Genomic DNA, 1,085,620 nt, shown 5'->3' with positions numbered 1-1,085,620 from the left:
ACCCTCAGAGATAACTTAACATATGCCCCAGGTCCACAGGGCGGATCTGGATTGCAGACTCTGTGATGTTCAAACATTCTCCTGTATTTGTGGGAGAGAAGTCTGACATTTCCCAAGGGATTAAGAGTTGCTGCTTCACAGAGAATAAAGTGTATACTGAGGTTCTCTAGGGGGATTGTTCGTTCTTGTCATCTTCGTGGATCCGTGGCAAAATAGATGCAAGGGAAAAGAGTCCCAGGGTTCCACTGGTCCCTGAGCAGAGGTGAATTTGTTGAAAACGGTGGCTCTTAAGCTCCAGGGTGCCTCCCTTACTTAGCCCTAAAAATGTGTTTACAAGGTTGTAAAATATGAAGAAATGAGACACTGTAACTACAATAAGGCCGGTGATTAAGATCATCATCTCAACTCCCCCTTCCCTTGATGTCAGGTACCCCGGGAGGGGCTATGGGCATGTCTGGATCCAGCAAAAGAGAAGTTGAGTTGGGGAAACATTGGATTAGAGGGACATGTTTCTGTTGTTCATAGTCACTTCTGTAGGGAGGTAAGTTGCGGCTGCTCTGAGGTAGCCATGGCTTTCAGGAATATTCCTATAGACTTGTGTGCCAATTCATCAGGATGGGACATTAATAGTAAATCAAGGGGCGCCTGGGTGGCTCAGTAGGTTAAGCCGCCGACTTCAACTCAGGTCATGATCTTGCAGTCTGTGAGTTCGAGCCCCGCGTCGGGCTCTGTGCTGGCAGCTCGGAGCCCAGAGCCTGTTTCGGATTCTGTGTCTCCCTCTCTCTGACCCTCCCCCGTTCATGCTCTGTCTCTCCCTGTCTCAAAAATAAATAAACATTAAAAAAAATTTTTAAAAAATAGTAAATCAAAACTGTATAGCTTTAAGCCCTACAAAACCTGGATCCACCTTCTCACTAGGCATAGCTCTCAGGTTATCTAGCATCTATGCACACCTGTGAACACCTCAGCTTGGGATTCCAAGCAAGAATACTACAGAAGACCCCTTGATTCCCCTCCTATCCTCTTGCATTGCATTCATTTCTACATGGTACTACCCTGTCGCCACCAGTGAGAGAGATCCATTCTGAAAACCCTTTGGCTTGATTATAGGATCGTTACAATAATAGTGTAGTTATGATTTCAACTTCAATTTAGAGCATTTTTGCTCACAAGGTAAAAAAAAACTAGCGTAAAAATGGGTATGAGTGAGATGACTTGGCTGTCTGGATTCCTAATTTAACCCTTCCTACAATCACTTATTTTGTTCACTACAAAGAATTACTCTTTCAATCTAGTAGTGTATTTGTTGTGGTGAATGTTTTTAAAATATATTTTTACTGGAAACATTAATGTAAAACATTAATAAATTCTGATGTAGAAAGCAAAGTTCTTCATAATCCATTCACAGCTAAGTTTGTTGTAAATTCCTACATTTTTGCATCATAGAGAGTATGCATATTCTGTTTAACATATTTAAAAACATATATATTTTTAAATGCTTATTTATTTTTGAGAGAGAGAGAGAGAGAGAGAGAGCGCCAAGCAGGGTAGGGGCAGAGAGAGAAGGGAACAGAGGATCCCAAGCAGGCTCTGTGCTGACAGCAGAGAGCCTGATGCAGGCCAAACCCAAAAACTGCAAGACCATGACCCGAACTGAAGTTGGACATCCAACCAACTGAGTGACCCAGGTGCCCCTAAAAATATTTTTTGACATAAGTGGGATCATACCCATATTGCTTTTCAAGTTACTTTTTTTTGCCTAACAGTGAATCTTGGATATCTTTTTGTGTTCTTTTTTTTTTTTTTAATGTTTATTTATCCTTAAGAGACAGAGACATAGAGACAGAACACAAGTAGGGGAGGGGCAGAGAGAGACACACACACAGAATCCAAAGCAGGTTCCAGGCTCTGAGCTGTCAGCACTGAGCCCCACGTGGGACTCAAACCATGAACTGCAAGATCACGACCCGATCCAAAGTCAGACAATTAACCAACTCAGCCATCCAGGCACCCCTCTTTTTGTGTTCTTTTTAAGGGTTGGATAGCATTTTTATCAGTGATATCATTAATTTAGTCAGGCAATTCCTAATATTTGTGTTGTTTTCACTTTGTTTTATTATAACAAATGGTGCTGTAATGAGCATCCTTCGTCATACATCTTTGCCTATTTTGGAAGGTTTTTTATTCCAAAATAAATTTCTAATACTAAAGTTTCAGGGTCAAAGGATAAATACATTTTAAAATGTTAATAGATGTTTCCAAATTGCCCTGTTAGTCACTCTACCAATTTATACACTAACCTATAATATAGGAGTGCACATTTCTCGATAGCCTTGCCAACCAATATTATCAATTGTTTTAATTTATGACAATATGAAAATGGTTCCTTTAACTTGTATTTAATAGGTTGAATGTCTTTTCATATCTTCATTTATTATTGTATTCTTCTGTGACTTGCCTGTTCAGTATTATTATTTTCTTATCAACTTATAAGAATTAATTAGTATTACTTGAGGTATTGACCCTATGTCTTAGCATGACACTTGTTTGCAAAGAATACTTGCTATTGCATTTTAAACTCTTAAATTCTGCTATGAAAATCCTGTGAAATATAGTCCATGATGCTTTGTGTAAATTAATAAAAATAAATGGAGATGTTTCATGTAATAGGTTGGCACTGGTCAAAATTTTATTTGGAAGGTAAGTTTGTACTTTCTTAGGGGAAAAGTTATCACTTCTCCCTAAACCAAGGCAGGAGACTAAGTCTGAAGCAAGGGTCCTCTTACCAGATTTACAGAAAGCTCTGTGATTAAGAATTAGTCTTTGGGGGTATCTGGGCACTCAGTCAGTTAAGCATCTGACTGGATTTCGGCTCAGCTCATGATTTTATGAGCTAGAGCCCCTCATTAGGCTCTGTGTTGACAGTGTGGAGTCTGCTTGGGGTTCTCTCTTTCCCTCTCTCTCTCTCTGCCACTCCCTGCTTGTACATGCACTCTTTCTCTAAAAATAAACTTAAAAAAAAAAGGAAATAGTCTTTGTTTCCAGCAGACAGTATAAGACATGCATAGCTTATTTTTACCTTTAATGATTTTATTGCCTAATACTAGACTCTACATTTAACATATATGTCTAGAAAAATTAGAAATATTTTAATTTTATAGGAAACTAATTTGTGTTTTTGAAGTACTCCCGAATTTAGCACCTAGATCAAATTATGTTGGATGATTTTTCATGGAAACTGGTGTATTTTCTTATTTTGCATAGTTAGCTCTTACTTGCTCATATTTCTGATATGAGTACAATGAATCAATCATTTAAATATGAATAAGTTAGACTTGCTATAAATATTGGGATTGTTAGAAGACAAGAATCTCTGGATTCGAAGTTGCAATTTGATAGCCTGCTAGTTGTATCTGTCCCGCAGATATTCCCTCCTAGTGTAAGAACTGTTCTGAACTAGTTGCTAATGCTTATAAATGGCTTCATCTAAAACCAGATTTCTAGGGGTGCCTGGGTGGCTCAGTTGGTTAAGCAGCCGACTTCAGCTCAGGTCATGATCTCGCAGTGGTCCGTGAGTTCGAGCCTCGCGTCGGGCTCTGTGCTGACAGCTCAGAGCCTGGAGCCTGTTTCGGATTCTGTGTCTCCCTCTCTCTGACCCTTCCCCGTTCATGCTCTGTCTCTCCCTGTCTCAAAAATAAATAAAACGTTAAAAAAATAAATAAATTAAACCAGATTTCTAGTTTCTCTTGAAAAATGAAATCTTGGCACCAATGGATTATATGCATATTAATGATGAACCAGGACTGCATGGTGGCTATTCCTTTGTAGACAGGGTAAGTGGTCCAATTTGCCACAGTTCCTGCCCTCGTTTTATGTTTACACCAGTCCCATTTCACTTGTATATGTACATTATTTGAATGCTCTTTTCTATAGGCAAATAAAAATATGAAAAGGCATGTATGTAAAAAATTCCTTAACTTTTTCATTAATAAATTAGTGAAGACATGATAAACTTCTCTGCTTTATTGGGTTTTCTGGCACATTCGTTTCCTGAAAAGGGTGGTAAGAAATACAGAGGTATAAGAAGCAGTCAACATCCCAGAGATATTAACTTCTTCCCAACTTTTGCCAGCAAACCACTATATTGGCTGGTGAAAAAGATGACAGAAAAGTTTTATACTTCCTGGAGTTCCACTATCTTACGCTGTAATTTCTTTAGGTCTTTCTGTACTTTATATTTCTCTAAATCCATCTTTGTTTTCTGTATTTGCTGGAGGGAGCTGAGAGAGTCATGAATTGATTTAAATCCTGGAAGAGGATATGAGAAAAGGTATACTGAAATTAAACAATGCATTGGAATTTTTTTTTTAAACAAAAGTTGCTAATCAGCGCTTCTGCCATAATTGATCATCATTTAAAGCATATTAAATTCCATTAAGACCAGTGTAAAAATGTACAATAACCCATTTCTTCTATATCATGAAGATATATTAGCGATAGTGTTTCCGCTTGTATCTGGCTTCATCGGGAAATTTTAATTCAATTCCTCTCCTTCTCCTTGCCCAAATATATTGCATAACTAAATAATTCTATATTTCAAGAGAGAAATTTAAAATATTTTCTTCTCTCTGTATGCTTTAATAAGAGATTTGGATGATCTCTTTTTTAATCCTTGTTTACCAAATTGAAGATAAAGAACACAGGTGAGATTTTAAAACTTCTCAGAAAATGACCTGTTGAGGGACCTAAGGAGTGGCCACCAGCTGTTCCCCCTGCACCCCCCTCCGCCAGCACCTTCTCTTTTATGCAGGTCTAGTCACTCATGACCACAGACCCACCAGACTGCAAGCTTCTTAGGGTACAGCCCATTTCTTACTCACTGGGCCTTTCAAATAGTCATTTCTCAACACATTTTTATTAAAGGCATAAAAGAGCACACCATTAATTTGAAATTCCCCTTTCCTAGAACTTCCAGTTAGTAAAATGCAGAAAAAAAGCAGAATGCAAATTCCTCTTTGGCTCATCCTGGGGTTATACTAATGGGATGAATATAATGAAACCTCTGGTATTTAAGTAGAAAGCAGGGACCTAAAACAAGGGCGAGTTAAGTTTGGAATGTGATTCCTGACCAGATAATTCATTATTTTGGTTTGACAATGGGAGATGGGGATAGGGGAAGTGTGGGTCAGATTTCCAGGCAGCAAATTTTACTTATATGCTACGAGCATCAAGCATCGGGGAGAATGAGACCATAATATCTTCCCAAGACACCTTCAAGGCATCTCTGTACAGGATCAACATTTGAGAGAATTTGCAGGCATTTTTCTGAGAACTAGAAGACGGAAAATGAATTGGGACTTTCTTTAATAAAGGAACCTCTGGTTCTGGTAATTTGCTCAGAATTGTGACTGGAGGCAGATGGCTGCTCCCCAGCTCCTATCCCATGTCCTTCCCTTTGACAAATTAGATGAGCCTTTCAAATTAATCCTCTTTGATGTTAGCTCAGCTTGACACTGCTGCCATTAGCCTCCTTAAGAAGAAAAGCAGTCATTATACCGGACTCTGTTAATTCATCTCTCTCTCACTTGTAAAGGTCAGGTCTCCAGTCTGACATCCGTCCAGGCTCATTACCTGCAGTTCAATGAGGGGCATTCGATTTCAAGTCCTGATTTCATGACATACCACAAGTCAGGTCTTGATCTCAAGGACGTTCCAAGTCTAACAATTCTATGATTCTATGATCTCCGTAAAAAAACAAAAAACAAAACAAACAAACAAAAACAACCTCACAGTGTTGGCAAGCTTGTGACACTGCCCAGTCTGAATGAAGAATGTGAACTTGTTTATCTACCTTCCAATGGCACGCTGACATTCTATGGGATAGTTAGAAAAGTGAGATTAAATACGGAAGGATATCAATAATGACAAGACTGATCCATGGCCATGAGCTCCAAGTAGACAACTCTGAGGAATTGGATAAGCAAGAACTAGTGTTCTTAATCAAAGGTGTCTGCTCACCTGATTGATATTCAGTCTGAATTTTCTCTAATTCACCCCAGATGTGCTTTTCCAGTTGGTTCATCTTTTTGGACAGTTTATTTTCTATATGCTTTACTGTACTTAGTTCTGCTTCCTGTTTCTCTGTGTTAATGAAATTCTCTAATTTGCTTGAAAGCTTCAGTAATTTCTCTTCCATTTTATTTTCAGACTTTTCCTATAAAAGATATCATGAGATAAAATTCTGCAGAAGAGAAAACTTAGATGGATATGTACTTCAGCTTAAGGAATGTTTTTAACAAGTTCACTTTTATTTATTTTATTTTTTTAAATATTTATTATTATTATTATTATTATTATTATTATTTTTTGAGAGTGAGAGAGAGAGCATAAGCAGTGAAGGGGCAGAGAGAAAAGGAGACACAGAATCTGAAACAGGCTCCAGGTTCTGAGCTGTCAGCACACAGCCTGACTCAGGGCTCGAACTCATCACCCGTGAGATCATGACCTGAGACAAAGTCAGCCACTTAACCAACTGAGCCACCCAGGCGCCCCAACAAGTTCACTTTTCCATATTAAACATGAAAATTCCAACCAGGTTCCTTTGTATCTAAAACTGTGTTCACACGTGTGAGAGTTCATCCCTTTGCTTGACCTTGTTTGCAGTTTCTAGAATTCTGCATGTGATAGGAAAAAGAAAAGAAAGGACTGTGGTTTTGCTGAAATGCCTTGAGGAGTTGGAATTACAGTCTAGTGTTTAAAGAATTGTGGTCAAGGAAGGCATTTTATTTATTTTTTTAATCTTTATTTTTGAGAGAGAGAGAGAGACAGAGTGGAAGCAGGGGAGGGGCAGAGAGAGAGGGAGACACAGAATCTGAAGCAGGCTCCAGGCCCTGAGCTGTCAGCACAGAGCCCTATACGGGGCTCGAACTCACAAACTGTGAGATCATGACGTGAGCCGAAGTCAGACGCTCAACTGACTGAGCCACCCAGGCGCCTGAAGGGAGGCATTTTAGACACTGCTTTAAGCTCCTGGGTCATGTTCCTGTTACACATTCCTATTCCCTCGAGCTTCATATCTCCACGTGGACAGAGTTCAGCTAGAATAGTGATTCTTGACCTCTGTTATCTATTGATATCACCTGGACCATCACACAACCACTACCACCACCCCACCCCTCACGAAACTGATTTAATTGGTCCACAGTGGAACTCAGGAATTTATCTAGTTGAAAAACTCTCCAGATGATTCTAATTGCAGTGAGGTGGGGACTTCATGGATGCCCCAGGCTCAGGAGCTTCTCTGATCCTTCTTACCCTTCTCACAGGGAACTTGCCAGCAGGAACTGGGTAACAGTGACTTGGCCCCATTGTTCCTCCTATTTTTTATTATTATTTTTTTAACATTTATTTATTTTTGAGAGACAGAGAGAGACAGAGCATGAGCAGGGGAGGGGCAGAGAGAGGAGGAGACACAGAATCTAGAAGCAGGCTCCTGGTTCTGAGCTGTCAGCGCCGAGCCCCACGCGGGGCTGGAACTCATGAATCACCAGACCATGATCTAGGCCAAAGTCGGAGGCCCAACCGACCGATCCACCCAGGCGCCCCCCTCCTATTTTTGGCCCTGCCTGCATCGGGAAAGTGGATTCCAGCCTCTTTCTTACTTGTGGTGGAAAGCTTCTGCCTGCAGGTGACCCTGTGGTCACCTAGTGCTGCCTATAACTGGTGGATGAGTCTGTCTAAATCCTAGAGAACTAGCAGGCCCTGTTGGCTGCATGTTGGACCACACAGACTTCAATAGCCTTATCAGTGATAAAGCTGGAATGGTTATCTACATCTCTTGGACTCCTGCCTCTGTCAGCTGTCTACAAACCTAGCTGCCCAAAGCCCCTCTACCGAAATTCCAGAAACATCTTATTTGAATCACCAGCAAGGCTGGCAGTCACTGATGACACGGATGGTCCACATTGGGGCCTCCCAATGTGTTGCTCTCCCATTGGGGCCAGCAGCTGGTTGGATGCACTGCTTGGAGTGAGGGGTACCTGCAATCAACAGATTTCCCCTCCATCCTGGTAGTCTTGCCCCAAAGCTGGGAGTTTCTCTATGAGGTTGCCTCTGGAAAAGAAGTTTTGAAAACCTTTGATTGACAGATGGATCTTCAGAGAGGTAAACTGGCTTGTCTATGGCAGAAGTTTTCAGGCTTTACTGTGTCTAAGTGTCCTCCAGGAGGCTTGCCTAGGCGCACAGATCTCCAGGAGAGGCCCCAGGGACCTCAGCTCTGGGTTGGAACCGAGAATATGTATTTAAAAAAAAAAAACAAAACACCTCTCTTTAGATTATTATGGGTAGAGCACACTCAGGAGTGTGGGTTCCCGGAGTTGGAGAGTAGCACACAGAACCAAAAGGCAGGCCTCTGGATTCCCATTCTGGTGCCAGAAAAGGTTAATTACTGACACAGTGAAGGTTACTGTGAATGTCCTAGTGAAACTTTCAACATCCAGACAATGACTATGGAGATGTTTACTTACCAGCTTCTCCTGTAGGAGCTTCAGACATTGATTTACATAGCCAAGGTGGTCTTTTTCATAGTTGAGGAACTGTTTCTCTGTCCATTTTTGATGGTTCTCAACTGCCTCATATAAGTTGTTTGAAACTGAATTAAATCTAAGGGGGAAAATAGTTATATTTTAATAAAGTAAATTTAAACATAAAACCAAAATTTAGTATTGACAAACTGCAGTTTTTCAGATGATGAGGTTCAAGATGTCTAACAAGTACTTATGGGTTGATGTGGGAGGTAGGGAGCAAGGGAGCACATTTTGGGTCCCTGCCCCAAGCTTGCATTCGACCCGGCTGCTGACAACACCCCTCTGCATACCTTAAAATACACATATACACAAAGACAGACACATGGACACACAGAAACACATGTATCATCCATCCATGCAGGTTTCCTCTTAGGGCCTGGGGTACATTGTATATGTGGAAGAAACACCTTGACAAGCCACTTGGATGGTGATATCACTCCGGGGTACGTAGGGGTCAGCAAACTTCTTCTATGAAATGTCGATAGTAAATATTTTAGGCTTTGTGCGCCATATGGTCTCCATTGCAACCAGTCAATTCTTTAACCACTCAGTGCTGCCATTGTAGTGGGAAAGCAGCCACATACAATACAAACAAATGAAAAAAGAACTTGGTTGTCTAATCTAACTTTACATACACTGAAATTTAAGCAACAGATAATCACATCATGAAATACATTTTCTAATGTAAAAAATTAGTAGAAAGTATGCAAATCATTCTTAGCAGTGGGCAGATTTGGCTAAGGGTGGAAGTTGGTGGAATCTCTGTCCTGCAAAGGTCACTACCCAGCTGGGGGAGGAGCTGGGCCAGAGAAAATCATAGGTAGGATGTAGGGAAGGGAGCAGGAAGAAAGACCCAGAAGGACTTTGGGAAAGCAGAGTGCCCATGGGAGACAGTCCTTGGTTGTCTTTTCTGTCTCAGGTGAGATCCTCAGTAAAGTCCCCTTTGCCTCCAGTGGGTCTCTGTGGATTCTTTAGGGAGTAGGGTTCAGGGAGGGCTTAAAGAGGTACTGAGTTACTCATGTGGGGCAAAAACAGATATATAATACACTAAGGTGCAGGAAACGACCGCTGGCATAAAAATGATGCACCATAGGAATATTGAATAACAGAGAATGAATGATTTTTTAAAATGGAAGTGGATGTTATTACAGAGATTGAAAAGATTGGAATCATATAGCTTCAATATGAAAAGTCACTCTAGAATGGCTGAGGTTTGAGTAAAAAAGGAGAATCCATAGCTGGAATGACTGAGAAATATGGTCTGAGAAGAGGAAGGATGAGGATGGGGACTGCCAAGCGGTCTCTGTATGTTTTCTGCGTGTGACTAGCTTGTAGTAAAATGTCAATTTCAAATTCCCTTCTAGAATAGGCACTATATTAGACAGGCAGGAGTACTGCATGTTGTTTATTATTGAAAATATTCAGACTAACTTACAACATGTGGATGGCTTGAAGTAATCATTGCTATAATGCTGTAATTTTTCAGGAAAAATTATATTTCGATAATTTTGCGGTATTTATCACTGGAAATTGCTTAAGACATGCTGGACATATACTGCATGTATGTGTCTCTAGCTTCCTTGAAAAAGTGTTTGGACTAGTATTTGGAAAAGACAAATTATATGAGACCATTTCCAGTTTTTATTTAGAGCAGTGGCCCTCTAACAACGTACGGAGACATTTTTGGTTGTCACAACTTGGAGGTGCTACTGACATGTGGAGTGTGTAGACGCCAGAAATACTGCTAAACATCCTACAATGCACAGAACAGCCTCACAGAAAAGAATTACCCATCCCAAACGCCAATAGTGCCCACGTTGAGAAACCAGAATTTAGATGATGAAATCAAGGAATGGGAAAAGTTAATTTTCCAGTAGCTGTATTAACTGTGGTATAATACCTGAATTCTAATCTTCATTGCTTTGAATTATCACATGTTTTGATACGGAGAGAGATACTTTTCACATAGAAAGCGTATCTTGATTCAGGTGAGTATTTCCACATTGAGAAGATACCATCGGCCACAGTTCCTGCTAATCTAATCATGATTTCCAAACACCTGTGCTACTGACTAACAGCTGATGGATCTCAAATAAGTTCCCAACTGACACATGGACAGCCTCATTTTAGCCAACTGTTTTCTATGTCTGGAACACTCTTCCTTAGAATACCCAGTGGCTCCTGCCCTCATTTCATTCAGATATCTTTTCAAGCACCATTTCCCTCCTTAACATAGGACTGACTTTGTTTGTTGGTTTATTTTTATTTTTATTTGAGAGAGAGCATGCAAGCACACAAGTGGGGGAGGGGCAAAGGGAGAATCTTAAGCAGGCTCCATACCCAGCAAGGAGCCCGACTCAGGGCTTGATCTCACGACTGTAAAATCGTGACCTGAGCAGAAATCAAGAGTCTGATGTTTAACTGACTGAGCCGCCCAGGCGCCCCAGGACTTTTTAAAACCACACTTTAAAAAAAAATTTCTTTTTCCCCATCTGACCCTCCCTTATTCCTTTACCCTACTTTATTTTTTCCAAAATGCTGATCACCATGTGATATATACAATTTGTGTGCTGTCTACTTCACTAGAATCTAAGCTCCATGAAAGCAAGGAATTTGCTTTGTTCATGGCTGTGAACAGTGGCTGGAATTTAGAAAGCGCTCGATGAATAGTTGTTGAATAAATGATTCATTGTTTCTCATTTAATACCCTTTACTAGAGCTGTTCACAAATAACAAATTGTACATTTGCTTATTTAGATATCTAATCTTCAATTTTCATCTTGTCTTTCCTATCTGTGGTGGAAATATTAATTAATAGTGATTGTTAAGAGGGACAGTAAATCCCCAGATAATCAAGAGGTAGCTTTGCAATTGGAAATCCAGCCTTCAGTGTGCACTTTTACTGTGTGTGTAAATAGGAACATTTACTACTGATGTGATATTAACATCCCTCTGAAAACCAGGGAACCATTAAATGTGACCAAGTAATATCTCCAGAAGTGCATATCAGTAATTAGAATTCTGAAATTAAAATAGTCATAAAGAATGAGTTATTACCTGTGATCATTTTATTATAAGGTTTTGCCTGCAATTAGAGACTGACTTTACTGGTTACCATGAAAAGTCAGAACTGGTAGTTTATGAAAATATGAAAGCATTTTTTAAAAAGCATTCTCCTTGAAAGATAAAAAAAGAGAAGCTAAAATAAAGGTTTATATACGTCTCCTTTACTTAGACTTTCTCCTAACATAATGGGCATGCTTTCCATGAGAGAATGACTTTTCTGTGAATTACAGTATTTATAATTAAAATTTCAACAGGGTGAAATATGACATTCACATTTTAGTTCCCAAATCCTCTATTCCAATAATTACGGTAGTATTTCTATCAGATGTAGATAGATATAGGGTGCCTGGGTGGCTCAGTCAGTTAAGCGTCCAACTTCGACTCAGCTCATGATCTCACAGTTCGTGGGTTCCAGCTCCACATTGGGCTCTGTGCTGACAGCTTGGAGCCTGCTTCAGATTCTGTCTCTGTCTCTCTCTGCCCACCACCCCCCCCCACTTGCACACTTTCTCTCTCTCTCTCAAAAATGAATATTTTTAAAAATATGTAGTTAGATATAGATAGGTAGGTAGATAGGTAAGTAAGTAGGTAGCATAGATAGCTGATTTTCTTTTTCAAAAAACACAAAAGTCAGACTTTTAAGTTATGGCCACAGATCTTACTAGAATAATGTGGGATACAGTTAAAAAATTTTTTTATATTGGTGGAATCAACTTAATATACACACCAAGGGCAATTATAAGGGAGAAAGTCACAAAAGCATAAAATAAAATTTAATGGGGAGTCATAGACACAGCAGATGGCTGTGATGAACATGAATGGTGAGGACAGAGTGTAGGGCTTGCAACAGTCATCCTAGTGACCGCTGTGGTTATGGTTGACATACGTAAATGAGGACATAGCTCCAATCTGGGGCTTTTTTTTTTTTTTTTTAACCAGTTCTCTTAAGTCTCAAACTCATTGTCTTGCATTTAATAATCAATTGAACTTTTCCAGAAGACATGAAAAGTTTGATTTCTTGAAAAATGTTACTCTTAATAGGCTCTCAAGAATTCAGATAGTGGCTTTAACCAAGTCAGTTTTGGAGACTGAACCTAAGATTTTAAATTTCATGTCAGAAGAAAGAAATTAATTCTAAGAAAATTATTTCTACTAAGTTTGTGCCTATCTACTTCAACTTCTTCTTTATGTCCTAATGACGCAAGTAAAGAACAACTCCAACTCCATTCTGATAGGAAGCTTTTTGCTTGTTGTTACATATTGTACTTGAGCTTAAATCCCAATACCTTCATAGCTTCTTACCTTCATAGTTTCAAGCAGATGTGATCTTCCCATTCCCTAAATTTCTGTAGTACAATTAGCTTACTAATGGCTGGAGTTGTGAGATGGAGGTGTCATAGATTGACAAAACAACCTGAGGTTTGGAGTCAGATATTTTCTAGTGATGTGACTTTGGGCAAAGTATTTAATTTCTATGATTGTGTTTCCTCATCATTAAAATGGGGAGAAGACTTACACTGCAGAGATGGACGCACCTGAATATCTTGGTCACTTAGGGATTGGTAGACATTCAGAAATAACAATTAGTACATTTCTTATTTCTGTCTACTGATCTATTTCCTCTAACACTGTCTTAACTTTTACTTCGTGTTTAGCTTTTCACTTATTTGTATATTTCCTCCCAACTGTATATGGCTATGATGTTGTCTTTGAGTATTCCAAAACACAACTTACACATTACTGATTTTCAAAATATTCATTGGCTATTTGCATCTGAATGTGCTGGGTGCTGAGAATACGAAGATGGATGAGACGTATCCTCGACTTGAATAGTTTGTAACATAATACTGTGTTAGCATTTTCAAAGCTGTATGGCAAGATTTGAGTCTATGCATTTACTTCATTGACCATATACTTTTTCTTTTCTAATAAATCACTATCAATTAAACATTGTCAGCAGCAAGAACTATCTAGGGAGTGACTAATAGGTACTTCCCCTGCTAAACCCTTCCTAAAAAAACAGCCATATTTTATGATGACTAAGACTCTTGCTCTATAAGCACTAAGTGGTTAGCTTAGGAAGTTATTTAGCTGAACATGTGACTAAGACCTTTCTGGAAAAAGGAGTCTCCATATTGGTGTTCAGATGAAGAGCCTGTGCATCTCCTTTGTTAGGTCTAGTGTTGAATGCCAAAGTCCTAGGAATTCACTAGAAAACCACAGACAGTATTGGGGCTTTTAAGTTGTATATAAGACATAAATTTAATTGGCCATTAAACTTGAAATTGTTAAAGTTTCTAAATGGTAACACTGTCCAATTAAACACATTTTTGAATGCTATTAAATTTTTTTTAAATCCCTTTTCTCAGAGACAGTAGTTTCTTAAAAAAGGAAAAGCAAATACTATACCCCATCTATTTTAATTGGAGAAATGCTCTGAATGGAAAAGAAAAAAAAGAGAGCCCTATTTGCCTTACTTTCTCTTTGAAGAAAATATATTTGTAATAAATATCTCAGTCAAAGTGTTAATATCTCTAATGTGAAGGAATCCTACAAATTGATAAGAATATGAGGAAAGTCATGATATAAACTTTGACAAATGATAAGAATGGGTAATTCACAGAAAAGGAAATTCAAATGGTGAAGGGAAAGCAAATAGAAACAAAACATTCAATCTTCATCCTTGAATTGGCACATATTAAAAAGAACATCCAGTGTTGATAAGAATGTAGAGAAAGGTCTTCTCATATATTGCTGGTGGAAGTGGGCGTTGCTACATTAAAAAAATAATAATAATAAATTTATAAAAATTAATAAATGAACTCTTTGACCTAGGAATCTTGCCGGTAGAAATAACATCTAAATTTAAGGATATTTAAAGATATATACACACAATAATTTTGGGGTTTGTTTGGGATAGCTGTAAACTGGAAAGAATCAATATAATAAGTGATTGAATTAGCTATAGCACATCTGTAAGTTAAAATATTACACAACTATTAAACTAATGTTAGAATAATACTCACTGATCTAGAGAGATGATTACAATGCACTATAAAAAAGCAAATTATTGAGTAATGTGTATAGGGTGTATTTTAAAAAGCCATGTTCTTTCTATACAAATAGTGTATGATACATAAAATATATATAAACATCCTTTTTCTGTTAGATATTTATATTAACAAGGAGGACAGTGTGGGAGGACATATCTCTGGTGTTAGCATTGGTTACTTTAAGGAAGCTGAGATGGAGAACTTTTTTTCATCTTTGTTTTATTTTGTTACTTTTTATTTCATTAAAAAAATTTTTTTTACGTTTATTTATTTTGAGCGAGAGAGAGCGTGAACAAGGGAGGGGCAGAGAGAGAGGGAGAGAGAGAGAGAGAGAGAATCCCAAGCAGGCTCTGAGCTGTAAGTGCAGAGCCTGATGCGGAGCTCAGACTCATGAACCACGAGATCATGACCTGAGCTGAAACCAAGAGTTGGACGCTTAACCAACTGAGCCACCCAGGCGCCCCTTTTTCTAAATTTATTTTTAATGTTTATTCTTGAGACAGAAAGAGAGAGAGAGAGGGTGCAAGTGGGGGAGGGCAGAAAGAGAGGGAGACACAGAATCTGAAGCAAGCTTCAGGCTCTGAGCTGTCAGCATAGAGCCCCATGCGGGGCTCGAACTCACAAATCCGTGAGATCATGACCTGAGCCAAAGTTGGATGCTTAACCAACTGAGCCACTTAGGTGCCCTGATTTTCTATTTGTTAACGTACTTCATCCATTTAAGCCAGTATTCCATTCCAGATTATAAGTCCCTTTTCTCCCCCAGGAAAATCATTTCTTAAAGTGTACCTCTAGAAACAGTTTACTCTTCTACTTGGAACACTTTATTTAATTCTAAGCTAATGGGATTAGACCAAGCACCACGCAGATATTTACTGGGCATCCTCATTGTACTGGAATTTAAGTACCTAGACACGCTTTTTTATTGTATGAAGTAAGTGGCTATATTCTCTTTACACAAGACATTTACTTCTTTGAATTTTAGAGATGAGTATAGTTTTTCATCAGTTTCTAGGACACACGTATTTCCCAATTTAACATCTCTGAAATCAGGAGGTATCTTAAAAATTAGATTTGATGAAATACTGTAAGGATGGGGGAAAATGGAGCAAGCAGAGTATATTCAGAACACTGGATTTGACCAAGTCATTAAACCCAAGTGGAAAATCCAAGGGGAAAAAGAACAAGGAGAGAAGAGGCAGTAAGGTAGTATCATCCAAGAGACTAGAATTTTCCTTTGCCTGTGCCAGGATTCCAGGAAATGGTGGTCTTTTATACAAGAAAGGAGGATTGGGGAATAAGGAGGCCAATAATTTGAATGTTTGTGGAGTCTTGTCTCTTTTACTGTGCGTAGGGGAGAACTGAGTGAAGATAGGACAGAGACCGGTCTTAAAAAAAGGATAATGTAAAGAAGGTAGAGAATCTTAGAAGAAATTTTAAAAAGAAAGCTTGTAAATCAAAGTTGTTTTAATAATTATTTGGTAGTCTTGGGGAATTGATGTATATTCAATGAAGTGTGTTACACTGAGACATATAGTTGATGATAAGTTCAAATTATCATCATCCTTTTTCTTTGGAAAAGGTCAGGATGTATATCAATTCAGTTGCAATACATAAACAAAGAGAATGACAATATCCATTCTTTAAAAAATTTTTATTTAAATTCCAATTAGCTAACGTACAGTGTAATTAGTTTCATGTGTACAAATTAATGATTCAATGCTTACATATAATGCCCAGTGCTCATTACAAGTGCCCTTCTTAATCCCCGTCACCTCTTTCACACATCCCCCCACCCACCTCCCCTCATATTTCCTTTATTATGAATATTGTATGAATTACTTTAGTGTAGAGTATTCTCTCTAACAGTTTGTTGCTTTATGTCTTGGCCAGTTTCAAATTCCTGGGATAGATTTTCATTTAAAGCCAATGCTTTCATTAGGCAAAACCTTTTGGAATGTACTTAACAGAATTAAAAATCTTCCATTCACTTACTTGAACTCCAAAAGGTTCATTTCATGGCGATAATCCCCCTGGACCATCTTTAAATTTGAGGTTTGCTCAGAACTGGAAGCCTCAATCTTTCCTAAGAGCTGCATTACCTAATGAAAGTACAAAAGGGAGCTTGTGTGTGTGTGAACAAAATCACTAGCACTTAAATTAATTATACTTTATTCCTAAAAGAGCCAAGAAACAGACTTGATCCTAAATTAAAGCATATTTGCATTTGAAAAGGATCTTTTCTAAAGGAATGATTCAATAGTTACAGAACTATCTTCAAGGAAAGATTTATAGGGAAGTGTTCCATTCTGCTGTCTATAATATTCATCTTGATAATAGGCTACCTAATGATATAACAAAAGGCTGCTATTGATATTGGTTTATCAATTGTTTAATTTTATTGCTTCTTTACTTTTCCCCCAATTACTGTGTAAGCCGGTATGTATCCTCGATCACCACTACAACCTTAGTGCACATCAGTTGACCAATGATAAATATCCACCAAATACTTATTGAATACATGTTTAAATGTACAATTAATTGGGCTCTGAGGAAAACACATGAGTGGCCTAAGATTAGGCCTTAGGAATTTCCTTAGGTGAAATGACTTTAGAGCATAGAAAGATAGGAAACAACAAGTTCCAGGTCTGGAAGTTAGGATAAGAGGGTCTTCTACACATCCAGAAACACTGAGGAAGTTCCTTTAGGTAAAAGGACTGGTTTGGAAAATAGACACAGAATTGTAGCACATAATCACACGTAAACTAATCACTGTCTAGGGGAATGAAACTACATGATGGGCTTTGGCCAAACAGAATTCAGCTCCTGAAACAGTCGCATGGAGGAAAATGGGCAGTTAACAAAATCTAAGTTTTGTTTTTTTGTTTTTGTTTTTTTAATTTAAATTCAAGTTACTTAACATACAGTGTAGTACTGGTTTCAGGAGTAGAATGTAGTGATTCATCAGTTAGATATAACACCCAATGCTCATCCCAACAAGTGCCCTCTTTAATGCCTATTACCCATTGAGTCAATCCCCCAACCCACCAAAATCTAAGTTCTCTTAGAAAAGAAAGAGATGGATAACAGAAGGGTTTGAATAGATAAATGTTGGGTGGGCAACCAATAGCACATGAATGGCTATTTATAGAAGATTCACTTAAAACAGGCTCCTTATAGGAGGTATACTTAAAGGCAGAATTCTTAACAATAAAATATCAGGCAAATATATCACTGGCAAAAGCAAAGGAAAAGATAGCCAGGGGCGTCTGGGTGGCTCAGTTGGTTAAGCATCTGTCTCTTGATTTTGGCTCAGGTCACGATCTCACATTTTGAGTTCAAGCCCCATGTCTGTGCTGTCAGCATGGAACCTGCTTGGGACTCTCTCTCTCTCTCTCTCTCTCTCTCTCCCTCCCTCCCTCCCTCCCTCTCTCTCTGCCCCTCCTTTGCTCTCTCTTTCACTCTCTCTCTTTCAAAATAAATGAATAAATAAATAAATGTAAAAGAGTCTTAAAAAGGAAAGTCAGCAGAACAATATTGTTAGATAAATGTTATTTGAGGCAAAATATGTTAAATGAGACAAAGGTGGTCATTTTTACAGATGAAGAGTAGACTGCACAGTGAAGAAGTTTGAACCTTTATTTACATTATATATTGACTAAAAAGTAACAGCTATAGAATTACAAGGATAAAGGGAGATGATATATTAATGATTTTAAATGATTTCTCTGTCACCAACAAAGGCCAAATAAGTAAAATATAAATAAAGATATAGGAAAATATGAAAAGTATAACTTATTTAGTCAATTTATATACCAAGCAATCCAACTTGCAAACAGCAAGAAACACTCATTCTTTCCCAGTGCCCAGTCAGCCTTTGCAACAACTAAGTAGATATGTGACTATAAAGAGCTCACATTATTCCACAAAGTGGGAAAAGTACAGATCATGACTCTATACTGCCCAGAAAGTAGAAATTAATAAGAAAAGTATAAAGAAACAAAAATCTGACAATTTGTATTAAAAAAAAAACAAACCTCTTTTAATTCTATTGTTTAATTCCAGTGTTTCACATGGAAATGTGCCTCTCAGATCCCCTACTAGGAGGAGCATAATTGGCCAAGGGCCCGACTGCTATGTTTCATACATATTACCATGTGTGGATATCATACTTCCCATTGGCTGCTTCCAGTGAGTGTCTGAATAGTATTCCTATGATGGGGGACTTTGGTTCAAAGAACTTAATGAAACTATTAGAATGGCTGTCTAAGACCTTCTCTCTTTTTCACTGGAGTCAGAACTATTTTGTAGTCTGATGGCTCTTTCCATCTCTTCCAGCTCTCTCCCCATTTTCCTTCACAGTTGTTTTTTTTTTCCTTAGTAAATCTCTTGCTCATGAGCTCTTTTATGGCATTTGCTTCTCACAGGACTAACACAAGTGTCAAAGAATAACTCAACTCTGCAATTACAATTTACTTAGGAAAGGATAATAAGACATTATATATCAACAGGACACGGCCACATCTATAATCAGTGGTAAATTTGTGGCATTAAATGTTTCCATAATTACATAAAAGGCAGAATAAAGCTATGTAAACCAACAACTAAAGAGAATAAAGCTATGTAAACCAACCATTAAAAAGAATAACAAACCTAACCAAGGGAAAGCAGAATGAAGAAACTGACAAATTGTGATAGGTGGACTGGCTCCTTTAAGATGTCCATTCTCTAATTCCTAGAACCTGTGTATATGATATGTTAGATGGCCAATGGCATTTGTAGCTGTAATTAAGGTTACAGACCTTGAAATAGAGAGATTATCCTGTCTTATCCAAGTGGGTCCAATTAAATCACATGAGCCTTTAAAAGCAGAGAACTTTCTCCAGCCAGAGTCAGAGAGATTTGAAGCATGACAATGACTTGGCCTGTTCCTGGAGAGAGGCCACATGGAAAACATGAGAAAGAAGGCTGGCATCTGGGGGAACATGTCTCCAACTCTAGCAAGAACCTCAGTCACACAACTTCAAGAAACTGAATTTGGCCAAAACTTGAATGAGTCTGGAAGAGAACTAATTCCCAGAGCTACCTCAAAGAAACATAGCCCTGCTGATATCTTGATTTCTGTCTTGTGAGACCCTAAGCAGGGGATTTACTCTAGCCCACCAGGCTTTTGACTTGCAGCAACTATGAGATAATATATTTATGTTGCTATAAACTACTGAGTGTGTGGTCATTTGTTATGGCAGCAATAGCAAACTAATATACAAACATTAAAAAAATTGGGAAGTAAAAAAATTATAGGATTGATAGGTAAATCCCAGGGTTGTTTCTTTGAAAAGGTAGTAGACAACATTTTTCTTGGTCTAAACGTAAAGAAAACAAATAAATACTAAAATTAAGAAAAAGGAAAAATAGAGTAGATATAAATATGATCCAAATAATGTAGTGAGAACATTCACAAAGCTGAAGTGATAGACGAAATGGAAGCCAAATAATTATAGATTTTAATTCACTTTTCTCAATCCAAGACAGAAGAAAAAATCAAAAAAATACATAAGGATACAATAGACCTAAACAATAAGCAATGTTTTACATAGCGACTGAACTTTGTGCCCTAAAAATACAGAATATATTCTTTTAGAACGTGTAGAAAATTTTTCTATCCAGATGCCAAAATAAATCCCTCAAAGTATTCCAAAAACTCAAATGGGTATATACATAAAAATTTCAATTACAGGGAGATAAAACTAAAAATGAATACTAGGATAACAAAAAAATCCTTAACTCAGGAAAAACAACAACCCCTCTTAATCTGTTCAATCAAAGGGAAAAATACAATATACAACTGCAGAATTTCTAGGAAACCATGAGAACACTATATCAACCCTAGGGGATACAGGGAAGTAAATAAATGCTCAGGGAAAATTCATAGTCAAAAATGATTCTGTCAGCAAAAGATTACAAATATTTTTGGTTCAAAAAGTTAGAAAATTAACAGCAAAACACATCACAGGAAAAGGGAAAAAAAGACAAAAACTTGAATTGCTGAGAACACATGGAGAACAAAATAGAAGAACTTAAAAATACATAAAAAGTGTGGCTCAATGGGGAGGATCAATATAATTATTAAAGCACAAACACCTAATTAATCAAAAGGTCAAAAAAGCACAAATAAAATGGTGAGGGGAAAAATATAAAAGCAGAAGGAATGAAAATAATCTTCATAGTATTTTGCACAATTTATGCAAATTAATTTCAAAATCTGGATGAAAAAGGTACTTTTTTCCAAGCAGAAGTAATTTACTAAAGCTGACCCTTGAAAAGATTTTCCATGGAAAAAACTGAGCAAAGATATCAAAGAACTCTTCTTTCCACTAAATCATTAGGCCTAAATGGCTTTGGAGGCAAACTACTGAATCTTTAAAGAATAGGTCATTGCAATGTTTTTAAAACTGTTTCAGAGCATAGAAAAAGAAGGGAAACTTCCAAATTATTTTCATGAAGTCAGCAAAACATCGATTCTAAAATCTGAAAAAGGTTGCACAAAAAGACTAATCTTGTTTATAAATATTGATGCAAACTTCTTAAATAAAATATCAGCAAACAGTATCAGCACAGTTTTAAAAACATCATAATCAAGCACAATTTAATTTTTAAAACAAGAATCGTTTAATAAGAAATATATTAATACAAATAATTATGCCAGCATAGTTGAGGAGAAAATTCACATGATTATCTCCACAAATAATGTTGAAAGGCATTTGACAAATTCGCAATCATTCTGGATTACAAACAAAAACTCAATATAATAGCAATAGTGCATCAAACATGTTCACTGAGGAAACTAACTTCCCTCACCATAAGGGAAACCCTGGGGGAATTTCCATTAACGTCAGGAACAAGAGCAGGATGACCACTATTCCCACACTATTTAATACCATACTGGAGTTATTAAGGCAATTATAGCAGGGAGAGAAATTGTGTGTATGAAAGTGAAAAAAAATGAGTAAAATTATTATTTAAAAATCATATGATTGTGTGCCTGGAAAAACAACAACAAACTGGAAAATTTCTATAATCAAGAGGAGAATTCACTAATAGAAGATGAAATTAATATAGCTTTCATTATATACAACTAACAACTCATCAAAAGATATAATGAGACCCCACTACAATAAACTAAAAAGAAAAAAGATAACAAAATCCCAAAATATATTGAAGATGATGTGAACATGAGGAAAATTTCAAACTATTCTTGAATGATAGAAAAGCAAACCTGACAAATAGGAAGCACACTATGTTCTTGGATAAAACACTCAGCATTATGATTCAGTAAATTCAAAAGTTAACTTATGATTTAATGTGATTTCAATAAAAATTAAAAATGAGTTATTATTTGCTGGGAATAGACAGACTGATTTTAAAATCATATGCAAAAACAAACAATTATCACCAGGGAAAGGGAGAAAAGAAAGCAATGAAAGGTACTTGCTGTACCAGATACTAAAAGTACTATAAGGTCTCAATGATTAAAATAATAATTAAGGCACATTCTATATTAGAAAAACTCCATATGGATCAAGAACTTAAATATAAACAGTAAAGCCATGAAAGTGCTAGAAGAAAATACGAGTAATTATTTTGAGAGGGGGAGACAGACAGTGCAAGTGGGAGAAAGGCAGAGAGAGAGGGAGAGAATCCCAAGCATCTCCATGCTGTTAGTATGCAGCCCAACATGGGGCTCAATCTCATGACTGAGATCATGACTTGAGCCAAAATCAACTTAGCCACCCAGCACCCCTAGGGAATTTCTTTTTAAGTGTGACTTAAAAGAAGCTACAAAAAAAAAAAGCTGATAAATTTAGCTATAAATATAGAACATAAGCATGACAAAAGTCAAAAGAACATATAAAGAGCTCCTAAAAATTGAGAAGAAAAAGAAAAACAGACCAATAAGGAAATGGATAAAAGAGATGAACAGATAACTCGCTGAAAAAGAAATGAAAATAGCTCTTGAAGATGTGAACCTCATTCACAATGAGAAAGGCTAAGTGAAGGGGTGCCTGTGTGGCTCAGTTGGTTAAGTATCCGATTCTTGATTTCAGCTAAGGTCATAATCTCATGGTTGTTTATCAGTTTGAGCCCCATGTTGACCTCTGCACTGACAGCTCGGATCCTACTGAGGATCTGCTCTCTCCCTCTTCTGCTGTGTACATGCTCTCTCTCAAAAATAAATAAATAAATAAATAAAATTAAAAAAACAGAAAGGAAAGGCTAAGTGAAACACAGAGATTTTAGCTTTCTTTTTCCTATAAGAGTGGCAAAATTCAAAAGTCAACACCATTGGTGAGGCAATATGTAAAATGTCCTCATTTTTACATTTTACATATCGCCGATGGCTATGTAATATGATCAAAACCCTACAGACAGCAAGATACCTGAAAATAACAAACATGTATTTTGACCCAGCAATCACACTTCTGGTAATTGATCCTACAAACATACCTATGGACATACACACAATGACATAGGTGCAAGTTACACCTTGCAGCATTGTTTGAAAGAGAAAAATACTAAAAAATGTCCAAATGTCCATCTGTGAGAGATTGGTTAAATGAGTGAGCTATTGAACACAGAGGAGAATATGCAGTTGTAAAAAAAGAATGAGGAAGCTTTCCATGTATTAGTATGACTGATCTCCAGGATGTATTTGTTTAGTTAAAAAAAAAATAGGTACATATTAGTGTGTGTGTGTGTGTGTGTGTGTGTGTGTGTGTAATATGCAACCTTATTTGTAAAAAGGAGAAAATAAGAATATATTTGCATTTGTTTGTATCTGCATAAAGGCATACTGAAGAATCCACAACAGAATAATAAAAATGGTTTTCAGTGAGGAAATGAAAGAATGTGATAATGGTGACAGAGGTGGGCACGAAAATTCTCAGTGTATATTTTCTTATGTAGTTTTGATTTGTGAACCATACATATCATCTGTATTACCTTAAAAAAAAAAATTAAGAATAAACTTCAGTCAGTGTCACTTTTTTGAAAAAGTTTTTAAGTTTATTTATTTAGAGAGAGAGAGAGCGGGGGAAGGGGAGGGAGACAGGGAGACAGAGAATCCCAAGCAGGCTCCCCACTCTCACACAAACCCCAATTCAGGACTCGAACTCATGACCCATGAGATATGACCTGAGCTGAAATCAAGAGTTGGAGGCTTAACTGACTGAGCCATCCAGGCACCCCAAATCAAATTTTGAACCTAGGTGCAAAGTCAAATGCTGAATGATTACACAATGACTGTATGGCAGAAATGCAGAAATGTTTCAGTATTGGGAAATGTATTGACATAGCACATTAGAAGTCCAAAGAAATAAACGAGTGAACAAATAAAAACCCAAATTAAAAAAAACCCTGATATGATGATGTAAGCATTTTTTGATGTCTACAAGGCATTTTTTAAGGTGAAATGTTCAGTCCTAATAAAAACTGAGCACTAATTAAAACTACTGGAAGTAAGTAGGAATTGAAGGTTACTTTAACATGGTTAAAAATATATCACACCAACATCCAAAAGAAAACAACAAAGACATCTCCAGTATAATAAGAAACTAGATAAATTGCCTTCTATGACCACTTTTATTTAACAATCATCTGGAAGATCTGGTCATGGCTTTAAAGTATTTAAAAAAAAAAAAGTACTGAGGTGTTACATCAGAAAACCAGAGGTAACATGGTTATGATTTATTTTTGATATGACTAGGTATTTTGGAAAACAAAGAGACTCAACCAAAAAACTATTAGGACTTAATTAGATGGGCGCATAGGTGTGGGCAAGGTGAGCCCAATGGGATTGGAGTAATCTATGTGCCCCTTTGAACCTTCTGCTCTTGATTATTTGGTCCTATGAACAAATAATCATACACCAAACTTACATGTCCCCCTATTCTCAAAGGATTTCCACTTTGTTCTGCCTAAATGACTTCAGAGAAGTGCTTATTGTCACATAAGGTATATGACAAAGTAAGGCACAGAATACTTTGCATTGGCTCTTTTAGTTAAGCCATTGGGAGGGTGAAAAAGGAAAGGCATTTCAGGCAGAAAAAAAGCACAAACAATATGGAGCCTGTGTAATGTCTTAGAATGAGTACAGACCTACCTCCAGATTGTTCAGTACCACTGGGTATGAGGGGTGAACCAGGAAAAATGGGGTGAGCTGAAAAGATAAGCAGGGGGCCAGTGTAGAGATGGCCTTTAAAACCAGGGCAATGGATTTGTACATTATTTTGTGAGAGATGTAACCTATTGTAGGGATATAACATAATCAACTCACATTTAGGTTGGCTATTTAATAATAATAGTCCATGAAAAAATGTTTTGCTTATAGTCTTTGGTTCTACAGTCTTTGAGGAAATCCCAGAGAGTAAAAGAATAGCAACAGTGGAATCAAGTAGCACAGGCTTATAATGGGTGGCTACATTGGAACATAGGAGGTACTCATTAAAGTTTTGAATTCAACTGACAGTGCTCATGGTATATATGCATGCCTGTCATATTTAAACACTTTGGAAGTAAAGAGTTCTTTTGAAAAATTTCCACCCGACTAGGCATTTTGATAAGCTATAATGATCTTCTGGCAATAACACATAATGTAAGAGTTCCAAATATTTTCGGTTACCTTCATATCCAAGTTCTTAGAAACAGTTTCTAGAGCAGACATGAAATTTTGAATTGTTTTCTCAATTTTCTGGTGCTCATGCCTGATGAACTGAATGTCTCCAGAAAGCTTCACAATGCTGGAGTCACATCTAGTGGCAAGATGAAAATTGGTTGTGAGATCAATAGGCTCAAACATTTTTAATAGTACAGTAGGATGTGTGCATTCATTCATGGCAAAAGCTCTAAAGTTCTTTGAATAAGGAGTTAGTAGACGTAGGAACATAAACAGAAATCTTCACTTTTCTCTCTTTTTTCTGATGAGAGAGAAACCAGGTTGGATAATGATACATCAGTCAAAATCACACAACTGGGTTGGGGTAGATGAAGACATTGGGAGAAAATGGGGGGAATTTTTGATTTTCAGTCTGATATATTAATACGGTCATAGGAGTTCCAACAGGTTTTGATATTGGGGGAGTACTCCCTACTGCCTGTGGTTAGGTAAAATTGAAACTTTATCCTGTTCTATATTGCATTCTGAATCCACTTTCCTCGTTGGATCCAAGATTGTCAATTCTCCTCTGGCTACAAAGAGTCTTAGCTCACCATCATCTTCCAACCCATCTTCAAAAACCAATTTCCCTCCTCTTAGCCCCAGTCACAACTCCTGCTCCTGGAGTGGGCTCAGTCAAGTGTTATATTAGGACAAAAACAATTCACAGTAACATGTGAATGAAGTTTTGGCTCATAAAGTTGCACATGGTATTTTAAGAAGTAATTCTAGTGAAACGGGGTTGGAGTTGAAGATTAACCATCTTTCCAGCATGTCAGGGAAGCCCACCCCATATCACTACTCAAGGCTTCTCTTGGGAGACGGCAGGTTACGTACTTTGTTATCAGTTTCAATACACTCATATATGCATGAAATATATGCACTCATAAATGCATGGAAGATATGGAGAATGCTGAAGGACTGTGTTTTTTGTGTAAAGTTATCAGAGATCACTGTTAAGTTTATAATTTTATAAAACAATTCTTTGTCCTCAAATAATATTTGTTAGGAACTACATTTTCATGCTATTATGCAAAGTGCTATAAATATAGTTTATTTTATGGCTGTCAATATTTTTTTAGGATCTAGAAATGAATTTTTTTTTCTTAAGATTTTTGGTACCAAAGTTGAGCCCAAAATGAGTATGGTGGTAATTTTACCTGAGAAATCCTTAGAAGAGAAACCAGGGGACTGTGGTAGGGGAGGGGAGACTGCTGGGAGGAAAAATTAGGAATTAATCTGATCAAAAATGGGAGCTGGCTTGTAATGCAGCAAAGTCACAGGCAAAAGCCATTTCACACATTTGTACATAAAACCTGTTGTCAAAACAAGCTCTGTTGTCAGTTAATTAGGCTACTATGTGAATCCACATCAAGATCCCCAAAGATTACATAGAAACAGTTGCTGCTATCACTGCTCCCAGCCACTTGTCACCCAACTCCCTCCTTGTTCGACCTTCAGAGACAGCTGGCCTGTACATTGTAGGCTAACGGTTAAGAATTTGTCTCTGATGTCACATTGACCAGGCTTTGAATCTGGCTTCTGCCGTTTCCTAGCTTTGTGATCTGGGAAAAATTTCTTAACGGTCTATGATCTTCAGTTCTCCTTAACTGAGAAAAGGGAGTAATGACCCCAAGGCCACTGAACATAGCTGCACGATTCGTCTACCACACAACACCAGACTTGCCAGCTACATGGGCAGCATGAACACAGGAGCCATAGATAGTATCTCCTGGAATGCTTTACGCTCAACCTTCAAAACCATAAGTGGCTATCCTGAAAAAAATGTCACTTGATACGGTTATTTTAAGATGAAAGGAGGTAATGAATCAAATGATTTAGCCAGCACCTAGCACTGAGGAAGCACCCCTACAAGATCAGTAGCTATTATTTATTAATTCCTATCTCCCCATGCAAAAACACAGACTGCCAGCCTAACACCACATGCTGATTTGTTTGGTCCACCTGGTTGTCTAAGGATTCTTTATTCCTGATGTTCAGTAACTTCAACCAGGATTTTTTGTTTGTTTGTTTTGAGAGAGAGAGAGAGAGAGAGAGAGCACACCCTTGAGCACGAGTGGAGGAAGGGCAGAGAGAGAGGGAGAGAGAATCCCAAGCAAGTTCCATGCTGACAGCACACCAGCTTGATCTCATGAACAGTGAGATCATTACCTGAGCCAAAATCAAGAGTTGGACAGGATGATTAGCCAACTGATCTGCCCAGGGGCCTCTCAACTGGTATATTTTGATTCAATTGTTCTTATAGCAATTTTTCTTAAATTCTAGTTTTGATTTATGGATTCAAATCTCCGTTTCAAGGAAGTTCTCTTTTCTTATACCCATTCTTTTTTCCTAAAGAATTTTTTCTCTTTCTTCTTCAGGCAGTCCTACAGAGTCTATGTTGAATGAGTTTTACTTGTCTGCTATACACATCATTTTTCTACAACAATTTTTATGTTAAAAAAACATTTTCTTTTCATTTTTTGTGGTTTTCTCATGTTAGCATTTAAAAAATAATTATTTTTAGTTGTATTTATTCCATGGGGCGGGGGCGCCTTCCAAAACAGATTTGATCTCTGTGATATTTTAATTTTTTTTCCCCACCTTATCCCTGAGCAATTCCAGTATATCCATCTCATTCTGTTAGGTGATGATCTCTGTTTTGGGGAAGGCCTTTTATTTCGTATTTATTCAAAATTTTTATTTTTTCAAAGTAAAACATGCCTATAGTTTAGAAGTCAATAAAAACTAAAAGGCTAATAATAAACTGCGGGAATTAAGCTTAAGAATTCCCTGAGCTTGCGCTGAAGGGTTAACAAGGCATGAAGAAATAGAAAGCCACAGGATGAAAGTATCCAAGAATGGGTAGAGATTAGGTATTCAGGGCAGCAGTGCCCCCCAATTTAGTACAATAGCAGAAAACTGCTTTCATGGGAAGGAAGGATCAAAATAGGTAAACAGGTAAAAGGGGCTAGAGACCACCCTGGGCAAAGTTGCCAGGAGTGGAGCTAATTAGCAAAAGAAAGGTGCCTTGTTGACCCTGAGGTAGCATGTTCTGTCCTTCTTGTCCCCCTAGGCAAGTTTAGGTAAACAGACAAGGCGCCTCATGTCTGCTGTAAACAACCATCTGCTCAGCACCTGGATTTTGTTTTGTATTGACCCAAACCCCTAACACCACATATCTTCAAAACCCCCTTTCCATCACGCCCGTGAATTAATGTTCACAATTTCATTGTCTCTTTGTGCATGTCCATCATGCTGATAAATCTTCTGATCCTAATAAAAACGGAGCAAGGACACTTACTGGGAGCTCTTGTCTCCTCTCGGACTTGGAATATTAATCCTGTGACTTGCATATTAATCCTGTGTCTGCTCTCTTGCTGGACAAGAGAACTCCAGACCCAGAGTCTACGACAACAAACTACAGTGGCTCTTTGCTCTCCCTCTTCCTGCTTTTCCCAGTTCTCCCTAGAGACAAGAGCCTGTCTTTACCTAGTTTCAGAGTTTCCTAGTGCTGCCAACACCTAAGCCTTTTGAGAATTGTGTGGTGTAAAACCAGATCATTCTCAGTTTATCCCACAGGTTTAAAACTGGTTTTATTACATCTGCTAAGTCAGTTTCCACATGTCTGTTTTCTTCGTCCCAACATTTCTATGCTGATATCCTCTGTTTTGGTGGGTCTGTTTTAAAGAGAAACTTTTTTTTTTTTTTTTTTTTGCAGTAGATTTAGTGGGACTTTGGGAAGGAGCAAAATTACTGCTGATTGCTGTTCAATCAGCAATCTGCTTTAATCTTTTTCCTTTGTTCTTAACTTCTTTGAAACCAAGAGAGCCTCTGATTTGAACCCCTCGTGTGTTTTTCTGGGTAATTCCTCTCATTGAGGCTTGCACATCAGCCTCATAGTTTTCTCTGTCTGACTATCGATATTGGTGGTGCCGATTTTTACGCACAGGCTAGATTCTACCTATCATGCTTACATCTTTGGCTGATTCTGACTACCTACAGAAGATCACCAAGTGTGTGTGGGGGGAGGAGTAGACCACATCCTCCACTCAGGCTTGCAGTATCAAATCTGTTCTTTTCTTAAGTCCTACAGGCTGTAGGAGGGCACATCCCCCCCTTTCCTCCTCAAAAACGGGATTGGTGTGTTTTACAGCCAATCACTGAATCCTAGATTTTCTGTAGTGACGCTATAGGCCCGCTCTACTTCCTCTGCCTGTAGCATGTCAGCATTTCTCTCGGGTATGAATTTGCAAGCACAGAGCTTCTAGATGATAAATAACACAAATGCATCCTCAGCTACACTCCTCAGCTGCTCTGTGTTACTGACCTGATTCCCTGAAGGGACATTTCCTGTGTGTCCTGTGACCCGCCTGAGCCCCGAGTAATGGAGTAATATTACTCCATTCAAATTATTTAGGATTACGACTCTTGTTTTGGCGCAAGTCATTATATCTAAGGTCCGAGGAAGACAGACATGACAGTATTTGTAAGTGTACTCTGTTTGTGCTTGTGGTTAGCAGTTGTGGCAACTTCCAAGTTCTATTAAAGATGGAATTTTTAGGGGCGCCTGGGTGGCTGAGTCAGTTGAGCATCCGACTTCCGCTCAGGTCATGATCTCGCAGTCTGAGTTCAGCCCCGCTTGGGACTCTGTGTTGACAGAGCCTGGAGCCTGCTTTGGATTCTGTGTCTCCCTCTCCCTTTGCCCCTCCCCCGCTCATGCTCTATCTCTCTTTGTCAAAAATAAATAAACATTTTTTAAAAAAAGATGGAATTTTTGCTTCCCTTCTATTTTTAACTGGCTTTAAGACGTCGCAAGTGAGAGGAGTGGCATAAATATATCTTTATTCAATTATCTTTAACCAGAAGTTTCTACTCTTAACTTTTCAAAAGTTGACAATATCCATGATATCATTCTTCCAAAGAATATGATTTTTGCTTTTAATTTCATATCAACACAATTTGTAATTTTTTTAATAAGAAAAATCTGCCTTTGGGTCCCAAATAGCCAAATGTAGCTGGAAGTCCTGCGTCCTCTGACTGCTGCTGCAGACTGTAAATCATGGCCATCTCTATGGATGTTCTTTACATACTTGCTTTTCCTCATTTGCACCTGAGATTATCATCTACTGAATAGAGGAGAGGGTATCAAAAGCAGACCAGACGCCTTTGAGAACCTCGTCTCATTGGAGTTACTTGCTTTTACACTGCCCCTGTTTTGGAGTAGGAAATACGGTGTAAAATTCAAAGCACGTTGCCATTATTAAATATTGAGTTTGATTTATGCAGCAGTAAAATGTTTCCTAGGAATTATGTTAAAATAATCAACTTAATCTCAGTTATGCCAAAATACTCATTGGAATTAAGGTCAATATATGTGGAAAGACAGTAATTAATCTGTCTCAGCTTGTCTATTAGTCCCTTGCCTGGCAAAAATACACAGAATGGGAGAGGAAGGGTGAATTTAAGTCTCATGGCTTTTAGCCAGATTCTGTCTCGGATTAGCAAATACAATAAAGAAATTTTCATAATAAGAAGATATTTCAAGGAAAAATAAGACCTCGTCCTAAAATCACTACCTAAGATTCAAGGGGAAGGTAAGCAATTGAAGAATAAAATGGAGGGATAGGAGGCTCTTGGTTTCCCCTTCTCTGGATGTACCAAATAAACAGCTACACACAGATCAGTTTCCTCTGAGAAAAACCCAGAAACTAATTTAAAGACTCTTGCTTATCAGGCATCTAAGAATATACCCACATTGAAATGGGCAGGAAAGCTGAGACACATTCATGCTGTAAACCCCATTCTTGGCACAGTGCCTTCCTTACAGTTGGGAGGGGACCCCCAAATCTTAGCTTCCTCCTGAGGAGTGAAAGGTTTGGACCATACATCGAGCACTTCAACTTTTACAGCTGCCACCTGAGAGACTGGCTTCCAAATCACCTAGCTCTGAGAGCTGATGGGACTCATTTGCAAGTCCCCTAGGACCACAGAAAAAAGAAGTAGCTGTAAATGACCACAGATTAAAAAATGGACAAATGTGGGGGTGCCTGGGTGGCTTAGTCGGTTAAGCAGCCCCTGACTTTGGCTCAGGTGATGATCTCACAGTTCGTGACTTGGAGCCCCACATCGGCTCTCTGCTGTTGGTGCAGAGCCTGCTTCGGATAATCTGTCCCCGTCTCTCTCTGCCCTTCTCCCATCTCAATCTCTCTCTCTTTCTCTTTCTCTCTCTCTCTCTCTTAAAAATAAATAAATATTTTTAAAAAACGGGCAAAGCATCTGAATAGATATTTATCCACAGATGACATACAAGTGACCAGCAAGTACATGAAGAGGTGCTCAGTGTCACCGATCATCAGGAAACTGCAAATCAAAAGCACAATGAGATATTACCCTTCACCTGTTAGAGTGGCTATTATCAAAATAATAAAAACATAACAAATGTCGACTAGTAGGTAGAGAAAAGAAAACCCTTGTATATTATTGGTAAGAATGTAAATTGGTGCAGCAATTATAGAAAACAGTATGAAGGTTCTTCAAAAAACTAAAAATAGAACTATTACATCATTCAGCAATCCCTGTTCTGGATGTATATCCAAAGGAAGTGAAATCAGTACTTGGAAGGAATATCTGCACTCCCACACTCCCATGTTCACTGTAGCAATATTCACAATAGCCAAGATATGGAAACAACCTAAGCGTCTGTTGACGAATGAAAAAATAAATTGTGACACACACACACACACACACACACACACACACACACATTCCGAGTATTATCCAGACTCAAAAAAAGAGATATTGCCATTTGTGAATACACAGATAAAATTGGAGGACATTATGCTAAGTTAATTAAGATAGACACAGAAAAAAAAAACCTGCATGATCTCATATGGTACCTGAAAAAGTCAAATACTCAGAAGCAGAGAGTAGAATGGTGGTTACCCAGGGTGCAGAGGTAGGGGAGATGGGGAAATGTTGGTCAAAGAGTACAAAGTCGCAGTTAAATAGGAAGAATATGCCTAGAGACCTAATATACAGTGTGATGACCATAGTTAATAATGTACTGAAGAATGGAAATATGCTAAGAAAGTAGATTTCAGTTGCTCTTATCACACACATAAAATGGTAACCATGTGAGAAGATATGTTAATTAGCTTGACTGTAGTAATCATTTTACTATGCTTGTATATATCAAATCATGTTGTAGACTTTAAACAGAAACACTTTTTTGTTTTTAAAAAAGGAAACAAAAAAGAAAAAAGAAATTGAAGCTGATCCATCTTGTTCTAGATATTATTCCATTCATATCTTGGTTTCATTGAAATCTGTTATTGTGTCTTACATGTAAGGCAGGATTTAGAAAAATTGAATACTGGGTTTGTAATGGTTTGCAGAAAAAATAAATAGTTCACGTGTCATCAGCACACCACCAAGTGGAACCAAATTCCAAGTTTTATTCAAGACAGATGTTTGGTATTTGTCTTTGAGAAATCATGGCACATCTAAATAGGATGGTGGGTCTGTTCGTGTTTGTTTTATTACCTTGCTTCAAACTTACCCAAATACTATAAACTTTCTTTTGTGTGTATCAGATATTATATAAGGAAATATATAATTTTGTATATTTTGGATGAATAAACATGTACTTATACATAGCATAGTTACATATCTATCTCTGTGTGTGTGTGTGTGTGTGTGTACACATAGGTACTATTCCTGAAGATTCTGTTTTCCTAATGTTTGCTACCTGGTCTGGACTTTCATGGCTAGTGTGTTAGTTTAGGCCCTTGACATTTCCCACCTTGACTGCTGCAGTAGGCTTCCTTTCATTTTCATTTTTCCTTTTTGTACCCCACCAACTTAGCTAATACTAGAATGTTCCTATATATGTCATCCCTCTTACTTATAATCAATCTTCCCATGCTTACTTATAACTTTCTATATAAAGTTCAAACTTCTTACCTTGACCCACAAGATCTCTCAGCATCCAATTTGGACCACTTGTAAGCTTCATCTCCCAATCTCCCATCTCTCCCTAAAAGCAAACCCCCAAATACCAAAACTAAAACACTCTTCTTACAGGTAGCTCTTTGAACATGTCTCAGTAATTCATCCCTCAGTTCGTTTGCACTTATTATCCCTCCTATGTAAAGTGCATTTCCTGTTGTCCTTCCTTGTCTAGATATCTGCTATGGATCCTTCAAAACTAATTTCAGTGTCACCTCCTCCAGGAAGACTTCCCTATGCCTCAGTCTGATTTGGATATTTCCATAGCACCTCAAACTTTCATTACATTGTTTATCTAATCACTTACATTTGGAGCTTGTTTTCCCAGGTAGACCACAAATCTGGGGTCATGAGGAATTGGAAATGGACCATGTTGCTGAATCCCCAAATCCCATACACTGCCTGGCATGTGCTTATATGGCATGAAGCTTAATACCTTTTTGTTGTTGTTGAATTGAATGGATAGATGCTCTAAAAGGAGTTCGTCTTAGGTGTTAATCACCTAATTGTTATTTTGTCATTAACACTACAGAGCAGATTAACAAGATGGAGATTGAGTATTCCAGGAGAGAGTAAAGATGTGCTGGCAGAAGATGCTGAGTTGCAAAGGTGACTACAGTCAGCCATTCACAGGTGATCTTTGATATTTCTACTAGAGTGGTCCTGCCATTGTCAATACCCACAGGTTTTTGTTAAACTGTATAGCATTAATTCTTTTGATTTAGAAATATCATATGAACCATATTTTTCAAAATTTTATCGATTTGGAAGTAAATTCCTTTTGTTAGACTTTTATATGTAATTCTTATACATTTTAAAAATTTTAATTAATTATTAAATTAAATTAAAGTATTTTAAATATTTGTAGGTGTTCTTGAGGGTGTGTCTTTGTATAGATATTGGCATTTAGACAGTTGAGGGCTGCAAATATAATATGATTCTCGTCACTAGCAGACAGAACCAAAACTGGACATTCTGTAAAAGGGGCCTTTTAGAGAACCCTTGATTCTCAAGGTAGCATGAAGCTTTCAAGGTGTATCATAGACTTTCTCAACCACCACCTCATCAGTTTAGCGTAAAGACAATATCTACTTTTTTACTATATGGAACTTAGTTGGGAATGAGAATTCAATGGGCAAGAACTGACTGCCATTCATTGATATGCTTCTTCTCACCTGGCTACTCTTCCTCGAAGATCTCCAACTCCTTGAAGGTGTCTGGTGTTTAGCTCCTGTACTGCAAAATTAGTTCCTGTGGCCGCCTGGTCTCGCGCTCTTATTTGGTGTTCTAAAATCTGTAATTTTAAGTGAAAATTCCCATTAATTTCCTACCCCACATGATAAGAAAGTATAATTTAAAGCAGAGGTTCAAAATCAAAAGACTTTCCTATTAAGGCTGACAGTATAAATGAGTGAGAGAGTCCTATGTCAGAGAGAGGCAGTCCCTACTTTATCTGAGGAAGGTAGTGATGGCCTGATTCCAGTTGATTATTGCCAGGTAGGAATGATGGCTCAACAGTGTTTCAACACAAGCCAGAAATCTAGATTTTATGTTAAATCTTTCAATTTTTAAATATTGACATCTTAGTCAAAATCTTACATAAACGCACTACGGGCCAAATAAAACATACTTATTGCGCTGTTATGGCCACGAGTTGCCATTTGGCCATCATTGATACAAAAGCTTTTCACGAAAACCTATCTCAGAATTGGTGGCAGAGTTTAGAAAAGGATCTTTACTACGGCATCAGGCAAGGCCCTTTGCAGATTGAATCAGAACCACAGTGAAGCTAATACAACTAACATGAGTAAATGTGAATCAAACTGTTCCACTCAAAAGGAGTGAAGAAGGTTTATTCTAGATTTTTAGAGAACATGAGAGATTTATGGCTTGAAGTATATTCAGATTTTGTCCTTGGGTATTCTTAGTCATGTCTTAGGTAGGTCTTGGTATTCTGAAATAGAGCTGACTATCTTATACTACCAGGTCGGTGGTCTCAAGAACAGCGGCTTAAAAATTTTTCACACTTAACATGTAAACATTAATTTAAAACTAAAAAAAAAAATTCTGCTTGTCCATAGCAAAAATTTCTATCTTAGTTGACACTCAAGAAAAATCCAAAGTAAAGTGAAGACATATATTTAAAAAAAAAAAAACATATTTATTTGTAAAATAAGTGAGAGTATACGACAAGTTCAGGATTTGGGGAAGCATTAAAGTTTAGTTACTATATTTGATCAAGGACTGAACTATGTCTAAATTTATGTTTATCAATTTTTTGAGGAAAGAAGGATTTTTGTAGCAAATGAATCATAGAAATTTTAAATACCATATACAGGATCTTTCTCATTTGTAAACTGGCAGATTGAAACAACCCAAGAGCAAAAACAAACAAAAAAAACCTTTAATTGAAAACTTAGAAGTGTCAAGAATGCTAGCTGGAGTTTTTTTGTTTTCATTTGTTTTTGCCTGACTCTAAGTGTCTCAGTCCATTCACGTTGCTCTAACAAAATACCACAGACTGGGTAGTTAATAAACAACAGACATATGTTTCTCACAGTTGTGGAGGCTGGAAGTCCAAGGTCAGGGTGCCTGCTTGGACCACTTCTGGTGAGAGCCCTCTGCTGGGCTGCAGACTGTCTACTTCCTACTGCATCCTCAGGTGGTGGTAGGAGTCAGGGGTATCTTGTGGGAGGGCACTGGTCCTAATCACGAGACCCCACCTCCTAACACCATCACATGGGACATTAGATTTCAACATACGAATTTTGGAGGAGCGGGGAGAGACCCAATATTCAGACCATAGCAAAAGATGTTACTTTTCTTTGTTTTGGTAAAGTATAGTGAAGAAAAGGAATTTGCCCTACTAAACACTAAAACATATGAGATGATAATAAATACATAAGTGTAGCAAAATAGATCTGCATATGTAAATAAATCAATGTAATGTAATGAAGACCTCGGTAAACATAAGAAAGAAATGTGCTGGGGCACCTGTGTGGCTCAGTTGGTTGAGTGTCCGACTTTGGCTCAGGTCATGATCTCGCTGTATATGAGTTTGAGCCCTGCATAGGTCTTTGCGCTGACAGCTCAGAGCCTGGAGCCTACTTCGGATTCTGTGTCTCCCTCTCTCTCTGCCCCTCCCTCACTCACACTCTGTCTCTCTCTTTCAAAAATAAATAAACATTAAAATATTTTTTAAAAAACGAATGTACTATACTTGAGGCTCACAAATTAGTGGGGGAGGAATTTCATGAATGGTGTTGGGACCTCTGGTTGTTTATTCAGAAAACAATCAGTTTAGATCCTTACCTCATGACACATTTTAGAAAAGTAGTTTAAAAATATAAATAGTTAAGCCATAAAAATAACAGATAATAAAGGTGATTATTTCAATTCTAAATGAAGAAATTTCTATTCTTAAAAATAATGAGAGGAATCACAGAGCAAAATATTGGAATGCTTAACGAGAGCAAAATAATGGAAAGTTTAACAACCTTATAAAAAACTTGACAGAAACATTGTAAATATAACTGAGATATAAACAATGAACTGAAAAAACATTTATAACAAATGCTACTGCCACAGATTTCAGTCTAGTGCTGCAATCAGCATGCATTTGTTGGCGAAAGCCAGTTGTGCGTATCTTTTCCCATCTTTGTGTTTGGTGTTTTGATGTTTGAAATCAATCACAGTGAGACTATTAACACCATGGAAATAGGCAAACACTCCAACCAAGTTTTTATTCTCCAGAAAATATTTGCTTGCTGGTTGCTAACCATTTGCCAAGCTACCAGCAGCTATTATCCTCAATTAATAAAAAAGCTCATCAAATCAATAAGAATTAAAAAGCACTAAAACTCCAAAAGATAAATTGGCAAACGACATTAATAGATGATGGACAGAGAAAATGAAAAGCGTTATAGTCACTTTTAAAAAGTGAACACGACGGGCGCCTGGGTGGCTCAGTCGGTTAAGTGGCCGACTTCGGCTCAGGTCATGATCTCACGGTCCGTGAGTTCGAACCCCGCGTCGGGCTCTGTGCTGACAGCTCAGAGCCTGGAGCTTGTTTCAGATTGTGTCTCCCTCTCTCTGACCCTCCCCCGTTCATGCTCTGTCTCTCTCTGTCTCAAAAATAAATAAACGTTAAAAAAAAAAAATTTAAAAAGTGAAAACGAGAGAAAGATCTCATCTCTATCCCATTAAATTAGTGAAGTTAAAACAATACATCTCAATGCTGGTGTAGGCCCATGAAAAAGCACTCTTGTGTAATGCTAATGGAAGTGTTCCGGAAACCAATTTGGCAACATGTATCAAGAGCCTTTACAGTGTCCACACCCTGGAGTTCTACTTCTAAGAATTTATACTATGGAAATAATCCAAATACAGACCTATACTTATGAGCAAGGGTATTTTAATATTAACAGAATGACTTAGCAAATCATGGTGTGTGCACTGTACAAAGAACCTTTAATCACGTGAGTGTATGATATAATTTTATATTAAAGATTATGCTTACAAATGTAGTCCCAGCCTCCTAATGGAATATGTGGAAGGACTTGAAGGTAATGAATCTGGGTGTTTGTAGAAATTGCCATTTGGTAGTGGAATTGAGAATTTTTTTCCCCAGGTTTAAACATTTTTTTCTTAAGCTTTCAAAATAATTACAATGAACAAGTATTGCTCTTACAAGTTGGTGGGAAAAAGAAACAAAATAAATAAACAAAATAAATGTGATACATAAAATTCTCTTTCCTTGAGTTTAAAATAAATTAATTTTAAAATTTGTAATTAGCTGCCAGCTTAAAAAACAAATAGTTTGAATATAAAAAGGAACAAGCAACTGCTGCAATTATGGTTGATTAAAAACATTTTTTTCTTAATTCCTTTCATAGGCCCAAGTCAAGCTTCAGCTCACACTTGAACCTGTCTTGCTGGTCAGTTTGCAATGGACTGAGCTCGTTAATGAGTTTAGGCTTTTAAAAAATACTTGAATAGCACCTATTTCACTATAAAGAGCAAGTTATAGTATTAGTTATTTACTAAAGGTAGCCTAATAGTTTCTTCTTTATGATGTTTAACTATGTTGTCTACAGACTTTAAAATATTTTCTAATTCATTTTCCTCATAGACCAGTCCTCCTCATCCCCTTAACAGGATGGCATATATTTTGAGATTTTATAGTTTTGGGAAAATATTTTGTCTTTTTTTCAGAGCTAATCTAAGACAACCAATTATTATAGGGAAAAAGCCCTTAACAAGATTTCTAATGGGGTGCCTGGGTGGCTCAGTCAAACATCCAACTTCAGCTCGGGTCATGATCTTGCCCTCAGTGAGTTTGAGCCCCACATCAGGCTTTGTGCTGGCAGCAATCTCTCTCTCTCTCTCTCTCAATCAAAAATGAATAAATGTTAAAAAAATTAAAAAAAAAAACAGATTTCTAGACTTCTGGAAATAGTTTCCTTCTTAAAATTAAGATTATTTTACTGAGGTATAATTAATAGGTATTAAAAGGTACCAATCAAAGTATATATCTGAATGGATTTTGACAAATATAATCAACATGTAACAACCATTTCTCATTTCTGAGAATGCTACTCTCTTTTCAATTACCAGCAAGTTTTGACTTTTAAATTGGTATCTTGTTTAGTGCGAGTGCTATACTTGGTTTGGTCATCATGTCAAAGGCGCTGAGCCGCTAACCTCATCATTTTCTTACCACTGTTATGCTGGAAACATCTTTGACCACTTTGAGAAGTGGTACTGACTTTTAGGCACTGGGGTCAATTCAGTATGTGCTAAATACCAATGAAGTACCTTTTAAAAGTTCACTAAGATTTTTTTTTTTTAACTTCCATACTCCCTCTAATGCATCCTGGGGTTTGCCAGACCCTACAGATGGAAAATAAATTAATAAATATCCTTAGCTTTATAAACAAAGTCCTAAGGAAGCCTTTGCTGATGTTAATTGCATGAGTTTTGTTTGTCTGTTTGTCAGATCCACTATATTATATTCCCTGACAGTAAAAGAGGACATTTGTTGTGGGAATTTTAATGATAATTCTGCAAATTTTTAGTCAGTTTCCCAAAGTATATTCTCTGGGACTCTTGCTTGAAAGTTTCTACCCCAGATTCATCATGCCTATTGGCACCTTAAAAATGCTGAAAGACTTGTAGTGAAAATCTGTTTATTTTGGTTTAACCAAGATAGATATTTTCTTTTGTGATCAGAAATTCTATTTTCCCTTTAACATCTTAAACATCATTCATTTGGGAAATATGTAGAGTGCTGACTACCTACCATGTGCTGTTGTCATCTGTTGTATTATTTAATAATGAAGAAAACAGAATCTTTACCATTATATATTAGAATATATATATATATATACACACACACACACACACACACACACATACATACATACATATATAGGTATATACACACACATGTGTATATATATTCATATATTAGAAGGGGAAAACAAGCAATTAACAAATATACACTATGAGTTTGCTTATCACATGGATACGTACTATGAATATCTATAATGTAAGATTTAACGAAGATTGTGACTGCTGGGTAGGGAAGGGTGCCTTTTTACAGAATGCTGAGGAAATCCTCTCTGATAGGGTGATAACTGAGCACAGACTTCAAGGCAATGGAGAACATTTCACAGGAATGTGTAGGGGAAGATGATTCAGCCAGAGTGAATATTAAGTGCCAAGGCCCTGAAACCAGAACATGTTTGGTGTGTTCTAGGAAGAGCTGGGAGCCAGTGTGGTCACAATGAAAGAAGTGAGGGGGTGGGAGATGGGGAGAGAGATGGCTTGGGTCAGACTGTGATGGGCCTGTGAGCCATCATTGCCAGTGCACCATGAAAAGCTCTATTTGAAACAATTACACAAAAAGAATCTCAGAAATTGAGATTAAAATAATCACCTTAGCACAATGTCTGACATACTGTTAAACAATTCTCTCTGCTGTCACAAAATAGATATTAAATGCTTTTTGAATAGAATTTCCTTCTACTTTTTAGCATACATGAGCAGTTGAAAAGTTGAACTGTTTTCCTCTGGGGCTACATGTTGTAGTCATTTAAACTTAAGCTCTAGTGAGTCATTTCTGTAGTTGAAAATGATATTGGTGGTTGATCATCGTTGTCAAACAATGATGCCAACGTATGGGAAATGAAGAATTACCTCAATATTTTGGCTCAGTTTTTTGACAATGCTCGTGATGGTCTGGATGTGGCTTTCCAGTAGCTTCCTGGCAAGCAGCTCCTCTTTTTGAAAGCCATGGGCCCCTTGAAGACAAGCAGAGATTTCCTCCTTGATGCGGAAGGCTTGTTCAAGGAGGAAAGCGATGGTACGCTCCTGGGTGTTCAATCTGTCTTCTAGCTGCCTTCTCTGGGTGTTTGGAATCACAGGAAGAAAAGAATGACCCCTAGTCAGGAACAGGAAACAACACCAGGGACGTTACAAGAATGAGTTGGAGGAGCCAGAACCAGAACTTGTCTCTTCACTTAACTTCTGTACCATCTCCCCTGTGAGAGGTTTGGGAGGACCTTATAGGAATCGGCCAGGTTGGATTCCTGGTTTGTCTCTCATCTCACAAGATCTGACTTCTGCCTTGGTCTTACATTATGCATTTTTCATGTTTCTAAGCAGGAATAATTTTATATTTTACCCACTATTCTAACAAGCCAACTTGGATCCACAAACATTTAATACTTGAGAATTCTACATTGAGGAGAGTGCTGCCTACTAACTTGGAAGAAATGATAGTTCAAAGGCAGAGATTCATGAAAGAGTCAGAAGTTCAGTGAAAAAGTAAACACAATAAATGAGAAAAAGAAATAGGCTAGAGCTGTTAAGAATTAGGGTAAAGTAGCATGTAAAATCCTGATAGCCCCTATTGGCATTAGTATATTACTCTTTCCCTTCACTGATAAGCCTCTCGAAGGACAAGCTACTTTGTTGTGTCTTTTTTCTTCATTGAATTCACTTTGCTTGGTTCTGTGACCCAGACTCTGAAGAAAGAAATGAGTTTACACAGTTCCTCAGGAGTAAAATTTCCTGGGTGTCCTATGGTCTTGACCAAAATGCTCAGCTAGCATGACTGCTGGTTTTCTATCCTCTCTCCCTCCTAAAACCTTGGAGTGACTGGAAAGAAAAATTAGAAAACTGCCCTCCTTGGGCAGCAGGGGCTATTTTAAACTGGTGAGGGTGTGGGGTGGTGCAGGGGGTGCCCTGATGTGCCCCCCAGCTCCCTTTTCAGGAAGGAGGGACTTATTTTCCTAAGTGTTGGGTGTGCTGCTGGCTGACAGCTCTCAGCTGATAGCTTCTCTGGGAACCACCTTGGTGAAGACAGTCACTTTGCTCAAGGCCATGCCCATTTCCTGGGGCAGCGTGAAATCAGTGATGGGTCAACGTATGGCTATAAAGGCCTGGCACACTTGCTCTATCTCAGAACAAGTTGGAAGGACCATCCCAGCTTCATGGCTCCCTGTGGAATTGTATCACAATACTTTTTTTCCTTCCTTTCCTGGCAGTGACCCCAGAGCACTCCTTAATGAGCCTTCTGTTCACCAATCTCTGTCTCAGAGCCTGTTTCCTGGGCAACCCAACCATAGTCAGGTGGCCGCTTTGGCCTGGGGCAAGAGAGAATTCAGCAAGGCTGTGGGAGGGTAAAATGGGGAAGAAGGACTGTTGTATTTCTACTCTTGCTTCTTCTAGATAGCCTTGGGATAAACTGCTCTAGTTGTGTGAAATTCAGATTCTTGTTTAAGTGTCCTCAAGAGTCAGATCAGGCAAGGCAGAAAACCTGTAAGAACCTCAAACAACAGTAACAAAAAGCTTGGGGTAAAAACAGACCTTCAGCATTTGCTTTTATACCTTCCTACCTCCACAGGCTCCAGGGGTGGGAAAGCCACTGGTCTCCTAATGCTACTTCTTTCTGAGGAACAAAGGTGAAAACCTGACAGGACAAGTTATTTCGTAGGATGGGGAGGTTTTACTGGGCCTGGGGCTTATCCGTGCCAGCCCCCTGAGTTTATTGGAGATGACAGGACTCCAGTGGAGACCTGGGTCTGGCCAAAACCCCCAGGGGAAAATTAATTCACAGGCCAAGATAGCAAGACATTTGAGGAGCACAGTCTCTTCCGAAACCAACTAGCCAACAAATAATCTACTGGATTATAGATTCCTACAGAAGATAAACACCAAGATATATGCAGTAAGACATTTTTTAAAAGGCTAATAAACATTAAAAGAAGGGAAGATGTTAGCAAAATGAAAACAAAAAACTAGAAAATGTTAAAAAAGTAAACAAGTGAAAATATAATGGTTGAAATAAAGAAAAAGATGGGACAATATGAAGGAGGAAATAGCTGAAGAATGAACTAGTGATTTAGACTACCAGAATGAAAAAAATTAATCAGACAGAAGGAAGGGTCACACAACTTAGTTATGTCAGGGTCAAACTTTGAAACTCATCTGTGTGACTCCAAAATCCAATGTTAAGCTTAACTCTCCTATATTCCTAGAATTCCAAGAGATAATAAGCAGGGGACTCACTTTGATGCTACTCATGTGACCTAATAGAGTGGCAGCAGTGAGGACACACAGAAGTGTCCCCAGGCTTCATATACACTCTTTCCTTAGTTGTCTCTTCCTTTCTTGGTCCTGACCGCCATTATCTCCTCTACTTCTGCATCTGAACAAAAAGTGCATCCTCCACATGGAAGCTAGAGTGGTCTTTCTCAAAGTCTGAGACCCTCCAATGGCTTATCCATTTTCTGAGAATAAAATCCTTGTTCCCCTTTCCAACCCCATCTCCTCCTGCTCTTCCATCTGCTTACTCTCATTCAACCACATGCATCTTCTTTCCATCCCTCACCCATGCAAAACTAGTGCATTGTTCAGAGCCTTGGCGCTTGCTGTTCTTTCTGCTTAGACTGCTCTTCCCTGAAGTCACTTCATGGCTGCCTCCTTCTCATTGATTTTGTCTCAAATCCAGTATCCCCTCCTCAGACAAGTCTTCCCCTAGGTCACTTTCTATCATAATACCCCATTTCTTCTTCTCCCCAGCATTTGTCATTATCTAAAATGATCTTAATTGTGTTTATTTTCTGCCCTCCATCACTAGAATGAAAGCTCCCCGTGGACAGGTGCTTTATCTAAGTTGTTCTTCACAATGCCTCCAACACTGAGAAGAGTGCCTGACACATAGTAGGTCATCAGTAAATGTTTATTGACTGATTTTTCTGGCTGTACTGTTTGTTCCCTTAAGGCTCTGTTGTTGGAAATTGGGGGTGGAGGAAGGTACAATGAAGACTACAGTTGTTAGAGCTTCAAGATTTACAGTGTCTTCTCTTGAGCAGTACAAAATAACCTCAGCCTGGGTGAAGTTCCCCTTTCCTGTCATCTGCACATTTTAAGAACAAAGAAGGCTTTGTTAAGGGTTTCATTAGATTCCCTCTACCACTCATTTGGCTTAAAAATGTTCTTCTGGAATATTACCAAATGGATATGGGGATATATATATATATATATATATATATATATTCCATTTCTCTAAAACCCCAGCATGCTGACAGTGCTCTGTCGATTAGATGTATGAGTCACAGGCAGAAGGGAAGAGGATGTCAGGCCCTGCTGATGGTGACACATAGCTTAGTGGCAGACGGCAGATTTACTTGTTACCTTCCTTGAGCTAGTGCTGCTTTCTGACCTCTCCACAGTCTGCAGCCTGGATGTGCCAGGGAAAGTGAAGTTGGTCCTTAGCCATCAATCCTATACAGATACTTATAAATTATGCTACATTCTTCTCAAAATTTAGTATTTGTGTTCTCTTAGATGTTCCCAGTGTGTCAGGCATTGTTGGTTAACTTCCTGATAGTTAACCCCCCAACCTGCACCACCACTGCCTGATTTGGTTCATCCTCCCACCACCCACGTCATTTGGGAGGGGGCAAATTAATCATGGTGGTCTTATTCTTCTGGGTTGAGATGAAGCTGGTTTAGGTAGGACTGACCTGGCCAGTCAGGTGAAAGGAAAAACCTATTGTGGGGTTTCTGGATGATGTTTCTTTGCTTTCAAGAAAAAACACATAAGAAGAAACTTCTCTCTTGTTTGCTGGATGTTGTCATGCCTGTGTGTGATGTCTGGAACTTCTGAAGCCATCTTGTGACCATGAGGGAAAAGAAGATAGCGGAAAAAAAGGATAGAAAACACTTGCTTGATGATGCTAAGCCTCTAACTAAACTCTAGATTTTTAGAAATGTGAATTAATCATTTTGGTTGTAGTTTTTGTTCTGTGTAGCTGAAAGCACTGTATCTATATCTAACAATCTACCGATAAAATTTCAGTTAAAATAAAACTCTATTAGTATTTACTAAATGTCTACTCTAGTCCATGCATAATAGATAATGGTCTGTCCCTCAAGGAACTTAGTTTAATTCAGGGTTTCTCATAAAGAAAATTGAATTAATATCATGGGGGCGGAGAAGGGAGGGAAGTTGTTACAATGCAGATTCCTTAGCTCTGTCATAGATTTTTTAGATCACAATCTTGGGTGTTGAGGGGGACAGAGCAAGAATAAACATTTAAAAAAAAATTTTTTTTAACGTTTATTTATTTTTGAGACAGAGAGAGACAAAGCATGAATGGGGGAGGGTCAGAGAGAGGGAGACACAGAATCTGAAACAGGCTCCAGGCTCTGAGCTGTCAGCACAGAGCCCGACGCGGGGCTCGAACTCACGGACCGCGAGATCATGACCTGAGCCGAAGTCGGCCGCTTAACCAACTGAGCCACCCAGGTGCCCCAAGAATAAACATTTTAAGTAAGCACTTAGATGATTCTATGTCTTCTAAATATTGAAACCCATTTATTTATTTAAAACTGGTCATGTGAATCAGTGAGTGATTCTCAGTTTGTGATCAGTGAGTGATAAGGCAGAATATATAAAGTGCTGAGGTATGAAATAGAGAATATGAGCTCTCAAGTTATATGGAGAGTCAGAAGCAATTTAGCAAGGTGATAGGCAAGACAGACTGATGGTAGAATACAGGTTCCACCACTGACCAACCAAGTGTTTCAGTTAATTCATCCTTGAATGGGGCTAACAGGCCTACTTCACTGTGTGGTTGTAAATACAGAGATAACATGTGAGAAGCATGTGGTAAGGGTGGCAAAACCAATGCAGCCCAGGGTTATGGGGAGCCCCCGTTCACTCACTCTTTGGGTGTGCTATTTATTGGCTGGTGTCAAGATTGTGTCCAGAAAGAACTTGAGGAATCAGACCTAAGGTGGCAGAGGGACCAGTGGAACAAGGCTGCCACCTCTGCTCAGATGCCAGTCTGTGGTCCCATTTGTCATGATTGGCCTCAATGATGTTGCTATTTGGCACATGGAAGGAACCCAGTAAGGAGGGCAGCACCTAGTGTTATGCAAATGTATTTTCCTGCAACAATAGGGACATTAAGTGACTTATGATATATATGATATATATCATATATATATATTGATTATATATTGATATATTGATATATATTGATATATATTGATATATATATCAATAGATATGTATATCGATTGATATATATATCAATATATATATTGATATATATTGATGATTATATATCATATATATATTGATATATAAACTATATATATGATATATAGTTTCCTTTAGTTTGTAAAATTTATTTTTAGAAGTTATTTTATATTTAAGTGGAAAGCATTCCTTTTTGTGCCTAAGGTTTACTATAAATTAGGAGTTTTATTATTTTTTGTTAATAAAAAATGCTTAATGGAGCATTAAAGATGAAGCTTAATGATGCTTAATGAAGCACAAAATAATGCTGTTTAGTTCTATTTACACAATTCCTGAAAGATAAACACAGAGCTTATATATTTTTCCATTTCCATTACTATAACTAAAGAGAATATCATGGGGGTGCCTGGGTGAATCAGTCGGTTAAGTGTCCAACTCTTGATTTTGGCTCAGGTCATGATCTCTCAGTTTGTGAGTTTGAGCCCTGCATTGGGTTCCACGGTGTGGAGCCTGCTTGGGATTCTCTCTTTGTCTCTCTTTCTCTCTCTCTCTCTGCCCCTCTCCCATGCGCATGTGTGTGTGTGTGTGTGTGTGTGTGCTCTCTCTCTCAAAAATAACTTAAAAAAAGAGAATGTTATTTTGCAATTGACCTTTGTAAATCAACAACTGGAAAGACACACGTATGAATAGTCTCAGTCTTCTAAGAGAGTTTCCTGATACCATTTTTCAAAGACCATCCAAATGGTTAAAAACTGAGTAACAAGATGTGGTCACTCTAATTTTCAGTAAATTAAAAAAAAAAAAGAAAGCACTGTTTTATTAGTGTATTGTATCAGTGGGACTTACATCTAAATTTAACTGTGAAAGGAAAGAAATGACTGAATATTCCAGACTAGTCCAGATGGAGTTACTAAGCACAGGAGAAAGAATTCCCAGGGGGCCTTTTCAGAGAGATATTTGGGCTTTACATAAATCATTGATTATGTAGCTGACAACTGAATCTGAACAGATTTTCCACAAACTCTGAGTTCTGTTTCTCTGTGATTCGGTGTGACTTGTACCAGCTGTGCTGTTGCTGGCAGAGGCATCCGTACCTAGAGCCTCTCACTTCTCTGCCTGTTCTGTTCTTGTGAATCGAGCACTAAATTTACTTAGGAGATTCTGATAACTATTTTGTCAGCCTGTGATACTCAAGATGCAGAAACTTGAAAATTTGAGTTCTTTTCTAGAACAATGAAGAGTATAACTGAAAAAAATTTTCATTTTTGGGAGATCTTCTATGCCTAGTTCCATTCTCAGTGCATACAGTCCTGCGACACACACAATACACACACACGTGAAGTGAAATTTTAGAGAACATTTTGATGCCTCACAAAAATAACCTGTAAGTTTATGGAACAATGAAATTGAAAAAAATATTTTCTGTAGTTTCTCTGTTGCTTATTTCTAACCACCCTGGCGAATGGATTTTGGCAGCTAGACAAGCCTCCATTTCTGGGTTTTACACAAGACTGAATGCTTTAGGATTGAGATGGAGGCAACTCCAGGTTCATGGGTACAAGTGGGGAAGAGGCAGACCAAAGCCAGTAGGGTTGTGCCAGCATGAGGTCTGCCTAAAGGAGCCTGGAGGAGAGGACTCTAAATAAGGACATGGCCAAGAGACACTGGAGAAGGAGACTGGTTGTAGATAATTTCTAGCAAAATAGTTATATGCTATATGAGGCAAACACTTTGTTAGTAAAATTTTCATTAAAATTACAGAATTAATGATGCACCTGTTGTGATTGGCTTCCTTGTGGGAGGCATTCAGTTGGCAAGTGTTCCAGAGTCTCTGTGTGAATGAGGGCATGATGAGTTATACTTATAGGCAAAGTGTATGTAAACTGCTCTAGCAAGTAGTTTTGATGATATTTGGAGTTCTTACAGCATTTTGTAGTTATTTTGTGACACTTTTCCATATTGCCTTGCTATTTTGGGGATGTACATGTTATTTATGTCAGTCTCCTGGGTGAAGAATACTGTATTTGGAGTCAGAAGACCAGGGTTCAAGGGCTGTCTCTGCCACTTATTATCTTTAACCTTTCTTAGGTTATCCAGAGGAGAGATCTTTGTGTCCTGTGGAGATCATGACTCCTGCCCTACCAATTGACTGAAGGACATCAATTTACTTAATGTACTTGAAGTGCTTTGCAACGTCTATAAGTGTCATATACAAATGTTCTTACCATAATTATTAGTAATTATTAGATGGAATTATGGGCTGAATTGTATCCCCACAAGGAGATATGTTGAAGACCTAATTCTTAGTACCTCAAAATGTGATCTTATTTGGAAGTAAGGTCATTGCAGATGTAATTAGTTAAGATGAGGTCATAGAGGGGAGGGTGGGGCATAATCCAATATGACTGATGCCCTTATAAGAAAATGGCTATGTAAAAATGGAGACATATGGAGAATACCATGTGAAATGGTGGTAGAAATTGAAGTGATGTATCTAGAAGTCAAGGAACACCAGCAATCACCAGCTGTCACCAGAAGCTAAGAGAGAGGAATGAAAAAGATTCTTCCTCAGAGTCCTCAGAAAAAAACCAACCCTGATGACACCTTGGTTTTAGACTTCTAACCTCTAGAAATGTGAGGCAATAAATATCTGTTGTTTTAACCTTCCCAGTTTATGATACTGTGTTATGGAAGCCCTAGGAAACTAATACAGATGGTAAGTTATTTAAGGGGAGTTCCTAGCCATGGAGAAATGTAAGGAATTTATTATTACACAGTCTTATTTTTATATAATGCTTATAGTGTACATGTCATTTAAACAATTTTTTTAAGTTTATTTATTTATTTTTGAGAGAGAGATAGGACAAGTTGGGGAGGGGCAGAGAGAAGGAGAGACACAATCCCAAGCAGTTTCCGCACCATCAGCACAGAGCCCGATGGGGGGCTTGCTCTCACGAACTGTGAGATCATGACCTGAGCTGAGATCAAGAGTTGGATGCTTAACAGACTGTGCCACTCAGGTGCCCCTGACGTGTCATTTTTATATACATCATTTCATTTCATCCCCACAACTACCCCCATGGCATAGGTAAAATTTTTCTCAATTCAGATGGAAACGGAGACTTGGAGATTGTCAGTCACTCAGCTGGGAAATATTTTAATTTGCTTCTTTGACTCTTTGCTACATCACAGCAGCTTTGCTTAGACTACTTAGTAGCTCTTCCTGTTATATTGTGTTACCTCAGAATACATTATGTAATTACCAGTTACCTTTCCTCTGCTTGGCTCACATCTCACTGTGGAATCCTAAGGATCCTCACTGAAGCCCAGAGGCTGGAGGGGCTCCCTCTCTGCTCTAGAGAACTGAGTCTGGCTCAACCTGACCTCATTGCATTTCTCAGACTTGAGCAGAAGCTCATAGGTGTGGCGGGAATCCAGGGGGCCTCCTGGGGTGGGAGGGACGGAACTTCATCTGGGCAGGCCCTGCCTTGAGCAATATGTGGGTGTTGTGGGTTGTGCCCAATTCCTGTAGCTGTGTCCACCCACAGCCAGAGTCTTGCCCATCACAGGTTGTGGGGCAGGCAGTGAGTAGATGCTAGAGAGGAATAAGAGACTGCACTGTGGCTGATGGCAGCACCTCCCAGGCACAGCTAGGATGCTGTGAGTCCAGGTTGGCCACTCCTCCCAGAGGGGCCCTAGTGGAGGAAGATCAGAAATCTATGGTTGAATCACGTCTTCTATGGTCCAGGGATGGGCTGGAGGTGAAACGTCTGTGTGTGTGTGTGTGTGTGTGTGTCTTGAGAGGATAGCTGGCAGGGAATGTGGATAGAGGGGTGGTTAAGAAAACAGGCTTTGGAATAACTTAGACATAGATTTCTGGATTAGAATCTTGGTTCTGTCATAGTATTATGTGCACTTGGACAAATATTTGACTCCTTTGAACCCCAGGGTCTTCATATTTAAAATAGTGACACTATGCCGCTGTTAGGGTTATTGAGAGGATTAAATGAGAAGATTAACATGGACTAAGAACTGGACTCTTTAACAACAAATATGGTCAGTGAGACCAGGGAGTTGTGCAGGGTGCAAGAGGGTTTGCCAGATCATAAAAAACCTTGCTAATGAACCCAGAGTGCCCCATGTATCCCTTCCTTCCCAAGCTGCCCAGACTGTTTTGAGCTTTCTCACCTGGGAGCTGGTTGCCCTCAATGATGGATATGATGTTGCAAAACAAAACCAGAAAGTCCTCAAACCTAACATGACCTATCCCATAGAAAGCTCAACCAACAGTGTTTTGTCTTCCTTTCTTTTGTACTGTAATGTGAAATATCTATCATCATCTTGTACCAAGAAAAGAAATGCATCACAATACAATAAAATGGTAGTAAGAGAAAACCTTGAAATAAATACTTGAATAAACCTTGAAAATAAATACTCCACAGGCCCTGAATGCCATATCCTACTCACAAGGAGAAATCATCAATCATGTATGCTTTTGCCTATTTCACTTAGAGTTTTATGTATCCCAATTTTAAATACCATTCTTTGGTTGTCAGCCAGACCCCTCATCTTCCCAAACTGTACTCCTGAGAGAATTTCTGAGATATGTACTGGACAACTCCTCCATAACAAACAACTTCATTTCCCTGGCCCAGGGGGCATGGTGGTTCAAGTTTATACTTCCCTCTTTTTTTTATTCCAGCCATCTTTGCCCCCTTGCCTTTTCAGCCACACCTCGGGAAGGTTCCTGCCTTGGAAACGTTACTCTTCCCACACATGTCCACATGGCCAACTCCCTCATCTCCTAGTTTTTGCTCACATCTGATGTCTCAGTGAGGCCTGCCCTGACAGGCTATCTAACAATGTGTGTCCCTTCCTCCTGCTAGAATGGAATCCCCGTGAGGGCAGGGATCTTTGTTTTGTTTGCTAATGACTATCTAAGTGCCTAACATAATGCCCAGCACATAATAAATGCTCAGTAAGTATTTGTTAAGTGAATAAAAGGAAATAACCAGTTTTAGAAGACCAAAGAATTTGAGGGATGGAAGAGACCTTAGAAATTATTGATTCAGTGTTAAGAATTTTTTTCCAGCAGTCAGTTGAAGAAAAATAAAAAGAGATTTATAGGCAGAATTTGTTTTTTATTCAAAATTAAATCCCAAGGGGTAATAATCCATGTTCTTAAATCTTAGCCATTTGCCTTATTACATAAAAGAATGCTTATGAGAAATTATGGCCAGAGTTGAGAAAGTAGCACATAGAGGCAGCTTTCTGAGCTGCATCCTGGAAGTGAAATCTGGATTTGATTTTGAACACAGACAGCCCTTGGGACTCAGGCTGCTCATCATCACTTAAAACTCCATCCCATTTTAGAGAAGAGGCAGAGATTGCCCACAAAGAAAAGGCATTTCCTTTTTCTCAAGGTCCCATAGCTAATTAATGAGAGGCAGATCCAAGAGCGGACCTGAGGCGCCTGGCCTCAATGCGGTGATCCTTCCACCAGCAGGGACAAAAAGAAGAAAAAGAAAAAAAAGGCTTTGGTGCTTTCCTGTTCAATGAAGCTTAAATGAGCATTGGCCACACTGCCACTGTGAATCCACGAACACATTGTGGAAATCAGAATTATTTACTGCCTTTAATATAATGTCACCGTACTTGTCCTATAAATGATTGCAAGCATTCCGCCTCCCCCTGTTCCATGGATTATTAATATGACCTAATATTTAACAAGTACTATAATGTGTGGGTGTTGTTCCAACTGCTTGAGGCTGGGAAGAGCCTTGTCAGAGTTTGGTCTGCCAGGTCTTTTAATGTGCATGTCTCTAGACAAACCTTTTTCTTAGGGTATGTATTACCCATTTTATTGCTCATTCTCACTTTTTTGGGGCTGTTATTATTGGTTTTGTTGTTTTTTTTTTTTTCAGTATTTCCTGTAAATATTCCCATATAGATTTGTAAGGCAGAACCTCTGAGAATATGTAATATAGATTCTGGTAGCTTAAGTTCATAATGACTTTTGCTTCTGTTATTACCCTCTCTGCATATCAATAAATCTGTTGTCACTCAATGAATACTATGACTTGAAGGATGAAGCTATTTTTTAAATTGTTTTTTATGTTTATGTTTTTGGAGTCAGCATGTCAGTTCGAAGTACCTTCACTGATTATTGACATGCCTGTGTGCCACCTTGCTTTTCCAGTTAATCAGCTACCCAGGAGTCTACTGCATGAAGCAGAGTCTTAAAGATTCAGCTGTTCCACTAGACTCTCCATTCAGTCCGTCCACTATGGTTCTGCAGGAATCAATATTCAATACTCCGTGATAGGCTACTACTGTAGGGGGGGAGATCAGAAAGCATAATATCCTTTAGTCCCTGCGTTTCGGGAGCTTGCAGCCTGCTCTGGGAGATTAGAAGGGAAAGATCAAAACAAAACAAAGCAAAACAAAAAAAACCCAACCATCTTAGGTGGTACCTAGGAGTTATAGATATATGGCTTAGACTGCAAGAGAGGGGTTTTGGAGGAGATCAAGGGAGAAATGAATGTTGGCACCAGATAATCTTCATTATACTTTTGCTTTGAATTACATAATATTTCTCCCCTTTTGTCTTAATTTTAGTTTCTCTGGAATCCAAGAAAGGGCAAAAATTTCCTTGAATTTCTTTGTAGGTTTGTCATTGTCTTCCAGGAATTTGTTCTGTCATCTCCTGGTATGTAGGTCACCAGCCTGGGCTAAAGAAATCCACGTGGGTTCATACTGGAATTTGACAGATCAGAAGAATGATTTCTATTTTCTATTTGTCATGTGTAGATTCAAGTAAGAATAAGTCTCCCATTCCTCCTTGGATGGCAAGTGTAGCTAATATGTCCCTGTAAAATAATTATTTTTATGCACACCACAATCATTGTCCTTAGCTCAGAAAAAATGTCACCTGTCCAAATACTGTATTTTTAAACATTAAAAAATCCTTTTCCCTTGTTTGGTTTCATTTTCCCTTGATTATGACCTTATTGTCACATAAACAAGTACAAGTTATGGGCAGCATGAAAAGAGGGGCTGAAATATTGTGGTTGAACTCTGTGTGGTGTGTTCATTCGATTGGCAAAGGATCAGGAAAATCCTTCATGTGAACAGACTGTGATAAAAAATCAGTGAATTTAAAATGTTTGTCATCTTCAAAAATTGTTTATCATCTTCATTGTTAAAGGTAATTTAAAAAAATGAAAATTCAGTATTTAGACTTTTCTCATGTTGTTTGATCATTTCTTTTGTTTGATAATTTTTCTTGTTTGTCATAATGTATATTTTATGACCAGAATTTTTTAAAAACTATAGTGGGTCCTAAGAGCTTCTAATCAAACCTCTTCATTTGGCAAATGAAAGAACTAAAGCCAAGACACATGATGGGCCTGATTGAGGTCATACAGACAATTAGTGCAAGTCCCGAGACTAAATCCCAAGTGTCCTAAAAGCATTAATTGTTGCATCAGACCAAATCTCCTGACATACAAAATAGAAAACAATTCAAACAAATATGCGTTGCCTCTGTGATCCCACCTTTACAAACTAGAGTTCTAGGATCTTTTGGACATTGCACTTTCATTAATAATATGTCCTATTTCCAAGTCCCCAGAGTAGACCCTCTTCTGCAGTCCTTCCCTGGATGAGCTCCAGGTGTGGCACTGGACAGCAGAAACAAAATTTTCTGATGATTAATTTAACATACTTACAAATTCTCTGAGTTTTAATCATGAAATTGTTAATAGATTTATTGATTTACTTTGAAAGTCATAGGTACCTATATCAATCTTTTCATGTCACTCGTGTGGCATTATTCATAATCTATAGGAACCTATGGAAGTTATTTAAAGAGGAGGCTTTAAATAAATTAATAAAATAAAACTGGCTTGTTTTCTGAATCAGAAAGGAATAGCATAGAGAGGTTCATCTTCTGACATGATTTAATGTGTCTCTTCTGAAAGCAGAGAACTAGTTTAGATGAACTCAAACATCTCATTCAGGCACTTGAATCTCTAGCTGAATCACTAAATATAGTAAGTAGTTAAAACACGTTGTAATTTACCAACTTACCTGTCAACATATTCAACTAGATCCGTAGAATTCTTAGCTGACATTGTGGCTGGAGATAATCTTACCTAAAATAAAGGTCACGGGTTTAAAATGTATCATCATCTACTTTATACGGAAGTCTTATCCATATTATTTTTATATAAATATTTTAGTTTTAAACAAAATATATACCATAGACTATCAGCCCAGTTAAACTTGCACATGTCCCATCTGTGTTTCTGGAGACTAAAACCAAAGTCAAGTTCTGGAAAGATACTAGAGAGCTGCATTTCATAGATTGGTATCACAGTCAGAAAAAAATTTTTAGACAAGTCAAACCATGGATTATTCTTAGAAAATTTTTAAAGTGAAATATCCAGTGATTATTGGCTGAGTTACTAAAGAAGTTCTCACAGAGTAAATTATTCCATCATACCAATTTCTGCGGGGAATCAGCTAATTTTCAAAAACAAACTCCAAAACTAGAAATCTGGTCTATCCAGATAACTTTGTTTTCTAGGAAACCTGGATGTCAGATTATTATAGTCAACGAGAAATAAAAGTAGAGCACAGTTATGTACATTACTTACTAGTATTAAATAGAGCTGACTGTATGAACACTTACCTAATTCAATAACATGGTGCTACTAGAAAGAAAGTTCCACTGCATCAAAGTTCATAATATTGCAGCATTTCTGGGAGGAGAGAGTTCACCAAATGCACTCATTGTTTGGCATATGCTAAAACTGTTTTAAACTCTAATGTTCTTTATTTTTAAGATTAAAAACAGGACACAGATTTATGTTCATTTTAATAGCCCGTCACTGAACTGGATTCAATAGGGAGAGTATGAGTAGTATTCCACCTCTGCTTAAAACTTAAACAAAATATTTTCCTGGGATATTTTGTCTTGGTTTATATTATTGTATACTGTAATGGTGAGCAGAGTAAAATTTAAGACCTACATACAGGAATCATTCGTTTTGCAAATGCCTAAGGAATTACCACGTCTTACTTCTTGATGTAGGGCCTAAGAGACTTAATTGGAAAGCTCTCCCCTCCAATAAAACTTAAAAAAAAAAAAAGAAAAAAGAAAAAAGAAAAAAGAAAAAGAAAGAAATGTATTATCAAGGAAGCTAATAAAGAATCCTGACGATAGGCTCCTCTGACCCTGCTGACTTGATATTGGTCAACCAGCACAGGCTCGAGGATGCTCAGAATGGAGCCAGTGATCGCCATGATAGTGCTGTAGGCCCTGCCTCCCCTTTGCTGAATGGAGTCTGCAATGGGTCTGATGGCCTGAAGCTGAGTCTTCCCCTAGAGGATGTATATACACTGATCCACAGGGCACTCAGGTATCCATGTTATGGAAACCATCCTAACTCCCTAGAGAACATGACTGGCCTTCTGCCCTGGTTTGTGTTTTGACTCCAGTTTTGAGCTGGAACAGCGCTGGGTCCTGGGCTCCCGACCTGTGCCAGCTCTTCCTTTCTCACCTTGCCATGGCTGTCCTGGCCTGTGTGAGGGAGTCTGTGGTATTTCCTCAGCAACTGGCTGGTCCTGGGCCTTACATGTTTGGCACCTGGTAGTTCTTTCATTCCCTTTTGTGGGATGAAAGAGTCTGTGACTATTGTGTCCAAGGACACTAAATTACTGGTCTATTGTTTCCTTCCCCCTTCTCAAGTGAAACAATTGGATATATATTTTTTACTTTTATATTATTAATTTTTAAGTCTTATTTTGAAAACTGTAAATAGCACCTCTTAAAAACACAACTCACATACTTTAATTTTTTTTTTAATTTTTTTTTTAACGTTTATTTATTTTTGAGACAGAGAGAGACAGAGCATGAACGGGGGAGGAGCAGAGAGAGAGGGAGACACAGAATCGGAAGCAGGCTTCAGGTTCTGGGCCATCAGCCCAGAGCCCGATGTGGGGCTCAAACTCACAGACTGTGAGATTGTGACCTGAGCCGAAGTCAGACGCTTAACCGACTGAGCCACTCAGGCGCCCCTCAACTCACATACTTTTAAAGTAATAAATATTAAACCTGATAATGGAGAAGAATTTGGGAAAATATAGAAAAGTAAAAGTTACAGAAAAAAGAAATCTTATTGTAATTGTACTACTTACATAGAGCACATTGTGACATATCTGTTTCCTCTTTCTTCTCTGCAATTTTTGATGTATCTAAGGTAATATGTAAATTTCTATATCTTTGGTAATTGAATATAAGAGTCAGCTCTGTTTCATCCCTATTTCTACAAGCAAGAATGTAATTATATTAACAATTCTCAGGAACAACATGGGATTTTTTATGTGTGTCAGTTTTCATCGGCTTTATAAGAATACCTTAAAATGCTATGATCCTTTATGGCTTAATGGCCTATAAAATACTTTCACATAGGGGTGCCTGGGTGGTTCAGTGGGTTGAGCATCCGACTTCGGCTCAGGTCATGATCTCACGGTTCATGGGTTCAGGCCCCACGTCAGGCTCTGTGCCGACAGCTCAGGGCCTGGAGCCTGCTTCGGATTCTGTGTCTCCCTCTCTCTCTGCTACTCCCCTGCTCACACTCTGTCTCTCTCTCAAAAATAAATAAAGATTAAAAAATTTAAAAAAAACCTTTCACATATATGATGTCCTATAAGGTGGGAATTGTAGTTACTGAGATCCTACTTCATCACAGAAAAATTTACAATGATTATTGTTTTTTTAAGTTTATTTATTTTGAGAGAGAGAGTGTGAGAGAGTGTGAGTGGGGGAGGGGCAGGGAGAGAAGGAAGGAGAGACTGATAATCTCAAGCAGGCTCCACAAGGAGCCCCACATAGGTCTCAAACTCACGAACCCATGAGATCATGACCTGAGCCCAAACCAAGAGTCGGACCCTTGAACAACTGAACTACCCAGGCACCCCTAAGATGATTATTTTTATAGGTGAGGAATCTGAGGATTAGAGAAGTAGTGGACTTGCTCAGGATCCTATAGATGATGATAATAATTATATATAGCTATTGATGGAGTCCCTTTTACTTGCTAAGCCCTTTTTCTTAGGGCTCATTCAAATCTCACATCTTTGTATGTTAGGCCTAATTAGCCCATTTTGTAGAAGAGGAAACAGAGAAGTTAAGTAACTGCTAAAAGTCACACAGCCTGGGTATGGTACAGCCATCAGATACCAAAGATCAATGTTTGATATTGATATTGTGCTAGCTTTCCAGTGCTCTTTCTATCACAAGAGGCTTCATCCACTGATGAGGGCTAAAACTACTGCTTCTTTGAATGTTCATTTTCATTAATGACAAGTACCAATAAAAGAAACCTATTTAGCTCTTCTCTTTTTCATGTTAGAGATAAAGTCTGTATCTCGAATTTATCATAGTTTCCTTTGAATCTTTATAAAAAATAATTGTCAAATTTTGTTAATACCTAGCCCTGCCTATTAAAAGTCAGTCCAATGAATGTATCCACAAATTGAGGCCCCTTTTCTTTTCAGCTTGTGCTGTCATCAGTCACTTTGTAAAAGCAGAACAAATAAGAAATGTAGGTAGAGTGAAAAGAAAAACAACACTTCTAGGACCCCTTAGAACTCTCTGAATAACGCTAAGCTTTAAAGAAGCTGAACAAAATATTCTATTTTTACTATGAATGTCTAAAAGTACTTGCTTTCTTTTCTTGGTCACTGACTGAGCCAGGAAGGTGGCCATCAGGTTCATTCCGCTGTTCCTCTGCAGTCGGAGAGGCATTTATGTTTACATCTGTATCTAGGCAACCAGAATGCTGCATTAGATCAGGAACGAAGGCAAGTGAATTTTTGCAGTGGTAGTTAATCTTCTCTTTAAAATTAAGGGCAGTTTCTGTACCTATGGCAAAAGTTCAGGGAGGCTTCTTTTTTTTTTTTTTAATGTTTATTTATTTTTGAGACACAAAGAGACAGAGCTCTAGCCAGGGAGGGGCAGAGAGAGAGGGGGAGACACAGAATTTGAAATAGGCTTAGGCTCTGAGCTGTCAGCACACAGCCTGACACAGGGCTCAAACCCACTAACGGTGAGATCATGACCTGAACTGAAGTCGGCAGCTTAACCAACTGAGCCACCCAGGTGCCCCAAGGGATGCTTCTAATTGGTTTTACACCCTCCTCTTCTGTCCTCCCCTACATCATTTCTTCACCAGGCCCCCATCACACCCATAGTCAGCTACAAAAATTTATCATCCCAGGTACTTCCATTAGACATTTAGGAAATTTTGTTGAGACACACTCATTTAGATCAAACTGTTATGAAATAATGGGAAAAGATTTCTCACACTATTGTGCCCAAGCCACCCAAGGATCTTCTTTGGGATTTATTACCTTGCTTATATGTAATAAGAAATATAAGTAAGGTAGTAAAGAATGAGAATTTAGAGACCTTGGGTAATCCGTGGGTTAAATACCTGCACTCATGATGCTTGATTTCCTGGCTTTATTTTTTGCTGATATGATTTTTTTTTTAAAGGGAGCAGAACTTTTTGTTTTGTCTTTCAGAAAGCCAGAGCACTAAAGAAACTGGATTACAATCTGACTAATGTCTTTATGTTTCCAGGGCATCTTCCCAGTGTGGCTCAGTAGCATTGTGACTGCAGGAAGGATCTGTGATGTCAATGGGGTTGACCCCACACTTTAAGTCAAGCCCCAGGGATTCAGAGCTTCAAGGGTTTTCATTGTCATAAAGTGCTCATTGTCATAAAATCACTAGGTCCTTCACCTCTTGGTCTCATTGGATGGAAAGTGGTTATTTTTAGGCTGACATTCACACCTTCCCCTGATTTCACCTACCCATTTGATGGAAGACTAGTTTCCATCAAATTAGATAGACAAAGAGAATGAACTGCTGCCATACTCCCCAGTCTTCCTCCAAGTGTGCTCATTCAGGAAGCTAACTCTTGTAGGCCACTAGGGGGAGTCTCACAAAAAAATGCAGCAATAATGACGGGAGTGGTAGGTCCTGGCTTTAAACAAATTAAAATCTTGAGTTTTTTTGTTTTTTGCTTTTTGTTTTTTTGTTTTTGTTTTTTTAATAAATAAAATCTTGAACTTTGGCTCTGTAGAGAAAGTCTTGCTTGGTTACTTGGTCAACAAGATGTTGATTGTTTCAGCTCTGAAATATTCTCCTGAGTTCTAAGATTGGAATTTGTACATTTTGGTAATACTACTTGGCCCTCATATACAGAAATTATATTATTGGTTGAGTTACTTTTCAAATTATGGTGCCAGATTTGCCTTGCTCTGAGGACACATAATGTTCAGGATGCCAAATGACAAACTTAGATCCCACAGATAAATACTGCCTATGATTTTTTGCTTCAGGGGTATGTCTTCTAGTGCTTAGCCCTCAACACTTAGAAATACAGTATTTCGTGGTTTGTAAGCTGTCCAAACAGCTCATTACACCATCCTAATCATCATTTTATCAAGCACCAAGGGAAATGGCACACCATGAGTGAGAGTCAATGGCTATGGATACCAAGAGAGTGGGTTAGAACCCTGACTCCTCAACCAACTGGCTACTTGGGCAAAATGACTTCACTTTTTCAAGACTCAGTTTTCTCATCTGTGAAGTGAGCTAATAATATTGATCTCATAAGGTGGTTGAGGATTAAACGCAATGATACACTTAAAGTACTCAGCTGAGTGCCAGACTGGGAATTCACTAAAAGGTAGCTATTATTAGTAATTATCTCTCAAGGTGGCAATTATCCAAGAAATAGATACAGGCTCTGTGTGAGAAAGGAAAACTGGATTTGACCTTGCTAAGAAACTTTTTGTGGTTCTCTCCCTCCTTAAATTCAGCTTTTAGTCGATAGCACTTGACTAGGAAAATGGACTCCAATGAAATAAGAATCTAATTTGTTTGTTCTCTAAATGGTTGCTTGGTTATTAACATAGCAGTGCAATAGGATATTTGTACCACTGGATTCCCACCTGACCAATGTGTATGCAAAATCCTTCCTAGAAGGCAGTAATCTTCTAAGATCTATTCTAATCCAGGCCTACTGAGAGTAGAGCCCAAAAGCACAAAAACCAATAACATTCAGTTTAGATCTTAAAACTTAAAAATGACATTATATTCTGATATAACTCTAAATATAGGCATAAAGAAATAATTGTGATGTGGTGGGCAGTTAAAGGGGTTGGTGAGTGTTGAGGGTCAGTGGAGACAACCACTGTGTGCTATGCACGACACAACCCTAGGGGCATCTTTCACGCGATAAAACTAGATTTCCTATTTTTTACAAGTTTTCACACATACGTAAAGAAAATGTCTTCTTCTCAGGGCACCTGGGTGGCTCAGTCAGTTAAGTGTCCGATTTTGGCTGAGGTCATGGTCTCGCGGTTTGTGAGTTCAAGGCCCACGTTCGGTTCTGTGCTGACAGCTCAGAGCCTGGAGCCTGCTTCAGAGTCTATGTCTCCCTCTCTCTCTGCCCCTCCCCCACTCACGCTTTGTCTCCTTCTCAAAAAATAAACATTAAAAAAATTTAAAGAAAATATCTTATTCTAACAAGCTCAGTATATCAGGACAATTTTCTAGTAATCTCTGTTGTGCTGAACATTTCACAGTTTAGAAGATGTTCCTCAGGTGCCATCTCTTGAATCCTCTGAGGAAGGCAGTGCAGACACGAATATCCCAGTTTTACAGATTAAAATGCAAGGAGGTTCAGAGAGATTGACTCACATACGCGGATGGTGAAACCCTGACTGACCAGACCCCAGGGCGGCTAACCCTTAGCCTTGTGTACAGCCCTCCTGCGATGATCATACTGGATTCTGCTAAGCTGTAAGTGTTGGACTTCCATTGTAAAGGATGCTCAATGCAAAGGGAGTCCTTAATGCTCCCTCACAATTATATTGGATTTCCTCTCCACAGGACTCTCCTCTTCTAGATGACTCTCTTACCTTCCCTCTGCACTCAAACTGCCATCGGCTGCTGCCATCCTCACTCTCAGCTCATGACCTTTCCTTTATATGTAATCAAGAAAACAGAAGTTATCGGAACAGAATTTTGATGAGCCCACATGCTACATCTACAGACCCACGTGCATCTCTGTCCAAAAATTTTGCCCTCACTCCTCTTCCAGGGAATGAGCCATCTGTGTTCCTTGTTCAGGCCTATCCCCCAGTTGTCCTTAGGTCCTACTCCCTCTCAACTATTCAAGGACCGGCTTCCCATTTTGCTAGATCATTTCCATCAGTATACAAACACATTTCCCCCCCCTTCTATCCACCTTAAAACAAACAAACAACCTTCTTTCAATCCTATATATCAACTACCACTCCCTCTACCTTTTGTGGACAGGAAAACTCCCTGAAAGTGTTTTTATTTTTCTCATTCTAATTTCTCTCTTTGATGTGGTCTAAACTGTGTCTCCCCTACTTCTTCCATCCCCTTCATATGTTGATGCCCTAACCTCAAATGTGACCCTATGTGGAGATAAGGACTTTAAGGTTAAATGAAGTCATAAGGGTGAGGTCCTAACCTGATAGGATTGATGGCCTTATAGGAATAGAAAGGAATCTCAACCTCTCTGTCTCTGTCTTTGCGGGCGTGCACACACACACACACACACACACAAACACACACACACACAGGAAGGTGAGAACCCAATGAGAAGGTAGCTGTCTGCAAGCTAGGTAGAGAGGGTCCTCACCAGGAACTGAATCTGTTAACACCTTGATCTCAGACTTCCCAGCTTCCAGAACTATGAGAAATTAATTTCTGTCATTTATGCCACAGAGATTATGATATTTTTCTATAGCAGCCTAAGCAGATTAAGACCCTCTCGTATCACCAGAATCAGACTTTCTGTCCCAGGTGACTTCCACTAAAACTGCCCTTGTCAGGGTCCCCTGTGACTTCTCTGTTGTCTGTCCAGTGGTCAGCTGTCAGTCTTCCTGTCATTTGCCCCATCAGCAGCATTTAACAGAGTTGAGGGCTGTGTGTTCCTTACTTGGCTCCCCGGGCAACGTGTCTCTCATCGCCCTGCTATTCCTTCCCATGGGTTTCTCATTCATCTCCCTGACCTCTGAACAGGTGATCAATGATTTCAGTTTTCTCAGAGGCTTCCTGAAGGTCCCATGTTCTGGGAATCCTCAGCCTTGGGAAAACCAGAATAGCTGGTCACCCTTCCAGTGAGTGTTGTGCCCCAGAGTTCAGTCCTTGCACTCCCACACTCACCACCTTAATGAGCTCAGCCAGTCTCATGGCTGTAAGCTGGTGATCCCTCAAATCTCTTCCCTCTCCCAAAGTTGCTCCCTGTACAGCCGTCCCTATTGCAGTAAAATGGCACCAGGCTTTTTCTAGTTGCTCAGGCCTCAAACCTTGGAATTCTCCTTTACTTCTCTTTTTCTTTCATCCCCTATGTTTGTTGCACCTTAAAAATATATGCCTCCTCTGCTGCCACACTGGTCCAAGTTATCATTGTTTCTCCTTTGGACTATGCCGATGGCTTTCTAAAACCAATCTCCCTTCTGTCAATCAAACTTGCCACCTGTTAATTATTCTCAACGAAGTAGCCAGTGATGTTTTCAAAGTTAAGACCAATCATGGAATTCATCTGCTCAGAGTCCTTCAATAGTTTTCCATCTCGTAACGGATGAAACCTGTGTTTAGATCTTGTGTCTACCTGAATTTTCCTGCACTGTAGCAGTGCTAGGGGAGCTTTCTCCTCTGGAGACAACTGCCTCAGCTCCTAATTACCATCGGCACCTCCCCCAAGGCCACACCACATCCTACTAGGAAGTCTCTCCTCAGGTGCCACCCATGAATTTGCTATCATTCCTACCTTGCTGTTTTTTTTTAAATTTTTTTTTTAATGTTTATTTATTTTTGAGACAGAGAGAGACAGAGCATGAACAGGGGAGGGTCAGAGAGAGAGGGAGACACAGAATCTGAAACAGGCTCCGGGCTCCGAGCTGTCAGCACAGAGCCCGACGCGGGGCTCGAACTCACGGAACGCGAGATCATGACCCGGGCTGAAGTCGGACGCTCAACCGACTGAGCCACCCAGGCGCCCCTCCTACCTTGCTGTTTTTATCCATCTGCTCCTCCTCCTTCCACTTGCCGGCAAGGCGCCATTCTTCCTTCTTCGGTTTCTCGTTGCCCCTTCTGTCTCCCCCACCTCTGAACAAACAGCTTCTCCCCAGACACCTAATTGTAGCCAAATTCTGTGGTGAATTCCCACCTTGCTTAACTATGTTTCCTGCCTACAATTCCCTCTGCCCTTTGTCTGACTTTGGCTGATATCAGCCAAATGAGTTGACTAGTCAAATTAAGAAGTGCTCGACATTCAAATGTAGGAAGTTTGAGGATTACAATGACATAAAATGGCAAGGGAAAATATATACTCAGGAGAAGGGGACTCATCTTTGTATCAGTCTAGCACACATATTCATACGTATAAATAGAGTTTCAAACTAACAAAGAAGCAAAACACAACACCTAAGAATACTGACAAAATCCCACATGGCTCATAATGCAGAACCAAGGTAGGTAAACTAATACTTCAAAGGCAATGACAAGTGAGGGCACCTGGGCGGCTCAGTTGGTTAAGATTCTGACTTTTGATTTCGGCTCACATCATGATCTCACAGTTTGTGGGATCAAGCCCTGTGCTGGGCTCTGTGCTGAGCATGGAGCCTGCTTAAGATTCTCTCTCTCTCCCTCTGCTCCACCCCTGTTCTCTCTCTTGCACTCTCTCCCTGTAAACTAAAACAATAAAATAAAAGCATGAAAAGTTCTAAATAAAAAAGGCTATGACAATGTGAGTGAAGATTTATCGTGTTGCTGCCAGATATGGGAGCCATAAATTTTGGTGGAAGCAATAAAGGCTTGTGCTCATTGTTAAATTAAAGAATCTTTATGATACTGGCAGCAGGAATGTTTATTCTTGCTGCTCTAATCCCATGGCTTATTTTCCCTTTTTTTTCTGCAAAAAACTCTTTTGCTGTGGCAAATTTTCTTGCTCTGCCAGGGAGGCCCCGAGTGAGGCTTGTGGATGCAGCATTCTGCTCTAGAAAACTCACCTTGACGTCCCTGATGGTGCCAGCTCACCAGGAACAGGCTGTGGTGGGCCGCCCTCCCATGTGTGGCTCTAATGATCTCAAAGAGCTGATTTTTGTTGTTTAGTAAGACCAGTGTTCCCAACCATCCAGCCTAACATGAGCACCAGTGCTTCAAGGTGAACAGAAATATCTGTTTGAAAAGCATATTAATAGAGTCTAATCCCAAAATCGATGAATGTATTTTTGGTTCTAGACATCCACACATTTAGCCAAATGGCTCTAGGACAGAATTTAATATTGCATGTGTTTGTCTCATCAACAGAAAGGGTAACGAAACCCATAAGAGAGTAGTTTTCCTGTGTTCTGGGAATACTTCTTTGCTCCGTCATTAAAGTATATAAGGTGAGTTCTGTACAAAACTCACCCCTGAGCGACCTCTGGGGCCCCTTCCTTCAGTATGGGTCACATTAAAAGCATCTCCTTGTGGTTGTGATGCCTAACCTTGTAAGAGTTTGGGCATCTTCCCTTTACTGTTAGAATGACTTATCTTGAAAAAATTATAGTAAACATAATTTTATCCAGTGCATTTTTTCTTATGAATTTGTGACCAGTTTTTCATAGGTATCTAAACAACTAGATCAAACTGGAAGGGGATAGGAAAAGGTCAAACATTCACTGAATGCTGGGGCATCTGGGTGGCTCAGTAGGTTAAGCTTCCAGTTTAGCTCAGGTCATGATCTCATGGTTCATGAGTTTGAGTGCTGCTGTGGGCTCTGTGCCGACACCCACAGCCTGGAACTTGCTTCATGGATTTGGTATCTCCCTTTCTCTCTGCCTCTCCCCTGCTCATACTTTTTCTCTCTCAAAAATATATGAAACATTAAGAAAATTTTTAAAAAATTCACTGAATGCTTACTACATGCAAGGCACTGTGTGTGCATTTATAAATATAGTTCAGTTAATTCTCAACCAAATGAGTATTATATCCCATTTTACAAGTGCAAATTGAGGAACTTTCTCAAAGTCATATAGCAGTTTCTGGTGAGAGTCTATGCTTTTTCCACATTGCCAATCTACTTATCTTTGAAGTCTCTCTATATCTGCTTCCTTTTCTGCCTCCTTTTTGGCATTACTTCTGCCCCTTGCTGGATACCTTGTATTTTAGACACTGAAGTTTTCTGCTGAATCCATTCAATCATTCATTGACTCGTTGATTCTGTAAGTCAGTCATAGAAACATTCAAACATTGATTGGGTACCTCTAAGTACTTTTCTGGACACTGGGCATGCAGCAGTGAGCAAAACAAGAAAAAAAATCTGCCCTTGCTGACTTTTTAAAAGGGAGGGTATAGTAAGTACACAAGCATTCAAGATGAAGTGTGATGAGTACAATTATCAAGAATTGCAAAAGTGAAGGCATGCTGACAGTTCAAAGGAAGGACATGCAGCAGCCTGCAGGGAAGGAGGGAACAGAAGACTTCTCAGAAGTGACATCTCAGGAGAGTCTTGTGGCCCTGTAGGAGTTGCCTCTATTGAATGGATGAAGTATGTTTCTGCTTGGCGAATGCCCATTCCCATGGCCAGGAGGGCAGAGTGTTGTGAACTGGGAGGGTTGGTAATCAGAGGGGAGGCTGTGTAGGTGAGTAGAAGCCAGATTCTGAGGGATCTTGGATCTGTGTGGGCATTTGAGGAGTTTGGAATGTACCCTGTAGACGGAGAGCTGAGTGGTCACATAGTATTTACTTGAGGACTTTGGATGTGTTTAAATATAAGAACTCAGCCTGAAAAATTAATCATTTTTTCTATTCAAACAAAATAGACCAAAAATAAACCTTAAAAATTTATTTTGTAAGAATTGGAGTGTCTCTCATTATTTTTTTGTTTTAAACAGTCTATTCAATCTATTCTTTAATATACACATATATACTTTTACATAAATGTGATAGAACATGGAAATGCAATAAAAGATTAATAGTCTGAATATGTAAAAATATACATTAAGGTATACAACAAGGAACACTTATAATCATCCCTTATGAAATAATCATTGAAAACAATCTTGTATACATTTTGATGTGTTTCTTTCTGGACATTTTTCTGTGAACACATACATATAATTATACGTGTATATGTACATAATTAGGTATATAATTGGCATATATGTATAATTTTATATTCTAGTTTTTTCATTGTCTTAATTATATGTATATTTTGACATGTTGTATGTTTTTACATTTTTTTTGAAAAAAGGATTTTAAGGATGTATAAGTATATTCTATGGCTACCATAATTTTCTTCTAACTGCTTTTTTAGTTTTGACATTTAGATTGTGGCCAACTTTTTTTAATGGAAGTAGTACTGCAATAATACTGTAAACAAAACCATTTTATGCATCTCTGATTGTTCCCTAGGAAAATAATGGAATATTTGTGAGGATCTTGATACACACTGCCAAATTGCCCTAAAAAGAGACTATTATGCTTTGTAAAGCAAACTGGAAATATGTCACAAGAGATGTAAAGTTTTTACACCCAAATGCAGAGACTGCCCATCTTAAAATATATTCTAGGGAAATATTCCAAAATACAGAAGAAGACTCACATATAAACACATTAGCCACAGTGATAGCAAAATATTGGAACCAGCTGAATTGTCCAGCTCTGGGGATGCAAGAGTATTACTTTTGTCGGATTTAATTATGACAACCATAAAGAAGTTTATTAACAATTATTTATGATTTGTAAAACATATACATTACAATAGTTAAGTGGAAAACTGAGATACAAAATGTTATATATGGTTTGATTTCCACGATGTTAAGAAATATTCGAGACTAAATTTTATCAAAGCTTTTTGGGAGGAAGAATTATGGATAATTTTTTTCTAGTTTACCATATTTTTATTTTGTTTTTAAATTTATTTATTTAAACTTTTTTTTTTGTTAGTTTATTTATTTATTTTGAGAGAGTGAGAATCCCAAGCAGGTTCTGCACTGTCAGCGTGGAGCCCAACGCGGGGCTTGAACTCACAGTGAGATTATGACCTGAGCTGAAATCAGGAGTCGGATGTTCAACTGACTGAGTCACCCAGGCATAGCTTTAAACTTATTTATTTAAATTCAAGTTACTTAACAGAGAGTGTATAGTATTGGTTTCAGGAGTAGAACTTAGTAATTCATCACTTGCATATAACACCCAGGGCTCATCCCAAGTGTCCTCCTTAATACCAATCACCCATTAGGCCATTCCCGCCCCCCACCAACCTCCCCTCCAGCAACCCTCAGCTTATTGTCTGTATTTAAGAGTCCCTTATGCATTGCCTCCCTCTCTGTTTTTATCTTATGTTTCCTTTCTTTTCCCCCAACATTCATCTGTTTTGTTTCCTTGCCATATTTTTATTAGTGAATTGTTTTTATATTTTAAAAAGTAAGGTAAATCTTTTGTTGTGCAATTGTGGGTTTTTTTCCTCCTAGATTTCCTTACCAGTGTCAGTTTTTGGATAAAATTTCAGCTATAATTTCATTTTCTAATGGCATGAACCAATCTTAAGGTTTGCTTAAGAAGTCACACTAGAAATCACTGGAGCTTCCTAGCTGCAGACTGCTTTGAAGAGAGCAGGCTGAAAGTGGCTCTCCTTCCGAAATGCTTCCACAGACTGCACTTGACAGAGATGGATATGGGGTTTACAGTCAAGAATTCTCGTTGGGTTCCCGACTTGCCCAGTTTTCTGCAACTCTTAGAAAGTAGCAACAACAAAAGTTCTTGTCTGATCTATTATTGATTTGTGGAGAAGCAGGCAGGGAAGCACTTTCGGAGCAGAATGTTCAGCTGCAGGCTGAGAAAGCACTTTTCACTCCAAATCTCAGACTCTATTTCCATCAGTCAATAATCTCTTCTAGATTGTAGTTTGTTTTTATTTTTTAAGATGGACGAGAAAGTTATTTGATGTGACATAAAACTGGACATGTTTTGAAGGGAGTTCACTAGGAGACTTTTAAAATTTTGCAAGAATTGAGGTCTCTGTAATTTTTTTTTTGTATTTTAAATTCAACTTCCACATATGTACATACATATGTATAATTTTACATAAGTACATGAATGATATGTATTTTACGTGGTCTTTTTTCTTTCCATTTTTGCTTCCTCCCTCTTCCAGTCTTCTCGCCAATGTGAGCTACCTACCACGTAGCCTTAGTACTACCTTTTTAACTTCAGGATATATCAAGTAAGCTAAAACATTCCTTTCCCACTCAGATTTTTGGGTGAATGTTACACTTCAAATGTTAGCCATGTTTGAAAGTACTATGGCAATGTCTTCTCATTAGTAGTTAGTTCATGCTAAAACTATGCTGAGGGAAGTGTTATCTGATTTTATGTTAAGGATTTAAGATCTAAATGTTTTTTTCTGGCAAGTGAACAGATTCTTCTTTATGTTACTCCAATTTTAAAAATGTTCAAATAAATGTTCTATGGCTTATAAAATAAAAAATATTTCCTGTGGCCATTTCTGGGGAAGGGCACAAGGGAAATTTCTGGAGTGATAGAAATGTTCTATAATCTTGACTGTGGTGGTGATTACAGAGGCGTGTAGCATTTGTCAAACTCTATTGAACTATATGTTTAAAATATGTCCGTTATGGGTAAACTCCACATAAATAAAGTTTATTAGACAAAAGCATTTCATTCACTGAAACTGTGGTTTTAGAACTTGCTTTGAAGACATTGTCACTTATCACTACAGGCCTCCTCCCTCCCCCATCTGTGCTGACATGTGGGTTTCAGATGATTAATTCTCTGTGACCATTTTAGGACTGGGGCGTGATCGAGAAGCAGAAGTGGCTTTTCAGGTGACAGGGCACCACTCAAGGAAATGTCATCAGAGCTGTTTGCATCACAACCTCAGTCTGCCACAGAAACTGCTCTGCTCTGTCTTCTGCCAACAGAGTCTCCCAGGTGGTGGCGAAAGACGGAGAAGGAGGCAGTTCTTGATTTGGTGTCATGGAGACAGAGTCCAACTCTCTGTGTCAGTACTTCTTTCTCTTTCATTACTGCATCAAACACAGTTCAGGAAGAGTAATGGGTACAAGTTAATAAGACAAACAGTATTATTTCTGAGCCAAGCATCTCTCCAACTGCTTGTTGGAATATCTCTTAAGGCAGTTTTGGGCTGAACTTAATTATGTTTTTTATCCTATTGTTTACTTTAATCATGGTGATGACTAAACTCGACTATAAGAAATGGCTAAAATACCCTTGGTTAGAAAGAGTAAAATTTAGATTATGAAATGGGCAAAGCAGATTATTTCCTTACCACCACCACCCCCCCAGCAACATTTGGCCTTATAATGGACACTGTTCTTGAAGTTGTCTGTTGTTGGGGAGACCCAGCCTTCCATCTGCATCTTGCTTCGTATTATATGCTACAGAGCTGGTGTTCATGTGCACTCTTCATTTGTATTACTAAATCCCACAGAGGGTCTATTCATTCCGGCTTCACCCACAGCTGAGGCAGGCGCAGAGTAGTGTTCACCGCGGAGATCATATGGGGCTGGAAAAGGCAGAAGGTAGTGGAAGTGTGGCAGTGAGAGGGTCTGATGGGGAGCCAGCTGGGTAAGTCAGTGGGACGGAAGTGTCTGGGTGAACCTGTGACCTGTAAGCGAAAGCACGCTATCTACCAAAATGTCTCCAGTCACCTCTGTCTCTACCTTTAAACCATGTTTCATACTTACTTTTTGTATTTGCAAATTCAGTTTAAAAATGCAACTTTTAAGAAAAAATGCAAATGTAATCTAATATTAGGTTTCTGACATTGAATAAGTGAACTTATGCAAATAACACTGAGTATAACTGGACTAATTCAAATTTATTGTATAGAATCTGGGATATCTTATGAGGGTTGAAGTTTTTGATAACTTTTTTTAGTAAACTCTTTTTAAAAAGCTCAAGAGTCTAAATGCTAATGGTATAAATAAAGTTGAAGAGGGAAATTGAAGATACTTATGAGGGAAAACCTCACTACTTTGAAGAAAGTCAGAAGAATGGATTTACGTAAGTATGTCTGGCATATATGTATGTATGTATGTACATGTATGTATTTGCTTATTTATTTTAAAATCTCTTCAAAAAGTCCTTGGGAATTCTACTGGATAATTCTTTGTTAGTCTAGTTTGTTTAAGTAATAAATAAATAATACATAAATACAAGTGTATTGAATTATGAATAAACCTACATATTCAATGAGGTAGTTTAAATGTATTCGAATTGAAAGAAGGAGAACAAAAGATGTTCACATTATAACATTAACACGTGTAATAATGGAGTGCCTGGGTGGCTTGGGTGGTTAAGCATCCAACTCTTGGTTTTGGCTCTGGTCAGGATCTCATGGTTGGTGAGTTAGAGCTCTGTGTCAGGCTCTGTGCTGACAGCATGAAGCCCCCTTGGGATTTAATCTCTCTCTTTCTCTCTCTCTGCCACTCCCCCACTTGTGTGCGCACGCGCGCTCTTTCAAAATAAAAGTAAATACATAAATAAATGTGTAATAATGGAACTGAATAAATGATGAAAACTGCAGAAAGTCATCCAAATACCCAATAGGAGTTTGTCCTTAACATCTCTCGAGGTGGCACAAGCAAGTGGAAGGACCTGGAGCCTGCTCCCACACGTGGTGGGAGGAATAGGGGACAATATGGCCCCAGACTATGTTTCAGTCCCTGCACGGGGGCCCTTCCCCTATTAGCTGAGTGTGGTGAGTATGCATCTAGGTGGAGCAAACCAGTTTTTAAAGGGAAATGCCTCCATCATCTCCTGGGGAGCATGCCTACCAGTGCCCTGGCTTTGGACAGGAGAGGAAAAGCCAGTGAGGGCTGGTTTGCTCCTGAAGGAGGAGAATCGCTGGGACGTGTGGAAGATTGAGAGAGTATCCAGGTGTGGACCATTTTGGGCTTGAGGTGACCTCTCCTTTGTCTGCAAATCTTCAGCCCTTTCTGATTCTTTAAATGCTGGGTGAGAATGGTGGTTTTGGTTGTTTGTTTTTGGAAACCAGTGATCAGTCAGGGATTTGTGACTGGTTTACACTAGTGTTACAGAAATCCAAGCACTAACACTGGAGCTGGAAGTGAGAAATAAGGCCTGCAGATTTCATTTGATCTAATTTGTGACAAAAAACAAACCTTTGTTGGGGGTAATGAATCCAGTCTTACGATGAAGCAAAACCATGAAAAGTAGGGCAGACAATGAAAACATTAGATTCTGGATGACTTCACAGAGTGCTGTCGAGCCTCTTTTGAAACTTCCCTATTTTAAACTTTCAAGTTTTTTGAAACAATACAATCCCTTTATTTTATAAATCAGCTGGAATAGGTTTTTCTGTTACTTAAAGTAGATACATCCTAACTAATATAAGTAATAAAAAGAGTATTACTACCTTATGGGTAGATCATACTCTTTAGGTCTTAGGTCAGGAAGCTGTGACTCAGCCAAATAGTTCTAGAAGGAACCCTATCAGACCAGAAGAGTTTATCAACCCCACTGGTCACAAATAACAACTAGGTAGAAAGAACATAAGTATTCCTTTAATGAACTTGCCATCCATCCCAGGGGCCATTTCATTGTGCTGACTTTATGCCCAGACTCAAGGGAGATAAAGTCTCCAGGTGATTCCCCTTATTAGAATGACTTACTAAAAGGCATATTATTAGTAAGGAAATAGTAAAGTAGGACATTCTGTGACCAAGATTTGAAGGACAAAAGGATAGAAAGAGGAGGCTCTGGGAACTGCTGGGAGGTGCTAAAAGGGAGGAGGGGGAGAGGAGAGGAGCCAGACTCCTCACTGGGTCTTATCCTGGCTTCAGCTGCTTACTAGCTTCCTAGAGACAAGAGTGGGAATCACTAGAGAGAAGGTTCTGCTACCCTGACTCTGTGCTCCTATCAGGAAGGACTGCTGTCAAAGGTGCTTTAAGAACAGAGTGACCAATCCCAATTTGTCCAGGACTTTCCCAGCTTTTATCCTGAAAGTCCCGAATTTTGGAAAACCCCTCAGTGGTTGGTCATCCTAGAATCCTGTGGAATTTGAGGTGGGGCTACAGGTTAGGGACCTTGCAGGAAGTCGTGCTCTCTTGGACTCAATATTAGTACCAGGGCAGGACAAAGTCAGAGCAGTGGAAGCCAGTTTGGAAAGCATGTTTCATATAAGAGATTTACTTTTTTCTCATTTCAATTTGGATTCCAGGATTCCTTGATCCAGAGAAAGGACAGAGCTGTTACTACTAAGGTTCCCAATCACACTTAGATATCAGGAGGCCAACAGACCTGAATTCTTGTTCAGGGGACAGGGATAAAGGGATTAGAAATATGAGGTGCAGGGGGTTGGCAATAGAGGCCTGGCTATGGAGTAGGTTTCTTCTACCCCCCACCTCTGCCACAGTAGGAAGCTGGCTGTTTACTTTCTTCTGACAGGAAGCAAAGCACATTCCTTATTTCCTGATGGAAGAAGGCATCACTTTTTGAAAACAAATATGGGAGAAGCAATTGAATTATGTTTTAAAAAATTCCACTGATTTCAATTCAAAATATGTGTACACGAGGGAAAGACACCAGGGGAAAAGTCTAAAGAGATAAAGTAGTGCCATGGCACACGTTAGGAACAGCTACCTGTCCCTTTGCAGGAATTAGAAAATAAGGCAATTACACGCTTTCATGACAGAAAAGCCTTTCCAACACATGGGGTAAATATAGGCTGATGTAAATTCATAAAGAACAGAGCTGAAAGGGTAGAAGTATCTACAGAATTGTCAGTAAAACTGTGGAGGTGATGTTAGGGCAGGACATAAAAGAAGAGACAATTGACCTTTGATGCTGCCTTGGTGGCTTCAAATTCTTCACTGGGACATTTAATAGTTTGGTTTTTTTTGTTTTCGTTTTTGTTTGTTTGTTTGTTTGTTTGTTTTAGGAAGAGTTCATGGTCAGATAAGCTTTGGGAAACACCCTTTGCCTCTCTACCCCTTCCCTTCTTCAGCAGGTACTTTAGCATGTTGAACAGCTCACCTTTGCTTAACCATTTCCAAAAGCTGTATAATTAGGTAATCTTGTTTTATTTTAAACTGAGAAACAGTTGTTATCATCCTAGGGTAATTGTGAACCACAGAACACACTTTCAGAAATACTGCCTCAGAAAGTTTGTTTTTTTTTTTTTTGTTTTTTTTTTTTTTTTTAATTTTTTTTTTTTTCAACATTTATTTATTTTTGGGACAGAGAGACAGAGCATGAACGGGGGAGGGGCAGAGAGAGAGGGAGACACAGAATCGGAAACAGGCTCCAGGCTCTGAGCCATCAGCCCAGAGCCTGACGCGGGGCTCGAACTCACAGAGTGCGAGATCGTGACCTGGCTGAAGTCGGACGCCCAACCGACTGCGCCACCCAGGCGCCCCAGAAAGTTTGTTTTTGAGAATAGTCCCCATAAAAAGCTCAGGAAGGAATTTCCTTGAAATTCTTTTAGAGGTGAATGGTATCTTCCTTGGTGGACTTCCATAGTGGAGTCCCCTCCCCCAACAATGGTACAGAGTCAGTGTCACTACCAACTGCTCAGGAGATGGGTTCTTCCACTAAAACTCAAGGTCAACATTGGAATACCTGGCCTTTCAGAAAAGAAGTTTTGTTTTATTTCATTTGGAGCTCTGCATGATTAAACCTCTGTGAATCTTCTCTTTGAACAGACATTTAAAATCCAAAAAAGACCAGCCCTTTAGAAATGCTGCCAAAGAGTTAAAAAGGAAAGTGTGAAAATGTAAGTGGTCATTTGAAGATCAGAATATTTCAATTAAAAAATTTATCACTCAACACAGGTGTTGAAATTCTTTCTAAAATTTAGATAGAAATAAAAATAAAGACTATGACTATGTTGAGTAAGGACCCAATTGGGAAAAGATTGTTATTTGTTTGGGAAAATTGTTGAAGTGGTAAGATATGAATGTAGTTCCTACCCAAACACTATGCTTATAATCTCAAACCTGTTGAAAGGGCAAAACATAGGAAAATTACTTTATAAATATTTTACAACTAGAGAACATTTTAGCTGAGCAACCTAAACATAGCCTTTTAGGTTAGAAGCAATATACTCTCACTTTCATATGATATAAATAGGTCATCCATCATTATTAGAGAACATTGTTTTTGCACTGAGTTTAAAAAAAAAGACGGAATTTTATTCTGATGGAAGGAAACAACAGGCATTGATTAAGAAAGAAAAAGGGTGTATTATATTAGCTTTCAAGAATTCTTCTGAAGATTTGTTTTGATGAATTGTCCTTTCTATGATAAATGAAACACTGAAGAGGTTTATTATCACTTGACTGAAGTCTTTCTAGAAAAGTAACTTCTAAGTGTTATGGGACACAGAGAGGCGAGTGGATGTGTTAGCCTTGGGTGAACCTTTGTGCGCTTTCTGGGGTTGCCACATCTGTACACGTACCATGTCTGGGAACATTGTGACTGGCCATTTTTACTTGGGGATTTCCACATTTCCTGAAATATTCCTCATCCCCATCTTAATATCTCCATAGGGGCCTGGTCTTTCAATTCTCCAGCTCGCAAGGGTCCCTTCTTTGGTACTGAATTGTGGCCTGCTTATGTAATGCACCTTTCCTGCATGTTACTGACATTTCATATCTTACTCTCTTTCCTATTCCTAGAGCAAAATGTTGGAAACAATGTAAATGCAAAAAATAAGAAAATGTAAAAAATAGATTCTAATGAAATACAAATAAATCATTAAAATGGTTTGTTTCCCTCTCTCTCTTTTTCACCCCCAATCCCTTATGTTCATCTGTTTTGTTTCTTAAATTCCATACATGGGTGACATCATACAATATTTGTCTTTCTCTGCCTGACCTACTTTGCTTAGCATAATACACTCTATCGCCATCCATGTCATTGCAAATGGCAAGATTTCATTCCTTTTGATGGCTGAGTAATATTACACACACACACACACACACACACACACACACACACCACATCACACACCACATCTTCTTCTTTATCCATTCATCAGTTAATGGACATTTGGGGTCTTTCCATAGGCTATTGTTGATAATACTGCTATAAACATCAGGTACATGTACCCCTTTGAATCTGTACTTTTGTATCCTTTGGGTAAATACCTATTAGTGTAATTGTGGGGTTGTAGGGTAGATCTATTTTCAACTTTTTGGGGAACCTCCATAGTGTTCTCCAGAGTGGCTGCACCAGTTTGCATTCCCACCAACAGTGCAAGAAGGTTTCCCTTTCTCCTCATTCTCACCAACATCTGTTGTTTCTTGTGTTAATTTTACCCATTCTGACAGGTGTGAGGTGGTATCTTATCATGGCTTTGGTTCGTATTTCCCTGCTGATGAGTGATGTTAAGCATCTTTTCATGTGTCTGTTACCCATTTGTATTGTATGTTTTCTTTGAAAAAAATGTCTATTCATGTCTTCTGCCCATTTCTTAACAGGATTATTTGTTTTTTGGGTGTTGAGTTTGATAAGTTCTTTATAGATTTTGGATACTAACCCTTTGTTGGATATGTCATTTGCAAATATCTTCTCCCATTCTGTAAGTTGCTTTTTAGTTCTGTTGATTGTTTCCTTTGTTGTGCAGAAGCTTTTTATCTTGATGAAGTTCCAATAGTTCATTTTTGCTTTTGTTTCCCTTGTCTCCCTTACCTTTTTTTTGTTTCCCTTCCCTTTCATTGAAAACAATGAAAACATTATTCTGCTATATATATATATATATACACACACACACACACACACACAATATATATAGTTGAGTATATGTATATGTACATATATATGTGTATATGAAAACATTATTCTGCTATATATACATATATATGTAGTGGAATATACGTATATGTATATGTACATATATATGTATAGGTATATACATGTAGTGGAATATATGTATACATTATTCTACAAAATACTTTTTGTGCACATATTTGCACATATATGTACACACACTAAAGCTTAAAAACACTTTTCTTGGTATTTTGTGTCTTTTTTAGGAGTTTTATTAATTCCAGTTTCCCTACATGAATGTGTATTAGTTTCCTAATACAAAAAAACCTGCTTAGAAACACAACTATTTTCACTATAGTCCATGTTTTTTAATCCCTGTTTTTCGCTAGAGGAACTGAATTTATTTGTGTAGTTGGTTAGTATTTGTTGCCCAGATCTTGAATTTGTGTTAAGAAGTCTAAAGACTAGATCTTGCCCTCCACTGATCAGCTCTGTGATCTTGGACAATTTCCTTGGCCTTTCTGAGCCTCAGTGTTTTCATCAACAAAAGAAGGGGTTTGGAGGAGAAAGATGCCTCAGGTACCTCTGGTGAGTCTGTGGCTGTGACTTCCCCAAGTAAGATATGATCACTTTAAGGGGTTTGTTCACTGATCGCAAGAAATACATTTTAATGATAAACACTTTTATAACATAACTGGCAGCCTTGTATAGGAATATTTGTGGGCTTTTCCAGGCCCTTACTTACTACTTTAGAACAACAGTTCTCAAACTTGAGCCTGCATCAGAATCACCTGGAGCCTTGTTAGAATATAGGCGGCTGGGCCCCAGTATGTTTCCGATTGGGTACGTCTGGGCTGGGGCTGGAGAAATTGCATTTCTAACAAGTGGCAGGTGCTGCTGGTCATCTGGAAGAAACCTACCTAAAGAAAATATCCCAGTTAGGAGAAGGCATTTCCAATACCTGTAAGTGTTTTGAATTACTTTTTTCCCCCCTTTCCAAAATTCTTAGAAAAGTGTCCTGAAGCTCACTGAAGGATACCTTCAAGTCACTTTTAATTTTAAAATACATTTATTTAAAAACTATGAAAACATTATTCCACAGATGCTCTGAGTAGGAACAAATGAGGAGATTAACGGGAGGCTTGGGTCTAAGGGTGGGACAGGGAAGAGAAAGTGTATTATTTCGGTTGACCAGAGTCTACTGCACGTAGCACACATGCATTTTCATTCATAAATTAGACAAGGTAGTGAGATGGCTTCTCTGTGGAGTACATTTAACTTAAATACCAAGGTGATCTCAGGATGTCTGTTACTGGCTTGGTACGTGGGTAAGCCCTCACAGACATTTTCTCTTTCTTGTCACTTAGCTTATCAAATCCATGGGAGCCAGTAGGTGTGTACATCAGACTGCAGCAAACCAGACAGAGGCGCTGACCGGGCAGGCTGCCCTGCCTGTGGAACTAGTCTGCATTCCAGAAATAAATCCTGTATTGTCACTTCTTGTATCTTTTGCACACACCACTCTCTATGCCTAGAGTGCTTTAGACTCAGCTACTTCTTAGGGGGGGGTTTGTTGTTCCAATAGCCCTCTGTAAGTGACTCCACACTCGGATTTACCACATCTTACTGTCATCGTGCATTAATGCTGCTTTCTCCATGGAACTGGAAATATCTTGGGTACACAGTTGGCCTTGGGTTCATCTCTGTATCTCCAGCCCCGATCAGATCATTTACCAAATGTTTTCTGTTGAAATAGATCCATGGATATTCCCAGATAAATTTTTATCTTTAATGTAAGTAAAAGGATCAATAAAATAAGACTGAACTCAAAAGAAAGCAAACAAAGTGTGAAAGATCAAATACCTTTGAATTTTCTTCAGGTTCAACATAACAAACCAGCACACTTCCTTTGCTCTCCATGCACTCTCAGCTCCCAGCCTGTCATAGCCTCTGTCTGCTCCAGGAATCCACCTTGGAATCCACATTTACCTCCTGCTTTCTCCCTGGCAATCTCTGAAGGGGGTTTCTGTTTTGGTTTGTTTTTTCTCCCTTCTTAGCGATAAAACAGAGCCCCAGTATTTTCACACACAAATAAAATGGAAGATAAAATACTCGGTGCTTTGAAAGAAATGTGGAGGCATTTGATGCTATGTTAGATTTTATGCTTCCTTTTAAAAGAAAAGGTCTTACTCTCCATTTACCTATCTAGCTATTTAAGCTAGCAAGCTATCCTTATATTTCTATATATGTATGGAAAACTATTTTAAAAAGTATTTACATGGTATTTACGTGTTGTTAATCACCGATAGTTTAGATAGAAGAATTCAAGTGACTTTTAAAACACTGTTCGTTATTCTGGTCATTACTAAATCTTTTTTTTTGGGGGGGAGGGGGTACATTATTTACTTAAATTCAGTTTAGTTACATACAGTGTAGTATTGGTTTCAATAGTAGAACCCAGTGATTCATCACTTACATATAACACCCAGTGCTCGTCCCAGTAAGTGCCCTCCCTAATGCCCATTACCCATTTAGCCCATCCCCCCACCCACCACCCCTCCAGCAATCCTCAGTTTGTTTTCTGTATTTAAGAGTCTCTCAGGGTTTACCTCCCTGTCTGCTTTTATCTTATTTTTCTTTCCCTTCCCCTATGTTCATGTGTTTTGTTTCTTAAATTCCACATGTGAATGAAATCACATGATATTTGTTTTTCTCTGATGGTCAGTACTGATTCTTAAAACTATGAGGATGTGTTGGGGCACCTGGGTGGCTCAGTTGGTTGGGTGACCGACTTTAGCTCAGGTCATGATGTCACAGTTCGTGAGTTCGAGCCCCATGTCAGGCTCTGTGCCAACAGCTAAGGGCTTGGAACCTGCTTCAGATTCTGTGTCTTCCTCTCTTTCTCTACCCCTTCCCTGCTCATGCGCTGTGTCTCTCTGTCTCTCAATAATAAATACACATTAAAAAAATAAAGAAAAAAACAAAAAACTATGAGGATGTATTATTTTTACAATTGCTATCCCAAGAAGTTCTGCCTCTCTAAGTATTGAGAAGATCCTATGCCTCTTCTAATGTCAACCATGGATTTATCTGTCTTGTTACTTAGAAGACACAATTGTAAAGGTTCGTTGACTCAAGTTATCACACCCCAGAGTAGATAGGTGATTTGTATTTATTTATAGCAGTTTTGACTCTTGAAATCTTGCTGAGCTGAATTGTGTGTCTTTTCAGTCTGCAGTACACCGAACACTCTTCAGGGAATGAATCGGACACTGTTACAGGTAGATCAAGGAGGGTGTTATTTCAGGCAGTCGAGGTGGTTCTGCCTTTGCTATAAGTTAAAGCAACACTGTTTGCCAAGTTTTCCTAAAAATGGCATGGAACCTCAGAGATGAGAAATAGAGCACAAGGTGGTCATCATCCAATTGTTCTCCACGTGAGACATGATGAAGGGTAGGTGTTCTAAATATTCTCGGCAAAGAATCTTTTCATTTTTTATCTGGATGATTTTACGAGGTTTTCTAAAGCTGCTGTGGGCCAGCTAGAGCAGTCCTTGCCAAAACAGGAGATTAAAAGGGAAGTTTTGGAGGAACCCTCAGGTGATAGATAACAATATGATCTGTGAGACAGATTTCCAAGTTAAGTGTCTGAAATGTAGTTACATATACATCAGTTATAGGATTCTATACCTCATCCACCTCTAGGATAAAAAAGTCAGGTTTTTGGGGATCAAGGAGAATGTGTGAGAATATCCTTAGAGACCTACCCCCCAAGGGGAGAAAAGTTATATGTGCTTAGGTTCAAGAGAAAGGGGCTTCGGGGCACCTGGGTGGCTCAGTCAGTTAAGCTTCTGCCTTCGGCTCAGGTCATGATCTCACCATTCGTGGGTTCGAGCCCTGCATCAGGCTCTCTGCTATCATTGCAGAGCCTGCTTTGGATCCTCTGTCCCCTTCTCTCTCTGCCCCTCCCCCTCTTGCACTCTCTGTCTCTCTGAAAAATAAACATGAAAAGAACTTAATAAACTAGACTGCTTCACTCTTAAAAAAAGAGGGAGAAAGGGGCTTCACTTGGAGAATTTGATATGTGTCCCCTTAAGTGAGAAGCACACAGTAGACAGGTGTGTGACTCCTACCTGGGAAATGTTCAGAGTGAGAGATGGGCTGACTATGTGCTGTGGTCCTACTGAGCCTATGGGATGGGATAAAAGGCACAGGCCAGGATGAGAGGCAGTGAAGATGACCTGGAGGTACAGCTTTGTGAGCTCCCTTTGGATTAGTGGCCGAATGCACATACCTCGGGAAGTGAAATGCCAGAGAAAACATTTCGAGGCTCAAGGACAACAGTTACCCCAGTATTAGGATTTAGTCTAAGCGGTGGCCTGCTCCAAACCGGGAATGATGGGCCAAAGGCAGGATCAGAGAGCAGGTTAGTCAGGTCACTAGTTTTTAAGGCATGTTAAGATACAGTTGGGATAAGTCAGAATTATGCCACCAGTCACTTCGGGTTTCCATATACAACGTCTTACCTACTGACAGACACATTAATTAGTCCCATTCCTGCTGCAGAAAGCAATGACCTCAAGTGGAAATTAAAACAGCAGCATTCACAATATGGAACCAAACAACAAATAAGCAAAAACTGCCTGCTGCCAGATCACACATCATTAATTGTTGAACAAATGTAAGGAGTGTCAATTAGGAGGGGCGCCAGATGATTTGTTTGGCCTGTCACACCCACATCTACCTATGGTGGCTTAGCCTTGTTCCTGAGACCTGTTGACTCACATGGTTTGTTCCTAAGTGTATTCCTTCACCCTTGTGGAGTCTTGTCCCTAAAACTTTATCAAAGTCTGCTAGCATCTACTTGCTTCACGGGGAAACACAAGATTGGGGCATTTCAAGTACAGACCTGTAAAATTAGATGGTTATAATTCCATACTTAAATCAGTTTTGGTTAAAAAGTATAACTGAATGTTATGGATTTCTAGTTCCAACTAGAAATTGTTTATAAAGAGCTGGGAAAGAAGGGAGTCTGTTGACCCATGAGATTTGAGATGACCAGACTTGAATCATCCATTCAGTACATGGTAAATGGATAAGGTGAAGGTGACAAATATTTTCAAAACAGTGACTGTAAAATGTAAGTTACATATAAATTTATTCCATACCTTACCATAAAATTGTATATTTGTCTCTGTTTGCTATGAAGGACATTCAGCTTTACTAAAATATTGTAATGCTGATTTGAGTAGTTCAAGGATTGTTAACTCGTAAATTCCAGACTAGACTACTAATGTACATAGAAACCCAATTTATTGTAATGTTTGTTGCAGAAAACTATGGGTTTTTTTCCCACTTAAAGTTGTAAACTAAGTTTTTATCAGAGATTGATTCACCATAGGAGGTTAAGTGTTGCTGAAAATTAACTGATGCTATAATTAATCTCGCTCAGTTTAACTCAATTAGCAAAAAAGATTAGATTTTCTTAAAATTAGGAACCTAGTTAAAGGCACCAATTCTTCTTTTTGATATTTGTTTGCAAATAAAAGGAAAAGTCTAACATAGTTACTCTGAAACACTGAAAATCTCAATTTCTTTTCTATAGCTTATGGTAACCTTTACCGCTTTTGACTCAACCAGGTCTCCCCCAAGAGTAGGGACAGTAACAGATCTGACAGTGCAACCTAGACAATTTCATTGACTCATTTGGGCTTTGCCACTTGTCTGTTATTCAGAATTCTTTTTGTTGTAATTTATGGATAATTCAACTCAAAATGACTCAGGCATTAAGAGTTCATTGGTTCCCACCACTGTGGTCTATGTAATATGTGAGGTAAGATCCAGTGTTCACAGAATGCCGTTAGGATTGGTTCTCTTCCTTCTGGAAAGCCTTCCACGTTGGCTTCCTTCTCAGGCAGCTTCTCCCCTCAGTATAGCAGCAAGCCTTAGCAGATCTAGACTCACATCTTGGCAGTTTAGCATTCTCACTGGAAAAAGAGCTTCTTTCCCAACAGTTCCAGTAAAAGTTCTGTATCTAAAGGATTTTGGGTTCAGATTGGTCCATTTTGGGTTCTTCAAAGCAATCACTTTTTCAGAGGGTTTCATGGCTACAGCTGGTAAGGCCTAAGTCCCATCTCCCTTCCCCACCAACAGATAGACCTAAAGTGCAAATGGGCAGATTTGGGGGTGGAGGGCATGTTTGGAGTACAGACAAGCCCTCCTTCACATGTGGACAGCCTTCTCAGGTCTTTCCCTCTTTTATTCCTTTCTTCCTGGGTGAGGTTTGTCAGTGTGCACACATTGTGCCTTCACACTGTATGCTTAGCCCCTATCTTCTCCATTCCTTTCTCATCAAAACCCTCTAGCTTCACAATCGTAGCCCCACATTGGAAGTTACATGGAGCACTTTAACTTTAAAAAGTACTGGTGCCCAAGCCCCACCACCAGAGATTTTGATCCACTTTGTCTAAAGTAGAACCCTTTCAATCATGTTTTGTAAAAGCTTCCTAGGTGATTTTAATGTGCAGGCAGGGTTGAAGGCTACTGCTCCAAACTAAACTTGATGCTGGGAAGAACCTGTCCATCCTCCACACAGAAGAAGAAGTTTGAATGCTAACCTGCCCCAAGGGTGTTGCACTTTAACCACATCCAGCTGTTATATTGAAAGAATGAAGCACTAATGGTGACATGTCAGTCATTTACCAGTACAAAGAAAGCATTTGGAGAAGCTTCAGCCCTTCTCATGACTCCTGATACAGTATTAGCTCTAGTTCCTCATTTTGCCCTGACAGATGGTTTCATGGTCATGGTCATGGTGCCATGACATACACCCAGTTTATAATTAACCTGGATGAGATGAGCTACCAAATAGATGTTGGTCACTGATTTTTAGAATGAGAGATGTTTTAAAGTGCTGGCTCGTGTGTGTGTGTTGTGCGTGTGTTTCCTTCACCAAAAAATGATTCACTTAAAGAGGAAGAAATTGCCTTTACCATTGGGTTTTTATACTGATTGCTTTTGCATTTTCTCTGCCATAGGATTGAATTGTCATTGCTTGGCTCTCAAGAACAAAGTTGTATATTTTCTGCTACATGATTCATTATAAACAACAGCTTTGGGAAGGCACTCGAGGGCCAGTAATTATACTGATGAAACAGAAAGACTGTATTCCAAGTGAGGTTAATTTTAGCAGAAGTCAGATAAAAATGTTGTCAACTAACAGCAAACATGCTGGCAATGGAGCCAGATTCATTGGTGGCAGTGACTGGTTGTCTGGTCTGAGTGGTTTCCAGGGTCACCATGGAAAGCAGACTAGACCTCTTGGCAGTCCCAGGCTGTTTAAATTTTGAAGTAGATATATGAAGCTGGTTATGTAATAAACCTTATAAATCACAAGTGGAAAGTAATCTTGACTTAGAAATGTTACTAAGAATATGGAATGCTGAAAATTTACAGTCGTGTGTGTGTGTGTGTGTGTGTGTGTGTGTGTGTGTTGGAGTGGGGAGAGGCGCATAGATCTGTGTAGCTGATAACTGATCCAAGCTTAATACATTTATTTCTCCATGGAGTAAGCTAGTCTATGAAGAAGATCCCTACATGGTGAAAAATAGTATTGCATCTTATGATGAAAGCAATTTTAATGTTTCTACAAAAAAAAAACCACCAAAAAACCATACTTAAATGTTGTTTAGAATTCTGTTTTCTACAAAGAATACATCTCTTTTAGGAAATGACTTAGGGCTCCTTATAGCCAGTATCTCCACTCATGCAGAAATGAGTGTTAGTGGATAATTAAACAAATGAGTCCTTCTGCAAAGAAAATTAAAGCTAAAAAAACAAAGGTAATTGGTAAAGAAGTCTGCTACTGAGGAGAACTTTAGCATAGGAGGAGAGTTGCTGTTATATTTCCATTGGAAAGATGCTGCATGTATCCTTTTCTCTTCCTTTCTTTCTCATGTGGAGAAAAGCAGCAGAAATTCTAACCACAAAAAGCTTGAGTACAAAATAAGGTCTTCCCCATGATTAGTTTGATCTTTTAAGCCAGAGTAACATACTGACCAGGGGTTTTTGACCTAGAATTTAGAGATCAGTTTATAGATAAGCAATTAAGTGAGTAAGGGAAAAAAAACCATTCAAACTTGCTTAACCAATAAGAGAATGAATTGAACCATGGTACTGAGATGTTTGTGGGTGGAGACACTATTTCAGAATCTACTTGGTAAGGGAAGTTTAAGGACATTTCTAGGGGTGTGGCCTTCCCCAATCTCTCCCCTGCACCTGTCCATTCCTTGCTTCTGATTGTTCCAGACTGACTGGAGTCTGCTTTAATCTCTTTCCGTGTGTCAGACAAGATGGACATTCACAGCAGTTTTGATAAACAACAGTGGTAGGAAGAGATGAATTTCTCAACATCCACATATCAACCTTTGAAAATTCTCTCATTGTCTCTGATTGGGCTGTGAGCTCATTCTTCAAAAATCTCTGTGGCCTGAGCTATTGGTATTCAAACTGACCCAAACTGACACAATGTGGCAGGCTGAATTCCTGGAATTTATGAATGTGTTACCATATTAAGCAAAAGGGACTTTGCAGATGTGATTAAGGATTTTGAGCTGGGGAAACTACCCTGTGTTATTTTGATAGGCTCAGTGTAGTCACAGGGTTCCTTATAAAGGGGAGGTAAGAGGGGCAGAATCATAGAGAAGGAAATGGCAGAGTGGAATCCAAGGTCAGAGAGAGCCTGATTGGAAGAGGCTATGCTTCTGGCTTTGAAGGTGGAGGATGTGGCCATGGGGCAACGAGTTCAGGCTGCCTCTAGAAGTTAGAAAAAGCAGGGAAATGGATTTTTCCCCCGAAGCCTCTGGAAGGAATGCAGCCTGGTGACACCTTGACTTTAGAACTTCTGCTCTCTAGAACTGTAAGAGAATAAATGTGTATTGTTTGAGCCAGTAAATTTGTAATCATTTGTTAGAGCAGCAATAGGAAACTAATATACCAAGTGTGTGCCCAACCCACTAGGGTTACAGGAACACGATGATTGATAGCCCAAATAGGAGCACATGAAGGGTGGGGGAGAGGTGACTTTTCCAGAGGGATACTGGAGGGCAAAAACAACATGTATATCACATTAATCAAGCGAAATTTGATGCTGAGCAATCTGGAAGTTGGAGAAAGAATTCCAGAAGTATAGTTGGTAGAAGAAAAAGGAACTGGGACCTTTTCAAATAAAATTAATAGAAAGCATTTCTAAAGCTCCTGCAGAGCTTGTTCTGTCTAGTCTTTGTCCATATTTTTCTCCTGTCTTCCTCTGGGAGGGAGGATCTTCTGGAATGGTTTGCATTATTTTAGTGGACTTCTTGGAGGAATCAGTAATACATACCCTTGCAAGAAAGTATCAGTTATACTATACTTCTAAGGCAAATCTCTATAAACTTATAGATTTAGCTATTCCTAAAGTATTCATTTCCTATGCAAAGTTTTTGCTGTCTGTATGTCTTGGAACATTTATTTAAGGTAGTTTGAAAATGTAGCTGGCTTGAAGCTAGGAACTAAAATGAATAATTAATTTATATTTTGAATAAAGCCAGGAAAGGAGTCTCTCTCCCATTTCTTTATTTACCAGTGATCAATTTTTAAAATTCAGGCTGTCAAACTGCAGTTATATGTGAAAGATGTCAATGATTTTTGCCACATTAAGGCACCGACTTCTCTCTCATTAATGTTTTTCTTCAAATCAACTCATTTTTTAACTTACCACAAAGAAATTTTTAGCACTTAATATATAACTGTGAAAATACAAAAGTCCATCATCTCAAATCATTTAATGTACCATCAGTTTTTCAGATTTAAGATTTTTGAGTACTCTTTTAGTTTACAGAACAGCTTTAATTATCTATTACCATAGCTGTACTAGCAATCTAAAAGCATAGACATCAGCCTTGGCTTCCAATAGAGACCGAAAGGATAATTTGGACTAATATTGCCATTAAGAACAACTAAAATGGGTGCAAAAATATGAAAATAACCTTTTTGAAAGTATCAGAGAACCACCAAGGCTGCAAAGAATTATGGGACTAAGATCCAGGATAGTAAATCCAGAGGGATGAGCTCAGAATTTTTGAGCTGTTTTTGCCACAGCTTTGCCTGCCATGTTCAGAAACATGGGTTGAGGACCTGAAAAGCTGAGCAATATTTTAACAAAATCATGTGACTGGGTGGCGGGGAGAATGAAAACAAGGTCCCTGACAAACTCCTAGGCACTGGGTTGGCACCCCGTAGATGCATCCATTACCCAAGTAAGAGTGTATAGAAGTTAGACCAATGTTCTCAGGTACTAAAGCCCAGGTGATTCAAATAATTTTAATCCCTTTGTGTGTTAAGCAAATCCAAAATTGCAGTTTTCATGGTCCCTACCAGAAGTAAAAGTGAATTCTCTTGGGGAAAAAGATTGTATTCTTATAGGGCTCAAGTTGCATCTATTATTTTTAATGTGCAATATCCGGCACTCAATAAAAAATAAAAGGTGTATCAGGAAACTAGACAGTATAATTAAAAACTACAAACAGAAACAGATTCACAGAGAATCTAGATAATAGAATTCAAAACTATGTGTATAATTTGATTAAAGAGATAAAAGACAAGATCAATAACTTTTGCAAAGAATGGAAAGTTCAATGAAAAGAAATGAGAAATATAGTATCTAAAATTAATGACACAAGGGTTTGACTTAGAAGATCATGTGCTACCCAGGAGAGAATTAATAAACAGAGCAGCAGGTAAGAGAAAACATCTAGAATGAAGGGACAAGAGGTTGGGAATTCTAAAACAAGAGAAAGATGTAAAAAAAGATATAGAAAAAAGTCACATATGTTTCATTGAAATCTCAGAAGAAGGAGAAAAATTGAAAGGGGCAGAAGAAATATTTGAAGAGATAATGGCTGAAAAAATTTCCCAAACTGATGAAAGACATCAAGCCATAGATTTGACAAGCAATACAAGCCTCAGGCAAGGTAAATTCAAAGAAAATCACAGCTAGACACATGATACTAAAACTGCTGAAAAGAAATGTCAAAGATAAAAATCTCTTACAAAGCAGAGTATTGCCTAATTTGTTGGTATATAATTTTTCATAATATTCTCTTATAATTTTTTGTATTCCTCATATGTTGGTTGTAATCTCTCTCATTCATGATTTTACTTATTTGGGTTCTCTCTCTCTCTCTCTCTCTCTTTTTGATAGGTCTGGCTCGGGGTTTATAAATTTTATTAAACCAGCTCCTGGTTTTATTGCTATGTTCTACTGTTTTTGTTTGTTTCTGTATCATTTATTTCTGCTCTAATCCTTTTTATTTCCCTTCTTCTGCCGCACATTTAGGTTTCATTTGTGGTTCCTTTTCTAGCTCCTTTCAGTGTAAGGTTAGGTTGTGTTTTTTAAATTTGTCTTTCTTCTTGAGGTAGACCTGTATTACTATATACTTCCCTCTTATGGTCACTTTTGCTGCATTCCAAAGGTTTTTGGACCATCATGTTTTCATTTTCATTTGTTTCTATGTATTTTTAAAATTTCTTCTTTAATTTCATGGTTAGTTGACCATTCATTCTTTAGTAGGATATTCTTTAACCTCCATGTATATGGAAAAAATTGATTGATTTCTAGAAGCATAAACTACCAAAATGGAAATCAGAAGAAATCAAAAATTTGAACAGACCCTTAACCAGCAAAGAAATTGAATCATTAATCAAAAATATTCCAACAAACAAAATTCCAGGAACAGATGGCTTCCCAAAGGAATTCTACCAGCCATTTAAAGAATTGATACCTATTCTCAAACTGTTCCAGAAAACAGAAATGAAAGGAAAACTTCCAAACTCATTCTACAAGACCAGCATTACCTTGATTCCAAAACCAGACAAAGACCTGACTAAAAAAGAGAATATATCCCAGGGACTAATATCCCTGATGAACATGGATGCAAAAATTCTCAACAAAATACTAGCCAATTGAATCCAACAGTCCATTAAAAGAGTCATTCGCCACCATTAAGTGGGATTTATTTTTGGGCTGCATGGGGGGTTAAATATTTACAAATCAACATGATACACCACATTAATAAAAAGAAAGGATTAGAACTGTATGATCCTTGCAATAGATGCACAAAAAGCATTTGACAAAGCACAGCACCTATTCTTGATAAAAACTCTCAACAAAGTAGGGATAGAAGGAACATACCTCAACTACATAAAGGCCATATATGAAAGACCCATAGCTAATATTCTTAATGGGGGAAAACTGAGAGATTTTCCTCTACAGTCAGGAACAAGAAAGGGGTGTCCAATTACACCATTGTTATTTAACATAGTACTGGAAGTCCTAGCCTCAGTAATTGGATAACAAAATGAAATAAAAGGCATCCAAATTGGCAAGAAAGAAGTCACTTTCACTATTCACAGAGGACATGACACTCTAGAGAATCAGAACGATTCCACAAAAAAATTGCTGGAACTGATACATGAATTCAGTAAAATCACAGGATAAATAATCAACATGCAGAAGTCTGTTGCATTTCTATACATTAATAATGAAGCAGTAGAAAGAGAAATCAGGGAATTGATCCCATTTACAATTGCATCAAAATCCATAACAAAGGTAGGAATAAACCTAACCAAAGAGGTAAAAATCTGTACTCTGAAAAACTATAGAACACTTATGGAAGAAATTGAAGATGATGCTAAGAAATGGAAAAATCTTCCATGCTCATGGATTGGAAGAACAAATATTGTTAAAATGTTTGTGCTACCCAAAGCAATCTGCAGATTTAATACAATCCCTATCAAAATACCATCAGCAGTTTTCACAGAACTAGAACAAAAAAATCCTAAAATTTCCATGGTTCCACAAAAGTCCCTGAATAGCCAAAGCAATCTTGCAAAAGAAAAGCAAGGCTGAAGGCATTACAATTCCAGACTTCAGACTTCAAGCTATGTTGCAAAGCTGTAGCCGTCAAGACAGTATGGTACTAGCACAAAAATAGACACATAGATCAATGTAACAGAATGCAAAACCCAGAAATGGACCCACAAGTATATGGCCAACTAATGTTTTACAAAGCAGTATAGAAAATCCAATTGAAAAAAAGATGGTCTTTTCAACAAATGGTATTGGGAAAACTGGATGGTGACATGCAGAAGAATGAAACTGGATCACTTTCCTACACCATACACAAAAATAAACTCAAAATGGATGAAAGACCTAACTGTGAGACAGGAAACCATCAAAATTCTGTAGGAGATCACAGGCAGCAACCTCTTTGACTTTGGCTGTAGCAACTTCTTACTAGACACCTCTCTAGAGGCAAGGGAAACAAAAGCAAAAATGAACTACTGTGACCTCATCAAGATAAAAACCTCCTGCACAGCAAAGGAAACAATCAGCAAAACTAAAAGGCAACTTATGGAATGGGAGAAGATACTTGCAAATGACATATCAGAGAAAGGGTTAGTATCCAAAATCTATAAAGATCTTGCCAAACTCAACACCCAAAAAACAAATAATCCAGTCAAGAAATGGCAGAAGACATGAATAGACATTTTTTCAAAGAAGACATACAGATGGCTAACAGGTACATGAGAATATGCTTAACATCACTCATCAGGAGGGAAATACAAATCAAAACTACAGTAAGATATCACCTCACATCTGTCAGAATAGTTAAAATTAACAATACAGGAAACAACAGATGATGGCATATTCATCCATATTTGGAATTTAAGAAACAAAACAGACGAACATGGGGGAAAAAAGAGGCAAACCATAAAACAGACCCTTAGCTGAGAAGAAACTGAGAGTTGCTAAGGGGGTGGTTGTTCTTGGGGCGATGGGTTAAATAGGTGACGGGGATTAAGGAGGGCACTTGTTGTGATGAGCACTGGGTGTTATATGTAAGTGATGAATCACTAAATTCTACTCCTGAAATTAATATTATACTATATATTAAGTAATTGGAATTTAAATAAAAACTTGAAACTGCAAACAAAACAAAATAAAGTAAGCAGAGTAAAAAGACAAAGTTTAGAAAAACAATTGACTCTAGAACACAGTTGGGCAGTATTTTCCAAATTACTGAAATAAAATAATTTCCAGCCTAAAGAAAATGAAGATAAAATAAATGCTTTTTCAGACAAATAAAAACTGGCAGAATTCATAACCAGAAGATCTGCACTAAAGGAAATACTAGGTTTTCAGGTAGAAAAACATCCCAGATGAAAGCTTAAAGATGCAGGCAGAAATGACAAGCACTGAAAAAGGTAAATCTAAATGAGTATTGATAGTATGAAACAATAATACTATATAAACATATAATCAAAATACATATACTTTAAAGTTATATAAGACAACAATAGTATATATTTTTACAGAAGAAGTGAATGGGATCAAAACCTTTCATTATCTGAAAGGAGATAAAATATTCTTTTATGTTAAACTTATGTAAGTTAAAGATGATTGTTGCAACCTCTGGTATAACCACTTTAAGAGCATTAAAATACTGTAAAACTACCAAATTAGTGAGTGGGAGCAGAATTTAAAAAATCAATCTGAAATAAGAATGGAAATACAAAAATAGAAACGTAAACAATTCTATAATATCAACCCAATAGCTACAAGTAATTTTAGCTTTCAGATACTGATCTCTAAGTACCATTTCCAACTAAAGGCACAAGAATGTCTTAGAGAAATGCCCAGTCCAAGGAAACACTGAAGATTTGCTTTGTCACAACAAATAAGAGAGTTATCAAAGACCACTGGGATCATGTCAAATGAGCTCAAAAACCAACTTGAACTGATTCTCACTAGTTTAAGGTTGTAAAATTTGATAATGGGAATAATAAAAGCAAACATATTTAAACCCATGTATTCAAAACCATTAATTAATAAATCTTCCAACAGACTCAGAGATTGCCTTTTGAGGACACAAGGTCACCAACTCATTATAAATAATGATAAATATAGGGAAAGACTCAAGAAGTTCTTCTAATTTTCCTATAGAACCATACCACAAGTAACCAAGTGGTTGGCAAAGAGAAGTTCCTTCTTACATAAGTATTTTAAGTAAGCAAAATAAATGATAGAGTTAAGAATTCATCATTTTACAGCCCTTAATGAATTAATGGATCTGTGAACCAACCATCAGTGGTTCTTAGCATCACTTAAAAAAGGCATTTGGATATCATGTACTTCCTTGTAGAAGTTTATAGCAACCTCAGAAAAGTGGCTTGCGAAAAAGGAAAAAAATTAAACTTGAATGTGATCAAGCTTCTAGAAATTACTATCAGTTTAAAAGAGACAGAAGACCATAAGACAACCTAGTTTCTTTAGCAACAAAATTGCAAGGAAAAAAATAATTAGATATAGTAGGAACCTAAATTAAAGACTTAAGAGTCATATTAACTAATGTAATTATGTTCTTTGGATTCAAATTCTGATAAAAGAAACTTAAAAAAAATATAGGCTAGTTGTAGAAATATGAACACAGAATGAATATTTGATAATGTTAAGGAATTATTGTCAATTTGTTTGGGTTTAATGATGGAATTCTAGGTATAATTTTAAAGGAAAGTCTGTATTTTTTATTTCATGGTGAAATATTTATAAATAAAATGGTCTGATGCTCAGGATTTACCTCAAAATAATCTGATGGGGGTGGGGAAGTGGGAAGAAGTTTAGAAGAAACAAAAAATTGCATGACAAATTTTGAAACTATGTGATGTGTCAATGGGGACGCAGAGAACATTCTGTCTACTTTAGTGTGTGTAATGACAAATCTGACTCCATATTTTGATGTTTGACTGCCAACCACTTTTAAGTGTCACCTTCCCCCTTCCCATTGTGCCCCACATCTGCACCAGTTGAGAAGAAAGTCCTGTGTTTCCTCCTTTGACACTTGCAGGAGATTCAATCCCCTAACTGCAATAAAAACCCATGCCAATTTTCTTTCTTTACTCTCTCAAGCCACTGCTTGAGAGGCCTGTCCTTCTCTCCCACAGAGAACTCACGACCATCTCACTTGGTCAAAAGTGTGGGTGGCCTGGGGACTCCACTTACAGCTGGTATTTGAAGTGTCTTTTTGGGTACTGGGCTCTTTAATCTGTGGGATCTGTGCTAATTCTGGGTGGTTAGTGTCAGAATTGTACCCCAGTCCACAGCACACCAGTTGGTGTCAGAATAATTCCTCATTCACTTCTTCCACAGAGACATCATAATATCCATCTCTTACTTTTCTAAATATACCTCATAGAATGGGATGTTTTCTTTATACAAGAAAAATATGGAAATTTGGGGAGATCAGAAATCATAAAAGCTATGACATCATTCTAGAAAGCAAGCTATCTCTGGGGAAATAAGAGACCATTTCTCAGATGAGAAGAGAACTCTATGACACTAACTCAACTCAGGCACGATTACTTTTACAGGTTTTTGCTTTCTCTCTGACAAGTCTAAAGCTATTTCATGCACTGAAGATTTCAATTATTAAAAGAATTTGAAGCTGAAAGCAAAACAACAACAACAAAAACCCAACAACGCATAAATTAATCCATCTATGCAGCATATATTCATTAAGTGTCTACTATACCAGACATATTCCAGGCACTGGAGATCCGTGTGACTAAGACTGAATAGCACCTCTGCCCTTATGCAGCTTACAGCCTCAAATGGGTTGGGTGGGCAGGAGCTAAACCCAAAAAAAGTAAGCTAATTATTTAACATCTAAAATTGTGATAAGTGCTCTAAAGAAAAAAAAAAAAACTGAGAAAGAATAACTAGAGATAATGACATCAGTGATGATGAGCCAACTATGTAAAGAGCAGAAGAAACACGGGACCAGTTTTTGTGAGCGTAAGTCCTATGCATTTGCTTAGGTCCCCATGCTTAGAAGGGTCCATACTTAATGTAAAGCTCTGCTGTCACCATCTTGAAATTCTTAATGAAATTTGAATAAGAATGCCTGTTTTTTTTAACTTAGCTGTGGGCCCTGCAAAGAGTGTAGCCGATCTGGGGAAAAGCATTCAAATTAGAAAAGACTGCATGTGCTAAGAATTAAGTCAGGGAAGAGCAAGTTGTATGAGAAGAACTGAAAGAAAGCCAAGAAGGAGTAAGGAGCTGAATGGCCAGAAGTGAGGTCAGGGAGAGGCAGAATCTCTGGCAGTGACTCCACCACCGCCATAAACTCAAGTGTTTCCACTGGCCCAGGGACCACTCTGTTGAGAAGTTATCCTGGAGGGTGACTTTCAAATAACCCATCACCAAACTGGGGCTAAAGCCTTGGGACAGAGGCCAACAAGGGGTTACAAGGTGTTGGAATACAGCCAACTATTCCAGGCTTCCCGTTGCTGTTCTCATGTCCAGGCCTAAGGCAGCTGGATCCAGAGGTAGAGCCCACTGTTGCCACTGCTGAGATCTAGCCTTCAGAAGCCTATCATCAAGGCTTCAAGAAGGTGTGTACATCGAGTAGAGGGATGTTCAAAATGCCTAGGGAATGTTTTTCTCTATGTTCTTGCTTTAAGGTAATATTTCAAGTCCTGTATTATTTTGTTGTAGAAAATCTGGCATTTTAACAGAATCTACTTTGATGGGAAGAGTAAGAGGCATTTATAAAATTGGCTGACTGTTAGTAAATTACAAACAGCAAATAACGCCATCAGGTGATGAGTACCTGAAATCATTTGTAAGTTTCAAGTGTTTGTAGTGTTTCTTGGCAGGACATTCTAGGCTTTTTTATTGTATTAGAAGCAGGTATTTTTTTTGTTTCTCTATAACTTTGAGGTCACCAAGTACCCAGGGGACAGAGGTTTAACAGAGCTGTCTTAAAACTGGTAGGGGAAGTGAAGTTGCTGCCAGTTACTCTTTTTCCCACATGGGAATCCAAAAAAGACCAAAATACCTTTGGAAAGAAAGCACAGGACAGTAGATAGATCATGTTGGAATCACCTCCCTTAAGAATGAGGGTTCCTAGGGGGCACCTGGGTGGCTCTGTCGGTTAAGCGGCCGACTTTGGCTCAGGTCATGATCTCGCAGTCCGTGAGTTCGAGCCCCGCGTCAGGCTCTGTGCTGACAGCTCAGAGCCTGGAGCCTGTTTCAGATTTTGTGTCTCCCTCTCTCTGACCCTCCCCCGTTCATGCTCTGTCTCTCTCTGTCTCAAAAATAAATACACGCTAAAAAAAAATTAAAAAAAAAAAGAATGAGGGTCCCTAAGTCAATGGTCTTCCTGAGGTCCCTACATAGATAAGGGGAATAAATTGGATCTTGTACCATCTTGATGGTACAAGATGGCCTTGGTAGGTTGCTTATCTTATATGCCTTCAGTACCTGCCGCATCTCTATGGATTGGGAATTGCTTAGGAGGTGTTTCTCTACTCACCCGAAGAATGGAATTTATTGTTAAGACTAATAAAGATGATATCTGCTACTGTTGAACACCTACTGTGTGCCACATAGTTTACTTACGCCACGTAAGTATTTGTGTGCTACATATACTTTATTATGCCACATAAGAATGTGTGGCACAGTCTCATACTTAATTCTCACAATGAATCAAGTGCATAGTTATCATACTTCTTTTACAGTTACTAAAAGTGAAGCTTGGAGAGGTCAGGTCAGTTACCTAGGAACTGAGGTCTTAATGCCAGTGAATGGTAGCCTAGAATTTGTACGTAAGTCTTCCAGGCATCAAAGTCCTTCCTCTCCATGATTACCCCATTCCTTGCCAAGGAAGCTCTTCTCCCACTTGCCAGAGAACTGGAGCAGGGCTGGGGAAGCAGTGAGCATTTTGTTATCTTCAGACTGACTGATTTCTGATTGGCCCAGTGCTTACAGGAAGCAGATGGAGCAGACACCAGGATCCTGCTGAGCTCAAAAGGGACAATCAAACCCTGCTCCTTCCATTTTTACATGACATTTTGTTAGTTTGAAATGTGATTAAAATCAGGGCACTCAAAGGCAAAGATTAGCATAGTCTAATTCAATGGGTGTATGCATTTAAAACCTAGATTAGTTGTATTATATTTAAAACATACTGGCCAGTTCTACACAATGGGTTTTAGTTTTCAATACCAGCTGGCTGCAAATACCCAGCCAGATTCTCTCAGGGTATACAGGATTTCTTGGCAGTGAACTGGACATTTTGGGAGGTCTATTAACTCTTCCTGACCACTGGAATGGTAGCTGATGCTTTTTAATATATTGGCTCTCAGAAGGCTTCTCTATTGTTAAAGACAGATTCATTCAGAGAATTCCAAAGACTCAAATGCATAAGAAAAACACAGTCATAATTACAGTGAAGAAGTCAGTTACTTAACATGAAACTAAAATGGTGCATTAAGTGAAAACAAGAAATAATGTCTCTGCACTGGGCTTATGTGTGATTATAGAGATGAGTGAAAATAGCAATCTAACCCCAGTGGCCTCCTTTCTAACTCCTGACTTTGAGGAACTTTTTCCAGCCTCCAGGCTTTTGCATTTGTGTTCCCTCTGCCTGGAAGTTTGTCCTGATCCAACCCCATAACATGAATGTCTTTTTCTCATCCCCCAGTCTCAGCTCAGATGCTATGTCCTGAGAGAGAACTTCCTTGTGTTCTCCTCAGGCACTCTCTACCTTTTGACTCAGTTTTTCTTACATTATGACATGTGTTGTTTGTATTTATTACCTGCTTCTTCTTTGGAATATAGTTTCCATGAGGACAGGTGCTAGTATTTGATTCAGTGCTGTGTCCTCAGCTCCTAGTCCATATTGACTGGCACATTCAAGGAATCAATAAATATTTGTTAAAAGAATAAACGACTGGATACACCTTGATGTTTGACAAAACTTTAAAAGTATTAAATATCTTTAAAAAAATCTCTAAAATTTAGCCATACATTTGATTTTCATCTTAATAATTGTGAATGTTTCCAAAATTTCCAGTATTTCAAAAACAGAAGTTGACCTCACATGTTATGATACCTTAGAAACAGCGAGTAACTATGTGGGGCTATAGATTTTTTTCCTCTTGTTGAGGGAAAAAAATGAAAGTACAGTGGTACATGGTGATTCAGGGCAGAACCACCCTTGAAGTAATAAAGGCAAAAGTTGGCCTTCACATTTGCCCCAGAGACATGAGTATGGATAGAAAGAACAGAAACAAATTTACTGCTATGTTGAGAATTCATACTGAAGGACTCTTGACTAAATTGATGATAACAGAGATGAAAAAAAAATCATGGAATGGAGAGTAATATTGTAGTTTTTATCTGCCCTAGGTTTGAAAATTCTTCATTGTCTAACTATTTCTGGAGCTATATGCTGGGCTACATTTTATAAGAATCTGCTAGATTGTTGAAAAATAGGAACATAAATCCAGCATTCGTGGATAATTAAAAGAAAAGAAACCAAAATGACAGCACAGGTCTTTCAAAGGATTTGGAGAGATATTAAATTAGAAAGGACTTGTACTGAAAGCCTGAAACTTTGTACTAATCTGGGTAAAGTAAACGCACATTTGATGATACTAAGAATCACCAACTTAAGGAGGGAGGGCACTAGATTGTGGAAGGAAAGAAATTATGTGGCCTTGATAATACTAATTGCTGGATGTCTTTATTTTTAGTCTTTTCTCACAGATGGAATGATACTAATAGCATATAAAAATATTATGATAGCTGGAAAAACCAAGTTTTTAATTATCCCAAATTTATCTTATTTGTTCTTATGCTCCAAATGAAAAACAAAACTCTCATTTTAAATTAATGAGCCTGCCTAAGTCTAAGAATTTGGCATCTACATCTATCTTCATATGGATAATAACCCATTTTTTTTGAAATCTGTGTCTCCTTGATTATTATTCATTTTCCCTTTGATCTTCAAAGTGCTTCTTTGTAAACACACTTTGGGAAATACCGCCCCAAACTGACAACTCCTGGCCTAATGTGGTTCAGGTTTTCCATTCTCCATACCTCCACTCACACTGTTTCTCCCACCTGGGATGTCCTCACCTCTTCATTCCATTATCCAAGTTCTCTGGTGCCCAATAGTATTTCTTCCTTCATAAAACCTTTCCAGTTCCCTATGACCACAGCAACTTCCTCCTTTAGGGGCCCATAGCATCTACTGTTCTCATGCATTTGACTTTTATGGCAGGCTGCACTGTTTTACTTTCAACGTTCTTGTCTGGGGTTATTATTTACCTTTTCATTGTCCTATATCATGTACAGTTCTATATCCTTAAGCATGTTTTCAAGATTAAACACATAATGAGCTGCAAAAGCATGATGGATATAGTAAATGAAGTCAAAAGAAAGGGAAGGACTCCTGAAGGTCATTCCGTATAAATATACAAAGGCAGGGAGTCTGAGAACTGAAATAGGAAATACCAACCGAACTCCAGCCTGTTTTAGTATCTTAGGACTCCAAAAGCATTCTAAAAATGGTCCTAGAAATAGAGAGCAGAAGGATAGTAGGTTGTAGGTAAAGGGAGATCACTTTAATCATAGAAGAATGGAAAAGTTAATAAAGTCAAATTACTTTGTCTGTCCTCCCAACTACTTGCGTTATTGAGTTTGTAGCTCTGTTGGCCTCTTCCCTTTCCTGGAACATTTCCTTCCTCATTGGCGCTTCAATCAGGAAATTTCATTTTGCTGCTGGAAAGTGGCTGTAAAGGTCAGGTGGGAAAGGAGGCTGAATTCACATGATGACTTGGCTCAGGCTCTGCAGGAAGAGAGTTCGCCTTGTTCCCTTTGGGGAGGGAGGTACAGAGATGTTTGAGCTTGTTCTCTCATTGCCAAAGTCCTTGAGTTTGCGTTGGGTTTGAAATGGGCTTTTGTTTTGCTTTTTTTCTTTTTGCCAAAGAGTCAGAATCTGCCGAAAGATACAGTGTTCTATTTCATTTTCTGCAACTGATGCCATAGGCAAATATGGATTTTTTTTAAACTGACAGATTTACTGTTTTATTTAAATAATTGAATATTTGTAAAATATTCAAAAATTAGTAAAGGGTTAAAATTTATACGTTTAGTTTTAAAATAATTTAGGTGGAGAGGAGTGGGGAGTGAAAGCTAAGAGTTTTTGAGCACTTACTTTATGCCAGATATTGTGATTCATCCATCCATCCATCCATCCATATATCCATTCAACTTTATCATATAGGTGGTAAACTTGGTTCCAAATTTGAAAGGTCAAGAAGGGTACACAGGGTGCCTCCAACCTCTCTCCTCCCTCCTCAAAGTGATACCATCCTTGTGTGTCCTCAGAGAAATATTTCATGCATACTAAGCTTATATTTTTTCTATTTTTTTAAAAAAAGCACAAATTGTGGTATATTACCTACTTTTCCCTTTGTGACTTGGTTTTCCCTGAACAAGTTCTCCTGAAGGTCATTCCGTATAAATATACAAAGAACTTCCTCAGGTTTTTTAATAGTTTTATAAGTTCCTATTGTATGGATGGGTTTTATTCTTGTGTATTTAGATGATTCCTAAACCTCTGTTATAATCCTATAATAAGCGCCCCTGCATGTATTGTCATTTCATAGTTGTGTGAGACTGTGCGATAGGCTTGATTAATTAGGAGTGCTTGTTCAAAGGCTATGTCAACTTGATGAGGTGGATGTTGCCATGTATCTCTCTTCAGATGCTGTACCAGTTTCCGTTTCCACTGGATGAGTAGTAGGATTTACTGTTATATTTTATTTTATTTTTAAATTTTTTTTTAACGTTTATTTATTTTTGAGACAGAGAGAGACAGAGCATAAACGGGGGAGGGTCAGAGAGAGGGAGACACAGAATCTGAAACAGGCTCCAGGCTCTGAGCTGTCAGCACAGAGCCCGACGCGGGGCTTGAACTCACGGACCTTGAGATCATGACCTGAGCCGAAGTTGGACGCTTAACCGACTGAGCCACCCAGGCGCCCCTTACTGTTATATTTTAGATAATCTTTTCAACAATCCCTTAAGGCTATTATCTTTTTTTTAAGTTTATGTATTTATTTTGAGAGAGAGGAGTGAGCACAAGAAGGGGAGGGGCAGAGAGAGAGGGAGACAGAGAATCCCAAGCAGGCTCGTGCTGTCCATGCAGAGCCGAACTTGGTGCTCGGTCTCAGGAACCATGAGATCATGACCTGAGCTGAATTCAAGAGTCAGATGCTTAATTGGCTGAGCCACCAAGGTGCCCCCCCCATAAGGCTAGTGTTATTATCCCACTTTACAGGTGGAGAAATAGAGGTTCAAAAGAATAAATGTACTTGATAAAGATGACACAGCTAATAATAAACACAGCCACGGTTTGAACCAAAGCTTCTCTGATTGTAAATCTACCTTCTTTTGGCCCCACTATGCTCTTTTTATCTTTTTATTTGTGTTGAATTACAGGCAACAAATTTCTTTATAAATGTTTATTAAGTTCATATATTTGTAATAAGAATACTTATAATAGTATTCAACTTCAATAAACCACTTAACTTTTCAAAATGCTTTCATATTTGTAATTATATTTGATAGACCCAGGGAGATAGGTTATATATGTGGGCATTTTGACAGGGATAAAGTTTTTTAAAAACCCACAGAATATTTAATTACTTACATAAGTTCACACCCTGAGCTAAGGGTAGAACTTGGTCTACAAACCTGTCTTTCGACTATTTAACACTATGTTAAACACAAGGTATGTCAGGGGCTGACCCTGCCTTGAGCTCCAGTAGCAGGAAACAGGTAAGAAACAAAAAAGTGCACCCATTGCTTTTCTTATTAGACAGTGATGATTTGGGGCCTTTGAACTCAGGATAGGGAAGCACATGTGAATTTATGATGCTTTTTAATTAAGGATTTTTTAAAATGTGGGTTCGTGTAGTTTTTTTTCCCCTAAAAAATGGTGACAGACTTTTAAATATGGGGTGGCGGGGTTGAGAGAGGCTATGGTTATGGTGTAAGATATGAGAAACAGTCAAGCTCTGGAGACTATACAAGACTATAAGCTCCTTAAAATAGGAATTGGTTGTTCTTTTTAATAATGAGTATTTGATGCAGCGAAAGAACATAAGTAAAGCATATATATATACATATATATATATATATATATCCCAAGTGTGTGTATATATATATATATATATCCCAAGTGTATATATATATATATATCCCAAGTGTATATATATATATATATATATATATATATATACATATATATGTATATATATATCCCAAGTACTTGGGATATATACATATATATATATGTATATATATATATATATATATATGCACACCTGAGGACCCACCACCTATTCCAGAACTCCAACACACCCATACCCTTGGGGACTACCTTTATATTCCTCACCCTTCTCATCTCTTTATCTCCCCTGGAGGCGGTACTATTCTGAATTTTGTGGGTTTTAAAATCCATTTAATCACATGTATATGTATATTCCTAAACAATACATGATTTAGCTTTTGAGAGAGTTTCAGAATTCCTGAGACATTGTATAAACATAATAAACACTTGTTGAAAGAATGAATTAATGGCAAACAAGGAAGCTCAATGCATTCTCTTTCACCAGCCATTGAAATTACCAAAGGTATGGTACATCACATCTTTGTCCGAACAATGTTATTTGATATTTTTTATGTATATTTTTGTCAATCGTAATAAAAGGGTCTCCTGTTGTTAACCATAAAGAGTAGGAGGGTGGGACTCTTCAGACCAATGCAAGACCAGATCTTTTTCATGATTTGTAGGCATGAAGAAGGATGTTGTTTAGGATTGTGACCTCTTAGTGGATCCCAGGACTTAGTAAAAATAAAAGGACTTTATGTTTTAGGTGTGTAACAAAACTTCTGTCTTGTGAAAATATAAATTATTTAAGTCACATATTGCAAACACTTATTACACTTTTCAAATAAAATGCCTAGATGTCCTGTAAACACAGTAAATATATCAAATGCAGTATACTTCAGAAAGAATTAAGAGTTCAGAAACTGCCAAAATCTGTAATGGGTATCAGGTCTTTGGCAAGTGTGGCTAATTTTATCCCACTGACATGGCGGAGTCCTAGGGCGACAGGCTAATCAGTGAATGCACTTTCACTGGGTTTTATCAAGAGCTGAAATGACTGTGTTTATTTCAAGGTCTTGGTTTAAAATGCAAACTCATCAACCAGCAGCTCTGTAATTAAGCCCTCAAGAAGTAGCAAAGTTCTTTTTAAGAAATGGTGTTCCCACGGCTTGTTCCAGCAAGTTAGGAACAAGCAAGATGAGTTACATGTTCAAAGCTAGAAACAAAACACTCTGAGAAGGTTTTCAGGCAATTCGTAACTTCGAGGGTATTAATCTTTTAGTAGGTATTTGTCTTGTGCTGTTTAAGTGGATATAGGATAAAGGTATTTGAAGTATGGTTCTTGGGTAAAATCTTGGGATAAAAATCAAAGAGAAGGGTAAATTCAAAACAACAATGAAATAACAATAGCCACATTTAACATTGAGCACTTACTGTGTGTCTGTCATTATTCAAAATAGTTTATATATTATCTCATCTCGTTTCATCCTCAAGCAGATAGTATTATTAGTCTTATTTACAGAGAAACAGGAATAGAAAAATTAAGTAATGTTCCCTAAGTCCACAGGCGGTAAATGACAGTCAGGATGTGAATCATGTAGTCACTATTAATTTTCTACTGCTGCCATTCACAAATTGTCACAAATTTAGCAGCTTAAACAGCACAAGTTTATTACCTTACATTTCTGTAGGTCGCGAGTCTGATGAAGGTCTCACTGGACTAAAATGAAGGTGTCAGTGGGGCTGAGCTCCTTTCTAGAGGATCTAGGGGAGAATGTTTCCTGTGCCTTCTCCAGCTTCTAGAGGCTTCCTGCCCTCCTTGGCTCCTGGCCACCTTTCTCCAACTTCAAAGCCAGTAAAGGTGTTGAGTCGTCACACTGCGTCACTCTCCCCTGCTCCTTTGCTTCTCTCAGATACTTTAAGGGCCTTTGATAACATTGCTTCCCTGCATAAACCAGGATATTCTCCCCATTTTAAGGCCATCCAATTAGCAATCTCAATTTTATCTGCAACTTTAATTTCCCCTTGCTACGTAAGATAAGATCGTCACAGTTTCCAGCATTAAGATGCAGACTTTTGTTTTGATGTATGTCTGTGGGTGTGCGTGTACTCTTCTGTATATCACAGTCTGATTCCCAAGAGCATGCTCTTAACAGTTTCACCCTCCTAGTAGAATGCGAAAGTGTTGGCATTTATTATTTTTGGAAAGTAGGTTTGCAGATTTTTAGTTATATATAGTCCAAAGGGAATATATCTTCAGGGAAAAAATAACTTGAAAGAATTAATTTGGTTATTTCACCCCAATGTTACTTTATTTAGAAATGTTGATTTGTTAAAAAAAAAGAAATGTTGATTTATTGTAGGCATCTAAGTGTTAACTGTTTTCTTTTTTAAAAAAAAATTTAATGTTTATTTATTTTGAAACAGAGAGAAAACAAGTGGCAGAGGGGCAGAGAGAGAGGGAGAGGGAGAGAAAACCCCAAGCAGGCTCTGTGCTGCCAGCATAGAGCCCAACATGGGGCTCGATCTCACAGACTGTGAGACCATGACCTGAACCAAAATCAAGAGTCAGATGCTTAACCTACTGAGCTACTGGGGCACCCCAATTATTTTCTGAGTATCGTCCATTAAGTATAGGGTTGGAGCCCTCACCACTGAATAGAAAAGTCTGGGCAGGCAAGTTCATCTGTAAGGGAGGGGCCTGGTTGTCCCCCCCAGCAAGAGCAACCATGCACAGCTGGGTAATAGAGGCTCCAACCCTGCGCCTTCTCCTGGTTTGGCTGGACAGAGTCCCCTCCCTACGTCTTCCCTGGGACTTGCACCCAGCCTGCACAGTGCATTTAACCCCACAGACTGGTCCTCTTCCTGACTCTGCCACTACTTGCCACCAACCCATCTACTCTTAGTGGTCTTGGCATCTAGATTCTGTTTAAATAATAGACCTCCTGCCCCACTCCCAGGTACATTTTGTTTTCCAATAAACCCTTTTAGGTCCTTCAACTGGTTTAGCTCACTACCTGGCTGAACATTGAACGTGGACATGACATGTGCAGACTCTTTTCAGAAAGATCAAACTGAAAAAGGAGATAGGGTAACCACTTGAAGCTATAATTAAAGGGATTGGGGTCAGCCTGGGTGTGTGTACCACCTGAAGAAAGGAGCCAGTGGAGAATGACAGTGACGGAGTATGCAGAAAGTTTGAAACTTAGAGATGCAGGAAGGGCTTAAAGCAGGAGGGTAATTCTAAGAAAGACCAGAAGATTGATATGGCTACAGATATGGTAGGGGAGATTAGGGTTGAAAATAGGGAAAATATGCTGTAGGGACCAGAATTTCTTTGAAATAAAGGGGAAGATCATCTGTAGAGAGAGATAGGTCAAGGAAAGGGGGAAGAAGTTGACTAATGGCAAGCGGAAATTATTTCTGTTTCAGTTAGTTATTGCTTGGTAACGAACCACCCAAAACTTCGTGGCTTACTAAACAGCCATTTATTATTTATGATTCTGAAATCTGGGCTAGGCATAGGTGGGCAGTTCTTCCCGTGGTGTCAGCTGCACTATCCAGGATGGTTTCTGCACTCACATGTCGTGTCTCAGCTGGGATGCTTGGAACAGCTTGGGCTTCCCCACTGCATAATGGTCTCAGGACGGTCAGACTTCCTCCATGGCGGCTGGTCACCCAGAGGGGGAAAGCAAGAAGCTGCTGAAAGCAGCTGGCACAGAGTCACTTCTATCTGGCTCTATTGGTCAAAGCGAGTGATGAAGCCAGCCCAGATTTAAGAGGAAGGCAAATAGGTGGCACCTGTTGAAGTAACCTGCAGCCTGCGCAGGCAGGGAAGGGAGGAACTGAAAACAGTCGTCTTTGAAGTCTCTCCACTAGAATTTCTGAGAGTTTGAAGACTCATCGGAGGTTGCAAACTGTAGCAGTTTTCTACTGCCACTGGGACTTATGAATACAAACTTAGGTGGCTTAACATAACACAATGTATATTTATTTTGAAATAATGTATTCATTTCTGATCACAAAATACAGAAAAGCGGCAGGGGCAATGCTTATAACGTGGGTTGCACATCTTCCAGGTCTGCAACTATGAATGCCTTTGTGCAAGCCCAGGCTCACACTGCCCCACTAGCACTCTGATGCTGATGGCTACAGGGTATAGTACGCAACACCCAGCAAATTTAAACAGATGCCTCATTCATGATGCCTTGTTCTGATTAGTTTTCCAGCTTACTTGTGCAAATATCGAAAGTAATATGAAACTGGTTGTCCCTACTGTCAATTTTCTAAAATTCTCTAGGAACTTGTAAATTATAGACAAATTTTGTTACGTAACTGTTAGAGCTGTTTAAAACATATTTTTAGAAGACATTGTTTTTACTTTTTTTTTTTTTTTTTAATTTATTTTTGGGACAGAGAGAGACAGAGCATGAACGGGGGAGGGGCAGAGAGAGAGGGAGACACAGAATCGGAAGCAGGCTCCAGGCTCTGAGCCATCAGCCCAGAGCCCGACGCGGGGCTCGAACTCACGGACCGCGAGATCGTGACCTGGCTGAAGTCGGACGCTTAACCGACTGCGCCACCCAGGCGCCCCTTTACTTTTTGTTTTTTGAGAGAGAGACAGAGTGCAAGCCGGGGAGGGGCAGGGAGAGAGAGGGAGACACAGAATTAGAAGCTGGCTCCAGACTCTGAGCTGTCAGCACAGATCCCGATGTAGGGCTCGAACGCATGAGCTGTGAGATCATGACCTGAGCCGAAGTCAGACACTTAACCAACTGAGCCACCCAGGTGCCCCAGAAAACAGTTCTTTTTAAAATAGGAGTGGTGACCAATGCCGCTTCTGTGTTTTAGCTTTCTAGGCCCCAAGCTGTCTTGCACCTGGATGGCTGCCCCTGGATCCACCCACATCCAGTGAAGTGATGGAGAAAGGGCAAGCCAGGCCAAGCATGGCGAATAAACAGTCTTTATTGTGCTCAGGCCAAGAGTCCATGAGTCTTGATAAATACCTCCATGTATTTATCAATTTTCTTCTTCATGTTTTTTTTTTTTAAAGTTTATTTGTTTATTTTGATAGAGTGTGTGAGGGCAGGGGAGGAGTAGAGAGAAAGAGAGAGAGAGAGAGAGTCCCAATCAGGCTCTGCACTGTCAGCACACAGCCTGACTTGGGACTAAAACTCATAAACTGTGAGATCACAGCCCAAGGCGAAATCGAGAGTTGGGTGCTTAACTGACTGAGCCACCCAGGTGCTCCCTGTGTGTGTGTGTGTTTTGTCCTTTTTCTCTAGGCTCATGAGCTGGGTTTTTTCCTCCCAGTAATGAATCTTGGCTTTCTCCTTCCTCTTCCAGTGTGACTATCACCACCTGATATGTCCAGCCAACTTTGTGGCCCCATATAGGTAGGCACACTTTCACATAGGCTTCAGGGACACAACCTCAAGAGCAGCAGAAGCTATTGTCCACTTTTACTTGTCATGAGGTGACAGGATCTCATCAAACTCCTAGAGGTGGTCCAGGGCAGCCTTGGCTTCCATTGGTCTTGTGGGACAGCACACCTCAAATGGTCTGCCCTTGTTTCTGTAGAAATTGCCAGAAATGTTGATGCCCTCTTAGTGCAGGAATACCACCTTCCAGCCCAACAGTGCCTCCTTGGTTATGATGTCTGCAGGTGGCTAGGAGACGTCATTGGCCACTGAGCACTAGGCCTTGCACCTCCCCACCCCACCCCACCCCGCCCCCACCAATCATTGTTGGCAGCTGCCTGGGAAAGCCACATATTTATTGTCTTACAGTTCTGGGGTCAGACATCCAAAATGAGTCTTGTGGGACTGGATTCAAGGTTTCTGCAGAGCTGTGCTTCTTCTGGAGGATCCAAGGGAGGATTTCCAGCTTTTAGAAGACACCTGTATTGTTTGACTTCATGCTCCTTCTTCCATCTTTAAAGCTCATCCATCGCTCCATCTCTCTACCTCTGTTGTTCGAATCTTTGCCTTTGATCCTGACCTTTGGGCTCACTTGGATAATCCAGGATAATCTCCCAGTATCAAGATCCTTACCTTAATCATATCTGCAAACTTCCTTTTTCCACCTAAGGTCACATATTCCCAGATCTGGGGGAAGGGACATGAGCATCTTTGCTGGAGGCCATTATTCTGTCTACAGAAACTTTATATACGTAATACTGCCAGTAGATAAATTTCAAGATTTCTCCAATAGTACTCGACTTCATAGCAGCAGTGGTAGAGAAAGTAAATTGTTGAATTGATACTTTGAGGGATTGGTAGACTAGGATTAACAAGGAGGTAAGTGAATGAAAGAAGCTGGTAGAGGTTATTGAGTTGATTGATCAAGGGGCCTGGTAGGGAGGGAAGGAAACCCGGAGGGGATTTGGTAGCTTGAGAGGAATGAGATTTTTCTTTAACTTAACTCTACTTCCTTTTTGATATGGCTTTTATGTTTCATTCGCTTCCCCTTTGAAGTTTCTAAAAGGCTGCAGTAAAGGGACTTTGACTTCCATTACTGACTCTTTGTCCCTTTGTTGATAACATCCCAAAATTGTATTCAGGTTATAGTGGCCAGCATGTGAACTGTTGGGTAATTTCTGTGGCAGATCATGTAGGATAAAACTTTGTGCTCTGCTAGTACTGACCGCACTGTGTCCTGAGAACACTAGGGGGCATCACACAGGGGAACCCAAGTTTTACTGCTGGACATTAATTCACAATCTTTTTCCTGAATGAATAAAATTGTGACCACTCTGATGAGGAAATCCAGTGAAACCAGAACACTTTGGCACATGTTTTCTGAATTGTAAAAAAAAAAAAATCAGTTTGCTGCCATTGTCTCACAGTTCTTGAACAAGATGGCTTTTTTTTTTTAAAGCTGACTTCTATTTTGTGATTATAGTCAGTTTTTTTTTTTTAATTTTTTTTCAACGTTTTTTATTTATTTTTGGGACAGAGAGAGACAGAGCATGAACGGGGGAGGGGCAGAGAGAGAGAGGGAGACACAGAATCGGAAACAGGCTCCAGACTCCGAGCCATCAGCACAGAGCCTGACGCGGGGCTCGAACTCACGGACCTCGAGATCGTGACCTGGCTGAAGTCGGACGCTTAACTGACTGCGCCACTCAGGCGCCCCCTTTTTTTTTTTTTTTGATGTGTATTATTTTTGAGAGAGAGACACACACACACAGAAAGAAAGAGAGAGAGGGAATGGGGAAGGGACAGAGACAGAGGGAGGCAGAGGATCTGAAACAGTACAAGCTCACAAGCCCTGAGATCATGACCTGAGCCACCCAGGCACCCCAACCAAAACGGCTTTAAAGTACCCTTTAGATTGACTAACTTTAGACAGGGTTCTCCTGACTCTAAGCCCCTGACCTCCCTTTTCCTAGAGCATTTTTTAGAAAATGTTAGAAAACATTTAGAAACTGTTAGGGGCACCTGGGTGGCTCAATCGGTTAAGCGTCCGACTTCGGCTCAGGTCATGATCTCACAGTCGGTGAGTTCAAGCCCTGCATCGGGCTCTGTGCTGACAGCTCAGAGCCTGGAGCCTGCTTCAGATTCTGTGTCTCCGTCTCTTTCTGCCCCTCCCTCACTTGTGCTCGGACTCTCTCTATCAAAAATAAATAAAATGTAAAAAAAAAAAAAAAAAATAGAAACTAAAACCTGTTATTGTATATCCTTTACTCTGCTCCTTTGAGATGTAAATATCTTTTAAAATGTTTATTTATTTTTGAGAAAGTGAAAGCGAGCAAGCGAGAGAATGAGAGGGAGACACAGAATCTGAAGCAGTCTCCAGGCTCTGACCTGTCAGCACAGAGCCCAACACAGGGCTCGAACTCAGGAGCCATGAGATCATGACCTGAGCCAAAGTCGGACACTTAACTGATTGAGTCACCCAGGCGTTCCGAGATGTAAATCTTTCAGTCAACCTCTGGACAGTTCTGCTACCTAGAAATGTCTTTCTCAAGGACCTGAAAGCCACCCTTGGAAATACAATTATTTAAGGAGATAGCACTCCTGTCTTCCAGTTCTTGGAAAGGGAGGAGCCTCACTTCCTCTGCCTCCTCGCTCCAAGTTGTAAAACTACTTTTGTCCCGAAGATATGAGAAAGTTTGCTTTTCCTATGGATGAGGCCAATTAGCAAACATATGTGGCCTATGATCTACCATGCTATCTCTTAAATAAGTCTCTCCAGCCCTTTTCTCTGTGGGGCTAGGTATCTCGACTTGGTCTGTGCTTTCTCCCCTATTGCTGGCAGTAGTATCAAAATAAAAACAAATCTGCTCGTCTTGTGCAGTTTTTCTTTCACAATCTCCAGGCAGGTCAGTTCAACAACTATAAGAGAAGAGAGTATGAAGAGTGCAGGCAGTTGATGAGTTGTAAGTAATGACCAGGTTATAAAGAGCTATGATTGCTAATCGCTGTTTTCAACATCGCCCCTTACAACTGACTTTCGCAATCACCAACCCATTGTAATCTTCAGAGCAACATGGTGAAGTAGGTAGGACAGATTATCATTCCCATTTTACAGACGGAGATCAAGAGAGACCAAGTTTAAGGGACTCCTTCAACTAGAAAGAAGCAGAGAAGAGGTTTCAATTTAAACCTTCAAGCTTCAAAAGTCATTGCTATCTCTCCCATGCAATATATGCTCTATCTTCACTAGCCCCAGGACGTCAGATAATAATATATGAATCAATAAATTTGAAAGGTCCTGGAGTCAGAACTGCTATTCAAAAGCAATAGCTGTAAGAAGAAAAGGTGGAAGAGTGCCAGATATTAAATTGTACAGTGTTTTTTCCTGGCAACTCTGTTCCAACTGATTGTATGACTCCAGGAATAATATCGTATTTCCTAATAAATGGCTAAAGTTGAAATTACTGCAAATTTTATGTAAAGCATTGCCCCAAATGGTAGGAGGAATGCACATTTTCTCCTTCAATGGTATTTGTCCATTTAAGTTGTCTGGAAGGAAGGTGCATTTTTATAGAAACTAACTGCTATATTAGGTTTGATACACTGAACAATTTTTCTAGTTGGTTACCAGTCCTGAAAGGTGAGGATTTACCAAGGCTGTCCTTCCCTTTGGGTTTGCATAGATTGCAAAGTGTTTTTCAGTCTTTACCGCTGATTAATAGATTAACAGATAATTGGTGCCAATGGATGAATGCCTGAAATGCAAGTTTTAGTGGTTAGATTGGGCTCCAGATTCTCTGTCAGGGAGCGTCTCAGGAATATAGATATAAAAATTTAAAAATCCTTTTTGCTATTTCTCAGGGATGATTATTTTCAGAATTGGCTTGAATCCAGTATGCCTTGACCAACTTGATAAACTTTTCAAAATATTAATACTATCCAGTTCATATCCACATATTGTGTCAGTCATCATGCCTAGAGCTTTAATAACAAAAAAGGGGGCCCAGTTCTTTCACTTTGACCTCTGATTTAAGGTACATTTTTGTTTTTAACAATTCCAAATAAACATTTATTGCATTAGAATTGGAATCTCACTTCTCCTTAAGGCAAGCATCCTTGGATATGAGTTATTGAATAAATATGATAGAACAGTTTTTATGCCAATTCTATAGACTTTGTACTTTTTATTTTGATAAAATGCACATAACAAAATTGATTATTTTAACTATTTTAAAGTTTAAAATTCAGTGGTATTTAGTACATTTACAGTATGCAACTATCAGCACTATCTAGTTCCAGAACATTATTGTCACCCGAAAAAGAAACTCCATCCCCATTAAGCAGTCACTCTCCATTTCCCCTCATCCCAGCCCTTGGCAACCTCTACTTCTCTATTGTCTCTATGGATTTACCTATTCTGGATATTTCATATAGATGAAATCATACAATATGTGGCCTTTATATCTGGCCACTTTGCTGAACATAATGATTTCGAAGTCCATCTATGATGTAACATATTTCAAATTTTAATTCCTTGTTAAAGCTGAGTAATATTCCATTGCATACACACACACACACACACACACACACACACACACCACATTTTGCTTATGCACACATCTATTGATGGACATTCAGATTGTTTCTACCTTTTGGCTATTGTGAATAATGCTGCCATGAACATTGGTGCACACGTACCTGTTCAAGTCCTTTCTTTCATTTTTTGGTATATATACTAGGCACGGAATTACTGGGTAATATGGCAGATCTATGTTTAACTGTTTCAGAAACCACCAAACTGTTTCCACAGTAGCTGTACCATTTTACATTCCCTAGCAATGCATGAGGGTTCCAATTTTTCCACATCATCATCAATACTTGCTATTTTCTACTTTTTTGATTATAGCTGTCCTACATAGCCAATCCCATAGTAAGTATGAAGTGGTATCTCTTTGTGGTAAGTTTCTGTTATTTCTTATTGCAGAGGAATTTACTCTCAACTTCTACCCTGAACTAGGGCATTTTGTACTGTAGAACAAAGGGTCAAGGCATATGAGTGGGACCTTGAGTGGTTTCACTTGACAGGAGGGACATCTAAATGTCAGGGCCAATGAAAGATGAAGCTGAAACATTACATTAGAGTCAGGAAGAACAGGGCCTTGAGCACTAAATAGAGGCACATCAGAAGGTGAAAGGTAGTTTTTAAGGAAAGAAATGCCTTAATGGGAGCTGGGAAACAGAACAATAGATTGTATCATGACATAGGCTTTACTGGGAAGAACAAAGGCTGGGAATGAGTACTCTATTGTCGAGGTGGTTCTAAGACTCTAACTATATTAATCACCCATGTATTATGAGACAGCACCTGGTACTTTATGAGATTAGCTAGAAATGGTGGACTATTCCTGAATCCCACAGGAATGTCTCACTGTCACCAGTTGGGTGGAGATAAACATATTTGGAAATATTTTAGGCTATGAGCCTAAATGTTCTTTTGAGCTAAGACTTCTAGAATTCTTTGAGTCTAAGTAGAAATCATCTGATGGAAGCCACATAGCAGAGGCCTGACACACAGCTGTTGTACAGGCCATGTACCACAAAAAGCCAAAGATACTCGGGCTGCACCTCCTTTTTAGATGAGTGCTTGAGTTACAGCTCTGGGAAAGATCTGTAGGAATAGGAAGCATCATCTTGGAAATGTAAAAAGGATAAGAGACAGGGGGTGAGGGTCTCTTTCCTCAGGGAAAGTCTTGGGTCATTTTGTTTTGAAGGAACCTGGGAACAAGATGCAGGCTGGTGGGACCTGATTCAAGTCTCCCCCCTGGTATTCACCTTAAACTTGGCTCCTTTTTCATTGACATTAACTCATTTCATTGACATTAACTCACATTAACTCATCTGTCAGTTTAAATGATGTGCAGATTATCTATAGACCAACTTTGATCTCATTGGGAAATTAAATCCCTGTAAAACTGTGAGTGCAGTTTATTCTCAGAGCAGATATATGATGGCAGGCAATGGATCACAGAAGCGTGTAGCACATAGCTGGGCCTCTGTCCAGCTCTGTTCTCCTCTCTGAGAGAAAGACGTAAACAACATAAGCAAGATAGAACACCATCCCTTGCTGTTGGGGGGTAGTGGTGATATATTTAGCACTTGGGTATGATGATTTGCCTAATATTTCTAACTATGTATTTGCCAAAAATGTAGGATGAAAGGCATCAGGAAATGTCGTCCCTGGTGCCAGAGGGTGACACCCTCAGCTTGAGCTTGAGCCTGGCACATGAGCTACTGGCTGTGGGTATTAGCTAATATTACCCAAGTGATGCCATTATTAATTATCCTTTCCAGTGGTAATTCCTCATGGTTATCAGTTACCTTTTGGAAAGTGTTATGCTAGGCTTTTACATTTAATCTTGGTAACAACCGTATGAAGTGGATGAGTAAACTGAGGCTTAGGTAAAGGACTAATTGGCTCACACACATTCATGCAGCCATGGTCATGGACAGGAAAAAATGCAATTCAAAAAGATGACTAGAGACACTGATTACCATTATAAGATAGCAATAAAGTTAGTTTCAGGGGAGAAGAGCTTGTTTGGGTTATGTGAAGGAACCAACAATCAGTCTAGAGTGGAGTTTGAGAAATGAAATGGCTCTGCATAGTAAAGTAACAGAAGTTTTTAGACTACACACTAGTGCTCTGAGAGGAGGGCAGGATTTCTGGAAGACAGAGGAGTGAACAGAATGGAGAGCACATGGAGACCTAGTATGGCCAGTCATCTAGTAAGTAGCAACCTATAACTGTGAAAGAAAAAGGCCATCTGACTGGAAATGGTGGATGTATTTTGGGGGATAGTGAGATCTGCATTGAATTCAAAGCTTCCCTCCCCCCCCCCCACCTCCACACTGTGTGCAATTACTCTAAGTTCTAGTCAAAGCTTAGTAAAACTTTGTTACACGTTGGAGTCTTGCTTTGATAGCATTTTGGTTGTGTGGCTCACATGTAGGGTGAAGTGAGGAGGAGAAAGGAAAGTAGTTTACAAGAGAGAAGATATGAGTGGGGGTGAGAGTCAAACTTGGAGCAAGAAGGAATGGAAACATGAAGGTCTCTCCTTCTAAAATCTTCAGAAATATTAGGGGGGGGGGGTGGCTGAACCTGTCTCAGAGTGTGAATCATTTTGTTTAGATAATAAAAAGAAGGAGAATCCCAGACAGTAGGAGTCTTGGGGCTCTTTGATCATATTAGTAGGTGACGGAGAAGAATTTTGAGGGTAAAGCCCAGTTCCTTCCTAGTTGATCACTGTCCTGCCCTGTGTGGACAGCATCAGCACAGGATGAAATGCAGGCGATTCAGTTGCACAGTGTCGTACGTTCTCCTGAAGTCCACGCTGGATTGGACCTACTACTGGAGCTTCTCTTTTTCCTCTCAGCTCATGAGAGTTCTTGTTTTTTCACCCACCACTCCAATGCCAATTTTAATTAGAACAACTTTCTGGTGTCAAGGAGTATCTATTAGATGGCAATGAAAAACAAAGAAATAGTCATAGCTTAACAAGCCACAAAGTTCTGAGGTTAGCTAAAGTAGATTTCTTGGCTAAATGAGGGTTTACTGTCTGTGAGAAACGCCTCCTTTATTTATTTACTTATTTATTTATAACATTTATTTATTAGAGACAGAGGGAGACAGAGCATGAGCATGGGAGGGGAAGAGAGAGGGAGACACAGAATCTGAAGCAGGCTGTAGGCTCTGAGCTGTCAGCACAGAGCCCAACACGGGACTTGAACTCACAAACCGTGAGATCATGACCTGAGCCGAAGTCGGATGCTTCACTGACTGAGCCACCCCGGTGCTCCAGAAAGGCCTCCTTCAAAGCTGAGTTTGTTCCATTATACTTCTAGCAGAATCTGTATATCTCAGTTAAATATGAAGTGACACTGGCAATATGCATGGATGGGCCAAGAGGATAAGGATAACCTGGTGATGGTATTGTAAGGAAACAAATAATTTTGCAAGAGCAGTGTTGACGACAAATATGGGATGGACATTATGAATTAATGGAATATTTTTATAAGATTTTACAAAAAAATCTTGGTAAAAATGTTAGTCATTCTCTCTATAAAGGAGTATTATATAGCAATGTCTCTATAGCAATGTCCTTTCAAAAATCGAATAAATTTTGGGGAACCTGGGTGGCTCAGTTGGTTAAGCAACCAACTCTTGTTTTAGCTCAGGTTGTGATCTCATCGTTCGCGAGATCGAGTCCTCCATCAGGCTCTGCACTGACAGTGAGGATCCTGCTTGGTATTCTCTCTCTCCCTCTCTCTTCCTCTCTGCTCACTCTCTCTCTCTCAAAACAAATCAAAATTAACAAAATTGAATAGATATCTTTTAAATTACATATTCTCCAAGTAGATCTTAGTGATGGTCCAAAGGAAAACACAAATACATGTTGGCTGAGTGAATAAATGCATGAATAAGGATATATGTGTACTTATTTTAAGGAGAGTTGTAATAAGCTTGCATATTGATTTTCCTAGTCAGAAGGAAATGAGAAGCACTTTGGAAGGAACTGAAAGAATTAGAAAACTAGGATTGTTTGGGACAGGTGTACGGAGATCTCAACAAAAAACGTGGGGGGAGGGATGACAGCTGAGTTCCCTGAATCCTGAAAGTGGTCCTTCTCTGTCACTGACAGTGGGTTTGATACAGCGATACTGAAGGACAACAAAATGAAGACACAAGAACAAAGAAAGGCACAGCTACGTGAGATCACCACTAAGTATACGATGCATGTTTCTCAAAGTGTGGTCTCTGGACCAGCATCAGGATCACTTAGAAGTTTAGAAAGCAAATACTCCAATCCCACCCCAGACCTACCCAGTCAGAAACTTTGAGAGTGGAGCTCAGCAATCTAACAGATCCTCCAGTAATTCTGGTGTCCAGTACGGTGTGAAGTCCACTGCACAGAGCTCTCTAAATCCAGAGGGCACCACTGCATGAACACTGCATGAGTGTTCATGACTTGGATCATAGTGGAAAAGTTTTTTTATATAGAATACCTCACCCAAGAAGATACGATAGTTACCAAGTGTGACCATACATCTGGTTTTCCTGGAACAGTCCTGGTATAAATATATCATTGAGTTAAAAATAGTATTTCCTTTATTCTTGAAAGTATCCCCATTTGGTTGATAAATTATATAGTACTCTATTAATAGCTTGGAAAGATTACAGCCAAAATTGTGAAAATCAAGAGGTTCCTGGGTGGCTCAGTGAGATAAGCGTCTGACTCTTGATTTCGGCTCAGGTCATGATCCCATGGTTCATGAGATGGAGTCCCTTATTGGGTTGTGTGCTGACAGTGCTGAGCCTGTTTGGGATTCTCTCCCTCTCTCTTTATCCTCCCCCTGCTTACATGCACAAGCGCTCTGTCTTGCTCTCTCCCTCCCAAAATAAATAATATAAACTTAAAAAAAATGTTAAAATCATGAGATGTATTGGAATTTAAATGAGAGTTGAGTTATTTGGTAAACTCCCACCCCTTATCCGTTGATAATGGCAGATAATAAGATTTTCGTTTGTCAATACTTTTCTTGCTCAGACTCATTACCAACTTTCTTTGCTTAAATGTAGATTCCCACCATTCTCCAATCTGGGTTTTAAGCTGTTCTTAGCCTTGCTAAACAGGACCTAGGGAGCACCATGGCACCCTTGCAGATTTGTTGTAAACTGAAAGTCTGGGTTCCCAGCCAGTTTGCCTTTGTATTCTACATTCTTGGTTACTCACTTTTTAACCCCTGATGGTGCAGTACTCTCTCCTTTTTTATCTTTTCTCATCAAAATCTTATCTGGGGAAAGAGTCTAAAAATTTATGTGCAGTGAAGAAAAAACTGAATATAGTCTCACATTGGGATGTTTACGTTTGGACAGGAAAGATTGTATTAAGTTATTGAAACAACCTGCAACCATTGTTCAGTGAATGTAACAGTGGCAAGACTCAGGAAATGATGCAGTGGCTGAGGGGACAAGACCGGGGCCTCCTAGACTGAAGCTTTATGCCTAACCTTCTAACCGAAAGCATCTAAAGCATCATGAGGCCAGTGATGGTATCTAAACTTGGTCAGTGTCCCAGCATTCAAACCCACTATCAGTGATAGAGAAGGACCACTAATCAGTGCATCTTGTCCATCTCGACCAGTTCTAGAGCCCAATATTAACATACTTGCTTGCAGGTCAACATATTCACTGAAATCATCTTCTCTCTTAGGTCTCCAGTCTCATACTGTCTCCCCCAACGCTGATCAGGTAAATTCTTCCTAACATCAAAACCAGAGAATGACTTGACTGAATCTGCAAATGGGGTTGTTTCACTGAACTGGCTCTCAAAAATTATTTTTGTTTCAGAGCTATGGATTTTTATAGCTACAGGGGAGGCGCTTAAAGATCAAGTCCAATGCTCTCATTTTGCAGAGGTGGAAACTGAGGCACAGAGAAGTCAAGCGACTTGCCCATAAACACACAGTTGGTTGTTTTGAGGATTAAAGTGAAGACCCAGGTTTTCTGATAGAATTTCCTCTCTTTTTGCTCTTACTTGAATCCTCAAAGAGGGGGTAGGGATCATTTCACAATTACTTCAATTTTGATTTAGACCTTAAAATAAGGAGTAAAATATTGAAAGCAAAAGCTGTGGGACTGCTTTTAAGAGTGAAAATTTGAGAATGTTTTTCTGAAGCCTCTTCTGGGGATGATAAAAGTAGAAACCATTGTATAGAATCTCATTAAAATAAAAAACAGCTGGACACACCCTGTAGTTCAGTAGACCTTCATGTTCAAGTGAAATAATAAAGTCAGTTTATTTATGCACATATTTCCATCTCCCTCTGTAATAACAGAGATTCTATTCTTGCTAATGCTTTTTTTCCCCCCAGATGAGTGACATCCTCCCACTCCAGGTGAAATGGGAGACTGCCCATTTCACAGTCATTGCTGTGAGCAGGATGATTTGGTCCTTGTGATAGTGATACCAAATGGCTCTATTCTTTAGTTCCTCCGCCTCCTCCCAGGGCTAGGGGGAAGGCCAACTCTTCCTGGAGACAGTAACCCCTTTGGGTGCTTGTCTTTCCAATAAGATGTACTGGACGAGGTATCATTCTGCACTAAAAGGGAAAAGAGAACCAGGAGCAAGGATGACGACAAACACATATCCAAGGTGCAGTTTTATATAGCAAAATTTTCTGAGTTGTTACAGATACAGTTGTTGAAGTTTAATGTTTTATAACATCTGAACCCTCATTAATGGCCAAGAAGTTTTAAAATGTCAAGTCTAAAAAAAGTTTACTTTTTCAAATGTTTATTTATTTATATTGAGAGAGATTTAGAGTGCGAGTGGGGTTGGGGCAGTGAGAGAGGGAGAGAGAGAATCCCAAGCAGACTTCGTGCTGTCCACACAGAGCCTAACATGGGGCTCAAGCTCACAAACCATGAGATCATGACCTGAGCTGAAATCAAGAGCCAGATGCTTAACCAACTGAGTCACCCAGGTGCCCCTTAAAAAAGTATATTTAAATACCATCTAATATTAAAGAGACAGGAATGTTTCTTTTAAGGAAGTCCATTTTACACTTGTTTTTTTTTTTTTTTCCAGAAAAAAGAATGATCACTTGCTAAAGTGTATTTTGTTGTATTACTCTGTGCTGCTTCTTCTAATTCCTTTTAAGAGCCACAGTAGTATCAATGGTTGTATTTTTTTTAGCATGTGTTCATCTGAGGACAAATTTTGTATCTGCAGGGAAACTTACAACTCATTTATTCAACCTCTTCTTACAGAAACAAAACAGAACACAGTAAAGAAAATCAAGGCCCAGGAAGGTTGAGATTTATGTGCTCAACCTTGGAGAGATCAAGACGGAATGGGGATCCATGCTAGGACTGTGACACCCAAGTAAGACATAAGACATACTTAGATTTTGGTGTAGGTGCAATTGCTAGAGTCCCTTTTATCCTATCATTATTTCCTCCAGAAAATTGAAAGTAAGAATTTATTGAAACTTAACGCACGTTCTCTAAATTCTGCATAAAATATGATATAGAGAAGAATATAAAAACAAGATTAACAACAACAGGAAAGATCATGAAAAGCCAGGAGAACCAAATGCCTTGTGATCTAGTGTGCTGGAAACAATATTAACAAATTTGTTCTTCCTATCATGAAAATACTTTAATTTTTCAAATGTAGAGGAGATAGTGACAACTATTCCTTATTACTACATATGTTGAAGTGACCCAGAAAACATTAGAAAAAAAATCAGAAAATAGCTAGAAAGAGGCCAGGACACTGTGAGCACAAGGACAAGGAAACCAGCCCTCCTGACCAAATCTAGTAAGGAAAAGGCCAAAGAATGAGGAATTTTCTCACCATCACCCATAAGATCATTTGTCATGGAAGTGAATTAAAAAAAAAAAAAAAAAAGGAAAAATAAAACCATAAGATGCAATATTTTAAGATGTAAAAATACTCTAAAATGTGAATTCAATTTTACTCAAGAGGAGAAACTCAACTTTAACAGAGGAAACACTTAAAATAGTCCCAAAGAAATAGAAAATTACTCAAAGTAAAAATAAGAACTCATGAATCAGTGTCTTGAGTATAAACTTTATCTTTCTGACACATCATGCATTATGCAACCATAGAAAATAGTGAAACAGTAACCAGGGAAGAATATCTCAGGTCAATGTTTTGTACTTCCTCAATTTAATAAAGATAAATGAAAAGAGAATTGAACTATATGTACCAAAACCCAATATGAAGCAGACTTGAAAATATTTGAGGTATGTCTGCAATATCAACCTAGTTTATTTGCAACAAAGGAGATCAAGTAGCTCTGTTCAAATCCTTTAAAATGCTTAGTTACTAGCCAATATGTCATGGTATTTATTACATTTATTAAACATTTTTTACATATTTGTCACAGGCATTGTGATAAATGTTTTGTATAGATTATTGCATTCAATATATTCAACCTATCTTTGAAATAGATATTATTATCATTATTATTCCAATTTATTGATGAGATAGCTAAGCCCAAGAGACCTGATCTAGCTTCTCCAAAGATTGCGTAGCTCATAAAGTTAGTATTTGAACCAGGTAGGCTTACTCAAGAATCTAAATGTGGAACCACTGTTCTATGACCATGCTGATGTCTATACCATGGTCCCTTCTCTCCCAGAGCTTGAAGTCTAACAGTTTTTTATGGTTTTTTTTTTGTTTGTTTTTTAAACGGTAAAAATCAGAGCAATAATATTGAATGTGACCTCCCCTTTAAGACAGACTAGAAATTAAACCACGAATTTCTTGCAAGCATTTTTCATATTAAGTATAGTGGAGCTGTATATTTTGTATTTCGAAGGATGTATGTTAACCCTGATGTCAAAGGACCAACAAAACCACTCAAAATTCAAGGAAAAATAAAAATAAAAAAGGAATATTCAGCAATTGAAAAAGGCCAGGGAATTCAAGCAGATATATCTAGAGAACATGTGTGTATTCAGGGAGCTACCTGGAGTTCCCCTGCAGTGCGTGCGTGATCGAGAAACGAATCACAAGGGATGCTGCCTGGGGATTGTGTCATCAGGCACATTGGACCACCTTAAGTGAGGCCACTTGACCTCTGGCTGAATGGGACCAAACCTATCCTGTCTCTCCTGCTGGAATCCTGTCTGAAGTCTTTGTTTTCATCCTCAGCCACTGCTTTCTCTCCTTTTCTGTTGCTTCCCTGCCGTCAGAATTCAGACAGAGGTATATGGGCAGATGCGGAACTTTCTCACAGGACTTTGTCCTCTCAGGTTTCCCACATGCCAAACTGGCTTCTTCAAAGGAAAATGATGCTAATTTATTAAAGGCAAGAAACACACCCAGGGACACTTAGTGATCTTGTACACAGTTAAATATATTAGAAGCTTTGAGTCATTTTCCTCTCATACTTAATTTGACGAAAATGTAATTAGTATAGAATAAATGCCAAGATTGTGGTGATGTGTTTTAGTCTTCCTTCTTTGGAACCCTTTCATTGTGTTAAAATACTTTTCTGAGGTATTGAGAATCCTAGTTCTTAAGAGCTAGAAACGTTTATTTCCCGTTAGTTTTAGATTATTCAGATAAATGTAGCACGCAATGAGATTTGCTCAGGCGATTGTAATTGACCTCTAAATGTGCTGTGCTTTGTTGGAATCAGGAAAAGCTTGTTTCAGCAAAGGGGGAATAATTACCCTCAAAGTGTGAAGCAGACATTAATCATTACTAACGACTTATTTTTACAGAGAAGGAGACTGAAACAGGGTCTTATATATAATGGGCTCTCATGTTTGTTGATTTAGATTAGTGGAATTTACATTCCAAAAGAAGGAACTAGAAGCCAAAGAATTAGACCAAGGTCCTTAATTTTCTAATGTTCAGATAATATACCCTAGGAACACTAGTCTTATACTCAGAACCTGTCTTCTGTCTCAGTGAGACAACTTCCTTCATGAAGCTGTTTTGGGCATTTTCCATGATCTGTGGCTGAAAAATATTTTATTATGCACTTGACTCTACAGAAAAAACAATTCATGGAACATAAAACTTTATATTTCACTAAATTATCTTCAGGACTTTATTCGTTTTGATATAAATGTTCACATAGTTGTACTTTATATCTTTTTACTTTTTTAAATTTTCTTCTAATTTTTATCATCTTGTTGTGTGCCATAAGCCTTCAAAGTGACCAAATATTTTTTGAATAAGGCAGTTTAAATAAATAAACTGTAATAATTTTAAGCAGGATGCACATTGTATTTTGTAGTTACTTTTAAAATGAACACCATTTTACATACATGTTTGTATTTATAATATTATAAATATTATAATACATTTAAATGAACACCATTTTACATACATGTTTATATTTGTAATATTAACATAGTTTACCTATTTGTAATTTTAATGAAAATACTATATTGTACTGGTAGATATATCATAATTTGTTTAAGCCATATTTCTTTATCTCCTTGTAAAGCATGGCTGTAGTACACACGTTTAATGAAGAGAATGGTCATCACCGTTAAACATTATCTGGCACATTTCATCTCGAATCATGTGCTAAAAGACTTTTTTCATGATGTCCTAGAAGCAAAGTCACCGTGTATAGATCTTCAGCAAGGGAAAATAAAATGCTTGTATGTGCTCCTTCAGGTAGGGTAGGTACTGTTTCAAATGATAAAACTTGGACATGAAGTGGCATAATAGTATTGCAGGGAAAAAAAGTGAAAGATAAAAGTAAAATAAGACTCTTGGGGCTGTTTCCCAAGGGGAACTACAGACACTTGTCAAATTGAACCAGAGAACCTGAACGTTTCTGAGTTAGTGTTTGTGGAACGTATACACCCTTCAGAGACAGACGTTTTTTGTTTTTAACTTCCCTGGAATTTATTTCAAATGTCTTGATGATCTATGGTAAATACACACAGGAAATGTTTTAAAGGAGATGAAAATTATTTGAAAAAAATTTTTAACTTTTTATTTAAATTCTAGTTAACACACAGTGCAATATTAGTTTCAAGTGTACAGCATAACAACTCAACACCTCCATACAACACCCAGTGCTCATCGCAACAATCCCCACCACTTATTTAACCCATCCCCACACCCATCCCCCTCAGGTAACCATGACTTTGTTCTGTGTAAGAGTCTGTGACTTGGTTTACCTCCTTTCTCTCTCTTTTCCCCCTCTTGCTCATTTGTTTTGTTTCTTAAATTCTACGAGTGAAATCATATGGTATTTGTCTTTCTCTAATTGGCTGATTTCGATTAGCATAATACTCTAGCTCCATCCACATTGTTGCAAATGGCAAGATTTCATTATCTTTTTTTTATGGCTAAGTAATATTACGTCGTGTATATGTGTGTATGTGTGTGTGTATACACATATAGACACACCAACTCTTCTTTATCTGTTTCTCTATTGATGGACACTTGCACTGCTTCCATAATTTGGCTATTATAATGTAGCTATAAACATTGAGGTGCATGTATCTCTTTGAATTAGTATTTTTGTACCCTTTGGGTAAATACCTAGCCGTGCAATTGCTGGATTGTAATATAGTTTTATTTTAAACTTTTTGAGGAACCTCTGTACTGTTTTCCAGAGTGGCCCCACCAGTTTGCATTTCCACCAACAGTGAGAAGGTTCCCCTTTCTTCTCATCCTTGCCAACACCTGTTGTTTTTTGTGTTAATTTTAGCCATTCTGACAGGTGTGAAATGATATCTCATCATGGTTTTGATTTGTATTTCTCTGATGATGAGTGATCCTGAGTATTTTATGTGTCTGTTGGCCATCTATATGTCTTTTTTGGAAAAATGTCTATTCATGTATTCTGCCAATTTTTAAATGGATTATTCATTTTTTAGGTGTTGAGTTTGACAAGTTCTTTATGGGTTTTAGATACTAACCCTTATTAGATATGTTATTTGCAAATATTTTCTCTCATTTCATAGGTTGCCTTTTAGTTTTATTGATTGTTTCCTTTGCTGTGCAGAAGCTTTTTATTTTTATCATTGAGAAATACTTCATTGCAAGGGAGTATGGATTTACTTTTTAAATTACACATGGATTTGTTTCATTAACTGTTTTTATTTTAGCAACCATCTATGGTATCTTTGTGTTGCTATGGAGAACTATAACATTATTCCAGGTTAATTGTGGGAAATGTACTATCCCACACTTAAACAAATGATAACCCTTAATGGTAGAAAGGGGATTTTTGTGGGAAAATAGCAATTATTTCCAGGGCAAGTCTCAGCTGTGTGAAATCAGTGAAGGACCAGGATGGCTAAGATCCTATTCAAGTAAGGTATTGGGCATCCTATGAATCAAAACACTGAGATGCAATCACAGGGTGACTTGGGAGGATTACCTTTGTGGCCAGTAGGAGAGAATTATGTGCTTGTTTCCATACTGATCATCAGTTTTCATGCCTAGTGGTTTTGGTATCAAGGATGACAAAGTCTAACATTTTGGTATAAAAATATTCCATATCCCATTATATTAATGTGTTCTCAATGTTCAAGCATCTATTCCAATTTCAAACTAATAAAATGATCAGTGGTGTTATTCACTTTCTGATCAAATTCTTTGCAGTTAGATAAAGAGCTTCTAGAACTTTCTTGACTGTTTGGAGGAAAGACCATCTCTCCTCAGTAGGCATCAAGAGTGAGACCCAGATGTCAGAATAAGCCCACCCCTTCCTATACCTCCAGGCCTCCGTCAGGAGGAATGAAGAAGGGGCCTCACCTTCTTTCTACCACCCTTTCTACCCTTCTTTTTCTTTTTCTTTTTTCTTAAATGTTTACTTTTTTTAGAGAGAGAGAGACAGAGAGAGAGCAGGGTAGGAGCAGAGAGAGAGACACACACAGACTCTGAAGCAGACTCCAGGCTCTAAGCTGTCAGTACAGAGCCCGATGTGGGGATGGAACTCAAGAGCCGTGAGATCATGACCTGAGTCTGACACTTAACTGACTGAGCCACCCAGGCGCCCCTCTACCCTTCTTTTCATATCTCCTCAGTACTCCCAATCTTGCCACTTTCTGCAGATAGACTGTACAACAGAATTACCTAGGGGGCTTATACCAAATATAGATCCCAGGTCCCAGTAAGAACACTGACTGGGAATTTCTGGGGTGGGGTCCCTGGATTCTACAATTTTACTAAGCTCCCCAAGTGATTCTATATACACTGAAATATGAGAACCACTGTTTCAAGAGTCTTAAACACAGAGAACCTGTAGATATTTTCTTCAAACATATGGTACATTCAAATTTGCAAAGCACTTTTATACAGTCACTCATTAGATCCCTAAAAGAATCAAATGAGATAAACAAGGCAGGTATTGATATTTTAATTTTACAAGTGGGGACAATGGATATTTGTCATGCCCAATGTCTTGGTCAAACCATAGCAGAGCTGAAAAACTCTTAACACAGCATGCTGCCTGTGAATAATATTGGCTTGGAATGGTGAGATTTATAGTTTACTCCTTCTCTTACATCATTTCATTTATTCTCCCCATCAACCTGTGAGGTAGATAAGGCAAATATTATTAAATCTATTTGGCAGAGGAGCAAGCTGAGACTCAGAGGGTTGAAGTAATTTGCCCAAAGTCATAAGCTAGAAAGTGGCAGAACCAGGACTCAAACTCTGGTTTTTCAAGTCCAAGTGCTGCCTGCTGTCTAAGTTTTACTACTACTCAAGTGACCAACAGATGGAGAAGTGCCAATGAAGTATGAATAATTTTTGGTTTTTGATTGCTTAACATTTAATAATTAATGCTTATATCATAAAATGTTTCTTATATATGTTTGGCTTTCTCACTAGTGTAACAAAATCTTTTCTTGATTCCACTGTCCTATTTTTGTAACTGAGCATCATAAAACTTCTTATGAAATAATTGTTTTAATAACTGTTGTTTTGAAGCTCATAGTAACTTTTAAAGTTTATTTATTTTTGACAGAGAGAGAGAGAGAGAGAGAGAGGGCATGAGTGGTGGAGGGGCAGAGAGAGGGAGACACAGAATCCAAAGCAGGCTCCAGGCTCTGAGCTGTCAGCACAGAGCCCGATGCAGGGCTCGAACTCACAGAATGCGAGATCACTACCTAAGCCAAAGTCGGTCACTCAACTGACTGAGCCACCCAGGCACCCCTGAAGCTCATAGTAACTTTTGAAATATAGTTACTAAATCCAGTTACCATTTCCCCATCCTTGTCCCCTTCTCCTCTTCACAACACTTCACACTGTTGAACATCCCCTTTCTTCTGGAAAATTTCTTTCTATGAAGTGGCATGTGCGTGATTCTGAGCTCTCCATCTATGCTTCACTGGCTCTTTATCCTTCTACACTCAAGATTTGTGTGTAATTGCCTTTCCTTTGGCTTCATGGATTTCTGGTTGGAAATATATACACTTCCACAATTTCAGTTATTAGAATTGTTCTGATGTCTCTCAAATGTATCTCTAACTTTTCCCCTGAGCTCCAGATCAGTTTCAGAATATTGAACACAGTAAAGACTCACTGACTAGTACTTGAATTAAATTTCCATTTGCTAACCATCTCATTTATTCAAGAACATTTACTGGTGCCTACTAGGTAGCAGGTAATATTCTAGATGCTTGGGACATATCAGTGAATAAAACAAAGTTACCCTCCCTCATGGTGCTTACTTTTTAGTGGCAGAAGACAGACAAGAAACCTTAAGCATAAAAAATATAAAAAGTAGATTGTATGTGAGAAGCATTATGAAAAAGAAGAGGAAAAAAAAAACAGGATAAAGAGAATCAGGAGTGTAGTTAGCAGGGGTGGTGATAGGAGTATTGGTTGTGCTCTTCTATAGGGTGGTCAGCACTGCCCTGGCTCAGATGAAAACATTTGTAAATGTCTCAAAGAAAGTGAGGGAGTTAAGTTTGAAAATATTCAGGGGTAATGCATTTTAGGCAAAGGAATAGCCATTGCAAAGCACAAATGTGTCTGGTATATTCAAAGAATAGTGGTGGGAGGAGGGAAGGTCAGAGAGAAAATGAGAAGGTTTAGGGTCTTGGCAGGCCTTGTAAGGAATTTGGCTTTTATCCTTTGTGAAATGAGAAACTATTGGAGAGTTTTGATCAGAGGAATGACATGAAGCATTTTACAGGTTTAATGGATTATTCTAGCTACTGTGCTTAGAACAAAGTGTAGGGTAGTAAGGGTAGCTCTGAGAGACCAATTATACCGCTATTTTCTAATCTGGGCACAGTGTTATAGTGTACCACATTGGAAGTAGAGTCGATGGGAGACGGAAAGCTTGTGGATATATTTTGAATTAAGAGCCATTAGAATTTCCTGATGTATTAGATTTGTTTAGCCTGAAAAACTAGAAGAATGGAGTTGCGATCAATTGAGATTGGAAAGTTGGCAGGTAAAACAGGTTTGATGGGGAGGATCAGGAGATCACATTTGGACATGATAAGTTTGAGGCATCCATTTGACGTTCACGTGGAGATGTTGGACAGGATGTTGGATTATAGGATTCTGGGATTCTGGAGTGACATTGGGCTGGAAATATGAATGTGACTGTTGGTGTCAGATAGATGGTATTTAAAGTCATGGCCGGATGAGACCACCACAAGGATGAGCATGGATGGGAAAGACAAAAGGACCAAGAACTGATCCCCAAGGCACTATGACATTATAAGTTTGAGAAGAGAAGAGCCAAAGAAAGGAGACTAATAGGTTTATCTGAGAGGTAGAAGGAAAAGCAAGAGAACACAAGGAGTTAGAGACAAAGTGAAAAAAAAGTTATCAGGGAGAAGAGAGCACAGTTGTATCAAATGCTGTTGTTAATTTATGAGGACAGTAGAGAATTGGCCATTGGATTTAACAATGAGGCAGTTGTTGGTGTGCCTCACATGAGCAGTTTTGGTGAAACGGTAGGGATGAAAGCCTGATCTGAGTGAGTGAACAAGAGAGAGGAGGGTGGCAGGAATTAGAAACAGTGCCTATTGATAGCACCTTTAAATTGATTCAAACTCAAAGTATCTAAAACTTGACTATTATCCTCTTCCTTCCTAATCTAATCTATTCGTTCTCTAGGATATTTTATTTTTATTGGTGGCAACTTCATACTCTTAGTCACTCATGGTCAAAGCCAAAGAGTCATCTTTTACTAATTTCTCTCTCTCACATTCCCACATTAATCAACTAGCAAGTACATTTTATAGAAAAATATACTAGAAAAACTCTGCCTTTTCAAATTGGGCACATCTAGTTAGCAAGTTATTTGATCTCTTAGCCTCAGTTAAGGAAGGAGGATAATATTACTTAACACTTAGGATTCTTGTGGTGATTACATACACACACACACAGTCATATATAAATATTTTATTTATTTATTTGAGGGAGAGAGAGAGCACATGAGCAGGACGGTGGCAGAGAGGGAGAGAGAGAATCCCAAGGAGCTCCCACGCTGTCAGCACAGAGCCCAATGTGGGGCTCCCTGTCACGAACCAAGAGATCAAGACCTGAGCTGAAATCGAAAGTCAGATGCTTAACTGACTGAGCCACCCAGCCACCCCTGCTCATATATAAAAAATATATATGCTCATATAGAAAGCATCTAGAATGTAATAAGAGCTCAATATGTGTTGTTTCCCTCCTATGTGTCACTCATTGGGTTTTAAGATTTCTTCCTTTTTGCCACAACCCTAGCCCCAAACTCCAAGGCCATTATTACTTACCCTTTTGTCAATGCAGTCTATAATGGTTCCTCCAGCTTCCTTTTGTGCCCTTGTCCAATACATTGTCAGTGTAATCCCTTCAAACCACAGCTTAAACCATGTCACTTTTATACCAAAAAAAAAAAAATTAGTGACTTTACTTAGAATAAAGTCCAACATACTATATAAATGATGGCAATATTTTGCTCCTGCATAATATGTAGAGATCCCACCCTAGAATTTGTCAGAGTGAACTGGGCAAACCAGAACATTTGCTCATTCTTGTGCATGATCTTACACTGTGCTTATGCTTATGCTCTTCCATTTGGCATTCCTGCTCCTCATCTCCACCTGTCAAATAAACCTTATCCATTTTTCAAGGCTTAGCTCAAATGCCATGTTGGCTCATGGAAACTTCCTGACCCTATCACCTACCCCATCTGCCATCCAAAAAATATCTCTCTCCTCTATCACTAAACCATCTTTTATTTCTCTTAAAGAACACAAATCATTCTTTACTGTCTAATAATCATTTATGAATGTGTCATAGCTCCCTTTCTAGAATATATGCTCTGCAAGGACAAAGATTGGGCATGCTTCATCTTTATGTTAAGTTAGCACCTAGGACAAACTCTGTATTTTGGAAGTGCTCATAATGTGTATGTTGAATTGAATTATTGGGTCCTTTTATTGCATTTTTGGCTTTAAAATTGAAGTTATTGTCTTAAAAGTTACTTACGTCACTCGATCTTCTTAGTTGTTTATTTTACTACCAGGGAGAATAAATCTCAAGAATAATCCCAAACTATAAAAAACAAAAATGCTTTTGCTGAAACTAATGCAATCTCCCTAATTGCCTACTATAGTAAAATAGCAGATTTTACTCTAATTCAAGTCAACCAAGTAACTTCAAAGTTGAAATGTCTTTTCAGTCATTATTTATAAAATTATAATATTGGTATGAAAGCAATTAATCTCTATTGTTCTCAGTGGGTTTAACATAAGTATTATCTATTCCTTTTTACCCTTTACCTCCTTATTATTGGTTTCATCCCTTTTCACTGCCAACTTAACTTAGTTGAGCAAACAAGCAAACAAAAAAGTTGCTCCAAAATGGTTTGCAACTGTATCATAAACAAAAATTGTTGAAAATACATTTAAAATAAATATTTCCAAAGTCAGATTAGTCAATAATTTGAAAAAAATTATGTAATACCAATCCTATCATCTTTCCTTTACAGATGTAAGCTGGGAATGTCAGCATGTGAGTTTGGCAATAACTAGCAAATCCAAACATATCCCAAGAACTTTTTCTGTGATGACATTAATTAGTCTGACATATCAAAACTATTCTTTGTTCATAAGATCACTGACAAATTTGCTCAAATTAAATATTTACCTATCTTGGCTTATTCTGAGGAGGGAGCAATAGCCTCTTATGCAATGAGTATATAAATATTGGTATCTGTATGGATTGGACGTTTGTGCCCTTCCCCACATTGATACCTTGAAACTGTAACATCTACTGCAATGGTACTTACTGGTGGGCCTTTGCCAGTGATTAAGTTTGGGTAAGTCTTCATTGTGAAGCCCTCATGATGGGATTAGTGTCCTTATAAGAAGAGGAAGCAAGACCAGAGCTCTTTCTCTACCATGAGGGGAACAGCAAAGAGGTGATCATCTGCAAATCAGGAAGAGAGCTCTTGTCAGAGACAGAATCTCCTGGGTGCCTGGGTGGCTCAGTCGGTTGAGCGTCCAACTCTTGATCTTGGCTCAGGTCTTGATCTCATGGTTTGTGAGTTCGGGCCCTCACGTCTGTCAGTGCAGAGCCAGCTTGGAATTTTCTCCCTCCCTCTCTCTCTCATGTTCTCTCTCTAAATAAATAAATAAACTGAAAGAAAGAAAGAAAGAAAGAAAGAAAGAAAGAAAGAAAGAAAGAAAAAGAAACAGAATCCCCAGGCACTTGGATCTCAGACTTCCTAACCTCCAGTACTATGAGAAATAAATGTCTGTTATTTAACCTACCCAGTTTATGATATTTTGTTAGAGCAGCCTGAAGATAGCATCTATCATTTGTCTTCTAAACAAAGTTACTTTTTTGTCTTTTTTATTTTCTCTGAAAACTCAGGCTAGTGAAGTCAACTGTGACTGCATAAACTTTACATTCAGCAAATATTTTCTGAGTGCTTATTATGTTCCAGGCACTAGCTAGACACTTTCAATGCATGAACTCATTTGATTGTCACAGTAACCTGGGAAGTGGGCATTGCTACTCCCATTTTACAGATGGGAAAACTGCATTCCAGATAAGTTAAATGATATAACTAGTAGTTGTGGGCTCCATAAAGGAAAGGTCTCTTCTGTTTTGCTAGTTGCTAGAATTCTAATAGCTAGCACACAGGCACTAGTATCTCAGTAAATATGGGTTTGATAAATTATTGATAGTAAGTAAGGGATAAAGCTGAATTCAAACACAGATTTTCTCATTCCAAGACATCTAATGCCCACTACATTATGTCCTATAATAATATAGTTGATATGAATTAATGTGATATTAATTAATGTTAATTTATTATATGTCCTATATTAAATTCATTCTTTATTTTAGAAATGTTAAGGCTTTCCTATGTCTTAAAAGTTTAACCAGTTATTAGAAAGTTTTTATTATAAAGTCAACATATGGTTATAAAGATCTGACAGTTCAAAATTGTGCAATGTGAGAAATGTGAGATGTATTCCCTTCCAGATGCCCTAAGTGCACACATGGGGTATATATTAACCTACCTCTACACTTTTAAAGGTTAAAAAAAAAAAAAAGCATTCTCACATTGTTCTGTGAGTTTCCTTTAAATTTAAATATGTATTATAGTTATTTTTCATATCTTACAGTTTACTTTAATGACTTTGTGGTATTCCCTTGTTTTTATGCATTGCTATTTAACCAGACCCCTACCGATGAATATTAAGATTGTTTTAAAATTTCACTGTTTAAACATGCTGTAATTATTACACATCTTTGAACATTTGTGACAGTGTATCTGTCAGGTAAATTATTAGAAAAACTTACTGTTGAAAAAGGCCATAGAGAGGATGTGACTGCTGGTTGACCAGAGATCTGGTCTGTCTTTAGAATGTATGTTTTGCCTACTATTGTATGACTGCTCCCTTGTCCCTAAAATGTATGTTCTGCCTACGATTCCCATACTAGCGGCCATTTCAAGGATGAAGACTTGAGAGAGCAAGGTGTTGTTGAGACCAAGTAGATTGAATATGGGTCTGAACCCAGTTAAGGCCGCTATATAAACTTTTAAGATTCTGGTGAGTGAGTGTGGAGATTGATTAGTCTCATGGCCATCTAAGACAAGTCTCATAAGTTCCTTTGCTTATTAAACCCTTGTAGGGGGACCAGATTTGATATTATCTATAAATAATAAAAAAATTGAATAATGAGTTTCACCTGGGGAACTCCCCAAAGTAGTTGACCAGCACTTACTAGGTCAAATGGTCAATATTTTAAGCATTTGGATATATATTGCTAAATATCCTTAACAAATGTGTTCCATTTTGTATTTCCACTAATAGTACATGAGAGTTCCTTTTTTTAAAAAAAGCAACACATGTGAATAATGGATATAATCCATTTAATTTATCTTTTCCAATATTACTGGTTAGAAAATGTGGCATTTAAAAAATTTACATTTATTTACATATTGATGAAGCTATTGATGACCACGTGTATTCCTTTCTCTGTGCATAGCTTATTTATCCACTAATTTCTGTTAAGTTTTGTATTGGGTTGTTGTTTTAATATTAATTAGTAAATTCTTTTTGAATGTTAAAAAGGTCTCTTTTGCCACTCATGTGTTTCTTATTTTTTTTTAATGTTAATTTATTTTTGAGAGAGACAGAGAGAGAGAAAGCTAGCAGGGGAGGGGCAGAGAGAGAGGGAGACACAGTATCTAAAGCAGGCTCCAGGCTCTGAGCTGTCAGCACAGAGCCCGTCGCAGGGCTCAAACCCATGAACCGTGAGATCATGACCTAAGCTGAAGTTGGACACTTAACCCACTGAGCCACTCAGGCACCCTGCCACTTATGTGTTTTTATATGTGGGAATTTGGTTGAGTGGACAAATTTAATTTTCATTTGACTGGGCTTATCAATCTTTTTTTCCCCCAGTGGTTTCTGGATTTCCTATTACAATGAGATTCAAAGATTTTTTAAAAATCATTTATATTTTCTTTGGTAGTTATTATCTTTATTAATTTTTTGGCCTGTAATTCATGCATTCATCAAACAAATATTTATTGTATGACAACTGTGTGTCAGGCATCTTCCATTAGTGAAGAAAACAGACAAAAATATCTGCATTCATGAATGATGTTCGATTCACTTAGATATTCTTTCAATATACTCAATTCAATCTGCTATGATATTATTAATTATCTTAGCATTGGATTAGTAGTTGAGCTATATGAAATTTACTTTGCTAAGAGGTATGAGGTAGGAATACATTTTGTTTTATTTTTCTTTATAAGATTAGCTATTTATCTCAACTAAACGTTTTATCTTTTACTATTGATTTTCAAACAGCACTCTTACGAAAAACTGAATACCTGTAGGTACTTAGGTTTATTTCTAAACTCCATTCTGAACATTAATCAGTTGTGTCTGTTTCTGAACCAGTATTATAATTTTAAAATTACTGTAGTTTATAATGAATTTTGATTTCTGAAGGGATTAATTTCTTCCTTGAAACTCTTCTTTTACAGATTTGTTTTTCTGACTCTTCATTACAAACATAGTTTCCAAATGAACTTTATTAACTATTTAGTCATGTTTTAAAAATTCTTAGTGTTTTGATTAAGATCACATTGACTTTATGGATTCATTTAAGTATAAATGATCACTATTCAGTAGTGAATCTCCTCACCTAGGTGTTTTTTAACTATTCAAGTCTTCTTTCATGTCCCACAATAACGTTTTAAAGCTTTCCTCATATAGCTCTTGTGTTTATATTGTTTTGTTCACTTGGTTTTTATATTTTGGTTACTATTTTAACAATATTATTTTTTCTGTTTTATTTTATAATCTCTGCAGAAAGGAAAACTATTGTTTTTTGAGATTAATTTTGTAACTTACTCCACTGTTTTTTCTTCGTTTTTTTTTCTTTAGTTTTTCAAGTACACAATGATTATCATCTCTAAATAATGAAAATATTGCCTCATTCTTCAAATATTTACACGTCTTATTTTATTTTCTTACTTAAATGCATTGGTTCACTGCTGCAGAACGCTTAGCAGTAGCTGGGCCATTATTTGGGACCCTTGCCTGGTTCTTATACAGGATTGCCTTTACTATTACTTTGCCATGAACATTATTGCTGGCTTTGGAATTTACACATATATTATAATATCATGTTAGGAAATTATCCATCTCTTTCTATTTTCCTAGGATTTTTAAATTAGTAAAGAATGTCAAATTTTGTTTTATGCTTTGTATTATTTGATCTCATTTGACCAATTAACAGGACGTGCTATTTTTGTAAATTCCCTAATATTACACTATTATTTCCCTGTGGAGATGAATCTAAATATGTTGTGGTGTATTCTTTTTTAATGTACCACTAATTTCTATTTATGAACTTATTTATTTACTTATAAATGCAAATATGCTATTATAACATAAATATTTATTTATAACTTGCTTTTTTTGACTCAGCAATGTTTTGGTAATCTTTCTTATGTAGACATATTGATCTTTCCCTTTCTCTTTGTCTGTTGCTTAAAATTTCATAGCACAAATAAATCATCACTGATATAATCATTCCTGTGTTGAAGGACATTCAAATTTTCTTTTTGGTTTTTTTATTTGGCTATTACTAACCATTATTGCTATTTCTAACAATGCTGCAATACAATCCTTACATGTATATTTTAATTTATGTGCAGAGTTTGGAGGTGTGGGTGAGGATGATGCCTAGGAGTAGAATTCCTGAGTCATGAATTATGTGCATTTAAATAGGTATTGCCAAATTGACTTCTTAAGTGGCTATAACAGTTCACACAGTCATTAGTAATAACTGTGATATCCATTCCCCACACCCATAACAAAGCTGATACCCTCAAGCAATTTTATATTTTATTAATCTCTGTAATAAAATTGTTTGGAAAATATCTTCATGAGGTTTATATCTGCATTTTTTTCTTTGTGCTATGTTGTGAATTTCCCATTCATGCTCTTTGGCCATTTTTGTATTAGGTTGTTTGTCTTTTTTGTATCAGTTTGAGGAGTTCCTTATAACTTCTGTATTTTTATCTCTTTCCTGTTACATATTTTGCAGTTCTTTCCCCTTCCCCATTTTGTATTTTATCTTTTATGTTGTTTATGATGTCCTTTCTTATAAATATTACATTCTGTGTAGTCTTTGGGAAACTGCTGTACACTTGTGGGAGACTGACTATGAGAAAGACACATGACATCTTGGAATTACTGGGAAAATAGCTTTGGCCTAAAAGGATCTCAGGTCTCCAAATCAAATTCTGAGAACCACTGCTCTAAACCTTGACACAGCTTCGAAAATAATTACATATATTAAGTCTATATAGAAATTTCCTTATTTTTAAAAATATTTATTTTTTTAAGATGGCAAGCAGGGGAGGGGCAGGGAGAGGGAGACAGAGGATCCAAAGCCAGCTCTGTGCTGACAGCAGACAGCCCAATGCAGGGCCCGAGCATACAAACTGTGAGATCATGACATGAGCCGAAGTCTGATGCTTAACTGACTGAACTACACAGGCACCACTCAAAATTTCCTTATTTGAATGTGCTATTTCCTGCAGTAACCCTGAACGATAAACCTATCCTGTCTGGATACCAAAGGATAGTCTGAGGGTATGGAGGGAAGGCAGGGGAGTTAGGGATAGGAATAGGGAAGGAAGGATGAGGATAGGGACAGGGATAGAGATAGGAGGTAGGAAGGAAGGGAGGAGAGAGAGAGAGAGAGAGAGAGAGAGAGAGAGAGAGAAGTTCTATTTACACCCAGAGGCCAGAGCTGTTGCAAACCAATTTAGGATGCAGCCACATTAACAAAGACTAGGTAACGCTCTATAGTAGGCCAGAGGTGGCCCTGACATTCAGCTCTGAGTCCGACTCATTTCCTGTGTTATGGAGTCAAATGCCAGTAGGCTGAGGTGGCCTCATAGTAGAAGCAAGTATGAATAATTGGGTCCAGGATGGGAAAGAGAAATGACAGATACATGTTAAGGACCCTAGCCAGGAGCCAAGGAGACATTGAGTCATCTAGGGGCTTCTTTGGGCTCTGATTAGGATATGAGTGCATACTTGCTCACAATCTCAGCAGGCAAAGCAGGTAGACAAAGGACATCTCTCCCAGAGCCGAAGAGGTAGATGACACTACCTTTGATGAATATGTAAAAGATGCATCCTTTCCCCAGTAACCCAGATACCTTCTTAGGAAGAGTAACAAGGGGAGAGAAACCTACCTAAGAGACAAACATTTTGCCCCAAGAAGACTGTAGGCATTTCCTAAAGAGACTGTCTAAATGATGGAATCTTAGTGATTGTTAAAATTGGGTTGGACATTTCATTATTTTTTTCACCATTTACTTTTGATTGGATAGCATTACTCTAGAAGAAAACCAGATTAGTTACAGGAAACCTAAAGGAGCTATATTTTTCTGCCCATCTGCACAGAAGTTAACAGGACTGATTTTTTATTCCAATACACTATTTGCAATGTCAAATTCTCCTTATAGTCCCTAGCCCTCTTGCCATATATCCAATCTCATTAGAGCACAGAAGTTGTATTTATAGATAGATGACAGCATCCATAAATGGTGAGTGCCATTTTGTTTATTTATGGCAGCAATTTCTCTGCCTCAAATTCATTTCTTAACCCAAGGCTGGGGGAAATGTGCAGAGTTCCCAGGTGTTGCCATCCAGCCTGAGCCAAGGCTTTGCAATGCCAGACTTGATGTCTTTGGAGTTGAGGCTATTGTGTGATGTATCCTGACAAAGACACATATTTCTTGATCTTGGAGTGGTTAAATTGTGCTTGGATCCAATCTGCTGAATCATATAATGGAATGAGAAATAGTTCCATGTACACTGGGAATGGTGGGGAGGAAGGGTGGTTCAAACCCTAAAAGATGTTGCCGTTTGTAATTATCTCACTGATCCCACCACTGATTTTATATGAGACCTGGGCCAAGTCCCCTCATACCTTAGTTTCTTAGGTGTTCTGTCAAAGGGGGAAAATAATACCTGTACTATCTGTGTAATTACATGGCCAGAATTTAGAGGTTTAACTGTGAATGGTAGCAGACATCAAGATTAAGAATAAACGAGGGCACCTGGGTGTCTCAGTTGGTTAAATGTCTGACTCTTGGTTTCAGCTCAGGTCATGATCTCACGGTTTGTGGGTTTGAGGCCTGCATTGGGCTCCGCACTGTCAATGCGGGATTCTCTCTCTCTCTCCCTCTTTCTCTCTGCCCCTCTCCTGCTCTTGCTCTCTCTCTCTCTCTCCCTCAAAATAAATAAATAAACCTAAAAAAAAAGATTACAAATAAGCCTGGGGGATGGACTTACCGGCTACAAATCAGGATCTGAGAAATCTATTTTAGCCAAGGTAGTTTCACTGAAAGATTTTCTTCGTAAAATACATTATACTTGATTTTATTATTCCAAGGACGATTATACACATGTAGCTACTCCATCTTTCCTTCCGTTTTCCTACCTCCCCATGGGATTCAGACAGAAGGTCACCTCAGAATAAAACTCTACAAAAGTTTTTTTCTAACTAGTTCTTTCTCTTGTATTCCCAATGCAGGCATTTTTAAAACAAAGCTTGCCAGAAAGGCTGCTGAAGTTTTAGGCACTGGTGTAAAATCAATAATGTGTATTTTTTAAATAACCACTTTATCTCAGAGAAAAATGTGTGAGTTAGGGGATTGGATTTGAAACAAACCAAAACTGATTGCAACCTGGGAAAGCATCATGTTAGGGGAAAATAGGGGAGCATTGTGATTGTAATTAGCAAAATGGCCAGATTTGAAATAACACAGCAAAGAGTAAAGATCTGCACTGTTTAGCATCCTCTCAGTGTTCTTATTTTTTAAAAAAATTTTTTACTGTTTATTTTTGAGAGAGAGAGAGAGAGAGAAAGAAAGAGAGCACGTGCACGAGTGGGGGAGGGGCAGAGAGTCTGGGGGACACAGAAATCTGAAGCAGGCTCCAGGCTCTGAGCTGTCAGCACAGAGCCCAAAACAGGGCTTGAACTCACAAACCAGATCATGGCCTGAGCTGAAGTTGAACGCTCAACTGAGGGAGCCACCTAGGCACCCCTCAGTGTTCTTATTATTAGTGAATATCAATGTGTCTTAATTCTGCTACTTCGTAACACTGAGCCAGTTCCTCTGGGTCTAATGTTCTACTGTTAATGAGGCATTCTGGGGAGATGTATTTGTTCTTCTGGTCTACAGTGAGGATGTGTCAATCAGGACGCACTGGGTTCTAGGAAACTTGTGGTAACTAGAATTCTAAAGATGTCTTCCCAGAGGTTCTTGTCCTTTTGTTATTCAATCAGATGCCAGTATTGGTATAAGTGTAAAGGGACTTTGTAGGTGTAATTAAGTTTTCCACTGTGATCACCTGAGCTCTTGATACAACAAACCAGCAGAAGAGTCAATAAGAGAGATTAGGCAGAAGTGGAGGTGGTTGAGATCTGAAATGTGAGAAGGACCTAGTCTGTCACTGTTGGCTTTGAAGATGAAGAAAAGGGCCATGAGCCAAGGAATGCAGATAGTCTCTAGAAGCTAAGTATGCCTCCTTGCCCCTGTTCCTGTGGACAGCCAGCAAGAAAACAGGGATCTCAGCCCTACAAGGGCATAGAACTTAATTCAGTCAACAATGTGAATGAGCTTAAAAGCAAATTCTTTACCAGGGCCTTCATAAAGGAGCGCTTTATGTATTTTGGTCAACACTTGGATTTCCGTCTTGTGAGACCTGAAGCAGAGGAACCGTGAAGCGATGCTTTGACCAGATATCCGAATGACAAACACTGTGAGACCATAAATGGATATTTGTCTTGTTTTAGTTTAGTTTTGTTTTTCTTTTCAAAATTTTATTTAAATTCTCGTTAGTTAATAGTGGTTTCAGGAGTAGAATTTCAAAATCCCTCACTCATGTATAATACCCAGCGCTCATCATAACAAGTACTCTCCTTAATACCCACCACCCATCCAACCCATCCTCCACCACCTCCCCCCATCACCCCTCAGTTTGTTATCTATCATTAAGAGTCTCTTATGGTTTGTTTTTCTCTCTCTTTCCCCCTCTCATATGTTCATCTGTTTTGTTTCTTAAACTCCACATATGAATTAAATCATATGGTATTTGTCTTTCTCTGACTTATTTCACTTAGCATACTACCCTCTAGCTCCATCCACATCATTGCAAATGGCAAGATTCCATTTTTTTTAATGGCTGAGTAATATTCCAATGTGTGGATACCATATCTTTTTTATCCAGTCATCAGTTGATGGACATTTAGGCTCTTTCCATAGCTTGGCTATTGTTGATAATGTTTCTATAAACATCAGGGTACGTGTACCCCTCCAAATCTGTATTTTGTATCTTTTGGATAAATATCTAGTAGTGTAATTGCTGGATCAGAGGACAGCTCTATTTTTAACTTTTTGAGGAATCTCCATACTGTTTTCCAGAGTGGCTGCAACAGTTTACATTTCCACCAGCAGTGCAAGAGGGCTCCCTTTCTCCGCGTCCTTGCCGACAACTGACAACTGTTGTTTTTTGTGTTGTTAATTTTAGCCATTCTGACAGGTGTGAGGTGGTTTCTCATCGTGGTTTTGATTAGTGTTTTCCTGATGATGAGTGATGTTGAGCATCTTTTCATGTGTCTGTTAGCCATCTGGATGTCTTCTTTGGAAAAGTGTCTACTCATGTCTTCTGCCCTTTTCTCAACTGGATTATTTGTTTTGGGATACTAACCCTTCATCAGATATGTCATTTGTAAATATCTTCTCCCTAAATGGGTATTTGTTTTAAGCAGTTAAATTTGTTATGACAGCAACAAAAAACCTAAAGCTCAGCTAAAACTGGCTAAAAATCTAGACAAATTAATTTACTACTTAATAATTATAGATGGATAACTACATAATAATAGGATCAGAATAAGGAAGGCCTCAAGGACTGACTGATTCTGTAGCACAATGACATCCAGAACTGAGGTCGGTTCTTCTCTGCCAACAATGGTGTTCCCTTCTTCCTCGGGTTCCTAGGGAGATGGGGCAGCACTTCCACACATCTCACCAAACACCAAAACATGTGGATAAAGAAAAGAGATCAGTTAGTTTGTGCCTCCTCTTTATGAGTGAAGAAGCCCCTCAAATGACCACTCCTCCATGTCATACTCTGCTTGTTGTCACCCCAATTTCCACCTTCCCCCTCTTCTTCAATAATGAAACCCCAGATTTCTCAGCTGGACACATGACTGCCTAGAATCAAGATTTTGTGGTGAAGCATGGCCACATACCTGAGTTCTAAGCCCTGGGATATAAGAAGAGTTGGTAAGGAACTTTAAAGGTGGGGGCATACTCTACCCTTTTCTCCTATTTACCTGCAGGTGAATGTAATGACTGGAGCCCCACTGCTTATGACGAAGTGTGAGTGACTTTGGGAATGTAGGCATATGTGGTGGAACAATGAGGTAGGAATGCCAAACTCAATCTGAGTGACGGCTTTCAGACTTTTTTCTTTTCCCAAATTTTTATTTAAAACCCAGTTAGTTAATATACAGTGTAATATTAGTTTCAGTTACAGAATTTAGTGATTAAACATTTATGTACAACACCAGGTGCTCATCACAAGTGCCCTCTTAATCCCCATCATCTATTTAATGCATCCCCCTGCCTACCTCCCCTTGGGTAAACATTAGTTGGTTCTCTATAGTTAAGACAGCCTTCTTGAACATGTTGAAGTTCTTTTGTGTGTGTGTTACTTGCAGTGGAATCCAGTCCCAGGTAATATACCCTTAGAGTTTCCAGGATTGGTTACAGATCTGACAAAAGGGATGAAATGACCATGACCAGCTGAGACTAATCTTCTAGAATGTAATGGATGCTGAGGAGCCCACCCTATTGAATACTCTAGAAGGTAAATCATAGGTGAAAACTCTGATTCTCAAGGGATCTCACTTTTAGAGGATTGATTGTAGGTTGGGGGATAAACTTTGTCTTTATAGCCCCCTATAAGAGAATTAATTGTATGGCCCAAAGGAATCTTGCTAGAGAACATTACTTTTATTCTCATTGAGTAGTCAAATTGGGAATTTCGTTAGTGGAAGACTGAAATGTGCACATAATGTGTTTTAGTTTGGGTTCCGCCAGAAGCCAACTTAGTGACAAGGATTCAAATACAAGCAGTTTATTTGCGTGGTGGAGGGAGCAGTGTTAGGAGAGGAGGCATGTGAGACAGGAAGGAAAGGCAGCTGAGAAAGGGTATGTTATCAACCCAAATGGCACCAAAGGCACCGAAACTGGGGAAAAGATAGAATCCCTGCCTCTGAGTTATCCTACCTGATAGGATAGGATAGGGAGCTCAAAATATCTATACATCATCTCCTTGAATTCATTGGTTAAGAGCTATTCCAGGCACCGGGGGACGGTGTGGCAGAGAGATCAGATGCCCACTCTGAAGTGCTGAGACCCGAGAGATAGGAGTAGGGCCCTAAAAGCTTCTGTGACATCCTTTATGTTCATAGGGGGGTATTTACATGCCTGTCCAGTAGTATCTGCCTTTGTGTATACCACTGAAAGTAGGACATCAGACCAGGAATGAGTAGATGGATTATATCCTACACTGGAGAATTGTTACAGAACCTTACATAATTCTTAAGCTGAAAGGGACCTTGAAGGGAAACAAATTCTATTTCTTCTTTTGCTAATGAAAACACTGAGGCTCTATGGGCTGCCTGTGGTTACAGAGCACTTAGGTGCAACACCAGGCAAATGCCCACGTCTTCTGACTTTGTGCCATATAGAACTGGCAATGGGAAGTGGGCAGGGAAGGCTTTTCTCTCTCCAAATCTCCAGTTAACCCCTTCTTCTCTTCTTTTATAAGGACAATTGATGTAAAAAAAAATTACATTAAAGGCAGCTTCAGTAACCCCCTCATCCATTCAAGCCACATGACACTCTTCCAACATAGAAATTCCAGAGCATCTCTTGGTCTAGGACCCTAGAATTTTTTACCACTCTGGTTAGGAAGAAAATAGGAAGCGACTTAGGTTAAACAAAGTTAACAGAAATAGCTTCTCTGAAGGTACTTCAACATTAAACTGCATTTGAGAACTGTCCAGAAAACTTTCAGGGAAGAAAAAGGCAAAAACTAGTTGACACCTGAACAGGGGTTTGGTCCATTGAGCTGACTGGATAGTCAGAAGGCATCTCAATAGATGGAACTGTGATGACTGGGTTCTTGGTTTTCAAAGGTTTAAAATGCTTCTCTCCACACCGGCAGGGTTTTTCCATGTAAGTTGGAACAAGTCAGTCTCATAGCTTTTCTTGTTTTTGATTACAAAGTGATGATAACGTCTCTCTCATAGACAGGCTTTACCCATCAAAAATGCTGCCTGCATTGGCTTTCAATTGGGTCCTTGTGTGGTGGGTCAGGCCAATAGATATTATTATCCCCATTTTAGAGACTGATAGAAGACATGAGGGCATGAAGGCATCTGGCCCAATGCTGGGAGCTGGGTCAGCAGCCAGGGCTCCACTGACAAAAGGACTACTTAAGTGCCATTTAGTTGGCCTTTAACTCAATTAATCCCCAAAATATTGTTTTTATGCTTGCATTTATGTCCTTGATCTCATCAAGTGGAAGTTGTGGTTCTGTCCAAGAGAGTCTTGTTGCTCACCCAAGGCAAGGACATGGATCAGTGCATCTTTTGAGGCCTTGTTCAATTATTTGATTCTCTTTATTTATGCGTACATTTTGAAATTAAAGAAGGGATGTGGCTTTGGAATCCCTAGACCTGGAATCTGCTAACTACTCAGTGACTGACCTTGCACAATCCTATCACATGCTTCAGACTTGGTTCCTTGGTCTACAAAATGGGGTTGCTGTGAGAATTACATATAGTAAATGATGAAAACTGTTAAGCATAATGCTGGGGTACTCCATGTCTAGACCATGGCTAGTCCTGTTGCTTCTGTCCTCCAAACTTCTTGTATCTAGAATTTAATTACTCTCATCACTTCTCAGGTAAAGCTCAAAGCCACCATTGTCCCTCCAGTACTATAGTGAGTGACAGCTCTGATCTAAACTCTGTTTCTACCCATTCCCTTCCTCTACTTTACTGTCCACAAAATGAAATGACCACAATGAATCTTTTAAAATGCAAACTGGACTATAAAGAAACTCTACTCAAAGACTCCTAGTGGCTTCCCACCCACCCAAATCCAAAGTCCTCACTGTTGCCCACAGAATCGTACACGATCTGGCCCTTAGCCGTCTCGGCAATTCTTCCCCTCTCATTAACCTCTTGCTTTCTCTGTTCTAGCTATTTTGTTTTCTTTGCCATATCTCAGGCTGAGCAAATTTCGTCCTCTGCCTCTTCATATTTAATGTTCCCTCTTCCTGGAAAAATTTTCCTTCAGATTCACTACTTGGTTCACTCCCTCCCCTCCTTTCGGTTTGTGGTGAAATATTACCTTATCCATCACCTTCCCAACCTCCTGTATATCAATGCGTGATGCATCTATTAATTTCATATTAATTCAAGCAACAGATGCTCTATCAATGTTTAAGATGGGTAGTAAACTATAATAAAAAGAACAGCTAACATTTATTGAACTTATGCTATGTGCGATGAATTTGGTTTTCCCTGGTGGGTGGCCATCTATCTTCCTGGTATACTCTGTCGCCTGCAATAGATCTTAGCTCAGATGGTGCCTCCAGCAAGAAATCTTCCTTGATCAGTCAGGCCAGAAGTGATTCTTCACTCCTCCGTATTCCCTCAGTGATCAATTTGTACCATTCGCTTTCCCCTTGTGTTGTAGTTTTTGTATCTTCTCTTAAATACAAAAACTCATTGGACATATCTAGTGCAACTTTATATAATGCAAAATTTGTAGACACAACCTCTCATTTTATAATCCACTCTAGATAATTAGGAAAAGTTACATATGTGAATTATATAGACATATTCAAGCTGTATAAATGAATCCACATTGACAGATAAGTGTTATGTGGGATGGATCATAGAGCCCAGAACCCAAAATCTGAGAGTTAGTATTTTCAGGGAAAATTAGATAGAGGAGAAAAATGAAAATATTAAACTATAAAAGTCAATTAGGTGCCTCATTAAAAGACTATGTAAGGTTGAATTGTGTGGAGTTATCTCCATAGGTCCACAACACCATGTCATCATATAAATATGACAAGTTGGCATATTTATAAAGAGTTTTGGTAAGAAGTGGTGGTCATTTCTTCTTAATTCTCTCCAATGATTTTGTACTTCTTACTTTCTGAATGCTTTTGTTCACCACGTCCTAGAAAAATTAGTAACAAAATAATGTCCCCGTGTTATAGAGAAGACTTCTATATACTGCAGTTCTTTTTGGACTATTATGGTAGCTCTATACTGAGGTAATATTTTGTGGTTGTGGCACTTTAAGCGTCACTATCATGTGTGGAAAAGCCTCAGGCACTGAGCTAAGTCCTTTTTCACTTAATTCCTAAAACTCCCTATGGGGCTCTTGTTTAAAAACTCTCTAATGGCTCCCCATTTCACTTACAGGAACCTCAGACTCTTCCTGTGGCTATGGGACCCACCCACCAGGATCCTGTCCATTTCTTCCACTCCATCTCTCACCAACTCTGCTCACCTTGCTCCTTTCTATATGCACTGGTCTCCACCTTCCTTGAACTTGCCTAGCCAAGCTGCTTCCTGCCTGGGGCCCTTGCAGCTGCTGTAGTCAGATCTTTCAGTGGCTATCTCTTTGTCCTCAGTAAGTCTCAATTCAAATTTTAGTTTCTCAATAGACTTTTAGTTTAAAAAAAAAAAACAAATAAGCCCCACAACCCTTTGTAGGGGGTAGTCAGCTTCAGGAATAAAAAATACAAAATACCCAGTTGAACCTGAATTTCAGATGAACAACTAAAGGTATTTTAGCAAGTCTTGTACAATATTTGGGACATATCTATACTCAAAAATTTTCTGCAATTTAACTTTAACTGGATGTCCTACAGTTTATTTGGTAACCCTTCCTCCATAGCCACCCTGTTATGGTAACCTGTTTTATTTTCTCCGTGGGACTTTTCACTATTAGAAATTCTGTTCACTGTTTGACTCTCCTACTGGAAGATGGGCTCCATGAGGTCGGGGCCTTGTCTGCCTTGTTCGTGGCTTCATCCCCAGAACCTACTGCATTGCTTGGAACAGAGTAGGTGCTTGGTAAATGTGTTAAGTACTTGTTATAAAGGGGAAAAAAATAAAGAAGAAGACTAAAAAGCTTAGAGGGGTTGGTAAGACCTTGAGGGCATATTGCTAGCTAGAGGAGACTGGAATCAGCACAGTGCCAAAGCTCAGAGAACTCTTCCATGTTTTCCACGTTTAGTGGTGCAAAGGACAATGCAGGAGGGAAGGGACAAGGTGTCACCTGCGTTTCAAGAGGCTCACTTAACAGAATCAGAAGACCCTTGGATCAGTAGATTCAGACTGACTCATTCAGACTGAATGAGCTAAACAAAACCTTTTCCATTTGCCTTGCAACGAAGCAAATGAAGTAAATGCACTTGAACGAAAGCAAGATATTCTGGGTTTGGAATAGTGTCAGAGGCAGTGGGCATCCTCTCATTTCGTCCACCAACAACTCCCTGCAACTTTAGGGCTGGCTAATTTATGGTCAGACTCCGGAAACCTCTAGATCCGAACCACAAAAGGAACTACCGGTGTACACGCAAATAGAGAGCAAGGGGGATGGAAGGGATGAAGTCAAGACAAGAAATCAAACTCTTGTTGGATGCAGGTCACAATACGGGGCGGAAGCAGCAGTCTTCAAGCCCAGAATTCGGTCAGGTTCACTCTCGATAAGGGCGTTCTGTGCCCCACACGACCCACCCAGGGCGCATAATCTTTTCTCCAGCTCACTTCATTGGACCCAGACACTAGTCGGCGGGCGCGTCCAGCCGCCGGCCCAAAGAGAGCTGCGCGGGGGAGCTGTGGCCAGATTCTGGGGAGCAACCTGGCGCCAGTCCCTACTCAGCTCCACCCGGCTCTCGCCTGCCCACCCTCCCACCCAGGAACTGGAGGATGGTCCGGGGTGCTCCTGTGCGGCTGCTGGTCGCAGTTGTCTTCAGCCCGATCCGCCCTGCTGTGCGAGTCGCGCGCGCGCCCAGTTGGGAAGCAGCCGCCCCCGCCGCTGACAGGTGCTGCCCTGAGGGCGCAGGGTGCGGTCCCTGGCGCAGCTGGACGCGCACGCTCGGGTGCGTGTAGCTTCCCCAGCCCAAAGCCGGCGAGGAGAGGAAGCCAGGGCGCGGCCTGGGGGAGTCCAGGGGACTGGAGCTGCGCAGCTCTGAGCCAGAAACTTTGCAGGCTCGGCGGCCGGGATTCGGTGACAGCGCCAGCCCACACCGGCAGGTGCGGGAGGAAGAGGCGGCGCCGGAGTCTGGCGGCCAAAGAACCTTGGCGGCGGCCGCGTCTTTTCCCCGAGCTGTCCTGAAGCCGCCGGGCACTCCCGGCTTCTGCTGCTGCGCCCGCCGCCGCCGCCGCCGCCACCGCGGGGCTCCGGGAGGAGGTGCAGCCGGAGAGGGCGGAGGAGAAGAAGGAGGAGGTGGAGGAGGAGGAGTGGAAAGGAGGAGCAGGGGGTGGAGGATGGAGCCCCGGGCAGCCGCGGCGGGCTCGCCCGAGCCTGCGGCGGCGTCCTCCTCCTTCCAGGCCCGGCTCTGGAAGAACCTGCAGCTGGGGGTGGGCAAGAGCAAGGGCGGCGGGGGCGGGCGCGCAGGGGTCCCAGAGCGCCGCACTGCGGACACCCCATCGCCCTCCCCGCCACCCCCGGGGGGCAGGCGGGACGCACTGGCCGGCGTGGGTGGCGCGGGCAGCAGGTGGAGCGGCTTCAAGAAACGGAAGCAAGTGCTGGACCGCGTCTTCTCCTCCTCCCAGCCCAACCTGTGCTGCTCCTCGCCGGAGCCTCTCGAGCCCGGCGGCGCCGGCAGAACCGAGCAGGGGTCCACCTTGCGCCGCCGGATCCGTGAGCATTTGCTCCCAGCGGGAAGGGGACCGGCGACAACCGCCGCGGGAGCAGCGGGAGTGACGCCTCCTGGCGGACGGTCCCCGGACTCAGCTCCCTCTTCATCCTCCGCTTCATCCTCCCTGTCCTCCTCGCCCCAGCCTCCCGCGAGGGGAGACCGCGCCCGAGATGAGGGGGCACGGCGTCGGGGCCCCGAGGCGCACTTGTGCCATCAGAAGAGTTCCTCCCTGCCCGGCACCGCCTGCCTGGAGCAGCTGCTGGAACCGCCGCCGCCTCCCGCAGAACCAGCTGAGAGCCCAGTGCAGCCACGGACCCCGGAGAAGGGCGAGGAGCTCGGCAGCAACCAGGTGAGTGAAGGTTGCGCGCCGCCCGAGACAGGTGCGCCTAGCCACGCCTCCGGCTTGGGGCAGTAGCTACCCCTGGTGTTGCAGCGGCGTGGCGGGGGGGTGCTACCAAGTAAATCCACAGGGAAAAGGAAACATTCCCGCTCCCGCTTTGTAAAGATACAGCTCTGACTTGCACCCTGACATTACTTTTGGAAGAAATAACACCCACTGCCAGAAGCCGGGTAGCTTTATGAATCGCTATGAAAGTGGAAGTATTAATAGCAGCCAAATAGGAGAGGAATAAAGTTAGACGTAAAGTGGGTACTTTTTGGAGGTCTAAGGGCTGTCTAGCGAAGCCTCACCTTCTCTAAAGAAAAACAAATCCAGCAATTAAAAAAAAATTACAACCCTGTATGACGGTAAGGAGGGGCCAGCACTTGAAACAATAAGGAATTGCAGGAAGGAATAGCAATAAGGAAAGGTGAATTATTGGCAAACGTGAGGTCCTTTATTGGGGAAACCCTTAAAGCAAGTTTGTGCATATTTTTGCACTCGCTTCTTAAAAGTACCCGCTGCCAAGAGATCGCTGCCCAACAAGTGGACAGAGTGAGCGCCTCATCCGAGTTACTCAAATAGATTCCTGTGGCCTTTTCTAACTTTCAATATTCGCCTGAAGCATTTGCGTTTTAAGTATGTTGCCTCTTTGGTTAGGCAAGAGTTAAGTGTGGTCCGACCAGAGTCAAGTAAAAATGAACGTAGGATCCATAAGGCATTTCCCCAGCAGCTGCTTTCATTGCCTTGGTTTTGTAGAGGAGATGCGCACCTTTGGTAAATACTTAGAAGTTGTGTTAATGTTAGCGAATATTTTGAAAGTTACAGTCCATCAGTGACGTAAAGGACTCTTTTCTTTCAATACATCATAGTTTATTTAATTCTCATTATTTCGAACCTGATTGTTAGGTTAGTTAATCTTTAAAGGTTAACCTTTAATTAGCTGCAAGTTTGAACTACAAAAAACCTAACGACATGTTTTGAACGGTAAGATGTGGGAATACATGGGATATCAGTTGAAAATTTTTATGGTTTATTAGCTAATTAGTGTAATTTCAGAAAACCAGAATATATAGGTGGGTAACCTGATGTTATTGATGTTGTAGAAAACATCTCGTGTTCTAGAAAAAGGTTGTAGTCATTCTCAGAAGGTAACATTGACAGTCTCACTAACTCTACTTTTCCTTTCATCTTGAAAGAGAATTGAATAGAACTCCTGGTTTTGGTTCCTAAAATAAAACAAAATGTGGTTTTAAAAGAATGTGTTAAATTCAGTGTAGATGAATAATATACATATTGAAAGAATTTACTTTTGAATGTGTACATATCCGAACATATAAGAATTTTAGAGTTGGGGTACTGTTTACATTTGTTTTTAATGACTTCTATGATCTAGAATAATCAAACAACAAACAATTGAGTTATTTTGAAGGTAGATATATTACTGCAAATGTTAACTTACTAAATTACTTTGCCGTTCACTGAACCAAGATTTTCAAAGCAAAAGCAGAGAATTCTGAATTAATCTTTGTTAGTTTTTACCAAAAAATTTTCTGAAGCTATCAATCTTTTAGAAAACTGCTATGGAAACATGAATTTTGTATACAAAAGTCCTAAGCCTATTTTGGAGAATGTACTAAACTAACATTATTGTACGTACCTTTACCATATGTATGTACCTTTACATACATATTGTATGTACAACATTATTGTAACTTTACCATATGCTGGGCACTTATAGCCTTCCATGATTTAATGCTCCCAGCAGTCCTGCATGACCGAAGTTCTTGTTGCCATTTTATGGAATAGGAAACCAGTGCTCAGATAAATTTAATAACCTTTCCAGAGTCACATGGTCAATAAATGACAGAGGTGTTGTACTGAAATTCTCCAGAATTTTTTACATTACTGCAGCTACCTTTGACAACTTTTAGAGCTTGTCGTGTTTCTGGGATGACTTCAGTCCTCAGATTAATGCTTGCAAGTTTACATACATTCTGGATTTTCTTTCCCCTCCCTAGAATCAGTTCTATGATGTATTCGCTATGTCAATTTTTTTCTGTGATACATTATTGTATAACTATTATATCACATTTACAAATGACATTATTAATCATACCATCTATGATTCTAAAGCTTTTTTGTTACAAGGAATCAGCATTTCAGTGAAGATGTAAAATGAATAACAAAGCTAAAATACCCTTCACAGAATGTGTGAAAGATGGGTTGTAGACAGAACAGTAGCCCCTAGGGTCCTGTTTGATGTCACACACAGTCCCAGGGAGAGGCACCATTGTTGGTTCCCTGCATGTGCTGCTCGTGGAGTCTGTTCCTTGAGAAGTGGACAGTTTTCCGCTCGGAGTCACAAATGTGGCTTTCAGCACTAGCTCACCAGTGCAGACGCAGGATCCCTCGGTCCTCTCATGGCCCCTCTGCCCAATAATTCCTCAAGCCTGGCTGGCTCACCCTGTGATGAGGAAGAGGAAGAAATCGAATTGGAAGCTGAAACTAGAAGAGGACTCTTGAAAGTGTCCAGGAGTAGGCTATGCTGTGCGGTGCCCTTCTGAGCTTCCTGCATCTCTCAGAGGGATTGCCTTGCCCCCCCATCCCCTGGCCTCAGAAGATACTTGGGTTGGGGGAGGGATATGTACCATATGCAGATTCCTGTTCTATTCACAGGCCCAGAGAGGCACACAGGAAGGAAAAGACAATAAAAGCATTACATACATCTTCAGATTGACTAAATAAAAAGAACTTTCTTTTAAAGAAGAAAGAAAATTCATTGCAAAAATCATGCAAGTATCTCGATTTTTCTCTTGTTCTCTGCTTGATCCTGGCCTCAGCCATGTTCCCCAACACACTTCCTACCTCTCTGCTTCTCCCTCCAGCTCAGCATGAGGCCACAGCAACATATGTGCATAAGCTCTGACTCTAGGGGGGATGTGAAAAAAAAAAAGCAAAAGCCGGGAGGGGAGGAGAAAGAAAGAAGGAAAGAAAAAAGAAAAAGAAAAAAATCAGTTTGGACTGCTGGGGAGAGAGGTTTGGAAGTCCCTGATGTACAATGTTTAAAACTGAGCATACTGTGCTACCCGCCCCAACCCCCCTCGCCATGGCCCAGCCTGACCTCTTTCTGCTGTGTGCTCTTTAGCGAAATATACCTTTGAAAAACACTTTAACAGGCTTAATAATGCCTTGTTGTTGGGGCATGGGCATTATTGAAAATGTTCTGCTCTGAGAAAAAGAAAAAAAAAACATTTCTTCCCACTGACTCTAGTTCACGTGCTGGGCCATATTGTCATACCAGATGCATTTCATTTTCTGCAACACAGTTGGGAAAGATGCTTTCTCAATTTGTGTGCATATCAAAAATATGCCAATTTTATGTATTCTGTCTTGATGAGTTACTAAAATTACATTTTGCTAGAATCAGGAAGCCAGTATTTTAAGATAAAGAGTGAAGAATGAGTATGTCACATTTTTTTAGTGCTTTAACAAAAGCATGAAGTTTATGAATGTTAAACTCTTATTGTTTTTCTTTTAAATTCATTTTGTTAAAATTGTTTTCACTGAAAGGAAAAAAAAATTTTTGTAAAAAAAGTGGCTAAAGTACTCAGGGTATGATAGGAATGTTTCAAAACATAGTAAAAGGAATATTCATTCATTGGGGTAAAATTCCTAAAATACATCTGTAAGCCCCAACAAAAAGTAGAAAAATATTTTCTAAGATGAGATCTGTACATGAAGTGCATCTTGCTTTGTTTATTATCCGACCTTTTAGAGAAAGCTTGTGTTTTCAAAAATGATGTAAAATGTGGTTTGGGTTAATTTTTATTATCTATTTTCCAAGTGTCTTTAATATTACTTCAAAGAACATAAGTTAATCTTGGGGAAGACACAAGTCTAAAAAAAAAAAAATGCGATTCCTAACGTAAATGACCTAAAATCACCAAAAAAAAACTAATATTCTCAAGAACAAGCCCCAAAAGTGATGTTAATGGCTTTTTCAAAATGAGAGAGGCAAGATGAGATCTTAGGACATTTTGGAGCAAGGCATGAAGTTTGATGTGTGATAGCATCCTGGAAATATGCTGTGATCATCACATTATTCCAGAGGAATGGAATGAACAGAGTGACAGGTTTACTCTGGAGTGGAATTATTTTCCCATGACCTTTACGTTCTATATTGTGTATCTGGAAAACTTGAGTACAGCTATGAATCTTGTACAAGTGGTAGTGTTATCAGGTAGATATTTTATGAACTCAGAAAACACTAGCAATGGCTGTGTAAGTTGTTATTATTGAGCAGATATTAAAGTCTTGCCACTGGCACCAATACAAATCAGTGGGTTGTTGAAGAAAAATTCACAGGGAACTTTGCTGGTCCTTCTCATTTAAGGTGTAAATTTATTTACTTGCACTGGTGGGGAACATAGCCTCAAATGAACCCAGGCAGTACTGGGGACCTCACAATTTCACAGAGTAATGAAAAAATCGTATTACTTTTGGCAAGTATGTGTGTGTTACCCTGGAAAAGCAAAGTAAATACTTAGAGGGATAAAATAGGATTAATAGATTCATAAAGGTAACAGGACAAGCACTCCTCCTTTTTTCTCTTGCCCTGACTTTGGAAATAAGGGATGATTTCACAAAATTAAAGATTAATAATATATCTTCTGTAACTCGAAGAAACATGTAGCATGGTTTCTTGGCTCAGGATGATTATCAAAACGTTTGTTAGCTCTAGATTGGTGAAGAGTAAATAGTTTGTCTAGATAACATTGCAAGCATTGACGAAATCTGCATATTCAGAAGTTAGGGTTATGGGTTTTTTTTTTGTTAATTCATAGCTATTTGCAGTGTCATAGACATGTTTTAGATAATCAGAAATTAATTTTTTGAAATGTGAAGCTCTTTTGTTTTGACTTTTTTTTTTTTTTTGCTGGAAATCTTAACTAAAAATTATATATTTCCGTGCCTGACTAAGCCAAGAGTCCTAAATAAAATCTCTTAGTAATTGAGGGCTATTGTTTCAATACTGGCTTTTTTGTTTGTTTAATGTGGATGAAGTAGTAAATACTGTTCTAGAGCTTGCTTTAGACACACTTGTTTGCTTCCATAAAATTACTATATAAAGCATATCTATTTAGGACAAGTTTATCTTTCTATAAAGTTAATTATTGACAGGTGTGAGGCACACTTCCTCATGTCATTTTTTCAGTTGCCAAATATTCGCTACTATTTTTATTTGTGAATTTTGATTTGTTGGAAGCATTGACAACATGCATTTTTTTCCCGTGTGATTAACTTTATGTGCCATTTTGCTTTCTTTGTCATCATCAAACTTTTCTTCTTACACTGCTTTTTATAAATGAGATGTGCAAAGTGATTCCTATCCCTCAATAATTGAAGATTTTATGCAAATAGTTTCCTCCTCCAATGTATACCAGTTTCTTATATTAAAATTTTATTTTTCGGCAGAATATCAGGCCATGATTTTCCTCATGTCTCCAAATACTTGTATTTAACATTAATCTGAATGCAAGTGATAAAAAAAACCTATATTTTCAATGTAATGAGGTTTGAAAGTCCTGCATACTTGCCTTTGAAAGTCTTGCCTTCTTGAGAGAACAATTTTCCTGTGAAGTCTCTTGAGATAGTTTATACCAGCCTTATTTCCCATCCTTTTGGGTCCTAGTGAATCTGGAAAAATTACAACACATGATAGACAAATGGATCTCTGGATGTGTTGGGGCCAATACATTCTCTTAATCTCACAGGTTTTATTCAGTGCAGCCCTGTCAGTATTAGCAACTGACCCTATTTTGCTTAAGCCTGAGCTGCGTTTACCAGCATGCTAGAGTAGAATTTGGCAAGCCTTGGTACAATTGACCTATCTAATCAGCATTGTAGAGGGAAGACTTCAAGTGCTTGCTGAGTGAATGAAGGGATGAATGGATGGCACAGAGCTATTCAGAAGAAATTCTCTGGAAAAGTTCCAAAATCACTTATAGTTATGTAATGATGTTCCTGCCTTCTTGTTTCCAAGTCCTTTTAAGCCTGACAGATGTATTTGACTTTCCCTCTTCCCCTGGCTTTTCTCAACCCCTACTTTAATAATTCTTATTCATGTCTGTGGGTGTGAAAGGAGGACACGATACCTACTAAATGGCTGCCATGTTGTATTTGCATGGAGGATGGAGGAGTGAGTCTTACTTCTGAGGTCTCTGGCTCAGGGATGCATTTCTTGGTGCTAGTCTCTGACTTGGGGTATCCCCTTTTGAATCCAGGTCTCCTTGTCTGGCCTCTCATGTTGCTTCCCCCGTCTGGATTTCCAATACCTGCTGACATAGTCTCACTCACTTATGATCTCTAAGTCTTGAACTTTGCTTGGATTTTAGCTCAAGATACTTTCCTGCCTGCTTCACTGCCACTTCTCTTCAAACTCATCCCCTTGAACTAGATTAAAATCCCAGTCTTGACCAAGAATCCTGTCCTTAGTGGCCTGGCCCATTCTGTTGGTTCTTGAATGCCAAGTGGGTAAACTCGGGTTCAGACATTTGGTCAGTTGCTTTTCATAGTGACCACACGTCTAATGCTGAACCTGTTAATAAAACACTAAAGCCTTCCTCCAGAAAATCTGCATTGCCAGTTAATTACATTTGACGATAAATGGCATCTCTTCCCTTGGAGCACTAGACTATAGCTGAACTTTTTGGGGAGCACTCTTCATTGTCTCTATGATCCTACTTCCTTCCCTCCTATGTTTGAAGTCCTCACAATGCTTACTCTCTAACATCATCACCCTTTTCCTCATTCCTGCCTGGTTTCTTTTTTTCCCTTAAAATTCTCTCCCCCTCTCTCTGCTTGCAAGGTGATTTTTTTTCTGATGGATTATTAAGCATCTGGAGCTGTGCTATCTCAGAAGCAGCCACTAGTCACATGTGGCTCTTGAATGCTAGAAATGTGGCTAGTTTGAACTGAGGTGCACTATAAGTGTAAGATGCACCCTGGATTGTGAAGCCTTAGCACAGAGAAAAGAGGTACAATATCTCATTACTCATTTTTTACGGTGCTGGTACACCAAAATAATATTTTGGATATGTTGAATTAAAATAGAATATATTATTAAAGTTAACTATACCACTTCCTTTCTATTTTTTAAAAGTATGACTATCAGAATATTTAAAATTATGTATGTTGCTCACATTTTCATTTCTGTTAGACAGCACTGATCTAGAGCAGGGATTCAAACTTCACTGCCTACAGGGGCCATCAGAGGAAAGAAAATGAGCATAGAGGGTTTGATGGGGTCCATGGTGAACCAGGGAGCCCTTTACCCCATTGAAGGGCAACTGCTTTTCAGTGTCAACTGATTATTATCATACAGTGATAGAAGCAGTGTCGCCACAGTTTCTGGATTTTTTTAAGTGTTTATTTTTGAGAGAGAGAGAGAGAGAAGAGAGAGAGAGAGAGCAGGGGAGGGGTGGAGAGACAGGGAGATAGAGAATCCCAAGCCGGCCCCAGATTGTCAGCACGGAGCCAGACTTGGGGCTTGATGCCACCAAGGGTAAGGTCATATCCTGAGTCGGATGCTTAACCAGCTGAGCCACCCAGGCACCCCTGGATTCTTTAATACAAGCCAAATGTCTGGGAGCACCTGGGTGGCTCGGTTGGCTAAGCGCCAGACTTCGGTTCAGGTCATGATTTCCCGGTTCCTGAGTTCCAGCCCCATGTCGGGCTCTGTGCTGACAGCTAAGAGCCTGGAGCCTGCTTCAGATTCTGTGTCTCCGCTCTTTCTGCCCCTCCCCAGCTTGTGCTCTGTCTCTCTCTCTCTCTCTCTAAGATAAACATAATTTTTTTTTAATCTGGATTTTCATGTGAAATCTCCAGATTCTTGAATTTTTGGAAAATTTTTTGAAAAAAAATTTTTTTAACTACAGGCCAAATAAAATATATTTCTGGGTTGAATTTAGCTATCAGTTTGAACTGCCGGCTCAGACAGCTCATGTCAGATTTCTCCTCTCTCCTCCCAGTGCCAGGCATAGGTTACCTGGGACATAGTATGAGTCAATACATTTTACAAAATAATGGAATCAGGCATGGTGGAATTGAAGCAGAACTCAGTCGGCTGAGGGGTGTGTGGAAAGGAGCTGGGGATGGGGCAAGAAGCCAAGCAGTTTGACTCCGTAGGGGATAAAAGCGGTAGCAGGAGAACAAGAACAGTGTTGGGATGGGGTCTCCTGAAGATTTTTGTTTTTTTAATCAGTATCACCTGAGCGGCTAATGAGTAGGAAGGAGCCTGCTGAGAGGGAGAGGCCGAAGATTAAGAACAGAGGGATAAATGAAGGAGTGAGGTGCCTCAGGGCACGGGTCAGCGTGGGCCCCAGAGCTGAGGGGAAGTGGTAGCCTCAGCCAGGAGAAGGGTTCTTCTTCCAGTGCAAACGGAAGGAGACACTGTGGGCATGGGTGCAGGTCAGCAGGAGGTTTGGTGTCCGCAGTTCAAGAGTGTTCCCCCCCTGACCTCTTCTGCCTTGTTTTGGAGTGTGGTTAGGATTTGGACACAAGGAGATAGGGGAAAGAATGCTGCCGCAGGCACAGAGGCGAGGGAGTGTGCTGTGTGTTCAAAACACAGAGTCAGTAGTGCGACCAAGGCCTAAGTTTCCACAAGGAGGGTGCTGGGAAGTAAAAGTGAAAAGGAAGGTGTGGCCAGACTGTTGGGACTGAGGAGTGCCTCTGGGAAGCAGCAGTCCTGGAGACCCTGGAGGTGTATGAGCAGGGGGTAGGGTCAAGTGAGAATCAGAAGTGAGTAGTTAGAGGCAGAGGCCACAACAGTCCCACTGGGAGCCTGAGGCTGGGCAGTGACCTGACCTTAGGGATGAAAAGACAGAAATACTTGAAACACCGGCTATTTGGCTGAAACTTCGAGGAAAGGGAGAGTGGAAGGGAATCAATCACAGGATGTTTTCCCCTTTACTTATGTCTTTGGTTTTTCCTGGTTCTGTTAAAAAATGCTTTTAATGGGGTGCCTGGGTGGCTCAGTTGGTTAAGTGTCCCACTTGAATTCAGCTCAGGCATGAACACATGGTTCCCTGGGACTGAGTCCTGCATTGGGCTCTGTGCTGAGACTGTGGAGCCTGCTTAGGATTCTCTCTCTCTGCTGCTGTTCCTCCCCACCCACCCACCCCCACCCCCCACCAACATAAATGAATAAACATTAAAAAAAAAGGTTTCTATTGAAAAGTCTCTTGGGAAGAGAGAAGGAGGTTTGAGTTTTGAATTTGCATTTATGCAGAATGGTTGAAGTTTCCAGGCTCCTGAGTGCCAGATTGTCACGTATTTACTGTAGTAGCTCATATTCTTTATAGTTATTTTGGATTCTTCCTAAATAAAATAGTTCTCCTTTTCTCTGCAGCATCAGACATTGAAAGTAGTGTTAATGGAGCAAAAGAAAGGTCAAAACGTGTTTGTTAAGCAAAATCAGGTAAAGAAAGAAAACCTTCCACATGACTGTGTCTCATAGATTCGTATGGTACTGATGTCAGAGTGGTTAAATACTTGGAGATATAGTTATAATGAAAAGTTTTAGAATCCGTGGGCTCGCTTGGAAATTTTCATTCTTGAGGCATTGTGCTTCAAACGTATTAAAATATGCTTTCTTTCTCAGATGAAAGATTGATCCGTGCATGGCAAATGATCAATTTCTGAAAATTGCAGATAGGTATTTTCTCAAAATAGAAACCATATTCTATTTAGACCCTTAAGCCATGTTTGACTCATGTTCTTTTATTGAAGTGTAAAATAGCTTTTGATAACAAAAAATTCAGTGTTTCTATAGTTGCTTTTGAATAGTATTTTCACCACACCAAATTAGAAGTCTGAGTGTTTTCCAAAATATCTTTTGAGATGGGAACAGATTTTGGAGAGAAGCTCACTGTCACTACAGAGCTGTTGCCAAGCCTCATGCTCCCTAGAAGTGGGAACATCCTGAATCAGCATGCACCCCTCTCCTGCCCCCCCACCCCCACCATGTCTCCTGGCTGAGAGCAGGCATGGGCCGCGCCTTCCCCTTCTCCTTTCTTTGCTTCCTTCCGCTTTTAAAAAGAACCTGCAGGTGAGGGACAGGGATGGGGTGCAGCTGAGGTTGTGACCTGGCCTTGCATACATGCTAATTTGACTCAGTAGTTTCAGGTAAAAAACCACTTACCCAACCATTTAGGTCATCACCCCTCAACCCCCTTCTGCTCCCTTTGGCCCCCTAGGCAGCACTGCTTTACTCTAGACTCAGGCTGGTACTTTTGTGACTCTCTGGCCTTCTCTGTGGGGATCAGCCCAGTGAGACAGGGAGCCAAGCAGAGATGGAGGGAAGCCTGCATTTTGCAGTTTCCCAGGCCCCAGGCCCTCAGCTTCTTTTCAAGGAAGATGGAGCTTTGTAACATGGTCTATCTATTCCTTTCTGCCTGACACTTTTACTTTCTCTGCCTTCACCGTTTTTTCTCCCTGGGTATCCAGAACAGGAGGAAGAACTATATGGAACTTACCAGGAGGAGATTTTTGTATCTTGGGTTACCAACCATGGGTAGTCTGTTTACCTCTCCCGGGACTTTCCAGGTGGTATATTATATGGGTCTTGGCTCTTCATTCTCTGCCCTGCTGCCACCTGCCTTTCAGCGATTTCAGTTCTCTCTTTCTGGGAACATGGGAAGGGAAAATTAAAAAAAAAAAGGAAACTCAGGCACTTTTTTTTTTTTAATTAGAAGCTTTTATAATTTTGTTCAGAGTGAGGTTCAATACTTAGCTCCTATTATGTTTCGACATTTTGTATTGCTTTGACGTAGGCTGTACACACATATACACACACACACACACACATGCACGCACAATTATGCCTTTACCAGGTATGTTTTATACAGACACCTATTCTTTCACACATGTGCTATTTTCCCCTGGAGTCAAAGGTGACCACAACTCCAATATTCTTCTACTTCTAAATTTAATGTGATAGTACTAAATTTCAATTTTCAATATCAATTTCAATGATAACTTTGTCTTTGCAACTGGTTTAAGTCTATGTAGGCGAAGTAGTTGTACAAGAACTTGCTCAGCCAAAGGAAGAGAAGAAAAACCAATCAGAAGACAGTTTTCGTGGTTTATTATGGGGTGTGTTCTACAAACAGAATGAGTAACCTATTTTTTTTAATTAAAAAAATTTTAACATACATTTATTTATTTATTTATTTATTTTCGAGAGACAGTGAGAGAGAGAGAGAGGGCACAAGTGGGAGATGGGCAGAGAGAGAAGGAGACACAGAATCCCAAGAAGGCTCCAGGCTCTGAGCTGTCAGCGCAGGGCTTGAACCCATGAACTGTGAGATCATGACCTGAGCTGAAGTCAGGCACTTAACTGACTGAGCCACCCAGGTACCCCAGTAATTTCATTTTGAATTTGAATGAATGTATAAGGAATGCCTTCAGCAGAACAATTATTCTTTCATAAGTAGCCATCTTATTTATGGCAACCGTAGAAAAGATATCATTGAATTATTCCCTTCATCCTTTGAAACCTAGAAGTCACAATGACCAATATCTAGCATTAGTATTTTCAAGCCTGACCTGGCTTAACCCTCACAAAAGGATCCTTACAGTTATAAATGGGGAGATGTTTTGGTGAGCTTCTTTATGATACAGTTCACATTTTAATTAGAGAAAAAGTGATACCTTTAGGATCATAAAGATGTATTCTCATCTGAGGATACTCCTGATACTCATGAGGAAACTCATTTTGTGAAATCAATTCAAAAGATGAATCTGAGGATAACTGAGGTAGGCACAAATGGATTTGGTATGGCAGAGTCTTTTTTGTTGTTGTTGGCTGCTTAAAGAATGTTCTGTTTTCTGTTAATTGTTGCTAATGAACCTCACTGGCTGTTTTTGAAAACATGTTCTTATACCATTTTATTACTTTATTCATCCTCTTAATTATATCTGGATTGCATCCTGAGTAGTGTCTTTATCTGTGCCCGTTTCATATTTCAAAATACTTTGTTCTTTCTAGGCTTATAAATCTAATATGAATTTTAGGCAGCTACACAAGTTTTCTTTGTATTTGGTGCTAGAAATTTGTTGTGCAAACAAATTTTGCTTAAGTGTCTTTGAACTTCTTTCCAGTGGTATCTACTGTGGTAGGGCTTGGCTTTACCACCCTGTGGTAGAATTAATTTATGGAAAATTGCAATACATTTTCCATCTTCTGAAGTTAGATTTTGTGAGGTAGGAAATGGTGATGGTGGTCCTCCCCAACCCACCTGGGCTGAGCTCTCTTTGTAATTGCATTGACTCACCTCTGACCTATGGCCAACCAGCATGGGGGCCTCTCACCCCGGTGCCATTTTAAAATGACACTTTATGCCTACTGATAATCACTAAACCTACAGAATACTTATTATGTATTGGCACTATTCTAGGTGCTTTATATGCATTAGCTCATTTATTTACTATAATACTTTCTGAAGTAGGTTTATTATCTTTTGCATTTTCCAGATGAGGAAACTGAGTTATAGGAAATTGAGGGACTGGTCCAAAGTCACACGTCAGTATAATTTGGATCCTACCCAGGAAGGCTGTCTGAAGTAGGTTGTGCCTGGGGAGCCCGGCCTAGGAAAATGGAACTCCGGTGGAAGTTTGGGATGAAGTTGTAATGGCTTGTCTTCTTTCCCATCTCAGTAGTAACGTTACAGTCCTTCTTTGCCTCTGCCATTTCTTTCCCATCTTTCTTATCTGAAGGTTATCATATCAAGCAAATTTAATAAAGACAGACTTAATGTAACAGAAGATTTTGGTGTCAGGCATAATCCTAGCTCTCCCACTTATTTCTTACTGCCAGTAAGCCCTTTAAGCTCTCTTTGACTGCTAGATAAAGATATTGCTAGCACCTTTGAAATGTCAGTCCTACTTTTAAAAAGATTCTTCCTCATCAGGTACCCCACCAGATCATCACCACTATTTCTGTTATTGTTATTGGGAACATTTTATAAGTTATAATACCCTCATAATTATGTATTTTCTATATTCTACAGCCTTGCCTGGCTTTCTTGTTCTGTGAAAAGCATGGTATTAGGGAAAGGATATGAAATGAAATAGATTTATTTGTTAGGCATTCTTTACACAGTACCTGAAATAATCATTATAGATTATGTGCATTATCTCACTTCAAACGTCACATCAGTTTTGACAGAGAGGTAGTGTTGGTGGCATTTTATGTCTAGTAAATTATTAAGCTAATAATGGACCTGGAGTCCAGGTTATGTCCATGGTTAGTAAGTGGCAGAGCTTGGGTAACAGACATCTGATTTGTGCCGGGACTATAGTTTCCAGAAACCCACTGCTCCACTGGTTAGCGAGGCCACATCAGTGCCAGGTACATGACTGGTGCCCAAACTACTGATTCATGGTTGATTCTGGCATTCCTTTAGCACCAGTCTTGCTAACGGATCTGAGTCTCAACTTTGTTTTGGACAGGCAACTGGAAGAATATGCCATTATTAGTTGAGGGAAAGTATCCAGAAAGATGTAGTGAGTGTGAATGGGTTAGTTTGTTTATTTTCACACTCGGTTCTGAGAGCTCATGAGTGAATATTTTTCAGATCATTCTTCTTGTGTGTTCTGTACATGTATCTGGACTTTCAATCATGTTGTTAAATGGCTGTGGGGCTCCTGGGTGGCTCAGTCAGTTGAGCACCCAACTTTCGGTTTGGTTCAGGTCATGATCTCACCGTTTGTAAGTTTGAGCCCTGTGTCAGGCTCTGCACTAACAGTGTGAAGGCTACTTGGGATTCTCTCTCAACTTCTCTCTCTGCCTCTCTTTCTCTCTCTCTGTCTCTCTCTCTCTCTCTCTCCAAAAATAAATAAATAAACTTTATATATATATGTATATATATATATATATATATAATAAACTTTATATATATAGATATATATGTTATATATAATAAATAAACTTTATATATATACATATATTATATATAATATATATTAAAATTATATATTAAAAATATATATAATTTCTGTGAAAAGAAAAGCTATACATTCTACAGTTAATCTAGGTGTTAGGGTGCCTGGACAGGAAAACAACTTGTTTTCTAAGCATCTAGTTGTCTGTGAATATGACTGTTTGGCATATATTCCTTTTACAAGGAAAAGACAAGATATAAGGTAATGTCTTCTGAATGTGTACAACTTCTAATGTTTCTTGGTGATAATAACAGAAGCACTAAAATCTTAGTCTTAAGTGCTGTGCAGGCATTTCTTCTTTTAACCTTTGCAACAACTCTGAAAGGGGCCAGAATTCTTGGCCTCATTTTATCGATGAATTGGTGGAGGCTCAGAAAGGGTGCTCAGAAAGGGATTTTTGCGTGCAAGTAAGTGGCTGGCTCCAACACTCATGAGTCTAACTGCCATGGTATGTGGCTCTCCTCCACACCGAAGAGCTGCTACACCTGCTCATGAGCACTATCTTTTCTAGATGTCTTGGAACAGTGGAAAGATTTGGCTAAATGTTCTGTACAATGAATTAGCCCCACATGAAGCTGGAAGATCTCCTTCTAGTACAGTGCCAACAATTTTGGTAATATACTGTCTTCCTTTCTCTCTCCCTTCTTCCCATATTTATTAAATATCTACCTTGACAAAGAAGATATATCAATTCCTGCTGTCATATGATCTAGTAGGAGAAACTTGCATTATACTTTTTAAAATACACAAATCATGATTAATTATGATTGTAATAACTGATTCAGAGGAGTACGGAGAACTAGAGGAAAGAATTGTAAGAGGTCCCAACCTAAACTTGCAGGAAGGGGAGGGACCAGGAAGGCTTTCCTGAAGAAGTGACATTTAGGATAAAATGCGAAGAATGAACAGGAGTTGGCCAGATTTGGCAGAGCAGAAGGGTGTAAAGGATGTGGCATATAGTTGTAGGCAGAGGATGCTACAGCAAAAGGCACTTAGAAAAAGTTTGCCTGGGGAACTGGAATTTGGTAAGAAGGAAAGGATGAGGGATCAGTCTGGAACAGTTGGCAGGGGCCAGGTTATGCAGGATCTTGTGGGCCGTGGAAAGTTTGTGGACTCGTAGCAAGTTCTGAAACAGTCTTAAGGGTTCAGATGCTCCTATATTAAGAGAAGAACCATGTTCAGGAAGTTCATGACTTTCATCTGGAAATAGCTGTTCTTTGCTGCTACATATGGAACTACATACATTGTGCTCATAGACTTGGTTTGTGACGAGGCAGGAATGTTGGTTGGAGCTACCTTACTCTCCTAAGATGCAATATTTTTTAAAGTTTATTTATTTATTTTGGGGGGTGGGAAGGGCAAATAGATAGGGAGAGAGAGAGAATCCCAAGCAGGCTCCTGACCAGCAGCACAGAGTCCTACGCAGTGTGATCTCAGGAATCCTGAGGTCATGACCTGAGCTGAAACCATGAGTTGAATGTTTAACTGACTGAGCCACCCATGCGCCCCTAGGATGCTATCTTTTAAAAAAATGTTTGTAAGAAATAGAAGTACCTAGTGGATGAAAATATCTTTCCCCCTGGAAAAACAAGCCATTTCATTTTTCCTATTGCTTTTTTATTGTGCACTATTGGAAGGTAAATGAAGGCAGGAAATGCAATCTAATCTCCCCTTGTTAGTACTCAGGGGAGAGATTCTCATAGGCAGCACATTTCCAAGCCTAAGTAGAGATGAAAATGAGATAAAGCCCAGCGATTTAGATGTTACAGCTATAAGTTATGGAAAACATATATTTTGTGAGCTTCCCGTTTCTTTCCTGAAGTCAGGATGGGGGGAAAAAATGAAGAACCTTGGGAAGGGATTCTGTGAGGAGGAGTACATTTAAACCTGTATTGTTTGTTAACATAATCATGGGTAATTAGGAAGACTGCTTGTTGTAGAGATTTAAAGCATAGTGAGGGAGATTTAAGTTTTATGGTTTCCTATATATTTTCTTAGGTATAAAATCTAAGTTTTAGATTTTCATGTGCAGCCAACATTCACATTTGTTCAACAGATTTGCAGGAGTGCCTAAGCAGGAAGGAAAGCTTAAAGGGTATAAAAGCTCACCATGATATTTGTTATACAGTGCTATAGTAGAAAAAAAAAGATGTAAAAACTCCTCATTGAGACTGCAGTCTGTCAATCAAACTTGAAGTGGTGGTATGAGCGGCGTATTTGCGACTTTATGAAAGCTCAGGATATGGATTTCAGCGTGTCCAGCAAGTGAGGGCTCAGAAATTATACCCAGCCCTGCCCAACTCAGGCCTGTGAATCAGGGTTTGATCTCCCCAGCCAACCACTGGGGAGACTGTGGGCTGCCTTAAACACCCAAGCATTACTGGAGTAGGAACTAGCATCTAGTAAAAACTCCCAGTGACATAAGCCATGCCCCAGTCCAAAGAGTATCAAGAACCTACACATGTTGTATCTGCTATAATGGAAAAAATGTAAAGATGTACTCATTTTTTGGTTCTTTATGTAGTAGGTTACAGGAGTCACAACCAAGTAAACACTATACTATTTAAATAGCAGAGAAATTTAACAGTAATTTTCATCCTGGGGGTAATAGACCCTTTTGAGAAACAGATGAAAGTTGTGGCATTCTCTTCATAAAGAAATACAAATGTACACAAATCCAATGTTGTTCATTCACCTTCAAGCAAGGAAGTCAATGACCTCCAGCTCATGGACTCCACAGCCCTCATTTAGTACCCTTGGGTTAAATGGAAGACACAGTGATAACTTTCATGAAATAAGGTGGCCCCATTAGCACTACAAAAAAATCAACCCCGAGTCTCTGAATTTTCAACCATGACCTTTTGTATTTATCTGGGCCTTGACAAATGGAATCACACTTAGCCCCCTTTAAAAGAAGCAAACCAGCCATAGGCCTCACCTGGAGCTCCTTGGCTGAAGCTTGACTCTCTCCTTGGGGCAGCAACCTAGGAGAAGGACGGTCGGTGGAGCTGGGGGTGGAACATGAGCACTTGCTGAACTGATGCCTGGTGTGCCAGGACACAGGAGTCCCACCTGCTGCTGAGGCTGGGCCCAGGTCCTGCCAGGTGGGCCAGAATCAGGACCACACAGTGGTTCCCATCATAGTAATGGGAACATTTGAAGAGAGGTGGATGGGAGTGCAGATGAGTAATGAGATAAATGGAGACCAGACACAGAGATGTCTTATACAGGACTCTTTCTTTGTAAGTGACAGGAGCTCACTTCTTCTTGCCTGTGACTTCAACAGAGAGTGTATTGGCTCATACCTGGAAAGACCCAGGGCAGGCTGGATCCAGAGCTTCAGATAGTGCCATCAGGTCCCTGTCTCTGCCCCTCCCCTCCTTCTTACCTTCTTCCCTTGGAATTGCTTGGTTCTGGGCATCTTCTGTCTTGGGTAGTTTCTTTCTACATGGTAGCCTCCACCAGCCCTTGGCACACACACTCCTTGTGGTTCTTGGGAGTGAGTCTCACTGGAATGATTGGGATCTTAGTCTATTCACTGTGGCCAGGGGATGAGGTGCTTTGTCAGGTCATGTGTGTACCTTAAAGCCCCGGAGTGAGGCGGATTCTTCCTAAACAGTTGGAACTGAGAGTGGAAGAGAGAGTGGAACAGGTCCTTAAAGGCAAATCAGATGGCTGTAAGCAGGCAAAAATTTCCCATGTGCCCTTGGGGCTCTGTCAGTAATCAGCAGTTGGGAAGATGATCAGGCAAGGAGAACATTGATCTGTTAGCTGCGGGTCTGGGGCACAGGACTCACTCCAGCCCTGCAGAGGGAGACTGTTCTTCCTGTTTTTAATGTAACATGAGCCTAGTGTACAGAATAAAAAAGTATGTCCATTAGATTCCTTCTTTATGCCTTTCTTCCTGAGTGGATTATACTATTTGTAAAGCCATAGTAATGAGATCACTAGTGTTGTTTTTTTTTTTTTTTTAAATGTTCATGTATTTATTTTAAGAGAGAGAGAGAGGGAGAGTATGCATGTGAGAATGGAGGAAGGGCAGAGAGAGAGGAGATTCCTAGCTCCATGCTGTCAGCATGGATCTCATGAAATGTGAGCCAAAATCAAGAGTCAGATGCTCAACCAACTGAGCCACCCAGGCACCTGAGAATGACTAATTTTAAAGTCAGCTTTGGCACAAAAGAGTTACCTTAAAGGCTTTCTCATTAATTGAGTCCTAGAACATTGCAAAAGAACCTATAAAACATGTTTTACACAGGTGCGTACTGATGCTTAAGGGATAAATACAGTAAAGAAGTTAAGATACCGTCTTCTCCCTTTTCAGAGCCTAGTATACGCTCAGTTCCTGATTCACGCCCCACTGGGGAGCAGTTTCATTTATACAACTATGCTTTGGTAGTATTCATCCATTGATGTCTCATTTTCTCTGCTGTCACTACTGTCACACTCTGGAAAAAAGTTTGCCTTTAGAGGATCTCTACAAAGGAACAGTATGAAGGAATTGAAGAAATAGCGCAAAGGAAAAATGGACTAGGTGAGCTGCCCACCCCAGGGTGAAGATCATACTGGTTGACTTTGCCATGGTGGAGAGAGGACTGGGCAGGGAGTCTTCCAGAACTCAGTAAGGTGCTTAGTCCCTCCAAACCCCCACACTTCTTTTCTGTAAAACTGGAGGAATGATACGTTTACCCAATCATATTCTTAAGAGAGTCTTGTGAAGCAGTGTGGGTTCCTGGCACATTGTAAGTGCTCAATACATAGTCATTATTCTGCTATGACCTCCCCCACCCCACCCCATCACTGCTAATGGGCTGCTATTCACATTCGGCTTAAGAAGTATTTTCTTCAAAAGTTACACCGTTGGGGTGCCAGCACGGCTCAGTTGGTTAAGCATCTGACTCTTGGTTTCGGCTTAGGTCATGGTCTCACAATTTGTGAGTTCGAGCCCCACACTGCACTCCATGCTGACCGTGTGGAGCGTGCTTGAGATTCTCTCTCTCCCTCTCTGTCTCTCTCTTTGTCTCTCTCTCTCAAAAATAAATAAATAAACTTAAAAAAAAAGTGACATGCTTTGTCTTTTTGTGCCTTCAGGAATGATCCTACTTTAGCCCGAATTAGTTCATTTAGATTTTTTTCCCTCCTAAACTCTGGGTAGAAAACTGTGAATTTTGATGGGGGTGGGTGGATTTGTTGGGATAGAAATGAATTCAAACTCAATATGTAGAATTTGTGGCAGTGACCTGGGTCTGAGTGGGTGCTGTGGGAGTTAGTAATTGGTGGGCTTGCTAAGAGGCTGGAAACTAGTAGAGCTTTGAGTGGAGGTGTGTGGGAAAGGAGAATGCTAGCTACCTGAAAACTTTCTTTGATCCAGAACTTTGCTACAGAATGACTCTGGATTTGCCAAATGAATGAGAAACTACCAGGTTCTCCTCTTGTTCTTCATAACTTCTTTTTTTTTTTTAAATGTTTATTTATTTTTGAGAGAGATGGAGACAGAGCACGAGTGGGAGAGGGACAGAGATATAGAGGGAGACACAGAATCTCAAACAGGCTGAGCCATCAGCACAGAGCCCGATGTGGGGCTCAAACTCAGGAAAGGTGAGATCATGACCTGAGCCAGATTCAGAAACTTAACCAACTTAGCCATCCAGGTGCTCTGTTTCGGTCATTTATTTATTTTTTTATTAAAAAAAAGATTTTTTAAATATTTATTTGTTTTTGAAAGAGAGAGATAGAGTGCAAATATGGGAGGAACAGAGAGAGAGGGAGACACAGAATCTGAAGCAGGCTTCAGGCTCCCAGCTGTTAGCACACAGCCAGACGTGGGTCTCGAACTCACAGACTATGAGATCATGACCTGAGCTGTAGTTGAATGCTTAACCGACTGAGCCAGTCAGGTGCCCTTGCTTTAGTCATTTATTAAAGGAATATCTCAAGAAGCCGTTTAACTGTAAGATTTTTTTTTTTAGCTTATTTATCTTGAGAGAGAGAAAGCACAAGTGGGGAAGGGACAGAGAGAGAGAGAGGGGGGAAGAGACAGAATCCCAAACAGGCTCCTCACTGTCAGCACAGAGCCTGATGTGAGGCTCGAACTCACAAGCTGTGAGATCATGACTTGAGCCGAAGTCGGATGCTTAACCGATGGAGCCACCCAGGCGCCCCATGTTCTTCATAACTCCTTGCCCCAGAACTTGGGCTGGAGCTGCTATTACCGTATTAGGAGGTCTCATCTGCAAAGCAGCCACATTTGTGATACTGCTTCCCTGGGCAAATGAAGTCAGTAAACAGCTTTCTGGAACCTCACCAGTTCAGGAAGCCAGGGGCTGCCTGCACTTTATAGATAATATTTTTGTAATGATTAGCCTTCCTACACTTGAGAGTTTTCCTTCACCACAGCCTAAGTGCAGTGTCTCCGAAGGGGTCACTTTAAATTACTTCCTTTGCTTAATGCATGCCTTGCACACAGTGGTTACCCCACAATTGTGAAGTAAAAGTGAATAATTAGTATATAATTTTTCTATTATTGGAGAAAAATTTAATTTTTAAAGTAATAGAATAATTAGGTTCATTTATGCCCTTTATCATTTAGTTTTCTGATATTTATTGAATAGCTTTTGGCCATTTATTAAAGGAATATCTCAAGGAGCCATTTAGCTGTAAGATTTTTTTTTTTTTTTGGTTTACTTATTTTGAGAGAGAAATCACGAGTGGGGAAGGGGAAGAGAGGGAGGGGGGCAGAGAGACCATATCCCAAACAAGCTCCACACTGTTAGCACAGAGCCAGATATGAGGCTCAAACTCACGAACCGTGAGATCATGACCTGAGCTGAAGTTCGAAACTTAACTGAGTCACCCAGGTGCCCTGCAGCTATAAGTTTTTAAAAAATATTCAACATATCTTTATCAATGTCTTAATATTTGTGCAGTAGTGAACTTTTTCAAATAAAACATTTCGTAAGTCCAAAATTCTGTTTTTAAAGAAAGGATTTAGTTAGCTGTTTTAAATTTTGAGAATCAGAATAATCATGTAAAGTCTGAAAAAAAAATGAGAGGAATCTAACATAAGAAAATTAAATGCAAACTTTTGCTCACAAAATCTTTTTGTTTTTAAATAGTGTTTATTTATTTTTGAGGGAGATAGAGAGAGACAGAGTGCTGGTGAAGGAGGGGCAGAGAGAGAGGGAGACAGAATCTGAAGCAGGCTCCAGGCTCTGAGCCATCAGCACAGAGCCTGACACAGGTTTTGAAGTCATGAACCATGAGATCATGACCTGAGCGGAAGTCAGATGCCTAACCGACTGAGCCACCCAGGCACCCCTGTTCACAAAATCTTAAGTTTTTGAGTTAGGCTTCCTCTTACTCTCCTGAGAATGTTTCACATTGCTACAACTACTACAGAGATTTTATTTTTCAAGGTTAAATAGAAATAATCAATTTCTGCAATTTAGATTTTAGAATGGGGTTCCTAATGTTTCTCAGCTCACAGCTATCCACATGGTCCTCCTCAAGTTTTTTGCTAAGAACTGATTTAGACATTTTCATCTCCCGGTTGGTCTTTTTATGTTTTTTGTATTTTTATATGGGGGTGTCATTTCCCTTCACTTCCTAAAAGTGAGTGTAATGCTTAAGGATAATGATGTTTTTGGTACCCCCTGAAGGTATTTACAGAGTGCCTACCCGGGCGCCTTGCTAGGTGTAGCAGATAGTTGTGCCCACTTTCCTTCACCATTTTACAACTGAACCACAAGCCCTCAGAAGTCTTCCTGATTAACAAAAGTGCCTGTGGACTGTAGACTTTATTTTCAAGAGCTTGATCTTCTTAATACCTAAGAGTAAATGAGCAGGCAAAGACCTAGTGAGAACAGAGCCAGAGCGGAAACTTTGGAGTTCCCATCAGATCCCCGGTGATGTGCATCTGGGGTTGTGGACTGTGATGGCTTCCCAGCTGTGTCCTTCTCTGGGCATTGCCCTCGGCCACAGGAAACTGCCTCCCCTAATGTTGGACCCCTCTAAGGGGCTGGCCAGAGTCAGTGACTAGTTGATGACAGGTTTATAGGTCCAGCCCTCTTGCCTCCATTTAGGGTACCTCTGTAGTCTAGGCTCCAGTGCTCCCTGTAGCATGTATTTTGACTCCTTTGAAACCACATTGTGGGTCATCTTCTCCCTCCCAAGCCTGCCCCCCTCACATCTTTACAGGTGCATCTGTGAGGCACCCTCCTTGCCCCCAAAAACCATCTGCACGCAGTTCTTCATCACAGAAAACATTTCCAAGAAACTCATTCTGACAGACACCATTGTTGAATTTCTTGAAGTGACCTCTAAGTTTTAGGAAGAAACAATTAGACGTCATGGAAACAATGGCAATGATTTTGAAGAGCGCGGCGAAACATGGACATTTTGAAGACAATCAAGGGAAGTTTTGCTGGTGTGGTTACACCCAGACTTAAAATAACATTTATGGGTGGACGAAGAAACACAGAAGTGCCAGAGAGATGGGCGTTAGGTGGCGCCAGAGGGCAGTGAAATTAAAAGGAGGTAGAAGAATACTACAAGAAATCATTTATTATAGAATAAAAATTTTAAATTTTCAAATGAGTAATTTTCAAAATATTACCAAATGCTAATGTTGGAGGAATCGTTTCTAGCTACAGAATCACATTGTGCCCTGAAGATTCAAATGTTGCAAAAAATTAGTGTAAAGTGCCTACACGTGTACCATCTCACTGCAAAGATCAGGAAATGATCTTAAACTGTCAGATTAAGAGCTCTGTCAATTAGGTGTTCTCTTATTATGTATTAGGGCATCAGGTCTCAGGGTGGTTAAATGTCTTTCCTAATAGTATATTTGCCCAGTACATAGCAGCTAATCAGGTGTTTATTGAATGAATGCAAGAACCAGTGGATAATGCTACAAGTTGAATGCAAATTCTGAATTTTTTTATGTTGAGAAAAATGGGACTTCAGAAAAGTTGCACAATCTAATGGGACTTCTAATATTTTTGGTCATTTTGACTTTTTAAAAACATAGAATGAACTCTTAGGAATCTACTGCTAGGATATAATCAAAGGTATGAACCAAATGTCTATTTAGTTATCTGTTCATCCCTCTGTTATGTTTAACAGGGAAAATTTAGAAATGGCTCAATTATTCAACAATAGGAAAAAGCTTAAATAATCAGTAAATAAACTCTCTAGGTTATTATGTAGTAACTTAAGTATTTTCAAAACATTTATTGGTATACATTTTAAATGAACTTTATTTTTAGAACAGTTTTATAATTACAGAAAAATTACACAGAGTACAGAAAATTACCGTGTATTCAGCACTCAGTTTCCCCTATTATTAACATTTAACATTATTGTGGTACATTTTTTGCGGTTAACAAACTGACATTACTATTAACTTAAAGTCCATACTTTATTCAGATCTCCCTAGATTTTACCTAAGGCCATTTGTTTGTTCTGGGATCCCATCCGGTATACCAATTTTTTTTTAAATGTTTATTTATTTTTGAGACAATGCGAGAGACAGAGTATAAGCAGTGGAGGGGCAAACAGAGGGAGACACAGAATCTGAAGCAGGCTCCATGCTCCGAGCTGTCAGCCCCGAGCCGGACACGGGGCTCGAACTCATGAACCACGAGATCATGACCTGAGCTGAAGTTGGCCGCTTAACCAAATGAGCCACTCAGGCACCCCGGTTGTATTTTGTCATGTTTCCTTCAGTCCCTAGTTTTTTAGACATTCCTTATTTTTGATGACCTTGATGGGTTTGAGGAGTATGGTCAGATATTTTGTAGAATATTTCTCCATTGGGATTTGTCTGATGTTTCTCTCATTATTAGACTGGGGTTATGGGTTTTGAGGAGAAACACTGCAGAGGTAGAATGCTATTTTCATCGATTCTTATCAACCTGATTTATTATGGTCAATGTGAACCTTGATCACTTGCCTGAAGTAGTGTTTGTCAGGCTTCTGTGAAGTTATTCCTTCCCACCCCTCTCCCATAGTGTACTCCTTGGAAGGAAGACACTGCACAGCTTATACGTAGGGACTGGGAAGTTATGTTCCACTTCTGTGAGGGTGGAGTATAGACATCAATTATTTGAAATTCAGCAGAGGAGATTTATCCAGTCTTCCCAGTATTTATTTATTCAGTCGTTGATTTATAGCAGTATGGACTCGTGGGTATTCATTTTGTACTGTGTGTGTGATAACCCAACACTAATTTATTTACTTTGCTGCTCAGATTGTTCCAGCTTTGGCAATTGAGAGCTCCTTCAATTTGCCCCTTTGTCCCTTTGGCATACTCCCATCATTGTATGTGTATTTATTTCCATAAGTACTTCCTTATTTTTTAAAAAAATTTAGTGTTTATTTTTTGAGAGAGAGACACACACACAGAGAGAGACAGACAGATTGTGAGTGGGGGAGGGGCAAGGAGAGAGGGAGACACTGAATCTGAGGCAGGCTCCAAGCTCTGAGCTGTCAGCACAGAGCCTGATGCGGATCTCAAACCCATGAACTCTGAGATCATGACCTGAGCTGAAGTCCAGCGTTTAACCAACTGAGCCATCTAGGGGCCCCTTACTTTCTTGCTATTAGATGCTCCAGGCTCATCTTTTATGTTTCCTGCCCTAGTCCTAGAAATAACCATTTCCCGAAGAATCCCTAGTTCTTTTTATTGGAGAATGGTATTAGAAACCAAGATCTGCATACGAGATGTGCTCATTGCTATTGGGAAGCATTTTTAATGGTATAGAACAATGTTTATTATAATCTGAAATTTTAAAAACACATAAAATTGGATAAGTAGTGATATCAATTGTGTATATGTATAAGCTATAAATATAAGTTCATAGAAAACTAAAGAAAAAATACCACTATAACAACAATTCATTTATCAAGGGATTGTAAGGAAGACTTTTATATATTTTTTTCTTCCCCTCTCCCCATCCCATTTCTGGATCATGAATCATACATCTTGCAATTACCAAAAAGAAACAGCAGGGGCACCTAGGTGGCTTAGTTGATTAAGTGTCTGACTCTTGATTTCAGCTCAGGTCAGGATCTCATGTTTAATGGGATTGAGCCCTGCAACAAGCTCTGGGCTGACAGCACAGAGCCTGCTTGGGATTCTCTCTCCCTCTCTCTGCTCCTTCCCCACTCACGCTCTCTGACTCAAAAATACATAAACAAACATTAAAAAGCAAAAGTGGAACAGCAGCTAGTAGGTTTTTTTTAACAGTTAAATTATCTTTATTTTTTTTAATTTTTTTAACGTTTATTTATTTTTGAGACAGAGAGAGACAGAGCATGAACAGGGGAGGAGCAGAGAGAGAGGGAGACACAGAATCTGAAACAGGCTCCAGGCTCTGAGCTGTCAGCACAGAGCCTGACGCGGGGCTCGAACTCACGGACCGTGAGATCATGACCTGAGCCGAAGTCGGACGCTTAACCGACCAAGCCACCCAGGCGCCCCTACAGTTAAATTATCTTTAAAAAGTAAAATGAGTCAGATCTTGTTAATGTTACCCATCTCCTCACACTGTATTTTACTAACCATTAAGCTTCCATCTCATACATTCTCAAGTTGTACACCGTGAATTGAACCAGAAGCTGTTATCGACAGCTGTGTTGCAGAGAATTTGAGGACAGGTAATGTAATGAGGGAAATTTCCCAGGAGCCTCAATATTGTGAAATGTCCTTACCAGTATTAAAATGATTCAAGAGCATTATTATTTCTTATGCTAGGGTTTCTTAAACATTAGTAATTCATACTTTCTGCCATATCAACCCACCGCTTGTACAATATATATTTAATGGTTTTCTCTAAATTGATTTTTTTAAAACTCTAGCTACATTTAAGAAACTTTTTTTCACTACCCTAAGTAAAAATACCCTGTCATGAATAGAATGTAGACAGAAAACTAAATACACTGGAACAGAATGTTATTGAAGTTAACAGATCAAGTGAAGGGTGTCCTGATGTAAGGTCAACTTGTAAAAATATGGCCTAAAATTTCCTCATGGTTTTGGACCCTATTTCACCACCCCATCTTGCTTTTTCTTTGAAGCTATACTCTTCTTACTTTAGAGCCTTTTATTGGTCACAACCTTCCTCATTATGCTGTTTCTTCTGCCGGGAACATTTAGGTAATGTCTACTAATTTGCCAGCTATTAACTCATCCTCAGGGAAGCTGTTCTCAGTCTTCCTGACTTGATCAAATCCCAAGTTATAGTTCTCTCCTTTACATACCCTGCTTTGTAGCACTGCTCCCAACTGGGATATTATAATAATGAGATTTTTTTTTTTTTTAATTTTCCTCCATGAGACTGTGGATCTAGACATGCTGTTGTATTCCCAGCATGTTGAATAGTGCCTGGCCTATAATAGGAACTCACTAAATACTGAAATGTATGAATAAATGACTATAACACTCCCTAAGCATTTGACATTGTGATTAATGAATTGCAAACATTCCTAGTGAGTTTAGGATGTTTTCTCTCTACTTAATGTGTCTTTTTTTTCTGCAGGTTATATTAAATCTGACTAATAAAGAGGGATAGGGAATAAACACCAACTAGATCTTTGTGACCCTGAAAAAGATTTTGAGTTTCAAGCTTTGTCCTCCTTACTCATCTCAGATTCCTGTTGACTGCTTGTCAGCTGGCATCCAGCTGGGTTTAGCCAATGGGAGGTGGGTTGGAAGGGAGAAGCCAAACTATTTCTCCTCCCACCTCCGTGCCTCTTGTGGAGGCTTTGGGCAGGGTATTGTGACTCCCATGCCTCCAGGGTCCACCCCCCATTTATTCCAATGTGATACCTGCTTCACTGGGTGACCTCCACCACTGGGCTCCAGTCACCTCCTCCCTTTGTCCATCCCTGCTGAGGGTGGCAGTAATATGCCTGCTTTTGCCAGACTCTGGGTTGCCTTATGGTTCCCGGTTTGGCTTCTCAGCTTTCCACCATCTGTGCAGCCAATTCCTCACATTACATCCCCTCTGCTTCAAATGCTCAGAGTGGTTTGTGCTTTCCTTACTGGACCCTGACTAACATAACTCTTCAGAAATAGGCCTAAAAAGAGAGGGAGGAAACCAACCAACCAACTAACCAACCAACCAACCTGTATACCACTAACTGTGATTGTAAAAAAGTGATTTTTTTTTTTTGGTAAAATAAATACATAAATAAACTCTTTTGATATGGTCTTTTTTCACCCTTCTTTTACTATCAATCACAGAAGTCAGTGTGGCCCCCAGCCCGATATGTAGAACAGTATGGATATGCTGAGAATGGGTCTGCTGGAACACAGGCGCTAGATGAGCCGAGATAGTGTGTCATTTCCTATTGCTAGAGAGTTTCCTACCACCTACTAGAAAAGAAACCCTCATTTATTTTCTTCCTTCCTTCCTTCCTTCCTTCCTTCCTTCCTTCCTTCCTTCCTTCTCTCCTTCCTTCCTCTCTTTCTTCTTTTTTGAAAAATATCAAAGAATAAATGAACAAAGCAAAAAGAAGAAAGGTGACTCAAACTAGGGTTCTGCCCATTTAGGTACCACATGGCAGAACTTGATGTGGACTTTTACTAAAAGAGTTCCATGATGTACAATATTTAGCCCTCTATTTAAGAGCATCTGATGTTTCTGATTAGCCATTGATGCCCTGAGCTACAGATGAACCACCACTTTCCCTTGTGCTGCATTGTGGCTAAACTTCTTCCTGATTCAGTGCTAGAATGCACACAGTGCTTAGGGAGGGCAATGACTCACTGATTTCAAGGGGGCAATCCTTGAGAAGTTCTGGAGCCCAATCCATAAAGGCAGTTTGCATTTGGATGCTAATGCCTGTTTTTAATTCCTGGTTCTCTGACTCTCTGCTTTATATGTGATATCTAACCTTTGTTCTCTGTGCTCCTGTTGAAAATAGGAAGCATGAATCACAACCCTCTAATTTTATCTTTTCTCAGTAAAGGGTTAACACTAGCTCTTCTTAGTGTCCTCAGTGCACTTTTCCAACCTCAGACTCCAGGACCTATAATTTTCCCATTATTCACAGGGCTAGGGGTGGGATCAGTGCACTGGAGGGGGCAGGAATCTGGCTGGGCAGTGTCATTCAGTTTATTATCTCTCTGCTCTGAGTAGAAAGCTTTCTGCTTTATTTCCTTCCCAGTCCTAGTATATGGTCAGCAAATAGTGAAGACTGACTCTTTGTCAGGCACTGTGCTAGTGCTGGGAGTACAAACATTATTTGTAAGACATGCTTGCCACTCTTGAGTTGACAGCATAGAAAGCTATATTTTTTTTCACCTTTGGAAAGATCTTTAAAGGACAAGAATGTTGAACTCATTCTCTCCTGAGTTTGGAATATAACTACGGCTTTCTAATTTTCATGATCATCCCCATGTTCAGCAATGCATTTTGTAGTAGACTTGTAAACACACTCATATACACATGTATACTTTAAAATTCGACAGGATAACCTCTGATATTTTCCATTCCAGTCCATTTTTTAATAGAGTTGCTGGTTTCGACCAGTTTTATTGATTTTATGACTCACTAATGGATTGCAACCCACGATTTGAAAAAAGCTGATATCGAATCGTTATACAAATTAGTATAATAGTGCACCCAGAAGCTGATTAATTGACCTGCCTAAATCAGAGCTGGTGAGTGAGAGCTGGAGCACACATCCTGGAGTTTTCTCTCTTGCTTATAAATTTCAGCAGCACCTATATAGATAATTAACTTGCCAAATAATATCTGCAGTGGGTTTTGAGACATATTTTTCTATTGTCTTAAACACCAATTGATTTTTTTGTTATTACTTTGTCTTTTCTTGTTATAAGTTAAGGATTTTGATAGAGTAGCCAGGTCTGTATTTCATTAGAGCCCCACATGACTCACCATAATAACTTATATAGAAGATTCAGTGTTAATTTTATTTGAGATTAGAGACTGAAAGGCATCATTTGTAGATTATCGGAAAGGACACCATGCTTTATTAACCGCTAAACTTGAGGTTAAGATATAACTCTAGAGCTAGTCTTCATGGATGGAATTCTGGCTTCACCATTTACTAACTGTGTGGTTATGAATGAAATGCTTCAGTAGTTTATAGTTTGGAAGACAAAGTTATTTACATTTTTATTGACTGAATTTTTAGCAGGTGTAGTAAACCTGTCTAGCAAGTTAAAAAATCTAGGAATTTATTGCTGATTCAATAAAAAGCTAATATAATAATAGGTATTTTATGGCCCAGACTACAAGTATATTTAGCAATAGTGAAAACTGCAAACAACAATAGACTGTCTGCTGTTAGGATATTGGATTAAGCTTTCAAATTAACAAATTTACAATTCCCTGTCCCCACCACAATGCTTCATAGGCAATGAAATGAAATGTCTTCTTTTCAGAACTTTTCATAGTCTTGTCTTTGTACATTAGTTTGGATTTACATATTTATTATTTTCTTCATACTTATACCTTATTTTATCCTAATGATGTGTGCCGTGGTTATAAAAGGATATATATCAATCTGGCCCTTTCTTTAGTAATTCGTTTCATGAATTTTCATTGGGAAAGAGCAAAGACAACAATTTCCTGCGGAAGGTTAATGTAAGGTGGGTACTTAGTACATCATCTGTGTGTGGAGTACGTTGTTGACTTGCACCTTGTTCATTTTCTATTAAATTTGAACTAGCGCAGGTCATATACTATCCCTTCTTCTTGTTTTGAATGGAGTTGTTAAAGTTATCGTGGTCAGAGGAAACTTCTCAAATCATACTAGAGATGTAGTTATCCCATCCCCTGGCAATGTTATTGTACTTGCACGTAAAAATTTTTGTAGAGTATATGGACAAAATATGTATAGTTTAGAAATAATCTCTATTTCTAAGAAAGGCAGTGATTTTTATACAAATGAAATTTTAAAAATCATCTCATGTGTTCTCACTCCCTTGTCTCTTATATATTCTGCTAGCTGCCTTATAATCTGCCATATTTATTGTGCTAGTTGCTGATTTTCATTTCCCAAACATACCAAGTATTCTTTCCTTGCATGATTTGTATGTTAGTATTGGTACATGATGAAAAAGACCTATTTTTTAAAACAATCTTCTGGAATGTACATGAAATGACATTATTTTTCTGTTCTGCCAGGGATGTGAATGCATTGTTAGATGGGCAGGTTGCCAAAGTATTGATAGAATTGAGCCGCATGTAATGCAGTGTTTAATCTTTGGGAATTAAATCAGTCCTATTGACAGTAGAGGTTCCAATATTTATGATTTTCATTGCTCCTCACATCTATTATATTATTTGTCTAACTAAAGGCAGCAAAAAGTGAGAATCAGGAATGTAATTATATACATGGGAAAAAATAGGAATTGAGTTCCTGAGAAAGAAAAATCTAGAAGCGCAGATCCTAGTCCCAGGCTGTGTAGATTCAGGTTCCAATTACAATACTTAGGAAAGGGCAAATGCAAATGAAAAGTTAGAGGCTGAATTCTCAAAAGGAAGAGATGAGACTTCTACCTCCTGCCTTTTCTTAGAGTGTATACTTTAGAAAACTTGTAGTTGCAAGTTCTCTGTCCCTTTGAAATGTGTGTAAATCTTTCAAAATGCTACATAAGGGGCGCCTGGGTGGCTCAGTTGGTTAAGCATCCGACTTCGGCTTAGGTCACAGAGCTTTCAATGGCTAAAAATATAACCATTGAACTATATACACCATAAGAAAAAGTTGGAAATGAAAATGTCATAAAAAAGGAAAGACCTGTTTGTTAAGCATTATGCTTGCACATAATTTCACATTTGTGTGTTGTTATACTCATTTTTATAGAAGAGGAAAAGATCCTCAGAAGTTATTAGGCAGCTTGTAAGTCGATGGGCAAAAATTCCAGACTAATATTGGTCTGACTCAAAATCTTGTTTTCTTTCCATTGCTCTAAAAATGAAAACCCTCTCCTCCATCAAAACCTGTGAAGAGTCTGAGATTTTACTGTTCTTGCAAGTTAACAAGTTAGTTGCCACAGTTTCATGATGCTGACAGTAGATACTAGAACCTTGAGTCAGAGACAAAGGATTTTATGACTTACGGCATAGCCGATGAGCTTTTTTTTTTTTTTAAACTTTATCTTTTTTCTTTTGCTTTTTAAAAGTGTCACCAATTCTTCATTGCTCACATAATGAAGTTCAAAGTCCTTAACATGAAATATTAGGCCCTTTGTGATGTGACCCCTGCATACCTCATGTCTCAGTACCTTCCTTAGTCAGACTAGGCTCCATTCATATCGTCGTTCTCCAGAATCCAAGCTTACCCATTTCAGATGCTTCAGGTCTTCTCCCTCTCCTTGAGATGCACATCTCTCTTCTTCCAGCTTAAGTCGCAGCTAAAATATCACCTGTTGTAACATAAGTAAACCTTAACTCCCTTCTGTATTTTCTGTACCTGTCCCTCTCTAAGTAGTTAGTGTAGTTATTCTAATTTCCTTTTCATTACTTGAGGACAGAGACTATCTTGTTTTTTAGATTTCTTCCCGAGCCCAGCACAGAACCTGGTTCTGAGTTGAACCTCATAAGCCATTTAGGGAAAGAGCAGATGGATAAGTAAATAATGAAGTAATTCAGGAATTAGTGACTGAGGAGCTCCAGCTGGGGGAGATCAAGGATGACTTAACTGTTAGAACATTTTATTTAAACTTGGACAACTATGTATATTCCGATGGAAGAAGTGTAGAAGTGTATTATAGTATTGCTTTTATTCCTAATTAGTTCTGTTTTAGAAAAAGAAGTGTTATCACAACTTTACCTTATCATATATTCTTAAGCTTAAAAGTATGAATCTGGAAGTTCAAGAGAGCTGACATCAAATACTTACTGTCTACCACGTATTGTGTTAGGTCTCCTCTATACTTTTATAATTCATTGAATGTTTATAAGAGTCCTAATGAGATAAATTTAATTTTCTCTTCTTCCTATTGAAGAAATTGAGGCTCAGATTTGAACATAAAATGCCCCAAGTTACATGTTCAGAGTAAACCTTACTAAGTGCTTATGATGAATCAGGCATTATTCTAAGCACTTACATATAATTACATACTCTGTGATATTATTTTTATCCCCATTTTTTAATTTTTTTTAACGTTTATTTATTTTTGAGACAGAGAGAGACAGAGCATGAACGGGGGAGGGGCAGAGAGAGAGGGAGACACAGAATCGGAAGCAGGCTCCAGGCTCTGAGCCATCAGCCCAGAGCCCGACGAGGGGCTCGAACTCACGGACTGTGAGATCGCGACCTGAGCTGAAGTCGGACGCCCAACCGACTGAGCCACCCAGGCGCCCCTATCCCCATTTTTTAGATGAGGGAACAGAAACACAGAGAAATGTAGTAACTTCCCCATCAGTGCACTCCTTATTACCATCTGTTCCTTTAAGTCCTTGGATGTGTTTATAATAGCTGCTTTACAATCCTTGTTTAGTAATTCTGACACCTGAATCATCATTTCATGGTTTCTCTTGACTGCTTTATTTCTTGACTGTGGGTTGTTTTGTGCTGTTTCTTCTTATGTCTAGTAATTTTCTTATTGTATGATGTACATTGTAGGTGATATATTGTACACAGTCTTTTCTATGCATACATATATGTATATATGTATGTATCATTTTCTACTCTAGCATGTGCTTTTTAGTCTGAAATGGGGTCTCAACTGAATGCCCAAGGTGTTCAGCAAGATAGCTACATTCTGGTTGCTCCGTCTTTCAGCCCTGTACAACCTTTGTTATCCCTGTTCAGCTCTCATGTCTGTATCAGGTAATGTCTGCTAGACCTTCGTATTTGCACCAAGGACTAATTATAAATCCCCATAATGACTTCCAGCCTTCTCTCTTCCCACCCCCTGAAACTTGGGATTCTATTCTCTCTGCATCATCGGCTTACTAAGTTCTCTGCTCTGCTGGGTTTCTGTTGTCCTGTGCTGTCCCAAGAAAGTCCAATCCTGGACTAACTTTATGTTTCTCTTCTTTCCAGGACCACAGTTGTATGCTACCTGTTTAAAAACAGTGCCCTCTTATATTTTCCCATTTTATAGTTGTCCCTTCCTTTTTGTGGTTTAAGCCACTTTCATCTTTTCTTATCATGCGAGGTTTTCTATGAGTTTATTTATCCATGGCTTTAGTAGTTCTTCATTACTACATCATCAAGTAAGATATCTATCTATATCTATATCTATATATCTATATATATAGATATATAAAATATATTTATATAATATAATATTATGTATATATATAATATTTATATCTATATCTATCTATTATCTATCTATATATCTATGTCTGAGAGCTGGGATTCATCTTGTTTATTGATTTACATATACCTAATAGCCATAGTTGTATTTATCTCCATTTCATGGAGGTTTTTTTTTTTTTTAATTGAGGTTTTATTTTGTCCTTTCATTTGGAACATCCTCCTCTGTTTCTTCATTTTGCTTGACACTCTTTATTAACTTCTATGCATTAAATGAACAGCTAATTCTCTCAGCCTTGAAGGAGTAGCCTCATGTAGGAGATGAAACTTATCATTCAACCTTGCCCTAGATCTTGGTTGTCTTTTAAGCCTTTGTGATTGTCCAGGCAGCTCATTTTATTTTTAATACTTCCCAGTAGTTGAGGGTGTCAACTGTCAGTGTCCCAAAGGGGAAAATTTCGGTCAGCACCTCGTTTCGGATTGATTGGAAGCCAGACTCTCAAACAGCAACTTTTCATGTATGCAAATATATACAATCCTATTAGATAAAAAGTGTAAGCCCCAATGGCCACCAGTGCCAGGCCATCTGGAGCTGTCCCCTGCATAGCATTCATCAAAATTGGGGCTCCAGATGAGTGTATAAGCCCCTTTCTGGGAGATACTGGAAAGCTGTAGTTAGGCAGGAGGAGAGTATAGGGATTGTGCCTGTCAGAAGAGAAAGAAAGAAAAGAGAAAAATAAGCCTAGAGATTGTGTGTGTGTGTGTGTGTGTGTGTGTGTGCGTGTGAAGCACGCGCACTTCAAGATGGTGTCTGCTGGCTGAAGTAAGGTATCAGGAGAGTGTAAAGCTGGCACCCACCAGTCTCCATCCCCAGAGACCACCCCAGCAGGCCCCAAAATGTGTGCATATCAGATGCTTGTCCCCTAGGCTGACGTCCCAAGACTAGCAGTTGAGCTGTTCCCACACAAAGTCCACACGCTCCTGATTGATTACCTATTATGTCCATTCTTTGTCTTGAGGCGGGTGAGTCTAAGTGTCCAAGCCCTGTAGGAGCCATTTCTTAGATTGTTATAGCCTTGTGGGCCTTGTGGATGTAAGCCCTGTTGGTTTTAAAGCTAGATGTTTTGGGGGCTCATTTCTCCGGAGCAGGTCTTAAAAATGGGTGTGCCCGATGTGAGGTTCAAACCCTTTGCTCCTTAGGGAGAAGCTTGGAGTTTTGAATTCCCTCTGGATTATGACTTGCTGCACCAGGACTCAGATTTATGGTGAGATTGTGTCCCAGCTTCTTCTACCACTGTGTTGTGTGCTTTCTCTGGCTCATCCAGTGCATAGGAGTTGTTCAGCCAGTTCTGGTTTTTTGTTTTTTGTTTTTTCAGAGGAAGTTGTTCCATATGTAGCCATAGATTCTGTGTATTTGTCAGAGTGGGATGGGATGGGTGGGAAGGGTTTCAGGATCCTCTTACATTGCCATCTTGAACTGGAACCACTGGAAGTTCTAATTTTGATGGGAACTTCAATGACTTCTTTGTGATAGTGGTGGGTTTTTTTTTTTAAATAGCTTTATTGCAGCATAATTGTCACACAATAAATTTCACATGTTAGAAGTGTACAATTTGATGAGTTTTGAAATTGTATACATGTGTAAAATCTTCATTATTATCAAGATAAAAAATATCTCCCTGGATCCAGAAAGTTTTCTTATACCACTTTTTAAAATTATTTTTTTTAATGTTTATTTATTTTGAGAGAGAGAGAGAGAGAGAGAGAGAGAGAGAGAGCACGCAAACAGGAGTAGGGAAGGTACAGAGAGTGGGAGAGAGAATCCCAAGCAGGCTTCATGATGCCTGCACGAAGCCGGACTGCAGCGCTTGATCTCATGAAATGTGAGATCATGACCTGACCTGAGCCAAAATCAGGAGTCAGTGCTTAACTGACTGAGCCACCCAGGTGCCCCTCCTTTATGCCACTTTTTAATCCCTCCCTTCCTTCATCCCCTTGCAACTTATTTAATCATAGATTTAGTTTGCATTTTCTAGAGTGTTATATCAGGAAGATCCTAATGTATTTTTGGGGGCCTGGATTTTTTTCACTCAGTATAATTTTGAGATCTATTAATGTTATTTTACATATTAATAGTTAATTCCTTCATAGTGCTGATTGTATGGATATACTTCAATTTTCTCATCATGTCCAATCTCTTAGTGAACTTTTGGGTTATTTCCACTTTTGTGCTATTACAAATAAGGCTGGAAATGTAAAATTTATTATTGATTCCAGTAGATTAGTCTGTTACTGCTTCTCACAACTAAGTAATTTAAGGATTCTTGCTTTAACAAAACAAACAAACTGGCTTTTAAAAGGTGCCAACCCAAGCTGACCACAGCCTTCAACTACTTCCCACAAGGCATGGACTACATGGCCTTATCCTACATGACTTGCCTGTCACGATCGCCAGACCTCCTTGACCAGTGTAGTATCCATGGATGGCAACTGATCAGGCTTTTGCACTCTGTCCCAGAGCAACAAGTCTGGGATCTCCCTTCAGGACCCCCAGGGCATACCAGGGAGGTCTCCTGTTGAATGACCCTTGTTGCCCTGGTGTAGGACCCGGCCCTCATCTCCTCATGTACTAACCTGGGAGGTACATAGGGTACTGGGGTAGAGTAAGGGAAGATGGGCCCATCATGTGGGGAGATGACTTTGATATTTGACTGCCACCCTAACCTTGACTTCTAACTTGTGATACCCCTCATCTCCTTGGAAAGATGTCCTAGTATCTCTTAAGGACCCACACCCATAAAGTATTCCTCTCCCTCATTACGGTGTTAAGGTGGAGAAAGCATGTATCACCTCTCCCTAATCTAGATGTTTGTATATAAGGGACAAGAGATTGTTGTAGTTGCCCATGGTGCCTCCAACAGACTGTCCCTACTTATCCTGTTGCAAGGGTGGGGGGCTTGGGACTGGGACTCCATTCACCACAGGTGATATGGCTTCTCAGTAACCCTTCAAAGACCTGAACAGTATGTGTCAGGGGAGGCTTGCTGGTGGGTTAGTGGTCCTTAGGATGTGATAGAAACATCCAGTGTGTGAAATAGAAGTTGGAATGGGATGTGGTGGGCAATAAACAAGTATGAGGGAAGGATTGGAGCTGGAGCAATAGGAAAGGGTCTGGGGCCATTGTCTGCACCAACTTTGGTAGCTGTCTAGACAGTGTGTGTTTAGAGTGGTAAGGGGAGGGAGCTAAGCTGAGGCAGGACTGATTGGATCTTGTCATATGGGTGTTAAGGGCTCTCTTGAGGCTCTTACCACACTGTATTATGTGTGGAGGGTACCCTCCTGTGTCCCACAACTACTGCTGTTAACAATAAACTGTAGAGGAACTGGAAAAAAAAAAGATGCCAACCATTACAAAAGTTTCAGAGTCCTAATTAAGTCTCCAAATGACTGAGTTTGAATAATACTTTTCCTTGTTCCTTTTCCTTTTTTTTTTTTCATTAATGCCTCACCAGAAGTAAGTGGGAATCAAAGGGAGAAAGAGAGGCAGAGAGAGAGAGAGAGAGAGAAAGTGAAGAGTGATATGACAATTTAGAAAAATCTAGTTTTGTTGGTTAGAGATAAACCTATTCAATTCTCAGTCAAAAATAGCCACAGAGTTGTGTTTTAAATGAATAAGGGTCACATCATTTGAATGAAATTATTTTAAGCATTTTTTTGAGGACTTCTTTTTCCCACTAAGCCTTTTACACAGGCATTTTGATTCATAAAGGTGTTGATGTTCATTAAACCTTATAGTTGATTTATATTTTTATTTTCTCTACCTATTTTCACTCAGTGAGAGACTATGGTACAGTGTTTCCTTTTTTGGAAACTTTTCCTTTTTCTAGCCCTTCAGTCTATTTTGCTTTTCATAGTTGTGCTTTAAATCTCCCCCAGAAGAGGAAATGACTCATTTCTATACAGTAGCATGTAGGTGTTTGATGAATGTTGCTGCCAGGTAGAAATAGACTCTAATGCCAGTGTAAATGGAGTTTTACAGCTAATGAATTCTGAAGGATTTAAATTTTCTTAGGACTTTAAATTGAGGGAAAATAACTTCAGAAGGTGGTAAGGGCTTTATGTTCTCTGGGCAAACTAAAAAGTGGTATGAATGTAAAGAAATAGCCAGCTGCCTAATGAAAGAATGGCATGTTCTTTGAGATGTTTTCCCCCCTAAAATATTGTTTTGGGACTGTGACGTTTGAGCAGGATGATACCCCAGGTGTATTACGGGCTTAATGTGTCACATCAAACCAGATCGATATTTAAGATTTTTGACTGCTGTGAATTCACAGAAATCTCCAAGTTTATGTGTTCTTCAGACTTCTGTGGTATAGGAAGTGAGGACGTGGGTTATACAGTATCTTCCCCTGCAGACTTCTTAATGTTCTAAGAATAATGGCATTGTCCTCATTTTGGAGACCATAAGAAGTTGAGTTGCAAATAACCACATTGTCTTACAAAATGGCTACCATACTGAGACATGAGAATGGTCTTTACCTGTGCAGAAAGGCTGATGTTAATGCTTTAGGCACAATTCCCACGTGGATAGGGTTTATTAAATATTAAGCACAATTATATGTAGTAGATATCTGGCTAATTACATTTTTTCCTTAATTTATGGCAGTGCCTAAAGCAGCATCTTACATATAATGTGTAGTTAATAAAGTTACATGAAAATGGATAAATTAAAGACTGAAAGATGTGTGCAGTAAGATTTTAAATTGTTTTGAGGTGGGATCATAAAACTATATTTTAGACTTCACAATTCATGGAAATAAATGTAAGCATTTTGATTTTTTAGCTTGTTATAGTTTTATCATTTTGATCATTTAAAAACTGCAATATTATAGAACCTTCGCAGATTTGTGAAACTTGATCAAGAATCTGTATTTAAGAACAGAATGCCAAAAAAAAAAAAAAAGGAAAAAAACGGCATATCTGATTGGTTTAGAATCGAATAAGATAAATAATATTTACAGCATAAAATGTCCTAGTAGGATGTTTTCTAATAACATGAAGGTAATAGTTAACATGAAGAAAGAAGACAGAGTGTGTGTTATTAGACAACAAAGAAGAAGATAGTAAGATTTAACTGATCAGAGTATAACCTGTAAGTATGAAAATGTAGGTAATAAAAACTGATGAGAGAATCTAAAGATAGAGAATTGTTTTGATTAAATGTAAAGTGGTATGTTGCCAAGACTTCATTGCACATGATGGACCAAGTTTGAATCTGCCTAACAGATTCAGCTATGCAGCTGAACAGATGCGCAGCTAACAACGATCTTAGAAAAATAAGCAAAGATCTTAGAAAAGATCTTTCTCACTGATTTAATAGGTCAGTTTGTTGAATATTCAAAAAAGTATTTTGAATATTCAGTATTTGCCAAACACTGTCATAGATGACTGATGTAGAGTGTCTGCCTCCAAAGGGTTCATGCTGTGCTGGGGGAGATAGAGAAACAGACCAAAAATTACAATCTAGAGCTTAGAGATATATCATTTTTCAGGCTTGGCCTCACTGTTCAGTCGGAACCTGCTATTAGGTCTGAGTCTTTGGACAGCTCAAGAGGAAATGCTCACCCTCATGTTGTTTCTGTCATCCCCGAACTTGTGTGTGAACACAAGGTTGGCATCATAGCTAATCTATACAACAATAACTCTTATGTATTCAAGGTATGACATCATACTTAACATTTAACTTTTAAACATATGTAAGTAACGTACATATAACTTAGAATGATCATATCCTTATGTGCTTTTTATATTGAATCATGAATTTCAAGTAATTAATAGAAAGAGAGATGAACAAATAGCACGAATACTAAGAGATACTGTGTTAGCTAGGTGACTTTATGAAGAATATTATATATTTTCAATAAATAGATGGTTATAAAATATGTAATTTATATATAAATACATATACATTATAGAAATTTAAATAGCAATCCATGAAAGAAGAATACAGATGAAATCACATTATATCACTAATCTCTATAGAATCCTAACATTTGTAGAAATCTTAGGACTCAAAATTCCATGAGGAGGAAAAATTACACAATCATGTGTGACAACATCCATGAGAAATCTTCTTTAATAAGAGATAATAAATAACGTACAAAGTGTGAAGAAAAAAGTGGTAGAAAAAATGATGTACCTCAAAATCTGAAAGTGAGCATCTGTTTGGGAAAGCACTTGTGTAGCATGGTAGCATGGTAACTGTAGGCACAATCTAATGACTGAAAGGGCTGAGAAAAAAAATGTAAAATGATTTCGATATAAAATTATAGTAACTGTAATACTAATAAACATATCTGATAAAGTTTCACGGGCATATTCTTAACAATGCAGAAACTTGCGTGTTATGGTGAAGTTGACTTCAGCCTCAGCTTTGGCTAAACGTGGATTCTAGGACTCGGTCTCCATTGGATAGAGGTACACACAGATATTAGCAGAACATAAAAGGAAGGTGTTTGACTTAGTTTGGGTCAGGGAAGTTTTCCTGAGTTGTCCTGAAAGACGAGTGGGAGTACCTGAGGTAAAGAAGGGGTGTGGTGAATACAAGGAAGGAGAGTGGATCCCTAGATGTTTAACATTATTGAGGTGGAGCCTGAGGCTGAGACTATGGTAGGGGAAACTGGGGAAGAACTAGGACATGCAGAATTTCTCTTCCATGCTTGATGGTTTAGGCTTTCTCTTCTGAAAAAGGAATGCCTTGCTCAAGCTTGTGTTATGCTTGGTGGTCTGAGTTGCAACGATGTGAGGCTGTATTTGACAATTTAGGAAGCTGCTGGGATAGTGAAGGGACAAGGTGAGGATAACCTGAATGAGGCATTGGCAGAGTTAAGATATTTTTCAGACGTAAAATCAATAAATGTGATGCTTATTGGATTTTGGGGAGCCAGAGGGATTGAGGATTCTAAGAAGCTCCCTCAGCTTTGTAGTGGAGTAGCCGACTGAACTGAACTGAATCACTTTATGTGATTGCATAAAGAGGTGAAGTCTGTGGTAAAGGAAGGTGTAATATTGAGCTTTGTGCTGATGAGATGTTGAGGTGGAGATCAGTGGAGATCTGGATGTATGCATCTAAAGCTCCCAAGAGTCAGGCATACCCTGAGGGAGTTGTAGGTTTGAGACCCATCCACAGGTGGATGGTGGATGGAAGAGGGTGGGAAAACATGAGGAGAGCAGCAGGGTGTTAGAAGGTGATAAGTATCAGAGTAAAAAGAAAACTGAACACAGGCAGGGGCATGAAGAGTGCTGGAGTTGAGGGAAAGGGTTTGATATTTAAATTGGGTAGACATGGTAGGCTTCAATGGGAAGGTGAGATTGGAGCACAGATTTGAAGGATGTGAGGGAGTCAGTCATGCTCTTGTCCAGGGGGAGAGTACTGCAGGCTGGAAGGGACATCCAGGGCAAAAGCCCTGACTTGGGAGCATGTCTGCAATGTGCTAGGAACATGGAGGAGGCCAGGGTGGCTGGGATGGGTGAGTGAAGTGTTGCAGGTTTTGAGAAAAGTAATGGTATGACTCGCCTTATATTTTAAAGGAATTTCTATGGCAGCTGGGCTGGGAATAGACTGGGGATAGAGACAATAGTGTAAGCAAAGACCGTAAGGAGGCTGGTGCAGCAACCTAGGGAGAGCATGAGACTTATCTCCTGCTGAACCCTGGGTTCATGGCATATGCGCCTCTCTCCTGCCGCAGGGCCTTTGTGCATACCTATCTTCTTAATGAAATATCCTTCTCCTTAATGCTCATCTTTGGCTAATTAACCCTGCCTACTCTTTCCAATCTCTTTAAAAATACCACTTTCTAAAAAAAGAGATCTTCTTTGACCATCGCTGACTGCATTACATTCCCATTATTATATATTCTCAATGCTTTTAGTGATTTTTTAAATTTTTTTATTTTTTTATTATATGAAATTTATTGTCAAATTAGTTTCCATACAACACCCAGTGCTCATCCCAAAAGATGCTCTCTTCAATGCCCATCACCCACGCTCCCCTCCCTCCCACCCCCCATCAGCCCTCAGTTTGTTCTCAGTTTTTAAGAGTCTCTTATGCTTTGGCTCTCTCTCCCACTCTAACCACTTTTTTTTTTCTTTTTTCCTTCCCCTCCTGCATGGGTTTCTGTTAAGTTTCTCAGGATCCACATAAGAGTGAAACCATATGGTATCTGTCTTTCTCTGTATGGCTTATTTCACTTAGCATAACACTCTCCAGTTCCATCCACGTTGCTACAAAGGGCCATATTTCATTCTTTCTCATTGCCACGTAGTACTCCATTGTGTATATAAACCATAATTTCTTTATCCATTCATCAGTTGATGGACATTTAGGCTCTTTCCACAATTTGGCTATTGTTGAGAGTGCTGCTATAAACATTGGGGTACAAGTGCCCCTATGCATCAGTACTCCTGTATCTCTTGGGTAAATTCCTAGCAGTGCTACAGCTGGGTTATAGGGTAGGTCTATTTTTAATTTTTTGAGGAACCTCCACACTGTTTTCCAGAGTGACTGCATCAGTTTGCATTCCCACCAACAGTGCAAGAGGGTTCCCGTTTCTCCACATCCTCTCCAGCATCTATAGTCTCCTGATTTGTTCATTTTGGCCACTCTGACTGGCGCGAGGTGATATGAGTGTGGTTTTGATTTGTATTTCCCTGATGTGGAGCGATGTGGAGCATCTTTTCATGTGCCTGTTGGCCATCTGGATGTCTTCTTTAGTGTCTATAGAAGTGTCTATTCATGTTTTCTGCCCATTTCTTCACTGGATTATTTGTTTTTTGGGTGTGGAGTTTGGTGAGCTCTTTATAGATTTTGGATACTAGCCCTTTGTCTGATATGTCATTTGCAAATATCTTTTCCCATTCCGTTGGTTGCCTTTTAGTTTTGTTGGTTGTTTCCTTTGCTGTGCAGAAGCTTTTTATCTTCATGAGGTCCCAGTAGTTCATTTTTGCTTTTAATTCCCTTGCCTTTGGGGATGTGTCAAGTAAGAAATTGCTGCGGCTGAGGTCAGAGAGGTCTTTTCCTGCTTTCTCCTCTAGGGTTTTGATGGTTTCCTGTATCACATTCAGGTCCTTTATCCATTTGAGTTTATTTTTGTGAATGGTGTAAGAAAGTGGTCTAGTTTCATTCTTCTGCATGTTGCTGTCCAGTTTTCCCAGCACCATTTGTTAAAGAGACTGTCTTTTTTCCATTGGATATTCTTTCCTGCTTTGTCAAAGATTAGTTGGCCATACGTTTGTGGGTCTAGTTCTGGGGTTTCTATTCTATTCCATTGGTCTATGTGTCTGTTTTTATGCCAATACCATGCTGTCTTGGTGATGACAGCTTTGTAGTAGAGGCTAAAGTCTGGGATTGTGATGCCTCCTGCTTTGGTCTTCTTCTTCAAAATTACTTTGGCTATTCAGGGCCTTTTGTGGTTCCATATGAATTTTAAGATTGCTTGTTGTAGCTTCGAGAAGAATGCTGGTGCAATTTTGATTGGGATTGCGTTGAATGTGTAGATAGCTTTGGGTAGTATTGACATTTTAACAGTATTTATTCTTCCAACCCATAAGCACGGAATGTTTTTCCATTTCTTTATATCTTCTTCAATTTCCTTCATGAGTTTTCTATAGTTTTCAGCATACAGATCTTGTACATCTTTGGTTAGATTTATTCCTAGGTATTTTATGCTTCTGGGTGCAATTGTGAATGGGATCAGTTTCTTTATTTGTCTTTCTGTTGCTTCATTATTAATGTATAAGAATGCAACTGATTTCTGTACATTGATTTTGTATCCTGCAACTTTGCTGAATTCATGTATCAGTTCTAGCAGACTTTTGGTGGAGTCTATCGGATTTTCCATGTATAATATGTCATCTGCAAAGAGTGAAAGCTTGACTTCATCCTTGCCAATTTTGATGCCTTTGATTTCCTTTTGTTGTCTGATTGCTGATGCTAGAACTTCCAACACTATGTTAAACAACAGCGGTGAGAGTGGACATCCCTGTCATGTTCCTGATCTCAGGGAAAAAGCTCTCAGTTTTTCCATTTTTCCAACATTGAGGATGATGTTAGCTGTGGGCTTTCATAAATGGCTTTTATGATGTTTAAGTATGTTCCTTCTACCCCGACTTTCTCAAGGGTTTTTATTAAGAAAGGTTGCTGAATTTTGTCAAAGGCCCTTTCTGCATCAATTGACAGGATCGTATGTTTCTTATCTTTTCTTTTATTAATTGATGTATCACGTTGATTGATTTGCGAATGTTGAACCAGCCCTGCATGCCAGGAATGAATCCCACTTGATCATGGTGAATAATTCTTTTTATATGCTGTTGAATTCGATTTGCTAGTATCTTATTGAGAATTTTTGCATCCATATTCATCAGGGATATTGGCCTGTAGTTCTCTTTTTTTACTGGGTCTCTGTCCGGTTTAGGAATCAAAGTAATACTGGCTTCATAGAATGAGTCTGGAAGTTTTCCTTCCCTTTCGATTTTTTGGAATAGCTTGAGAAGGATAGGTATTATCTCTGCTTTAAATGTCTGGTAGAATTCCCCAGGGAAGCCATCTGGTCCTGGACTCTTATTTGTTGGGAGGTTTTTGATAACCGATTCAATTTCTTCACTGCTTATGTGTCTGTTCAAGCTTTCTATTTCCTCCTGATTGAGTTTTGGAAGCTTGTGGGTGTTTAGGAATTTGTCCATTTCTTCCAGGTTGTCCAGTTTGTTGGCATATAATTTTTGAGAGTATTCCCTGATAATTGCTTGTATTTCTGAGGGATTGGTTGTAATAATTCCATTTTCATTCATGATTTTATCTATTTGGGTCATCTCCCTTTTCTTTTTGAGAAGCCTGGCTAGAGGTTTATCAATTTTGTTTATTTTTTCAAGAAACCAACTCTTGGTTTCGTTGATCTGCTCTACAGTTTTTTTGTTTTTTTGTTTTTTTTAATTTTTTTTTCAACGTTTTTTATTTATTTTTGGGACAGAGAGAGACAGAGCATGAACGGGGGAGGGGCAGAGAGAGAGGGAGACACAGAATCGGAAACAGGCTCCAGGCTCTGAGCCATCAGCCCAGAGCCTGACGTGGGGCTCGAACTCACGGACCGTGAGATCATGACCTGGCTGAAGTCGGCCGCTTAACCGACTGCGCCACCCAGGCGCCCCTCTACAGTTTTTTTAAATTCTATATTGTTTACTTCTGCTCTGATCTTTATTATTTCTCTTCTTCTGCTGGGTTTGGAGTGTCTTTGTTGCCCTGCTTCTATTTCCTTTAGATGTGCTGTTAGATTTTGTATTTGGGATTTTTCTTGTTTCTTGAGATAGGCCTGGATTGCAATATATTTTCCTCTCAGGACTGTCTTTGCTGCATCCCAAAGCGTTTGGATTGTTGTATTTTCATTTTCGTTTATTTCCATATATTTTTAAATTTCTTCTCTAATTGCCTGGTTGACCCATTCATTCTTTAGTAGGGTGTTCTTTAACTTCCATGCTTTTGGAGGTTTTCCAGACTTTTTCCTGTGGTTGATTTCAGGCTTCTTAGCAATGTGGTCTGAAAGTATGCATGGTATGATCTCAATTCTTGTATTCTTATGAAGGGCTGTTTTGTGACCCAGTATATGATCTATCTTGGAGAATGTTCCATGTGCACTTGAGAAGAAAGTATATTCTGTTGCTTTGGGATGCAGAGTTCTAAATATATCTGTCAAGTCCTTCTGATCCAATGTATCATTCAGGGCCCTTGTTTCTTTATTGACCATGTGTCTAGATGATCTATCCATTGCTGTGCATGGGGTGTTAAAGTTCCCTGCAATTACCACATTCTTATCAATAAGGTTGCTTATGTTTGTGAGTAATTGTTTTATATATTTGGGGGCTCCCATATTTGGTGCATAGACATTTATAATTGTTAGTTCTTCCTGATGGATAGACCCTGTAATTATTATATAATGCCCTTCTTCATCCCTTGTTACAGCCTTTAATTTGAAGTCTAGTTTGTCTGATATAAGTATGGCTACTCCAGCTTTCTTTTCACTTCCAGTAGCATGATAAATAGTTCTCCATCCCCTCACTCTCAATCTGAAGGTGTCTTCAGGTCTAAAATGAGTCTCTTGTAGACAGCAAATAGATGGGTCTTGTTTTTTTATCCATTCTGATACCCTATGTCTTTTGGTTGGTGCATTTAGTCCATTTACGTTCAGTGTATTATAGAAAGATATGGGTTCAGAGTCATTGTGATGTCTGTAGGTTTCATGCTTGTAGCGATGTCTCTGGTACTTTGTCTCGCAGGATCCCCCTTAGGATCTCTTGTAGGGCTGGTTTAGTGATGACGAATTCCTTCAGTTTTTGTTTGTTTGGGAAGACCTTTATCCCTCCTTCTATTCTAAATGACAGACTTGCTGGATAAAGGATTCTCGGCTGCATATTTTTTCTTTTCATCACATTGAAGATCTCCTGCCAGTCCTTCTGGCCTGCCACGTTTCAGTAGAGAGATTGGTCATGAGTCTTATTGGTCTCCCTTTATATGTTAGAGCACGTTTATCCCTAGCTGCTTTCAGAATTTTCTCTTCATCCTTGTATTTTCCCAGTTTCACTATGATATGTCGTGCAGAAGATCGATTCAAGTTACATCTGAAGGGAGTTCTCTGTGCCTCTTGGATTTCAATGCCTTTTTCCTTCCCCAGATCAGGGAAGTTCTCAGCTATTATTTCTTCAAGTACACCTTCAGCACCTTTCCGTCTCTCTTCCTCCTCTGGAATACCAATTATGCGTAGATTATTTCTCTTTAGTGCATCACTTAGTTCTCTAATTTTCCCCTCATACTCCTGGATTTTTTTATCTCTCTTTTTCTCAGCTTCCTCTTTTTCCATAACTTTATCTTTTAGTTCACCTATTCTCTCCTCTGCCTCTTCAATCCGAGCTGTGGTCGTCTCCATTTTATTTTGCAGCTCGTTAATAGCATTTTTTAGCTCCTCCTAGCTGTTCCTTAGTCCCTTGATCTCTGTGGCAATAGATTCTCTCCTGTCCTTTATAGTGTTTTCAAGCCCAGCGATTAATTTTATGACTAATATTCTAAATTCACTTTCTGTATTGTTTAAATCGTTTTTGATCAGTTCGTTAGCTGTCGTTATTTCCTGGACGTTTTTCTGAGGGGAATTCTTCCGTTTCGTCATTTTGGATAGTCCCTGGAGTGGTGTGGGACTGTGGGGCACTTCCCCTGTGCTGTCTTGAATAACTTGCATTGGTGGGCGGGCCGCAGTCAGACCTGATGTCTGCCCCCAGCCCACTGCTGGGGCCACAGTCAGACTGGTGTGTACTTTCTCTTCCCCTCTCCTAGGGGCGGGATTCACTGTGGGTTGGTGTAGCTCGTCTGGGCTACTTGCATATTGCCAGGCTTGTGGTGCTGGGGATCTGGCGTATTAGCTGGGGTGGATCGGCAAGGTGCACGGGGGCAGGAGGGGCAGGCTCAGCTTGCTTTTCCGCTTTTCCTTCGGTGATCCGCTTCGGGAAGGGCCCTGCAGCACCAGAAGGGAGTCAGACCCGCCAGAGGGATGGATCCGCAGAAGCATAGCGTTTGGTGTTTGCTGGGTGCAAGCCAGTTCCCTGGCAGGAACCAGTTCCCTTTGGGATTTTGGCTGGGAGATGGGCAAGGGAGATGGCGCTGGAGAGCGCCTTTGTTCCCCCCCAAGCTGTGCTCTGTCGTCCGGGGCTCAACAACTCTCCCTCCCATTGTCCTCCAGCCCTCCCACTCTCCAAGCAGAGCTGTTAACTTATGACCTTCCAGATGTTAAGTCCCGCTGGCTGTCTGAACACACTCCGTCCGGCCCTTCCGCTTTTGCAAGCCAGACGGGGGGCTCTGCTTTGCCTGCGGGCTGCCACTCCACCCCGGCTCCCTCCCGCCATTCCATGTAACGTGCACCGCCTCGACGCCCTTCCTATCTTCCGTGGACCTCTCGTCTATGCTTGGCTCCAGAGAATCCATTCTGCTAGTCTTCTCGCAATTTTCTGGGTTATTTAGGCAGGTGTGGGTGGAATCTAAGTGATCTGCAGGACGCGGTGAGCTCAGCGTCCTCCTACACCGCCATCTTCCCAGCTGCTTTTAGTGATTTTACTTCTTGTAGCCTGTTTGCAAATATATGATTAAATGAGTACACTTCTTAGAGTCTTCATTCCATGAAGAGTCTACACTTTATAAGCACAGAAATAAATGGCACTCAAATATTTGCTGGATAAGTTGTAAATGAATAAATGCATGATTGAATGGATAAAATACTGTGATGGAAAGAGGACTCTAAGCCTCTGACCAAAATATTCAATAAATTGGGCTCCTGCCTTGGTGACTGCAGTGAGGAGGGAGATAGGCTGGTATGATCAGATGTCAGAAGCCTCATAGGAGAAGAGGTCATCTGTTTTGACCAGCCATCAAAAATATATACCCTTTGCCTCTCTTTATCCCCTTAGTCCTTTAGAAACTAGGAAAGCAAAGAAGAGAGTTGTAAACATGTACTAAATAGTCTGTGTAACGCAGTGCAGGAAAATGCCTATGGCAAGAGAAAATAATTAACAAATTCACCAAACATCTTTAACTCAAGCCAGATGTTCTCTGAGTTGAAACAGTTGATTACAGACCTCTAGGAATGACTACTGTTTGCATTTTATGTTTGATTTTCAAAAGTGCTATAATTCAAACCTGGAACAAGATTCACCAGATATATCTTGTGACACACCTTTAATTAAACCTTTTATTAAAACATACAACTGTGAAAATAAACAAACCTCAAAGCACAGTAAATAAGTTTTAAAGGGCCTTCTGAAAACCCAAAACCCCTAAATTGACTTACTTGTGTCTACTCTGTTTCTGCCTATCTTTGTGAGAGTTCTTTAGGATGCTTGGATGTGCCTTGTATCATTTTCATAATTTCACCACTGGAGGGCTCAATGGCCTTTTTAATGTTGCTTTTAAGAGACCAAATTTTATGTTTGTACAACAGTAAGACTTGGAGACAAAAACAAACTTGCTCCCTTTTTTGAGAAAATCTGTTTTTTATGGGGAGGGAGTACATTTAGGTGCCTAAGTGTGTGTGTCATTTCAGTCAAAATGCTTTTGTAAAATGCCCTCAAAGATGGAAAGTCTCACCATTGCTGCATCTAAACTGAAATCATAGAGGCTGCAGTAGCTTCTCTCCAAAAGAATGCAAGGGAATCAGAACTATACCCAGTAAGACTTTCAGCATGTACATGTGCACCTGTGGAGTGCCTGTGTGTACGTGCTGGTGGCAGTGTGGCGGAGAGGTGGAGGAAGGGGGCTGAGTGCTTTGCACGTCCAAGAATTATATGATTAATGTAGTACGGGTGGGAGTGGGAATATTTGTACGGACTAATTGAAAGGCCATTGGACTGAGTGTCTGGGGAATAGCGGTCATGGATGGTTCCAGGACTCATTGTTGCTTGTTTTGTTGTAAAGATTATGATTGCAGTTATTTTCCTGCAAGTATTATGTGAATATGTGGTCCACCTTCCATGGAGGCTAATGCTGGAGTATGGATTGAGCAAATGAATTCTGACATGATTGCTACATCAGTTTGGGATGTGCTTTTTTTTTTTTTTTTTTGGTGGTATCTTGTAAGCATCCAGGGAGTAGCAATGAAGTGTTGTGCAAACAACCTAGAGACAGTGTTGGCCCCCAAGTGAAAGTATAAAATCAACAGAAAGCAGAAAGATGGAAATATCAGAATGGCTCTCCCAGGTTTGATAAGACTTAACTACAAATTAATTGAAAAATTAACATATTTAAAGATAAATAATATGCCAGTTGGAAGGGAGATGACTTTTCAGACTGACACCAACACAGGATTAGGGGAGTGTCTGAGAAAGAAACTTTGGAGGAGCCTGGCTAAGAACTGCTCAAGAAGGTTGGAATGACAACTTCAAACCTTTTGACTTCTCCACCATGGTGATGGATGCTTGTACCCCTGTGATTTTGAATCATCAGCGAATTCTTCTTGTTCTGATTTCATGCTTATTCAGTTACATTTTGTCTATGATTTGGCCTTTCATTGCTTTGCTTATTGTAGAGAATGTGCTGGTCATTTCATTCTGACTATTCAGGTCCATGTGTCAGGTATGCTTTTCACATCAGCTCAGCATCCACATGTGTGGATGAAAGAATCAGGTTCTGAGCCAGCAGAGTTGAGAACAACACTCTGGGCCATGGCAGGTTCACCAAGGTATATGCCACTTTCTTAGGCTGTTTGCAGCTTGTGCAGGGACTGTCGTGGTCATGCTTCCCAAGGTCGAATTTCCTTCCAGTCCCTACACTGCCACTAAATATTTCTTAGAGTAAATCAGAAAGAATGACTGACCCTTTCTTTAAAACTAATTTTAAAAAGGAAATACCTGGGGCACCTGGGTGGCTCAGTCGATTGAGTGCTGGACTCTTGATCTCGGCTCATGATGTCACTCTTTGTGAGATAGAGCCCCATGTAGGGCTCTGTGCCAACAGTGTGGAGCCTACTTGGGATTCTCTCTTTCCCTTTCTCTCTCTGCCCCTCCCCTGCTTATGCTCACTCGCTCTCTCTCTCTCTCTCTCTCTCAAAATAAATAAACTTAAAAAAATAAAAAGGAAATACCAAATGTTGTAATTATAAAATTTTTTCACAATATTTTATTCATGAATCAAAGAGGGAGCATTTACTATGTGCTTAACATTGTGTGTTTTTCACCCTTGTGTTCCATTGCAGTTTGCCAAGAACACAAAGTAGAATATTCTCTCTTCCTTGGAAGCCTGGCTTTTTTTTTTTTTTTCCTATGAAACAGCAGCCACAATTTCTAGTAGAGGATTCTTGTGTAGGCAGAGAACAGCCAACAGGGGGTTAGCTAGCTGCCAGGCTCTTGCTACCTTGGTCATGCCTAGAGGAACTGAAGCATTTACTTTACTCACAGATTTGAGGTCCATCCCAACAGAGTTATTCTCTTCTGGGTGGGTCCAGGCTTGCTCCAACTCACTGTGTCCCTAATGGTTTGTTATGAAGACTCCTTCAGAAAGTATTTCTGGGAAATTCAGTCTGGACTCAGCAGTGTTGCCTGCTGGTTCTAGGGATTGGTTAAGGGGCAAAGAGGTGGGTGGCAGCCATCATCTCCTCTAGACTGCCTGGCAGAGTGCCACCTTGCCAATCCTCAGAGGATCTTTGGGATTTCTGGTTCAAGGAACATGCCAAGAAGAGGGACTAGAGATAATTACTACACACTAAGCATTTCTAGGATCTTTCTGGGGATGTTACCTGATATGAAAGTGGTTTATATTATATGAGTTGCAAGGAAGCATCAGAACACCCAGCTAAAAATGGGTTGAATAAGAAGGCCATTTTAAATCTCAATGGGGGAATTTTGATGTTTCAGGATCAGTTTGGCAGCTTTACAGAGTCTTCAAGGATGAAGATGCTCTTCATATTTCCCTTCTGGACCAAGAGCATGTCACTGAAGTCTCCTCTCATGTCACAGGATGTTCCAATTATCTTGTGTTTCTAAATGTGTTATATGCAGATGTGGTCTAACCTCTTTGAGGGTGATGCAGGGCATGGATTGAGCAAAGGAATTCTGACATGAGTACAAAGTCACTTTGGCATCTTCATTCATGTGTGTGTGTGTGTGTGTGTGTGTGTGTGCGTGATTTTTGGGAGGGAAAAAGTGGTGTCTCTCTGGATCTTCCTTTTTACCAAGGAGGAAAATTTTTCCATTGATCATCCAGCAGCCTTCTTTTTAGGTCTTTTGGTCAGAAATGGATCGCATGCCAACCTTTATCCAGTTATCAGCCCAGACTATATATAGCTTCAATCTAGACCAATCACAATTGGCCTCCTAGGAATAGGCACATTGCTACTCAACAGTCTCATAGGAAATAAAGGACATAACATAAAAGGAAGATAGCCAGCTGTTAACTATTTTTTCCAAGATCTTAAAAGAGAAATTGACTTAAAGCACATGAAACAGAATTTAGAATGCCTCTAAAGGAAGAATGTGCAGACAAGAAAGTGGTACTGTGCACTGGATCATATAATTGACAGTGAGCATATTTACTCATTAAAGATTTTCTGAAAGTAGAATGAATGGATTTTGAGTAGAACATAATTCAGCCTTGCTTGGAGGCTGGAAGATGAATTAAATGACCTTAAGAGTTTTCTTCATCATGTGGATAAGGAGAAATGTCATTAACAAGGAGTTAAGTAAGAACTGTGTTCAAATTGTAAATTGATTTGGCCTCTCAAGCTTTGAAAAATAAGCTCAGAAGTGTAATTTGCTTCATTTCTGTGATCATATTCTTCTGGTTCAATTGGTCTTATACTTTACTGTGTATACAAATAAATTGGGAGCTTGTTAAGCACATAAATTATTGGGCACCACTTTCAGAGACATTGATTCAGAAAGTGTATTAATTTTCTTTTTTTAATGTTTATTTTTGAGCTGTAGGCATAGCTGGGGGAGGGGCAGAGAGAGGGAAACCCAATCGAAAGAAGGCTCCATGCTGTCAATGTGCAAAGACCATTGTGGGGCTCGAACTCAGGAACTGTGAGATCATGACCTGAGCCGAAGTTGGTCACTTAACCAACTGAGCCACCTAGGCACCACCAGGAAGTATATTTTCTGTTGATGCATAACCAATTATCAAACTCAGGTACATAAAATGGTACCTATTTACTATTTCACAGCTCTGTAGTCAGAAGTAGTTTTGGTGGGCTCAAGTGGATTTTCCACTTAGGGGCTTATAAGGTGTCAGCTGGGCTGAGCTTTTAGCTGAAGCCTCTGGGTAACCATCTGCTTTCAAGCTCCCTCCAATTGTTGGTAGAATTGACTTCTTGTGGTTGTAGGGCTGAGGCCCCTTTATCTTGCCAGCTGTTGACTGAGGGCCCCTCTCAGCCGCTAAAGGCTGCTCTCAATCCTTGCCACATGGCCCCCTTCATCTCAATGGCAGAGAAACTCTCTCATATTCTATCCCTCTCATGTTTCTTTTACTTTTTAAAAAAATTTTATTTAAGTAATCTCTACCCCCAACATGGGGCTTAAACTCACAACCACCAGATCAAGAGTTGCCTGCTCTTCTGATTGAGGCAGACAGGCGCCCCTCTCACATTTCAATCTTTGTGATTTGCCCATCAGCAACTAGCTAGGGAAACCATTTGCTTTTAAATTTTTTTTTTCAACGTTTTTTATTTATTTTTGGGACAGAGAGAAACAGAGCATGAATGGGGGAGGGGCAGAGAGAGAGGGAGACACAGAATCGGAAACAGGCTCCAGGCTCCGAGCCATCAGCCCAGAGCCTGACGCGGGGCTCGAACTCACGGACCGCGAGATCGTGACCTGGCTGAAGTCGGATGCTTAACCGACCGCGCCACCCAGGCTCCCCACCATTTGCTTTTAAAGGGCTTGAATGATTAGTTTAAGCCTACCTGGATAATTGCTCCAGTTTAACTGAATAGTAACTTTAATTACATGTGAAAAATCCCTTTTGCCGTGTAATATAATATTATTATGTGAGTAACACTAGGGACTGGATATCATGGGAGAGGGCATCTGAGGATTCTGTCTGCAACAGTATGTCTGGTATAGGACTCCTCTATCTGCATGTTTAGTAAGCTCCTTGTAAGATTGAGTGGCAGCTCACAGAGTGGGTAAAGTGCTCTTGCTGGAACATGGCCACAGCTATTCTTGTGGATTAAATCAGACCCTTTGAAATTAGAAGTCTTAGAAAGGAAGGCAAAAAATGCGTATAAATGAAAAGTTAATGTGTTGATCCAATTTTGAGTCAAATTGCTATTTTAATGTAAGTGACAAATAATTACATTTCAAGAGTCTGGAGAATGTTGTAGTGGGTCAATTAAGTAGTAAAAACTACCTATATTTTGAACTCTGGGTTAGACTCTGGACTGCTTTATAGCTATGAGGGAATCATGTTCTATTTTTATTAACCCCGCCCCGCCCCCCCCCCCCCCCCCCCCCCCCCGCCACATGCACACACACACACATAGGTCAGGAAGGTATTGTTAGAAAATTGACCGTCTTATTTGGCATGTTTATATAAAGTAAACCCAAGATATATGGTGGAAGTATTTGTAATTGTAGTAAATACTCTGGGACTTTACCTAATAACTGTTTTTCTTCCTTTTTGGCTGCAGAGAGGATACTTTTTCTTCTCTTTTTATCATTTTTTTTTTTTTTACTTTTGTTGTTCTGGCTTCTTTCACTCAGCATGATTGTTTGAAATTTGTTCATGTTGCATGTATCCACTGTTCATTTCTTTTTATTGCAAATAGTATTCTATTCTATGGATATACAACAACGTGTTTATTCATTCACTTGTTGATGGACACTTGGGTTGTGTCCACATTTTGGCTATCATAAATAAAGCTACTGTGAATATTGAGATACACATCTTTGTATGGACACAAGCTTTCACTTCTCTTGGCTAAATACTTACGAGTGGAATGGCTAGATCATATGGTAAGCATATGTTTAAAGTAACTATTTAACTGTTTTCCAAGGTGGTTTTAACATTTCACACTCCCAGCAGCAGGGGAGTGTGTGAGAGTTCCAGTTCCTCTATATCCTCATCACTAGTTGGTACAGTCAGTATTAAATTTGAGCTGCTCTACTACGGATGTAGTGGTATCTTGTGGTTTTAACTTGCATTTTTCTAAAGACTGATTATATTGAGCATCTTTACATATGTGCATGTGCCATCCATGTATCTTTTTTGCTGAAGTGTCTGTTCAGATCTTTTGCCCACTTTTTAAGTGTAAAATTTTAAAAATTATTATTGAGTTTTGAATGTTCTTTAGGTGTTCTGGATTCGAGTCCTTGATCACATACATGATTTGCAAATATTGCCCTTTAGGAGTAGTTTTCCTTTTCATTGTTTAAACACTGTCTTTCAAAGAAAGGAAGTTTTAATTTTTCTGCAGTTTAATTTAACAATTAAAAAAAACTTAATGTAGATTTCTTTATCGTTGCATCTAAGTATCACAAGTTCACGAAGATATCCTATGTTTTTCTCTGGAAGTTTTATAGTTTTAGAGTGTACATTTAGGCCTATGATCTATTTCCAGTTAATTTTTTTATGTCTTTCAAGGCATGGATTGAAGCTCACTGTTTTGCATATGGATGTCCAGTTGTTATAGCACTATTTATTAAAAGATTATGCTTTCTTCACAGAATGAAGTATCTTTCCACCTTGAATATTAGTCTTCCTTGTACGTGTGGGCTATTTCTGGACTTTCTATTTTAATCCATTGATCTTGCTCTCTGTTTTACATCAGTACTAAACTGTCTCGAGTACTATAGATCTGTGGAAATCTTGAAATCAGATAGTATTAGTCCTTTAATTTTTTCTTCTATTTCCAAGTTGTTTTGGCTATTCTAGGTCATTTGCATCTTGATATGAATTTTAGATTCAGTTTGTCAATTTCTATGAAAATTTTCCTGCTGGGATTTTGATTGGACTGTGTTGAATCTCTAGACCAACTGGAGAGAATTGGCTTGTTATCAAGACTAAGTTGCGTCACACATGAACACAATAATTTGCCTCTCTATTTATTCAGATTTTTAATTTCTCTCAGTGTTAAGGTCTTGCTCATCTTTTGTAAGATTTATATCTAAATATTTAATAATTTTGAGGCTGTTGTTTATAGTGGTTTTTTTTTAAATTTCTGTATTGTTTGTTGCTAGTATGCTAAGATCACAATAGATTTGTGTATATTGATGTTGTATCCTGAAACCTTGCTAAACTCTTATATTAGGCCTCGTAGCTTTTTTGTAGGTTCATTGGCTTTTTTACATAGATGATTATGTCATCTGTGAATAAGGACAATTTTACTTCTTCCTTTCTTTTCTAGATGTCTTTTCTTATTACACTAGCTTGAATGTCGAGCAAAATACTAACTAAAAGTGATGAGACTGACCATCATCCTTGTCTTATTTATAATCTTAGGAGGAAAGCATTTGGTATTTCATCATTATGATGTTAGCTGTAAGGATTTTTAGTTTAGTGTTTTGTTTTGGGAATGCCCTTTATTAAGTTGAGGGAATTTCTTTTTATTCTTAGTTTGGTAACAGTTTTTATCAGGAATAAATGTTGGATTTTTGCCAAATGGTGTCTTTATATCTGTTGCAGTTATCAAAAATAAAGGGGAGGGGTTCTTATTGAGTTTGTCACTATAGTGATTATATCGATTGCTTTTTAAAAATGTTAAATCAATTCTTGCATTCCTGAAGAAAACCCCACTTGATATATTGATTTCTACATATTGTTGGATTTGATATGCTAAAATTTCATTTTAAATTTTTGCATCTATGCTCATGACATTATAGTTTTATTTTTTTGTTATGTTATTGTCCGGTTTGATAGAGAAATGCTGGGCTCTGGAATAGGTTGGGAAGTATTTCCTCATCAATATTTTTAGGAAGAATTTGTGTAGAATTTATATTATTTCTTCTTTAATGTTTTCTATAATGCACCAGTGAAGCCATCTGAGCCTTGAGTTTTCTTTGTGTTTTTGTTTGTTTGTTTGATTGTTTTCCAAATTGAATTTATTTACTAGTTATAGGGCCAGAATATTCTGGTTATCTATTTCTTCTTGAGTTAGCTTTAGTAGTTTGTGTCTTTCAAGGAAATTCAAGAAGTTTGTCCATTCTAAGTAGGCAGTTTTATAATTAAAAAAATACTTTGTTTTAAGTAGGCTCCTATCCAGCTTGGAGCCCAATATGGGGTTTGAACTCATGACCCTGAGATCAAGACCTGAGCCAAGATCCAGAGTCAGATGCTTAAATGACTGAGCCACGCAGACACCTCCTAAGTTGTCAGTTTTGATTGGGATTGTCATTCACAATATTCATTCATTATCCTTTCAGTATATGTAGAATGTGTAATTATGTTACTGATGGGTTTTAAACATCTCTATTTACTCATATTACCCTGAAAGTAGATGTAAGCTCTCTGAGACAAGGACAGACTATTATTACTTACAGCAATAATTACATTGGCTCCATTATCCTTAGCATTTCTCCTTTCTTGGGAGATGTGAGTCAGAAGTCAGCCAATGTGTACTGGGGTTTGAACTGTAGGTAAGGAACTGCAAAAATTTGAATCTGAGAACTCATGTAAATGCTGAACTTTACCCTTCTGAAGGAGAGAGAGGAAGAAACTTAATTTTGTCCTTGTAAACAAATTCTCCTTGGAAAGAGGAAGGAAGGAAACATCTCAACGTTTATAGCTTTTTGTTTGAACTAGTATAGTAATTTCTTAGAATCTACTTGTTCTTACTGTTATCTGTGTATATGTCTTTTCTATCTCACTATATCAAAGAATTAAAAAAAATGCACAATTGAAAAATTGGTTGACATATACTGAGCTTTCTACCCAACTAGATCAAAAACTTCTTGAGGGTAGAGGCATGCTTTATACTTTTTGTCCTTTTTACAATTTTATAAACCCTTTGTATACTTATTCTTGAAACAAAGACTTCTTAATTGATAATGTCAATATAAGAGAATAATCTAGTGGTGAAAAATGGTACAATGTATATTATAAAATGTTAACCTTCCATTAAGCCCTCTGTCTTTGGAAAGGTAGATAGACATAGCCTCTATCACCAGAAAGGAAGTAATGTTACTCCTTAATATTTGCAAGATTTTAGAAGATGGTATAGATTATTCTTTATGCTTCTCTTCAAGTTGCCTTTTAGGTGGTACAAAGTCTGTCTCAGATGGGAGTCTGATCTCTCTTTGGGCTGTTCTCATTTTCTTCTTTTCTGAATCCTGGAGGCTGTTAAGGTTCTGTTTTTTCCTTGGTTTCATCTAAGAAGAAGTGATGAGTGGTTCTCTCAGCACTCATAGAAAAATGCTTTAGGCCTCCAGTGTATACCCTACTAGAATGTCTGTGCACATAACATGATTTTCCTTTACTAATATTAACAATCATTCAGAACATAACTTTAAGAGTTTCTTGCATTAAAAGAAAGCCACTATCTGCTTTACCTGTTAGAGTTGGGATGAGGAGGAACAAAGAGAGCTAAGGAGAAAAGAAAATGTGGTACCACAGTAAAATCATACTCTATTCACATGAAACATGGGCAGACGCAAACCTAAGCTTGAATTTACCAGCTTCACCAGGATTTGAACTGTCAGTTTCTTATTTTCTTTCTAAAACTAAAGAAATGCATCAAATTTGTCCCTTGCGGCCCATAAGGCTTAATGGGCTTGTCTGAGTCCATTTGTGCAGGAGGCAGGAAAAGACTGGAAGGGGATTTAGAGACTGTTAATTCAGAGTCTCTTTCTTTACGGTTATGTGATCTTTTTCAGATAGCCTAAAATTCTGTCATATTTTATAATCCAGTGTCTGTCTGGACTTGCATAGTCATTTTGTCAATTGCCTTAGAAAATGAAGTGTTCTTTCTTGATTATCTCATATAGAAAATGACCTCAAGTTAATTTATTCTTTTCTTCAAATTCATCTTGAAATTAGTACAGTTTAAAATGAGATTGCTTTTTAAAAGCAAGTTATTAGATTTTGGTGGATACTTGAAAAGTTTTTGAAAAGTTGCATTTTTTTCTTAATAAATATTTTCAAAATTCACAAGTGAAAAAAATTCCAAATTTATAAAACTTAACAGAATTATCTCTTAGAAAGTAGAGAAAGGAACCCTCAATAGGTGTTGAGTTTTTAAAAAGGAGTGTTTTTGAAAGTGTGGCAAATGGTGAGGGAGGGATTAGTTAACAGGGAGAATAACTATGGAAAGTATTTGCTCTGGACTCATAGGCCACTGACTGAAATCCACTCCAAACAAGAAGAGTCCTGCATATGTCACACAGAAATTCTCAAGCTTTTTGTGCTGATTTGATATTGTTTGGATTGATTTGGTCAGATTTGTTGGTGTTTCTTTGGCAGACTGGATTATTTGTTTAGGCAGGAGGTAGTAAACTCAAAAGAGGAGGAAAGGTTCTCTTTCAATTAAATAACTATAAAAAATGACATAGTTGTGATACTGTACTCGAAAATATACAACATACTTTCCTAAAGACAACAAGAGCCAATACATTGATAATAAATATGTCTCATGTCCAGGTGATGGTCTAGTAAAAGTGGTAGAGAGAAAAGGGAGGGTAAAAGGGGAGAGGGAGAGAAGAAAAAAATGGAATGAGAAAGACCCATAGACACAGAGAAAAACAAAACAAAATCCCAGGAACAGAGAAAGGCAGATTTAGGGGAGAGAGAGAGAACCCCGAGGAAAGACGTGAAGGCAGCAGCAAGCACTGTGGAGTCTCAGTGGAATCTGAAGTGGAAGTCAAAGTGTAAAGCCTTCTCACTTGAACTTGGAGTATTTACTACTCTTGGAAATGTTAAGAGCTGATTAATAGCATACCACTATATATATGTGTGTGTGTGTGTGTGTGTGTGTGTGTGTGTGTGTGTGTGTGTGTGTATATGTATATATATATATATATATATATATATATATATATATATATATATATATATTCATTTGCTTCCATTTTTACAAATTGGCCATTTGGAGTCTTTTCTGTATTTGTGATAATTATAAAGCAGTGGTTCTCAATTGTATCAGAAAATGCACTTTTTTTATAACAAGTAATTTGTAATGACTCATTTAATATGTTAAAATGTATAGTTTCAAAAGACTGATATGACCTATTAAAAAGGAGAAATAAGAGAAAAGCAATTTATAGTAAATATATGTATATTCATATCTAACTACTTCATCCCAACTGTCCTGTTACCTCCAACTGTACCCTAGGGGGCGATGCTACCTTCTTTAAATTTGGAACCATTGTAATAAAGTAATTTCTCATAATTATGCCTTCCTTGGTTTGTCTTTGGTATTTTTCTTACTTTTGTTGTCATTTTTTTCATTATGTTTACTTTGTAAGTGGTAGAAAATGAATATAGGAATAGGAACAATTGAGTTTATGCCATCTACTTCTTCAGAATTATTTCACCCATGGGATTCTGGACACAGATGACTTACCTGACATATGCACCCTTCATATGCTATTTAGACCAAAGTCATGCATTTCTGTATCATTAAATTGTCAGTTTCTTCTGAGGCGATGTGAAATTATATCAGCCCAAACATTTGTAATGATGACATAGGATATTTATGACGTATCTGGATTTATTACCTCATGGCATTTTATAACCAATACATTTTCAGAAAAAAAAATCTATTTTTTCTGCTAAGATGTCACTGAATAACAGAATACAAAACCTCCTCAAAGGTACCTTTGAGACAAGTCATATCATTATGATAGTTATTGAAATGAACTCTTCTAACCTAGAATATCAGAAGTCTTGCCCAGAGTATATATGAAGTTACAATATTTTATTGGGAAATTAAATTTGTATTAATGCTTTAAACAATAAATTAAAAAAATCAAGATTAGGTACCTTCAGTCCTTTAATCTAGTAGGAAATTAGGGAGAAGATATGTACTTGATAAACAAAAATAAAAAGTTGAAAGATTAGGGCCATGCAATTAAAGGAAAAGGAAATAATACCTGTGGCATGTAATTAATTTTATAATGTAAATATATAAAGCTTTTATTGTCATATTAAAATAAAATTGTAGTTTAAATATTCCTGTTAATGAGTTTTTTGCTTTTGAAATACTACAGATTCTGTGACAATCTATTAAACACTATTTTTCGGGGTGCCTGGGTGGCTCAGTCGGTTAAGCAGCCGACTTCGGCTCGGGTCATGACCTCGTGGTCTGTGAGTTCAAGCCCCACGTCGGGCTCTGTGCTGACAGCTCAGAGCCTGGAGCCTGTTTCAGATTCTGTGTCTCCCTCTCTCTCTCTGACCCTCCCCCGTTCATCCTTTGTCTCTCTCTGTCTCAAAAGTAAATAAACGTTAAAAAAATAAATAAATAAACACTATTTTTCATCCTGTGGTCAATTACAATTAGTGTGACTTATCTGTAGAGACTGTATGGCAGGGAGGTTAAAAGTGTGCCTCTGGAGATCTGAATCCTAGGTCTTATCACTTATTAGCAGTGTGAATTTAGGGAAGTCACTTAACTTCTTTGGCCAACAAAATAGGTATAATAACAAGATCTACCTCTCATGAAGTTGTTGTGGGGATCAAATGGGTTAATGTGGGTAAAGCACTAATAGCCATGCCTAGCATGGAGTAAAACCAGGTATGGGTCAGTTATAATTCTTATCACATGTTGAGTGAGGACCGTGACCTCTGTTATCTAGGTATGGAGTGTGCATATCTGTCTCTAGATAATTATCCCCACATCCTTGCGGGAATAGGCACAGACCCCTGTTTTGACCCAGATGTGTCCGAGAATGGATGCCTATCTTAGGCTGTGTTCCCTAGGAGCCGATCTTGACAGGATTTGTTCCTATGAACATTATTTACTAGTAAGTTTGCTCACAGAAGCTGGTAGGATGTTGGGAAGATAGGACCAGCAAGGAAGCAGGACCAGCAAGGCTGTGATATCAAGCAAAGTGTCAGAGGAGTAGCTGGTTCCGTCTTACAGAGGGCAGTATAGACAAAACAGACCACCCCCTGGAGGTCCAGATCAGAGCAGATCATAGTCCTACATCCTTTGGGCATTGGTTAAGTGCTGCTCCTGGGGAGATATCGGTTTCCTGGCACTTTTATCTCTGCTATGGGGCGTGCGCAGGAAGGAATTTTATTTGGATTGTTGACGGTACTAGATACTGTTGTTCGAGGCCATACAAAGTATTAGGTTTCTGTTATTCGTAATGAGTGAGTTGACAACTTTCATTTTGCTTCGTAAGTGCTGGTCACTTCTGAAATGCCTGTGTGGTTTGCTTTTCAGATGGATTCTAAAAAAAGAAAAGAGCAGATGATAGCATTTAGTAGTTTAACATAAATACTCTGTTTAATTGGACTACTTAGTTTCTCAGAACAAACACAGGACTGTTCACCCCAGAGTTTACAGTGGTGCCATGAATCTTGCTTCACAAGTGAAAAGTGGAAAGAAACTTATATAAACTAACGTACTAGATACTATGTGCTAAGCTCCTGAAAATGATATTTCACTTAGTCCTTATCACTTGCATGTGAGTTAGGTGTTATCCTAATTTTAAGGCAAAGAAAATGGAAGTTTAGAGAGGTTAACCCTTTATACCTGACCTTGCAGAGCTAACATTAAGTTTGAAGTCATAGTCTGCACTCTTTGCTAGTTCCTATACTATGGGTAGCAGGAGAAAGCTTTATATCCTGATTTAAGTTGGCATCTGGAGACACAGAATTTTCTGTCTTTGAACGATTATGGCTTTTTAGTGTTATTGAGCCATGAGGGAGCAGGGGGATGTGTGTGTCTGTGTGTGCACATGTGGCTGTGTATGTGTAAAAGAGAGAGACAGAAAGAGCTGAGAGACAAAGATACAGAGAGACAGACACACACACATAGAGAAAGAGAATTACTCTAATTGATAGTTGTTCATAAATTTTACTTTTCTGAGAAGTGAAAACCACAACAAGTTATAGAGCATTGTTTGGAAGTTGTCCATGTTTTTGTTAATTGGGGTATAAGCACACAGATACTGTTAAAGGAGACACACTCTTTAAACATGGAAACAGCAACTGGATAAAGAATTAAGAAAAAGAGCATTTATCCATTCCACTTTCTCAGAGGAAAGTTTGCGCCTTCCTTTAGACAATCTGTGTGCACCTGAAATTGTGCTGGTTTGGGGTCACTGACTCCCCTGGTTGTATAGACAATTGTTTAAATGCAGAAAAGTTGGACTGTGGACTGATTCTTTGGATGCTTGAGTGCTACATATTTTCTAGTAGCTGAATCTAAGTATCCCCATAGATGTTGATAAGGCAAGAGTGAATCTTGAAAGTTCTTTTGGTTTTATCAGAAAGATGTCTACAAGACTAATTCCCATCCCTGAGGGGCTTGAAGAGCTACCCTACACCATAGAAACCTTATTCCAGGGAGGAATATCTCACTTCTCTTCAGTCCTGCAGTTACTTGGTTATACTGGGGCCTACTGTGACTGGAGAATAAAATTTCAGAACATGCTCTTACGAGTAGCTGACACTTATTTCACCAGAACCATTGCATTTCTCATGTTGGTAAAAATCAGAATTTCCTTTATTTGTACTGTATTTCCCAAAGTTTACACATGGTTTCCTGCTATTTAGATGCATTTCTTAGAAATGTTTTCAAATAGCCTCATTGTTTATTTTAAAAAAGACGTGGAAAAACAGAAAAATGTCTCTTCTCAAACGGATCATATATGTTTGGTATGATCTTTAAAAGCAAGCAGATAAACAGTTTATAGAGAAAGTTTGGGGAATGCTTAGAGACTTTAGAAATGAATTTTAGACTTAGGTTCAAACTAACTTGAAAGAGGAAGTGTACTTATCTGCTGTTACATCTGAAGAAAACCCCTCCTGTTGTTGCAACATTTGATATTCCTTTCACGTAAGTCGCCAGTTATTTTTTTCTGAGAATTTCCATCAATGCAGTCACTTTTTTAGTTTCTAGAAATATGCAAAGGAGACTTGTGGAATCAATAACAAAGAATAAGTGATACAATTATTAATGTCCCTGATTAACAGTTATAACCAACAATGAGCCACTTGTTAAGCAAAAAATACCTGGTTCACTTCCCCTGAAAGAGGGCTTAAATGAATAGTTGTTCATATAATGTGATGTGCTCTATAAGAAACCACAATGAATGTATATTAATTATACACTTACAAAAGGTAAGAAAATATCCAAAAATCTGTTCAATGTGACTAAAACATTAAAAATGGTCCTAACTAAAGTGATTCTTTTAACTAGTCCTAAAATTCTACCTTAAAACCAAAGAAAAGGCCTTAGCAGAAAAAGAGAAAGCTTAAAGTTTACCTTTTATCATTTCATAAACACTGGCCATTTCCCCTTTCATTTTGTGGTGGTATAAATAAAGACATTGCTGTGGTACAGCAACTGTAAATCCATGCAGCAGAATTCTTTAAAAGTTGAGAACAAATAAGAAATTTCACTCAGTCACTAAGCTCAAAGAAACTGTTGAATAGAGTAAAGAATCAGTGCTTATTTTGTTAACCAAGGACTGATGTTAAATAAATCTTAACATTAGCAAGCTTTGAATATTAAAATATGATTGTTAATTAAAACTTGTTATTCTCCAGAATCTGTTCTCTCTTTCTTACTCAGTAATAGACATATAAGAACCCCTAATTTTTACCTAGTGCTTCGGTGCTTGGAATAAAGACCTTATTTTCCAGTCAGCTTGCAGCCAGCTGTGGTCATGTGACATCATCCCGTTAGAACACAAACAGCCATCTTGGACTGGGAGGTACTCCTACATGCTGAAGATGGCAAAGCAGCAAATAGGCGGAACCTGGGTGCCCAACATCGTGGAACGCCATACCAGACCTTGGTCGATGATGACTTCCAGTCTTTTTCTTTTTTCAATAGAAATAAGCTATTATGTTTAATCAGCTTGTTTTCGGTTACTGGATTGAGATCTCTTTTTGAGGTCTAAGCTTACTGAAGTTAACTCGGGCAGATACGTCAAATTATTTTTCTTTTTGATCACTTGTAAGATGACTTTCTGTGCAAATAAATTCCTCAGGATAGTAAAGTTCTATGGCACATTCTCAGATCAACTATGGCACTGAATGCCTGGTTTACAATTTTGCAGTAAGACTTCATGTGTCAGACCCCAATGGTCAGCAAACTCAGTTGGATAGAACAGGAGAATGGATCTGTCTCCTGAAAAAAGAACCTTCACTGAGTTCATCAAGACTTTATATTCAGCAACTATCGTCTGTCACCTGAACAAATGAAGTGACCAACAGGTGTATTGGGAGCCAAGACGGAATATATATGATATTAAAATGTTTCGATATTAAAATGGGTCTACATTTTCCAAAAGACACAGGTTAAAGCATAGATGTGTGAAAGTGGTCGTGGTGTCAACATCTTTGGTGTCTGTTTGAGACTGTCACCACTATTACAGATGGTATTTCTAACTGCATGTCTCAGATGTACACCATTAGTCACCATGGGAAGTAGAGGACAAACTCAAAGCCACCTGCAACCCTAAACACAGCTCTCAAGGAGCATTGTTTCTGTTTTGGTCCATATGCGAAATCTGCCCAGACAGATGGCTTTGCCTAAATGGAAGACAAATTTAGTCTTATAAAAATGCTTTGGATAAAGCAGATTTACTTGAATTAAGCTTCCTAAATGGAATTTTGTATTCTTTCAAAGTGATAAACATACAAAACAAACCCAAACTTCTCATTGACACTTTCTAATGAAATCATAGTCCCTCTCTCCCCTTTTTATTGTAAGTTTTATATTTATGTGACTGCCAGTCCCCCTTCAACGGATATTGCCGTGTTAGCTGATTTTGAAGAGCTGAAAATTATTCTGGCTGGTATGTTTTTATGTGGTGGTTGGAGCATCTATGCTGGACAGTACATTTTGAGCTCCCTTTAAAAAAATGTCACTTTCTTTCCCCCATAAAGTTAAAATGTTTTGCTTTTATTTAAGGCATGTTAGGTCTCTTTTGCATAATTTTCCCTGCCTTTACTGATGTTTGCAACACTTCTCAATTTAGTACCATCTGTGAATCCATCAGCTTGCTATTTACTGCCTCTTTTACATCATTAAGGGAGATGTTATGGCAATAATGCTTTATTTACATGTCACTTTTCCAGGAAACTCAAAGTATATTTATAAAGCTATTGTATTAAACAATGTCACCCATGTGAGGTAAAGAATTTTATAGTTAGCATTTCAACACTAGTATGACTTATTTCAGATAGAAGGAAATATTTCAGGCATTGTAGAGTTTGTCTGTTATTAGGTATTCTTGTTGCTTTGAGTCATTAATAAGTTGTTAGAGTGCTTCCGGTGGTAGTGTAATGACATGAGAGGTGGGAATGATTGTATTAGATTGATGAATGAGTTTTACTTTCTTCCCAGTTCCTGCTTGGTCCCCAAATCCAAGTCTTAATTATTATGAAATGGCAAGAAGCCAAGAAAGTTAGAGGAAAATGGAGAAACAAAAGAATTAGGTAAAATGAATTATTAAGGATAATATAAAATGTCACCATCTTGTCTCTCTCCCTTTTAAATTATGGCATTGTCACTGTTTAGGCATCCTTTCAGAGGCCTGCAGACCAAGGAATCCTTTGTGAAAAATGCATAAAATGAGAATCGAGTCCCATTACTGAATGTATATATTTTATTTTACTTTAAAGTTGTGTTGCACTGTAGCAATCCAGTTGTGCTTGGTTAACACAGGAAACATTCTCTTCTGTAGTTCAGCAGTGCTTTTACTGACTATCCAGTGGCCTAGGCCTTAGCAGGTACATAAAGAATTTCAGTTCTGGTTTAACCCTTTTTTATCCTTAGTTTTGAATGTCAGAAATGAAATGTCATCTGTTAACAACTCATACCACCTCTGCAAGTTAGTTCAGGCACTTTGGGCTCCCAATATAGATGATGCAGGCTGTTGCTGAATTGAGTTTGAGATCTATCAGGTACTTGTTATGGAATTAAAGTTAGGATCATCCAAAAGAGTTTATGGTGTTCAGCAGAATTCTAGCTGGTATTTGACTTCTAATTTTATATTTTCTCTTACATCTTAAGCTCATTAATTAATTCACTTAGGTTTTATTTATAAATGAGCTTAATGGTAGAGTATCAAATGAATAAAAATGAAGGGGAAACCATAGGCCTCTTTCTCAATAAGAATATAAAATTTATGGCAAATTTGAGAAAGTGGAGTTTCTGTATTTTGATTTAAGATGCTTACCAGGAGACCAAAGAATACATGTGGATTTGTTTGATGGACTTTTGTCTCAAGTTGCTGTGTGTGCTGAAGGAGGCATTGAATTCTGGGCCTATGGCTTGTTCATTGCACTGGGAGAGAGAGGGCTCTGTGAGGGCCATTCAAAGCTGACATTAAGTTTTTGTTATTACAACAGCAGTGAGACCTAAGGCCTGCATGAGGCCTAAGGCAATTAGAATAGAGACTCCTAAATATAATTCATTTGAGTATTATCTCATTTTTGCCATATACATATAACCTTTTGCCATATACATATACATATACGTATATAACCTTCATTATTACCTACTCATTTTACTTTAAGTCAACTTACTTTAGCGACTTAAATTATTTTAAAAGGTAATTTCATATTACTACCACAAATCAGAAAAATCCTCTTCAAAACTAGATGGTAACTGGGGTGCCTGTGTGACTCAGTGGTTGAGCATCCAACTTCAGCTCAGGTCATGATCTCCCATTGCATGAGTTCAAGTCCTGCACCGGGCTCTGTGCTGACAGCTCAGAGCCTGGAGCCTGCTTCAGATTCTGTGTCTCTGTCTCTCTCTGCCTCTCCCTTGCTTGTGCTCTCTCTCTCTCTCAAAAATAAATAAAAAACATTAAAATTAAAAAAAAAAGATGGTAACTATAAAAATAAGTAGGATGAAAACCAAAACAAGTATACAGTTCTAAGCAGGATGATGTTACATGAAGACTTAATGCCTACGAACATTTTTCTTCTGTTAAGACAAGAATGGAGAGATGTGAAAGACCTGCTAACACCAAACTGAGATTTTTCTCCTTGTTATTGGAAAATAGAAAGGTGAAAAGTTTGTCATTCTCTAAGTCAGAGTTTTTAATACGCTGTTACCTCCTAAAATGATATACCAGACCATGCTTTGGGAAATACAGGATTAAAAAGAACAAATAAAGAACATGGATCTAACAACTTAATCAACTCAACAATTCATTTATGCATTCACTTTATTATGTGCCCCCCAACTGGGTATGCAGTGTTGAACAAAGCACATAAATCCTTGCCCCCATGGGCTTACCATGGGGCACAGATCTTCCTTTCAACCTCTTATATCATGTGTACAGTCCTATCCCCTCTTTTTTTTTTCTGTCCTAGATCTTTCCACTTGTTATCCCAATCCAACCTAACTTACTGTGGTGACTAGCAATTCCTTATCTCTTCTGAGATCAATCTGCTCCCTTTGTCTAAGGTTCAGCCTTGGAATGCACCTTGATCTTGCCCACAGGCAGAACTTCTCCAACCTCTAGAAAATTTAAATTATATTTCAAGTTTCTTATGCCTTTCCTGCAAATCCTACAGGATCAGATGAGTGAGAAAGCCAAGAGGAACATTTAATATCAGGAGGTCCGGGGTCCTGGTTATTCTTTCCATTTGTGCTACTATTTGGTCATAAATTGGTTTTGATCCCAAAACGTGTTCTGGGGCCTAGACTAAGTAATCTGGCCACATCAAGTATCTAAATATTGCCTGGTGAAATCATCTCACTGCAGGTCGTTAATTCAAAAGATATTTATTTTATTAACATGATCTAGTATACTAGTAAGTGCTATTCTAGGTTCCCATATAAAATCTTGCCTTCGGTGTTATTACCAAGTCTGAGAACATCTTCAGAGTCAATGCCTATGAACTCTTCAGTTAACTCTCCATTATCCCCATAGCAATTAATTTCAGTGTAGATTATCCGATGTCACAAGAGTTTAATAACAAAGATTATGGCCTCATGTTCCGTTTGCCAGAGGAAAGCAGCTGTGGCCAAAACCAGCTGTGTTAATAGGCCCCTCTCATCTTTTCTGGAACAAATATAAAAAGTTGTCTGTAGTTAAAATGTGGAGCCTCCAAATTCATTTGTTGTTCTGGCTGAACGTCAGCATAATTATATAAACTGCTTTGAGAAGGGGGTATACCTATTCTGTTATCCTTGTAAATTTAGATATGACAAATTTTGACATCCTCCAAGGGAAGAAAAATCTTTAAATTCTGAGGAAAGTAAACTCATGAACAAATTTAAAAAGTAATGTCAGTGGTAAATTCCAGGAAAGAAGAGCTATTTACAGTATATGCAAGAATAATTGGAAACAATACTAGGAAATATGAATGTGCTAGAATGGATGAGTAATACATATTTTTTAAAGTTTACAGTGGCATCACTGAGCATAAATCTGTGAACTTATTGAAAGTGAATCTGTCTTGTTGCTTTTTGAAAACTTTACTATGCGTGCCTTCGATTGTGGATTCCATTAGGGCTGTGTATAACCATACACCTCTGCTAGAGTCATGTACTCCTTGGAGTAGTCAACAGAATGCTAACTGAAAAGAGTTGAATTGCTCTCTTTTTGTCTTTTCCTTCCAGAGATAGCTTCAGGAGAGATGATACTGGATGCCCTCTTGTACTTTATTAATGATAGTAATTTGGAGATGAAGTCTTTGAAAAGCTTGGCATGCAAGATGGCAGGGAACAGTTGTACAGTTTAGATTGGAAAGACAGTAAGTATGTGTTTGTTTGCCGCCAGGTTATCCATCAGCTTAATGCAACTCTGCAATTTCTCACTTTGCTATAACAGTGTGTTTATAACAAGAATTTATAATTCTGCCATCTCACTCCTCAGTGTGTGTGACCTATGTCTCTTATAAATGTCTGCTTCTGAGTGGTGTGATGATGGAGGAGCTTTGACATCTGGTGGAATTTCCTCTAAACACCTTAAGAGAAACTCATGTAGAAATTTCTGTTGGGGCATCCCAGCAGTTAGCTGTCAGGTTTGAGAGCTTCACGCTCTTTTGAGCTGGAAAAATGCCAGTAGAACACAGTGTCAGAGGATTAAAGCCAAGAAAATATTTTTGCTACGGGTAGCTATGGAAAAAGGACAATCTGCAAGATGAAGTAGTTTCTTAGTAATTCTCTGGAAAGGCAAGTGACTATTTTCCCAGCACTAGCTCTTTGGACCAAAGCCCAGGCTTCCTATGGACATAGCATAGCAAGAATTTCTGGCAACATAGTAGTGTCTCCAATTATGCCAGCAGACACAGAGACATCTATGAATAGGAAGGATATTGACACAAGGGCATTGACAAAGTTATGACTATTTTTAGATAACATTTAGTGTATATATATTCTCATTGGAAGAGGAATCTCTATTTACCATGGGCCTTCTTAGACTACTATGAAGAAAATATTTACAATAAATGCCAAAGATCAAAGAGTTAATTTATTGGTTATTTGTTGCCGTTTAAAACAAAGAAGGTTAATTCTTGGCTTATCAAATTGATAAATATGTTAATTAAATTAATATGTGAAATATATTAATCTGAAAATTATTTGAAATAATTTCAAAGACATCAAGAAAATATTGAATTGTTTCAAAAATGTTATCCCTTCAGGTTGTATAAAAGCTTTTGTTCGTGCTTTTTTGTTTTGCTTTTTAATTATTCAGGTATTAAAAATATGCACAGACTAATATTAGAAATTCTAATATTAGTATTAAGGAATTCTCAGTGTATATCCTCCTCTTTATTTAAAAATAAACGTCATGAGACTGTAAGACTTTAAATTTGGGGTGTTGCAGATGGTAGATGTTGACTGAATGCAGCTGGGGCTAATATGCCTTGAAAGTGAGGTTGCCTGGGTTCAGGAGAGATCTGGGCAGCAAATTAACAGAGGATTATCACTGTCATTTGCCTTAAGCATTTTTCAAAGAATCCTTCAATTGTCCTTGAAAAATCATCACCAGTGAGTGGAATGATTGAAGAATGAGAGAAATAAGTCTGGGGAAATTTTAATTCTTATTTCTCAAAGACTGTTTCATTGCAGTGAACTTGAAGCCTTGCTTTCCACTTTTCTTTATAATACCTGATATTCCTGGAAGAGTAAATAAGACAACTCCTGAGCTATGACTTTCAATTCCAGGGCAGAAATCCTACTAAAGAGCAAGTCTGAGGTTAATATTGTAGACAAGCTAATTAGCATCTGAGTTGCCCTTTCTCAATTCTCTTAATAGTAAATAACTCTGAAAATAAATAAATAGAAAGAATAGCTCCACTAAGTAAGGACATGATCCAAGTAGTTTGTGCTGACTTGCTTGAACCTGATCTGATCCAACAGTGATATATATACATGAGAGGAGCCACGAATCAGTGAGGAACTGTGTTCTCCACATAACAGACCCCTCCAACAAACCCCCTTCCCCAACCAAAGACCCACCTAGCAGCTTAAATATTTTATAAGTTTTATTTTGCTCACAAAACTAAAAGCTGGGAGGTAGGCAGTTGCTGGCTCAAAGATTCCAGGGTCTAGGTCCTACAAATCCCTCGCCCTTTTCTTTGTGGTATTATGGTCATAAGGCAGCTGTCCAATCTTCAACATCACATCCATATTCCAGGCAGAAAGAAAATAAGGGAAAAAGTAGAAGGTCTCATGCTAAGTTAGCATGAGTTTACTCCCTTTTTGAAAAACTGCTCAATCTATTTATATCTCATTGGCCAGAATTGTATTGCAGGACATCTTCTGCCTGCCAGAGAAGGTGGTTACTGTTTTAGAGATGAGAACATTACTATTCCTGATTCCCCAAATTGACATTCTCTTAGAAAGATGATGGAAATGATTGGAAATTAGTCTGTCCATCATTAATGTTACCTTAAATAATTCTCAAATCTATTCATATTTCTTTATTTCTCTGTCACCACATTTAACAAATTAGATATAAGAAGTTATCGGTTAATTGGATTGATCAAAGAGTGTATCATGAGGATGTGAGAATTGAAGATGAGTTTTGAAGTTTAGTTATAATTTGGAGGAAAAAAAAGGCATGGTAGGAATTCTAAGCAGAAGTGATAAAATCCCCAGACTGTAAGTGATCGTGGTGAATAAGAGTGTGATTATGGTTGTGGGCAAAGAGGCAATTAGGACACCAGACTTGCATGAGCTGAGATGTTTGGAAAATCTTCGAGGTGTTTCTTTAAAAAGTAAAATGGATGGAGAGAATTATGTCAGATACTCAGATCTGATTGTTATATAGCATTATGGAGAGCATAAAGCATTCTGAATTATAGTCCCAAGAGAATCTCTAATTCTTAAGGTCTATAAAAGAAGGAAACTCATCTCTAAATGTAGCCTCCATCAAGCTATTTAATATGCATTTTCCATTTCTATACTCATTATCTTTGAGGCTACCTTGAATTTTCTAAGTTTTTAGGGTAATTTGTATTTTATCACCTTCCTAAAACATAGAAAGTACTTGTATATTTACTTAATCAGATTAAATTGAATTGTCCCCTGCTCATCAACTCTCATGGAAATGGCCCAAAGCTCTTGCTCAAGGGTTAGGCCTAGGCTTCCATGTTGGTTCCTCCACACATGTCTCTTTATTCATAGGCCACCTGAGTCAGAGGAAGTTCATTCAGAACAGATTATCTGAACCAAATATATTTTCTCTTGAGAATTTAAGGGTTTCTGAGAGTCTTCATAGTTTAACTTCCAGTAACAAAACTACCAAGCTATCTGGAAATAAGGTCACTGACAAGCAGATAGGGGAGAGAAGAGGCCATAAACTGGGAAAAAGCAGAGGAAGCTGTTCTATATAGACAAAGAGTGCAAAAAGAAGCAAATGGGAAGGTATCATACCAAAGACATCAAAGTTTCCAGTTCTTAGAGGTTTGGCTCAACTTCCCTTTCCTTCAGTGAAAATTTAGTGTCCTTTCAGTAAATTTTCTTTTCTTAGACTGGTATGTATGGGTTTCTCTCTCTCTTGCTATCACTTATGCTTAACAAAGAAATATATTTGAAAAATATTCCTGTATGTTCCTGTTAGAGGGATGAGATTACATTAAAAAGAGGAGGCACTATTGATACATTATATCTTTTTAAATGACAATATAAAATTAGTGCAACCATTCATTCCAATTATCTTGTTCTTGCATAGTAAGCATTATTATTCCTGTTTGAAAATTGTAGGATTGATAGTGAAGTCTTTTTAAAAATGAAGGCCTGTGTCATCTCTGGAATTCATGCAGATTGTCCTAATGTACTATTATTTACATATTAGTACAAGTAATTATTACAATTCATCCAATCTTGGAAACTCTTAATAACATAGGATAGGAAGTATATAAGTGAATTTTCCACATTTTGGGGGTAAAGTTAGGTCTATAGGGACCAGTCAGAGGTATGTTTAGTAAAAAGACCATAAAACCATGCTCATGTACTACCTTCTCTATTGTTCTGAGACTTTGGTCTTACCACAGATATCACAATCACCTCCTTGGTCTGTCAGATCAGAATTGCCTAACCAGCCAAACTTGACCTTAAGTGGTTTATCAGAGTGAATCTAGAGATGCTGCAAAGTAAGCAGTAATTACAAGAGAAGGTATTGTCACACTGCTTGGTTTATAGTCCTCGAGTCTATAGTATTATAACTCTTTTATTTAGAGATAACTGCTATATTGAGTACCCACTTGTAGTATGGTGTGTTTGTAGAACTTTAAAGCACTTTGCTGGAGATTTTTAGTTTTTTTTTTAATTAAAATTAAAATTTATTGTCATTTACTAAACAGATTATTGTGTGATAATTATCTTCCCTAGAAGTAATATATGAAATAAAATATTATCAAAGTTAGCTCTTTTTTTCACATTTACTTTTGTGGTTTTTATTTTTGTTAGTTTCATTATGTCTTCTGAAATGATCCTTAAAAATTAATGTGCTTTTGTATAGAGAATTAATTAAGCATCAAAGAAAATCAATTTTTAGATTAGAGAACAGATAGTATAGTTATGTACTTTGCATTCAGAGAAATTTCTGAATGATATGGTTAGGCATGTTTAGATTTCTTTTTAATAGGAAAAAGAGATTGGTTTTCCATGTGAAGATTTAAAAATTCTTATACATAGAGAAAAATTTTTTGTAACCATGTGGTTTGTTATTTTAAAAATCATATGTTATTTGGAAAGTGGACAAATAGATGAATAATACATTATTTCTCTGAGAAAAACACTAAAAATAAAAGCAATCTCAAACCAGCAAACTCCTTGTAATTCAAAGAAAATCTACTGTGTAATTTACAATAGATAATTTAACATGAATTACTTTATTGGAGTATTAGTTTTTCTCTAGTGGTAAGTAATTAGTAGAGATGATCCAAATGGTGATTGACTAAAAGGAAATTTATGAAATTTATGCCAGTGTTATGTTAGAAATTCATAACTTTATATTTCTTGATGAGAAAATTAACAAATCAGAGAGAGTTTATTCACTTTTTTTGTGTAGCAATACCTTATAATATCATTTGATACAGCAGAGGGTTTTGATTCTCCAGATGGCCACAGTCTACTGGCAATTAGTGATTTCGATTAGTCTCCCCCTGCCCCCTTCAAACTGGTACTAACTAAATTTGTTTACATTTGAGATTCAGATATGTACAGGACAGGATGTTCCTCTTTGATGTTTTGTGCTTTCTCATTTTCATCCACTGCTAAGATATTTTCTTATGCTCTTTTGGCAAAGGGAGAAGTTAGCATAGCACAACTATTTTTTTTTCTGACCTCATTTTGTTTGTTTAAAAACTCAGTCCTATACAGCATCAAAGTGGCAAAAATAGAAGGATTTTAAATCACATTTATAGGATCTGTAGCAGGTCTAGAAAACATCTCTGAGCACACGAATCAGAAGTTGCAGGTCACTGAGGGAAATTGAGCATACGGAGTCAAGCTTCTAGAACATACTACTGGTTGTAGCTAAAAGTTACAACTAGAAATTTTGAATAGAAACAGCATCATAACCAGTATTCCTTTACCCCCTCAAGCTTGTGTACTCCTTACAGAGCTCATTCCAATTATACATGGATCTACAAATAGAACAAAGATGGCTACATTTTTTTTTGTACTATAATAAAAAAAAAGAAATGAAACAATTTTGTTTGCTTTATAACTATAATTTAACCTTAAATTAAGAATTTCTATTAAAATGTGTATTTCCTTATAACTTCTTTACAAGGCATTTTATCTAGCAATAACAGTAAAAAATATACTTTTTTTTTTTTGCCAGAAGTCAATTTAATGTTGTATATCACAAGCTACCTGTCGGCTAAATGCTTATTTTTTAATTTAAGTGATTTTTGCTTGGTGATTCTACAATTCAGTAAACATTTATGAAGCATTTATATGCTAAGAGCTATGTGCAATCAAAAAAATTGAGAGATTGTAATTTAATGAGGAAATACCTATATTTGGTGACTATGGTATGAATAAGTATGGGTAAAATGGTTAAGAGGGGTAAACAAAATAGACTATTAAAAAATACAGCATTAATTTTGACTGAGGCTTTAGAGTAGAGGTGATATTAAAGGAGCTTCCCAGAGGGAAGTTTAAACAGGATCTTGAAAGATAATTAGGACAGAGGTGGGGGCATTCTAATTGTGGATTGGTGGTGAAGTTGCCTAGCATGAATTAAGGTGTAGCCATTGGTGAGTCTCAGATATATTTGGAAGCATCACATGGTCCATGTTTTTGGTAAATTGAGGCCAGACCAAGAAAGGGCTTGAAGACTATGCTGAAGAATTTGGACTTCATTCTGTGAATAATGGGGATTCTCTGAAGGCTTTTGAGTAGATGAATAATCTTTAAGGACAGTAACTCTGATGTCAGTAGGAAAGATTTAGGTGAGAAAGAGAAAGAAGGAAGGGAGAGGGGGCCAGGGAGAGAGATTTCTTGGAAAGCTACAGATAGTTCGAAGAGAGACAGTGGATTGAAGTGAGAAGGTCCAGTGGTAATGAATTTTTGAGTAACATAGTGGGGATTCGATGCCTAATTGGCCATGAAGGTGAAGGGGAAAAGAGGGAAGTCAAAAATTTTTCTTTTCAGCATTTTGACTTAGTCACTGGGAGAATGGTGATGACCTTAGCTAAAGATGGGAATTTTGGAATTTTGGAAGACAGTGGATGAAGATAAAAAAATTCCATTTTGGTCATGGCAAAGAGGAGATGACACAGAACAGTGTCATGAAAAGAAAGAAGGAATGGCCCACAATGATGAATGCTATAGATTGGAAAAGCAGACTGGAACTTGAGAGTTCATTGACTTTTCTGATTCATATATCATTGGTGCCTTACAAGAAAGTAATTTTTAGGTAAGCAGGAACATTCCAGTTAAGGGCAATAAGTGCTTTTTAGATTTTTTTATTTTTTAGGAAAGAGTCAAGATGAACAGGTTTGGTACCTATTCTGTGTCTTAGTCTATGGTTCTTTGTTCTGACATCCATTATAGATGTATGCATTTAGGACTGGCTGAAGTTCCAGTTTCTCCACTTGTATGGTGCTACTCATGTTATTTAAATTCTCAAAGTCTAAGTTTCCTCATCTGCTAAATGAAGTAACCTCAGAGTTTTGGATGTGTTAGAAAGTGATTCCATGGCTTACTTTATGTAGCAAAATCTTGGGGTTGTGTTTCCTGTCTCTTCCATTTCCCCAGGTTTTCTGATCATGAGATTTTTTTCTTTCTCTTTGTTAACTTTCATTCTTCTTCTCTCACACCTTCTCTCTCCTTCTCAATCATATTTTTAGTAATGTATTCAGTACATATTTGTTGAGCATTTACTGTATGTTAATTCTTTTCAGGATCTGGGCATATACTAGTCTACAGTCTTTGTATTTATGTGTGTTTACCAGGCAGTTTTATGAGAATTTGCATTTACCCCTCCCAATCACTCTCTCTCACTCTGACAAAGCTCATTATTCATATTGTAGACCTCAGTGTACTTCAGTTTTACTACTCCTGACCTACTTCATTTTGTTTAAACTCTGATCAGGTTAATCAGAATTTGCAGAGATATTTAAATAGCCTTCTGAAGAATGTGCAGAGACTTTTAAATATCATCCCTACAGTGATTCTTATCAGATCAGAATGCACATAGTTCCCTACATGTGTTTTTCAGAATTTGAGGGGAGCAAACTTGCAAAATATATATTTCAGCCTGGAAGTTGTCAAAAATCTATCTTCCTCCCATATTCTAGAAGCATATTCTCTACTCCCTACTGCTGTTGCCCTGTATTGAGGAATGTTTCTGATGGTAATTGGCCAGATTTTTCAGTGTGTTAGAATTAGTGGAAAAGAAAAAAGCTGAGACTCATTGGTCTATTAGATAGAGATAATAGGATGTCTATATGTCAGTGGGTTTAAATATGTAATTTGATGTATATAGTGAAGAGATTCCTGAAATCAAAATATATCAACATTTAGTAAATTAAATAATTAAATTGCAAATGTAGATACTATTCAAATTCTATGACCTAATGTAAAACCCTCCAAGTGTCTTGTAATCTATACAATTAAGGATATGAATGTTCTTTTATTTCTATAATCCCATGATTCTGAGTAATTAGGGATTCTCCTAATGTTTTTTTCTTACAACAGCTTCATTGAGATATAATCCACATATCCATTTTAAGTGTATAATTCAGTGGTTTTAATAGACTCAGAGTTGTCCAACTATTTTAATTTGGGAACATTTTTATCACCTTCAAAAGAAATCCTGTACCAATTATCACTCATTCCCCATTTTATTCCAATCTTCTGAGCCCTAGGCAGCCACCAATCTACATTTTCTTAGTATAGATTTCCCTATTCTGAACTTTCATATAAATGGAATTATTTATTATTTATTCACTATTTCATATAAATGGAATATACAATATTCCATGTCTTTTGTGTCTGGCATCTTTCACTTAGCATAATGTTTTCAAGATTTCTCCATGTTGTAGCATGTATCAGTATTTAAATAATTTTTATTACCAAATAATATTCCATTGTATGGATATATCACATTTTACTTATCCATTCATTAAGTGATCAGCATTTGGGTTTTTTCTACTATTTGGATATTATGAATAATGTCACTCTGAACATTTGTGTTCATTTGTACATATGCTTTCATTTTTCTATGGTATACGACTAGAAGTAGAATTTCTGGGTCATATGGTATCTCTGTTTAAACTTTTGAGAAATTCCCAGTTTCCCAAAGTGATGCATCATTTTACATTCCCACCAGTAGCGTATGAGGATTCTACTTTCTCCACATTGTTGCTAAAATTTGTTATTATTTGTCTTCTTGATTATAGCCACCTTAGTGGGTGTGTAATGGCGTTTTGTATGGTTTTGATTTGCATTTCTGTCATGGATAATGATATTACACCTCTTTTCATGTGCTTATTGGCCATTTGTATATATTGTCTATAAAGGATTTGCAGATCCTTTGCCTATTTTTAATTGGCTCACTGTCTTTTTATTAGTTTTTATTATTGAGTGGTAAAGTTTTTTTTAATATATATTCTAGACACAGTTCCTTATAAAACATGACTTTTAGGGGCACCTAGGTGATTCAGTCGGTGAAGCTTCCAACTCTTGGTTTCAGTTCAGATCTCTAAAATCTCAATTCTATCCCATTTAACTGTATTTCTATTATAATAGTACTACACTATCTTGATTACTGCAACTTGGTAGCAAATTTTGATATTAGGAAGTGTGAGTACTTTGTGTTTCTTCTTTATCGAAATTGTGTGGTTATTTTAATTTATTTGAATTTTCATGTGAATTTTAGGATTAGCTTATCAAATGTTTGCAAAGAAGCTAACTGGGATTCTGATAGACATGGTACTGGATCTCTAGACCAATTTGAGATGTACTGCCATCTTCACAATACCAAGTCTTCAGATCCCTGAATATGAGATATCTTCTATTTATTTAGGTCTCCTTAATTTCTTTCAACAATGGTTTATAGTTTCCACAGTATATATTTTGCATTTATTTTGTGTTTATTCCTAAGTATTTTATTCTTTTTGATGTTATTATAAATGGTACTATTTTCTTAATTTAATTTGTCATTTACTCATTGCTACTGGAGAGAAATTCAATTGATTTTTAAATATTAATCTTGTATCCCAAAACCTTGCTGAACTTATTAGTTTTAATAGTTTTGCAGTGAGTTCCTTAGGACTTTCTATATTTAAATTCATGTCATCTACAAATTAAGATTGTTTCACTACTTCTTTTCTAACCTGGATGCTTTTTATTTTCTTTTCTTGTTAATTGTTCTGGCAAGAATCTCTAGTGCAATGCTGAATAGAAGTAAAGAAGAAAATATCCTTGCTTGTTCCTGATCTTAGGGAAAAAGTATTCAGTCTTTCACCTTAAGTGTGGTGCTAGCTATGGGTTTTTTATAAATGCCCTTTACTGTGGTAAGTTTGCTTCCTTTTAATACTGGCTTGTTGATTATTTTTATATTAAATATAATTGATTGTCAAATTGGTTTCCATACAACACCCAGTACTCATCCCAACAGGTGCCCTCCTCAGTGCCCATGACCCACTTTCCCCTCTCCCCCACCCACCATCCACCCTCAGTTTGTTCTCAGTATTTAAGAGTCTCTTAGGGTTTGCCTCCTTCCCTCTCTGTAACTTTTTTTTTTCCTCCTTCCCCTCCCCCATGGTCTTCTGTTAAGTTTCTCAGGACCTTACTCTGCCAGGAATGCCCTTTCTTTGGGCAGAATTTGAATTCTGTCAAATTATCTAAGACCAGCTTAAATGTCTCCATTCAAAAAAGCTAATCCTCTTCATTTTTTCCACTTTTGGCTTGTAGGGCTGTAAGTCCTAAAGGAATGGAAGAACTTGACTTTGAGTCACTATTTAAAAGACTTTTTTCAATTTGGAAAATGTCCAATTTTGAATTCAAGACACAAAGATCACAGAGCCCTCACAGATAATTCTGTTTAATCTGTCATGTGATTTTTAAATGCAAAACTCAGTAATTTGCATAAGCAGGAATGCATTTACAAAGTACAAACCAATGTATATCGGTTTGTATAATTAGTAATCAGTGCATTTGCAAAAATCTAATAAAAATGAGTCCTTAACATGAAAGATCTAAAATGATAAATATTAAATATCCTTCAGCAGAAAAGAGATTGTGAGCTGTCTGATCCAGTGAAATATATTTTTTAATAAGATGGCATATTAATTGAAAGCTGAAGATTAATGATTTTTCCTTGCCTGTATATTAAGTCACAATTCATTTCTGCCACTTTTGTTCTCAAATAGGGAAAATATTGAGTTTTTCCTTCACTTGGGTAGATTAGCTTTTAACATTGTTTTAATAGTTTTCTTTCAGTCACTCATTCACATACTCACCAATTCATTTATGCAATTAATCCTTTATTTTTTTAATTTTTTAAAATGTTTTATTTATTTTTGAGAGAGACAGAGACAATACGAGTGGGTTAGGGGCAGAGAGAGAGGGAGACACAGAATCTGAAGCAGGCTCCAGGCTCTGAACTGTCAGCACAGAGCCAGATGTGGGGCTCAAACTCACGAACCGCGAGATCATGACCCGAGCTGATATTGGACTTAACCGACTGAGCCACCCAGGTGCCCCAATGCAATTAATCTTTTAAAGTTTATTTATTTTGAGAGAGAAAGAGAGAGTGCAAGTGAGCAAGCAGGGGGGGAGGGCAGAGAGAGAGAGGGAGAGCTAGAATATCCGCTGTCAGAGCTGAGCCCCACTTGTGGCTCGATCTCAGGAAGGATGAGATCATGACCTGAGCCAAAATCAAGAGTCTGACGTTTAACTGACGGCGCCCACCCAGGCATCCCTTCAATTAATTTTTAAAATGTGCGCTTATACTAATTTCTACAGATGTAAGTAAAATCAGAAATCACTATTCTGCAGAGATTTATAATTTATTAGAGTAATTAAAATAAATAAGATAATGGGAAGTAGTTGATAGGGACTTCCAGTTCAAGATGGCAGCCTAAGTACATGTGTCAGCTTCCCTTTGCCCCAACATACACGCACATACATGGCATGTACACATGGGCACAAAGAGGAGGCAAGCTGGGAAAACATACCACATAGAAGAAATTTAAGCCTCTTATTTATGCTAACCAGTAGATTCTGTGCTTCATAAACATAAATGGAGACAGAACATTAGGATATACTTGAAAAACCAGCAAAATGAAAGATGAACCAGTAGAAACAGTTCCAGGACAAAAAAGATAACTTAGGGAACAATATAGAAATTAAGATTATTCAATTAATATCCTCTATGGGTTTTTTTGTTTGTTTGTTTCCACAAAGTAAGACAAACATGATACGCTAAAATTAAGAAAATAACCTGGAAATTTAAATATATGGACATAAATTACAATAAAATTTGAATTGAGTAAATCACAAGTTATTTATTGTTGAAATAAGGTAAGAATATGAAAGATAAAGCCAAGGAAACTATATTTGTCCTAAGAACAAATTATCACAAAGTCGATGCTAAAGCAACAGAATTTTATTCCCTCACAGTTCTAGAAGCCAGGAATTTGAAATCAAGGTGTCAGCAGGGTTGGTTCCTTCTGGAGGCTTCCACATGTCTCTTCTCCTAGCTTCTGGTGGCTGCTGGCAACTCCTGGTGTGCTATGACTTATAGATTCATCATTCCATCCTCTGCCTCTGTCATCACAAAACCTCCCCCCCCCCCCGTCCCCCGTGCCTGTGTACATGTTTCTCTTCTCTAAGGAATTGCCATTGAATTTGGGACCCACACTTATCCAGATTAGTCTCAACTTTACCTTAATTACATTTGCAAAGACCCCTTTTCAAAATAAGTTTGTATTCTGAGGTTCCAGGTGGACATTTCTTTTGGGACCTACAATTCTGTCCACTACAGAAACATATCCCAGAAATGGAAAATCTGAGAGAAAAGTCCTTAAGGAACTAAAGAATAAATCCAATTGAAGTTACCATTCAAAATATCTAACCACTAGTGTGGCATAGGCATAGATTGATCAAAATGGAAACTAGTCACAATTGATGCTAACTGAACATTAGCCTAGGATTCCAGAATGGAGAATAGGAGCAGTAGAACAGGGGAAGTAATCAAAGAATTAGTAGAAGAAAATTCATTCAGGCTTAAGAAAGATTAGTACTTAATTTTGAAGGAGTCCAGTAAGTACTTATCAAACAAGACAAGTGAAAAATAAAACACGAGGTATTAATTTGGATACTTCCTAGGAGAAATTCCATAACTCCGAGAATAAGAAAAAATCTGAAAATCTTCCATGTGAAAATAAATGGTTTACCTACCAAGGAATGCTAGAAATATGAATGAGACTTTTCATCCTAGTATCTGAGGATAGAACTCAAAATAGCAATATCTTCAATTAACTATCAGAAAAAATAGGGGGAAAAGCAATAACAATAACTATCCTATTCACATTTTCTGGAAAAGGAAACTGGAGTAGGTGGTGGATAGGAAAGCTTTTCATTTTATGCCCTTTGGGTTTTGTTGTTGTTGTAATTGTCATTAAAAACAGTTTTGGATTTACAGCAAAATTGAGAGAAGTAGAGAGATTTCCCCTATGCTCCCTACCTCACCTATACAGAGCCTCCTCCATTTGTCAAAGTCTAAAACTCTAAAAATTACAGACTAGTTAACCTGAATAAATTGGTTAAAATGAAATGCAGTAAATTAATTTATGATAAATTGAAAGTATACTTAATTTTTTGTATAAAAATTTTAAAAACATACTATTTTCTTTTTAATTATACAAGTAATGTAGAAATTCGTTATTTTTAGGGGCGCCTGGGTGGCTCGGTGGGTTGAGCGTCTGACTTCGGCTCAGGTCATGATCTCTTGGTCCATGGGTTTGAGCCCTGCATAGGGCTGTGTGCTGACAGCTTGGAGCCTGGAGCCTGCTTAGGATTCTGTGTCTTCCTCTCTTTCAGGCCCTCCCACACTCATGCTCCGTCTCTATTTCAAAACTAATAAACATTAAAAAAAAACATTAAAAAGAAGAAATTCATTACTTTTATAGAAATAAGTAAATGGGATGGGTAAAGGTTCCTTTGAATACTTCCCTAACCCTAATCTCTAGATGTTACATATCTATGTAAATACACTATGTATATGTAATATCTATGTAGATAGATAGAGCTCTACATAAATACTTATGTGACTGCATGTGAGTGTGTGATATTTCTACATAACTGGTGTCTTACTACACGTATTGCACAACTTGATTCTTTTCATCAGTGTGTCCTGGAGATCTTACTATGTTAGTCCATAAAGATTTACCTCATTGTTTTTAACTGCCACACAGGATCTCTATTTAAATATTGCCTGATGGATGATTATTTATTTTGCTTCCAGCTTTTGCTCTTAAACCTATACTGTGCATTGAACCTTTTGGGCATGCTTCATTTTGCAACTGAGCAATTTGCTCTATTATATAGGTTATACACCTTTTATGTTTTGTTAGATACTTTCAAATTGATGAATTGATTTGCTTGTGCAGATATAATCATTGATATTACAGAATATTAAATCTTAAAGTGGGCTTTGTGAAAAACAGCTTGTTCTTGTGCAGTTTAATTTCCTCAGTAACAAACTATAGCCCTGTAGATAAGGGGGAAGGAGGAAAAGCAATATATTTGAAATGAAGATTTCGATTGGAATTACATAATTTTCTTACTAGTGAATGTGGGAAAACTGCTTTGAAATATACAATGGTTAGGAACTCATTTAGCTGTCATGCCAAAATCAAAATCCAGTAATCAATAATTTAGCATCAATATGAAGGTCTTTTTTTAAGTTTCTCTGGTTTGATACTCTCAGTTTTTTTAAAAAGTGAGGGAATAAAAAGTAAATTTAATAAAACTGAGTATAGTTTAAGAATAATGGGGGCCTTAGGCTGGTTTAAAAAAATCACTGCTAGAGGTGCCTGTGTGGCTTAGTCCGTTGAGCATCCAACTCTGGATTTCCACTCAGGTCATGATCCCAGGGATGTGGGATTGAACCCTAACATCAGGCTCCATGCTAAGCATGGAGCCTGCTTAAGATTGTCTTTCTCTCTGCCCGTCTCCCTTGCTTGCGTACTCTCTCCCTACAAAAAAAAAAAAAAAAAAAAAGTCACTACTAAAACTAGGATCTTCCTCATTTGGTAATACCATCCAATAATGCATTCCAGGGATGTTTAGAATGAACTCAGTTAACTGGTAATTGGCACTCCTGGCTGGATACTTTCCACCCCTAGGTCTCCATAGTTCTTGTTCAAGACACCTATGCCTCAGTTTCCTTTTCTGTAAGTTGGCACTGTCTACCTTAAAGGTTGCTTGGGGGGATTAATTTTAACATTTTTATGCTTAGTACAGTATGAACAGTGAATTGATAGCTGCTATCATTATGATCATTGTTGTTGAATTATAGTTTAAGAAGAACTCTGTAAAAAAAACTCTCGATACTAAGAAGGATAAGCTATTATAAAAATGTAGCCTAAATTCCCCAGTCTCTTTTATTTTCCAAATAGGGAAGAGATGTGAGTTACTTCTGTTTTTGTCTACTATAAGCTGCATCTCTCTGCATTTATTCAGCACAGACTTAGCTCAGTGTAAAATATGGTCAGGTTCCCAAGATATTGGTTTAATCAGGCACTTAAAAATTGGACAGAGGACACAGCACTTACTGTTAATAGTTATGAAAATATCTAGGAGTGAGCCAGCACACTGAGCTCAGTGGTCTTTTAACTGGCCCACTGTAGAGATTTCAAAAAGGTGAGGGATCATGTATAAAGGAAACAACCAAACACTTGTAGAATGTGATCTCATGGCTAGAATTCTCATCTTCCCAGAGCTTTAATCTTCCTTTGGGAATTAACTCACATATCCCTCTAACTTCCATATGCATAAAATGTTTATTCTTCCCACCAGAAGCTTTATTGCTATCATTGAAATCTGGGTCTAGGAATTATTATTTACCTCTGAGCATGGTCATTTTTTGCCCACTCTTCTCCATGTCATTTATTTCAGAAAGTCCCAGTGCTTTATTGACTGGACATTTGGATCCAAACCTGTACCCTTTATAGTGTATGCCTGTCAAATTGGTACCTTATGTACTGTCTTCTCCTGAACCACTTCTGGTCCTCTTTTTCTTTTCTGATTTTATGTGCATCCTTTAATTCTCTCTTTCCTTCTAGAATAATACAGGTCACCAGTAGAGGCCCCGTCTGTGATCATGCTGACCCTGGGAGCTGCATATCCTATGCTCCCTACCATTGCTGAACATCTACTTTTTATTTGCCTTTGTCTTCTGTCACAACAGTTTCTCTTTCTTCTCTCTTTCTCTCTCTTCTCTTCTGTTAGGGATAGATAGGGAAAATTATCCCATTCTTTGTAAAGAGTGAGTTTTATTTCCACATCTCTTCTGAGCTTCTGTCAGTGGTGGTAAAAATGAAGCCAGATAGTGTGTATTGAAACTGTCTCCTCCAGTCAAGTTGCCTCTGGGGCAAAACTCAACATTCTGTGAGGCTGCTGTGTCCCAAATCTCCCCTGGAAACATCACAAGCAAGAATTTCTTCTCTGTCATCTGTCATTCTGAATCCCTGGAGTGTATTCTAGAATGTGCTGTGAATAAGAGTGCTTTTGGTACTATCTCCTGCACTTTGGTTGCCTGCCATCTTCTAGTCTCAAGATTCAAGGTCTTGGAGGCTTGGCTAGACTCCACTTTGTACTTCTGCTGGTGCTAAATTAACCAATCTGCCTTTCTATTTTGAACCTTCTCTGAAAACTTTCCAGCAGTTTCTTATTGCCAAGGTCTCTGCCCTCAATTTTGAAGCCTTAAGGCCCGCCTTTTCCCTTTCATCCCTCTGGCTACATTTGATCAATGACCACTCCTGTGGCTAGGACTTTGTTTCTGTGGGTGCTATTTTATGTGTTTGGAAGGTTCGTCTCTATGCCATCCACTTTCTGCCCTGGTCCCCAGCCTAAATGTAGAACAGGCTATTTTGGTTACTTTTTCCCCTTGAAGGGTTCAGGTCTAGGCACAACCCTAGACGTGGGCTTTTTTTTGTTGTTGTTCATGTGGGTGTCATAAGAGTCATTACTATCCCCATGATATTAGTGGAAACTAACATGTTGGATAGTAACTGCACATCCCTGAATACCCGCATCAAACAGAGGATTTTTGAAAGCAAGTCCTAAGAAGGAAACTTCTAATGGTAAAAAGTAAATGAGGTGAATATTTTAAAGAGGTGTCGTTCTTGTCTTTTGCTTGAATCACGCCTCTGGATACCATCTGATCATAAGATAAACGCTGCCCTCCCCTTTCTTTCACACAGTTTCAAGTTCTGGTTCACAGTAACAGACAACTCTCTTGGCAGAAGAGTGGGGTTAGGGCCAAACTGTAGGAAGTCAGACTACCTGGATTTGAATCTCACCCTGACCACTTTTCCACTTTTTAGGTGTGTGATCTCGAGTGATGTTACTTTTTTCTTTTTCTTTTTTTAAAATGTTTGTTTGTTTGTTTGAGAGAGAGAGAGAGAGGGAGAGAGCAAGCACGAGAGCACACAGGGGACTGGCCAAGAGAGATGGAGACAGAATCCCAAATAGGTTCTGCACTGTTAGCACAGAGGCCTACGCGGGGCTTGAATTCACAAACCGCAAGATCATGACCTGAGTTGAAATTAAGAGTTGGACTGAGCCATCCAGGTGGCCCTCGAGTGATGTTTCTTAATCTCAGTTCCATAGTTTTCCATGTATCAAATGAGCATGATAATAGTGCCTACATCCCAGGGTTCTTGTACAGATTACATAAGTTAAACCCTATCTTACTATTACCTTGAACTAAAAAAACCAAGTGATAAATTCTACCTACCATATTCATCTGAGATTTAACTGATGAAAGACTCAATTTTTTTCTCTGAAGTTATATACGTTTACCACATCTTTGTTCTCTATCTGTATGTTCCTAGTGTTTGTCCATGTTAATAGTTTATAGTTTATCTTAGAGCACTATGCTCCATACAAATATTAGTTAATAAAAGGTTTTCAGTGAATTTGATGATAAAATTTCTAATTTGATGATTAGGTTTCTAAAACTTTCAGAATATTTAAGTCCTAGAGTCATAATCAGCCTGATTTAACAGTTTGTACATATGGTCTATTTGTGAACTTCATCCTATGTTTTTTGAAGATGCAATCTGTTCTTCCAGAATAGTGAGGCTTGAGTGAGGTCATCTATGCATAAAAATTCTTTGGACTCAAAAAATAATGAATTGTTATCAGGTTAAAATAAGGCAGCTGTGGTTAGATTCACATAGCCAAAAAAGCTCTGAGGATTATAAAAAGTGCATGAGATGTTTTCCTCTAATTTGGTGATCAATGATTATGATTACTTATTTGCTTGTAAATGTCTTTAGCTATTTATTAAACCTTAATCATGCTTAACATGACCTCCTAGTATATTGAGTTTAGTAAAGTATATTTTTTTTCCCACTAATATTGATTAGGGTGCAACTTTGTACAGTTTTGAGGAAAAGCAATGACCCTACTACAAGGTAAATCCACTTACATAACAGGTGAAATGTTACATGCTTTACAGTTGACAATTCTTTATTTTCTAGTTTCTAGTTTCTTACCTAGCCTACCTTCACTGTCAGAAGATCTCACCAACATATAGCAATTTATTCCCTCAAGATGTTCCTGCTAATATGGACAAATACAGAGGAAATGTCGCTGGAACCATAATAGGCTTTTATAAATCTTGGTTTCAATAATGATACTCACAGCCTTTGTGCTCTTAAATCCTCTGATATTCTTTAATTAAAGGCCTCCCAGCCCTCCCAGGAGGCCTGAAAGTGGCAAATATGTAAGGTAAAATAAAATGTACTATTTTATGCAATTTGGTGTTAAATGCTTTTTCAAGACATATGAAAGTATTTGTCAAGTGCTGTTAGTTTTTGTTAAAATCAGAACCTACTCCTTTGATTTGAACATGTGTGTACATATATGTGTGCTTGTACTATATCCTACCAGTTCCCTAAAAGAGATTTGGAAAAGAATATGATGCATAACATAGGCACAGTAAAACTAATGAATTTTTACTAGACAATGCTCTAGAACTTGGGAAAGAAAAGGAAGCAAATTTGTTCAAGAGGCTAATATAGTTATATAATGAGTAGCTAATTTATTTGACTCTTAGCTTCCTGGAAGCCAGGGGGAAAAAATGGAAATAGGCTTAAATACATATTCTCAGTATCCTAAAGGGGAAAACATGTCAAATTCTTAGTGTACTTAATTATGAACGTGGTTATCATATATGATTCGTCACACATGGGAAAAGACTTGCCAACCCAAAACATATGTCTCTTCCACTATTTATATTTTTAATTACTTCACTTAGCTTGACATAAAAGCTTTTTTCATTCCCTGGGCATACTCTCTCTGTGCACACAGTTTTGGGTAGCAGCAGCGTATGGGTGAGGGAAAATTTTGCTGTGGAGAAAAAAGTGAAAATTTTGAGTGTGTCTAATTTTTAGAATATTGGCTATATAATTAGGATTCTGATTTGTTGCATAGTAACTAGCTATATCAATAGTTGGGTGGTAAGGTTGGATCAAAAGAAATTGATTTCAAAGTTTGGGAATTTGTCTAGAGAATCAAAACCTTTATTTTCACTATAACTACTTGGAGTTTGATTCCCAAAGCACAAATTGCTTTGAAATCATAGCCTCGGAAACATTTTTTTAAGCAATAGGAGGGGAAGACGATAGATTTGTCGGCTACAATAATGTAACTTACAACAGGGGTTGGAGTCACTTCAGGAAGAATATATTCTTCCTGGTTGTTAGAGACATACTATTTTTGACCATTTGAAAAAGAATAGTAGAAAAAAAATATTTTCAAGCAAACCAATCTACTTATTTTTACCTTTCTAAAAGTGTTTGAAAAAGTGAAGCAAAGGAAAGCAACTCATAGGAACTCAAAACTGAGAGCCATGAGATAGATAAGAAGGTGAAGGGGAAGAAAATAAAAACAAATTTCTCCTTTGGGTAAAATTATGAAGACTTGGGCAGATGGCTTCTTAGATTAATAGCCTCCTTTGCAGATTCATATGTGATAGAAAGTAATATATATTGGCATATACTGTTGTATTGTTAGCATTATTAAAACTTCTGTTTGAAACCTAGGGACATTTAGAAGTTTCCATGCTGCTCTATCATCTTCCCCCAAAACCTGGGACACTTAGAAGTTTTAAAAAAAGTTTCATTCTGCTTAAGTTTTAGTCTGAACACAGAGATTTTTAATATGAACCCTTTGTACTGATATGAAGATAGTGTTCCCTGGCATATTGTGATATAGCATGATGAGTAGATTTTATGTTTTCATTATGAAAAGTAAAATGGAAAGAATAGAGAATATTTACTATATATATATAAATATATATATATTTTCAATCTATTATGTACTTTGATCTTCAGAGTCAAATAACTTGTAACACAGTTGTGGAAACTCATGAGCTAGCTGTGACCTATTTAATTGTACATGACTTTTCTTTGTGTTTGTCCGATGCTGGTTTCACACCATTAATATAAGTTGATTTTCAACTCATGGAATTTTGAAGATTTCAGAATTTTAGTCCCTGGAGGAATTTTATTAATTTTTGGTTGCTCATGTTGTGAAAACAAAAGTTAATTCTCAAACTTCATCAAGTATCCATATGGTAAATCTATTGCTTCTGTCAAATTTCTCCCCAAATATGCATCAAATAGCACTTACACTTAATACATGAAACATGCTTTGTGTTTTAAGTGTGTTCATTCATTTACTCAATCCTCCAAACAGTCTTGTCAGAAAAATAGGGAACTAATTGTTTTTATCCCTGTTTTTCCAGTAAGGAAACTGGGAAGCAGACAGCTAATAAGTGTTACATGTTTCAGGTTTCAGTAGCTCAGCTCTTTCCTGGGTTCCATATTGGAATCCACTTAGTAGCTTTCTTCCCAGTTTTGAATGGGGGATTATAAGGTCAATATCTATAGAATATAAGTGTCTGAAAAGACGAAGTTTAGCAGAAAAAATATACAAAAACAGCATGGTGTGTTGCTTTTGATGGTGAAGAACTGATCCTCTAAATAACCAACTCCAGAATAACTGAGTACTACCTTTATATTCGACATCTCAGATATCTTTTCCCCATGTCTTAATTTATTTTTTTTAAAAAATTAAGATGATGATGTAATTTCCTCAAATTGACTTATCTACAGGCTAGTTGGAGACTCCAAATATCTGGGCATCAGAATTCACTGCCAGTTCCAGAAGACATAAATGGTAGAGAGATGTTTGCGTCCTTACCAGATTTCCCTTCCAGGCTGTAGACTGGAGTATGTGTGTTAGAAACATATTCTGTTACTTTAAAAACACAGCAAAATTGAGGCAGTTGAAGGCCATTAATAAAAGGCTGATAGTTTCATCTTCTAAGCTTACTTTTCTCTGGCATATACTTCAATCTCTTTGCATATATGTCACTTCTGCCAAGTATGGATATCAAAGCCACAGGCAATATTTTCCATGTCATTTAATCTCCCAGTGTGTTTATTGATTCTCTGAAAGTGCTTCGTAATCAAAAGTGCACAGTCAAGGGGGGAGCATGGTAAGTTAGATGTGTTCCTGAAATAACAAGTTTGTTTATTTAAACCTTAAACATAACACTAATTAAGCATATGTGGAAAATGCAAATTATAGCCTGTGCAAGTTATGTCATCATCTACATTATCGCACTGAAGTGTAAGCTTTAGGGTTTCCATTTCCCCACATGCCCTATGGTGTAGAAAGGTATTGTAACAGGAAAGAGGCTTTATTTCTCACTGATTTCTTTGCTTATTTTTTCCCCTCCAGCTTTATTGAGATATAACATTGTGTAAGTTTAAGGTGTACAATATGATGATTTGATACACATATCTATTGCAAAATGTTTGCCACAATAAGGTTAGTTAATACATCCTTTACCTCACATAGCTATCATTTTGTTGTGACGGTGAGAACATTAAAGCTCTACTCTCACAGCAACTTTCAAGTTTTGTTAACTATAGTCACCATGCAGTACATTAGATCCCCAGAACTTACTCATTTTGTAACTAAAAGTTTGTACCCTTTGACCAACATCTCTCCGTTTCCCCACCCCTCCACCCCTGGCAACCACCATTCTTCTCTCTGTTTCTATGAGTTTGATATTTTTAGAGCACACATGTAAGTGAGGTCATACAGTATGAGTCTTTCTTTGTCTCACATTTTTCACTTAGCATAGTGTCCTCAAGATCTATCCATGTTGTCATAAAAGGCAGGATTGCTTTCTTTTTAATGGCTGAATAATATATCAATTTGTGTGTGTGTTGAACACACATTCTTAATCCATTCATGCATTGATGGACACTTAGATTGTTTCCATGTCTTGGCTTTTATAAATAATGCATACTCTCTCTTTCCATGATGGATGTACCCTTAAGGCCATCTGACCAGCATAGAAGATTCCTGTACCAGGACCTCCCCAAACATTTCCTTGCCTTTATTCTCCATATCTTAGCCTCCTTTTCTGTCTGTTTTACAGCTGTGTAGACATTTATTTTTTTAAATAACTTATTGAGGTATCACTTACAATAAAAAGATCAGATCGTAAGAGTATACTTTTATGGTTTTGACAAATGTGTATACCATGTGACCAGCATGCTCATCAAGATACATAGTATTTCCCTCATCCCACAGCACTTCCTCATGTCCCTTTGAATCACTTTTCTTCCTCTCTTTCACCCAGGCGTACACTGATTTAATTTTGACCACCATAGAAGTCTAGAACTTTATATAAATGAAATATTGACTTCTTTAATTCAAAATAAGGTCTTGAGATTTTCTTTGGTGTTGCCAGTATACGTAATTTATTTCTATTTCTGAGTGAGATTCCATCATATCACTATAACATAAGTAGTTTCTCCATTTACTCATTGATGGATTACTTGGATTATTCCCAGTTTGGGACTCAAATAAACAACATATGAGATTGTGTATATAGTCTTTTTGCTTTAATAAAACTTTTTATTTTGAGATAATTATAGATTCACATACAATTTTAACAAGTCATAAGAAGAGATTCCATGTACCTTTTATTCAGTTTTCTCTAATGGTAATATCTTATGAAATTAAAGTATGTTATCACTACCAGGAAATTGGCATTGATATAATCCACTGGTCTCTATGAGATTTCCCAGTTTTAGTGCATGTATGTGTGCATTTACACACATTTTATCCCACATGTAGTTTTGTATATTCATCCCTGAAGTCAGATACAGAACAATTCTATTGCAGGGATCTCTCATGTTGCCTTTTTATAACCACAGGCATCTCCCCCATCCCTAACCCCCTAGAAAGCACAAATATACTCTCCATATTTATAATTTTGTCACTTTGAGAGTGTTATAAATATGGGATCACACAGTATGTAACTTTTGAGATTGGAATTTTTTACTCAACATAATTTTATTGAGATTAATCTAAGCTTCGCATCCACCAATGGTAGTTACTTCCTACTGAAGATTGTTTTCAGCTTTGTGCTATTATAAATAAAACTGTCACGAACATTAGTATACAGGGTTTTGTGTGAACATAAATTTTCACTTCTGTGGCATAACTGTTCAAGAGTGCAATTGCTGGGTCATATGGTAATAGTAAGTTCAGTTTAAAGAAACTGCTAAACTATTCTCTACAGTGACTGTACCATTTTACATATCCAGCAGCAGAGTATGTGTGATGTAACTTCTCTACGTCCTCACCAGCATTTGATGTTGTCACGCTTTTATTTTAGGCATTGTTGTTTTTTTTTTGTTTTTGTTTTGTTTTTGTTTTTTGAAAGAGAGAAAGCAGGGGAGGGGCAGAGAGAGAGATTGGGAGGGAGAGAATCTTAAGCAGGCTCCACACCCAGCACAGAGCCTGCCTGATACAGGGCTCAATCTCACAACCATGAGATCATGATCTGAGCCAAAACCAAGAGTTGGAGGTTTAATCGACTGAGCCACCCATGCACCCCTAGCCATACTTTATTCTGTAGTGATATCTCATTGTGGTTTTATTTGTTTCTGAATAGCTAATGATGCTGGACATATTTTCATATGCTTTTTTTTTTTGCCATCTGTATATCTGTTTTAGGAAAGGATCTCTTCATATCTTTGGTCTGTTTTCTGTTTGGAGTTTTTCTTTCCTGCTCTGTTTGGAGAATTCTTCACATATGTAGATACTACTTTCTTACTGGCTATGAGGTTTGCACATATTTCCTCCTACGTATAGTTTGTCTTCACATCCTCTTATAAGGGTTTTTCACAGAGCATGCATTTTTAATTTTAAACAAGTTTATTTTATCAATCTTTCCTTTGGTGGATCATGTGTTTGGGATCAAGTTTGAAAACCGTTTGCTTAGTTCTAGATCTCAAAGATTTTTTTCCAATGTTTGTTTCTAAAATGTGACTTTTTTTCTTAATAAAAATGTGACTTTGTTTCTTAATGTGACTTTTTTTCATTGTACATTTAGGTCTGTGATCCATTTTGAGTAAATTTTTGTATGAAAAAGTATCTGAGCCTTAGTCCAGGTTCATTTTCTTTTTGACTAAAGATGTCCAGTTGCTCCAGCATTTTGTTGCTGTTGTTGTTGAAATGGCTATCCTTCTTCCATTGAATTTCATTTGCCTCTTTGTCAAAAATCAGTTAGCATATTTTGTGTGTCTATTTTTGGGCTCCCTGTTCGCTGCTGCTGTTGATCTCTTGTCTATACCTCCACCTACCACACTGGCTTGATCATCAGGTAAGCCTTATTATCAGGTAGAGTGATTTTTCTCCTCACTTTATTCTTCTTTATCAACACTATTTTAGTTATCCTAGGAGCCATAATTTTCCGTATAAATTTTAGAGTACGACTGCCAGTGTCTACAAAGATGGAATTTTGATAGGAATTATATTAACCCTATACACATAATTATATATACATAATTTGGAGAGAATTAATACCTTTACTGTGTTGAGGTTTCCAACCCATGAGCAAAGTATGTCTATTTATTCATGTTGTTGTTTTATTTAATCAGCATTCTGCAATTTTTAGCATAAAGTCCCATACATGTTTGTTAATTTTATGCTTAAACGTTTGATTTTATTTAAAGTGATTCTAGATAGTGTTTTATTTTAATTTCAGTTTCTGAAGATTCATTTTTAGGAATTTGATAGATTTTCATGAGTGTATCTTGTATTTTGCAACCTTGCAAGCATTAGAAACATTCAAAATTACAGTGTTTTATTTTCTGAAAGAAAAATGTATTGAAAGTCTTTGCACAGTGCTTGCCTTCTTCTCATTGTATAACCTATGATACAGAGTGAGCATCTTCTTATACATTGGCAAATTGTCATACTCCTAAGTTTGGATCAACTTCTAATAGGTTATCCTTTGTGCCTATAATATCACAAAGTATCTCTGAGAGTGATTTTAGGAGAAAGTTTTTGGTGCAGATGACTTCTGGGATATCATCACCTTTTCCATCAGAACCACTTCTCTCATTTATGTCAAAAATGCCTCTAGCTGTTTATCTAGTTTCTTGAATGGTGGCAATGTGAACATTCCCACCAATGAATATTTCTTTTATAACCTCGTTTACATTTGATTCAAATTTCACTTTCAGTGTTGTCACTTTTTGATTTTTAATACATTTTCATCTTTGTTGGCCAATCCTCTCTTTCATTTATCCAATTTTGTAAAATATCCCATCAGTGTATCAAATGGGAGACAAGAAAACATCAAAAGTATATGCTTTGCCATTAAATAAAAAATTTATAAAAGGGACGCCTAGGTGGCTCAGTGGGTTGTGTCTGACTTCTGCTCAGGTCAGCTATCACAGTTCACGAGTTCAAGCCCCGCATCAGGCTCTGTGCTGACATCTCAAAGCCTGGAGCCTGCTTTGGCTTCTGTGTCTCCCTCTCTCTGCCCTCCCCCACTTGTGCTCTCTCTCTTTCTCAAAAATAAACATTAAAAAAAATTTTAAAGTATATGCTTTGTTTATGTGAATGAACAGAATAACAAATACATCATGACCAATCACTGATAGATTTAAAAAGAAGTGATGTGACAGTTACTGATTGTCATCCACATCTGTTTTTTATATAGTGATTTGTGGACTGAAGGACTGACAGCAAAGTTTGCACTTTACGCAATTACTTACAGTTAATCTATTATGGTAACTAAAATTTGAACTATGTTGTTGAGGGACTGGTGTTTGTAAGTGAAGCTCATGGTAACTGAAGCCCAGGCATGCTGGAAGTGTGCAAAGTGAGGACTGCTCTGTGTGTGTGTGTATGTGTGTGTGTGTATAATACAATCCCAGATGTGTGGTAATTGCTATGAAGTAAAATGAAGGGGGGATGGGGGTTTTGAGTGTGCATGGGAAGTGCTGTTTTATATAACTATGAAAGTCCTCTTGATGAGTTAATATTTGATCAAAGACATCCAAATGAAGTGAAGAAATAAAGGATTGCTAAGATCAGGGTGAAGAAAATAGTAGGTGGAAGGAATAGCAAAATCCGAACCCCAGAGGCAGGAATGAACTTGGAGTATTCAGAGAACAGAATGCGGGCCTGTGCAACTAGAGTGAGCAAGAGGGGAGTAATCAGAAAATGAGCTTGGAGAAGTATGCAGAGGATAGATCACGCGAGGCCTTACAGGCCATAATAAGATACTTTGTGTGGTGGGAGCCACCAGAGTGTCTTAAGCAGAGGAGTGATATAATTTCATGTGCATTCTTCAATCATTCTGACAGCTGAACTATCAAAATTGGTTATGGGGCAGCTATTGTGGAAGCAAGGAAACCAGCTGGGAGGCTTTTGGAACAGTTCAGGTGAGGGAAAATTATGGTTTGGATCAGAGTTTTAGTAAATGAGATGAGAGAAGAGGCCAGCTCCAGGATATGTACATCCTGAAGACAGAATTGAGCAGACTTGTTATTAGACTGGGTGTGGGCTATGAGGAAAAGATAGGGATTGATGATTATTCCTAAGGTTTTCGCTAGGGCAACTGAGGGTACCCTATACAAAGATGGGGGAGACAACATATGGGAATGGAGGGTATAAAGTCTCTTAGGAACACCTGAGTGGTTCAGTCGGTTATGCATCTGATGCTTGATCTCACCTTAGGTCATGATGTCATCAAGCCCCACGTCAGGCTCTGCACTGACAGCACAGAGCCTGTTTGGGATTCTCTCTCTCCCTCTTTCTCTGCCCCTCCCTCCCTCCCTCCCATTCTCTCTCTCTCTCTCTCTCTCTCTCTCTCTCTCTCTCAGAATAAATAAACTCTTTAAAAAAGTTCTCTTAGACATGATAAATTGAATTGTCTCTCTTCACCTATTTAGAGGTCAGGAAAGTGATATGAGCTAGAGATACATACAATTGTGGGACTCATCAATGTAGAGATGTTACTTAGAGCCCCAAACTGGATGAGGATAATACAGGGAGTGACTAGAGAACAAGAGATGGTTAGGGACTGTACCTTGTGGCAACCAGCTGCATAGGTGAAATAGAAAGAGAAAACCTAGCAAAAGAGATTACAAAGAACAACCAGTGAGGCCGTGGGAAAATGAAAAAGGCACAATGCTCAGAAACCAAATTTTGATAGTATTTCATGAAAGAGGAAGTTAATAGTTTTGTCAAAATGTTCCCAAAAGGCTAAGTAATGTGGGCTAACTCACCACTGAATTTGGTGTAGAGGCTCCTTCTAGGCAAACAGGATTGAGCAATAGAATTTAGAAAGGGGCCCACAGTGACCCACTGGCTGAATACAGACTGGACCATCAGGGGCCCACTTCAAAATATCCATGGGCCCTAACTGACCAATGGACGGCTTAAAACCAGGCACAGTTACCAAAAGGGGAAAATTCCATACGTCACTATACCTTCTCTTCACCTTTCCCCTTTAGAAACAGTCCCCACCCACTGCCTCCTCGCCTACAGCCCCTCCTCTGCTGTTCTGCCTGCTGCTCCCTTGTGGTGTATTCAGTAAACTTCTGTCGCCTTCGTTCTGCCTCAGGTGAATTCCTTTCTAAAATATTTATTTACTTATTTGTTGGTTTGTATTTTTTTTTCTTTTTCTTTTTTTTTTTTCAATATATGAAGTTTATTGTCAAATTGGTTTCCATACAACACCCAGTGCTCATCCCAAAAGGTGCCCTCCTCAATACCCATCACCCACCCTTCTCTCCCTCCCACTCCCCATCAACCCTCAGTTTGTTCTCAGTTTTTAACAGTCTCTTATGCTTTGGCTCTCTCCCACTCTAACGTCTTTTTTTTTTTTCTCCTTCCCCTCCCCCATGGGTTTCTGTTAAGTTTCTCAGGATCCACATAAGAGTGAACACATATGGTATCTGTCTTTCTCTGTATGGCTTATTTCACTTAGCATAACACTCTCCAGTTCCATCCACGTTGCTACAAAGGGCCATATTTCATTCTTTCTCATTGCCACGTAGTAGTCCATTGTGTATATAAACCACAATTTCTTTATCCATTCATCAGTTGATGGACATTTAGGCTCTTTCCATAATTTGGCTATTGTTGAGAGTGCTGCTATAAACATTGGGGTACAAGTGCCCCTATGCATCAGTACTCCTGTATCCCTTGGGTAAATTCCTAGCAGTGCTATTGCTGGGTCATAGGGTAGGTCTATTTTTAATTTTCTGAGGAACCTCCACACTGTTTTCCAGAGTGGCTACACTAATTTGCATTCCCACCAACACTGCAAGAGGGTTCCCGTTTCTCCACATCCTCTCCAGCATCTATAGTCTCCTGATTTGTTCATTTTGGCCACTCTGACTGGCGTGAGGTGATATCTGAGTGTGCTTTTGATTTGTATTTCCCCGATAAGGAGTGACGTTGAGCATCTTTTCATGTGCCTGTTGGCCATCTGGATGTCTTCTTTAGAGAAGTGTCTATTCATGTTTTCTGCCCATTTCTTCACTGGATTATTTGTTTTTTGGGTGTGGAGTTTGGTGAGCTCTTTATAGATTTTGGATATTAGCCCTTTGTCCAATATGTCATTTGCAAATATCTTTTCCCATTCCATTGGTTGCCTTTTAGTTTTGTTGGTTGTTTCCTTTGCTGTGCAGAAGCTTTTTATCTTCATAAGGTCCCAGTAATTCATTTTTGCTTTTAATTTCCTTGCCTTTGGGGATGTGTCAAGTAAGAAATTGCTGCGGCTGAGGTCAGAGAGGTCTTTTCCTGCTTTCTCCTCTAGGGTTTTGATGGTTTCCTGTCTCACATTCAGGTCCTTTATCAATTTGAGTTTATTTTTGTGAATGGTGTGAGAAAGTGGTCTAGTTTCATTCTTCTGCATGTTGCTGTCCAGTTCTCCCAGCACCATTTGTTAAAGAGACTATCTATTTTCCATTGGATATTCTTTCCTGCTTTGTCAAAGATGAGTTGGCCATACGTTTGTGGGTCTAGTTCTGGGGTTTCTATTCTATTCCATTGGTTTCTGTGTCTGTTTTTGTGCCAATACCATGCTGTCTTGATGATTACAGCTTTTTTTTTTTTAATTTTTTTTAATTTTTTTTTTTAGATTTATTTATTTTTTATAGAGACAGAGCACAAGTGGGGGAGGGGCAGAGAGAAAAGGAGACAGAATCCGAAGCAGGCTCCAGGCTCTGAGCTGTCAGCACAGAACCCAACGCGGGGCTCAAACTCAAACTGTGACATCATGACCTGAGCTGAAATCGGTCACTTAACTGACTGAGCCACTCAGGCGCCCCCATGATTATAGCTTTGTAGTAGAGGCTAAAGTCTGGGATTGTGATGCCTCCTGCTTTGGTCTTCTTCTTCAAAATTACTTTGGCTATTCGGGGCCTTTTGTGTTTCCATATGAATTTTAGGATTGCTTGTTCTAGTTTCGAGAAGAATGCTGGTGCTATTTTGATTGGGATTGCGTTGAATGTGTAGATAGCTTTGGGTAGTATTGACATTTTGGCAATATTTATTCTTCCAACCCATAAGCACGGAATGTTTTTCCATTTCTTTATATCTTCTTCAATTTCCTTCATGAGCTTTCTATAGTTTTCAGCATACAGATCTTATACATCTTTGGTTAGATTTATTCCTAGGTATTTTATGCTTCTTAGTGCAATTGTGAATGGGATCAGTTTCTTTATTTGTCTTTCTGTTGCTTCATTATTAGTGTATAAGAATGCAACTATTTTCTGTACATTGATTTTGTATCCTGCAACTTTGCTGAATTCATGTATCAGTTCTAGCAGACTTCTGGTGGAGTCTATCAGATTTTCCATATATAATATCATGTCATCTGCAAAAAGTGAAAGCTTGACTTCATCCTTGCCAATTTTGATGCCTTTGATTTCCTTTTGTTATCTGATTGCTGATGCTAGCACTTCCAGCACTATGTTAAACAACAGCGGTGAGAGTGGGCATCCCTGTCGTGTTCCTGATCTCAGGGGGAAAGCTCTCAGTTTTTCCCCCATTGAGGATGATATTAGTTTTTCATAAATGGCTTTTATAATCTTTAAGTATGTTCCTTCTACCCCGACTTTCTCAAGGGTTTTTATTAAGAAAGGTTGCTGAATTTTGTCAAAGGCCTTTTCTGCATCGATTGACAGGATCATATGTTTCTTATCTTTTCTTTTATTAATGTGATGTATCACGTTGATTGATTTGCGAATGTGGAATCAGCCCTGCATCCTAGGAATGAATCCCACTTGATCATGGTGAATAATTCTTTTTATATGCTGTTGAATTCGATTTGCTAGTATCTTATTGAGAATTTTTGCATCCATATTCATCAGGGATATTGGCCTGTAGTTCTCTTTTTTTACTGGGTCTCTGTCCGGTTTAGGAATCAAAGTAATACTGGCTTCATAGAATGAGTCTGGAAGTTTTCCTTCCCTTTCGATTTTTTGGAATAGCTTGAGAAGGATAGGTATTATCTCTGCTTTAAACGTCTGGTAGAACTCCCCTGGGAAGCCATCTGGTCCTGGACTCTTATTTGTTGGGAGATTTTTGATGACGGATTCAATTTCTTCGCTGGTTATGGGTCTGTTCAAGCTTTCTATTTCCTCCTGATTGAGTTTTGGAAGCTTGTGGGTGTTTACGAATTTGTCTATTTCTTCCAGGTTGTCCAGTTTGTTGGCATATAATTTTTCATAGTATTCCCTGATAATTGTTTGTATCTCTGAGAGATTGGTTGTAATGATTCCATTTTCATTCATGATTTTATCTATTTGGGTCATCTCCCTTTTCTTTTTGAGAAGCCTGGCTAGAGGTTTCTCAATTTTGTTTATTTTTTCAAAAAACCAACTCTTGGTTTCGTTGATCTGCTCTACAGTTTTTTTAGATTCTATATTGTTTATTTCTGCTCTGATCTTTATTATTTCTCTTCTTCTGCTGGATTTAGGCTGTCTTTGCTCTTCTGCTTCTATTTCCTTTAGGTGTGCTGTTAGATTTTGTTGTTTGTTTGTATTTTGTAGAGAGGGTGCAAGTGAACAAGGGGCAGAGAGAGAGAGGGAGAGAGAAAGGAAGAGAGAGAATCCACACAGGCTCTGCCCTGTCAGTGTGGAGCTATGGATGCACTGTGGGGCTTGACCTCACCGCCATTTGGGGCCTGAATTCAAGAACCATGAGATCATGACCTGAGCCAAAGTCAGATGCTTAACTGACTGAGCCACCCAGGCACCCCGGTCTCTGGGGAATTCTTTCACTGCATGTGCCACTGGTTTCCACACATTTGTCACCTCACATTTGGGGGACCCCACCCAATTGGAAGAGACACCACCTTTGGTAATATTAATAGGGGATGTTTTGGCAGAGTAAAATAAGGCCTAAAACCCAAATGGAATGTATGAGGGACAGGCCAGGTGGTGAGAAAAGGGAGAGAGCAAATGTTGACCACCCCTTTAATGAGATTTGTTATAAGGAGCAAGAAAAAAAATGGGATAGTCTTGCAGCAAGACTCCAGGTCTAAGGAGAGGTTATATGTGTATGCATTTTTTTTCCAGAATATTATATTTGTAAACATGAGTGCAGTTACTGCAGGTTAGTTAACACTGGACTCTCAAAAACACTGTTCAAATTTCAGTATATTAACTGATTAAAGTATGAACTTTGCTGCTACCTCTCCAGTACACAAATTGTGATGTAATTAACCTATGTGCATCTTGATCAGTGACCAGCCATATCACTTCTTTCAAAGTGTATTAGTGATTGGTTACTGTGCATCTGTTATTCAGCTCATACACAGACTGCAAAGCATAGAGTCGTCTTGCTTATCTCTCAGTGATATATGTAAATGATAGGTGAATTTTTAAAGCTATTCTGATGATTAATGCTTCAAATAACTCTGATGTACTTGAATAAAATGTGAAAATTTGCTTTTTACCTTCAAACACAACTTCATTAATTCAGCCAGTGGACATAGAATTATTTCAATATTTAAAACCTGTTACGTGGACTTTCAGACAGGGTATTGAATTAAAATAATGCATTTTTAACTGAGTTTTGAAAAAATAAGACATAATGCATGTAACTGAAAACATTCAAGCATCGTGAGAAGAAGTAACATGCATGCAGTATGGTAAAATCTTTTAACTCACTTTACATATAGCTTTGCAGTGTTTAAATCAAATGTAAATGGAGTTATAGAAGAAAGAATGAACTTTGAAATTTTAACACTGCCTATAAGTGTTAACACTATCTAGATTCAAGGAACTCTAGATACACAGCCATTTAGTGAATGAAAACTTATCAACATAAATGAGAAAAGTGGCTGTCATGTATGTGTTCCATAGAAAGTGATGCTGGCAAAAAAAAACTATATTAAAGCAACTCTGGGAGGCATTTCACGATTTTGAAAATACAATGAGTAAAAGGTTGGAGGCTAATTCAAACTTAGATTCACCAAGGCATAGAAAAGATGCCTGTTTTGTATTGTAAGTCATACAGTAGAAAGGTGAGTTTTGAAATGTTCAAATTACTCTTGCTAAATAAAGCACTCGAAATTCTCAGTGTTTCTAATGTTTTAATCTACAGTATATTAAAAAAAAATTCATTTCACTATTTTTTTTTCATTTCCCTGTACATTTATAATTGACAATAGAAGAGTTTTTAATGTTTTGATAGGAAAATTTTTAAGTCCTGGGCAACTGTAATTTTTTCCTATTGATTAGTAAGATAGTTTTGTATAGTTGTATTGCAGACTAGAAGTCTGGAGTTCTCTCTTCTCCAGCAAGAGAGTGGACACAGAATTGAATACAAGAGAAGCTCATGTCTGGGAGGAGACAAGAGCCCTGAGCAGGGGTTTTGTCTGCATATTTATTGAGCTCTCAAGATATTACACACGTGGTGAATGTGAGGAAAACAATGCTACATGCAAGGACTGTAATGACAAGTTCCTGATCCTTCTTTTGCTGTCAAATGGGTTGGAGGGTGATTCTGAAAAGGCATAAAAAGAGACCTAGTAAAAGCATTCCGTTTCCCAGAATTATCCAAAATTTGAGATGGGTACTGGCTATAAGTGAAAAAGGATTTAGGTTATGCCGTATTGCCCAGGAATCATCCCATTCATTTCTAAGTTGGTCTTCTGCATAGATATTAAGCTTGGCCTGCACAAAGGAAGGTAAGGAGAAAAATCAGGGTTATCTGCATGGAATTCCTGCCAGTGATGGAGATCATGGCCATCAGATGCAAATCAGGGGTGTATACAATACCATTGTGTTGTAAGAGGGTAATGGTCTGGTTAGACAGGTGTTTAAGGCTTCCCCATGTTATATCAGGGGCAAGGATTTGAGTTTGTGGAGTGGCTTCAGGATGAGGAGTCAATGAAGAGGCTTGTTCCATCTTGAAAGAAGGGGGCAGTGGTCACTCTTTCAGAGTCATTCTCTGGAAGTCCTGGTTGATTGGAAGATATTCTGGGGGTCTAAACTATGTCATGATACGGTTTCACCAACCAAAAGGGAATCTACAGAGGTCCGGAATCTGAAAGAGCACAAACATATACTTTACCCCAGGTGAGGAGTTTAGTGGGTCCAACCCAGGTAGGTCTCCCTTCAGGGGTTTTGTATAGCACCATGGGATGAGAGGATTTATCTAATTTTAAAGAATGCCACTCAGCTGCAGTTAGCCCTTGAGGGTCAAGATTTAAAAAGTTAAGAGTGATCACAGTGTGATTGAGGAGAACATGAGGTTATAATATAGGCAGCTAGAGGCAATTCCCCCTTTTTTGTTTTTTTAACATTTTTTTAAGTGTGTTATGTACTCATTCTACAATTGTTTGGCCTTATGGATTATAAGGAGGGGCAATTTCAACCAAGGTTTGAGTAGAACAACTGAAAAGGGCATGCTGTCCTGCTGTTCTTCCCTTTTGGTTAAAATAATATTTTTTTTTTTTCCATCTTTTGGGCAGACCAAAGAGAAAAAAAACCTTAACATTTTTTTTAACGTCTAATGCAATTTTTTTTTAATGCTAGATTTATCAATTAAGCACAAAGCAAGTTTTCCATGGTAAAATCTTAAAGCACAAAGCACATTTTTAAGACCCAAATAGTCCTTTTTGCAATAAGACAAAAGCAAAAACCTACATCTAGCAATTTTTGCAATAAGTCAAAAGCAGAAACCTACATCTAGCAATTAATGCTTTAGCCTCTATTTCATTAGATATCCAATGATTTGTCATTAGATATCCCCAATTTGTCATGCAAGCAAAACTTTAATGTTTTAGGTTACCAAAGCCTTTGAAAGCTATCTTAATAATTACCCGTGAAAACTATGAGACAAAGTTTACCATTAAAGTCATACTTTTGCTAACAAATTGGAACAGAAAGTATGAGCTTCTTTGACCTTGAGAAAACCTAGGTAGAATATATATATTTTTTAATTTAATGTTGATAAACAGGTCTATTTCAAACCAACAAACTTAAATTAGCTTAAACATTGAATACCTTTTACTTGGGTCTACCTAAGACAATTTGTTCTCCATATTTAATTTTTACCTGGAACATTTCTGGGGAAATCTGAAGTGAAGGGTCTTTGCTACTAGACATTTCCAATTGTGAGTCTCTCAAAAGTTCTGCAGCAGTGAATCCTCATATAGTTTTGCTTTTCTCTGACCTTGTCAGGGGAGATTAAAGTTCCGTACACTTTTTTTTTTAGAGCTCTAGTCTTCCCCGGCTTTCTACAGTCCTTGAGTACATGTCACCTTCTATCCACATCAGGGTCTCCAACTGTCACAGACTATAAGTCTGGAGTTCTTTCTTGTCCAGCAAGAGAGGGAATGCAGAATTGAATAAGAGAGAAGCTAATGTTTGGGAGGAAACAAGAACTCCAAACAGGGCTTTTGTCTCCATATTTATTGCGTTCTCAAGATCTTACACATGGCGAATGTGAAGAAAACAATCACATAGTAATCAGTAACATGTGTGTAAGAAGCAAAGGGTCTGGGGAACAAATGCAGTTTGAAGTTGTGATCAAAGTATATTGGAGCCAGATGGAAAGTAGTTTCCTGCAGGTGATATAACAAGTTACTCACAATCCCATTATGCTGTCTCGCTAACTAACCTTAGGTGCTTTTGCCCTGTGGTGGTGGCTTTCTGCCCTGAGCTTTTTTTTTTTTAATGTTTTTATTTATTTTTGAGAGAGAGAGAGAGACAGAGTGTGAGCAGGGGAGGGGCAGAGAGAGAGAGAGACACACAGAATCTGAAGCAGGCTTCAGGCTTTGAGCTATCAGCACAGAGCCCAATGCGGGGCTCGAACTAGTGAACTGCAAGATCATGACCTGAGCCGAAGTCAGATGCTCAATGGACTGAGCCACCCAGCCACCCCCTCTTTTTTTTTTCCTTCCCTAAGCTTTTTTAACCAATTTATGTAAGTATAAGGAATTCTTGAACCTATTTCCCCACATGGTTGCAACTTGCATAGACCTTTTCATGGTCCCACAGTACCATGCCAAGCAAGGGACTGCATGTATTTATATAATGTGATGGTTAATTTTATGTGTCAACATGGCTAGGCCATAGTGACTGGATATTTGGTGAAACAGTCTTCTGGATGGATGTTTCTATGAGGGTGTTTTTGGTATGAGACTGACATTTAACCAGTGAACTTTGAATAAAGCAGATTACCTTCCATTATGTGGTAGACCTCATCTAATTAGTCAAAAGCTGTAATAGGACAGACTGACCACCTCCCCCCAAGCCAGAAGGAATTCTGCCAACAGACTGCTTTTGCACTCTTTCTGTAACTCTTTCCCTGAGTCTTCAGCCTGCTAGCCTACTTCACCAGTTTTTGGACTTGCCAGCCCTCCACAATCACATGAGCTAATTCCTTAGAACAAATTTCTCTCTAGGGGCGCCTGTGTGGCTCAGTCAGTTAGGCCTCTGACTCTTGGTTTGGGCTCAGGTCATGATCTCCCAGTTTGTGAGATCAGGCCCACGTAGGGCTCTGTGCTGACAGTGGGGAGCCTGTTTGGATTCTCTCTTTCCCTTTCTGTCTACCCATCTCCTGCTCATGCTCGCTCTCTCTCGCTCTCTCAAAATAAATGGATTAACTTTAAAAAGATAAATTTAAAACAAAACAAAAAAAGAGCAAATTGTCTCTCTCATTCTCTCTCTTTCTCCCCACATATATGTATATACACATCTAAAAAAATACCTACACACGCACACACACACCCACACATCTAATTGGTTGTGTTTCTCTGGAGAATAGATAATATATATGTATTATATATAAGTATGTATAATGTATAGGTACATACTTGTGTGCCTATGTTTATAAATACATTGGGTGTGTGTGTGTGTGTATGTATTTTTTTTTTTTTGAATGAAAGTTCATTGGAGACAAAGACTTTCTATTGCTCATTGTTATGTGCTTCAGACCTAGAACAGAGGTGAGCATACTCAACAAACATTTCTTTAACAACATAAATTTTATCATTTGGAATAATAAAGACAGTTTTTGAGTCCCTTCCCATCAATTCACTCTTTTTTTTATTTATTTAAGGATGCAATAAGGTGTATAAATAGTAACTACCACTACTTCACAGAGAATGAATGTAAATCAGATTTTGGTGTGTGAAATAGACTTCTTGCCTCTTAATCTGTGTTTTGTCCATCGTGTCTTCATATCCTGGTAGCATTCTTGGAAGACAAAGGGCAATATAAGTGTCATTTTTCCTGTTTTTGTTTTATGTTTGAGAACTTTTTTAAATTTTTGTTTCTCTTAGGCTGAACTAAATTTGCCAGGGGTATTGTGCGGTGGATAGGATTGTTGCTGGTGGAGACCAAGGACACCCCATCAGGTAGGAGTGGGTGGGGCCTCTGAGGATTGCCCCAGTATACCTTGTTTATGTAGAGGAAATGTGACTGCGGAAAAGCATTTCCCCTTATACTTAAAATGCAATTGTACTGCAGATCTGGATTTACCTAGAAGTTATTTCAAGCAGTATTTACCAAAAGTCATAATCCTTTAGAATTTGATTTAAATGTGGGATTTTTCTATGATACAGAAATTGGGATTTTTTTGTTTGATTTTTTTTGTTGTTGTTTTTTTTTTTTTTTTCCATTAAGGTAGGAGGCTTTACTTTGGAAATTCTCCTAGTTTCTTCCATGTGCCTCCCCCCATCCAAAATAGTCTTCTGTTTTCTCCTCAACTGAAAATAGAGCTTTATGAAAAATAGAGCTGAGGATATCAATACTTGTAGAACAGGTACTGATCAGTCACTCCAAATGAAAAACAAACTGAGTCTAAGAACAGGAGATTGGTTTAAAGCCTAATGTGCCTTTTCCTGTGTGTTTGCTATGCTAAAGAGCAGCAAATGTTCAAAACTATTCCTCTTAGTTCAAAATTCGCCTGACAATAATGAAGCTTGTCAGTTCAGGATAGAATTAAGAGCTGGAAAGGTTTCAAGTGCTTGTATTCAACATTGATGAATGAATTACAGTCTCACAGGATGATTTTCACTTGTAATTTTTCACTCAAAAACTTGGTTTAAAGGCACAACATGAGTTTAATTCTGTTTTTCCCCCCATTGTACTTGAAAAATAAGTGTTGTCTTGTATTCTTTTCTTCAGTGGTTTTGAAGTTATTTATTTCGTACTTTTTAAAGTAATATTTGATGTGAAATGTAGGAGTCCAGGAGCAAACGGTCAAGAAATAATTCTTTTTTTTTTTAATGTTTTTATTTATTTTTGAGAGAGAGAGAGCAGGGGCAGGAGAGGGACAGAGAGAGAGGGATACACAGAATCAGAAGCAGGCTTCAGGCTCTGAGCTGTCAGTATAGAACCCACCTCGGGGCTTGAACGCATGAACTGCAAGTACATGACCTGCACCGTAGTCAGATGCTTAACCAACTGAGCCACCCAGGTGCCCCATCAAGACAGAATTCCTGAGATGTCTTCAGGACAAAAAAAGTGGTTTTATTAAAGCACGAGGACAGAAAGAGCTGCACTGGGGTTGTGAGGAGTGTTTGACTATATACTTTTTTTTAAGGTTTGTTTTTTTTTTTTTTTTTTTTTGAGAGCGTGCCTGTGCGTGAGCAGGGGAGGGGCTGAGAGAGAGAGAGGAGGACAAGAGGATCCAAAGCAGGCTCTGCACTGACAGCAGTGGGTCTTATGCGGGGCTTGAATTCATGAACCCAACCATGCGATCATGACCTGAGCCAAAGTCGGACACTGAACCACCCAGGTGCCCCCTGATTATATACTTTTAAGTTGAGAAGGGATTAGGTATAGTTTAAGTCTCTAAGTAATTTGGAAGCTAGGTTTTCAGGGCCTCGAGGGACTAGTTGCTATTTAAGATAAGGTCATTTACTACTGTCTACTAAAACATTAATCATACCCTTCAAATGTATATCAGGGGGCCATATGTTTGGAGGACGACTGGTAACATATATCTTAGGGTGGGGGAAGAGGTAAAGGATGTTTCCAAAAGGGTTTTCATATGTTAAGACTTACAGGATCCTGGAGGTTGGGCTGATGTCAAACTAAGGTTGCCTTTTGCCTCTAGCAGAATATTAATATCTAGGAGGTTGAGTTCCTGGAGGCAGGTCAGTCTGCCTATATCAAGTACTTGTCAATGGGCTGTAATTGTAAGGAAGTTTAATTTTTTTTGTCTTTTGTCTTTGTTCTCCACATGGATATTTATGCATTACTTACATTCTTAAGCATGGATCTTCACTTAAGCATAGCCATTTTCTTCTTGCTTACCAAAAACTTAACATTTGTCCCAATAATATAATAAATGTTGAAATAAAAAAGATAGGGGGACACAACGGGAAAAAATAAAGAATCCAATGGATGGCTAATACAATAAGGGTACAAATTACAAATGGCTTTCTAATAACCAAATAAAATTTGTACGTGAATTCAGTAAATATTCTGTTGGTTTGTAGACCTTTTTTCTTTTGTATTTTAGAATAATTAAAAATGGTAATTGGCAATTTCTTGAGTGCTGACATTTTGCCTGGCGTGGTTCTCCCTGCTCTCCACGAAATAGCTCTCTGAATCCACACAGCGACCTTAGGAAGTAACTAGCAGAACTGTCACATTTTACATATGAATTGAGTGAGACCCTATTGCTGGAGTCACTTGCCTGAGGCCATGCTGTTAGTAAGTGGAGGAAGGCTGCCTGGCCCCCAGATTGAACACCGTTAATGGCTGGACAAGGCCAAACAGACATGGCTTGTGTTGTTATTGCTTATCACATTGGTATTTTTTTCAGATGGCTACATGTGGAAACAGCTTTTTTAAAAGTGTTCAGCTAAACCATTTCTGATTAAATTCAATGAACTTCTAATTTTTAAGTCCCACATATGCCAAATTCAGTGATTAAATACGATTTTTCAAAATTAGTGTTGCCAGTCTGTTAATTACATTATATCACTTCTTAAAAAATGTATTTATGGGGCGCCTGGGTGGCTCAGTCGGTTGAGCGGCCAACTTCGGCTCAGGTCACGATCTCACAGTCCGTGAGTTTGAGCCCCGCGTCGGGCTCTGTGCTGACCGCTCAGAGCCTGGAGCCTGTTTCAGATTCTGTGTCTCCCTCTCTCTCTGACCCTCCCCTGTTCATGCTCTGTCTCTGTCTCAAAAATAAATAAACGTTAAAAAAAAATGTATTTATTTAGCTTGAAACATCATGATCCATAGGTCACATAATGATCCATGGCTTAGAATGAAAAGCTGCTGATGTTTCCCTAACTTTCTTGACACAGCCTGTAGCTTCCCCTCTTTCCTTTAGTCCTAAAATGAGGATTTTAGTTCTCTCATCCCCTCTACACGTTCTCCCAGTGAACTTTGGTTAAATTTTATATTAAATGCATTGTCAGTGATTTTAGTTTTGTGACTGTGTAAATGTATTTCCCAGTTTCATTTCCTTTCATGTGTAACTTATTTTCCTAATTTTTTTTGTTTAGTTTTCTTTGAATCTGTATTATGTTTTTACACACTTTCCAGTAAGTATAGTTTTTCATGTAGTCTAACTTGTCAAATCTACTGCTCCTTTTTTTTTTTTTTTTCTTTTCTTAGAGACATTCTTGCTGGAATATTCCATCCCTGGCTTCCATCTGAACCATTTGCTCTTTCAGCTCGCTGAACCTGTGTCATCCAAGCGGTTCCTTCTGCTAGCAGCTTGGAGTTACTGTTTCATCTCAGTTAGGCTGGATCCCACTTCAGTGTCTGTGTGAATCTTTTTCTTGGTTTAGTTCTTTGTTTTGGTAGGACATATCCTCCAGTAGTTTTTTGAGAAAAAAATATTTGCGACAGAAATTTTCTCTTACTTTTCACACACAAAAATGTCTGTCCTACCATCTGATGAATAGTACTCAGTGAAGAAATCATTTTCTCTTAACATTTGAAGATGGTATTCTTTTGACTTTGAGCTTCTAGTGTTTCTTTGAGAAGTTGAAGCCATTTTTGTTTCTCATTCTTTGTAATAGATCTGATTTTGCTCTTGGGTTTTTAGGATCTTTACTTTAGCCCTTATTCTGAAATTGCAAGATAATGAGCACAAATGTGAAGTTTTTAAAAATAGTTATTCCAGACATTTTGTGGGCCATTTCATATGATGGATGTTCATTTTTGGAAATGAAGTTTTTGCTCTTCTTCCACTTCCATTGCTAGCTCTCTGTTCTCTGTGGAACGGTCACTCATTTATTCAACAAATATAGTTATTAAGCACCTTCTCTCTGCCAGTGATTCTGGCTTGAAGTCACAGCAGTGAAAGCATGGCTGTCACTGAGCAAATTGGTCAGATATTGGGCCTTCTCAATTGAACCTTTAATTTTCTTTTTATTGGAATCCATCTGTTGATCTACTTTGTTCTACTTTCTGAAAGATGTCCATGGCTTTATCTTCCAGATCTTTTACTTACTGACTTATTTTTAATTTCCATTCTTTTATTTTTTTAAATTTCCAGTTGCTCCTTCTTATTCTCTGATTATGTCTTTTTTATAAAATCCTGTCTCTTTTTCTTTCTTTCTTCTCTGTCTCTGTGACAGTTAACTAAAACACATTTTTTAAAAGTATTCTTCTGTGCTCTGTGTGGTCTTTATTTATTCTAAATTGCTTTTGTAGTTTATTTGGTTGAGTCTCTTTCATGTCTGTGCCTTTCCCTAAATGTGTGATGGTCCTTCCCTATGTGTTAGTATTTAAGAGTTAAGCACTAAAATGCTAATTAGGCACTCTGCCTATATGTGTGAGTTTATAATCTGTTAAACAATCATGTGACCATGAGGCAAAAGAGAAGAGAAAGTGGAACTGAGACTGGACATGATTGCTGGGATGAGAGTATAGTATGCCCTGTGTACCTACATAAGCAGTTTAAGCTTTATTCCATAAACACTGAGAATTCACATGATGTTCATACTTGAGGTGAGTCATTTGCAGTTATTCCCTTTAGATGCAAATTTCCTGCCTTTGTTCCATTCTCTCATAAACAGTTCTCCCTGGCTCTGATAATATTTTAATATTAGTGACTAAATACTAAATCCACTGCTTTTAATTGCCATATCTATCGTAATGTAGTTAATTCTTTCATTTTGAATGCAAATATCAAGTAACAACTCTTGATATAACCCAGTTATACTATTGCTGGCTAGGGAAGTGCTGAGTTGTAATTGAAATCATTTACAGTCACATTGGCCCCAATGTTAGTCACTCAATAGTATGTATTTTCTAGGTACATGTTTTAGTAACTAGTTAAAAAAAAAAAAAAAGGTAACACTCTCAGTCTTTGTTCATGGTACATCATATCTTTTATTTGTTCTAAGTACAATTGACCCTAGTACAACATGGGGGTGAGTGGAACCAACCCCCTGCACAGTCAAAAATCCACATATTACTTCTGACTTCCCAAAAAGTTAACTGTTGGCTGAAAGGCTTACCAATGACAAAGAGTCAATTAACACATATTTTTTATGTTATATATTATATTCTGTATTCTTACAGTAAAGTAAGCTAGAGAATGTTATGAGGAAAGTCATCAGGAAGAGAAAATACATTTATAGTACTGTACATATATTTATTGGAAAAAATCCCCATGTAAGTGGACCCTGCAGTTTATTTTTTTTTAACATTTTTTTTTAATCTTATTTTTGAGAGAGAGAGACAGAGCGTGAGCAGGGGAGGAACAGAGTGAGCAGGAGAGGAACAGGGGAACAGAGAACTGCTCAGGAACAGTGAGCAGGGGAGGAACAGAATCCAAAGCAGGCTCCAGGCTCTGAGCTGTCAGCACAGAGCCCGACGTGGAGCTTGAACCCATGAGCTGCGAGATCATGACCTGAGCCGAGGTAGGACTCTTAACCGACTGAGCCACCCAGGGGCCCCGACCCTTCAGTTTAAACCTGTGTTGTTCAAGGGTCAATTATAATTGCAAGTAAAATAAGTGACAGTGTTTACTTCGACAATCGATATAAACAAAATACCTCAAAACACAATTTCTTTTCCTTAAGAAAAATGGCAGAAAACATTTTTTATTATATGGTATATAACTTGTGTAAATTACTTTCTGTGAACAGAGCCCTTTGCACTCATGAATTCTTGGAGATTTGCCCTTTAGTAACACTGCCCTGCCAACGGGGCAATAGGTAAGTAGTGAGGTCCTAAGTCTCAATGCAAGGAGATGGCACACAGCAGCACAGAAATTCCCAAACTAGTAGTCCTCATTCACTTCATTATTCATTCAGCACATATATATTTTGTGTAGATTATGGACCAGGCACCACAAACAAAGATCACATTTTACATCTTGGTAAATATCTGCAGTGCCTCCTGGTGCCAGACATCGTACAGGAACCAAATAAATGATGGAGGATGAAGAATGGTAATTCATCTGTGCCTGTGAAGGTCAGGGAGGGCTTTCTAGCACTCTGGTAGTTAAATAGAATAAAATCCTCAGTGAAGCTACCAACACAGGAAAGAGTATTAAAGGTAACAAGAATTATGAACTGCTTTTGACAAGAGAGGTTAAGAATTTAGCCAAAGGACACGAAATGTTGCAAGAATCTAGCTTTTAAGTGTTTCCATGAAAAACTTGCATGTGATTACATTACTATTGAGGAGGAGTGTTTTGATCTAAAGAGCTGAGTGCTTATAGAGCGGGCTCACCTCTTTGGAGCACTTAAAGCTCTTACGAAAGAAGAAAAATGAGAGAGGAATTCCTTTGAGTGACATAGAAAAAAGTTAACACTAATTCCACTTTCTCCTTGGGGGAAAAAGTGTAGAAAGCCAGATCTCGAGCAATCTGAGCAATTCTCACTTCCATATAAGACTGGAGCTCATTGTTACTGGTATGGAGAGCAAGAGGTGACCTTCTGTCATTTCAAATATGTTGGGAGAATGCTTTTATAAAGACTTAATTCAGGGAATGCAGTTTCTCAACAGTGGCTGGAGATTTAATATCAGTGCCCATGAGGACTGGAGCTGGCAAGAGAAATGTTAAGAGTGGGGGTATGGAAACTTTGACCAGGAACCCAGTTACAAAGAAAGGGGTGTTACCGTGGTCATTACAAGTGCTGAAAGTGAGGCAGGTTGAATGCAAAATTCTGGACCAAGTGGAGAGATCAGAAGCAGTGTGTAGAAATCCAACATGGGCAAAGACACAGAAAAGAGCCAGACAGAACCAGAAAGTACAAAACTATGTCTTCATTTCATTTCAGACCAGGCATGAGCAAGCAAGGAACTGAATCCCCTGAGGTGGAATCATGGAGACTCATAGGTTAGAACAAGCAGGCCATGGTTCATCCTTGTGGTTGAGTTTCCAACAGACTTCAAGGGTTAACAGCTGCATCACAAGCCAGAATAAGGGAGGATTTGGCTGCTGGTGGTCTTTGCAGCAAACAGCTAGATCCTCTGAGGAGTCAGCAGTTATGATGTATGTTTCGATTTTATGTGTGAATGGCATTTGAGTTCCTCAAAGCAATTCACACCTATTATCTTGTTGATTCTCATGATAGATCTTTGACATAGATTGGTATGTATACATAATCATTTTTTTTTATCAAGAAAGACAATTCTGCACAAAACCATCAATTTGGCCAGCTTCATTTCTACTATTTATTAAATACCACAGATTGCGTACCACTTATGCAAAGAGAGAAGGCTGTAAATATGTTCAGTGTTTTAATCTTTCCAAAATACAAAGTGGTATAGTCTAGGGTGATTATTGTGTTTGTTTCCTTTGGTTTCAAACTGAGGATACAAATGACTAACTATTTCATCAAAATGTCATCTCTATTTAATTATGTAGTGTTGTCTCTGGGAGGTCACTATCCAGCAAAATATTGTATTTTTCAGCCTTTGTTTAATCTAGGTGGAGCCAGATGACTGCTTCTCACTAATGACTTGTGATTAGAAAGGTGACTTCTGGGTCCAGGCAGTTAAGAAGTAGGTGTGCCTTATCCATCCTTCTCCCTCTTTCTGTCAGCTGGATGCAAAGGACTCCGTCTAAGTCCCTTGGGATGGCAGAGCCACCAAATGGGAGGAACTTGGGTCCTTGAATAACCATATAGAGAGAAACCACCTGCCAACTAGAAACATTCACATTAGAAACTGAGAAACAGATGTATGTTGAATTAGACCACTTGTTATGTTCAGCAGCTGTTATCACATTGACTACATAATTCCTTTTAAAAATAGGAATTAAGAAGAGTTGCCAGATTTAAGTAAATAAAAACATAGACCATTAAGTGACTAAAGACAGAGGTGCAACCAAGTGAAGACCATTAATATATATGTATTTTGAAACTATAAAAGGCGTTAAATCAAGCAGAATGCTGTATCATCAAATGGTGACATTCAATATGTAATATATCAAATTGATAATAGACTTGAGAATTTATATCGTTCAGAATACTTATTTCATTCTTTCTGAAAAACATTTTTAACGTTTATTTATTTTTGAGAGACAGAGGAAGAGAGAAGGAGTGGGGGAGGGGCAGAAAAAGAGGGGAACAGAGGATCTGAAGCAGGCTCTCTCCTTTTTTTTTTTTTTATTTTTATTTTTATTTTTATTTTTTTTTATTTTTTAATATATGAAATTTACTGTCAAATTGGTTTCCATACAACACCCAGTGCTCATCCCAAAAGGTGCTCTCCTCAATACCCATCACCCACCCTGCCCTCCCTCCCACCCTGCCCTCCCTCCCACCCCCCATCAACCCTCAGTTTGTTCTCAGTTTTTAACAGTCTCTAATGCTTTGGCTCTCTCCCACTCTAACCTCTTTTTTTTTTTTTTTTTCCTTCCCCTCCCCCATGGGTTTCTGTTATGTTTCTCAGGATCCACATAAGAGTGAAACCATATGGTATCTGTCTTTCTCTGTATGGCTTATTTCACTTAGCATCACACTCTCCAGTTCCATCCATGTTGCTACAAAAGGCCATATTTCATTTTTTCTCATTGGAAGCAGGCTCTCTCCTAATAGCAGAGAGCCTGATGCAAGGCTCAAAGGCAACCGTGAGATCATGACCTGAGCCAAAGTCCAACGTTGCATCAACTGAGCCACCAAAGCACCCCTGAAATATTTAACCATTATTATTTAGATAAAATATTTTCAGTCCTAAAACAACGTCTAGCTGTTATCAATGTAAATTTAAACTGAAGTATGCAATAACATATTTTTAAAAATGGAAATCTAAAATTATTAGATTATGTCAAAAAGTATTTATAATTGTGTTCCATTAAAAAAATAATTTGGGATGAGCACTGGGTGTTGTATGGAAACCAATTTGACAATAAACTTCATATATTGAAAAAAAAAGAAAAAAAAGAAAAGCATTTTTGCATGCATATACTGTAAATATATATTATAAGGCTTTGTCTCTAAATTTCTACGGTTAAAGGAATAAAAAAAAAATAATAAGTACCTGATTATTTTCAACAGGGCTTACTGACTGTGAATTCCTAATTCCTTAAAAGAATGGAAAAATGTTGCCATTATTTTTGCATTTTTCAAAAGAAACTTCCATAATATTGCTGAAAAACAAGAAAGGGTATCAAGAGTAGAAGAGAAATAATGATAAATTTGTAGAAGTTACTGAAGTAGATTGGGTTCACCTCTAATTCTGACTTTCAGGAAAAGATGAATCAGCATGAGCTACTTACTGGTTTCCTCTCCTGGAATTAAGTCTATAGAACTATAAAAGGAAAGGAGGAACCAGGGTAGGATAATATTTGTATTTCAGTGCATTTTTTTTCAATTCTAGAAGATATCTTTCAGGGTCATTTGATTCTGATTCTACAAAGTCTGGTTAGAACTCTTTAAATTACAGATGATCAAGAGCAATGCAAAATAACTTCTGTCTACTAACAGGCAAATTCTGTTTTATCCAATGGAAATTCAATTGGCTTTTCTTCTCCCCTGTGGAACAGTTTTTTTGCTCTATTTGCAGATTCATTTAAATAGTCCTGATCTTCAGGGGCCTCTGGGTGGCTCAGTCAGTTAAGCATTCAAGTCTTGATTTCAGGTCAGGTCATGATTTCACAGTTTGTGAGTCCAAGCCCCACATCAGGCTGTGTGCTGACAGTGTGGAGTCTGTTTGGGATTCTCTCTCTCCCTCTTTATCTGCCACTCCTCCATGCTCTCTCTCTCTCTCTCTCTCTCTCTCTCTCTCAAAAGAAATAAATCAAAAAATTTTTAAAAATCTAAATATTCCTGATCTTTAAATGTGTTTCTCAACAGATTCTTTGTTTTTAACTGAAAACTTTATTAGAGTGGTTTTAGGTTCAAAGCAAAATTGAGCTGAAAGTATAGAAGTCCATATATTCCCTCTCCTTCTTTCCCGGAAACCCTGCTATTGACATCCCTTACCACAGTGGCACATTTGTTAGAAATGATAAACCCATACTGACATACCACCCTCGGCATAGTTTCTATGGGGGTTTACTCTTGGTGTTGTACATTCTATGGGTTTTGACAATTGTATAGTGACATTTATCTACCACTATTATAGTATTATACATGCCTTAAAAAACCCCAAACAATATATATATGACACCTAGTTAAATATAGATTTTTGGATAAATAGTAATAATTTTTAATATAGTAATCATTTATAAGAATAAATTTTAGTATAAGTATGTTCTAAAAATTATGTGCATGTTATACAAAAGCTTTATTCACTGTTCATCTGTAATCCAAACTTAACTAGACATCCTGTATTTTATCTGATAACCCTAGAATTATGAGTAAGCAAATTAAAGAGTTGATGACATAATTGTGCTTGGATGTTTAATTATTAATTTGTTGTATGAAACATTTTATTTTGGAAGAGATTTGTTTACTAGCGAATGTTTTCTTTAATCCTACCCTCTCTAGTGAACTTCAGCATTTAAAACCCCAAGACACTTACTATTGCAGAAATGGAAAGTGAGAATTTGCTAAGGGTCTGTTTGTAAACCTCTCCTGAAAATAAAGAAGGAAAGTGGTAAAAAGATAAAATAGAAATTTAATGTGAGTTAAATGTTTTATACAAGTGGGTCTCTTTTTTCTTTTTCTTTTTTTTTTTTTTTTTTTGATGGAGACCAATAATTCTACCACTTTAATTTCATACTCTTGATGAAGATAAAGGAAAAAAGCTCAATGTGTTTTCAAGGAAAATTATGCAGAGCTCAGGAACACCATCACTGTATAACAGGGCTGGTTCCTTCCCTGACTTGCTATGAAGTCATGGAAAATTGAATATATGAACTCTCATTCAGAAGTAATAAATCATATATACAAAGAATTTCAAAGAGTTACCAATTAGAGAAAATAAAAATTGATTGCCATTACAGTACATTAATCAAAACTTCTTTAACTAGAAAAGCTATAAAAAAAAGTACCTTTTCAAAATAAAAGCAGGAGGAATTAATGTGACAGATTTAAATTAAGAGAAAATTAGTGATTCTCTACTATCATTTAATTAAATCCTCCTTTTTTACAGAGAGAGAAATGAGACCCAAAAAATTATGAATATGCCCCAAGACACGCAGCTAATCAGTGCTACAAAACCCAGTCATGTGCTTTTTCTTAGGTTCATCTCTTTTTCCTACAGAGAAGTTCCTGCAATGGAAGCAAACTGAGAAAAAAAGACCAAATTGTAGTGCATCAAAATTCTATTTTATCATTAAGAGGACAATACCTACATTTAATTGCCTTAAAACAAAAAGTACAATTTCTGTGATATGATACATCTCTTGAATCAGAGTAGCAAATCAGAAAAATTCTAGATATTTAAATGTCAAGACAAGGTTTGTACACTACTGAATATACAGTACTGCTCAACACCTGTTAAGGAGTACTAAGACTGGCGGCGCCTGAGTGGCTCAGTCGGTTAAGCGGCCGACTTTGGCTCAGATCATGATCTCGCGGTCTGTGAGTTCGAGCCCCGCGTCGGACTCTGTGCTGACAGCTTGGAGCCTGGAGCCTATTTCGGATTCTGTGTCTCCCTCTCTCTGACCCTCCCCCATTCATGCTCTGTCTCTCTCTGTCTCAAAAATAAATAGACATTAAAAAAAAAAAAGTACTACGACTGTATATAATGATATGTATTATTTTATATGTCGGTGTTTTATTTTTTTCCTTTCATTTGCAATAGTGAAGAGATTTTCTCTCCAAGAATGAACCAAAAGAACATTAGAATACTTCCATAATAAAGGATAGATTTTTACTGTTTAGTTAATGCTAAATGAGAAACATCAAATACATGGTGTCTGTATTGGGACTACAGCACATTTAACATATATTATCTGTCTAACCCCAAACGTCACGATGTATCTGTCATCTTGGCAACTGAGGCCACATTCATTTAATAGTTATTGATCATCGACTGGGTGGTGGGCACTATGGCAGTCCCTGGCACAAACTTGGACTTTCTGATTCTTTGCACTTCACTGTGCTAAATCTTTAACTCCTTAAAAATAAATAGTTAAGATATTGGGATAAAATAGCAATCAGAAAAGTGTGCTTTGGGTAGACTCATATACAGAGAAAGCAAATTTTGATGTATAAAATTTTAAAACTCTTAAGTATATTTTAATAGTCAATAAAATTAAAATCTTGAAGGTCTGGATCACATAGCCTTATTTGAAGAGAAAGAATGATATTTCTAATATGGCTTTCTAGGTTAGGCCATTTTTAAGATGCGACTTAATATTTAATCCTAGTTCCTGCTAATATTGTGCCTTTGCTGAGTAGAGCCAGAAAATGGTGCCAGATGATTCTGTCAGGCTTATATGTAAATCCGCAGGGAAAAATCATGAAGTTAAGTAATATTCATACTTGACAGATAAATGGTAATAGTGACAAGGAATCTCAGTGTTACAGAACGAAGTCAGCCATTATTGAAGTTGGGAGAAATGAAAGCAATCTAAAATTTTCCTTGCCACCAAAATGATGTACATGCAGCTTTCACACGTTCCCATTGGATCATGGCATCCTATTAAAATTTGGGCTGAAATGTCTCATAGCAATATAATGAGTCTTTTAAAAATAATCCTTTAAAAATAACTTGATAAAATCTTGCTGACATAAATGTCTGTAGAGTTAGCCACATGTATGGTAACCTGACTATTTCCTTCAAAGACCATAAATGATCTGAAAGAAGTCATATCACTTTAACAGTCTTTCTCTCCATAGCTTTCCTCTCCTATAATTTCAGGCCAACACTGAAGTGTTGAAAAACACTTTCAAGTAACTGTTTAATTTCTTTTTCAAAAATATACTAAGAGGCAGCTTTGTCAAAGAAATGAAATTCTCTTTGTGATGGAATGTATGAAGGGGCACCCAGGTGGCTTAGTCGGTTAAGCATCTGACTTCAGCTCAGGTACATGGATTCAAGTCCCACAATGGGTTTTGTGCTCAGAGCTCAGAGCCTGGAGCCTGCTTCAGATTCTCGGTGTCACTCTCTGCCACTCCCCGGCTTGTGCTCTCTCTCTTGTCTCTCAAAAATATATAAACATTAAAAAAAATGGACTATATAGATAAATAGATATAAATCTATATGTATCTAAATATAACATTACATTATCAACATTATGCGTTTGTCTTTCTTGAAAACATTATTGATGCTATTCTTAGGCTACTTCTCTTCTCACTTCACATGTTCTTGCTCTGCATCTCCTTTACACCAGCAGCGTCAAACTGCCTACATCCTAAATGCCTTCCAATTCTAAATGCCTGTCGACTGTTCTGCTCACCTCCAGATGCACGTTCTCAACTGCCTACGTGACATCTCAACATGTCTCCCAAATGGACCACAGTGCCTTTCCTGCAAAACTAACTCTAATTCCTAAAGTCCGCTCTGCTTCTCTAAATTATCTAATTATGGGAGTATAGCAGAGTAATTATTAGAATAGGCTATGCAATCAGACTGTCTGGCTTCAAATCTTGACTTTGTCACTTTCTAGTTGGTGACCTTGTGCAAATTACTCAATGTTTCTGTCCTCAGTTTCCTGATCTTTAATACAGGAGTAATACCTGTCTCCTGGTGTTGAATGAGAGTTGAATAAACAATCTCTCAGCAGTCTTAGAATATAGCTTATGTTCTATAAATGTTAGCTTTTATTCTTGTTTCTAAAACATTCATAGTCTAGTCAATTTCTCAAATTAGAAACTAGTAATTTTCCTCTTTCTCTCTTCACAATTTACTTTATCATCTGGATACATCACTGCTGCTTCCTAAAAATCTATTTTATCTGTCCTTTTTCCCCTGAACACTAGTTTTAGTTCAGGTACTCATCATTTCTCACCAGCATAACCTATGTCCTTGCTTCCATGGAATTCTCTTTTCCTGTTCTCAATTTGTCTAATAATGCCACTTCCTCCATGACAAAACTTCAGTAACTCCCTTATGGTCTACAGATCAAATAAAAATTGTTAGCAGTGCTTATAGGGTCCTTCATGGTCTGGCTTCTTCTGCTTACTTTTAAAATTTCTTGTCTTGGGCTTTCCCCACACATGCCCTCCATCCATACTTAGCTATTTGGAATTCTCCAAACATACCATGTTGTTTCATGTCTTCATTTATTTTCACATAGATTATGTGAAAATTTTGTACATGATCTACCTCTGCCTGCATATCTGCTTGGTACATTTTTCATGTATTAAGACTTAGCTTCAAGGCTATCTCTTCCAGGGAGAGCTCTCTGAACTTGCTGCTTTCCTTGTATTTGCATTTTATTCATAGTACTTTCCTTATCTCTTCACTACATGGTGCATCTTATAGACGAATGACTCTCAAATTTCAATGTGCCTGAAATGACAAGTAGAATTTGCAAAATGCAAAGTCCTGGTTCCTACCGTCAGAAATTCTGATCCAGTGGATCAGGTTGGAGCCAAGCTTCTGTATGTTTTATGAGATCCCCAGATTTCTGTGCACACGAATGTTTTAGACCATTCTTCTGTTTTACTCATTCCTTTATCCTTAGAATCTTGCATAATACATAAGAATTTATTACGGTACTTAAATTCTTTTTGGAAATAAAATATGGCCTTCTGTTTCTATTGAGCTCACATACATAGCAATAGAGCAGCTAACATACCTGGAACTTAATAGGTCATCTGAAAGTGTGCAATGTTGGACAATGAATGATTGAATTAATTAAGTAATTAATTCAAAGAGCTCAGAGAAGCTAGAGAAAATATTATCTGAGCCTATTGAATCTCTTAAATATTGCGAATGTCAGATATGTTTTCTGAACTTTTAAGTAGTTGAGATTTAAAGTATTGGTTGAACTCTCTGAAGGCATATTTGGAGGCATGGTATTGTGGTTTGGAATTTTTTATACTAGATGAACAGACAGATTCTTTTATAAAATTGACAACCTGTCATAAAAATAAGGCACTCTAACTTGAATTCTTCTCTGGACATGGTATCATTCTACTTTCACATGGTTGTAAACTGGGATGGTCGCTCACAGGTAGCATCAAATACTTTTTCAAAAAATAATCATGTCAAGGGTATGGTAAATACTCATGAGAAACCCAAAAATTCTTCACTATAAAAAGGATATATTTGAGCTTTAATAATTTGCTTTTGAGTTTAAACATTTATCTAAAATTATATGTACTGTTTAAACTATATGTCTTTTAGAAAATGCTGGGGATAGGTTTGCATAACCTTTTTTCCCCTAGATCCCTGATAAGCATATCCTTAGAATATACTAGTTTTAATACTTATTGCAAAAATATATCTTATAATTTCAAAAAGCTATCATGACTTTTTTAAATTTCCATTTTCACTCTTTGTTTTCCTCTTAGCCATGTTCTAGAAGTAATTTGTACACAGAAGGTTATAAAATTTTTATACAGAATTGTCTTACATAGAGGCCTGTGGAAAAATGAAATCCATCAAAAAATGTTTCAAGACTAAAATCTCAAGATAAGATTTGCAGTAAATGAATGATATGTAATTACCAAAAATAGCAATGAGACCTGTTTATCATTTTGGAAATGCTTACAAAAAAAAAAAAAAAAAGAGCGAGATGTCACAGTTCATATTGTTTGGGTCTTTGTGAAATCAACAGCTAGGCTCAATTTACAACATTTTAATTTTGCACACTTAATGTCAGTTCCATTTTTTAAAACTATTTATTTATTTTGAGAGAGAGCATTAGTGCACAAGGGTGGGACAGAGAAAGAGGGAGAGAGAGAATCCCAAGCAGGCTTTGCACTGTCAGCGCAGAGGTTGACACAGGGCTCTATCTCACGAACAGTGAGATCATGACCTGAGCCAAAATCAAGACTTGAATGCCTAACTGACTAAGCCACCCAGCACCCCAACGTCAGTTCTATTTATTTACTTAACCAAGGACTTTCTGTAAATAGGGTCATATATAATTTTTTCTAGGTATTATAGGGATAAAAGATATAGGCTTAGACTAAATACTAATTTTGATGAGCTAGAACAGGGGTTGGCATTTTCCATAAAGGGTCAGATAGTAAATATTTTAGGCTCTACAGGCCATGCAGTCTCTGTCATGACTGCTTAATTTTGTCATTGTTTCAGGAAAACAGCCACAAGCAATACATAAAGGAAAGGACATGGCCATGTTTCACTACATTGTTATTCACAAAAAAACACAGCTGGCTGAATTGGCCATGAGCCATAATTTGCCAGTCCCTGCCCTACATAATCATATTTTTTATTCCAAATAAGAGAAATCAGGATTGGCTGTGGTTGTGATGGTTTTGTTTGTGCATTGTCTACTTTATCATAACCAGAACTCGGACTTTTTTCTTAGTATTTTTAATGATATAATTAGTTCTTTCTTAATTTGAAAAAATAAATTAAATGCTTATCACTTGCCTCCTCTAGCCCTATCAGTATCACTGACCATGGCCAGGGTGCTAACATTTTCTCTTCTTGGGGTTTCTATATGGGCAGTTGAATTACTTTGATAGAATAACATAAACTAGAAAATTATTTTTCAATGTCATATTTATATCTAGAGGTAGAGCAAGTAAATCATGTAGTATTCAGTTTATCTGCAGAGCACCCTAGGACCCATTGCCTTTATCCTGTCTCTTAGTTCTCCAGGGCCTTTTATGGAAACACCTCTTCTAGAAAGACAGAAGCTAGTCAGTTGGCTAATATATTCTAATACCTATCACCTACTTTATAATGTATTTGGATTTCCATAGGTTTTCTTAAGATAATTTTAACTCCAACAAAGTATAACTCTCATTTATTTATATATGTATTTGTTCTTACTTATTTAGAATTTTCACATATGTGCTTCAAAAAAATATTGGGGGCCCTTAGTCTGCCTTAACGATTGCAACCCTGGGCATCTTACTGAGATGGTATGAGAGCTTTGTGGTTAAGTGTTTGGTCACATCTCAAATAAAACTTCCCGGTGAGGTTGGCTGCTCTGGGAAGCCAGAATGCATGAGAAAATATGAATTAATAAAGGACCAGCCATGAATACATGAGAATATATGAATTATTAGTTTTATCCGTATATCAGATATTGGGGACATTATATTTTATTGCCAAATCAGTATGCCAAAATATTTGGTTTTTGTGGTTTTTGCTGACCAGTGACATGGATATAAAAACCTTGATGTTTTTTGTACACGTAACAGTTAATTATAAGAGGAGGCAAAGGCATTTACAATAAATGTACAGATTGTGACAAAAGCCCAAGTTTCTCAAATTGGAATCTCATTAGGAATGTATTTGTTAGTGAGTCACTTAATCTACTTCTCTTTGTTTTTTATTCTCAGAACCAATATAAGCGTGGCTGTGAATAAAGCAGATGAGAGTTTTAAGGAAATACTGTAAAATATAAATGCCAGGAAAGTAATGTTTGTGACCAAGTCTGGTTTGAGTTGAGGTAGGTAGAGAAGAGCAATCATTGCTTAACCTGAGGCTCACTTATCCACACTGCTGTATAATGCATGTGCAGTATAATTAAAACCCACAAAAGAGGTTTCCAAAGTGGTTCAGGCATTTGATTCAGAATATCTCTAATTCACTTTGCAGTTCAAATCATGACTTGGAAGTTGTGTTTGTTGGCCCTGAAACGTATCATGGATAGCCAAGTATTGGTCATTAGTTTTCTTTTGCTATGTAATAAATTATCAACTTAAGTTAAACAATACAAATTTATTACCTCACATTTTCCATGGGTCTGGAGTCATATTAGCTCTTCTCAGGGCCTTTTGCTCAGAATCTCATTGGGCTATCTCAAGGAGGCAGCCACCCTGTGGTTCTCACCTGGAACTCAGGGTACTTTTCCAGGTCCAACGAAGTTATTGGCAAAATTCAGTTCCTTATAACTGCAGAATGAGGTCCCTGCTATCTTGATGGCTGTTGGCCAGGAGTTGTTCTCAGCACCTAGAAACCACTTGAGGGCCTAGCCGTGTGGCAGTCTCACAATAAGGCAGCTTATGTCTTCAAAGCCAGCCAGAGGAAACTCTCTCCAGTCTGTTACCACCAGCCTTGTATAGTATTATGTAAGCAAGGGAGTAGTATCTATCACCTTTGTCAGGTAGTGGAACCAAAGCAAGGGAAAGCTTATTCTATCATATTCACAATCTACCACATTCAAGGAAAAGGCATTATATGGGGCATGAGTACCAGGGGGCAAGAATTTGGGGGGCCATCTTATAATTCTGCCTGGTATGGTTAGCGTGCAATTTTGTTCTCCATCCATAGCTTTGGGGTCTGTGCAGTTTAGTGGGTTCTACTCATCTTGCATATAGGTTGCGATCTTGGAATATGATTAATACCCTAAACTTGATTGCCAGTATTTACTTTTTTGTCTTTGTTACAGGCTCCATTTGGGGGCTCAAAGTTGCATATTTTAAGGATTAAGGTATAAATAACTTATTTCCACCCTCACTTTCCCTCTCAGCCATTAAAAAGCAAAACAATCATAGACATACAGGTTTGTTTCACATGTTAAATATATACTTTAGCAAATTTTATATGCAAGGTGATTAGGTGAATAAGAGTTCAACAATCTTGGCAAAACTCTTCTTTAGAACATAGGAATGTGCTGTGCTGAGACTGATTTTCCATAAATTATATGTTATTTCCTGCCTTTTCCTCCTTATAACATTGACCTCTGCAAAATGCCTCTAATTGTAGTTCAACATCTCCTCACCTGTGTCTTTATGTTCTAATCATGCAATCCTTGCTTATTTTTCTAATTATTCTTCTATACACACTGCATATGAATAGAACTCTGAATAGCTAATATTTTTCTTTGAAGCAAAGTCTTAAAAGGAAAATTTGATTTCATTAATAATCAATGGTGCGTTTATATTCTTAATGCCATCTATTTTGTTTCTGTTCATATTCATTGAGTATATTAACTATAAAATTATACAGGCTTATGCTTTCTGTTTACCAAACATATTAGCCAACATAGTGCCTAAATTGTGATAACCTCTGTCTTCTCTACAAACTGTGTAGCTCATCATATTTGCAGTTTAACCAACTTTCCTTTACGTTTTTAAAAAAAAAAATTTTAATGTTTATTTTTGAGACAGAGAGAGACAGAGTATGAATGGGGGAGGGTCAGAGAGAGAGGGAGACACAGAATTTGAAGCAGGCTCCAGGCTCTGAGCTGTCAGCAAAGAGCCCAATGTGGGGCTCGAACTCACAGATCGTGAGATCATGACCTGAGCTAAAGTCAGAAGCTCAACCGACTGAGCCACCCAGGCACCCCTTTCCTTTATGTATTGAAAACGAAAACTTCTCTAAGTAGGATAACCTCATCAAGGATCCCCCCTAATAAATTATGGAAAAGACAAAATTTATCACCAAATTGATTCATCATGGTCACACTTTTCATTTTTTAAAAAACACTTCCAGTATCTAATATTATTATGAAAGGAACATCATGGTTAGGTTAATTTTTCCAATATTCTCAGTGCTCTAATTTTCATCATTCTTTGTTGTCTCATTTATTTTAAAAATTGCTCTCTGTAGGAATTTTGGGCAACATCCGCAGACTTTTAGTTGCATGATTGAATAAGATGTTTGCCATAATTACACAGAGTCTCAGTCCTTGAGTTTTTAGTAAGGATCCTGGATAATTTCATTTTGAGGAAGTTAATTTATGTAAGCCAAAAAATATTGAATTAGTATGTAAATGTGGTGGCAGCTGTCTTATTCTTTGTGTTGGACGGCAGGATGTTAGTGCTGAAATGAGACTTACAGTTCATCTAGTTCCATTCCTTTATTTCACAGATGAGAAAATGAACACCAAAGGAGTTAAAATCTAGTAGAAATGTGTTCAAAGGTTGGGAATGATTCTCTGGTTTCAGGTTTCTATTCTGAAAGATGCATCATGGCTAAAGAAAATTTTTTCAATATTCTAGGTGTTCTAATTTTCATTAGCTCTCACTTTTTTTGTTTAAGTTTATTTATTTGGAGAGAGAGAGTGCAAGAGGGGGAGGAGCAGAGAGAGAGGCAGAGAGAGAATCCCCACATGGCACAGAGCCACACATGGGGCTTGATCTCACAACCTGTGAGGTCATGACCTGAGCCAAAATCAAGAGTCAGACACTTAACTGACTAAGCCACCCAGGCACCCCAAGAAACCACTAAGCCCTGGGCATGTATCTTGCTCACCTTTGAAGGGTAACACAGTGTGTTAAATATCTGTTGGTGGCTGAGTGACACAGTGTGACAAGAAGTGCACAAATGCATCATCAGCACAGCAAAAACAATGGCACCACAACCACCAACAACTCCCAGGTTTCTGTTGACAGCATCATTGTTGTGATATCAATTCTAAGTGAATAAAATGTTAAATGTATTTTATCAAAAAGGAATATTTCTTTCATCATTAAAACAGTTATTTCAGGCCTAATTTTCAGAGATAAAAATACAGTCTCTTATTTTTTTTTAGAGATGCAATAAAAAGTATTTGATTTTAGAAAGACGAGCATGGATAATTCAAAAGCCTTTAATTACTCATTCTCTTTGGAGACAAAAAAAAATCCTTAAAAACAAAGACTGCTTCTAATGAGACTTCAGAATCCTGAAGACCATTCTGGCAACTGAAAGCTCCATTTCCTCTTTATGGGAAAGCATTTTGGCTCAGTAACTCTTGATCACTCCTCAGAGAGAGAACCACAGAGCAGATTTAGGGACACATTTTTCACTACTTCAAAACTTATGGGCTTTACAGTGAGCTTTTCAAACTTCTATGCAAACTTGGATGTTTGGGAGCATTTTCTCTTATTTTATTCTCTCCCTTTGTCCCCACACACAAATCTCTGAGGGTCAGATGGAGAACTGTCAGTATCACTGTGCCTGAACTTGCTGTCCTGGGCACAGTTGACTGTGTGTTTGGCTTGCTGAGCTGGTTAGTTGAACTGGCCAAGATTCAGTTTGGGTTCATTGATACTCTTGTATGTTTACAGTGATTACTATAATGGCATATTGCTATGTTAACGGCTGTGGCTATGTTTTCTCTTGTTTCCCCTAGATGGAAAGTTATCTTTCCCCTGCTACCCAGCCCTGAAGGAATATTTGCCAAAAGAACACAACAAAGGAATACATTTTAAAAAATTTTTTTAATGGTTATTTGTCTTGGAGAGTGAGAGAGACAGAGCGTGAGTGGAGGAGGGGCAGAGAGAGAGAGGGAGACAAAGAATCTGAAGCAGGCTCCAGGCTCCGAGCTGTCAGCACAGAGCCCGACTAGCGGGGCTAGAACTCACAAACCAGGAGATCATGACCTGAGCCGAAGTCGGACGCCCAACCGACTGAGCCACCCAGGCACCCCCAAAGGAATACATTTTAACTGCAATCTTTATTAATGAATCTAAAGAGGTCTAGATTCGCTTTCTGGGTTCAAAGTTATTTAGTTTCTAAAGTTTATATTTTCCCTCATATCTGGCAACATTCCCTAGATTCTAAATGGAAAATTATCCTAGATATTATCTATGTATCTTGTGATGAATGTCCAAAAAGAATAGTTGAGAGTTAAGGCCCAGGGTACACAAGAAATCTTATATCCTTCATACAGAATGCATTTCTCTGGCTTTTGGCTTTCAGTCTGATGTGCCTGAGGCTTGCTGCCCAAACTCATTTCCTTTGCATGCCTAATATGAAAACGCAAAAATAGTGGAATAGAATTTCGAATGATCCTGGAGTTTTGATCAGATTTAAATGAGGAATAAATCCAAATCATCTCTAAGTTTTGAATTTCCATTGAATCTTACTAGGCTGATGGAAAGCAAGTGACATTATTTTTAGGTTTTATTTCAGTTTTTCTTCAGTTACTGTTTTGACTGTATTAAATGATTTTAGATTTTAAAAACTGGTGTAAATTGCATTCATATTCCAAAGCTTTTTTTTCCTTAATACTGTTGAGCTTCAAGGAAAGATAAATGGCAAAGTGTTATCTTTAGTTATAACCTAGAATATTCATCAGTAAAGATCTAAAAATGTGCTGGTATTTGCAATTGCTGGTTGTCTAGGGAGGGAAACAGGAATGTTGCTAGTGTGTATATGTGTGTGCGTGTGTGTGCGCATGTGTGTGAAAGTGGAAAGTGGTCAGGGATGTTCTGTGAGTGCTGGCCTCTCTGGTGGGAGGCATTGAGCCAAAGGATAGTGCAGAGAGGAGAAAGCAGTTAAGAGACTACTGCTGGTGACTGGAAAGGATTCTGCCTGAACATTCAAACAAGTGGCAGATGGTAGGATCTCCTAATCCTAATAGCCAAGCCAGAGGTGAAGACAGGTAAGTGGGGAAATGGGTTGTCATCATTATGGAAATAGAGCATTAGAGAGAGTCCAAGGTGGTGTCAGTAATGGGCTATATTTAACTATTAGGTCCTTTTCCAGTGGAGCTAGAGAATAATGGTCCTTTCAGATGCTGTTACATGATAATAAGCATAATGCAATAATATTACATAAATTTTCTTCCTATGGCATCGTTTCTAGATCCTATAGGCTTTAGCCATATGAAACAGAAGTTCAGTGAACCTGAGTGTTCTTTTCACTTTCTTAGAAGAAATGCTAAATAATTCTAATATTTTTGTGGTAATTGAAAATGATGTGGTAATCGTATTTTCTAGTAGAATACTATTCAGTTTATTCATAAATTGGATTTTGTTGTTGTTTTTGTTAACTTGAATTCTGTGTTTTAATCCAAAAATAACTGGGTAAGATTGCTAATGAGAAAACTCTCAACTAAAAATCAAAGTTTCTATGCTTTGACCCTACATATAATTAATTAATTTTTACTTAGGGACCCAAAATATACAATATCATTATCTCCTTTTCTAAAGCTGATCAGAACCAGCAATGTATAAGGAGGCTGTCCTGCTAAAAGCTGGCTCTATGACAACAGTGTTCTAAATGATAGTAAGTCACAATAGCCATACTTTGGTGCAGGAAAACTTTATTAATTATAAGGGAAAGAGAATATACGAATTAAACAATTATAGTATACATAAAGAGATAGAGAAGTATAGAGAAGAACAAAGAAGGCTGAATACATCAAATCAGGTACTCACAACATCCATTCTTCTGGCTGGGGAAGCCCTGCGGTGAACAGCCAGGTTGGAATCCCTACTGAGGGTCCTAGCAGAGCGTCCTCCCCTCAAGTGAGACCTTTAACTAACTATTCCCTCAGGGCAATAAATATACTACCCGTGAGTGATTTATGGCTAATCATTAAGTTTGCTTAAGTGTAGTCCCAAGCAAGCTGTTTATTATTATTTTTTTCTCTGTTTCTCTTCTCTGTCTCTCTCACAATCTTAGGAGGCTTGGCCTCTGCATATTTCTCTTTTCTCCCTGATCCATTCCAGGGGGCCAGCCTGGCCTGGCTCAAGTAGGTGAGACCATTTAATCCCTCTTGGCATCAGGAACAGAAGAGCCAGTTCTGATCTCAAGGCCAGATATGGAGCACAAGCCAACTAAGCCCTCCATGATTGTGTATGTGTGGCTCTAGGCAGAAATGCATGACAAGTCACACAAACAACGTCTATACAGAACAAGCAGAAGGTGCAGTCTAATGTTGAGGGAGAAGGGAAAGCAAAAAGCAGAGACATAATTGTTGCATTAGTTATGAAAATGAAGAATGAAAATAGAACATTCCAGCTGTCAACAAAAGTTTGAATTTTCATCATTAGATTATACACTGAAACAAATATTGAGAAAGGATACTTCAATTTAGGAAGCTTTCATCAAAAATGGTGAAAATATAAAAATACTCCTTTTGTTACCTGAGGAGTTGAGGTCCTGTTTCCTAGAACTTGTACTTATGTAGAACAGTTCATTCTACAAATTTATAGTAAAATGTGTTGTTTGTAGAGAATTGGGCCAATTTAGGGCCTGTAAAATAGAAGGTTTTGTTAAAACCTCTGAGCCTGTTGGTAAGGGTGGAGACTGTCAGGTGTCCCGAGCTGCACATGGGGTCTCCGAGTCCTTCTGCCAAGGATGAGACAGAGTGTCGTGGTGGGCAGGCATCCCGAGCAAGAAGTGGACTGCCTGTAATACATGGTGGTCATGGTGGGCAGGGGAAAGAAGATTCTTAGTAACCCATGGTTGTGTTGCTTTTTGGCATTGGGCCTTGTCTTTCCTTTTAGAATTTTAGTTTTCTTGTCCTTGGGAAATACACTACCTTCTGTTTGCACAGTGACGCTTGTAGTTTATATTTCTCTCCCACATCTATCATTGCACTTAAAGCACTAGATTATTGTTCATGAACTTGACCTTGAGTCAGTCACTCCATGACTTTAAGCTGCACAGTTACTATCACTTACCTTGCCGCTGCACTTTTCACTTTTCAAAATGTTATTTCATGTTAGTGAATCATCAGGGTTTCATGCTATACACAGGGGGCCCAATGTCAACAGTCAGAGCAATCCTGGACCAGGACCCAGTGAGCTCTTTCCCTTCTCACTGGTTCCATGCAAATTGACTCCAAATTTTGACTGAAAACAGGCCTTTGTTAAGCTTTTTCATTAAATGGAAGTTAAATGTACAACTCTTAATGTTCTTGGTCCACAGTCCCTGCTCATACTCATTTTGTTTCTTTACCCATAGTGACTGTAATAATGGAAAAAAAAAACAATGATAATTTTCAATTTTCTGGGAACTGAAGACTTTGATCACACCGTAAGGAAACGTGACATAGGATCTAACCTAGGGTGAAATTTCCAAGCATGCTGAGGAGTTGTTCCTTGTGCAAAAATCTCATGTTTGATTCCTAATTATAAGCACAAGTTCTATTTTAAAAAGTTATTATTTTTCCTGTTAGCTTTATTTCTTGGCAGGGTGTTCAAATTAGTACTAACAATAGAGATTCATGATAAGCCATGATTCTTGTTAACTGGAGACTTGGCAATTAGGAGAATCACGTGGTGTCTTTCTGGAGACAGTGACTGAGCTGTGTTGTGAAAATCCTTAATAACTGAAGTTAACTCTGTGTACAGCCTTCATGAGACCTACATTAAAGCTTTTAGACAGTTATCGGATTTAAAAAATAAACAAAAAGATGAGGATAATTCTGAAGACAAACCAGTTTGAGTCGATGATGAAGAAAGAAATTTTGAAACTATGTAAAAGAAATGAAGTTTTAGTTCCTTTAGTTTATAGTAGGTAGCTCTTGTACAAAAAAATTTTTTTACTGTGCAGTAGGTAACTATTGTCATTAGTGTTGAAAATGGAGACCAGCGATACATAAAGTCTTATAGTATTTATTCAGATCATTTTTCTTTTTTCTTTTTTTTTTTTTAATGTTTATTTATTTTTGAGAGACAGAGCATGAGCGGGGAAGGGGCAGAGAGAGGGAGACAAAGAATCTCAAGCAGACTCCAGGCCCTGAGCTGTCAGCACAGAGCCCGATGTGGGGCTCGAACTCACGAACTGTGAGATCATGACCTGAGCCAAAGTCAGACTCCCAACTGGCTGAGCCACCCAGGCACCCCTCAGATCATTTTTCTTAAAGTATTCGCCAATAATTTTTCTAAAGAAAAATCTTTTAGCTGGCATCTTACTGCCTCCCATAAGTGTGTCTGATCTGTTCTAATCAAAATATTGATTTGAATGAAGGTAAAAGTTAAATTCTTATATGAAAACCAGCACTGGTACCTGTCTCCCCCCCCCCCCCAAAAAAAAGAATAAAAGAAAGAAAGGAAGGAAAGAAGGGAGGGGAAGGAAAATCAAGAAGATAATAACAATGAGCAGAAGCAATGATTACTAGATAATGGGAGGTAAAGAAACTCTTTTGACAATTTGGTATCGGATGGCAAAAAGGAGCAAAACACAAACCAGACATATGGACCTTTGCTTCAAAAAAAAAAAAAAAAGCCAACTCTCAGTCCTCTCACACACTAGCTGTGATCTATTTTGAGCTAGAATCCAAAAGTCCCCCAACCATGTGAATAAGTGTTAGCCTGTGGGGGTTGTTATCAAGTAAAAAGGTAGTCTTGATTGAATCCACAAAGTAACTATAGGTAATTGGGGGTGGGGGGTAGGGGAGACTTGTTTTCTTGAGTAACCAGCATGTTTCCATTGGAATCTCCTCACACTTTTTATTTGCTTGGTCATATCCTTTCAAATATCCATAATAAAAGCAAAGGTTAACTTTCCAATAATAAATTCCAAATGTATAGGAACCGAACTAATGAGATTTTATGAAAATGTCAAAATGCATGCATTGTAGTTAGCAGACCTGAGTAAGTTTCTGAAAAAAAAGTTTCAATTTGGTACAATCCCACCTTTAAGGTTTTTAGGAAAGGGAAATAGCTTTGGTAAACCACTCTGCCTCAGTGTGAACGGCAGTGAGTGATGTTCTTAATGAGGTTAGATAACCCAAGTCTCTCGGGTTTGTCTTGTGCTTCCTCTGATGGAAAACACCTCCATTCTGAAACTGCCAGTCATGGAAGGTATCCATAGTCTTTTCTAACACATTCTCATTAAATTGTTTTTAAAGCAAAATCGCGATCCAAAGGTTTATTGAGGCGATTGTTTTTCAGATTTCAAAAAAAAGATTTTACTTTTTGAATATTTCAAATGCTCAAACTACTAGTTTGTTTTAAACGTTTTTACATAGAATAATTTCCTGTTTGATGAAAGATTCCTTTTGTCGTCACAAGATTACTTTCAGAGTATAGAGAAATAATAAGTGAGCCAACTGTGTTCACTTATTTTTTCCATTACTAATTGGCTTAGAACACCTTCCATATCATGTGGCAAGATTCAGATTGCAGATGAAGACGTGAATGATAGCTAGTGCTTTGGAAAACAGGTCAATGGAACATGTTACCCAAGACCTAATTTTTGCAAATATCAATTTTTAAAAGGAATTTAAAGAAATGAGGCAGTTTTCTACCATTCTAAATTGTATTCACATCTGGGAGCAGTAGGATTGGAAGACAGCAGAAGGTCAGGCTGAAGTAAAAGGTGATTTAGCTTGTGACGAGGGGACTGTGTTGAAGAAGAGCCTGAACCAGATGACAGTAAAGTTCCCTTTAAACATGAATTTTTTTCATTTTAAAATACGTGCTCATTCTTGTCTGGATTATCTGTTTTTTTACACAAAGCTTATAGATGTGAAAGTTGATTCATATTCTCTTACGCATTTATTATTCAACGATTTTTTAATAATATATTACTTTCAGGTATATAACATAATGTTATTAATCCCTACTCTGTGTCAGGTTACATGCTAGATAATAATGCAGGAGTTAATGGCAATTTTACTTTTAAGGAGATCATAGTTTAGTGGGGAGTGGGGCTAATAGCCACTTAATTTGCCCATCGGGAGACAGTTTCTGTGGGTCTGTTGTTGTTTAGTTTTTGGTTTACTTTTTGGCCTGTGCTCCTCAATAAGTAGCTACAAATAGGAATGTTTTGTCTAAAAACTGATCTATGAGTAGCAAAAATTCCTCTTAGCTGGATTCAGGCTCAAAATATCTTTAACCTTTTGGTATTTTAACAAGGTTGATTTTGAGAATCCTTTTAAAATTCCTTTCACTTAAAATAGTTTGGGAAAAAAGAGAAAAAAAAATGTACAAAGAAGCCCTCTGGTCCCCAGAGTGAGAGACACAGGTACTACACCAGGCAAATACTGCTGTCACCTGCACTCATTTTCACTGGACCTGCTGCAATTTCTAGATCTTTTTATTTCCTTAAGAGATTTGCATCTGCCAGAGGGAACAACATGCAAATATCTGTAAATCTCTAACCCTGTTCTCCATGTTGAGTATATTCTCAAAAGGTTCCTAGGTTACAAAGACATTAAGAATAATGTAATTTCATCTGTTTTCCTTTGTTTTGAGCAGCATATGTTTCTGGCTATTAGCATGCACACATTAATTCTTCTATTCTTAGCATTTATATTTTGGTTTTGACATGAAGATCTAACTTTTTTGGTGAATGCATTCTATCATAGTTACACTTCTTAATTGATAGTAAAATAATATGAATATTGAAAGAAATAATTCTAAAGGTTTTCAACAAGTACTGAATTATTAAAACTATAATTTTCAGATCGCACTGTGTATTCACACACACACACACACACACACACAAGAGAGAGAAGATGTAAATGAAAACCCTGACAATTTCAACACTCTAGAAAAGGATCTAATTGAAAATAACTGACAGTAGGATTGTCCAGAAACATTATAAGGTAATAAATAAAATATACTCCATTATTTTGTGTATAAAATAGAATGTAATCTACATTGTCCAGACATGTTACAGATACTAATCAAAAATGATCATCCAGATAATAGGCAAGTTCTGAATTTCACTCTAGAGACAGTGCCAGTTACAAAAACCAAGTGAGAAATAGAGATGATTGTGCATTGTGATCAAGACTCTAGAGAGTGATTTGATAGGGAACAGGTGGTGGGATGAGGGCAGCATGGGGACAGCTGCTTCCGTGGATTGTTAGAGAAGGTCTCCAGGAAGGGGCAATAGTTATCTTGTGAGCTGAGAGGTGAGAAGGTTGACCTTTTTATTAGTACACCTTTCCCTAAACTTTTCAGAGGCCCTGCCAAACCACTATACCAGTTCCATGGAATTTCTATTTATTTATTTATGCACACATGCACAAATTGGGGAGGAAGAGAGAGAGAGAGAGTCCCAAGCTGGCTCATCAGCACAGAGCCCTATATGAGGCTCAAACTCACAAACCGTGAGATCATGACCTGAGCTGAAATTAAGAGTTGGAGGCTTAACAACTGAGCCATACAGGTGCCCCTGGAATTTCTATTTAAGTGGTTCGTTTGTTTGTATAATAAGGCACTTTAGAGGGGAAACTCTAACTGAAGAAAAAGATGACTCTTTGTATATGTAACTGATCTAGTGTTCTGTCATTATATTCTTGCTCTTCTAGAAAGTTGCAGGTGAGTATAATGAGAAGAGAGTGGATGGGGACTGAGGAACCCATGTTCTTGTTCAGCTCTGCTGCTGCTATCCTCATATCATAGAAACTCCCTGGACCTTGTTTTCTCATCTAAAAAGTAACACAGCTGGCTTCAGTACTCTCTACATTCCTATCCTGCCCCTAAAATATTGTCACCATGATGTGGGGTCTAATGGAAAAGTCTTTGCCCACATCATGATACTCAGTCATGGTAAGCTCACTAGCAGACACAGCACAGCTCTTCTGGGAGCATGAAGAAGGGATACTAATTGAAGTTGTTGTGAAAGATACCTAAAAAATGAGGAAAACACTTCTCTAAAAAATAAAGTAGAAGCAATTTGAAAACAGTTAAACTTGCAGGATTATTATCTAGAGCTGTGGTTTTAATGTTTTTGGTAGGACTTTCATTACCATATTCCCTATAATTCAATAGTCATGTATTGATTCCGTGAACATTTTCTAAGACAATGTTGCCTACAGATCAAGTCCAATTTTTTTGTGTGTGAGGGAACCAGCATGTTACCAACTCTAGGGAAACAGTCTTTCCTGGTGGTTGACCACACATGCAAACAAACAAAATTATTTATTTATTGTTTTTGTTTTATCACACAAACATTTGAAGCAGCTTACAAAATGTATATATCAATAGGAACAACAGTTGGGATGAAATAAAACGTAGATGGAATGGAAAGCAATGTCAGACGACAGATCAGCAAACATCAGAATTCCACAGAGCTGCTAAAGTTGCCGTGAAATTTTGGCTCTGGTCTTTGTAGTAACCAAAGCTAAAAAAGAATCTCCATGTCCATGAAAAGTTGTGCCTTGTGGCACCTGGGTGGCTCAGTCAGTTAAGCAGTTAAGCGTCCTACTCTTGGCTTCAGCTCAGGTCATGATCTCACAGTTCATGGGATTGAGCCCCATGTTGGACTCTGCACTTACAGCATGGACCCTGCTTGGGATTCTGTCTGTCTCTCCCTTTCTCTATCTCTCTCTGCTCCTCCCCTGCCTGTGCGCTCTCTCTCTCTCTCTCTTTCTCTCAAAAATATATAAAACATCTCAAGAAAAGAAAATGTGTTGACTCTTCAGGAGAGGCAAAACCTTGCCTAGAATACATATCTTAAAGAAATTGCATGCTACTTTGTATTGGGGGATACTGTTTGATGACATTTATTGAGCACTTTCTATGTACTAGGCATCCTAAGTGTTTTACAAGCATTTTCTCATGCAATCTTCACAACTCTATGAACCAAGGACTACTATGTTATTGATGACAGAACCAAGGCTTTGAGAATCCAATAAACTTTACAGTTCCTGACAGTTGAGGTGGGACCCAGACAACTGCAGAACATGTCCCCGTCATCACTAGGTTATTCCTCCCTTGTGAAGTGCTCCCTGCCTTCTCTAGCAGGGAGCAAGGTCATAACCAACAAGCCGGAGACAAACACAACATTAGAGTTCATAAATCTGTTGCTTACTTCGTCTCTGAAGGTAAGCTTGGGGGCATCATGCTGAAGGAATTCGGGGAAAATTTTCTGCTGCAAACTAAGTTAAGCACTTAGCTTAGTAATTGTTTTGTTAACTGAGGTTTAAAATCTAGACTATTTTGTTGAATAAATGGAATGTACTTTACAAATAATCTTTGTAAAATGTAATTTCTCTCCCTGTGGGCTTGATGAAATTGATCAGGAGATAGTTCCAGGAACAAGTCTGGAGTTACTCTTTGTTCATTCAAGGGCAGATTGACGTGAGGTGGGAAGACTTAGTGTGATTGCTTAGGCTTGAGGGTTCTAGACATTTTGTGAATTCTCTTACCCCTCCTCTCCCTAACTGTGAGATTCTGGTACTCAATATCTCCATGTCTCAGTTTCTTTATGCATAATATAGGGATCATAATAGTATTTACATTACAAAATATTTATAAACATTTTAAAAAGTAATGTATGTAAAAACCTCAAGCCGGGTACATTGTAAACTCTCTGTGAGCTAATGTTCCTTCTGTTCCTCACTTCTGCTTCTCTCTAACTTCCTTCTTCCTGGGCTTTCTTCCTTCCCCACTTCCCCCCTTCTTGATCTTCCTTCTCCCTAACTTCCTTTGTCCTCACCCTTTCCCTCTCATCAACTTCCCTTTTTCCATCTTCCCTCTCCTCTCCTCTCCTCCTTCATCCCAATTCATCTTCCCACCTTCAACTGAGCAAATAGTTTAAGCTGACACCTTGTCATGAACATGAGGTATCCAATCTGGGCTCTTCCTGAATGGACAGAGCTGTCCACCTGGGAAAGGAGTCCACCTGGGAAAGGAGCCCAGCTGGTAACCATCGGGGAAGACAAAGGACGTATAGCCTGTGGAGCCCACAGAAGTGAGTGAGCAGTTATCTCTGCTTGGGGGCATTCACACAGAAAGTGACATTTCTCTGGGTCTTCACCAAGAAAAACAATGGATGAGATTGACAAGCAAGGGGAGGAATGTCAAGGCATAGAAATCATGATTATAAATACTTATACATGGACAGATTCATGTTTTAGTGTACTTGAAGGGTAGATTTGTGCAATGCAGGAGATAAAGACAATAAAGTAGTTTAGGGACAGATTTTTGAAACCTACGCCAATCACCTGAAATCCACTCTAATTGCAAACTTCTGAGTGGGTGTTAAATCCTGAATCTTAATGTTTGTTATTTTCTGAAATAGAAAATATTTCATAAACTGGTTTGAAATAGTAAACCAAGCTATAATTTCTTCTCAATATATTGAACCAGAATACTATAATGTTTGCTGAACCCAATGATATTTCATTTGGCTTGGGTACTTGTTCATTTCACAGGACTTTTTAAACTCAAATTATAAACAGTAAGTCATAATTGTCATTAATATTCTCAGCTTACCAACTTAATGTATATATTTTTTTCTTGTGTTCTTTGTGATCTTTTGGTATTTATGGACCCTGAGTGAAAAATTGGGAATATGTATTATTATGGACTATATTTTTTCATAGTAATAGAAGCTATTCATATTTGTTCTGCAAACATAATTTTTTCTTTGGTTTTATTTCTCCACACTGGTATTGGAACTATGCTTGATCTAATGAAATATTGATTTTCACATCCCTCAGTGTCTGAGTCTAACCTTTTTTCTACTTGGGGGAAAAATGGTGTTTCTTTTGCCATGAGGCAAAAGTGAATTAAGATCCCAGAAAAACAATGTAACATAGAGGTTATAATAAATGACAATTGTTGTCTTGGAGATCGCTTGCTATTTATTCAAAGATAGTAGCTGCAACGGTATTTTGAAAACTGAGAAGCAAGATAACTTTAATTATATTCTGTAGTAAATTGTTACAGTGATAGCCTCCAATTAATCACAACTTCCTTTATCAATGCCCCACTCTGACTTTGAGCTTGACCATGTGATTTGCTTTGATGAATATGATACTAGCAAAGAGTTGCTAGCAGAGCCCTGACTGGAAAAGAACTTGAGGTTGTGTTTTTCTTGCTGCTTTTGGAATCCATCTGCTGTGTGAAGAAGCCCTGCTGGTCTGCTAGAGACCTGTGGCCCAGCTAACAGCACCACTGTATGTGAGTGAGACCTTCTTGGACTATCTGGGCCCCACTGAAATGTTGCCTAATTGCGGCTGCTTAAATGAGTCCAGCAAAAGAACTACCTACATGAACCCAGTCCAAGTTGCCAACTCACTGAGTTTTGAGCTAGTAAGGCAATTGTTGTTTTCAATTACAAAGTTGGAGAGGAGTGTTTCACAACAATATTTAAATACTGTATGCCACTCTTATATGTAATCTCACTTTTACCATGAGAATATAGGTACCAGAATTGAAACTAGATTAAGTCTTTAAATGTTTTCAGTGGAATAATATTTAATAAGTCAGTATATGAAAAGCATAGTTTTAAAAAGCATATACTAAAATAATTACAATACTTGGGAAAATTAATTATGTGAAAATATTTATTTTTTATTTATGAATATCACCTATTTACAGAACAGATTTGAAGCATTTTGTAGTATTAAAACATGCAGAAACCGGTAATTAAAAATAAGAGTAGAATGCAAATGAAAAATAAACAGTAAGAGTGTACTAATTATTATTATCAGGAGCTCAACTTCAGTCTGACCTCATGGGTAGCCAAGAAAATGCAAAACATTTTTAATGTATACAGTTACTCGAGTAGGAAGCACACAAATTCATTTCAAGAACAAACCTTTTTTTTTCCCCTATAGGAGAAATTTAGTACATGGACCTTAAATGAAGACAGTAGATTCTTGACTACTGTTTTGCAGAAGTTATAAAAATAGTAGTCTTATGGACATTTCTTATATTGTCTCTTGTAAAAAACTTAGTAGTTATGATCAAATTGTAAATCCACTCATGACTTCTTTAGAGAGACCTGATAATTAAGTGTGATGATTTTCATAGAAGTCAGTCCTTGGTCAGAATTCAGGAATATTTATGTCCACTTTCCCCAGCACCTTACCTGGTTCCTGGCAGGCATTCGTCGCTTAAGGAGTGTGTATAGAATGAATGAATGCATTTATGGAGCACCTGCTTGTGCTGGACTCAGCAGGGAGCACTAGAGGGACTATGGTGAGAGAAACAGCCTTGCCCCCCCTGCTCTCCTGTTACTTAGGTAACTGTGGAGACAGGTAGTAATCAAAGTTACCCAGTATATCACCACCCACCGTGATCAGTGCTTCAAAGCCAAAACACAAGGGACCTAACCTACCTGGAAGTGACAGAAGGTCCCTTGTGGAAATGATGTGAGAGCTGGGATCGGTTTGGTCAGGCGGTCCCACCAGATGAAGGAAGGGACAATGGGGGATAGAGAGCACAACTGGGGCAGAAGAAAGAGCCTTTTGCAAAGGTGCTGAGACAGCAGGAGCATGGAGGAATCACAAGGAAGGCAAGTGTGCCTGGTGAGCAAAGAGTGGGTTGCAGCCTGAGATGAGGCCTGAGTCTGTGGTTACCAGGCCTTCCTCACATTTATTTCCTAGACACAGAGAAATTCCATCAAAACACTTTTCTGGTTTTCTATGTGTCTTTTGAGTTTTCTCCATTGAGCACATAATACTTTTGTATTGGGGGGGGGACGGAATTTTACAAAAGGTAGCACTATGAAATATCTTGTCAAGAAGTGCCACTTCGCTAATTTTTCATGGCTTTGCTTCTTGTTGTGCTTAATATCCTACCCAGCTCAATGTATTTAATTTAAAATTTTAATTAAATCAGCAAGAGATGGCAAAACATATAGGTATAAAAGAACAAACATACTGCCAAATATGATTATCCAAATGCTTCTTAGGAACAAGAGTTATGTGTCCTGCCCAAGATATTATATGCAGTCTCTATTGACATTAATAGCATGATAGGATGTTCCCAGGGTTCTCTTTCTTCAATTCTGCTGACTGTGCTCTCAAACATTTTGTTGTTGTTGTTGTTAATTCTCTATGGATTTGTCACAAATCTTCACCCTTTCAGGTGGAATTTAACTTGGAAAAAAAAAAAACTAAAGGTCATTTAGAACAGGGTTTGATAAAGAAAATAGATGATTGCACTGAAAAAGTAGAACTATATGGAAAAATAAAATAGAACTTTAAGGTAACATGACTAATTTCTTGTGTGGCTCATGAACCATGGCTTAAGTAATTCTAAATGTTTTTGAGTAATGGTATAACTGGAATAAGGATAGAGCACCTCCGCCCCCGAGGGTAATTATTTCAAGAGACTACATGCTTATATAATTTTGAATTCATGTTTACAAAGTTAACTTACTTTTTATAATGAAGCTTCTATATATTCATTCATTCACTCACTCATTCAACCATTCTTTATTAAATATATACTATGAGACCAGCTTTATTTTGGATTCTTGGGATACATCAGTGAATAAAACAGGCAGAAGTCCTTGCCCTAGAGGAATTTACATTTTAGTCTAATGTAGATAATCAAAATTAAGAGAAATTAAATTGTATAGTATGTTGGAAGTGATAACTATTATGATAAGAAAAGAAAAAGTAGAGCAGAGTAAGGGGATTGGGAATGTACCCAGACCAATGCACCTTCCACTGTAAAACTGAAAATGAGACCTAAGTTGTAATGAATAATGAGACTACTTTTAAAATTTCTTTTTATCATTAAAAACCATGACCCTGCTTGAGGTCCTTGCCCTAAATTCCATTTCATGATCACAACCTTGGCCACTAATTAGTCAATTCTGGGGTTATTATGATCCAGTAAGTGTGGGAAAAGTCCTCAGCATCAACACCAAGCCACATGAACAGAACCAGATCTATTGAATTAAACCCATTCCCTGAATCATGTTTTCTGGAGCTCAGCCTGCTTTATTAATAACTGTACCTCTCCCCTGCTGGGCCTTGGCCTTTCTCTCTTCTTCTGTCTTAGATCTGAGAGTTATGCAGAAGTGGTATTAGAAGGGCAGGGTTTCCTTCCTTATTTTCAGAGGCAACTCCGACAACATCAAGATCTGGAAAAGCAACTCTATTTGTTCCTCTGTTACCCCCGGAGAACATGAGAGCATTTCAGTAGGGGAAAGGGAAATAATTGACATCAATTTTGATGACTGGTAGTTTACCAGAGTGAATTGAATATAGAGTGAACCCTCCAGTTTCTAAGCATTGGTATTAATTTTAGTTAAAACAAAACAACAACAAGAATAACAAACCTGAAATTTTCCTCAAACAAGTTTAAAGACAATATAATTTATGGAATGAATAATTTGTACCCTTAAATTCTGTTTTCTGATACCTAGGCAAAAAAGTCTCTTCCCAGTGGAAACCAAGCACCTGTGCTTTGCTTATGACCCATCCCACATCAGGTATCTCAAAGTTTCTGGGTTGCGGGGAACACACTTTTCTCCATAAAAAGATTGGAGATCCCCCCCCCCCATATGATTTAAGCCTTTTATTTTATAGATTTTTATTTTATAGATTAGGTAACTGTTCCTTATAGAAGTTAAGTGAAGACCAATTGTGATGAGCCATCTGGGACAACACACTTCAGTTAGTGAGTTTATTGAGTACACAGATCTGATGCACTTGATCAGAACTATGAAACTTGAAAGTTGTGAGCTGAAAAATACAAGGCCAATAACTGGTCCTTTCTGTCCAGTGGTATCCCTTTCTTCTAAGATGTTCCTAAACTAGTATTTATGTTAGTGTTGCATGGTATAGTAAAGAGGATTTCTGTGATCTTTGGAAGAAACTGGACATAAGTTTCATAGTGCTTCATAAGCATGGATACAAATTTGTAATCCCAATAGAGTAAACATGAGCCATCATTTTTTAAGACCCTTTTCACTTTTGACTTCTGATAGTTTTCCAGATGGCCACTGTAGGGCCACATAACAATGCTTTCATTGTTGTTCTTACTCTGTTTCTTTTTCAACAACTTTATTAAGATATAAATCATATACCATACAATTCATCTGTTTAAAGGATACAATTCAGTAGCTTTAAATGTAATCACAGAATTGTGTATCTATTATATGATCAATTTTAGAACATTTTAGTTAACCCCAAAAGAAATCCTGGGCCCCTTAGTCATCACCTCCAGTCTCTCCCTCCTTCCTCGTTCTCCTCTTTCCAGGCATCCCACACTGGCTTACGCAAGTGCCAACCCACTTTCTGCCTCTGCAGGTTTGTCTATTATGGATTTTTCTTATAACTGGAATTATGCAATAGGTATTTGTTTATGACTGGCTTCTTTCACTTAGCATAATGTTTTCAAGGGTCATCCACAGGGTAGCATGCATTAGTACTTCACTTCTTTTCTTTGCTAAATGATAGTCCATTGTATGGCTGTACTACATTTTATCCATTTATTAGTTGATGGACATTTGAGTTGTTTCCACTCTTTGGCTATTATGGATAATGCTGCTGTAAACATTCATATACCAGTGTTTTGTGTGGATATATGTTTTCCCTTCTTCTTGGGTGAAACTCCTAGGAGCAGAATTGCTGAGTCATACAGCAACTCTACATTTAGCCATTTGAGTAATGGTTTGAGGAACCACCAGAGTATTTTCCAAAGCTCTCATCCATTCTTGTGGTTTGAATCACCATAACTAGCTGTGGGTGATGGTCATGGAGCTTTAGATAAGTTCAGGGTACTCACTGCTAACCACACCTTTGCATACCTAGCCAACCTTTTCCTCAAACCAACCCCTGGATAGCCACCAGATTGAACTGTCTAAGCATATCTAATTGTGTCATTTCCCTGTGTAAGCCTTCCAATGCCTTCCCATCATCACCTGGATAAGTCTGAGCCCTTCCTAACAAGGTGTATAGGGTGCCCACCACCTACTGGTGACTCTGATTCCCCTCAAATTTCATACTTCAGTCTCTGGATTTAAATCATACACGTCTACTGCCTTTAGGCCCGGTCTGGGTTATTTATATCCTGGAGTTTGGGATGTTCAATTTGACTTTAAGGTAAAGATTTGAAAGATGCTTATAGTTTTGAAGTAATCTGGAGAGTAGTTGAAGAAAATCTGTTGGTATAGAAGATAAAGAAGATTGTTGGATAATTAGCCATTAGGTATTGATGATTAGATCAATGCAGGATAAGTGAATTGAATCAGATTTTCTAGACCGGATAAGTTATGAACACAAATTTCAAGGCAAGTTTAGTTAATACATATGGTTTTATTCATTCATTCATTCATTCATTCACTGAGCATTGATTGTGCACCTACTATGTGCCAAATGCTATTTCAAATCTAGGGATATACCAATTAGTAACAGAATATACCTGTCCTCATGGGTTTACTTTTTATTAAGAAAAACACAATAAACAAATAAATGAAAACATTCAGGTAGTAATGAGTGTGAGGAATAAAACAAGACAATATGATTTCATAGTGTCACTGCATGGTGGTGAGGAAAACTTCAGTGGACAGAGAAAGCCTTGTTGAACTGGCAAACTTTGAGTTAATATCTAAAAGATGAAGAGACAGACAGACAAAGGTCTAAAGCTATCAAATTCCAGATGGAGGAGTCATCAGGGCAAAGGCACTGAGATTCAGGTGGCAGCTGGGATTAATTAGCTAATAGCAGAGAGTTAGATTTTGATAACATTATTACTCTTTCTTTAATATAACAATTTATATGTTTAAAATTGTTTTATAATAACTCAAACCAGACCGTTTGATCTACCTGGAAGTTAATTTTATATATATATATATATATGTATGTATATATGTATATATATACACATATGCATACACACGCACACACACACATGCACACACACACTTGTCCTAGTCTGCTTGGACTGCAGTAACAAAATACCACAGGCTGGATGGCTTTAATGCAGAAATTTATTTCTCAATGTTCTACAGACCTGAAGTTCAAGATGAAGGTGCCAGCACATTTGGTTTCTGGTGAGAGTTGTCTTCCTGACTTGAAGGAGAGTCTCCTTGCTGTGTCCTCACATGGTCTTTCCTCTGTGAATGCACACAGAGAGAGAACTCTCTGGTGTCTCTTCCTCTTCTAATAAGGACACTAATTCCCTTGAACTGGGGTCCACCCTTATTACTTCATTTAATCATAATTACCTACCTAAAGGCCCCATTTCCAAATACCTCCACAATTAAGACTTAAACATAGGAATTTTGGGAGAACACAATTTAGCCCATAACAATACTTGAGTAATTTGAACACCCTCAGAAGGTAACTACCATCAACTAAGCAAGCAATTAGATTGGGAGGGACAAAATCAAGAGACACAATTTCTTAATAGTGAGATTGATTTCTTAATAGTTGATGGACGTTACTCCCCTCCCTTCCATACAGAACATATACATCCTAATGGTTAATGGGTGTGCAAGTCAGTGTTAAAAATTTCTTGACCTTTTAAAATGTTTTGCTTTTCAAGGGTAAAAGTCTAATGCATTAAGATTGTCAATTGCTGGGCACTACTGAAGGATATTCGAAGAAAGATGTTATGGGTTAACCATAACCTCTTCTAGGTGAAATGATATCTTTAATATACATATAAAAGCACTTTAAGTTCTAACAAAGCAAAATAAAAAGACATGCAAAAGATGAAAGAAGAGATGGAAAAAATGGGAGAAATATCTTTGAGGTCTTAACAATTCTTTAGATTGTATTAAATAATTTGACTAAGTGGTTTAGTCATCACAAAATCCAGGATAGCAGAATCATGTGTTTGTGGGAAATAATGCAGTGTGTAAGTTCTACAAATACAGAATTATGCTTTTCCTTTCCCATAAAAACTAGAAAAATACTTTCAGTGTATGCATTGTAAATGATACTGATGGAAGGAGCAAGAATTGAGTACTGTACGGTCATTTTAAAGACAAAACATATCAGAATACAGTTCTGGAATCTGTTGAATTTAAACAAGCAAGTACTACATTTCAGAACCTAATGCCTAACAAATACCCAGTCACTTCTGGCTTGACATACATTCTCGGAATGGATATGCCTCTGGCATTAATTTATTTCAAAAAAGAATCATCATCTTTGGAAGTCTCATGTTCCAGTATGAAAATAAATGTCCTAACTGAATAATAAAACATTTATATGCAGTCAAGAAATAATCAGACTCTTAAGAAAATATATAAGTTAAATAGCAAAGTTTTAATTAATTATGTAACTGTCTAATATAGAAAGAATAGAGGAGAAATATGTATTCTTTTTATGAAGCACTGGAAAGTACTTTTGAAAGGATATTTTGGAATAATGCAGACTGGACTTGCTACAGATTTGTAACTACAAATTTGAAATAGATGCTCAGCACTGCCAGGTGATCCCACTTTCCCTCTAGAATAAAATTACTTCCTCGGAGACAAAGTTTTCACTCTTTGCTCCTTCTTCTCAAATCCCCAGCATCTTCTCTTAGTTGATTATTTCTCCAAATACTTACAGAGAAAATAAATAGAGTTAGACAAACCGTACTTTCTCTTCCCGCTACCAAAATCTACTGACCTGGCCAGCAGCCTTGTAGAATGGCAGTCATATTCCTGCTCCATGTAAGAGAATGTCTGCCATTGGGGCATTGGCTCCCAGTCACTGGCCAGAGACTTGACTTCTGCCATGATCTCTTTTCCATCAAGTTTCTGGATTTTTCCCTTTTTACTGGATAATTCCCATTTGGCATGTAGACACGCATTAATGCCACATATTTATAATTAACAAAGCAAAAATCCCTTTTTCAGCCCTTGTCGTCCTTACCCATTGCCTTCACACCTACTTACCCATTTCCTTCACACCTTAAAGTGTTTTGTTTCGTTTTGTTTAATGCTCTTCTTCACCTCAAATGTTCTCAATCCAGTTTAGGTAAGCTTTCATTCTCACTCCACAAATGCCTTCTATCAAGGTCAACATCTTTGCAAAGCCAAAGACAATGGTGATGATGGTGGTGGAGATTAATAACAACAGCATGTGGTGCCTAGGTGGCTCAATTGGTTGAGCATCTGACTCTTGATGTCGGTTTAGTTCATGATCTCACGGTTGTGGGACTGAGCCCCCATCTTGGAGTCTGCTTAAGATTCCCTCTCTCTCTCCCACAGCCCCTCTCCCCTGCTTGTGCTCTCTCTCTAAAAATAAATAAATAAATAAATAAATAAATAAATAAATAAATAAATAAATAAATCTTTATAAAGTTTATTGTGTGTCAGGCAGTATTCTAAGTGTTTAATAGGTACTAACTCAATTATTACAACTACCCCTATAAGGTAAGAACCATTAGAACATCCATTTTACAAATGAGGGCTCTTGAAGGTTAAATAACTTGACAAAAGTCTCAATTTTGGTAAGTGGTAGAACTAGGACTTGAACTTGAGCAGTCTGGTTCAGGATTTCTTCTCTGAACCCTTACACTATTCATTATCAATACCCTACCTCCCATCCTAGCAGCACTTAACATGGTTGACAGTATGCTACATGAACCACTTCATCTCTAGGCCTCTGTGAACTATGCAGAGTTTTAAATTTTATTTTATTTTATTTAATGCATTTCTTGCTTTTTTGGCTATTTTCTCAGAGTCTCATTAGCTGGCTCCTCACCCTCCACCAGCTCTTTAAAGGGTGAAGGTTGTGAGAGCTGTGTCCTCAGCCCTCTTCTTTACTCACACACTAGCCTCATAGCATAACATGCCATCATTACACTGCTGACTTACAAATGAACATCTCTAGGCTGGCCTTCTCCCATGAACTCCAGGCTTACAGAGTCAATGGCCTACCTAGCATCTGTACTTTGATTTCTGACAGGCATCTGAAACTTAGCATTGACCAAGACAAAACTATTGAGTCCTCCCACTACCCATTCCTGCAAGAAACCCCATCCCACAAGTCTTTCCAGTCTCAATTAATGACAGAAAGGCCATGGAACGTACATGACTATATTCAGTGAAAATTGAACCATATTCTCTTTAGAATGCTGTTTTGGGTTCCCATGGTCAATCTTTGGATAGATTCTGAAAGCCTACAGAAGTGTTCTGGTAAGACAGTCAGTGCTTGTAACATAGGAGCTGGCTTTCTGTTGTACACATTTCGGCCAGTTACACACCACAGATACTGTGAAAATAGGTACCTGGTCACAGCAGCACTGCAGGCTGTTGGGAGGGGACTTGGAATCAAAGGGCTGAGAATAGTTTTTAAGGTGAAAGGAAAATTTTAAAGCATCACTTTGAGTCCTTGGTTTAATCTATACATTTTTGAATCATATTTTCCCATTTTATAAAGTGCCTTTTCCCCATTTTATAAAAACCTGACAGGTAGTGCGTGCTTTCCCACACAAATCTGTCAGTTCACTCATCTTTATCCACCACACCCACCTATAGTTCAAATTTGAAAACTTTCTGAAGCAGAGAATGCCAGTCAGCTAGAGGCAGTTGGGTGAAAACTCAGAACTGAAAATTCATCATAAACCTTCATTTATCTGAGATTCTAAGCTACACCATATGAGTAATTGCTAGATGGATAAAGACCAGGGCCTTTGTGGCATCTCTTAGGCCCCAGGTTGGGTATAGACACAGGATAGTTCTCTTAAAGTTGTATATATGACCATTAAAAACCTTTTCTTTTCTATCCATTTAGACATCCAATTATGTCTCAGAATATCTTTATTTGTATGTTGCTACTTGGCTTTATCCATATAGATGAGATCTTGTTACAATCCAAATGGTTTCTTGGAAAATAAAAGTACAGTCTTGTCCTGAATGTTGAATTGTGCCTCTCTTAAAGAAGCTCAATGAGGCCTTTAGTGAAAGGGGGTGGCAAACATTTCACATGCAAAGAGATGGGTGGATTTTTTTCTTGTTGTTGTTGTTGTTGCAAATCCTAAGATAGATCTCATCTCTTAAAAGTATTTTCTCTTCTGAAATACATATTCTGGATCCTCAGTGATATCTTAACTTTGAAGCCTATGTTTAATCTAAGCTCATAAATCTAGGGTTTTTCCCCCTAAAACAGTAAATTAGAAAAATCAAACTCCATATATTTTATTCCTCCAATAGTTAAATAAAGGAGAACATATTTTAATGATTTTAGTTAGTTTTTTAATGTTTCCTTGAATTTAAAAAGTTTTTAAAAAGTTTTTTGAAAGTAGACTTCATGCCCATCACAGAGCCCATTGCCGGGTCTGAACTCACAACCCTAAGATCAAGACCTGAGCTGATATCAAGAGTTGGACACTTAACCAACAGAGCCACACAAGAACTCTAGTCATTTTTAAATGTTTAATTCCAGTATAGTTAACATGCAATGTTATATTAGTTTCAGTTGTACAAATACAGTGATTCAACAATTCTATACATTACTCAGTGCTCATTATGATAAGTGTACTCTTAAATCCCCTTTACCTATTTCATCCATCTTTCTATTCACCTTCCCTCCAGTAACCATCACTTCATTTTCTATAGTTAATAAATGTTAAGTCTGTTTTTTGGTTTGTCTCTTTTTCCTTTGTTCATTTGTTTCATTTCTTAAATTCCACATATGAATGAAATTATATGGTATTTGTTTTTCTCTGTCTTATTTCGCTTAGCATCTACTCTCTAGATCCATTCATGTTGTTGCAAATGGCAAGAAGTCATTTTTTATGGCTGAGTAATATTCCATTATGCATTATATATTATATATTATATATTATATATTATATATTATATATTATATATTATATATATGTATATCACATCTTCTTTATCCATTCATCTATAGATGGATACTTGGCTGCTTCCATAATTTGGCTATTGTAAATAATGTTACGATAAATATAAGGTTGCATGTATCTTTCTGAATTAGTGTTTTTGTATTCTTTGGGCAAACATCCAATAGTGGAATTACTGGATCATGTGGTAATTCTACTTTTAATTTTTTGAGGAGCCTCCATACTGTCTTCCACATTGGCTGCACAAGTTTGCATTCCCACCAGCAGTGAATGAGGGTTCCTTTTTCTCCACATCTTCACCAACACTGTTGTTTCTGGTCTTTTGATTTTAGCCATTCCAGTAGGTATGAGGTGATATTTCATTGTGGTTTTGATTTGCATTCCCCTTATGATGAGTGATGTTGAGCATCTTTTTATGTGCCCATTGGCAATCATTATGCCTTTGTTGGAGAAATTCTATTCATGTCTTCTGCCCATTTTTTAGTTATATTATTTGTTTTTTGGGTGTTGAGTTGTATAAATTCTTTTTTTTAATATATATTTTTTTAATGTTTATTTTTGAGAGAGGGAGAGAAGGAGAGACAGAGCATGAGCTGGGGAGGGGCAGAGAGAGGGGGAGACACAGAATCTGAGTCAGGCTCCAGGCTCTGAGCTATCAGCACAGATCAGCACAAAGCCCAATGGAGGGCTTGAACTCATAAACCATAATATCATGACCTGAGCCGAAGTTGGACACCTAGCCAACTGAGCCACCCAGGTGCCCCCCCCCTTTTTTTAATTTATTTAAGTTTTAGTTAACATACATTGCAATGTTGGTTTCAGGAATAGAATTCAGTGACATCACTTATATACAACAGACAGTGCTCATCACAACAAGTGCCTTCCTTAATACCCATTACCCATCTAGCCCATCCCCCCACCCACCTCCCTCCATTAACCTTCAGTTTGTTCTCTACCCTTAAGAGTCTCTTGTGATTTGTTTCCTTCTCTTCTCTTTTTCCCTTTTCCCGTATGTTTATCCATTTTGTTTTCTTATATTCTACATTTGAGTAAAATCATGTAGTATTTGGCTTTCTTTGATTGACTTATTTCACTTAGCATAATACATTCTAGCTTCATCCAAATCATTGCAAATGGCAAGATTTCATTTTTTCGATGGCTGAGTAATATTCCTTTGTGTATGTATGTGTGTGTACATATATATATATATATATATATATATATATATATATATATATATATATAGCACATCTTTATTCATTCATCAGTCGATGAACATTTGGGCTCTCTCCATAGTTTGGCTATTGTTGATAATGCTGCTATAAACATTGTATGTACCCCTTTGAATCTGTATCTTTGTATATGTTGGATAAATACCTAACAGTGTAATTGCTGGATGGTAGGGTAGTTCTATTTTTAGTTTATGGAGGATCCTCCACACTGTTCAGAGTGGCTAAAACAGTTTGCACTCCCACCAGCAGAGCAAGAGGATTTCCCTTTCTCTGCATCCTTGACAACACCTGTTGTTTCTTGTATTGTTAATTTTAGGCATTCTGACAGGTGTGAGGTGGTATCTCATCATGGTTTTGATTTGTATCTCCCTGATGATGAGTGATGTTGAGCATCTTTTCATGTGTCTGTTAGTCATATGAATGTCTTCTTTGGAAAAATGTTGTATGCATAAATATTTACAATTGTTATATCTTCTTGTTGGATTGTTGCCTTTATGATTATGTAGTGTCCTTCTTTATCTCTTGTTACAGTCTTTGCTTTAGAGTCTGTTTTGTCCAATAGAAGTATTGCTTCCCCAGCTTTCTTTCCACTTCCATTTGCATAATGAATGAGTTTGCATTCTTTCACTTTTGGTCTGCATGTGTCTTTAGGTCTGAAATGAGTCTCCTGCAGGTAGCATATAGATGAGTCACGCTTTTTAATTCATTCTGTCACCCTATATCTTTTGATGGAGCATTTAGTCCACTTAAATTCAAAGTAATTATTGGTAGGTATATACTTATTGCCATTTTGTTACTTATGGTTGTTTTTGTAGTTCTTCTCTGTATCTTTCTTCTCCAACTCTCTTTTCTCACAATTTGCTCGCTTTATTTAGTGATATGCTTGGGTTTGTTAGTCTATTTTTTACATACCTCTTACTGGTTTTTGATTTGTGGTTATCATTAGGTTTGTATATAATATCTAATACATATAGCAGTGTAAACTAAGTTGTCACTTAAGTTTGAACCCATGCTTTACTCCTCTCCCCCCATATTTTAGGAATATGGTGTCATAACTCACATCCTTTTAATTTGTGAATCCCTTGACTAAATTTTGTAGATATATTTAATTTTACTGCAAGTATGCTTCCTACTTTTCTTACTCTTACTTATGGTGTTTCCTTTCCAGTTAAAGAGTTCACTTTAACATTTCTTGTAGGGCTGGTTTAGTGGTCATGAAGTTCTTTAACTCTTGTTTGTCTGGGAAGCTATGTCTCCTTCTATTCTGAGTAGTTTCCTTGGTGCATAGAGTATTGTTGGCTGCAGGTTTTCTTCTTTCAGCACTATAAATATATCATGCCTCTCCCTTCTGGCCTGCAAAGTTTCTGCTGGAAAATTATCTGATAGCCTTCAATGGTTTCCTTTGTATGTGACTGTTTTCTCTTCCCCCGATGCCTTTAAAATGGTTTTTTAATCACTGACTTTTGGCATTTTAATTACTATTGTCTTGGTGTGGATGTCCTTGGGTTGATTTTGTTGTGGGCTCTCCTTACCTTCTAGATCTGGATTTCTGTTTCCTTCCCCAGAATCAGGAGGGTTTTAGCTGTTATTTCTTCACATAAGTTTTCTGCCCCCTTTTCTCTCTTCTCCTTCTGGGATCCTTATAATGTAAACCTTATTATGCTTGATGGTGTCACTGAGTGCCATAAGTCCACTGTTATTTTTATTATTATTTTCTCTCCTGTTCAGCTTTATTGCTTTCCATTACTTTGACCTCAAGCATGCAGAGCCATTCTGCTTCCTCTAGTCTACTATATATTCCATCTAGTGTATTTTTAATTTCAGTTATTGAGTTCTTCCTCTCTGTTTTGTTGTTGTTGTTTTAATGTTTTCTATATCTTTGTTAAGGGTCTTACTGAGGTCCTCCACTCTTTTCTCAAGTCCAGGGAGTATCTTTATGACCATTACTTTAAATTCTCTCTCAGGTGTATTACTTATATCTGTTTCATTTAGCTCTCTTCCTGTGATTTTGTTCTTTTTTTTTCTTTCATTTGGGACATATTCCTCTATCTCCTCATTTCATGTAATTCCCTGTGACTGTTTCTTTGTATCAAGAAAGTTAGCTATATCTCCTGCTCTTGAAAGCAGTGACTTTATGAGAAAGAGCTCCTGTAGTGCCCTGTTCACCCCTGTCCATTGGTGTCTCCTATGTGTGTTGCATGCACCCTACTGTTGTGGCTGAGCTACTTTTGCCTTTCGTCCAGTCATCTGCAGTGGCTCTTTTTGCTTGTTGTGGGCAGGGCTTGGTCCCTATGTTGTTAGTGGGCCAGTTTTGGACCACCTTGGACTTGAGTTGAGTTAGACCAGACATTTGCCAGCGATGCAGTGGCACCAAACTGCAGGTACTTTCCCTCTGTTACCCCCTGATAAGCTTTTGTTGGTGGACAGGGCCTGCAATCAGACCATATGCCTACCCCCAGCCCACTGCTGGGGCCACTGTTGGACTGGTATGTATGGTTATTTTCCCTTATTCCCAGGTTATTTTCCCTTATTCCCTTATTGGAGTAGTGCTGGCCTCTGTTGGGGCTGCTTGGCTTGTGACACCACTTTGGATGGGCTCTAGCCAAGGGCACATAGTCAGGGACAGGTCCACAGGAGAATGCTGGGTCTGGATGCATGGTATTGGCAAGCTAGGTAACAAGCATTTGCACCATACTGTTTTTCACAGATGTGACACCTGCCAGCTGCTTTGTTCCTTTGCTTTTTTGTCCCAGTGATCCCTGTCCCTCCAGCACACACTCTGGGATTAGTAAACAAATTACCCTCCCATATGCCCCCGATGTTTTTCAAACTCCTGCTTCTCTGCTGTATTTCCATAAGGCTGTTTGTTGTGCTGTCTCTTTAAGGGCAGGATTCTGTTTTCTCTTGCCCTTCTGGCTTTCCTGGAGCCACCCCTGCCGATTTTTAAAGTTTCAGATGTTAAGCCCAGCTGATTGTAAAAACTCATGAAATTGTGTTCTTCTGGTTTTTATGCAGGTTCCTCATGCCTGGGGTGCTTGGTGTGAGGTTCTTGTCCTCTCCATTGTCTCACCTGCTGTTTCCCTTCCTCCTATGGACAGTCCCAAAGTTCCATTTAGCTCCTATCCAAGTCTCTGTCTTTCCTACCCTCTTGGATGTTTTCTCTTCCCTACATTTAGCTGTGGAGAAGCTGTTCTGCCAGTCTTCAGGTCATTTTCTGGATTATTTACACTGATGTAGGTGTTATCTACTTGTATCCTTAGGATGAGGTGAGCTTAGGGTCCTCCCACCCCACCATCTACCCCAGAAGTCCATGATTTTATTTTTTAATTTTCCTAATTAATAAATGCACATGGTACTCTATTAGGAAGGTACTGACACACAGAGAAACCTAATTCTCCCTACAGGGAATCAGGGTTATCAATTTCTAGGCGAATACAATACTGTCCTCTTTTGACCATTAATGTATCATCAATATTATAATCAATTATCATTATATAATCAACAAATCATTAAAAGTCTGAATATAATTTGTACTTTTAAAACCATATACTATAGCTATATATTAATTTATATTAAGGATAAGAAATAAATATCATAAAAGTAAATTTTCAGCACTAATAAATATTTCTTTCACTTTTCTTATATTACATTTCCATAATATGTTTACCACATCTTACATGTTCCGCCTATCTCATTTCTTTGATTTTAAGATGAACGTTTTATTTCACGTTTTAACATTCCAGAAATTAAAATGTTTCTTATAATTGTTGTCATCTTAAAGTTAATTGGCAATGTTTTTATTTCTTTTCCAAATTTTTCTTTTTAAGGTTTATTTATTTTTGAGACAATGTGAGAGACAGAGTGCAAGCAGCAGAGGGGCAGACAGAGGGAGACACAGAATCCAAAGTGGGCTCCAGGCTCTGAGCTGCCTGAGCCTGACGCAGGGCTCGAACTCACGAACCGTGAGATCATGACCTGAGCTGAAGTCGGACGCTTAACTGACTGAGCCACTCAGGCACCCTGCAATGTTTTTTTTCTTAATGGAACAATAAACTTTTAAGCTTTAGGCTGTGGTGTGATGGATATAAATAGCATTTTAAAAATATAATATTCTGACTTTCAAATGTCATTGCGTAATGTGGATGAGGAAAGGCTTTGGAGCAGTTTAAGCACAGTGTTTAATGAGATGATTAAATCTATATATTTTAAAAATGTTGGTGTTTGGCATTTATTCTAGGTACAGTTTCACTGATGTTAACTTGAGAACTGCCTTTGACATTACTCAGAGAAGAGTTTAGTTATTAGAAAAATGTCCAGCACCTCCATATATATACATACACATACAGACGTGCATGTGCACGTGCACACACTGCACACACACACATGCACACACACTGACATGTAGATACGAACTACTTTTTTTCCATAAGATATTACAGATAGGAGTCCATGGATAGTATTCTATGGTGTGTGTGCTTCTTTTAAAACATTTGTTGTGTTCTTTCTACATGCCTGCATTTTATTAGGTACTAAAGTACAAGGAAGATCAAGGTAAATCAGATGCGGATGCTTTCTCAGAGCCTGAGTCTAGTAGTATAAGTAAATAGTGTGTAAAGTGTGTAAATAGCTAGAAAAACAAATTAGAGAGTAATCGGTGCCATAAAAGGTACATAGATAAGGAAAAAGATATTAAATCCATCAGAGAAAGATAAGGAAAGCTTCATGAAGATATTCCTATACAATGATTAGAAATTAATAGGAAATTAGTTATTTGGTCTCAATTATTGGAAAAACCCATTTCATTGATTTTTCATGCTCAGCTCAGTTTAAATATGTTTCTTTCCCCAATCATAATGGTATCTTCTGAATGTATGATTTTGAGTAAAAAGCTATATCTAAATCAAAACATTCTCTGGGTGATCTCACCTTGTTATTTGACAAGTATAATACAAGGTTAAAATGTGTGAAATTGCTAAAAGTTTTGATAATGTGAGCTATGTGAGCAACATCCGAGATCAACTAATGATAAACTAAGCTGAAAGCAGAATTTTGGCTTCATGTGAAATAAAAGATCTCAAATTTCATCATGTCTGCCACAAACTATGATAAAAACTTTGTGGGACTCTGTACTTCCCATTTGTGCAGGCCTTTGTTTTTCAGCATGCCACTAAAGAGAGCACACCTTCATGGTCACATTTCCCCAATTTAGTTCCCAATCAACATGTAGCTCTAGTGTTCTGCTAGTTTTCTTTTAAGAAGGTACACCATCACTAGTTAGTATAAAAACAGATGCAAAATAGACAGTAAACATTTCCATTGGAATTTGAATCATCATGTGAACAAAGATTTATTGGCCATATGAGTTTATACCTCATATATATTTTTTAACTGAAAAGAGGCACATCTTTTTAGTCAGAACCTTGGACATCTGAACATGTTTTAGGACCTTTTTTATTATAGATTGTGAAGCATCTCCAAAATAATCCTGCACACTAACACCAGGAATTGATGCTTCCCCCCTTAAAAATATTAAGTCCTATGAATGAGGAGTTGTTTTGCTATGATCTTAAAGAGTTCCAAGTCCCCCTGGGTTTCAGAAACTTACTGCTATATAATAGACTGCAGAAATCTGTAGTCAGAGGCTATTACAGTAAATCTTATCACCTACCATATTGGTAGAATAAAAAGTCCTTTTAAGTGCTCAGCTTGACCCTAAGAACTTTTCTGTTTGGGTTCAACTTAGCTTACCTAGCCAGTGACTGTGATCTTGGGAGCAGGCTAGACAGAGGACACATTTAATTATAAAATGTATATATTCTGTGCCACATTTATTGGCAATTATTATCATCTGGATGTCTATTTTGCCTTTGGATATATCTAGTAAGATCAGTGTGTTACTTGGGGTTTTGCCAGTGCCTATAAAAAAAATAAGCTCCAAAATTTCAGTGTCTTAACACAATAGAAGTTTATTTCTCACTCACATAGTATCTATTATGTGTGTTTCTGAGCTTTTCTAGAATCCAGCTCCTTCCATACTGGGGGTGTGCTATTCCCTAGGAGTCTTGGAGTCCTCCGTGTTCAGGCAGAAAGAGTGATAGAGGATGGAGCAGGGAAGACACAACCTCCCTTCATCCACCTTGGTCACTAAGTGACACATGTCTCTACATTTACATTCCACTGGTGAGAACCAGTCTTATGGCCTCATTTAGATGCAAGTGTTGCCAGCAAATGTCACTGCCTGAACAACTGCCTTCCAGAAAGACACATAATAAAGAGTGGGTAAGGTTGCTGGATTTACAGGATCTATATTATGGCAGGGAGCCCATAAATTTTGTTAGCAAGTTCTGTCTGCCCAAAGTTGATCACACCAGATTAAAGAAGATGCTGTGAAAAGTCCTGTTGTAATTTGTTTTGAAAAGCTTTGCTTCTTTGGTAAAAACATTTTACACCCATCAGCTGAGTGTTTGTAAAAATTCCTGGAAAGAGATACCTAGGTTATGATGGTAATAAACGCCAGTCTGCCACAAACGAATTAGTGATGTATTTGTTAAAGGCATAGTTTCTGAAAGGTTCTGTTGTGTGATTTTGTGAATCCAGTACACCTACCTACTCTTTTCTTTTTAAATTTTGCATATCCTTTCTAAAAGGAAATGGGAATGTATGCAAAAGCACTTTTGACTAGTTTTGCTTGTCTGCAAACATTTGAGCTGATGAAGTATTGATATAAGGAAATAATCTTCTGCCAAAGGTATTAACTCACGGCAGAATCTAATGAGTGAGAACTGTTGGATTCAGAGAGAGCAGATGTGTAAGAAATAGTTCCATCATTAAGGTCAGTAGATTTGTCTCCTCTCTTTTCGGCCTATGTGTGACCATAGGCCACACTGTTCTCAACTATAAAATTAGACTTGAATCTGGTGATCCAGCTCTGACTCTTTCTGTACTAAACCATTTTTTCAATCTATGGCTTGAAGACTCTGGAAGGCACAGAAGTCATATTCTAAAGATTTCATTTTATAGGAAAAAGCCTGAAGAGTTAAGAGTAAAGAGAATACTGCTAGCACATGAAGTACTTTACTTGGTGAGTTAAAATGTCCCTATCTTCTGAGAATTTGTATTCAGAGAAAAAGATATTTAAAATATAAATGAATCTTATTTTGTAATTATCTTTAAGTTTGGGGGCTCTTTAGAATTTTATTTGGCCTCTCAGCATTGTTTTGTTCTTTCCATTGATACTCTGCTTTGTTTTTGCTTATAGAGTGCATCCCCCTATATGGGGAAATATAGGTACCTGCTTAGGGCAAACCTAAGTGGTCAAGACTGAATTTGCTGAATATGAATATCCCTGAATTCTAGACGGTCTGTGTCAGCAGCCCAGCCTCCTGAAGGAAAAATGTCATTGACTTCAGGCTGTGTGTTGATTAGGTTAGACTCCTGGTAACCTTATAAATAATGCTGAATATGCCATTATCAGGTGACCCTCAGGTTTTGACTAGTTTTACAATAAAAATAATTTTACTTCTATTTAATGCCACTTTTTTGTGATTTCCTCGAATGAAATGTTAAGTATTATTTTAATTATTTTTAATGTAGTGTCTCTTATATAAGAGATACCAAACAATAGGTAGCTACCTATTTTTCTACCTATTAATATTTCCCCTGGATTTTCAATCTTTGAGGGCTGTCTTGATTCTGCATTTCTTTCACCCCATGCTATGACCCCTTCACAAATATTTATTAGCATCCACTAGGTACAGAGACCTTATTACATGTATTGGTGGGATATTATGACACACAGGAAACACTATCGGCAGGTACAATAGGAAAAAATGTCTGGATATGAGTGATTTGCCAGTTGTTGGTAAAACCAGATTTCCTTCATGATAGATGGAATCAATGTTACAAAACTGAACTGATTTGAGTGCTATGGTATGCCTTATTGGTCTAAAAATTTTATAAATTGTCTAGGTATTACAGATTTTATTGTACTATTCCATCCCCTTGCTTTGCTCTTTTAAAATATATTACTGGTTTGTGTTTGAGCCATACCACATTAAGCTTGTTCTTAATCATTAACACCTTGCTGTGAATTATTTTTTAAGGTTGCCCTGTGCCTGTTAATAAGGTGTGTCAAGGCCTGAGACCCAGCAGGAGAGACCTGTCCTGACTTTTAGCAGAGGTTCTCAGTTTCAGTCTTGTCCTCCTCATGCAGTCCGTTCTCATAACTGTACCTGGGACAAAGAGTACTTAAAAGGAGTGTGAAAAAATCTCTTTCATTTAGGGCAACTAGTATAAGGCTTGGTCTTTTAAAGAAATTGTTACCAGAAGGCTGTAGAGAAAGGAAAATAAAGAGCAATGCCGAGCACAGATTTCCTAACCTTCTTAATGATAGTGCACTCTCAGATTGGTTTGGCTGATTCCTTTACCTTGACCTAACTGTGTTACTGGAAGGTGAACCCCCAAAATTCCTGTTTGGTACAACTCATGTAGTCTCTGAATGGGTAGACTAAATTGGCTTAAAAATCAACTGAAGTTTTCCTAGCCTTGACCCACCTCCAGAAATTTGCTTTTCAAGGTGTGTACCAGCCTGTCATTCTTCCCTGTCAATACTTGGACAAAGAGAGAAATACCGTCAGGATGTGGAGAACTTTCCAGATTAATGGAGGCAAGGTGTCTAAGGCACCTGAATGAATGGTATAACACAATCGAAAGCTCAGAAAAGTGAGGGCTGGAGCTAAAACTTTACTTACTTAGCTTTTCTTCGGGTCTGCTCTACACAACAACCTTCAGATTCCTACCAGGCTTCTTTCTGTAAAAGTTATATGCAAATTATATTTTATCTTTTTTGTTACGACCTACTTTAAAAACTTGTGACAAAGTGTTACTTTTATAAATATAAATGGCGAGTGAGACTACTATGAGCCCTTTGGAAAGGTCACTTTTTTGACTCCTCTTAAAGCTCTCATCTAGTTTTATAAAGGGTGTTGCTACATTCTCATGAGAAAATGTGACTTTTCACTTATTAAAAGTAAATGCCCTGAAGCATTTCAATACAGTGTCCTCCAGAATACCTGATTCATACTATGCACTAAGTAAAACTAAATATATTTGAGAAGGTAATCTCTTTCCACCTGTGTTTTTGGGTTGAAAATGAGTATTGATTAATCATTTTAAAGTAAATTATTTTAAATACAAAACTATCAAAATGAACTCTTGTGTACCCATGTTTCATGCTCTCTCTGGGTTCATTTATTTTATCTCTATCATTGTCAACACTCAACTAAATTCACTATGAGTTTATTTTTCTACATTGTTATTTTTGGCACAGTAAGCTTTGAACAAAGTATTTATTATTATGTTGTAGAATACTGTTTTTAGATGATAGAAGAGCTTCTCAAGGAAATTTTTTTTCTTTAATTATTATTAGTCTGTAAAAATATACTGCCAGTTTTATGTTTTTTAAAACATGCTTACCAGTTGGGTGTTATTCCCTTTCCTTGTCCTTCAGAATGACTGTTCTAGTCCAGTGAGATGGGATCATGACAGAGATCCATGGATCTGTGCTTTCAAAACAGCACATGGCCTGTTAACCTGTAGAGAATCACTAGAAGTTAGGCTTATTGCCTAGCACAGAACTCTCATGAGATCAGCAACCATGTTTCATTCATATTGGTAGCCTAAGCATGTAGCACAGGGCATGGCCCTCAACAGATCCTCAATGTTTGTTGAATCGAATTAAATAGAAATACAGGCAAGCAAGTCAAGATTGTCTGGTTTTCAAGTGATAGAAAAGCCTGCTCAAACCAGCCTGATCAAGACAGAAACTTTATTGGTTCAGATATCTGACATGTCTAGGGATACACGTGGCTTCAGACTTGGCAGGATCTCAGAGTCTTCCCAGTGTTATCAGAGCACTGTGCGTCTCCCTCTGTCTTTCTGCTCCAGACTCTACTATCCTCTGTTTGCAGACTCCCTTCTTGTGGAGGCAAGGGGGATTATCAGCAGCCTCAGACTCAACATTGCCCTAACACGTAGGCTTCTCAGGGGGAGAAGTGTCCCTGCAGATATCTTCTGTACAAGTCCTGCGCCTGACCCTCTGAGTCTCAGTGGCCTGGCTTAGGTGGCCTCACCATCCCTGAACCCACACTTTGTACAGGAGAAAGAGTATAATCTGGCCAGATCTGGATCAGGGACAGCCCACTGCTAGTCAACTCCACCAAAATCATATGTTCTAAGAATGGGGAGTGGTGGCTTCCCAGAAAGATGCCAGCAGATGAGCACCCCATTCCAATAAGGAGTGGTAGCAGTTGGCCGCAGAGCACAAATACAAAACATGCTATACCTATGAAACAAGATTAACCTCTTTCCACTGGGCTTTATACTCCTGGTAGACTTGGTGCTTTTAGGGGCTCTGTAGTAGATGTAAGCCTCTTAGAGTTTCTGGGTCTCTAAACCTGCAACGTGTGGTAGGAAAAATGTATTCTCTCTCCTCAAAATGGTACATAGTAAAATCTTAGTGGTTATATTTGTCCTGGACATTATGCCCATTGATGACTGAATTATTTCTCTCTTAAAAGATGAATCAAGCTGAAATAGGTACCTCCTAGCACAAGTTTTGTTTAGACTAATACTTGTTCCTTCTACTCCCGATGGTAGGTAGCTCTTGTAGGAGACAATTCCTGGATTTCCCTCTTAGCTGTGCTCCCAGGGTCCATCCTGGTGGCAGAAGCTCCCTGCATGTTCCATTCTTCCCAAGAGGGAATTCCTGGAGTGTAGAGAAGAGATACCTTCCCTGCATCTCAGCTCAAGTCTCTAGGACACTTGGAAAAAGTTCCTAGTATTCTTTAAAATGTCCTTTTTGGGGTTACTAATCTTCACATGCAAATTGATTTCCATGCAGTTTTGTGGATCCCAGAGTTCCCCAAGACACCACAGACAAATGAGGCCCTATAATGACCTCAGTTTCCATGAGAAAGTCCATTTCTGAGTTAACATGATGCTAAAGTCTCCTTATAAGGTTCTGCTTTAGGCTCATGAGATCAGGCCAAATAGAGGCTGAAACTTACTAGTCATATCAAAACCTCTTTTAACCCTAACAGCCTACCTTCCTCTTCTTTCCCTTGGTCTGCAAATATAAGATGGACTTGCAAGCTGTCTGAGGCCCTTTTACTCCTGATATATTACTTCCTGGTGATTCTGATCCATATTGTGTTTTTGTGAATGTCTAGATAAATCATACTAATTAAGAGTATTGGAAAGTAAGATTCTGCTATAGCAGAATATAATAAAAATTTCAGTGAATATTCAAAAAATCTTATTTTCATTGCATTGAGATGTTGACTAAATTCATCTACCCATATGCTACTCTTATGTCATATTATGAGTATTTTTATTTATTGGAGAAAATTAATTGACCTTTAAGGAATTTTATATCAATTATTACTTGAATATAAATAAGCTCTCACTGTGATAGAATATATACAGTTATAACCAAATAATAGTATTTTATTTGTATTTTTATCTAAAAATTAACTTTCTAAATACTCATATCCAAATTAAAGTAGTAATATGGTAGAAAAGTTTTCTATTAGCAAATTAATTCACATACTAAGCAAGACCCTTCTATGTACACAGAACTTTTCCCATAAAATCTATGCAGTGAGTCTTCATATTAGCATTTAAATTCATACGTGGATACATCAAGACCCAAATGTATGATTGTTGGATATGACTGTTAAATGTATAGTGCTGGGTATGCCTTCTAAGAAATAAGGGATTCTTGCCGTTCCTTGATAATCACTATTATTAACATCATTTTGTTTCCCAGATTTTTTAGAAGGTTACTTGAGCCTCCCCAAAATTTCATCTTAACATTCAGCATGATGTTCTTCTTTTTTAATGTTTATTTATTTATTTGAGAGACAGAGAGAGAGAGAGAGCAAGTCAGGGAGGGGTAAAGAGACAGGGAGAGAGAAATCCCAAGCAGTCTCTGCACTGTCAGCACAAAGCCCGATGTGGGGCTTGAACTCACTAACTGTGAGATCATGATCTGAGCTGAAGCCAAGAGTTGGATGCTTCCCGATGGACCCACCCAAGTGCCCCTTTTCTTTTACTTCTTTGTGGGAGATCTGATCCAGTACCATCACTTCATCATGGCTTAAAACTGCTCACCAAAACAAAATAAGTGGCCAATAGTAGATTAAAGAGAACATATGACAGAAATACAACTTTTATGTTTTTCCTTCCTAAATTACTTATAAGATTTTAATTGTATTTTGGGGTATTTTTTTCATTTGATTTTTTTTGATTATCAAAGATGTTTATATGTTATATATCACAGGTGGTAAATCTATCATATATATGCACACATATGTCTACATATTGCATATGTATATCTCAAGTCAAACAATAAATATAATAATAGCTAGCACATACTACAGTACTTTCTATGTTTTTAGGATATCAAACTCAACTTCAATGGTAGTGAGGCATATAACACGGTGGTTAAGAACACAGACGCTGCAACTAGACAGGCTGCGTTCAAATCCCAGTTCTGTAACTTACTAATTGGCCAAGAGCTGCTAAAGTGGCTCTCATTCACTGAGAGTATTCAAGTATGAAAATCACACAGAATACATACAGCATACTGGAATAGATTGTTCCAAGTCTATTTTTAGGAACCATTTTTAGTACCACTTGAAGTATCTTTCAGTGAGGCACATGAATTTTTAGAAATAAATGTTTTCAGGGGCGCCTGGGTGGCTCAGTCAGTTAAGCGTCCTACTTCGGCTCAGGTCATGATCTCACTGTTCGTGAGTTCCAGCCCCGGTCATGATCTCACTGTCCCTGAGTTCGAGCTCAGCATTGGGCTCTGTGCTAACAGCTCAGAGCCTGGAGCCTGCTTCAGTTTCTGTGTCTTCCTCGCTCACTGTCCCTCCCATGCTCGCACTCTGTCTCTCCCTCTCAAAAATAAATAAACATTAAAAAATTTTTAAAAAAGAAATAAATGTTTTCATAATAGATCATTATAAAGGAGCTTAGAGGATTTCAGTCATCCAGAAGAGAATTATTTTATATTAATCTCGTGTATAGTCCTACCTATCTAAATTTGCAGTTGATAAGAGAGGCCTTAAAAGCAAGAAAGAATCAATAGATGGTTGCAGGTGATGGCTTAACTTTACCAACCTAGTCACAAATTTGATAACTCCTGAGTATTTTTCTTGTGTTATAAGAAAACCCGTAGTATCGATTCTTTAACGTATACCTGTTCTTGCGGTAGATTTTCGCACAGCAACTACATTTAAAACCGTCGACATAATTAAAGTACACATTGTGGTGTAGGCGAACCTAAACTGAACACAAATAGAAAGCTTAGAAATATGGATCCATAGGTGAGGATCCCACGTAAGAACAGCCACTGTGTGTCACCATCTTTGGTGGCTGCCTAAACCTGGAGATTGGTTGCTCTTGCTAAACTGACTATTGAACCTATATAATAATACAAGCTGTTCAAATCTTTCTCTTTTTTTAAGTTTATTTATTTTGAGAGAGAGAGAGTGAGAGAATCTCAAGCAGGCTCTGCACTGTCAGCATGGAGCTAGATGCTGGACTTGAATTCACAAACCACAAGATCATGACCTGAGCCTAAATCAAGAGCCAGATGCTTAACGAACTGAACTACCCAAGTGCCTCAAAGTTTTTCAGGTTGGATTTTGCTTCTTAAAGTTTTCACTGTGGGTTTCTATTTTATCAAGTATTCGCATTTTATGGTGTAAGTCATAACATTGGCTTTTAATGTGAGATCTAACATTGAACAAAATCTCACATTTATGAAATTTATGAATATGAGCCACAGGTTTCAAAGTAAACAACTTGGATTTTTGCTGAATGAAGTGGTTGGTTAATATGAATTTAGAGAGTTATAAGTTTGGGTCCTATTAGCAAAAGGGAAATATTGCTAAATTTCTCTTTGGGATTTGGGAATGGGGTAAATCTGAATATGCAATGTTATGATTTAATTCTATTGGGCCCAGTTTATATAATATGATAAATAGTTGCATTATTTCTTTGATAATTGGTGCCCAAGGTATTTATGTTGGTAATCACAGGCGGTGAATACAGAAATAGAAATGGTACTCTGATATGATGGAGAGGGTTATAGGAAGGAATGCCCTGTAGAGAAATTGGATCCAGGAATGGATTGAGACTGCGGTACTTTTTCTCTCAGTACACCACTGAAATCTTGCTTCCAAAAGGTTTGTCCTTAATATTCCTGCCCTCCCCATCTCCCAGGATTAGTAGTTCTGACCCCTTATACCATGGAACTTGACCCATTTCCCATTTACAACATAGTATATTGAGTTGTAACATTAGCTTCTGAGGCTGTCTTACCTGCTAGACTGGAAACCCTCTGAGAGCAGGACCTGAATCTTATTACTTGGATTCACCGATGCTGTAGAAGTAGTGATCTATAGAAGGCATCCAAACATTATTGTTGAGTAAAGTGGAATAAGTGAAATGATATCTCTTACTCCTACTTAAATGACAAATGTATAGTTTGTTTTTTAACAAGACTGCTACTTACATCAATCCCAAATAAGAGGCAGCAATGGCTCCCTGGTGCCTTTGGAATGGACTCCAAACTCTGCTTCACATGTGGTCTTCCATGACCTGGCTGTCGCTATTCACTCTGCCTCATCTATTGAACTCTGTCCCTTGCACATTGTACTTGGGTCACACTTGGTATTTGCCATCCAACATATGTGCCAAACAGTTTCACAACACCCTAAGTTTATACTTGCTGTTTCTTCTGCTTGGAAAACCTTTCCTTCACTTCTATTTTATTTGATGTGTTTGATGTGTTACAGAAACGCAGAATATAAAGATTCAGGTAAAGAATTTCCTTCTTTTCAAGGTTAATGTATATATTGTAGTTTTCAATGATCACCTTATTTTTGAAGATTTATTTTCTACTTTGTTGAAATATATTTAAATCGAAAGAAATATGTGCTTATGGTAACAAGACAATAAATAATAATAGACAGGCACTATTGGTAGATATTACATGCTGGCACTGGGCAAGCACTTTACACAGGCTGTCTTATTTATTGCTCCAAACAACTCTATGTGCCAAGCGCCATTCATGTCCTACTTGGCTAAGGAAACCAAGGCTCAGAGAGTTGAAGTAAGGGCTGTGCTCCACGTAGCTTGGTAACAGAGCTGTACTGAACGTTAACCACCTGCCCCTCCCCTGCTCCAGTCCCATTTTCCTGAGTAGTTTAATTTTTAGCCTTCTACACTTTTTTCTCTGTACAGCACATACACACAATCCCACTACTTTATCCAGTCACTCTGCCATTTAAAAAAAAAGAAACACTTAGCTAATCTATCACCTCCTCAAGGAGCTTCCTCTGACCCTTGCCCCTAGGCATCTCTCCCGTTATCCTGAACATACTACTAGCATGCTTTAATACAATATCTTGTGTGAATACCACCAATTCATTTGTCTCTTCTGCTAGCCTGATAGCTCCTTAATGGTAGAGACCATGTATCCTCATACTTGGCACACCATTGGCACACTATGGGCAATGTGGTAGCCATCTACCACATCTAATATATTCAACGACATATTTACCCAACTTTTGATGTGTGCCTTCTTAATGCCTAATACTGTGATAAACACTAGGGATGATTGTGTATCAGTTGGCTTTTGCTACATAATAAACTACCCCTAAACCTTGCGGCTTAAAGCAATAGCCTTTACTTAGCTCATAATTCTCCAGGTTGGCATTTTGACTGGGCTTTTCTTCTGGTGTTGGCTTGGCCCACCCATGTATCTGCAATTAGCCGTTAGGTCAGCTGACACTGGCTAGACCAGTGTCAGAATGGCCTCACCTGTTGGTCTCTGGTCAAAGTGGTCTGATCCTCCAGCCAGCTAGCCTGAGCTTATTCATGTCAGCAAATTTGCAAGTGCATGGAAGGTCTCTTGAGGCCTATGCTTGGAGCTAGCACAGCATTGCTTTTGGTGCATTGTATCATTCGAAGCAAGTCACAAGGCCAGACTCCATTGAAGGGAAGGGCAAACAAATTCCACCTCTCTACTGGAGGAGCTGCAAATTGTCTCATATGTGAATATAAGGAGGAATAAAAGATGGTGGTCATGTTAGCAACTGACCACTTATGATGAGAAAAAAAAAAAGCCTCTGGCCCAAGGGAGCATACAATCTAATGGATGAAATAGTGTTATTTACTGTTTTTTTTTGTGAAGTCACCCAGAGCAGCTCTGTTATCCATCGATTACTTGAAATTAGATACCAATTGAGGCCATTTATTTAGTCTTTGATGGGGTTCCTTAGACTGTCACTCTAGTCTGCTCATGTATAATTCAGGTTTTCATTCTCTCCATTGACCAGCTTACGGCCAGGAGAAGGCATTCTCCACAGGAAACCTGGAAACTGTAGGAAGAATTGTATCACCTCTTGATGCAGCTTCAATCTGACTCTCTAGGTTGTCTCTGCCATATGCACTTCTGCCCTCACCACACCCTGCCCTGGGCACACACACTGCCTGCCACACACAGTCAGGACCAATCTGATGAATGGAATACGGTCTTGGTGGGGATGGCAGTGAATCAGTCGTGCCCCTTGTTATGGCTCAGAATCCCCATTAGATTTGTTATACTGATCACAAAACATAAATACAAGAAAGTTGTTACTTTGGCTGAGGGAGGAGGCTCTATATCTGTGGTGTGCCTTGCTTTTCATTGGATTGAACCAAAAAGAAATAAGATGTTGTCTCCCCATATATACTGTTTTGTATCTTGACAGGAAAAATGATCTGTTTTGAAAAGAGAGAGTTTTATTTCAGGATATAGAATCTTCAAAATACAAATTTATCAAGCGTAGACTCTTTGTCTTAATTTTAATTTTTTAAAAGAAACTGGAATTCTATCATTCCTTCTGTGGATTCATTCTTTCTTTCTTTCTTTCTTTCTTTCTTTCTTTCTTTCTTTCTTTCTTTCTTTCTTTCTTTCTTTCTTTGGCATTTATTCTGTTTGGTGTTCTCTGAGCTTCCTGGATCTGTGTTTTGGTGTCTGACATTAATTTGGGAAAATTCTCAACCATTATGCCTCCAAATCTTTCTTCTTTTCTTTTTTCTCTTCTCACTTTGGTATTCCAGTTACATGACACATAGGTTATATGTTTTTGTAGTTGTCCCACAGTTCTTGGATATTCTGTTCTTTTTCTTCTTCTTCTGTCCTTTTCTCTTTGCCTTTCATTTTTGGAGGTTTCTGTTGACATAGAGTCAAGCTCAGAAATTCTTCCTTCAGCTGTGCCCGCTCTATGAGCCCATCAAAGGCACTCTTCATTTATTTTACAGGTTTTTGATCTCTGGCATTTCTTCTTATTCTTTCTCAGAATTTCTATCTCACTGCATACATTACCCATCTGTTCTTCCATGCTGTCTACTTTTTGCATGCAGTCTCTTAGCATATGAATCATAGTTTTAAATTCCCAGTCTGATAATTCCAACATCCCTGCCATTTTATCTGAGTCTGGTTCTAATGCTGACTTTGTCTTTTCAAGTTGTGTTTTTCACCTTTTAGTATGCTAATAGTGTGTAATCCTTTTGTTGAAATGTAGACATGATGTATTGGGTAAAAGGAACATCAATAAGACTTCACTGATGTGGTAGTGAGGTGTGAGGGACTGGGAAGAATTCTATAGTGCTGTGATAAAGTTTCAATCTTCTAGTGAGCCTGTGCTCCTAGACTGTGAACTTTACAGGTGCTTCTCAGTCTCCACTAACCCTTAGGTTGGCCCGGAGGGCAGGCCTTGGTAAAGAAAACTTATTTCGAAATGGTTCCTTTTCCCCTCCCACTGCTGGAAGCACAAGGGGATTTTTCTTTAATATTCAGTGTAAGAAATCCTGGAGGTAAAACTCATAAAATTATGGACCCCCCCCCCTTTGACTAGACATCCCTGAGCTTTTTAACGCTAAGACTAGTTCACACTGAGCCTCTAGTAATTCATCAATTCCAGTTTAGGTTTTCCTATCCTGACACAGGTTCCCACAGAGGTTTCTGCTCATGGGTTTTTGCTCCAGTAGGTTGTGATTCTCTTGATTTGATTGTTCATCTCTCTAATTTTTGAGTCAGTATTTTGCCCTGTGACCTCACTTCTCTGCCAGATAAGAACAGCTATTGATTTTTTTTCAGTTTGTTCAGCTTTTTACTTGGAAGGGCATGACTTCTAAGCTCCTTACATGCCAGGCCAGAAACCAGAAGTCCCCCTTCTGTGATAATTAGCTGAGATTCTTTGGCAAAGAAGAGCTTTCTCTAATCTCTCTTCTCTTATGGTGTGGCCTTTCATCATTGAGTGCATGGTTGTTTTCTGCCATAAAATGCCCCAAATTATCTTGTCCTTTCCCTGCTTCAGACATGGAGCCCTTCATTTATTTAGGAATGCCTGGTTGCTTTTGGTGGAAATATTTGGAGTAAACGTTTGCTCGATGTGGCTACTTGATCTATTTAATAAACCATTAGCTTAGTTTGTTTCTGTATGTATTCACTTTTAGTTTTTGCTATTTTTCACTGCTTGTTTGGTTTTGTTTTGCTTTCATCCCTAATGAGTTGATTTGATGTTTTGAAATTATTTGATGATTTTGTTTCTGGGATATGTGGCAATGGAATGACATCACTTGTGCTAGGTGCTATGACCTGTTGAGTAACGTGACAGTGAAACTCCTACGAGAACACTCAGAAGCAGAAGTGCCAGGGATGATGCAGTTATTCAATGAAAGCAGAGAATCACATCCCTAAGACCCAAGCCCATGGAAACCCATTTCATGAATGATTGATTTAGTCTCAAATAGGTTAAAAATGGCAATAGTACAAAATGAAATAGTTCAAAAGTACAAAAAATTTAGTGAGAGAGGGAGAGAGTGCAGGAAGGAGGAAGGGGCAGAGGGAGAGGAAGAGAGAGAATCTCAAGCAGGCTCCAGGTCTCGATCCCACAACCCTAGGATCATGACCTGAGCCAAAACCAAGAGTTGGTCACTCAACCGACTGAGCCCCCCAGGCACCCCTAAAGTATTTCTTGGATAAAAAAAAAAAACAAACCAAAAACAAAATGGAAAGGCAAATGACAAATCAAAATTGCATGCAGACCAAGGGTTAATATTCTTAATATAAAAAGATGTATGTTTTTAAATTAATGGGGGAACACACATACACACATGCACATTTAAAAAATGCACAGGACCCAAGTCAAAAGAAGAAATAAAGGGAGCCAGTGGGTATAAATATTGTTCAGTCTCAGGATCTGGCTTATGTTTTTGGTTAGGGACATGTTTACTTTTATTTATAATAAATAGCATCACACTATTAAAAAAAAAGTAAACCTAGGATTGACCTCAAAAATAGGACCCTAAATAAACAAAGAAATGAGGATCAGAAATTATTTTGTTGGATAATGAAAGATATCTCAGAAATCTCAAATACCAATTACTACAACTTAAAGCTAATTGCATTTCTGAGCTTTTTAGTGGCTAATCAGAAATGGGACCAGATTAACAATGTATTCTTCCTGTGTGATAAAGGGACCTTTATTTATGAAATTTCACTGCTCAGTAAACAGAACCACTATTCTAATTGCTTAGGCCAGAAACCTAAGAATAATCTTTGATCCCTTTCTTTTCTTCATACTTTTGTCTATTCTATTAGCAATTTATATTCCCTTTACCCGTAATATATCCTGAATCTCAACACACTTTCATCTAAGCCACCTGGATTCTGCAATAACTTCCTGACAGGTGGGCGTATGTTTATTCTTTTGTCTCCTGTGATCTTACCTCCACATAGCAGTGGGAGTGTTCTTTCTAAAACAGATTATGTGACTCCCATGCTGGAAATCACCAAAATGAAGTGCACATTCCTTCTCATTGCTTCCAAGACCTTACATGATTATGGCCCCACTCAATTCTCCAACATCCTCTCCCTCAACTCTGCCTTCTTTCACTACAGTCTGGCCTTCTTCTGTCTCTCACAAGATCATTTCTATGCCAGGGACTTTGGTCGTGCTGGTCCATGTTCCCAAAACAATCTTCCCCTGGATCTTGCCACACTTGATTCCTGATCATCAATTGGTTCTTCTTGCAAAAGTTACCTTGTCAGAGTGATCAACCCTTCCCACTAGTTTAAGCTCTTCCCTCTTCCTACCTCTTATTTACTCACTATCACATTAGCCTAATTTATTTTCCCATATTATTTTTCCCTTATTACTTTGTATTGTTCAATATTATTTATTTGTTTATAGGTTTACTTTCTATCTCTTCTCATGTGGAAGGATGGAAATTCTTGTCTTCATTCTAAGACAAGGACCTGGCACAAAGTAGATGCTCAAAAAGTACTTGTTAAGGATGTAAATATGTTAGCATTAGTTATGTGTAAGAGTTGGTATTATAGACAGTTTTTTAAATGTATACTTTTTAGAACTTTCCTAATATGTAAAAATAAACATTGATTACCACTATAATCAGAGTAGAAGCTATTAAAAATAATGATTCGCTATCATGGTAGAAGACCCTAAACCCTACCATCTCTGTGTGTTTGAACGATTATAATGCGTAATGCATTTGAACACCATGAAAATGCAAAAACATAATGGGATTACACAAAACTACACTTGCAGGGGCTCCCACTAGAGCTATTTAGAACAATATTGTATGTAATACATATTTTAGAATGATATTAACATTCATTGATGGGTTGGGGAGTTATTTTGGAGATTCAGCTGATTCTTTCTCTGCCCCATTCAGTATTCATGAAAAGACTTTACAATTAAAATCTTACACTTTATAAGAAAAGAGATTTCAGGACTTTCATGGTATTTAGTTTTTTTTCCTGAAGTTCTTCCATTTATCTTCTGTAGCTCTGTAAGGCGCTAAAAGCTTTTGTGCTTTAGCATACTGCAAGAATTAAAGCTTCTTCCATTTATGGAAAGTCTTTTAAGCAGACCCATTTTCTCAAGCAGATTTTAAGATAACTCCTTGCTTTTCCCTTTTCTGTGCTTTCCACTCCATCCCTGGATTAACATGTATTCTGTCTTCCTTTTCCTTCATTTTCCCAAGGGTCGTGCTATAAAATTGACCATAGTTTAGACCTAATTATTTTCACAGTTCCACAAGCTATATTGGTTGTAAGAGGTTGATTTTTTTGTGCAAGTGCATAACTGTATTAAACTGAACACGCAATTAAGAATTTCATTTTTGTCTGCCAGAGAATGAAAACGTTCTTTGGTGTTTTGCCCACCAATTCTCATGTGGTCATTAATACTCTTTTAAGAAGCTGTTGAAATACTTTGCTTTTTTGCTTTTGTTGTCGTTGTTCCCTGTTGAAAATTTCTCTTAAGAAGTCACAATCTCCACAATGGAAATATTGTGAGCAGTCTTGTGTGACACAGATGTTACACTGGGTATGCCTTTCTGATTTTGTTCTGTGGAAGAGGTGGCACTTTTGCATGAGTCTTTGCCCACACACAATCAGTGTGTGATAAATACCACACTCCTTCACTGTCTTTAAATCAGCTTAGTTCTAACTCTTAGTCCCTATTCAAAAGTGTCTGAGGTCTCACTTTCACAGATGTGGCATGCCAGCCTTCCTCTTGGAGGTCTTGTTACAAGGAACCCACAAAAGTCTCTTCACTGCCCCCTGTGCCTCCATTTATTTCAAATTCACTGTCATGTCCCCAAGTCATATATCAATTAATTTCTTCAGTGAGTTTAAATATAGAGAAAGTCATTGACTTCAGATGGCTTCTACCTTTAGTTTTGTCCAAATCCAGCATAATGTAGAGCAGGGACTACTACTTAATTTCTAATCAGTTGTCTTGACACAAATGTAAGAGACTGGCAGAAATAGGGCAGCCTAGAACTAGGGATCCTGGAGTTAACTTTAAAAATGAAATATCGGGGCACCTTCTTTTCCCAAGGGTCATGCTATAAAGTTGACCATGGTTTTGACCTATTATTTTCACAGTTCCCTGAGATTTCAGCTACTCTACAAGTAAATCAACTTCTATTCATTTCTGACCTTGCTGCTCTGTCCCCTGAACTGTGATCTTTTCCTCCTAACTTTGCTGTTGTTCTTCTTTGCTATTGCAAGGTTTGAAGGGTATTCATTAAAACAAACAAAGGAAACACAAAAAAATCCTCTGTATGCCAAGCACCTTAAACTTCTTGGAAGAAGTGGGTTTTATTAAAATCTAACATGAATAATAAAAAATAGTCTTCCTTGGGAAGAAGTAATCACTAAGAAGCAAAAAGAAAAAGAAAAGAAAGGGGCTCCTGGGTGGCTCAGTCGGTTGGGCGTCCGACTTTGGCTCAGGTCATGATCTCACAATCCGTGGGTTCGAGCCCTGCATTGGGCTCTGTGCTGACAGCTCAGAGCCTGGAGCCTCCTTCAGATTCTGTGTCTCCCTCTCTCTCTGCACCTCCCCTGCTCATACTCTGTCTCTCTATGTCTCAAAAATAAATAAAAACATTAAAAAATTAAAAAAAAAAGAAAATAAAAATAAAAAAATACAAATACCAAGAATTTGTTACAGAGTAAATTTGGGAGTGGTTGTGCACTACAAAAGGAATAAAAGAATAATATACAGAAGAAAATATATGGTATATTATGTTAACAGAAAATTTAGGAATTCCCAGAAATGGTATTAAGAAATATCATACTTGGAATATTAAGAATTGCTCATAATTTGGTACTTTTATGTGATAAAGCAGAATTATGTATTTATCAAAATCAGATTATTAAGGTTTAGGCAAAACAGTATATCATTTGCTTATAAAGAAATATGTGTCAATTTCTCATACTGTATTTTCTTAGTCATTGGATGTTTTCATCAAGGATGTCTCTCAATTTATAAGTAGAAATTATTTCAACATTTGAAAGTGAATTAATTCTTTAAATTTTCCCCCTTATGTTCATTAAATGGGAATCAGCAGTATTGTTAATTTGGTAATTCGGTTTCACAAAATTTATGTTATGAGTCAAGGCTCCATTTTAGATCCTATTTAAGTTACAAGAACAAAATATTTTGGTAATTGATTTATTCAGTAAATGTTTAATGCTATTATAAAGTTAAGAAATCATTCATGACCTCAGAGTGATTATAGTTTAGTGGCAGAGCTCCTAATGGCCAAAAAAACCCAAAAACAAAAACAAAAGTCTCAGACATAACTTGATCAGCTTTATCTTCTAGAAAATTCATGGGGAATGAAGAGAAATAGAAGACATTATGCAAGGAAAGCAGTAAGAAGGTACTTCAGTTATATATTGCTGCATAACACACCGTCCCACACTTAGTGGCTTAAGACAGCATTGATCATTTATATTGTTCATCAATATGCAATTTGGGCAAGGCTTGGCAAGATCAGATTGTTTCTGCTCCCTGCACCAACACCCAGTTGAGGACTAGAAGATCCATGTACAAGATGGTTTATTCAGACACCTGGAAAGTTGGTGCTGCCCATCAGCAAGGAGCTCAACTCAGGCAATAGGCCTAGTTTTTCTCCATGTGATCCTCTCCATGGGCTGCTTGGGCTTCCGATATGGTGGCTGGATCCTAACAGCAAGCCCTCCAGAGATCCAGACAGACTGTAAGCCAGATTTTATGTCCTATCTTCAGAAGTCACATAGCATAATATCTTCTATAGTCCTAGTTCTGTTCAAAGAGAAGGAACCTCCCATTATCTTTTGATGGGAAATGTCAGTTGCATTGCACGAATAGCATGTGGAATGGGAAAGATTTATTTCCCAAGTTTTATTGAGGTGTAATTGACAAATATGTTTTATATGTGTGTGTGTGTGTGTGTGTGTGTGTGTGTGTATTCATGGTGTAGAATATAGTGCTTTGATATAGGCATACATTGTGAAATGATTACCACAACCAGCCTAATTAACATTGCTATCACCTCACATAGTAATAATATTTTGTGTGTGTGGTGAGAACATTTAGGATATATTAGCAAATTTCAGGTATACAACCTACTATTAACTGTAGTCATCATGCTATACATTAGATCCTCAGAATTTATTCATCTTGTATAACTGAAACTCTGTACCTTTTAACCAAGATCTCCCCACATACCCTACCCCCCACAAACCTAACTTTCAATGACAGGACATACATAGGTAAACTGCTATATACACCCGTTTAAAATAGAGGGAAAGCACATGGCAATGACTGGACCATCCGTGCAGGCTCATGCTGCCAGTTTCTTCAAAAGGGGGTAGTCCTACTGCTGAGAACTGTCCTTTCTGGCTGTTGGTTTCACCCTGTAGGCTCTTGGTTTTAACTTCTGAGTCACCCTTGATACTATTCCACTAAGAAAAAAACAGCTCTGGGGCACCTGGATGGCTTAGTTGGTTAAGCATCCAAGTCTTGGTTTGGGCTCAGATCATGATCTCTTGGTTCATGCTTGGGATTCTCTCCCTCCCTTTCTGCCCCTCCCCCACTCACTCTGTCTCTGTCAAAGACTCCTATGAGTCCACAGATCTCTACTTTAGGAACCCTATGAGATACCTAGAGATAACATCCTTTTGATATATAGAAGCCCAATTGTTTAATGGAGAGAAATTATAAAGCCTACTCTTAAGATTCTTAGCCTTTGTGTATCTAAAAAGTTCTAGGAGACACTGCCATAGAGTCTTATCTCTTAATGAAGGATTTTATAATTTAACTCTGGATTATTCTTTGCCCTAAAGAGATTTCTCAAGTTGAGAATTGTTTACTCTTTGGAGAGGCTGAGAATAAGAAATAAGTTCTTTTTGTTTTGTTTTACTTTTAACCCAGTCTTCAAAGGATATAAGGAAGGAGGCACTAAAGGGAGTAGGTTTATGGTAGGGAAGGTGCAAAGGAGCAGGAAGTATAGAGTAGAGTGGCAGTGATAAATATAATTTTAAACAAGCCCAGTTTGAGTTTGGGCTGTGTTGAGAATTTTATAAGGTATAACCCTAGGAAGAGGTATTGTCAGGGCGGTGTGGTAGGTTCTGATTACCAGATTATATAAATTGTAGTAAGCAAAGAAGGTTGGGTTGTTTGGGAGAATAGATGGCTGAAAGAAGGAAAGTATTATTTTTTCCTTTTTGTTCAGAGACAGTTTATAAGTTGGTTGAGTGGCATGCTCTATCTTCCAAGATGGTAGTCCCTGGAAAGAGTTTATGAACTAAATCAAACAGCACAGATTTGCAGGGGAACAAAACAGATCCAGGACTTAAAGAGATTTTACAAATCCAGGATGGAGTTAGCTTTTTTAGACCCCGGCTGCAAAGGTCTAAATTGGATTTTTTATGAGCACCTGGGTGGCTTAGTCAGTTAAATGTCTGACTTTGGTTCAGGTCATGATCTCACGGTTCATGAGTTCAAGGCCTGCATTGGACTCTGTGCTGACAGCTCAGAGCCTGGAGGCTGCTTTGGAATCTCTGACTTCCTCTTTCTCTGCTCTTCTCCTGCTCACACTGTCTCTCTCTGTCTCTCAAAAAATAAATAAATGTTAAATTTTTTTTTTAATTGGACTGTTTAGCTGGTATAGGAAGCAATGAAAGCCTTTTCTCATTATTTAAATAGAAAGTCCCCTCACATTTACAGTATGAGTCAGAAGGTGTTATTTTTACCAAATCAATTCCAAAGTATTATTCTTAATAAAAGTCTATAATTTATAGATCTGAAAGTTCCATTTTAAGTTGAATGGAAAGTTTAGTTTAAAGTAAGCGGTATCTAGAAATAATAAGTGTTGGCGAGGATGTAGAGAAAAGGGAGCCCTCATGCTCTGTTGGTGGGAATATAAATTGATGAAACTACTATAAAAATAGTATGTAAATTAGTCACAAAGATAAAAATGGAAATATTATATGATGCAATGATTCTACTTCTGGGTATTTACCTGAAGAAAACAAAAACACTAATTTAAAAAGATTTATACACTCCTATGTCTATTGCAGCATTATTTACAATATCCAAGATATAGAAGCAACCTAAGTGTCCATTGATAGATGAATGGATAAATAAGATGTGGTATACACATATACAATGAAATATTACCCAGCCATAAAAAAGACTGAAATCTCACCATTTGTGACAACATGGATGGACTTAGACGGTTATTGTACTAAGTGAAGTAAGGCAGACAGAGAAAGACAACCACTACGTGATTTCACTTACATGTTGATCTCAAATACAAACAAATAGCAAACACACAATAATAACTGACTCATAAATACAGAAAATAAACTGGTGGTTACCAGAAAGGAGAGAGTGGGGGAAGGGCAAAATAAGCAAAAGTGATTAAGAGGTACAGACTTCCAGTTATAAAGTAAATAAGTCTCGGGGTTGATGAGTATAGAGGGGGGAATATAGTCAACAATATGGTAATAGCATTGTGGTGGCAGATGGTGATTACACTCATCATGGGAAGCACTGACTAAATATAGAATTAGCAAATCACTGTGTTGTACACCTGAAACCAATTTTTATATTTTGACTATACTTTAATTAAATATAAATAAAATTATTAAAATGGTAATATAATGGTAAAAAGAATATGCAGATGATGGTAAAATAAGCAAATAAACATATGTATAAACATGTGTGTATCTTGACATGAAAAGAGAAGCTATGTTCAGAGAGAAGAATGTTGGAGAATAATGTGGGAAGTAAATTCCTTTTTGTGGTTGTAAAAAGCATGTGCCTATGTATGATCATACATTCTTAGAAAATTAAGAAATAAAAAAATTAGTAGTCAGCTTTGGGTAGCAGAGAAGCAGGGATGGGAGCTTTTAAACTGTGCAGAATACTCTTCTATAGTATTTTGAGTTTTTGTTTTACAGAATATGTAGTTGTTGTTTTTTTTTAACAAAAATACACATTATAGGGGCATTCACTTTTGAATGTCCCTCTCTGTAAAGAGAGCTTTCCTAATATTCTTCCTTTCTTTTTTTTAAATTTTTTTTAACATTTATTTTTGAGACAGAGAGAGACAGACGTGAACAGGGGAGGGGCAGAGAGAGAGGGAGACACAGAATCTGAAACAGGCTCCAGTCTCTGAGCAGTCAGCACAGAGCCCAACGCGGGGCTCGAACTCATGGACCGTGAGATCATGACCTGAGCCGAAGTCGGACGCTTAACCGACCGAGCCACCCAGGCGCCCCAATATTCTTCTTTTCTAATCTTATACTCTAATAAACTTTTGCCTGCTGCTCAAAAAAAAAATACACATTATAAATATCAGGTTAAAAAAAAGTAAAGTAGGAGATAACCACATCAATTTCTTTATGCTCAAAAGAACTTTTAATCTGATACTAAACTTGCCCGGTTTCTAAGAGAAAATGTCCCTTAAGTTAAACTCTGGAATATTTGCTTCACCTTAGATTTCTCAAAAGTATTTCAGTCTTTACCTTGCAAGATTTATAAGTGCAGAAATAAAAAAGTGTCATTTTATTCCTCTTATAGTAGTGAGAGAAAAAAAACTGCACAATTAAATTTGTTACCCTCTTTGTATATATATATCCTAGGAGTTCTTGCACCCTGGCCTGTCATATGCTGTGGTTTACTTGCTCCATAGTTCTCAAATACAGAAGAATTGCCATTTTTCTGTTCAGTATATAATAAAGAAACATGATAGGACATAAGAGATGTCTTTGCCCTGTGTTTCTATTCCATCCTCCTGAAAAACTACTTACAATAGCACTAAAATGAATATCTAAGATTGGAATCTTCATCAGTTCTTCCTGAGGAATCTGGTGACTAGCACAGATACAGAGCATGGTCTCTGGAGCCAGAGTGCCTGGGTTTGAATCCTGGCTATGCCCCCTGCCAGCTGTATAATCATAACTTCTCTCTGCCTCACTTTCCTTATCAGAATAGGGATGTTTAGTGCCCAATCCATAAGTTTATTATGAGGAAGAAGTTAACTAATATTGGTAAAGTAGTTAGAGCAGTGCCTAGCATGTAAGTGCAAAATGCATGTTTGGTGTTTTTTAAAGTGTGTAGTAAAGTAGACAAACCACATAGTGTAGTGTTTGAAGGTACGGGTTCTAACCCCATATCCACTACCTGTTAGCTGGGTAAGTGTGGTTGTTACTTAATCTCATTAAGTCTCACTTTCCTCCTTTGTAAAATAGAATAATTGCCAAAAGTAGCACCTGCTTCAGTTTCTCAGGATTTCATGGGATGGTGTCTGGCAAGCTCATAGCACAACGTCTGCTTCGTAGCACCAATGGTTGCAAGTATATATTTTGATTTCCATGAACTTTCTGTCCCTTGGTGTTCATTGGGTTTTATCCTTAATCCTTCTCTTCACACTTCTAGGTCACCTCTGGATCTCCTGAGAACCAGGTAAGGATCCTTTAAAAGACATGCCACGGGGGCAGAAGGCAGGGGAAGTGAGGCCGCAAGATAAATTACCTAAGGTCCTAAGAGGCTTTGCAGGTGGACTTGTGTCAGGGAGTTGGCCACTACCCATGGTCTGGCCCAAAGCCTTGTGGGTCTAGAAACCACACTCGTCAGCACTTCCAGAGCCCATCTGTCCCCCAGGGCTGGGCTCATATTAACGACGCACATACGACTAATGTACAGGATCAGAATGCCAATGTTCCCATTTACAAGGAGAAGTGAAAGTCCTGGGCCTGGTGGCTCATACTCCAACCCAGCCTATTTGTGCCTGTAGGGGCCACATCTCTGACCGGGCTGTCAATTTATTAATCTGTGATGAGGACATAGCTCCTGAGCTGCCTCTCAAGTCCCTCAAGTTTCTGCATGAAGACATGCAGATGGGATACCAAATTCTAACCAGAAAGCAGCTTGGTGAGCAAGGAATCAGAAGGTCAGTTTATTTTTGGATTCCGGTTTGATGGAATTAGAGAGGCGGATCCACAGCAGCAAGGGACAGGTCACCAGCCCAGAGCACCATCTCCCAGTGTCTGAACAGCCATTGTCTGTGCTTACTTCAGAGACAGCTTCATACCTATTTTCTTGTCTGGACTGCTTTTCTATTAGTAGAGGTTGTATGGTCAGTCAGTTTATTGCCATGCCTGAGGGTCCAAGGCTGCCTGTCCAATGGGTCCATCTGGCCTCCCAAAGCTTTTGTTTGTCTCTTATACAGTATAGAGGGTAAGGTTTAAAAATCAGGAATACTCACATCACCATCCAGAGGTGTAGCCTCTCCTGAAGAAGGTCTGGCCTTCCTGAGATTTTCCCACAACAGATCAGGCCTCTAAAGCCAAGCAGAGACTGTCTCCCTTAGATGAGGCTGGAAAACCTTTACTCAGTACCACGCATGCCTCTGGGCATGAATTTGCATCATTTTGACTAGTGAAGCTGCCTTCCTTTAGCTATGCTCTGACTTACTGTATTTTTACTTTCACATTTAATTCTCAGACAGCAGTCTTATGTTTTCACTGCCAGATTCCTTTCACTGTCACCCCCAAGTATTGAAAACACATTTTAGTTTGTAAGTCCTGGAGGTTTACACTGATGTGAAGACTGGAGTATAAAGCTCATAGCTTCAGGGAAGTGGGACACCCTTCATCCATCCTCGGGAGATATGCGGTGCTGCTGGCCGCCCTTCTCTGTTTCTAGCTCGATAGTCTCTTCTTCCTCCTGGGTGACGAATATTAAGCACTCTCATCTTCTGTACTTTTTTGTAAGGCGATAGATATTATCTCCATCACGAGAAACACAATGTGAACATCTGTACTTACAAAGACACATTTGGATGCCTAAACAAAATGTGTTCACCAATGGATTTCTTTTAGAACAAGAGCTTATTTTTAACTGCAGTGTTATAAATTATTAATAATCTGACACAGGCAGACATGCCATTTCTTATGATTCCTAAGATCTCTCAGCTTTTTTTTTTTAACTTTATCTCTCATGAATGAAGTAAATGTCATTATGTGATTGGATCACTGATTGTAAAGACAAAGTTGTTTCCCAAGGAAGCATTTTTTTTTTCATGAGTAACTCAGCCCTTAATTCCTATTAATATTCTAAATAAATTAGGATTTATTTATGAGTGGTCTGTTTGGGAAAATAGGAATAACAGTTCTAGGTCTTGCTATATCTCAGGTCCTGCTACTTCAAATATGACCACTGTATATCTTTTTTTTTTTCTTTATTTATTTTTGAGAGAGAGAGACATAGCTTAAGCAGGGGAGGGGCAGAGAGAGAGGGAGAGACAGAATCCAAAGCAGGCTCCAGGCTCTGAGCTGTCAGCACAGAGCCCAACGTAGGGCTCGAACTCACTAACATTGACATCATGACCTGAGCTGAAGTAGGACGCTTAACCGACTGAGTCACCGAGGCACCCCTTGACCACTTTATATCTTGAAACATCTTTGAGATACAAGATGATAACATATTCTCTTCTCTCTGCTTCCATATCACCTTGTATGTATCTCTTAGAATAACATTCACTTCATCTTATTTAAACTACTATTAAATAGGGGCACCTGCCTGGCTCAGTCAGTTGAGCATCTGACTCTTGATTTCAGTTCAGGTCATGATCCCAGAGTCATGGGATCGAGCCCCACTTTAAGGCTCAGCAGGGAGCCTACTTAAGAATCTCTCTCTTGAAGAATCTGCCACCCCCACTTGTGTTCTCTCTCTCTCACATAAAAAAAAAAACTATTAAATAATGAATTACCATAGTTAATGGCACATGTTTACTTCATCATCATCATACTTATAAGTTTTTTTCCCCTCAATTAGACTGTGTATTTCTCAGTTGTGTGGACTGCTCTTATTTATACTTTCTAACACAATAAGGCCAACAGCAGATGCCCTACAAATGGTGAACTGAGGTGCTCATTAGAAGTAGGAGTTCTTCTAGGTTCCCCTTTTGATATGCAATGTGACGTTATTGCTAGGAATGCTTCAGAAGTAATAACTGAGGAACGCATAATATTCACCATACTTCTGACTCAAGAAATATGGATAAATAATTGAAAAAAGTAAAGTTTTAAATTAAAATCAAATCCTAAGTCTAAAAGTAATAAATAGCAGGGGCACCTGGGTGGATTAGTTGGTTAAGTGTCTGACTCTTGATTTCGGTTCAGGTCATGATCTCACAGTTGTGGGATACATGCTGAGCATGGATCCTGCTTAAGATTCTCTCTCTCTCTCTCTCTCTCTCTCTCTCTCTTCCTGTCTCCCCTGCTAGTACTCTATCTCTCTCAAAATAAACATTAAATAATAATAATAATAATAAATAGCAAAAGACATTATAAATAGTGATAAACCACACACTGAAGGGTGATATCTATAACTCATATAATTGACAAAGGAGTAGAACTGCAGTATATAAAGACCTACCAAAATTTAATAAGGGAAAGCAAACAACCTGATAGGAAAAAGACCAATAATAATAAGATGCTCAGCTCAGGAATAATTAGGGAAACCCAAATTAAACATCAAGATTCTATATCAGTCACATGCCAAAAATATCAGTCTGGAATATCAACACTGTGGAGATTATTTACAAGAATCTAGTATAACAAAAATTCAAATACACCACCGGTTGAATTATAAATTAATCTAATTATGTTGAGATGTGGTTTGGCAATATTTAGTCAAGACAGGGCATCACCATGTCAAGACAGGATCACATCCTGTGATCCTATTAATTCCATTTCTAGGTATTCATCTTTAAAGAAATTCTTTCCCATATACAAGAATTAGAATAGTTTAATAATAGCAATAAATTAAAAACAACCTGTGTCCATCAACAGGAGAATGGATACCTGAATTGGAATGGCACACAGCAGTTAAAAAGAATGAACTATGTAGAACTACATGTAAATCCCAAGGAGAGAATATTAAGCACACACACAAAAAAGTAAAGGATCTATTATATCATTTTGCAAAGCTTAAAACATGCAAATCAATATCTTATTTACGGATAAACATATATTTAATGAAAGACTAAAAAGATGTATGGGAATGATAAAGATAACCCTGGAGAGTGTTTACCTTTGAAGAGAAAGGGAGGTGACAGGATAGGCAGGGGAACGTGGTGGCTTCAATTTTATCTGTAAAGTAGTATTTCTTCCAGGAAATCTCAAGTCAATTTGGTGCCTTAAGATTTTAAGTGGAAGCAAGGAGAATGGAAGGAGAAAGTTCAGTAGGCTCTGTAAGAAGTTTGCGTTATTAGCATGATTGGGAGAATAAAATAGAGCAATACTCACTGCTTGGCAAACTCATCCGTTTGTCAGCACTGTGTATGTTCCAATTCTGGTTGGCTATCCTAAAAGTCAACAGGGCCCTGACTCCCACCTCAGACTCAAAGCATCTTTAGCTGTATAATTTTTAAGGAGAGACAACTGTGGAAATTTAGGGGGAATACAAAATCATGGGGTGGTATGAACATAACTAAGATCATGTGAAGATTCTTTTAGGACTAGAGCAAGCTGGGAAAAAAAAGGTTTAGGTTTTATGCTAATTAGAAAAGCAATTATACCCAATTCAGAGACCAGAGTTTTTTTCAGTGAGCTGATAATGAGCAAGTTTATTTACTCAGATTTAAGACAAACTAAATTAATATAGGACGTATGATTATAAACATTTGGCTGTTGATATGTTGACTGTTGAATAGATCCAAGCTGTATTTTTATGAGGTCAATAAAAGAGCTTTGGAAAAGACTAAAAGAAAAAAAAAAAATCAAAGCCCTTGGCCAATGTTAGAAGGTACTTTGGAGGTTCTAATGTAGGTTAGTGTCTGTTCCTGTATCTTCTGTCCTGCCTTTGTCTCTATTTTAGCATATCCTTTAGCCAGACTGAAAAATGAGAGAACACATAAGTTTGGGCTGGTAAAGAATGGAGAGAGTGGGGCAGAGAAGAGCACTTTATTTTTGTTACATTGTTTTAAAAATAAGAATAAAGAAGAGTAGTCCACTTAGACTGCAAATAATATAGCAAAATAGACATAAAAAATATCAAATTATGATCTTATTTTTAAAAATACCATGTTCTTGGGACACCTGGATGGCTTAATCAATTAAAAATCCAACTCTGGATTTCGGCTCAGGTCATGGTCTCACAGTTGTGAGATCGAGGCCCACATTGGGTCTGTGCTGGGTGTGGAGCCTGCTTGGAATTCTCTCTCTCCCTCTGCCCCTCCCCTGCTCATGCTCTCTCTCTCAAAAAAAGTAACATTTTATTTTCAAAAAATAACATGTTCTTTTCAAATTACCTCAAGAATACATGAATTTATTTTTGTGAATTTATGAAATAGGTAATACACTGAGCAAAATGATCAGATCTGTCTTTGTCCCCCATCATCCCCTATTTCAAACCTTCTTCCCAGATATAATGTCTTAGCCACAATTGGTGTGCAGTCCATCCAGGTTCTTTTCTATGAATTTGCATGTAAAAATTCATGTACCCATAACTGGGATAATGTTTATTTTTGCAACACGTCCTTTCCATTTAATACCTTTTAGGGAGTTTTGCATGGTGGCGCATGTAGAGAACCTAGTTATGTTTAACAGCTTCATACTATTCCTTAGTATGGTGAAGCCATTGTTTACTTAACCTTCTGCTCTTTATGGCCCAATGCAACATTTGCATTTTTTCGCTATTACAAACAATTCTGCAGTGAATATTCTAGTGTATCCATTGTAGCAGCAGAAGGCAGATGTGACTTAATGCATGGCCAGATGTAGGAACTACAGTAGCATCAGGAGTCTGCCTTTTACATTTTTGCCTTTTGTTTTTTTCTTGATTGGCTTCAGTTTTTAAACAACCTCACCTCATGTGGTAGCACATATGTCTGTCAGCAATTCTAGGCTTACGTTCTATAAACTTAAACTCTTTCACATTATAAGCAAAAAATAGAATATTGGATCTCAGTGAACCAGCTTGGGTTACGTGACCATCCCTGACTTGATCACTGTAGCTCTGTAGACAGTATACACGGGTTAATCAGGCCTGGGTTACATGCCCACTTCTGGGGCCAGGTCAGCATGACCCAAATACGGACTAAGAAGAAGGGATGGATGGGTGATTTGTGAAATAAAAATCAGAATGATGATACCAGGAGGAGGCACATATAGCAGTCAGGCAAATATATCAATTCCTCCTGCAAATGTCTTATAGACAATATTTTATGTTTTTGTGAGTAGGAAGTGAATAGACATCCTAATGATATCCAGATTTATGTCATTAGGACCAAAGCTTTCCTGTAAGTTATCTTTCCAAATTTTTGCTGTAATAATGAAATAAGTATGTTTTGATATTTACTATTGTATATGAAAATAAAGTATGTTATTGATTGAGGACCATTAACATTATGAAAAAGAAGTAATTTTTGCAATTCAGGAAAATGTTACCCAATGTATTTGCTAAAAGTTCAGTGATATGGTAGGTCATATCTTTTCTATGATAAATACCTTGTCTTAGAACACCATTTGAAATATTCTATTATTTGCCAAACTATAGCCTAAACTCTATTTATTTATTTATTTATTTATTTATTTATTTATTTATTTATTTATATTTAACAATGTTTATCAAATTCCACTATGTGCTCATCACCATGCCAGAGGCTGAGGATAAAATCTTGACTACAAGATCTCTGCCCTCAAGTTTCTTACATTAGTGTTAGGGGCCGCAGACTATAAATAAGTAAATGAATGAGTAAAGGAGAACTTTCCAGGCTGTGACGCACTATGAAGGAAATAAAAAGGATCCTGATAAGGAAAGTAATTGGGGAAGGTCATGTCAGGTGAGGCGGTAAGGGAAGACCTCTCTGAAGAGAGAATGTTTGAACTGCAAGCTGGGAATGAAGAATGAACCCCAAACTCTAGGTCTGTAGTAGCCTCCACCCATTTGTGGCTATTGAGCACTCAGTTGTGGCGACTTTGAATCAAAATCCTCTATAAATGTAAAATGCACACCAGATCTCCAAGATTAGTATAAGAATTATAAAATATTTAATAATTCATATGTTGAGTACATGTTGAAATTGAAATATTTTAGATATGTTAGAGTAAGCATTGTTAAAATTAATTTTACGTATTTCTCTTTACGTTTTTAATGTGACCACTAAGACTGTAAAATTATATATGCGGTTTACTTATGTGTCTTTTGAACAGTCCTGGTCTAGGTGGTTTCAATTTGCTATAAATGCCATGTGCTTTTTCATCGTTTCGTCCTTGGTCATGCCAGTGGCAACTGAATTTATGTAGTAGATTTTTCTCCAAGGATATAAGTGTGTAATATTCATTGACTGAGGTGTATAAATATAATAATTCAATGTGTGATCAAGCTTAATAAAGCTCAGAGTTAAGAGGTAGTGGGTGGTAGAGAAAGCACAGAAAATTGCCACATTTACTAAAGGAGTTGTGTCATTAGTCATGTTCCTTTAGAAATGCTCACAAAACAGATAAAGGAGAGCTCTGAGCTGGAGAGGTAGGCAGAGCAAATGGCACAAGGTAATGACAGCGTGGGACAGGATTTCTGTGGGAATGAGCGAGAGCAAACCACAAAGATCTATTTCCATTCTCTGCTTTGTGAAGGAGATTCTGTTGTGTTGTACAGAACTGCCACTTCTTGCACGCTAAAACAGAGTTTTCTTCTACACATTGTTTTTGAACTGAGAAGAATGTTAGTGACTTTCGCGTGCCTCTCTCACGTCTCTGTCAGGGCAATGCTAGCAAGTTGACACACATTTAATAACATTACATTAATTCACTGCTGAGAGCAAGCAGGATAGTTTTCTTTGTGCCATATTGTTCTCATTTCCATTCGTGGCTTGTGCCACAGGGAAGAAATTAATCACTTAAAAAAATGCACGTTTGTTTGACCTGGTGAGGGAGGGGGTGTTTGGGGGTGGGGGGAAAGGTTTACATTTTAGTTTGTAAACAGTTTGGGACCCCACATGTGGTGATTGTTACGTAATCTAACAGTTTTGTGAGGGGGAAACTCTACCCTTACTGGTTTGAGAGGGAGTTGAGTCATATCCTGTGAATGTGAGGCAACAGTATTTAAGCATCACGGGTTCCGCTTACTTTCATTCTAAGTGGCTGCAGTTGAGAGCAGCAAGTGCTGTCTGTGAAGAGGCTGTTACCAGCCCTTGGAGGTGAACAGCCTCTCCTACAAGGATTCAGGAAAGAAAGCCAAGTCTGAATATGCAGTTCTCTCACTGGAATGAAAGATGTTTGGTCTATTTCTAATCAACTATGCTAGACACCTGCAAGCCGAAAAGTGCCTGCAATTTGCCATTTGTTTATAATAAGGTAAGCTCCACGTTTTGGTTTACTCATTGCATCAGGACAGCCTGGAATTAACGTGGCAGTTTTCGTACATGGTTATGCTTCAGAAAATGCCTTCTCACAGGTATTGAAGGTGGCATTTGAGTTGCTAACACAAGTAATTTTAAACTTACAGTTTAATCCATTTGTGAAATACTTAATTTAAGAGATTGATATTTTCTTTATACTAGCTTTTTATGAAAAATGTAATACCCGAGAAGCAGAAACGCTGTAGTAGTTTTGTATCATTTTAGGTTTTTTTTAAGGATTAAACAGTACCAGGATCTTTTCCCTTTTGTCCCCCCTTTTTGCTACTTTATGATCTCCGTTAAAGATGAAATGTGCATAAAACTCACATGATTATGCTTGGATTTTACGTTAAATAACCATAGCTTGCCAGCTATATTTCTCCACTGCAATAAAAAGTGGTCTTAGTCATAGGAAGTTTAGGGTTGAAAAGTAATGAAAGTCTCTTTCCCTTTCTTATTTGGCTTTCTGTTTAAGTAAAAGGCCACCATATTCATAAACTTTGATTGATGTGTCAACTTTAAAACGTGTATGAGTGTATCACAAGCCCACTTCCTCAGTTGCTGTTGGAGACACTCATATATAAATCATATGGATAGAAAAATCTGTGGATAGAAAAGTGAATGAGAGGTTTGTTTTTCAAATTCTTTAAGCTTGCGGCTGAGAGGCTGGGGTGAAAGACAGGAATGTTGTCTTGGGTTTTTATTGATTGAAGAACCAACATCGAATCAGAGACTAACAGTGGTGTCAGGTGTCACACAACTTTGAACACTCATATTTAAGACCTTTGAATTCTTTTGAGATAGAAAAGGTTAATTTGATTTTGAGGGCTATAGCTGTGAATTTGTAAGTTATTACTGAATTGAGGGATTTTTTGTATGTTTAATGACAGTTGGCATTAGAATACTTTCTTCTTGATTATTGACCATTGTCATGCTTAGAGATTGTTTCATTTCTGTTCAAAATTATACCCATTACAAAATTGGTATATTCTAACTACACATGGAAATTACTTTTCATTAGATACATATTGAATAATTCATGGTTTTTTGCAAAGGTCAGGGGTCAATGAACTAATGGAAGGCATGTAGTTTTCCTCTTCTTTGAAGGGGAAATTCAAATTAGTTCAACTTCCAAACATATTTAATGGCAGTGTTCCAAATTGAGAAAATAAAAAAAACTTTAAGGAAAATGACTTAGCACAATGAAAGCCTTTGGGGCCATGCATAGTGAAAAAGCACATATCCTAAAAGATTAGAATACAAAATGTTATAAGTAGAATATCCTGATATCGAATCTGTAGCAAACTCTTTTTTTTTCTGGCAGAAAGGGACCTATTCTGGTTAGTTACTAAATCTGCTTGAGTATTTTCCCTTATACTATATGTGAATTACTAAATGTCAATAGAAAGAATAGCATATATCTACATCAAGACAAAAGCATGTATTATTACACTTTGCATAGTGTCCGATTCTTAAATATGGATTATAATGGCCATACAAGCTGTTGTTATGGATTAAAACTCAGACTGATAAAATGTTGTGAAATCAAGTTTTTACAGTATGTTCTGTTTCAAATATGGACTTAATTATTTATGACATTGCACAGCCAACTGGTAATTACCTGATTAGATTTTCAAGGCATCTTGCTTCTCCTCCTTCGTTGCTGTGATCCCCATTCTTTGACTATATTCTTTAGACTTCCAGAAGGGGTATGGGTAAAGTGCAGGGAGAGAGAAGGAAAGAAAACAAATACACACACAGTGTAATTTTTCTGTGTCTCACCTCTCAAAATGGCTTTGATGAAGAAAGAGTTTAGATATAATAGCTAAAATGAGTCTTTAGATAACCTGTGGATCTTAATTAGTCAGGAAATCCCTTGACCTCTGAGATGAGGAACAAGTGGGAACTTGGTTCGGAAAATCTTTTTTTACCTTACAGGATTGTTTGCAAAGATGGAATAATTTCATATCTGTGTTGTATTTTATTAACTGTAAGGTGTTAGGCATATTTTTGAGAATTTTTTTGTCTTCCTATAGTAAAGGAGCTGATGAGATATCAAAGATACTCAGAATTCCACTCTGGATTTAGAATATTTCTTTTCAGTGATAAAAGTCTCCTTTTTCTTCTCTTTGCAAACTACTTTACTGGTTAATTTCCAACTTATATAAAAATATTTTGCAAGGATGAGCTCCAAAACTAAAAACCAAGAACCCAAATTTACCTAAGTCTTGGTGCTGTTTTAAAATTTCAAATATCTCCTGGAAACTCATCGTCACTTAAAAAGTATTTATCAAGTGGCAACTAAACTTAATTTTCAACCTAGAAACAACATGATGTCTCTCAACTGGGGACTACATCAGCAGAAGCACACATGACATTTTTTCTTTGTTTTTAAAGATTTTTCTCTTAGGTGAGGCTTTGACAGGTTCACGAAATTTTTTTATACAGTATTCGTTCTGACTCCTGGAAACTGAATCTTTCTGGATGGTGATTTAGATGCTGCTGTCTCTAGTGAATCCTTCTGGATATCAAATGCAGCACACTTGCTGGTAAAAATAAGTAGAGATAACTCCACCTATTTCTGAAAATCAGTTTTGAAGATCAAATGAAACTGTTGGCTGTGAGAGTCTTTGTAAATGCCATAGAGCTTACAAATACCACTATCACAAGGTAAGATATACAAAATTACGTTTTTGAGGCAAACTTGATGCCTCTCACATATTCTCATTTCACAAAGAATGGAATTAAGATCCACAAGAGTTAAGAAAGGTACCTCACTTTCCTTAAGCTAATACCTGAGTCAAGACCAAAATCTAGGTCTTTCTGTCTGCTCAATTAGCTAGAAATTGATCAGAAAGACTTTTTCTTGAGTTGTATGATTAGGGTTTAAAAATAAATAAATAATATTTTTCACATATTGATGAACTTTTTTTAGGAAGCTATATGCTTAGAGAATATTGAATATTTTGTAGAAGACATATTGCCTTGTCTATAAGTTGTGTGGGCTGAGGATTCTCTGTTGGATCTAGTTTAATGGAGCATGAATTTTCGGAATGATTATCAAACTAAAACATCTGACTCTTGGAGTCTCTTAGCTTTTTCACAAAGTGTCCAAGCTCTTACTGTGGGAGATTGAATCATAAAAGGAGACATGCATAATGAATAGGGGTAAATCTGTAGCTTTTAAAATTGTGGATAGTATGGTAGATTGTTTTGATATGTTTGCTGAAAGTGGTTAGCAAAAAGAGATTCTCCAAACGCTTATCATTAAAAAGAAATTGGGAAAATTTAAACAACCAGATAGACTTGCAACCATTTCTGTTAAAATCCATCTGGCTATTTCATATTTGTGAAACTCTCTTCTTTATCGGGGACATGAGTTGGGAGAAACATGACTTTCCAAATTACAGAAGTTAAGGATGTGTATCTTACTATACCAATGAACATGATAGGTTTGTAAAGAAAATTTTTCTTTAAAGCCTCTTAAATTAAGATTAGAAGACAGAGGCAGGATGCTTGCGTGGCTCAGTTGGCTAAGTGTCTGACTCTTAATTTCAGCTCGGGTCATGATCTCACAGTTCGTGGGACAGAGCCCTGCATTGGGCTCTGTGCTAACAGTGCCAAGCCTGCTTGGGTTTCTCCCTCTCTCTCTGTCTCTCCCCCCCCCCCCTCTCTTCTCCCTCTCTCTCAAAATAAATAAATAAACATTTTTTAAAAAATTAGATGACAGATTAATTGAAAACTTTTTGTATGTTGGTAGTATTAATAAAGGTTATTTTTACTCCAAGGAATCAAAACATGGTCACCATTTCATTTAATAAAATATGTAACTCTTATGAAAGGTATATGCTATCTGCATATCCTATACTCCAACTTACCGCTTCAGTAAATAATAAGTGGAGTTTATCATTATGCTATCTTATGAACAAATCTTAGCCCTGCATTGTAATAAAGTTCACTGCTTACTTTATTCCTAGAACTATATGAATCTGCTATATAGCCTTTAGGAGATAAAGGAAAACAAGTGAGATGAAGACGTAAAAGTCTTTAAACACTTTGCTAAATAGAAATATAAGGTGATATTGGGCACTAGGAGTGTAGTGGGGGGAATCAATACTTCCTTGTAATATTGACCCCTCCTGTGGCTTTGGAGGTAACAAGTCTTGTGATTTTGTTTTTCTATCTGTGAAGCTTAGAAAACACATTAAAGCCAGACAGTTATCCCACATATCCTATGGGTACTTGGTAAATATTGATTAATGATCCTGTGAACATCAAGGTTGGGTGAAGCACTTTGAACTCATTTTGAAGAGTCTATCCATGTATCATTGGTATAAGTGCCAAGGTTTGTAAAACTATCCCCTTGAGAGAAACCCAAGGAAGAAAGCTTTGGAGATGGTTTGCTGGGTTTTGATTCCATATTAATTTAGTGCAGATAATCAAATCAGTCACTTGGTCTTCCTTTGCTTGAGTCATTTCACTAGTAGGATAGGATTAGTAATATATATTCATGACAATTTACAGCATCCCCAAATGTAACGAATCAAGTTCTAAATCTCTCACTCCATAAATGTTTTTGTCCAAGATGAAAATAACAGTAATGCTAACACTGAAGTCAGCCTATATAATAGCTTTTTATGAACTATCTAAATTAATGTCTTAAAACCACCTTATAAAATTTGGGCACTATTAATATTCCCACTTTATAGATGGAGAAACTGAAGTATTTAGAAATTTAATGACTTATCCCTGACATCACACAAATAGTTATAGAATGACCAGAATTGAACCAAGGCAGTCAGGCTTCAGCGCCAGGGTACCTGATTACATTTTATGCTGCCTCCAGTTCGAATCCCTTGATCCCAGTAATAGGAAGTGACTGTTAAAAAGTGCCACAGACAGGAAAAGAAATCTTTTTAATGTTAACGTATTCAATCATTTCGATGACTCCAACATTCTCATTCTTAGTGAAACCCAGGCCTTTATGAAGCAGAAATATACTAAAATTACTTGAGAATTCATGCAAGATGAAGCTACTAACAATACAAAGTGTGTCTGGAATGAGAAGACATAATAGAGAGTTCTCCTAGGTGATCATAGTCTTTGGCCAAATGAAAATTTTTCCATTTTTTTGACGGGGTAGGGAGAGAAAGACAGCTTTCAATGTATACATAATCAACTTACACAGTCCCAGAAAAGCTTGTGGAAATTTTTGTGTTTAGAGAAAAGATTAATGTCATGTCGCCTTTTGTCTGGACACTCCGTAAACATTTCCTGATGAAAGGCATTATTTGGGGGAAGGAGCACATTGAATGAACGGTAGAAGGAGTTTAGGTCCATTGTGCAACTAGGGTACATTTTGATCTGCTTTCTCCAAAGACTGCACAAATTTTGCTTGAAATTCTTGAGTGGTTTTCAAACCTTCTTGTTTCTTCAGGTTTTGCAGACAAGGACTTCCTTCACAGTGTTGTGCACCCTTAGCACTATCTTGGTGACTAATACATAGTAGACTCTCAGTAAGGCTTCTTGGCAAGGTGGGTGGAAGGATGGATGGATGGATGGATGGATGAATGGATGGATGGTAGGGATAAACTGGCACATCTCCAGATCTGCTCTGAGCCATGACTCATGTATCTGAAACTGGATTTGGATCAGACTGTCACTGAGCATGTGGGAAAAGGGAATGAAGTATAAAGTATGAAAGAGTTTACCTCAGTTAATTTGATACTTTATCATATGATGGTTTTCAACATGGAACTGACATAGCCAACTGGTACAAGCCTTTCACACTGTTTCATATTAGTTTCTTTAATTACACATACAAAGCATAATTGCTTTACTCCCTTGATTCAAAAGCTAAATGGGGGCCCCTGGGTGGCTTAGTTGGTTAACTGACTGACTTTGGCTCAGGTCATGATCTCGCAGTCCGAGTTCTAGCCCCGCGTTGGGCTCTCTGTGCTGACAGCTCAGAGTCTGGAGCCTGCTTCAGATCTGTGTCTCCCTCTTTCTATGCCCCTCCCCCACTCACACTCTGTCTCTCTCTAAGAATAAATAAAGGTTAAAAAAATTTATGAAAAATGTATGCAAATATAGACATATATAGCATATATATTATACATATACAGAGACAGATTTAGATAAAATTAAAAGATCAAAATAAATTTGAATACCTAAATTAATGGGAATTATCAGAGTTTGACTATTTTAGGATTTGTTGTGAAAAATAAAATTGTTTCAGAAGAAACAATTCAGGCAGAGAATTGGAGAAAACAAAGGAATTTTTAAAAATCAGTTTTAAATGCTTATTTACAAAAATATATGTTTCTTTCAATCTTAGAAGAAAAGCTTTGTTTTTTCTACAAAATTTCATTAGAGAACTCAAACTAAGAAGTCTGGGAACCAAGGGCACCTGGGTGGCTCAGTTGGTTGAGTATCGGACTTTAGCTCAGGTCATGATCTCCCAGTTTGTGGGTTTGAGGCCCCTCTCTGGCTCTGTGCTAACAGCTCAGAGTCTGGGGCCTGCTTCAGATTCTGTGTCTATCTCTCTCTCTGCCCCTCCCCTGCTTATACTCTGTCTCTCGCTCTCTCCCTCTCAAAAATAGATAAACATTAAAAAAATACAAGGAAGTCTGGGAGCCGAAATTTATTTAGTATCACTTTTTGAGATATGGTCAATTACTAAGAGATGGTTTTCAAAATAAGAATAGTGACTAAGGATAGGAAATACTGCCGATTTCCAGGGAAGGTGGTTATTGTTTCAAGTTTTTCAAGGGGGGAAAACACAGAAAACTTTCCTCTAAAAACATGTGATCAAACGCAAAATATATCCAAGTTTTAGACAATGGGAGCAACTCTATTGGGAAAATTATACATTTGGCCTTGGCCCAAAGCAATCTTTAAAAATGAAACACACACACACACACACAGAAAAAAACCCCAGTCAGCACAAAATCATTGGTTGGATTTTCTTTTTCCTGGTCCTAAACACAGCAGCATATGTTCACTGTTTGAGGATATTCTCTTCTTTGGTGTATAGGTTCCTTGCGTTATTTGAAATGCATATGATTCCTATGGCTCATTGTTTACTGTGGGTGATTTTCCTACCTTAGAAATAGCAGGCTCCAAGTAACAATCAGTTGAAAGTGTTACACTGGATAACAGCAGACCTGCATTCTACACTGTACAGTCTGGGCCTCGTTTTAACATCCCTCAAATGAAGGATTCATCCTCTATCCCTCTCTTGTTTCCCAAAGACTAAGAATTAATTCTGGATAGGATTTCCTCCTCCCTCCCTCCCTCCCTGCCTTTCTTTCTTTCTTTCTTTCTTTCTTTCTTTCTTTCTTTCTTTCTCTCTCTTTCTTTTCATTTTCAAATCAGTGGTTACTTTATTTTCAAATCAATTCTGAAACAATTAATTCCAAGTTTATCTAGCCAAAGTGGATGAAAAACCTGCTAAGTTCATGCCTAGAGTTTGAGAAATGTTCATGCTATAAATAGATATATAGATGGATGGTACATAAATGAATTAATGCCTCATGGCAAATGCATACTTTCTAAATGTGTAAATTGCCACAAAAAAATACGCCAGACAAAAGGAGACTTTGTAGCTTTATTATCTCTTTTAAATATTTTTAATGTTTTCATTTATTTGAGAGAGAGAATGAGAGAATAAGAGAGTGAACGGGGGAGGAGCAGAGAGTGAGGGAGACACAGAATCCAAAGCAGGCTCCAGGCTCTGAGCTGTCAGCACAGAACCCAATGCTGGGCTCAAACTCATGAAAAGGGAGATCATGACCTGTGCCAAAGTCTGATGCTTAACCAACTGAGACACCCGGGCACCCCTGCCTCTGTTAAGTATTTGATAAGTTACACTATATATGAATGTTCAAAAGTGTTTGAGGGGAGCCTGGGTGGCTCAGTCGGTTAAGCGTCTGACTTCAGCTCAGGTCATGATCTCACGGTCCGTGAGTTCAAGCCCCTCATCGGGCTCTGTGCTGACAGCTCAGAGCCTGGAGCCTGTTTCTGATTCTGTGTCTCCCTCTCTCTCTGACCCTCCCCCGTTCATGCTCTGTCTCTCTCTGTCTCAAAAATAAATAAATGTTAAAAAAAAAATTAAAAAAAAAAGTGTTTGAAAAGTACACTGCAATTCCAAAAGTATGCAGATTACTATCAGGAAGCTGCTAATGTCGACAGGAATATGACTTCTTATAGTCACTTTTAGGAGAAGTTATTGAAGTGATCATTGTTTTAAGCTTTCCCAGGAAGAAAAGAACAGAAAATTTTCCTGTAAAAATACTTGATCACACACTTTTAAGGTCAAAATATGTAAGTTTTACACAATGGAAACAAATCTTTTGGAAAAGCAGTCCTGTTCTTTGGCTCCTAACATGGCAGGTGCTTTACAACGAAGGGCAGACTCCCCATTTGGATGGTTTTTATGTATCAGACACTAACATAATTTTTTTCAGAAATCAACTAAGGCCTGAAAATATATTTGCTGTGTTAAAATATTTTTCTCATCATACCTTGAACTCTTTCTCATTGTGTCTCTTATTTTTGTATGTTTTCAGAGGAGATTACCATTATATTGTACTCTTTTAATTATATTTTTAAACAAAACATAAGGAGAAAGTTAACTAAAACCTAAACATCAGGGGTGCCTGAGTGGATCGGTCAGTTAAGTGTCTGACTCCATCTAAGCTCATATCTTGATGTCAGGGTTGTGGTGGGTTCAATCCCTGAGCTGAACTCTGCGCCAGGTGTGGAGCAAAAATCTAAACATCAGTTTTATTTAAAAAGTATAGTTCAAGGGTGCCTGGGTGGCTCAGTCGGTTAAGCGTCCAACTTCAGCTCAGGTCATGATCTCGCGGTCCGTGAGTTCGAGCCCTGCATCGGGCTCTGTGCTGACAGCTCAGAGCCTGGAACCTGCTTCAGAATCTGTGTCTCCCTCTCTGTCTCTGCTCCTCCCCCGTTCATGCTGTGTCTCTCTCTGTCTCAAAAATAAATAATCACTTAAAAAATAATAAAATATAATAAAAAGTATAGTTCAGCATATCAAAGTAGTTCAAAGTATCGTACCATCTGTAAAATTTTTATGATTTCTCCCTTTATCCAAGTAACATGTCATTCATATTCACAAAATTTTGTAATCGAAAGATGCCTTAGAAATCAACTATCTCAACTCTCTCATTTTGCAAATGAAAAATATTCTGGCACAGGCAAATTAAATGACTTTTCCAAGGTTATATACATCCAGCACCTGACAGAGCTGAGCTGGGCATGGGGTTCCTAACATGCAACTCTGCAGTCTTTTTACTGCACTAGTCAATGAGAGCATCGTTATCTGAGGTTAGTAGTCAAATAGTACATTGGATTTGTACTTCCTTTTTAAAAAAAAAATTTGAATGTTCATTTATTTTTGAGAGACAGAGACAGAGTGCGAGCAGGGGAAGGGCACAGACAGAGAGAGACACAGAATCCAAAGCAGGGTCCAGGCTCTGAGCTGTCAGCACAGAGCCTGATTCGGGGCTTGAGCCCACAAAACTGTGAGATCATGATCTAAGCCGAAGTGGCACGCTTAAGCGACTGAGCCACCCAGGTGCCCCTGCACTTCTATTATTAGAATGTTAATTTTGCACAGCATAAATCAGTTTAAATTTGGCCTAATTTCCTTTTGGCCACTAAACAGTTTTTTACCATATTTTTTGGAAGGGCATATTTTAAGCACAGAGTCTACACAGAAGCTTTTCCTGACACCAGAGAGTTTATCTTTATTCACTTGGCACTGCAGAGGCACTTGTAATTACAGGGATTGGTCCACACTTAACCACTTGTGCACACCTAAGACTGGTTGTACTTTTCCACACCCTCCAACTTTCCAGATCTCAAAACAAATGCCTACATCAAACTGTCAGAAAACTTCACTGTTGCAAATTATTGTGTGAATAAACAGCATACTTATTTATTGGAATCATTTTACCAAATAAGTGGCAACAATTACTAACCAATGGCTGTCCTAATGACTACACTTTTGTCATTAAACTTGGTAATGCATTGGAAGTTTCAGCCCCATTGCCCCTCTTTTGGTGGCTTGTGGAGAAGCAGCATGGCCACAACCAGGCAGCACCCTCAAGGGGGCAGGGTGCTCCTCCACGCAGGGAGGTCCCTTTAGAAAATGGCCTAGAGACCAGGTAATGTGGTCTGCCCTCCTGCTCTTTGGAAAAGAACCCGAAAAATGGTGTCTCATTTGGCTTCTCATTTGCAGTTTCAGTGAGGCATGAGGGAGGCAGATTGTTTTCCAGAGTATTTTTTGGAATGCCGGTTCTGTGAAAATGACATTCTATAATCAAATAACTTTGGGAACTGTGATATATTGTGTTCCCGTATTGCATATTGACACTGGAGGCAAAAGGCACGTACTTTAGAAGCTTTAAAGGGGGGATTTGTTTAACATCCTCTAACCCACTTTTCTCAAACAAGCCCATTTGGAAAATATTACTTGCTCCCATCATGGAACACGCTTAAGAAACACAGATAAACGTTCCCCTCGGTAATCAAATGTCCTAAAAGAGGGTAGATTGGGGGTGTCTCTGCCCCTACAAGCCCATAATGTGAGCACAGTACTGAGTGAAACTAGTGTTTAAACAGTAGTACTGAATAATTATATTCTATGTGTGTGTGTGTGTGTGTGTATACACACACACACACATATATACACATATTACTGTGTTTGTTTAGAGCAAACTGCTTACTTTATGAGTGATTTAAGGAATTTTTAAGGTAATTTTGACTTTGAGATTTTTACCTCATTCAGTAATATCAGAACCATCTAAAATACCATATTTATGAACTGGTTTGATCAAGAAACCATGGAAGCTCAAGGCAGGAAGTTAGGAAATTCCAAAGTGGGAGGTGGAAAAGATTTCATAGAAATGCTCCTTAAGCTGGATCTAGAAGGAGGTGCTGTCACTTTCCAGGTGGATAAGAACACAGGTACAGAGGCATGGCTTAGCACAACAGTTCAGGAAACTGGTGTTAAAAAACAAAAAACAGTATTTTTGGAGTCTAAGGTGAATAGAGGGGAACAGCTGGTGAGACAGGTCAATACAAGGCAGTTCATAAAGGTCTTTCAATGCCATGCTACAGAACTTGGCCTTCACCTTAAAGGGTAGTGATTATTCAACTAAATGATGCATCACATTTACCAGAAATCTTTTTCAAACTGTGTGTACCCAGGCCTGATGCCCAAGCGATTCTGATTGATTTAGTTATGGGTAGAGCTCAAGAATGTAAATTTGGAGAAAAGCACTCAAGGGATGGCAATGTCCATTCTAAGCTGAGACAGCTTGAGGCACCAAAGAAGCATTTCAAGGAGGGAAATGTAATTGGCATTTTGTAGGCTTTGAGGAGGAAGGTTTGAGAGGAATGATTTCAAAGCCAGGGAAACCCATTTGGAGGTTCTTACATCAGTCTGGGCAAAAAACAACAAGGGCAACAAAGGCAGTAATAGGGGAGTGGAATGGGAAGGATGGGTGTTACAGATTTGGTCTAGATCTGCTCCATCTAGTATTTGGCGGCTGACCATAAGTGAGCGAGAAGTGTCCAGGTTTCTGGCTTGATGATGCTGACAGTCATGGCAGGAAACCCGGAAGAGGTGCACATGAATTCTTGTTTTTTCTTCATTTTTCCTCTTCATCTCCAACTTTGTGTCATGTCTAGGATGCTCCCAACTCATTGCATTGTCAGCTTCTTCATAACTTTACAGCCATCAGACATTCTTTGCAACTGAGCACCTCCCTATTGGAACAAAACAAAACAAAACAAAACACCAGAGAGACCCTCATCAACTGGTAGAGCTTTCCCAGGACCAAGAGGGTACTTGGGGAAAACTTTTGAGCATGAGAGTAACCATTTGGGGAAACAGAGGGGAATGAAGGATCTTTGTAGGAGAACTCACAGAATACCCTGTACTGTGAATCTAGTCAGGGCTGTGATCAGCCACTTCCCCACTCTATACTCAGTGAGGTTGGAGGGGTAGGTGGGAGGTGTTAGAGGATAACAATCACAAAATGCAGGCAAGAATGGATGTCCTCAATCCTGAGCCAAAGGCTCCCAACCATGCCTGAGCAGCAGAAGGAAGTTGAGACATGAATCTGGTTGAAGAGGAAATGGATGAGGTGAGGAAGCTGAGATTCTGCTGAACAACCAAAAATAACTTTGGCAAGTGCCACAATGTGAGCTTGGCCTTCCTCTGCCAAGACAATGGGAGAAATAAGAGGCCCTCTGCTGTGGAGATTGGTGAACTCCCTGAAAAGGATGATGGTTCAGCTGTACAGCATGGGTGGGCTGGTAAAAGAAGGTCTTGTGAACTGTGGTATGACATGGGGTAGTGTGACAAGCTGTACTGAGGAGCAGAAAGGGCATGTGGAAGAGGACTTGAGAAAGAGTCTCTCGTACATCCAATGAAAACAGCTGGAGCTAGAAGACTTGGGTTTGAATCCAGACATATGATGTGACCCTGAGAACCTTATGTGACATCTCTGGGCTTCAGTTTCCTGCTCCTAAAAAGAGAATAAAAGTACCTTCTTTGGTACTACCTAGGTAACGCAGGTCAGATGTGGAGTATAATGTGGATCCTCTCGTGCTGCCAATATTTCCACCTCATCAGTTCCCAGCCCCTTTCAAGTTATTACAATTCAAGCATATTCTCGTCTAGTGGCCTGTGGAGTGATCAATTCATGTGAGACAGTCTTGGGCAAAAATTGAAAAGCCTGTACTATGCAGGGTAAATTTGACAGCACAGTGATTGATGGGACTCTTGTTCACAAGCTCTTGTTTCTATTTCCTCAGCCTTGTATAATTTGTTCAGGATTTATCCAACTAGGGTTAGGAAGGTAGGATTTAATGTACTGCAGAACTGATCAAATGCTTCTTGATACTGATTTTATCAGAACACAAGAGCATCTTGTCAAACTCTGTTCTATTCATGGGGAGGGGAATGGAGTCCATTGGTGCCTCCAGAACTATATGTTTAGTATCAATATGCCAACCCACCCCTGACTGTCCCCCCACTCCTCCACACACAGAGGAGACTTGTAAGGCGTATTCTCACATGAGAGTCTCTGATAATGTCCAGTAGTGAAGAAGCTTGTATATCAGTTAAATGTATTTACTCTAAAGCAAGACTTATTTTTCTCATGGACCTATTAAAATTAAAAAGAGTACGAGTAGATGGACTTTGACGTGTGCATATTTCTGTCTATTCTTTTTCTTCTTGGAGGTCCCACAGAGAAGTAAAATCTGGCAATCATAGGAGGGATGAATTGTATTATTTTAATAAAAACCTAGTGAATGTTAAATTTTAAATTTTATTTAAGGCAATCTCTTTTTTGTGATGATGAATGTCATTCTGATTTTTAGATACATTAATGTCTGCAGTGACCACAATTCCATAGGGTGAAACTTTGAACCAACAAGGGCCTCTGTAGCGCACGTGCAATTCACTGGTTGCTTCAGTGAGTTCCTTTCCATGTATTCAAACGTGCAAAAATATTTTTTAAGAGCCCATGTGCTAGAAACTGTGGGGACACATTTAGCAGATAAAATGAACACAATGTATGCTAACAAGGAGCTTTAATCACTCTCATGAATATCAAATTATAAGCTTTACTGAGTGACATTAGATGAAGGAGAAGATAATAGAGAGTATAATAGGGGAAGTTAATTTAGATAATGGGCTCAGGGAAGTCTACTCTGAGAAAGTCACTTTTAAGCTGAGACTAGATCACTAGTTAATTTTTATTTCCCTGTTGCTTAAAAGTTTGTGAGGATTAGAGAAAACATATGTGAAGTACCCAACATAGTATTTGGCACAAAAGTTATTCAGGAGACTCAGATCGATTCTGTTTCCTGATCTATGAATATCTAGCTTTGTTTAACATTTCTCTGCAGAGTTAAGCACCCTTCCCTCCCTTGCCCTGTATTCCAGTCCATTCGGCTTGTTTATGATTCCCTGCCTCATCTCCTTGGAAGAAGGTCCATCTGCTGGAACCCCAACCCTATGAACCTTCCCTGAGCCAAGACATTACCATCTTCCCAGTGAGCGATGTCAGCCTGTTCCCCCTCCACCCGCTTAAACCACCTTAAGCAGATCACAGTGCTTCAATGCAGTTCATCGTTCAGATCAGAATGAGCTATCTTTTGCCCCTTAGATTTTGTGGTTCCTACTTATGCATTACTCCTGGGCAATGGGGGGTGGGGAGGTCTAATGCTGCATGAATTCACCGAGCCACAGCCAACTGCCCTGATGATTCTGCCTTGAACGTAGCCAGAGTCTTGTGCAATTGGTAAGGACCCAGAGTGTTGCTCCCTGGGCCATGGCAATCCAGGACAACTTGCACCAGAAAGGAGCCAGTAGCAGGGCTTAGATTGGATCATTTCACATGGGGCTTTCCTGAGGAGAGAGAACGCATCAACTATAGCAGGCTGGCAGTGGGCTATGTTTGAATTCATTGTCAAAGGATCCAAGTGTAATTATGAAGTAACCAGAGTTACCATGGATGTTGGGAGGCTTGGAGTTCCCTATAGGTGTTCCCCAATCTGTCCTGCAGAACTGGAGTACTCCCACCCCCTCTCTGGCAGGGGAGAAGGGCCCTAGAGGAGAGGAAGCAGACCTAATGGTCAGGAGGCAGCAGAAGACAGGAGCACCTCCATCAGATGGTGTTCCAGCCCCATCCCCTCCTCAGGAAGAAGCTAAGCTGGGATTTAGAGTGTCCTGAGGGCAGAGCTGGCTCAGGGCTGCAGCCTAGTAGGCCTTTCACAGATCTGGTGTAGGCAGATGTGTAAGAAGAGAACTTAGGTGCCAATCAGAGAGCACCTTGACATGGGTGTGAAAATGACAAGCGCCACCACAAAGAACAGGAAGACAGTTCTCTCCTCTCTTTGTGGTTTCTAAGGTTCTGTCATGGAAGACCACACAAAGCCAGTGAAAACTGTGATCTGCAAAGTTAGTGCATACAAATGCTTAGACTATGTGGACTTTGAATGACTGTATGGTCAATTTCTGTTAGACCTGCTCCCATTCACTGTGCCTCCCAATAATATAGCAGAGCTCTTGCTATTGCATTAATAGCTTCCATCACATCACCCCTTTCTTTCTGAGCAATCACAGTGGGCGATGAAATAGGACACATTTGAGAGAAAATAGGTGACTATACAAAAGACAGGCGCGTTTCTTTTGCTGTCAAAATTAGCTATGAAAATTAAGATTGAGAACATCTGTTTTAATTATGTATGTAGCACAGACTGTTCTGTTGTTTCACAGTGTCTCTGGAAGGGAGGAAAAAAAAGATAAGTTACCTGCTAGTTTCTCAGGATCTTCTAAGTCTCATTTGCTTTTAGCTATAAAATGCTACTATTGATATTAAAATCGTGTTCTTTCATGCAAATACTATGTAAAATTTTTATAATTCTTGTTGCAGAGCCTGCATTGTAAGATTGGAGAGGACAGGCAAAAACAGTCAACGTAAATTTATGAACAGGAATGATCGCCAAAGCGTGTTAGCTCAGTGTTTAATTAATAGAGAAGTTTTATTTTTTGACCCAGTTGTGAAAACCATAATAATGCAAACTGACACCCGGAAAGCTGCTGGAAACAGCAAAGGAAAGGGAGGTGCACTAAGTAGAAAACAGATTCTGTCTGATCTGCCAGTTGAACTTTTGAAATATTCACCGCTCTGCACGTGTCCCCAGAGTGCTGGACACTGTAGAAGATTAACCCGTAAATCTGCAAGGGCCTATAAAACCGCCACCTGCCATGGAAGCTGTGGACACGTTAGACCAGACCCCCTGTTTATTGTTTTATTTTCTTTTATTTTTGCTTCCTTTTTGAAAATAACTGTGGCCTAGTTCCTGCATTTACTGTCTCTGAGAATTAAATGTTTTTCTTGTTCTATCCATATATTTCTCTCTTTTTGCTCTGCATTAAATCCATTGTCTCTCATTGGATATTTCTTAGGGCAAACCTACCTAAGACCTGCTTTCTGTCTTTGAGAAACTTACTCTTGTTGAGCATATAATTCACTTAATTTGACTTGAATAGAATAATAATAAATTTAATACAATAGAGTAATTGCCTCTTTTTACCCTGTCATAAGAGAAGTTATGGAAAAAGTAAATTAATGATTTATTTTTTAATCGAGGCTAAGAAATTGTTTAATGTTTATTCTAGCAAAACATAGGTGTAAAATATTTGAAAATACATGTAAATATATTCTGAAGCTTCATAGCAAATATATCTTAGTTTATTTTTGTGTAACTATTTTTCATCATGTTCTTAATTTTAATGTTTATTTCTACATCCTTTTGAATTTTCTGTAGAAACAATAAAGACTGTATAAGGGAGACAATCTATGAGTATTGTACATTTTATTTCATCCTTTCTAAATCATAGATTTTGTATTTCGTTTTTACTCTTACTGCTCTGGTCAGTACCTTTAGTAAAATGTTGAAGTGATGATAGTGAGTATCCTGACTTTTTCTTCATCTCAAAAGGGAAGATTTCATGTTTTACCATAGTGTACAATGATATTTGTTAATTACTTTTATGAGATTCAGAGAGCTCTCTTCTATTGGTGACTTGCTGCAATGGTTTTAAAAATTAATAGTTTTAAATTTTATAAAATGCTCTTCCAAATCTTTTGAGACGATTATGTAAATTTTGCTTTTAATTATATCATGATTTTCTGATGGTAACCCAGCTTCAAATTCATGAGATAAACCCATATTCGGTCACCTGGGTGGCTCAGTCGGTTCAGCATCCGACTTCAGATCAGGTCATGATCTCACAGCTCCTGAGATCGAGCCCTGCGTCGGGCTCTGTGCTGACAGCTCGGAGCCTAGAGCCTGCTTTGGATTCTGTGTCTCCCTTTCTCTCTGCCCCTAACCCACTCACATTCTATCTCTGTCTCTGTCTTTCTCAAAAAATAAATAAACATTTAAAAAAAATTAAAAAAACCCATATTGATCACCATCTTTTATCCTTTATATACTTTGCTGTATTCAGTTTGTTAATATTTTATTTGGAATTTTTGCATGGATATTTGTGAGTAAAATTGACCAGTTTTGGTCCTTTCTTATAATCCTCCTGTTAAATTTGGTTATTAAGGTATTGACTTCCAATAAATAACTGATCATTTTTTATACACTGTAATAATGTGTAACTCTGCAGTGGTTTCTTAGATATAGGAAGATATTAATTATTGATAGCATTTCTTAAACAGTTTTAGTAATGTCCAGACTTTCTAGTTCTTCTTGAATTCATTTTTAATAGATAATATTTTCAAATTTAAGTCCATTTTATATAAATTTCAAATGACTTGGCAAAAATGTATTCTCTTATTTTATAGAAAATGCAGAAGCATTGACAATTTTTGAGTAGAAAAAAAATTGTAGTGTATTCAGGGATGTTATGCAATATAAGTTGGATTAGGGTTCAAAACATATAACTCTTCACCGGTCAGCTATTTCAATAGCAACTGTAAAAAATCTTTTCTAACGTGGTCCTACTCAGTTTCATCATCTCAACCCATTAACAACATCGTTGAATCTTTTGCTCAATTTTATTAACTCTGTAAAATTTCACCTTCTTATAAGAGGGCTGCCTGTTGGTTTAAAATGTCTTGTCACATTTTATAGGAACGTTTCATGGTTGGTTCCACATTTCATTCTTACATGTCATATTGATAGTCCTATGGGCCTTTGTATATGGCTCTACCTCAGAGTTTCTCTGAGTAGAGTTTATAGAAACACTGATGGGCCCTGAACATTCTCCTCATGGACTGAGAACTTATCTAAGATACCAGACTGTTGTTTTTGTTCTTAGAGCCCAATGATACTGATTTTTATGTATGTATATGACAGCATTGCCTAGTGCCTGTTGTGTACACACAGAGTCTTCACAGATTTCTGGGTTGAGTATTAGTATTCGTGTAGCATTAGTGTCATGTTTAGTGGATTGTGTTTGGCCATTGCAGTTATTCTCATAAACTGGCATCAGTTTTGCTTCACTGTCAATTCCATTTGTAGTGGGTTCTCTAGTGAACCCTGTACCATGTAAAGTACGTGTGTGTACAAATAGCTGTTAGGAGGCTCTAAATTTTTAATAATTAGATCTTAAGACATGTGTTGTAATTTGAATAGGAATTATTTTTACGTTTAGTGCAGAAGTAGATGTTTACACACTTTGATCCACTGTGATGTTTTACTGTTACCAGTCTTCCTTGCACCTCCATCTTCCTGTCTCCCACTGGAAGATTAGAATGTCTGGGGTAGGCTGGCTGTGGAGTTATTTGCCTTGTTATAATTGGGCCAACATAACAACCGTCTGTGGGTTACAATTTAGAAGGCTGTAGGGATAACAGCCTATGTAAAAAATGAGGTGGTTATGAGTGAACATCCTTCATCAAAAAGTCTGTTTTATCTTCTCTTAAAAATACAAGTTCAATGAATGTTTCCTTGTGTCCTGTCTTCAAAAGTGAAGCTTCTTCTGGAATTAACTTATGTGGTAATGAATAACCTTTTGATTTGGGCAAAGAAGTTGGGAATCCTGCAGCTTAGACTTTCTTTAAAAGAATGAACGGCCATATCAGCACCACTGATGAGTTTGTTATAACAAAAACAGACTTCACATGAAAGAGAGAGTTCAATGAAGTGGGAATAGACACATAAATGAAAATTATAAGATCCTTGATCTCTGGTGTGGAGGGTGAGAGGGTTGGCTTTCCCAGGGCAGTCATATTCCACAGGATCACGCTGACACACATCTTCTTTCCTCATCTCCAGGAGAGCTCATTTCTTATGAATGTTGGGGGAACTTGTTTTAAAAATTATGCAAGGAAAGTTCTTTTTAAAAGATCAATTCCTGGACCCAGAAATAATGAGGTAACATTGTCTTGACAATCATCATCATTTGCAGTGCATATTGGAATTATTTGCCTGTGGGTGGATTTTTCTGGCTTTGAGAGAATTTGTAATTACTGAAATTAAATAATGCAGATGCCAGAAGAATCTGTGGGGGCTGTTCAGTTCTTTTGGCCCATCTTATGCTGAGGGAACTCTTGGATGAGATCAAAATATCAGACACTTAATCTTGTTCCTGCTGCTTATAGATTTTTATCACCTCTGTAAAGGAAGCTGAATCTGAGCATGGGAAGGAACTGTGAAGCTCTTTTTTCCTACAGCTTCAGCTGGACTGGATGCTGCTCTGAGCCTAAAGATAAGGATACCACCGACCCAGAGATGGTTACCAACCAAGAGTTAAAAGTCAGAATGACATCAATGTCGTTTCTAGTTGACTGTGTTTGTAAATTGCAGCTATTCTTATATAAACTGCCCTCCATTTCACTTCACTATGATTTCCACTTGAGGAAGGTTGTCTTGTTCAAGTACGTCAAGACATTAACCATGATAGGTTTTCTAATATCTAGAGTTTTCCATCAAAATATGTCCCCTTCAATAAAAATCATAAACGCTACACATGGATTCTCTAAAATTTTGCTAGAGTGAAGTTTTAGTCAATAAACATGTCAGAGGCTGGAAAAAAAATCAATTATTATAAAGAATTAAATACTGAATCAATGCTGTGACCGATCCCCATTCATTGATCAAACTGGGGGAAATGGTCATTCTGGAATCCAAGTCTCATGGCTATTGATTTCTTTACTTCCCATTTTTAGTCAGAATTTGCTAACCACTGGCTTGGGTAAGTAACATAACTTCTCTCAACCTCATGTTGTTCCTCAGAAACAGGGTTAGCACAGTGAGGAACTGCGTAGGTTCTGGAGTCTCCCTGTAGTTGAAGCCCTACTCTCTGCCCCTCATTTTAAGCTGTTCAACCTGAGATATGTTCGCCTCTGTGTGACTCAGTGTCCTAATGTATCAAGTGATAATTGCCATAAAACTGCCTCCTGGTGCTGTCATGAGTTTCAAATGAAGCAGTGGGTGCCAATCATTAAACGCAGCATCTTCCACAAAGAAAGCATTCAGTAAATGTTACTAAAAACAAACTTGAAGAGGGTTCATGGAAATGGATATGGAAGTACATTAGATGTGCACTGGAAGTAGAAAGCCCATCTCTAAAGAGAGACCCAACGAATCTTTTATCAATATGACTTTGAAAACCTACCTCCATTTTTAGAATTCTCTTTTCAATTACTATGTTTTTCCCTGATTTATGTCTTTCATCAATAATCATTCCCTGTTCATATGCATTCAGCCCATGATGTTTTAGTCTTTTCTTTTTCTGAATTTGGCATAAAAGGAAAGATGGAGATGTCAGAGAGTTGCTGTCGCTATATCCATGTCAACCATCTTCCCTGACCAGCATGAACTCATCATTGCCTAATGGTATTGCCAGACAATGGGAAGGGTAACAAAGGCCTGATAACCTTTTGCTGGGAATTAGGAGTGCAGAAACAAACATAGGTTTAAGGGTAGATTCCTCTTTAAATTCTGTTCAATATGTCATCTGGGATTCTGCATAAAACAAAGTCTATTCTTTTATTTAAAAAATTTTTTTAAGTTTATTTATTTTGAGAAAGATAGAGAGAGGTGGGGAGGGTCAGAGAGAGAGGAAGAGAAAGAGAATCCCAAGCAGGCTCCACACTGTCCGTGCAGAACCCCACGCAGGACCCAAAGTCATGAACCATGTAATCATGACCTGGGCCGAAAGCAAGAGTCAGAAGCTTAACTGACTGAGCCACCCAGGCACCCCAGAACAAAGTCAATTTAGATACAGCCATCAACAATCAACAGAAGGCAATGATTATTTTAATTATTAAAAAAGAAAAAGATATATATTAGTCCTTTCTTTATTTGCAAACTTTGATACACCTGCATATAGGGCCTTTTATTTATTTTATGTTTTTGCTTTTTTTTTAGCTTTCTTGAATTTAGGAGTAAATTGTTCTCTGTAAGGTTGTTCGTTAGAAGTTGGGGTGCATTTTCCAACAGAAAGTCTATGAATGATGACCAACTTCCACAACTCTGTTTAACCCACCAATAATTAACTGGTGAGATTCTAACAGCTCTGCAGGAGGTGGTCATCCAGTGTGCCAGAGATGCACTGCTAACACAGGGACACACTTCCCTTCCCTTCCCTGAGTATCAGGCAGATTCGGTGCCCCTCCATCTTCAGGAACCAAAGAAACAGAGATGAGACAGGGGAGAGGAGTGTGGCAGGTGCTATAGAGGCTGGGGTGCTAAAGGGAGCATGGAACTAAGGAGCAGGGTAAGTATAAGCAGAGAACAGCCAGGGGCTTAGGACCTGCGGCCTGCAAAATGCTTTCCTTATTTCTAAACTAACCCCCTAAATACCTCTTTTCTGTCCCACCAGAGTTCCTAGGGTTAGGCCACCTATTGCCTTTAATTGGTTTATTCTGACCAGGGTTTACCTCCATCTTGGGTTCACAGAATAAAACAGTCTCTCAAGTTCCTTTTCCCCTGCCTTTTGAGAAAGTGCAAAAAATTTTATTCCTAGTGACAAAAGAAAGCTGTCTAGAAATTTTTTAAAAAGTGTCCTTATTATGTTTATCCTCCCCTCTCCTTGTCCCATGACTGCTATCACCATCCGGTACATCTCCTCTTTTTCTCCTCTCTCTCTTCTTCACTGTGAACTGCTGGAGATAAGGCTCCAATAATAAAACTTTGGGTACAAAATGGACTCAACTGAGATTTCTGCAAGATTTCAGAGAATCTGACTGGTTACACGCATATGCTTGTCACCACAGTGGCTAGAGTTTCTGAGTCCCTGGGTCCTAACCTAGATGCAAGGGTCTGGGATGGGAACTGTAGAGATTGTTGAGTAGACCAGCATTGAGGTCAAGGAACTGTGGGCCTTTTCAAAAGAAAGTGTCAAAGAAACTCTTAGAGCATATTGCTCTCCTTGTCCCCTGAAAACCCCATTTGGGGTTATCTCTGAGGTAAATTAAACAGGAACGAATTGTCCCAAGTAGCAGGAAGCACTCGGCCCAGTAAGCTCATCAGGAGAGAAGGAAAAATCACCACAATCTTCCCTACCTGGAAATCTTTTATCCCCACCCTTTCATTTATTTTTATTTAAATTCATGCTGGAGTAACTTATTTCAAGTCTGCATAAGGCCTAATAGTTTCCAAAGTACTTTCCCATACAGTATTTCCTTTGAACCTCATAACAGTTGTAGGGTAGGCAAAGGAGGTCCTAGAAGCCTTATTTTATTAAAGACAAAGGGGAACAGAAAGATTGAGTTGCCACAGGTCATATGCAGAGCATATGGTACAGATCCAGGCCAAAAATTCAATTACTTGCTATTTTTCCTTTCCATTAGATTCTTCCTCTTAGTACTGGCCTTGACTCATGGGATTAGCAAAAATACAGTAATGTGAGAATATAGGAAATGTGGCATTTTATGTTTCATGAAAATCTTTAAAAGCAAAATCTGAACTATGCATAGCTTAGACTGAAGCGGGAATGTATTTTTCCTTCATTATTCCTCCTTTAATGTTGTGATAGGACATTAAATTCTACTGTTTTCTAAGAATCAACCATATATAATTTATCTATTTGAATTATTTGGAAGATCTTTAATAGAATAAGAGAAAAGAGCTGAAGCCTCAGCTAATTTATCCTATTAGAATATGAATAGCGAACCAAAGGCTGTAAAAATTGCTGGGCTGAAAATGATTTCTATCTGAACACTGATTTATCTTGAGAAGGCTGGTTTTTTTCCTGCGATTTAATTAAAACAACCCCAGTTAACAGAAATAAAGTTACTCTTTCATTGAAAACAAGCTTCTAGTCATTGAACTAAGTCCCATGAAATGGAGATGTACAATAAATGTTGTTCCGGAAAGATTATCTAAGTTTGATTATCTCTGCCCTTGCTTCCCATTCTTCTTTTTGATATTTTGCTGCTCATTGTTGCTCCAGTGGTTGAAGAGGGAAAAAAAATAAACAAGCCCACCACTATGAAATAGATAGAGCTCAGAGATCACTATTCATCACTGCATTGACTACTCTAAAGAAAAATTTGGGGTTGGGGGAACCAAGAGCCCCTAAAGGTATATACTAAGATGAACTTAGGAATCGTTTGTAATTGAGACTATCCCTGTCTCAATTTACCAAAAACTTTGGGAGCTATTTGCTAAACAAAACAGTTATTATCTTCTGAGAGACTGTCCTCAATCTATATTTAAGTATATTTTTAAATTCATTTTTATTAGTTGTATAAATTTCTGTTTAATGTCTCTCTTATTTCTAAGTGACTTATGTGGCCTGCAATCTGAGGTTAAATTTTGGGTAAATTATATCTAATACAGAAAGAGTTACTAATTCTAACTCCTAACAACTAAATTATTCTTACTAACCTTTACTTTGCCAAATGATTCATTTCCGCATCGCATCGCACCACAGATCAGTTTTCAAAAAGAAAAGAAGTTTCTCTCAGAATAGTTTTTACTGCCCAGATGAACATTTTTAAATTCAACAACACATGTGACATAATTGTAACTTGCACACAGGTTTACTTTATTCTTTTTTTTTTTTTTTTAAGTTTTTTTTTATTTTTTTATTTTTTTATTTTTTTATTTTTTATACTTTATTCTTTTTTTTAAAAGACATTTTCAAAAGTATAGATATACAAAGAATAACAAACACCTATATTTCCATTCTCCATCATTAACAAATGTCAATAAGATTTTGTGCTAACTTGCTTCCAGTCTTGTTTTTCCCCAAGAAGTAAAATTAGAGACCCCTTGTGGCCATGAATCTAGTATTCTTTCAACCCCCTTTTCATCTTTTTACATAAATATGTGTGCGGCCATAAGCAAAATATAGTATATAAATGAAATCATACCATATATTTTCCTATACCTTGTTTTTATACTCACTATTATGTCTTTGAGATCAGTTCTTGCAAGGGGGCAAGGAGGAATGAGAGATTTCACTCCTTTTAATGGAAACCCTAGAGCAGAGCGGCAGTATTAGGGGATGTAGGAAGTCTGTTTCCTCAGAGCACTGACAAGGACGTCTCTGAGACAGGAATTATTACCATCAAAGTGGGATACAAACATACAGACTCCACTGCTGGAATGGGAATGTCACATGAGGTACTGAGTCATGAACAATGCAGACGTGTGCTTACTGGAGAGACTCAGAGACCCACATTTGTCAAATGGGTGATACCCAATCCTCACAGCTATAAGTAAGAACTAGAAGGATTTTTGTTTTGTCCTTTTTTATATCTTCTGCAGAATCTAGTACTGTCTCTTGTACAGGATGGATAATGATCATTAAATTGAATCATGACTTATTCTTTTAAAAAATCCCAAGAAGATAATCTTCCTGATTGCAATTCCCTGTTTTAAAATGATTTTATTTAGTTTTAGAGTTATGATGTATTGAGTTTGATTCTGGAAAAGTGGAAAAGCAAGTCTTAGCGCCACTAAAACTAACTCAGTGATCTTGGACAGGCCCCTGGAGCCATAAGAGCCTTAATGTTCTCATCTATTTTACTGTATCTTATTCCTCGTGCATATAGGAGCAGAATAAGATTACTTTAAGATTTAAATATTCAAAATTCTTAAAAGCAAAATAAAATAAAAACCCCATATTTTCTGAACTTTTCGATTAGAAGAATGACCAGAATCAACCTGGGATGATTCGGCAGATCAGTCTGGAGCCTGAGAACTACCAAAAGCTCCAGATAATTCTTCCAATAGGGCGAGTTTAGAGCGTATAATCATGGACATGGAAGAAAGATGATTTTTATCCAGTACATAATATCTTTTTTAGTCTTAAGCTCAATATTATTATAACTACATAGTAGAGTCCCTCTATATTCCTTTTAAGGTTCTGCTTTTCAGCATCAAACATTTTGTGAGTGGTTGTCTCCTTGAAGTCTCCTCTATCTGTTGATTTGTGGAGGCTACAGTTGGGTGTGCCATCAGTAAGACATCAGGGATTGTGTTGCAATTTGTGAATCAAAGTCCATCACCCTCTGCTTGGCACCTAGGATGTACTCACTGAAGATTGCTGTAACTTTTTGAGTGTTTCCTTTAGTGTTTCTGCCTCTCCTTTTCTTTTTGATATAAAGAATACAGGTTAGACCTTTGCTTCCCAAAGTAGAAATGTCGTGTGAGCTGAGGTCTCAGCCCAGGCCATGGAATCCCTGTCTTCATTTTGACTAGGCTGCCAGTGATTCCTGTGCATAGTAGGATCAGAGAAGCAGGAGGTAGATACTGGATGGTGGAGTTCATTACAATCCTTACTCCTACCCCAAAATTCCCTGAAGCTCCCGATTTATGTGTAGTCATAGTTTTGTATTCACATGTGAACAGCACATTCATGAGCTCAATAACACCTTGAATTAATGTCTACTTTGGAGTACATGGTTTTATAAGGGCTGAGAAGCTTGTCATTCTGATTTTAAGGGGGTGGAGATATGCTTATTTAAACCCATGAAAAGAGCTCATGCTTCATATGCTCTTGATAATAATATCTGGAAAGAATTTTGTCATTTCAAACTTTGGTCTGCAGTTCTCCTAAGTATTATTTTGTTTCCCTAGTTTACATGTAAAAATATGGAACATTTACAAACGTACTGTTTTGTGCTTGGGGGCCCCAGGTTAAATGTATGATACTGGGCTATAGAGGTTTTAATGTGTGGTTTCTCAACACAAAATTTCATTAAGCTTGTTTTAATAAAAGAAGACTGGGTGGCTGTCCAGCTGAACCAAGTTTTAGGAACTAAAAATAGGTCCGTCGCTTTTTGGATAATAAGTAGAATTATTTTAGGGTTTGCAGGTATTTCTTTGTTACATTTACTTGCTGTAGTAACTTTCTGAGGTAAAGAAATCTGTAAAATATTTTTCCCTGTTGCGGTATTAGTTTCTTTTTATTTAAACGTTGCATGGCCAGAATTGAATTTTAAATACTCAGGATGTTCTCCTAATACTAAAACTTGGTTCAGCTGGACAGCCACCCAGTCTTCTTTTATTAAAACAAGCTTAATGAAATTTTGTGTGTTGAGAAACCACACATTAAACCCTCTATAGCCCAGTATCATACATTTAACCTGGGGCCCCCAAGCAAACCCGTGGAATAGCACTTTCTTTGTTCATTATTCACATGGTCCCTGGAAACTACCTCCCAACAAAGTCACAGACCTTTGGTTTGGGGTCCCCTCATACCTCTACTACAACTAGAAGCAGAGGGCTTTTAGGAGATCTATAGGATGACAGCTTTCAATCATAAGATTATAGCTTTTTGATTGGGGACCAGAAAACAAAAATCCAATTTGCAAAAATGTAGAAAAGGAGTGGCAGCAGAATGTTTGAAGGTTAAGCCAACCACTAAAATCCTTTAAATTATTTCATATATCACCTTTAATATGTGTAGAAATTTTTCTGGATATATTCTTGGACCCCATCCTCCAAGAATGACTCAGTAGCTCTAAGGTAGAATTGCCATGGTAATAAGCCAATGAAGTCTTAGTGGGCCACATTTTGAGAAATACTTGTTGAAAATGTTTGGAAGTAATCTAACTTGATAGTAAGGGTGACCCAGAAAGTGCTGAATCTTATTTCAAAACTTCACAGGTTTGACTTAGAAAATAACCTACCTACTTCCCCAAATTTTCAGAGAAACTTAATATTATATACACATGCATTGTTTTTAGGTTATTCTCTTGGAGCTTCTTTCTTTATTTTTCAATTTGTACTTTTTTGGTATATGCAGAAACATGTTTCTCAAATATATATACACATATATTTATTTGGGGGAGAACACAAGCAGGGGAGGGGCAGAGAAAGGGGGACAGAGGATCCAAAGTGAGCTCTGTGCTGACATGCTGACAGCAGCAAGCCTAATATGGGGCTTGAACTCACAAACTGTGAGATCATGACCTGAGCCCAAGTCAGACGCTCAACTGACTGAGCCACCCAGGTACCCTTCAAATATATATTTAATCATGTTTCTGCTTAAAGTATAATAAGCCACTTGTTCAAGGATAGGAGATGAGTGAGACTAGTTTACAGACCAATTTTCCTAGAAAAGAGAGCTGAAGAGGTCACACATCTAGCTAAGGAGAAAGTTCTGGCATTTAAGGAAATGCTGGCAGAGAGGTCCTGAGCTAGGCAATGGGTGGTCATCTCAGCAGGTGGAGAGATTCACTGTCACAGTATTCACTTATTATAAATATATAAATATAAATATGTAGCATTAGGATTTATGAGCTGGTCTGTACTTTCTAAATGATTGGGGATTCTACAGGACCCCAGTTTTGGGGAATTTCCAGTACTGAGTATATGAAAAGCCTCAGTCCTGGGATGAGATTGGATAAGACTGGTATACAAGTCATGCTTTGGCCAAAGCAATTAGCCCAGAATACAGTTCCTGTAGCCAGAGTAAAAAATGAAAGGAAAAAAAAAGACAGTAAAATGATGATTTTGTCCACATATTCATTTCCTAGGGCTGCCTTAACAACATACCACAAAATGAGTGGGTTTAAATAATAGAAATGTATTGTCGCACAGGGTGGAGGCTGGAATTTCAGCATCAAGGTGTCAGTCAGCATAGCCCATGTTCCTTCTGAAGGCACAAGGGAGGGATCTGTTTCAGCCTCTCTCATAGCTTCTGGTAGTTCCTTGGCTTGTGCAGCCTATCTGCCCATGGTGTTCCCCCTGTGTGTCTATGTCTCTATGTCCAGATTTCCCTTTTTAATAAGGACACTAGTCATATTGGATTAGGGTCCATCTTACTCCAGGACATATGGTTGCCAGATATAATACAAGAATCCCAGCTAAATTAGAATTTCAGGTAAATAAAAATTATACATATATCTCAATAAAATTATTTCCCAAATAGTGCATAGGAAATGCTTATACTAGAGAATTACTTATTTATCTGAAATTCCAATTTAGTTGGACATCCTGTTGTTGTAAATCTGGTACCTGCCTTCATGTCATATTACTTATGTCTTCTTCAGCTATAAAAGGTGAATTTAATCCTAGTGCTATGGAACAATGTCTCCCAAATGTTACTTTGGTGGCTTCAGGACTTCCACATCTACATGGCTGCTTAATATCTTTTGAGGGGTGGGGCCAGGGTGCCCTGGAGCCCTGCCTGCTCTCCATCTGTCCGAAGGCCCAAAGAGGAAACAGTGAAGATGTTTTTCAAATCTTTATTTTGAACTTGGATATTCTTTTTTCTAGTATATGGAATTGGATTTCGATCCATGTGACTCAAGATAGAAGATTGGGTGCCAAGGAGCTTTTCTGGGGGGAGGGAGGAAATTCTTCTCTAACATTCAAGGTTTACAGACAAAGAATTAGATTTACATGAGACAGATTAACAGAAGAAAAAAGCAAAGTTTTGTTATGTGCACACACAGGCCCAGTAATAAAATTGAGACTCACAGAAATGACCAAGGCAGATGGTTTTCATACATACTTTTTAGACAAGAAGACAATGAATCTTTGAGGAATTGACTAGACAAAGAAAACTTAACTTTGGGAGTTTTAATCAATAAGGAAATCTAAACAGAATTTTGGCTGGGGTGATAAATTATTGAAAAGTAACAAGGCTGTTTATATAGCCTTCTCAGCTCTAAATTTCCTATCTCTAGTGATATGGATGTCTCTTTACCTCTACTACAGGGAGGGGACCTTTTACAGAGGAAGTGTATTTCCTGCTTTCAGGGGAACAGAGGAGGGTCTCAGTGTCCTTGCACTGGCTATCTCTTAAGTAACATAACTTTTATTTAAAATAATCAATACAACAAAGTGGCCCATTGTGGAGTAGCCTGCCCTTGGCCCCTGCAACAGAATAGTTTATCATTTCCTGGGAGACCAGTCCTTTTGTAACTGCTTCTGCATGTTAGCCTTTTAGTTTTTGCGTCTCTGGATGCAATTTTATTCCTACTTTCTCTTTCTGATTTGGTATCCTTTCACTTATGTAAGCTATTTTACAATGATTTTGTAACCTTTATGCTATTCCAAATTTTTATTTGTTCATCTGACGTTTCTGCCTCAACAAACTTTGCTCTTACTAGTGGGCAGTAATTCAAACCTCCTCAAAAGAGTCTTGGCATCCAACTGTGAGTTGTTTTCCTTGAATAAGAGTGTTGCTCTATAGGAGGCAAATATTAAGAAACTTAATGGAAGTGCTAAACTCAGAAGTGCCTTGCTGGCACTTTTTTATTTTGCAGAGAAATGAGCTAATGTTTAGCCTGAGCACTGTGAGCTCCTCACACTTGAGTTTGATGAGGAAAATAAGAGTCTGGGGATTCAGATGCATCACTGCTTAATTAAAGATGATGCCATTAAAGAATTTAGAGGTGTAAGAGCAAAATGGCTAATGCCAACACAGGAAGCTTTGTCACCGATGCCTTTTAGAATTCAGTATATTCCAATACACAAGGACTTTCCATTAGTGCAACTTCCTGGGTATACATATCTCTTTTCCAAAGACTTGACTGAGGTTCTTTGGAAGTGAATTCAATTAGTCACCTATCAAGAGCTCTTTGCTATAAAATTTGACTCCCTCTTTCTTTTCTGCTAGAAGGAAGATGGTAACATTGATCCTTTGTCACTCTTCTCTCAGATCTCCTGCCCTTTGATAATAGTGGTTGATATTGCAGGATTCTATTAGTTATTATACCTTGTTACAGTGAATACTCTTCTCAACTGAGGAAACTCTGAATAGGACCCAGTGAGCAGCCATGGAGCAGCGATATGCTTCAAGTCTTCAGATCAGGGGAACTAGTACTTGGACGTCTTATTCTAAGTATTTCTTTTGTATTACCTTAGTTGCTTAGTAGGACATTAATATGTGTTTGGGGCAATGGTGAACTCTTACTTCTGACAATGATTTATCTATTTTTGCAGCTTCTCATCTTCCCTCAGGAGAGATAAGTGACATTTTGACTAGAATCTGTAAGAGCATTTATCATCATTATTTGCTATTCTCAGCATGACAACAGTGGGCATAAATTCTTTATGAAATTAATCCCAGTGACAAAGGATTTGTCGTTATAATGATCCGTGTCTTTTCTTCCATAGGGTGCAAATTCTAGTAAATATGAAGTCAGTAAAAATAATATTTTTCATGTAAAAAAATTTATATAAACCATATGTTGTGCTTTTTCTTTGCCATCTTTAGTTTATGACAGCAATTACAACTAATGGAAGACAAAGATTAAAAGCACATTAGTAAATTACTCATACTCTAGCTTCTAAATCTAATTAAAAAAACAAATTCTATTCCTTTTATGTGTTGGAAAGAGTGGAAAAGCAATTATGCTGCAGTTACGTTTGTCAGTTTGTGTTATTCAAGCACAATATCGTGAGCTCCCTGTGCTTAACATATTTTATATGCAGTCATTATCAGAAAGTTTCCTTTGAATATATTATGCAATTTAATAACTTTTTCTGCTTAATATCTCATTACATTACATGTAACACCAAATTTATGTGTTTCCTAATGGATGAGAGCTATGTCTCAATCTATGTTTGTGTATCCATTCCCTCCAATGGGTGGGTGGGTGGATGGATGGGTGGATGAACTGATGGGTATAAGGGAGAGGTAGGGATTGGGAGAAAAGGGAAGAGAGGGTGGGTAGGCTGTTTTGTACTTAGAAGTCATATTCCTCGGAAATAATTATATAAATTCCTTGATACAGTGTCAGACTTCTAAATTGCAGCCATTGTTAATTTTATAGGAGGTACAATGTTTCATAGGAGGAGAGGACACAGTACTGATGGCCTTTTATTTTCTTTATTCTTTAAAAATGACATTAAATTAATATTGAATCAAAAAGAACTAATATCTGTTAAAATGGAAATATCTCTAAAGTTCCTCGTTTTCATTAATGCAATGACATATTTTGAGAGTGGTCAACCAGTTATGACACACTGTATGCTACCAGTTAGGCACTCAGGGAACCACATCTCCTCCCACGACTTGACTTTCAAAGGATAAATTGTCCATGCCAAGGAGAAACATTCACTCCTTCCAGGGTGCAGTGTGAGTCTATACCATGGTACCCATGTAGTGCCTCATGGACCATTTAACCAGCGTTATATGAGGCAATATATGGGAAGAACAGATTTCACTGAGACCATGGTGATACAAGCTCAGGGGTCAGTTTTCAGACACTTTAGGCATCTTTTCTGAAGAATGAAAATATCTCTCTAGTTGGTTCCAATTTATATTGATTTTCAAAGTTCTCTTCACACAATCAGGAAAACAGAAAAAATGTTAAAGACGTCTCTGACAAAGGGAACATGATACACAAGTTAATCTCTGCCTTCAATAGAAAATTCTGAGTTTTCAGCTAAGACACCTTCAAACAACCTGTGCCAATTATATACCTGCCAAGACAACATCATAACGGTCTGATTCCAAGCCAGTGCTTAGCTATTTTTAAGGCCTTAGAAATTCAATCTAGTTTTTGGAATAAATAAATCAAGCACTGTGTAAGTTAACCCACAAAAAGAGTATTAAATGAAACACTTTGTAAATGTGAATTCTCATAACCAAGCATAGCTCAGGGTAGGACTGTGTTCACATTCATAGATGGTCTACAAAGTGAAATGGAGACTAGTACAGAAGAAAAATAGTCTCATCATCGACTTCCATATAGTTGTTGTGGCCACTGCTTAATTCTTAGCCCTATTCTGATACAGGAACCATAAACATTACTTTAGGTTATAGGTAGCTAGTCTCTACACTTCTTTAATATATGTAGTAAGTTCTCACACCATGTCAAACACTAGTCTAGATACGTAATGGAGTGAACCAAATAGATAAAAATTACTGCCCTCAAAGAGCTTACCTTCCAGCAGGAAAGCCATTTGAAATACTGCTTTAGTGTCAAATATTAATCATGATTATAGTCTTTCATGAAATTCAAATCAATGTGATAGATCTTCATCAAGGTACCTGCAAAGATGAGTTAGTCCTGGTCCTCATATCTAGGAATTCACAGTCTAGTAGGGTAAATAGTAGTGTGTGGTCAAGGGTTAAAATACAGTGAGACAGTAACAGAAGTAGATATTGACAATGCACAGGTGGGTGTTGACATTGCACAGAGTAGAGGGTAACTAACGTCAGAGAGAGGAGGAATCAAGGAGAGAGGTTGTTAGGATAGGGATGGTCAGGAGGACTTCTGCAATGTGACCCTCTCTGCTGAACTTGTAATCATCCTTTAAAACACTCCTAATTTGACATTGTAAAGTGAAAAGTGGTGAGGTAGTATTGATGCTGTTGCTCTTATTCATTCATTCTTTCATCCTTGAATATTTTAGCATTTCTTCCTGAGGCTTAAGAAAAATGAATAGAGTTGATCAATAGGTAGACTATTAGCATAATGAAATAACATCCAAGATAAAAGTTAATAGAGGAGGAACATTTATTTTTAAGAGCTCTATCTCTGGAGGTATTGAGGGGTAGTCAAATTGTGAAATTAGCTGTTAGCGCTGATATAGATTTCACATTCATTTAGTCGACCGTAGCTTTGTACAAGGTTTCTGTGCATCTTCTAAAGAATTGCATGTGTGGCTAATTAGCCTTTCAAATGAATTCTTTCCAAGGTAACAATAGCAGTGAAATTATAGCATCTCTATCTGTGCAGATTTTCATGAATTGCTGTGTGGTTGGATCCTCAGAATACTGTATTGCTGAGAGACATATTTTCAGAGTTCATCTGTTCCAAATACAACCTTTTTCCTGCTGTTTCTGGAAATATGCACTAATAGCTAACATTTCTATAGAGTTTACTGTGCACTCTAACACTATCAGAATCATGGTGCAATTATTAACTCTCTCCATTCTCACAACTTGATGAGACATGACCTGTTATTATCTATTTCACAGAATGGAAAACAGAGACATAAAGAGGTTAAGCCACTTTCCCGAGGTCCCACAGTAGAAATGTAAGAGTCAGGATGCAAATGCAAGTAGGCCACAGAGTTCTCCTCTCAACCATTATGTTATACTGTTTTTAAAACATAGAATAAGCATTCTTATCATGGTATTATTTTGAGAACATTCAAAAACTACTATGTACCATATATCAGACATTAGGTATGTGTTTGCATATTAAATACAAACTCCATATCTGAAGATGGGACCACCATAGGCTTTGAATCCCATTTGGCTCATATCAACCACTGACTACAAACCCCTTGTACGAATGATGCTGGTTGACACGTGACTCAAGCCTCACTTCACCAAATCTTGAGACACTTATCCCTGTCACTTTCTCTGCATCTAGGAACCATTCTTCATTTGTCCATCCATTCATCAAATATATATTGAGTACCTTTGTGCCAAGCACTCTGCTAAAAGTGGGAGTTATGAAGGTATACTGCACAGAGATATAAAATCCACTAAAACCAGGTCTACTCACACATAAAAGCTTCCCAAATTATGATGAGTTAAGTAAAGGATGCAGCAGGTTACCATGGTAAAGAATAGCAGATGAAGAACTTTTTCAGTAGATGGGTCGGGGAAGGCCTCTCTGAGATGGGATGAGCTGATATCTCCAGGATGAGAAGGAGATAGTCATGCAGATAGCCTGGGGAAGAAGGTTCCATCCAAAAGTAACAGCCTGTATAAATCCGCTAGTAAACAAGAGCTTAGTCAAGCAACTCACACAGGACCGGTGTGGCTAGCATGTAGTGAAGGGAGAGAGTGGCTGCAGAGGACATTGGATAAGTTGGTGATGAAGATTGTACAGGATTTTGTAAGCCATGACAAGGAGTTTTCAGTGTTTGGAAATCCACGGGAAAAATTTAGGGGACTAACATGGCCATTTTTATGTTTGGTGATCACTGCAGCTGCTTTGGGAGATATGAATGAAACATTACCAGAAGGCTACTGGGCGAATTCAGGTTAGGGATGATGGGGCATGTACAAGGGGTGGTGGTGACAGATTTGGAAAAGAAGACAGAGTGAAGACACATTTTGGAAGTGTACTTGATGGTACTTGCTCCTGTGTCTGATGTGAAGGTTGAAGAGAAAACGGAGGAAAGGATGCTGCTGAGCAACAGGATGGACAGTGACTGCTTTTCCTGAGTGAAGGATGGGGCCAGGTGGAATGGGGTCATCCAGAGATGATGACATGTTGAGTTTGAGTTGCCCATGAGATATTTGAGTATAAATGTCAAGGAAATTGTTGGCTATGCGGGGCCTGGAACTCAGAAAAGTCTGAGCCCCAGGGTGTGGGTGTTACCTAAAGTAGTCAAAATTCGTGTACTCAGGGACAGAATGCCAACATCAGTGTGAAGCAGGCTGAAGATCACACCCTGCGGCACTTATGCCAACATTTGGAGATAGGCAGTGCTCTCTCTTCTCCTGAGTACAACTGCTCTTTCTCTGCTGCCTGCTGGAAAGGCAGAAATATCCACGCCATCTATCCTGCTCTTTTCCTACGGCTGTGAGGAGGGAGCAAAAGGCAAGCTGAGGGCAAAGCACAAGCTAACACCCACAAGAATCCCCCCTCCTCAACCCCCCGCCTCCACAGCCTTGGGATATGTGTGACATTCCTCAGATACTCCTGGCTGCCCAGGGACAAAGGAAAGGGTAAAACAAATGGTTAACTGATAGAAATCACAGTCATGCAGAACATGAGTCTCCATCAGTTTGCAACTGTCTTAATGATTTACAAGAAAAAAGCAATCTCCAGAAACCTATAGTTTCAATTTCCTTGAGCCCTAACATCACTTTCCCCTCTATAGGATAGGGAATCTTACATAATGAGTCACCCCTCACAACCACAGTGCAGCTCTTTCTGACAACAAGTCCTGTCCCCATCCTGTAATAAAAACACCTTTCTGTGCTGAAAATGTCTCAAGGATTCTTTCCTGACCCTTGGCTTCCAAACCCCACTTCAAACATCAACAGCACATAGCAGAACACCAGCTGAATTCTACAGGAAAAATGAAATTAATTCCACTACTTGCTTCTTCTATCCCTAGAGTCCCTTTCTCTCTCACCTGTACTTAACCTCTGAACAGGCTGTCCCAGATCCTTACTCCCTGATATGGCCCCACACCACAGATAAAGTACTCGGATGGGTCCTGCCCTCCCTATTGGACATAGAATCATCCCACCTATATTCAGAGAAGGACAGGAAATCCAGGTTCCACGTTTTACCCTTAAGAACACTAAATTCTGTTGAGCTGCACAAGAAAAATCTAACAAATGGCTTCTGGCAAAAAGACATTCTGTTGGAAGCCCGTGAGCAAACAGAGTTTAGCAGGCAGAACCAGAGTTGGTGAGACTACTTTAACCAGGATCATTCCAAAGGTGTATTCTCTGGTTCCTGGCTCCATGCACACAAGCAATGTCCTTTAGAATACAGCCCTTGCTAATTTCCCTAACTTACAGAGAGCACATACTAGTCAATTAAAAAGAATTCAAAATAAAAGTGGGTTGAGGATATGAACAGTCCGTTCACAAAAAATAAGTATAAATGGCTCACAGACACGAAAGACAGTCTACTAGTAATTAAGTGCATGCAAAACAAAAGAAGGTGCCTGTTTTAATCTGTCAGAGTGGCAAACAATTTATAATTTGTATGACAGTCAGGCAGTGTTGAAGGTATGAGTTCATGTGTTCCCACCCAGTATCCAAAGCATTTTCACTCAGTTTCTTCCTCATCTCCAAACTTCACAGGAAAGAAGGAAAAGGGCTAAGTAGAATGATAACATCAAGGCTTTGGAAGTCTGGGTAGGGATGGGAAAAGGGACACAGGTCTCAAGAAAGGGGAAACCACGCTGGCTGGTGTAGAGGAGAATGCTGGTATTAGTGGAAAGTACAGGAGAATCTGGGGGCAGATCCATGCTGAGGAGTTTTGGAGGGGGAAGAAGGCAGTTTTGAGAAGAGTTAAAATAGGCTATAAGTTAAATAGGTTAAATTTAAAAATTTTGGAGAAATGCAAGTAAATAATAAAATTTCTTGTTTACCTTTTGCACTGTGAATCTTTAAATGTGAGCTTCTGTAGAAGATTGGCTTATTTGAATTATCTGAGAATACCTATTTTGGGAGTGGAAAAATGGAAAACTCTCAATCACCTTTAGTGGAAATGTCCATTTGTGGGTTGTTTTTGGAAGATTGGTGATCGGACAACATCTCTCAAAATTAAAAACAAAACACTTCTATCTAGCAATTCTATTGGTACGAATTCACCCATTAGTTACTCAGAAAAGTGTACACCACAGTTTGCATAAGGTGACATTCATTGCAACTCTGTGTGGAGGAAAGTGGGGGGAGGAGGACCTAGAAACCTAAGGGTCCATCAACAAAAAGCTGATCAAATAAATTTTGGTATACACATTTAATAGAGTTCTGTTGGTCTCTTAGAAAGGATGAGGTAGATCTGAATGTGCTGACATCAAAAGATTATTAGGATGTACTATATGAGAAAAGTAAAGTACACAATAATGCATGCAATATATTCATTCCTATATCTGTATCTTTTTAAGGTATGTGCCAACTTTTCTTTTTGGAGGATACTCAAGAAAATGTTAAATAGTGGTTACAATTGTGGAGAGGCAGGAGTTTGGATGGGAGATGGAAAGTTTTGCTTTTTACTGTTACTTTTAAGTTCCATTTGGAGTAGCCAATCAGTTGGTATGTTTTAAAGAAATGGCACTACATGCAATGTTCCCAACTACATGTATACACTCTGGTTTGTCTTTAACAAGAGGATGGTGGTGTGTGGGGCTATTCTTTTTTAACTCTGTTTTTTTCTCACCTATCACCATCCATTAATGAGGACCCCAAGTAGGCAGCAGATTTCTGGATCTTCCAGTGTTTTCTGGTAACATGATACCATTTATATTTGCTTATTGTTCAGAACTAACAGTTTCATATGAAGCAGTTTGAATTGCCACGTTTTACCCTTTGACCAGTGCATATCCGATACACTGAGCAAGGCATTTATTGGCTTTATAAATAGACCTTATACCTATTTGATCTGGTTGTATAAACAAACTCTTTCTGGGTGGTACTGAGAAACAGGCCACTGGCTGTGAAAATAAGTGTAAGTATGCCAATTATTGATAACTGGGAACTTCTCAAAGTCCTGCAGTGAACCAACAAAAGTACCTGGTCTAATATCTCAGTTGATGAGGCAGTGAGATTCAGAACCCTAGATAATACATGAGGTCTTCAGGCTTTCACAACTTGAACTAGCACTTCGGTAGAAAGTGAGATAGTGTGCTCCACGGGTAGCCTTTTCAACTATGAGAAAGAGGACAGATTCAGCTGAAGGCATGGAGATATAAAAGAGTTTAAAAAAAGGAATGAGCAACATTTTATTTGCAAAATGAAGGGGTGCATTTTCATCTTTGGAATCTAAAAATAATTCTATAATTATATATTCTACTTCATTGGGGAAGATGTTTTCTGCACCTTTTAGATGGAGAAAGGTATGTATAATTTCTATACAACATGAACTGATATAAAGGCGATATGTGTGATTGTATTCTATTTACTAATTATAAAGTTGTATATACACTGAATAAGACCCTTATCCTGAAATAGTATCCAGCTACTTAGTCTAGTTAATGACACCAAAAAGGTTTGATTAGAAACAAACAAACAAATGCTCTACAAATTATAGAAGGCAGAGAAAAATATTTTTTTTCCATGAGAATGACCCTGAATCTGTTACTTAGAAATCCTGGATATTAGAAATTTAAAGTACTTTTTCTTTAACCACAGCCCATCCTTTCTTTTTGGCATGAACTTTTAGTTAAGGAAAATTATATAATTAAGGTCTGAGGAGCTAGAATTGCTGTGTAGTCTCAAATGTCTAATTTACTTTCTGATTTTTTTTTTAATCTGGGAAGTGTCTGTGTAGCGGTTGAGAGCATGGGCTGTGGGTACTGGAGAGTTTGAATCCTACTTCTAGCATTTTCTAGCTGAAGCAAGTAATTCGATTTCTCTGATCCTCAATCCCCATGCCTGTATTACTAGGATAATAAGAGTAAATTATTCCTTAGAGTTTTGTGCACAATAAATGAGACAATGTTTGTGCTGCATCTGTGCTAACTATGTCATCAGCTGAAATACTTTGGGTTGCAAATAACAAAAAACACAACTCAAATGGACTATAATTGTAAAGGGAATTTATTGGTTTATATAACTGGAAAATCTAGAGGTTAACTCAATGGTTTAATCAAGTCATGAGAATTTAGTGTATTTCTGTTGATCCACCTAGCCTTCCCCATTATTAACTTTATCCCAGATTAATTCCATTCAGGAACCCACGCTGGCTGCCAGCATTCCCACAGCTACTCCATGTTTCCTCATTCTCATCCAGGAGGAATGATTTAACCTATTTCAGCATTCTTAACCAAGACCAAAGATTTACCCTTGATTGGATGAGCTTCAGTCACATTCCTAACTCTGAACCAGTCATGGTAGTCAGGGCATTTGATTGGCCTCATCTTTGTGACATTCTCCACCCTTAAGATGAGGGGCAAGTTAGTTGCCTACAACCACACTGGTTATCAAGAGGAAATTGTGAGCTGTTGGGAGAAAAGTACCTGCTTGGATTACGTGCTTGGAAGGTAATCAGTGCATGCAGCATTGTGATCACTGTTATCCACCCACCCCAGAAAGGACTGTCTACTGCACAGGCAGGAAGTTATCTGTGTTCCTAGATGGATACAGGGAACACATTACCTCCCAAAAACTTGTTAAAATTTCTGTTAGAGGCAGAGTAATTTCAGGAAGCACGTGTACACACACACACACACACACACACACACACACACCTGCTTGCCAAGATGAATAGTATATGTTTCTGGAATAAATCAAAGCTTCCTTACACTGAATACCTATTAATTAAAAACATTTGACCATTTTGGATTTTCAATTTAATGCTAAGCTATAAGGAAGTTTTAAAAAATTCAAAGTGACACCTAGCATCATTATCTATTCATATGATATCACTCAAGTTTTGGCAGTTTAGATGTCTTTTTTGCAATTAGTACTGAGAACACTTAAGCTGTTATTCACTTTGTTCTAACAATATCTTTGGAACACTTAAAGAATATCAGTTAATTGAATAATTTAAACTAAGCATTTATTTTCATTGTATTTACTTCATTACTGCAGCCAACTCTTGATCATTTCTAGAATCCACTATTTATCTATAGCAGATCCTGCTTTAATATTTATTAATCCAATAGATTTTATTTATGTATGGAAAACCCTCATAAAATTCCTTTTCTAGGACAGACTATGTGCTGAGGAGATAAAATTAACATTCCTGTGGTGACATTTTAGAATTTGAAATTTCATAAACAAATGTAAAAGCATATTGCAAAAGGAAATGGAAATATATTTTTGATTTCTTATTTTTTTTATTATTATTCATGTCTCTGCTCATAGCCCCTCACTCCCACTATAAGAATAATTGAGAATGACACACTTTCCTCACAAAATCATGCTCAGATGAGAGCATTGCAATTCATGGATGAAAGGTTCTGAAGATGTGTGAAAACTGAGAAATGCCCATAGTTATTCCTGACAAAAGGCTTCCTACAACTTCTCAGACCTTTTTCCTTTGAAGCACTTCCTTTGTGAATGTGTCTCAAAGTCTCAACTAGATACTAATACCATCTAGTTTATGTTCTTATCTGTAATTAGACTGTCATTTTAAGAGTACAAAGGTAGGCTCTAAATGTTACTTTAAAAAAATGTTTATGTTGAGAGGAGCGAGAGGGTGCATGCACATGCACGTCAGTGAGGGAGGAGCAAGAGAGAGGGAGAGAGAGAATCCCAAGCAGGCTTTATGCTCAGTGCAGAGCCTAATTTGGGGCTTGATCTCATGATGGTGAGATCACAACCTGAGCTGAAATCAATAGTCAGATGCTTAACTGAGCCATCCAGGGGCCCCTAGAGTATTTTTAGATTTACAGAAAAGCTATGAAGATGAAAAAGACGGTTTCCATGTGTCCCATACCCAATTTCCTCTGTTGTTTACATATTACGCTAATTAGTACACATTACATCAATTGGTACACTTGTCACAAATAATGAACCAGTTTTAATACATTAGTATTAACTAAAGTCCATACTTTACTCAGACCCTTAGTTTTCACTGAAGGTCCCTTTTCTGTTCCAGGATCTCATCCAGGATACCACATTTCACTTAGTTTCCATGTCTCTTAGGCTTCTCATGGCTGTGACAATTTTTCAAGCTTTCCTTTTTTTGATGACTTTGGTGGTTTTGAGTAGGTTACTGGTCAGATATTTTACAGAATGTCCTTCAATTTGGGTTTGTCTGGTGTTTTTCTTACGGTTAGGCAGAGGTTGTGTATTTTGGGAGGAAGATAAAAGAGGTAAAGAGCCATTCTCATCACAGACTTTAAATGCAAAACTGTTTTAATGATAGTCTTTGAAGGCAAAGACTATAATCAAACAGTTATTTTCTCCATAACATTAATTCTTTTATGAGTATCCAGAAAGATTAAAAAATAGAAGCGTGGGAGGAAGGGAGAGAAAGAGGGAGGAATGAATGAGGGAGGGAAATGCTGAATGAGGATGAGTTAAGCTTTGGGTGTTTGAGGAGTGTGGGGTTGGAGATTAATTACTAAAATTTGTTAATTTCCTGTTCAGGAAAACTACCATCTCCATGCTTTTGTCCCAAGAAAATCAAGTGTTGAAATAAAGGGAGTAGTAGAGTTCATGCTATCTGGAGCTCTTTAATATTGTTTGGAAAGATTCCTATATAATTTTACCATAAAGGTTAATAGGCTATTCCCACAAAATTGATACCTGATAGAGACACTAAAATATTACTTTGATTCTTTGTTTTTTTCTGGAGTTAACTTTGAGAGAAATAATACAGAAACTTGAAAGAAAGAAAGAAAGAAAGAAAGAAAGAAAGAAAGAAAGAAAGAACAAAACACTTGTGATTCACAGAAAAGAAAAAAAGAGAAAGCCATAGAATTGTTCCAAAAGAAGTAGAGATATGTATTTAAGTCTAATGAGAAGCTGTGTTCATCATAAAAGCTATGAGGCTATGGGTCAACGCACTGCCAGTTTTATAGATGTGAACACAGAAAGACTAGAAGTATTTATTAGCAAAACCCCAAATGTTTGCCATCAAGCATAACATCTGTTACACAAGTTCTCTCTCTTGAGTTTGTTAGAATCTCAAAAATTCAAGTCCTGTGAAACAAAATGTTTTCCTATGCATATTCCGCCACTTTGGGAAATCATAGAACTGATCTATTAAAATACTTATTGGTAAATACTTATTTAATACCTTGCCTCATGGCAAGGAAGATAACATCAATAAACAAGTTATTTATTGTACATGATGCTTTTTTTCTGACAAATCTTTCCTTCTCAGAGTTGCTCTCTTTGCTGATAGCTCTGTACTTTAATGCAGCCTGATTTTCTCTGGGGGAAAAAAAGAGTATGCTTGGGAATTCACCAAAAGATAAAAGTTCAGAAGAGTCAATATGAATAATATCTATCATGCTCTCAGTTCTGACAAATATTTTGGTGAAATAGTGAAGATAACAGTCATTCAGTAATATGGTAGCACTGAAAGCAGAGGAGTCACCCTAAGCATGATGCACTTTCTAATCTCTCATTAGCTATCCATGAACACTAACAGTAGTATATACACAATGTATATTATAATTCAAAAAAAGCAGGAAGAATCTGTTTTGTATTTGTAAATCATTTGATTCTTTACAAAGCACTATAAACTGCATTATTTTAGTTTTCACAGGCTTATTTTCTTTAATATTTATTCATTTTGAGAAAGAGTGAGAGAGAGTACAAATGGGGAAAGAGGCAGAAAAAAGAGAATCTCAAGCAGGCTCAGCATTCAGCCTAGAGCCCCAAACGGGGCTCAATCCCAAAACCCTGGGATTATGACCTAAGCCAAAATCAACAGTGGGAGGCTCAACCTACTGAGACACCCAGGTGCCCCTCACAGGCTTTGTTTTTTTAAAGAAGAAGAAATTGAGGCCAAAAAACTTTTCCCCCACCTCAAGAGTAAATAGTGTAATTAGGTCTTGTGTACATATCTTTGTGTTTTGATTCCTGTAATCTTTCTTCTGTTTTATAAGAGGTCTCCTCAACTCCTGCCCTCAAATAACTACTTATAGTTTAATAATTTCTGACACAAGGGGATAAGTATTTTGGGCTCAAGTTAAATAGTTGACCTCACTCCTGCCCCACCTCATCAGGGTTTGCATCTGATTAACACAAAGGCAGATTACAGGGTCTGATTCCAAAAAGGAATTGTTCTTTTGAATTGAGAAAAGAAAATCTTATTTGCTTTCCTTTTGCTCAGGATATTTTATATACTGTATGTATGGGTGGAAAAGGTAATCTGCAATAATAAAGTGAGGCTCCACAAAAGTCTATTTAGTGGACGAGTCAGGGGTGAGTAATCAGTGTTGCGGGAGTCCTGGAAAAGACATTCTGGGAGGACTGAATTTTTTACTTCTTTCAGCAGTGGTTAAATATTGCTACTTAGCGGGCTTGGAAATTTATAGGCCCATGTTGTTTGGTTTGGGCGATTGCAAAGTGAAAATCCCAGAATTAAACCCAGGGTTGTAATTCAGTTCTAAAAGAAACTGTAGAAAAACGTTGATATGACCAGATGATCAGACTTTTATGCTTAGCGTATCTTTCTGGTTAACTCATGGCTAACTTGTTAAGTACTGTAACATGTATTTCACTTCCTCTGAGATTTTTTATGGCTGTTTTTGCCCTATAATTATTAAGAGCACTCCCTTTCACTCTCCAAAGTATCTCAGCTTGAATGATAAATTATATGGTTACTGTAGCCATAAGGCTTTTTCTCCATTTCTTGCTGAAGATATTAATAAAAACATGAAGTTTTCTTGACTTTGTAACCGCAGAGCATTGACCTTATTTGACCTGAGGGTGGTGAGCTAGCACCCCGGGGGCATCTCTTTGTGAACATCAGTGAACACTGCACAGACAGGGAGGAAGCAGAGGCATGCGACAATTTTTGTCTGTCTACAGCCTCTCTGGGCAGCTCAGTTTCTCCTATATTACTGTCCTCGTGGATTTCCCCTGTTACCTGACTGCTTCCTTGTTTCTGTGCTTCTTTTGCTCATTCTTGTTGCTCTTAATCTATTCTGTTGTAAGTGCCATGACTCAGTTCACCTGTCTCGTACAAAGCCAAAGGAGGTAAGAAGGTGATCAGAGACCATAGCCAACCAGGAGCACAGAGCCCAGAGCAACTGGCTCTCAAGTCCCAGAGCCAAGTCTTCAGTGGTAATTCATAGATACTTCTGCCCATACACTGTCATACTTTACTTTGGTTATTTGGTCTTTTTATATGTCCTGCTACAAAGTGACATTCTACTTTTTACTATATGTATTTTTTCCACCCCATGCTTCTGCTTAGTTATAGCACTACTCTCTTGGTTTGGGATTATACTTGGACCATCATGGCCTCTCCATTCTCTCTGTCATGGCCCCTTGGTCTTAGCAGCCACTTCTATTTCTTCTCTTTGAATTTGAAACAAACAACCTTTGCCTAATAACATCTTTGTTAATACCAACCTATCCACTGACTAGCCTCTCTGTCCTCAGTTCAGATAACCAGCTGCAGGTCTAATCAGCTAGGAACAAGGGGCAAGAAAGTAAAATTTACATCAAGCATAAACTGTTGCATAAACTTATGGGACGCCCACAGGGTGGGCTGTGGATTAGTCAGACACTATGACTGACATACCTAGTGGGCTATGCCCATTTGTTGCCATGAATTTTCCCCATTCTTTGTGGTTTCTAAAATCATTTTATCAGTTGATCTCCAAATAATCATAATGTTCCCATGGTAAGTGAATCATGGAGCTTCCCTGAATTTGGAATATATCAGTGGCTTTTGAGTTATGTTTTTGAGAATTAAGTTTTAAAAATCTTTGATTTCCATATGATGGAGATTTCACTATGCAAATATTTTCAATGTCGTAGAAACTAGGAGAGATGACAAAGTAGAAATTGGTAATGACTAAGAAATCCTCAATGATGCCTGTTGATATCCTTGACAAGGTTGTTAAATTTGAAAAGTTGAAAATGTAAAAGCTTTCATTAAGTTTTAACTTTAAGTGGATTTTGTTGATAGACAAAGTTAGAGCTGCACTGAGCAGGGCCTGTGTGTATGAAACACATATGGAATGACTTAGCCAATCTATAAGCCACTGGGCATGCCAATACTAGGAGCATTCAAGAAAATCTCCTAGAATGCAGACATTCTTCTCCCTCCCTGTGCACTCCTACTTCCTATTGATAATAATGATCGACCAGCCCAGCTAACAGAGTTAACCCCATTTTTTGCCTATAATGAAAACTTCAAAAGGGCAAGGTGGCACTCTCAACTTTTTATCCATCAGCACCATTATATCTTGTGGTGGAAGCTTTCTCCACTGAAGTTAAAAGGCCTCCTAAGCAGCAGAGCTCAAAGTAACAGGGACCCTCATATTGATTCCTCAACATATTTCACAGGTGTTTTATGATACACATTTTCATAGTCTGTAAATTCTTTGTACATAAGCCTTCTCAAAGACTTGCTTTTATAATTAGCACAATTGATCAAGCTAGGCTGCTTATTGAAATCGTCTGAGGACTGTAAGAAAAAATACTGCTACCTGGGTCCCACCCCCAGAGTTGCTGGGTGCCTAGCCAAAGCCCTCAAGGTTGAGAACCATTAATCTGTATAAAATGAGGGAAAGAGGGGTTGGATATGAGGAAATTTGACATCATCATGGTTGTACTGGCCCACTTCAAGCAAGCTGGGAGCATAGAGGAAGGTCTTCTGCAAAAATGGTGGCTAGGTGAAGTAGATATGTGTGCTCTGGAGGTAATCCTTCCAAATGCTTTCTTTCAAATTCTCAGAGTCCCTCTCTTCCACACTCTTTTTCTGACTTTCCCATAAGTGACCTGATAAAGTTCTGACTTTTATTAAAATTTACAACTCCAAACACTGCAGCTACTTTTTGGCTTCAACAGTCCCAAAACTTTGATTGAGTGCTGTCATAGAAACCTCCCTAATCCTCTAACTGTGCCTAGACTCTGAATTTCAGACTTTGAGTTACCCATTTATTTTACATTCCCACCAAAGGGGAATTTATTCTAACCAGTATTTATTACTTTTTTTTTTAAATAATAGCCATCCTAAAATGCATACTGTGATATCTCATTATGGTTTTGATTTGCGTTTCACTGATAGGGATGTTGAGCACCTTGTCATATATTTGTTGACCATTTGTATGGCTTCTTTGGAGAAATGTATGTTCAGCTATTTGGTCAACTTTTAATCAGTTTGTGTGTTTTTTTGCTATTGAGTTGTATGAGTTCCTCATATATTCTGGATATTAATGCCTTATCAGGTATATGGCTTATAAATATTTTTCCCATTCCATAGGTTGTCTTTATTTCGTTGATTGCTACTTTTGCTCTTCAAAAGATTTTTAATTTGGTGTTGTCCCCCTAGTCTATTCCTGCTTTTGTTTCCTGTGCTTTTGGTGTCATATCCAAAAATTCATTGTCAAAACCAATATCAAGGAGCTTTTTCCCATGCTGTGTTTTTTCTGGTAGTTGTACAACTTCAAGTCTTATAATTAAGTCTTGAAGCTGTTTTGAGCTGATTTTCACATATGGCATAAGATGAGGGTCTAATTTCATTCCTTTGCATGTGGATATCCATTTTTAACAGCAACATGTACTAAAAAGGCTATATTTTCTCCACTTTGTGTTTTTGGTGCCTTTACAGAAGGTTAGTTGACCATGGGTTTCTTCTCTGATGTGTGGGTTTCTTTCTGGGCCTTTTATTTTGTTCCATTGATTTATGTGTCTATTTTTATGCCTGTACCTTACTGTTTTGATCAGTGTAGCTTTGTAGTATAGTTTGAAATCAAGAAGTGTGATGCCTCCACATTTGTTCTTTCTCAAGGTTGTTTTGACTCTGTGGGGTCCTTTGTGGTTCCACATGATCCAGCAATCCCACTCCTCGGGATTTATGCAAAGGAATTTAAGTCAAGATCTCCAAGAGATAACCACATTCCCATGTCTATTATAGTATTCATAATAACCAAGATATGTCCAACTTAAATTTCCATTGATGGATGAATGGATAAAGGAAAATTTTTGTATACATATAATAGATATAATAGAATAACATCCTGCCTTAAAAGCAATGAAGGAAAATCATCCATGTATGATAATATGTGGGAACCTGGACAACATTATGCTAAGTGAAATAAGCCAAACATAGAAAGACAAATACTGAATGATCTCACTTACGTGTAGAATCTAAAACAGTCAAACTTATAAAAGCAGAGAATGGTGATTTCCAGGGCCTAGGAGGAGGGGAAAATGGGGACGAATGGTCAAAGGGTACAAAGTTTCAGTTATACAGGATGAATAAATTCTGGAGATCTGCTGTACAGCATAATGCCTTTGGCTAATAATACTGTATTGTATACTTAAAATTTTCTAAGAGGGTAGATCTTCAATTAAGTATTCTTACCACAAACCATAATAATAATGGTAATAATAATAATAAAGGAGGTGGGAGAAAACTTTTGGAGGTGCTGGGTTTGTAGCCTTGATGGTGGTGATGATTTCAAGTTATTTATTGAATATGTATAGCTTTTTCTACATCCAATCATACCTCAATAAAGTAGTTTAAAAATAGCAACTAAGTGTGGAGCATGACAGTTTAAGGAAGGGAAGAATATATTTGAAGTTCCTATAATAGTCACTATAGAAATGTTAAATTAAAAAAAAAAGAAGTTTTTAAAATGACTGTTTTAGAGCTGTATACATACCTAACATGTCAGATACATCTTTCCTAATACCTTTTAACATTCCATGACTTAAGATACTTTACAATAAACAATTATATTTCTAGTATGTCTGTATATAATCGGCCTACCAATTTTCTTTTTGGAACCATCTCAATGAGCCTGAGGAGAGATGACTCTCTAGATCTGCTTAAGTTCTTGACCACCTTCTTTCAGGGAGTTGGAGGTATCCTTGGAAGCTGACACCATGGTGGCTTGAAGCTTGCTTCTCATCTCACACTGCTGGCACACCATTCTCTCAGGGGTTCTGCTCAGACTTCCGTGTGACTCAGCCATCCATTTCCCATATCTCCCACATCTTGTCAGTTGACAAATTCAGTTGATTGAATCTCTTCAATATCTCTCAAATTTACTTTTATTTCCATTACCACTGACCAGATCAGGCCCTTGTGACTTAAACTGGACTGTTATAAAACCTGTTAAATAATGTCTATATCGACAGGATTTTTCTTCTCTTTTCTATCCTATGGAGAGAAAAGGCTTGGTTTTGATTATTTCTGAAATCTAAGCACTTACTCCAGAGCATATAGGCAATAAATGTTTGTTAAATGAGGCCTGGTTATAGTGCTTCCTCTCTTCAAAACCTGGGATGGTTTCATGTTGCCCATGGGTTGAAACTCCTGTCAGCCTGGAGTCAGTGCGCATCAGCCTTCCTTTACACCTTATTTCTCACACAGTTTAGTGATGTACCCTCTGGTGACTATTCACCTTGGGCTCTCACTGATTTTCCCATCTTCCCTTCTTTTAAATCTTCACTAGTCAAAGTCCTACCCATATTTTCACACCCTACTCCATTGTCATGTCTCTGAAGGCACCTCAGATTTTTCTCACATAATAAATTGGTCTTTCTTTCCTGCTGTCCCAATGACTAAATAATTCCATTATAGTACAGTCTGTCTTTAATTACAGCTCTTGAGTGGATAGGGTTTCTTTATAAGAGCCAATTTTGATTAGTTGGTAATGGCAGCCTATATCACTATATACTAAAAAAGGTTTCTGATGGTATACTTAGTTTTCTTTGGCACAGAAGGTCCCAAAACAGATCAGATGCCACCCATGATCATAGAAAAAGAGAGGAAATAAACTGCCTATGAGTAGTCAACTTTGTTTTTTACCCCCATGTGTGTATCCACTCAGCCAGATCTTATTTCCTTAAAGACATCTTTCTCTTTTCATTGCCTCTGTCACAATTTGTGTTCAGTTTGGTTCTTAAACACTCTATTCCCTGATTTTAAAAGTTTACAATCTAAAGTGGCAAATATGACATTTGATATAGAATGTGATAACGGACAAGAAAGAAATAAAAGCTAATAAAATGGCCCTGGAAGACTGTGTAGGAAGACAAGACATGGAGAGCAAGAGGGGAAAGGCAGGTATCTATTCAAAGGAAATGAAATCAGTATCTTGGAGAGAGATCTGTATTCCCATGTTCATTACAGTATTATTCACAATAGCCAAGATACAGAAACAACATAAATGTTTGTCATCGTGTGAATGGATAAAGAAAATGTGATACACACACACACACACACACACACACACACACACACACACACACACACGGAGGAAAATTATTCAGGCTTTAAAAAGCCAGTAAATAGAAGTCCAATGAAGCTATCTCTTAACTTGGTGTTAAATTCTAAAAGAGCAAAAGTGAGAAACCTAATATAACTAAAATTACCTTTGAAACTTCCTTAATTTGCCCATATAGTATAATATACATTTCAAAATATTATACCAGGTACTCTATAAATAATTAACTCTAAACTTCAAGACACACTGGAAAGAACAATGAAAACTACAAAATATACAGCAATATGAGCATTCAAACTTTTCTGCCTTTGAAGTACCTATCAAAATACTACAGGAGGATGCTAGAAAATGTCCCCTTTCCCATAGATTTTATTCTGAGAAAGTGGTAAATCTATCTATATTTAATATTTATTGATGGGCTTGTTTAGTTTGAAATTATGTATGTACAAGAGCCTAATGAAAGGCTTGGAATGTACTTGGAGCTTAACAGATGTTTGCTGGATTTGAATTTAAATCTTGCTTATTAGTTAGACCCATATACAAACTTTTTTGAAAAGTTGTTTAGAAGACCTTGATTGGCTTCCTGTCTTTCGAAGTTGGCATCTTCTGTGTGGCACAGTGAACAGCTCTCAGTCTTGCCATTTACAGTAGTTTCAAGACACCCTACCCTAGTTCTGGAAATGTGTATTAAAGGGAGATAACATTTTTGCCCTCCAAACTTGAAAAATAACATCCTATGCTGACTAGCATCTGGGAAATAGGCAGTCTTGTATACTTTCAATAGTAGTATGAACTATTTAAACTTTTTTTCGGAAAAATTCATCCTATGAGTGAAATAAAAGCACAAGTCCTTGTAGTGGCAACTACTGAAACCAGCTCCTAATCAATAGAGAAATCATGGTGCTCCCACACTATGTAAAATGATATACCTAAAAAAAACAGAATAAAAAACCTAAATATATCTGTATGTGGGGATTAGCAAAGCACCCATGACTTTTTTAAGTTAAATAAATTGTGAAATAATAGACAAAAATATAATACTGTCTTTGTTAAAATAAAAACAAAAACTGAAAACTCAGTCAAAGAAAAATAAACCCATATGTGTATGTGTTTGTATAAACCCTTCAAAAGTGTGGAAGGGTGTACTCTAAATTATTATAATCGGTAACCCCAAGGAGGTGGGCAAATGGATGTTTGAGGGAAGACCAACACAATCATTTCACCTTTGTTCCTCTGTTGTATGAAGGCATGATTCAAAGTAGTGTTGTTAAGAATTAAAAGAAAAAGACAACTGGGAGATGTAATGGGGGTGGAAATGGAGTGGGTGGGATTTGGCAACTTTCTGAACGCGGTAGAGAGGGAAATGAAGAAGTCAAGGAGACTCTGTTGATTTCCAGCCTGAGCCACTGTGAGAATAGTGCTGTCATACATAGGAACATGGATACCATGAGAAGAAGTGGAATCTTTTTTATTGTTACCAGAGGAGAGATGAGGACTTGTCAAAGATGTGCTGCTTCTTATTTTAAATGATAATTTCTCCTGTAGGAAAGCTTTCTTCTTGGTCTTGAAACATTTAAAAAAAAAGCTGCTTTATAGTATTGCATATGAAATATAGAACTTAAAGAGCCAGACTGGTGTCTAAAATTTTACCTTATCCATGCATATTATTCCAAAACAAAAGAATTTTTCTTTTTGTATTAGAAGAAAAATTATAGAAATTTAAAATCATTTCAAATGTGTAAAGAAAAGTAAGTTTTCCTATTGTATTCAAAGTGGCATGAAGTATAAAATATGACCAATCAATTTTTACTGTTTCTTTTGTGTTGTTTCAATATAGCTATTCCTCTTACAAGTGTTTATTTTACTTTAATGCCTGTAAATTAATAGTATATTGTTACTGAAGTTATTCTCTATGGGTAGCCTTGCAGAAATTTTTAGTTCTAGAAATAGCTTGTGCACTTGAACTTCTATTCCATAGCAAGCAGCATTAGAAATTTAGCCCCCCTGAGAACTTATTTCTTGCAAATACTGTCAAAATGCTAGGTGAATTTATTTCTGTATAATTATATCATATTTTATGTTGGAATTGAAAAAAAAGGTGTGTAATCCATCAGTATGACCCTTTTGCACAGATAAATGAGTCAACACAGTTGCCTGAATAGATCATTTTCATTTTCAGCTCACTTGTATGGAAATCAACTGCTCTGGCATACCTTTATTCTCCATTCATCATTGATTGTATTTTTATCTCAGACACTATTCCTATGTTAGTCTTCCTTGGTTGAATTATGTGGGGCTTTCCATGGGGAATGTTTTCCTGTTATACTTGTTATCTGTAATCTGAGTTAAAACAAGAATTCCTGTAAGTGTCATGTTTTTATTTTGATCTAAATAATTTCATGAATTTAAAAACCTTCACAGAACTGGGTGACTATGACATGTGAATGCACAAGATGATTTATTTGATTGACTAATTTTAACAATTTGAGTGAAGCTGCATATGGTCCCCCACTGAAGGAAATAGGAAACATTAAATTTAATATTTTGCATAATTCTTGTTTTTCAGAAAATAAATACTGCTGGAACCAGTAATGCAGATGTCCCCTTGGCTGATCCCGGAATGTACCAATTGGACATTACCTTAAGAAGGGGTCAAAGTTTAGCTGCCCGAGATCGAGGAGGTAAGAACATAAGAACAACATCACCTGGAAACTTATCCTAAATTTTTGACAGATTCTGCTTTCCTTATGGTTGCTTAAGTTAAAAAAATCAACTATAATTTTATAATTTTCAGAAGGTTGTGTTCAACAATATGGCTTGAAGCTTTATTTGACTCCTGTGACCGTAGAGCAAGAGGTTATGATACAAATCAAAAACTCCTACACTGGCCCTGACCCAGACAGCATGGTTCCTACCAAACTGCTGACAAATTAGACTCTTCCTTATATATTATCAGTGACATAATTGGTTAGTAGATGAAGCACATATTTGGAGCCATATCAGAAGTCAACTTTTGGCAGACCTGAAATTGTTGTTGCTGCATAGATTTGCATAGCTGCATCTGCTAAAAACTGCCGAATCCAGAACTAAAATTTCACCAAAACTTTGGAGATTCCCACAGGTGATTTTCTGAGGCTTCGTTGGACCTGACAATAATCTCATAGTAGGTCTTTGTAGGCCACAATGAAAGAACAGAAAAGGAAAATTGTCTTTAGTTTCTGGATTCCAAATCTCAAGGCAGTCTCCTGGGGAACTAGCTTGGGCTACATTAGGGATTCCTTGAACCCAGATTAAAGGCAGCACCAGGGATGGACCCTAACTACACTTGGATCATCCTTTTCATATTTTGAAATACCAGCCATTCAAAATGTGGAGACCTGAGTGCCCTGAGGACTCACAATTCCAAAGGAAGCTGAATTTAAGTTTAACTCCTCCAATAAGGAAGGAGGCTCCTCCAGTAAGCCTCTAACAGGCGTCAGACAACCTGAAGAAGTTTCCTGGCATCATGCAGTGTTGTTTTCTCTTCCCACCCTATTTGACGTACACACTTAGGATGTGGAAGGAACCAAATTAGGACAATAGCTTATAATATCTACATCCCGTCTCTATAAGAACAAAATAGAGAAAATAATTTAGTATAATAATGGGCTTTTTAAGACCAGAAACTATATAACTAATCGATTTGATTTTTGAATAAAAACTAGTAAATATCAGAACATTCTTAAGGAATGAAGGTGTATTGGAAATATAGAATTTTAATACATTTAATTTTCAAAATTAACCATCCAGTTAAGTAGCTGAGGACACATTTTTATTGAATATAACTGCTTGTCTCAAAAGCAGTTACAATTAGATTAGAGAAAGAAAATAATGCTATTAACATAGTATTATTTTGTCGTATATATTTATGCAACTTGTTTTCAGAATATTGTTTGAACTTTTCATCTCCAGAATCTTCGTTCATAACATAATTGGCACTGAGTTAGGTTCAGCAGTCAGAACTGGCCATCATTCTTCTTACTGCAATGCTACTGCCTCTTGCTAGGTTTTATTGTCTTTGCTTTAAGCAGTCTAATGAACTAGAAACACATGATCTTAATTACATTACATTGCATCATTTGATTTAAAATAGAATTGAATCAGTCATCAGGAGATCAAATTTTTAGTTCTAGTTATGCACTCCCAACAATATTAAATACATATGTAAATAATTATTTAATACAACATTATTTGTAACTATAAAATGCCCATAAATAGGAGAGGTGGTTAAATAAACCATGGTACATCCACATGATCAAATACTATGCAGCTATAAAGTAAAGAATAAGGAAATTATCTAGGAATTGATATGAAAAGAGTTGCAGGATATATTATTAAGTGACAAAGCAAAATATGAAAGATTACTGATAGTATGGAATATAAGAAAGGAGGGAGTATAAGAAATTACGCATTATCTGGTCATTTGTTCAAAAAGAAATATCAGAAGTAAAATCCAGAAGCTAATGAGATTGGTAACATACATAATATGGGTAAGGACAGGTGTTAAGAATGAGGGATGGGAATGGGATAAAAATGGTGAGGAGGAAGTTACTGTTCTTTGAGTAAACCTTGTTATTATGGCAGTATTTCAGATCCAGTTAACTAGATAAATAAGTAAGTATCTATTAGGATGTGGGAGGAACCCAAAATTAATTGTAACTATAATCATACCTTACGGGGATGAGGAATAAAACAACTAATCTAAGTGATCATGTAAAACAGTGTTTGGATTATACACCATAAAATTCAAGACAAAAAACACTATCCATGATCTACCTTAGAGCATGACTGCCAATTCTGAAACTACTTAATGTGTGTAATAGGACTGAACAAGTAAGTAAATGTATTATACATAATGAGAGCCAGGTTTTCCACTGTTGGAAAAAGAAGTTATAAAAATAGAACAAGAGAAAGATGGAATGAACCTTCTGGTGTTAGAAAGGCATCAGTATGAACTAATGGTTTTAATATGTAAATGGTTTCTAATAGAGATTAAAATGGATAGGTGTGTGTGTGTGTGTGTGTGTGTGTGTGTGTGTGTGTGTGTTGTGTTGTGTGTGTGTTTCCTACATCTGTTTGCTGACAGGGCCTAGAAGCAATTCCAAATGTGTAATGGCAGACAAGCAATCGACATACCATTGGGTCCAGATTTTGGTTTCTAAATACAGTTTCCCTAATAAAAGTAAGCAGGGCTCCTACAGAAATGGTTGATTGCAGATCCGGGGCAAGGAAAGTACAAGATGAGCATGGAATATTTTGCAGTCCCAGACAGTAAGGAAGTAATAAAAAATTGATGGCATGATGTCAAAACAACAGAAGCCAACTTAAAAGAGCAGCTCCTAGTAATCAAAACTTGGACAATTTCAGCAACAAAATGAATGATGGTAATAATGAATTCTAACCCATCAAATGATATAATATTAATATCTATGAATTCATGCTGGTAAGTAAATAACTGAATACATAAAGAAGCAGGGGAGCAGGTACAGCTTTTCCTTATGGCATAATTCCAACAAACAACTGTAGAAGGGAAAATAGGAATAGAAAATTGCGTTTTAACAAACACCACAGTAACATGTTGCAGGCAAAAATCAATAGATGCCACAATTATATGTGCGAAATTATGATGAGAAATAGGATATTTGCATCATTTCAAGGTATTTCCCAACAATAGACATATGAGTTACAAAGGAAGAATAGTAACTTTCCAGTGGAGAAACTTGGAAGACACCACCTAACCCAAGTGGATTGAGACAGACACGGACTCCCTGGTATGATGCATTGACAAAGTCTCATCCCTACTGTAACACTCTTGTTAACAATGCATAACGTCAATGTGATTGTGAGAAAACATAAGGCAAACTCTGGCAATATATGATGCTAGTTACCTGAACAGAGTAGCAGCTACCCTTTGGACAGGGTGCACACAGTCTTGCCCCACCGTTCCGTGTCTCCACAGATCTCAGCATGGATGGCACTGTACACACACTGTCTTTCTTATAGTTGCAAATTATTCTGTATGGTTGTCTCTGCCAAAAATAGGAAGTTTTTCAAGGTAGAACAAGAGGACCATGTTCTTAAGAAAAACAGGGAAGAAAAGACTTTGTGGAGGTGAAGAATATCCCAAAGTGTTTAAAATGCGAACTCCAATCCAGCTTCACTGTTTTACTTACTTGACCTGGCATTTATGAGGTTTTTATTGACTACATGTGAGAAGAGATATTTAAACAAAGGAAACAACCTGAGTTAAGTATTGGATTGATTAAAATTTATCTTAGACACACCTATGAATGACAGGTGTGTTAAGCATGTGATTGGATAGGTCATATTGGGTCACTTTAAACTTGTGAATTTTATACAGATAATTTATACGTACAGGACAGTTAGATGGAGATAGTTTGAAGTGAGAAAACAAGCGAAGAAACACTGTAGGCATGTGGGAACATAGTCTTGAGGGCCTCATCTGGAATTATGGATGTGGAAATGGAGAAGGAAAGGAAAATGTGAGAGGCCCTCCAGAGGAAGTCTGCTAGCACCTGAGGTCAAATGGCTGAGGGAGTTCAGAAAAACCTTTGAGATTTAAGGATGATCGTACCTGCAAGCCATGTGGATTTTGAACAAAGGTGAATGTCAGCAAAAATATTTGCATAACTATTAGAACTAACAGAAATTGTACTCTTATCATTTATTGCATTGATGCCCTTACCAACTGCCCATCAAAACCAAAATACCTGTGCCCCCTCTGTTACATATCACCCATGCACAGAATAGTAGAATGGGAAAACTCACTTCACTGTCAGCAACGCCACTAGAATATTGTTTGAACTTTTCATCTCCAGAATCTTCGTTCATAACATAATTGGCACTGAGTTAGGCTCAGCAGTCAGAACTGGCCATCATTCTTCTTACAATGCTACTGCCTCTTGCTAGGTTTTATCGTCTCTGCTTTAAGCAGTCTAATGAACTAGAAACACATGATCTTGAAGAGTCGGACAGACATAATTTCAAAACCAAGCTCAACATTTTATTAGCTCTGTGATTTTGAGTGATATGTGTAATCTCTCTGCTGAAATTGTATGGGTCCAGAGTTAGCAAACAAAAATACAGGATGCCTCATTAAGTTTGAATTTCAGATAAGCAACACATTATCTTTTAGTAGAAATGCATCGCATCTAATCCACAATATAATGAATATAGATAATAATATCATACCATACGTAATGTGGTAAGTATTGCTATAATGGCAACATATGACAATTTATAAATGTATCAGAGTAACAGGCTGAACACCTCAAACTTACACAATATTGCATGTCAATTTATTCAATAAAAAATTAATAAAAATTTGTTAAATTCATCTCACACTACTTGGGACATACTTTACTAAAATGTTGCATATTGTTTATCTGAAATTTCAGTTTTAACTGAATTCCTTATTTTAGCTGGCAGCCTTGTGACAATCATCATGTCTAGTTATTATTAGAACAATGCTATTTATATTTTGATTGGACTGGGTTTTTCGGGACCGAATTATAAGCTAGCACATTTGAATGTAATGTCTTGACAGGATTATATGTATTGTTAGAAAAGGGAGAGAGAGTAATCTGTGTACTTAAGTCTGGTGCTAGCAATTCTCTCCAATGTTATTTCTTGTGATTTGTACCATGGCAGAGGTGTTAATTTTCTAGGGCTGATTTTACAAATTAGCACAAACTTGGTGGCTTAAAACAACAGAGATTTATTACCTCTCAGCTCTGGAGTCCAGGAGTCAAATAGTCAAGGGCAATACTCCCTCCAGAGGCTCTCGGGAAGAATTCTTCCCTGCTTCCTCTAGTTTCTGTTGACTCCAGGGATCCCATGCGCTGTGGTAGCGTCACTCTGATCTCAGCTTCCATCCTTACATGGTACCCCCCTGTGTCTCTAAGTCTCAAATCCCTCCCTGCTTTCTCTCTCATAAGGACTGTCATTGGATTTAGGGCCTAACCTAAATCCAGGATGATCTCATCTGAAGACTAGTACCTTCAGTACATCTACAAAGCTCCTATTTCCAAATAAGGTCACCTTTACAAGTATTGGGGTTAGGAGTGAGACATATCTCTGGGAGAACCCAAGTCAACCCACGATAGAGGACAACTGATTCTCTTCAAATATTATGAACAAATTTAAATACTCAAAAAAGTGGGGCAGTGCACCTGGGTGGCTCAGTCGGTTAATTGTCAGACTTCGGCTCAAGTCATGATCTCACGGTTCTTGGGCCCGAGCCCCACATTGGGCTCCGTGCTGCCAGCTTGGAGACTGCCTAAGATTCTCTCTTCCTCTCTGTGCCTCACCACTCATGCTTTCTCTCTCTCTCAAAAATAAGTAAATAAACTTAAAAAATAAATAAAAATTTAAGAATTAAAAAAAGGTTTAAAAAGTGATCCATGTTTTACTGTCAGCCAAAGAAGGTCTTAGAACTAAAGTAAACTATGGCATATAACAAATTCAATGAGGCATTAGATCATCTGCAGAAAAAAAAAAAAAGTGATCCATGGAAACTTGTTTATTGTGATTGTATTTATAACAATTTTAGAAATCCCTGCACTGAGTAGAGTTCGAGAAATCCAGTCCCTCCACTCTGTGAGTCTGATGTGTCACTGCCAAAGGAAAGTTTCCAAGTCTTGTGAGAACAGTGTTTTCAGGTTGGATTAAAGATTACAGAAACCTGGGGGATGGGAAAGGCTTTAGAAGGTTTCCCCCTGCAAGCTTCATTTTTCTCACAGCTTAGTGAAAGCTCACTCATTGAGAACTGATATCAGTTATAAGATAGCCAGATCTGAGAAAATGAATTGGAAAGCATTTTTTCCCAAAATAATTCAATTTGACAAAAACGAAACATTTTTCATTTTTATAGTATATAAGTATAAATAAGCTTTTTTCAAGTTGGAGGGCCTGTCAGCAATTTTGCCATTAAATGTCATTTCTGACAACTTTTAAAGACAGTGATTGTCTAAGTGCGTAAGGCATGGTCACATTTCTGGTGTGAATTATGCATCAGGCATGACGGTTGGTGTTCACATATATTTCCCTCATCTTCACAGGATTGGCTATAAGGGTCGCTGCCATCTCAACACCTTCACTTCCCTTTTGGTGTTCAGGATCCTCTCTGGTTCTGACGCTGAGGAATTTCCTCTCTGGTAGATGGCCACATATCCTGGTTTGCCTGAGGGAAGCTCTTTTTTTTTTTTTTTTTTTTAAACTGGCATAATTGTTAATAGTGCTTCGTTTCACTCTCAAAAGCATCCCAATGTCAGAGATACACTGTATATAGTGATGGTTCCTAGAATAAGTTCTAGTCCTGTTAAAGTTGGTCAGAAAATTAAGCTGTGTGAATGTTCCTTTTTTCCCAGAAGGAGAATGCAGCTTGTATCATCAGAGGAAGGTTTATCTCTGAGCAGGTTGGAGATACTTTTTTCTTGGCAACTCCTTCTTTACATTTACAACAGCTGATGAGCTATTTTGATCAAGAAAATGTCTGTCAGGTTGCATTGTTTGTGCGAAGATTGTGAATTGAATGTGTTGTCAGTCAATTGTTTTTTCACATTTCTTACAAGTGGTGGAATCCGGTAGAGCCTGTTTTACCCAATACAAACACAATCATATACATACATGTTAAATGTCATTCCTTTTACTAGTTTCCTACCATTGAGAAATTTTTTTAAAAATCATAGGGACTTAGAGTTTTAATAATAGCTATTTCACATAGTCTATCATCTTTCTTTTATTGTTATTTTTTTTTTTTTGAGAGAGAGATACAGAGCATGAGTGGAGGAAGGACAGAGAGAGACACAGAATCCGAAGCAGACTCCAGGCTCTGAGCTGTCAGCACAGAGCCCAACATAGGGCTCGAACCCACGAACCATGAGATCATGACCTGAGCTGAAGTCAGATGCTCAACTGACTGAGCCCCCGCTAAGGCCCCCCACACAATGTATGATCTTAAATTAAGCAAATACTCAAAATATATATACATATATACACATATATACACATATATATGTGTATATATATATATATATGTACACAGACATATGCATATGTACATATATATCTATAAGCTTCTGCAGAATACATACATTCTGTTCTGTTTTTCCTATCTTATTCTCATAGGTGCAAAAAACATCACTCACTGACACACAAAGATTCCCCTGCTACATGTTAATATAACTAAAGCCATACAATTACTAAACACTGGTAATGAAATTCTACCTGAGATTTTGTAAATGACTCCAGGACTGCACCATTGTTCCGGAAAGCTTTTTTGTACTGGTCTTAACACTTCACTTATTCTGAGCCAGAGCAAAGGGTTCAGTGACCCTTCTCCAGGCTGTCTGCAGCACTACATACACGAGGGTGTTCCTTTCTTCAAAATTCCCAAGAAGTGGCATTCTTGACTACATGAAAATCTGAAACTCTTTAAGCCACACAGCAACTACTACACCAGTCTCCTGAAGGGACTCTGAAGATAATGGTCCATAGATGAAATGTGGTCACATCACACCTAACTAAATAATACTAACTTTCGAATGTGCTGTTTCTTATATTGTTATGGGTTCAGATTTACTTTATTTAATTGTATTTATATATATATTTATTTAAAGTTTGTTTATTTATTTTGAAAGAGAAAGAGTGCACAAGGGGGAAGGTCAGAGAGAAGGGGAGAGAGAGAATCCCAAGCAGGCTCTGTGCTTTCAGTGCAGAGCCTGTCACGGGGCTCAGATTCACAAACTATTGAATTCTTGACCTGAGCCGAAACCAAGAGTCAGACGCTTAACCGACTGAGCCACCCATGTGTCCCAGCTTAATTATACAGTAAAACCTTAGTTTGTGAGCATAATTTGTTCTGGAAGCATGCTTATAATCCAAAGCACTTGTATATCAAAGTGAATTTCCCCATAAGAAATAATGGAAACTCAGATGATTTGTTCCACAACCCAAAAATAATCATATAAAAATTATTACAATACTGTAATATAATACAAGATATTAAAGAAAATGCAAAATATAAAGAAGGATAAGCAAATGAACTGGCACTAACCTTTGAAAATCTTCGTGGCTGGTGTGAGGGAGACGAGAGAGGAGGGTTATTGTGTAGGACGACTTTCACTGTCACTAATGGAATCACGCTATCTATTGGCTCAGGGAAATCTTTTTCTTTTCACGCACCTTTAACAAGGAACCTATCCAATGACCTAGAATGAAGCAAAGCATCCCTAAACTTACTCTTGTATGGAAAAGCAAAGGACTGCCCATAGGTGCTTTGAAGTAACAAAAAATATGCTAGTGCCAGTTGTGGGCACCTTCCAGTGTTCTGAAAAATGACTGATTTCTGTCATACACCATGACCTGAGGCCAAGCATCTGAGCATGGGAGATGATCACCCACAATTCCGCAGAGAGAGAGAGAGAGAGAGAGAGAGAGAGAGAAGAACCATTGGCTCAGTTGTGATCATGTGACATTTGACTTCACCTACTTCTCATTTATCAAGTTCAAATTTATTAGAAATGTTTGCTCATCTTGCAGAACACTCACAGAACAAGTTACTCACAATACAGGGTTTTGCTGTAGTTAGATAAGAAGGACCGACTTTTATTGAATCTTTGCAAAAACTGCAGTGCCATGAAAAGTAAAAGGACCCAGGAAAGGCACTGTGTATAATATCTGACATTGTTCTCAGTAGTTTATCAACAAGGCCAATTAATATGCATCGTATTTCCTTCAGGAACTGCATAGACTTTGCCAATGGTGGATTTTTTGGAAATGTGATTTGATTTGTTATAGATGATTTGATTTAGAATAAGTATAATTTAATTCAGCATCTGTTAACAAAGGATGATTTTAAGCTTAACTCATTTTAAAAGTACATCTCTGAGCTCCATTTATTAGACATTGTCCTTAATTCTCTGGAGGTTAATTAGCTTATATTTATAGTTTACCATATTTAAACTTCTCGAAGAATATGTTCCTTCTTGGTATAAACATAAAGGAAATTTTATGTGTTCCTGACTTTTGATGTATCTTGCCCATGGAAAGAAATATTCTCAGGAATTTAGTAGGATTCACATTCCCTGAAATTGGATCATATGAAGTATACAAAATTATCCTTTTTGAAAATTTTGAAATGTTAATTGGCACAGTACCCCAATTAAGAATGAGCTTATATTTTTGGTACAACTGTTTGGTATAGCCAAACCCTACAAGGTTATAGCCCTGTTGATTAAGATTATTTTAAGAGAGGGCATTCGTTCTAATTAGCACTAATTTAATCTTCTAAACTTTGGGTTGAGAGGAGCAGACTAAAGGGGCTTTATCATGTGTTTATTATAAAATAAACGATTAAACAAATACCAATATTTAAAGCAGTGACAGCAATATTCTTCAGTGACAGCAGATGGCCACATGGAACTCCTCAAATACAAAACCAAGACCACAGAATTTCTCATATCTGAATCATTCTTTGGAAACCTGTGAAACCATTCTGGCCTTCCCTTCATGGAACCCCTGAGATGTCCTAGGTCCCAAACTATCCCTCCAGTCTCACTCAGGCCTTCAAGCCTATTTCACTTCTCCTAGGTCTCATGCTAGATGGCAAGATGCCATAGAACCACAGAACCAGAGTCCTTTCAAATGGCCCTTGGACTTTGATAGGAGAGAGCTCTGAACATGAGCTGGAATCACCACGTCTCTGAAAAGCCTAATAGTTTATCAGTCATAGCTGCCCTTAAAGAGCAAGATCAAGGAAACACAAAGAATCCTGAGCGTTCTTGTGTTGTTACTTGATCTACACCTGATGTCTGCTGACTTTGATGTTCCTATGAGACCGACTATCTCTGTGGTGTAGAGACTGCTTTTAGGCAACCAACTTGAGCATTGGAAACCTGAGTAAGGTAGAAGGACCCACAGTGGCCACCAGGCTGACTACAAACCCGCCCATTAGGCAACCCACTTCAAAATATCCATAAACCCCGCCTGACCAATGGGTTACTTAAAGCTGGACACAGGTACCAAAAAAGGAAAATTCCATATGTTCCCATATCTCCTCATCTTCCCCCTTAACTACGGCCTCCCACCTCTGCCTTCCCACAGTCTCTCCTTTGCTGTCCTGACCACTACTCCCTTGCAGTGTATTCAATAAACTTCTATCTCCTTTGTTCTTCCTTGGGTGAATTCTTTTACCACACACTCGCTGGCCTCCACGCGATCAGGTTGCCTCACATGTGGGTCCTCCAAAAATTGTGAAAAGAAAATATTTCATTCAATTTAGTTATGAATATGTATCAGAAATGTATCACAGGGGCACCTGGGTGGCTCAGTCTATTAAGCATCCAGCTCTTGACTTGGGCTTAGTTCATGATCTCACACTTTGTGGTTTGAGCCCCACATCAGGCTCTGTGCTGGCATTGTGGGGCCTGCTTGGGATTCTCTCTCTCTCTCTCTCTCTCTCTCTCTCTCTCTCTCTCTCTGTGCCCCTCCTCCACTACTGTGCATATGTGTGCTCTCTCTCTCTCTCAAAATAAATGAACTTAAAAAAATGTATCATATTTCTTTTGCAAGTAAAAAGGCTCCTTCTAGACTATATCAAAGATTCACTCCTAAGAAAATTTTATTGGCAAGTTTTTAGTTTTCTATCTTTATATTATTCTAAAAGCAAACACCAGATTTCTAGATCAAAGATCAGAAATTATTACTCATCGTATTGGTTTCCCAAGCTTCACTCTCTCCCTTCAGAGAGATGGCAGTGAGAACATTTGTCAGCTGCATATACAGGGGGTCTGTACTGTGGAGAAGAACCCAAAATTATGCGACTGGGGAGCTTTATAAAAACAACTGCACAGCATCCCCTCCTCCGATCTTAGGAGAGAAAAAGACCTTATCTTTCTGAAGTGAACAGATTCTCTCTTGAGATAAGAGAAGGACTCTTAGATCTTCACAACCATTTGAAATGTAAACTCATGGCTCTAAGCCTTTCAAGCTTCCAATGTGAAAAGAAAATGGTTCTGGGGAAAAGGAGACATTCTCTATCTTTATAGCTTGTACTGAATTTCTTCATTTATTATGTCCCTGTTGTTTACCTTTCTGTTAAGTGTGGATTTTGCCTATTGTCAATAGGTGTAGATGCTGTGTTATTATGGTCTAAAGTGAAATTATCTTTGTAGTTGAAGCATGACCACTTTAGTTCTCACAGATATCTTTAGTATGTAGACTGACAAGTGGTTTTAAATTTTAAAGGGTTACAATTTTGTAACAAGTGTACTGAGAGACATTGGCTACAAAATTGTATATTTAAGCTTTTCTAGATTTTCTAGTGTTTGGGGAACATACTAACCTATTGAAAAACGTTCTCAGAGAATAATTTCTAGTTAAATTTAGAAAAGAATTGAACAAAGCTCTCTTCTTTATTAAAGAAAATTTGAGTATAAATTATAAGAACAAAATAAATTACTTTTCCAAAAAGTGTATTCAAGTTTAAAAGTTCTCAAGCTTCAGTCAATTATCTTAAATAATATCTCATTAGCAGTGTATCATAGAAGAAAAACACCATGTTTTTTAAGTGTGGGTAGGCACAAGCAGAGCATGACACAGATTTGATCTTCTTTGGGAGATAATCCCAGAAGGCAGTAGTAGGGGCAAGAATAACACAGGGAAAGGAAGGGAGTCAGCACAAGGTGAGTGAAAAATCAGGTTAGTTCTCGGACCTCTAAGACATGGTGTGGAATGCCCCTAGCAAGCCCTAATGCGTAACCAAGAGGACCGACTATTTATTTACCAATTCCCATATGCCATTTGCTAAGGCTTGCTCTGAAGCGTGTATCACCGAGGCCTGGGCCATGCTTGTGCCAAGCACACTCCTGTGCAGAAAGTCACAGGTGCTTGAGGAAGGTATGGAGGTAGAAAGTCTTTGATGTGTAGGAAAACTGAGAGTGTAGTGGTTGGACAGTGGCAATCTGCTACAGCATACGATGGGCATCAGAGAGTCCAAGAGTGAGTCACGGAGTAACTAAGCATCATATGCAAATGGAATAATAAAGGCATCTGCCTCCTGGGCATGTTCTACAGGTTAAATGGGATTCTACACATAATGTTTTAGAGGAAGACACAAAGTAAGCCCTCTGATCATCTACAAGGCATAACCCAGAGATATTGTGGTTTTAGTTTCACTGCAGTAAAGTGAATATCACAATAAATAGAGCCAAAGGGAGCTTTTGCTTTCCCGGTGCATTTAAAAGTTATGTTTACATTACACTTCAGTCCATTAAGTGTGCAACAGCATTATGTCTGAACAAACAATGTATACACCTTAATTTAAAAATATTTTATTTTTTAAAAAAAGGCTAACCATTGTCTGAGCTTTCAGCTAGTTGCCATCTTTTTGCTGCTGAGGGTCTTGCCTCCATCCACGTTGATGTTTGCTGACTGACCAGGGTGGTAGTTGCTGAGGATAGGGGTGGTTGTGGTAATTTCTTAAAATAAGACAGCAGCAATGTTTGCCACATTGATTGACTCTTCCTTTCACTATTTCTCTGTTGCATGTGATGCTGTTTGATAGCATTTTATTCGTGGTAGAACTTCTTTCAAAATTGGAATCAATCCTCTCAAACTATGCAGCTGTTTCATCAACTAAGTTGTCATATTCTAAATCCTTTGTTGTCATAACTGCAGTCTTCACAGCATCTTCACCAGGAATAGATTCCATCTCAAGAAACCACTTTCTTTGCTCATCCTTAAGAAGAAGCAACTCCTCATCTGTTAAAGTTTTGTCATGAGCAACAATTCAGTTCCATCTTCAGGCTCCACTTCTAATTCTCATTCTCTGGCTTTTCCCAACACATCTGTAGTTATTTTCTTCTCTGAAGTCTTGAATCCCTTAAAGTCATCCATGAGGATTGAAATCAACTTCTTCCAAATTCCTATTCATGTTGAGTTTTAACCCCTTCCTATGAATCACAGATGTTTTTTTTTTCAATATATGAAATTTATTGTCAAATTGGTTTCCATACAACACCCAGTGCTCATCCCAAAAGGTGCCCTCCTCAACCCATCGCCCACCGTCCCCTCCCTCCCACCCCCCATCAACCCTCAGTTTGTTCTCAGTTTTTAAGAGTCTCTAATGCTTTGGCTCTCTCCCACTCTAACCTCTTTTTTTTTTTTTTCTCCTTCCCCTCCCCCATGGGTTTCTGTTAAGTTTCTCAGGATCCACATAAGAGTGAACACATATGGTATCTGTCTTTCTCTGTATGGCTTATTTCACTTAACATCACACTCTCCAGTTCCATCCACGTTGCTACAAAGGGCCATATTTCATTCTTTCTCATTGCCACGTAGTAGTCCATTGTGTATATAAACCACCATTTCTTTATCCATTCATCAGTTGATGGACATTTAGGCTCTTTCCATAATTTGGCTATTGTTGAGAGTGCCGCTATAAACATTGGGGTACAAGTGCCCCTATGCATCAGTACTCCTGTATCCCTTGGGTAAATTCCTAGCAGTGCTATTGCTGGGTCATAGGGTAGGTCTATTTTTAATTTTCTGAGGAACCTTCACACTGTTTTCCAGAGTGGCTGCACCAGTTTGCATTCCCACCAACAGTGCAAGACGGTTCCCGTTCCTCCACATCTTCTCCAGCATCTATAGTCTCCTGATTTGTTCATTTTGGCCACTCTGACTGGCATGAGGTGATATCTGAGTGTGGTTTTGATTTGTATTTCCCTGATAAGGAGCGACATTGAGCATCTTTTCATGTGCCTGTTGGCCATCCGGATGTCTTCTTTAGAGAAGTGTCTATTCATGTTTTCTGCCCATTTCTTCACTGGGTTATTTGTTTTTCGGGTGTGGAGTTTGGTGAGCTCTTTATAGATTTTGGATACTAGCCCTTTGTCCGATATGTCATTTGCAAATATCTTTTCCCATTCCGTTGGTTGCCTTTTAGTTTTGTTGGTTGTTTCCTTTGCTGTGCAGAAGCTTTTTATCTTCATAAGGTCCCAGTAGTTTATTTTTGCTTTTAATTCCCTTGCCTTTGGGGATGTGTCGAGTAAGAGATTGCTACAGCTGAGGTCAGAGAGTCTTTTCCTGCTTTCTCCTCTAGGGTTTTGATGGTTTCCTGTCTCACATTCAGGTCCTTTATCCATTTTGAGTTTATCTTTGTGAATGGTGTGAGAAAGTGGTCTAGTTTCATCCTTCTGCATGTTGCTGTCCAGTTCTCCCAGCACCATTTGTTAAAGAGACTGTCTTTTTTCCATTGGATGTTCTTTCCTGCTTTGTCAAAGATGAGTTGGTCATACGTTTGTGGGTCTAGTTCTGGGGTTTCTATTCTATTCCATTGGTCTCTGTGTCTGTTTTTGTGCCAATACCATGCTGTCTTGATGATGACAGCTTTGTAGTAGAGGCTAAAGTCTGGGATTGTGATGCCTCCTGCTTTGGTCTTCTTCTTCAAAATTACTTTGGCTATTCGGGGCCTTTTGTGTTTCCATATGAATTTTAGGATTGCTTGTTCTAGTTTCGAGAAGAATGCTGGTGCAATTTTGATTGGGATTGCATTGAATGTGTAGATAGCTTTGGGTAGTATTGACATTTTGACAATATTTCTTCTTCCAATCCATGAACAGGGAATGTCTTTCCATTTCTTTATATCTTCTTCAATTACCTTCATAAGCTTTCTATAGTTTCAGCATACAGATCTTTTACATCTTTGGTTAGATTTATTCCTAGGTATTTTATGCTTCTGGGTGCAATTGTGAATGGGATCAGTTTCTTTATTTGTCTTTCTGTTGCTTCATTGTTAGTGTATAAGAATGCAACTGATTTCTATACATTGATTTTGTATCCTGCAACTTTGCCTAATTCATGTATCAGTTCTAGCAGACTTTTGGTGGAGTCTATCGGATTTTCCATGTATAATATCATGTCATCTGCAAAAAGTGAAAGCTTGACTTCAACTTTGCCAATTTTGATGCCTTTGATTTCCTTTTGTTGTCTGATTGCTGATGCTAGAAACTCCAACACTATGTTAAACAACAGCGGTGAGAGTGGGCATCCCTGTCGTGTTCCCGATCTCAGGGAAAAAGCTCTCAGTTTTTCCCTATTAAGGATGATGTTAGCTGTGGGCTTTTCATAAATGGCTTTTATGATGTTTAAGTATGTACCTTCTATCCCGACTTTCTCGAGGGTTTTTATTAAGAAAGGGTGCTGGATTTTGTCAAATGCCTTTTCTGCATCGATTGACAGGATCATATGGTTCTTATCTTTTCTTTTATTAATGTGATGTATCACGTTGATTGATTTGCGAATGTTGAACCAGCCCTGCATCCCAGGAATGAATCCCACTTGATCATGGTGAATAATTCTTTTTATATGCTGTTGAATTCGATTCGCTAGTATCTTATTGAGAATTTTTGCATCCATATTCATCAGGGATATTGGCCTGTAGTTCTCTTTCTTTACTGGGTGTCTGTCTGGTTTAGGAATCAAAGTAATACTGGCTTCATAGAATGAGTCTGGAAGTTTTCCTTCCCTTTCTATTTCTTGGAATAGCTTGAGAAGGATAGGCATTATTTCTGCTTTAAACATCTGGTAGAATTCCCCTGGGAAGCCATCTGGTCCTGGACTCTTATTTGTTGGGAGATTTTTGATAACCGATTCAATTTCTTCGCTGGTTATGGGTCTGTTCAAGCTTTCTATTTCCTCCTGATTGAGTTTTGGAAGCTTGTGGGTGTTTAGGAATTTTTCCATTTCTTCCAGGTTGTCCAATTTATTGGCATATAATTTTTCATAGTATTCCCTGATAATTGTTTGTATCTCTGAGGGATTGGTTGTAATCATTCCATTTTCATTCATGATTTTATCTATTTGGGTCATCTCCCTTTTATTTTTGAGAAGCCTGGCTAGAGGTTTGTCAATTTTGTTTATTTTTTCAAAAAACCAACTCTTGGTTTCGTTGATCTGCTCTACAGTTTTTTTAGATTCTATATTGTTTATTTCTGCTCTGATCTTTATTATTTCTCTTCTTCTGCTGGGTTTAGGCTGCCTTTGCTGTTCTGCTTCTATTTCCTTTAGGTGTGTTGTTAGATTTTGTATTTGGGATTTTTCTTGTTTCTTGAGGTAGGCCTGGATTGCAATGTATTTTCCTCTCAGGACTGTCTTCGCTGCATCCCAAAGCGTTTGGATTGTTGTATTTTCATTTTCGTTTGTTTCCATATATTGTTTAATTTCTTTTCTAATTGCCTGGTTGACCCACTCATTCTTTAGTAGGGTGTTCTTTAACTTCCATGCTTTTGGAGGTTTTCCAGACTTTTTCCTGTGGTTGATTTCAAGCTTCATAGCATTGTGATCTGAAAGTATGCATGGTATGATTTCAATTCTTGTATACTTACGAAGGGCTGTTTTGTGACCCAGTATCTGATCTATCTTGGAGAATGTTCCATGTGCACTCGAGAAGAAAGTATATTCTGTTGCTTTGGGATGCAGAGTTCTAAATATATCTGTCAAGTCCATCTGATCCAATGTATCATTCAGAGCCCTTGTTTCTTTATTGACCGTGTGTCTAGATGATCTGTCCATTTCTGTAAGTGGAGTGTTAAAGTCCCCTGCAATGACCACATTCTTATCAATAAGGTTGCTTATGTTTATGAGTAATTGTTTTATATATTTGGGGGCTCCGGTATTCGGCGCATAGACATTTATAATTGTTAGCTCTTCCTGATGGATAGACCCTGTAATTATTATATAATGCCCTTCTTCATCTCTCGTTACAGCCTTTAATTTAAAGTCTAGTTTGTCTGATATAAGTATGGCTACTCCAGCTTTCTTTTGGCTTTCAGTAGCATGATAAATAGTTCTCCATCCCCTCACTCTCAATCTAAAGGTGTCCTCATATCTAAAATGAGTCTCTTGTAGAAAGCAAATAGATGGGTCATGTTTGTTTATCCATTCTGATACCCTATGTCTTTTGGTTGGCACATTTAATCCATTTACATTCAGTGTTATTATAGAAAGATAGGGGTTTAGAGTCATTGTGATGTCTGTATGCTTTATGCTTGTAGCGATGTCTCTGATACTTTGTCTCACAGGATCCCCCTTAGGATCTCTTGTAGGGCTGGTTTAGTGGTGACGAATACCTTCAGTTTTTGTTTGTTTGGGAAGACCTTTATCTCTCCTCCTATTCTAAATGACAGACTTGCTGGATAAAGGATTCTCGGCTGCATATTTTTTTTTCTGTTCATCACATTGAGGATCTCGTGCCAATCCTTTCTGGCCTGCCAAGTTTCAGAAGAGAGATCAGTCACGAGTCTTATAGGTCTCCCTTTATATGTGAGGGCACGTTTATCCCTTGCTGCTTTCAGAATTTTCTCTTTATCCTTGTATTTTGCCAGTTTCACTATGATATGTCGTGCAGAAGATCGACTCAAGTTACGTCTGAAGGGAGTTCTCTGTGCCTCTTGGATTTCAATGCCTTTTTCCTTCCCCAGTTCAGGGAAGTTCTCAGCTATAATTTCTTCAAGTACCCCTTCAGCACCTTTCCCTCTCTCTTCCTCCTCTGGGATACCAATTATGCGTATATTATTTCTTTTTAGTGTATCACTTAGTTCTCTAATTTTCCCCTCATACTCCTGGATTTTTTTATCTCTCTTTTTCTCAGCTTCCTCTTTTTCCATAACTTTATCTTCTAGTTCACCTATTCTCTCCTCTGCCTCTTCAATCCGAGCCGTCATCGTTTCCATTTTATTTTGCATCTTGTTTAAAGCGTTTTTCAGCTCCTCCTGACTGTTCCTTAGTCCCTTGATCTCTGTAGCAAGAGATTCTCTGCTGTCCTCTGTACTGTTTTCAAGCCCAGTGATTAATTTTATGACTATTATTCTAAATTCACTTTCTGTTATATTATTTAAGTCCTTTTTGATCAGTTCATTGGCTGTTGTTATTTCCTGGAGATTCTTTTGAGGGGAATTCTTCCGTTTGGTCATTTTGGATAGTCCCTGGAGTGGTGGGGACCTGCAGGGCACTTCCCCTGTGCTGTGATGTATAACTGGAGTTGGTGGTCGGAGCCACAGTCAGTCCTGATGTCTGCCCCCAGCCCACTGCTGGGGCCACAGTCAGACTGGTGTGTGCCTTCTCTTCCCCTCTCCTAGGGGTGGGATTCACTGTGGGGTGGCGTGGCCCGTCTGGGCTACTTGCACACTGCCAGGCTTGTGGTGCTGGGGATCTGGTGTATTAGCTGGGGTGGGTAGGCAAGGTGCACAGGGGTAGGAGGGGCAGGCTTAGCTCGCTTCTCTTTAGGTGATCCACTTCAGGAGGGGCCCTGTGGCAGCCGGAGGGAGTCACACCCACTGCCGGAGGGTTGGCTCCGCTCCACAGAAGCACAGAGTTGGGTGTTTGCGCGGAGCAAGCATGTTCCCTGGCAGGAACTGGTTCCCTTTGGGATTTTGGCTGGGGGATGGGCGAGGGAGATGGCGCTGGCGAGCGCCTTTGTTCCCCAACAATCTGAGCTCTGTCGTCCGGGGGCTCAGCAACTCTCCCTCCCTTTGTCCTCCAGCCTTCCCGCTTTCCGAGCCGAGCTGTTAACTTATGACCTCCCAGATGCTAAGTCCCGCTTGCTGTCAGAACACACTCCGTCCGACCCCTCCGCTTTTGCCAGCCAGACTCAGGGGCTCTGCTTGGCCAGCAGGCCGCCCCTCTGCCCCGGCTCCCTCCCGCCAGTCCGTGCAGCGCGCACCGCCCCTCCGCCCTTCCTACCCTCTTCCATGGGCCTCTTGTCTGCGCTTGGCTCCGGAGACTCCATTCTGCTAGTCTTCTGGTGGTTTTCTGGGTTAGTTAGGCAGGTGTAGGTGGAATCTAAGTGATCAGCAGGATGCGCGGTGAGCCCAGCGTCCTCTTAAGCCGCCATCTTCCCTCCCTCTCTGCCAAATCACAGATGTTTTTAATGGCATCTGGCATAATGAATAGTTTCCGTAGGTTTTCAGTTTACTTTGCCCAGATCCATGAGAGGAATCACTGTCTATGGCAACTATAGCCTTATGAAATGTATTGCTTAAATAATAAGACTTGAAAGTTGAAATTACCCCTTGGTCCACAGGTTGATGAATGGACATTGTGTTAGCAAGCATGAAAACAATATTAATTTCATTATGCATCTCCATCAGAGCTCTTGGGTGACCAGGTGTATTGTCAATGAGAATAATATTTTGAAAGGAATATTTTTTTCTGAGTAGAAGGTCTGAATAATGGGCTTACAATATTCACTAAACCATGTTATATAAACAGACGTGCTGTCATCAGGTTTTGTTGTTCCACTTACAGAGCACCTGCAGAATAGATGTAGCATAATTTTTAAGAGTCCTACGATTTTCAGAATGGTAAATGAGCATTGACTTCTGCTTAAAGTCACCAGCTTCATTGACCCCTATAAGAGAGTCAGCCTGTCCTTTGAAACTTTTTTTGAAAGTTTATTTATTTAAGCAATCTCTACACCCAACATGGGGCTCCAACTCATAACCCCAAGATCAAAAGTCACATGCCCCATCCTTTGAAACTTTGAAGCAAGACATTGACTCTTTTCTCTAGCTATAAAAGTCCTAGATGGCATCTTCTTCCAATGTAAGGTTGTTTTGTCTACATGGAAAATTGTTTAGCCACACTAAACAATAGCCATATTTTTGAGTTATGTTATCTAAATCTTCTGGACAACTTGCTGCAACTTCTACATCAGCACTTACTGCTTCACCTTGTACTGAGTTCTCATCTGAACCTTGAAATTTTTAGGCTGTGGAGTTCAGTTCATTACAGTTGTAAGAAGGAAGCCCATGTTATAGAGATTATTTCTTTCACTTAAATTTCATGAACCAACCTCTGCTGTCATCAAACTTGTCTTCTGCAGCTTCCACATCTCTCAACCTTGATAGAATTGAAGAGAGTTATGGCCTTACTCTGTATTTGGCTTTGGCTAAAGGGAATGTTGTAGCTGGTTTGATCTTCTATCCAGAATACTAAAATTTTCTCCATATCAGCAATATCATATCATTCATGTGTTCACTGGAGTAACTTTTACCTTCCAAGAACTTTTCCTTTGCATTTGCAACTTGGCTGTTTGGCACAAGAGGCTTAGCTTTTGGCCTGCGTCACCTTTCAACTTCCCTTCCTCACTAAGCTTAATCATCTCTAGCTTTGGATTTAAAGTGAGAGACACACAACTCTTCCTTTCACTTGAACACGTATAGGCCATTGTAGGGTTATTGGCCTAATTTCAATATTGTTGTGTCTCAGGGATTAGGGAGGCTTGAAGAGAGGGAGAGAGATGGGGGAATGGCCAGGCAGTGGAACAGTCAGAACCCACACAACATTTATCATTTAAGTTTGCTATCTTACGTAGGCACAGTTCGTGGCACCCCCTAAACAGTTACAATAATAACATCAAAGATCACTGATCACAGATCACCATAACTATAAATATAGTAATAATGAAAAATTTTGAAATGCTGTGAAAGGTACCAAATGTGACATAGAGACACAAAGTGAGCCTATGCTGTTGGAAAAAATGGTGCCAATGGACTTGCTTAGTGCAGGGTTGCCAGAAACCTTCAATTTATAAAATGTGCAGTATCTGCAAAGTGCAATGAAACAAGTTATGTCTATATTTCCACCATCATCAACAACATTATTATTATTAGCATGGTATTAACTGAAGTGTTACTGGTTAAATTAGTGAATATTTCTTTTTTCTTTTTAAGTTTACTTATTTATCTTGTGAAAGAGAAAGAGCACAGGAGGGACAGAGAGGGAGAGACAATCCCTAGCAGGCTCCATGCTGTCACTGTGGAGCCAGATGCAGGACTTGATCTCATGACCCTGGGATCATGATCTGAGCCAAAATCAAGAGTAAGTCCTTTAGCCAACTTATCCACCCAGGTGCCCCATAAGTTGATGGATATTTCTGAATGAGAGCTGCAAGGACTTTTTTCCCCATTATTTTTAGTTAGTATTATATATTCTAATTGGTTCTGGTGCTCAGCTTTGGAGTTTTTGCCTTTAGAGTTTTGCCAACTTATGTTGTTGACAGTCTACTCATTTTATGTCTTTTTACTATTTATTCCAGTGCCAGTGGCCATTCTGCCTCACACGGAGAGAAAAAGCAGGGTTCTTGCTAAGAATTGAAAAAGGCAATTGCTTTTGTGATGCTGAGGATATATCTCATACCTTTTTTTCTAACTTTTAAAAGCACAAACCTTGTATTTTGTCCTTAAATATCATACTCCTATTTCCTTAATAATTTTGGAATTGAACTCTGGGATCATTAAAACAGAATCCTGGAAAGGAATGATTATCTGTTTTCAAAATGGCAAAAAAAATAAAGCTAGAGAAAGCAATCTGTACTTCAGAGTATTTAAAATGGTTCACTGATTTCAGTTTCACCATTGTGACTCAATGACATTGACTCATATGTGGCTCCCGAGAAACTTAACAGAAGACCAGCGGGGAGGGGAAGGGGGGGAAAAGTTACAGAGAGGGAAGGAGGCAAACCCTAAGAGACTCTTAAATACTAAGAACGAACTGAGGGTTGATGGGGGTGTGGGGGAGGGGAAAGCAGGTGATGGGCATTGAGGAGGGCACCATTTGGGATGAGCACTGGGTGTTTTATGGAAACCAACTTGACAATAAATTATATTATATATATATATATATATATATATATATATATATATATACAATAAAGAGAAACAGAGATGTTCTTTATGAATAATATATGTCATAGAGGAAGTCAGTAGGTTTTTCTTTTTACTCCATCACATGTACCAAAAAAATCAGTAGAGTGGAAGGTCAACACCTGTCAAATGGATAACTTTTACTTTTGAAATACACCAATGTGGAGTATCAGCAATGCAAAAAACTGAACAAGGTAACATTTCATTTTTTCACGAGAGAATAAGGAATTGTTCTTAAAATTTTATTAGCAAAAACAAGAACATTTCAGATTTGCCATTGCTTAATAGTGTGTGTACTATCACTTCAGAAATTTCAAACTTATGATACATTTATATTTCTTCCTATGCTCTGATGTACAATTAGGTATATGCTTTGGGATGGATGGTAGGATCTGGTGTATAGCCTTGTGAAGACAAAGTATTGCACACACTGCTTTTAAGAAGTCCCGCATAATTGGTAGGAAGAGTAATAGAAGTCCCTGGGGAAAGTGACCTGTGCCATGCCAGAGAGGGCCTCACAGTTGGTAATTCTGTAATTTATTTGTGCCTTGAGCCTCTAACTGTGATGAGGTCTGGAAAATAGGATGTAAGAAACTGGTTCAATAAAACTGGATTTAATATGTGTGGTGTAAACAGAATTTTAAGTTGACCCGTAACAATCTGTGTCCTTTGTATTAATTCTCTCCCCTTTAGTATGGGTGGAATCTTTGAGTATGATGGGATATCACTCCTGTGATTATGATATGTTATATGGCAGAAATTAAAAGGATTTTTGCAAACTTGGTAAATGTTTCTAATAAACTGATTTTAAGTTAATCAAAGGAATGTGATCTTTGATGAACCTGACCTAACCAGGTGAGTCCTTTGAAAGTAACTGGAACCTTCCTTGAGGTAATGAGATCCTTTTGCTGACCTTAAAAAAGTAAACAGCTATGTTATGAACTAACAGTGGAGAGCAATGATTTCCAAGAGCCAAGGGCTTCATTCTTACAACTGCAAGGAACTGAATTCTACAGCCTAAAGATTTCAAGGTTCAGATGAGAAGTCAGCCCAGCTCACACCTTGTTATGCCCAGAATTCGTGATCCCCAAAGACCACCAGGGAGCCGAGTCTGATGCAAAAGCAAGAGCCTTTATTCGAGCTAGCTCAATCTCAATCCCTACCTGCACCTACGCAGCGGTGAGATGCTGGGGAGAGAGCAAGTTTCAAAAGCACAAAGGTTTTATAGGGGTCTAGGGGAAGTTGGTGAGGTAATGGCTGTGGCCTCAGCCAATTGGCTGGGGAAGGGTCATGGCCTCAGCCAATTGGCTGGGGAAGGGTCGGAGTCCCGTTACGCAGGTCACCAGGCGTGTTTTGATCGGGAAGTTTGAACGGGTGAGTGGGAGGTTACTCAAGGGGAGGCGGCGTGGTCTGAGGTTTCTGCGATTTTCCCGGAAAGGGGCCATGTCGGGGACATAGTCACTCAAGGTGGAGGACACAGAACAAGATGGAGTTGGCCGGCGTAGTTCTGCTCTTTCAACCTCAACTGCAGCCTTGTGAGACCCTGAGCAGAGCTCCCAGTTAACCCTAACCTGACCTACAGAATCATTGAAATAACAAATGTGTGTTGTTTAAATAACTTTGTTTATGGTAATTTATTACACAGCAATAGAAAACTAATACAGAATCTAAGTTAAAGAGAGACAAAAGGAATCTTGTTTGTCTTTCCACCCAGAGTGTCCAGTGTGTTTCAGCTCTTCTGGATAATACTACTAAAAATCGTTCTTTGAGCCATTGGATTTAATCGGATCTTAAATAGTTGCCCTTAATGAAGTTAGAAGGTAGAGAAACAAATAAATCAACATATAAAGATGCCAAGTTGTTTTCAAAAACCCACTTCTAGTGTCACCTGGGTGGCTTAGTCATTTAAGCTTCTGACTCGATTTCTGCTCAGGTCCTGATTGCATGGTTCATGAGTCTGAGCCTTGCATCAGGTAGGCTCTGTGCTGACAGCAAGAGACCTGCTTGGGATCTGTTCTCTTTGCCCTTCCCCTGCTCGTGCTTTCTCTCTCTCTCTCAAAATAAATAAATAAACAACAACAACAACAAAAACACTGACTTTCAGGGGAGCTTAGGTGGCTCAGTCTTTTGAGCATCTGACTCTTGATTTCGGCTCAGGTCATGATCCCAGGGTTGTGAGATTGAGCCCCAAGATGGGCTCCATGCTGAGAGTGGAGCCTGCTTAAGATTCTCTTTCCTTCTTCCCCTCTCCCCTGCTGGCACTCTCTCTCTCTAAAATAAAAAAATAAAATACAATAAATCTACCTCCAAAAATCATTTTTACAGCATCCAATGCACAAAATTGCTAAAGGGCAAAAGAGCACTTTCATTTTACTAAAACATTAGCATTTGGAAAATATATTCATTAATTCTTGAGATAGCAATCATTTGAATACAATAGAAATCAATTGTCACATTTCTAAATGGAAATGGAGAGGTTAGGAAGGATTGAAATGACTCAGAAAAGGTACATTGCTATTCTGTGAAGACTTGTAAATCAGCTCAGAAAAAGCAAAAGGCCTCAATATCTGTTAACAGAAAGGTATTGTTGAAAGCTCTAGCTTAAGAATAAATATTAATATAAATCTTCAGTGCTTTTAGTATCCATGAAAAGTAGATTTGCTTCAGCTTGGAAGAAACTACTTTAATAAATTTACAGCGAAACAACTTTGAAGAAAATAAGTAAATTGAAATATAAAAATAAAGACCCAGCACTAGCCTAGGAGGACAATATTGCTAAAATTTGAATGTCATTCTTTGGCTTCTGCAGAGCCTAGTCACAGTATACAGTGTCTATAGCAAACAGAATCAGTGTCCCTGACAGTAGCGAAGAGAAAATCAAATTATTTGGACTTCATAATTTTTATATACTTTCATAATGAGAATGTAATTAAATGGGAAAGGCTTAAGCAAACAGTTAGGTAAGCCCATTAAACTCCCTGTGTAAAACCATACTCAGCATTGAGAAGCTCTCCAAGGGAATCTTACATTCAACAGTGAAAGCTTTTGGGCTTTTGTGGAATCATGCTTTTTACTTACCAAAAATACCTCACTACCTCCTAAACACAAATAAGAGAGTGTAGCTATTGTTTTCTATGCGTGCACATTAAGTTAATTTGTTCAGGTTATGCAGGTAGTTCTGGCGACTATCCCAAGGAAGTCCCAAGGCATACCCTAAATTACTCCATCATTAAAAGACTTCTGTTGTGCTATTTTGCCTCTGAAATACTAGTCCTTGTTCCCACCTAAGACAGATTCTATCTTCCATTTGCACTCCCGTCTGAAACTCTAAGTAATGCCTTTGGCAGAGTTGATCTTCAACATAAGTCAGAACTCCTCAGAACACCGGGGATGTGAGAAGGGACACAGAAAAGCACAAAGTACGCGAGTGTTAAAAATTAATATCCATGAGCATTTACTGAGCAGTTCCTCTGCACAACCCCCAGCACATGGTCCGTGCTAGGAATCCTCTGAGTCCTGCAACATAACAGCCCGGCAAAGTCCCATGTTGGTATTGATATAGATGACAGTGGTGCTCATGAAAATTACAACCATCAGTTATTATAGAATATATAATATAAAATAATAAAAGAACACAGTATAAAATTATTTTGAGCATTTGGTGAGTTGAGACATGTAAAATGACAAGGACAGTGCCTGGCAAATGTAAGCATGCAATATGTGTTAACTTTTTTAATAAAAACAACAACCAGGACAGTGCTAGCCTGTTTTGAAGTTTGAACTACTGGTCCTTAGTGAAGAAAAAACAAAGACCCATATTATATTCTTAGTAAAACAGATCATGATCAAAGGACTGAAATTTAGCTGAGGTCCCCTGTAAGGCAAACCCAAGTGGGTACTTTGATACAAAACATGGAAAACAGAGAAATAGGTAGGTAAGACTGGCAAAAATTAATAAAAGCAGCCTCTCATTCCAGCTATGCAAGGGAAAAAAAAAAAAACCCACATAGCAGTGGTAGTCACATCCTGCATTTCTCTAGCATTTTAGTTTTTCATACTTTTAAAATTTCATTCTGGCTACAGAGCCAGATAAAGTCAGACTTGCTCCACACACGTTTTGAGAGTTAAATAAACAGAATTTATGAAGTAATTGTCACAATTACAAATTGATGGCAAAGAGTTTGAAATTCATTTTTTTAAATTTTTTTTTGACATTCATTTTTTGAGAGACAAAAAAAGACAGAATAAGGAGGGGCAGAGAGAGAGGGAGAGACAGAATCTGAAGCAGGCTCCACACTCTAAGCTCTAAGCTGTCAGCACAGAGCCCAACACGGGGCTCGAACCCATGAACTGTAGGATCATGACCTGAGCTGAAGTCAGATGCTTAACTGACTGAGCCATCCAGGCACCCCTGAAATTCATTTTTTAAATAAAGTGCTTTTCAGAACTGAGAGAATTTGAGCAAGGCCTTTGATCTCTATACTGCTTTTCTAAATAGACATTGTAGGTGTAAAAATTTTTTTAATTTTGTTTATTTATTTATTGAAAGAGAGAGAGAGAGTGCAAGCAGGGTAGAGGCAGAGAGAGAGAGAGAGGGAGAAAGAGAGAGAATCCCAAGCAATTTCCACACTGTCAATGCAGAGCCCCATGTGAGGCTCAAACCCATTAACTGTGAGATCATGACCTGAGCTGAGACCAAGAGTCTATTGCCTAACCAACTGAGCTATCCAGGCGCCCCATAGGTGTAAAAATGTTAAGAGAAAATAAAAATCAGATCTCATTTCAAACAAAGCAAAAATTGAAAGCACTAATGACTGGGGCTTCAAATCATTTGTCTCCTTTAGGATAGCATTCATATTAAGTTATCAATACTACTGTGATGTTAATATCACATATTGCCATTAAATGGTCTGTTGTTTTACCGGCCTACATTATTAAGGAGATATGATAAACTATTGCTCAATCTCAAAAAAGGGTACTTGGTTACATTTACCACTCATGTACTTTTCCCCCCTAATTTTTCTTTGTTTGATCAGATTAGTTTATTGGATTAGCCTCTTAAGATCACTATGATTTGTTTGTTTTCCATAAAATAAATTTTTTCCAGCTTCACTAAAGTGTAATTGATAAAAATTTGTACGTTTAAGGTGTACAATGTAATGTTTTGCATATCATACATTATAAAATGATTTTCCCAATCAAGTTAATTAGTATATCCACCACCGTACATATTTACCTTTTTTTTTTTTTTTTTGGTAAGAATAATCGAGACCTAGTTTCTCAGCAAATTTCAAGTGTACAATACCTCATTATTAAGGTATTATTATGTATTATTTATAGTATAATATATTCATGTATTGTAGTCATCATGACATACATTAAATTTCCAGAACTTCCTCACCTTGTAACAGATAGTTTGTATATACCCTTTGACCAGCATCTCCCCATTTGCCTCACTGCCCCCAGCACCTGCTAATCAGCATTCTACTCTGTTACTGTAATTTTGACTTTCTTAGATTTCACATATGTGAGATCAGCAGTATTTGTCTTTCTGTGTCTAGCTAATTTCACTTAGCTTAATGGTCCATCCATTAAACTTCTAGACCTATCCATTAGGTCACAAATGGTACAATTACCTTCTTTTTTAAGCCTCAGTAATATTCCACTGTATGTATATACCACATTTTCTTTGTCCATTCATCTAATAACAGACCTTAGGCTGTTTTCACATCTTGGCTACTATGAATAATGCTGTCATGAACACGGTGTGCAGCTATCAGTTTGAAATAGTGATTTTATTTCCTTTGGATATGTAACCAGAAATGAGATTGCTAGATCCATTTTTAATGTTTTGAGGAATTGCCTCATTCTTTTTCCCAGTGACTGTACCATTTTTCATTTCCTCCAACATCACACAAGGGTTCAAAATTATAATTTGTATACATTCTCACCAACACTTGTTATTTTCTGTTTTGTGTTTTTGTTTTGTTTTGTTTTTGTTTTTTAATATATATATATAGAGAGAGGTAGTATCTTATTGTAGTCTTATTTTTCTTTCCCACCACTCATTCACTTTTCTGGTGCCTGGTAGCACAGATTCTCACCAGCTCTGAAAATGATGGCTTTTGTAAATTTACCGCAGTCATAATCTTTTCTTGAGCATTTGCTCCCTGATACTGGGAGGATGTGGAGATTTATAAGCAGAGAATAATGATCTCCCTGAGAGATTTTAATTAGTTTTATCACACAGTAACATAAATTTTTGTAGAATACTTAAAATCCCATGGGTATTGTTTACATCAGAACTTATATTAAATAAGATGTAAGAGAATATCGATATATGACTTAATCATCTCTATTATAAAGTTTATTAGCAAGTGCTCTCTTCTTGATTAAAGAAAATGTCAGTGTGAGGACAGTATTTAATATTAAAAATATTTTATATTTAATATTCATAAATATCATGTTTATTCTATATAATATGTTTTAGGCAATTTATTTTTATATTAAATACAAGATGTGTTTGTTTTTAAAGTACGATTTTATATATTATGAAAATTTCTTTGTCTTTAAGGCTATAACCTTATGAAGAAATTAAAGAAAAGCCAACTATCAACTTTAAAAGGTGATACTTTCTACAGCTATGCATATCCATTGTTTTACTTTTTTGACATCCACATTTAAAAGCAGGTATTTATAGCTTAGACTGTAGATTTCAATGTACTACCTCCATTGCTTCCTTTATATTAATATGATTATGTCATAATTCTGTAATCTGGCCTTGAAGACTCTACATTTATGGATGCCATATGCACTATTGAATAATTGTATCTCTTGTTAATTACCCCCTCTCCAAAAATTTTTCCACTCTAGCATGTGTGATTTTCATAGATTTCTTAAGAGCATACCATGTTCATTTGTTCCTGCAAACACAACCTGATTTAGTTCTTTACCTTAAACACTCCCTTGGCCTCTTTGCCAACTCACATTCTTAGCCAAAAGCCTTTCACTGAGAACTATGTTCTTTGCAGAAGGCCATGTTTTAAAAAATTCCTTTACAAGTGAAAATGATTCCAGAACATTTAAGATAGTTAGGAATGTTAAATAGGGAAAAGTAGGAGAGGGACTAGAGAGTACTGAGCCTAGAAACTTATGGGGGATGTTGACAATCTGATTCAAATATTTGGAAGACTATTACATAAAAGGGGAATTATTCTTTTTTTTTTTCTTTTTTTCTTTTCTTTTTTTTTTTTTGGTCTAGGTGGAGAGTCTAGAAAATAGATTTAGGACTAATTGGGGACAGTTTTGATGCAACAGCTATCTACCTAACACAATTCCATGGAAAAAAATTCGTCACAATTTGAATAACTCAGTATTCACAATGCCATTCTGAGCTCATCTGTGGGATTATAGTAGAGACTTACAGTTGTCCACTGACATCCATTCCCCCACCCCCATCTTTCATCATAGAACTTCTATGTTTTCTGTGCGCAAAAGGACTCATAGCAACAGCTGGAATTTTCTAGCCTCCCTTGCAGCTTAGTTCTACTTTCTGGCTGATGAGGTGTAAGCAGAGGTGCTACTTTGGGTAATGCAGCATCTGGGTCGTACACCTAAGACAAATACACAGCTGTTTTCTAACCCTCTTCCACCTTCTTTCCAGTTGGGAGATGAAGAGAACAAGAGTGGCTGTCTTGAATACTCTGTGATCTCACTTCTATGTGGAACTGAAAAAACTAATGTCAGAAATACAGAGTAGTTTAATGGTTGTCTTGAGATGGGGGAAATGGGTGATGGTGGTCAAAGGGAATAAACTTCTAGTTATAAGATGAGTAATTTCTGGGAATCTGTGTTCAGCATGATGACTATAATTAGTAATATTGCATTGTATGCTTGAAATTTACTAAGAGAATAGATCTTAAATATATTCACCACACACACCCACACACACACACACACACACACACAAAGTTAACTATGTGAGGTGATAGAACATGTTAACTAATCTTACTATGATAATTATTTCACAATGTATACACACACCAAATAATGTTGTACATCTCAAAACTTACACAATTTTATCCCAGTAAAACTGGGCAGGGGGAGTAGAGTGGCTGTCCCGAACCAAAAGTCAGAAGCCACACTTTGAGAATGGCAGAATTGTTATATTGGCTTAGAGTTACTTCTCCCTCTATGGTTTTTCAAAAGGGGAATGAATTTATTTGCTACCAAGTGGAGAAAACACTGTGCTTTTAAAGGAAATTAGATCAGATGCACTCGATGAGGGTTCCGGAAGATGGCGGCGTAGGAGGACGCAGGGCTCACAGCGCGTCCTGCCGATCACTTAGATTCCACCTACACCTGCCTAAAGAACCCAGAAAACCGCCAGAGGATTAGCAGAAGGGAGTCTCCGGAGTCAAGTGCAGACCAGAGGCCCACGGAAGAGGGTAGGAAGGGCGGCGAGGCGGTGCGCGCTCCACGGACTGGCGGGAGGGAGCCGGGGCGGAGGGGCGGCTTGCCGGCCAAGCAGAGCCCCCGAGTCGGGCTGGCAAAAGCGGAGGGGCCGGACAGACTGTGTTCCGACAGCAAGCGCGACTTAGCGTCTGGGAGGTCATAAGTTAACAGCTCTGCGCGGAAAGCGGGAAGGCTGGAGGACAAAGGGAGGGAGAGCTGCTGAGCCCCCGGACGGCAGAGCTCAGCTTGGCGGGGAACAAGGGCGCCAGCGCCATCTCCCCCGCCCATCCCCCAGCCAAAATCCCAAAGGGAACCAGTTCCTGCCAGGGAACTTGCTCGCTCCGCGCAAACACCCAACTCTGTGCATCTGCGGAGCCAAACCTCCGGCAGCGGATCTGACTCCCTCCCACTGCCACAGGGCCCCTCCTGAAGTGGATCACCTAAGGAGAAGCGAGCTAAGCCTGCCCCTCCAGCCCCCGTGCACCTTGCCTACCCACCCCAGCTAATACGCCAGATCCCCAGCAACACAAGCCTGGCAGTGTGCAAGTAGCCCAGACGGGACACGCCACCCCACAGTGAATCCCGCCCCTAGGAGAGGGGAAGAGAAGGCACACACCAGTCTGACTGTGGCCCCGGCAGTGGGCTGGGGGCAGACATCGGGTCGGACTGCGGCCCCGCCCACTAACTCCAGTTATACACCACAGCACAGGGGAAGTGCACTGCAGGTCCTCACCACGCCAGGGACTCTCCAAAATGACCAAACGGAAGAATTCCCCTCAGAAGAATCTCCAGGAAATAACAACAGCTAATGAACTGATCAAAAAGGATTTAAATAATATAACAGAAAGTGAATTTAGAATAATAGTCATAAAATTAATCGCTGGGCTTGAAAACAGTATACAGGACAGCAGAGAATCTCTTGCCACAAAGATCGAGGGACTAAGGAACAGTCACGAGGAGTTGAAAAACGCTTTAAACGAATTGCAAAACAAAATGGAATCCACGATGGCTCGGCTTGAAGAGGCAGAGGAGAGAATAGGTGAACTAGAAGATAAAGTTATGGAGAAAGAGGAAGCTGAAAGAAAGAGAGATAAAAAAATCCAGGAGTATGAGGGGAAAATTAGAGAACTAAGTGATACACTAAAAAAAAATAATATACGCATAATTGGTATCCCAGAGGAGGAAGAGAGAGGGAAGGGTGCTGAAGGGGTACTTGAACAAATTATAGCTGAGAACTTCCCTGAACTGGGGAAGGAAAAAGGCATTGAAATCCAAGAGGCACAGAGAACTCCCTTCAGACGTAACTTGAATCGATCTTCTGCACGACATATCATAGTGAAACTGGCAAAATACAAGGATAAAGAGAAAATTCTGAAAGCAGCAAGGGATAAACGTGCCCTCACATATAAAGGGAGACCTATAAGACTCGTGACTGATCTCTCCTTTGAAACTTGGCAGGCCAGAAAGGCTTGGCACGATATCTACAGTGTGCTAAACAGAAAAAATATGCAGCCGAGAATCCTTTATCCAGCAAGTCTGTCATTTAGAATAGAAGGAGAGATAAAGGTCTTCCCAAACAAACAAAAACTGAAGGAATTTGTCACCACTAAACCAGCCCTACAAGAGATCCTAAGGGGGATCCTGTGAGACAAAGTACCAGAGACATCACTACAAGCATAAAACATACAGAAATCACAATGACTCTAAACCCATATCTTTCTATAATAACACTGAATGTAAATGGATTAAATGCACCAACTAAAAGACATAGGGTATCAGAATGGATAAAAAAACAAGACCCATCTATTTGCTGTCTACAAGAGACTCATTTTAGATCTGAGGACACCCTTAGATTGAGAGTGAGGGGATGGAGAACTATTTATCATGCTCCTGGAAGCCAAAAGAAAGCTGGAGTAGCCATACTTATATCAGACAAACTAGACTTTAAATTAAAGGCTGTAACAAGAGATGAAGAAGGGCATTATATAATAATCACAGGGTCTATCCACCAGGAAGAGCTAACTATTATAAATGTCTATGCGCCAAATACCCGAGCCCCCAGATATATAAAACAATTACTCATAAACATAAGCAACCTTATTGATAAGAATGTGGTCATTGCAGGGGACTTTAACACCCCACTTACAGAAATGGATAGATCATCTAGACACATGGTCAATAAAGAAACAAGGGCCCTGAATGATACATTGGATCAGATGGACTTGACAGATATATTTAGAACTCTGCATCCCAAAGCAACAGAATATACTTTCTTCTCGAGTGCACATGGAACATTCTCCAAGATAGATCATATACTGGGTCACAAAACAGCCCTTCATAAGTTTACAAGAATTGAAATTATACCATGCATACTTTCAGACCACAATGCTATGAAGCTTGAAATCAACCACAGGAAAAAGTCTGGAAAACCTCCAAAAGCATGGAGGTTAAAGAACACCCTACTAACGAATGAGTGGGTCAACCAGGCAATTAGAGAAGAAATTAAAACATATATGGAAACAAACGAAAATGAAAATACAACAATCCAAACGCTTTGGGATGCAGCGAAGGCAGTCCTGAGAGGAAAATACATTGCAATCCAGGCCTATCTCAAGAAACAAGAAAAATCCCAAATACAAAATCTAACAGCACACCTAAAGGAAATAGAAACAGAACAGCAAAGGCAGCCTAAACCCAGCAGAAGAAGAGAAATAATAAAGATCAGAGCAGAAATAAACAATATAGAATCTAAAAAAACTGTAGAGCAGATCAACGAAACCAAGAGTTGGTTTTTTGAAAAAATAAACAAAATTGACAAACCTCTAGCCAGGCTTCTCAAAAATAAAAGGGAGATGACCCAAATAGATAAAATCATGAATGAAAATGGAATGATTACAACCAATCCCTCAGAGATACAAACAATTATCAGGGAATACTATGAAAAATTATATGCCAGCAAATTGGACAACCTGGAAGAAATGGACAAATTTCTAAACACCCACACTCTTCCAAAACTCAATCAGGAGGAAATAGAAAGCTTGAACAGACCCATAACCAGCGAAGAAATTGAATCGGTTATCAAAAATCTCCCAACAAATAAGAGTCCAGGACCAGATGGCTTCCCAGGGGAGTTCTACCAGACATTTAAAGCAGAGATAATACCTATCCTTCTCAAGCTATTCCAAGAAATAGAAAGGGAAGGAAAACTTCCAGACTCATTCTATGAAGCCAGTATTACTTTGATTCCTAAACCAGACAGAGACCCAGTAAAAAAAGAGAACTACAGGCCAATATCCCTGATGAATATGGATGCAAAAATTCTTAATAAGATACTAGCAAATCGAATTCAACAGCATATAAAAAGAATTATTCACCATGATCAAGTGGGATTCATTCCTGGGATGCAGGGCTGGTTCAACATTCGCAAATCGATCAACGTGATACATCACATTAACAAAAAAAAAGAGAAGAACCATATGATCCTGTCAATCGATGCAGAAAAGGCCTTTGACAAAATCCAGCACCCTTTCTTAATAAAAACCCTTGAGAAAGTCGGGATAGAAGGAACATACTTAAAGATCATAAAGGCCATTTATGAAAAGCCCACAGCTAACATCATCCTCAACGGGGAAAAACTGAGAGCTTTTTCCCTGAGATCAGGAACACGACAGGGATGCCCACTGTCACCGCTGCTGTTTAATATAGTGCTGGAAGTTCTAGCATCAGCAATCAGACAACAAAAGGAAATCAAAGGCATCAAAATTGGCAAAGATGAAGTCAAGCTTTCGCTTTTTGCAGATGACATGATATTATACATGGAAAATCCGATAGACTCCACCAAAAGTCTGCTAGAACTGATACATGAATTCAGCAAAGTTGCAGGATACAAAATCAATGTGCAGAAATCAGTTGCATTCTTATACACTAACAATGAAGCAACAGAAAGACAAATGAAGAAACTGATCCCATTCACAATTGCACCAAGAAGCATAAAATACCTAGGAATAAATCTAACCAAAGATGTAAAAGATCTGTATGCTGAAAACTATAGAAAGCTTATGCAGGTAATTGAAGAAGATATAAAGAAATGGAAAGACATTCCCTGCTCATGGATTGGAAGAATAAATATTGTCAAAATGTCAATACTACCCAAAGCTATCTACACATTCAATGCAATCCCAATCAAAATTGCACCAGCATTCTTCTCGAAACTAGAACAAGCAATCCTAAAATTCATATGGAACCACAAAAGGCCCCGAATAGCCAAAGTAATTTTGAAGAAGAAGACCAAAGCAGGAGGCATCACAATCCCAGACTTTAGCCTCTACTACAAAGCTGTCATCATCAAGACAGCATGGTATTGGCATAAAAACAGACACAGAGACCAATGGAATAGAATAGAAACCCCAGAACTAGACCCACAAACGTATGGCCAACTCATCTTTGACAAAGCAGGAAAGAACATCCAATGGAAAAAAGACAGTCTCTTTAACAAATGGTGCTGGGAGAACTGGACAGCAACATGCAGAAGGTTGAAACTAGACCACTTTCTCACACCATTCACAAAAATAAACTCAAAATGGATAAAGGACCTGAATGTGAGACAGGAAACCATCAAAACCTTAGAGGAGAAAGCAGGAAAAGACCTCTCTGACCTCAGCCGTAGCAATCTCTTACTCGGCACATCCCCAAAGGCAAGGGAATTAAAAGCAAAAGTGAATTACTGGGACCTTATGAAGATAAAAAGCTTCTGCACAGCAAAGGAAACAACCAACAAAACTAAAAGGCAACCAACGGAATGGGAAAAGATATTTGCAAATGACACATCGGACAAAGGGCTAGTATCCAAAATCTATAAAGAGCTCATCAAACTCCACACCAGAAAAACAAATAACCCAGTGAAGAAATGGGCAGAAAACATGAATAGACACTTCTCTAAAGAAGACATCCGGATGGCCAACAGGCACATGAAAAGATGTTCAACGTCGCTCCTTATCAGGGAAATACAAATCAAAACCACACTCAGATACCACCTCACGCCAGTCAGAGTGGCCAAAATGAAGAAATCAGGAGACTATAGATGCTGGAGAGGATGTGGAGAAACAGGAACCCTCTTGCACTGTTGGTGGGAATGCAAATTGGTGCAGCCGCTCTGGAAAACAGTGTGGAGGTTCCTCAGAAAATTAAAAATAGACCTACCCTATGACCCAGCAATAGCACTGCTAGGAATTTATCCAAGGGATACAGGAGTACTGATGCATAGGGGCACCTGTACCCCAATGTTTATAGCGGCACTCTCAACAATAGCCAAATTATGGAAAGAGCCTAAATGTCCATCAACTGATGAATGGATAAAGAAATTGTGGTTTATATACACAATGGAATACTACGTGGCAATGAGAAAAAATGAAATATGGCCTTTTGTAGCAACATGGATGGAACTGGAGAGTGTGATGCTAAGTGAAATAAGCCATACAGAGAAAGACAGATACCATATGGTTTCACTCTTATGTGGATCCTGAGAAACATAACAGAAACCCATGGGGGAGGGGAAGGAAAAAAAAAAAAAAAAAAAAGAGGTTAGAGTGGGAGAGAGCCAAAGCATTAGAGACTGTTAAAAACTGAGAACAAACTGAGGGTTGATGGGGGGTGGGAGGGAGGGCAGGGTGGGTGATGGGTATTGAGGAGGGCACCTTTTGGGATGAGCACTGGGTGTTGTATGGAAACCAATTTGACAGTAAATTTCATATATTAAAAAATAAAAAAAATTTAAAAAAAAAAAAAAATAAAGGAAATTAGATCAGAATGGGTCTACCCTACCAATCTCCCTTTTGATGAACTCAAAAGTCAACTGATTAGTAGACCTAATTACATCTGCAAAATCCCTTTTGTCATATAAGCTACATGGTCACATATATGAGATACAATATTCACAGTCCGGGATTGAGATGAGAAATCTCAAGGGTACATTTTAGAATTCTGCCTACCCCAGTAGCTTCCAATAATAATGGTCTCATTATGTGCTGAGCAAACCATTAGTATTTAATGAATTCTTATTATTTTAAATATGATAGTGTAGTGATGAATATTGGTTGCCAAATCTCATTTGATGTTATTATATTACTGACATCAACAGGAGTCATAGCAGATTCTGAATATAATTTATATTCGATTATATTATGTTATATATAGTTCAGAAATCTAAATTTTAAAGGATATAGTGTAGACACAAAGATGAGAAGTACAAAAATTCACATTCATTTTACATGCATTATTAACCTTTAGGTTGCCTTTGTCGAAATATTTCGGCCCAGCTAGTCTTAAATTTAAAAATTACTTGGAGTAATTTAAGAAAACAATATAGTTGCCCTTTTATAATTGGCCCTTTGAGTACATCCTATTTTTCAGGTGTTGGTGTATTCTCTAATAAAGGCTGATCTTTTGACATCAGACAAAGCAATCTTACACCATTTTAGTCTATTTATTCATTTGCTCTTCTGTTTTAACTCACTTGAAAACCCAGGTCCTTACCAAGGGTCTGTACGGTCCCATGTGATCTGTTGTTTCAACAAGTTCTGATTTCATCTCCTCCCATTCACTTTCTAGTCATCCCACCCACACTAGAATTCTTCAGGGCCTCTGCATTTGCTGCTTCCTTTGCCTGAAATGCTTCCTCGTTGCTTCAGGTCCCTTTTCAAATGTTTCCTTACAGGGCAGGCTTTCTGTCCATATCCTATCTAAAATAGTAGGCCCCTCTGACCACCATCCCTTTACCAAGGGCTTTATGTTGTTTCATGCACCTATCACCATGTAACATATTATCCTCCACTTTATTGGCAGTTTACCTCCCCTAGAACGAAAGCTCCTTAGGAGTAGGGACTTAATTTTATGCTTTGCTAAATCCCCAATGCCTACATAATAGACATCCGGTAAATATTGTTGAATGCATGAATGTGTTTCAGAAAAGGAAAAGTATACCAACTGGAGAATTCATTCACTCTGCAAAGTAGCACAAATCTTTTATTAAGAAAAAGTCCTGTCTTCCTTTAAAAAGTAACAGAGTATTAATGGAAATGGAAAAAATAGCAAGCTTGGCAGAAAGGCAGAAGGCAAGAAAGAGTGGATCATGGGGAAATATAGTGCTTGGGTTGGTTCTACAGTTTTTGTTAAACTTGCCAACCCAGACAATGGACTTTTCCACACCCTGACAGAGAATTGAACGGAATATGGTGTTGAGGATAGGAACAAGGATTCACAACACCTACTACACCCCTGTATCTGCCATCTTTTTCTCAGTTGGTGACGACATGCCTTAGCAGGATAATTGCAAGTTTTGAAGTCACTTGTCACATTAAACCCTTATTAACTGTTTTTAAACTAAGGGGTGAAGGTTTTTTCATTGTTCCTCAAGTATTTTAGTTACATTGTAGGTGTTAACACTTCACTTTGCTTATCTTTTTTACTTGCTTATAAAACTTCTATAATCACTGACTTATCAAATAATATGGTAATTGAAGAAAAGCTTTAATTGATAATCCAGGGACATGTAGGTAACTAATAATTCCTTTCATTTTTTAATTTTTTTAATTTTTTAATTTTTTTTAATGTTGATTTATTTTTGAGAGACAGAGAGACAGAGCATGAGTGGGGGAAAGGCAGAGAGGGAAGGAGACACAGAATCTGAAGCAGGGTCCAGGCTCTGAGCTATCAGCACAGAACCTGACCTGAGGCTTGAACTCACCAATTGTGATATCATGACCTGAGCCAAAGTCAGATGCTTTTCCCACTGAGCCACCCAGGAGCCCCTTTATTTTTATTTTTTTAGAGAGAGAGCATAATGAGTGGGAGAGAGGAGCAAAGGGAAAGAGAGAGAATCTTAAGCATGCTTCCTGCTCAGTGCTGAGCCCAATCTGGGGCTCAATCTCATGACCCTGGTATCATGACCTGAGCTGAAATCAAGACTCAGACATTCAACCAACTGATTCACCCAGGCACCCCTGTAGTCATCCCTTTTAAACATGTACTGTAAAAAGAAAAAATCCTTCCTTTTTATTGTTTACTTGTGGAAGCATATCCTTTAAAAATTCTGTCATTGAAAAATAATTGATAAAGTTTGCTGATTGCATCTTTAATGACCTCAGAGATATAATTGTGCCAATGACTAAATATATTCAGAACTGTATATATGCTTGGAAGGGCTATGTGTGAAATAGAGACTAGCTATTATAGCTCTAAAGATTCAGAGGAAGCAGAATAGTTTTATAACATACATTTTATAATTTATCCAAAATAAAATACTACATCACACAGTATATGTGTTCAACAAATACTAAATTTAATTTTGAAGTGCTGAGTTGAAAGTATTCTAGCTACGTCTACATCCCGTCTGCATGACCATCTGTCATCAGTCACATTTGTAGCTAGGATTCTTGCATTCAGGGAAAGACTGGACAAGGTCCCTTCCAATTCTAAGACTTTATGTTTCTATAAGACTCAGTTTTGAAAGAAAACATCACTCAGTTTTGAAGGAAAAACAACTGCTGAATGGCAAGACAAACAATATGCATAATAGGACTTTTTTATTTTGTCATTGTTATTAATTAAAATAGGTGAGACAGATAAAAGAATAAAAATGATCTATCTAAAATATATCTGTGAATACCATTTTAAATGTCACTGGGGCTCTCGGGGGCTCAGTCAGTTAAATGTCTGACTCTTGATTTTGGCTCAGGTCATGATCTCATGGTTAGTGAGTTTGAGCCCCACATTGGGGCATTGGGTGGGGCTGCTTGGGATTCTCTCTCTCTGCCTCTCTTTCTCTCTCTCTCTCAAAATAAGTAAATAAACTTAAAATTTAAATGTCACTAAATTCTAATAAAATGATAAAGTAGAATATAACCAGTGTAAGTCCTTAGAATTCTATTTTTAGTATTAACTCTGTGAAGAATCATTTCTTGAATAAACTGTCAATCACTTGATGAGATATTTTGCAAATTAGATTTTAAAAGTATTTTTAAAAACTAAATATCAATGAAGTCCTTTATTTAAGGGCCTTAAATCATGCATGAAAAATTTATTTTAGCAAACAATGTAACCATAGTATGATTTGGCTTAATTTTTTTATTTGTTAATATAAATAGCTCTAAACAGATAAACCCCGTATATCAGTGACTTAACATAATAGAATCTTATATCTTACTCTTATAAGCTAATAGGAGTCAGTGATGGAGAGTGGTGTCTCAATACTACACAGTTATTAAGGCACTGGACCTTTTTTCCCATCTAGTGTTACTAACTCTCTTTGTAACCAAACCCAAGTTCATCTGCCTAATGTGCAGCAAAGCCAATCACTGAGACTTCAGGTAGCAGCAAGAAAAGTGTTTATTCCAGAGGTAGCCAAAGGAAGAGACAGGAGGGCAAGCCTCAAATACTCCTTCCTTCCTAACGTGGGAGAGAACAAGATTTTTACAATCATAGGGGTAGAGATTATATACATAGTGATGAAAAGGACAGGGAAACTAATGACTATTTATAAGGAAAGATGGAGCATGGGCATTGAGCAAACATATAGGTAACACATATTCCATGTTCACTTTAGGGTAGAGACTTAACATCAGAATGAGTCAAAATTCAGCTACTGATGTCTGGAAGTTATCTTAGGACAAGGGGAAGGAGCTACTGGCATGCTCTGAGAGTTGGTATAAACTGGAAGAAGTCTTAGCCTCCTTATCTCAGGAAAGGAATGCAGGGTCTTGTTTATTCATAGGCCGGAATCATATCACTTGACCTTGAGTCCAGGCTTCTGCAGAGACAGCTAGTGGATTTGTTAGTGGGATCTGAAAAGACACAATAGCTGATTAGGGAGGAGCAGTTCTCTGAAAAACAAGCTTTATCTTTCTGCTTGTTTCTGGAAACAGCCCAGAGTCCCATATAATCACTTTATCCAACTCCAAGTCTAGGATCTCTGAATAGAAGGAAATCCTTTATCAGGTCCCAGTATGTTTCCTGAGGGTATAACTGAGTGGTAGAGCATTTGACTGCAAATGTGTTTCCTTATAGCCCTTTGAAATATAAATCTGCCTACCACTTCATACATATCCGACAGATAATGACCAAAAATAAGAGCATGGGAGACACATAGCAGTTTCTTGCCCATAGCAATTCTGAAATCCACAGGGACAGGCTTTATGAAGGCCACTTAGTTGGAGGGTTGGAAAGTTCCTTGAGTAGAACTTCACTATTTGGGGAGAATCTCTTGTATATTGTTCTCTGTAACCACTGTCTCCACCATCTGAGAAGTTCTTTATCCTCTATAGCCATATATGAAATGTGTGTGAAGTAGACCGCCCTCCTTGGATATTGCAAAGCTTTCATATCTTGCTTTGTGCTGGTGCAAGATCAAGTATGTCAACAAGCTTAAAACTTAATAGTCTCAAAAAGTTAGTAGTCTTCCAGGTGCCAACCACCATACCAATGTTCTTTTTTTTTACACTCCTCAAGCATGACTTACTTCTTTGCTTCTCCCTGTTAATATAATGACAGGTACCATACAGCTGTGTGGGAAGGCTAATCTGACATTTGCCTTTAGGTTGTTTTAATGGGATTGTGTTGTTCAAAGGTTTTTTCAATCTTGTTTTCTATTATTTGGGGTCTAAAAACAATTTTTAAATTCTTCTCTTTATACTTCATTTCATTTTTACTTGTAAATCAGCCTATTTTCATCTAAACTCATCTCTTTCTTATGATTACTTACTAAAGGCAATAAATTGTAGAAAATATATACCTTCATTCTGACTCTTTCCAACCATGGCCCCCCAAGCTTACATTCAATAGCAGGTAGTTTGCCTTGCAAGTTATCATGGGAACTGTTGTACCAAATGTTTACCATGACCTAGCAAGACTTTCCAGCCTTCCAATGTTACCTTGCTGCCACCACCTGACCACTAATTCAATGTCACATATTTTAGGGCTTTTTTTTTTTTTAATGGCAGCACCCATTTTTGGAATCAATTTTTGTATCAGTTAAGTAAGTAGTGTTAGGACCTGTAAAAGAGGAACATCCAAATCTCAGTGGTTTAACAAAATAAAAATTTATCACTTCATAGTCCATTGTAGCTGGTTGTAGGGCTTCTGTTTCATTCAGAAACTCCAGACTCTTTCTATCCTGTGGTCCTGCCCTAATCTAAGTTCTCAGTGTTGGGGGAAAAAAAGATTGCATATGGGAAGATGTAATGGGCTGGGCTGGAATTAGCCTGCACCTTCAGCTGACATTCCCTTGGCCAGAGCCTAGTTCTTAATCACATAGCCCCACCTAAATAAAAAGAGTAGAAAATGTAGTTCAGCTACTTACTTGTACAGAAGAGTAAAACACAGCAGTGAAAGGTAGCAGTATCAGCCATAATTCTTCTGTACACATAAAAATAACCTTCCTTCTGGGGAGCCTGGGTGGCTCAGTCGGTTAAGCATCCAACTCTTTTTTTTTTTTTTTTTTTTTTGGCCTAAGGTCCCTTTCTTTTCTTTTCTTTTCTTTTCTTTTCTTTTCTTTTCTTTTCTTTTCTTTTCTTTTCAATATATGAAATTTATTGTCAAATTTGTTTCCATACAACACCCAGTGCTCATCCCAAAAGGTGCCCCCCTCAATACCCATCATCCACCCTCCCCTCCCTCCCACCCCCCATCAACCCTCAGTTTGTTCTCAGTTTTTAAGAGTCTCTTATGCTTTGGCTCTCTCCCACTCTAACCTCTTTTTTTTTTTTTTTTTCCTTCTCCTCCCCCATGGGTTTCTGTTAAGTTTCTCAGGATCCACATAACAGTGAAACCATATGGTATCTGTCTTTCTCTGTATGGCTTATTTCACTTAACATCACACTCTCCAGTTCCATCCACGTTGCTACAAAGGGCCATATTTCGTTCTTTCTCATTGCCATGTAGTAGTCCATTGTGCATATAAACCACAATTTCTTTATCCATTCATCAGTTGATGGACATTTAGGCTCTTTCCATAATTTGGCTATAAGCATCCAACTCTTGATATCAGCTCAGGTCATAATCTCACAGTTCATGAGTTCAAGTGCTGCATCCAGCTCTGCACTGACAGCATGGGGCCTGCTTGAAATTTTGTCTCCATCTCTCTCTACGCTTCCTCCACTTGCTTTCTATCTCTGTCTCAAATAAAAATAAACTTGGAGCTCCTGGGTGGCTCAGTCAGTTAATTGCCCCACTTCAACTCAGGTCATGATCTCACAGCTCATGAGTTTGAGCCCCACATCGGGCTTTGTGCTGACAATTCAGAGCCAGGAGTCTGCTTCAGATTCTGTGTCTCCCTCTCTCTCTGCCCCTCCCCCCCTCACGCTGTCTCTTTTGTCTCTCAAAAAATAAATAAACGTTAAAAAATTTTTAATAAAAATAAGCTTAAAAAATAACCTTCCTTCTAAGTATTTTGCATGAAAATATCACACTGCTTACTGTGTGTTTAGTACACCTATTTGTTGGACATTGCATTAATAGAAGACGTATGTCACAAGCATATTCATTCACCTTTATTTACCCTGGTATGATTTCTAGTTGATTGTTCTGAATAAATCCAAATCAATTTATCAAATAAGTAAACATTCTAAGCAGATTGCTGCTAAAATGAGATTGTCGAAAAGCACGTTGTAAAGCTAGGACAGCCTGACCATTTTTTACGAATTATAGTGAACATCAATCACCGTAATTAGGGAAAGTGGCAATGGCAAAAGGCTTACTTTTGTACAAGTGATAGCACAATGCTGTTGTGATATTAAGCTTCTGATAGTTCAGATTCAGTATTTGATAATAAAATCCAAATAAGATTCTTACAATCATAGTGAATGAGAGAAGGGAGGAAATAAAGGGTATACAACCTACATACTGGTTCCCTTACTAGTTTCTGTGTTATCTTGACATGCGACAGACATTCCTTTATTCACTTCTACATGAGTGTTGTCACATCAACCAACATTTCTTGATCACATATGATAACCCAGGAGTTGTGCCAAACACCAGGGATCACAAGTAAACAAGTCCTCAACATGGCAGGTGGTGTTGCAGAGGATGTTCGGGAGAGTAAGAGAAGGGCCAAATAGTGTCCATAGGACGGCTTGGGAAAGATGTCTGCATAGCAGGGAGACTCGCGTTTGGTACCAGAATAGGACAGAGGATGGTGGACACTGTCAAGGCAAAGGGAAAGGGATGAGGAGGGACACAGGTGTGAGAGAGAAGATGGGAATTTGAGGTGCTACAAGTTGTTCTGTATATTGGAGGTCTAGTGAGATGGAGTCTGGAGAAATTAGAGAAATATTTGTATGACATGCTAAGAAGTTTGAACTTTATTCTGAAATCAGTGAGAAAGTAATGAAGAATTTAAAGCAAGGGAAACATCAGACTTGTGTCCAAAAAAATATCCAGGCATAAGATTTTGGAGAATGAGTTGGAGCGAGGAAGAGTAGAAGCAGGGAGACAAAGAGGAAATCATTGACTTTTCTTTTTTTTATCAAATTGAATTTGTGAATATGCCAAGGAATGGATAATTCCATGACCATGCCTCTGTGATGCATTTTAATCATCCTGCAATATAGTCATTTGAAATTGGTTCAGTTAATGATGGTAATCAATCAACAAGAGTCATAAAACTATTCACAGTGCTATTACTTATAGTTTTGATTGATGAAGAGGATTTTGTTTTCTTCTTAGGGTTATAATTACTCCCCCCCTTTTTTTTTAGAGGATATGTTCTGTAGGCTCCAGTTATTTTAATGTCCGATTTTACGATACTTCCTTATACTTAATGTTTGTTCGTGCAGTGTTTATAATTATTTCAAGGCTATTTTTTTTCTTTCTTTCATTCATTCTTTTTTTTCTTTCATTTTTTTTCTTTTTTTCTTTCTTTCATTCATTCTTTTTTCTTTTTCTTTTTTTTTTTTAATTAGAATTACTGTCTCTAACACAACTGGGAAGGAGAAATCCCTGGAAAATAATCATTACTTTTCTGGTGTATATTTATGTATTCTTAAATGATTAAGGAAAATAGCTAAATTGCAACTGTTATCTCAACTGAAATGAATTATTCAACATGGGAAATCAGAGATTTGATACCCATTTTGATATGTTTCTAGTTCTTTATTTCAATTTTGTTATATTCAAGTTTTCAAATTGTGATGTAATTATATTATTTTGTCTCCATGCATCTGAATAAGAGTAAGAATACTTGCTAATTGTTATTGAATGTTTTGTTTGTGCCAGTAACTGTGGTAAGTACTTTACACAAATTAAGTAATTAAACCCTCGCAACGACCTTCATGAGGTTTTATATCACCTTCATTTTCATCTGAGTCAAGTGGCTTTTTGCAATTCACATAGTCAGTAAGCACTGGAGCTTACATTAGAGAGCAGGCTTTCTAACTTGGAGGTCTACCTCTTTACCAATACCCTACATGGCACCAAACCACCTCTGTTGTGGATGGAGTGAAAATAAGCCTTCAAAATACATTAAAGTATAATTTTATACTTTTTAATGAGATTTTTTTGTGGAGCACCACTGAACAATTTTGTTCTCTGCAGAGAAGTCCAGTTTTAAGCATCTGAATAAGTGCCCAGCTTAGCAAAGCCAGTATATTTATGGTAATGTATGTCATTCATACAAGTCAACAAATATTTATTGATGAGTTGAGCACCTGCTTCATGGTTAAGTTCTGGGATGCAGAAGAGTTCTTGCCTTCATGAGATTTCCTATTAGATAGAGGCAAAGGGCACTAAATAAATCTGCCCAATCATATTCATCCATGCTTGTCTAACTGCTACACTGTCATGATTATGGTTCAAGAGTTAAAGATTGCCAAGTTCAGTGAGATCTGTGGCTTCCTAATATAGAATCCAGTTTCTAATGGGGGTGCCATAAGGGAGGACTGAGCCCAAAAATAAGAGCTTGAGCTAGGTGGAACATGTCTATTGATTTAAAAAGCTTATAGTAGGTAAGCATCATAGTGTAGTGGAGCACATTTGGAATCTAGAATCAAACGGATCCTATAACCAGGTCAAGCAGCCTAATGTCTCTGAACCAGCTTACTCACCTATAAAGTACTAAGAATATTAATTTATTCATTTTTTCAGCAAACATCTTTTGGACGCCTTCTATCCACTAGTTTAACTCACCTCACAGGGCTATAGTTATAACTAAATGAAATATTGTGTGAAAAGCCCCAGGTACATAGTAAATATTCATGAAAGTTAGCTCCTTTACATCTCAATCTGTTTTCTTTTTTTGACTGGATTTTATCTTCTACTGCAGTCAGTCAGAAGGCTCAGTGCCCAGGAATGGCCAGGCTGTGGGGGAAACTAGTTCATACCACCTGATCTTAATGAAATGGATTGAATGGAACTCAAACAAGATTGATTAGCTATATAAAGTCAAATCATTCCAATAAAAAATCATACTCGTCTGGAAGCAAAATCTATTTAGAAAGTTGTCTCAGGGGTGCCTAAATTGGTTGAGCGTCCGACTCTTGGTTTTGGCTCAGGTCATGATCTCATGGTTTGTGAGTTCGAGCCCCACACTGGGCTTGCTGCTGTGAGTGCGGAGCCCACTTTGGATCCTCTGTCCCCCTCTCTTTCTGCCCCTCCCCCACTTCTATGCTCTCAAAAATAAATAAACATTTAGAAAGTTATCTTAGAGTGCAAGCCAAGCTTCTAGTAACAAGAAAGCTGTAAGTATAGTGGAAAGATGTTTCCTCCCGCATTGAGTCCAAAAGGGAGAGATCACAGGCTGATGAAGAGGCTCTGCCTACATCACTTCATGCTTTCTTCTCTGATTCAAAGCACTTGCTCCACTTTTCACCAGAAGATCCAGAAGTTGTGTTTGCCACTTCTGCTCCCATCTACCAGCAAGAACTTGTCATATGGCCACACCTGTTGCTTGGAGGATATGAAATTCCTTATTGAGGTCATCACATGTGTTGCTAACCTCACAGAGGCTCTATTACTAAAAAAAAAATTAAAGAAATGGATAATGGGGTTCATTCTGCCAGGGAAGCCAAATTAAGATCAGAAGTCTCCCTGGTTAAGAGTATAAAACAATAAAAAAAATACCCAGTTTATATAAAATTCCCTGGACAAGGAGAAGCTTTGAAAACTGGCTCCGAGCCTGAGCTCTGGGGCCTGGGTTACCCACAGACCTGCTTGTGGATGGGGAAGATGGAGTAAAATGTGGTCCAAGATGAATCAGGTGGAGGTGGCCCAATTTATGTATGACAGAGAACTGTAGTAGCCTTTGGGGAAGGGATTTGAAGGGAGGCAAGGAGACCAAACAGAAGGTGCTTAATAATCTAGGTAAGGAATAGTGAGGCAATGCTCACTTGAGCAATGAAATCGGAGATGATTTCAAGAGATATTTTAAGAATTAGAATCAGAGGGTTCGGGAGCATTTATCAGGTGGTACAGGCTAAACTGTAGTTGCAAGTAGAATTTTAATGATTAGAATTTACACGATGTAGGAATCTGTTTTGGTTAAGGTAGGCTGAGCTGCTGTTATAAATGCACCTTTAAAATATTTAATGGCTCAAATGTAATAGAAGTTTATTCCTCATCCACATAATTGTCCAAGGCACGTGCTTCTTGGCAGGTGGCTCCCCTCCATGCAGTGATTCCAGGAACTCAGACTCCTTACACCTCAAATCACTTTTAACTTGTTATATTTTAAGAACCACATTTTATTCACTGGCATGTATAATAACAGAAATATTACCGTTGTTGAGTTTATAACAACTCTAAATTGAAAGGACTAGAGCAAATTAAGAATATATAGAATATATTACGGATTATAGAGATACTTACGACCGGGGGAACTCTCTGTGATAAATATCTCTCTGTGAGGTATTTTCTGACTTTTAGCAGCATTCACTTGGGAATTCCAGAAATTGAAATTGAAAAATCCCAAGCAAGGTCCACACCACAAGTGTGGGGCCAACACAAAGCTTGATCCTTTGACTGTGAGATCATGACCTGATTGTGACCTTCACTGACTGAGCCACCCAGATAGTGGTCTTGCCCCATTTTTTTAAAAAATTACATTCATTATTTACCCAAAAAGGACCAAAGAGGAAAAATTTCAGAAATAGTTCCTTCAAAGCTATTAGTAAAACAGGTCTTGTTGTTTCATGTGACAATTTTTAGTTTTTGAAAAATTCTCTTATGTGGAGTAGCGTCTTCTCTCTCAGTGGCACATAAGTGAAATCTTATTGTTTACTTTCTTCAGAGAAACTTGGGAAGTTGTCTCATTTTAAGGATTAAAAAACTATAGACAAGAGACTTTGTTAAGAGTACACTGCCTGTAAAAAGCAAAACTGACTATGGCCAATATTCTTTTCACCATAGGATTACCAAGAGCAGAGTCACAGAATCCAAAGAAAGAGGGAGACAAAGAGAGGGAGGAAACACACACACACACACACACAGAGAGAGAGAGAGAGAGAGAGAGAGAGAGAGAGAGAGAGAGAAAGAAAGAAAGAAAGAAGAAAGAAAGAAAGAAAGAAAGAAAGAAAGAAAGAAAGAAAGAAAGAAATCCCAGTCCACAGTTGGAAGACTGAGAAAAGCCCACTGAAATCGGTAGTTAAAAGTTATGGGTGACACACAAGGAAACAATTTCAGAAAAGTGCTGGGATAGCCAGAAGAAAAAAAAGTTGAAAAAGCATAGAAACTTTGGGGTGTAATTTTTTAATATCCTGATTTTTTTAATGGGAAAATTAAAGTACTTTTAAATTTTCTTATATTTGATTTTTTAGGGGGTTATGATGGCTGTACCAACGTAGCAATATATTCTAACAGAATTCCAGGGAAAACTGTTTCCCTTTGGAAACAAAAAGAAAAAAGGGAAATGGCAAAGAATATCTGTTGTATCTAGTCAATGCATTAATTAATTACTGGTCATAGAGGGAGCACCCAGAGGCAATGGGGGTAAAGCCCTTTAGAAAAAATGACATCTAGGGCACTCCTGCACTGTGTTTCTCCTATATCACGGATTAATATATAATTTATATTCAAAATTAAAGCAATTTGTCTAAAGAAGTGTGAAAAAAAAAACATAAGTAACCACTGCCCTTCCACATTTTAGTTTACCTATACTTGCAGACGTTATCGAGAAGTTCCATGTAGATACCAGCTGTAATTTATGCCACATATGAAAAGGAATTGAGTAAGCTGTATTTATCCCAAATATAACATGTAGAATCTTTTCTCACATATCCTGAACTCTGCATTTACAAGAGAAAAGTAAGCCAGAAAATCACTCATAAAAATCAATAGCCTATTCTTGTCACTTACGCCTTCTCTCTACAGTGTGCCTTGAAGTGCCTTCTACCCTTCAAAGAAAGAAATATACTTAGTTCAGCCCTACGCTGTGTTACATCACAGTATTATTTTTAGTTCGTCTATGTGCTGTATCATGGTAACTTCATTAACCACAAATTTCAAAATCATTGGAATATTTATATTTCTCATTGTCAAAAAAGTTTACTCTTATTTTATTACACTAGGCCATATGCTGTTAGAAACCTTTTGCATTTGAATTTTAATATTTTTAGTTATTTTCCCCTATGTAATATGTCACTCATAGGGCACTCCAAATCTCCAACAAAAAACGAAGCAGGAATGGGAGAGTTTAAGGAAATAATTTTAATACATAAATATATGTTTTGAAGGTGTTTAAGTCATTAGTGAAAAATAAATGTATGTAAAGACATAACCTATTCTCTAAGTATGCTTGAACATTACCTTTACAGGCCTCTTTCAAGTGTGAAGAACCTTATTATACAATACACACTCTCTCTGTTGCATTTGGGCAACCTAGATGCTAGCTTTAAATATTTCTAGAAAAACCAGTACCTTCAGGAAAATCCACCTTAAATTCGAATTGTTTTTAACTCTCCACACTCAATACTTATGTCCACTTCTTTTTGTTGTCCTCTTCTTTCTCTTCCTCTTCCTCTTCCTCCTCCTTCTCTCTCCTTACTTCCAATATGAGACTGAGTTTCAGTTTGGCATTATTTTTGATTAGGGGTCAGCATCATTGAATGACTCTAAATCCCCAAAACAGGAGTAGTTGTACATACAAGGTTTGGGATAAGAGATTTAAACTTGTTAACCAGGAGGCTCGTTAATTCTGAGGAGAAAAACCAGTATTTACACTGAAATATCGTTAATGCTATTTTAAGGGAAAAGAGGCTGCCATCTTGTGTATGCTGTGTTGATTGCACACAAAAGTGGACCCATTCGGAGTTGAGTTCTGTGTTAGACTTAAATTACATTAAAGGCTAAATTATCACACAAAATGTCAAAGTGCTCATCAGTGACATGGCTCCAAATAAAATAAAATAAGATAAAACATAGCATTGGGGCATGTATTCCTTTAGTACATGAGAAAACATTTTACATACCATCTAATTCTTCTTTTTGAGACAATTTTGATCCTAAGCTTCAGAAATAATTAATAATCCCTAGGACTAGATTAATCTAGAATTTTTAAAGCATAGAATTTATAATTATAAAATAAAAGAATTAATTTTTAGAAATAAATTCTGAAGTTAATGCTATCTGATAAAATGCATGTGGAAGAAAGGTTGCTCTTGACAATGACATTAATAAAAAGAAAACCTGAATTCTATTTTAGAGCTAACTTATCCTGCTTTCTTCTTCCATACTTATTTCCCTGTTTTCATTTCATTAGCACCATAAAAAATGTTTTAATGAGGATCATGGCTTAGCTAATAACAGCAAAGCACAAATTGCTAGAAAATGCTTAAGAGCCAAGATGTGTGCAGTAGAGATGCCTTAATTTTGAATAGAGCCACATGCCTCACAACAATTTGATAAGTGTTAGTGCCATCTTGTGGTGGAATGCAATAATGCAACAAAGCAGCCGCACTATCAGGTGAATTTATTAATTTTTTGGTTTTTTGAACCAACAAACTAAATACATATATTTGGAAATAATTTTAATACATAAATAAAATATATTTATATATTTATTATAAATTATTTATTTATATATGTAATAATAAAATTATATAATTATATATTAATTATTGTATAATTATTATATTATATAATTATATAATTATTATTATAACATATATATATAACATAATATATATAACCTGGTTATAACCAGGTTTCTGGTTATAACCACCAGAAAAGATTAACCACATGTTAGGAGCTTGGGAGTTTTATTAAAATAAAATAATTTGAGTTCACTGGATAGTCTGTTACAGTAAAATAAATTCTAAAACATGTGGGAAATTCCTTATGTATGAAATATAATAAGGTACTATTTCCCAAATACAAATTAGGGATTGTGAGTCTGAAAAATGCACTCAAGAAAAAGAGGCCCCATGGTCAAAGAACCCTGGAAAAATGCCACAGGTCATATCCCCTTCTTGGAGAGTCATGGTGCACATTCACTTATTTAAAGGCCATGGAAAATGAATCTATTTAATTTTGTTCTAAACCAGCATTTTCTAAGTATGCTTGTCCACAAAAGTTCCTTTTTTAAAGAAGCATATAATGCCTATTAATAATCAATAAGTCATAACTTGCTAAAATAAAGTTAGAAAAACACCTTTAAACATAGAAAGTAGAAGTATTAGACACAAGAGCAAACTTGGAAACCACAGTGAAAGTGGATTAAAGATTGTATCCATTGGCTGTGTATACTGCTGACTCAAGGTTTTGTAAACAATGTTAAGTAACAGCTTTGGAATATGAGAATCTTATTCTGAGATGTTAAACAATTACAACTGCACCAATGAGGTCAAAATGACTGAAGTGTTTTATAATTTTTCCAGGAGAGAGTGGGAAATATTTATTAGATGGAAATTAGCACATTTTGACTAACCATTTTATTTTTAGAAATTTACCTAGAGGACGTAATAGGAAGTGTTGGGTATAAACTCAAGGGTACTCATTACAGCCTTAGTTGTACTTTTAAAATGTAAGTAACCTGTTTATCTACAGTCATAATTCTAGGTAAATGTGCTCACACATTTATCCAAGTAGATTATATCCTGTTATATATATAGTTATGTATATTTAAATAAATTGATATGAAAATCCAGGATATTCAGAAGTTTATTTATCTACCAGTTATTGAGCATCAAGTACGTTTGAGACAATAATATTGTATTTCATTCATGTAAAATGATAAACATATGTGTTTGTACAGATATGGTCAAGAAACCAATTTTATAGGAAGAATATTTTTTAAGAAGAGTGTTAGATACAAATCTTTTACTGAACCTAAATAAAAAAATTAAAATTAAAATTAAAAAAAAAAAACAAAACAAAAAACAAAAAACAATGTCTCCAGTCCCCTACGTTTGTATCACAAGGCAAAAGTCTTGAACTATTAAGGACTCTAAGTCACAAAGGTCCTCTATGTTAAGAACTTGAAAACAATTAGAAATTCCTTAAATAAACATGATATTAAAAAAATACTAAATTTTAATAGTAACATCAGAAGATTCTAAGTGATGGTTAGAAAGAGACATGCAGCAAATTTTACGTTGGGGAGTCAAAACAAAGCAGAGAAAGTCAGATGACCGACTCATCATGAGCGTGCATCTGGATTTGTTCTTCATGTACAGCATGTTTATGTTTGCTAACATACTTGCTATCTCTAATCCAGGTCACCCTGTGGCCGAAGCCACATGTTTATGAAATATTTTACCATCATAACATGTTTTCAGAGTCTGTCAAAACTGTCTCTCTTCTACCAATCCCTGTGATCTTTGTGCCTGTCACCATTCAAAAATCTGTCCCTCATCCCTAACTTAACCTGTAGACCTGCTTTTATTGGCGGGATTGTTATTTCCTCAGGCCATTGGATACATACTGCCTCAAGCGGCATCATCGATATGACACCAAGCATGAAAAATGTGTTTGGAGGTGGCCTCGACTTTACTCACCTGTTCTATGCTGTCGTTTCTTCGATGTAACTTCAAGACAGCGCTAGAAGTGATCTCACAGGCTTGTTGGGTGGTGTATTATATCTGATATAGTAAGTCGTCAGCACATGTTCCCTGGAGTGATGTAGATCCCCTTTTGTAATTTAACTTCTACTATGGAGCCTGAGGACGACCCAGCAGGATTCCCGAAACTGGGAATTTTGTCAGTTCACCTGTATGGCAGGTGAGGAAAATGTTTCTGGGAAGGGGCAAGAAACAGATTATGTCTCAAAAGGATTTACTTTTGTGTGTATAGGCTTCTGTGCTGAATTACTAGAAGTTTTGTCAGTCCTTTTACAGAATACCTAAACTAAATGGAGTGAAACCCAATTTAAAAACACAAGGCCCAGTTTCTTGAAATCACTTTTCTTATAAAAGAGTTATTCTTACTTTTTGGACAAAAGAAAGAGAGCAGTGTTACATCCTGAAATGAGTGTTTGGTGATGATGTGCCAGAAAAAGCGCTATTTGACTGGTCTTCAGATGTGAGTTCTCGTGTGACTTGAAATGAGCCACTTCGCCTGTCCTGGTTTTCTCATCTGTAAAATGGAGACTCAATTGTAGGGTGGATAAACAAATACTGAGTGTGAGCATTCTATAGACCAGAGGAGGCTGCTTGTCATTAGTAGCATTATTTATAGTATCTAATGATTATTCAACATCTTTCCAAAATTATTCCCTGATGGTACTTTAGAGAAAAGCAGGAAAATATGGATGTCCGGGACAGAAGTAGAGGGAACATTGCATCTGAAAATCTAAGTTTGCTTCTATCCTGTTACTTCCTGGCTTACTCATTACATGACTGGGGGCAAGTCACACTGAATCTCAGATTGTTTCTCATCTTCAATATAGGTGGATAACGTCGTCTTTTATCAACATCTCAGAGGATGCATTTAATAGTACTCTGTACAATGTAAATTGACTCAATAGTCATTAATCTATACCGCCATATCTATTTAACAAATATTTACTGAGTGCCTCCTCTGCTCCAGACACTGTGCCATGTGCTGGGGAAGAGTCTTGGCCTTTATGGGGGTCATAGCCAGTGGAAAAATGCACACAATAAGCAGTTAGACATACAAAGTAAACTATAAGTAACATTCATAATGATTAGTGCTGTTAAGCAAAGAGCAAATGCCAAGGAAAAATAATAACAAAAATTAATTCAGATTGGGAGGTTGAGAAAGGTATCTCTGAGCAAGTTATATTTAAACTAAGACCAGGAGGAAAATACAATGCCAGCCAGACAAAAGGGGAAGAGAATGGGAGGGAGGGACTTTTCAAGCACAGAGTCTTGCTAGAATATGCAAAGACTGGAAGCAGAAAATAACTTCCAATGACAGGATAGCTGGAACGTGGTGAAGGGCCCAAAATGGAGTTGGAGACATGGCAAGTCCTGTCTACCATGTTACAGATTTTGGATTTTATTGTAGGTGTAACTGAAAGCTGTTGAGATGTGTTAGGCAAAGAAGAGGGAAGATTAGATTTGTATTTTTAAAAGCTCTGCCTGTCATCTAGTGAACTAATGGAGGGGGACACAGAAGGTGTGGAGAACCCAATTAGGAGGCTATTATTATAGTAGTACAGCAAAGAAATCATGGTAGCAGCTTAACTAGATTGGAGGCAGAGAAGATAGATAAAGTGAGTTTGGGGATTAATCGGACTTGGTGGTGTCCTGGATGCAATGCATGGAGAAGAAGGAGGTATTGAGAACAATTTCCAGGTGTCTTGCATAAGCAGTTGTCAAATGATGAAGTCATTACCTGACCCAACAAAGCCTGAGGGAGGAGCAGTTAGCAGGAGAGAGGATCAAGACTTAAGTGTTGGACATTGTTGATGATGGAATGTCTATTAGATATCCAAGTGGAGTCAACAAAAGTCAAGAGGAACAGAGGTCTACCACCCACACCATTAAGTCAGTGATTCATTCAGTTAGTCATGGGATGTTTATTGGGGACCAACAATGTGTCTGATTCTGTACTAAGTGCTGGCGATTTAAAACAAAACAAAACAGTGATCCAAATGGCTCTGATATTATGGAGCTCCTTATATTTTAGCAGGTAGCATAGTTACATAGATGAATTTGAAATCATGAGGGCATGACTGAGAAATTTCATATAGGTATGTAGATTTTAATATCCCTCCAAGTATGTGCTGCAAAGCTCCCAATCCCCAGGGTCCTCAGCCCATAGTTGGGAACCACTGTGTTAAAAGTAGCGATTTTAAACTTTTTGGTTACACTGACTCCCCTAAAGAATGCATTATAACAGGTTACCATATAATAGCCTGCATTTACATTTATAAATATTTTTAAAGTTTGTATCATTTTGATAAAATCTAACTGTCGAAATGGGAATTTCACAATAGGAAATTGGGATCATTATTTCATTATACCCAGGCCTCGGCATACAAAAAGCTGGACATTAAAGTTACTTCAGGAATGTGGAGAGTTTTGAGAAAACCCCCAAATGATTAAATAAGAAAAGCCAAATCCTACAAGTCAGTCCTTATTTTGAGCACAGATATTTATGTGTCATTGCAGTGAGGGGAGGTGTTGAGAGGGGATGCTGGTAGTAAGCTTAAGGATATCAGCGTACTTGTAATGTCTAACATCTATATCATGCTTCACAGTTTACTGAGCCCCACTTATATTTTTCTTTAAATCATATAGACCAAAGTTATCAAGTGTAGCTCCAGTTTAGACAAAACAGAAAGAATTAAACAAAATCTTATCATAACGGAGTCAGGCCTTGTATAAAGAACTATTTCCTGAGGATGAAGATTGTCACACTGGAATGATTTACTTGGGGATGTCTCTGATTCACCTTCCCTAGGAGGCATAGACTCACCTTCTCTAATAGCATAGACTCATTAGATCCATTGGCCTCATTCATCAGTCACAATGAGAAATGGTATGATATATATAGAAGCATGTCAAAGCCCTTCCCCCATCCCTGTGTAGTAGAAAAATCACAGGCATTAGAGTCAAACAAGTTTGGTTGGAATTTTAACTTCATCTCCTGTTAGCTGTGCATCCATGAGCAACTTACTTAACAGCTCTGATTTTCTTTTTTCTTTTTTTTTTTTTTAACATTTATTTATTATTAAGAAACAGAGACAGAGCATGAGCATGAGAGGGGCAGAGAGAGGGGGAGACACAGAATCTGAAGCAGGCTTCAAGCTCTGAGCTGTCGCACAGAGCCCGACGCGGGGCTCAAACCCACGAACTGCGAGATCATGACCTGAGCTGAAGTCGGACGCTTAACCACCTGGAGCCACCCGGGCACCCCTAGCTCTGATTTTCTTTATTATCATAGGGAGCTTGGGAGGTGTGCAGGGTTAATATGAAGTTGGCAGATGATTTAATAAGCAGTTGTCCCCTTCCCCCAATGCCTTACTCTGAGACCTCCAACCTTTCCTAGCATTCTAAAATTGAAAATTCTGAGCAAGAGAGAATGTGGGACCAAAGATGAATTTAAAGTCTAGTTTGTGACTCACCTTTCCTTAAGCCCATCACACTAGTATAAAGTTTGAGCAGCATATTTAAGTCTAAAACTAGTCAGTTAGGTCAAGATGCTGGATCATCTTTTTGTAGCTGACCAGATGATACCAAGAGAAATGTCAGATTCATCTCTGTCATTTATAATATGAATTAAATTGACATATGCAGCATGCAATAGAGGTTTTTAAATATCAGGACAGGGTTACCATGTAAAGATCAGAAAAAAAATAATTACCATTATTATTATTATTATTACTTAGATTTAATAGTATTATATACTGTCCCTTTAAAATTTAAGGAGAATTTTAGGAAAAAAACCTTAACCTTTATTTTCCCATGTGATAAGCTTTATTTAACTTTTATTCCTTTAAATACTTCCTTATGTTTAAATGAGCTATTCTCTTGCTTCCAACGAAAGGCATGATTAACATGAATCAATCTGTATCTCTTTAACAGGGACAAGTGATCCATACGTGAAGTTTAAAATTGGAGGAAAAGAAGTTTTTAGAAGTAAAATAATACACAAGAACCTCAATCCCATATGGGAGGAGAAAGCTTGCATTCTTGTTGAGCATCTTAGGGAACCGTTGTATATAAAGGTGAGCCAGTTATTTGTTTTTCCCTAATGCAATGACATAAAACTCGCTGTTTGATGGTTTTCTATCATGTATCCTTGTCTGATGAGATTTTTCACGAGAGATAAATTCTGCTGTGCACAAATCTAACCTGTTGATGGTGTGACAGAAACGAAATAGAGGGGAGGGGAAGCGTGGGAGCATTTTTCTTCAGGACAGTTCTATTGCCAGTCACGTAGGAGGATTATGGACTCCATCTTCTCCTGTTTGGCGAAGTTCAATGATTTAGCACACTCTGGGAATATATATAAACAAGTCTCCATAAAATCTAGCAAGAAAGAAAGCTTACACAGAACCTAGTCTTTTTGTCCAAGAATTATATCAGGGGATCTACCATTACTGGTTGCAAACAAAATATTTTCCTTGAAAGATGAGAAGGATAAAGATATCCAAAAATGGAAAGAAAAAAAAAAGAGTGTTTCCTCTCACTTGATGTAGTTTTGTTTTTTGTTTTTGTTTTTTTTTTTAAGAACTTAAGGAGATTCCTTGTTTTGTTTTTTAAATTTTTTTAAATGTTTATTTGTTTTGGAGAAAGAGAGAGAGAGACAGAGTGCAAGCAGGGGAGGGGCAGAGAGAGAGGGAGACACAGAATCTGAAGCAGATTCCAGGCTCTGAGCTATCAGCACAGAGCCCAATGCAGGGCTCAAACTCACAAACCATGAGATCATGACCTGAGCTGGAGTCAGACGCTTAACTGACTGAGCCACCCAGGCGCCCCAGGAAATTTATTTTATTTTCCTACCTAACTTCTCTTTAATCCATGTCTCCAGATACTTTTTCTGTATCTAATTCATATTTGTAGACACTCTTTGTGGTTCCTGTGTTCTGACTATCCACTCAGTGACCAAACCTTTTTCTATTTTTACCATAATAACCACATTTTGCAACTGGCACTTGAGCCAAAAATCTCATATAATCACTCTTTGAGCAACCTCTAGGCATCCTCATTCCCATCAACTCTTCATTTATATTGCCTCCATTTGTTTCTCTTCTACACAGAAAGGGGGAAAAAAAAGTAATGAGGCTTTTATTAAAATAAGAGCAGAACTGACTGGTCTGAAGGTAGTGAATTACCTCAGTTGAATGTTCACAGTCAGGTACAGATCCAACTCCTTATTCCACTCTTTCCCCTTCTCATTACTGCACTTGATTAGTCTTAAAATAACCATAGTAGAACAGTTTTTAAGATTGGTGAGAAGAGAATCTTCTAAGGACATAGTTGGTAAATTTCTAGAAGTCATTATAGGAGAATAGATCCATATTTGCATAAGAAACAGTCTCAGAGCACCTGGGTGGCTCAGTGGGTAAAGTGACCCACTCTTGATTTCAGCTCAGGTCATGATCTCACAGTTCATGGGTTCCAGCCCCACATTGGGCTCTGTGCTGATAGTGGGGAGACTGCTTGGGATTCTCTCTCTCTCCCTCTCTCTCTGCCCCTTCAGTGCTCTCTCTTTCTCTCTCAAAATAAATAAATAAACTTCTAAAATTTTTAATTAAAAAAATAAAAGAAATAGTCTCGAGTGGACATTGGCTAAAGAAAATCAATTAAATAGAATTCATGAACTGTCTTTTAACATATAATGAGTGACAGCATAAGTATTATTAATGTGGCAATATTCATGGCCAACCTTCCTCCCACCAAAGGGAAGATCTTCAGAGTTGGAGATGCTTTTCGTCCCTCCTCTCCACTTCTAGAGAGAAAGAAACATCTACGTGAGAAAAAAGGGAGTGACTTTATAATAAAGAACTGAGATAGAAGTTGTAAAAGGAATTAAAAATACATATAAATGGTATGTAAAGGAAATTTCATTTCTAGGGAGGTTTGGAAGAGATGAGTTGGGGTAGCTGTGGCCATGGGGATGATGGACAGGAGAGGAAAGCGGGGGTTACTAAGGATTGAACTGAACCATTTGGATCTTGTTTAAGGTCCCTTATGAGAAAAATCATGGAAGGAACAAGATTTATTCTTAATTACTTTTACTGTTCATCTGTTTCTTTAATGGGATATTACTCCACAACAGAACCATGTGGATCTCCAGGCTTTCAAAGGATTAAGAAATAAACTTCTCAAAATTACAGTTAATTTCTTTTGCTATTCTCTTGAGCTTGAGAATGAATATTCATCTCTGTAGAAATCTAAATGTCAAAATGGATATTTGGAAAGGAATATCACAATAGGCTCAAAAATAAACAAAAATCTGTAGTACACAGAAAAAAAAAATGGTGGCAAAATTTTTTGTTTTGGTTTAGGAGAGAATATGTCCACACATATACTTGTGCCATTAGAGACAGTGATACTACATACAGGCCCCAAAGCCTTGGTTAACAACCACCGTATAAGCCAAAAGCTAGGAGAGAGACCCCAAAGATTGTTTTTGGGTTTTTTTTGTTTATTTACCACGTTGAGTTTTCACAGTACGGCATCATGTAGCCACGACTTAACTTGTACTATACAGAAAAAGATACATAATGAATTATAAAATATTTGTCACTTTTGTACATTTCTACCTAAGAAAAATGATTAAGTAGAAATTATACTGGTCTTTCATGTACAAACATAAAATGACAATATTTTTATGTAATACTTATGCTTCTAAATATGCTTTCGTATTTTTCATTTGATTTTTGTTTTCTATGAAATGCATAGGGCATCTTTTGAAAAAAGTCTCTAATTTTTTGCTTTCTTTTTTTCACTTTTTATGTTATCTGCTTTTTGCCTAACCTTGCATACACAGAGACCTAAATCAAAAACACTGGTGGAAATTTTTTAAGAATTTCATGAACATTGCTTTATTTTCATTGTCTCTATATAGCCATGTGTGATTGACTGACTTGATTTTGATATGATGCCCATATCCTATGTACTGGGAGATGAATCTTCCCTGAAAGATTTCTTAGGGACTAACTGATTCTGTACTGACAGGCAATATGAAAATGCATCCATGACTAGATGGTTAGAAAATACTTTCTACAACCCTCCTGTCTGTAGTTAAAGGAAAAAGAAGCTTATATGTGCCCTGTAATCTGATTTCTATCAATGTAAACGTTACCAAGGGAAACAAAATTCACTTCTGAGCCAAGATTATAAAATCACATTAAAGTTGCAGTGCTTATACCATTTCTAGCAAAAACAGATTTTTCCCTCCAAAAATCTTGGAACTGTCATTTAAAAAAAATTAGACACAAAATAAAAAATAACATACATTCCAATTGGTTAGAATTCCTATAGCTTTTAATTTTAATAAGACTATTCCTTCAGTTCCAAATGACTTTACAGTAAGGGCAGATAAAAACAAGTCTATAGGAATGGACTTGAAATATACTTATAAGGTCGTAGTAGAAGCTGGGGGTTTAAATGCAGTAGTTTTAACTGAGACAAGAGCCACTGGAGCCTGGTCGGTAGCCACAGGGATGCCTGCTCAGGCACACATCTTAGATAAGAGGGTAAATTCAGCATCCATTTCAGCTGAATTGAATTAAATTTTCAATTTTCATTTCACTGACACTATTATTCAAGTTACACAGTGAACACCCAGAGTTATAGTGGAAAAGAGAGAAGCAATATAAAGGGGAAATGGTTGTATAAATTGCTGCTTGTTTGGCCTAATCACAGGCTAAAAATCTGGGTATTAGATTGGAGTGCTTTTCTAACTAATAGAAAGGTTTTGATAATTAGGAAGGCGATTCTGTTTGGGATCAGATTACTGTGTCTAAGACTGTCATTTTACCAAAGTTGACATTTCCTTAAATAACTCATATATATCCAGGCTTAAGATTTAAAATTGATGGAATGTCTGGGAGGCTCAGTTGGTTAAGTGTCTGACTTCAGCTCAGGTATGATCTCACAGTTCGTGAGTTCAAGCCCCATGACTGGCTCTGTGTTGACAGCTCAGAGCCTGGAGCCTGCTTTGGATTCTCTCTCTCTCTCTCTCTCTCTCTCTCTCTCTCTCTCTCTCTCAAAAATAAACATTAAAATTTTTTTTTAAAGATTTAAAATTGAAACATTCTTCAGCATGGTTCAAGTTAAGCACCATATTGCTATCTTATGCCAAATTATTTCTGAGTAGGTTTTAAGGGCCCTAAATGAATGTCATATACCAATGATAGTCAACCCTGGCTGTACACCAGAATTACCATGAAGCTGCTTTTTTTTTTGTTTTTGTTTTGTGTGTGTGTGTGTGTGTGTGTGTGTATGTGTGTGTAAGAATCCAGATGTTCAAGTGTCTTCCCTACAGACTTTGATTTAGGGCCGTATGGTAGAGTCCAATCTTCTGTACTTTTGAAACACAATAGGTTATTCTGATGCACTGCTTGGGTAGGGAGGGAGCTATTTTTCTAGACTTATAAATGGAAACACCTGAGTAATTGGAAGAAAACGTTTCCAACCCTAAACCGCGCAGCATCCAAACCAAATTATTCCAAAGTTAGATGCTTGTGTCATCTTAGATGTTTTGTGTGGTTCAAAAGTACTTCCTAAATGCATGAATCAAAAATCTCAACTATTTTAGGAACAACAACAAAAATCAATAGCAAAACAAAACAAGGAAACAAAAAAATGTGACTGTACTTGCTTTTGGTTTTTGGGCAAAGAACATAGGAGGTTACTGAGTCTTGGGAAGATAGAATCTCTGGTCACATTTTCACTATAATAACTGCCATTTCTTGAGCACCATGCGAGGCACAAGGCCTACTTTATCTCATGTAATCCTCAAAATACCTGACAAATGACTTTCCTCATCCCCATTACATAGGTGAGTGAGACTTAGAGAGATTTAGGGTTTCCTATGTCCACCCAGTAATTATGCAACATAACTTGTATTTTCTACTAAAGATGACTAATTGCAATGGCCCCAGTTAGGTTTTCTTTTTTCTTTGCGTTACAATGTCAGTCCTACGATTTTGAGTTTAATTATTCTTGTATAGTGAAACGGTTATTTTGAAGCTGCCTGAGTATGAAAATGAGTCATGGACATATTTTCTTCATAGAATCTTAGATCCTGGGTCACATTACGTGATCTGGGTCCTGTTCCATATCCTATTCCCATTATGCATCTTTATTCAAAGGCCACTCTCTCTGATTGTTCTCTGAAACATCTTATAAATAGCAGTTCCCATCACTCCCATACCCTGAGATATTTTTCCCCATGGCACTTATCACTACCTGTCATGCATTCGTTTATTATCTGCAGCTCCCCTAAATGTAAGCCCCAAGAAATCAGAAACTTTGTTCTGTTCACTGCTGTATTTCCAGTGCCTAGAACAATACTTGGCACATTGTAGATGCTAAACAAATATTTCTCACGTAACTGAATGAATAAATATATGAATCATTTGAACTGGCAATTGAAAACTCCACTGAAGTCATAATTACCTTTGGGCATTCCAGTCATTTGAGCTAACAAATTCCCATTTGTGGGAGCTGAGCTTTCTGTTACTGATTTCCAAGAACATTTTAGCTGGTGTACTCCCTGATGCAATTTTTCAGGGGAGGCAATTAAATCAAGATGCTAAATAAATTCATTTATTAGAATAAAACATTTTTTGTTCTAAACTCACGTGAGAATGAAGAGAGATGTTATGGAAACCAAGCAACTTTTATCTAATGTTATCTAAGGTTTCCACCTCTCTCAGGAGATGTGTGAAGGCAAGTATCCCATCTAACCTGTTCACATGTGAATTCACAGTGCTTCCCTCACAGTGGGTACCCAACTCGTATTTGCTAAATTTAAATGTGTTCTATTCTGAACAGAGTATCTTGCACAACTGAATCTGAATCCGACCTCTTCAAAGCCCCGAGTTTTGGGGGGAAGTGACATAAACTTTATAAGCTTTGGATTCCTTATCTGAAAAATGGAAACAACAATACCCTGTTCACTGAGTTCTATACAACATAAATTTCAGAATCTCCATAATATGTTTAACAGATAACAGTGCCTAATGGATAGTAAATATTGAATAAACATTAATCAGTGTTCACTGTGCTTGTTGTTATTGTAGTGGGAGTACCTTTTCTTTTCTTTTTTTTTTAAGTTTATTTATTTATTGGAGGGGGCAGGGATAGAGAGAGAGGGAGAGAGAAAATCCCAAGCAGACTCCATGTTCAGCACAGAGCCCGACATGGGGCTCAGTCTCACGACCCTCAGATCACTACCATGAGATCACAACCTGAGGTGATATCAAGAGCTGGACACTTAACTGACTGAGCCATCCAGGTGCCCCAACAGTGGGAGTATCTTTTCCTGTTTTATCTCTTCTCTATGTTCTGTATTTCTGAAACTTTCCCTAAAGCAATGCTCCTTCTGACAGGTAGTTTATAGAGCTTGGAACCAAGTCGCAAAGCTAATAATTTCATTAATGAATGGATTCTAGTTTTTACATTCTTTCCCATGGTTATGCATTTACCAATGAATAGGAGGAAACTAAAGTAAGCACCTAGCATTAGGACTGGAGGAAAAACTTTCACCGTGAGAGTTAAGAAAGTTCAAATGTTGAATCACCCATTTGGACTGTCTCCTCTAGCCAGTTCACTGGATTCACAGCTCTCCACTTCACATGTATGTGTGTACCCCAGATGTTGTTTGACTATCACTATAGTCCCTAAGAGTTTTAGCTTTAGGATGATACAATTAGAAGAGATTGCATAAGAGAAATTTGTTTAATTTTGAGTATAAATTTTATGTTGTAAAATACAGTATTTGTAGCCACTTGCAAACAGTGAGGTGTCCGTTGCCTGAGACGTGGCAGTGTATTCATGTGATATGCCACTGGGTACATGACTAGATCTCAGAGGTGTAATTGATCAAGGAGAATGTCTATTACAGGAGCACTGTGCTTTCTATAACAAATGTACTCCTGAAAGGTTGTATGTAAATCAAATGACTGTGAATTGAATAATTTAGAAGGCATTAGGGGAACTTATCACTTAAGTAAATCCCCTTATGACTTCAAACTTAAGAGTCCTTTTATAATGCAAAGTATTTATCTTTTTATTTAAATATCAATTTTTTTACATATTAAGTTTTTTTTAAATCAAAGGCTGTTAATACTGGAGAAAAACCAAGGATGCAGGCTGCTGTACATATTGTTCCCTCTGCTTCAAGTTTTCTAACTACTGAGCCCAGTTGTGCTAAATTCTCTCAGCCTAATGGATTCTCACATCCTGGAGAGTTCCATGGCCTGGTTGATCCTTTCAAGAGCTGGCTTACTTGTCCATGCTCATTTACTGCAATATGCAATACAAAGATTTTCTGTTTGAAAAGATCCAGAAGCACAGCTCCAAACTTCATCTACTAGCATCTTTCTTCCATCTTAAAAGCTTTCCCTGATCTCTATTATTATTTTTTTTCAAACGCTGTTCTTTTCTTTACAATACTTATCAAAAGCTGGAATTACATATCACCTGTGCACTTCCTTGTTTAACATCTGTCTCCTTTACTAAACTGTAAGCATTGATGATGTCAGCTTTGCTCACCCCTGTTTATGCCTAGCATATTGTCTGGTACCTAATAAATACTTAATCAATATTGACTGAGGAAAGAATGAGTAGCAAAACTAATGAATGGATGGAAGTTAGCCAACTCCCACTTTCTTGGAGTCTTTCGAAAATGGCCCTAATTGATCTAGCTCTGAGCTGTCTCTTCAGCCTTCTTCTTTCCACTCTCCATATTTCTCACTCTGCTTCAACCACACTGACTTCTTGATGACCATTGCGTGTGTTGGTCATTTGCTGTTTCTTCTGCCTGGGAATGATCTTCCCAAACCGGCCTAATCCTTCTCGTCATTCTGGTCTCTACATGACACACTTCCTGCACGAGGCCTTCCTGGACTCCCTATCTAAAATAGCAGCTTCCAACACACCCCCTTAGACTTTTGTGTCCACAGTGCTCATCACTGAAGTGTATTTATCTATTTGGGTTTGTATACACTGTCTCAGCTCATAAATGCAGGGTCCAAGAGATCAGGGACAATACTTTTTTATTTATCATAGTATGAATAAGAACCATAAAAGGCACAAAGAAGATACTGGATGAATAAATAGAAACACATTCTCTTTTCCTTTCTGATTGTTGTTGGTAGTTACATTAATATTATTTCCTAGTCTTCCTTGTGATGATAAAAACTAAATTTGACTTAACCTTAATATGACTTTACAAAATTTTTTAATAACAACACTTCAATTTTAACTTATTTGTATATTTCAAAAGACATTGTCCTATAATATCACAGAATTTATCTTCAGTGACCTGAAAAACACGAAGGAATTAGAATCATATACTCATAACCAAGAGCCCACTATGGAAGACATATTTGTTGAATTTCATACTCACTTATTTTTCCTTCCAGTAATGCTAATATCCCTTCTATAATGTGAGGAAAATATTCTAAGCCTGGGTTCCTCAGATTTTTGATGATTTACTATATTTTACTTGATTTTGTTATTCATCTTCCTTAAAGTTCTATTTGATATAAATAACAATTTTAAGTACAAATGCAACTTCCTTTGAATATTTTGTGAGACCCTAACATTTCAAACAAAGAAAATTTTTTTGAAGTTTATTTATTTATTTTGAGAGAGACTGAGCACTAGCTGGGTAGGGGCAGAGAGAGAGAGAGTGAGAGCGAGAGAAAGGGAATCCAAAGCAAGTTCTATAGAGTCAGTGCAAAGCCTAATGTGGAGCTCAAACTCACAAAACCGTAAGATTGCGGCCTGAACTGAAATCGAGTCAGACGCTTAATCAACTGAGCCACCAAGGTGCCCCTCAAACAAAGAAATTTGTAAAAATATTAGGAAGTTTCACTGTTTTTGATGACAGACAACCAATATTTTATAGTCAAGGTATTTTCATTTAAAGCTATATTGTAATTATTTCTAATAATGCTTTGTCTCTTTGGCTTCTCAGGTATTTGACTATGATTTTGGACTACAGGATGACTTTATGGGCTCAGCCTTTCTGGATCTCACACAACTGGAGTTAAACAGGTAACTTTTGAGCCACTGTTATATCACTGCCTCTTGTGGTGAAGCTGGGCCTGTATAAATGGAGTGACAGCCGATCTGGGTTCTAGACACTCTTCTCTCATTTATTGTTGTGAGCCGTCATGCTAGCCAGCCTTTTTCAAATACATCTTTTTTATCTACCCAGTGGAAATAATAGCATCTTCCTTGATTATCTTATTCAACAACAGTTATTTGGAAGAAAAAGTCTAGGACACCTGATCTGTCCCCCAGCACTGTACTAAGCACCAGCAATCTAGAGATAAAAGACAAATTCCTTACTTCCATGTTGCTGATATGGTTGTAGTGGGACATAAAGTAGATTATGCATGTAAATAGAAATGACTAGTTTAAGAATCAGGCTACCATACAGGAAATAAAACATGTGCTTTGCCTCAAAAACAGCTACTCTCTTATCACCTGAGCCCAAGGACAGTCTAATTTTGCCATCACTGGTGATCCTAGGTTACCAAGGAGTGCCTCAAACATGAAGAAAGATTAGTTGTATTTCCTCAGTCACATTAGTTTATTATTGCTTGACTAGTTGTAAAGCTATAGAATTATTACTAGTATTAGTCATACCTGGCACCTAATTATGGGCTTATATTTTTTTTAAATGCACTTCAACTGGAAGCTAAGAATTGATTAATACTACAGAAGGAAAAAAATACGTTTTAAAAGGGTCAAGCAGTACTGGGATAGGTTGCAAAGGAAGCTGTGAGATCTTCTTTGATGGTTTTAAGGTGTTTCATGTGATTATGTACATGATGTGGCAGGAGCAGTGGAAAACAGGGGAGCAGAGAAATGGGCCAAATCGCTACTTTATATTTTAAATGCAAATTAAACAGAAATAGTAGAACCCCCTTATGTATCATAGTCAGCTAAGCTTGAGCACACTGGCAGCTTATTGGTCTTCCAAAAGCCATTTTTGCCATGGACTGGACCAAACAGCAGACTTTTCTGGACTTCCTGCATGTCCTCTATTCCAGTCAAGAGCTTAGCGCAGGCTGACCTAATGATAGAATGTGGGTGATTGCCGGCCTCCCACTCACCACAGTGGAAGGAAGTTTCCTACATAGTGTTGTTGTTGTTGTTGTTGTTGTTAAGTTTATTTATTTATTTTGAGAGAGAGAGCCCACATGCAAGAGTGAGTGGGGGAGGGGCAGAGAGAGGTAGGGAGAGAGAATCCTAAGCAGGCTCCATGCTGTCAACACAGAGCCTGTGACAGGGACTCTATCTTACAAACTGACATCATGACCTGAGCGGAAATCAAGAGGCAGATACTTAACGAAGCTCCCCAGGCGCCCCATCCAAGATAGTGTTTTATGTCATCCGTTACCATGAAGACTGAGCTCCAGCTCAATGGGCTGTGGTGTTCTATAAAGGCCACAACTATTTTCTGTATAGATTTCTGCTAAAGGATATGCAAACCGCTGTATTTAATCACAGAGCATAAATCTCTCTTTTTCCCTATTAAAGATAAATCATTGATGAAAAATAACCTTAAATGGAAAAATATGGGATGATTAAGAAAATAAAAAGACATTTATCTAAGCATTTGGTGTTTATTTTGCCACTCTACTTATTTTATGTATTTAATCATTCCTTCCTCCCAAAACTATGTAAACACCAAATTACTACTTTTTAAAACCACATGATGGTGTATGCCATTACATTCTGTGTAGAAATCAATAGTCCCTAGGTGTAGATAAATGGATAATAATACTAGCCATATAAATACTTATGCTATCTGTAATGCATTAAAGTTTTACTTTGAGAGAAAATCATCATCATCATCATCATCATCAAGCAATTGAAAATGTTCTTAAATCTTTATCATGTAATCATTATAAAAATATAGTAAGTTTTCTTTTAATTTTATATGTACTCACTATAGGAAAATGAACCAAATCAAATTGTAACTCCATATAAAAACATGTGTCTATGTATAATATTTACATACATTCTATAATGCTTAACATGAATTTGTTAAAATGAAAGGAACAAGTTGTTGCTGTCAAACCACGGTGATTAGTTGTAACTAAATTGATATTGGATCCATTTGTATCACGACTGTTATAACATGTATATTATCAATCTAATTTTTCATGTTTCAGTTAAAACCTCTGACACTGGGGAGCACCTGGGTGGCTCAGCCAGTTAAGTATTTGACTCGTGATCTCAGGGTTGTGAGTTTAAGCCCCGTGTTGAACTCCATGCTGGGCATGAAGCCTACTTAAAAACAAACAAACAAAAAAAACCTCTGGCATTGGAAAACAGTTCATCTTTTTCATAACATTATTCCTTGACTTTAAGCATCATGTAAAAGTTTCCTAGTATTATAATACCTTAGCCTTAAAATGTATCTTTGGTTCGGGCGCCTGGGTGGTTCAGTTGGTTAGGCGACTGACTTCAGCTCAGGTCATGACCTCACAGTGAGTTTGAGACCCAAGTCGGGCTATGTGCTGACAGCTCAGAGCCTGGAGCCTGCTTCAGATTCTGTGTCTCCCCTCTCTCTACCCCTCCCCTGCTCACTGTCTGTCTCTCTGTCTCTCAATAATAAATAAATGTTAAAAAAACTTTTTTTTAAAAGTATCTTTGGTTCTCAATCCTGGTTGTATGGGAAAATCACTTAGAGAGCTTCATAAACAATATAAATTTCCAGACCCAACCTTGATCTATAGAACCAGGGTCATCATGGGTAGAATTCAGGAATATATACTTTTTTAAAGCTTCCCAGTGGATTCTTATATGCAGCCAGGATTGAAAATTTTTATTTGGACCAGCTTTCCCCATCAAGCCCTCTCCCCAGTACTAGATTCCAACTGTAGCATTTACTAATTATTAAGCTCCCTAAAGATAATGATATTATCACTGATCTTAACCTCTGGTTTTACCCAAGATTTACCACAGTGTGTGGTATTTCATATGTGTTTAATATATGTTTTGTGAATGAAATGAATAAGTGACTGAGCAAGTAAGGGAACGTTCCTAATTTGCCAACATTTAAAGATTCAGGTTTTGTGTCAAATATTCCACAGTCCCTTAGGTTTATTGGGGGTGGAGGGGCATGAACTCCTATTTGTTCAACAAATGAACCAAATCAAAATATATATCAAACATATATGTATATATATAGTATATGCATATACACTGTAATGCTTAACATACATTTGTTAAAATTGAAATATATGTTTAACTGAGATATGGAAATAAGATATTAGCTACACATTGTCAGTTCAATGTGTGGTTGGCATTATTTTCTAAAATTATTTTGGGTAATACCGAGTAATTCATAATCTCTTCTTCAGACATACTTAATTCTAAAGCCTTCTAAGTATTCACCAACTTGACCAAGTAGTGGTTTCCTTGTGTTTCTGAATCTAAAAATTGTTTAGGCATAGGTTTAAACAGACAAAAAAATATAGTAGCATTATTTTAAACAATGGACTGTGTTAAAAATAATTACACAATAAGGAAATATGTCTATGATGCATATAAGGCAAGTTATGTATTATCTTTTCCTCTTTTACCACTCATCTCTTTATTCTAAATCATGTAGTGGTCTGTAAATGACCCTCATTTACTTGTTGGACTCAAATTTATAGAAAATATCTGGCTTTCTGTGTGTTTAGAGATTATAAAGAAGGCACTTGTACATTTCTCTATACTTTTATAGTTTCTTAGCTTTCTAGAACCACAGAAAGGACTGAGACTTACACAGTGAATCCAAGTACACCCAGTTGGTCCACAATTTATTGGATAAGAGTGCATTAATGATGTTTTAATAACAATAGAAATTGGACCAGGAAAGTAAAAGAAAACAAAATTTATTTTCTTCTTAAAAATAATAAATTGTCAATATAAAATATATTTTTGGCTTATATATTTAATGATGGTTTACAATCTTAATATTGTATATCATAGGCCCACAGATGTCACCCTCACACTGAAAGATCCTCATTATCCTGACCACTACCTTGGAATCATTTTGCTGTCCGTCATCCTTACCCCTAAAGAAGGAGAACACAGGGATGTGGTAAGTTCCCCCACAGCCTAGGAGGAGTGCTTTCTTGTTATCACTTGGTGGAATGTCATGAGCCTTCTTTGAATCCAGAGGTGATAATAAAAAGAAGCAGCATATGAAAATCTGGCCTGTTCTTTGTTTCTGTAAGTATCCTGGGTATCGCTAGTCCCTGTGTATTATATCTTTTGAATTCAAATTTCCTGTTCTGTGCTCCAGATCAGAACCTCTTGTGGTAAATAAGGGACACGTTTGCATCTGTTATTATAATTTCATTTCCCAATTTCAGACATGTTATATTGTAGACAAATGGTAGTATTCATTCAGGGAATACATTTGCTACTGAACTGAGTATTTGGAATTCCGTACCGAGGTATCCAGACCCTGATGTTTTGACTGTATTGTCATGCGTACCATCACAAAGAAAATGAGGTGAAATTATAATAGAGTTTTTGCTTTCTGGTATTTGTTTGCTGAATGATAAGTGAATACTCTTCATCTTCTTGATGGGTTTCCATATAGCTGTTACCCATTTTCCAGCACTGGCTGTCTGTACTTCCTTGCACACCATGCTGCAGTGAGAAACTTACAAGGGAGACAGAGGAGCCAATTACTCCAGCATGTTGAAGTGACATTAAAAAATACCAGGTGTGACCTGCATCAGTATGCTGGCCAATGCACTTTCTGCAACAGTTTACCGGAGAGTCCTCATTAGATTCAGTGTGCTTTCATGTACCGGGAGCTGCTCTCACAAGTTTTGATTATAACACATTTTAGGAGTAGATATAACTATTTGGGCAAGTACACATACCCTCCTTTAGCAATGTATGTATTGCTGTCTTCAAATAATGCATGATTAAAGTTGGTTTATGTTGTCTGCTGGAAAGGTATTCTTGACATTTTTTCAGGAGACTATAGATTAAAATAGTGAATCCCAACTTCAAATTTGGAAGTGTTTTAAACTCATTGGAAAACTCACCCTTTTCAACAAGTATTTTGCTCTACCCTTTTAAAAAATTAAACAGTGAGCACACATTTTCATACGCTGTGTTTGCTAAGTATGATTTAAGTATCCATACTTAATTCAGTGAGAAGTACATTTCTCTTTCCAACAAGGACTACCAGATACCTACTGTGAGAAGTTAACACAGTAAAAAAAAAAAAGTGTGTAAGTGTGCATATGCACAGGCCCATGTGTACAAAAGGAAGGGTAGGTGAGGACTTTTTTTTTTTAACAGAGAATATTTAGAAATAGAAACCCATCATTGTAGAAATCGCCAATTCAGAATACCTTATTTCACCTAGTGGAAGCCAAGGAGTATATCCTAGCTGGCTAATCCATACACAGGAATAAATTGTAAGTGTTTATTTATTGCTTTATTCAAATAATGCTAGTACTGACCAAACCTACTATAAGCCAGGTCCTATGCTAAACCCATAGGATACTATAGAACTTATATCCAGTGGAGAACTCAGGGATCAAATCATTAGTGAAGGAAATTTAAAATGACAACTGTATTGAGTGCCATGAAAGAGAGGTGCATGTTGCTGTTAAGAGGGAATGTAGTAGAATTTGTTCTAGTTAAGGTAGCAGGAATTCTCTAAGGAAGCCAAATGAGACCTGAGGTCTGAAGTGTGAATAGGAGATAATAAAGCAAAAACCAGGAAGAGAGAAGATATTTCAAGCAGAAGGAAACAGCACATGCAAAGGCCCTATGCTGCACTCCAGTAATTGAAAAAGTACTGGAGCTCAGAAAAGATGTACGCAGAGGAGAGTGTGGGAGATCATGGTGCATGACGACAGCGGACAGGAGATGCCCAGACCATGTAAGGACTGTTGGCCATGTTAAGGTTTGTGGTGATTCTCCAAGAGTCTATGAATAGGAAGTGGCATAATCATATTTGCTTTTTGAAAATAGCTGTGTGGCTGCATTGTGGAAAACAGATGGAAGAATGAGAACGGATACTTGGAGACCAAATAGGACTAATTATTTCATAAATCCTGGGGGAAGATGATGGAGGTTTGGATTAGCATTATCAGAGATAGAGATGGAAAGAAATCAGCAAGTTTACTGGTGAGAGGTAAAATCAACAAAATTTAGTGATAGAATATTCTTGTTTGGGGTTCTTTGTTATTTTAATGAGGAACAGCGCTTCATAAATGAAAATACCTAAGTGCCTGAGGTCATATATATCCCAAATTATTTGACTGGCAATATTATTGGAAGTTAGAATGATATGGTGGCTGGTTTAGTTATTTGGGTGATTTGATGATGGAGTGTCTGCTGAATTTTTGCATAAAAGGAATATTTATTAAGTGCTCTAACATCAAACTGACGGTTTGAGAGATCAAGCTAGTACCAAGAGACCTTATGGTGAAGCTGCTGAATTGCTCTAAACTGCACAGAAATGAGTGTCAGCACCGGCAAAATGGTCCCAACATTATTTTTTCTTTAACATTTCTTGTAAAAATCTTCCAGTCTCCATAGCTGCTCAAATTTATTATTTCAGTTCAATGTCCATTTAGACAAATATCATTTAAAGGTATTACAGTGCCTGATTATTGATCATCAATGATTTATCACACATGAATGGGAAGAGAACAGGTGGGTTACATGAAGCAGTTGCTCGTCAAAAATCTGGTATGATTCATCTTTTCTTCCTTTTCCATTTTCCTCATTGTACCTTTCCAGCCCCATTCACCCTTAACACAAAGAGCCTTTCCTGAAATCTTTGTGCCATTTTCTTGATTCAAATCCCTGCCTTTTGCTACTCCAGCTTTTTGAAAGAAATCCTTTACTGCCAAGTATTGTTCATGCACTGCCTTACTTCATGCCCTTGCCTTCAGAGTTCCAAATAGCACTGAATTCATTCTGCTGTGGCCAGTGAAAAATGATGTCTTCTCCCCTCCCATACTAACATTGACTTTCACCTGAGAATCAAGTAGCTTAGCTAGGGCGCAGTGCCTCAGGAAAGCACAACCTGTTGCAGCCTGTATCAGAGCCAGCTTCTGGCTGGTGACCACACTGACCTCAGTCATACCTGAGGAATGGAGACAAGGGTGTCATCATCCAGGTGTCAGGTTGACTGCACTTGCTCTTCCTTGTGGGTGTGATTAACAGCTGGGAGCATGGGGGTGGTTGCAGAGAAGCCAGGTGACCTTAGGGGGAGGGAAGGAAGTATGAAACATCTCCTACAGGTAATTCTGGTGGCATCCCCAGTATCCTGGCTAGTCTGATGTCCTAGATTTGAATCAGGGTTTCTAAGCATGTGCTTACAGGATGAAAATTTCTAACAAAGACATAAATTTGCTTCTGTTTACTTGCTTGTTTTGGTCTATATAACAATTGTATAGCTATTTTATTAAGATCTCTAAAACTGTTAAGCAACACTAATATGAGATTTTGAAACTCTGAACAAGGACCATTTGTTGGCTGGGCAGGGATCAAAAAACATTTATTGACTCTATAAGCATTGTGCCAGGTTCTATAATGTCTTCTTTATTCTTCTTCTAAGTGTTCAGTGACATGTGTTTATTTCTCTAATTAAATGGAAACTCCTGATGAGGGACTTTAAAGCTCTCCAATGAGCACCATATGTTCTGCCACTGGTAACCTCTGTCCCAGCCATACAAACTCTGGCAGATCTCACCTTCTCTCGAGTCCAGGCTTTCTTCACTGTCATTTGCCCTACCTAAATTACTTCCCATCAACTCCATTCTCTATCCTATCACTTCTGGTTAAAAAAAAAAAGTATATATAAATTATTGCTTCTGATGATCTTTTTTTTTGACGACTGCATTCAAAACCTAGTCCAGCTTTCTGTACCTAGTGGCTGTTCAATGAGTTGCAGATGAAATTCTATGAGGATTTGAAGGGATACTTCAAAGGTCCAGGGAAAGGTATTTTAAGATTTTTTTTTCTTACTTCAGTATTTAAATCCCTGAGATTGTCACAAACAGTATTAAATAATTAATTTCCTTTTGCATTCTTAAAATTTTTTTTTTTTTAACGTTTTCATTTTTATTTTTGAGACAGAGAGAGACAGAGCATGAACAGGGGAGGGGCAGAGAGAGAGGGAGACACAGAATCTGAAGCAGGCTCCAGGCTCTGAGCTGTCAGCACAGAGCCCGACGCGGGGCTTGAACTCACGGACCGTGAGATCATGACCTGAGCCGAAGTCGGACGCTTAACCGACCAAGCCACCCAGGCGCCCCTGCATTCTTAAAATTAGTACATTAATGATAATCTGCTTAAAATCAGTCTGTGTTGCTCTATGAAGATATTAATAACAATGCATTAGAAGCATGTCACTGTATTTTTCTTTTTGTCACATGTCTAGTATTACTCCAATATATTTTCCTGGAATATAATTGAAGTTTTTTAGTTAAAAACAATCATGGATCCAATGTATCTTCAACTTGAATTTTTGTATGCTTGAAATATATATTATATTGCTTCAGTGAAAATGCTATTGTGAAATTTACAAATTATCCAGGAACAAATCTTATTTAGAAAAATTCAGACTCAAAATATAGCATACCAGAAATCAGTTACTAAATGCCTCACAGTTCCATATAATATCTAGCATAATATATAGGGAAGGAATAGAGGATGATTTTTGCATTGATCCTCACACAGCAAAATTTTAAGAGTTCTGTTCTCTTTGATTATTAGCACAGAAATCATCTATTTTAAGCTTTTGGGATTTAAGATTTTAGTCTAAGAATTCCATATTTATTCTTATGACTATATTTATAAAACTTTGCTAAATATTTTATATGTGTTAAAATAGAGAATGGAAGACGGGAGTTTTCAAGAGCCATTAACAAATAAGGTCTAACAATCAAATAGGAAGTAGAACATTAATGTTAAGAAAATGCTATCAAAAGTAGGAATAAATTAAGTGTAAACACAGAGTACTTAGCATCAAAAAGTGCCAAAGTTTCTAAATCAGTTATCTTGCAAGTTTTTTATACACTGTTAATACTGACACTACATTCCATGAATAATGCAGTTGGGATGATTTCTCCTTGTGTGGATTGCCAGTTCTGGAAATCAGTAAAACTGAAGAATGAGTTGAAAATCCTACCAGCCTACTGAATCTACTAAAGCCTCCAAAACATGCGGTGTCTAATTACAGCAATTTGAGGAGTATAGTATGAGTAATAGCAAAAGTATTTCAAAATTGCTTATATTAAAATCTTGTCCATTGAGTTCATCATTGAGTCTTTTAAAAAAAATATCAGATGTGAACAGATTTATATACATTTTTTTTTAAGTTTCCAGCATTGTGTGTATGAGAAACCAAAATCTTCGTGGGGGGCAGGGGCATGCTGATGAATTGCATGACACAACTGTCATTTCTGTTTCGAATGCATGTCTTGTTTTTGAGCCTACGAAAGTCTGTAGCGCATACATGTGTGTCCTGTATATGGTATTTTGGTCTGATAGTGTGTTTGAGTTCTTTCTGGCTCTTTTTCTAGCAGAGTTCAGTCCACAGCTTTCTTCATTGGAGAATTTGTGAAATAAAAGTGAGTGAATTTGTGTTACACACTCCTAGACCTACAAATTGCTTGGCTAAAGCTAAAAAATAGAAGATTATAAGAAACATATGAATTGACTCTTTGGTGAATTGAAATTTTTTTTTCATGATGGTTTATTTTGCTAATTTTTCTGAATTATTTTCATAGCTAACATTTTTTTAAAAACACTTATAAAAAATTTAATATTTTATAAGATGTATACACTATATTGTCTAGCTATTCTGTGATAATTTTTTTTGTATCTATGGTAACCATGCAATTGCCTGAAAAATATCACTACAACAAAAAATAAAAGCAAAAAATGGATTGAGATTGTAGAATCTCATAAAAACATAATCAGTTCTGCAGCTCTATCACAGGCCATATTTTTATGTTACTTAATTCTTTCACTGGCTTCAAAGAAAGTTGAGATGTTAATGAAGAATTTTGATGATCCTATAATAATATTAGATAATGATGCATTCAAAAACAAAATTCATATGTTTCTCAGCTTAAGATCATAGAGCAAAAAATAAATCTTATTTTTCTATAATTTGCTTTATCTCCTATCTTTAACATTCCCCAATCTTTCTTCTCTAACATGTCTCATAGTTTAATAGTATGTTTGTTAAATTCACTTTTTTAAAACTTTTCTCCTGTTTTCAGCTTTACTGAATCTAGCTTAACCCAAATATCTAAAAAGAAAAAGAAACTTAGGAGTAGGATGCTTAAACACATTGTTTATCCAGTTGGCTTGGCTCAAGAAGCAGAAATTTTGTTCTAAAATCCAGGGACCATTTTATTTCACCATACACCAAAATAAACTCAAAATGGATTAAAATATAAATATGAGCCCTGAAACCATAAAAATCCTTGAAGAGGGCATAGGCAGTAATGGCTCTGATGTCCGCCGTAGCAACATTTTTCTAGATATGTCTCCCAAGCCAAGGGAAATAAAAGCAAAAATAAGCCATTGGGTCTACATCAAAATAAAAAGTTTCTGCACAGTAAAGGAAACAATAAAACTAAAGACAGTCTATGGAATGAGAGAAGATATTTAAAAATGACATATCCTATAAAGGGCTAGTATCCAAAATATGTAAAGAACTCAACACCCAAAAAGGAAATAATCCAATTAAAAAATAGGCAGGAGACATGAACAGACATTTCTCCAAAGAAGACATACAGATGGCCAACAGACACACGGAAAGATGCTAACATCACTCATCATCAGGGAAATACAAATCAAAACTATAATGAGATATCACCTCACACCTGTAAGAATGGCTAAAATCAAAAACACAAGAAACAAGCATTGGTGAGGATATGCAGAAAAAGGAAGTCTCTTGCACTGTTGGGAACGCAGTGCAGCCACTGTGGAAAACAGTTTTGAGGTTCCTGAAAAAGTTAAAAATAGAACTACCCTATGATCCAGTAATCATGTTGCTGGATATTTACCCAAAAAATACAAAAGCACTAATTCAAAGGGATACATGAACCCCTTGTTTATAGCAGCCTTATTTACAATAGCCAAATTATGGAAGCAGCCCAAGTGTCCACTGATTGATGAATGGATAAAGAAGATATTGTATATATATGCACAATGGAATATTACTCAGCCATAAAAAAGAATGAAATCTTGCCATTTGTAACAACACAGTTAGGGCTACAGAGTATAATGCTGAGCAAAATTAGTCAGTCAGAGAAAGGTAAATACCACATGACCTCACTCACATGGGAAATTTAAGAAACAACACAAATGAGCAAAGAAAGAGAGAGAGAGAGTAAGAAACCAAGAAACACTCTTAACTGTAGAGAACAAACTGATAGTTACCAGAGGGGAGGTGGGTAGGGGATGGATGAAATAAAGAATGGGGATTAAAGAGTACACTTATCATGATGAATTAATTAATTAATAATTTTAAAAATCTAGGCACATTTTGGGGGTCACTGGATCTAATAATAGAATTCTAGAAACCAAATCAGGAAAATAATGAATTTGTTCCCACAACTGCCAAATATTGCATATTTATACTTTGGGAAATCGTTAACTTTTTGTTTGTATCAGTGTCCCAGTCTGAAAAACGATACCTTGCAGTCTATTTGTAAAGCCAATTTTGAGAGATAGAAAAAATACAAACCCTATAGTTTGCTTTACATCATGAGGATTTATTTTATGCCGTGGCTCTGAGTCAAGGGATGTGGTTTCGAGCAGCAGTAGTAAATCTGTGTAATACTGAGTAGTGTTGCCTTGAGATTCAATTCTTCCTCCTGTTCTTAGCTCCTTTTTCACAGTATACCATTTCTTACAGAATGGAATTTTAGGAGATCCTTAGAAACTAGGTGATGATAATAAATGGCCATGAGTTACAAGATTTTGCTTATTTATTTATTTATCTTAATTATTCTCACTTGATTTGACTGAAAACAGTGTCTCTAGGAATTATCATTCTCTGTTCACTGAAACTCTGCTTTCTCAGAAAGTTGAAGATTTATTGTCTGACTCCCAGTGGTGGAGGTTTTGTTAATATGGCATGCCACAAAAGTATTTGGTTTCCAATTGCCTTTTAGTGATGATGGAGAAGGTGTGGTGGAGGTGGTGGTGGGAGTGATGATGATGATGATGATGATAATGACAATAACTCACTTAAGATCAATAACAAACATTTATTACATGGCCACTGTATGGACACCTCCACAACCCAATGGTAGGTTTTGTTGCTTCAAAATAAATTGCATGTTAGTACTTAGAAAACATATAAAATATTTCTATAATAGTATTTGATAATACTGCTTTGCCGTTTCCTGGCTCCATTCAAAATAAAATAGGGAATTATTGTAACCTTAGGAAATCCACTAGTCTTCCATATTTTGGTCAATATTTAACACAGGGGATATATAGGGAAAATATAACCTATAAAAGCACTATCTACAAAGAATAAAAATGAATCCTTATCTTTGACAATTTCATGTTTTTCTCTTTTCCTGTCCTAGAACCTTCACATAATTCTATTGTCTTGGTTTAGGCCAAAGGTTGTCTTCTATATGACTTAATCTTTTATTAAAATTTTCTTTTGTATTTTTGTGATTTATGAGTGGTTTTTGAAATGGTCCTGCTTTATAGTGAATTCTGCTGAAGGAGATACAGTTGTTAAAGGTACCAGTGTGCCTCCTTAATATACAAATATGACAAGCACTTCAAAAGGTATATTCTTTCTCCAAATATTCCCTATTCTCCACTTCATAAGCATTAAAGATAATGATAAAGCTAAGAGAGGGTAAAGAGGTTAATCAGGAAGTTAATACCACAGTGTTAACTGAGAAAAATTTAAAACTGGGGAGTAAATAAAATATCTTTGGATTTTTATGACTTACTTTATTTAAGAGACCACTGATCTTGGGCACTCATTACAAATTTCCATTAACCTTAAATAAAACTTGTAGCCATAAATACTTCTTACTATGGCACACACAGACAAAAAAAAAAAAAAAACTAATTTAAAGGATATGTTATGGCTAAACATTTAGCAGGAAGATCTACTAATGTAGTATTTTTCACATTTGAAAGCATTTTCACATTTGAAAGATTAATTGGAAGCAGAGACAATTCTAAGATGCCACCAAAGCAACAGGCTTTTGAACATGTTTGAAGAGACAAGTTACCTGGTCGAGTCAGTACATCCTCAACCTCCAGCACCAAAAGGAACCATTGCCAATCATGAGATGCAATATTTTTTTTTCCCAGCCAATAATAAGATATTTCAAATTTTCCATTCTATTTAAAAAGTACCGTCTCATTTCTTTATACAAAAGAATAAAGCAAATGAACTCTCACCAGAAAGACTGCTTGAATGTTAAAGGTGCTTCTTCTAGCTGTGTGTACGTGATGAAAACAATTTTGTCTTGTATACTGGTTGCTGGAAACTGCTGTTTAAATGTTAAGCTTCCTCTAGAAAACAATTGGCTGCCCTATTCTGTACTTGAGTGATAAGATAATGAAAATGCTTTATTTCATTTACAGACAATGCTAATGAGGAAGAGTTGGAAAAGATCAAGTAAGGTAATGGCTTAGCATGTGATCTTTCAGCTTTTCTTGTTGAGAAGAACTATCAGCTGCATTTCCAAATCTCTCTCATACCTCTTCAAACTGTACTACAGGATTTCATCACCCTTGTTCTTTTTTTCCCATAACTTTAAGTAAATCACGTGATGCTTTTTTTAAGTAACTAGAAATCACACTGATCAATCACATCCACATCATCCTCTTGCTAATGCCTGGTCACTTCTCAGCATCTGGTTTCTGTTGTGTGTGCCACAGGGTCTAGAAAATGTCTTTGCTCCCGATCAGGAATAAAATGATGGGGTTAGGGTAGGGACCACTCCAGAGAGAAGGAAGATCCACGTAACTCACTGTCTTTGTTCACTGAAAACTAAATGTGAGGCTTTCTAAACTCAAAAATTCCTCTTGGCTACATCTGTGGAGCCTGTAATGAGAAGAGTTTTCCATCATTGCCTCTTCTCACTTCGAGAAATAAATGACTCCTGGGAGTGAGAAGAGTTTATGGTTCCTGTAACTTACAAAGTCCTTGCTCTTCTTATAACTTGTAAAGTATCTAAGATACAAACTAAACTCTGTATTTGTTGAGTGGTGGTACCACTCTTGGACACAAATAAATATCAAGATGAAACTGACATTACTCCTTGAAATAAAGGGATTTTATTTCTAAAGATCTTTGTTCAAATTTCCATTTAAAAAGTCAGCACTCATTTTTAAGTGTGAGTAATTTTTTTAGACCCTGGAACATGACAATCTTTTTTTTTTTTTTTTCATTCTGATTGAATCATGCTATTACTTAAATTTGTCTTTAATTTTGTCATTTTTATTACTGTGAATTAAGAAAATACATCAAAAGGTTTTTGTATTTATGGTAATGTATTAATTTGCTATAACAAGTACTTCTTACTGTACAGTTTCTTCTCAATTCTTATAGTATTCATGACAGAAAGATAACTTGGCTCACAAAAAGGTCAGGGCTACATTAAAAATCACCATTATATTTTAATAAAGTGAAAACCATTTACTAAAGAAAGTTGCTGAATATTTCTGACTTAGTATTCACTGTGTTTTTTATTGACCAAAATAAAGTTTCAAAAAGTCTTAAAGAAATATTTGCACTATTAATGTTGGTATTACATATTTTTTGTAATTATACTTCAAAATTAGTATTCTGTAAAAACATATTTTTTGAAAGTTGCGTAATTTGGCTTTCCTTATTCTGTGTCTACATTATGACACAGCTGGGTAAAAACGTTGTAATTCATTAATATATATCAATATTTCCTGTTCCAGATGCAGTTAAGGTGTAATGCTAGAGCAGGATATTATATAGTAGTTAGTATTAATTAGCAAGAATGATGCATTTATTGTAGTATAAAAGAAAGAATAAATATAAAGATTCTTCTTTAAATAATTTAATATATATTTAAATTTAATTTGAATAATTAAGTAAATATAAATCTGCATCTTTTACTTTGGTCTACAAAAAATTAAAAAAGACTAATAAACATCTATTCAACACTATTGTTACTTCTAAAATTCTGAAAGTTCTAATTTATTATTAATAATTCATTTGTACATTCAGACTGGCTTGTCATTTTTCTGGCTTGCCATTGAAGATACAGAATTTCCTGTGTCTAGCTTTGCATTTATTGGGGTAGTTGGCAGATTATTTTTAGTTCGAATAGTAATATGGCTTTGGGGTTTTTAGCCTAAGGGATTTTCCGTTTTATAAAATTTATTGGGGATATTGAGTGCTGAGTAAAGGAAAATCAGTTCACTCATTTGCTTTTTTTTCTATGAGAACATACTGAACTCCTGTTAATTCATTCAATCATCACTGTCCCCTAAAACATTTGTCATATTCATCCACATTAGTGTTATAAGAACAAGGTGTTAAGTTCAAAATCAAGGGAAAGTTTGTAACTTCATTTACCACACAATCCATGGTCCTTCACACACACTGAAACTGCGTCCCCAGCTCCTTCCTTCAGGAATTAATGCAGGAAGAATGATGTTCAAGCAAATTGTGCTTCCCAGGAAACTAAGGGATAAGTGGCTGTACCATGTAGCTTTATGTATTATCATGTTACTGTTTTGTGGAAATGTAACCCTTTTCTAATTATTTCAATCTTCTCCTTCAAGACCGTGTGTCTAAGATTTTTTTCCTCTTCTGTTTTTTGTAAAAGGATATAATTTATTTGCCTTACAGTCAAATACAGGTATTTTACCTTTGATACAACTTCGCTCAAAGTCAAAGGTGAATTTTTCATATGAACAGGTCATTTTTTTCTTTGGAATCTTGACTTGTGAGAATGAGGTCTCCTGCTTCTCTGGAGCAGGACTGTTATGTGCAGTCTGTGTGTGGGTACCAACGGTGATTATAAAATCTGAGAATTATGAACTCTGTGGCAAAGACTTAAATACAGTCTGATAATGTTGCTAGACATTCTCTAGTATGGAGTTTTTCTTCCTCTTCTTGTTTGTTTTGTTTTGTTTTGTTTTGTTTTCAGAAGTGACGTAACCATGGAAAGGGAAAACTAAATTGACATAGTTATGTTTTAAATATGCACATTCCCCGCCCCCCGCCCCCCGTGTATGCAAGTGTATCAGCTCATAGGGTTTCCTGTTACTTAAATATCGGTTCACCATGTTCATCATCTCGTCAATAATTGATTCTTTCAATGGAAATCATATTATTTGTGGCACTTTTATAATGTGGAATTGTATGTACTATTGAAAATAACTGAATAGCCAACTTGAGGGCAGGGAATTATAATTGCTGTTCAGGACTGACTTCCATATAATTTAGAGTAATTGTGTTACCATCTAACAAGTAGGAAAATAAATACACCTAAACTTGCTTCTGACAAGCAAGAATGATACATGTTGTATTTGAACGGTATGTTAACCAGGAAATAATTATGAATTTCTTCATAGCTCCTCTTCTGGGAATGATAACATCTTTTAAAACTCTCATTCCGGTTTTCTACAAGCATACTTTCCATCTTGCACATTTGTAATCCTGCCTCACACTCAGCTGTTAAAGAAAAATGTTATTTTCAGAAGAAAGGGATCAGTGTCTCCCTAAACTTGGGCAACTGAATAATTATCCTGGTCAACGAGTTATACTTACATGACAAAATGCATTTTGGCAGAAAAATGGTAATGCTTTGAATTATTGCAATATTTTATTCTTTAGAAGAAGCTTATCATTGATAATTTATTCTAAGGTTAAATTATTCAGCAAGAAAATTTCATGAGCTCAGAAGAGAAGATGTATATGTGTTTTGTGAATAAATTTTGTGGGGTCAGACAAAAAATAGAAAAAAATAATGAAATAATTGCCTGTCAGACCGACAATAAGCAGAAATGATTTTACCCTACATTGTGTGTATGTGTGTGTGTGTGTGTATTTTAATGTAGAAGAATTAGTTTATCGATAAGTGTGATAATAAACTTATGTACTTTCAATAAATCGCTTTAATTACACGAGACATAAACATTCTGATAATATAAAGATATACACACTGCAATTCATATTCTCAACAATAACAGTTTAGAAATCTTTTAAGAAGAGATAATCCTTTGAATAATATAATATGGACTTTGTGATCATGTCTCATTAGCATATCTTCTGTTACTTGATGGCTTATTTTTTTAGTAATATATCTTTTTTATAAAGATTTTATTATAATCACTTAGCATAATTTTAATGAACTATAAAACACTTTATTCACTGGTGAATGAAGCAATTTCTAATAAGACTTTTGGCAAGGATATTGTTAATTTAAACTAGAGAACACTTTCCACTCTAAGTCTGCAGGGCGTAGTTAAACCTGACACCTTGGATGACACATTAAAAATGCATCAGTGAAAACCTCTAAGTGCTTTAATTTAAGAAACGTTAGAGAAACAGATTAACACATTTTTAGGTATATCACACAGTCCGACATAGCGGGGGGGGGGGGGGAGTCATTATTTAGCAGTTACTAGGTTCTTTCTCCAAAGACTTCACATCCTGATAATAAATAGATGATTTTTTTAAACCTGCAAAACACACGAGCTTTCTTGGTCATTGACTCTCTCACCCGTGAGGACCTAAAAGGCTTTTCTTTGGTGTCTCATTTAAAATTATTATGCATAAATTTTTGAAAAAATGAGATGCTAACGTGTTTCCAAAGGAAATACAATGTTCTTTTAAAAGTCCTTACCACTATTTATACTACCAAATCTGTGTTATCTGGGAATGCTATAAAGTCAACCTCATAATTAAGGCTTCTGAGATTCCCAAGTGCAGTGGTGAACAAAAGGCAAATAGCATGGGCATTTCTAATATAAAAGACTATTTTTACCTCGATCAACTGAACTCTCAAAATTTGTAGTAAGTTTATCTAAAATAGAGATATCATAGTGCAGTAAATATTTTATTATCCCACAAATTACATGAAGCCATGGTTAAATTTTATGTAGAGATGATTTTTTTTCTTGCTGTTTTGACAATATTTTCCCATTGGTATAAAATATCATACATTTTTATATATTGTAATTCATAACTACAGGGATTTGCTGTAACAGTGGCTTTACATTTATTTGACCGCTCTTGTTGAATTTTTAAAATGTTGTGGGTCCTTGAGGGAGCAAAGCTGGATGACTTGGCACAAAGTGAAAGGACAAAAGGTAATCTCAGGCAGAAGACGAATGCCTTGACGCCTGTGCGCTGGCTCTAAAATGTTTAATTGTGGGTCACTGATTGGCATGCACACTGCTAATATGTGTTCCCCAGTGAGCTGACAATTTCCCAAGATCCTCTCCAGACTGACCAAAGGGAGGGAACTAATACAACGTGGCTCCAGGATAATGGAGCTAACTGTTGGTTTGCAAGATTATATGGCCTTTGAATTCAAAGATATATATATGTGTATATATGATGTACCTCAGATATATCTAACATATATATGTATACATGTGATATATGTATGTGTGTGTGTATATATATATATGTATATACACACATGTATATATGCATATTAAGTTGAATGTGACTAGGAGGAGATATGTTGGTTTTAAAGTTCCCTAAATATCCTCAATGAAAATAAATCATAATTTTGTGAAGATTCTGCTTTCAAAGCCATGGTTGACAGTAATAGATACACATGCATGCATGTGTGTATACATACACGCTAATGCACAAATTAAAGATTTAAGTTAAAATTTCTAGGAAAATAAAAGACAAAGCAAAGCCAGCCTTCAGTTACAGGGCATGTCCTCTGGGGAGTTGAGATTGTCTGTCTCTCGTCAGAAATATTTAAATGGACAGTTGGAGTTGCAGAGGGAATCATATTGGTGTTTAATGGGTATAAATGGTATGAGCACCTATTTGAGTAACCAAGAAAACAGGAAAATAGAACTTCACTGTAATTTCTACTTACTTCGTGTCCCTGTTTTTAGTTACATAACTATCAATAGACCTATTCAACTTGGTGGGGGCAACCAAGAGCTATAGAGCTTTGATAAACAGTGATTTCAGTCAGACCAGGAAAGGCTACGAAAATTATTTACTTATGGGTTTATCTATTTCTAACCTCTTAAATGCCTAGAGAGTATTGAGAAAAGGAATTGTGCACCTTAAAAATACTCTGTGTAATATGAAGGCTACCTGGGTTGACCTTCACGTTTGAATCTCAGGCTTCCCAATTTCAAATCTGTGGTGAGTTTTTGAGTGTTGAAGAATTGCTGAATTATGATAACTACAATATGTTTAAAGGCCTGTATCCATTAAAGCTAATGAAAAATATCACAATTAACAGAAGTTCAAGGCTAATCCTTGTTCATCCAATGACAAAGTCTTTAAAGATTTTTATGATGTATTTAAATAGGAGGCTGAACTAAATACAGCATCATGTTCATTTGTTAGGAAAGAAATCAACTGTCCTTTAGTTTTATTTCTCTGGCGAAAAAACATATCTTCTATATTTTTAAATTTACAATCTTGTTACTTTCTAGGTTCACAGTAGGATTTTGGATCTTTGAAGATAAACTTTCTTAGTGTGTATTGGTGTTTTGGAGGCAAAAACTAGATTTAAATAAGATATTCTCAATGTGTCTAGCTACTTTGATAAATGCAACGCCTCAGCATAAATACTCAACGATTCATTATTCAGGATAACGTCAATAATTTGCCTTTATCAATTTGATGTCTCTGCTCTTTGTTCTGTTTCCTTTTGCTCTTAATTTATAATTTTAGCATTTTTAAAATGGCCTTTCATTCATTTATCAGATTCTTGTTCCAATGGGGACAGAAATATAACTGAATATCTACAATAATGATTGAAATCTTGCCCTCAAAAAATCACTTTTTTTTAGAACTCTTTATCATAATGCCAGGTGTCTTATTATTATTGTTATTATTAGAAACTCTCACTAAAGGAAAGCCACGCCTCATCTGCTGTGGATTTTATATTCATCAAGGCAATAAATGACATAAGGGTCCACAGGAAAATTAAGTTGTTCCATTTGAAATAAAGGCCTAAATTTACATGAGAATGTAGGTTGTAAAATGAAATATAAATTTTAGTTGATGAATAATGACAGAAGTAATTAAACATGGCATGAAAAGCACAGCCTGAGCACGTCAGTGGATCCAAATGTGGCTAATATTTTTGTTTCTTAAATTTTAACAGAGAAACCTAAGTTCTAAATGCTGATCATTAAAATTTCCCCTTCCCCCTCCCCCCCCACACAAATTCATCAATCTCTTTGCGTACCAGTTACATAATTATCTCATTACCCTCAAAGGGTATTCATCTGAGGAAGAATGAAAAGTATGAAGTTGGTGGTTTCAACATTAGTCACCTTAGACCACTTGAACTTTAAATGAATTAACAATACTTTGGAATGTTTAATGGTCATATTATTTGTTGTAACTGTCTTGAGTCTAAAGCCAGTACTCTCACCTCCATTTAAGTTGCCTTAATGCATTTTACGTTAAGGTAAAACTCACTGTTCTATTACTTGTCTTATTGGCTCTTGGGAAATTGTGTAAGGAGACTTCAAGACTTCAGTTCCTTTAATATGATACTTTAAAATTTTCCACATGTTGCCAAACATGCTGCTTAATTTAAAAAGAATTGGGAGGGGCGCCTGGGTGGCTCAGTCGGTTAAGCATCCGACTTCAGCTCAGGTCACGATCTCACGGTCCGTGAGTTCGAGCCCCGCGTCGGGCTCTGGGCTGATGGCTCAGAGCCTGGAGCCTGCTTCCCATTCTGTGTCTCCCTCTCTCTCTGCCCCTCCCCCATTCATGCTCTGTCTCTCTCTGTCTCAAAAATAAATAAACATTAAAAAAAATTTTTTTAAAAGAATTGGGAATCAGAGTAAGGAGAGAATTAGCAATAGAAAAGAAACACACATCTTTTGTAAAATCTGGAAGAAGGTCTTTGTAGTTAAACAGTGTACAGCATCAAAAGACTACAGTCATTCCTTGTAACAATCATGCCCCAATGTCCAAAGGTAAATGTGTTTTTTCAGGACTTGTTGTTTGTTGCGTGGTTTTTTTTTTTTTTTTTTTTTTTGAGATACTGATGTGACAGTGTGCTACGAGTGACAGATGAGAACCATAGCTGTACATGTAATTGAATTATAACTCTGTAGTGATGATAAAACAAGGTCTTAAACTCAAGAGTTCTTCCTAGTAACCTCTGACATTAGCCATGCTACCTGACCAAATCCTATGCAGGTAACTTGGGAAAGTGAAAGTCATTTCAGTAAGAAATAGATTTTGTGTAAACAAACAAACAAACAAACAAAACAGATAGATTATATAAATTATCCTTAATGTAATTCTAGTTCTAAATTTAAATTATACAACTTGCTGTACACCCTAAACATGTTAGCTCACTATTATTTTCTGATATGATTTTTGGAAGGAATATCTATACCTAACCAGTGGAAACGCCCAGTAACTAACAATCCACAAATTATTTATTGAGCACCTACTATGCAATAGGCATCATGTGAGGTGCTGGGCCACTGTCTTAGTCGCTAACACAAAGTTATGGAGGAATCAAGTAAGTTACAAAACTTCTTCTGATTCATCACAATGTCAGAGGTAGATGCTGCCCGATACGGGTCCTCAGATTCCCACAATTTTACCATAACTGACACCCAGAAACAGGATGCAAAACATACCAATTTAAAAGATGCATGTAATGCAAATGTTCTCCTTAAAAGTGACCAACAATGATTTGATTTCCTGAAGTTGAACTGGTTTTACTCTATAAATGTCTGAGGATTAAGTAATAAAATACCCAACGTGATGTTTTGTTAGGATATTGCTACTCTTCTCAGTATTCATTTTATTAAATTATTTTTGTAAGGCCCAAGTTAACTAACTTGTATTATCTATGTTCTATATTATATCATAAAACTAGGACGTTTTTAATAGGGATTAAACTAAATTTGAGTAGGTACATGATTATGACTAAAATTGCTACTATTATTCTTTAAAAACGCTCTGTGGGTCTATGGTGTTAAATTGTTTTGTTAAAAGGCACAGATGTTATATGACTTATTTCAAAATCTTAAAGTACTTTTGAACAGTTCTATTTTCTAAAATAAAGTGTTACACTTTGAGATATAATAATCAACAATTTAAAATAAAGAGGTAAGTAGATTCTTTAAAAATTACAGAAATAATCCTTTCTAAACTTATCGCCATTGATATTAGATATGAATAAGAGAAAAACTTTAATTTACTCAAGGAAAGAAAACTAACAGTTTATAAACATCGAAAGTGTCATAGGACATATAACTTTGGGGTTTTATTTATTTTGGTTTCATTGGGCTAATTAAGTATTCTCAAAAACACCTCAAAATTTAGCTAAATATTTGTTTGTTTTTAGGATCTTTCAGAAAATGAAGTGGTTGGATCTTATTTCTCTGTGAAGTCTTTCTTTTGGAGGGTAATGTCGAAATCCTTTATATTAATATTTTTGATTTTGGTTCTGAATAGTGATTTTTGAAAGTTAAGTGTGAATTAGGAAATTCATTTTTAAAATGGGTCTCAGAAAAATGTATTCCATTGCCTTCTTTATTAACTTTTATTCCAAGTCATTCGAGTGACTCTTGCATTTCTTAATTTGTATAAACTAATAACTTCATGTATTTAATATGTTGCTTTGAAGTCAGTTGCTTGTGGGACTAAGTTTATCCCAAATTCTTAACAGCTAGAGGCCCACAGGCCTTCCAGGAATATAATGGTGCTATCTAGAGAGTCCGTTAAGTTTCTTTTTTCCCTTCTTGTAAAATCTGCTCCATCTGTTTGGGAAAAATTTACTTCTATTACAGTGATCTTATACTATATACGTACTACATAATCAGTGTTCTTTCTTTGAAAAAAAAACTTATGAATTAGAAAACAGCAACTCTGCTGTTGATTTAAATAAAGAAAAAAGTGAAAATTCCACAGAGAATTTGTTTTAAATGCCATTGCAATTTAATGTTATTTACTCTTTCATGACTTAAACATAACGAGCTCTGTCATCCTATTTTCTCTGCTCTAATTCTGCATTATGCACAGCACGATTTATTACAAATGCACTTATTACTTTGCCAAGAGTTTCCCTCTTTCTTTGAAAATTCACACTTGGTACATGATTACCTAGCGATAGATATTGCAATGAAAATGCTACACTCGTAAGGCTTTACCATTTTCTTTCCTTGGCTCTTCAACTGCTCATGACTGACTGAAAACTACCCTTCCCCTTTAGAACTGTAAGGTTTGTTGCAGTGTCTTTTAAGCAGACTGGCATACCCTAAATTAAGTCATGCCTTGACTTGACCAATGAGCCAGCGTAAACCACATCTCTTCATCCATTGCTCCCTCCACACACACTGTTATTGGTGTGAGCTTATTTTAATTATTATAGCATCTTCATTTCCTTTCAGTCTACTGACGGCTACCTCCACTATTGCTATTCGGTGTCCTTGCTAAAATAATAATAATTTCTCTTGTATGTTCACGCATTATCCATGAACACAGTGACTGCTTTTGAATTGTTATATCACCTTAAATGGAATTTGGCTTTTGGCAAAAATGCAGCCTCTGTATTCATACGGTATACTTCTTTGCCAAGAGAGCAGAATTCAGGAGTGTTCTCTGTTGAGTTTGTTCTATATGCAGCAAACATGCAAACCGATCTTTATGAATGAAACCTTGCTACCAGGATCAATTGCATAAGAAATAAGTTTTAAGGCCTTCCCTTTCAAATGATTCTTTCACAATCTTTGCTACTTCCAAATTAGTATTGCATGTACCAGTACTTTCCATTTGGTTGTGTTCACCCTTAAATATTCTTTATTAACCTTTCTCAATTTCTTTAACTGTCTTATTTTAGAATAAGAAATATGCAAATTTAAAAGATAGCTTTTTTTGTATTTGAGGTACATAATCTAATATCTTTTCTTCCGAGCGTATATTGAGTAACTAACCAAGTGAGTCATAAAAACAGAACATTTAGCGGTCATTTGTTTTATCACTAAGGAAACTAAGGCCCAGAGAAGTGATGCCATTGACCTGACATCCCTGAAAATGGTAGGATCAACCAGGACCAATATTTTTCTTTCTCTGAATATCACAGAAATAATTGTTTAAAGCAACTAAGTTCCTTTTGGGCTCAATAATGAATACAGATAGGATGTAAAAATAAAGCCTTCCTTTAATTTTTCTTCACTGACTCCCTTTCAGATTTTTCTTGCATTATGTAACCCTTCTCCCCCACAGCTCATTAACCCACTGATAGATGGATGTGTTGAGGGCTGTGATGTTGCTATGTTTGAGGTCCCATCTTATAAAATCAGCAAATCACTGATCAAGTCTACTTGGGATAAGTATGATTTTTCATATTCATGTTTAAAAGTCACTCCGATAACTGACCTAATTGCTCCTTGCCCAGGTAATATTTGTATTGTGATTTTTTTATGTTTATTAGCTTTTAGAAGAGATGTGTAGCAAAGGAGTTTCTCCATAGACATTTTCAGATATGCAGAAGACCTAAATAGTTCAGATAGAATCTTACATGAGGCATATATGTGTGTTTATGAGCTTTTATCAGCTTCTTTATAAGGATCAATACATGTATCCAGGAGACAGCAACTGAATTACATTGAGTGAAACTAAATCCTGGCAAGAACTTACTTAATAAATGTCATGGTTACTTGCTAGATCTTAATTTCCTTGAGAGCAAAATAATAGAAAGAAAAGACCGAAGTGGTACAGAAATAGTCTGATTTTCCAAAGGCATAATATTTATAATTCATCAAGACATGATATCTTACAACACAAAACATTAAGCAATGGATATATAGTGATTACCATACTTTTCATAAAAGCAACAAATACTATATGAAGCCATTTGGATTACTCTAAGTCAGAATTTCATTAAAGATTTTAACTTCTCAATAAAGGGTGATAACTTGGTGCTGTTGCTTCAAATATTTAGTACATTTAAGTTTTTCCCAATTAACTCCATTGACTGGACATTTAGATTTCCATGACTGAGAGTTAATTGAACAAACCAGATTATGAGAATGCTGTAGTGAATTAAAGAGAAATGTTAAGATTGTTTAAGTGGAGAATGGCTGGGCTATACCAAGATACCTCATATAGAAAAATGGAGAAATTGCTCGTAATATGAAATGGGCCAAAAAGAGTGCATAGAATACAGAACAATTAGGAATTATGTCAGAGCACCATCTTACAGTAGGGTCATATCAAAGTGTGGTTGAAGGAAGACCCTGAAGGCCAAAGAGAAGTATTGGTTTTATCACACAAGAATGTTATCCTGTGCTGAAGTGTTTGCATTCTTAACAACTCAACCATATATGACATATAACCAAGAAAAGTGCAGGTATTATTTATATCTTCAGGTATGAAAGTAAGACCTTCAGAAAAAATATATTTGTAACATTTAATTAAAAGTCCCCAAAGAAAAAGTGTAAGTCAAACCCAGGACTCATTATTTTTTTTACATTATTGGTGGAAACGAATACATTACGTTAGCAACAAGCCAACTTTAGCCAACAAGATTACAGCATATGTAATGATTTTCTATGAGTATATATTTTGAGCAAACATTGTAAAAGCTTGAGAACTTTTGTTTGGCTACAGTTAAGCTTTGAGACAGTAGTTAAAGCATCTGAAGTAAACATAAATACCTTCCTGACACCGTAAGTTATATCAAGAAGCAACAGAAATAGGAAAGAAAGTTGAAGGATAAAAACCAGGAGAATTTCTCTAAGGATTATAGTGCCGTGAATCATCTTCTAAGAAAAAAGGGATCGAAGCTTTATTATTACATGAGACACTTTAAACTAGGCTGGACAAAGCCCTGGGAAGGTTTTCTGTAAAGGCAATCCTGCTTTGAGCAGACAGATGGACTGTAGAACAAATCTGCTTGTTGGACTTCATCACCTAGGTGTAATTCACTGGAATCAACTCAGCAGGCAAAGGAAAAGATAGAACATGCCTGTGCCTGGGATTGAGCTAATAATTGCTCCACACTCCAGGCTTTGCAGCACAAAACAGTCATTCTAGGCTGTCATTATCTCTCCTTTGTAGTGTCTCGTGGATCATTTGATTAAATAAAAGCATGTGCACCTCTGTGCTGAAAATAGAGGTGAGCTGACTCCACACACAGCTATTGTAAAGACACAGTGATGTCTTTCACTCATTTCACAGGGTCTGGGGCTCATTTGGAAGGATTAGGTTGTACACAGGTAATGAAATCCAAGATAGCAAAAGCCAGGGATTATTTGCATATATCAGGGAGAAGATTAATATGACCCTGTGGGTTGTTATAGCCATATGTTAAATCTAGAGAGATTTTTTTGTTTGTTTTGATCTGTTTTTTAATCAGGATCTAGAATAATAGGATACCTCCTTCTGTTAGTGATCCAGTTTTTCAAGGAATTGAATTAAGAAACTCTAATAACCAGAATTGAAGTACAGAAGTGTTCTCAGTTTATTTGTGAGATTCTACAGTTTCACTACCTTATTAATAAATGTAGACTATAATTCATTATGGAACACAGTTAACTCTCATATACTTTACTGAACAATATATGCTAGAGTTATCACCACCTGCCCACTTTTACTTCCTCTAAGTCCCTGATTAGCCTTTCTCAGTAATCTATACCCATGGATATATTTTGTCTAAACAAGAGTCAAAGTATTTCAACAAATCCTATACACATTCCCCCCTTTTTTTCTTTGTATTATGAACTTCTTAAGCTTTGTCCAAAGCATGAGAAATAGTGCAGAAAACCGTCAATTAGGTATCAGAAACCCAGATTCAAATCTCAGTCTTGCCAATCTGTAATCATTTGGCTTTGAGTAGAGTATTTATCAACTCTGTGCCTCAGTTTCTTTACCTTAACAATATTTGTCATGAAAGATGCTGGAGTATGAAAACCCCAGTGCCTAATAGTTGCTCAAAACATGCTTATTTCTTTGTGTATGATCTAACCTTTCACATGGGCCAAATCTCACCCTCCCTGTTGATGTTCTCATCTCATGATAATACTATTGTTTGAAGACTGTCCAGGTGCTCTCGTCATTGCATACAAACTTTCAGCTTATCATGATAGTTTCCTTCTAGTATTTCTTGCTCAGCTGCGTCTTTCTTAATCCATACCCCGATGCTCTTGGTCTTGGTAATACAGGGACTTTATGATTGCTTTCTTAGGCATGGGGCAACAAAGAGAAAATGGGGCAAATTATGTGGGGTAAAATTTCTCGGTTGCTTTAGAGATCTCTCTAATCATTGCAAAAGATTCGCATGTGGGATGTAGTTAGCATATCATAGTTGTTGCCTGTCCATGAAAAACTCTTCTGGGGCCTTATCACTTTTTTGATGTTGGAAACAGTCTCCAAAATATTCTGAAGCAGCAGACTTTCCATGATTTCTCTTGCTATGGTTCTTTTCACTGCGACACCCATTAACAAAAAGCTGAAACCACTGAAGCAGGATCCATCACCGTTTAATCTCTGTCCTTTATTTTCTTGACCATTGCATTACGCCACTAAAGAAAACAGTGGCTGAAAATTATATTATTCCATTGGCATTGATCTTCATTGTGCTAGAAGACGTTTTCCGACAGTGACTTGGAGGCAAATACATATTCTTTTCCAAATAATGTTTCTTTGAAGAGTAATGCTGAACTCTAATTGAAATGAGGTGTTGATAGAGGCACAAGGCTTTCCCGTACAGCTCTGATCGTTCATCTCCATCCAGACGTGCGGCAGGCCTGCTTTTCCTGTCCTGGGCTTCTGCAGAGCAGAGCTTCAGAGTACTTATTACCAAAATGCACAAGTAAGTTCAGTCATTCAGTTTGTTTATTTCTTCTGAGCTTGCATGAGCTGTGAACTCTCCTGGCTGACTTACTGTTCTGAAAACCTATTCCCTAGCCTAACCTCTTTTATACATAGGAAAAGGAATTGAATTCTTGAATTCCTTTTCAAGGAATAACACATAAACTAATACACTTCTTAAAATGCCAGCTCACCCGTTCTAAAATCTTACTAAAGATATATGTCATTGACTAATTGCCTCAGAATTGGAAATTGATATTGTTACCTGGTGTGTTGATTTTCTTTATTAAATCTGAACTTGGATGAATATTCCTTATGCGAATGACCTCAAACTTCGGTGCGTGTGAGAATCATACGGGGCACATGTTGGAAATACATGCGTAGCTCTGCACCATAAGAACCGAATCATGTTCAGGAGGGTCAGGCCCACTAATTTCAACAAATTCACCACTAAAATTGGGGAATTACCTGTTTAAAAGTTCAAAGATTCTTTCTTCCTTTTGCAACGTTGGTTCTTTGCTTTGCAACTAAGTTCGTTTTCCTATTTATTCTTCCCTCCCTTTTCTTTCCCTCCTCAAACAGAATTCTGTTTCAACACAGACGTGGTTGAAAACATTCCCTGAGATAACTAAATCCCAGCTCTAATATGTTCGTTTTATTGAGGGATGTCTTGGATTTAACACTCCTTGCCACTTAGGTGCTCAATAAGTAATTTTTGGTTAACTAATTATCAATACTTCCGTCAATATGTATTATTTAAGTACAGCCTAGGAGAAAAAAAATTAAAGGAGGAAAATAATAAACTTAACACAAGTTTGCAGTAGGCTCCTACTTCTCTCTTTAAATTTTCCAACTATCCAAACCAATCTGCTTTCCTAATCAGTAAATTTAGAAGCAGGACTAAAAGACTTTAATTAGCATAAATGGTATCCATGCCAGAGAGTGGATAATGTTCACAATTGTAGTGATTAATAATAGTAATTAGAACATAGGAGAAGGCCAGTGCACACAACCCTTAGAACTTTTAAAGCAGGGGTTTGTACACTTGAGCATGTATCATAATGACCTTGAGTGAGGTCTGGGTAATCCAGAGCCGATTTTCTTGGTCTGGGCTGGAGCTAAAAAATGTGAATTTCTAGCCACTTTTCAGGTGACACTGATGCCATTGGTCTGTGGACCACACTTTGAGAACTTAACTATACAGAGGAAAGAAACTTTAAACAGAGCAGCAGGTGACTCAGAAAGTACCTTAAAGAGCATTAAAGCTGGTGGTTTTCAGTTTCTTTTTTCTTCCCCTGTGGAATTCCATTTGTCACCATCTCATCCACAAGCTCCTTGAAATTTTGATTTAAAAAAGTAATAAAAGTTATAAATGGCTATCTTAAGCAGGTTAAATCTTTTTTGTTTATGGAATATACTGTTTTCTTTTCAGGAGCCCCTACACACACAGACACCTCTAACTCCCCTTACTTCCCCCCCTCTAGCACCACACACACAGAATAGCGCTCTTAGTACATGTGGAGCTCTAGAGTCGGGAGAACCATAGGTAAAAAAAAAAAAGTGGGGCCCAGAGAGGGAGCAACATGCCCAAGTCACATTGTCAGGAATTGCCAGAAAGATGCAAATGGGTACTTATGTTAAATCATTGTCTTTCCGGGGCACCTTGGTGTCTCAGTCGGTTAAGTGTCCGACTTCGGCTCAGGTCATGATCTCACAGTTTGTGAGTTCAAGCCCCGCATCGGGCTCTGTGCTAGAAGCTAGAAGCTTGAAGCTCAGAGCCTGGAGCCTGCTTCAGATTCTGTGTCTCCCTCTCTGTCTGCCCCTCCTCTGCTCACACTCTGTCTATCTCTCTCTCTCAAAAATAAATGAACATTAAAAAAAATTTTTTTAAATAAAAAAATAAATAACTGTCTTTCCTACTACTGGTGGTATAAGTTTATATCTTCCCTCTTTGCCTTATAATTTTACTTCAAGTTCCTATTCTTCACACTTACACTAAATATTTTTCTATTTCATGACTATGCAGTTAATCAAATCACAAATGAATTATGGAGCTTCTTTTTAGAAGAGCACCATTTTTGATAAAAGAAATTTTTGGAGAAGGAAAAAGTCCTTTTAAAATGATACCTGGTTAGTATGTCTTTGGGACCTCCTCCCCTTTTTCCTTTTAACCTTTCATGCATATCAACTTAATTCTCACATTTATTAACCCTGTTTGTGTGAAGAAATATGCCCCCTTCTCCTCTCCCTTAGCTTTCCAGGTCATTTTAGGAATGTTCTTCCAGGTTATAGAAAAGCATTTTGTAACTAATGGCAGTAGGTAAAGCCGCCATGAACTTCATTTTATTTCTGTGAAAGCATGAAAGATCCCATGGAGTATTCTTTCTCCTTCCCACCCTGTTAAGTAAAGTTCTTGTTCTCATGTGAGAAATGAAAGGAGGGACACGCAAGTAAGAGTTTCAGACATGGTACCATTCGAGAAACTAGCATTGCTAATGGAAGATGCTGTATAGCCTAGATTGTACCCACATATAATTTGAGTGCAGAGTCTGACTTCTACTTCTAGAGTGCATAGAAAATGTTATTGAGTATATCCATCAACAAGCTGAAATATTGTAAGAATTAATACATACGCTCATGTAATAGTAAAGAATACAGATGCTCATATAATAGAAAAGTAGAAGGTGATTTCACATACTAACCATGAAGGAAAAGCTAGACTGGAATGTCATTTCAAATATAATGACTCACTTACCTGGAGAATACCCTTTAGAAATATTATACTTAAATCATGATTACTTTTAAACCTAGGAGAGAGTCTGTACCCTAAAGACCAATATTGGGAGAAGCCCAGGAATGAAGGTCAGAAATACTGGGTTCTAGTCACACATCCAACATTTATTAGCCCAAACCACACTGATCCTCAAATTCTTCATCATTAAAATGGAAACAGCAGGCCTTGCCTTCCTACTTCACATGGTTTTAGTGGAAATGAAGTGATAAAATGTATACATGTACACTTTTAAATTCTATTTTAAGCTCTATGTAAATGGGTTGTTACTAACTCCTTGGTCTTCACCAAGATAATTATTTCTTCTTATCACAGATTCGTTTTTCTTCTTTCCTTCTTTGCCACTCCTATTCCTTAAAAAAACTTCCAGACCCAGAGTTTAGAACTTGTTTCTCTAGACTAGTCTTCAGTGAGAGGCCATCTCAATAGCAGCAGTGGTGGGTGGATGAATGGATGGATGGATAGATAGATCCATATCTAAAGATAGATAGATGATAGATGGATAGATAGGTAGATAGATAGATAGATAGATAGATAGATAGATAGATAGATAGATAGACAAAATAGATAAATAAAAATACACTGTTATCTCTTGCTGAATTATATATTAATAAGTAGCATGAAATCTTAGAACCCCTTCAAGGTCACTTGGTACAAAAAATTTGTTTAATCGGGGAAATCCTTATTCAAACACAGTCCAGAGTAGAAACCCAATGTGTAAAACAGACGAGAGCAGTGGGACTCTAGCTGAAGCAGACTGTGGAGTCCTGGGGAAGTTACAGGTGGCCTGTGAAACTCCATGGCACCTCAGAACACTCTTGAACTCCACCCGTGGAGTTCACAAAGGTGTGCAGTGTGCAGGCACAGTCCTGTGTTAATATTAATAAGGCAAAGTCACAAAGCAATGTCCTGCAAAATTTGCTGGCCACCAAGGCAGGGAAATAGGCAATGTGATTTAGAGAGATTTCCATTAAAATGTTCAAATATTAAAAATATTGGTTTTTGAGGAGCATAGTTGTCATTTTGCTAATAAAACACCCTGACATGTATTACATTTTAAAATTTTTTAATGTTTATTTATTTTTTGAGAGAGAGACAGACAGAGTACAGCTGGGGAGGGACAGATAGAGAGGGAGATACAGAATCAGAAGCAGGCTCCAGGCTCTGAGCTGTCAGCACAGAACCCGATGCAGGGCTCAAACTCACGAACTGTGAGATCAACACCTAAGCCAAAATCTGACGCTTAACCTACTGAGCCACCCAAGGGCCCCTAAAATGTATTACTTTTAATTATGACAGATAAAAATGGCTATCACATTAGTGTGGTATGGAAAAGAAAAAGTAGGATTCAAGGTGGGAGAGGGAGATATACAAAATAGGCTATAACTTTATAATGGTAACAGACGGAATTAGACTGAAAGTAGAGTTAATCTATAATTTAGAAGTGGAGTACTTTGAGGTTGAGAGACATGTTGAATTTCTTCATGAAATGACTGTAAGTGAAGAAAACATGCTTGGCAATATGAAAGATATAGCAGTTTTTATAGTACTGCTTGGTTCTGAATCCAAATGGAAAAGATTTTAACATTTTAGCTACTTGGATTTGTTGTATGTGCTGTTTAGTTCAAAGAGATTATAGAGCTGTTTTTTGTAGCCTTCCTAATGTTAAAATTTTTTACTTCATTTGCTTGTTTGAATATTGTGATTTAGCATTGGGCATAATAAAATCATTAAAGACAATGTTCAAGTACTAGAATGAGAAACTCAGTAACACACCCACCAATGAAAATCACATACGTAATTTAAAAAATTTTGATGCAAGTTTCAGCATAAACCAGACAACTCCGATGGGCATGTTGATTTTGTTTTCTGGTCTGTGGTACTTTAAGTAGTTCTCTAGTGAGTTCTCTCAGCTATCTCCTAACATAGCAATAAAGAAGGTTTTTAATTGAATAGAACTTATAACTAATCTTAAAAACCAACTTGTAACATGAAAGATTTTTAAAAATCATAACTAATTAAAAATTAAATATCACAGTGTGGATGAGGCCTTTGGTATTCCTAATAGTTTTTTGACACTGGCATATTTGACACAGAGGCAAATATTCTGATATTCTTGAAGTATCTACATCATGTAATTTAAAGAGTTGGAATATTAGACCTTATTTTGAGCATTCACTTCTCATACAACAACCTTAAATTTATCATAAAAGGATAATTTCACATTCATTAACAAATCTGTAATTAATAATAATCTGTCAATTATGTTTATTTTCTTAAATTGTAACTACCTACCATTTTTATTTTCAAAAACTTGTAACAGGAGAAAGGGTAATGCCAGATAAGGTATTTGGGGTTAAAACTCAATAAGCTAACTCTGTTTTCCTTTACCCAAAGTTTCAGACCCAAAGTTTACGTCTATCAGACGTACACAGAAAATCACATCTTTGGAGAGGAATAGTCAGCATCACATTGATTGAGGGACGAGATCTCAAGGCAATGGATTCAAATGGGTTGAGTGACCCCTATGTGAAGTTCCGGCTTGGGCATCAGAAGTACAAGAGCAAGGTAACCGTATCTCTCTCCTGTTCCAGCCAGTATTTGGAAGGCAGTGGTTGGTTAATAGCCATGCTTTAGGAGATAAAAACACCAGATACTTTTTAAAATGCTTAACAGAATTTCTTTTGAATATCACGTCAGCAAACCAGACCAATAACTATATTATCACATTTCTTACTCAATGTGCTATGTGACCTTGCATAAAGTACTACTCTGTCTCAATGTCACCTATAACACAGGAATAATAGTTGGAACTATCTCTTTAAAAAAATAACAAAAAAGCAATCAAACAAAACAAAAAAGGGCTGAAACAAACCTAAGTCGATGGCCTGGGACATAAAGTGCTCAAAGAGTGTTGGCTACTATAATAATTACAATTAGTACTGGTGTCAGTGCCAGAAATAGCCCTGTTTTGCATACCATAAAAATCTTTGTTCCTTACTCTGAAACGTTTTATTCAAAATGACTTGCACCAGTGAAGATTGCAATTTTTGTTTGTTTGCTTTATTCATTTAGAAAACAAAGGGCCAAATTCCACTGTATGCTACAGGGCAAGTTACTCTGCCATTCCATGTCCCAATTTCCTCATCTGTAAGATGAGTGAGAATTAAAATAATTCTCGTAAATTCTCACCTAAATAAATAAAGAAAACAAAAAACTTTACCTCGTAAAGTTATTGGGAAGATTGAATAAATATATGTTACGCACGTGAAGGGCTTGGAATACTGCCTTGTCCATAACAAATAATAAATGGTAGTAGCAGCAGGAAGAGCAGCAGCCTTAAGAACAAGATATTGTTTAACAACAATTATATCAATAGTAATAATACATTAAATAATCATATTAGTGTCATATTTTTGATAGAAGGAATTATAATCAGTAAAGGTCATAGTAGTCATAGTTATATTTGGGACACATGTCTTATCTGTGTTGTATCCAAATAAAACCTCTTTGGGGTGCCTATCTGGCTCAGTCTGAAGAGCATGAAACTCTTTATCTCAGGGTTCTGAGTTGGAGCCCTACACTGGGTGTAGAGATCACCTAAATAAATAAATAAAAACTTTAAAGAAAACAAAAAACAGCAAAAAACAAAAACAAAACACAATACAACCTCTTTAATGGTCAGCTTCTACAGCTACTATTCATAGCTTGAAAACTCATCCTATCTATCTTGTATTAAAAATCACATTCTACTTTGATGAGAATAATTTCACTTTGACATTACCATTTTCAAGAACTTTTGATAAACAGCCTGCCTAGGTTCCTTCTGGCACAGGAAGTTTTCATCAGTAACTAAGGGGGTTAGTAATATCACAGAGCTGACTCATTAGTAGGCAGTGAGAATTGCTCTCAGGCTGATTGGTTATCTTCTTGAATGCCCACGTGGAAGGGGAAAGCATCATTTCTGACCTGAAGGAAAATCATATAGGGAAGACAATCCTAAAAAAGGAAACTGAAAAATTAGGCTCTTTATGGCCAAATAAGTAAGATAGACCATCCCCAAAACACCACAGAAGTGCATCTGAGCCCAATGATGAGAGGTTTGAATTGTCATAGGATCCATCGAATGCCATCTTTTTCTTTTTTTCTGCCATGGACTTAATAACATATTTTAAGGAAACTACTGATTCCAAAAATAGGTACCTATGACCACTTCTGTCTTGTCCTTTATCAATTAACATCATCTCTGTGTTCTGGTAGGCTTAAAACATTACTTATTTTTTATAGTTCTGCTCTTTAGGTATGAAATATGAAATCTAGCTATGGACATGTGTCTCTCTTTGCTCTTTCCTTCCATGATATATTGCTGATTAATTTCAGATTATGAACTTTAAAAATTGTGATTCATTTGTATTACCTTTGCACATAACATACTTCATTGCTTTCAGAGTCTTTACATCTGAAGATTTGTCTCTCATACATTCAAAAGAGAAAAGGCCATTGCATGCGCTCCTGCTAAAAAGAAAGAATAGGGAAACAAATATGAATGTTTTTAACCCAGTGGTGAATGAAGTTTCAAAGCACATCAGTATGGGTCACTTCATTCATTGATTCTACCAGATGTCTTATCTGAATGCTTGAAGTTACACAATTGCACTTCAGAGACCTTTCTGGTATTTGCAACATAGAAATTGTACACACACATTCATATTAATTTACAAACATTTTTGGCAGATTGTTTTGGGGAAAGAGACCTGAAGCTCTAATCAAAGACCTGAGTTAGAGTCTAGATACTAAAACGTAATGATTTGGGGTTGGTCAGTAAAACTCCAGGTCTCAGTTTCTCCAGATATAAAATCAGATGAAACATCAATGCTATGATTCCAACATAAATGTCTGCCCGACCACCCCAGAGTTACTTGCTGTTTCCTCCTGCTCCCATAGAACTTCACTGTCTGTTGTTTCATTACTATTTATTTTTATTTTTATTTTTATTTTTATTTTTATTTTTACAGATTTAGCTCAGAATTCCCTTGTGTGTAGGGAGTAAGGGAAAAAGAACTCTGGGAATCCACATAGTCCTTTTTTAGGAGATGACAGGCTGAGAATTATGTCTTTGTGCATTAACTGGTTATGTAAAATAAATGCTAGTATCTGAGTGAGCCATTTCACGTATAGACTATTTGCCTTTTCTGCATAATGCATATCTCTCATCTCTTATTCAAGATGGTGAAGGCATGCCCTTTGGTTTTCAGGACATATCCTTTAGGGTTCTTTCAGATGATATGCAGTAAGGTTGCTAAAGAGCTAATGACATTTCCATCATTTCTGGAAGCTTTTGTTCAAATCTCACATATACTTTTGTAGATAGTACCTTGATTTTGATATAATGTCTCAAAGTTAAATATTTTTAAAAGACTTATATTTATAAGACAATAATTACTTTTTGGTCTTCCAGATTATGCCAAAAACTTTGAATCCTCAGTGGAGGGAACAATTTGATTTTCATCTCTATGAAGAAAGAGGTGGAATCATTGATATCACTGCCTGGGACAAAGACGCTGGGAAAAGGGATGATTTTATTGGCAGGTTTGTACAACTTGGTATTTTTGGTTCATCCTAGAGAGGGTGAATTTTTTTAAAAGGATAATCGCTTTCTGTCTAGTTATTGTAACTGATCTTTTACCATTTTGAAGGAAGGGATCTGACCAAGGTAAAGCAATGCTTGGGTAAAGTGAAAAATAGATTTGAAGACTGACCAGTAGGTGGCAGTTTTGACCAGTCCATGGACAGGCTATCTGAATTTGATATCCAGAAATTTTCTCCAGATGTCAGAATATTGTGTGTAAAAGTTATGGGAATTGAGAACGAGGAATCTCATTTGATCAAGATACTTAAAGAACAAAGAGCTCATTCATAGTCTGTAAAGTGATCTAAGATAATATTACTTTTCATAAAGCATATTGTGAGACCATAAAATGCATTGTTTCCTACAACCCCCCTTCAAGGTAGAGAATCTTTATAATCTCCAAGGAGTTCATAAATCTGTAGAGTTCTCAAGTTTTAGTGATGGAAACATGTAAGAGAGGCAGATCCATGTTAATCTAATAATGCAGTGAAGGAAGGAGTATTCTGAGGCCTAATGACATCTCTCCACAAAGACAAGTTTATTTTGAATGACTACTTGAATTATATGAACTGTTTCCTTGCTTAAAATCTGTTTTTATTTTTTGATATGTATGTGCCTTTGTAGAAAAACATATTGAAACCTGCCTATATTAAAATAAAGTACAATGTACAGGAGAATTTGTTGGTTTAGAAAATTCTTTCTTCATTGCAGGTCACATGAATTCCAAGTCTCTAAACACACAGCCTGAAGAAATGCATACATACTAATAATAATTAAGGAAATTTTATGCTAGAAAAGTAAGAACAGGAATCTGACCCAACATATTTATCTCTTTGTTTTTGGTGTTTTTTTTTTTTTTTGTGACTCTGATATATATTTTTTAAACAATGGTTTTCTTTATAGGATTATAAAGTGAGAGGTTAAATAGCTTCATTTATACTTTAATATTTTACTTGTAAAATGAAATGGAAAAAACTACCATAACCTAATACTGTTTCAATCATTTTTAAAGGACATGTCTTCACTGCATATTTTTTCCCTTTAGTAAAACACTATTTTCGGAGTTTTCTTTAAGTTTGACTTTGTTCTCTTTGGGATACACCACTAGCTTAAGTAGCAGTGTATATCTGTTGATACACTGAATACCTCTCATTATGATTATATATCTATGTTTCTATCTCCCTCAACATGCTACGAGCTCTTTCAAGTAGGTGCTGTCTAGCTGTTCCTTGAATAATTCATTTTCATAATTTATGGCAACATTAGCTATATTTGGTTACCATAAGATAAATCAGTATGACTGTCATGTGTAACTTGCTACCTCAATCTCTTTACTTTATAATCATACTTATATTGGTAAGATAATGAAATCATGGCTACAGCATACTGCCTTCCTGTACTTCTGGGTCCATATTACATGAAGTACATCTTATCCCTTTTTCTATTTTTTTCCTATGATAACAGATATCCTTTTATATATTTTATTCTTTCTTTGAAAACAATTTCCAAATTTGGAAATTATGATGATTTCTCAGCCCATCTGGTACTGACCTTTACCTTTTCCTCACTTTGTAATATTATGAATTCTTCAAGGGCATGGCTAATTATATTGCGGAAATGGTTGGTAGAGAGGGGGAACTGTTCATCTCATTTCACCTTGTTTCTATAGGTTTGCCCATAATTTGGCAAATTTTGAGAGATCTGATTTGAAGATCTCAACTGGCTGATCTGAAGATCATAGGGATTGTTTTTGGTAACTGGGGGAGCTAAGGAAGTCTTAAGAAATTTGGGAAGAGAAGAAATTCATTTCTGGAGCTTTGTTGTTGGTGAGCATGTGGAGGTGCTAGGAGACTGGCGTGCCTGAGTGGGCGTGGAAGCTCTGTGTCCTTTCCCCCTACCTTGTCTGGGTATCTCTTCCATCTGGCTGTTCCTGAATTATCTCTTTTTATAATAAACTAGTAATCTAGTTGGGTGTATATCCACCCTTTTTATTTTTTCTAGATCTTGGAGGTGTTACCACCTGTGTATAGTTTCTAGCTTGGGCTTTGCCTAGATTGTTAGACAAGTTTTTTATTTTTGTTTTTAATTTGAGACAGCATGTGTGAGCAGGCAAGAGGGACAGAGGGAGAGAGGGAGAGAGAGACACACAGAGAGAGAGAGAGAGAGAGAGAGAGAGAGAGAGAGAATCTTAAGCAGGCTCCACACTCAGCACAGAGCCCTATGCAAGGCTTGATCTCACAACCCTGGGATTATGTCCTGAGCCAAAATCAAGTCAGACAATAAATCGACTGAGCCTGCCAGGCGCCTCTAGACAGGTTCTTTATATTCATGGTTATTACACAGGAGGACCCAGCAAACAGAATCAAGGAGCCCTAGGCCCTATCACCCACACTGCCTTGATAGGCACAACTTTGTGCTCTTCTTCTTAGTACTTTGGTGGGATTAAAACTGGCTTGGGTGGTAAATCCAAATGCTACCATTAAAGAATCATAGGGGTTTTTTAAAATTCTTATTCATTTTGAATAAATTACTTTTACCTCAAGTTACATTTTTTTTCTAAATATAATAAAAACTTACCCATCAGCCTCACTTTAAAAAAAAAAATCCATTTTGGGGCACCTGGGTGGCAAATTCAGTTAAGCATCCAGGTCAAATCCTTGATTTTGACTCAGGTCATGATCTCATGGTCCAGAGATCAAGCTCCTTGTCAGGCTCCATGATGGTCATGGATCCTGCTTAAGATTCTCTTTCTCCCTCTCTGCCTGCCCCTCCCCAGCTTGTGCACACAAGAGTGCACCCGTGTTCTTGATCTCTTTCTCAAAAACAAAAACAAAAACAAAAACAAACCATTTTTGGTCATATGCCAAACATAACAGCCTATAAAAGCAATTTAAGCCAAAAAAGTTTTAGAGTACACAAGAGCACAGGTGTAGGCAAGATGACTCTTTAGGACGCTTTTGAGTATCAGTTAAAACCCCTTTATACAATAAAGGGGGTATTGTCAAATTTTGAGGTAATCACATATGTTCAGTAAAAACTTGTTGTATGCTCGGCCAATTTAACCAAGGTGCCTGTTGCAGAAAAAGGAAAATGACTATGGTAAATCATTATTTCAAATCTATTCAATGTCCAGATAGCATCAGCAACTCAAGGTCTCTACTTTATGTTTATTAAATTATACTTTAAACACATCCTGCCATTGAAAAGCAAGATATTATTATACCTAAGTGGTAGGCAGAATAAAGTCGCTGTGTTTATGTGAAGGTTGTGTAGTTACATTGGAAATAATGCAGATTGTAATAAAATTCCTCAGTTCCTAGGGTAGTTTAGATGAGAATTCCTTCCATTAAATGAGAGTTCTAGGAGTAAAGTAATAGGAGTAAAATCCATCATGGTCTTCTGTCTTGTTTTGCAAGCTATCATCACAACATTTTATGCCCTGTTAACATTTATTTATTTATTTATTTATTTATAAATATTTTTGCATGTAGCTAATATAAATTTAAGGTATACAATAGCTCATTTGTGGCATTTATATATTATAATATGATTGTCATGGTAGCTAGAGTTAGCACCTCTATCACATCAAACTATTTCTTTTTTTTGATGAGAATAATTAGGTATGTCTGTATTAACTTACAAATTAGAGACTATTCTGGGAGTTGGCTGGGAGTTAGTGAGTAGATTTAAAGTTGGCCATGAAGGATAATACTGTTATTTCCATGACTTAATTTTTTTTAAGGATACTACCTAAATTCAGTCCTACATTTGAGAACAGTTGCATGGATCGGATTATCTACGTAGACTAGTTTATTGTGTTATGGTTTTGTTATTGTCCACTTTATTTTCCAGTTTTGGTCACATATAATGATTTTTGAAAATGTGTTTTGTTGGGGCGCCTGGGTGGCTCAGTCGGTTAAGCCTCCGACTTCAGCTCAGTTCACGATCTCGCGGTCCGTGAGTTCGAGCCGCGCATTGGGCTCTGGGCTGATGGCTCAGGGCCTGGAGCCTGCTTCCGATTCTGTGTCTCCCTCTCTCTCTGCCCCTCCCCCGTTCATGCTCTGTCTCTCTCTGTCTCAGGAATAAATAAACATTAAAAAAAAAATTAAAAAAAAAAGAAAATGTGTTTTGTAAATAATGTATGCTCAATAACAGGATTTTGGGTTTTTGGGTTTTTGGTTTTGGTTTTTTTTTTTTTTTTTCATTACGAAGACAAGGCTGGCTATGAGTGAAAGGGCCACTTGCAAATTTGGAGTGTTGATACAGTGAAAGCTATTTAACACTGAACATTGCCCTTTCCAATTCTCTCTTGAACCCATGCAGTCAGGCTTATGCCGCTAATAGTCCATACAAACTGCTCTTGTCAAGGTCCCCTGTGACCACTGAGTTGTTAAATCCAATGGCCGATTTTCAACCTTCATCTTAATTTCATCCAGAAGCAGTACTGGACTTGGCTGATTGCTTCATTACCTTAAAACACCTTTTTCACTTGGCTTTTAAAACACTAGACTCTTTTTCTTTTACCTCATCACTTGTTCCTTCTTGGTCTCATTCACAGAATTTTCCTCATCTCCCTGCTGTTTTAGTTCTAGAGAGCCTCAAAGCCCACTCCTTGGGCATCTTCTCTGTCTACACCTGCTCCCCTACTGATTCCATCTACTCTCGTACTTTCCATACTGTCTGAGATCAATAATGACAACGAGCTCCACTCCATAACTCTTCTCTGAGCTCCAGATTCCACATCACCTCCCTGCTAGATATCTCCCTAGAATGCCTAATAGAATTCTTCAGTTTAGCAGGTCCAAGGCCAAACTTCTGATACCCAATATCCCCAAATCTTCTCTGCCTTTCAAATTCTCCCGTGTGTTGCTAATGCCAAAACCATAGAGTCCTATTTGCTTCTTTTCTTTCTCTCACTCTTATCAAACCCGTCAGCAACCTACCAATGATTCCTTCGAAATGTATTCAGAATTCACTCCTGTCATTATCTTGATCATAATAATTCTGGTTGAAGCTACCATCAACTCTCATGTAGACAATAGCCATAGCCTCGTGTTCTTCCTTCCACAGAAAACAAATAAAATAATTTGACTCCTCTGCTCAAAACCCTTCAACACTTTTCCCATCCTAATCTGGGCAAAACCTGGCTAAGTCCTTATAGTGGCCTATAATGCTTCTCATGATCCAGCCCCATTACCACTCTACCCTGAACTTTTGCTGTTCCGCCCCTTTCTCCCTCTACTCTGTTCCAGCCTCTTTGCTCTTCCTCAAGCACACCAGACACCCTCCCACCTGAGGACCTTCCCCTGCATCTGTGACACTCTTTCTTCAGATATCCACCTTGATTGCTTCTTTATCTTCTTCAGGTCTCTGTACAAATGTCACATCAGGGAGGCATCCATACCAACCCTATTTAAATCCCCCCTTTCCCCTATCCTGCTTTGTTTTTCTCCATAGAAGTAACCACCATTTGACCTACTATACATTTCAGTTATGTGTTTTATCATTTATTTCCCACCACTAGAATATAAGCTTCGTGAAGGCAGAGAATATAAGCTTCGTGAAGGCAGAGAGTTTTGAGTGTTTTGTTTTTGTTCACTGTCACATTCCCAATGCCTAGAAAAGTATATGGCATATAATAGGTGTTTAATAAATATTTGCCAGATTTTAATTTAAAGATCTGAAGTTTGATTTAATACTAAAAACTATGGCTCTTCCTTCTCTCAGTACAGTTGACCTTTAAACAACATGAGCTTGAACTACAGATGTCCACGTATACAGAGATTTTTTTCGATAAATATTGTAGAGCACTATAAATGCATTTTCTCTTCCTTATGATTTTCTTACTGACATTTTCCTTTCTCTCACTTTCTTTTTTGTGAGAATATAACATATAATACATATAACATATAAAATATATGTGAATCATCTATTTATGTTATCAGTACGACTTCCTGTCAACAGTAGGCTATAGTAGTTAAATTTGGGGGAAGTCGGAAGTTATACGCAGAAGTTCTACTGTGCCAGGGGGCTGGTGTCCCTAACCCCCATATTGTTCAAGGGTTAACCGTAAATTCATGATTTAACAATAGGCATCAATGCAGAGGCAATTAGAATGGTATGACTTAGTGGCAGGTATAAAATTTCAGTGTAATTGAAGAAAGCTATGTATATATAATCCAAAAGGGGAGAATTAATGAGTTAAAGGTGAAAGTACCTGAGCAATACTTATACTTAAAAAATACTGAATTGTTGCATTTTTTTTAAAGTAGTCTACACTTTTACCCAATACTTATAACTTTTTCATCATTATTATATCCAAAGAGTTAATGCCCCCTGGTAGGTAAATTTTACAGAAAAATGAAATTACCATGAATAGAAAGAAACAATAGTAACAGTGCTCTACAATGAATAGGGCACAATTACATTAGCTCACTTTTAGGGGATAACAAGAGTCGTTCATATTATGCCAGTTTTGTAGATGCAAAAAGTGAGGCAGAAGATAGATTTAGAGGTTGCTCAGCTAGTATGCATCTGGGTGATTGATCTGAGATTCAAATCCAGAACTCCTGGCTCTAAAGACCACACTCCTTTCACTTTGGTCTTGAACCCAGTATGTTCTGAAGCCATGAAGTGCTCAATAAAATGCCAGGTAGTCCATAAACCAACTCAGGTGGTCTACACAATAGTGCAAGTTTGAACAACACATTTTACCTGTCGCTGAACTACAAATATCAAGTAAAGGTGAAATAATGTTAATCTGCATGTAATTATTTAACTTTCTGATCACCTGCATTTTGGCAGGCAAGACGGACTGCCACCTTTACGATAATCAGCTAATAAATCCTCATGATTGTTACACTTTTATGCAGAGCAGTAATCTGAACAAATTGGCTGCTGACAGCTGCGGTAAATTGCCAAGAATGAGTGCTGTCAGAGAACAAGTTGTTTTTATGAACGTGCAGAATAAGTAAATCCTGTGTCAAGCAATTTTATTCAGTCGGAGTTATTTGCAACCCAATATAGCAAGATTTATGGCATTATTTATTAGTGTGCAAAATGCTTGTTTATCTTGAAAGTGGCATTGATTTGGGGTACATATATTTTCGGTTGGGGAATTGCTACTGACTTTATTTGTTGCATTGTTATCGGGGCTGAGGAGTTGGTCCTGCCCATGAGAACAAAGTGCTACAGATGTAAGCTTCGCTAGAGAGATCTATTTCAACAAAATTTTTATTAATGGTGTTTGATAAGAAAAACTTATTCCAAATGGGCAAGTTCTGGATGAAGAACAAATGCTTCCAGAATCTACAACCATAAAAATAAATCTGTGACTCTTGTGTGTAATGCCAAAGGAAACAGAACGTGGGATGTGTAGGTGCACACATATGTGTGTTCCTTATAGCATGGCAAATGGGGAATACAGCCTTTGACTTTGGATATTAACAAAATTAATGTTCTCTGAAGGTTGAAGGTCAGTGCATTTGACACTCTATAGGCTCTGATTTGCATAGGTTCTTATTTATGATACCAATTCTCCAATAATCCTTTTACTTCCTACATAGAACGAAAACAATCCTCCTGCATTATTAATTTGAAAGCACAAAGACAGCTAGTCAGAAAATTCTAAACTGAAGAGAGTTTTTTCATGAAATCATTATATTTCACTATTTTTCTCACTGAGGATTGAGTGAAATATTTCATTAGTGAGATTGACCATATTTAAGGAAAGAATGGAATATGTCATTGATTCTTGTCTTGGTTTTCCATATAATCAACCTAAGATTTCAATCTATTTTCCTGCGTGGGTTACTATTCTTTTCTTCTGAAGACTTCCTCCAAAAGTTCATACTCAATGCAGTGTTTCATATACAGTGGGCAGAGTTTCCAAAGACAACTTTCAGGCACCACCGTGTGTATATTAAATAGTTTACCTTCATGTCAGGCAATGGAGATTGTCACAAGTTGCTCTAATACAGCACTCTCCCCGAACAGAGTTAAACAGTGACAACTTCTAACAACAGAAAAGCAAGAGCAGCCTGAGCATTTTGTAATGTCAGAGATGGTGTAAAAACTGCATAGTTGTGAAACTTGAAAACACGTTAGTGGTTACGTATTGTAGTCTTGAAAATGCAAAAATTCTAAGGAATTGTGTATTATATTGATCCATAGTATAAAATTTTGTAATATATCATGTGTTATTAGTCTTACTAATGTAAAAGCGTTCTCATATATTACAAAATCTCAAAAAGCTTCATAATGTTATTATTACATTTGGCCACAATTATGTAAAATATGTGTTGTTGTTTTTTTTTTAATTACCACCCCCCACCCCCACCAAAGAAATTCCATAGAGGCTTGTCTTCCTATTCTGAAGACTTTGTTTTCAAATGTCTTGCTAATCATGATGGCTTTATAATATCATTAGCTAATACTTCAAGGCACAGCACACACTGAACAAGTTTATTGTCAATGTAGATGTAAATTTCTATTGCAAATATTGTCTTGATAATTTGGGGTTGTTTGGGCTGAATTCTTGCTAGATCTGATTAGACCATCATTGGTTTGTGAATCAGAATGTGGCTGACATAGAGCTCAGCTAAGAGCAGAAGTGGTGTCTCTGCAGATTCTTGTTTATCATTCTGCTCACTGGTGCTTGTTCAATTAGCATTATCTTCAATCCACAGTTTCTTTACTGGGATCTTTTAAAGCCAATTGTCCATTTTGTGAGGATTAGTTCAGTTAAAACTAGATTATATAATCTGTAAATCCATTTAACAAGGCATATATGAACTGCAATTCAGTGAAAGCAAGTCAGCAAGTAAGGGGGCCACTGTCTACCCCTCTATGTTATGTAGTTCCTACTCTTTCCTAAAATACTTACAGGCCATAAGTGACATACCTGATGCATGGGACACCTGTGTTAATGCATATATTAAACATTTATAAAGCTTGATTCTTGACCTGTTTTTAAATTAAAAAAAAAAATCCCAATAGTCCTAACATTTACTCCTGCACCCCAGTGTTCTCACACGTATGTACATGTATACGTGCAGGGTGCTAAGCTCAAGACTATTTCATCTGGGAGGAATATCACTGGTCACTAGTTCAGGCACGGCAGATAGAAGGACAGAGGAGAAAAAAAGATGGTAAGAGCACTGAAATTTTACTCTGTACTCTTAAGGGGAAATGTCACCAAATAAATGTGACATATTTCTTTCATGTGACTAAATGCATACAGTTTTTTAAAAGCACAAAGAACTTTAAGGTTTCATATGGAAGTCAGGAAACTTTCAAGTTCTTGCCATCATTAAATTTCTCTGAGCCTCAATTTCCCCATTTGTGGAATGAGAGAAAGTAGCTTTGAAATCTTCAGTTTCAAATCTGTTTTGATTCTTCTATTGATTGATGGATTGATGAGCTGGGTTCAGAATATATAGTAAGTTTTTAAATTTTCCAACATCAAACCGAGGCATATACAATAATAAAACCACATATTATATTTAGATAGTACTTTCAACTTTTCAAAGTACTTGCTCATCTGTTACTCCTGTGTTCTTACAACTCTATGCAAAGAGGAGGCATTTAAAAAAATTGTTTTCCATTTTTTAAATGAACAAAGCTGATGTACAAAAACTTTAAGTGACTTGCATAATAGCACAATGCTAATGAATAAGCTTTATTAAAACTTTGGTGTTCTGAACCCCTGGTCGCAGAGTCTGAAGCCATTTGAACTTTGTTCAAGGCAACACGCTGAGTCTGTGGTAGTTCTGGGAAAAAGGAGATGAGAAATTAGTGGGCTTAGAATGACTGAGTTCCTAAAATCTAATAGAGGACACATAACAGAGGCCTGACACACTTAAATAGTTCATGAATAAATGGGTTAATGAGTGAGAGAAACAAGTGTTGAAATCAAACCCCTTTCTAGGGGGATAATAGAGGGTGGTAGAATGGGCACATTACACACTAGCCCTGGTCTGCTACTGTCACCGTGGGTAAATTTTGGACCTCTCTTCACTTCCATATTGTCCATAAGTACTTTAATACTTACAAAGCATCAACTATATTCTGGGTGCTATGCTAGATGCCTGCCATTCTGCCAACTGCAGGCTATTTCATTGAGAATTATTAAACTTGGCAAGCAAAGATAGATATATTAGCTCAGGCAGAGGGTTGCTTTATCCAAACACAAAGAAAGAGCTACGCCCTAGCATGGATGGTGGGAGAATCATCAGCTGTCTGCAATGACTTGAGTCATAAGTGTGAGTCAGCAAACGACAGCTGATGGTAAGTCATGGAGTGCACCATTGCCTTGTTAAGGATATTTCAGAAGTAGTGGGAACCTAGGGGAGGGGTGTAGTTAGGTTTGTGTTTTAGACATCTGTTACTGAGGGGATTGAATTGTGTCAATGGTTTTCACATTAGCCAAACTCCCTAAAAAAGAGAGTTTGAGGCAATGATTAAGTTCTGATGCTTTACTGGGAGATAGAACCCCGGGCACTGAGAGTGAGAGACAAAAAACATAAGGCAGGGAAGAGTAGGAGGCAATGCAAGGCAGTATATTGGTGGGATGGCCACTGTTTCCTGAGTTTCAGAGACAGAGCTGGTTGCTATGCACCCACCTGGCCACATGTGGACAGGTAATCTGGAGAATCATCCTTTGAAGCAGTCTGTGAGAGGGAGAGTGTTGTGGGGAGTTATCTTCCCAGCTCCTATTCCATTAATCTAAGTTCACCCCACCAGAAGGCTATTGTTGCATCTTGTTTTTCTGGCTCTTGATCAGGGAACCAGATCCCACAACCCACCGTATGGCTTGTCATCCAAGTGAGGAAGTGGTCTTAGAAGTCAGAAACTTGGGACATGTGGCCATTAGGCCTAGATGCACAATGGCAGCCAAGGGGAGTGCCCAGCTTATTTTGGCAAGTGAAAGTTGAGTCAGTCCTAGATGGAAGCTCCATGAGGACTCAAGCACAGTTAATCGGTCATGATGGTGGGATGAAAAGCAGACCCTCAACCAAAGTCACAGTTGAGGCAAAGCAGGCAGCAGATGACCCATGACCCAGGAAGCCTTGGTTTCAGGAGAATCTAAGGGAATGAAAAGATGTATCCAATAAGTTTTCAGCTTACATGTGGAACCACAATATGAAAACAGATGTAAGAGAAGCCGTTTTTTGAACTAGAGAGGAAAGTCCACACCTTAGTTTTTCACCCTTGTCCCCTCCACGGCAACTTTTGAGGTACCCCCTTGGAAGACAGTCTGAAAATAGATTATCTGCCCTCTAGCATCAACATAAAGTCTTTTCTGGAAGATGTGTATAATACGTTTGAAGAATAGTATTTTGTTGACTAAAAGATGAATTTGTTCTCTTGGGTTTTTGGTTTGTGGAATTGCAAAGAAAGGATGCAAACAAGTGTAAACATGGATAGAGTTGTAACACATTGTGAAATTGGGGGTTTTCAGGAATTTGAAGTTTATCTAGTTCCATTACCTCATATTGCAGATGAGGACACTGGAATTCAAGAGAATAAGTTTTCTTGGAAAAGGTCACACAACTAATTAGTGACAGATGGAGGGCTGAAATGAAGGGAATCTGACTCCCTATCCTGGGCTCTTTTCCTTGAGTACATATCTGCGTATGTACTTTGGGACTTCATGAATTTGCTTCATTGTTCTTTAAATTTTCATTTTCACTTTGATAACAATGTCAAACCATTAATTTATGCCAATTCTGACCATCCAGATGACCACCAAGGACTTCTATATCCAAACCGTAGTGAATCTTTCCATCCTTTAGGAAATAACAGTACAAGGTTGCTAAATACAGGTGAATCTGCCTGTTGGGCTGCTATCCCAGATACAGACTGTTAAAAACAACAGAAATTTACTTCTCACAGTTCTAGAAGCTGGTAAGTCCAAAATGGAGACACCAGCAGATTCTGTGTCTGGTTTCCTGGTTCAGAGACTGCTGTGTTTTCTCTGTGTCCTTACATGGCAGAAGGAGTGAAGGATCTCTCTGGGGCCTCTGTTATGAAGGCACTAATCTCATTCATGAAGAGGCACTAATCTCATTCACCACCTTCATGACCTAATCACCTCACAGAGGCCCCACCTCATAATACCATCACATCGGCCAATAGGTTTCAACATAGGCATTTTGGAGACAAACACTCAAACCATGACACTGGTCTGTAGCAATAAGCACTGAATTTGGAACAGACTGTTGTGGGAGTTCTGTCTTTGTACATATTTATTCAACAGCAATAAAGGGGTAGCAAAGACTTTTTTCCACAAAATTCCAGCAATAATTTGATTTAATACTCACTTAATGCAGATTTCAGTGGTGCCATGATGCTAACTTCATTCTCAAGTTAACAAGACAAGTTGGCTCAGTTATCAGGCAGCATTTCATTTAAAATAGCATCTGAGGATTACTCCTGAGCAGAGTTTTTAGATGAAGAGTAGAGCTGAATAACCCCAACTAGCAAAAAGAACCCTGGAGTCACTAATACTCTCTTCAATACATTTATATAAATAAGCATTTTCTACATTAGAATTATTAAAGTCAAAATTCTGAAACATTAAATATAGGATAGAATCTGAGACCATTTCTACAAGAATACCCAATATTGAAACTTTAGTTGCAGCAGAAAAGCATAATCTTCCCTATAAATTTACAATGTTAACTTAAGTTTTATTAGTTTCATAGTTTTGAAAATTCAATTTGTATATTTTCTGAGTTTATCTTCTTATAAAAGCAATAATTTACAGTCTTCTGTAGTTTATATATATTTTCAAAGTATAAAAATAACATAATTCCATGCTTCAAAACTGAAAAAAAATTCTGTTAAAAACAAGTCCAGATATTACCCAGTTTAATAACCAATGCAAATAGACACACTTCCTCCTGGGATACATGGTTACTTAGTGAAGGCTAGTCCAGGAAAAAGCCTAGATCTTTGATTCCATTGTGTCAGATTCAGGTCCCAGCTCTGCTGATAACTAACTGTATAGCTCCATTAAGTCATGTATCTTCTCTGGCCTTCAGTTTTCTCTTTGTTAAATTAAGGAGATTGTAAGGATCACAAATACCTATGCCTGTTGGAATCAGATACAGAGTTAAGTGAAATAGACCAGTTGTAAATAATAGACAGCATTAGGGATAGTAATTAAGTCAGAGGACACTTGCTCTGTCTTAAAATGTTTTTAATTCAAAACTTTTTTAGCACTACAAACAAAAACAGTATATCAGTGGGCCAGATTTTATCTGAAAGTTGCCAATTTGCAACTCTTGGACCAGAGCATCTTTAGAGAACCTTCCCCAAGTCTAGAGCATCAAATGCAATGACTCTAACATAAATGAAGAGTAGGCCAGCATCCATATGACCAGTGTAAAATGGTAATAGCCAAAGAAGGAAATCTTCCAGAAAGCTGTGATGTATTTTAAGAGTGATACAGTGTCACACAAAAGAGTAAGGCGAGGATGAGACTGGGAAATGCATGATCCAAATGAGCAAAAGATCTTTATTCTTCCCAACTTTATCCAACCAAAAGTACTGTGTGAATTGTAATCCCTGTTCAACTCTCTAGTTTCATACTCCCAATCTAATCCAAAGACCCGTTTACATTCAACAAACTCCAGGTAGGCACTATGCCAATTGCTGGAAAGATCTGTAGAAAATCATATTGATGTTCTTCCTTTTTATTAGAAAATGCATTTGATTGGTTGTCTTTCACCATTCCATTTTTCTCCTCAATTTGTTCCAGGTGTCATTGACAAGAACTTAATTCCAGTTAAAATTATAATATTAGACAAGGAATTTGGTATGTGTTTTCCAGTCTTCAGAGTTTAAGGAGAGAGCATGAAAGTATTTTGAAATGCATGTTATATTCGCAGAAACAATGAGGTTATTTGATATATGTTCTCACTTTAGGAAGATGTTTTCCAGATTTGGTACAGACTCTGATTTCCTGCTCTCAACAGTTAGCATTTACACACACGGACTTTCTGTCACTGACCAGGGCGTTTCCTTTTTTTTTGTTTCTGTACTCCCCTTCCTCTCAGATGTTTCTAGTCCCAGCTACCTCTCTTGTCATTTTTGATTGGCACAAATAAGAGGAAAATGTGACACTTTGGTTCAGTTTCTAAATTTATGCATACTAAAGAGATGTTTGAAACCACCTATAAGTGTTAAGACCCTATTTCTAGAAAATTTAATTTAAAAGCAAAACAATAGACAATAAATCAAGTAAAGAATAAGAAAGAGCAGGGTGCCTGGGTGGCTCAGTTGGTTCAGTGTCCGACTCTTGATTTCCACTCAGGTCATGATCCCTGGGTCTTGGAATCGAGCCCCTCAGCAGGCTCTGTGCTGCAGGTGGAGCCTGCTTAAGATTCTCTCTCTCTCCATCTGCCCCTGTACCCAGCTAATTCTCTCTCTCAAAGAAAAAAAAAAGAAAGAAAAAAAAAAAAACAGAAGAAGGAGCAAACATTTAATCTGTCCCTGATGGCTGACTCCCCTGTTTATGATGTTACCACATTTATTCTTATAATAGGCTATTCCCTGTTATAAATTCCTTCTGTTCATATCTGCCCCCTCTTTCTCAGTTGGTTGGCTTTGTGAGCACCTCAGTATCTTTCTCTTCCAAATCAGTTGACATTTTTATGAAAATAGTGTTTAGCTCTGAGCAAGTAGGTTATCATGCATGGGCTGCCATGGGGGTGCCTGGGTGGCTTAGTCAGTTAAGTGTCCAACTCTTGGTTTCTGCTCAGGTCCTGATCTTACCATTTGTGGGTTCGAGCCCTATATTGGGCTCCACGCTGGCAGTGCAGGGACTGCTTGGGATTCTCTCTCTCCCCCTCTCCCTGCCCCTCCCTCGATCTCTGAATGAATAAATAAATAAACAAACAAACAAATAAAGCATGGGCTGCCATGTTATGAAACCTGTATTAGAACAACTCTGTTATATAACCCTTGAGCTATAATATTTTTGGAGAATTTGTTTTTATTTAGATTTATGCATGGTGTTCTATGAATAACTGGCATGGTTTTAAAAATGAAAAACTTATGGCATCATAGTACATATTTTATTCATTGCTTAATAACATTTATGAATGAAGGAAGAATACCCATTGTTTTAAAACCTGCACAAGAATTCAGATTCTTGGTGGTTTGCTTCTTCTAAGGCAGCTCGTATTAATCTTTCCGTAGGCAAAGCCCCACTAAACTAGTCTGTCTAGGGATTGAAAGTCCTACCAATTTATGAATATGGTCACCATGGGTAGCAATAGAATCATATAAGTATGTTTTTTTTGTATCTTACAGGAAATAAGAAATTAGACACTAAAAATAATCAGGGTCTGAATTTTGTGAAGAAAGTGTGTTGACATGAAAGACGTATTCCTCCAGTGGCCCAAATAGTATTTCTGTTGATTTATTTTTCACATAGCTCTGAGCAGCCTGCCCTTTCACTGTTTGATGTGACAAGAAAGAAAGAAAGAAAGAAAGAAAGAAAGAAAGAAAGAAAGAAAGAAAGAAAGAAAGAAAGAAAGAAGAAAGAAAGAAAAGAAAGAAAAAGAAAGAGAAGAAAAGGAAAGGGAAAAAAAGCCACTTGCTAATTCAAAACATTTGTTCCTAGGTGCCAGGTCGACCTGTCGGCTCTCAGTAGGGAACAGACACACAAGTTGGAGCTGCAGCTGGAAGAGGGTGAGGGACACCTGGTGCTGCTGGTCACCCTGACAGCTTCGGCCACAGTCAGTATCTCTGACCTCTCCGTCAACTCCCTGGAGGACCAGAAAGAACGGGAGGAAATATTAAGGAGATATGTACGTATGTAACCCTCCTCCTTCAGGATTATGTGTGACTAGTTGAGGTTGTAAATAATTCACTTGGAGTGACAGAAGTACATCTGCAAAGCTGTCTGACAGATGAATCAGCACAAACAGAAAGCTGGGCAAGTGCAAATGCCATACTTATTACCCTGATGTCTAGACACCCCGTCTACTCTCGAGTCTCTTCCAAAGCAAGTTCTAGATCCTGAGCATCTCCTCAGTGATTTTGTCACGCAGCACAATTATCATGCAAGGAAACTTCTCATAAAGGAAAGTTAGGTGTACACAACATTACTTTAAAATTAATCCATTGACTCTTTGTAATTGCCATTAAGAATTCTTGGTCTTTCCAAGTTTGAAATGGAATTAATGGAACCTACATTAATTAGTAGCTTGGTAACAAGAAGATATTCCAGAAATTTTATGTCAACTGCTTAGAAAAGCCTCACTTCGTTCCTTTATTTTATTTTCATTGAATGTGAAATGTAATTAAAAGGAAGCCTCCCTACCTTTTGACCAAATGTAGACAGTGATTGGGTGGGATAGCGAGTCACTATAGTAAGTACCCTTCTCAAATTTTACCAAACCAAAATATTCGTATCCGAATCTACCTATTTCCCAGCATCCTCGCATTGTGCATTTTCCACCATGTAGTTTTCTCGAATCAACAGAGAGGGGAGCTCTTACTCCACCATTCTCTCTCATTGGAGACTTGAAAAAGTGAATGCCTGGGTACCCGTGAAGCCGGGGGGGAAAAAAGCTTTTCCACTTAAAATTACAAAGCTTGTATTGTACAATGCTGCCAGGTGTTTAGAAGGCTCCTCTGGACACTCAGCCATGAAACCAAGCTCTGACTAACAAAGAACCGCTTAATTTTTTTTTTTTTTAGATTCTAAAATATTCCTATTTGCTGACTGACATCCTTCCAATAACTGAATTTAATAAAGATGTACCTTATCAGGCTGTGCAGATAACATGAAGTGCTGGTACTAATGCTCTACAATATTCTTCAAACAGATTAGCAGGATGTGCGCTTCAGCAAATTTATTCTGGCTATCTCCACTGAATCAGCTGTCTGCTAATGCTTGTACAACTCATCCACCAATGGTGTTATCATAAACAGTTTAATAGAGGTGACTCAGCCAGGCTACAGAGTATATATTTTTAAACCACCTAAGAGCCCAACGTATTGTTGGGCATCTTCTAATATGTAATTGCAATTATGAAAATTATTTCACATTTTGGTACCCACAAAAACATATTCTCCTGTTACCAGAAGTGAGCCTCATGAATTGAAACAATTTTAAAGGAATTAATTGGTATATTAATATAAAGATTCTAGGTATTATGATACTGTACTTTATGGATGAATATTTGATACTATCCCGTATATTAGAATGATACTGTGGGCTCGGAAATTAGAAATAATCCAACTATCATTGATCCTTTTTTTTTCTTTTTTGTTGGATGGGCTTCCTTAAATCAGCCATTTCCATTCAGAATTTGAATATTTGTTTCCACACTTTCTTTCAAATGTTAGTTATTTTTTCAATAAAATACAAAACATTATATGGATGCCCCCAGCTAATTCTCAGGTTATATGCTGCTCAATGTATTAAAAAGTGAACCATATTTAAATGCATCTTTTTTTTTTTAGCCCTGAATTTCAAGCATAGGCCTGTATTTCCCTCTAGAGACGTAGCTGCTAAGACGCTCCTGTAGGTGGTAAAGCACATGTGTTATAATTGCTCATAGCCATACAAGGACAGAGACCTGTAGTTTCTGGTTTCAGCGTGTTTCCTTTTTATCGCACAGGTTATGAGATGATGAAATGCTGTATCATGTCTGAAACATCACTTGTTTTGAAGAAACCTAAAAAAAGAGGTTATTTGGAGACTTATTTGTATGTTTTCCTGAGAGAACATGTGTATTTTTTAAGTTTTAGGTTAAACTTAAGAATTTGATTTGGCAGTGGCCATAGTAAGGAAAGTAAACGAATTGCCCCTGAAAAGGCTCTCCATTTCTGTCCTTCAGCTGCTCATTGTAAAGCATTGAAGCCCCACAAATTAAACAGACATTACTGTGGGAACCATTATTTGATCACCTCATTCTGAAAAGATGGCTAATTCCATCTTTCTTTTTTTTCTTTTTTTTTTTTTTTTTTTTTTTCTTTTAGGGGGAGGAAAGCAGGGAAGGTCAATAGGGGGCGGGTAGTAATGGGTAGTAGACCAAGAGCGATTGTATGACCTTTTCAGAACGGGTATGCGGAACCCTTGCTCCCCCTTGTCACAGTTTAAAAACCAGAGGAGCTAGTTTAGAGAAGAAGTTGTTAGCATTCCATTTTTATTATGACATTTCACAGTCATCTGATTTAATGTCCCTTGACCGGATTGTCCACCGTGAGACGATGGGCTTGAAATGTTATTTAGAGCATTGATAAAAGGTGAGCGGTTCTAAGATGACAGCGAGTCATAAGGCTGGTGGTGTGACATTAATTTTCTCCATAACAGAGATGGAATAAGACGTCACGGTGACAAGCTGTCAATCAGCTCTGGCCCCTCAGAGCATCTCTATGCCATAGGATGGGGTATTGCCTCTCCCGTAATAGAGCTGAACTGAGATGCTCTCCCTGACAGCTGCTGCAGCCATAGAGAAAATATATTATACAGCCTTTCATTAAAAAAATAAAGAGGACTCCTCTCCAGAGCATTTCAATCTTTTCCCATCTATTGAGGGCTGAAAGGATTCACAGCAAATCATAGATTCCTCTGCTATGGAAATTTCGGGCTTCAGAAGCCATCCAGGTTTTGAGGCCTTCTAAAATAACCATAAATAACAAGGCAGGAATATGTCTTGATGAAGCATTACTGAAAGGTGTATTTATAAACTGATATATTTAAGTTTTTTGCTTTTTTTTTTTGAATTCTTATTATAATCAATATGTCACTGGCCTAAACAGTTGAGGTTGGCAATAAATTACTGAGTGTCAGCTGACTGGAGGAAATAAAACGTTCAGACAATAATTACTACCCCAAATGAGAAGCAGAACATCAGAGCTGAAGCGTCAGAAGCTATACGTCTGGGCAGTGAGGTTACTAGTATTGAACAGTTCTCAGCCTGAAGACTGAAGGTATTTGTTTTAGACACAGTGAAACTTGGTGGAAATTACTCTTGAAAATTAAAGGACAGGGACCCTTTGATAAAACTCTTCTCTGTTATTAGGATAGGAGACTTACCTGGGGTATAATAATCCATAAGCTCGTAAGCTCTGAGATAAGGGCAGGCTTCTCAAACCTGGTGTTACCACATTAGGAAGACAACAAACTCTGAGTTGTAACACCACTGTGTAAAGTTCCCACTGTTAAACCCTTAACTTACATTTAATTTAAATGGAGAGACAAGTGCATTTTTACTGAACGCTGTCCTTTGGGTAGTTCAAATAGATTTTTGGTGATAAGCAACTGTTTAAAAACAATAAAAGAAAACAATAAAAGACTAAGCGCTAATCCTGTGCTCAACACCCTTAAAAGTTAGGCTCCGAGATTACACATATATCTGCATTGCCTCCTCTCAATATACCAAGGTCATGGCTTCAGTAAACACTGATTAGTCATACAGGACTGATAAAGTTAATATTTCAGTAAGCTTCTGCTTGTCAGTATTCTCACATTCTTAATACAAGGATGGGAATGTTCTTTGGTAACAGTTTGATGACTTTGTTAGGTTATGCTCCCTGGTCTTATAGCACTTTAAGGATTATGATACAGAAGCCTTTGATTTACTGAGAAGAAATGCTGGTCTTGTCATGAGAAAAATGCTAGGAAGTGCAAATAAACGCATTTCGATGTTCTGTGTCAATACTTACTCCTCAAGTATTTGTGACCATTAATTAGGGTTCTGAATTATTGCACTGGTAGCCCTCTTCTAATGCCTTCAGGTATTATACTTCCCAAAGCACTACCATTATTAATTTATGAAATTAAATACATTTTATTCTTTGGATCTGATTCACCTGTTGAAATTTCTCTACTTCTACTCATACTACAATGGCAAATAAAATTACAAACCTAAGAAAAATTATTCGTCACTTTTGATCTTATTTTCAGTGATCAATTTGACTTATTTTAGAAGATTATATATGATATTTCTCCTAACAGGCTTATAGAACTGTGTCAAACTTTTGAATTAAATATTACGAAATGGCACTTCATTAATTTAACCCTCATGCTGTTTCCAAAACTCACAAGAAGAAAATAACTGACAAAAAAATTATGTTAACTTGCTTAATTCTAAAGGCTGCAGTGTGTTACATAACCAACAATTTAAGACTCAGTATTAATCATTAGTCTCCAAACCATCATACCCATAGATGAAAGATTTCTTGGAGTCCTTAAGTAAAGGAAATTGAAGGAAGGAACTATACATACACTCTTCTATATTTTATTGTTCATCATGTACTGATAATTATTTATGGGGAAGGCATGTGGTATTTTTTATTCTTTCAAAAAGTCTTGTAGAGCAATAATTACCTATGTAGATACATATGTGTGCCTATGCATATGTACTCATTAATGATGGTGGACAATACTCTGTACTGAAGAAACACAAATATCCCTTTGAATCACTTAAGCAGCATCCTGAGATCAATCATAAAACTTAGTGTTTTCTCAGCACACTCTTTGAGACCCGCTAGGACCTCTCTTTCCTAATATCGATGTTGGGGTCTTTCAGAGCCCATTGCGAATATTTCACAACCTGAAAGATGTGGGATTTCTCCAGGTGAAAGTGATCAGAGCAGAAGGGTTAATGGTCGCCGACGTCACAGGTAAGAAATGAGGCAATTCTCCTAGTGCCTATATTTATTTATATATGTACATATATATAAATATATATATCAAGCAGCATGCAAGGTTCACACCATTTAATGACTGAACTCATTTCACCTGACTGGATCATCAAAGTAAATAATATAAATACAAAGTTTCAGGTTTGATCTTATAGGATTTGCCAACCACCCAGTTTTTATAGTGTCCCTGCTTTTTGAAAGAAGTGTAATGTATTAAAAAATAAACAATAAATGACTTTTGAATCATTGCCTTCTCCACAGTTTGCCAGACATTAGTGGGAATATTTCTTCCAGGTTTCATCATTTCAGCACCTTGGAGTTATGCTACATCTCCTTCTCTCGGGCAGAATCACTCTTTTTGTTGTTCAAATTCCTTAGCACATCCCAGAGATAATTCTGGATCTACACTAAGCGTCTACCTTGTTCCACTTTTTTTAACAAAGAAATGGGCCTGTAAAAACACTGAAGTCTTATTTCTTGAAGCTTCCTAATTTAGATACTGCTGTTCCTGTGATATATTAATAATTGACTAATGATTATTATTTCATCAATTTCCAGAATTAAATTGTTGTTTTAAATTTGCAATTATGTGATCATTCATTTACTCTTGAATTTCATAGGTTTTGGGGAATATTATTCCATTCCTCAAGTTGTCTGTCTCAAGATTTGTTATCCATCTTGAACAATTTTTGTGTAAATTTTGCTATTCCTGAAAGAAAGCATCCTCTTAATAAGTTGTAGAAATGTGCTTACCATTGTGAATGTTCAGCAAGTTGATCCTAATAAGGTAGCAGACTTACCTGAAGGGGAGAAATGCTCTTTTCCTACCATCTAAGAGCTTGTAAATCCATTACATGATTGTTGGTACCCTTCTTTAATTCATCAAATCTAAACAGAACAGAATCAAAACCAAATTAAAAGATCATATGCCTTAAAACTAAAATAGCAGATGCCTGCTCCAAAATGGCAATATTTTTAAAATTTTAATATTTGCATAGTGTCGAGTGACTTTATTGTGTGATAAAAATAAAAATGTTGAGAGTTTACAGTTTCTTTAAACAGGTGATTATCCACTCATTTGTAACCAAGAAGATAATAACAACTGTCAAATATTCTTTCAAGACAGGTGTACTTGAAAATAGTGGGAGAGAGAGTAATTTGTAATCTTTTTGCAAGTATGCCCACTTGGTTCCTCCTACTAAACAATTAGTGAATGCTAAATTTATTCATTTTCTTTTTTATTTATGATGTGGTTATATTCAAATTAATCTGGACATAATGTATTTCATTTTCTTTTCTTTTTTCATGTTGCATTTATTATTAGAACCAGCAGTCAACAGTGAATGATTGCTCTTTTTTTGTTCACTTTGGACGTTAACTTAAAGACTGGAATAGGAACTCAGTATTGCTTTTACACTACAGAGGTTACACCTAACCTCTGATTCCCAGCAGCAGATAAATTCAGGAATTCGTGGCAGTGACATTCACCATCATGGGAGACACCTTCAATTTTCCTCAGGATTTTCTGTATGGCAGGGGAGCCCCCAGTGTTGAGCTGAAAACCTCTGAAGACAGGGAGAAATGCCTAAAATAATCAGTATCTCAGTGGGCACCTTAGTGCTAAGAATTATTACTGAACATTTATAGGGGGCACACTAATTTCTTATAAAAAATATTCCAGTCTCATTTACTTCAAAAGCTTAGACACCTGCCCATTACACAAGTTGAATGTAATTATTTAAGTTTGCTTCTCTTGGAGAGAAGCTGTCATTGCTTTTAAAACTCCATGAATATGCAAACTATGTTAACCCACTTGGCCTATACGCCACTATGGAAGTTAAAGTACATGTTCTTTCAAAGCTGTAAAAAATAGATATATTTCTTTCCTAATGGTTCTATGTAAATTAATGTGAATAACAATAGCCTTTTCCCTAGGGATTCAGTGAGACATAATTTTGATCTGGTAAAATGAACTTTAATTTGGGGAATACTAAATAACAGATTCTCCATTATTTTCCCTCCAGTTTTAGGATATAAATCTAATGATTCCTCATTCCACACTGACCTTATAATCTAATGTGCTCTGAATTGAACAAGAGAGATGTTGAACTATTCAGGGGCAAGAGGATAATTCAGTCTTTGACCTTGCTCACTCTTGGACCTTTTGTGGTCTTTATGACATTTGTGATGGTGGCAGAAACTGAGGACCACATATTTAAGTGAGAAAGGTCGGAATATACTACCAACTTTAAAAATAATCTTTACTTCTGGAAAGGATAAATACTTATGGGTAAACTGATCCTCCCTGGTCTTTGCCATTAAATCTGGAGCACAAATAAGCTCTTTGTATACTTGCTTTTTTACTTGTTCAGAGAAGAACTTGAAAAATCTGCTGTACATCCTAGTGATAATCACAGTCAGGCTCTACAAGATATTCAGCAACGATTTGAAAAACAGACATTGAGTCAATGATGCTGTCTTCAGATCCTCAAATTAGCATCCATTTAGGAGTGTTGTGGATGGAGAGGGGAGATTTTAAATCACTGATCGCTCTCTGAGCTCAACAAAGAGTATTTTCTGACCTGGTATAAATGAGGCTATTATTATAAGATACTTAGTTGGCATCAGAACACTTTTTTCTGGCAAGTCTAACAAGACAAACGTATATTTGACCAACTTGGCTCTACTTTTAAAATATGTTTAACGATCAGAATGTAAAGTCAAACTTCCATAGTTCAAGCAAAAAAAAATTTAAATTACAGTATTCCATCATTTAACATGGGCCCGGGGGGAAAAAGAGATTCCATAATCTTTTAAGTAGCCATCAATCTTACTGCAGTTACAAAGAATTTTTTCCTTTCAAAATGTAAAATTTTTCTTTTGTTACAACACATTCATTGAGTAACATTGTGATACTGTATTAACTCTGTGTGAATAAAGAGCAATTGAGACTCTCTTTGAATGAGTGAGTACAAAGCACAAATTACTTTTTAATGAAACCCTCAATTCTTTCCCTTTCCACAAAAAGCCTATAGCCTTGTTCAGCTGAACACTCCTACAGTAGGGTCACTTCAGTTAAGCCCCTAATAAACTGTTGATAGTTGAGGGTAGTTTTTTCTTCAGTCTCAATAGCCCAGTGTTGGACAGTGCACTTCAAATCATTAAGGTTAATACAGATTTAAAAAAGAGATTAACTCTGGTGGTTAAGGCCTCAATTTACAACTCCCACACATACACATGCATTGAGCAAGGCACAAGAGTGGATTGAAATTTCAGTCAAATTGTGGGCAGCCTTTCACAGCCTGAGAAAGTGGCACTCTGGTTTTCAAAGTTGATCAGCTAAATTCTTCGTGAGGGAAAAAGTTTGATTAAGTGAAAAATACTTTGCAGTACAACTTACTTACCTTTCAACTAAACAGTGAAAAGGTGAATGTCTTTCTGTACCATCAAAGCAAAACCTAGACACTGGCCCTGCGTTCACTGGGGAAAATTCTGCTGCTAAATCAAGTATTCCTTAAAACTGGACAGTTTGTGAGGGGGGAAAGACCTCCAGCCGGGGCAGGGGGGTGGGATTTTTTTTAAGGTGGTGGGAAACAGTTCGTGTTGGAGTTTGTCTTTCCTAGCTTCTAATTACCCTCTTCGTTGGATGGGGCCTAATTTCTGCTTTCAACAGAACATTTAAAGTCTTCTATATCGAGTGAGGCTTTCTTCACAGAGTATTTAGACCTGGCCTATTGGTTCTTTCAAGTTCTAAGAGAAGAAAGAGAAAAGGGTTCTTCTCTTCAGCCCCTCCCCTGCATTTTCCCCTGGGTTGTTTTTTTGAGTTCCGAGGAAGAGGTCACAGCCTCCCCAGGGATATCAGCCACTCAGGTTCAGAAACAGTGATATGGGGGAACTGCGAAACCCTTTCAACAGATGCCCTACCTTTTCACTGTATTAAAAGGAACACTAATATAAAACTTCTCCACCCCAGGTGAATTGATCTCTCAAATTAATGCACCATCTCTTTCAGGAAACAATAGAGGGAGAGGGAGAGAAAAAAGGAAGAGAGGGAGAGGATTTTACAATTAACATAATCTGTCACTGAAACAATCCCATCAAATGAGCATATCTTTTTCTAAAACAAGGCTACACATAAAGACCTATGACTCACCAGCCCCATAGTCTGGAAACCTACCAGTTATTAAGGGAGATGTTTACTACCCTTTTATTTGCATAGACTTTTCCCATGTTTTTCTTTAGGAAAACTGTCTTCATTGTTGAAAAATATTTAAGTAACAAAACAGCAGAAAAAGACATGCTACAGTTTTTTTTATCAGCTTCCGTGAGAGTCTTATTATCTTAAGAAATAACAGTTAGCAGCTCAGATTCATTAGCAGAGCTAAATTTAAGCCCCATTTGACAGGCTGCCTAGAAAACATTTTGTTTTGCTGTCTGTGGGCTTTAATTAAGATGTGTTCAATTTCAGTCCTCTTCAGTCTAGCGCCACCCCCCCCCCCCAACCTTGCTGTGTCACAGACCGGCGATCAGACACTTTTAGATGGTCCGGCCCATGACTTTGACCTTCTGCGCAGTCCGGCGTTCCCTGGGGAACCGTTCAACTCATGAGGTCTGATTTCACACTTCCAGGATGCCTCAGCTCTCTTAACAATGACAGGGAGACAAAGCCCTTTAGAGCAGGCCGCATGGGGACTTGTTTAAATTGGAAACCAGAGAGGAGTCAAGGAACAAGGTTATGGGCTACAGAATAGTGCTTTTAATAAAGAGCTCACAGCTCTGGCTCAGCTCAAAGAGGTCTACCTCTGTACAATTAATTGAGCCATTTATCTGGAGCATCTTAGGCCTCTACTTTCTCACAGAATTGCGTGGTAAATATCAGCTAAGAAGCAAATGAGATATGCATGAAATGAATTTTAACACTTTGATTACTGTGCTTCCAGTCTTCATTAAAAGTAAATTTATTTGTATTTCTGACCTCATTATCAGTAGGCTGCCTGCATTTTTATTGGTTCCTGTGATTTCCAGCTTGAGTATGTCATGAAGGTATATTTTATATAGAGATTTGGATTTATTATTCTTGGTATTTTCCCTGAACATTATGGGTCTATTCAGAGAAAGAAAATGAAAAGGTAGTTGTACAGAAAAAGGCGAGTCTGTTCTTTCAAAGTTTTATATACAGTTGGAGAAATGCCAAGCACATATATATAACGTAGATAAGATATTGTCCTTTTAAAAAAAATTAACTTTTTGTGGGTTACCCAAGCAAATTGCATAAGATATATTCAGTTGTTGCTTGAGTGGACCTCAGAATACAAGAGTTCTACTGGAAGAAGTGGGTATATGTCTTCTTTTATAGAACTATAGCAGTTTGAATGTTTAATAGCATGTGCCTTTAATTATATCATCATATTTATTAATGTTGATGGTATCTGATAAATGCAGCCTTAGATTTTATGATCATTACTTAAAACCTGTTAGGAAGATGAGAAAATAGATCTCCTTTAAATGGTACATAGCTCCTTTGACAGTATCATATAGCTTATGGAGGAAGTCTTTCCTATTTGTGAATTAGCAAGGGTGAAATCATTTACCAAATAAAAGTGGCTTATGTATGGATGTCATTCTTAATTTTAACTTTTGCCATCTTTAAATCTTAAAATTATATTGATTGCTTGAAACAAAAATACCTAGGTTTTACACAAAATGTTTTGAAAATTTCCCAAGCAAAGTATGCTTTATTTCCATTATATAACCTAATGAGGTCCCTATTTGCTTTTTAAGAATTAAGCTTATAGAAGATTATTAAGCAGATAGTAGAGTTTGAAAAGAAACGTCATCCAATTTATAATGCATCAAAAATACCCAACACCTGACAATCTTATCATTATAATACGCCTAGTTTAGAAAATGACATTACATACATACATGTTAAATGTCCTAACACTATATAAATATCTTCCTTAAGGATGAAATTAAACAAAAGAAGGCATCACAAGAAGAAAAAGCAAATCATTGCTTTTCATTCTTTTTTTCCCCCTTTCATTCATTTATGTCAACATAGCTTACATAGAAATAAAAGTTGTTTCCTTTTAGTGCTTGCATTTTTACAAAACTAAATCATATTCTAATTTTAGAAATGCAAAAGTGTTTTTCTAAAACCAAACAGTTAATATTAAATATTTGTGAGAAGAGGAATCAAAATGATAATGTAACACAAGGGCTAGTGAGGCTGAGTCTGAACTAGTGTTTTACAAGGAATTGCAGAACTCATGTGTGATTCATATGCAGGTCACATGGTCAGAAGATACTGCTCTGGAAGAATAGGTGGGATGACAAAAGAGATTAATAATTGGGTTTGATATGCTCTAGAGGTGAAGGACTATGGGCTGAGAAAGTGGTGGTCCCACTATCAATGGGAAATGAGGGGAAAAGAAATACTATAAAGTAATTAATTGTGTTCTGTGGAAGTAAGATTACAAAATGATCCTTTGAGCAAAGAAATAGATAATTGGTGATCTGGCTTGGATGGCTAGCTTCCATTCGGTGCTTGAAGAAATGCTTTCAGATGCTAGAATCATTGTTTAAAATTAAACGTTTTTTTTTAATTTTTTTGTTATGACATAGTTGTGTGAATAAGAAATACATTTCCTGGGATGACGGACTAGGAGACTGGTGCAAACAGAGAAGATCTGGATTTAACTAGATTTTGGGGGAAAAAAATCTTACCATAGGAATATTTGGGCTATATGATAGTAAAGTTAGGTGCATAAATGATTGAATGGCCACACCCAAAAAGTGATTGTTATAAAGGATTGATGTCAATGGGTGTGCCAAATGGAGGAATACAGGGCTCCGTTCTTGGTCTAACATGTTCAACCTATTTACTAGTGACTTTGATGAGGCAATTGAGGGCTTCCTTATCAAACTTGCTGAGAGGGATAGTTAACTATATACTATATGCACATGTTATATGTTTATACTATATGTATATATTATATACTTAGATTTTAAATATTTACATAATATGATGGTACTTACACATAATATAAACATGCATATTCATATATTCATATATATGTGTAATAATTTAGTTCAAAATAATAGGGTTAGTTCAACAAGGCGAGCATTAAAGAGTATAATTAAAAAGACTTACTGGGATACAAAACGGTGATGTCCTGCACTAACAGTAGAAAATATAGAAAAAAATGTAGGGTTTGAATTGAGGTTAAGCTCTGTGAGTGTGAATAATACATATATAAATTTTGTTACATTGTTTCACAGTATACAAATTGGTTATGTTGAATCAAAGGGGAATGTCCAGAATACCTATGGACTCCTCAAGACACACTGGGGTATGAATTCAGCGTTAGAAGCTATTCTTTAAACAAAGACAGTGACAAAGCAGAATTTATTCTCGATGGAGATATCTGGTGTTTTAAAATCAAGTCAGTTGAGAATAGCTCCAGGGAAATGATCATAATAATAATAAAAATAGTGGCAACTTACATTAATGGAGCCCTTAACACATGTCATACACTACCCTCAGCTTGGAAAAAGGGTTATCACAATCTCACAACAACCTAATTAGTTGCTGTTGTTATGCCCACTTTACAAATTAGAAAACTGAGATGTGGAGGGGTTAATTAAGCAAGTGTCCACATTGGCATGTGGAGAAGACAGTGTGACAATTAATTATGCTACTTCTGCTTGCAGTCTGCAGCAGCAAAATGCGCTCCACACACTCTCAGTTAACTGAATACTAATATGAAATCTTAGGCAAGTACATCTGATTGGGTTGGCCAAACACACATCTGCAACCCTAGCTGCAAGGGAGTCTAAAAATGTGATTTTGGCCTTTACAGCCTGTCTCGTTTAGGAAGAGACACCAAAAGTTAGAATAGATGCTCAGCAAGCCATCCACATTAATAGTGCAGGAGGGTGGGTAATGATCAGATACTTGAAGTGACAGTTGCTATACCCTCCCTTTGCACCCATTATTTCATTTTAACTTAAAAATGACCACAGAGGGCAAATCATAAAATAGGCAAATGTGACCGAGACGTAATTTTGTGTGCGCTGTAAAGAAGCACTTCCCCAAAATTGTAATTGCCAAATATACATACCAGAATAGTCCTGTGGAGGTAGTGATTGCCCCATCACTGAAACCAGAGCCTATCGGATTGCCTGGTTGTAGAGAGGATTCAAGTCCCTGGTGAGCTATTCGAACTTGGCCTCTGAGGCATTTTTCCCAGCCCTCAGAATCAGAGATCCTGTAATAGGTACTAAGATGAGTAACAGACTCTTGAATGAGTAGATATTTTGTATAAAAGAAATAAAAAGACAAAGATATGATTTTAAAGACAAAGGCTTGATAGATGACAGTTTTCAGTTTTATTGCCTAGTATTTATTTATTTATTTATTTATTGCCTAATATTTATATATTTAATCACCCAGTAGAGTACTTCGTTTTTTCAGTCTAAAGAATTTTATTCTACTGCAAAGTATCTTACCAGCTAACGAATTTACTTATAAGGAAGATTATCTGGAACCTGACACGTTTCTATGGGGAGTCTAATTAAATATATAATTACTGTAGGTCCTAAAGTATCTATAGGAACTTACCAAAACAAAAGAGCTTCTAATATTAACACTTATATCTTTGGACAAAGAACTTTTGTGTTTCCAATCTTGTAACCAGTCACTTGCATAGAGTTTCTATATTAAATATTAATTGAAATAAAATTTTTAAATGTTTTAACCACAATTTATGTAAACGCTCAAAAGCTGAGACATAATTTTTTCATAGCCTCCTCTCATTTTATAGATCCCATAGTCTCTCTTTTCTTTCTTTTCCAGTTTCTTATCTGTCTCATTTTATTTCTTGTTCTTCTGTCTTAAATTTCAAGCTTCCCAGCATATACCAAGATGGTTCAATTTTGGGACTCAAGCATGCATCTTGTTACACATAATACTATAAATATTCTTTTGCATCTAATTCTAGATCCCAAGGGAAATAAATTCGTATTTACATTGTGCTCTGTTTCCATTGCTCTTTGTCATGGTTCTCAAAGTGTGTGTGGCCCAGGAGCTTCCAGGAAACCCTAAGACTTTTCAGAGATCTTTAAAGTCAAAACTATTTCCATAATAATACTAAGATGTTATTGTCTTTTTCACTCTTTCTCTCATGAGTGGACAATGAACTTTTTCAAAGGTTATATTTTTGACTGCTCTGATGTTAACATGTCATAGATTTATTGTATCATTTTCAAATGAATGATAGTTGTACATGCTCTCATTTTTAATGTCTAAAATGGTGAACTGATAGATATGATTTATATAGAGAAAAGTTTTTTGATGTCCTCAAAAAAATTTTTTTTAATGTTTTATTTAATTTTGAGAGAGCATGAGCAGGAGAGAGGCAGAGAGAGAGGGACAGAGGATCCAAAGCGGGGTCTGCACTGACAGCAGAGGGCCTGACATGGGGTGCAGGCCCACAAACTGTGAGATCATGATGTGAGCCAAAGTTGGCCACTTAACCCACTGAGCCACTCAGTGTCCCTCCTTCAAAAATTTTTAAGAGTACCTGTGACACCTGGGTGGCTCATTAGGTTAAGGATCTGACTTTAGCTCAGGTCATGATCTCTCGGTTTGTGAGTTCAAGCCCCACATCTGGCTCTGTGCTGACCGCTTGGAGCCTGCTTTGGATTCTGTGTCTCCCTCTCTCTCTGCCCCTCCCCGTTTACTCTCTCTTTCTCTCTCTCTCTGAAAAATAAACAAACATTAAAAAATAAAAAAAAAATTTTAAGGGTACCTAAAGACCAAAATGTTTAAGAACTGTTGCTGTAGGGCAGTGATTCTCGTTTAGAGGAGGGCAGTGTTGCCCCCTTGAGCATTTTAGAGCTTTATGGGAGAATGGAATTGCCACATTGGTTAGGGAGCACTGCTAGTATTTGGTGGGAGTAGGTTGCGGATGTTAAATATCCTACAAAGTATTAGACGATTTTAAGTAGTGAAAATTGTCCTATGTGCCGCATGATTACATATAGACATGGACATAGGTTTTAAGTCTGTTTCATGATTATCTGAGCCTAGATTACATTCTGAAATACATATTATTTACGCAAGTCTTACAAATGGCTGCCATTTTATACTGCAAACACCAAAGACCTTAGGATTGCCTCCACAGCCCTTCATTACTTCCCTGACATGTTCTACAACTTTTCCCATTGCTCACTGCGCCCCACCATCAGGGTGCTTGAGCACACCAAGCCTTTGCTCTAGCTCTTGCCTCTGCCTGGGACCTTTATCTCCAGGTAGCCATTTGACTACTCCATCACTTTCTTCAGTTCATTGCTCACATCTCGCCTCCTCAATGAGGACTACTCCAACCACACTAATTAAATTTATAAACTGTGCCCCTTCTCGGCATTCTTCAAATCCTTTTTCCTGCTCTATTTTGTTCTATTTACATTAACCCGTATCACTCTCTAACATAAAATATACTTGTTAATTGTGTTCAGTATTTAGTCTCTTTTTCCTCCCTCCCCACCACAAACAGACTCCAGGAGAGCAGGGACCTTTCCTTTTTGTGTTTGTACGTTCTGGCATATCGTAGGCCCTCAATAAATATTTGTTGAATAAAAAAAAAACACATGGTTTTATTATAAACAACTTTCTATTTAGTGCTCCTTTATCATGGCATTAATACATTATATGAAATCTTGAAATCATGATTGGGTCAGTTTAATTTCAAAGTAGTAAGGAAGGCATTACAAAATCTTCAATATGAAAAAAGATGCACTACATCTAATGGGCTGAGAGCCACAATTGTAGGGGGCTGGTTTTCCTGACACAAGGAAACCTGCGTCATGACTTCGTGAGGAAAGAGAAGTCCAATTATCATTACTCGGTCCCAGAATCAGACCCATTGGGAACCTAGTGAGGAGTTCAGTTAATGTATTTCTACCAATCATACGTTTAAACTATGTTTAGGTCAGTTGATGAAAAAAGCAAAGGTCAAACCCCCATCTCCAGTGATAAGGGAGGGATTGCAAGATATATCCGACATACATTGTTTTTTTGTTTTGCTGGACCCTGTGCAATTCCCTCATGTATGTAGAACATTGTTATATGTTATGATTGAAATTCCAGTTTGTGGAAAGGACAGAGGGCAACCATGATTATAAGTTTTTTAAAAAGATTAAAGTAGAGCCACTTCAAACTGTGACACCTGAGGAAATTAAACCAAGGAGCTTAATTTGTGCAAGGTAGGCCCCAAATAAAAGGCCCCAATGGATATGAATTGCTTTCCATGCTATTGAAAGCCTTCTGTGTTTTCAGAGACAGGGCAACAAAGAGGTGGTCACTGCGTAGCCCCCCTACACACACATTTCTATAACACATCACATCCAGCAAACTGTGCTGCTTGTCAGCAGCAAAATGACCCTGGACAAAGCCCACCACTGATGGATCAGGATTAACTTTCTATTCTGGGAGCAAGAATATCTCTCAGTATCTTTTGAGTGACTTCAATGCTCAAACCAGTAGTTTGCACAAACTGAAGTCGTCCACTTGCCCACATAACAGGTAACAAGCAAGCAGGGGTGGTGCAGACTTTCCCACAGTTCTTTATAAATATGTCAGTGTTGTGACCTCAAAGAGCAAGAGCTAAGAGTGAGAGAGAATTAGCCAGTCACTGCATCCTATTTATTCCTCAGTGCTGTTTTGAAGATTGCCAGAAAAGATGCCCATTGGAGACAATTCTGACATCTGTTTTTACTGTGGTGGGAATGGCTTTTCACCAGAAGAACTTAGGTATTAGAGCATATGCTTTAAAATTTGTTATAGATTTATTTTTGAGTTAAGATAGAAGAACCTCCAATTCTCATTCCCGCGGGAGATTTTTTTCCCCCTATAAAAATCCATAGGGGAAAAAAATAGCCCCTCGTATTTAACTAGATTATGGACAAATGCATTAGTCCTAGCCCAGTATTTTTAAGTATCTACTTTATAGTCATTACATAACATGTTTTTAAGTTTTTGTGTTGTAGAGACCCTATCAAAAGGATAATGAAATAAATTTAAGCTAAACATTGCTTGTCATAAATTGTTAAAGTCTTTTTTTTTAGGTAATTGTCCTTCTAAAATTGTTGGTGATAGAGATGCGTCATCACCATAGATCACCAGGGTCAGCTCATCCACTGAGGAAGTCTTCGCCTCCTCAGCCCTTCCTGTTCTAGAGTTAGAGAATGATATGCTTCTTTCTCATTGCTTCCATTGCACCCTTCACTTACCTTTATTACAGCACTTGCAATCCTGCATTATAATTGTGTATTTACATGCCTATCATGCCCACTAAATTGTGCGTGCCCTGAGTGCTGGACTATGTCTTAATCATACTTATAATTCTGAGGTGAGAAGAGCAGGCATTCAATAAGTAATGAGTGCTTCAAAAGGTATTCCTATTTCTCTCTAGAAGATTGTCAACATGGAAAATTGCAATGTTCTCAAGCAAGGCTAAGACTCTCTGTTAGCAGTCATGGTGGTTAATGCAATCAACCCCACTGCTCAAGTCCCCGCCAAAGGCAGCAATTTCTATCTTGCATCCAAACCCATATCTCCATTTACCTGCCCTGCAAAGGAGAGGATAGGCGCTTTTTAGCCAAAACAGTGAACGTTAAGGGAAAACCAGTTGGTACCCACAGGTCAGCTTTAGCCTTATGACTAGAATAAGAGGGAGATGAGCGATTATGTAATCTGTTCTCATACATTTAGGCTGTTTAAATAGCCCAAAATAATCAGAGACAAAGTTCAACTTTGCATGCTGCCTTAATTTCTTGCACTTGTAGCCATACAGTATTGAATGAAATCATTACAAGCAGCATCTTTGCATCACTCTCTAGGGCTTTACAGAATACCGTGTTCTTAATAGACATCAACACTGCTTCCTGTAGTCAATCCCTCTCCTCAGATACTCTCAACAAGCAAAGCAGCATATCACGGGGTCTAACTGGAACGATAAAAGGATGAAAAGAAGGAATAATTAAGGAGATAATTAATGGTTAGGTCCATCACTGGTATTTCTGTGATTGTTTTCAGTTGTTTAAGTGGCACATAATCAAGGCTGCAAAATTTAGAAACTGAAAAGCCAGTCATTTAAAGCATCATTTAGCAAGCCGGATAAGCACATTAACTATGTGTAGCCACTTCTTTAAAATAAAACTATGGTGAATGCTTTTTAGTGGTAAGTTTATAGAATTTGATATTGTACGTTTACTATTATTTTGGTTGAAATTGCTGTTAATTTTTAATTACCCTTGAATCATGCAGTGGCAGAAGGATACTTTCTAAATTAGTCGAAAATAACAGTGTGTAAAGACCTGATGTTGGCATCCGTTACTGATAACTGTAAAAACATAACTTTTTAGAAGGAAAAGTTGAAGAGAAGTTAAATATAAAATTGGCTGCTCTCTCCTTACGTAAATTTTCCCCTTTACCAGATTCCAGAGAAAGCTACCCTGAGCACTTTGTTGAATGCTTCTAGTCCTTGGGAAAAAAGACTGACTTAGCTAAGCTCAATAAATCGTTTCTCATCAGCCAATAACAGTATCAGGCATGGTAGATTGTTTACTTTTGGTATCTTCAAGCCCTGTTGGTTCTACCTTCAAAATACATTCAGAATCCAATCACTTTCCATCCCCTGCAGTATCACAGTATCCTCCTCACTCTTCTGCTACCTCCTCCATTGGCTTCTCTCCACCTTACTCTCCAAATAGCAGCCATCAGATCAAATATCTCCAAAAGCTTCCCCTAGCACTTGTAGAGGAAACGTATTCTAAAGAGACCTGCCACCCTCCCCATACCTCATCGAATACTGTCCCCCTCTCCCAGTCTATTCCTTCAGTCACATTGGTTTCTTGGATATTCCTAGAAACACCAGGCACAGCTATTTCTCTGACCTTTCCACAATCTGTTGTTGTTCTAGGTAGCCCAAAGCTCACTCCCTTGCCTCTTTCGTTTCTTTCTGCCCATGCGGAACTTTTTCAGTGAGACCTTCTCTGACAGTCCTTTTAAAAATTGCACATATATACAAGCACTCCTCATTGTCCTCCCGATGTTTTTCTCTATAGCACTTATCACCTTCTAAAGTACCATAAAATGTGTGTATGCATTGTCTATCTTTTTCCTCAATGTAACCACCATGAGGTCAGGATTATTATTATTATTTTATGCACCTCTGCATTCTCAACACATAGAACACTGCCTGGTACATGGTAAGTAATAATTATTTGTTGAGTGAATGAATCTGTAGTCAAAACATTAGCCAGCTCTTCGCATGTGTGTGGCCGACTACTAAGATACAACACAGTTATTGGGAAAGGTCTTGCCTAGTGACTTAGGCTTAAATACATTTAATTAAAGCTATGTTAAATAGTAGTTTGGTCTGAGGTGAAAGGCTCTTTTTTTTTTTTTTTTTTTTTTTTTTTTTTTACGTAAGCGCCATTCCATTTGGTACAGTGTCTAATATGGTCTCTTAAAAATTACATTGCTTACCCATTTCAAGTTATAAGCAGGTACATATGAGTGAATATTTTTGCCAATGATGGATGCCACTGGAATTTAGTCCAGCAAAATGACTGAGAAGTGGCTTCAGAGGGTTCTCACACTATTTTTGGTGCAGCATTGTCTCCAGGGCTTTAACATCTTCATTCTAATAGAAAACAATGACTGAGAGAATGAGTGGTAGACAGAGGACATCAGTTTTCTCTAGGAATGGTCTTGAAAAATAATCAAGTAAATGGTAAGAAAATAAGGATGGACACTGCCTCGTGGGCATAGGGTTTGATAAATGTATTCGTTTCTTAACAAGATATGGAAAGAGTTAATCATTAAGAACAGATTTTGTTTCTTTAAGACTCCATATCTTTTGTCAGCAAATACAGATAGAGTAACAAAGAAGGTGGTGAGTTCAGAGACTTTCCATGGGGTTGAAAGCCTCTTACACCATTGAATATAATTCCTGTAGGAAAAAAAAAAAAAATCAAGGGAGGATTTTCATCTTCTGCTGATAGAAGTTTAAAGTAATTTTTCCCCCAATAGATATTGGTCTCTGAAGTTTGTTCTTGTGTTTTGCAATTGAAAAAGTGGTGCACCTTTGACTGAATCTCTTACACATTGTTGATCACTTGAGGGCAAGTAAAACCAAGTCAATTGAAATATAATAGTAACTGAAATAAAGCAAGTGAAAATAAGGAAACAAAAATGCCAATAAGTGCTCTCTTTATGTAGTCTTTTTTTTCTTTTTTCTTTTTCTTTTCTGTTATTTTTTTTTTTTACTAAATCAAGATTTACATGAATGTACACATATATGAGAAAGATTAAAAGGAGGTTCCAGGAAGAGTGTGAACATTACGCTTAGCTTTTAAGTAAAAGTTACCAACACTTATCACTTAATCTAAAGTTCTATCTAAAGTGATAGTAACATAATTACTCTTTTGACATTGAATTCTATTAAATATGGCCTTAATTTTCTCTCTGATCATTACAGATAGGTGTTTTCTCCGTCCCACCCTTTTATAAATTATTTGAGGTGGTGGTTTATGTCCTCTTCTTTTGTGCACACTATAGTGCCCAGCACAAAGCTACGTGAAAAGAAGTGAGGTTTTAGAAATTGTTCAAATCTACTTTTTATGCTTATACTTGAATTCACGGAGGAAAATAAAATTGTGGATGTGGCGTATAAAACCTATTGCACTGTGTTTTAATGAACAAACTGTTCTTTTTTGAATTCTCTTTTCCACGTTGTGTATGAAAAAGGATAATACAGATCCTAAGGCAGAGATAAAAATTCTACCAGTCCTCAAAGGCTTTCTAGTCTCTACTCTTCAGTCAAAATTGTTCCTATGACCAAAAATTGAAAAGACTACCATGCTGTTAAAGTATGCAATCAACCTGGGGTATATGAGGCCGCTGAAATAACACACATATATTTAATCTCTTTTTTTAATATAAAACTAATACGTTCAATTAAAGGTGAGTCAAAGTTGGTACAGCTCGCTTTAAGAATTACAATATGGAAAGTAAATACACTGCTGTGAGGGAACACATAGCTTATCTGTCCCTGATAGCTAATGAATTCCTTCCTATTAAAATTTAATTGAAAATCTTCAATGATATTTAAGCTTTCACAGAAGTGTAAACTACAGTGACTACAATTCACAATGCATCTAAAACAATTATTCTTTATCATTAAAGTTAATAATATGCACATTAACCTCTTCTGTAGTCTAAATCAATATTGTAGTTTAAAAGATATGACCTCTGGACAGCTTTGTCTAAATATTGATTTCATTGTCATTTGTATAAGGTATCAAACAAATTACATGCTGCACTAATATCATTAATGCTGCCCCAAAGAGCCTCTGACTTTATGGGGTTCTTATAATACCTCACATGACATTACGAAATATTGAGGATATCACACAATATAATTGCCAAATGGACAAGATTTGACTATGGCAGAACAGAGTCCCTGTAAACAGATGATAACTCCCAAATTCTTTACTCTCAGCGGACAGGAAAAAAATACTGCTCTTTAACATGCAGACTGGTTGAGCGGTTAGGATTCAAATGGCAGAATTTCTTCTGCCTCAGAGGGTCTAATTTACCTTCTTGTGATACCATAGATATTTCAGGAGGGAATCTAAAGGTACATTAAAATGGAGTAATTCTGTAATAAAGCAGTTTTCCCAACATAAACTTGTTTAGGAGTTTCTGTTATAAGTTACTAATGAGAGGAGTTGGAAAATATATGCATAAAAGTGAAGAGGTTGAGCCTTTCAAAGGATCATTATAGAATTAAATACAAATTGACTTAGGGATAAACTGGCATCACATCTTCTCTCATAATTGGCAGTAGTGTTATTTTTGTATTAAAAAAAAGTGCAAATTGAAATACCAGCTATATAATTTTCTCTCTTTCACTTTTTTCAGGTTCTAAATTGCTCTGAATCACAACAATTGTTAACATTATCCAGTTATGTCTAACTGTATTTTGATGTTGTTTTTAAATTTTTTAAACTGTACAATAGTTTTTGTTTTTTATAAAACTCTGTAGAAAAGAGATGTGGTCGTGATCATGACCCTGTGAACTGTGGGTGCTATTTGTACTGAAAATGTTCCCCCCAAATCTCTTATAGGCAAAAGTGACCCATTTTGTGTAGTGGAACTGAACAATGATAGGCTGCTAACACACACCGTCTACAAAAATCTCAATCCTGAGTGGAACAAAATCTTCACATTGTAAGTAATCATTACCTTGAGCTCATTTCAAAACTGGAGCTAATAATATTTATTTTTGAGATATTTGTGTGTGTATGTGTGTGTGTGTGTGTGTGTGTGTGTGTTTATTCTTGACCGATTAACAACTCAGCACATCTGGACTGCCTTTGCTGGCAACACCGAATATCATAATTGCACTACCTTTCTGATAGCGAAGCCTGGGGAAAGCGTATGTTGTTTTTCTGTGTTTTCACAGATTTTTTTTTTAAACTGAGATTTTTATATGATTTGACTAAGGGTTTTGCTCCCATTAACTGAATTGCCATACCGCTTCTTCCTTTTATGCTTTCTATTGAAATTCCCCCCAAATGCACTGACACCAGGGAGGACAAAGCTCTATTTGTTCCATTGCTCAAATCAGCAAACAATTCAGTCTCGAATTCAGAGATGCTTTAGTTTTGTTTTATTGCATTTTAGTACAATAAGAACATTAAGTATTGTCCTAGTTACCAGATCACCATTTAGGTTGATTTTTCTTTTTTTTAAAAAAAAAGTTTACAAATCTTTTGACTACACGCTAAAAAAGCTGCCGATCTACACCATAGTATCTCCTAAGTTCGTTGTGTGTGTGCGTGTGTGTGTGTGTGTGTGTGTGTATGTTTTTAACTGGGCTTTAGAAATGAACTCTGAACAAAGGAAAACTCTCCAAACAGAGTACTTCTTAAAAGTTTTCTAACATAGTTTTATTTTCTTGTATATGAAAACTGCTAAATTCCTCATTAATTTCTTATAATGTCTCAGCTTAAGAGCCAGTAACTAATCAGATTTAATTATCTGACCAATTTATCTTTAAGGAATTCCACATTTTTATAAGAGATGAAAGCCTGGTCAGGAGACTTGCACTCCTAAGAAGGTTGTTGAGAGTGTTTTTCCCTGGAATGCATAATTGAATGAATAGGTTTGATTATTATCAAAGCCATTAATTGATTGTGCCCTGATAAAGCCTCTTCTCACATGTGGTTGCAGTCTTTCAGTAATGAATATATTCATTTTTTTTGTTTTCTCTTAATTCATGTTTTCTTGGTAAACAGTTTGATCAAAGAATCAATGCTGTCAGCAATTGGGGTTTATTTTTCCAGAAACAAAAATGCAGAGCTCACACAGTTGTTTATTAACATACGTTGTCTGTGGAACATAATGGAACACTATTTAATTTCTAAATCCTGGGGTGGTACAAAAGCTATCAATGTTACATTTTCTCCATTCTGTTTTATGTGTTGGTTAATTTTTACTATAAAACTACCAGAAGTTTTGTTAAGAACTGTAAACAAAAAGATGTCCTACTGTTACAAAAAAAGAAAAATATACTGTGACTCTTGCTGATATCAAATTTACTGAAGTTTTACATGGGGTTAATAGGAAGGTAGAAATTATTGTGATAATAATTAGAGGGAAAAGTCTCAAAAACATCAGTGCCACTTATTGATGTTTTTTTTTTTTACAATAACTTATTCTGCGCCCATCCAGATGGAAGATTATATTTCATTAAAAAATTATAACTTGAAATTACAGTGGTGTTCAAAGTTTCAGATAATAGAACCATCACTGTAGTCTACTAAGGTGCATTATGGGAAATTCTGTCAGATACCAAGCTACCTTGTATATGTGTATATGCAAATAGCATACATAAAAACACATACACACAAAATCAGCTGGAGCCATCTAAATTTTCAAAAGCATTTTTGTTCTTGTTCCCCACTGATGAAGTCTTTTCTTCTTATGTGTATTTATTATGCAGCAACATTAAAGATATCCATTCAGTTCTTGAAGTGACAGTTTATGATGAAGATCGGGATCGAAGTGCTGACTTTCTGGGCAAAGTTGCTATACCATTGCTGTCTGTAAGTTTTATTCACCTGACACACTGCTCTGTGTTGCTTTTGCTCAAGGAAAAAAAAAAAAACCCTCAGCTCTGTATCTGTCATTTCTCAACCAAGGTCTGTAATAAGAACACTAAAAATTTTAACATACTCAATTCACGGCCATGTTGAATCCCATGATAGTTAATTTTTCCTGACAGACTTGATCCTGGTAATGAACAGGTACTTGTCAGAATTGCCACAGTTGTTTTGGGTTCTCTGTCAGTTTCAGCAGCTGGGGGTCAAAGGTCACTGAGGGAGTGTATTCAGTGGAGACCGCGAGACAGACGGCTGTCATGTCCTTTTCCCGCAGATTCAAAATGGTGAACAGAAAGCCTACGTCTTGAAAAACAAGCAGCTGACAGGGCCAACAAAGGGGGTCATCTATCTTGAAATAGATGTGATTTTTAATGCTGTAAGTCTTAACTTTGGCTTTTTTGTACTGCTAAAGAGTTCAGTTTCATGAAAGCTTTTGTTCCTGATTTGTAGAGAATTTCTGTCATTCCTCATTTTCTCTAAACCTTGATGTATCCTGGAGAATACGCTTCTGCCACTGCCTGGCACACCCACACTTTCTGTTATAGTTGGCGGCTGCCACTGCGGCTGTGCTTCGGCCGCTGCCTGCCGGCGTAAGAAATGGAAGCGCATGCATGTGCAACTGTATACATTTATATTTTATGAGCACAGCAGCCAGGACTTTGAAACTTTAGGAATTATTGCAAATCGAACTGCGTGAAAAACTTGTAAACGTTTGTAATATATTAATCCATAACAGACACATATGTTGATGTATAGGTGAAAGCCAGCTTACGAACATTAATACCCAAAGAACAGAAGTACATTGAAGAGGAAAACAGACTCTCTAAACAGGTAAAGAGCAAGGAAAGATTAACCCCTCTGGGAAGACCTGATTGTATCTGTAAAACATCTAAGTAAATTCAAATAAACTTTGGAAGTATAGAGGGGGGAAGCCTATGGAATTGTTGATCATCTACTTATGTGAAATGGCTCTTTCTTTTTCTCTTTCTTTCTCTCTCTTCCCTTCCTTTCCTTAAAAGATCAAGCAAGGACAATACCAAACTAATAAATTAGATGGGGGTGGTCAGAATGGAAAGGGGATACTGTAGGTGCTGCATAGAATGGATATGTATTCATGCATTGGCGTAAGAATGATCATTTTGAACATAAAATACTGTCTGATTGCCATGGAATGTGTAAGAGAGAACACCAAAAGCTGAGGTTCAAATATATGTCCAGACGACCACCCACAGGTATGATGCAGGTGTGTGTAAAGCGAGCCCTGCGTAAAGCTCTTCCCTCTAATCCACAAGAGAGGGGCTCCATCTTTTAAGGGAAACCTCCCTGTTAATTAGATTTTGACTATGATCTTTTAGAAGTGAACTTTTATTGGCATTTTTAGCTAGGAAAATAGAAAATCAGCACATCTGATTTTTCTGTCATGAAGAAATTTTAAATAAGGCTTGATATCCTGTAATTAGACACAGTCTTAAATTAGGTTTGTTATCAAGTTAAGAAAGGGTACTAAGCTACCTCTTTAAAAAACTGTTTACTTCCAATTAACACAGCTAACGTAAAATGTTTTTGTTATGGCGATAAAGCATACAGAACTCATTTGTGTGTGTTAAAATATTGAACAATTTTCTGTGCTATTAGAAGCCTAAAATTAGTTTTGTTTTAAATCTAATCAATTCACCGTAAACAGTGGGATCTTTGGTTGTTTAAAGACAGTGCATGCATTACAAATGCAATATCTATCTAAATAGAAATACAGATTACATTGTTTTCACAATTATAGATAAAAGTAATGAAAGTAGCTCTAAAAGGACGGTGATCAGGGTAGGAAGGAAAGAAGGAAAACAAAAAGGGTGACTCTTTTCCTGAAAGAATTTCAATTTTAATAACTTGTTAAAACTGGTTTGCCTGTACATGCATCTATATTTAGACATACACATATACATATTTTTTCCATATGACCTCAGGAAACTTTATATAACTACTTCTTTAAAATGCCAGATCACTATTGAAGTATATTTGGAATTAGCAAAATATTACCCGTAGACATAGTATTCTAATTATTAGCACAGCTGTAGATCATTTTTTGTATCATCATCTAGCATATGGGCTATTCTTTTACAGTTGTAGCCATGCCTTGTTTTAAATTTTAGATTTAAATTGTACCAACTCTCATATACCTTTTTAATGAAAGATTTTGTAAAGCACTTGGTTACCATAATTTTTTTCTTAACTCCAAAATGATGAAAAAGTAATGAGAAAATATAATTTAAATTTGTTGTGGAAAGGAGAGACAGAGAATTAGACTGAGAGGGAGAAACTGAGAGAGGGAGAGCGAGAGAGAGAGAGAGAGACCAAGAGAGACCGAGACTGAAAAATTGATAGTAAATAAGGGAGAATCCCACAAAAATGATGAAAATTTTGTTTTCTGTAAAAAAAGCAATACTTGATGGGTTTTTCTCTAAGACCTGAAATTGAAACATTCCACGTTATCCATTTCACTTTCAAATATCTTGAAATTAAGGCATGTAAAGAATCTTAAAACCACAATAAGATTTAAGAATTTAAAAATATATTTAAGATTCACAGTATGTAAATGTCTTTAATTTTTGGAGATGTTTACCTTTTGCACATAGGTAGCCCAATCCACATAATAATGCTTTTTTTAAGAAAATCTATTTAGCTAAGGAATTGTTCTTATAATTCAGTTCTTTCTGCTGTTTCCAGAGATACTTCTCTTCCTTTCACTCATGAGCCAAATTGCTTGGTATATTCTTCCAACTTCATTAACTTTATGAATCCTTTTCAAGTCACACTAAACTTGAAGAATTTTGTACCATATCTGATGGCTTTTAGTCTTGCAAATTCTAATAATATTTTCATCTTTTGTACAGCTGCTCCTAAGAAACTTTATCAGAATGAAGCGTTGTGTCATGGTGCTCGTAAATGCTGCATACTACGTTAATAGTTGCTTTGATTGGGATTCACCCCCAAGGAGCCTCGCTGCTTTTGTGGTATGATAATTCTTTATTACTTACATTGTTATTCATTAAATTCAGTAATCATAGCTGCATGTTTCTGTGGCTATAGTAACAGTTATGTTGATGTGGCCATTTTAAAACTCCTATTTTAAGACTTGACTGGACAGATTTGCCGTGGGCAGGAACCTGATGGATCGTTCAAGGTCTGAGTCCAAGAATACATCCCCCACCCCCACCAGATTTCCGGAAAGCAAGAAATCTCAGCCAATATATAATTTTCTCCATGACAGTCAAAAAGTAAAATTTTACATATTGCATAATTCCAAATCCCAATAACAGAGCCAAGAAAAGTCCTTAGTGTTAAAAAAAAAATTAATAATCTTGACCATCCTTATTTTAATGTTATTGTTCTATAGATTTTTTTTCAAAATATGAAAATCATTGGCAGTAGGATGCTGGTTGGTAATATTTTAATATGTGAATCAATTGGAAGTAGATGTGACCTATTTAAGAGACGTTTTATTGTTTCTGAGATTTCCAGTTTTTAAAAAGGCACAAGTGAGAATTTGATAGATCCAAATAGTCCTCTAACAATGTTCATCTTGTAGCCTTTTACTTTGGTTATTTAAAAACTGCTGATGAGACCAACTAGCAAAGCCAGAAAATCTGAGAGAATACTTTCCTCTGTGCTTTAGCTGGGATTTTCTGCTCTCACGTTAGTTTTGCTTATTCAGGATTTCAGTTTGAAGTTTAAGTAGAGTCCTTCTTCTGAAATCCTTTATTTTATTGTCATATTTGTTAGAAGATGAGTACCTTAGGCTTTCTTATAGTTTCCATTTTAGCAGAATATGACTTTATGATAGAGCTCATAAGAAGAGCCTTCATTATAGTAACAAATCAACATTTTAGTATTACCATTCAAATGAGTGTCTGCACATCTGTTTAGCACTTTGAGCTCTGTCCTCCTCTCAGGCCTTGTATAGGACTTTCATTAATGTCTGAGCACATGGAACAAAGAGTGTGTATGTCCCTTTGTGTTGTAAGTTACCAGAAAGTTAGGCAGCCTGCTTCCCATAGACATGTTGTTGTCCCCTTAAAGAAAGCAGTTGCCATCATCATTAAGTTTGGGAAAAGAAAATCTTCCTCTGTCAATATACTTTTAGTTAGCTCTTCCACATAATAAATACATTGGGGTACTGTTAAGCAAACTGGATTATGATTTTTCACTATCATAGAGATACTTTGATATTAATGAGGAAAAACTGACACTGAGTTTCTATGTATATTTAATGCCATTACTTCCAGGTTCCATGGGCCCTCATAACAGACGCAGTAATATTCTCTCAAAAATGCCATGATGCCATCTTTGATTCGCTCCTTCCAAAGTCATCCCGCACAACTGTTTGTGAAATTTGAAAACAGGGGAATCTATACAGTTATGTCATTTGTTCAGGAACATTCATTCGGAATGCTTTAATATTACAATGTATTGTATAAGTCTTCATAAACTTTCTCTTGCTTCTAGAGGTCACTGACGTAAAACGAATTCAAGATGGCAGGCTTTTTTCACAGTTTCCTTTGATTAACAAAAATCAGGTGCTGAAATTCTGAGACACTTAGGTACATGTACATGATAACACTTGAGTGGTTTCACTGTAAGGGTATCCAAGTTCACTGGGAAAGACAGATTATAATATCTCTCTCAGCTGGTAGTCAGTTTCCAACAGCCTTCATCCTACAAAACACAAACTGAATGCGAGATGCTTGCAAAAAAGGAGGGGGAGGCCACAGTAAAGGTGGGATAAGGGTCTGCAGACACGAATGGCGAGAAGAGGCCTCACAAGTCGCAATGTGAATGTGCAAGAAGAGTACTTTTGAGAAGAAATGGTAACATTGACAGGTTCGTTGAATACAAGCCCTGAGTTACACTCTACCGAATGTGACTAAAATAACGAATAACAAAACTGAACTTCATTTTTCTAGACCTGAGCTGGCCATACCATGAGAAGGGGGGCCCTGCCTTTTCCACCCTGGTGGTCCAGCATCACCTGCAGAGTATCTAGTACTTGGTAGGCTCCCAATATAAACGGCCATCCAGATCAACAGACCAACCAATAAACCAGTCAATCGATGTGAAATTTTTTGTTCTTAAGTGAAGAAACTCTTCTCCAATGATGCCAGATATATAAGGCTTTGCTCTAATAGAGCTAGTTACTAAATGATGATAGACATAGCCTAATGCTTTCCTTGGACTTTTCATTTAAATTCTAAACTATTTCATAATCCTATAAATAATAATATAATAATCCTCTATATAATCATAACAACCAATACTTATTAAGCCTTTATGTACCAGAAAACTGTTTTACAGACACTAATGCACGAAAGTGCTTTTCATGAATACATGAATTTAATACTCCCAATAACCTAACAACAATCTACAAAGTAGATACTATTATTTTCCCAATATGCAGAGGAAAAAACTGAGGCACAGAAAAGAACCTTACCCAAAGCCACACACAAAAGCTCTAAAAGAGCTTTTAAAATATGTACCTTATAATCGAAGTATCATAACAATTCAGAAAAAAAAATAAAGTATTGTAGGATTTTTATTCGTCTTAAAGATATTAAGTGATATATTTAAAAATGAAATGTTTCAAAGATCTCGTTGCATAACCAGAGCCCTTTTAGGCCAGTTTATTGAAAAGAACTGCTTTCCATTAGGAGAAGAGTATGAGCAGCACCCCATTGTTACAAACATATTGTTCCCATCATTCCCTGTTGATGGATCTCGGGTCTATTATTATAATATTGGTTCCACTTGGCCCACTTTTTCATAAATGCAGCTGCTTCACGGAGCACATGCATTTGTACCATTATGTGGCTTGGTTTTAGGCCCAGATCAGTAAACTTTATAATGTTTAAGAGCCTTTTTTTTTTCTATCCCATTTTCTTTTTCTTTTCTAATTTCCTATCCAAAAACAAATGTAGAATAATGAAACCAAAATGGAAAGACAATGATCTTTTTGTCCCAATGTCGGTTAAAGTGGAAAGCCTAAGAAACGTAGGGCTAGAGAGGTTCCGGCCCCTTTGGCACTACCTGTGCGCTCTGGGAAGACGCTAGAGCCGGCTGACGACACAAAGCTGCGGTCGGCCGGGGAGGCGAGGGATAAAACATAAGCAAACATGTTCCTGGGAATGTCCTTGTTTTTGTGTGCTATGAATTAGGTTTTTAAATTTTACTATGAATATTGTATGCCTGAGAGCAAACACAGACGTATGTGGCGCAGAAGGCCCTGCTTGTCTTTTGGAATCATCTATTGCAGACGTGGAAATGTCTCATAAATTGGGCCTAATTTTCATCAGGCTCTTGACCAGACATTTGTGTTCTTGCGGATGTCAGTGGGTGCAACGTGGAAAGAAAAAAACGGAGTGCGCACTCTCTCTTTCTCTTCAGTACTGTCATTTCTCACTGTAATGAGCACAAAAATAATTGGACAACTGAGCTATCAGTAAAAGGACACACTTCAGTGTGCGTCAAAGAATTATTTTACAGGACAAACTTTAATCTTTAAATGTGATTGTAGATAATTTGTGGTACCATCTGTCCATTTGGAATTGTTTTAGCCTTTTCTGTCGTTATACAGTAAGTGCCGCTGTGTTTAACATTAACATTTGATATTTTACACATTTAATTTCTGTTCTGCTGTGTGGTCCTTAGGGAATGGAGTGCTAGTGCTACATGAGAGAGACAAAGTATTGATCAGTTAACATTTCAGCTACATTTATGTATGTCGCAAAATTAATGAAAATGCCAGGCAAAAATGTCAGAGTGCACAAAAAGGTAGAATTTAAATTTGGTAGTTTAATGAAAAGTTTAAGATGTGCATTATCAAAAATGTCCTCTTGCCTTTAAAGTACAATTCCTAACAGAATAACTATAGGGAGACACATATTTTACTTAGAGGAACAATGAACATGAATTATGAAGGGATGTCAACCCTTCCAAGTATCTTGTGTCCCAGAACCGGCATGTTTGAATTTTTAACTGTTACTCATAAAATGCATTTGTTTCTGTTGCTATCTGGAAGGCTACTGGCTTCAACCCTCTGTGCTGACCAGCCTATGAGGCAGGCTTCCTACTGAGATTCTGCCCACCCCCCCCCCCACCCCTGGTTTTCCTTGGTATCCATGTGTTCCTTTTGTGTCAGAACTGAGAATTCCCTCTACAGCAATTCATCGAGGCCACTCTGGTTCATTACTCGTTCCTTTCTGGGTCCTTTTCAAATGCCTGGTTTTCCTTTGCGTCCAGATAATTTGTGCTTCACCTTCATTCAATCCCCATTTTAGTAAAGGATCACACTCGGGACAACAGCTACTCTCAGAAAAGCTGGGCCATTATGCAGGAAAAGAGAAAAAACAGAGATGATGTATGCAGAGAATGACATGAGGCAGCTCTGTGTAGCCAAATGATTTTTTTAAAAAATGGAGGAAGCACAGGCAAGGGAGGAGGAACTGAACTTGCAGAGGCCATGGGAATACAATGCAACGATCTGAAGACAATAGGCTCATGAGGATACCTTATCAGGTATTTTCTGTGTAGAAAGCCTGCTGCTATTAAACAACATATGGATTTTTCTAAAAGTTATTACAACAATAAGGACATTTTAAGTGGCCTTCACGTTCAAGGACCAAGAGAGGAGCATTGCTTAAGAAGAAACATCAATGTGCAAACAAAGGCATATCTACATCCCCTGTAATTCAAATCTTAGCGTTCATGTTAGTGAGCTATATAGGGTGATTGTACTGGACATAGGAAAGGTAACTTTAAGATCCCAACAGAAATTTCTACTTTAAAAATTTAAGAGACATCAGCAGTAGCATACCAACAAAAGTATGCTTCAAATCTATGGCAATTTTCAAATGATTTGTATAGAAGCTTTTGTTGGTGTTGCTACAATTATTTTTTTTAGTGCTAAGCAGGAAAACTGGAAATGTTCCAGATGTAATTGTTGTTATTTTCCCTGCAACAACAAAATAGAAGGACCCTCAAAAATCAGAGAAACAAGTACTAAAGCAAAATGATCTATAACTCTTGTTCCTTCCTATCCTTGCATTCTTTAATTTTCCTAAAATTATATAAATCTAAATTTCCAAGCCCTTCTGTCCATCCTTCTTCACTTATGCTATCCTCTGACATAAACATTTATTAAGCTTTACTAAACAATACTTCCAATCTAATTTACACAAATTTTAAAGGTACATTAAATGCTTCCTTCCCAAATGTGTGAGGAAACAAGAAAGCCTATATAGAATTTCATCAATTTAGAAGATTGTATATCTCCAAAATTACCCAAAATTCCTTTTACAAAATCAAAGACTATTGACACTTAGAAGGTTCCAGTACTACAATTTCCTTTTCAGTAAATAGATCGTATGCCCAATTCATGGGGACACACTGACACTTTTAAGTCGATACTCAAAACATACATTTTTCCCCTAAATTTATCTGAATTCCAAGGAAGAAAATTTTTTTCAAATATTGGACAATAAAAAGTTAGGTTCTCTTAAGCGATGCCAAAGCATTGCATATAAATTTTGCAATTATATAAAAGCCCCTCAAAGATCAAAATTTAGAAGTGAGTTGAGTTTGAAGATTGATTACAATTAGCTAAAATCAACTGTGTATCTTAGGAAATGTAGCAAATCAGATATTAATGGGACAAAGCATTTTGACTAGATTTCTCGAATCCTTCTTGAGGAGTGTTGCTCTAGCTTAGTTTATAGATCTATTTAAGTGTACAGTCTTTCTCTTTTGTGTTTTATCTGTTACATCTACAAAGGCAGCACTTCCTCAAATTGGTGCATAGCTCTCTTTAAATATTGCCAGCACCCTTTTTTTGTTGTTTATTTTAATAGATATCAGCAAAATGGCCTCCTGATCTTTGGAGGGAGATAATCACATAAGACACTGAGTCTACTACTCTCTGAAAAGCTTATTCCTCTTAAATTTTATTGTCTATTTACAAGAAGAATTTAATTCTTAGAGCATGTCAAACGCATATTTTCTATTATCTTTACTCTCCTTTGTATTCAAAAGTTAGAAGTAGTAAAATGCTATAATCTAGGGATAAATTCTTCCTTGGGTGATTTGGGGAAAATAAAACTATTTCACTTTTCCTCAGGTATAGTGCTATTGTACTATATTATAATCAAACATAAACTGCTAACATCACGAACATAACTGTGATACCTTTTTGAATTCAGCAATTAGACTTCTTGGGAATCTTCATAGTTCAAGCAATGAAAGCTGGGACAGGAGGGGGTGCCGATGCCTCAGTGTGGTCTCTTCCTGGCTCTGTGGGTGCTAGGCCATTTCACCTCAGGCATTACTTATCAGGTAGTGTCAGCCTCAAGACCTTTGTGAGAGCCTTTGAAAATGTGTTGCTTGGTCCAGACTTTATGACTGAGTTGACTAACGATCAAAAATTATAAAGTAATGAGATCACTCTCCATCCTCAGATTCCTAAACTAACTGAGGATATTCGTCCTCAGAAGAGCTCTCTACCTTCCGGCTTCAATTGAAACTGTCCAGGACAAAAGAGCAAGCCATGTTCTGTCGTGAAATATTATTATGGAAAATGTTTTGCAAAGAAAAACATTTAAATGAACGAGATAATTATATCATTTATTTTACTAAAATTTTATAAAGTAATAACTCTTCTGAAAGATTGTAAATTATAGGAGAAATGCAGTCACTAGTATACTTTAGTCAGTAAGTTTACTCGACACATATTTCCATGCCCCTATGTATCAGGTAAATATGAAGAAATAGGAGTAAAGTGCTTTCCGTTGTGACATTTTTCCATTTTGACCAGTTATGACGATATACCTTAGAATCATGAGTGTGTTAATTTACCGAGGGAAAAGCTGACCTGAAATGTTGTTAAGAAAGTTATTTCTGCTTTTTTGTTGCTCTTTCTCCTGCCACCATTTTTCCACATTTGACTACTGCAGTCAGAATTGGATATAGACCCAGTAGTCAGTCTTGCCGCAGTAGGTGTGTGAGTTATGACTCCACGTTGCACCTTCTCCTGGGCTGTGATGACAGAGGTCCAACACTCAGCAAGTGGTAACATGAGAGATCAGTAAGAGAGTAAAGATGAAAGAGCAACCATTTCTCACATTCACACCAGTCGCCAGCTATTGGCTCAAAGGGACATAATGAGGAGAAAATCAGAGAAAAACTAACAAGCAAGAAAAGATGGAAATTACATTAAAGTGTCAGTCGATATTTGGATGAAAATGAAAGGCAACTCTGATTTTAAGAATGGATAAAAGAGATGTTAGAGATAAAACTTGGTTTTCATTTTATATTAAATCAGTGTTTCTCAGTGGGTTTTTTTTCCCCATATTCAACCTCCTAAGAAGAAAATTTTCATTAAATGAGAGAAAATAAATGCTAAGGAATACGATTATCTCAGTCAATGTTGAGTTTTGGAGGGGCACAAATCATTGTAATATCTAAGTTTCTTTTGTTCTCCCCTAAGAGCCAATTTTTGCCCCCTTGGATGTCATATTGCCCCCCTTTGAGGATACATACTGTAAATGAGGTTACACATGAGCTTAACTCTGTTTATTTTCATACTCTTGGTAGTGAAGTCTAGTTTGGATTTTCTGTAGTTTGCATATAATAAATATTATTCCCATAGGTAATCCAGTCTGGAGAAAGAAAATTTGTGATCTCTGTACGAAATTATTGACTATATTAGAGTCCAATTAAAGGAAAGATTTTGTTTAGCTTTTAGAGAGTAAAGAATTGAATCTTGCCCTTATGAAACCCATACTAGAGGTTTCTTCTTTACATAATTCCAAGGGTACATTGTTGTGCTTCACTGAAATGGAGAAGTGGGGTGAACATTAATTCTGGCCTAAGTAATACAACCTCCATCATTATGAGGGTTTGATGGGTTTTGTCTATACATTGCACTGTATTTATGACTAGTAGATAATCTTTATATTCTTAAATGAATATCATTATGTCTGAGATATAAAAGCATACTTCATTAGGCTTGATTACCTATTAGATCTTCATTGGAAGGGAAGGAAAAAGGTTGTAGAATACGAAAGTCATTTAAAATGGTGAAGATACATGTTTTACTGGCTATTCTGCACGTCAAGTTATCTAGTTCCGCATAGGAATCCCAAAACTGGAACTATTCCAATTTATCAATAGTACGTAAATATATGATGTTTTATATCCCACTTAGCTCTACACACATAATTCTAGTGCATTTTCTATTGTTAGGATTCTATACCTTTCTCGTCAAGCAGATTGCAGGCAGTGCTTACGTGTTTGAGAAAAAGAATCTATCATTCAGTTTTGTCGTAAAATGTGGATGGATTAAATATTATTTTTCTTAGTCAGTTAAAGACATATTTAAGATTTAATTTAAAATAACAGATTGCCAGTCTTAAAAGTAGTCCATTAATTATCCACAGATTAATGAGGTTGTATAAAAGAGGTGCTACGTTTTGAAGCAGTAATGGTAAAGTGGTGACTGCTACTCAGAGAAAATTAATTTATAAATGCAGAAGTTCAGATGCCAGGGTTCACTTTTCCTGGTTAGGTGGCAATATTGAAAATTTATCTGGTTGCGTTTAAATTATTTTAAATAGAATTGGTTCTTCCATTGCAAGAGCCTCTTGCATGCCTCCTCCAGCAGGCTGGTGTTTATCAAAGAGACATTTAACCCAGGTTCTATCAGCTTCTCCGGCTGTATCCTATTCCTTTCATTTTTTAAAAAATTATCAGAATAAGAGACTCATGCCATAGTTTCTAAGTCTTAAATCTTGATTGGCTTAGTTAGTGTAGTTAAGACTAAATATTCTCCATATAGGGTTCCCATCTCCAAATAAGATGGAAAAGTCTGTTTTGTAAGATAGTTACTTGGACTTTGGAACACACTTCCCGATAGTGCCAATGTCATAAATAATGACATAGAGCCACTAACAAACCTAATCAATTCCTTTATAGAGTACTAGCTGCAGAATGGAAACATTGCATGTAGGAAGGAGATTCGGTGCAATCATGGCTTGGTGCTCAGGATGCCACCAACACACCTATCCCAGTCCTACCTTCAACATAGAGCACCTGCCTCACGGCAAAGGCAAGGGGCCTACAAAGGTGGAGATTCTATGGGGCTCTGAAGGGTGCAGATGAAGTGACAGAATGTTACACTTGGAAGGGAGCTTGGAGACCATTTTGCGGTAGAGGAAATTACTGAGGCACTCTCCTTCTCCCCCAGTCGTGGGGAGTAGATCCTTCAAGACAGCAACATTGAAAAGATAAGAAGGGCAGAGAGAGAGGGGCTCCTGGGTGACTCAGTCAGTTAAATGTCTGTCTGATTCTTGATTTGGGCTCAGGTCATGATCTCACAGTTTGTGGGTTCGAGCCTTGTGTCCAGCTCTGTGCTGACAGTACAGAGGCTGCTTGGGATTCTCTCTCTGCCCCTCCCTCCCTCTCTTTCTCTCTCTCTCTCCCTCAAAATAAATAAATACACTTTAAAAAAAAAAAAAAGGGCAGAGAGAGAAATACAGATAGATCTGTCTCTCTATCCTGAACTTTATATGTTGAATGTTCTTAATTAAGGAAAACCAAATGTCTGACGTTGTCTTGTAGAGTTCTAAGAGTGTAAAATTGGACTCCCAGTCCTTGGTATTCCCTGTTAAGGAATGTGTTCATCTGAGAGGGCTGGCATTGCCTACTGGAAACAGTAAAGCCGTGTTCACTTTAGTTAGTGTTATTCCTGAAGTTAATAAGTGTGTATCTTATGTTTTAATGAACTTTTCCATTGGTCGGGGTCATGTACACCACTCCTCAAACCACTGCAGAGACGAGTGCACAGTAATAAAGAACTCTTAAAGGGTTCACTGTGTGTCTAAGTGAGGCACATTTTAGACAAGTAATGTCACTTGGCCTCCAAGCGGTATAAATTACTTATTCCCAAAAGTAAATGTAGACTCATTAAGAATATATTTTCCAGGTTTCAAACATATATTTTCACTGAGTTGCTTAAACAGTTTAAACTATCTATATTGATTCGTATTGATTTAATGGTAGCTAAGATGAAGCTGTCCATGGTGTAAGTGTTCATTAGACTAAATAAATGCCAAGAAAAAAAGTGTATGTATTTTGAATTATTTAGAAAAATTGGTGATCCAGCTTCATTGATTGCTCTCATCCTAAATGTCCTTCAAAATTCTGTGGATCAAAATTTTTCTAGCCTGTCATTAAGTAATATAATAGGATAGCATATCCCTTCACAACGCAGTAGAAGTACTAAAATAATAATTTGGGCATATTTTGAGATAGCATTAGAATTTGTAAGGGGGTTGTCCTCTTCATTATATAAATTATGTGCTGTAAGCTTGGTGCCCCAATTTATTGCTATTAAAGTTATTGGAGTGAAGAAAGCTAAATTAAATCATCTCTATGAAATGCTTTGAAGTCCTTAAGTACAAGGGCCCGTGGATCATTTAGGCTTGAACGACATACACAACCAGAGCACAGGTTTTTGTTTCTGAGAGCTATGTCCCCTTCCAGAATGTGTACCAATCTTGAAAACTGATATAACTTAAAATTATTATTTGAAAATATCTTACATTAGGTCTAAGGAAGAGAAACAAATCGCAAAGAAAATGTCTCGTCAGTGTTTGCGGAAAATGCAGGAGTCTTCCTCCAAAAATATTTAATAATATTTAGACATATTTAATAATACCAGGGTTCTATTTCTAATCGAGTAGAATGTTTAACCTAAGTTTAAGGAGCTAGGAAATAAAATAGATTATAAACTGAAAAATGCCATTTGTCAGTATTTTTAATCCATTACTAGAACCAGTGACAGGAAATAAATTCAGGCTGTTCTGCTTGAGATGCATTTCAGTTGCCATTAACAGATCTTCCCCGTTTTCATGCACACTCAATAAAGCTGTGTTGAATGACTGACTCAGATGACTTCAGCGGCAAAACTTGAAGTTAAAGCTGTAATATTGTAACAGAAGCCCCCAACAGTAGTATCAGATGAAGCTAAGAATAAATGTAGTATATCAGGCATCATAAAGGAGTGAATGCGGGATACATTTATGCCCTCCTCTATCTACTAGGAGATTCATACATAAGATTCACACTCATTATTCTCGTCATCTTAATGAGATCAGTGTGGGAACATTTCTCTCCTTTCCCTCTTGACTGTCAGAAATGGGACACTCCATTATTTCTTCTTCCTCTCTCTACTTTAAGGGACTAGTTATATTTTCTTGGAAGGCCAGAAATGTTAACTGGTTACAGCAGGCAGCCCCAGAGTATCGCATATAAAAGCTTAAGGACTTGTGGTAGAGACCACTGAATTAGTCTGTCTCTCTCTCTCTCTCTCTCTCTCTCGCTCTTGCTTTCACTCTTGTTTTCTCTCTTGCGTGTGTTTTTATTTTCTTTCAGAATTTTATCATCTGCTGTATTTCCAAAGGAGTTTGCCTGGAAAAGAAGGGAAAAGATCATTTCTCTGTGTGGAGGAAAATAGGGTACCTGAGTATTACCTCTAATTGCTATCTTCTTTCTCATTGGATCTATTGCCTTAATTAATTTTGCACACAGTCTTCTTAAGCCATTTCTGAATGGAATTGGTTCACGTGTCCCAGACAGACAATATGTCCGGCCTTGAACGGAAAGAGGTAAAATGGGCAAGGGACCAACTTCTAATGCATCTTGTCCTCACATAAATTTTGAGATCTGTCAAGAAACAGTCACTATTTATAATTAAAGTTACCAGGACAGATTTTTATCATGTTTTTAGATCACAGAATCCCTTCATTCTTACGGACAAGACAGCAGGAAGTTATAGAAATATTGTTTAAGTTATCTGGGCTATTGATTATTAATTTATATTATAACCACACTGTTTTTGGTACTGCTTTCCTTTAGAGGAGCCCATGTGTTAGAGGATTCCCTTTAACATGATTGAAGAATTTTAAATAGGCATTTTTAATATTTGCTGCCCTCTTAATATAACTTGTTTAATGCACCACTGTTAGCACAGGGATTATGAGTTAATAAAAATGTCACAGTATTAGTGAATAAAACACTATGTAATTTTCCCCAGGTAATGATTAACAGCATAAGGCTATATTAACAATACTCTTAGTGTACAGTCCCTAAACGTATTTGATCCTCATCTTTTAGAGAGTAATTTTATACTGAAATTCAGTAATAAAATATTTGAAGGATTTAGTTAAGCTAGCGAATGTAAACTTCTCAGGTGCACCAATCTTTCAAATGATTTCTATTGTACTGCTATGTAAAATACCACTCTGTTTTAAAGTCAATCCAAAAGTTTTTAAATGTTAGTTCAACATTTGCCTTATTGATATTCATAAAGAGCTGATTTATCTCATCACAGCATTTGTGTAAACGGTTGAAAAATAATATTAATAAGCCATTAGGTCATTATTACGTAATGTTTTCGCTCACATAGATAAATGGGTTTCTTTTTCTGTCTTTCTTTTTAAATAATGTCTCCCTGGCTTTGTTCTGTGGCTGCAGCAGGCTGTTAGTATGTATCTTTATACCATCAGAACGAATGAGATATATCTGTATAAATTATTGATTCACTTGAGCCTACCTCTGTAATTCAGAGCTGAAAACTCTGGCAGCTTATCTAATAGAATGATATAACTAGGAGACTGAAGTTACCTACCACAGCACCAATTGCCAGTTGGGGGGTCAAATGCCCTTTTACCTTTATACCTGAACACCTGCAAATTGAGCTGCACCCCATTCAGAATTTTAAGAACAGGTCCATTGTCGCAGGAAGTAGAGTTTGTTTCTTGGAGAAAATTATGCCAGTTCTAGTTCTGAATGAAAGACAAGGCTTTTATTACTCAAGGGATATTAGGGCTGACTGCTTTTTTGAGAAAACAAATTTGCTGTAACTTTATCTGTAATTTAGTCCTGAATGGGTGCAAATAGACTGCACATTGTATGGTGCAGAAAGAAGAAAATAGGGGTTTGTTAAAGCCGTACAAGGGCTATGTAACCATTATATTTCCGAGGGAAGTCTTATCAGAGTTGCAGGTTATAAGGGGGAATAATTTGGTTACAGCCTTAGCATCAAACACCTGTTTTGAATTTTAGTTTAGAATGACATTGGAAAAGAAAGTTTTTGTCTAAAATTGTGGGTGATGAAATACCCATCTCCTGAAAGTTGCTGTACAGGCTCTCTTTGACTTAGAGACTGCCCCTATCCAGAAACTTCCAAAATTATTACAATCACTCCTCATGAGGTTGAATGTTAGACTCAGAACTAGTCGGATTGTGTTGACTTGCTTCACTTTTCTGAAGAGATTGGATTCATAGCTATATATGCCCTTTCCAATTAAAAAAGAAATCCTATGCAATATTCTTCACATAAGAGTCTGATTTAAGCTTTGCCACGGCTGAGAGCAGGATGAATGTTTTGAGTAAGGGACAAGAGAAAGCATGCTTCAGCTGATGAGCCTCTAGGTTAAATAGTGGGGGAATAATGGATCATATATTATTTGGAGAAACTCATCCGTCAAGTTGGTCACCCACTCCTTAGTCAGCAAGCTTAGTAGTTGTCATAGAAACACTCATTTTTACAGTGTTATAGTTGATCACTGACATGGAACCAGACCAGGTAATCAAACATCTTAGCCATATGCTTGTTCTGAGCTCCAACCTAGTCAATTAGCACATTTTCTATTAAAAACTTAGTTGTAATAGGTCTTCATTAGGAGCAGTTGCCATAATTGAATAAGTTACTCAATTACATCCATCCCCCAACCTCATTTCACTTCTTTACAGAGTCCAAGTAGGAAGATATCCAAGAACACTCATGAGCCCCACTTCAAGCAAAATTCATGGCCTTCACCTGAAACAAGCTGTTAGAGGTTGATTCAGGGTTTAATACTTAATTTTTTTTTAAACTATGTTTTGGCTTATAAGCAGGCCCTTGGTCTCTTCCTTTTTCTGTTTATTTCAAGATTTCTAGTATTTTTTCACTGAGTGAGGAGCGGGAAGAAGTCTATGGTAAAGCCTCATTGTGCAGTAATGTCTCTAGGATGTGAACCCCTTTCTACCCTTAAACCCATCCCTTCCTTCACCATTTTTCAGTCTTCCCACCAGATACCCATCCGAGCACATCATAATCTTGGGATTACTCCTGACTATCTGTATTATGTCCCTGCTACCCTCTACCTGTGTCTGCCATATTTTATGTCACTGAAACCCATCTGTGCCCTGTATCATCTGATGATCAAGCCTGTTATCTAGGGGTGGGAGTGAGCCACCTGTAGATAACATACGCACATTTTATTACTGGCCTTGTGGACAAAATATTCTGATTATCTTAGATACCCAAGTCCTAATTCACAAGCATGTGTAAAAGGTTGCAGTTGGATTATCAGAGAGCAGAGAGAGCACTGAAGTGGTGCCCAGGTAACACCATGTAGGAAATTTCTGGCCCTAGCCGCTCCCAAGAATGTTCTCCACGGTTGATGAGAGTTGTACCTCTGTCTTCATTGTAAAATTACAAATATGAAACAATCTGGAAGAGAATCGGTCATAAAGGTTTTCTGAGCTTGGTAGCCTCATTGTGCTTTTTTCTGTGTAATACAAAATAGGCAAAGGCCAGTACCCTCGTGAGAAGTGTAACCACACTTACCTTTGAAATCACAGGGTTTAAACTTCTCTGCATAACAAAGCGTCATAGCTGCAAAGTTTTTGCCATCAGAATGGCGTATTAAAAAGAAAAACATAATCAAAGTCATACTAATGTTCCTGCTGCTGTCCATTCTCTGGAACATGGTAGGGCCCTTTCTAATACATCCATCCTTGCTGACTAGGTCTTTGTGATTTAAATTTGCAGGCTGGATTCAATGTAAGAGTATAAATTGTTTCAAGGATGACAGATTACACATCTGGTTTCTTCTCCCCCCAACCCCTGTGTTCACCTTTATAAATTTTTTTTTTCAAAAAGTAATGTGGTTTAAAAATCATTTTAAGTTGCCTAACATAAACGATAAAATCAAATATCGGATTCACAAACAATAGCCTTTATTGGTTTGTGACAAGTAATCCATCTTTTTACATTAGTGCAGCTTTCCGAACCAGATTATTTTTCATAATTGATAATTTGTGAGTCATATATTTGTTATCTGTTCTTTTCTGGCTTTGAAAATAGTGAATGGTGCCAAAGATCACTGTGCTTTTATAAAGAAAATTATTTTAGTGTCGTTTATTGGCTGGCATTTCTGAAAGTATGTTACCAATAAGTTCTGCAGAGAATGTAGCAAAGATAAAAGTAACATCCCCTCAGCTAGAAAGAGACCTGATGGGTCTAGAATTCATATTGATAATGCGAATTTAGTTTTAGGACTCATTCATGTTTAGCATGAGAACAGTGAAAATGCACAAATAAGAAAAAAGTGAATAGTTCTGTGAGCTAAGGAAAAATAGTTTTGTTGCTTGTATGGACAGTTTTTCTGATACACAGTCTGTGTTAAAATGGTACACAAACATAGTAGGCTACCTCGTTATGAGCATTACAATTACACCAACAGAATAATGGCACTATTTCTAATGATCAATAAGTTTAGTTGATTTTGATAAATAGCCTTAGGATAAGTATCCACCAACCATAATGTAATTTTTATTATTCAGCTTTATATTTTGTTCCTAAAGCCTTCTTAAAGGCAATAGGAAAATTTTTACCCTTTATTATGGTTTGTAATTATGTTATGGTAGAATTAGAGCTCTACATATGAATTTACTTACCTCAGGTAAATAATAATAAGGACTTGAAAATCCATTTAGCCTAAGAGGGAAGAATTAAAAACTTTTTCTTCCCTTTAATTAATAATTCTCTCACACATCCTGAACATTCTCACTAATTCTGTTCACCATTATACTGACTGACAAAGTATAAATCAGTTGCAAAAGTAACAACCCAATTTCTGGAGAACTATATGAGGAGAAATACCGTTAGATGAATTAAATGTTAATTTCACAGAAAATTTATTATGAATTTGCTTTCAGAAGTTATATGGTTTACCCTCAATCTTTATTAAAATTTCTCCTGAATAATGTAATTATAGAAAACTATTTCTAATAAAAATATTACCTACTCGATTAAAATAAAATTGAGATCATTTAATCATTGCATAATTATATTATGATTATATACAGTTAAGCACCATATATAAAACATTTGCTCCTCAGGAGACACTAATACTAGGGGGGAATACCCACCTGTAGTCTAATGCCTTCACCACTCTGCCTTCTAAAGTTATGGATTCTATCACACATGTTTACTACACCATCTAATTGCTTAAAATCCGTACTTTAGTTGGGGGAAATGATGAACTATATGCAGTTGGCTACAAGTTAGAATAAACTAGCATATTTGTTACTCTACAATGATTTTTCTTTTATGATTCTTTTATATTTGAACTCTTGAATTAATCACATTTCACCTAAGATTCTTACTCCTAAATATTTCAAGGATAGATTATAATTAATATTTCATTATTCAAAACCAAAATCCAATTATAAAGAATAGTATTCTTTCCTTCCTCAAACTGAATATGTTCTAAATGGAGTTTGAAATTAAGAATGTGCGGAACCTCTTCATCAGATGGGCAAGCAGAATGTTTGAACTATATAAATAGCAGTATTATAGCTTAGCATAGCTTTCCTCTATGCATATCTTGGAAAATGTTGACAATGTTGTTTAGTGATTATAAGAGTATGAGGAAGAATTTGCTCTACCTTTTCAGATGTTTCCCTGGCCTCATTTATGGCATGTGCAGTGATGATAGGATATGTTTATTTGTACATATGGTGTGACAGATTGTTGATGTGTTTTAACCATAATATATTATTCACTTTTGAAACCTACTCTCTTTAGAGTTGGAATTTCTTTATGGTTGAAGGAAAAATGCATTTCTAATAACTTGTCTTATAGTTTCAAAGATCTGTATTTTAAAAATCACCCTCAATATTTCAAAAACTGTGGCTGGTAAATAAATTACTGGGAATTCAGTGTTAATCATATTTTTTTGTCAGTGGAAATCAGATTGCTTTACTGTAAGATGAACTACCATCTGAGCTTCATAACCAAAGTATTTGATATTTTCTTAAAGAAGAAATACAGTTTAAAAATATACATAATCTTTAAATTACTCTAAATATTGAAAGTAGATAGTTTTGAATAAATGAATTATAAAAACTATCTAGAGTCAGGGAGAATGTAGGATAACCTGTCCTCTCCCCCAGCCACCACTGCCTTAGGAGTTTTGTTCGAGCCATAGAAACTTACTCCAAATTTTGTAATTGATTGCTCTACCAAAAACAATTACAATTATCAATACGGATTCTACATAGAATCTCTCTCTATATATTCAATATATGTGCGGAGGTATTAGAATACATTATTGAGACAGAATATATTTGCCCCGCAGAAAAACACTACGTTTTTCAGGAGGTAAAGAACCCTTCAAAAGAAAGAAGTGGGAAATAAAAGCTCTAAAACTGGATTATGGTTTTATAACAAAAACTGCCAATACACATCCAGTGTGTATTATACAATCTTTACATTCTCCTGGGTTTCTTTCATTATCAGTATATAATTTACATTGCCCTGATAAAATATTGTTTGCCTCTTTTTTCCCCCCCCACCCTAATTGTTTTGTATGTTATTCTGCAGTTTGGCCTCTAGGTAGCAATCTTGCACCGTAAAAGCTCTCCACTTTCTCATTTATTTAGGCTGGAAAAGCTTACACCATTACAGATCTGTTAAATGTAAGCAGCACTATTTGCATAAATTCCAGACTTTGATGATGGTCTGTGGCCTACAGATTATTTATGCAGTTGTTTGGCCTTGAAGTTCACAATTTTGCTCAGAGGTGACTTTTCTTAGCATTGTGACCCCATGTAGGTGGGAGACAGCTGAATGGCTGAGTGCATAACCTGGGATCTTGAAAATCATAAGGACTCTTGTCTGAAACATAATGCTTTGTTTCTCATTCAGCCCTTCAAATAAAAAAAGAAATACACAAGTCTTCTAAAATATAGAGTAATATTTTAGGACTGTGTAGCAATATTACAAAAAAGTGCTTCTAGGAGTCAGGCACTCTCACAAGCAGCAAGACGATTACTGTTAGCATCTCAGAACCTTCACCAGTTTAGACCCGTTTTATCTTATTTCTGTTAAAAACAGTTAAAAGCCAGAAGGACTGGCATTATTGTGACTTGTTATTTTTAAACTAATACTACAAAATGCCACCACGTATATATTTCTTAAGTGAAAACGAAGATCACTGCCTTCCTTTCTTCTCAGTTGTTTTTTTTGGAATAATTGACAGCATGTATTAATTCAAACAGTTGCAGAGCATGTGTTTCATACCAAAACGCACCTTTATTTCTAATTCATGGGTTGAAAATAGTACATGATATTTTTAGAAGTATAACTTTTATTTCAGAGACATAATTCTCTTTTCTTAGCGGGGGTATTTCTCTCATTTTGATGTTCTCTCCTTCCTGCCTGCCTTCCTTCCTTCCTCCCTCACACTGACTGAGTGCCCACTAAGTGTCCAGGCTCTGTTCTAGATCAGGAGTCACAAGTGGTTAGAACCTGACTGGTTCTATATTTTCTTAAAGCCTTATTTTGCTGAGGAGGGAAATGGATTTTAATTACACTAAAATCTTATTAGTATATTTTACTTCAAGGTAATAAATCACACCTGTGAATGTCTACGTCCATGACGTTTTTGTGGTGGTCAAAAAAATACAGGTTATCAACACTCATTCCTGTGTTCCTTTGCTACCAAGGAACTCATTTGGATTTTAGAGAATGGAGCTTGATTTATTTAGTTCAGGGATCCTTTGAACAAAATTCTTTCTGAGTGATTGTATTTCTTAAAATGGAAAATTATATTTATGTGGGAAAGAAACGAACCTTTGATTGTCACCACGATGTCGACATGCCTCAAACCATCAGCATTTTTAGTTTTACCTGTTGACCAAATTGGCAATACAGTGCAGCTAGTTTATTTTGCAGAAAAACTACCCCATCGTCTGAGCCATTGTATGTCATCAGTTATCACCTTTGTTGATAAACCTTTAACTACTTTACTGAAGCTTGAAATTAATCTGATCATAAGAAACTTGTGGCTGTAATTGCATTGGGATCCATGGTGCCTAGTTTTTATAATACTTGCAAAGGTTACAGAGTGCGGTTGCAGGAACAAGGAGAGCTTATTGTTTGTGGAGAGCAACCTTCGATTCCATGGATCAGTGGTTATTAGAGCTGCAGCTGGTTCGCAACAAATATTCACATTAAGTGGTTAGATAGAGAAGTCATTTTCTCACAGGGTAACCCCCAGGGCTGGGGGTGGGGAAGCTCAGGAAGAAGTAACTAAGTGACTAAGAAGTTTTGAACAGACTGGTCACACTGGACAACTAACGTTAATGTTGTAAGGAGGCTTCTTTACTTCTTAATGTTACACATTTGATTTTGAATCTTTCTTAATTTTTTCAGACTTTCTGATGATAAGATTCAATGACATATTCTGTAGTAAAAGAATGTAGTTGACTTGCACGATGGTTTTAATCAGATTCAGAAATAGTTTAAAATCATTATTCTTTAGTCTGCTCTTTTCAACTCTGAAAATGTTCTTCTTATTAGCTACAAATGTAGATCATGTGACAGCCCTTTTCTCCACCTGTTCACCACCCCTTCCAAATCAAGGCTCAGGCTAGGATACCAAACAGGGAAGGACCTGCAGTTTCAAGGGATCGGTTCTTATCTGAACTAAATGAGGCTGAAGTTGCAAATGAAAGAAGAGTGGAAAAACAGGTGCTCAAGCAGGTGGGTTTGTGACCTTTTGCCATTACCTCGGTTCTCACAAAGTAATGCTTCAGAATAATCACAAGAAGCAACAGAGCTCTCTCTGTTATAGAGAAATCTGGGCCATCCTCACACCAGAGCCTGACCCTCAGGGGGTGATGAACTTGACTTGCTGGAGATGACATTTCCCTCTCCCTCTAATTTGCATATGTATGTATACATATATATATAGGAGTGGTTATGGTCAATAAAGTTGTTTTTTTGTGTTTTTTTTTTTTCACCTCCGGAGATCCTTTCCTGTGTTTGGGAGTAGACGCAAAGCAAAGAATCCATCCTTGTTCTCTGTGAAACCTCAGAGATCCCGTTTCCAGAGGACTAAAATGGATACATCTCAGAACCAAGGAAAACATCAGGAATTTTGATTTTTTACTTCTTGATCTTTTCCTTAGTTCTGAGATGTATCCATTTTATTGTTCTGGCATAAGATTTTTCTCCATTTTCTCCAGAGATGCAAAATTACCTTTAGAACAAAAACAGAAATATAGAAAAAGACTTAGACCTGGCACCACATAAGAAAAGCAACTCTGTCTTTTAATAGCTAAAGGATAAATGGGTTCCATTTTTGAGAAATGGATGATTATTACATGTATTAATAAGATTGTAACAGCCAGCTATTTGACAAGGTCCAAGGAATTTTGAATAAGTTCTTAGAACAGTGCTTCTCAGCCTTTGATCTACATATACATCACCTGGGGATCTTATTAATAACCTCAGTAAGCCAAGGGTAGAGCTCTTAGGTGATCCTGATGTTGCTGGTCAGGGACCACACTTTAAATAAGACTTTGCTAAAAGTCTTAACTTAGACAATCAAAATGTCAGTGATCTAGCACATAGGCTTCCAAATTTTGGCATGTTTCAGAATCAGCTGGAAGGTTCTTAAAAACACAGAAATCTGAGCCCAGATCCCAAGGTTTCTGATATATTAGCGTAAGGTAGGGTGCAAGTATTTGCATTTTTAACAAGTTTACAGGTGATGCCAATCATGCTGATCCAGGGTCCTCACTTTGTGAACTAATCATCTGCAATCCACTCTGTTGGGTGCTTGTTAAAATCATCAGGGCTGTAATAAAACATACACCCCCCACACACCAGTTTCTGCCTTTCAATGATTCTGGTTTAACTGGTCTCGGGTAAGGCCCCGGTAAGATGAGTAAAATCCAACTCTCCTCACGTTATTTTATTTACTTTTTTAATTTAATTTTTTTAAGAGAGGGAGAGAGAATGTGAATGAGGCAGAGGCAGAGAGAGAGGAGGACAGAGGATCTGAAGCAGTCCCTGCACTGACAGTAGATAGCCCGATGTGGGGCTCAAGCTCACGAACGTGAGATCATGACCTGAGCGGAAGGCATACGCTTAACTGACTCAGCCTCCCGGATGCCCCACCTCACATTATTTTGACGTGAAGTCAGGCTATACAATCCAACTGGGTTGCTTCCATGAAAGGATATAGAATACATTGAGAAAGGAAGAACTACGTCGGGAGAAGAAAGGTGCCGGTGTTTCAGAAGACCGAAGAAAGAAGCCAGAAATTGCTGGAGGAGGAGGGAGGAAAATGGTAAAGATTCATTTCATTTTATCAATATAAAGTGAAAATATAAAGTGAAAGTCAGTGAGGGAGGTTCAGAAAAACGTTCCTACAACTGGCATTTGGGAAGCTGCCAGGATTTCATTGAGACTGACATCCTGACACTTTTCAATCCATCTTTCTCTTTCTGTGTCTCCTGCCTGCCTTTCTGCCACCTTAAATCCGGAAGGAAAAGCAGGCTCTTGAAGTGGCATCTGTAGGGCTCTAGTGTTCTTGGAGTAGATGAGTGTAGCTGTAGAAGTAAATTAATGAAAGGAATAAAAATGAAATGTCCATGTTTGTTCAAATATTTAAAATTTTTTCCTGAGCTTTCCAACTCTTTCTTTTAAAGAATGATGAACAAAAGCCTTGTCTGTTCCCAGCATTACTTGGTGTTGGTGTTAATGGGGGAACTCCGAGAAGGAGAATGAGGCGAAACATAGAAGGCTGATCTTTCCTGGTCCTTTTGGGTACTTAGTGTCTGTTCTATTTAGAGTAGACTGAGTAACTGCTTTCAGCTAATGTTTTTTTTTTTTGGCTAAAATTTGGAGACCTAGCACAAAACAAAAACAAGAAAAACCTCTTTATGTTTGCAAGGACACAACCTTTGCATCTAGTAGTCAGTCTGTTTGCCTCATTCACATGTGCTTGCCCCACACTGCAAATTCTCTGAGCCCATGAATTTTTATCTAGTATTTTGGCCAGTTCAAAGCAGTCGCTTACTTGACAGAACCCTTGTAAACTTGTGTAACTTCAGCTTTAGTATTGAATATTTTGTTGATGCTTTTATTTTCTACGTAAACCACCATACAGCTCATTTAAGGAGGAACAATTCATGGTCTCAACACCACTGTTAACAATTTGTTGGCATTTTGAAAGATACTGAAAATAAAACGTCACTAACCATTCTGACTTCCTTTCTTACCTAAATTCCCACCCCACTGCTTCATACCAACTTTGGGACCAAGCTGGCAGAGGCCTTGCCCTTTCTCGTGGCAGACATAATAAGCTGATCGCAGCACATAGGCTTGTGTAAACGCGCACCCACATATCACAACCAAACACACCGCATAGCCGCCGTCAGTTATCTCCTGTTTGCTCTAGGTCTCTGGGGTGGTGTCTGCCTTCCCTCCTGGGGTTACCCTCTAAAGGACGAAGGAGTGGTTGCATTGGTCTCTCTGTTCTACTCAAGATGTGGTAAAGGGCTTTCTACATAGTAGATACTGCATGTGAGAACGTTGTTGTTGAGTTTTTTATTTTTAGGCTAGTCTAACCTAATGGAAAAATATATTTACAGAATTTTTTGTCATAGTTCTTATTATCTTTAATAAATTGTACCTCAGCTAACAGGAAGCAAAATATAGCCAAATAGAATTAGAATCAAGAATGGTTCCTAGCTATTTGGGATATAAACAATACAACTAAAATAAAAAGTACCTTGTGAAATCCAAAGGAAATACTCTCTCCCCAGAAATCCTTTTTATGTTATTTTAATTTTCTTTAGTAAACTCTTTTATCAGGGCAAAAAATCAATTGCAACTCTCTAAATTTTCATAAAGCCTGACCTAGCGGTTTACACTAATGGCCTTTTCTATATTATTTCTATTATGTTTCAGCAATAAAAAGCAGGTTACTAAAACTTCTGTATATACTCAGTTGTGATATTTCACTATCATGATGATGAGAGATGTTCATTCATAAGATAGCATTCGTAACATTGACTTTGAGGAAGAACATTTATCAAGTACTTAGATTTGTCCTGTCATTTTCATAGTGCAAGGAATAAATTGTTTGTGGCCCTTTATTCCTTGATGATTTTTCCCAAAACTCACTACTAATTAATAAAGTTGCTGAAAATCTCCATAAATCCAGAAAGATAAAGTGTAAAGTAGACATGGAGAGGAAAGGTGGTTGTTGTTGTTGTTGTTGTTGTTGTTGTTGTTGTTGTTTTTAGATGACACAATCCATATGTTAGCATTTAATGAAGAACTTGTTTGCTTGTAAAGTAAAACATCCCCTTTTTCATAACCACAATCTATAGACTGTGCACTGACTCTGTGTGTGTGTGTGTGTGTGTGTGTGTGTGTGTGTGTGTGTGTAATTTTGACGTGGAAGGAAACCTAAAATCAAGTAAAAAGCTTTACTGGAATACTAATAGCTTCTCAATAAGTTTCCCTAATGTCTTCAGGGGGAGAAAAAAGACCTTAGCACCTTTTAATTTTGCAGCTGTTTTTACACTTTTATTTCCTCTCCTTTCCTCCCACATTTACACAAAAACCTTCTCGAGCCTCTTTTAAGCATTGCAGCAACTAAATCAATCCTAAGTGGCAACCACTTCTAACAGCGTTGTGTATGACTGTGTGTTAATTAGCTCCAGTAGATTATCCCCCGGTGTGCAGCAGGGTGTTGGTGGGAACTTCTCAATGTGCAGAGAGTGCTGAGGATTTCATGTTTATTTTCATGTATTGAGGCAAATTCTCAGTATGTCTTCAAATTATCTCCTTGGGGGTGTTTTTCCTGAGCTAATCCTGACAGAATCTTTCTGTCAGATATGCCCATCATCAAGAACAGGAGAACGGTGCACATACAGGAACCTCTGTGCTCGGGGCTGTATGCAAATTTAATGCCCAGCTCATTTCTGTTTCTCTTACATGGATGACAGACGTTTTAACAATGTGTTCCACATTTCCCTCTGGGAATCCAGTTGGATTCCTATATGTATATGGGCACGTATATACATCCGTTCGGGATGTGTCTTTGAATACAGCATTGGGAACATATATGCATACAAATGTGTTTATATATGTACATAGGAGCACATTTATTATAAGTAATGTGGATATAGGGATGCACGTGTGAGGATGGAAAAGAGTCAAGCAGCTCTTGATCAGAGATGTGTCTACATCCCAGGGAGACTAATCAGCTGCTGAAAAATGGATAGGGTGGAAGAACTGATAAACAAACCTATACTGAATGTAATTCCACAGTGTTTGGGTTGCGAGTTGTGCCACTATAAAATGGTGAGTAGCAACAGCATAGAAAATCAGCCTCATTTGTCGGCTATTCTTAATGGAAAAAGTTCGATCCTAAGCGTTTTTCTAATCTGAGTGCCGATCTTTGTGACCGACCATAGATGTGTGGCTTAAGTTCCCTTTTGCCCCCCTTTTATATGCGGTGGCCAACCTAAGTACTTTCTTGAGAACACCGTTGTTCTATTTTCGGTGGTAGCTTTCTGCCCCAGGGATGTGTCCTTGAGGCCTTGGCTTTATTCCCTGGTTAACTGGGCTGGCAACTTTGGGACAAAAGAAGGACCCATCTACTTCTCTCCTTTAAGCCTAGGATGCACACCAAACAGCCAGCCTTATGCTTGACTGTGTCCTGCGGTACTCAGATATCAAGGATACTCGCCATATTGAGCACCTACTGTGCACCAGGTACTGAGATGTTTTACAGAAATGGCAATACCTGAGAGTAGAGCTCTCCATCAACAATCTCCCACACACACATAAAGATCCACCTCAAATCAACATAGATGCTCACCAAAAACATCTTGTTTAATATTCCAATTCAATTTCAAAGCAAGTCTAGCTACCTTTCACATAACAATCCTGCCTTTCTAGAAATTGGGAGGCATGGTTATCTAGGTTATATTACAAATGTTACACTATTTTGTTTTTACAGGAATATTTGAGTCCTGTGAAAGTACCCTTTATTTCGGAAATGGAAACTGAGCCCAAGGAGTTTAAATCATTTGCTCAATAGCACATGGATAGTAAGCCGTGACCATCCCAGGTGTTGACCTTTCCCATCACAAAATAGGAAACAAAAAGGCCTAAAGGCCTAAAAAATAGGCAACAAAGGAGTTAAAGGGAAAGGATGAGAGCCATCAGACATCCAGAGCATCCCTGGAGACTGAAAGCCCCATTCATCTGGTTCTAGTGAGGTCAAAATCTTTTTGCACACTGTGAGTTCTTCTCTTAGAAGATCAGGCACAGTTCTTCTCTCACTCCTCTTGCCAGGCCTGTAGTGTTGCAACTAAGGAGTGAGAAAGGAGAGAAGAGCATGTTACTTGTCATCTCTCTTCCTCTATATACTCCAGGCTTTGCAATTTTGTCCTATTTTCCTGTTAATACCATTTGTAATCTTGAGGGAGGTTCTGTCTCAAATGTTTTTTCCATTCTCAGATGAATTTATAGATAGCTTCAAGAATACCCCTGAGGGTTGAAAAATGGGGGGGGGGTTCCCTAGCTACATTATTTGAGTTTAAGGTAGGTGTCACTTTGAACCAAATCCAGTTTTAGCATATGGGGTTCATTTATGGTGATACAAGATAGATTCAAAGGACTTGGCTTTGTGTCCCCTGTGGTGGTCAGATGCAGCCATGTTTCTAGTGCTTAGCCTGAGGTCATTACTCTAGATCTCTAATTATTACCAGAGGACATAATTAAATACTGAATCGAGGATATATAAAGTCCTAGAATTTGATGTGTGAATTAGTTTCTTTCAATTAGGGAGAATGAATATTTATTGAGCATATATTACATGCCTGGCAGTGTGCAAATGTCATCATGTGATCTTTATAATCATCTTTTAAGGAAGGTGCTATTATTTTAGCATTTCATGGAAGAGGAAATCAAAGCTCTGAAAGGCAAATTTGTCTGAGATCATAGAGTTAGACAGTGCTAGAGCCAAGATTCAAACCCATTGTTTGAGTTTGCACCTCAGTGGTTCCCAGATACCCCATCATCAGTAGAGCAGAGTGAATATCCATCCTAATGAGGCCTAGGTCGCCCAGCCTGAGAGGGATTTTGGTGGACAAGAAATTTTTTTTAAGTGAATTAAAATTTTTTTTAATTTTTTTTTCTATTATTTTTAAGGGAGTATAACTTAATCCTTCTATTCTGAAACCATTTCATGCTTATTTTACATTTCATTACAATTACTACCAGTAAAGCAAAAAAACATTTCCTATGTTGTTTAGCCTTATCTCTCCCTACCCTCAGCCATCTGCTATATAAACCTGAGTTTTTTAGTGTTGGGAGATGTAAAAACTCAACTGGGAGGAAAATACTACATAAAGGTTTAATGTCTTTGTATCCCTGGTTAGAAAGTAAAGCAGATTCTGGTGGGAGTGGGATATTTGCCCAAAGGCCTGGTTACAGTTGATCATAAAACATTATTGGGGGTGTCTGGGTGGCTCAGTCAGTTAAGCGTCCAACTCTCGATTTTGGCTCAAGTCATGATCTCATGGTTCATGGGATCAACCCCCACATCAGTCTCTGTGTAGACAGCACGGAACCTACTTGGGATTATCTTCCCCCCTCCCCGTCTCTCTCTGTCTCTCTCAAAATAAACAAGTGAGCAACAACAACAAACCCTTTCTGGATATTTAACTGTGATGACTTCATTGTGGGGGCAATAACCAAGTATCAGTACTGGACAAAAGCGGGGTATATTTTATTTTTATTTTATTTTTTAAATATATGAAATTTATTGTTAGATTGGTTTCCATACAACACCCAGTGCTCATCCCAAAAGATGCCCTCTTCAATAACCATCACCCACCCTCCCCTCCCTCCCACCCCCCCATCATCCCTCAGTTCTCAGTTTTTAAGAGTCTCTTATGCTTTGGCTCTCTCCCACTCTAACCTCTCTTTTTTTTTTTTTTCCTTCCCCTCCCCCATGGGTTCTTGTTAACTTTCTCAGGAAAAAGCAGGATATATTTTAAAAGATTGAATTTTTGAGCTCTTGAGTTTCATTATAAATTTATAGACTACAGGGACAGCATCTGAATGAAGTTTTCATGCCTCTGTCCCAGCACCTAGCATATGGGTTGGTTGATCAGTTTGTTAAAAGGTTATTTGGTTAATGATGAGGCAAGCATAGATGTTCATTGTCTTCTGCCTGGGTAATTCCAGACATAGTACCATAGGACTAATTCTAGGCAAAATAATGATGGAATTTTATCTTGAGTCACACTACACTACCTAGAGAAGTTAATATGAACAACTCTGAGAATCCTTTCAGTTCAATCAGTTTATGCCTAACCTGGTCAACCCTATCATCATCTTTCTCATCCAGTGTCCTCTTACCATTTTTTTTCTGCCTATATCCATCACATGTACTGCAGACACATACTGTGACACTCTCTTGTTGTTAGGGCTGCAATAAACTAATTATATATTTAATATGTCTATCCACTCAACATTGATTTATTGACAACCTCCTATACATTTATGGCATGATGGTGGATGCTAAGGAGCAGGTCTGGTAATCTGAGAGAGAATTTCAAATTCAGGTGGGTAAAGATTTAAAGTGATGCACTGAGATCTCTTTATTGCCCAGACTTTTCCAATGTATGTTATTTCTACAGGAGTTTCTGGTAATGACATTCTAGCCATTGTCCTCAGACTATAATGCTTTGAGTCTACTAATTTAGTGAAGAGTCTTCTCAAAGACCCAGGAAAAAGGTCTTGGTCCTACATGCCTCCCATCTGTCTTCCATATTATAGGAGTTCACACTTTGGGCATTATCAGTTATAAGAATGCCATCATGAAACCATTACAGACTTGAAGAAACTCCTATGTTGCAATTCACTATGAAACAGAGCCAAAACAAAACATAACAGTTAAGTGACTGTCCTTTTGGAATTAGGGTTAACACCTCTGTCTTAATGAAACTTTTATAACTTACATAATATTCTGGCAGGAAAGATGCTGGGTAAGTGCAAAGTATGATGATGGCTGCTGCTGTTGCTTCTGTGACATTTGGACAACTTAAACCATATGGCCTAAATGTAACTCTAGATAAGTGTGTAATTTTAGGTTGATTTTGTTTCAGAGCACTTGGAGGTCTGTTTGAATTAGGAGCCAAATCAAATCCCAGAAACAGGTGTATTTCCAAAAAAAGGAAAGGATATGTGTTACAGATGACCCAGTTAACAAATCACTGCCTTAAATCAAATAGTGATATGTAAAGGAATGTTTAAATATCGTTGCCAAAAGTTCCGTCCAAGAGCTGTGCCTCAGGATATCTGCCTTTCTGACTCCAAGCAGAAAATGATGTTAAGTATACAGATTAATACTTTACTCTTACTTGAGCACAAAGAGTAATCTGATTTGGGGGCCCCTATTAAGACTCTTGGATGTTAAGAGATGACCAATCAATTAACCAATGCCCCCATCTGCACCCTCAAATACAAAGGCTTCAGATTTCAGATACTTAGAGAAGAGACTGAGGGACAGAGAAGTGAAATAATTTGCCCAGAGACCCATAGCTGCTAAGTGGTGGATCTTCTACCCGAACAGACTAGCTCTGGACTCTGTTCCTCACCACTGTGCTCTGATACCTCTCCAGGGACCACGTGACTCATTTTTGCTTTTGTAAAAACCATAGAAGCTTCCTGGAAAGAGCTTAAAAGTCAGGTTTTCAGTAAGATTTGCTTTTAGGGAAAAAGCACTCTTAAGGTTGGCATTGTTAATGGTCCTGTATACAGAGAGAATATTCCTAATCAAAACCTCTTTTCTTTCTGGCATGTAAATGGCCCCTTAATTTTTAAGTCCATGATTTTTAAACGGCAGAGCAGGATCTAATAATTATCTTGCTTATCTTGTCCTTTTGTCTAAGAAAAGCAAAGATGTTATAAATAGGAAATGGCAAATTTTATCGGCTCCAGTTTACATAAGAAACTAAGGTTGCTGCTTAGGACAAAACCATGAGCCATCATGTGGGTCTTTTAAATCTATTCCAAAGACACAGGTTCAGACTAGTGAAATTATAAAATCACTAGGGAAAGGGAATTTCGTGGTGCAAAACTGGCAGCATTAAGTCTCAACCCCAAGTGTCTTTATAGAGAATCTCGGTTGATTCCAGCCACCATGGTAACCAGAAAAGCACAGGAGACTGGAGAAGCTGAAGAGATGCAGTAATGAAAATCCCTCAACTCCTAAAGTGCTTGCTGTCTTTACCGTCATGCTGTTGCTTAACAATGCAATATCATGTTTTATGTATTAAATTGGTCCTCTGTGTGTGTTTTCTCCTCCCAGCTGGATAGTAAGCCCTTGAGGACTGGCATTTCTATACCTTTGGCACCTCTCAGTGATACAATGCAGACATACAGATGGATTTGTTATTTCATTCATTTCTTCCCAGAATCCAGTCTGAAGAACTATATTGAGGAAAAGGCAAGAGCTTTGAAGAAAAACAGCCTGAATGCAGATTGTGCCTCTGTCGTGGTTTTGAGAAGTCCTCAGGATCAGAGCACGGACAGAAGCACAGCTTTTAGTGGGCACATATGGTGGATCAGGCGCCTGTTGAGTTGCGTACATAGATAGCATCTCTGCTCTTAACAAACAACAACTGTATAGATGAGGCAGCAAAGCCCAGAGTTGGGAGGTCTCTTGCCCGGTGCTATAGAGCTAGTAGAACAGAGCCGGTGTTCATGCCCAGGCCCTTAATTGCTTGCCTTGGACAAGTTATCAAGACTCTCTGACCTTCAGTTAGCTCCTCTGTCAGAAGAGGGAAACCTAGACCTACCTGGTAGGGTTCTGTGAGAATACAGTAAGAAAATATAAGAAAGAGGTATATTCACTGAACTTGCGTAAGACACACTAGATAACAATCCGTTTCCCTTTCCTTTCCAAATCCCCAGCATCCAAACTCTCAAATTTTGGCATTTATAACAGCTAACTAAACTAAGAAAGATTATATACAATAATGGCACACCGTCATCCAATCCAACTGGGAGATGTCCCAATGAAGTTTTGTTGGCGATAGGTTATCTTGGGTTACCTTGTTTCTGGAAAAACTGAAACGCCGCTGAAAGAGTTCGAAGGACATGTTTCCTGACTTGAACTGTCAGGCCAGTCAGAATGAGTATTGAATGAAGCCATGGTACTTCTATAGGAAGGGACCCTTCTCATAGGCTCCACCCACTGCCCTGTCTGCTTGTCCCCTGTGCAATCTGAGCTCTCTACACTTAGCTGCCCCTGGAGTGCTGTACGAGGTCTCTTTGTTCCTGGTTATTGCCTCCTGCTCTGAAAATTAATTCATCACAGCTTTGAGATTTCATAAATGAAAACGCTTAAAAGCTTCAGTATCTTGAAGGCTTTATAAACCTCAAAAATGGGGTTTACAGCAATAAAAAGCAGTCCTAGTTTCTGCCTTGAGAAATGGATGCCCCATGGTTGGTATCTTTCTGTGTTGTTGTAAAATCACTAGTCTTGAAATAATTCTAGAATATGCTTGAAAACTCAAAAAGGGCAGCTCGTTCTAGGGAGTCCCATGTGGGTAATTCTAAATGTCTTTCTTCCTTCCCCCAAATGGTGAGCTACCTATCTCTCTAGAATTTCTCTGTGTGGTTTCTACAGTGCACACTGGAGAGGCAAAAGCGAACATGGTCAGGCAACCTTCCTCTGTTTTGCAGTGGTGAAATTTCACTGCCATAAAGCCTGTGTTTCTTACTTTTACAAACTTGTCACAAACTTTCACCATAATGTCCAAGTCTCTCCTGAAGATTGTGCAAAGCGAAAATCAAAATTCTTGTACAGCTTTAATGATGACATCAGTGGTGAGAAAAAGATTATGCACGCACATACACAAATCCAGCTGGCACATGAGCATAAATAACAGTTTGGTGACAGCAGAAAAGTATTGATGCCTTTCAAATTTGATGTCTTTCCCTGAAGAAATTTGCTGATTTGCTGTGTTGAATTGAGGATAGTTCTCTCTTTTCTTGATAAATCTATTTTTTTTCTCACTTTCTTAAGTTATTATGCATTCGTAAACTGCATCTTGAAAGATCAGGGTTGTCATCACCCACCCTAATTTTTCTTCTGTAGATAATCTAGGGAACTTTTTTAACCTTTATTTTGGCACTTGATGAACAGCAAGATATTAATACATTTAACAGAAATGGGAAAAATAACTTGAATAGCCAACATCAGAGCTCCAGAGAAAAAAGTTTTGATAGCACAAACAAAGTAATAATACTGGTAATAAATTAGGAACATGCATATATTAGTATGCCTCTAATTTAAGAGCCAATTATCTTTGTTTTCATTCTTTAAAACAAATTTGTTTTTTCCATTAAATATAAAAATGGTTCCACCTTCTAGCAACCCCTTCATTAAAACTATACAAATAATTAAAACAAAGAAATTACCACATAATTGGGCCATATTACGCATAATTTATTACGCCTTTTCAGTCTTTAGATAATAGTTTATTTGTATAAATAATTTTTATAGTGCTTAGGTGTTGTGTAGGGAAGATACAGTCTCTAGGATAAAAGAAGCAGTGTGATTACTTGATGAGGTGTTGACACTGCCTTTATTTTATTATAGCTACAAAGGTTGATTAGCATCATAACATTAGAATAAATCTGCATACAATTAAAATAAAACATTGCAAAAAAAAAAAAAAAGCACAGAGAACTAATTGGCCTGATTCAGTAAGTTCTCATATAGCTGGAATTTTGCTTTAAAAAATTGTTCACAATTCTTCTTTTGCTTATATTTTTCGGGTGTGTTTTCTTTGACAGTTTTTCTTTACCTTCTGAAAGATATTTATAACTCCCCGGGGTGCACCAGCCTACTGAGATAACTGTGTTCTTAGATGCTTGAAGACAAAGATGAACAACTCACTTGTGGTGTGTGGTTATCTCATTATCTCTACCCACCCTGTTGTAGGGTATTGCTTGAGCTGCAGTGAACTGTTTGCCCTGCTGGCAAACAAGCCCCTTGCAGCTCATGACACGTGTTTTAACCGTTATTTAGGCTAGCTCTTCGCAGTGAGCCTGAATATGCCCTTAGGCTCCCAATGAAAAGGGAGCTTAATGATGTGTCAAAAATAGCACTACAAGGGCCCACAGTAAATTCAGACTTTGTAAGTACAGGAGCCAACGGGGCAGCTGAAATTTAAGGTAGTGTTCGGAATCAGACCACTTGTCATAAAGTCATTCTGAAGGGGTGTGCACGCACGAGTGTGTGTGTGTGTGTGTGTGTGTGTACACACGTGTGCGCGCGCGCGCGCAGATAGCCCAGAGCAAGAGAAGAGAACCTGTGTCAAAATGACTGAGGGAAGAAGTCAAAGGATAAATCGTAGACTGTGAGTCAAAGAAGACAAATGCACTTTTTCAAAGCATTTTATAAAGGGAGATCTAAACGTTTTAGCTGTCTATCAAAGAAATCACCCATATATTTCCCGGGCAAAAATAACCTTAGGTAGAAATTAAGCTTTGAAAGCTAGGAAAGAAAGACTCTGTCTTGTGAGAGTGTGGTGATGACTCATGAACTTTGTTCTCTTACACTGAAGAAAGCAGAGGGACAAATGGACAACTTTTCTCATTCCTTTGGCAATGTGAGCAGCTTTTCATTGTATCTTCTCTTACTCTAGTTTGGGACAAATTGCATACGCGAGGAGGGACTCCGTTATAAAATGACTCCCAAGCATTTGTGTAAAGAAGGTGAGACTTTGTCTTTTCCAAGTGGTTGAATCATGAACTCAAAGTGGAAACTGCAGAAACCTTGGGGGTGCCCTAGTATTTAGAAATCGTTTAACACCCAAATCAAACGTTAGTAGGTTCATTAAAAAACTGTCCTAGGTTGATACTTGATCAATAAAAAATTCCAAAGAAGTATTTGTTATTTAAAATTTTACTCTGCCCTTTCTCTTTAGCCTAAATATTATCGACATTAATGAAGTTCTTTTCATCTTTTTTATTATTTGAAATAACTGAATACCTCTGTATTTGCCACCAGAAAACATATATATCCATCCCATGAAATTCTTGTGGACATTTACACTCTTAAACATCTTAAGTTTAATTTGAGCTCATTAAAGCTTACATTAATTACATTCCATGAAGGATTCTTATTTTAAGCACCTTTGACTCCTAAAAACAAATCCCATAGACAAGATGGAATACCATGCACAATGGTTAAAATGTCAGGTGTCTGTCAGCTGTAAAGAAAAATTTCAGTGTATCCTTAAAGGACATTCAAAGATCACTTCTGGCATTAAATTTGAGAATTTAAAAACTAAACAAGGTTGGCATAAAAATTCTTGGTAATCATATTTTTGTGTATGGTTACAAAAGACAAATGTTTTATGATTTGTTGGAAGCATACAGCTGTGGCTCAGAGGTTCTTACTGGGTATCTAGTGATAGAAAAATTGAATGAACTGGAAAATAATATGTAGGCCCATTTCGTCCTGTTCAGGAATATCCTTAGTTTAATGTCATCAACTCTGAACTACGTTATCCTATAATCATATAGTAGTGTAGAATTTTTCTTGGCCTTCCCATTTATCAACTTAATTCTCTGTCGCAGTCTGGTGGCAATGCTGTTTGACTCATACTGGTGTTGAGCTCTTAATGTGATCCTGCACTTCAGTCGCCTCCTTTTTAAAGAAGTCTCCAGGGCTGCCTGGGTGGCTCGATGGGTTAAGCACCCTTCTCTTGATTTCGGCTAGGGTCACGATCTCGCCGCAGTTGCTGAGATTGAGCCCCATGTAGCGGTCTGCTCTGACAGAGCAGAGCCTGCTTAGGATTCTGTCTCCCTCTGTCTCCCTCTCTCTCCCTCTCTGCCCCTCTCTGCCTCTCAAAATAAATAAACATTAAAAGAATTTAAAAAAAAGTTTACAGCACAGTGTGTTCTGGCATAATCTAACAGCTCTTGATAAATGTTAGCTAATTGACAGTAGCAGAATGAAAATCCAGAGTCTTTGCTTTATTTATAGCTAGATATGAACCTGGATCTGGATCTAATTATCTTTAATTTGTTCATGTTTTACCATTTACAAAGCCCATTCACATGCATTATCTTCAAAACAATCTTGGCTGATCGTTGTGCCATACTGTACCTCACAACCCCCTTCATGGGTGGTGGATTTGGGGCTACACCTGGGAGCAAACCTAGTGCTTACTTCACCATTTTATAGCTCGTCCCAGTTGAAGAAGAATCAAGGCACCTTTAAAAATGACTCAATTTATCTGTGTTTGTAAATCTCTGCCACGAAAGGAGGAAAGATGCCTAGAGTATGACCCTGAAATAGTGCTTCCAGGTAGAAACATAAAGAATCTTCATCCTCCAAACATATACTTCCTCCTTTGGGAATGACCCTAATCAAACACAGAATTTGATCTGGAAAATAAACTCAAATTCTCCTATTTGGAATGTTGAGTCCAAACTGGATGCACAGAAATCAACAATTACATAGCCTCATACAGTTTCTCAAAGATGATCACTATGACAGATGATAAATTTAAAAGATATTTCCACCTGGTAAAATCACAGACATATAGCCAATAGAAACTTGTAAAACTCCTATCATTTCTTAATCTATAGCAGTTCCTTTAAAATTTCCTGGGGGGAAAAACCCTTCGTTTTAAAAATAAATCTTAAATTTGAAAGTAAAAGCAGAGAAGCTATTTTCTAATACAGCAAGGGCTACTTTTAAAGTGTTTGGGAAAGTTAATTATAAATTCAAATTCAAACTTACTGTGATGTATAGAAGTCCATGTAAACAGCTGTGCTTCTCAGGAGTGTTTTCCCCCACCGCCCCCCCCCCCCATCCAGTCACCTTTCCTGTCCCTGGCTGTGGAAAGAAACCAAAAAAGGATGATTTCTTTGCCTAGGGTCAGAAAAATATAGGAGTTTGGTTTTGGTTTTGTTCATTTGTGTGCCTAAGTCTTCTTTTTGTTTACTTCCATGGATAATAATAGAGAGGAATTTATTTGGAGTGGGAAAAAAACAGGCTTTTTTTTTTCTGTAAATGAACACCATGAAATCTCTCTTGAATGCTGCCTCTGCTATATCATGTGCTCTAAAGAGAATGGCCCCATTTTCCATCCAATGGTAGAATCTACTTGGGTTGAGTACAGAAACAGAACACAGGATCAATAGCAATAAGGAAGAGCAGACCCTTTGCATGAAGGAGTGGTTCAAACAGGAAGAGGTACAGAAGCTTATAATGCAGACTTGGTGTTTGTGTGTTGGTAATACTCCGGGCTGGCACTTAACGAAAACGTCCTTCCAAGAGTTCATATAATTACATACTTTGGAGGCAGAATTGTGAACATACTCCATCCCTGTCCTGTGCTCTTTCTCTTCTCTACCCTACTTTTCTCTCCTCTATTTTTCCTTATTCCTTTTTCTTCCCTTTAGGGAATCTTTTCCCCACCTTTCCTATTTCCTTTCCCCCATGTCTCCTTTTATTCTCATCATATTGTGTCCATCTCTTCCCCTTAACTCACTAAGATGTGAAGCTGAAAAGACACGTGCATAGTGGTTATGTGTTCAGATTGTGGAGTCAGCCAGAAATCTGTCTCTACTGTGTGACCTTGGGCGTTTTATTCAGCCTCTCTGAGCCTCACTTTTCTCCTCTGTAAATGGGGCTAGTAATATAAACTAATTCACAGTTGCTATAGGACTAAAAAGAAAATACAGTAAAACGTTGGTTTGTGAGCATAATTCATTATGGAAACATGTTCGTCATCCAAAGTACTTGTACATCAAAGCAATTTGCCCCATAAGAAATCATGGAAACGCAGTTGACTCGTTCCACAATCCAAAAATATTCATATAAAAATGATTACAATACTGTAATAGAATACAAAATAATAAAATACAAAATATAAAGAAAAATAAACAAATTAACTTGCACTTACCTTTGAAAACCTTCATGGCTTGTGTGAGGGAGACCAGAAAGAGGGTTATTGTGTAGGACGACTTTCACTATCATTAATGGAGTAACTGCTGTCTATTGGTTCAATGGAGTCGTCTTTTCGTGCAACTTCAGCAAGGAGCCTAACGAATGACCTAGAATGAAGTAAAGCATTCCTAAGCTAACTCTTGTATGGAGAAGCAAAGGATTGTCCATAGATGCTTCAAAGTGACAAAAAATATACTAATGCCCGGTGCAGGCACCCTCCAACATTCTAAAAAATCACTGATTTCTGCCAAACACTGCAGCCTGAGATTCAGCATCCAAGGATGGGAGGTGATCACCTATAATCCTGCAGTGAGAGAGAGAGAGAGAGAGAGAGAGAGAGGGAGGGAAGAACCACTGGCTCTGTTGTGGTCATGTGACGTTCAGCCTCACATACTACTCATATTGCAAAACATTGCTTCCTTATCAAGTCAAAATTTATTAGAAATATTTGCCTGTCTTGAGGAAAACTCACAGAAGAAGTTACTCACAATCCAAGGTCTTACTATACATAAAATGCCATTTAGCATTTTAACTAAATTTCGCATTCTAACTATTAAGCGTTTAGTCAATGCCTAGTAAGTGCAGACTTTTTGTTTCGGTTTTAATATATCCTATCTCCTTCCAGAAAAATAATGGAAGTAGATGACAAGAATACATGCAGTAGGACAAGTAAATGTGTAAGTAAAGGAATCACACTGATGGCCAGCGACTGGGAGGGTAAATAAGATATTAGGGGTAAAGATGGCACATGAAGAGCTCAAGTACTAGACAAAGGAAGATCAAAACTTGGGATCTGGGCTTCCCAGAAAGTAGATGAAGGGAAACACTATCATGATTCATAATCTTCTTAATATTTTTATATTAAGCCTATTAGTTGCTCAGTGAAAGCCCAATTATATCCAGTATTAAGATCTCAGAAATGCTTACTCAAGAGCCTCCATAAAGTTGAACCAAATCTCCAGAGTTCAATACAATTCTGTGCTTCATAGAATTCTCTTCTAATTTCCCTCAGTAGAGGCTGCTGTAACACCAGAATGCAATTCAGTAAAAGCAGATCTAGCTTCACGGGGCATGAAATTCAGAGCCAGGCAGACTTTGGTTTGAATTGTGACTCTGCCATTTCCTCCTGGGTGGTCTTGAGCAAGTGATTTGATGGTGCTGAGGTTGTTTCTTCCCCTGGAAAACAGCTCTTGACCCTGACTTTGCACAATTATTTTAAAGATTATTGCCAGTGTATGAGAAGCGTCTCTGTGCTAGGCATGTGACCACAGATGATAACTATTATTTTGATGCGGCATAGCCATGGCGTTTATGTATGTTACTCACAAATGGTTTGGCTAAATCCAAAAATAAAATTTAGAACATCTAAACGGGAATGCATGTCCTTCAGGCAACCTTCCATAAATACAATTTCTCATGACTGATTTTTGATAGGCACTGGGCAGCAAGCATTCAGCGTTATCCTCTTTTGACAAGTACTTGGAGTGCAAATATTCTGTTGCCAATTAGGGACAGACCATGCTTTAAGCCTCGGCTGAGATGGGAATATAGTTGACAACTCTTTTAAAAGTTGAGAAGCCTAACCAAAACATACGTCTGTAAAATGCCACCTCGCCTCCACATGGACATGGACTGAGAACAGGACAAGATTTTTCTCACAAACCTCAAAATCTGATGCCAAAGAGCATGACTGATTATTTTAGCCTGGAAAAATGTTAGAGAGTGCTGTGAAACACCCACCGCCTTAGGGATAAGCAAGGTCCCATTAGAACACTTATAGCATCGCTAACCTTACAACTTCCTGTGAGTCCTCCAATAAAACCTGCCACCCTAGGTGACAAAATCTTGTTCAGAGTGGTTAGCTTTGTAAGCAAATATAGTCTAACAGGGCATCTGCCAAAAATAATTATCTGGGCTTTAAGATGTTTAATCTTAACACTATTTTTTAATACTAATTAAATACTAGATTGTTTCTTAAGCTCTCACCTCTTTTGTGACAATAAAGCTATGCCATCACTACACTAGGAATGTACTCTTTTTCTCTCTTTTTTCTCTCTTCTATTCTTGCTCTGTGTACAGCTCAGTCCAAAGTGATAACAGGTCAATAAAGTATAATTTTTAAAGGAGATGCGGGCTGTTGCAAATGTAGGAAGAACACATCCCATATCATCTCAGTGGAATTCCTATCCTTCAAGACAGCTTGCCCACAAAACCCAACTCAAGATAACACATGGGAAAGGTTCTGTAGGATCATTAATGCCCGGAGACCTAGAGAACCTCATGCAAGTTTGTTCATCGTGAATTCTCATCCACTTTGAGAGGTCTCAGAATGAACTATTTGAAAGCCTAGTGTTTGAGGCCAGTTCCCTAAAAGGTACAGTGGTCAGTGGTACAATGCTGTGCCAGGAACCCTCCTGCTCCTTAGATAAAATTTTGGCCTAAGAAAATTGAACTGCAAACTATTAAGGGGAAATCTAGCTCATAATATCTAATAATATAAAAAGGTTGTTAACTCTAAAAAATAAACAATCACTACTATTTAGTGGGTTGGCCACATTAGACCTGTGCCCTACCCTTAGAGTTGACATAGGTAAACAAATGTGCAGGGCTAGAAATCACTGTTGAACAGATGTGAAGGCAGGGAATCTTCTCTGAAGATTTTATTTACCTCAGCTTCTGTGAACAATAGCACTGTGTGCCAAGAATGTTGCTGGAAGCCAATTGGAAACACAAGAAAATAAACTTGGAATAATTATCTTGCTTTATCAACTGGGGTTGAGATCCCACTCCATTTACACCTCAGGAAATTATGTCCCCAAAATGATTCCTTGCCCTGAATTGTAAGGTCTAACAGACAGACTTAGTTCCTTCAATGTGGGTTACCTGAATTTACTAAGACAATGAGAAAAATTGAATTTGGGTGTTCAATTTCAAATTACATTTTGTCTGCTCATCCTACTTTCCTAATCAAACAATTGCCAGGAAAGTAAGCCCCACATTTTCCAGAACACAGAGGGATTAGAAACTGTTTTTAATTAACCAAGAGGCTATTGGGAAGGGAGAACAGAGACCTCCTTTCATTAAAGTGTCACCCACATAATTGCAATCTCTTCTCTTTCTTGACTGGAGGAGAAGAGGGGTGGTGGCATTGTAGCTATGAGAATAACTGTGGCCCACAGCACCTCTTTTCTCCTCCAGGTCTAAGAATTACATTGAAGTGTTTGAACTGTCTTCTTTACCTTCTTTTATATGTGTATGTGTGGAAAGTCAAATTAGAGTTTCAGACATGTCTGGATCTGGGGATACATGTGATTGAATCAGAACTCAGTTTCTTGCCATTTCTTGGCTTGGTTTTCATTTGTGCAAACATTGATCCCAAGCAAGATGTCCCTGAAGTGTCCATCAACACCCCCAGGTTTACAGTCTTGTAGCTTTTGGTCAGGAAAGAAGAGATTCTCTTTTTCAGTAGGTCCAAAGACTCAGTTGAGTCTCACTTGTTCTTTTTTTTTTTTTTTTTACGTTTATTTATTTTTGAGACAGAGAGAGACAGAGCATGAACGGGGGAGGGTCAGAGAGAGAGGGAGACACAGAATCTGAAACAGGCTCCAGGCTCTGAGCTGTCAGCACAGAGCCCGACGCAGGGCTCGAACTCACGGACCGCAAGATCGTGACCTGAGTTGAAGTCAGACACTTAACCGACTGAGCCACCCAGGCACCCCGAGTCTCACTTGTTCTGATTGGCCCACCCTTGTTCCCACTACTATGACCAGGAGCTGGTACTGCTGTCATTGACCGGGTCTAGCTCAAGTGTCCGTATATCTGCAGCCAGAGACAGGTTCTGCTCCACCAGAAACTGTGAATTGGTGGTGGTGGAGAATTTCCACAAGGAAGTTCAGAGTGCTGAGTAAAAAGACAAGGGATGTCAATTGTACATTGATGGTGAATGGACCAATAGTTATTAATAAAGGCATTAATCATCATAGAGTTGAATCACTTATGAGAAGAGGAGCCCCCATACATAAATAATTAGCTGATTTTTGGTGGGGCATGGCACCGTCTCGCCCTGCCTCCCTCTATTCACCGTCTTGTGTTGCAGATCAAGTCGGACTCTTCCCACTTAGACCTTGCCTAAGATTGGAATGGAGGTATGACGAAAGAATCAACAATGAAAGCAAAATCTCCCCAGAAAAGGGACTGTCACTGTCCTTTTTTAGGTAACCAGTTCATCAGGCACTAACACCCTTGTAATTGTCAAAAAAGATGGTGGAATTGAAAGGTTGTGATGTAACAAATTTCAACCACTTCTGTATGGTGGGCCAGACATATTTTAGCTGTGCCAAGGCATTGGGTGAGTCTTGAAGGTGAGAGAAGATAAGAGGTTTTCAGCAAGGTATGAGACTTCTCTGTTACAGAAGAGAAGTACTGGTTATCAAGTACATTCCTTACCTTTGACACCTGTTATCTTTAACACGGTCTTTAAAATGGATCTTAAAATGGGGAGGGAGAACTTCGTAGGGCAGATTAATAAAATGATGCAGTTAAGTCACATAATATAGAAATATTCTTTTACATTTCACAAGCTTTAAAAATATATCTTTTCATATGATCTGGAAAAGAGGCTACAAAAATTGTCTTAAAATCCTGTCAAACTTTACCATCTTGTTTCTGGAAATAAGATTGTGAAGTAGAGTTTAAAAATTGTGTCTATTGTACATGTAAGAAAATGCTTGCTTCACCCTCAACTCAATTTTCCTATCTGCAGTATGGGAATAAAAATAATTAATTATCAAGGCGAAAAAAAGTTAATTGGTCTCTTCGGGCATAGAACTGCTTATATATAATTACTCCTCCATGGTAATAATTTTACTTAATTAAAATTATTTAAAGATGACTTCATTTTCAGTTCCTATTGAGGTTTCAAAATAATAAAATTTCTTAAATGTATTAATAGTGTAATATTAATCCCATGTAAAATTATTTCCTAAGAAGTGAGATAAACTATATCATTAACAGCATTTAATGAACTTTCACGTTATAACGGGTATTTCCATTCTACAGTTGAGGGGGAAGGGTGCATAAATAATCACTTAATAATTATGGATACACACTTCCCATGGGATGAATAAATAAAAGTATGGATATAGATACAATATAAATTTATATACACACATCTTATGTTATATCCAGACATACACTTGGAAAATTTATTTATACATAAACTACTTTACTCTGAATACTAAACTGTTGCAGCTGCTTTGGGGTTCTCATTATCCATAAAGTTTTTCAATAGAAAAAAAAAAAGCCTAAATTGTTATAAAGGAGAAATCTTAGAACACATTTTTAGCCCATTTGAATCATTTCACTGTGTTCCTTTCTAGGTTCTGCCTATCTGTAGGCCAGTAACCCTTTATTTTGCATGGACTAGACATAAAAAAGAGAGAAACACAGCTATAAACAATCCAGAGGATTCCACGATATTTGATGAGATAGGTATTTTTTTTTTTTAGTGAGTATATTGCCCTCTCTTTGACACCAACCCAATCCTCTTGCTCTAATTTGCAATGAGGTACTCTTTTCTAGTTGCTATTTAGAAGCCATACACCTCTCTCTCCCTGCCTCCTCAAGATCAAGCCATGGCTAGGAAAGAGAAACATGTCTCACTGTCTTTATTACACTAGTAAACACTGAATCCAGAGTTGCGTCTGAGTCGATGTCTTTATTAGAGCAGGAAACGTGATGAACACTTCTAGACAGAAGTGTGGTCAAACACGTCTGAAAGGCAACTACATAAGTGAAGGAAAGGCAATGTTGCCACAACAGTGAACCTCTGAAAGGTGAGCTGGATTCTGCCCAGGGTCGTTCACTTAGAGGACAAAGCCACACCTGTCGCCTTGGGAGATAGAATCGCTCAGTGGCACTGACAGCAGAACAGGGAGCCAGTTTAGATTGCAGCAATGATAGATGGAGAAAATGGATGTAAAAACAATGGGAAATCTGCCAGGGCTCACCTGCTTTTCCATGCTTGATATAATTTAGTTAACTTACAAACTCATGTATTAAGCTTCCCTGTGGAAATAAAAAAAAAATTAAGAAGAGTATGCAGCGGTTTAGGAAGATAGAGGATTTTCCTAGAGTTTTAGAAGTGCTCAAATAAAAACAGTTGGAAGCAGTTTTCAGATTTATTTCACTTTTCCTGCTGTGTTCAGCAGTTTTCATTTCTATTTTCTTGATGTAATATACTGAGAAAAACAAATCCAACCAACCAAAGGGAGCTGCTGACTATTGCTGACCAGAAAGATAAAACAAATGCCTCTTAACATTTTCCTGCCATTTTGGTGGATGGATGGGCAGGGGGAGAGGGAGGTGGTGAGAAGTTTTATTTCCTAATAGGTGGTACTGTAGGTAACTTGGCAGTAGAGATCAATGAGGAATCCACACGAAAACCTAAGACTCTAGGCCCACATTGAAAGAGCTTCCCAGCACAATTACAAAATAGAAAACACTGTCATATTTATGCAGCAGTCCTTTGTTCTGGGCAGGAAAGCTGCCAGTGCCTACTCTGTCCTCATTCTCCTGTACTAAGATTTGCTTCTGTTTTGCTTTATCCAACTTATTTTTTTCAGCCTGTTGCTCTTCACTATCCTTCCCCCCTTTTCTGCTTTTTTTCCACATCCTAAGTTTTCCTTAGAATCCCTTTTTCATTCTGTCAGCTTGCTCTTGTTCACAGGGTAAGGAATTCAACATTTTCTTTCCCCAAATTGATCATATTTCTCATGGGAATTTATTTATTTTTTTTAATTTTTTAACGTTTATTTATTTTTGAGACAGGGAGAGACAGCATGAACGGGGGAGGGTCAGAGAGAGAGGGAGACACAGAATCTGAACCAGGCTCCAGGCTCTGAGCTGTCAGCACAGAGCCCGATGTGGGGCTCAAACTCACGGACCGCGAGATGGTGACCTGAGCCAAAGTCGGCCGCTTAACCGACTGAGCCACCCAGGCGCCCCTCTCATGGGAATTTAGAACAATCAACATAATAGTCTCACCTTAGGGTGGTAGTATTTTATTATCATTTTCATTGCCTGCCTCTGGGACATTTCATTGCCAATTAACAGTGATTGATGTTGGTGTTTGATTTAACTATTTTAATAGTCTTTGCAAAACTTCTCTGAACTCAAAGGAGCAAGAGCTGTCCAAAGAATCATAATGTAGGTAGTGTCACCAAGTAGCATTTTAAATATTTTGGGAGTAAAGATACATCTGAGATCTATGATCATTCATTGCCTTAGCCTAGGTTTTCTTAGTTCTTTGTTTCAGAATTTACCCTGCAGAAGTTATAATTTTTAATTTTACCCAACTGTACTAAAATGTAATTTATATACCATAAAACTCACCAACTTAAATATGTAATTCACTGATTCTTAGTACATTTACAGAGTTGTACAGCCATCATCCCAAAAAGATCCCTCATGCCAGTTATAATCACTCCCTGTTCCCACTTCCAGCCTGTAGCAGCCTCCAGTCTGTTTTCTATCTCTAGTGATTTGCTTTTTCTGGACATTTCACATAAATGGAATGGTGCAAAAGTAGTCTTGTACGTCTGACTTGTTTCATTTAGCATGATTCTGAGTCCATGACACAGGATGTGTCAGTAGTGTCTTTTTATTGTTGTAGTATTCCAATGTGTGGATATAGCACATTTCACTTTCCACTCACCAGGTGAGAAACAATTGGGTTGTTTCCATTTGGGAGGTGTATTGTGAATAACGCTGCTATAAATAAGCATTCATGTACAAGGCTTTATGTGGGCATATGTTTTCATTTCCTTTAGGTGATAACTAGAAGTGGAAGTGTTGATTCATATGTTAAGTTAAAGTTTGTTTACCTTATTTAGAAACTACCAGACTGTTTTCCAAAGTGATGACACCATCTTACATCCTCATCAGCATTTTAGGAGAGTTCCAGTTTCTCTATATCTTGACCATTCAGTACTCTTGGCCTTGATTATAACCATTCTAGTATGTATGAAGCAGTATTGCCTTGCAGTTTAATTTACATTTCCCTAGTGACTAATGATGTGGAGCATCTTTTCATATGTTTAGTAGCCATTCATGTGTTTTCTTTGGTAAAATGGCTGTTCAAATCTTTTGCTCATTTTTTCATTGGGTTTTTGTCTTTGTATTATTTTTAAGTGTTCTTTATATACACTGGATACAAGTCCTTTATCAGATACGTGATTTGCAATTATTTTTTCCCAGTATGTGGCTTGTCTTTTCATTTTCTTACTAGTGTCTTTTGAAGCATAAAAGTTTTTAACTTGAATGAGGTCTAATTTTTAAATACATATCTAGATCATGCTTTTGATCTTTTGCAAGTTCTTTGCCTAGCCTGGGATGCCTGGGTGGCTCAGTCGGTTGAGCATCTGACTTCAGCTCAGGTCATGATCTCACAGTCCTGAGTTTGAGTCCTGGTCAGGCTCTACGTTGACAGCTCAGAGTCTGGAGCCTGCTTCAGATTCTGTGTCTCCCTAACCTCTCTGTCCCTCCCCCACTCACGCTCTGTTTCCCTCTCTCTCTCTCTCTCTCTTCTCAAAAATATATAAACAAAATACATTTTTTGATTCTTTGCCTAGCGTAAGGCCACAACTATTTTCTTCTATGCTTTCTTCTAGAAGTCTTATAGTTTCAGCTCTATGATCATTTTGTATTAAGTTTTGTATATGGTAATTTTATTATTTTCAAAGATAGATTCATTTATAGCATCCTGCTAATTTCCACAAAGATACTTAAAGATACCTTTAGGAAGGTTCTGAAGGCAAGTAGAAGTGGATAATTTTTTTTGGTATATATGACCTAATTCCAAACTTATCTTTTGTTTAAAAGCCACCTGGGTGGCTCAATCAGTTAAGCATCTGACTTTGGCTCAGGTCCTGATCTCACGGTTTGTGGTTTCAAGCCCCACTTAGGGCTCTGTGCTGACAGCTCAGAGAGTGGAGCCTGCTTCAGATTCTGTGTCTGCCTCTCTCTCTGGCCTCCCCCCACTCCTGTTCACTCACTCGCACTCGCTCGCTCTCTTTCTCTCTCTCTCAAAAATAAACATTGAAATTTTTTTTAAATAAATAAATTTACTTTTGGAAAATAACCACCTATTAATAGCTCATATTTTTCTTTGAGAGGACATTAAATTCCAGAGAGTTCAAGAAGCCTCCTGAAGCTTGTGAATAATTTAAATATTGAGCAAGGTAGTCTTTGAGTCACTGTCCCAACAGTGAATATCCAAGTAAATTTTCCCCAATAAACTGATGATCATCACATGGGAGTTTAACATCAGAGTTATCCCATCTGAAGCTGTGATCCTGCCTCCTTAATGTCCTCTTTTGTTGAAAAAGAATGTAATATTTAATCAGGAAAATTGAAAATAATAACACACTGATAGAAGTCAGAAAACCTTGATTAAAAAAATACTTGAAGAAGTTTAAATGTTTGTTGAGAATCATACATCAGTACCATGTGGCTCAACAAAATGTGTCCACTCCCAACAGATTATTTTTAGAAACGAGGTTTTACAGACAATCAAATACAACAACAAAAACGCCTGAAAGATAATACATGTCAGCATATCCATGTCAATGAAGTGAAAGCTTTTCTGAAAATGAAATGGCCTTCTTTTAGAACTCTGGAATCCTAAACTACCAGACATTTCAGGAACTATTTTGGCTGAAAATGATATGAGAGATTTTTCTTTTTCATAATTTTTATTACAGTGGAAATGGTTTTTGTATTTCTAACAGTTTGACAAGAGCTAATTACAATGCGCTCATCTGCTTGGCGGACTAATTTGAGCCATCGGGCATCAACACCATAGACATGCAGCAGCATTGCAAATGATACGCATGCTTCCCTTGCTCCAAGAATTTGTACTTGCTATAAAAGAAAACAGATTTGGACAGCCCTGAAAAAGTTGGGTTTGGTTTGAAGAAAACATTTCAGAATTACATTAGAGCTGGCCTACAAGTGAACTAAAAATACCTGCTCATCTCAGTGGTCTTGGCCCAGGGCCTTTCCTTTTACTGTAAAAGTCAGGCTGTTGGAACAGTTGGAGTTCAGCTTGCTTGCTGTCTAAACTAGTGTTCTCTGATAACTTCTGTTACCATTGAAACACAAGCCCTGTTGCATTTAAGAGAATGTTTGGAGGTGTGGAAAATAGCCAAGAGAAATGTCTACTTAGTGTTCAAACCTCTAGGCTTCCCGTGCAGTAACTACACCACTTAGATCTGTTAAGAAACGGGAGAAAGACATTCATCAGTAAACATTACACAGCAAGGCTAAAAGATGGAATGGAGTAAAGAAGGCTGTTAAAATCAGCCCAAGATGATTATTTGAATTGCAAAGAGAAATGTTCAGACATAGCTAGAGCTGCTAAACATAACTCTTGAAGTTTTTCCAGAACAGAGGGATTGGGGGGAATGAGACCAGTGAAGGAGAAAATTAGAAAATTATAAGACAGAATAGGAGATGAAGTTTCAGAAGCTGGCAAGATAGCTGAAATATATGATATTATTAGGTCTTAAATATATTTATAAAGGTGAAAATTTTAAAACACGCTTTCTGACTTTGGCTCTGCAATTTTAAGATTGAAATAAAGGTATTAAATCTAGACAAAGAATAACCAACAGTAACCACTATGTTGTATCATGAAGGATTAAAAGGATTAAAAAGAAAAATCAGAAATCAATAGCCTAGGCAAGATATTCATGGTAAGTTGAATAAGTCTGAGTGAGATAATTTGAGTGGAAATGAATCAGAATGGTACCCAACATCCCAAAATTTGGCAGGGTACAGCTCTCTGCATATCAGCTGCTGCATCAAAAAGCAGTCACCGTAATTGATCATCCACTTTTTTAAAGGCATTCCTATTCAGTGACATAGAATGGCGAGTATAAAGACTACAGTACTAATTTTTAAAGTAACTTGTATCACAGACTTTACTAACATGTGTTTGGCTGAGTATCCTATTTTCTGGCACAGTATATAGAACAGAGGGAGTTTCCCCCCATGAGCAACTGAAGTGCCAGCTGTTGCCCTAAATATTGTACCTGTTCATGATGGAGATAGCTTTAAAGCCAGATTTCAAGCTTAGGGAAAATTTTACATTCTGTACAACAGCAAACATTGGTATCAGATTTGTAAGTCTACTCACAGCATTTACACACACAAAGAAGGGAGTTGATCAAGAACTTACTTCAAAAATAGTAATGGTAACAGATTCATTTCTTTAAAAATGTAAAAGATGACTATCTTCAATAAGCCTTAACAAACCTTTACAGCACTTCTAAAGCCTAGAAAAATACATAGAAACGGCACGTGCGTATGACAATACTCCCAGGTAATATTGTTCAGAAGATATATGGAAGTATATTTTAATAATGGCGTATTTTTATGACAATATCCCCAAATAATATTATTTAAACATTTAATCCAATAATTTTGTTAGTAATAGTTTAGGAATTAAAAGGAAGGGATATCAGAATGCTATACAATGACTTGAATATCACGAAAAAAAATATGCTTTTTTCATTAGCCCTGGAGGCATAAATAAAAAACAAAAACAAATTGAGAATCAACATTAAAATACTTTCTTTTTTTAAATGAAAGTATGGAATATTCTTTACCTATACTAGTCAGATAGTCATGGGTCCTTCCAGAACCAGTTGAAGCCTTGAGAAAAGAGACACTAGAGAAAGACAAATTTCAATGAACTTAACAGCCTTAACACATTCTTACATGTTTCTTTATATAGTCTTTAGATATTTTTTAAAGCAGTTGTTCCTTGATATGTATTGATCTGTGTAATCTGCCAGAATGACTTTGCATGCAGCCTGATTTCGAATGAGCAGAACTTCTATGAATAATAAAGCTATTGAAATGAAAAACTTGGGGCGCCTGGGTGGCTCAGTCGGTTGAGCGTCCGACTTCGGCTCAGGTCATGATCTTGCAGTCTATGAGTTCGAGCCCCGCGTCGGGCTCTGTGCTGACAGCTCGGAGCCTGGAGCCTGCTTTGGATTCTGTGTCTCCCTCTCTCTCTGCCCCTCCCCCACTCCTGCTCTGTCTCTTTCTCTGTCAAAAATAAAAAGAAAACATTTAAAAAAATGAAAAACTTAACTGTATTTGGTACTGTAGTAGGCATTAAAAACTACTGGGTAATGTACTAATTTCTAATGAAAGGGACCTCAGAGAATCAACATTCTCCAGGCATCTATAAGCATTTGTCACTTTCGTTCTACATCCCAACTTTTACTAACATTAGACGCACAACATTGCAGGGATTTCTTATCAGTTATTCATGTGTGGTTGACGTGATGCTCAAGTTGGACATACTCTGGGCTTTACATTTTGGAGTTGTCAGTGTTCTCAAAGCAAAGCCAGAGCCTTTCATCTCTGACTTTGATAAAAATGACATGAAATATCAGTACAAGTTGTAAGCTGAAACAGAGAAAAAAAATCTAAATAAATAAATAAATAACTTTCCAAGCCTCCTGGCTGCCAGGTTATATTGATATAATATCTCCATCAAGGAAAGTAGTGTGCATTATGCTATGATTAGTTGATAGCACCATCTTTGAGGTTGTTTTTGGTCCATTTTGTTGTGGAGATTCTTCTGTAGCTGTTTCCGTGAGTCGTACGTAAGACATCTTCAAATGAGTTCTATCTAGTTGTCACATGTGCTTCTTTACTAGATGGAGTCAAGCTATGCTTTTCAAAAAGGCTTGGGTGTACTAAGATTGTGGACTTTAAGTTTCAAGAAGCAACTTCAAAAACCCAGTGCACAGTTTCACGAAGTAAAGAATTAGAACTTACTGATCTGTATTTATAAGTTGTCTAAGTAAATCTGAATAAACAAGACTTTTCAACCTATCAACAAATAATGACCTAAGTTATAGTACATAATATGCATTCAATTCAAAGCTTTACCAACACGTTAACCAGTTTCTCTCTCTTTTTTTCCTACCCCTAACCATATATTCCTCCTGTCACCCGAAAGGGGATAGATGGTTCTCTTGACATATTTTTCCAAGTCACTATAAGGGATCATTTAGTAGAGTGCTTGAGTTTTTGTTCTAAACCCACAAAATACACACACATGCTCACACACACACACACACACACACACACACATAGGCACAACAAAACACAACAAACCAACAGTCTTGGCAGTTTGGTATCTGGTTGAAACTACTCACAAAGAAAGCAGTAGAGGGAGCCATCTCAATTCTCATTCTAGCTGAGAGAAGGGATGAGAAATCATTGTATATGAGCATCTGTATGAGGCTCATTTGAACATGATAATGCTCCTTGTACCATTGTGGCATGACCCCAGGAAACAGCACAAGTTGGAGCAATCCATTGGGTCTAAGGTTGTCACCATTTCCCTGCTGTTTATTTTAGAAAACAGTCCAAACAAAACAAAACCTCTCTTCAAAAGAGCAGCATCTCATACTTTAAATCACCTTGGAAAAGTATCACTATGCTGGGAATTAATCGAATTCATTTTGCCTATCTTCTCTCCTCTTTTCATTGGAGGTGGAACAAAAGGCTTTAGTGGAACCAACCAGAAATAAAGACCTTATAGCAGGTGGTGATGCCATCTGGCTATTTAAATCAAGGCAAAACCACCCCCTTCCCAGAAGATGAAGTTCTGAAGACTGATGATGTGCAGAGTCTGACTTAATCCAAGGGAGGGTAAATAGGCAGAATGGGTTAACCTCCAGTTCTTTAGCCATATTTTTCAGAAATGCTAAATGTTAATAGATGGCGAGAAAGAAACTAGAGCAAACGCTAATGACTGAGTGCATGTTTTTCTATACTACTGCCTCACCTTAAGTCCTTCCGTCAGAATTCTTGCCATCATCTAGGAAACATATCTGCCCTTCTTCTGTATACATTTGTTTGTACGCCTACCATTTCTTCTTTGCTAAGTTGGGGATGGTCTGTTGTCTATGTGAAAGAACTGGCGATGTTTCTGAGAGGTGTGCTGGGAGCATTTGGGACAGGAAAATTTTTCACTGGGCAGGACTCTTCCACATAGTTCAGGGTGTTTCACGCCCCTAGCCTTACCCAGCAAATGCCAGTGTTTCCCTGCTCCCACCCCACGGTTGCGATGAAAAATATCCTCACATATTTTCAAGTGCACCATGGGGGAGGGATGTGGCAGCACAGTACCCAAATTTTTGAAAGCTGATGCTTTCCCCTTCCTTCCTTCCTTTCTCTCCCTGAGCCTAAAAGGATTTAAAGAAGCATCTGATGAGACTAATTTGCCAAGAGTTCTTTCATTTGCTTCTTACTCTACTCTTGAATCATGTTTTTTTAATTCAAGAATTTTATAACCTTGTTGATGGCTTTTTCAAAAAGAAAAGCTGTTATTTTTAGGTGTCGCTCTACATTCCCTAGCTTTCTTCTTTAAGGCTAATCTTATTGGTAGAGGTGAAATAGTTTCTTTTTAAGGATTAATTACTGGAAGCAGTTTTTTATATAATGCTAAGCACCTTAGAGTTGTTTCTGTTGTTGTTTTCGTTTGTTTTAAAGCACTGCACTACCCACTTCCTCAACAGGCAAATGGTAGGTATTTATTACTTTTCTAATTTGAGGCCTCTCTCATATCAGAGATTATTACCATACCAGATGCTCTCTGTTAGGGTAAGCATATATGTACTTTTGATACATTTCCTCATCCTGTTTTTTTTTTCTAAAATAGTTATTATTGAAGGATAAAACAAACAGGAAAACATCAGAGAGGGAACGCTGGGTAAAAAATGGGTTAATACTGTGAAGGCCTGGGTGTAAATGTGTTAAGTTTAAGGAAAAAAATGAATTGAAATTAGGGAGGAAAAGGATTTTCTAAAAGGGCCATGAAATAATTAATTGTTTTGTAGGAGAGGGCCTTTCCATGTAGGCAGAGAATTTTTTCCTCACTTCTTTCTGAAGAGACAGTCAAATAGAGAATCTCATCTCTTAATTAGAAAGAAAAATACTCATCAAACACATCTCATCACTGGAGAGCTAATGATCCACAGCTGTTAGTCTGAAAGGGCAGGCTTTTTTCCTGAACAGTAGGAAGTGTTAATCATTTTGGATGAGATTTCTTTTTAAAATATACTGTAGTTTGCAAAAGAATAGGATATTCAATATTCCAACTTAAATGATTTTTTTGAAGTGTGCTCCCCCAGGGGAACTGTCATGTGTTGCGCTGAATGATCATTGAATGCAGGCATCTTCCAGTGCACTTCAATGAGAGCATCAATTGATAGGATGATGTGAATGGCCCTGTCCTGCCTGGGACTCTCAAGACCCTAGGCTCAAAGAAAGAAAAATCCTGCATGTCTTACATCTCCTAAGAAATGGTGTTGCTCTAAAATCTTAGTATTTTGAATCATTCCCTCTACTTTATATAATTTGCCTTGTTTAAATATGAGCAAAAAGCCTTAGCCCACCTTCACTTAGCTTCTTAGTAAAAAGGGTTTTTGTTTGTTTGTTTAATCTTCATGTGAAAAAGGAAGGCTTTTGTTAATCTGAAAAAATGTAATTGGCTCATTCATTTTTCTAATCTCTGGCTTTATGGCCACCTTGCTAACCTCTTCTAAACATTTTGGATAGAAGAAGACCCCATTTAATAAAAAGCTTGTGAATAGCCAACTCTTGATTATTCAGAACCATGCAAGATAGTGAGAAAGGGGAAGAATGAAATTGGCTCCCCAAACCTCATTTGACCGTTAGTTTTTGACCTCTCTGCTGTGTGAAACCTTTAACCAGAACACCTAAGAAGTGGTGTTCCATTTCTTTGCACTAATACAAAAGTAGGTGTCCCAGAGTAAGAGTAAGGAAAGAAATAAACATACAGGAAGTCTACAAATTAAATGATCAGTCAATAAATAATTGATAACTGTAGCCCATCAATATTCAATAAAATTCTTTACCTTAGAGGCGATGGAGCATTGGTGGAAAAGCAGCACACTGGATTGAGAGTCAGAAGACCTGGCTCTGCCTCTCAGTAGCAGGTGTCCCTAGACAATTCTCAAATTTGAGCCTCAGTTTACCTATTTGCAAAATAACACAGTATCTTCTGCCTTCTCTGCCTACCTTTCAGGACTTTTTCCCTAAAGTTCTTTTTTGTAACGTGATACAAGACACGATTGATAATAAATTATATTATTTACCTTTCCATAAGTTATGGATTTTCAAAAAAAAAATTCTGAATATTTATGATTAAAATTTAGGTTACTTTTAAAGTCTGGCCCAAATTAAAAATAAACAAACAAAAAGAAAGCCTAGCCCAAATAGACACCAAGTAATTGCATTCTGTAATGTTGATGCTAATATCATAGGCAAGACAACATTGATTTAGATGAAAGGTATATGGATTTAAAAGTGAAAAAAATTAGGGACAGGAATTAACATTCACAAAACTGCTAGTTGAGAACAAGATTCTTTTATATCAAGGGGCATGAGATTGTTAAAAATGGTTAACATTTAAAAGCCTGATTGTTTTGAGTTTAGATTTCACACAATCTGCAATGTATGCTAGTGTCATTTACTAGAAATAATGAATTTATGTAAAGACTTGGATTTTTCTTGTTTTAACTATTAGCAAAAATTTTAACTGCAAGCCCTCTGTTTAACACTTAAGATTTCCTTCCAGCAAATGCCTTTCAAACACAAATCCCTCTAAGAAACACTCCCCATCTGCTATAACTTCTCAAAGAGGAATTATTATTTTGGCCATTCTTGGAGGATTAGTCTATAAAGTCTTTGAATTTTGCAGAAACAATTTAAATAGGAAAAGCATTGAGTTGATAACACTTGCACTTACTGAATACTTTGTGATGAAGTGTTTTCTTATACTTTACATGAGTTGTTCCCCACAGCCAACCTGTGAAATAGGCAGGTGTTACCATCTCCATTTTATAAATAATGGAATAAAATAGAAGAGAAAAACTGATTTGCTCAAGGTCCTGTGGTCAAATAGCAGAAATGGAACTAAAACCACTTCTTCAGTCTTCTAGTCCACACCATATTTATTATACACCATTGTCTCCTTGGAAAAAAGGATGTGTATCAGTTAGCTTTTGCTATATAACAAACCACTTCATAATTAGTAGCTTAAAACAACTACCATTTATTTAGTGATGATTTATGAGTGAGCAATTTGGACCAGGTTCAGTTTGGGTTTTGGAAGTATGGGTCAGGATAGATGCTAGGACTTTTATGGTTTGTATTTATGTTCTGTGAATGTGTCAGAGATTTTTTTTTTAATCATTCCTTGATTTCTTTTTCCATCCCATTTTGGCCTGTTATGATATCTGACTTTTTTCTCTCCAATTTAGGAATAAGTGGAGTCAGGACCAAGGATAGATCCTGTATGGTCTTGGCTTTCCTGAGGTTTCCCAGCCATTTTTCTTGTACTGCCCTAGTAGGACACTGAGGACCTGGTCTTGAGTGTTACCTTGGCTTTCTGTAGGAAAAGAGGAGAGGATCAATCTCGGTGCAGATAGGCCCCAGAGAGAGGAAGCTTGAGTGTGGAAACAAGAAGCTAAAAGGCACTTTTCCTCCCTTGAGGCCTCTCTTAATTAGAGGATCCTCTCCAGCTAACAAGTATTATAATGATCACTAATATTATAGTGACTGGTTGTTTTTTTTTTTCTTAGTGATTCCTAGCAATCTGAATCCAGAAACCATGTCGTATCCTAATTTTGAGCACTATTACATAGCACATAGAAAATATTCAATAAGTACCTTTTATTGTTGATCTGTATTTATGTTCTTTTTGTCTTTGACCTTTTGGAATCTCCAGTTAGATACTGAGAAAGAAAAAAAGAATGCTTTTGTATGTAGAGTTTATTCAGAGCTCCCTTGTTATTTTTTAACAAAAAGATACTGTCAGCAGCAGATGATTTACCTAATCATCCAACTATTAGATTCTTAAGGAACACAAAATAGAGATTATTTTTCTACTGCCAAGATCCATAAAACTAGTGAAATTCTACTTTATTTTTTTTCTCTTCTATATCTTTCCCCATCCTATGTTCTGGTGCCCATGTTGGTAGGACATGTAAATACCATAGGTATTAATTAGGCATGTACAGTTCTGAGTACTGTATTTTTTTAAATGTTTATTTAATTTTGAGGGAGAGAGAGTACAAGCAGGGGAGGGAGGGGCAGAGAGAGAGGGAGACAGAGGATCTGAAGCTGGCTCCATGCTGTCAGCAGAGAACCTGATGCGGGCCTTGAATTCACAAATTGTGAGATCATGACCTGGACCAAAGTCAGACATTTAACCCACTGAGCCACCCAGGCACCCCCTGAGTGCTGTATTTTAAGAAAGCTTTTGCTGTATGGATTTGGATGTGGTGAGAGGACTATGCCCACAATGGAGATGTGCCCAGTGAACCATACCTTGTGACTGGTGCTTTAAGTAACTAGTAATGTTGAATCTAGAGAAGAAAAAGGTATGATACGTGTCTTGATTACTTAGTTATCATCTAGAAAGCTTATCCTATGCAATACCTGTCCTCCAGCTAACACTGAGACATAGGCGTCCCAAGTAACATTATTCTGGGTGACCTATCAGAACTCTAACACCAGTGAGTGGACATTACAAGATGGAATATATGTGTTTAATAGATTTAAAATAATTAGAGTTGGTGCTGTTAACTGTGGAATCATCTGAGTCCCATCCCTGAGGCCAAAACACACCAAGTCAAGTTTATGACTGCATAGCCAGAATGGATAGAGAATCTTTATGTGCCTCAGAGAGAAACTAGTTAGTGGCATCCCAGGTTATAATTCTTTTTTCTTTTAATTATTTGTAACGTTTATTTTTGAAAGAGACAGAGTACAAGTGGGGGAGGGGCAGAGACAGAGAGGGAGACACAGAATCTGAAGCAGGCTCCAGGCTCTGAGCTGTCAGCACAGAGCCCCACATGGAGCTCAAACCCACCAACTGTGAGATCATATCCTGAGCCAAAGTCGGATGCTTAACGGACTGACCCACCCAGGCACCCCCCAGGTTGTAATTCTGAATACATTTTCATGAAGTTACTTGATGCTATATAGTGGCTGTATACTACTTTTACTAAACAATAATTAAGTAGACTTCTGTTAAAAGACTTGGGAACCTAATGTCCATTTATTCATATATTCAGCAAATATATATTTATTGAACACCTACTGTGCCCAAGCACTGTTCTATGCTCTGGGGATAGAACAGTGAATAAAAAGAAAAAGTCCTTATCCTTAAAGAGCATATTTTCTGGTAACAGCCTAAATTTTACTAATAAATGTGTAAATAATTAATATGGATCCCAGCCAAAAATTTTCCTTTTACATGTGTTCATGTCTATCAAATTTGCCTTAATTCATTTCCTGAATAAAGAATTATCTTTTAAAAACATATTTTAATAGAATAATCAAAACCATCAATTATAATTTGTATCATCTTTACATATATTGCATAAGTTTCAAAACTTAAATAGAAATATTTGCTTTTTCTGGAGATCCTTCTACTTCTCTCATGAAAGAAAAGATAAGGCTTATGTCTCATGCATTGATATATTTGAGATTTTTCTTATTCACGAACTTGAATCTATAGTTACCATGTAATTCTGTCCAAAATTCATTTCTTGGGTTACTAAATCATTATTTATAGGTGTGGGTTATAAATATCCAATAATTTAGTAAAATATATAATTTTCAGGATTTAATGTCACATAAAAAATAGATGGCACAATGCCATGAAGTCATTTTAAATATTAGGAAAGGGATGTTAAAGGTTATAAGGTCTATAGTCCTGTGTTTAGAAATGAAAACACTTTGGGGCACCTGGGTGGCTCAGTCTATTAAGCATCCGACTCTTGATTTCTGCTCAGATCATGATCGCAAGGTTTGTGGGATTCAGCCCCATGAGTCTTTGCTGACAGTGCAGAGACTACCTGAGATTCTCTCTCCCTCTCTCTCTACCCCTTCCCCACTCGTTCTCTCTCTCTTTCTCAAAATAAATAAATAAACATTAAAAACAGGGTGTTCTCTACCACTCCACACAAGTTCATTTTCTCTGCCATCTTAATAAGCTGTATGCTTGGCTGAGGTTTATTGAGAAGGCTGCAAATGGTCCATGTTGCCATGCCTGGCAGGAATGTTCTTAGGGCATTGCTCCTAACCCGTCTGGCCTGTCGAATGCAAGATGTCTGTATTACCCCAACCAGCTGGCTCAAATCTCCACTTATATCATGGTTCCGCTAAACCTTAGCAGGAGGATGACTTTCCACTTCTCAGTAACAGAATAAGTACTACCTGAGGACTTTAGTCGACCATAGTTGACTTTCTGAGTTTCAGAAGGTATTGCTAAACATTTACACAATAATACAAATGGGTTTGAGAGCTTATTGGGTACCAAGCAGTGTGTTAACTTCTTACCACGTCTCAACTGTGTAATTGTCACAGCCTCTCTGGTGAATACTCTTATCACCTCCATTTTACAGGGGCAAACCCTGAAAGGAGGATGCATGTGGTGCCAAAAGTTATGGGACTAGTCAGCATTAGGAATAGAATCCAGCTCTTCACTCCCTTCACTAAATCATCTGACTTAATGTTGCCTTATTTGGTAGCCAGAGCCACAGACCCAGAGAATTCAGATGATCTCTTCAGGATTATGAGACTTGGGGGGTGGGGAGTGGTGGGATGGGTAGGGCGAGTCACACTTGGTACACAGTGCTGGTTATTTTACACTTCTTGGTAGCAGTGCTTTTATTCATAATGTGAGATCTTTGCTCTCAGGTGCGGACTTGGTATTTTCATCTGCCTATGAAGCGTGTTGCATTGTGAGACTTTTTTTTAAAAGTCCATGATATTAAATAGTGATTCATTATTTATCATCAAAGCAGATAGAGGCTGTATCTGACAATGTAGTGAAGCTCATTGGGCAGCCTTTTTTTTTTCTAACTGTATTTTGTCCAACCTAACAATAATTTCACTAGGGGAGAAAAATTAAAATCACCTCATTGACAGTGTAATGATAACAGTTTTCCTTCATAGAAATTAAAGTAAAAATCTTAACAGTAAGTTTCCAGGGGTCAGTTGTGCTTTTAGAAAAATGCCTAACAAGTTCTCAAGTCTTTGTTTTCAGGATAAATCTTTCCATTCTGAAGCATTTAGTTTTATGGTTTTGAAGTGGAGTATGGATGAGAGAGTCCATTTAATGAAAGTCTGAGTTGACTCATCTTTTTTTCTCTCCTTCTCCTCCAGCTCTTCCTCTTTGTTGTCTGGAACTTTGAGCTCTACATGATACCACTGGTTTTGTTGTTACTATTGACATGGAACTACTTCTTGATAATATCAGGGAAAGATAACAGGCAACGTGATACAGTAAGTTTCTACTTTCTTATTCGTATGTGTTTTTGTTCTTATTCCGAGTCGCTCTGAAAAGGCCAACATCGATTCATTTTTACAAACTAGAAATTCTGTTTATAAATACTCAAGTTTGGATGAGAGTTTTAATCAGTTCAAAACTAACAATTCTTTGGTCCTAACAGAATAAAAAGTATCACCTATTTCTAACATGACTTGTCTTGGTAGGAACTAAAATCAAGAGCTCACCAAAGAATGAGCTATGATTTTTAATTATAAATGGATTATTTCAAACGAGTATTTCTTTTGCTCTCCTTATTTGTTTTTATGTCTTAATCTCGAATTTAGACATAATGTCATGAAATTATTTATGATCAGACCAAACGAATGTATTTTATTTAAGACATTTCTCTGTAGTCTGTCATTGGAAGGAAGGAATGATTGATGGTTGTTGGCCTGGAAAAGTGCATAAAGTACCTTAATTCAATGAACATTCACTGAACAACAGCAAATATCTTTCTTTGTGTCAGGGTTGTATTAGAATTACCAGCTGGAGGATAAAGAGCTTTCTTTTAACCCAGGAAAAATTATACTGAACCCACCTGCCCTCTCTGGCATTTTTGAAAGTTTTTAGAGTCTGTGAGACAGCCTTCTCTCTCAAAAAGAGTTCTAGACTGAGAAGCAAAAGCTAGCCCCACATTATTATCATATCTGTTGTTCTGCCAACTTTCATTCCCCTTAGATTATCTCAGTCACTATACCCTTAGCGAACATACAACTTCAAAAAGCTTTCCTATATGTAAATGAATGGAGGGAGGTGTCTTCTCCAAATAGGACATTTGCGATCTGATAACTTTATAGATAGTTACTAAGAAGACTTTAAAGGTTTTTCAAATGTGGGAATCTATTTGGTAGCTGTTTGTCTTCATCAGATTACATAGATTTTTTTTTTTCGGCCATTAAGAATCTACATTTGATTTCCAGTCAGGAGTTGCTGCCATCTACCATGTCCATAAGGGTACAGGAACCAAAGTTGTTTGATCATCAGTTGAGTAACATTATGTCATACTTTATTATAATAGCATCATCACGGTTGCAAAAACATACCTGTGACCTAAAACAATTTCCCTTTTAAACAATGCAAGCAAAACACACTTTAAATGGTAACACAGGGAGAACCAATTTCTTCAGGATAATTTTCTTTATCATCAAAGTAAAAGAAACATCCTGATGCACAGCCATCTACTACATGGCAAAGTTGCCAACAAAACACCATGTTTATTTTCCTGTTTAATTTGTATATATTTCTGTTTCTCTCACATGACTGTATGTTTGAGGGAGGGGACTCTTTGTTCATCTTTGTACTTGCCACTTTCTCTGGCAAGTGTTTTGCAAGCTTGAAGTGTTGAAAACATTTTTTGTAAGGTTTAGCAAACCAAACATGAGATTGTTAACAGAGATTTTAATGGTTAGGCAGTATTAACAGATGAGAAGTTATTATTAGCAAGGATTTTATGGATATATATATATTTAAATTTCACACTGAGAGACAAGCCCCAAATGCCATAAGCATTGGTGTCATGGGGACTAATAGGTGCTTTTATCAATTAATCCAGGATGTTTTCTTTAAGAAATGAGACTCACTCAGACAATTGCTTTTTTGTTGCGTTTATTTCGGGGAGATTGTCGAGAGAGAAGAATATCTATTTTTCATTCAGTTGCCTTGAGACAAATTTGCAAATAAGATTATTTGCAAATAGGAAAAAGTGGTAATTTAGTTCCAGCTTCTTAATCCTATGAGAGGGCTTATCTTCAATATTTAGTCATTGGTTTGAGTATTCTTAGTGAAAAATTCTGTAACTGTAGAGTTTGCTTGTCATCTCCTCCAGAATACACCTGCCTTGTCTGGAAAGGTCCACTTTTACAGGGGAAATAGTAGCCTATCACGTATCCTCTTGGGTTTACAATTCTCTAGGAATTTTTATGACTACTGAAGTTACTACTATGTAAATTTCTCTACTGCCCTTTTCCCCCCAAAATATAATTCCAATATTGTATTTACCAAATCTTTTATTTTAGGCATATCTCTAAGGGAGTTCCCCTTTAGCCACAAACAACATTTTATTCCTTCAAGTTTCATGAAATGCCAGCTACACTCCATAACTCTCAGTAACTGCTTTTTATTTGCCCAAACACACTATCCACATATTCTTGTCTTCCTAGATGCCAGAGCAGCAATCACAACATTTCATTCAGTTTTTTACTCAGTGGCTCCGTTGAGATTTTATGTAATTTTTAAATCCAATCTGTCTAATTATGTGTCTTCTGTCATACCTAACTGTGCATTTGTACTAGTTGCTCCTTTTGAAAACAAACCTGGATTACACCTTGCTGCTTACAGTTTATGCACGTATGCACGCATACACACACACACACACACACACACACACTTCTGTACATATACATATACGTTCATACACACATACATACACATATATGTAAATCAAGGGAAAGTGTAGGGGCTGCCATGCTCTGCCTGACTAACTCTACCGCATAGTGCATAGCACTGGAGGAAGGTATTTTGCCCTGAGTCCTTATTAACCACACCACTGTGTGATTCTAGAAACCTTTCTGTTTTGAGAGAGAGACAGACAGAGACAGAGACAGAGACAGAGACAGAGAGAGGAGGAGGAAGGAGGGTGGGTGGGCTGGCAAATTTTTTGTCATTAAAAAAAAAAACATCATTTGTACATTCAGCTGAGAAAATTCAATCAGGATAAAAATTATAAAAGAAAAACAAATCAAACTGACCTTGAGCTTTGTATGCAAGAGAAAAACCGAAGTATCATTTCCATGATATAAGAAGTTGAAAAAAAAAAAGAAAATAAATACTATGAGAGATGAAAAGTGCATCAATGGGTAAAAATTCTGTCTTCACCATATGGGTTGATAGTTGAGATTAATACCAAAATGGGAAAGGATTTCTTTGTGTGTTTATTGTTTATTAAGGAGACCATTTCCTTTCTTGGATGCTTAAAATTGTAGGAGCTAAAACCCCCTATCTTTTCTCTACCATGGTGCCTGTTCTAGTTTAATGAGAAAAATGAGATGTAATCCTTGCCGAGTAAGTTTTGCTGCATTTAATGAGCTGAACCCTTTGAGAACAGGGTAAGGAAACAGCTGTTCCTGAGGCTAATGCTGTAGGCTCAGAGGTGCATATGAGAAAGAGGCGTGGTTAGAAGTGGTATTTCACCTCTGCTGGTTCCCAATTGGACTTGTTAAAAATAAGCAGTCCTACATCTGAGTCTACCTACACTCAGACCATGACATTAAAATTTCTGGCATGAGAATTGTTAGGCTTTTCCAGAAAAAAAAAAAAAACCTGTTGAATAAATACATGCTTCATTCAGATATGTCTCGGCAATGAAGGGGATATAAAGACAGGAATGTCATACTTGTCTTGGTTTGAGCTGTCACTCCAAACCCTGAGGAAAAGTCCCTCCTGCAGTGCCCATTAGGCTTGTCCCAACTACCCACATTATAGTTACTGTAGACCGAAATTTTTAAGTTAAAGAGTAGATACCAGGAAGTTGCCTTTACTTGGCGCTTAAACACTACTGCATGCTCATTACGCCCTGGGTACCATGTTAGGCACATTCTTTCCTCATGTCCTTCATCTCACCCCCAGGAGAGAAAAGCTGATTATATCTGCCTAGCCAGTGGGTTGGGTCATCCTAAGTGCCAACTGGTCTCTTCCTCTGTGGTAAGCAAGGGAACATTCTCATGTGGAATAAGCACGGCCATAAGAGCCTTTCCTTGAGAGAAGGGAATCAAGTCTCAGAGAAGGAAAGACCTGGGTTGGTCGAGCAAATCAGTGGTCTCTTGCACCTCGTGGGGCATAGGTTTCATTATTAGTACTTTACATACAGAGAAACCAACCAGCTTACCCAAAGGGACACAGAACAGGCATACAGTTGGAAAGTAGCAGAATGGGTATTAGAGTCTGTCAATCTGTCTGAAGTTTTTACCTCTAACCACCAGTCAAGTGCATTACTCTTGAGACTGTATTTTGATACATTTCATGTCTCCCTGGATCCCTTTAGAGCAAGTTTCTCCCTTGAGCTTTAAAAAAGCCAGTAGCAGGGCACCTGAGTGGCTCAGTTGATTGAGCGTCCAACTCTTGATTTCGGCTCAGGTCATGATCTCACAGTTCATGAGTTCGAGCCCTGCATTGGACTCTGTGCTGATAGCACAGAGCCTGCTTGGGATTCTCTCTCTTTTCTTCTCTCTTTGCCTCCCCCCTGCTCATGGTCGCTCTCTCTCTCTCTCTCTCTCTCTCTCTCTTTCTCTCTCAAATTAATAAACATTAAAAAAACAGTAGAAAAGGCAGCAGTATGAATTCCACCTTCAAGCATGCAGATTGATGGAAAACCCTCATTTTCCCCAATTCGCCTCCATATCCTCCTTCTCTTCAGGGAAATGGAACAGTTATTTATTAAGCAACTTCTATGTATCAGGTATCCTGCTAAGCCTTTTTATACACACTATCTCTTTTAATTCTTTATAATAACTTTATCAAGTAAATTACTCTAAATGGTTTTATCATCATTTTACAAATAAGGAAATTTAAACTCTAAGAAGATAAATAATGAACTCCATAGAGTAAGTGAGATAGGAACCTAGAGTGTACCCTGTTCTAAAGTCCCAGGCTATTTCCATGGTGTATTCTTGGGCATGCCCTTCCCAAGGGCTTACTTTCTAAGTGTCCAGAGCCTTATATGGAATCAAGTATCCCCCCAAATCCTTCTTATGAGGTTCCCCGTGACCTCTCAAAAATTGGTGTTCGTCCCTGTTTGATCCCAGGTGACCCCACTGATTTCAAAATTGTTCATGACCTGTAGGACCACCTTCAATCCACCCAGGTGAACATGGATGGGAAAAGTAAACCAGAGATGAGAATTAGTGATTAAAAGACTTTTAATGTTCTTGATATACAAAAATTCTTCAAGAGGTGTTTTTTAATTACACTTTAAAAGAACATTCATTTGTACTGTCATGATACTCCTCCCACATAGCAATCTCAGTTGCCTAATCAATGGAGGCATTAAAAGACTAAAGAGTAGGGTAAATCAATGAAATCATTCTCTGATTCATGATGTGACTGTGACACAAATTGAGCCAAATTCTGCCTTGCTAAAATACTTTAGTAAATGCTGAAATGTTTTGTTAGCTTCCTTAAATGGCAAAGCCCTCAATTCTGCTTTTCCCCTTTAGAATCATACTATTATTTCTTGTTGGATCTGTTCCCATTAAACCCAGAGCACTTATTTATAGAAATAAAGCTGATGGAGAGAGAATTGTCTTTGTTGCTAGAAATGCCGGTGGTTGGACGACTTCGGATGGTCCACCAAATACAAGCCAGCAAAGAAACATTTGCTTATTTGACCTGAATTCCTGTAAACCAAATACATTTGTCCTTTTCTCAGCCAGCTGCAAAGAAGTCCATGGTGTAATATTTGAATAAGTAGAGTATTGAACAAGTGAAATATTCCTAACAGAATCTAAAGAGGCTGGCCAAAGCGGGCTGAGAAGAGAGGACTCCATAAGCAAAGCACTTTGAATGTACAGTTAGATCTTCTCTGCTTCAGTACTTTATCATTCACGGAAAGTAGCATAGACCACAAGCCTCCTCTGTTTGCATCTCAGTACCAAAAAAGACCACATACTTGCTCTTAACAGAAGCAGCACTGAGTCATACAGCCTGTAAACACATCTAAAAATGGATGATCAGTTTTTTCTTCTTCCTGCTTATTTCAACAGCAATTTTCTCAATTTTTTCAGAAGGTCACCAGCTTGCAAAAATCTGAGAAGGACCATGAAAAGAACCAGACCTTTAGTTTCCCAACACAGTCACTAACATTAAAAAAAAAAAAAAGGTAGAAACCAACAGCCAATCAGATGTCAGTAGAAAAGTTTATCCCCTATGACTGCCCTCAAAGCTGTTCATCAACTGCTTAGCTGTGCCAGATAATCAGTCACTGGACAGATTGGTGTCCCCAGACACCAGTGATCATCAATGATCGTCACCTCATCAGGCTCTGAACACTGACCAATAGATTTCTACAATTTTTCCACACTGCTCAAATGCCCCCCACCTCACCACCATGCTCTTATCCCCTCAGTCTCAGTAGATGACAAGGCCTGTACCCCGCAGATTTCTCTCAAACTCTAGCCCCTAAAGCTCTCTGAATTCACCCCCAATTTAAGGTTGCCAGATTTAGCCAGTAGATATACAGATGCCCAGTTAAATTGAAATTTGAGATAAACAGAGATATTTATCCTAAAATAGTGATCATTATTTATCTGAAATTCCGATATAACTAGATGTTCTGTGTTTATCTGGCAGCTTTATCCCAACTACACCTTGAATTCTTACCTCAAGACCTTTAGGAAGATGAGCCCTTCTGAAACAAACTTCTGATTTTCGGGCCGCTTTGGTCTTTCTCCAACATCTTCAAGCATGTTGTGGAAGATCCCCTCACAGGCAGGCCCCATTCAACCATACCTTCAGTTCTGTCTCCCCCGAATTCCAGCAGAATTGTTTGTTTGTATGTTTTTTTTTTGTTTGTTTGTTTCCAAATGCAGAATGTTTATTGAACAAAGGGTGAGGGTACTGGGTGGAAGAGGGAGTTACAAACATGAACCAGGCAGTGCCCCTGCGCTTTTGTCATCTCTTTTACCCACAAAACAATGTTTCACCACTTGGGAGCACAGGAAACCAAGGTTTTGCTGCTTGCAAAGGCTCCCACGTTGAGGCTGGACCAGAACACGGTTCTAACTGGCTCCCAGACCGGGAGTCTGTTGTTCTCTCCTTGCATTCCACGGGCACCCATTCAGCAGGCCCCCAGAGGGCAGCAACTTGGTCCCTGTAGCATAGTAAGAAGCAGGGGGAAGGAAGGAATGATGCCTTTCTCATCATGTAGATGGGTACCTGGGTTACCCAGGGGAAGCAGGTAACCTCTGCAAAGCCGGTAAATTTGTGTGAAACAAACATGGTGGCCCAGGGAGGAGCAGAGCAGGCCAGGTCTCGAACTTTGTGGAAGCACATGTGCTGCGCCAGGCTCAAGTTGTCCTGGAAGCCACACATGCTTCTGGGGGACGTGCGTGTAGCCAGCCACCCCTGGCACAGTTTGTGGTTTGATTACATGACAGGTGGCTGGAGCTCTTGAAGTGCTTGCCAAAGGAGCCACATGTGAAGGGCTTGAGGTCCAAGTGTGCTACATGGTGGCGCTGCAGCCACTGAAGCCGGGTCTCCCCAGCGCCTTATTCTGGGTCTGCCTCAGAGGCTCCTCCTCGAGCTGCACCAGGAACTTGGAGGGACCTTTTTGGAGTTGACCAGCAGGCAGCAGCTGGTCGAGGCCTTGTGCCCCAGGGGACAGGGAGGGGGTAGGTGGAGAAGGCAGGGGAGGAGAGGAAGGGGGGTGGGGAGGAGGAGGAGAAGCAGCAGCAGCATACTGTTCCTGTTGCTGCTTCCCACCTTGGGGAAAAAGGAAGCTTTGAGGGGTGGTGGATGCAGGAGACCAGGACTGAGCATGGCCAGGATAGCAGCTGCATTGGAAGCAGTGATGTCTGGAGCAGAGTGTATTTGTGGTTTCCCAAATAGTGATACATTCTCTCTATGCGTTCTACTCTTTCCTTAAAAATAATATATTCATGGCATTGGCATGTCATTTACAAAAATTGGATCACCTTACATGCACAGTTAGTACACCTACTTTTACATTTACTTTTTAAATATTTATTTTGAGAGAGAGGGAGAGAGAAAGAGAGAGTGAATGCATACAAACAAGGAGGGGCAGACAGAGAGGAGGAAGAGAATCCTAAGCAGACTTGGCGTTTTCAACACAGAGCCCAAAGAAGGGCTCGAACCCATGAAGCCATGAGGCCATGACCCAAGATCATGACCCCAGCCAAAATCAAGTTGGACGCTTAATGGACTGAACCACCCAGGTGCCCCAGTACATCTACTTTTTATATCAGCAGCATATCCAGAGGATCCTTTAAATCAGTGGAAAACCCCATGATTATTACTAGCTACATAATTTTCACCATATGAATAATTTTTTCTTAAACACTCCTTTTAGAAGTATTTCAAATATTTCTTCCATCTCAATTAATGCTGTAAATAAAATTCTAACCAAATCTTTGGTCAGGTCTCTGGTAATGCCCTTTAGGACTATCATCATAGGAGAATTTCTGGGTCAAAGTCTGTGTACATTTTAAGTATTTTGGTAGTTAATACTATTTTGCCACCCAGTAAGATTTTAATATTTCATGTATATGTTCCTGGGTAACCACCTCACATCTTTATCATTTTCTCTACAAAATCATCCCTGACTTTCTCACTCTCTCCCCCTACCACCAGCATGCCCCTATCAAGTCATACCAAGAAGATAAGTGAACTGACCCCTCTGAGATCCCATACCTGTCTCACTATATTGTAATAGTCACCTCACTGTGGGTCTTTATCACCAGGTCGAAATTATTCTCATTGTATCTTACATTTTTGTATTTACGCCCAGAACAGAGCAAGATGTCTCAGACACAGAAGTGTAGCAGTTGCTCAAAAAATATTTGATGAATGTATAAATATTTTAGTCTAATCTTTCTTTCTGGGTCAAAAATTGTCTAATATTCTTTATTTTAAAAAATTTAATGTTTGTTCACTTAAAAAAATTTTAGCATTTATATATTTTTGAGAAACAGAGAAAGCATGAATGGGGGACGAGCAGAGAGAGAGGGAGACACAGAATCTGAAGTAGGCTCCAGGCTCTGAGCTGTGAGCACAGAACCTAACGCCAGGCTTGAACCCATGAACTGTGAGATAATGACCTGAGTTGAAGTTGGACGCTTAACCAACTGAGCCGTCAAAGCACCCCTTTTAATGTTGATTTATCGTTGAGAGAGAGAGAGACAGACAGACAGAATACAAGCAGGAGAGGGACAGAGAGAGAGGGAGACACAGAATCTGAAACAGGCTCCAGGCTCTGAGCTGTCAACACAGTACCCAATGCCAGGCTCAAACCCACAAACCGTGAGATGATGACCTCAGCCGAAGTCAGACGCTCAACTGACTGAGCCACCTAGGCACCCCAAAAATTGTCTAATTTTTATGCAGGACTATTTCCATTCAACAAAAGTTTATTAAACATCTACAGGCGTGTCACTAGCTGTTGTTCAAAGATGATTAAGAGAGGGTCCCTTCCCAGGACAGTTTGTGGTCTAATGAGGGAAACAAACAACTAAGTCAAGTACATGAATATAATAGATACAATAATAGGGGTGTGTATATGATTTGCAGGGTGTGCAACCAAAAGGGGTTTAGATCACCCCAGATGTATGTGCATGTACTGCATATGTAAAGAAACGGGGTCTGTTCATCTGTGACCACAGTTCTTATTCCACCCTTCAGTCTGTCCCTTTCACTAACTCCATGTTTGCCTTTAATACTTCTTCAGTATATTGGCTGTCTTTCTACTCTATTCTCAGACTGTAGCAAAACTTCAAATTGGAAAGATAAAATTATAGAACGGTAGAAGATGAGTGTTACCTGTACGTGACATCTCAGTTCATACAGAGAAAGATGTAAAGGAAAACATTTCTATTTTTAAAAGTCAATTTACTAAAGATTCTCCTCACTGGAAGGCATACTTGTTGGTTTGGATCTGTTAAGACTCAGAAGAAAGGTAGAATTAAAGTTAGTGATAGCTGCCATAGAGGATGCTTGTGGTTACTCTCGTATCTTGCCTGAATCCTTCCCACCTTGTTCAGATTCTCCAAAGACGCATGTGAGAGATAAAGAGGGGAGCTTCATTCTTCTAGAGGATTCTTCCCTGAAAGCTAGCTCCTGTTCCACCAAATGAATTGTCTTGGCAACCTTGAAATAAACCTGAGTATCTTGCCCCCATAAATAATGGATTTTCTCTTACTTGGGCCCCAAATCACCTCTGGTGTCTCAGAAACTCCTTGAAAAGCCAACTTTCTAAACTCCCTTCAAAGCCTCCCTTAGATCCAAAGAACTCATTACCTAGGTGGTTCTCCAAAGTGTCCAACCCAGGCGTTTACCTGTATGTCAACCAAATGTTTTTATTACCTTTGTTCTTCCAAAAGGTCTTCCCCACAATTTTGTCATTTCTCTAATTGAAGAGAGAGCTGAAGGAAAGAAGAAAAAATGGATACTCACAGTTTGGGTCTCAGTTCCCAGGGTGGATATGTTATTCTCCCTCTCCCTCTTTTTAATGGTAGCCTGTTTGTTCTTTGTGAATGATTTTGCCATCTCCTTGTAGCTAGCCAAAACTCCTTGGAACATTATGGTGAGGGAGGTAGGATATACAGTCAACAGAAGCACTTTGTAGTGTAGCTGACTCATGACCCCTTGACTAGTTTGCATTGCTAGTCCTGATCATTATACCCTTTGTAGTGGGTGGTGTTGGCACAGGGTTTCCTATGATATTTGTGGAGATTTATTGCCCTGGTTCGGAAAGGTGACAAGAAAGTGCAAGACTTCAATTAACAAACTAAAAGTAGAAACCAAATGGTATGTCTTTATCTGCTTGTGGAAAATGTTGGTAAATTAGAACTATTATAGGGGTCCAATAATTCTGAGCGTTTTATATTCATAATTTTTTTAGTGTTATATGATACACATTTATCAAGGGCATGCAGACTTAAAGCCTTTCCACCATCTTGTACATAGAACTATAATGGTACATGTAGGTAACCAAACTAAAATATCCCTTCAAGGGCATTTTCCGTCATCTGTTACTGAATTTATTTCATCATGCGAGAAAAAATAACTATCATACCATGCCATTTGTTTTTTTAAATAACCAAATATTTTGGTAGCATGCTTAAATGGAAGAAAGTCAGTTCATCTAAACGAATTTCCAACTGAGCGACACTCCCACAGGCAGCATCAAAAACATCTTAAAAATGAATGTTGCCACTACTCATTTCCAGGTAGTTGAGGTTAAAAGACCAAATTTTGAAATTAGGAAGACCTGGATTTAGCTCAAGACCTTCCCCCTTGTTGGCTGTACAAATTTACTCATTCCCATGAGCTTCAGCTTCCTCATCAGCAAGAGGGATAATACCCACCTTGTTGAGGTCTTGTGAGGATTGAAAAGACAACCTACTGTCTTATACTGAGGACACAATAAATGACAACTAGGCACCTGACCATGTGGAAAACAGGACAAACCAGGGTGGCTATAATGAGGGTTTAAACATTGTATGTCACTTCTTCTCTTGAAGAGTTCCCTTGTAAATGCTCTTGAAGAGGATGGTTTTCTATGACCATCAGTATTGGTTTTAGGCTTATAGACAAAGACAGCACTGTCACAGAAAGACTTCCTGTGTCTATAACCCCCCTGCTATGTGTATGGAAGTCCCACAAATATAAAAACTGTACTTTGTATCAGAAAAAAAAAGCAGATGAAGAAATTTGACCCATCCTCTACAGATGAAAGCTTCTTCGTAACTGATTTTACAGAAATACCATAAATAAATGCCGTTTTCCAGATCATATCAATAGATGTTTGAAAGAAACATTTTTCTTGTTTATTGTAATACAAACCTCCACCATGCACAATGCATAAAGACCAGGGCCAGCAGCCCTGTGAACAAGGAACAGGGCATTTTTCTGAAACCATCTTTGAGTCCAAACGCACAATACACCTTCCTAACAGCCTCTCTCTGGATGTCGACTAAGAGAAGGAGGAAGGTAAACCCACACTAGCGTACCAGGCCTGGGCACAGGGACTAATTTTAATAAATCAGAATAGAACATGAAAATGTCAACTTAATCAAGCATTTAAATTTTATTAATCAAGCCTAATTTTTATGAGTGCAAATAATCACTGAAGCTGGACAAATTTGTTCTCGATTGCATCAGAAACATAATTTTAATATTTAATGGACTGATGAATTTAAATGGAGAATTATCTTTATGAAACATGCTCTTCATAATTTGCCATTAAATGAGAAATAAAAAAAATCAACATAAATCTTACATAAAGGTTATTTAACTAAATGTTGGTACTATAAATATTATAAATGCATTATGCACTAATTTAGCAATCATACAGTACACTACATAAAGCAGACATGATAAGTGGACCAGGCAAGCTTTTCCTAGAATATAGAGCTCTTGTGTTATATTGTGGGAAGCTCATGATAAAACGGTTACGGAGGTTTTATGTGAGGTTTCGTGAACATTCTTTTCATTCAGGCTTTTATGCTACAATTCGCCATTCACCACAGACATTCTTTCCAGTTCAAATGTAGGTCTAAACCCACATGGGCTTTCTTTTGTGAGGTGATTATTCTTTACAAAAAGAGATAAAAAATATTTTTATCATTATTATTTATAGAAAAAGGATATAAAGAAAAAAACTAAAGTTTTCTGACTATGATTTTTTGACATTCAAAACGCAGTCTCTTTTCAAAGTTAGATTCTTCTCACATAATGTTCTCAGGCTTCAAAATATTCTAGGCACAAGAAGAACAAAAGAAAAAGAAAATCAAATTAGCGTCGGAATATTTTTCTCCACACATGTCCACCTATTCCCCTCACCCCTCCATTACCCCCAACAGACTGCTTAAAATAGGGAGTAGCGGTGAATTTCTGTAAAAAGTGAGTCAAACCTAATAGAGCAGTAAGGTCCAAAAGTTTGCGAACATTAATCTCCAAGGTAAATGATTGTTGTCGTTGTTTTCAAATTCTGTTGTTCGCAAAGTGTAGCATTTGCCTCTTTTCCATGTGCTAAACCTTACATTTACCTGAAGAGGGACTTCTTGACTATTGCAGCTTTAATGCTCCCCAACATGTCTGCAGGGGTTAGAACAATGCACGTTTCTGAGAAGAATGTAGATGTGGTAAGTCTAACAGAGGTCACACGGCTCCCTCCTCTTGCTTGGCAGAAAATGTTTTAAATGGATAATGTGGACTCTTGATGAGATACTTAAAATAAAAATTCCTACGGTGGTTTTAGAGTTTGAAACATTTAAAATTGTACCCCCTCCCTTCCTTTTTTTTAAAACAAATTTGTGCTTCTGGAATGGAAATCTGGTTTTATAGAGAGAGGCTCGAGTGCATAATTTTCTTTTTTCCTTGAGATCTGTTTACTTTGAATTCACAGAGAAATTTGCCTTTGAAAATACTAAATTTTATAAAATAGATTAGCGCTACGTCTAGTGATCTTTTAATTTCACTTCGCAAAGCATATTAAACAATTCAATTTGGGGGGCTTTTTATATACTTCTTTTCTAACCTGACAAAAAAAAATAGTTTCAAAAAAGCATTGTTATTTAAAAAGCGCACTGTTGGTTAAAGAGTTGACCTATTTTTCCCTGCTCAGTCAAATTAATATGCACCATCCTAAAGACACCAAGCTTAGAATTTTTCCTGCCAGCAAAAACACAATACATTGTGAAGCCTTTAGATGGAGACATAGTTCAAATAAACACTAGAATTCCTTTCACAGTGCTTTGTGTAAGTCTAAGAATGAACATTTAAGAATACTCAGAAGGAAATACGAAAAGAAATTCATTTAAGATGCTTATACTGATTATAGAATTTATATTATATTTAGTCTTTCATAATGCAAGAGGGTTCCTGCATATTAAGCTGACACTTAATAAAATAAAAGGTTACATATTCTTGACCAGTAAAGTAAATTTACTGCCCTTGCACCTTACAGCAAAGCGTATTATACTGCAAATAAGAATGTTGTTGTTGATGATGCAGAGTACAGGCTATATGTAATCAGTGGCATGCATCAAAAGTCATCTGATAGCCACATTAAAGCCACATTTCCTATTAAGAATCAGACTAAATTACAACATGGCACTTCCCAGAATGAGCCAAGGAAATGCATTCTGCAAGAAGAAATAATTGTATTTGAGTGTCTCTGTGAAAATCAGGAAGTCTTTTAGCAGTAAGTAATAGTGCTTTTCTTTTTAGTCTGCCTTCTTTTGTATTGCAATATATTCAACCTCACTGGCAAGCCTATCACACTAATTATTATTACATCTAGTGGTTCAGTTATCTTGATGACTACTGTGGCTGAAATTCTCCAAGGTCAAATCTTTAATAGCGTGAATCAAACTAAGCAGCCATCATACATCCAGTTGCTTTTGAGATATACTAGATGAAACAGTGTATCCCAGACCTGTTTACGACTCTTCTTATTCTTGCAAACGTGGAGTAAATTACATGTGCAGCTTAATTGCGCCATTCATTTTGCAAAAGTTCCTTCTCAAAAATTTCGTGAGAAGCAGATGTGCTGTTGTGAAAATGACAGCCCAAGCACACCTATAATGATCTCATTGACCACAGAAGTCTTTAGCTTGACCCCTGGTACTTTTCAGTGATCTGAAATAATCTGACTGGTTATAGGCATCTTCTCAATCCATAGACTTTCTATAATTTCACATATTTACACATGTAATAAATTCATTGGCACACAAATGCATGCTCTGCTTGGTTTATGCACACACAAAATGGTATAAATGAACTCCAGACCATGTTGAAGAATACCATTCTCTCCAAATTCCTCTATATCTCTAGGGTGGAAATAGGCATTTAGTTTGTAATGTGTCCAAATATAAGCATCTGTACACATTTGGATGTTCTATGAATATGAAATTAAATATGAAACTTCTTTCTTTTGTGACAATTTTCTTTCTTTAATTTTTTAACATGCAGTTGCACATCTGGACAGCAGTGATTTCTTCTTTAATTTAAATGTGTTGCTTTTTTATAGACCGTGTTTGAGTAAAGCAATTTGAATTGTGCAACTATTCATTCTGAACATAGCAAAACATCTATTTAATTCAAAGATTATTCCCAAGGAAAAAAGTAAACAGATGAAAGAACCCAGTTTGTGTCAGCTTTGGCTTTTGAGAGTTTCTGGCCTTGTGGTACTCAATCCTTATCTTACAAGAGTGACATAGCCAGGATCCTTTTGGTTCCTTTTTCTTTAAAGAGTTATAAATAAGTGGAAGATTTCATTCCTGGGAAAATCATAATACAGAGTATTTCCAGAATTATTGATGGGCGTTTTAATCCCCTTTGGTCAGTTTTGTCTTAAAACATGCTCCCTAAACTGGCATTAAAAAGCAGTAATTGGGATTCACTGCTCCATGATGACTTTAACAATGAAGTTTACCCGAGTCCACTTTTTGTCATCCCTTCGCCACCTCAGTCATCCTTTTCCACATCCCTTGGTCCCTTCCCTTATATATCATTGTCTGGTGCAGTAACATTAAACATGTCATGTTTTTATTCAGATTACCAGCACCATTATTAACATTTTCAGCCAAATAAAATTTTTATTTCCTTGCAAATCAAAAAGCATTTAAGTTGTGTTGAATTATAATTAAAAGTCATAATCTTAAAAGAGCTCCTATGCAACTATATAACATATAGATTCTACAGATGCAATCTTGTTCCATTTGAAAATGGATTTTTAAAAAGTGTAGCCACATATTATGTTTTATATGTTAATGACAAGTGTTCAGCAAATGTGGAATATGAAGGAAGAAATATTAGGCTTTTAAAAACAACATTATCTGCTTATTCTTCGGCTGTAATGTAGCTGGCATGCTGCATTTGGGGCTGTCTACGTGTGTTTTTAAAAATGTCATCTTTATTAGTATTACGTTCAAGGAATAGTACCAGGGAATCAGTTTCTTTCAAGACCTTCCTCCAGCGTGTGGCATATAAGTCTGTGACGAGCGACATTACAGAAGGTCATGTCACTTTTAACTGCTTGCATTACATCTTTCTGATTTCCCTAGTGCCCTTCCTTTGTTTGATTAATACTACTTGCTTTCAAGCAAGGTATCAGAAAGCATAATTTGGAAAGAGAATTCTAGAGCGGGTCTGAGATATCCCCCTTGAAGAAAAGGGAAGGGGGGGGGTGGGGAACTTGGTAAAAATGTATCTTTTTTTAACACATGTGGTTTTTTTTCTCAAGGAAATCCTGCATATGTGTTGTTATTAAATTATTGTTGACAAATGTTTAGGCAACTGGACTTAATATACTTGCAAACAAAACTATGTAGTCCTTATGGGGTTTTATTTGAAGAGGAAGGAGCTGGAGTTTGAGACGAAGCCTCCTTTATTTTGTTTTCCTTTTTTAAGTGTTCAACTCCAGCACACTCTTTCAAAATGGTAGGTGTTGTTTGAGTTCTCTGGGAAAGGTTGCGGTTTTGTGCAGTCATTAAATGCACTTCAGTAATATATACAGTTTGTTTTGAAAAGCTCGGTCTGCAGTTTCAGTATTCATTGCATTTGGCCAGGGCTCACGTCTCCAAGCACAGCCCCACTTCTGAAACACTTTTGCCTTCATAGCCTTCCATTTTATTGGACCGTTAACACCTGAAAATTAGCAAAAGCATTATCATTTTTAATTGGGAATACTTATGCAAGCCTCTACCTGTGTCCCATTGTGTGTTTCTTAGTGTCTGTGAAACATGAATCGAAATTTTGTATGTCATTAAGAAGACTGAATATTTTGCCCAGGAAAAAAATACATAATTTAATTTTTAAAAATTACTGTTTAAAATATTCTTGATGCTATTTTTCTTTTCACTAATAGCTAACATTTCTGAACACTTACTTCGATACAGAAAGTGTGCTAAGTACTTTAAACACATTATTTCATTGGATCCTTAATCAACACTGTGGGATAGGTGCTATTATCTCCATTTTTGAAGCCACCTTAACTTCACCTGAGCAAAATGTAATAGTGGGATAATTCTGAAGCAGCTTAAAGGCATCCATAGGAAAGCATCAGTATTATAAATCCTCGTTTGTAGATGTTTATGATGTAACATTAAAAAGGCACTGGAGGAGGGGAAAAGCCCTCACTAGAGCGCTAAAACACAACACAAAGGCCTCTCACTAACACAACACTTTTCTGCCAAATGTAAAAGCAAATGGTTGTATTGGGTGGTTCTGGCTGCACATTTGTAGAGCAATTGTGCGTAGCCAATTACCCACTTGTGCAGGGTAAGAACAGTTTGGGTTTTGCAAATGAAGAGCCTGATTCTGAAGACCTCTTTGAGTTGTACTTGAACATAAGATCCACAGCTGATTTGGAAATTGTGTAAATTAAGCTATTGGCTTGTTTGTTTCAATAATACTTGGAAGTTTTGAAAATTAACTTGAAGGTAGTACAAATCTCCAAACATTAAAGGGTAAATACTTATGGTTTCTGTGTCCAGGCAAATATTTGAAGGCATTTTGAATATTTGCTTTTATTAATCTGTATCACTGATTAGGTGTAGGTCTTTCCAGACAAGTTAGTTCACTTCTGTGAGCTAGTTCAGTTCTTTTACATAAAAGCCTATTGAAAGACATAAAGAATATGGGCACCTGGGTAGCTTAGTCGATTAAGCGGCCAACTCTTGATTTCAGCTCAGATCATGATCTCAAGGTTCCTGAGATCAAGCCCCACGTCAGGCTTTGCACTGACAACACAGAGCCTGTTTCGGATTCTCCCTCTCTCCTTCTCTGTCCCTCTCCACCTCTCTCTGTCTCTCTGTTCTCTCTCCCTCTCTTACAATAAGTAAATCAATAAAAACTACAAAAGAAAACAAAAAAAGAAATATTAAGAATTGTTGATGCAATCATTTATTCATTCTATCAACAAATATTTCTTGAACATTAGTATGCCCCTTGCAATCTGTTAGGCACAATCTGACACCATTTTTCTTTCCTAGCACCTGCAGTATAATCATACATACTAAAGAGAGGCATATAATACATTTTTAATAATAACTAGTGAAAACACTGAGTTTATGCAAAGGAATAAAAGTATACGGTACTATTCATTTCTTTTGATAAATGACTTTGTGTGGGTAATTTAAGGAAAACATGACTTAACCACACCACATCATTCTGTTTTATACTTTCAAATGTATACAACTTTTACTGAAAAATAAAAATGGATAATAATGACCAACCTAAAAAATTACTTAATCTAAATCAAAACTTTTAAACTCATTTTATTAGAGATACAAAATTGTAGTTATTTTAATAAAACTTATGAAAGTTAGGTGACTTCATCCCCTGCCCCAATAATTGAGCAAGGGGTGAGAACTGCCTCTATGCTATCCCACTGTCTGGATTTGAGTTCTATTTCAGCTACTTGCTGTGTTAGGTGAATTCTTTGGAAGAATGCAATGTACTGAAATACTGTCGCTATTTCTCCTATTTAAACCTCCATCAAAACTAGCCCAATTTGGAATTGCCTAGCTTATAGCACCTTGATTATACATTGTTATTATTACTGTCTATATACTTCTGAATACTTCAAAATTTCAGGAAATTAAAAGCCAACATGAAAGATTAGCTTATAGGCTCCATTTAAATTCTATTGGATTATAAACCTCTTGAAGGCTGACAGGAGTATAGATGAAATTTCTGTGTTTTTCATCTTTATATTCCTGCATTACCTAGCACTGTGTTTCTTGGACAAGGAGCTTTATAATGCTCATGGAGTTGCTGAGTATAGTTAGAAGTAATGTTAAGAGTCCTTTCTTGGTGAGGTTTAATTGCTTTATATGTCTTCAAAATAAGTGTAAATTCTCACCAGATATTGGAAACAGTACTTTGTACTATTATGGTTCTTCTGAAATGCTGAATGTCCAAATGAAAGACCACAAAATTCTACCATATAATAGAAGATTTAAAGCAGGCCATTAAATTAGGAACAATCTCAGAACACCTGGGTGGCTCAGTTGGTTGAGTGTCTAACTCTTGACTTCAGCTCAGGTCATGATCCTAGGGTCGCGAGATCAAGCCCTGCATCATGCTCTGTGCTGAGCGTAGAGCCTGCATGGGACACATTCTCTATCCCCTTCTGCCCCTTTCACCTGCTTGGGCTCTCTCACTCTCTCTCTCTCTCTCTCTAAAATTAAAAAAGAAAAAAAAAATTAAATTAGGAACAAGCTCACAAGCTGTCAGATGCTTTAGGTTCTCTATTGGTTTATGAGAAATGGAAGTTTGTGTTTGGGCTATTATTTTAAATAAGTTAATGCTTTTAGAATATTTGAGAACAATTATTAGATCACTGAAAGTCCTGACATGTTATCTCAGTTTGTGTAGCTCTTTGCATAATACAGTCTTAGCTATTGAAGTTTTCACTCATAACATATTCCTGTCTGTATCATAAGCCACATGAAAGAAGCACTAGCTGTCTCCTCTTTTAAAGTTGTGATCTCTGGGAGAAAGATTTAAAAATATTTAATAACCATGATTCTATCAAGTTTATTCAGAAATCGAGATACAGACTGGATAAAAAAGAAAAGCACCACAAGAATGAGAAATTATATGAAATGGCATAAATGCAATCAGAAGTTAGCACTTACCTGAATGCCAACCCTCCCCAAAGTTTTTTAAAATTTTTGGTTTCCATGGAGAGAGAGAGAGAGAGAGAGAGAGTAGTGTGTGTAGGTACATAAAACCATAATAAAACACCTGACAGAGTGAAATCCCATTTGTAATACCACAGTTACACATTAATCAAGGAAAGGTCAAATTATTTGACAAATCCAAAATGAAGATTGCATTAAGTTGAAGTAAGGAAACTAGGAGTCATAAAAAATACATTCATTAAAAAAATATCTACCTATAGGGTTATATATACATATCCTATACATATCCCATACGTTTGATTATTGAATACATTTCTAATTTTCTTTCATTGTCCATTCTCATAATGTAATCCTTGTGTAAAATCAGAGAATTAAAATTAGAGTTTCTGGTAACCCACAAAATCAAAACTACAGAGAGATAGTCAAAAGTTGACATTTATACATAAGAATTAAAATGTGAGCTTTGATGACCCCAAAACCACAAACAACAGAAGAAAAAATAAACAAATGAGACTACCTCAAACTCAAAAGCTCTGCACAGTGGAACAAATGATTTAACATAATAAAAAGACCACCTACAGAGTGGGAGAAAACTTTTGCAAACAATATATCAGATAAGGGATTAATATCCAAAATATCTGAAGAACTCAGTCAACTCCCTAAACAACAACAACAACAACAAGCAAACGATCCAATTTAAAACTAGGCAGAAGAGGGACACCCAGGGTGGCTCAGTTGGTTAAGCGTCCAAATTCAACTCAGGTCATGATCTCATAGTTGGTGAGTTCGAGCCCCTCTAGTGGCTCTGTGCTGACAGCTCAGAGCCTATGGCCTGCTTCAGATGCTGATCCTGTGTCTCCCTCTCTCTCTCTGCCCCTCCCCTGCTTGTGCTTTCTCTCACTTTCTCTCTCTCTCTCAATACTAAATCAATATTTAATGAATGAATGAATGAATGAATGAATAAAAATAGGCAGAAGAACTAAATAGACACCTTTCCAAAGAGAACATCAAAATGACCAACAGACAGATGAAAAGATGCTTAACATCACTACTGTCAAGGAAATGCAAACCTAAACCACAATGCAATACCATCTCTATATCAAAGTCTCAATGAGTTAATGAACGTCTCTTAGAATGGCTGTCATCAGGAAGAGACGATAGGTCCTCTTGAGGATGTGGCGAATATAGAACTTTATACACTATTGGTAGGAATGTAAATTGGTTACAACACTATGGAAAACAATGTGGAAGTTCCTCAAAAAAATAAAAATAGATCTGCCATATGGTCCAACAATTATGCTTCTAAATATATACCCAAAGGAAATGAACACAGGATATCGAAAAATTATCTGTGCTAACATGTTTACTGCAGCATGATTCCCTATATGTTGCCAATATAGGGAAACAACCCAAATGCCCATCGACAGGTGAATGTGTGAAAAAGATGTGGCATGTATACGCAGAGGAATGTTATTCAGTTATAAGACAAGAAGATAGCCTCCCTTTTGTGAGAACATGGCTGGACCTTGAGCACATTATAACCAAGATAAGTCAGAGGAAGAGTGGTACTATGTGATAGCATTTATACATGGAATCTAAAAAAGTCAAACGTATACAAAAAGATAGTAAAATGGTGGTTACCAGGGAATGGGTGGCAGGGATAGCAGTGATGGTGTTTAAGGGCACAAGCTTATGACAGGTATTAAGTAGGCCATCAAGATCTGATGCACAGTATAATGAACATAGGCACTAATAGTGTACTATAATTATGTAATATAAATACTGCTACATTAGCAAACATATTACAACACATAAATGTGTCCAAGTAACACACAGCATACTTTAAACTTATGCAATGTTACACATCAAATGTATTCAATAAAAAAATTTTTTAAAAGTAAAATTTGAGCCATGGAAGATACTAGCTTTATGCCATAGACCACCAGCATAAATCGACAGACAGACAGTATACTTAAAGCTTGGTGAAAAGTGAATTCGAAATAGCAGAATTGGATTCTGCTTAGTTATCTAGCTCCAAACTTAAAGTGCCTCATTAATACAGACAGTGGAGTAGGTAAAAAAGGAAAGTTCCTGATTTAAAGCATCTCTCAAATTAATGTTAGTTTACCTTATGCATAGTTCAAATTCTTTAAGTTGTCACGGAACATTTCACACAAATAGGGTTTCCCCGAGTGGGATCCACTTCCCTGGTTTCAATCAATTAAAGGCAGAGCATTTCCCTAATCCCTATCTCTAGATCAAATAGTCCCTCTCCACGAATCTGTTTCAAATGTTAATAAAGTTTTCATTTCCAAAAGGTTCAAAATGACAGAACAAAATTCTCTCCTCTTAGGAGCACGAAAATGACTTCTGTTTCTGTCTGCAGGTAGTGGAGGACATGCTGGAGGACGAGGAAGAAGAAGATGACAAAGATGACAAGGTAATTATCTTTCCCAGCACTTGGGTACCAGGGGATGGGGAAACGTAGACATGACACTGTTTTCACAGACAGTTAAAAAAGGAGTTGAAGTGTTTGAGTCCAGAAAATTGGACAGCGCTGTTTATCATCCTAACAATGCCACTGCATGTTGCAAAGAAGGAGAGAGGGCTATAAATCCTCTTCGCTTTTGTCCAGAGCTGGGTCAAATATTTTTCTGCCAGGAACAAAAAAAAATAATTCAGCTTGTCTGAAACTTGATAGCTCTCGTGAAGATAACAGCAGTGACAACTGTTTTTGAAGGGCAAAAATTTGTCCTATCTTGAGTATTACAAATCGGGCTACACTTCGGAGGAAGAGAGAAGTGAAAAAATAGCAGCCTGCTTAAGTTCAACATGGATGTTGTCATCTGTAATTTTCAAAGAATTGCTCAGCAAAAGAACACACGTGTGTGCGGAAGGCTTCAGAGGGCATTTACATAATCCCAATGCTCATGGTCCTTGCCTGGACTTGACTTGGGGTAGCCCTGTGGCTCCTTGGTCAGGAAAGCCCGTTGACAGGTTATTTTCTGATTGCTGGTTGGCATGGGAATGATGACCACGGTAAAAAAAAAAAAAAGAAAAAGCTAGTTTCTGGAATCGCTTGGATTGGCTGTCCCCTATGTGGAAAGGGGATAAATGAAGGGATGAATTAGAATGACCTTGAACCACTGTGGTGGTGGTGTCTGGGGTCAGAAGAAAGTCTTTTTATGGCAAGGAGTATAGTGATGCTGGTTTATCAAAATCCTTGGGCATTTCTAGATCAAAAACCTAAAAGGTGCTAGAGTGAGATTGGGAGGGAAGAGAGAATATCATTCATTATTTCCAAATTGTTTGGCATACAAAACCAGATTTTGACCTTCACTGGAATCTGATTTCTATTATAATAAAGCAGTGAATTTTTGGAATAAAGGAGAACAACAGTATATCTTAATTTATGCCCTTGACCTTTGATTCTACTAGACATGTACAGTTATATCCTTGTATAAGAATTCACATGCTGGAAGCAAGCATTAGAAATGTTAAAAAAAAATTCACAGCGATTAGTCAAACTCCCACATGATTTTTTCTTGACTAATATTCAATGCTAGAAGGAGAATGAAAACATAGACACACACACACACACACACACACACACACACACACACACACACACACTTTCTCCCATCTAATGTTGTTCCAAACATTTTTAAATTGATAGAGATTTTATGTGAAATTTTTCTTCTGTATATCATTTAGTCATTAGTGACATCATCAAACATAAACTAACAAAATCTCCTTCCTACAAAAACATGTATGTGCTTGTTTTTAATGTTAAATAACATGAACATACACTTCTGGCAATAAATGATATGATTTATTGTTAAGGTCAGTGTTAGAGCGGTAGAGAGCTTGTATTTTAACTCAACATGCCAGCCCTGAATCATCATTTCTCTGCTGATAAACACTGAGCTGCCATCCATTTATGGCTATTTTCCCTTGCTTGTTGCTGCTTTATTATTAAAGCCACCATAAAGATTCATTCCAGCAGCGGGCGTTTCTCCAGAAATGCTAATAAATGGAAACCCTTAGTGAAGTCTAGTACTTCAATGTCCCTGCTTGAAGTCAACCTGTATTTTTTTTAGCCAGTTTGTTGCTACTCCAAACCACTAATCTCCCCTTTATGGTCATTTTTTTAAACAGAGAGGATGTTAGGAGTGGGAAGCAAATAACACTTGGTTAACCACCTCCCTAAAACCTAGATGTTGAGTGGAGCATGCCAGGTGGAAACAGCACCAAGTCTCTGGAGTGGCATCTATTGTCATCTAGTGTTTAGGGGTCTGGAAATGACACCCTGGTTCTAACACATTTGCAGATCTGGTTACCAGAGTTGATTGAAAGTGAGTGCTTAAATTACTGTGTGAATTCTACTGTATTCTTGCGTGCAGGACGCTGACAAACAGTGTGTTTTCCATATGAAAGGGTTGTGAGCTGATTTTCATAAATCCAACCCTTTATTCGAGGGATATATAAGGAGGCTTTTCTTTTCCAGTCACAATGCAATTGATAGCATAAAAATTATACCTGAACAAAAAGAAAATCTCAAGTATAATAATTTACAAAAGACTTTTAGGGGCTTGCGTAATGGAAGAATCCTAGAGTGGACGTGTTAAAATAGAAAGTTTTTACCATAAGAAATGAAAATATGAAAAGATCCTTCAAGTTTCCATTTACCAGCTTCCGTCTCTTGAGTGGCTGTCATAGTGGCAAAGGTTGTAAGTCTTGGCTATCAGTGTGTCTGAGTGAGAGAAGGGTAATTTCCTACTTTAAAAAATTCATTGGTTCCTCTGTTTAAAGTTTGTGTATAGAGTTGTGCGTAATGGAATTTCAGGAGAAAACAAATGTGTTTTTTGCCATATGAGCAGGCACTGACCTCTAGCTCTCATTATTTCTCTGTTTTCTCATATGGCATAATAGTGGGGTCAGGTCAGTGAGTCCTCTTATAGGATAAAAGTAAAAAAGATTAATAAATGTGCCAAAGCCTCACTTTAATTGAACCTGAAGCATATGTTGCAAGTATGTAAAATATGTCCCAGATGTTACACCAAGGCTGGTTTCTGGGCTTTCCCTGATTACCACAAGGCAGCTATTAGTCCTATAACCTTTGGACTTGGGGGTAAATGGGGTATTACGTGGCACAGAATGAGAGCACCTGTTTTCCATTCAGCAAAGACCCCTGGCAGGCTTTGCCTAAGCCTGTCCATATGTTTTCACTTAGCAGATTGTTGGGCGATTATGAAAAGTGTCTTTCTTTAGAGCCAGCATTGATATTAGTCACTCACAATGAAAGGGCAAGTCATTGGCTACTTGACAAGGTCCGTGTGGGCATAAACCGAAGTCGTTTATTTCATTTCAGCTTGAAGTGTTTTCCCTCAACATAATTATATAGATGGCAAAGACACAGGTACAAGAAGTTGAAGCGGACACAGATTATAATTACTTCGCGTAACAGTTTCCTAAGAGCTTTTCTTTAGTGCTAACTTCAGCACCTGGGAAGACTTTGGTTAAAGTTAGTAAAAGCTAAGTCACAATTCACCTGGAACCACAGATCCTAAAGCTTTTCCATGCGATGGGCTTTTGAGGATTTTTTTTTTCGTGTGTCCTTTTTTATTAAAACAGCTAATCATTCAGGTGAGAGTTTGTGATCCTCAGACTTAGCCTTCATTCTAGGATCCATTGTCCACATTTGCCTGAACCTAAAGTTGGGTGGCTTCTCTCTTAGTCCAATTCCACGGTTTTCACAAAGGCAGAGAAGATGGGTTTTAAATGGTGGTTCTTAGTTATGAATCATTGACTTGTTTCACTTATCTGCATTATGTAGTAGTACTAGATGAAGCTCTACCAGAGATGAAATTTCTCCTGAATTAAATGTTAGAAAGACATCCTACTTTGTTCTCAGTTCCCTTTGTTGTAGAGCCTTCTCTCAGCCATCAGCCACAAAGTCACAGTTTGATCTGATTTTTGACCTGACACCAAATCCTGCCTTTGTGGTTAATAGAATATCTTAGTAAATACTTAAGGCTTAGCTAAATTACCTAGGTGGACCTATCAATAAGCCATCTAATAGTGTTTTTGACCATGTTATTTATAATAATACATTGGTCAATCTGCATAATCTAGACATCTAATTAATGAAGATCAGCTTTCGTTTTGTAGCTTAAAAAGTTTAGGCATGCTTCCCATGGTGTGTTCTACCCTTGTAATGGGATCCAGCTGCAATATCAGGAAGCAGAAGATAGAATGCAGGTTTTCCTCAGGGTAAGCATGGATTCAGACGCATGGCATACTACTAATGTTTATTGATAAAAGATATTAAAGTGTTCAGGCATTTATGCTTGCATTGCTTCTCCTTTTTCCTCAGCCATTATGTCAAGGTTACTGTGTTTCAAGATAACTAGATGCAATGAATGAAACATATCTGAGTTACTTCAAAATACACAGATTGTTTGCTTTAATTCTTGAAATCTCTGTTTTCTGCTTTGATTCTCCAGCCCTACAAATGTATACAATATACCCAGGATGCATACATCTCTGCATCTCAAATCAAGGATGGGGTGGGGGAGGAGATACCTCTGATATGTGATAGAAGAAGATTCTAATCTGGCAACATGTTCTAGTTATATTCCATGAAACAATTACATGGTGGGGGAGCCGATCAAAGCTTTGGAGAAAGGCAGGGAAAGAGAAGTCAAGAAAAAAATTTATTTAAAAAAATCTTAATTCACATTTAACTGGAATAGCATTGTATTAGTTTATTAGTTTTCTATTGCTGCATTGCAAATGACCACAAACTTAGAGGCTTCAAACAAGCCACATGTATTAACTCTCAACTCAGCAGGTCAGAAGTCTAGGCATGGCTCAACTGGGCTCTCTGCTCAGAATCTCACACTCAAGGTGTCAGGCTGAGTTCTCATTTGAGGCTCTGCAGAAGAATCCACTTCCAAGCTCATTCGGTTTGTTGAGAGAATTCAGTTCCTTATATTTGGAAGACTGAAGCCTTTGTTTTCTTGTTGGCTTTTCACTCCCACTGGTTACTTTCCATGGTCCCTCCCATCTTTATATCCATCCATGGAGAAGCTCCCTTTTGTCAAATCTCTCTAACACTTTAACTCTCTTTCTTCAGGAAGAGCCTAGTCCCTTTTAAGGGTTCACCTAATTAGATCATGCCAACCAAAGATAATTCTTTCTTAAAGTCCACTGTGCCATCTAATATAACCTAATCATGGGATGGCTATACCATTATATTTCTAATTCCCTTCCCCTACAAAGTGAGGGGATTATACAGAACATATACACCAGGAAGTAGGAATCTTGGCAGTCATCTTAGAATTCTGCCACTGCATCTAGATCCACTCAGGCTCTGGAACAAAAATGGAACAGTCTTTGTGTTCCTTGTATGTATCTATTGCCAGGCAATGCCATAACTATCTTACAGTAAACAAATTAGGAAAGCCTGCCTGCACAGACACATCCTTTCAAAGATTGTAGGAAACATCTCATACCAGAGATAAAAACTGAAATATATTTTACTGAGGTAAACTTTATATTTTAAACTGAGTTATAGTACAGTATGTCCTACTTATTATCTAGTTCTCTGGGGTGAGGAGTGGTTGGGCATGCAGAAAGCCTGATGGGAAACATGTTCTTTCCCCTTGTTGCTTCCTTTTCTGGAGAAGAACAAAAACGAATAAAATAGGCAAAAAGCAAGGAAGGGTCCATTCCTCCTTTAGGGGATGTATTGGTGCTCAGACCCGCTAAGGTGATAGATGGCACACTGACCTTGAGTCAGCAGGAACACTCTACTTCATCTAGAATCATAGCAACATTCACACTAGAGGATGCCCAAGAGAAGTGTCAGAAGGATGCCTTGCTGCCCCATGGCTTTCTGCCTCCTGCAAGGCAGGAAGTCTTCTGAGTTTGCCTGCACAGTCACTGCCCTTACCCTGCCTCTGCTGGTGTTGCCCCTGCACAGCCCTTCGGCCAGAGCCCATCTGCCCCACCTGGCTGGACCCCTAAGGTGAAGCTCTGCAGCCTTGTGACTCTGACAGGTAGGTCAGGGGAGGTGTCCACAAGGATTGGGGTTTGCTTGATAAGTGCTGTGAGCCAGACTCCTTAGTGAGAGTTCACAACTAGGGGCTTCTGGCACCAGGGCACCCAGGTGTTTCTCATTCCAGGACTCCCTTGTGGGCCAATAAAATTCCCAAGATCCTCCGAACAGCCCCACACACTCAGCACATCCCAGCCCATCTTCTCCTTGCTCCTCCTAGTTCAACTTCATTTAAAAATGGGGAAACTGCTCCAGCCAAACATGGGTGCATTGCCAAATAATAAGATATTATTATAGATAATTACAGATATTACAGATAATAAGTGGCAGAGCCAGGGCTGAAACTCAGGTTTTCCAAGTTTAGCATCTTTATCCTTCCTTAAAACTAATTTTTCCTGGAAAATAAAAATCAAAGAACAGATGCAAATTACTTTAAACATGCTCTTTAGGCATTCTGGTAGCATAATCAGGGAGTACAGCATCCATCCCCAGCCAGGAGCTCTTTACTTCTAGGTTTCCAGTTCTTCACACTGCTTTCGTGTACACTCAGCCCTTTCCCACTATACCAGCTAGGCAGGACTGTGGTGAGTGAGTAATAACCCCTCAAAGATGTCCTGCCAGAAGTTCTGCAGCCCGAGAGAGGGTGTGCCCTGTAATGTAGGCTCAACAGCACAAGAAGAAGCTGAAGACCCAGAACTACAGCAGCAGAAGGAGCTGCTGGACAGCACCCAATGTGGGGGAGTATGGAGCCAAGGCCAGAGCACTGGCGTTAATAAAACAAACTGATGGGGGGCGGGGGGCAGGGTAGGTTGGAGGGTTGAAGGGCTACACCAGCTTTGAAGATGGAGGAAGGTGACCACAAACCAAGACATGTGTGCAGCCTTCAGAAGCCGGAAAGGGCAAGGAAGAAGATTCTCCCCTAGAGCCTCCAGAAAGAAATGCAGTCATGCCCACATCTTGATTTTAGTTAACCCTGTGAGACCCACTTCCAATGTGCAGACCACAAAACTATAAGATAATAAATCTGTGTCATTTAAGCCACTAGGTTTATTCATTACAGCAGCAATAGAAACTAATACAGGTGCCTTCCAATGGCATCCCCCCCCCCACACACACATATATATGTACATTTTAAAGCACTAGATCTAAGCTCCTAATTTTTCCTTATTAACTTAATCTACTCTTCTATATAAATATGGCTACACAGTTCTTCATTCAATATGGAAACTAAAACAGTATAGCAAAGCAAATATTTTTGTCCGAATTGCCTTAGTTTTTATTCAGAAAAGCTTGTCCAAAGATGAGAGTGGGTTTGTACCCATCTCTAGTGCACGTGCTTACTTTCCTGTTGAGGAGCCTGTATTATTCATTGGTGAGTACAACACCAAAACATGGTTAACTTGACTTATCATCAGGAGAATTTCACTTCCTTAGAACATTCATTCTATTCTAGAAGGCATCAGGACAGAGGGTATTAGCCCTATTTAGGTCACAGAGCCTTTGAAAACCTGAAGAAAGCTGCAGATTTTTTTCCCCACCCTGGGGAAAAATATGTAAACACGTAAAAAAAAAAAAAAAAAAAAAAACAAACTTTTCCATGCCTTTTTGTATTGCAATGGATGGAAATTGAATTATTTTTCAGAGTAAAGTATTTTTATAGAGTCATACCTCTGTTCCTCTCACTACCTTCCTCTTGACATTAATGCCTATTTTCCTCAAACACCTGAGATAAATGCAAATTTTTCAAGTAAAAATAAAGTTTAGTTCAGCTCAAAAGTAAGCTTCTACAAGAAGGCTGATGTCTGGCTTTGATATTGAAATTATGGAGTGGTTTTTGACACAGCAATAGGCTTGTTATTTTTGACATCTGTTTGACTATGACTTTTCAGTTGCATGGCAATACGTGCTTAAAACACTGACTTGGCAAAAGAAAACAGCAAACAAAATGGGAGCTGCTATGGCTTTATTAGATGAAGGTTAAGCATAGACAAATTCCTAGAGTTCTCCAAAGTCCTCGTTGAATTCCTATCATATTGTGCTGAGGATATCATGTTTTAAATTGTTTGCATCATTAATGCCTCATCATTATTTTTTTAAAAAGGATTAAGGGGCACCTGGGTGCCTCAGTCGGGTAAGCACCCAACTTGGTTTCAGCTCAAGTCATGATCTCATAGCTTCGTGGATTCGAGCCCCACATCGGGCTCTGTGTTGGCACTGCAGAGCCTGTTTGGGATTCTCTCTCTCTGCCCCTTCCCCACTTGCACTTTCTCTGTCTCAAAATAAATAAACTTAAAAAAAAGGATTAAATATTCACGATTCCATGTTAGGGTCATTGGAGACAGAATTAGCTTTTGAAGAGTTATGATTCCAACTGTCTGTGGGTTTCCAGCTGTAAACAAATTGAAAACTTTCATTACTCCTTGTTCCAGTATTCAGAAGTATTTCTCCAGCCTCAGAAAGTTTAGGTAAATGCCCCAACATGCCCTTCTGCATGGCAGTTGAGCTAAAAGAATTTAAATAGGAAGATCGCCTTAGATAATTTGGCAAGAATAATCACCAAGTAAAGCAAACCATGAATGGACTGTTTCCTGTGGTTTATTCTCATCATTGGATTTCCTTTGCCTCAAAAAAGCAGAACTCATATTTGAAAGTCAATCACATGTTTCAAGACAGGTCCTCTAGAAAGCTAGTTATCGTCTGTACTGCAGCAATGAACTTACTCTTATACTCCCATTTCTTGACAAAACCTCTTGAAATAGTGTGTCAGCTCTGGCTCTCAAGAGGTTGACAACATCCGTAGAAACAGACACAATTTTTTCAGGATCGCTGGCAGAATCGTTGACACTGGCTGACACCACTGCATGTTGAGATGAGAAGCATGTTTCTTCACCAAAGCAGCAGAACCAGATGTGTTGCCAAGCATCACAGATGCTCTATCGGAGCCCAGAGTGCCAAGATTTTTATTCTGCCTGAAAATTTGTTTGGCAAAGAAATTCTTCACCATGTTAAAGACATTGACTCTGCAGATTCTCAAAGAAGTTCACAAAGTAGGAATTCTTTGATTGTAAGAACTTGTCGACAGGAGTTGGCTATGCAAATAGAGGTATCTATTTGTATTATTATGTGCAAAAGGGAGATATTAAAGACATGTCAGAAATTCTGTAGTGTTGACATCATTTGATGAGAACACAACTTCAAGAAATGTGTGGCTTCACCAGCATCTTTCCAGTGACATGTAGGTTATTTTTCTTGGTGATACGATGGATGCAAAAAATATTTTAATACAGGTCTTTTTTTTTTCCTTGGGGCAAATCCAAAGCCAGGTAAAGTCCCAGTCTTTAATAACCAAAATGTATTTATATAAAGAAAAAAGATACACGATGTACAATAGATTTTCACAGTAGGCAGCCTGAGCTACTCCCTTTAATTTTATTGGTTGCATACTTCTATTGGCCAGAATCCTGCCACGTAAGAAATACTGTAGTTTTGCATCCCATTAAACTCCATAATTAATAGAAAATCAATAGATATGAAAACCTCATGGTACTGCTTTTTTTCTTTTGAAATTTTCCTACTTAAGCTAGACTCAAGGTAAACAGAGGTGTATGGCTATAGTCATGTTAGCACCATGTGTTTTCTTAGATTCCTATCCATAGTAAACCATTCTAGAGGTCTTAACATTATAGAGACAATATTACCTATCTGTTTACCTTCAATATCAGATTGCTCGCTGTTCATAATATGTCTCCCTGCCTAGTGATCTCCGGCCTGGCCATGTATCTCACTTTGGCTGACCTAGGCCATTTCCCAGCCAAAGGTTCAAGAGCCATCCTTGGCTCTGCCATCTCTCCTTTCCTTCTGAAGCATAGCTGGAACTGTCCGCATAGGAGATCCTTGTTTAGCTTGAATTCTAGAATAAAGGTGATGTAGATCCAACCCATAAGGGCATGTAGTATGAACAAAAAATAAACCTGTGTTTTTATTTTTATAACCTTTCATGATTTTGAGGGGTTTTTTTTGTTTTTTTTTTTTTTTACCATGACGTAATTTAGTCTAGGCTGGCAGATAAAATATTCATCCATATTACTTGGTGTGAATCAAGGTGTTAATATTTAATTTCAAAGAAAACATAAATTTTTTATTTTTTTTTAAATTTTTTTTTAACGTTTATTTATTTTTGAGACAGAGAGAGACAGAGCATGAACGGGGGAGGGTCAGAGAGAGGGAGACACAGAATCTGAAACAGGCTCCAGGCTCTGAGCTGTCAGCACAGAACCCGATGTGGGGCTCGAACTCACGGACCGCGAGGTCATGACCTGAGCCAAAGTCGGCCGCCCAACCGACTGAGCCACCCAGGCACCCCTAAATTTTTTAAATAAAACTAATCAAAGTCTCAGAAAGGAAAATTTAAAATATTTTTTTCTTCTTAACTTCACAGATCTACCCACAGACCTTGAAGCCCAGTCTCAAATCATTCTGCTGTTAGGTCTCTCTCATTGAAAAGTGCTTTATTTTCCCCATAAACTTAAAGTGAAGGACAAGATACTGGGCAGACAGAGATAAATATGGCAGAATATGGGCCTTTCAGGAATTGCTGTCTGATGGGACCCTTGATTATGTAAACTAATAACTACAATACAGTGAGAAAAATGTTGTAATAGAGTTATAAAGAGTTTGGGTGGGAAAAACAAGAAGGTGACCATCTTCACAGACTTGTCAACAAATGTTGCACGGTAGAGGTGGCATTTAGTTTAAGTCTTGAAGGATGAGTGAGAATGTACAAGGAAATGTGGTATGTGAATTCAAGGAGTATTTGGTACAGTAGGAGCATAAAGTGGAGGAAAATGACACTGGAAAAGGCAAATTTAAGATTGTGAATGCTTTAGCCATCAGTTAAGAAATTTGAATTATCTTCAAGCAGTGAGAAATCAAAGGCTCTTTTAAAATAGGGAATTGTCATGATGACATTTGTGCTTTTAGAAGGAAACTCTGTCAGGGCACCTGGGTGGCTTAGCCGGTTAAGCATTCAACTCTTGGATCTAGGCTCAGGTCATGATCTCATGATTCATGGGTTCTCCCGTTCTCTCCCTCTCTCTTTCACTCACTCTCACTCTCTCTCTCTCTCTCTCTCTCTCTCTCTCTCTCTCTCTCTCTGTCTCTCACTCTGCCCCTCCCCTGCTCATGCTCTCCCTCTCTTTCTCTCTCTCAAAATAAATGAATAAATTTTAAAAAAGAAGAAAACTCTGCTAATGGGCAGGTGATGGAATAAGAAGGAAACGAGACTTGGTCACCTGCATGGCTCAGTCAGTTAAGCATCTGACTTTGGCTCAGGTCATGATCCCAAGGTTTGTGAGTTTCAGCCCTGCTTTGGGCCCCCTGCTGTCAACACTGGGCCCACTTCTGATCCTCTGCCTCCCTCTCTCTCTGCCCCTCCCCTGCTTGCATGCTCACTCACTCTCTCTCTCTCAAAAAATAAACATTAAGAAAAAAAAGAAGAAGGAAATGAGACTCGAAGTAGAAAAATATGCGAGGAGGTGCCATGGTATTCCCAGCAAGAAATAATGTCAGCCTGCACTGAAAACAGCAATCATGATAATAAGAAAGAAACAAATTTGAGAGATACTTTTAATAGTAAATGTACTAAGATTATTGAAACAATTTATGTTCTATAGAATAAGGGAAAATTTAGAGTTGCTGAGGACTATAAGATGCTTGGCTGAGATATCCTTGTATTTGTGAAGCACTTCACATGTTTCAAAGTACTTCCATTTCTTTACCTTAATTTAATGTTCACAATAACTCTGTGTACTGGCTTATCAAGTATTATTCCCATGCTTCAGTATCAGGAAGATAAACTTGGCTAGTGGGGAAGTAGCTAAGATTAGAAACCAGATAATGAGACTAAAATAGAGAAGTAGTTGAATCTGAAAACAAGTTAACTTATCTAAGAAGAAGGTAAGTCTGGGAATTAGGTAACTTGTCTGATGATGAAGAAACTGAGGTCGGAAAACTAACTCTCTAATTAACTTTCCTCCTGGTCATGTTGCAGTAAGGCCTGTTGACCCACCCAGAGATGACAACTAGGTCACTTGGTGTGCAAAATTGCATGTTCTGGTCAGTATAAACAGAAAGTGTCCTCCGTGCCTGCCCAGCCCTCTTTTCCTTCAGCACTAGGTCTTAAGAGAGCCTTTGAAAAAATGGTGGCAACAGGTCCATATTCAGGGCCTCTTCCCCATTTAGTGTGCTTTCACTAAGTGAACTCACTCACTCAACGTCACAAAATAAGCGAAACAACCAAACTACAAACTTTAGCCTGTTTGCCTCCAAAGCCCGCCATTGTTTTGCATAACAATCTCCCAGTGCCTACCCCCTACAAAAACCCACTTAGTGACTAAAGTAATAATTTCCATTCTTTCATTATTCACTGGCTTCACTGGGCTCACCTGAGCAGCTCTTGCTCGAATCACTCTTGTGGGTCTAGCCAGCTATCTGGGGCTGTGGTCCTCCAAGGGCTTGACTAGGCTGGACATTCCAGATGGCTCAGTTGGATGACTAGGGGTTGTTGCTGGCTTCTCATGACGTGGCAACTCAATTCTAAGAGGGAGAATGATTCTAAAAGTGAGTGTTTCAAGAGATCCAAGCAGAAGCTGCAAAGCTTCTTATGATGTAGGCTTGGAAGTCCCAGAATGTCACTTCTGTCATGTCCTATTGGTCAAACAAGTCACTAAGGCCAGCCCAGATTCAAGGAGAGGATGGCTTTGGTTCTACCTCTTAATAAGGAGTGTCAAGGTCCTATTGCATAAGAATCTAAGAGATGGGAGATATTATGTGGCCATCTTTGGAAAGTAAAATCAGCTACCATTTCTAAAGAAGAAAAGCTCCTAATAGATGTCCAGTAGCATTAAGGTATATGAAGCCTGTTGCCTAACAGGAGACTTTCTCTTTATCTAAGGTTTATCAGCATATAGTGCTTGATTAGGTTATCTCAAAACTTAAACAAGCATAGTGCCTTCAAGTTGCCAGGTGTATCCAAAGTTTATCATCCCGTATATTTTTGTTTCATTTTTTGTTTTTGATTTACAAGTGGAGAAGCATCAAAGGACTGACTGAATTGTCATTCTCTACTTCGCTAAAACCTGAAAGTGCTACCTAAATCTTTCTTCTTCTGCTTTGTCCATAGATAAGAATTCAGCCCAGAAATTTCACTATCTAGCTGAACTCTCCCTTGAAGCTAGTTGGTACGTAGAAAGGAGTCATAAAAAAAATCCTTTTTAAATCCTATTCAGACTATACTGAATATCCATTGTCCTCTACCAGTGAAGGAAGACAAAATGCCACTGTCCAGTGTCCTGGAAGTCAGGCTTTACTTTCTCTGACTGGCTGCCAAAAATGAAAAGCCAAGTGAGGAAAGGAGATTGCAAAACATTTCCTTCTTAAAGCATAAGAGTTTCTTCTTTTTAGAAAATGTAATTTGAAATTGCCAGCAGTTCACATCTGGTATTTTACTAATTTGTTCAAGGATATTTCTCATAGGATTTAAAAGATGACTGATATCTCTGAAAATTTTGTTGTACAAACTCTAAGTAGCTCGGTCAAGACTCTTTTCCAGGATCCTTGGAGCTAATGTTTTTCTGCTGTAGTGAGGTAGCAGTATGCAGATATTAAAATCAATATTGAGCTCATCATACACATATATGCTATTTCTTGGTTCTGGTATCTTACCCATGTATTCTGATCACAATGATTTGGAAACAGAGACAGCATCTGTCTTCTCTGTGATTCCACACTGGAATATTTTGGAGACATACAAGGCAATATAAAAAACAAATATACAGCTGCTGCAGTCTGATAATGTAAGATTTTATTGATTATCCGAAAGAGTAACTACCCTAGGTATTAGGTTTTCTTGTCACAACCTTCAGTGCCTGGGGTAGTTGAACAAGTTCTTTTTTTCCTTTGAGCTGACCTCAAAGTCACATAGTTTCTGAATCAAGGTCCTCAGATTTCATACTTTGGCAATTTCTTTCCTTTCTAATGGGGTATATTAGAGAAAATGTGTCACCTTTTGCACCATGTAATACCAAATCAGATCAGAATTCATGCACAATTATGTCAGTGGAAATCTAATAGTACAGGCTGGCTTATCTCTAGATAACACATGGAAAAATAAACTTCCCCGACTGACAGATTTACTTGATTTTTTTTTTCAGATAAGTTATTTGTGAGTAATCGAGCTAAAGAATGTAACTGGATTATTTTTCATACTATAAAAAAAAAAAAGACTCTCAACAGTAAAATGGTTGCTAAGTATCCAAGCTCTGTCACTCTGTCCCCCCCCCCACACACACACACATACCCCTTTTTCTTTGAAAAAGTTCCTGGGTAATGAACACAAAAAAAGAACAAAAAAATTTTTTTGCATTAGCTATATTTATTAAGAGGAAGAGGACTAACAACTTTAGGAAAACAAAATTTACATAAAACATTTATGTAAAAATAATGTTAGTTGATAGTTAATGATATTTAAGTAACACAGGCTAGGTGGTAGTCTACCTGGGAATGGTATTAGGCTGCCTAAAAAGCCTTCATCTGTGTTTCTCTTTTATAATCAGAAAAAGTCAAAGCCCATCGGTAATCTGAAGTCATCTTGAAACCAATTAAAATAATTTAAGATAAGTTGTACTGAAAATGTGCTTTTTAAGTGTTTTAGACTTAGGATGTCTTAGGGATGTTGTAACCCCTTTTTAATGTTACTATTTATATATAACTACCATGTGTATAGTATTACACCTTTAATGCACTGTACTAGCTGTCACTTGAAATTAAGTGCAAGCATGTTCTTTTTTGGCCTTGAGTTTCTCCTACATTAAACGTTTAAATAATGGTACCAGTAGTAAAAGGGTGGGTAGCATTCCCAATGGAAACTCACTTCTGCATCTGGTTGCATTGTGTTCGGGTTTCTGCACAAAAGATATCGCAATATCACAATCTCTTAGTGTTTACACACCTGGTATCCAGAACTCTACCTGATGTCTTTTCTCAGGAAATTAACGGAATCAAAGTTTAGGGTAGGCATGTTTGATAGATATACCTTGTCTGTAGAGATCTGGTGATAATTCTATCAGAGTTTGTCCCTGGTTGATCATATATCTATGCATTTTTATATCTTTGTGGTTTTCTTCACCAACTCTGTGCTTGCCTCAGTGCCTTCATTAGAAGGTCAGGTTCTTAGGATTTAGTAATTCACCTTGAAAATGTACTGTAAGTTGAATGTATCAAGCATGAGTTTTCCCCACTCAGCATGAATTTCAGAGCATTAAAAAAAGACAACCCCATAACTAAAATATTTTCTTGATCTCTGTTTTTCATTTATACAGAGACAAGTAAACAGATGCTTACTGATTTCAGATGTTTCTTTGTTTCCATAAGTCATGTTTACTTTTCATATTGTAATGATAGTATACAAACTTTTCTCCCTCATAATAAAACTGCATTTTCCAAACATACAAAACAATTAGTTTTAATAAAAGAGACTATCCACATGGGAGCCACTTGGAAGGGTTATCGCTTATGTGAAAACAATTGATAGGAAAATTAAAATTCCTTGTATTTATTTCTAAACATTTCCCTTCCCACAATCTAAATCATAATGATAGAACTTCCTGTGTGAATCTTTTCCCATAACAAGTAAAAGTAATATGCTAGAAAGAGATCAACTTTTTTTTTTTTACAAGAGTTGACCAACTTTGTTACCTTTAAGTATGTTTGCATCTATTTACATACAGCACAGAAATGAAGGTGAAAATATTCTGATTAAGAAAAAAGGAATCAAGATAGGGTATTTTTCTCTCATTCAGTATGAATGATTCATTCAATTCATTCTTTCATTCACATATTCATGCATGTATGCACGTAATAAATATTTGTGTACCTATGACAAATGTCTGTTCTGTGCATCAAATATAGATACATTGTAAGAGAGTAGGTTTCTTTTCCTTTGTTCACCATCAATCTCAGACATGCTATACATCTGTTGCCTCCATTTACTCCCCTCTTTTGTTCAATCTTAATTCTTTCCTTCGTGGCTTCCATTTATAACACCGTTCCCTGAACGTGTTCCCTGAAGACATTAATAACATCATTCGGCCTTCTACCTTTTTAGTGCATTGAGCTCAATGCTATCTTAGCCACAATTTAATCATATACACTTCTATCTCCCTGGACACTCAGGTCTTTTTACTCTAACACTTCCATGTTCATTGTTTGTCTTCAGTGTTTGTGTATCTCCCACTTTTGTTCTTTCTTAATCTTTGCCCACAATTTTAACTATCACTTCAAGGAAGATAACTCCAAAATCTTTACTTTGATTCATGTATTCTTTCATCACTGCAACAAGTATTATGTACTTGTAACGTTCAAAGCACTACGCTATGTTCTCTGAAGGATACAAACAGAAATGAGGCCTAATTCCTCTTCTCAAGGAGCTAATAAACATCTCTGGTTATGCCTTCTGTCCCAAGTCTGTTGTGTCTTTCCACCCTTTTGTACATTGAAAGTTGCTTCATCATAAACCCAAACACAGTATATTTCAATCTGAACTTCTATTCTTTCCTCTCAAAAAAGCGTCCTTTGTAGCTCAAGAATTTCTACCAGTAGCGCAAATATTTTACTCATGAAGATGCAAACACTCGAATCGTTTTTGGTGGTTTTCTCTAACCTATAAGAAAAATTCTATAGATTTTGCAGTTGCACTATTCCTTACTTTGTATCTTCCTCTTAAGATTCTCCTGATATGCTCTTACAGTCTACATGAAGTGCCCTTTCTGCTTATTCAAGACCCATTCATCCTTTTTGTTTTTTGTAGTATTATGGTTTTATGAACACAGACATGATGTGCACATAAACTGTCTGTATGTTCATTTTCTTCGCTGCACAGCATGGCATTGGGATTGTGACTCTGATGGCCAGCTGAGCTGTTCTTTCCACAATGGCTTTGTGGTTCTCAGAGGAGACATTGTGGGCAATCTCTGCACAGTAAGATTTGTTGCACATCAGCAGCATTTCAAGCTCTTTGACGTTGTGGACTAAGAACTTCTGGAAGCCACTGGGCATCATGTGCTTTGTTTTCTTGTTGCTTCTGTCACCAATGTCGGGCATCAAGATCTGGCCTTGAATCTTCTGCGCACCCTATTGTCAATGCCTCTGGGTTTTTACCAGTTGCACTTAATTTTGACATACCAGTCTGACTGATGCTGGGTGACTTCTTCCTCTTTTTAACGATCTGGGGCTTCACCAGAGGTCTGAGGTCAGCCATGATGCTGAGTGAAAGATGGCTGCCACCTCCCCAGGTAGCACTGAGGAGCAAGACCCATTCATCTTTAAAACCCAGCTGGAATCTGCTCCCCACCCCAGATTCTGCCAATTAACTCTTTAGCCAGTAATGACTGTACTTCAAAACACACAATAATGTGTTTTTTCTCCTCAGTTGATATTCATCTATTTTCCCTTCCATTTTTTAAAATTATGTGCACTATACTGAGCACTTCACATGTATCATCTCATTTCTTGCTCACAACACTATTAAGTAGTTCTATCATCCACTGTGCTAGGCTAAGTGACTTGTCCAAAGTCACAACTAAAGACTGAAATTAGAACCCAGTTCTGTCTAGACTCCAAAAGCCCATGATTTAAACCATTATGCCACATTCTTACAACATTTATGTATTAATTAATTCATGGTCTTATTTAATTTAATGCGTAAGTCTCCACAAAAGCATTATAAACCATAGTGACAAAAACAGTATTATAACACATATTAAGCACAATGGTATATAAATAGTAAGCATTTGGTTAAATGCTCAGTGAATAGAAAGTTCTATGTGTGGGGCGCCTGGGTGGCGCAGTCGGTTGAGCGTCCGACTTTAGCCAGGTCACGATCTCACGATCTTACGGTCCGTGAGTTCGAGCCCTGCGTCAGGCTCTGGGCTGATGGCTCGGAGCCTGGAGCCTGCTTCTGATTCTGTGTCTCCCTCTCTCTCTGACCCTCCCCCGTTCATGCTCTGTCTCTCTCTGTCCCAAAAATAAATTAAAAACGTTGAAAAAAAATTAAAAAAAAAAAAAAAAGAAAGTTCTATGTGTATGAATGGAAAACAGCAATTCAGGTATCAGAGTCCCATAACCACTCCAACTAGCCATGTTGTATACTGGATATTATTTAGCAAAAGAAAAGTGATTGTCCTATCATCTTCATTTTGCCAATATCTTTCTGATCCCTTGCCTCATATTTACATATCCCATAAGGAAACAGAATTGGATATACCTTTGCCAGTATGATATTAAAAGGAACTTTCTGCTCCCTATGTATAGAATTCATTCTATATTCCCATTCACATTCACTGGTCTCTGAGACCCAGTCATTACACGTGGTGCCAAGGATGATACAGAGTTGAATGCAGTTTCCATCATCGCAGAGTTCCAATGTGTTCCCATCAGTCACTCTCTTTTGTATTCCTAAAACCACCACTTGGTTTCAAGTCCCTCATACCTCAAATGAGCCACCTTCCAGCGACTCTCAGCTATAATGTGTTCTTAAGAATGCCTCCAAAATTAGCTTTAGATTTTTTGAAACAGGGTAGCATAATGGTTAAGAGTATTGGTTCTGGAACCGGGCTTTTGTATGCTGTTAGGCACAGTACTTCACCTCTATCCCTCTGTTTCCTCATCTTTAAAATGGGGTTAATGATAGTTCCTACCTTATCTTGTTATAAGGATTAAATGAGTAAATATGTATAAAGCTTATAATGATGTCTTTATCATAAAACAAATTTCATAAGTATAATGTTATTAGAGTGGTGTTATCATTATTGTTAGCAGCAACAGCAACATTATCAGTAATGGGAGTCCAGGAAGATTGTTATGTTATTAAATGGAAGAGAGCGAGTCTGAGTAGGGATAGATTTTAGAGGGAAAGAAATTACTTTTGTTCTAACATGTTGAATCTGAAATGTCACCAGGCCATCAAATTAGGTATTCCAGTAGATACTAGAAATATAAATCTGGAATTCAAAGAAGAGGTTATGGCCAGAAAGTTAAATTTGAGCAGTACTAATTACAGATAAAAGTAATTACTGAAACAGAGGCTGTTGAGAGTGCAGGGAAGAGGGCCAAGGACAGTTCTGTGGAGAATGCCTCTATTTAAGGGGCAAGACAGGATGAAGAACAGAGCATATGGCTGAGAAGGAATCATAAGAGTGGTAGGAGGGGAATCAGAAGGGTTGCTGTTATGGGAACCAAGAGTTTTGAGAAACGTATTACTAGAATTAAATATGGTAAATGCTCATGGAAGATGACAACTGAGGGAAAAAGTCATGAACACTGATGATTCAATTAGTGAAGACCTTGGTGCTTGTAGTTTCCCTAGAGTGGTGACAGCAGAAAGCATAGGGTATGTTGAAGGCAGCATGTATGGACTGCTCTTCAGAATGGCCTCACTCTGGAAGGGGAGGGAAGGAAGAACAAGAACTTAGGATCTTGGCAGGAATTTGAGTGTTGTTTTAGTCTTGGGGAACTCACACTATTTCAGAAGGAACAAGTGGGGGAAGGTGGGTTTACAGAGCTAGGAGAGTACAAGCTCAAGGTCTCAGAAGAGATAGGATAGATGGACAGAAGAACACTAGAGAAGGGATTGAGTTTCATGGGAGATCCAGGATGGAAGGGTGGGTGTTGAGGAAGTACACATGGCCTCTTTCTTTCAGCAAAGTGGGAGAATTGGTCATCTGCTGTGAATTCAAAGTTAGGGTGGGTCATATGTGGAATTTGAGAAACTTAACAGAAGACCATAGGAGAAGGGAAGGGGAAAAAATAGCTTCAAACAGAAAGGGAGGCAAACCATAAGAGACTCTTAAATACAGAGAACATACTGGTGGTTGATGGTGGGGAGGGGAGAGGAGGAAACGGGTGATGGGCATTGAGGAAGGTACTTCTTGGGGTGAGCACTGGGTGTTGTATGTAAGTGATGAATCATGGGAATCTACTCTCAAAGCAAAGAGCACAGTGTATATACTGTATGTTATCCAACTTGACAATAAATTATATTAAAAAAAAATTTAGGGTGGGAGGCTCTGGAATATGGAGGAAGTTTGAAAGAATACCTGAAAGGAATGTGATAACCTGTCAACCCCAGAATGACTGGATGGTCAAGCAGCAGCGAAGGCTTGGCTGGGGCCACGTGACGTAAAGTGAGTATGTAGCAATGAAAACACAACAGTTCATGGTTCATCAACCCAGAATGATTTGTACACAAACGGGGTAATACAGAAAGGACATAGAACAAGTTTCAAAGAAAGATGACAAGTGAAGTTAGAATTGAGCTGATGGGCTGGGAGAATGGTGAGGAGTTAGAAGGAGGAAGCCCCTTGATCAGTGGGGTAGGAAAGGCTTGCCCACCAAATGAAGATGTAAATGACAGAACTAGACTGTTGTGTTACTCTAGACACTTCACATTGTCTCTTCCTCCCTTCCTTCCTTTCTCCTTTCCTTCCTTCCATCCTCTCTCCCTCCCTCCCTTTCTTTCTTTCATTATTTCTTTTTTTCTATCTTTCTTTCATTCATTCTTTCTATTTTGTTTATACTGGAAAACTCTTCCTGGACAATAAAAGAGGGTATATTTTAAAGTTAAATGTACTGTGATAATTCTAAGAGCATCACTCCAACTGTTGAATAAGGAAAGTGGAATTTTGTTCTCCATCTTCTTTAACTTTTCACCTATGGCTTTAGATGAAGTCTGCTTGAAAAGAAGAAGAAGGTGAAAAAAAGATGTCAAAAAGAGTTGTAAATTATAGAATGACATCTACCCTGCAGTTCTGTCACTCTCACTAATATTGCTTAGCATTCTGAGTTTTAAAAATAACGCAGTTATTGAGATTTAAAACTCTGCGGATGCAGAATACATTTTGGAAAATAAGACTTTTTACTATGCATAGCCAATTATAGTCCACTGAGAAAATGATGTATTTTTCCAATACATTTTTATTATGTACTTAACTGACGGACCTTCCCAGCTTCTTCATAGACATTCCACTCCATCAGCCACTGTACATAATATACTTCTTAGGAATCTACTTAAATTTGTATTTACCTGTGAGGCTAGATTGGCTCCAGAGGACACAGTCCTTTTTTCCTTGAGTAAATTATACATATTTTAGAAAACTATCTAAAAACATATTTACCTCATATGGAATTCTGGTCTCCAGGGTAATTAAGACCAGTTTTTAAAAAGCATAGCCAATGCACTTTAACTCTCTCAGGTAAATAAGATATATTTTATAATCATCTAAGAACGATTTCTCTCTTCCTTGCCTTCTCTTTCCCTTCTCCTGTAACTATCACCATGCCTCTTTTATACACATATTTAGTAATTATTTCAATGTTTCCTCAGATACTGCTTTTCTCTCAGGGGCTGGCACACCAATTACACTTTCCTTCTATTCCATGCACTGGCAACTCAACACAAAAGAGGCACAGCCTATCCTACATACAATTTCTATAAGAGAAGTTACTTTGTGAAGATCCAGATTCTTTATATACAGTTTATTTGGTTTTCACATTTTAAGAAGGACTTACAATATTGGGGCATTTACCCATTAGAGCAAGCATAGAATTTTGTTGGTTAAGAGATGCCAAATTGAACTGTATTTTGAGCTTATACTAAAAATAGAAGGAATATCTAAAAAGAAATATGCAATAACATCACTGTAATGTTTTGCAAAAGCCACTATATACCACAATCGTTATTAAAAACCAAAGAAATAAATGAAATTTCCTAGAAAAAAAAATGCTTTCTCACTTAGCTATTTTGCACTCCTAAAACATCCTTTACACACTGATTTCTTTGCACACATTGAATAATGAAAATGCACAACCCATTCTTCCTTTGTCCTACAGAAATATTGCAGTAGTTCCCTCAGGAAGAAAGCAGTAGGAAATCCATGTGACAATAATTGTTAGGTGGTTTGTGCCAACCACGTGAGAGTAAAACTAAAAACTTGGGGAAAAGGTATTTTCTAGAAACTGTAAGATGAATGTAACGAATAGAATAATGTCTGGTTTGTTTCTCCTCTTCTTTGCCTCTGAGGAATAATCCTTTACATTTCATGAGACTGATTTCTGAAGTTGCCGTGGATAAATGTTACTGCTGTATGCACTCTTCCACTGGGAGGTCAAGATTTCTACTGGTCTCTTCCTGGTTGGCATAATTGGACCACAGAGTTTATCCATTCTGTCCAAGCTAGTGCAAGCCTCTGAGCCAGATCCTCTCTGCTTAGGGCTCACAAAACCCTCCCTATTAAAATATTTGCAGTGATGTTTAAGCATCAAGACATGATTGAGGGCTTTCCCTTGGGCTGGTGGCCTAAATCCTAATCACCTTTCCTATCAGATTAGTCTTAGAACTCTGGTGACCATGAGTCCTGGTTGGCCTAGCAGAGTCCCAGTCTACACCTGCTATCCTGCTGTAATTATTAGTAATGCCCAATTTTGCTTTCAGAAGTGTCTTGGTTTGTATAATAAAAGACATGATCTCTCTACTTATATGAGTTTCTTTGGATTGAGTTCTGTTTCCTTAGGTGTGTTTGTGTTTGTGCTTTTTGTGTTTATGAGGGGTTACTTTTTGTTTTTTTTCTACTCAGGTAAATTTGAGGAGATTGAAAAAAAAAAAAGACCCTGGTTTTCACCAAAATAATACAGGAATCATGTTCAAACATTGATTCCTCAGCCCCACCTCAAGATATTCCTATTCAGTAAGGATGGGGCGGTTCACAGGAATTTTTTCTAAGTAGGTGATTCTTAGGCACCTGAGTGTGAAACTTCAGTTTCAAGCATCTGCAAACTCAGCCTAGCTATTTGACCCCTAAACACCGAATTCAGATAGGTGCAAAGGGACATAACTACTCCAGGGTACTCTGGTGAACATGAGGGCCAGCAGGTCAGCTGCAGTCTATCTGGGTAATACTGACCAGCTAGAAGAGCTACTGTCTCCCAAGCTACTTGGCTGGAACTCAGGTAATCATTTTTGAGGAAATTTAATCAGGAGGATTCTTTCCTGATTCTCTAGCCAAGCACACAGACACGGCTTCAGCCAGGTGAATTAATTGACATACCTGAGGAAGCTATTTTGAGTATTTTGCAAGATGAGTGGTGTGTGCAGGCTGAATAGTGGTTGGTTTCTGGAAGGTTGATCCTAGAACAAAAGACAAATCATTAAGTGATGCAGCCCCACCACCCTCATTCCTTCACAAGGCATTGTGCTGTGCACAGTCAAGGACACATGCCATTCAACCACGGCTCCGCTTTGCTGACACTCTCAAAGTCATTCTTTCCCTTCGCAGCTGTCAGGGCTCTGCACACGTTATGCATTCCTTCTGGGCACTTGATGCTCACATTCCACCAGGCAGGAGAAGCAGGCACCTGAACAAAAGCAAGCAAAGACTCCTGGCCCCCCCAGATCACGGCTGTATGCCTCACACTTATTAACTGACTGCCCTTTACATTCTCCAGGTCACTTTTATTAGTCTCTCAAGGGTACCTGCATTTGGGGGGTCTTAAAATTTTTTCCTCACTCTCCTCTTTGCCTCCACCCTCTACCCCGCCTTGCCCCTTCTCCCATACACTATCTTGCTTGCCTGGGCTCTGTAGAAGGAAATTAAACTGTGATTTGGTATGCTAAATTACCTGAACTAAAAACTATAATTTGCAATATTATTAAGTCATCACTGTCATGGATTTCAATTTCTTTCTGTTTAAACCTCTAACTCACAGCATCGCTCTTTTTGATTATTACTGAAAGGAGAGAGAAAAGCCCTTGGTTGTACTACTGACTGATAATATCTGTCAGGAGGGTTAAAATAGTATGCTTCCAAGTGGTTACTTCAGCCAGTCTAGTAAAAAACTCCACATTGCTCCCACAGTGCGCTTGTTCATATATGAGGGCACATGGGAAGATACGGGGCTTCTTCGGTGCTCCTCACAGTTTGAGTCAGTTACAGGAGTTGGAAATTTCACATTTCTACATCCCAAGAAACCAGGATTTCAGCCCTGGATGATGAGGACTTTTTCTTTCTGCACTGCTAACTCCAGTCCTTTTGGAAACGCCTTAGATATTTCCTGCTAAGCTGGCAACAATGGGGGTCTTGATGATAGCCAGAAGCCCAGTCCCCTTCTTCTGCCATATTCTCTATGTTGCTGCTTTTATTAGGCATTCAAATTTTCTGTAAGAGTGCACCAATCAGGATAGGCTAGGTTTTGCTGCAGTAATGAATCCAAATCTTGATAGGTTAAAACCATAGTGCTTATTTCTTGTTAATAATATCTGTCCATCACAGGCACACAGGAAGCTTTGCTCCACAGCTTTACTGTCATCCTCACCTTGGGCTCAAGGCCAACAGAGCAGATGCTATTGGGAATATTGCCAGTTACCAAGTCTGAAGGAGAAAGATGGCAAAGCATGCACTGACTCTTAAAGCTTCTTCCTGGAAGCAACACAGACTACTTGTGTTCACCTTTCACTGGCCAAAGCAATTCACTTTAAGCAGGTAGAAAAGTGTGATCCTACCACAGTCCTAAAAAGAGCCAGAATATTTGTGCATGGCCTTAATGATTACTACAAGGGCCTGGTAGGTTCACGAGCCTAAAATAACGAAGGAAGAGAATGACCATAAAAAACAAGTTTTGTCTACCCAAACATATGTAAGCTGAAACATTGAGAATGTAGTGCTTCTCCCTGCATTTCAGTAACATTACAAAAGCAAGGCACAGACCTCAATAATTGTTGGGAAACAGCTATGTTGAGATCTGATCTTGGGGTCCTGTGTATCCCTCTGTGACACCCCAGGCAAGGACAGGAGCACAAGGTGGGATGTACTCTGTAATATGTCAGCAGTGATCTGGGGAACAAGGTGACTGGAATATGTGGTCTGCTCTTTCTGTTATTCTGCTCCTTCTCTCACTTAACAAGTCTCCATTGAAGGATCTAGATTTTATCAGGTGATGGTGCCATTAGAGTAATGGTTGATTCAGTCTCCGGAGTCAGACTTCCTCAATGTGCATCCCAGCTCCATCATTTACTAGCTAAAAGACCTTGGATCCATTGTTTAACTGCTTTATGGCCTCAGTTTCCTCATTTGCATAATGGATATAGTAATAGCATTTAGTAAATAGTATTTTACTTCATAGCATGGATAAAATATATTTATAGTTCTTGGCCCAAGGCTCCATATATGTTATCCCTAACAGGAGATCACTTACAATTTTCATATTTATTTTTAATACAATACTTAAAAATTATGAAATTTGGGGAAAAGAGCTCTTTTTTCACTGCTTTGATAAAATATTTTAATTATTCCTCATTCTTCACAAGCAAGTTTTAGGGTATAGGGTTGCATATATCTTAAGTGCTAGGAGGGGCCAACAAATAAGACATAACTTTCTTTTGCCCAGTCATCCACAATAAATACTTGTACCTACTCAAAGATATTTCTTTTCATCACCTTCATGATAAGTTGGACTAGCAAAAATTATATAGGCTGGTGAAGATTCTGAACTTCTTTCAAGGTTGCTCTAAGTATTTAAATATGATGCGCATAACCTAATAAGACATGGACACTCAGAATCAAAACATAACCCCAGGTCGTGACACAAGTCAAAGACAAGAATGCTGTGGGGCCACAATTATAGCAGAAGCATGAAGGATATCTATACTTCTTGACCTTGTAGAGTCAGCTTATCTTGCAGCCTTCGGATTATGTCGAGCACTCCTGAATAGGCTGGCCAGTCTACTAATGGTTAGTCTACTGTGAACAGTCAAGGTAACAGCATCTTGTCTTTATTTTGCTGATAACAGTGCTCAAGAAATAGATGTGCAAGGGGATGTTAACTATACTTGCCATGATATTACAAGGCTATTAATATAAGGAATGAAAGTCACATAATAACAGCTTGCCCCACAGAAATTTTATTTCCTGTCAAAGATTTGAATCAACAACGCAGAACTAAATTTCTTAGAGCATGGGACTAAGGAGGTCAAGCAGTCATGGGTTTTGCCCTGTAGCTGCAAAGTATATTCCTACCCCTTTTAACCATGTCAGAACGTCCCCTGGCAAAATCGGAAGCCAAATTAAAAAGTTGGCAGGGAGCCATGTACATTTAGAACCATTCTGAGGAATCTTGTCACAGGACTTCTGTGTTGACAGTGTTTCAGTTGTTCCATACACACCAAGCAATGCTTTTCAACAAGCACTAAGTCCTAAGTATATACGCAATTGTGATATATGTTTGGCTGATCTGGGAAATGCTTTCCCCTGCAAGATAAACAAGGAAATTGGGTCTAACAGTTCATGTACCTTTGGGAGATCCAGAAGACAGAATAAAATCCACAACAAATTATATTCATCTAGGGGCGCCTGGGTGGCGCAGTCGGTTGGGCGTCCGACTTCAGCCAGGTCACGATCTCGCAGTCCGTGAGTTCGAGCCCCGCGTCAGGCTCTGGGCTGATGGCTCAGAGCCTGGAGCCTGTTTCCGATTCTGTGTCTCCCTCTCTCTCTGCCCCTCCCCCGTTCATGCTCTGTCTCTCTCTGTCCCAAAAATAAATAAATGTTGAAAAAAAAAAATTAAAAAAAAAAAAATTATATTCATCTAATCACCTGGATCAAAATGATATAGTTTTTCAATAGTATCATATCTGCTGTCTAGCTTCAAAAATCCAATTTATTACAGAATAATTATCCCAATTCACTTAGTATTAAAGACCACTAAACCAATCAGAAGACCTGTATTCTGGATCTGCCTCTGGTGCAGTCTTGAGCAAGTGGCTTTACCTCTCTTGGCCTAATATATAAAAGGGGTTATTTGGACTAGAGCAGAGGTTAGCAAACAACAGCCCATAGGCCAATCCCAGCCTACTGCCTATTTTTGCAAATAAAGTTTTATTGGACCACAACTACACCTATGACTGTTGTCATGGTACAACAGCAGAGTTAAGTAGTTAACGGCAGAGACCATGTGGCCTGTAAAGCCAAAAATATTTACTCTACAGCCCTTTACAGAAAAATTTACTAACTCTTAGGTTGGAGGCTATCTATTTCCTCTCTTTTCTCATCTGCAAAGTGAAAATAAAATAGTACCTCAGGGCACCTGGGTGGCTCAGTCAGTCAAGCGTCTGGCTCTTGATTTCAGCTCAGGTCATGATATCACAGTTGGTGGGTTCAAGCCTGGTGTCAGCCTCTGTGCTGGATTCTACTACTTAGGATTGATTCTCTCTCTCTCTCTCTCTGCCCTTCCCCTGCTCATGTGCATGCACATGCTCTCTGTCTCTCTCTCAAAATAAACTTTAAAAAAATAGTAACTCATAAGATCATAAGAATCAAATGATAGTTTTTAATACAGTTCCTATTTATGACATGCTAGGTAACATAATTATATCACTGTTAAGTAAGTGGTGAGTATAATCACTATCAGGATTCTAGCAGTTTCCCATTACAGAAGAAATAGTTGTGGCTGCAGTGCTCTTCTAAGAAGCTACACGGAAAGGAAAGAGTGGCAGTTGATGCATGGGACTTGGCCAACTGGAGTAACAAAACCCAACAGTCAAAAGATAAGCCATAGGCTAACTACATTTCCAGCCTAAAGAGTGCTAGAAACACACGTTATGTAAACATTTACATATCTACTTGATACTTAAGCCCACTTTTGAAGGCTAAAATTTAGACAAGCCAAGTGAGGGGCTGAAGGTATTCAAGGTCAAGGAAAAGAGAATGCTCAAGAGGCATGAGGAGCAGTGCGTAGAAAACTTAGGTGGGAACAAAATATTCTGATACAAGAATTTTGAGTAACAGAGCTAGGAAGGTTGGTTGAGTACTGGAGTAAGAAATGCAAAAAGGTTTTGTTGTTGTTGTTGTTTGGTTGGTTGGTTGGCTTTTTTTTTTTTTTTAATGTGCATTGAGATCCACCGAAGAGCTCTGCACCTGAAAGCATTAGTATTTCTAAATTGAAATATCTTTACAGTATAGAATGTATCACAGGACAAAGAAATGAGAAATTAAGTTCATTTTATAGAGAAAATTTCAGTTTTGTTTGCATTGTTGTTATAATTATGTTTTATATTTGTTGTTTCTGTTTGTTCTTCTTTTTTGAAACTTCACTTAAGCCTACTTTTACCTAGTGTGTTTAAAATGGACTTGTAGCTAATGCACAAGTGTAAAAATGAATTCATGTTTTTTTCTTTAAGAAATGCTACTTAAAAAGCATTATTTTATATGTACTACAAAAAACATTCATAGTATTTTCAGTTTATTCAGTAATACTTACAAGGGCCTACTCTGTAAAAGATAGGGGAAAATGAGTAAAACAGGGGTTCTGTCTTCAATCTAGGAGGGAAATAAATGACATTAAATAAACTAAGACAATGCCATTAGTACTTTGAGTGTTCAGAAGGAGTGAGGGATGGGGAGGGCTCTAATAGTGCTGTAGACATTGTTAATTGTCTATTCAATGTCCATTTCCCTATTTTCCCCTGCTAATAGAGAACTTATTTTATATATAACAGCAAAGAATCTGGCTAAATATTTATTTTCTAAGGGTTTCATTTCATCTCTAAATGGCTTTCTAATATAGTTCTGACTAAAGATCTGTAAGAAAACTTTTCTGAAGGTTTCTAGAAAAACTTGCTACTGTCTTGATAAAATAGGACAGATACCACTAGCTCCTTTCTTCCTCTTTTCATCTACTCTTGAATGTGGTTGCAATGCCCACAGCTGGGGCAGCCATCCTACCACCATGAGGCAATAAAAAAGAAAATAATAGAATGGAAGGATAGAAGTTCTTGAGTCCCCAGTGATATCATTGAACATATAAAACAACATTTGCAACCACTGACTTCTGCACTTCCTATTACGTGAGGAAAATTAGCTCTACGACCTAAACTAGTATTGGTTGGATATTCTTTTGCAGACAGCTGAACGCTAAAAGATTCATTGAGAAAAGCTGATTCTTTGTTTATTCACTTTTATAATAAATATCTTTTCTACAAATACTTATTTCTTCAACTCCTTTATTTCTTTAACAAGTATTTTTAAGCACCTACGAAGTGTCAGACCCTGTGCTAGAGGCTAAGATTACGTGGTAGTTCTGTTGGAGATATTCAGGTAGGAACAATAGAACTTCTCTTTTCTCTCCATCTCTGTTTTTTATATCAGTCTAACTGCTCTGTATCTTTACCCTGCAAAAGAAACAAAAAGAGACCAAGTGAAAATGAGGCCAGGAGGATCCAATATATTTATATATCTATTGCACATGCTTCCTCACCATTCCCTCAGAAGAAATGGAAAGAAATGACCACTCTGTAAGAAGAAGTCAAGGGAGCCAGTAAAACTCCTTTATTCTACCTCATATCTTGGCCCAAAGAACACTCTCTGAGCTCTAGCACTGTTACGGGATCTTCATCTAGAACACTGTAATAGACCCATCTGGGAAAAGGTTAGTTCACTTGTGGTATACTGCTCCCAAAAAGAAAGATGGTCATTAAGTGAATCCTCAAACCCAAGCCCCTAAGCTCCATCTTGGGCTTTGCCATGCTCCGGCTTGTGCAAAAAGAAATCCACAAGCATGAGACGTGCTGGGGAAAGTTTTTATTCTACACGGGTGGGAGTATATCACAGGAATGCTCTGGAGACTCCCTTCTTGTTTTTCACCATCTTAAAAGCAAACGGTTATCTGACAGGAAATGCTTTGTGTTCACTCTCTCCTTTTGATACATTATTTTGGGAAACGAGCTGAATATAGGTTTAGTCTTGGTATCGAGTCCCTGGGTATAATCCAACCAAGAATTATCTTTTGATAAGAAAACCCAATTGCTTCAGAAAGGATCATTTGACTAAGGTGCTGCAGTGATAACGCCAGTAACAAAGAACTTTTACCAAAAGTGAAAGTGTGTCATGTACCAAAACTCTACTAAGGCTAAACTCAACACATCATTCTTGCCCACAAACCAGCATCTCCTCTCGCCTCCTTTGTTTCCGTTGATGCTATCAAACACTTGAGTCCAGCCAACAACTTACGTTGCTTCCTTCTCCTTCCCATCTCTCGAATCTTCTCCTCCTGGATTACTTCACTGCCACTGCATTAACTCAGGCCATCATTATCTCTTGCTGGAACTAGCAATAGCCTACCAACTAGTCTCCTCAACCCCAGGTTCTTGGATCCAACCCACATCCGCTTCCTGTGGCCTCTTGTGTGTGAGCTCCATGGAGCAGTGACCTTGTTTGTTTGCCTTGTATCCCATTGCATTCCTAGCACTGAATACAGCGCCTAGACATAGTTAGCTCCCAGGAAATATTGGTTGGATGAATGCATCATACAGAAAAACCCTGATCCGATTTTGATCCCCTGCTGAAAACCTTATTATCTCCTCATTTCCCATGATATAAAGCCTGGCCCTCCCTAGGGTGGCATTCAGGAGCTCCAGAGCTTGAGTCACACTCTGACATTTTTATATTCACCCCTATACATTCTGTCATCTACTCTCTGTTCCAACCAAACTAGGTGTCATTACTTTTGCAAGACAGGATCTTTTTGCCTCCTCGTAGTGTCTAAGCCTTCGATCCCTCTCCCTGGAATGCATGAAAACCCTGTAAGCCATCTCTGCCAATACAAGTCCTAAATCCTACCTATCTCTTGAGAACCAGCTCTCATCTTCCTTCCTTCATGAAGCCTTTTCTAAAAATAATAATAAATGTGTCAGTTTTTTGGAGAGCTCACTATGTGCTAGCTCACATTTCCTTCTCACAAAAACCCTATGAGGCAGATCTGTTTATCCCCAGTTTAAAGATAGCGACACTGAAACTCAGAGCCACTTTAGGGATTTGCCTGAGTTTGCACAGCACAGGCCAGGTAGGATTTGAATCCAGTGCTAAAGCGTCTCCCTTAGCCCTGCCTGCTGCTACCCCATTATCCATCATAATTGCTCCTTGTGCATTTTGGAAGCACAGAAGCTTAAAACTGGCAGTCAACGAGTTGAATTCAGCTATGGGCAGGATTTTAAAACCATGTTCAAAAATCAGGAGATCAGAAAAATGTGGATTTTTAACTTCTCTTAAAAATTGGGAAGTTCTGGCAACATTGGATATGGGTTCCCACGTGGCCTTGATCCAGGGGAGTTGGGTCATATATGCCCCTTCACATGGGACTTGTACTCTCACCCAGCCTGGCTTAGGCAGGCATTTGAGTTTGTGTCCCCAAGAAGAGCTTGTTAACACCTGTCATAAAACATTTTCCAAACTCTCCCTTATCTCATTCCACCTTCCTGAGGCTGCAAGCTTTCTCCTGTATTTCTTTCTTCTTTAGTCTGTTTTTGTTTTTTTTTTTCTTTTTCTTTTTCTTTTTCTTTCTCTATAGCATGAAATCAGTGCTTGGCATGTTGTGGATCAATTCTCCTTTTATTAAATTGAATATAGGTAAGTTTGCAGGTTTGCCAATAAACCCAACTTTGAATATTTCTCTAAATACAGCTTTTGGGTTAATTTTAGTATAACCAATTCTGACATGGCCCCATTTGTAGAAAAATTGTAGGAATGAAAAACCACCGAACAATCTCTGAGGTTTTTTATTTGTTTACATTGGATTACATTGATGTTTTCATTAGATTTTCATGAGATACTTGCTTCTGATTGTTCTCGCTGGAAGATGATGAAATCATTTTGCTTTCCATGTCAAGTCAACCTTGCTTCCAGCCATTAGCCGTGTCCTCACCTTTCTGTGCCTCTAGTGTAGAATTTATCAGACAGGATCCTAAGGATTTGTTTAGAAGCCTGTTTTCTTACTGGCAGAGACTATTATTCATCTTTGTACCTCTCATGCTCAGCATACTGCCTGGCAGATAATAGGTGTTCAATATGGTTTCATTGACTGAATTATTGCCTGAAGTACATGCACAATAGACAGATGATCTAAATTGAAGTTTCTTAAGTCTGACATGAAGAAACATTGACACTACTTCCTCAAGTTAATCAATGATATTGATAATGTAATATAGTATTTTTCTTTTTTCTTCCTGCCAGTTAAAAGTGTTAACACTACATTCTTAAACACCAAAGGGAAATTTTGTTGTGGAGTTCTTGGTAAAATCAAGAGGCTTCAGAAGTTACTTATTCTTTGTTCTTTTGAAGCGGTTTTAACAGGCAGTGATTTGTTCATTAGCCTAGGCTTCTCTTTACCACAGCCTTCGGAGGCCAGCCCAAACACCCTGTGGCCGACTTGCGTGTTTGATCTGACCATCAGCAGCTACAGTTCCTGGCCCAGCTCTGACTTCATTGACCAAAGCAAATGACAGCCATGGTACTCCATCTTCTTAATATCACCAGGCCCAAGAAATCAAAAACTAGTAAACAAACAAACAAAAAAAAGACATGCCTCTCTTTTACTTTCTGCTCTTGGCCTGGAGTAGAAGGGTTTCAGAGTCCTGGCTTTCCACTTTCCAGGGGTTTCATTCTAATATTTTACTGCCCTGATGACACTCAAGATTTTGCCTTGAACTCCGCAGCTTAAATGATGTCATTGAGACATTCTGGAAATAAAATAATAAGGGTTTTAACATTTATGGAATATTGCTACAGCCAACCCCTGAGACAAGCATTCTAATTGGATCATTGCATCTGATCCTTAGAACAACCCTGAGAAATGGGGATTCCTATTAACCCAGATCTTATGTTTGAAGAAACTGAGGGTTTAGATGGGTTAAAGAACTCATACGAAGTCTCAGCTGGTAAAACTGCAGAGTAGGATTCCGGTTCAAGCCATGCAAGCATTCGTCCCTTTGTTCCCCCAGCATTCTTCTCTCATAGGCAGCTTTTTGGAAATTCACCATCCACAACACGCTGGTGACTCTCAATGAAGGAAGTTCCTAATTGGGTGGTATGGGCTACTATTATTCAACTGTTATTGAAGCACCTAAGAGGAAGCTAGACACAAGTTACATTATTTTTAAATAATGCACATAGTAGCATTAGCAAAGTCTTCAAGCTTGCCTTATTTCACTTTTATCATCTAGGATTGCTTTCATACTGGACTCCATGTTGAATTTAACAGCATAATTATTAATACAAGAAGAGAGTAAAGTGATTTTATTTACTAAAAACAGAAGCAAATATTTGAATGTTAGAAACCAGACTGTCTCTTAGTGTTTTCTTTCATACTTTGGTTTAAGAGGGAAAATACAATTCGAAATGTCTAAACCAGGGTTGCATTTTTATACCTCTATTGTGAGACCCATTATTTCCTATTTTTAATTTAATAATTTTATTTTTAATGGTAATTATGTGAGAGGCTCTTCAAAAGCCAAATATTTTCTGTGAAAACTTTAAGTTTGGGCAATAGAATTATAAGTAAGAGTAATTAATTTACTCTTTAGGGTTTTCTCACCTTATGCACAGTTTAGAGATAAAGAGTGAACAGCACTCACTTCAGGGAGAAAGGAGATGGTACCAAGATGGCTGAAGAGGTGCCCTTGGCAGCTTCCCCACCACCTTCCTCTACCTTCAGTTCTCCTTGATATAGATTCTTAGCTTTTATTCAGCACATTGATCTCTCCTCATCATACAGTGACTTGTATGTTTCCACAGTCTGTGTCCTCACCTTCTCCTAAAAGTCTTCCTTGACTAATCCTACCTACCTGATTATTCCCCACACTAAACCCCCCACACCCAAGTTAATAGATTCAGCATTCTCAAGTATTTGAAGGAGTTTTCATATATGGCTGTTCAGCTCCTCAAGGGCACAAATTAAAAGCTGGATTTGGGACACTGTACACACAGTGGGTACTCAGGAAATACAGATTGACTAATAAACAGAGGCAAGGCTTCTCTCAAACTGAAGCCCTATATACTTTGCATAAAAATTGCTAAGATAGCAGGAATAACATCTTCATTTGTATTGAAACTATGAAATCCAACTGACAGAATTTCTACCACATACAACCACACCAGATATGCTCCCAAAGGGCAGCTTGTTCGCGGGGAAAACCTGACTCAGCAGGTTTAAATTATTCCTTCTGAGCCACTTAACTTTTGAATTTCCTCATTCAGTGGCTTAAACTTGACTTTAAAACTGCATGCACTCAAAACATTTGCATTTAATTGCAGCGGTAGTATGTTTTCCTGTTGCCATCCGAAACATATTCATTATCAGTGTCAGGCTTACATTGAGAGAGTTTGGTTATTTATATCTAAAGAATCAAATTCAACAAAGATAACTGAAGGCATGTAAGTAGATTTTGCTACTTTTTTATTATAAGAAGATGCAGCCTGTAGATACACAAATTCAAATCCTTGGCAAATCATATTTTCAATGACTGTCTATAGATAAATGGATATGAGTAGAGAGAGTTATTTTAGGAATGATAAGTCAACATGAATTTTATTTTTTGTAATGTATATATACATATATTTTCAATATGTGTATGATTCAAGAAAATATTGTGTCTGGCAAGTAATTGCTATAGCACTTTGTGTGATGAAGAGATTTGAGTCTTAGAAAAAATGTATTTAAAACTGTCTTAAACCTTATTCCAAATTAAAGAACATTGAGATCCTGTTGTACACTGGTGACCACAGAGTTAAAATGGAGGTTGGAGATACCAAGGGGCTGGGTGTGCACTCCCTGGATTATCCATTTTATTAAGACCAACACATCCTCCTATTAGAATGCCATGTCATTGAGAGCACATGTGGCAAAGCTCAATACCTTTTGTTATTCCAGGATACATTTAAATTAATTTAAGAACAAAGTGTTCCCCGGGATCCATGAGTTGTTGCAGTAGTTTTAATCAGAACCAGAAGTTCTGGCTGCCTCCGGTGATGTCATGTGAACAAATGTTGATTTCATGAGTCCTATGCCCTGTTGATCAGACCACATTCTTGTCCAACGTGTTTGTGAAACAGTAAGTTTCTTTCTTCAAAGTGTAAGGTTGCTATTTAAGATTGATGTATTTGAAAGATGGATAGTGACCTTTGAAAGGTATTCATAAATCACTTACAACTGACCTGCAAATGCAAAGTGAAATGAATAAATGAGACAAATCCTTGCTGATATGAGCCCTAACTTTACCTTAAATACCCACATAATCAAAGAAGAACTGTTCTCATGGCCTAAATTACTAGGAGACATCATGCCAGTTCTCCTCCTCATTGAATATGCAGATACATTGACATGAATGTACCTGAGCTGTTGAAAAGATCACATGTGTTTTAACCAGCAAAAGTGACAGGGTGATCAGAAGCCACACCTGGGAGTCATCTGTAGCCCAACAGATCAGAATAATGAAATGCTGGTAAGGGTTGGTGGAAGCAACCTCAAGTATTTAGTGAGCTTTGTGTTCTTCACTGAGCTGAAGTGTGAAGGGTATAGTGGAGAAGGGGGTATTTAAAATCACAAGAGAATAACCTCTGTTTGCAAGATGTTTCCCGAATCAGTAGAGAACCTGTCTACTAGACCACAGATGTAATGGACACTAATAAGAAGGCAGCAAAAACCAATCAAGGGTAAATCTCAGGCTACAGACAACCATTCTTAAAATTCATCACAGAGAGAGATGAATGGATTGCAGTCGTCGGTAAAGGCTTCTTGCAGGCAATGTGCTTTGAGCTAAGTCTTGAAAGAATGGGTAGGAATTCTTCAGGTGGACGGGTGGGAGGAAGAGGGCTTCAGGTCATGAGTTCAGCAAGAGGACAGGCTGGAAAGCATGATGTGTGCTCACAGAGCAGTCACACTTGAAGTGCTTACTGGAATCCACCTTGCTGAGCAAGTTCAAAATCAGGCACTTCGTATCAGGCCCAGGTGCTTCTACTGACTGTATTACAGAGGAGTTTATCTGCATTTCTTAAGCAAAGGAAGGCTATAAAGGGCAGCGTTTTAAAGGGATTGGAGAATTTAGTCAGGTGGCTACTCCCACAATGCCAGGACAAGGTGACGGTTATCTTCTCTAGACCGTGCAGTGGGGACTGAGATGGAGTGAGAATTGCTCTGTTCAATTGCTAGGGACTGAAACGTCATAGTGATCTGGAAAATGGAAGTTATTTGTAAAGTTTCTGATGTTATCCATGAGTTGAATTAGCAGAATAAACTACTTTAAGTGCAAGGTAACTGCAGTTTGCTGAAGATGCCGCTAGGTGGTGAACGTGCATTATTCGTGGCTTTAGATTATCCATTGGCTTTTCTTCTGGTGAAAGGGGTTTAGTTTGAGAATTCAGGTTTTAATTAAGTCAAATTAGATTCCTATTAGTGAAATATAACTTTATAGCTTATATGACTAGCTATTGATAGAGGAAACTGAAATATTACTCAGTGGTAGTTATTTCAGACATATAAGAACCTGTGTACAAAATTGGAGCTATCTAAATAAAACTCCTATAGGAATCCCCATTTTATTTTAATATTTCTTATTAGTTGCCCACTCGGGAAACTTCCTCACTTAGTATTCAAATAGCAGCAAGTTATCTTTGGTAATGAATGGCATCAAACTATCTGGGTGTTTAGAGATTTGAAAATTGTGCTGCTTCTAATATCTGAGCTGACTGCTCTGGGTTAGAACCTATTTCTTCTGCTTAGCTCTTACTAATGTGTTAAATAACACCCTTATATGCAGTGCTTCTGCTATTACCAGGAAGCTCAGTGAGACTGTGTCTTACTTGCACTGTTTCCCTCAAGGTATTTTACTGACTGTAAGCATCATGAAGGCAGGACCCATGTCTATTGGGCTCGGCACTCATCCCAGTGCCCAGCACGGTACCCCACACAATGTAGACCCTCAGTGAGTTAACGAACTTGTTCTGCTAGTAAAAAAAAAAAATGCACTTTCCTTTCCACCTCATCTCAGTAAGTCAAATACAATTGCATAGTATATTTTTACCAATTGGGCAATCAGAGTTTACCTCTTTTACCTTCCAAGAATGGCTCAAAAAGAAGTTCACACAAAGATTTTGACATATTCTTTGTTTCTTGCAATGTTTCATTTAAAATATTCACAGGGGAGGTGCCTGGGTGTCTCAGTCAGTTAGGCGTCTAACTCTTGATTTCAACTCGGGTCATGATCTCACAGTTCATAAGATTGAGCCCCGTGTTGGGCTCTGAGCTGACAGTGTGGAGCCTGCTTGGAATTCTCTCTCTCCCTCTCTCTACCCCTCCTCTGCTCACACATGTTCTCTCTCCTTCTCTCTCTTTTTCTCTAAAAATAAATAAACAAACTTTAAAAATAAAAAACATAAGATACTCACATGGACATGCATGTATGTGTTTAAGAGCCTTGGCACTTTGGCCTCAGTCTTTCTAGATTAACTCTACAAGATTATCATTCTGTTATGCTTAATTCTCAGGGTAACCTATATTTCTATTGCTTATATTTATCTTTATAAATGTGAAAACACATCTTACAATGGGATAGAATGTTCGGGACTGTGCTTCTCTGGTAGTGTTACAAGTGGTAGTAGTAGTGATCTAATGAGTATTTAGTATATGTCATTTAATGTTTCAAATAATCAAGTATCATCGGCCCAATTTTGTAGCTGAAGAATCTGAAGTGCAAACGGGATAGGTTAGATACTCAGGGACACATAGTTAGCAAACCAGGGTCCAAACCTGGAGCTGGTTGGCAGTATAGCCTGTAGACACCCGAATGCTATCCGCTTCCCATCTCTACTACTGTGTTGAATTTTTTTGCTTGAACACCTATCCAAAGCAGTAAAATAGAAAAATATTTATTCAAACATATGTACAGGGTTAAATACTGTGGACATATGTAAATAATATTAAAATCTCTTTCAGTTCATCAATTTCGGTGGAAATTGCCATTTAACAAGTTTATTGGTTAGTGGTTTGGAAATTATTCATGACCTTCTTACACTGTACAATACTCAGCGGGTTTGGCAATTTCTATAGCCATAGGAATTCTGTCCTCTTGTCTAATATATATTGTGCACTCAAAAATCCTGTATATCAGGGGCCCCTGGATGGCTCAGTCGGTTGAGCGTCCGACTTCGCTCAGGTCATGATCTCGCAGTCAGTGAGTTCGAACCCCACGTTGGGCTGGGTGCTGACACCTCAGAGCCTGGAGACTGTTTTGGATTCTGTGTCTCCCTCTTTCTCTGCCCCTCCCCCTCTCATGCTCTGTCTCTCTCTCTGTGTCAAAAATAAATAAACATTAAAAAAAAATGTCTTAGCCCTGTATATCAAAGTGACTATTACTTAATTAACAACATGTGTAGACAAATACTTGGTTAAAAATGTAAAACCTGACACTCTGGGGCCCCCACAGCAACTAATCTGGGTCTCCAAACAGTCTTGGAAACACAAGGAAGAGAGGAAGCACATCTCTGACACAGCCTGGCAAGGAATCGGGCATGTCTCTGTCTTCCTGGTGGGAGTGGAAACCGTACATTCTCTTTTGGAAGGCGATTTGGCAGTAGGTATCAAAATTACAAAAACACAAATCCTGTGCCCAAACAATTCCACTTTTAGAAGTTTATCCTACGGATACACTGACACATGCGTAAAATTACCATATACACAAGGTATTCTTTGCTTTTACTGCTTTGTAAAAGCAAAATATGAAGAGCAAAATATTGGTGAAGAACTTAAGCATCATGTATGGAACCACTGAATGATCACATTGTACACCTGGAACTGCTCTAACATTCTATCTTAATTGTACTTCAATTAAAACAAGAAAGAACCTAAACATTCATTAAGGAAAAACTGATTAAATAGATTATAGTACATCAATACAATGGACTATTATGCAGCTATAAGAATGAGGAAGTTTTTTAGCCCTGATATGGAACAATTACGTATATATATATTTTTTTATTTTTAACTAGGAAAAAAGGGCATGGCAACGTTTATAAGATTTGTGTCTTAAGAAAAAAGGAAAGCACGGGTGCCTGGCTGGCTCAGTTGGTCAAGCATGCAACTCTTGATTTCGGAGTCGTAAATTCAAGCCCCACGTTGGGTGTAGAGATTACTTAAAAATAAAATCTTTAAAAAAAAAAAAAGGACAGCAACTGATATTCGCATACATTCATGTCTATATTTGCTTGACTATGCGTATAATAATCTCTGGAAGAATATACAAGAAATTGGTGACATTGGTAAATGTCCAGGGAGGGCAGTGAATTGTCTGGGAGCCACGGAGTAAAAGAGAGGACTTTCCTTATGTTTGCACATGCATTCTCTACCTTTAAAAACCGTCTATTTTAATCCTAAAACCTTTTTTCTTTTAATTTTTTTAAACGTTTATTTAGTTTTGAGAGAAAGCGCATGTGAGTGAGGGAGGGGTGGAGAGAGAGAGACAGAGAGACAGAGAATCAGAAGCAGGCTTCATGCTGTCAGCACAAAGCCCCATGGGGGGCTTGAACTCATGAGATCATGACCTGAGCCGAAGTTGAATGCTCAGTCACTCAATCGACTGAGCCACCCAGGTGCCCTAATTCTAAAACCTTTTAAAAACATGTATATCTTTTAATCCTGTATCTCAAGGACTTTAGCTTGGGGATAGTATAAAAGATGTATCAAAGGCTTATATCCAAAGATGTTCTTTGCATCATTATTTATAATGGTAAAATAGAGAGGAGATGCAATAAAATATTTAGCATTTGGAAATTTGAAGCAAGAAGTAAATGCGGAAGCGCTGCACACCTCCTATGTAAAATGCAACAAATTTTTATCTTCATTATCATGGATTAAAAGCATGCTGTCTTGTTCATTGAATCCACAACATCTGACACAATGCTTGATGCATAACAATCCCATGATTAATAATTACAGAAAAATTAATAGAAAAAAGACTGGGAGGATATATTCTGAAATGTTGACAACATTCACCAGAGATTTTTATTTTCTTCTATGATTTTTTCCAAGTTTTCCGCAATGAACATGTACTATTTTTATGATTGGAAAGAAGTACAATAAGGGTTATAAAGACTTCATCCCCAAAAGAAATTCATATTTTCATGCCATGTCTATCAATAGAGGAATGAACAGCTATTTAAATGAGTACCAGTGAGTGCTTGCATTTGCTCAGCAGTGCTTACAGAAATTCTGGAAAGGACGGTAGTGGTGTGTAAGTGGCAGCTGGTACATTTAGTGAGTATTGGAGGTACATGAGGGGATAATTTGAATGCTAATTACAATATCACTCTGCACTTAGGAGGAATCACAGAACTAGGACTGGGGTTATTTGACTGAGCAGCACTATATGCACATTAAGATTTTTTCTGTAACATTAGACCTGATTCCTATTTTTTCCCCATTTTTGACTGTAGGCAGATCTAGGTTCTGGTCCCCACTCAGCCACTTACACACTCTGTGATCTTTTTAAGATGATCTATCTCCATCTGCAAAATGAGGCATGGTCTTTTCTGGGTTACCTGTGGAGTGCATTCTTTCTTTTTTTTAAAATTTTTTTTTTGATGTTTATTTATTTTTGAGAGAGACAGAGACAAAATGAGAGTGGGTTGGGGCAGAGAGAGAGGGAGGCACAGAATCTGAAGCAGGCTCCAGGCTCTGAGCTATCAGCACAGAGCCCGAGGTGGAGCTCGAACTCACGAGCTGTGAGATCATGACCTGAGCCAAAGTCTGATGCTTGACCGACTGAGCCACCCAGGCGCCCCAGAGTGCATTCTTAATGCAAGTGAGGAGGTTAGTTCAGTACCTGGCATATAGAAGTCTCTCTGGATGCCTCCCTCCCCTTTTTGCTCCTCCCATATTTGTCAGTGTGTTTGGATGTGGATGGGGAACAAAAGTTGGTTTAGAAGTGGGGAAGAGACTAAATTTTTAAGCAGTTTATTTAATCCTATGATAGCTCCTTTAAGATATGAATCATCCCATTATACTGATGTGGGGACAGAGTGTTGCCCAGTAAGCTGTGAGCATCCTAAGATCCTAATGATTAGCATCTCTGATATGCTCATGCACAATATACACAGAGTTTTTCTATGACCTCTAGAATTTTGTTCTGAGGAAAGAAGATGGAAATCCTCTATTGATCGTATTGCTGTGCCTGAGGACACGGAGAACTTATTACATTAGTATGGGTTTTGGATGTTTGCCTAAAGCCACAAACCTTTTGATGTCCACCTTCCAGCCCCAAGAAATTCCTCATCAGTCATATAATTCCTGCAAATAAGATAAAGCAGGACTTTTAATGGAAAATTTTCTGCTCCTTCTTGCTCTCTGACTTCAATTGCATTAGAAAACTTTTTTTAAAATACTAATTTCACAAAATAATTTTTCATTGTGTGTTCCAAATAATTTTAACACCCTCTAACACAATGCACTTGCTTAAATAACAAAGCAGATGAGTATGATCAAGATCTCGTATTTAGAATAGATAAAATTACAAGTAGTTATGCAAAATTCAACTTTAAATGTAAATTGTATAGGTATAAACTGTTAACGTTATAAAAACCATTTTGTAAGCCATACCTGGATGATCTAACTTAAATTCTTAATTGAGCTAATAGTGCATTAAGGAGAAATATACAAACTTGTAGATGGATGAACATTTTATACTAGCAGAAAAAAATCCTGTGTGTCAGCAATGTAAAAAATATTCTGTCAACAAATCCTTTATGTAACGTGATAACACTACCTTCTAATATTTCTTAGAACCTTCTCTCTCAAATGTAGTCATGGGGTGCTAACTTCTCTCCCACACCAATGAAACACGGGATGCTTGCCACCAAGTGGCTCTTCCACAAAATAACCTTACTGTTGCTACCTGGTGTCACTAACCTTTGTTGTTTGTTTGTTTGAGAAAGAGACAGAGTGTGAGCAGGGTAGGGGCAGAAAAAGAGAGGGAGGCACAGAATCTGAAATAGGCTCCAGGCTCTGAGCTGTCAGCACAAAGCCTGACATGGGACTCGAACTCAACAAACCATGAGATCGTGACTTGAGCCAAAGTCGGACACTTAACTGACTGAGCCACCCAGGTGCCCCACTTATCTTAAATTTTTAATTGGTATTGTTGGCTATCTCTGCTAAGTTAAAAACAAATAAATGCCCATTTACTTAAAATTATTTTAATGATTGTCAGAAATAGAAAAACAAGAATGCAGAAATTAGAAGCAAAATTTCGGCATTTGGACTATTGAGGTGCATAACAGTTCTCTTGAAAAGAAATTAATAAGATTTTTGTTTCCTCAGCTCTCTGTCTGTGGAGAATGCTACTCCTATTTGTATGTCTGCATAGCAGCAGTTTGGCTTAGGTAAAATTTCTAATTCATAATATGGTAGCTGTGCCAAAAAGTCACACAAACCAGAAGGTTAAAAATAATTTCTATCAACTCTGCCTAGTGTGTTTGAGGAAGAGCAGAGTGTTGTAACTCTCATGCTTACGATTAGAACACATTCATAAACAAAGGCATTTAAATGTTTGTGTATATCCGATATCATAGAAATGTAAGAAATCAGGTAGGAACAGTCAATGTATATTGTCATCTATCTTCCAACACTCATTGATAGTAACAAAAGTAATAATATTAAAAGGGTGATTAAGTCACATTTTTGAGAACTCACCATATACCAACCAGCAGGCAAAATGCTTTGCAGATTCAAGATTAATTTACCATATTAGACTCAGAACAATTTTAAATCCATCTAAGTATGTAGTAATTTATTAAACTCTGCAAGCAAATATACCAAAAACATTTTTTTTTTGTCCTTCTGGAATGTGTACTCAGAAGAAAAGAACTGGAAGTAAGATCACTCCCTATTGTCGTGATACTGTTTCCCAATCCCTTCGCATTGGAAGTTTTCTTCTTTTTGACGCAGGTACTTGATTTTGCGTTTGTCAAGTTCTCCTTCATTTAGTGTGTGTATGTTTGGCTGGAGTTGCTAATATTAACCACAGTCCAGAACTCAGCATTTCTGACTATTACAGAGGTTCCTACATGGTGATGAACATCTATTTCTAATTCCTCTCTGAAACACTTGGGAATGGGGGTTAGCAGGGAAGAATGGATGTCACAGGATGAGAGGAGGGCTCCTTAAAGGCAGCTGGCAGGAGCACTTTGGTGAGATGCCCAGTGAGCTCCTCCTCCTACAAGGTATGGCTTTGAAATTTGCCTCTGGGTCACCATCTGCGTGTAGGGCCATCCCTGTCACCAACTCTTTCCAGCTTACATTGCAAAGAATTCCTCCTCCTCAGTGGATGCTGGAATCTCTGGCACAAACAAGACTGGGATTAGAGGTTCACTCAGAATTTTGACTCGGAGGATGTTTGGTTAAAGAGCCAGGACAAGGATAAACACTTTACTAAAGCTTGAGTAGCTCGGGCGCTTGGGTGGCTCATTCAGTTAAGTGTCTGACTCTTGATCTTGGCTCAGGTCATGATCTCACGGTTTTTGAGATCAAGCCCCATGTTGGGCTCTGTGCTGAGAGCACAGAGTCTGCTTGGGATTCTCTCTCTCCCTCTCTCTCTGACCCTCCCCTATCCACTCTTTCTCTCTTTCTCTCAAAATAAATAAGCAAACTTTAAAAAAACAAAACCAAAAAAAACTTGAGAAGCTTGTGGTGGGATGATAGTATTCAGTTCTTTACTACGAGCAATTGGATGCTAACGTATCTAGAGGTCAACAAAGATCCCTCATGCCAACAGCAAACACAATAGAAATGTGATGGGACGGTTCACCTATTTTAGAGACAGGTTGCCTGCCATCATTCTAGCATAATGAAACAAACCTAAATCACCTGTGGCCTGGCTAAGTTCTAGATTGTTTATACAGTTACTTACCCAAGAACTGTCTTTGGCTCCTTAGAAATCACAAGAGCCTGGAATAAGAAGCAGGAATTGGTGAGAATTAAACCAAAATATCGCCTCGTTCTCAGGTGTCAGATATTGACGCAGGCACAGGCTGGATCCCCAGGTCTGTTGGGGCAGGGCCAGGAGAGTCCGTCTTTGTCCAAAAGTAGGGTCTTTTTTCCTTTGGGGAGCAAGTCATGGCTGTTAAACACAATTCTGGTTAAGACGTTTTAACAGTAAGTTATATGGCATCCTTTTAAGCTTTATAAAAAGGGGCTAAATAAAAGACTGGCTAGGCAAGCTGGGAAAAGTCTTAATTTTATTAAGGCAGTGAAAGGGAATGAAATGCAAAATCAATAGCAAGTAGGACAGTGCAGAGCTCCTATAAATCACCCTAGCAGGCCTGTGAACAGACCTGAGAACTTGAGCGACGCATTTCCCAGTGAAAAGACCGTTCCCCACACCTGCTACTGGCTCTCCCAGCCTCTGTTCCTGTTCACTCTCAGGAGTAGGCTCAGTGATGATTTGCCTCCTGCGTCATTGAGGAAATAGAAGGCAGTGGGAACTTGCACATTCTCACATCTTTCTTCTGCCAGATCTCAGACCTAATTCATCTGCACCACTCTTCTGCACTCCCTCTCATCACAGGGGAGGAGGTATCCCTGCTTCTCCCCTCCACAGCTCAAACTCTGTCCCACCTCTTCCCAAACACATGGCTCCTGTACCTGTTGCCCCTTTCACCCCCTCCCTTTCTTTTCTTTACTAGATCATTCCAAAAGCAAGAAAATACACCAGAGTGTAGCCCTCCTCGAACTTCAATATGCATGTGCCTGGGGATCTTGTTAAAACGCCGGTCGTTTTTTGAGTAGTCAGCCTGTATTTTCCGTCTTTAAATAAACAATCCCCTCTCTTGATCACATGTCTATGCTCTCCACCCCTTCCCCCATTTTTTTTTTTTTTTTTTTTTTTTTTTTTGCCATCCTTCACAAGCAATGCTTTGTGAGGTAGGGGTCTTCATTTGGTTTGTCCAGTTTTCACTCCCATTCTCTGCTCAATATATGCAAAGCTTCTATCCCCACCACTGAACTGAAGATGTTCTGGTCAGTGAACTCCACCTGTCAAATCCTCTTCCTCCTGGAAACACTTTTGTTGTGACTTCTGTGATGCCTCTTTCTAATTTTTCTTCTACTTCAGTCTTTTTCAGTATTCTTAGCTGGCTCGTCCTCATCTGTTCAGCTACTGAGTTTTGTTGTGCCTTGGGGCTCTGTTCTGGCCCCCCTTTGTCTATATTCTTTCCCTGGGTGACTCCTTCTATTCACATGACTTTAAGGACCTTCTAAATGCCAAGGGTTCTCATGTCTCTCTCTCCAGCCCTGACTCATATATCCATCCACCTATGGATAACACCTCTTGGATGTCTTGTAGGCAACTCCTACTTTTTCATGGCCCTAATGTAGCTCTTCATCTACACTTTTCCCATGTTTGTTCTTTCTCTACTCTTCCGTAGCTCAGTGAAACCAGCATTCATTTACCCCAGTGCTCATGGCAAAAATGTAAGCAGTTCTTGATTTCTCTTTTTCTCACCTCCCAGATACAGTTGATTAACTTGTCTGTGGTCATTTTCCTTACAAAACATCCTGAGGATGTCCAGTGTGGTCTAAGCTATCACCTTGTGTAGATTACCACAATAAGCTCTTGTTTTTCCTTCTACAATACATTTTGCCTAAGTGGTCTTTTAAAAATGTCAGTTAGATCATATTAATTCCCTGGTTGACATACTCCACAGGCTTCCCATCACACTTATAATAAAATCCCCACTCCTTTTTTTAGGTTTATTTATTTATTTTGAGAGAGAAGAGAGAGCACAAGCAGGAAAGAGGCAGAGGGAAAGAATCCCAAGCAGGCTCCATGCTGTCAGTGCAGAGCCCGACATGGGGCTTGATCTCACAAACTGTGAGATCATGACCTGAGCTGAGATCAAGAGTCTGATGCTTAACCAACTGAGCCACCCAAGTGTGCCAACATCTTCACTCCTTATTCTGGTTTACAAGGCCCTCTGGCACTGCTCCTCTCACATCTTCCTATGCCACTCTCGCCTTCACCTGGCTACCATATTCTAGGCATCTTTTGTTTTCTCAAGCAAGTTACATTTGTTTCTCCCTTAGAGCGTTTGCTTTACTGGTCCTAGCTCCCTAGATCTCCTGGTTAGGCTCCTTCTTGGCATTCAGACCTTGTTCTAGGTTTTGCCTTTTTGCTTCCAGGTTGATCCTCACTCACCTTTCCCCTGCAAGCCACATTTCCCAGCTCCCTGACAGTGGCTTTTGGGGGATTTGCCCAATGGGAGATGGTAGAAAGAAGGAAGAAGGAAAAAAAAAAACTGGACAATTTCTTCCACTCCATCTCTTTCCTTTCTCCTCCCCTTTGTTCTCGCCTTTCCTCATCTCCCAACCCCACCTCTGCTTCTTGGGGCACTTTCCAGTGGGGACTGGGTGCCTCATTCTCCCCAGCAGACAGAGAGAGCCTCTCTGCCATAATCACACATGCTGCCCAGCAGCCCTGTCCATGGCTCCATTTCCTGCCACAGTTGGTGTATGTGGTCTAGCAGTTACATCGCCTCCTCTGGTGGTGGCTTCCTGCATCGCTAATGTCTGCCACTCTATTTGATTCTCAGTTCTTCCAACACCAGTGTAGCCATTTCACTGTGTTAAATTCCTTTGTGTGAAATACCTACAGTAGTGTCTATTTTCCTGACCAAACCAGTTCTCAGCTACAGGGTTCACCCTCCCGCACCCGTCCCAACCTGCTGGGTCACTCCCCAACTCTCTAGGACATGCATCTGTTTTGAGTCTCTTCATTGCACTTGTCATTTTCTGCTATTTTGTCTTCATTTCTATCTTTGTTTGGTGCTATCCCCAGAGCCTAGAATAGTGTCTGATATGCAGGTGAGATTCAGCAAATATTTATTGAATAAATGAATAAAAAGAATGGACTGAGCTTGGGCTAAGCTGAACACTGCTCCAATGGGGAGATGATGTGAATGAATGATAATCAGACTTCTAAATACAAAATCCATGAAAAAGGAAGGAAAATAAGAGAAAGAGAGAAAACTAGGCCAAAAAGGAAAATGTTACCCTTTGGCAAGAAAGACCATTAGGAGGGAAGAGAAAGCACCTTTATTTAATATCCACTAATGTGCCAGTTGCCTTATATACATGATTTCATTCTGTTCCCACATCAGCTCTATCAGGTAGAGACATTATCTCCATTTTACTGTTGGGGAAACTAAGGATCTGAGAGGTTAACTTATTTAAAATCACAAGGCTGTAAAATGTACAACAGGATTCAAGCCTGCCATCTGTCTGAGTAGGACCAGCTCAGGAAAGTACATCGTTGTTTCAATTCATGCCCATCGTACTTTTATTTTAAATGGAGCAGCTTTAAATGCAGACATATACACTGTTTCTGAAGCACTTACTTTATCCTATTCAGCCAGTGGCCATCCCCAGTGAAAGAATTGGAGATGCTTTTTCAAATCAGTTCCCAAGTTTTTCTTGCCCTTCCCACTGCTCTCCCCTCCTCCTACGTGAATCGCAAGACAGATCACGATCCACACAACTGAGTAAATAAAAATACTGCCATCAGCTCAGTACAGTGGGCCTCTGGTGTTTTCTTCCAGGTTGACCTCAGAATGAGCCTGTTTTAGTGATTTAGGCTGCAGTAAGGAAGGGGGTTAGGGGATAGGCCCACCCCATATATCAGCAGCATCCCATAGAGCATGAAGTTTTATTCAGGTATGTGCTACATATGGCATCAATAGAGAAAGATGGCCCAGTTCCCTTCAAATTCACCAGGCCTTTATTTGTACCATCACCTCTGTTTTGTCAAATTTCATTGAAGAGCTCCATTATCATCTTAATGGGGACCAGTGAGTTCTCACTATTATCCTTGATTTCCTATATTATGCCAAAGTCTGAAAATGGGGGTGATGTTATACTATGCAGTTTATAGGGAAACTGAGGGAGAAAAGCCCAAAATGGTAGAGCGAATCATTTTTTCCTAATTTTAATGTCCTTTGTTTGGTTGATTCAAGTACCAGTATGACTCTAACATTGCTTTTTTTCCGGAGCTGTTCTTAAGACAGCTATCCCCAAACATCATGCTCTCAGAACACTGAAAACTTAGAGCAAACAAACAAATCATGGAAATTAAATAGCAATAAAACTGTTGTTGGATTCATATAAAAAATATTATCCAGTATTTAAATGGCTATTATTTACAGAAACTTGGCAATTGTACCATACAAATAATGAAATTGATTCCAGTCACAGTCCATCTTTGTTTGGAAAGGAAATACCAGTAGTGTTTGAAAAATGGATTATTAAAGACCTTGGTTTGCTGAAGGTGGCTCATATGTTCTATTTGCTAACACAGCATCTTGTTGAGGGAAAAAAAATAATAAGTGCAGCTTTTCCCTACCCCAGATTATTTTCACTACAGATCTTTAGAGCAGGAAATAAAAAACAGCTAATGGTTCATGGGGCATGTGGAATTAGTTTAAGCAAAGCCGAGCCCTGGTCCTGGTGACCGCCTCCTCTTTCCTGTGCTGTTTTGTCTATGCTGGCCTTCGAGTATGTCAACAAATCTCTTTTAAGCTCAGATGGGAAAGAAAGGATGGTGATTCTCGCTCTTTCTGCAAGGGGGTAATTTACAACAGATGTGCTTTTTTAGAAAGGTACAAGTTTGTCTTGTAAAATATTTGTAAAGAAAGATAGCCTCCGGATTTCACAAAGTAATCCTTACTTGGTTTTGGAGATGTCACAAAGAGCATTGTTTTTATAATACTAATATAATTCTTTTCTCACACAATTTGATTATAACTCAAGATTCGTTTTTGGGAAGAGCCAACTTTAAATACCTAAAACAGTGCAGTGAAGAAATACCACATGTGACTTGATGGCTTTCTGACAGTGACCTGAAAGGAGCCCAATTTCAGTCAGGAGACATGGGTTAAAATCCTAGGAACTCTTTTTAACCAGTGATGAGGTCGTCTCCAAGCCTCAGTTTGCTTATCTGTGAAATGGAAGATTCGCTTGCCCCTGCCATCCAAGTGGGAAGATAAATTTAAAATGTTTTATAAACCTTAAAGTCCTACATAATGGTAAATGATTATTTTTATAACAAATCTATTCAAGAAAAAATTCTTTGTGACTTCCACATCTTTATGTATATGCTTTTTTGTATATATAATAAAAGGAATTTTTAAGTTGTTACTAAAAACTGTGCTAGTAGGTAGATTAGCAACAAAGCTTGCACTATTTAAGATTAAATAATACATTCTGGCTCTGATTGAGCCATGAGGCTTGCTGAAGAACCAATCACCGATTCTAATGGGAAATTTTGCCTGCATCAACACTGACAGATAAAAATCACACGACAAAAAGGTGTGTGCCCTGCTTGAGTATGACTAGCTTTGGCCTACGGAGGATGCACAACTTTCAGTGGGTGGGAAATACTATAAACCGATGAACTCCCTGCTAATTTTTCAAATCCCATATCTCATGTGAGAACAGATATGGCTATAGGCACCAACGAAGAGGGAGCATAGACTGGGATAGAAGTTTGAGGTAGGACGCCAGGTGACTGGTCTTTAGTTTCCTCGTGTAGGGAATGAGAATAGTAATACCTATTTTCCTAGTGTGACTGTTGTAAGGACCTTACGGGATGATATATTTAAGATAATCTATGGTTATATTAGATATATAAATAAGAGGGGAGAAAACTCTGTCATCTTTACAAAGATTTAATACAATTAGCATCTGAAAGTTTTATTGTATTTTCTTTGTCAAGTTCATCAAATTGTTAATAATACTAACGGCTAACAGGTATTGAGCACTTCCTATGTGCCAGACATTAATGGTGAATGCTTTAAATGGATTAGGCGCATTCAATTCTGTAACCATCATGAAAGTACGTTCCATCGTTACCCCCACTTTATGGATGAAGGTAAGTAAATTGCTCAAAACCACGTAGCTAAGGAAATACTGAAGGTAGGATTTGACCAGGCTTAGCAATGGAGCCAGTTAGTCAGAAGTCTGATCTTCTAAATCAGATTGTGGTCGAGTAGAATAGGGAGGTCACAGCCTTCTCTAACTTCTCAGTTGCCCTCTCAGCTCTGCATTTGAATTCCAATCTTATTTAAACACACATTTTGAAAATAAAAGAAACAGTTTCAAAAGAGAGTATTATTAGTTTGAGAGAGAAAGAACGCAAGCAAGGAATAGAGGCAGAGGAAGAGAGAGAGAGAATCTTAAGCAGGTTCCACAATCAGTGCAGAGCCCCATGCAGGGCCCAATCTCACGACCTTGGGATCATGACCTGAGCTGAAATCAATAGTCAGACTACTCAACCAACTGAGCCACCCAGGTGCCTCAAAAGAGACTTTTTCAAACACACATACACCCAACTTTTTCATTACAAGTTAAGGTAAAGAAAAGCTAGAGTGGCATTTGCTATTTGGATTTAGAAACAAGCTAGGTGCTTCTTTTCGCTATTGTCACTTAAGCTCCAACCACTAAACCCATACAAAGAGCAGGATAAACTCCACCACCAGCCAGGTCCTCACATTAGCTCTCAAAGAACTCTGAGGGGCAGAAAACTAAACCACAGCTCTTACTGTCTCTGTAATATGGCTGGTTTGGAACCAGAAGGGATTTGAGGACACATTTTATTTAAATATTTTGTGTGGGTCTTTCGTTTGTTTTGTTTTGGTTTTGGTTTTCAAATGAGGTCTAAGGACATGAAGTGACTTGTCCTAGGCCACTATAATCCTGCGTGTGCCCTCCCATTTTCAAAACTTTTCCACAATCTGTTTTGACTTTACAGAAAATTCTGTGAGGCCTACAAATTCTTATCTCAAAATGTGTATTGTACTGTTCTGGGTGAAAGTATCCTTTGCCACTTATTTTCCTGGTTATTTGGGAACAGGAACCTCACAGCTTCTGATGTGCTTTCTATAAAGGTTAGCCTGGAGCCAGGCCTACTGGCCCTTTCACTTGGGAGTCCATCTGAGAGCAGTTTCCCATGGGACAAAAGCCTGAGATGGCATAATCTATAAAGCTGCTCTCTAGAAAGTACACTTCCTGCCTGCTGGCAAGGAGATTAAGTCAAAGGTTTTGATATTGATATATAGTCCTAATCTTTTAAGAGCTTTCAAGCACTAGCAGGACAGTTATAAGGAATTTTCTTAAATCATTAGGAAGAGGGAGATTTGCAAGTCCCTTAGGGACTATGGATGAGGGGTTTGAGTTGCAAGGAATTTGGGGGAACTCTCCTTCTTGACTACCCTTATATACGTGCATCCCTGGGTGCTTTCTGTAAGGTTTATGTTTACATTTAATGAAAATTAAACATTTATGTGCAGACTTATACAATAATTATTTTTGCTTAATTGAGAGTTAATACAGGCAACAAGTTTTGCTTGTGCTTTGGTTTTATGTCTTTTGTATTTATGATCAAAGATGTTTCCCTTCCTTTCTTCATGTTCATCCCCATACTTATGATCCCCATGCTCCATCCTCCTTCAAGGCCTTAGAGTATCTCTGAGTCCCTCCTCTACTTTCTCTTGCCCTCATTCTCCTTCTCTCTCCTTCTTCTTCTTTTTCTTTTTTCTCCTATCACCTCTCTTTCTTTTCTCCTATTGTTTTCCCTTCCTTGGTGGCTTTCATCATAATTCTTAGGAATCTTAGCTGCCATTTAAAAAATGCCTCTTGTTTACATTGCCTAGCCCAGGAGCCATTTCTCTCTAAATTTCTGTTACTTTACAATCAATTGTAAAGTTACAGGCACAATGTATAACATTAAACTAACAGGGCAAGGCACAACTAAATGCAATTAAAATTGCATTGTAGAAACCAAGTACTGAAAAGCATAGGGCTACCTTGCAAGAGAAGAAGCAAAAAATGAAGACCAGGTAAATGCTCATTCTGCAAAAAAAAACGTGCAGGGTCAACGGAAGTGGGGTGGTGGTGGTGGTGGAAGATGGTCTCTGTGTAACATTATAAAGATCTACCATCATTTTCAAAAATGGAATTTGACAAGTTAACACTAAGTCATCTGGGGCAAAACTAATCATGCATAAAAAGGTTGCATATTTTAGGGAATTCTGTCTATTATTTCAAAATTTTGTTTTTACTATAAGCAAAAACAGATAATAATTTAAATTCTTTTAATAAGAAACTGTGTCCATAACTTTATTATTACTACTACTATCAATAATAATTATAGACAGTTTATTTGTACAGGCATTATACTAAGAGCTCTACATGTCTTATTTAATTTAGTCCTCTTTAGAACTCTGAAATGTAAATGTTTTAGAGAACTTTTATTTTTTAAGAGAAAAATACACTGTATTAACTGGTATACATCTGTCCTCTTAACCTTAAACATTATCTCAGAATCCTTTAATGTCTCAATAGAGGGTTCTTATTATTAAGGTTAATATGAGTTAAAGAGCCAAGGCATTAAGTAACCTGGGTAAGATTTGATATAATAAAAACTGAGTAACACATGGAGATACAATTCAGTAGGAAAGGTCTCTGACTTGCCAAGCTGCTGTGAGAATTTCAGTATTCTTGATTTGGGGCTGAAACATAGTTTTCTCTATCTGAAAAAGAAGGAATATTGGCACAGAGAAAATATTTTATCACCTTGTGTGTCTTTATTCAATCTGTATCTAATTTCTAATATTTTTTCCTTCAGTTAGAAGTGTAGCTCTGAGAGGAGTTTTGCAGGGCATTTTACTGAATGAACCAAGCAAGTTGGGAACCCAAACCATCTTTAGCATAAAAAATAAATCACATGAAACACAAGATGTATTCCAAACACAGTTGTACACCCTGTGCTACGTGAGACTCTATTTGCTCACAGAAAAGCTGTAAACTATAACAATTCTGTCTCATAGCAAATATCAATCTTATCACTCACCCTTTACCAGAGGTTACATAGCAAGACTTTAAAGGAAAAGCAAAATTATAATCAAGATGAGCTCTTTGGGGTGGTATATCTGAATGCTTCATCCAGGAAATAATAGGTAAGGTGATCATACGTCCCAGATTGCTGGCTGGGTCAGTTCCTTTCTATGCTTCTCTTGGCATAAGATTTAATAGCTGCCCCTTTGCACTCCTAAGACATTCTTTCACTCTAGAAAGTAATTGAAATAGTATTAATTTTATAACAAATATTTTGACCAAACATATTCTACATACTTGTTGTGACCAATATAGTGCAGGTGTTCAACACATCCATTTTCCATCACGTCAACAGGGCTGACAATGACTACTTTGGCCGGGCCCCTAAATAGCGTTCGTGACTATGACAGGATGCAGCTGGATACATGGAGAGTCCAGCCACACAATACATATCCCCCAACACCTATCACTTTGGGTTCTTGTTCCCATTCACAATAGGACCCACGAATGGGGCACTTGTCATTTTGGTTTGAAAGTCACTGGACAGGATTCTCTAAATATGTAATGTACTCCTATTGATTCTTTAGGTCTTTAGATATTCCTAAATATTTCAAAGCTAGGAAGTAGATACTTCTTTAGAAAAATCTAGTTAACTTCCTGTCATGATATGTGATCATAAAATAGGTGAATATGAAAGAATCACTGTATTTCAAGTTTGCAGTTATTTATGTTGTGTGGACTATTTAAAATATAATAAGATTTTTAAAAATTATATAGAGCCATTAGAAAAAGTTGTATGATATAAATCTCACATGTTCTCAGATTTATAGTTATAGCTTTTTTTTTATGGGTAATTTTTTTTTTTTTACATCTTCAAAAGAAACCTTAATAATGCATTAAAAAAAAAAAAAAAAAACCAACCAGTGTCACTACCAAGCCTTTGGATGATTAACTACCCTATGATATTTCTTTCATCCAAGCTGGTTTATAAAGGAAAGCAAAAATGACAATAAAAGAAATGTACCAATTTATTCTCTACTAATAAAGTATTGAACATTAGTGAAAAAAGTGTGAAATATTGGAATGCAACACAGAGCAATTCCATTACCCATTGCAGTTTTGGGTCATATACTGTATATAAAGAGTAATTACTTCATTGGTTGGGGACCACAGTGGAGGAATATAGGACTTGATGAAAGAGATTTTAAAATAAAAATTTTATCCCAAAGCATTTGCTTTTCAAAGCTTTGTCAACATTACAGACCATCTTATTTTGTTTTTTTGTGTTTGGGGATGAGGGGTTGGGTAGTAGGGTAGGAGTAGAGAAAAAACAGAAAATTAAGAGTGAGCAGATTTTTAAAACTCTTTAGCCAGTAATCATATACCAGCACATCAATTTTAAAGTATCTACTAAGAAGACTTTGTACATGCTTTCAGTGACACATCTTACTAACAAAGATCCAGTATTTAATATTTACACACTGCATTATTGACATTACATCTGGTGGTTTCTAACATATCTTTCACTTCCTACTGTTGAATCAAGTTTCCTGACTTTATTATATTGCTGGTCATGGTGACTACAATATAAGTTCCTAAATGTTTTCAAGTCTTTTGTTCTTTTTTATTACACTGGAATTCTGGGTAGGAAATGAAACCTTCCTGGATAGGATGGTAAGGTAACATGGTATATTATGGAGAGAATAAACTTTGGATTTGGCCTATCATAGTCCTAATCCAAGTTGTCACTTTTCTCAATCCTTCCTTTCTTCTTCAGTAGAGTGGAAGAAACTACATTGTAGGATGACGTTATGAAGATTGAATGAGCCATGTTGAAAAACACATGATAATGCTTAATGTGTGTATTTATCTTCTACTTCTTTCTAAAAATAATTTAAAACAGATATAAGAATACAAAAAAAATATTAAGAAAAAATAGAGAAACCACCTAAAATCATGCTCAATGAGTATCAATTCCTTTATTTCTTCTACTCATGTTCCTTAAATTATGATATTGGAGGAAATCAGTGAAATAAAAGTAAAGCATTAATTGCTAAGAATTATTAATATTATAGGAGGTAACTTCTATTACCTGTAATATTTTGACACATTCTCTTCATCTTTTTTCCAACCCACCCATTTCAAAAAAAGTTATTATACTTTATCTCACATTTACCTCTCCCCCCCCAATATCTATTAGATCATAAGCATTTTTGTTGCCATTAAATATTCTCTTTAATATTTTGTAATTTCATAGTAGTATGTCACTTGTTTGTGCTATAAGTAATTCCACAAAATATGTCACTGTTTTTTCTTTTCTTTTTGTTATAATAAAAAAACTGCAATGAAGGTCTTTTCAGACCAACATTTCCAATATTGAGTATACTGGAAACCCCATCCGTTGATGTGTCATATTTGTTGCAAATTTTTTCCCATTTAGCCTTTTAAATTTATGAGGATTTTTGACAGAATAAGTTTCTTATTTTATGTAACTTTTGCCACCAATTATTGTTGTGACTTCCTTTACTGCTTGTATGTTTAAAAAGTTATTTCCTGTTCCAAGGTCACTAAATAAGTTACCTACATTTTCTTCTGTTTTTATAATTCACCTTTAGTTGTTTTGCTTTTTAATTAATCTAGAATGTATTTGGGGCTATTTGAGGTAGATCTGAGTAGAACTGGGCTATCTCAAGTAGATTTGAGAGTCTGTGGAGGTAGGATTTAACATAATTTTCCGCAAACAGTTGACACAAGTACCCAGTAACATACTGCTTTCATCTTTATGGTGGATTTATGCGGTGCTTTATCATTAAACAATCTCTCTTTCACTGTTCTTTCATATTTTAATTACTTAAATATCTGGTACAATAAATGCCTTCTCATTGTTTCTCTTTTGCAAAAATTTCTTGGCTCTAGCGCTCAATTTATTTTTCCAAACAAATTTATCAAATTCTCCCCATTTCACTGCATTCCAAACACATTAGAATTTGCTTGAAAATGCACTAAACCTGTATGTTCAACAGAAGAAAAGAATACATTCTTTTAATAATCACTGTTCCAGTGCAGAAACACAGTATCTCTCTTTTCTTTATGCAGATTCTGTACGTATCTTATTAATGTTATGCTTAAGTGATTGTGGATTTTATTGCTATTGTGAAAAGTATTTTTTCACATGATCATTTCAAACTGGTAAGACATTCTCAATGAATTTTGATTGTGCAACCAGCCTTCTTCGATTCTAGCATGATTTATTCTGTGTGCAGAAAAATACTTGTAAGAGCTCTTTATTTCATAGAGATAAATGAATTTAGCCGGTGTTTGAGAGAGAAAACACTGAAGGCCATAGAGATGATTAGAACAGACCAACTTTGTAATTAGGAAATAACAGAAGGAGCCACTGGATATCCATTTTTTTCTGAAGTGTACAATTGCAGAAGTGAAATTAATGGACTTTGTTTTATTACTGGGGAGGGAAAAAAGACAAGAAATTGATGCATTCATGTCTGTAATGGTAAGTGAAGGGTGGCTTTTGAAGACAGTGGGGACTTTGAGAGTACTTAATTGTTCTGTATACTTTGAGCCTTATGCATCACATCTACCTTATTGTCTGGACAGTCTATCTTGATATAAGCCAAATGAATAATGAAGACAATATCTCCCATGGGAATTAAATTTAAAATGACAGCTCTAAGTAACTTTTATCTAAAGATCATGTTTCAAACTGGCCTCCATATCCTCAGTCCCACTGTAGCCTGTTGTTCTTGGGGGCTGCAGATACACCTGTCATTCACTTGCCCTCAGTTTCTAAGGTGGCAGGATGCCAGCCCAGCCATGTTCACAGTGCAAAGTGCTTGAGACTTTTCTAAAGTGAAAGTCAGTATGTAAATGTGCAACATGACGACATTATTATTCTAGCTTTCTGGCTGCTTTCAGCAAGCACTGACTGCCACATGAGGTCTCAAGTGTTCTGGCACAGTGTGGAAGTGTTCAAAAGAAGTTAAAGTAATGAAATTGGATCTACATTTCCATAGATATTCAAGCTGGCATGGAGGAATGGAGTCATGGAATCAGGGTTGGATGGTCTCCACCAAACAGCCTAGGCAAGTGCCTGTGATGCCAGGCTACTAAGCAGAAATTTCAATCGTGAAAGGCCACCACTATTTCTTCCTCTGGGTCTAAAATTACAAAATGTGCACATTTCCCCCAGGCTCACACCATTCTCTGGGTGCTTTACACTCAATCCCACCCACCCATTCCCTGGAGCACACTAGCTCTGCTTAAAACCAGGACAAGTTTTAAAATGAAGAACGAAGTACAAAGAGGGGGGGGAAATGTTTAGTTAGAACCCGAAAATAGCATATGCTATTGCATCAGGTATGGACTGTTATACTTAAGAGATGGGCCAGGCTTACTTTGCATCTGATTTTCCTAAACTACTACTTAGGAAGTGTTTACTTGATTAGTTTCCATTGACCTTGTCTTTTTTTTTTTTCTCCCCTTTCAGTTTTCATTGCTCACAGGTCTTCCGGATTTGGTTATTCTGAGACCTGCCCTCTCTCCTACACCTTTACATCCTTCCCCACCCCCACCCCCCAACTCTGGCTAAAATGTTTCTGTTCATCAGGGCAAGATCAACAGAATTGGAGTCTCTTGCTTTGCAACTACCTTTATGTTGGCATAGGTCCGTGATGCTGGATGCCCCTCGTCCTCCATCTCCCTTTACACCCTGATATTTTTATCGGTTCCAAGCATCCATTTATATATACACAGAGATGAAGCTTATTTAAGTTTAAAAATGTAAGAGAGGGACAATTCAAGAATTCAAGCACTGAAGAGTACCGTTACTCACACAGAATCTCTCTTTTTTCTTAATTGTATTTTAGGACAGTGAAAAAAAGGGATTTATAAATAAAATCTATGCCATCCAGGAGGTTTGTATCAGTGTCCAGAACATCCTAGATGAAGTGGCTTCCTTTGGCGAAAGGATAAAGAAGTGAGTGATGCTGACATGTGAGCCCTGACCTTCTGTGGGACAGAGTGTCCATTTGTTTCTCAGAGGGTGAAATGCCACATTCTTTTTGGCAGGGGATACTCCTTCTGGGTGATCTATTGCTCAGTTTCATCATTATTTACTTTGTTTCTGCCAGTCTTTGGTTTTCTCAAAGTTCTGTCAATTTCCTTCCTGAAATTTAGAACATATTGGTTGGAAAGAAGTCCTACTTGTAGCTTTGAAGAAATAACACCGTCCTAAATTTTAGCACATTTTCACAGTGAAAGACTTTGTTCTTAAATGGAATATGAAATCGTGATAGGAAAAAAATAAACCAAACTAGATGAGAATTTCAGGTAATCAAGACACATCTTCATTTTATTATAGGTTGACATATTGTCATCGAGTAACTCTAAAATTTAAAAAAAATCATATTTTATAGAGCACTCTGCAAAAATATTTTTTTAACTTGTCTATTTAAATAGTTGAGATCATAATTACAGATGAAATAAACTAATAGTTTTAATAATTCTTAAAAAAGGAATTACCTTTCCTAATTAAAAAAATAAATACAGCTTCATTGAAAGCTAATATAAAATTAAGAATATAATTTTCTTATATTAAGAATATTCTTGTGAATTTTACATTACTTGTGTTTTACTTGCAATAGTTTTATTTACTAATGAACTTTTAAAAACAACGGTCTATAAATCCAATGATGTGGATTTATAAGTCTTAATGACCAGTTAAAAATATACTAAGGTCCCATACTACTAAAGTATGTGAAAATTGGCCTACATAATGATTGCTAAATAGTCTATTCAAGGGGTGCTGTTATCTGGATAAACCTACATTTTCTAGTTTCATGTATCTATTCATTATTATTCATATTATCATTCACCAGAAGTGTTCTACAGATATGAATCCTTGGGCATACACATTTGAAAGGAGTAAATTATTTAAACTAAAGGTGTGAGTCATTCACCTAGTGCTTTTCATGTTTCAAGGAATAATGCATTTTATTTTGTATAATTTTTTAATACATTTCCACTTATGCATAGGTGCTGAGTTTCCATTTTTTATATCATATTAGAATAGCTTCCCCTTTACTCCAAATGTACAGCAGCCTTCAGTCTCAGACATCTGAAGACCAAGTCCCACATTTTTTTCTCTTCCTCTCCATGTTATTTCCATTTCTAAGAATGTTCCTTTGTTCTGCACACCCTTTCCACTGGAGCATAGTGTGAAGTCCTAAATTAAATAGGGCATTTCCCTTTTGAGTGTTGTCCTTTCTCTGAGATACACTATGTGTTGATACCTGATGGAAGTATTTCATTTATACCATAAAGACACTGGGTCAGCTCTGAGGTCAGGCAAATTTATGCCTGAGAGGAAAAGGCTTCTTTGTAACTCTAGGTGGTTGGGGACCTCAGATGCTTGGTTGGAAAACATCAGAGCCAGTTGGAGGATATGACCAGATCCTGGCTGTGGAACAGCCTTGGGAAAAACTGAGTTTTATGGAACTTTCCACAGGTATAGACAGAGGTATAGGTGTAGGCTGAGGTACAGAAACAGGCATAGGATCCAGTGAGTCTTATAGAAGCCATCTTTCCTGCACAATTTTTTGAATATTAAAAAAGAGAAGGTCCCCTGGGGTCACATGAGATAAAATGCATCTATTCAGAAAGCAGATTCAGAAGCAATCATTAAGTAAAAAGTGAAAAGCCTCTATAATTACCACATCTTGTTACTAAATAATCATTCCAGAACTTTCTTGAATTGCATCTTTTTTGGGGAAAGATCATATTCTAGATTTAGTTTTCATGATGCACTGTGGATTTAGAAAAGGGCAGTCTTTTTTTCTGACATTAGCTACACTGGTAGCGATTCCTTGCCATTTATCCTTCCAAGAGGAGAAAGGAGAACACAGGGAGCCCTTCAGGAGGCTGCCCAGAAGGAGGGTTTTCTCACTGAAGAGCCAGTGCTCTTGCACACTGAGGTGTACTGATGCATGGCTCTGAGCTGAGCCCCGGGAAAACGAGCAGACCCTCCTCAGCCTTCTGTTCTCTCCACACGTGGGCAGAACCAAGGGAAGCACAGGTGTCAGTGAAGAAAGGAAGGCACGATCCTTTACCAGGTGACAGTGAAACAGGGTGCTCACTCTGGCCAGGGGAGGAAACAAAGAGAAAAGCCAGACCCCAAGAGTTACTGAAAACAAGACAACCAGATTGATTTCATTGTGCCTCTTTTACTAGAAAAAAAACATTTTTAGGAAACATTTGACCCTAGACAGACAAAAGGCAAGGTATATGCCCACAAAGCTAAGGATTCACACCTCAGTGTTATGCCGAGGGGAAATATAGGAAGAAAATCTCTTAATCATCCTTTATAGGAGCAAAAACTGACCTGGACAAACCCCACTCCAAGTGCATATAACATACATTATCAGGAAATTAGAGAAAATTAAAAACATTCACATTTATCCCTATCATGTATAATTTCATATTTTCCTGAAGTGTCTTTGGCGCCCTTGTCACTGCAATAGACCACTAGAGTTGATTAGCTCTAAAAATATCACTTTGATTCACATAAATGTGTTGCCATCAGTATCAGTCCACCACAGTAACAGCTGTCCTCATTTTTAAAGGGGGAAGTTGAGGCACAGAAAGGTTGATTTGTCTAAAGTCAAATGGCAGAATCTAGGCTCTGAACATAGGTATCTTTTTTGCTTTTTTCATTAAACTGCAGTAAAGTGTCACTCAACAGTATGTGTTAGTTCCTCCTCAGAGGCTGGTTGTTGAGGCAGTTGTATGCTTGTAAACGGTGACATAATTATATGCCCAACATTGTGGACTCCATGCAATGGTTCCGTTATTATTTTGCCATTCTCCATTAAAAACCGTGAGATTCACTACAGAATTTCTACACAAAGAATCCTAAACTATTGCACTATTTCCATGTTCGATTTCCCTGCTTTTCTACATCTTTTTAAACTTCTCTGTCATTTTCTTTTTTGTCCCACTACATTCCTCCCCATCTTCCTCGTACTGTCTTTTTTGTAACTTCTTCTACTTTTCCTCACCGATCCTGTTTTTGTTTTGTTCTGATGTTATCTCACTGTCAACATTCAGTCTTGCAGCCTTCCCTGACCCCTCTACATTATCAATCAGCAGCAGGATGGGAACACTGCAGACCCATCAGGCAGGCCCTGCTGTAACCCACTTTGCCAGCTTACACTCCATTTTCAGTCTTTCCAACAAATCTACCACGTGCTTTCCTTTGCCAGAAATAATACAGGGAGAATAGAAGTCGGTACTGACTTTATTTCTTAATTATCTCTGTATTTCTGGGAAGGGCAAGGATGGCAGGTGAATTTTTACAAATCTAACCGCTCTGTTCCCCCTTCCTGACTTCTAGTTACATTTGAAACATAGCTGAAGTGAAAAGTGAGTATTTCTCGAAGGAATTCTAAACTCAAGAGGATTTACACAACAGTGTAAGATTTAAGTCTACAGACAATTGCTGACATTTTATTTCCAGTGTCGGGAATCCAGTGTGAGTTGACAGAAGAAAGAATGGTAGGCCCAGGGGCATTCTCCTCTATGAAATTTTGGAGAAAACAAGATTGGCTACTAGTTTTAAAAGCAGAAAAACCTATTTAAAAAAATTTTTTTTAACCACTTAGGAGTCTAGTGCACCTTGAGGCCCTGAAGTCACCTGGGACAATCTGGAGGGGTTGGTGGCAAGCCTTGTTTACCTGGGCCCTGCTTTCATGAAACTCAGGAGATTGTGACTAACCTGTGTCCTCTGACAGTCTACTGCAATTGCCTTCTATTCCAGAGAGAAATGCAGTCTTACTAGATCCCTAGTCCAGTGTGTGGGTTAGAATCACATTTATTTTAATCTTTGCTTGAAAAAAGTATCAAGTGCTCAGATTGCTGATGTGTTAATTTCTTATTCAGTACTTTCAACTGGACTGTCCCATTCTTAAGCTGGCTGGCCATTGTAGCCCTCTGTGTGTTCACAGTCATCCTGTACTTCATTCCACTGAGATACATTGTCCTTGTCTGGGGTAAGTAAAGCCTTTTTTTTTTTTTTTTTGTAAACTGCCTTAGATACTAGGAACAAACTATTTTTAAGGAATGAGTTATACTGTCAGTTAGTTCCCTGTATTTATTATCATGAAGCTACTCCATGATGAAAAGAGACAGGTCAGTTAAAAATCACAACAGTATAAAGATTTAGGTCTACCTACAAAATGCATTTTTCTTATCTGGCACCATAGGCTCCATCATACTGTAAACATGTAGTTGTGCAGATTCTTCATATATCAAAGTGTAGCTTTGTCTAGATATCATTCTGATTTATTTTCACCACTTATACGTAAACAGAGGCATTTCGATCCATATGGTGCATTTAGGACAATATGCTTTTGTGCTGTGGTGCTTTATCTTGTGGAAGTGTCCGTAAACACAGTTCTATATATGGCCACCTATTTAAGAGGTCACCTTTAGGAGGCACAAAAAGGGTCCTTGGCACTGACAGGCTGCTTAGGAATAAGAAACCTGCTTTATGTATACTAAACAAAATTGCTTCTGTGCAAGCCCACTTTAAAGGTGGTATTTTCTGGTCCTAATTTTTAACGCAGTTATGCTGCAGGCCAACAGTTCCTGTGGACCTAGACTCCACTTAGGTGGTAGTTTCAGCATCCTTCATTATTTTAGGGCTTCTGTTCCTTATCTGAGAAAATTCTTGGTTTGAAAAAAATTGTCCTTCTCTAAGATGTACTAACCTATAAAACTACATTAATGATATACATAAACATGACTCAGTAGAAGTATGACTCTCTACTTCCCCCTCAGCCTGCATACACCTAAGATTGCTAAACATAAAAAATGCAAAGAACCAAATTGGGTATTAAGTCCAGAAAACACACGTTTACACTTGAAAAGGAATGTTTTGTTATTTTCTGAGATTTTTAAAGAAATGCTGGAAAAAGTGACAAAAGGGATCAGAGGTCTCCAAACCCTCCAGTTTTCAGATTCCTGTCTCCCTATTCTTTTTGGCCTGTCTTGTCATATCCTGAATCAGCCCTCTTACCCTTTATCATCACTCTCCTTACTTTACATCTTGAGTAAGGAGTGGGGGGAATGATTACTTTTTTCCCTTGTTATAATTTAAACAGTTTCAAATAAGATATACCTTCACTACACGAGGAGGGAAGCATTTCTACTCTTCTTGCTTCCCTGATGTATGTTCAAGGTCTTTCATTCTTTCCTTTGGTATTTAAAACAGATGCTGTTTTATTGAAGGAATTAGGGTATGGCATGAGGTGTGGCAGTTTATTATCTCTAACCTACTTAGGGTCAGAACTGCCATCTCAGCTGTGATAGGCAGTGAACCTCTGGTTCTGTTTCCCCAGCGTTCTCAAAAAGCAGAGCCCATGGCAAACATCTGGCTCTGTAACCTGGGGTGGCCTCACTAGCTCTGTCTTAAACGTAATTCTAAGAGAATGTGTTTGGGCCTCTTGTTTCATCAAATGAAATAAAACAAGAACAGTATTTCTTTAGTGCTAGGTGATTGCTGAAATGTTAACCAGAAATTTAAGACATGGGTCTCACATGGGGAGACAGACCAAATTCAAGACTGCAAAAGAAGTTTATTCTGCTGAACTTCCTGAAGAAGAGCCAAGATCCTCTAAGTTACAGCTTGGTTTGTTGATTTCATATAAAGCTGTTAATTTATTTTGTATATGTGAATATGCTTGGTCACTTATTAAGAGCAATATAAATTTCAGAGTAGACTTATCTCACTGAAATTCTACCTTGTATCATAGAATATGTGGGATAGATATTTCTGGTTTTGTGTATTGTTTTGACATTGCTATCCCATCACAGTTTTTGTTTCTGTAATAGCTCCAATCTCCCCTGTTTGCCGTCCAACGACATTTGCTCTTCAGGTAAGAGCAGAGGATTCACTGTTGAGTAACTTAGTATGGGTAGATATAGCTCCTCTGTCATGGTTTTTGGCTGCTCTAGTCCAAAAGTGATCCAAGTAAGTCAATCACAGCATCTTTTGCAAGCATTAAATTTAAATTTTGTGTAATTTAAAAGGAAAATTGCTTTCTGAAAATCTCATTGCCAGAGATGGAGAAGTGCAAACATTTTTCCTATGGTGAGAACTTTTAAGATCTACTCTTTAGTGACTTTCAGATATGCAGTACAGGATTATTAACTAGAGTCACCATGCTATCTATACATGACATGCCCATGAATTTGTACCCCTTCAAATCATTTCATCCATTCTCCCACTTCCTGCCTCTGATAACTACCAATCTGAATCTATGAGCTTGGTTTATTATTTTTTTAGATTCTACATATAAGTAAAATCGCAAGATGTTTGTCTTAGACTCATTTCACTTAGCATAATGCTCTCAAGGCCCATCTATGTTACTGCAAATGGCAAGATTTCCTTAATCTGTCAGTGGATACCTAGGTTGTTTCCATGTCTTGGCTATTATAAACAGTGCTGCGATGAACATGTGCCAGGAGGGTGTATTTATCTTTTTGAGTTAGTGTTTTTGTTTTCATTGGCTAAATATCCAGAAGTGGAACTGTATGGACATAGGGTGGTTCAATTTTTCTTTTTTTTTTTTTTTTTTTGAGGATTATCCATACTGTTTTCCACATGCACCAGTTTACATTCCCACCACCAGTGAATGAGGTTCCTATTTCTGCACAAGCTTGCCAGCACTTGTTCTTCCTTGTCTTTTGACAAGAATAATGGCCATTCTAACAGGTGTGAGGTGATAACTCAAGGTGTTTTTATTTCCCTGATAGTGATGTTGAGCATCTTTTTGTGTACCAGTGAGCCATCTGTAGGTCTTGTTTGGAAAATAAGATCCTCTGCCCATTTTTTTTTTTTTTTGGACTGTGTTTTTGTTTTTCCTATTGAGTTGTATTAGTTCTTTATATATTTTGGATATTAGCCCCTTATCAGATTTGTAAATATTTTCTCCCATTCAGTAGGTTGCTTTTTTATTTTATTGATGGTTTCCTTTGCTGTGCAGCTTTTTAGTATGATGTAGTCCTGTTTATTTTTACTTTTGTTGTCTTTGCTTTTTGGTGTCCACTCTGAAACATTGTCAAGACCAATGTCAAGGAGCTTATTACCACCTTTGTCATTTCTTTTAGGTTCCCAATTTGTTGGTGTGTAATTGTTCACACTAGTCTCTTATGCTCCTTTATACATGTGTGGTTTCTGGTTTAACATATCCTTTCATTTCTGATTTTATTTAAATCTTCTTTTTTTCTTGGTAAGTCTAACTCAAGGTTTGCCATCTTACTGATCTTTTCAAAGAACCAGCTCTGAACTTTATTATTTCCTTCCTTCTACTAACTTTGGGTTTTGTCTGTTGTTTTCTTCTCTAGTTCCTTGAAGTGTAAAGTTAGTTTGAGATTTTTTTTTTTTAATTGAAGTAGGCATTATTGCTATGAACTTCCCACTTATAACTGCTTTTGTTGTACCCTATACATGTTGGTATGTTTTATTTCCATTTCCATTTGTCTCAAGGTATTATTTCTTCATTGACAAATTGGTTCAGTAGCATGTTATTTAATCTCCGCATATTAGTGAATTTTCCAGTTTTCTTCTTATAACTGATTCTAGTTTAATACCATTGTGTTTTTTTTTTCATCTTTTTCAGATGTATATGATTTCAATCTGTTTTATTAAGATCTGTTTTGTGGCCTAACATATTTATCCTGGAGAATGTTATGTTCCATGTGCCCTTGAGAGGAGTGCATATTCTCCTGCTTTGGGATGGAATGTTCTATACATGTCTGTTAGGTCCATGTGCTCTAACATGTCATTTAAGACTGTTTCCTTATTGATCTTCTGCTTGGATGATCTATGTGTTGATGTGAGGTATTAAAGCACTCTAGTATTATACTGCTATTGCTCCCTTTATGTCTGGTAATATTGACTTTACATGTTTAGGTGCTTCTATGTTGGCTGTATAACTACTTTAAAATGCTCTGTCCTCTTGGACTGGCCCCTTTATCATCACATAATGCCCTTTTTAGTCTCATGTTACAGTTTTTGTTTTCAAGTATGTTTTGTCTGATGTAAGCATAGCTACCCCAGTTTTCTTTTGGTTTCCGTTCCTTCACTTTCTGTGTCCTTCTATCTGAAATGAGTCTTTTCTAGGCAGCATACATATAGATGGGTTTTGCTCTCTTCCTATGTGATTTGATAACTTTCTTTGGTGGTATGCTTTGGTTGCTTTATTATCTTTTGTGTATCTAGTAGAGCTTTCTGCATTGTGGTTACCATAAAGCTTATATATTACAACTTATAACAGTCTATTTTAACTTGGTAACATTGTAAGGTTGGATGTATTTTGAAGTTCTACATTTTAACCTCCATCCACGTGTTTTATGTTTTTGATGTTAAACATCTTTATTTTTGAGCAGGCACAAGCAAGGGAGGGGCAGACAGAGGAGTACAGAGGATCCGAAGTGGGCTCTGTGCTGACAGCTTGTGAGCCTGATGTGGGGCTCAAACTCATGAACTGAGAGATCACGACGTAAGCTGAAGTCAGATGCTCAACTGACTGAGCCACGCAGGTGTCCCACATTTAACATCTTTTAATCTTGAATATCCCTTAACCAATTATTGTAGTTTTATTATGTCTTTTAACCTTTATGCTAACTTTGTAAGTGATTAATCTACTACCCTTACTATATATTTACCATTACCAGTGAGATCTATACTTTCATATTTTCTTTTTAATGATTTAGCATCGTTTTTCAGCTTAAAAGTAGTCCCTTTAACATTTCTTGTAAGGCCAGTTTCATGGTGATGAACTCCTTCAGCTTCTGTGCCACTCCCTTCCAGCTTGCAAAATTTCTGTTGACAAAAATCTTATAGTCTTATGGGGGTTCCCTTTACTTACCAAGTTGTTCTTCTCTTGCTGCTTTTAGGACTTTTCTTTTTGGTCATCTTTACCTTTTCTCTTTTAAACTATGCCTTGGTGTGGGTCTTTTTGCCTTCCTCTTATTTGGAACTCTCTGGCCTTCCTGGATCTGGATGCCTGTTTCCTTCCCAGGTTTAGGGAAGTTTTCAACCCCCTTCTCTTTCTCACCTCCTTCTGGGACGCCTATTGTGTTAGTATGCTTGGTTTTGCCCCATGTCCCTTAATCTCCTCTGCCTGGGTAGTTCCACTGCCAGGTATTCGAGTTCACTGTTCTTTTCTTCTGTTTCATCTAGTCTGCTATTGAACCCTTCTAATGTATTTTTCAGTTCAGTGACTGGATTCTACAGCTGTGACTTCTATTTGGTACTTCATTATATTTTCCATCTCTTTTTTGAAATTTTCACTGTGTTCTAGTCTTCTGAATTTGGTGAACATTATTATGACCATTACTTTGGACTGTTATCAGGTAAATTACCTACCATCTTCCTTAAGGTTCTTCCAGAGATTTTTATCTTTTTCTTCCCTCTGGAACATGTTCCTGTTTCTTCATTTGCCTTGACTATTGTTTTCTGTGCATTACATGAAAAGACACTTCTCCCATTCTTGAAAGGCTGGCCTTGTTTAGGAGGTGAACCTTATTATTCAACCCTGCCTTAGCTCTTGGTTGTCTCTCTAACCTTTTTGATTGTCTGAGTAGCTTATTTTAATAGCTCCTTGTAGTTGATGGTGTGCCAAGACCAGTTAGTACCTAGATTCAGGCTGGTTGGAAACCAAACCCTCCGGCAGCAGCTGTTAAAGAATGCAATTTAAATACACACACACACACACATATATATGTGTGTGTATGTATATATATATATATATACACATATATGTATATATATACATACACACACACGCATATATAAATTTATGTATATTTATAAATTTATGTAAATATAAATAAAGAATGCAAAGATATATCTATAATTTCTATGGGATTGCACATAAGCCCATCTAGCCACTAGAACCAGGTTATCTAGAGAATATCCCCTGGGAGACAGTGACTAAAATTGGGGCTCCAGGTAAGTGTGTGAACTCCTTTCTAGGAGACGCCAGGGAGCTGTAGTGAGGTGGAGGGACAGCACAAAGATGACACACTGCTGCACTCACTTCCTCAGAGCACGTCTCTAAGCTTGTAGATGTATGCCAAACTGAAAGCTTGTCATGTAGGCCTGCAGCTCCAGGACAAATAGTTCTCTTTCACAGACTACGTGTGTTGTAGCCTGGGACTACAGAAATGTGTGGGACCCAGAAACACAAGTAGCACCTTATCCACCAAAAGCAGCTACAAAAAATCAAGGGTGTCAAACAAGGATATAAGCACCTTCCTAGGGAGATATTTATGAGCTCTAGTGAGGCAGAGAGTGCAAAGACCGTATCCACTGGACTCTGTTCCCTGAGAACTCTCCCACACATTATTCTAAGTGTGCCGGAGCAGAAGGTGGCCCACAAGGCCAAAGCTTGCAAATAGGCTTCTTTCTCTGAGCAACTGGGAGGATCTTTCCCTTTGCTATGTGTGCAGTGTCCTGGGGATGGTCTTCTGCCAAGGATGGTCTGATTGTTAGAGTCCCGTGCAACTCAGGAATGGAAGCAATACTGGCCTACTGAGCCCAGCAATCAAGGGGTGTCCCCTTGCTGGCAGCCACAAGAGCAAAGGCACCAGATGTGTGCAAAAACTCCCGTCCAGGAAATGCTGGTGCTCTGAAGCGTGGCAGAGGGAGAGTGTGAAGATGGTGCCTGCCAGCTGGAGGGTAAAGATGGCACCCACCAGCTTTACAAGGCAGACAGAGAGTGCAAATATGTCACCCACAAGCAGAAGAGTGTCCCAGCAGGTCCCTGCCCCTCCAGCTGAAGCTTTAAGATTATAGGGAAGATCTTCATTTCTTAAAGTCTGGGTGCATTTCTAATGGCTGCTTCTGTGCTGCACCCTGGGGCAAGAGAGTCTGCACACTAGCTCTTTGAGCCATTTCTCATTTCACTACAGCTCTTTAGGGCTCATGGTTTTCTAAGTCAGATGTGTTGGGGCTCATCTGTTAGGTGCAGGAATTAAAAGTTAGGGTGCCTGACACAAGGTATCACCTGCTGGTCCTCAGAGAGACGCTCCGGGTTTGTGAGTTACGTTGTGATTGTGGGTGGCCTTGCTGGGGTAGAGACCGTGTCTCAGCCTCTGCTACCCACTTCACTTTGGCCTTTTCCTTGTTGCCTGATGTGAAGAAGTTGCTCAACTAGTTTTCAGGTCTTTTTCGGAGGGAACTGTTCCATATGTAGCTGTAGATTTGGTGTGTTCATGGGAGGAGGTGAGTTCAGGATCATCCTACATCACCATATTGAGCCACCTCCTAGAAGTAAAACCAGACATAAAACTGGGGCACCATACATGTGTCAAAGCTTCCCTCAGGGAGGTACTGACACTCTGGAGTGTGGCAAAGGGAGAGGATGAAGATGGCACACACCAGCTGGAGCAAAGCAGAGGGAAAGGACAAAGATGGCACCCCCTGTCGTTGGCCCTCAGAGCACTCCAGCTGTCCTTTGAATGTGTGCCTGTCTCTCGAGTTGATGCTCCAAGACCAGCAAATGAGCCTCTCCCATACAAAGTCCAGGCACCCCTCAATTACCTGCTTCCATATTGGGCGCGGGGGTGACTTCAAGCACGCAAGCCCTTTAAGAGCCATTTCTCAGAGCACTGTAGCCTTGACATGAGCCCCATTGTTTTTCAAAGCCAGATGTTTTGGAGAGTCTTCTCTTAGGTGCATGTCTTAAAAGCCTGGTGTGTCTGATGTGGGGTTCAAACCTTTCAGTCCTCAGGGAGAAGCTACAGGTTTTTAGTTCGTTCCTGACTATGGGTTGCCACGTTGGAGGTAAGGTTTATGACGAGATTTGTGTCCCAGCCTCTCCTACCTGCGTTGACATAAGCCTTCTCTCAGCACCTAATGTGTGGGAGGAGAGTTTAGGATCTTCTTGCATCACCATCTTTAAAAGAGGTTCATTTTTTTAAAAAGCTGGTGGTAAACTCTCATTTCAGGTCATTTTGAGGGGAAAAAAAACCCCACACGGACAAGTATCTTCTAAATATTTAGTTTGCATATTAACACCCTCCCTGCTCCCCCCTCCCCCTGCAAAAAAAAAAAACAAAAAACCAAAAAACCCAGTAAGGTTTATCTTTTGAAAAAGGGAAAACCAGTAAATCAGACTTTTTGCCTTGAAAACAATGTAAGGAGACAAGTTTCATAGTAGATGGAACACTAAAACAGGGCTTCTAGTCACGTGAGACTGAGTGGTGAAGCAAAATGCAGCAGTGCAAGGTGCTGCCAACTGCCTTTTGTTTTCCAGATAAAAAGTCTTTCCTGTGGGGGAAAGAAGCCATTAAAGTACAAAGAGAAAACCAGAGCAGCCATTGAGTGGGGATGGATGGAGGAAGGGGACAAAGGAAAGGAGAGAAAGAAACAGGAGAGGGAGGGAAGAAGAAAACAGGGTTTACTGCTTCATTCAGTCAAGACTGAAGAGCACCTTAATCCAGATCTTTAAGTCACTGCGACATATAAAAAATAAACATGATTAATTCCTAACTGGAGATTTCAATCATCTTTGATCTATCACTTTCTCAGGTATCAATAAATTTACAAAAAAGCTGCGGAGTCCATATGCAATCGATAACAATGAACTACTTGACTTCCTTTCCAGAGTCCCTTCAGATGTACAAGTGGTATGTAGGTTTCACTACTATTACTACTATTTAATGTTGTATGGCTTTGGGTTTTAACTTTTAATTCTTTTAATTTCAAAGGTTTTAGAAGAACCAATTAAAGTGAAAAAGGCCTGTAGTAGATTTTGCCTTTCAGGAAAGTAGCCCACTTGGGGTGTTGTCCAAGAAGAATTTTATAAAGAATGGGGAGTGGAGAAAGGAGAGAGAGAGAGTTACATCAAAAACCTACCAGGGCTCTTAGGGGCAATTTTCCTCCAAGGAAGGTTCAGCTGGAGTTTGTGAAGGAAGTCGCCATTACCTGAAGGGAGGAAATGGGAGTATAGATGATGAAAGCAGAAGTGCCAAAGGACATGTGAAAAACCTTTCTTTGCATAATCTGCAGGGATTGAGTTTTAAAACTGCGTGTTTTGGAGACTAGTGGGGGGGTGGGGCCAGGGAGAAAAACTGGTGTTTGAAGACTGGGGCACATCTCAGTCCTTTAAAATTCTTTGAGTTTAACTAATGCCCATTAATCATCAACTATTTTCAGAATGAATGAAAAATGTTTTTAATCGAAATCTTAAAGCTACTGGCAGCAATACCTTTTTTCTTTTGTTTCAGTTGAGTTTTTGATTTGGTGTCAGACAGGAGAGTGGGCTGGAGGGAGATTAAGCCTGTATTAAACAAACAAATTGCAAAGAACCGTTATCCAGTCTTTCAAAACAGATAAAGATGGTTTTGCTTTGTGTTACGGACAGTGAAGACCCAGCCTATTAACCAAAGTTCACATCAGGGCTCTCATGTAATTTCTGGCAGGATTTCCCTTCTGATTCTTGCTGTATCACTCTATTGTTTTCTGCATCCCAGCTGCAGATCTCATACAGCTTCCAGGGTGAGCACTCTTCCCACCCCTGACTCCAAACACAGTCTCTCATTCCTTTGCTTTTCCTTCCTTTGCCAGAAAATGACCACCTGACCAGTCTTTCTCTGAACTCTGTTTAAACAGGTGCAATACCAAGAACTGAAACCAGATCCTTCTCATAGCCCATGTAAAAGGAAGAAAAACAATCTTGGCTAGTCAGCTCCCAGCACTGAGGAGACCAGCATCTGTTTGGGAAGATAAAAGAAAAAGCCTTCAGCCTCAGCAGCATTTCCTTTCTTCCTGCTTTTTATTTATTTTGTCTTTTTATCATGATCGAGAGAATTTGTAAATAGTGTACAAAGGCATATGTCTTTGAAAATATACTTCCATTGTACAGACTCAATTTGATAAAGGTTTAGCTGTTGCTGTGTGAAAGCCTTGGTGGCTGTGGATAATAATACAACACACTGAAACAACAAATATAAGAATGGTAACACTGGGAGATATACACTTCTCTAATTACAAGTGGAAGAACTAGAATATCACATTAAATGCTCAGCTGTGCTCTATTAAATCTACATAAAATGTAAATGTCAATTTGATTTTAAAGTTTTTTTTTTAATGTGACTATTTTTTATCTGCTAAGTAATCCATTACAGTTTTCTATGTTTTATACATTTCAAAAGAGAAAGGAGATCCCAAAATCTGAATAATAGAACAGATGCATTTCAATTTAACATAGTAGTTCTACTTCAGATCCTGACATTCATTCCTGTGCAAATCATAAAGATATGACTCGGCTCATTTTAAGCTAATGAGTGAAGGCAGAGTCACTCTGTCAAGATAATCCTGCATACTCTGCAAAGAAAACTTCCAAACCTTCTATCATTCCATCTAAAACCTTAAAATCTCTACAGGACTACACGTAAATACTGCCAGGTTTATAAATGGTTGCCTATCTGAATTTTTATACTATCACTACTTTAATTTATATCAAGTTAGTGGGTTAGCAAACCAGTTCAGTTGTCACAAATACTAGCAAACTAAATCCGTATTGCTTTTGGTGTCTCTGTGCATCTAAAAATATTTACTATTCAACTGTTCTCACAAAGTATCTGCTTTCTCATTAAATTACTGAAATGCTTTAATGCATAGTATAATTTTTGTTATTAGTGTGAATTTTAATGTAAAGGAGAATGCAGTGTGCTAAGTGATATGCTAGTGTTTCATTATATTCATTTATAGAAAAACTATTCTTGTTAATATGAATGCATGAAACCTATTTTGTAAAAAAAAAAAAAAAAAGATACAACTGCTTATGGGGTGGGGGGGAGTTTGTCTTTACAAAAATGTTTCAATACTTACCATAGAATCTATACTTAAAAATTGCATTCCCAAGATTTATGGTAGTTTTTGTACCTAACTCCCTGATAAATCAAGGGAGTATACCTCTGGAGAGAGAAATAATTTGGTGAGAATGTTTTACTTCCCTGACCGGGTACAGGATTAAGTTTGGGTGAAAATGCTATAGAAAATGTTTTTGCACTACTTTATTAATAACTGGGATAGGGTGAAGGTGGGGGTGATGGAAAAATGTAGAAAAGTCAGAAATACATATATATTTCACTCTAAAGGAAGATTCTTTAAAAAAATAATCTCATCAAAGCTAATTTTTAAAGTATTTTTATTTTAAAGCTATGTTGTTAAATACTATTTCTTATGATATAACTATTTTGATCTGTTTATACACTATGCTTGAAAGAGAATGTCAATTAAATTCCCTTTCTACAGAAAGGCTTTGACCTCAGTATGCTCTATTTAGCTCACCATGTTTATAATGACATGCTTATATCTGCACACCATCACTGTTTGTTACTTAGACATAATATTCCATGAAGCTGATGATACTACAGAAAGTTTATGGATGGGCTAATTTGTTCAAAATACCTTTTGATTATACCTTATGCGAAATTTATGTTGTGTGCTGACAGTGTCTACTCAAATGTCTACAAGCCTGATATAGTACAACTTCAGATGTACCTAGTGCATAGTAACCATTAACAGATGCCCAATTTTTGTTTCATTCTACCAACTTTCAGATGTTAAGTTTAATGGTAATGTTAACTACACATTCACTGCATTAAATAAAAAAAACTCTTTTCTAAGTATAATCTGTACTCTTTTTTTTTTTTTTTTTTTTCCTGTGGTGGTGGTAGAGAGAGGAATGCTGGAGGATTGTTTGCATATTCTTACAAATGACACTTCACTTAGAGGAACTTGGTTTGGTGTGGACACATAGGACCTTCGCCAAAACCCTATTGTTGTATGAAACTCAATGCCTTTAAAGGATTGAGCATGGAATGAAGTTGATAGAAGAGGAAGAACTATCTTGAGGCATGAAATGATATTCAGAGGGATCTTCATTGCTTTCAAAAGTACTACATTCACAGGCTGAAAAGAAGAAACTGTGTCTAATAAAAGTTGAACTATTTCTTTCCCCTTCTCACATAGGTACAGTTTTGCCTTTTGAAAGCTGTTTAACTTTAGTTTTTAAAGATTTTCCATGTAAATATTTCAAGATATCTTTAAGAGATTAAATGTCACTCCAAATAGGTGTTAGACTGCTAAAGACAGTAATCTTGTCAACTATTAATACCTTCCTCAGTATCTTTTAGTGAGTAAACTCACTAAAGGTCATTCACATGGGAAAGTATTATTGCCAATAATTGTGGTAATTCCTAAGAAAAGCATATTAAATTTCTTTTTCATTTATAAAAAGAATGTAATACTTGTTCATTTTGGTATTGTTCCACGGACTCAAATTGACAGATGCTATAGGGATTACAAATTACATTTGAACCAAAGAATACACTAGGATAATCTGAGTTGAAAAATTTTTTTAAAGATTTTATTTTTAAGTAATCCCTACACCCAAACTGGGGCTCTGAAAACTCACAATCCTGAGATCAAAGAGTCTCATGCTCCACCAATTGAGCCAGCCAGGCGCCCCAAAAGATTTTTTTTGGCGAGGGGCGGGGGGCACCTGGGTGGCTCAGTTAAGTGCCTGACTGGAGCTCAGGTCATGCTCTTGTAGCTCATGAGTTCAAGCCCCACATTGGGCTCTGTACTGACAGCTCAGAGCCTGAAGCCTGCTTCAGATTCGCCCCTCCCATGGCTTGTGCTCTGTCTCTGTCTCTCTCTCAAAAATAAACATTAAAAAATTGAAAAATAAATAAAAGATTTTTTTTAAGCAACTCTGCTTTGTGATACATTTATTAAGTACCTAATTATATGATTTGCCCTGTCACAAGCATTGATCCAACCAATGACAGTATATTAAAATCAAATCTGGAGCTAAAGTAGGTAAGAACAAAATTTAATTGACAGGTTTCTGGAAAGTATCTTTTATAGAATTTTATTCTATATTTAAAAATGAAAAAAATTTAGTAGTAAACTCTCTTACCCAGGGACCATGGGAACTTATTTTTCCATTTTAATATCCAAATGTCTGTAATGCTGTAAGTGGTCTAATTTTGTATTAACTAGTCTTATGCAGAAGTTTTATGTAAGAGAGTAAAGACAGCCACCATTCTATTTCTTGCAAGAGCTTCAGATATTATTAAAGTGATGCTTATTTAAATTCTGGGGCTTTAAATGTCATGTGTGAGTATGTGTATATGTACAGATGCCAATTCATTTGTTTGATTAGAGTATCTGGAACCAGACTTTTCTAATTGCTCAGTCAAGTATGAATTAAAACTACATAAAAAACGTAATGAATACTTACAATAGTGTCATTCTTTTCAATTATAATTCTCTTTCCCAGGATGACTGATGTAACTCACTGAAAGAAAAAAACATAAACCATTCTTTTTTTTGGAGAGAAAATGCTATCTCTTATGACTCAGTTTCTACATTTGTACAGTGGCAGTGACATTGTAAAAGTTATTTCAGCTGAATCTTTGAGATTAAACACCAAACACAATCTCTTGTTATATAAGGATACTATGCAAAAACAGAAACAAAAACAAAAACAAAAAACAACCAAACATTAAATGTCCAAAGTGGTCACTTGCTGCAGAAACTAACACCACTGTGAACGGTTTGCTGGAAGTTAATGATTATATACCCCCATTTCCAAGGGGATTTGTGCTTGGAATCGAAAAAGTGCAATAATCAAATATGGAAGTGGTCTCAAATGATTTCAATTTATCAAGATCTTCTTTCTTTGCATTTTAAATTAATAGCATAGAAGTGGTCCTTCAAATGCACAAGCAGTATTTCTGTAGACGGTTTTTTATCTATATGATGGTTGTGTCTCCAAATGTTACTGAACAATCGTGAAACTCCGTTTTTAAAAAAGTATCTAATGGCACTGCTCTTCTGCTCTAGTCAATTAACAGCATTAGTATATTAAGATGAATGTTTTATTTGTATTAAGGAGAACAGAAATAGGTAAGGAGCTGTGCCAAAGTTTTCTCAGTTTGTAGCAAAAGTAAAAATGCAACATAATTCTTCCCTGCTGGAGATTCTTCAGTGTTCCTTCAAGAGAGAAAAGGAGTGACCAACCTGAGTCAATGAAGGAACCTGCAAACCACCTCTTATTTTCTTAGGAGGAAAGCACGAGAGATTCCAAGAGCTGGCCGGTTGCTGCTGTTGTGCCAAGATGATAATATAGACTCAGTTCCACTTATTATCAAAGACAAGCTTCACAAAGGCATGAGTCAACTTGAGACATTTTATTTTGCTAAAATTCAAATGGTAACAAGTTTAGGGGAAGGCTCACAGCATAGAGAAAGGTGCACACCTGGCCCCAACCATGCTTAAGTGTCTCTTGATTACAGGAGACCCACCTGAGACAACAGTCAAGAGTAATTACTGAGGCAGCTGGACTACAGAAGAGGGCTGAGAGAGGGGAAATACCCATGTGTGTCCCAAGTTCAGAGATCTTTTAATAAAGCCATTCAGAGAACTGGAAACCTTACAACTAAACTCTACATCATTTGCACAAAACATTCCTCCTTTGTACAGCAAAATTTTGTTACAAGACAAAATCTGTGTAACCTGTAATACTGAAATCACAGAAAACAACTTATTGGTGTCAAGAACTTATAAACTCTCAGAAAAAATTGATAAAGATTATGTGTCTATTTTCTATTATACAGAGAGGGATAATGTTTGTGCTTTTGTTGACTCTGTTGTGTAACACGATAGGTAACTGACCCAAGTTCTGACCCAGTCTTACACAATGGTATACTTACTCCTTGCCTTTGATCTGGAACTCTTACATGGAAGATTCTATTAACACAGAGAACTAGCAAACTACAGCAGGGTCTTTGAAGTACATGGGAACCCACTGGGAAAAGTCAAATACTTCATATGTTTGAAAAAGTAGTTTTAAAATAGATCAATGTGACGGTCCATTTTATTCATTTGAAGTTACTGAACACTACTTTAAAAATTTCCCTGTAGGATAAAAAAAAAAAATGCATTTTCAGATTTAACAGAGAAAACCTTTTTGGGGGGTTAGCACAAAACATCTGGCACATGATAGCCAAGAGTCAGGCACACTAACTCTTGTGGGGTGGGGCAGCAGGTACACACCCCTCTCGTGGCACTAGAAGCTAATATGGAGAACACAGAAGTACTTGATAACGCATGACTTCCCGTGACTGTGACAAACCGGACAAGCAGGTGAGAAATCTCCCTCCAAAAACAAATACTGGAATATTCACCACTGCATTATGGTTACATTACAGGTATCCACAGAATTCATATAAATTGTTAAAATATTCTATTTTGAATTGTACTATTAAAATAGTACCTTACAAGCAATCATTCTCCTAGCCTTCACAGAAGAGGTGCAAAATAATATGCTCTGGAGAAGAGGGTAAGAATTCTCTCAGTAGACACTGGCTGCTTGTATCTGCATTAATGTTGTATAGAATAAAATCTATAGTAAAAAGTGAGTTTTTTCCAAGTCTGGGATGATACAAGAAAAAAAATGCCCAGTAACACAGTAGTAAACTCCCTTCAAATGCATTTAAGCTACAGCCTTGATTCAGTCTTAGTTTCTCCCTGTTTTTGGTGTTGAATCTGAAAAAAACAATAACAAAAAAAAAAAAAAACAATCAGAAAAGTAATTCTTCAGGTTCCATGAATACTTCTAAAATCAGAAAAGGCTCATAGTGAAGCTATGTTATCATGACTCCACAAGGTTTCTACATGAAGAAGTTTAATCTTTAACAATTTAAGAATCTTCCTAATGGCCCCACCCTAAACGCTACTTGGAAGAGGCTTAGAAGACTGAAGCAGCATTTATCAGTAAAATGATGAGTAAAATGATGAGTAAAATGATTCACAATCAAAGGTGGGGTGAGGCATACAGTCCACATATATTTTTTTGAGATCTACATTAGATGGTACTGTATTTAATTATATCCTTCACTGAAGAAAAATGGCGTGTTTTAGAAACGTACTTTATATTTTATTTTTTTTATGTTTATTTATTTTTAGGTGTGTGTACAAGCAGGGAAGGGGTAGGGAGAAGGAGAGAGAAAATCCCAAGCAGGCTCCATGCTGACAGCACAGAGCCCCATGTGGGGCTTGATCTCGTGAACCGTGAGATCGTGACCTGAGCCAAAATCAAGAGTGGGATGCTCAACCAATTGAGCCCCCAGGCATCACAGATATACTTTATATTTTAAAAATCCAGTAGATGCCATTTTGATTAAGAGCTTTAGAAAAATTTCAAGACTTGATTCTTACGTTAGGAGCATTACTTTAAAAAATAAATGAGTTACTGGCATTATAAATATGAATCATGTTACAAAGAAACTTGGAGAAGTGAAGAAAATATTCGAAATTCTATCACAAATACAACCACTATTAGCAACATATTTGCTTATAATATATTCCCCTACGTAATTTTACTTAATTTTTAATTACATTTAATTTTTAATTACATCCTATTTTTAAAAAAGAACTATAATTAGTCAAGAAAAATGGCATTGAGAGAAAACCAGTCTAACCATTTTTTTTGTAAATGGCTTTCAACCTCTCCTTAAGCCCATTTCCTCCAATAACATGACTATGAACTTACAAGTATTGTGCAAGGAAGAGTAAAGGAACTGAAGTCATGGGGAAAGAAACTAGATTGGCCTAACCTTGAGGAAAGGCCTGAATATTGCTAGTCAAGATAGCCTATTTCTGATAATACCAGTAAACCAGGGATTTTGATCCTCCTTTATTTTTAATGGAGTAAAAGACCCTCAAACAAAACAATTATCTTGACCCTTTGGTTAATGAACATTATTCAAAAATTTCAAAGATAGGTTAGTTTATTCCTGAGATTAGGAAATCTGCCTATATGCTTTTTGTCTGATTTTATACTTTCATTAACTTCTCAGTCAACAGAAATCTTTACCCTCTTGAGTCCTTTAAACCACAAAGACTCCTGACCATTTTCCCTTAGCCCTTTGCCCAGTTTTCATCTTTACAATTATGCTTTTAAAAATTCATGAAAAGCTCTTAAAATGCTTATTTTAATTTTACTGAGTATTACTTATTGCTCTGTCATCTCACCTCTATGTTGTAAAAAAAGAAAGAACGCAAAATAGAGAAATGCATCTTTAGGATGGAGTCAGATAGCAAAGATACATATTCCTTAAAACAAAAACAAAAAACTATTATAAATCAAACTATTCTGGTCATTAGAAAAATTTATCAGTGTCATGACATAAGCCATTGCTGACCTAACCTTTAAGTTGAGAAGTACTGACAACAAACTAAGTCCTTTTTATCTGTCACCACTTGAAGATTAATGATTTTTTCAACCGGACTATTTCATTTTGAGGACAGAAAAAAATGGAGAATCATTGGAAATTTCAGTTCATCTACTATTAAGATAAATGATAGTATAATAGGTGTAAATTCAAAGCTGGATTCCAGATTTTCTGTTCAGTGCAATTTACCTGCTGGAATTCCTAACTACATTAAAACAACAACAACAACAACAACAACAACAAAAAAAAAACAAAAAAAACACACATTCTTCAGTAGAACTAAATCCTATGTTCCAAAGCAGTTAGCCATTCTCTATTAATGTTTAACACCCATTATGCATAAATGTTCATTTGCTCCAATTCAGATGCTTTTGAAAGAAAGGAGATTGTATTTACCAAATCTGGGTTTCATATCCTAACAAGATTTGGAGACCATGATAAAAAATTGGAGAAAATGTTTGTGTCAGTTGTAATTGGAGACAGCTAATTGTAAATGCTTGAATAAGCAACTTTTATTTTTTGGTCTATACTAAGAGCAATGTTACATGTTATAAGCTACACACACACACACACACACACACACACACATATATATACACACACACACACACACAGACACTACATAGATCTATAAATTATATCATATACTTATTAGGAGTACTGGTTTTATAATAACTGATTACTGGTTACCTTGCCAATTTAATACTACTGGATCTTATTTCAGGAAAGCAGTTTAAAAACCCAGATATGTTCACTCTATTTCTGTTTTAAACAAGAAAAAAAATATATATTCAACAGTACAAAGACAACATTATAAAAAAAATCACGTATATCTAGTCCTATGAGTTATGTTTTTGTTTTTTTTTTTAAACACAGAGTGTAAGTGAATTTATAACAAAAACTATACACTTACACTTAAAAAAAAAGGCCTATAGTAATTAATTCAAACATACAAAATATTGGAAAATATCTATATATCAGATTATAATTTTGCTTATAACACAAAAGTACTCCCAAACAGCAGACTCCTCTGTGATAAAAAGCTAATCATTTGGATTTGTGATTGGGAAACATTAAGAAGCCTCTATTCTCAATTAATTTAGTATGTCTTCCCCCCCTTCTTAACAATTCACATAAATTCATGGGTCTCAAGAAACAAAGATGTTTATGGGCGTTTGTTGCTTGAGGCTTTCATGAACTGGAAAGCATGATTCAAAGACTAGCACTTACTGAAAACGAGAAACTTTTTAAAAAATCTAGTGATCCATGATGGTAAAAATCTTTTGTTTGTTTCATCTGAAAAAGGTCTTCTTTTAGTAAAATTTGCAATAGTTGGAAAATGCATGCTTTGGAACCAAGCAGAAACAATCCCACAACCTTTTCCAATTAATTTAGTCTAATAATTTCTAATTCTGAATCAGAGCAAATAATTGCCAGAGAATATCCTCCCACCACAATTCATTTCAACCCAAAAGGTTAATTTTTTGATAACATGATTTGATTTATAAGAAAGAGTTAAGTATTCAATGTTTCCATGGAACTGATGTCTACACTTTGACAACACCAGGCACAGCCTAATTCCAATAATGCCATCCCCCAACCTTTCTAACTCAATCCACATTTGTTATAAAAACAATTATCATTCAGAATTTTGCAAGCTCCACGTCAGCAGGAGGTGAGATTGGCGTGGAAGCTGCGTGATAAATGCCTGAGGGAAAGAGAGCCTCATGTCACTCAAAGATGACCCTTTCTTACTGCTTCAGGAGCAACAGTGACAGGCTCTCATCAAGTTCATAACTTAACTGGAAAGGTGTGTAAAGGCATATGGATTGCACATTCCAGCAATAGGGTTTTCATGAGAAGGTATTCATTTAACTTTCTGTAATAGCATAGACAGCAATGGCAAACATTTCCTGGTGTTTATATAAAGTATCCTAGCATTAATGCATTTGTGTTTACCTGGAATGCGTATTAATTCCCTAAGATTGCAAAAGCACACCCCCCACATTATACTCACTCTAAAACAGAATTGCTAAAATCCTAATGATCAAAGGATTAAAGTTTCAGATCTAATATACTACACAGTTTAGAAACACACAAACTGAAAAGCTTTTCAACAGCCTATATAGAAGACAATAAAAGTAACAATATTTCAATCTAGTTTACCTTCCTAGACTGTAAGCTTTTTTCCTTTTATTGTAGTCAGCCCTGTTAAGCACACCACCTGGAATATAGTAGGTGTTCAAGAGACAAAAACACTGATTAATTTCACATTTGATTTATATAAGGATAAATGCTTTTCTGGTCATCTTGGAGTTAAGGAAATGACAGAAAATGTATAAACGTGGACCACTTTATTCTGCATAGGGAAATTAATAACTAACAAGCTAGAAAATGTTAACTTCAAAGAGACCCTTCCTAAGAAGCTACCAGTAAACATTCTAAAACCTTTTATATTCCAAATATTTGTAGGGATTACATATGGGGAAGGGTGCATCTTAACAGCTCAGAAATCTTATTCCAGGATTTATTTACACTTGTAATGAGGGCCTTGATAGGATTTTTTAAAAACAAATCTAGTGAACTACGATATTAAATCTAGCAATGTATGAGAAAGAATAGCATAACTCAGCCTTGCCTTCAGCTGTTGGAACTCTGAAACATTTACAACTAAAAGCCAGGACTCGAAAAGACTATGAATTTTATTTATTAATATTTCTATTTCATCTACCTCTAAGATCAATCTGAAGCAATTATTGTTTTCTAAAATAAAACATAAGGAATATTAGAAATCAAGTTTCTCATTGAAGGCTTAAATTCACATACATTTGTCCAAATTCATATACATATATTGATATTGTTAACTAGGACAAAGAACATAGTAATCTGTTTGCCAAGTTGTACTTCTGAGTCAGTGCAAAACTACAACGATACCTGATTAAAGGCAGAGACCTCAATAGCAGTTTAGTGTTTAATATTTCACATTATCATGACTTGCAAAAGTGGGCAGATAGACGGTTATGAAAAATTACTTCTCATTGCAACTAAATGATATTTCTTAAGATCATTTAATTTAGAAAACTACTTTTTCTTAGCCGTGCAAAACCCTAACTCATAGCACTGATTATTTTATTAACTTAGAATTATCACCTATTTAAGCAATTACTATCTTAAGTGACTCATGGTAGCTAAAAAGAGAAGGTAAGAGTTAGACAAGAAGCAACATTTATTAAGAGCCATATAAGGTGATAGGCTAACAATTCTATCAAGACAGAGATAATACCTGGTGTTATTTCCATTTGATAGGTAAAAAAACAAAAGCTCAGAAAGGAACTTGCCTTATAATTTAGCTAATAAGATATTAAATAGGGATTTGTAACTATGCCTGTTAGATCTCAAAACTATGTATTTAAGTTTATATTAGTTGACCAAGCAATTATTCCAGAATGCCTTCACAACTGAAGTAAAGTGGCTATTCTCTGGAATAAAAATGTCCTTATTCAGCATGTTGGGAAACATTTTACTAGATCTTTCTGAGTATTTTAATGTTCCTCAGTCTCTGCTGCGTCATGTTTTCTCTGATACTCTGGCAGATTAAGTAAATATTAATGAGGCTTTTATTTCACATCTGAAGGCTAACTAGAAACAACTAATATTTCTTACAGTATGTGTAAAAAATTACTGATTTAAAAATATAGAAAAAAAAAACCTTGATTTTTATTCAGAGCTGATATAGCAGCTGAAATGTAGCAGTTTTCAGTTTAGATTATAAACCCAGTAATAAAACACTCAGAATTTGTATCTTATTAAAAGATTTCCGAGATAAAACTAAAGTTTGCTTCTTTAGTAGATTAATTGCTGTGAGATCATCACTTTAGTTACAAAAAAAAAGCTAAATGGAAGTTTTAACGTTTCTTTTTCAGCTGTACCACAGTGTAACTTATTCCCACAAGTAAAGCAACTCCAATTGCAAAAGTGGTTATTATCCACACCCTTTCTTTCAGTCTTACCATAAATTGCTGTTAGAAAAAAAACTGCAAATTGAAACATAAATTCATACTACACATTAAGATTTTAGATAATCTCAAATCTATTACTTAGTTACCACTTATAATCTTGATATTTGGTAAAACTTTGTACGTAGCAATATGTTTTCACTTACAGAATAGTGATTACATGGAGTAGAAATAAACTGTACATGAACTGCTAAAATAAGGTAGATCAAGGGATTAAACTGTCAAACTTGGCACATTCACTGCATTTAAAAACCAAGAGAGTATTATTATTGTAAATTTTAGAAACGTTTATTTTACAACAAAACTAAACTGAGTAATTTTAGCTCAACAGCCTACAGAGAAGAAAACAGGTAGCTACATGCTTATAGGTACACATATGCATGAATATCCTTGTCATGATTCTAAACCTCAAATCCCTCGAACAGAGGATGTTACATTTTGATTTGAAAAAATATTTAAATTAAAATGTTTTACATGTACAATATAAATAAATATTTTCAGAATAAGAAATAATAAAGATTAATGAAAACAGCATACACCAAATGAAACTCTTTTTACTTCTGAGTCAAATTCTACAACATGGAAAAAGTCAGGGGCTTACATTTAGAGTTTTGCAGCAGCTCATTAAGTGCTTTTGAAATTCAGCAAAGCTGCAAATTCTGTCAATAAATAAATAAAATTATTATTTGTTAATAAGCTATGACATCCATGAGAAATGACAAAGCAAGCTAACTGCGTTTGGAAAGTGGACTCATTGTTTTTGGCATCATCACGAAAACTCTGTGACTGAACGACACATCATTTCCAGTGTCACCAATAAGGCCTCAGTGTGCACTCCGGGGCACACTTTTACATTCTCAGGCAGTTCCTTAAGAATATTTGGGAGCGTCTGCAATGTCTTTATATTTCTAGCATAAAGATCCAATAACCAGTCGGTGTGAGCACTGGTGGCTTCCTTATAATTCTTACAAGCTACAAGCAGCTCATTTAGATGAGTTAACCCTTTGAAAGCTAAAAGGAACTCCGAAGATAAATCAAAAATTGAACAAAAATTTAGCAACATCCTACTAAGTAAAAATGAACCAAATTCAAGTTGCTGGTGGTAAAAATGTTTCTCTGTTTGTGCATGAAAGTTCTCCACTGTATCTTCTATTTTTGTAATGGCAAATAGTTCCTCCTTGATTTGAGATGATAGCACATAATCCAAGGGCAATTCCCCCTTAGAGTTCCTCTGCTGTAAAAGCACCGGGCCTGGGAAAAAGAAAACATACAATGTTAAAACATTTTTATTTTGGCAGCTTAACAGTTGTTTTCTCTATTTTTTCAAAGCATCCAGGTCTCTGTTTACAATCCAAATTTGTCCTAATTCATGTTGACAAAATTAACTGGCTATATGAACTGAATGCCTAATAAAGGTACATTAAAAAAACTCAGACTTTCCGGCAATGCCTAATTAGGTTTGCCTAAAAACAGAAGCCTTAGTTCAATAAACAATAGATTTAACTACAAATTTAAAAGAAGCATGTAAAACTTCATCAATTGTCATCTTCACCTAAAAATTTCAGTGTTCCCAGAAGATATTAACAAAATACATTCATCTTCAATTTTGTGTAAGAGTCTTAAAGGTATCGTAATTTTACCAAGAAAAAAAAGTATTGTCCCCTTCCGTGGCTAATAGGTGACTGCATTAAAGACTACAAAACCTTGCATAGCCACAGATCACACTTTTCACTTATTCCTGCTTATGTTCAATTTTTAGTACAAAAACTGATTCACAAAAAACTAAATGTTAACTTCTCTGGGTCAAAATCAGATTTCATCTTTCGGTCCTAGCTAAACCTATCTATATCTACTTAGCAAACACTCAAGAGTTTATCCCCTGGGTAGTAAAGGATAATATGGGAAGGGCAAAAGAAAAATGACTCCGTATTTGGTTACATAGCACTGAGTACTCTGTACCCCCCCTCTGTCAAGTCCTATAATTATTTATGCGTTCTGCCATAAAAATGTTATAAGGGATAGAAAGGTTTTAGTACTAGAAGACATGATCAGAAGATCCTACATACAACAGAAGAATATGTTGTCAGAGAATAGATTAAAGCTGCCAAAATTCCTAATGATGAAACTGATGAAACACATGTAGTGGTCTAGATATAAAATGTATTTAATATAAAAGATCAGCAAATGAGAATATGTGATTGATTTCATGGAAAAAAGAGAATTCTATATCAAAATTAGGTAGGTCTCGTCATTATGTTTTATTTCAAAAAACTACACCAAATGATTCCCTCTTAAAAAAAAAAAATACAAGAAAATTATAGACCCAAGATGCCAAAAGTAAACAAAGGCTTTAGAGATGTAAGTAAACTCTTGAAATTACTTCTCTCAACACTGGGTAACTCATAATGAAGAGTTAATGTAGTTACTATAATGATGGTGTTAAACCATCTGACAGATCCAAAGTCAGAATATGACTACGGGAAAGGTAAGTGCAAGTGTGACTGTCAAAGGGCTGTAGTAAATTCACCTACAAGTAGATTTCCGCTCTTATGACAATAAACTCATACATTTACTATTCTTCACCAAGAGCCATGGAAAAATTCACTTTGGTCAGTATAATCCCATTCTCTTCCAAAGAGCTGGACTTAATACAATAATGGCTCTACCATCGCTTAGATCATTTGAAGCAAGGCCAAATACTGGCTTCGAATGTCACATACGTGATTGAGTAGAAAAATAAAGCACTTAGGAGACAGAACATTATAGTTTAGTAAACATGTAATAGTAAAAAAAAGTGGAAGAACTGAAACACATATTGATTATGAAATGGTGTCACTAAAACAGACACACTAAGGCCTTTAGGGGGCAGGAGAAGACTATAAATAACCAAATTGCTTAAGCTACCAAGCTATACAACCATTCACTTATGGGTATATATTGGGGGGGGGTGGGGGGGGAGGGAAGGGGGTGAAAGACACCTAAAGAAAACATGCTTTTTACTTTCATGCAAAATGAAACAGCTTTAATTATAAGAGAAAATAATTTTAAAGTTAGCACAAATAAAAGTCACAGGAAATTTAACACAAATTTTTATTTCTGCATTACAAGCTAGTCATCACTTTTCCTTTGTTTCTCTTGTAAAACACAAATCAGTTATCTGTGAAATTTAACCTACAGTGTATACTATTCAGTTCAGATATAAGAAGAACTTCACTTAAGAGGGGGTTGGAGGTGCTATCTGAAATGCAGAAATCAAAAATTAGAAAAAGCAGATGAGTATTAAGCTCAAGTTATCTCCATCACAAAACCCCTGCACAACAGTTACATCATTTGAAAAAAAGCTTCCTACTGTAACTTAAGTGACTGCAAAATATGAATGAAGAAAAGATATTCTAGGTTATCTTTTTTTATAGTCTGTAAAGAAATGACTCATTAAAAAAAAGATTAAAAAAAAGATTAATCACGTTAGCAGCTACATACAAGAAATGAAACAAGAATGAAAAATCCAAGTAATCACAATGGAACATTTACATTTTTTTATTAATAAGCTTTCAGAAATGGCTGGTTCACAAAGACATTACACAATTTAAGTAAAAGGATTAATATTTAAAATCAACACATTCAATTGAAAATACACCCTCATATACAAACCGAATAGGCTTTATAATTAATAAAAATAAATAAATATGTATGGATTATGAAAATGCACCCCTATTAAATAAAAGGTGCTTATGTTCTAGGAGATTTTTTATCTTTTTCACTAATATGAAATAAAGGCATCTTTCCTTACAGATCTTAAACATAAAATGCTGTCTACCTTTAAGGGATTCATCAAAAAACTGGATAATTTATAAAAACCCGTTTAGCATAAATGCACTCACCCCCATGCTGTAGTAGCAGCTTGCCAATTTCTACATGTCCGTTTGACAGTGCATCATGCAAAGGAGTCACCCCGTCCACTTGAGTGAGCAGATCTACCTCTGGACAACGTTGCAAAATTTCCTGGACACACACTGTGTTGCCATAGTTACAGGCTTCATGCAAAGGCGTCCAGCCAGCATTGTCTAAATTAGAAATCAAGGCAAGTTTTAGAACAGCAAAAGTAGGACTTTTGGTAGTGAAGTACTGATATTCTGCTTCCTTTATCAGTGTGACTTTCTAGATGCTTCATATAGAAATAGCATGCTTTGATAAAAATGTCTAACACATAGTCATATTTCTAACTGTAAGAAAATAAAACAGTTTTAAAATATGGATTTTGAGATCTTATCAAAATATGGACAAAAAATGTTTCTGCACTATTAATCACTAATTTCTTGGTTTTGTAACTGGTAATATTTTAAAGATATGTTAGGTAAAGAAACTTAAATGATTTTTCTTAATGTTGACATAAAACCATTTAATACCACAAATATTAAGACACTGGATCAGACCACAAAAATGGAAAACTTACCTTTAACATTGATGTCTATTCCTGGCAAAGAGAGAAGAAGAATCAATTTCTCCACTTGGTTATTTATGCAAGCTCTATGGAGGGCTGTTTCTCCTGCCATAAAAAATTAATAGATTATTCCAGAGAAGACAAGATATAAACTAAAGAAAATAATCAAAGGGCATGAACTAGGAGATCTGGCCACATGCCAGAAAATTATTTATTGAGTTTTCCTTTTGACTGGTTTAAACATTTCTCGCATTAAGAAAAAGAAGGGGGAGGGATACCCACCAATCCATAGAGCTTCTGTTCTATCAGCAATTCAGCAATGAAATTCTACTGCAAAAGGTTTAATACAGGCATTGTCTCCCCCTAGTTCAAGGTTTAAAGCTTCAATCCCGCTATAAAAGCTCCAAATGATCAGAGAACACCAAAAATACTGGGTTTTGCAGCAATAAAAGTTTAGAGTGCAATTGCCCTCTCTTAAATTTATTCATGAACCTACGTTAAATGTATGGCTCTTTTTTATACAGCATTTATAGCTTAATTCAAATGAATGTTTCTGGCTAAGCACGAGTGCCTCTACACACTCAAGTATAATTCAGAACTTCAAATCCATTAACAGATGGTTTGCTGCTTCTCAATAGGCTGTCTGGCTTGGCTACAGCAGCACAGAGAAGGAGAAATGGGGGAATCTTAATATAAACACACACACACACACACACACACACACACACACACACACACACACACGAAAGAAAAAATCCTAGTACCATTTAAAGCTGAAACAGAGTGACAAATGAAATGGTAAAGTTTTTTCTAGGAGGGATGCAATTAATGCCTGCTGGCTAAAAGTGTCCATATCCATCTCTGTTGTAACCAAGACTAGTAAGACGTAGTGATAATTTGATGTAACTTGAATTAAAAAAACTTATAATAAGCGACTGCCTAGAAAACAAATGAAATGATCAAACTCTTTCTTGATATGATACTAAATAGCATATTTTTAGTATTCAATTTTATAGATTAACTCTGTAACTTCTACCAAAACATCTCTTTTACATGCACTGAAAAGCTTTTGAAGTTTTTTTTCTCTATTATTTCTCAGTTCTCTTCCTCCCTCCCAGTTCCCTCTGCTGTTCAGCTTAAAGTCATTCATATTCATTTTACTTTCTGACACAATAAACAAAGAAAAAGGACACTGTGCAGTTAATATTGGAGTTCTCCTTTAATACATTTTTCACATTTTGAGCTAAATGGGCAGCTATTTTAAATACATGAAATGCAATTATGAACTTTTATTCATGTTGAAGGATTAAAAGAGCTTCACTGTTACTGTTCACATTGGTGTCCTAATGAAAATTTGTGTATTAAAAGCACAATACAGCTCTGTATCAAGAGACTGCGCAATTTTCTTTGGCCAGGTACAGACTCTTGGAAGAGTCTTATATTTTAGTTAAGAGGTCACTAAGTGAAAGAGGTGCCGAAGTGAATTATTACAGCACTATTCTTGTAACTCCATCCTTTAGGTACTTAGGTTCCAGTATAGTCAGAACCAAAAGCCAAACACATTTCATAGTCTGGGCTCAATGCCTGGGAGAAAAGAGTCCATATGCTTAACACAGCTATGTAACATAGACTACTCCCCATTCTTTGTTCACAAAATGTCTAGGACTGAGAGAGATGAAGACTGAATTATACTTTCAAATCAAAAGAGTCTAATCCCAAGCTGCACAGGTTGAGGTGGAATAGAAAAGTAAGGCGGGCAAATTTGGAATGAGCTCAATATGAGTTAATATCTGGAGAGGCAGGGGGAAAAAAGAAAGGGAGGAATATTCTATTATACTGAGTATTAAACAATCACTTTCTTTGCATAAATGACAGTTCAAAAAAATAATATGCTAAGAAGGTATTTTCTGGACCTAGTCAAGTTCAAGTATTCATCAGGGCCAGTGTGTAAAACTTGCAAATACTGACTACAACCATGAGAAGTTCCTAGCATAAATTAGATACTTGGAATACCTTTTAGATTAGTTTTGTGAAAATTCATCTTTGTAACTAAAGAGGGGCAATTCTCCTTGGAACATGATAATTCTCCTTCTGACTTCTTTTTCAATCTTTTTAATGATGAGGAACATTTAGCAAGGTTCAGCTCTCTGAAAATAAAGAAAAAAAAAAAAAATGAAAGCTGGTTTTTCACCAAGGTATGGCAGTGTACATTACATACTGAGTACTTTCAAAAATCCAGCCCCCTGTTCATTTAACCCCCCCACCCTTATTCATTCACGTTTTTACTGCTTATTTTTTTCAATATTTATTTCACATGTACAGAAATAAGTTTTCATGCATTAATTCTTATTTTAATAACGTGGTACCCCCAACTGCCCACTGAAAAATTTATGAATGTGGACTGTCACGTAGAGGAGGAGACCAAGTGAACTACATTTGGCAGAGAGAAAAAAAGCCAAGCGCTAAGATCCAAATGCAGGCCCTTGTTCCCCATTCTTATTTTCATATTCTGATCCTATTCTTTCTAAAAACATTTTAAGGTTTTCTGAATTTTATACAGTAAACTTTTAGAAGAGGTATCTCACTTGGGGAAAGCTACTGTTAACAATTCAGAGTATCCTACATGACTATAGATTCTGAAATCCTATCTTTATCATATTATATATACAAATAGTAATTTAAATCACAGGCAAAAATGGTGTAAAAGAATTTGAAAAACAGTTTTATTTCTTTTGGGAAGCACTTGCTCTTAATATAAAACATATACCCTGCATTAAAGAAAGTAATAATGTTGATCATATGTATTTATTTATACATCTCAAACTGAGTTTTGTGCTACTCAGTATAATTCAGACAACATCACAGGTAAGTATTAAGTTTAAGACTAATGTGTCCAAAAAAGGGCTGTACTTTAAAAAAAAAAAAAAAAAAAAAGGTTGATACATGACCATCACTTACGGTAATTCTGGCAGCCCTTCCACTTGTTTCTGTTTCGCACCATTCAGCATTAACAAGGCTCTCTGAGATTCAAGGCAAGGCCGCTGTCCCATTTTCTTTGATATCTGTATCTTTCCAGCCCCATGCACACCAGCCTTCCCCAAAGCTGGCAAATAGGAATATACCTGTTGCAAAATAATATTATAATGCTTTCTCAACTACAAAGACCTGGAAAAGCATTAAAAAGAAATTATCTGATTCATTTCACCATTAGATTATTTATATTTTCTTGTTTTAATCACTGGTTGCTACCGTTTCTCATTTGAACATGCCAAGATATTAAGAAAGCCGCTAGTTCCATGTCATTAATATGACATACGTAAAAAGAAAAACATCTTCTTGAAAGTAACTATTTTTTCAAATTCACTTTTGATGCTCATTTAGCAAAGTTCTTCTGATTAGCCTAATGTTCAACTTGTTATAGTTCATGTGCATATTTTAAATATTTATGGTTTATGTACAACCAGTATTTTGTCATTTCCACTTTGGTAATGCCTTCCTTCGACATGAAACAAGTCTGGAATAAGTAGAATAAGAAGAGCAAAAGTCATTGAAGACAAGGATTGCTGCAAAACAGTATTTGCCCAATTTGATCAATAAACAAGCATGTTTCTCATTTGTTGAAGAAACCGAATACAGTAGATCTTAAAGACAGACAAGATAAAACTGGAAAACCTTGAATCAAACGCAGCTTATGTATGTGTGTGTGTGTGTGTGTGTGTGTGTGTGTGTGTATATACACACACACACACACACACACACATATATATATATATGATAAAGAGGAATAGCTTGTGGCATCAATGACACATTTTGCTTTTTAAGTATCATTAAATATTACATAAAATTTTTTTGGATCTACATCTTTCCGAAATTATTATTTTATGTGCTATGGCAAGGAAACAAAGATTTTTGTATTATTTTTCTGTTATCAATCCTTAATTACTCTCAAATACGTAATTAAAATTTCTATTCACTAATCACTTCATTTTCAAGGTAGAAAATGCCCACTCTTACACAGAATTGAAAGGTTATATAGATTTATATAAATTTGTAAGATTTAGAGTTAATAAGCTCTGCCCAATTATTAGAAATAACAAAAACATTTTAAAGTTGAATTTATGAAGTCACCTTTTGGCAATTAGAAGAACTAGAACAGACTGGTGCTTACCATTTTTTGGAGAGAGAGTGGCTCAGAAGAAATGCTGATGGAACTCTGTGAACACAACTTTTTAAAGACTGCCTCTGCAACAAACATTTGAAGCCAGGAGGAGGAAAAGGAACAAATGAAAATCTCTAATTCCTGTGAAGAAAAGTCTGTACAAAGCAAGAGAAATAAAAATAGTTACTGCTACACCCTATAAAACTTCTTTCTACAGAGTATTTCTGCATGGGTGTCATTCATTGAAATGATGACTCCTACACCAGTAAGATTCATCCATATGATTTTAAAGCACAAAAAACAGACGATACTCCTAAGATGATACTTGTCTTTCAAGAAATTAGAAATTTTATTTTTTTTATGGTGCATGTTCTCACATTTGAAACAATCATTAATTTTTATTATTTTAAATAAAAGTTTTGAAATTAGATACACACACACATGAACAGAGAGATGATATATGAATAGATAGGTATAGGATTTTATCACTATATTTTCCAACTAATGTAAAGATATCTTCACACAATAGGGTTGTCTTTGGCGAACCAGTACTTGGTTTTTTAATGGACACATATATTATTTAATTTGAGATGACAGGAAGAAAGAAATTAGGCCCTTTCCCCTGACAACATCCATGAATCCTATAACTGCAGAGGAGGAGTAAATGTAAAGGAAAGGAAAATGTAAGACAAGAGAATGTATGAGGACATCCTTAGAAGTCTGTACCCATCTACTATATAGGAAGTAGGGGGAGGGGGCTATAATTTTAAATGACAAAACCAAAATGAAACACCAAGAGCCTCAAATCTTTTCTTCCAAAAACCTCAAGTTTTCCAATAACATGGAAATGCATAAATATACACAAGAACTGAAAGTAATAAAGGACTATTTGCCACATAAAATAATCTATTCGATATTATGAATTCTCCATTGATACTTTCTGTATAAGTAACAGAATGGAATATAAAGAATAAACAAGACCAATCAACAAGATGCTAAAAGAGCTAAAATTAAAACAGGACAAAAAAGTTGTGATATTATACAATATGGCAGATTCACTCCTGTAGGGGAGAAAACTTTTTTTCTTTACCCTTCTAAGTTCTTTTGGTGGGTCTATTAATTAAATTGACATAAGAAAGATTAACATAGGGAAAACAAATTTAATTCCTTTCATATGGGAGCCTCATATACATGAGAGGTTCAAAGGTAATTAAGGTTTACATGCCATCCTAGTTAAGGAGAATGGAGGTGGGGTCACAGGGAAGGAAGACAATTTACAGAAGATGGGAAAAGCAAATGTTTGGTAAACAAATATTTGACATGCTATACAGAGACAGTGGGACACAGAGAGGAATCTGAACAAATAGGCTTTGCTAAACTTGCCCTAGCTCACCACACCTAGCTTGTACTCTTTATAGTTACCTCTGCTGATATTTCTCTTTCAGGACCAAACCCTCTATCCATTTTGAGAGAGAGAGCACACGTGTGGGAGGGGCAGAAAGAGGGGGGAAGAGAGAGAACCTCAAACAGGTTCCATACTGTCCATGTGAAGTCCTATGCAGGGCTCGAACCCATGAATGCAAGATCATGACCTGAGCTGAAATCAAGAGCCAGATAATTAACAAACTGAGACACCTAGGCGCCCCTCGAGTCTTTTGATACTTGATTATCTTTAGTGCAAAATAATCCACCTGCCAAAGTGACACATTCTCGGGTGGCATTTTTTTCTCCCCTTCAGTCCAGCCTTTGAAACTTCCGAAGAAGTTTAGCATTCTAGAAGCTGAGTTGATAGATTGCTCCATCTCACTGAACCAGTCTCTTAGCCCTGAGAACTGGTCAGTTCAATGAAAAGAGTTGTGTCTCATTTCAGGAGGTAGTAATACAGGTGTGCTCCCAAAGTTAGGCCTACATTGTACAATCTGGAATTTACTAAGGTTATTTTTATGGAAGCAAAAGTTAATAGCTGGGACAGACTATAATCTAAATCTCTAAGTTGTGAAGGCAGCCAGTCAAGATTTCTAGATGTCTGGCTCAAAACACCTTCAGACTGAACAAGTGCAGGCAGTGGCAATCATGCAGTGTGTGTCTCTGGTGAGTTTTCTGAGTGGCCACACAGCATTAGGTATGAAGACCATCCATGCAGGAGCTCGTTTGCAGTGTGAATGTCTCTGGTGAGTTTTCTGAGTGGCCACACAGCATTAGGTATGAAGACCATCCATGCAGGAGCTGCTGTGGTAATTTCTATAAAGTTTCTATCAAGCTATCCAGCTTTTGCTTGCACAGCTTCAGGAAAAGGGATATTTCAGTTCTCAACAATTCCAAGTCAGAAAGGTGGGGAAAAAAAACTTAGAAATGCCAGTTTGGAGATTTATAGCCAAATACTGGAGGGAACTAGAAGAATTCAGCATCTAGTCCAGTTTACAGGTATAAAACAGGACCTCAAAGGCAATTAACAGAAACAGGATCTGATATCCATAAAAGTGTATTATGGAAACAATTTTTCTTTCTACAGTCACCCTCATTTTATCAAATATAACCACAATGAGACAAATTCATTTGCAAATGAAGTCTAGTAAACGTGGCTGATTATTTACCTAAGTGCAGCAAGAATAGATATTGACCATACAGGCTCTTTTAAATCTGCTGGAACTTTTCATAAGGAATCTCAGATTGACCTTTTATTTTTTATGATTTTTAAAAAGTTAATTTTCTTTTCTTTTTTTTAGTCGTCTTAACACCCAATATGAGGCTTGAACTCATGACCCCAAGATCAAGAGTTCATGTTCCTTTGACTGAGCCAGCCAGGCATGACTCTGATTGAACTTTCAAAAGACTCTTGAGGCTAGGAAGCCAAGCAAAGTTCCTGCTATAAGACTTTGCCTGCTATACCTATAGACGTGGATAACTTCCTCTTTTCTTGAGGTCTCCAAAATATCCCAAGGTTTCTGAGCCTGCTAGGAAGTGACCTTGTTTACCTGGTAAGGCTGCTGGGAATCCTGAAAGCAAGGTACCAGGCTGTTTTTCCAAAGGGATTTAATGGCTCCATGAAGTCCGCTTTAGTTCCTTAAAGCTGTCTGGTCATAATGCGATTCTATGCACATTCTCAAATATGACATTCCAGCCAAAACTTTGGCAACATAACCAATGTATCCAATTGTGTCTTGTTACAAGGAGAACCGATTCTTACTGAACTTATGCAAATAACTGTACTGCCATGAAAATAAGAATACTAAGAAGTTTCTGAGTTCCAGAGAGATCAGGTAGGGAGAAAAGGTTAAGGTTTTGTCTTTGCTTACAAAGGTATACTTTACCAGTTTGTTATAAAGTTTCCTTAAAAGTGGAAAAACATAACATTAAAAAACAGTAATGTTTCAAACAAAAAGTTATAAAAATTATAGTCATCCTCATTAGTCCATTCAGTCCCATAAAATTAATGCTTATTGATCAGGATCTTAGGTTTGCAGTTTTAGGAAATGATGTTTCTCCATCAGAGTTCTGCAAATCCTTACCCAATTAAATGGTATGATCTTAAAATTATGAGAAACAATATACTACAGTATTTGTCAGAGTTCTTTCCATGAATCTGAGGATGAAACATATTCACAATGCAACAGAGCAGAACAGTAACTCTTTGTAAATAACAAACTTAAAAATGGCCCTGGTTATTTGGTTATCTCTCTGGCACACATCTTAAGGTAAAGACTAGAATGGGGCACCGGGGTGGCTCAGTCAGTTGGGTGTCTGACTTTGGCTCAGGTCATGATCTCATGGTCATGGGTTCGTGCCCCACATCAAGGCTCTGTGCTGACAGCTCGGAGCCTGAAGCCTGCTTCAGATTTGTGTCTACCTCTCTCTCTCTCTGCCCCTCCCCCGCTCGTGCGCGCGCTCTCTCTCTCAAAAATAAATGAATGTTAAAAAAGTAAAAAAAAAAAAAAAATGAAGACTAGAATTACAAGTGACAACATTATACCAGCACATATCACATTTCTGGGAATTTTATATTATTTTTGGAACACTTACATACAACTATAGAAAAACAACATAAAGAAGGCTTAAGTATTACTTCTTATTTGACAGTGTTTCCCATGTGACTTATCAAATAAACCTAATTTGTTCAGGAATGCACAAGTGACAAGGAGAAAGAACATATCTTTTGCAATACTCCAGGGATCCTTTGCAAAATCGCAAATTTACTTCGAAGTCACAAATGGCTTTAGAATTCGATTTTGAGAAGTTTGTCAGAGTATCAAAAGATTTTAGGGCAGCCTGGGTGACTCCTTTGGTTGGGCATCTGACTTTGGCTTAGGTCACGATCCTGCGGTCTCTGAGTTCAAGCCCTGCATTGGGCCCTGTGCTGACAGCTCAGAGCCTGGAGCCTGCTTCGGATTCTGTGTCTCCCTCTTTCTCTGCTCCTCCCCTGTTTGTGCTCTGTCTCTCTTTGTCTCTCAAAAATAAACATTAAAAAAAAAAAGATTTTAGAACGCTTGGTCAAACAGTATCATAAGCCACTGTGAGATAACTTAACCAAAGTGACAAAGATTTTGCACTCAAATATAGAAATTCAAGTAGCCAGAAAAAAAACAAAAAAACAAAAACACCTTGGCAATAGAGAACACTCTGTTTTCTTAAGTAATCAAAAACTTGTTAAGACAACAGAGGAAATTATTTTGATAATACACAGAATTGTTGTTTCCTAGGCAGATTATTTAAAAGGTGAATAAAAACCTTTCACATTATTGAAAGAAAATCGGATGGTCCAAGAAAACTCTGCCCTTTTAGCAGATGAAAGAATACTTTCAGTTGTACTTAAATGTAAGTACATTGTTGACCTCAAAGGTTATTTTGTAAAACCCTTATAATAAATTCATTTAACTTTAGCCAACTTGACCTTGAAGGTAAAATTTTCTCTCCTTCCCACTCTGAAACAATTAGGAAAAAATTACTTGTTTCTCTCTTACCAAAAACACATCTCCATACCTCATACCTTCTCTTAGTCAGAAACTCGACTTGTTCCTTGCATGCAGTTATCACCCCTATTATTTCCAGTAGTCTTAATTACATATATTAAATAAAATTCTTAACCCTTAGAAATGTTGATTTCTAGTAAAAACTAAGAAGTAGACAATTGTAACATTACCAAGAAATTTTGAACACATTCAATAATTTCTAGAAATATATTGTTCCTCACAGTAAATCTGCCAAAGTGACAAAAGACAAGTTTACTAACACACCAAATATCTTTAGTTCCTCTGTGAATCCAAAAGGGGATAAAACTTTATACGGTAATTAGTGTTGTAGTATTTTATCTTATTTAGAAATGATCTAGTATTTCCATCTTATTTAGAAATGAATTTCTACCGGGGTGTTGGGGTGGCATTCAACTCTTGATTTCGGCTCAGGTCATGATATCCCAGTTTGTGGGTTCGAGGCCCACATCTTCAATGACACTGCGGAGCCTGCTTGAGATTCTCTCTCCCCACCTCTCTCTTGTCCCTACCCTGCCTGCACGCTCTTTCTCAAAATAAATAGACTTTAAAAAATTTTAAAAAAAAAGGGGGCACCTGGGTGGCTCAGTCCGTTGGGCATCCGACTTCGGCTCAGCTCATGATCTCACGGTTTGTGAGTTTGAGCCCCACATCAGGGGGTGTGAGCTGTCAGCTCTGAGCTGTCCGCACAGAGCCTATAGTCTGCTTCAGATTCTGTGTCTCTGTCTCTGTCTCTGCCTCTCCCCCACTTGTGCTCGGTTTCTCCTTCTCAAAAATAAACATTAAAAAAGACATTTTTTTAAAAGAAATTAATTTTTATAATGTAACTTGACTTTACAAACAAAACTCTAAGGATTTAAGAAGTTACCAAAGAGATTTGGAAAGCTTTTTAAGTACACATACCATAAAACATAATTACTGTGGAAAAAATTCACCTAACAATTCTCATCTCACTTATATCTACCTAAATCACTTGCTCCCAACAGTTATGTTCGGATTACCCATGAAAATCTCATGAGATAGACAAAGTCAGCCATCCCAACCTATTTTTCTTGCTGACAAATTTTTTAACAGAGATAACATGAACTTATTTCACTAATAAACTCAGGTACAGTAAGTTGTATGTCTGCATTATATTCAGTGTTGATAATTTTAAAGACATGTCTATTGTAACTAAACCAATGAACTTAAACTAGCTTTAATACTAACTGCTTTTCCAAATTATGTGGACCTAAAAGGCATTTGTGTTAGGTCTTATGTATTTCTCAGAATTTTAAGATTACTTAATCCATATAAGCACTTGTTTGTTTTTAAGCCAATTAAGTAGAATTCTTTTAAAAACTGATATTAGCAACACTATCCAGAGGTAGAATAATACATCTACCACACAAAATATAGTTGTTTAAAAATTTTAGCCATGAGATGGGTATGATAATGCAAACCTTACTGGTTTTTAAAAGAGCAGTTGGATCCAAATTTTGTTTTGACAGTTGAAGTAAGTTAAATCACCTGCTCAGATGGCTAAAGCTTTTCAATATTTATGGAGATAACACTTAAGATTTTTTATTCGCTTTATTTCCACCAAGCTCCTTTTTCCCTCCTTCTTGATAAAAAACTTTTTCCTGAAGTTTGCATTTCAAAGAATGGTTCTTAGGTCTTATAGGATCTGGGGGTAGAAAATTCACATCACAAAAGCACAGAGTATCCATAGTTTTCTCCAAGATTCTGCTTTTGGGATACATTTGCCTATTATCAGAGATGTGGGGTAATTACTATCTAAATTTTGCCTTCTTTTTAAGTGAGGGACAATTCTATTTTCAATGTCCCAATCTTTTACAGTATCTACACGGATTTATAAGGGAGACTTGAGGGATGGTAATTGTTCCCAGGGCTTCATTTCTGGTTTTGCAAAGATCTGTAAGATAAAGACTTGCATCATGGAAAGGATTTCCGACGAAGATAGAAACCAAAAGATTCCCTTATTTATAACTTCAGGGTTTAGTGCAATATACCTCTGTAAAGTTTCTATTAAGCATTTTAAAACACAAAGGCCTTCTTTCAGACTGTACAATTCAACCTTGGACCAATTCACCTTAGGGGAAAAAGCCTCTACTATTGCTTCTATCAGATCCCAAACACCAGCCTTCAGGCCTTCAGCTGATCATCTGTTGGAGGATCTAAGAGATACTTTGTGGTCACCAGTTTCCTATGGGAGGCAGATTTTTCCTCAGGGAGCCATCTGGCTTGTCAGTTAACTACAGCAACACCATGGGTGGGGAGAACGCTCTTTTGCAGCTAATCAAGGTCTCTGTTAGTAGTGTTGTGAATGGCCATTAATGTTTCTGCTCTCTAAATTTGGTATGTCTTCTGAAAGTGGAGGTAAGAGGGCTTTATAATGTGAAAGATCTGCTCCTGTTCATGGGTCATGAATTCTTTGCAGTGGGGGTTCCAGGATATATCCTCTAGGGACACTGCATAGGAAGGCCCAAAGCTGGCAGGGCCTGATTACAAAGCCCTGGGAAGTAGGAGGAACTGTACGAAATAGTAAAGTGAGGCCTACTGCCTGTCACAGGTGCTTCTGTTTAAATTTACTTCCCAGCCTTCAGCATTTAAACTAGAAACCTATACACTCGCGTCTGAAGTACAAACTGAAAAGCTCCAGGCAAATCTTTTAGAGAAAGTAAAATTTATACAGGTAGCTGGGTGTATACGGAATTTTCTAGGGAAGGCAGGGGAATTCAGGGAGTTAGGGAATTTGCTGAGGAGATGGGACTGGAATTTAAGACAGAGAATTTACACTGGATGTGTACTATAATTTTTGTTCTAATTTCTGTTATTTAACCTTGTAAAGGAGTCCCTAAGGCTACTGATTATATTCCTTTGGGTCCTTTTTTTTTTAAACTATTTTTTCAGTTTTATTTTATTTGAGAGAGACAGAGGCAGTGAGAGTGGGGGAGGGAGAGGGGCAGAGAGAGAAAGAGGGAGAGAGAGAATCTGAAGCAGGGTCCACGCTGTCAGCTCAGAGCCTGATGCAGGGCTCGAACTCACGAAACTGTGAGATCGTGACCTGAGCCAAAACCATGAGTCAGATGCTTAACCTTCTGAGCCACCCAGGTGCCCCCTTTAGGTCCTCTTTTTAAATCTGGTCATTCCAAAGGCACCAACTGTTTAAGATGACATCTCTCTAAAATTTTTCCTTTTAAATATAACCAATTATATATTTTTGTGTTATAAAGTATCTACTGTCTGGCCATTGACAAGAACGATTGTGTATTAATCTTAATAGCAACTCAAACTAATAAGCCTTTTTGTGGAAAAACCCGGAAGCAACTTTCTATGCTCTGAATCAATTTTTACCATGGACACAAGAGACATTCCTCAAGTGGGTACAGAAGAGGCAGCCCCTATGATTCAAGAAGTTCACTCAAAGAGTCTACAAAAGTTGTTACAGTAAAAATGGTATAATGATAACACTGTGTGTCAGGTTTCCAAGGAGAATGTGAGACATCTCCAGTCACACACATGCTAATCTATGACACCAGGCAGGCGCTACTGGAATGGGACTTTTCTAGCACTGACAAAATGACACAGGCTGAGATGGCTAAAACCCCTTATAGACTGAGTGGGACCTCTCATAACAAACTCCCCTCATAGACTGCACACTCAGAGAAAGAGAGTGCTGCTTATGACTTCATGTCTCGGAACTCCAGTCTATTTGAGTGCCCACCAAGATGCATGCTGGTATGTGCACCTTGCACCTGGCAGAGAGGATAGAAAATATTCTCACTGGTCACAAAGCCAAGTTCTCAAGATACAGAACGAGAGAAAAGTAAAACCTCATCCAGTTTTTCTTATATGTACACTAACTGAGCCTCAGGGCTCTCAGAGCCAGAGTAATACTTAATAGGGACATGTTGCTCAGTTGGAAATTTTGAGTTATTTTAAATCAAAGAACCTCACTGCACAGAAATTATCTTGAGGATGATGGGTGACCTAGTGCCAATCTAACCTATTCTAGGACCAACTTATCCTAACATGGGGTCACTGAGTTAGGTAGTGAGCACTCTAATAGCTTTTAAGTGCTTGACCCGTGCCCACCAATCTTGCAGCTTTGGCTTCCAAAAGCCTTCACCTTATGTGCATGTTAACGCACAACAAAGCTTGTCTAAACAAACGCCAATTTGATAAGTCAGACAACCGTGAACTCACTAGTCTGTGAGGTCAGTGGCTCAAATAGCAGGTTTATAGGGCTTGTGTTTGTTACACCCTACAATTTTCCTCCTTATGACAACACAACAGAGAGACAAAGAAAAACAGTGACCATCTTTGAGAGGAAAATGGCCAATAAAAACCAAGAGAACTTGGGGTGCCTGGCTGGTCAACTGGAAGAGCATTCAACTCTTGATCTTGAGATCATGAGTTTAAGACCCATGTTGGATGCAGAGATTACTTAATTAAAAAAAAAATTAAACAAAACCAAGAGTACTAATTACACACCTTTTCCAGAGTCCCTATATGCAAGGAACTAGTTTCACAAATATTTCCTCCTGCTAATCTAAATTTATAAAAGGAAAAAGAGGACTCTCACTATTCTTGCTTCCACTGGACGCTGCAGGCAGAGATCTGGGAAACTGACATGATAAGAATTCTTACCTTCTGTGGCTTTCTGAAAATGGTCCCAGGATCTCTCAGCTGCAGCAGCCACAGAATGTCTACCATCCAGACACTAAAACTACTCTCTCTCTGTGGCCACTTGTAGGGGAGGAAAATTTTTTCCTCCACCCTTCTAGGTTCTTTTGGCTGGTGTCTTAATTAAATTGACATAAGACTAACAGAAGAGAAACAAATTTAATTCCTTTCATGCAGGAGCCACACACAGACAGGAGAGGTTCAAAGACACTTGGCAAGTGAGGCAATTGGGAAAAGCAAATGTTTGGTAACAAAATGTCTGTCACACTATGCAGAGACAATGGGACACATACAGGAATCAGAACAAACAGACCCTGCCAAGTTAGCCCCAGCTTACCACATCTAGCCCATACTCTTTGTATAGAAGGCCTAGTCTGGAAAGAAAGTTACTTAAATTATTTTAGGCAGTTAAGGGGGAGATAAAACTCTTCCTAAAGTCTGTTGGTCCTCAACTGTCTTTAGCTCAAAATAACCCACATGCCAAGGTGGCACATTTTGGGGTGGCATATTCTGTTCTCGTTTACTACAAACTCTGGAAAAAGTCAATAAAATCAGCAAAATAAACATAACAGGTTAAAATGCATTTTAAAAATTGAACAGAATGACAAACTAAATATCAATATGAAGTATAAAACTTGACCTCTGTACACAGGGGCTGAGTTCCTTTGGGCTGAAAAGACTCCAGACACCCAACAAGAGTCCTATCCTGCTCAAATGCCTTAACAAAAGGCTCAGGGCTGGTATTCCTGCAGTTCTTGATTGTCTGAATTTTGACTGCAGGAGGGAAGCATAGCAGGGTGAAGAGGGAGAAAGAATGAACTAAGTGGGTGGGAAATTTCTCCAGGGAACATTTGGCAATGCTTGGTTGTCATAACTAGTGTGGGAAGTGCTACTGGCATTCAGTGGCCAAAGGACACAGCTACTACTGAAAGCCCTACAATTCACAGTTCATAGGACAGTCTCCAACAACAAAGAATGATCCAGCCCCAAATATAAACAGTGTCCAGGCTAACCTAGAAATTCTGCCTTGCCTAAAGACCTAAACTTGCCTTGAGGCACACACTGCCATATAGGCAAAGGGCTCCAGTCAGATGTTAAGTAGATCCACCTAACCCCACACATACAGGAGACTGCTCAATTCAAATAAACCTTTCCAAAATAGCTTCCACTGAGATACAATTATAAGAACTGGAAATGAGAAAGGAGTTATTTACAACCTTTTGTTACAACTGACTACTTACAACCTACTGCACTGCAAATACTGAAACTGTGCAAGCAGTAAGAATGATCATCAAAAGATTTTAATCAACTTGCCATATGACATTTTATAAATTTAAGGTGTACAGCCTGTCACTTTGAAACTTTTATATACTGTAATGTGATTGCCACTGAGGTAGCATTTATTATATAACATCATTATACTACAATATTATTATCTGTGTTCATCATATTGTATATTAGATAGATTTCTATGGCTTATTTACTACTCACTTCAAGTTTGGAGCCTTAAACACAATCAACTTTATCCCCTCACTCCCCATCCTATAGTAACCACCACTGTGATATGGAAAACAAAGGCAAAAGAAGCGTAGAAGAAGAAAATATTAAATTTCCTTTGCAGCCCACCGACAAGTACTTAAGACAGGCAGAGGGACCTTCCTACACGAACTCAAATGCCTCAATGTTAGTACTTTGCTAGATGCAAAAGGCAACCTTAGCCTGACATTATGATGTTAGCCCAACCTCCAGGATCCTGTAAGTTTTCTTTAACATACGAAAAATCCCTTTGAAAACTTCCTTTATCTCTATTCCCTGCCAACCCCGCTGCCCCCCATCCCAAGATATAGGTTAGCAATTATCCTCCAAACATATGGCCCCCTGATACACATCTGAAGAGTCTCATGACTAAGGTTTTACTAGAGATTAGTAAATGACCTTATTCTTAAACAGCAGCTAGCCCCTCAAGGTCCCAAAAACCTTGCTTCCAAATTCCTTAGAGACTTACACTATCCCTAAGCCCCTCCCAACTTAATAGTGTATCATCAGTCACTCCTCACAATCCCAGTGTAGCTTTTTCTGCCCATGATTCCTGTTGCTGTGCTTTTGCACCAAAGACATCCCAAGAACTCTTTCTTGACCGTTTGATTCCAGAACCCAATGTATGTCACATCAATTTTACTGGGTTTGCTTTTTGTTTTTTGCAGGTTTGACTTTTTAAGATTCCACATGTAAGTGACTTCATACAGTACTTGTCTCTCTCATTTAGTGTAACGTGCTCAAGGTCCATCCATGTTGTTGTGAATAGAAGAATATCCTCCCTTCTCATGGCTGAATAAGAGTCCATGGTATATGTATACCACATCTTTTGTATCCATTCATCCAACGATGGGCATTTGGGTTTTTCCATATCTTGGCTATTGTGAATAATGCTGTGACAAACATGGGTGTGCATAAACCTCATCAAAATCCTGTTTTAATTTCCTCTGGGTATGTACCCAGAAGTGGTACTGCTGAATTGCACGGTAGATCAATTTTTAATTTGTTGAGGAACTTCCATGTTATTTTCCATAGTATTCGGACTACTTTACTATCCCATTAATAGTGTATACAGGCTCCCTTTTTAACACATCCATGTGAACCACTGTCTTGTCTTCTTGATGATAGCCATTCCAACTGGTGTGAGGTGGTATCTCACTGTCATTTTGATTTGTACCTCCTTGATGATTAGTGCTACTGAGCATCTTTTCATGTGCCTGTTAGGCATTTTGATTCCTCTTTGGACAAATTTAGTTCTTCTGCCCAATTTTTAACAGACTGTCTGCTCTCAAGTTTTGTTAGCTCTTTATATACTTTGAATATTAACCCCTTATCTGATATATGATTTGCAAAAATTTTCTATTCTGAAAGAATTCTTTTGAATATTAAATCTCTAGTTATACATTTAAAAAAAGCCTATCATCACAGTGTTTATTACAACCAACTGATCTCTTAACATATCACCTCTAAGCAGAGGCAAAAACAAAGTAGAAATAACTTGCACTGTATTGTGCAAAGGAGATGATCCAATTGAAGTTATTCACCCAGAAAGAGCATTTGATAGGCTTTTTTAAAAAGTCATGCCACTCCCTTGTTAAAAAAAACTTTTTTTTTAAACATTTGTTTATTTTTCAGAGAGAGAGAGACAGAGTGCAAGCAGGGGAGGGGCAGAGAGAGAGAGGCGGACACAGAATCTGAGGTAGGCTCCAGGCTCTGAGCTGTCAGCATAGAGCCCAACTGGGGGCTCCAACCCACAAAACACGAGATCATGACCTGAGCCAAAGTCAGATGCTTAACTGACTGAGCGACTCAGGCACCCCTAAAAGAGCTTCTAACTCATCAACATGGCTTAGGAGTTCCTCTGCAAACTCTCTTACAATTTCTTTGCCTTTATTCTGGCTACTCTTCTTGCATCTTGCCATCAGCTAGCTACCATAAGATTTCAAACAGGCCCTGCTTCTTCCTATCTCAGTTTTGGTAAATGTTGTGTCTTCTAATGGAAACATGTTTCCCTGTCTCTGCCCAACTCCTACTTTTCCTTCAGGTTCTGTTTTACTCGATTACCTGATATGAAGTATAAGTTCACCCATCTCAACACCTAGTTTTTCTTGTTTGAAGCACTCAGCATTTTTAAACGATATATTTACATTAATCTAATTATAGTCTGTTTCTCTCACCAAAAACTCCAAAAAATCAAGGGCCACCACGTTTTGTCACCCACCCCTTCACTAGACACAGTATTTATTTCGGTGCTTAGTAGAGTAGCAATAAAAATATGTTGAATAAATAAAGTGAATAGAAACATTCCGATGAGATAATTAGTAAAATTATGAAAACATATTTATGAAAGAGGTCTGAAAAATGGAGAGGAATTAAAAAATAAAAGAGTTTGGAAACATTATTTATCAGGAAAAAATAATGAAGTAGTCTGCGAAGGGTAAAGGGAGTTTTACTAAATTTCTCTAAAGATGTAAAAAATATTATAGTACATTTTGATGACATGTTTTCTTCCCACTAAAAGCAGGAGAAAAAATAAGTTTAAGTTAGAAGTTAAGAAACAATATCTTGCTATTTTTATAAATAAAGTTTTATTGAAACATCACCATGTCCATTTATGTTCTGTGTATGGCTGCTCTTCGTACAACTGCAGAGTTGAGGAGCTGGGATAGACTACAAGCCTGTACAGCCAACAATGCTTACTATGTGATATCATACACAAAAAAAGTTTGCCAACCCCTGGTTTAAGCCAATATACTAGAAATTTCAATAAGCATAAAAAAATAATTTCAGATCACCTGATCTTAAAATATAGAAAGGGATATAAGAAAACTCTTTCTGTTCAAAGTGTTTAGAAATAAAAGAGAAGGACATCAATGTGGGTTAACGGACATGAGATCTGAAGGAAAGAAGGATTTTACTTATCTACTGAAATATCTTCTACCTTAATCTTCTACAGAACAAAAACGAACAACGGTTTTACTAAACTGAAATTAATAGATTTGAATCTGAGTAGCATCATAATATGATTTGTATTTGTGCACTAAGAAAAACAAAAATGTACAGATGGCCATGAGAAAGATGGACCATTATCTTCAATTAAATGTTATGTAACAAACTATAACATCGTTACTAGTGACTTAGGAAAAGCAAAAAGCACCTGATGAAAAATGCAAAGAAATTTTAAAAAAGGGAGTATCCAGAGATAAAGAAATCATTCTTCATCAAAATACTGACATACTGACAAAAAGGACATTATTAAAACACCTGGTCCACTTGTAGGGATAAAAGTTATTATGCTATTAAAGTCCATAATAAACACTTTAATTTTGTATACTAACTATAGAAAAGCTACTTACTGTTCTCTTAAACTGTTCACTTGATTTCTGCCTCTTGACAATAGTAAAAAATCAAGTCATACTAACAACAAAAATTTAGGAAGATATTAATTTGAACCATTTTAGAAATGTCTTTTTTAAAACTACCCACCTGTAGCTGAATTAGAAGCCCAAAGGACCAATTATGTGTGTTTTGAGAAGAGTTTAAAAAAAAAAAAAAGGGTTAAGCCTACTTTTCAAACATGGATATAGTTTAAATCTCAACTAGAGTTTTAAATACTAGTGATCAAACATATCGGGGGAAGCAAAGTAATCGCTCAGTGTGTCAAAAAGATCGTAATGGTAACATTAACATCTAGCTTTAGCTTAAGTCAGTCATAGGCTCAAACTTGTTGGGTTTAAACTTGTCATGCGAAAGGAGGAAATAGCAGTGGATAACAATACCTTGCTTTAAAGTACAGTGCAAATCAGCATATGAGTGAAGAAAGCATCGAACCTGACTTAGAACATATAATGAAACCCTATTAGTACAGGCTCATATTTTCTGCATTTGGCTAAACTATGAGACAAATTGTATTACCTTCAAGGTAACCAACACATACTGGAAACAAGACATTTAACTATACTGATGGCCTCTAAAGCCACTGCAAATCCTGTCCTGGGTCCCTCAACTCAAAGAAGTTTCATTATGGAATACAAGCAGGGGAATCCTTTTAGCTAAATGTTCAGTTCTCATGCTAGCAAATAATGACAGAAATTTGCTATTTCTAAAACAACAAGAACATCAACGACAGCAACAAAAGAACTACCCAGTAGGAATGGAGTGAAATAAATAAGAAAGGATTTTAGAGGAATATTGAATTTGAGCTAAGGAATGTTAAAAAGTCAAACAACAAAGGCTAGCTACTCCACAAAAGTAACAGTAATCACCCCTCAGCTCAAAGAAAAAGGAAAAGAAGAAGATAAAATGCTTGAGATAAAAATCTTGTAAGTTCAGTAGTATAAAAAAGAGACCTCCGTTTGCAGAGGGCATCATCGAATAAATCCTGAACTCCAGTTTTAGTCCTGGATTCCTATTCTAGAATCTTTCTTCAAAGTATTAAAGTGATATTAAAGCATATTCAAGAACTTTTTCTTTTACATAAAACCTAGATGTACTGAAACACATGTATAACAAAAAAGAATACTTGGCAGTCTAAAATTTTTGCAGTATATAAAAAATTATCTTTTATATTTGAGGGCCACAAAAACTCACTTGTTTTAAAATACATTCATTTTAGGAAGTTAGGATACAAGTGAGAAAGAAAGAAATGACAAGATTCATAGTTTCCTAACCTGACTTTGAAGTTCAGGAATGGTGCCCTCAGGTCTTTTGGAAGTCTCCCTCACTCTGGAGACCAAGAGTTAGGTAGAACCGTTCATAAAGTGGGTATGTGAAAATGAGTTATTTTAGAGGAAAATTTAAAACTAGAATGGATGATTGGGGGAGGAGAAAGAGTGATAAAATTATACATATGAATTACTTCTTTTTGCTTCATCCGGGCTCATTTGCTACACCACCAGACTCAATTGAAAAGAAATAGTAGCAGCTTTTTATAATAAGAAAAATTATACAGCAACAGGTACATCGGGGCAAAAGTTTTAAACAGTGATAGTAAGTTAATAAGATAAACAAGTTAATGCAAGTGGTTTTATAAAGTAAGTATTCTGAGTCAGTGAATTTCATTTTACTACTGTTAAGTATTTACATAGGAAGAGACCTGGGAACTGTTCATATGGCACATATAAGATGAAGGATAATGCTTTCTACTCAACCTCAATGATTGTAAGTATTAAAAGGACTGAAAATTGTTCTTACCATGTAAGATTCTGAAACGCCATACATAAAAAAGTTAATCCGCTTCTTCAATGAAAAGACAATAAACTGATTTAAATTTGTCTAGTTAATAAAAAAATTTTTTGAAATTAAAAAAAATTTGGTCAAATATTTACTTGCATAGGGTAGTTTACTTATAATTTTTAATTACATGATTAAGGAAAATATTAATAATATTGCATATAAATAAATATTTCCAAGTACTATTTTCTATATTACCATCTAATATTCCGTTTTTGTGAAGTCATCAAAATAATATTTTGAAAAATAAATAATGTGGTGGGGGTGAAGGCTCATGTAACATTTAGAGGAAAATAAGAGTATAAAATGATATATATGAGTTCAAGAGTATTAAAAAAATACTTAGATATTACTAGAAAGAAATAGATAAAAAAGTTAAATGTTTACCTGCATGGGAACATTCATGATGAATAATTTTTACCTTCTTTATACTGTTTCTATGTTATGCATGCCTGTGTGGGTGTAACTATTTTAAGAAAGCTTCATATGAATGTATGTTAAAGATTACAGACTGCCTAAAGGAAAATCACATAATAGGTCTAAGAAAAACAACCCAGAACACTCACCATCACATGAAAGGGAAACATAACTTCCTAAGTCATCAGACATGTGTCGCATCACATTTTTACCCCTCTTCAGACCAAGGAAGATCCAATAATCTATTGCTGCTCCAAGAATTCCTGTGAGTAAGTAGGCTAGTTCATGTTTGAAGACCTAACATTAAGATGGGACAAATATTAGTAATGCACATTAAAATAGATGGTTTTTTTTATTAGTGTTTATTTCAAATACTTGTTGAGGCAAACTTAGCTATTTAAAATTAGAGTATGCTAACACTAAAAGGTGTTCCTAGAACCGCAGCAAGCTAATTCCCTCTCTCCATTTTCTGCCTCTCCTTCCTCCCCCTATCCATATCTAAATCTTTATACCCATATGACAAAACCGCTAATAAAACAAAACCTCCAGTACTTATATACAGACAGCTTAGAATAAACTTTTAAAATATCATTATTCAACAGTGTCAGTGCTTTACTATGGCAGTAATTCCATTAAAACATGCAGGAGATATCTGGCTTCTGTGGATTTCTGTTAACAAGAATACAGAGATATTAAAAAAAAAATAGACTTAGCCATCCCTGTTTATATATAAAATTAAACTTTCCATTTCTCCATATGGCATACTCCAGAAAAAGACTTAAAAAACACAATGAATAAGAACTTTAGCAAACAAGATTGTTGTAAAGAAACAGATTGGCTAAAATTCTAATTATTAAATTGTATCAAGTTACATTACCTAATTTAGAGATGTATAGGGATCAATTCTTAAAGATGAATATTGTTCTATATTATCACTTCTAAACATTAAATTCCTATAAAAAATAAAGCAAGCATACCAAATTTATTTACAGTAAGTATGCTTTACCCTAATGTGGAAAATCTCTAATTCAAAAATATGAAGGCAAAGAGGTATAAAAATATTTTTAAACACTTTTGATTTAAAAATTAACACTTTTCCACAATGACATTAAAACTAGTTGAAATTCCTTTACTTTCGGTATTTGTTCTTTAGGTGGGTTGGATGTGTGAAAAAAAATGCCAAATTAACAGCTGGGTACAAAACATGTGAAAAGATTTTAATAAATAAATGTTATAGTATCCAAATAGATGGTAAGTGCTATGTTCCGCAACTATACTAAACCTAATATGGGGTTAAGGGCAGAGAAATCGCAAACCATCAGAGGCTACTGGATTTCTTTCTCCTGCCTTCAGCAGACAAGGTTCCTACAGTATAAAATATTTCATAAGAGTACCATCATTCCTTATTATAAGAAGCTATTAACTTCAAAACTAAAGTTCTAGTTCTGGTTTGTTGTGCAAGCAGGACATACACCAGGCCTGCCAAAACAGTGTTTACTGAGGAAAAGCCCAGAGTCAGGGTGCTTAGGTAGGTGTGCAAGTTCCTTGTGGCTCTATCACACTGTATGGCCGTACTGCATTAAGGCAGGGCTGGACATTAGAATGTGAGAGACAGACTATGAAGAATGGGGCCGAGGAGATTTTAAGCTGCATGATTAGGGAAGCACTACCCTTCCTGTAATATCATCAGGAGCCTCAACACAAAACCTTGACCACAGCTCGATGCTGCCAGGTCAGGATTCATGACTGGGCATCAGCACCACCCTCTCGCCCACCCTGATTAGAGGGCTGTGTTTAAGTCTTGCAGTTGCAGCTGTGTGACCCGGGCAAATAGCAGTAGGACTGGCTGTATCAGCAGGCGGGAAAGTACCAACTCCTCCCCTAGTACCCTGGTAGGGTCCGAGCCATAAGCTGACCACAACTCACTCCCTTAGGCATTGAGTCTTAGCTAGTCTTCAAAGTAGTTTGCAGGAAGCCAACTCTTGACTTTGTAAAGCCAACATGGAGATAATCACTTTGAGCAAGTTTTATTTCTCAGGGTTCAACTTATCAAGAGAACATAAAACAGGACAGTGAGAATCTACATTTGAACTAAAAGTTGATCATATCAAGATCCATGCTGCAGAATGTTCCTTGCAACAAAATGTTTATCTGAATGTCAGCAATGACACTACTTAGGAAACCATCAAGAGACTGGCAAATTTTGATTTCGCAAAATATTCTCCATCCCAAGAGTAGAATAAATCAGGATCACTTCAGATTCCTAGTCATAAGGCTCTGAATAGGGAAAAAGGAGGTTAGCCCACAGAGCTAAGTCTCATGTAAAACCACAATCCAGCACTCCATCAATTAAAAAAAGACCCCACAAAATCAACCAGCTGGGACCTTTCTCTTTCCTTACACAAATGTATGTACACATGTACTTGGTACCACAAATTAATTTTGATAGTGCCTATTATCCAATTTACCTTGATACTACTGTTATTAAATAGAGACAGGTAGTACTTACAAGGAATTACTGTAGCTTCTTTGCCATGGTAAGAAAGATCTTGTTAAAATTATTCTTACCTGTGTGACATTAGCTAAGCATCCATACTACCACATATTCATTATAGTAAATTTTTATACAAAAAGACACTTTCCAATCAGGGTTTTGGACCCTTTCACGTTATATTCTTATCTATGCCACTCACCGTCACCACAGGGCCAAGATATTGCGCTATGGACTGTACTCACTGTGACTTTAACAGTGTATAAATAATGCTACCAATTCTAACAGAGTGAATATATATGATTTAGAAGGAGATTAGTGAGAATATGGCAAATACATCATCAAGGGAGACAAGCTTTCCTGGAATATTGAAATGTTTGCTAAAGCTGAAAGAACAGAAAACCCTGAGAATTAACAAACAAATGAAAGATAGACATGATCTGCACATGACATATATTTATCTTAGAATCCCCTTTCTAATGTGTTAAAGTCTATTATCAGACATTTTGTCAATACAGTTCTCTAGTGTCTCTATTGACTGCCAGTACAAGTAATCTCCATTGAATCAATCAATTTGGTGATCTTCCAAAAACCAACTAGTGTATCATGTAGAACAAACTACAATCTTGGCCTTCCGACTCCCAGGTTAGGGCTTTACATAATATCCCATGGCAATAGAGGACACACGGCTCCTCTAGTACCTCTGTCAGAAAGATGCAAACATAATACACATAATGTGCCTCTTCCTGTTTAAAACACTGGCATCTGAAACAAGAGAAAGTATGTTGCAATGGAGACTTGGCCCCTAGTCAAGACTTTGCCCTAACAAGCTGTGACACCTTGAAGAAGTTCCTTAAACTCTTTAGCCTCAATTTCCCTATCTTTAAATACAAAGTAGCTTCCATTTCTACCTATAATAGTAGGGTTATCATTGAATAGCACTTAAAGACATCACAAAGAAAAGTAGGACTAACCACCAAGCTTAGCAAAATTTATACCTCCCTCCTAACCTTGACACAGCTCACCTCTGCTCTTTGCCAAGGAAAGCCCAAAGCTTTCTCAGATTAATGACAATGAAATTCACTGCCATTGTGTCACTCTGCAACACTTGCTGATTGACATTATGACAAAACAATATTAGCATAAACTGAGGACTTCTGTTTAGCTAATGACTTAAATTGAATGCTTCAACTCAGCAAATCAAGAAACAAATGCTTTATAGTACAGAAAATGATGTCTGTGAACATGCATGGAATTCTTGAAATTGGAAACTGCCAAAAAGATTTAATTAGTTCAAGAATGAATTCTAGCAGATAAGGTAACACATACACACAAAAACCAGTTTATATGAATTTACACAATTCAAATGTTAAATAAAATATTAATCTGTCAAGTTTAATGTTTAATCTGTCAAGTTCTAATATTATAACCGATGCTACAACTGCAATGCTTCACAAAATGTTTAATTTATTTAAAAATCTGAACAAAAATCTTTAAGTTAAATACGGGTAAATCTGTTATTATTTACATCAGCATTTCCTGAGTAAATTTCTATCTTTGACAGTACTTTTGTAAAACTGAAAATGTCAGTGTTGTTATTATTTTCAGTTATAAATGAGTAATTTAATTTATATAATCCAAATGGATAAAAAAGAAATGCTCCATAATAAGAAAATATTTTCTATCCCTAATGATTCTATGATCTAAAAAGTACATAAAAAGACAGACAGTAATTAATAAGAATGTTATCAGTTTTATCTTAGAAGTATTACAGAAGTATTAAACTCAACTGCCGATGAAGTATCATTTTATGTTGACTAACTTATACACATGTATATAACCCTATTTTTTTTTTTAACCCTATTTTTTTAAATAAGACTACTCACTTGGTTATTGCCACATAATACAACTCCTTGGCCACAGAGACAAGCAATACTCGGAAATAATTCTCCCTTTTTAATGCCGAATTAAAGAAAGTTTGGGGCCTTTAAAAGAATTTTCTTTTTTTAAAACCTCAGGTACCACCTAAACAGAATTCTGAAAGACCAGTAAGGGCTTCCGTTTCTGATAATAGAGGCCTAAATAATTCAAATATATGCTGTTAAAGAAGAAAACTAAAAATGTTGAATAAAATAGGTAAAACATCTTCTGGAAACCTATTAAGAAATTGCTAAGCCAAGATCTGGAGAAGGTAAAAAGCCAAATAAGGCACTCAAAGCTAGCTGACTTTACCCTAAGGACACTTGTTGAATCCAGAGAAAGAGTTGAGATATAAAACTGTGGTTTTTGGAGCCCAGAGGAAAAGGAGTATAAAAGTCATAGCCCAAGGCCTAATATAAACTGTTTGTATTTGTAACCCTGTACTTCACTTGGGATTACCCAGGAACCCTCAAACCTGGCAACAGAAATTCTCTCCAGAGGAAGATATTCTGTGTCTTTGTCATGTTATTGTTTTTACAAATAATTTTTCAAATGTAATTTATGGCATATAGTAAATGATAACTAGCTCATAAGAGAATATATAAAACACAAGAGAAGTTAACAGGAGAAAACAGGTAGACTTACGAAGACTTCAGATATGCAACAGTCAGTCAAAGACTATAAATTTATTACTGCCACGTTGAAAAACGAAAGAAAACCTTGAATATTTTGTAGGCAACCAGAAACCATAAAAACACGTCATAGTAATTAGGAAGTAAAAACGTCTAAAACTGGCAAAAATACAAAACGTAAAAATGCAACAGTCATGTTTAACAACATATTAGACACTACTGAAAAGAGACTAGTGAATTAAAAATTAAATGAAAAGACACTACCCAGAATGCTTCACAATATGAAAGACCTGAAAATCTAGATGACAGGGAAAAAGCACAGAAGATACATGGAGAAAGTATTGGAACTAAAAAAAGTAGAGCAGAAAAAGTCAATCAGAGGAAATATGAGAAGAGAAACTATGTAAGAATTTTCCTGGAGAAAGAATAGACTTATGGCCATTTGACACCAGAATTCTCCACCTAAAACACTATGCATCATCTACACAAACAAATGGTTAACATAAAAAAAAGAAAGAAAGAAAAAAGGAACAAATTTACAAAGTAGATTCAGAAGTATTAATTAAGGCAATTATTAAATTTGACTTAAAAGTGACAGAGAGGAATTTAAAACAATGGGGAAAACATACTGTTTACTCTGATCTTACATGGACTCGAAAAGTAAAGTTCAGTTAACTTCACATGCCAGAAATAGAGGGCTCATTTTTTTTAACTATAATTTACATTAGAAATTAACAAAAAAGCACAAACATATCCATTAATCATAACAAAAATACATCCATTGAGAAGTTTTAAAGCATATTAAAATGCTTCTTGAATCAAAGAATTCATAACTGACAATAAAAAACATTGGGGAAAAAAAAACCACTAACAGCACACTGAAGTATTAAAACCTGTGAATAAATCTCAATCTGTAGTCAAAGGCAATTTATTTTGAGTATATTAGAAATAAGGACTAAAAAGAAAATAGATCCAAATATTCAAGATATAAAAGGAAAGAACTAAAAAAATTATGAACAGCTGAGAGACTCTTAATGACAGAGAACAGAGGGAGGTGGTGGGGCATGTGCTAGTTGGGTGATGGGTATTAAGGAGGGCACTTGTGATGAGCACTGGGTGTTATATGTAAGTGATGAATCACTGAATTCTACTGCTGAAACCAATATTGCACTGTATGTTCACTAACTATAATTTAAATAACAGTTTGAAAAAAAATTATAAGCAGAAATCAATGATATTAACACACAAAAAGCAGACAATTAAGTCCCAAAGGCAGATTATTCTCAAGAGAAGAAAGGTGATAAATGGTTATTATGCATCCAAAACGTGGCACAGTATGTTGCAATGCAGTGCATTTAATTTTCCCAACTACCCTTCAGATAGGTAATACACTGAAATCACCGTACTTTAAATTTCTAATGACAAGCAACATCTACTTATGAAGAAATAACAAACAACCACAAAGGTAGTTTTAAAAACAAGTAAAACTTTCTATTTGTACACACAAAAAATTGTATGGACTCAGTTTTTAAAATCATAGGTTCCGTAAGAATTGAAATTGTACAAAAGTAAAAAATCTAGAGTAAGTGAATTCAGATATCTTAGCAGTAATGATCAAAAAACTGTCCCTAGCTACTACACCCAGATGTAAGATGATGAAGAAACCAACTTCTAAGGATCTTTTACAATAAAACCTAAATGAACAGAAAACAATGATACATTTGGAGAGATTTTACTTTTATTCAAACTGTTCAAAGAATAAAGACAAAAGATGTGTAACTCAAAGATGTACTTTTTCATAGGTCATTATTCATTTGTAAATCAATTCTACTTACATCATTAGACTTGCATTTTTCCTTGTGAGAATATATGGTCCACTCCAAAAGCATATTTACTGGTTTGGTCAAAAGCCCAGAGGCCTCATTTCCTGACCAAAAGATTTCAAGAAGAATTGCCTTTCCTGTTATTTTCAGACTCTGAGAATCTGACCAGTCATACAACCTAATGAAAATATGAACCAAAGTATATTTTTATGCCAACTTGATCACTATAGTCATTAGGCATAATATCTTTTGCCATAATACAAAACGATCTAGTGATTTCTAAATATAGAAAGGGTGTAATATATAAAGATTTTAACAAAATTATAATAAAGAGCACAATATAAAAAATGGTCATAATTCAATATAATGACCAAAAAACACAAATAGTAATCGAACTGCATGTCTTAGAACATACACAAAACTTATCGTGGATATTACAGATTCAATGTTAAAAAACCCAGTAGAACTTCCACTTAGGTATTCCATTACTTAAGAATTAAAAAATACATAAACCCTGAAAAATATATGAAATTTTACCTATCCAAATGTCTAAATAAGTGAAAAACAAAAATGTGAACTGAAGCCACATAAAGAACATAAAAAACTTTACTGAAAGACTATGTCTACAACCATGTTTTAAAAACAAATCTACTTTAAACTAGAAAATAAGGTGACTTTTTAGATGTACATAAATTAGAAAAATAATACATAAAACAATATAAATATAGAAAAATTTTTCTTTATGATTAAACTTACTTTTGGCTCAGATGTCGCACTTCACTTTCCACTAAATTAAAGAAAAATTTGAGCAGGGTCAGGTGGAGCACCTTACTGCCAATAATATTTTTCGAAATTTGATGACAAAAACTTTCATTGTAAAGACAAGACCTGAAGAACATGAACCCAATAATTTGTAACATACAAGCAATTTAATGAATATTCTGTGGACAAAGTATTTCTTTGAGAATTATTAGAAATCTAATGAAATTTGCTTCAACAAACTATAAAATTAATCAACAATATTTCATTAGTATGTTTTCTTCCTTTAAAAATTAAACCATGTCAAATCTCATGACATTTAATTTTTAGTAATACAGATCTCATTTCTGTTTTTAAATGACTGTAATATTTAATAGCCAAATGGTAGTCTATTCTTTATTTCATTGATAAAGACCAAAAAATTATGTATTTCATTAAACACTTTCAATTCAGATGATAAGCTATAGTCTCTTAGAATACTTTCTACAGTCTTCTTCTTACTCAAGATTATTTGTTGTTATTATTTAGTAAAATGAAGGTCATTTAAGGCTATTTTTTAAGAGTTTAAAAAATTTAATATTGGGGCACCTGGGTCGTTCTGTCGGCTAAGCATCTGACTCTAGATTTCGGCTCAGGTCATGATTTGGTTTGTGGGATCGAGCCTCCTGCCTCCTGTTGGGCTCTGTGCTGACAGCACAGAGTCTGTTTGTGATTCTTTCTCTCCCTCTCTCTCTGCCCCTCCCCTGTACTTGGGTGTGATTGTGTTCTCTCTTAAAATAAATAAATATGCATTTTAAAAAATTTAATATTTTCTTTTCATCTACTATAGCAGTACTGTCCAACAGAACTTTCGGTGATGATGGGATATGTCCTGCTGAACACGTGAAATGTGGCTTGTGCAACTGAAGACTTGAATTTTAATCTTAAATTTATTTATTTATTTATTTATTTTAATTTTTTTAACATTTATTTATTATTGAGAGTGAGTGAGAGAGAGAGAGAGAGAGAGAGAGAGAGAGAAAGAGCATGAGCAGGGGAGGGGCAGAGAGAGGGGGAGACACAGAATCCGAAGCAGGCTCCAGGCTCCGAGCTGTCAGCACAGAGCCTGACACGGGGCTCGAACCCACAAACTGCGAGATCATGACCTGAGCCGAAGTCAGTCGTCAGCCAACGGAGCCACCCAGGCGCCCCTAATCTTAAAATTAAATACGGTTACATGTGGCTATTGGCTACTGGGTTGGACAGGAAAGTTGTATAGTTTTTTTTTTTAAAGAGGGCATGCAATTACTCAGAAGTCTAGGACTAAGAAATCCTACGTAACAATACTTATAATAATGTTCCAAATTTATTATCAATTATATAAACAATGTACTTGTAATTTTCTACCTCTGTCTCCACCTTTCCCATCTTATTTTTGAATACCACATTGTCAGGTTAGGAGGGTCATGAATGACTGTTAAAGTTTAATTTAACAATACTCAAATCTCTTCTAGAAGATGTTCTATGCCTATATAATTAGTCTATCTGAAAAGTGCCAGAGCTGGACACCATAGTATCTTTCATTTAAAAAATAAAAAATAAAAAAAATAAAAAAAACCCAAAAACATATTTTAGGGAATATTTCAAATATATTTAAAAGTAGACTAATATTATCCAGCTCATCTATATGACTACCACTTCCCTAAACACATTCTTTCTGACTCCCAATGAACCCAATTGTTTGGAAATGAAATCTGGGTATTTGTTTATTAAAAAGTCTACTTGTAATTCCACCTCCTATTGCATCAATTAATTGATCTGAACATTTATTAAGCATTTATTACATTCCAGATATTGTATTAAGAATAAGGATAGAGATGTTTAAAACTGAGCATTTAAGTGAAGAGATGGGAAAACATGCAAATGGAAGCAAAAAGAAAGCTGGGGTAGCAATACTTACACCAGACAAAACAGACTTTAAAACAAAGACTGTAACAAGAGACAAACGACACTACATAACCAGAAGGGAATAATCCAAGAAGAAGATATAACAATTTTAAGGATTTATGCACCCAACATGGGAGCGTGAAAATAAATAAAGCAACTATTAACAGACATAAAGGAAGAAATCGATAGTAATACAATAGCAGTAGGGGACTTTTAACACCCCACTTACATCACTGGATAGATCAGACAGAAAATCAACCAGGAAACAGTGCCACTGAATGACACATTGGACCAGATGGATCTAACAGATATATGCAGAACATTCCATCCAAAACCTGCAAAATACACCTTATTTTCAAATGCACACAGAACATTCTGCAGAAAAGATCACATGTTAGGCTACAAAAAAATCTCAACAATTTTAAAAAGATTGAAATCATATCCTGCATCTATTCTGACCACAAAGTATGAAACTAGTAATCAACCACAAAAAAAAAAAAAAAAATTGGAACACAAATACACAGATGTTAAATAACATGCTACTCAAAAATGAATGGGTCAACCAAGAAATCAAAGAGGAAATAAAAAAATACATAGAGATGAATGAAAATAAAAATATAATGGTCCAAAATCTTTGAGATACAGCAAAAGCTGTTCTAAGAGGGAAGATTATAGCAATACAGGTCTATCTCAAGAAGAAAGAAACATCTCAAGTAAACAACTTAACCTTAAACCTAAAAAGAACAACCAAGCCTAAAGCCAACAGAAAGAAGGAAATTATAAAGATTAAAGCAGAAATAAATGAAATAGAGACTTAAAAAAAAAAAATCAATGAAACAAGGAGCTACTTTTTTGAAAAGGTGAACAAAATTGACAAACTAGAAACAGGACTCAAACAAATTCAGAAATGAAGGAGAGGAGAAATAACAATTTAAAACATAGAAATATAAAGGATTATGAGAGTATTATAAAAAATTATATGCCAACAAATTGGACAACATAAAAGAAACATGAATTCCCAGAAACATATAATCTCACAAAATTGAATCAGGAAAAAAAAAGAAAATTTGAACAGACTGATTACTAGCAATGAAAATCAGTAATCAAAAATCTCTCAACAAACAAAAGTCCAGGATCAGATGATTTCGCAGGTGAATACTACCAAACATTTAAAGCCAATTTAAAACTTACTGTTTTCAAGCTATTTCAAAAAATAGAGGAGGAAAAAAAGCTTCCAAATTCATTCTGAGGCCAGCATTACCTTGATACCAAAACTGGATTAAGATCACAGAAAAAAAGCAAACTCTAGGCCAATAACTGATAAAGATGTAAAAATTCTCAACAAAATATTAGCAAACCAAGTTTAACAATACATCTAAAAAACAATTCATCACGATCAAGTGGGACTTATTCAGGGGATGCAAGAGTAGTTCAATATTCACAAATCAATCAATATGATACATCACATCAACAAGAGAAAAGAAACCATAGGATCATTTCAAGAGACGCAGAAAAAGCAGTTGACAAAGTACAAAATCCATTCATGATACAAACCCTCAACAAAGTAGGTATTGAGGGAACATACCTCAACATACTAAAGGTCACTTATGAAAAACCTACAGCTAACATCATCCCTAATAGTGAAAAAGTGAGAGCTTTCCCCCTAAAATCAGGAACAAGACAAGGATGTCCACTCTCACTACTTTTATTCAATATAATACTGGAAGTCCTAGTCACAGCAATCAGACAAGAAAAAGAAATAAAAGGCATCCAAATTGGCAAGGAAGAACTACAACTTTCACTATTTACAGATGATGATGGGATATTATATATAGACAATGTTAGGGGTGCCTGGGTGGCTCAGTCGATTAAACAACCAACTTTGGCTCCCGTCATAATATCACGGTTCTTGAGGTCAAGCCCTGCATCGGGCTCTGTACTGACAGCTCACAGCCTGAAGCCTGCTTTGGATTCTGTGTCTCCCTCTCTCTCTGCCCCTCCCCTGCTCACGTTCTGTCTCTCTCTTTCTCAAAAATAAATGTAAAAAAAAAAAAAAAAGAAAAAAAGAAAAAAGAAAAAAGAAAAAAGAAAATGTTAAAGACCCCACCAAGAAACTATAAGAAATGATAAATGAATTCAGTCAAGTTGTAGGATACAAAATCAATATAAAGAAATCTGTTTTATTTCTGTACACTAGTAGTGAAGTAGCAGAAAGAAAAAATTAGGCAACAATTCCATCCACAATTGCACCAAGAAGTATAAAATACGTAGCAATAAACTCAACCAAGGAAGTGAAAGAACTGTTCTTTGAAAACTATAAAACACTGATGAGAGATACTGAAGGTGATACAAAGAAAAAGCAAGATATTCCAGGCTCATGTGCTGGGAGAACCAATATTGTTAAAATGCCCACACTATTCAAATTAATCTAAAGATTTAACGCAATCCCTACCAAAATATCAATAGCATTTTTTACAGAGACAGAATAAGTAATACTAAAATAGAACCACAAAAGGCCCCAGTAGTCAAAGAAATCTTAAGAAGAATAAAACTGGGGGTGCCTAGGTACTTCAGTTGGTCAAGTGTCTGACTTCAGCTCAGGTCATGATCTTGTGGTTCTTGAGTTCGAGCCCCATGTTGGGCTCGGTGCTGACACCTCTGAGCCTGGAGCCTCCTTCAGATTCTGTGTTTCCCTCTCTGTCCACCTCCCACTCACAATCTGTCTCTTAAAAATTAGTAAACATTAAAAAAAATAAATTAAAAAAAAAGAAAAGAATGAAACTGGAGGTATCACAATCGCCGATTTCAAGAAATAGTACAAAGCTGTAGTAATCAAAAACCATATGTACTGGCACAAAAAGAGACACACAGATCCATGGAATAGAAGAGAAAACCCAGAAAGAAACCCACAATTATGTGGTCAATTAATCCATGGCAAAGAAGATGAAGAATATATGAGAAAAAAAGATAGTCTTTTCAACACATGGTGTTGGGAAAACTGGACAGACAGCTACATGCTAAAAAATAAAACTGGACCACTTTCTTACACCATATGCAAAAATAAACTCAAAATGGATGAAAGACCTAAATGTGAGACCTGAAACCATAAAATCCCTATAAGAAAACACAGGCAGCAATCTTTTTGACATCAGCCGCAGAAACATTTTTCTAGCTATGTCCCCTAAAGCAAGGAAAATAAAAGCAAAATTAAACTACTGGAACTGTACCAAAATAAAATGCTAGGATCTAGCAAAAGAAACCATCAACAAAACAAAAAGCCTACTGAATGGGAGAAGATATTTGCAAACGATATATCTGATAAGGGGTTAATAGCCAAAATATATAAAGAACTTCTACAATGCAACACCCCCAAAAAACAAATAATCTAATTAAAAATGGGCAGAAGATATGAACAGACATTTCTCCAAAGAAGACTTCCAGATGGCCAACAGACACTTGAGAAGATGCTTGACATCACTCATCGTTAGGGAAATGCAAATCAAAACCACCATGGTATCACCTCACACCTATGAGAAAGGCCAAAATCAAAAACTCAAGAAAAAAACAAGTGTTGGCAAGGATGTGGAGAAAAAGGAACCCTTGTACAGTTGGTGTTAATGCAAGCTGGTGAAGCCACTTTGGGAAACAGTATGGAGGTTCCTCAAAAAATTAAAAATAGATATAACCATATGATTCAATAATTCTGCTCCTGGGTATTTGCCCAAAGGAAATAAAAACACTAATTGGAAAAGATATATGCATTGTGTTTACTGCAGCATTATCTACAATAGTCAGTGTATGGAAGCAACCCAAGTATCCATCCACAGATGAATCAATTTCTTTACAATGGAGTATTACTCAGCCATAAAACAAAAAAACAAAAATTCTTGCCATTTTCAACAACATGGATGGATCCACATGGTATAATGTTAAATAAAAAAAGTAAGTCAGAGAAAGCCAAATACCACATGATCTCACTCATATGTGGAATTTAAGAAACCAAATAAATGAATAAATAAACAGACAAAATAAACCAAACTCTTAGATACAGAGAACAAACTGGTGGATGTCAGAAGGGAGATGGATGGGTAGGTAGATGGCCAAAATAGGTATTGGGAATTAAAGAGTACACTCACCATTATGAGCACCGAATAATGTACAGAATTGTTGAATCGTTATACTGTATGTCTGAAACTAATATAACACTGTGTGTTAACTATACCTGAATTAAAAAAAAAAAAAAGCCTTAGAAAAACTGGGCATCTACTCTTGAAAAAGTCAGAAGCTGAAGTGAGTGACAAACAACTTAGAGGAAAGGGCAAGAATTATGAAGTGGCATCTGAGTTATAAGTTGAAGTATAATTAGGAATTGGCTAGATATTCCTGGGGTTCAGGAATAGAGGTATATTTAGGCAGAGAAAACATAAGAGCAAAGGGATAGGAAATGAAAAATAGTTTAGTTACTGAGCACATTTGGGAAAATAATGAAGATGAGAATAGAGCCATATACAGCAGCTAAATCACAAAAGGTCTTACATGTTTTGCTAAGGAATTCCAATGGTCTCTTATAGGTGATGTGTCAGCTAATGGAAAACTTTTATCTGGGAAATCGCAACATTACTTTGGTAAGAATATACTGAGGTACTTTGGAAGATAAAGGGCAAAAAGTAGAATCAAGATCAATAAAGCAGGTATTGTAATAGTTTACATATGAAGCCATGAGGGCTTTTAAATAATGACAATAACAGTAAAGATGCAGATTTGTAAATACATAACCCATATATCTTCACATTTTATACAAATGCTGGGCTAGTACTGGTGCTTTAGAATTGTATTTATATCTCAGTCACCTTCAAAAGTGAAGGAACTGGCACCTGGGTGGCTCAGTTGGTTGAGCACCCAACTTCTTGAGTTTTGCTCAGATCATGATCTCAAGGTTCGTGAATTCCACCTTCTGCAGAGCTCTGAGCTGACAGCAGGGAACCTGCTTACAATTCTTTCTCCCTCTCTCTGTGCCCTTCCTCTGCTCACGTGTGTGCCTATGCTCTCTCTCAAAAATAAACAATCATTTTTTTTAAAAAATGAAGGAACTGCTTTTTTATTTATCTTTTTATCCCCAGATAAAAAAAAAAGATATCCCCTATATGTTGCACAGTGCCTGGCTCCCAATAAGTACTCAATAAACACTTGTTGAAAGAATTAACAAAAAGCATGCTAGCCAGGTGATTAGTTCACTTCCAATATATCACAACCTTTATATCTTCATATAATCTCAAAGATATAATCTTTATAATCTCAAAGAGATAATCAAAGGTCTAGCCTTTGCCTGGCTAGTCAAGAATCCTTTCTCTCGCCATGATGGAGTGTCATAAAACTGAACACTTGGATAAGGAAGTAATTTTCAAACAAAAGCAGGCTATCAGATACAGGGAGCTATCAGAGAAGAAAAAAAAAACAAAAAACAAAAAACAAAAACAAGCAAACAAAAAAAACTTCACGGTTTGGTACAAAGAAAGAGAATTAAAAAGGATTTCCAGAGAAACATCTTCAAGACAAAAAGAAGAATCTAGGAAGAAAACGTGCAGAGACACAAAAGGAATGACTGTTTAGGGAACACTAATTTGTTTCAAAATTCAGATTTCTAGCTAAAAAAACCCCACAAAACACTGTAAGAGAGAATATATACAGATACCAATGTTTACACTTTTGATGATCAAAATTTGATGATCGCCATATTCAATAAATTTTAATTAGATTTTAAAATATATACACATATAATTTTGTTAAAAAAAATCAAAACAAATAATGATTTGCTTTTCCTGTCTATTTCATTAAACTTCTTTCTTTTGTAAAGAAACTAAATGACAAATATGACCAATCTAGACTTGACCTTTTTGTGAGTTTTATAAGAAATACAACAAACATATTATACACACACATAAACTTTTTCTAACATGAAATGTACTTCTTTCATTTTTGTCTAAAACATATATAGCAAAATGAGATAAAATTAAGCATCCTCACATGTCAAATTCCTTACCTGATAAGCACTTCTATGAGAGACCATGCTCCTTTCATACAAGTTGGACACTGAAATAGCTCTAAGTAATATGTTGACATGGCTGGGGACTTCCAAGGAGGATGTAGGTGAAGAAGAGCAGACAATATATGAAAGTATCGGCCAGAAAATGTATCTATGTTATCCTATTGTTTAAAAATAAACAAACAAGTAAAACGCTACAGCTAAAAATTCACTTTAACTGTTCCCCTAGCCTAAAACTGTAATAACCATGACCTAACTTTCTTCCCAAATAGATGTATTTGGAAGTTATCATATTTAACTAGTTAAACACTGCAACTGAGAAAGACACACATTCTAAATATGTTTCTATACATTAGGTAATCCCAGCTATTGACACTAACTTATATGAAATGTCCACTCTACTTTTCATGATTATAGTGAGATTAAGAGTGCCCAAATGTGACCTGAGAGGAATTAAAGGTAAAAAGCTTTTCATGCAATATGCTTAGTTATCACCAACATTAGTCTGACATGTTATTAGGTTTGTTATTTCTTCAAATTGTCACTATGATGAAGAACATAATTAGAAAGCTGCCTTTGAGAAGCTGTTCTTACTGGTATTCACAGTTTAAGGAATGTGTTTATTGTCTGCATATACTATGAATAAAATGATTATCACTGTACAAATGGCTTTCCTGATCATTGTTATCAGATTTTTATGTTACTTTACCGCCACAGAAAAAAATCAGATAAATTTTTCCTAAGAGAAAATTATCTTAGAGATTCTAAGAAAGTAAATTAGATCACTCAAAGTAGTACCTAGAAAATAGTTTAAAAGTACCTAGAAAATAGTTTAAAAGTAAAAAAGAAATGGGCCGCGATCTCAAGTCTTGGACTCGCTGGGATGCACCAGAGAGATCTGACACCCAGTCCTTATATAGTCTTTATGAGAAACCAACCTTGTGCCTGCAGGAGATCCACGTTCCCACCTGGACACATGTGGGAAACCTGCCTCCACAAAAGTGCTGCCTCCTAGCTCAACAATGGGATTATCTAAAAGGAAACATGAGGGAGGTAGTAGCCCTCTCTTCCCTCTGCACCTTCTTCTGCATCACCTAGCCTAAAGTTGTACCGTCCTCCACCAGAGTAGCAGAATATACTTCTCCCATCCCAAACCAGCATCTGAAGGATTGCAGAATGACTCAAGTTCCTTAGTGCATTTGTAAAACAGCTCACCCAGTGAAGACAATGAAGATTACTGACAATGCTGCTCTGCTTTTTCTAACATCCTGTACCAGGTAAATCGTGTTTTTAAATCTTATGCTATAATCAGCATAATTTCACCTCTTGAATTTGAATGAGTTCTGGGACATAACCAAGATCAGGCTGTAGACATCTAAGAGTGAAGGCCAAGGCCTGGATCCTGGTGAACTCACCAAGACAAATCACTCCTGTGAGATGCTCCTGTAGCAGCCAATCAATGCTCTCTTTTGTGCCACCAAGTCCTTGCTGTGTAATTTTGAATTCCTATAAATTCATTAAGGTCCCATTTTGTCTCCCATTGCTGTGTTAGTTCTATGGGACTAATAGTAAATTGTGAATTTTTAGCAAATGTTTTGTAATAACTCCAAATACAAAATATACGAAAAAAATGTAATATATGGCTACAGCATTTCTTATTAAAATGAGGGAGGGGCACCTAGGTGGCTTAGTTGGTTGAGCGACCGACTCTGGATGCTCAGGTCATGATCTCGCAATTCATGAGTTCAAGCCCCACACTGCCTTGCTGTTGTCAGTGCGGAGCCCACTTCATACCTTCTGTCCCTCTCTCTCCGCCCTCTCCCCCACTTGTGCTCTCTCAAAAATAAAACATTTAAAAACAAATAAATTTTAAAAATGAGGGAAAAATACTGAAAAGACAATATGTAAATACATAAAAAATGAGAATGTCCGTATTTTAACATTCTCTGAAAGATTATAAACCCCTAGGACTACTCTTACCTGCAGAATGTTCTCTAGGAGAGCATGAAGAAGGCATACAGGGGGGATATAATGTGCCTGTAATGAGGAAAGCTCTTCAATCGCCTCTTTAAAAAACTGTCCTTCTATGAGACTTTCAATTAAATTTAATACACCTCTGGGAAATTCAGCATTTTTAGCCTAAAAAAAAAAAAAAAAAGATTCAAGAACTCAAAAGAGAGAAAAATTGGGGGAGCAAATCAAATTAGTAAGGAGACTTAATTTTCCTATCTGTAAAATGAAGACAATTCCTGCCCTCATGACTTCACAGGATTGTTATGTGGTTCAAAAAGATTATTTATATGAATGTGTTTTATAACTATAAGGTACTACAAAAATATACATTATTAATTGATTTACTTATTATTCTCTGTTGCCTTAAATAGTAAGAGGAAATACAACCACTAAAGGAAAACTTTAAAAGTCATTTCCAAAGTATGGCTGATAATGAGGAGACCTCAGAACTAAAACTACACATAGTTCTTTAGGTGCAAAATTATTTTTTGGTTTTCTTTAAGCTTACAAGCAAACTATATCTATTAAGATATACTAAAGAGATTAAGATGTCACCAAGCACAATCAATGTTTGCAAACAGTTACAACTGTTATTGTGTCACAGAATCACTCTGAAGATGCACAGTAATATAACTCTAAGAGTTCAATGAAATACATTCCCCTTGGTCAAAATATAACTACAATGAACTACTGTGAAAGACTACATGAGATAAATTGTAAAGCAATGAATAATATAAAGGAAATATGTACTTTGATAAATACTAAATTGAAAATTTAATATGGAAGTAGTAATCATAAAAGCTGGGAAATGTGAGAACAGGGGTATATAACTCATCCATGATGAGCACAAGGTAAGTTTTTAATTCTCATTATCAGTTTTTATTACCATATACAATTTTTTCAAAGCTTTAACAGAATATTACTTTTTTTTCATTACTGATTAGAGAACATACATTTCACATTTGATGGCAAGCTTTGCTACAAAGACAACACATTCCTTTATATCAAAATAACTAACAATGACAAAACACAAAGTTTATTTTTTGCCCCCATCACCACCCTGCTCCAAGCCCCTTACCTCAATATTGTACACTGGTTGTTTATCTATTCTAATGCAGCTGTATCTGATAGCCTACAAAATAGCAACCATATTACCAAAATGAATAATTTTTTTTTTCAGATAGAACAATACATTATAGTGTATAAAAAAATAAAACCTTGGGTAAACTTACAGAACAGACTCAGAAGCATATTAATAGCTATAATTGATCTGGAACATTCTCTATTTTCTCTTTCTAAACTAAAATAACTTAAAAATTAAAGTCATATTCGCTTTGAAGAACTGAAGAGGTCCCCTGTCCTTAGTATTTTAATAATTAGAAATACAAATGGGAAGAACATTTTGTATAAAAGTCCAGAGAATAAAAAATATAGTCATGTTTTCTATACAATAACCATCTTCCTCCACTGTTCTAAAATATCTATAATTGTATATTGGTTTCAAAGATTAGACTGGAAAAACATTTGCAACCAACATAAAAAGAGATAATAATCTGATTATATAATGAGTTTTAGATACAATGATGTAAAATAACCTAATGGAAAACTCAAAAAGAATCTAAGTATGCAGGTGACAGAGACAGAAATACACAAATGGTAAGTGAAGGTATAAAATATGCTCAAACTTGCTATTACCAAAAGAAATACAAATTAAAACAATGATAAAGCTTTGGCTTCCACCTAGGATGTAGAAGTGAAAAGCCATAAGCCTCTGGGTAAGTGAACAGGAAAAAAAAATCTTTACTCCTGAAGAAGTACAAGAAAAGATCAGGGTCCCAGATCGTTAGCAATCTCCTACCACTGGGGGCAGGGCAAGATCACTGAGAAAGCCCTTTCCCCCAAACTCTCAAGAGCTGCCTAAAACTGAGGATGACCCAGACAGAACAAAGGCCATTATCCAGCCGTCGTCCTCTAATATCAGGCTAGCAAGACTTACTGCACCAAGATACAGCAGTTTATAAACAGCCAATTTATCTTTAGCGTCAGTGAGCTATAAATAGCAGAGAATTCAGCTTACTTATTAAATGTCCAAATACATTACTGTTCATAACAAAGGAATAAACTGAGAAAATTTTAAGATATGTTAAATATAATAATGAGTCATTACTATTATTATTATATTTTGGCTACACCAAAGGAGGACATGAAACTAGAGAAAATTTTAGTATGGCAAGTTCTACCTGAGCTCTATATATGTGCTTCCTTAGGTCATTTTTTATTTCAACAATATCCACATCTGTCCTGACATCTTTGGGATTTGATTCTTTGGCACCATCAGCAAAAATGGAATTCTTCATTTCTTTCTGCATACACATAAAAGTACTTTAGACAGTGTACTAAAGCAATTTCACCACAAATCTAAGTATCATAATGAACAAAAGAATACAAAAACAACTCATCATGCAGCATTAATCTCAACAAAGACCTTTACGATCATATTTCGTAAAAATTACAGAATGAAATAGAGTTTAAAGTAGCAAACATTTTAATTTGGAGAGTTTTACCTATTCCTAATCTTTCCTGGAATCTCTCCCTCTGCCTCCTTTTTGTTGCCACGGTCACACATAATATGATTCATTATTTGTCTACTTTTATCATTTTTCTCAAGATTTTTCTGAACATAGTATGTAAACATGCTGTAGTTTACATTAATTTGTACCCTAGAAAAATTAACTCAAGAGGGATCCCATTCAAAAGACAAGCCATCTTACTAAAAATAATCTGTATTATACCAGGGAAGAGAAAGACAAAAACTAACATTTAGATTAGGAATGTATTACCCAAACTACATACATATGTAGTCTCAAGGTATTTTTCATAGGAATTTTTGGAAATTTTTTAGAAATTTTAGCTTCTTTTTTCGGAAACTTTGTTTCTTTTTCTTTTTTGTGACAGGCAAAAAAGAATACATTTTAATATCCGGGCTATTAACTCAAATTTCTTTGTGTATGCATGTAAAAATACTTTCCTTATAAACCAAAGTTAATTATAACATTAGTTATAAATACCACACCAGACCAACTGAAGACAATTTTTTTCCGTAAGATGTGCAGGTTATATTTGACACAGCAAGCAATATTAAAAATAAGATTCTATGTCTAGATTTTATTATAGAAGAAACAGAAAAAATGAACTGTTTAGCTGAGCTTACAAAGTTTTACCTCATCTCTATATATGTGCTTTCTTGAGGTACTTCTAATTTTGTTACGTTCAATGTCTTTCCTGGAATCTCTTTCATTTCCTTTTTTGCGTTTTTTCCTCAAAGTATAACTCCTTTGAACATCTTCATCCTTTTTCTTAATTTCCTTCTACAAGTATGTAGACCACAATTACATCTCAATATGAATGATATGTATTACAAAATCCAAACAAACTCAAGAGTCTGACTTCTTTTTGTTTTAAAATTTTTTTAACATTTATTCATTTTTTAAGAGACAGAAAGAGAGCGCAAGCAGGGGAGGGGCAGAGAGTGGAAGACACAGAATCCAAGCAGACTCTAGGCTCTGAGTTGTCAGCACAGAGCCCGGGGATGGGGCTCAAACTCACGAACTGGCAGATCATGACCTGAGCCGAAGTCGGATGCTTAACCGACTGAGCCACCCACGGGCCCCTCAAGAGTCTGACTTCTAACACAAGTATACCATGTTAAAAACATAATAGTTTTATACAAGAGGAAATCTCATCCATTGTTAAAGTGGGTATACATTAGTAAAACGTTTTAGAAAACAGTTGGGCATTACCTACTACAGTTAAATATGCAGTCCTTACCACACAGCAAATCCACTCCATGGAATATATCCTAAGCTAGAGAAACTCCTGAACACATGTGCCAAGAGTCATGTAAGAAAATGTTCACACTGTTCATGGCACAACCGTTCATAGCTGCAAATACAAACCAAACACACACTAAGAAAATGAAACCCAAAAATTTACTTATATGAATGAATAAAATGGATAAAAGATAAAGTTGTGAGGGGTGCCTGGGTGGGTCACCTGGTTGAGCGTCTGACTCTTTCATATTGGCTCAGGTTGTGATCTCACAGTGGTGGGATTGAGCCCCACATTGGGCTTCGGGCTCCTCACTGAGTATGGAGCCTCCTTGGGATTCTCTGTCTCTTTCTGCCCCTTCCCCACTTGCATGTGCTTTCTCTCAAAAAAAAAACACTTAAAAAATTTCTTAAAAAAAAAAAAGAGTTGTGAATCAATTAAACATTATATGCACCACAAAAAAAAAAGTCACAGAAGACTATCAATACCATAAATTATAAATACATAGCTGGCAAAAGTGTAATGAAAAACAAGAAAATAACACAAATGCCAAGATAGAGGTCATCTGTGGGTATGAGGGAGAAAAAGAGGACACAGTTTAGAAATGACACACAGCAGGATCTTACAAAACTGGTAATGCTCTTATTTCTTAACCTAGCTGATGCATAGATAGCAGTCACTTTTGCAAACTTTTAAAATTGTATACAAATGCCTTATAAACATTTTTATAATGTAATTACGAAGAAGCAATTTTATGAATATCATTACATTTGGTAAATTTAGAAAGAGTTGTAAAATAGAAATTATTTTTCATTTAGAAGATCTTACCTGACTTCCATACGTGCACCTTCCTAAGGCATCTCTCATTTTAACAAATTTCAAATCTTTATTAGAATCTCTGAATTTTTCTTTTTTGTGATGGCCAGTCAAAAGAGAACTAATGTTAACATCTTCATCATGATTTTGCTTTTCTTTCTATGTGTATGTAAGAATACTTTAGTTAAGACTGTGGATGCAATATAGCCTCAACCAATGCAAGTCACAATAGAAACACCTACTCAGGAAGGCAGGTTTTCTGTAACATACATATGAGATTAACTATGGCAAAGAGCCTTGTGAATTGTATTACGTCTTAGTTATATTTGGATGAAGCGGAGAAATACACATTTTTAGTTCATGAAAGGTTTATACTGTGTTGACATATACATTTCATATAGGTACTTTTATTAACTTAGTCTTTCTTGGAATCTTTCTTCCCCTCTCCGCACCATTTATCATATGACCAGTCAAAACACTATTAGGTTATTTATCTCCATTATTTTATTTTTCCAAATATTTGTAAAAATAATTTTAGACTATAGCTCAAATAGAAACTTGCCATTATTAGGCATATCAAATAAAAACACCTCAAAAAATCTTTTTATAGAACATAGGTTTAATAATAAACAGAGTAAGAAGTATTAAAACCATATTGTTTATATTCATTTTACAACGTTATATTATACAAGCATTCTAAATTACATATATTCATTATATTAGTTACGGGCATATAAGGATTCAACAATTCTATACATTACACAGTGCTCATCATGGTAAGTGTACTCCTTAACAAAGTTCACCTATTTCACCCATCCTGTCACCCACCTCCCCTCTGATAATCACCAGTTCTCTATATTTAAGAGTCTGCTTTTTGTACAAAGAAACTTATTTTTAAAAATAGAAATTTCTACCTGAATTTTAAATCCAATATAAATTGATGTCTTTTTCTTAATTTCCCTATCTTTCACAAAATCTCCATTTGATTTTTTGCATGTTAAATAAAAACTAAGTTTATTTTAGTAACTCCATTTTAAATTCCTTTCTGTATGTCAAAATTTTTATAGTGTGGTTTATAATGCATTTTTCACAGACTGACTCAAAAAGCCTCTTATTAAGACCATGTACATGTAGTCATAGAAAGCAGTCTTATAAATCATATAAATACCAATTATACTTTGAAAAAGCCAGAAAAAATTGCATTAATATTTTAATCTGTTGTAAAGTTTTATCTAATCTCTCCATATATAATTTAAGGCACTGTTCATTTTATGAAGTTCCAAATACTACTTCAAATGCTCTTTGTAAAATTTCTGATGCAGTAAAAGATGCAGTGAAAACAAAATTTTTAATTTCTTTCTTGTCACATTTAAAAACATTTTAGTTTAGGTTAAGTAATAATAATAACTAGGTATAGAACTTGGTACATCAACTAAAGAGTCTGTTTTATAAAACACAATATGAAACTGAGCATACTTAAACATTAGCTATTCTAGGATAAAACTAAGAAAACCTTTTTTTGGTTGCTATTTGAAAAATATTACATGAGAGCCACATACATGCTTCTTTAAGGTACATTTCATTGCTCCAAGTTCAAAGTACTTCCTGTTTGTTTTCCTTAATCAAAACAGAATTCATTTGTATCATTAAAAAAATTTTGTTCTGGGGGCACCTGGGTGGCTCATTCGGTTAAGTGTCCAACTTTGGCTCGGGTCATGATTTCACGGTTTGTGAGTTCGAGCCCCGTGTCGGGCTCTGCCCTGACAGCTCAGAGCCTGGAGCCTGCTTCGGACCCTGTGTCTCCCTCTCTCTCCCTGCCTCTCCCCCATTCTCTCTCTCTCTCTCAAATAAACATTAAAAATATTAAAAAAAAAAAAAATTTGTTCTGTATGCAGCAAAATACTAGACTTCAGATCATGAATTATGAATACACATATTGCTGACAGATAAGAGTCCTTTATAAGAAACACATCCATATTAAAAATACAGGGGAATTTTAAGTAATTCTCATGTGCTGAGAACACACTACATACTAGGAACTGTGTGTTTCTATATGCATATATGCATTATTTCAATAAGAGTCTGAAGAGACATAGGGCAGTATCTTGGTAAGCTCAAATCACACATAATAAAACATAGAGCTGGGTTCAAATACTAGCTCTGATTCCAAAATTTGTGTTATTTCTACATTGCTATATTGCATCTCAAACAATTACATAAGAACCAGAAATATACATTTTTGGCCCATAAAGTTTTACCTGGGTTCTATGCATGGTCTCGTTTAAGGCACCTTTCATTTCAAGAAATCCCCTATCCTTCCAAAAATCTTTGTTTTTTTCCTGATTGCTATGTTTATTCCAAACAGAATTGGTCTGGGAATCTTCATCATTCTGAATTTCTCTCTGTACGTATATATAAATGGTTCAGACAATCAGTTAAGTATAATTTCAACATTATGTACTTTTTTATGTTAACCAAATGTATCTATAATTGCAAAATCCTTTAGTTAATAGGTAAAATGCATTCTCCTATATCAGAAGTTATTACCAACAAATTCTTTCCAGAAAAAAAAAAACAAACTTCAAAACAAAGGTCCTAATAAAGTGATTTCTGTGTATCTCCAAAAAATGTAATGCTTTGTTGGTCTAGCAACAATTAATCTTTTTTATGAATAATCATGAACAGAAATATTTTATCTCATTCCTGACCAAGTTAAAGGTATAATATAGATAGAAAAGTTTCAGATTATAGATTACATGCCAGATAATTTTTCAACTTTTTACTGGTAAGACTTCTCATCTGAAAGTCTACTACATACAAAGAGGAAAAGAGGCTTAATAGATGAATTCACAGCTCCTATTTTACTTGAACAGAGATAAACAATCATTTTTACCTAGCTCTATCTCAAATATTTAAAATTTCTCTTGCCAAGAAATCCAAACTGAATTCATAAACCACCTACCAATAATGTTAAAGACATTTGCATATGTACCTATACATACAATTCTAAAAGTTTAGTAGGGTAAAGAGAAGGAAGCAAAGATGAGTTCCTAACAGATCCCACAATGCCCTTACAGAAGAGTATTCAGAGATTAACTACCTTTACACTGAGACTAAAGAATCACTGTCCTCTTAAAAAACAATTACGATAGAAATTGAAATGGGTAAGGCCTATGGTATCATCTTCGGTTCCCTTTCACTTGTACTGGGATTCCTGTGTACACAGACGGTCCTTTAAGCAGGCTGCAATCTTCCAATCAGAGAAGAATTCCTGGGAGTACCTGACGGACATCTTTCAGTTATTCAGGAAGGTAAAAACGAAAACTATGAAAAAGGAATACCTTTCTTCCTTCCTATTCCTGGCATGAAAGAAAGAAGTAACTCTGAATGTACAAGCACACCTTGAAGTGGGATAAAAGTAAATATCTGGCTTTAAATTTTACCTGGTTGACAATGGGAGGATAAATCCTCAAGCCCAGATCATCAAAAAATGTCTAAAATACAGAATGAATTAATCCCACATGGATTCCAGTAAAACAGAATATTCAACAGAACATTCCATTAACAACTAGCAAGAACATACTGTTTTCTAATCCTGAATATATTTACTTATGTATCTGTTTCAGATGTTATACACTGATATGTGAATTAAGATTTATAATGCAAGTACTCTACATAAATTAAACAATTAAAAATCATAACCTGATAAACCATGGCATATACAAGATTTTTAAAATAATCTATATTTTTATAGAGCTAAACAAATGATCAATGTATAATTTTCTCCAAACCACCAATACTCTAATTGGCTACTTTAATGAAATATATAGGAATTATTTTATTTATCTGTACATATTCATTTCTTAATTCTTTTTATAAATATTCCTTTAGTGCCAACTATGTACTAGGCATTGTGTTAAGTGTTTGTCTCCTATATGACCTAGGCAAAAAGGGTTATGTCTAGTCTCTTTTATATAGTATAATGCTATGTTCCAGATAGATGACCCAAAGCCTACTTATTCAGTAAATTATTCTATTATCTAGGAGGAGAGCAGCATAGTGTGCAGTAACAGTTGGCCTGACTTCTGATTCAGTATTTGATGGGGTGTACTGTTTGGCACTTAGGTATGGATAGGCTCTGGTCTTCAAGTCTTATTATTTGATTCAGCCATGGCATTTACCACACAACGTGAATGACTTCATGAGAAGAGATGAAGAATCAGAGAGGTCAAGTAGAGAAAGAGTGCTCTACATGGTTCTTAACTAGTATTTATACTCTGATTCTTAAATGATGTCTCAAGATCTTATGATTGACTACTGGTTCTAGTACTGTTTACAGAATTAAGTATTTTTAATACCCAGAAAGACACCAGGTGAATATCAAGGAAATCTATTAATACCCAAAATGAGTAAAGGAAAGGGAGTTCAAGAAAAGTCTTTTTACTGAGTGCTTGACTCTAAATTTTTGGTCTGACACATGCCAGTTGTAGGAGCATGGAAAAATAATTTAACATGACTCTACCTCATTTCACCAACTATAAAATGAGGCTATAATACATAGACACAGGAACATGAGGTTTAAAATAAGATTAAGGGTATACAGGGGTGCCTGGCTGGCTCAGTCAGAAGGGCATTTGACTCTCGATATTGGGATCATGAGTTAGAGCCCATGCTGTATGGAGACTACAGGAAGGAAAGAAGGGAGGGAAGGAGGAATGAATAATGCTTAGCACAGAGCCTGGCACATAATAATCATTCAATAAATATTAGTCCAGAGTAACATTTTTAATAGTTTTCACAACAATCAAAATGAGAAAGTATGAACTTTGATGCACAAAAAAAGAAATTCAGTCTCAGGTTAAATTACTTTCCTACCATCAGAACACTAATAAACTATACATCTGGGTCACAAATTAGTTGATCTGCCACAAAAAGTGTATGTTTTTTCTATTGTTCCTGTTATATTTCTCTAAGACTTTGTGTGGTTCCCTTTTTACTTTCTTTCTTAGGCTGATAGTCAAAAGAAGTTTTAAGTATTCCTAAATATCTTCTCTTTTTTCGTGAGGCCTTCTTTGGGCCAAACAATTGAGATACATTAGTCACCTGTTTCTCTAAATACCTATCCCTTGTACTTAAATTTGCCAACGTACAATACACACTATACACTAAATGTAATTAACAGTTTCCATGTACTGTTTTCACCACTAACTAAATAGTAAGCACCTTGAAGTCTGACACATGGTCTTATTTATTTTCCCTACTCCTCAGCACAGTGCCTGGTACATCAAAATTCTTCAATAAGGATCTATAAGCCTGAACTAAATAAACAGATCCCTGATTCTGTTACTCAGTAGCTTTCCAAATAAGTATAAGTAGGTTAAGTATAAGTAGGTTAAACAAAACGTTTTTTTTTAAAAAAAAAAAAAAAAAAAAAACAACAATTGGTTGTTACTTTCAACTCAGTCATTTTACATGGCTACTCTCAGAGGACACTTCAGAATCCAACTAATGAGGAATGTGATATGCTATATGACAAAGTGGTAGAAGAAGATACTACAATGAAGGTAACTGTTTTCTGATCATAAGTGATCACAAAATGCATTCCTTATTTGGAATAAATGGCTATGAACTCCCAGCTGCCTAATCTAGAACTTATAAAACAACATATTCTAAAAATAAATCTAAGTTATAGATTATTTGCTACTTTTACTTGGTATACTATTGCTGCCTTATAATATTTCAACAACTGAATCTGAATGCTGTCATATTACTGCAGTAAAATAAGACTAAGACTATGGATAAAGCATATTAAATTTTACACTTTATTCATTTCTTTCCATAGAAAAAAATTTATATACTTTTACGAAACTAGTTAAGAATGGCTTTCACTCTATTAACAGTAAAGGCTACCATTAAACTATTCAGATAGGTAGATCAGATAGGATGCTTCTGGCTGCAAGTAATAGAAAACCAATTCAAAGTAATATAAATAACATGGTCGTGTTTTACAGCACAGAATGGTAATGTGGTCCAGGGCCAAGACAGGTTTTAGTGTCTGATCTAGTAACTCAAGTATCTCTGTAAGGATCCACATTGTTTGTATATTTTGCTATCTACAAGGCTGGTTTATTCCTAAGGTTACCTCTCCTCATGGTCAAAAATTGGCTGCTAGTAATAATTTAGGTTACATTATTCCATGTTCACATTTAGCAGGAGCCAGGATACCAGTGGTGGTCTTTTCAGAAGAATGAAGAAACTTCCCAGAAACTCTTACATACCACTCTTCATGTCTCATGGATCAAAACTGGCTCACATGCCCATTCCAAGAACCATCATTATCAAGGACGATGAGATCATCCATAGTGCAAGCAGATCCATCCCTTGAACTAAGGTCAAATTTCCAATCTACATTGCTGCTACTCAGTAGGGAAAGGTAATTATAGAGTAATATATTACATCTACTCTTGGAAGACTCAGAGATATTTCATAATTTCTCTGTTTACCTAATAAAACTGAGAACTCATGTGCCAAGCTTTATACAAGATGACTTGGATATAATCATGGAAAAGTCAGACATCATCTTGATGACATGGTTCTTCTGGTTTAGATGGGGAAAACAGACATTAACCAAATAATCAGCCAGCTGATTAATTACAAATGTGGCAAGAACTATAAAGCAAAATAATGCTATGAGAACAATTATAGGTGAACCTATTTTAGCAAAGGGTAAGGGAGGCTTCCTTGAAGAGGCATCATTCTAACTGCAACTTGAATGATGAACGGACAGAAGGCACGCAGGCACAGGGAGTGAGAGAATACCGGGGAAGGCTTTTTCAGGCAGAAAGCAGTTTTGTTATTGTATAGTTGACTGCAGAAAAAGTAGAGCAGGATATGCCTTAAAGGCAGGACTGACAAGGATTCTGTGGGGGAACTTTTAAGCCATTGTTACAAGTTTAGGACTTTATCCTAAAGGCAATGGGAAGCCACTGGAGGGTTAAACAGGACAGTGACAGAATTAGAGTTGTTTTAGAGCATTTTGGCTGCTCCTTCTGAAGGAAGAAGAATGGACTAGGAAAAGGTTAAGAGTAATCAGTAGATTAGCAAGAGTTAAAAGGTAGAGTAAAAAGATGAATAATTAAGAGTCTATTCCAGGAGGGCAGGGGAAAGAGGATGAACTCAATATGATGTTAATATAGGAAGAGGGGCGCCTGGGTGGCTCAGTCGGTTAAGCGGCTGACTTCGGCTCAGGTCATGATCTCGCGGTCCGGGAGTTCGAGCTCCGCATCGGGCTCTGTGCTGACCGCTCAGAGCCTGGAGCCTGTTTCAGATTCTGTGTCTCCCTCTCGCTGACCCTCCCCTGTTCATGCTCTGTCTCTCTCTGTCTCAAAAATAAATAAAACGTTAAAAAAAAAAAAATTAAAAAAAAAACATAGGAAGAAAAAAGCACAGTGATTCAAGTGGTATTTGAGATAATAAAATCAATAGGATTTGGTGATTGACAAGATGTGGGGAATCAGGGAAAGGAAGGTTTCAAGGGTGATTCCCAGGTCTCTAATATAAATTATTAGGTAAAAGGTTATAGCACTTACTGAGATGTTAACATGTAAGGAACCAGTTTTTCCTAGAAGATCAAAGTGTAGTTTTTAGACACACTGAAGCTTCTCTTTTACCTTGAGTGACCCTTCTTAAAAATTCTTATCTCCAGACAATTCCTTCTAGGACTGTTCCAATTCAAACAACTTAAAAAGTGGTATTTGCGCAAAGTGGGAAGAGGGAGGCAGAGGAATAGGACAGAACAGTATTTCTAAATCCTTAGAAATAGCTTCCTCCTTTCCCACGGGAAAATTACAAATTCTTACATGATACTACATGATACTGCTACTTTATTTATACTGACATTAAAATGCTAAAATTGTTTTGTAGTAAACATCACTAAAGCACTGAAAACTAAGAGACTCAATAACACAAATTTAACAAGCAAGGTTCTTTCACATTTATCAGAAATATTCTCAAATATTTAAAAAACTGAGAGCTATAGCCTTTAAGAATATGTCATTTTAATTATAGCCGACCCTTGAACAATGTGGAGATTAGGGGCAAGAACACCTCCCGCCAAAGTTTAAACTCCACATATAACTTTTAGCCCCCCAAAGACTTAATAGCCTCTGTTGACCAGACACTGTACCAATATGTAGCTGAGTAACATATTTTATATTTTGTATGTATTATGTACTATATTCTTGTAACAAAGCTAAAGAAAAAAAATGTTAAAATCATAAATAAAATACACTTATAGTACTCAACTTACTGAAAAATCTGTTTATAAAGTGGATCTGTGCAGTTCAAGGGTCAAATGTATTTCTAATCATTGTATTTTTAAAATTCAAAACATAATTTAATTTTTAACATATTTCACAGTATCAATATTTTATAAAATAAACACTCAAAAATGTTTACCATTTATTTTGCTTACCTCTAAAAGAAAATCCCCTAGATACTGAATTGGATAAAATGGAGCTTTAAAGTTGTCTTTTTCTTGCTCAGCCTTGATTCTTGCATTACTGGCAATCACATGAGTTATTTCACTTGGTGAGCTTTTTGGTAAAATAACATTTGCTTTTCCAGCCTCCAGAACTCTAAATAAAAATGTAAATAGTATAGAAAGTATTTTTTTAAAGTATATTCAGTCACATCATCTAAATCAATTACTTCCTTAGAGTAGGAGTAGAACTTTCTGAAAGAATTAAGTGCCCCTGGGCTATGTGAGTGTCATGGAGAATAAGTACTATAGTGATTTCTTAAATTATAAGTTGTTCAAAGATGTTGAAGAAATCATGATATTCTTTTTGCTTATCCATTTCTTGATATGGGAAATATTTTTAAGAATCAAGAATACTGACTTTATTCCCTAAGGAAAAGTCACCTCCGTAAGTCCAAAGAATAATGAAAGAAGTTTAGGGATGTAGCTACCTCAGAAGGCAACATACCTCCAAGGAAATCATTCTAAACCACTAAAAAAAAACTACAGTTGCCAGCATTCTTTTAAAAAATTAGTTTTTGATTAACTTTTAACATCCCCAAAGTTTCATGAAAGTTCTACTTGTGCCTAGGATATAGAAAGCCACAAGAGAACACTGTTATTATCTAACAATAAGAAAAAGCCAAATAATCTACAGAACCTTTAACCTTTCACGAACTATCAGAGAACTGAGGTAACAAGCCAACCAAGAAACTTAAATTTCCTTAAGAGTGATAATAATAAGCCCCTTTATGAAGAGAACGGACAGTCAAAACTATTTCATTTTGCCAGGGTGCTAGAGAGAAGTAGCTGCCATAAAAGTAGTAAGAATCAGATAAAATTCTAACAAATTTAAGAGTCAAGTGCAAGTACCATGACAATTTATAATATTTGGGAGTAAGTGACTCAAGCAAAGTCTGCAGTCACTTGCGAGCTCTTTGCCATAGGCCTCTATTAAGCATTTATGAAAAAGAATTAGGGCAGATACCAATGGGAGTCCCTACTCGTAGCACTGGTGGGTCAGTGGGGATTGGCTGCCATCAAGAGATAGACCTAAAACTAGGTCCACTTCCCTGGATTCTTCTCTCATATGAGGTAACATCTTAAGTCATGTGGTTAAGGTAAGAAGTCCTATACTTTCAGAACCCAGGAAAAGATGCACAGCTTCTGTTGGGAGAGTGTAAGTAAAACCCATGCGCCTTTGGGAAAGGAACAGGAAAATCTCCTGCTGCACAACCCAAAAAATAATTCACTATTTCTAGATAGGAAACAGAAACAGAAACAAAAGCCATTTGTCCCTGCAGAAGGGACAGAAAAAATGCCAGCCAAACCTAGGTTCCTGCATCAATAGAAAGCAAAGATCTAATACTGGGACATAGGCTAGAAATTCTCTGTTGTCAAAACCCTAACAACACATACAAGGCAGAATTTCTCTGCCATGAGGGACTGAGACACAAATATTAACAAAGTCCCAACCTCAGACACCAAGAACACAAAGAATGCTTAAAACTGAAGCATATCCAGGGGTGCCTGGGTGGCTCAGTCGATTAAGTGTCTGACTCTTGATTTCAGCTCAGATCTTGATCTTGACGTCATGAGTTCAAGCCCCACATTGGGCTCCAAGCTGGGCATGGAGCCTACTTTAAAAAAAAAAAAAAAAAAAAAAAGAAAGAAAAAGACTGAAGTCTTTCTAGCAGAACCAAAAACACATCCACTCTTACCCCCAACCAGCTAGATATTAGTAACAAGCAAGACAGGGAGACAATGATGACAGAGTCCTTCTGTGACCTAGCAAACGCAGGGACTATTGAAAGCTGAAAGTGAGAGACATTGATTAAAACCCCTTCAGCAACCCAGGTCCCATGCCAAGGACAAAGAAACTGTATTCCATATATGGCTGGAGTAATCAGAAAGGATGCATTGAAGTAACTATAGCATTAAAAAAACCCAGTGCCTGCTCAACAACTGACAAGATTAACTACCCATACTAACTACTTTACAGAAAAAGTAAGCCCATTGTTGGATAGAAGTATTTACCTCAGCCCCTATTGTACTGTGATATCTAAACATGCAATAAAAAAGACATACACAAAAAGCAAGAAAAACAAACCACTGTCAAGAGACAAAGCAATATAAAGCATAGAAAGATGATTCACTTGTTGAAATTACCAGAAAGTGACTTTAAAATAACTATGACTGTGGGGCGCCTGGGTGGCTCAGTGGGTTAATAAGCCTCTGACTTTGGTTCAGGTCATGATCTCACGGTTCATGAGTTTGAGCCCCATGTCCGGCTCTGTGCTGACAGCTTGGAGCCTGGAGCCTGCTTCAGATTCTGTGTTTCCCTCTCTCCCTGCGCCTCCCATGCTCACGTTCTACGTCTCTCTCTCAAAAATAAATAAAAGTTAAAAAAAAAAAACACAACACTAAAATAACTATGACTGAAATGCTATACAATGGATAAAGTGATCAAATTGCATTAAGAGATTAGGAACTGTGCATAGAGTACATTAAAAATGGTAGAGGGGAACCTGGGTGGCTCAGTTGGTTAAGCAACTGACTCTTGATGTCAGCTCAGGTCATGATCTCACGGTTTCTGAGATCCAGCCCAGGACCAGGCTCTGTGCTGACAGTGAGGGGCTTACCTGGGCTTCTCTCTCTTCCTCTCTCTCTGCCCCTCCCCTATTCTCTCTCTCTCTCAAAATAAACAAACAAACAAACAAACAAAGAAAACAAAATAGTTTAAAAATGACCCATGATCCCAAGATCATGGAATCAAGGTTTCCCTCGATATCTGCACTGGGTGTGAAGCCTGTTTAGGATTCTCCCTCCTGCTCTTTCTGGCAGTTCCCCACTTGTGCAGGTGTATGCACATGCTCTCTCTCAAAAAAAAAAAAAAAAAAAAAAAAAAAAAAAAAAACTGATAGAAATAAAAGTTACTGTCAAAACAATAATCTTTTTGACAGCCTAATGAATAGATTGCAAACAAATGAAAAAGTAATGAACTTGATGATAGGTCAATAGAAATTATCCAACTGAAAACACAAAAATGGGAAAAAAGTTAAAAACAAAACAGAACATGCATAAACTGTGGAAATGAATTAAATGGTCTTAAACAAAGGTAACAGAGTGCAAGAAAAAGAACCCAACAGAAGAATTTAAAACTTGGTGGCTGAGAATTTTCCGTAGTTAATAAAAGATAAAAAAAACTACATGTCCAAGAAGCTCAGAGAACCCCATGCAAATGACATAAATAATTAGAAAATAATACACACACACCCACACACACACAAAAATTGCCAAAAAACAAAGGTAATATATTTTTAAATTTTAATTTCCAATTGTTCATCACTAGAATATAAAAACACCATTGATTTTGTACAGTGACTTATTATCCTGTCATCTTGCTAAATTCACTAATTAGTTCTAACAGCTTTTCTGGGTAAATTATTTATTATATGACCATACCTTTTAGAAATAAAGACATTTTTATTTCTTTATATCTGACTCCATTCCTCTTATTCTCTTTGTCTTACCATATTGCCTAGTACCTGTAGCAAAATACTGAAAATAAATGGTCAGAGTGAGCATCCATTTCTTCATTCCTATTTAGGGAGGGAAAAAAATCCATGATATGTAATTTATATATTTTTACAGTTGTCAGTTTTGCACATTGAAGACACAAAATTTTTAAAATATCTGAAGAATCTGCAATTATTAAAAATGGATAATACACTATGATGAAGTACAGTTTATCTCAGGAATACAAATTTGGTTTAACATTTAAATTGGTCAGGGGAGGAGTTAAGATGGTGGTATACTAGGCAGACCCTGGAAGTCTCATCCCCGGAACACAGCTACATCAACATCAAATCATTTTGAACACCTAGGAAATAAATCTGCGGATTAAGTGAAGATTCTGTATATCAAGGAGATTCGAATGTGGCAGGTATGCGGTGCGGAGAGGGGAACGGGGAGAGAGAAAAGCCACAATCCTGCAGAAGGTGGGAGGCCTTTTCAGAGAGGAGAGAGAGTAGGTTGTTGGGTTTGCGCAAGAAAAGCACTCCTCCAAAACCACTGATGGGGGAATCATGAGGAACTGACTATCCCAAGTTTCTGCAACAGTGGAGCTGAAATTCTCAGTTTCTGGAAGTTTGTGCCATTCGCTGGAGTAGATCTGGGTGGGCAGCAAGTGCTTCTGGGGAGAAAGACGGGAAGACTGGGAATGGACAGCATGATGGGGGGATCCCCTGGGTCACAATGGGAGAGAAAGTTCCCCTTCCTGGAGTACATTTGGAAGACTGTATATTGCCTCTACAAGGACAAAAGACCTGGCTGGCACCTTTAAGCAACCTTCCTATGACAGAGACATAAGTGTGCACAGAAGGTGGTTAAAGTGCTCACAGCTTTTTACTGTGCTTCTCTCTAACCTCCAAGGGACTGCCCAGCCAAGGGACTACTTTCTGCAACAGAATGGCACCAGGCACATCACTGCAAGGAGGAGCGAGTCCATGCCCTGATGCGTCCTTTAAGATTTGGAGTTTTGGGGTGCCCGGGTGGCTCAGTTAAGCATCCGACTTCGTCTCAGATTGTGATCTCACAGTCCGTGAGTTTAAGCCCCATGTTGGGCTCTGTGCTGACAGCTCAGAGCCTGGATCCTGCTCCAGACTCTGTGACTCCCCCTCTCTCTCTGCCCCTTCTGAGCTCATGCTCTCTCTTTCTCAAAAATAAATAAATATTAAAAAATTTGTTTAATTTAAAAAAGTAAGAAGATTTGCAATTTTGAATCTCAGTTCTGTGCCAAAGATGAAACATAGGAGAGCTAGATGCTGGGCATGTCCACGGCCCAGGCATAGACGGGTTGAGGGCAGGGATCTGATGGAAGCCTGGGATACAGAAGGGGAGAATGTACACTTGTGAGGGCTTCCTGAACAGCAGCAGGTGCAAGCTTTCCTTCCCAGGGACCAGAGAGCAGGTGAAGCCATCTTTTCCCACCCACCAGCATGGTCAGACTTCAGCAAGCAACATAGTGCTGCCAGTAGAGGCTGGAGCCACATACATCAAAACTCACTTTTCTGTGCCCTATAGGGAAATCTTTACAAGAGCCGGTCTGATTGTTAGACAGCGCAGCTGGCCTCTCCCCCAGAGGACCAATAAAGGACCCCCACATGCACCAAGTCTACTGATCATAGAGTGCTCCAAAGCGTCAGCTTCAGTTCTGGTGGAAATAAGATCAGGCTTTTTTTCTTTCTTTTCTTTTTGAATCAGGATTATAATTTCTTTGTTCATTTGTTTTTTGTTTGTTTCTTTCCTTTTCTCGTTTTTTTGGATCTTTTTTTTTTTTTTTTTTGCTTTCTTTTTCTGTGGAATCTGTTTTTTTTTTTTTGTCCATTTTGTTTGTCCGTTTTTGTTGTTGTTATTATTGTTATTCTTTTTCCTGCTCTAGTTTTTGTAGAAGACTTTTCTTTCCTTTTTTTAATCAGGCTTATTATAACAAATGAACCAAAGCACACCTTGTTAATGGTCCAAACACTCCCCACTACAAGCAAAGAGGAACTCTGCAAAGGACTGACCTGGGGAAAAGAACAGCCAAATCACAATAGCAGAGTGCACAGGGCATATACCAGAAACACTTCTTAAAGCACCAGGCCCTGGACAGTGTATATCCCCCTTCTTAATATAGCATTGCACTCAGGAGCAGAAAACAAAACAAGTTTTTATATAACATGTAAAAGACAGAAACCTAGACAAAACGTTAAGACAGAAGAATTCTATTCCCAAGAAAGATCAGGAAGAAACTAAAACCAGGGATTTGCCTAAAACAGATATAAGTGATATACCTGAACAAGAATTTAGAACAATAGTGATAAGAACATCAGCTAGTTGAAAAAAATCATAGAAGACTCCAGAGAAACCCTTGCAGTAGAGATAGAAGACCTAAAAACTACTCAGGCTGAAATAAAAATGCTATAACTGAGATGCAAATCCTACTGGATATAATTACAATGAGAATGGAAGATGCAGAGAATCAGATAGGTAAACAGAAGATAAAATTATGGAAAAGAACCAGGCTAAAAAGGAGAGGTCAAGAAATAAGTGACTCTAAAATGCAGTAAGATCCGTATCATAGGAGTCCCAGAAGAAGAGCTGGAAAAAGGGATAGAAAGTTTATTTGACCAAATTATAGCTTAGAACTTCCATAATCTGGGGAAGAAAACAGGCATTATTCAAGTATAAGAGGCAAAGAGAACTCCCCTTGAAATCAACAAAAACAGGTCAACACCAAAACATACATTATAGTGAAACTTAGAAAATAAAAAGATAAAAGAGAGAACTCTGAAAGTAGCTAGGGACAAAAGGTCCTTAACAGACAAAGGTAGACACACATAAGGTGAGCAGCAGACCTATCCACAGAAGCTTGTCAAACCAGAAGGGAGCAGCATGATACACATAACATGCTAAAGGGGAAAAATATGCAGCCAAAAGAATACTTTATCCAGCAACGATATCATTGAGAATAGAAGGAGAGATAAAGAGTTTCTAAGACAAGCAAAAACTAAAGTTCTTGAACACTAAACCAGCTCTGCAAGGATTATTAAAGGGGAGCCTTGGAGCGGGAAAGAGACCAAAAGCAACAAAGACTAGAAAGGAACAGAGACAATCTACAGGCACAGTGACTTAACAGGGAATACAAGAGCACTAAATTCATACCTATCAATAATTATTCTGAATATAAATGGACTAAATTCTCCAATCAAAAGACACAGCATATCAGAATGGACAAAAACAAGAACCAACTACATGCACTTACAAGAGACTTATTTTACACCCAAAGACAACTTCAAATTGAAAGTGGGGGGGGGGGGATGGAGAACCATTTATCATGCTAATGGATATCAAAAGAAAGCTGGAGTAACCATACTTAGACAAACTAGATTTTGAACAAAAGACTATATAAGAGACGAAGAAGGGCACTATGTCATAATAAAGGGGGTATATCCATCCAGAAGATCTAACAATTGTAAATACTTATGCCCCCAAATTGAAAGCAACCAAATGTATAAATGAATTAATAACAAAGAAATTCATCGATAATCATATAATAGCAGGGGATTTTAACACCCCACTTATAGCAATGGACAGATCATCTAAGGAGATCAACAAGCAAACAATGGCTTTGAATGACACACTGGACCAGATGGACTTAACATATATTCACATTTCACCCTAAAGCAGCAGAATACAAACTCTTTTTAAGTGCACATATTCTCCAGAATAGATTCACATTGGGTCACAAATCAGGCCTCAACCAGTACAAAAAGACTGAGATCCTATCAGGCATATTTTCAGACCACAACGCTATGAAACTTGAAGTCACTCATGAGAAAAAATTTGGAAAGACCACCAATACATGGAGGTTAAAGAACATCTTATTAAAGAATGAATGGGTTAACCCAGAAAATTAAAGAAGAAATTAAAAAATACATGAAAGCCAAAGAAAATGAAAACATGACAGTCTAAAACCTTTGGGATGCAGCAAAGGCGGTCCTAAGAGGGAAGTATATAGCAATTCAGGCCTTCCTCAAAAAGGAAGCAAAGTCTCAAATACACAACCTAGCCTTACACCTAAAGGATCTGGAAAAATAACGGTAAATGAAGCCCAAAACCAGCAGAAAAAGGGAAATAATAAAATTTAGAGCTGAAATAAATCACATAGGAATAATTAAAAAAAAAAAAAAGGTAGGATAGATAAAACTAATAGCTGGTTCTTGAACAGAACCATAACCAGTAAAGAAATTCAATCAGTAATCAAAAATCTCCCAACAGACAAGAGTCCAGGGCCAGATGACTTCCCAGGGGAATTCTACCAAACATTTAAAGAAATAATACCTATTTTTTCAAAACCATTCTAAAAAACAGAAACAGAAGGAAAACTTCCAAACTCATTCTAGGAGGCCAGTATTTCCTTGATTCCAAAACCAAAGAAGTCACTAAAAAGAATTACAGACCAATATCCCTGATGTACATCAAAACAAAATTCTCTACAAGATACTAGCAAGTCCAAGAGTACATTAAAAGAATTATCATAAATCAATATCATATATTAATAAAAGAAACGATAACCAAATGATCCTCTCAATAGATGCAGAAAAAGCATTTGACAAAATACAGCATCCTTTTATTCGTAAACACCCTCAAGAAAACAGGGATAAAAGGAATGTATCTCAACATCATAAAGGCCATAATAGAAAGACTAACAACTACTCTCATCCTCAGTGGGGAAATACTGAGAGCTTTCTCCCTAACGTCAGGAACAAGAAAGGGCCATCCACTCTCACCAGTGTTGTTCAACATAGTACTAGAAATCCTAACCTCAGCTATCAGACAACAAAAAGAAAAGGCATTCAAACTGGCAAGGAAGAAGTCAAACTCTCACTCTCTGCAGATGACTTGATCCTTTATCTGGAAAACCTGAAAGACTCCACCAAAAAATTTCCAGAACTGATACACGAATTCAGCAAAGTGGCAGGATACAAAGTCAATGTGTGAAAATGTGCTGCATTTTATACACCAATAATGAAGCAGCAGAAGGAGAAATTAAGGAATTGATCCCATTTACAATTGCACCAAAAACCTTCAGACTAGGAATAAATCCAACCAAAGAGGTAAAAGATCTGTACTCTGAAAACTATAGAACACTTATGAAAGAAACTGAAGATGACACAAAGAAATGGAAGAACATTCCACGCTTATGAATCAGAAGAGCAAATATTGTTAAAATGTCTATACTACTGAAAGCATTCTACACATTCAGTGCAATCCCCAGTGTAAAATACCAGTGCAAATCCCCAGTGCAAAATACCACCAGCATTTTTCACATAGCTAGAGCAAACAATCCTAAAATTTGTATGGAACCAGAGAAGAACCTGAATAAGCAAAGTTATGTTGAAAAAGAAAACCAAAGCTGAAGGCATCACAATTCCAGACTTCAAGTTACAACACAAAGCTGTAGTCATCAAGACAGTATAACACTGGCACAAAAACAGACACAGAGATCCACGGAACAGAATAGAAAACCCGGAAATACACCCACATCTATATGGTCAACTCATCTTCGACAAAGCAGGAAAGAATATCCAATGGGAAATACAGTCTCTTCAACAAATAGTGTTGGGAAAACTGGACAGCAACATGCAAAGGAATGAAATTAAACCACTTTCTTATACCACACGCTAAAATAAATTCGAAATGGATCAAAGACCTAAATGTGAGACAGGAAACCATCAAAATCCTACAGGAGAGCACAGGCAACCATCTTTTTGACCAGAGCTGTAGCAACTTCTTACTAGACACATCTCCAGAGGCCAGGAAAACAAAAGCAAACATGAACTAGTGGGACTTCACCAGGATAAAAAGTTTCTGCACAGCTAGGAAACAATCCATAAAACTAAAAGGCAGCCTAGAGAATGGGAGAAGATATTTGCAAATGACATTATCTAGTAAAGAATTAGTATCCAAAACCTATAAAGAGCTTATCAAACACCCCCAAAAACCCAAAAAATCCAGTAAAGAAATAGGCAGAAGACATGAATAAATACTTCTCCGCAGAAGACATACAAATGGCTAACAGCCACATGAAAAAATGCTCAACATCACTCATCATCAAGAAAATACAAATCAAAACCACAATGAGATACCACCTCACAACTATTGGAATGGCTAAAATTAATAACTCAAATCAAGAGATACTGGCAAAGATGTGGGAAAAGGGGAACATGCTAACCTGTTGGTGGGAATGCAAACTGGCGCAGGCACTCTGGAATAGAGTATGGAGGTTCCTCAGAAAGTTAAAGCTAGAACCACACTATGGTCCAACAATTACACTACTAGGTATTTATCTAAAGGATACAAAGTACTGATTTGAAGGGGCACATGCACCCCAATATTTATAGCAGCAATATAAACAATAGTCACATTATGGAAAGAGCCTAAATGTCCATCAACTAATAAATGGATAAAGAAGATCTGGTAAATACACACAATGAAATATTACCCAGCCATTAAAATGAATGAATGCAAGGACATGAATGGAACTAGAGTATATTATGCTAAATGAAGCAAGTCAGTTAGAGAAAGACAAATATCATAATTTCACTCATATGTGTGTGGCATTTAGGAGACTGAACAGATTAACATAGGGGAAGGGAAGGAAAATAAAATTAAGACAAAAATAGGGAGAGGCAAACCATAAGAGACTCTTAACTAAGGAGAACAAACTGAGGGGTGCTGGAGGGGAAGTAGGAGGGAGGATGGGCTAAACGGGCTAAGGAAGGCACTTGTAGGGATGAGCGCTGGGTGTTATCTGTAAGTGATGAATAACTAAATTCTATTCCTGAAACCAATACTACACTGTATGTAACTAACTGGAATTACATATAATCAAAATAATTTACCGTATTAACAGAGTAAAGGAATAATGCTGATTACCTCAACAGATGCAACAGCATATGTTCAATATTTATATCATGAAAACTATAATACCTTAATGACAGAATCAAAGACTTGGAGAGATATGGTGTATATAGGTAGGAAAACTCAGTATTGTTAAGATCTCAATTCTTCCCAATTTGACCTATAGATCCAATAAAATCCTAATCAGAATCCCAGCTGGGTTTTTTTTTTTTGTAGGAATTGACAAGGTGGTTCTAAAATGTATAAGGAAATAAATATTCCAGAATCACCAAAAACATTTTGAGTAAGACAAATTTGGAGGACTCACTCCACCTGACTTCATGACTCATTATAAAGCTACAGGAACCAAAACTGTATGTTTTTGGTATAAGGCAGACACAGACACCAGTGGAGTAAAAAGCCCAGAAATACACAACACAACTACAGTCAAGTGATATTTGGACAACAGTGTCAAAGTAATTGCACAGCAACTGAAATCTTACACAACTTCAGAAAATAGTTTGGCATTTTCCTATAATGTTAAATATACAACTGCCATCTCAGTCAGCAATTTCATTCTTGGTATTTACCCAAGAGAGATAAAAACAAATATACATGAAGACTTGTACTCAAATGTTCATGGCAGCTTTGTTTATATTAGCACAAATGAAAAAAACAAAAACAAAGACAAAAAACAAATGTCTATCAATGAGTGAATAAACAGCAATACATCTGCTAAGTGAAATACTACTAAGCAACAAAAAGTAATGAATCTGGATGATACAATAACCTGGATGAATCTCAAAAATAATGAGTTAAGCAAATGAAACTATACCAAAGGAGTATATACAGAATTCCATTCACATGAACTTAAAAAAAAAAAGACAAATTTAATGTGTGGTGGGTGACACAAAGGAAGTTAATGGTTGTCTTACATTGGTGGGGCAAAATTAAATGTGCAATGACACAAGGGAACATTGTAGAATTACATAATTGTTACAGATCTTGACAGTAGTGTGGGTGTGGGTGTGTGTGGGGGAAACATGGGTATATAATTTGTCCAAATTCATCAAAATGTATACTTAAAATGTATACATTTTACTTACCTATAAATAAAACTTCTGTACAGGTGACAAAAGGCCCTTGCATCACCCCTAATAGTTATCACAGTCCCAGAATACAGTTTACTCAGAAGACTTTTAAAAATATGATGTAAAAAACAGGAAGAAACAAAGGAAACAGTATGAACCATGAAGCCTGCACTATATAGACCCAGAAAAAGCCTTGGTAATACTTACAAAATTTTAAATTGCTTCAAAACTAAAATCAAAATCTTTTAAGCTTTATTTTGCTTGAGTTACCCAAAACAAATAACATGGAAAGTTAAACAGAAACCCCAAGAGTAATCTAAATCAATACTGTAAAATAGATTTTGTTCTAGTAGACACATATACTTAAATGTACAGAATGACTTAACTCTGAGTTTAAAGAGTAAATCATCATGGCTCAATTGGACTAAATCACAAATTTCAAAGAAATTCAAAAAGGTATTCATGCAAACCAAAATTATTTTTTTTTGTTCATTGCTTTAGCTTTCATGAGATTGAACTCCTCTTACCTTACAAGAGAATCACTTCGTTTATCAGCTCTAACAAGGAGGACAACTTTCCATCTATGGAAGGCTCCTGGAGCACCAGTGCGTTTCAGCTCTTCACGCCATCTTTTAGGTGCAGATTGCATTTGAGGCGAATAATGAGAGTCTTTTTCAATTTTATAGCCCCATTCATAAGTTGTTTCATCAAGCCATCTGCCACTTTTGGCACTATGAATTATGTAGTCCTTAGTTAGTACCCACTTTCCTAGAAAGCAAACCAACTGTCAGTCACAAAATAATTTGGGTTCTAATGAATGGTAAACAACAAGGACTAAATATCAAATAAAGTTTGACCTTTTTCAACATGAGACCTTTAGGCTATGTTACCAACACGATCTTTGAATTATGTTTGTTTCCCCAAATTTTTGGTAGAGGGTTACAATGTCACTGAACATTGTATGCAATTTTTCCCATAATAATTCTAAGTCTAAAAACATTACTGAAGAAAATACAAACCCAAGGCTTAATAAAATACATGTGGTATTACTTAAATTATGTCTACTATCACTATTCACCAAGTTGGCTGAGATTTATATTTTTCCTCCTATGCTAATAACTTTTGCAATGATGTTTACAGCAACGTTACACTTTGTAAAAGAAATTTACAAACACTCTTGCACCTTCTTTAACTGGGCATCAGTAATTGTTTTCAACAGCATGGACAGTATAGGTTTTCATTTTCAGATATAAAAATAAATCCAAGTATCCTTTTGGTGAGTTACTCTAAAAAATAATAAATTTACTGGCATTATATATAATTTTTTTCTGAAAATTAGTGGACTGATGACATGCCAGATCAATCACAGTAAAAGAAACAATAAAAGGAACATCAAGGATGACAAAGATAGAAGGGAGGACACTAAATCCCAAGTTGGACTTAGGGAATTTAAAATCTTAGAAAAACAAAACAGCATGATCATTGCTTCATAGCATGGGTGGGAACAGAGGCCGTAGAAGGAGAACAAAGTCTCTTTTCAACAACAGATCAAAGAAAACTTGACTAGAACAGTTCACTGAAGCTTCAAGAAAAGCTTTTTTTTTTTTTTTTTTTTTTTGGCATTTTGTGCCTATCTTTTTTGTTAATTTTTTTTTTTCTGACATAAAACATTTATGTAAGACACTAAGTCTTTGGTAAAGTTAAGGATTTCTGCCTCTTTGATACATTTTCGTGTGTTACAAAGTTTTCCTTAGAAAAATAAAACAAAAAAATATTATAATATATTTTCAGAAAAATATCAGGAAAAACCACATTTATTTGATATAATAAGCATACTATCTTTTGGTGATGAAGGTACTTCTTTTTTCACATGAAGATTTTCATTCAAGGAGGAAAGTAGTTAATTTACCTGCTGCACAAGCTGCTAAAAACTTTTCACTTTTACACAAGCGTTCAGCTATAAGATGTGTACAATTTTTGTATTTCTGGAAGAAAAAAATCCAAGTGAAGAAACGTTACTAAGGTAAGATTTCCTTTATAGCACATTTATTTTATTCTTATAATATCAAGAGGACATTTTATCATTCTTAGGCCAATATTATTTTTCAATTCTATTTTAAATAGTTGGTAAGTTTCTGTACTCACCTCACTCTTAATAAAAGTGCAATCTAGTTTTAAAAGCAATTTGCCTAGAGCTTCCTTTTCTTCCATCTTAAATCCCGTCATCTGGATGATATGCTTTGGAGCACCATCTTCCATCTAACATATATACACATAAAGATAAAACATGTTAAAGATATTATTCACAGGATTGACATTATTTTTTTAACTATGAGTGCAAAAATAAAAAAAATAAAACTTAAACATAAAAAGAATTAAACATCTAAGGCTATATTGTCAATACCACTGTTAAGATTGCTTATGTTCAATAGAAATTGGTTTATAAAGTTATCTTCTCAAAATACAACTGTAAATAGATTTTTTTTTTCTGTCTTGAACACTGAACGTTTCCATCAGAACATCACTTGACACTAAAACACTGATGAATGAATACAATTCTTCAGAAGGGGATATTTAAACAATATTAGTATAATAATACTAGCTTCGTTTTAAAAGCACTCCTTTTGTTAAGGTCTTACGCAACAAGTACAATATGGACAATGAAACCTAATCTTACCTTATAACAATTTTTAAGGTGCTTATGGATATATATTGAGAGTATGTGTAAGTAAGTAGAGATGATAAAACTTATGGTCCCATATCATTTACACCAAGTAACTTAGTATAGTAGGTACATATAATGAACCTGGATTCTATTCCCAATATACATTTCTTAACTCTGCCATATGTTAGTTTCATCACCTACAAAATAAACTGAAAAAAAATCAGTTTTCAAGTTTATTTTTTTATTTTTTTTATGTTTATTTATTTTTGAGAGAGAGAGAGAGAGAGACAGAGCAGGGGACGGGCAGAGAGAGAGGGAGACACAGAATCTGAAGCAGGCTCCAGGCTCTGAGCCATCAGCACAGAGCCCGATGTGGGGCTCGAACTCACCAACTGTGAGGTCATGACCTGGGCCCAAGTTGGACACTTAACCAACTGAGCCACCCAAGCGCCCCTCAAATTTATTTTAATAGGAACCTTAATCTACATTTAAATGTTATTCATAAAACATTTTGTTCTTGAAGAGGCACATTTATTAAGCAAAAAAGATTACACCTCACTGTATTTTTATTTATTTTTTTTTAAATGTTTTTTTTAAAAAGTTAATTTACTTATTTTGAGAGAGAGAGAGAGAGAGAGAGAGAGAACAAGTAGGGAAGGGTCAGGGAGAGAGAGGACCCCAGACAGGCTCCGTGCTGCCAGCACTGAGACTAATGTGGGGCTTGAACTCAGAAACTCTGAGACCTTAGCTGAGATCAAGAGTCAGATTCTTTACCTGCTGAGACACTCAGGCACCCTCACAGTATTTTTAATTAGAACACAGAATTTTGTTTGTTTACATGACATCAGAACTTCAGAACTAGATAGTATCATATAGAAAATCTACTTTCTCTTTATAGATGAAGAAAGCAGGGACTAGAGAAATTGGTAATTTTTCATTTCTCTAACAATTATGTCACTATGGCTCTAAATTAGTGTTTAATTAATGCCGTGGAGCAAAAGCAGCTGACCCTTTAAAGACAATTAAAAGGAAACTAAAAAATTATACCTGTTTGAGGCCGGGAATAGTAACAGCTGGTGACAAGTGTTACATAGAACAAGACGAGTATAAAGACAAGTGTTCTTTATAGAAAGTCTACTGTCAAAGACCAAACGTATATAGGTACTAAATATATGTGAACTATACATACATATATGTATTTAAGTAAAAGTTGAGATTCATTCTTGAGTAAAACCTGAAAGAAAGTCTCACTGTGAACAATTAAAAGCACTATTCAGGGTTATGAGTGAAGCTTCATTTTCTTTGCTTAAGGTTTCTAAGAGGAAGAACTTCAGCTGGAAATAAGCCTGGTTTCTCTCTACCCTTCATCACTCCTTGCTTTGGGAGGAGAAGTTACCTGAGAAAACTAACTGGATATGTATGCTTTGCTGGACCATCCTCTTGCAAAGACAAGTTCCTATTAATGCTTTCTGACATGTCCCAAGAAACTGCCAGTAGTAATCCTGCAGTGTGGTGGGTAAATGAATTCTGAGATTAGGTATTAAGAAGCACACTTGAGTTACACAAAGCTAACTCTTCCAAACCAATTTTTAATCAGTAAAAAAGCTGATATTTTGGCCCCAAAATAATGAATTTTCTTATTTCTCTAGTGGCTCCAAAAGAGGGAAAGGGATGTAATGCATTAACCCTTTAAAATCCTAAAAATCAAGATACTTAACATAAAGAATGTGTCTCTAAGGATAAGGTTCCTCAATGAAACATTTTTTTTTAAAGTTAAAAGGTTCTGGTACAAAATTATAAAATGCACAAAACAGGGCTTGTTATCATATGAAAAACCACTCATGAAAATACAACAAACACTAAGTAAATTATAAGTGGCTTCTTGCAGAAGGAACTCCTTATAAATCTCTTTAACCATGTTTATGGGATATATGACATAGCTGCTGAGTGATAATATCCACTTATATAGACTGGTAATATACAAAAACTTTACAAAGAATATGCTCTGTTGCTTGAAACAATGACTCAGTTTGATGCAGAACACATTAACACATGTAGAATAAAGCCACAAGTGGATTACAAGGCATATGACCACAAGTAGGGAGAAATGCTGCTTCTATTAATTCTATGGATATAAATAAATCCTTCAGGCAAATTTCCTTTAAAAAATGATAGGTCCTCCTTGAAAAAGAAAGCAAAGCTGGAGGCTTCACAGTTCCAGACTTAAGTTATATTACAAAGCTGTAGTGATCAAAACAGTAAAGTACTGGCACAAAAATAGACACATCAGTGGAACAGACTAGAAAGTCAGAAATGAATCAACAAATATATGGTCAACTAATCTCTGACAAACCAGGAAAGAATATCCAATGGGAAAAAGATGGTCACTTCAACAAATGATGCTGGGAAAACTGGACAGCAACATGCAAAAGAATGAAACCGGAACATTTTCTGACACAGAACACAAAAATAAATTCAGCATGGATGAAAGACCTAAATGTGAGACCTGAAACTATAAAAACCCTAGAGGAGAACAGAGGCAGTAACCTTTTTCTAGATAGGTCTCCTGAGGCAAGGGACAAAAGCAAAAATAAAATATTGGGACTTCATCAAAATAAGCTTCTGCACAGAACTAAGGCAATTTAGGAACGGGAGAAGACATTTGCAAATGAAATATCTGATAAAGGGTTAGTATCCAAAATATATAAAGAATTTATAGAACTCAACATGCAAAAAAACCCAAATAATCTAATTAGAAAATGGGCAGAAGACACGATAGACATTTTCCTAAAGAACACATCCAGATGGACAAGAGACACATGAAAAGATGCTCAACATCACTGATCATTAAGGAAATACAAATCAAAACCATAAGATATCACCTCACACGGGACAGAATGGCTAAAATCAACAATATGAGAAACAACAGCTGTTGGTGAGGATGTGGAGAAAGCAGAACCCTCTTGCACTGTTGGTGAGAATGCAAACTGGTGCAGTCACTCTGGACAACAGTATAGAGGTTCCTCAAAAAGTAAAAAATAGACCTACCCTATGATCCAGCAATTGCAATAGTAGATATTTACCCGAAGAATAAAAAAATATATATACTAATTTTTTATTGGGGATAAATGTACCCCAATGTTTATAGCAGCATTGTCTATAATAGCCAAATTATGGAAACAGCCCAAGTGTACATAGACTGATGAATGGATAAAGATGTGGTATATATACAATGGAATATTACTCAGCCGTAAAAAAGAATGAAATCTTGCCATTTGCAACGACATAGGTGGAGCTAGAGAGTACTATGCTAAGTGAAATAAGTCAGAGACCAACAAATATCATGATTTCACTCATCGATGTAATTTAAGAAACAAAAATGAGCAAAGTAAAAAAAAAAAAAAAGAGAGAGAGGGAGGCATACCAAAAAACAGACTCTTAACTATACAGAGCAAAATGATGGTTACCACAGGGGAAAGGAGTGGGGGATGGATTAAATAGGTGATAGGGAATAAGGAGTGCACTTGTGATGAACATCAGGTGTTGTATGGAAGTGCTAAATCATTATACTGTACACCTGAAACCAATATTACACTGTGTTAACTGAAATTTAAATACAAACATTAAAAAAGAATTAAAAAACAATTAAATAAGCAAAAAAGAAAATGGTAGGTCCTTTAAGAAATACTAGGTAAGTGGGGTGTCTGGGTGGCTCAGTTGGTTGAGTGGCCAACTTCGGCTCAGGTCATGATCTCACGGTCCATGAGTTCGAGCCCCGCGTTGAGCTCTGTGCTGGCAGCTTGAAGCCTGGAGCCTGGTCTGGATTCTGCGCCTCCCCTGCTTGTGGTCTCTCTCTCTGTCTCTCAAAAATAAATAGATGTTAAAAAAAAAAAATTAAAAAAAAGAAATACTAGGTGAGTGAAATTCAACACACCAGTGAAGATCATCTTGGTATTTTCTTTTTTTTTTAATGTTTATTTTAGAAAGAGAGAGAGAGAAAGAGCAGGGGAAGGGCAGAGAGGGAGACACAGAATCCCAAGCAGGCTCCAGGCTCTGAGCTGTCAGGGCAGAGCCAGACACAGGGCTCTAACTCATGGACCAAGAGAGCATGACGTGAGCCAAAGTCAGATGCTTAACCAACTGAGCCACCCAGGTGCCCCCCAAAGAATAATAAAAAAGAATTAAAACAAACAAAAAGAAAATGGTAGGTCCTTTAACAAATATTAGGTAAGTGAGATTCAAAATACTGGTGAAGATCATCTCGGTATTCTAGTGGAAAAGCAATCTAACTTTTTATATTTCTTGAGAGCCACTTTTATCAGAGGAACACAAGTGTTTTAGTCATATTTATATTACCTACTACATTTATTTTGTTTATGTATTTTAAAGATTCAAAAAGCTATTTAGTAGGCTATTCGAAGACATGTTGCCAAAAGAGAGGCTGATTAGCTTTAAAAACCTAACATTTTGCCCATCTGGCTTTTCTAAAATATTGACATATATAGACTGTTAAATAATCAGAATATACATACAGAAAGCAATGAATACAAAATCACTGTAACATTATTATCCAGAATGTTCTATTTAAAGATTCTCCTTTAAATTTTATTCTTCTGCTTCCTGAGAACTAGATGTTATATAGAACTACAAGGGGGAAAAAATTATACCATATTCCTCTTTTCGATCAAGTTAATTAACAGCTATTCTATAATTGGAATGTTTATTATTATTTTTTTAATGTTTATTTAGAGAAAGAGACAGCATGCAAGTTGGGGAGAAGGGCAGAGAAGAGAGAGAGAATCCCAAGCAAGCTCCACACTCCGCATGGAGCCAGACGCTGGGCTCCATGCCACGACCATGAGATCATCACCAGGGCCAAAATCAAGAGTCCAGTGCTCTACTGACGGAGTCACCCAGGGACCCCGGAATGTTTATGATTATTGGCATTTTCGCACATTTTGATGTATAAATTATTAAATGACTTGGATGTGCATCATGCAAACTTTTCATCTTAAATCATACTTTCTTTGCAGTGGAATAAATACATCCATTTTGTATATTTAACAGCATTTTCTATCACAGCCAAGAGTTCACACTAAAATGAAAAGAGGACCAACTACTTAATAGAAATCAGGAAAGCTCTTTTAAAGCAATTTCTTTCCTCTGAAAAACAATTAAAAATGAAACTGAAACTAAACAAGCAAGAAGAAGGGAAGTGTGAAATAACAGCATGTCCTGATTCAAACATTATGCAAATACTAATGTTAAAAAACAAATAAAAATACAGGGCACTTATTTACAAGTTTATCAGAAAAACTGGGCTATTAGCTAAACTTTCACAGAAGTGTGAATCCTAGCAATGGCACAAACTGACTAGCACAATTTTTTAAAAACAAATTGCAGGGGCACCAGGGTGGCTTAGTCGATGGAGCATTCAGACTCAATTTTGGCTCAGGTCATGGTCTCATGGGTTTGTTAGTTCCAGCCCCCCATCAGGCTCCACACTGACAACACAGAGCCTGCTTGGAATTCTCTCTCCCCTCTATCTCTTTCTCCCCCCATCCCTCCTTCTCTCTCTCTCTCTGAAAATAAACATTAAAAAAAAAATAAAAATAAATTCCATTAACCTAATCGAGTAGCATCCTATTAGCAAGTGTTCTAGTTTAAGTAACAGTTTACAATAGATTTAGCAATGCTTTTTAATACTATAATCCTATGACAAACTTATTGGCTGGATCACCGATATAATTCATACAGATACATGAAAAAATTGATATTTGTATACATAGAAAAAGACATTTATAGATACATGAGTAGTGTTATTTATATTTATTAAATCAGTGGTTTAATGATTCTTCCTATGACCCTGCAGGATTAAGAAAACAAGAAACAACAGCCTGATATGCCCATAAGCCCAAAGAGAGGATTATATAATACTGGTTTAATAACTACTAATGACTCAAACAATTCAACGTCCTTATAAGAAGGGTCAAGTTTTATGTGGGTGATATGTTCTGGGGTACGGAGGATCAAGGGCTAACTGCCAGATGTCTTCCAGCGCAAGAAAGTAAGTAAACATGCTGCAATATAATTCTATCATTGGTATTTCTAAGGAAATGATAGCTTTTTCTAGAACTTGTAGGGAGTGGTCCTTCAAGCATTCACACAGAAGCTACTATCCTAACACAACAAAAAGAAGAGAAAACAGAGAGCATTTATTTAAAGTTAAAGGTTTTATCTTTACTGTCAAAAAGTGAAAAATTACACACTAGATTCTTAGTTACAAGAAAATACTTTTGTAATAATTTTTTTAAACATAGTAAGTATTTAAAAAAATAGTTACTTACCTTGAACCATATAATACACACAACTAAGCAGATAATGATTGTGAACAGAGCTGGCATTTATGCAGAGAAAGCAACTGTCTCTGTGGTGTGGACTTTCCCAAAATATCTCCCACATGGGCCTATCCCTGATGCCTGAAATTCCTGTGCAGTTGGTGTTGGTTGGAAATGCAAATAAACCTATAGCACTCATCATAATTAAGAACATTTTATTATGTACTAGCTTTTTAGGGTCTATGAATTCTTTACAATGACACATAGCTAGAACATAACTGAAGAGTATGACCGAGTGTATAGAAAAGAGAAGTCAGGGAGAAGTAGAGGCAGGAATACAGTTGAATGCAAAGGTCTGGTTCAGGAGGGACGATAAAAAAGCAGGGTGTAAACCACTGAGTGAAAGAATAAAGTGCTGCAAAAAAATGGGCAGGGATGCTCAACAAGGTTTGTGGTAGGAAAATAAGCATAAATGTCTGATCCTCTGATTACATTGATTTTATGATCAACCATAATGCATCCTTTAAGTTATATGCTAATAATTAAGATAAAGGATTTACTTAAAAGTTTATGTATGTGAAAAAATAACATACATATATATATAGACAAAACTGAGATGATATAGTTCTGTATTTTAAGTTTCATTTAAAATATTATCATGTTCATTTTTCCATGTCAGTGAATATTCTTCATCCTTTCAAGGCAACCAGTAAGTAACTGAAAACTGAAAACTAAAGTTTCTTAATGTTATTCTAGCGAACTATTTTGCTTTTAAACCTACCTCTCTTTTGATTTTAAATCTACTAAAGAAAATCACTTCTAAACTTCCCTTTTCTGGAAAGGATATACCAAGTTTAAATACAATCAATATTGCTGCTTTGTCAAGAGTTTTAAGATTTTCATGGTTTCTCCTACCTAAATTAGCGTTTAACAGGGAAAGCAAATAAGTGAAAAAGGGTCAAAGGGTTGGATCTCTGTTTTAACCAGTATCACAAAAGGTATATACAAATCACTGTATTCATACTGAGTGAGTAGATTACTGTTTGGCTCTGAATGCGGTAACATCAAGTGAAATTTAGGAATTCTGTACCCTCTTGGCCTAAGAGCCAAATTAGGCCTTTTTAAATTTCATTCAGCTGGCCTTTGGAATTTTTTTCTTAAAGATGTAGTGTCCATTCCTGCCTCTTCCTTTAAAGATACAAAATATGTGTGCTTGTGTGTATTTGACTCCAGTGTGTATAGGTCTCCAGTGGTGAGACCTAAGGCACGCTCTTATTCCAATGGCATTACTTGGGAAAGGAGTAGTCATACTCAGTCTTTTTGACGGTAAATTTAGCAGAAGAGGGAGCAAATGAAGTTGCAGCAGAATGACTCTGGTGAGGAAGAAATGGCAGGCTAAGAGGACTTATGGAGATATTCCATCTATCCAGTACCATACAAGGAACAAGTGCACTGGAGATGCTACTTTTATGGATAAAGCCACCCTTAAGGAAACAAGATGGACAAGAGGGGCCATGTTCAGGGAAAAAAGAATGGATAGACCGTCTATGTTGGCTAGCTATGGGGGATGAAAGTCAAACCTGCTTTAAGTACACTAGGAACTTTGTATTAATTACTTAGTAGAAGCATAAGATATAAAGTTAAACAAGCAAGAGTTCACTTTTAATGAGGACCCAACTATAGTCTGTATACTACATGTTAGTTCCTTCCCTTATTGACAATTTAAGTGCTGTTTACCCTTCTTATATGGATGAGGATACTAGAGAATCTTAGCGATTAAGAAACTAGCTCGAGGGTACACAGCTAGCAAAATGGTGAAACCAAGGTTTGGTTCAAAGATCTGCCTGTTTCTGTTTCTAAACGCCTTTTCTACAATACCACGAACTTAAATTTCAGAATTTAGCCTAATACTTTTAACCACATTATAATTTTACAAATTAACCTATTTTTTAGCTAGTACAAGAGAAAAAGATACCGCAGGAAAAGGAATCTACTATGAGGGTGAGGAGATATTTAAATGAACAGTATTACTGAAAATATTTAAACATAATTAAAAAAATAACACTAATGTCTAAAATTTCAACGCATTTCTAGGAACAATCTAAAGAGTGCCATTTTTTTTATTACGAAAAAGTAAATTTTCATTATTTTCTTTTCAAAATGGATCTCAGATGAATTAATTACTAGACTAATTCATATGGGCTTTTCTCCATCAAGAACAAGGAAACAGACTATTTCAAAGTAATTTTGATACAGAGAAAGTAAAAACTAAGTCAACCTAAAAGTTTCAGGGAGGGGCACCTGGGTGGCTCAGTCTGTTAAGCATCTGACTTTGGCCCATGTTGCACTCTGTGCTGACAGCTGAGAGCCTGCTTCAGATTCTGTGTCTCCCTCTCTGCCTCTTGCCCACCTGTGCACGAGCGCTCGCGCTCTCTCTCTCTCTCTCTCTCTCTCTCGAAAATAAACATTAAAAAAAAGTTTCAGGGATATTTTGGGGCGCCTGGGTGGCTCAGTTGGTTAAGTGTCCAACTCCTGGTTTCAGCTTATATCATGATTCGTAGTTCCTGAGTTGGAGCTCCACATCGGGCTCTGCACTGACAATATGGTGCCTGTTTGAGGTTCTCTCTCCCTCTCTCTGCCCTGCCCCCTGCTCATGCTCTCACTCTCTCAAAATCAATAAACCTCTAAAAAATAACTTAAAAAAAGTTTCAGGGAGATTTTACTTTTAAGCAATAAGATGTCCTTAGAAGGTTAGAAAGAGTACATAATACATTGTGCAGGATACGTTTTCCATTAGCATATTTATGGACAATTACAAGAGTTACATATTTCATTACAGTTGTATTATTGAGAAAGAGGATTCTGTACTTTCTTTAGGCTTTATTATTCACAGTCTATACGCAATTGTTTATTTTAAAAAGTGTTTAAGCAATGAAAAGATTACCTTAGAATTAATAAGAAAAATACTCTTTAGTTAATAAAGCTATACTATTGGTTAAAAAAAAAAAACACAACATTTCCATGAAAATTTTGGATACTATTATGAAGTCATGAGAGGTATGAATTTTGATTATGAAAGGTAGCCACATTTAACCACTGTTTCAAAGACTGTTTCACATGACTATGCTTTCTGCTTTAAGGAAGCAAGAAAATATTACATCATACAATTGAACCTAAGTCAACAGGCAAAAAAAAAAAAAAATCGTTACTTAGAAAACAGATCTAAAAGGGGCTTATCTGCATTACTTGAAGGCTAATGGTCTTCACGGTAATTTATAACTTCAAGTGTTTAAAACATCCTGGTTCATTTAAATTAACAATACTCTTTAAATCAGATATAATCAAGTTAGACATAAAAATACACCCCCAACATTCAACTTATGTACTGAACACCTGCAATACAGGTTATCAAAAGTTCCTAAAACGAGAACACCTTGCATATCAAGATACCTAGATACTTCTAGGTACTGAGGCATAACTTAACATAAACCAAAAAGTTCACTAGGCACTCTGTCGTCACACGTCTACTGTAAATTCAATTTAAATGTTCATACCTAAAGTCTCAACGAAAAAAAATTGGGGAGGGGGACAGGATAGTCATTTGTCAAAAAAAGAGCTGGTGACGTCCAAAAACCAGGCTCCATCTAATTTCTGGGTCAAATCCTGACAGGAAGTATCTGAGACAAACCAAAAAAAATTTTTTTTCAATATTTAATCAGACACTTTGGAAGTGGGAGGAAATGTGAAAATGATTAGTCTTGTTCCCAGACTCAGGCAGCTAAGATATTATAACCTCCAGGAACGTACACCCTTCTTTTAGGAAAAGTGTGTGCGTATGTTTAAAGGCATACAGTAGCCGCAAATACATGATCATTACCATTTGGTTATGTTAAAAAATTCTACCAGGGAGAAAAGAATGGCACCACTTTCCCCGTCACTGGTAGGTGGGCCAGGGGGATCCGAGCCACCTGTACTGACGCTAAATTATGGAAAGCAGCCAAGAGACTCTGCGAGAGGCGTCCCAGTCGGTTCTATGGAAACGAGAGACGCGGGTGGCCTAGCGCCTTCCTGGCAGAAGATCTACCAGCCAAGATGCGCAAACAGGAGGCGGGGGAAGCCGCTCAGCCCTGCACTGCGGAGACTCTCGGCGGCGGTCCCAGCCGCGGCAAGGGCGGAGCGGGGCGGGGTCTGCGACCGCAGCCCACCAACGCGGGCGCAGAGCTCAGCGAGGCCGGGCGAGTGGGAACGAATGGTGGCTGCGGAAGGCAGGAGAAGCGGGCACCGCCGGCGTTCAACCCCAGCCCCTTCCCAATCTCACAGCCGGGCGCCGCAGAAACTTCGGGGGCAATGAGGAAACAACCCCAGAGAGTCAGGGTACACTGTGTCTTCCGAGCTGAGGCCCTTTACCTTCCCTGCCGGAGAGTCTGGGCTGCTTCCCTCGGGTGGCGGTGGTGACAGGGGAGACGACTGCCGCTGCAGCACTCGCTACCTCACTAATCCGGGCTCTGGGAAATAATTTCCCGCCGCGCGCTAGGCGGCCCCGGAAGCTATTGTACCATTTCCGGGTGGTTGTCAGTGACGCTCTCGATCCGTCGTCAGGGTGGTCCAAGCGGGTGCCTGACTGGGTTCTGGCGGGAGGGCCAGGTTCTGCTAGATGTGCGTCAGACGTGGGAGACGGGTAAGTCATTTTCTGGGTTGCCTCCTGGGGCTGATAGTTCCGACCGGTCGGGGCCCGGTGTAGCATTTTAGCAGGACCAAGAAGTGAGCGGGAGAGGGTTGAACCAGGAGTCTGCATCCAACCCTAAAGCGTTTGATTCGCTGCTGCTGGAAAAGGCCCCGGGATTCCGGCTCACCCCGTTCTCCACGAGGACAGTCCATCTCCAACTTGGAACTCGACCTCGGAATCCCAACTGAGGCCAAAGACAATGTGTACCCCGATTTGTAGTAGCGAGTCTTCCAGTATCCAAGGAGTGTCATTACTCTCCCATTGGCAGGATTTAGTCACTCTCGATTTTCGAGAGCTACTTTACCATCCTTGTCCTGGCTGTTTCCATTGCCTTGGGTTGCACCTTTTACAAATGTTTGGGATGAGGGAGTCGTTCATGGTTGGAATTAAACGTTCCCGCCGCTGTTTGAATTGGGTAAGAAGGTGCTTTGTTTTCCTGACTACCACGAGCTCCTGGACCGTAGATGTACGTTTTAGCTTTAGGAAACCTGTGATCACGAGGGAGAAAGTAGGTGTAGCTTCAGACAGAAGTGCTCTTGCTCTGCTCCAGGTTTCCTCCGTAATGAAGGATTCGGGAGAATTTTGAAGACTGAGGTACCCACAATAATTGTAAAGAGATATTTGCTTGCGATGGAGAGATGATGTGAGGAAAGGTGTTCTCTCAGTGGAAGGTTTGAAATATGTCATTTAGGGAACCTTGGCTATTTCACTTTTATGTATGCACTTTCTTCAGGTAAGTAGTTTGCCTTCACCACCTTATATTTAAATCATTACTTTTCCCCCTAAAAGGCAGCTAATTTTTATTCCCAAACAGCCGGTTCCAAAAAGAGTTCTAGAAATTACCCTAAAGAAAAAAGCCCCTGATGCATTAGCCAAATTCCTTTTTACCTTTTGAGAGTCATGCAACCATATTTAGGACAGCACATTGATATTCTGATCTCCTTGTTGATTCACAGTTCAACTTTTATAATATCCTCATTCGGTCCCAATTTTACCATGTTTATTTAAACTTGTGTTCTCCATTTGAAAGGATTGTAAATAATTGAAGGAAAATTACATGTGTCAATATAGCAACTAGTTTTTTAGACAGGCAGTGATCTTTTGGTATTCTTGCCCTTGATTTGTGGTCTTTGAAATTTATACAGCCAATGACTAATACAAATAGCTAGCATTTGCCAGGCACTGTACATTCCTTGAAGTTACTACCATTCATTCTACAAGAAAACTTGCATTATCCCTGTTTTGCCAACGTTTTCTACTGAGACTCAAAAACATTGTGACTGAGACTGAAAAACATTCCCACAAATTATATAATCAAATGGCACAATTGAGATTTGAACAGTCTACGTGACACCTAAACTTGGGCTCTTTTTACTGTGCTTTATACTCATAAATAACTATAATAGAATCATTCTTTTTATTCTCACGTAAAATTGGATAGACAGTATGTCACATTCAGAAGTCAGAGGGATAGCAAAACTGGAGTATAAAGAGATTTTAGGGATGTGTTAATGGGTTAACAGATTCCTTACGTTAAAGTATTAAAGATTAAGGAATGTGTTAAGGATTTAACGTATCACCATGAAGTAACTTTGTCATATGAATAATCCGGTTTCTTTTCTATGTTGATTCTTGGCCTCTTTTAGCTTCCTAACTCAAACAAATGTAAATAATCTAAAGACCATCAGGATATAGATGACTCTAACTCCAGAATATCAGCTGTCTTTTTGGACAGGTGTTTCCTCTCTTTCTCTGTCTCTATCTCCCTCTCTCCCCCCACCACACACACACACACACACACACACACACACACACACACACACACACACACACACACACACACAAAACACATGAAGAAAAAGAAAAATGAGGGGCGCCTGGGTGGCTCAGCCAGTTAAGCATACGACTTCGGCTCAGGTCATGATCTCATTGTTCGTGAGTTAGAGCCCCACATGGAGCTCTGTGCTGACAGCTCAGAGCCTGGAGACTGCTTCAGATTCTGTGTCCCCCTCTCTCTCTGCTCCTCCCCCACTCACGCATGTGCTCTCTCTCTCTCTCTCTAAAATATAAACAAACATTAAAAAAATTTTTTTTAAAAAAAGAGAAAATGAATGAGCACAAACTTCATAAAATTGAACTTTGTAATGCCCTGTAAAGAATTGCTATTTATTGGTTATTAGCAAAACTGTTACATTTCATTCATGTAACCCTCAGACAGATGGTGCTTATCACACATTTTAGGAGAGTATCCTTAATTAAACATACCCGTTCCAGTATTCTATTTTATGTAGCGAAGAAGTAGCCTAATTGTCAGGGAATTTACTAAAATTTCATTGAAATGACCAATATTATAAATAACATAGAACTTAGTTATAAAGAATATCCTATTTTATAAACACAAGTATATATGTACAGCTAGTCTCAAATACTAATGTTCATTTTATTACATTGTATTAACTTCACTGTATGAAAGGTATTTGCTTTGAGTAGTTCATAGGTAGATCTCAGGTGTTTGTTTTCAATCCAATGTTACTGCTATGAAGATTGAGACTGTATCTTTTGTCCATTATCCCATATTCAGCATTTAGCACAGTGTCTTGCATAGGGTAGGGGCTCAGTAAACATTTACTGAAGGAGTGATTGCTTTTCAAAATGTTCTTTATCCACAGAGAAGTATTTGTACATGCGTTTTTTTTTAAAAGGGTCTTACCACATACTTATTTATCGAAACTCACTTGGATGCTGAAATGTAATGTCCACTCCACACTCATCCTTAAAAGGCAATGTGGTCCCTTGCGAAGAAAATGGGACAGTGAGATGGGAGATAAGAGAATAGCTAATATTTATTGTTGTTTACACTCTGCTATGCAGTGTTCTATTTTATCCTCACAGAACTATATAGAGAGTATTATTACCCTGCTTTTACAGATGAGAAAACTAAAGCAAAGATAAGCTTGCAAATGGTCCTAGGTTACCATACTCATCAGGTGCCAGAGCTGTGATTTGAACCATTGCTTGCTTCAGAGGCCACTACCTTACCCACTTTGCTATACTGCCTCTATTTGGATTTTAATCCTGGCTCATCTACTAACTAGGTATATACACAAAGGGAAATTTATTTCTCTGAGGATCATTTCTCAAATACTCAGAGTAATACTTGGGAGTCAGCTAAAGTCAGAGGATTTTACTGCTGAAGGGACCTTATAGATCATTTAAAGCCACCCTCATGTGTTATAGATTAAAAATTAGAGACTATACAAATCAACTAAAAATAAATGAAAAATTGTCCATTATTCTACTCCAGCCCCAGTCCAGCACCTGCCTATTACCCCCTACCCCCAATCTGCTCACCTGGTTAGGGAGTAGTCCTGTCCTTCTTAGTGAATGGATGGCTGAGACTCAGGGCTCAGGCCCAGCCAGAGGTGGGAGGGGACTCCAAGGGTCCATCTAGCACTCCGTTTCTGGGGCTTCTCCCTGAGAGGACATGGATTCACATCAGTAGTGTGGGGATTGGTTTATAAGCACTTTGTTCCGACAGGGTGGGGGCTGGGCACTGGCACCTAGCTGAGATGCTGTTGGGGGTTCAGGTTTGCCTGGGGGTGGGGATTCTCTGAAGCCGTGAGGTCTTCTACTCCTGGTCTCCGTGGCTCCTGCCCCTTACTGATGTCTGTGACTCTGAGCAACTACCTGCCCGTGTCTAGGCCTCAGTTTCCTCAGTTGAAGTCACTGGGTAGGGGACGCTTGCCTCTTTCCTCCCAGGAGTGGGTCCAGGACCTCCATGATGGGGTCAGTCTTGGGTCTCCTCTTCCTGATCTGCCTGCGCGCAGATCCCCGGGATTGCCACTTTTGGAAGATCTTCCACAGGCCTTTGCTACAGAAAAACAAAATAACAAAAACAACACCAAAAAACCCCCGCACCTTGCCTCACCCACCTTCCAATGTTTGCATATATTGCTGACTTACTTCCAATACGCAGCTCTGACTGACGTACTGCACAGTACTGCTAGGCCGTGTTCTTTTAGAGGCTGGGAAACAACCAGGGATTAATCCTTAGACATGATGATTCTACAGACGCCTGACTTACCTCTTCAGGTGACTCTGGTTAAGGGAAGTTTTTGAGTGGTGCACACAAAAGACTGCAGTTGAATCAAGAGATAAAGGTAAAAATCAGCATAGAAATATTAAAAAGTATCAGGAAGTGTGAAGAGAATACTGTCTGCCATCCTCAACTGCTGACATGTTATTGGAGACAGGTTTTTGAAACAGTGCCCCAGCAATTTTCCTGTAAACTTTGGTACAAGTCAGTAAGGAGAGAGGTGGCTCAGGCTTAAGTTGCTAATAGAGTATCTATAATATTTATGAATACCCGTGTATTCACAGAGAGGGAAGAAACATATATAGCTGTTTAAATCATTTGGTGGATTCTTTGCTGAATCACATTCTCAGCAAAATTAGCTAAAACTAAAAAAAAAAAGTTATTTTGATTAATTAGGCAAAACAGTAAAATGTAAAGCAGCTGAATTCAGATAAGACCTGCATATGAGCTCAAATTCATGAACTTACACATGATTTGAAAGGATTTACTTAAGTTATTTGAGCTCCAATTTGTTCATCTGTCAAGTGCTAATATCAACTTTATAGATTTATTAGGATTAAGTGTGATAATGTGTGAAAGCACACAGGCATCAGAAAGAATGTTGTTAGGGATTTGTCTAGTTTTGTTGTTTAATGTAGTGTAATTGCTTTAAAATAAGGTCTGGGCTCTAATTCTGAAGGCAACAGTTCAAATCCCAGCTCTGTCACTAGTTGTGAGACTCTGGGAAAGATATTTTTCTGTTCTTAGTGTTTGTTTACTTATTTTTAAAATGAAAATAGTGATAACGTGTTCATAAGTTTTGTGCGAAGATTTAATAATGATGCATAGAGTTTAATATGGTGGCAAGACTTGTATGCACTTTCTTTGTTGGCTCAAATTCCCGGAAAAGCAGATCCCAAGAGGGGTTTAGACTTCCTAGAGGTTTATTAGGGAAGAGGCCTGTGAAAGATAAAGAAGGGGCAGCAAGAGTAGGAGGGAAGTGCCTTCAGGCCTCAGTGCAGGTCTGACCACCTGCAAAGGCTGGAAGGAGGGAGGGAGGAAGGGAAAGAGCAAGGAAGTCAGACTGCTGTGCTGTTTTAAGAAAGCTTCAACAGCACAATGGGGAATATGTGATCCAAAGTCATCTGTTAGAGGAATCTCATGTTACCCAGTGCTCAATATAATGTTAGCTATTAGTAAAAATAATTGGTAGTTGTCACATGCTATAATTTACAAGTGTATTTAAACTTAAACTCTTGATTTTTTTTTTTTTTAAGAGCTGGGTTTTTTGTTTTGTTTTGTTTTTTTTTTTTTAGAGAGTAAGTGGAGGGATAGGCACAGAGGGAGAAAGAGAGAGAGCATCTTCAGCAGGCTCTATGCTGAGTTTGGAGCCCAACAAGGGACTCAATCCCATGACCCTGGTATCATGACCTGAGTTGAAATCAAGAGTCTGACGCTCAACCGACTGAGCCACCCAGGTGCCCCTCAACTCTTACTTTTACTGTCTGCCCTAACCTCCTCTAAGACAAGTACAATCCCTGCTGCCAAACATTGACATTAACATTTGAGGGACATATTCTTAGATCAACAACTTCCTATATTTTATGACACAGTTTTGTTAGCCAGTGAACAGTTGAGGAATCATAAGATCCAAATAGCAGTTGGAAAAATGCAAACATTAGCTAAGCAACTGATTTTTTGACATTAGGTAGTCAAACACAATATGCTGTTTAAATTTCTCAATTCATGGGGCACCTGGGTAGCTCATTGGGTTAATGGTCTGACTCTTGATTTTGTCTCAGGGTCTCCCAGTTCTTGAGATCAAGCCCCGTGTTGGGTTCTGTGCTGACAGTGCAGAGCCTGCTTTGGATTCTGTCTCTCCCTCTCTGTCCCTACTTCATTCCCTTGCGCCCCCCTCCCCCAAAATAAATAAATAAACTTTAAAAATTTTTCTAAATTCAGGTATCCAATAAATACAACAATCTCCAAAACCGGAGTAATGTTAATATCCATAGTTGAATATTAGCCCAAATATACATTTTTGTGAATGTACATTTTTTCTTCCTCCCAAACATACTTCTGTAGTTAAAAAGATCATGATATTACAGTTTTGTAGGCAACCCCCTCACTTTTGTTTTTAACAAGCAATTGTGGATGTCAATCAATTCAGTGCTTTTCAAATGGCAGATTATAACTCATCTGTTTGGTGAGTACTAGCGTGTATTTTTATTTTAGATGTGTGTGACTTTAGGATTTGGATATAGGATGTGTTACTGTGCTTTACAGTTGAATTTTAAAGCAAGAGATTTAGACTAACTTTATTATCTTACATAAGGAAATGAAAACTAAAGAGGTAGTTTAAGTTGCCCAGGTAACTCAGGAAATGCGACTTGAGCCAAAAGTTAGGTCTTAAGAATCTAAATTTAGGGCTCTTTTTTTTTTTTTTTTTTTTTTTTAATCATGCTTCCAAGAAAAGACTTGTTTGTCCTATTTAGGGGACGTAATTACTCTATTTTCCAGTTGGTTACTATGGCCGTCCTTTTCTGTCACTTTCATTATTTGTTTGCTAAGGTTACTGAAAAGGGCTCTTCTCTGACTCAGGCCATTCATTGAGTGTCAGAGACATTGTACAGTTGTAGTTGTTTCTAGCATCCGTACCATGTGACCTGAATTTTCCATTTTCCCTTTGGGGAACACAGCTAATCCAACAGTTTAAGTCTGGAGTTTACGTAATTTAAATTGAGGAGTGATAGGAGCTCTTTTTGAGAAGCATTTTACTGATGAAGTCTTAATTTTACTGATAGCAGTGAATATTATTCTGTGCTTCATTGGCATAATGACATTTTTTATCCATGTTTCTTGCTATTTTAGACCAGCTCACTGATATTTTTTTTCACACTAATATTTTTAAATGCAAGTTTTGTGGATAATCACATGTTAATTTATTCCTCTATAATTTTGTAAAACATCATTCTTTCCTTTTCTAGCATATATTAATACCTGCCCTCACAAATGCCTGTGGGCTAATTTAGCTTCTCAAGGGCGAGCTCTGTCCTTGCTAATCATAGATTTGACTGGGAAAGACTTTGGGGGTGGGGCTCTTTGTAAATGGAGCCCTCCTTCCATGCCCTGTTTTTATGTTGTCTTCTCTATCCTGCTAGCCCAGTGTGGCTGCCTCAGCTTATTCCTTTGATAGACTTTATCTGATCATGATCTTTCTGGGGCTTTCTCCTTTATCTTACTAGGCAGTTCTCAAATTTTTGGTTTAGGAGTAATTTACACTGTTAAAAATTACACTCAAAAAGAGTTTATATGTATGTAATTCTATCTACTTATACTTATTATATTATAAATTAAAATTAAATATTTTTTAAAAAGTAGTTAATTCAATAATAAAGCCTTACACATTAACATATAGAGCATTTTTTTAAAAAGATGATTATATATTCCCAAAGAAAGTTTTAATGGAAGAGTGGTATTTTGTTTTTGCAGTGTCTTTAATGTCTGGCTTAAAGAAGAGTGCTGAGTTCTTAGATCTGCTTCTGTATTCAGTCTGTTCTGATAAGTTGTTTTGGATTGAAGTGAACAAAATCCAACCTCATACAGACATCTGGTTGGAAAAGAAAGGATTTTTTTAAATGGCCTTTTCAGATCATTGTGAATATTTTTCTTTGATCCTATACCCAAACTTAGTAAGTAGGATTTCTTAAAGTTTAATTGCAATGTGAAATCTGAAACCCTGTCAGTGAACTTTATGTAATCTGTTACTGGTCTATCTTGCACTTTGAAGGACTCTTTTATAAACATATGATTTTGTTACATAAAATATTGGCCATATGGAAAACACTGATTCATTGAGGTATGCTGATCTTGCAAATCTTAATACCTTTCATTATACATGATTAAAAAATCCTACTTGTTAATATTACCAGCAGTCTCATCAGGAAAATTTTTAAATGTTGGGAACCTCTCCCTCTGACAATATATGAATTTTCCAAAATTCTTATTTTTGCTTTGAAAGCTGTAATTTTATCATTGGCAACAAATGTTGTCTAATGTTTTCCTTGAAGTGAGAGCTCAATTTGGTTAATTTTGAAAAAAAAATGTGTGGTGTACTCACAGGTTGACTTCATAAAATTACTAATCTTTACTGCCTCATTGAGGACATTATCAAGTAAACCTGGCTTTACTTGTTATTCCAATTGTGTGATTGAAGAACTAGGACTAAGGTGTTAAAACAGGATCTACCAACCCCTCCCCCCTGCCCCGCCCCCAGATGCTACATCCTGATCCCTGGAACCTGTGAATATGTGAGATTATATAGCAAAGAGGAATTAAAGTTGCTAATCAGTTTACTTTATAATAGTGAGATTATCCTGGATTATCCAAATGGGTCCAATATAATCATGATGGTTCTCAAAAGTGGAAGAAGGAGGCTGAAGAGGAATTCAGAGTAATCCAGTATGAAAAGGACTCAACCCACAAAGCTAAATAGAAAAGGAGGGAAGTGGGCCATGAGCCAAGGAATGAAAGCAGCTTCTAAAAGTTAGAAAATGCAAGGAAATAATGCATCCTCTTCAGATCCTCCAGAAAGGAATGCAGCTCTCCTGACCCATTTCCTTTTAGGGTGGTGAGACCCATTTCAAGACTTCTAACGTAGAGAACTATCAGATGATATAATTCTGTGGTTTTAGAACAGTAAATTTGTGGGAAGTTAGTACAGCAGCAATAGACCACTGATACAACTAATACAGTTTGGGGACTGCAGTTTGGGCCTGGGCATCATTGCTTTTGCAGTATTAGTACAAATGTCTATCTAGTGAATGGCATAGGTCTTATTATGAAAATAGTTTTGAAATTTTGAATGCCCTGAAAGAACATTGGGGCTCCATCCAGGATCTGAGTACCACACTTTGATATCACTTTAACTTTTCCTTTGTGCTTCTTCTGTGTCAGCCACTTGAATAGGTACTGAGGTGCAAAAATTAAGAAGGCCCAATCCAGGGGTGCCTGGGTGGCTCTATCAGTTAAGTGTCTGATCCTGGATTTTGGCTCAGATCATGATCTCATGGTTCACGAGATCAAGCCCCACTTCGCCCTGCATTGGGCTCTGTGCTGACAGCTTGGAGCCTGCGTGGGATTCTCTCTCTCTCCCTCTCTCTCTGCCCCTCCCCCTGCCGTCTGTCTGTCTCTCTCAAATAAATAAACAAACACATTTTTGTTTTAAAATGCACAGTCCAATATTAAAATTCAGTTTAGTGGTTGAAAGAGGTAAGCAAATCAGTAATTGCAGGTAGTACAGAATGACAAGTGCCCTAACTAACATACTCACGTGAAGCAAAGTGACCTCAAACCAGTTTTCATGTGCTTTCAGTCTCCTGAAAGATATTATAAAAATAATTACAAAATGCAAAGTGCTTTTAAGGAAATATTCCCACTGACAAGGTGAGCGATAGTGCTTTACATTCCCAGTAGCAGTTTATGACGGTTTCAGTTTCTCCACATCTTCCCCAGTACTTGCTACTGTCTTTCGATCATAGCCATTCTAGTGAATTGTGAAGTGGTACCTCTTGTAGTCTCAATTTGCATTTATCTAATAACTAATGATGCTGAGCATTATTTCGTGTACCTAATGGCCATTTGTATGCCTTCCTTGGAGAAAAGATCTGATCAAGTCCTTTGCCACTTTAAAACGGAATTACCTGTCATGTTATTGTTGCGCTATAATAATTTCTTTATAGGTTGTGGGATATTATTTCCTTATCAGGTATTTGATTTACAAATATTTTCTCTCATTCTGTAGATTGTTGTTTCACTTTACTGATGGTGTTCTTTGAAGTGCAAATGTTTTTAATTTTTGTGAAAACCAATTTACCTGTTTATTTTGTTAATTCTGCTTTTATTGCTTTAAGAAACTATTGCCCAATCTAAGGTCAAGGAGATTTATACCTGTGGCTTTTTTTTTTTTTAATTAACATACTTTGTGCTTATAGTTAGGTGTTTCATCAATTTTGAGTTAATTTTTGTATGTCTTCTGATGAAGAAATCTGACAGTTTTACATGTTGGTATCCAGTTGTCTCACCAGCATTTCTTGAAAAGACTAATCTTTCCCTATTGAATTTTCTTGAAATTCTCATCAAAAATCAATTGGACATGTATGGATTTATTACTGGACCATCAATTCTATTCCATTGATTATATCTCTATCCTTAATTATAGCGTGTCACACAGTCTTTATTACTGTAGATCTGTCCTAAGTTTGGAAAAATGGGAAATGTGAGTTCTCCTTTTTCTTTTTCAAGATTGTTTTTGCTATTCTGGGTCCCTTGTATTTCCATATGAATTTTAAGATCAGTTTGTTAATTTCTGCAAAATAAGCAGCTGAGATTTTGATAGAGACCACATTCAATTTGTAGATTGATTTGGGAATTACTGCCCCTTTCACCATATTGTATCTTTCAATCCATAAGATACGGACTTTTAATTTACTTAGGGCTAAGTCAAGTTTTCACAATGAGGTTTTCTAGTTTTCAATGAATATCTTGGACCTCTTCTGTTAAAATTTTCCTAAGTATAGTATTTTATTCTACTTGATGCTATTGTAAATGGAATTGTTTTCCTAATTTCATTTTCAAGTTGTTAATTGCTAGCGTATAGAAATACAGTTTGATTTTTGTTTATTTGTCTGATGGCTTACATACTTTTTGAATGTATTCGTTAGCTTCAATCATTGGGTTTTTTTCCTTAGAGTTTTCTACATACAAGATCTTGTCATCTATAAGTGAATGTAGTTTTACTTCTTCCTTTCAAATCTGGATGCCTTTTATTTACTTTTCTTTCCTAATTGCCCTGACTAGAACTTCCAGTACAGTGCTGACTAGAAGAATAAAAAATGGATATTCTTGTCTTGTTCCTGACTGTAACGGCAAAGCTTTCAGCCTTTTACCATTAAGTATGAGGTCAGCTTCTGGGTTCAATTCCTAGTTTGTTGAGTGTTTTTCATCATGGAAGCTTATTGGATTTCCACACATTCGTTTCTGCATCTATTTAAAGCATTATGTAGTTTTTGTTCTATATTCTGTTAATAAAGTGTGTTACATTGATTCATTTTTGTGTGTGATTCAACCTTAAATTTTTGTGATAAATCCTACTTAGTCATGGTGTATAATTCTTTTCATATGTTGCTGGATTCAGTTAGCTATGTTTTGTTGAGTATCTTTGCCTTTATATTGGTTTATAGTTTTCTTGTAATGTTTTTGTCTGGTTTTGGTATCAGGGTAATACTGACCTCAGAGAATGAGTTGGGAAGTATCCCTGCTTCTGTTTGTTAGAAGAATTTGTGAAGGTTTGGTGTTAATTCCTCTTTAAATATTTGGTAGAATGCACCAATAAAGCCAACCTAGCCCTGGGCTTCTCTTTGTGGTAAGATTTCTGATATTAACTTCAATCTGTTGATTTGTTATAGGTCTATGCATATTTTTAAAAAATTTTTAGTCATTTCAGTACTTGGTATCTTTCTCAGAGTTTGTTTCACCTAGATTGTATAATTTGATGATACACATTTGTTTATCGTATCCCCTTATAAATCTCTTTATTTCTGTAATGTCAGTAATATCCCTTCTTTCATTTCTAATTTTAATAATTTGAGTCTTTTCTCTTTTTGACTGGGGGGGGAGGTCAGTTTACCTAAAGGTTTGTCAACTTTGTTCACCTTTTAAAAGACTCAACATTAGTTTGATTGATTTTCTCTGTTGTTTTTCTATTATTTTTATTTACTTCAAATCTAATCCTTATTTTCCTTCTGCTTGCTTTGGGTTTAGCTTGCTCTTTTTCTATTTTCTGAAGATTGAGAGTTAGGGTATTGATTTTAGAACTTTCTTTTTTATTTTTTTAATGCTTATTTATTATTTTTGTGAGAGAGTGAGAGAGAGACCATGAGTGGGCTAGGGGCAGAGAGAGAGGAAGACACAGAATCTGAAGCAGTCTCCAGACTCTGAACTGTTAGCACAGAGCCTGATGCAGGGCTCAAACCCGTGAACCGGGAGATCATTACATGAGCCAAAGTCAGTCACTTAACTGACTTAGACACTCAGGTGCCCCATATCTTTCTCTTTTAACATAGGTTTTTAGTCTGCAGTTTTATTTTCTTGTGTTGTATCTGTTTGGCTTTGTTGTCAGTATAATACTGTCATAGAATTAGAAAGATTTCTTTCCTTTGTTTTCTGAAATAGTTTGTGAAATGTTGCTATTAATTCATTTTTTTATTTCATAGAATTTACCATTGAAGCCCTTGGGACTTTGCTTTTCTTTATGTGGAGATTTTGAATGACTAATGTTTTTACTTGCTTTAGGTCTATTCAGTTTTCACCTTACTTCTTAAGTCAGTTGTGCTCATTTATGTCTTTCCAAGAATGTGTCTTTTTCATCTGCATGTCTATTTTGTTGGCATGAAGTTGTTAATTGTGTTGTCTTATAATCCTTTTGATTTCTGCATAGTCAATAGTGACATCATTTTTATTCATTATTTTGATAATTTGTGTCTTTTTTCTTCTTGATGACTCGTGGTAACAGGGTGCAATTTTATTCATTTTTTCAAAGAACCAATTTTTGACTTTATTTTTTCTATTGCTTTTCGCTTTTCTGTTTCATTTATTTCTGCTGTAATCTTATGTGTTGCCTTTCTATAATGCTTTTTGTGTATCCCATAAAATGTGACATATTGTATTTTCACTATCATTCAGTAAATTTTTTTTTTTATAGAGATTCTCTGACTTTATTTATTTTTTATTTTATTTTTGAGACAGAGAGAGACAGAGCATGAACGGGGGAGGGGCAGAGAGAGATGGGGACACAGAATCTGAAGCAGGCTCCAGGCTCTGAGCCATCAGCCCAGAGCCCGACGCGGGGCTCGAACTCACAGACCGTGAGATGGTGACCTGAGCTGAAGTCGGCCGCCCAACCTACTGAGCCACCCAGGCGCCCCAGTAAAATTTTTTTTTAATCTTTTGTGATTTCTTTTTTGATATTTAGAAATGTGTTCTTGGGGCACTTGGGTGGCTCAGTTGTTAAATGTCCGAATCTTGGTTTTGGCTCAGGTCATGATTTCACGTTTTGCGGGTCTGAGCCCTGCTTGGGATTCTCTCTCTCTCTCTCTCTCTCTCTCTCTCATTCTCTCTCTCTGCCCCTTCCACACTCGTACTCTGTCTCTCTCTGTCTCTCTCTGTCTCTCTCTCTCTCTCAAAATAAATAAACTTTAAAAAAAAGTATGTTCTTTAACGTCCAAATATTGAGGATTTTCCAAGATTTTTTTTCTACTATTGATTTCTATTTTAATTCTGTTCTATTCATAGATTATGCTTTTTGTTATCTTATTTATTTAAAATTTGTTGAGACTTATTTTATGACTTTGTGTATGGTCTAATTTGGAAAATATTTTTTGACATTTGAAAAATTGTGTGTTGTGGCATCATTGAATGGAGTAGTATATATGAGTTAGGTTGAGTAGGTGAGCGATATTTTCTAATACTCTTGCTGCTTTTCTGTTCTATTAATTTTTTATAGGAAAGTATTGAAATATCCACATATACTTGTCAAATGATCTATATCTTTTTTCAGCTCTGTCGTTTTTTGCTCCACTGATTTTGGTGCTTTGTTTTAGTGCATATACATTTATAAACATTATTTTTTTGTAATGTACTGACCCTTTTATCATTTTGAAATATCCCATTTTTGTTAAACATTATTTATTTTCTTTTTTAAATTTATTTTTCTTTTGTTTGTTACTGTTAAAATTTCCTTTTTATTTTTATTTTTTTAAATATTATTTATTGTCTATTTATTTTTTTTAAGTAGGCCCCAGTTTCAACATGTGGCTCAAACTCATGATCCTGAGATCAAGAGTCACATGTTCTACTTGACTGAGCCAGCCAGCTGCCCCTCAAATACTATTTTTTTTAAACATTAAAAAAAAATTAAAAAAAAATTTTTTTGTGTGTTTTACTTTTGAGATAGAGAGAGACACTCACAGTATGAGTGGGGGAGTGGCAGAGAGCGAGAGAGACACAGAATCCAAAACAGGCTTCAGGCACTCAGCTGTCAGCACAGAGCCCGACGTGGGGCTCCAACTCACGGACCACGAGATCATGACCTGAGCCGAAGTCGGGCACTTAACTGACTGAGCCACCCAGGTGCCCCTCCCCCCAATTTTTTTTTTAATGTTTATTTATTTTTGAAGGAGAGAGAGACAGAATGTGAGTGGAGGAGGGGCAGAAGGAGAGGGGGAGACACAGCATCCTAAGCGTCCTGAGCTGTCAGCACAGAGCGTGACATGGTGTTTGAACTCATGAGCAGTGAGATCATGACCTAGATGAAGTTGGATGCTTAACCGAGTGAGCCAACCAGGTGCCCCTCAAATACTACTTTTTAAAGCCAATTTGTTTAATATTAGTGTAGTAACTCCAGCTGATTGCGGTTACTGTTTGCATGGCATCTTTTTCCATCCTTTTACTTTTAATATGTTTTTGTCTTAGGATGTAAGATATGTATCTTTAGATGACACGTGGTAGGATCTTGCTTTTTTATCCACTTTGACAATTTCTGCCTTTTGATTGAGGTGTTTAGACCATATACATTTAATGTACTTATTAACATGGTTGGGTTTACATTTTCCATTTTGCTGTAGTTTTAATATGTGTCTTTTTTCTTTGAAGCTTATTTTATTTTTGAAGTATATTTATTTTGAGAGACAGACAAATGGTGCATGTGAGTGGGGGAAGGGCAGAGAGAAAGGGAAAGAGAATCTCAAGCAGTCTCCACCCTGTCAACACAGAGCACAATGAAATGTTCAATCCCCTGAATCATGAGATCATTACCTGAAGGAGATCTAGAGTCAGATGCTTAACTGACTGAGCCACCCAGCCCCACCCCCCCAACAGTGATTGTACTTTTCAGCTCCAAAATTTCCATTTGATGTTTTTTTCTAATTTCTATTTGTCGAGAATCTATATTTTGTTCATTGTTGTCTTACTTTCCTTTAATTCTTTAAATAAGGTCACTTGTGTTTCATCGAACATATTGGTAATAGCTACTTTGAAGTCTTTTTAAAAATCTAATATAATCTAGGGACACTGAGATAGTTTCCCCTATTTCTTTGTATGTCTCATAATTTCTTATTGAAAACTGGATATTTTAGATCATCTATTGTGGCAACTCTGGATTCTGATATATTTTTTTTCCCCTGAAAGTTGTGGTTTTGTTCATTTGATTGTTTCTTTGTTTAGTAATTTGCCTAAACTAAGTACAGTGACGGTCTGTCTCCCTTGTGATGTGTGGCACTGATAAATCTGGGGTTTTTTGTTTGTTTTGTTTTTTTAATATTCTTGTTTTGAGTTTTACATTTGGCTTTCTAGGACTTGATCCTGTGTCTGTGTATGTTAAACTTTAAGGTGATTGTTGGACAGTGCTCGTGCTTAAATCAGTAAGTCTTCTGTAATCTACTCATGGATCTCTGTATTGATAGAGGAATGTATTCGAAGTTTACACTGTTTTCAGGTGTGGTATAGCTTTCACTCTCTGCTGGGCTTTTTCACATTTGCTCTGTGCATGTGATTATTCAGCCTCAGGAATATGTGACTAGCTTTGTTCCTCTCTGGTCTTGATTACACATCCTCTCAACCTTAGGTAAAAATATATCTATCCCAGTTATGACCATGACCTTGGACTAAAGCGGCTGTTTACTCTCCCTACTTGCCCACTTACAAGATGATCACTTCCACTGAAATGCTGCTGGACATGGGCATAACCTACCACTCAAGTTCAAGCCCTATTTGATGCCCTATTTGATGACAACAGAGATGTTTCCAGTCTTAATGATCTTCCTCACCCTGGAAGAACCTCTTTGCTGACTGAGTTGTGGTTGATGGTGATAAGAGGCCAGACCAGAATGTAACAGGGTCTTAGTGTTCTTACCTAAAGATCAGCAGTCTTTCAAATATAAATGCTTCTCAAATTGTTATTGTCCCTTTGGTCAATTTCTAGAGCACTGAAATGACTGTGCTTATCAGTTTTGTCTGGCTCTTTAGTTTCTTTTTAGAAGAATATTTGCTGATTGTCTGGAAGTCCTACTTCTGGTCTTATGTATATTTTTTTTTCTTTACTTTATTACAATGATGGAAAATTTATATGTTCTATTGTTTTATCTGTTTTTTGGAGGGTAAAGTTTTGTTTTATAGTGGTCCCAAATGTGGAGGAAAAAAAAAGATTTTCTTGAAATGCCCAGTGGTTCTTGGCTGTGCATTCATATTAGAAATGAGAAAATCAAGAATGCTGGCAGTCAGGTAAAGGCCTGAATGAGGTTGACTTTTCTTTAGAAGTATCCATACCCATACTGCCTTTCCTAGTTTTCTAGACTGTTAATGCATTTCTTCAACCACAACACTTCTCCCATGTGCTTATTTTTTTTCTTACTCACAGTCAGATATTTAATCAGGAACAAGAAAAAGACAAAGTACATAGTTGCTTGTACAAAAAGGTAGGGGAGGGAGATTTGGCATATTTTAGCTTCACTTCTTACTCCACACTTCTGTCAGGGATATCAAGCCATTCCCTTAATTGCAGCATTCTCTACACACACTCCAGAGTTTGACTTTTCCTTCTCTGCTTCTTCCATGAATGCTCTTTTATCTGTCACTTTGTATAAATTTATAGTGATGGCTTTCTCAGTCTCTTCATTGTTATGGCTTATATCCTCTCCCCCAACCACTAACACACACCTTTATTATCTTTTAAGGGGATGTCAGGGAAAAGGGGAAAATGCATGCTGATTGGTCTTCCTAATCAAAAATTTTGTCCACATAATTAAAAAAAAATTTTTAAGTCACGTCTACTCCCAACATGGGTTCAAACTCAGGACCCCAAAATCAAGAGTCACCACCAATGAAGCCAACTAGGCACTCCTATCCACGTATTTTAAATAGTTGCAGTGTAACGTGTACATGCTGTCTTGGGTCCTGCTTTCACTTTGCCATTTAAGCATTTTGTACAATGCTATACATCTTTATAATTCTTGTTTGTAGCAGTATATGAATGTATTTTTAAAGAAACAGTTTGTTGTGTCTTTTTTATTTCAGGGCGTTTGCATTTTAATTACTTCCTCCTCTATCTTTACTCTTTTCTCCATAACTTCCCTCAGGTAACCCATGATAACAACATTGACAGTTTGTGAAGCAGTAAATCTTAATTTTTTTCCCCTTTGGTCAGCCGATTGGCTGAAAGCTATCAAGAAGGGCAGTTTGCCCTGGGGCAGGCTGACATTGTCGTCCAGAAGGCAATTTCAGTTATTGATAGGTTTTCCAAGAAATCTTGTGATTTCAGCTATGGAGTATAGATGATGTGTTGTATCTCTAAAATGGTGTCCTAGCTTTGGCATCTTCACCCTACTTCATAGGTGGAACTGAACCATTTCTCTCTTTATAATTCCTGTTTCCCCTTTTGTTCAAATTCAGTTCCCAGAGTGGCCAAGTTATTTATGAGGATGTTTGTCTGTTTTTGATGAAATAACAACTGGATGTCAGCTTGGTTTAATGAATGTTAGTAACAATTAAGCACTTGAATATTAGACACCAGAGAAAGGCAAAAAGTATGAGGACAATCAATAAATGTCAAAAGAAACATTTGGAACCTTTATAGCAGATTTCTAGTTGACCTAGGCCTAACCAAGAGATCAGTTTCATGGATTGAAGATAACAAAATAGTCTTTTCTATTAAATAGCACATTTATTGTTTAACTTTTTTCCTTCTTTTAGTAAGGCAACATAAAGAGATAAAAAGCATAGATTTTGGAGCAAAGAAGTAAAACTTATTATTTGTGCATGATGCAAAATTAAAGAAAAAAATATAAGAACATTAATTTAGCAAATACCCCGGATAAGAACATCCATATTCAAAAATTATACAAATACATATTTAAACAAAAAAGTGAAAAGATTTTTGCAAAGACATACTGTTTATGCTAACACTGAAAATATGAAGTCCCTAGGAATACATCTAACATAATAAGAGATATACAAAACTCCTATGGGGAAAGTATAGCACTATTGTGTGACAATAAGAACTTGGTAAGTGGAATGATATACCATACAGATGGCTTGCAAAACTCGATGTTTTAACAGATGCCCAATTCAATCAGTGCAGTCTCAAATTCCTGTTTGTTTTGGTGTGGAAGGGGGAATACTTGACAGTAGATTATAAGATGATACGGAAAAACAAAGGGCCAGTCATCAAAAATAGCAACAGTACACTTTGATGGACGGAAAGACAAATAGACTGGTGGAACCCGACTAGTGAAAGCATGATCCATGGCTCCATAGCATTGGTGGCATTATCTAGAAGCTTCTTAGAAATATAGAATCCCAAATCCCAACCCCCAATCAACTGAATTAGAATCTATTTTAACAAGAATATCCAGAAGAGTGAGAAAAAAAATGGTTTTAACAAACTGTTCTGGAAACTAAACTGGTAATTAACAGGATAAAAGTAATTGTATTGAAGTGCTTTGCTTCTGTGTGGTACATCCATCCTTTACTCTATAAAATCTACATTTATTTAGGAACATTTGAAAAATCACTGACAATGAAAGGAATGTTTTGCATGTAGATTTTTCTAGATGCGTATCTTATTCATGTCTGTAGTCTATGGATCGTCTAGTTAATAAGTTTTCTTAGGTACCCCAACTTTAGCATGTCTTGATGTATTTCCGGTCTCTTGACTCATGCCTGTATGTCAGAACTTCATGATAGTACTGTCACTACCATCATAAACAAGTAATGTGGCCATACCCCCTCCATTGTGACGGTGATAAAGTTTTATCTAATTATTTTATAGGTATATTTTGTATATGTTGGGGGGGGAAATGAAGATAATAAAGAAAAGGCAGCTTTTCCACTGACAACTTGGAAGGAAATAATTTCCCCTTATTTAGCATTAGAAGACCAGCTCATTCTTCGAGTCTTCTGAAACAAAATTAGGTAAGAAAAGTTTTTCTTCATATTTTGAATAATTTGTTCTCTGCCCGCTCTGTCTCCTTGAAGGCTTCTGTAATTCTATTCCTTTGGCCTCGAAGAGAAATACAGTTAGCATTTTCCTTTAGGAAGTTGGTGTGCCAGCCAGCTGTCAGCCTTATGATGTACCTGATCTCCGATGTCAGGGGAAGCACAATTCAATTTTAAACTAAGTCTTCTGCACCACAGTGCAGCGGGACTGCCAGCAGCTCTTTTTTATGTACCTTGCTTTGAAATGCTGCCTTCTACCCAAACAGTACAGTTTTATTTTTAAATCCTTTGTGTGAGGTAAAACCACCACTAACTGACTTTCCTTGTCTTTAGTTAAAAATCAATGAATTGAACGAAATAATCTGTAAGCATTTCTTAGCTACTCTTCCTCATTTCTAGAAAAGAAAGTCCCACTGCTTGTTTAACTTATGACTCGTCTCAACATGTTGAAAGCATTGACTATAAGGCATAACATTCAGGCTCTGAAAGGAACTGTGACAAGTTCAGTCAAAAGGGAAAAGAGGAATAATTTATAAAAGATGCTGCAGATAATGATGCCAGCCAGTTATTTTAAAATGCATCCATCTCACCTTCTAATGAATTAGATTTGTCAACAGCAAATGTTTTATGCACCGCTTCTAATAAAAGTGGCATGCTAGCAATGCGGTGCTTTGAGGTTGGCTTCTTCAAAGCCTTAGGAGCATCTTCAATTCAAAGATATTTTTTAAATAATAGATATTAAAAAGTATATTTAAATAATATTAAGGTTGTGACACAAACACCACATGACAAAATTCAGGAGTTTCAAAGCAGACACTGACATGCCATCACTATTTCACATAGTACCTGTTTTTTAAATTAGGAGAGCAACAGACTCATTTGGGGATTGTGTGTCAATTTAACTTTAAATTCTCTGTTGTTTTGGTTGGTGTCACAACCTTAATGTCAGCTTTTCAAATAGGTTTCTACGTTTCCTTTAGTTCGGGGTCATTAAAAACTGCATATGATAAATCTAAGAGGCATAAATGGGTCACACTGAACTGGAATTTGTTGCTTCTCTGCTGTTGAAAGACAAGTAATGCCTGCCTCGTAAATGGACAAGTTAGCTCAGGCATTTTGGTGAATTTCTGGTTTTTCAGAAATTTTATTCAGACCAATAGAAACCCAAATAACCAGATATGAGATGTTGATATAATTCTGTTCATAATCGACTCTTCTTGTGCCTCCAGTCTTAACCATTGGATCTTGGTTGTCACCTCCATAGATGTTGAGAATCACAGTTTCCACACTTGATATTTTTTTTTTTCACTAAGAGTGTAAGTTATTTCCTCTGGAACAATCCTTATTCGGTGTAGTTGAGTATATGTAAAACCTGCCTTAAAACTTCATATGGTAGTCTTTTATATGAAACACTTTTATGTAGATTTTTGGCAGGGGCAAAATCTTGTGTTTTAAAGTAACACTTGTTACAGAAAGTAAAATGTAAAGTAAAATGCGATATGTTGTGTTGTGTGTTAAAAAATTTTCTAGTACCCCACCACATGTTAAAGAGCAACCAAGAGCATTCTGCAGGGAAAGAGCAAAAGAGGAGAGAGAGGAGGGAAAGAGTAATCTATTCATTCACATTCCTTTCTTCTCCTGGATTCTTATCTGTCATGATCTCACAACTCAGGTCTGAATTGTCTATGCTGAATCTAGTTTTAATTTAGAAAAATAAACATATTGGAATCTGTCCTATAGTTGTCTTTTTCATCACCTGTGTTAGAGGTACAAAAGATTAAAAGAGAAGCAAATTACCTATTGATCTTTTCTTGCTGGCTCAAAGATACTGACTAACCAAAATCACTACATAATTCTCATCTCCTCCTTGATTGAACCACTAGGTTTTACCCTTCCTGGTTTTTATCAATGACTCAGCAAACATTAATCTTTTCTAGTTCCCTCTAGTTCCATTCTGTTCCCTCTATCTATTTTTCAAGCCGTGTTAAATTTTAGACATTTTTAATAGTTTTCATTTAGGACGATGCTGTGAAATCTTCACTTCTGGTCCTAACTTTTCCTATTCACTGGACCCTCCCATATCACATCATTATTAAATCATCACAATTCTGACAAGTAATAGTCTTTCTAAGCCCTAGTCCTCAACAGGAATGCTGCGTGGTGTAGTGGTTTGAAAATCTGTACATTTGTTTGTGAAGGTTTGGACTAAATCCTTTAAACCCATTTAAACTATACTTAGTGTCCTTGTTTGAACAATTTTTTTTAAAAATAACAAATGGCCCCTCCCTTTTTTTTTTTTTTTTTTAAGATTTATTTCTAAGTAAACTCTACACCCAACATAAGGCTTAAACTCACAACCCCGAGACCAAGATTAGGGTTGCATTTTCTACCGACTGAGCCAGCCAAGCACCACTGAACAAATTTTTAAAATCATGATTATTGTTCATACTAATACTAATTCTGATTTCTCTTTGATAAAAATAAAAAGTTTTAAGCAAAAATGAATGTTTCTAAATTCAGAGGAAGCTATTCAAATAAATGAATCAGAAGTCATTATATACCTACAATATGAAAAATTTCTCTGCAGAAAAACAAAATATTATAGGCCAAGCTGGTTTCTTGCAAATTCATTTAGAGCAGTTTCAGATTTATGTATTTAATAAAGCTGGATCCAACTTATGTATTAAATGTCCTTCATTGTACAGTGATGTCCCAGTGACTGCCTGGGAAAGAATGATGGAATTTTATTTATTGTTTCTGCTGTATCAGTCATTTCTATAAATAACTTTCTAATGGGATACAATATATGTTTTTAATAGTTTTTTATAATAGTAAGAGTTAATATTTATTGAGTGCTTTCTGTATGCCAGTGACTGTTGTGTAAACAATCCATGGATTATCTCATGTAATCCTCATTACAACAATTTAATGATCTTACTATTTTACAGATGTGGTAGAGGCCCAGGAGAAGGTTGCAAAACTAGTAAGTAGTGGAGCTAGAAGTCACACACCAGTAGTGTGACTCCAAAGCTTGCATTCTAAAACCCTCACTACTCAAAATGTGGTCCCTGGACCAGCAGAATCACCATTAGCTGGGAACTTGTTAGAAATGAAAAATCACAGACCTACTGAAAATCTACATTTTTAACAAGATTCCCAGGTTATTAACTTTGAGAGAACAGTTCTAAACCACTATGGTCTCCTGCCCTTCTATATATGCAGAATAAATTTTTTTAGGTTTTTTTTTTTTAATGTTTATTTATTTTTGAGAGGGAGAAAGACAGAGCGTGAGTGGGGGAGGGGAGAGAGAGAGAGAGGGAGATACAGAATCTGAAGCAGGCTCCAGGCTCTGAGCTGTCAGCACAGAGCCCAATGCGGGGCTTGAACCCATGAACCGTGAGATCATGACCTGAGCAGAAGTTGGATGCTAAACCAACTGAGCCACCCAGGCGCCCCAGAATAAAATTTTTTAAACTGATTTCTATTTTTATCTGCAGTGTAATACTGAATGCTCATCTTTATGCTGTTTTGGGTATTCCTATTATATGTAAAGTGTATTACAAAGAAATCTGACAAGTAAACATGAGCAGCCATCCGAGGTTAGACCCCAAGTTATCTTGAAATCAGTTGTATAAAGAGTGGGGGGGGGACGGGGAGGAAATGGGGCTGACATCCCATAGTGTAAAGGGCAAGAGGTCTTTTCTCTCCACAATAGCACCTAACTACTCCAACACCCGAGACTTTCTTACAAGCACAGTGTAGCACACTGCCTTGAGTACAAATTCTAGAGACCACTGATAGGGGTTTGGATCTCAGCTCCTATTTCTAGTTTTGTGGGACCTCAGGAAAGTTAAACAGCTGTCTGTACCTTAGCTTCACCATCTGGGAAATGAGGTCTAAAATGGTTCTTATTTCACAGGATTATCGGAATGATGAAATGAGTAATCCATGTAATCCATGCAGAGGGTCTAGAACAGAGCCAGATATGAAGCAAGTGCATAAATGTTAGCTACTGTAGTTTAATGTTGCTATGATTTCCATCTTAGAATAGAATAGATTCATATCATATACTTCTTGGTTCTCAGTTGGTAATAAATTGACAGATACTGTTGTTAGCATAGCTCATCACATAAAGGGATATCTTTGCTGTTATTGTCCAAACCATAAACTTCAGTATTTGGATTTTTCTGAAAAATATCTCATTGAGGCACTTCCTGCCTGTGAGTTCTGCTAAAGGCCACTTGATTGTGGTACTTAACCAGTTAAGTCCAGTGAAATCAGGTGAAAATAAAAATGAAATATGTTAATATATTGAATTCTTAAATACGTATGCTTTTAAACTGAATAAAGATAATGAGAATTGTAAATCCATTTGGCCAACTACTTGCATAAGTAATAGAGGAAAAATTAAGTGGATAAAGAATATTTGAGGTGCCTGGTTGGCTCAGTCTGTTCAGCATCTGACTGTTAATTTTGGCTCAGTTCATGATCTCAGCGTTGTGGGATGGAGCCACATCAGGCTCTGTTCAGATGAGTGTGGGGCCTGCTTAAGATTCTCTCTCTGTCTCTGAAAAAAAAAAAAAATAATAATAACATTTAAAAAAAGAAAAAAGAATGTTTAAAGGCTGAAGACTCCAGAAGCTTCTTTGTTTCCTTTGGGGAAACCCAATTCTGAAATTAATCATGATAGTCTCTGGGGGAGTAATGGTTTAGTGTGCAGGTACTCCCTTAACTTTTCAAGAATGTGTCTAATATGTGAAGTGAGATTGCATGTTCCTGGAAAGTAACATTTTGAAAGCTGACTTGTGAAAGGCACTGAGATAAAAATAGTTGGTGAAAAGAATGCCCTGGGAAACTTAAATTGCCAATGTCAAGACCCATACCTAGAGAGTTTAATTCACTAAGGCCTGGGATGAGACCCAGGTATTTGAATTTTTAACAGTTGCTGGGGTGATTCTGCTTCAATTAGTCTTGGACTACACTTTGAGAAACACTACAATAGAGTCAAGGACACAAATTTGATGCTATTTTTTTTCCATTTTCTTTATCTTCTTGGTTCTCTTCTACTCCCTGTTAGTGGTCCCATGCCAGTCCTTAATTTTCTGCTTTTTTTTCTTTTTTACCCTTTCTCAAAAAAACATTTCCTCTGGATTGATTAGTCATGTCTTTATGGATGGTTCTACAAAATGATCACAAAGGTCTCTTTAAAAAAAAAAAAAGTTTATCTTGAGAGAGAAAGAACACCAGCACTGAGAGCCCACCCAAGAGTGGGGGAGGGGCAGAGAGAGAGGGAGAGAGTGAATCCCAAGCAAGCTCTGCATTGTCAGCCCGGAGCCCAAAGTGAGTCTCCATCCCATGAACCTCAAGACCTGAGCTGAAATTAAGAGGTAGATGTCTAACTGATTGAGCCACCGAGACATTCCCAAGGTCTCTCTTTAATCTAAAAATCTTTAAGCCAAAATGCAGGTGCTTAAATCATTCTAGAGGCTGTGGGTGCATTAAAAAATAAATAAAAATGAAGAAAGAAAAAGGAGTAGGATAGAGAATAGAAATCAAAGCAAGAATTAAGGATCAGTAGTGGTTCATGAAACCTATGTTTAAGATGAGTATGTGCACACATACACATGAGTTTGCAATGCACTTATTTTAGAGAGAGCACACAAGTACTTTTTAACCTGTGAATCATAGTCCAAAATTTTTTTAAGATACTGTCTGAGTCTTGGTATTCCAGACTTCAGTGTGACATTGTTAATGATATGTTTTCTCATGCATTCACCTCATGTATTGCCTCCATCTCTACTCTGGACATTTCCATTTGTATAATACACTCAAAATCATCTGTGTAAAACTACATTTGCCGTGTCTTCTTATCACCATTTACCTCCTATATTTTATATCTATTCATAACTTCATCCAGATTAAAGTTTCAGAATTTCCTTTGTAATAATTTAGCTCCTTCTCGTTTGTCTATCCTTATGCCCCAACCAGTAGAAAACGTATGGGTGACCATGGTAGTGACCCACCCCTCAGCTAGCTCCTCAAAGGCTAGCATGGACATACACTAGATGGTATCTATAACCGCCTTCAGCAAGGCTGTAAGAACCCTTGACAGCAAGCATGCCCTGCTCTGTTTGATGCCCATCTTTTTACAATTAGTTTTTTCCTGCCCTGAGTTTTATTGCCCAGGAATACCCACACCTTGGCTTTCACTCTTTGCTAGCTTCTAATGACACATCCACACATCTCCTATCTCTTATGGTGCCTTTATAATTTTCATATTGTCCTGTTTGGTTTCTCTAATGACTTGGGTCTAAAATCCAAGCTTGGGACATGTGACACCTGCCTGGTTTTCTCTCAGCTATACTTGCCTGCCTCATTCAGCAACCCAAGTTTTATACTCTGGAAAGTCATTTCAAAAACCATCTTTCCTTTTCTCGTGGCCCATCATCCTCTTCCTATTCATCATCACCTTCATGTGGGTTAATTCACTATCTTAATTGTTCTTCCTGCCTCTGTTCTCTCATCTTAACACTGAAAAATATTTATTCAACATTAGTTAGGTACTGCCTTAGTAAAACACAAAAAAAAAAAAAAAAAAAAAAAGAAAAAACACAAGAAAAAACAAAAACACTCTGACTCCCTATTTTGTATAGGATTTACAAAATAAAGCCCAAATATTTTCCTTCTAGAGGAAAAAAAAACCTTAGCATACCTTTTCAATTTTTTTTTTTTTTTTAAGTACGTTCTAGGCCCAACATGGGGCTTGAACTCATGACCTTGAGATCAAGAGTTACATGCTCTACTGACTAAGCGAGTCAGGTGCCCCAAACCTGTTTGGTTTTATTTTTCACTATTTTCATCTGTGAGTTTTCTGCTCTGTCTTGCCCGAACAGTCCCATTTATGCTCTAGGGATGTTCTAATCACTTTAATTACCAGGGGCCCCTCTTGGTGGTGGTTCATGAATCTGGAGCAGGTAGTTGTGGCTGGGGTTTAGGAGTGTGTCCTAGTACATACAAAGAAACCTCAAGATGGGAACCTCAGGGCACCTGGGTGGCTCAGTTGGTTAAGTGGCTCTTGATTTTGGCCCAGGTCCTGATCTAACGGTGTTGCAAAAGACCTCACCCTCCCCCCAACTCCACCGCGAGGTGGGCATAGAGCCTATTTAGGATTCTCTGTCTCTCTGCCCCTTCCCCACTCATGCATACATCCTTGCACATGCGCTCTCTCAAAAACAAAACAAGACAGAACAAAAGATGGGGACCTAATTATATATTGGTAATAAGCAAGTTATTAAGAAGAGTCTAGGTTCTGGAAGAGAATAGAAATGAGCAGGAGACAAACTTATTATTTACTTCTCAAGTTAACTGGCTAAGGCTTCTTATGTCCTCTCTTCACTAGTTGTTGGATTGTTCCAGATTAGGAGAAGGCTTCAACCTACATATGGTGAGAGATTAAATGTCTTCAACTATGGAGCCTGGGAGGCTGTAGATTTTAGAAGATCACTGGGCTCCCAACTTCAGGAAATGCCTTTATCTTACTTTTTCTTGGTGGCTTGACTTCTCTATCTCCATCTGCCTCGAAGGAACTTCCCACTGTAGGATTCTAGGTCATTTGTTACTTGAACCATTCAGTTGATACTAAATTAGCTAATGCAGTATTTTTTGTATTTTTAAAGTTTTTTTCCATTTTTTTTTTCAAATTTATTTATTTTGGGAGAGAGAGAGAATGTGTGTGGGAGTTGGGGAGAGGGGCAGAGAGAGAATCCCTAGCAGGCTGCATGCTGTCAGTGCAGGTACCCGATGTAGGGCTCCATGTCTTGAACCAAACCATGAGATCGTGATCTGAGCTGAAATCAAGAGTCAGACGCTTAGCTGACTGAGCCACCCCAGTGCCCCAAATTTGTTTTTGCTTTTTGTGTCAGAATTAAGACATGCTCATTATAAGTTCAGATAGATAAAGGAAGTTACTAAGAGTAAAAATTTCTTTTTTCCCTGTCCCATTTTAGTTCCATTGCCCATAGATTAGCACTGTTACTAGCTTGTTGACTATCATTCGTGATATTTTGGGATGATTTGTTTTTTTCAAAAGCGTTTTAACTATACCATGCTATATATGTAGTTCTACAACTTATTATTTTTTTAATGAAATAATGCAGCTCTTTGGAATCTTTTTATGTCATGCCATACAGAGCTATATTATCATTTTTATATGTACATAAGTTCTTTTACTTGTTATATTTTTATTTAAAATATTACATATAGTGATAATATATCATATATTGAGTTTGCCCAAGATAGTCTCAATTTATGCCTTTTGTCCTAGTATTTCATCTGGTTTAGCATTTGTCCCCGATTTTTCATTTTTGAATAAAATATTATTTAATAGTTGCATGTAAACCAGCTTAGGTTTAGGTAAACCTATATTTTGTATTTCTACATTCTGACATAATCTCATATGTGAGATTCCAGTGTACTAAACGGAATTCTCACTTTACCATATGGCTAAGTTGGCAATCTCCCATTTCCCTTTTCCACATCCTTTCTGGAAGTAATAATTGCTTAACACACCTTTTTCAAGGGTAACATGAGGGTGCTTGCTGATAAAATGAATGTGCTCTGGCATGAGCAGTTAGGTACAGCTAACTTTTTCAGGCTTTGGGTGGTGGTGGTGGCAGAAGTATTTGATGCTGCTCCTTCTGCTGGACACTTGATATGTCAGCCACTTGGTGCTCAGCCCATGCCCTTGCCCGTGGGTAGCACAACATTTGCCAGCTTTTGTTCAGTCTCGCCAATAGAGTGAATGCAGCCTGAAATCTATTGCCACAAGTTTTTTATCATGTATCATAAATCTACAACTACTTTTATTGTTGAGTAACACATTTTTATTTTGTAATAACCCTTTTGGTGGCATTGATTTCAAACACAACATGCATGTGCATGCACACACACACACAGCAGTGCACATTTAACAGCATGGAATTTTGTTTAACTTATGGAGTTGAAATAATGTGTAACTCAAACTATGGGGGCTATAATGACATCACTGATCACATGAAAATAAGAACACATGCTTCTGCTGATGAATCAGCAACATCTATTGCACAGTCATATTTTAAGGTTGTGCCTGAAAATGCTACATTTAATAACTCACCTGCAGAAGGTACATTTGTGTGCCACTCTGTGAAACTTTACTTTTTATTTAGATCAAGTGGTTCTTCTAAGTTAACTTCTCTCATTTTCAGTTACAGGTCTTCTTGTTCATATAAGAAAGGTGAATCAATAACTATTAATGTGTTGGCTCCATTAATAGAACCTTATCAACAGTTAAATAATGCCAATTTTAAATCAGTATCATTGGATATTTCTAATAAAAGATTAATTCCAATAATGGTTCAAGTTTCATGTCTAATTCATGAAATTAAAGTAGAGCATTTATTTTTTACCCATTGTAGTTTATTTTTAAAAAATATTTATTTATTTATTTATTTATTTTTTCAATATATGAAATTTATTGTCAAAATGGTTTCCATACAACACCCAGTGCTCATCCCAAAAGGTGCCCTCCTCAATACCCATCACCCACCCTCCCCTCCCTCCCACCTCCCATCAACCCTCAGTTTGTTCTCAGTTTTTAAGAGTCTCTTATGCTTTGGCTCTCTCCCACTCTAACCTCTTTTTTTTTTTTTCCTTCCCCTCCCCCATGGGTTTCTGTTAAGTTTCTCAGGATCCACATAAGAGTGAACACATATGGTATCTGTCTTTCTCTGTATGGCTTATTTCACTTAGCATCACACTCTCCAGTTCCATCCACGTTGATACAAAGGGCCATATTTCGTTCTTTCTCATTGCCACGTAGTACTCCATTATGTATATAAACCACAATTTCTTTATCCATTCATCAATTGATGGACATTTAGGCTCTTTCCATAATTTGGCTATTGTTGAGAGTGCTGCTATAAACATTGGGGTACAAGTGTCCCTATGCATCAGCATTCCTGTATCCCTTGGGTAAATTCCTAGCAGTGCTATTGCTGGGTCATAGGGTAGGTCTATTTTTAATTTTCTGAGGAACCTCCACACTGCTTTCCAGAGTGGCTGCACCAATTTGCATTCCCACCAACAGTGCAAGAGGGTTTCCGTTTCTCCACATCCTCTCCAGCATCTATAGTCTCCTGATTTGTTCATTTTGGCCACTCTGACTGGCGTGAGGTGATATCTGAGTGTGGTTTTGATTTGTATTTCCCTGATAAGGAGCGAGATTGAGCATCTTTTCATGTGCCTGTTGGCCATCCGGATGTCTTCTTTAGAGAAGTGTCTATTCATGTTTTCTGCCCATTTCTTCACTGGGTTATTTGTTTTTCAGGTGTGGAGTTTGGTGAGCTCTTTATAGATTTTGGATACTAGTCCTTTGTCCGACATGTCATTTGCAAATATCTTTTCCCATTCCGTTGGTTGCCTTTTAGTTTTGTTGGTTGTTTCCTTTGCTGTGCAGAAGCTTTTTATCTTCATAAGGTCCCAGTAATTGATTTTTGCTTTTAATCCCCTTGCCTTTGGGGATGTGTCAAGTAAGAGATTGCTACGGCTGAGGTCAAAGAGGTCTTTTCCTGCTTTCTCCTCTAGGGTTTTGATGGTTTCCTGTCTCACATTCAGGTCCTTTATCCATTTTGAGTTTATTTTTGTGAAGGGTGTGAGAAAGTGTCTAGTTTCAACCCTCTGCATGTTGCTGTCCAGTTCGCCCAGCACCATTTGTTAAAGAGACTGTCTTTTTTCCATTGGATGTTCTTTCCTGCTTTGTCAAAGATTAGTTGGCCATACGTTTGTGGGTCTAGTTCTGGGATTTCTATTCTATTCCATTGGTCTATGTGTCTGTTTTTGTGCCAAAAAAATATTTATTTTTAAGGAGAGAGAGAGAGAGAGAGAGCTGGGAAGGGGCAGAGAGGAAAGGAGAGAGAGAATCCCAAGCAGGCTCCACACTGTTAGCACAGAGCCTGACACAGGGCTTGATCTCACCATCCATAAGACACTACCTGTGCCGAACCAAGAGTCAGAGGCTTAACCGACTGAACCTCCCAGGTGCCCCAAAAGTAAAGCATTTAGACGTTCATTCTCTAAACAGTGAAATACTTGGCATTATTGTGGATCCTACTATAAATTGAATTCCAAACTGCAACATGATAAAATTTTTTGGTCTTAGTGATATTAAAAATATGTTGTAGTAGAACACAACACCATAAAAAATTTAAGTAAATATAGAACCTATGAAGAGAACCTATACTTGGAATATGTTGTGATGCCATGGTAACTCATAATTATACCCCAAATACTCTGCAAATTTACCAATCTAAATAGGAGATGTGGTTGTCAAAAAGACAAATATGTTTATACACAAGATAACCAGCCTTAACTTTTTATGATTAGACTGCTGTTGAAGAAAATTAAAATAACTTAAGCATGGAAGTATACACTTTTTATTTTTGGATTTAGAAATATTTGAAACTTTGAAGAATTTCAGTATTTTGGAAATTGACTTTAAGTGCTTATCATGGTATTAAATACTCTTATAACATTACCCTTTAAATTTTTTGTTTCATTTTCTTTAAAATCTATATGAAATCTTTAATCAGAGTGTTCAACAAATGGTGGAAAAAAAAATCAATTTTATATGATGCATTTAGGGAATTGAATTGAAACCAATGCTCAAAAATAAATAGGAAGACCATGAAATGTATCCCTATGAAATTAAAGGGAAGACTGAACAAATTAAATGATGAGAACTCAAATGGTCTACAAGATTTAATTGTGAAATTCCATAATTGTGTTTTGAAATATGCAGACTAATAAGAAACATCTTTTGCTGGAGTTTATATTTTTAATTGGATAAATTGATATTCCAGCTCAGAGTAAAGTTGAACTGAGAAAGCCTGCAGCGTCTAAGTTTAGCAAAACATTGAAACTAATCATAAATACGTGATGAGGTTTTTTTAATTTCAGAAATTTAATTTATATGTATTTGAGTTTTGTTTATTGATCATAGTCTCCATGGAGGAAAAAAATATTTATACAAAGAGCCCAAGCCACTACCTTTAAGAACATTTAGGCTAAGTACTAATGTATTTTATTAATAAAAATTCAAACTGAGGTATTTTCCATTTAGTAAAATTTGCTGTGAACTTAATAAATTTACCAAGTAACTTAACATCTGAGGGAGACTATACAGGTATCAACAATTTAAAATTTACCAACCCTAAAATGCAGTTTAGAAAAATATAAAAAATATATAATCATAAAAAATACTTTTCTCAGAAAAGTATCTGAGAGACAGATATAGCTAAGAAATTATTTAAAGCATATGGAAATGAATCATGTATATTTTTTAAATATTCAAATAACATAAACTTTTTACTTTAATCACAGATACAAGAATTCTTTAGAAAGCATGTGTTTTTTTTAGTTTATTTATTTATTTTGAAAGAGAGAGCGAGAGTCAGTGGGGTAGGAGCAGAGAGAGGGAGAGAGAGAATCCCAAGCAGTCTCTGCACTATCAGCGCAGAGCCCTATGTGGAGCTTGAATTCAGGAACAGTGAGATCATGACCTGAGCTGAAGTTGAATGCTTAAGTGAATGAGCCACCAAGGTACCCTGAAAGCATGTAATTTTTGAAAGTAGTGTTTGAATATAATTATTAATGTAGATTGTAAGTCCACAGATAAAGTAAGACCATTTAATTGGTTAATAATCAGCATTTGAAAAATTATGTAATTTTAATTATTTTCAGTACCTTTTTTATTCTAAAAAAGACCTGGTTTGGGTGACCCCCCTCCTTGCCAAATTTCTCTCTACAAATTAACAAGTTCTTCTGATTTTTCTGTCTCTTAAGAGTATGATTTTTCTCCCAGTCACGGGGACTTAAAATCTTGCTATAAATGATTTCTATCTCTGTTTTACAAAAACCATTCTCTTGGGAGGATAGAGAATGAGTTAGAGGGAAATGATGAAGTTTGAACCTATTCAGGTACAATAGAATATGGATGGGTAGGAGATATAAGAGAAGACTGATCATTTGGCTATGAGATTAATGAGAAAATGGTAGAATGTGTAAGATGACTCCCACTCACAGACATGAGTACCCGAGTTGATAGTGGGGCTGTTAACTATCATAGGGACCTCAAGAGAAGAAGGAAACTTCGGAGGGAAGATAATAAGATGGTCTGGGGACATGTTGAGTTTAAGGTATCTGTGGGCCATCCAAGGGAGTTATCCAGTATGAAGTCGGATAGGTAGAGCAGGTGCTCCAAAACACAGGTTGTAGCAGAGGACATGGATAGAGATTAATTTGACCAAGAGGAAGATTAAGAAAATGAGTAAAGGACACAGCTGTGGTGTCCAACATAGCAGTGGGAAAGGAACAGGGCTCCAATAGGCAATGGTTTAGCCTATGGAGAAGGGAGAACCCAAGATTAATGCCAAGTGTAACAGGTTGGAGGGAAGATTTGACATCTGGCAATTGTGAGGTTCTAATAACTGTAGGAGGAATTTAGGCCTAGCTTAGACAGGAAATGGTCCAAGAAATGTCTTATCATTTGGAACTTTCAGATTCAAATTCAATAAATTAAACTTCCAAGGTATAATGCTCTTTAGTATAGTTTTACACTGTAACTTTTATTCTAATACTTTTCTACAAACTTAGTATTATTATTTCTTTTTACTATAACTTTTTTTCAGAGTTTTACTTTGTACATGGGCACATTGATTAGTATAGAGTGGACTTTAAAAAATATTATTATTATTAATTTTTATTATTATTATTATTATTATTTTATTGTTAAGGAATCCACTTCTGTGACTACACCCGACTCTAGATTTTCTGGTTATGAGCACTGTATTCTCTTCCTGACTCAGCTGAAAACCCAGACTCATGAAGTCCCAATCCCTGTATCCCTAGGGATGGATGCCAAGGCCAACCATATAGGAGGCTTTTTCAGAGGAGAACACGACTTTGTCTTCCCAGAAGACAAACCCTCTGCTTTGCTTTACGAGGCAGTTATGAACCCCAAACCACAGACAGATTGGGACCTGCGCAGGCCTCAGTGTAGAGTGGACTTTTTTTAATGTCTTGTCAAGAACGTTAGTTGTATTAAATAATTTGATGCATAGACCTCTCCTAGAAATTTGACTATTCATTGAATCAGCCCAAAAAAATCTCTTTTGATTTCACTCTTAGAATCTGTTTGTCAATAATATCCATGGATAAAATTTTAACTTTTTTTTACATTTTATTTTTACTTCCTAGCATTTTCTTTTAAAAATTATATCAAAAATGTATTCTGGGGGCATCTGGCTATATCAATCGGTAGCGCATGTGACGCTTAATCTCAGGGTTGTGAGTTCAAGCCCTAAATTGGGTATGGAGCCTACTTTAAAAAAATAATAATAAAAAGAATGTATTCTTACATTCAGACTTAAGTTAGTGATTAAAACACCTAATTTAAGTAGTTTTCCTCCTATAAGGTATGCCTTCACATATGTCTTATGTGTTCATTGTGGTCCATTAGCTTTGATATATGATTTATCTTTTAGTAGAAAAATGCTAGGTTCTTTCATCACAATTACAGTCATTGGTCTGATAATCCCGTGAGTCAATCTACACAAAACAAGAAGCTCATATCAAACTCCTGGCAGGTTTAGTTAAAATTAAAATGCATGCTCAACTGTAGAGATTGTCAAGTGTGGAAATAATATTTGTCCAGCTGGACAGCTTTCTTTTGTAGTTGCTAAATGAAAGTTGAGATTCTGTCTGCTCCTTGAAAGCTTCTGTGTCATGAAGGTAATTTGGACTGTTTGTGGTTTGACAGGGATTATTAAAATCAGATGAAGTGAAGGGAAGCAAGTGTGAGAAAGCGAAATTGACACTGACACTCTCTATTATTTGCAGCTTGGATCATGATGACTATGTTGATATGATAGATTCACTGTTGAGATATGTTAAGCAGCAAATAAAGTAAAAAGCGAGTATAGTGATGGATTTTCAGATTTAACATGGAGAAATCCTATATGTACTTTCACTGATTGCTTTTTAAATAGATTTTCAGGTCATTTCATATGAATCCGCTTTAACCAACAACAAATTATACTTCTATTGTACTATAGAATTAAAACATATTCTGCAAAGGCAATAAAACAGAAGATTAAATATTAGAGAAATAGATCACATGACTAAAATAATAGAAGTTTAAAACTAGAAGGGTCCTTAGAGACACTTTTTATCTAATTTCCTTTTTTTCATAAATGGAAACTGGAAAGGGTTTCAAGTTACCACATTTAAATTTTATTTGATAGCTTAAATGTTAAATCCTGGTTTTTCACAAGTATATTTTCTTACCTCTTCACAATTTTTAAAAAATGGTTTAAGTTGTTAAAAAGCATTTAAAAAATGATTTAAGCCACAATTTTCTTTGTTTGAAGATAATAAATGTTATAATTATATGTGGTCTATAAACAATATTATATACATAGATGAAGTAAATGTGTTCCATAAATATGATTTCTGCTGCAAACATCCTTAGCAGAGGGAGTTTATAGCCAGGAGGCTATTTCAAATTGTTAATCAAGGACAGTTATGGTAGAAAAATATAATTAAATATGAAGAACTATATATATAAAAAAAGATAAAAAGCCTGGGTTGTCCTATGCATTGTACAAAACCTACAGTGGTATTTAAGCATGGTAATGAATTGTCTGATTTGGTTTTTAAAACAATAAGTTGAATGCCAATATGCAAGTTGGAACCCAACTCAGTGTCCTACAATTCAGTTTAATTCAATTCTGACACTGTCTGGGGTTAACACAAACCCCACAAAGTTAATGGCTCAGTCCCGCAAGGCTGTCCCCACTTTATGTGAGAACATCAAGTGACACCTCTCCAGGGGATGTCTACTTCCACCCTGCTGACTACAAATTTGAGGGTTCCCACAGTCCCCTCTTCAGGTTCAGTAGGTCATTCGACTGACACACAGAACTTAGTAAAATGCTGCAGTTCTGGTTACAATATTTTTAGAAAGGCTACAACTTAGGAATGGCCACATGGAAGAGATGCATAGGACAAAGTAAGGAAGGAACTAGGGGAGACAAGGAGCAATAACCAAATATATATTTCTTATGAAGGCACAAGATGTGAGTTTTGGAGGCCAGATAGGAGGTTTTTCTGTTTTTTTCAGCAATAAATAATGCCATAGGTAGGACACTGGAAGCACATAGAGGGAGAAGTCAAATTTGAGAGCATTTGGTTACCATTTACTATATTAGAGGAAAAAAAGGTCAAAGAATTTGGTGACCATTTAAGGCAGAGTTTAGCAAACTTTTTCTGTTAAAGGCCAGATAGTAAATATTTTGGGATTTATGGACTACATGTGGCCACTGTAGCATATCCTTTTTGTTTGTTTTTATTTTTACAACTCTTGAGAAATGTAAAAACCATTCATAGTTGGCTGGTCAAAGAAAAAACAGACTGTGCTCTAGTTTACTGACACCTGATTTAAGTTAATAGGGCAAGGAAAAGGAATGATATTAGGTAGGTAGTGACCCTGTAGTCTAGGAAGAGAAGACAGTGTAAGGAAAAGATTTTGAATTATATTTTGGACATGTTGAGTTTAAGGGACCTTTGAACCTGCAATGTTGAATTGCCAAGTAAGTGTTTGGAATAGTTGTTGGGGTTTTGGAGGACGAACTAGGTTTAGAGATACAGACTTTAAATTTTCAGCATAGAGATAATAGATGCATGAGGTTACTCAATAAAAAAAAAGTGTAGAATAAGGATTGAAATGGATTGAAAGGGAAAGGGAGGAAAATTTTCTATATTTCCCTTTCCAAGTCAGGCAAGGGGAATAAGGATATTTGGGAAGACTACAACATGAGAACTAATAGGAATAGATTTTTTTTACGATCCAAGGAGAATGAAATCCAGTGAAAAAAATAAAATTTTTAAAAATTAAAATACTTTAATCTGGTAAAATTACATAAAAAGAAGCAATAGCTTTGAATGAAGAATGCATAGGGAAGTAATTAAAATGAGAAGTAAATTCTAGAGAAAACCTTGTGGTGAATATCAGTGTTTAATGCCAGAGATGAGAGAGGAGCCAATAAATATGTTTATTAGTTTAATAAAATAGTCTGGTTAATTTAAGCAAAGAAAAAAATAGTGGGTGTTTCTCAGTAGAACCGGGAGAAAATTTATTGTGTATATCTGACAGAACCAAACCAAAACAAACCCAAAAAAACAATCTTTATGAACTTTCAGTCCCAGAAGGACAGAAACTAGGCAATTCTAGGGCCTCAGCCAAAAAAATCTATGCACCTTCACTTGGGAGGCTGGATTTAACTTGGATGGTGTACCTCCAAGTAGTTCCCTATTCCTGCCTTCATTCCAACTTTCAGAATTTATTTGCATCTGATGGTTCAGTTTGGGTCAGATGTCTAGCTTGGATCAGATAGTTATGACCAGGAAAGCTGGGTATGCTACCATAGAAATTGACCACCATTTCCTATCCATATATTGTCTGTCAGCTTAAAAAAAGAAATTTTAGCTGGTTGGCTACCTAATTTGGGGACTCCTACTGGGAGCCTGTGAATACATGTGTAAGAGGCAAGAAAAGAACTAATACTTTGTACTAGTACTTTGGAAGATTGACAAGAGAGGAAACAACTTCTCCTCTCTTACAGAAGGAGTAGCTGTCAGTACCAAACTAGTGCAGAGATTAAGTATGAATAGGAATTGAAAAATATTTAGTCACTTTCAGTGTAAGGACAGAGACAGAAATCAGATTGCTCTGAGTTGAGAAGTAAATGAGAGATGAGGTAAAAGATTAGGGATTATGGACGCTGTTTGCTGAAGTTGGGCTATGAATGGAAGGGGGCCCTAGGGAAGGTTTTGTTTCTACAAAGCAAGAAAGTGGAACATGTTTATAGTCAGCTGAAAGGGATATTGATGATACAGGACTAGTTAATGATAACTGATGGAGCAAAGTCCTAGAAGACATAACAGGGTATTTCAGTGGATAGAGTATTCATGAAATTAATGTTAGGTTACTAATATTCCAAAATTTAGGAGAACAATATCACATTAATATGAATTGCTAATTAACACTATTAACAGCATTTTAGGAGAAATTCTAAAACCCTTGGAACATACTGTAAGACCTACATCCTTTAGGGGTGCCTGAGTGCTCAGTCTGTTGAGCCTCCAACTCTTGGTTTTGGGTCAGGTCATGATCTCACAATTCGTGAGTTTCAGCCTTGTGTTGGATTCTTCGCTGCCAGTGCAGACCCTGCTTAGGATTTTCTCTCTCTCTCTCTTCCTCCCATCCCCTGCTCTCTTTCTCTCTCAAAAATACATAAATAAATAGACCTAAAAAAAAAAAAAGACCTACGTTCTTTAGAAGCACCAATTTAGATAGAAAGTGCATACTAAGTTTAAATCATTCTCACCTAGTTATTAAAAGAAAATTCCTTAAAAATGTAATTGACGCATTTTATAAGCAATGTTTGTTATTCCTAGTTGAGAGATAATACAATTGCCTTTTTAAAAGTATACCATAACTTAAACTTTACTAATGCAGATGTACTACTTTCCAAATTAATAAAGCTTTTACTGTGCTTGAAATTTCATTAGTTAATCCTTAACCCTATGATTTGTGATTGTATTTAGGTCTAATCTAAAAATATAAAATTTTATAATTCTTAAGTCCTGTGAAATGCATGAGTGCTAAGTTATAAAAGAATGTGGAGATTAAAATTTCACATTATCTGGGTTTCACTGTTGTGTTAAAGCAAGAGATGGCTAGGATTGCATATTGAAGATTATAGAGTTATTAAAATGAAAATATTTTCTACAAAGAGAAATACATTGAAAAATAAAGAAAGCGATGTCAGATTTGGTGAGTAAAACATATGACAGTTAATTCTGTTTGCTTGTCAAGCTACAATAGTGTATTCTGACTGATCCTGTCAATTTCTGCTTCATACATGCACATATTTAAATTACTAATAGAGGAGTTACAATGAAGTATTTTATATTTTATCAAGGGGGATTTTAATAGCCATAGCATGTTACTATGTGTATTTATTGGATGTATATTAATATTCTCATGCATTTAATTATAACAATCAGAATTTCCACAATTATTAATAGAAACTATAGCAGTCTGTGGTGGACGTCCTAATACATAGATGAGAGTTGAGAAAATAAATGGAATAGAATATAAAGTTCTGTATTTCCTAATGTAAGAGTTTAATGCATAAGGAATCTTAAATGACTGTCAACAAATTGAGATCCATCCTAGTTATCTCTCAATCTTTGGAGAGGCTAAAACATTAAAATTTCAACTTCCAGTAATTGATGAAAAGAAATAAATTTCTAGTGACTTTGAAATATCATAAGGGGAAGATCTAGCCTTAAAAAATTTATTTTTGGAAATTTATAGTGATTTTAGGGATAGCTGTCAAATACATATGGCAGTAAATAAGTCAATACATATAAGATGTAAAATAGTAATTTTTTTTTTTCTTTTAAGTAGAAGTCTTCACAGAGAGGCAGTTTATAGCATTGTGATTAAGGACTCTGAATCCCAGCTTTGCCACTTCATATGTAAAGGATCTTGGGCAACTCACAAACCGCTCTGTGCCTCAGTTTCTATATCTTTAATATGGAGATTATAATAATACCTGACCCATAGAATCATGGTAAGAATTAAATGAGTTCATATATATAAAATACTTAGAACAATGCATGGCCCATATAATGCTATATAAAAGTTAGCTGTAATTATCATAAAAATAACTATTCAGCCATCATACTTTTAATCCATGTCTTAATGAATGAATTTATTGAACTACATAAAACTTTCAAGATTTATTGAAAGTTAAATTTTGGATTATGTAATATTGGCAAGACTTTGTGAATGATCCAGAGAACTACTTTGTGACTAGATATGGATGGAGAAGTAAAAATGAGCCAGACTGGAATAAAAGGCTGATCAGAGTTTAAGAAAGATGACCTGGGGGCGCCTGGGTGGCTCAGTCGGTTGGGCATCTGACTCTTGATCTCAGCTCTGGTCTTGATCTTGGGGTCTTGAGTTCAGGACCCACATGGAGCCTACTTTAAAAAAAAAAAAAAAAAAAAGATGACCTAGTCAAAGTTTATTTTCACTCTGCTACTTTTATTAAACCAACAACTCAACCTGAACCAGCAATACAACAAATAATACAAAGAATATAAAGAATACAAAGAATAATAGGTCAGGGACACATGATGTCTGTGAAGGTATGTCACCCTGTTCCTTGTGGAGGCATAATGTCCAAGGTCAGTTGATCTCACACATCTTTTGTTGAGTGAAGAGTGTGCCAAGTCAGAGAAGCCCAGAAACATGCACTCGCTGCTTCTTAGTATATTTTAGGAAGCTAGGGGGTGGTGGGTAAAACATTAGTACTGGGTATCTACCTATTACCATGAAAGAGTATTTTGCTGCCTCACATTTCCTCTTTTCTCATATTATTTCTTGCTCAACTAGAGATTCCACATAAGCTTTTTCTTTTCTTTTCTTTTTCTTTTTTTAGAGAGAGTGAGCAAGAGAGCACAAGTGGGGAAGAGGGAGAGCATATTAAGAGGGAGAGAATCTTAAGTGGGTTCCATGCTCAGCACAGAGCCTGATGAGGTGCTCAATCCCATGACCCTGGGGTCATGACCTGAGCCGAAATCAAGAGCCAGCAGCTCAACCAACCGAGCCACCCAGATGCCCCAGATTCTGCTTAAGCCTTTCATGTAACAGTCCTGGGAAAGGGCAAAGGAAATCATTTAAAATGGCTTTGAGTGCATGATATAAGAAAAATGATGGTATTAATGAATAAAGTACTCCATTGGAAGAGTTAATAGGCAGGGGAGGCGGGGGGAGTTAGAAATACGTCCTACTCCTTCCGTTCCTTAAAGAATACAACAAATTTATAGCCAGAGGAAATCTCAGAGCCTAATAAATCCATCCATCTCATTTTATAAATGAGGAATGTGAGCTCTCCCTCTTGAGAGATCAAGTGTCTTACTCAAAGTCATTAACAGAATGAGGATCTGAACTCAAACCTACTGATTCTTTGATTCAATGGTGTTTAGAGTTAAATGTGTTTTAGTATAGTGTAATATTTTGAAATTTGTTTAATTAAATGTGGAGCATAAATTTTTAATTAATGAAAACATTTCCTTACCATGCTGATTAAAAGTGGTTTTTTTTTAGGCTAGACAGTAGGACTTCAGGTAAAGTAGAGGTGGCAGACACATTAAGTCCACAGTTTGGGCTGAGAATCTCAGGCATCTGACCTTCCTCACTGGGCTTTTCCACAGAGGAGAAATCACATGGTCCTACAGTTTCTGCTTTACTAACTCATTTTCAGTGTAGATTTCTTCCCACTGGTTGGGTTTTCTTTTTTCACTTTTTTAAAAGTGTATAGTTGAGAAAAGTGTATGCATGAGAAAACATGCATTTGTTTGGTTACACACACAAAAAAAATGACACTCTGGATTTTTATTCTTGAAGAAACAGAAAAAAAAAAAAGGATAAAATGAGGATTCTAATCATATGTGTTTAAATAATGAAAAAGAGACCCTAGGTTAGAAAGTATTGTTTTAAAATATGGTAAAAGACAAGATTCCGAAATTACTTTCGTGAACTTTCTTTTGATCACATGAGGTTTGATTTTTTTTATTGCTTTATTTTAATGTTTTCTGGCTGTGCTTATAATATGTACATATTTTATTGTAGTCACTGTTCTTAGGAATTTATAGCTCAACTGCTATAATTTGCCTATGGCTGAAACTTGATCTACAGATGTTTGGCTCAGATATAATTCTTCAAACATTACTCATTTTTAAAAGGCAATAATTAATATTAGATTGGCTGTTAATACTTGTTTGAAATATTAAGCACTGGTTTTTTAATCTTATGCCAAAAATGATCAGAAACATTACAGGAGAATGAATATTTAAAAATAGTACTGTGGAATGACAATTTCAAAAAGAAAGCATACTTTAAAAAGTTTCAGCTCCCATTTTTGATTGATCTTGGATTAGGTTAAGCTACACAGCTTTACAGTTTCTTCCTTTTTCCACCTATAATTTTTTAAATTTTTTAAAATTTATTTTGAGACAGAGAGAGCACAAGTGAGTGGGCTCAGGGCAGAGAGAGAGAAAGGGAGAGAGAGAGAATCCCAAGGAGGTTCTGCACTGTCAGCACAGAGCCCAATGTGGGACTCAAGCTCACAAACTGGGAGATCATGACCTGAGCCAAAATCAAGAGTTGGATGCTCACCCAGCTGAGCCACCCAGGCGCCCCTCCCCCTAAATTTTTTAAAGGTTGGTCTATGTTTCTGAAATACCACTGAGGTATTTGTCAAGTTACATTAGTCCCTTAATAACTCACTTTTTCGGGGCACCTGGGTGGCTCAGTCGGTTAAGCGTCGGACTTCAGCCAGGTCACGATCTCGCGGTCAGCAAGTTCGAGCCCTGCGTCGGGCTCTGGACTGATGGCTCAGAGCCTGGAGCCTGCTTCCGATTCTGTGTCTCCCTCTCTCTCTGCCCCTCCCCCGTTCATGCTCTGTCTCTCTCTGTCTCAAAAATAAATAAAAAAAAAACGTTTAAAAAAATTAAAAAAAAAATAATTCACTTTTTTGTTGTTGAGGTCCTACTTAGTTATGTCTTACTTAGAGAATAGAGTGCTCTTTCTACTGGCTCCCTTGTTTATTGTCTTATGTTTTTACTGTCTCTGCTCCTTTAGAGGAGAGACTGTCAATCTCCCTTTCATGATACCCTCATGAGGCCCCGGCACAGTTTCACACGGTGGATCCGCAGAGTGCTTGAAAGGACATGGGAGGTCTGGTGTCTGTGCTCATGCGCATTCAGTCCTTTTTTGTCACCACATTCCTGCAGGGATCACTGCCATTCCATTGAGAAAACTTTAAATTCACACTTTGTAGCATCACTTACACAGGCTACTCTCCCTTTTTAATTTATTTCTTCTGTTGGTCCTGTGCATCTCTATTTGTTCAGGTTAATTTTCTCATCCTATTTGTTCTATTTTGCCAATCAAGTTTTCTCTCTTATCCTTGCTTTCTCTTTACCTATAAATGTCATTCTTGCTTCTCTTGTCTTTCATGACCTTGGAACCATATCTTAAATACAGAAGCATCATAGATCTATGGTGGTCACATGAAAATTCTGAACTATCATCATTCTGGTACCCTGTTGTTACCAAGTGGCACTTCTTTAATGTATTATTTGTATTTATTGATTAACTTATCTACTGAGGTTAGATAGAGAAAAATCACACAACTCTGTATCGGGAATCCTTCAAAATGATGTCACCAACCCCATCTGAATGCTCAACATGTTTCAGCCCATTATTGTTTTACTCCATTTCAATGAAAGACATAACATACATTTAATACCAACATAGCACAGAACAGCACATTTTCCTTTAACAGCATTTGCAAGCACAAATACCACAAAATAATACAAAAAGTTTAGTGAAATGGTAGTCAAGAGATATTTAGGGATTATGTAAGTTTTGAATTTGATTTTGAGAATAATGATGAATTCAAATTGGCAAGAGAGGTGTTAAGTTTCGAAGAGGTTTCAAATGAAGACAAAATGTAAGATCAAAAGCCCCATGAGAGCAGGCATAATTTCTTTTTAAAATATTTGTCTTCATTATATATGTTTTAACAAAAAGGAAAACCACAGGCCCAAAAAGGTGTAGCTCAGACCAAGTTCCCAAACTGGAGCTTAATATCCAATCTAATTGCATTTTCACCTTCCACCAGAAATATGGCCTTACCTAGTTATTCAGGAAATTTTCCTTTCCATCAATGCCAATAAGTCTGCCACTTGAGTCCTCTCTATCCTCTAGAGAAAGATGAGGTATTCTGCATGATAACACCTCATACTTTTTCCCCTAGAAAACAGCCTTGTCTGGAACAACACACTGCTTTTGTTAATAACTCTTATGTCCCCACCCTCCTCTATAAAAACCCTTCATTTTTCACACCTCCCGGGAGTGCCTCTCTTTTTGCTAGATAAAGTGCTGCCTGACTCATGAATAGTTTAGCAAAGCCAATTAGATCTTCACATTCACTTGGTTGAATTTTGCTTTTTAACGTGTATAAAAGTACTCACTGCAAAAATATAGGAAAATGCTAAGTATAAAGAAAATAAATATCAACAGTAGTCAAAATATCCAGGGATAACCATTTTATTTTTTTTATTTATTTTTTTATTTAAAAAAAAATTTTTTTAACGTTTATTTATTTTTGAGACAGAGAGAGACAGAGCATGAAAGGGGGAGGGTCAGAGAGACAGGGAGACACAGAATCCGAAACAGGCTCCAGGCTCTGAGCCATCAGCACAGAGCCTGACGCGGGGCTTGAACTCACGAACCGCGAGATCATCACCCGAGCCGAAGTCGAACAGTTAACCGACTGAGCCACCCAGGCGCCCCCAGGGATAACCACTTTAGCATATTGGTTAATATTTCCACAAAACTATGGGGCGCCTGGGCGGCTCAGCTGGTTAAACATCCCACTCTTTGTTCCAGCTCAGGTCATGATCTCAGGGTTTGTGAGACTGATGTCCGCATCTGGCTGTGTGCTAACAATGCTGAGCCTGCTCCGGATTCTCTCTCTCCCTCTCTCTCTTCCCTTCTGCTCATGCATAAGTGTGCACACACAGTCTCTCTCAAAAATATATAATCTTTAAAAAAATATTTCTGGGGCGACGGAGTGGCTCAGTCAGTTGAGCGTCCCAACTTCAGCTCAGGTCGTGATCTCGTGGTCCTTGAGTTCGAGCCCCGAGTCGGGCTCTGTGCTGACAGCTAAGAGCCTGGAGCTTGTTTCAGATTCTGTGCCTCCCTCCCTCTCTCTCTGACACTCCCCCGTTCATGCTCTGTCTCTCTCTGTCTCAAAAATAAATAAAAATGTTAAAAAAAAATATTTCTGCAAAACTACTCTGTATGCAGTAAGTGATTCATTTCTCAAGAGATGAGGCAGCCTTAAAATTTAGAACCAAATAGATCCAGTTCAAATTCTACTTCTAACAGTAAGTAGCTGCTACACGGGCATGTTAGTTAATGTCTCTGGGCCCAGGTTCCTTACCTTATAAATGAGGGTAATCACTATTTTGTAGAATTATGAGAATTAAGGAAGATGACGTATATATTTGTACACAGTAGATATATAACAACTCATATTGCTATTTTGCTATTATATTTAAACTGATCTCTATGCCTATTATGTTTTAAATATGTAGAATCTGAGCTTATGAGACTTTCTAGTATTGATAAGACAAGTCTTAGCAGAGTATTGATATATAACTGGTTCTGTTAGAGAAGCTAGTTCCAAAGTATTTACTAAGTTTGAGCTTTCTACAGACCCTCAGCCGATCAAATTTTTTCACTGCAAAAGCAAAATTTTATTTTCTTGCAACAGTTTTTGAATGAGTCATCATCTGAAGAGTTGAACTACCCAAAATGATCCAAAAACATGCAAATACAGAAGCTGAATTCATTATTAGTAATATTGGCCATTGGATTTAGAAATGACTAGGGAGGTAAGAAGATCTCAGACTCTGCTTATATGGAAAAACTGAGGTTTTGGTACCCTAAAGATATATAATTTCTGATGAATATATGGTGTTCTATACCTTTTACTGCAAAATATTTTAAAAAGAGGATCTAAATACATGAGAATTTATGTATTTTAGAATGACATTTCTGTGATTATTCTGTATTGGGGCTAATTGAGTTTACAAATGACAAACCTTGTGATGCCACCGACTTTTATATTAAAATGTTTTAGTTGAATGTTTCCCTTTTAAAATAAAATCTGTGCAAAAAATAAAAGCTTTATCCCAAGACTACCTCATTGAAGTTCCAGATGATGCCTGTGTGAAATTCAGCTATTTTGTTTTGGATAATGAATTAGCTGAATTTGTTGCAATTAAATAACTAAAGATGAGGAAGTCCATTAGTGTTGTAGCCTCTGCAAAACTTTTTAGACAATTTGTCAAGTATTTTGGGTTTATCTGAAATAAAACCACATTCCCCAATCCTTTTTCTTGTTAATATTTATTCCGTGTATATTTCTTATAATTTAAATTTCTCATTTCATTTATACCGTTAGTCATTATGTACTTTATAAGCACTACTTTATATCCAAAAATAACATATCCCTAAATAAAATAGATCACATTCTACCCCATCTCCATCATTTTTAGTCTGTTCCATTGCCCCACTTTATTTTTTTTTTTTTAATTTTTTTTTCAACGTTTATTTATTTTTGAGACAGAGAGAGACAGAGCATGAACAGGGGAGGGGCAGAGACAGAGGGAGACACAGAATCTGAAACAGGCTGCAGGCTCTGAGCGGTCAGCACAGAGCCCGACGCGGGGCTGGAACTCACGGGCCAGCCCGACGCGGGGGTCAAACTCACGGGCCGTGAGATCATGACCTGAGCTGAAGTCCCAAAGTCGGACGCTTAACCGACCAAGCCACCCAGGCGCCCCATGCCCCGCTTTCTTGTATTCACAGCACTTCTCACCATGTGATCTTTTTGTAAAGTATACCTGCTTATGTGTTCTTAAATGAGATAAAAACTCCATGAGGGCAGAGACTTTGACTTGTTGCAATTGTATCCCCAGCTTCCACAGCAGCGCCTTTTACATATCAAACGTTCAAGAATATATATGCACTGAATGAATGAATGATTCGATAGTGGGAAAATGCTTGTCTCTCTAGGAAGAGTAGGATATGTAAGTTTTAGTCAGTTATAAGTACTTAGGTTGACAGAGGTGATAGAGGAATTCAAGGAAAATTCTACCTTCTTCACATATAAATAAGGGGTATGGGATGACACTTTTAAATTTGGAAGTTACAATTTCCAGGTCAGTGTGTTGACAAGGGTGGAGGGAAGGTGTTGAATTCTTGTTGCCGCCACCCTTGTTCACAGTGGTCCATGTGGTTTGGGATCGCCTTTGCAGCTCTTGGTTACAGTGAGAAGCAGCAGGATGCTTGAGTACTCTCTGAGGGGTGCGGTTTTGTTCAGCTTTCAAACCATAGAGAAGTGTGAAAATCAGGTCACACCTCATGCAAATTAAATAACAAAACACTCTATACCTAGTTTAACAATACCCTAGTTTTCCTACTGCTGTATTTCATTTTACCTATAAATGAGAATTATTATTTTTGGTTTAGGATCACAACTTGAGGTGTTTTTTTTTTTTTTCTTTTCTTTATTTGTGAGGATGTGACATGCTTTTTATTCTTATTCCACAGAATGGATTGGGGAGATAAATATTCCCATACTTCTTTTGACCTACATTGTTTGTTAAATTCACTTCCTGGAGACTTGGAGTTTAAGCAGATCTTCAGTGACATTGATGAAAAGATAGAACAAAATGCTACAAGGTAAATATTGTTAATTATTTAAAACTAGTTGGTTTCATGTTTCATTTACACAAACTTTACCTGGTCTAGTTTTAGTGTTTTCTACTCTAAGATCATTTTAGGTTTTCATATTATTAATTTTCCTGAAAAAAATTGATTAAACCCTCTTCCCTAGAATTTAACATTATTAGTACTTTAAGACTCAAGGGGTTCCTGGGTGGCTCAGTCCTTTAAGCGTCCGTCCGTCTTTGGCTCAGGTCATGATCTCGTGGTTCATGAGGTTCGAGTCCCACATCAGGCTCTCTGCTATCACTGTGGAGCCCGCCTACTAACCTCTGTTTCCCTGTCTCTGCCTTTCCCCACACGTGCAACAGTCTCTCAAAAATAAATTTAAAAAAACTTTTTTAAGCAAATGTGACTCAAAAATTTAGGCACTGCCTTCAAATAGGTAAATTAAAGTTTATTGAATTTCTACTAATGTTTTCTTAGAGTTTGCCAATATTGATGACCTGGATTTTCATTAATATGTTTAGAGTTAAGCAGCTTCACTTGATAGATAAGCACAGAAATTAAACATTTCAAATTACAGTATTAAAATGGTAGTATAAGGCCATGCATTGCTTGAGTTGTTGAAAGAGACCAAAAAAAAAATGTATTATTTTTATGTAACATTTGTCATCATAAGTCACCTTCCCACATGGAAGGCCAGAGACTCCATAGAGAGTTGCTCTGCAAGATCTTTAATCTTTATCACCTACTCCAAAAGTTAGTGCTACCAAACATTAGGAGTAATGGGACAGTTAAGCAGTTTGCCATTATATGGAAGAGACTTTGTCTTTATATGTGTTTTGGGTCCTAGAATCAGTTCACCTATTTGGATCCTTTTGGTCAAAGGTTCTAATAATTCACCTCATGTAGGTTATAAATATGCAAACCACAGTACAAATTTCTAATATAGAATGAGACATAGTATTTCCTTTTTTAAAATTTAAGGTATAGTTAATATTGAATTGTCCAAGAAACCGAACCAAGCAAGTGAAATGTTCCTATCTATGATTTTTTTTCATGTTTTATATAAGAATGCAGTCTATTTTTTGTCATAACAAAGGGCATAAATAACTTAAATTCAGAAGAAAGCATATTTTGGGGGAATTATAATTAAAACCAAAATCTCCCATCCCAGACATTGCCTCTACAAAGGCAGAAGAGAATAAAAACACTTCTGTTATTCAACAGGCGTTAAACCAGAATGCGTTGCATATCACAGGCTGTCTGCTAAGAGATTGGCAAGTCAGAGCTGGGCATCGCACCCCTTCATATAACCTGGTAGATACAATCTATAACAAACATGTTTTCAAGATAAACAGTAGCTAGTCCTCACGTAGAGGATTTGGCATGGCAGCATATTTTTTCATGCATAGTTCATCCTAATTTTACCTGTGTTAGAGGATACCTTCGTTAGCTAATTGTCTTTATCCTGAGGACAAACACACTTCTCCTATCTTTAGGACAGTGATTTTGCAGATTGGAACAAAGCAACCACTGAAATTAGTCCTTGCCCTTCATCAGGAACTGGAGCCGGGAGCCATTGCGCTTGGTGTTTGCATTTGGAAAAGATGGCTTCCAGGTTCTTGAGATAGTCCTGGTTGAGAAAGCTGACAAAAGATCTAATCTAGTCTTCTAAGGGATATATTTCAAAGAGATGAAAAAATACTTAAAATTATAAATTTCAAAGATAAATAAGTAAAAGGAAGAGAGGGAAATCCATTCCCTTATTTTCAACAGAGAAAATTAAGCCTTTTATTTTTGATTTGCATTGCCCTTACAATATATATACATATATACGTATACACATACATCTATATGTGAGTATATATATATATATATATGCATACACACATACATGTGTGTATGTGTTTATGTATAGTTTTTTTAAAGATAGCATATATGTATGATTTAACCATACTCTAGAGTGTGTATTATAATTTGTATATAAATATAAAATAACTGTGTTAAACTTTAGTATAATTACATATTATGTAATTTATATATTATATATTTGGATATTTTATGGCACAGTTTTTAACCCAAAGAAACTTATAAATGAAAATAGTATTAGCTTAAGTATATTTGTAAGTAATTTATCTAAATTCCAGAGATGGTTATATTAAAACAAATTTTAAATAATTTTTAAAAGGTAACCTTTTTTCATAATAGCATTTAGGCTTTTTCAAAATAAAACAAATCACTGAACTCTGATGCTTTTGTTATAGAATGCTTCGTTTTTATTTGCTATACCATCTGTAGTTAATTTCCTGCCCTACCTGGTCAATAAGAAATCATGCTCAGAAGTAAAACAGTGATTAAAATATTGTATTTTGCATTCATAAGTTGTTATTTAGGTCAAAACTCATGTTATTAAAAAGGAAATATGACATGGAATATAAGGATATAATTTTTAAATTAAAAATATTTTATTGCCCATATATTAAAACAAACCTAGAACAGAACCACCTCAAGTGACCATTGATCTTCACAAGGGATAAAATAAGGGAGTAGCTATATGTGCTGTATGCTACATTTAGAATAAAGTCTATTTTTCATCAAATTCAATTATGTTTTTATTATACTCTAGAGAATAAACATAATAGTATAGGGTGTATATATTTTTTAGAATAAAATACTGAATAATAACCATGGCTCAGAAGAATGTAAATCATTTATGCACTCATTTATTGCCTTCTAACAGAATAGCTTTTAGAAAATTGTATGTCATGACGAATCAGTTATGCCACACTTACACTGCAGTAGTTGAATTACCCTTGGCATTTTTGTATTCTAACAGTTCTATTTATCTCTCAATGGTGTACATTGAATAAGTAATGAACATCTGTATGATATGGGTTTACCAGATACTTTTTAAAGGAAAAAACACTAGTAATTCATTTTTAAATATGGTATTTTTCCTTACCCTTGAATTTTTAAAGTTGTGTTTCTAGCAGTGACCCTGAATTCTAAGTATAAAATCCTTCCCTCTTCTTAATATCATCAGGTTTTACGAGCCACAGGGTCTTTTGTTTCCCCAAAGCAGTGATTCACCAGAATGGAGTAGAGTGCCCAGGGGTCAGTGAACCTTCACCTGCCCTTCAAGAGAGGCTGTCATTCTCTCAGACCATTTTCTCTTCTACATCATCATTTCCATTCAAGTCAGAGCTAGGTGACTCTTAAGTCTGACCGTGGAAATCAGTGATCGCAAATTATTTACTTTTAACACATATCAAAATTGGTAACAAGAAGGTAAGTAACTTGCCAAAGAGGAATACTATGAATGTTGTACCCACATTAGTTCAGTAACTGAAAACGGCACGTCGCTGAAATATTTTTTGAGCTAAATGGATCTTAATAGTTGAAAAAGATACTGAAGAGTAGAAGTTTTATTGGAATCACAATAAGAATTTTTTTTTGCTCTTAACTTTCAGTTGGATAGATACAATTTTATCATTAAAAGTTTATTTTACCTTTCTGTTTTCTAAATATAGAAAGTCTTCGTGTGTCCTTCAAGACCTAAGTTTTACCTACAAAAACAACAAGAAGTGTTATCATAGATAATATTTGCCTTAATCCAGCAGAGGCCTGCGGGGTGCAGAGCATTAACTTTAAATTGTGACAGGACATTAGATACATGGTTTCTGTAAATTTAGTCATGCTTATTTACAGAGGATACATATTCCATACATTACATTTATTTTCCACATAATGCTTAATTTTTTTATATTTATATATGAAGTCTTAGGGGGAAGTTTTCTACATGATGGCCTAAAGTTCTGAAAGAAATAACCAAAAGAAATCTTCAAATAAGCTGTCAACATTGGGCTTGTCATGGTAGAACCACAAATCTTCCAGTGGACACACATATTCACGTTAATATATTTTATGGCCATAGCAAATTAGATAAAGTGAAAATTAGTCATTTCATACACTGTACTATTACTATTTGTGGCAGTATTTTGGCACTTACTTAGGAATAAAAACGGGATACTAATATATACATACTCCTTTTTTAAGTTTAGTGTTTGTACTTCTCTCATGTGTTTCTCTATTCTCATGTATCCGTCTGACAGAATCTGTACCTCTTCTCCTAAATTACTCCACAAGACTAGGCTACATGGAAAGAAACCCGAAAGCTTTCCCCATCTATCCTTGAACCTAGAGTGAGACTTAAATAGGCATTTTCCATTTCCCCCATCAGGGCTCTTGTCCTTCTCAGAATGAATATTGCCTCCAGGCAAACAGCATCCTGGGCCTCAGCTCTGTAACCTAAACTTTCCATGACTCCATTTACATTTGCTGCTTTTTAAACTTATCTGGTCCTCCTACTGAAGCTCTCAACCTAAAGTCTAGTGATGCGTGCAGGTAGAAGTGGAGATAGGCGAGAAGACAGGAAAGATGAGCCATGTTTCATGGTGGCTTGCGAACCTGCTTACTTCCCTCGTTTTTTTCTCTGTTAGCTCCTTATTTGAATGTCTGTGGTGTTCCTAACTCTTTTCTGCATAGTCCTGTGTTGTGTGCCTGCAATACTGCCCTTAGACCTCTGCTTTAGGCAAGGTAAAGTAGCTCATCAGATGATTATTAAGTGATCCTTTCAAGAAACACATGGGTTTTAAGTGTTTGACATTTTTAAAAAGTGTAACTTTTATTTTTATGTGCGTTAGCTTCACCTGCTCTTGGTCCAGAATGTATAAGGCAATAACGGATTTTTATTTGATGATTTCTTTTTATTTTTTTTAATGTTATTTTTGAGAGAGAGAGAGAGAGACAGACAGAGTGTGAGCAGTAGAAGGACAGAGAGAGAGAGGGAGACACAGAATCTGAAGCAGGCTCCAGGCTCTGAGCTGTCAGCACAGAGCCCAATGCAGGGCTCGAATCCATGAACCACGAGATCATGATCTGAGCAGAAGTTGGACACTTAACGGACTGAGCCACCCAGGTGCCCCAAATTTAAGATATTTTTAAGGATTATTATTGTCATTATCTTTCCATGGGAAATAGCAGGAAGCAAGTGTCTGCTTGTTTGTAAGTTGTTATGATAACAAAAATAGAACAATAGTATACTAAATATCCATCCAACAATAATATTGAGCCAACAATAGTTAGGCCCCTGTTTCTCAGGGAGAAAGGTAGTTAGGAAGTAAGTCCTCTTGAGCTAAGAATCAGGGGTGCCTGGTGAATACCTGGCCCACCTCTGAGGGAAAGAATAGGACAGAGATACTAAAAGAGAACTGAGCCACGGTAATGAGATGTTACTGCTGTGGCTGGCTCATCTTTCCTGTTAGATCCATGCCCTGAGATCTAACCCAACCCTGCCAGTTTTCCCTGGAAAGTGCCTAGTCAGGGATTCAGCAGAGTCAACACTTTGTCTAAAAAGAGTCACTATCAAGGCCACCTGGCAGGCTCAGTCAGAGGAGCATGTGACTTGATCTTGGGGTCTTGAGTTCGAGCCCCATGTTGGGTGTAGAGGTTACTTACTTACTTACATAAACAAACAAAGAAACTTTTAAAAAAATAAAAAGAGGGGCACCTGTGTGGCTCAGCCAGTTAAGCATCCAACTCTTGATTTCAGCTCAGGTCATGATCTCGTCATTCGTGAGTTTCCAAGGTTGAGCCCTGCATCAGGTGCTGTGCTGACAGTGGAGCCTTCTTGGGATTCTGTCTCTCCCTCTCTCTCTGCCCCTCCCCTGCTCACTCTCACACACTCTCTCTCTCAAAATAAATAAACTTTAAAAGTATATATTTTTAAAAAAATCAAGAGTCCCACTAACACAACACAACCTTTGTTAATTACAGTCCTAATTTTAGAATGTCTGGACTAAATATTTTTCTTTGGGATGGTAAGGGAGCTGATGGGTGGATCGGGGGATTTGGAAACTGGGATTATTACTTCCTTCATCTCTACTTTAAAGACTTCAAGTGTTCAGGGCATCTGGGTGGCTCAGTCAGTTAAGCATCCAACTCTTGGTTTTGGCTCAGGTCATGATACCACAGTTTGTGAGTTTGGCCCCGTGTCAGGCTCCATGCTGACATTGAAGAGCCTGCTTGGAATTCTTTCTCTCCCTCTCTCTCTCTGCCTCTCCCTTGCTCGCGCTCTCTTTTTCTCTCAAAATAAATAAATAAACATTAAAGACTTCAGCTGCTCAACACTGCTTTAAATAGTCCTGGCACAAAGTAGGCTAGAAGACAGTCAATTAGGCATCTATTGTGTTTGCTTTATCTTCAACTAGTGTGAGGCTAGATGAGTAGTATGTGATAGAAGATGCTGTCATCAAATGCTAGTTTTCTTTTCCATTATGTATTTGAAAATACATACATGAGTATGACTCATGGAAGATTTCAGACAGCAGAGAAAGGCATATATGAGGAAAAGTTCAGTACAGAAGGGTAGGCTCTGACCCTCGTAGTCTTATTCTTCAGAAGTAACCTATATGGTTAAATTATTGTAAAACTATCCAGAAGTAGTCTCTGCATATGTATGCATGCACCCAAACATACTTTACCTTTTTATACAAATGGCAACTATATGATGTACTATAGTTAGGTTTTTTTTCACCTAATACATTTTTTAAATCTCTCCATATAATTTTACCTCATCTTTTAGATTTCACTCATTTAGGTGTGCAACAATTTATTAAGCCATTTCCCTCTTTTTTCTTAAGTTTTTTTGTTTTTGTTTTTGTTTTGAGAGAGAGGTAGAGAGAGGTGAGAGAGTATCCCTGCCCTGTCAGTGCAGACCCCAATATGGTGTTCGAATTCACACCATGAGATCAGGACCTGAGCCAAAGTCGAGTCAGATGTTTAACCGACTGAGCCACCCAGGCACCCCAAGCCAATTCCTTCTTTTTTTTTTTTTTTTTAATTTTTTTTTTTAACGTTTATTTATTTTTGAGACAGAGAGAGAAAGAGCATGAACAGGGGAGGGTCACAGAGAGAAGGTCACAGAGAGAGGGAGACACAGAATCTGAAACAGGCTCCAGGCTCTGAGCTGTCAGCACAGAGCCCGACTCAGGGCTCGAACCCACGGACCGTGAGATCATGACCTGAGCCGAAGTCGGACGCTTAACCGACCGAGCCACCCAGGCGCCCGCCAATTCCTTCTTGATGAACGTTATATTCTTTGCCGTCTCTCTGCCTTTACTTCACACATGCATGCATATGTGCATTCTTCCTTCATTATGAGAGTTTATCTACAAGATGATTTCTTAGAAGTTGTACACTTAGCTGTTGAAAAATTGTTCTCCAGCAATGCTAAAACTGTCTTCTTTCCCAGAGGCAGTATAGAACAACGCATGCTGTATGTGCCTTCCTACATGGATGTTGTTAAACCCTCACTTGTAACTTCCAGTCAAACCTGTTGTCCAGCACAATGATTGAATTTATCCAGGCAATGGAAATAAAGATGTAGACTAGTCTCACAACCTTGAGATCATGACCTGAGCTGATATCAAGAGTCCAACGCTTAACCAACTGAGCCACCCAGGCACCCCCCAAGTTAGATGTAAATTTAAGAGAGAGGAAAAAAAAGATGTGCTTTGGCATCTAATGCCAGGCTGACTCCGATCAGTTCCAGCTTACTCTTGTACTCCCAGGATGACTCTGCCATTGATTAGAAGCTGGGGGAGTATTTCACATTTGAAATTTTTTGAAAGCGCTGTAGACTTTTAGATTGGCATAACCCCTATACTAGGTGTGAACTTTCTTGAAGCTGTCTGAACCATGCAAGAGCCTCTCTAAATTGCTGTTGTGAGGATTAGTGATATAAAGCAATAAATAACAGAGTCCTAACTCAAAAGTTTCTTTCTTTGTTTTTTACAGTTTATTCATTTTGAGAGAGAAAGAGAGAGAGAGAGAGAGAGAGAGAGAGAAGGGCAGGGGCAGAGAGAGAGGGAGAGAGAGAATCCCAAGCAGGCTGTGTCAGCACAGAGCCCAATGCAGGGCTCGAACCGACAAACTGCGAGATCATGACCTGAGCCCAAACTAAGAGTCAGATGCTCATCTGACTGAGCCACCCAGGCACCCCAAAAGTTTCTTTCTTCCTACATTCCTCATAGAATAACTGAACATAACAACATGAATCTTGGGAGGTTATTTGTATATTTCATATGAGAGATAAAAAGAAACTGAACCCAGTCTTTCACAGTAAGAATTGAAAGGGGAGGATACATTTAAGAAAAGATTTAAACAGATAGTGTTAACAGGATTTGGTGTTGAGGATGTTTTTTCTTTGCAACTATACTTAAGACATTTTGAAATGACCAAAATCTCTTTGAAATAAAAGACAGTTTGGCATAGATGTTTAATTTCTTACTATACTTTTTAGCCATTAAAATAGTTTTATGAATCCTTTTCTCAACCTTTTAGAAAGTACTATCCCAAAATACGTTTGTTTCAGGAAAATAAGCTTTTATTTTATGGCTGGCTTATAGTTTAATTACTAATTTTTATATATCAGCCCTCTTCCCTATTAATTACTTATTAATTCCTAGGAATTTTACTAATCTAGTTAGATAAATTGGACTTAGCTAAAAACTGGAAAACTGTTTATCTCATAACTATTTGTGCTTTTAAACATGTGATAGATTGAAAAAGTTTTTTCTTTAGACTGAATTTATGTTGTGGGTAAACAGTATAAACAAGAGCATTAAAAATATGAAATGAATTTTTTAATGTTTAGATTTCTCTTACTGTAAAAATCTTAATCTCTACCATGACACCTCTACTCTGATTTTAAAAATAAAAATAGAAATTCTAGCTTTCCATGAAAGCATACCAAAATGTTTTCTACAACCTTTACATCAAAAACATTGTCATAATTTTCCCCAATGGAACATACTTTTTTTTTTCCTTTGAATTATTATGTGGTTGAATAATAAAGACTCTGTGTTTTAAATCTTGAAATAATTTTTACAATAAATTTTCTAGATTTTATGTCATAAATATTCTCTTCTCTTTTTCTCAGTTCCTCTCCCTATCCTCACCTATACCAGCCTGATATTAATAGGCTCTTACACTTTTGTTATTCAATGCTGTCTAACTGTAAGACATCTCAGTCCTTTTTTGGAAGTAAGATACACACCTACATGCATACATAAATATAGTTGTGACCATAAAAATAAACTATTTTTCATTATCCAAATAAACATTGTTTTTAAGTGACATAGCAATAATGTTAGATGATCACTAAATTCTCAGGGGTCAAATGTCAGGGAATTCTAAGAACAGTGATCCCATTAGTTTTCTTTTTTCTTTTTAAATTTTTTTTTTAATGTTTATTTAATTTTGAGAGAGAGAAAGATAGAGTGCAAGCAGGAGAGAGGCAGAGAGAGAGGGAGACACAGAATCCGAAGCAGGCTCCAGGCTCTGAGCTGTCAGCACAGAGCCTGACATGGGGCTTCAACTCATGAACCACAAGATCATGACCTGAGCTGAAGGCAGTCACTTAAGCGACTGAGCCACCCAGGCGCCCCCCATTAATTTTCTTAAAGCATCAATATCCTTGCATATAATTTCCTTTTCTATAAGTTTTCTATACCTTTCAAGGCACATTTAGCAGCTGCCTCCTGTGTAGTCCCTTAGCACTGTACACACCTCTTATCAAGTCTTACTGTAATGAAGTTATTTATTTACAGGTCTGTCTCTCTCATTAGACAGAATTCCTTTAGAGATGGGACCCTGTCTTACTCACATTTGGATCCCAAGTATATATCACAGTGCCTGCCACATATTCAGCATTCACTTAATGTTGATCGAACATGTCTTCATTCAATAAGTAATTTTTACACTCAGGGTACCCAGGGGTGAATGTTGAATGAGAAAACCACCACAGATATCTTCTAAAAAAGAATATTGCATATTGCATTTTAAAAATGGTTTGTAAATCTGATTTACACACAGCCTGTCAGTAATGTATGCGCTCATACACGTCATTAACTTGGATAATTCAGAGTCATTATAATTAAGTACATTGGGTTCAAATTTATTAAGAAATGTTGAGACATATGAAAAGGCATAAAGGGTATTAATGATAAACATTCATACACTCATCATCCAGTTTAAAGAATAAAACAATACCAGGACTGCAAAGGCTCACTATATGCCTTTCTCCAATATCATCCACTTTCTCATCTCCATCCTGGATTTGGTGATGGTGATCACTCCAGCACATTTCCTTCTACTTCGACTACCTATGCTTATAATTCCTTATAATAAGGTGTACTGATGCATGGCAGATTTTCAAACTGTTGTGTGGATAGTATCGTACTGTGTGTATTTATTTGTACCTTTTCCTCTCAACAGTGTATTTGTAAGATTCATCCATGTTGATAGCTACATTTCTACTTTTATTTTCATGGCTCTCTCCCACTCGGTGAATTAACTATTTAATAATTTAATAATTTTCTTGTTGATAGACATTTAAGATGGTTTCAGTGGATAAGGCTAAAAAAATGCTTTTAAAAGTTCTTCTAATAAAAAAAAAAAAAAGTTCTTGCTAATGATCCCAGGGTCATGGGATTGAGCCCCACTGGGCATGGAGCCTGCTTGAGATTCTATCTCCTTCTTCCTCTGCCCCTCCCCCACTTGTGTGCCTATGCTCGCTCGCTCGCTCTCTCTCTCATGTTCTCTTGTTCTCAAAAAAAAAGTCCTTGCTAAGCCAACTAATGGTGTAAATTTGGGAATTTAAACTATTTAGGGAAGAGATTCTACATCTGTTTTTAGACTGTTTACATTTTTGGGCTAATGTCTAGGATCTAACAATAAAAGTGTTAATTGGATTTCTATTTGTTGAATTATCTTGGTAGTTTTTTTTAATGACTGACCTTTCTTCTAAAGAAAATTTGAAGCATCGTACAGTTAATCAGAAAACACTTAAACCCGAATAAAGACAAGTACCTTGTTATTTCAAAAATCCTAGACTAGGGTCTTTCATCATCTACCTCTGAAGTTATATAGACCTCCTCCCATCCAAGATTATGATCTGCATCAGCAATATTACTACTACACATATATGAAAATAATTTTAGGGGCGCCTGGGTGGCTCAGTCGGTTAAGCGGCCGACTTCAGCTCAGGTCATGATCTCGCAGTCCATGAGTTCTAGCCCTGCGTCGGGCTCTGTGCTGACAGCTCAGAGCCTGGAGCCTGCTTCAGATTCTGTGTCTCCCTCTCTCGGACCCTCCCCTGTTCATGTTCTGTCTCTCCCTGTCTCAAAAATAACTAAACGTTAAAAAAATTTTTTTAAATAAATAAATAAGAAGAAAATAATTTTACATTTTAGGTAATTTTGAATTAATTTTGACCTCAATAAAAATTACATATCAAGCTTTCACCTTAAATTTTGAAAATAATACCTTTGTATACTAATCGGGCAATAAATCTCTACACTTCCAACTATTGTTTTGCTTTTTTAAAGCAAGATGTTTAGACAGTGGTGAATGGCAGAATGACAAGATGTTTAGCCAACTAAAAACAAAATCAGAAGTTCTGACATTGAAAGTTTTGTGACACAGCAAAGGAAACAATCAACAAAACTAAAAGGCAACCAACGGAATGGGAAAAGATATTTGCAAATGATATATCGGACAAAGGGCTAGTATCCAAAATCTATAAACAGGTCACCAAACTCCACACCTGAAAAACAAATAATCCAGTGAAGAAATGGGCAGAAAACATGAATAGACACTTCTCTAAAGAAGACATCCAGATGGCCAACAGGCACATGAAAAGATGCTCCACGTCGCTTCTCATCAGGGAAATACAAATCAAAACCACACTCATATCACCTCGCGCCAGTCAGAGTGGCCAAAACGAACAAATCAGGAGACTACAGATGCTGGAGAGGATGTGGAGAAACGGGAACCCTCTTGCACTGTTGGTGGGAATGCAAACTGGTGCCGCCGCTCTGGAAAACATTGTGGAGGTTCCTCAAAAAATGAAAAATAGACCTACCCTATGACCCAGCCGTAGCACTGCTAGGAATTTACCCAAGGGATACAGGAGTGCTGATGCATAGGGGCACTTGTACCCCAATGTTTATAGCAGCACTCTCAACAATAGCCAAATTATGGAAAAAGCCTAAATGTCCATCAACTGATGAATGGATAAAGAAATTGTGGTTTATATACACAATGGAGTACTACATGGCAATGAGAAAGAACGAAATATGGCCCTTTGTATCAACGTGGATGGAACTGGAGAGTGTGATGCTAAGTGAAATAAGCCATACAGAGAAAGACAGATACCATATGTTTTCACTCTTATGTGGATCCTGAGAAACTTAACAGAAACCCATGGGGGAGGGGAAGGAAAAAAAAAAAAAAAGAGGTTAGAGTGGGAGAGAGCCAAAGCATAAGAGACTCTTAAAAACTGAGAACAAACTGAGGGTTGATGAGGGGTGGGAGGGAGGGGAGAGTGGGTGATGGGTATTGAAGAGGGCATTTTTTGGGATGAGCACTGGGTGTTGTATGGAAACCAATGTGACAATAAATTTCATAATAAATAAATAAATAAATAAATAAATAAATATTTTTTAAAAATTTTATGACAAAAACTTTTTAAGTTTATTTATTTTGAGAGGGAGACCAAGAGTGTGGGTGGGGGAGAGGGAGAGAGAGAATCCCAACAGTGAGGAGCCTGAGTTGGGGCTCACTCTCATGGAGCATGAGACCATAACCTGAGCTGAAGTCAAGAGTCAGACACTTAACCGAATAAGCCACTCAGGCACCCCAAAAATCTGTGATTTTAAAAGCCAGCTCAACTGTCTTAGTTTGTATCAGTGAGGGAGGTGGTCTGAAATGCAACTAACTGCTCAGTCCCTTTATCAGTGTTTGGACAAATTACTAAAATATCTAGCCTTCAGAAGGCTTTACCCTATTTATAGATTGTGGTTATTGGCCTCTACCCAGATTCAGATGTTAGAGATTAGCCTAAAAGCTGAGTCTTGATTGAAACAGATTTAGGCAGACTCAGCACTGAGCCTTTCCAATTCACTTTGCTATAATCTATTAGGTTTCATTGAATGAGACACATGAGGATGCTATAATAAGAACCTTTGTTAAAGCGTGCCTAGAGTTAAGGTATATGCTTCAGGTATCATGTTTCTCATCCATAGATGTGCTTACATAAGTTAAAAACATATCTGCCAATATTAAGGCTGACTTAGAACTGGTATTCCTGAATAGAATTGTCCCATCAGGAAATTGCATGGCCTGTGGCCTAAGGAGGTATTCTTTCTCTTGTTTTCATGAAAAAGCTCTTTGAGTCTCAGAATGTTATTTGTTTCATGGTAATTCAGTTTGAATTCACTCATGCTCAGAAGTCTCCTGAAAAGCCTTCCTTAAATTGACAGTGTGTTTTATAGGCAACCCACACCTGATGATTTTTGAAGAGCCATTCATATGACGTCAGTTTTAATAATCAGTTTTGTTTCCGAAGCTTAAATAATTTTGTCACATGGTACCTATAATTAATAGCAATGATATTTTCAAAACAGTAATAACCTTTTTAGTAACAGATCTTTCTTAATACTATTAAGAAGCAAATGCATAGCTGTCAATTTTGGGTGAGGGTGGTCAGCTTCAAAAGAATTTTTCTGTTAATAAGCTTTCTTGCAGTTTAGATATGCTGCCATCAGGTGGTAGTAATATGTCATATCCATGTGGCTCCACAGATGACATTCTGCTTAAGGTCATCAGTTTATACCACGAAGATTTATAATCATGAATCCACAGATTTTATATGAAAATTAAAATAACATAGTATATCCATTTAGTGTTAGAACTAAGGGTACTCTGTATATTATTTTTAAAGCAGATATGTATTGAAAGATTCAATTGGACAAGTGTTTCTGTTTTTAGTTTATTTTTTGGTAAATGAGTATTATATACTTTCTAAAACTTTAGAAAATTATAGAAAAGTAAAATGTAAAAGATCAATTTCATTACCCAAAGATAATTGCTATTAACCCTTTGTTTTGTTTCATTTCCTTCTAGTCTTTTTTTTTTTTTTTTTTTTTTAATACAGTGTTTAGTATGTTTTTGTTTTCGTTTTTTGGAATGGAGTTCCAGGGCAGGAAAAGATAGTTGGCTGTAATAACAGTGTGTATACAGCATGTATCTATGTTTTACAACTTTTAAAATTACAAGGTTTTTGTAATTGCTTTGTGACATTTTAATATCCCATTGATTGAAGTTTTCCATAATTTGTATAGTCATTCACCTATTAGTAGACTATGTTTATGATCATTAGTCAACATGAGTATCTTATCTCTGCATTCCATCTACTGCTTATCAAGAGGACCATCATTTCATTGTAGCCATGCTTGATTTTTGTTTTAACACAGAATGATTTCTGATTCATCTCAGAGTATCTAGATATCTTACATCTTGTATTTCCTCCACTGTGTGTGATAGGAAATTGCCAGAAAATCTGAGCATTCAGTTTTCAATTATGAATGAAAATATGTAGTCTCTTTGTTATTGTTTCCTATCGTAAGAATGCTTTATAATTTTGTAAACCATATTCAACCAGGTACCACGTATAAACATCTCAGGTCCTGTGATATTATGACATGGAGCCATTACTTGTTTCCTACCAAAATAATCTTTTCTTTTCTTTTTTATAGCATAGAACATTGCATTAAAGAAATACAATCTGAAGTTAACAAGCAGTGTCCAGATGTGCAGCTGCAAACGACAACTGACTGTTTTGAGTGGCTAGATAACTATAATTATAATTCATCCAAGTCACCTTCCATTCCCCATGGAGATTTGATAAAATTCCTCAAAACGCTGGTAAAAAAACAAAACAAAAAAATCCTTTGTTTTATAGTGAGATGGGGTGGGTGAACAGGAATATAATTCATTCAGCTTCTTATATGTAAATATTTTAGTGACCGTGTTATCCTACCATATCTAGGGGTTGGGGTTTTGTTTGGTTTCTGTATCCCCAGTGGAGTACAGTGAGCTGTTTGTTTTTTACCTTTTACAATGATTTGTATCAATAAAATGAAGTTTTATATAAATGGAGATTAAACATTATAATTCCAAAATGTGTAGATTGATATGTACCACACATTTGTCTACCAGAAAAGTTCATATTTATTATGTTTTATGTCCTTCACAACCACTCATCTTCTCTGTGCTTATTATTAAGCATAATGAGATCACCGTTGATTGTATCTTTTAAGTTGCCTTGTCTATCATTCCGTGTATTCCCAAACTGCAGGCATACCCAGTTTTTTCAAGCAAGGCAGTAATTTCTACAAGACCACTGTTAATTGATGGGGAAATACTACATTGGTCATTCTTTGATACTGACCACTCACTATGTTAGGATGTGTTTGTAGCCATGGAGTAAGAACACCCACTTTATTACCCCTATATCTACAAGGAGTAGCTTGCAACAACAGTTTCCCAAAGAAACAGCATGATTGTTAGAAAGCAGTATGTCTGTGGCTATGGGTAGCTTGCAACAACAGTTTCCCAAAGAAACAGCATGATTGTTAGAAAGCAGTATGTCTGTGGCTATGGTTTTAATTTTCTTTAGGGGGAAAAAAGGCACTGTTTTCGTCTAAACATCAAACATTGACTAAGGCAGATGTGGAAAATATCTTGAGGTTGTAGATGGCTTAGGATGACAGAATCAGATGAAAAGTTTTTGGCTATTGTTATTATTGCAGTTGTCTCTTTAATGTTTACAAAGTAATAAAAGGAAGAGAAAGGAAGACTATGTGCCCTGAAGCCTATTCTTTTAAGAAAATCCCCTCACCCATTATCTCTTGAAGGTGCAGGCTTGAAGAATAAATATGGACATAGTTATTCCTTTAATTTCTATTAAGAGTCATGTGTATTGAATTTCATTAATATTGATGTAATAATGCTTTCTCATTTAATTAAAAGCAAAAGCTTTTAATTATCTTTTAATCTGTCACACATAAGTCATTCTGTATTCACTGCAGGGCAAAGGCCGCTTTAGTTTTGCTCAAATTCATTAAACTGATAGGGTTGTTCCAGACCTAGGTTTTTTTTTTTTTTTTTTTTTTTTTTTACATAATTGATCGTGTTATTTTGAGGAAAGAACCACATTATTAAACAGATTCGGGTTGAAACGACCTTATTATCAAGTTTTTACATGCTAAAGCTGTCAATCTTAACAGCCATTTTTCATAGCTCTCTTTTTTTTAATAGAAATTTTTTAATTTATTATCTAAGTACTTAAATAAGAAACAGAGGTTCTCATTATGACAATTATACTGAAGTTATTCTCAAACTTAAGTAGTCATACTATACACGTGTCCTGAACCTATTATTCTTTAAATATTGTTTGATCAAATATTTACAGATTTAGACTGATTAAAAGAAACCCAAGATAGAGGCACTAACATGACTTGTTTGTTTCATAGAATTTACCATTTTTTTCTAGAAGTATCAAAAGCACTAAATAGAGAGGGATGAGAGAGAGAGAAGCTTCAGAAAGATCAGTGCACTTTGTGGCTCTCTGGAGTGTAGTAGAAAGAGCATAGATAGGGAGAATGAAGCCACGGATTCATTCTTGGTCTTGTGCTTTACTGTGTGTGACGTTTGGAAAGTACCTTAAACATGTTGCATGTTAGTGTCCTTATCTGCAAACTGGGTTTCTAAATATCTGTATCACAGAATTTTTATTGTGAATAAGCCAAAGACTTGATAGATAAGTGCTTTTTATATAATAAAATACTGTCTATCTATCTATCTATATTACATATGGAACATTAAATTGGATAGAGCACTGCTTAGAATGGCTTGAGAGCAAATTCCTGGAATTCGCATGACTTCTGCATAATTCTGAATCATACATAATACCTGTAGTGTCTTTGTCAATAGGAAATTTCAAAGCCAGCCTTATTTAATGCCACTTGAATTTTGCTTCCAGTTTTCTTAGAATCAGCTTGTTACTACTCGGAGAATATAAACTAATTTCAGTGTTACCTGAAAGAGACAAAATTAGGAAATTCAGTATTAAGGAGAATGTGTGCATGTAATACAAGGTCTAAAAAGAAAGTAACTTTTTATTCCTTTACTATTCATAATTATACCTATCATTGTTTTCTGGCAACACAGAAGGCATAAAGGAATAATTTTGTATCATCTTTTGGGGAATGATTCTGAGAGTATTTTTCCCCATATTGAGTTACTTATCTTTTTGGAGAGAACTGAAATATTCTCAGATTAATTTCCTAAGTAAAATATTTCTTAACATGGCTCTCAAAAAGGGACTTAAATGAAAGTTAATGTCTTTATATTATATTTTATTTCTCAGGATGGCAGGTATTAGTAACCTCTGGGCACAGACTATATTTAAAGGTCTCCATTTTGTATGTTCATTTGGGGTTCTATAATAATAGATATGCTTATTCAGGCATGAAAATTTTCTACCAGGAATCACTTAGGGACATGATCTTGAGTTTATTTTGTCAGAGGAATACATTTCAATCAACATTTTGCTATAGATTTTTATTTAGAATTTTCAAGCTGCAGCTCAGATTATATTGGGGATGGATAACAATGAGGGCTGAAAACTATATTATGTTTGGAAGGCTAACTGAAAATATAGATCATCACCTGAGCATGCATAATTTAACGGATCATAAAGCTAACCTTCTAAAATACCTGAATTGATTAAATTCCAAATGCAAAACACACACACACACACACACACACACAAAAACCCTTGAAGACCATTTGAGTATTGATTCTAAATTGAAATGAATTAGTATGAAATTGTGTGACTATAGAAATCATTTTTACTATTACTGTTACAGCTAATCACATTTTTCATGTTATAATTTACTTTTATTAGCAAGATTCGTTGAAGAGTGAACTAAATCAAGAAGAAGTGATACTGGATTTACTTTGGGATCTCTCCTGCCAGAGCAGCGTTTCGTTCCCGGCAACTCTAAGTGGAGCATCTTTCCATTTCCTCTCTCGGACTTCTCTTCATTCTGTGGAAGATGATTCCTCCATGGATGTACAGTCTATCTGGGATAACATAAGACTACATCTTCGACGCTTCTTAGTGAACAAATTACAAAGCCATAATGAAATCATCAATTCACAGCACAAAATTTGGTTGAAAAAGCAGTGCATACAACAACTGTTGTTTCTTTATCCAGAATCAGAAGTTATAATCAAGTACCAAAGCATACAGAATAAACTGTTGGCTGAGCTCCTGCAGAACTGTTTTCCTGCTTATAGCAGAGAATTGAATTTAGACATAATTGCTCATGGATACCAAAGTACAATGCTTAGGTTATACTCAATGATAAAAGAAGATTTTAACACACTACACGAAATTTTAGCTCCCACCTCAACGGTGAAATTCATTAAAGAAACTTACCTGGATACTGTTGCAGAAGAAATGGCAAAGTTTCTTGAAAATTTTTGTGAGCTGCAGTTCAAAGAAAGTGCTATCCGTGTGATTAAAACAAGCAAGAGCTCCAGCAGGCATAGAGGATCAGTGCATGCTTTGGGTTAGTGATTTTTTAAATTTGTTCGGTTTGACTTAAGCCTTTTGATACCTTTAATTTTCTAACATTTTTCTATTTGGTTAAACTTACTGCAAACTTAAAACTAAATCAGAAAATAAATATTATGAAATTTTTCAGTGCACATTTCTCTTCTGCATTTCTTTTTCTGTAGGTATAGTCCTAGACGTGCTTTTCTTCCTGTTCTTTAAATTGTTAAAGATATTGAAAATGTAAGTCAAAAATGTTGCCAATAAGAGTCTTGGTTTTTTTGATTGCATAAATTACTGGGTGAAACTGTATATATATATATATATGTATATATATATATATGAATCAATATTCTCATATATGTAACAGAAAAGTATAATTCTTAACCCATTGTATCTTCCAAACCTGAAACATCATTAGGTAAAAAGAATTGTTAAAGATTTGTTGAAATTTACATGAACTAAAACTGGACGATTAGAATTGTATTCTTTTAGTCAATTCCAATAAAGAGCTATTGTGAAATGGTAACTATAAAAGTCTATATTATAATTGGTCACAGAGGCATAGCATTTTAAAAGTTCCTCTAGTATCATTTCTATAAGAATATCCATAAAGAAAAGGTGATTTGAAAATTCCTAATTTTATATAAAAGGTAAAGGAAAACAGAAAGAAATTATTGTGATATAATAAACTTTTCTGTCACCATTTTAATTTCCCACTAGTGGAGAAAAATCACGATAAAAATATTATTTTTTAAAATTATTAGTCATGCTTTTATGTAAAAATTCTGAGGTATATTTCTAAATAGGTACATAAACTATAGTTTTTAAGTGTTTGAAAATTGTTATTTGGTGAATTGCTGTCTTTGAATTTATGGTCACTTTTAAAAATTTCCATAGCTCACCATATTTTTACATACCTTCCTTAATAAAATGCCAGAATACCAAAATACTGTGATATATGAATTTTCAAGTAGTTTAATGTTTTATCTTATATTTTTTTATTTTCCTCTGGAAGCTATATCATATCACAGAACAGACATGCATCAGCCAACTTTAGGTTATGGCAGAATGCAAAGTCAGCTAATTTAGGAACATTACAGTTTTGCTCAAAGCAAATAGATTTTCATTTTAATTGTTACATAAATTTTAAATGCATGTCATGAGTATACTTATTTTCTAAAAATTTTTATATTCTCTAAAAGAATTCCTGCTTACTTGTAAAGTGTTTAAAACATGAAAGTTTTATATATGCTAAATATAGTTTATAACAGAAGAAAAGATCCATATGGTTGAAAATATGTGTAAGTTGCTATGGAGTCTTTAGGGCTGATATTGAGGTGTTTTCTCATTCGTGAAAGAAAACTATGTGTGTAGGCTTTAACACCAAAATTTGAAACATTTTCTGCAAGTCTAGGTGCACTGATCTTTCTCAAGCTCCTTTATCTAACCGTTGGTGTAAATCACTTGTTAAATTAATACTTTCCATATGCCAGGCACTGTGCCACATACATTCTTTTTCTTATTATCTAAATTTCATAAACAAAGAAAGAAGCTTAGAAACATTAACTTGCTCTGGGCCCTGTTGTACAGAGTCAGAATTCATATGTTGGTCTTCATGTCTCCAAGACCCGTGTACTTAACCATCATGCGATTGGACTTTGTTTTAAGGTGTATAGTGCTTTGTCACTTGCAAAAGAGATTTCAGACAGCACTATTCAGGTGGACTACCTGAAAATCAATTTGGTGCAGCTTTATTGAGCATTTAACATTGGCAAGGCATATAGCAGCTTCCATGTTTAAGGTTCTGAGCTAGACCCACTAGGGGAAGAAAACAAAATGAGTAACTGCTTCTAATGTAGTATAAGAACTGCTAAACTGATTCTTAATGGATCAACCATATTTGCTACTAATATCTGACCCAATGACCAAATTTTATTTATCAAGGAAATATACTTTGAGATAAGTGAAATAACGTAATGATAAACATTCTTAATAAATATTAATACAATTACAATAACTTATAGCCCTGTTAGAATAAAGTCTACATTGACTTGAATGGGTTGTACATTGTATTATCTTTATTTTTTTAAGAACTCTTTGGGGTCTTCAATAATTTTTTTTATGTTTTATTTTTTGAGAGAGAGAGCAAGTTGGGGAGAGGCAGAGAGAGGAGGGGGACAGAGCATCTGAAGTGGGCTCTGCATTGACAGACTGACACCAGCAAGCCTGACATGGGGCTCAAACCCATGAATTGCAACATTATGATCTGAGTCCAAGTCAGACGCTCAACTCACAGACCCACCCAGGCACCCCTATACATACATATATATATATATGTATATATATATATATATAGAGAGAGAGAGAGAGAGAGAGAGATCTATCTTTATATATATCTATATATCTATAAGATATGATACCTATATATCTTAATATATGTCTGTATCTTTATGCTCACCAAGACTTACTTTGCCTGAAACTATAGAAAAGATTTTCCCTAAGATAACAATAGCTAACATTTATTGCACCAAACATTGATGTGCATTACCTCATTTAATCCTAACCAACCAACAAGGTAGGTGCCGTTATTTGTTATCTCTATTACACAGTGAGGAAACTAAGACATAGAGATAATGAATTTGGTCAAGATTACAGAAGGAAGCCAGGACTCAAACTTTCTAACTGCAGATACTCTGCTATGTCACTGTGCTCCACTGCCTGAAAGAACAAGATAGAAATAGCTCATTCTATTAAAAAAACACTCTGCTCTGAATTCTCCATATTGCTAACTCTACTTTAGTGCAGCCATTGTTTTACTTTTTCTAAATCATCTCACCCTCTTCTCATCTGATGACTATATAACACTAATTTGAAAGTATTTTTCTTATAATTCCTATTTTGTAACCTATTGATCTATCTTAAGCAGGCGTTGTATGTACACCATTCTTTTTTATTCCAGCTTTATTGAGGTATAATTGACATATAACATCGTGTAAGTTTAAAATTTACAGTGTGTGATTGGATACACTTATGTATTTTGTTAGTTACCACCACAGCATTAGCTAATATCTCCATCATGTCACATAATTACCATTACTTTCCGGTGGTGAGAACATTTAAGATTTACACTCTTAACAACTTTCAACGACGTAATACACTATTATTAAGTATATTCACAGTGTTGTACATTAGATCCTCAGAAATGATTACTCTAACTAGAAATTTGTACCCTTTGATCAACATTTTGCCATTTCCCCCATTCCCTAGCCCCTGGTAACCACCATAATACTCTGTTTCTATGAATTCAGGGTTTTTTTATTTCACATATAAATGTAACTATGCAATATTTGTCTTTTCCCTGTCAGACATTTCACTTAGCTTAATGCCTTCAAGTTCCATCTATGTTGTTGCAAATTTCAGGGTTTCCTTTCTTTTTCATGGCTGAATAATATTCCATCATATATTTGTGGGGTGTGTGTGTGTGTATATACAACCCAAGTGTCCCTATATGGAGATAGATAGATATATATGTATCTATATATACATATATATATATAGATAGATATATATGTATCTATATATATCTATCTATCTCCATATAGGGACACTTGGGTTGTTTCCATATCTTGACTATTATGGTTAATGCTGCAATGAATATGGGAGTACAGATATGTCTTCAATATCCTGTTTTCATTTCCTTTGGATATATACGCAGAAGTGAGTTTGCTGTTGGTAGTTCTTTTTTGTTTTGTTTTGTTTTCTTTTGTTTTTTGAAGAACTCCCTACTGTTTTTCACGGTTAAGATACCAATTTATATTCCCACAAACAGTGCACACAGGTTTCCTTTTCTTCACAGTCTCACCAGTACTTGTTATGTCTTGTCGTTTTGATGATAACCAGTCTAACAGTTGTGAGGTTATATCTCATTGTGGTTTTGATTTGAATTTTCTGCTGATTACTGATGTTGACCATCTTTTCATGTAGCTGTTGGCCATTTTGTATATCTTCTTTGGAAAAATGTCTATTCAGGTCCATTGGCCTTTCTAAAATTTTGTTGTTGTTATTGAGTTGTATGAGTTCTTTATATATTTTGGATATTAATCCACTATTAGATAGGTGGTTTGCAAATATTTTCTCCCTACTATAGGTTGCTTTTTCATTTTGTAGATTATTTATTGTGCTGTGGAGAAGCTTTTTAGTTTGGTGTAGTCCCATGCAGTTTTTGCTTTTGTTGCTTGTGCTTGTGGTATCACATCCAAAGAATCATTGCCAAGACCAGTGTCAAGGAGCAAAGGAAAAAAACTGCTTTCTTCTAGGAGTTTTACAGTTTCAGGTTTATATTTAAATCCATTATGAGTTAATTTTTATGAGTGTTGTAAGATAGGGTCCAATTTCATGTGATTATCCAGTTTTCCCAGCACCATTTATTTAATCCTTTCCTAATTGAGTATTCTTGGTTCCCTTTTCAAATCTTAATTGACCATATACCTGAGGGTTTATTTCAGGGGTCTTGATTCTGTTCCTTTGGGTTTGTGTCTGTTTTTGTGCCAATACCATTCTGTTTTGATTTATGAGTTTGCAGTATATCTTGAATCAGGAATGTTATGCCTCTGACTGTTCTTCTTTCTCAGGATTGGTTTGGCTATTTGAGGTCTTTGTAGTTCCATACAAATTTTAGGATTATTTTTTTTTCCACATTGAAAAATTTTTATTTTTTTTTTCTAAGTAACTTCTACCTCTCTTGTGGATCTTGAATTCACAACCCCAAGACCAAGAGTTGTGCACTCCACTGACTGAGCCAGCCAGGTGCCCCTGCATTGAAATTCTGATAGAGAATTAAATCTATAGATGGCTTTGGGTAGTATGGATTTTTAACAGTTTTAATTCTTTCAATCCATGAAATCCAGTATTTTTCCATTTCTTTATATCTTCTTCGATTTCTTTCCTCAAAGTCTTATTTTTTCAGTATACAGATCTTTAACTTTCTTCGTTTAATGTATTCCTAAATATTTTATTATTTTTGGTGCTGCTGTGAATGGGATTGTTTATTTATTTTTTCAGATACTTCATTGTTAGTACATGGAAACGCAACTGATTTCTGGGGCACCTGGGTGGGCTTAGTCGGTTCAGCAACTTGGTTTTGGTTCAGGTTATGATCTCACAGTACATGGGTTCAAACCCAATGTTGGGCTCTGCACTGACAGCATGGAATCTGCTTGGGACCCTTTCTGTTTCTCCTTCTCTCTCTCTCTCTCTCTCTCTGCCCTTCCCCCACTTGCACATGTTCTCTGTCTCAAAAATAAATAAACATTAAAAAAAAATAAATACAACTAGTTTCTGTATGTTGATTTTAAACCCTGAAACTACTGAGTTTGTTGATTAATTCTAACAATTTTTTAGTGGAGTCTTTAGAATTTTCCATGTAAGATTATATCATGTGCAAACAAAGACAATTTCACTCTTTTTTGTTTGTTTGTTTCCTGATTTGAATGCATTTTATTTCTTTATCTTGCCTGATTGTCCTGGCTAGGACGTCTAGTATTATGTTGAATAGGAATGGTGAGAATGGGCACCCTTGTCTTATTCCTGATCTTAGAGGAAAATGTTTCAATCTTTATGTATATACTACCATGTTCTTGATGAGCAAATTCACTGAGAATTTGGTATAGAGGGAATAGAATTTGGGTATAGGTATAGGGTATAGAATTTGAAAGGATGTGTATTTTGTCAAATGCCTTTCTACATCTATAGAGAATATCATATGATTTTTATTTTTTAAATGTGGTGTATCACATTGATTAATTTACATAGGTTAAACCATCCTTGTACCCCAAGGATAAATCCAACTTGATCTTGGTATATAATTCTTTTAATGTGGAGTTGAATTCGGTTTGCTAATATTTTGTTTAGAATTTTTGCATCTATATTCATCAGGAATACTGGTCTGTAGTTTTGTTTTCATGTAGTATCCTTATCTGACTTTGGTGTCAGTGTAATGTTTGACCTTGTTAGTTGAGTTTGGGAGTGCTGCTCCTTCTTTATGTATATACTACCATGTTCTTGATGAGCAATTTGAACCTATTGAATCCTTAACTGCCTTTGATTCTTTAGGTAGATTGAGGACTGGTTTTTTCCCTGAATGGTCTATAAATTATTTATTTGCGCATACATATAAACATATGTGTATTTTCATCTCTATTTGTAATATAGAGAGATAGCATTGCTTGGGTATCAAAAATAGAGATAACATTACTTGAATATCAAAAAAAGTTATACCTTTTTTATTATGTATAAGGCTTTACACATGTGAATTCATTTAGTCTTTGAACAACCCTTCATAATATTCATATTTTAAATATGAGAAAACTGAGATTTATAAAGGTAAATCTTTTCCAAGGCCATACATTATTATTTTCTAATAATCCACAGAAAGGGAATTTCATTGTTTGCAGTTATTTGGTATATTATTTTGATATACTGCTAAATTCCATGGCAAAAACTGCACAAGGAACATGATAATTAGCATAAAAATAATTTTCCAGACGCTTTCATGTTTTCTTTTTGATTTTAACATTTCTGTGTTGTACTCTCAATTTTTTTGCTTTTTTTTGTTGACAGTGATTCATAACTGACTCATAATTTGCTTGTGCATATTAATTCAGAAACTGACTAGAGGCACTTTTTATTCTATTTTATTTTATTTTACCAGCTGGCCCTTCTGGTGGCGGTGGGTGTTTACTTGCACACCCCAGAGTGACTTCCACCTGCAACCACAGCTGGGTATTGATTCAACAACGATAAAGTACCTGGCAGACACTGAATTTTATTTTGTATAAGCTAATCCCTTGACTTGAATTGCACATCTTGGCATTGTATGGTAACCTTTCTTTCTCCTTAATATTCATGATTTTATAATTTTTATTTCTTTGAGAGTATGTGTAGTATTATAATATATTTAGAAGTATATGGCTTGTATATTCTGTAATTTGAAGAAAATGATGAAATAATGTCAATATAAATATTGTAGGATCTTTGTGATTTGGTTATCTATCCTAGAAAAGAGTAATATAATTTTTGCAGATACTCTTTTACAAAGTTTCAAGAATGATTTAAGAACCCAGACTTTCCCAATAATTCTGATTTGTGTTCTTACAGTTTCTCTAATAATTTTTGGAGAAAATTATTTTATAACAATTTATAATATAGTGTTTTTTCATTTAATTTATAAGGCTTTAAATTTTTATTTAAAGTTAAAACAAACAACTTTCTTGAAGCTAGAAATTTACCTTTTGTATTTTGACTGTAACCTGATTGCTTATTATCTGGAAGTCAAGTCCATATTTACACATGTGCATGTGTCATCCAAATTTCAGAATAGTGTCATCCTTATATTGTAACATTTTTTATGTCTACATTTGGAGTGGTAAACTGATCAAATTACTTTTACTTTTTAAAATTATATTTTATTTGAGGGTGCCTGAGTGGCTCAGTTGATTAAGCATCCCACTTCAGCTCAGGTCACGATCTCATAGTTGATGAGTTCAAGCCCCAAGTTGGCTCTGTGCTGACACCTCAGAGCCTGGAGCCTGCTTAGGATTATGTGTCTCCCTCTCTCTCTGCCTGTTCCCTGCTTGCACTCTGTTGGTCTCTTTCTCTCTCAAAAATAAATAAACATTAAAAATTATGTTTTTTAAACATAATATATAATACATAATTTTTAAATTATATTTTTATTTGGATTAAAGGAAAGTTACTGCTGTTTTTCTCAATGTTTGAAAAAGAGGATTTGTTTATGTGTAGTAAATTTCAATTATATAAATCCTCTGTATTATAATATAAAATGATACAATTAGAAGATTTTAATCATAGAATAAATTTTCTGGTCCCTTATACGTCTTTACTCTGAATTTTTTGAGGTTTGTTAGCTTTGAGAAGGAAAGACTTAAGAGACTACAATACATGCCTTTGAATATTTGGAAGGTTTCTAAAGATCTGCAGTGGTTGTGAGGTTGAAACTAAGTGGCATCTAAAGCCCCTTCCCATTCACAGTCCCTTGCTGTTTTATTTAAGGAAGACAGAGTGAGAAAAACAGAATTTCTCAAGGGATAAACAGATCCTTCAGAGTAAAGAAGACCTTGAAAACAAAATAAAAGTAGTTTTGACTGGGGGAGGCTTAGATCACAGTTGGAAAGTAGGCCAGTCTTATAGTTACCCAAATTTCTCTCTTGCTCCTCAAGTAGCTTTGACTAGCTGAGTGGTGACCATCATTCAGGAAAGATGAAGAAGCATCTGGAGGCCAGCCTACAAAATGCGTACAAAAAAGAAGCATTTGTATGAGTACTGTTACAGAAGGTTCCAAGCCTCCATGAAGGACCGCATCTTTCACCCTGTCATGTGCTCCTAAGACCGAAGGGAAGAGCTTTGTTAACTCTGATGACATTTATGCTTTCTATCCCCCCCACTAGTAGAAGCTGAAATTCCAAATAATAGAAAATAGTAACAGGGAAAAAGAATTCATAAGAGAAAGTAGGATCTTTTTTCAAATTATTACAAATTCTTGTAAAATCATAATGTAGTTCCAGGTTTTGTAGCATTGTTAAATTCCAAAAAGTGATATTGTTGCTCATGTTTTTTTCCCCCATTGCTTTATCGTAATTGCCATGTTTAATGAAATACTGGTGCATTCCTTGTCTACAGTTATACCTTGGCTCTCAGAAGATGAAAAGCGTACTTACTGGGAGTCAAGGGTGCTGGTCCTGAATCTCCCACCCCTTTGTTTTGTGACCTTAGATAAGTCATTTAACCTTTTCAAATTTCTTAATAGATAAAATTTAAAGGTTATATTAGGGAACATCTAAGCTCTACTACACTTTCTCAGGCTCTGCGACTTGGAAATCATTCCACAGCCAGATTTTATACCTACAGTTTGTCATTGGAAGCTGTCACATTTATTTTCTGTACTGACAGTACAGATGTGTAAACTGGCTAAAGATGTGATTTTGTTCGTCACAGAAGCAGGTAGAAAAATTTCTTTTAGATCTTTATCTGTATGATTTTTCTTACCCAAGTGAAACTTGAAAATCGCTATATGAAAACTGCCCACCTCATGTGGTTGCGGTTTTTTTTTTTTTTGTCAAGATGGGAGGGTGAAGAGAGGATTAGGTAATTAAGCAAAAACAAGAAGTCGAGTCTCCCCTTCGAGCTAACATCTGAAGCTTTTCCTAGTAATTATTTTTTGGGTTTCCCTTCTGATCCCACAACCAAGTGTTTTAATTTTGTTTTATTTGTAGTTTCTATTTTTATTTATTTATATTTTTGCAGGAACATTTTTAATCATATTATTGAAAATTAAGATCACAGGCGAGGACTGGAAATGCAATTATTATTCTGTATTGTCAATTAAAAAGAAATCCATATGCCTTTTCTCTGGCATGTATTTAAAGCAGACAAGGCAGGAATTTAATGATAACTTGTGTTTTTTCCTGGGGAATAACCAGCTTATTTCTGCAAGCCCATAGGCATGGGCGATACTTTTTCTCTAAAAACCTCTCCGTATCCATACAAATCTTTGTGTAAGTACAAAATAAAAGCCTCAGAATTAAGCCTATAAAGCATAGAGGAAAGAGCTTGTCCTAAAAGACCATGGGTAAGAATTTCATGAGGCATATTATAGTAAAACAATTAAGCATGTTAAACTTCTATAAATAATTCTATTTTTCTTTTTCTTTTCTTTTCTTTTTCTTTCTTTTTTTTTTTTTTTATACATAAAGAACATCAGAAGTGATGATTTGAAGTTTTGGCATCATTGATCCATCCTAAAGCCTTTCCTCCAGTCAGTTTTGTTACATGGCACCTTCATATAGCTACCGTGACCATGTCATCAGCTGAGAGAAGGAGTCTTGTCTTCCCTTTTTCTGAGCCAGGAGGGCCTTCTCCCTCTATTCAGTCTACTTCCTGTACTATTGATCTCTACCTAGTAGAAGTATACAGGTGGTCCATTAGGGTGATGGTAAAAATGAACTGTTCATTTTTATTTCATACTTTATGAATTCAGGCAGAACAGGACAAATTCTTCAAGCCATTTAAGATGGTGTTTTGTGTGTTAAAAGTCATTCCCAGCCATTTTGATTCTTGAGTTTTGATAAGGCACATATCACTTAGGATCTGTTTTGTGGGACATACTTGACTAAAGTATACACTTTGCAAAGGATGGTACTCAACATGAATTCAACATTAATGTTCAATAGTATTTCCCCCTCGATCATTTTTACTTTTCCTTATTATCGGTTTACAAATATATAAAGTCATTTATATGATGGACTATTTTTTTAAGTGCTTTTAATTTATCATGTACTGTGCTAAGTATTGTATATAGTGGTATACCATTTACTCAACATCTCTGAAAAATTGGTAATTATCTGTATTTTATAGATAAAAAACAGAGTTTGGACAGGTTAAATAGCTTGTTCAAAGTCCCACTTCAGAAAATACCTCAGCTGGTATCGAAGGCCCTTTCTGAATTATAACTAAGCTCATTCTCTTAACTACTGTAATTTCTGTCTTTTTCTTAATTCCCTTGTAAGATAAATAATCCTTTTATGTACAATTTGAAGAGTAATTCCCACTTTAACCACAATTCTGACTTCTGTTTTGAACTTTCTGGAATTGCAACGTGTATATTTATTTCTCTACATGTAAAATTAAACAAATTTGTATTTTGGAAAGAACTAAGTAATAGAGTACAAAGTTCCATCACTGTATTTTCTCTTTGGGAAAAATTTGGGAAGAAAAAGAACTACCCAAGACTTTACATAGTAACACATGCAAAGGAAAGTAATTTTTGACTTAATATTTTTTAAAAAATGTATCTAGAAGGAGACTCATTTTATTCCTAGAGATGCAGTTAAGCAGCTTACATTCAAACTTTTTGCCAAAGTTAAGCTAAAAGAAACTAAGCTACTGAAATAGTTGAAACAATTATTACCATGTTTGAGATCCTCTTTAGATTAATAAATAACATTAGTTATTAGATTAATAAATAACCATTAGTTAGCATCATGTTTGCAAGTTGCTTCCACAGTTGTTTGTTCGAGTTCTCTTTGCCACGTCACCACGCTGAAATTAGTGCAACATTTTCAGTTCTTGTGTTTTGGATGAAAATCAACCATTCTGGCTGGTTAACAAATCAATTTTGAGACAGAACAAAGATTAGAAGAATCATCTCATTGTGTCTCAATGCCTCATAAGAAAATAAACAAAAAGCCGGATGCTAGAATGTTTTTCCCTGAGGAATTGATGGTGTTTTTATTTTAAGTTCTCCCTACTAGAGATTGTGTCATCTGTGAAAATTATTTATTTCATTAAAAACTCGGAGAAAATGACTGAATGTGTAGGTGTATGAGAGAAGGGTATATGTTATGGGTAGACGTTTGATATTATACAAATGCCTGTATTTATTTACTTTAAACATGTTTTTTGCTACATGGACTCTGTTTTTCTGACCCATTGATTCACCATTAAATGTTCTAGGACCTCTGGGTCTTTGTTCTAAAGACAGGGCAACAAAGATGGAAAGTATATTCCATAAGAAAGAAAGTGGATGCAATTTAGTTGTAGTAATATTTTTGCATTCATACAGCAACAATTAGCAACCACTAAATTGCTATCAGTTATTTACTCCCTCTCTGCTTAGAATACCTGTATGTTTTTCCTACAGATGGAAAGGATATTTTCACTTGCTACATCTTTTAATTATGACATTCAAATATGAAGAATGACAGATGAAATGACTCAGTGGTTTCTCATGAAGGTCATAGGATAGGACAGTTTAAGATTTATATGCCTATGAGCCGTTGAATAACATTTTTAAAAACTGAAAAACTAAAAAAAAATTAAAATACTGAGATTTTAACCTTTGTTTTTTTTTTTAACTTGGAAAAGAAATTGATTAAAATATAAATAAAATGTTAAGAACAAGATGAAAATAATTGAAAAGAATCACTGAAGTTTAGAATAAAATTATTCTAAAAGTGAACAAATTTATTTTACAACTATTTTATATTGAACAAAGAAATTGGAGAAATATAAAAGTAATATATATGAGGTCATTGCAAGCCAGAAATTCATATTCTATAGAAAGTGCGTTCCTAAATCACTTTGTAACCTTCCTAAAATTTTTGTAACTTCTGCTTTACCTTGCTAGAACTACTTGTTATTCTGTCTTGATTTATGAACATAATAGTAAATGAGAATGGTCAGTTCTGTTGTTTTATATGAAAGCATTTGTGGGTTTTTACATCTAGGGGTGATAAATCCCTAAATTTTTGTTTAACAGATGATCATTTTCCAGTGGATTATTATAATGTTAAATATTGTTCAATTAACGTATTTTTTCCTCAGGTTCTCAGAAAATGTAGTATGTGACTTCTGGCTATTATACTTTTGTTTGTTTGTTTGTTTATTATACTATTAGTCATTGGTACCCAACAAATTTTTTTCACAAATGTTTGAGAAGTAAAGTTTAATAAGCAAACAAACGTTGGTAATATTCATTTTAAAATGGAATCATTTTAATAATTGAAAAACTTAATGGTTCTTTTATCAAAACATTCTTTATTATGAAAATCAACTTGGAACATGCACATTATGATATAACATTTTCACTGTCATTGTATATATATGTGCATGAAAATCTTTGACCATCAGTGTCACATCTATGAAGTCAAGTGCTTAGTATAAAACGTATCTTCTGCCTCAAAGTGGGTGTTATTTAACATCTCCACCTATTTTTTTTGAACTCAGAGGAAATCTGTGTCATTTACACCTGGGACTGTTAAAATTCTTTTCCTGAAGTAGTATTTTCTGAGTATGGGCTGATCGCTGAGTGGGGATTTATACAGGAGAAACGGCTAGCAGCTTTGAGAGTTAGACCAATCAGTCCCCTATTGTGGAAATGAGAAAACAATCCTTAGCTTTGGGTAAAATGTTTCAAGTCCTAATGGATTTACAGGCAGAAATTCTTTTGCCTCTGTCATTCTTAAAATTGAATTTCTTTTCCTTTGTTTATACATATATTTTTAATTTGCTTCTCCTCTTACCAAAACATTCATGGGAACTCTGGTTGAGTATCTAAGTGGAGATCTAAATTATTCATGTAAGGAAACAAAACGTTATTTAAAATGAAGTACAGTGTATTGCCTCAATCAAAAGCAAAATCTATCAGTGTTTGTTTTTGCAACTTCTTTTTCATTGAATAAAAACCCCTGTGTATTGTTTAGAAAAGTGAAGTTTACTCTATTACTGGTTTAATCTCTTCCACAATTGAACACTAGGAAGTACTAAATTAACAGATAAGTGCTAGTGAGAGATGATACTCTTGGCCTTTGTGTGTGTGTGTGTGTGTGTGTGTGTGTGTGTGTGTGCGTGTGTGTGTGTGTTTAAGGCAACAAGATAGTTTTGCTTGTTTGTTTTAAAGATTTTCTTTTTTTAAGTAATCTCTACACCCAAAGTAGGGCTTGGATTTACAACCCCTAGATCAAGAGTTGTGTGCTCTACCAACTGAGCAGCCAGATACCCTGATAGTATTGGCCTTTGAAATTCTGATGCCAGTGAAATATAAAAGACAATATTTTGAAGTTTTGATATTTTAGATCTCTATAACATGATCATACTGAATTGATTTTAGACAACTGACATTATATTGTTTGTTCTCCAAAGTAGAAATTAAGTTTAAAATTCAGTATTAGGAGCACCTGGCTGGCTCAGTCGGTGGAGCATGTGACTCTCGATCTTGGGGCTGTGAATTCGAGTCCCACGTTGGGTGTGGAAATTACTTAAATAAAATAAAATTCAGTGTTAGCATTTCCATTAGTACAAGGCACACAGTATTAATTCTAGCAGTAATTATTGAAGTGGATACCAAGGTTTGTAAAATAGTCTATCTAGAAAAGAGAAGTTGCCTCTAATTCGAGTCCCACGTTGGGTGTGGAAATTACTTAAATAAAATAAAATTCAGTGTTAACATTTCCATTAGTACAAGGCACACAGTATTAATTCTAGCAGTAATTATTGAAGTGGATACCAAGGTTTGTAAAATAGTCTATCTAGAAAAGAGAAGTTGCCTCTAAATTTTATAATGATCATTGTCAGAGAAGGCTATCTTGTAAAATTGTTTTATTGTGCCTTTCTATATATTTTTTCCAAACTGTACTGAAATCACTTATAATCATTGTTGCAGTTCTTTTTGTAGCACAGTAAAAGAGTGATCCTTCAGCTATTTGAAGAGGGTATATTTTTAATGGATATTTTTCTTATAATTTTTCTTAGTCGTGGTTACAAAAGCCATAAAGTTCACAGTTGTTGGTATGTGAGTCTAGTTAGTAGAGCCTGGACCCTGAAGAGAAATAGGAAGACACAGCAGTCATAGTCCTTTTAAGACTAAGTAGCCAAGATCTAATGTGGAATCAGTATGTAAAAATGAGAAGAATCCTTACCCGACTTTATAGACAAGCTATTACTGCACAGATTTGGTTGGAGCTTTATGTTCACTTGAGATCCCTATAAAGAGACTTGTGTTGTCTTTATTGAACTTGAGCAGTTGGCCTTAATATCTCATTATTCAGATTAAACCTATGTTAATTTATACAGTCTTTCTATGTTTATTGATAAGTGATAATCTCATATTTTGCCTTGTTTCTGTGGCATACAAAATATAAAACATACGTCCTTTATATTTTTATGAAAGGAGCTTGTAGGGATTTGAGTTATAGAAAAATGCATACCTTCTTGACACTATGACTGTATCTAAAGACAGAACTAATGAATACTAAATTTGGTTAAGATCACTGTCATGAACCAATGCGAGTTTTTGTTTTGTTAAATTTTGATCGTGTGACAAGTTTTCTGAGACACAAAAAGGAAACCAGAAATCAGACAGATGATCAAAAATATTAAATACCCTGATAAGGTTTGCATCCTTGTGGTTTTCTCTGCTATCCTGACGGTTCTTTAAGGTTCTGTCATTTTCAGTCAACAGAGAGTACATGTGATCAGTGTATCTGATAAACTTGTCAATGCCTCTTTAAAGCAGGATTCCCCAACCTATTCAATTCAGGCCCTGCCCCCCCCCCATTTCAAGTATCATCTTGATAAGATAGCTATGTCACAGGCATCTGTGTATAGCCAGCTTAGTCTACAACTAATTTGTGCAGGAAAAAATTAAATCAGGAGGTAAATTATTTCATGATTGCTCATTCCCAACAGAGTTAGGCATCATTCTGAAGAAAATATCAAATAATTGGTTTCAGGCCGTGTCAGACACATGCAATTCCCTTCTCTAATGGCTGTGTGTGGTAGCACCAGGCCTCAGGGGTCAGCAAAGAACTGGAAATAGCTTAGTGCCAGGCACGGCAATGGAGAGATGGAGCACATAGGAAATGAAGTGGCAATAAGTGCAATCCATAGGGGAAATGTGCTTCACTTGGAGTTTAATATATCGGTTCACAATCTGGCAGGAAGCCATGCAACAATTGTTTACCTTTTTGTCAGCATCTGCATCTGTTCTGTTTTGTAAACAGCACTTAACTCTCCGTCGGTAAATGCCGGAATCAATAACAACTGTTAAGGGATTTCCTAGCCCCCCCTTCTTTTTTTTTTTATATTCTATAACAAATGCACACTACAAACAATGTTTGCCTTAGATTAACAAGGAACAGACATTAACAGGGTCAAAGGGATTTGGTTGGGAACATTTTATAGCTTCTTGGGTTTACAGTAATTATATCTGTGTGATTTGAATGTATTTTGTAACCTATCCAAATTAAACTGTTAAAAAAAATGCTAGCAAGCAGTAATGAAGATGATTTTTTATAATTATCTTAAGTACTGTGTATAGAAAACTGCTGGCACTGTTTGTAATAATTTAGTTCTGTGCAATATTGTGTATTACAGCTGCTATGCAGAAATATTAAGTTGCCTTTTGCAGTTTTAGGAAATTAGTGATTATATCCAGCAGTACTAATTATTTTAAACATACAGTTATTAAAAAAAAATTACACACCACAGTGAGACATAAAAAAGGGTCAATCTGTGACTAGTGCCTATAAAACTAAATATATTATTAGTAAATGCAAAAGAAAGAACAACTACTTTTAAGTTCACTGTCTTCAGGGACTGAGTAGATGAATGTTGTCATAAATGCAGGATTGTTACAATAGTTATGGCATCACTTAAAAGTGAATATCACCAAGATCAGAGGAACACATTATTACTAATGGGATTTATGCATAGATCTCCCCATGCACCACTTTGAAAACTTACTCCTTAAAATTTCCCCCTGCACAATTGCTAAGTTGCCTTGCTTTTGGTTTATTAAACTACTTCATATCTGATTGAACCCAAATCTAATTTTGTTTTCTTCTATTTTTACTTGTATAATAAGCGTTAAATCTTAGACTTTTCTAGTAATTTTTGTCAAATGTGTGACTTCTTTGGATTTTTCATTGGTTTACCATAAACCAGAAATAAAATTGAGGAATTATTTGATCAGGTCAGTTAGTCAAGATTTACATTCCCTTGTCTTTTTTTTTTTTTTTACTTTATGTGTCTTATGACACTGTGGAGTGAATTTTTTACTTTTTTTGCCAATCATTTTGCTATTTCACTTGTCTAAATTATTTTGGCCAACATTTTTTTTAAAGTTTGTCATATTTTTTTATTAAATAGATCCAAGTAGAATTTAGAATTTGGAAATTTGGATAATAGTACCTTTCATACTCCTACTGATACAGAAACTATTTTGGCTTCATTTTCTTGACTGCATATTTATTTATTTCACTTTCTGTCACTGGGTATGATATTAATATATGGTAATATACATACAATCACAAGTTAGATGTACATTGTAAATTCATTGTTATCACCCAAAATATCTAGATTTTCATGCTTTCATCACCATCAGAATTACAATCCAGATTTCATAAACTGGCACTTCAAACTCGTTTATTTGATTGAAGGTATAGCATGTTTTGAGGCTTAGAAACTAGAGATGTGCCATTGAAAACCATAGACAACTCTTAGAAGTCAGCTTTTCCCTTTTATAATTACTTCCTTTACCAAAGTCTCGTGTTACCGAATATCTCTATAAATTTAAAGAACGTAAGAATGAAAGGCTTTAGCTAAGGCTGTTTGTGCTTTGCCTCTTGAACATCTGTTTGACAGCAATTAATGGCTCGCTCTTGCCATTTCATGTTAAATATTTTAAATCACACCCTAATCATTCAGTATACAAGTTTAAAACTCATGATTGAAATTTTCATACCCAAAGTCAAAACGTTCAAAGTTTTATTGTTCCTGAAATAATCAAAATGACTATTCTGCATTTATGTCAGCATAAAAGTTAACTATGTCTTAGCAGAGCTTGAAAAATTTTAGTGGTGCTGTCCTGATGGAATGTGTAAGGCACTCACTGGGAGATGGGTGTTGTCTATGGATCATTGGCTAATTTTTAAAAATTGATTGTTAAAGGTAGCCCTTGTTGTATTAGGTGAAAGCAGTAATCATTATTCCCTAAGCAAAGGGAAAATTAAGTGCTAATTAGTAAGTTATGGAGTGTGCAGTAATACTTAGAGGGTAAGCAGAATTTCCCCACTGGTAGCAAATGCTATCTGGGGACAATAGAGTCAACAAATTGATTGCTGATATCTAATTGTGTTTTTCAAATCCCGCAAAGTACTAACTATTAAATGTCAGGAGGGTTTTCATCTCCATGGCAAAGTTTCTGTATTGAAACCTTAGCTTGTAATAAAATTTGAATTTTATGCTATTATTTTAAGAGTTTATCCTACCCATGATTATTTACTTACATGTAGCATTCTTATTCATTAGACCTTTTCCTTCAAGATCTTGAAGTCTCTATTCAATTAATAGTTTTATTTCCTTTTATTTACTTAAGATGAAACTTTGAAGAAAAGATATATGTCATCCTCTTTATATTAATTTTATAACACTTTGAAGGATATTAGCTTTCATAGTCATCAAATGAGAATTGCTAAGTTGTTTATATTGTCACAGTTTGAAGATCTAATCTTTATTGGTGGTGCAATAGAGCTAACATATTTTATGCTCTTAGTTATGCCATAATGTAGATTAGATCTTGAAAATTAGCATTTAAGATATTTTAACTTGATGTCCACACAAAATAAAGATTTGAATACTGAGATTAACTTTTAAATATCAGGTAGACACAATTCTAAATGTTAACTTGATTTGTAATAAATATAAATGAATTATAAAAAGGCAGCTTCTGTTAATATAGTTTTTGATTTCTCAGGGAAAGAACAGATTTTTATTTTTTCCATAGTTAAAATTTACACACACTAAGATAAAATCTGATCTCCATGTTGAATCACTCACAAAAATAAGATTGTTCATCTAATACCAGCTTGGAGTTACTCGTGCCACTTTGTGATAAAAACAAAGGAGCACAGCTGCTTCCCCGATTTATCACAAGCCTTTTGGAGCCTTCTAGCCTCCAAGTGAATTCCAAGCATGTAAGTCTCACTTTGGCAAACTGGAAATCTTGGCTCTTCCAACAACTGTAAATGGCTGCTTTCCGATCCTCTTGCTTGGCATGAGTGAAAGCAAACTCAGCTGAGATTAAGAGAGGGGCTTTACAACTTTCACTCCAGCTGATTGTCAGTTATCTCTCTACCCATTGGAGACAAAGACCACAGGACAGCCCTCAGCTTGCAGGAAATTCCCATTTCTTGCTCAAATTTACTTTTCTGTTACTTGAAACCGAAAACTTTGGAGAATTACAATCTTATCAATAAATGCCTTCTCTAAGATACCTTAAGGACTCTGATAATACTCTCTTTGTTATTTGTTAAAAGCAGCCCTTCTTTTAGACCTAATTGAGCTGATCTGAGGTTCTTTCTTCCTTAGGCCCCTTTGAATTTCAGGTACATGTTTATGATCATAAGCCTTAGTACACAGGCTAGAATCCTAGGTGTCTTCCACATCATGCCCTTGTAGTACCCTGTCCTTTTGGTCTAAAGGTGATGAAGTCTGGCTCCAAGATATCTGGCTCCCTGGAAGATGTCGAAGGTTGGAAAAAGCAGAATAGATGATTCCTCATTAGGAAGATACACATATTTGCCTTTCAAGTGGCAGGACTTTCTTTCTGAACCCTTGGGAGAAATCAGAGAGGCTCTTGAATTGGTCTTCTCTGAAGACAACCAAGGAGATGAAGAATGCTTAAGGCATGAGCAAGAGCTCAGAATCAGGATTGAGACTGTCAGATAATGGAAAAGTGGTGTGAGTGCAACGGGAAGCCTAGAACACAGGTGAGACAGGGACATGCATCGTGGCTTATAGGACAGTGGAGTCTCACTAGGGGTCTTCCCAGTTAAAATAGAGAGTTCAGTTTGGTGTTTTGAGAGAGGAGGTGGGGCCAGAGGACAGGTGGCTCCACATCCAAAATGAACGCCAGGAACATTTCTGGCCTAGATTTATATTGTGAGGACAGAAAGAAAGAGAGAAACTAAGATTTGGAAAATGTATTAAAGTATTTTTACATTTTGTTAAGTTTTTTTTTTTTTAATGGTTATTTATTTTGAGACAGAGAAAGAGAATGCATGCAAGTCTAGGGAGAGGCAGAGAGGGAGAGAGGGAGAGAATCCCAAGCAGGCTCTGCACTGTCAGTGCAGAGCCCGATATGGGGCTCATTCTTAAAAACCCTGAGATCATGACCTGAACTGAAGTCAGAAGTCGGATGCTGAGCCGACTTAGCCACCCAGGTGCCCCTCATTTTGTTCAGTTTTGAGGGCACTTTTATACATGAAAGCTATGCTAAATTATATATTTCATAAACGTGGATCTGAAATTTTTTCTAGGACACAGTTGTAGATGTTGTGATATGGAATATTTGAGATCTGAAATAAAGTGGAAATAAAGTGATCCACTGACCCACTGCTAAAGCTGCATTTCATTAGAAATGGTCTTACTACTTTAAAAAATGATCAGAGCAATGAATTTTTATTTTAAAAATTAAAACATAAAATACATATTAAGAAGAAGGTCAAAAGGGGCGCCTGGGTGGCTCAGTCAGTTGAGCATCCGACTTCGGCTCAGGTCATGATCTCGGGGTGTGTGGGTTCGAGCCCCACGTCAGGCTCTGTGCTGACAGCTCGGGAGCCTGGAGCCTGCTTCGGATTCTGTGTCTCCCTCTCTCTCTGCCCCTCTCCCGCTCATGCTCTCTCTCTCTCTCTCTCTGTCAAAAATAAATAAACATTAAAAAAATTAAAAAAAAAAAAAAAGAAGAAGGTCAAAGTCACATTTCCTTCCCTCCAATCCCAGTCTCCAGGATCACCACTCTTATTCACACTTTGTTCATACTCTAGAATTTTTCTATGCACATGTAAAAATTGATATACAAATTTATATTTTTCAAAATGAGATCAAGCTAGACATATTGTTCTGCATTGTGCTTTTTTCAATTAAAATTTCATGACCTCCTCCCGTGTCATTGCAATTTGGTTTGGCATTCTTTGCAGCAGAACTATATTCCCTAATAGAGATGTAGCATAATTGATTTGCATATGGCTAAATTTAAATTGGTCTTATCAGGTTGTTGGCTCAATGGATTTAGAAAATCTTAATTTTTTTTCTCCCCCAAAGCAACATGCCCACTTTTAGAGAAATATGCGTACATACACACACGTGTGTGTTTAATCAAACATGCATGTATGTTTAAAATGTATAATTAAACAGTGATAATCTTTTACCCTCTCCACCCCTAACCCTAAAACCCTAAAGTAATCCCTGTTTTACACTTTAACGTGTGCCCTTCCACATTTATGTGTGTGCATGTACTATACACATTCTACAAATTCCTCTGCAATTTTTTTTTAATTTACTATATCATGGACCTCTTTTGTATTAATATGTACAAAATGATCTGTATTATTCTTTTTAGGGCCTGCCACCTATTGTGTTTATGATTATGTCATTATTTAATTAATTAACTAACTCCTGTTGATAGATATTAGGGTTTTCCCAGTTTCTTTTTGTTTGTATGCTCGTGTGAGTATCTTTTGAAGTTTTATTTCTAGAAGAGACATCGGTGAGCCAAAGAAAAAGCTAATTAAATTTGGTATGTGAACTCAAAATAGCCCTCCAAAATCAATAGACTTACTGGGTTTTAACTACAACTATTCAGAAGCATAAATATCTAAGTTGATGCATGAATTCATTTGAACATCAGATCATTATGACTTTTTTTGAAGTGTTAAAATTCCTGTGCTCACCTGCCTCCTCCTGGATTATCAAGGCTATTGCTGTCTTGTCAGCTGTCTTATTGCTGCCAAAAAAGGCCCTCAGCAAAGGGATGGGGGTGTAGGAAGGACACTTAATGCTCAGTGTCTTGTAGGGGGCTTTGCAGCTGGAGAGATGTGGCTTTGCATTCCAGCTTTGCCACTTGACAGCTACATGGCTTTGGACAGGTTGCTTATCTTCTGTGAGCGTCAGTTTAGTCTGTAAGATGGACATGATAATAAAATCTACCTCATAGTATCTAAGTATTAATATAGATGTACTTAGTGTTTGGCACAAACTAAGCATTTTGTTATCATTATTTTTTTAAGTTTATTTATTTATTTGGAGAGAGAGTGAGTGAGCAGGGGAGGGGCAGAGAGAGAGAGGGAGAGGGAGGATCCCAAGCAGGCTCTGCGCTGTCAGCACAAAGCCCAACGCAGGACTCAAGCTCAGGATCCGTGAGATCATAACCTGAGCTGAAATCAAGAGTCAGACGCTTAGCTGACTGAGCCACCCAGGCACCCCTTGTTATCATCATTTTAAACATATACATGTATACATACATAGCATTAAACTGAAAATGTGACTTGTCATATATTAATATGGTGTTCCTAAATACCTATACATGACAAAGGGCTGCTTATTTGTTACTTTTGTCAATTTCTCATTGGATAATTTTGTCTTCAGAATCTTTCATATAATATTCTCTGGAAGTGCTATATTAACATTTTCCAATTTCAAAATAAGCAATAGTAATGAAATAAGACTAAGTTAAAATAATAGATGCATGTAGATTCTCTCTTTTTTATCCTCTTGATTCCAACCATCACTGTGTTGGAAGGGCTACCTGATGTAGGTCCTGCACTGATCCCCCCCATTGGAGCTTGTGTATTTCCAGAGCTAAATGCCTGCTCAGCTGGTCCCTGGGATGGTCCACAGGCACTCCAAATACAGCATGGATAAAACAGAACTCCTCTTCATTCCCCCTAATCCCTGTTCCTCTTCCCCAGCCCAAGTTAATGTCACTAATAATCACTCAGGCAGAAACCGTGACTCATTTTCCCCTTCTGCCCATCTCCCCACCGTCAAAAGGATTACCAAGATTCTTTAATTTGCCGTGTCACCTAAATGTTTTCAAGTCTATCTACTTTCCCTTCTTGCCATCAAGGCCTGATTTCGGTCTTCATCATCTCTCATTTGGACTGTTAAAAAAAATCTTTTTTATTGGATTCCTTGCCCTTATTCTTGTATTTTCTGAAACATCTGACAAGCACATGCCACTCCCCGTTGAAGGCCCTTCACTGGCTCCTCATCACTGTCAGCATACAGCCCCAGCTCTTCAGTATTAGAAACCAAGCCTTCCTTGACCTAGCACCTGCGTTCTCCAGCCTCATCTCTTGCCTCTACACACCTCATATTTTTCACTCTCTGACAACATGAAACTGACAGCCCCGCTCATGCTGTGCTCTCTCTCACCTCCTTACCCTCTTCCCTTCCCTTCTTTGCCTAATTCCCATCGATCCTTTATGACAGCTCATGTGTCATTTCTTCCAGGAAGCTTTCTCCGAGCTAGAGCCCCTAATCCATACTCCCACAGCATCTCCGTATGCCTTTCTCAAAGCTCTTAGCATATTCTATTAAAATATCTAATTAGGGGTCTGTCTCCCCATATGGACTCTAAGCACCTCAAGGGCAAGTATTATTTATTTTCCTCAGCACCCAATCCACTGCCTAGCACACAACAGGAGTTCAGTGAATATATTTTTTTAACTGCATCGTTTTCTTGAAATAAATCAGTGTCCGGAGGTATAATGTAGGAGACAACTTATCAACTTACTAATTGAGCCTCTACAATATTTTAAAAATATTGTGCTAAGATGAATGGGGATTCCAAAAAGTATAAGACCCACACTTCCTATATAGATAGGGAAATAAAATGCGAATGTGAAAAGCTGCTGGAAGTTATGCAGACAAGCAGTTGCAGAGCTCTGAGAAAGTGATTCCAGCAGGTAGGGGTCCCTTCTGCTGTCCAGGGTGATGAAGATGACAGATGATATGGAACTGAATTGGTTGCAGGGTGAGCGAGATCTGGAGAAGCAGAAAGCGGGAAGAGTTGAGCGACAGTGTTCACTCCCTGGTGCTTTCCTATAATGCAGAGTAGGGGATGTATACAGAGTAGAGGGTTTATTTGGAAGGCACAACAGTAAGAAGAACACCCGGGCCTGGTTTCTCAGGTCTTCTGGCTTCTCCCATCTCAGCACTCAATCCCAAGACTTCCAACAAGATACCTTCTTCTGTTCCTACTCTCTATCACCCACTCACACCCCCCAGCTCAACTCAGCAGTAGCTAATAATATTCCTTTGGAGAATAACTACTTTCCTTGAGGCAATCTTTTCTGAAGTTTGAAATCAATTTAAAGTCTACTTTTATTTGGTGTCTTCAAGTACTTTCAAATCTAGGGCTAACACCTAGAGAAAGGGTGAGAAAGACTAACCCATCAAGCCATATGTGAGGGAAAAAGCATATAATACCATATTAAGTTAATTAGCAACTAATTTGTCTCTTTAAGTGCATTAGGAATTCATAAAAGGGAGGTTTTACTGTGAGGGAGAGCAAGCTGGCAAAACTTCACGAAGAATATGGCCTTGAATTTGGCCTTGAAGGATGAGTAGCCCTTGTATAAGCAGATGGAAAGAGAAAGAGGTTCCCTTGCAGTTCAGCAGTACCAGCAGTAGGGCTTACTGTTTGAGACAGTGAAGAGTACTGTGACTGGCACATAAGAGATATATGTAACTGATGAAGGCATTAGCCAGGACTCTGAATGTGCAAGTGACAGCTCTGTTCTTCCATTCCTCATCTCTACTTCTTATACAAAAAAAAAAAAAAAAAAGCAGGGAGAGAGAGAGATGAGCATTTATTTAAAACTAACATGGTAGTTCACACAAGAGAAGAAAGAGCTAAACATTTAAACCTCTGGAAAGATAGGGATTGGAGGATTTCTGGAAACCTGAGCAGCTGAAACTTCGCTTTCTAGTGTATTGCATTATCTGTCGCCTGGGTTCCTCCCCACGAGGTGTTGTCAGACCAGTGGTGATTCCACTCAATAGAGTATGTGCACCCTAGGAGCTTCCTGCTTACGTCCCAACATCTTCCCTTGTACTTCAGTTCAGAAAGTCTCAAGGAAAACCTCTGCTTGGCCAAGGGATCATCAGCTTGTTACCAGAAGGAGGAGAAAAGTGTTAGGCAGACAAAAACTAAGATGCCAAATAAATGGTGGACTGAATGAGTGATGAGATATGTAGCATGAGGAAAGGTTACAGGGTCTTGAAAAACAGTCATTGATGTCTCAATTATACATGGTCTTGTTAAAGTTTGTAGAGTAGCAAAGTAACTAGAGAGAGCCACTGAAGAAATAGAACTTGTCCAGTAATAGATAAGATTACCTGAATGGGGAGAAAGATACAAAGAAACCACCTCGAAGACCATTTTTATCTCGCCTGCCCCTTTTTAGCTCTGCTTTCTCCCTTTGTGTGTCAACTTATCCGTGACTGTTCTCTCTTTCGCATTCTTCCTACTTGTCCAGGGCTGAGGTTGTCCCTTTCTGCAAAGGGATAAGGAGTTAGTATTTTAGGCTTTGCAGGCTGTACAGCCTGTGTCTCTACTACTCAACTCTGCACTGTGGCACAGGCCAGCCACAGACAATAAATAAGTGAACCAGTGTGGCTGTTTCAATGAAACTTTTTATTTATGGACACTGAAACTTGAATTTCATATAATTTTCACATATCATTAAATACTCTCCTTCTTTTGATTCTTCTCTCATCCATTTACAAAGGGAAAAAGCCAGCTTAGCTCACAGGCCATACCAAGACAGGCTATGGGCCAAATTGTCCACAAACTATAATACAGTGTTCTCTGTTTGAGAACATTGCCTTCTAGTCTCCTACTGCCTTTCTCTTTTTCTACCTACTCCTGCCTTTCTTTCTTTTTCTTCACACCCAGCTGCCAACAACCCTGTACCCAAAAATGCAATGCAAGTTGAATTCGAAAACACTGTGTTTATTGAACAATTTCATTTTTTATTATGATATAAAAATCAAATACATATAAGATTTGCTTGTATATCAAAAAACAAAGTCTAGTTGTTTAATTTTCATGTATTTGTATTCACTTTTTTTTCATTTAGAAAATGTTCCCAGGAAACAAACCCTAACAAGACAATAGAGCCCAGCATTGACCATTTATATCAAAATAGGATGGCCATCGACTCCTGATAATTTCTTCAACTAGTTCTTTATCCTTGCATTTTTCTTCACTCTGAATTTTTCTTATATATTGAACCTAATGCTTTTCTTCCTGCCTGAACTTAAATAAAGGGGGATAAATTTATTCTGAAGAGATGGGCATGGCCACAGGAGCTGATGGTGATAGATCTGAGGTATGACTCTTGTTAGTCACCCCTGTCTTGCTTTTAGAGAGCTTACTCTATTCCTCTGGGATGGGTCACCATGAGTCGTATGCTACCTGGTACCTAGTGCATTATAGGCACAAGGGAAATCTTTGGTTGAATTAGCAAGGGAAACCCACTTAAAGGTAGTTTCTGTAGTTCGTAGGTCTTGAGGAAGACTGTAAAAGATGATATCTGCTGCCAAGGTTCTCCAAAGTCCTCTGTGAACTTTGAGGGAAATATGACCTTGCCTCTATGTCTGGATAACTATTTGTCAGGTGAGGGGGGCAGCTAAAAGTGTAAACTTAACCACAAAATTTGCTGTGTGCGGTGCCATCGCACCTGGGAAATGGCATCCCGAAGTCTAGGACCTGCCCTAGTCTGTTAGAGTAATGAGCTCATGACTACAACTTCCTCGGTTGGTACAAGAGATTGCTCTTATCACCGTGGCTATCTCTTTCCATAGTAATTTTAACATACATTCATAAGCATTATAATTTGCCTCTTTGATAAAAAGTGTGAAGAGAACCTTAGTCTTTATTTTTTAGTATAAAAGAGGAAAAGTGTTCAATTTTGAAAGGTTAGAATTTAATTAGAAAATATATTAGGAGGCGCACAGACTCAGCAGGTGCCTTGACTTAAATCCATCTTTTTGATGATGGCATGATTTTTATCCCAGTGCTAAATTTTTAAAATTAGTTTCTAATATGTTATACTAAGAGTCGATAATGTAACATCTCTGTCATGGTATATTCCTTTAAAAACGAAATATCAATTCTCCAATACAACCTTAGACAATAGTAAAAATGAATTGTTAATTTAGTTTAAGGTTTTTCTATTGGTTAATTTTTGGTCATGATAATAGAAAGTAACACATATGGTGAGAGATATAATTAACTGAACTTTAGCAAAATTTGAGGCTAAGAAAGGGATATTAGGAAGATACTTCATTAATGATGTGCTATTAGCATACAGTACTTAGAATTTAAACCTCATTTCATTACACTAGAAAGGTCTTTTTATTAAGCTGTTCTGTGAGAAGGTCAGCATATCTAAGTATTTATAACTGGGAGTTAAACTAGCCTAAAACAAAATCCAGCTGAGAAAATATTCAGAAATTTGCCCTGGGTATGGTTCTCAATTTTGGCTGGATTCAAATGTAAGCCATTCTTAGATTAGCATCTTCAACTCCTGGTGGCCACATCAGGAGTCAGATATTCTCTCATGTTCTCAGCCAAAAAAACAAAATAAGAAAGGTAGAAAATAGGAGAGGGCTACAAGCATTATACCCTTGGCATATGAGCAAGAAGTCCGATCCCTTGTTAATGTAATACTGACAGCTTTTGCCAGAGAAGATGGAATGGAGTGTGGGAGAATTTGTTATCATTTAGGAGTACGTTTAGGTATCATCCATTGGAGCCAGTGTTGGCTAGGGAATAATAAAGGGTAATAATAGAAGCAGTTTCTTTTCAGTTTTTCTCATTGACCCAGAAGAATAGCTTCAAGGTGACTCTATCCTCGTTAGTCGGCTAGGTGATTCTTGATATGGGAAGGAAAGGGATATTTGTTTGTTGTGTGGGCCCCTCCAAAGGGAACAGCAAACCTCTCTCTCATGTGGGAGCTTTTGGTGGGCTGTGAGGCTTTATTTTAAGTGCAGCAATTTTCTCTGTCCATATGTCTACCTGCCTTTAGATCATGAATACTGATCCTGTCAATGGATATAAAATTAAGTGTCACAACTACCTGGGCCCAGAACAGTCAGAGAAAAAAGATATAAAAAATGCAGATGAAGTATATACTAGCAACCCAGTTTTTTATAATAGAATGTTTCAGTTGTCATATACGATTATCTATGCAGTGGCCAGGTAGTGCTCATCTGTGTGTTTGTCTAAGTTCCTGAAAGGATGGAGTATTAGTTATTCTTCAGTTTATTCCCTTACCTTACCCAGGACCTATGTCACAGAAGTCAGGAGGGTTAGCTGTCTGTGTAAATGTTGAGACCTTTATTTTATCACATGGAAAGTGTGAAAAGATTTTAAGGTAGAAGCTAGACTAGACTTATCCTTCTTGCAAGGGAAGTAGAATTTTTAGGGGCTATAGGTTCCCATAGTGGGAGGGATCTATGGGGCCTACTTCTCATAAAGTCAAGCAGACCAAGGCAGAGGGCCTCAAGCTGATCAAGTAGAACCCTAAGGCCTTGAAGGATCTGGGAATCTCCCAAAGCTGTATGCAAAACATTATTTCTATGAACATGGGTGCCTAACTTAGATTCTAAAAAAGATGATGCCCACACCCACACAAAATCAAAACCCCCATATGTGGGTTTGAAGAACCCACATAGCAAAGAAGCAGTGGAAGGTCTTAGAGTGGGCTCCCATGCAACTTTATGAGTGTTTAAGCTTAGAGATGGTTGAGTCCATTTAATAACAGTAATAAGATCTCTGATATGTTTCTAGTTCTTTCTCCTCTGAACATTTCCTGTTCAAATTGGCATATAGTAATTAATGTGAAACTCATTTAATGTTATTTTACTAAAGAACCATGTTTATGGCAGGGAGAAAAAGCTAAATAAAATGAGTTAAAAGCAGTTGGTTTTGTCTCTGATACTCAACAGTATGTATAATTCTGGTCATTCATTCATGTAGGCACTCTGATGAATAGTGGGAATGCAGTAATGGGGAAAAAGGATCTCTCCCTTGAGGAGATTAAAGTTTCAGGACACGTCTCCCAAACTTATAATTACAATGTGACATAGTAAGTGCTAAAATGAAGGTATGTGTGAGGTAAAATAAGAAAGAGCATGTAGAAAAGGAAAGTAAGTTGGTGTAGGATCTGAGGGCAGGCTTCTCAAAGGAAATGATAATAATATCTAACATTTATACAGGACTTACTACCCCTCAGTTACTGCTCTGAGATGTTAACTCAGTTAAACCTCATGCGCTGTTGAGTCATAGAAAGACTAAATAACTGTCCAAAGTCACATGGCTGGGAGAGGGTGGTGTCAGGATTTGAACCCAGGCCATATGGCTCGTAATTCCACATGTTAGCTACTCCACTCTATTACCTCCTGTACTTCAGGTAGTGGTGCTATGAACAGTATTCCATATAATAAAACATGAGGGAAAAATGGAAGTGGGGAGAGACAGAGAGACCCAGAGGAGTCTAACTTCCAGTTTTTAAGAGTTTAATGTTTTCTGATTTCCAATTCAGATTCATTAACCTTTACAAGAAATTTTTTTTAACTTTTTTTTTGTTGTTGTTGTTTTTAAGTAGGCTTCCCACCCAGCGCAGAGCCCAGCATGGGGTTTCAACTGACAACTCTAACATCACAGCCTGAGCTGAGATCTAGAGTCAAGCTCCTAACCTACTGAGCTACCTGGGCACCCCTCTAAGATTTTATTTTTAAGTAATTTCTACACCCGTCATGGGGCTCGGACTTACAACCTGAAATCAAGAGTCGCATGCTCCACCTACCGAACCAGCCATTTCCCCAGATTCATGAACTTTTATGAGGCTCAGCTTTCCCTATAATTCCTTCTCCATTGTCTCACCATAAAGAAGGGTCCCGATACTTATCTCTGGGGCGTCGAAATTTCCACACATTCAGCTTGTGTTGAGTTGCATTTTCACTTCACTTCAAAGATAAACACTTCACCCTTTCAATCACATATTCAGTCTCTCATCCATTTACTCAGTTCATTTTAAAGTTTTACCCTGTTTTGGGTGGTAATATGGAAGCTTCCTGACGAGATAAGAAATAATGAATTCAGTTTGAAAACTAAGGTGGAAATACTCCTTTCTTAGTTTTATTTCAAATATTTTCTGGGGCGCCTGGGTGGCTCAGTCAGTTAAGGCTCCGAGTTCGGCTCAGGTCATGATCTCACATCGGGCTCTGTGCTGACAGCTCAGAGCCCGGAGCCAGCTTCAGATTCTGCGTCTCCCTCTCTCCCTGCCTTTCCCCCACTCACACTCTGTCTCTAGCTCCTTCAAAAATACATAAACATTAAAAAAAAAAATGTTTTCCTACTTGTATATATTTGAAAAATAACTAAAAGTAAAAAAAAAATAATAATGCCAAAGCAAAAGGGGAAAATAGCTTAATGCCTGTAGGTTGTCCATGATTTTCCAGGTTCTTATTAGGCTAACATGACAAAGAAGATTCCTTACACACTTGGGGACATAGTGTGTGCATTCTTTCCTTCCCCTGCTGTGTGGCTCCATGGAGGCAGGCGTAGGCTCTCCGGGAGGCACAGTGCTCATTCAGGCTTCTGGAATACGACAGTGTGCTCCAAAGTCCCACCTGCTCTCAGGAAGTGACTTGGGTACGGGGAAAAGTACTGCTTATTATTTGTTCCCATGTGGTCCCTGCTGACTTCTTTTGTAATATTGTTAAAAAGTTTTCTTTACTGAAATAAATATATTCCATTTGGATTATGCCATGAATTTCATCTGCAATAATGAGCCTTCCAGTAGCTTTTGTGTGTTACCTCTTTTTTACATCATTTGTCTGGTGGCACCAAGAATACGCCTCACTGAAAATGGATCCATTTACGGTCAATAATAAAGTGGCTAGTGTTCGTTTTTCTTGGGAAAACTAAAATGTGCTTCTTTTATCCTATTATACTGATCCACCAGCTTCAGATTATCTGATTTTCAAGCTTCTCATTTTCTCCTGTATCTTAATGCTATTATTAACAAGAATTCTGTTGCTAATGGTTTTGAAAAATAATATGTGTTCTTTCAGCAACTACCTGTACTTTTATGGTTTGTCTGATTTAGCTGGACTTTGATAATTAATCCAAATACTCCTTTGTTGTGGATCAAGTGTGAGGAGCCCTAATGTTTCTCAAGATTTGTTTTCAATTTCCTTAATTTTGCTATCAGAGAATGGAGTTAAGATTCTAACTATTAGTCACTAGGTGAAAAACACTTGTAAGTGTAGAGTCTATAGTCTATATTCTTTATGAGTGATATATCCATATATATGTATACTATGATGCATATGTATATATATGTGTGTGTATATATATTTGAAGAGAGAAGAGAGGTTTTTTAATTAATTTTAGAACAATATTTCTATGAATATCTGTGCATATTTTTTCGTGGTGAGATATTTTTCTTAAGTATACTCTTTTTTATTTGTGTATAGTTGGCATACGATGTTACCTAAAGTATATATAATTTATTTTTATTTTTATTTTTTTTTAGAGAGAGAGTGCGACCTAGGGAGAAGGGCAGAGGGAAGGAGGGAGGGAGGGAGGGAGGAAGGGAGGGAGAGAGAGAGAGAGAGAGAGAGAGAGAGAGAGAGAGAGAGTGTCCAAAGCAGGCTCCATGCTCAGTGTGTAGCCCAACGCAGGGCTGAATCCCACAACCCTGAGAGCATGACTTGAGCTGAAACCAAGAGTCAGACATTCAAAGTCAGACATTCAACCAGCTGAGCCACCCAGGAACCCCTAATTTTATTTTTGTTAACACATACAAAAGATCCTATTTTAGAGTCAATTTTATCAATATGCTTTATCAGGTTCCCAGCTCATAATTGAGTTTATATATATTTTGCACACATTTTCTATTTTAGAAATAATCTTCAAATTTCTTTTGTCTAACTAAATATTAAAAAAAGTGTATATAATACTGTATTTATTTATGCATGTGTTTGTTTATTTATCTATTTATTTATTGACTCAATCTATAGTCATTGTTTTGAAGAATGCATTTCAGGAAGAGGTATAAAATCTTTCCTTGTTCTGAGACAAACCTACCTACTTCTAGGACCTGTGGAATTTCATACATTTATTTTTTTAACCAATTTGTTTGTTTGTTTGTTTGTTTTGTTTTGTTTTGTTTTTAGTGCCCACTTTGTGTAAGAAATTATGCTATGTTCTTGAAATATTATGATGAATACACTGGAAATAATCTTGGGCCTCATGGAAATCATTTCACATTTGTGATGAATGTGCTATAAAACCACAACTATTCTTTGGGTGTTTTCCTAGGAGCATTTCTTTTGCCCAGAGCAGATATGTAAGATATGCTTTTAGAAATTTCCTACCATTGTTCTATATTTCCTCCAGAAATTTTTAAAAAATCAGAAATCAGAAAAAAGGGAACATTTCTCTTTTAAGTCATTGTTTTATGCAATAGCACCTCTTTGGTTGACTTACTAAGACCCCAAATCCCCAGATTTTCTGATGTCCAGAGAGTAGTTTTCTACCATAACAGTTTTTAACTAGACTTCATGGACTCCTCAGGCAGTGGTCTCAAACTCCAATAGGTGGAAAACTCAATTGAGACACTTGTTTAACAGGCGTCTGGTGATGGCCAAGGAATATATATGCATTTTTAACAATTCAGGAGGTCCTGGACCACAGTGCCCTGTGAGAGCCATAATGGACTTCAGGTGGTTCTGTTTAAGCCCTGAAACAATGACTACAAAGATTTTTTTCTTTTTTCTTTTTTCTTTTTTTTTTTTTTCAATGAGAGGGTCCATAGGGATTTAGGAGACTTTGATTAGTTTCTCAAAGGGGTCTGCAGAATACTATGATGCTATTAGGAGCAGTAGTTTACAAATGGAAGCAAATACTGGTAAAATCAGTCACAAAGCCAGCAACAAGAACCCTCTGCTAAAGGTCTAACAATTGGAGGAAAGACTACAAGTCAGATATAAATACTCAAGTAGTTCTGTAATCTAAACCAGTGTGCCCTATACAACACTGCTGTTTGAGAACATCCCAAAAGTTAATAGATTTGTTGGTAAGCTGGTGTCTCAAAAAAGTTTGAGAAACATTGTTTTTTTTTTAAATTTACATTATTATAAAAGTAAATAGATTTTAATATGCTAATTTGCATTGTGGGACTCTTTAAGTAGCATTTAGTATGTAGTGATTCCTAAACCTATTTGATCATAGAATCCTTGTAGAATGAGGTTTGAGAAGTGCCCTTTGATGAGGGACAGATATTCATCTTTCAGTGGAGCATATAAAAAACTTTTATCCTAACTCTGTCATGAAGAAAAATTTTAATTGTGTTCTAAATACTAAATAATAAGAAAGCAGGGAATCATATTTTAGAAAAATTTTTATTAAAATAATATGGGGGAGGGGGGAAAAACCCTCAACATGGACTTATTCATTGTTAGTTAATGGTAAATCAAAGTCTTACCCTAAGATGCAAATGTAACCTTTGTTTATAATATTATTAGGATTTAGAAGAATTTTATATTTTTTAAGAATCATAGAACTCATCCTATAATAAACTGACAATCATTATTTCAGGTATTTTATAGCAGTGATTGGTGGACAGCTAAACATATTTGCCTGTGGATAAGCCTGTATGCCCAAAGTTTCTTGAAAGAAGACAGTCATATAATGTTTAGGAAAAAAATAGATAAAAGGCCAGATTAGTTTAGCAGGGAAGATGAATTGATTGTATTCAGGTAAGATTTTTCTGGGGAGGTGAATTGGAGGAGAGGACAAACAGAATGGTGAAAGAAAGAGGAAAAAAAGATTAATTGACTGAAAGCAAAAGTAAAAGGGGAAACCCTTTCCTAATTTTGTTGACAGTGAAGAGTCTGAGAAACAGAAAAATATATATGTGTAGGCAAATAGAAATTATGAGCTAAGATGTGATGAGTAGAACTCTAGTCCTGGGAGATATTGTAGGGAAAATAAGACAAGTGTGGGCTATGCTAGTCCATCCTTTGTGTTTAATTTTGCTTTAAATGGACTTCCACAAAATGAATTTATCACAGAATTATTTTTCCATAAATTAAGAACCTTCACAATAGCCCTTGGGAGAACACTGAGCTAATAGTAATAGGAAATAAGGACTACTAATTAATGGACCTCTACCATAATCATTGCTTCTTGGGGACAAAAATGATTAGATTTAGGTCACACATATTTTTCTGTCCTCTTTCACTATGAAGTTGTAAAGATGCATTGAATTGAAAAGCCTTTAGCACTCAATATTGTTAAATTTCTGCAGTACAAGATTATTCTAAATCCAGATCATGAAGGTAAGACCTCTTCATATGGAATCCTCAGGCCCTACATAATTTTTTTTCATGTTTATTTATTTTTGAGAGAGAGAGAGAGAGAGAGAGAGAGAGAGAGAGAGAGAGAAAACCAAGCAGGGGAGGGGCAGAGAGACAGGGAGACATAGAATCCAAAGCAGGCTCCAGGCTCTGAGCTGTCAGCACAGAGCCTGACCCAGGGCTTGAACCCATGAATCATGAAATCATGACCTGAGCCAAAGTCAGACGATTAGCCGACTGAGCCTCCCAGGTGCCCCAACCTTACATAATTTTTAAACAAGTAGCACTGTTAGGTTAGAGGGTTTTGACCCCAAAGATGTTTTAGGAAGGTGTGTGTTTCTTTGCTTACTTTATAAACACAATACTTGTAATGAGAATGGAGCTACACAAAGCCTTCTTATTTTTCTAGCTAAACTATTAAAGAATGAAGAAGAATTCTTCAAGTCTGAAAATTTGTCTTATATTTAGTTCCAAAGGAACACCTTTAAGATTTAGAAGGTTAAACCAGACCCTTCAACCACATGAGCAAAGCCTAAAAGAAATGAAACAGGCAAAATGAGAGTCAAGCAACAGCTAAATGATTCACAGTATATTTATTTTCTTTTCTTTTCATTTTTGGGTCATGATTTTCATGGTAGAATCTTAGTTATATGCTGATCATCCATGTTTGTGTTCTCTGGCATGCCTGTGGGTGAATGACAGGTGTGAGCAGGGCTGTTTAGAGGTAGACTTTAATGTATGTGGGCCTAATATCAATTTAGAGATGAAATAGTTTTTGTAGGCACTTGTGGGTTTTTTTGGGTTTTTTTTAAAGCCTTGCTTTACTCTTCAAGAACAGGACTAAATTCCACTGTTTAAGTTGACTGACAGGGTCTCTCTCAAATTATCCGCAGAGGTACCATGACATTTTTGGTCCTCAGTGAAAACCTCTATCATACGGTTACAAGTCTGATGCCAGCGTTTTAAAATTTAACTGAAATGAAGTGGATTACCCATTAAATTGTCACATGTTTGGAACCCTCCTTTTAGATCCATGTGATGAAGGTAAACTTTTTCACATGGAATCACCAGGCCTTACATTATTTCTAAGAGACTTTCCACGTGTTTTCTCACCAAAGGGATTGTATGCTTACCTTACAAGAGTGCAGATTTTTCAATTTGTTATTAAGCCTCAAGACAGTTCTTAAATGCCATGTATGTTTTAAGAAGTGACATTAATAAAGAAGAATTCTTTAAATCTTTGAAAACTTGGTCCACAGTGTCATTTGGTGAGGTTAGTTCTCTTCTCCATATGCTTGAAGTTTAAGATATTTTTCTGTATTCAGATGGTAGTGTGATGTAATTACAAAAGTAGAAAACACTAATTATAAAAGGGAAAAATCAATCTTTATTTATTTTAAGTTGTTTTGTTCTTATGAAAGCAATAGATATCACAATTACTTAGACTGAAGTTATTTTTAAACATGATTTCAAAAAAAAAAATAAAAATAAAAATAAATAAATAAACATGATTTCATGAATTATGTAGTCTAGATTTAACAATTAGGTTGCTTCTTTTTAATGATATAGGAGGAATCCTTCTAAGGTCTTGAAAACTCCTTTTGTCTTGTCACTTTTTATTTTAAGTTAAATTTTTATTTTAATTTCATACTTACAAAAATTATCCAGATTCATCAAATGTTAATAATTTACCACATTTCCACCTTTGCATTCACTGTCTCTGAAAACTTTTTTTTCCTCAACTGAGAATAAATTACAGATATTTGTCCTTGTATACTTCACTATATTTCTTAAAAACAAGGGCATTCTCTTTCATAATCACAGTATAGTTATCCATATCAGAAAATTAACAATCATGAAATAAGAGCATCAGATTGTAGACCTTACTCACATTTTACCAAATTATCCCAATAATGTTCTTTGTAAAAAAAATAAAATAAAATAAAGTAAAGTAAAATAAAACACTAATCATGTATTGATTTCTGTTGTCATGTCTTTTTAAACTCCTTTTGACTAGAACATTTCCTAGTCTCTGTGTTTCATGACATACCACTTTTAAAGAGTACAGACCAGATGTTTTCTACACTTTCTGTCAATTTGGGTTTGTGATGTTCCCTTGTGACTAGATTCAAGTTGTGACAGACTTAAAAAAATAAAATTGTATAAGATATGATTTTACAACAACAAATCACCTTCCTGTTTATAACTCTGAGAATCAATATAATTATTTAGTTGTCATATTTGTATCAAACAATACTCATCCCCAGTTTCCCTAAAGAAAAGACTCTTTTAGGAGATTTTATATGCATTTTTTTTTAATTTTTAGAGAGAGAGAACACAAACGTGAAAGTGGCAGAGGGAGAGACAGAATCTTAAAAGATAAGTGCAGAGCCCAGTGCAAGGCTCAATCCCATGACCCTGGGGTCATGACCTGAGCCAAAATCAAGAGTTGGACGTTCAACTGACTGAGCCACCCAGGCGCCCCTATATTCATTTCTTAATAACAAACTTGGTTTACTTATTGAACTTGTTAGTCTTGATGGTTTATGGAAGCACATAGATTGTTTCAGTATTTACTGAGAAAACAAATAAAATGTACAAATAGATCTTCTCTTTCACAGTTACACCCGAATGTTCACAGAAAGGAAGAAACTTTTTCCTCTCCATAAATGAACTCAAATTCTTAGCACAGCTCGTAAAATCCTTTTTGAAGCTGGAAGAAAATGTTGAAGAATTATTGGAAGAAATATTTATATCACTCAAGACACCCAGAAATCCTTCAGGTAACATGCTCCTTTGTTTAAATTTGTAAATCAACTCTCTGTTTTAACTTCATGCCACTAAATCTATACCATTACTTGAAAAAACAATGCATGATAGAATCCTTTAAATAAATATTAAATATAATACACACCATAGAATTATATTTTCATCCTTTATATGTGGCAAACTCCATAATTCTAATTAACAAAGCATTGGAGGTCAATTCTGGATAATGATCTTTAGATAAAATCAGATTTTTTTTTTTTTTTTTTTTTGATTCAGAGAAACACAGCCTAGCCTATGGAAAAAACAAGCATAGTGGCTGATGTAGCATCTCCTCTTCTGCTCCTAGCTGCCAGATGACTGTAGGCAAGATAGTTCATTTTTTTAGACCTCTGTTTTCTCATCTTCAAAATGATGGTGTAGGACTAAACTAACTTTCTCTCTCTCTCTCTCTCTTTTGTTACTACTACATGCTTCAGATCTCATTATGTTATGTAGGGTTGTGGGAATTCAATGATTTAGTGTTATGTATTTAAAAGAATGTCTAGTAGGTCACAATCAGTAAATGAGAGCTGTTATAAAAGTAATAATAATTAGATAATGTTTTAAGTTTAGTCTTCACAAAATCCTTTCAAGGCAAACTATGCCATGTATGTTGAAATAATGTTTCTAGATTTCAAAATCTAGATAGTTAAAATATGTTCCCTGTGTTCCTATCTGTACTTCCAAATATTTTCATCTGTATCAGAATAAACCATACAAAGTTCTCTTTTGCACGTACCATATATCATGTTAAGGACAATTAATAGAGCTTGTGGCTGCGTTTGCAAAATGACGTGAGAAAACCAGATGATTAACAATCAATCAGAAGATTTCAAAACCCAATTTCTTAGTAAGAAATTACATATACTTTAATATATGTATTAAAGTTTAATATGTTTAATATGTTTACTTTTCCATTTCTTTAGTTAATTTGCCTGGGTGAATAATATTGGGAAAGTTATAGGGTCTAAGTTTCTTTCGTTTTAAGCATAGCTTATACTTCTATGTGTCAGATTACATTTAAGTAGCACTATGAAATTATGAAGTAAAGTAGATCATTTTTTCAAGTTTGGAGATAATTTGAAGAAAAATGGAGGTGGATTTCAGGTTTCTAAAAGCTATTAAAAATCTAATAGGAAAATAATAAAAATATAAAGACAGAAAATATGAAAATTAAAAGACAGAATGGAAAAGTAGATTTAATTAGGAGATAATATGAACCCTAGCGGGTCTTCTAGATTTAACTGACTGGGTCAGAGAAAGATCTGAGTGGATAAATATGACATCCTAATTTTTTAGTGACAAGTTGGTCCTCAAGCAGTTGACAGTTGATGTTGGTACTCATCCACCATGTTGGCTATGATTTTGCGTCTCTCATCCACATCTCTAGCAGATCTTTTCTGAAGTGTGAATCAAGAAATAGAGTGGACTCCAACACATATAGCCTCTTACCTCTTTGGACTCATATTGGTCCAACACTAGGCTCTAGAGAAATTAGGTGGATTTTAAGAACTTTATTCCTTTAAAGAGCAGCATAAATTCAAAATCAGAATTGTATTAGAGAAGTATTATGAAGATAGAAGACTTAATGGCTAATGATTGAGGCAGAGGTTTGACATACTGATTTCAGAATAAAAGGAGAAAAGGAAAAGCTGGTCCAACTTATTTAGATTAAGACCAAGAAATGTTGAGACTTGCAAATGCTATATATTTGAGAGAAATAGTTATCATTAAAGAATAAAATCAACAGAGAAAATATATAATTATGCTACATATACTGCCTTACCCAAATTTGTCATATAAGCAGCATGGCAGATAAAAGTAACTCAAGTTCACATTAATAAGAATGCATTATAGAAACACAGTTGTGGGTTATTGAACGTAGTATGTGGAAGGTATTTTGAAGGACAGGTATAAGAAATATCTTAAGTACTAGACTATCCCCTTGTGATATATGCGTTCTTCATTGTTGAAATTCATGTTTTTTAAAACAAAGCTAAGATTGATTTAATCTGACATAACTTTATATAAATGGCTCCCTGAAAAGAGTGATCTTGAGGGAAATTGTCAAGAAAAACTTAAATGTTTTATTCAGTACAGCCAAGTTAATCAATTCTTATCAAAAGCATAGTTTTTTTTTAAATCAGGAAGGAAAAGATTCCTTGAAATGGATGATTAAAGAAACCAAATGCATCTTAAGTTATCCTGATAGTTAATGTTTTGCTTGGAAATCTTGTGTGGGAGGGAATAGCAAGAAAAAAAAAAAAAAAAAAAAGATCAAGTCATTTGGTTTCCTGTGTATTTCTTTTGATTGGAGCATATTTTGCTAATAAAGATCTTGGAAAGAGTTGCCTACTATGTCCATGTAACCAAAACAGTGTGATGAAAGTGAGGGTTTTTTTTTTTTTCTTATTGTCCAGATGTTTTAAAAATATCCAGGTGCTTAACATCACACAGAGAAAATATAAAGATGATTAAATATTTTACTTTTTACTTTGATGTTTACCATTATATTATCAATTTAGCTAAATTGGCCATGCTCTTAGTAATTTGAATATGATACAATAGATTTTGTAGAGACATAAGCATTTTCAGAGAAAAAAAAGATATTTAGTTATTATATTTATTTGGTTTTTTTGTTTCGTTTTGTTTTTTCGTCACGACTTGATGGTTTTCTGTTTTGGTCATTTCAGTAAATGATAGCACATTATTTGACTGTAATGGTGCCTTACTATATTTCTTTTAGTTGATCGTGTCTTCTGGAGTGGCCTCAGGTTTGATTTATGGGGCACTTCTAATGCTCCTTTGGAATAAAGTTGTTCTTCGGGCAGTTCCTCAAATTTTCCAAAGGTGGCATCTGAGATTTATCTAAACCAGGAGGTTTCTTGGCCCTCATTTTTCTTTAGCCCCAGCAATGACAAAGAGCAATGGCTGCTTCAATTGGATGTAAGAAGAACACTTAGGGTTTGTCTCAGAAGAATCAAAGATTTCAGATCTTCTGAAAGATTGTTTGTACTCTTAGGGGGTCTTAAGAGGGGTCAAATGGCTTCTAAGAGTTCCTTAGCTAGATGGTTAAGGGATTGTATTAGGGAGGCGTATGTAGTTAAGGTAAAGAGGCTCCTAGGGTTTGTAAAGCTCATTACACTAGGACTTTAGCTGTTTCTTGGGCAGAGAGGTCGAAGGCTTCCACATTGGAAATTTGCAAGGTGGCCACCTGGGCTTCTCTTCATACTTTTTCATAGTATTATCTCTTGGATGTAGTCTCTTCCACAGATTCAGCTTTTGGTGGGAGGTTGCTTGTGAGCCAGAAAAGAACAGTGAAGAAAAGAAAGACTTGTAGTTCCCACTTAGAGCTGCCAACAAGGCAAGTTGCTTTGTAGTGCACACAATGGGAGCCTATGAAGACCAATTTGGGTGTGAAAGTGGATGTCACAGGGAAGTACTGCCAACCTCTACTCTCTATGAAAGAAAGCGACAGTGTGGAAACTAACCAGAAATGTAAAATGAACCACAGCGAACTCTTTAGGGAGAGACTGTTACGCAGCTGGCATTCCTGTGACCCTCTGCACTCTACTGAGGTCCTTAATCTGGGCATCCTCTTAAGGAAACCAGTGTTGACTGTATATAAATAACTATGTTTTAGAGTGATGAGCCAAAAATGATCTACTTTCTAGACAATGCTAGTAAGTGAATAGAATTTTCAATATATATTTTTAAATAGGTAAAATACTTTGCACATGTTCACAGAGCTCATAAAGTTTGACAGTGCCAAATTTTGATGTTGACCATTTGGAATTTCAAGTGAATGCAAAGATGCCATAATTCACTAAAACCGTAAGATATCTTATTAGTCTAGAATTGGTCCTACTAATACTGCCTTAAAATGATACCCTTTGCTCTTTATATAGGATTAGGTTTAAATTTTTTTTTTTTAATTTTGGGGGGAAAGATTGTATCCTAAAAGTTAACATAACAGCTTCATAATTCATTTTCTGTCTTACTGTAGAATTGCTTACCAGTAACAGAAGTCTTGGGAAGCTTATCTTTTTTTATTCATCTTGAAAATAGGCAAATGGTTTGTATAAACATCAAGACATATTACTTTGAGTGAATAAGCATAATGTATTTGGAAGTGAAAAGACAAATATAAGATAATTAACTTTTTTTGTAAGTCTTAAATGATAGCTGCACAATGGCAGATAGTTATCTCCAGAAATAGATCTGCAAAGCTTGTACTTTGAACTAGTGTTATTTTTCCAGAGTAAGTATCTTTTTAAATTAGCTGGCTTTATGAGCTATCTGTAGAAAAGTAAGGTGACATTAAGAATCTAAGCATTGTCCCTTCACGTCATTAACAATTTTATCTTTATTATGTCTTCTTCTTTAAAATTTGTTTTGAATAGTAGTCCATGCATATAGGAAAACTTTTAAGAAGACAAAAGAGTAGACTGTAAATGAAGTCTTTTTCCACTCTACTTGTGTAGTTTTCCTTTTTAGGGACAACTACTATTCACCAAGTTAAAATAACACGGAATCTTGTCATACGATGCAGAGCTGCTTTTTTATTAACAGTTATATAGAAAGACCTCATTCTTTCTAATAGCTGAATAATTTTCCATTGGTGCATGTACCATAATTTCACCAGTTCCTAACTGATGAGCATGTAGGGTTCTTTTTTCCTCTCCGTTTGCTACCACAGACAATGACACAGCAGATTTCCTTGAAACTATGTCTTATATGAGCACATACGTATCTGGCAGTATACTTCTGAAGTGAAGTTGCCAAGTAAAAAGTTATGGTAGTTAAGAGGATAAGAAGACAAGCCATAGACTGAGAAAAATGTTTGCAAAACACATCTCTGGTAAAGGACTTGTATCTTAAATATGCAAAGAACTCTTAAAATTCAACAAGAAAACAACAACAACAACCAAAAAAACCAAAAAACAAAAAACCTCAATTTAAAAAAAGAGCAAACGATCTGAACAGACTCCTTACCAAAGAAGATATACAGATGGGAAATAAGCATATGAAAACATGCTCAACATCATATGTCATCAGGAAAATGGAAAGTGAAACAAAGAGATACCACTACATACTTGTTAGAATGGCTAAAATCTAAAACACTAACACCACCAAATTCTTACAAAGACGTGAAGCCACAGGAACTCTCACTCACTGCTGATGAGAATGTAAAATAGTATAGCCTCTTTAGAAGATGATTTCATTGCATCTTATAAAGCTAAACACTGTCTTTTATGACCCAGTAATCACATTCTCAGGTATTTATGCAAATGAATTAAAAACTTATGTTCACATAAAAACCATCATGTGTGTGTTTTTAGCAGCTTTATTCATAACTGCCAAACCTTGGAAGTAACCAAGATGTCCTTTAGTAGATGAATGCATAAACAAATTGTGGTGCATCCAGAAAATGAAATATTATTCAGTGATAAAAACAAATGAGATATCAAGCCACAAAAATACATGGAGGACTCTTAAATGCATACTGCTAAATGAGAGAAGCCGATCTGAAAAGACTACATACTATATGATTCCAATTTAATGAACTTCTGGAAAAAACAAAAGTATAGAGATGGTAAAGAGCAGTGCTTTTCAAGGCAAGGGAAGAGAGGGATAGCGGTGACTAGATGGAGCACAGGAGACTCCTAGAACAGTGAAATTATTCTATATGATACAGTAATGGTGGACACATACCATTATGCATTTTCAACCCATAGAGTACACAACACAAAGAATGAATCCTTAATTTCAAAATAGATTAAAGATGTAAATGTGAGACCTGAAACTATAAAAATCCTAGAAGAGAGCACAGGCAGTAATTTCTCTGACATCATCTGTAGCAACATTTTTCTAGATATGTCTCCAAAGGCAAGAGATATAAAAGCAAAAATAAACCATTGGGACAACATCAAAATAAAAACTTCTGCACAGCAAAGGAAACAATCAACAAAACTAAAAGACATTGTACAGAATGGGAGAAGATATTTGCAAATGGCGTATCAGATAAAGAGTTAATATCCAAAATATATAAAGAACTTATCAAACTCAACACCCAGAAAGCAATCCAATTAAAAAATGGACAGAGACATGACAGACATTTCTCCAAAGAAGACATCAAGATGGCCAACAGACACGTGAAAAGATGCTCAACATCCTTCATCATCAAGGAAATGCAAACCAAAATTTATTGAGATACTACCTCGCACCTGTCAGAATGGCTAAAATTTAAAACACAATAAACAAAAAGTTTTGGTGAGGATGTGGAGAAAAAGGAACCCTCCTGCACTGTTGGTGGGAATGTACTGGTGTGGTCACTGTCGAAAACAGTATGGAGTTTCCTCAAAAAGTTAAAAATAGAATTACTCTACAATTCAGGAATCACATTACTGGGAACTTACTGCCCCCAAAATACAAAAACGTTAATTCAAAGGGATATACGCACTCCTATGTTTATAGCAGCATTATTTACAATAGCCAAATTATGGAAGCAACCCAGGTGTCCATTGACTGATGACTGGATGAAGAAGATATGTGTGTGTGCGTGTGTGTGTGTGTTTAAGTGTATGTACACACACACACGCGCGTGCGCGCGCGCGCACACACACACACACACACTGGAATATTATTCAGCCATCAAAAAGAATGAAATCTTGTCATTTGCAACAATGTAGATGGAGCTAAGAATGTATTATGCTAAACGAAATAAGTCAATCACAGAAAGACCAATATGATTTCATTCATATGTGGAATTTAAGAAACAAAAGAGATGAACATGTGGGAAAGGCGTGATAATGAGAAGAAAGGGAAACAAATCATAAGAGACTCCTAATGATAGAGAACAAACTGAGGGTTAATGTAGGGGAGGGGAGTGGAGGGATAGGCTAAATGGATGATGGGCATTAAGGAGGACACTTGCGATAAACCCTGGGTGTTGTATGTAATTGTGAATTAATTCTACTTCTGAAACCAATATTGCACTCTATATTAACTAAAATTTGAATTTAAAAGTATGCTTGGGCTATTAATTTTTTTTAAAAAAAGAAACAAACAAAAAATAACAAGCAAAGGAAAAAAAGAGAGAGGGAAACCAAGAAATAGACTCTTAACTATAGAGAACTGATGGCTACCAGAGGGGAAGTAGGAGGGGAATAAGTGAAACAGATGATGGGGATTAAGGAATGGCCTTATCCTGATGAGGCTTGGTGACATATGGAATTGTTGAGTCACTGTATTGTACACCTGAAACGAATATAACACTGTATGTTAACTATACTAGAATTAAAAACTTAATTAAAAAAAGAATGAATCCTATAGACTTTAGTTAATATTAATAAATACTGGTTCCTCAATTGTAAAAAAATATACGACACCAATGCAAGATGTTAACATTAGGGCAAACTGAGGGCAGAGAGAAAGAGAATATATGGGAAACTCTGTACTTTCTGCTCAATTTTTCTGTAAGCCTAAAACTGCTCTAAAAAAAAAAAAGTCTACTAATAAAAAATATATAGTATGGACATTTTGAAAAAGAGTGCTAAGTCAGTTTGTCCCATCTATTTTGACTGCTAATGGTATTTTTGTTATGCAGAATTATTTTATGGCTTTTGCATTTAGTGTCCTTTTGAAAAATCTTCTCTACACAGATCTTTTGAAAAAGTATTCCATATTTTAATACCTTGTAGTTTCATTTTTCTTTATTTAAAGATCTTTCATGGGGCTACTGGGTGGCTTATTGGGTTAAGTGTCTGACTCTTGGTTTCAACTCAGGTCATGATCTCACAGTTGTGTGAGTTTGAGCCCCACATCCAGCTCCTCACTGATAGCGCAGAGCCTGCTTGGGATTCTCTGTCTCCTCTCTCTGCCCCTCTCCCACTCATGCTGTCTCTGTCTCTCTCTAAATAAATAAATAAACTTAAAAAAATATTTCATTAATCTGGATTTTATTTCAGTGTTAGAATTAGTTATTTATAATACCATTTTTTTAAAAGACACAACAAAATGCAAGCCATGGTGAAAGCAATTCGGGTTAAATGATATAACGCTGATCTAAAACCCTATGTTGTGGTTTGTGTTGAGAAATGAAGCAGGATTCCTAAACTATAGTCCACAGGCCCTTGGGGTTAATGAGTGCCCTATGCAAAAGAGCCTGGGAATCCCCAATAGTATTTATGTGTGTATGTATGGGGGTGCGAGTGTGCGTATGTGTGCACATACCTACTACGCAATTATATGGTGCATTTTGGCTGGAGTGTTCTGTCACTTTAATCAAGTTCTCAGAAGTGTTCACAAACCCAAAATGATTAAGGAACTCCAGAGTAGGTGGGTGGGGAGATGGGGAAAATGGATGATGGACATTAAGGAAGGCACTTGTTGGGTGAGCACTGGGTGTTATATGTCAGTGATGAATCACTGGATTCTACTCCTGAAGTCAAGACTACACTGTATGTTAACTAACTTGAGAATAAAAAAAATAAAGTAATAATAATAAAGAAACACTAGAGTTGAGGAAAAGTTTTCCTCAGAATAAACTCTGATAAAATTTCCAAAAAGGATATTATTGTTTACCAAAGGGAGTTTTTACCTCTCCAAGGAATGTTTTGGTTTTGCTTTTTTAAAATATAATTTGTTGTCAAGTTACCTAACAATACAGTGTGCTCTTGGCTTTGGGAGTAGATTCCCATGATTTATCACTTAAATACAACACCCAGTGCTCATCCCAACAAGTGCCCTTCTCAATGCCCATTACCCGTTTTCCCCTCACCACCCCCCCATCAACCCTCAGTTTGTTCTCTGTATTTAAGAGTCTCTTATGGTTTTCCTCCCTCTCTGTTTGAAACTTTTTTTTTCTCCTTGCCTCTCCTATGGTCTTTTGTTAAGTTTCTCAAATTCCACATATGAGGAATGTTTTTGTAAATTATATTACTTAGAAATCATGATTATGCTCATAGAACCACACTTAGAAAAAAACAAAAAACAAAAACCCCACACATCTGCTAAATGAATCTATCAGTCAGAGCCCTATTGATAAGAATCAGTAGATTTTGAAATTTGTTTACTCAGGATGTAAGCAGAAACTGACTCTTAGGATCCTAAAAAAATGTTTTTAAATGCATCAGAATATATAATTCATCATAATATGTCAAATCTAGGCAAAAGCAAAACGTAAATGCTAAATCATTTATTTAAAATTAAACTGTAATTAATAAAACCTTAATGGAAAAGTGGAAGTATTTCTTTTTGGCATATTTTTAAATTACATTTTTGTAGCTCTATTTTTTTCCCCATGGAAAAGACTTCCTTAATTCTCAAAGATAAAGGTGAGGAAATAATTCCGTTTTAAGAGCTGGAGATTATTTCTTATCCCAGTGTTTGTATTTTTCCAAAGGATTATTGTTATATTTATTAATAGCGTAATTTTTCATGATATGTTGATGTTTATTCATGTACTTTTTTTCTTCCTCATTTCAAGAAATGAAGTATTAATGTGCTAAGGAACACCATCATTTCTTAAATGCACCATTCTTTATTTAGAATTTAAATTTTTAAGTGAAAAAAGAAATTCATTTTAACTTTGTACTCTTACCCTACATTACCAACATGACGATGAATTAATGACAAAGGGATCTATATTTTACAGATTACATACGCATGTATATCAAATATGAATATAAATGGCATACTAATTTCATCAAGTTGTATATATGGAAAGGGACACTCTATATTTTGATCCTGTAGTTATTGTAATGGTAACATCACCCTACATCTTTTGACTATGTTGTCTGAATCTTGATATATGTGTATGTATGTGTATACTATGTATAGAGCTTTTCTACATAATTAATGTTAAACTGAGCCTATTAATTCCGTCTAGCATGGTTTATTTTCCTTAATGTATGTTTGTGTGTTTGTTTTCTGTTGCATAGGAATTTTAGAAACAGCCAGTTGGAAAGTTGTAACAGAGAAACCTAAAAGAAATGCAACTAGTGTTCCTTCAGAGCAATTGCTACCAGTAAAAGAGGTGAGTGACGAGAAAAGAGTGGTATTTTTTACTCATATATAATAGCATCATATGTCTGTGAATACATTATGAATCAAAATGCCTTGAGTTTTACCCTTTGCCTCTAAAATAAATAAATAAATAAATAAATAAATAAATAAATAAATAAATAAATAAGATTGATTCCTGGTTGAAAATTAGCTTATAAGCTTTGGGTGCTTAGGTGGCTCAGTAGGTTGAATGTCTGACTTCAGCTCAGGTCATGATCTCACCAGTAGTGGGTTCCATCTCCACATCAGGCTCTATGCTGACAGCTCAGATTCTGGAGCCTGGATTCTGTCTCCCTCTCTCTCTGCCCCTCCCCCCTTGCACTCTGTCTCTTTCTCTCAAAAATAAATATTAAAAAATCAGAAAAAAAAAAACAAAGGAGGTTGTAAAAGCTGGGTGCATTCAATTTTTAACTAATTTATGTAAAAATAAAATGAGAAATGTGTTTTCAGGCCCTCTGATGTTAAAACTTTGCAAAGAAAAATTCAATTACAACATAATTATATGCATAATGAAAATGGGAGCCACTTTTTTGACCATGGATTTGATTATTGATTATAGTATATACAAAAAGCACTAAATAAATGCTGTACAGAATGTGTGTATATGAAAACTAAGCTAATGATCATAGTCCCAGTAATTTTAGGCCTAAAGAAACCATAGAAATCATCCAGAGTCAGAAAAATAAGTAATTCAGTCAGGTATATTGGCTTAGAGTCTTCTGAAGTCGGAGTAGATGAATTATTACAGTAAACAAGATTACATTAAAACAGGGAGAAAGTAATGCTAAGCACAGACTCACCTACTTAATGTTCTTAGTACATAAGAGAACATTAGAGGACTTGGGGAAAGTATACATTCACAATTGTATTGAGCCAGACCACAAGAAAAAGGAAAACAAAACACCACCAGTCTCCATTCTCTCCAGTCTCCCACTCCTCCCACACAGAGCAATGCAGATAATTTTAATTCCTCATCTCTTGGAACAAAAGTTGTGTTGCTTACCACTTTGTGGGTGAAGAAACTAAATAAAATTCAAAAGAAAAAAATCCAGAAAGGTACAATGATGTCATTTTCTTTGAGAAATTTCTTGTTGCTATTTTTTGGCTTGTCTGGATTTCTGAGAGTGAAAAAAAAATGAAAGACTGAATATTAAACTCTGTCTTATGTTGGAATACTTGTTAACAATAAACTATAAAAAAGACTATAAAAATCCAATTTAGACTTTATTAACTATATTGAATTTAAAGGTTGCTTTATGTGATAAATAGTAAATGTAACTTTTAACTCTCATAAAGATAGTTTTATTGAACTATATTTAAGAGATTAAATTTTGAAAAAAAGTTTCTGATTAAATCTACTGATGAATTAAAATGAAATGCCAGTATATTACTCTGTGTAAAGAATACACATGTTTTTGTATATTGCTTTATTCGCTGGGTAATATTTTTCAGGTTGTAAGAAGGGCCTTTGCCATTTATCAAAGAATACCCATATTCAAATGCTGAAAGAAAATAATAATTTTATATCTATAACAATAGGAACATGTGTTGCTGAGTTAAGATTAATATAACTTCATATAAATTTATATTTCAGGCTACTTTACCAGACTTTCGTTGGCGAAATGCATTTAAAGAATTGTCTCTTCCTGTGGCACATTGTATAACAGCAGCAACTGAAGATTTTTCCGCAAAAATTCTCCAACAGGAACAGAATGAAAGGTCTTCAGCTGTAACCTATGCTATGAACCTTGTAAATGTCCAGCAAGTCTGGCAAGACAGTCATGTGGTTCCGGAGGAGGACCAACCGAAGAAAATTGCAAAGGCAAGATTCAAATGAAATCCTTTCAAACTGTAGACTGGCATAATTAGATTTTTTTTTTTTTTTTTTTTTTTTTTTTTTAATATAAGACTTTGCAAAGGGAAATGGTGGAGTCTCTGGCAAATACTTGGTACTTGACCCAATACCAGATTTCTTCCCTGGTGTACATGGGCTACTGCTAGCAAAAAGACTTAAACTTGTTGCCAACTTGTTGTTCCATGAGTCTCAGGCCCCTCAAGGGGAGGCTTCTGTGACTTCACGCAGAGCTGGGAAAACTATTTGTTTGGGTTATTCCTTTGAATGATTTCAGGAGAAATTTAGGAGGTTGAAGGAATTACTGTCTTTTATTAGCCTAGGCAACTTTTAAATCTTTATTTACACGTTAATGTACATTCCATTTCATTAGCATCCATCTTGCATCTTTATGTGTGTCTTGAGAGTTACAGAGCATACTGAGAAAATAGGAAGTAATTACGGAAATAAATAAATACCGTTACTCAATATTAAGTCCACAATGAGTTTGGCAACATATGATTGGAATGTTTGTAAAAGAGCATTCTTTTTTTTTTTTAGTGTTTTTATTTATTTTGAGAGTGAGCAAGAGAGAGCAAGTGGGGGAGGAGCAGAGAGACGGAGACACAGAATCTGAAGTAGGCCTGTCTCTGAGCTCTCAGTCAAAAGCCCAATGCAGGGCTTGAACCCACAAACTCTGAGATCATGATGCTTAACCTACTGAGCCGCCCAGGCGTCCCGGTAAAAGAGGGATCTTAAAGATGGCCTCCTTATTCGGCTTCTGGCAACCTGAGGCTCCAGAACATTCCCCTGGGAACACTGTTGGCAAATTGGCAGTGCAGGCAAGTTTTGCCCCTCCATCCACTGTACTTCCTTTGCCATTAAGAAAGAGTAGATTCATAATAACTACTGAAAAGACAGGCACATCACTTCTGAAAATTGCTGACTCCTTACCAATAAGAAGATGGCAGGTGACATTGCTTCTGATGCTTCTAGATTATTTAAATTAAATCGATATAACCTTATGTACATGTGATTAATAAAAACTTACTTTATGAAAATTCAGCCAAAAAATTAGAATAAGTTCAAAAATAATCCAATCATATTAATGCCAAGGATACATGTTTTCTGAGTTCTATGAGCTACAAATAAAGTATTGTCATGTAAAGCTATTTCATGAGTTTTTCATAATGTCTGTCTGGTAAGCATAAGGTTTGAAGGTTATATGTAGGAAAGCATCATTTTGGGATTTCCTTATTTGACATAAAACATTTAACTTTATATAACTGAGAAATTGATTGTTATAAAGTTGTGTCATTATATTTATGTTTGATGCCAAATTCATTATTTAGGAATTTGGCTCCCCTGTACATAAATTACACGGTGCTGTCAGAGTACAAATAACTCAGTGCTACATTTATTTCTCCCTAGTTTTGTTCTGACATCATGGAAAAACTTGACACAATGCTTCCACTGGCTCTGGCATGCAGAGATGATTCTTTCCAGGAAATTAGAGCAAACTTTGTGGAGGCCTGTTGTAAAGTGGCAACAGCTGTCCTGGCGAGACTGCAGGAGAGGGGCAAGGAGTTTCCTTCCAGAGCACCCCTGACAAACTTACACATATTGCTCTCCACAGCGGTATATGTCTTCCAGCATTTTACGCATTTTGATAATTTGATGAAAGAAAACACTAAGAAGTGAGTGTCATTTAAATTAAGTTGATGGCCATGCTTAAAGTAACATGTAATCTTTGGAAATCACAGGAGCAAAACTTTGATGACAATATTCAAGAAGGAGAAAATGATAATGAACATGGCGCATTATATTCATCTGCCTTGACTAGAAAATGTCAGAAAGGTGGGGTGTGGGGTGTTAAACCAGATACACAGGTAGTAAGAGAGACAGGTATTCCTTTGAAAGGCTCACTCCAAAGACCCATCCGTTTTCCATCTAATCTGGGGCAACTATTTTCTGCATGCTGTTATGACCTGACGGAATAAACCCTGTCCATTTTGTAAGGCACGCTACTGTGACTACCCCGGAAAGGAAAGCTGAACTTGTTTCTGTCCCTTGTATACTCAGTTGTGAAATATGCACTTTTCTTTTTTTGTTTCTAAGCAAACAGGATGTCAGGACTGACAGAGAGAATAAACACATTTTCAATCTATTCTATTGACCAATGTAAACATATTTCAAAACATCCATTTAGTAAGAAACTATCCTTAATATGTGAGGAGAAAGCATCCGGCAGTCTTAATTCTCATGTATTAGTAGTCTAAAAAGACTGGATGTTTCCTGGAAAGAGAATAAAAATGGCCACATGGTCTTTTTGGCTGCTCTTGGCCCCTCTAGGAGATAGCACAGTCCTTTGCAAAGGGAACATGTGGACGTGGCTGTCCAGCGTGAAGCCAACAGTCTCTTCTTATTCTCACTCAGTGTTTGTAGTCCCTTAGCTATGAGAGAAAGCATAAGAAAGTGTAATATAAATAACTAAAGATAAAAGTAAAATAAATTTGACTTGATGCAGAATATAGCTCTGCTATTTAATTCTCGTAAGTAGTCAGATGTGGTGACTCATACTTGAAGTTATAAACAAAATGTGCCAGAAGTCACTTTATTTCCATAGAATATTTTAAAACAGTTTATGAGATAATTGACATCTACAAAATTACAATTTTTAAAACAAAAGAAGTGTGTTTGTGGGACGTGTGATAGCTTTATAAAAGTTGGTTCTGACAAATGCATGTTGTTCTCTATAATAACGATACCCTAATGCCTAAATAATGCACTGATCTCTAATAATAGGCTTACAAAGAATACTTTTATTTTTGAATGATGTATTGACAATGCAGTTTGTCTCAAGTTGAAGTGCATATTTGTGGAACAGCAGATGTACGTTTTCAAAGGACTTGCAAAACAAAGACCAGCTTTTTTTTTTTTTTTTTTTTCTTTTTGGAAAGTGAATGTGGATGCAGACTTCAGCATTAGGAGGAAATGAATGATTGATATCTAATAATCAAAACCATTTGTAGTACTGGAGATTGTTACCGCCTACTGCACAGGCCTTAAATCTCTGTCTCTTTGATCATTGCCTCTGAACAGACCCATATTCCTGGTGCCTGTCCAACGATATCAGGAATTCATCAACACTCTACAGTTTCAGGTTACGGACTACTGCGTCAGAGTTTGTGCTACAAGCATTTTACAGGATGCTGAGAGCCACCACTGGGATGACTACAAAGCTTTTTATGAGGTGTGAAGTTAAGTTTACTATCCCTCCTTTTTACACAAATATGTTTTACTGCCTACCTGCTTTCTGGCTAATTAGAAACATGAGCTTGGCATTACCAACACACGAAGGCTGTTAGGATAATATTTTTTAAATATTGAATTTGTACTTGGGAAAAACACTTTTTAAAAACCTGAAATAACTAGACATCAGAACTCTCCTTCTGCTTAAAAGTAAAAATAACTTAATTTGAGCTGCAGCATGTGCTATATAAGTTGGAATATAATGGGATACAATGAGAAAGTCAAAGAGATAACAATGCCAAAATGCTACAATTTTGTATTTTTTTTTCTAAAGGGACCAGTTATAGGTACTCCTGCACTTTTTTTAAATGTATTTCTATTTTTTATAAGTATCTTTTATTAAGCCATTTTATTCTTTATACATATTTTTTCCTTCTCATTGCATGTTCTTATGAGGGTGCTTTAAGACCCATCTGATCATTTATAGCTTACCTATTTTCATTTAGCCCATGTTTTGAAATCCCAAATTCCAACTGAATTAAAGCCTAATGATTTCCAGTGCAACCAAAACCAGGATCAATTAAAATTATTCATCATCAGGCTTCATTAATTTCCCTTCTCCTAAATCCCATAGATTATACATAAGCCACAATATTTGAAATTCCTTGAAGTTGATTCCAGGGCAGGGTGAAACATTTATAATATCTTAATAAAAGATAATCAGGGTTTTTAAAAAAATTCATCAGTCAAGCCCAACAACTCCATTAACTTTTCCAATTTGCCCTTTCCTCTGGCTTGAAGCTTATGATTTTTGTTTTTCCTGACTGTCCTAATATCAGTGGAGTACTGGGAAAAACACTGGGGTATTATTCAGCAGAGTCCCCCTTGTCAATTCTCTGGCACTGAGGGGTCCTGTGGCTCTATTTATGCCTGAGTTATTACCATAATAAATGTTGCCGTAACAGAGAGAGGGAGCTAAGAAGCTCTTTTAAAGGACTTTCCACTTTTTCAAAGGCCATTTCATCTGTCCTTTAGAGGCCCTTCCCAGATAGTTTTTCTTTCTGCAAGAGCATTCATACAGGGTTTTCCAAACCTGACATGCTTCAAACAGCAGTGAGCAGAATGAGAACGAGAAAGTGGCACAGTGCAGCTGGTAGCTTGAGATAAGAATGAAAGTATTGGTCTTCTCCTCTCTTGGCAGCATCACAGCTTCCTTATTTGCCTTGAGGTAAGCAGAGAGATTGAAAATGAATCCGTCTCCTGTTTCAAACTATTTCAATATGTCAGTGTACTAATGAGCAATTTCATACGATGTTTTCATTGAGGAACAGGTATCATTTCACTATAGGTCCACCATAGGGGTATTATGTTTTCTCTTATGCAAATTGGGAGTCAGAAGAATTGTACAGTATAAATAATAAGTGGATGCATTGAGAACCTGGTATTGAAGTTACCAAGTATTAAAAACAACAACAACAACAAATTACCATGTAACATGCAGCTCTCAGATCTTATGACAAGGCTTTAGCTTCAAAGACAGAAATAACAAGATAGTTACCCTGTGATTACATGGTACTGTGGCTTCCATATACTTACGTGGTCAGTAGTTACAATTTAATTGCAGAGTTAGTGGCTGTTATCTATGCTCAGAAAAATAAAGTGATACTGCTTTTATATTTACCAAAAATAAGGAACTTCTAAAAATAGCACAGATTTTAAACTGTTTTGACAACTGGAGTACTTGACATGGTTTTGTCCCATTCGCTGCACCCTGTTCTCCTCCTCTCCCCATTATTCCAACTGATTTGTGAAACAGGACCAGTCTGTTTTTTGGCTGGGCTGTTGTGAGAGGAAAGAGATGAAATCTGCCTGACTGCAGGCGAAGAGTGGGATAGAGATCTCAGGGGAGCCTATCGCCTTGTGCAGAGTGTAGTAAGGAAACAGTGAAAGAATTTACAAGATATGAAGCAATATTCGTCCATGTTTTGTGATATCCAGTGAGCCCCAAATACATTATGTCCATTTGCTGAACTGTCAAGTTGAGAGAGTCGGAGACTTCGGTATCTCTCTGATGAGGTGCTGGTCAGATGGCACGGTGGGTGTTCAGATTATGTGTTTAGAATTAAGCTTTCAGTATACTTGACGTCTGCTCAATTTTAGCAACTTGTGTTTTCCAGTGGTCAAAGAATAAAGAATTGTCTGTTCAAAGATAATCTTGAATGCCTTATATAATAAAGCCCAGCTGCTTGTTTCCTGATATATAATCTAAATAAAAGCTCACATCTGTTTACATTATAGTGGGTCTACAAAAAATAACAGATGTTTACTAGCAGAATAGCTTTGAAATGACAACAGATAGGGAAACAGGTCAGAAAAATAAATGAATCCTATTTGGTTCAATGAAAACCCTTTTGCATACATTGCACGTGACACACTTCGAAGAGAATCGTGAGAACGATGACCAGTTGGGAATGTCTTTAAGGAAATACAAAGTTTGTATTTTTAAAAGTCTTACAATAAGTGTTTTGCACTTCTAGGGAAAGAAATCCGCATGCCTCAAGTTATTTTTTTCTTCTCATTTATCGGTAACTTTTAAGGAAACGGGTTTTTATTTTGAAACATATGAGAAATCGTGTTGGCCATGTTATTCTAATCACCCGTCCATTGCCATGGAGAAAGTTAGTGTAACTCATTCATACGAGTCATTACGTCAGCCGGGGCAATTTTGCTTTAATAACCTACGATACAAAAAGTATGAGAAAATCAAGCTCTAAAACTCCTTTCTGACTTAAGAAAATCTTATCTTTTTTTCATTTTTTTTTATCTTTGAGAGAGAGAGATCATGAGTGGCAGAGGGGCAGAGAGAGATGGAGACAGAGGTTCTGAAGCAGGCTCTGAGCTGACAGCCGCAAGTCCAATGCAGGGCTCAAACTCACAAACCCCAAGATCACAACCTGAGCCAGAGTCCGACGCTCACCTGACTGAGCCACCAGGCGCCCTTTTAGGAAATTTTAAAAAGCATTCCTTATCACAGAACACACCACAAAGCATAAGAAACTATGATTTCGCTACTCCCGCACGAATTTTGTAATTTTTTTTAACAGTTTTGATACACATCTAGTGTAGAATTTAGGAGTGGTCAAAGCCTTCTCTTTTGATCCTGACTCTTAGACATTTTGATGCCTGGATTCCCACCCAAGTATCCCCGTTCTACTCATTTATAAACTCCATTTGGAAGTCAATAGATAATAATTATAGATTATTACTACAGTGACTACAAAAGATTTTAGTAATCAGGGAAATTATCAGAAGAATATGTAAGGAGAATACTGATAGGCATATATGCATGAAAAATTATCAATTTTTGATATAAGAGTATAGCAGATTTTTCTTCAGATAATGTTTGAGAAAGATAAGTAGTTAGCAAAGCCGAATTTTAAGTCAAAGAGGATTGCTTAGGGATAAAATGGGAAGTTTTACTCATTTAACTTTTGATATAGTAATGATCTGGGTAATGTTTGAAAAACTCATTCAACTCTTCCAATTTCAAGTGATTTTTTTAATCTGGTTTGAGGAAAATGAGGTCAAACTACTAGCCTACCTCCCTGAGAGCATGTTAACTAATTAATGCTCGTAAATCACTTGAGGCCACCTTCTATTTCTGCCTGTTCCCATTGGCCTTGGCCACTGCTGGGTCTTCCTCTGTGGTCAGGGAAAATTTGGTACACAGAAGAGGTCTGTAGGGGGGTGGAAAGGAATGAGAATCTGGCCCCTTGGATGTATGAAGTACTGTAAAAATACTAAGACATGACGAGACTATAACATCTGCTTTAGGTTTACAAAATCTTGTAAAATCAGACCATTGTAGTGTCTGTTTCTAGCATTGTTATTAGAACTCCATGAATGGAATAGCCTGATGCAATAATCTTTAATAGTTACCCATGCCCCTTGGTATCATGCATGTTAATAAGTATGTGGCATGTGAGTTTATTTTTACTCCTGTCATTTCATTATAATGTGAAATCTCAAACATTAGCACCTCAATGATGCTAATAGTCTCAGAAACATATACATACTTAAAACATTTAAATTATTAACATTTAATTTTAGGAGCATCAGCCCACCATCTTAAACTAGTATGACTTTTTTGGCAACTGTAAAGCTGATTGCTTAAAATGAATTTTAAACTCCAGGCTAGGAGTAGGTAAAACTAGATATGCTAGGTTAAAGGCTTGTGGTCTGGATTTGCACTAGAATATCTGGTCTCGTAATTGAAATAAAACATATGTTCCTTTGTCAATAAGGATGTTTTACATCTTGTCAAAAATCTTTCTTGGTCATCTAGTGTGTCAAACTCTCCAGCTATTTCCTTTCAGCCTGAATTAATTATGTTCATAGGAAGCAAACTGACATTTTGGAAGATGTGATTCTGTTGTTTAACGTGTGGTGGTTTTGCCAGGGGGAAAGATGCTCCTTCTCACTCCAGATGTGGCATTATTTCTTCTGCGCTCTTCACCATGATCTCTGGACCATTCTGCCCCGAAGTTAGCTCAGGAAATTCTAACAGATGTGCTGGAGAAATGTTTGGGTCTACTGGCCTCCAGATATGCTCGGGCCCATCCCAGTTATAAGAGAACTCCACAGATAAGGTAATTGAAGTTGTGAAAACCATTGCTTTTCAAGAAAACTCTTTCATCAGCTGGTATAAAGCAGAATGTAATTCTAAATCTCATGATATAGCTCCTTGTATAGTTAACACGTTCCTAACATCTGAGAGGAAATCGTATTCAATTCTCCTGAGATACTAAAGTGGAAATGTGGAACTTGAATCAAAATGACTGTGCTCTTTTTTTCTTCTTAAAATTGTGTATAGAACCCACTAGTTTCTAAAAAATGATTCAGGATGTATTACAATCTAAGACACTTATATACAAAACTTAATAAATAAGATAAAGAGGGAGAATTGGGGCCCTGAAATGGAGAAAAAAGCAACAGTTCTGTGATGGGGTAGTTAATTTGACTTTGAGATTCTAGGCAACTGGGGGATTTTAGTTTTTGTTTGTATATCTTTAAATAGTGTACTTAATCTTCATTAAGGAAACTCCTTTGTCTAATAATTTTTCTTCTTGATATATTGTAATTACCTCTCCCCCCCCCTTTCTTTTTCAATATGTATTACTAAAAGCCAGTTTAACAAAATGTGAAATCACAGAAAATGAGGAGCAGCAGTCACGGGATATTAATGACTAAATTATATATAGTCCAGGTCCATGAGACATCTAGGCAATGACCTTTACAAAAATTTGCTTACATGACAACAGGCCATATGAAGAAAAGGTTTTTGTTTTCTAAATATTCTCACCAATGTGATTAAGAAGTGTCTTTTAGGTATAAAAGATTTTTTTTTCAGATATATTTTTGGAGGAATCTAGAGACATCAGAGGGTTTTTTTGTTTTTTCTTTTTGGCAGTGGGAATCATTTCCTGATCATGTTCTTGTAAAACATGCTGCATTTGAAGGGTATTTAGGTCCTGCTACAGTGTTTCATAAATATGGTATTTTGCAAAGGCTGTTTTGAATTACTGACCAAACATTTTTAAATCATTGAACTCTGAAGAATAGAGGGAAAGGCTTTTTTTGAGAGCAAAGGGTACCTTCATTCTTTTCCTTATGTAGATTAAATCACTTTTGACTCGGAGGTGGCAAGTCATTATGAGATGTGTGTGAAATCAGATTTACTATTAGCTCATGAACTTGGTAGTATAGTTAATTAACTGTACGATGGAGACTTTTGGTTTTTGTTTTCTGGATGGTTACATAAAAATGCCATGAAATGCTAGAATTAGTTCTTCTAGTTTTTTTAAGTAAAATAAATAAATTGTCATATTTGAATGGCTAAACCACCATTACTGTGGAAATCAGATTGTGTGTGTGTGTGTGTGTGTGTGTGTGTGTGTACATATCTTCGATTTGTAATTGTTTAGTTAACAATTAGAGAAAGTGGATGCAAACGACAGCTAAACCTTCCTAAAGGCGATTATTGATGTTTTTAGTATGGCTAAAACTATATATATGTAATCGTTGTAATATGTAGTATATGTATAAATTTATTTTACATATATAATAAACTTGAGGCCAAAATGTCATTTAAAAGATCTTCAAACTTATTTGTTTTCTTATCACTTCATAATTTCTATCTTCTATTTCTTCAACACTGAATTTAAAAGAAAAAAAAGAGGAAATTAACTGAGGTTTATACAATTCAGTCAGTCATATACCAAAATAATCTTTGAACAGATCTTTGGGTCTCTGTTGAAACAAAAGAAAGATAGAAACAAATGAGTTTATGAATAAGATTATATAATACAACAAAGTTTCCACAAATTTATTCAATATTGAAAATTTCTGAAACTATAGGCTTCTCCATTTGTGCTTCTGGTCTCATTTTTTTCTCCTCTCCCACTTGCTAGGGAAACGTGTTTACCCAAACTTGTAACTTTCTTTTGACAGCTTGTACTTGGATAAGGAGAATTATTCTCTTATCAAAACTTTACCTATCATATATATGTGGGTAATAACAAATTTTCTTTTAATCTGCCTCCTTTTTTGTTAGACATAATTTGAAGGAAAGTGTCTTGAGCTTTTTGAACAGTATCCTAATAATGAAAAGTAAGCCTTAAAAAAAAAAAAAAAAAAGCCCTCCCAACATATTTTAGTATTAGAGACCTCACTATTCCTAAAGATAGTGGTATATGGGTTATCTAACACCTGGAAACTCAAACGCTAAGCTTTGATGTTTTCTGTTTGTCTTTGATTTCTGAAGCTCTGATATCTAACCAAATATTTCTATCCTTACATTTGTTTAATATAAGAGATAGGGATGATAGTGTATGTACCAGTCAGAGAAACAATTTTGCTTAACAAAATTTTCTTTTTTCTTTCCAATAGACTTGATGTCACGACAATTTTAATATGCACTGAGAACTTGTTATGGTCAATTTGCACATCTGTACAGAAGCTTTTGAATCCCCATCAGTATATAGATGATAAAATTTTTAAAATTCATACCCATTGTAATAATCTGTTTACAACATTAGTCATTTTGACTTCACCATTAACTGAATTATATCAGTAAGTATAAAACATATTTTTTTAGTTATTAGGGTATATAATGTGACTTAAAGTTATTTTTATACTACTTATTGAATTGTGTGAAGCAGCGAATAGAAATATTTTGAAGTGCATTTTTGATATTGTAAATTGGGCCATTTTACGAAAGGAACTAATACTGTGCTGTATCTCTGTTATCAATCTTATTCAGATGCTAAGGCTTCAGTAGGATCAGGATTATCTTGAGCTTCACTATTTGAGTTGTTTAAATGATTATATTAATAGTCAGTTATTTTAATCATTTCATAGAAAAAGAAAATCATATTTAATGGCTTTTTGAAAATAGTTTTTAGTTTTAATTTTATATGAAGTAATTTGCTTTAATTGAAAAATTTTAAAAGAGGATTCTAAAATATTCCCAAATCTGGAAGAAACCTAATGGTTCCATACTGCCAGTTAATCTGCCATAGATTTGCATTTTTAGTAGTAGGCTGAGTGCCTAAGCTAGTAATGGCAAGTAGAAATAGGATTAAGTAATTGAATTTTTATTTTCTGTCTGTGTATCTATCTATTTATCTACCTATTTTTTAAAGTAAACTACATGCCCAATATGAGCTTTGAACTCAAAACCCCAAGATCAGAAGTCATGTATTCTACTGACTGAGTCAGCCAGGTGCCTCAGCAATTGCATTTTTTTTTTTTTTTAAGAGATAGAAGTTTATTGAATATACTGCAAGGAAGCACCAGGCAAAAGAGTAAAGGAGAGACTGCCTGCCAGGAGACAGTGATGGGGGCTACAGTTACAGGGGTGGTAGTGAGGAGGTATAAGAATGTATGGAATTTTCCTTTTTTGGTACCTGTGCCAGGTTGTAAGCAGCCCATTGGCCAGCTAGGGCTTATGGATATATTGAAGTGGGCTGTTTGCCCTAAAGAGCCTAAAGAGCCTGTTTGCATTCAGTTCAGCGGTCACTGTGGCCCCTTTTACCCATTGCTCAAGCCTGTTGCCTAAAAGTGGCCTCTATGTTCCCCCTTGACAGGTCAACAATGACAAATCTTTGGCATTTGGGCAGAGGTATCATCTTCATTAGCTGCTTCATGCCAGACAGGGGAGGCACCTGTCCCTACCTAAAATTGTCAGTCCGTCAGACATTCTGTGTGGTTATAGACCAGAGCATGGTATTAGATCAACAAGCTGATAGGCAATTCGAGTGAAATTCCCTGGTGGCCAGCTCCATAGAATTTAGGGGGAGCGGATCCTCCCATGGTGTGGGCTGGAATCCTTGTTGATTCATGGAATTGTTGGATTCACTCACACAGATAGTAACAGATTTTGCCAATAGATCAAGATGGTGCCTGGATCCTCAGGAACAAAGGGAAAAAAGAAGGGCAGAAAGAAGCAAGGTGACTGAGAGATAGCCAGCATCAGGAAAGCATTCCAACCAATTCCATTACTAACGTGTGGATTGACCCTGGATGAGCCGCCACACTTTGGGGATGGATGCCTCAGGGGGATGGAGTGGGAGAGAGGACAGAAGTCCTTTGCCCTCACAGGCATGGGCAGTCCAACTTGTTCACCCTCAGACCTTCAGACCACACCTGGGAGCCACCTGGGCTAGAGATCTTCAGTTGTATGAGGTGTACTAGGGTTAGACCACAGAAGGGCTGAGAAGAGTAAGGGAGAGGGAGAAAAGGGTCCCTCCAAAGGGCAAGAGGGGAACTGGTTCCCCCTGGAGTTTGGATCCTCATGGAGGAATAACCTCCTCCTGAGCTTCAGTTTCCCAACGAGTACTAGAATCCATCCACCAAGGGAAGAGTCCCAAGAAGTTCCCAGATAATCCAAGGAAAGTCCCAGACCAACAGAGGTTCCCTGTGAGAGCCACCAAATGTGGGGTGACCCAATCAGGTGAAGGCTGGTGGTAGGGTGGTGAAAGAATTCACCCAAGGCAGAACAAAGGAGATAGAAGTTAATTGAATACACTGCAGGGGAACAATGGGCAGGACAACAAAGCAGAGACTCGACAAGTGCATTTTATTTTTATTTTTACTTTATTTGAAAATTTATTTATTTTGAGAGAAAGAGAGAGTGTGTGTGTGTGCACACGAGTGGGGTGGGGCAGATAGAGAGAGGGAGAAAGAGAATCCCAAGCAGTCTCTGCACTGTCAGCACAGAACCCGCTGCGGGGCTCAATCCCACAAACTGTGAGATCATGACTGAGCCAAAATCACGAATTGGGTGCTCAACCAACTGAGCCATCCAGGCACCCCAGCAACTGCATTTTTAAAATATTGAAAGATTTTACATAGTAAATAAGATTTAGGGAAATTAAAATTTTGAACTACTTTTCTGGTTTATTTCATTCAAATTGGTAATATTGTAGAAGAGGCTGGAGTAGATCTTATCATAATATAATTATACAAGTTTCTTTAAACTCTCCTCCAAATCTCAAAAGACTAGATAATTGCATATTTGTAGTTTCTTGGGTAGGAAAAATGATGAATATTTTTATTTCTTAGGATAAATTAGGTAAAGTATTCCTTTCTGGAAGATTCTGGTAGGAGAAATATATAAATCTTGATTTTCAGTGAATTTTGAGACTTCTGTGTTAGAAATTCTAAGAGTAATTAACAAGTTTGATTTCACCTTCCCTATAATTTTCACCCACTCTTTGACTTTCAACAAACCCATTGTTTATAGATTGTTTCTTCTGGCGAGAAGAACTAATTTTAGAAATGGAGAATTCTTTCAGGAAGGGGAAGAAATAGTAAGATAAATTGCTGTAAGTTTGGGATTATATGCATAATAGTTCATAATCATAAAAAGCTCAAGGTCTGAAGCACGTAATAAATCCTAGTAAACTAAACTGATTTACCATAGATGAAAAAATTGCTATGCTCTTAGTTCAACGGGTCATTTCATCTGAGAGGAAGGCCCTGTGAAAATCAGGAACAAAGTTGACAAATTTCATGGATTGGTCATGGTGAGCAATATTGAATTTCATGGTTTGTCACAGATGAATAGAAAAATTTTAACCCCCCAATACATTTGTAAAACAAATAAATTATTATCAAAGATTGCACATTTTAATAATAATAATGTAACATACATTGATTATTGTTAACCCATGGCCTTTTGGTACATTTTTTTAACAACTATGCAAGTACTCAAATCTCTGTGATTTGTGCATTAGATACTGCACTGTAACCTCATTCAACAAATTTAAATTGCTAATTTCAACCAGGATTACAGAACATTTTACACCAAGCACCGCCTCTGGTTTTTCTTAATATAAAACACAGATAGCTACGTTGCCTTTAAGCATGAACAAAGTCTAGGTACTTTCCTTTTCAATATTTCTCAGTTTGTATAAATTTTCACAAATTGTATCCATTCAAGTTGATTTAAATGTTATGATTGTTTTTCTAGAATACCAGTGTAATCTTTGAAATATATTTTGCTTTATATTGACAAAGGAAATCTACAGGGTGATCTTCACCAAGTAGGAAAAAATTGTATGTGTGTTGCAAGGACCCTATTGACTTATTGAGCTTCTTTTCACAACCAGAGTATGCAATTGTCATATTATTAGTATTGAAGAAAAAAATATGTCTCTAGCTCACATTTAAAAATTAAGCTGTGCTTTGAGGGATTGGTGAAAAGTAACAATCAGATGTTGATAGTACTGAATTTTTCATAAACTGTACCTGACATTTGTCACTACATGTGATATGCCTTTTTTTGAAGGTGACTGCCTTTCTTCCAAGTAGTTCTGACAGATAAACTGAATGTATTTTCCTTTCTGAGTTTAACGTAGGACCACTAAATCCCAGGGCAGGAATACATGATTTTAAAATCTTTTCAGGAAGAATGAAACCTGTTTGCAAAAATGTGTGTTCTCTTTTAACTCTCCTTTGTAGATTTCTGTTAGAATGTTATAAAAGGAGTACTTTAAGTTTGTCCTCCAGGGAAAGAGACGTGCTGAAACATGAAATATTCACCGTGTATTTTTCCAAAATGCCTATTGCTTGTAGATCTTTCATAAAGGCAGTTAAACTGCACATTCAGAAGTATACTCAGTGCACATTCATATACATACCCCAACATGGTTCTGTATGTTGCATTTTGCTTGCATAGAATGTTAATTTTAGTTTCTCTGTAGCAAATTAAAATTAAATTTGTAGAATTTTAGGTAAATGCAGTTCGTTTTCAATTCAACAAATGTTGCTGCCTCTCTAGCCCCTGTGATTAAGCACAGGGATTAAGCACCAGGATTATAGCATTGAGCAAGATGAAGTATCTACCATCAAGTAAAGTCTAATAAAATTTTCCATGTTAACATTGAATTTATTTACACACACATAGCCACTGTCCCCAGTGTTACAATATTTAACAACACAGAAGGATGATTTTCAGTACAAGTGCCAACCTAATAGGCAAAAACCGGAATCATCAGAAATAGGCCAGAATATTGACCACTATGACCAGAATAGCAGACCTACTATCTTGGGGTTCACTTGGTATCACCAATATGGCTTTGAAGAACTAAATCCCAAGGTATTTCAATGCTGTGTCTCTGGTTTCAAACCAACACTAGGTAATCATTTTGAGGTTATGGTCTTAGCCTTTTTATTTACTTATTTATTTTAAAGTATGTCACTGTCCCTCACAAAGCAGAGCATATTAGACTAAAATTTCATTTTTCATATTGCTAGAGTGCCTGGCATGCTTTGAAAGCAAGTCGTTCCTCAAAACATTAAGCATAGAGTATGCTTATGTAAAATGTTGAACATACGGTCATCTGACCCAGCAGTTTTACTCTTAGGTGTATATATGTAAACAAAACAAAAATGTATGTCAGTACAAAGATTTGTACACAGTGTTCATAGCAGGATTTTTCATAATAGCACAGAGTGAAAAGAACCCAAATGCCCACCAATTGGTGAATGGACAAACAAAATGTGGCCTATCCATACAGGGGAATATCATTCAGCCATAAAAAACTATGGGGTGTTGACAGGTGCTTCCTACCTCAGGGCTGAACTTCAAAAGCATTTGTGAAGTAAAAAAAAGCCAGACCAAAGAGAGTACATATTGTAAGGTTTGTTTTACTAGAAATTTCCAAAATAAGCAATGAGAGACAGAAGGTAGATTAGTCAGTTGCCAGTGGCTGAAAGGAGGGGAGAATCGGTCATACCTCCTAATAGGTGTACGATCTCTTTGGAGGCTAATGAAAATATTATAAAATTAGATAGTGGTGAAGTTTGCACAACTCTGTGAATATAGTAGAAACCACTTTGCTGTAAACTCAAAATGAGTAAATTTTGTGGTATATGAATTAGACACCTTAATAAAGCTGTTAAAAAATAAGTACGTACTGAATAGAAATAAAAATTGAAATAATTAACATGTTAAAAAAAAGTGGCAGAATGCAAAAGGATTCAGAAAGGGAAGTTAGTTGTTTTAGCCATTTTGTTTAGATTAAATGACCCCCATAATCCCCTTCCTCTAAACATTGCTTTTGAATAAACTTTCTATTTTTTTGTTTAAGCCTATATGTGATTCTAATCACAAACAGCCTTATATGTGATTCTAATAAGGTAATAAAGTAAAACACTGGTGAAGGGCTAGTCATGACCTTTGAAGAAGGCCTGTGCCCTGAATCTTTGACTAGCTGGTTCCTGCCCTGTCTTCTGGGATCCAGTCTTATTTTGCCTCACCACCATCTGTCCTGTTCTCCATCTGCCCTTCGGCTATATACCACTCAGGATTGCTTGTCACAGATGGCCCCTGAAATTCATCTTCATTGCCACTGTTCATTCTTTTTTCTTTTTTTTGTTTTTAATGTTTTTATTTATTTTTAAGAAAGCATGAGTAGGGGAGGGATGGGGGAGGGGACAGAAGATCTGAAGCAGGCCCTGTGCTGAGAACAGCAAGGTGATGTGGGGCTCAAACCCACAAACCATCAGGAGATCATGACCTTAGCCAAAGTCAGACCCTCAACCAACTGAGCCACCCAGGCGCCCCACTCTTTTCTTTTTTTTTTTTTTTAACCAATTTCTGCTGTGTACCTACAGTCTGTCCAAGCATTGTGCCAGTCATTTTCCAAATTCAAATCATTATTGTCTAACCTCAAAGAGTTATTTTCATCATGAGAAACATAAGGCAGGGGGCAGGAGAAGTGTGGGGAGCCATTGTTCATCCTAAGTGTCTTACCTTAATTTCTCTCACTGAATGATATTCATGCAACTATTTATAGTCCCAGGGATAATGCTGGATTATGAAAGCAAAATAATGACTTAGAACTGTGTTTAAAATGGTGACGTAGATGGGGCACCTGTGTGGTGTGTCAGTTAAGTGTCCAACTCCTGATTTTGGCCTAGGTTATGGGATCAAACCCTGTGTCAGGGTCCATGCCGGGCATAGAGCATGCTTGGGATTCTTTCTCTCTCTCTCTCTCTCTCTCTCTCGGCCCCTTCCCCGTGGATGTGCATGCCTGCTCTTCCTCTCTCTACATAAATAAATAAACATTTAAAAAATAAATAAACATAAAAATAAATAAAATGGTGAAGTAGATTGAATTTGGCTCTCTCTACACGTTCATGGTTAATTGTGATTTTTGAGACATCAGAAAGGCTTGCATGTCTTCATTGTCTCGAATATTCCATTGCTATCTCTGTAGTTCAGTTTCAAACTAATTCTACTTCTTCTAAACTTGTGGTCTTCTCTTGGTACTTTAATTTCTTGAGCACCTCCGGTGGCTTAGGCACTATGGTAGACACAGAAGTGAGGTGTCTGGCCTGGCCCCTCCACCCCTGTGAAACTTACATCCCTCTGCTGCCTCAATTCCATCCTGGAGATTTAATCCATTAGCATCGTATTATGAGACAGAGTTCTCCTGGGAGGGCAGCCAAAAGCAGGGTGGCACAAGAGAAGCGTAAAACCCAGCTAACTCTTTTTTGCTTATCAGTTGTTCTCACTTTTGATGTGCATTGGATTTCTTTCTTTCTAGCAGCAGCTGGCTGCATAAGCCCCCAAAAGTCATTCAGTTTTGTTAATGAAGAAAGGAAGGAAGGCAACATACTTGTACATCACAGACCCACAAGAGACTGAATCTGGGGCAGAGGGCCCAAGTGGCATGCTGTGAAGACTGCAGAGTCTGTCTGATGTTAGCGAGAGGGAAGGGGCAAAGGCCAGCTGATGCTGGAGGAAGGGCAAAGGCAAGGAATTTCCCCCAATTCACATTTTTCCCCCTAAGCAAAAACATCTTTACAATCTGCTAATTTGGAAATGTGAGGAAATGTATTTTGCTTCAACCTATGGACAATTACTTATTTTTTAAATAATATTTAAATTTGCTGTATCAAAGTTCTTTTAAGTCTTGTGGAAAATATAACTCTGTGGCTCATATGATTGTGTTTTATTCTCCACTATGAATTATTTAGAGCATCCTCTCTTTTAAGTGTATACCAAAACATCATTAGAGGTTATCTAATAGCCAGCTCATCATTTCATTCCCCCATTGAGGCTTGTGGGCCAATTTTCACCCTGTTATACTCTCCAGAATAATGACACTAATTTGGGATCTTGCTGTGGAATTAAATGCTTATACAGATCCCACCCCCTCTGAGACCATAAACATCTGCCATAACATTTCTTATAGCCAAATAACCCTACTATTACCGGGATGACTGAGAAACCATGAGCGGAATAAAAGAGCTTAGGTACTGGCAGAAGTGTTCTGGGAAATACCGTATTGCCAGTGGTTTGTGGTCTGAGAAGTTTTCACACCATTCCAAATAACCATTCCATTATCCTTAGATTCTCCATTATTGTTTTCTAATCTCAAGGATGAAACTGTATTAGGCAACCATTTAGACTCTGAGATAGTTGTAGACCTTCTTAAGAAGTGTTTACAACCGTTGTTTTCATGCTGATAATATGTTACATATGTTGGTCCTGGATTATGTACATACACTTTCTAGGTCCTTTATGTGCATTATCTCAATCATCACGCTGACCTCGTGAGGTGGTTATTATTTCTTTTTTACCATTTTACCAATGAGAAAACTGAAACTGAATAAATTGTCAAACCACACTGTGTGTCCAATAAAAAGCCCACCCAAAACACCAAAATACAAACTCAGTCTGTCTGGCTCCAGAGCTCCTGCATGTGCCCGTGCACTGCCTCTAGATAATCTTCAGTGACCCTCCCCTTGGGTACAGAGCAGACAGCAAAAAAAATAAATGTAAGAGGATCGGAGGTAGACTTAAGTCCTAAGAAGAAACAAAGCAAAATAAGACCATAGACAGGGATGAGGTGGTGAGATAGAAAATTTCTTAGTCAGGGAAGACTTTTTATAAGGTTTTGAGGTAGAGCAGTCTAGAGAGCCAGCTGACCATGGCAGAGAGTACTTTCTAGGTAAGGTTTTCATTCTTGGAGAAATGAACTGCCCCCCCGCCCCCGATAATTAGACTGAACGGACTTTATGCAAAGGGCTCAATCATGTAGGTGGTAGAATGGGCAGAGGTTACAATACCACAGCCCCCGATCCCTACTGGTCTCTCATCAAGCCCTTCATCTCTTGTCCCATCCTTTTCTTCCAGACTGCTTTCCTATGAGGTCTTCTCTCTTTCCAGAATGCTTGCTTCTTCTCCTCTCACGTTATGCCAGTACCAACCCTTCCTAGCTCCCTTGCTAGTGCATATCCCTTCTCTCTTCCCTCACTTTCTTGGCCTCTCCATCCAGAATTTGGAACACTGCCCATGACATTCACTTAGCTGGCCTTTTGTACTTTCTGCTAACTCCAGTGTTTGTCTTACATCTGGGTGGCTTTCTCTTCCATCCTCCTCCACTTTAGCAAACCCTCCACATTGCCCTATCCCACTATTTGTTAGCAGATGACTTTGCCCCTATACTTTTCTGAGAAAACCTAGATCATCATGAATGTACTTTAACTTCTCATTTCCATTTTAATAATTATCTCGATCCTTACTCCCTCTAAATCCTTTGATCAATGTATCTCTTTTCCCAACCAAAACAAATATTTTCACCTGAGCTCTCGATCACATTTACCTCCTACTCCGTAGCTGTAGTCTTTTAAATACTCTTTCTGTCTTCTGACTCTTTCTCCAAAGAGTCATCTTTTATATTTAAAAATATTCTTTTGGGGGCACCTGGGTGGCTCAGATAATTAAGCACCCAACTCTTGATCTCAGTTCAGGTCTTGATCTCAGGGTCAAGCCCCTCGCTGGGCTCTGTGCTGAGTGTGAAGCCTACTTAAAAAAAAAAAAAAAAAAAAAAAAAAATTCTTTCTTTATTTTTATGTTTCCTTTTTTTTTTATTTTTTTTTTAACGTTTATTTATTTTTGAGACAGAGAGAGACAGAGCATGAACAGGGGAGGGTCAGAGAGAGGGAGACACAGATTTTGAAACAGGCTCCAGGCTCTGAGCTGTCAGCACAGAGCCCGACGCGGGGCTCGAACTCTTGGACCACGAGATCATGACCTGAGCCGAAGTCGGCCGCTTAGCCGACTGAGCCACCCAGGCGCCCCTATGTTTCCTTTCTAAATGTAGTATGCACTCATTGTCTGCACTTTCACACCTACCATTCGTTCAATGCACTGCAACTGCCCTCATCATGCTAAACAAAAAACGTGGGCCAGGTCATCCATGCCTACCCAGTAGCTAACTCAAATCTTTGTCCCTACGTTCAATTACCCTTTGTGCAGCTTTTATCACTACTGGCCATTTTTCTTCCCTTGGTTTACCTAACATCACTGTCTCCTGGCTCTTTGCCTGCATCTCTGATTATTCCTTCTTGGTTTCATTTGAGTGCTTCTTTTTCTCGCTTCATCCTTTAATTGTCAGTGTGTTCCAGACCATCTCTTTTCCTTTTACACTTTCTTTTGGGTAATGGCACAGCCATCCCCTTGGCTTTGCCATTATGCTAATGACTTCCACATCAATATCTTCCCCCTAGATATCTCTTGTATATGTTACATCAGCAAATCTAAGTTTCAAGTGGGTGTCTCTCTTTGGATATACTTCAAATTCCTGCAGTTCCCTCAACATATCTGAAACTAAGTAAAATGCCTTCGAGCCATCCCAGGTTTCTCTTAACCCTTAGCCCTTCTCCTTCTACCTTCTCCCTGTGCCATCTCCAACCCCATGTCTTTAGGGAATGAATATCGTTGATTCTATTAATTTTATATTTTTATATTTGTCTCCTACTCCCTGTCTCCTCTGCCTCTTACTTTGGTTTAGGACATTGTTCTCTTCTGCCTGATCTTCCCTAGCCTTGATCTCTTTAGTCAACACTCCACACTATTGCACAAGTGATTTTTTGAAAATATAAGATAGCTGATATAACTCCCATGCTCTAAAGTCTTCAGTGATTCCTCACTGCTGGCACAAAGTCCATACTCCTTAGAAAAGCGTATCCTAGGATCCTGATCTAAGCTTCTGCTTGGTTCACACAGTGTAATGTAAGGTTTGGAAATATGACAGCCTCATTTTGAAACCTATCTAGTAACTTTTGTTCTTTCTGAAATTTAGTAAAAAAAAAAAAAAAAAAATTAGTAAAAAAAAAAAAAAATGGCTTTCAAAGAAGAGATATATTATGGGCCCCTGGGTGGCTCAGTCAGTTAAGACTCCTAATCCTGATTTCACCTCGGGTCATGATCTCAAAGTTCGTGGGTTCAACCCCCACACCAGGCTCTGCACTGACAGTATGGAACCTGCTTGGGATTCTCTGTCTCTCTCTCTCCCTCTGCCCTTCCTCTGCTCATTCTCTCTCTCTCTCTCTCTCTCTCTCTCTCTCTCTCTCTCTCAAAAATAAATAAATAAATAAATAAATAAATAAATAAATAAATACATAAATATTCAAAGAAGAGATATATTAAAGTCTAAAAAATGTTGAAGTATATTTAATTAGAAGGTGTTCAATTTGGCAAGACAGACTGAGAAGAGTTAGGTCAAATTTGGAAAGTGTGATATTATAAGAAGCAGGATATGGAATGAAAAGGTAAGAAGGGTTTTCAGAATGGAATTCTGTTCTACATATTATTTAAAGACGCTGTTGTTCCTGTACTATATATAAAAAGAGTACCACTTCAAACAATTCCATTTCTAAAATATTCCCAGTTGTTATTCCTCACTCCATGTAGGCAAGTATAGTCTCCTGTTATGATAAAAATTTTATTAACCAAGCTATCTACTAAAGATTTTATGTAGCAAATTCTTTCTTATTACCTCAAGATTTATTGTTGAATTTGGGCCAACCAAGAAAAATGTTATAGTCATTTCTCCAAAGATAGTTGTAAACCAGATATTCTGGCCAAATTGTTCTAATTTTGAAATCATAGTCATATATTTTACAGTTAAATTCTTCTTTATAAGCTCTCTATAGGCTCTTAGGAGCATACAGAATTAATTATAAATTCTCATTAATTGTTTAGTATTTATAAATCACTTTAAATAATAAAGAGAGGTATCTTTATGCTAAACATCTTACATAAATGAAGCAAATATGACAAAATATTGACATTTATTGGATCTAGGTTGAGGAGGGAGATAGAAATGGTATTTACTGTCCTATTCTTTATACATTTATGTTTGACAAATTTTATAATGAGAATTATAATATAATGATGATATTGTCAGACCTTTCTAAGTATAAGGATTGCTATATGGGGGCCTCTGTGTTACCTATTAACACAGATTCCAAGTGGATGAATGCATTGTCCATTCTAACACGATATCATTTTGTGTAAAATCATTAACTTTGACTAAGTGAGAATAAAAAGTTTTGATGGTCTTCATGGGTAATGTTTTCTGTATATTATGAAATAATTATTTTATTTCCCCAGGACTTTTCAGCATGGCATGGATGACTCTGCTTCAAATTCCATGAAACCATTTTTTAAGCAACCATTACATTGGTTTTCTTGCATATCACATTTCTACCCTTCTTTACTCAGGTGAGAACCTCTAAATGCTTTACTGTGTAAAATTCGGTGATTTCTTTCAAGTTTAGGAGAAACTTTTACTCATTGAGGGAAATGCATCTCACAAAAAGAACTTACAGGGGCGCCTGGGTGGCGCAGTCGGTTAAGCGTCCGACTTCAGCCAGGTCACGATCTCGCAGTCCGTGAGTTCGAGCCCCGCGTCAGGCTCCGGGCTGATGGCTCGGAGCCTGGAGCCTGCTTCTGATTCTGTGTCTCCCTCTCTCTCTGCCCCTCCCCCGTTCATGCTCTGTCTCTCTCTGTCCCAAAAATAAAAAAAAATAAAAAAAAAATAAAAACGTTGAAGAAAAAAAGAACTTACAAAATTTTATATTATATAGGTAAGTAAAAAGTATTACTTCTTTTTTTATTAGCTCAAGAATCCAGGATACAAACTACATAATCATTTACTAACATAGTTTTACTGATATAATGGCAAATTGTTAATTTTTGGAATTTAGTGGTTCTAATTGCTTAGCCATCTTACAATTTATCCTTTTTGATCTATGACTGGGGATTTGACAGTACTACAACTAAGTATCAAAAAAAAAAAAAAAGACAGCAAAACTGGATAATTCATGTAACTAACTCAGAGCCTTAGGTAAAAGTTGAGAGAGGAGAAACTTTAAAATTAAGAATAGGGTCTTTAACTTTTATTATTTAATTAACAGCATTTAAACATAAGAAAAATCATTTAAAGCATGAAATATACTTCCAGAATAATCTGATGACATTTGGTGGCATTATATAGAGTGTCAGTTTGATTCTTCACTGAATATATCATTGGAGAGGACCTTTGCTTGGTATCTGTGAATAAATATATCATGTGTAGCTGAAGGAGATATTGTTAATCACCATACATTCTTGATGCACCTTGGAAATACACTATCCATGATTTCACTCTCTAAATTTACTGAGTGTATTTCACTCTTGAGGAACAAGAGTCATACCCAGGAATAAGGGTGTGTAAACCTCCTACACAAAGTCTCCATAAATACAATAGATATACCCTGTTGACCTATTAAGTTGCTGTCTCCGTATAGGTAATGGGGAATCCGAGGTCAGTGACCCATAAGACTCTATATTCAAGTGTATTGTTGTTACTTCACTTACAAATAAAACATTTTCACCATCTCTGATTAACTCCTTATGATTGATTCCTAGAAATGGAATGCCCTCAGTACCCTGTCATTTCAGTACTGAGCAGCTTGCATGTAAATAGACTCTTATGTCATTGAAAAGCAAAGAGCTGACTCTTTAAAATTCATTATTGCACAAATAAGAAGTTGCTTTAATCTTTTAGTAGTATCACTTTCATCTTAATCTATAACCGTTGATCTATAATCTACATGCTGTAGAGCCTACATCCTATATATCCTATAGACCTAGGTCCTAGGTCTATAATCTATGCTGTCTAACCATCTATAACTTTAGGCATTGCTCTATAAGACTTGCCCTTCAGGGTCGCTCAGCCTAGAAAGAGGCCTGGAAAGTCAGCATGGAAATGGGTTTATCTTTCAAATAGCTACTTCTTATGTTTAACTTCTTTCTTTCTTCTATACCTGCAGCAAGTATAAATGTAATAAGACTTTTCTTTCTGTCTGCTTCTGTGTAGTAATCAATCTCCACTATTATCCAACACAGACATTAGCACATGAGGGTCACTACTTAGTCACTACTCAGAAATGCAGTTTGGTACACGCTTTCTGGAGGACTTTTTAGTAAGCTGTGTCAAAAACCTTAAAAATATTTATTTCCCTTGACCCAGAAATTTCTAGGAATCAATCATAAGGAATTAATCAGAACTGCTGATGAAGCTTTATATGTGAGGATATCTGCGGAAACATTATTTCTGAAAGACAAAAAGTGGAAATGAATGTCCCACAATATAGAATGAGACAAGTCAATTATAGGACAGTCATATGATACACTACTATGGAGTCATTAAAAGGGTTGATATTGAAAAATATTAAAATGACAAATAATTATGATTTATAGTTAAAGGGAAGCTACAGTTAGTGATTATGACATCAAAACTGGCCCAGTTTTTCGAATGATAACTATATACCAGACATTCTAGGTGCTTCATGCACATTGTCTCTCTTAAATATCTCACCAGTCTGTGTGTATTCCTGTGCTTCTTTCATGAAGAGTACAGTGATGTGTAAGTAACGACTTTCTGAAGACATCAAAGCTGGGAGGCGGACGGTGAACCTAAGCTTCTCAACTAGAGAGCACATATTCAGAAAGATGTTAACAGGTGTGCGTGAAACGTCTAAGATTGTCAGTTATTTACTATGTAAAGACTCTTTTATGGGGCTCTTACATACTAATCTATAGTGTTTATGTCCAGGGGAAGGATCTAGTGTGTGGATTCCTCAAGCTTGCTGGATGTGAGACCCATGTTTCCCAGGGGATGAACAGTTATTGGAAAGTGGGATAGAATTGAAAGTGTTGAACTATGCCATATTATTTACATATAGCATTAAAAAGTATGTATAGAGGGGTGCCTGAGTGACTCAGTCAGTTGAATGTCTGACTCTTGATTTTGGCTCAGGTCATGATCTCACAGTTCTTGAGTTCACGCCCTGCATCAGGCTCTGAGCTGACTACACGGAACCTCCTTGAGAGTCTCTCTCTCCCTCTCTCTCTGTTCCTACTCCCACGTACTGTCTCTCTTGCTCTCTCCATCTTTCTCTCTCAAAAACAAATAAACCTAAATAAACAAACAAAAAAAAACTTTAAAAAAGCATGTATGTAAAAGCAAATCTTGAAAGGATATATGCTAGGGAGCTTATAGTTTTTATCTTTATATGGTAGGATTGCAAGCAATTTTGATTTTTATATGTATCATTTTACCTATTTTCTGTATTTCATATAATGAAAACAATTTAATTTTACAGATCTTCCTGGACTAGTGATGGGGTTACATCCTGATGACCTCATCATAAGTTTGAAAATATTGTTAAGTCACAAATGCATTTAACGTGCCTAAACTACGAATCATCATAGCTCAGCCTTACCTACCTTAAACGTGGTGCAAACACTCACATTAGCCTACAATTGGACAAAATCATCTAACACAAGCCTATTTTATAACAAAGTGATGCATATCTCATGTAATATCTTGACTATTTACTGAAAGTGAAAAATGGAATGGCTGAACGGGTACAGAGTGGTTGTGAGCGTCTGGGTTGTTCACCCCATGACCGCACGGCTGCCTGAGCTGCTGCTCTCTGCCACCACCCAGCTCCATATCGTACAGCATATTGCTAGCCCGGGGAAAGATCTAAGTTCAAAACTTGATGTGCGGTTTCTACTAAAAGCCTATTGTTTTCACACCATCATAAAGCTAAAAAATCGTAAGTCGAACCATCGAAAGTCAGGACCGTCTTTATTAATATAAATTTTTTTAACAAAAAGAAACCCATTTTTTATTGCTTTTTTGTTCACATGGCTTATCCTATAATCTCTATGCAGATGATTTCCAGCTTTGCGTCTCTAGCTCTAAGCACTTACCTTTACCCTCAACATTGTATGTCTGGCTGCTCGCATTTCTCAAATGACCCACTGTATTACTGGAGATCTACTATGATGTCCTCAACTGATCCTTCCTTCCAATCTTCCCTTGTCCTTTCTGCATGGTGTCTTTTGTATTAGGAGTGTCATCATTCTGAAACACATGTAGGGTAGCAATCTTGATTATAGTTTCCATACTGAGCTGGTTCTTTGCCTGTTCCTCGTGTATTATCAGGTTCAGTTGATCTTTTCTTGACTGTTCTCTTAGAACCATCCTTTCTCTCCAACCCATTACACCAACCTTAGTCCATCTGAATACTATTTAACATGTTTCAAGTACTGTTTTCATTATATCACTCTCCTGCTCAAAAATCTGTTGTAGCTTCCGCTTGGCCCACAGGGCTGGCTCATTTTCTGGAGCACCCAACAGCTTTCTCTACTCCAGTTGTTAGTCTCTCTTGTCTTTAAGACACAGTTACTCCATACTTTTCACTTTTATTATTTTTTATTCTCAGCTTCAGACCTTCATGTAGTTTCTTTTCTTGTAATACCTTTATTCTCCTTTTTGCCTTTCTAAATTCTCCATACAAGGTACAGGATGAGCTCTCCTACCATGAAGGCAATACTTCCTGATAATTATTCTCTAACAGGTCCACAGAATATGCCCAGAAAGACAGGATCCATGTGACCTGAGATCTAACACTTTTAGAACAGTGGAATAGTCACAGGAACCCAGAGAAGCAACGAAAGTATTTCAAAATAACTCAACATATTGATTCATACTTGTGACACATTGCAGTGTGAATTCCTAGACCACCATCATGTGACATTAAAAATCTCCACCTTTCATGGGGCACCTGGGTGGCATAGTTGATCAAGCGTCCAACTTTGGCTCAGATCACAATCTCATGGTTTGTGAGTTCGAACACCACGTCGGGCTCTGTGCTGATAGCTCTCCGAGCCTGGAGCCTGCTTCGTATTCTGTGTCTCCCTCTCTCTCTGCCCCTCCTCTGCTTGCGCCCTGTCTCTCAAAAATGAATAAATGTTAAAAAAAATTTTTTTTAATCTCCACCTTTCCATCCATTTCCCTCACATACACCCGCTGTTTCTGTATGTTTTTTCACCCCCAAATTATTCTTCAAAACTCCATTCCTCACTTTAGCAACTAAAATGAACTGTTCAGGGAAACACATGGGTTGGATGATGCTAAACTAAAAATATATTAGGCTTTTCTTTTTTAGAAAAAGTACGTCTGAGGGTAGAGGTGACTGAAATATCTAATATTATGAAGGATCTTAGTAACTTATTCACCTATTTGCTTATTTATTTGCACATGTGCATTGTTTTAGAAAGGATTTAAGTTGGCCTTTAACAAGTATTAAATATATTAGGATAATGAATTAAAAGTAGGTGAGAAGGAAGAAGCAGAGCAAGGAGGAGGACATGAAATTAAGACTTAAAATAAGAGTTACAAATGCATACACAGTTGTATGGACCATCAATTTGTCTGTAGGATTACTAGCAAAAGCCCATGAAGTATATAAATTGGTAAAAATAGAATGTTTCATGTTCTCCCAGAATCCCTGGAATAGAGTTTAGAAGAGTTTGCTTTAGGGAAAATAAATGTATTTTCAAAGCAGTAAGTGAAATGTACTGTATTCATTATCCCTAGCACTGGCATAGGCTAACAATGTGAGTTGATTTAGAAAGGGTAATCAGTTTCATACTAGATTAAACTGAGGCATGTGGAGAATATATTAATCTCAAGGTTAATACTATGACACCATACTGTGCTTTCATATAAATGTTCAAGGAAGAATACCATCTTAGTCAATTATGCCATTATATTATAATGCTTTTTATTATTTTCCAAACTTTCATCTTCTTGTGGTTCTTTAAATATTTCCTAATATTTTTCCAGTCTTCCTTACCTAAGTAGGTCATAACTGCACACTGAAACCAAGTAACGTAATCAGTGTGAGTAAACAGCCCATTCATTTTACACTGCTCATTTTCTTTTATGATGACAACATGATGTTTGGATTTGTGGCCAGTCCATTCTGAGCTGCCGATATTTCTTTCCACTCTGCTTTTGTTTCTATTATTTTTTTACACAGTGTAATCCTGTTTTATATTTATATACATTTTCCCTCCCTAAATATATTAACTTTTGGCTTCATTATATTATATGCTTTGTGGGTCTTTCCTTTTATCCAGTTCACCAAGAGATGTTTATTCATTTTCTCAATAAATGCATTTAAAATGTTTTCTCCAAGTAAGGCACTGTGCTAGGTGTTAACGGTGAGGAAAGAGGTAGACAATGAAGTTGGAGACAAAGCCCCTTTCCTCAAATAACTACACATACCATTAACCACTTCTTCCATCTTGAGATGCTCTCCCAATTCTTCCTGACATATTCTCCCAATCTTCTTCCTCCTTTTCTGTTGCTTTTTCTCTGTCTCCTTTGCCAGTTCATCTCCCTAGATAGACCTGGCCATGAAATATCGAATGTCTTTAGTGTTCTGTTGCAGAACTTTTCCAGGTGAACTGAAACATGCCTGTGGCTTCCTGTACTCCTTGTGTGCCCTCAGATTCAAGTCTCTAATTTTTACCTCTCCTGGGACTACAGACCCGTATATCCATGGGTGCCAGCCATACCTGAATGCCTTCCTGAAGGTTGCACCTGGTGATCACAAAGACACCTCAAACTCAAAATGACCAAAATTGGACTTAGGATATTCTCCTCCAAACTGCTCCCCTTCTTTTATTCCCTGTTTAGATGATGGTACCTCTATGCAGTTGTACAAGCCAGAGACATGGGAGACAACCTGAATACCTCCCTCTTTCTCTCCTACTGTATCCAGTCCATTGCTAAGTCTCATTTACTTTAACCCCTAGTATTTGCTGTCCATTGCCCACCTTTGCGTTAGTCCTAACAATCATCTTTCTCCTCAGTAACTGCAGTGACCTCTTAGTTTTCTTCCTATATGTATGTTGACTCCTATGTCCAATGTTTTCTGAACTGCAGCCAGAGATTCCTTAAATCCAAATCTATTTTCAAAACCAAATTTTTATCATTTCACATTCATGGCTTAAAAACTTTCCATGAATTCTTCTGTGTCCTTAAGTGTAAACAAAAACATTTAGCATCCTATAAGACGTAGGTGTGGCTTACCCACCTCTGCAACCTCTTCTGACACCATACTATCCTGTGATTCTGCTCTGCAGACATTAGCCTTTTTACATTTCTTTGTTGTGCCACGCTCCTTTCTGCCACAGGATCTTTGCACATGCTTTTCCCCTTTCCCTGAGATGTCTTTATTCTCTTTCACCTAGTTAATATCAACTTATCTTCATATCTCAGCTCCAGTGTGACCTCTGTATGGAAGCCTTTTATCAACCACAAAAACTGGTTCACTTCTCACTGCATCTTCTTTTTCTTTTTAATGTTTATTTATTTTTGAGAGAGAGAGATACAGAATGTGAGTGGGGATGGGGCAGAGAGAGAGGGAGACACAGAATCCGAAGCAGGCTCCAGGCTCCAAGCGGTCAGCTCAGAGCCCGATGCAGGCCTCAAACCCACGAACTGCGAGATTATGACCTGAGCCAAAGTCAGACGCTTAACCAACTGAGCCACCCAGGCGCCCCTCACTGCATTTTCTAAAAGCATCTTTTTTGCTTTTCCTTCATCGAGTTTTTATAGTTGTAATTTTATCTTTATTTGTATGGTCATTTAAACTATACATATATTCTTCACTAAATTCTGTAATACAGTGACTGTTTTTGCTTACTGTTGTGTATACATGGCCTAGCACGTAGAAATCAGCCAGCAAGTAGTAGTTGAATGAATAAGTGAATGAAGGAACACATGAATCATTATAATATTGTTTCAGATATTGCCAGGCTAAATGGTACATGGAGCTCTTTTCAAACATTTGATTTGAATGGTAAAGCGCAGGCACAGGAAGCATGGTCTTATTGAGGAGGTGGCTTCTAGTATCCTTAGGATAAAACATCTGGGGAGGAAGACAAAAACGAGTTTTGGTTTCCCAGCTGCTTCTGACAGCCTGTTCCACAGGACTCAGGAAAAGAGCTTAGAGATCTTGTACTCTGATGAGGTGCCAAGCTTTGACTTGGAGCCAACAGTCAGGGAAGGAGAAATGAGAGCCTTTTAACACCAAAGCTCTTAAGTGGTTGTTCCAGAGTGTGAGCGAACAAGCACCTGGATCATTGAAAAGGTTTTTTAGAAAGTCGCATGTCTGTGGATCCCTTATTAAAAGAAGCTAAAATGTCCAATGAACTAGTTACTTGATATATCTAGATATTTATTCATATCTTCCCTTTTCTATTATGGTTTAAAGGTATTATGTAAATGAGAATATAGCGTTAGAGCCAGCAATGAGATAATAGAATGGGTTTTCACATGAGACAGACATGATTTATAGACTTTTATAGTTTTGTGATCTTGGAAAATTATTTAACTTATATGAACTTCAGTCTCCTTGTATAGGAAATATTTATATTTTGGAGGAAAAGCTAAAACATACATACAGTACAATTTTACTGATCTACTTGCAAACAGCTTGCAATACTTCTTCCATCTTGAAACATCTTCCTTCCTTGACTTCTGAGACGCTCTCCTACGAGAGTCGTGAGGATTAATTAAATGAGCTAACATGCCTCATCACATCAGTACTTACTAAACAGTCATTCGGTACTGCTGTGCTCGTATATGTTTCAGAAAGTGGCAGATTTTATCAGTTACCCAAACATATGAAAATGAATCTTCATAAATGTGTAAAGTGAATAGAATATTGAACCACTTTCTTACTGAGCCTCAGTTATCTGAAACGTGATGCCAAGGGAGACGTTTCTTGAACTCCTTGTAACAGGCATTTATTATCTTGTAGACAGGGACCAATAACAATTAAAGGTGCTAGAGAGCTAACTTCTGCTCCTCAAAATGGATGACTGAGTGATTCAGTAGTGTCCAGTGTCTCGTGACTCAGTCGCTAAATTAGCACTTCAAGGGGAGTCCAAAAGTGATGGTTGATATGTAGAAATATTAAAATTAGATTTTATATATTTTAAGAAGTAGCATACACTAACCTATGTAATATTAAAGTGTGGATCTGGGCTATGAGTTTTGGATACTAATATCTTTGGGTGATTTGGGGGAAATGGGGTCATCCCAACTAAAAAGTTTAATTTTGCTAAAATCAGGACATAACACAGCTCCTCATAGTTTTAACACCTGCCCTCTAATTTGTACACAGATAATGTAGATACAACCAACTGTAAAAAAAATGAGACCCTTTAGAAGTGTAAATCTACTTTAGTGAACAGAATTATTAAAAAGCGAGGCAAATGCTGTATGTAAATGTGCAGGTGAACCTTGTATGATTTCTGTTTATTGAATCACCTTTAATTATAAAGATCATAGAGCCTTGACTTGGGTTTTTTCCCTGAACTATTTTCCTCTGGTACTAAAGTTATTTTCCTAGAGAAAGAAGACAAAATTGCTTTAAATATTTGTATTTACTTATTTACCTAGGAAGATTGTAAAAGATCAGTTTTGGAAAGCCAAGAATAGTACAGTAAAACAGGGCTTCTCTTCTGTTTTTGTTTTCTCACTTGAAGGCTTTTACTGTCCATTTCTCTTTAGTCGTGCCCTTGCCTTTGTTCTCTGAATCATGTAACTTATGGCCTCTGGTATAAATTTGGTCCAGCAATCCATGACAGGAACCATCTGGTTGAAATCAGCTCCTAGATACCTTGAATAACATGGCTCCAATTTGGGAATCAGCCTTGAGACCACAAACTTGATTTTGGGTCAAAAAGATGGTGTCTTCAATCAGGAGGTTGAATAGAGTCGAACATGCTCAATGCTGGAAAATATAACTTACCCACCAAATATCAACCAGGTTGAATTGAGAGCAACATGGAGTACAGGAATGAACATGGGTCAGAAAGACCTGGGTTCAAAGTCCAGTAGCTATATTTATTAATTCAATGACCTTTGAGTAGTTTCTCAGTATTCCTGAAACAAAGATTAAGTGAGGTGAATTCAAAGTGTCTCTATGCATGTCTTATTTTAGATTTCCCTAAGAAGCAGACCCAGAGACAAAGATTCAAGTGAAAGTAGTTTATTTTCTGAGTGGAGGAAACCCTGGAAGGGGAGTGGGTAAGTGGGACGAAGAAAGAAAGACAGTAAATAAAGATTCGTGTAATCAAGCCAACTACCGAAGGAATAACCAGAACTTAAACCTTCTGGGGAAATTCTTGGAGCCATTGTGGAAGGCATATATCTCAGCATTATCCCACCAAGGGAGCAAGGATACTGAGGCATTTATATAGCAACTTCCATCAGTCATTGGTTGAAGGCTCCTCTGGGGCTGTTAATTCACTGGCACTTCCAACTTGTCTTGCTGGAAGGCAGAGAAATGCAGGCCAGGTCAAGTGAGTGGTAAGGACAAGAGAATGTGGGGACATTAACAACACCTGCTTTGGTGTACCCCTTACATTACTGAAATCCACTCATTACCCATGTTAATTTCTCTGAGTCTTACCATTGATTCTTCAAGGTGATGCCTGGCTAAAGCAGCTTTAAAAAAACATTGCAGTAGCGTTAATGGGACAAGCTAGAGTATCTCCTACTACAATTATTCCCGAGTCTGCAAATGATAATCATCATTACATTTTTCTGTGACTTATTCCAACTTCTCCTCACCCTCGACAATCACATCTGCTGAGCTATGTTGCTTGCCCAGTGGAGTCACTGAGACATTCATCCTTGAGGAGTTGAACCCCCGGCTACCATTCCTTTACCAGAATGTTGTTATTTCTGCGTCCTGGTTATGATTATTAACATTCAGGAGGGCATTGAGAGCTGCCCTGGTGAATCCCTTGAGTCACAGACATACTCCTCCCTGCTCCCCTTATGCAATAGCAACTCCATTTCCTCAATAATTAGGGTTCATTACCCTTGCCAATATAATAACTCCTTTCTTTGCCTGCTAGACTGCTGGCATGGGAAGCCACAAATGACCAGATGGCAGCTGTAACATTAAGTTTATTGGGATTCTTGATGGTACCCTGGTAGAGGTGTGTGTACTCCAGCTCACCCCACCATGGAAACCAGAACCTCTACTCCTCCAGGACCTATGGGGAGTTATGGGAATGGAAAACACAGATTCCCCAAGTGGATCATTAGGAGCACCAGTGAGGGGGGCCCCTTTTAATTTTACTCTTGACTCCCAGACTCGTGTAGTTTATCTTTTAGGGACATGGTACCATATAATGGCTATTGGTTCAAAGTAAATATCAAATCCTGAAGGACAGTGCCCCAACATTGCTGGGTGTTATTCCCAAGATGTGAATTTTAGAGTCCATTCCAATGTTTTCCGAGTCTGACAGCATCTGCATGAAACATATATAGTAGGATCAGTGGATCCCATGGTCATGCAGTCTGAACCTGCTACAGAGCCTTCTCTTGTTTTGTGCCTCATGCACAACCATGGTTGGAAGTCAAGCCCGTACATACTGGCACAGCTAAGATTTTTTTTTTTTAACTTTTTACTACAGTAGGAGTTCATACTAAAAAATTGCAGTAATTACAAGTGAACTACCTGATGAGCTTCCATAAAGTAAACACACCCAAATACAGCTTAGGTTTTGCATGAAGATTCTGTAAAAATAATTTGTTAGTTTCATAACCAGCAATGATTGAACCCTATTATTATATTGCTTCTTACTACTAGGACTTGAAAAATTCTTTAGGCTAATTCATGCCCCAGAAATGTAGCACATATTAGAGTATAAGCCTAAAAAAACCCAGCCATAAATTCATCTTGTCTCCCAGTATAAGTTTTATGAGTTCCAGTGGATTTATAAATTTTTGTTCTCTTTCTTTGTATTATACTGGAATTCAACATGTACATATTTGAAACAAAAATATAAAATATATGTATGTATAAAATTTCCCTTTCTGTCATTTTTTGTGAGGCTAATCTCACATTCACAGCTCTACCAGCTCAAAGGATGAGGGAACATATGCTTCTCCATATGCCCAACACAGACTCCTCAATGCATTTATTACTCGGAGCTTAGTGATTGAGGAATGTTTGTAATATTTTATTTTTCCTCATAGTGAGTCATTCTACTGTACATTTCAAAATCTGTGATAAGTTGAAAGATCCAAGAATTGAGGTACATTTCAACACACAGTTTCCCATCTGGTAAATGAGGGGTTTTATTTATAACCAGGTATTCAGATGTAGTAGTATGAAATGACCTTCAAATTATTTTGTTTTATTACACGTCTAAAGGGCTGAGCAAATACACTAACCCCCTCCAATCCACTCTCCACACTGTAGCCAGATCAGGAAACTCATGTGCCTTAAATTCTTCAACCAGTCCCAGATCCCCACTTTGCCTAATAAGGCCCTCCATGATCTGGCTCCTATCTTCTTCTTCAGCTTGTCTCTCAACAATCCCCTCCTTTTCAATACTCCATCAAACTAAATCTTTCAGTTTATTAAAAGTATCTTTAAATCAGCATTCAACTCAAGTGAAATATATAGGTAGGACATGTTTAAAAATTAAGTCACTTTTAATATATAACTTACTACCAACTAGTTGCTTTTCATCTATTGAAGCCCAAGCAAGTTCCCAGAAGTCAGCACCTGGGAGTTAGGATGGGAATAGGGACAGCCATTGTGAAGATTTGCTTTAGTGTTTCAGTCAAAGGACTCACCTAGTGTAATCCTTTGGTACTATGTTTGGAACTTCTGCAAGGGCCAGACCAGCCTGGGAGTACCCAAAGTAATTCAGAACTCTTCAACTGAAGGCCTTGATTCCTCTGGCCTGAGAGTTAAGTTTAACTCCCCGCTTCTCTCTTCAGCACCCACCTAGGACAGGAGTTTTCCTGGCTAAGTGACCAATCAATTACCCAAGGAATTTCTGTGTTTTAAGTTATGTTATCAGAGAATCTCACTTTGGGTGGGTCCAAAGTTCATGTAAGGCTGAAGGATTTTGCATCATAATGTTGTGAGATGCCACACAAGCCAACCCAAGCCAAACCAAGGGAAGGTGCTTTGAAATTTCATTTTATATCTTCAGATCCTCTCACTGCTCAAATCAGCCTTGTGACAAAGTATCTTCTTTTTTAAACAGAGTTTGCCTACCCATCTGTGAGCATATGAGTCAATCAGTTAACATTTACAGTGCCCTTAAATGAGCTTAGTTTGCTGGTGGGAGCTTTGGGGTTATAAAACGAGCATCCCGACAAGGCCTGACTCTGAGTGGACAGATAAAGCTTTACTTGATGAAATAATAAAGTGCTAAAATGTGTATAATTGCCATAAGTGCTTTAATTTAGAGTGATAGAAACTCCTATGAAGAGAAATTTTTAGAAGACTGAACAGAGAAAGTGATGTTTTTGCTGCAAATTGAGGGATGGGTGGGATTAAGGTAAGTAAAGTGTTGTGAGGACTTCATTGCATGGGTGGCAGCCAAGGTGGACCTGTAAGGGCACAAAGGCACAGACAGAAGAGAAATGATATCAAGTAGGCCTGCCCCTACTGCCAGTGCTCCAGAAAGTACTGCCTACCACAGTGGTTCTCACACCCGAGAGGGCGTCATATTCCATTAAAACACAGATTTCTGGGACCCACCGCAGAATTTCTGATAGGATGAGGCCTGGGAATTTGCATTTTAAACAAGTTCTCAGTTGATGCTGCTGGTGCTGGTCCAGGGCCCAACCTTTGAAAACCACTGGCTTGAGTAAACTGGTAACTGGTTGGTTCACTACTCAGTAAATGTCATCCGGGAATTATGCGACAAATCGTCTCTCTCAGCAATACCCTTTGTTCTGCTTCTTTCTGCTCCTAACCATATGGTGCTCTCATTCACACCTTTCCATTTCAGTCACATCGTTCCTTCCCAATGCCACCCTATTCCCACAACCCTTATGGTCGCAACCAGATTGAGTTCGATCATTTCCTGTCTTTTCTGTTGTTGTGGTTGTAAGCTGATTTCGGATGTTGTGATCTTCAGCCAATCTAAACTTTGAGATCTTAAAAGGAAAAAGTGAATAATGTTATCAGTTTTCAGTTTCTACTTTTACTTCCTTATCTCCTGCCAATTCATTGGTAAATTAATGTAGTAATGTGGAGACCTGATTTTGATTTTCTATTCAACACTGATAATTACTTCCCAAGTAGAAGCCTATTTGCCTTGGATTTATTTCTCTTTGATGAAATGATTACCCAAGTAGGTAGCAGTGTGACTGTTACAGTGGCTCTGATAATTGCATGTTGATTTAAGGCTTTACTATTAAATAATTAGATTACAGTTGACCCTTGACAGAAGCTTTGAATTCCTTTAGTTTTATCAGCAATCACAGTACATGGCCAATTACAAGTAGTCAAAACCCACTGTAACTTTCTTTCCATGAATAATGAAAGGAGTTAATAGCACATAGTAGGCACTCATATATTTGGTGAATGAACAAATAAATGCAATTAAAATAAATGCATAAATAATTTCAATTTGTTCCATGAAACAAAAACAGACATAGTCTTGTGAAATATAGGCATGGTTATTTTGTATCAGTTTTAAATTTGGCAGGCTACCAAATGTTAATTTGCTTTTAGCTAGTTGAGATTAAATGTAATTCCTTCCCAGAGCAACCCTAAAGTAAGCAAGCATGAAAGCATTTTCAGAGTAATCTAGGAGGAATTGACATTTAAAGGAGTTAGCATTACATCTGTACTTTAAGGCTATTAATTTCATAGATAAATTAACTTCATTACTCTATCTTTATCTTACATTTTGAAAGGGCTCCATCATCTGGACGACTGACAGCCGAGGGTCAATTGAAACTGCTCTTATCCCAGCCAGGTTGTAATTGGAACCTGCTTCTGGAAACCCTACTGCATCAAGATGGTCTTTTACTGAGAATCTTGCTGAAGAGCTCAAGTGAGTATATGAGAATGTCCTCAAAAAACCCAGTCATTGCTCAAGTTGAATGAATTTTTTTTCCCTATTTGAACATGGGCAGAGGAATGTAAACCAACTGCCTTGTATCAACAGTCAGTGGGGTTAGCTGCAAACAAAATATTGAATCACTTTATAAACCTATTGAAAAGATTCTTTTTCGGTACCTCAAAATGTGGGAATATAATCTTTTTATGTGGTTCTAGTTTATCATAACTATCATTATATAGAAATATATTAATATCTGGAGTTTGAGATGCCCAAGAATATTATACAAACATAGTTAAATGTCAAAAACAGAAGTCTCAACCAGATCTAAGAGAGAGGGAGAGAAAGGAAGACAGAGAAAGAGAGAAATTGCATTAGAACTACACCAGAAATTTCAGTGGATCATGAAGAGGGCTTATGTAATTTATAAACAAGCAAACTGTGGCTTACAGCCATATCCATTGGGACATAGAGAAGTCATTGTAAGAAAAGTATGAATGGAAATTGAAGAGTAATAGAAGACAGTACTTCTCTTAATTAGATTTACTTTTTTCCCTGTAAGTGCTATTTTAGAAAATGGTAAGTGAAATTATGCCAATCTAATTATATTCCACTGCTCTCCTGTTATATCTTTGAAGAGTTTTCTAACCATTTTCACATACCCCTATATGTTTCTCTCCTTCCATTCTATACCCCACATGAAGCCAGACTAACTTTATCAATCACTAGCTTCACTGTAGGTTTCATGCATCACATTCTTTTTTTTCTAGCTCTTCATCACCTGAAGTACCTAATTCCCATCCATCTGTCATTCAAATGTGACCCAAGAGTAGTTTTCTAACCTTTTATCCCCACTATTCACTTATATGCGTGCATGTGCCTGCACACATATGCACACTTCTTTCAGCCCATTGTCCTCAAAGTTACATGCACCTGCTCCCTCCACACCTTGGCTCACCCATTTGTTTTCGACTTGAAAGACCCTCCATAGACAGCTCAGCCTCCACCAGTAGTATCCAAGGACCAGTTGATGTTCCAGATCTTTGAATGCTCTAGTTGACCCTGTTCTCTTCCTCCCCTGAACTTCACAATGTTTGCTATCTTGGCAACTTATTTGCCCTTTAGTATATGCTGCCTTATGTTGTTATTATGTTTGTATATAAATAAGGCAGATGTCACCAGGCCCTATCAGCCTGTTGGTATATAAATGAGGCTTATAGTGTTCTCCTGTCCAGATGGCTCCAGTCATTTCTGGGAATTTTTAGTTCCTCAGATCTGCACACAACAAGTTCCCCATATTCTCCTCTCCCACCCACCCTGATGATGGCTTCCCAAAAGCCACTTATTTAGGGAAAGTGCTTCACTGCTGATCTCCTTGTGAGACTATTGCTCCTGCTCAGGTGCTCCTAAACTCATAAAATCTTGTGGTGCCAAGGGCACCTCAACTCCTCATCTTGCTGTGTTCTGAACAGAAATTCATAGATTACCCCTCTCCCAAACCCTGAATCCCTGAATCTCACTTTATTCCCTTTGCCTCCAGATAGTACTGTTTGGGTCTCAAATCTCACAAAGTTGATCTGAAAGCAGTTTCTTTAACTTCAGGCTCTAAGGCCACTCTCCTGAAGAGAACTGGTATTAGGGAAATACTTCCTTAAGTAGCCAACTTTTATTGTTTGCTTATTAGGTTTTAGGTGCTGTGCCAAGCACTTCACATTTGATTCTTACAACCTAATAGAGTATATACTATTGTTTTCTTTATGTTAAAAGTAATGACATTAGAGTTTAAGATAATGTCATTTGCCTAGAGACACACACACTTATAAATGGTGGGTAAACCTGGATTCTGAACCCAGCCGGAGCTTTCTGTCCCCGGCCCTTCCTATATAAATACTCACGCAAAGCAAATCCTGGAGTGGGCTAGGGGAATCTGAAAGAACTTTAATCTGCCCACTCTCAGGCTGAATCAACTAAGACATTCTGATGCACATGTATTTAACAGGTCTTTCCAGTTAAGTAATTAGGCTGATCACAAGTTTTATATTCCTTTGCAAGTTACCACAATGCTTTATGGAAAAAGTCTAAAAAAAAAAAAAAAAGAAAAGAAAAGAAAAGAAAAAGAAAAAAAAAGGAAAAGTCTAGTGATTGTACAATCAATGATCAGTTAGAATATAAAATACAGAGCTCCCCTTAAACTTAATAATCGGGGCTTTCAGGCAAGATGACTGACTGGATACTATCCGACTGGGCTACAGAGTTACACTAATATAATCGTAGAAACTCACAAGCATGGTCCCAGAATAGAATTGGTCTCTTATCGGTAGAGTTATATAGAGCAGCCTGGAAAACCAATTGTGATCAAACCTTTTGACTATAATGATATAGCCACTAAGTATAGCAGTCATAGTTATGAATATCTAACCATGTTTTCTTCCAAATGAAAACGACATTTACTTGCCAAAAATATTATATCCACCTTCTGGTACATATAGTATTGTTAGGTGTTTGATCAGGGTTATATGGCTATTCTGGTATTGTCTTGTATTGAATTTTATTAACTACTGCAAATACTGTAAGAATGAAGTGACGGAATTTACTAATCAATTGATTGACTTACTTATTAAGTTCCCATGGAAGTCTTGTCACTTTAAGTTAGAAACAATATACTCAGGGAATCTTATTAACTAGACTAAGATGGAAATTATTATGTACATAAAAATAAATTTGTAATATTTTATGCAGAGCTTTTCTTTTCATTTGATTAGAAGTCTCAGAGTATTTCAGAACTCATTTGGTAATTTAGAAGTTTGATCATATTTTTAGAAAAGCAAAATTTTGGAATAAGATATGCTGAATTAGCTGTTTCAAGCAACATAACTGTCAGCTTTTTATGGGAGAGTTTTCCTTTATAAATAGGGTCTTTTTGGTCTAATTGATAAAACTTAACTTGTGTTAAATTGGCTCAGGAAGAAGAATCAAGAGATTTTGAGTACATATTTTCATTATACATATTTTAAAACAAAGTTCTTTCTCTAAGAAACAGTTATTAAATTCTGTTAGGTACAGATTTTTTGACACATAGTCGTGTATTATAAAGGCTAAAACACATGCCACTTATCTCTTTTATATCTGTAGCTTTTGGTTTTGCTCTATGAAAATGATTTATCAGAATTTGTATTTATTTATTTTTTTAAATCAGCAGATCATAGAGGTGCCTGGGTAACTCAGTCAGGTAAGCCCTGACTCTTGATCTCAGCTCAGGTCTTGATCTCAGGATCATGAGTTTAAGCCCTACATTGGACTCCATGCTGGGTGTGAAGGCTACTTAAAAAGACAAACAAAACAAAACAAAACAAAACAAAACAAAAAAAACATCAGCAGGTCATATACAGAAATGATTGTCTTATAGTATGAGATGCAACTTCACTGCTATTTTGGAAAATAGCAAAATTTAATAAAGGAATGGTAAAATTTTAACCTATAATATATGCTTCATGGGCTCCAAACTTCTAGGAAGTGAAATCATGTTTTTGCTATGGGTAATAATTCCTCCTGTATAAAAAAATGTAGCATTTTCAGGGAACGATTACATTACTAAAACTTGATAAACATAAACTGATTTCACATGGGGATAGTTTATAACATTCTTAGGGTAACGTTCAGTTGGCATTAGAAGATAATGTTTGTTGGTTTTATTTTTAAGGTAGGACATCTTAAATTTGAGGGGAAAAACTCTCAGTTACAAATGTTTATAGAGGATTTTAAAGTTGTAAGACACTATTTTGGATCATTGACTTTAAAAACCTAGGGTGATTGTTTTGGTAATTACTTCACGAAGACCACATGGCCCAAACAGTTTCTTGAGGCAACAAAGGAACAAATATTTGTTAACAGGTGGCCTCTTCCTGTTGGTGACACTTGAATGAAGTGTGACTAACATTCTTTCCTTTGCCCATTGCCCCAAGAATGACTCCCAGTGAAACTTCTGAGTTTCCGGTGGTTTTCACGTGGAATATAACAACACGAAGCAAGCAAATACGTAATGTTTATCATGTTCCAGACATTGTTTCTAACTACTTTACATGTGTTCAGTGAACAAATCCTCCTAAACAACTCTCTGTGGTGGGGACAATTTGGACAATTTTCATCTCCATTTTAAAGATGAAGAAACTAAGACATTAAGTCACATGTCCAAGTCACATGTGATTGGCCAAGCAGGATTTGATCCAGACAGCTGGCTTCCAGAGATTGTGCTTTCCCCCACCACACCCCTTGGCATCTACGCAGAACCGGAGTTTCCCAGATTGCAGGGCTGCACAACCTGGGAGCTGTCAGGAGCCTGTGTACCGCACAGTGTGTACATTTCAGCCTTGTAACAAAGTGAAGATAATCAAGAAACAGATCTACACAAAACTCTTAGATAAAAACGCTGCTACCACTACAAAGGGACGGTTGACTTAAAATGAATGAATCAATTCAAATTCTCTTATTTTACAGTTAATATCAGCCTGATTTTTTTTTTTTTTTTTCATAATGAGAGCACTGTTAGGGCAGAAACTTAGTGTTTGTTATACACTCTGTGTGTGTGTGTGTGTGTGTGTGTGTGTGTGTGTGTGTGTGTTGTTTTACTTTGTAAGTATGAGCAAAGTGCTGTTTTATGCCTGTCTTGAAGGAGATGACCAAAAGTAAAAATATACTCCCTCTTGATACCCTCAGTGTACCTAACGTCGATGTCCTAAGCTACTTTTGCTGGTGATGATATCTGTACTCTGACTTGTTCAGTCTTTTTTCTTCTCTGGATTTGTACCCTATTCTTATTAGGAACAGTAGAACCATTTTTGTGTGTTTTTACCCTAGTCTTTTCCAACCAAGTGTCCATCCTGTCCTAGAATGATGATGAACTAGCTTAGAATGTCAGTGGGCTCTGGGGTGCCTGGGTGACTCAGTTGGTTAAGCGCCAGTCTTGAGCTCAGGTCATGATCTTGTGTGGTTCATGGGTTCGAGCCCTGTATCCGGCTCTGTGCTGAGAGCTCAGAGCCTGGATCCTGCTTCGGATTCTGTGTCTCCCTCTCTCTCTCTCTCTGTGTCTCCTCTCTCCTCCATCCCCACTCTGTCTCATTCTCTCAAATAATAACTAAACATAAAAAATTTTTTTAAAAAGAGTATCAATGGGCTCTGTAGAACTATTATAGTCCCAGAAACATTTATCACTTATTGCCTAGGGTCTGCTGAGTTTCTCTGAGGGTGGTGTGTTTATAGGGTATTAAGTAAAACAAAGCTTCTTGACTTTAAAATGCAAATGTGTCACCTGGGAAGCTTGTTAAAACTGCAGATTCTGATTCAATAGGTTTGGGGATGGGGCCTGGGTCTCTCCATTTCTAACAAGCTCCCATGTGATGCTGCCCCTGCTGCTGCTGGTCCCTGGCCCACCTTTTGAGTAGCAAGGCTATCTAAGAAAGAGTCTATAGACTCCTTCTATAGTTGCTATAGAAGGCGAAGAATCTGACTATGTGGCTTGTCTTTCCAGTGTATTACTGGCTTGTAAGGAGACAATATTTACCTAGGAATATTTATAAACCATTTTATCTGGAAGGTCACGTAGTCAGAAAGCGTGATCTCAGTATTGATCTGATTATGTCACTCCCCTCCTAAATCCCTTTAGTGGCTGCCCACTACTTACAGGGTAAGGACCCTCTCCTTGAGACATGAGCAACACCCATTGTGCTCTGGCTGTGGCTGACTCATCCAACATACTGCATCCTGCTTTCCTCTAGCTTAACATGCATTTTCTGGTCTAGGTTGTGCATCCTAGATTTGTGTATCTGTAACAGCAAGGGCCCTGCAGAAGTGTCGTGAGAAAATAGGCAGGTACTTTAACACCAACTACCTTTTACTTGGCCCGTATGACAAGTTCTTTTCTGCTGCAGAACCTTTGAAATGTTGTGGTTTTTGTGTGTCCAGAATCTCTTCCCTCTTCATTTTCCTGGCTGCCGCTAATCCTCTTTTAGCTTGAATATTACTTCCTAGGAAGTCATCTTTGATTGTTCCAAAAGGTCCTACCATGATTCCTTTTGTAACACTTGTTACAATTTTAAGTGAATGCTGAATTAACGTAACTATGTACTTAACGTCTGTCTCAGTGGGTGCAAGTTCCAGGAGGGCAGATAGATCATCATTGTATCCGCAGTGCTTGGCCTCCTTCTAGACTCTTTGGTACATAGAGTGTACTTGAAATCATTTATTGAATGAATGAGTGAGTGAGTGAATAAATGGCAATTAAATTTCCATGAAGCAATTCCGTTTCATTCATTTTTAAATGGAGTACTAATATTGATCTTATGTGTTCATTTTAAGGTTTAAGAAAGTAAATAAATACGAAGTACCATTGTTTGGCACTTAGTAGGTACTTAATTTGTATTAGATTCTTTCCTTCTTTTATACTGAATGCCTGGAAGAATACATCTGATGTATTTTTCTTTTCTAATCACTCCTCCTGTGGTCCCTATGCAGTGGTCTCTCCTTGTGCTTGTCAGTAATCCTTCCCTCTGTCTAAGCATAAATTTAAGTGCTTCCTAGGAAGTAGAGTTTCTCCTTTAAGGCCTTGTGCCTGAGAAGGTATTGACCGAGCAGCTGTCAAGATGCTAGCACGTGAAGATGAGAACTGGGACAAATAAATATTCTCAAGTTCTAAATATTGTAACACTCCTTGGGAACCTTCACACACAGCTTGGGAGACTGGGAGCATGAATTTTGCTATAATGCTTCTCTTCCACGGAATCAAATCTAATCTGGCTTGACAGTGGCTGAAATATTTTATATTCTATCTCTTCATGGCACCTAGAAAATGTCTAATATAACTATAGGAACATGTGTCTTCTTTAGCAGTTAATGTGCTTCTGGTGTTAGCATTGCAAAATGATTGGGCATTATATTACAAGTGATACTATTATCATGAATTTATGTAGCATCTTTGTCCCCAACAACTCAGAGCGATTTAACATATTATTTCATTTATGACCCTTGGATTATTAGGACCATTTTGCAAATGATGAAACTTGGATTCAGAGAAATTGAATAAATTGCCCACTTGATATTTAAGTGGTCCTTGTTAGCAGAGAGAAGAGCCATTATTTTGTGACAGTATATCAATTGTTTTTAAATAAATTTCTAAAATAAAAACATGGGACTTTATGGAGGTATTCATTCTTAGAAATAAGAAATAACATTCTTTGGAATTAATTTCTGAAAATTTCGGTTACTTGATTTTACAAATATGTTCTCTATTAGACTAATATTTAATGGGCTCTAACTAGGTATGAGGCACTGTTCTCAGTCGGAGATAGAGTGGTAAATGTGACATGCCATAGTGCCCTTACATTCGGGGGGATTAATTGCTGGGGAAAATTGGAGAGGACGGACCTTATAAAGTAAGGAGGTATTAAAAATTGGATAAGTTCAGCTGCTAATAAGTGCCATGGAGTGCTTTTATAAAACAGAGTGACTGAAGAAAGATTGACAGACTGGGTAATAGGCAAAGGCTGCTCTGAAGAGCGGATGGCTACTTGCTTGAAGTAAGTTATTTGGGAGTAGATGGACGATGTCCTTCACTATTAGATTATTTGGAATACATGTACACTTTCTTCCAGTATTCTGGAATGGGAGCTGGCAAACTTTTGTACAAAGGGCCACATAGTGAACATTTCAGGCTTTGTCAACTCTTCCATCTCTGTCACAGCCACCAAACTCTACCACTGTCATAAGCAAATGAGCATGGCTGTGTAGGGGAGGGAGAAGTTTTCTTCAACACTCTTAGGGCTTCTGAACGGGTTGAAAATTCAACTGACAAAGATACATTAACAGGAGAAAAAGAATAGAAATACATTTTAAAAAAAATTTTTAATGTTTATTTTTCTTAGAGAGAGAGAGAGAGAGAGAGACAGCGTGTGAGCAGTGGAGGGGCAGAGAGAGAGAGGGAGACACAGAATCAGAAGCAGGCTCCAGGCTCTGAGCTCTCAGCACAGAGCAGAGCCCTACACGGGGCTCGAACTCACATACTGTGAGATCATGACCTCAGCCGAAGTCGGACACAACTGGCTGAGCTGCCCACGTGCTTTCTTTCTTGCTTGCTTGCTTGCTTGCTTGCTTTCTGATACAGGAGTGACCCAAAGAAACCGTTAAACTGGAGCCTTTTTATGCTAGGTTCAATGAAGAATGGACAGTCATGGAGAAATACGATAGGTCAAAGGGTATGAAATTAGTAAGTTGGGGGAAACTTAGCAGGGCCTATTTGTTAGGATCCTTCTTAGTATCCTTTTGACTTCAGAGACAGGGATGCCCCTACCCTCCTGGTACAGAGAGGGCACCTGTCCTGTTTCAGGAGAGAAGAGCAGGGGGAAGGTCAGAGTGACCTTCCTGCTTCTGCTGTTTTCTCAAACTCTTTCCAGTGTTTAAAATATTCAGTATGCCTAGGTACCATATTTGAGGTAACATGTCGGAGCCCCATCAGCTGTATTCCAATGAAGTTTTATTTATGCACACAGAAATTTGAATTTTACATAATTTTGTGTGTCACAAAGGATATCCTACTTGTGATTTTTTTTTCCAACCATTTAAAAACATACAAATCATTCTTTGCTTGAAACAGGAATCAGTCTGTTGAAAACAGGCATCAGTCTGGATTTGTCCCCCAGGCTTGCCAACCCTTGCTCTAGAATATTGTACAGCACCCAGGCTCCCATGGTGGCTTTAGTACTTCTCTGCAGTGTAGTCATCTGGAGAGGAGACCTGCACATACTGCTAGCATGACAATTTTAACTTCTCTCCCAAGGTCTGAGTAGACATTCCCACTGGGTAGATAGGCTTGATATCTGCCTACAATTTCCCTTTGAAATAGCTTTGACTTGGATTTACCGTATAGCCATTTAGGGACCTTGCGTACTGGGGGTCCAGGTGGAGCTCAAAACTTATCTCTCACTCCCTAGGGCTGCCAGCTGCACAATTTGGACCAGTTATCCACCTATGCTTAGTGGTTATCAGATCCTGCCTGAAATATCATGGTCTTTTCTTGACACAACTTGTTTAAAGGGAGATTGCCCATTAAGAGTGAAAACTGTGCCCCTGGGTGACTCAGTCGGTTAAGCATCTGACTTCTGCTCAGGTCATGATCTCACATTTTGTGAGTTCGAGCTCCACATCAGGCTCTGTGCTGACCTCTCAGAGCCAGGAACCTGTTTCAGATTCTGTGTCTCCTTTTCTCTCTGCCCCTCCTCCACTCATGCTCTGTCTTTTTCTCTCAAAAATAAATAAACTTAAAAAAAAAGAAAAAGAGTGAAACTGCTAAGATGTTACCTAGGCCATACCTTGCTTAAGTGAACTGGGTATGTATAACTTGGAGAAGAAAAGACTAGAAGAGGCAGGATAGCTATCTTCGAATATTTTAAGTCTGAATGTAAAAAAAAAAAAAAAAAAAAAAAAAGCTGTTCACATCAGCAAGTAGAAATACTTGGGAATAAGTTGGAAGGAGATGGATTTGGCTGTCACTCTGTCAGTCAGAAAACCTGAATTCTCATCCCTAATGATGCCTGAGGAAATTGTTTACAACTCTGTGCTTCTTTTCTTTATCTACTAAAGAGAGGAGAGTAGATTTCTATACCCCTTTCTGATAACAGTATCGTGTAATGTTTCTTAAAAATGAAAAACAGCTTGGTAACTTTGTTTCAGTATTCTTTACCTCAACACCTAGGGTCCTTGTCTCCCTGCTTCCAAGAATAAAGAGGTGGACACAGAATAAAAAGAGCAGCAGGCAAAAGTTTATTACTTTCTTACAGAAAGTAAGAATAGTATGAAAGCTGTCTTAACAGAGAGGGGGCATTGGAAAATGAATGCCTGTGAGAATAGGCAGGGGTCTTTTTTAAATCGGGTTTTGGTGGCGAAGGTGGGGTGCTTCCCTTCCCCCATTTTCCTTCTCAGGTTCTACCCTTATTGGCTAGGTAACTCTAAATGCCTAGGCATTTCTTTTTGATTGGCCCATTTCCATAATGGTCTATGGCTGTACCGTTCTATGGTCTACTACTTATTTTTATAGTCAGGACTTTTGTCAAATTCCTGATGGGAACATGAGGGGGAGTAGGTGGTGTCTGTTACATGCTTAAGAGGAACTTACCCCCAAGGAAGTCTGCTATGGTCAGTCATGCCCAGCATTGTTCCAAAATATGTGGTTTTCCCCACCCAGGGACCTCAGGTACGAACCTTTCCCTCTATGCTTCCTGAATCCTATCTTTTCATATCATAACTTGAGCTGTCCAGCAGTGGGACAGCTGCCTGGAATGGTAATGGAAATCTCACCACTGTAAGTATTCAAAAAGAAACTAGGTCACCGTTGTCACGAATGCTAGAAGACTTTTTATTCATTGACTCAACAAATGTTTATTCATTTATTGACCAAATATTTACTGACCTCCTTGTAAGGTGCCTGCCAGTCGTATAATTTCATTATGTTTCTTAATCAGATGGTTAGAACCTGATATAAATCTGTGGGCTAAGAATCGGTTTTTCAAGACCTCTTTTGGCTGTGCTTTGTTATTTTTTTATTTTTTAAAAAAAAATTTTTTAACGTTTATTTATTTTTGAGGCAGAGAGAGACAGAGCATGAATGGGGGGAGGGTCAGAGAGAGAGGGAGACACAGAATCAGAAGCAGGCTCCAGGCTCCGAGCTATCAGCACAGAGCCCAACACAGGGCTCGAACTCGTGAACCACAAGATCGTGACCTGAGCCAAAGTCGGACACTTAACCGACTGAGCCACATGTTATTCTTGGCGCCCCATGTTATTCTCTCCAGTGTCTACTGGTAAAGCAAAATCCTTCTTTGCCCCAAAATGATTCATTTGAATTAAAATTAAATCCAACTTTGGTGACCAGATTTCTTTTCAAATTGGCAATCTCCTTATGCAGAGTAAAACTTTGCACTTCTTTCTACCTTGCTTCCCTTTTCATTTGAAATGCTCACTTTCATTTGCAAACGTAAAGGGCTTGAAGTTAATTTAAGAGTCTATTTGTAAACAGTAGAGCCAGGATTCCGAGATTCAGTTTTATAGAATAGTACTCCTGCTAAATGTAATACTAGAAAAAGGTTTTATGGTCAAAAATGTTTTAAAACACTATATACTAAAATCCCTTCTTGGAGAGGCACAGGGCTCATGAATAATTAAAGGCTCTGAGAAATCCTGCAGAAAACAAAACTATTTAATATTGTTGAAGCCAGCACTTCCAGAACATATGGGCTACTACATTAACATACCATGAAATGCACTTTGGAGAAAATCTTATCTTATAAAAAGTATGGAGAGGAACCTTAGTAGATACAGGTATCTACATTTATAAATTTGTAGATATTACATAATAATTTTCAAATACACAGAATTACCTGTGCCTTCTCTATAAAGATGATCAGTTTTCAAGACACTGGAGTCAATTGTCCAATTATAAATCTCTCTTGAATGTAGCTATTTTCTTGATGACTTGTAGAGAACTTTTATATTTTATTTATCATCAGCCTCTTTAAGACTTATTTTCTTTATTTGTTAAAAAACATGGAGATTGATGAAGTTTTGGGGTGGTGGGGGGTTTGTGGGGTCCAGAGCCGATGGTCAAGAAAGAATTCTTAAAGACATCTTTGGTGCAAAAAGGTGATTTTATTAAAGCCGGGAGACAGGACCAACGGGCAGGAAAAGCTGCACTGTAACTGTGGGGCACCGTTTTATGGAGTCTGGGGAGATCAAGTCAAGAGGGAATTTCCAAAGAGACTCTCACATGCAAAAGACTTACTGGAGGCCTAGCTATTGTCAAGTTAAGGTGTTTTTCCCCCTAGCAAAGCATTAACATTGACAGTAGGAGTTCCCGGACTTTAGGCTTTTGATAGGATTGCCTTTTTCTGGTAAACTGGTGGAGACTCTTAATCAGATTAACCATTTGTTTTTTGTCCTTTCTTGTTTTTGTGCAGCCAGAGGTGTCCAAGGAATATCACACGAATCCCACCTTGGCGGGGGCGGGGCAGGGCGGTGCTAGCTTGTGTTTGTGTTTTGCCCTCAGCTTGCCTCAGGCTCCCTCAACAGAGATAATCTACACTTAGTAGATTTTTGGGGCGCCTCGGTGGCTCAGTTGGTTAAGTGTCCATCTTAGGCTCAGGTCATGATGTCGCAGTTCCTGAGTTTGAGCCATGCATGGGGCTCTCTGCTGTCAGTGCAGAGCCCGCTTCAGATTCTGTGTCTCCCTCTCTCTCGCCCCTCCTTTGCTCGCTGGCACATGCGCGTGCACTCTCTCTAAAAAATAAACATTTAAAAAATATATACACTTAGTAGAGTTTTGTGAGGATCAAGATAAATAGGTAAATATGTGCAAAACAGTGAGCAGAGAGCCAGCACCATTGTGGGTATTCAATAAAGGCCTGTCTCCCATCTCACCATTAATCACAACCCTGAATTTGGGACTGTGGTTGTTCAAAAGAGGTAGAAATCTGATGTTTAGTTTATTTGGGTATTGAGGAAAACGGCATAGAAAATGTTGTAAGTGCTTTAATTTGCGTATGAGAATTTTAGAACGGAAAGCAGGAAAATAATTCCCAGGAAAGACTTGGGAAAGAAAATCTCTGAAAAAGAATGATTTTGTTTTGTTTTGTTTTGTCTTTGTAGTTTAATTCATAGACCCATTTCATGAGACTTTGTTTTTAAAATTTAAATTTTGCCAAAATAAGAATACATTGAGGGAGGAAAAAGTAATAATCAAGTCACGTTTAACTGAAAACTTGTAAATAAATGGCAGATCTTTGTATCTATTGTTACCTTTTATGCAGTAGACTCCAAACCAATTTTCCAAGTCAGGTTTCAATTTTATTGTTATTAATTTTTACAGTGAACTAGGCTGTGATTTTCAAATTTAGTGCTTCTTTGAAGCCATTTTCACATGACACTCCACCCCCTTTTTCTCAGGTATCAATTTACCAGCCTGGTGTTTTAGGTGTTGAATCCTGGTTTTATAGGCTACATTTTCTATCCGTGCACTTTCTCTCTAATATCTATGTCTAAAGTGAGTCTTTCAGCCTCTTCCCTTTGGTTAGGGATGCTCGTTAGAGCCTGGTTAATTCAGCGTCCCTCAGCTGATGGCACTCTCTTCACCAACATTGCTGCCAAATCCATTTTAGTGACTCAGCAGGAGCTTGTCATTAACAGCATTTTTGTAGAAAGTAAAAATTAAGCAGTCTTGGAAAGCAAAGTGCTAGTGCACCATGTATGTGTAAATCTGTGGTAGCAGTAAACACAGGCTCCTGGTGGGGTTGGTGGGGGAGCTCCTCCCCAGATACCACCCTCTTTTGAAGCGCTAACAAGTTTAGTTCTAGTTAATGTCTGCAGTGAAAAGAGCCCTTCAGTGTTACTGAAAAGGCAATCTGTTTTCAATTCTTTTATTTGTTTATAGAAGGTATGAAACATTTGATAGATAGAGGGGAGCCAGATGGAATTCAAAATAGCAGCTTTATTATTGCTTGGGTCAGAAAATATGGCTTTAAATATGGCTTGCCCACACAGCCTTATTTTCCAGAATTAAGATGATCCTCCTGTCCCTCATAGACTTATGCAATGGCAGAACCAGCCCTCATAGACTTAATGAGGAGGAGAGCAGGCCAGAATGCAACTCCCTGTGGTCAGGTTGGCCCCAAACTCACCACTGAGAAGAGTCCTCCCTCCTTCCTTAGCTAGAAGTGTGGAGAAAGACAGGAGTGTGACTCATATTAAAGGGAGAACAATAAGAGAGTGCAGGCCTGGGTTAGTTGTAGATCTGACGGGAAAATACCTCTTGGGTATTAATATTGACTGAGGAAGATGAGGCTAAGTGGATGACCTTTGTTTGAACAGTGGATGCTCTAGACAGATCTACAACTCCTTGATATTTATGTCTTTCACGATTGAAGACACACCTGGGGAATTTTCCATTAAACAAACAAGTGCCTTGTCCAGAAGGCTGAGGGAAAGAAAAAGGAAAGGGCTAGACCTGCATGTGGAGGAGCAGGGAAGGGACGAACTTAAAAAGAAGGTTAAAAGAATAGAACCCTAGCGGAGTCTTCTTGAAAGGAATGGGAAATAGAAGAATGAAAGGGAACGCAGAAGAAAAGCCCTAAAGTGTAGGAAATGTGCAAGCTGGGAAGAACCAAGGTTTGTGGAGGAGTGCCTCGAAAAGGTATTGGTTTTCACCGGGTTTCTAGGACACCAACTTTAGAAACATTTGAAATCAGCTGAGGCTCACCCTCCATCCAGACCTTCTTAGACAGTTGGTGAGGTCCAACTTAGAACTCACCTTGGTGGGCGTCTAGGTGGCTCAGTTGGTTAAGTGGCTGACTCTCGATTTCAGCTCAGGTCTTGATCTCACTGCAAGCCCCATATTGGATTCTGCCCTGACAGCATGGAGCTTGCTTGTGATTCACTCTCTCCCTCTCTCTCTCTCTCTCTCTCTCTCTCTCTCTTTCTTTGAGGTCATGTCATTGTGACCCTTCTCACATTTTTCCCCCTGCAAATATCCTAAGTATCTCAGTAACAATATTGGGTTTGGTGGGCCATTACTCTGAAAGAATATGGCATTTCTCTTATTATGTAAATATTAATCAAATACAGTTTTACTGCAATATGCTTGGGTAAGTGACAAGAATTTAATCACATTCACTGATACCTATCTTACCAAATTAATTTTATTCTTTCCAAGAATGTACCTTTCAAGAGCAAGGTTCTGATACAGATGATAATCTGAACCAAGGATCCAGCTTAATAGAAACCATCTTTAAAGTATTGTACCATTGCAATTTTTCTCCACAAACATTTGGAAATGTTTTTGTGAGCTACATGGAAGAAGAACAATTATGGAACTTTCTATATAACATTCCAGGTATGAAAAATTTACTGTTTGTTAAAGAAGTGTTTTATGGATACTTAAATATATCTTTAAAGATGCTTTGAAAGTTTTATTGATGTCGCTCTTGTTGAGTCTATTATTTGTAAAAGTTTATCACACATTTTTTTTAAGCATAACAGTTTCTTTGGGGAATCATTAACCATTCAGTCCTATCAAAATATAATATACTTGGGACAAGGTGCAGGGGAGGGAAAGGGAAAGAAATTATGTAATGCAGATTTTCTTTTTAAATTATTATTAGCAACTGTCCCCTCATAAAAATTAAGTTTAATATTTACCATAGATTATGTTTTGCTCTTGAGCAAGTAAGACATTAGTGACATATTATTCTTGGATGCATTTTTTGGCAAACCAATGCACAAAACTACTAGTCATTTTCTTTAAACGTAAAAGGTGTTTATTACGACCACAGCACCTGTGTCTCTATAAGGCAAGTATGTCTTCTCGTTCCTTTGGGAACAATATGTTTTTCCATTTGTATTGTTCTTCTGTCTACATAGAATGGATGTTGCAAGTTGCATATGTAACTAGAAAGTGTTCATGGGTTGCCCTACCTTGGGGCCAGATGAATAGATTCTCACCTTGTTCTATACTTAATATCCTGCCTTAAATTACATACTTATTAATATCTTGGGAAAACAAAGACTGAGAACCTAGTGGTTACACTGTTAGTCCCTTAACCATTTACATCATTTACATTTGGCTTTCAACCTACAAACATTTTTATACACTGTTTCAGAAACTACATTTCCATGAAATATTTCCTAGGATCCATATAAAAAAATCTAACTTGCTCATATTCATGGTTTCACTCTTCCAGGACTCTGACTATCCTCTAGATACTACTTGAATATCTTTTTAGCTAGTTTAAGGTTATTATGTTACATCTTTTGGTCATTATCCCTGAAAAATACCAATAGATAACTGTATAATGATTTTTAAAACCCGAATCTATTACTTAAGACTCCCTAATAATTATCTCCTCTTAAAATTTTATCTCCTAGTTTCCATGTATTTCCTACTGTGATCTCTTTACCCAAAGGAGGGACAGTTTTCCAGTTAAAAAGACTGAATTACTTCTGATGTAGACTTTATGGAACTGAAAGAAAAATAACCTTGGAAGCCCTACCACTCCAGTTTTTAGTTATTCAGGTGAAGTGAGAGCCGAATTCTCTCACAAGATGACAAAGAATCGTTGACCCACATGCTTCAACCACTATTTGTCCTTCAGCACTTAAGTCCTTGAACCATTTTGTCACTTAGCACAACACTGTACTGAAGATACCAATGGCCTTCAGGTGCTGCCATGAGAAAGTGAAACTGCTACTCACTCCTCATTAGTCTTCTCTTCATATACACATTGAGCAAACCCTTCTCCACCAGGTCAGACAAGTCTCTTGAAACAAGTGTTACACAAATTAATACAGCCTGAATTGTGTGGGGTGTTTTAAAGGATCAGAATTTCAGATTGGTGCAATATCCTTGGTCTTTGTATAAATTGTTTCTCCATAAGTGTTAAATATCCTCTGGGTCTTAAGTATTTTCTGGAACCTGAGACCTTACAGTGGTCACAAGGGACTCCACTTTTGTACAGTTATGTATAAGATATATATACATAAGTGAGTACTTGTTGGTATTATTATTTTGAACAAACTTATCTGTTAGATCAATTATGAATAAGAAAAATAAAATTTTTTTATATTACCAACACTTATTCCTTCTTTAATGTCTTTTTTTTTTTTTTTACTTTATGTAAATCTGAGTTTTCACTCTTGTATTATTTCCTTTTACTCTAAAGAGTTTCATTTAACATTTCTTGTAAGACAGGTCTACCGGCAACCAATGTCTTCAATATTTGTTTGTCTGAGAAAGTCTTTATTTCTCCTTCAGTTGTGAAGGATAATTCTGCAGGGCATAGAATTCTAGGTCGTTTGGGTTTTTTTGTTTGTTTTTTATTTTTCCCCTTGATACTCCTACATATTTCACACCACTGTCTTCTTGTTTGCATGGTTTCTGAAAAGCTGGATGTTAATTCGTCCCTTTGTTCCTCTGTAGGTAAGGTAATTTTTTTTTCCCTCTGGCTTTTTTCAGGACTTCTTTGCCTTTGTTTTTTTTGTAGTTTGAAAATGATATGTGTAGGTATAGTTTTAAGTATTTATTCTGCTTGGTGTTCTCTGAGCTTTCTGGATCTGTGGTTTGTGTTTGATAGTAATTTGAGGGGAACTTCTCGGTCATTATTGTCTTAAATATTTCTTCTGATCCTTTCTTTTTCTTCTCCTTTTGGTATTCCCATTACACATATTACATCTTTTGTAGTTGTCCAACAGTCCTTGGATATTCTGTTCTTCTTTTTTTTTTTTTTTTCAGACGTTGATCTCTTTGCTTTTGAGTTTTAGAGGTTCCTATTGAGATATCCTCAAGCTCAGAATTCTTTTCTTAGCTATGTCCAGTCTACTAATAAGCCCAGGAAAGGCATTCTTCATTTTTGTTACAGTATTTTTGATGTCTAGTATTTCTTTTTGGTTCTTTCTCAAGATTTCCATTTCTCTATTTACATAGCCCATTTGCTCTTGCATGCTGTCTACTTTATACATTAGAGCCCTTAGCAAAGTAATCAAAGTTATTTTAATTCCTGGTCTGGTAATTCTGATTTCCATGTCTGTTTCTGATGTTTTCTCATTTCAAAACTGTGTTCTTTGCCTTTTAGTATGTCTTGTAATTTTTCTTGGAAGCTGGACATGATGTATTGGGTAAAAGAAACTGCTGTAAAGAGGGTTTTAGTGATGTGGTGGAAAAGTGGGGGAAGCATGGGAAGCATTCTATGGTGCTATGATTAGGTCTTTTAGTGGACCTGTGCCTCTGGATGATGTACTTCATAAGTGTTTCTCAGTTTTTTTCTCCCATTCTATGTAGGAGAGTATAGCTAGAGTGGGCTGGAATTGGGTATTTCCCTTCTTCTAGGTCAGTTAGACTCTGATAATACCCCAGTGGGTTAGGCTCTATTTTAGTAGTTTCTCCTGAGGGCAACCCTGAAGAAGAACAGAGTGCTCTGACTTATCTCAAAATGTTCCTTTTCCTTTTCCCTTGCTGGAAGCTCTTGGGGATTTTTCTCTGACATTTACTATGGGCACCTAGTTGAACTCACAGAGATAAAACTCACAAAAGTGTGGCAGCCTCCACATAACAGGGTCCCCATTGAATTTTAACTCTCAGACTTGTCCACACTGAGCCTCCAGCAATTCATCAATTACAGTTCAGACTTCCTACTTTGGCACTGGTTTCCATGGTAGGTTCTGCTTATGAGTCTCCACTCCAGTAAACTGTGACTCCCTGTATTTGCTGTCCATCACTCCAATCTTGGAGGCGGTGGTTTGCCTTATGTCCCCACCTCTCTACAGATCCAAGAAGACTTGTTGATTTTTCCATCTGTTCAGCTATTTACTTGTTGATAGGACAGAGAGGCAACTTCTAAGCTCTTTATATGCAGAGCCAGAAACCAGAAGGGCTTGTCACTTACTATTTTTTTCTTCTCTATTCTCTCTTCCTATATTTCCTTCTCTTCTTGCTACATCTGTATCTTATCCCTACTGTAGGCATCTGTGGATATTGCTTGATCCTCCCTATACTATCCCATGCTCAACTTGTTGCAGAACGCTGCATCAAAAAACACTGGGCACCCTATACTATAATATTGCAAACTTTACAGAAAATTCCTCTTAGGTAATAATAATAATAACATAGGTTTACATGGTGCACATAGTGCCTACTATGTGCTAGTTGCTTAACACAAATTAATTCATATAATTTTAAAATAATTCTTTGAGATAGGGCTGTTATTTTCTCTATCATTTGTAATACCTTGATTTTATTTTAAACATTAAAAAAATTTATTTATTTATTTATTTTTTGAGAGACAGAGACAGAGCGTGAGTGGGGAAGGGCAGAGAGAGAGAGAGAGGGAGACATAGAATCTGAAGCAGGCTCCCGGCTCTGAGCTGTGAGCACAGAGCCAACGTGGGGCTCAAACTCATGAACTAGGAGATCATGACCAGAGCCAAAGTTGGACCCTTAACTGACTGGGCCACCCAGGTGCCCCAGCATGCTGGTTTTAATAATGGATTGAGTCACTTGGGAAATATTACCTTAGAGTGCCTGACTGACTCAGTCAGAAGAGCATGCAACTTTTGACCTCAGGTCAGGGTCATGAGTTAGAGCCCCATGTTGGATGTAGAGATTATTTAAATAAATTAAGAAAAAACAGAAATACCACCTCAAATTTTGAGGGGAAAAAACATATGGGTACTTTTCTGTGTTGATTCAAGTGGTTATCCCAAGACTTTCCTGTCATATTAAAAAAATAATAAAATTTTATTGCATTTATCACACAAGTAATACATATTAACGGTTGGTAATCTATATTATCAGAAAGAAGGTAGGATGGCAGAAAGAAGAAAAGAAGGGAGGATGGGAGGATAGAAAAGAAGGAAAAGTAAAAGAAGAAAGAGGGAAGGAGGAGGAAAATACCTGAAATCCCATCAGGCATTGATAATCACCATTAACCTGGAGAATGCATCTTGTAATTCTTTTATGTGTGTGTGTGTGTGTGTGTGTGTGTGTGTGTGGTATAGTGTGTTTGTAATAAAAATAACATGTCATAGTTTTCCTAACATGTCTTTATTTTTATTTTTTACTAAACAATATATGGCTTTATTGTGTTGATGGATATATCTTAGCTACTTAAATAACTGATGATTATTGGACATTAAGATTATTTTCGATTTTCCTTTATATCCTTTACATGATTATAATTAATTTCTTAGCATAAGGTCCAGAGAAGGAATAAATGAGTTAACAGGTAAGCAAAATGTTAAAGATTTGGTATTATTGCCAAGTTATCATCTAAGAAAATCATACAACTTCAATTTCCACCGTTAGAGTTGCAGACCACAAGCAAATACTGTTATTCCCTGTTATTTTAATTACCATTTTCTTTATTACTAAGAAGAATTTTTTTTTTAATTTTTATGGACTGTTTATTAATTATGTGATTTCAAGGTTAAAAACAGCTCTTCTTTTCTATGGCTTTAAACTAGCTAATGAGAAACTGAATTCCCAATTAAATAAGGCACAAAATATTGCCAGATTCTGCTAACTATAATATGCTGTCTGATTTTAAAGTCTCAACATGCATGGAGTCCGAGCCAGAGGTCATCCGATGCTTGAGACTGGCACTGACTGATGCTATCAAGGACATTGTACAGCAGATAGTATTTGTGATGAAGTCTGGGAGAAACTGTGGGCCCAACCTAAACAAGCACAGTGTTCCTGAACATTTGCGTGAGAGCATTCCAAAGGAATGGAATTATACTCCAAAAGAAACTAAGAGGAAAGAATCAAGCAAAGGTACCTTATTATTATTTTTTTTGTAAGAACCCATCCTTGAAGAAGCAATTTTGTAAGATATGAAATCAAGTAAAATTCTAAAATTATAAGATTTGTAAACTATGTTAGTCCTTTTCCCGCCATTTCTATGTATTTGAGACCTGTAAATTTTTTTTTCTTTTTTTTTTACTATGAGCCTTCTGACCAAGGAAACTAGAAAGGGAAATGACTCAAATGGTCATCTTCTTTATTTAACTATCAGCTCAGAATTTTCTGTGATATGTTGTGTTCATGTTAGTATTCACACATTAGTCGATGATTGTGACTAACTTACCTCAAATCTGTTGAGTAATCTAAAATTCATACTCTCAAGAATATTGCTCTGATGTTTAATGTTCTTTCCTTGAAGTTTTTCCCTCTGCCACCACTAATTATTACTTTCTTTTTTCTTGTTAACAGACCTACTTGTGTAGCCTTTAGGTCAAAAATAGCACTCCATTGAGTGAGTACCTACATAGTTTTTTGACAGAGTAATTTCCCCCAATACCTATGGTTCTGAATTCCGTGCATTGTTCCTATTAGGGGCAGTGCATCTATTAAGTGTATTTTAGAACATGAGTTACATTATTGATTTATTTTATTAATTAAGTGCTGTCTTCTTAAATGGTTTCTTTGTACCTATGTGTTTCTGCATTACAAAACATGTAATGTTTTATTATGTATATTATATAGACATATGAATGAATCTTCTTAGGATTTTTAAAATAAAACTTTTGCGGGCGCCTGCGTGGCTCAGTCAGTTGAGCATCTGGCTTCAGCTCAGGTTAAGGTATCGCAGTCTGTGAGTTTGAGCGCCCGTTCGGGCTCTGTGCTGACAGCTCAGAGCCTGGAGCCTGCTTCAGATTCTGGGTCTCCCCCTCTCTCCCCACCCCCTCATGCTCTGTCTCTCTCTCTCTGTCAAAAATAAATAAACACTAAAAAATTTTTTAATAAAATTTTTCCCTTTATATTAATCTATAAAAGAATATTTTTTCATTAACTTGAGGAAAGTTTCAATGGTAAAATACTCCAACCGAACCTACTAAGTCAATTGAAGAGACTAGCCTTCTTTCATTCTTCTCTATGGAGATCCTAACTAATGTGGTTTTTATCCAGCGACCTTATATTGCAAACTCAAATCAATTATCTATCTGTGACCTTTCATAGTAATGCTTTAATTCTGTCCAAGCCCTATTAAACTGCCTTTGAATCTAGTAAAGCCATTTAATTGAAATTGGAAAATGTCAGCTTTTCATTACTTCAGTTCTTCCTTGTCTGAGTGGTTGCCATTTCTCCTTCATTCTAGCTTTTGGATATTTCATAGATTTTGAGCAATTCAGGAGGCATAATCTGTAGTTAATATATCATGTTGTATGAGTAGCACTATTTTGTTTGTGGCTTTCAGGTCATTGTATTCATGAACAGTTTTGCCTTCTACAGGTGTTCTGGAACTCTTCCATAACATTTCAAAGAACCACTGGTTCCAAGAAAAAATGCTTACTTGTAGATACCAGTTTTTGTGATTTTCCTTACTAAATAATATTCTCCATAAAACTATCACTAAGACTCCACCTTACACCTGTCAGAATGGCTAACATTAACAACTCAGGCAACAACAGATATTGGCGAGGATGCGGAGAAAGAGGATCTCTTTTGCATTCTTGGTGGCAATGCAAGCTGGTGCAGCCACTCTGGAAAACAGTATGGAGGTTCCTCAAAAAACTAAAAATAGAACTACCCTAGGACCCAGCAATTGCACTACTAGGCATTTATCCATGGGATACAGGTGTGCTGTTTCGAAGGGACACATGCACCCCCATGTTTATAGCAGCACTACCAACAATAGCCAAAGTATGGAAAGAGCCCACATGTCCACTGATGGATGAATGGATAAAGAAAATGTGGTATATATATATATATATATATATATATATATATACACACAATGGAATATTACTCAGTGATCAAAAAGAATGAAATCTTGCCATTTGCAACTACGTGGATGGAACTGGAGGGTATTATGCTAAGTGAAATTAGTCAGTCAGAGAAAGATAAAAATCATATGAGTTCACTCATATGAGGACTTTAAGAGACAAAACAGATGAACATAAGGGAAGGGAAACAAAAATAATATACACAGGGAGGGGGACAAAACATAAGAGACTCATAAATATGGAGAACAAACTGAGGGTTACTGGAGGAGGTGTGGGGGGGGGTGGGCTAAATGGGTAAGGGGCACTAAGGAATCTACTCCTGAAATCATTGTTGCACTATATGCTAACTAATTTGGATGTAGATTTTAAAAAATAAAAAGTTAAATTAAAAAAAAAAAAACTAGGGGCGCCTGGGTGGCTCAGTCGGTTGGGCGTCCAACTTGGGCTCAGGTCACGATCTCGCGGTCCGTGAGTTCGAGCCCCGCGTCGGGCTCTGGGCTGATGGCTCAGAGCCTGGAGCCTGTTTCAGATTCTGTCTCCCTCTCTCTCTGACCCTCCCCCGTTCATGCTCTGTCTCTCTCTGCCTCAAAAATAAATAAATGTTAAAAAAAAAAATTAAAAAAAAAAAACAAAACTATCACTACTACTACTAAGAGTAGAAGAGTAGAAGTAGAACATTCCAAATCACATAAAAGAAAATGGTGGAGGAAAGTGACTTTATAAACCATTTTGTGCATTCCAGGTGGATATGACAATAGGAAAATACCATGATTCTCCATCTCTGCCCTCTTTTAGACTGATAGTGCTCAACCTTTATTATCCCTACAGTATACAAGACAGATTTTATTTACAGGCCAGACATTAAGTCACTTATTCATCCAATAAATATTTACTAAGTGAGCTACTACTACATATCAAGCATCTCAGTTGAGGCTAGAGATAAACTATAAACAAAATACCTCCTCTTGGTGCTTGAAGACTAGTAAAATTGGTTCCAAATGGGTGCAAACACCTCAGGGAATGTACAAGACAATTCTTTGGTGTATAACAAGAAAGAAAGAAATGAAACTCTACTAAAATTTCGTATGGAGATTGTAACTGTAACTGTCCCTTGGTCTGTGAGTGAGACAGTCATGTGCTGAGTTTGGTGTTGGTGGGGAGGTGATGGACAGTGCTAAAGCACTTCTTCAGCTTTCAAGGTGCAGTACTGAATTAAGTTTGTCCTTTGTATTTCAGAATCTACTTTTAACAAAATTAATCCCCACAAAACACACAAGTGGCTTTGACATATTCCTATAAATCAACAGATCTACTGCAGTTTAACACTAATATTGATGCAAGGAAGAGCAAACAATAACAAAGTGAAAAAGTTCACGTTTATTTCTGTTCCTAACATGCACTCTTACTCAGCCATATTATAAGGCAAAATGATGATGATCTGATAAGATTTGGTCAAAAGAGGATTTACAAAAGGAAATAAATAGGAAAACCTCTTGAAATATGACTTCCCATATATTATTGTTAAACAAGAATTCCTCTTAAGTAGGTATTATGCCTTGAGATACAAGCTAAAGATGGTTGGAAATCATCATGGCCAGCAAAATGTTTCAAAACTCAGCATCCAAAACATGAAGACAAACCTCTGTAATTGTTTTTCAAGAACGTTTTAAGTCAAATGATATTTAATTCAGTACTTTACAGAAGGTGTCTAAATAATGATAAATGTTTAGAGTCTTTTTTTTTTTTTTTTTGAGGACTCTAACTTATTAAAAGACAAATAGTTACTAGTGTAAGGGAACATTTGTCCTTCCTGAAACAGTGAAAATGACAGAACATAGAAAACACTGTAGTGACAAATTAAAATGCATTTCTTTATTTCTTTGTCAGCAAATACTGTTACATAGAAAATAGTGAAGATTTAAAGAAATAAACATTAAAATAAATTATACAATGTAGGAGATTTAAAGAGTTGAATCAAAGTTCAGATATTTCTGGTACAGCTCAGCTTAGGTATTTGTTATGTTTCAAAGTTCAAATACACAAAGAACTAGTTGTTTTGTTTCTTTGACAACAAATAAATGAAAGATATACCAGAAAAATTTTCATAGCAGTAAATTACTTTTTATTTATTTTATTTTAATTTATATTTTTAAGATTTTATTCTTAAGTAATCTCTATACACAACAGGGGGCTCAAACTTACAATGTCAAGATTAAGAGTCACATTGAGCCAGCAAGGTGCCCCAGTAAGTTACTTTTTAAATAAAAAGAATGCTTTATGGGAAAACTGTTGGAGTAATTATTTTAACCGAATGGGTTCTGGAGAGGAAACAGAGGTAACATTGCAAGAAAAATGTATTCATGGCACCCTTCACATGCAGGTTGTGGAGAAAGAAACCAAACGCAGAAATACACAAAATCCTGTAAAGAAGTTCTTAAGATAGTTTATTTTATAAAATCCAGAAATATTCATTTTAGAAAAACCAGTATCACCAATAAAAATATCCTATCTACATACTTAAGAACTTAGAAATAATTTTTTTAATGTTTATTCTGAGAGAGAGAGTATGAGCAGGGGATGGTCAGAGAGAGAGGGAGAGGGAGGAGAGAGAGAAAAAGGAGAGAGGGAAGAGGAGAGAGAAAGAGAGAGATTGAGAGAGAGAATCACAACCAGGCTTTGCACTGCCAATGCAGAACCCAATGCCGGGCTCGAACTCATGAACTGTGAGATCATGACCGAAAATCAAGAGTTGGCTACTTAACTGACTGAGCCACCTAGGTGTCCCTTAGAAATAATATTTTCTAACATAATTTATAATATTCCAAATAAAGGTTTCAATGATTCCTGAATATTTTTCTTAAAAACACAAAATTTATTTTTCATTTTGTTTGCTAGAACAACTGAATGACATCATGGATAATGAATATTTACTAGACAAATTTCAACAACAGCCTTGGCCTATTTGATGCTTCAGATTGAACAACAAGTGCCATGATTTCATAAGCACAGTTATCGATATACTTGTTCCCATGTGGATCTATGTATGTTCATGTAGTAGCTTTTTCACCTATGACAGCTATTAAAACCAAGTACTGACACAAACTGAATGTAAAACCTGCCCTTTCAATCATTGTATTCAAGTGTTAAACCCAGATTTTAAAAATTACAAAGCATATTAAATCACATTATCCTCACTCAGTAAACTATTATTGACATTTTATACCATTAATAAGTAAAATTTTTTAAATAACTTTAAGATGTTATTTTGTCTTTACTTCATTCATTGTAAATTTCCTTTCAGCGTGTTTTATAATCCACATAATATGTTATTACAGCCACTAGTACCTGTCTAGGAAGAAAAAAATGATAAATATGTAAATATTCATATCACATTGCATTCATTCTAAGGCATACATTTTTTTTTCATTCCTTATCAGCTCTGAAATTGGGATGGCCCTTCCAAAATGTAATATATATATGGCTTAGATAGAAGTCAAAACATTTAAATAAGGACAGAAAAATGAGTGTTTGGCATTCTTAAAAGATCCCTCCCTGGTGTGTTGTTAATATCACCACAGACTCAGAGTTTCTGTGATTAGTAGAACGAATTGATTAATCTGACATCAACCTAAAGGTTCTGATTGGAATTAGCTGTAAGCTTTAATGAAGTAGTGAGAATCTGAGTACTTGGAGTCCTCAAAATCTCTAAAGTATCAGTAGAAGTGCAGGTGTGAAGAGAATTGATAATATTTACCTGATATCTACTTAGATTGTCAAATGTTTCCTTGGGATCAGCAGTTAAATCCTCTTTTGAATAAACAGAACATAAGATATAATCTTTTAAGTCAAATACCTCAGAGTAGAATAGGGAGTGCATGGTACAAACACATAACGAACAACAAAACATTTAAAATATTTTAAGAACACAGAGAAGAGTGGTCACAGACGAGTTTCTTAATTTGCTTTACCTATATTTTAAGCTTCATCTAAGCATATTCATTTGATAAAAGGATAGCATTTTATCAAAGAACTATATTTTACAAGTACTAAACTAGGTGTTTTCACATTTAGTATTTTATTTAATACAATAGTCTTACGAGATCTTCCAAATATATGTTGGGCCCAATTTTACAAACTTACAAAGACTATTCCAGTCCATTTTTAACATGATTCTTAAGTTGTCCTGAGTTTCTGTGGAGTCACTAGACTAGACATATGTTTTCCAAAAGCTTCGTACTTTGTTAGAGCAGAATGACTTCTTTAAATGTCACAAGTATCTTGAAAATTATTTCACATTGTTTTATTATTTTTGTTTAGTAAAAACAGAAAGGATGTTTCATGGAAGAACGCAAAGCTACTTTCTTTTGACTTGTCACTTGGTTCCAATTATCAAATTCAGTCATGTATTTAGTGGATTAAAAGATTGTGTCTGGCTTTGTAGGATAGCCAAGGACCGATGAGGTTCTTTTATATGCTCTTGAGGAGATTTTTGTTTAGTTGTAAAGATAACTCATCAAGACAAAAAACATAAACAATAATAGATGATAATATAAAAAGATGACAGCATGGCACATTATGGACCTAATTACCGAAGTGGTTATATAGATGGTATGTTCAAATAAATTTATAGGAGGAGAGGACTTTGAACCAAGAGTTGAAGAAGATGGATGACTCATGGAGAGAAAGGGCAACCCATGTGAGAGTAATGAGATATTCAGAAGTTTAAAAGCAATGAGGATAAAATAAAGATAAGGTTTACAGAAACTGGCGGAGGCTGGACTGTGGAGTGTTTTGACAGCAACACTCTGAAGACTGATCAGTGGAAAACAGCTAAAACAATTGTGGCAGAGAAATTAGATAACAAATTTTACAGTGTGTGAATCTGGCTTCACAACACAGGAGAGAGGCTGGGGATAGTCTGGAACAGAGAGATGAGTTAGGAGAATAGTGCAGTAGTCCAACTACCATTTATAAGGAAGGGCTTTAATAGGTCGGTAGCCATGGTTACAGTGAGGTGATGCTGTATGTCAGATGAAGGGTAGGAGGATTTATCAACGTGGTTACTATTTAAAAGATTTTAAAAGACAAAAGAAAAGAAGGGACAGAGGGAGGTGGGGAGGGAGAGTCAGCAAGGCCAAGCTAGTTCAGGAGGAAAACAGGGAGCTGAAGTAGTAGGACTGCTACCCTGGAGAAAGACCAAGACTAAAGATTCTAGAATCATCCAGAAGGGTGGCTCTCAACAAGGAAAGGTTTTGCCCCCGTAGGGACATTTGGCAATGCTTGGAGACATTTTTAGTTCTCACAACTGAGGAGAATGTTACTTGGCATCTAGTGGACATAGGTCAGAGATGCTGCTATAATATCTTGTAATTCATAGGACAGTCATCACAACAAAAAACTATACAGCCCAAAGTCATTAGTGCCAAAGTTGAGACACCCTGATCTAGAGAGGGAGGATCAGTACATCCTTCAGAGCAAAGAAGGGAGAGTGTGTAGACTCATCAGTCAATAGGCAAAGACTTCTTAGCAAACAACTACATTTAAGAGGTATTAGTATAAATTAGAACTAGAATGGGCCATGAAGAAACAAAGAAGAGTAATAAAGGTAACCATGAACCAGTTTGTTGACCCATTTATTCACCAAATATTTATTGAACAACTGATATATGAGGTACTAAGGGTTGAGGATACAGAAGTGCCTTCATGAAGCTTATATTCTAGTGGATAGTAACAGATAAAGAAGAATTAGGGAGATATTTATTAGACAATGGTTAAGTGCTATAATAAAGGCAACAAAATGGCGTCTAATGATACAGAGGAAGTGGGTGCTGGGATGGGAAGAGCATGAAGGGATGCCTTGGAGGGGGTGGTGAGTGAAGGCTCTCTGAGGAGGTGACATTTGTGCTAAGAAGTAGAAGAGGCGCACCTGGGTGCGGCTCAGTCAGTTAAGTGTCGAACTTCAGCTCAGGTCATGATCTCATGGTTTGTGGGTTTGAGCTGTGCATGGGACTCTGCACTGACAGTGCGGAGCCTGCTTCTCATCCTCTGTCTCCCTCTCTGCCCTTTGCCCTCTCGCTCTCTCTCTCAAAAATAAATAAGCAAACATTAAAAAAAATAAATAATAAAAAGAAGTGGAAGAAGAGGAGTCAGTCCTGACAAGACCTGGAATAATTCTGCTATGGATTTCAAGGGAAGAGGAGAATGGTTTAAGAAAGTATCAAAGGCCACAAAGAGGTCCCCCAGGAGTGCTTTTGCATTTGTTAATTAAGAGGACATCGGAGCCCTTTACCCTGCAGTCTTAATAGACAAAAATATACCTAATAATTTAAAATTTTCGAATCTTCATTTGTGAGAGAGGAAAAAATGAGTTTGAGACTTGAGGAATGTTAGGCAGCACTGGAGGGGATCCCAGTAGAGTTCTGTCGGAATATGTCAAGCACTTGCTCTTCTCAACAATTTTCTCCACAAAAATTAGACATCCCTACGCAACACTGAAAACAACAGAGAGATGGAATGCAAATGCTAATATTAATCATACCTTTTCTTTCTTTTCTTCCCCAGGCTTCACGAGGCTTGCTGCTCAGGCAGTATCTATTGTAATCAGCGAGTTACCTACGGTGATTGCATGTTTGCCTCCCCCAATTAAATACTTCTTTTTTCTGTCTGAGAGAAAAATGTCAAAAAACTTTGTTGAATTGAAGAAAGCTAGCCTCCTTGTCTGGAACTTGATTGTAATTATATGTCAGATATTTGAGGATGGAAACACTGTGGAACTTTTAACAGGTGCCTCCCTTGACAGATGGAGTAAAGAGAAACTTGGTTTAATCTGCCTGTGTTTGGAAAGTATCATGGGAAAGCAGACAAGTGACCCTAATCAAATGACTCAAAAGGTCATACAGATCATTGAGCAGCAGAAACCCAACTGGATTGAGAGCCAGTTGGTGAAGGCAAGGAAACTGAGCACCAAATGGTAAAGCAATGTTTTTCTTTCACTGAATTTCATTAAGTATGTTCACTATAACAAAATTACCAATAAACAACAACAAAATACCATTAAGATAGGCAACAATGGTTATTCTATTAACTTAATGGGAACTTTGATGAATACAGAAAAAGGTAAATATTCCAACAAAAACTGCATTATTTAGATGTGCCTTGTTTTATGAAAATTTGAACCCCATTGATACCCTGGAACATTATACTTGTTTACTCACCATCTTAAGGTTTCTGATAAAAAGGGTGGGAGTTAAACCCAAGAGAATTTGGTTTCATTTCTTTTCAGTGCACAAACAGGTATCTAGTGGATAGCCTGGAGCGTTTTGTAAATGGATTGGGCATGGAGATTAAATTAAGAAGGAATTAATGGGTATAAAAGGCTTTTTATTGCTTTCTGTGTACCTGATTGTCAAAAAGGTACACATTTTTCATCTGGTAATGTAAGAATCCCAGAGGGCAGCTGGGGCATATCACACTCGAGCTATAAACACACCCAGCTGTTTCTGTATGAAAATGTCAGCCTTCTCATAGGTTTGTCACCAAGAGCTAAGTGATTTGTGGTATTGCTAAGATTTTTAAGGGTCCCTGATGAATTTAAATATGTACATAGAGTACTCCTGTCTTAAAATTCGTCTTCAGTATAGAACTGCATTATATTGATAAAGAAATTATGGTTCATATGGTCTACAGATCACTAAGCCAGCCCTTTTTTATACCACTCCACACACTGTCCCCCATTCTTTTAAAATATATTCATGATTCTAGCAGATACTATTTTGACTTTCTGCCTGAAACGACTAAAAGTTGTTACTTTCCTTACTACATAGTTCTTTGTAGTGACAAAGAACTCAGGCTTTGGAATCAGACAGACAAATACAAATGCCTTGTAAGTGGGCCATCTTGGGCAAATTATGGAATCTCTCAAAGCCTCATTTTCAGTGGTGAGACCAAGCTGATGGCATGATTTGGAAAATTTAAATAACATTGATAAAGTTCTTAACATCAAGCTTAGAACTAGCAAGCATTTCTTATTTATAAACCCTATTAAAACACATTGCACTCACTGGTATTATGGTAACAAATATTCTTTACTGGTTTGTATTAGTCTGTAAAACTGTGTTAATCCAATTAATCTGTACTAATCCAAATGGAAAAATGTAGGTAATCGTGATTTTCCTGGTCTTGTCGTAGTGACTTCTAGAAATGTACTTCTGGCATGTCCTGTGGGTAGGAATAACAATCGCAGTCAGGCAAGTGCTTAGTATCTCTGAAAACAACTTTCTTAAAAAAATTTTTTTTAATGTTTATTTATTTTTGAGAGAGAACAGGAGACAGAGCGAGACACAGAGCGTGAGCTGGGGAGGGACAGAGAGAGGGAGACACAGAATCTGAAGCAGGCTCCAGGCTCTGAGCTGTCAACACACAGCCCAACGCAGGGCTGGAACCCACGAACTCTGAGATCATGACCTGAGCCAAAGTCGGACATTTAACCCACTGAGCCACCCAGGTGCTCCTGAAAGCAACTTTCTTAATCTTTACATTTGCATTCAGTCCCAATTTACAAGCTTTAATTCAATGACTAAAAGATTAAGGCCAGATGTCATTATCCATGGCAGTGGTTGTAAAGGAGAGAGAAAAAGAATAATAGTGGATCTGATTATAAAGTTAAATTTCTGATACTTTTGATTTAGGAGTCCCTCTGTCAATAAGGTCAGTTTAAAGTAATGTCTCAGTAATATACCTGAGGACGCATACAGGAATCCATAAATAATATTTTTTCATTAAAAGTTGGTTTAAAGTCTTTATAAACAGCACCACTGTATCTGATGCCTCCTACATAGGGAGTTGTCCAGCTAATATTTGGCTGATTAGCTCTCTGTTGGAACATGCATCTGAAATGAAGAATTGCTGATTTTTAAAAATGTTTTAAAAAGGTCCTGAATGTACATTATGGAAGCATGTAATAAGCACAATGCTACATCTTTCTCAATTTCTGAAATGCAAATATATAAGAATTCAGATTAAAAGTTCTTATATTTATTTGAAAAAGTTAAATTTGACCTACTAATTCACTTTAGGTCACCTCTACAAGATTCAGGCACTATAGGATGGTACTTCTTGACTTTGATTTCAGATTGATTGTCTATTATACAAGTAAACTTCCCCGTCTACATATCTCACAAATTGATGATTGATGATCATTTTGTTTATAGATCTCTACCATTAGGAAAATGTATTTTAAACCACGATGTCTGTATATAGATAGAGGGTTTCCTTGGCTTTATCATAACTGTTTTAAGTTTGAGAATGTAACCATTTAAACTTAAACAATTCTTCTGTTAAAATAAATGAAATGTTAATTCCCCATGAAGATCATCTTGGAACTACGCAACATCACTTAGCTAGATCTCTTTCACATGGATTCAGACTTAATTTTGATTTTATGGAAATTGTGAAAATATCTGCAGTGGAAAGGTGGCAGCTGGAAGCATTGCTTGTCTTGCACACTGCCCGAAAGCATTACTATTCATTAAAATAACCTTCACTTTGTAGTAACACTCAAGCTGTAAACAGTCAACTTAGATTCTGGAGAACACACAGCCCAAAAAGTAAAGAAATGTCTGTCTTTGCAAAGTAATTTGTCGAGTTTAAGATTATTGTTTTTCATCATGGTGACCCTGACTTGGCTGGCTGGGTGCATATACAGATTAAGATTAATGCAGTTATTCCTTGGCTAAGGTCTGCCTCTTTCAGGGCACATTCTCCCTAATGACATGATTGATAGGCAGTCCCAAATCCAGAGAGGAACTCATTAATCATAGCATTGACTGAATCCAATCATTTGCTTCACCTGCACAGTGATGGACAGGAAAGGATACAATTCAGGGGCTGACACTGAGACACTCCTTTGTCAGAGGGCCTCAACTTTTTCAATGTCAGCCTCAACAAAACCTGACACGAAATTTTGCTTGCAACCTGTGTGCAGCTTCAAAAAAGATATATACAAACTCCTTTTACTGCAACAAGGTCTTTTTGTCTGTTTATTAAAAATTTACTGCAGCTAATGAATATCTCTTAGAATTTGCTTTACTTTTAGCAAGCCTTATACAATTGTAAAGTTCTTTTCTGTTTTTTAAGAAAGATGTTTGGAAGCTACATGTGGAAGCAATATAAAAGTTAATGTCCAGCAGCTGGGTATCATTTGGTTCAGTCTTCAGGTCAGCGGCACTGACTCTTAGCAGAACTAATTTTATAATCATGGCAAAATCTCAGTAATGAACTGCAGTATATAGTTGATTACACCACAGTAAATTTCATTTAGTCTGAGAAACAGTGGAAAACCATGCATTTTCTTAAGAATGCTTAGATTGCAACGCCTAACATGATCATACCTAATATCAAGTGTAATAAGAAAAGTAGTATGGAATATATATGATGCATGTTGTATAGAGTTCTTTTGCACTGGTATAGTTTGAGAATTTTTTTTTTACTTATGTCATTCATCATTACTATGTAAATAATGTTTAAAATCAATAACAAGAGTATGTGTTTTTAGAAATGTTTCACAAATAAAACTTGCATATTCCCGGCGTGGTGACACTAGACCCTTTTCCTGAAAGAATAATCAGGGCAGTGACTTTTGCTAGGTATCCTTACCAAGAAGAAACAGGAGAGGGGCCTTATATTTTTAAAAGGCAACAAGTGTCAAAAGGCTAATGTAAAATACCCAGTGGTAAGCACACTGCCAGGAAGCACCCAGCCTATATTTAGCATAATAGGCTCCCCTTTTGACACTTTAATTAGTCTTTAATGTGTTCTACGACAGGTGTAAAGAGGAATCTACAAAAGACAGAATACCAAAGCTATTTCTGGCATCAAAGATACTTTTTATCCTCAAAGAGAAAATACAAATTATTTCTTACATGTTCTTAAAAAGAAATGTTTTGTTTTCATCCCATGATTATAGCAATTTCAACAATTGCAGTAATGGGAAAATGTTTTATAGATAGGAGTATAAATGCAATAAAGAAGTGTTTTAAAAGAAACCATTCAATTTTTAAAAATGCTTTCAGGTGCTCAGTCCTGAGGCACTATTTCTATGAGCAGGGGCGGTTTGGGAAGGCTTACCTATTTGAGCAGTCTTTATGGTGCTTTGAATATGAGATTTACATCGACTCTCCACACTCAATCTCTTTGATTATTTTCCATCTTTACAATTCTTCACCACTGATACTTATATGCTTTCTTTGTGTTTAGTGCATTTATGACAATGGAGAAAAGCACAGCCTTAGAAGAAGGAGATAGTGCTCTTGAACTGACTGAGCAGAAAATAAACATGATGGTCCTGGATATCTGCCACAAACCAGGTGGCAGCGAGTACCTGCGGCAAATTTATCACATCATGCGGCTCAATGAGGTAGGGAAACGGCCTTTTTACCGAGCAATTAGGTGTGTACTGGCCTGAGGCAGCGTCTGCTGGCAGCTAAGGGTTAGTCAAGGAGGTGATAATACTTCTTAAAGTCAATACCAAACTCAATATTGCATTATTAATAGAATCTATTCAGCCCCGGCTGTTCTGCATTTGTACAGCAGAAGCTTCACCGAAACAATGTAGGTTTTATTTATATGGTTTAAACAATAACACGGCTCATAAACTCAGTGCAGTTCTGAATTGTATAGACTAGACGTGTAGTTTGGGAATTGTGTGTTTGTGACTGTTAAGCTGATGTTAAAATCTGCTGTTGGCGAATGATGAATTTTCCTCAGAGAGATGTACTTCTTCTCCTATAGACGTCATACTTGGTGAAGTTGGAGATTTCTCACATAATGAGAAAATTTCGGAAGAATATTGAGCCATACTCGGGAGCAACTAGATTAACCCAAGAAAATGCATTAACGTATGGACACTGGTTAGAGCCAATGTCATGCTTGTCTATGTCTCTGCTGGGTTAAGCCTCTGACCTTGCATGTTTGTGGCTGTTTGAACAAAAATGTAAAGAGCAGGTATCTCAGTTATTGCCTTGAAACAATACAAGTTTGCTAACTTGATCAGGTTTTTAATCTGAGCATTTGTATGTGAATTAGAATGTGACATCTAATGTGCATTAGAATTATGTTTATATTTGCAAACGCATGCATGTATTTTTGGAAATACTAAAAATTCTATAATATGAATAATGTGAAGCTATAGTGTTTTATCTCAATGAGGTAGGCCTTAAAAACCATAAATTTCCAAGGAGTGAATTAAATTCTACCACAGCATTTTACAACCCAGTTATATAAATGTTCTTCCTGCTACCATCTATCTGAAAGTTACTTCAAGTAAATTTTGTTTCCTGGCTTTCCTAGAGCTAATCAACCAGTCAACCTATAAACAGGTGATATAATAGTGCATTCAATGATGGCCTGAGAAGGAGGGGAAGGATTTGTTGCTATGAGGAATGGTCCAGTCCCTGAGGCACCTAAGCTCAGTATATAATTGTTAGCTACCTACTACCTATTCACATTTGCTAATGATCCCTTGTAATTTGTTAAGGGTTTCTATGTGGGGAACTCAGGTGCTCCTGGCCTTGGCTAATGGAAAGACCGCCACTGCGAAGTCATGGTCTTCACTGGCATGTCCACGTGGCCACCCAGATTGGCTTAAGTAACCATGGTGACTACTGAGGAACAGCTGTTGAAGTAGGATTACCATGGGATTTTTAGGAAAGTGGCGTTGCAAGAGTTCTGAGAACAGTCGTGGCTGGTATAGATTGCCAAACTGATAGACGAGTCCACTTTTTAAAAGCCTTTGGCATGAAAAAGATCAGTAATCACCAATAAGAGAAATTAAGTTGGATATTTACTGGCTGTCAGCCACCTGTCATATTCAGGAAATCAATCAAAAGGCTGTTTTTCCCTCCTAGAGCTTGTGGACGTTTGAGGCAGGGGCTCTGACCAGGTCTATTGTGAGACCTGTTGTATATAAGGCTCTTCACTGGGGCACTGCCTCATTTTGATCAATTAAGTTCAGAGTTAGGATTTTTCTTTCATTACAACTGAAGAAACTTACTGTTAGGGCAGTGTTTATCACATGGGATGTCAAGCCACATACTTGTTGATTTACTGTGCCGAATGAGAAACATCGCGGCAAGGTAAGAGGCCTGCTGTGAGGTGAGGCTAGAGCCAGAAAAAGTAGTGAGCCCTTTGTCTTATGACTACTAAAACAAAACAGGCAAAAAATTCAATAACAACATAAGGCTGACTAGGCACCTAGTGTTACTACTTCGAGCTGCTTTTATACTGAGGCATTGCTATGCTGTAGGTAAAATTTGCACTGTGAAACGTGTTCATTTGCTGAGTTAAAAGTTATGAGTCTTTAGCATTTTCAGGTGTACTGTTTAATATGCTTCCAAATGGCAGCACAAATACAGATGCATTGACAGGTATAGGCATGGGTAAGGGGAAGAATGAGTGTGCCATCAAGTAACAACAAAGTTATCAGATGAAATGAGTTTAAGAATGTTTGTCTTTGAGATAAAGGTCAGATGTCTTAGTTAAAAGTTCAGTGGGTAGTTGAAGAACCTGGCCATGAGCAAAGGTGAGGAAGGCCGTGACTATAGTTTTTGGTGGCCTCAGTGAGTTTGGTAGTTGAGGTCCTGGGACTGGTGGAGCTCTTCCAGTGGAGAAAAATGCAGAAACGGTGGGTAGAGAAATAAGCTTTAATGTAACTGCACCGGTAGAGTGTTCAAAAGGATGTCAAAAGAAGAATATATTTTTTTTCCAAAGAAGTACATCAGATTTAGCAGTGAATCCGGTTAAAGCGACGACACCGCAGAAAATCAGTTTTTTTTAGAAGGGGTAGCAACCATGGTCAAGATAGCAGAGAGGCCAGAGAAATTAACAAGGGAGAAAACACCATTGTGTTGACAACTTGCAACACAGCACTTTATCTTTTTTGAATTGTGGAACAAAAAAAGCCGAAATGCAGCAATGTAAGGGGAAATCAGTTGAAACAGATTGCCATTAGCCAAAACAAAGCAGTTGTTCTCGTTAGAATCTTTTATTCCTTTTTAAAATTTTACATTCCGAAATCATAATGCAGAGAAATTTTATTTCTGTGTAAAAATCTAAATCTAGGCATAAAATTCTTTTTTGGTGCCTTTATTATTATCTAATGATACTTAGTAGGAGTCTGTGTGTGTGTGTGTGTGTGTGTGTGTGTGTGTTATGGAATTAATCTAAGGAGATGTGGTCCACAATGAGCAAGTTTAAGAAATGATTATCATTGTTAAGTGGTGATTTTTACGGTTTCAGGAACTCAAATTTGCCTTCCAGGATGAGTGCAGTGGGCATTCTCTATTCCCGAAGTTACAGAGCCACAGGAAAAAGCACAGTGAACTGAAACCAAATATGGGGATTCTCACTCACACTCTACCACTCACCCCTGTGTAACCTCAGGCTCAGCCCATGACCTTTCAGAATCAACCACTGAATGTGGGGTGGGCTAGAGTTATTTAAACTTTCATATGCCTACCAATCTCCTGGGAAACCCTGTTAGTGATCAGATTTTATTTGGTGTGGGGTCTGAGATTCGGGTTTTCTAAGTTCCCAAGAAAGGCTGACTTGAATGGTCTAGGCCCTAGACTGTGGGTACCAAGGGTTTTCCAGATGACCTCTGACATCCTTTTCAGCTCTAATGCTGTGAACCTAGCCCTACTCTTGAAGAAAAACTGAAAATCAGAAAAATGTTTATATTCCTTATGTATTAAATGACTTATTAACATTAAGTCATTACTATTTGATAGTTTATAGGAAACTGTAAGTCATTTTAATTGTTGTCTTCTAGAAGAAGTCTAATAAAATAGATTAGGATCATTCACCTTATTTATTTATGGATGGAGAATGAAATATAATGCAGTAGATTGACTTTTTTGCCCAGGCTGCCACTGGCAATTGGGGTGTTAGAATTACGTATGTTGAGCTTCTTTTGAACCTTGATATTTTCCAGTCAAGAGCATGGAAATAGAATTTAGGAGTTTGAATTATAATTAATTCTACATAGAGTAAGATTGCTTGCAGTGAAATATCAGAGTACTTAGCACTCTGCTGAGCATGAAGTAGATAACAACTTCACTTAATGAATGAATGAGCAATCTTGTCCTGTGAGTAATCATGCATCTGAGTTAAGTTTTGGTAACCAGACATGTTAACACATGAACCAATGACAAGACAATGCCTATTAAAAACATCCTGATATATCAAGCATACATTCATTATGTGAGAATTGGTAAAATGGTTTTCTAATCTATCCTATATATTAGGTGAACCTGTTTTTGATGGGTTTATTGCAACGCTGATTGGTATTCTGCTATGTTTCTTCCGAAAATGTATTCTGTCCTGAGGCAAGTAATACACTGTAATCTAGCAAATGTGCTGAAAGGGTAGATTTGGATATTGATCAGTGTATTTTTAAAGAGAATATATGCTTCCCACCATCACGACTTGTAATTTTTTTTCCCCCTTGAAGGAATATTTAAAAGAACAGCTGTTTTCTATGAATGGTTCAGAGGAAAAGCCATTACCCATCAGACCTTTAAAGACGACCTTGAGGAGTGTGGAAGATCAGCCTTCTGTCTTTAACCCTTTCCATGTGTACAAGGCATTTAGTGAAAACATGCTAGATCAGGTATGTGGAAAATAGTAAGTTTACCTTAAACGTGTGGTGTTTTTTTTTTTTTTTTACATAAATAAAAAAGGTGCTTTGTGTCTGAATACTTACTCATAAGCTTTTTTCTTTTTTTTGGCTAGGAAGCAAAAGGCCTTGTTCTTGCCTATGTGGTCTACATGAATTGACTTTGAAATAGTTATTTTACCTTCTTTCTATTTGTCAAACTGATTCATATGTTTGGTCTGTATAATTTAACTTTTGACCAGGTCAGCTCGCCATGGGCAGTGGGAACATCTGTTAGGCTGTGTCTACAGAAGGCCTGAAAAACCAGGCATTTTGTAACAGTCTTCTCCCTCTCTTGTGCCCACCCCCATCCCTGATCCACACACTCAAAGAACACTTAGCAATTATTATGAATTTATCTAATTTATCAGGAAAATAATAACAGTTTATAATTAATTATAAATAAAGCCTTGAGCTCCTGTTTTAAGTGGAATGAGATAAGTTTCCCTTCTTATAACCCTAAACATATTCCTGATCTTTAAGTCAGGATACTTGGAATAAAGTCAATGTGATAAATACCACATGTTTTTAACATCAGATTATGCCACTGTTGAAGCTACCTGCTTCAGTCATTACGTGAAATAGATCAAATTTATGCCAAAGTATTTGAGGTCTAAAGTTGCTTTTGCTTTGTTTGTTCTTTTGCTGAATAAAAAGGAAAAAGCTTTTTGACAGACTATTTGAACTAACAGGGCAGAAGAGAAGGATTGCTTGACCTAGAGCTCTGATGAAAATAAGAATTAAAACAATGGCCTAATTCGGGATGCAGATAATATTTTTGCCATGCCTGTTACGACCCTAGTCTACATTCATCAATACTGTAGTAGAATAAGACCTTCAAATGCTGACAACCCGGGGCAGAATTCTCCTGCTCTATGACAGGATTGTGGTGCTCCATTAATCAGCAAGTGACAGGGCATAGTTCTTGTAGGATTTTAAACATCAGCCTGGACTCTTATTAGCACAACTATTTCATTTTAAGGAATGCAAGCATCTGTAATACTTGAAAACAAATATATTGTATAAGTTTGAGTTTATTGGCTGCTTCTCTATGTTGTACATTAGACGGCTCCAAACCATAAATAATCATTGTAGCTGTTGAATTATCCTCACTTCATTTAAATAAATGGCATGTTTTATTCTGCTCTGAATTATGAGATTATCTTTCACAGTAATTTTTCTCTTTACTTTGTTGTGAAATTACCTATTAAATGAGAAAAAAGAATGCTTTTTACATTCACAGCTCGTTCTCATTTCCACTTTAAAGCATTTTCTTAACCAAAATAACGTTGATACCATACTCTAATGAAGTGTCTTGTAATTTGAGTCCTAGCACTTCTAAGTTTGTTTTTTACATCAGAGCTCTGGATGCTAAAGAAATAAAAACCATGAATGGATATATGAAAAAGTTGCCAATTATTTCACTTTTCAAAGAGTCACCCTCTCAGAGAAACTTGTTGGGCAAATGCCATTAGCACTTGGAAGAATAACGACTCAAGAAATTGATTTATATTTTTATAAATAATGACTACATCCCCAAATGGATTTATAAATTAATTGCTGTCTTATTGGAATAAAAACCTTCTTCTGTGGACATGATTGATGCTATCTGTCTAAGTCCTTGTTCTGGACCCCCCTCCTTCTTAGTTAGTCTATCACAGCTGGAGCTTTAATTTACTGATCATATTAACTCTGATTAATAACTAACAATAGCGTCTTCCCATTTATCAACAGTCAGCCATCACAAAATGGAGCTGGAATTGGTCAAACTTGCTGCCAAATTATCTGGGACTGGATAAGATGACCTTCAGTGTACTGCTCAAAAACAGGTAATGAGATTTGTGATTTGGGGGATCTGGTTGGGGGATATATATACATATATCCTTTATATATTATATGCATATATATGTGTGTGTGTGTGTGTGTGTGTGTGTGTATATATATATATAGAGAGAGAGAGAGTGAGAGATGGAAGTAGATCAAGTATACTTTCTAAATGCTGTTTTCCCATAGTAAGCATTTACAAAAGGCAGTACAAAATTTTTTGAGATGAAATTAGTTGGTTTTAGTCTGAATTTCAAATATTTTTGAATTTGTATATACAATAGCACAACATTGTACACACCAAAAGTTACCAACTTGAATGTCATTAGAATACTATATATTTGTTTACAATAATTTAATGAATGCGTACAAAATGCCAAGCCAAATCAACCAGTCTCATCAGGGGAAACATGTAAGTAAAACTGTCATGATTGAATTTTTTGCTTTGAAGCCAGTTATTTTGGCACTTTCTTGCTAAAGCTTCAGTTGCATATTATTTTACACACACATAAACACACACACACACGCACACCCCAGGACAATCCAACAAAATGATAACGTGATTTCAGCCTGGGAACCTACACATGTAATTTATTTTGCAGAAAAGTATAAACATTTCCTTTTATTTTGGATCAATTAACATAGATTTTAAAATACTTTAAAGTCTTTGGTGAAAACTGTAAGGTGTTATCTTTAAAAATTGGATTTCTCTATCAAGTATGACATTTTCACATAAGCTACATATGTGTGCAACTTTTAAATTCAAGCATCATTTGTTTGCTTGTAGTTCAGTATGAGAATTATTTTGTATAGAATCTTTGTGATGTAGAATGTTCATATCTTTTTGATATAAATATTAAATATATATTTTTTCCTGATAGCGATGACAGAATAGTCAAATCATCCTTGACAAATCTGGGTATATATATGAAAATATCAGGAGGAAGAGATAACCAGTATTTCCCATAATTTCTTAAGTGGAGGTTTAAAAAGGGTAGCTTTATTGCCAGTGAAAGCTGGAGCTTAAATGTGTGGTCACGATGGTGTTTCTAATATTTCACCCCTGAAGGAAGCTCTCCTGCCCATCATGTACAAAGCTGAACCATCTAGCTTTCCCATCAAGGACAGCCTTCTCCCAGCAAGCTTACCACCTGGCAGGCAGTAGTTGAAAATGCATTCTGTTCATGCACAAGTCCCCTGGAGTGGCTCCTATCATCTCCCAAAGTTGCTTGGGAGATGGGAGGTGGGGTGGTAGAGGAGACACCAGGTCTTTGTTGAATCTATGGTTGTGTGATGTTTACATAATGTTAAATGTCTGTCTGGGAACAAACTAGGAAAGATAACTCAGTTTTTCCCTGCTGTCTGTAAAGTTTTGAGCCTTTGGTGACGAACTGTATTCTATCTTGAGTGTTTTCAGCTGTGAATTGGTGCTTCCAGTCCACTAAATGGTGCTCTGGGGGCAACGCACCCTTCAAACCTTTCTGCATTTGCTATGTATAATGTTCACTTTGAAGTGAATTTGTGTTTTTAACAAAATTGCATGTTGTTATTTTTGTTTAACAACTTTAGATACACTTCAATTAGGACAATAGCTATTAAAGTCTATTTCCCTGAGATAGCATGTGCAAGAGTGAGAAAATAGAACTCCCACAAATTTAGCCAGAAGTAACAGGTCAAAACAGTTTTATTGGAAAAGGGTCATGAATCTTTAATAGAAACAGCTAGACTATCACTTTATTAAAGAACCTTGGAACCTTAAAGAATGCTGTGAAAGGCATTCTACTCCAAACTACTACATAGTGCAAGCTATGAGTATAATTGATCTACCTTAGAGGGAATTTTTATTTATTATTTATTATTATTTATTATTTATTATTACTATTTATTATTATTTATTATTATTATTATTTATTTTTTTAAATGGTACCTTGAAGTTTTGACAACACGGCTATTTGAGAATATGCATTTGAAAGTGAGACCACAGAACACTGAGCTTTAGAATGAGAGTTATGAATTTTATCATACATCCGTAAAGTGATACTTTTACATACAATTGTGAACTATCTATAGTAGTTCGGCTGAATATGCTGAATTCTTTTTTTTTCAAACTCAGCAATTAAACTTGTTTTCTTTTTCTGTCTTTAATTGGTAGTAGGTTTATACTAATCTATGTCTGCACTTTGGTCAAGTGTATATATGGGATGCAATTATTATCTGAGGACATAATGGTACAAAGAAGAGTGAACACAAATGCAAAAATTTGAAAAAAGTTGAGGAGCAGGGAATCCTTTATATTCACCTTCTAAATTCTTTTGTGCCTGGTCTTCAAATTTAATATCATAAGCAGACCCTCCATGGACTTACTCTCTAAAGACCCCAAGCCTGGAGTGAACCAGACCTCCATCATGGCTTTGGAAGGCAAACAGTGACAAAATGGGCAAGAAGCAGGGTGTCTAAATGCCACATGAGTCACTTAGGAGATACTCAAGAGATGACCGTGTGAAGGACAGTTCAGACATAGGAAGAAAGGAGATGCGTGGCACCAGCTGTATCTGGATCTGAGACAATACTGGTTATTTGTTCCACAGGCTGGCTCTGAGATGATTCCAAAGGCAGAACCAATCTTAAAGTGACTACCTGAGAACTTGGTAGGGATGTGCCCTCTGCTCACTGTCAGGCCTCATCTCAAAGCAGTTCTCCCAATTCATGATGTTCTGAGTTCATTGTCTTCTTCCTATTGTTGGGGTTCTCCAAGCTCTTTATTGTTTCAGGGTCTCTGTACTTGCAGTTCCCTCAGCTCTTCACATGGTAGCTGCCAGGTTGTCCATCTGAGGTACATGTTACCTCCTCAGAGAAGCCTTTCCTTATCTCCCACCTAAAGGTACCCTCCAGGTCACCCTAGCATTGTATTCTACTGTGCTTTCTTGAGTTATCAGTATCTGAACTCTTACTTTCTGTTGGTTTCCTCCTAATCCTGCCCCCTCCATTCCTGCCCCCCCCCCCGCCCCAGGTAGAATATAAACTCCATGAGAATAGCACCTTACCTGTTTTACTCACACTGTGTCTACAGTACCTAGAACAGCTATCAGATATCTACAATAGATTTTGAGTGATATTTGTTGAATTAGTTAACAGACAAATGAGGAATAAGAATACAGGGGAAAAGTCGGCTCCTGACAGATGAGCACAGAGTTGGCATTCTCTAAATGTAAGTTTGGATCAATAGTCATGTAGATATGAGAAGTATATTCTGGAAAATCTCAAGTAAAAAAATTATCGAGCTGCATGATCATTCTCTACATTTTCCACATTCAGCTGAAAATCTGGTTAAACTCTGTGTGTTTAAAATGCCTGTTTTTATTATTATGCGACATTTGGCTCAGATTAAAAGCATGGAACACTGGTCTTTATTTTTAATTAATTGATCCAGTTCAAGTCATAACCTGTTCAGCAACAAGGTCCGTTCTTTATTCCGCGATTCAGAAATCTTGTGACATTTGGATGGTAGGGTTTGTATTCATTAAATGATACTAAAAACACAAGTTGAAAAATTTAAGGTAGTGTTAGCTGACAGAAGTATCTAACCAAGCCTTTGTAAATTTGCGATGTTCAAGGCATTTGAAAAAAAAAAATGTAGTCGCTGAGACCTCAGAGAGAGATCCCGAATATATATTAATGATAGATGTTTTTCAATTTAAAAAATTTGCCATTGCGGGGGAAAAAAGGCTCCTCCGAGGTTCAGAAAATCAACATATATATCAGTTCTACGCCTTTACCTCTAATGCTATGTAAGAGTAAGTACAGTGATTGTACATTGATCTTTTGAATCCGTTTCTTACTATTAGTTCCTCGCTTTCTTTCTCACTCACTTTAAAATAAATCCAGACTAGCGAATGAGACGGTGATTGCATTTGCAGGAGAGTTCACCAGGAGGGACACTGTATATTCCTTCATTCATGGCGAATCTCCAGATTGCCATTTTGATATTGTTTTCTTTGTCACTGGAACAAATTTATGTAGCTTTACCTTATTTATTCCAGACTAATTCCCAAGAATTGTGGCATTGAAAATAATCTGTGAATACAGAGGAATGCTATGCTATTTTAACCATCTAAATATACTGCATATGAGTTTGGCTTCGAGTTGAGCAAACACAATTAAATAGGACGGCAGGAACAGCAGAAGGGGTGGTGGCAGCAGATTTCTGGCTATCACTTTGGGGCCTTTCCAGGTGGACAATAACCATACATCTGAGAGGAAACAGAGATTAGAAAACATGTTTTAGAAGAGCTGTTGATTTGTGGAGTTGATTGTTTGCTTTTAATAATAATAATTATTAAAGTACCTTTCTGCTATATCAGATGATAATGTGTGTGCCCTGTGGTGTGCAGAGAGTAGAAAATATCGTCTGTGGCCTTTAACTGCGCACACTGCACTCTGCAATGTCCGTCCTCGGGCAGTGCAGCCATTAGCACAATGTTTATGGTTGCTCACAGCAGTAAATTCCTGATGCAGCAGCAGGCTGCCTGGTGATGGAGAGATGGGTTTAAAAAAGGGGGAAGCTGATTTTAGAAATAACACACCTCTGAGCCATTACATACATTACATATGCCGTGGCATTCAAATCTGGGTATTTTTCATGTTCTCGCTCTCTCTATAAAAAACCCTTTTCTTTCCACCTCCCCCAAAGGGAAGGCCTCAGACTCAGTGACTCTCTACCCATCACCAGTATGTGCTCAAGTAGGAGCAGGCTTCCCGCCCATCCTTAACTCCCAAAGCAGCACATCTAAAGTGTATTTAGGATGTAAGACTTTAACACTGTGACCCTCAAGATTTTCAGGAGTTAGGGCCTCTGTGCATGGACCAAACAAACTGGTACCTGTATATTGTTTTCTGTTTGGTAACTTCTATATACCGTCTTTTGTAGTGTGTAAAGTACTTTGCCACATCTCCTCTGACCCTCACAACAACTACGTAATAAGAGACAGGTACCAGTGAGGTTGCAAAACATTGAATCACGCTCCTAAGGTCACAGGTAATAAATGGCATCTGGAACTCAAAACGAAGTCTTCTGAGACTGTATCTGGTGCTTTATCGACTACACCGTATTCCTGATCAAGTTTCTTTTTTCCAGCTTCATTGAGATACGCTTGATACATAACATTGTAGAAGTTTAAGGTGTACCATGTGTTGATTTGATACACTTATGTATTGTGAAACGATTACCACCGTAGTGCTAATGAACCCCTCCATCAATCACATAATTGCCATATCCTTTTTGTGGAAGGAACATTTAAGATCTACTTGCTAAGCAACTTCCAAGTGTATAATATGGTCACAACTATAATCTCTATGCCATTCTCTAGGTCTTCATCTTATAACTGGAAGTTTGTACCCTTTGGTCATTTTTTTTTTTAATTAGCTATGTATTCACTGTAAATCTGATGATAATGAAGACAGCAAACCTGGAGGTCAATTGCCACCTGGCTGGCATAACTTAAGTGAATTGCATACATGTATTTAACTGTAAATCCTTACAATAACCTTATAAATAACCTTATAAGGTTATATATTATTATAGTTTTCTTGACAAGGAAACTAAGGCACATAGGCACAGAGGTCTAAGTGATGGTGCCTGGATTCCCGTTCATGTCCACGTTTTTGACCACTTTTCTCTGAAGTTGAGGGACAGGATAATCCAAAAAAGTGAAGGCCAGGTTAAAGACTATGGCTAGAGGCTGAGGAAGAGAGTATACATCACACATATAAAAGACACTCATGGGGCACCTGGGGTGATTCAGTTGGTTAAGCATCCAACTATTGGATTTCAGCTCAGGTCATTATCTCAGGGTCATGGGATCAAGCCCTGTCAGGCTTCCCGCTGAGTGTGGAGGCTGCTTGAGATTCTCTCTCTCTCTCTCTCTCTCTCTCTCTCTCTCTCTCTCTCTCTCTCTTTCTCTCTCTCTCTCTCTCTCTATCTATCTCTCTCTCTCTATCTCTGTGTGTGTGTGTGTGTGTGTGTGTGTGTGTGTGTATCTTTCTGCTCCTCTCCCCGAAAGAAAGAAAGAAAGAAAGAAAGAAAGAAACACTCCCAAGGAAGCTTGAGGGCTCAGTTTACTCTATTCCTAATTTGCATAAAAGTTAGGTACCATACATTCTCTTTGAAGATGGTGTGGCCCAGATATCCTTGAGGTGGAGAGGAGCCAAGCTTACCCTTTCTTCAGAGTCAGTGTGTCAGATTAAATCCTGCAAGTAGATAGGATTAGAGATGCAGGAAGTTTTCTGGAAGAGCTACATATGAAGGGTACAGAGGAAGAGGGTGGGTAGGCAAATAAACCTTCAGACCAAGTTGCTGATCTGTTAGCTGTGAAAGGAGAGAGGGGAGGAGGGTGGGGTAGAAAGAGTCACGGGTAGAGGGTAGTTATAAGGTTTCAACAAGGCCCATGTGACTCCACGAGCTAAGGTCCACACACTAGAAGAGTCTCATGCCCTGCAGGCGTGGGCTGGCATTACTACCTCCACTGTGCTCAGACATTGGCTAAAGTCCACATGGAAGCATGTCCTGAGCACAGGGGAGATGTTGAGCAATGACAACGAGGGCCACTCATCCCCATGATGACTGTAGGCATGTAAGTGGTGCATTTCTCCATTGCCACCATTGTGGGGTGCAAACAGTGGTTCTCTCCTACGTGAGAGAGTGTATGTGTATGTATTGTATAAATTAATAGGAATGTGATTTAAATGAAGGTCTGCATTAATTCAGTGAAGCAGAAAACAGGCTACCTAAATAAATAGGTTAAATGCTATTGACAGAAACGCAGAATTGGCAACATTTTGATGAAAGGAAGGTATAATAATTTTCTCAAAAGCAGCCATGGGAGAATTTTTCACTTGTCAAGTTGAACCAAAATTCACTTTGTAATGAATTTGTGCCTACCTAATTATGCATTCACATACTGGCACTTTGGGGTTCTTGCAATATATCAAAAGCTATTAAAAACTTGCTTGTATGAAGTACATTCTTTTTTTCAATAACTCTTCTTTAAGTCTTTCCCCTGTCAAATTCTTTTCAGAACCCAAACCCTCTGTGATGTTTTTCTGCAAAAAGTTTCAACATGGGTGCATCCACGAGTAGTTGTCATAGACCCATTGACTCATTTTGGTTGACGATGAAAAGGCCATTGACTGCTTTTTCGGCTTATTGGTCACCATAGGATGTCTCTGTTTATGTTGCTACATCAGCGTAAAGACAGGAAATTATCTCTGAAGATATTTTCATTATGACATAATTATGAGAGAGATTTAAATGTTTGCTAAATATAGTGAAATAGTGTAACAAATGTGAACAGTAATGTTCACTTTCTTAGCATTTCTGATATTATTATTTTAGTACTTTTCTGTTGTGTGTGAAACTAGTTAGGATGTCTATAGTGCTTTCTTAAGTTGTCAATGAGACTCTCACCTTTATGTACCCTGAGGGGCAGCCTTAAATCTGATTTTTTTTCCCCCAAAATAGGAGCTCTGGTGAAAAAAATTTTAAATGAAGATGTTTTTGTATCCAGAATATGTGTATTAATATAACTGTGAAATTTGTTTTGTAATCAACTATAAGCAATACATACACGTGTATTATTTCAAATGGTACAGGAAGATATGAAAGAGAAAGTTCCCCACCCCAGCTCCTCAGTCACAGAAATCCCACTCACTTGTAACCATTTGAGCCATTTCTTTTTTTATTTATTTGAGTTGACACATCTAAGGGATATGCTACACCAGTAATTGTTAAAACTTTATCAACTTAATATGATTGATTCCTTGCAATGAAAGATATAGAATTTAAACTACCATCTCCTGTCCCCTCCTCTTCAAGCGCTACTAATAAAATTTCATTTTAGCTCTTCCACTGGCCACTTTGATGTCATATGGTACAACCTCCATTTTTAAATTGATTTGTATTGTTTATATTATGTACTTTTATTTTACATAAAATAAAATTCACGAGTGGCGTATATAGTTCTGAGTTGAAACATGCATGAAATTGTTCAACAATCATGACTAGCAAAATCACTTAGGGGCACCTGGGTGGCTTAATCGGTTAAGTAACCGACTTTGGCTCAGGTCATGATCTCATAGTCGGTGAGTTCGAGCCTGCTTTGGATTCTGTATCTCCCTCTCTCTCTGCCCCTCCCCTGCTTGCACTCTATCTCTCTCAAAAATAAATAAACATTAATTTTTAAAAAGAAATCATTTAAAAAGGTTCTCTTGCACTGACCCTCTGTAGTCAATTTCTTCCCTGTCTCAATCCCTGGCAATCACTGATCTGTTTCGTGTGTGGTTTTCTTCTTTCAGGAAGGTATAGTAGTAGAATTATATACTATGTTGCTTTTTCAATCTGTCTCTTTTTACTCAGCGTGATGCATTTGAAATTCTTCCAATTGTTCTTCTTACTGTAGAATAGTAGTAGTCCATTGTATGAATGTTCCATTCAATGGTTTGTTGATCCATTTACCTGTTAAGGGACATTTGGATTGTTCACAGTATTGGTGATTGTGGGTAGTCTTTATAACCATTTGTGTGCAGGTTTTTACATGAACGTAGGCTTTTATTTCATGTGGATAATACCTAGAAGTGGGAATGCTGGATTGTCTAGTACATTTATGTTTAACTTTATAAAGAAATTGTATCTGCCTATATTTTACACTGCCTATGAGGAATTTGATGCCAAAAGGACTTTTTCCCCCCTTTTTGTCTCCCTGGATGCTTTTTTTTTAAGTCATACCCCCCACCTCCCAAATGACATCGTGTCTATCTTTGTGTGAGTCCTTGATTTCTCTTGGCATTGAGTAGGCCCCTTCAGTATTGTGATTTTCTTTAGATTTTTCCCCCCTGTTATTGATTATTCCCTCCGCCCCCATCCCCGGTTACATCTATATCCCTTTCTGGGTTTCCTTTTAAGACAGTTGTTCTGATTTATTCTTTCCTCAGATACTGCTAAAGGCCTCCTAGCCTTGGTCCTCCCATTCTCAAACACTCTATATCCTTCCCTAACCTCTTTTCAGCAATGAACTCCTTCACTTCTGTGGCTTTGAATGGTTATCCTGGTTTCAAAATCAAATGCCTTCAGGCCTGGGCAAATAATATAAATATGTGAAGGCAAGACCTAATACAATGGGATGGAGGTGAGTGCATACCTAGGTAAAAACATCCAAATTTTATTTTATTTTTAAAATTTTAAGCTAAAAAGTGCAAATCCCAGAATGGATTAGGCCCAGCAATGTGAACCTATAAATCTATGCCACGGAGTCATCTGTAGCTCCGGTTGTAAAATTGTTCAATGAGATTCTAGGTCACATACACTTACATTTTCACTGCAATAATATTTTAATGTAATAACTCTCATCTCATATAGAAATCCTCACATCATAATTACCTTCATCTGAAACTGCCTCCTCTTTAGAGTTGTGTGATTTCCACTCATGGCACTAACATTTTTCCAGCCCCAGCCTAGAAATCTTGAATGACTTTACGAAGTTTCCATCTCCCTTCATCTGTATTCTGTTAGACACAGAGCTTTCCCTCTGAACATTTCTCACACCGTTACTTTCTGTCCCCCAGCACTGCCACTCTTGAAATCCAGTGCCCCATCCACTGGTGGCTAGATCCCCTGCTTACTCTCTCCTTGACTTCCAGTCCATTGATCTCTGCTGGATTAATGTGTTTTTCTCTTTAAGTTTTTCTATTATTATAAAAACCAATTGAAAATAGCATTCACATTTTTGGAACACAGAAATAATGTTTATAATTTAATGCCACCACCTTGATTCAGCTCTTCTTTTCTCCTAGTGACCTTTATATGTACATAACAAAGACATCCTTTTGCACCTCACAAGAGGGGATCTATACTTATCATTGTGGGTTCTACATTTTCACCAAACTTTTTTTTTTTGCCATTCATCGATGCAAAGACATAATTTTTATTCTGAATAACTTAGCATTATGCCAAATTACCACAGCACAATTTAGCTAGCCATTCCAGATTCTTGGTCTGGTTTGTTTTTCCATGTTACACTGCCATGTATATATACATGAGTTACTGATGCTGATAGAATAAAGGTGGTAAACAAAAGGACACAGGCAAACTTGTATTACGAATTACCAAATATTCAAAGAGATAAAAGCTAGAATGAAATATACAGAAATATATTCCACTGCAAAGTTTACAGTGGCTCCACATCGCCTACGCACCAAAACCAAACTCCTTAGCCCCAATTTCAAAGCCTCCTTCATCTGGTCTTTCCATTCACAAATCCCTTTTTTATAACAGACCCACAACTCAGCATACTCCAGAGTATGGCAACCTGTGGTTCAAATCTTTGTCTACCACTTGATTTTAATTTCCTTTTTCTTGATTGCATGCAGCACCTTTCTTATTGAATGGGCAGTTCAGAGCAATTAATCCCAGCAACTTTTTAGCACAAAGCCTGGAGCACAGGTTATGCTCTATAAAAGTTATAATTATTTTTAGTTATTATTTCGTCCTCTTCTTTGCACAGGCCAGAGTAAGGTGTAAGGATAAACATATGGCCAGGGATAAAATAGTAAGGCACAACCCAAGCATCCTGATAATTGCAAAATGAGAGAAGGGAGGACTGAGGAGAAAAAGCAGAAATGAGAGAAGAGATGTTTAGAGAACTTTTTATTAGGTGTTGGCTGTGTGATGCATGGTCTGGGTTCAAGGCAGAATAGAAGCTCAGGAAGCTGATGCTGGTCATTCGTGAGTCTAAGGCAGAACAGGTGTGACCAGAAAGGGCCAATATTTAACAACTAATCAATGAACACACAAAATATGTGTACCAGATCTTGTTTTCAGCTGTGGGTTTTGAGTTATTCAGAAATCAGGATCTAGAGATGGGGTCCAAGTTGAGGGCTCCGGCATCCATGGCAAAACTTGGTCTGGACATCTGTTCTCAGAGACAGAGACCCTTCACCATTGCCTGACCAAGACTCAACTTCGCCTCAGGTCATTGGTAGACTGGAGGCTCCAGAGGAGAAGACTGATAGAGCTGGAATATGAGAATGACTGTTGCGAACTTGAACATTTCCTGGTATCTGTGTCAGTGATGCCTACCCCTTTGCCTGGGTTTGTCTCCTTTGCTCCCTTGGCTCATCTTCCAAGTCTGTCCTTGACCCACTTGGGTCCACCATCAAGCCCGTCTCCAGACACAGAGATCTCAAAAATCCCCCAGTTTCCAAATTCTCAGGGCATTTATGGACAGTTATACATGTTAATGTTCAGCATATGCTACTCTCTAATGTTCACCAGTTTTTGGTTGTCACCTCAGATAGATAGCCAGCACCAGGGAAGCAAGCCACTAGGGCTCTCTTCTCCCTTGACACTTACACCATAAAGCACAATGTTCAGGCATGCCACTGTGCTGTTCCTTCTTTTTGGCTGCTGGTCTCAATTTACTGTTCTGGAATGACTTTCATTTGCTTTTAGGCCTTTCTGAGGTAGGGAGAGGATCACCAACAGAAAAAGGCCTTGTTAATTCATTTATTTAAAACCTTTATGAAACTATTTTAAATTACATGTATGCTCAGGAGAAGTGAAATAATATGGGCATTGTGGAAAGTAAAAGTCACTAATCTCTTGCTCTGCCTCACCATGTACCTTATAATTCCACCCACCTGAGGTAACAAATCTGTCCTTGTCTCTCATTTAAATCTTAAAATACCCTTCGAGCATTCAGTCATCATTCTGAATAGAATTTTGGAAGAAAAAATATCAGGATGAATGTTGTGACTCAGAAAAATAGAAGGCAAAAAGGGAATATTTTAGTTTTCTATAAAATGAAATGTTTTAAAGCTACAAAGAGTAGCTTTTAGTGATTTAGTGATTGACCCGGAATGGGAGCTTGTGATTCTCTTCTTGTCAAATAATTGTTAACTCCAAGTTAATCAATTAAAACCTATAAAAAGAGTCCTAAGATGAGAGAATTGGTCTCTCTTTGGAAAGGAGTCAGTAACCTGATGTAAGTTTTTGTTGTTTACCTGTGTCACTTGCCCAGTAAGCTCTTTTCATCAGGATTATGTCTTTGCTGCATTTGTGCATCTGACTTAGCCCAAAGCCAGTGATGAACATCTACTTGTCCATTTCAACAGTCAGCTCTCTAAAGGACTTAAAGATAGTCAGGACTCTCTGCAAACAGGTAACTTTGTATAAAGGACAACCCAGACTCCTGTTACTTTATTATATAGAGAATACTACATTTACCAGCATATGAAAGCCAGGTATTATGTAACCCACAGAATACACTGTGTTGATTATAAGAATACTTCTATCCCATTATTCAGTCCAGCAAGACTTTGAGTAAATAGATGGATCTGTGACTGTTTGTTCATTCATCCATCCATCAAACATTCTAGGCACGGCAGATAAAGAAATGAGCCAGACACAGCCCCTGCTGTCAAGGAATTCAGAATCCAGTGGAGAAGACAGACTGAAAAATCAGTGGCTATAGCTATACTAGAGGTTCATGCAAGTTACCATAGACATACAGTGGAAGATTGCAGATCTGACGTGAATGCCGGACCAGTCGGGAAATATGCCCAGGACGTGGTGACACTTAAGCTGAACATGAGTCAGCCAGGTAGCCAACATGAGAGGCAATCTAGACAAAATGTTTGAGGTAGATGGTAACACACCATGAGAGAGAAAGTATGCTGCTTCCAGGTTATTATGGCTAGAGTAATGGTCTCTTCACTGCATTTTTCATTGGCAAATCTGCTCTGTCCACAACATACAGGCACGATGAATGGGGGGCTGCTTAGGACAAAGTCAGATGTTGAACTGAGTGAGGGGTGGTATGGGGAGAAGGGGGCAACTGTCCTATTTAGGCTTATACGTGGAGAATATTAACAGCTACAGATTCTTCCTTTTGAATCCTTGGCCTCATCTGACCCTGAAGGTTTCCAGGCATGTGTAAGCAATTGCAGAGCCTGTGTAATTCATAGATCAAATGGCCTTGTAGTCTGTCACTAAAATTCTATTTGCTTTATATTTATACGGCTTGGATGAGATGTACCTTTGTGAGGGGCACTCTTGGTACATGATTGATGGCTCTTCAGACAAGATGTGCTAGTTTAATACTGGCCTTGGTCAAGTAGGAGAGGGGCACCTGATTTGTCTTGCTCTTAATCTCTCAGTGTACTTGCAACTTGTACTGAGGCTGCACGTTCTGTTCTTTGGTGCTTCAGTTTTTCCGTGGATGGTAGAATTTCAGTGGTGGAAACGCCCAAGAGAGGTAGTGACGCTTCCAAGTCAGCACGTTCATGTTTGTTGCTGTGAACTGGCTGGTCTGACATGGCCTCAACTGTATTTCTAGATCCCAGAGGGTTTCTGGGGAAGAAATTAAGTGGAATTGTTTCTCGATTAATTGCTGATTTTTCTCATTTAGCAAATCATCTAACAAATTTTAGGATTGAAATTTGATTTCAGCAAAAGTACGTGCACGTCAGCTATAGATGTTTGTTCATAACAACTCTGTGAATGTGGATTATATGTGTGATTTTAATGCATTCGTTGGAAATAATGTTATTTTTCACAAAGTAAAAACATTCGTAATTTTGCTACAAGGGAGAATATTTGCTTCCTCTCACACATTTTATTTAATAATTTTACTTCTTTAAAAGCAAAACAGCACACAATTTGAAAATGAAATTTCCCCAAAGTGTTCAGTTTGCTAATATGTTTTTCATTTTCTTCATTATGCTATAGTGGAATGTTGCCATACTTTGAAATGTGCAACTTATCTCCCTGGAGGCAGCAGATGGTGTGACTAGTGTGTCTTTTGGTACAGGATTTATCATGAGAGATGGCATCTAGCACTGGGTTAGAGGGGGGCCCTGTCCTCAAAGAGCATTGACTCCCGCCCGATTACCTCATTACAACATTTATGTTAATTATTATTTTTAAATATGAAAAACCTACAAAAATGGAAAGGTTTTGGCACTTTTTAAAAGCTTCCTTTTTCTTAGTCTGTATAAGAAAATGCTTTATGTAAGAACTATTTGAGTTATTTCAATTGTATTTGCAAGTGTTTTGTCATTGCCCCGCTGCTAGAGGACCAGCTGATCCCTTGGGAAGGACATGATTTTACTGGTATTTCCACTTTATTTGTGATCTGGTCTGTAGCTTTGAAAGTCTGGCAATTTCATTTCCTATAAGGAATATTGACTCACACTAACCAAGCTCACAAGAGTCTTTTGCAAAATCCAGAGCTCCATTTTGATAACGTACAGTGAAAAATACAGCTTCAAGCAGATCTGGCAATTCCCTCCCTCTAGGTGAATTGACATCAGAACCTAGGTCACAACGAAGCAGTTTGTTTGGGGAGTAGAAGTAGGCCATCCCTCCATGAAGCTGTGCCTGCCATTAGGACTTAGTCACATGTTGTGAGTCATGGTGTCCTTCCAGAACTGTGCTAACAGTTTTTTATTCTTTCTGGACATTTTTAGTCTCCTGCTGATTACTCTGTTACATCATCTCTTTAAAAAGAACAGTGTAGAGGAAGAAAGACTTCCCCTCTACCCTCCTTGGTTTGACTGTTGGGTCTATGAAATAAACTGACAACAGGCAGGTTAACGGTAGAAAAGATATACAAATTTATTAATTTTTAACATATGCCATGGGGGTGTTATGGGAGAAAATGTGAATACCTAAAAATATGGTGAGATTTGAGACCTTATATGCCATCTTAATAGGGGAAGGGGAGAGGGAATTTAGGCCACTTAGGAAAGAAGAGTGAGCCCTTAGAAGAATAGATAGTAGGGGTGATAGTTGGTGACAAAGTTTGTCTAGGGATAGTGCCAACTTCTAGTCTCTTCTGTGACAAAAATCAATCTTCCCTCATTGATGAAACTCCCCTGGAGGGGACAACTGAATTTCTTTTGGAGGAAGTGTTTTAGGCAGATAAGAGTTGTTCAGGGAAAGCCCCTCCCTGCATCTGCTGTTTTTCCAGTGTCTTCAGGTCAAAGTAGTCCGTATACCAAAGTGTCATATTTTGGGGTGGTGACTCCTGAAGTCCTGTAACAGCTAATGCGCACTTAACTCCCAAAGAAAAATAGCTTTATCCTGAGTGCAAACTCCAGGAGAGTATTTTGTTTGTTTGTTTGTTTTCTCCCTCTTGTGCTGTAATCAGTTAGCAATGTCTGCCACAGATAGGAGAGGAGAATGATAGTTTCAGTAATGTAAGTTTGGTCGCCTTGGCTTAAATCCCACCTTTAGTATATAGAATCAAAAAGTACTCTGATTAACATTTAAGAACAACATTCTGTACTCTTGGAGATCATTTGAGAAAATCCTTTTAAAGCTAGAAGAAGTCTTAATTTTCTCCTTTTATAGATCAGAATGCATTTGTCTTGAAGGACTTAATGACTTCCTAGGGCTGGCTGAACAATGACTCAATCCCAAAGTTTCTGACTAATGGTCTAAGCATATTTTCTTACAAACTGTAATAGGTCTAAGAATCCTAAAGATTGATGATTTCATTTTCCAATTTAATTTGAGAAATATCTTTTCCCTTTTAGGATTAAATTTTTTATCCTTTTAGGTCAACAATATAAACATGAGGATTACTACATAGAACAGTAGTACTTAATCTTGGGTACACATTAGAATTATTTGGGAAGTGTTAAAACACACACACACACACACACACACACACACACACACACTGTGCAGGCCTCCAGCTGACAAATTAAATAAGAATCTCTGGGGTGGGGAACAGTTACTGATACTTTAAAAAAGTTTTCCACATGATACCACTTTGCAGCCAGGATTGAAATAGTTGATATAACAATTTGAAAATTTTTTGAAGTGATCAAACACTTTGAAATGGTTAAAAAGTCATTGTTGGCATTAAATTGTTGAAGGAATCAGTAGTTTATTAGCCAAAATCAATCCTTCCATATAAAAATCACAGAGTTAGAAATTCAGATAAGTAGAGTACTAAATATTTTTCATTCCATAATTCCGAATACAGGCATCAAATAGGAAACAGGAAAAATAGCGATAGCTGTGATCATAATGATGAATTATTCTCAGATTATTCCACGGTAAAATAAAGGAAAATATTTCTTTTCACATTTTGGGTAAAATGCATAGTAATAGTATTCACTCTTTAGTTTCAATTTCAATTTCAGATGAGTGGAAACATGGCGGTAGGGGATCTGAATAAATGCTCTAGGAAATCATGCAGGTGTGCTCTTCCAAACGAGAGGACTATTCACTGATAATGTGTACAGTGATATAAAAATTTTGTGTATATCATGCATCAGAGATTAGTAATTGCTAGAACAGAGGCTTTTGGTCCTTCACTGCTCAATTATTGTAGTGCTACTGAGAGTGTTGTGATTCCATCTGCCATTTAAAGATAGCTAAACCATGCACGGTGTATGTAGCTACTAGAAGGGAATGCTGGTCCAAAATCTAAAACAAAGAACAACAGTATTTACCTTTAAAATGAATTTTAGTATTTATTTAAGTATTCCTGATGTTTTGAGCCTTCAGAGTGCCTCAAAAGAAGAAGCTATGGTATTAAACCGTGAAGGGAATAAGTTTCCTAGCTTAACATATTTCCTTACTGCTTTCCTCCCTACTTTGCCCTATAGTACATTGTGTATACAGTAGACCTCAGGTTATCTGCTCTTTGAGTTCTGTCATTTTTCTCTCTCACTTGCCCCTGCTCTCTCTCTCTCTCTCTCTCTCTCCACAACTCCTTCCTCTTCCCCCCTTCCCCCTTTCTTCTCTAGCTCACACTTTGTTTTTTTGTTAATTTTTTAACATTTATTTTTGAGAGAAAGAGACCGAGCATGAAGGGGAGAGGGACCGAGAGACAGGGAGACACAGAATTGGAAGCAGGCTCCAAGTTCTGAGCCGTTAGCTCAGAGCCTGATGCGGGGCTCGAACTCACAAACAGTGAGATCGTGACCTGAGCTGAAGTCGGATACTCAACCGACTGAGCTACCCAGGTGCCCCTCACACTTTGTTTTAAGATAGGGAAAGACTTTAAATGGCTTTTCAGTCTCCAGAGCAAGACTGGAGAGAAAGCATTTGCAGTGCTGTCTTGCACTCAAGAAAAAGTTGGAAGAATATTACACACACTTAAAGTGGACCAACTAATGTTGAAGAACTTGAAACAAGACTTTAAACAATTAGATTAATCATTTATAGATAATCAGAGTTAAATGGCTGGCTGGTCATGAACTAGAACCTTCCCCGGTCTGATGAAAATACATATTGTATAGCCTAAGAGCTGCCATTGTAGAAAGCCCTCTTATAGCCCAGAGAATTTAGAGTTATCACTCTAAAAGTTGACACTGAAACATGTCATTGAGGACAGCTTTTTTTGTGTTACTCTTTGGATTGGCAGGTTATGACAAAACTACATTCATGTTACTTGAATACATCTTTTGTTTAGTTTTACATGCTTTTTGACTTGTCTAGAAAATGACATATTGCGGTTTTCATTAGCTTTAACCAGGTGTGATTTTCTTATGGAAGATACCCCAGCAGGACTGCAGTTTAAGGCGAATAAAGCAGTGAAGCTCAGAAAGGCCATAGCCCTCCTTCAGATGGTAGCAATGAGCTGAGAGACTCATTAATCAACTACAGAGTCACAGGTGTGATGGCTTGCCTACAAACTGCCAACAGACTGTGAAAGTCACATCAGACAGGCTAAATTGTCAAACTAGACCCATCCACAAACATTTTAACAGAGCAAAATTCCAACTCTTTTGTCTTTAACATGTGATTTTGAACCGGTAAATTTCCTCCAAACCTTCTGTAAGCTTATTTTATATAATAAAATTCAAATTTATTGAAAAACAATCAGATTTGGCATTTTTTCTTTGCTAAAAATTTGTATCAGTGTCTTTTTTTCTTATTTTTCTTAATGCTTCTTTCCTCTCCTTTATCTTAAAAGCCTATTCTTACACTACATGAAAGGATGGAGAATGGAATTTGCCTGTGTCAAAGCTTTATCAGTAGTGAAAATCCACTTTGTTGCATGTGCATATGCTTGAGCTATGCCTCTCGGAAGGGTTTCATTCATGAGGAGATGTCTGTAGATGTTTTTTAATGGAAGGACTATGGAGAGTAGTTTTTTTAACTAGAAGAAATTCTCTACGCCAAGTTAACAGCTCAAATTTTTGCTTTTTTTGATCTCCAAGGAATCATAATTTTTACTTTGTTTTAGTTTATTTCTTAAAAATTGGCACATCACAAAAGAAGTCAAGTTAAACTTTAAGTTTGATGTGTGATTTTGTCAAGAGTTTTACAACAACATGACAGTAATTTTAAAAATGAATATATAGTTTATATTTTGGGAGGATTTCAGTGAACTCCAGTAAAATATATGTGATGGCCTTAAGTCTGATGTTCCTAGATCTATTCTGTAACTCCTTCAGTAACTTGTATTTTTTATTTTTTGTACAAATGGAACTTACCCATAACTCAGAGATTCATATTTTCTTTTTTCTTCAGTGCAATTTCACACTATCGACTGGAAAGTGTTGAATTGTACATTGGTGCTCATTGAGCAGAGGAAATAGAATTAAGTTTGGTGTCAACAGAAGTTGTGTGGGTTCTCTAGAAACTTGCCCCTCAAAGCTTGTCCCATGAACAGCAGCATTAGAAATACAGAACCTTGGGTCCTACCCAAGACTCACTGAATGAAACTGCATTCTTATAAGATACTAAAGTGGTTCATATGCTTAATGAAAGCTGGAGAAGCATTAGGCTAAGGGAAATTAGGTAGTTCTTTGCTCTTACCAGTTTTTACCTGTCATTTAAGTATTATCCTATTAAATACCATTATAAATGAGAGTTCTCATATAAAAAACATAACCAAACTCTATTTAATTTTCTGGATGCTATAAGCAGTATTAAATACAATGAATGTTAACTTGAGAATAGATCTAAAACACCCCAATAATATTGTTCAGGGTGGCATTTGATCTTTTAAATATAGCTAAGTGAACATTAAATATACAAAGGCCAATGATACTCTGCCAAAACATCTATGTACTAAGTCTGGATATCTTATTCTAGTGTAGGAAAAAGCAGCATTTACAAAAAAGTGTGAGACATATCTTTGTGTATAAAAAACTTATCAACCATATTTTCATTCACTGTAAGGCAATTCAATTATGAAGTTCTAAAGTTCTTTCATGGCCTTGTTTTATCTTTTTTTAATGTTTTAAAATTTAAAACGGCAGAAATATTCTTTAAAATAGCAGAATTCTTACAGTGTCCCTCATGAAGTTTTTTACCCGAATTAAATGCTTTCCTCCATCACCAATTCTGATTAAACAAAGGCTGAATGAAGTATGTTATTTTTCACCTTTTGAATTGTTTCTTTGTCCCTTGGAAAAATATGAACATTTACACTACATAGACTGGAATGTCAAGAAGGAGATAGAAGTCACAATTTGTACTAAGGGAGTCATACTCTAATTCACATTCCTTGTCAATCTCTGTTCTGCCAAAATAGTAGTAGATTATATATAAAAAATTGCTAATAAAATACTATGTTTACTATTCTGTGTTGACCTTAAGTTGATACTAAAGAGTTACTTTTTAAATTTTATTAAAAAATTTTTTTTAATGTTTGTTTTTGACAGAGAGAGAGAGACAGAGCATGAGCGGGGGAGGGGCAGAGAGAGAGTGAGACACAGAATCTGAAGCAGGCTCCAGGCTCTGAGCTGTCAGCACAGAGCCTGATGCGGGGCTCAAACTTACAGACCACGAGATCATGACCTGAGCCGAAGTCGGACACTCAGCCGACTGAGCCACCCAGGCGCCCCTTGAATTTTATTTTTTTAGGGCCTTTTTTTTTTTTAGGGAGAGAGCAAGCATGAGTGGGGGAGGGGCAGAGAGAGGAAAAGAGAGAATCCCAAGCAGGCTCTGACAAGGGGCTCCATCTCACAAGTTGTGAGATCATGAGCTGACCTGAAACCAAGAGTTGGACACTCAATCAACTGAGCCACCCAGGCACCTTGATACTAAAGAGCTACTTTAAAGGAGTTTGGCAGGGGAGCAAGGAGTGAATTTTTACAACTAGAAATTAAGAAGTTAATTTGTGTTACTACCAGTTTGTAGTTAATTTCATAGTTTCCACAATGAAATTGAACAAACTTTTATATTTCTACAATTTGTATATACCCAAGATTCTTTTGGTAATTCTTGGTTAAAGAGACACCAAGCTGATTTATTCTAGGGGTAAATATTTTCACAGAGGAAGCCCTCAGTAACCACTTATTTTAACTTGAAAATATTTGAAGGATTGATAGGAATGTAACAGAATGAAAGAATGAGAATTAATGGAAGTACTAAAAATTGAGTCTCACCTGCAATCCTTATTTAATTGAATCAGTGTGGAGAATAGGAAATGATATTATGTGATATTGTGTGATATTCTGTGTAGTATATAATAATACAATGATAAAGGTTAAATTTTCAATTAAAAGATATATGTACTTGAAATTTCCATTTACATATGGTATTCTATGCTCATGTTAGCCTCAAAACATTTGTTTTGAGTATCATCTTGAATTTTCCCCATTCTCTCACCCCATTTTGCTTTCTGTGTATGTCACTTCATAACTTTTTGCAACTGTCCTCTTGCTGGCAAATACTAGAAGAGCTGTCACATCAGAGTGCCATCATAGGTGGAATATATAACTGACTTAACTTCATTTTAATGGAAATATGTATAAAAAGATATGGTCACTGGGATCATTGAAAAGTATGTCTTGAAGTAAGCCTCATGAGTATTTTTTTTATCTACATTTTTAGTAGCTAATATTTTTCCATTTTTATTTTTTTTTTAATTTTTTAACGTTTATTTATTTTTGAGACAGAGAGAGATAGAGCATGAACGGGGGAGGGTCAGAGAGAGGGAGACACAGAATCTGAAACAGGCTCCAGGCTCTGAGCTGTCAGCACAGAGCCCGACGCGGGGCTCGAACTCACGTACCGCAAGATCATGACCTGAGCCGAAGTCGGCCGCTTAACCGACCGAGCCACCCAGGCGCCCCATTTCCATTTTTTTAACTTAGAAATTATATAACCCCCTTAAATAATATAGAAATGTTCCCTTGTCATAATAAAAACTCAGAACTGCATTTAAATTCATCCACACTCCTACCAGTAAAGTGTTAATGAAATTAATAGTGAAAAAATATAATGATTTCTACTGGGATAATTACATGGGTAATTTAACAGTAGATTTGGATGAAACTAGAAGCATTTGTATGATATACAGTTAAACCTCCATGAATGGTACGGAGAAAATCAAAGACTGTCACACGGTCTTTTAAATACAAAAGGATTCTTTAAAAATGTTAAGTAGTAGCAATTCTTAAACGGTAAATTTTCACGTTTATTATCCTAATATATCACTTTTTAAAAATATGTGGCTAATTGTTGTTTCATGACGTGACTGTCCACTTTTTAAAATACAACCATCACAGCAAAGTTAAAAATTCAGTCTGCATGTTTTTTAATTTTGTCAATTAAAAGGACAGAGTGAACTACAACTTCTCTCAAACAACTTGGGGCAGTTTTCAACTTTAAGTGTGCTCTTTGGAGCTGGTTTCCACACAAAGACTCTTGACAATCCCATTATAGCAGATTTAAAATGTGAAGAAGTTCTTCTCAAGGGAAGAAAATAGAGCCTCGAAATGTTTAAAGCACTTGTTCCTTGATTGGCAACCTGCTGTATATTTTTATATAAACTTTTAATCCTCAAAAAACTTTTTATAAAACGCTTGTCAGGTTCTTAATTATAAACATATGAAAATAGATTCAATGAAAGTAACAATTTGCTGAATGTCACAGTGTGTACATGAGCAAGCTAGGATTCGAAGCCAAGGCTGGTGGCTAGCTCCAGAGCCCACATCCTCTTCACCTCATACTGCCGGTGAAATGCAAGTTGTAAAGACACAGAATGTGAATATTTTGTGTCTGTGAAGATGCATGTCATATATATGTTATTTTTAAAGATTTTATTGTGAAAGTGTAGCAAACAGAAAAGGACATAAAACATAAATGTGAAGCTCTGTAAGTCACCGTAAAGCAAACATTCACTTAAGCACCACTGATAACCAGCACCCAGGAATATAACATTGCCAGTACCCTTGAAGTATCCCCCATGCTCCCTGCCAGACACTACCCTCTCCCTTCTCCCCTAAGATGAACTATTCTCTTCACTTCTAACACTATAGTCCAGGTTTGTGTTTCTTATAATTGTGGTAAAATATACATAACATAAAATTTACCATTTTAGCCTTATTTATTTATTTATTTATTTATTTATTTATTTATTTATTTTAATGTTGATTTATTATTTTGAGACAGAAAGAGAGCAGGGGAGGGACAGAGATAGATGGAGAGAGAGAATCCCAAGCAAGCTCTGTGCTGTTAGCATCGAGCCCCACACAGGCTCGAAATCATGATCTGACTCAAAAACAAGAGTAGAAGGGTTAACTGAGTCAACTACCCAGGCACCCCTAGCCACTTTTAAATGTACAGATAAGCAGCATTAAGTATATTCACACTCTTGCACCGTCATCACCACCATCCCCTCAGTTTCCATCTGATCTTGTCTTTAGGTATAAAATGAGTCTCTTGTAGGCAGTGTACAGATGGGTCATATTTTTTAAATCCATTCTATCACCTTACGTCTTTTGATTGGAATGTTGAGTTTACTTACATTCAAAGTAATTATTGATAGATATGTATTTATTGTCATTTTATTTGTTTTATTGTTATTTCTGAAGATTTTCTCTCATCCATTCTTGTCTTTTTTCTCTTTCATGGTTTTCTTATTTTCTTTAGAAATATACGGTAACACCTTGGTTTGCAAGCATAGTTTCATTCTGGAAGCATGCTTGTGATCCAAAGCATTTGTATATCAAAGCAAATTTCCTCATAAGGAATAATGAAAATTCAGATGACGTGTTCAACAACCCAAAAGTATTCATATAAAAGTGATTACAATACTGTAATATAATACAAAATACTAAAGAAAATACAAACTATAAAGAAAAGCAAATGAACCCGCACTTACCTTTGAAAACCTTTGCGGCTGGTGTGAGGGAGACGAGAGAGGAGGGTTACTGTGTAGGATGACTTTCACTATCACTAATGGAATCATTGCTATCTATTGGCTCAATGGCATCTTTTTCTTTTCATGCAATGTGAGGGAGACAAGAGAGAGGAGGGTTACTGTGTAGGATGACTTTCACTATCACTAATGGAATCATTGCTATCTATTGGCTCAATGGCATCTTTTTCTTTCATGCAACTTTAATAAGGAACCTATCCAATGGCCTAGAATGAAGCAAAGCATCCCTAACCTTACTCTTGTATGGAAAAGCAAAGGACTGTCCATAGGCACTCTGAAGTGACAAACAAGACACGAGTGCCAGTTGTGGGTACCTTCCAACGTTCTGAAAAATCACTGATTTCTGTCAAACACCATGGCCTGAGACTGAGCATCTGAGCATGGGAGATGATCACCCACAGTCCTGCAGTGAGAGAGAGAGCAAGCGAGAGAGAGAGAGAGAGAGAGAGAGAGAGAGAGAGAGAGAGAGAGAACCATTGGCTCAGTTGTGATCGTGTGACTTTAGGCATCATGTACTACTCATATAGCAAGACATCTTTCTTTTGTCAAGTTAAAATTTATTAGAAATGTTTGCTCATCTTGTGGAACAGTCACAGAGCGAGTTACTTGCAATCCAAGGTTTTACTGTATTTGGATTTCTTTCTTTTTATTCTTTGCATATTTATCAGTGGTTTTTGGTATGTGGTTACCATGAGGCTTGTATATAACCTCTTCTACATGTATAGCAGTCTCTATTAAATTGATGGTCATTCAAGTTTGAACACATTCTTTTCTCCTCTCCTCCCCATGTTTTAGGTATATATTATTACATTTAATGTCTTTTATTTTGGGAGTTCCTAGACTGATTTTTTATAGAAATATTCATTTTTACGGTTTTTGTGTTTCCTACCTTATACTGTCACTTTTGGTCTCTCCTTTTCACTCAAAGAATCCCCTTTAATGTTTCCTTTAGGGTTGGTTTAGTAGTCATGAACTCCGTTAGTTTTTGTTTGGGAATTCTTTATCTTTCTTTCTTTCTGAATGGAAGCCTTGCTGGATAGAGTATTCTTGTCTACAGATTTTTCTCATTCAGCACGTTGAATATATCAGGTCACTGCCTTCTGCCTTGTAAAGTTTCTGTTGAAAAATCTCCTGCTAGCCTTAGGAGTTTTCCCTTGTAAGTTACTGTGGTTTTTTGTCTTGCTGCTTTTGAGATTTTTTTACTATATCACTATATTTGCCAGTGTAATTACAACCTGTCTTCGTGTGGGTCTGCTTTTGTTTTTTTTTGATGGGAGTCCTCTGTGCCTTCTGGATCTGGGTATCTGTTTCCTTCCCCAGATTAGGGAAATTTTCAACTATTATTTGTTGAAATAAACTTTCTACCCCCCTTTCCTTTTCTTTTTCTGGGACTCTTACAATATGAATATTATTATGTTTGATGGCGTCACTGAGTTCCCTCAGTCTATTCTTGTGTTACATAGTTTTTTTTTTTTTTCTTTCTTTGGTTCACCTTGATTACTTCCCATTACTCTCTCCACTAAGTCATTAATTTTTTTCTCTGCTTCATCTAGCCTATTGTTCATTCCATTAAACATGTTTCTCATTTCATTTATTGAGTCCTTTATCTCTGATATGTTATTTCTTATGTCTGTGTTAAGGGTCTCACTCATGTAATCCACTCTTTTCTCAAATCCAATGGGTATCCTTATGATCATTGCTTTAACTTTTCTATCAGGCTTGTTACTTATATCTGTTTTGTATAGATCTCTGGCCATGGCCTTCTCCTGTTCTTTCATTTCAGATAAATTTTCTGTCTGCTCAATTTGTCAGCCCCTCTTTATCTGTGTTAAAAAAGTCAACTATGTCTTCTGCTCTTGAAAGTAGTGACTTTATGAAGCAGAGGTCCTGATGTGCACTGTAGTGTTCCCTACTCACCAGAACCTGGCACTTCAGGAAAGTACCCTTTGTGTGTTTCTTATAGTCTGCTGTTTTGTCTGAGTCACTTTTCCTTTCAATGTAGTTGTCTGCACTGCCTCCTTGCTTGTGGGCTGTACTTGTTCTCTGTGGTGTTAGTGGTGCTTCCTCTGAGGGGGCATGCCCATCAGGGAACTTGGAAGCAGTATGGGCCTATTAGTAAAATTTGTGCTGGGCCACTAGTCCTATGCCAGATCCCCTGAAACACTGTAGCTGTGCACCTGGCCAGTGGGGATGGGCACCAGACTGGGCATAGTGCAGGAGAGTGACTAGGTGTGACTGTGCTCTACATGCCACAGTGGCTGGGAACATGTGGCTGCTGGATGCTGTGTGGCAGCTATGTGGTGGGTGTGCGTGCTATGTGCTATGGGTGCTGTGTGCCCCAGCAGCTGTGCACGTGTACATGCAGTGGCTGGGTGGGGTGCACGTGGCTGTAACAAAATTTGCCCTGAGGCCAGTGCCAAGACTAGCAGGATTGGCGTGGGTGAGTCATCAGGGGAACTTGTGGGCATGGTGCACTGTTAGCAGGTTAGGTAGCAAGTGGCTGTGGCCCTACCTCCTATAAATGGCCCTGTGTTTATATTGTTGGGGGCTGGGAAGGAAAGTAGCACCTGCCAGCTCCCTCATTTTGGAAGAAGCTACCTAATACAGTCTGAAATCAGTGTGACCAGATCTGTCTCCTGTTTGCCTGTGGTGTTCTGTAAACTACTGTTTTTATATTGCCTATCCCCATAGGCCATTGTCTCTTTAAGGGAAATGGCCCAGCTATCCCTGCTCTCCATGCTTGCCCAGTACTGAGTCAGCTGACTTTTAAAGTTCCAGGCTTCAAATCCCACTGGTAATACAAACTCATGGATTTCAGCCCCTCTGGTTTTCAATGCCAAAGGTTATAGCGATGAGTCTTCTCCATGTGAGCTCCCTATTGCAAGGGCCTGTTTCTCTGCCCTCTCCATATGTGCAAGCTGCCTTTCTTCTGTAGGCAGCCTCCCTCTGCCTTTCTGACCCTTCTGGCCTTTCAGATGCAGCTTCTTCTGTGTATTTAGTTGTGGAATTTGTTCTACCCATCTTGGACTGCTGTTTTATTTACTTGGATGTGGATGATGTCTGCTTGTAAATGTTGGACTGGGTGAGCTCACAATCCTCCTACTCTTCCATCTTCCCAACTCCTCCCCTGTGTATTCTTCTTTTGTTGAACACTTGTGTTTCTTCCACTTAGTGGCAATTGTGAAAAATGTTGCCATAAACATGGGTGTACAATTTTCTGTTCTAGTCCCTGCTTTTAATCCTTTCAGATAGTTTCCCAGAAGTAGAATCATTGTATCATGTAATATTTTGAGGAACTGGTGCCATATTGTTTTCCACAGACACTGGAGCATTTTCCAATGGCAATGCACAAAAGTCCCAGTTCCTCCATATCCTTCACAACACTTGTTATTTTGTGTTTTTTAAATAAATTTCCTTTTTAAAAGATTACATACATGAAATAATATTTTCTAATTATTCTAGATTCTTTTCCTTAAGATAACATTTGTGAGATTCATCCATATAGTTGAATGTAACTGAAGTTTTCCCTTTTTGTTCTGTATAGTGTATCATTGCGTATGACTATATCCAATTTTTCATTTCACTGTTGAACATTTGGATTATTTCAAATTTTTAGTTATTGTGAATAATGTGGCTGGAAATGTTCACCTACATAAATCTTGGTGTATGTGTGGAGTATACTGTGTATATGCCTAGAGGTAGAATTGCTGGGTCATAGAATATGCCTATGTTCAACTTTAGATTATACCAAGCTATTGCCCAAAATTGTGTACCAGTTTACATTCCTGCCAAAAGTATATGAGTTCTCATTTCATCATATCTTCACCAATACAAAGGTAATTTAGCCATTCTGATAGATGTGAATACTAATGACGGTGAATTTTACATATAAAGCTTTTGGATAGCATCTTTGGTGAAATGCCTTTAAGCTTCATACCTATTTTTATTGTTTTATTTACTGCACTGTTTTAATATTAAAAAATATAAATTTATGTGTGGAGGATTGTATGAATGGATGGGAGATAGAAACCCTTTGTTGCAAATATCTTCTTAAATTCCTTGGCTTGCTTTTTTACTTTTCGAATTATTTTTTTCTAAATAGTAGTTATTTTTTTTTAATTTTTTAAACGTTTATTCATTTTTGAGAGACAGATTGTGAGCAGGGGAGGGGCAGAGAGAGGGAGACCCAGAATCCAGAATCTGAAGCAGACTCCAGGCTCTGAGCTGTCAGCACAGAGCCCAATGCGGGGCTTGAACTCACAAGCTGTGAGATCACGCCCTGAGCCGAAGTCGGACGCCCAACCGACTGAGCCACCCAGGTGGCCCAATAGCAGCTAATTTTTATATAGTAAGATTTATTAAACAATTCCCCTTTCTGGATGTTATTTTGCCATTTTATTTTTTTATTTTATTTTTTATTTTTATTTTTTTAACGTTTATTTATTTTTGAGACAGAGAGAGACAGAGCATGAATGGGGGAGGGGCAGAGAGAGAGGGAGACACAGAATCTGAAGCAGGATCCAGGCTCTGAGCCATCAGCCCAGAGCCCAACGCAGGGCTCGAATCATGGACTGCGAGATCGTGACCTGAGCTGAAGTCGGATGCTTAACCGACTGAGCCACCCAGGCGCCCCATATTTTGCCATTTTAGAGAAATCTTTTCCCACCCCAAAGTCATGAAATTATTTTAAGATTAGCTTTCAATATGCTCTTTAAATGGGAGGTGTTAAGATCTTGATTGAATTTGCATTATGTCTAAAGATGAATTTGAAGATAATTGTTATCTTTATAATATCAAGGCTTCTAAGCCATGAACCTCGTATATCCTTCCTTGGGTCTTAGATTTTTCTTAACGTATTTTCATGTTAGATCTTGTATAGCTATCTTGTTCATCTTGCTTTAGAATTTATTTCCCAGTTTCTGTGACATTTAATGCTTTTGTAAATCTTATATGTAAGTTTTTATTTTCTGTTTGTTGGTAAATTGAAACGTAAAGTTTGTTGATAGGTCTGTCACTTTGTTAAATTTACCTATTCTAATCTTGTTGCCAGAGATTTTTGATGTCCTTTTAAAATAATCATATCATTGAGAATAACATCTTAATTCCTTCTTTTTTTAATCATTAGAGCTTTTCTTAGCTTTTTCTTACCACCTTCTTTACAGTCTCTAATCATATACTGAATTAAAATTGTCACTGTATGGATTGTTCTGTCATTCCTTGATCCCAAAGGGTATAACTTAACTGAGACTCCTTCTAAGTTCTATAAATTATGAAACAGGATAAATTTTTGAACAAATAACTTTTTACAACTTCAGCTTATTACCAGTTATATAGTATATGCTGAGATTATACTTTTTCTACAACTATCCTCTGTTTCCATTTATTTTTATTTATTTTTTTTTATTTCTCAATGTTCTGACCTGAGCCTCTCCATCACTGATTTCCAAAAACAAAATTTCTTAAAATTTGAACCTCTGAATTTTGGCCTTCTCACCTGATATTTTAATACTAACCCCCCTAAATCCATGTATGTTACATTCTTGTTTTCATTCTATAACAACTGCTTTTAAATGTGGCTAGGTGTGTGTTTCTGTTGGAATCTTACAAATCTTACAAATTTATTTTCATTGACTGATTTAACAAAACGTTAACAGTAAAAGGCACACCTGACTGCTCAAATATATTTAATTGCTTACCAGCTGTATCTCTATCACTAAAAATAGTTAATTCATCTTGATGCACATCCCTCAGGTTGTTCTTCATCTGATATGAAGGAAGTCTTTATTCTCCTCAGTATAACATATTTTTGCTGATTACTCAAATATCTCATTATTTCAGATTATTAAAATAAATAATTAAAACTATTTTTTTGGTTTTATGTAGCAGTGGAAATAAGCGTAAGAGTTCAGTCTGTTTTGGGGTGCTTGGGTGGCTCAGTTGGTTAAGGGCCTGACTTTGGCTTAGGTCACAATCTCATGGTTTGTGGGTTCAAGCCCCGCACCGGGCTCTGTGCTGACAGTTTGGATCCTGGAGCCTGCTATAGATTCTGTGTCTCCCTCTCTCTCTGTCCCTCCCCTGCTCACACTCTGTCTCGCTCAGTCTCTCAAAAATAAATAAACATTAAAAAACCTTTTTTAAAAAAGAAAGAAATCTGTTTTTTTTTTTTGTAGCAGATTGAAAAATTAATACATGTGGGGCACCTGACTGGTTTAGTCAATAGAGCATGTGACTCTTGTTCTCAGGGTTGTGAGTTCAAGCCCCACGTTACGCATAGAGCTTACTTAAAGAAAAGAAAATTAAAAAGAAAAAGCAATACATGTACTTTTCACTGACTTCTCTCCACTCTCTTAATCAGTGTCTTTCTACCTCACACAGTATTTGGAAAAAGATAAGAACAAAGATAGCGCTTCGTAAGTTTCATTCTTCCATTAATAGTCATGCTTTTTCTTTACTTAATTTCTGCAGACTTAGCTCTCCACTGTACCTAGACCTTTCAGATCTGTGACAAATAATCACTCCCATGATTCAGATTTATTGAGATTAGCTATATGTATTCAATGATGATAATGATGTAATGATGACGACAGTGGAGGTGGTGGTTGTAATGATGCTAGAATAGCCAGTTTGCAGAAGCTTTGAAAGATGTTCTGTACCTATATAAGCAGAGTGTGTACTGGTTTCATTGGGCATCTACTTATAAGATAGAGAATTGTAGCAAGCTCTTACATCGGAATTTTAAGCAGAACTTGACATTTGGTGTCAAGAACCATGCAGCGTCTTCACACATTTTGAAACTACGTTGACACCATGTAAGAACAAGAACAGTTTTCCAGATAATTTCTATGAACTTATTATGTCTCTATAATGATTATAGTAATATGTTCTATTTTATTATAAGAAGATAGTGATTTTTGTTTGAAACTTTTACTTTTTCAAGCTCTCATTATCGGATATCCCCTCACCAACGCAAAGAAGCATCTTTGAAAGAACATCACACTAAAATTATTAGAAATCTATCAGTAAATTCATGCTTAGAAAGAGTTGAAAGGAATGGACAATAAATATGTAGATCTATGCAAACTGTGCTCTTTCCTGTATTTAATTCACACATCTTGAGCCTTTCTCAATTTTAGGCTATATAATGCACTGCTGAATAATTGTACAATTTGAATTCACAAACTACAAAATTTTGCTCCATTTTACTTTGTCCCACTACAACCTGATTCCATCAAGGAGCTTAACTAACGTTTATATTCATTACCCCAACCCAGGCTAGTATAGCTCCATGTGCAGTTTAGAGTAGCTAAAGGTCAATAACATGTATCCGTGGTGAATTTTTCCATAGAATGTCAGAGTAATTCACGTATTTCGTTGCAACAGAACTTCATTCGTTTCAGAAACTTAATCATTCAGATTGGTTTACGTCTTCTGTTGCCATGAACTTAAATTTGACCTAAGGAAAGTATACTCAGGTACCATGAGTTGTAAAATATGAAATACATATGATTGTTCATATTAACTGATAATTCATGTTCATATTAATTTTCATATGTGGATCAATTTTATATTTAATCATTTTGTATAAATAACTCAGCTAAAATTACCATTGGCATATAGACTAAGAATGTATTATGAGTTAATTGAACCAAACTTTTTTTTTTTAATAATATCAAGGAAACCTGGATCATATTTTTCAGTAGCAGGGATTAGGCACATACACAGAATCCAAAGTGGGAAAGAGATTATAAAGCATTTTCAGAAAGGAAAGAAAATTTTGCTGTGTCCAACCATAAACTTTATAAAAATAAGGGAATGTATTGCATCTTATTTATCATGGTAGTCCAATTTGGTAGCAGAACAAAACTTGTCTCATTCCAGAATATTTTACCCCTCAACTGAACTTTTATTATATTTGAGCTATTTTCTTTTATTAAATGTTTATTTATTTATTTTTGAGAGAGAGAGTGGGGAGAGAGAATCCAAAGCAGACTCCACACTGCCAGTGCATAGTCCGTTGTGGGGCTTGAACTCACAAACTGTGAGATCATAACCAAGTGGAAACTGAGAGTCAGACACTTAACCAGCTGAGCCACCCAGGCGCCCCCTTGAACTATTTTCTTAGTGACTGCTCTAGATGTTATAAATATGCAATTTTTCACAATTTACTTAAGATGAGTAATAACTTAATTTTAGTTATTTATACTATAGTATTTATATTTATTATTATTAACTAAATACTATTATATTTAGTTATTTATACTACAGAGACTTTGCTCCTATATCAGTCCATTTCCTCCTTCCTCTTTTGTGCTCTTATTGACATACATATTAAATCTACTTATATTTTAAACCCAACAGTACGGTTTTAATTATTTCTTTATGCAATGTTTTAGAGCATTTGAGAGAAAAGAGGAAGAATATTTATGCAGTCTCTTATAATTATTGCCTCAAATATTTACCTTTTATGGTATTCTATTTCTCCTGTGGACTCGAGGTACTATCAAATATTATTCCCTTTCAACTTCAGGCACTTCCTTTAGTATTTCCTGTAAAGCAGGAGTGCTTGAAACAAATTATATGTCCTTGTTTATCTGGAAACAGCTTTATCTTATATTTCTTTTTGAAGGAATAATTTTGTGTATTTAGAATTCTTGGTTGATAGTTTCCTTCCTTTGGCACTTGATGTCGTTCACTTCCTTCTGGTTTCTGTTGTTTCTGATGAGAGCTTTAAAAAAAGAGAGATGAATATGTCAGTGCACTAATAACAATGAAGCAATGAGTAGTAAATCTAATTGCCAAATGGAAGAGAATTATAGATGACAGAAGGTATGCAGATTTAAAACTTAGAAATTACATTGGTTTTGTAACCATTTTGAATGTTTTGATATACCAGAACTTTTCTAAAAGGAAAAATTCAAATCACCAAGATTTACCAAAAATATGCATCAAATTGAAAACAACATCATCTAAGTAATTAGATCTTAATTTTCATCATACAACTGGACTTAAACTGTCAAGAAAAAATTATTGTTTTTCTCTGAGCTTTTCTGAGAAAAGAAAAAGGAACATACCTAATTATTTTATTAAACATGTATAACTTTTTGGGGTGCCTGGGTGGCTCAGTTGGTTGAGTCCAACTTTGGCTCAGGTCATGGTCTCCCGGTTTGTGGGTTCAAGCCCCACATCGGGCTCTGTGCTAACAGCTCAGAGCCTGGAACCTGCTTCGGATTCTGTGTCTCCCTGTCTCTCTGCCCCTACCCCACTCCTGCGCGTGCGCGCGCGCACACACTCTCTCTCAATAATATAATAAATAAACGTTAAAAAAATTTTAAACATGTATAACTTTTAAATTAAGCCCTAATGAAGATAGCCCTCCAGAAAACCATGGGTAACTATTAATGATAACTGTTAGTGACAATATACGAAGTAAAATTTGAACAAATCAGTGGAGCACAGGGTATAATGCAATACAATGAAGTTGGATTTATTCCAGGTGGGTCAAATATTATGACAACATGCCAAGGCTAAATAAAAAAGGTCATGTGATAATTTAAGTAAGTGATGATAAAGCATTCAGTAAATACAATATAATTCCGGATGAAAATTCTTGGTTGATGAAAACTGAGTGGGACATTCCTTTAACTTAATCTCAACCCAATAATCATCATTGTCAGAATCAAAAGTATGAGAGACTGTCTTTTCAAATGAGAATAGGATGGATGCTATTTTGATGTAATATTTTTTATAAAAAAATTAACCTGAGAAACTTAGAATTAATGAGAGATCAGTTATAAAGTCAGTTTTAAAGTAAACGTACAAAATTAATAGTTATCCCATGTAGTGACAATAGACTTAAAATGTGGGGAAAAAAAAGCAGTAATAGTAGCAATAAAAACCTTAAAATAGTCCACCTTAGAATAAGTTCCATGAGAAAATGCAGTCTCTATTAAGAAAATGTAGGGGCACCTGGGTGGCTCAATTGGTTAAGCATCTGACTCTTGATTTTGGCTCAGGTCGTGATCTCAGAGTCATGAGATCCAGCTCCATTTTGGACTAGGCTCTGGGTGTGGAGCCTGCCTAAGATTCTCTCTCTTTCTCTTCCTCTGCCCCTCACCTGCTTGTGCATGCTTTCTCTCTCTAAGAGAAAAAAAAAAATTAATTAATTAAAAACAAAAAAAAGACAATGTAAAATTGCCCTGAAATTTGAAAAAGAGAATGAATAAATTGAGAAATGTAACATGCTTAAAAAAGGAAAATAGAGTATCATAAAGATGGTGTTTTTCCAAATTTGATTTATAGTTTGAACAAACAAAAAGTATTTATCTTGCATACATGAAGCCATAGATGTAGTGTGAAAATCAAAAATCACAACTAGATAAATAATGAAGGGTAAGGCCCCCACCCATGTCCTCCAGCCACTCTACTTCCCCAGCAAATACTGGTGTTCTGACGTTAGTTCTTCTGATATACTACCCTGTATAACTATAACTTTGCATAATATACTTAATCGTATTTCTTTGGCCTTACCTATTGACTCCTCACAATGGATAGAGATAAAATTAGCATCTTCAACTGCCTCCCGCTTTTCCTTTTTAACCTTCCTACTGTTTACCACCTAATTTTAATTGAATATTTTCTTTTGGTTCTTTTATTATTTACAGTCATAACTCTAAATATCATATTAATTAATTAAAGGATATCTTTTGACCTATCACTTAGAAGATAAGAAAATTAATGTTCTGACCTGAGAAAGTTTTGCTCATATTATTTATAAATTGTGTTGGTTTTAACATTTACAGTCTGTTTCTTTTTTTTTTTTTTTAAGTTTATTTATTTTGAGAGAGTGTGCGTGCACACACGTGAGCAGGGCAGGGCAGAGAGAGAGAGAGAGAGAGAGAGGAGGAGGGAGGGAGGGAGGGAATCCCAAGCAGACTCCATGCTGTCAGCATGGAGCCCCGTGCAAGGCTTGAACTCATGAACTGTGAGAGCATGACCTGAGCCAAAATCAAGAGTTGGAGGCTTAACAAACTGAGCCACCCAGCACCCCTACTTTGTTTCTTAATTAAAATTCTCATAGTTATTTTAATCTTACTTGTATATTTAAATGCATTCAATTCTCATTATTACCTGTTTGCCATAGTTTTTCCATTTATTTCTTAGTTTAACTTTGGTCTTTTGTAGTTTGTTCAAATGGGATCATACCAGTTGTCTTTTTTAAATACTGCCTATTTAAATATTTTTTGTTTGTTGCTGTTGTTCTTTTTAATTTTTTTAAATGTTTATTTTTGAGAGAGAGAGAGAGAGAGAGAGCATGAGCAAGGGAGGGGCAGAGAAAGAGGGAGAAAGAGGTTCCAAAGCAGGTTCCATGCTGACAGCAGTGAGTCCGACTTTACAAACCACGAGATCATGACCTGAGTCAAGTTGGACATTCAACCAACTGAGCCACCCAGGTGCCCAATTTTTGTTTTTAGTTTTTATTTTAATTTCATTTACTTAACATACAGTGTAATATTAGTTTCAGGTGCACAGTATAGGGATTCAACTCTTCCATATATCACCGCGTGCTCATCACTACAAGTGTTGTGTTTATCTTTGAATGACACTTTGGCTATGTACTTATGGGGTAATGCTTTGTTTTTCAGAAGTCTTGGTAGCCATAGTTCTACTGTTTCTCTAGATAGTTTTGGAGCCATCCCATCTTTTCCTCCTTTGGTAACTTGATATTTTTACCTCAAAGGAGAAAAAAATTACTTTTTCATCTTTGAAGCTCAGCCCTCTCAACCTGGATATGTCTTGGTATTTATCATTCTGTGTCACTTTTCCTAAGGCAATGTGTTCTTTCAATCTGAATGTTCAAGTCGTTATTGCTAGTAAGTTTTCTTAAATTATATCTTTGGATATTTTCTCCATTCCATGTGTTTAATTCTTTTCTTTAGGGATACCAATTATGCTTATGTTGGACCTCCCTCAATGCCTTCCATATATAACACCTTTTATCTTTTGTTGTTTGCTTATTCCTAATAATTTTGTTATTTTATTTTGTCAGTTTTCCTAATTTGTGTGTGTCTGTTCTCCCTTTTGCTGCTTCCACCATGGCCTTTACAAAACAAAATAACGTTAATAAATACATAGATAATGTGACAAAATTCCCATTTCTTTGTATTGATAGTTGAGGGCAAGATTTATTTTGATAATTCTTGGTGTGGTTCTTGGAAGTTACATGGTAAAATTTCTTCACAACCTCCTGTAAATCTATTTCTAAAAGACAGACTCAGTAAGACAATGAAATCTACTTTAGAATTATGACTTTACTTCTTTATATCTATCTCTGCCATTACATTTGAAACATATTTTGCTACTTTAGTATCTAAGTATAGATAGGAGGATTGTATGTTTAGTATTATCCATGATCAAAATTATTGTTTAACTTTTGAAAAGATTTGTCGTTTTTTTAAAGGTATGTCTGTGGTCATTTTTTCTAGCTTCTGTTGTAATGTTTATTTTAGTAAAGTGCATTTGGGGCAAAGAAAGGTATTTGATTATTTTAATCAATACATTTGATTACAGTTTTTACTTTATTATTTATCAAACCATCTGTTGTAGTCTATAATATTAGCAAGTAATGTAGTGATAATTGGTTAATTTTACATTTTTTTCCTTATTATTTGTTTTTAATAATAATGCATACTGGCCTTTTTTATATCCCATTAATCTTTCTCAAAAAAGATCCTTTTAAACAATGACAAGAGAAGACAATATCTATTTCTATTTACTTTATTGTTCCATATAACTCTGCATTGTTAAAATAGGGAACATGGAATGACTTTAGAGAATAAATATTTATATCCATTTCAAATTTCAGTCCATAAATACTATCAAGGGAACTTACTGCCACCCTAACAGCAGTATGTAACTAATGGAAGACATACACCTGAGAACTTTTTTAATCTACATGAAACTTTTTATAATTGCATGGAAATTTAAAGTCATTTCTACAGGGAAAGTTTTTGTATGTTCTTTATAAATGAAAATAAATTTTTGTTTCACTTATGAAACAAAAATATCTTTGGATGCAACTCAGTGATGCATGCATAAGTATAAATAAATCTTAGTGCTCTGTCAGGAGAAGTGAATCCACTGTCTTTTATAACAACTATTAACATAAGAAAAATTTTTTTTAAATGAGTTACATATTAAAGATTGATTATAAAACAAAATCTGGAAAACATGAGTTTTTTTTCCTGTGGAGAACCCCTTGAAATTATTAATTTATAGCCAAAGTAATAAAGATTTTTCAAACCACTATATAAAAAAGAGGTTGAAAATGTAGAATCAACATAGTATATTTGATTTAGATCTTATTGTTGTCGGGTGTGCTACCTCATGAAGACTCAGAATAAAGAAAAAATCAACTGTATAGTATATGCAATTTTCTCCTACTGAGCAAGGAATTAGCAAAGTCATGATTTCTCAATGTGGATAACAAATATACCTGTAGAAAGTATATGATGAAGAGATGGAAATGAGTTTTTATTCCCTCTTCCTTATACTGAATTGCCTACAAAACAAGAATAAAAATCCAAAGAACAGTATTTTCTTCTGCATAAAGTAATATTTAAGTTCTGTGCTTTGCTGAAAATATAAATAAAGGCAGAATCATGTAAAACAAGCTTCAGTATGACTGGATTAATAATTTACAAAGGAACCAAAGATTGCCTGGCAACATGCATCCTGTGATTCAGCCACTTCTCCCCCGCTTATTAACATTTACTGAGCAGCAACTTATAACAAACCAGGACTCTTAGATCATTTAAAGCAATCTTGCTGAAAATCTCCAGATAGTATTCCTTAAGTGTGAGAACTATAGGTACCCTCAAACGCCAGTGTTCAGCTTCGCCGTAGAGCACTTAGCATATTTCTTTTTTTCTATAGTTTTAAATGTGTGGGAACATGTGATCAGGGTCCTTTTTATATTCAAAATGGGTCAGCTTCTGTCTAGAAAGTGTCTTATTGTCATGATGTCACCACATCTCAAGATTTGTGACCTTTTGCACCATATGGATTCATGGTAGTCCACGTCCTAGCTTACAGGCCAGAGTGCTTTTGTGCCCCCGCTAGGGGGTATCAAAGGCTTTTGGACTGGAATTTCAAGTACCGATAGATTTGGAAAAACAAAAAGTAATTTTTATATATCCTTAGGACCGCCAGATGTCGCAAAGGCATCATTGATGAAACGGTTTTTATCCAAAATGTGGCACTTATATAAGGAATACCAGTATTGTGTTTGAGAGTCGTAGAGGCCATAACAGGTCAGTGAAATGTCCTTCAAACATCTGATTTTTACATTCAAGAATGGGCCCAGATGAAAAGATAACCACATATCTGACATTGACGTTACTACCATTTAGACAACCGATTCAATTGCCTTAGTCAGTGGGATCAATCAGGCCTTTATTACTTTGAAAAACCACAGAAAGATATAGTTTTCCTTTTTATTTAAAAATGATGGTTTGAAACTGTATCCCACCACTATATTTTAACTCTAAACCTCAAATGCTGTGTAGAAGCACATAGAAACTTTCGTAACTTCCACTAACCCCGAAGTTTAAGACATTTTATGAGATGTAAAAAATTATAATAATGACAGAAATGGTGCTGAGTGAAATTCTGCTGAGCCAAACTGTATGCATAAATTGGCAGTTTAACAACTAAAACTTGGAAGCAAGCATTTGATGATTGATTTTTTATTGAGACAGAACAAGCATGATAGTGGGTAAAGTGATTCTCCTTATTGAGAGAAAATATAGTGTTTTTCAACATGTCTCTGGTATGAATGGAAGCCTTGTCAAAAAAACGGAGCAACACATAATATCTTTAAAAAGGTGAATTAACATAAGTATATCACTTATTTTATGGATCAAATTTTATACTTGTCAGTTTTATTCAGAATGTCATAAAGTTTATATCGTAAAGATGGTATTATTACCTTTGTTATGTCCTGAAAAAAAATCCGATATTAACTGCTTTGTAAGTAGGTTATAAAATATATTCAGTTGTAGAAACGCAGTGATGAAAATTAAGGCCAAAATATGTATTCACATGGAGATCTTAGGCAACACCCCAGTAATTTTAAGTACTTGAAATACATTATTCAGCATGTAACCTGCTGTATATTTGTGTGTAATGGGCTCTGCTTGAGAATACAAGAACTGTCAAGATAAAAATAAGAAACATGCATCATTCTAATTTAATTACAACTCATCAAAAAATTCCTCTTTTGTATGTATTAAAGGAGATATATAAACTTTCTTATAAGAATAATCATATACCAAAGTTAATTGAGATTTGCTGCTTTTGGATATAGTTGTCTATTAAAGAATATATGCATATGCATACATGAAACATGTATGTACATATGCTAAGTATTTGGTTTAGAGTACTCTTAACTGCACCTATTAGTTCTATCTATGGGAAAATTTAAATGATGAATAGGAATTTGTTTATAGAGGGTGATTTCCAAGTTTGTAAATGTACATTTATTTCCAATTGTGTTTTCTAGCTATATTTTGTAATTCTACTTAGCTGTGGATATATTATTCCCATTTGGAATAAAACGTATAATGGCATAAGGAGGACATGCTCATGCTGTTTTTCTGGATTTAATTAGTAAGCAACCTGCGAATCCATGGTTCCTATTATGTTCAAATAGGTATATCATGGGTCCATGTTCTATGTGAAAGATTATCTGTATTTTATTCGAAGACTTTATGTATATTTAACCTTTAATTTGACTAGCAGGTTGTATGATTTACATAAAAAATAGATCAGCTTTGAATTCACTGAATGTTATTGGTATAACATAATCAATCATCTCTAAATGTTAATGGTGTTAAAGAGCAATGAGAGCATATGTCTTATATTTGTAATCCTGTGAATTTATGAAATTATTTAGAATGTCTCAGAGCATTAGATCATGTGGCATTTCTCTGTGGTTAGAGATTGAAATTTTTTGAACGGTGGGTATCATTCTACTAAAGTTGGAGGATCAGCCAAATAGAAGTACTTCTATTTATTTATTTATTTTTACCATGAATTACCTAATAGGTGCCTTGATGACTAGAATATTCTTATGAAGATATATATATATATATATATATACATATATATATATTCTACATGTATATACGTATCTATCTATATATGTTCTACAATGCAGTGCTTCAAATGCTGTGACTTTGTCTCATTCTCTTTTCACTATCTTTTAATAAAATATGACTTTCATTGGTGTTATCCTAATTACATCATGCATGTAATTCCTCAATGAAATAAAAAGTCAATATGTGAATGACAGTAGTAAAGGAAAAAATAGGATTTCAAATGGTAAAAAGCCTGCTCTGGTAACAAAGACCGAATCAATCCCTGTGTTGTATAGCAGCTTGATCATATCTTTAAAACTGATAGTAACAAAGAATATTTATTTGTTGCCATGCTATTGTAGGATTTATTTTTAAACTCAAATCCCAATTATCAAGAAAATTGCATCCTCTTTATCTCACAGAAGGGCATACTGAATCATAGCATATTTGGTTATTGGGACTATAATATTGTTACCTTGCTTGAAACACATGGTCTCTCTTGATATACAAGAAAAAACTGAATCCATTTCAATAAATTAATAGGGATGAGAATCCCAATCCATCCTTCTTTTCAGAGGTTCGCATACATTGTAATGAAATGCATTAGGAGTTTTCTTCACTTGAAATCCAAATGAGACCCATTTTGGCTCACACCCTTGACAGTCTCTTTTATAAGCATCGCTGTCTCCTGTTCTTGTGTGGGCCTAGTAAAATGCTTCCTTTGTAAGATGCACAGAGACAATATAATGCCACGAAAGACGAAGGTGTCAAAACACAAAGTTAGAGGCAATCTAATCAATGCCTCCTGATTTAGCCTTTGAAGGCTCTCTTCATTAAAACTCTTTAATGGTGAGGCTTATCTTGAGGTAGAGCTGTTACTTAATATTTTTCAGTGTCATTCTTTGGACAGTCATTTGTACCTTTTAAACGTATTTTCGGTATTCATTGTTTAGTAAATTGGACGTCTTGTTAGCATGGTGGTGGTACGAATGACTTGCATCAAAATGATTGAAGGTAATAGTGTGTAAATTCTTAGTACATTTTTTTTTTCCTATCCCCTAATCCCCATCTTTCCTCCATCAAAAAAAATCTTTATTTTCTTTCTAAATATCAGGTGTAGGATGTCTTTTGATGCTTTACAGAAACAGACATTTACACCTTTTTTTTTCATATCCAAGAATCTGATTGGAAATCTAAAAATAAAGCAATTAAAATTTCTCTTTCAAAGGAGTTTATTGTCATTACCATCCTTTTACTAAATACACTTTTCAAATTCATTATCTTTTTATTAGAGCTTTTGAGTAAACCAATGTGCATCTTGGTTAAGTGGTAGAAAAAATCCTAAGATGTCCCATGCTCTTCTGAGTTTTTGTTTCAGGAAGTACTTTGGAATTGTTAAAGGCTGGAGGAGGAGAGATAGGACACCTACCCAACTGCAGATGGAGTTTGAGCTTAGGAATTATGTCCATAGAAGACATTCTTTAAAACAGTTTTATTTTCCTAGGTGTAAGTGAAAGTGTATTAACAACAAAATGCTTTTGAATCTTCAGTTCGCTCTTCCCCTTGCCCAGTAATTTGTTCAAATTTAATAAATGAAAAACTTGAATTCTTTTCTTATACATGGACCAGATGGCTTGTTGATCTGAAAAATTATAGAGGATACTTTGAACAATATCTTGCTAATGACGTGTGTACCTATATTTAGACTCATACACGTGTGTGGAAAGCTGTATGCATGCAACAGTAAATATACTTAAGGGTTTTTGTTGTTGTTGTTGTTGTTGTTGTTGTTGTTTATTCTAAGAATATATCATAATCTTTCCTGTAAGCAGATTTAACAAATATGCATGCTTTGGGGTCGGCACACTCACGTAAACCATTTAAAGAATCTGAGAAATCAGGAGCTTAATTTCTTTTAACATGCCCAACTTAAAAACAAGCTGACAAGATATGCTTGCCACCCTTCCCACCCCGATCTACAATTATCAGTAAAAATAAATAATTTACAAAATGCAGGAAATAGAAAAAGATAAACACCACAGAATGTATGCACCCGGTATCTTGAAAATGGAAAAGAATTCAAGCAACTTTGACCTGATTTTTAAATGACTACTGTGGTGACTCCAGCTGCTCTGGCTTAGTAATTATTTGTGATAGGTTGTTTTTGAGTCCCATATGTATAGGAGCTCCAGGCCCAGCTACCTCATTTGCTGGCACACAAACAGATTCTTCCAGGTGCTGAAAATTAAATTTTAATATATTATTTAAATATTAAGAGAATTACAGTTTCAGTAATTTTACTGCTACAGCTGGAGTGCAAAGCATGCCTGTAGAATGCAGAGTATTGGACAATCTAACATATAGGAAGTTTATAGTGATTTTTTAAATTATTAGCTTATGTATTTAAAAGATGATGGCTTTATTTGGCAGCTTATTTGTGGGTAAACTTGATTCATTTCTGGTAGTTTATGCATGCTTTACATTATTGCAGACAATTATTTTGGAGTCTTTTTATGTTATCGACCTAAACAGGAAAATGTATCCGACGACACAGAAATTTAAGATAGTAAAAGGTAAATGGTTAAGAAATTGTTGCCTCTTGTGGCTTAGTACATATGATTCACTCTGTTTTGAAAGGAGTTTTAAAGCCTGGAAAGAAAAAATATATATATATATATATGTATATATATGTATGTATCTGTGGTTTCTCCTTTCTAGTGAGAATGCTCTCAAAATCAAGGTAAAAGTCAACAAAAATTCAGGTCTCTAAGATCCTAAAAGCAAGATTTATCATTAGTATGGCTCTTGAAATTTGTGTGGTTTGACCTGTCCAAATTAAGTTAAACCCGATTTAAAATAATTTTTCCATGTTGATAAGATGTCCATAGTTTGTTTGGAATTTAGAGTAAGAAATCAATTTAATCATGAAATGTTATAACTTACAATCCTTTGTAACTTATTTTATGATAAAATCTTGCTTTTCTGGGAATTTTACACATTTAACTTTGCTAATTAAAATTCTTTTCTATTAGCGTTATTTTAACAAACGGACCTTTAAAGAATTAAAGACAACTAGATGATTTGTAATGTGTTCAATTGTTTTCCATAACCACCAATTTCAGAGCAAAGGGTGCTTAGGTACCTTCAAGATATATAGTGTAAGAAACTAATTTCCTTTTTTTTTTTTAATGTCTATTTATCTTTGAGAGAGAGAGAGAGACAGAGTGTGAGTGGGGGAGGGACGGATAGAGAGGGAGACACAGAATATAAAGCAGGCTCCAGGCTCTGAGCTGTCAGCACAGAGCCCGATGTGGGGCTTGAACTCACGGCCACGAGATCATAACCTGAAGTCTGATCCTTAACCAACTGAGTTGCCCAGGCATCCCAGGCACTAATTTCCTAATATCGATAATCTTTTATACATACTAACTTCTGTCTTTTGCTAACCAAATCACACTCTTCGAGCAGAATCATGGAGCAAAGTGCATGTGGCATGACTCCATGGTAGTTCAGTTCACATGCTCTGGAGCTAGATTGCTTAGGTGCCAATCTCAACCCTACCACCTTCGAGCTGTTTGACCTTAGGCAGTCAACCTTTCAATGTCTCAGTATTTTCATCTGTAAAATGGAGCTAGTTTTTAAAGGTTGCTACAAGGATTCGATGAATTTATTAACTAAAAGACTTCAAATAGTACCTGGTACAAAGTAAGCATTATAAATATCAGGTTTTTTATTAGTAATATTCATGCCGCTAACTTTGAGTTTATGTGGTGTAAATAAATAAAATACGATGTTCGCTTTATAACTCTGAAGGTCTTTAACATTTATTCAAGATGCTTCTAGATAGCCAAAGACTTTATGGTATCTAACCTATTAATATAAATAAACTCTTTGCCCTTGGAATTTCTATTTACCCTACCTTGAAATTTCTACTTTCGATCATAGTATTAGGCCATTTATAGTTTCGTTCATAACTCCAGATATAGTGTGAAAAACTGTGACAGACTGTCAAATAGTAAATTATTTAACAAAATCTCAGTAGGAAAAGTTATGTAATTACCACTTAAATTTCATAACACATTTTAAAAATATAAGACTAAAGAATTTGTCAGCCTATTCATTTTTCCCTCTCCTACCATGTAACTGTAGAAAGTACTTACTTTTAAAGGTCTTAATTGATTTTGAAAAATCTAACTGGTTTTGAACATCACTATAAGAACAATAATCATGCACATTATATCCCAAAAGATGGATTAAAGGCTATATAACATAAGATTTTTGCTTTATAGAACATGATTTTTATGTGTCACATGAATAATATTTTCCATTTTGAAACAACTGATTTGTGGTGTCAAAATGAGCAGTTAACATACATGGACTGAGTACCTGTTAGTTCAGGACTATTTTAGGTGGAGAGGGTGGGCAGCAGAGAGCAGATGAGACAAAATCTTTACCTTGATAAAGTTAACATTCTCCTTGTTTAAAAGTTTATTTATTTTGAGAGAGAGAGAGAATCCCAAGCAGGCTGTGCACTGTCAGCGAGGACTCTGACACGGGGCTCAAACTCACGAACCATGAGATAATGACCTGAGCCAAAATCAAAAGTCAGATGCTTCACTGACTGAGTCACCCAGGACCCCTAAAGTTTGTATTCTAATGATAGAGTAGACATTAAACTGACGAATAAATATGTAACACAATGCTAGGAAGTAAAAAGCTGTGAAGTAAAGTAAAACACATAAGGGTATGGTGGACTGGTGACTCTTCAGGTAAGGTAAGTAGGGAAGGCATCTGTGAGAAAGTGATACTTGTATGACCCGAGGGAGCAAGCTGTGAAAATGTCTGGGGAAGAGCACATTTGCCATTCTGCTCAGAGACAGAAACAAGCTCCACATAGTCCAAGGAGAACGAGACCACTATGACTGAAACTTAATGAGTGGGGGAGGGAGGAAGGAGAGGAGGCAAAGAGGTGACCAGAGGCCAGATCTCATTGGAAGGTTTTGATTTTGTGTGGCAACAAGCCTTTGGAGGGTGCTGAGCTTGAGGGGATGAAATCTTGTACCTTCCAAGCAATGTTCTGATTGCTACAAAAGTAAACTATAAGGGTAGAAAGAGAAGAAGAGAAAAAGTAGAAGGCAGCAACCATAGTCCCAGGTAAAATTAGGTTGATGGAGGTGGTATGAAGTAGTCGGATTTTGGCATCCATTTTGAAGATGGGGAGTTGACCCAAGTGAAAAACAGAACTTGAAGGATTTGACAGATTGAGTGAGGTGTGAGACAAACAAATCAAGGCTATCTCCCAGGCTATTAGCATGAACGGCTTTGTGAATGAGGTGTGATTTATTGAGATGAGGAAACCTGGGGGAGGATGGAATTTGGGGGAGAAATCAATAATTCTGTCTGGTACATACTACATTTGAGACGCATTGAAGACATCTGGGAAAATGGAGTAGGAGACAGACATGGTTATATGGAAAGCAAAGGAGAGGCCGAGGTTGGAATTAGTATGGCAGTGATCACAGTTCAGAGGTTATTTATAAGCTGGGATGGACCCAGTAAGGGTCATCTTGGTGGAGGGCTGAGGCCCAGGGCACTCTAATGTGGAGAATTCAGGAGGTGGAAGATGCTGCTAGGTCTCTGAGAAAAGATGGGCGGTGGAGTAGGAAGAAAGCTAGGAGATTGTGGTATCTCGAGAGACTCACTTGGCTTGGAGAGAGGGAGGGATTAAGTGCACTCTCCATCTCCTTTGGGTCCTTCTGCTTTTTTACATTTAGGTCACAAATATTTATACACAAGTGGTAGCTTTAGGTATCCCTGTCTTCTCCAGTCACAGCACTTGGGTTTGTTTCCTCTCCCTTTCTCCCTCAGTACCAGCTCAGGCAACTACCCGCTACACAAATGTCCCTTTCTTACTCCCAGTTTTCTCATGGTGCTTCTCTTTTCACTCGTGGGTGGATGTAGGACTCACCCAAAACCTCTAGGGGGACAGAGGTGGGGGGTATGTGAAGGACAACAAACCTCTTAAGCTTCCCCTCTTTTTCTGCCCACTGCTTCTGCCACAGTGCCAGTGTTCCTGTCCTAATTCCTCCTCCTCCTCTGACATCTCACAAATCCCAGCCTGCTTAGTTCTACTTTGTTATTTTGGTTAGTAATTATTAACCTTTTATTATGTACCACTAGATAGCATATATAGTCTCTGCTCCCATTCTTTATTCCTGTTTCTGATCATTTGAGTTTGGTTTTTCTTCCAAAAGTAAATAAATTGGCGTCTGCTCTCTGTACTCTCAGATCTCAGCCCGTTGTACCACTCGTCCTTCCCAACTCTCCAATAACCAGTGAAAGAGACTGACGTTGCCAGCAAGGGCAGATGTGTATTTTCTACAAGAAATTCTTGTCACTACGTGGTTATTAATCTTTGGGGTAGATGATGGGTCAAATGGATTTTTTTCTGGAGGTAGGCTGGGCCCACCACATCATATTAATGTTGTTTCTGTGATAAAGTATTCCTGAAGTTGTTAATAAGCAATTTACAATAAACTTTCAGATATAATCCATTTATAATTGAGGGGCTGCTTTGTGTATTTATAGCCATCTTTCCTAATTCTGTATCTATTATATATACATAGATATAGGATGCGTATTTACCTATAATCTGTTATAGACATAATTAATGATTAATCTAAATTAAATTTTCTGAAATATGCAAGAGAGAAATATTAAAAAATTCTTATATATTAGTCTTCAGTTTAATTATAATTCACAGAATCATAGAACATTTAATTTTTTGCCTTTGACTTAATTGTAATTTCCCTTACTTTTTAAATTAATGAATTCAAAAGCATATTCCACTGCAGAAAACAAATGGTCCATAGGAATTAGACATTTTAAAGTTAATTATTATGTAAAAACAAATGACTTTTCATAATAAGTAATAGTTTCTAAAATTAATGTGTTCTATATTTTAATGTGATGCATTGTGAAATTACATTAGTTATCCATGATTGTTAGGTATAAATTTGAAGATTTTATGGAGAAACATAGCTTACATGGCAAAATCAATATGCTTGATTCTAATTTTTAAAATACAGAGAACATAGGATTCAAGTGCAAGCTATACATATATTTAAAGCACACTTAAAACACATTCATGTTTGTTATCACATTTTCACTACACAACAACCCTAGAAGGAGGCCTAATATCATGATCCGTATTTTATAGAGGAAGAGGTTATGACTCAGGAAGGTCACTAAAGGTCTGGGTGCTAGTGACAAATGTCTGACCCTGTCATTCTGATTCCAAATCCAGGTCTCTTGCCACTGCCTTGTACTGCCTTATATTTTCCAAGGGTTGTGGAATGCAGCATAGGTTTCAGTAACCACATGTCTAGCTTTTATTTTAGCTTGCTGGATGCCTGTGGAGCTGATTTAAGCCTTGAGCACCAAAGTCAATGATCTACTCTCTACTTGGAGTCAATCTGTACAGTTCCGAGCAAAAGAAGGAACTGGCGGCATCTCCCTTTGTGTTTCCAAAATATTTTATTTTTTTACTTAAAAAAATGTTCTTTTAATGTTTATTTTTGAGACAAAGTGAGAGAGAGAGACACACACAGCATGAGCAGGGGAGGGACAGAGAGGAGACACAGAATCCAAAGCAGGCTCCAGGCTCTGAGCCATCAGCACAGACCCCGATGCCGGACTTGTACCCATGAGCTGTGAGATCACGACCTGAGCCAAAGTCAGACACTTAGCTGACTGAGCCACCCAGGCGTTCCATGTTTTCAAAATATTTTAAACACTTAAAGGCACAACTTTGTTTCTACAACCCCACATGGCAATACGGTACTCTGGTGAGGAGTATGTGCTCTCACTTGTGGACTGTGAGGCACATCAGCAAAGTGGCTCTCAGACAATAAAACACTGGGAGGACATTCAGGCTCTTGGGGGGTTGTGGCACTGTTGGGGAAGGAACGACCAGAATTCACTTCCTCCCTGCTCCAGGGCTGTGGCTGTTGATTGTGACTGATAAGTGAAACAGTATTGTTTCTCATGTCTTACTGTTTGATTTAGGCATAGGAAAAGAAACATTTTCCTGCTCTCTTTTCCCTTTCTCATAACTCTTGTTATCATGGATCAGAGGTGGAGGGTAAATGAAATGTGGTGCTTTCAAATGGCTTTTAATATATAAAGAAGTCTAGAGGAATGTAGAACCCATGATTGATTTTAAGGTGGTAGTTCTTTCCAGGTGGGGTGGTTAGCTTTCAAGAGCTAAGGGAGGGGTGCTTTCAAGATATTTTTTCGCTATTGTATGATGGGTATGAGTTACCTTTGTAATTTCAAAAACAATAAAAGACTCTCTTTACAGTTGTTTTTAATCACTCTGAATAGTGCAAAGGAGACGTACTTCCCCAACTCAGAAAAGCAACTGAAGCTTTTTTGAGGAAGAAACGGCATATTCTCTTGATCAGAGTGAACTATTTCTGTATGGCCCTCAGGACAGCCACGGAAGGTGAGGGACATGCCTGGACCTCCCCAATATGGGCTCACCCGCCAGGAAAACTCCAGGAGGCCACAGCTATCCATGTGAACTCTTAAGTCAGTTTGGATTGGCTGTTTTCACTGTCGGTTTTTTTTATTAAATAGACCAGAATACAGTCAAGGGGAGAAATGTTCACTTATCAACAAAGTTGAGATGTTCTTTCCTAGTTCCCTGCAGTTTTTCGTATAATGGGGTGTTTTGGGGAGGGTATTTTGGAAAATATTATACTTCGATTTTTGATGAAAAAGTAGTATGTCAGGAGACTTAGTGGCATAACCTAGAATAAAACTTCTAATAGCCATTTCCTATTTAGACCATAGTAACAATTATTTAGAAAATAATAATGAGAATATAAATCAGTAACCGCTGATATCTTAGGTTTACCTTTCTTCTATCTTTTGCTTTAAGCACACGCAATACATACAGATGTAAAACCATATTTAAAATGGGAACACTCACGTACCAAAGACATTCATTACCTTTTGTTTTAACTTAACCTCTTTGTCCGTTATTTTATATGCTGATGTTCAAAAGTTTGAGCAAGAAGATCTGGTTCCTTCAGGCAAACCCAAAATACACAGAGATTTGCTTGATTTTATTATATGGACTGTTTTAACTCAAAATTAAAGAATGTAGCACCATTACCAATTAGTTATTAAGAAAAAAGCCTAATTCTGCATTTTGCCATAAAACACAGTTTTGGAAAACAGATACCAAAGAAATGAACAATGCTAAAATTGTAGAGTGTAAGGACTAAAAAAAGTTGATTTGTTTTTAATAACTCTCTTTATAATATGATCACGTATCATGTCAGATTCTCAGAACTGTCCAACTATACAGTGCTTTTCATTGTTCTCCAAGCCCCACATTGGGGAGAAATAGTAATTAAATATAACTGGGATTGTCTCTCCAAGAATAAAATTGTTTCAAAAATAACTAGAATTTATATCAATTACTGAAGTTTTTATTTCTATTTTTCCTCTTATTTCAAATAAAATAGTGAGAATTTGAAAACTCTACCGTTTTAAGAGGATAGTGATCTATAAAACTTATGTTTACCATCCATCCCTTTTTTTCATGCTCAGTAATTAAAAATGGCCATGGGCATTTTTTATCCACTGAGATTTACCAACTGCTATAGCTTTCAACATTTATAGAAGGATTTCTACACCTGCTTTTTTTTTTTTTTTATGAAATAACCAAATATCAGAGCAGCTTGAGGTGTTTTCTTTAAAAAAAAATAATAAGTTTACCTCTAGGCCTCTGGTTTTCAGCAGATAGAAAGCACTATCATTAGCCTACCATCCGTTTTAATTTGAAATCCTAAGAACAAAAGTCATTAATAAGTCCTTTGTCATGGATTTTAAAAAAGAAGACGCCTTTTTAGTATTTGTATGTCATCATGCCAGGCCTAGAAAATTAGGCTAATTTATTATTTAAAACACTGGTGGGATTCCTAATTGCATTCATCATTAGATATGACACGTTTAGAACTGAGAACCATATCCAGTGAGAATTTTCCAGTTTGAATTTTGAAATAAAAATATTTTTCAAGAGATCCCTAGCTATTGCCTGTTACCATGGCAACAGTCCTATTTGTCTGAGAGCTCTGTCCGCTGCCAATGAGAGAGAGAGCAACGTCAACTAAACATACGAATACATCAAAGACAAATTCATATGCTCAATCTGATCAGCTCAATTAATGTAAGAACAGAAGCTGAAGGGGGTTAAAAGAGGGCACCCATTCAGGATAGACGAAGCCCCTTTTAGCAGAATATACACGCCGGCCTTTTGGGGGAGGAATTTAGCACACTGTCAAAAACATTATCAGAAAAAGAAAGTACTAGGCCTCCTACACCTAACAGATATGAAGCTGTCAGACAAAGAATAGCACTATTCATTAAATGACACTTATTTTCTCCCACTTTACAAGAATACAGCGAACAAAACAAGCAGGGGAGCAGCTGAGAAAGACACTTTTTTCTTTTGCTAGTGATGACAGACATGCAGCAATTATGGTGATAACTAAGGAATACTAAACAAGAAGCCAGCCTCCATTCTGTTTATCACCTTAAATTTTATGTTACTAAATTTGCATGCAACTCCTGTTTTGTTTTATTATTTATGTCTGGAAAAAATTAGATGCCTTTGTTTTTAACATGGTGCCTTGAGTTTGGTGTAGCATACCTCTAAACTCTATGAATTCGCTCACTTTTCTTGTTATATGGCCATATCAAGTTGAAATGCTTTTGAAGTAAGACATTCCCAAAGCACAACAAAACTGCTGTTGTCAATGTGAGGTGTGTGTGGGGCTTGCACGGGGCGGGGGGCGGGGGGTGGGTTCATTAGTGTAAAGGGAGATATCATACATCTGCAGTTTTTTTTTTAAGAGATAGAGTGAATGTTGTATTAATTGCCACCTTTGCTCTAATGCTTCGTTTTACATGGTGAAATGTTTTATGGTGTATGTGTATTTAATGGATCCTTTTTTTTCCCTTTGGAGAAGTTATAGGTGGTAGGTAGTAGAGACTGGCTTATAGGGTCTGTAACAGGTGCAGGCAAGTAGGAGTTCCCGTGAGATTGTTGCCTTTTAAGAATCTTATGCTTAAACCATGATGATCTGATTTAAGGCCCATTATCAATAGTCTGCTACTTATATCTGCATGATCGTGGACTGATTGATACTGACTTTGTAGCCATGTGCTCCATAATGCGCTGTCAGGAAATGCTGACAGATGCAATGAAAGAACAATAAATGTGGGGCAGCCGTAATGTAAAGGTCCAGCTAGGCTGTATGAAAACTGATAGCTAGTATATTGGCTCCTATGTTACCATATACACCAGTCCCTTTGAGAATTTAGCGGGTGAGTGAATTAAAATGGTCTCCTGATACCCAGAAGGGGGAAAAAAAAGATCTTCATTTAAGGAACTTGCCGACTTTGCCAAAACATTGCTTTATAAGAACACAGCCAAGATTAAAAAAAAAAAAACAAAACTCTTTTACTCAAAAATCTAGGCATGTCTGACACATATGAGAAACTATTTCTTAAAAATCAATATACACAAAAAAGCACTATATCCTTTTTATGGTACTTAATCTATTGGTATAAAATTACAAAAGGAGACATTTTATTAGAATTCCTATTTTAAATGTAAGCCATTTGATACTGTTTTTTAAAATTCTTGATCTTCAACTCAGTGCATGAATATAGCTTGTACTCTGCCGGTGTGGGTTTTTAACAAATAATTAGGATAATATTAATATGAGGGTATGAAAGTTATCCTCTTCTCCCTAGTCTTAAAATGTTGCTTTGAAAGATGTCATCTTGGACTGTAATTTAAAATTTTATCATACTTCTTCTTGTTTATGTTATTTTACAGATGGCCTCTGTGTTCTTAAACATCAGTTAATAATTCTTAGTATTTAAAGATGTAATCAACATTCCAAGGTGGATGTCTGAAATAAAGTAGAATTCTAATACATTTTAACAAATTACTTGTTCCAAAAGTAAGATCACATATAATGATATCTTCACAAATCAACAGAGATGCTGATATTTAGCCTTAATCTTTCCTCCTTTGATTGGAAAATGTAGACTGTGTTGAGTACTTACATATTTCCACTGTTCAGTCCCTTGCAGTACCTACATGTAGTGATGGGAGCTAAAGTCAAAGCTGCATTGATAATTTGATTCATGTCCTGATGGAAGGAAAGTAAAAGTTACCTTCTTTATTTACAGAGTTCTCAAAAATGTTTTGGGGGCGACTGGAGAATCTAATGATATAGGGGGAGTTGGTGAGAATAATTTGCTCGGGTGAATTTAATCTTTGATCCAAACCTTTTTATATTAATTTGCAACATTTAAAATGACATTCAAAAGCAAATTTTCAGGATGAGAAAAAACTGAGTCTAGCAGGATTTTTTAAATGCTGCCTTCTGAGAGTACTCAGAGAATATTCTGAGCAGATCATTGACAGAACACGCCTACGACTGTAATTGTGTACATTCAGGAGAATGACTTTTTTATTCCATATTATTGACATAATAGATTGAGTCATCATTACTGTCTGATATGCAAAGGCCTGGTTTAAAACTCTTCTGCGGATCCTCTTTAGCACGCAAAATATTGACACAATAGATGATAATGGCTCCTTTGGAGCCATTAGGACCCACCTTGTCAGGGCCCGCTCAGACATTTCTTAGCAGGTAGCATGCAGGCTCTTGACATGATAGATCATAACAAGTCCAAAGGAATAATTATCATTTCTTAGATTATACCATACTTGGGAATTTCATAGTTTATTAAAATTAGAGCATATTATCACCACTGTGAGTTTTAATCCATTAATTATAGCCTATTAGTAATACACAATTCATACACACCCACAATGTATGTTAAAAAATACATAAACAAACCAGATTACATGCAGTTAAGTACACTTTTCCCTGTCTAGGAACTTAAAGAAGTCCACCCTGATTGTGATGAATATTCATAAAAAGCAGTTCATTCTCAGCCTTATACCTTTTATGCCAAGAGTCAGCCTGGAGCAAATTTTTAATGTCCACAGCCTAGACCTTTGAAAGTAGAGATGCCTAATGGAGAGAGTGACAGAGGTTGAGCGACACTGACTGTGACAGGCAGGAGCTCTGGTGGACACCCATATAATTAGATCTTTGTGTGGTCTGGTTAGCGAAGACAGAACTTGATGTTTTACTAACAAAATCATTTGAAAAGAAAACTCATTCCCTCAAAGTTGAGGCTGTTTCCCAAGTACAGAAGTGAAAATAAAATTTGCATAGAAAAATTTCCTGGTAGTTTTGGGTAATATGTATTCTTGTGGTGTAAAAGCTGAAGTGAGTGATGTTGGATTGGCCTGTAAGGAACGCATCCTGCTTTTTCTTTTCGTGGGAAGAGTTTTTATTGTGTTGAGATTAGAGACAAATATAAATTATATTATACAATGTGGCAAGCCATTAGCTTTTCATAAAAAGAAATTTTATCTGCAGTGAAAAGCTTTTGATCTTGAGGACTTTGTGGAAAGCTTTTTAAGTTTGATTTTTGGTGGTGTTTGTTATTTGGTGTAAGTGTCATTATTGGCGTACAGAAATTATGTCAGGTAGTCTGCCTATTTGCGTGGCAGGGCGGTGCATTTAAAGAGTGTCCTTTTTGAATTTTCATTTAAGAAAATGTGAACTCAACTTGTATTTCAAAGCTTCAATAAATAAGCCTTAATTAGATCACACAGAAGAAAAATGGTTTTCTAGCTTCTACTGGTCACAGATTATTGTTTTCCCATAGTTTAATGCTGGTTGTGTTTTCAGATTCTAAGCAACATCATAAGCTTCAAAAAGAGGAAAGAAAGAAAGAAAGAAACCTAAAACAAAGCAATTGCTTTGAACTTACAAACTCATTTTGACACAGAAATTCCCTTTCCCCTCTTGTTTAGCACTCTTAGAGAATTAGAGTAGACCAACGCAGTTTCTGTTACTGCAAAAATGCAGTGGCATAAACCTATTGCACACTGGAGGTCACCCTTGCTATTTACAAATTTTCGACACTTTTACGGAACAAAAGTAGACCCTGCATACTTTTAATATGTACCACAGTTTGCATGATATTTTGATACAAATACATGGATATGATGCGTCTTCCCTGTATGGTCAGTCATAGTAAGTGCAATTAAGGAACCCATTATAAAAATCTTATGGTTGTCTGATTTTTCAGATGAAATAAGCAAATGACAAGAAGCTTTTCAAGACAAAACTGGAAGCTTTCATTATATATTGCATATGATGGATTTTGAAAATCTTTCCAAATTGTTATAACAGAATTCTGGAGTAGAGTTCTTACACATTTCCTATTCAATAATTTGTCATATTTTTTTTTTACCGCATTATTTCTGGAGATAACTTTACCCTGCTTAATTAATGCTTATGGCTTGTTGATAAGAAAAATGACTTCTTGGTAATGTTATTTCCACATAATTTATTGTGGTATGCTAAGTAGTTGACCATGTTCTGTTTTTCCACCATGTTACTTTCATGTTTTTATGTCCTTTCGACAAAAAACAATAATGTATTATTCTACTATGAATAAAAATGTATTTCTTTAAAAATTTACTCAAAAGCCATGATGTACATAAATATGAAATTATTAAACTCAAAAAGAACTCTGGTTTTTGCAAATATCTCAATGACAAAACATAAAACTGAAGAAAAAACACTTAGTCTACATCTTGAAGCCATTCAAAATAGCAGCCAAAGATAGATTGGGGAGTGTCTAATTCCTTTTCAGTGAGAATATTCTGAAAATCTAAGGGTTCATCATCTGGGAGCCGTAACAAGCAAAGTGTGAAGTTTTACAGAGAAAAAAAATATGCATTTTACTTATTTTCCCTTGAGATATAATATGAACATCATGCATTTTCCTGATGCATAGTACCTTAGCCAATTTTCTTTCTCACAATTATTTTATAACAGTTCTAATCTTTCATTAAATGGATCCTTTATAGTTTCATAAATGTCTAACATAATATGTCAATTATTTGGCACAAGGGTCAGAGGTCAGAAGTGAGTTAAAATAAGGGATAATGGCTTTAACAGATTCATATGAGGTAGCAAGATCAAGGGAGCAGAGGGCATGCCGTCAGGTTCCCTAGTCAAAGACTGAAGACATCCAGGGATATGTGTCCCGTAAGGGAGCACTTCAGACCGTCTATGCTGTTTATACCATGTGAGGTTTCATCCACTCTCCTTTTCTCTCCCTGTTTAAGGTTCACTGGAGGGAATTGATGAGCCATCCCTCAGGCTCCAGATGGTTGATTTGTACAAACAGAAGCAACTGCATAGCATCTCCTCCTTTCAACTTGCTTTTTGAGACAAGCCGACATTGCGTCCCATGTCTCAGATCCCCCCTTTTGAATCTAGTCGTTCTGTCCCTTGTTGAAGGCTCAACAGGGAGCATCTCCATGAAGCCTTTCCCAAACACTCTTGCACCACAGCTCTCTTTCACAAATAGTAGAGCACTGACTGTATCTCATTCTGGGTCTAATATGTGAATCTTGAGGTTTTTATTTTAACAGAAACCGTGTGTTTGTCTGTTTCATCTCACGATGGAGTCTGTATATCCATTTGCAGCAAGTACTGTCTTTTTTTTTATCCTATAATCCTAACTGGACACTGAACAGCTGGAAGTAATCTCTCCCTCCTCAGAGCTCCCACAGCACCTCTTTTGTAGCAGTTCTGTGACCCTTGTCACCTCATACTTTCTATTAGTTGTTTGAGAATGTGTTTTCTATCTCCTCGGCTAAAATGCAAATTCCGTAGGAGCAGAACTCTGTCCTAGACATCGTTATATCCCACACTATCATCCCCACAACACCACATTTCCGCCATGTTTTCAGTTAAAATTTTCAGCAACTTAACTAGCATTTCTTGAATACCCTGGTACAGAGCACTCTGCTAATTGCTCAGTATGACATACATAAGCTTTCATTGTTTATACCGAGAAGGAGCCTATATACAGTGGGGTGCCTGGGTGGCTTAGTCGGGTGAGTGTCTGAATCTTCATTTCAGATCTGGTCATGATCCCAAGGTCGTGGGATGGAGCCCGTTGTCGGGCTTGTGCTGAGAGCGCAGAGCCTGCTTAAGATTCTCTCTCCCTGCCCCTCTGCCTCTCTCCCTTACTCGTGTACATATACACACTCTCTCTCTAATATAAAATTTAAAAAAAAAAAAATACAGCAGGAGAGAGAGTAATCAATGTAATTGAAGAACATGACCAGAGCAGGATGAATGGAGAGAACATTGAGTTGTGGCAGAGAATGGAAGTAGCCATTTTCAAGCTTTCAGTTAGATATTTGCTAATGTGGTGAAGGTTGCCTTTAAATCCAGGTTCGGTGGTGTGGTTTGTGACAAAAACTTCTTCTCTGGGGGATAGGAGAAGATCCTGAATGGAAACAATTTTCATTCAATCCTATCTCACCCAAAGGAGCAATGGCCAAAAGGCCTCTTTCTGAATCTATCTCAGGACAAAGGGGAGGAAACATTTTGCAGGAAGCCAGTCCTAACACATTTATGAATGAAAGAGTGAATACAGGTACTCATTCTGATATTTATTGGTTGAACAAATCAAAAAATGAATAATCCCATCTTAAAACACAAGAGTTCTTTGTATTTAGCAAGAAACTTTGTGCTTCCTATGTAGAAAATCTAGACACCCTTAAATTTATGTTTATACCATGTGCCTTAAATATTTTCATAACAAATTTCTTTTCCTTCTGGAATTTTACTAACTTCCTTTTACTTTCAGCCCAGTAACTGAGAAGGCTGCTTGAGGTCTTAAACCACTACTAGATTTAAACCCCCTTGAGGAAAAGGCTACATCTTACCGTTCTTTTTTTTTTTTTTTTTTTTTTTTTTTAATGCTTTCATTTTTGAGAGAGAGAGACAGAGACAGATACAGAGCATAGGTTGGGGAGGGGCAGAGAGAGAAGGAGACACAGAATCCAAAGCAGGCTCCAGGCTCTGAGCTGTCAGCACAGAGTCCGACGCGGTGCTCAAAGTCACCGAGTGTGCGATCATGACCTGAGCCGAAGTTGGACGCCCAACTGACTGAGCCACCCAGGCGCCCCTGCGTCTTACCATTCTTTATCCCACAAGTGCTTACATTCTAATTTAAATTAGTTTCAGAGTAGAAAAGAAATTGAGTGTAATGGAGAGAAGACACTGTGTCGGGTTCTGAGGAATCATGGACTGACCGCCCCTGCAATACCTTAGGCCAGAGGGTCTTGCCATCAGCAGAAACACTTGATAAATGTGGATTGTATGTAACTTCATTTTGCCACAAATAACACCTGAATCTGTGAGAGATTTAGTATAGAAAAACCCTTTAAAATCGCTATTCAGTCTACAGCCCATGATTAAACCCTTGCTTATCTACAATAAAAATGACCCATGCTCTTTGCCCCCATAACCTTTTAGTCTACCAACAGCAATTTGATTCTTGGTATCTAACTAGAGAAGTTACTTTATAATACCAATCAACAAATATTTCCTGCAAGTGAGATTTCCAAAAAACACTAAAGGAGATTAACCAAGATGAAGGACTGGTCCTGCCTTCAATATTACCATATTTGGCAGAAGAAAAAAATTAAGGTAATGAAAATATAGTGTATTGTGTGCTAAGTATCTAATGGAAGGAGATTCCATGAGGACCCAAAGGAAGGTAGTCTTTCTTTTTGATGTGGAGTAGTTAATATAATTTTGGAAGAAGTGGAACTTGAGCTGGAATAGGGAGGATGAAATCAGGTTCAGGTTATAGGGATGGTTGTTAGCATAAAGCAAATGATGTGAACAAAGATCCAAAGGCTGAAAATGTATGTCATTTTGAGGAGACCATGAGCGAACCATTTGGCTTGAGTAGAAGAGAACTAGCTGGAAAGATAGTTTGGAACCAGATCACAGTGGGCCTTAAGTTCCACAGGAAGGAATAATCCTTGGGTTCCTTGGGTTGGGGGGCACAGTGACAGGGTAAACAATATTTTTTTATATTTGAGTTGTAAAACTGTAGTAATTGAATGAATCTCATGGATCAGACTGACGGGGGGCATTGGTGATGGGGGGTGGGGGGTGGGGTCTATGATTAGGAACTAAGACCAGAGTGAAGAGGCCCACAGGAGGAACTAAGGAGTATTTTTTATACTTAATTTTTTTTTTTTACATCCAGAGCCCCATACACATCTCTTTGTCTTTGAAGTTGGCTTACAGATTATTAGTGATAAATATATGAATGTAGATTATCTAGAGGTTTTTAGAAATCTACCTGAGAAGATGTAACAAGATGTCCTCTTAAATATTTTATCAATATTGTGAAAGAATGTGTGGCAAGTGCTGACATGTAGCAGAATCACCTGCAGAGATGGTGTGGCTACATAAACCCAAGCTCCCTTCATTAGGTGCCTCATCAGACTGCCCACGAATGACACCTGGGCATCTGTATTTGTAACCAGCTTTGTAGGTGGTTTGGATGCTTCTTAAGTTTGAAAACCATGCCCATGATGTGTTCTTTCCTTTGTGCTTTCTTCATTTACCATTGTTAAGGCGATCAACTACTTGAACAAATTATAGAAAGGAATGTTTGCTCCACCATCCATACTTAAATATTGATATCAGTATTGTTAATCATATTTTGATAATTTCCCTTTAATGTCTATATTTTCTCAAAATGATCCATTCAAATTCACTGAGAAGAGTAATTTAAAAAAAAATCATCATCAAATTTAACTGAGGGTTTAGTACAATGTTAGAACCTATCTACCTGGGTAGGATTCCTAGCATCCTATGAAAGTAAAATACTTCATCAAAAGTTATAATGGACATTTCCCTTGTGTGGAAAAAAAAATGTGGCTGTTACTTCCATAACCTTTTAATGTGGTTCTGGAATTGCCCAGATGGTCCATTACATTAAATCATTTTGTCAATTCTTAAATGATGATGGCATACCAGAACTAAACAAACTCTTTTCCAATATATTTATCATCTTCTGAATTCAGGATTTTACAGTTATAATGGTATACTTATTCGTCTGGATGACTCTCAAAGGCAATAAAATCCAAATATATTCTTGATTTTGGGAATCAGTGATGTAATTAATTATAGGAAATAAACTCAGATCTCATATGTCTCCTTTTTATCTCTCAGTAAAACCAGTCATGTGAGATATATATATATATATATATATATATATATATATATATACACACATATATACACACACATATATATATGAATAAAAATATATGAATAAAATATACATTAACTCAAATTGTTATCACTGTATTGCTTTGTTAATTATTTCAAGTTTTCTCTTTTAGGGATTTTTGTAAGCATTAGGATTCAGGCCACTGGAGGGGTGGGCATGGTTCATGGTGAGGCAGTAACATATATATTCTCCCAGTAGGTAGAAGGTGTCTAAATAAGGTTGTAGGTATACTAAAATAATTTCCATTATGACAAGTTCTGTATCACTTATTAAAAGTGCAAGAGTTAGACGTCAGTTCTGCTTCAGGCACTATCTGAATCTATTACTATCTTTGAATCCTTTTATTGGTACTTACATAATCACCTTTTACATTCACAAATAAGTTACTGAGTTTCTCTGTTGATAGTCATGAAAACAAATTTTAATTAAGTTTGGCATGTCAAAACCCTTTCTTGGGTTTTATGTTTGATGTACCATGCCACATTTTCAATGAATAAAAAACTGCCTCCTTGCATATTTATTACACATTCTGTTAGTGAGGTTTTGTTACACAAGCAGTTGCCTTATTATTTTTTACACCTGCACTTTGATATCACAGTGGTTCATTGTCAATCGACGTAATGTATCAGAAGTGGCACGGCTAATGAGCACACAGTTGCCTTTAGTTCATTTTACATTGTGAAACTCTACTGGGGAATAGGCTATAAAAATTGGGGGAAGGGTTCTGACATTTTATAAATGTCATATGTCAATCCTACTCTGTGGTGGCTGTGAAACACTGCATTCTGATGGTATCATAGTCATATGATAGGCTGTTTTCACTAGCAGGCAATGAGACTTTTTTTATTATAGCCCTAAAGAAACGTACGTGTGTGTGTGTGTGTGTGTGTGTGTGTGTGTGTGTGTATGAGAAAGAGAGAGAGAGATTTTTGTTTTACAAGTTAACTTTAAGCCTTTAGGCTCTTGTGCGTGAATCCGGAAAGCTTGGTCATTTTATTAACATAAGTGAGTAGAAGCAGTATTTTGATGGCTTAAAGTAAAAAAAGTGACATGAAAACTTAAATTAGACTTTTGTTTTATTAAACACAATATTTTGATCTTTGAACAACAGTAATTGTTATTTATTTTATGGTTCCATAAATTTGAATTGGAATTTGTATTTCAGAGAAGGAAAAAGTCAGGGCATAATATTTAAACTTGACCTTTGTCTTAAGGTATGTGTTAAAAATTTGTTGATGGTATACAAGGTGTTATCAGGTAAGTTAGTTTTTCCTCAGTGCATGAGGTTTGGATTTTGTAAATAAGAAGAATTACATTACTAATTTCAAAATAACAGGTGTGTTTTTCTTTTTATTATTTTTAAGATTTTATGGACTTTCCTTTGTCTTGTGATAACTATAGAGTTATGAACTCAAAATATGATAGCAAAGGGCAGGTGGATTGTTTTCAGCTTTGAAATACTTTTATTTTTAAACTGGTTAATATTCAAATTTTTTTGTTTATTCTGAGACAGTGAGAGAGAGAGTATGCATGCAAGCAGGGCAGGGGTAGAGAGAAAGGGGGGAAGAGAGAATCCCAAGCAGGCTCCATGCTGTCAGCACAGAGCCTGACTTGGGACTCGATCTCATGAATCATGACATAGTGACCTGAGCTAAAATCAAGAGTCAGACACTTAACCTACTGAGCCACCCAGGCACCCCTTAAATATTTTAAAATTGAGAAATTTCTTTCCTTCAAGGCCTTTGTGCATATGTGTGTGTGTTGACCATTGTTAGAGGGGTCCTTGAATGGTTCACTTGGGCCACTGACCAACCAGAAAGCAAAGAGAGAGCAAAAAGGGCAGTGGGAACTGTGGTTTCAGGGGAATAATAATACCATACTTAAATGAGATCCAGCATGCCTGGTCACCTCTCATACCAGGCTCAAAACTGCAATACTAACTGCAATTATGTGATGTCTTATCATCTCCAGGCATCTTCACTTACAACAATCCCAGCCTCACACTTTTGCTGAAAGGAAGCAAATGTTACTTTCTTTAGATTCAGAGAAATGACTTGTCTTGTTTTCATATATCTCATAACTTGTAAGTAGCAGAGGCAGAATTGTATCATGACTTATAATTTCTATCCTAGTGCTCTTTCTACCACACCAAGTATTGGCTCTGTAAATATTTGCTTCTTCCCACATGCTGGATTTTTATGTAAACTTAGTAATTTTTAATTTGAAGCAAAGGTGAAATTTATTGGGGTAGCTGGGTGGCTCAGTAGGTTGAGCGTCAGGTCATGATCTTGCGGTTTGTGAGTTCGAGCCCTTAATCAGGCTCTTTGCTGACACCTCGGAGTCTGGAGCCTGGAGCCTACTTTGGATTCTGTGCCTCCCTCTCTCTCTCTGCCCCTCTCCCCCATCTTGCACGCATGTGTGCTCTAAAAAAATAAATATTAAAAAAAATTTTTTTTAAGGTGAAATTTATTACATGTCTTCTAGGCCAGAGGTGCGTCATCTACTCTCTATTTTCTGGGCATGATCTAATGTTGATTGAAGTATTCAGTGATTACTATTCAAAGAATATGGTGAGAAACTAACTGCTTCCTAAGATCCAGGTGACAGGAGGATACAACCTTCTGATGACTCGCTTAGTGCACAGGCGTCACTCTCGTGACTTCAGTATGTTGCAGGCCCTGGGAACCCGTGTCCCATTTTACAGGGATGAGTTAGGTAGGGGTGTGGGGGAGCCTTGCCATGGAAAAATCACCATAGCTTTCCTCCCTTCCTGCTAGGACCCACTTAATGCTTTTAATGACTACATTAGAATATGGACATCCTAGTAGAAAGGACAATGGAAATAAGTCGGGGTTTTTTTTTTTTTCAATTTTTTTTTTAGAGTTTATTTATTTTTGACAAAGAGAGAGACAGAGCATGAGCGGGGGAGGGAGAGAGACACACACACACACACACACACACACACACACACACACACACACACACAGAATCCGAAGCAGGCTCCAGGCTCCGAGCTGTCAGCCCAGAGCCCGACGCAGGGCTCATAGACCGGGAGATCATGACCTGAGCCGAAGTCGGACGCTCAACCGACTGAGCCACCCAGGCGCCCCGGGAATGAGTCCTTTTAGTAGTGACAACTTTAACTTGTCAAGTTGCATTTGAATATTCTATTTTATAGGACTCCAACTCTTCTTCATAATGAAATATGTATTTCAAGTTTTAAAAATTCTCTACTCCAAAATTCAAACTTGACCTTTTGTGAAATTTTTACTGAAAAGGCCGTTTTGGAGGAAATTTTAGAATCCTATCTACTAAGAAATGCTGGTATTTAAACTAGGAACATTTCAGACTGCTCAAGGGGGAGGCAGTTTGTTTTGCATTGCAAATGAAAATCATTTCTGATATATGGACTGATTACATTGACTAACCATAATATATGTTTTAGTAAGCATGTCTTTTTAAAATTTTTTAGTGAAATTTGGGCCTAAGAGTCCTAATTTAATATTTATTTATTTATTTATTTATTTATTTATTTATTTAATGTGTATTTTGAGAGAAAGAAAGAGAACCAGTGGGGGAGGGGCAGGAGAGAGAGAGAAAGGGAAAGAGAGAGAGAATCCCAAGCAGGCTCCAGTGAGGTCAGTGCACAGGGCCCGATGTAGGGCTTAAACTCACAAAGTGTGAAATCATGAACCTGAGGTGAAATCAAGGGTTGGACGCTTAACCCACTGAGCCACCCAGACAGCCCCTAATTTTATATTTTAACTTTAGGCTTATACTTTCATTTTGAGGTATTATTGGAAAAAATCTTAAGATACATTGTAACTTAAGAAGATTTAGAAAATTCTTTTTTAAGCCCAAGATGCCGTTTCTTCTATTAGAACTAAATAGAAACCGTGAGCAATAGTAAAAGTTTTGTGTAGTAAAAGTTAGGCTTCATTTGTTTTGCTTTTTTGTTTTCAGAGTATGTCCCTAGCAAATTGTGTGTTTGATGAACTTACAAGTAATTTTAACTTTGTCTGCTATTGAAACAATTGATGTGAAGGTGCTTTTTACAAATGGTAAGAGTAGTACTGAGTTTTACTTTTAAGTGTGGTTGTGAGCCAACAGAATCCCCTGCTCTTCTAGCATCTGAAAATAACTGTGAATTACAACTTTCATTTCCTTTAAATGAAGGAGGCAACAATTTGAAAATACTTCTTTCTCAGAGTTGGTTTCTCAAGTTAGGTAGGGCATGCTGAAAATAAGAACTTTTTTTTTCCGGCAGTTATTGTTGTAAATACTATGCCTAAATTATGAACTGTAAATACATTGTTAGAGACATGCCAAGAGTAGACAACCCATTAAATTTTCTTTGTTAAAACTATCCAGTTCTGTTGTTGGGTAAGACAATTTATTCATACAATCATATAAAAATCATATTTAATAAAGAGCAATCCAAGGCAAGGAGAAAAAAATGTCTTTATCCATAAGCAACCAGATGAGAAATGGATTTTTATTCAGTCAGATCCTTTTAGTCAATGAAACAGCATTTTCATGCATATTGCTCTCAAGTGATAATTAATATAGTCTAATTCAGGACATGATGCCTGAATTGATGTACTGTCATCAATACTCCATGTTAAAATCAAACCTTGACAGGGGTTTAACACCCTGGAACAGGTCATCATACGATAATACTCTTTGCCTCTCAGTATTTGTCTTCAACCAAGCAAAGTATTACAAGATGGGGTAAGAAAAAAAAAAAAGGAAATAATTACAAATGAAGAGTGACGCGAGCTGTGAATAGAACATATGTTAGGCTAGGCAGAAGCATCAGTGAATTATATCATTTCATGATGAAGCGGCACTGGGGCTGAACGGGCCTATTTTAAACCTTGATGTATTTTATCTCTACTGTATTTGGACTGTCATCTTTGGAGAAAGACTTGGTGTAATTGAGAGTCAACTCCAATCTGCATGACTCGAGCGTGAAGTGGGGGCCAGGTGAGCACTGCTATGAGGCCAGGGAAGCTTCTAATAAGATAAAATGAACAATCACCTTTCGTGCCTTACAGTTACAAGTGCATTCTGTGAAATACAGCATTCAGAGTTCTGGCTTACAAATGTCATTCATGTTACAGAGTTTGGGAACTGTTCTAATGATTCGTATCTAAAAGGAGGCCACTTTGTCTTAATGTTCGCTTTAGGGGAGACAGAATCAAAACCTGGTTTATGATAGGCTTTCCTTGTGAAAACGTATTAGATGTAATCAGCATAATTTGGTCATAATGTGTTTTCATTATGTTTGATTTTATTTGGCCATTTCACTAAAATCCTTGTCATTTTTGCACATAGTAAGCAAAACACTCTTGAACACGCACTCACATGGCCCCTTCTTGCTTGAAATTTACCATGATAACTTCTGGCTGAAGAAATCACTCGCCTCTCCGAATACTTTAAGCACTTAGTCCCTACACCTGTGTTCCCCATTTCATAATGCTTTCTGTTTTCCCCGTGCAAGTCCGTCTCCTCACCTAGACGGTGCGCTTCTCAAGGGCACAGCTGTAAATTCATGTTGCTTATCAGCCTTGTGTAACAGGTAGTCAGCAGCCTTCCCTGCTGAGTGGGAATTCAGCAGAAGGTGGCATTAACTCCTTCTCAGATTCAGGGAGTGGTTCAAAGTGGAATAGGCTGTACACAATTGTTAGTGATAAAGAAGGTCATAAAAACTCTGTGATTCAGTATGCGGTATAACCACGTCATGTTTCTTAAGCATTTTCTATCATTCACTTACTAATCCTCAATAAAAAATAAAATCTGTCTCTCTGGAAGACTGATGAATTTCAGCTCAGCCCATGGCAGCTGAGTTGCATGGACAATCTAGCAAAGTAGGGAGCATCGACTGCTCTCCCTTTTTATTCCCCTGTCCTCTTTGTTTCTCCCTCCCCCTAGAATGGACTACTTGTCAATTGTGTTCTTGCCTGATGGTAACAGAAAAGTTGCTCCCTTTCTTGTCCACCTATCACAGAAAAGTTGAAAGAATATGGATAAGTTCTTCTGAAATACATAGTCATCATTTTGTGGAGACATGGCCTTGGATCCTTATCCTTTAGAAAGGTAAATAAAAGCAGATCTCACTATTCATTTCGGATTTGGGGAAGTTTTATATGAATTTTAGTATTGATAAATTAATATGGTTTCCTATTGCAAAACAGCATGTGTCTAGCAAGATATGTTTTCATTGCCTTTAAAATACAAACTGAAATTTATCAATTACCATCACATTTTTGACAACTCTGCATACACAACCTACTTAATTTTCTTAAAATTTGATAGTCATTGAACTTAATTCAGTAAATTTTAATGTGTATTAGTAATGGAACAATTGACTAAGATCAAATTACAACTTAAAAATATATAAAATTTGGGAGCTATTTCTTAGGAAATGCCTGTTAATATAAAAACAAATAACAAGAATGTATCATTTTAACATGATTAAACCAAGGTTAGGAATATACACCTTTACAAAGATATTAAATGTGAATCTTCAGAGAGGAAGAGAGGGTTTATACTACCTTACTATATGGCATCTTTTATCCCAACATTTAAATTATTTTGAAATATATTATACATATTAAATATTTCTCATCACCTCCTAATATGTGTAAAACTGGTTAAGGTATATAATACCTTACCAAATAAGCATTTGGTAAGGTATCATATATGTCATATTGTGATACCAATTTTGCCAGTTAAATCCTTAAAATTATGCTTTTCCATTTGCAAAATATTAACAAGGAGTCTTAGAGGAATTATATATATATATATATATATATATATATATATATATAATATATAACATTTATAAATATTATATATGTAATATATATAACAATACATATATAAATATATATTTTCTTCTATTCAATAATTTCCCCTATTTAATAATTTAAATTACTAAAAATAATTTAATAATTTTGTCTAAGTCACTTGTCCATTAAAAATCAGTTGATTTTGTCTTAGATATGTGCCCTCATTTTTCAGATGAGAAACAGATACAAATGTTTAGTAATTTTTACCAAGACAAGCTGAAATAGTTAATGGCTCTAGTTAAGGAACTCATGAATGCTGACACTGTTCCTTATTCTAATACATTTCAAAAATAAATTATCTCCTTTTACTTAAGCTCCCAAAAGCCATTTAAACTTTCATAATTATTATTAGCACTGTATCTCTGCCTTCAGTATTAAACTTTTAAGTGTCGAAATAAAATTCACATTAGAAATTCCAAATTATGAGGGAGCGTAGAATTCACCTTAACAAGTGAATAGGCGTGAATATGCGTAACGCTATATATAAACCTGAACGAAGAAGGATTTACATGTATACACATTAAATATAAGAATGAATCCAAAGCTATCCAGCCAATCCTTAGGAAATGTTATAGGTTAACTTTTATGGAACTGGATCAGTTATGTAGAAAAAAATTGAAAATGCTCTTAAAATGGAATGGAAGCAAACAAAAATAAAGCCTTTTGCTTTCTAAGTGATGTGCAAGATGCTGAAGAGAAGGTAGTGAGTTTATACATCTCGGTAACCTGCTTATCACTCATATCCACACAGTGTGCTTTGGACATTACCTTACCCTGTTGCATACCCTCACAGCTGATGAAAAAGGAAAGCTTGGGTCATACCAAATATTTCTATGTGTTGAGACATTTTTATATCTTCATAACTACCTTGCCAGCTGATTTTCCAGCTGCTCAAATACAATATGAACATATTCAAAGGAATCTCACTGCTGGTACTTTCTGGAAGGAGGCACATCATCAATTCAAAAACTAAAATCCTCAAAGAAATCTGATCTTGGCATCCCTGTAGATTCAGAACGCTCCTCACTTCCTTCTAATATGCAAGCAACAAAAATCTACATGAATGAGATGTGAGAAAGGAGGGGAAAAAGAAAGGCAGTAACAAAGTGAGCAAATAAATAACCTGGAACCTCAAAAATACAGTACAGAAATTTCCTATGGTAGTTCAAATGAGTTCTTTCAGTTCCAAAAGGGAAGAGTGCTTAAATCCCACACAAATAAACACTGCCTTCAAAATTCTAGGCATTTTTAATCTTGGCTTCCTCTGAGCTGATGATAACTTGAAGAGATCAGCATTTTCTCCCAGTCTCCTAAATTGTGCATTTTTATCATAACTACACTATGGAAGAAAAGAAGAAACTAATGACATCAGTAAATTGCATAAAGCTCCTATTTAAGTCAGTGACATACTGAGCATATTTGACACCTGGAGCAGATCATGCTTAACACCCCCATTCTACACCACAAAATTATTTTCAGCAACAATCATAAAGCAAAATGAATAATAACAGTGATGATGATGATGTCTGGGGGAGGGGGACATACATAGTGAAAATTTTCTTTCATTGAACTTGGAGCATGTAGTCATTTTTATCAATAAAAATGATAAATAATAAAATAAATATTTCAGTACCAAAAAGAAAAACAGTAATTGACTTACGTCTTATAATGACATTGATTTCTTTTTAGAAAAAAACATTTTTATTCTTTAAATTTTAAAAATTTCAACACAAATGAGAACTACTCCAAGTGATCATACAGAAGAAGAGATTAAAGTAACTCAAGTTCTCTTTCTTTGTCTTTATCCCGGTGTGCTATCATCAGTTATTTCAAGCCTACTGTTTAAACACTGGAGTATGTCATAGAACAGGAGTTGGAGACATCAGCTGCACTTGAAGCCAGTAGCAGAGTTTGGAGTGGTTGTAATCTTACTTTTGAACATAGTCTTGCAATCACCGTGCAGCTGAGTCTGCATATATCTGAGCTGGCCATGAAACATTAAGTTCTCTGAATTATTTTCCATGTAGAATAAAATGTTTATTAAAGGATAAGTAATAAAACTGTGCTAATTTGAAGCTTGCATAAATAGTACTAAAATTCAGGGCACCTGGCTGGCTCAGTCGGAAGAGCAAGTGACTCCTAATCTGCCCAAATCTTGACTCTTTTTTTTTTTTTTTAAATAACATTTATTTATTTTTTTTTAATTTTTTTTTAAATTTTTTTTTTCAACATTTTTATTTATTTTTGGGACAGAGAGAGACAGAGCATGAACGGGGGAGGGGCAGAGAGAGAGGGAGACACAGAATCGGAAACAGGCTCCAGGCTCCGAGCCATCAGCCCAGAGCCTGACGCGGGGCTCGAACTCACGGACCGCGAGATCATGACCTGGCTGAAGTCGGACGCTTAACTGACTGCGCCACCCAGGCGCCCCACATTTATTTATTTTTGAGACAGAGAGAGAGAGAGAGAGCATGAACAGGGGAGGGTCAGGGAAAGAGGGAGACACAGAATCCGAAACAGGCTCCAGGCTTTGAGCCATCAGCACAGAGCCCAACACGGGGCTCGAACCCATAGGCCGCGAGATCATGACCTGAGCCGAAGTCGGACGCTTAACTGACTGAGCCACCCAGGCGCCCCTCAAATCTTGACTCTTAATCGAGCTCCACATTGGGTGTAAAGATTACTTAAATACATAAACTTAAAATAGTACTAAAATTCAACTGTAACCATTACAGCAGTTGTTGAGAACTTAGACTTATAGCATTTTTTTTTTTTTTTTTTTTTTTTTTTTTTTTAGGGAGGAGTATTTATTATTGATGTTGTTTAGAATTCCTAAGACATGATGATAGTAAAAAACAGGCTTTTTGTTAGTTTTTTTTGTTAGGGTTTTTATTTTTATTTTTTAATTTAATTTTTTTTTTTAATTTTTATTTTAAAAATATTTGTTTATTTATTTATTTATTGAGATAGTCTGCATATGCATGCAAGTTGGAAGAGGGAAGGTAAATCTAAAGCAAGTTTCACTCCCAGCACAAAACCCAATGCAGGGCTGTCTATCTCATGACCCTGATATCATGACCTGAGTCGAAATCAAGAATCAGATGCTCAACCAACTTAGCCACCCAGGTGCCCCCAAATTTTTATTTATTTTTTAAGTAATCTCTATACCTACTGTGCGGCTCAAACTCACAACTCCGAGACCAAGTCTCATGCCCCATCACCTGAGCCAGCCAGGCACTGCAAGGGTTTTTAAATCCTTTACCAAAAATGTGTCTTCCTACTGCCTGACCTTGAGGCCGACTTCTCCTACCTCCCTTCCCTTTATATACCATTGATTTATTATTACTATTTTAACAGAAAAATGACACAGTCAAATAAGATAGTGGCTTTTGTCTCACTGTACAGTGTTAAGTTCCAAGACTGTAGATCAATAATAAATATAAAATAGCTGTCATTTTGAGTATCTTTCAACAAATACTGCTTCATTTGTTATTTTATTCATTCACTTATATATGTCAGGGTCTCCACCAAAGTTCAAAAGAGAGTCGTTCTTCCTTTCTGTAGTATAATGGTCATTCTTCTCTTTTCCTACAAGCATGTTTACATTATTAGAGTTGTCTGAGAAATAATGAAAATTCTTGTGTCTTCTGCGGTATTGTTTTTAGCAAGCAACTGAAAACATCCGAAAAGATAGTTACAGAAACTAACTCCACTATGAGTAATCCTGTTCTCAGCCAATGACCTTTTCAAACACACTGTTACCCAAAAGGGTACAGAACAAGATAGAAGGATGAGGATATAGGCCTTAAATCCCATCTGCAACAACAGAAAGTCCCTAATTTCACTGGGTCAAGAAAGGGGGATGAGGGTTAACCAGCATCACACCCTTACACTGGGAGCTGCCTCCATGAGCGTGATTTACTGCCCAATGCAGCTCAGTCTGGGGTAGGCCTTTAATTCGGAAGCCTTAATACAATCTTAAGATGCGGCTGATAAAAGTGTAATTATTCTTATATTTAAATAATCTCTGGTGACAGACAGTCCAGGTTCTACAACTCTTGACGAGCATAAAACCTGTAGCAGCTTTCACAGAATTGGCACATTGTTTGACTTGGCAAACAGGGTGTTTAAAGCTGTTTTTACAAAAGTTTCCATTATTTTTACAAAAGCTGCTACAGAATTTAGGCTTTTTTCACATTTCAAACGTATGTGTGTTTGTTTATGGGCAGATAAAACCAAAGGGAAAATGGGAAAGCATCCCAGGTTTTGTGCTAAATTTCTACCCAAATAGGTGTGCATTAAGAAGGCTTGCAACTAGACCTGTAGATAAACATGTCTATTCAGATTAGCTAAATAGACCCCTGATTTCTCCAACTGCGAAGTTTCTTCCAGTGTCTATATTCCTTGGCCTCGATCCCTTTATTGTAGACATCATATGAGTACATCTGAATGTCTATTTGAAATTGAGCTTGGTGAGAGTTCTAATTTTTAGAACTTTTTCTTAAAAATAACCCTAATCCTATTTTTTAACATTTTTACAGGAATCCTATTTTTTAACGTTTTTATTAGGAAATGAATGCAAATTGGAGATGAGAAAAAAAAAAAACCTCCTGAGGTGATGATTCACGTCTGTGGGGTGGTTGACGATTGCTATAGACTGCTATGAGATTAGTCGCTACCTGTGGGCTCACTGTTTCAGGTCCTGCTTCCAGCCACTGCTCCCTCACTTCCCATCATGTCAGGTACCATACCACCTTCTAGAAACTGTTGGTGAAAGCAGAATTTGGCTGATCCAAGGGCAATTAGTCTTTTCCCCCAGAAGACAACCTTAACAAGGGAGCAGGAGGAATAGGCATGTCCACGTCCTTTAAACCTTCCTCTCTGATGTTGGTTAAAGAGGATGAGACTGTGAACTTGTCCTTCAGTAGGAGCCTGCTCAGGAGGATCCATGCTGGGTTCCTGACCCCACACCCCCAGGACAGGAATGTCTCAAAATGTCTGAAGGACCCCTGTAGTAGTAACCCTAGGACCATGATGACAGGCTGAGTTACCATTTGGCCTCGTGACACAGCCCAGAACTAGCAGTAGGATAAATTTTTTTTTAATTCATCATTTCGTGATGACTACTAAATGTTTAGATTTAGTGCACATTTCTAGAAATACAGTGAGTAGGAAATTGATGTTTCATAAATTCTTTCATTAAGACACTGAGAGTGAAGTTGTCCTTAATACGATAATTTTCTTTGGCTTCTAAATATATTTTTGAGAGGAAAAGAACTCTGTTTTGGCTCATCATTTGTCAAGCACTTGAAATTTTAACATGAACAGTACAGAGGATTCTTGTGTGAAGATAAAGTACATTTTTTTCAAGTCCTTATTTGACAAATAAGCTGTTGAGCATGTAACTCTGTGCCTCAGAATAATTATATTTGTTTTCCAAACACAAGGAAGATACAGCAGCTGAATTAGTTGCCCATTTTTATTCATAAAATGGTAATTAGTGAAGATACAAAATCTGGCACGTCAGGGTTCAGGAAGAAATGTTTGCTTGCTTTTAAGCATCTAGTAAAGTGCTGATTTATTTCAGGATAACATTGCAGACCTTTAGATGTGTCTGCAAAGGCTGGCGTATATTATAATTCTAGTTAAGAGTCATCTGAAGACCTAGCTATGTAAGATTTGTAGCTAGAGGCAATGTTAGTAGAAGTGGTTTAACAATAGCCACCATTTATTGAGTTGTTGCTATGTGCCAGACACTGATGGGGGAGGCCTCATAGACATTATCTCATTTCATCTTCATGACAATCATTTGAGGTGTAGGTATTGTTACTCCTACCTACCATATGAGGAAACTGAGGCTCAGAGAAAATAAATTATTTAAAAAAAATTTTTTAGGGGCGCCTGGGTGGCGCAGTCGGTTAAGTGTCCGACTTCAGCCAGGTCACGATCTCGCGGTCCGTGAGTTCGAGCCCTGCGTCAGGCTCTGGGCTGATGGCTCGGAGCCTGGAGCCTGTTTCCGATTCTGTGTCTCCCTCTCTCTCTGCCCCTCCCCCGTTCATGCTCTGTCTCTCTCTGTCCCAAAAATAAATAAAAAACATTGAAAAAAAAAATTAAAAAAAATTTTTTTTTAATGTTTATTTATTTTTAAAGGAGACAGAGCGTGAGTGGGGGAGGGGCAGAGAGAGAGGGAGACATAGAATCCGAAGCAGGCTCCAGGCTCCGAGCTGTCAGCACAGAGCCCGATGCGGGGCTCGAACTCACGAGCTGTGAGATCATGACCTGAGCTGAAGTCAGACGCCCAACCGACTGGCCACCCAGGCGCCCCTGAAAATAAATTATTTTACAGAGCACACAAAGCTAGTAAATTGGGGCCTGTGCCAATTCCTTTTCTGGACAAATGAAAGCCTGAAATTGTGGATAGGACATAACCTCATAGATATGTGGGATTGGCCTGTGGGCCCTCAAGGCCGAGGATGACCCCAGAGGAGAAGCAGAACAGAGGATTGTGGGACAGTTTCCTTGAGTATTGCCCATAGCACCAGGCTGCAGGCCTCCACGGCTAGAATTAGGATTTCTAGATCAAAAGCTTCTGTTACTCTCTTCGTGGTTTGTGAAACATCTGGTAGGTGGCTACCAGTGGTACCACCACTACTGTGGGATGCAGAAGTGAGTAGGACATGTCACTGTCTTCAAAGAGCCTGCAGGCCAAAGCAGGAGACACAGAAACAGATCTTAATCATATATGGTATTTGGTCTTTGTTTGCGTTTATTGATTGCCAAGGAGCAAGGATCTACAGAGGGTGGATGTGGCCATCAGTGAAGGCTTACTGAAAAACTTATCAGAGATGAATTTTAAATAGCAGTTAGTATTTAAATACACACACATAAGCTCATACATATGCACACATACACGTACATTTACTTTTTGTGAGCCTTGTTATGCCACCTTGCCCAAGTCTGCTAATCAGAAAGAAAGATAAGAAACAAAAGAATGTTGTCAGCACTCACTATTGCGCTTGGTTTGACTTTGTAGCTATGTTGACACTACACTTGATCTACCCTTGTCCTAAATGGCACGCTGACTTCTTGATTAGGGGTTTGTGTTTTGTCGTCGGTGCTTTAGGCAATGTACCGCTCAGGTAGCAGAATTTGATTATAGTTTTCATCTTTGCTTTCTGAATTGTCGTGGTTCTTCTCTGGTGTTGACTGATACATGACCTTTGCATTTTCTGATTTGGAAAAGTTTCCTTGAGAACTAGCAGGATGCACTCACTCCCGTCCATCCCCAGCCCCTAGTTTTCTTTACCCTTGCTGGGTGTGGCTGTGTGTGCTGTGTTTCAGAAGGCTAAGCCTAAGATCTCAGGGCGGCTTTATCTGAGAGCTGTGAAGAGTGGATCCAAAGTGATACTATCAAGTCTGGCAGGACTAGTCATTACCTAATGGACTCTTCAGTCTTCATAACTTTGTCAGCCCAGTCAAACTCTGGCAAGAGCTAGAGAAGTTCAAACCTGCTGATGGACTTCAGTTAGAACTTTTACAAGGTCAACAAGAGACCATAGCTCTCATCATTGTCAACTTGAAACCATGTTAACTCTTTAAGCAAGTTCAGTTGCCTTTCTCTTTGTAATCAAGTATTTGGTATGCAAAACTCATGTTGGGTATGGGGGGGCTTTATATGTTTTTTAATATCTCTGTTTAGAGGCATTGCCAGGTATATTTAAGAAAATGAGATTGGACTAGATTTCTTTAACTGGAATGTTATGAAATTGTGGGTCAGTAAAAATCTAAAGAACATATGAAAAGCCAGAGCGTCCTTTAAAGTAACTTATTTTTGGTATTTGTTTGTTCATTCAGTGAATATTTATGAAATGCCTACTGTATGCCTGACATTCTTTTAAGTACTTAGAATACATCAGTGAACAAAATAGACAAAACTTCCTGCCTTAAATGCATTTATATTCTAAAATTACCTTCTTATCTTTGGAGCAATCAATAATTGTTTCAACACCCATGTAAACTGCACATGCAGCTTTTGATTTATTTCACTATTCAACCATATAATGTAATTCTTCTAATATTTTTCTTCTCCTGCACCCATTCATTTAAAAAATATGTATTGAGTACCCACAGAGTGTGAAATACCAGTTTGTGTGCAGGATAGAGGCCTGCCTTCAGGAGGCCTGCAGCCCAGTAAGAGAAATTAAGACTTGTACACAAATAGCTATATAGAAATTAATACAGTTCGTAGAACTGTAGAAACGGTACAGTTTGTAGAGATCATGCAATATTTCTACTGAAGTAAGGGAGATCAGAGGCAGAATAAATGGGAGAGATGAATGGGTTGATTAAGGGATGCCATGCAGAGATGGGAACATTTAAGGGGAGGCTGTTTCAGGCCAGGAGCCATTTTTGGCAGACAAATGACTGCCTTTTGCAAAACAAAAGGTAACGAAAAAAGGGCAAGATATATTTATTTTATTTATTTTTTTTTAATTTTTTTTTAACGTTTTATTTATTCTTGAGACAGAGAGAGACAGAGCATGAACGGGGGAGGGGCAGAGAGAGAGGGAGACACAGAATCGGAAGCAGGCTCCAGGCTCTGAGCCATCAGCCCAGAGCCCGACGCGAGGCTCGAACACGCGGACCGCGAGATCGTGACCTGAGCTGAAGTCGGCGGCTTAACCGACTGAGCCACCCAGGCGCCCCAGGGCAAGATATATTTAAAGAAAAGCAAAACAGCACAGCTTCACTGGTGCATATTAGTATTGGAAAGTTGTGTTAAGTCCAAACTGTACAGAGAATTGAATGACATGCTCCAAGTTTGCACTTATTCAGAAGTGAGGGAGGGCCCTCATGAATTTTTGCTGTACAAATGGCACTAAATACGCCGTGTCTAAAAGAGTTAAGTAATATGTTGTCTGTAGGACGACTGGTCTAGCTAAGACAGAGTGCTGAGGTAGTGACACTGAAAAGGATTCTGTTTGTGGCAGCTTTCTTGCACAGTATAAGGTATGATTAAGTACTATTTGGACCAGTCCACAGTGTGATGACATAGGCAAGGTTGTCTGTGGACTTTCTCAAGAATGCTGGTCTCTTCTTATACTTTCAGAACATAATTTTGTCAAGATGATGCCCTTATTAAAGAAACAGGAGTTATAATTAGATATTGAGGAACTATAGAAAATTTGAGAACATGAAAGATATGAGAAGAGAAAAATATCAAATGGGAAAGTAACTAGTGATTCATGTCGGATTCATTTATCCTGGTTGGGGAATTCAGCCCAAATATGTAATTTTTATACAGATTCTATGGTGTGAGTTGCTTTAGGAGCGTGGCTTTAAATGTCACTGTTTTGTTTTGTTTACGTCGGATCCAGATGAATAACTATGCATCAGTAGACGGTGCAATCAATAAATGATTACTTATTTGTAGTCAGTCTGTAATTGAATAACTGGTTGGATCTCTCACTTAAAAATTTATCAACACTAGATTCCATCAATAAACCCTTAGAAAGTCAGTAGATTCGTCCTGTGGTGCCAACTTAGGCGCTCAGTAATCATGTTTGTGTTTAACTGGTAAATCACTCTCTTCTTATGAATGCTTAGTACACCAAAAAGGTGTTGAGCTTGAGAAGTCATTGGCTATACCTGAGGTTATTTTTTTAGTTTGGAAGTAATTGTTGTGAAAACACCAGTTGGATTTGCTAACAATTCTTTAAGAAGACAGTTCATTGATTAGGGATTCACGAAAAGCTTTAAAATTTTTTAAATAAAAACTTATCCCTTAATTTGCTGATTGCTGCTGAAATTTTACCATGTCTGCACTGGTCTTATTTAAATGACAAGTTAGGTTTTTCTAAAAATATTTAAGGATTTGGTTGTGCTTTTTTGTTTGTTTTTTGTTTTTGTTTGTTTTTGTTTTTGTGTTTTGGCTTTTACTAGTGATGTAACAGGAGCATGAATCTTAACCAAGACATAATTTTCATAATTATTTTTACAAAAATTAATTAGGGATCATTTAGCATGAGACAGAAAACACTTCCTCCACTGGAGAGCAGAGAACTTTAAATTCCATTTTCAATATTACCATTGATTAATTGTGACAATGAACAAGTCACTTAAGCTCTACATAACCTCAGTTTCTCCATCTGTTAAAAGGAAATAATATCCGTCACAAGATATTTTCAGAGCACTTTGGAATCAATGGCATAAAGATGTTCAATAAATCAAGAGTAGTAGTATTATTACTCATCCAAAATGTAATAAAAGATCTTTTTAATGTGGTAACCATTCAGCTCAGTTTTAAAGTCTGTGAATTTAGAATTCCTTCCTACTACTGCCTTTTAGTCTTGAATGTTTATATTATTTCTTCAAGCTTCAATCCTCTGAAGGTAATTATTGCATTCTTCTGCTTTGTTGAGAATCGTTTTATTTTATGGCTTCCCTTAGCTTCTATTTTAGGTGCTTTCTTCTTCATTTTACACGCCCTCTCTCCACCCCCAGAATTTTTACACCTTGTGTCTCTTTTCTACTTTGTACTTTTTCTGTTTTCATTTGAAAGTATTCCCTGTGATTTTTCTTTCCTTTAAATAGACGACTGTTTACCTTGAAATTGGCTTTCTACATGTTTGAAAATTAAAAAGTTATTTGACTGTCACTGGTCATTCTGACAAACATTTCTTACAAGAAAGAGGCCAGTTGCATTTTACTAAAGCAACCAACTAAAAAAGCAACTTGGTTTTGAAGATGAAACTGACAAAACAGAAATTAAGAGTTGAAATTATTTGAGGAAAATCAAACAGTAGCTGTGAATTTCAGTATTTCATATCAGGAAGATTAGCTGTGCCATTTTTCCTAGTTGCTCATTCCCCTTCCTCTGCTGAAAGTGATTTGTGATGCTACTTTCCTCATTTATTAAATTCACATATATTCATGGGTCTATCTCTGAGCTCTCTGTTCTCTTCCATTCATCAGTTTGTCTGTTTTTTTTTTTTTTACCAATTCAATGTGACTTTTTATTATTAGGACTTTATTGTACGTCTTAATATCTGGAGGGGCAAGTCCTTTTTAAAGGTGTACTTAGGTATATGTGGCTATCTTACTATGTATCAATTTAAATTTTTTTAATATTGTTTTTTTTTGTTTTTTGGGGGTTTTGTTTTGTTTTGTTTTGTTTTGAGAGAGAGAGCACAAGCAGGGTAGGGGCAGAGAGAGAAAGGAAGACAGAGAATCTGAAGCAGGCTCCACACAGTCAGCGGCAAAGCCCAATTTGGGGCTTGAACCCACAAACCATGAGATCATGACCTGAGCCAAAGTCGGATGCTCAGCCGGCTGAGCCACTTAGGCACCCTTATTCAATGCACTATTTAAAAATCCATGTCTGTATTTAAATGACACAAAGTGTAAGAATATGCTTTTAGGTATGGTGTGTGTGTGTGTGTGTGTGTGTGTGTGTGTGTGTGTGTGTAAAATCACTGGACTTTCTGTTGGCATTCAGGAAGACTGTGTAGTTACCCCATTCTCTCCTGGCTCCACCCAAAAGACCTCAGGATCCTAAAACTGCCGTTTTGCAAATAAATCCCATAGATGCATATTTTAAGTCTATTTATAGGTCTACTAATGCAAACAGTATTTTTGTCATTTATGATTTTCTGTATATATTGAGGTGTTTAGAAGTTTAGTGTATGCATGAACTGAATTGTTGATACTTTTGTCAAATTATCTAGCTGTCTAGTATGATTTGGACACTGTCTTCTTGCTCAAAACACTGATACAGTTTGGTTTCTCGTGTCCTAGAGTTATATTACTGATTCTGAAATGGGCTTCCTTTTCCAAACTCCAAATCTATGGAGCAGCTGGTGGTGGTTAGTGACCGTCTGCACCAGCAGTCCTATCTTTTTAGCACTGAAAATTAATTTTTCTCCTCTTGGCACATAAAGAACTCAAGTTCGCCCCTTTCCTCATTACCTGAAATGTTACTGTGGCACCAGCAGTTGGGGGTGTGATGGCGCAGCTATTTGGGCATCAGAAGGAGCAGCACCAAGAGACTTCACACAAAGGGAGTCCACCAGGAGAAGACCCACACCCCCTGTTGTGGAAACAAGAGGCTTATATTCAGTGGCTTCCAATATCTGATAACAGTGAATATAACAACCAGGGCTCCAGTTGACTTTTTCCTCCTCCTAATGTGGCACAAGTCTGTGTACGAGATGAGTGTGTTGTGCCATATACAAATAACAGATGAGTATTGAGTTGCTCCGTATAAAAAATGTGGAACCAAGATCCCAGAGCTCGTGAATCGGGTCTTTGCAAAAGACTTACCTTCACAGAGTTACATGTAGTTAACAGAGCCTATAACCAAAGCACTTCTGTTTCACCACAGGATAAGAAACTGTGTTTCTGGCATGGTGGAGAGAGTTCTGAACTGGGAGGGGAGAAGCCAGGGGTAGGATTTGGCAACTGCTAGGGTTGTTGTTTAGTGCTCTTTACTTTCTGACCAATAGGGGGCACCTGTGTCACTCAGCAGGTTGAGCATCTGACTCTTGATTTCTGCTCAGGTCATAATCTCAAAGATTCCTCAGGTTGAGCCCCACATGGGGCTGTGCACTGACAGTGTGGAGCCTGCTTGGGATTCTCTCCCTCTCCGCTCCCTCTGCCTGCCCCTACTTGCTCTCTCTCCTCTCTCTCAAAATAAATAAACTTGAAAGAAATACTTTATGACCAACAGGCATCCCTCATCTGGGACCTAGTAGAAAAATACTCCCAAATGCTTTTCTGAACCCCAGTTTTATTCTTTTTAAACCTACCTTTCACCCTGGTACCGGTGTGAACTTTGTAAAATGTAAAACTAGTCCTGTAACTCCCCAGGCTACCAAATGTGGCTGAGCAGGCACTGGTGCTTTGTGTTCCCTGGGTCTTCATTCATGTTATGCTTTCTGCCTGAAACCTATTTCTCCATTCCTTTTTCCTAGTTAATCATACTGGTGCTCTGGTCTCTAAAATGCACCTCAGGGTTCATCTCATCCTGCGAGCTGGCTGAATTTAGGTGCCCTACCTTAGACTTCCCTCCACTTCCATCATAATTATCACATTGAATGACAGTTACCTGTTTAGGTGTCTGGCCCTCCTGTAAAAGTTGTGATATACTCTTAAAAGACAGTTAATCTGATTCTAATTATCTTCCCTTGATACCTAGCATGATGCCTGACAATTTCCATTCAGTAAGGAATAGGATGGGAAGAAGAAGGGAAGGAGGAAGGGGAAATAAAGGAGAAAAGGGGGAGGGAAGGGTTATGCTGGAGTAAGGAAAGATGAATAGAATAGGATAGGAAAAGTGGGAAGGAAACAGAAAAGAGGAATGATGGGTGATATAGTTGATGTATAGTGATTTCTAATATGGATCCCATTTTAAATGTTAGTGACTCTCTACTATTACAATGTTCCATGTAAAGCCTATTCTTTCCATGGTATTTTATATATATTAAGCCACACTCATCCTTACATAATCCTTTGGTTTTGAATGGAGTATCTAGCTAGCCATGGATCTCTAGTAGAAGGGCAAAATCGAGACCAAGAAGTAGACTTTCAAACCTCTCTAAATTTTGCTTTTATTCACTAAACTTTGCTGGTCTTATTTTGAGATTTTGGTAGTTCATATTAGTCTCTTGTTGTCTCCTAAAAAAGCTTACTTAAATATTACGTAATGTGTAATATACTTACTTAAGCATAAATAAGTATCTAGAAAATTTGGTGACTTTTTCTGAGAGCCTATTACTAATTACTAATTAATTATTCATTACTTGTAATATCAGTGCTATATTGGCCCTTTAAGTTGCTTAGGCTCATGGGTAAGATTTTGACATGGTGGGATTTTATATTTTATTTTGATAAAATATAAAGGAAGGTTATTGAAAAACTAATTTATATTATGTGACCTTTTGTTCTCCATCTTAGAAACCTAGGGTAAAAGATAGGAAAATCTGTAATTTATGCAGTGGCTTCCCATTGTCACATATGTGGGAACAATATTCAAAATTGAGGAAATTGTACAGATAATTTAAGGAAAAAAAGAATTGACATTTAACCGTGTATATTTAACTTTAATGTCTAAAAAGATATATTTTAACTTCATTTGTAGTAAAAAATCTCACTTAAGAAATAGTGATCATTCAAGACAAATTATTTCCACCAACTTCACACTATCATAAATACAAGTTGCCTAAATTCCTGGACCCTTCCATGGTGCAAGAAACATCGGTGGAGCTCTAAACTCAGGATCCCGGACTTTAAGAAAAACCTCACTAAATACTCTAAGTTAGTGTCAATTTTATTTTGTTTCAAAAACATCCTTGCTGGAATCACACAACTTCGTAGTTAGGTATTGTCTTTTACAGTTCCTTGAAAAATGTAGTAAACATTCAGTAGTCTAAGTAGGTATTTCTTTTTTTTTTTTTTTTTTCTGTTTATTTTTGAGACAGAGAAGCAGGGGAGGGGCAGAAAGAGAGAGGGAGACACAGAATCTGAAGCAGGCTCCAGGCTTTGAGCTGTCAGCACAGAGCCCAACAGGGGGCTCAAACCCACCAACCATGAGATCATGACCTGAGCCAAAGTCAGAGCCTTAACTGACTGAGCCACCCAGGTGCCCCATAAGTAGGTACTTCTAAATTCCAGTTTTTCATACCTAATTTTGTATATGGAATCCTTACAACTCAATGCCAACAAGCCATGAAATGATGTAACTAGAAATGTTTTAATGTACTTGTTCGCATTACACATTAGGATCAATTGTTAGAGGCAGTTCAACTCATTGACTCAATTAAAGTTTGCTTTTGTTTTCTTTTTCTTTCTTTTTTTTTTTACAACTTCAATTCTTCACTTTTACATATTTGGACCATTATAACATCAATCTGTCTCATTGTCTTTCTGGCAAGAAGAAAGCCAACTTTAACCCTGATTAAATTAGTGGTACATTATTGATTCCTGTTTCAAATTCATTAATATGCTAGAAACCACATGTCAATTCAGTGTCTCACTAGACGGGATTATGAGATAGTTGGAAGCTAATTGTTACTTCCTGTACATTTTTATTAGGTGCAATTTCAGTGCCACATCTTCATATGCTGATTTTAAAATTCAGTGGTGTAGCATAGCAGAGCTAGAAAATTCTTCTTGATGAATTTTCCAGAATCAAATTTCATAATTAGGTTATCTTTAAGTTTTTAATAATTAATAAATTGAAGTTCAGTAGTACGGTTCAGTCCACGTTTTCTTTTGTCAGATAAGCTTTATCTTTCCTAAAGCATTATACTGTTTTATGTAAGCACATAATCTGAATAAAAATATATAATTAGAAAAGAGTTAAAATTTTAGATAGGCATATGAAAAGGAGAGAATAAAGACCAAGTTATGAGAAACAGAAAAGAAAATCTGAAATACACGGTACAACGAAATACAAAGAGCCTTTATTCTCCCCCCGAAATATTTACATATAGTGAAAAAAACTAGCTTTCATAGATAATTAGTTTCTGTAGGATCCCTGAGTCTTTATCATTGAATTGTTGTAAATGAGAATACTAGACTGTCTATTTTGTCTTTAGGGTCTTCTTTCCTCTTAAATTGATTTCTTTCTATTTTTGCTTATATATGTTTTATAGCATTCCAGTGAGTCTCCACTTTACAAACAAGTTGTTTGAGAATTATTGTTTTGCAAATTAGTTCTTAAAAGTCATGATGCTTTTTTTAAGGCAGCAAACTATTATTATTATAATGTTACAGTAAATCAAAGGTTGTCTGACCAACCCACAAAACCCTACCTGGCCCATATTCAGTAAGACTACCGTGCTAGTTTTGTAAGGTAACAAATCCATATTTCTGATATTCTGAATTTTAAAGTCAACAGATGTTCTACCTCTGATTGAACCACAGCCATCGCCGAGGTGAGGAGGCCCTGCTCTCTTTGCTGTTTTCTTTCCTGAATGAACAGAAAACCTGCAGTTTCTCTGTGCTTAGCTCCTCATTTAGCCAAGTGTTTGCTTCCTTTGGTTACATTCGCCAGGTTCTGTCTGTCTTGTTGAAGGCTTTACATAAATAACGTGGCTGATCCTTCCTCTTGCTTCTTTTGGGTATAGAATGGTCCCAAACACCAGAATAAAGACCAAAAATTATTTCCTCACCATTGGAGTCTCTGAGAGGCGGACGTGGGGGTGGTGGTGTGCACAATATACAGTACTCCTCTTTTCCACTTAGGTCTTCCAACAATTTGAGAAACAAAATAGTGTCAAACAGAACTAAAAATGTCACCTTTGCTCTGAGATGGTGTCAGAGGATGTAGGTTCCTGAGCCCCACAATTATACTTATCTAGCTATTGAGGCAGATCACAGGAGAAAAAGGGTCCTGTGGGCATGACCTGATGTTAGTTATTCCCAAATGTATCTGTAAGTTAAGCAGTTGCATCTCCCCCTTGAACAAAATGAGTAAAGGAACAGAGAGAGGACAATAGTAGGCTTAGGAAAAGAATTCCCATTAATAGAAAGTAGGAGTTAGGCGAAAGGCTGGTGTTTCATAACTTCTAAGCAGAGGATAACAACGCCTAGCTGCGGGGTCCACTGACATTGGGGGTCCTCTATTCCTCTCTCCTTCCATTTTTCATGACAGCAACAGCCCATCTATCTGTTATACTAACAATCTGCAAGGCCTTTCTCATGTCTGTATGAGCCATCACCAGTCTTCATCTTACCCTATTTAGCCCATTCTCGGGCATGCAAATAAGAACTCAATTTCCCCTGTCCTCCTTTGCAGCGGCCTCCACATTAGTGTGGATGTAGTAGAAGCCAGGAATCCCTTCCTGCTGGTCTCCATGTTCAAAGAGTTTGTCCTTGTGGGAGAAGCAAAACTTTCTATTCTCTCAGTCTCTGCTTGGGCCCGAGAATTAATTTGATGTAAATTAGATCAACAGGAGAAGATCATATAGATTTTTTTACATGTGCATGGGAACCTGAATAAGAAAATGAAGACCCAAAGAGGTCTAATTAGACCTAAGTGCTTGTGTTGAGCGGAGTAGCAACTGTGGAAAAGTAACTAAAATATATGGGGAGACTAAAAAAGATAAGAGTTAGGTTAACAAAGTCTGTCTGTACAGATTACCCTCAGCCTTGACTCCCTGCCTCTACTGACAAGAATGTTTCTTCCCCCCTGGTACAAAGAGTACATCGTTCCCTTGAGAGCTTTATCTCTTGCTTCCAGGAAGGAAAGGGGAGATCAGGGTGACCTTCTTGTATGTGCAGCCTTTCAAGTGTCTTTAAGATCAAAATAATGCTTATGCTGAAGTGGCCTAGTTTGGTGGCATATTCTGTCACCCTCCGCCCTCTGCTCCATACTCCACACCGCACTTCCAAACACAGACCTGATAACACTTCCCCTTGCCCAGAGCCCTTCAATTTCTTGTCTCCAGGATCAAATCCTGACTTCTTCACAGTCCAGGCAGTAGTAGCCGTTCAGATCTCAGAGTACCTTCGTCTCTCTCTCTCTCTCTCTCTCTCTCTCTCTCTCTCTCTCTCTTTCTCTGTAGACTTGGAACTCTTTTCTTTCCCAAAGTAGAAAACAAACTACTTTCCCCAACCTTTCTTTGCTCATGCTTTTCCCTCTGCTTTTTTCCCTGCTATTTATCTGCTCAAAGCCCATTTGTGTGTCAGAGTCATTACAAGGCCTACCCTCAGGCTTTAGGCAGTTCTCCAGGGCTTGCATAAGTATATGGGCATCTCTCTCTGATAGAAAGTTGTCATATTTTGGGGCGCCTGGGTGGCTCAGTCGGTTAAGCGTCCAACTCTGGTTCAGGTCATGATCTTGCAGTCCCGTGGGTTCAAGCCCCATGTCAGGCTTTGTGCTGACAGCTCAGAGCCTGGAGCCTGCTTCTTTTTCAGTGTCTCTCTCTCTCTCTCTCTCTCTGCCCCTCCCGAGCTTACACTCTCTCTCTCAAAAATAAACATTAAATTTAAAAAAAAAAAATTGTCACATTTTATTCTGATTATTTTTCACTTGTTCCTCTCCCTTTTCCAGAGAAGGGACCATGTCTTATTCATCATTGTGTTTCTATTTCTAGCACAGTACCTGGCACAAAATGCTGAGCAAATTTATTTTAATAAGATTCATCTCCTTCTTACTATCCAATAGTAGTGATCACATTGATGTCTTCTAAAAACGCTACACAGACACTTCCCAAAACCATTCATTGTCAGGCTAAGAACAGTCTCACTAATTAATAATGTTTGGATTTTTTTTTTCAAGCTTCTAATCTGATACTGTAAGTGGCAGAACAAAATTTTTAATCGAGGCTTGTCAGACCCCACACTCTTCCTGCTATACCTCTTCTTCTAACAAATGGCCTTGCCTCGCAAATTGGTTTTTTCCGTAATCTGTGTAGAAAGATCACTTCTACTCCAGCAATTCCCTTTTCTCAAGAAAGAAATCTGTGTCAGTTAAAGCACACCACACACACACACACACACACACACACACACACCAACCTGGGCGATTGGGAAGCCCACTAAGTAAATATTAAAGGAAACAGCTATAAAGCTAAATGCAACTTTAAAACAATAAATAACACTAGGCAGGATATTGAGCAATATTTGCCATACCCGTAACCACTCACGTTCTTAGTCTAATTTTCTTTCCTAGTTTATGTTCTTTCATTAGGCTCTGAGTTAGACTTCTATACATTACCACACACTTAATAAAGATATTTCATTTTTCCTGGTGTGCTTCCAGAGACCTAGCATGCAGTGAAGGTTTTATAGTCCTGTGCGGTGCAGCAGATGTCATTCCATTTGCCTAAGTCCTGCTGACATTTGGAGATGTGGATTAATTGAGCTACAGAATGAAATTTAATTAAAATTAAATACAGACTTGGCCATTGTATCTGTTCATTTCCTGTACTCTAGTGTGTGTGTTTGCAGGCAGCGCCATAGTTAATTTGTTTAATCACGATGCTCTGTGGGGGAAGCTGCACTTTGTTTTATGCCGAAAGGCTGAAGGTGTGGTGGATGCCAGGTTGGATTTCATGACACACAATGCGAGCTGTGTAAATGATGCTACTGATGAGCCTCAGAGGGCTATCTGAGGGAGCAAGGGGCCTCCATATGAACCTGTAGAGCGACACCTTGTTGTAGGCAAGGTTTAGTCATGTCTTTTAAATTGACATTACATGACCACAGGAATCTCATCTATTACCCATTAGCATGTTGCCATATACTTGTTCATTCAAATACTCATTCATCCATTCATTCAACCAAGATTCTTTGAGTAGCGATTCAGTCTTGGGCCCCAAGTTGAAGGGAGGCACCATTATTAATGGTGATCCTAATCTTTCTGCCTGTAACCACGACTGGGAAAGTTGGTCATCTCATGAAGATAGAGTTTTTAGAACAAGGTGATAAAGGATATTCAAAGGTCATTCCAGAATAAGGAGAAATTGTATTACTTGAGGTTAGGATGAGATTATATTAGGACAAGTAGAGCCTGTTCTTTAGCACCCATAGAAGGCTCTTTCCTTCTGGGGGCTTTCCTGATTTCTCCAGTGGGAAATGAACTCTATTCCAACAACTCCAAAGTACAGAGGAGTTCTTCTTTATGTTTTATCTGTATATCTTCCTGTCTTCCTTTCTAGATCTTAAGCTTTTTGTCAACAGCTTTTTAATCTTGAAAAATGCTTAGGCCGGTGCACTATCCCCACAATGTTCTCCAAGACTATTTCTTGAACATGTTGTCAAGCATGTATATTCCCAGGTAGTAGACATTTGTTGTCTTAGCAGTTCAGCACCCCTCCTTCCTTTGTGAGGCAATAGTACCCTGTCTCTGCTTTGGGGAATCACTCCTCCCATACCTGTGTGCCTAAGAGAAAGGTGACTGAGCTGGGAGCTGAGTTTATCAGGGCATTTGATCCCTCTAGCCTCTGGGATTGGCTCAGAAATGGGCACATGATTAACATCATCCTAATCAGGGCCGATAATACTATATTCTAAGGCTTTGATTTCTCTTCAGGTATATAGCATGTGCAACCCATGAGCTCCTGTCTTCTGCAAGTAGGGTTGGGGGAGGTTGTCTAAAAATGAAGAAACCCCAAGGAAGCTCAAGTGAAATCAAGAAAATGGTTTCCTATTATTCTCTGAGAATCTATTGCTGCTTTTACCTTAACCAGTAAGTTTTTCCTTAAGATAGTTTGAGTGGGGCTTTCTGGATCTAGCATACAAAGAAGCATACCTGAACAGCCTCATTATAACTGTAATAAAATGCTGGAATCACTTATATGACACTCCCTATTCTGTAAGCCCCTTAAAGGTAGAGAACTTGCCTCTTCATCTAGTGATGTATTAACTAGCTCAGTGCTGGAACATTGTGCACTCAATAATTTGTTGAAATGAAAGAATAAATGTAAATTCAGGTGGTGATGTGACAATGTCAGTAATTATTCTTTTGACTTTCTAGTAAAACTGATTAAATTGGTATATTGTTTATAAACCCTGTTACATTCTTTTTCACTGATAGTCATGTGACTTGAAAGGGTCCTAAAGGGTCCCAACAATTGCTAAGGGTGAGAGAGTTCAATCATCTCCTACTGATAATTAACCTTATATTAGGGAAAACAAAACACAACACTGAAAAGGAAACTCCACAACCCTATTCTGTTATATTTACCAGTGTGAACTAATCTTACCACCTGCACATTTTCTTTGTATTCTCTATATGGTACAAGAAGATTGTAAGTTCTTGTAAATTCCTAAGTAGTCTTTTTTCTCAGTTGAGCTATGTTGCTTCTAGCTGTGGACTCAAATTGGCTCATTAAACGAGCACACCATGTTTTTTGGGCTCATCTTTTCTATTCTATATCACTATATCTATTTTATATGGATAACATCCTATTCATCCTTGCACTTATAGCAAAGTAAGCCTAACATTTTTTTTTTCTCCTTGCATATGTCTTTTGTGGATTTGATCCTGCTTTTTCCCTCTCACTGTTTTCCACAGACCTAGTGATGTTGATGGTCAAGAAGGACAAAGTGTTCGTTATGTCCTTACTTCTCAGTAAAGAGGATAATTTGGACTATTGAACTCTGGAGACTTTGAGTCAAATACCTATGTCTATTTCATGTTAAACAGTCAACATAGTCTAGCGTATTACCTTGCATGTGGTAGAAGCTCAGTAAATATTTGTTGAGTGAACAAACAGAGGAATAGGGTTATGACGGGAGATTTTTGACACTTGCAATGTTAATGAAGCTACTTAGCTAAGTTGTTCAACTGGTGTTTATTGAGCACCTACTATGCATATAGCCCTGTGCTATGGACTTTGAAAGGTAAATGAGTAGTCTTCAGTAAGTTTACACTAGATATGGAAGAATCAAATTTGTATAATTATAACTAGAATGACAGGCTGAAAACAGTCTAAGCCATAAGAGGCATAAATAAGGGAACTCTCAGGGGGAAAAAAGATTATTGAGAAATTGTGTGCCATTTATTCATCAGAGTGCTTCAATTTTCAGGATTGGGCTTCTGATGTCTATCTGTGCAGGTGTGGCTGAATAGACAGGGAAAGCATGACCAACAATCCTCCTCTCATAGAATATATTATAAAGACTCTCCTTTGATATGGGGCTGCAGCTGCTATTTGCCTCTTAGTCTCATTTGGCCCAATGCCTTTGCTCGAAAAGAGCCACCCTGTTTCTATTTGTGGCATAGCAGACCAGTCTGTCCGCTGCTGTGGGTTCTTGGCAGTCAACAACTTTGCCACATGTTTTTGACATTGTAATTCAGTGCTCCTTTGAAGTGTTGCTCCCGTCTCCTCCCCTTGTGGTTGCCCCACTTCACTTCACCATGCAGCAGCTGCTTGAGTATTCCACTGCCATCCCACACCCATCCCGCCCAGAGGAGTTGTGTTGTGACAGCACAGCTTCAATGCTAGTAGACTGGCTACCTGCCAATATTGTGCGGTTGGTGATCCAGCCTCCCAGGAAACATACCATGTAGTGGTATTCATAACTCACATTTTCCAAAGCAATGTCATGGAAGTCCAAGAGTTGTTTTTAAAAACCTTGCCTGACATTTGGAGCCACTGCAAGGTGAGGCAGGCGAGGCATTTACTCTGTGAAGCCTCTTTTATTTGGCATTTTTAAACAATAATTAATCTTACTCCATGTAAAACTAAGCTTCAGTTGACTTGTCTCTGCCAGAACACCTCATTGTTTTCTGAAACCGAGTCGGATTTAATCCTCATTTATTTCACATTGTGGTGATGGGAGTGTTAATGGCCAGCTATTTGAGGCAGCCCACAAGAGTAAACCCCTAATCAAAAGCTAGGCTTAGATAATCACAACCTTCCTTGTTTCCTTTGTGTTGCTTCACTGAGTCAGTAACTCACCAGACATTTATTGAGCATCTACTGCAATGGTTCTCAAATGTTTCATCCCAGGACTCTTTTACATTCCTAAAAATTGTTGAGGACCCCAAAAAGCTTTTACGTGGTTATTTCTATCAATATTTACTTTGTTAGAAATTAAATCTGAGAAATTAAATTTTTTTAAATGTTTATTTATTTGAGAGGGAGACAGAATGAGGAGGAAGAGCAGAGAGAGAGGGAGACATAGAATCTGAAGCAGGCTCCAGGCTCCGAGCTGTCAGCACAGAGCCCGGCATGGGGCTCAAACTCACGACCTGAGCCAAAGTCAGAAGCCCAACAGACTGAGCCACCCAGGCACCCCAAAACTGAGAAATTTTAAAGGTATTTGTTAGTGTACGTGGAAATAACAATGTCAGTTGTACATTAACTTAAGTCGTATGTTTTATGAAACAAACTATTTTCAAAACAAAAAAATATAGTGGTAAGAGTGGCATTGCTTTACATTTTTTGTAAACTTTAATGCTTGGCTTAGTGCAGCTGGATTCTTGAATCTGATTCTGCATAGAATCTGTTTTGATATGTTGCTTTGGTTGAAATATATGGGAAAGAATCTGGCCTCACACAGATAGGTAGGCGTATTTTTATCATTACTTCATTTTAATACTACACCAAAACTCCACAAAGGGTGAGCTTAAAGGTTGGTTGCAACATGGAATCTGAAACCGTATCTTGCACTTCAAATAGATCTTTTACCATATGTAACATTAAGTAGCTTCATGTATTGGCTCATTCGGAAGATATAACTGAGTTATATAAATCTTCAACTGTTGATGCCTCCCATATACAGTATCAAAAAATTATAATTGTTAATATCACCCCTGATCTCATTAGAAAAATCTTCAAATTTAGGAAGTTGACAAGTATATGGTAGCAAATACAAGTCTTTCAAAATTCTGATTTTGCTTTCACGTTTGAATTTCATCATTGACAATAATAACTGTCATTTGCTTTCCCTGAAATAGCTGTCTCACTGTGTTCATCCTTGAGGAAATATGTGCCAGATATCTGTCACTTATTCTTTCAAGTGAAAATAGTATTCTAAGACAAAAGTGGCTAGTTCAACCTGCAACTCAGCCACACAAGTGCTTTTCCTCTAAACAATCGTTGCACTATGGTAAATAGTGGAAGTGCTTTCTGTGCCCTCCTCATTCCATCATGCAGAATATTAAAAACATAGGGGTGCCTTGGTGGCTCAGTCAGTTAAGCATCTGACTTCGGCTCCGGTCATGTTCTCACAGGTCGTGAGTTCGAGCCCTGCGTCGGGCTGTGTGTTGACAGCTCAGAGCCTGGAACCTGCTTCAGATTCTGTGTCTCGCTCTCCCTCTTCCCCACTCACACTCTCTCTCTGTCTCTCAAAAAAAAAAAAAAAGAATAAATGTTAAAAATTTTTAAAAAGTTAAATACACAAGAGTCAAGTTTCAATAAAAGTAATTATTTTTACTGCTCATCAAGGGAATCCCCTATGAAGAACACAGTGAGCACTACTGGAGTTTGGTGCCACTGCACTGATTGATGCAAAGGCACCACTGGTTTTACTCACCATTGTTTTTGCATCATCAATGAAGGTTTCCTCACAGTGAAAAAAAGGCAAATAATATTTTAGCATTACTATGAAAATTGTTTTGGTTTCACGGACCCCTAATAAGATCTTGGAAGTTCACAGGGGTCGTCAGACCTCAGTTTGAGAACCTCTGACTTCCTGCCCACATAGAATGGTGCCCAAGACAAAAACAAAAACAAAAACCTTTATGACATGGTAACCTGCCTTCAGAAAGTCTCATTAAAGACTAATGAGGTTGAGCCATATGCAATTGCCATTTTTTTGTAGGTCAAAAAACTTGAATATTGGCAATTGCATATGGTTCAGCTTCTAAAACAAAATACAGCCCCGTGTGTGTAAAGAATCATGTCATACAAATGGTGTACATCTAAAGCAATGCAAAACTTTTATACAACCAGGTTGAAATGCAGAGACTTCTAGAGAGTTTCCAAGTTGAAGAGAGACATGAACTTAAAACCTTTATACGGGTAGAACCCTTTCCAAGCAGGGGAAATAGTATAAGCAAAAGTTCAGAAATGATATAAATGCAAATAAAGGATATTCATGACCTACATGAGCAACAGACCCCTCTTTCTGAGGCTTGAAAAATAAAGAAACGATACTGGGGAAGGGATGAACAATTTGAAAGAGTTCTTTGATTGCCAACTGACAAAGTTACTTTGGTGTAGAAAACAAAGCCATAGAACATTATCTATTCATTCAATACATTCCTCATGTGTTAAATGAGCACCATGTCCCAAACACTGTGCTGGGTACCGGAGGAGTCAAAGAACTCCCAGTGTAGGCATTGCACCAGCTTTGTGCTTTGACCATAAACAGCTGCTCATAACAATAGCACATAGCACATGTTATATGTGTGTTTAACATATTATCAGAATGCAGATGAGCAATTAATTTATCTTGGGGGCAAGGAGTAAAAACGCATGTAAGAGATGACTTGTGAGACTGAAACAGTTACAGGAGCTGGCCAGCTAGAAAAGAGGGGCAGGGTGGTGGCGGCGGGGGGAGGGGGGCGGCGGGGAGGAAGGGAGGCACATGCTGGGCGGAGGAAGTTGAATTGGCAAAGGGCATAGAGATGTGGAAAAAGTTGGCGCTGTTTAGAAACAGAGAGCTTTTCATTATACTGAGAAGGTAGGAAACAGGGAAGGTGTGGTTGAAATTAAGACTGGAACTGTCGACTGGATTCAGGTAGCAACACTGCCTATAGTCTATACTCTGGTAAGCCATTGGAGACTTTTTATTATGAGGCTATCCTGGCTGTTCAGATGATGGTCTAGAGGTAGCATCTGCAGCGTGGAAAACAGCTAAAGACTAAACCAGAGATACCAAGGACTGGAATCCTTGTAGTACAGCAGGCATGAAAAGAGAGCAAACACTGGGAAATTTTTGGAAGAAGAATTAGCAAAATGTGTTAAATGATTGTGGAAAAAGCAAAAGATCATTCAGTGCTTGTAAGCTTGATCCATTTACAGCAGGGTTATGGCATCAACAAGATGAGACACACTGGAGAAAAAGGTCTTCGGGAAAGAAAACAAGTTTGTTTGGGGACATACTGAATTTCCTACTGGAAACTCAGGAGGAAGGTCAGGACTAAAATGTAAATTTGGGAATAAGTAGTTTATAACTGCTGAAGAAATGGGAACAAATAATCGCCGATGGAGAAAACACACGGAGTGGGAAGAGAGCGCCAAGCACAGGGCAGATGTGAGGAGAAAATGGATCTTAAGTGGGGGAGGAATGAGATGAGAAGTCAAGAAGTTCTCCAGAAAAGAAGTGATGGGAGTCCAGATGAGGATCTAGATTCAAGTGGAAGTTGTGATGGTGAAGTGGAAAGGGCAGATACGACCCTTTGTTTAAAAAAGAAAAGAAAAGAAAAGAAAAAGTCTTTGACGACTCAAGTACTGTGGTTGAATTGAGGTGTCACAGGGCCCCTGGAAACCCCCTCTAGCACGTCTTACAGCACCCAGTTCTGGGGAGCACAGAAACTCTAGACTGGGTCCAAGATGGAGTCACCATAAAGCTGCAGAGAACAGAAGGCTGAATCTCCCTTTGCGCAGAAACAAAGCAGCTCTGCTGGGAAGCTACACCTACACAGGCCCTCCAGTTGCTTACGTTCTTGGCTTCACTTAACAAGCCCTTCATCCCTACTTCCACCATTCTTATTTCAAGTTAAAACCTCACATTCACCAAGAAAGTTACTCTTATCCCTTATCCCTTCTCACTCTGTTCATTCCCATATCTTCACCTTTTTTTTTCCACCCCTTGATCAGTTGTTAAATATTCCTGTGCTGTTATTTATATGCTTGTAATTATTTTGAGCTGTTATGTGTGTTTTTGCACCCTTAACTACCCACTTTCAACTCATTCTTTACCTTCTCTTTTACTCTCAAAATCACTACTAAAGATTGATCAAATTATAGCTCCTTAAAAATCATTCAATCAATTCTCTGAATTTCTGTTCATATATATCCATTTATCCAGAGACCAGGCATTATGTTGATCAATAGAGTTATAAATGTGAACAAGGGCAACATGGTACCCATCCTCATGGAGTTTGGGGTCTAGTGGTAGGAAAAATATTAAGTGTGAGGAGTGCTGTAAAAAGGGATATGAAGATCAGAGAAGCCTTCCTGGTGGAAGAGACTTTAAAGTTGAGTTTTGCAGCATGAAAAGTTGGCCAAGAGGAGGTGAATCGTGCAGAAAGAAAAAAAATTGTTCCATGTGCATCTGAGTAACTGAAGATGTTCATTACAGCGAATGAAAGGCAAATGGAGAGAGAATGGGTCACTGTGAGGTTGAGGCTAGGTCTTGGATATTACGTACGCTTTGTTAAGGAACTTGAATGTTATCCTAGCAGTAGTTAGACGCCATTAAAATTGTTAAAGGTGAGAATAGCATGATCATATTTGTAATTTTTATAGCTAGCTCTTTTTAATTATTGAAAAGCAGCACATGTCTCTGTATAAAAGGGCTCCACAAAGGCAATCACGGTAAACATGTCTTAAGCAGTTTTTCAGAGAATCTCTTTCTATTCATATACATGCATATGTATGTTTGTAGATCCATTTTTTATACCAATAAAAGCACATTGTCCAACTTCTGTGTCTTTTTCCACTTGAAAACATAACATGGAGATTTTTTCTTACTACCTCATGAAGATCCATCTTACTCTTTTTTACTATAAGCTAATATTCTAGAATAGGGGTTTCCATAAATTATTTAATCAAAACCCAGTTAATAAATATTTATATTATCCTCCATTTTTCTTATTGTAAGAATTGCTGCAGCAAGCATCCTTGTTTATTTATCTAATTTACATCCTCATAGTATATGATAGGACTCATTTTCCCCACATGTTCTAATTTTTAAATTTTCTCAGTCTGGTAGGTGGAAAATGAATCTACTTTTGATGTCCATTCCCTTTACGATGAGTGAGATTAAGCATCTTTTCAGTTTCTTAAAACTCATTTTATTTTTATGTACACTGGCTGCTTCTATTCTCTGCCCCTATGTCGTCTAGGCGCTGATTTATAAGCATTCTTTATTGACTAGCAACATTAACTCTTTGCTATATATGTTGCAGATATTTTCCTGAGTTATGATTTATCTTTCATTTTATTTGGATTTTTTTTCTGAAGCAATGTTGACAATTTTTATGTATTGGTGTTTATCCGTTTTTTCCCCTCTCATTTTTTATTTTGGAAGGATCTTCCTTCTATATCATAGAGAATGTAGTGGGAATAGATGGAAATAGGCAAGTTTGTTAAATTGGAGGTAAAAGCCTGTGAATTTCGAGATTGGTTGGACATAGGAGATGGAAGGGATGTGTTTGTTGGGTGATACATAGGTTTCTGGGTTGGGCAGTTGGGTAGTTGGCTCACTGAGATAGAGAATACCTGGGACAGAATATATGTGATTGCAGGGAGAGAGTAGAAGCAAATTCAGTTTGGGGCACATAGAGTTTGAGATGCCTACGTGGAATATGTGAGAAGGATACTCATTAGGTAGATGGTTAAATGGGTCTGGAGATCATTGAAGAGATAAGTTGGAGTCATCAGCACATATATGCTGACTTCAGCCATGGGAATGGGTGACATTACCCAGGGTATAGAGGGAGAGACAAGACACAGTGCTGAGGTCCAAAAACATACTGGAAGTCGAGAAGTGGAAGGAAAAGGAGGAGAGGTGATGTCTGCTAAGTGAACTTTAGTTTGCAGGTGGCCATTCTTTTTTTGTCCTTGCTTTCTTATCCCATCAATCTGATGACACTGATTTGTACGTATGGTTAACCTTTCCCAATTCAGCCAGGTGATTCCACTCCTCTTCACAGATAAATACTTAAGTGAAACATCTCAGAAAAGAATTTTGTTTAATATTTCTTAAGGATTATAGCTGCATCCTTATGTATCCAGGCAGTAACATTATAGATGTGTTATTTGTCAGTTTATAACTAAATTCGGCTATTATCAAATATTCTACTCGGTAGTATTTTAAGATGAAATAGAGAAAATGGATCATAATTAAAACAAAAATACAACATTTTACTTGAAAATGGAAGCTTAGATTTTTAGTGTTTTGATTTTATACTAAAAATACCTACTGAATTCTTATGGTTGGCTTCTTTTGCAAAATTGACAATTGAAATTCCTTTTACACAGATGAGTGCCAAATCATACCAGCCTAATGCTGTTGAGTTCTTTTACTGTAATCAAAATCATGTTAAAAGTAGGTATAGTACCAGTGTGAACTACAAACACCTCTTCATTCAAGGAGAGAGATCGCAGTAAGCAGCTGAGACCAAATTAACTCCATCTCTCTTGTTCTGTACTGTATTTCTGTAAATAAGAAATGTACCAATGTTGAATGTATCCTGACTTGAGAAACTTATAATTGGAAATTAGAGACCTCCAGAACTATTTTGGCAAGACTTTTAAATCTGGACAACTCCCTGCTGTTATAAAGACTGACAGTGCTCCTGAACTATAACAAGGAGATTTTATATAAGACTGTTCTTACTAGAACCTGTTTTATATAAGAACATACTTAAAAAGCTAATTTCTTTTCTCCTTTTGCACTGCAATCCACAAAGTGTGACTAATAATAGATTTAAATTTGCTAAGTGCATTCACTCCTTTGTGCCATCATAAAGAGAATCTATTACTGTAAAATTGAGGCTTAGTTCCAAATTGCGCCATTATGAAGTTTTCTTCCAGCAATGTTTTGTCTCTAATACACTTCCCTCATTGTAATTCTATTGCAAACCTGATGTCTAGCATCAAGTCTCACAATAATTATTTTAAATTGCTACTAGGAACAGTAGTCCTGGTGGGATATATTACTACCATTCTAACAAGATGAATTTCAATGCACTTGTAACCGTATTATAGTATATTATGAAAGAAAAAAAAAATCTTTGAGTTTTATATTTATGGACATGCATGTAACACAAAAAATAATTTTTATAAACTTCAAAATACTTTGTCCTGAACTTCTATTTAAACTAATTATAAGTCACAAGAACAAATTAGGATGCCTAACTATATGGCCCATTAATAGCATGCTGAATGACTTGAAATGAATAAATATTTATAAATATGAAAATAATAATGCTACTGCTTAGAATAATTACACATGGTAATATATTTATATGATAGATGTTAAAGACAACATAAATTAGATTACCATAGAAGAGAGGTACCAGAAAACTATTAAAAAATGAAGCTTATATAAAACTTTATTCTTAATTATCCCCAAGCTTTCGGGGTCATTTAAATAAATGAACTACCCAAAAGGTTGTTCAAAATAATTTATTGTGTAATAGAAACCTCAAGAACGTCATGTTCAGCAGTGTCAAACATTAGGCCATTAGTTTGCTGATATAGTATCAGTGGGAATACTAGTAGAGATCAACATGGAAAGACTGGCAAACATTTTAAGTCACCCTGAAACTTAGGTGATTGTTTAACAGTAATGTTACAAAACACATTGTGTGTTTCACGAGTGATTTCACATCCTCCTGAGGGCATTCTAAATTCACCTTACTAATCAGCCGCCTCCAGGCTTACAAATAATTAATTGAGAAGATGATCGCTTCAGATTTACCAAAAGTATGAATCTTGAATTTGGGACATAGCAAAATCACTGTGAAGAAACAGTACAGTCAAGCTTGTGTTATAGATGAAATGATTGCAAAATGACGGTCTGAAATCAAAAGCTAGTTCGGTTGTAATAATTTAAATATGTGGGCACATAAAATTTAGAGGAAACTCCAAGTATCAATTCTTTATCTGTTGGAATTCCCTTTTAAAAATGTTCACATACACCCCAAATGAAAATCACTTAGCTCCGTAATGAAATTTAGAGTTACTCCCTGGAGGTGACCACATGGGAAAAGTAAATCTACATACTTTACAAAAGGGGGCGGTTGAATTTACATGAACAATTTAGCATTTTTACCATAAATAATAATGGAATGAACTACATTACAAACCAGCCAGCATAGAGCTACCAGTTGAGTAGAAAGTACACAGAAATGGCTGCATGGCCTTCGGTTTTTCATAGTCTATTGTTAGGCAGTAACAACACTTCTGGAGCATTTCTTGCATAAAGAAAAATCTGGAAATATATCAGTATTTTCTGGGCATTGCTTTTAGAAATGTAAAGTTAGCTTTTCGCAATTAGGTCACCTCTCACACTTTTGATACTGTTTTGTAGCTTAGTTGCAATCACTTTTTAGTGATGTAAACCTGAAATCACATACTGTTGATCGGGAAACATTGGTATTTGCCAGTAGATGTGTAGGAGAGCTTGCATTTGGTTCTGTATTTGTATTTCCTCCTTTATATATAAGCTTAAATTATTTTAAATATGGTATGATGTTACTGGGAAAAAACATAACCCAAGGCAAAACTGTCCATCGTTAACAGTGTTTTCAGTCACAGATCTATTCTGCAAGTGGCCAAATGTAATTGCATTATGATATTGGCAAGTGCCTTCATAGAACTAAGTATAAGATTTCACCCACACTTTCAGGTTGGAAAAAAAAAAAGTCCAAGTTAATAGAAACATGATTAGAAACAGAAGGTGTCTTGGCTCTCAGTTTTGTTAATCAGAAAAAAAAGAAAAACCCCTCATAAACCTTTTACAATTTTCCACCAATACCCTGCCCTTCCCCTTTTGAATTAAAAGCTTTTTTTGTGAGATCCAAAAAGAACCACTTGTCCAGAAGAGCATATTAAATTAATGTTTCCCCACGAGCATGACTGAAAAAATATGCTGACCCTGTGCTTATCAATGCCTTTTGAAATCAGTACTGATTTTTAAAGGAGGATAAAGAAAGCTGTTATTTTTAATATCATACACATGTTCCCATTCCCTTACAGTTCTTGACAACAGAATTTTGAATTAACTCCTGGAATGCTGTGTTGAATATTCACCAACAATTCACTTCATGATTGGAAATGTGTTTTCTGAGCCTCCAGGTGAAATTGATTTGAGAGAGTTATATAATATATTGAAGTTCTTCAGAAGAAAGGAACCACATACCAACTAGCCCAAATCCAAAATCTTAAAGGACTAAGAATACCACATCCGCATTTCCCAAACTTGTATGATCATGACTTACCTGGATTACCTGTTACACTCTAGATTCCCAGAGCTCTTCCTGAGCGATACTGTTGACATAAACCCGGCATGGGGCTAAGATCTGTAATTTTTCAGTCATCTGAGACACGCTGAGAAACATTTGACTCATGTCATATTCGACTTTTTGTATCTCAGTCAATTGGGAGTAAAAAACAAAAACAGAAACATAACATTTCAAAGGTTTTTGGCAAGATTCACTTGCTTTTGAGAATTCGGTGAGAACTCAAGTGAGTTGATGGCACAAAAGTACATAGAACTCGGTTCTCGATCATCTCAGCCTTTGTGTCAGTGTTTGTGTGTGTGATTGGGGTATTTTGGTTTAAAATAGGTTTCCTTTTTTAAAAGACAGGTTAGCTAAGCATGGCATGTGTCTAAAGTGATGTGTTTGATTGGCAATGAATAAAAATAGTTATTTCATGTCTTCTACATGCATAGTAAAGACATCACAAACCTGGAAAGGACCCCAGGATTTCTTACCTAGCAGTCTACTTCCTAGGAAGAACTACACCTAATGTGTCTTAGAGAGAGGATTTGTTTTTATCTCAAATAGCTCAAGGAAGGCCATTTCTTGACCTGCCCCTATTAATCTCTCCCACTACTCAATGTAGAAATAATTAGTGTAAATTTTTGTAGCTGCCATTTGTGTTGCTTTCTTTTCACTTGTTAGAAACAAAACACAGCACTTTATTTCCACTAATTCATAAAGCAATTAAATTGAACAATATATTTGTAAATATATAGATACCTTTATTAGAGAGATGAATGTTAAATACTTCTTGAAAGCAAACACAAACTGAACATCTAGAGTAGTTGTTCATACCCTTTCTTTTGATACAGGCACTCCTTTGAAATTCTAAGAACTCTTTGCCTAGAAACAGGCAACATATGCATATACCTCCAAAATTTGCATATACTTTCAGAAGGTTCATGGACCCTGGAAACCTCACAGGTTAATAAACACTAATCTGGTGGGAAGAAACCATCCCCGAAATACTGGTACTCAGTACATTTTCTCATACATTAAAGTGGGCAAATTATCATCAAAGGTCTGATGGTATAAAACACTAATTCATTAATACTATTTTAATAGTCAGAAGATGAAAATTGAACTATATTGACCATGTAATTATTCTATAAATCTGTGTAGCATGAAAGTGAGTACTATATTTCACCCAAGAATAAGCACTAAATGATTTTAATTTTTTTCTCGTTTTTAACAAAATTGAGCAATGAATTTACATTTTCTAATTATTCTGTACAGAATATTCATATATATTTTTAAGAAGATGGTGATTATTCCTAACCACTGTAGGAGTTAGTGATAAGCCCATAGGCTACAGAAGGCTATTTGAGGAATTCCACTACCCAGAGATTTAATGATAGACATGAACAGAAAGGAGGTGACACTGTTGAAATGAAAAGCTTGTATTGGCCCACGTACAGGGAACATACACATTACACCTTAGTTTGGTGCTGTCTGCCATTTCCTTCTTGGATCACATAAGTGTTAAGCCCTGTTACTAAAATGTCTCCTCCTTTTACAAAGCAACCCCAAGAGCTCTTGACTTGATCTTTTACTAAAAGAATCAAATCTAAGTTAGTTACAGGAGGGGGACATAACTTTACAGGCCTACTTAATTGCCATATTTCTGAAACTTTCCAGTAAATCAATTTTATCCTTAAAGAAGATCGCTTCAGGCCTGAGAAAAACACACAGCTTTAAGACATCTTAGGAATAATCATTTTATAAAATGAAAAATGTGTTTACTGTCCTCCCTTACTCCACCATCATGTGGTTTTTTTTCCCCTCTTCTATAATAGTGAGCAACCAATTTTCTCACAATATCATTTCCCCAAAGACAGGGTCCTATTGGGTTGCACAGAGAAGTCTCTACCTCCCATAGCTGCGTCAAGCTGCCTCTTCTACCCTGATGTTTAAGCATGCTATTCTTGGCAAGAATTTTCCTTAAATGCATTGTCTCTGTAGGTCCTCTTCATGCTTGGTATTGAGCTTATATGTTAGGTTTGTATATAATACATCAAACTAGAATTGCTATAATTATAGAGGCTCAATAGGAAAACTCCTGCCCACCTTCATGAAGCTTTTCTCACCTCCTATTTTGCCCATAGGGTATGAAGTCTTCCACTCTCCTGTTCTCCTCCAATCAAATGCCATTGTCATGAATAAATATTTATGTAAACACTTACTATATCAAAGAGATATTAGACATGGTCTGCCCCCTGTGCATACTGTCTAGTTGGGATGTTAGAGCATGCAAAAAAAAAAGTGATTAATAACAATATGAGGGAGCATAGACTAAGTGATACATGACACCCTCTAATTTATCTGTTCAACAAATCCAAATTCCCATACATTTATGTTGCTTAAAGGGAGATGCATCTGTAATCCTTGACTCACCATGCCTTTTCACTATGCTTGTGTCTTCTAGCATAATGAAAAATAATGTGATAATATAGTGACATATTACCGTGACTTCAGGCTGTTTCCATAGAGGCAGAGCAGTCTCATGGGTACCACAATGGAATGAGATACCGAAGACAAGGATTCCAATCTGAGAAATGTCCCTGACATTTTATGTGACCTCTGACAAGTGACTTAACCTCTCACTTTGAGCTTTGTCATCCTTAAAGTAAGCTTAATTAAACTTGCAACATCATAGAGATGTTATGAAGTCTAACTAATTTTAGCCTACTAAATGATTTTGAAGATCTAAAGTGCTTGCTTTACCGTCATAAACAATGAGAAGAAAAAAAGGTTTTGTATTAAACTAATTTTTGTACAATGATCACAAAAGATGATACTGATGCCCTCTAGAGCCTAGTTGTAGGGATGGATTTGTGTTGATCCAGACGTGCTCTCTCATTTGGTTATTTTGGTGACCAGTAGCACTTAAGACAGCTGGATAAGATGAGGTATCCATCTGTGACCATAGTACAAAGTAAAGCTAACTGGCCCCCCTGGAATTGAACCAATGACCTGGGTCTCATTAGCACTATTGGCTAACCAACTGAGCTAATTGGATACCACATTGATAATAATGTAACAGAACATGGTTCGGTTTATTTTTTCCAAAGCTTTCCCTAGACTTAATTTCAATAACCATAAAAACAAAACAACAAAAAAAAAAAAAACAAAAAAAAAAAACTAGTTTGAGTAATTAGAGCCAAAGACAATAAGCTAGACATTAGGCGATGCCGCTAACATCCAAAGGACTGACCCTTGATGTCCCTGACAGGCCTGGAGTCCTCAGCAGGCTCTTGACTGCCCTAAGAAAGTGAAGTTCAGAATGACAAGGCTGATAAACCCCAGGCCCTTCTGATGAGATTAGGAAGGGCTCTTGTGCATCTCTTGCTCGCTCAGATTCTATTGGTGGGAATTAGAAATTGTCTTGGTCTGTGAGTCCTTTAGAGGCTAATAAAGTGACAGTGAAGATGCATTGTGCTACAGAAAACAGTCCTAAGTACTAAATAAAAAATGCCTCAACACTGAGCTCATAACTCTACCTCTTGGGATTGATTATATCTTTCGGTTTGAGAACACGAAGCAAGCCTTAATGAGGACCTGATATTAGGTGGGACCATTTTAGTAATTCTTAGTTCTTTGAACTTTCAGGCAAGGTTAATGTATGTGCTATTTCATGGAATAAAACAAAAATACATGATGTTGAAATATTCCCTTTCCAGAAATATGAGAGTAATAGAATCCTGCAGTGCTAACAAAGTAGCATGTAAATCTTAGGGCGTATACTTGAGATTTCAAGTGGAATGAATGGCCTATTTGGCCCAAACTAGGTAAACTTGAATGCTGCAAAGCTAAAATACTGGGAAATTAGCTCCATGATGTATTAACTCAAATAATAATGTTCCTGATGTAAAAAAAAAAAAAGAGAGAGAGAGAGAGATGGAAATTAAACATCTAGTTATGAATACTGCGTCTGCACAATGTGCCGCATGCACCGCATGTGTTAGAATTTCTTCTCAGTTCTTTTTTTAATCTTTTATTCATAGCATTGCAGGTGATGAAAAATTTATGCCTTGAGTCTGGCATTGAAATTAAATGCAAAATGAAAACAGAAGCAGTTTATACTGACAGCTTAAATATCTTTATCTAGCATACGGTTGCACTATAAAAAATCACTGGGTGACTTTTTAAATCTCCCACATGTAAAAAACCAAGAGTTGTACAATAATGAATAAAGTTATATATCTAAGACATCAACAGAAAAGTTGTATTTTATTAGCATTCTTTGTTAATTTCATTTTGCTCTATTTTGCTGCTTTTGTTTAATTGGCACAGACAGATGGATATAAGCTTTTAAAAATACTGCACAACTTAATTGTTGATATTAATTCCTCTGAGTGGCAGGAAACAATTGATTTTTGCAGTATGTTTAATGAGTGTGATTTCTCTGGTAGGTTTATGTCTTAAGCTGAATAGAAAACATGAATCTGTGCCTAAGGTAGTTATGCTGTAGTGAAGGTTAATTATTCAGGTAAATCAATTTGTTCGTCACTGTATTAATATGAGTGATATTTGGAAGAATGGCAATAATTACAATAATATCCACAGTTGCTAGTTATGTGAGGTTTCAGGTGTATTTCCTTCCTTAGAATAGTAGCAGTTAATTCTTCGCCCACTATTTTGTTAGTCAGAACTCTATTCACAAAGTGAGGTTCCTTGTAAATGGTTCCTATTTTCTAGAGATGTTGGGTCTTTTGTCCTAGGCATATCTGTATTTGCTGTGCTGCATTAAAATGTTCTGTGTGGTTTTGTTGATGAACTAATGTTGAATCTCAAATAGTTACCTCATAATACAAATTAATTGAAGAAAGTAAATCCTTCTTAGTTTTGCAAATAACGCACACAGGTTTAAAATACATCCAGTCTAGATATATTTCATATATTTATTTATGAGAATTTAAAAAAGTATAGGGTTATTTAGCATTTAAATAAGTAAAGCATGAAATTTAGAACTGTCTTCAGTTACGTAAAGCACCAATAGTAAAACAGCCACTTAGATTTCCATATTTAGAAGACTTCAGCATACAGCTTAAAATATTTTACACTCAGCCTCTGATTTGTAGCTTTTTCCTGGATGTTTTATGTAAACATACTGTGTATAATTATGCAGATAATTTTATGCAATATTAATTGTGCTAAGAGTGGAGTGAAAGTTGTTTAATTCAGTAATTCGTTTACATTTTAATGATTTTAATAGCATAAGATTACCAAATCAAATTGAAATAACTCTGACCATTATACCATATTGTGTGAAGAGTTCAGTGTTATATTGTCTTCTATTATTCAGAATATACTTATCACATCTTTTTTACTGATAACCAAAAAGGATCTTGAAATACTCATATTGAAAAAATTAAAAGAAACATTTTCAATGCATTTTTTAATCCAACATTATATATACTTAAAGAATGGTGCCCCAAAGCCTGACACATCACATATCAGATTTTCAATAGTATGTTTAATATCTGTTTTCAGCACGTGAATTGAGCTGGCCTGCATCTTTGAAATGAAGTTGATGAGACATACTACCTTTTTTTGCAGCCAGTCTGTACAAAATATATATATGTATATACATATATATATGTGTATATATATATATGTATATTCATTCTTCTTTAATGTAGAAAAAATAATTCAAGGTGTTTATTATGGGAAGCGAGTGAATATGCTAACTTTTACATGTAAAGATAGCATCTGAAGCCACTCTCCAAATCAACAAATTTCATGTTAGCATTTCTTTCTTATTTCTTTCATCATGTACAGATTTAATATCATCAAGAATAAATCTAAATTGTTTGCTTCTTTCCTCCTAATTCCTGAAGCAATGTAAAAGCCTAGAGAGGTTTGAAGTGACAGGATTACAAGCAGTCTTTTGCATACATGGCCTTTAGGGATAAGCGGCTACCTTGCATCTAATAAACAAGAAAGTGAATTCGTTGAATAATGAATTAAGTGGCATAAGTTGTGATAACAAGGAGCAAATGTAACTTCAGACGGATGGTATTTGCTTTGTGTGGGGTTATCTGAGAGGGCTGATGCTCCGCCAAGGGAGACTGAAAAAGGCTCATTATATTAAGATGTTCTTTTACAGAACACAGTCTAAAATGATCTTGCAGTTTCTTCCCCCCGTTTGCTGAACTCCTTTGTGTGCTTCTATCAAATCAACCACCTCCACCAGGGGGATAACTAGGATTCTTTCAGACTGTTGAGTGTTGTTGAAAATGAAAATTCCTAGTGAGTTTTAGATGGGTCACCCAACAATTAAATAGAGATGTCTAATTGGTTCATTCATATTAGGGTCAGCAGCTGGTTAAGGAATAAAAGGTTGTGGTGCCCCATTGCATAGTTCTGAACCAAATTAAATTATTAATCTACTCTTTGCTTCAATGTAGCTTCACGGGGATTCCTAACCTGCCATACTGAATAAAACAGAACGACTGCTTTACATTTTCATTATGGAAAATTATATTTTAAATTGCAAATGCTCTCCTATTTAGCTTGCATTGCGTATCTCGTTGGATATGTAGGAATGTCTTCAACAGTCAGTGCTTATAAATTGTTTTGTTAATGTCTAGTTATGGCTGGAAACTATGAAACCACCAAAAAAAGATGATTTACATGCAGTAACCAACTCTAGGCAGAACCATCTGAGGCACGGAAAGTAAAGTCAAGACTTTGGGGGGCACTGTCTTTAACCCTTAAATTCAAAAGATATAATTAAATAAGTGGACTAAAAGAGGTTTATCATCTAACATGAGCTCCCAGTTAATTCAACCAAGGTTATTTTCAGGATTGCAATTCCTGCAACGGGTCAAAGTCCCAGTTTTTGTGACCCTTTATAATTAGTAATTCATTGTTGTTGTTATTTAACTACTCTAGATTGAATATTAGCTCTGTGAAAAAATTGGAGCTGCATTCAGTTTTCTAATAAAGTGTTTAATAATGACTTAATTATATCCTATTACCGACAAGCACAGTTGCAGTAAAAAATTACCATATTTTCTTAGAAATTATTCTGAGATGTTTTCTGTCAACATTTTAATATATGCCTACTTTTCACTTAAAAAAATTTAAGATATGAGATCCATAGCAGATTTAACTCTAATAGCTGGTTGACCTTTAGAATGTAGTATGATTTGTAAAGACAAATCACTTAGTAATCACAACCTAGTGAGTGTGTTTCACTTTGGATGTATTGCATGAGCTGTAGTGTTGAACTTCATTCATTGGTTCGTTCTTGTGTTTGGATGCGTGCATGCGGATTAGCTAAGTGTTCAAACACATAAACCCTGGAAGACCAGCGAAGCTTTTTTATAAATTAGAAATATTTTGTAAATAATTTAGTTTGTTCAATTGTTCATCAGAAACATACTTAGTGGCACCTACTATGTAGTGTTTGAGGAGCCTATGACCAAGAGGGAGTGAATAAGATGAAGTCACTTCTCTGTGGAGTTTATATCCCAATGGAGGGAAACAAGACAATAAAGAAGTCAATAAACAAATTAGCAAGAAAATAACAGGGAAGTAATGGAAAGAAAGCAAAATAGTATTCAGAAAAATGACGTAAAAAGGAGGTCCTTTAGACAGAGATGTCAAGGAAAACCTCTTTGAGGAGGAAGCATTTTTGCTGAGATCTTAGTCATGAGAAGAGCATTTCAAGCAGAGAGAATAGCAAATGCCAAAGCCCTAGGGTAGAATGAGTCAGTCATAGGCATATGTGGGAAACTGAAAGAAGCAAGGTGACGTCATGGGCATACACGCCTGGTGGTGACACAGCGTTCCATGCTTAGAAGTTTCCAGTTTAATGCTCTTCTGTCACCATCTTTAAATCCTTAATGATTTTCAGCAAGGATCTCATGTTGCAAATTAGCCACTCCTGGAAAGAAAACTCATAGAGTGTACGTAGCGGGGCTGGGAGGTAGGAGTGTATTCGTTGGGGTAGGGGGGCAGGTGTGCATAAAAAATAAGACCAGCAATTGATATTTCTGGGTATGTGCAGTACTGGCATCAGTATAGTTTATGAAAGATTAGTTGCACTTTACAATATAGCCATTTAAGTCTGCAACGTAGAAAACGGAAATGCTGTTTTTGTCCTATATTTAGCCAAATCCTCACATACAGATGATAAATTCCTCAAGGGTAATGTTGGTCTCTTCTGTGTATTGTATATACTTCACAGCACCACGTGATTAGATATTCCACAAATACTAATTGCAGCTAAAAGGAATTTGCCTTCTCTGTTAACCCAGTAGGGTTTCCTTGGGAAGAAATAAGGCATTTAGTGTTTACATCTGAATTCTTGTTTTCTCCCCGCAGTTACACTGTAGTACCAAATCTGCATGACCAATTAACAGTTAGGTCAAGTCATATGAAATCACTGATAATCAACCATTTTTTGACCTAGCAAATGGCGATTTCAGCGGCTCATAGCATCCTGAAACTGCAGGTTTCTTTAAGAAAGTAATGCAGAAATCTTACAAGCTTCTTTGTAACTCTTGCAGCATTTATTTAACAGAGAGAAAACCACCTAGCACAGGGCTGTTCATTAGTGCAGCACGCTGAGCTGGGCTGTCAGGCCTGCACCCATGGGCCTCCTTAGAGGTGAATCCGCATTGCAGCAAAGCCTTTCTGCCAGTCAGCAACTACCCCTACCCCAGTAATGGTGTCTACAGCTACACACCCACTTTCTCCTACATTCTACATGATAGCAGGTGGTGAGTTTGCCAGAGTTACTGTGGGACTGGCCCCAGAACGTGCCTCTGTTCAGAGCTGCAACAGGTTATAGAGCTTTGGCCTAGGGGTTAGTCACTAATCACCCTTCCTCTAGGCAAATCTATTTACATTTGATGATGGCCCTGATGATTTACCCAATGATGACTAAGTACAACGACATGATGGGGTCATGTGACAGAATCTGGTCAGCCGGGGTTTATTTCATAGCAGGATTTTTCTGATCAGGATAAAGAAGTGATTTCACAATTACAGCTGATGAATTTTCAAAACAGTCTTCTGTAGGAGGGTCTTTTGTTGTCTGCTTCTTAACGTTTCTTTGGGAAGGGTGATTGATTTTAAATGATCGTTATCAAGCTGCTCTTACCTGGTAATCTTTGGCATTTTAGCAATACACTAAAATTCATCAGTTTATTGTTCTTCCACTTGTATGTTGCAGTTCTTGCATTTTATTGCTTTCTTTTGGTTTTTCAAAATCTTCTATACTTGGATCCACACTTTGAACATTTTGAACCTATCTACACATTTTTTTTTGAGTCAGTAGCGGGATCATAAAGTAGGTTCTTAGTAACTTAGCCAAAATGAAAAACTCTTGAGTTTCAGTCTTACCTCAAAAACACTTCTTAAATATATTCATTTATCTCCCTTTATATTTTCCCAGTAACTGTCCATGGCCTTCTACTGAAAGATAACTACATCTTATCTACTCATCTCCAGAGCCCTGAAATAGAAGCATGTGTTTGATTTTTTTTTTTTTTTCCTATACACAAGCTACACAAGACCTCCAAATACAAAGTGAAAAAATAAATCTAACCCTTTGGTTATTGTAATCTCTATAGCTTTTTTTTCTCCCGAATTTGCCACTGGCACTGGAAATAGTCCTTGAATGAACGAATGTTCTCAAGGAATTTATGGTCTAATGATGGAATCAGACAAACAATGATAGCAAAGTAAGATGTGCTCTGATAAGGGGAGATACAAGTATATACTAATGCTCACAGAAGAGACACGTGATCTGATACTGGGGAGTCAGGGAAGGCCTCCTGGCATCCTAAGTGAAATTAAACCTTATTTAAAAGTCTGCACATGTCTCTTTTCCCCCTAGATCCGCACAACCCTAAATAAAAGGCTGACATGCTACAAGATTACTTTGCACAGAGCGCCATACTCCTTCCTGGCTTCTCCTTTCAGTGTTCCTTTCTCAAAGAACTTGTTCTGTTCTCTGCTACAAAGGACTCATTTAAACCTTTCATGCTGCTTTATTAGCGACCAAAAGTTGCATGTTCTATGATTGATTACAGTGGGTGCATAAATATTGGGAAAAATAGTAAATAACATGCTAAACTTACTTGTTCCAAGACAACTTTGAGAGACAAAGTTCATTTAATCCAAAGGAGTGCCTCTCTAATGGTGGGAATTCAGCAGCTATGGCAGGTGAATGCAAGGTATTTTCTTTTTTAGTCAGGGTCCATTCAGAAGCTTCCCCCACATTCTACAAAGTAGGAAACTGCACAACATTTGCCACCATTTTCTCTCTCAAAGAACAAATCTTTTTACTTAATTATAAAAATGGGGAAAATGAAGAGGTGAGGAAAATAAAAAGATATAGGAGACAAGGGGAAAAATGATCCAGAGGAAATGCTCAAATTCCTTTCAAACCGTATTTCTGCCACTTCCTGGAATAAATGACATCTTCATTCTACAGCCAGCCTTTCCCAATTGAGGTATTGTGACATTGTATGGAAGGAGCATGGATTGTGGTATCATAAAGTTTTAGGTTTGAATCTTGGTTTGCTACTTGCTAACTGTGTGACCTTGGGCAAGTCACTTAACCTCTCTGAGCCTCAGTTTTGCTCAGGTGCAAAAACATTAATACCTCACTCGCAGAGCAGTTATGGGGATTATGAGATAACTAACATTTGCTATGTGTACATGTTATGAAGTCATCATCAATATGGCAGAGTTCTAGAATAGTTAGGAATGAGGGGGACAGTTACTATAAAATTACTGTAAGATAAACAAAATAGTAAGTATGGAACAGTTTTCAAGTTCAAGAGCCTTCCTATGGAGTTTCATTTACTTATTTACCATTTGCATCCCATGTGCCCCAGCCCTCCTCCCCAAAACCCAATTCAGGTGGGGGTGAATTAGAGAGCCTGAGGGAAGGAGTAGAGGGGGCTTGGTTTGCTAGAATAAGCTTGTCAGTGCTATTAGTCTTTGACGAAAGAACATTTTTAACCTCTTTCACAACATGATAGAAATTGTTGCTCTGGGAATCTCACTTCTGAGACTAGACACCATGTACACAGGACAGAGAGAAGCTCTTGTCCACTTTGCCACTTAGGAAAATACTTTGCTGTACCTTTTCCTTCCAGGAGAAAAGGTAGCTCACTGTTATGATAACCTCATATTTTATTATCCCATCAAAGCAATAAAATGCTCCTGAAAATTGTTCCCAGCATCTGTTTTTATATATATGGGAGAAAATCTCATTGTTGAGCTGAAATACCATTATTTTGACATTATTCACTCAGTTTCTCTAAAGCTTTGGCTTTCCAAACAGAAGACTGATTATAAATCTGTGTTGTGCAGAGTTGAGGTCACACTGGAACCTCTTTAAAAGAGCAGATAACTGGGGAAGTTGCTGAGTCAGAACTTCTCAGCAGCCCTTCTAATAAGAGTTTAAAGAGGGAGCAGTAACATATTCCCTGCTTCCCCTTCTCCCAAAAGCCAATGGTAAAAATTGTGGTTTCTCAAGACTTATTTTATACTCAGGGATGAATCCCTGAAGATAGAGCTTGTCCTTTACCACCATATGTGATAAGCTGGCATTTCAGTCATATATTAGTCATATAAAATTTTAGATTGTTTCTGTCTCTATCCTGCCCATAGAGGTAGTTTAACCCCTGCATGCTAACTCTGACTCAGAGGTTCGATCATCCCCTCAGAAGATATCTGTAGCTAGAAGCAGACATGTCAGTAAATGGATTAGGTTGAACAATTTAGACTGTCCTCACAAATTAGAAAGAAAGGAAGGAAGGAAGGAAGGAAGGAAGGAAGGAAGGAAGAAAGAAAGAAAGAAAGAAAAGAAAGAAAGAAAAAGAAAATAAGGTTCAAATTGACTTTCTATTTAAACGTAGGAATTCTACATTTTATTGTGATTTCTCTACTCAAAAATTCTGCTTAAAGCACGTTTTAGTTTTAAACCACTCATTTCTCAACCAAAGTCTGGATATACCCAACCAGAACAAGTGTTTGCTGAGGGAATTATTAAAAATTTGGAGGTAATTTCAGTTATAAGATTCATTTTGGCATGATAATTGTGACTGCTGTAAAGGAAATTTTCATTAGATACCTTGCAAAACACTACCTTATTATCTTGGAATACATTTCTAGAATGCAAAAAATGCAAAAAAAATCTAGAAATACATTTCTAGAATGCAAAAGAAGGCAAGCCATGTGTATGGTAGTTGCACTCCTCTGCATTTTATCCTTTATCGAGGGACTTTTTAGGCTTTGGCCTTCAATTTCCTTAAATGTGAGGGAAAAATGAGACCAGTGTTTCATTTGAAAGGTAATTTCTGATGTTAATCAGCTTTGAATAACTAGTAAGTTACGGCTTCTACACGTTTCATGACAAAGCACTTAGTTCTAAGTTTAAAAATACTGTATGCTACTCTTAAAAATTAGTTTTGTAAAAGATGTTAAATGTTTGCATAAGCATCCAGCATAAACATGTAGACAGTCATGATTGTATCAATATGTATATCAATGAGGATACACTGTAAATACTGTTAATATGGTTTGATATTAATTGGAAGGGTTAAGTATCTACAATGGATTCCCTATTATTTCTCAGGTACTTTATATTATTTATCTCCTATATTCCTCATATCTTTTTTGTGAGCTAGGTATTAGTATTTTCATATTGAATGAAACTGAGCCTCAGAAAAGTGACTTGCCCAAGGTTACATGGCTAGTAAGTGACAAAACCAAGATTCATACCTTAACCTCTAATACTTTGAAGTCCACGCTTCTTCCGGACAACATAGTGCTGCCATAATCAGGTAAGGCCACCTGTAGAATAAAGATGTCATTTATTCTAGGAAGTGGCAGAAATATAATTTGAAAGGAGGGAAAATTCTTTCTAGTACATAAAAACAGATTTGGCCAATAGTAAGGACAGTTGGCACATGAAGGGCATGGTCTGCATAACAGAACAGGAAGACTGTCCGGAAAGCTTTGTGGATTAGCCAAGAAAAAGAGAAAGAGAGAGAGCTAGGAAACAAAAAAGATAGTGAAATATCTCTGGAGAGGCAAACACATAGCAAATGCTGCAAGACAATTTGTAATTAATAGTTAAATTGTGTGGTAAAACCTATAAATGCTTCAGAGATTTAGATGACAGAGAGAGAGAGAGAGATCTTTGAAGACTAAGTTAGTCGGAAAGTCTGTGGCAGAAGCAAGCTTCTTAAACTTAGAAATATGGAAGATGGATGGCCATAGGGTGGATGTTTCCACATGTGAGGGGTGGAGAAGGGAGTGATCAACATGAGAGAAGATACACGGCCAGGAAGAATGGCCTTTTTGAGAGTTTATGGACCCAGGAGGACAATAACTGAACTGTTAGAGAATAAATGATGCATTTTAGGGAGAAAATGAGGGATAACATTTCAGAGGAGAGAAGATGATTAGGAAGCACTCTCAAAGCTAGAAAAGAGGGGTCAGTGTCCCAGTAGAGGGAGCATAAGACTCACCCCCCTGTTTGGAGAGTGATATAATTTGGTAGTTTTTTAGACAGTCTGGGAGATACATGACAGACTGGGTTTGGGAGAAGTGTTATTCAGGAAGCCTTTAAGAAGGATGCGACAGTAATTCAGGGAATTATACATTCATTTTGATGGTCCTCTCTCACCACCTAGAATTAGATCAAGGAGCATTTTGAAACCCCTCTAGTGTAATGACAGGCTACACTTATGGAGGTCTTGCTATGGATCAGGCACTGCTAAGCCTTTTATTTTCAGCTGATCTTAACAACTATCTATGAAGTATAGAAACTTTAAACTGCCTGACTTTGCATTAAAAAAAAAAAAAAAAAAAAAAAGAGCTAGTAAGGGCCAGGCTGCAAAGACACGCAGTATGACTCCAGAGTGATCAGCCCAGAATTGGATGTCCTGGTCCTCTACCTGGGACTGTAAGTAAATATAGCTTTAAGGCCTTCAAAAACACCCAAGGCAATTACAGTTGTTTTCTCTCGACATACAAATGTCACAACAAGTATTTTTCAGTCCTTACCGAATATAAGAATGTAACAAGAACTTGAATGTTCACTGGCATTGTTCTAAGTATTATCCATGCATTACCTCATTTAATCTCACACCCTATGGAGTAATAATCTGTCCGATTTTAGAGGAGAAACTGAGGCCTCATTTGGTTACATAACTTCCCACGGTCACATAGCTGGGAGGTGGCAGGAGTAGGAATTCTAGCATGTTGTGATAAAGGAGAGAGAAAAATGCTCAAGAGACTCGAAGACATAAGAAATAACACATGGGTAAGGGAGTAGGAAAAATGTTCAAAGAGGTTGCCTTTGAACTGAGACGTAAAGGGTGGGTAGGATGGCCAGAGGGCACTTCACGCTGAGGGCAGGCAGCCAGAGTGGGAGGTGTGTGGAAAAGACTTGAGGCAGAGAGACTACCTGTATTAGGCCCTCACAGAACTGTGGAATCAATGAACTGGTACATGCATGAACGTATGAAGGACTCGGCAGGGACTGCACAAGCATGGTGACAGTCATAATTGAAGAGAAAATAACAGACATTGTAAAGGCAGACCGTGTAGGGCTTAGCAATTGATGGGGGATTTTGGTAAAAGGGAACCAGTGGGAGAGAATGTCCAGACTTGGACAACCTGGATCTGAGATGGCAGGCATATATTTTTGAAGGATTCCTCAAAGAATGGGAAATGACATGTAGAAAAAAGTTCATGATACACACCTGTCACTTAACTTAGTTGCTAGCCATGCAAAATTTTGTACAACGCTACTTTTCTGTATTAGGGAGTTACTTACTTATGTATTGAGAGTGACAGTGAGAGAGAGCGAGAGTAGACACATACAAGGGAGAGAGGCGTGAAGGGAGCGGCAGTGCGAGAGAATCCCAAGCAGTCTTCACACTCAATGCAGAGCCCGTCACAGGGCTCAGTCTAATGACTTTGGGCTCATGACCTGAGCCAGAATCAAGAGTTGGATGCTGAATCTGAGCCACCGAGGTGGCCCAGCAGTTACTTATTTAAAAAGAAAAAAAGGACGAGAGTGGCAAAGTAAAACTGTAAATTGACTAGCAACAAAAATGCTGCCTCATTTCAAGAGAAGGTTCAGTGTTTGCACATGTTCAGTAGCTGCCTTCATGAAGTCATTTTGGGATTATATACCAGCGGATGAGATTTAGCAACGATGAATCAGGCCAATGCACAACAGGCCAATGTGCATTTCCCTTAAATGCTGAAGTTCTGGGAAAGTGATTTACATTGAGGAGAAATTTGAGGTCATGTTCTGGGAATGTGAGACCAAAATTTCCAGTCTGTCAAAGTCTTTAAGAGAACTGTGACAGTTGTGCTTAGAATGTAATTGTTACCGCGGCCTCTTTTGAACTCCTCAACTATAGGAAGGGTTTTGGTTTTTAAATGCTTGAAATTATTCTTTACACCGTCTTTTGGCAAAACAAACAAAAGATGATTATTTCATTCAAAAATAATGTATTCATTCATCAAGTGGATGGAACCATTTTCTAGCAGGTAGCTCACCTTAGATACCTCACCATCCCACAGTGTAAGTAAGAACCGTGTCCACAAAAGCTGGGGTGCAGATGTCTGGGAAAATAAGAACAAGTGGGAGCTTTTGGCAAAGGGAAGCTATCAGTTGATACAGATTGGGGGTTTTGATCCTGTCACAATGTAACGGCTTCAGATGTTAATGATGACTGTGTAAAACAGTCCAGTATAGAAGCATCTAAGATAAAATTCTTGTAAATTTTTGGCCAGGAACCTAAAACTTGCTTCAGTCGGCGGCTGCCTTTTTTGTGCCAAATAAGAAGGCACTTTGCTGGCTCTTTTTTTATAGAAGGGCCAAATGAGATAGATTGGAAATATGTACTTTGAACAGCTAGGCAGAGTCTCGGGAAGTTTGCCAAACAAGATTTCCAAATAAAATGTTTGGGAAAGAAAACAGGGATGGACTTTGCAGATGCTGGATGGGTTCCACCAGCCATCTGTGCAAAGAGTTACTTAGTATCACATGAGCTGAGAGCTATGAAGTGGCACAAAACTATCAGCAATAACTTCATTGTTAAATGGGTTCATTTATTTACCAGGCAGGCCTCTCTACCAAGATAAAGTATCTGCATTTCCTTGAGAAACAATAATGATGACCAAAATTATTTAAATGTAAAGGAATTCCAGCAATGGAACTATTACCTCAGTGCTAATGCATTAGCAGTCAAAGAAGGCAGATTAATTTACTTACGGTGAGCTAAGTGCATTCTTGGCTCGCAAAGGGGAATCATTTGCTCACTTAAGCCAGAGATCCCATTTTTGACGGCAAATGTCACTGCCTGGATTTCCCTTTGACAGTCTGGCAACCCCGCACCCCTGTTATAGTATCCATTTATTTGTCTTATTTTCAGCCAGATTAATCCATTCTGTTTTGACAAGAAGACTGATGGGTAATTGATAACTGTGATAGACACAAACAGAAGAGTTGGATGCTGAATAATTCAGCACTTTTCAGTATCAATAAGAGAACAGGTTGAAGAATTTGTGTCTCTATTTACACTTAAACTAAACTAAGTCAGCCCAGACATTTATGCTGCCAGTCTATCAGAAAACCAAACAGTGTACATTCGGTTTCCACCCGACAAAATGTTTTATAAGCTTGTAACAATATGTGTGAAGCTGCCAGAATAATAAATAGGTACAGCAGCCCATGCATGCTAATGTTATGTTGTAAGCAGTTTTGTTGACAAGTGCTAATACTTCTTTCATACTATCATCAAAAGCAGCTAATACAACAGCCATTATTTGCTGGCTTTCCAAGCAAGACATGATGGATTGTGACCTTAATATGGGTTAGCCGAGTTTTGAAAGTTAAACAACTTGCAATAAATCATAGAATTATTACAATGCAGTTTAATTGGTTAAGGACTGTTTATTTCCTAAACAGGGTGAAAAATTTCTGTTTCGGCACTTTTAATTTGCAAAGTGCATTTTCATTATGAATGGCAGTTTAATATTCTGCTCTTTTGTCATGCAAAATATGCAACACGCAGGCAATCTATTAATTGGACAAAAATGCATTGCAAGCGTAAATTATCCTTTATATCATCACTTGTGAGCTTTTACATCTATTAAATGTGTTAAATGGAACATAGTTAAAGACTGTACAAGTTGTAGGCTACTTCTGAAATTTAAGTGAAGCTTCAAGATGATTTTAATGACCTTTATTTTTGGCAAAATACAGTCATTAAGTAATTGTAAATATAAAGGGCAATTGAAAGAGTTACTGTTTCCTTAAGGCATAGGTGCCTATGTTTTATTGATTCAGCAGGAAACAGACAATAGCACTGGTTCATACTGATATGTCTTGAGAAACGGAATCCACCCTCATGCATTTACTTCTTTCTTTGCTATAGTAGAATTTCTGAGCAGAAATTTCCATTTCTGGACATGTGTGGAGAAAGGTGAGGAAGGCAGTAGTGATTTGATACTGAAGCATAGCTCAGCATAACTGAATAGCCGCCTCCATATGCTTTGGTTCAATGATGTGCCTTTGCATGGGGCTATTTAGAGCACAGAAACAGTAACAAAATACTTTGTACTAGGAATGTTGATATGACATATGCTTGATTTTAAAATGCCAGATCTCTCAATGTGTTCCTGTAAGACTGCCTTCAAGTGCATGCAACCTATTCATGTACACACAGCTCTGAGCCCATTTCTCATATTTATTGACACCTGGATAGGCCTTCCCAAAATGCAAAGCTTCCACTGACTTCAAACATTACCCATAGGTTGGCCCAGCTGAAGCAGGGTGACTTTTGTGCCTTCATGTCAAGTCTCCTTCAAAGATGTCGATTGTCTGCAATACAAACAAGTTGAAAGTATACTTTGGGATGGGCGTTCTATTAGTTTTTCCTAGAGTAAGAAAGTGTGAACGTGAGAATGTGCATTCTGTTGTTTTAAAAGAAAAGCTAAAGAACATTTTTTTTTTTTCCATTTAAATCATTCACAAAAGCAGTACATTAAAACAAACTGTCCGAGACTTAAATGACGAAGAAGGCGGAAACCAAAAGTTGTGCAAATTGAGAAAAACTGTTTATCTTTATTTAAGTTACATGGTAGCACTGTGGTGCTTCGGAGCGTTAGAAATTTCATTCTGAAAAAAAGGCAAATCTAGTTATACAACTTTAATCTTAAACTAATGTTGATCATTTCCCCTCCCATTTAAAAAATGCCACGCTTCCCTCAAGCTATGCAGTGTCTCTGCATTGAAAAGACAGATGGGGAAAAGGGAGCCAGGGAGGCAAAGAGAGGGGGAGAAAGAGAGAGAGAGGTAAGGAGAGAGGGTGAGGAGAGTGTCACAGAGACTGTTGCTATGTTATGCTGATTGTACTTTTTGCCATCGCTCCTGATGAAATGCTAAGCAAGACTATACTGCTCAGTGAGCAATAGGTAATTATTTGTATTCAATTTCATTAAGTATCACAAAATATTAATTTTAGTAATGATTTAATGTTTTAACTTTATTTTCTGATTTTGACAGATCGGAAAATTTAACAGAGGCATAGCCATCATTTAGAAAATATAGGTGAATATAACCCAAATTGTTACCTTAGGAAGCCATAGGAAGTTGAACTGATTACGCTACTTCTTGGGGGGCACTTTTCAAAGTCATAAGGAAATGGACAAAATCTGTATCCTGCGTAAGGATTAGAAGATTTCCTGAAAGCTCAGCTACATAAGCTGAAAGTACAGAACTATAAACTTTAACATTTTGTTAATATGCTCTTTTTCAATGATCACTTTCAACTGGCTTTTGACCATATTTTTTATGAAAAATTTGAAATGCATAGTGCAGTTGAGATAATTTTATAATAAATAACCCATATACAGAATCACTTTGATCCTGCCATTTTACTCTACTTGCTTTTCACATTCTGTTTTACTAGAATGAGTACTTTATATAATAGGGCTCCATCAACAGTTACTAACCTATGTTATGTACCTATCAGGTGTAATGCATCTGACTAAGTGCTATGGAGAGCACAAAGGAGTCCTACGATACAGAGGCCAAGATATGGAGTCTATCGAAGAGCATTTGGTAAAATTATGTGCTACACACCTAAATTGGAATAATACAAGATTACATATATGTAAAAGCCAAGTGAGTAAGAGAGGAGGTTCCAGGAAGTCCAGAGGGAGGAATGTTTAGGAAGGCTCCCTGGACTCTATCTCCACAGCATTCATCTGTCAGTGACCAGAGTGACCATTTAAAAAGTAATTCAGATCCTGTCATACCCCCTGCTTAAAATCCCTCCATGATTTCCAGCATGCTTAAAAAAACTGTAGCCTCCATGTGACCTGGCTACCTATGTGACCTGGCTACCCTCCCACCCTTGGGCCTCTCTTTTCACTGCCCATGTCCTTTTTTGCTAGCCACCTTTTCCTCAAACACATCAAGCTTGCACGCCCATCGCAGCCCCTCACAGCTGACCCCTTCCCTGATTCAGGTCTTAGGCCAGACATCCCTAATGAAAGGTCTTCTCTGCCCAGAGAAAACCACCCATACACCTACAACCACCTCCCAAAGTCAACAAATATGTGGTGATGGAGGAGACCCGTCTAGCTTGTTGTAGTACAATGGAAAATGAGTTTATAAAGTTTGTGTATGGGTGCCTGGGTGGCTCATTCTGTTAAGCGTCCAACTCGTGAATTCAGCTCAGGTCACGATCCCAGGGTTGTGGGATCAAACCCCACATTAGGCTCTGCGTTGAGCATAGGGTCTGCTTAAGATCTCTCTCTCTCTCTCTCTCTCTCACTCACTCACTCATTCTCTCTGCCCTTTTTCTACCCCTGTCACACATTCCCTTTCTCTAAAAAAATAAAATATAAAATACAGTTTGTGTAAAAGATTACTGGAGGGATATATGAATGAAATTAGCAGCAAACTAGGAAAGAAGAGTCAAAAAATGAAAAGGAAGTATAAATTGGACTGATGAACATAAATATGTGGATGCAAAAGCAAGAATCTAAGAGAATCCAAGATACTCAAGTTTAGAAACTAGAAGGAAAAGAAACTCCAGAGGAAAAAGCCAATACTGATAAAAGACTCTTCTCAGACTATTTATCATACAACATTTGTACGTATACAGGCAAGAGAGAGAAATGAATTACTCAGAAGTTTATTTTAGTACTGGAAACACTCAGGAAAATTTTACAGACCTACCTAAAACTTTTTCCTACAGTGAAAACAGTAACATAAATGGGATCAGAGAAAAACCTCAAACTACTCTTTCCCCTGAGTGACTATAGTAGTAACTATATTAGTTATTTGCAAGTCTCATGTATTATTTGACCATTGAAACCTGAATTTAGAAATACACAAAAGATTGGCAATAAGAAAATGTCAACGAGTGTGGCAACAGCTGGTGATGGGTCAGAGGCATCTGAGATTATATACAGATAGTCCCCAATTTATGACAGTTTTACTTAATGATATTTTGGCTTTCACGATGGTGCAAAAGCAAAATGCATGTAGTAGAAATCGTGCTTGGAATTTTGATCTTTTCCCCAGATAGTGATATATGGGGTGCAACACTCCTTCCTGATGCTGGGCAGTGGGCCTCAGCTCCCAGTCACCGACAGGGACCATGAGGGTAAACAATTTGTAAATAAACAGTGTGTAAAACCGCTCTGAACCCACACAGCCATTTTGTTTTTGACTTTGAGTGTACTGCTCAATATATTATATGAGATATGCAACCCTTTATTACAAAATAGCCTTTCTGTTAGATGATCTTGCCCAACTGTAGGTTAATGTAAGTGTTCTGAGCACATTTAAGGTAGGCTAGGCTAAGCTATGATGTTCAGTAGGTTAGGTGCACTGAATGCATTTTCAACTTACAATATTTTCCACTTAAGATAGGTTTATGGGTTTATTGGGATACAACCCCAAGTTAAGTGAAGCCAGGTCATTCCAATAGGAATGTCCTGAATGTTTGCAATGTATGGAACTTTCAGAGTCTTTGATGACATAGATGACATCTGTATTAGGCAGTGTTTCTTTCAATCCTGACTCCGTTCTTAATGGTACAGTTTTTTGTTTTTTGTTTTTTTTTGTTTTTTTTCCTTTAGTGAGTTTACCACACCAGGAGCACATCTACAGGTTAAAGACTCATGCAAGATTTTTCAATGGTTTTCAGTTAATTAAAGTACACCTATGGATTTTCAACCTTGAATACTTCATATATTTAACTTGGAATGGCTTTTGTATATATGTGGAATTCGTTTTCTCACAATAACGTATGAGCTAGACAGTGCCCTTATATACAGATGAAGAAAGTGAGCCTCAGTGATTTTCTTTCCTCAAGTTCTTAGTACAGCCTAGTAAATAGTAGCTATTGCTTTGGTTTCTTGAGAGCTGAGGCAGAGCATTATCACTGCAGCAAATTATTGAAATCCTCATATGGCTCACCACCTTTGCTGGCTGCAACCCCTCCTTCCACAACCCATGCAATATTTCATCAGCCCTGTAAGTATCATGAAAAATTATATTCAGTCTTGGGGCAAGTAAGATACTTTTTTTTTTTAATAGATCTTTCAAAAAATGTTACCAGCACGCTGACATCTTCATAAAAATTAGGGATCCTTGAGGTGTCAAATTGACTAACGCACAAACACTTGAAGAGGCTCAATATCCAGGAATGAGAGACAAACTTAAATACCTATCTTGTGTTTTCGTAGGTGTGACCTATTCCCTTGAAAAGGCCATTTCAATCTCAAATTTCCATTACTGTTTATCATCCAAAAATATTGTTCAGTAATGCCTCATCGCTATACAAGAGTTGTGCCAATATTTCTCAGGCAGCCTTGTCAATTTGAGTTATAGTACATGCTACTTAGATACAGTAGAAATAAGTTTAAAGTGCTGAAGACATTGGATCTTTTCAAAGCTGTTCTTAAATGCTATGAAAGAGGATAATCATAACATGCTAATTTGTAAATTCCCTATTCTTATGTTCCTTGTTCTTGTCTCTTCTGTGGCCTTAGGCAGAATTCTGTCATTTATCAAAATCACGTCTATGTTCAAAACCCCATTTTTCGGTATTGGAAATATACAATTTTGAAAGTAAAAATAATGTCATTTCCTATGCTGGTTTTTAGTCCATACCAGCCTTACCTACTACTTGTTACTATATTTAAAAAAAAATTTTATTACACCTTGATCCCTAACTACTCTACACAGAAAGGTAAATGAATTTAAGATATGGGAAAAAAAATTTTTTTTTGAGTTATGCAAGGATCATGTCTAAAATAAGAAATAGGGCGCCTGGGTGGCTCAGTCGGTTAAGCATCCAACATCTGATTTCGGTTCAGGTGGTGATCTCACAGTTTCATGAGTTCGAGCCCTGTGTCCATCTCTGCACATTGACCATGTGAGAAGCCTGCTTTGGATTCTGTCTCCCTTTCTCTCTGCTCCTCCCCCACTCACGCTTTCTCTGTCTCTCTCAAAATGAATAAACTTAAAAACAAGTAAAAATAAGAAATAGATCTGTATGAATTGTTTTCATTGCAACCATGGAATCTCTCACAACTTTTTAGTATTGCAATTCCACTACTCTATTCCCCAAGGATGGAAAGAGTGTGCTTTATTTTTTTGGAAAAATAAACGAACACCCTGAGTTGGTAAAAACATCAATTACAAGAATATCTACCCTAGAAGTCAAATTCATTTTGTTTATTATTTCAGGTTATTAAAAGGCTTCCAGGCATGCAGATAAAACCTGAAAAACAGTGGTTGAATCTATCATATCAAATTAAAATCTCTCCATAAACCCAAGTAATTGATGAGTTAGGGAATGCCACGCCACCTCAGAAGTCAATACAAGTAAGACTTTATTAAAACATAACTAAAATGAAGTTCCACAAGAATCCTCAATGGAAAGTGTTGTGCTTCAGGTTCAAATGTGGAGAGTTAAAATGCATCAGCTGACCTTAATTTCCTTAAAGTAACAAAGAAAGAAAAGAAGAATAATTCCATGCCCAACAACTGCAGTTACACTTGAGAAAGAAAACACAGCCTAGCAAAGGTATATGTGAAACACAACTGTATCTCAAGTTACGTAAGTCTCTGCTTTCATAGCAGAAAGTCCTACTGCTAAATTCCTTTGACCATTTGTCTGACACTTAAAGTACCTTCTGAGGCCGGTACCTGCAATTCTACGTAGCTGCCATGAGTTGGTGATGCAGATCATTTTCGTCGTCTTTAGTGACTCTTAATTACCTATCATATCATGAATTCTTTTCATGACGGTTCCCTATTTTTTCCCATGAAGCAACTCACATGTTCACTTACATAAAATTCAGAAGTATGCTCAAATTTTGAAAATCAGGCTGTAGTCTTGATAAAATAGTATGATGGATACATACTCTTGCAGCACTTTGGCTGTAACTCTTCCTGTTTTTAATCAGATAAATGAATGTTACCCCATCTAAAAGCTGACGTTCTACATTATCATGTTAAATGGCTACAAAATACATCATGAAGTGGATGCTCCAAATATGTGAATTATCTATAATTAAACATTTAGCTGGTCTCTAATATTTTATTTAAATCATGTCATGATAAAAATTCTTCAGAGCTTTGAACATTCATCCAGATAGGAATGATTATAGTATAACTACTTTTGACACATAAACCCAAAATACCAAAATTTAGCAACATTTTCAAAGAGTTGAATAGCAAAGCAATTTTCCAGATTAAAAAAAATTTCTATTATTACCTTCATTCTGCTTTCTTGTATAGTTCAATGAACTATAGAGAACAAAGTAATACAAGTCAATTGATTGTTTTCATTATGTGCAAAACAAAGTAAAATGTAGCAGCAGTTAAAGAAAAAACAAAGTAATACAGATGGTTTTGTAAAAATTGTTTGAATAGCTTTTTAAAAGAAAAGGCCCTCTTAACAAACAGCATGCAGTCTTTGATACTTTCTTTCAAATATGGAAAATAAAGAATTACTTCTGCAAACACAAAAAGGGAGTTTTGCATTTATGGTGATGGACATTTGAGATCACATCACTATGCTGCCTGTGTAAACTTACTCTGGCATTTAGATGAGAAACGTGCTTCTGTGGAACCATTTTATTCAGCATAAAGATACATGTTGAGGCCCTCTTGTGAGCCACATACAGCACAGATTGATGTCTTGGCTTTTGTATGTTGAAGACAACAAAAGTAACTGTGAACTCAGGCAACTCTCTAGAGCATCATCCTCCATGTGGTGACTGAGCAACCCAGGCCTCTTACATTTTTTTTTTTTTTTTTTTTAGGCCTCTTACACCTTTGAATCCACCATCTCAGCACATAGGCTCTTTTGTTGCCATGGCGATGAAGGAGTCCACTGGAAGGTCTCCTCCCATTGGCAGTTAAATGCTTTGACACATGGTAAATCTGCTCATAGTCCATAGGCCAGAACTAGTTACATGGCTCCATCTAAACTGAAAAGGGACTCACGGACTATTTAGCAAGCATGACTGCCATCATCACAGACATATAAGGTCACTTATCATCTAATTGTTTTTTTTTCCTAGTTTTTGTCATAGCTGTTATGAAAATCTGCATGTTCAAGAAAAGTTATGTAAAGTTAATTTTTATTATAACAGTTGAACTGTATTCCCATGGTGAGGGGGAAGCAAATAAAATAAGTTGCAAAGTTTTAGTGAAGATTAAGAACAAGATGGTAATCAGTCCTCATCAAAGTACAAGTAGTTCGCTTTCCTCTAGCCACAATTTCAGCACTTCCCAGATAATTTTCTTGTCTTCTGCATCTCAGAAGTAGCTGCCGTTTCTAAAGATTTTTTTAAAAAAAATTTTTAATGTTTATTTTTGAGAGAGAGAACATGAGGGGGGAAGGAGCAGAAAGAGAGGGAGACACAGAATCCAAAGCAGGCTCCAAGCTCTGAGCTGTCAGCACAGAGCCTAACGTGGGGCTCGAACTCACTACCCGTGAGATCATGACCTGAGCCAAAGTTGTACACTCAACCGACTGAACTACCCAGGCACTCCAAGATCTGTTTATCTTATGCTTACATTGATGCATCTGTAACTTTACTCTCTTTGTTTGAATCTAATAGAACTGTCCATGACCTACACAGTTGGTATGTTCAACTTTCTTCATTTTAATTATACAACTTGAGGGCTTAGTGCACTGAAGGTACTCAATGTATGTAGAAAATTTGACTAAGTAAAAAAAAAGAAAAGAAAAGAAAATGTAACTAAGTATAGTGTATATGAAGGCTATTGCCTAAGAAAAACTTAGGCAGAGGAGAACCTTACCCTCTTGGGAAAGATGGTTGGGATTCATACAATAATGAGACTAAACCAAAATGGAGAGTGAGATCATAGTGGGGTAATGGTCCAGATACAGGCAAAGCATGATTGTAGGGCCACCCTAGGAGATAACAGAGGGAAGGAGCTGCCTCTTGAGAAAGCAGGACCAGGGCAATACCAAGAAAGGAAATTTAGCCAAATGAGAGTCTATAAAGAGGCATACATCTTCAAAGTACATCTTTAGACATCCAGGGTCCCACGCTAACATGTTTACTGTTTGCCCTTACCCTTTTAAGTCTTATTGCTTTGCAACTCTTCTTTAAGGATACAGTATATCACTTACTCCAGTATAGTCAGTATAACCAGTCTTTACTAATTATCAAAAATATTGACAGTCATCACTTCATGGTTCAGTTGCCCTTCTCTAATTCACATTAATTGAAGCAGGCAATCATGGAGACTTTGCTGGTAGAGAAAGATTTTTATGCTATTTAAAGAAAAAAAAAACATTCCCTTCTGACAGAAATTTGCATTCTGATATTTTATTTGTACTTTTTTTTAATGTCATGACAAGAAATGGATTTGATTTTGAAGAGGAATCATTTTGAATAATTAACCATGAATTACTCTAATTAGCAGAAAATAATTATAGGTTGGACATAAGCTCTTTCAAAAGCAAAGGATAAAGTAAAAGATTATTGGAAAAATAATACCACCTGATAGATGTTGAGAGGAATCCAAAAGAGAGCTTTTCTTTGAATCAGTCTTCAACTAAGGCATTTAAAATGCCTCCCATTAGAAAACATTCATATTCCTGCAAGACAAAAATTATTAGCAAGCATATGTTGTTGGTTAGAGAATCTTAAGTGTAATAATTAAAGAAGACATCTTTAATGCTTCCAGAAGAAGAAAATACAGTTTCACTTGTTCTTTTCAGAACACTTTCTGGATCAGAGACCTTAGATAGACTTAGCATATTTGTACACCGTATATGGAGTTTAACATATTCGTGTCCTTTGAAAAATGTCAAATGATCGGCATGGCAAGTTGCACTTGTCTCCTGACGAGGGATTGTGGAACAGGACATGTGGCAAACTGACGAGAAAAGGTAACACGTTCCGTTTACGATTGCGATCAGTTTATATGAAGCCATCAGCAGGACCTATGTGAGAGCCCACGAAGGGGTGGAGTCCACTCAAAGTACATTTTCAAGCTAAATACAGCACAGATGTGGATCCCAGGAGACCTATCCCAGATATGGCACCACAGATAACTAGCTAATCCCTGACTAACACTCTGATTTAAGCAAGTATCATATGTCGGTTTACCTGTGCTTTTTACCAATACCATCCCTCTCACAGGATTGTAACATAGTGAAAATGAAATGTGAAATTAACTTTTCAAAGTTAGGAGCTACTATAATAACAAAAGATAGAGTGTTATTTGGTCGAAATCTAGTTTTCATATATTTGATGTTTACCAATCAAAACATATT

The 1,085,620-nt window shown here is 37.2% G+C and overlaps 4 protein-coding genes, 2 long non-coding RNA genes and 1 pseudogene across 35 annotated transcripts; 2 read left to right on the top strand and 5 right to left on the bottom strand.

The window, feature by feature from the left end:
• Window positions 1–4,008: 4,008 nt before the first annotated feature.
• On the bottom strand, window positions 4,009–58,606 carry FAM81B (family with sequence similarity 81 member B). 4 transcript variants are annotated; one of them, XM_007078930.3, is made up of 10 exons: window positions 58,488–58,606; window positions 57,720–57,817; window positions 54,076–54,140; window positions 40,626–40,869; window positions 34,601–34,719; window positions 25,383–25,512; window positions 16,700–16,806; window positions 8,526–8,661; window positions 6,019–6,214; window positions 4,009–4,308 (listed from the first exon to the last, which is right to left on the bottom strand). In XM_007078930.3, the coding sequence occupies exons 1-10, from the start codon at window positions 58,495–58,497 to the stop codon at window positions 4,175–4,177; spliced, it is 1,239 nt and encodes a 412-aa protein (XP_007078992.3). In that variant the 5' UTR covers window positions 58,498–58,606; the 3' UTR covers window positions 4,009–4,174. The 4 variants fall into 4 exon arrangements, with proteins under 4 accessions (XP_007078992.3, XP_042846171.1, XP_042846175.1 ...); XM_042990237.1 differs by having other exon boundaries at window positions 57,720–57,811; XM_042990241.1 differs by having other exon boundaries at window positions 57,720–57,833; window positions 58,488–58,603.
• Window positions 58,607–144,546: 85,940 nt separating this feature from the next.
• MCTP1 (multiple C2 and transmembrane domain containing 1) lies at window positions 144,547–680,142 on the top strand. Of its 23 annotated transcripts, none has more exons than XM_042990178.1 (24): window positions 144,563–145,269; window positions 382,387–382,501; window positions 411,162–411,212; window positions 439,009–439,151; window positions 448,088–448,167; window positions 452,110–452,221; window positions 461,752–461,790; window positions 470,688–470,747; window positions 476,079–476,156; window positions 481,344–481,514; window positions 484,405–484,535; window positions 500,210–500,396; window positions 505,134–505,227; window positions 522,448–522,550; window positions 524,328–524,430; window positions 524,762–524,863; window positions 525,244–525,318; window positions 527,376–527,495; window positions 585,015–585,134; window positions 606,949–607,002; window positions 664,305–664,414; window positions 668,374–668,483; window positions 677,036–677,133; window positions 678,119–680,142. In XM_042990178.1, the coding sequence occupies exons 2-24, from the start codon at window positions 382,441–382,443 to the stop codon at window positions 678,188–678,190; spliced, it is 2,274 nt and encodes a 757-aa protein (XP_042846112.1). In that variant the 5' UTR covers window positions 144,563–145,269; window positions 382,387–382,440; the 3' UTR covers window positions 678,191–680,142. The 23 variants fall into 23 exon arrangements, with proteins under 23 accessions (XP_042845971.1, XP_042845977.1, XP_042845994.1 ...); XM_042990185.1 differs by lacking the exon at window positions 144,563–145,269 and adding an exon at window positions 331,120–331,326; XM_042990037.1 differs by lacking the exon at window positions 411,162–411,212 and having other exon boundaries at window positions 144,547–145,269.
• Window positions 492,520–498,900, bottom strand: LOC122239670. 2 transcript variants are annotated; one of them, XR_006219012.1, is made up of 2 exons: window positions 496,469–498,900; window positions 492,520–495,660 (listed from the first exon to the last, which is right to left on the bottom strand). It is a non-coding gene; the product is annotated as an uncharacterized LOC122239670 (long non-coding RNA). The 2 variants fall into 2 exon arrangements; XR_006219013.1 differs by having other exon boundaries at window positions 496,565–498,900.
• LOC107179324 lies at window positions 617,812–624,565 on the bottom strand (annotated as a pseudogene).
• Window positions 677,148–684,483, bottom strand: LOC122239668. 2 transcript variants are annotated; one of them, XR_006219009.1, is made up of 5 exons: window positions 683,236–684,483; window positions 682,544–682,721; window positions 681,762–681,818; window positions 677,715–677,786; window positions 677,148–677,431 (listed from the first exon to the last, which is right to left on the bottom strand). It is a non-coding gene; the product is annotated as an uncharacterized LOC122239668 (long non-coding RNA). The 2 variants fall into 2 exon arrangements; XR_006219008.1 differs by having other exon boundaries at window positions 682,544–684,483.
• Window positions 684,484–688,488: 4,005 nt separating this feature from the next.
• SLF1 (SMC5-SMC6 complex localization factor 1) lies at window positions 688,489–771,060 on the bottom strand. 3 transcript variants are annotated; one of them, XM_042989973.1, is made up of 23 exons: window positions 761,604–761,722; window positions 760,220–760,240; window positions 759,688–759,801; window positions 759,452–759,527; window positions 758,070–758,310; window positions 749,551–749,604; window positions 745,958–746,120; window positions 739,743–739,886; window positions 737,497–737,643; window positions 736,062–736,208; window positions 735,081–735,203; window positions 733,919–733,972; window positions 732,808–732,966; window positions 730,825–730,988; window positions 722,856–722,987; window positions 722,112–722,277; window positions 715,383–715,530; window positions 698,384–698,529; window positions 697,174–697,337; window positions 696,229–696,362; window positions 694,228–694,320; window positions 693,656–693,838; window positions 688,489–691,025 (listed from the first exon to the last, which is right to left on the bottom strand). In XM_042989973.1, exons 3-23 carry the CDS (start codon window positions 759,799–759,801, stop codon window positions 690,544–690,546), a joined length of 3,234 nt encoding a protein of 1,077 aa, XP_042845907.1. In that variant the 5' UTR covers window positions 760,220–760,240; window positions 761,604–761,722; the 3' UTR covers window positions 688,489–690,543. The 3 variants fall into 3 exon arrangements, with proteins under 3 accessions (XP_042845907.1, XP_042845900.1, XP_007078972.2); XM_042989966.1 differs by lacking the exons at window positions 760,220–760,240; window positions 761,604–761,722 and adding an exon at window positions 770,953–771,060; XM_007078910.3 differs by lacking the exons at window positions 749,551–749,604; window positions 760,220–760,240; window positions 761,604–761,722 and adding an exon at window positions 770,953–771,060.
• Window positions 771,061–771,149: 89 nt separating this feature from the next.
• KIAA0825 (KIAA0825 ortholog) lies at window positions 771,150–979,447 on the top strand. Its single transcript, XM_015536093.2, is given in 22 exon segments — window positions 771,150–771,223; window positions 817,753–817,884; window positions 832,533–832,701; window positions 835,748–836,417; window positions 872,821–872,982; window positions 882,952–883,046; window positions 884,670–884,897; window positions 886,338–886,603; window positions 888,009–888,159; window positions 892,618–892,693; window positions 892,696–892,807; window positions 895,107–895,289; window positions 907,135–907,245; window positions 921,629–921,768; window positions 936,518–936,697; window positions 941,903–942,127; window positions 950,641–951,049; window positions 955,333–955,492; window positions 959,585–959,743; window positions 961,523–961,617; window positions 970,672–970,791; window positions 979,146–979,447. Coding segments are annotated over 20 exon segments (3,801 nt in total). The 5' UTR covers window positions 771,150–771,223; window position 817,753; the 3' UTR covers window positions 970,751–970,791; window positions 979,146–979,447.
• The last annotated feature ends 106,173 nt before the right edge of the window (window positions 979,448–1,085,620 follow it).

The sequence above is a fragment of the Panthera tigris genome, chromosome A1 (assembly GCF_018350195.1).
Source record: "Panthera tigris isolate Pti1 chromosome A1, P.tigris_Pti1_mat1.1, whole genome shotgun sequence".
Lineage (NCBI taxonomy): Eukaryota > Metazoa > Chordata > Mammalia > Carnivora > Felidae > Panthera > Panthera tigris.
This window is presented reverse-complemented; position numbering and strand designations above follow the sequence as displayed.

Excerpts from the sequence above, each read along its gene's own strand:
- FAM81B (XM_007078930.3), bottom strand. Across the intron at positions 34,720-40,625 it reads AACTGAGCCAAAATATTGAG|ATTTTAGAACACCAAATAAG; the intron begins GTAATTCTTCAT and ends TTAAAATTACAG. Across the intron at positions 4,309-6,018 it reads TCAGACTGAATATCAATCAG|GATTTAAATCAATTCATGAC; the intron begins GTGAGCAGACAC and ends ATCCTCTTCCAG.
- MCTP1 (XM_042990037.1), top strand. The coding sequence starts at position 144,547 with ATGGAGCCCCGGGCAGCCGCGGCGGGCTCGCCCGAGCCTGCGGCGGCG. Across the intron at positions 461,791-470,687 it reads GTTGGAAAAGATCAAGTAAG|GATCTTTCAGAAAATGAAGT; the intron begins GTAATGGCTTAG and ends GTTTGTTTTTAG. Across the intron at positions 664,415-668,373 it reads TTTGGCGAAAGGATAAAGAA|TACTTTCAACTGGACTGTCC; the intron begins GTGAGTGATGCT and ends TTTCTTATTCAG.
- SLF1 (XM_042989966.1), bottom strand. The coding sequence starts at position 759,801 with ATGGAAGATGGTGCTCCAAAGCATATCATCCAGATGACGGGATTTAAG. Across the intron at positions 746,121-749,550 it reads TTTTCAGTATTTTGCTACAG|AGTTCTGGAGGCTGGAAAAG; the intron begins GTACTAGGCAAT and ends ATTTTTATTTAG. Across the intron at positions 732,967-733,918 it reads AACCAGTGTACAATATTGAG|GCTAAAAATGCTGAATTTCC; the intron begins GTAAGGGGCTTG and ends TTTTTTTTTTAG.